The sequence below is a fragment of the Muscardinus avellanarius genome, assembly GCF_963383645.1.
Source record: "Muscardinus avellanarius genome assembly, chromosome: 7".
NCBI lineage: Eukaryota > Metazoa > Chordata > Mammalia > Rodentia > Gliridae > Muscardinus > Muscardinus avellanarius.
The window spans coordinates 20,380,197-21,228,677 of NC_137793.1; the positions used below are offsets into that span (position 1 = coordinate 20,380,197).

Sequence of the window (848,481 nt, forward strand, 5' to 3'; positions counted from 1 at the left end):
TGGAGATCGGGAATATTCTCTGTTCCATCCTCTCTCTCTCTCCCCCCCCCCTCTCTCCCTCTCTCTCTCCCCCTCTCTCCTCTCTCTCTCCCTCTCCCTCTCTCTCTCTCTCTTTCTCTCTCTCCCTCTCTCTGTCTCTCTCCCTCCCTCCCCCCCTCCCTCCCTCCCTCTCTCTCTGTATGTGTGTGTGTGTGTGGTGTGGTACTAGGGATTGAATCCAGAGCTACATACCCAGCCCTGTTTACTTTTATTTTGAAACAGAGTCTTGCTGCATTGCTGAGGCTGGCCTCTAATCTGTGATCCTCCTATCTCATTCTCCCAAATACTGGGATTTCAGGTGTGCACCACCTCGCCTGGCTCTCTCTTTAAGTGAATCCCACCTCACAGGTTGAGAGCTGACTTTGCAGTTTCTTCCTATGAGTAGTGCTCTGTGACATCCCCAACTCAGCTGCAGTGCATCCTAGAGTTCAGGGCTCGTGTCTCGAGCTGCTCTGTGGCCTCTCGTGCTCACATGGGTCAGGGCTCTGCATTTGGAAGTCAGCCTTGCAGAAAGTAATAACAATCGCAACAAACTCTCTTCCAACTCTCCCTTTCAATGTTACCCTGCTCGGTCTTTTTCAATGTATGTTGTACCCATCTATATGAGAAGCCCCTGGGTGTCTGCATAAAAATGTAATGGAATTTAGCCCTGCGGTGGTGCGGTGGAGTGCTTGCCTGGCATGCACATGGCACTGAGTTTAATCCCTAGCACTGGAAGAAAAAGAAATAAAAAAGCAGATTCTTGGCAAGTACGGTGTAGTAGACCCAGTACATGTTCACGTCCATGCTAAGGAGATGCTATAAATTGAACCCAGAGCTTTGTGCATGTTAGACAAATGCTTTAAACACTAAGTTATATCCCCAGCCTCCACCAAAGTCTGTTGTGCACTGCGGAGTGTCTTTATTTACTTTGGTTCTGGGTTGCAGGAGATGGAGTGCAGGGCCTCACACATGATAGGCAAGTGCTCTAGCATTAAGCCGTGCCCCAGCCCTCCACTGCACTATGAGGCTCCCACTAGTGTGAAATGAATGAAGCCCAGGCAGGAACAGAGGCAGAATGGGGAGGCCAGCCCTCCACTGAAGAGTCCCACGGGAAATGTTCGTGTGCATCGCCCTCTCCTGGCCACTGGGGACGGTTGGGGGTTGGAGGGAGTGGGGCCCTTTCCCTTGCTGCTCTGGCTCTTTGCCACCCCCCTGCAGTGCCTTCTCATACAAACCAAACTTACACTGGCCTAGAATCTGCTCTTTCTACCCCTATAGCTTCTAGGGCTTGCAGGAGCTGCGGTTTGGATATAGTATGGATGTGTCCCCCCCCAAAGGTCCCTGTTCTGATATTCCATCTCCAGTGTGGCAGTTTTGAGGTGATGGAACCTTTAAAAAAATGGAGCTTTGTGGAGGGAGATTGGGTCCAGGGGCCTCAGGAGGAGTGGATGCTGATGTCACAGGTGTCTGAACACCTGATCTGCATGCACCACTCACCTGCCCACACACACTCCCACCATGACGATACCACCTGCTGCAAGGTCCCCACCAGACCTTAAGATGCGATGGTATCATAATCATAGGCCTCCGAAACTACCAGTTGAATAAAACCTCTTTTCTTTATCAAATGTCTCGCCTTGGATATTTTGTTATATCTACAGAAAGTGGACTGACTAAGAAACCTGACCTCCCTGGATAGTTAGTACTCAATTTCTCCCCAGGTCTCTGCCCCCTCCTTCCTATCTCTAACACAGTAGTGCCTGATAGGCAGCGGACTCCCTCTCTCCTTTAGTGGAATTCTATCCCACACATGACAGGTTGACTTCACAATGTCCACACATGAATATCAGCATCATTCCTAACTCAGCTGTAGTAGGACTTGATGCAAACTTGCAAGGTTATGAAGTAAGGTTCCTTCTCTGTTACACCTCCGCCTGTGTTTGGCTATAGCAGTCAAGGTCAGCCCCTCACTCCCCCAGGACGGTGGTTTCTATCAAGTAGAGGACCTGTGGATGGGAGAGTACGGGAGACTGTGGCTCACTGCCGCTTCAGCAGTGGAGCACTGATGGATGGGGAGGTCAGGACACCTGCGGAAGGCACAGACCTTCCTTCCGCTCTGCTGTTGCTTACTTAGAATTGCTAAAGAAAGAAATGTCCAATTGGATTCATGCATCCAGAACCTTCAGGAAGCCAGCCCACAAATGAGAAATAACCTGCTCAAGGTCACCCAAATAATGAATGGCCGGTGCTAGGGTATAGATTTTTGTCTTCCAACTTCAAACTGTGTTCTCTGCCAGCTGTAGTTTCTGGTCTCTGGCAGTATTAGCACATCACACAAAGCTTTCATTATAAGAAGTTAGAATATTTGGTTTTAAAGAAAGAAATCATGAAAATGCAGTGGTTTCTCTACAGAGATTTAGGAGAAAGTCAGGGTACTAATGTTATGGTGCTGGAACTGTTTCGGTGGCAGATGTGTTCCGGGGGCCGTGTTGGGCTCCCAAAGCCATTACAGTGAGGTGTGTAACCGCGGGCTCTTGTTCTGAACTATGTGTAGGAAACAAGAGCCCGAACTCCTATAATCTTTAAACAATTTTATTATTACAAAGGTGGAAATATGGGACAGATTTAATAAAGCCCTATACCCGTGGTAGTATGGGGTGACACTTAAAGAAGTCACCTGAGGTTTTCCTGGACCCAGGACATTTTATACACAGTCTTTTGACCAGACTACATCGGCCCTTTCTCCAAGGCAGGTCTTTTGATGTGGGGATTCCTTCCTGTAGACCTGCTCTGTCTCCAGCACAAATCCCAAGTCTTTTTTTGTTACACCCCAAAATGTGTTAGTTGATTATCCGAGTCCAGGATCTCTTGGAGGCTCAAGGCATCCTCCCACAAACTTGGGAAGTTCCTTTATCTTTAAAATGTAAAAGACCCTGGGCTTCCTCTATTCTCTTGCTAATCCCCCTGGGCACCTGGAGTTCTGCAGCCCTTTCCCTGAAGCTTCTGAGTTTCTAATATTGAGGGTTTTTTTCAAATACATTTTGAAACCATTTCCCAATATCAGCATATTCATACATTTTAAAGTCCTTTTCCAATACTGGCACATTGATACATTTTGAAGCTCTTTCCCAATACTAGTACACTAAGATAATAGTCTGCAAAAGAGCCCTATGACTCTAACTGGGTCCTATTACCCTGTTCCAAGCCAACAGTTGCCTTTGGACAACATGCACTGATGGTTTTTGTGCTTTCTGCCTCTCAAGAAGTCTGACAGATTCTTCTGGGTCCTGGGCATGGGGGCTTACACCTGTAGTCCCACCTACTTGGAAGGCTGAGGCCAGAAGATCACGTGAACCCAGGAATTTGAGACACAGGAAAAGTAAATAAAAATAAAGATTCTTCCAATTGACTGTCTCCTTGTGGTCAGGGCCCAGCCCTGTGGGCTCTCTGCCTCCTTTCCTCCAGTCTCTTGGGTTCCATTCTCGCCCCTTTTCCAAATGTTCATACCACCTCTGGCCTTCATTGTGTAAGATCTCAGCTGGGGCCTCATCCCAGGGTACCCTGTCCACCCAAGTCACAAGTGCGCAGTGCACTGTTGCGCACTATAGTAGCCTGGTCATTGGTGCCCTCTAGAATCAAATTCCAAAGTGCCCACCTCCCAGCGTCAAGACATCTCCAAGATGTAGCATCTCCAGAGTGTCTTTATGTTTACAACTATTTTTCATTTTAGTGTATATTGTATAACCCAGCACATCAAATCTGTGAATTTCTAGACATTAGAATAAGTAAAAACTTTTTGTGGTACTGGGTGGAACCCAGGGGCTTTTCTTCCTCTGAGCTATACTCCCAGACCTATTTTATACTTTATTTGGAAACAAGGTCTCACTAAGTTGCTGAGAGCCTCACTAAGTAGCTGAGGCTGGCTTTGTTTTATTTATTTATTTATTTATTTATTTTTTGGTGGTACTAGGGGTGGAACCCAGAGGCTTTCTACCTCTGGGCTATACTCCCAGACCTTTTTTATATTTTATTTGGAAACAGGGTCTCACTAAGTTGCTGAGAGCCTCACTAAGTAGCTGAGGCTGGCTTCGAACCCGTGCGATCCTCCTGTCTCAGCCTCCCAAGCACGGGGATTACAAGCGTGCACCACCATGCCCTGCTTGAGGCTGGCTTTGAACCTGTGCGATCCTCCTGTCTCAGCCTCCTAAGCGCTGGGATTACAAGCGTGTGCCACCACACCCAGCCTTAAAATAAGTAATTTAAGTTCAAGAGAATCAATTTAATTAATAGGATGACAAAAATAGTGATAATAGACACATCAGAAAAAGACTCGGTTCAGATATCTAGACTGAGTCTTAAATGAACCCCTAGCACGACCTCCTCATTTTATGGATGAGGAAAATTGAGGTGCAGGAGTTGTGGCATGCTGGAAGTCACTGTGAGCTTCTGGTAACCAAGGGAATGAGCCCAATATATCGCCACGAGATCTACATGCCCTCGGTTGACTAGTGCTGTGTCTTCTGTGGAATTCCATTTTCAAAAGATTTTATCTGTGCTATTTTGTATTACTGAAACAGAAAACAAGTACTACTTCAAGAATTATTTTTCCTGATGATAAATTCTTGAGCACTAAACCAAAGGGAACTCAGTAAAAAGATGGTTAATAATCAATCAATAAATAGGCAATCCCTTCATATGCAACAACATCCAGACACCCCGAGGACATCGTGGTAAGTGAAATAAGCCAGGCACAGAAAGATACTGAATGAAATCACACCCTTCTATGGGGAATCTACAAAGTCAAACTCAGAAGCAGAGGGTAGCATGGAGGTTGTCATGGGCCGAGGTGGGGAAATGAAGCTGTTGGTCAAAGGGTATGGAGTTTTAGTTGGACAGATGAATAATCTGGAGATCTGATGTACAGCATGGTGATTTGATTGACTGATTGATTGATTGATTGGGATGGATTCTTGATCCATTGTCCAAGCTTGTCTCAAACTTCTTGGGTCAAGTGATCCTGCTTCAGCCTCCCTAATAGGACTACAGGCATATGCCACCACACCTGGCTTTAGATGGTGACTATAAAAACTACTGTATTATAATATTGAAGTTCCCTGAGAGCGGATTTTAAATGTTCTCAACACACACAATAACTATGTGAGGCGATGGGTGTGTAAAGTAGTTTTGCTAATTGAACAGTGTATACATGTTTCAAAATCTCATGTCATTAATATATATCATTAAAATATACAATTTGTGGTTGTCTATTACATTGGAACCAAGCTCAGAAAATAGATAAGTATATTTAACATGTTTTTGCTCAAATGACATCTACTCAAAGAGGCTTTTCTGACTAAAGCCGCTCCACTCATTGCTTTCCTGGCAATGAATACTGAGATTGTTACTTTTTATTTTCTCCTCTCCACTCTGAATGTAGCCTCCATGAGATCAAGGACCTTGTCTGCCTAGTTTTCTCTCTATCCCCAGAGCCTAGAATATTGTGTACAATAAATTAACAAATGGATGGATTAGTGGAGCACACCTGTAATCCCAATACTTGTTTGGCTGAAGCAGGGGAACTGCAGACTCAGGACCAGCGCTTGGCAACTTGGTGAGACTCTCACCAGCCAAAAGCTGACTCTAGCACGGCCAAAAAAAAAAAAAATTATTTTTTTGCTCAGAGGTAGAACACCCTTGGGTTCAATCCCCAGTACCACAGACACACGCACTAAATAAGTAAACAAATTAATTAATTCGTTAGTTAATTAAAAATAGGCCCCTCTTCCAAGTCGGCCTAAGCACAGATCACTAGTTGTGGTTTCGTTCCCTTCTCCCCATCACCCTAAGCCCTGCTGGTCCAGCCCCGGGCACAGCCTTTCCGCTGGGTTCTGCTCGCAGTACCATCTTGGCGTCGCCAGGGGGCAGCAGAGACGGCGGCTCGGGAAACGCCTGGCGTCCACGGAGACGGAAGAGGCTTCCGCTTCCGGGAATGACCAGCTCTTCCGCTTCCGGCCACTCGTCCAGCGAACCGCTGTCGGGAGGATGGACGGACTAGTGGCTCAGTGCTCCGCGCGGCTGCTGCAGCAGGTCTGTTCCCGGCGGGGCGGGAGGCAGGGCCGTGTGCTGCCGGTGCAGCTGGGGCTGGCGAGGCGGGAGCGGCGACGTCCTGCGCCGCTGCGCAGCCACGTGCTGCTCCAAGGCTGCTTCTGCGAGTGCCCGGGAGGTCAGGGGAGGAGAAGGAAAACCAGGGCTCGCCGGCTGGCTGCCCTCCAGCGAGGCCGAGAGCCCCGCAGCCCCAGCGCCTGGAATCAGTGCATGCTCACTGTGGCTCTTGTTCTTTGGGTTGCAGGGTTTGTTTGGGGTTTTTTCCGGGTACTGGGGATGGAATCCAGGGGCATTCTACCTCCGAGCTCCGCCCCCTGCCCTGTTTTTTATTCTTTACTTTGAAACAGGGTCTCACTGAATTGCAAAGGGCCTCGCTAAGTAGCTGGGGCTGTCCGGGAGCTGCGATCCTCCTGTCTCAGCCTCTCTAGTACTGGGATTATAAGCGTGCACCACCACGCCCGGCTGGTTGCAGTTTGCCCTTGGTAAATACTCTAAATTCTCAGGTGGTGACCGTCCCCATGGGTTTGGAAGCGTTATTTAAATCAGGAAAGTTTTTTTTTTTTTTTTTCCCTGAATTGAGCAGTCTCCTCGTGTGCAGCTGAGCCTCTGGTCTCTGCGATACTCAGCTCAAGGATGCCTAATAGCTCAATGAGTGGGTCATGATCACGCAAACGGGGCTTTGCTCTCCGTCTTCAACATTCGTGGGGGGAACAACTTGTGAAAGCGAAGTCGGGACCTTTTCACTATCTTTTATGATCGGGTAGGGAGGAATGATAGGAAATGTATTACCGGACTCTGTTCTTTTATGGGAACTGCGTTGTACCAAACCAGCGGGCACAAGGTACAAGCTGGTTGAGTCAGTGGACAAGCGTTTTGCTCCTTAGAGCCATATGTTTGCCGCTGTGGGGAGATATTTTATCAGAAACCTCACCTGGTTGTGATAAGAGTTATAGTTTACGAAAAGATTTTAGCATAGGGCCCGGAATGTGCTCATTTGTGGCAGTTTGTTCTTGGTATATTCTGCAGTTTCGGGTGGGAAATCTCCTCCTTGGGTATGGAAGCTTTAAGGTGGAAACGCTTTACTTTCTGAATTGATCAGTCTCCAGTGTAATGGCGCCTGGTGCTTTTTGTAGGAATCTGACCCCGCCCATCCAGCCTCCTGCTATTAGACACCCTGTGTTCTGTTAGAGCTGGGGACAGGTTAGGAAGGATGGATAATAAGATCGTGTGTGTTGGGTCCTTCTTCTCAGCTGTGCCTCCATTCTCTGATATTGAGCAAAAGGACGCCTAGTAAGCTCAGTGAGCGGTTCCTTATCAAGCAGGGATTTGCTCTGGTCTTCAGCATTCCTGGGGAAAAGAGTTGTGAAAGCGAAAGCTTTTCATTCTTTTTATAATGGGGCGGGGAGGAGTGATAGGAAAGTGAATTCCCGGATCCCGGCCACTTATAGGAACTGTGTTAGTAAGTCAGCAGGCACAGAGGGCAAGCTGGTCACGGTTATAAGAGCTCTGAAGGTAGTTTCTGAGAAGTATTTAGCCCAGTGCCTGGAACACAGTGCATGCTCATTTGCGGCAGCTTTTCTTTTGGATGCAGTTTTCTCTTGGTAAATATTTCGAAGTTTCAGGTGAGAAATCTCCCCCTGGGTTTGGAGGCTTTATTTAGGTTGGAAGCTTTATTTTTTTCTGAATTGACATGTCCTTAGTTTTTGGTGTTAATGTACAAAGCCCGGTCTAAGATCTGGAAATAGAAAGAAGTGGGGAAAATGTTTTTTGTTCCAGAAAGGACAGACAGTAGGTAGATTCCTGAGTTCTTTTGACTCTGATGAAAGGTGTCCTCTGGGTTTTTGTTTATGTTGCTTGAGATCGAATCCAGGGTGACACACACACTGGACACCACTGAGCCACACTCATAGCCCTGGTGTTTATATTTAAAAGAGTATCTACTTTCTGAATAGGTAGGATTACAAGCATGGGCCACCTCAACCTGTATATTCTAATATATATATATATATATATATATATATATTTTTTTTTTTTTTGGTGGTACTAGGGGTGGAATTCAGAGACTTTCTACCTCCAGGCTATACTCCCAGACCTATCTTATATTATTTGGAAACAGGGTCTCACTAAGTTGCTGAGAGCCTCACTAAGTAGCTGAGGTTGGCTTTGAACCTGCGCGATCCTCCTGTCTCAGCCTCCCAAGCGCCGCGGGGATTACAAGCGTGCACCACCACGCCCGGCTTGTATTCTGTTATATTTTTAATACTCTTATTCCTCTCTCCCAATACACCCCACACCTAATTTTATGTTATCAAGGACAATGTGCTAGCCGAGCATGGTGGCACATGCCTGCAACCCCAGTCCTTGAGAGGCTGAGACAGGAGGATCACAGGTTTAAGGCCAACTTCAGCAACTTAGCAAGGACAAAAGGCTGTTTCAAAACAAAATAATTTTAAAAAAAAATCTTTTTGGTTAAGGGTGTAGCTCAGAGGTAAAACACTCCTGGGTTAAATCCCCAGTAGCACCAAAAACAAAAAAAGAAAAGAATATACTAATGTAAGCAACAGTCTCATAAGAGGGGGGGGGGATCACAACTTGTTCAAGAGAAAAATCCATTCTCATCATCTTGGCTATGTCTTGGTTGGGGGGGGAATGAGGAAGGAGATTTATGGCTCAGTTTACCGTATTGTGGGCACCGTCAGTCATACCGCCTTTCCTTTCATAGGAAAAGGAGATTAAGTCTCTAACTGCTGAAATTGACCGGTTGAAAAACTGTGGCTATTTAGAAGCTTCACCAAATTTGGATCAGTTGCGGGAAGAAAATTTAAAGTTGAAGTATCGACTGAACATTCTTCAGAAGGTGAGTGCTCTGTCTGTTTAACCTTTGTCACTAGAGATCCTAACAGTGTCACCTATGGAGTTTGGAAAAAGGATACGGACCTTGGCCTTTTCTCTGCAGTAGACGAGTTAGCACTGAGTGAATTGGTTGGTGCTTAAAATGGAAAAGTTTGATTTTTGTCCTATCCTTCCAGAACCTTTTGAATGTTTCATCACATTAAATGGCTTAAAGGTAGATTTAAGGTGCCTGGCGTGGTGGCTCACACTTATAATCCCAGCACTTGAGAGGCTGAGACGGGAAGATCGCAGGTCCACAGCCAGCCTCAGCAAGTTAGCGAGGCCCTCCCCAGCTTAGTGAGATCCTGTCTCAAAATAAAAAACAAAATAAGGCAGGAGGTGTAGCTCAGCGGTAGAATGCCCCTAGGTTCAATCCCCAGTACCGAAAAGGGGGAAAAAAAAAAAAAATTTTGAGTAGGGTGGAGACATTTCTTTTTATTTTTTTATTTTATTCTGGTTTGGGGATGAATCCCAAGGGCATTTGACCTCAGAGCTACACCCCCTGCCCTATTTTTTATTCTTTTATTTTGTTGTTTATTTATTTGTTTGTTTATTTATTTATTCTTTTGGTGGTACTGGGGTTCCTGGAAGCCCTTCTCCCTTCAGGCTACACTCCCAGACCTATTTTATATTTTTATTTGGAAACAGGGTCTCCTAAGCCAGCACGTGTGGCTGGCTTCGAACCTGCGCGATCCTCCTATCTCCCCGTCTCCCAAGCACTGGGATTACAAGCGTGTGTGCCACCACGCCCGGCTTTATTTTTTTATTTTGAAACAGGGTCTCACTAAGTTGCAGAGGGCCTCACTAAGTAGCTGAGGCTGTCTGCGAACCACGATCCTCCAGTCTCAGCCTCCCGAATGCTTGGATTATAAGCGTGCGCCACCACACCCAGCTCTGGTGGAGACATTTCTTTCAACAGCTTATGCCCATTTTTTAAAAAATCATTTCCATTACCATGAAGTGTTTAAAACTACACTCACACACTTTCCCTGGCCTGAGTTGTTACTTTAAATTTTTATTCGTGTCTTATATTTTACAGCATAAGTGAGTTTTTATTTACTTAATATTTCAAAGCATTCTCTTCCATTCAGCTTGTGCTCTGTTGACTTACGGCCTCATGATCTAACAGTGGTCATCAGTTCTATCCCCCAAAATGAGCTGGCTTCAGTTTTCTGGCCTGCCTTTCAGGTTTGCTAATGACACATTTCCATGAATGACCTCATTCCCATAATTGTTCTTCGTGCATATTAGTTCCAGGCGTGCTGTGCAGACTTCACATCTCCTCCCAAAGAGACTCTGTCTACTCAGCTTAGACTCTGACCTCCATACTCACTTGATCTCTTATTGCCTCTCTGTGATCTGCTTTGCTTAAAATAGATTTGTGTCTCATCACTCATTCCGTTTTTATGGTGTCTCACCCTCTAAACCTCACCTTTCTGGTTATGTCATTTGTTCTGCATTTATTTATCCTGAATTCTCAGTTATTTTTATTTAGGTTTTTTTTTTGGGGGGGGGGTTGTTTTGTGGTACTGGGGATTGAACCTAGAGGCATTCTACCTCCAAGCTACACCCCCAGGCCTGTTTTTTTAATTCTTTATTTTGGAACAGGGTTTCACCAAGTTGCAGAGGGCCTCACTAAGTAGCTGAGGTTGGTCATGAACCTGCAGTCTTCCTGTCTTAGCCTTCCAAGTACTGGGATTACAGGCGTGCACCTCCACTCCCGGCCGGAGGCATTACTAAATGCCTATTACGTGCTAAAGGCAATCCCCAGCACCAAAAAACAAAAGTGCTAAATTTATTATAGTCCAATATATGTATGGTGCATTAATCAGGTACAGTAAATTTTGTGTATGAGAACTTTGTGTATATACATTTTTAAAATGCATACATACCAATGCACTTGTCTTTAAAAAAAAAAACTGAAAATCAGCCAGGCATGATGGCACATGCTTATAATTCCAGTATTTGGGAGACTTAGACAGGAGGACCGCAGGTTCGAAGCCAGCCTCTGCTACTTAGTGAGGCCCTCCACAACTTAGTGAGACCCTGTTTCAAAGTAAAGAATAAAAAAATAGGGCTGGAGATGTAGCTTGGAGGTAGAATGCCCCCAGTACCACAAAAAAGGTGTGTCTTCCATGAATAAATTACAACATGGGGGAGTCTATTAATAACTGGAATCTTCAAATTAGGGTCTTTAGTGAGTGTCTAGGTTATTATTCTCACTGCCATAATCCAAAACAACTAACCACACAATTTAAAGATTTGTTTGATCACAGATTTTTTTTGAGGTTTCAGAGTTCAGGCCATGTGAGGCCAGGTCTGTGAAACTCATGGTGTGGTGAGAGTATGCACATGGGTGAGCTCGGGAAGGGGAGGACCTTGTATAATCCCAAGGCCACACCCCCAGAGACCCCTCCTTGGCAACCAAGCCAGGCTTCCAGTATTGCTGCCTTGTTTTGGTGAGGGCAGGAGGACATTCCACATTACAGTGAGTTTAAGAATGTAATTTATCTCATAGGGTAGAGATGGATGATGAGAATAGAATTTGGACACTTTATTCTAGTACATTTGAGTTTGAATGCTGACTTAACCAAATATGTTTCATTATCTTTGGCAATTTACTTAACCTCTAATCCACATAAAAAATTGAGTAAAATCAATTTTGTTGTGTAACTAGAGTAAGTTAATGCATATAAATAAAGAACTTAGCTCAGATATTGATATCACACTGACTTAAATATTAGCTTTTTTTATTGCAGTGCTGGGTATTGAACCCGTTGCACATGCTAGACAGGCATCTTACCACTGAGCCATATTCTCAGCCCTTTTATTATTTTTATTTTTAGAGACAGGGTCTTGCTACATTGCCTAGGCAGGCCTCAAACTTGTGATCCTCCTGCCTCAGCTTACTTAGTAACTGAGACCACACCTCTATATTGTTCTGAGCTAATCACTTTTTTTAATTTTTGTAGTGTTGGCAATAGAATCCAGGGATGCTATGCCCCCTGCCTTTGTTCCATTTTGAGACAGGGTCTTGCTGAGTTGCCCAGGCTCGTCTTGAACTTGCAATCCTCCTGCCTCAGTCTTCCTAGTAGCTGAGATTACAGGTGTGTACTACCACACCTGGCTGTATGCTATCTTTTTTTGTGTGTGGTCCTGGGGTTTGAACCCAGGGGCCTCTACCTCCGGGCTACACCTCTGACCTATTTTATATTTTATTTTGAAACAGGGTCTCACTAAGTTGCCGAGAGCCTCACGAAATAGCTGAGGTTGGCTTCAAACCTGTGTAATCCTCCTGTCTCAGCCTCCCAAGCGCTGGGATTATAAGCATGTGCCACCACGCCTGCTTGTGTGCTATCTTAAATTAATATATTCTACTTAAAAGAAACTCACTAATAGGAGGTAGAAATAGGCCATTATTTATACCAAGACAAACTACCCATTTTTCTGGTATATTGATATTACTTACTTTGTTTCTTGTCTTTGCATGACTTAAAGAGGTAAACTTTTGTGTGTGTGGTGCTGGGGATTGAACCTAGGGGCATTCTACTTCTTTTTTTGTTTTGTTTTGTTTTTGCAGGTCTGGGAATGGAACCCAGGGGCATTTGACCTCTGAGCTACACCCCCTGCCTTAATTTTTCTTCTTTATTTTAAAACAGGGTCTCACTAAGATGCGGAGGGCCTCACTAAGTAGCTGAGGCTGTCTGCAAACCGCAGTCCTCTGGTCTCAGCCTCCCGAATGCTGGGATTACAAGCGTGCGCCACCACACCCAGCAACATTCTACTTCTGAGCTACACCTCCAGCTGTTTTGTTTTGAAAACAGGGTCTCCCTCACGTTGTTGATAGTCTCTCTATGTTGCTGAGGCTGTCCTTGAACCTGCGGTCCTCCTGTCTCAGCTTCTCGAGTACTGGGATTATGGGCATGCACTGCCACATCCAGCATCACCATCAACGTTTTGATGAAGAAAATGTCTTACTGTTTCCTTGCCTTATTTATTTATTTATTTTTCCTATTTGGTCCATTGAGTTTTCACTTCTAGTGTGTGGTGTGAAGTGATTTAGGGCTGACTTTATACTTTTATTTTCTCTGAGCTTAGGAAATGCTGAGAGCAAGATTCAGTCAACCTTTTTTCTTTTCCCCGGGTCGCAGGGGTGCGGGGCACGGCACTGCAGATGGACCGCAGGACCTCACGCGTGCTAGGCCAGTGCTCTGCCGCTGACCTGTGCCCGGCTCCACCTCCTTCCTAATTTCTGTTCTGACGAGTAACTCTAGAAAGTAAGACCTCAGAATTCCACATGAAATTTCTAGCTGCCTTATGATGGACTTGGCCTTTGCCATGTCTCAGCACATCTCAGAGAGGAGACACTGCATTATGAGTGCAGAAGTAAAAAAGGGTTTCTCAAGGCATCTGAAGGTTTCTCAGAGTATTTAGGAAAGTCTTGTATGATAGTATACTTTTTTGACTCGTTTCCTTTCTTTTCTTACAGAGTCTTCAAGCAGAAAGGAGCAAACCAACTAAAAATATGATTAACATCAATAGCCGCCTACAAGACCTCTTCGGTTGTGCCATTAAGGCGGCGTATCCGGACCTGGAAAATCCTCCTCTTATAGTAACGCCAAGTCAGCAGCCCAAGTTTGGAGACTATCAGTGTAATAGTGCTATGGGTATTTCTCAGGTGATATGTTATTGGGACTCACTGTGGGTGACTTGATTCTCTTAGGTTATCATTGTCATTATTCCTGTTTACATAAATGATAGCAAATTGTAGTGAAAATGCCCTTAGTGAAAAGGGCATTTACCACACTTTGAAAAAAGGAGTATATGTGAGAAATAAGATGTTAGCAAAGTAGCATCCCGTTAAACATTTGGTGCAGCTGTGATGTCTTTGCATCAGGCTTTTGTGTTTCATTTTCAGTGATAGGACTCTCCTCCCCAACGTGTGTGTGTGTGTGTGTGTGTGTGTGTTTGTGTGTTGTTTTGTTTTTTGGTTATTGTTATTTTGTACTACAGGTTGAACCAAGGAGCATTTGACTCCTTATTTATTTATTTATTTATTTATTTATTTATTTATTTTCGGTACTGGGGGTGGAACCTCCAAGCTACACCCCCAGCCCTTTTTTTTTTTTTTTTTTTTTTTTCTGGGTCTAGAGGTGGAATCCAGCATCGTTTGACCTCTGAGCTATACCCCCACCCTGTTTTTTATTCTTTAATTGAAGCAGGGTCTCACTGAGTTGCAGAGGGCCTCACTAAGTAGTACCTGAGGCTGTCCTTGAACCACAATCCTCCTGTCTCAGCTTCCCGAATGCTGGGATCACAAGCGTGCGCCGCCACGCCTGGCTTCCCTTTTTTATTTTAAGACAGGGTTTTGCTAAGTCCCCCTGGCTGGCCTCAGACTTGTAGTCCTCCTGCTTTAGCCTCCCGAGCAGCTAGGATTATAAATATATGACATTGCCCAGTTGAGTTCCCTGTCCAAATAGCAACATATGATACGGCTGTGGTTGACTGTACCTGTCCTTAGTCTTTTTGTTTTCCTTTCTTTGTTGACTAGACTAGGTTTGCTGTAGCAAGTTCAGACCTTTTTCTGTAAGAGTGCTATTTATTACTCAGGGGTGAATATTGCATACTTTCATGACTTGGGAATGTATGTGTGCTAGAATCAAACTTCATAACAGTAGACTTTGTTAACATAACAATAGTCTTAAAAAAATTCAGGTATCTGTGCAACTCGTTTTGAAATGGCAATCATGTGGTTTTGCCAGTTTGCTATTCCTCTTGGCACTCGTTTTATTTATTTATTTATTTATTTATTTTTTTATTTACTTATTTATTTATATATATTTGGCAGGTCTGGGGATGGAACCTAGGGGAATTCAACCTCCAAGCTACACTCCCAGCCCTATTTTTTTTTTTTTTTTTTTTTTTTTTTTTGGGTCTGGGGATGGAATCCAGGGTTATTTGACCTCTGAGCTATACCTCCACCCTATTTTTTATTCTTTATTTGAAACAGGGTCTCACTGAGTTGCAGAGGGCCTAAGTAGTAGCTGAGGCTGTCCTTGAGCCAGGATCCTCCTGTCTCAGCCTCCCAAATGCTGGGATTACAAGCACGCGCCACCACGCCCAGCTCCTAATTTTTTATTCTTTATTTTGAAACAGGGTCTCACTAAGTTGCAGAGGGCCTCACTAAGTAGCTGAGGCTGTTTGCGAACTGCTGTGCTCTGGTTTCAGCCTCCCGAATGCCGGGATTACAAGTGTGTGCCACCACGCCTGACTGGCACTCTTTCTAATATGTCTGTTTACAAAGTGATAAGACGTCTCTGCTTCTGCAGTTTGATTAGTCTTTTGCAAAGTACATCTCATGATTTTCCCAGTGTGCATTTACAAGTAACTTGCTGAAACCTATTGTATAACAAATCACTTTGTATTGTGTTATAGATGCTGAAAGCCAAGGAACAGAAAGTTAATCCAAGAGAGATTGCTGAAAACATTACCAAACACCTGCCCAAAAATGAATGCATTGAAAAAGTGGAAATTGCTGGTCCTGGTATGATAGAGTATTATCCTTCTTAATAGCTGTATTGATGCGTAGTCCTTTTCAGAATTTAAAAAACAAGAAAAAAGGGGGGCTAAGATTTACATAGAGTCTGGGAGTGTAGCTTTGTGGTAGAATACTCCCTAGCATGCCTGAGGCCGTGGGTTCAATCCCTCGCACCTAAATTTTTTTTGTTTGTTTGTTTGTTTTGGTGGTACTGGGGTTCCTGGAAGCTATTCTACCTCCGGGCTATACTCCCAGACCTATTTTATATTTTTATTTAGAAACAGGTTCTCCTAAGTCAGTGCGTGCGGCTGGCTTCGAACCTGCACAATCCTCCTGTCTCTGCCTCCCAAGCGTGGGGATTACAAGCGTGTGCCACCACGCCCAGCCACCTAAAAATTTAAAAAATAAAAACAAATTTTAAAAAACCCACTTCTATACTAAACAAGATGGTCAGAACACCTGGGATTATAACTTGGATACTGAGGCTGTTGTCTGGACATAGCTACTACGTAACTGCCCCGTATTGGAGAGGTTACTTTGCCTTCCTGTTATTCAGTGTTTTATCAGCAATAAGAATAGAGATAATGGCTGGTCTATGACAAAAGAACCCTTGTTTTCTGTTAAGAAATCATCTGAACAAATCTGTCGAAAGGTGGAGGGTCTCTGAATTAAGTAGGAAGCTTTCAGGAGAGTGGGGAAGTTTTGAAATAGATACCAAGACAAGAGGTTGGAAGATAGCTTAAGTAAAGGCTGTAAGTGACATTGGAATCAAGTTTTGCAAGAGCCAGATGGGCTTTCTGGAGCCGGCATGCGTGAACTTGAGAAAGTCCTCGGGAGCAAGCAATCATTCGAAATGGGAAACTATTTATTTTTCTACTGTCCATTAGGTTTCATTAATGTTCACTTAAGAAAGGATTTTGTATCGGAACAGTTGACAAATCTTCTCGTGAATGGAGTTCAACTGCCTGCCCTTGGAGAAAATAAAAAGGTATATGTAGGATCTTCTACTGACATACTCATTTCTTAGAAATTCATGAAAATTGCCTTTACTGAGAATTATTTTCACTTTTTATATTGAGACTTATTTGTGTTTGAGATTGTGGACATAATTATGAAGTAGCATTTCTGATGTGTCTTATATTTTTTACTTAATTCTACAAGGGTTAAAGTACCTAACTGGTCCTTATGCAGGCATCGCTAAAATAGTAGTTTGGATAAATGAATTTGATTCAATCTCAGTGTGTGTACAAATGTACAAGCGGGTCCATCAGAAAGCATAGCAGAGTTGAATTATAACCCAAGCTAATAATTGAAGCCTGAGTTTACTATTAAATTTGTTAGCAGCATAAAATGCTTATACCCATTTTTAAAATCTCTTCCTTTTTTCTTTTGTTTTTGTTGTTTTTGGTCTGCCGCAGGTTGTAGTTGACTTTTCCTCTCCCAACATAGCTAAAGAGATGCATGTAGGTCACCTCAGGTCAACTATCATAGGAGAGAGTATGTGCCGCCTCTTTGAGTTTGCAGGATATGAAGTGCTAAGGTACATGCCCTTGCCTCTGCTTGGAGGCTTACTTCCTCCCTCCCTTCCTTCCTTTCCTTTTCTTACTTTCTTATCGCAGTGTTGGGGATCAAGCCCAAAGCCTCACACATGCTAGGCAAGCAGTCCTCCCACTGAGCTCTATCCTTAGCCTTGAAATTTCTATGGAGAATCAGCTTTATAATCACCCATTGAGCTTTGTAAATATGCCCTGGGCTTCTCCTTTCAGCTGTTTTTACTTTCTTATTCTCTCAGCCTCTCAGGAAGCAGAACTAAGGAGTAAACTCCTCAATTCTTTCTGCAGGTATTTCTTGAGTTCCTCCTGTATACCAGGGGTTTATATTATAATAGTGAAAGGGATATGCAAGAAATAGATTGTTGGCTTCTTACACCAGTACTTGGGGTTTTATTCTAAGTATAGCAGGAATCCAGTAGAAAGTTTTAACTAGTGGAACAGTATGCTCTAATTGAAAGTCACTTTGGCCAGTGTGACGAAGCTACGCAGATAAGTGACCTCCTGGTAAGGGAGCAGGCTCTTGTCATAATACTAGTGAGAGGTAAACTTGTGGTTTGGGGTAGATAAAAGCAGATGGTGAAGAATTTCTGTCTGTCGACATTTAGGAACCACTGGTCTAACTCACACTAAAATCATTGGTTGAAATTTAAATTTTGCTGGGTATGATGGTACACACTTGTAATCTCAGTACTTGGAGGCTGAGACAGGAGAATCACAGGTTCACGGCCAGCCTCAGCTACTTAGTGAGGCCCTCCACAAATTAGTGCAACCCTGTTTTACAATTAAAAAACTAGGGCTGGTGATGTAACTCGAAGGTAGAATGCCTCTGGGTTCAATTCCTAATACCGCCCCCCCAAAAAATACTTTTTATAAAGTTTTTATAAAATTATAGGAATAACCAACATTAAGCTGTCATTTTTATGGTTGGCTACACTATAAACATGGTAGTCCATTGTTAAGAATTTATTTATTCAGCAAATTCTCATTGCCTGTTACATGCGCCTCTGTTAGTGGGTTTACAGAGCCGGAAGGAGCAGGCAGGCTTTGCCTCTTAGAGTGTTTGTAGTCTAGTTGAGGAAGTTACCAAGCGAATAGTTACGCATAGGAAATGGATGGCCTCTCAAACATCTTGATCATGTTGTAATTACTTAATGTTCTCTGATTGTCCTAGGTTGAACCATGTAGGAGACTGGGGAACCCAGTTCGGCATGCTGATTGCTCATCTACAAGATAAATTTCCAGATTATCTGACAGTTTCACCTCCTATTGGGGATCTTCAGGCCTTCTATAAGGTTCGACAGCATTTATTATATATGTGCCTACCACTCATCATGATTACCGTTTTCCTTAGTAAGTTCAAAATGGTACTAGAAACTACTATGGAGCCAAATGGCCTTAAGGAAAGGTGGTGAACTTGTGAGGCTCTGGTTTGGTTAGTACATACGTAGCCGTCTCTTGACCTAAATTACTTAGCAAGCATGTAAACTTGCTTGCATACACTGGCCTCGCCCCAATGTTGCTGTGTCACGTGGTTGAAAATGAAAGCTGTTCACTGAGGTCACCTGTTTGAAAACCTGCATTCCTTTTCATTCCTGGATCCACTGCCTTTGGTTGTGTTCTTAGAAGCAGCCACCCTCGGGTGCTGTACACTTGGGTTTTGTTTTGCAGTACTAGAGATTGAAACCAGGGGCACTTTTTGCTTAGCCACATCTCCAGCCATTTTTACATTTTTCTTTATTCTGACACAGACTCTTGCTAATTGCCAGGGCTGCCCTCCAACTTGGAATCCTCCTGCCTCACCCTCCTAGTTAGGGGATTATAAGCATGTGCCGGTGTTCCCAGCCACTGTACTTGGTTTTGTACATGGAAACAGTGGGATCTTTTACATTTGGTTGTGTGCATGTCTTCTTTGCTTTGTTATTGGTATTAAATAATACCATATAGGTTAAAAGTGGAATTACAGCCCAGTGTGCTAGCGATGCCTGTAATCCTAGGAACTTAGGAGGCTGAAGCAGGAGGATCACAGGTTCCAGGCCAGCTTGTGAAACTCAGTAAGACCATGTCTCAGGGTTAAAAATTAAAAGGGTTGGGGTAGTGTGTCCCTGGTTTCCACCTCAGTACCACCACCAACACCAAAAAAAAAAAAAAAAAAAATTACAGCACATTGCCTAATGTCCAGTGAATTTGGTTTTATTTTCTGGAACTGGGGATTGAATCTTGGGGCACTTTACCAGTGAGCTTCATCCCTATCCTTTTTTATTTTTTTATCTTGAGACAGGATCTCACTAAGTTGCCTAAGCTAGCTTTGAATTTGTGATCCTCCTGCCTCAGCCTCCTGAGTCACTGGGATTCACTGTGACTCTGGAGTGTGTAAACATAAAAGTATTCATGTGAAGGAGGTTCTTGTGAATTGGGAAAGTGGAAGAAAGAAAGAGTATTGTAATAGATATATAGAGAGATATGTATAGTTTTCTTTTTTAAATAGTACTAGGGATTGAACCCAGGGACATTCTACCTCGGAGCTAGACCTCCAGCTCTTTTATTTTTATTTATTATTTTTTTGGTGGTACTGGGGTTCCTGGAAACCCTTCTACCTCCGGGCTATACTCCCAGACCTATTTTTTATACTTTTTTATTTGGAAACAGGGACTCTTAAGCCAGCAAAGCTGGCTTCGAACCCACGCGATCCTCCTGTCTCTGCCTCCCAAGCACGGGGATTACAAGCTTGTGTCACCACGCCCAGAATATTTTTTATTCTTTATTTTGAAATAGGTTTCACTAAGTTGTGGAAGGCTTCACTAAGTAGCTGAGGCTGGCCGTGAACTTAAGATCTTCCTGTCTTAGCCTCCCAAATGTTGGGATTACAAGCATGCAGCACCACATCCAGTTGTAATAGTTAGATATTTTAAAAGAATATTCTTTTTTTTTTTTTTTTTTTTTTTTTTGGTGGTACTGGGGTTCCTGGAAGCCCTTCTACCTCTGGGCTATACTCCCAGACCTATTTTATTTTTGGATACAGGGTTCCTTAAGCCAGCGCGATTCTCTGTCTCCGCCTCCCAAGCGCGGGGATTACAAGCGTTCGCCACCACGCCCGGCGGAATATAAAATATAATTTTAAAAGAAATAATTAGGGCTCTTCAGTATTTTCATCTGTAACAACATTCTTTTTTTCTTTTTTCTTTTTTTTTTTTTTTTTTTGTGGTACTGAGGTTCCTGGAAACCCTTCTATCTCCGGGCTACACTCCCAGACACCTATTTTTTATAGTTTTATTTGGAAACAGGGTCTCTTAAGCCAGCGAGGCTTGCTTCAAACCTGCGTGATCCTTCTGTCTTCACCTCCCAAGCGGGAGGATTACAAGCCTGCACCACCACTCCCGGCAGCATTCTTCCTTTTGCTGGGGTGGAGTGGGTATCAAGCCGGAGGCTTAGTGCTAGGCAAGCACCTGAGATCAGAGCTACCTCCTCAGACCCTGTGACCCCACAACTGAGTTGAAGAAGAGCACTCATTCTAGTGTTTAAACTTTCACTTTCTAAGTAAAAGTGTGTCTTTAGAAATCAATACATTGCTTACGTGGAAATAAACAACTGGAACTTACAAACTTTAATTAAAACACAGGAATCGAAGAAGAGATTTGATGCTGAGGAGGAATTTAAGAAGCGAGCGTACCAATGTGTCGTTTTGCTCCAGAGTAAAAGTCCAGAAATTATAAAAGCTTGGAAGCTTATATGTGATGTCTCCCGCCAAGGTGAATTTCCGGGCTTCATTCTGTCACTAGCGTTTAGTTTCATCATATCTTTATCAGGAAACTTTTTTATTTTTGTGGTACTAGGGACAGAACCCGGGGGCATTCTACCTCCGAGTGACACCCCCCAGCCCTATTTTTTATTCTTTATTTTGAAACAGGGTCTCACTGAGTTGCAAAGGGCCTCACTAAGTAGCTGGGACTGTCCTCAAACCACAATCCTCCTGTCTCAGCCTCCGAATGCTGAGATTACAAGTCTGCATCACCACACCCAGCTTATTCAGGATGGATTTTTTTCTGGATGGTGCTGGGGGTGGAACCCAGGGGCTTTCTACCTCCGGGCTGTACTCCCAGACCTATTTTATATTTTATTTGGAAACAGGGCCTCACTAAGTTGCTGAGAGCCTCACTAAGTAGCTGAGGCTGGCTTTGAACCTACGCAATCCTCCTATCTCAGCCTCCCAAGCGTGGGGATTGCAAGCGTGCGCCACCGCGACCGGCTTTCAGGATGGATTTTGAATGGCACTTTAAACTATTGAGTATGTACAAATAGAGTTTTTCTTAAATATCTTTCTGAAACAAACAAGAAAAAGAACATGACACGCAAGTACAAAATTTTTCTTGGAAATTAGAGAACATTTGAAAATCAAGTTTAACTGTAGATGTAGTTGAGTGGTGGAGAGGTTACCTAAGCACATACAATGCCTGTTTCATCCCCCAAAACCTCATTGGAATAGTAAGTGGATAAAGTAGCTCATATATCTATTAGAAAGAAGGATAATAAAGACTGCTTTGTAGCCTTGGCTAGCAAATTGTTTGCAGTGCTGCAGTAGCTAATGCTGCGTCTCTGTTGCATGGCTGGAAGACAGATAAGTGGTACAGATTAGAAGTACAAGAAAATTAAGTAATTGGTTTTTAATGCCGAAAAGGTTTTCCTCGTTCTCATTTATATTTTTTTAAAAATGAATTTTTAGGGCCATGCACAATGTTGTATGCCTGTAATCCCCGTGACTTGGGAGGCTGAGGCAAGAGGATTTCAAGTTCAAAGCCAGCCTCAGCAACTTAACAAGACCCTGAAAGCCGGGGTGGGAATTGGGAAAGGCCGAGTGAGTGCTGTGTGCAGGGATGCCTCTCCCATCTTGTGCCTTATTAAGATGGATGGCTACGTTGCACCGGTAAAAAGATTAAATAAATAAAGCCAGGCACAGTGGCACACACCTGTAATCTCAGCACTTGGTCGGCTGAAAACAGAGGATCACAGGCTGGAAGCCAGTCTGGGCTGCAACTTAGCAAGACTGCATTTGAAAATTTAAAAGCCAGGGGTAGTGGCGCACGCTTGTAATCTCAGTACTTGGGAAACTGAGATAGGAGGATCTCAAGTTCGAAGCCAGCTTCTGCAACTTAGGTGTTCAGTAGCTTAGTGAGACCCTGTTTCCAAATAATAAAAAAAGGGCTGGGGGAAGAATGCCCCTGAGTTCAATTCCCAGTACCAAGAATAATTTAAAAAATAAAAAATTGTTGGGCATGGTGGCTCATACCTGTGATCCCAGTTCATGAGAGGCTGAGACAGAAGAATACAAAATAGAACTGGAATTGTAGCTCAGACATAAAATGTTTCTGGGTTCAATCCCCAGTACCAGAAAAAAACGGGGAGGGGGACATGGCTCAGTTGTAGAATGCCCATGGGTTCAAATGCTTGTTAAAAAATAAAATAGAATGAGTTTCTAAAATATTAAATGAGGGCATATTTCTTATGGGCATAAAAGTAAATGTAGATAGAGAATTGAACCACAGTCCCACTCACTGTTAATAACTAATGTTGGTGACCTTTGGGGTTTGGGGGTGGTGCTGGTGATTGAATCCAGGTTTTCCCACATGCTGAGTTGTTTTTGTTTTGGGGGAGGGTTTTTTGTGGGTTTTTTTTTTTTTTTTTTTTTTTTTTTGTGGGTCTGGGGATAGAACCCAGGGCATTTGACCTCCGAGCTATATCTCCTGCCCTATTTTTCTTATTTATTTTGAAACCAGGTTAACTGAGTTGCAAAGGGCCTCACTAAGTAGCTGAGACTGTCCGCAAACCGCCATCCTCCGTCTCAGCCTCCCAAATGCTGGGATTACAAGCGTGCGACACCACGCCCAGCTACATGCTGAGTATTGCTCTGCCCCCTTGGTTACATCCTCATGCCTCCTGTCTTACCATATGCCTTCAACTCTTTCAAAATGGCAGCATGTATGTAATGTTCTGTGTCATACATTTTTCGTTATTAGTTTGCTTCCTTCTATTATGTTTCAGTTAAATAAAACACTTCTTTTACTGTGTTTCCTGTTTGCTTAAATTCCTATTTATTTGCTTTTGTGGCATTTTTGTCCCCTAGAGTTCCAAAAAATCTATGACGCATTGGACATCTCTTTAATAGAGAGAGGAGAGTCCTTCTATCAAGATAGAATGAATGATGTTGTAAAGGAATTTGAAGATAAAGGTGAGCACTGTACTTTTAAAGTGTTTATTATTGAAATTGTTATATAGGCAAAGTGGAGAGAATTTATAGTAAGCCTCATGTCCTACTCATCAGCCAGCTTCAGCAGTTAGGAATCTGGTCGGCCCTATTGTTTCTATACCTTCTCAGGCACACAGCTTATATCCTACAGTTTCAAGATGTAACTTCTTGGTTTGTGTCTCTGATAAGACAGTCCTTCCCGGTGATTCAGCCGGCCGATCAGGACTATGCACAACTCTCCAGATGCATGGCCCCTTCAGTCCCTTCCCCCGATCAGGACTGTGCACAACTCTCCAGATGCATGGCTCCCTCAGTCCCTTCCCCCGATCAGGACTGTGCACAACTCTCCAGATGCATGGCCCCTCAGTCCCTTCCCCCATGGCCGGCTGACTCCCCGGAGGGTGCCGGGTTGGGTCCAAATAAAACATCAGTCTTTGATAAAAAAAAAAAAAAAAGATAATCTCCCACTCTAAAACCACAATACTATTATCACAGCAAGAAAATTTATCCTTATCCACCCCCCAGTTCTAGAATTAGAACCCAGCCCAAACGATGCTTCTATTTTTTAATGATGAATAAATAGAAAATTAATAGCTCCCCCAGGTAATATAGCTAAGTGATACAGCTTAGTGATAAATCTGAGATTTAAAGCTAGACAGTTTGTCTAAGAACTTACGTGTTTAAATCTTAAACTGCCTTTACATTACCCAGCTTCCACTTCCTAAATTATAAGAGCGCCTAATTATTTATTGCATAGTTATTATTAATGCAGGAGTATATTGGACACAGCGTCACTGCCATGCAGGTGTTGTTATCATTGTTCTTTCCTGTTTCCTCTCACACCCAAAACTCTTGCCTTCGTCGTCCTAAGTATACGAATGTGTTTTCATTCTTTTCCACTTCTCCTTCCCGATGCCAAGGCATGCTATGTTTGAGTGCAGTGTCAGAGGCCTGCATAGAAATTATACCTTCCTCCCAAAGGAAAATTATGGCTCCAACTTGAAATCAAAATACAGATTTTCCTGTTTGGTGTGATCTGGAAAGAGTTTTGCAGCAAAATATTAAGTTGTTCCAGAAAAAAATCTGAATATCTGATCTACGCCCGGCAGTACCCCTTTGCCCAGACTGCCTTGACCACTGACTGCAGCCTGCCAAGGCTCCCAGCCGATGGTAGACAAAGCTCTCTCATTTCCTCAGCTCTCTCGCAGAGATTTTCCACAGCATTTCTAGAATGTCGTAAGTCTTTCTGTAGCCCTCGAGTAAGCAAGCACTTCTGTTCCCTCAGGTTCTTTTAACACTATTAGTGACATTTTGTTCTGCTTTCCTAGGGTTCGTGCAAGTGGACGATGGCAGAAAGATAGTGTTTGTCCCGGGCTGTTCCATTCCGTTAACCATAGTGAAGTCAGACGGCGGTTATACCTACGACACATCTGACCTGGCTGCCCTGAAGCAAAGGCTGTTGGAGGAGAAAGCAGATATGGTTATTTACGTGGTGGACAGTGGGCAGGTACGTCTGTAACTTCGTCTGTGCTCTCATGCTGTCTGTTTGGAGGTGACTCTACAGTTAGCTGAGCTGCTGCCATTTGGCACTGGATACTAAGTATCAGGACACCTGTGCATTATGGGAAAAAGAACAAGGGTTGGGCCTCGTCATCTTGCTGGTCTCTGCAGACTGGAGAAGGTGACTTCTCGGGACATCTGCAATTGTTCCTCCCAGTAGGGTGGTGGTGAGACCTAAAATTGAATTGAAGTTATGTGTGTGAACTTGCCCTTAATGTAGTTGCTTTTAAAACCTTTGGACATGGAAGGTATGGTCTCAGTCTCGCTCTTACTTTTTCTCACATATGGAGAATAAAAGAAGACTTAGTTTTATAATAAATTTTGAAGAGTGATTTGCAGTTTACAGAAATTTTTCTTTTAAGAACAAGATTCTTAATTCTTTCTTTTTTTTTTTCTTTCATCATTAGAAAACTAGCAAATAACTTTCTTTTCTTCTAATAGGCTGTTCATTTCCAAACGGTATTCGCTGCTGCTCAGATGATTGGTTGGTATGATCCTAAAGTAACTCGAGTGTCTCATGCTGGATTTGGTGTGGTGCTCGGGGAAGACAAGTAAGTGTGGAAAGTGTGAGGATCATCATAATATACCTGGCCCCTCATTCTTTGGAAGAGGCTCTGGGCATTACTGGGCTTTTGTGTTTTGGTACTAGGGAGTGAACTCAAGGGCAATCTACCTTTGAGCTACACTCACATTCCTATTTTATTTTTATTTTGAAACCAGGTCTCATTAGGTTGGTGGAAGTCTCACTACTTGCTAAGGCTTGTCCTGCAACCTGCAATCCTCCTGTCTTGAGTACTCTGATTACAGGCTTGCACCACCACGCCAGGCTCTTTTTTGTTTGTTTTTATTTTATGTTGGGTAATATACTAAAATTAAAGTCCTTTATTATACATGTGTTATAATGATAATGTCAGATGAGCCATTCTTGATCTATCAGGACTGCCAGAAGATGTATCTCAAAGGAAAAGGTGTACAGAGTCAAAGGAATGAGACTACTGAATCAGATTATAAAGGCACTTTCTACTCCTTTGTACTTGGTTTTTTTGTTTGTTTGTTTTTTGGGGTTTTGTGTGTGTGTGTGTGTGTGTGTGTGTGTGTGTGTGTGTGTGTGTGTGTCTGGTCCTTTGGATGGAACCCAGGGGCCTCTACCTCCGGGCTATACTCCCAACCTATTTTATATTTTATTTTGAAACAGGATCTCACTTAAGTTGCTGAGAGCCTCACTAAGTAGCTAAGGCTGACTTCGAACCTGTGCGATCCTCCCAAGCACTGGGATTATAAGCGTGCGCCACCACACCGGCTTCTACTCTGGTTTAAATTTTAAAATCTATCATGGTTCCTCCTCAGATTTCAGACGAAATGTTCACTAATATAGTTTAATCATTTTGTAAAGGTCTTTGTTTTCCCTTCGCCATTGCACACTTGAGGTTTGGTAGACCTTGTACAAAAGCCCTAGTTTGAGCACTAGAAAAGACAGTGTCCCCACAGGGAATTATTTTACATACAAATTACATAAAGGTTAATGCCCTTGCTGGAACATTTTCTAATTGTAATCTGTAATCTGTAATTGTAATCTGACTCTTCCTTAGAGGCTGCACTTTGAAAGAATAAAAAATAGGGCAGGGGGTGTAGCTCGGAGTCGAATGCCCCTGGGTTTCATCCCCAGACCCACAAAAAAAAAAAAATGTTTCTGCAGCCTGCATTCTATAATTACAGTATCCCAGACTTTATGGAAGGTGAGGGGAAGTGCTGGGGATTGAACCCAGGAATAGTCTACTGCCAAGCTGTATCCCAGCCCATTTTATTTTGGTTTTTTTGTTTTGTTTTGTTTTTGTTTGTTTTTTGTGAGTCTGGTGATGGAACCCAGAGGCATTTGGCCTCCGAGCTACACCCCCTGCCCAATTTTTTATTCATTATTTTGAAACAGGGTCTCACTGAGTTGCAGAGGGCCTCACTAAGTAGTTAAGGCTTTCCACAAACCGCGATCCTCCGATCTCAGCTTCCCAAATGCTGAGATTACAAGTGTGTCCCACCACGCCCGGCTTTTTATTTTTTGAAGCAAGGACTTGCCAGGTCCTACATTGCTGAAGCTGATCTCAAAATGCATTCCTCCTGTCTCTGCTTCCCAAGTACTGGGATTATATGCATGCATGCATAACCACATCAGACCTAGATTTTTTTTTAAAGAATTTATATAAATGATAGCTAATGCCAGGCGTGGTGGCACACGCTTGTAATCCCAGTACTTGGGAGGCTGAGACAGGAGGATTGCGCAGGTTCGAAGACAGTCTCGGCTACTTGGTGAGGCTCTCAGCAACCTAGTGAGACCCTGTTTCCAAAAGAATATATAAAATAGGTCTGGGAGTGTAGCCCAAAGATAGAAAGCCCCTGGGTTCCATCCCCAGAACCACAAAAATTAATTAAGTAAATAATAGCTAATCATTGGTAGCTCACCATATATTAAATAGGTAGAGTTGGACATGGCGGATGCCTATAATCCCAGTATTTGGGAGGCTGAGACAGTGGATCCCAGGTTTGAGGCCAGCCTCAGAAACATAGCAAAACTCTCATCAACCTAGCAAGACCCTGTTTCAAAACAAAAATTAAAAAGGGGTGGGGTGTGGCTTAGAGGTAGAATACCCCTGGGTTCAATCCCCAGTACAAAAAAACCCACATAGGTACATTAAAATGTTCACAGATTCTGCCATCTCTTTTTAGTGACATTTTCTGTTCTAAGGGTTTTTACAATACATATTTTATCCTTTTAATTCATTTTCTTCCTGCTATACCTTGAACACCTGTTTCATGTTCCAGCACACCCGGCTAGTAGACAGCTTTAGGAAGGCATCCCTTAGCATCTGGACTAGGCTTTATGATGAGTTTTCATCACATCAGAAATTTGAAAGTTATTCAATATTCCAGGAGGCTGTGGCACAAAGAAAAACTGAAGGAAGCCGAGTGTGGTGGCGCACGCTTATAATCCCAGCATTTGAGAAGCTGAGACAGGAGGATCACGGTTCACGGACAGCCTCAACTACTTAATGAGGCCCTGTTTCAAAATAGAGAATAAAAAATAGGGCTGAGGGTGTAGCTCGGAATGCCCCTGGGTTCCATCCCTAGTACCACAAAAATAAATAAATTTTTTTCAAATATATATATATATATATATATATATATATATATATATATGTTCAAATAAATAAAGATGTTAAGTTGTAGGGTATTTCTCAGTTTGATTGAGAATTTTAATTATTTTTAGGAAGAAATTTAAAACACGGTCAGGTGAAACGGTCCGCCTCATAGACCTTCTGGAAGAAGGACTGAAACGTTCCATGGACAAATTGAAGGAAAAAGAGAGAGACAAGGTAATGCAAGGTGTTTTTGGCGTAACGTGTACTGTGCTTCGTATCGTGACTTTCACTGTTGGTGTTCTTTGGAAAACTAGGGTAGACTGTAAGGCGTCTACCCACCTAGGGCAGACTTACTTTGCTGATAAGCAAACACATTTTATTGCATGATAAGTTTGCTTCATGAATTACGCTCAGCACCGTTCTTGCCTATCACCAAAGGGCATGGCTTTCTCCCCTTTTGCTGTATAATATTGCTGCTTTTTATTAAATTTAATTTTTTAGCTGATAAAAACTGTACCTTATAGGGTCCCATGTGATTTCTCAGTGCATGTGTGATTTTTGTTGTTGTTGTTTGTTTGCTACTGAGGATTGAAGGCCAGGGGCAGTCTACCTTGGAGATATACCCCCAGCCCTGTTTTATTTCGAAACAAAGTAAGTGGTAGAGGGACTCACCAAACTGCTGGAGCTGGCTTTGAACCTGAGATCCTCCCGTCTCAGCCTCACAAGTACTAGGATTACAAGCGTGCAGCCACCATGTCCAGCTGTGTGTGATGATCCAGCTAAACATATCTGTGCTCAGACGTGTCATTTCTTGGTGGTGAAAACATCTGAAATACATTTTGTAGCTTTTTGAAATGTACAATACATCTACTTATACTTCCTCTACTGAGCGGAAACACAGCAGAATGTCTTGTTCCTGTGTAATTTTAAGTGCACGTTGATCGATATCTCCAGATCCCACTCCCTGCCCCAGACTCTGGCCGTCATTCTGCCTTTTCTTAGATTCTGCCTGAGTTTGATCTTGCAACCCTTGTCTTTCTGTGCCGAGTTTATTCCACATCACAGTGATCTCCAGTGTCCTCCGCATTGTTGCACATGACAGGATTCCGTGACTGCCCCGTAGTCCATCGCCTGCGCGTGAGCCGCACTTTCCGTCCTAATTCATCAGCTGATGGTTGTTTCCATGCATTGGCTGTCGGGAACAGTGCCGGAGTGAATACAAAAACGCACCTGGCACTTCTGCAGACCAATTTCATTTCTTTTGGATCTGCATTCAGTTAAATTGCTTGATTATGTGGTAATGGTATTCTCTGAGGTTTGGGGGGGTTGAGAAACTACTTTATATGCCACCAGTAGTCCAGTAGTGTGCAGGTCAGGTCCCTTTCCTCCACTTTCTGGGAGACAGTGTTACAGTTTGTCTTTTTTATTTTGGTACTGGGGATTAAATGCAGGGGCATTCTACCTCTAATCTATACACCTCCAGCCTTTTTTTTTTTTTTTTTTTTTTTTGGTGGGACTGGGGATGGTGGAAGCCTACCTCCGGGCTATACTCCGAGACCTATTTTTTGTATTTTTTAAATTTTATTTGGAAACAGGGTCTCTTAAGCCAGCAAGGCTGGCTTTGATCCTGTGATCCTGTGTGATCCTCCTGTCTCCGCCTCCCAAGCACGGAGATTACAAGCGTGCGCCACCAGCGTTTTGCTAAGTTGCTGAGTTTGGCCTGAAACCCACGTGCCTCCTGTCTCAGCCTTCCAAGTACTGAGATTATAGGTGTGTACCACCATGCCTGGCATGCTTTTCTTTTTTTTTCTTTTCTTTTTTTTAAATTTATTTAGAGGGAGGGAGGGAGAGAGAGAGAGAGAGAGAGAGAGAGAGAGAGAGAGAGAGAGAGTGTGTGTGTGTGTGTGTGTGTGTGTGTTTTAAACTCGGGCATTCTTCCTCCGAGCTACACCCTAGTCCTATTTCTTTTTTTTTTTAACAAGGTCTGGCTACATCAATGAGTCTCACTACTAGCTGAAGCTGTCCTTGAACCTATGATCCTCCTGTCTTGGTCTCCCAAGTACTAGGATTACTGGCATGTGCCACCACACCCAGGCTTTTTAATAATAATATTAATTAATAATAAAATTATTGTTAAGCCGGGCATTGTAGCACACGCTTGTAATTCCAGCATTTGGGAGGCTGAGACAGGAGGATTGTACAGATTCAAAGCCAGCCTCAGCTACTTAGTGAGGCTCTCAGCAACTTAGCGAGACCCTGTTTCCAAATAAAATATTAAAAATAGGTCTGGGAGTATAGCTCGGAGGTAGAAATCCCCTGGGTTCCATCCCCAGACCCGCAAAAAATAAATAAGTAAATAAATAAAATTATTGTTATTCTCTCCCTTTCTTAAAGTCTTGAATCTGTGGCTCTCCTATCCCAGCCTCCTCCCAAGTACTGGGATTGCTAGCTAAATTATGTGGTGGGCAGGTATTGTGCTGTGGACTCTTCCGATTGGCTATCTTTGTAGTGGCAGATCACTTGAATATTTCCGTTGGAATGTCAAGTCATTTGTTTCTTGTACTTTAAAAAGTTGACCCAGAGTGGTTAGTTTGTCTGTTTTTTGTGGTGCTGAGGGTTGAACTCAGGGGCGTTCTACCTCTGGGAGCCCATCCCTTTGCTGCAGCTGCTCTGGAAACTGATCAATCGTCTTAGCCTTTCAAGTACTGGGATTACAAATGTGTGCTGCCACACCTGGCTTTTCATGAATTGGAGGATTAAAGATTGATTCCTGTCGGGATTTGTTGGAATTGTGTGTGTGGTTTTTTGTGGTACTGGGGGTGGAACCCAGAGGCTTCTACCTCCGGGCTATACTCCCACACCTATTTTATACTTTACTTGAAAACAGGGTCTCACTAAGTTGCTGAGAGCCTCAGTAAGTAGCTGAGGCTGGCTTTGAACCTGTGCGATCCTCCTGTCTCAGCCTCCCAAACTCGGCGATTACAGGCGTGCGCCACCATGCCGGGCTTGTTTCTAAACTTGTGAACAGGGTGCCTGCTTCCTCCGAGCCCAGCCTGTTGTGCTGTCTTAGCACTAGGTGGCACCATAAGTCCAGACTTGCCCCAATTCCGTTGTTGGGGTTTTGTCACTGTTTCTGCAATAGAATGTGATCTAAGTCGAGGTTTCTCCCATTTCTGCACATGATATGTCATTGAGTGTGAACTCTGGGGTGACCTAAAATGGATCAGTCTTTCTGATCCAGGAGGGAGGCTGGCCCAGAGCCCTGGTGCCCAGTGACTGGTGTTTGGCAAAGCCTTGTGGGATTCTGCCGAGCTGTGGCTCTGTTATTGTGGAGAGAGCAGCTCCAGTGTTCTTTACCACCTCGTGGACATGAGCAAACCAAGGGTGTCACACCCTGACACTCTACAAGCAGGGGGCCGGGGATAGTTGCTCTGCTTCAGATTTGGATGCCTGTGTGTGCCAGAGCCAAGAGGAAGCGTGGTGGCGCACGCTTGTAATCCCAGCATTCGGGAGGCTGAGACTGGAGGATCTCAGTTCGTGGGCAGCCTCAGCTACTTAGTGTGGACCTCCGCAACTTAGTGAGACCTTGTTTCAAAAATAAGAAAGACTAAGCTGGGTGTGGCGGCACACACTTGTAATCCCAGCACTTGGGAGGCTGAGACAGGAGGATCGCACAGGTTCAAAGCCAGCCTCAGCTACTTAGTGAGGCTCTCAGCAACTTAGTGAGATGAGACCCTATTTCCAAATAAAATATAAAATAGGTCTGGGAGTATAGCCCTGAGGTAGAAAAGCCTCTGGGTTCCACCCCCAGTACCACCAAAAAATAAAACAAAATAAAAATAAGAAAGACTAAAAAATGGGACTGGGTGTGTACCTTGGAGGTACAATGCCCCTGGGTTCCATCGCCAGGACCATACAAAAAAAAAAAGAAAACTACGATTATGTAAATTATAAGGAGATCGTTGAATTAAGGCACCAGGACATTATGAGTGGATGGTAAAATGAAGCGTTGTGCTGTTTTTCTCAAAGGTCTTGACAGCAGAGGAATTGAAAGCGGCTCAGACATCAGTCGCTTATGGCTGTATCAAATACGCTGACCTTTCCCATAACCGCTTGAACGACTACATCTTCTCCTTTGACAAAATGCTCGACGACAGAGGGAACACGGCAGCATACTTGCTGTACGCCTTCACGAGGATCAGGTGTGCGCAGGGATGCGGTCCGCGTACACCAGAGTACACCCTGGGGCTCCAAAACGTTTGCTGTATCCCTGTGTACCAACACCTTGGAAAATTCATTCTCTTTCAATCACAAGTTTGTTTGTTTATTTGTGTTTTGCGGGTCTGGAGATGGATCCTAGAGGCACTTGACCTCCGAGCTACAGCCCCTGCCCAATTTTTTATTCTTTATTTTGAAACAGGGTCTCACTAAGTTGCAGAGGCTCCCTAAGTAGCTGAGACTGTCTGTGAACTGCGAACCTCCAGTCTCATCCTCCCCAATGCTGGGATTACAAGCGTGCGCCGCCACGCCCGGCTCACAAGTTATATTTGAAATCCCTTAGCCCATCTCTGTTTGCTCTGATGGATACTCCCTGGAGTGCTTTTAGTTTACTTGTTTATTTTTTGTGGTGCTGGGGGTGGAACCCAGGGGCTTTTCTACCTCTGGGCTATCCTCCCAGACCATTTTTATACTTTATTTGGAAACAGGGTCTCACTAAGTTGCTGAGAGCCTCACTAAGTAGCTGAGGCTGGCTTCAAACCCGTGCGATCCTCCTGTCTCAGCCTCCCACACGCTGGGATTACAAGAGTGCGCCACCACGCCCCGCTGCACTTTTAGTTTTAAGATCCTTATATTCCCATTTTAAATATTGTCAGCACTGTATACCAAATTATTTTCTTTGATGATGTGCCCAGAGTAGAGAACGTTGTCCACTTTGTACAAATCTGCTTTTAGTCGCTGTTTCCTAGTTACTTGAGTCACGTCCTCACGTGTGTTTTATGTGGGGAAAGATGAGTGTGTTCACCACGGCGGAAGAGTCATGCTGTTACTTTTTCAGGTCTATCGCCCGCCTGGCCAACCTCGACGAAGAGATGCTCCGGAAAGCTGCTAAGGAGACAAAGATCATTTTGGACCACGAAAAGGAATGGAAACTGGGCCGGTGCCTTTTACGCTTCCCTGAGATTTTGCAGAAGATCTTAGATGACTTATTTCTGCACACACTCTGCGATTACATTTATGAGCTGGCAACCACTTTCACGGAGTTCTACGACAGTTGCTACTGTATAGAGAAAGACCGACAGACTGGTGAGTATGTCATCTACTGTACTGGAGAAGGTACCATACCTCATCCAGACACGAGTTGGGTATGAGTGCCTACCCACTTAATTTATTCATAAAGACCCTCTCTTTTTCTAAATAAATTTATAGTGATATAGCCAAAATCTTTTTTTTCTTTTTTTTTTTTTTTTTTTTTTGCGGGTCTGGGCATGAAACCCTAGGGCATTCAACCTTGGAGCTACAGCTATAACCCTTGCCCTATTTTTTTATTATTATTTTTTTTTTCATTTTATTTTATTTTATTTTATTGGTGCACTGTATTCATACATCATAGTGGGATACAAACTTTTGTAGACATACATGCACACATCGCCCAGTCAGCCCCCACCCGATCCCCACCCCATTCTCTCCCCATCCCTCCTTCCCATGCTTGGCTTAGTGGTTGACATCTAGTATTATAGCAATTTATCCAAAATTAAAAATGATAATCTCACATAACAGTTTCATTTGTCTGATACCAAGTGTTTGATGATTTAAAGATAGCATTTCAATATTTCTTTTTGCTTTCTTTCTTACTAGAGCATATTTTTTCCTGTTTTTTTAGGTGAAACTATCATATATTTATATATTTATTTTTCAGAAAAAAATCTATCCTAATATGGAATATGAATTCTAGATACCCAAAACGATCTTGAAAAAGAACAAAGCTAGCAGATATATATTTTCTGATTTCAAACCATATAAAGCTACAATAATTGAAACAGTGTAGTACTGTTCTAAAGGCAGATATATAGACCATTGGAGTTAAATACAAGCCTAGAGCTAAATTCTTCCCTATATTGTCAAGTTATTTTTGACAAGGTTTCCACAAACATTTGGTGGTGGAAATAATAATCTTTTAACTAAATATTGTTGAAAAATAATAATTACATGGAAAAGAATAAAATTGGACCTTTACCTAATCCCATATACAAGTATTAACTCAAAATAGATAAAAGACCTAAATATAAATCTTAAGACTATAAACTTTTAGGAGAAAATCTGGGTCATAAAACCTCACAACATTGAAATTGGCAGTGATTTCTTGGTTATGATTTCAATGGCACAGGCAACAGAAGAATATACAAACTCCCTAAAAAATAAAAGAAAATATTGTATATCCAAAGACAATGTAATCAGAGTTAAAAGTTACTAATAGAATTGGATAAAATATTTCCAAATGCTATATCTGAAGGTATATTAATATTCCAACTAGAAATCCTAAAAATTAGCAACAATAAAGGCAAACAATACAACTTAGAGATAGGTAAAAGACTAACATAAATAATGAATCTCCACAGATAACCAATCTTAGTTGTCTGTTGGGTGGAAACTCTTGTTTCTCTGGTTCTGGTGAGTGTTACCTATTTCTTCTTTGTAGTTAATCTCTTTGAGTATTTTCTCTAGCGCTGGTTTTGAAGACATAAATTCCTTCAGTTTCTGTTTGTCATAGAAGCTTCTTATTTCTCCATCTAATTTGATAGAAAGTTTTGCTGGATAGGAAATTTTTGGCTGGAAGTTGTTTTCTTTCAGAGTTTGGAATATGTTACTCCAAGCCCTTCTGGCTCTCATGACTTGGTTTGGGAAGTCTGGAGTGATTCTAATTGGTTTGCCTCTGAATGTCACTTGGCCCTTTGTTTTTGTTGCCTTTAAGATTCTCTGCTTGGCTTCCACATTGGTCATTTTGACAATTATATGGCGTGGGGATCCTCTTCTCCGATCCTGTCTAAAGGGAGTTCTGTAAGTTTCCTGGATCTGTGTATCAACCTCTTGCTCTATATTTGGAAAATTTTCTGCTATTACTTCCTTGAAGAGATTGTTGATCCCTTTGGTATCACTTTCTTTTCCCTCCTCTATTCCAATTATTCTTAGGTTAGCTCTCTTAAGATGGGCCCATATTTCTTCAATGTCAGATTCCTGCTGTTGGATATTTTTTTCTAGATTAGAAACTATGCATTCATTTTTGGATTGCTCATCTTCTAAGAGCGAGATTCTGTTCTCCATGTGGTCTAATCGGTTGTTTGTGCTTTGAATTGAGGCCTTTACTTCATTAATTGCATCCTTTATCTCTTTTTGGCTCTCTCTGAGTTCTTTTCGAAGCACCTCTATTATTTCTACAGTTATTTTCCTGATTTGATCTTCTAGAAATCTCTGATTTTCTGTTTTATCAGGTTCTGATGTTGTGGGGTTGTGCACATTCATCACTCCAGTGTTATTCCTCTTTCCCATGATTTCGGAGGTTTGTGCCTTCTCTGGGTTCTTCCCTTGGGTCACTATGGCTTCACTTAAGGTGCTCTGGATCTCGAGTCTGTATTATCTCAGACCCCACTACTCCTTTACTGGGTTGTATCACAGAGTCTCCGACCCAGAGAGTCGATAGAGGCTGCTTTAAACTATGGGGGGTGCCAGGTTGCACGTTCTCCTATGGTGTGATATCTCTGCCACCACCACTCCCTCACTGGGTCAAGTCCCAGGAGGCCCAATACTGCGATTTCTCCTCTGTGGCCCGCAATTTGACTCACTGTTCTTGAGTACGCAGATGTAGCTGTACTGGACTCGGTGAATTCACTGCTGCTGCCGCTGCCGGTGGCAATATGGCACCTCTGCCACGCCCTCGGCCATGAGGCTGGCGTATTTTTTCTTCTCTGGTTTTGATTTCCACTCTGAATCCCTGCAGCGTGTGCTGAGCTCAGCCACTGGGAGCTTTAAATGCTGTCTGCGCCGAAAGATCCTGCCTGGCTGTTCCGCAGCGGCTCACCTGGCTTGCTGTAGCCGTCTGTTGAGTTCGCCGCTGCCGCCGGCAGTATGGCGCTGCTGCCGCGTCCTCGGGCGCGTGTGTCTCCTCTGTGGCCCTGAGCTCTGTTCTCAGTCCGCTTTCTCTCTGGAGCCTGGTGGGTTTTTTTTGTTTTTCTGGTGATGGTGTTTTCTGGCTATGAAAGGCGCTCTTTTTGTGGTAATGGAGATTGGTTGTTAGCGGGACTCTTAAGCCCCGCTTTTCTCGGTCGCCATCTTCCCGGAAGTCCCTATTATTATTTATTTGTTTATTTTTTGGTGGTACTGGGGTTCCTGGAAACCCTTCTGCCTTTGGGCTATGCTCCCAGGCACCTACTTTTTATATTTTTATTTGGAAACGAGGTCTCTTAACCTGCACGATCCTCCTGTCTCCACCTCCCAAGTGCGGGGATTACAAGGGTGCGCCACCACGCCCGGCTTATTTTTTATTTTGAAACAGGGTCTCACTAAGTACTTAGCTGAGGCTGTCCGTGAACCGTGATCCCCCTGTCTCAGCCTCCCGAATGCTGGGATTACAAGCATGCGCTACCACGTCCAGCTGATATAGACAAAATCTAAACTAATGCTTTCAGAAACCATTCTGCTCATGGACTGTCCAGAACCTGGGATGGAATCTTACAACTCCAAATAACAGCAGGCAGGCTTCTGGGTCTAGGACGTGGTCCACAGCAGTGTGTGCCTGAAGGCCAGAATGTGTCTTTCCATATGTTAGGCTCTCTGTTGTATTACACAGTTAATGAAATATTCAAACCAATAAAAAAGCCAACCCTGTTTTTCCATTGTGAGGGTTATGCCTGAGAACTGAAACTTTCTGGGGGAAAAAAAAAACAACTAATGTTATTTAATAGGCTTACAGTTATTTCAAACCAAAAATCCTAAGAATTCTGAATTTTATAAGAAATATAACATCTATACTTAAAATCATTTCAGACCTTATATAAACAGTTCTTTTTTTTTTTTTTTTTTTTGCAGTACTGGGGTTGGAACCCAGAGGTATTCGACCTCCGAGCTACACACCCAGCCCTATATTTTATTCTTTATTTTGAAACAGGGTCTCACTGAGTTGCAAGGGGCCTCACTAAGTAGCTGAGGGTGTCTGCGAACCTGGATTCTCCTGTCTCAGCCTCCCGAATGCTGGGATTACAAGCGTGCGCCACCACGCCCGGCTCATAAACAGTTATTTTTTGGTTTTGGTTTTGGTGGTACTGGGGTAGAAGTCAGAGGCTTTCTACCTCCAGGCTATACTCCCAGACCTATTTTACACTTTATTTTGAAACAGGTCTCACTAAGTTGCTGAGAGCCTCACTAAGTAGCTGAGGCTGGCTTTGAACCTGTGTGATCCTCCTGTCTCAGCCTCCCAAGTGCAGGGATTACAAGCGTGCGCCACCAAGCCCGGCTCATAAACAGTTCTTGAATAGAAATGCAAACTTCATTTCTCACAAGGTGTGTCTTTATAGTGGAAGGTGATTCTACCTAACAGCCTCAGCTACTTAGACCCTTTGCAACTCAATGAGACCCTGTTTCAATTTAGGCTTCTACTTTAGATCTAGGGGTGGGCCTTTTGCTTCTAAGTACAATCGAGAAGTAACAGAATCCTTAACCATGACTTTCAAACAGAACAGCACATTAACAAGGACCTTATTTTTTGTATCTTTTCAGGAAAAATCTTGAAGGTGAACCTGTGGCGTATGCTGCTCTGTGAGGCAGTAGCTGCAGTCATGGCCAAGGGATTCGACATCCTAGGAATCAAACCTGTCCAAAGGATGTGACGCTGCGTAGGTCTGAACACTGTTTTTACCAAAGCGGCTATTAGCACTGTTTGCCCTTGTTTTCCAATCTTGTGCACAGAAAAACTAGTAAAAATAATTTTTTTTTCTCAACTATCTCAGCAAAGTGTGATTTCTTCAACATCTAAAACAGTTACATGCCAGGTGTGGTGGCGCATACTTGTAATCCCAGCCCTTGGGAGGCTGAGACAGGAGGATCGCACAGGTTTGAAGCCAGCCTCAGCTACTTAGTGAGGCTCTCAGCAACTTAGACCCTGTTTCCAAATAAAATATCCATTTGGGAGTATAGTCCAGAAGTAGAAAATCCCTGGGTTCGACCCCTAGTACCACCAAAACAAATAATAATAATAAAACACTAGTATGCTAAATTGTGGCGTAAGATTAGACCAAAATGACATAGTATGCAGTCACACTGACAGATCACTGTAGGTTTGGGTATCATGTTCATTCGTCATAAGCAAAGAAGAAACTCCACTGGGTGTGATGGAGCACACTTGGTATCCCAGTGTTTGAGAGGCTGAGACAGAATGATCGCGGTTCGCGGACAGCCTCAGCTACTTAGGCCCTTGCTACTCAGTGAGACCCTGTTTCAAAATAAAGAATAAAAAAATAGGGCTGGGAGTGTAGCTCAGAGGTAGAATGCCCCTAGGTTCCATCCCTAGCACCACAAAAAAAAAAAAAAAAAAAAAAGAACTCTGCCGGGTGTGGTGGCACACGTTTGTGACCCCGTGCTTGGGAGGCAGAAACAGGAGGATCGCGCAGGTTCAAAGCCAGCCACACTGGCTTAAGAGACCCAGTTTCCAAATAAAAAGTATAAAATAGGTCTGGGAGTATAGTCCAGAGGAAGAAGGGTTTCTAGGAAGCCCAGTACCACCAAAAACGAAAAAAGAACTCCATTCCTTGACCCACGCTGTAGGCCCTCGACATTCTTGAACCTACAGTGTACTGCTCCTCATTCCATTGTTGAACGATGCCCTGTGTTCCGAGTGTGAAATTGAGGCTCCAGAGGTCCATGGTGCCCTGGGTCATGCTGGGCTTTGCAGATTGTCTGGCTTTGATGAAACTGCACTTGCTTTATCCAGCAGAGAGGAGGCTACTGCATACGTGGTGGGGGAGCTCATACCAGTGACTTCATAGTCATTTCTAATCTTTTGTGTGTGGGGGGTGGGTACTGGGGATTGAACCCAGGGGCATTCTATTCCCAGCCCTATTTTTTATTCTTTATTTTGAAACAGGCTCTCACTAAGTTGCAGAGAGCCTCACTAAGTAGCTGAGGCTGGCTGCAAACCTGCAGTCCTCCTGTCTCAGCCTCCCAAGTACAAGCTTGTGCCACCATGCTCAGCTCAAGATCATCTTTACATTCAATTTATGTAGTTAATAAATTCATGTAGCTAGTCACATAAGCATGAATCCTAAGAAAATTATTTCTCTAACTTCAAACTAAGCCCCTACTTTCTATGAACATGCAATATTCACTCATCTCCCTTTCGTACTTTACAGATATTGTGGGGGTTTTTTTGTTTTTTTTTTGTTGTTGTTTTTTTGGTGGTGGTACTGGAGATGGAACCCAGGAGTCTTCTACCTCCGGGCTACACTCCCAGACCTATTATATATATATATATATATATATATTTTTTTTTTTTTTTTTTTTTTTTAACAGTCTCTTAAGCCAGCGAGGTTGATCCTCCTGTCTCAGCCTCCCAGGCGCCAGGACCACAAGCGTGCGCCACCACACCCAGCATGTTTTTTGTATTTTTTTAATCACAAATAGAAAAATATGTTGCAATCTTGCATCAAAGCAGTTTTTGTACCAATTTCTAACAATACCATGTGTGTGTCACATCTTGTTACTTGTCATAATCAAACACTTTTATTTTTGCTGTGATGATGCGCTGCCTTCAGTGATCTTTGACGTTGCTGTTGGCCGGAGGCCCGTGAACCATGTCTAGATAAACTAATGAATTCAAGCCAGGCACTGTGGTACACACCTCTTGTACTCGGGAGGCTGAGGAAGGAAGAGATTTGAGGCTATCACAGTAACTGAGCCTCTATTTAAAAATAAGTGATGGGCTTATGGCTTAAAGTAGACGGCCTCTGGGTTCCATCTCCAGCACCACTCACTGAAGTGATCAATGCCCTGACGGTTCTACCCACTGACCAGCCATACCTGTCACTCTTCTTGGCCATCCCTGTTTCCTAATATAAACAGTATTTAGATAAGGCTAGTGAACAATCCTTTTGTGGCCTCTTATTTTTTAAGTGCAAAGTAGAATCACATTTCTCCCACTTTAAAATGAAAAACTAGCCGTGTGTGGTGGCGCACGCTTGTAATCCCTGCGCTTGGGAGGCCAAGACAGGATGATCGTGCAGGTTCGAAGCCAGCCGCGCTGGCTTAAGAGACCCTGTTTCCAAATATAAAATAGGTCTGGGAGTGTAGCCCCGAGGTAGAAAGCCCCTGGGTTCCATCCCCAGTACCACCAAAAATAAATAAAATGAAATAAAATGAAAAGCTAGCCAGGCGTGGTGTTAAAGTACTTGGAGGCTGAAACAAGAGGATTGCAGGTTTGCAGCCAGCCTTAGCAATTTAGTATGACCCTGTTTCAAAATATAAAATAGGGCCAGGTGTGGTGGCGCACACTTGTAATCCCTGTGCTTGGGAGGCTGAGACAGGAGGATCGCACGTGTTCGAAGCCAGCCTAAACTGCTTAGTGAGGCTTTCAGCAACTTAGTGAGACCCTGTTTCCAAATAAAATATAAAAAAGGTCTGGGAGTGTAGCCTGGAGGTAGGAAGCCTCTGGGTTCCACCCCCAGTACCACAAAATTATACACACACACACACACACACACACACATATAAAATAGGGCTACAGGTGTACTCAGAGATAGAATGCTGCTGGGTTTAATCCCTAGTACCACAAAAAAGGAGGGAAAAACACTACAAATAATTAGGTTTAGTTAAAAAAAAAGGAATGTTATATAAAATGAGGCAGAGCCGGGTGTGGTGGCTCATGCCTGTAATCCCAGTATTTAGGAGGTTGAAACAGGAGGATCACAGGTGTGAGGACAGCCTCAGCAAATTAGCAAGACTTTCAGCAACCTAACAGGACCCTGTTCCAAAAAATAAAAAGAGGGCTGGGGGGTGTGGCTTGGAAGTAGAAAAATCTGTGTTTAATCCTCAGTATAAAAACAAAGCTGAGCTGGGCGTGGTGGTGCACGCTTGTCATCCCAGCATTTGGGAGGTGGAGACAGGAGGATCATAGTTTGAGGACAACCTCAGCTACTTGGCAAGGCACTTTGCAACTCAGTGAGACCCTGTTTGAAAAATACAAAGAGTAAAAAATAGGGCTGAGGGTGTAGCTCGGAGGTAGAATTCCCCTGGCTTCTATCCCCAGTACAACATAAATAAATAAATAAATATAATAATTAAATACATGAGCAAGGATTTCATATGCTACTGCTATTATATTATTAATCTGAACTAAATTATGATAAATTAACATGTTAGTTATCCTCAGACCAGACCAACCACAAAGAAAATAACTCAGTGTATAGTAGAAGTGGCAAAAGAAATTAAGTCACACACACACACACACACACACACACACACACACACTCACACACTCACTCAAATGTTTCCTTACCATTCCTGAAAGCAGAAGGAAATAAAGACAAAAGGATGGATGTGAATGAAATAAAGAATATGAGAATATAGATAATCTCATTGATTACCAACAACAGTTGTTTCCTTGAAAATATCAACAAAATTGTTAAGCCTTTACAGCTAGGATAAAAAGAAACAGAAGACTCAAATTACTAATATCAGAAATGAATGTCAGGCATGGTGGTGCGTGCTGGTAATCCTAATACTTGGGAGGCTGAGACAGGAGGATCACAGATTCAAGACCAGCCTCAGCAACTTAGCGAGACCCTGTTTCAAAATAAATAAAATTGGGCTGGAGGCATACCATGGGGGTTGAATGTCCCTGGGTTCAATCCTGGTACCAAACAGTAAATAAAATCAGAAATGAAGACAGAGATATTACTATTGGCCTTACACAATGAAAAACAATACTGTGAACAATTATCTACCGAAATACTAGACCACCTACATGAATAGATAAATTCCTACAAACACAAAAACTACCCAAACTGACAGACTCAAAGAGAAAAAACATCTCAACAGACCTATAGAGTAGCATATAGATTAAAGAATCAACTAACTTCTCACAAAGAAAAAGCCAAGACTTAACAGCTTCTCTGGTAACGTCGACCAGACACAGGATCAACCTCTAGGGACAGAGCTTTCCTAGCATGCCCCAGGCTTTGGGTTCAATCCCCAGCACCACAAAAAAGAATGAACAAACACCAATTTTTCTCAACTGCTCACCCCACCCTTGAAAAAAAGAAACTCTTTGTAACTCAATTCTGAAGCCATAGTACTCTGATTTGAAAAACAAGAGCATCACCAAATAAAACTATGCATCAATCTTCATTAAGAACACAGATGAAAAAGAAAATCTCAGCAAAATACTACCAAACTAGTTAAGCAGAATACTTAAAAAAAAAAAACTACCATGACCACATGGAATTTACCTGAAGAATGTAATGGCGACTCACCATAGGAAATAAAATCAAAATGTGCCATATTTAAGTAATAAAGACAAAAGAGAGCATCCATGAACATCTCAACATATCAGGAACCAGACAAAGATGACTCTCCACCATGTCTATTCAACACTACTGAAGTTTGAGCCAGCACAGTTATGTAGGGGAAAGAAATAAAGGTGCTCAGACTGGAAAGGAAACAAATTGACTCTATTTCCAGATAAGACATGATCTTGCACACAGAACACCCTGAAAAACACACACAGCTGAGCCCAGCCCGCACACCGAAAATCCCAGCACTTGGGAGGCTAGGACAGGAAAACCGTAAGTTGAAAACTAGTGGATGGTAACTTAAAGAGACCCTCTATCGGCCGGGCGTGGTGGCGCACACTTGTAATCCCAGCACTTGGGAGGCTGAGACAGGAGGATGGAGGTTCGTGGACAGCCTCAGCTCCTTAGGCCCTCCACAACTTAGTGAGACCCTGTTTCAAAATAAAGAATAACCCAGCGCCTGGGAGGCTGAGGCACGAGGATCACACAGGTTTGAAGCCAGCCTCATCTACTTAGTGAGGCTCTTAGCAACTTAGTGAGACCTTGTTTCCAAATAAAATATAAAAAGAAAAATAGGTCTGGGAGTGTAGCCTGGTGGTAGAAAGCCTCTGGGTCCCATCTCCAGTACCACACAAAATAAAATAAAATAATAAAAATGAGCAAAAAGCCTTTAAAAATGTTTCCAGAGAAGATACACAAATTGCTACTAAGTGCCATAAGAGATACTTCATCAATCATCAGGCAGACGCAAATCAAAACCACAGTGAGATAGCGGGCCACACTTCCTGGCACAGCTATACTAGAAAACAAGCAAAACAAAACAAACTAGCAAACAGTGAATAAGAACAACTGATGAAGACGTGGAGAGATTGGAGCCCCGAGCTCTGCTGGTGGGGATGTCCAGCGGTGTGGATGCCGTGGGAAACAGCCTGATGGGTCCACAGACAGTTAAACATAGTTGCCACTTACCCGGCACCAATACGATGCATCCACCCAGTGAGCTGCTTTCACAAAATTCTATAAACCAAGCCAGGCGTGGTGGCGCACACTTTTAATCCCAGCATTCGGGAGGGGAGGCTGAGGACAGAGGATCACGGTTCGCAGATAGTCTCAGTTACTTAGTGAGGCCCTCCGCAACTTAGTGAGACCCTCTATCAAAATAAAGAATATAAAGCCAGGCGTGGTGGCGCACGCTTTAATCTCAGTGCTTGGGAGGCTGAGACAGGAGGATCGCACAGGTTTGAGGCCAGCCTCAGCTATTTAGTGAGGCTCTCGGCAACTTAGTGAGACCCTGCCTCCAAATAAAATATAAAGTAGGTCTGGGAATGTAGCCCAGAGGTAGAAAAGTCCCTGGGTTCCACCCCTGTGCCACAAAAAAAGAAGAAAGAGGAGGAGGAGGAGAGGAGGAGGAGGAGGAGGAGGAGGAGGAGGAGGAGGAGGAGGAGGGGGAGGGCAGGCAGGCATTCAGGGCAGGGGGTGTAGCTTGGAGGCAAATGCCCCTGGGTTCCATCCCCAGACTGCCCCCCCCCAAAAAAAAAACTATAAACTGCATGGCTTATAAGTAGAATTTTTTTTTTTCTCATAGTTCTCCAAGCTGGTAAGTCTAATAACCAGGTGGCAGCAGGCTCAGAAAGGGGGTGAAGACCCACTTTTGTTCATATATGGTGTGGTTTTGTTTGATTTTTTTTTAAATTTAGGTACTGGGAATTGAACCCAGGGGCACTATACCACTGAGCTATATTCCCAGATTATTTATTTATTTATTTATTTATTTATTTATTGCAGTACTAAGGATGGAACCCAGGTGCATTCTACCTCTGAGCTACAGCTCCCATCCTATTTTTTTATTCTTTGTTTTGAAACAGGGTCTCACTGAGTTGCAAAACGCCTCACTAAGTAGCTGAGGCTGTCCGCGATCCTCCTGTCTCAGACTCCGAAATGCTGGGATTACAGGCGTGCGCCACTACACCCGGCTCTTCAGCTGCCCTTTTATAAGGGTCAAGTGACTGCATTGGGCCCCGTGGGCACTCCAGCAAAGAACTAGCATTTCACTTAATCACGTTGCTAACACACCCTCTTCCCATAGAAGGCAGCAGGTACAGGCAGGCTGCTTGCGTGAGGATCTGATTGCTATGTCGATGACAGCATTTTCCTGCCCACTCACTGTCCTGAGGATTGAGCACAGGGGCTCTTTACTACTAAGCCACGTCCCCAAAGCTTTTCTTTTTTATTCTGAAATGTAGTCTTGCTCAGTTGCCCGGGCTGGCCTCGAACTTGCAATCCTTCCCCTGCAGCCTCCCAGGTGGCTGGGATTGCAGGTGCCAGCACCACACCTGGCTCAACTCAGTGTTCCCAATCTCCTGCATCTGTCCACGTGCTCTGCGGACAGAAAGTCCTTAGAGTCCCGCAGAACTTCTCAATTCTCTTCTGCAGAGTTCCAGCTGAGCCTGATATACCCCTCAGTGAGACAGAGGAACACTTTACAGGCCAGAGCTGGGCCATGCGCCCAGAGAGCGGGCTCCATTCCCATCTCCACTGTGTCCCTGCGCGTGGGGTCCAGGCCCTGGATTCCTTTTCTCTGAAATGGATTCCATGACACAGCGCTTCCTCTGCAGGAGATCCACTCTTCCTGGAACGGAAACTGGCTCTTTAGCAAAAGCCTGAGCCTCAGAATACCTGAGGTTGGGCACTTTCTGAAGAAAAGAGGCGTACTTTGACTGACCCACTCGGAGGCCGGGAAGTTCCAGATCTGCTGAGGGCTTCAGGTGGGTGGTGACTCCCAACAGCGTCTCATGGCTGTACAGGAAAAGCAAGGAGCTTGATAGTTTGCTCGCTCCTTTGTGTGTGGGACCGGAGTTCAAATCCAAGGCCTCACGCATCCCAGGAAAGCGCTCTACTATGGAGCTACAAACCCAGCTCCAGAATCTGTGTGTGTGTGTGTGTGTGTGTGTGTGTGTGTGTGTGTGTGTTGCTAGAGATTGAACCCAGGGGCATTCTACTTCTGAGCAATACTCCTACCCCTACTTTTTATTTTATATTTTGAAACAGGTTGTTAAGTTGCTGACAGTCTAAATTGCTGAGGCTGGCTTCAGACCTGTGGTTCTGTCTCAGCCTCCCAAGTCCTGGGATTACAGGTGTGTGTGATCATGTCCAGCTCAGACCCTATTTTTCTGAAGCAGGGATAGAAATTAATTTTTCACCGTCTTCCATGTATTAAATTCCCTTCATTTCAGCCGGGCGTGGTGGCGCAGGCTTGTAATCCCCGCGCTTGGGAGGCAGAGACAGGAGGATTGCGCAGGTTCGAAGCCAGCCGCGCACGCTGGCTTAGGAGACCCTGTTTCCAAACAAAAATGTAAAAATAGGTCTGGGAGTGTAGCCCGGAGGTAGAAGAGCTTCCAGGATCCTCAGTACCACACACACACACACAAAAATTCCCTTCATTTTTAGGAATACTCATATTGTATCAATCAAAATTGGGTTCAGACCTACCTGATATTTTAGTTGTCCTTTAAAATTTTTTTTCTTGCAAAAAAAACCAGTTTTGGAACTATGGATGAACAAGATATTTTTTGTGTGTGTGGTACTGGAGATGGAACCCGGGGGCTTTCTACCTGTGGGCTACATTCCCAGACCTATTTTATCTATTTTTTGAAAACAGGGTCTCACTAAGTTGCTGAGAGCCTCACTAAGGCTGACTAAGGCTGGCTTCGAACCTGCACAATCCTCCTTTCTCAGCCTCCCAAGTACTGGAATTACAAGCATGCACCAACGTGCTTGGCCAACAAGAGAATTTTTTTTTTAAGAATAGAGGTTTTTATTTATTTTTTAATTATTTATTTACTTATTTATTCATTTTTGTGGTACTGGGGGTGGAACCCAGGGGCTTTTCTATCTCCGGGCTATACTCCCAGACCTATTTTTAAACTTTATTTGGAAACAGGGTCTCACTAAGTTGCTGAGAGCCTCATTAAGTAGCTGAGGCTGGCTTTGAACCTGTGCGAGCCTCCTTTCTCAGCCTCCCAAGCGCGGGGATTACAAGCGTGCGCCACCTACCTAAGCATGCACCGCTACGCCTTGCTTTTTTTTTTCTTCTAGTACTGGGGATTGAACCCAGAGGCTTTCTACCTTCAAGCTTACCCCCAGCACAACTTTATTTCTTAGTTGGAAATAGTGTCTCACTAGGTTGAAATTCAGTGAGAAATTCAGCGAGACACAGTTTTAAAACAAAAAAATAAAATAAAATAAAATAAAATAGGGCTGGGGAGTTCTACCTTCGGGCTATACCCCCAGTTGAATTTTATGTCTTAGTTGGAAACAGGGTCTCACTAGCTTGATGAGAGTCTCACTACTTGCTGAGGCTGTCCTGGAAACTGAGGTCCTCGTGTCTTAGCCTCCCGAGGACAGAGATCATAGGCACGCACCACAACACCTGGCTAATTTTTTTTTTTTTTTTGGCGGGCTTGGGGATGGAACCTGGGGGCATTTGACCTCCGAGTTACAGCCCCTGCCTTTATTTTGAAACAGGGTCTCACTAAGTTGCAGAGGGCCTCATTAAATAGCTGAAGCTATCCACAAACCGCGATCCTCCAGTCTCAGCCTCCCAAATGCTGGGATTACAAGAGTGCGCCACCATGCCTGGCTTGGCTAATTTTTTTTTTTTTTTTATGAAATTCAGTGAGATTTTTTTTTTTTTTTTTTGGTGGTACTGGGGTTCCTGAAAATCCTTCTACCTTTGGGCTACACTCCCAGACCTATTTTTATACTTTTTTTTATTTGGAAACAGTCTCTTAAGCCAGCGCATCTGGCTTCGAACCTGCACGATCCTCCTGTCTCAGCCTCCCAAGCGCGGGGATTACAAGCGTGCGTCACCACGCCCAGCTAGAAATTTTTTTTTGAAATTCAGTGAGACCCATGTTTTTGTTGTTGGGGTTTTTTTTGTTTGTTTGTTTTTTGGGGTTTTTTTTTTTTTTTTTTTTTTTTTTTTTGGTGGTACTGGAGGTGGAACCCAGGGCCTTTACTACCTCCGGCTATACTCCCAGACCTATTTTAAATTTTATTTGGAAACAGGGTCTCACTAAGTTGCTGAGAGCCTCACTAAGTAGCTGAGGCTGGCTTTGAACCTGTGCGATCCTCCTGTCTCAGCCTCCCAAGCGCGGGGATTACAAGCGTGCGCCACCACGCCCGGCAAGACCCAATTTTAAAACAAAAAATAAAATAGGGCTGGGGCATTCTACCTTCGAGCTATACCCAATGCCTGTTGTTTCACCACAATGCCTGGCTAATTTTTTTTTATACTAGGAATTTAACTCAGGGGCATTCTGTCTCTAGCTATGCTCCCAGTCTTGATTGTTTGTCTGTTTGTTTGTTTGTTTGTTTGTTTGTTTAATGATACTGGGGACTAAACCCAGGACCATCCTCTCTCTGAGCCAAATCCCCAGCCCATTTTATTTATTTTATTTTCAAACAGAGTCTCACTAAATTGCTGAGACTGGGGCCTTTAGACCTGCAATCCTCCTATATCAACTTCTCAAACACTGGATTACAGACATGCATTACCCTACCTGGTCTATAAGTTAATGATTTTAATGTCCACTTTTTCTCTTGCCTTACAGAAGATTGAACCCAGGAACATGCTGCCTCTGGGCTACTACAGCCCTATTTTATTTTTTGTTTCAAAATTGGGTCTCACTGAATTTCTCAGAGCCTTGCTAAATTGCTGAGGCTAGCCTTAAACTTGCAATTCTCCTGTCTCAGCCTCCCAAATACAGGGATTACAGGTGTGTACCTCTATGCCCAACTAATGTCCAATTATTAACTAATTAATATTTGTACTTTTGATATTTGTACTTTTTGCATGCAAACAGGCTTATCTGTGCACTCATAATAGAAAAGGATTATATTTATCTAGCTTTTAAATTAGCATGTCATGGACAACTTTCCATGACTTTGCATATTCCTACTTTTTTTTCTTTTTAAGAAGAGGTCTCGCTACCTTGCCCAGTTTGCCTCAACATCCTGGGCTCAAATGATCTCCCCCTTAGCCTCCTGGTTACAGGCACGTGCCACCACCCAGCTCTGAACTTACTTCCTAAGGTATGCTTTGTCAAGCAAGAAAAGCAAGCTCCATTTTATCCCTAACACACTGTCCGGGGAAGTGGTCCAGATAATTGAATGGGGACCACCTACATTCAGGGCCGGTCACAGACACATTCAGAAGCCATGCTCCATCAGCCACTTAGGAACCCCTCCATCCAGACAAGAAGACACCTAAGACTCCCCATCACATCCCCCACCACTCACACAGAGGAAAAGCCATGAGGGACACGAGAAGATGGCTGTCTGCAAGCCAGGGAGCCCCCCCCCCCGCCCCGAAGCCAACTCTGCTGGCCCCTTGATCTGGGACTTCCAGTCTCTAGAACCCTGAGGAAATTCATTGCTGTTGGCTAAGCCACCCAGACTATGGCACCCAGACTATGCAGGGAGGATGGGTTTGAGGCCAGTGGGTGAGGCTGGATGAATTCGAACCCTCCTTTCACCAAACATTAACTTTAAGAACTGGAACATATTAATTTCTTGGCATCTAGTGGGAGAGGGCAGGGATAATATGAAAGCAAATATTTATATAGGTTTAATATATGTACAAGGTTAAAAAATGGTAGTCTCAGCTGAGCATGGTGGTGCATGCTTGTAATCCCAGTACTTGGGAGGCTGAGATAGAAGGATCACAGGTTCACTGGCAGCCTCAGCAATTTGTGAGGTCCTCTGCAACTTAGTGAGACCTTGTTTAAAAATGAAGAATAAAAAGTATGGTTGGGGAGCCAGGCGTGGTGGCGCATGCTTGTAATCCCCACGCTTGGAAGGCGGAGACAGGAGGACTGCGCAGGTTCAAAGCCAGCCGCGCCCGCTGGTTTAGGAGACCCTGTTTCCAAATTAAAAAAAAAAAAAAATAGGTCTGGGAGTGCAGTAGCCCGGCAGTAGAAGGGTTTCCAGGAACCCCAGTACCACCAAAAAAAAAAAAAAAAAAAAAAAAAAATATATATATATATATATATATATATATATATATATATATATATGGTTGGGGGAATATCTCAAAGGTGGAATGTCCCTAGGTTCCATCCCCAGTACCACATAAAAAAAAAATAGAGATAAAAAAAATGGTAGTCTTAGCCTGGGACAGTGGTGCATACCTGCAATCCCGGTACTCTGAAGGCTGAGACAAGATGATTGATTGCAGGTTTGATTCAACTGCAGCAATTTAGCAAGACCCTCAACAACTCAGTGAGACCTGTTTAAAAATGGAAAAAAATATATAGGGTTGGGGTGTAGCTCAGAGGCGGAATGCTTTGGGGTTCAATTTCACGCGCATGCGCACACACACACACACACACACACACACACACACACACACACACACTTACCCCTCTCTAGACCTTATCTTCTCCATCTGTTCAATGAAAGTACTAAGACCCACTTCCCAGGACTCCTGCGAGGGTTATAGGAAATACAGCACACAGCTCAATACTAGGAACACGGGAGGACTTTTCCTCCCCTGGGAACATTCTACTCCTGTCTCAGAGAAATAACGCATAAAGCCTGGCTAAGGGACTGCCCGAGAGTGTCCTTTGTGAAGAACTCTAAGATCAAGGGCCGATCCAGCGAGATCTGGCCCGAGGAGCCCCTCACCTTTGCCGAGCCTTCACCTTCCACCTTGAGGTCCTTACCTTAGCCCTGAGGTTCAGTGCCCTGTCGCTGGGTTTGCCTGGGAAGCTGCAGGCATCACAGGAAGGCCCAGGCACCCATGGAGGGAGAGACTGAAACAGAAAAAGGTGTAGGCAGGGAAACAGGGAACCTTCTGTGTTTGTGTGTGGTTTTCTTTGTTTGTTTGTTTTGAGGTGCTGGGGACTCAATAAAATACCACCTAAGTGCTAGGCATGCTCTGTATCACAGTGCTACATCGTGTGTGTGTGTGTGTGTGTGTGTGTGTGTGTGTGTGTGTGTTATTGGAAATTAAATCTAGGGATATTCTACCTCCAAAACACATCTCAAGCCCTATTTTATTTTTATTTATTTTTAATTTTTTGTAGTACTGGGTGTTTTTTTTATGGTACTGGGGATGGAACCCTTCTACCTCCGGGTTCCATCCTATTTCCATCCCAGACCTATTTTATATTTTATTTGGTAACAGGGTCTCTTAAACCAGCAAGGCTGGCTTCGAACCTGCGCGAGGCTGTCCTTGAATCTGTGATCCTCTTGCCTCAGCCTCCTAAGTACTACAATTATAGGCCTGTGCCACCATGCCCAGTTTAGTTTTTATTCTAAAACAGTCTCAGTAAGTTCACTGAGGGTATCACTAAGTTGCTGAGGCTAGTCTTGAACCTATGATCTTTCTGTCTCAGCCTGTCAAGTACTGGGATTATAGGCGTGTGCCACCATGCCCGGCTTGGCTTAATAGCTTTGATACAGAGCACCTTTTATGGTTCTAGAACTAATAGTTCAACTTATAATTTTTTTAAGATTGTGCAAAGCCAAGCATAAAGATGCACATCTATAATATGAAAACTTGGAAGGCCAAAGTGGGGGATTCTAGATTTGAGGACAGTCTCAGCAACCTAGTAAGACCCTGTTTCAAAATAAAAATAAAATGGGCTGAAAAGCCGGGCGTGGTGGCGCATGCTTGTAATCCCAGCTTTCGGAAGGCTGAGACTGAAGGATCACGGTTTGCAGACAACCTCAGCTACTTAATGAGGCCCTCTGCAGCTCAGTGAGACCTGGTTTCAAAATAAAGAATAAAAAATAGGGCAGGGGGGTGTACCTTGGAGGTCAAATGCCCCTGGGTTCCATCCCCAGACCCACAAAAAAATAAATAAATAAAATGGGCTGAAAATATAGCTTGGAGGTAGAAAGCTCCTGGGTTCACTTCCCAGCACACCCACACACACATATACACGCATGCACATACACACACGCACACACACATACACGCACACACACACACACACGATTGTGTGAGTACTGGGTATGGTGGCACACATTTTGAATCCCAGTACTTGGGAGGCTGAGACAAGGGGGTCACAGTTTCAAGGCCAGCTTCAGCAATTTAGCAAGGCCCTCAGCAACTTAGTAAGATCCTGTGTCAAAATAAAATAGGGCTGGAGGTATAGCCCAGAGGTAGAATGCCCTTGGGTTCAATACTGACTAACACACACACACACACACACACACACACACACACACACACACGCAGAATTGTGCAAGAACAATGCCTATCAGTAGGAACTCTGTACCTTGCATTTTTGTTTTGTTTTGTTTGCGAAGGTGGGTTCAATACTGACTAACACACACACACACACACACACACACACATGCAGAATTGTGCAAGAACAATGCATATTCAGTAGGAACTCTGTACCTTGCATTTTGTTTTGTTTTGTTTGCGAAGGTGGGGCGTATGAAATGCATTTGCACCTCAGAGTGTTCTCTCCAATCAGTGTGTCTGAATGTAGCCCATCGCCAGCTGAGGAGCATCTGTGCACGCTATCACTCCAGTGAGGTCGGAGCTAGCGATTCTCAGAGCCAGGACAGGGACCCACATGTGTTTGCTTGGAGGCACGTATTCTCCTTCTCAGCTTTCTGTCTTCTTCGCCCTCCTCTTTTGTCTCTCCTGTTTGCAGATTCCTTTCAGTCCTCCAGATTTCAAGCCAGATCTTGTTCCCAAAATCATGGCTTCAAGGCCACTAGTTCCCATAATTTGAACCTTGTGTACTGAGAGGAGCAGAGTCCTGAGTAGCACCTGAGACCTGCAGGTTCCCAAGCACTGAGGGTTCCTGAAGACCTGAGTCTCTGAGGCACTGAAGACAAAGTGGGGATGTCTGTGAGGAGGACTCAGTTTTGCCCAGAGGCATTATGAAGTCACTGTTTAATAACAATGGCATGGTCGGGCATGGTGGCTCACACTTGTAATCCCTGCACTTGGGAGGGTGAGACAGAAGGATTGCACGGGTTCGAAGCCAGCCTCAGCTACTTAAAAAAAAAGTGAGGCTTTCAGCAACTTAGTGAGATCCTGTTTCCAAATAAAATATAAAAAAAAAAGGTCTGGGAGTATATCCCGGAGGTGGAAAGCCTCTGGGTTCCACCCCCAGTACCCTCAAGAAATAAAAAATAAAAAAATAAAAACAATGGTGATTGCCGGGCGTGGTGGCGCACGCTTAAGAGACCCTGTTTCCAAAAATAAAATAAGTCTGGGAGTGTAGCCCGGAGGAAGAAGGGCTTCCAGGAACTCCAGTACCACAAAAAAAAAAAAAAAAAATGGTGGCGCACACTTATAATACCAGTACTTGTGGCTGAGACAGGAGGATCGCAGGTTCATGGCAGCCTCAGCTCCTTAGTGAGGCCCTTCGCAACTTAGTGAGACCCTAGCTCAAAATAAAGTATGGGGAGGGGGAAGGGCACCAAGTACTGTGTGAATTGTCAACATGATCCATATAATGTGAGACTATAATGCACAATAAAATTATAAATATATATAATATATATGTGTATATGTGTGTGTATGTGTGTATATATAGAGAGAGGCTGGGGTGTAGCTCAGAGGTAGAATGCCCCTGGGTTCAATCTCTAGTACCTAAAAAAAAAAAAGTAAAAACAATAGCACGGTACTTGGGAGGCTAAGACAAGAGGATGGCAGATTCACGGCCAGCCTCAGGAATTTGTGAGGCCCTCTGCAACTCAGTGAGACCCTGTTCAAAATAAAGAATAAAAAATATAGGGCTGAGGGTGGTGGAGATAGAATGTCTGTGGGTGAAATCCCCAATACTAAAAATAAATAAATAAATAAACAAACAAACAAACAATAGCATGTTTGGGAACTTGCACATTTGGGGTTAAAATAATTACATTTTGTGACCATAGAGAATTGAATAAAAGACTTCAATTGACATACTTAGTGGCAGGATCACTGCATTTAAACAGACATATGTTTTAACAGTTAAGGTATTTATTTTCCTTGAGTGTCTGAGACGGGAGGGTCGCAAGTTATAGAAACTTAATGAGACTCTCGGTAACTTAGTGAGACCCTGATCCAAAATAAAAAATAAAGTAGGGTTGGGAGTGAGACTTGGAGGTAGAGAGTCCCTTGGTTCAATCCACAGTAACACGCATGACGGGTCCAGCCCGCCAGCGGTGGGGCTGAGCAGGAAGGAGAGTGCCCACGGCCCGAACGGAAGCACACCAGCCGGGAGTCGAGTCAAGCAGGATCTCGTTTATTTCTCTCAGGCAACCCAATTTAAAGCAAAAAACCGCAAGGGGGATTGCCAACAGGAAACTATTCTAACCTATCAAGATAAAGGTCACTCTTGCATGCACAAAGCACATAACTTGTAGCCAATCATTATCCAATGCATGAGGGGTTCACGAGCACGGAAGCATTATTTGAGCCAATAAGGCTCAACATTACCAAATTGGGCTAGCGGGGGCAAGGGGAGTAATTACGCCCTCCATATCCGCTCGGCGCTACACGTAGCTGATTCATCGGAAGTTCGGTCAGGCAGTTGTGCAGACCCCAACACACACACACACACACACACACACACACACACACACACACACGTTTATTTTCATTAAAATCACCTTTGTAGCTGGGCATGGTGGCGCACACTTGTAATCCCAGTATTTGGGAGGCTGAGACTCTAAGAGGATCGCAGGTTCACAGGCAGCCTCAGCTACTTAGTGAGGCCCTTTGCAACTCAGTGAGACCCTGTTTCAAAATAAAATAATACAAAAATAGGGCTGAGGGTGTAGCTCAGAGGTAGAATGCCCCTGGGTTCTGTCCCCAGTACTGCCAAAAAAAATCACCTTTGTACAGCAACATCTGCGAGAACTTCCAGGGGCAACTGAAATGACCAAGGGGCTAGTGTCAGGAGGTACAAGATAGGGATCCAGTTTATCCTCGTTACTTCTCTCTCAAAGCCTTTGATTTTCTTATCTTCCTAGAAATTGCTAAAGAGGAGAGGCACCAATATGTAGTTTTAAATGAATGTAGAATTATATAGGATTAACACGGAATCATTGGGTTAAGAAGAAGCAATTTTCTGTCATAGTTTGATTTGACCAAAAAAAAAAAGTGTTTTTTCTTCTAGAGAAAGAAAGCCACAGGGACAAACTGAGGTCACAGACGGATTATGTAGCCATCACTAGCTCAGATCGGTGCCATGAGAACAATTGCAGTCCAAATGTGTTGTCTTAATTTTTATGACTATATTTAGCGCTTCCTCACTGACTACCAAATTCAGAGAGAGCAGCAGGATATGAACTGAGGATACACATGGAGTCCTGGGTAATTATTTGAATATAACATCATTTAGCATCATCTTAGGGGTCATCTTTTTTTCTCATCTAACAAATTCTTACAGAGTGCTTTAAACTAGAGCTGCAGAAAAGGGTCGCTCAAGGTTAGTTTGCATCAACAGTGAAATCTATGTTATTTTCTCTTAGTCCTTGACTTTCCCATCTTGGCCAAAATGGCCAGCATTAACTGTTCTAGAACACTGGTTAAATAATATTTATCTGGATCATGAAAATTTCACTCAGATTAATGCAAGTACATAGGGTCGTCTTAGGTTAAAAATTGCTTTTCTTTGGCTTTTTGGGGGGGCCTTTTTTGCTTTGCATTTCATACTTGCCAACAGTTTTATGACAAAAGTATAAACATTTATAAAATGTAGACTATAAGAGGTTGCAGGGGAGACTATTTTTTGTGGGAACTCTGGATGGTTTTTAGGATTGATAGTGTGTAAAATCTGCTAGCCTCTGGGTCTCAATGTCTGATTCTGCAAAAGGAGGAATCACAGATGAATATTAAGGTTTATTCTAGGATTGACCTTTGTAAAGGTAGCCCATCAAAGCTGCTTGAGTGTTTAGCGAGTGCCGGATACCAATCTGAGAGATGTGGCCAAAGTCCCCATCACATGGACATTAAGGCCTTAGCAGAGGCAATAGCCAAATGTTAACAAGACCCCAAACAATGCTTTCAGCTACCCTCCAAGTCCTGAAAAGGAGGAAAGCTCTATTTGGGTACCATGTTTAACAAGCTATAGTAGATATGTGATTGGGAGTTGATTATGATTCTAGATTTTGGTCATGTGTTAGTAAGGAGGTATTATATTTTGTCATTTTTTTTGCGGGTCTGGGGATGGAACCCGGGGCATTTGACCTCTGAGCTATACCCCCTGCCCTATTTTTTATTCTTTATTTTGAAACCAGGTCTCACTGAGTTGCAGAGGGTCTAAGTAGCTGAGGCTGTCTGCAAACCGTAATCCTCAGGTCTCAGCCTTCCAAATGCTGGAATTACAAGCGTGCGCCACCACACTAGGCTATATTTTGTCTTGATGAGTAACTTTTATATTTTTGTTACTGAGGATTGAACACAGACGCATTCTATCTCTGAGTTAAGCCCCGACCCCAGTTCTCTCTCTCTCTCTCTCTCTTTCTTTCTTTCTTTCTTTCTTTCTTTCTTTCTTTCTTTCTTTCTTTCTCTTTATTTATTTATTTATTTTTTTATGTAGAAAAGCAATTTATTCCATTATAAGCACTTACACAGTTAGTCATGGAGAGTAACAGGCCTGCTGGTGAAACGGGTCACCCAAAATGGAGATGGTATCAAACCTAGTGGTCAAGGACTAACTCCTAAAAAAATTGCAACTCTTATCAAGGATTAATTTAATTTTCAAAACAAATACAAGCTATCAATTCACCCTTCTCAACATGACAGTCCACCTGTGGTACAACTGTCAGGTAAAAACATACATCTTTACAACTTGGTGGTCCCAAGTTAAAAAAAACACAACAAAAACCATTTCACAGATAGGAAATGAATAATATGAAAACAGCAAGAAATACACTAACAAGCAAAAATATATGGGGAAGGAGGTACATGTAGTTTTGACTTAACTGAAGAAACCAAAAGACTGGTTTTTATAGGAAAATGTGCGTTCTGGAAAGTCAGATGTGACAATTTTAGAGTAAGAATCTATACTGACTTGAATCTCCCCTAATTCCTGAATAAAAATGTCATCTTGCAGTATTTATACTTCATGGCTCAGACACCACCTCACCTGGCTCTATTCCTTACACAGTCTAGCCTTTACTTAAATGAGTCTGACAAACTTGGGGATATAGCTTGAGAAGAAAAATAACCACACATAATATTCCCCTTTCTGTAGCTACTTTAGACCTGGGTTTTTTACTACAAAATTCCTAAAGAAAATTTAAATATAAGTCTGGCTTTGTTGAATCAAGTACCCAAGTTAATATTTAGAAAACACCCACTGTTTGGGTTAATAGCATTGTCGGTGGTACTTGTAATAAAGGGATCACTGAACAAAGTCTGTCTCAAAACCAGTGTTAAATCAATCTCAGGGTTGAGAGGAAAAAAAGGGGAGTCTAAAAATCACAAGGTCAGACATTTAAGATCCTTGTCCTTCTGGATCCACGCTTCCTTCAGGATCTTCATCATTATAAATGTTCTCTGCCATCTGCCATACTTGCATGATATTGTCTTCTGATACAGAACAAATCACCCAAGGTTCATTGGGATTCCAGGAGAAATCGGATATTTTGGCAGTGTGACCACCATGAATAAACAACAATTCTGGTGGGCCATCTTCTGCATCTTCTGGGGACTGTTCCTCTCCAATTTTACTTAAATCCCAGACATTGAGTCTACGATCAGTACCACTGGAAGCCAAAATAGTCTCATTGTGAGGCGACCACTGAACCTGGAATATTTCATCCTTATGTGATTCAAAGGAATGCAACTTAAGCTTCAGATTTCTCAGATCCCATAAGGCAACAGTCTTGTCAGCTGATCCTGTAGCAAGAATGAATTCACTATAAGGATTGAAAGAGAGGCAGTTCCCTTCTGCAGTGTGAGCATCAACTGAATGGCTTGGCTTGGAAGTATTGTTTGAACGAGTATCCCAAATCATAAGTTTCTGATCATCAGCAACTGACCCAAACAGAGACTCATGGAGCAGATGCCAGGAAACATCTTCTACTACTGCTGTATGTCCTGTAAAGATGGTCTTTGCATCGACCACTTTTCCTTTCTTTGGAACGGCACTGATGTCCCATAGGCAGATGGTGTGGTCATCTGAAGCACTAAGTAAGTGCCCACTGAGATTTGGGTTCCAAGAAAGCCCATAGCCTTCCTTCTGATGTCCACGGAGACGCAAGTCTGGGTTGCACTCTCCAGAAGGGTCTGGTTTAGAAGGATGTTTTGTATAGTCAAAAACAAGCACATCACTCGATGGAGTCTTTGTCGCAATGATACAAGGGTTCTGGGGCATATAGCGGGCCCGGTTTACTTCTCCTTCATGGTTGATCTTGATTTCTATTTCAATTTTCCCACTAACCGAGCCAAAGCCTCCAAATTCTCCTTTCTCACTGTCGTAGTGTGATGCGTCGAACTGCGCATCATCATTAGGGAGCTGTACGCTGGCTATCACGAGGTGGTTCTGCTCATCCGACGTATGTGTCCCCAGGACAAGTCGATGAATGCTGAAATCTTTCCCTTCTGGTCTGGTTACATCTGGGAGCCACTGTGCAGTTAGGCTGGGCCATTCCAGAGCATGGGTCATCACCAAATCATACAGAAAAGGGGTGTTCTTTTTCCATATTTTGTACTCCTCGTTGATCACACGTTCTTCCACTGCGTCGTCAAAGGCGGCTTCCTTGTCGGCCATGGTGGCGGACTACTCTGGGATCCCGGGGTCGTACGTTGCGGGAGGGGCGGGGAGGCTGCCTCTTTATTATTTATTTATTTATTTATTTATTTATTTATTTATTTATTTTTGCAGTACTGGGGATGGAACCCAAGGGCATTCTACCTCTGCACTGAATCCCTAGCCCTATTTTTTTATTCTTTATTTTGAAACCCAGTCTCACTGAGTTGCAAAAGGCCTCACTGAAGTAGCTGAGGCTGTTTGCCAACTGCAATCCTCCGGTCTCAGCCTCCTGAATGCTGGGATTATAAGCGTGTGCCACCGTGCCTGGATCTTTTTTTAAATTATTTTATCTGATTTTTGCGGTACTGGGGAATGAACCCAGGGGCATTCTACCCCTGGGCTACACCCCCAGCCCTATTTTTTTAAATTAATTTGAAACAAGTTCTCACTAAGTTGCAGAGAACCTCACTAAGTAGCTGAGGCTGGCTGCAAATCTGTTTTTATTTTTTATTTATTTTTATGGTGCTGGGGATTGAGCCCAGGAGCATTCTACCTCCAAACTACATCCCAAGCTCTATTTTATTTTTTTGTTTGGAAAAATAGTCTAAGTTGCTGAAGCCAGCTTCAAACCTGTGATCTTTCTGTCTCAGCTTCCCAGGCCCTGAATTATAGGCATGTGCTACCATGCCTGGCTTAATGAGTAAATTTAAATATGTGTATATTGAACAGTGTTCCAGTCTTCTTTCTGCTGCTAACCACATGTTGCCACAGATTGGATGTTATAAAGAAAACAGGTGAGCCAGGTATGGTAGAGCATGGTTGTAATCCATCCATCCACTTGAGAGGCTGAGACAGGAAGATTGTGGGTTCATGGCCAGCCTCAGCAACTTAGGCCCTCCACAACTTAGTAAAACCCTGTTTCAATGATTTTTCCCCCAGAAGTGGGGACTGTCCCAGAGATATTCTATTTCCAAACTACACTCTCAGCCGTATTTTTTTATTCTTTATTTAGAGGGGCTCACTAAGTTGCAGTGGGCCTCACTAAGTAGCTGATGCTGGCCGTGAACCTGCAATCCTCCTGTCTCAGCCTCTTAAGTACTGAGATTACAAGTGTGCCCCACTACGCCCGGCTTGTTTGAGTATTTTATTTTATTTATTTATTTATTTATTTTTGGTGGTACTGGGGTTCCTGGAAGCCCTTCTACCTCCGGGCTACACTCCCAGACCTCTTTTTACATTTTTTTTATATTTAGAAACAGGGTCTCCTAAGCCAGCGCGCGCGGCTGGCTTCGAACCTGCGCGATCCTCCTGTCTCCGCCTCCCAAGCGCGGGGATTACAAGCGTGCGCCACCATGCCCGGCCTTGTTTGAGTATTTTAAAAAAATAAAAATAGGGCTGAAGGTGTCAGTCAGAGGTAGACTGCCCCTGGATTCAATCACCAGTAACACACACACACACACACACACACACACACACACACACACACAAAGAAAGGAAAGAAGGAAGGAAAGAAAGCAGGTGTATTCTAACTCACTCACGATGCTGGTCCAAGGTTAAAAGGCCATATCTGGTGATGGCCTTCTTGCTGGCAGAATCATAAGGACACCGGCATCACATAGTGGGAGACAGGGAGTGTGTGTGTGTGTGTGTGTGTGTGTGTGTTCTGGTCTCCCTCAAATAAAACCACCAGGACTCCGACTCCACCCTAATCGCCTCCCCCAAAGCCCCACATCTAAATGCCACAGTCGGGTTAAGTTTTTTACTGTCTCACAATGGGGACTGAATTTCAACATGAGTTCTAGAGGGGATGGATGGGCCACAGGCACACTGCAGTGCAGGGCCAGTCTCATCTGTGACGTTTCTGTTGGGTATGCTGCGCCAGGGTGTCAGCCAGGCGTCATGCAGTTAGATATGTATGGCGAGAGCATTTACCGCTCACCAATGATCCCTGCAGCCTCTCAGCGAGGCAGACACAACACTAGTTCTGGTCCATGGGTAGTGAATAGAAATGTCAAAGTGTGCCGGGCATGGTGGCGCACGCTTGTAGTTTCAGCATTCAGGAGGCTGAGACCGGAGGATCGCAGTTTGCAGACAGCCTCAGCTACTTAGCCAGGCCCTTCGCAACTCAATGAGACCCTGTTTCAAAAATAAAAAGACTGAGCCGGGCGTGGTGCCGCATGCTTGTAATCCCCGAGCTTGGGAGACAGAGACAGGAGGATTGAACAGGTGAGAAGCCAGCCTCAGCTTCTTAGTGAGGCTCTCAGCAACCTAGTGAAACCCTGTTTCCAAATAAAATATAAAATAGGTCTTTGAGTATAGGTCAGAGGTAGAAAGCACCTGGGTTCCACCCCCAGTACCACCAAAAAAAGAAAGAAAGAAACAAAAAAGAAACAAAAATAAAAAGACTGAAAAATAGGGCTGGGGGTGTATCTTGAAGGTACAATGCCCCTGGGTTCCATCGTCAGTACTTAAAAAAGAGAGAGAGAAAGAAAGAAAGGAAAGGAAGAAAGAAAGAAAGAAAGACAAAGAAAGAGTTAAAATGTAGGCCAAAACAAAGAGTTAAAATGTAGGCCAAAACATAGAAACAGGGTACAAATTCTCAATCCACTTATGATGTCAATATTTGGCTTCAGTCCCTGCCCCGTAGCACTCTAGAAGCATTCAGAAGATGAATGGAACATATCCAGATGCACTGAAAGTCTTGTTGACTGATGGATGCTCCTGGATGTAGCATCCCAATACATAAGCAAATAGTTCTACCATGACATAGAGAACCAAAGCCAGGAGACGAGAAAGGTCTCTGGGGGAGTCATCAAACACTGCCATGGGAAAGTGTCTCTGGCTAGACGCAAGCTTGCAAAATATCTTTATATCAGTTCCAAGATTGTCACCAACAATGAGGCACTGGGAAGAGACCTGAAAAATCCACCTTGGGCTTAAATACCTTGAGAAAGAAAGGTTCTGGGGCCCCTTAATAGATGATTAAAAATGACAGCAGCCACATGACGAAACGGGTGGGAAGATGGAAGGAGTGCAGGGCAGATATCTGGAGACATTATCACTGCTTGGTTCCAACAAGGTGACTTGTTGCAACTGCTAGTGCATGGTATTCACTCTCCAGGAACAATTCTAAATTTACGTCACTCACAGATTTAGTTTGTAATCACGCGCCATCCCTTCCAGTGGGTTTCATCCGATGGACCACATGGAAATGCATGGCATCCTTGAGAGAAGCAGTTCTGAAAGGAGACGCAATTATATTAGGAAGGCTGCCTTATCACAGAGCAGTGGACAGGAACTTCAAAGATACTTGCATTGTGGGAGAGCAGGGTTAGTGAGGATGTAACAGGAGGGAGGAGTTAAAGCCTCAGCAACAGCTCCTGACAGCAGGGGAAGGGAGCATGGAAGATGAATGCCCCAGTCTCCCAGCCTGCAGCAGGACAATTCTGAGATGCCTTCCACACTGTGTGTGTGTGTGTGTGTGTGTGTGTGTGTGTGTGTGTGTGTGTGTAGGGGATACTGGGGCTGGAACCCAGGGACAGTCATCCTCTGAGATATACTACCCAGCCCTATTTTACTTTTTATTTTGAAACAAAGTCTCCCTAAGTTGCCAGGACTGTCCTCAAACCTGTGATCTGGATGTCTCAGCCTCTCGAGTACCGGTATTACAGGCATTCACCAACCATGCCCAGCTCACACAGCTCTTAGGAGGGTATACCCAGAACAACTGCCCACTGTGGTACTCTGTGCATCAATGCATTTGTTTTCATATGTATATGAAAACAGGAGAAGCCGGGTGTGGTGGCGCACACTTGTAATCCCAGTACTTGGGAGGCTGAGGATCACACAGGTTCGAAGCTAGCCTCAGCTACTTAGTGAGGCTCTCAGAAACTTAGTGAGACTCTGTTACAAAATCCCCAGTGCCACAAAATAAATAAAAATAAATAAATAAATAAATAAAATGTAAAATAGGTTGGGAGTGTAGCCCGGAGGCAGAGGCCCCTGGATTCCATTCCCAGGACTAACACACACACACACACACACACACAAGGGAGTGCATACATACTTACATATATGTATGTACAATCTCATATTATGTTATATAAGTGTCTATATATATATATATATATATATAGACTAATTCAATTATGGAAGCTGGAAAGTCCAAAATCCACAAAGCCAAAGTCCTTATTCAAAGGTTGATATATAGAAAGAGCTGATGTACCAGTTCAAAGGTTGCTGGGCAGAAGAATTCACTCTTATTTGGGAAAGGTCAGCTTTATTTTTATTGGGGGCTTCAACAGATTAGACGAGGCTCACCCACATAGCATAGAATAATTCAGTTTACTGAGTTTACAAACTCAAATGTTAATGGCACCCAAAAAATATCTTCATAGAAACACCCAGAATAATATCTTCCTTCCTACCTTCCTTCCTTTCTTCTTTCTTTACTTTTCCTTCCTTCCATCCTTCCTTACTTTATACTGGAGATTGAACCCAGGGGCATTCCACCTCTCAGTTACACCCCAACCCTTTTTTATTTTGAGAGAGGGTCTTGCTAATTTGCTGAGGCTGGCATTGAACCTGCAATCCTCCTGCTCTCAGCTGCAGAAAATATTTGACCAAATATCTGGGCACCTCATGGTACAGTCAGGTTGACACAGACAATTAACTGTAGGGCTCAGTTTAGAAGGAAACCCAAACCAACACACCAGACCTAGCTCATAATTTCAGAGAACACTCCTCAATTTGTGGTAAGAGTGGAAACCTGTAAGGAGTATTTTAGGTGAACCATCTACCCCAGAAACCATAGATTTTGTCCTCAGTTCCCTTGTAGTCATTCCAATATCTAGGCTTCTGGCCACTATTAAAGAGGTCAAAGTCCTCTGTTCACAACTGTGAGATGGAGAGGTGCAGACAGGGATAGAAGAAAAGCTTTTTTTTTTCTTTTCAGTGTAAACCATTGGAGTGCTCAGTATCATTGCCCTGACCTCTGCCCTAACTTCAGGTACACTTCATCTCTCTGAAACAGGCACTTAGTTCCACTAGTAGGTGCTTACACCAGCACACAGCAGTCTGGGCTCCTGGGTGGACTCCAAATCCCCCTAGCAGTGCAAAGGGCCTTGGACTCCATCGCTGTCCTTGGTGCTGACAAAAAACCAAAGACTCTTCCAGTGCCTTGGTCGCTGTCCGTGGTCCTGTTCAATGATGTGCTTAAAAAAAAAAAAAACAACCTCAAATTGCACAGATTTAAAACATAAGAGCCGAAGCCAGGCGTGGTGGTGCATCCTTGTAATCCTAGTAATTGGGAGGCTGAGACAGGAGGATCACGCAGGTTAGAAGCCAGCCTCAGCTACTTAGAGAAGCTCTCAGTAACTTAGTGAGACCCTGTTTCCAAATAAAATATAAAATAGGTCTGGGAGTGTAGCCCTGAGGTAGAAAGCCCCTGGGTTCCATCCCCCCCAGCAACACACACACACACACACACACACACACACACAAGTTTCGGGCATGGTAGTGCACACTTGTAATCCCAGCATCTGGGAGGTTGAAACAGGAGGATTACAGTTTGCGGAGAGTCTCAGCTACATAGTGAAGACCTTTGCAACTCAATGAGACCCTGTTTCAAAGTAAATAAAAAATAGGGCAGGGGGTGTATCTTGGAGGTTAAATGCCCCTGGGTTCCATCCCCAGGCCTGAAAAACAAAGCAAAAAACAAAACATAAACTACCAGGGTGCGGTGGCACATGCTTGTAATCCCAGTATTTAAGAGACGGAGACAGGAAGATCATGCAGGTTCGAAGCCAGCCTCAGCTACTTAGTGAGGCTCTCAGCAACTTACTGAGACCCTGTTACCAAATTAAAAATGTGTGTGTGTGTGTGTGTGTGTGTGTGCGCGCGCGCGTGCGTGCGCGTGCGCGCGCGCCTGGGAGTGTAGCCTGGAGGTAGAAAGCCCCTGAGTTCCATCCCCAGTACCCCCACACACACACACCATAAACTAGCCAGGCATGGTGGCACATGCTTGTAATCCCAGCATTTGGGAGGCTGAGACAGGAGGATCGCCATTCAAGGGCAGCCTCAGCTACGTAGTAAGGTCCTTTGCAGCTCAGTGAGACCCTATTTCAAAATAAAGAATACAAAATAGGGCTGATGGTGTAGCTCACAGGTAGAATGCCCCTGGGTCCCATCCCCAGTACCGCACAAACAAAACAAAACAAAACAAAACAAAACAAAACAAAACAAAACAAAAAAACAAACTATCTGGGCGTGGTGGCACATGCTTATAATCCTAGCATTCAGGACGCTAAAACAGGAGGATAGAAGTTCACAGGGAGCCTCAGCTACTTAGTGAGGCCCTTTGCAACTCAGTGATACTCTGTTTCAAAATAAAGAGTAAAAAATGGGCTAGGGATATAGCTTGGAGGTAGAATGCCCCTGGGTTCTCTCCCCAGTACTGCAAAAAAGTAATAATAAATAAATAAATGTAAAATATAAACTAAAATGCAAGAATCAATTTAAGACATTTTTGGCTTCATCTGAAGTGTCTAGTAGGATTTAGGGCACTGGCCTGTATTCCCATTCACATTGGCAAATTAGTCTTTTTTCGCTGATCAATATTCTCAGAAGAAAATAGGAAGAAATAAAAATAAAAAATAAAAATAAATATTCCCAGAAAGTGCTAGGATTTGCGTAGGTGATGGGGCACGGCAGAGCACGGCTAGATCTGCAGCCTGCGGGCTCGCAACCAGAGCATGGAAGACATGTTGCTTCACAATTTATGACTTTGCTTTATTTTATTTTGTGGGTCTGGGATGGGACCCAGGGGTATTCAACCTCTGAGCTATATCCCCTGCCCTATTTTTTATTCTTTATTTTGAAACAGGGACTCAATGTGTTGCAGAGGGCCTCACTAAGTAGCTGAGGCTGGCCGCGAACTGTGATCCTTCAGTCTCAGCCTCCCAAATGCTGGGATTACAAGCATGCGCCACCACCCCTGGCACAATTTCTGGCTTTAAATAGTCTCTTTTCAGCCGGGCATGGTGGTGCATGCTTGTGGTCCAAGCCAGCCTCAGCTACTTAGTGAGGCTCTCAGCAACTTATTGAGACCCTATTTCCAAATAAAATATAAAATAGGTCTGGGAGTATAGCCCGGAGGTAGAAATGCCCCTGGGTTCCACCCACAGTACTGCAAAAAAAAAAAAAGTCTCTTTTCTGATTCCTCATATCCAGTTTATCAGAAAGTCCTGTGGAGTCTATCTTCTAAATATCTCTTCAATTATTGCACTCCTACCTTACAGGCGCTACCACTTTCATGATGATAAGCATCTCTTCTCCCATCCTTGCTACCTTTTATTCTGTAGTTCATTTCATTCATTTATTTACTTTTGCAGTACCAGGGATGGAACCCGAGGGCATTCTACCTCCAAGCTACACCCCAGCATAGGGCCTCACTAAGTAGCTGAGGCTGTCCTTGAATTGTGATCCTCCTGTCTCAGCCTCCCAAATGCTGGGATTATAAGCCTGCACCACCATACCTGGCTATGTATTTATTTGTTTGTTTGTTTATTGCTGTACTATGGAACCCAGGGGCATTCTACCTCTGAGCTACACCCCTGGAGCTATTTTTTATTTTTATTTATTTATTTTTTTGCGGGTCTGGGGATGGAATTCAGGGGCATTCGACCTCTGAGCTACACCCCTGCCCTATTTTTTATTCTTTATTTTGAAACCAGGTCTCACTGAGTTGCAGAGGGCCTCACTAAGTAGCTGAGGCTGTCCGCGAACCGCGATCCTCCGTTCTCAGCCTCCCGAAAACTGGGATTACAAGCGTGCGCCACCACGCCTGACTTATTCTTTATTTTTTGAAAGAGTCTCTCACTGAGTGGCAAAGGGTCTCACTAAGTAGCTGAGGATGTCCATGAACCAACTCCTGTCTCAGTTTCCCGAATGCTGAGATTACAAGCATGTGCCACTATACCTGGCTGTTATTCTGTAGCTCTAATCACCACCATTTCTTAGAAGGATCGTTTCTCTTTAGGATAAAACTTTCAAAGTGGAATACCTTAGTCAAAATATAGGTACATTGTTTAAATGTCATGAAGACCAATTTTCACACCCTCTAAAGATGTGTGAGAGCCATGCCACTCTTAGATTGCAAAAGCTCTAACAGCAGTGTATTTATTCAAACCAAGACAGTGGTGGTTTTATTGTTTGTAAACTATACCTCAATAAAAAAAAAAAAGATTAAGCAGCGCAAAAAAAAAAGATTAAGCAGCGAGTGATGGTGCACGTATATTATCTCTGTTGGAAGGCAGAGACTGGAGGATCTGGGTTCTTGGCCAGCCTCAGCTACTTAGTGAGGTCCTTTGCAACTCAGTGAGACAGACCCTGTTTCAAAATAAAAATGAAAAAAAAAAAAAAAAGAAATAGGGCTTGGAGTGTAGCTCGGAGGTAGAATGCCCTTGGGTTCCATTCCTAGTACCACAAAATAAATATAAATAAATAATAAATAAATATAAATTTATTTAGCCAGGCATGGTGGCACACGCTTGTAATTGCAGCATTCGGGAGGCTAAGACAGGAAGATGGTGGCTCGCGGACAGCCTCAGCTACTTAGGCCCTCTGCAACTCAGTGAGACCCTGTTTCAAAATAGAAATTAAAAAAAAAAGAAAAAGAAATAGGGCTGGGGGTGGAGCTCGGAGGTAGAATGCCCCTGGGTTCCATCTTTAGTACCAATAAATAAATAAATAAATAAATAAAATTAACCATTAATCAACAAAAAGTAGAAAAATTCAACAACAAAAAAAAAAGCTAACACGTAACACAGCATTTAGCAATACTGGCTAAATAAATGGCTGGGGCACATGAAGTGGTGCTACAGAACAAACCTTCGAGGTAGGTTCTATTTTTTAGAGATGGGATGAGAATAAAAAATTTGCCCCGATTCAAAAAAGATCCTCAATCATCGGGAGTCAAGTACGCCTTCCTGAGACCACACTGGAGGCGAGGACAGAAGCGGATGCTGCCCAGGGATCCCTTAGCAGCTGAAGTTGGGGGATGGAGAGGCGCAGGGCTCCTCGGGAGCACACTGCGTCTGCGCAGGCCTTCGAGGGGGGCTTCCGGGTGCAGGGTGGGTGCGAAGCGTCAGCATCAGAGGGCGCTGCGGTGAGCCTGGACCGCAGCAGATCTCCTCCAGACCGCCGCCCACTTCATCCCAGCTGCTTTGCCAATCTTTGTTCCCCGCCAGGACAACCCCTTACAGCCATCTGCGACCCCTGACAGCTGCTCAGAGCCACCTGCGGCCCCTGACAACCACCCCTGCCGCCGCTGCCGGGTAAACCCCCTGCTGAACACCGCCAGCCACCTGCGAGCCCAGGGCGCACCATGAAGTCTGCGCGCTCGGGCGGGTCTGGGGGCCGCGGGGGCTGGGGCGGGGGCTGGGGCGGGGGGAAGGGCGATGGCGGCTCTGGGGGGCGGGCGCGAGGGGGCGGCGGGGGCCGGGGCCGGGGGCGCGGAGGCGGCGGAGGCGGCGGGGACAACAGGGACCGCAGTGGAGGACAGCGGCGAGGGGCCAGTGCTACTAAGAGCAAGAGCCGCCGCAGAAAGGGTGCTATTCCTGTGTCCGTGGAGCCACATCGGCACGAGGGCGTGTATATCTATCGCGGGGCGGAGGATGCGCTGGTCACTCTAAACATGGTGCCCGGTCTTTCGGTGTACGGTGAGAAGCGCGTCACGGTAACCGAGGACGGGGTGCCGCAGGAGTACCGCCTGTGGAACCCCTTCCGGTCCAAGCTGGCCGCGGCCATCCTGGGTGGGGTGGACCATATCCACATCAAACCCAAGTCCAAGGTGCTGTACCTGGGCGCTGCCTCCGGGACCACGGTCTCCCACGTCTCCGACATCATCGGGCCAGAAGGCCTGGTTTACGCAGTGGAGTTTTCACACCGCGCGGGCAGAGATCTGGTCAACGTGGCCAAGAAGAGAACCAATATAATTCCGGTTCTAGAGGACGCCCGCCATCCCCTCAAATACCGCATGCTCATTGGGATGGTCGATGTCATCTTCGCTGATGTGGCCCAACCCGACCAGTCCCGCATCGTGGCTCTGAACGCCCACACGTTCCTGCGCAACGGGGGTCACTTCCTCATCTCCATCAAGGCGAACTGCATAGACTCCACCGCGTCCGCCGAGGCTGTGTTTGCCTCTGAGGTCAGGAAGCTGCAGCAGGAAAACTTGAAGCCTCAGGAACAGCTGACCCTGGAGCCCTATGAGAGGGACCACGCCGTGGTCGTCGGGGTGTACCGGCCCCTGCCCAGGAGCAGCAGCAAGTAGAAGCCAGGCGGGCTCCCCCACCCCAGACGGGGGGTTCTGTGTTGGGTATTTATGTTATGTAGGGTATTTGCATGTATGTGTACTTTTGTGTGTGTGCTTAGTTCTGTTGTTTTTCTATTAAATGAGAAAGAAGCAGTACCCAGGTGTGCCTGTAGGGCCAGGCCAAGTTTTGCTACAGTAACAAGTCAATTTTCCACCGGATTTTGAAACCTCGGGACTGTATTTATGCTAATTACCCAGGTCCTGAGACTCCCCAAGGGTCCCATCTTTTTTTTTTTTTTTTTTTCTTTCGGTATTAGGGATGGAACCCAGGGGCATTCTACCACCAAGAAACACACGCAAGCCCTATTATATATTCTTTATTTTGAAACAGGGTCTCACCGCGATGCAACGGGGACCTAGGTAGCCGAATCTGTCCGCGAAACGCGAACCTCGATCCTCCTGTCTCAGCCTCCCAAATGCTGGGATTACAAACGTGCACCGCCATGCCCACGTCCCCAGGCTTCCATTTTAACACTTGCTTCCTTCTATCCTAGAAGCTTGCTGACAATTAGTAATGAACATTTTAAAGTCCCTCCTTCCCCACCTCCCCCGGAAATGATGGGATTGGCCCTGTTTCGTGACCAAGCCTGCCTCCAGGGAAGCATACTGAATATTGACACATTCAACCTGTCTGACTTGAAGCCAGGAATCTTAACCACATGAAATTTTTGGCATTTCATTTTACAACTGAGCCCGTTTGAATTCAGTGTCATGTTAAATCATCACGGAGGGGCGTGGTGACGCACACTTGTAATCCCAGGATTCGGGAGGCAGAGATTGGAGGATCGCGGTTTGCGGACAGCCTCAGCTACTTAGTGAGGCCCTCCGCAACTTAGTGAGACCCTGTTTCAAAATAAAGAATAAAATATAGGGCAGGGGGTATAGCTCAGAGGTCGAATGTCTCTGGTTTCCATCCCCAGACACACACACACACACACACACACACACACACACAAACACACAATCACCACAGAGGGCAGGATATGGGGTGGAGCTTACATACAGGAAGTGACATCACCAAGGTCTGCAGATCATCCCGGAAAATAAGTCTGGGGGAGGGTCCTTCCTTCTCTGAAGGAAATTCCTACAGACACAGAGATGCTGAATTCTGGCTCTCAAAACTGGAGCCAGGAGCAGAATGATCCAGTTGAGCTGAGAATGCCCCATATACCTGGAAAATCGCCCCCCCCCAAGCAGATCTTAAATGACCATTAATTCTCTTTCCCTCCGTACTCGTCGCCAATGAAATCAACATTTAATCTGCTAAGGATGGTTCACTAATGCATCACTTGGAGGATGGGCTTGCTTTCCTAAAGAAATGCTTGGGAAACGCTATGGTTAGTTTGCTTTTTCCCAGGGCACACACCAACCGAAAAAGATGAATCAGACTTTTTAAAAAAGCAGCTACCTAGCTGGGCGTAGTGGTACACGCTTGTAATCCCAGCATTTGGGGGGTTGAGACAGGAGGACTGGCGTTTGCAGACAACCTCAGCTACTTAGTGAGGCCCTTTGCAACTCAGTGAGACCCAATTTCAAAATAAAGAATAAAAAATAGGGCGGGGCGGGGGTGTAGCTTGCCCCTGGGTTCCATCCCCTCAGTACCAAAAACAAAAGAAAACAAAACAAAAAAAGCAGCTGCCTCTTTATCCTTGTCCCCTCACGCTAAACTTAAAGGAGTTACAATTTAGATTTGTTGGCAAGATTGATTCGAGCAGACCCTGTTTCACAATGAAAAATAGTTTGTAATAAATGTCTACAAAATCCCAAGGTAGGCATTTCCATAAACAAGAGTTTTCATTGCGACCCTATGAAGCACAGAGCACTATTCCTATTAAACAGGTGCAAAAAGCCAGGCGTAATGGCGCAGGCTTGCCATACCATGACCTAGGAGGCTGAGATAGGAGGACCACAGGTTCCTGCCCAGCCTCAGCTACTTAGTGCGGCCCTCTACTTAATGAAACTCTGTTTCAAATGAAGAATAAAAAATAGAGCTGGGTTTGTAGCTTGGAGGTAGAATGCACCTAGGTTCAATCCTCAGTGCTCACCCAAGTGCACATGTGTGTGCGTGTGTGTGTGGACACACACACACACACACACACACACACACACCACCACCACCACCACCACCACCACCACCAGTAAGGCTTACAACCTATAAAGTCAGTCTGCCTCCAGAACCGATGTCCTTTTCACTAAAGTCTCTACTGGTGCTACTGCTTTGACAGTCCATCTCTCCAGGCCTAGCCTCATCAGTTAGTGGCGGGGATGTGGCCTTGAGCCTGGAGACAGCCTAGGGAATAGCATTCTTCTTACTACGGGGAGGTGGCAGGCTCTGGGCATCCAGGAGGGACCGCCTCTGCGCACCTGGGCTGTAGGATGCAGTCTTCAGCCTGGAGAAGCTGCTCTTGGTTTTCTCTGTTTGCTCCCCAGGCTGAGACACGGAGCAGGGGGTGCTTGGCTTCTTTCTTGCGTTAGGCTCTCCCTCATACATACAATTTACAGTCATCTGGGTTTACTTGAAGGGGTGTCAAGAAAGAAATGGTATCAAAACAACCTTCTAAAGAAATCCTCTGAGAGGGAAGAAAAAAAATAATAAAAAAAAAAGAACCCCTCTGAAGCTGGTTGTGGTGGCTGGTGCCTGTAGTCCTAGCTACTCCAGAACTGAAGAAAAGTATTGCTTGAGCCCAGACGTTATTCAAGGCCAGAGATGAGGCAACATTCAGAGACCTGTTTTTAAAAAAATCAATCCTGTCAGGCAAGGTGGCTCATGTTTTTAATCCCAGTACTTGGAAGGCTAAGACAGGAGGATTGCAGGTTCAAGGACAGCCTCAGCAATTTAGTGAGACCATGAGAAATTTAGCAAGACTGTTAAGAATTTAAAAAAATAGCTGGGTATGGTTGTACATGCCTATAAATTCATTATTTTTGAGGCTGAAACAGAAGGATCACAGACTGAGGCTAATTAGCCTCAGCAACTTAGCAAGGCACTCAGCAACTTAGTGAGACCCTGTTTCCTTCCTTCTTTCCTCCCTTCCCTTTCTTTCTTTCTTTCTTTCTTTCTTTCTTTCTTTCTTTCTTTCTTTCTTTCTTTCTTTCTTTCCTTGTCATACTGGGAATGGAACCCAGTGGCATTCTACCTCTGAGCCATACCCCCAGTCCTATTTTTTTATTCTTTATTTTGAAACTGGGTCTCACTGAGTTGCAAAGGGCCTCACTAGTAGCTGAGGCCATCTGCGAACTGCAGTCCTCCTGTCTCAGCCTCCCGAATACTGGAATTACAAGCATGCGCCACCATGCCCGGCGAGACCCTGCTTTCAAATAAAAAGTAAAATAGGGATGGAAGTGTGGCTAATGGGTACACTATCCCTGATTCAATCCAGTACCAAAACCAAAACAAAAACTAGCAGTGGATTAATCCACTCACTGATGTGCTCAGAGGCCTCTGGATCCCATCATCCAGAAGCCCCATCTCTGGACAGTGCTGCACAGCTTCCTGTACCTGAGCTTTGGAGGCCATGCCGTATCCAAACCCTAACAGCTGAGAGAAGAATGAGGATGCAACTCGAGTGGGCAGTGAGTCCGGGGAACCAGAGTAGCAGGGCCACTGGGTGGGGTCCCAGGAGTAGGGGTCAAATCCTCAGGTGTATGTGTCAGCTCACACTGGGTAACAAAGTGCCAGCCTGGGTGGCTTCAGTAACAGATGCACCTTCTCTCACAGTTCGGGAGGCTGGGAGTCCAGGTCAACATGTAGCAAACTTAGGTTTTGGAGAGGGCTATTTTCTTGACCTTATAATTGGCCACCTGCTCACTGTAGGATTATATAGTGGTGGTGGTAGTGTTGTGTATGTGTGCGTGTGTGTGCGTGTGTGAGAGAGGGAGAGAGAGAGAGAGAGAGAGAGAGAGAGAGAGAGAGAGAGAGAGAGACAGGGAAAGAGTGCTCTGGTGTTGTTGTTGTTGTTATTATTATTATTATTATTATTAATTTTAAGCAGGATGTGGTGGCACACACTTGTAATCCCAGTATTTGGAAGGCTGAGACAGGAGGATCAAGGTTCATGGACAGCCTCAGCTACTTAGTGAGGCCCTTTGCAATTCAGTGAGACCCTGTTTCAAAATAAAGAATTAAAAAATAGGGCTGGGCGTGTAGCTTGGAGGTAGAATGCCTCTGGGTTCCATCCCCAGGCCCACAAAATAATAATAATAATAATAATAATAATAATAATAATAATAATAATAGTAATAATTTTGGTGGTGTTAGGGATGGAAATTAGGGGCATTCTACCTCCAACCTACACTCCTGCCCTATTTTATTTGTTCATTCATACATTTATTTATTAATTCATCTATTCATTCATTTGTAGTACTGAGGATGGAATCCAGGGTCATTCTACCTCTGAGGAACATTCCTAGCACTATATATATATATATATTTATTTTTTATTTTTATTTTTTTTGGTGGTACTAGGGGTAGAACCAAGAGGCTTTCTACCCTCCAGGCTATACTCTCAGACCTATTTTATACTTTATTTGGAAACAGGGTCTCACTAAGATGCTGAGAGCCTCACTAAGTAGCTGAGGCTGGCTTTGAACCTGCACGATCCTCCTGTCTCAGCCTCCCAAGAGCAGGGATTACAACCATGCGCCAACACGCCGGCTTAGCCTTTTTGAAACAGGGTTTCACTAAGTAGCTGAGGCTAGTTGTGAACCCCGAATTCATAAGCTGAAGCCCTAACCCTCAGTGCAACTCTATGCAGAGACAGGACCTTAAGGAAGTAATAAAAAACGTCAATGTCTCCAGGCATGGTGGCCTGTGCCTGAAATCCCAGTACCTGGGAGACTCAGGAGGATCAGAGGCTTGAGGCTGAGACAGGAGGATCTCAGGTCTCGGTGGAGCTCAGTGGAGTTGGGTAAGCTTTGGCCCGGTGTCCCTCTCGGCCACACTGGAAGCTCCATCCAAGTGGCATCCTGTTGTGAAGTCAAGGCCTTTCTCAGCTGTCCTGGTTAGGGGTTGCAGATAACTGGTATTTAGCCTGATTTCATTTCCATTTTTTTTGTTTTCTTCTTTTCAAGACCTTGAAGGCTATTTTAATAAAGTCTTTTTGAGGGGTTTGGAGCTTTTTCAAAATATCAGGAGGAAGATTGAGAAATAAAGTGGGCATATAGGTATAGTTGTCCTGCTTCCAAATTGAGTTCTAGACCCGTATATTTTTGCAGGTGACTCATGAAGGCTGCCAGGCCTTTGTCAGCTTTTTTATGACTTCTTTAATTTTATCATAATTGACTTCTTTTAAGTGAAGCCTTTTTATTTCTACAACTAAGCAGATAAGGAAGTGGGACATAAGAGTTATATTGGAGCCAGGTGTGGTGGCTCACACTTGTAATCCCAATGCATGAGAGGCTGAGACAGGAAGATCACAAATTCACGGCCATCCTCAGCTAGTTAGTGAGGCCCTCCACAACTTAGTGAGATCCTGTTTCAAAATAAAGAATAAAAAATAGGGATAGGGGTAGCTTGGAGGTAGAATGCCCCTGGATTCCATCCCCTGTACTACAGAAAATAAAAATAAAAATAATAAAGTTATGTTGGGGGAATCAGGTTGGTGACCCCATTTAGGATGTTTCGGGAGGATAACTTCACCGCCTCCCGGGTACCGAGTGGGCTCCTGTGTGTGGAGGTTGTTCACAAAGGCCATGGCTGAGATATGGCCTTTCTCCTCCAGGATGATAGAGGAGGAGAGGATAATTCACACATCTCAGTAAGTGAGATCACAAGAGTGTTGGACATGTTGAAATTCTTTAGTAAATTGTGTGGGGTCTACAGAAAAGAAGGCTAGGTGTCTTTTTTTCTTTTTCTTTTTCTTTTTTTTTTGTAGTGGGGATTGAACCCAGGGGCATTCTCTAAGCTCCACCCACTTGCTCATTGTACAAGGTGAAGGGACATTGGAAATCAGATTGTCCTGAAGCCTGGAAGCCAACCATCATAGACCCTAACCAGAGCTGAGATTTTCAGTCTCTGCCCAGCTTAGAAGCCCCCACCACATAAACCTCACCAAGCCTGAACCAGGTAAGCATCACGGTTACAGCCGGGCTGGTCTCTTTCCTTTGAACACGGGGCCTTCCCATTCAGTCTTTTTTTTTTTTTTTTTTTGGTGGTACTGGGGATGGAACCCTGAGGCTTTCTACCTCCGGGCTATACTCCCAGACCTATTTTATATTTTTTATTTGGAAACAGGGTCTCACTTAGTTGCTGAGAGCCTCACTAAGTAGCTGAGGCTGGCTTCGAACCTGTGCGATCCTCCCATCTCAGCCTTCCAAGCGAGGGGATTACAAGCGTGCACCACCACGCCCGGCTTCCCATTCAGTCTTAATTGAACATCTGGACCACTGGTCCCATCTCCCATCTCTATTATGGGCCTTTTTTCTAAACCTCAAAAGACCCAGCCACTTTCCTATGTTTAAGAAACATTTACCTTTACCCATTCCTTCCTAATAATCCCCTCTTACCCAGCCCCCTTATTGGGATGAGATATCCTCTCAAACCTCCACACCACCATTTTTATCTGCACACACACAGCCCAGCTAGAGGCTCTCCTCCTGCCCCAACACCACCCGTAGTCTGGTCGCCCCTCCTGACTCTTTTAATGATCCCAAGTCAACCCCATAGTTTGGAGCACTGAGCACCCCTTGGTAGCCACATACCTTTCTCCTATAAAGATTACCCTATCCTGGGTGTGGTGGCACACACCTGCAATCCCAGTACGTGGGAGGCTGAGGCAGGAGGATTGAAGGTTCAAGGACAGCCTCAGCAAGTAGTGAGAGTCTCAGCAACCTAGAGAGACTTTGTTTCAAAACAAAAGATAAAATTGGGCCAGAGAATATAGTTTAGAGGTAGAATGTGCATGGGAATTCAATTCCCAGTAACACACACACACACACACACACACACACACACACACACACACGATTACCCTAAAAAGTCCCTCAAACTTCCCCAAACCAGACTCAACATACACTTCCAACCAAAGCATTACAGGGGCTCCAACCAATTATTTAAAGACTCCTCAATCCAGTCTCCTTCACTCTATCTCCCCATATAATATACCTATTCGAGCTGTCACAAAGCCATGTGGTCCATAGCACGTGCTCCAGGATCTCAGAGCCATCAATGATGTTGTCTGACCAATTGGGTCCACGGTCCCAAACATTTATTCAGTCCTTTCCCTCATCCCACCGACCCTTCCTGCTTAACTGTCATTGATTCCCAAGAATACACTTGTCATCATCCTACTGGACACCCCGCTCTTCTCCCCCACACACAAGACATCTTTTGCCTTCACCTGGATGTGTCCTTCTGCCAGAGTAACCCAGCAGCTTACATGGACAGTCCATCCCCAAGGATTGTGAGACTGCCCCCCACATCTTTGGCCAGGTGCAGCCTCGCTCCCTGTCTACTGATCAGTGGCAGCTGTGGAGAGGGCCCTGCATTTCAGTTAAGAGTTAAGACGCAGACTTGGGCTTCATTCCACTCTCATCTTTAACCTGCTTCTGCAGACAGCCATAAACCCTGCTCAAAATCTTGCTCCTAGCGACTGGACAAGCCTTTCTACAGGTAATTCCAAACAGGCCCCCATTTTTGGACCAATAGCTGCTAAAGCTGACCTTCTAGGACAAGCCCCAACTCACTTTAACACCTCCAGCTCCTTCTTAGGATCATTAAGACCACAATTATGTAGCCATACTACCACCATTATAAGCTTCTTCAATCACCAATTCAAAATTCACCACCCCCTTCCCTATCCAAGTCAGACACTGGGAAAACAACTGCATTAAGCAGACACTGAACAAATTAACTCAGGATTTTTTTCAGGGTTGCCTTTTAGCCCTGGCCCAAATATCTTCCCTCGGTTTCCCCGCAATAACCTCAACCAACAAGTGTCTCAAAATTAAGCCCCTCTCCTCCGGTGATTATATTCTAGACACTATCCTGCTTCAGCTCTTCCATGAAAAGTCCCTCTCCTCCAGTGAATATATTCTCCTAAACACTTATCCCTTTTCAGCTCTTCTATGAAAATAAGACCCAAGGTTCCACCCAAACACACCCAGCGCCCCTTTATAGGCACTTACCAGGGCTGCCTGGTCCCAGATCCTACATGTGTAGCTGGAGGCCTCCGGTGTCATGAGTGGGACCCTACACCCCCTTCTCTCTCTTCAGCCTCTCCACCTGCCTCCAGAAAACTGCTCCTTCCTCTCATGTGGAACCTCAGCTTCTTTGCTTGCCAATCAACTGGATGGGTACTTGTACTCTGGCCCATCTGGCCCTCCCCAATAGATACAGCACCCAACAATTAAACCCTGTAAAGCCCCTCTAACAACCCATGTCTACATAAAGAGGGGAATCCAACTAATTCTGCTCCTAGTTGGGCTTGGGGCAGCTGCAGGAGCAGGTGCGGAGTAGAGGGCATTACCACTTCCTAAATTTACTTTCAGCAGCTGTCAAACGATCTTTCTGATAGCCTAGAGGAAATTTCACACAGGGTGGTAATCCTACAAAATCAAATGAACTCCTTGGCTGCATTAGCCCTCCAAAATAGGCAAGGCTTGATCTGCTATCAGCTGAAAAAGGGGGACTGTGCTTATACCTGGAGGAGGAATGCTGTTTGTTTTGTTGTGTGTGTGTGTGTGTGTGTGTGTGTGTGTGTGCATGTGTGTGTGTGTGTGTGTTACTAGGATTGAACCCAGGGGCATTCTACTTCTGAGCTACATCCCCAGACCCATTTTCTTTGTTTTAATTTGAAACAGAGCCTAAGTATCTGAGGCTGTCCTCAAACCTGTGATTCTCATGTCTCAGCTTCCCAAGTACTGAGATTACAAACTTGCACACCATGCCTAGCTGGAAAGCTGCTTTTACATAAATCAGTCTGGAAGTGAGAGGTACAGCAAAAACATTAAGAAACTGTGCTTCCAAAACAAAAGGTCTTGGGGCCATGGGCAGAAAAATGGGGTCTGGATCTTCTTGCTCCTCCCTCTTGCTCTGGCAAGAGGTAATAATTGAAGCCGGGCATGGTGCCCACGCTTGTATAATCCCAGCATTTGGGAGGCTGAGACCGGAGGATCGTGGTTCACGGATAACCTCTAGCTACTCAGTGAGGCCCTCTGCAACTAGTGAGACCCTGTTTCAAAATAAAGAATAAAAAATAGGGCAGGGGTGTAGCTTGGAGGTCAAATACCCATGGTTTCGATCCCCAGACCCGCAAAAAATAAAATAAAATATAAGTTTTTAAAAAAAGAGGTAATAATTGTTCTGCTCCTCCTATTCGGACCCTGATTTTTGAGCCTTGTCTCTAGACTCCTTCCCCCTGGAATATAGGCAATGATACAATTCACCACACAAAAACATATGGGCAACATTGTTGATATGTTTGTTATACCACCACCTGCCAAGAGTGGCTCCTGATATCCTCCGCGCTAACAGGATGCGCCCTTTGTCAGCAGGAAGTAGCTTGAGAAATGCTTGCTCCCTCCCTCCCGACCCGCCTGCCTTCCTTTCTTTCCTTTTCTTGTGGTACAGGGGATGGAACCCAGGGGCAGTCTACCTCTGAGCTACACCCCCAGCCCTATTTCATTTTGAAACAGGGTCTTACAAAGTTGTGGAGGTTCTAAGTTGCTGAGGTTGTCTACAAACTTGGAATCCTCCTGTCTCATACCCCCCAAGAACTCAGATTACAAGTCAGTGCCACCACATTTGGCTTCATATATATGAATGCGTACATACGTATATATGTACATACATGTGTATGGATGTATGGATGTATGATAAGACTGAAAATGTAATGCTGACTCCATCTCCCGCCTCCTCCTGCTTGACCCATTCAGGCTCCATTGCAGCCTTGACGAGAACATCCTGCCCTTGATGGGACCACCCTGTCTACATACCAGATTGTTTTATTTTTTTATTTTTGCGCGGATCTGGCGATGGAACTCAGGGGCATTCTACCTCCGAGCTACACCCAGCCCTATTTTTTTTTTTTTTTTTTTTTTTGCGGGTCTGGGGGTGGAACCCCGGGGTCATTCGACCTCTGAACTACACCACCTGCCCTAATTTTTATTCATTTTGAAACCGGGTCTCACTGAGTTGCAGAGGGCCTCACTAGGTAGCTGAGGTTGTCTGTGAACCACGATCCTCTAGTCTCTGCCTCCTGAATGCTGGGATTACAAGTGTGTGCCACCACACCCGGCTCCTATTTTTTATTATTTTGAAACAGGGTCTGAGTTGCAGAGGGCCTAAGTAGCCGAGGCTGGCCATGATTACGCGATCCTCCTGTCTCAGCCTCCCGAACGCTGGGATTACAAGCCTGCACCACCACATCGGGCTTTGTGTTATTCGAGGTTGAACAGGGGCATTCTACCTTCAAGCTATACTACCACCCCTATTTTATTTTTAAAGCAGCGTCTTGTTGAAGTGGGCCTCACACCTGTCATCCTCTTGTCTCATCCTCTCAGGTAGAATTACAGGCGTGTGCCACCACAGCCAACAAATCTTATCTTCTGATATTGATGCCAACCTCAACAACCTAGTGAGACCTGCTTTAAAATCTCCCTGGGTTCAGTACTGAGCTCAGGGGGATTTTATCTCCTGGTTATAATATTAGCCCTATCTTATTTTGAGACAGTCTTGCTAAATTGCTGAAGGCTGGCCTCAAACCTGTGATTTTCCTGTCTCAGCCTCTCAAATCCTGAGATAACAGGTGTGTGTTACCACATGAAAGAAAATAAAAGAGCTGGGGATGTAACTCAAGAGGTGGAGCGCTGGCCTAGAGGTGCTGGGTTCAATCTCTACAGCCACACAAAAAACCCAATATACAATCAGACCGTTATACCCATCAGTTCCACACCTATTTTTGACTCATGAATCAAAATATCAAGGGGAAGCCGGGCGTGGTGGTGCACACTTGTAATCCCTGGATTTGGGAGGCTGAGACAGGAGAATTGGCTTCGCGGACAGCCTCAGCTACTTAGTGAGGCCCTTTGGAACCCAGTGAGACTCTATTTGAAAATAAAGAATAAAAAATAGGGCTGAGGGTATAGCTTGGACGTATAGAATGCCCCTGGGTTCCATCCTCAGTACCGGGAAAAAAAAAAAAAATCGAGGGGAATAAATACATCTAGTAGTGGTGTTCATGTCCTCATCTAGTCTATATGCCTGGGATCAAGACAAGCATATCAATTTCAACAAAGCAGATAAACTTCCAACTCAATCCCTCACATATGAAAAAGTATCAAGGCCATTTCTTTTTCACATTTGACAGGTGCTATTTAAATAAACAGTTTGGTTTTGAAGTATATGAAATAGCCTTTCCCAAACTAGGATATCAAGTACCATTTGTATTGCATTTCTCTGGACTGTAAGAACTACTCTGTTGACAACACTCACGGTCTCCTTTCAAGAAAAACAAAATTCTTTTACATCTTAACAAATATTAAGTCTTAAAGTTCATACTGGTATGAATCTCTGAAGATTTGTGCTTTCAAATGCGAGATACAGAAAAGTGAGGGAAATACGTCATATGGGCAGAGTCGACAGATAAGACACTTAATAATTTTGTTCAATATTTATTTTTGAATACCTTCTCTGTACCAGGTACTGAAGATACAGAGGTGAACAAGTCTTTACAAAGTCCCTGCTCACAGTTTACATCCGAACAGTTATCAAATTTCAGTGAAAAATCACAACCTTACATTTAATCAGAGTGGAAATGTAGAAATACAATAAGATAAATAAGGAAAAGATACATGAGTAAACAACTTAGAGAATTTATTTTGAAAATAAGAAATAAAAAGCATGATTCTAACATAAGAAGATTAACAAAATTAGAAAGTTAAACCATAGAAAAGGCAGAGACATTGAAGTTGGCGTAATGGCTATGCAATATAAGTAAGTAAAATCCAAGTTTCTTTCGTGCAAAGAAGCATTAAAGAAGAGTATGGGAATGTTTACAGAACAGGCCATAACAAATATTTTTAAATTTACATAAGAAACTGTACATAAATGGAAAAATAAATTATGTAATTTACAAGAATTGTTTTACAATAGGCTATAACTTAGTTTATTATACATAGATTTCCTAGCACATCATACATTTTTACACCACAGATTCAATGTTAGAAGAATGCAGACATGACAAAGCTTAGATCTGACAAGAATAATTTGATAGACAGAACAAGGCAAACTTAATTGAAATGTCATGTTAAATAAAATTAACCCTGAAATTAAGGTTCTCTAAACTGAGACAACAACATCTCCTAGGTCTGACTTGATCAGTAACTGGGACAAATTAAGACACACGCTCCCCAACTTCAGTTAAAATACCAGGCCATCGCTGTAGTTCAAATAAAAAGTAAATACACACACAATAAAAACCACCACCTGGACAGCACTAAAATCCTAACTGCCATTAATGGTATCTGGGACAGGAAACTAGGATATTGATAGTGGTATTAGGTCCATAAATTTATCTAGTCTTTCTAAACGCTGTCAAGGGGACACTCAGAAAAGAGCAGCACATTTCAAAATGGCTTAATACTTATGCTAACTACTGAATGCGTTGCTATGATACATTATGTCTAGTTCTTTTAAAACATAAAATTCATGGCAGTTGCAAGAAAAATATGGAAAATCTAAAATAACCTTTTGATTCTAAAAGCAGCTAAAGCATCAATTAAGATTTTTATACTTTTAAGGAAAAAGCCAGTTGTCACTCAAACGCACCATTCAAAAGCTAACTGTAGTACCGTCAGCTGACACTGAAACTCCACTATCTGCTCACTGAGCTAGGTATTTAAATGGTAAGGTAGGAATGTGACACACATCTGATTATTTTCAGACAATGCCAAAAAAGAAAAGTATTTTGGGCTGGGCATGGTGGCACACACTTGTAATCCCAGTACTTGGGAGGCAGAGACAGAAAGATCGCAAGTTCGCGGCCAGCCTCAGCTACTGAGCCTTCACAACTTAGTAAGACCCTGTTTCAAAATAAAGAATAAAAAATAGAGTTGAAGGTATAGTTCAGAGGTAAAATGCCCCTGGGTCTGATCTGTAGTACTGCAAAAAATAAAGTATTCTGGGTCTTTAACATATATGGTATAGATATGACTGTGATCAATTTGAACTTACTAGCAATTGAACTGTTTCATAAATTTTTCTGTGAATTATGTTGGACAAAGTACTAAATCCAGAGGGTTCTTGGTCATCCACATCTGTTCCCACTTACAATGATCAGAAAGAAGTAACAGCTTAAAGAAAGGGGTCACTAAAAAAAAAAAAAAAATCCCAAATATACCTAACATTCCAAAATCTACTAATTAAATGGGATGACTTCTTTTTATAAAAAGGTTATAATGCCCCTATGATTTGTTAGCTGTAAATTTTCCAGATAATTCTAAAGAATTAGCAGTAAAAATTTCAGATAACTTTAAAGTATACATGCATACTTATATATATATATATATATATATATATATATATATATAAAACCCTTCATATATTTTAAGGTATATTTACTTGGCTATTATAGGCAGTAAAATAATAGTATGAGAGGATAATATCATTTCATTGGTTTAAGAATCCAAAATCTAGTACTTAACATATACCAATAAAAATGATGTAGCAATTACAAAAATATTCTATAAGCACTAAAAATTAAGTCATGACGCCAATATTTGAAAATATTGATTTAGTTATACCCAATACTGCCATGAATAGAGCAACCATCCATCTTTCTCAAGATCCTGACAATGGAGTCATTTTTCAATTGGACAATCCAGTTTTCCAATTTTACAAATTAAGAAAATAACACTCAAAGAAATTAGATCAGTGACCAGCACTATTTCTGAGTCAATGCCAAACTGGGACTCTGTCCCTGAATACTTAGTGAACGGAGCCACAGGACTGCTTTAAGAAGTCATTTGAGCTTTTTTGGATTTAGAAGTCACCCAAAAGATGTCAGAAAAGGTGGGACGACTCACTTTTCATCCACCATTATTTTGAATGAGCTATTAAAATACTTTAAAGACAAACATTACTCATTTTTGGGTCTTTACTGATTACTACTTGGTTCAGTAGAAAACATAAGGTAATTACTCTCTTAGTTATTAAGAACATTACAATTATCTGATGAGAGAAATTTGGCTGAAAATCCTTTGGTGTGTTAAAAACACAGCAGAATAAACATAAAATTAGCTGGAAATAAGACATCATTGACATTCATGGCAATCACCTTAAATAGGCCAAGGAGTATTACAAAAAGGCCATGTATTTCTAATATTTTGTTCACACACCACAAAACAGTAAGGTTAATGCAACCTAATTTCATTATCCATTCTGTTTTTGCATGGCTTAGAAGAATTTCTAAATTACACTCTCAAAATGCAGTATATTAAAAAGCATAAAGTGCTCAACAGGAAAAGATAGAAATAAACAAATATGAAAAAATTTTGCTTTAACAAGTAGAGTGGTTATAAAAGATATTTAGAGACTATGCCCTGGCTAAGCCTTTCACGCAAGAAAGCAACCTTAAAAACTACAGCCAAAGATGAGCGTGGTGGTGCACGCTTGCAATCCCAGCACTTGGGAGGCTGAGTCAACAGAATCGCAGGCGCACAGCCAGCCCCAGCAACTTATGGACACCTGACTTCAAATCAAAAAATAAAATAGTGCTGGGGATGTAGCTCATAGGTAGAATGCCCCCGAGTTCGATTCCCAGCACCACAAAAAGGAAACAAACAAAAATCAAGGCAAAATATAATAGTCTACTTTCTGAAGACAAGATTACCACTGGAAAAGAGGAAAACCTTTTTACTGGGCTGCCAGCATACCTACCGCTTACAGGGCTGGTCTTATAGGAACTGGTGCTAAAAATATAGCAATTACATATACACCAAAGGTAAAAAGAGCACAGAATTTTGGAGTTTAAACTTGAAAAATAATTGGAATCTCTTGATCAGCTTTCATTTATCATGTATATTACTGGCAATGGCACTGAATGTGCCCAAACAAAGAGTCCACCTGCTTTCACACCTACTTAAGAATTAGAGCAGCTGAGCAAGAAATTATTGTGTAGGCAAGTCTGTTAATACTTTGTCTCTGGAGAAGTCTGGGTACAAAATGGAAAAACTTTAGCTCTCAAAGTCTCTAGTTAAAAGACAATCTTTGGGTGTAAGGTGGTGGTAAATTTTAGATTTAGGATGCTTTACCAATCCCTAAAGCAAATTGACAGTGCTCTTTGCATTTCAAAGAGTTATCAGGTTTTTGTTTTTGAAAACAGATGTTCTTACTTGTGTAACCCAAGCTGACCTTGAATTCATAATCCTGCCTCAGCCTCAAGAACTGGAATTATAGGCACCGATAACTATGCCAAACTCCTCCTGTGTGCAAAGGTCACCAATGAATTTTAAAGTTTTTATTTTTTAACTTTATAATTGGATGCTCAAAGTTTGGTTAAGTTGAATTACTGGAATAGTAAGTTTTACTTCAGTGAAGGAAATATATATTTTGTAGATTGCTGAGAACTGTTAGGACATGTCTCAGACAACTTTATCAGCACCACTGAAAAAATTCACAGACAGACAACAGGATACCAATAGATTTTGGTGATGGTCAAAAATAGCTTGTCTATGTAAAATACAGTAGCTCAAATAAGCTATTTTTAAAATTTTTGGTGGTGGTACTGGGGGTGGAACCCAGAGGCTTTCTACCTCCAGGCTATACTCCCAGGCCTATTTTATATTTTATTTGGAAATAGGGTCTCACTAAGTTGCTGAGAGCCTAAATAGCTGAGGCTGGCTTCGAACCTGTGTGATCCTCCTGTCTCGGCCTCCCAAGCGCAGGGATTGCAAGCGTGCGCCACCACGCCCGACCAAATAAGCTTTCTTATCCCTCTATATTTAAAAACTGGTTCCCATTTTTTCCTTTTCAAACATTATTTAAAAGGTTCATATTCTGAAAGTTGTCATGGACATATGATAGCATTCACTTTTAAGAGGTAGTTCTACAAATGTACTGTCAAATTCAGCCACTATTCATGTGGCTTTTGAGCATTTAAAAATGTGATGAGTTGGCTGAGCGTGGTGGTGCAGGCTTGTAATCCCCCAGGTTTGTAATCCCCGCGCTTGGGAGGCGGAGACAGGAGGATCGTGCAGGCTCGTAGCCAGCCTCTCTGGCTTAAAAGACACTGTTTCCAAATAAAGAAATAAAAAAAAAGTGGTTAAGTCTAAATTGAGATTTGCTGTAAGAGTAAAATATACACAGGTTTTAAAGACCAAGGATTAGAAAAAGGCGAACTATCTCCAAATAATTGTGTTGATTACATCTTGGAATAACATACCAGATATGAGCTAAGTAGAAATACATACTTAAAAAGATTTTCATCTGTGTCTTGCTACCTTTTTAACGTATTAACTAGAAAACGTAAATTTAAGTATGGTTTACATTTTATTTCTATCAGAGGGAACTGCTCAAGAACAGAGACCTTTGACACATTATGTTTACTGACATCAGACCCAAACCTACTTATCAGAACATACTTACAGGAAATTTTTAAGATCAAAATAAAAACAAAAAATTGTGGCAGCCCGCACTCTATGCAATTGTGTTCTCTCACTTGTTAGTTCAAGGTAAGTGCACTGTAACACTAATTTCAGATTCAAAAGATACATAGAAATCATGGTTCTACATTAACCAAAGCAGAGTGATCAAATTAACTACTCTGACAATTTCGCTTTCTTCTTAAAGACTGCCTTAAACCTGTAGCTGATAACAGAGAGCCTGCAACAGATATAAAACTTGCAGTATTATTCAATACCATGATTCTCTTTACCAAATCAGAAACATTTACAATTAAATTGAACCAATGGCATATGGGCTGAAACAGCCAGTCACTGCAATGGAAACATTAAAGCAAGAAACATGGAAGTCACTCTAAGTTTTATATTTTTACTTTTTTTGTGGTACTGGGGGTGGAACCAAGTGGCCTTTTCTACCTCTGGACTATATTCCCAGACCTATTTTTTACATTTTGTTTTATTTGGAAACAGGGTCTCACTAAACTGCTGAGAGCCTCACTAAGTAGCTGAGGCTGGCTTCGAACCTGTGCGATCCTCCTGTCTCAGCCTCCCAAGTGCTGGGATTACAAGCATGCGCCACCACGCCTGGCTCACTGTAGGGTTTTAAAATGGCTCCCACATGGCTTCAGTTCAAAGTTCCAATGGCCGGGTGTGGTGACGCACGCTTGTAATCCCAGCATTTGGGAGGCTGTGACCTGGAGGATCGTGGTTCGTGGCCAGCCTCAGCTACTTAGTGAGGCCCTCTGCAATTCAGTGAGACCCGGTTTCAAAATAAAGAACAAAAAATAGGGCAGTGGGTGTGGCTCAGAGGTCAAATACCCCTGGGTTCCTTCCCCAGACCCGCAAAAAAAAAAAAAAAAAAAAAACCCCAACAAACAAAAAACAACAACAAAGTTCCAACAATCAAAATATAAACCATTTACTTTACATGTCCCCAAATACTCTTATTATTATTCAAATGTTCATGTTTTTTGGTAAAGAAAATTTAATTTCAAAAAAATTGAAAACTACATAGAAAATGCCTATCAAGTACCTCTTGAAGGTCTACTGAAAACTACTGTTAAGCAACACTTGTGGTCTGTAAAAACCCATGGTAATACTCTGAATGGTAACCCATTTCTAAGTTCTAAGTTCATCAGGTTTACTGGTAGCGTAGAGCTGGCTGAACCTTCCCCAAGCCTGTCTACTTTCCAAATCATAAGCAACAGACTGGAACTTTGCCCAACTCTATTAGGCCTCCAAAATGTTACTGCCAATATAAAAACATCTGAATTTTTTTTTACAAGATAAAATGAATTCAAAATAGAGAATAAATTCTAATGCAAAATGAATAAGACTTTAGAACTATATTTACTTTTATTACCAAATATATAAAACACTGATCTTTTTATAATTCTGCAATACTGCCTCAGATTTCCACAAAGTTTCAAAACATCCATTTAGAATAAATGAGATTTTGTTGCTTTTTTTAAATAAGATAAAATATTTAGTATTCATGGTTTGGGATGAATGAGAAGAAAGGTGTTAAGTTTAGGCATGAAATAAGTGGTAAAAAAACACAAAGAACTAAGATTCACTCAAACTATATTCCTTTTGAATAGTCTAAGGACCTCAAAATGAGTAGTTAAACTTCTAATTTTAAAATATAAACATTTTAAACACATATGACTAACTCATAATACAAAGTGTCATGTCACCAACCTTGTGCAATTTCTAGGATTCATTTTGAAATGGAGGCTAACATTTAACAGTATTTCAACTAAATTATATTTGAGAAAAGTCATATTTTGAGTAAATATCACGTAAACATGCTTTTCTCAGGGAGTATGTTAGAAAAACTACAATAATTAGTTCTTCCTTAATATTGTCTTAGCATTTCTGCAATCACATGAAATGATCATCTCTGATTGCCACAAAAGTAAATTCTGATACAGAGTTATGTTATCATCTGCTCAACTAGTAACCAAAACATACATAAAATAGACTGATAACAAATATTCAAAATCAACAATTTGTTGTAAGTATAACATTATTTGAACAGACAGTACTACAATGTTGGTTACAGAAAACAAATCTTTCTGAGAGAAAGCTCAACAATCAGAGGCTGTATTGCATTAAAGATTGAACACTGGCTATATACAGAAGAAAGAGTATTTCAATGAGAAATACTTCTTGTTACATAGCTCTCTTTTAATAGGGCAACATTCAAGAGTTTACCATTCTGACATTTAAAATCAAGAGGAACGGCTACTCTTTTATCCTTTGGTTCCCAGTGCAGTGATAACACCTCTGTTTTCAGTTCTTCTTGGATGACATTTATCAGCAAATATCTGATAGTTTAGCTGAAATTTGGCAGCCCAAGTAGTGCACCAACGGCTCCAAAGTATCCCTGTATGATTTAAAAAAGATATTAATGTAGCATAGCTTGTAAATTAGCATGTAATGTTAACCACTCACTAAGAGTATGTATTCATGTATTATCTGTCAAATGCATTTGTAAGTTCTCCAATCCAATCTCAATACTGTTGGTTGTAAAAAGTTTTGTTAAATAACATTCTCAATATACTCACACTTTTTTTTTTTTTTTTGGTGGTACTGGGGTTCCTGGAAGCCCTTCTACCTCTGGGCTACACTCCCAGACCTACTGTTTTACATTATTATTTGGAAACAGGGTTTCCTAAACCAGTGCACGTGGCTGGCTTCGAACCTGTGCGATCCTCCTGTTTCTGCCTCCCAAGTGCGGGGATTACAAGCGTGCGCCACCACGCCCGGCAATACACACACTTTTAAAATAATTATCAAGTGTGGCTCTTAAGACACTAAAGCTTCTAACAGTACTACAGCAAGTCTGTGTCTCCCCCTATGCTCAACACACTCACTCACCTCCTGTGGCCCTGGCCCACGGCGCTGCCTGCCCTGTGGAACCGCACAAGATCCCATCATTCCCATCCCTACAGTGCACGCAGTGCAGGGAGACACGGATGCTTATAAGCATAGAATAAATACTTTGCATCTGCCTTATAAACGCGCTACCACTGAATTATCCCCAGCCCCTAACTAAGCTCTATGTTTTTGTATTATTTATACTTAATAATTGTAATAGAGAAGAGGGACAAACAAACAAAAAACAAAAAAAACCCAAACAACCAAAATATCCACTAAATCTACACACAGACTAGGTATCTGAGGAGCTCAAAGACTTCATACTGCTCTCTTGGTCAAAAGAGCTCTCAAAAGCCGGGCGTGGTGGCGCGTGCTTGGGTTGTAATCCCCGCACTTGGGAGGCTGAGACAGGAGGATCGCAAGGGTTCGAAGCCAGCCTCAGCTACTTAGTGAGACCCTGTTTCCAAATAAAGTATAAAATAGGTCTGGGAGTATAGTCCAGAGGTAGAAAGCCCCTGGGTTCCACCCCCAGTACCACAAAAAAAAAAAAAAAAAAAAAGCTCTCAAATTCTAAGCTTAACGGAAAGCCTACCAGCTTATAGAATAATAACTCTTCTACCAACTGAAAATGAAGGAATCAACATTCTACTTAGGTAAAATAATTTATTGCTTTGCATTTAAAAGTAACAGATTAAATTTGGATCTAAAAGCATACCATACCTCATGTTCTAGAAACAATGCTTTCAGTTGACCTTTTGACCAATAATCCAGTGCATATGCCAAAAGTTTCATTGAGAGAGTATTGACACGTAAAAAGTTCCCAACAAAAACAACTCTGTTTATTTTCTAAAAGAAAAGAAAAGGACCTGTAAAAGTTTTACTAAATAGATTTTACAGTACAAAGGGTTTACAAATATATTTAAAACTGCAAACAACGACTACTTTTTATTAGTGTCTAGTTCAATCCTGGCATATAGCTCAATCTGCATATTTAAAAATTAGCACTGCAATGCCGGGCGTGTTGGTGCATGGTTGTAATCCCCGCACTTGGGAGGTTGAGACAGGAGGATCGCACAGGTTCGAAGCCAGCCTCAGCTACTTAGTGAGGCTTTCAGCAACTTAGTGAGACCTTGTTTCCAAATAAAAATATAAAATAGTTCTGGGAGTATAGCCCAGAGGTAGAAGGCCTCTGGGTTCCACCTCCAGTACCACCAGAAGAAAAAGAAAAAAAAAAAAAAAAAGCACTGAAAGAAAAGAGGAAAGGGGAGCAGGGTGGGATTATGGAGGGGAAAACCTAAGTGATGTGTGCATGTATGAATGTATTCCTTTAAATCTCATTGTGCAGTATAATCATAATGCACCAATAAAAGCATAATAAATACATATATAAATTAAAAATTACATTTATCAAACCTTTCTGACTGCATAAGAGCGGACGGTTATCTAAACTATGGACTCCATGGACTTTAGTGATGGTAATGCCAGCGTAGGTTTCATGGACTATAAACAAATGTACTACTCTTTTGGGAGATGCTGAAAGCAAGAGCTGTGTATGGTGTGAAAGTATCGGTGCTACGTAGGAACTCTGTACTTCCTAGTCAAGTTTTACTGTAAAACCACTCTAAGACAAAGTCTATTAAAAAAACAAAAGCTTCTGGAAGGACCCTAGCAAATGATTGTAGGTGAGACTTGTTATTGAAAATGGCCAATGAATAATCCATTAGAGTAATCTGAAGCCAGGTGTGGTGGTGCATTCCTATAATCCCCATACATAGGAGGCTGACAGAGGCTCACAGGTTTGAGGACAGCCTTAACAAATTAGTGAGGCCCTCAGCAACTTAGTGAGACCCTGTTTCAAAACAAAAACAAAAACAAAACAAAAGCCTGGTGTGGTGACACACACTTGTAATCCCCGCGCTTGGGAAGCAGAGACAGGAGAATCGCGCAGGTTCGAAGCCAGCCTTGCTGGCTTAAGAGACCCTGTTTCCAAATAAAAATATAAAAATAGGTCTGGGAGTGTAGCCCGGAAGTAGAAGGGTTTCCAGGAACCCCAGTACCACCTAAAAAAACTAAACAAAACAAAAACCAAAGTAGGGCTGGGCGTGTAGCTCAGAGGTAGAATGCCCCTGGGTTCAATCCCCAGTACCCCCCCCCCACACACACACACACGGGAATCTGGAGACGCCTTACTGATGAGATTATACAATCAAACCAAGGAAAGTGGGTTTTTAAAAAATGTGTTAGAGATTGAACCCAAGTACTTGTCTCGTGCATGCTAAGCATGGGCTCTACTACTGAGTTATACTAACCCATGCCAAGGAAAAGTACTTCAACTGAAGTACTGACAGGTACATCAACAACCCCATTCTCTGTCCCCATCATGACCATCAAGTCGTTCTCTACTAAGATTCCATACTCATTGATTTCTTAGGGGCCTATATAATAAGAAAATGTTAGATGAGGGAACCAGTTTTGAATATCCAGAAAACCTATTCTAACACTGACAATAATACATCGACTCTGGACTTTTTGTGGTTGTTGTTACTGGGTATTGAACTTAGTCTGTCTCTGAACTACACCCCCAGCCCTAATTTTTCTTTTTTTAAATTTTGAAACAGGGTCTCACTAAGTTGCTGAGATTGGCTGCGTAATGAGATCCTCATGTCTCATCCTCCCAAGTATGAGGATTACAAGCATGCCCCACCATGCCCGGGGTGAGGGTGGGATGTGTGTGTGCGTCTATGTGTTACTGGGGAATGAACCCAGGAGCATCCTACCTCTGAGCTACACCCCTGACCCTTTACATTTTTTGTTTTGAAACAGTCTTGCTAGGTCTTACTAAATTGCTGAGTGCTGGCCTCAAACCTGTGCTCCTCTTGTCTCAGCCTTCCTAATTAGGACTACAGGGATGTGCCACCATGCCCGGCCTGAGGTATAAATCTTTGCACATGAGTTTGGATAGTATAAACCATGGCCTTAATTACTGCAAGTCAATTAGCCTGTAGAAAATTTATACCTCTAAGGGTAAGAACAATGGTCCCAAATTATTGTCAGCTCCCAAAATGAAATATTTTCAAATTTCTCAATAAACTTGCTATATTGTAACTAAGAAATGTAAGGAATGAAGAGTCTGGACTTAAATACAGAATATTTAAAATAGGGATGGAGGTGTGTCTCAGAGGTAGAATTCTCCTGGCTTCAATACCCAGTACCACATAATTATTTTCTCCGTTGGAGCCTCTCTTTCCCCAAACACTTGCAATGCAAGGTTCCCTTACCTCCTTCAAATCTTTGCATAAGGGTCATATTTTCTTTCTTTCCTTTCTCTCTCTCTCTCTCTCTTTTTTTTTTTTTTTTTTTTGGTGGTACTGGGGTTCCTGGAAGCCCTTCTACCTCCAGGCTACACTCCCAAGCCTATTTTATATTTTTGAAACAGGGTCTCTTATGCTAGCGCGGCTGGCTTCGAACCTGCACGATCCTCCTGTCTCCACCTCCCAAGCGCAGGGATTACAAGCGTGCGCCACCACGCCCGGCTCTCTCTCCTTTTTAAAAGCCTTTTCTTAATGATTTATTCATATATACCACTTTAAGAGTGAGCTTTTGACGCGATGCCCCATCACCCTCAAATATCTTAGTGTGTAATTCTTATTTTGGTGGTGGTGTTACTGAGGATTGAACTCAGGGGCATACCACCTCTGAGCTACCCCTCCAGCCCAACTTTAGGTTTTAGGGAAACAGTTCTTGCTAAATTGCTGAGGGCCTCATGAGGTTGTAGCAGCCTCCCAAGTACTGGGATTAGAAGTGTGCAGCACCATGCCCGGCTCTCAGTGTGTGACTCATGTACACAAGGGCCTTCTATATGCAAGGGCCACATTCTCAAAAACAGCCTTCCTTTAGCCACTCAATTACTGGGCAATTTGTCCTTGGCCACTCTCTGTTCTTTATCCTGACTTTCTTCTTAAAAATAGTATTTATCACTTAATACATACCCAACAATTTACTTAATACAACAATAAAAATGTAAGTTCCCAAATCAGGGATGTTTGTTTTCTACACTATTATAGCCCTAGAGCCTAAAACAATGCCTAGCACCTGGTACACTGTAAATATTTACTCAATGAACAAGTAAGTGCACAAATAAAGAGAGATTCTTTTAGAAACAGAGTTCCCAATCCATGTCCCATGCTGATATTTATAGAAAAATTAAATGAGTAAATATATCTATCACATGAAGGTAGAATATATATTTCCTACCAAATAAAATATCCCACTATGAGGCCAACCTAGCAGGAGCAAGCAGTCTGTCCATCACCATCCGAGTACCGTGTGCAGAACAAGTCTCAATGCCTTCATAGCCCTGTACAATGCTGCTTGATCCATATGCAACAAGGCAGCACTGTAAAGAAGCCGAGGGCAGTAAGATGGCTTCTGAGCACTCTACTATCAGACGCGTGCAGTAATGATGTCAAGAAGAAGGAAAAAAGGCTCTCGACAATGAGTTACTTCAAAGTGTCTTATGCTTAGTAACATTTTTTCATCCCAAGAGATATAAGTTGTGCATTTCTAAAAGTTTCTGAATGCTGGGCGTGGTGGCGCACACTTGTAATCCCTGCGCTTGGGAGGCGGAGACAGGAGGATCGCACAGGTTCAAAGCCAGCCTCAGCTACTTAGTGAGGCTCTCAGCAACTTAGTTGAGACCCTGTTTCAAAATAAAGTATAAAATAGGTTGGGGGTGTAACCCGGAGGTGGAGGACCCTGGGTTCCATCCCCAGAACCACACACACACACACAAAAAGTTTCTGAATGATTTTAATTAAATAGCTACTTTTCCTATTTCAATTTAAATTCGATCACTTTTGAGCCGGGCGTTGGCGCACGCTTGTAATCACTGCGCTTGGGAGGCTGAGACAGTAGGATCGCACGGGTTCAAAGCCAGCCTCAGCTACTTAGTGAGGCTCTCAGCAACTTAGTGAGACCCTGCCCCCCTCCCAAAAAAAAGGTATGGGAGTATAGCCCGGAGGTAGAAAGCCTCTGGGTTCCACCCCCAGTACCACCAAAATAAATAAATAAATAAATAAATATTAAAAAAAATAAATTCGATCACTTTCTTTATATAAAAAAATTTTAAGCCCTACCAAGTACACAAAAACTCCAATTTACATTTTTCATAAAATTAAAGGTGTTTTTTTTACCTCATTAACAGCACACATTCGCGCCACAGAACCAATGTTATTGGTGATAGTAACTAAAGTAGCTCTTGCCAGATCTTCTTTACTAACAGATTCTCGCTTTTCTTTATAAATCATATTTCCAAAACTGCAGAAAAATAAAAAAGGTGAAATATACTGATAGTAAGCAGTAACAACACATTAGCATATATATCTATAATCTGGATATTTTCTCAAGTTAGGAGCAAAAGAGTCAAAAGACATTAAGGTAATATCAGAACACACTTAACAAAAATCAACATAAAGTAGTACCTTTTAAAGAATTAACATAAAAAAAGGCACACAGTTGTTACAAAGAAGCAAAGATTACTAAAATAGCTGCATTTTAAAATCTGATAAAAAACAATGAAATTAAAAGCCTATTGTTTTAGGAAGCCAAGAAAAACTAGGGAGCACATTTTGACTTACTTTTTAAAAAGTCAAAATGTTTTCAAAGCTATCATAGCTCTAATGTCAGAATTCTTTTTCATTCTATCACATTTATGATATACCAAGCACTGTGCTAGGGACACAAAAGAAGTCCCTCAAGCAGTTTTAAAGAGTCTAGTGCAGCACTGTCCAATATAATTAAAATATGAGCCACATGTAATTTCCTATTTTCTTTTTTTTTCCCCTTGCAGTACTGGGGATGGAACCCAGGGGCATTCTATCTCCAAGCAACATCCCCAGCCCTATTTTTTATTCTTTATATTTTGAAACAGGGTCTCACTGAGTTGCAAAGGGCCTCACTAAGTAGCTGAGGCTGTCTGCAAACCCGGATCCTCCTGTCTCAGCCTCCAGAATGCTGGGATTACAAGCATGCGCCACTATGCCCAGCTCCTAATTTCCTATTTTCTATTAACCATATATAAGGTAAAATAAATAGGTGAAGTTCATTTTGACTGTATATTTTACTTAAGCCAATACATCCAAATACAGTCATTTTACCACGTGACACACACTAACCGCATTTCAGGATGTGATACACATGTGGTTAGGGCTATCATGGACAGTGCAGACCTAGAGGACAGAGCAATAGAAGCACTAATGGTAACACATAAAAAACTGAACCACAGGCTACCTTGGGAACACAAAGGAAAAAGATCCTGTATCACTGTGCTAAGAGGAAAATGTTGAGAAGGCATGAAGGAAGGTTTACCACAGTAAAAGAGAACAGAAAAAGTTAACTAGAAAAAAAAAAGAAGGAAAATTCTAGGCATAGACAACTACAGACTAAAGAAACAAATGAGAACTGAGAACATCTGTGAAATCACAAGTGACATCAAGGCTAAAGTGGAGGGTGGTGTGAGGGCAGGCAGCAGGAACTACGGGCGTCACACAGCCCACCACCAAGGGCGCTGGGTGCCTCCACCAAGAATATAGTGGGAGATGAGAATGATACAAAATAGAACGAAAAAACAAAGTATCTAGGGTCATTTAAAAGCAATGTACACACATGAATAAACATGTTAAGTGTCTGAAAGGCACAAAAATAGCATTAAACAAATAGACAAAGTTCTTTAGTAGCAAGACGTCATAAAGATGTCATTTTCCTTAAGTTAATATGTAAGCTTTTGTGATATTGAAAAAAAGAAAGTGAGCTTTGTTATTTGTACTAGAGGAACTGATAATAAAGTTCATACAGAAAATTTTACTAAGCAAATGGGGGGACCACACACCAGCCATTCTAGATATTAAAGCACATTTTTTACACTTCTATAAATACAAGTGTAGTACTGGTGCATCAAGAGAGTAACAGAAAAGACGCCAATAAATGATAAAGAAGTCATGTGATATCAGTGGAATAAAAACAGGATTATAAAGTATTAGGGCCTTCTGAAAAAAAAAAAAAACTGAGAAACTAAAACTGGATCTGTACCTCATCCAAAACTGCAAGACAAATTATAAATCAAAGATTTATATTAAATCAAAGACTGAATTATAAAATTAATACCATCAAAGTACCAGAGAAAAACAGGGGTTTATTCCTTTATATATTTGGAATGTGGAAGACTTACTTACTATGAATCAATATCCAGAAGCCATAAAAGAAAAGACTGATAAATTCAACTGTGTAACAATTCAACAGAAAAACAGAACATGAATAGTCACTCACAGAAAAGAACATATATGTAAGGTTTGTAGCCTCACTGCTGGTAAAAGAAATGCAAACTAAAGTTACAGTAACTTATCACTCTCCTTCAGGTTAGCAAATATTCAGAAGTCTGAACACACTATTGGTGAAACCAGAGGGAAACAGACTTTCATGTATTGTTGCTAAGGGTGAAAAGCAGTACCACTTTTTGGAGGGCACAGTGCATATTGCAAAAATGCATTTACAATTCTACTTTTAGAAATTTATCTTACAGATAAAACCTACATTATCTACAAAATAGGATATAACTAAAAAGAGGAAAAATATCTAGGCTACATGGCTACTTTAGAGTATATGCACTATGCTCTGTAATGAAAGAATTTTTTGAATAAAACAATAAGGGCACATATATTTGTATTTGCTTAGAGCAATACTCAAAGATACTTCAGAGTATAAACATGGTTTCTTACAGGGTCCAGTCAGAGTAAACTACTTTTGTGGTACTTGGGGTTCACTGAACCCAGGAGCATTCTACCTCTGGGCTCCATCTCTAGCCCTCTGTATTTTTTTGTTTGAAACAGGGTCTCACTATTTTTGCCGAGTATCACTATTTGTTAGGCTGTCCTCAATCCCACAATCCTCCTGTTTCAGTCTTCCAAATACTGGGCACAGGCATGAGCCATCATGCCTGACTAAGAATAAACTTCTTAATGTATATTTAATTTTTAAACTACACCAACATTCACAAAAGAGGTAAGACAAAGTACCCTTCTAGCTCCCTAATATATACTTTCCAAAAGTTAAATAAAAAATCTGAATAACAAAACAAACAGTGAACTTACCTAGACGCTACGGTCCAACCTGGCAGGCCAAATCTCTCATAATCGCCTCCGTAAATGTCGCGGACCAGCCTGTCGGCCTGCGTGCTGTCGCCTTTGGACGCCATCTCAAGAGCCTCCTCAAAACTTTCACAGCCAGTCAATAAGCTGCACAAACCCAGAAAGGTGCCCCCTCCGAGGCTAAACAAACAAAGAAAACTTGCTAGGTTGCATTCACGCACTATTTTCTTTTAACAAAGTAAAAGGGAACAACATTCACTCAGTGAACAAATAAATACACAGAAAGAACATATTAAATGCTGAAATACCAACATAATGAAGACAAAAAAAAAAAAAAAACCTGATGAGCAGAATAAAACTTGTCATGCCAAAAGAAAAACAAATCCCTCAACATCTAATACCTTATACGTTGCATTGCTAAAAATATATTTTTGGCCAGGCATGGTGGCGCACACTTGTAATCCCAGCATTTGGGAGGCTGAGACAGGAGAATCGTGGTTCATAAACAGCCTCAGCCTCTTAGTGAAACCCTTTGCGGGGGGTGGTGAATTGGCCCGGACCACCCTCCCCCCATGCCATTCTGGCATGGGGCTGTAACTATTTTCTGTATTTCTATCTTTTTAATAAACTTCTTTAAATCTTCAAAAAAAAAAAAAAAACCCCTTTGCAACTAAGTGGGACCTTGTTTCAAAATAAAGAATAAAAAATAGGGCTGAGGATGTAGCTTGGAGGTAGAATGTCCCTGGGTTCCATTCCCAGTACCAAAATTTCCAAGAAATCGTTTTTTAAAAGTCCTATTTGCCTGACAGGTGTGAAATCCATTCAATAGGATGTACTAACATTTAACGTAACCGAGACATAAAAATAATGAGGAAAGTCATGTACTTAGTACTAATATATATATATATATATATATATATATATATATATATATATAAAATTTTTTTTTTTTCTTTGTGGCTCTGGGGATGGAACCCAGGGGCATTTGACCTCCAAGGTACACCCCCTGCCCTATTTTTTATTTTGAAACAGGGTCTCACTAAGTTGCAGAGGGCCTCACTAAGTAGCCGAGGCTGTCTGCGAACCAAGATCCTATGGTCTCAGCCTCCCGAATGCTGGGATTACAAGCGTGCGCCACCACACCCAGCTCTAGTACTTTGTGTGTGTGTATGTGGTATTGGGGATTGAACTCAGGAGTATTCAGCCTCTGAGCTACACTCCCGTCCTATTTAATTTTTTATTTATTATTTTGAAGCAGGGTCTACGCTGTGGAGGGCCATGTTAAATTGCTGAGATTGGCCACAAACCTACAGTCCTCCTGTCATAGCCTTCCAAGTATTACTATTACAGATATGGGCACCTGGTACTATTTTTTGGATATGCTCACAAAATAAAATCACATCTAATTGTTAAATTCAAAATCTTTGTCCCTAATCTACCTAAATTTCCATTCAGGTTCTATCTCTGAATTCTGCTGAATTTAGTTGAAAGACTGAATTTCGTCTTAAGTGGAGGTATATTTTTAGCCACCATAAAAATAAAGTACTGCTGGGTATGGTATCCACACCTGTAATCTTAGTGCTTGAGACTTGAGACAGGAGGATTGCAGTTTCAAGGACAGCTTCAGCAGTTTAGCAAGATTGTTTCAAAATAAAAAAACCAAAAGGCCTGAGGTTCTGAAGCTCAGGGGTAAGAGGCCCCTGGATTCAATTTATAGTATTAAAGAAAGTACTAATTACATTTAAGTATCATTCAAACAGAAGCACCACTTTAAAATTGAAGTGAGTTTTTAAAAATTCACCTAATTTAAAGCATCGCCAAATCTTTTTTCCTTAATTGAATGAAGAGGAGTCTCAACTCGCCTTCAAAGTGAATAAAGTACAGAAAGAACCATAAAGAAAATTTTTAAATCTCTTCACATTCACATTTCAGGTATTATAGGAACTTAAATGGACTGTTTTGGAACATTAATTCTACCTCATAAGGCACTTGATTAAATCCACCCTATATAATCCAAGTACTTGGGAGGCTGAGACAGAAAGATTACAGGTTTGAAGCCAGATTCATAAATTTAGTGAGGCTCTCAGCAACTTAGCAAAATCCTACTTCAATATAAAAAGAAAACAGGAGGTGTAGCTGGGAGGCAGAATGCCCTTTGGTTTGATACCCAGCATCACAAAAACAAACAAAAAGCCCATCCCTACAGGAATTAATTATAAAGCTACTCAAAGCTGTAATTTGTTAATCTATTTTTGGACTGGAGATTGAACTAAGGGGCATCCTACCCCCAGCCCATTTTTTCAATTTTGAAACAGGGTTTCAGTAAGTTGCTCAGAGCCTCCCTAAATTGCTGAGGCTGGCCTGGATTTTGCAGTTCTTCTCTCAGTCTCCCAAGTATTGAGATTACAGGTGTGCACCACCGTACCCAGCTCAAAGCCGTAAATTTTTTTTTTTTTTTTTGTGGCACTGGGGTTCCTGGAAGCTCTTCTACCTCTGCGCTACACTCCCAGACCTATTTTGTATTTTTTTATGTGGAAACAGGGTCTCTTAAGCCAGTGAGGCTGGCTTTGAACCAGGGTGATCCTCCTGTCTCCGCCTCCCAAGCACGGGGATCACAAGTGTGGGCCACTACGCCCACTACGCCCGGCCTCAAAGCCGTAATTTAAATGCAAATCTATTCAGCGCACCTAAGTTTTAGATTTAAACACACCTACAAAAAGTGAAAAATCTAACAAAAAAACTTTGGAAAATTAAAGAATATAATATGGTTTTTTAAATCAATAAGACTTTGTTACTTCCAGTAAATGCTCTTCTGTTAAACACGAAAAACATTATTGTAATTTTCCAAATAAAAATACACCTACCATTATGGAAACTTTGATGCCAACTTATGCTGGCCAATAGTAAACATTTAAGGATTTCAAAAAAAATTTTTTTTTGGTGGTATTGAGGATTGAGCCCAGGGGCATTCTAATCTGAGCTAAACCTTTAGGTCCCAGGAGGGGGCTACCACATCTGGCAAAGATTTAAAAATTTTTTTTTGTAGTGCTGGGGATTGAATCCAGATACACTCTACTGCTGAGCTATATGTTGCCATAGCCATATGTTGCTTTTTTAAAAAATTATTTTTGTGTGTGTGTCTGTATGTTTGGTACTGATGATTTGAACCCAGGGACATTTGATCTCTAAGCTACATTCCCAGCTCTATTTTATCCTTTTATTATGAAACATCATCTCACTAAATTGCAGAGGGCCTAAGTTGCTGAGGCTGTCTCTGAATCTGCGATCCTCCTGTCTCAGCCTCCCAAGTACTATGATTATAAGTGTGCAGCACTATGACTGACTAAAACAATGTGAACAGTGCTGTAATAAGACTAAAAAAGTTAATACCTTGTTCCAGTCACTCGTTTATAGTTGTCTTTGGAGTGGACTGCTAAAATACTGACTCCTGAGCCGATGTTGACTACCAGCAGTGGATAGGGATCATCCAAGTTAAAAGGCATCTTTTGGCAGCGCTCAGGTTCTGAGGCATTAGCAAAATAGTAGCATTCTGCTTGTCCATTGAAACTGACAGAATCTATATACAGCAAGCCCTTTACAAGGCAGTCAAGTTCATCCAGTTTGTGTAGGTAGAGGTTTCCAATCTGTAAAAATAAAATAAAATCCTGAGATTAAAAAAGGAAAGCATTCAAAATACTTGACTTGTCTAGCCTTCCTGTACTTCATTTAATTTCACTATCATTTGCAATTCTCACATTTTCTCTTGTTTTGTTTACTGTCAACATTTCTCAGAAACTAGACTACTGGTTCTCAGTGAGTAGTAATACCTCTGGGGGCACTTTAGTTTTCAAAAGATGGGAAAGAAGCAGAGACTAAATTGAGATTTAGTGAGCAAGGACTTTTGATGGCAGACATCTGTAACTGGTGGGATAGTTCTTCAAAACAAAGCTTTATTCCATCTCTGCATTATCTTTGCCTATTTTGCTAGACATTTTTGCAATGTAAATTATTGTTAATTATTTCACAATACTGGGAATGTAACAGAGAAAGATTCTTCCTCAGAGCTATACCCTCAGCCCTATTTTTATTCTTTATTTGGAAATAGGGTCTAAGTTGCAGAGGGCCTCACTAAGTAGCTGAGGTTGGCCTTGAACCTGTGTCCCAAATACTGGGATGACAAGCATGTACCACCACGCCCAGCAGCAGCAGGTAAATTATAATTAGATGAACCCACATAAACACAAAGTACTCTACCTACCAAAATGTACAAACACACAAAATTATCCACATGACTAGGAATTTAACTACAATATAAACAAGAAGGAATACTGTGTTCTATCATCTGAAGCTTCATCAAGTATCGCTCAGCAACTTAGAGTCTTGTCATCAAAAGTACCGCTGCTGAGTACTGGGAACAAAGACAAAGGAGCCAAGAGCGGAGCCGGGACTGCTGGGGTTTGCGGCCTCAAAATAAAGGTTTGAAAAACTTGGTCAGACTCGCTTTTTAAACAGCAGCAGACAATTGACACATTTCACCACTATCTCCAAGAGGAAAGAAATAATTACATCTTCCCCCACACCATGAGGGCAGGTGTTTGCAATTTAAAAAAAAAGAGAGAGAGAGAGAAGCCTGGCATGGTGGCGCATGCTTGTAATCTCAGCATTCGGGAGGCTGAGACTTAGGAGACCTTGTTTCAAAATAAAGAATAAAAAATAAGGTAGGGGGTGTAGCTTGGAGGTCAAATGTCCCTGAGTTCCATTCCCAGACCTGCCGAGAGGGGGGGGAGGGAGGGGGAGAGGGAGGAGGGGAGGGGAAGGGGGGGAGGGAGAGAAAGTAGACTCTGGCTGGGTCTACACATGCTTGTTGTAATCCCCGTGCTTGGGAGGCAGAGACAGGAGGATTGCACAGGTTGGAAGCTAGCAAGGCTGGCTTAAGAGACCATGTTTCCAAATAAAAAAAGTATATAAAAAATATAGGTCTGGGAGTGTAGCCCGGAGGTAGAAGGGCTTCCAGGAACCCCAGTACCACTAAAGGAAAAAAAAAAAAAAAGAAAAGAAAAAAAAAAGAAAAAAAAAAAAAGAAAGAAAGCAGACTCCTAATAGCCTAGTTGTGTCCTTTTAGGAAGAGATGACTGTCCTTTAACAAAGAACCCCAGGCTCCCCATCTTCCCGGATAGAAAGAATTCCCTCAATTGGGGGTGGGGGCACAATGCACAGCTGGCTCCCCCAAAATGCAGGCTCCACCTGCCTTGACCCCAGGGCCTAGAAGCTTACCAGCACAGCTGGACTGCCCCCTTCCTGGGAATGCAGCCTTTGATCAGGTTCAAGTTACACTGATAGAACTGCTGGGGTCTCCTTCTCGCCTCCCCAACATGCCTCCCCCACTTTATTTTTCCAAGTAAGAACAACCAACAGCTCGCCCTCTCTGTTCTCTATGTGAACAACAATAAAAAAGTAGTGCCGCTTATGGCATCTGATTCTCCAATAAAACATACCAAATTGGGTGTAGTGGTGCATGCTGAGACTGGAGGATTGCAGGTTCAAAGCCAACCTCAGCAACTTAGTGAGATCCTGTTTCCAAATAAAAAAAAAATAAAACAGAGTTGGGGGTATAGCTTGGGGGTACAATGCCCCTCAGAATTACAAAAAAACATACAATACCAATTTGGCATTGGTAATCATGATGAATCTATATGTAGGCGCTAGCGTTTTAACTGCTTTCGTTATATCCTCTGGTATGTATATTAGTTAATAGGTACTGATATGTAAATATCCTAATTTCCTGTTTTGTAGTCTGGGCATACCTGTTTGAAATGTTTGATATTTGCTTAATACAAGACTGAATGTCAACAAACATTATCATTAGAAAATAATTACTATGTCATTGTCAGCATGATTTACATTGATATAAGACGATACTGTAGCTACTTAGTGAGGTACCTTGCAACTCAGTGAGACCATATTTCAAAATAAAGAATAAAAAATAGGGCTGGGGGTGTAGCTCAGAGTTAGAATACCCCCGAGTTCCACTCCCAGTACCATAAACAAATAAAATATAAAAATAGGTCTGGAAGTATAGTCCAGAGGTAGAAAGCCCCTAGGTTCCATCCCCAGTCACACACACACACACACACACACACACACACACACACACACACACACACATACACACCCCGGGCTTGGTGGCTCAGGCTTGTAATCCCAGTACTTGTGAGGCTGAGATGGGAGGTTCGCATCCAGGCTCAGCTACTTAGTGAGACCCTGTTTAAACATAAAAGAATAAAAATAAAAAATAGGCCTGGAGCCGGGCATGGTGGCACACACTTGTAATCCCAGCATCTGGTAAGCTGAGACCGGAGGACAGCCTCAGCCTGAGCTACTCAGTGAGGCCCTCCACAACTTAGTGAGACCCTGTTTCAAAATAAAGAATAAAAAGCCAGGCGTGGTGGTGCACGCTTGTAATCCCAGCATTAGGGAGGCTGAGACCGGAGGATCGTGGACAGCCTCAGTTACCTAGTAAGGCCCTCTGCAACTCAGTGAGACCCAGTTTCAAAATAAAGAATAAAAAATAGGGCAGGGGTTGTAGCTCAGAGATAGAATGTCCCTGGGCTCCATCCCTAGACCTGCAACAAAACAAAACAACAAAAAAACAACAATCCCATCTTCAACATAGACCTCTGTATTTGCAGTGGCACAGCACATGCCTAATAAGCCCAAGAATGATTGCTCTTCAGCACCTAGGGAGTACTGACAAACATTTAAATGATCAAATAAACCAGTCTTAAATTCAATAATTTATGTTTAAATCACCCAAACTGATCATGGCATGGTGGTACACCCTTGTAGTCCCAATAGTACTTGGGAGGCTCAGAGAATTGCAGGTTTGAGGCCATCCCTAGCAACTTAGCAAGAATGTTTCAAAACAAAAATCAATATGGTTGTAGGTATAGCTTGGAGGCAAAATAGCCCTGGGCTCAAACCCCAGCACCAAGGAAAAAAAATCCAAAAATCCAAATCACTATTATTCATCAAAGAATTTTTTTCTCATCATAAATCAATACTCAATACTCCTGCTGTATCTATGGTTAATGGTATAAAACTGGAAAAATAGGCGACAGATTTTTAGTTAGGCATCGACTAAACAAATTTGGGGTTTGAGAAAAAGATGGCTCTAGGACAGTTGGCTATCTGAATAATATACTCAGAAAACCACAAAAAGACAGGACAATAACAGTGAAAGGAATTCAGCCCCATCAAATTCATTGATGTATTCTTTTAATTACAGCTTTGTCACATAATTCTAAACTTAGGAGGCTTTACCAAATATTACATGCAACAATGTGCTTAAATCTGGGCAAATCAGTCAACTCATAAATGCTCCCAATCAGCCAGGCGTGGTGGAGCACACTTATAATCCCAGTACATGAGAGGCTGAGACAGGAGGATCGCAAGTTTGTGGCCAGCCTCAGCTACTTAGTGAAGTTCGCTACAACTTAGTGGGACCCTGTTTCAAATAAAGAATAAAAAATAGGTCTGGGGATGAGGCTCAGAGGTAGAATGCCCCTGGATTCCACTGCTACATACATACATACATACATACATACATACATACATACATAGCAGGGTGTGGTGACGCACGCTTGTAATCCCAGCATTTGTGAAGCTGAGACAGGGAGGATCAGGGTTTGCAGACAGCCTCAGCTACTACTTAGTAAGGTCCTTTGCAACTCAGTGAGACTGTTTCAAAATAAAGAATAAAAAAGTAGCTGGGCGTGGTGGCACACGTTTATAATCCCAGTGCTTGGGAGGCCCAGATAGAGGGATCCAATGGGTTCTAAGTCAGCCTCAATTACTTAGTGAGGCTCTCAGCAACTTAGTGAGACCCTGTTTCCAAATAAAATATAAAATGGGTCTGGGAGTATAGCCTGGAGGTAGAAAGCCTCTGGGTTCCACCCCAGCACCACAAAAAAAAAAAAAAAAAAAAAAAAAACCTGCCTCATATTTTAAAATTGAATGCAGCATCAAGTTTTGATTTTGAATAACAGATACTTACTGTGCGAAAATCTTTTTCAAACTTGTAAGCACCACCTCCTGTAGCACATAGCACCGTTTGTAATGTTGAGAAGTTTTTATTTCTTCCCATTTGGATAAAAGTAGGCAGGTCCTGGGTTGGAAATCTGATAAAGTGCAAGTTCCCTCTTCGGCCAAAAAGAGTCAAATCCTTCAGTTCAAGGTGTACATCCCGAATGCCAGTGGATCCATATGCTACATTGGAAGTCAAATATTTCCGAATACTTTTTAAGCTCTCAACTTCCTCTTGTTCTTCCTCTGCTGTGATATCAATAGGTTCAAAATATGAGAGCTTTACTAGAGTTCCCCCAATGTCCATGCCAAACCATGGGAAGGCTGTGAATTAAAAAAAACATTGTCAATATATTGATTCTAGGAATGCAAATAAGGAGTAGTTAATTAACCTCAAACTTCTTTTATCCTCAATCATGCATTCAATGAATGATATTTACTGGGTAAGATATATCTTCCATATGTAACTTGCCTTTTCCCTTCAGCTTTACCTGCTTATGTTCTAAAAATGTAACAGAGATGGCTCAGGGCTGTTTAATTCCTGGTCTGATAGGTGTTCCTTTTCATTTATTACTTATCACAAGCCCCAGGAGACAGGAAGAAAGAATCTGAACCAATTCTGTTGCGGTAAATAGGTCATCACCTAGGGCTTGAACGTTTTTCTCTTACTATAAAGACTTCAATATAATAAAAATGGCCTATAACCACATTAAGGAACCCAAAGGAAAGTGTCTCTTTAAAAAGAAATCTTTTTTGTGTGTGCTCATGAAGCATATTAAGTTTCCTTGGCACATCTAGCTAATAACGTTAACGGTACATCTACTCAGGGAAAAGCACATTAGGGCTGACAGTATCATTCAGGTTTGGGACTTGGTGCTCTCACTAACTGGGCTATATGACTAGAAAAGCCATTTACATCTCTCCATATTACTTTCCTCAAATCTTTTCAGTAAATATTTGGGTACTGCTGAGCATGATGGTATATGCCTGTAATCCCAGTACTGTGGGAAGCTGAAAGAAGGGTCACAGGTTCAAGGTCAATATGATTTAATTTAGCGAGATCACATTTCAAATAAAAAATAAAATGGGGCTGGAGATGTAGCTCAGTAGTTGAAAGTCCCTGCGTTCAATCCTTGGTGCCTCCCACATACAAAATTGAGTATCTCTTCTGCCGGGCGTGGTGGCGCACGCTTGTAATCCCCGCGCTTGGGAGGCTAAGACAGGAGGATTGCATGGGGTCGAAGCCAGCCAGCCTCAGCTACTTAGTGAGACTTTCAGCAACTTAGTGAGACCCTGTTTCAAAAAAAAAAAAAAAAAAAGGTCTGGGAGTATAGCCTGGAGGTAGAAAGCCTCTGGGTTCCACCCCCAGTACCACAAAATTGAGTATCTCTTCAATATCAGGTATTAAAAAAGTCAAGCTGCGTGGTGGTGACCCTATTTCAAAATAAAGAATAAAAAATATGGCTGGGGTATAGCTCAGAGGTAAAATGCCCCTGTGTTCAATTCCCATTTGGGGGGGGGGGGGGAGAGAAGGCCAGGTGTGGTAACACACACCTGTAATCTCAGTATTTGGGAGGCCCAAACAGGAAGATTGCAGGTTTGAGGCCAGTCTCAGATATTTAGCAAGACCCCCCCACAACTTAGTGAGACTTTGTTTCAGAATTTAACAAATAAAATAAAATAGAGCTGGATGTGTAGTTCAGAGGTAGAATTGCTCTTAGGTTCAATCCCCACTACCGCCCCACTATTCACACACATAAAAAGTCAAATGAATAATAACAAAATTTCTGCCCAATCTACCAGGGGAATATAAGTACTAAAATTATATATACAGTACAGGCTAACAGAAGGAATACCAACTTCTATGCCTGTTTCAATATGGGGAATAATAAAATAACCTATATAAAGGTATAAGTCAGTATAGTTTGCTAACTCGGATAAAACTAAAATTGAGGAAATAGATAGGAGTCAATCACAAAGGGCCTTGTATGCTAGGGAATTGAGGCTAGACTTTAATCATTAGAAAATTTGGGGCACACCAGGCGTGGTGGCGCACGCTTGTAATCCCTGCGCTTGGGAGGCTGAGACAGGAGGATCACACAGGTTCGAAGCCAGCCTCGGCTACTTGGTGAGGCTCTCAGCAACTTAGTGAGACCGTTTCCAAATAAAATATAAAAATAGGTCTGGGAGTATAGCCCAGAGGTAGAAAGCCTTTGGGTTCCACCCCCAGTACCACAAATTAAAAAAAAAAAAAGAAAAAGAAAAAAAAGAAAAAGAAAAGAAAATTGGGGCACAAGCCAGGTGTGGTGGCACAGGCTTGTAATCTAGTACTTGAGAGGCTGGGACAGGTTGATGATCACAGGTTCAAGGACACCCTCAGCAAGTAGTGAGACTTATCATGAGACCCTGTTTCTAAATGAGAAATAAAACTGTGTGTGTGTGTGTGGGGGGGGAGGTTTAGAGCTAGAAAGTAGAATGGATATGGGTTCAATATTCTGTCTATTAGAAAGTCTATTTCTTTCTTTCTTTCTTTCTTTCTTTCTTTCTCTCCTTTCTTTTTATATTTTTTAGCCGGTCGGGGGCTGGAACACAGAGGCATGTGACCTCCGAGCTACACACCCTACCCAATTTTTTATTCTTTATTTTGAAACAGGACCTAAGAAGCTGAGGCTGTCTGCGAACCGTGATCCTCAGGTCTCAACCTCCCAAATGCTGGGATTACAAGCGTGCACCACCATGCCCAGCTCTAGAAACTCTATTTCTTTTCTCTGGCATCTTAAATGATATGAAAGAGGCTAAAAATAATTTAATACTTAAGATAAATATATTTGACAACAAAACATTTAGAATATCAAATATATGAAAGCTGCCAAGGAAAATTCTCTTTTATTTTTAGCCAGAAGCCTGTTCACAGGGGCATTCTACCTCTGTGCTGTACCCCCTGCTCCATTTTATTTTTACATTGAAACAAGGTCTCACTAAGTTGTGGAGGGACTAAGTTCCTGAAGCAGGCTGGGAACCTGCCATCCTCCAGCTTCAGCCTCCCAAGTACTACTACAGGCAAATGCCACCACATTCAGCTTACACAAATACTACCTTCTTGAAAGCAACTCCCCTCCATTAGCCCCTACAAAACTATGAACTAAATTTCAAAGTAAATTACCTGGGCAAAGAATTCAAGTTTATTCATAAATATTCAGGAATGAGAAATGATCTACCTTTCTAAAGCTATCAGTGGGCACTAAGATTTCTGTTGCTACAGGCATATCAACAGTCATTCCAAACTACATACTTAGACTACTCTGTAATGCATGTAGTGATGCATGTAAACACATGTAGGTGCCTCACACTTGTAATCCCAGCATTTGGATTTTTTTTTTTTTTTTTTTTTTTTTTTTTTTTTGTGGTGCTGGGAACGGAACCCAGGGGCCTTCTACCTCTGGGCTACACTCCCAAACCTATTTTATTTTTTATTTGGAAACACGGTCTCTTAAACCAGCTGAGGCTGGCTTTGAACTTGCATGATCCTCCTGTCTCAGCCTCCCAAATGCTGGGATTACAAACCTGCACTCCGGGCTTGTAATCCCAGCATTTGGGAGGTGGAGACAGGAGGATCTCCGTTCATGGACAGCCTCAGCTACTTAGTGAGGCCCTTTGCAACTCAGTGAGACCCTGTTTCAAAATAAAGAATAAAACATAGGGTGGGGGTATAGTTCAAAGGTAGAATGTCCCTGGTTTCCATCCGAAGTACTGGAAAAAAAAAAAAAGGCTCTAAGAGTGCTACTTGAAAACTGTAAAGAATTATTTAATCAGCCAGCCAAGTGTCATGATAAATGCCGTATATATCCAGTACTTGGGAGGCTGAGACAGGAAGATCACAGGTTCATGGCCAGCCTCAGCAACTTAGAGAGGCCTTCTGTAACTTGGAGGGACTCTAGTTCAAAATAAATAAATAATAAATAAATAAATAAGGCTGGGAGTATAACTCAAGAGATAGAACGCCCTGGGTTCAATCTCTAGTACCACCAAAATAAGTAAATAGAGTTATTCAGTGAATGATTTGGTGACCACTCTTATTTCACAGTAGTGTTAAAGACAGGTATAGGAGGTGATTAAAAACTCCTTGGAAGAGCTGGGTGTGGTGGCGCACGCTTGTAATCCCATCATTTAGAAGGCTGACACAGAAGGATGGAGGTTTGCAGACAGCCTCAGCTACTTATTGAGGCTCTTTGCAACTCAGAGAGACCCTGTTTCAAAATAAATAAAAAATAGGGCTGGGGGTGTCGCTTGGAGGTAGAATGCCCCTGAGTTCCATCCCCAGTAGGGGGGTGGGGGGAAGAAAACCAAAAACAAACAAAAATGCCAAACAACAAAAAAAATGCCAAACAACAAAAACTCCTTGGAGAGCAGGGCATGCGTGGTGATACATGCTTGTAATTCCAATACTTGGAAGGCTGAGATAGGAGGATCACAGGTTTGTGTCAAGCCTCAGCTACTTGGTGAGGCCCTCTACAACTCAGTGAGATCCTATTTCAAAATAAAGAATAGCCTGGCGTAGTGGCACGGGCTTGTAATCCTGCATTGCAGAGACAAGAGGATTGCGGTTCAGGGACAGCCTCAGCTACGCAGTGAGGCCTTTCGCAACTCAGTGAGACCCTGTTTCAAAATAAAAAAAAATATGACTGAGGGTATAGCTCAGAGGTATAATGACCCTGGGTTCCATCTCTAGTACCATTAAGAAAAAGAATAAAAATAGGCTTGGGGTGTAGCTCAGAGGTAAAATGCTCCTGGGTCCCACCCAATTACTGCAAAAACAAACCAACCTACTTCCCTTCCCCGGAGCTGCCAGGGAGTTCTGTAACAGACTAATACGTTCTGTAACAGACTAATACCCTTCTTCACACCTTTAGTATTAAGATTCCTTAAGCAAGCCCAACATGGTGGAACACGCCTGTAATCCCAGTACTTGGGAGGCTGAGACAGAGGAATTGCAGGTTTAAGGCCAGCTTCAGCAATTTCCCGAGATCCTGTTTCAAAATAAAATGTAAAAATAGAGCTGGGGGTGTACTTCAGAGGTAAAACATCCCAGGGTTCAATCCTCAGTACCAGAAACAAGGGGAAGTGGTGGGAACATAGGAGAGAGGTAGAATGTCCCTGAGGTCAATCCACAGTGAGGAGGTAGAAAAGAAATAGGCAGATAGGGAAAAGGCCTTGGTAGAAAAAAGCTAATTTCCTGAGTTTCCTGAGGGGCGACAAATGCCTGAAATTCCAAAGGCTCAGGAGATAAGAAGGCCAATAGCTTCACAAAGCCATCCTGAGTTTCCTAATCAACAAACCCACCTAGCAAGTCTGGCATTCCTGAAAGGGGACTCTTCAAAGAACTTGCAAATGTCCTATGCAAATTCTCCTTGAAATCTCAAAGTCACCCTAACCACAAACGGACTTGCAGGCGGTCATCAGCCAGTCAGATGGCAAAAGCAGGGGACTTTCCCCGCTTGGGACCTCCTCCCCTTTCGGGGAGCTGCTCGTGCGCAACCTCCCTCTCCCTCTCCCTCTTCCTCTCTCTCTCTCTCACAGGTCATGTTGGCCCTGAGAGAAGGCAGAGTGCATCTGAGGGCACGTGGCTCGGGCGACTCTGGAGTAGTGACCTGAAGACCTCTGCTGGACATCAAGGCTGGCCAGGCCCTCTTTTCTGGCAGATTGCGTGGACTCTGGGAGAAAGTAGTTTGCAACTGATGGGCACTTGGCTCGGGCGACACTCGGGTAGTGACCATGAAAGGCAGCTACTGGACCCCGGAGTTTCGACCGCCCCTATGGGGTGTTCGGCCACTTTTCTCTATTCCCTTCTGGCAGATCGAGTGGACTCTGGAAGAAAGCAGCCTGCACCTGAAGGCAATTCGGCTTGGGCTACTCTCAAGGATTGTCCTGAAGGCAGCTGCTGGACCCAGAGTTCCAGCCCCTTTGGGGGTGTTCAGCCACCCTCGCCCCATTCCCTGCTGCTTCCAATAAACCTTTTACTCCCCTTCCTGAGGTCTGCGGGTGTCATTCTTGGCTCACCGTAGACAAGAACTCGCCGGGGTTTTCTTTCAAGAAACCCCCGTTTCAACAGCATCACAAAAACAATTCCTTAGGTGAGCCTTGAGTAAATTTTGATTAGTAAATTACTCATTTCTAAGGGGAGGTATATTAGAAGCTGACTCCAAATATATTTTATCACTTACTAGAAATGGTAATAACTCTTAGGTGGTAACTAAATTTACCAGCAGGCCAATCATATTACACAAAAGCAGACTACACATATATGCTATACAATTCTTTGTGCTTAACAATATTAAGTACCTTACTACTTGGGTTAGTAAGGCACCAACTTAAAACCTAATTACATCGCATTTAAATATATTCACCACCTTTTACTAACTCCTCGTTAATCCAGCTAATGTCATACACGTAAGCAAAACATAAGCTGAAAAAACCTATACCTTAAGCGTTCATAGCCCATAGCCCGGCATGGTGGCACAGGCTTGTAATCCCAGCATTTGGTGAGGCTGAGACAGGAGGATCACAGGTTTGTGGCCAGCCTCAACTACTTAGTGAGGCCCTCTGCAACTCAGTGAGACCCCGTTTCAAAATAAAGAATAAAAAATGGGGTAGGGGGTGTAGCTCGGAAGTCGAATGCCCTTGAATTCCATTCCCAGACCCGCAGGAAAAAAAAAAAAAAAAAGAATAAAAAAATGGCTGGGGGTGTAGCTTGGAGGTAGAATGCCCCTAGGTTCCAGCCCCAGTACCGGAAAAAAAAAATCTTGTCAGTCAAAATATAACACTGATTTATTTCTCCTTCCCCTGGGGTTGAATTAAAATATAATTTCCAATGTTTCTCTTCTTCTAGTTATACAATTCAGATGATGAAACCAATTCCTTAAAAATATTATTAAGAGCCAGGCATAGTGGCACAGGTTTTTTTTTTTTTTTGGATGGTACTGGGGGTGGAACCCAGAGGCTTTCTACCTCCGGGCTGTACTCCCAGACCCATTTTATATTTTTTATTTGGAAACAGGGTTTCACTAAGTTGCTGACAGCCTCACTAAGTAGCTGAGGTTGGCTTCGAACTTGTGTGATCCTCCTGTCTCAGCCTCCCAAGCGCAGGTTTGTAATCCCGGCATTTGGGAGGCTGAGACAGGAGGATTGCAGATTCACCGCCAACCTCAGACACTTAGGGAGGCCCTCCACAACTAAGCCAGATGCTGTTTCAAAATAAAAATAAAGTTGGGCGTGGTGGCGAAGGTTTGTAATCCCAGCATTTGGGAGGCTGAGATAAGAGGATCGTGGTTCGTGGACAGCCTCAACTACTAAGTGAGGTCCTCCGTAACTTAGTGAGACCCTGTTTCAAAAAATAAAGAATAAAAATAGGGCAAGGGCTGTAACTTGGAGGTCGAATGCCCCTGGGTCCCATTCCCAGACCCAAAAAAAAAAAAAAAAAAAAAGAGATGGAGCCGGGCGTGGTGGCGCAGGCTTGTAATCCCAGAATTTGGGAGGCTGAGACTGGAGGATCGTGGTTCACGAACAGCCTCAGCTATTTAGTGAGGCCCTCTGCAACTCAGTGAGACCATTTCAAAATAAAGAATAAAAAAAAAAATTGGGCAGGGGGTGTAGCTATAGCTTCCAGGTAGAATGCACCTGGGTTCAATCCCCAGTACCACAAAATAAATAATTGGCTAATATATGCATTTGGTATATAACATGGTAATATATTGGTAATGTATCTAAAAGTAATGTTTTGTAACACTTTACTGATTAACATAAGGAAATATGTGAAACAAAAATCATTTATTTAACCAGTACAGTATATAGCTTCTTCCAGTATAGCTCTAAAAGTGATGCAATGCATATAAAGTGTCTTACATACTGTCAGTAAGTGTTGTATTCCAAAACATACAAACAAAAGCAAAAAAAAAAAAAAAAAAAGCAAAAAAAACACACAACCCATTCAAATACTCAAAACAAGTGTGAAAGACAAATAGAGTACTTTCAGTGACAAGTATTTCCAGGACAGTTGAGGTTGAAATATCTCCTCTCCACACATACAAAAGTAAAATGCGCTTTATTTTTTTTACTATAAAATACTTAATAGGCACCTTTTTATACATAAGAAACTGGAAATGTTATATTTTTACTTCTAAATCACATTAACTAACCAATTTTTGAGCATGACTCTTTTAAACAGCTGGTTTTTTTGTGTGTGTGTGGTACTGGGGGTGGAACCCAGAAGCTTTCTACCTTCGGGCTATACTCCCAGACCCTTTTTTTAAATATATATTTTATTTGGAAACAGGGTCTCACTAAGTTGCTGAAAGCCTCACTAAGCAGCTGAGGCTAGCTTCGAACCCATGCGATCCTCCTGTCTCAGCCTCCCAAGCGCAGGGATTACAAGTGTGCGCCACCATGCCTGGCAGAGCATGACTCTTTTAAGATTAATGATGCTGGGTGTGGTGGTGTATGTCTATAATCCCAGCACTTGGGAGGCTGAGGCAGGAGGATAACAGGTTCAAGGGCAGCCTCAGCAAGTTGTAAGACTGTCAATCTAGTGAGATCCTGTTTCAAAGGAAAAAAAAAAATAGGGCTGAAATTATAGCTTGGAGGTAGAATGCTCCTGGATTCAATCTCCAGTACTCCCACACACACAAAAGATTAATGATCTCACATGTACCACAATGTAGTAATCATCAACTTACTTTTAAAATAAATATGCATTCTTTTATTTCTCAACCTAAAATTTATACTTTTTTGATACTGGTCATCCCACCCAGGGGCAATGTAATTCCAAACTACACCTTCAACCCCCAGCCCTTTTAATTTTTATTTTGAAACAGGGTCTCAAAAAGTTGTTGAGGCTATCCTTGAACCTTGCATTAGGAGGATCAGTCTTACCCTCCTTTAATTACTAGGATTACAGGCATGTGCCCAACACACCAGGCTTAGAGCTTTACCTTTCTTTTTGGTTACTGGGAATTGAAGCCAGGAACATTTTTATCTTCAAGTTACACCCCTGGCTGGCCCTTTCTAGTTTTTATTTTGAAACAGAGTCTAGCTAAATTGCTGAGGCTGGGCTCAAACCTGGATACTCCTGTTTTTAGCCTCCTAAATACTGGGATTAAAGGCATTAGCCACTCCTGGCTTTATGCCCCACCTGGCTTAAACTTTTAATAATGATCATTACAATCTGTTCTGCAACAACTTTGAAGTAGATAGTATTAATGCCAGATTATTAGTTTGCCCAAATCTAAGTAATCAAATCATTATCATGAGCTGGGCATGGTGGTGCATGCCTGTAATCCAGGACAGCCTTAGCAATGTAGTGAGATCCTCAGAAGCCCAGTAAGTGTTTCAAAACAAAACAAAAAGGGCTGAAGGTGCATAGAGTGCTCCAGTTTAACCCCCAGTGCCAAAGAAGGAGGAATCATTATCATGACAAAACACACAAATAAACCGGGCGTGGTGGCTCAGGCTCGTAATCCCGCGCTTGAGAGGCAGAGACAGGAGAATCTTGCAGGTTCGAAACCAGCCATGCTGGCTTAAGAGAAGCTGTTCCAAATTTAAAAAAAAAGGTATAAAATATGTCTGGGAGTGTAGCCTGGAGGTAGAAGGGCTTCCAGGGACACCAGTACCACCAAAAACAAAACAAAACAAAAAAACAACAACAAAACACAAATATCAGCATATGAATTTGTCATACACTCTTCACCAAATCCTTTAACACCTAGCACAAGAATTCTTCAGCTATCCCCAGAAGTCATTAATTTTTTTTTTATTAACAAGAAAGCTATCAGAAAAGTGTGTGTCTTGAGTATTTAGACTATGCCCTATGGATGCAGGAGAAAGAACACTTGGACTTTGAGTCAGGTGACTTAGGGTTCTAATTCTCATTAGCACATTGTTGTTTGAGATAGCTTTGGTAAAGCTAAGCAAGTTTAATTTCATCTGAACAGTTAAAACCAAATTATCTCCTTTAAAGAACATTTAGTCGTTTTCAGGATGCACTGGCACACTGCTCCTGTGAAGTTGACAAGAGCCCTGATGAGTCGGTGGGCAGGGAAAGTGTTAAGTGTCCCTTTATAAAAAGGAGATTTACAGCCGGAGAGTTCTTAGAGCAACTGGAAAGATTGCACGGAACACCATAAAAACAGCAAAATATCAATACAACTCTAGAATATGTGCATGAATCCCCACATTCCTAGTTGTTCTGGGCGACTGAAAGTACAACAACCACTAAATACCCAATTAAAGGAATAAAAGGCGTTTTAAAAGACTAAACATAAAAGGAAGCAAATGACAGGTGATCTGCTTTCTTACAGCGTGAGAATTAAGAATTAAGTTGATGTATACACAAAGAAACACCTCTATGGTTATTCACCATAATATCAATTCGGTTCGGATGGCGGGAAGGCGGATGCTTTTATCTTTTTAATCTGTGTTTTCTAAAACGTGAACTACCTGACACTCTCTCCAAAAATGAGCCAAGACACTTTACCCACTGGCAAGCTACAAGCACGTTCGGTTAAAAGCTCTCCAACTGCAAGAACAGTGACAAATCCCAGGAACCCACCAGGTTTTCAAGGACACGAGAGGAAGCCGGGAATCAGAAAATAAGGGGGGGGGAAAAGGGGTGGCAATTCTGCCCTTCGCTGACAGCCATGGCCACCTCTTTTCAACCTGAATGCAAGCAGTAAGAGAGGACTAGCATCTCCATCTAGTCTTGTTTGGCAAAACCCGAAACAAAAATTCCCTCCTGCACCGGATCTCGCGGAGGGAGCGGAGGCCGGGCTCGGGCTCGGGCGGTCGGCATGCTCGGTGCGAGGCGCCGGCCTGGGCTCAGGTCCCTCCGCCTCCTCCGGGCGCGGAGCCCCGGGCTGGGCTTCCCGACGCGGCCGGGGCCCCCTCCCACCCCGGCGGGCCCCAGCCCCTGCTTACAGGGCTTCTTGGCATCCTTGATCTTCATGGCGTCGGGCTGAGAGGCGAGGGGCAGCCTCGGGTCCGGAGCGCGGGGCAGAGCGGCGGCGACTCCGGGGGTGGCTGGGCCGCGCCGAGAGGCCCTGCCGGTTCCTCCCTCTGGCCGGGCGGGGCGGGCCTAGGGCGGGGCGGCGGCGCCCGAGGCGACGCCCGGCCCGAGGGCGGGCCCCCACCCCCGGGACCGAGCGAGCGGGGGATGGCCGCGGGCTTCGCCGCTCCGGGCCCCCCCGCAGCCGCTCCAAACAAAAGGCCCCGGTCCCCCTCGCCTCCGCCGCCGCCGCCGCCGCACTGAGAAATAGCCCGCCCAGGCCGCACGCACACGTGACCCGAGCCCCCAGAGATCCGCTCGCCGCGGGGGCTATTGGGAGTTGTAGTCTTCCACGGCGGGAGGCCCCGCTCTTCGGCGGCAGAGGCTCAGGCGGACTACAAATCCCAGGACGCATCGCGGCCCCCTCCTCTCGGGCCCTCTCCGCCTCCGGAGATCGCCTCAGAGTGGTCCCAGCCAGAAGGGGGAGGGGCCTTGGTCACGCCAGCGAGGAGCCGGCCAATGGCGGCCCAATTGGGCGGGCCGGGGAAGCCCCAGCTCCAGCCTCGCGATCCGCGCGGGGAGCCAGGGAGGGTCAGGCACCCCTGTCGCGACTGTTACGGTTGTCCTGCCAGTCGCAGGCTTCCTTTTAAAGCAGAAATGTGGTCATCATGTCCTGGGAAGCGCTAAACTCAGGGTTCCAGAATCTGATTGCATTTGTGAGTTGAGGAAAGCCTCTTGCTTAGTAGAGACACCTTGGATGCTGGGGTTGCTGAGATAATGGCTTCAATCATTTATTGCATGCTTATTGAGGCCGAGACACTCGGCTGAGCTCTTACTGTGAATTATTTACTGTGTCATTCGGCAACCTTGTGGACTACGTGCAATAGCTCATTTTAGTATCATTCGTTTTGAAGATGGGTCAGGAGCTGGGAAGTTAAAGTGCTCGCTAGAGGCACTCTGCTTTTTGCCATTGTTCATGTTTCCCTTGGGGCTCTCTTTAGCCCAACTCCCCGTTACAAAGGGAAATCTGTCACCCAGAAAATGAGGTTAGATGTACCAAGCCCCAAATCAAATCCAGGACACCCCAACCCCTAGCCTTCTAGAGTCTAACCTCTCAGAGGAGTGGAGTCTCCACTTCTGTCTCCCAGGCAGATGGCCAGGAATTCAAGAATTCAGTGACTTTGACAACACACAGATGGCTTTCAAGTTGGCAAAAGGCCTTTTGCTGCCAAGTGTGGTGGTACACACCTGTAATCCCAGTACCTGGAAGGCAGAGACAGGAAGATCACAGGTTCCAGAACAGCTTCAGCAGTTTAGCAAGGCTGTTAACAATTTAGCAAAATTCTGTTTCAAAATAAAAGTCAGCGAGGGATGGGGGTGCAGCTCAGAGGAAGAATACCCCTGGGTTTAATCTTCAGTAAAAAACACAACACACACACACACACACACACACACACACACTCAAATCTTATACCTATCTTTTGGTAACATGGACAGATTGCCTTCATCTGTAATTCTCATTGGGAATAATGATATATATATATATATATATATATATATATATATATATATATATATATATATATATATGGGATTTAGAATAAAAACTGTCATATCGGTAGCGATCAATGGGTGATGATTATGTTTAGTCTTTCTTATTTTGCATATACTGGACTGGGGATTGAACCCAGGGGTAGCCTACCTCCACACTCTACACCAAAGCCATATTTTATTTATTTATGTATTTATTTATTTATTTATTTATTTATTTATTTATTTAGTGGTACTGGGGATTGAATCCAGGGGCATTCTACCTCCAGGCCACACCTTCAGCCCTATTTTATTTTTTATTTGGAAACAGGGTCTCACTAAGTTGCTGACAGCCTCCCTAAATTGCTAAGGCTGGTGTCAAACTTGTGACCCTCCAGTCTCAGGCTCCTACTGAGATTTATAGGCATGAGCCACTACACCTGGTTCAATATCAACCTATAAAGAGCCTGAGGTAAGATAGAAGAAATAACAATAGCCAAAAAGGAGACAAAGAAAGAGAATAAGAAAGCTGGGCGTGGTGGCCCACACTTGTAATCCCAGCATTTGGGAGGCTGAGACCAGTGGTTCACAGTTCCCGGACAGCCTCAGCTACTTAGTGAGGCCCTCTGCGACTTAGTGAGACCTGGTTTCAAAATAAAGAATAAAAAATAGGGCAGGGGGTGTAGCCCGGAGGTCGAATGTCCCTGGGTTCATCTGGCTGATTGTAATTTATTCTACCTAAAGTCCCCAGGTCTAGCATGAAGTCTGAACCAGAATAGGGACTCAGAGATCATGAAATTGGGTGGGTTCGGATTTAGATGTCAAATGCAACCTATAAACACACATCCTTGTAGAAACTTCTAGCAACCAGTGATTAATGCCAACAGGAGCAGTTTAGCACCTCTGGTAGGCGTGAGTTGCTGCATTTCATAAGGGTGGTACTGAAAAGAGGGGCCTGGGAGCCAGTATGTCCTGCCTAACATCATGTGAGTCAGGGGCAGCTCTTATTACAGGTGACCATCTTCTTGGACCTAAGACGCCTGCTGGTGTATTTATCAAGGCTTTGAAAGGGTTAGAGTCCAGTGCTAGTCATCACAATTGGGTGGAATTAGACTTTAGTTCCTGATTGCTTGTGCAACATTGGAGTAGTGATTTCGCTTCTCTGTGTCTAAGTTTCCTCATCTGTAAAGTGGAAATAAAAATGATTCCCATGCCACAGAAGATGTATGAATATGAAGCAACTCTTTTTTCTACAATACTTTATTTAAGCCAGGCATGGTAGCCCACGCCTGTAATCCCAGTGCTTGGGAGACTGAGACAGGAGGATCACAGATTCCAAATCGGGCTCAGCAATTTAGCAAGGCTCTCAGCAATTCCGTGTGTGTGTGTGTGTGTGTGTGTGTGTGTGTGTGTGTGTGTGTGACTGGGGATAGAACCCAGGGCCATTCTACCTCTGATCTACACCCCCATCTCTAATTTTCTTTCTTTCTTTCTTTCTTTCTTTCTTTCTTTCTTTCTTTCTTTCTTTCTTTCTTTCTTTTTTGTGGTACTGGGGTTCCTGGAAGCCCTTCTACTTCCGGGCTACACTCCCAGACCTATTTTTACATTTTTATTTGGAGACAGGGTCTCCTAAGCCAGCGCGCTCGGCTGGCTTCGAACCTGCGCGATCCTCCTGTCTCTGCCTCCCAAGCGCGGGGATTACAAGCATGCGCCACCACGCTCGGCTTTATTCTTTATTTTGAAACAGGGTCTCACTGAGTTGCAAAGGGCCTCACTAAGTAGTAGCTGAGGCTGTCCTCAAACTGCGATCCTCCTGTCTCAGCCTCCCAGATGCTGGGATTACAATCGTGTGCCACCACGCCCAGCTTCTCTCAGCAACTTCTTGAGACCTTGTTTCCAAATAAAATATTTAAAAATTGGGCTTGGGGTATAACTCAGAGATAGAATGCCCCTAGCATTGGGAACAAAAAATGGCATTGGGGACTGACAAAGAGAGAAGGCATTTGTACTGATATTCATCTCAATTTAAATATCACTTTCAAGCCGGGCGTGGTGGCGCAGGCTTGTAACCCCTGCGCTTGGGAGGCTGAGACAGGAGGATCACGCATGTTCGAAGCCAGCCTCAGCTACTTAGCGAGGCTCTCAGCAACTTAGTGAGACCCTGTTTCCAAATAAAATATAAAAAAGGTCTGGGAGTATAGCCCGGAGGTAGAAAGCCTCTGGGTTCTACCCCCAGTATCACAAAAATAATAATAATAATAATAAAATAAATAAATATCACTTTCAATTGGGCATAGTGGCACATGCCTATAATCATAGTACTGATTGGGAGACTGAGACAGGAGGATCCCAGGTTTGAAGCTAGCCTTAGCAATTTAGCAAGACTCTAGCAACCTAGTGAGACACTATTTCCCAATAAAAAATAAAAAGGGGAGGACTTCCGGGAAGATGGCGACTGAGAAAAGCGGGGCTTAAGAGTCCCGCTAACAACCAATCTCCATTACCACAAAAAGAGCGCCTTTCATAGCCAGAAAACACCATCACCAGAAAAACAAAAAAAACCACCAGACTCCAGAGAGAAAGCGGACTGAGAACAGAGCTCAGGGCCACAGAGGAGACACACACGCCCGAGGACGCGGCAGCAGCGCCATACTGCCGGAGGCAGCGGCGAACTCAACGGACGGCTACAGCAAGCCAGGTGAGCCGCTGTGGAACAGCCAGGCGGGATCTTTCCGCGCAGACAGCATTTAAAGCTCCCAGTGGCAGAGCTCAGCACACGCTGCAGGGATTCAGAGTGGAAATCAAAACCAGAGAAGAAAAAATACGCCAGCCTCATGGCCGAGGGCGTGGCAGAGGCGCCATATTGCCACCGGCAGCGGCAGCAGCAGTGAATTCACCGAGTCCAGTACAGCTACATCTGCGTACTCAAGAACAGTGAGTCAAATTGCGGGCCACAGAGGAGAAATCGCAGTATTGTGCCTCCTGGGACTTGACCCAGTGAGGGAGTGGTGGTGGCAGAGATATCACACCATAGGAGAACGTGCAACCTGGCACCCCCCATAGTTTAAAGCAGCCTCTATCGACTCCCTGGGTCGGAGACTCTGTGATACAACCCAGTAAAGGAGTAGTGGGGTCTGAGATAATACAGACTCAAGATCCAGAGCACCTTAAGTGAAGCCATAGTGACCCAAGGGAAGAACCCAGAGAAGGCACAAACCTCCGAAATCATGGGAAAGAGGAATAACACTGGAGTAATGAATGTGCACAACCCCACAACATCTGAACCTGATAAAACAGAAAATCAGAGATTTCTAGAAGATCAAATCAGGAAAATAACTGTAGAAATAATAGAGGTGCTTCGAAAAGAACTCAGAGAGAGCCAAAAAGAGATAAAGGATGCAATTAATGAAGTAAAGGCCTCAATTCAAAGCACAAACAACCGATTAGACCACATGGAGAACAGAATCTCGCTCTTAGAAGATGAGCAATCCAAAAATGAATGCATAGTTTCTAATCTAGAAAAAAATATCCAACAGCAGGAATCTGACATTGAAGAAATATGGGCCCATCTTAAGAGAGCTAACCTAAGAATAATTGGAATAGAGGAGGGAAAAGAAAGTGATACCAAAGGGATCAACAATCTCTTCAAGGAAGTAATAGCAGAAAATTTTCCAAATATAGAGCAAGAGGTTGATACACAGATCCAGGAAACTTACAGAACTCCCTTTAGACAGGATCGGAGAAGAGGATCCCCACGCCATATAATTGTCAAAATGACCAATGTGGAAGCCAAGCAGAGAATCTTAAAGGCAACAAAAACAAAGGGCCAAGTGACATTCAGAGGCAAACCAATTAGAATCACTCCAGACTTCCCAAACCAAGTCATGAGAGCCAGAAGGGCTTGGAGTAACATATTCCAAACTCTGAAAGAAAACAACTTCCAGCCAAAAATTTCCTATCCAGCAAAACTTTCTATCAAATTAGATGGAGAAATAAGAAGCTTCCATGACAAACAGAAACTGAAGGAATTTATGTCTTCAAAACCAGCACTAGAGAAAATACTCAAAGAGATTAACTACAAAGAAGAAATAGGTAACACTCACCAGAACCAGAGAAACAAGATTTTCCATCCAACAGACAACTAAGATTGGTTATCTGTGGAGATTCATTATTTATGTTAGTCTTTTACCTATCTCTAAGTTGTATTGTTTGCCTTTATTGTTGTTAATTTTTAGGATTTCTAGTTGGAATATTAATATACCTTCAGATATAGCATTTGGAAATATTTTATCCAATTCTATTAGTAACTTTTAATTCTGTTTACATTGTCTTTGGATATACAATATTTTCTTTTATTTTTTAGGGAGTTTGTATATTCTTCTGTTGCCTGTGCCATTGAAATCATATCCGAGAAATCACTGCCAATTTCAATGTTGTGAGGTTTTATGACCCAGATTTTCTCCTAAAAGTTTATAGTCTTAAGATTTATATTTAGGTCTTTTATCTATTTTGAGTTAATACTTGTATATGGGATTAGGTAAAGGTCCAATTTTATTCTTTTCCATGTAATTATTATTTTTCAACAATATTTAGTTAAAAGATTATTATTTCCACCACCAAATGTTCGTGGAAACCTTGTCAAAAATAACTTGACAATATAGGGAAGAATTTAGCTCTAGGCTTGTATTTAACTCCAATGGTCTATATATCTGCCTTTAGAACAGTACTACACTGTTTCAATTATTGTAGCTTTATATGGTTTGAAATCAGAAAATATATATCTGCTAGCTTTGTTCTTTTTCAAGATCGTTTTGGGTATCTAGAATTCATATTCCATATTAGGATAGATTTTTTTCTGAAAAATAAATATATAAATATATGATAGTTTCACCTAAAAAAACAGAAAAAAATATGCTCTAGTAAGAAAGAAAGCAAAAAGAAATATTGAAATGCTATCTTTAAATCATCAAACGCTTGGTATCAGACAAATGAAACTGTTATGTGAGATTATCATTTTTAAGTTTGGATAAATTGCTATAATACTAGATGTCAACCACTAAGCCAAGCATGGGAAGGAGGGATGGAGAGAGAATGGGGTGGGGATCGGGTGGGGGCTGACTGGGCGATGTGTGCATGTATGTCTACAAAAGTTTGTATCCCACTATGATGTATGAATACAGTGCACCAATAAAATAAAATTAAAAAAATAAAAAAATAAAAAAATAAAAAGGGCTGGGGGTAGCTCAGAGGTAGAATGCCCCTGGTTCAAGCCCCATCCTCAATATCACTATATATGTATATATGTATATATATATATATATATATATATATATTACATTATATCAATATAGTATATATAATATATCATGTTAATTTCTGGCTAGGCGTGGTGACACATGCCTGTAATCCCAGTACTTGGGAGGTTGAGACAGGAGGATCAAAGGTTTGAGGTCAGTAAGCAATAACTTAGTAAGGCCCTGTTTCAAAATAAAAATAAAAAGGGTTGGGGGTATAGCTCCCAGGTAGCGCACCCCTGGGTTCAATCCCCATTAACACACCCACACACAGCTTTTACACACACACACACACACACACACACACACACACACACACACTAAACATCACTCAACCTTCATTACATTACACAAGCAGATTGGATTCTGGTGCCTGCCTGACCTTTCACAGAACTTTGATAATTTTGTTCATAGTGTTCATTACAATATTGCTTAATCTGACTTCCTTCCTTAGAAAGCTCCCAGAGGGCGAGGACCGGGTCTTTCATTCACGATTGCATCCTCAACTCTTAGTACACTTCCTGGTACATTAACAGCCGGGACTGTGCATAGGAGTGGATGAATTAGTGGAGGATGAGCAGAGCTCTCTAGACCTGGTTATGGCACATTTATGCGCGTATATGTGTGGACCTGAGTGAGTGCAGGCGTGTGTTTTCTGCGCAGGCGCGTGCATGCGGTGGGGATGTTTGGTGAGCCCAGGAGTGAAGCTGTAGAAAGCCTGTGGTGATGGAGCGTGGAGACTTTAGTGAGCTCTGGACCAGGGTAACCGGGACTGAGATCACCTGAGGACAGCCCCCCGCATCACGGGATGTTTAGGCCCGTCACTGCCTTAGGCTGGGGGGCCAGAGCTTATAATAAGATTGCTTTGCACAGTTCTACTTGGGAAATCCAAAGCTTAGCAACTATCTATCCAGCAAGAGCAGCTTTCTGGAGCTTAGAGCCTTGTGAAAATTCCCCAAGTGGTGATAATCCAATAGAAGGTTTTCTTGCCGGCTTTGAAAAACAGGATATTTTTTCAACAAACACCTTCTCGATATTCTTTTCATCTATGATACCAATCATCTGACGCTTCCTGTGCAGAAGCCCACAGATGGCAGTATGGAAGAAGCCGAAAATAAACTGGTTGCTCCGTGTGAAGTCAGCAGCCTGAGGAATGAGAAGAGTGAGGGGGGTAAGGTGAGGTCAGGCGAGCGCAGTCTGCTGTTCCCGAGTAGGGGGTGGAGAAGGACAGACTCGCCTACAGCGCTAAGCAGACTGCTTGCAGTTCCTCTGAGTTTTTGTTTATAGCAAGACTTTCTCCATGCAGGTTGCATGGCACTGATTTACATTTTGGCCCAAAGATGTCCTAGGCTTGGACCGGTGAGAAGTGGTAGGTTGCCAGGCTCCTCTGAGGAGCACTGAGCACTGGTCTACAGTGAGGGGTTTGCAAACAGTCGGACTTAGCTCTATTAAATAGCAAGTCCTCTGAGCTCTCTGAGCTTTGGATTCCAAATCTGGCAAGTGGAGTTTCATAGGCTCAACAAAAATTCTGAGCACTTTCCATATGCCAGGCAGTGACCTTCGTAGAGAGGATTCCTGCTTTCACAGAGCCAACAGAGAGCCGGGCGTGGTGGCGCAGGTTTGTAATCCCAGTACTTGGGAGGATGGCAGGTTTGTGGCCTGCTGCAGCTGAGTAAGGTCCTCCATGACTTAGTGAGACCCTGTTTCAAAATAAAGAATAAAAAATAGGGCTGGGGGGTATAATTCAGAGGTAGAATGCCCCTGGGTTAAATCTCCAATATTGCCCCCCAAAAAGAATAAAAGATTAAAAAATAGGGATGGGGTATAGCTTGGAGGGAAAATGTCCCTGGGTTTGGGTTCAATCCCAGTTCTGCAAAAATAAATAAATAAATAAATATAAATTAATGAATTAATTAGAATAAAATAGGGCTGGGGGTATAGCTCAGAGGTTGAGTTGAGAAGTTTGAGGGGACAGGTGTCAAGCAAGGATGGATGGATGCTTTAAACAGAAGGAAGAGAAGTGCATAGATCCCGAGGCATGCTGGGGAAGGAAGCGGGGCCAGTCTCTGGAACAGAGTGAGCAGGGGGGAGGTAAATCAGAACAGCTGCTAGGAAGCCGGGTGTGGTGGCACATGCTTGGAATCTCACTATTTGGGAGGCTGAGACAGGAGGATGAAGTTTTGTGGACAGCTACAGCTACTTAGTGAGGCCCTTTGCAACTCTGTGAGACCCTGTTTCAAAATAAAGAATAAAAATGGGGCTGGTGGTGTAGCTCAGAGGAATAATGCCTCTGGGTTCTATTTCCAGTACTGCAAAAAAAAAAAAAAAAAAAAAAAAAAAAAGAAAAAGAAAAAGAAAGGCTGGTAGGATTGGGCTCATGAAGGGCTTTGTAGAACACACGGCAGAATTGGGATTGTATTTTATTGTATTTTTAAAAGCAATTCAGGGGCCAGGATGTAGCTCAGTGGCAAAGCGCCTGCTTAGCAGGTGTGGCGCTCTGGGTTCGATCCCTGGTTCAAAAAGCAAAGCCACCACAAGGTTTTAAGCCAAACCATAAAGTTTATTGTAAACTCTGTTAAAGAGTTTGGACTTTGTCCAAAGGACAGCAAGAACCAGGGATGATTTCAAAGCAGGGGAGTGTCAGGTCAGGACAAGAACTGGAGTTTAGAAAGTTTAGTCTGGCTGTAAAAAGATAACAGCCTAGGCCAGACTAGAGGCATGGAGGGCAGCCAGGGGAGGACAGTCTGGTGGCAGAACAAGTAAAGAAATGTCGTAAGGACTGAATGAACATCACTGATCTGACCACCAGCTCCCTCGGTCACGAGGAGCCTCATCATCCCTTGCTTTGAATATTCTTCAGAACAAACAGTAGGTATCTGTGCAAATTAAATTTTGTGTGATTTAAACCCAGAGACATTCTACCTCTGAGCTACACCCCTCAGCCCTTTTTATTTTTTTGTTTTGAAACAGGGTCTCACTAGGTTGCTGAGAGTTACACTAAGTTGCTGAGGCTGTCCTCTAACCAGCAATCCTCCCGTCTCAGCCTTCTAAGTACTGGGATTACAGGTATGTACTACCATGCCTAGTGCAACTTAATTTTTTTGGTACTGAGGATTGAACCCAGAGCCATTCTACATTCCCACCTATACCCCCAGCCCTAGTTTTGTTTTGATTTTGGGTGGCACTGGGGGTGGAACCCAGAGGCTTTCTACCTCTGGGCTGTACTCCCAGACCCATTTTATATTTTTTATTTGGAAACAGGGTCTCACTAAGTTGCTGAGAGCCTCACTAAGTAGCTGAGGCTGGCTTCGAACCCGTGCGATCCTCCTGTCTCAGCCTCCCAAGTGCGGGGATTACAAGCGTGCGCCACCACTCCAGCCCAGTTTTTATTCTTCATTTTAAGACAGGCTCACTAAGTTGTGGAGTGCCTCACTAAGTAGCTGAGGCTGGCTGCGAACCTGCAATCCTCCTGTCTCAGCCTCCCAAATACTGGGATTATAGGCGTGCACCACTATGCCTGGTACAACTTAATTTTTGATGAACATTTAACTAGCTAAATGATTACCTGAAAATCAAACTCGATCCTTCATCCATACTATAGCAGCAAGGCCCATACACAAGGTCAGTGTATGGGCCTTGCTGGAGATATCCACCTCTTTTTCCTTGTTTGCTTTTTACCTGTTTACTTTCACAGCCACTTCTTTGGGGTCACACAAAGAAGACCAGTCAGTTTCTAATAGCAGCTGGAGTGATTTCTATCTGTAACCAAACACATTGCTAAGTCTTGTTTGGTATTTCTGCGCCCAGAGTTCCCCAGCCACAGAGTCTGTTGTGCAAGACAAGTTGGCACTTTACCAGAAGTGCTTAATAGAATTCTCAGTCCTCTTATGCAAGAGAAGTCCTACTCATTATCTGAGGTTTCACCAGCCAACCAGTATCAATGATCAATTAACAGTGCTGAGAGTTGTTTATTGAGCATGTACTATGCACTGGGCTAAGGGACTTACATGCATTCTCTGATTTTAAACTTCACAATGACCTTATGTAATACATGTTCTTTTTTTAATTTTTATTGGTGCATTATATTCATACATCATATTAGGGTAAAAAACTTGTGTGTACAGACATACACACTTCACTGATTTAACCCCTACCCAATTCCCACCCCATTCCCTCCCCGTCCCTCCTTCCCTTGCTCGGCTTAGTGGTTGACTTTGATATGTTTAAGTACATTGTGTGTTTTAGAGATTTTCCTCTTCCCCCCTCCTTTCTCCTCCTTTAGGTTGTCTTGTTTGCTCCTCCATAGGATTTTCTTTTTCATCTAGAGTTCCTCCTATGACCCATTTCTCCCTAACTCTCACATATTAGGGAAAGCATCGGCTTTCTTATTTTTTGTGACTGACTAATCTCACTTAGCATAATGTCCTCCAGTTCCATCCATTTCCCTGAAAATGATGTAAATGAGGTTTTTTGATGGCTGAGTAAAATTCCATTGTGTACATATCCCACAGTTTTGTAATCATTCATCTGTTGATGGACATCTTGGCTGGTTCCATAGTTTGGCTATGGTGAATTGTGCAGCTATGAACATAGGTACACATGCATTAGATTGGTAGTTTGGTTTCTTTTCTTTTGGGTAGATACCCAGAAGTGGTATTGCTGGATCAAATGGTAGATTTGTTCCCATTCTTCTGAGGATTCTCCATACTGTTTTCCAAAGTGGTTGCACTAATTTGCAATTCCACATGTTCTTAAATAACTCTATGTTAAAGAAAAATAAACCAGCAATCAGAGAAGCTAAGCAATTTAGAAGTAGTAGGATGTAGCCAGGCATGGTGGTACATGCCTGTAATCCCAGTACTTGGGAGGCTGAGACAGGAGGCTCAAAAGTCCACAGCCAGCTTCAGCAATTTAGTGAGGCCCCAGCAACTTGTGAGCCCCTGTTTCAAAATAAAATATAAAATAGCACTGGGGGTGTCTTAGAGGTAGAATGACCCTGGGTTCATTTCCAGTAACACACACACACACACACACACACACACACACAAACACACACACACACACACACACACACACACACACACACACAACTAGTAGGATGTCGACCAGGGTTAGAACCTAGCTTTTAATGACTCCAAAGCTTTCTGTCACTTTAACAGTAAATTTTATTTTATTTTCTATTTTAGTGACTCTATAGTTATTAAAATTATGTATGCTTATAGCATGCATACAAACAATTTAAGAACATATAAAGTACTGGGTGTGGTGATGCAGGCCTGTAATCCCAGCTACTCAGACTGAGGCAGGAGTATTGCAAATTTGAGGCCAGTTTGGGCACCCCCCATGGTATTGGGGATTGAACCCAGGGACATTCTACTTCCAAGCTACACCCTTAGCCTGATTTTATTATATTTTATTTATTTATTTATTTATTTATTTATTTATTTATTTATTTATTTATTTTTGCAGGTCTGGGGATGGAACCCAGGGACATTCAACCTCTGAGCTACACCCCCTGCCCTATTTTTTATTCTTTATTTAGAAACAGGGTCTCACTAAGCTGCGGAGGACTTCACTAAGTAGCTGAGGCTGTCTGTGAACCTCCAGTCTCAGCCTCCTGAATGCTGGGATTACAAGTGTGCGCCACCACGCCTGGCTTTATTTTTTATTTAGAAATAGGATCTCGCTAAGTTGCTGAGGGCCTCACTAAGATACTGAGGCTAGCCTTGCACCTGCAATCCTCCTGTCTCAGCCTCCCGAGTAATGGGATTACAGGTGTGCGCAGCTAAGTATGAGCTTCCTTATCTGAGGAGTATGAACTTAGTAGACAAGTGCCATGCTCTGGTAAGTGTCCCTCCAGGCACTTACCATTGTTCAAGACTTGTTGCCAACCTTTGTTGCTGTTGGCAGGTGGTGGGATCTGTAAGATGTGCAACCTAATGGGAGAAAGTTAGGTCATTGTGGGGGAATGTCCTTGAAAGGAAAGTTGTAACCCCTGCTCCTTCCTAGCTCTCTTGGCTTTCTAGCTGCTCTAAGGTGAGGAGCTTCCTCCATCCCATAGAACCGCCATGATGTTCTGCCTCGCCACAGAACTAAGAGCCACAGAGCCAACTGACTGTGGGTTGAAATCTCCAAGACAAACCTTTCTTCTATTTAAGCTAGTGTCTTGGGTATTTTATTACAGTAGCAGAAAGTATATCTATCCTCCACTCCCAGCATACAATGGTACATTGGATGTTCTTTAGCATAAACTTTAGGTGCCTGTGCAGGTTAATTTTTAAGTGATATTTAACTAGCTAAATTCACTAGCTTAAAAATCAAATTAGATTCTCCATTTGTCCTAGTGGAGCAGGGTCCTGTTCACAATTCAGATCTTTCCCCTGGTGAGATATCTGTCTCCTTCACTGTGTTTGCTTTTCACCTACTCACAGCATCTGTTATCTGTCCTTCACACTCAATGTACAATGGTCAGTTAGGCTTCAGAATATTGCAGTAAACATTTCTACTTGAAAAGGAGAAAACAGGCTAGGTGTAGTCGCATATCCCTATAACCCCCTGTACTTGGGAGGCTGAGACCAAAGGATCACAAGTTCTTAGCCTCAGGAACTTAGTGAGGCCCTCTGAAACTTAAAATAAAAAAAGGCTGGAGGCATAGCTTGGAGGTATAATGCCCCTGGGTTCAGCACCACAAAGAAAAAAAAAAAAAGAGGAAGAAAGCAGAAGGTGTGTGGCAGTCACTGTTTTGACGCAGTTCTGAAAGAGTCAAGCACACGCTGCTGATCCACATCTACTGGACGACTGCAGCTTGGCCTTCTGTGACCTCGGTTCCGCTTAATCAACTGTGCCTTCTTTTTCCACGAAATGAGACCTGCGTTTGCCACTGCCTATTTTCCTCTTTCCTGCTCATAGAAAATTTAGGACCCAAAGCCCTTTGTTTAGAAGCTCTTTTTAGTCCAAGAGACATTATAACTGAGATATTGATTGGTTGTTATGACTTGAATATGGGTCCCCCTCAGAGACTTATGTTGAAATTTGGTCCGTGATGTGACAGAGATGAGAGATGACGGGGTCTTTCAGAAGCGCTAAGGTCATTAAATGTGATTAATGGTGTTTTCATGGGCCTGGGCTAATTCTTGCAGGACTGGATTAGTGGCTGAGAGCCGGGAGTGAGTTGTCATAAAGCAAGGCCACCTCTCAGCTTCAGCCTTCTCCTTTGCACCTCCTTTTCCCACTGTTTTTTAATGCAGCAGAGGCCTTGCCGGATATAGACTTTAAGTCCCTAAAATACTGGGCTAAATACACCTGCTCTTTTTTTTTTTGGTGGTACTGGGGCTGGAACCCAGAGGCTTTCTACCTCCGGGCTATACTCCCAGACCTATTTTTATATTTTATGTTGAAACAGGGTCTCAATATGTTGCTGAGAGCCTCCCCAAGTAGCTGAGGCTGGCTTTGATCCTCCTGTCTCAGCCTCCCAAGCACAGGGATTACAAGCGTGCGCCACCACGCCCGGCTTTACACCTTAATAAACCAGCCAGTCTTGGTTCCTCTGTGAGAGGAATAGAACATGGTCTAAGGCGCAGACCTACCCAGTTAACTAGGAAGAGTCAAGCTGAGAGCCAGGTGGACTTTCAGAGTTAAAATGAAACCAAGGCTGTTAAACGAGGCCACGCGCAAGATGGTTCAACAAAGGAAGTCATGTGTTGGGAGAGAAAAACTAAGATGTCAAGATGACCAGGAAGCTGGGTACAGTGCAGTGACCCATGCCTGTAGTCCTAGTAGTTGGGAGGCTGAGATAGGATGATTGCAGGTTAGAGGCCAGCCTCAGTAACTTAGCAATGCTGTCAGCAATCTAGCAAGACTGTTTCTAAATAAATAAATAGAGTGAGAGGGAGAGAAAGGAAAAGAGAGAAAGAGCCGTGGGTATAGTTCAGAGATAGAATGTCCCTGAGTTCAATACCCAGTGCCAAAAAAAAAAAAAAAAAAAAAAAAAAGACAAAGCCTACAGTTCACTGTGATTCCTGGTGGCCTGTAGCCATAAACCCTGGCTATGTTTGTTTTCTATAACCGCTCTGCATTTTTCTTTTTTTGGTGGTGGTGGTGGTGGTGGTGTGTGTGTGTGTGTGGCAGTGCGGACTGAACCCAGGGCCATGCTACTGCTGAGCTACATACCCAGCCCTTACTTTATTTTTATTTTGAAACGATACAAACACAGGTCTCATTTCGCGGAAAAAGAAGGCACAGTTTATAAAGTAGAACCGAGGGCACAGAAGGCCAAGCTGCAGTCAGTAAGTAGAACTGGACCAGCAACTCGTGCTTGACTCTTTCAGAACTGTATCAAAACAGTGCCTGGTGGCGCACGCTTGTAATCCCCCTGCACTTGGGAGGCTGAGGCAGGAGGATCACAAGGTTTCGAAGCCAGCCTCAGCTACTTAGTGAGACCCTGTTTCCAAATAAAGTATAAAATAGGTCTGGGAGGATAGCCCAGAGGTAGAAAAGCCCCTGGGTTCCACCTCCAGTACCACTAAAACAAAAACAACCCAGAACAGTGACTGCTACATACACCTTCTGCTTTCTCCTTTTTTTCTCTGTGGTGCTTAACTCAGGGGCATTCTACCTCCAGCCCTTTTGATAAGGGTCCTGCTAAGTTGAAGAAAGTCTCACTACTTGCTGAGGCTGTGAACCTGTAATCCTCTTGTCTCAGCCTCCCAAGTCCTGGGATCACAAGCATGCACCACCACTCCTGGCAACAGCTCTGCGTTCTTACCATAAGCTCCCACCTTTTTTTTTTTTTTTTTTTTCTTTCCCCTTACTGGGAATTGAATCCAGGAGCATTCTACCTCCAAGCTACACTCCCAGCCCTGTTTTCTGTTCCTTATTTTGAAACAGGGTTTTACTAAGTTGTGGAGGACCTCACTAAGTAGCTGAGGCTGGCCGTGAACCCTGATCCTCCTATCTCAGCCTCCTAAGTACCGGGATTACAAGCGTGCACCACCACACCCAATTTAAACTCTCACTTTGATTGAGTTGGCCCCAGGGGAGGCTGCTGTTTCCTGCTGCCCTGTGGACTCGCCAAAAGCCTGGGAGGAGTTTCTGAGGATCTTTAGTACTTTCAGGGAGGGCTGGGAGGAAGCATCCGTGGACTTCAAAGCCCCCATTCATGCATTTATTTATTTAGCTACCATTACTTAAGTCAGTCCCTAGTGGAATTCTGTTAGTACTAACTTCTGCAAAGGCAGAGATGTCAAGATGGACAAGGTCCCTGTCTGCAGGAAACTTATATTGAGAATCACCCATAACCAAATTCAAATTCCTCCTCTGCCCGTTACTAGCGAGTTGAAGTCCCCAGTTAGCTGGGAACTTCCTTCCGACCCCTCTGGGAAATGGACCTCACTTTGTGTGGGTAGAGTGACAGTTAAATGTTATAAATGTTCTTGTGGGTGTGGACGTGTAGGTCAAATGGTCCCTGAAGTGCCCTTAGATATTTGACTTTCTTTTGAAAGACCCCCGAGTGGTCTTTCCCTTAGGAATGGAGACCCCGGAACCCAGAGATCAGTCCGAGACCACAGGATGCAATAGCATGAGGATTTTATTAAACACAGGTACCTGTGGGCGGCAGAGTCTGCACAGAGACTTGCGCGCCCCTGGTCTTTTTCAGGGGGCTTTTATAGGGGCAGCGGAAGCGGGGTTACAGAAGCAGAAAAGCATTGTTAGCCTAGATACAGAGTTGCTATTGGTCCCGGTAACTAGGGAACAAGACGACCTCGATCATGAGGTTGTTTTGGCCTTTACTTAATAGAAAATTGTATAGGACATACGGTATCGGTCTGTTCTGCCAGGAGTCTGCTAGCGAGCAGTTATGCTCCCATTCTTCCCGTTTGGCAGGCTCACTGACTTTTGAAACCCTCCACAGCAGCACTCTATCTTCCGGGTTCAGATTTAGGTTAATCATGGCTTCGCTTTAGCTAAGCTGAGCTAGGGTCTTTCATTCCCCCATTTTCTTTATTGTGAGTTAAATCATTAACTCTTTTATTAGATTTCGGTTTCTCGTTCCACTAGCTGCTGGTATCGCTGGGTTATGACCAGGGTTTGAATTACTGACAGTCGATTTTTGATAAATTGTACTAGCCGATTGAGGATGCAGGGTCCAAAAGAGAGCAGGAGGAGGAGGATCAGGAGAGGTCCCACTAAGGAAGATATCAGGGTTGTGAACCAAGGGGATTTATTAAACCATCCCTCAAACCAGCCTTGTTGGGCATCGAAGATTTTCTGTCGCTGTGCTAGCCTTTCCCTGAGTTTGGCCATGCTGTCCCTCACTAATCCTGTGTGATCAGCATAGAAGCAACATTCCTCCTTTAATGCCGCACATAGGCCCCCTTCCTGCAGGAAGAGCAGGTCTAGTCCTCTCCGATTTTGCAATACTACCTCTGAGAGTGAGGTTAGAGATTTCTCGAGTGCACTCACAGATTCTTCCAATGCCTTTATGTCAGCATGCATGGCTGCTTGCAGAGCACTAAATTGGTGAGTTGCTATTAGGGCTGATGTGCCTGTACCAATTCCAGCTGCCACTCCCCCCACTGTTAACCCTCCCAACAATAATGCTAGTGTTATTGAGACAGGCTCCCTTTCAAATCTGCCCCTATGCTCAAATCGTTCAATGATATAGCTGGATTCATGATAAGTTATTCTGGGCCATAATTCAATTAATACACAGAAACCAGAAGTAGCGTGTAATGCCACGGTGGACACGCAAGGGGTTAGGCCGGAATTGCATGCCCAATGAGTGCCTTTTCCAGATGCCAAATAAGTATCACTAGGATATATATCCAGTGTTTGATTGCATAACCCTTGATGGGACTTAGGGACTTGTCCGATACAGACCCCCTTCCCTGTTACCTCAGACAGAGTTAATTTATGCTGCAAGGTTCCGGCACAAGCTGCAGGGACAATAGAGTGATTAGTAAAGTTACCTAACACCGCGACTCCCTCATAATACGGCGGGGTTGATACCAAGCAAAGCCAACATTGTTCAGTTTTAGAAGGCTCAGTAGCATTTAGGGTAGCATATGCTTCTTTGATTAGGTTATATAATCGACTTCCCGTACCTGGCCGAGGATTCCTTGTGGGGGGGACAGACACCATGGGAACGTTGCTGGGCTTGGGCAAGACATGTGCCCGCATGGGTTCATCAGGTAGTTTTTGGTCCGGCAGTACAGAGTTTGGACCCATTATATAGGTGCTCAGGGGGCTGACCTTCAGACGGATTCGAAAGATTATTCCATGGTCTTTCCCAGATAGGTACCATCGAAGACCCCATACATAGCCTGATTGCCATTCTAATGCTCGTCTGCCTTTGGGGGTAAAGGTAATTCTTAAGGTGAGGGGGTTACGTTGCGAGCGCCAACAGTCAGTAGGGCGTTCGTAGCCTGCCTTGACAGATATAAGATCCCAGTCAGAGACTGGCTTCCAATATGCATCTCCTGTGGTCTCGCACCCCCATGCTCCACAAAAGTAATCTTGATATCCCCCACATTTGTGGGCCTGACTTCTGTCCCTGTGGTCCCCCGGGCAAATGTAAAAATCAGACATCTGAAGGTTACATCGGGCGAAAGGACTTACACATCCATAGGGCTGGCCAGAAAAGTCTTGGTGGGACCTCCACCCATTACCGACGGTCATATCGGGTAGATATGAGTTGGGGTTAGTCGGATCAGCTAATGGGATATCCCACGTGTTCAGTCCTGCCGCTAGTTGACAAAAATCTGGCCTAAGGGTGGGCCACCAAGTTCCTAGTGCCCGCTTGTCTTGTTTCTCCCAGACAATTTCCCCTGTCTGGGAGAGTACCTGCCAGGTCAAAACATAAATCTGATGGGGATTGTTATCCGCCATTCCCCCTTTTATCCCTGCCCAAATTATGATTGAGAGTCCCCACGCAAGAGTTTTATCTTTAGGGGATTGTTTCCTCGCTGTATTTTCCACTCTGGACCTGTTGATGATTTTGTTACGTTTCTGGCCGGCTTGGCGTGCGAGACGTGGATTCATGCCGCTATGCCGTCGACTTTGATGGCGGTAGGCGTTGTTAACAGTACGGTGTACGGGCCCTTCCAGCGCGGCTCCAGACTCCGAGATTGGTGGCGGCGGATCCAAACAATGTCTCCAATCTGAAAGGAATGCGGTATAACAGGTTGATCTAGCTGATCTCTGTAAGCCGCAGCAAGGGGTTTCCAAACTTCTTCCTGTACAATCTGTAATGCCTTGAGATGGGCCTGTAAAGTGGAACTGTTAGCGTATTCAGAAATATCAGCATCAAAGAAAGTAATGCTCGGGGGCGGAGCCCCATATAGGATTTCAAAAGGAGTAAGTCCATGAGGTCCTGGTGTATTTCTAGCTCTATATAGAACTAACGGTATCAGGAGAACCCAGTCTTTAGAGCCAGTTGCCAACGTTAATTTAGATAAAGTCTCCTTAATAGTTCTATTCATTCTTTCTACCTGCCCTGAACTCTGGGGTCTGTATGCACAATGTAATTTCCAATTTACCCCCAGCAACTTGGCCACCAACTGACTTACCTGGGACACAAAGGCTGGTCCATTATCACTGCCCAGGACCTGGGGCATTCCGTACCTGGGGAAGATTTCCTCTAGAAGCTTCTTCGTGACTATTTTTGCAGTTTCACCTTTGGTAGGAAAGGCCTCTACCCATCCGGAAAAAGTATCTATGAATACTAAAAGATATTTGTATCCATACATTCCAGGTTTTATTTCAGTAAAATCTATTTCCCAATGTATTCCGGGGCGATGTCCCCGCACTCTGACACCTTGCAGGAGCTGCGTTTTTCCTGAATTAATCTGTGCGCAAGCTTTACAATTGTCCATTACCTGTTGTAGTATCTTATTTTTATTAAGAAGATATAGTCCCACTTCGCATCTTTCTAGAAGGGTACTCATTTTCTTTTTCCCTAAATGTGTTAATTTATGTAGTTGTTGTACCAGCCATGTGGTTGACTCAGTGGGCCACACAATTTTAGAATCGTATACCCAATACTGTTCCACCGAATCGTAAGTGGCCCCCATTTTTTTTAGGAGACTTAAGTCCTCCTTACTATATTTCAGACGCTCTTGCTTTTCTGGAAACTTTTCTTTCGTAGTTATGGAAAGAATTTTGGATGTGTCTGCCATGGCAGCTTCTCTAGCTGCCATATCTGCCAGTCGATTTCCTTTAGCTTCCATGGAGTCCCCCTTCTGATGCCCAGGACAGTGCATGATACTTAGTTGTTGTGGCAGAAACAGCGCCTCCAACAGACCCAGTATTTCAGACTTATTTCTGATTTCTTTCCCTTCGGAGGTAAGAAGCCCTCTCCGTCTATAAATTTCACCGTGTATATGGGCGGTGGCAAAAGCATAACGGCTATCAGTATAAACATTTAGTTTCTTACCTTTTGCCATCTTCAGAGCCTGGGTCAGGGCGATTAATTCTGCCCGCTGTGCAGATGTTCCGGGAGGCAGAGCCTCTGCCCATACTACCTTAGTGGTGGTTGTTACGGCGGCTCCTGCTCTCCTCTGTCCGTTGTCCACAAAACTGCTTCCATCCGTGAACCAAGTGTAATCTGCATCTTTAAGAGGCTGGTCCTTCAGATCTGATCTAGTTCCATGTGCCTCGGCCAAGATCTGAAGGCAGTCATGTTGTTGAGTTGCCTCCGGTAGTGGCAACAATGTTGCAGAATTAAGTGTTACTACAGGTCCGAAATGCACCCTATCTGTATCCAGAAGCATTGCCTGGTAATGAGTCATCCGGGCATTTGACAGCCATCTGTCTGGGGGCTGTCTGACGAGGGCTTCCAGGGCATGGGAAGCCAGGACAGTTACAGGTTGCCCTAAAGTTAGTTTATTTGCATCCTTTACAAGGACAGCTACGGCTGCAACCATCCGCAAGCAAGGAGGCCATCCGGAAGCTACGGGGTCAAGTTTCTTTGACAAAAATGCCACTGGCCTCCTCCACGGGCCGAGTTTTTGAGTTAAGACTCCCTTTGCATATCCTGATCTTTCATCTATATAAAGTTCAAAAGGTTTTGTGACGTCAGGCAGTCCTAAAGCCGGGGAGCTTAATAATGCCCGCTTAATGTTCTCAAAGGCCATCTGATGTTCGGTCTCCCATTTAAAGGTAACTCCTGGCTTAGTCAGGGGATACAAGGGCGCTGCCATTTCGGCAAATCCAGGCATCCAAAGGCGGCAGAAGCCAGCCGTTCCCAAAAATTCCCTTACTTGTCGGGCATTTTGGGGGGCCGGAATATTTAGTACAGTCTGTTTCCGGGCTTCCGTTAACCACCTTTGGCCTTCCTTTATCTGGTATCCTAAGTATGTTACCTGCTGCTGGCATATCTGCGCCTTTTTCGCTGAGACTCGATAACCCAAGTTTCCCAAGGTTTGTAGTAGGGCTTCTGTTCCTTTTGTGCACTCCCCCTCAGTTGTAGCAGCTAAGAGGAGGTCATCGACATACTGGAGCAGGATGAGCTGGGGATGTTGTACCCTGAAATCAGCTAAGTCCCTATGTAAGGCTTCATCAAAAAGGGTGGGGCTGTTTTTAAAACCTTGTGGTAGTCTTGTCCAAGTTAACTGCCCAGACAACCCGAGGTCTGGATCCTTCCACTCAAAGGCAAACATGGGTTGACTTTTAGGATGTAGCCGTAAACAGAAGAAGGCATTCTTAATATCAAGCACAGTATGCCAGGTATGGGTTGGAGGCAACGTACTTAGCAGATTATAAGGGTTTGGCACCGTAGGGTGTATATTTTTAATTTTTTTATTAACCTCCCGGAGGTCCTGCACCGGTCTGTAATCCCCCGTACCGGGCTTTTTCACTGGCAGCAAGGGGGTATTCCAAGGCGATCGACAAGGAGTCAGAACTCCTTGGTCTAGCAACCTTTTGATATGAGGCTTTATACCTTCATATGCTTCCTTGGACATCGGGTATTGTTTGATGGAGATGGGGGAGGCCGTTGCTTTCATTGCAACTAAAATTGGAGATTGCTGCCATGCCATTCCCATGCCTCCTGTTTCTGCCCACGCCTGTGGGAACTTTTTAAGCCATACTTTTATTTCATTACTAGTTGGATTTTGTTTATATTCGTATATTTTATATTTATCCTCCAAATGTAGGGTTAGAATCTGAAGTGGGGCTCCTTTAGGGTCAGTTATTTTTGCCCCTGCTTTTTCGAAATGGATTTGAGCCCTCAGTTTAGTAAGCAAGTCTCTTCCCAACAGGGGATAAGGACAGTCCGGCACATGTAGAAAGGAATGAGTTACCTTGCCGGTGGCGAGATGTACTTTTCGATCGGTGGTCCAGTGATATCTTTTTCCTCCTGTGGCTCCTTGAACCCAGGCAGTGCGGTTGCTTAAGGGCCCTGCAGCCCTGGTCAGAACCGAATGCTGGGCTCCGGTATCAACGAGAAAGGTTACTGGCTGCCCCCCAACTTCGAGAGTTACCCTGGGCTCAGGGGGGGGCTCCTGGCCCTGACCTCCCTAGTCGTCCCCCAGAGCCAAGAGGGACACTGGCTGTTTCGGCTTTTTGGGGTTCTTCGGCTTTTTGGGGCAGTCCTTGATCCAGTGTCCTTTTTCCTTGCAATAAGCACATTGGTTCCTATTTATCCTAGCTCTCCCTTGACTTTCTGCCCTACCCCCCTGCACTACAGTGGCCAATACTCTGCTCAGTTTTTTATTTCTTCTTCTGTCCCTGTCCTCCTGATCTTTTTTCATGCGTAACCACAATTGCTTTTTTTTCTTTTTAGGGGTTTCCCTTTTATTGTAGACTTTCTCGGCCTCCTTTAATAAGTCTGCCACAGTATAACCTTGAAGGCCCTCTAATCTCTGTAATTTATTTTTAATATCCGGGCTAGACTGCCAGATAAAGGACATAGAAAGACTAGTAGCCTGTCCTGGGTCTTCTGGGTTGTATGGAGTATACATTCTATATGCTTCCTTTAGTCGTTCTAGGAAGGCTGAGGGAGTTTCCTCATTGCCCTGTACTACCTGTTTCACCTGTGCCAAATTAGTGGGGCGTCTTGCCGCCTCCCGGAGACCCGTTAAGAGCAACTGGCGATAAAGACGTAGGTGTCCCCTACCTTCTTCCGTAGTGAAATTCCAATTCGGGCGGGTTAAAGGAAAAGCACCATCTATAACGTTAGGCAGTTGGGTAGGTTGCCCGTTCTCCCCTGGGACATGCTTCCGGGCCTCCAAGAATACCCTTTGTTTTTCTTCGGTGGTTAATAGGACCTGTAAAAGCTGTTGGCAATCGTCCCAGGTTGGCTGGTGCGTGACTAAAACAGACTCAATAAGATTAGTTAAGGCTGACGGATCCTTAGAGTAAGGAGGGTTATGCTGTTTCCAGTTATATAAATCTGAGGCCGTAAAAGGCCAATACTGTAATCGGCCGTCCGGCCCCTCTCGTAGGGGGAACGCCTGAGATGTAGATTCCGCCGGGGGTTTGCGCTTTCCCCTTAAGCGCTCCGCCATGGGAGAGGGAGCAGGAGTAGCGGGAGTGCCGTCTCTGGGTGCAGGATCATTTTCTCTAGCTGCTTCATTTTGCTCCGGGGCTGGGGGAGCGGCATAGGGAGGAGGTTCCTCCGTTAAAAGATCTATTAAAGGTGCACTGGGATCTGGGGGATAAACTGGAGGAACAGGTTTAGGCTTTGGAGAGCGGGGAACTAAAGGATAAAGGGAGGAACGGGGGGAAGGTTCGAGGGAAGTGGGGGCTAAAGGGGAAGAAATTTTGAGGGGAAGAAAAGGCTGGACCCACACCGGGGGATTCAATACAAGGCTTTCCCAGGTGATAATATAAGGGACTTGATCCGGGTGTCCCTGTCTTCCCACCTGAAAAATAATTTTTTTAATATTAGTTATGATTTCTAGGTTGAATGTGCCCTCTGCTGGCCATCCCTTTCCGAAGGCAGGCCATTCAGATGAACAGAGGGCGTTCCATTTTTTTCTTTTTTATTTCTACTGAGATTGACTCAGCTCGGCACCTTACATCGGTCCAATGATCTAAGGAAAGACTTAAAGGGGTAATTAAGGTTTGGCCCATGGTTCTAAGAGATAATAAACACAAAATTTGACACACACACACACGCACACAGAACAATTCGTCACAAGACTAACAAACGTTGCGGCCGCAATATGACTTTCAGATGAGGAATAAGGGAGGATTCCAAGTTCCCCCTCTCCTCTACAGATGAGGAATAAGGGGGGAGTTCCCCCTCTCCTCTACAGATTGTTCCAACAATTTGGAACACAGATGTCCTCGGGATGTCTCCCGGGACGCGGGGTTGAGGGTTCTGAGTTCGTCAACTCCCCTCCTTCCCCTCAGTTACAGATTGACCTGATCAAGTCTCAAAAAACACAACTTAAAGACAACACAAAACATTCAACTTAAAACTTACCTCCCGGTGGTGAGTCGGTGGTCCCTGGGTAGGGGGTCGCCGATCCCGGACGAGCCCCCAAATGAAAGACCCCCGAGTGGTCTTTCCCTTAGGAATGGAGACCCCGGAACCCAGAGATCAGTCCGAGACCACAGGATGCAATAGCATGAGGATTTTATTAAACACAGGTACCTGTGGGCGGCAGAGTCTGCACAGAGACTTGCGCGCCCCTGGTCTTTTTCAGGGGGCTTTTATAGGGGCAGCGGAAGCGGGGTTACAGAAGCAGAAAAGCATTGTTAGCCTAGATACAGAGTTGCTATTGGTCCCGGTAACTAGGGAACAAGACGACCTCGATCATGAGGTTGTTTTGGCCTTTACTTAATAGAAAATTGTATAGGACATACGGTATCGGTCTGTTCTGCCAGGAGTCTGCTAGCGAGCAGTTATGCTCCCATTCTTCCCGTTTGGCAGGCTCACTGACTTTTGAAACCCTCCACAGCAGCACTCTATCTTCCGGGTTCAGATTTAGGTTAATCATGGCTTCGCTTTAGCTAAGCTGAGCTAGGGTCTTTCACTTTCTCTTTCTTTTGTTCTCTTTTTTTTTTTTTTTTGTGGTACTAGGGATGGAATCCAGGGAATTCTACCCCCCAAAACACACCCACAACCTTATTTTCTTCATTTTCCTTTTTTGCGGGTCTGGAGATGGAACCCAGGGGCATTCGACCACCGAGTTATTACACCCCCTGCCCTATTTTTATTCTTTATTTTGAAACAGGGTCTCACTAAGTTGCAGAGGGCCTCACTAAGTAGCTGAGGCTGTCTGCAAACCGTGATCCTCCGGTCTCAGCCTCCCCCAAGGCTGGGATTACAAACATGAGCCACCCCGCCTAGCTACTTTTTAAAATTTGAAATAGAATCATACTAATTTGCTGAGGCTGGCCTTGAATGAGAAATCCTTCTATCTCAGCCTCCCAAGTACTGGGATTACAGGCGTGTACCACCACACCCAGCTTTGAGTTTTTGGTTCTTGCTCCATTTTCTTAAATCAGAGATGGTGTTTTTTTTTGGGGGGGGGAGGGAGGGACATTCTTGTCATTGTGACATTTAGTAACACCCCTGGCCTCTACCCAGTAGAGGGCAGTAGCACTGCCCTCCTCCACCCCCTTAGGACAACCCAAAATGTGTCCACATATTGCAAAATGGGCCCTGAGGTGAGGGACAAAATTGTACCCAGTTGCAAACTGATACTTTATACAGCAGGCCAGAGATTTTTGCTTAAAGCTACAGACCCTAACACCCACCCCTGCACTTGACTTCCTAATTTATCTGGCCCCCACTAGGGAGTTTTGCTTCCCAAGAGTAGATACTAATATCAACTTTGCAATGCTGGCATTGCAGAAAGGAAAATCTGCCCGTCTCCCTCTCTCCTTTCTGGAGGCCCAGTTCAGCCCTGCCCTTTAATTATCTCTGGTGATTTCAGCAGACCAAGTCCACTGATCCACCCTGGCTTGAAAAACCACAGAGGAGGCCAGATCTGATAGCGGGAGGAACTTCTTCCCCAGCGCCTTCCACTCTGGCCCCAGCTGTGGGCTGAAGGTCAGCACTTAGCTGCCACATGCTAGTCTTTCGCTGAGGGAGAGGGGACTTCTGTTTCCAGACACTGCTCCAGAATTTCACAACAGGGGCCCACAAGCCAGGGTAGCAATTTCATTTGGGTACAACCTGATTTTGCATATGATTTACCTTACCCTTAGACTGAATTATATTAACTATAAGAAGATCTTAGTTTTAGCTGAGTGTGGTGGCTTATGCCTGAAATCCCAGTACTTGGGAGTCTGAGACAGGAGGACCACAGGTTTAAGGCCAGCCTGAATACAACTTAGCAAGATCTTTTATCAAAAAAAAAAAAAAAAAAAAGTAACTTGTAGGTAGAATACTCCTGGGTTCAATCCCCAGAACAAAAAAAAAAAAAAAAAAAAAAAAAAAGAAAAGAAAAGAAAAGAAAAAGGATTATTTTAGTTCTTTAAAACGACCTTATATAAGATTGGGGGGAAAAATCAATTATCGCTGGGCATGGTGGTATACTCCTGTAATCCTAGTACTTGGGAGGCTAAGACAGGAGGATCACAGGTTTGAAGTCAGTCTCAAGAAACTTAGTGGGCCCATAGCAACTTAGTGAGATGCAACTTAGCATCTTGTTTCTAAGTAATAAAATAGGGCTGGGAGTGTAGTGTAGCTCAGAGGTAGAATGCCCTGGGTTTAATCCTAGTAACACACACACACATACACACACACACACACACACACACACACACACAATTATTTATTTAATTTTTGAGACAGGGTGTCACTATGTTGCCTGGGCAGGCCTCTAACTCCTGAGGTCAAATGAGGCTCCTGACTCAGCCTCCAGAGCAGCTGGAGCTACAGGCAGAAGTCTATGATCCTCTCAATTGTTCTAAATCTTATAGTGATGCTAATGATTTTATCTGTTCTGGCTGCGTCTTGTCATCTTAGTGGATCCTGTGGATGGGGTCTGGCCTGGAATGTGTGTGTGTGTGTGTGTGTGTGTGTGTGTGTGTGTATGTGTTGTTATGAGGTACTAGGGATTGAACGCAGGGACATTCTTCCTCTGAGCTACACCCCCAGCCCTACTTTATTTTCTGTTTTGAAACAGGGTCTTGCTAAATTGTGGTGGGCTTAGCTAAGTTGCTGAGACTGGCCTTGAACCTTCTGTCGAAGTCTCCCAAGTACTGGGATTATAGCTGTTAAGTTGGGTCCTGCACTCATGTGACTTTGTGTCACATGACCTCTGCAGGGCAAGGGAGGGGCTGAAACCCCCGCGAGAATTGGGCGTTCCCGCGAGTAAACCCACATCTCGCGAGATGCATGCCTTTAAAAGGAGAGCCCGCGTCCTCTAGCTTCGGACAGGCGCGCGGGCCCCACGGTGCCTCGCCCTGATCCCCGGGAGAGCCGTGCCATTAAAACTTTACATGCCACGTGTACCGGACCTCTCTCGTGTTTTTCACACTCCGCCGTACGCACATTATTTTTATTTTACTCGCATTTAATTTTTTATTTTACTCATCAATAGCCTGTGCCACCATGCCTGGCTGACCCTGTGCCTTACCACCTTCTGCTTTGTTCATTTACTGACCTTCATGCTCTTCCTACAACACGAGGTCCATCAGGGCCTTTGCACTTAACGCCTCCTTTTCTAAGAACATGACTTGTTTCAGTCTGCTCAGTCTTCAAAACACATCTCGCAGGTGTCTCCTTTCTCTTGGAGGGAATGTGGGCCAGTGTTCGTGGTTTGGGTACAGAAGGAGTGAAGGGAAAAAAGAACAATTTGAACTTAGATCCAAGTCATACCCTGTTCTTACTGGAGCCCCCAGAACCACCTCCTCTGGGCAGAGCAGAGGGTCTTAGAAGCCCACCAGCGCTGGGCCCGCCAGGCTGCATGGTGTCATGCTTTTGACTGTGGGTGTTTGGAAGCTTCTGTGCATTTTGCTGGCCCGGTACCCTTTCTCACTTCTTGAAAAAGCAGCTTTTTATTTCTGCTTTGTGAAACCAGCTGCTATGGTTTGAATATGATTTTTCCTCCAAACTGATGCAGGAGTTGAATCCCAAAGTCATATGTTAATGGATTAAGAGAGTGGAAATCTAATCTGACTGTGGTCTTTAGAGATGGACCCTAGAAGAAGGGATTAGGGTTACAGAAGGTTATTAGGGTAGAGTCCCTTGAGAAGATCTTCCAAGGCTTTATAAGAAGAGAGAGACCAACCTTCACAGACATAGAGGCAAGGTCTATTTAGTTCACAGTTTCAGAGGTACAAAGTTCAAGACTGGGGGAGGGGTCACATTGGTTTGGTATCTTAGCAAAGGCAGTGACTGGCTGGAGGCATGCACAGTGAAAGTGCTGGTAGGAACAAGGGATTGTATCTCTTACCAGAGCAGAGAGAGAGAGAGAGAGAGATTGAGAGAGAGAGAGAGAGGGAGAGAGAGAGAGAGAGGAGAGAGAGAGAGAGAGAGAGAGAGAGAGAGAGAGAGAGAGAATGAACAGGGTTCCTTTCATAACAACTCTCTTGCAAGACCTACCAAAAGTATTGTATGAGAAATATCTTATGTCTCCAGTGACCTAAAGATCTACCATTAGACTCTACCACCTCCCAATAATAGGCTTAAAAACATAAAGACTTGAAGACCAATAGTGACCTAAAGACCTCTCATTAGATCCCATCGCCCCCTTAAACCACAATGGACCTTGGGGGACACAAACCATGTTCAAAGCTTAGCAGAGGTGTATCCCCAGGGAAGGAAGAGCCATAGAGACTGGGGGAGAGAGAGTCTCAGAAAAATGTGGGGTAGGAAAGTCTTCCTCAGGACCACATGTTCTGGAAAAGCTGTGTATTATTGTTATTATTATTACTAATATTGTTATTATTATTATTTGTGGTACTAAGGATTGAACCTAGGGGCATTCTACTTCCAAGCTATATCCCCAGCCCTTTTTCTTTTCTTTCCTTTCTTTCTTTCTTTCTTTCTTTCTTTCTTTCTTTCTTTCTTTCTTTCTTTCTTTCTTTCTTTCTTTCTTTTTTGCAGATCTGGGGATGGAACCCAGGGGCATTCTACCTCTGAGCTACACCCCCTGCTCTATTTTTTATTCTTTATTTTGAAACAGGGTCTTACTGAGTCGCAGAGCCTCACTAAATAGCTGAGGCTGTCCACAAACCGCAGTCCTCCAGTCTCTGCCTCCCAAATTCTGGGATTACAAGCGTGCGCCACCACGCCCGGCCCCTTTTTCTTTTCAAAAAATCATTATTATGGGCTGAGATGTAGCTCAGTGACAAAGTGCTTGTCTAGCAAGTGCACTGCCCTGGGTTCAATCCCCAGTCCAAAAAGAAAAAAAAAAGACCCTTAAAAATATCCTAAAAGTGATGATGATGATGATGATGATGATGATGATGATGATGATGATGATGATGATATACTAGGGATTAAATCTCGATGCATTCTACCTCCCAGCTATACCCCGAGCCTGATTTTATATCTTATTTGGAAACTAGGTCTCACTAGGTTGTTAAGAGCCTTGCTAAATTGCCAGGGCAAGCTTTGAAACTGTGATCCTCCTGTCTCAGCCTCCTAAGTACTGGGATTACAAGTGTGCACAATCAGGCTGGGCTATGTTTTTAAAAATTTTAATGAGTTTCACTAAGTTGCTGAGGGTCTTGCTAAACTGGCCTTGAACCTGTGATCTTCCTCTCTTAGCCTCCAAATTAATAGGCTTATAGGCATGTGCTACCAAACCAGCCCATTATTATTATTATTATTGTTGATATTGCTATTGTTTTTAATCAATTAGTTGTTTTTTTTGGGGGGGTACTGGGGATGGAACCTAGAAGCATTATACCTCCAAGCTACACCCTCAGCACTATTTTATTCTTTATTTTGAAACAAGGCCTCACTAAGTTGTGGAGGGCCTCACTAAGTAGCTGAGGCTGGCCATGAACCTGCTATTCTCCTGTCTCAGCCTCCCAAGTACTGGGATTACAAGTGTGCGCCGTCACGCCCGGCTAATCAACTGGATTTTGGTAGATGTTCCTTGGTGAACATAGATCATTTTTAAAAGAGAAGGGAGATAGAATTCAGATTGCTCCAAGTTGAGAAATAAATGGGAGGTGAGGGAATAGAGATAAATTTAGATGCTTTGCCCAAGATGCTCAGCTGTGAAGAGGAGGAGAGATTAGGGCAATAGCTGGCAGGAGTGTCAGGCCAGGAGGAATGCAAGCAGCTTGCTTCGCATGGGAAAAGAGCCAGTTCTCTGTCTATCTCTCCCATCCCTTTCTCTTTTTCCTCTTTTTTTTCTTCCCATTTTCCTTTGTACTTCTGTTTCATTTACATCTACAGGGTTAATTTTGCATCCTTCTTAAAATGAGTCTCAGATGATGATGAAGGGCCAGGGAGAGGAAGGGAAGAGCAGAAGGGGGAGGAAAGAGACAAAAAGAGAGGTTGAAGTTGAAGTGACTTGAGGACAGAGGGAATACATTGTTAAAGGGGCCTTTTCCTGAGAAGGTGCAGGGGTGGGGGCCAGAGCTCAGTGGGCCCAAGTTCCTTTCTCCATGGTACAGGAGAAGAGAAGGGGTGAATGGGTGTTATGATTTGCATGTAGACTATCCCCCGAGGGGCTCCTGTATTAATGTTCAAAGTTGATAGAACTAAGTAATAAAGGTTATAATTTCATCAGTGGATATAAACCACTGTAATGGATTTACTGGTGGTAACTTAGGCCGGTGGGATGTGGCTGGAGAAGGTATGTCCCAGGGGGTGTGACCTTAAGGAGTGTGTTTGTGTCTTTGAATGCCCTCACTTGGTCTCTCTGCTTTTGGCCTCCGTGATGTGAGAGAAGCTCTGCTCGTCCCTCCTACCACCATGCCCTCAGCTCCATTGATGAACGTGGCCTCAGATGGACTGAACCCTTGAAATCTCCAGAACTGTGAGCCAATAAATCTTCCTTCCTCTAAGCTATGTGGTCAGGCTCTATTGGGTCACAGCAGTGGGAATGCTGACAAAAACAGATGTCAAAGGAGGTAAATTTGCAGTGGGGAATAATAAAAATGGGTAGAAATACAGCCAAGGTTCCTCCCATGGTATTCAGTTTGGTGACTGGAAAACCGCAATAGGCCTGAAACCAGCATCTCTGGCTTTCCTAAGACTAACCATGTTCTTCTCTCACAGATTTGTACAAGATTTGTACAGATTTGTACAAGAGTGAGATAAGGTGAGGTGTCAGGAAGGGCTGTGTGAGCTGGAAATCATGTAGCACTGACAAGGGGAAGGACAGCTGTTCTGGAGATAAACAATGTGGTCTGATTATTGGTGCAAATAATGCCAGGATTCAATGACTGAAGCTTGAATGTGGTGGTGAGCCTTGAGGGGATTCCAGCACACAGAGATCATGGCCAAATGCCCCTCCCCCTTTTTGGTACTGGGGATAGAACCCAGGGTCATTCTACTTCCAAGCCACACCCCCCAGCCCTATATTTTATTCTTTATTTTGAAACAGTGTCTCACTGAATTGCAGAGGGCCTCACTAAGTAGCTGAGACTGTCCACAAACTGATGTGATCCTCCTGTCTCACTCAGCCTCCCAAATGCTGGGATTACAAGTGTGTGCCACGACGTCCAGCTCAAATGCCCTCTTTTTGGGAGTGGTTTTCTTGTTTGTTTGTTGTGCTGGGGATTGAACCCAGGGACATTCTACGTCGAGCTATACCCCTCTAGCTTCCCCCTTTTTTGCGGTACTGGGAATAGAATCCAGGGGTGTTCTACCTCCAAGCTATACCCCCATCCCTATTTCTACTTTTTATTTTGAAACAGGGTCTCACTAAGTTGTTGAGGGCTTCACTAAGCTGCTGAGGCTGGCCGGGAACCTGTGATCCTTATAGGATTCTAGACATGCACCACCACACCCCACTTACTTAAATCCTGCCATTCTTGCTGAGGCGGGTCTCTAGTCTGTGATCATCCCATCTCAGTCCCCCAAATACTGAGATTATAGGCATGGGCCATCATACCCATCTTGTGAGTGGCTATACAGGGGACTGTGGTGAGGTGCTCCTGGGAATTTAGGGCAAGGGAAACAGACACTGGGAAAGGCCGCAGAAGAAATGGCCCGCAGTGTTTCATCCCCGGGACAACTGTCCTTACAGGTCTGTTGTGACAGGACATTTCTAGTCCAGAGGATGTCAGTGAAGATAACAGTTCTACCATCCAAGCCCCTAAAACTCTTTGCACTTATTTGAGGTTGTGTGTGTGTGTGTGTGTGTGTGTGTGTGTGTGTGTGGTGTGCGCATGTGTTAGAGAGAGAACTGGAAATTCCCCCTCAGTGGGCACAGAGCTGGACTGCGGGGATATTCATTATTCTCAGCATTCTCCTGCAGAGAGCTCTAGCTCAGAAGGTTGTCAGGATTTCCAGCTAGTATTCCCTTCTACTCACAGAATTCTCTGGATGGGGAGGAGGGACAGGGGAGAGTCCTGGTACTTGGCTCAGCCAAGCCGTTGCAGAATTCTCATTTACCTTGGGACACTCATGTGGAAAGGCAGGGGGAACGTTAGGTTGGCCTGGGCCAGGTCTCTAGGGACATCGTCCTTGCAGAACACTCTCCCAGGGCTCCTCCAGAAAACCTGCTGTCCTTCTCTGTATCCTGTCATGCCCGGCCAGGAAGATGGAGTAACAGCAATAGCCTCAATTGCCCAGGCCCTGGAGCCCCAAGACCTGTGGCTCTCGAGGCCTCTGGCCCCACTGACGAAATGATGAAAACTACGGGGGAAAAGCCATGCATTACAACACTTTAAATAGAGTGCATGAAACCCTACTACCACCCAGACCACAGACCTGTGTGGGGTTTCTCCACTCTCCCTGGGAGACTTGACAGAGGCTACAGACATACGCACGCACTAACCAGGCCCCGCTTCTCCAGCCAGCCTCTCCAACCAAGACAGGATGTGCTTGCATTGCTGGGCCTCTTATTGAGCAAGAGCCTGGATATTTTGTCAGGCGGATCTGGATCCTGAGTCCGGCCTCACCACGCACCAGCCGCAGGACTTTGGATGTGTGTACAACTGCCCACTCTGAGCCTCGCTGTTTTCAGGCTTGAAAGAATACCCATTTTTTATTTTTATTTATTTTTTTAGGGTCCAGTTCAAGAAACAGAGCCACTCTGAGCCTCGCTGTTTTCAGGCTTGAAAGAATACCCATTTTTTATTTTTGTTTATTTTTTTAGGGTCCAGTTCAAGAAACAGAGCCACTTTATTTTTTATGAAAATCACAGGCACAGTACACTTTTATTTTTAAAGCAAACACACACATACACACATGTGCAGTAATTTAGAAAGTGGATTGTTCTTGACCCTATTTATTTATTTTTGGTAGTGGGAATTGAACCCAGGGGCATTCTATCTCCAAGCATTGCCCAGTTTGGATAATTTTTATTGACCTGTGCTCACTTTAATTTTGAACTTTCACAGTATCCAATTTGCTGTTATTCTGTGAGATCTTTTTTGCTTTTTAGTGCTGGGTATTGAACCAGGAACATTCTACCTCCAAGCTACACCCCCAGCCTATTTTATTTTTTGGTCTTACTAAGTTGCTGAGAGCCTTGCTTAGTTGATGAGGCTGGCTTCAAAACTTTGATCCTGCCGGGCCCCGCGCTTGGGAGGTGGAGACAGGAGGATCGCGCAGGTTCGAAGCCAGCCACGCTGGCTTAAGAGACCCTGTTTCCAAATTTAAAAAAAAGTATAAAATAGGTCTGGGAGTGTATCCCGGAGGTAGAAGGGTTTCCAGGAACCCCAGTACCACAAAAAAAAAAAAAACAAAAAAAAACACCAAAAAACAACAACAAAACTTTGATCCTCCTTTTCCCAGCCTCCCAAGTACTGGGATTTTAGGTATGCATCACGACAGCCAGTTTGAAGTCTTTATTTCCATCATTATATTTTCCAATCTTTGAATTTCTGTCTGGCTCACTTTTTAAAGTTTTATTATCTCTTTTAAAATCCATCAACTCGGCCGGGTGTGGTGGTGCATGCTTGTAATCCCAGCATTTGGGAGGCTGAGACCAGAGGATCACGGTTCGCGGACAGCCTCAGCTACTTAGTGAGGCCCTCTGCAACTCAGTGAGACCCGGTTTCAAAATAAAGAATAAGAATAAAAAATAGGGCAGGGCAGGGGGTATAGCTCGGAGGTCAAATGCCCCTGGGTTCCATCCCCAGACCTGAAAAAAAAAAAAAAAAAAATCCACTAACTCTTTGCTTGTTACAGTTATCTTTTCCCATAAAATCAAAAACAAAACAAGCAGTTCACTGTCCTTGTGTGCTAGTTCCCACATCTGACTCATCTTTGGGTCTGCTTTCATTTACCCTTTATCTTCTCAACTATTATATTTTACTGGTCATTTGTATGCAGAGTAATTTTATATTGTGTTTATTATATATAGTTCACCAGAGTCTCTACGAAGATTCTGTCACCTTTCTGTGAAAAGTATGAAGTTTTGTCCTAGCAGATGGCTAAGTCGCTGACAAATCGATCACTTTAGCCCTCGAGAAGCTAAGTTTAAACCTTTATCAGCCTCTTTCAGTTTTGACATTATTCTCAGGATGTAGACAGTTCTAGGATGTGGCCCTTCCTCTTACAGCAGGGCCTGGAAAGGGTTTCAGTTGAAGGCTACGGTATCTGCAAAGCTTCTCTAACTTGGCGGGACTTGAACTCCAAACTCTGCTTTCCTTTGAGTGATTTAGAGTCTCATCCTATGTTTCGCAGAGAGCCAGGAATTGAAGAGATTTGTCACGCAGACTTTAAGGCATCCCTTCAGTAGTTTCCTTATGTATAGGATTTCCCCTCTTCAATTTCCAGTCCCTCTGTCTGCCATACACTGTATAAGAAGGAGTGCGCCAAGCCAGGCGTGGTGGCACATGGCTGTAATCCCAGTAATTGGGAGGCTGGGACAGGATTACAGGTTTGAGGCCAGCCTCAGCAATTTAGAAAGGCTTTCTGCAACCTTAGTGAGACCCTCTTTCAAAATGGTTAGGGGTGTAGCTAAGAGATAGAATGCCCCCAGGTTCAATTCCCAATAACACACACACATACACACACACACACACACACACACACACACACACACACACACACACACACAATATCAAGCAAGTGATCAGGAAGCCCTGTCCCCACCCCATCTTTTTTGGTGCCAGCATGGCATAGGGGTCTCTCAGCATCTTTAGACGTTTATGGCAAGCAGGGTAGTGCCATAGAGAACATGCGATCTGAAGAACTTTTGCTGGAGAGATAAAGCAAAGGCGAGTCAGACAGCCTGCGATGCCCCCGGCCAGCATGGGAACGGGAGGGCGGTGGGCAGCAGACATCTTCCAGGATGGGACGTGCCTGGAATTTTGGTGAGACCCTAGAGAAAGGGAATGGGGGACATGAACTGGATGGGATTAGGCCCAGCTATGGCACTCAAAACCCTGGGGCAGCCGGGTGTGGTGGCGCACGCTTGTAATCTCAGCATTTGTGAGGCTGAGACAGGAGGATTATGCAGGTTTGAAGCCAGCCTCAGCTACTTAGAGAGGCTCTCAGTAACTATGAGACAATATTTTGGAATAAAATATAAAGTAGGTCTGGGAGTGTAGCCTGGAGGTAGAAAGCCCCTGGGTTCCACCCCCAGTACCATATAACAAAACCCAAAACAAAAACTCTCTGGGGCAGGATTCAACTCACTTCTCCACCAAATCCAGCTGCTGGGCCTGGTCAGAAACTGCTGGGTTCCAGTTTTCCTAAGCTGAATTAATTCCCACCCACAGCTCCCTGACCTTGTATGGGTTCTTTGTCTGGCTTCATTCCTGGAAAATGAAGTCTGGCAAAGCCTAGGGTCTGCATGGCTGGGGCCCACAGCTTCTGGGAGAAGAGATAGGACTAAAGGACACACAGAGGAAGAGGAAATAAGCCAGCTTTTGCTCTGCAGCAGGATGGGGTCTCAAGCCAAGAACTTCAGACCACTTTAAGAAGGGCAATGTGAGCCGGGCGTGGGGGTACACGCTCGTAATCCCAGCACTTGGGAGCCTGAGACAGGAGGATCACGGGTTTGGAGCCAGCCTCAGCCATTTAGGGAGGCTGTCAACAACTCAGTAAGACCCTGTTTCCAAATAATAATAATAATTTTTTAAAAAGGGGTTGGGGATGTAGCTCAGAGGTAGAATGCCCTTGGTTTAAAACCTAGCACCACACATACAATAAAAAGGCAATGTTTATTTTTAGTACGCGCGTGTGTGTGTGTGTGTGTGTGTGTGTGTTGCTGGGGATTGAACCCAGGAGCATTCTACCGTCAAGCTACACCCCCAGCCCAATTTTATTTCTTATTTGGAAACAGGGCCTCGCTAGGTTGATGAGTCTCACTACTTCTGAGACTCTCCTTGAGCCTACGATCGTTCTGTCTCAGCCTCCCAAGTACTGGGATTATAAGCATGCACCAGCTTTGTCTGGCTGTAATGTATATTTTTAGTACTTCTGAATAAACAGGCGGAGAATCCTAAATTTATTGATTTTTGAAAAAATTTTTGGCAGTACTGGGGATGGAACCATGGCTCTCTGCATGCCAGGCAAGCATTCTACCATTCAGCTACAATCCCAGTCCTTTTTATTTTATATCATTTAAAAATATTCAGGCAGGGTTTCACTAAAGTGCCCAGGGTGGCTTTGAACTTGCAATCCTCTTGCCTCCTATGTAGCTGGAGAAATCTAAACTAAAAACATTTTTCCCCCACTGTGTTTTATTACACCCAAGCTCAGTTTCTGCTCCTGAAATAGACAGTGTCTCTGCTTTTGAAAACACATCAGAGAGAGAGAGAGAGAGAGAGAGAGAGAGAGAGAGAGAGAGAGAGAGAGAGAGAGAGAGGCCGCTCAGGGTTGAACTGATTCATGGAAGAAACCGAACTTTCATAGCTGCAGGGGGCCGCGCCCAGTCCCTCCCAGCAAGTTCTGCCCAGCCGGGGCTTGGGGTTGGGAGGGAGGGGTTGATGGAGGGCAGGCCCGGCTGTCCTGGCATGGCAGCCAGCTCTTGTGAAAGCTCCGCTGTAGCTGCAGGCCTTCCTTCCTCATCACACTCTCTTTTCTTTTCCCTATTATTAATTTTTTTATTTTTTCAACTCAGGCAAAGTTCACAAACATGAAATTGATAATCTTAAAGCATACTGTTCTGTGTCGCTTAGTACGTTCGTGAGGTTATATAACCATCTCTGGTCTAGTTCCAGAACACTTTCACCACCCTCAGAGGAGGCTCTGTACCTGTTAAGCAGTCACTCCCCAGCCCCGGGGAAACACCCACCTGCTTCCCATTTCTATGCACTTACCTGTTGGGTACATTTTATGTAAGTAAAATCATAGAATATGCGGGTTGTTTTTGTGTGTGTGGTACTGGGGATTGAACCTAGGCACAATCTCTGAACTACATCCCCAACCCTATTTTTTAATTTTTTTAAATTTTTAAAAAATTTTTTGGTGGTACTGGGGGTGGAACCCAGAGGCTTTCTACCTCCGGGCTATACTCCCAGACCTATTTTATATTTTATTTGGAAACAGGATCTCACTAAGTTGCTGAGAGCCTCACTAAGTAGCTGAGGCTGGCTTTGAACCTGTTTGATCCTCCTGTCTCAGCCTCTCAGGCACGGAGATTACAAGCGTGGGCCACCACGCCTGGCTTTAGTAACTCACTATGTAGCCGAGGCTGGCTTTGATCCTCCTGTCTCAGCCTCCCAAGCGCTGGGATTACAAGCATGTGCCACCACGCCCGGCTATTTGTAAATTTTTATTTGGAAACAGAGTCTCACTAGGTTGATGAGAGTCTCACTACTTGCTGAGACTGTCCTCAAACCTGCAATCCTCTAGTCTCAACCTCCCACGTACAGGCACGTGCCACCATGCCTTGCTCAACACACGGCCTTTGTGTGTGGCTTCTGTCCTCCTACCTTTGGTGTCCTTGGGTCCTATCTCTTCTCCCTGAAGCTGTGAGGCCCACATGCATGCACGATGGCCCCAAGTGTCACCAGACTCCGTTTTCCAGGAAAGAAACCATGCGAGGTCAGAGGGCTGGGGAGAGGGAGAATGAACTCGGCTTAGGAAAACTGAAACCCAACAGGTTTTGACCAGGCCTCTGCAGCTGAATTTGGTTTGGTTGGGAGGCCAATTACCTCCTGCCACCAGGTTTTAAGAACCAGGGCTGGGGAGCCGGGATGGAGCTCAGTGGCAAAGCGCATGCTTTGCAGGTGTGGTGCTCTGGGTTCCATCCCTGGTTCCAAAAAAGACCAAAAAGAAAAAAAAAAAAAAAGACCCCTTTAAGAACCAGGGCTGGGCCTTCTGCATCAGGAGACCTGGAAGTCAGGCTGGCCCTGGCTCTTGGAGAGAACCAGATGTTCTGTGCCCATGAAGGAAAAAGAGTACAGCCAATGGAGACTGTGGTTGTTAGGAATTATAGGAACAAAAGGGAGATCGACAGCGAGGAACAGGCTTTATTCTGGGATAAATTCTGGGAGGGAGCCACTGGCAGGGGAGAGGACCCACGGGCTTGGGGCTTTTTATGGGGGTTGGGAAGGTGGGGAGCAAAAGCTGTTGTGTATTCCTCTGATTGTAGGTTTGATCCTGGACCAGAGTTGGTAAATTTATGGGCAGGGGCCACAGGGATGGTTGAGAGCATTTCTCTATGCTTTTGTACCTTTTCTTTTTTGTGTGTGGGTCTGGGGATGAAACCCAGGGGCATTCGACCTCCGAGCGACACCCCCAGCCCTATTTTTTTATTCTTTATTTTGAAACAGGGCCTCACGCCAGGCTATTTTGTACCGTTTCTTTGGGTTTCTTTGTTCTCAGTCTCCATTGACCAACCTTCACAGTGCCCATAGTAGTGAGGCTGGATTTTTACCTCTCTCTCTCTCTCTCTCTCTCTCTCTCTCTTTCTTTTCTGGTACTGGGAATTAAACCCAGGAACATAGCCGGGAGTGTTGGCGCACGATTGTAATCCCCGCGCTTAGGAGGCTGAAACAGGAGGATCGCACGGGTTCGAAGCCAGCCTCAGCTACTCAGTGAGGCTTCCAGCAACTTAGTGAGACCCTGTTTCCAAATTAAAAAAAAAAAAAAAAATATATATATATATATATATATATATATATTAAAAAAAAGGTCTGGGAGTATAGCCCGGAGGTAGAAAGCCTCTGGGTTTCATCCCCAGTACTACCAAAAATAAATAAATAAAAAATAAACGCAGGAACATTCCATCCCCAAGTTACAGCCCCAGCCCTATTTTATTTTTTATTTTGAGACAAGGTCTTGCTAAGTTGTTGAGGGTCTTGCTAGGTTGTTGAGGTGGGCTGCGAACCTATGATCCTCCCGTCTCACCTTCCCGAGTACTGGGATTACAGGCAGTATTATTTTTAATTATCAAAGTGATCACATCTGTATTTATCACTTATATTTATTTGGTTACTAGAGTCCACAAAATAGATTCACCAGGTTTATCTCATTATATCAGTATTGTATCATATTTTACAAACAACTACCTACGGTGTGCAATTACCATCTCTTGTTCTTTGGGGAAAACACCCCTTCCTACCTTCAGCTGTTTGTTTCTGGTTCGGGGGCCGGTCATTGGACACAGTCTTGACCAATCAACACACTTACTCTCTTGACCATCATATAATGAAAGGCATTTGCCTCAGGTCAGGCCTATCAAGAGCCAGTGAGACCCAATTCTAGGGCATCTCTTGGAAGTACGGGCATGAGAAGCTGCTTTTTCTTTTGGATTTGAAATTGATAACCTGTACTTTAGATGCGTAGCTGCTGGGAGCAGAGAGCCTTTCCTGAAAATAAAGCCAAGGTAGAAGAAAGCCAGGCATGCACGAACAACCCTGAGACCTAATAATGGTGCGTGAGCTCCTGGGTTCAAACCACCCATCCCTGCCTCAAGAGAAACTATCTTGGATTTTCCCATGACTTGAGCTAATTTTTTTTTTTTTTTTTAGCTCATAGTGGTTCAAATTGCATTTTGTCACTTGTAAGTCTACAGGTCTCCATCATGTTAAGTCTTATTATCCTTTTTTTTTTTTTTTTTTTTTTGCAGTACTGGGGATGGAACCAAGGGACATTGTAACCTCTGAGCTACACCCCCAGCCCAATTTTTAATTTTTTTTTTTAAACAGTCTCACGGAGTTGTAAAGGGCCTAAGTAGCTGAGGCTGTCTGCGAACCCAGATCCTCCTTGTCTCAGCCTCGCAAATGCTGGGATTACAGGCGTGCGCCACCACGCTCAGCTCATCCTTGTTTACCAAGACAGGGAAACTGAAGATGGTGGCGATGCTGCCAAAGCAGAGCAGTGTGTGTGTGTGTGTGTGTGTGTGTGTGTGTGTGTGTGTATGCGTGCACGTATGTGTATGCGTGTGTGTGCATGTGTGTGTGCGTGCGCGTGTGCATGCATGTGTATGTGTGCACGTATGTGCATGCGTGTGCGTGCGTGTGCATGTGCGTGTGCGTGCGTGTGTGTGTGTTGGGGGAGGCGGAGATCTTCCGGGCATCTGAAGGGCTGAGTCCTGCTTCTCTTAGGTTTCTTAGAAGTGCTGCTCCTAAGCCGAGGCTTGCTCGGGTCCCCTCTCCCTGCAGTGGCTGGCAACACGGGGATATTTAGAGTCTATTTATAGACCCTGTTAGGGAGCCGAGAGCGTCTCTTTTTTTTTTTTTTTTTTTTTGGTGGTACTGGGGTTCCTGGAAGCCCTTCTACCTCCGGGCTACACTCCCAGACCTACTTTTACATTTTTGTTTGGAAACAGGGTCTCCTAAGCCAGCGCGCGCGGCTGGCTTCGAACCTGCGCGATCCTCCTGTCTCTGCCTCCCAAGCGCGGGTATTACAAGCGTGCGCCACCACGCCAGGCTTATTATTCTTTATTTTTGAAACAGGGTCTCACTGAGTTGCAAAGGGCCACACTAAGTAGCTGAAGCTGTCCACAAACCGCGATCCTCCTGTCTCAGTCTCCCAAATGCTGGGATTACAAACGTGTGCCACCACGCCCGGCCGAGAGCGTCTCTTGTCCCTGCGGCACTTAACAAGGTTACTCTAAGTAAGTAAGGTTAATGCTGCTGTCAATTTTTGAGAATCAACCTGATGTCCCTCGCTGTACCTCAAATTTGGGTTGCTTGTGGGTTTTGAACTATTTCTTTCCTTATCTCTGATAGATCATAAACAGATCCTCACTCCTCACATCCTGATTTAATAACCTGATGACCTTCTCCTACTTCTTCAGTGAGGGTTTCAATGAAGAGTAGAGTCCAGGATAGAGGGACATAACATTTTATTTATTGATTTATTTAATTTTTTTGGTGGTACTGGGGGTGGAACCCAGAGGCTTTTCTATCTCCGGGCTATACTCCTAGACCTATTTTGTACTTTATTTGGAAACAGGGTCTCAGAAAGTTGCTGAGATCCTCACTAAGTAGCTGAGGCTGGCTTTGAAGCTGCGCGATCCTCCTGTCTCAGCCTCCCAAGCGCAAGGATTACAAGCGTGCGCCACCATGCCTGGCTAGCATTTTATTTTAAACCTGTGTGTTAGTTGACTTTCTAGAACTATAACAAAATACCCAAAGTAGTTCATTTATAAAGAGGAAATGTTTGCCTTGGCTCAAGGTTTTAGAGGTCCATGATGAGGTGGACTCACTGCCTTTAGGCTTCTGGTTGGATGCTGAATGGCACTGATGTAGAGATGAGAGACAAAATTGCTCACCTCCTGACCAGGAAGAAAAGGTGGAGGGGGTAGGGGCTAGGGTCTGACACTCCCCTTTGAAGACAGCCCCCAGTGACCTAAAAACCTCCAGTAGGCTCCACTTTTTAAAGGTCTCACCACCTCTCAATAGCACACTCTGGGAAGGAAGCCTTTAATGCATCTGAACTGTATATCTTGTTCTTTATTTCTCTGCCAATAGAAGGCCCAAGGGTGACTGTTACCTGCTCCGCCATATTTATTGCCTTACCTAGGTATATTAAATACAGAATCTGTTGCTCTGAATCCACTTTCAGTGACAGTGATAAGGGCAAACAGTGATAGAGAGGACAGCAGCGGTCCCCCATGCCCCTCATCCCAGCTTCCCATCAATAACGGCGTCCCAAATACAAGTGCAGAACACCTCCTGCCAGGTGTTTCAACCAAGACATCCTGTGGTGCCGGGTGTGGTGGCGCATGCCTGTAATCCTAGTACTTGGGAGGCTGAGACAGGAGGACCTCAGGTTCGAGGAAGGCCTCAGCAAGTAGCGAGACTCCCATCAACCCAGCAAGACAAAATTGTTCTGGGGGTATAGCTCAGAGGTAGAATGTCCCTGGGTTCAATCCCCAGTGCCAAAAAAAAAAATAAAAAAAAAAATAAAAAACTAAGACAAGGAAGGCTCTCACTAGCCTAAGCCAGGGTTACTGTATCTTAGCCCTGTGGATGTCTTGGGCAGGAATATTCTTTGTTGTGAAGGCTGTCTTACATATCATCAGCTCTGGCCCCTCTTCCCACACCTGGAGCACCTGCTGTCTGCCATGTCCTGTTCTCCAGGGGTCTCCACAGGTGAGGGTGACCTTCAGCCAGATGTGGCAGCCTCCGCACTCAGAGCAACCCTCACTGGACTCACAGCCCTTTTAGGGCTGCCCCAGGGCTGAGAGGCTGAGGAAGAGCTTCTCATCTTTATCCTATCTTCTGCTAAAAGGGTCAGTTCACCACCTCTCTAGGAAATACCCGCCCAAGGGCAGGTGTCCGCAATGCTGCTTGCTCAGGCTCCTTTCCCCTTTTATTATTTAGTACTTTTCCTCACCCCCATGTCCCAGCTCTTCAGAGAGGCCTCTTGACCTCCTGGCGCCCACCCAGCCTTCCTGTCACATATCCCGGACTGTGTCATCTGCAGCGTACTTACCTCAACCTCTTCGTTACTTGTTGATTAGCTCCCCTCTCCCAGTGAGAGTTTAAACTCCAGGAGATCAAGGACTTGATCTCGACCCTCCTTGGCAAGGATGATGGTTTGTGCTTCACACATGCTTGTTTTATATATTTATTTTTTGGAGGTACTGGGGATTGAACCCAGGGACATTCTACCTCTGAGCTACACGCCCAGCCCTACTTTTTATTCTTTATTTTGAAACAGGGTCTCACTGAGTTGCAAAAGGCCTAAGTAGCTGAAGCTGTCCATGAACTGTGATCCTCCTATCTCAGCCTCCCAAATGTTGGGATTACAAGTGTGTGCCACTATGCCTGTCTTATTTTATTTTTAAAATTTATTAGTTTTTAAATGTTTGTGGTATGAGGGATGGAGTCCAGGGACAGTCTACCCCTGGCTACATCCCCAGCCCTATTTTTATTCTTTATTTAGAAAATGGGTCTCACAGCCGGGCGTGGTGGCGCACGCTTGTAATCCCCGCGATTGGGAGGCGGAAACAGGAGGATCGCGCAGGTTCAAAGCCAGCCATGCTGGCTTAAGAGACCCTGTTTCCAAATAAAAATATATAAAAAATAGGTCTGGGAGTGTAGCCCGGAGATAGAAGGGCTTCCAGGAACCACCAAAAAAAAAAAAAACAACAAAAAACAAAAAAACAAAAAACGTCTCACTAAGTTGCTGAGGGCCTCACTAAGTAGCTGAGGCTGGCGGTGAACCTGTGATCCTCAGGTCTCAGACTCCCAAGTACTGGGATTACAAGCATGCACCACCACATCCAGCTCAATACATGCTTGTTGAAAGGATGTGCAGAGAAGGGAATTTAATCAGATGCTGGAGTGCCCAGGAGGGATCTTCCTTCATTCACACACATTCTCTTCCTCTGAACTGAAGTGGCCTCCCCCAGCCCATGACCCATGGCTCCCAGAGTGGTTATATAAACCATATTCCCTGCAGACCTCAAGTCATATGCGGAGGTCTTATTTCCAATGTCTTCAGGGAGCTCTGGATCTATTTTTCTCATTTTGTGGTTGAAGAAATTGATTTTTCAACTAATTCAATACCAGATTTAGCTGGATGTGTGGCTTGTGCCTGCCATTCCAATACCTGGGAGGCTAAGACAGGAGGATTGCAGGTTTGAGGCCAGCCATTGCAATTTAGCAAAACCCTGTTTCAAAATAAAAGATAAAGTAGCTTGGAGGTAGAACACCCCTGGGTCCAATCCCCAGTACAAAAACAAAAAAATAAAAATAAACACAAAATTCACACACACACACACACACACACACACACACACACACACCAGACTTGCCCCAAACTCCATGAATATAGTAATATAGTAATCTTTGCAAATAAAACACACATCATGGATCAAGGCTGAGTTATGGTATTCACAAGAACATCCAGCAGCTTCTTTGTGACTCATCCATTGATTTAAATGACATCAGAATACAACAGTCTGTGGGAAAAAAGAATGTACATTATTTATTTTACACCAGGGAAGTGGCACTGTAACAGCATTTCAAAACAGTCTTCAAAGTTTTCTTATTAGAACCTGTGGTTGAGTTAGAGAAATGAGCTATGTCAAGCACCCAGTGTTGGTCATGCCCGCTGGCTTCGCCGGCCAACTTTTCCCGAGAGTCTCCCTTGACGTCATTTAACCTGCATGGGAGAGCATGGATGGATTCCATCAAAGCAGAGTGCCCCGGCGTGCTGGCCATCTGAGTGCACCGGGAGACTGGCAGGGAAAGAGGAGGACCCCCGGGATGAGGTCTGTTCCAGCTTCCCTCTGCCTGATACCCACTGTGGGATGCCAGGAGAAACTTGCCTGAGGGGACACCTGTGATTCTTTCTCTCTGGTGTTAATTATCTGAATGAACCGGGGCTGTGGTGTAGCCATTCTACTTTCTTTATTTCTCGGGCCCTTAGTTTTTCCACCTCCAGTAACCCCCAGGGTTCTTATAGCTGGTATCTGGGATCCTGTGGGTCCCTGAGGGGCAGGTCACCGACCGCCATGAGCTTTTGTCCCAGCAGAGACTGTGCGTGACGTTTTGGCCTTGAGGGTTTATCTGGTGATAGGGTCACTGGGAATGAAGCAAGGTTGGGTCATCCCAGTCCTGGCCATTCCCGGGTTCCAGAGGCTACCTGGGCTCCTGGGTTCTTTCTCTGGCCCACAGAGGGCCCCCTTCTTCTCCTTCCTCTTCTCCTCTTTGTCTGCATTTTTTCATCTTTCTGGAGCAACAGAATTCTCATAATGAGGACTGAAAAGGCGAAGTTATCTCTCGAAGGACTTTTTGGCATGCCAATAAAGAGGAACAATGATAGCAATAATAACATCATCTTACATTAAGCATTTTAGTTTATACTTTACAGAGCTTTTAAATACATCATTCCATCAGCCATCTTAGAGCACTGTGGGTGAGTCCAGAAGAGACCCTCTCCTCCCCTTTCCTGGTCCTGCTCAGGGCGAAGGAGAGCTGAGTCGCCCCTCTACAAGGTGTGCCCCTGTACAAACGTTAAACCATACTTCCCAGAGTACAAATGAACTTGAGTGAACTCTTCCTGTCCTATGGGACTCTACGTTCCTAAAATTTGTCTGCTCAAGGAGAGTGAGTTTTCAACCTTGTTCCTTCGAGAATCCTTTTGTCTTGGAAAGGACTTTCCTAAATGGTCTTTGCATTTCGCATTTCTTAAAGTCTGGGCTACCAAACTTGAGGAGAAGGCTCACAGTCTACCCCTTCCCATCAAGCCACATGGAGACACAGGACCTGGCCCCTTGTCTTGGCGGGTGGCAGCTGGCTTTGGGGGTGAGCCCAGGGGATGGATGACTGGCAAAAGGGGCTCCTCAGGTGTCCTGGGGAGACAGAAGGAGAGCTGGCAGCCCGGCAGGTCCTCTCAGAACACCAGTAACCCGGGGTGAGGTTCTGGAATTGGCAGGTAGTGTGGGGTATGGGGGGGCGAGCTGGGGGAGTTTGTGGTGGAAGAAGGATCAGGTCTGTTTGCATGGGAGTTGGTGGTCGGCAGGGGCACATGGGATGGGACGTGTATTGGAAAGACCCCAGGACACCCCCTCTAGAGCTGCGCTTCTGAGCTACCATAAAGACTTTTTGGGATCCATCCCGAAATCATGCTTTCTAGTGAACAACTAGATATTCCTTCCCAAGGCTATTTCTCTCTTTCTTTTTTTTTTCTTGGTACTGGGGATTAAACTCAGGGCCATTATTCTACCCCTGAGCCACATCCTCAGCCCCCCATTTATTTTTTGTTTTAAAACATCTAGGTTGCTGAGTCTCACTACTTGCTGAGGCTGGCCTGCAACCTGCCTGTTTCAGCCTCCCAAGTACTGGGAATTACAGGTGTGCGCCACCACATCCAGCTAGACCTTTTTCTACCTCACCAATGGTTCTATCCCTAAATCAGACCTTGTCTTGCGATTCTCCGTTCAGACCCTCTGGCTCTCCGCAGCCTGGTCTGGCACATGTGGCTCTTTGTGGACACTGCCCCATTTCCCTCCAGTGAGCAGCCCATACTCCCGACACCGTGGACCTCTGGCTGCTCCCCAAGCATCCCAGGACTTTTTTTCTGCAGTACCGGAGGTGGAATCTCCAGGCATTCTACCTCCGAGCAACACTCCCGGCCCTATTTTTTATTCTTTATTTTGAAACAGGGTCCCACCGAATTGCAAAGGGTCTCACTAAGTAGCTGAGGCTGTCCACAAACCACGATCCTCCTGTCTCAGCCTCTCAAATCCTGGGATTACAAGTGTGCATCACTATGACTGGCTTACCCCAGGGCATTTCGCATTCCACTGCTTTGTAAAAAGCTGTTCTCTGGTAAGTTCAGCTCCCTTTCTTGACCCTTGCAAACTGCTATTCACCCTCTAAGACCCTGGAGGCTCCCTCCTCTGGACAGCACCTCTCGTCTTTATAAGGCCATTGGGGAACTTGTATATATAATAAAACAACTGTCCACTTTCATCTGTCCCTGCCCCATACTGCAGGATCCTTAAAAGTGGGGCATGTTCTTTTCCAGGAGAAGCAGTGTGGTTTAGTGGTTAAATGAGGAAATTCTGCAACATGGGTTCAGACCCTGGCTCTGCCATTTGTTAAACATCTACTCTTGGATAAATCCCATAGCGTCTCTGTGTCTCAGTGTACTCAACTGTAAAATGGGTTAATAACGTTTGAACTACAGGGTTGCTCTAAAAATGAGCCGATACGTGTATATAAATACATATGTATAGCAACTAGAATGATATATAATATAGTCAGGACTAAATGGATGTGACTATGAACAGTGGAAGCGAACCCATCATAAGGCACGGTGCCTGGAACACCACGTACGTTCATGTCCGTATTTTAAGTATGTTTCTGTCACCCCCTCCTTCTCTCCCTGTCTCCCACTTGACTTGTGTTCCTCCATTTTCCTCTTTTCTCTTCTCTATTCCTTGGGGCTCTGCCCACCACTGGTCCTCACTGAGCAACTGGGCTGCTTTTGGGGCCCCCAGGGCTCCCCCCCCCCCCCGACACTAAGCCCCTGGTGCTCTTGGACAAATGGGTGGGAAGGGCCAGGGAGTGGATGCCAATGAGGAGACCCTGTGTGACCTGCACTGACTGGTCCAGGGCTGCAGGGGGCAACTGCAGGTGAGGGGCATGGAGGGACGGGGCTGGGGAGGTCTTTCAGGGACACGACCAGTGGCTGCCCTGTCTTTGCTCGTGTTTTCTAGACACCCAAGTCCTGTCTCTAGAGTTTTTCTGGATACGAGGGAGGCAGAATAAGGAATGAACAAAGCAGAACAAAAGCAGGGGAAAAGTGGCAGGAAAACAAGACAAACAAACAAACAAACAAAAAAACCCGCTTCCCTTTTCTGGTAGGCCTCCTCTGATGAGCCCACGCTCGCTCCTGTGTTTGCCCGTTCTGGAGGAGAACCTAGAACCTCCAGTCTGTTCTAGGTCTGGCTCTTCCACTCACAGAGCCGGCGTGGGCGCAAGTGCCTTGTCTATGTGATGGCGCTCATCGCTCTACCCTCACCGAGGGCCCGGGGTTCAGTGAATCGCGCATGATCCAGATATGCACTGTGGAACGCCCCACTGGGCACGGCCCTCTGCCATCACTACGGTGGCCTGTCAGCCAGCTGTGAGGGCTGTTGGCAGGCCGCCTCCCGCCTCCCATGGTGCCTTCTCTCCTGGCACTGCATCGCTGTGTGACATTGGCTGGAGGGTGGAGGACGGGCCAGGGCCTGGGGCCTCTGGACACTGCTGGCTCTTTCCCCACACCCTACCCAGGACAAGAGCAGCTATTTTAAATTATGGCAAAACAGGCCAAGATTATTAAGTGCTTGGCAGAGTCCAGACAGCTCTCTAATGGAAAGCAGGGCCAGCCAGGAAAGAGAAGAGGGGCCTCCTAGCAGGGGGCCCAAGGCAGATAAAAGCAGCAACTGCTGTGAGCTACAGCAAAGATCTGGAGGGCTAGGATCGCAGGAGCTTTTCCTGGAAGAAATGGAAAATTTGGGCTTAGACATACAGGACCCTTAAGAGCTGGGTACTTTCAGGGAAGACAAAAAGAGGAGTTAAACAAAAAAAAAGAAAGAAAGAAGCTGGGCATAGTGGTGCATGCCTATAATCCCAGTACTTGGGAAGTTAAGACAGGAGGATTGCAGGTCCCAGGGCAGCCTCAGCAACTTAGACCCTGTTTCAAAAAAAAAAGTAGGGGTGGGGGTATAGCTTGGAGGTAGAATGCACCTGGATTCAACCCTCAGTATCCCCCAAATAAAATAACAAACAACAAACAAACAAACAAAAAACCAGAAAGAAACAAAGAACATTCTTTTCCTTCTTTCTCTTCCTCGCAGTCCTTTTCCTGAGCCCAGGAAGCAGGTCTTGCTTTCTGCTGACATGCAAGGGTTCCATAAACATAAAAACCTCCTCCTTCCTCAGGCAGGCTATCATGTTTTTATTCTAATCTTTCGTTTAAAACACTTTTTATTAGTCTTTGTCTTAAAATTTTAAACAGCTGTTTATAAAACACAACACATAACACAACACAAAACAAAACTCAGTAAAAATAACTCACTATATGGTACATATACTCAGACGGTGTGATATATTTATATAATAAAAGATGAAAATAGTCACTTTCCATAATAAAAATAAGTTCTATTTTTTGTTTATTTTACAATATACTTAATACTCTCTTCTTCTTTTGCTTCCTCTCCAGCTTTCTCTCCTTCATTGGAAATCTCGAGGGGGCCCCCATGGCTGGCCCTAACCCCCACCTAGCTGGAGTCCGAGGCGGGCGGCCTGGGGCGCGGCGGGGCTTAGGAACACGAGCGGCAGCCGCACTCGAAATGTCTCTCTACCTCTTCCAGGAACGAGGAGCCATCCGTGCACTGGAAGACGTATTTCCGTCGCTTGCTGCGGATGGGCTGGCAGCACTGGGCCCCGCAGCCCCCGCGACACTCCATGAGGGGCACTTTGGAAGCGGTGGCGCACGACGCGTAGCCTTTCTGGCGGCGGATTGCCTCTCGGACCACCTCCCCCAGACACGGGCTCTCTGCAGAGGGCAGAAGATGGAGGTCAGGGCACTGCTGTGCAGGTGGCCGGCAGGGCCAGCAGGGCTTCCCAGGCAGGCTGTTGTGACACTCTGTGACGTGAAGCTCACACGTGCGTCCTCACTCACCGTCTACCTGTCCACTTGCCTATCCACCCCGTGCTCCCACACACCCCCTGCCCTATTTTTATTATTTATTATTGAAACAGGGTCTCACTAATCTGCAGAGATCCTCACTAGCTGAGGCTGGCCATGAACCGCAATCCTCCGGCCTCAGCCTCCCGAATGCTGGGATTACAGGCATGCGCCACCACGCCTGGCTAACGCCTGGAGATTTCACATAAGTGTTTGGAGTTCTGGCTTCACTGATGAAGCTGAGCTTGCCTTCCTGGACTGCTGTAATAGGTAGAAACTGAGTCAGGAGACCTCCTGTTTGCCCCAGTACCCACTGCTTTTAGCAGTTTGTCTCCCTTGGTCTTGAGTCCCGACACTAATTATACGATCGTTTTATTTTGTGTGTGTGGTACTGGGTAGGGACTGAACTCAGGGGCAGTGTACCTCATCGTGCACTTCCAGCCCTTTTTATTTATTTATTCCTTTCTTTCTTTCTTTCTTTTTTTTTTTTTTGGTGGTACTGGGGTTTCTGGAAAGCCTTATACCTCTGGGCTACACTCCCAGACCTATTTTTTATACTTTGTATTTTGGAAACAGGGTCTCTTAAGCCAGTTGAGGCTGGCTTCAAACCTGCGCGATCCTCCTGTCTCCGCCTCCCAAGCGCGGGGATGACAAGCGTGCGCCACCATGCCTGGCTATTTATTTTTTCTTATGTTTTGAAACAGGGTCTTGCTAGGTGGATGAGAGTCTCACTATGTTGCTGAGGCTGTCCTCAAACTGGGATCCTCCTGTCTCAATCTCCCAAGAAGTGGGATTACAGGCGTGTGCCACCACACCCAGCTTATATGACCATTTAAGCGAGTCTGTTTGTAATGAGAAACAGGTGGATGCTATGAAGACAAGAGAGATGTTTATTCGGGAGCACATGGGAAGGAACTTGACCTGGCCTGGGGGAGGCTTCTCTGGGAGGTGATGACCGGGATGAGATCTGGATGAGGAACGAGAGTTAGGCCAAGGGCCTTCGGGGATAAGCTTCTCTTCAAGTCCTCGAAATGACTGGCAGGCAGGGAGGGCGACCCTGTGTCTGTGTGAGTGTTCTGCCCTGACGCAGCTCTTCATTTTAGTCGTCTACCGTCCTCAGGACGCCGAGAGAATGTCTGGAGAGGTACAGGGAGGCGGGAGTGTTCTTGGAGCCAGGATCCTCGGACTCACAGCCTGTACGCAAGTCCCTCGCCATTCCTGAGCCTTGGTTTCCTCATCTTGAAGGTGGTGGCAGGTTTGATTGTCTTTCTACTAATTCACAGGCTCTTATGAGCCTCGGAGGAAGCTGAGGGATGCCTGGAGCTCTAAATGCATTATGTATCCAAAGATTTAGGCATATTAATATGATACATGGGAGCTCTGTTCAGCTTCATGCAATTCTTTAAAATTACAAAGTTGTTAGCTGGGAGTGGTGGCACACGCTTGTAATCCCAGTACTTGGGAGGCTGAGGCAGGAGGATCACAGGATCAAAGCCAGTCGTGGCAACTTAGAAAGACTCTGAGTAACCTAGCGAGACCCTATTTCCAAATAAGAAATAAAGTCAGGCTGGGGCTGTAGCTTGGAGGTAGAATGCCTCTGCTTCAATCCCCTAGTACCACAAAAACAAAAAAAAGTTGTTAAAAGATTCAGAAAGAGTCTGCTGATAATGGGCATGCATGTGCAAGCGTACATGTGTGTATAATTGGGGGAAAAAGGGTGAGTGTAAATGTGGCCACATGTTAACAACTGAGCTGAAGGAAATAGTTTATACTATCCTGATAATTTTTCTGTAATTATTTCATAAATTAGTTAATAAATAGTAAAAAAAAATAAGCAGTTTTGGTTAAGAATAGTATCTTATTTAGGTATGAAACGCGAGGGTCCTCAATTGATGGGGGGGCGTCCTGTCTAGGATGCTCAGTGATCATGCAAGAGGAAAGCCTCCGAGTGGACACGGAGCCACTTGAATTTAAATATAATCTGGTTTTAGTTCAACTGGCCTTTTTGGAGCTCAGCCCAAAAGTACACAAAATGGGGCGACTAACTGGGATAGGTAATTTAATGTTTATGAGAAACTAACTCCTGCTGATCCTCAGCGGCAGGAGGACTGGATGGGGTCTGGAGAGGAGTATCACGGTGGCAGTGGCTTCTCAAAGAAGCACCACCAGTTGGGAAACAAAAGAAGAGAGAAGACAAGGGAACCAGACACAACACCCGACTGCTTCAGGAATCCTTCCCCAGAGAAGTCTGCCTGCGATCATTTTTCTACTCTTACGTGTTTTACCTTTAAGTTAGTTTTATTCTTTGCTTAGACATCATGGACAACTCATCTGTAAATGTTAGAAGTCTACAGTTGTTTTTATTTGTGTGTATGGTACTAGGGATTGAACTCAGGGGCATTCTATCTCTGAGTTATACTCTCAGCCTGCCTTTTTTTTTTTTTTTTTTTTCTTGTGGTACTAGGGGTAGAACCCAGGGGCTTTCTACCTCCGGGCTATACTCCCAGACCTATTTTATACTTTATTTGGAAACAGGGTCTCACTAAGTTGCTGAGAGCCTCACTCAGTAGCTGAGGCTGGCTTCGAACCCGTGCGATCCTCCTGTCTCAGCCTCCCAAGTGCAGGGATTATAAGCGTGCACCACCATGCCCGGCCGATATTATATATTTTAAACACACTCATCTTTGACCATTTTGACTTTTATCCTTCACAGTATAGATCTGAAAGGTTTATATACCATTTCAATAATGAATTATTTTGAATTAGATTATAAATTTGTAGCTACTGGTAAATTTTATACTGTCATATGTTTTCATTACAGTAATTATCGTCCTTTTACTTCCAGTCAAAGCACTTCCTTAATACATTTCTTATATGGCTGGTCTAGCAGTGAGGGATATCTTAGCTTTTGCCTGTGTGGGAAAGACTTTTTTATTTCTGAAGGATAGCGTTGCTGGGTATAGAATTCTTGGCTGGCGTCTCTATCATGATGACCTTCAACGATCCCACATGAAGACTCATAGCAAGAAGCTCCTGCCCACAACCAGCGCCATGAGAATGTGCCACGGTGCAAGCAGATCTTGCCTTCTCAGGTAGCCTCTGGAAGCTGCAGCCCTCGCTGTGTAAAATACAACCTTGGGAGATGCCAGCTAAGCTGTTTTTTAATGTCTGACCCACCGAAACGCTATGGGATGAATATTTACTGTCGTTTGAGCTGCTACATTTTGGGATCTGTGATGTAGCAGTTGATCTCTGACACGGGAAAGTAGAGTATCGCCTTCATTTTCAGGATGAGGAGCTCGAGGCTTGGACTGCGACTGAACCCACCCAGGCCATGTATCATGTGAGCGGCACAGGCTGAGCACAGGTGTCTGGATCTGGAGGCTGACTCCGCCCCCTGCGTCCTTCCCAGGCCCCCTCCCCAAGTGCAGTAGACCCACCTTGCTCACAGTGCTCCCCGCTAAAGCCAGGCTGGCAAAGGCAGCGGGGCTCCCCTCCATCCGAGACGTGGCACCGCCCGTGGTGGCACTTGAAGGCCGAGCAGGCGTCAGCAGAGTCGTTCTTGAGGTCGCAGAGAGCCCCTCCGTAGCCCGCGGCACACTTGCACGTGTAGGAGCTCCCGGTTGCCACACACTGCCCGTGGCTGCAGCTGGGGCCGAGAGGAGGCGGAGGAGGAAGCAGACCAGAGTTAGTGCTGCAGAGGCTTCTTTGGTCTCAGTCCAGGGACCAGCGTGTGGGATCTGGCCTGCGTGCTGCCTAACAGGCCCGATCACACGGCCTGCCCTCTTCCAGCCTGGGGCTGGCTGAACACCTCTCTCTCCTCAGAGTCCCTGTGCCAACTGCCAACCCACTGGAAGCCTGGAAGCCTCACCCACTGTCCACCGCCAGCTGGGAACACCAGAGAGGCGTGCTTGCTTACAGCTACGTCAGTACTCTGTAGCCCAGAGGCACATCACTGCTTGAGGAAAATAAGCTTTCTGTCTACATTTTAATGGCTCTAGCATAATTTTTTAATTTTTAGGTTTTTATTTTGTACTGGTGATTGAATCTTGGCGTGTTCTACCTCTGAGGTATATCCCAGCCCTATTTTTTAAGTTTGAAATAAGGTGTTACTAAGTTGCTGAGGCTAACCTCAAACCTGAAATCTTGTCTCAGCCTCCCAAGTACTGAGATTACAGGAAATGTGCCACCACACCCAGCTTGGCTCTAGCATCTTAAATGGTAACACCACTATTACTAATCCCACTATAGGATGAGCTTCCATAATCTGAAAATCTGAAATTTGACAGATTCAAAGTCCAATACGTTTGGAAAGCACAGGTGGAAAATTTCACACCTGATTTCAAGTAAGGGGTTGTAGTCAAAGTGCAGGCCCGCTAAAAATATTCGACAACTATCTTAGGGCTATGCGTATAAGCTATACAGAAAACTAAATGAATGTCAGGCTTAGACTTGGGTCTCATTCTCAAGATGTATCATCCATCCATGCATCCATCCATCCATGCATCCATCCATCCATGCATCCATGCATGTATGCATGCATGCGTCCATCCATCCATCCATCCATTCATCCATCCCTCTACAAATACCTCAAAACTGAAAACACCCAAAATCCAAATCACTTTTTCTTTCCGTCATTCCTCTTTCCTTCCCTCTCTCCCCTCCCTTTCCTTCCTTCCTTCCTTCCATTGGAGATTGAACCCAGGGCATTCAACCCCCAAGTTATACTTCCAAGCTTTTTGTTTTTTATTATTCTTTATTTTTGAAACAGGGCTTCCCTAGGTTGCCGAGAGTCTCATAAGTTGTTGGGCCTGTTCTTGAACCCACAGTCCTCCTGTCTCAGTCTCCGAAGTTTTGGCATTACAGGCATATGCCACCATGCCCAGCTTCTAAATCACTTCTAAGCATTTCGGGGGAGAGACCCTTACTCTGCACTCTGAACAGGAGCCACTAACTATATGCATCGGGCTTTGTGCTAAGCCCTTTGTAACTAGTCTCCCTCTTAATTTCAGAAGAGTCCCTTCTCTGTGGCTCCCAGGAAATAGTCTTATCCACATCTCCTATATGGAAAACAGATGGCAGAGCCTGTATCTTCAATCACAATATTATCACTGTCCCTACTGGGATGATATTCAGAGTTAGGAGTCACATTATTTTGGAGTGAAACATATAATCAAGAGTAACACAGAACTGGGCACAGTGACACATGCTTGTAATCCTAGTACTTGGGAGGCTAAAATAGGAGGATCGCAGGTTCACAGCAAGCCTCAGCAAATCAGCGAGACCCTGGGTAACTTAGTGAGACTCTGTTTAAAAAAAAAAAAAAAAGGTTGGGGGAAAGCTCAGAGGTTAAATACCCTGGCTTCAATCTCCAGTCTGTCTGTCTGTCTGTCTTACACACACACACACACACACACACACACACACACACACAGTAACAGAATAACACAAGCAGGGCACAGTGGTGCACACCTGAAGTCCCAGTATTCTGAGACAGGAGAACTAGAAGTTTGAGATCAGTCTCAGCAACTCAGTAAGAATCTTAGCAACTTAGACCCTGTTTCTAATAAAAAAAGGGGGGGGCTGGGGGTGTGGCTTAGGGATAGGATACCCCTGGATTCAATGCCCGGTACCACAAGAGTAACACAGGAGGCTCAACCCTGCTTCTTTTGAAATTGGAAATTGAACTTAGGGGTGGTCTGCCCCTGAGCTACACCCCCTGTCCTTTTTACTTTTAAGTTTGAAACAGGGTCTTGCTAGGTTGCTGAGGCTAGCCTCAAACCTGCATTCCTTCTGTAGCAGCCTTCCAAGTCCTAGGATTATAGGCGTGCCCCACCATGCCTGGTGCTCAGACCCTTTATAGTGCTGTCTCTCCTTCCTCGTTCAAAATATTTCTCTATCTGTTCACTTAAACAGATTACCAGTTTCGATTATAGTGTTATTTTTTGCCGACTCAGATTTTTTAACCCTGAGAATTCTGGATCTCTTGTATTTAGCATAACACATAGTAGGCCCTCCATAAATATTTGCTGAATGAATGGTAAGTGATTAAGCCACTAACACGATGCAGCTGTGCGGTTACGGAGCCCTGGTTCCTTGCTCAGAGCGCTGGCTGGGGTGGGGGATGGGGGAGAGGGCAGCCACATAGGAGCAGAGATTCCCCCTCCTCTCACTTGCCCGGCCCAGTCAGTGCCTCTGGGCTGCATCTCCCCTAAGTGGAGCCTTTATCTAATTACGCAGAGGCAGCAGCGTGAGGCACAGCAGCTCTGGACAGGTTCAAAGGCTGCCTGGCAGAGACAGCTGATCTGAGCCAGGTCCTCCCATGCTGATGCCTCTGAGACCCGCTCCTCGGATATACAAGCTCAGCCTCGTGGCTTTGTCAGCAGCCACGCGGTTCCCAGTGAGACCACAATTCCTCAGCCTCCATCAGGAATTGTGTCTCAGGCAGGGACAGTGACAGCACATACGCCGGGGCTCTCAGGACACTGACCTGTGGCCGAGACAGGGGTCCCGGGCTTCCTGGTCGCACAGCGGGCCGGTCCAGCCGGGGTGGCACTCACACACCACGCTGTCCTTCTCCACCGAGCGGCACAGGCCGTGCTTGCACACGGTGCAGGACTTGCAGCCCGGCGAGACCCCCAGGGACTGGGGCGGGAGGGCCTTGAAGTCCTGCAGCTCGTTGTTGATGCGTACCTCGTGGATGCAGCCGTGGAAGCCGCCCAGCGGCCGGTCTGCGCCCTGGCGCAAGGCCGAGAGGCCCGTGGAGGTGGGGATGCCTGCGGAGGAGCCGGGACAGCCTGAAACCCTGCCCTGCCCGCCCCGCTTGCAGGGCCAGCACCCAGCAGTCCTCCCACAGGTTCACGGGGTTCAGCTTAGAGCTCAGGCCTGAGAACAGGCAATGGGAACTGCAATGCCTGTTCATTCACACATACCTTGTAGAAAACCTAAATTCACTGCCTTTATTTATTTATTTATTTATTTATTTATTTATTTATTTATGGTACTGGGAATGGAACCCAGGGGCATTTAACTTCCGAGTGACACTCCCAGCCCTATTTTTTTTTAAATTCTTTCTTTTTTTCTTTTTTCTTTATTTATTTATTTTTGGTGGTACTGGGGTTCCTGGAAGCCCTTCTACCTCCAGGCTACACTCCCAGACCTATTTTTACATTTTTATTTGGTAACAGGGTCTCCTAAGCCAGCGCGCGCGGCTGGCTTCGAACCTGTGCGATCCTCCTGTCTCTGCCTCCCAAGCGCGGGGATTACAAGCATGCGCCACCACGCCCGGCTTATTATTCTTTATTTTTGAAACAGGGTCTCACTGAGTTGCAAAGGGCCACACTAAGTAGCTGAAGCTGTCCACAAACCGCGATCCTCCTGTCTCAGTCTCCCAAATGCTGGGATTACAAACGTGTGCCACCACGCCTGGCTTATTATCCATATTTAAATGTAGAACACTTCCCATAACAATCTGTATTATAAGATTCCCTGGAAAAAGTGAGGGGGATTGGTCCCCCATGGCCACGTGGCTCCCTGGCTCAGGGCCTTACTCAAAGGCCAAATCACCCTGTGGCCTTTCCCAGGCCGGGCGGCCCTCGCTCTCGGCCCTGCAAGAGAACCTGGAGCAGAGGATCTAGAGTTTGGGCGAAAGCTGCGTTTTGGGGGTAGCCTTCATCAGTGGAACTTTGGGGCTCAAGGTTTTCTGTTTTACTAGCCTGCATGCTCTGTACCCCTCTGGTCTTCAAGAGACCGTTGCTAAGTCCTGATTTGCTTTTCAGTCAAGTCTGATTTGTGGATTTGTGTCTTCCCTCCCGTCCTGCACTTCTTCCTGCCCAAGCCCCCATCCTGGGGCCCAAGGTGGGCGTGCAGCCTAGACGCCAGGCACTCAGGTTGGTTCTGGGTGCAAGTGGAGCAGAATCAACCTGGAGGAGAGGGGAGCAATGGTCTTTCCAGGGGAGAAGCTGTGTCCCGTCTGGGCCGGCTCTTATATCTGGAGGCATGATTCCAGTGCAGATTGGGGGGCCCTGGACAGCCCTAGGAAGGTAGCTTCAGGATCAAGTCTCAGGGATCTCCATGCTAGAAAGCTGCTGTGTTGGTGCATTCTAGTGGTGTGTGTGTGTGTGTGTGTGTGTGTGTGTGTGTGTGTGTCTGTATGCATGTGTGTGCATGTGTGCACATATACGTGGTGCTGGGTATCGAACCCAGGGCTTTGAACATGCTCAGCAGGGGATCTACCATGGGCTATGTCTGCAGCCTCTGCTTTGGTGGTGTTTTCTGCACATAATCCTGTGAGAGCCACCAGCCCTGGGGCTGCAGACCCGGGAGGAGGGGGGGCTCCTTCCGTTTCTGGCCTTTATCTTTGCGGAACAGGGCCTGGTGCTAGGCGAGCACTCAGCCCCACCCTGTCTGCTTGTGCACAACCTTAATCTCAATTGAGTCCTTCATTCATCAACTTGCTTTGTCCAGGGAGCTGGTGAAACAGAGAGACTGGGACCGGCAGCCGGCAGCCTCCATCGCAGCCCAGACTTGGCTTTTATCTGCTGCTTTCTCTCTTCTCATCCAACCCTACCCCAACTTCCCCCAACCCATACCTCCCAGCACACCGTGATGTTCCCACAGAGTCCTTCTCTTGTCCTTTATACGCCCCTGAACAATGTCCTCTTCTCTGTGTGGCCTGGCTCATGCTTATTCCTTTGAGGAATCAGCTTTGTTAGCGCTTCCTCCAGGAAGTCTTCCAGATTGGCCGTGGAAGTGGGGGCTGAGAGGAGAGAAGGGCTCCCTGACAGCAGGTCTGGTGCAGGTGCAGAAGCAGAGGGCCAGCGAGAGGTGGAGGGGCGGGTGACGGGCAGGAGGGCTTACCTCCCAGGTAGAGGGGGCTGCTGGCGCCCCCTGCAGGCTGCTTCTGGAGCTTCCCCAGGCTCTTGGGGGCTCCTTTGTCCACCACCAGGTTCAAGGTCTGGTTCAGCATCACCAGCTCCACGCTGTGGAATTGCCCGTCATTCACTGTTTCCACACTAGACAGGAGAGAGGGCAAAGGTCAGAAGGGTCAAGGCTCCCTCCCAGGGCCAGGCCCCGGGCTGCAGACGACCTGCGTGACTTGTGTTTTCTTGGTTTGGAAATAGCTTCAAGCTTAAGTAAGTTGCAAAAGTCAAAACAAGTACAGAAAATACTTATTACCCAGATTCTCCTATTATCCCCATTTGCACTCTCTCTCTCTGTCTCTGTCTGTCTGTCTGTCTCTCTCCCACACATACTTACACACACACACACACACACACACACACACACACATGCGCACACACACACACACACACACACACTTTTCAAAAACTACTTAAATAAGCCGGGCGTGGCGGCACACGCTTGTAATCCCTGCGCTTGGGAGACTGAGACAGGAGGATCACACAGGTTAGAAGCCAACCTCAGCTTCTTAGGCTCTCAGCAACTTAGTGAGACCCTGTTTCCAAATAAATATAAAATAGGTCTGGGAGTATAGCCTGGAGGTAGAAAGCCTCTGGGTTCCACCCCTAGTACCACCAAACAAACAAACAAACAAACAAACAAACAAAAACTACTTAAATGTTAGACATATGCATCATGGCCCTTCACCCTTAAAAACCTCAGTGTGAACTTCCCAAGAACAGGGATTTTTTTTACATAAGCCAAGTGTAGTTACCAATGTGGGTGAATTTAGCATTCATACCTTACTTGAAAGTAGCTCCTATTCTAATTTTCCAATGGACTCAATAATGCTCTTTGACTGAGCATGGTGGCGCATGCTTGTAATCCCTGTGCTTGGGAGGCTGAGACAGGAGGATCGCACAGGTTCGAAACCAGCCTCAGCTACTTAGTGAGGCTCTCAGCAACTTAGTGAGACCCTGTTTCCAAATAAAATATAAAAAATAGGTCTGGGAGGATAGCCCAGAGGTAGAAAAGCTCCTGGGTTCCACCCTCAGTACCATAAAAAAATTAATAATGCTCTTTGTAGTATTTCCTCCTTCCAGTATAAGATCCAGTCTAGGGGCAGATACTGTGTTTGGGAACCATTATTTGTATTTTCCCCTACCATTTCACAGAGTTAGGCGCGCTCTATTCTCAGACCATCTTCTTGATTTTGGCTGCACCTGCATACCACCTGCGTGCCATTTACTTAACATTTTCTCTTTGGTTGCCCCACTTCCCCCTTGAATATCAGTGAGGATATAAGGTTAACATTGTTCTAAGAAATATTATCCAAGAAAAACATGTTTTGGTGTGATGATTAAAAACTATTTCTTGCATTTGGGAGGCTGAGACAGAAGGATCCGGGTTCCCAGACAGTCTCAGCTACTACTTAGCGAGGCCCTTTGCAACTCAGCAAGACCCTGTTTCAAAATAAAGAATAAAAAATAGGGCTGGGGTTGTGGCTTGGAGGTAGATGCCTCTGGGTTCCAACCACACACACACACACACACACACACACACACACACACACAAAACAAAAACAAAAACAAAAAACAAAAAAACCCCCAAAACAAACAAAAAAATGTTTCTCCTAGCCAGGCGTGGTGGCACATGGCTGAATCCCAGTATTGGGAGGTTTAGACGGGAGGATCACAGGTTTGAATCCAACATCAGCAACTTAGTAAGATCCTGTTTCAAAATAAAAAAATAAAAAGGGCTGGGTAGCCGGGTGTGGTGGCGCACGCTTGTAATTCCTGCGCTTGGGAGGCGGAGACAGGAGGATCACGCTGGTTTGGAGCCAGCCGCTCTGGCTTAAGAGACCCTTTTTCCAAATAAAAAGTATAAAATAGGTCTGGGAATGTAGTCCAGAGGTAGAAGGGCTTCCAGGAACCCCAGTACCACAAAAAAAAAAAAAAAAAAAAGGGCTGGGTATATAGCTCAGAGGTAGAATGCCTCTGAGTTCAATCCTCAGTACAAAACAAACCAACACTAAATCAAACCAAACCAAACCAAACCACATTATCAGTGTGAGGTTCAGCTAAGAAGCAGGAAAGCAGAGGGAGGATTGGAAGAGACCAGCAAGGGACTTTGTGGTGGGGAGCCGAGAAGCTACGTGAAACTCAAAACGCCTCTCTGGCTGCTCCAGGTCAAGAGCTGGAGACAGACAGAGACCTGTGGTCCTGCAGGAGCTGGCGAGGGGAGGGCAGGCAGGGCGTGTGGGGTGCTGAGCAAGGCCGCAAACCTCTGCCCATGTCAGACACAGTGACAGATAGCAGAGGTGATAATCTGAAGGGGAGAAAGTGTGTGTTGTGGTCCATGGTTTCGGAGGTCTCAGCCCGTGGTCAATGGGTCCTGTTGCTCTGGGCCTGTGACAGCCCAGGACATCATGGTGGAAGCAGGTGGCGGTGGAGGCCTGTTCACCTCATGGTAGCCGGAAGCAAAATGTAAAAAAGAACGGGGCGGGGGTCCCAGTCTCCCCTCCAAGGGCTGCTCCCAGGGACCTCACTTTCTCCTAACATCTTCCAACAACACCCAGCTGGGGACAGAGCCTTCCACACATGGGCCTCTGGGGGATACTCCAGACCCAAAGACAACAGCTCCCTATACCGGAAGTGTGTGAGTTGATGCAGGCGGGCCTGTCAGAGGAAGCTGTGGGGTGGCTGCCGCTCAGTAGGTGGCCCTGGTTTAGAGGGCTGGGGCAGCTGTTTTCCTGGGTAGCTCCTGCCCAGACAGAGTGCTGGGCTCGGTCCTGTACCTCGCCTGGTACCAAGGTGGCGGGGTCCTAAGCGGGCTCTTCCTCCAGGTATGGCCTTTAGCCAGTTCATGCAGGGGTGAAGAGCTACCGCACTGGGGCTTTCCCCTTCTATACAATGAATTTTATACCCATTATAGCTTGGGTTTTAGTGGGCAATGCATGGCACCTGGCAAGCACTCAGTAAAAGCAGGCTTGGGGGAGCTGGGTGTGGCAGAGATTTAGGTGGGCGAGTAGGTTGGTGAACTGACAAAGCCTGTCTGCTGACTTCCCAACCCCACAGCCACCCAGGGCTTGGCGTGTCGGTGAGCTTCCCTGGGCTTATCGCCATCCCCGAGGACAGTTCTCTCCTGGGGCCCTGTTATTAGGAAGGAATCCAAAGACCTCAGCAATGCCACCCTGCTTGCAAGTGGCAGAACTGAGCTTAAGAGCCAAGATGGATTCCAGGTCCAAACCCCTCCGTGCCTTGGTGCTGATGAACACTTATGGGTCGTCTTCCTCCTGGTGCAGCTTAACCAGAGATCCTGGAATGATGCCTGAAGCCAGTGCTTTATAGACTGTGGGTCCCTGGAGATTTGGGGTACGGGATGCTGGAGCTCTGATTCTTTACCACTTCCCCCAAATCAGGATGGCCCCATTTCTAGCTGCATTTAAAAAATTTATGTAGCCAGGCATGTTGGCACATGTTTGTAATTCCAGTACTTGGGAGGCTGAGATAGGAGGATCACGCAGGTTCGAAGCCAGCCTCGGCTACTTAGTGAGGCTCTCAGCAATTTAGTGAGACCCTGTTTCCAAATAAAATATAAAATAGGTTTGGGAGTGTAGGCCGGAGGTAGAAAGCCTCTGGGTTCCACACCCAGTATCACACATGCACACACACACACACACACACACACACACACACACAGAATATTAATGGGAAGAATGGCTCTACAGCTACAAGAGGAAAATGTTGAAAAAGCAAAGTGAAAAACCTTCTTTTTGCTCTAAAAGGAACAGTCATCCTGTGTCAAGCCCCAGGAACTAGTCTCCTGGAGGAATAGGCAAATTTTTGGTGGGAGAGATGGGGCCCTGGAAGCCTTCCTCCTCTACCTAGTTAGAGGGCCACACCGGGGAGAGGCGGCGATGAGAGGAGCCAGGGTCTGGCTGGTTGGTGCCTGCTGGGGACTGGATGGCTGCATGTTCTGGTCTGAGTGGCCTGTGCAGTTCTTGTCCATTTCTCTCCTCCTTTTTCTTTTGTACTAGAGATTACACCTAGGGGTATCTTACCTTTGAGCCATATCCCAACCCTTTTATTTTAAAACAGGATCTCCCTAGGTTGCCGAGCGTCTTGCTAAGTTGCTGAGGCTGTCCTTAAACCTGTGATCCTCTTGTCTCAGCCTCCCAAGTATTGAGATTACAGACTTGTCTACTACCAGGGAGCTCTCTTCTGCATTTAATAGCAGTGGTGCAGGAGGGGGTGGTTGGGAGACTGAGATGGAGGATTGCAGGTTCGGGAATAGCCTCAGCAACTTAGGCTGTCAGCAATGTAGCAGAGACCCTGTTTCCAAATTAAAAAAAAAAAATAGGGCTGGGGATGTAGCTCAGAGGTTGAATGCCCCTTAGTTCAATCCCTAGCCTCACAAGAAAACAAACAAACAAACAAACAAACAAACAAACAAACAAACAGGTCTGGGGGTATATTTTAAAGGTAGAATGCCTCTGTGTTCAACCTTCCTACCCAAACAAAAACAAAACATAACCCCCCAAAAAAAACCCCCAAAGACAAACAAACAAACAAACAAAATCAGACGAAACAAAATAAAACATACAAATAATGGTGGGTGGGCATGTTTGGAGCGCTTGGTAGGAGCTAGGAGCTTTGTGGCTGCCATCAACATGTGGGACCTGCAGTCTCTAACTTCCCTGGCAGACAGCCTGCTTCTCCACGTGGAAGTGAGAAACCTCAGGCTCAGAGACCACAAGCTGCCCAGCTCAGTCTTACAGTGCAAGCGGGACTTCACTCCAGCACAGGATGGAGGCCTTGGTGCCAGGAGGAGTCTGTTCTTCCAGGTGCTGGGGGCGCTCACCTGAATGCTGAGTGTGACCAGTAGGTGGCGACAGAGCCCCATAGGAACAAAAAGTTGGTGGGATTTGCGTAGGCAGCGGCCTGGGAGCTTAGACCCGCGGGCAGCAAGCTGCACTCCAGAGCCCTAGGTGGAGCTCCCCTCTCTCCTGGCCCTCGAGCCTGCGTGGCAGGGCAGCAGGAGTTGGTGGATGCCACGCCTGGGTTTAAACCCCAAGTCGGCCAGGTACGGGGCTTCATCTGAGCTCCGGGCTCCGGGTTTGTTATTCCTGAAATAGGAGCGCTGATGCTAGCGTGGGGATGCTGTTGAAGACCAAACGGGACAGACTTTGCAACAAACGGGACTGCGGTAATTAAGGCCCCGGGAGCATGCGCAGCACCTGACAGAGCTTACCTGCACATCCTGCTTTAAAAAGGCAAACATTTAAAAACTGAGATGTGTGTGTATGTGGGGGGGGGCACTGGGGATTGAACTCAGGGGCATTTGACCTTTGAGTTCCACTTCCAGCGTAGAGGCATTCTACCTCTAAACTATACCCCCAGCCCTATTTTAATTAATTAATTAATTAATTTTTATTCTTTATTTTGAAACAGGGTCTCACTAAGTTGTAAGGGCCTCACAAGCTGCCGAGGCTGGTCACGAACCCGCAATCCTCCTGTCTCTGCCTCCCAAGTGCTGGGATTACAAACATGTACCATCATGCCTGGCTTAAAACTGGGATATTTCACACAGAAATCTCGTATTCCCACCGCTTCTCTCTCTTGCTCTCTCACTCGCATACTGGGGATTGAATCCAGGGGCATTCTACCCTGAGCTACACTCCTAGACTTTTTATTTTAAAACAAGGTCTTGCTTGGTTGCTGAGGTTGGCCTCGAACCTGAGATCCTCTCGTCTCAGCCTCCCAAGTACTGGGATTACAAGCGTGCACCACCCTGCTGGCTTAAAAACAACCCATTTTTAATACCTTTTTCTTCTCCTTCCTCCCCTTATTCTCCTACCTTCTGTCCCTTCCTTCCTTCCTTCCTTTTTCTTTCTTTTATGTGGGATGGAATCCAGGGCTTCCTGTATGCTAGGCACACAGCCACAAACCCAGCCTGTACTACTGTTTTTTTTTTTTTTTTCATACTAGGGATTGAACCCATTTTACCTCTAAGCTACAGCCCCCAGTCCAATTTTATTTTATTTATTTTTTGGGTGGGTCTGGGGATGGAACCCAGAGGCATTCGACCACCGAGCCACACCCTCTGCCCAATTTTTTATTCTTTATTTTGAAACAGGGTCTCACTGACTTGCAGAGGGCCTCACAAGGTAGCTGAGGCTGTCCACGAACTGCGCCCCTCCAGTCTCAGCCTCCCAAGCGCGGGGATTACAAGCGTGCGCCACCTCGCCGGGCTTCAATTTTGTATTTTGATAATGATTGAGTATAGGTTGTGGTTCCCTGATCTGGAATGCTTCAGACCAAAAACGTTTCAGATTTTGTAGTTTATTTTGGATTTTGGAATATTTGCACAGAATTTACCAGTAGAGCATTTCCAAATGCTATAGAATCTGAAAATTTTTGAGGAGCATAGAGAAAGTTCCAGATTTTAGCTGAGCATGGTGGTGCATGCCGTGAACCTAGTACTTGGGAGGAACCTGACACAGGAGACCACAGCGTCAAGGACAGTCTCAGCAAGTAGTTAGATTCTCATTAACACACCGAGACCTTGTTTTCAAATAAAAATAAAATAGAGCTGGGAGGGGGCGTAGCTCAGAGGTAGAATGCCCCTGGGCTCAATCCCCAGTATCACCATCAAAGAAAAAAAAAAAGAAAAAGAAAAAAGAAAGTTTCAGAGTTTGGAGAATTTCAGACTGAGGTGCTCAATTGGTATATCCTATTGAGAAGTAAAAAAAAAAAAAAAAAAAAAACAACCCAATTAATAAATTAGCATGTCTGTGATTTCTCAGATGATAGTACTTAAGAAGAAACTGAATAAAAAAGTGAGTGGGCATATACAGTATTAGTACAGCTGTCGCACATGAAAGGTAGAAATCAGGGTGTTGTATCTTGGGTCTTGGGTGTCCACACAAAGGACTACATGTTGAAGGCTGGGTTCCCAGCCTGTGTCACTACTAGGAGGTTGTGGAGGCTTTAAGAGGCGGGGCCCAGGGTGAGGAGGTTAGGTCATTGGGGGCGTGTCCATGAAGGGGTTATTGGGAGCTTAGCCTCTTTCTTCTTCTCTTTGCATCCCAGCCATCATGTGGTCAGCCACTTACGATACCAATCCTGCTTGCCATGGTATGACACCTCTTCATAGGCCCAAAGTGACGGGGCCAAGCAACCTCTCCAAAACTATGAGCCTACACGAACCTTTCCTCTTTATAAGTTGATTACCTTAGGTACTTTTTGTTATAGTAACAGGAAGCTGACACCCAGTGTGACTGCTGAGAAAAGGGAAGTTCAGGCAAAAACCATCCTTCAGAGCAGTTTGAAAGTCATGTAAGCAGTAGTCCTGTTCCCTGTGTGTTCTTGAATTTCTTCCCCTTGAGTTGCATGCTAATCGCCCTGCTTTCTTTCTTAAACTAATAAAAGATTAGGCTGACATTTTGAAAAGGGCATCTCATTAAGCAGCCTCGTCCCTATTGGAGCACCTGGCTTCTGTGCATGGTTGCCAGCTGGCCATTTATCTTATGGTAATGAGGTGTCATCTTCCCGCATGGGCCTGCCTTCCTCTCCTGCCTCTGCCTCCCTCCCATCTGCCACTCTGTGCAAGAAGTAGGTGTGGGGTGGGCAGAGCAAGCATCAGTCAGCCCAGCATCTTCTCTGCAGAGCCTGGGGGCATGGCCCTTACCTGTACACTGTGGTTGGAGGGGAACTCAGGCTGTCATAGACCAGCCTCACATGGCCCTGGTACAGCTCCAGCGCCAGGGGGTCATTGTCGCCCTTGTAGAGAAGGATGCCGTTGTCCTTGTCAGTGGCCACCTGGAGGGAGTGGCCAGGGCATGTGGGTTAGGGTTTATCTGAGGTCCAATTTCCCCAACCCCACCAGCACCCTCTCCCAGGTGACCTCGTCTGAGCCCAGCCCCAAACCATATTGTTTGGGGGCTAATGACAAGAAAACTGTTTATCCTTGTTCTGTACAATGTAATTCCCACCACCCCAAGTATTTCTAATCTGTGCTTGGCTCACCCTGTAGACATATCTGTAGACATGTACAAAACTATACTTATAGTAACCAGAAAATGTAGAAGGCAAAACTATACTTATAGTAACCAGAAAATGCTGATTGAGCAAATATTATTTTTTATTTTTATTATATTTTATTATTATTTTTTGTGGTACTAGGGATTGAACCTAGGGGACTTCTATCTCCAAGCTACAACCCCAGACCTATTTTTTATTCTTTAATTTGAAACAGTCTCACTAAGCTGCAGAGGGCCTCATTAAGTATCTGAGGCTGGCCGAAAACCTGTGATCGTCCGGCCTCAGCCTCCCAAGTACTGAGATTACAAGCATGTGCCACCATGCCTGGCTTGATTGAGCAAATTTCCTTCAACAAATATTTATTGAGCACCTACTATGCGCCACTATGTTTATATATAGTTGTCCTTTGGTTTCTGTAGAGGAGTGGTTCCAGGTTCTCTGGAGGATGCTCAAATTCCTTATATAAAATGGTGTCGTGCTGGCATGTAACCTGTGCATAGCCTCCCACGTGCTTTAAATCAAATCTCTAGGTCACTGAAAATACCTCACATGGTGTGAATGCTATGTAAATAGTTGCAAGACCATATTGTTTGGGGGCTAATGACAAGAAAACTGTTTATCCTTGTTCAGTACAATGTAATTTTTTTCCCCAAGTATTTCTAATCTGTGCTTGGCTCACCCTGTAGACACATGACCTGTGGATACAGGGGGCCGACTAGATTCATGAGTGTCGGGACACTTGACCTCCAATCTGCCTTCTTTCTCTGGAGTGAAGCGGGACCCCACCCAAGCGCCTGCTCCTTTTGAGGAGGACTGGGTCTCTCTGCATATGGTATAATATGAGTTATAAACAAAAGGTTCACACCTGCCATTGAACTCAGTGTATACTGGGAACCAGGCGCTATGTGAAGTAAGAGCATTCTATAAAAATACCAGTGCCCGGGCTTCACCCCAGAATGAGTCTACAGGCTCTCTCGGGGGCAAGCCACAGGCTTTGGATGTTACTACCGGGGCGCTCACCTCCCAGCCATCTGGCTGCAGGGGAGCTCCTCTAGTCTGTGGGTGTCCTTCGCCTGACACCTTTCTAGCTGAGGGGTGGCATGTGCAGGTAAGTCTGATGGGGCTTTTGGCACTGCCCTAGCTGGGTGGGCCCGGCAGTCGGCTGTGGGTGGCAGTTGGGGAGGCCGGCAGGAGGGGGCGATGGTGGCCGGAGCTCCTTTCCTATTGGTGCCCAATGACAGGCTCCGTCCCACGGTCCTGTCTCTGGGCTGTAAGCTCTGCGAGGTGAGGCCGTTTAACTTTTGTGCATTTCTGCAACCCCTTGGGGCTCAAAAGATCTTTGTTGAATGAGTATTTTCCTCAAAAATTTCAGATTAAACTTACGCTAATGTGACCATGACCAGAAGGAAATCAGGGCCCCAGCAGGTGCCTAGTAGCACCCACTTGCCCAACCACCCCACACACAGCACCCTCCGGTGGTGCCCCTGGGGCTCCTGCAAGCAGGACCTGTGCGCCCCTTCTGCCTGTGACCCCCCCATAGCATTTAGGATGGAGAAAAATAGAACTTGGAATAAATGTGCTCCTGTCCAAAGGTAAAGGCTTTCAAAGAAATGATGTGGACAAAAACTTGGTTCATAGTGACTGACTTTCCACTCACTAAAATTCTCTGCTTGCTTGGACCTCTGGGCCTTTGCACCTGCCCATCTCTTGGCTAGATCCCCTCCAGCCTCTGTGCTTCACTCTCTTTCCTCACACCCCACCCTTCTACCTTTCATCAGGCAAACTCCTACTCATCCTCACATCTCAGTGCAGTGACCGTGTCTGAGAGGCCTTCTGGGTTTCAGCAGAGTGGGATTCCCGCCCCTCCCGTGCACTCATGGCAACCTGGGCTGCCGTCGGCTCCTTCCTTATTGTCCTGGATGGACAAGCTGCTGCTTCTGTCTTGTCCATCATGGAATCCCTACTCCTCAGCATAGCATTTGATGTATAACAGAACAAGGATTTTCTAGAGGACAGAGTAGAACAAGCTAGAAACAGGAGGCTGCAGTTTGCAGTGAGAGCTGGGCAGGAGGTAACTACGGATGTCTCTGGACCAAGCTGGTCCAGCTTCCCCAGAGCTGAACATTGTTCTTGACGATGCTCTGGGAGAAGGGGAAGGCTTCCTAGGATCTGAAGCATTCCAGCTATTCTCTGAACAACCAGAGCTCGAGGGCCCATTGGGGTGTTTCCAAGGGCGTGTGGGGGGGCGCACCTGTAGGGAGATGTTGGCCTGGGGCCGGACCTTGGCGGAGGCCAGTTCCACATAGGAGTCCTTGCCCACGAAGTTGACGGTGATGAGCTTCTCGCACCGGGGGCCGGCGAAGCCCGGGGGGCAGCGGCAGGTGGGCTCCTGCTGCACCACAATGCACTGGGCCCCGTTCTGGCACTCGTACTGGTCGCAGGGGCTGGTCTGCAGCAGGACCATGGGTGGAGGGTGCTCACAGAAGAGCCCGCTGGGGAGGGGAGCATGGAGAGGGGAGAAGAGGAACAGTTACAGTCATTTATAAAGAACCCCTAGTAGGGAGCTGGGAGGCAGAAAGGGAGACTCGTTCCAGGGTCTAGTTCCAGGTCTGTCACCAACTGGGGCAAGGCCTTTTCCTCTGTTAAATCACAGTTTCTCCATTCACAAAACAACAGAGTGCAGAGCCGGGCATGGTGGCGCAAGCTTATAATCCCAGCGCTTGGGAGGCTGAGACAGGAGGATGGCACAGGTTTGAAGTCAGCCTCGGCTACTTAGTGAGGCTCTCAGCAACTTAGTGAGACCCTATCTCAAAATAAAATATAAAATAGGTCTGGGAGTATAGCCCAGAGGTAGTAGGCTCCTGGGTTCCGTCCCCAGTACCACACACACACATACAAAAAAATAGAGTGCAGGTCCCCACATTTTAGTGTCATCAGAATGCCTGGTATGAATGTGTTGAAAATGTGAGTTCCCACCTACACATGGATGGATGAATAAATGGAATGTGGTATAATCAGCCAATGAGACGTTGCTGTTCAGCTGTAGAGAGGAAGGAAATTTGGACATGTGTTACACAACATGAACGGAGCTTGAGAATCGGTCAGTCATAAGGGTAATACTGTGTGATTCTATATTTATTTATTTATTTATTTATTTATTTATTTATTTATTTATTTATTTTTGCTGTACTGGGGATGGAACCCAGGGGCATTCTACCTCTGTGGGACACTCCCAGCCCTATTTTTTATTCTTTATTTTGAAACAGGGTTGCAAAGAGCCTCACTAAGTAGTAGCTAAAGCTGTCCCTGAACCGTGAGCCTCCCCAATGCTGGGATTACAAGTGTGCGCCACCACGCTCGACTATGTGTGATTCTATTTAAACGAGGTACCTGGAGTAGGCAAATTCACAGAGACACAAAGTAGATTAGACGTTCCCAGGGGCTGTGGGGAGCAACGGGGAAGCGGTCTAATGGCACGGATGTTAGAGTTCTGGAGATGGATGGTGGTTATGGCTGTATAACTGTGGGAATGTACTTAATACTACTAAACTACATCCTCCCAAATAATTATGCTGGTAAATTTTGTTGTGTATATGCTATCACATTTTTTTTTTTTTAAAGCGCAGGCTCTCAGCTCCCCCTCCTCTTTTATTTTTCACTCCCGAATTTCAATTTGGTAGCTCTGGGGTGGGGCACAGGCATGAGCCTCTGATGCAGACGGTCTAACTTGGGCTTTAGTAAACACTGGTCTTGAGAATTTTCTGGCCACTTCGAGGCTTACAATCTTGGCATCTGTGTCCAAGACTTCGCTGCATATTTTATTATTTTATTTTATTTTTTGGTGGTACTGGGGATGGAACCCAGGGGCTTTTCTACCCCTGGGCTATATTCCCAGAGCTATTTTATACTTTATTTGGAAATAGTGTCTCACTAAGTTGCTGAGAGCCTTACTCAGTAGCTGAGGCTGGCTTTGAACCTGCGCCATCCTCCTGCCTCAGCCTCCCAAGCTCGGAGATTATAAGCGTGCACCCGGTTTCTCTGCATATTTTACATTTATACCACCCAGTGGCTGCTGATGTGCATGGAAATGTTCCTCAGTCCATCCCCCCCTGCATTAGTGTGATCCCTTCCTCCCCTCCCTGGCATGGCTTTTCCAGTGGCTGACCCCAGGCCCTCCCACTGACCTCCATTTTTCTGCAGTAGGGACACTATAATGTCTATGCTATCTAATGAAGAAACATATCCCAGCAGTGTGGGCCCGTGACTACACCACCCTGCATGCTGAGATCCAAGATGGTGGCATTGGCCAGTAGATGGGCTCATGCTCAGGCCTGATATGGGCTGGAGCCTGACCCAGCTGCTAGAGAAGTTGCCTTAAGTAGCTGTGGGGTGGGCTGGGCCTGGTCTCTATGCCCTGCCAGCTGGTCCAGACTGAGCCCGTCCTGAGGAGATCTCCACCATACCTGAAGCCCTGGGGGCAGATGCAGCTGTAGCCATTGACGGCATCCACACACTGGGCCCCGTGGAGGCACCTGTGAGCCACACAGTCGTCATCGTCTGTCTCGCAGAGCTTTCCGCTGTAGCCGGGGACACACTCGCACCTGGAACACAGGCAGAGTGGAGCTGTTTTTCAGGGCTTGTTCAGCTTCCTGGCAGTGGCCCTCATACTCCCCTTGCAGGTGGCCTCTGCTCCCACCCCATCAAATTCCTTAAGGATCCACCAGGCCTAGCTCTTCTATTGGGCTACCCTGGTGGTCCACAGCCTTGGCTCCCTGAAGTCAAGGTCTATTTATTTCCTTCAGGGGGGTGAGTCTTGTTTTTAGGAGCCATGTTGAGGAGCACAGGGTGAAATTATACAGCTTTTGGCTTGGATTGGCCACCTGCTACCTGGAATTGATGTTCAGTTAATTTGGTCATTGAAAAAAAAAAAGCGGACAAAATACACAGTTGTTTTAAAAATCAGGTGAAGGCTAGGCATGGTGGCACATGCTTGTAATCCCAGGCTGAGACAGAAAGATTGTAGGTTCAAGGCCAACCTCAGCAACTTAGTGAGGCCCTCGGCAACTCAGCAAAACTGTGTTTCCAAGTAAAAAATAAGATAGGGCTGGGGTCGTATCTCAGAGGTAGAACACCCCTGGGTTCAATCTCTAGAACCAAACCAAACAACAAAAAAACCCATAAAATCCAACCTTTTAAGCATTGATTTTGAGGCTACTGATGAGGTCTTTATTTGGAATTAGAGAAGCTATTCTCACTTTCAAACTAGGCATTGAAACTCTGGAGGAAAAGTTTACATTTTTCTTCACTCCTCCTTCTCCCTCTCCTCCTCTTCCTCCTCCCCCTTCTTCTTGTGCGATAGCTCACTCCACATGGGCATGTCTAAAATTTTTTTCTTCTTCTTTGTTTTGTAGTACTGGAGATTGAATCCAGGGGCCTTCTACCATTTAGCTATATTCACGCCATGGTTACTTTTTATTTTGAGACAGGGTCTTGCCAAATTGTCCAGACTGGCATTAAATGTGTTGCTTCAGCCTCCCAAGTAAATGTGATTATAGGCATGTACCACCAAGCCTGGCCATATATCTAACTTTATTAAAAAAATTTTTTGGTGCATTGTAGTTGTACATCTTAATGGAGTACAAGATGGTAGAGGCATACATGCACACATCACCTAATTAGCCCTTACCCAATTCTCATCCCATTCTCTCCCCGCCCCTTCCTCTCAAAGTCAATTACATCTCTAACTTTAATGAGCATACAAAAACCTAGGGGTATTGCTAAAATGCAGCTTCTGACTCAGGGAGCCCAGGCAGGTCCCGGGAACCAGCATTCCCAACAAGCTCCTATGTGATGCTGCCGCTACGGGCTCACGGGCCCCACGGTTAGCTCCCCAGATCTGTCCAGTATTTCTCCATTGATCTAAGAGAAGCAGCTGGCAACATCCCTGGCATTCCCTATTGTTTTCAAACGGTTTAAAAATCTTTATCTTATTTTCTGTTAAAGTATAAGGTTTGTGTAATTTTAATATGTGCTGGATCTATTGATTGAGGACCAGGGCAAGTAGGCAGTGATTTCCATGGTTCCAGGCCATTTGGAGTCTCTGGATTTTGCTGAGGAACCAGTCAGCTGGATGGACCTGCAGCTCCACTCCTTCACCCCACGGTGCCTCATGGGACGTGGGCATCGGCTTCTCCGTTCAGAGACTGCTGGTGTTCACTGAACTGATGTACCATGCTGACTCCGAGCGAGTTTTCAGTGCATGCTATTCACTGCGATCTCCAGATTGGTTGTTATTTTCAGTGTTTATGGACAGGTACAACCTGCCCTCCACTGAGACCTAATTAGAACATATGAGGAGACCTCCAAGGACAAGGATCTTAGGCAAAGTGGCATCGACTGCAGCTCTCTCACTAATGTCCCTCTAGGCTGCCATGGGAATGAGTAGTTTGGAGACGAAAGGGGAGGGGCATCCGACTGCACTGGGAGAAAGGATTATTGATTTAAATGCATTTGAATAGAAAAACCCAATATTACTGAGCCGTCCAGTGGGCCTTCTCAAGATAATGTCTCCTAGCAGATGTTATGTATGAATAAAATACCTTAGCTTATGGAAGCCTGCCTGCTTGCTTTCTTTCCAATATTGTGCTAGAACTCAAAAGGTCTTGGTTATGATGCAGAGTGAGGTTTCTAGGAACGAGTTCCAGGGGATTATTCTTCATTGCTGAGTAGAAGTCCCACCTGGTGCCTCCTAGAGGGGGACGTGTGCGGGTGGAGGAGATGGGATGGGCATAGGGAGGGACTGATGCTTCCTTTAGACTGATGCTTTCCCCTGGTGATGAGCTTGGGATGTCAACACAGAAAAGGAAAACCCCGGAAAAGCCATGCTCACATCCCCTCACACCTTCTTTACTATATAGACTCTTCTTCCTGTGGGCCTCCCTCCTCTGAGTCTAGTTGGATTTCATCATTCTTTGGGGTTCACCTCATAGCCCACTGTTGAGAGGGGGTTCCCTCTATGTCCTTCCTTCCTCAGAACCCCAGAAAATCCTGAGCCAGAATTATGGGCCCAGAAATTCATCCATCCACCCATCCTTCCTTCCTTCCTCCCTTCCTTCCTTCCTTCCTTCCCCCTCCCTCCTTCCCTCCCTCCTTCCCTTTCCTCCCTTCCTCCCTTCCTTCCTTCCTGGACTGAACCCAGGGTAATTCTAACTCCATGGTATACATTCAACCCTCTTTTATTTTTTTTTTGAAACAGGGTCTAAGTTGCTGATGGTCTTGCTAAATTGATGATGCTGTCCTCAAACCCGTGCTCCACCTGTTTCAGCCTCTCAAATACCGGGACTACAGGCATGAAACATCACACCCAGAAAATTCCTTCTTTTCTATACTTTGGATCTGTTTCAAATTTCTCTCCCCTAGGTGCACAGCAACAGCCTGGAGAAGAATAAAAGCACTCACGATCCCTGCAGCGCTGTGCACAATGGAGATTTGTGGGCTGCATGGCTAGCCTGGGGACATGTAGAACTTGTGATTTTTAGATTCTAGGATTTAAGAGTTTCCAAGTAAAAGTCCCAAGATTTTACTGCTCCAAGAGCCCAGAGTTCTGAATCACCAAGATTCTGTGATTCGTGATGTCAGCAGCCTGGGGCTTTCTAAGATTCTGGGTTTCTGTGAAGTTTTAAGCATTATAGTATAGAGTCAGTATGTCAAACACCCAGGGTCTGAGAACTTGCTGCCCTGTGATTGAGAACTAGACAGGATCGGGGTGAAGACAACTCTCAGGTCCATTCAGACCTGCAGTCGAGCTTCCACTCCCAATGCTGGGGTTGCCAGTGGGCCGTGGGCTGCCTGGCATCCTTAGAGACTCAGCACAGAGCAATGAGTTCCAGACCCAGGTCCGTCCTCCCTTGGGAGGCTCAGTAGGGATGCACTGGTGCTTGCCAAGGCTGCATCCTGAAGCCCCAGATGCTCTGGTCTCTGCCTGCTCCCCATACTTTGAGTGATAGAGGTCTCCTTCTTGTGTTGGACAGAGAAGGAGCAACTGCATGGGGAAGGCAAATTTGGGGACAGAAAATGCATTTTTAACCAGATTATTCTGGCACTCTCCTACTGATATCAGAAAACCCAGGTCCTGGGGGTCTCAGGATTTCTTCCAGAATAGACAATGGATTTCATGGCAGAGGGTAGAAGGAAACAGTGGGAAGAGAGCCTAGGAGGGATTTCCCAGGGGTGCCATTTGGTTGACTCTTGGGATAAGGAGAGCAAGACCGCCCTTCCTGAGGCAGCTTCCTCATCCATCTGAGCCTTGCTCCCGTGCTTCTCTGACACCTACCAGCTCTGCTAACCCACCATGGAGAAACTCCACCCATGGCTGTGGCTGCAGAACTGGGTTGGAGTCCCCCTCCGCACAGGTGCATGAGCTAGCAAAGTTGCCGTAGCCTTGGGGAGGCACAACCCTGAGGAGGCCGCTCACTGGCAAGGTGACCTGGTGCCCTTGGATGGCTTCTGCAAGGTGTATCCACTTTGATTATGTTTTTTTTTTTTTTTTAGCTCCAGACAGGAGAGATGGACAGGTGGAGAGAAAAAGAGAGAGAAAGAGAGAGAAAGAAAAAGAGAGAGAGAGAGAAAGAAGAAGGAGGAGGAGGAGAAGGAGGAGGAGGAGGAGGGGGAATTTAACTATCTCTGTGTATTGGCAGAGGCTTAGAGCAAGAAATACCTAAAATAGACAGAGGCACACACATAGCAAAACAGAGACAGATGAGAGAATCAAACCATGGCTGAGTCAGAGATACAGAAAAGCATGTGATTGTGTGTGTGTGTGTGTGTGTGTGTGTGTGTGTGTGTGTGTGTGAGAGAGAGAGAGAGAGAGAGAGAGAGAGAGTGAGAGAGAGAGAGAGAGAGAGAGGGAGAGAGAGAGAGAGAGAGAGAGAGAGAGGGGCAGGCACTGAGATTCTGACTCAGAGCCTGACGCCATGACTGTTGGAGGCAGGCCCGTGCCTTACCTGAACCCTCTGTCCAGGGAGATGCACTTGGCCTCGTGCTGACACAGGTTCATCCCAGGCACACAGTGGTCAATCACCTCGTCGCACAGCTCACCTGAAGGGAGGGGGAAGAGAAGGCAGGGATCAGGCCAGAAGGCCAGACATCTAGCCCCTGGTCAGGAGATGGTCATGGACATTAAGAGCCCTGCATTCTTCTCTTGGGGCATCCTTCTCTCCTCTGCCTCAGTTTCCCTGGTGGTGATAACGGGAAGGCCCAGTATTCATCCTGGGAGCTGCCCCAGCATCACCACTTGGCTATTTTACTAGATAGTTCAGGGGCTGCTGTAGCTGTAACCACAGCTCAGACCTCGACCTTGGTCTCTGCTTATTCATTTCATGCTTTCATTCCACACTGATTTACTAAGCACCTCCTGGTGGGAGGCACTGTGCCAGGTGCTGGGGACAGAACAGTGACCCAGCCCTGTCCTTCCCTGTGACTTAGTGCTTAGTTGGGGAGATCTGCAAACAGGCAGGCAATTATGATACAGAGCTGTGAGTGCAACCACAGGATAAACTCCGAGGAGGCACAAGGATGGACCACAGGCTCCTGCAGGATGTGGGAGGAGGCTTCCTGGAAAAACAGACCAGCCTCAGCAGCACAGTTCACCTGCTGCAGACAAGGAAGCCTCTTGGGTGTTTCAGGAAAGGAAATGTGAAAGGAATTTGAAGTTCTGGTCTCTGGATACATTGCCTTTGAAGTTCACAGGACTGCAAAATACCTAATGTGTCATAAATACCCAGGCGTGGCCCTTGCATGTGAGCCCTGACATGTTCGAGGCACCTGAATGTGTTTTAGGAATGTAGGGATGGGGCCGGGAAGGCAGGACAGCATCTCCCAAGCAATGTGGAATTTTAAAGTCTGATTTCTGAATTTACTCAAATTCCACTCAGTTGAGCCAGGTGGAGAGTGATCTAAGAGAGGGAATCTTCCAACCATGGAAATTGTCTTGGGCCTGGTGTGGTTGTGGGAGCAGGCTTCCTGGCCCACTGCTCCCAGGGGTAGGGCAGGAGGACCCGAGGGCTGGCTGGGTGCAACAGTGGGTACAAGAGCCCCAGAGCCTGTTCACTGCTGTGGTGGGGATAGCCCACCTCTACCCCAACCTGAGAGGGGGGCCCTGGATTTGCCTCTCCATGTTCCCCCCAGGTTCTCAAGGGACAGAGGCCTATTCCTCATAGGCCTCCAAGGGTCTGTGTAGGACTTGGATATTTTTCTAGGACAGAAAAAACACAATGTTCTACCGTCAGGGATGAAGTGTGACAAGCTCACAGAGCATCCAGGTCCCCACGGACACCACGTGGGGTATCTCTGGGCAGAAGCAGCCCCTCAGCTCCCCTCCCACTGCCCATCTGCTAATTTTGACTCCTTCTGCCCTCTCCTTCCTGGCTGCTGGGATTGGGCTTCTCATATATCTTGGATTCTTCTGGAGCAATGGTTTAACTCCATGTATTGGGCCCTGTTGTCTCAGGTAGACCAGAAGCCCCTTGTGGGCTGAGGGCATAGTTGAGACTTCTAGGTGTCTCTAATGGTTAATTCATTGCTCTGTGAATAGTAGATGCACAATAAGTGTTGCTGGTTGCTAATGCAGCTGCTATTGCTCACAGCTCTGCTCTCAGAAGATGGAAGATGCTGGGCCTAAGGAAAATTAACCTGCATATTCTCCCAGGAAAAGGTTTATCTGGGAAAGTACTCCTCTCAAGGGCCTTGGCCCACTCCAGCATCCCAGGTTGTACTCAGGGATCCCTGGCTACTGGGCTGGAGGCTTGGTAGCAAAGGATGTGAGGGCAACAAGGACCACTCTGCTTCCTTCTTGGCTTCCTCCTGCATTCTGAGGACTGCCTTCATTCATCACTATAGCTCCCCAATCCTACTTTGTTCTTGACATGAAAGCCAGGTTCCAGTGGACTAGGGCATTCGAGTTTCTTAGTTACGCCATCCTTGTTTTCTCCATGCTTAGGCTAGTCTGAAAGAGGTTTCGAAACCTGTTTCTTATGACATAATATCCCAAGGTTGGCAATGGTGCTCTGGGGTGGGGTAAGACGAAAGTTCTGTGATCCAATAAGCTTGGGAGCTGTTGGGTTAAACATACCTAAACAGCTTTCTTTAAAGCAGGACATTTTTAGAACCTTGAATATGCTAATTTGTATTAAAAAGCTCCAAAAAGAAGGTTATTATTTCTTCTCTTCTCCTTCGCCTCTCTCCCTCTCCCTCTCCCTCTCCCTCTCTCTCTCTCTCTCTCTCTCTCTCTCCCTCTCCCTCTCCCTCTTCCTCTCTCTCTCTTTTGCAGTACTGGGGATGGATTGAACCCAAGGGCGTTCCACCTCTGTGCTATAACTCCAGCCCGATTTTTTTATTCTCTATTTTGAAACAGGGTCTCACTAAGTTGTGGAAGACCTCACTAAGAAGCTGAGGCTGGCTTTGAGCCTGTGATCCTCCTGGCTCAGCCTGCTAAGTACTTGAAGTGTGCACCATCATGCCCAGCTAAAAGAAGGTAATTATGACATGTAGTGCTTCCTAAGAATTTTTTTTAAACCCATGGAGCTTTTTCCTCAAAGAATCCATGGAATTCCAGTCTGGGATATGCCACTTTAGTTTGATCTCATAACAAGGTAGGTTGTAGCTGGCATGGTGGCACATGCCTGTAATCCTACTACTTGTGAGGCTAAGACAGAAGGATAGCAAGTTCAAGGCCAGCCTCAGAAACTTTGGGAGACTTTCGGCAACTTAGAGAGACCCTGTTTCAAAATAAAAAAAAAGTAAGAGTGCTGAGGGTGTAGGTAAGAGGTATAACACCCCTGGGTTCAATCCGTGTAGTAGGTTGTGTTTATACCAATTGGTGACATTTTGCTTCAAAACCTAATGATATCATTAACTGTCCTTTTTAGGAGATAAAGGTGTTGGTTTTGGGGGTTGGGGGGCCGGAATATATTCTCGAGGATTCCTCTTGTGTGGAACCCTCTCCTATTCCCCAGTGGGACAGGCTCTCCTCTGCGCTCTTCCAGCCCCCTGGGCTTACATGGGACACATTTTCTGTCCTTCTACTGAAACCACATCTCTTTCTACTTGACCATGACGCCTTATGAGAAACTTCATCTTGCTCAGTTTTGCACCCTTAGCTCCTAGCAGAGTGTGGATAATGCAGATTTTTAGCAACAGTGGACTAGAACTGAACAAAGCACAGGTACAACTCAGGCACCTCTCTGCCAGCCTCGAGCACACCGGGCCTCCAGGGTTCCTCACGGAGGGGCCAGAGGTCAACTCAAGCAACAGACAGCTAGGACCTCTTTCATAGCGGGAAGGAATAGGGACTTGCTGGGGTGGAGGTACCGGGGAGGCCTCTGTGTTATGTCCTGGATTGGGACCCCAGTGTCTGTCCAGGGGGAGGAACGAGGTAAGGTCCCTTCCTTTATTTATATATGAAGCTACATATATCAATGTTACCAATAGGAGAGAGAGGGAGCGGGGTGGGCCCCAGAGGGAAACACAGTGCTGTGTGTGTGTTTCTAATACTCTGACCCTCACTGTGATATATAATTACAAGCCTGTCTGCCCCGCCTGTCTCCCACGCGCCCCTAGGCTGCACCTGTGTAGTTGGGTGGGCACAGGCATGAATAGTTGTTGATCCCGTCCACGCAGGTGGAGTTGTTCTCGCAGTCGTTGTCCTCACAGTCGTCTGGGTTGATCTCACACTGTTGCCCCTCAAAGCCCAGGGGGCAGGAGCAACTGTGGGGCGACAAGGGGGAGAGGGGCAGAAGGGTACAGAGGAAGGTAGGGGTGGGGAACATAATTAGTCAGGTCTTTCCTTGGGATGGAGGTCCAAGATAGCATTTAGGAAACACAAGGCCTTGGGGGCCTGAGCAGAAAGACCCTTAGGAACCTTCAAGGTCATTTCGTCCAATCCCCAGTCTCCAGGCAGTATTCTGTTTCCCCTGGTGCTGGCTGCTCTCAACTCAGAGACCAGCAAAGGTGCTTGCTACCCCACTGGAAGTGGTTATCTGGACATGGCCTAAGTTCCTGCAGTGCTGGCTGCTCTCAACTCAGAGACCAGCAAAGGTGCTTGCTACCCCACTGGAAGTGGTTATCTGGACATGGCCTAAGTTCTTGCAGTACTTTCTTGGACCGTCCTTCCTGGGCTCTTCTGTGCCATAGCAGTTTTTTTTTTTTTTTTTTTTTCAGACAGGGATAGCAGAATACATTCACTTCCCCACCCCCTGTCATGATTTCTCTCTCAAGCAGCCTTTTCACATCTCAGGGGAGCAGGGCATCGTGGCCAAGGTCACAGCTCTGCAACCAGGTTTCCTGGGAAGGAATTCTGGGCTGCCACTTCCTAGTTGTCTGACCTCTAGTACTTGTAGAATTAAATTGAGTTATACAAGCAAAATACTTGGAACACAGTGTCCACCGGAAAATACTCAGAACATGTTACCCAGCTCTAGTTCTAGGAAAAACTACACTACCTCCTAAGCTTTACCTTGGGGAGCCCATCTTTCCTGTATCTTTATGTATCAGGCATTCTGAGTGCTTCAGAGCCCGCTCTGGCTCCTGGAGGACCAGGGATGAGTGGGAGGACCCTCTCCTGCTAAGTTGGAGGCCTCCTGTGAGCTTGGCTTACACCCCACAAGTCAGTAGGATGTGTTTCCTTCCTTCATCTCTGGTGTGTTAAATCTTTCAGAGAAAAGCTTTATCCCCCTCCTGTGCTCTGCCCCAGGATTGGGTAAGTGAAGAAAATTAGAATAAAGCCTAGGCAAAGAAGCAAAGAAGCAGGGACTGGTGGAAGGTGACTGGAGGTGGTTAAATAAATGGTGCAGGGAACCTTGTCCTGTCCATGGCCCAAGTCACCCATTCAGGAGTGAGGCCCTAGTTATAGATGTGAAGTCTAGGCCTCTGCTTGGATGCTGCTCTGATTTGGGACATTAAAAATAAACAAAACAAAACATCCTAAACTAGTAGGAAGCAAATTTCTCCGGTCCTAGAATCTTACATTACCTCTTTCTCTACATGCTCTATATTTTTTTTTTGCAGGTCTGGGGATGGGACCCAGAGGCATTTGACCTCTAAGATACACCCACTGCCCTATTTTTTATTCTTTATTTTGAAACAGGGTTTAACTAAGTTGCGGAGGGCCTCACCAGGTAGCTGAGGCTGTCTGCGAACTGATATCCTCCGGTCTCAGCCTCCCAAATGCTGGGATTACAAGCGTGTGCCACCACGCCTGGCTATCCTCTATTATTTTACAAAAGGTCAATGGCTTCTTTGGTCTGAGCTCTTGAGGTGGTGGGACAAAACTGCTCTTATTCCTTTTTTCTGTTGGGGCCCTGGGTGTCCATGAAGAAGGCTACTTCTTAAGGACCAGACAGGACAGGAGGTCAAAGATCTTAAATGAAGAGTTCAAAGACCTTGGCTCCTGGCTTTCTTGAAGATCAGCCTCTTGCGTTCTCTCCAATCTTAGGGTGGCCTGGCAGCAGGCAACGGCAGAGCGGCTGGTCAAGGGGGTGTGGGTCACCAGTGGAGTGGACAGAGCAGCCAGAGCCTCCTCTGTCCTCACTGGGAAGCCTGGGGGAGTTGGCAGGGAGGCTCCAAAAGTAGGTAGTTAGCTTCAGGGACTTAGAGGTCGGGTTGCATCTCCCGTCATGGTCTCCTGAGTTGCCTCTGCTTCTTGGGAGCAGACACAAAGCACCATTTGCACGAATAGGGAAGTGATGCTTCCGGAATTCTGACTCGTAGGAGGCATTATGGGTTTGACTATGTCCTCCAAAAGAGAGAGAGGCTGAAGTCTGAGCCCCAGGACCTGCACTGTGGCCCCTATTTGGAAACTGCATCCTTGCAGAGTTAAGCTGAGGTCCTATTGGAAGAGGGCAGATCCCTAATCCAACAGGGCGTCCTCATAAGAAGACAGACACATGAAGGCAGAGGCGTGAGAGAGGCATGTAATGACAGAGACTGGAGCCCTGCAGCTGCAGGCTAAGAATGCAGGATCCACAGCGAACAGCAGAAGCTAGAAGGGAGTGAGGAAGGACCCTCGGTGCTTGCAGAAAGAGCACAGCCATGTCTGTCTGTGGTCTTTTGCTAGGCAGCCATGGGAAAAGATCCCAGGAGGGAAGACTGGGCTAATCTTTTCTTCCTGGTGTTCCTCCTGGCGGTCTGTGCTGGCCTGACCTGGGAGAACACGCCTCTTCCTTTTGGGGCACACGTTGCTGTGTGGATCTGGGCCCTTCTCTTTCCCCATTAAGTTTTAGAAACATTTCTAGTTCATTTGGAACTCCTCAAAGATGGAAGATGGAAAGGGGATACTGGGAGACACATTATCACCCTCAGGGGGAAGTTCTTCCCCTCCTGCCCCCGTTCCTCGCCCACATGGGTGGCCCAGAGCCTGGCTTCCTGCCCTGGAGAGGTGCTTCCAGGCTGGGGTGGTGTGGCCACCCCTGAGAGTCCCCCCCAGGGTTTCTCCTTGCTCCTGTTCTGAGTCAGCAGGGGAAGTGGGTGGTTTGTCCTGCCCCAGGCAGGAGCAGGGACTCTGCCTTGAATTTCACTTGTCAAAAGTAGAGTTAGATGGAGCTAGCTGGGCAGGAGGACACGTGGGCGGGCTGGTGTCCTGCGGGAGGACAGCGGAAGCCCAAAACCTGCTTTCTTCCACAGAACACACAGCAGCCCCTGGCCAGGTCGCTTTTGAAAATGAAGTGTTTAGGACCAGAGTTTTAGCATGTCTGCCCAGAGCTTGGCATCAGGGCCTGCGCTGACCGTCAGGTGGCTGGGGCCTTTCCCGTGGTGCCCCAGGAACCGTTTCCTAATGGCCCGCTCCTGCCAGGCCATGGGCTGGGGAGCCAGGGCATCTGACAGCTGCTGGGAAGGCAGGAAGTTGGAAGGGGGGGGGACCTGAGGTTTGAGAAGAGGCCTGATCCCATTCCTACCACAGGAATAAAAACAACTTAGATGGCTTCTGTCCCTGTTTTTTCCTGAGACCTTATAGAAGACACAGGAGCCTGGGTCAGGGTTTGTGCCCTGGAGCAAATCAATCTCTGTGCCTCAGTTCCCTCATCTGTTCAATGGGGATAGTGCCTACCTCGTGGGAAGAGTCATGAGAAGGTTTAGACAACGTATCACTCATCAATGCCTGGCATGTAGGGAGCATACCACTGATAGCACCTATCACTGTTACTCATCATCCAGCAAAGGGTAGCGGGATTGCCAGGCTGCTGGGTCTTCAGCCAGCCTGCCGTCCTTCTCTGACTTTAGTGAGCAGCCATGGCTCCCGTGCAGACCCCTGGGTTTGGAGAACAGTGGGTGGTACCGGGATTCAAATCCCAGTGCTGACACTGACCAGGTGGGAAAAGCATTTCTCCCTTTGCCTCAGTCTCTTTTCTGTGCAGCGGGGTGGCCGTGCTTCCCGATGGGGTAGCGGGAGCCCAGACAGCATTCCCTTGAAGGAGGGGTCTGTCGCCATGCCCTCCCGGGAGGGGTGTTACCTGAATCCATCCTTCTGGCTCTCACTCAGGTGGCAGGTGCCTCCATGTTGGCAGGGGTTCTGTATGCAGGTGTTGATAGGCATGGAGCAGTCCTTGCCCTGGGGAGGAGGGAGGAGCACTGGTGAGGGAGGTGGTTACCATGACCCAGGAGACCCCTGGGATGAAACTGAAAGAGATGGTGGAGAGGAGGCCGCTGGAGGCCCGGATCTCCAGGCACTCCACAGAGGGAAGGGAAGGAAGGTCAAGAAGCCAGAAGTCCTCCTCCGTCCTCAGCTATCAGGCCAGCAAACCTCGGTTCACACTGCAGTGCCACTGTTTGCTGCTGACTGACCTGGACCTTACAGAGCTTCTTAACCCCTGACAGGGCTGTCACGGGAGTGCAACTCGAGCTGTCATGTGAGGAAGCGCTGCAGGTATGTCACGGAGCACATGCACAGCAGGCATTCTGGGAGTGCTAGGATGTGGTATTATTGTCTCCTGGAGGTTTTTTTTTTTTTTTGTGGTACTGGGGATTGAACCCAGGGACATTCTACCTTCGAGCTGTACCTCCAGCCTGATTTTATTTCTTATTTGGAAACAGGGTCTTGCTAGGTTGATGAGAGTCTCACTACTAACTGAGGCTGTCCCTTGAACCTGCAATCCTCCTGTCTTAGCCTCTCAAGTAATGGGATTAAAAGTGTACACCACCATGCCCGATTCTCATGGAGGTTTAAATATAATCCATAACTTGAGTAGGGCATACTAAAGTGTAGCCACAGATCTTGTCTCCTATAAAACTATAGCCCCCACTCCCCTTCACTCAGAATTCATCCTTGATTCTGAGTGGAGTTCAGGCCTTGGTGTTTATTCTAAAGTTCTGCAGGTGAGTCCAACGTTAGGCTGGGCTGACACCTTTGCTGTAGTGTTTGGAGGGAGGTGGATTCCTTTGGACCAGGCTACTTCCTCTTTAGAGGATGCTTGATCTTTGAAGGAGCCAGGAGGATCGTGCTGGGCAGATGAAGCAACAAGGACAAGGTGCTGAGGAGGGTGCCCCAAGGCAGAGAATATGGACATCAGACCCCAAGCATCCCAGGATGCAGCCTGGCTCTTCCTGGCCCTTTGGGTCTGTCTTCTACCTTTGGGCTGAGGACCAGGGCTGCACTTTGAGTACTAGCAAGTGGTCCTCTGCAGTGCTTGGTAGCACAGGGCCTGGGGAGGTGTCCCTTGTGTCAATTTCTGGGCCACGGTTCAGTGGCCTGGTATATGCCAGGTGGGGGTGATTGGGGAGCGCTCCTGCGGCTACCACCACCTGCTCACCATCTGCCTCAGCACATCCTTCACTCTACTGCTGCTGCCAGAGCTGGTCATGGAATGGAACTGGGGTGTCCTGGCCAACTGAGTCTGCCCAGCACAGCCTCTGCCATGGACTCTCTCAAATGCTGGGGCCTCTGGCATCCTTGCCAGAAGCCGGAAAGCATGAGCCATGTCTCTGCTTCTTAATAAAAGTTCATGCTCCATCACATAAAGGGCCATCTAGATTCTCAGAAGAGAGTAGGAGTGCCATCTGGGGTAGTATCTGGATTCACCCTAAACCCAAGCAGCACGGGGCCCCTGCTGAAAGTCAGTGTGTGGAATGGGAACTGTACGACTAATTCCCGCTCACATAACGAAGCACATTTCCATTCCAGGCCCCATGCTAAGTGTTTTATATTCATGAGCGCATATAATGTTCACAAGAACCCCATGAGATTCGTACAATTGTTATTACACTCATTTTTACAGATAGGGAAGGCAGACTCGGAAGGTCAGGTAGCAGGTCTGAGACTGCATGGCAATCAGCAGACAGTAGCAAGGGGCTGAATCCAGATGGCCGGCTTGGAGGCCGAGCCCAGCGCCCCCTCGCTGGACCACTCCTGCCCTTCTCAAAACTCTGTTTCAGAACAGGGCTGATAGGGTTGCAAAGGCTAGGTGGCTGTTTTGTGCCTTGAGGAAATGACTAGTCCTCTGAGCCTTGTTTGCATCCTTTACAAAATGGGAATAATAACATGGGTTGAGTATATTTAATTCAAAAATCCAAAACCTGAAACTTTTTTTAATTTTTTATTTCTTAGCACTGACACATCACGAGTCAAAAACTCCGCATGTGCCTTCTTGTGATGGGTCACAGTCAAAATGCAGGTGCAGTAACAATACTGTAGAACATCACAGGCCACACATACAAGGCATGTACGAACAAAAAGGAATGTCATGTTTTGACGTGGGTCCCATCTTTAAGCTCTCATTATATATAGGCAAATATTCCAAAATCTGAAAAAAAATCTCAAAATTTTTGGTCCCAAGCATTTCAAATAAGGAATAGTCAAGTCTTCCTACCCCATGGGAGTTCACTAGTGATTCAAAATAACTGCAGTGCACCTAAGCAGGTGATGGTGGGTCCGTGAATAGCAGTGAGGATGGCATGACTATGGCTGGGGTGTGAGGCAGGGTTGAATGTGGGTAATTACCACACTTTTCTGGTTGGTGCTAAATACTTCAGGGGTGTGTGAATGGGTGGCAGAGGTGTTAGACAGATGAACCAGGAAGGGCAGGGCAGAAGAACCTGGAGAAGGTCAGGACAGGACTTCTCTATCTCCTGCCTGGGCCAACCTCTGCTCTGGGGAGCTTGCAAATATTTCCAGGTTGAATCCTCCCCTGGGGGTAGAGGTGGTGGGGGGAATGCAGTTGGAAGTCTCCTTCAGCCCTTTATGCTGAGCACAGAAATCCAGGAGGCAGATCCCAGTGCTGATGACATGGTAATTGGGCCTGGAGGTGGGAATTTCTGTCACCTATGTGTCCTTGAGAAATAGTCACCATTGCCAATGCCTGGCTAATTAGCCTGATTCAATTCTCTTCGGCTGCATTTCTGCTCAAAGCCACCAGATTTGTGATACTCTTTGGTCCTCCTCTGATTTCTACTCCCCACTCTACCTCGTGTGTATGTATGAGTGTGCGTGTGTGTGTGTGTGTGTGTGTGTGTGTGTGTGTGTGTGAAGGACATGGCTGGAACTATTGGCTTTCTTTAAAAGAGACTGTAGACATTGGAAAGCTCTTTCTGAGATGGGGCCGGGAGGGCTCCTCTAAGACCTTGCTACCCAAAGTGCAGTCTTTGGGCTAGTAGCCTTGGGGAGATTATTAAAAATGCACAATCTCAGGCCTGACTTCAGGTCTCATGAACCAGAGCGTGTGTTTTAATAAAATCTCCAGGGGATCCTTGTGCACATTAAAGTCTGAGAAACACTTCTCTGAGACACTGAACATATGTGCGGGAAGCTAAAAGGCTGAGAAAGATGCATTTTATTTTCCACCTCTTAGAATAGCGGCAAGATAGTTATGCTTTGGGAAATATCTGCTGAATCCCCTTTTCATCCTGACAACAGCTGTGCAGGTGAGGAGGATCATTCCCTTTTACGGGGGACAGCGAAGCGTGTCGAGAACCAGGGACTAGTAGGGTGTCAGGGATATAGGCTTTCTTGCAAAAGGTAGCTGGGTTCTGGCTTTAGCTCATGTGCTTCTAGCAGTGGGAGCATGGGTAAGTTTTTGAATCTTTACAATCCTTAGTTCCTTCATCTACCAAAAGAGGACAATAAAACTTATTCCCTAGGATAATTAAGAGTACTACATGAGATGATGCACTTAAACTCCTTCACAAAATGCCTGGTATTATAGTAGACTCGACAGTATATGACACCGAATGTTGAGCTGTGGCTGTCCTGCTGTTTTTGTGATATTGTGACCTCCCAAGGTCAGGCAGCTGGTGGAAGAGAAAATCGAGGTATCTCGAACTGGCTATGGATGCCTCAGCTTTGAGCTTGGTTTTACGTGTGACGAGGGATCATTGTCAAGTTAGTGCGCTTCCAAAACTACTACCTCAGTCTCTCTGCTTGCGGGGACTCTCACCCTGGCAAGAAGGAAAGCACACGGAGGCTGAGTTTGTTCCCCCATCGGTTTTACCTGCCCTGCTTTATAGTTGAGGAACCAGGCAGGGGAAGAGCAAGGGCTGTCCAAGGTCATGTAGTCAGGTAGGAGAGGCTCCAGGGGACCCTGAATGCATTCTTTCCACCCCCAGGTGCTATTTTTCTCTGCCTTGGAGATTCAGGCAGGTCCTTAATGACCAGGGCCATCACCCTCAGGCCTGCAATCACTGTACTAGCTGATGGGCAGGGAATGAAGTAGCCAAGAGTGTACGTTCTGGAATCCTTTGGCTCTGAGCTCTGAACCTCAATTCCCTTGCCTACTAGGCTTAGTTTCTTCAATTTGCATAGTAGGAGTCCTTTTACATTTTAGGGCTTTGAAGAGTATGAGATGGTACATCTACCTGGCTTGGTGCACTGTCAGTACATAGTAGGCACTCAATAAAGGATGCTGCTAATATTGCCTATGCTGTCGTCATTGTTATCGTAACCACCATCTTTATCATCAGCACCATAAACACCTTTGCCATCATTTCTACCACCATAATATCACCATCAGCATCAACGTTATTATCATCATCACCATCATCACCCTCACACTTATCATCATTGCCACCTAGTACCCCAGACTTGCCTAAGCCCAAAGGTTCCTAAGGGTCAAAAAATATTTGTTCAAGTGCTTTTGAAGTCTATAAGATGTTCAGAATTTCATGAACAAAGTCAGAACAAGTGGCATTATCCGGCAGTGGCCATTATAGACACACTCTTTGAACAGACAAGACTAGTCAGGTTGGTGTCATAGTGTGGTTAGGTGTTGTTGGAAGAAGACTGGATTATCAGGCTCAGGCCAATTTCAAAAAGAAGGCAGCAACCCTCAGAATGAGTGCTGCCTATTTTAAAGTCCTTATCAGCAAAGCCAGGAAGGAAGTGTAGAGAAGAAAAAAGACTGAGGTTCATTAATGGAAAAGCTACATGGAGCTATGTGATGTGAATATAACATTGTTAACCTGGATACTCAGTATTGAGCGGGGGAGGGAAATGGGGAAGTGAGGGGGAAGGGCACCAAGTACTGTATAAATAAATACCATTGTCAACATGATCCACATTATGATGTGATCATCAGACTCCAGTGTACCAATAAAAAATAAACAAATAAATCAGAACCTTACAAAATAAAAGGGGGATGATACTATCCACCTTTGAAAGTGATTATAAAAATTAGAAAAGGGAGCCAGGCATGGTGGCACACGCTTGTAATCCTCGCGCTTGAGAGGCGGAGACAGGAGGATCGTGCAGGTTCGAAGCCAGCCTTGCTGGCTTAAGAGACCCTGTTTCCAAATAAAAATATAAAAAATAGGTCTGGGAGTGTAGTCCGGAGGTAGAAGGGTTTCCAGGAAACCCAGTACCACCAAAAAAAAAAAAAAAAAAAAAAAAAAAAAAAAAAAAAAAGAAAAGGGAATAAACGTGTAAGGTCTAGTTGAATGCCTGGTCCTCTGTTGATGGTTAAAAGCAAACCATGTATGGACTGGGGTGGGTGGCTCAATGGTAGAGCACCTGCCTAGAATGAATGAGGCCTTGAGATCCATCCCAGCAGAGAGAGAGAGAGAGAGAGAGAGAGAGAGAGAGAGAGAGGGAGGGAGGGAGGGAGGGAGGGAGGGAGGGAGGGAGAGAGAGAGAGAGAGAGAGAGAGAACGAGAACTAAAGATGTATGCAGATGGGAATGTTTTGGATGCAAACCTCTCAACTCAAGGAGAAAGACTGAAGGTCCTTGACAGTCCACAGTGTTGTAGGTTGATAATCTCCAATGAAATCAGCAGGAGGCCATCTGTGAGTGGTGGCTCATCTCATGCAAAGGTGGAGGTAAAGGTAGTGCTTACTCAATGCCGGGTACTGTGCTAGGTGTACTGTGTGCATTATTGTACATTTCATGCTCACAGCACACCTGTGAGATGGGTTCTGGTGTGCAGAGGGGAAGCTGAGGTGAAGTTGCTGGCCAGGACACAGAGCTGGTAAATGACAAAGCTGGAAACCACATGTGTTTCTCAGAGTAATTCCACAGCCTGCGTTTTTTTTCTATTGAAACCAGACAAGGACATTTTAGAGGGACTCTACCCCTGAGCATGTCCCCTCTTAATCTCTGTTTTTCCCTTGCATCTGTGGGTGTGTAGATCCCTTGGATCTCTGTGGTGAGTTTGAGGCTTTGGAATGGCTGGTTTCAAAGGAAATCCTTGGGCTCTCTTGTCCCAGGCCCGTAGGTGGCACTCTGGCACTATCTGCTAGACGCATGGCCCCATCTGAGAAAGCTACCAAGTAGCCCTGTTTCTCAGATGGGGCCTCTCAAGCTTGTCCCTACATAGGCACAATCCCTCTGGGGATGGAGACACAGCCATGGCAGCCCCTGTCCCTCAACCTATACGGAGTGTGAGCACTGGGTGGGCTGTGGGGCTGCCTTGAACTCTTTGTTTGCCCAGTGTATTCGGATGAGTGCCCTAGGAGGTTGGAATCTGGGATGGTCCTGCAAAGAGGATCGAGCCACAGCTTTGCTGACCCAGGTGAGACATGGCAAGCAAAACCCTGGGGGTGGTGATTTGGCATTGGAATAATATAGTCCTGGGTCTTAATCAAAACCCTGTTTGGATTAAGCTTTGGGAAATTGAGTCAAGACACATCAAGAGTCTGAAGCCCAGTTTTCACATGTGTGCAGAAAGTGGGAATTAATGAGACTTCTTTTTATAGGTTCACCAGGAGTGCTTTCAATGAATAGGTATGGAAGCTGGGCGTGGTGGCGCACGCTTGTAATCCCAGCATTCGGGAGGCTGAGACCGGAGGATCACAGTTGGGGACAGCCTCAGCTACTTAGTGAGGCCCTCTGCAACTTAGTGAGACCGTGTCTCCAAATAAGAGTAAAAAGTAGGTTTGGGGGTGTAGCTCGGAGGTAGAATGCCCTTGGGTTCCATCCCCAGATCCGTAAAAAAAAAAAAAAAAAAAAAAGAAAAGCAGGGCATGGTGGCGCACGCTTGTAATCCCCGCGCTTGGGAGGCAGAGACAGGAGGATCGCGCAGGTTCGAAGCCAGCCACACGTGCTGCCTTAGGAGACCCTGTTTTCAAATAAAAAAATGTAAAAATAGGTCTGGGAGTGTAGCCCGGAGGTAGATGGGCTTCCAGGAACCCCAGTACCACAAAAAAAAAAAGAAGAAAAAAGAAAAAAAAAAAGAAAAAGAAAAGGTACATAAAATGCCAAGCAGAGTGCTTTGAATGGTCTATACTCTATCGATATATTAAAAGGGGGGCAGGACAATGGGTTCTTATAGTGGAAAGGAAGGATTGTCTTGGAATTTGGGAATTGGCCTGTATTTCTGGGGAGGAGAGATTGGAAAACTGGGCTCTAATCCTTCTACTGGCACCTGGGTCTTTCAATAATGTGAGTGGGTGTGGCAGCTCCCAGGCCTTTTAATTCCTCATCTCTGTACCCTCACTAAATGGGGACCATCATTTTCAGGGTAGGACTTCGGATGTGGGGGAGAAAGTTTGGAAAATCCCTGGGAAAGGAAGTCAGGGGGTTCCAGTGCTTTACTTGGAGGCACTTTAACTTTCTGAGATATAATTTTCCCTTGCTTCACTAAGAAAATACAAATGCAACTTATCTCAGAGCATGCTTGTCAGGACCACATGGTATCCTCTTTGCTTGGTATGAGTGTAACATAACCAGCAGCCTCTGCCAGTTCTGAGAATAGGAGTGTTCTGGCAAATGCTGCTTTGGGGTGACTTCTGGAGTTATCTAGGCCTCTCTGGATAGGGTCAGCCTGTCTCCTGGGGGCCAGGACAAAAGAGCGTAGGGTATAGATGGGGGAGGCGTGCAGGGCCTCCTGCCATACCTTGTAGCTGTAGGGGCAGGTGCAGCGGAAGTGCTCCACTGGGTCCTGACTGCATGTCCCATTGTTCTTGCACGGGCTGGAGAGGCAGGCATTGCACTTGGCCACGATGTTGATATCCACCGGCCCTGTGCAGCAAAACCAGGGTGTTGGCGGCACATCTCTGACAAGTTCCCTTTCACACTACCCTTTCCTTCGCCCCTCCCCATCTCTATGCCCACAGGGCAGCTGGCTCCCTCCAGCTGGCACATCCAACCTGGCTAGGGTCCCATTAATTCAACCATTGTCCAGTGAGTAAAAATCACAGTGGGGCGCCATACAGAAGCACTTCTGCAGTCAAATCAATTACTGTAATTAGCCTGATCCAATTTGGGTGCTAATCTGTAAACAAAGCACTGTAATTAGAAGCCCCCTGTGTATCTTTTCCTATTCCAGGAAGCTCTGGGCTCAGGCTCTATTTGGATCTCCCACTTCTTGGCCCCCAAACACCCTTCCTCAGCGAGCAGTCTGCAGCAGGCTCAGGAGGTATTCCCAGGCCAAAGGCATACCTAGGAAGGCCTCCCTGCAAAACCCTCCAGGTAAGAAACAGATGGCTCCACAGGACACAGCGATGAGGCTGCCACTGTGCTCAGGGATAGTGTGATTCCATGACAGCTCCAACTGTCTCCTGCTCCCTTCAGCTTAAGCACTGGTAAGAGATCATGGGCCCCACACAGCTTTGCAATCGGGCTGTGTCTTGCTGCTGCAGCCCACTTTGGCCATGAAACCTGGATATACAGGCCCTACTTAATTTAGGACTTTAAATGATCCCGGGGTAACAGTCCTCAACCTGGGCAAGGGTTGAGATTAGCACCATTTGCACTGACTGAATAGAAGGGCCTGATGGAGAGCCGTCTGTCTTCAAAGCTCCTTGGGCGGTTCCAACATGTGCAGCCAAGATTGAGAACCACTATTCGAGGGCTATTTGGGTCTTTTTTTTTTTATTATCAGATCAGATGTCTAGGAAGCAGGAGGTGAAAGACTGAAATTAGCTTGAGATCTGTAGAATGTTTTTCTGCTCTCAGCAGATGTGTGGGACACAGTGAAGTTTTAGAGGGCAATAAAGTCGATCTGTAAATAAAAATAACCACGAATGTCTTTTGCTCATCTCTTAATAGGCAAATGTATAATGTAAATGGGAAGCAAGTTTTTGAAAGAAAATTCAGAATCCCCAATAATTAAAGATATACAAAGATAACAGATGTACAATTTTTCTTTTTTTTTAACCATTCGAATTAGCTACAAAATAAGACAAAATAACAATAGCATCTAATAAAAAAGGCATTCAAAGTATACTATTGGGAGCATAAGTTGGCCATAACCCTTTTTGGAAATCAATTTGGCAGTATAAGTGAAGATCAAATGCTTTGACTCAGTAATTTCTATCCTGTGAATCTTATCTAAAGATATAATTTCAAGTAGAGAAATACCTTTATGTAGCCATGGTGTAGGAAAAAAAGAAATACTCTAAAGATTTAAGACTGGAAACTGGTTAAGTTGGAATATTACATATAGCTTGTTGGTCAAGAACATGCATCCTGGAGTTGGAAGGATCTGGAACTCTTAATTGTGTGATCTGAAGAAGTCATTTTTGAGCTGGGGATGTAGCTCAGTGGTAGAGCACTTACTTAGCATGCCCGAGGCTATGGCTTGGATCAAAATCACTTAGCCTTTTAAGCCTTAGTTTTCTCATATTAAACATGAAGCTAAATTAATGTCTGCCTCATAGAAGTACTGGAGAATTACATAACTTGACACATGAAAAGTGAGAAATAAATAAAATAGTATGTAGAAATTGCTTAATTTTGACACATAATAGGAACTCAGCAGTAGTTGGTCTTACTAGGGATGCAGTCAATATGGACAAATGTGTGCTGCAGTAAAATGAAAAATGCTAATAAAAGGTGAAAAATGAAGGTCAAGGGTGTTCTCAGTTGTGGAAGAATATGTACAAAAAGATGTCAGCGAGGAACACCCTGTGCTCACGGGTTGCCCAGCTGAAGACCCTGTACTTGCAGGTTCAACCATCCACAGATCAAAAATATTCAGAAAAAAAGGCATCTACACTAAACATGTACAGATTTCTTTCTTGGAGGTCATTTCTTCTAAGCAACACAGTGTAACAACTTTCTACATAGTATTTGCATACATATTATAAGTAATCTAGAGATAAGTTAAAAGTGCATAGGTTATATGCAAATGTGATGCATGCATCTACACATATAAATGTATACATATAGGAGCCGAGCATCCTCTTATTTTGGTATCCATGGTGGGTCCTGGAACCAATCCCCAGTGGATACTAAGGGATGACTGTTTGTAAAAATGGCGGCAGAAGCTGGGGATATAGCTCAGTGATAGAGCACGGTCAGCATGAATGAGGTCTTGGGTTTGATCCCCAGCATGGGCAGGGGACAGGGAGTGCAACAGAGGACCTTGGGGAGAGAAAGACAAAATGAGATGTGGTCCTTATCAATTTCAGCATGTGAGTCTCTGACCCATGGGGGGGAGAGAGAGAGCGAGTGAGCGAGTGAGAGCGAGCAGTGGTTTTAGAAGTCACATCTTTTGGGATGCCCAGCTCTGAAGGGCTGCTGGAAGGAGAGCTGACCCCACAGGGAAGGAAGGGGTGGGTGGGCAGCACCTACCTTTGCACTGGAACCGGTGGGTGGGGGTGGTGAGGAGGAGCCTGTCAGCCATGGACTCGGGGCTGCTGCAGCGGGCGATGCCAGGTTCCTTGTACCCCGCCTTCACCCACTCTGACAACCAGCGCAGACTGCAGTCACAGTGGAGTGGGTTGGTTCCCAGCGCCCTGGGAGGCAGAACAGAAGTTAGGGCCCCTGCTCAGACTGGCCAGAAGATCCATATTCTTGGCTATCTGGAAGAGCAAGATTTTCTGTGTTTGGCTAGATCAGGGGTGTCTGATATGGAGATGGGTGGAGAAGTGGCTTCCACTGGTGCAAAGTTGAGAGTACTTCCAATCCTGTGGCTGCGCCAACCCCAACCACGCCCCTCCCACCTTTGAGGTTTGCCTTCACTGCCCTGGTAAAATTCAATCCTCAACTCTATCCAATCCTGGCTTCCCCAGGAAGCTTTCTGAACCCCTGGCCGTCTCATTATCTGGCTCTCCTGCCCTACGGAAGGATCCCCTGGAGGATGTGTTCTGTAGAGCTGAGACCCAGAACTTAGGAAGCAGTTTCAGATCACTCAGCCATTCAGTACAGCTATCTCTAAAGTGGTATCCAGGAAGAAAAGACTTGAACTTAAGAAAAAAGAAAACCCTATTCATTTTTATTTTTGAATGATTTATAATCTGTATACATAATACATCATATTATACCATATGCACACAATATGAAAATAACTGAATAACAAGTAGAAGGAATGTGAACTTAAAAATGTTCATGGACAGAGGTAAATAGCAAGAAAACCAAAACAATAGCATTGACAATAGCAACAACCCTGGAGACTCCTGCTTACGGGAATCTTTTTTTTTTTTTTTTTTTTTTTGGTGGTACTGGGGTTCCTGGAAGCCCTTCTACCTCCGGGCTACACTCCCAGACCTATTTTTACATTTTTATTTGGAAACAGGGTCTCCTAAGCCAGCGCGTGCGGCTGGCTTTGAACCTGCGCGATCCTCCCGTCTCTGCCTCCCAAGTGCGGGGATTACAAGCGTGCGCCACCACGCCCGGCTTACGGGAATCTTAAGAGGTCTGCCTTGGGAATTAGAAAACCTGAGTTCTAGTACAAAGTCTCACTGACTTGCTAGGTGAGTTTCATCCTATCACCTTTTATTTATGGACCTCATTTTCCTCGTGTAAGTTAAGAAAAAAACTCCTGATCCAGGAGGCGGAGCGGGTAAGTATATGCCTTTTGGACTCAGTGCCAACTTTCAGTGGAACCGAGCCTCTGCTACTTAGTAGCTCTGCCACTCTTGGGCAAATTCTTTGACCTCTCTAAATTTAAATGTCATCACATATAAAGGGACAAAAATGCCTAAGGCCATAAGAAAGAAATTAGATAATTCATCTCAAGTGTTGAGCACATCGTATGTATTTTCTGGTAGTAGTTATTCCTTGTTAAGTATTTACATGGTTTACAGAGCCGGTGATGCCTTTCAAGGCATCTGAAGCAGAGAACAAGACGTTGTGGGCAGTATGGATGCACTGCTGTAAAATAAGCTACCGCCGGACCCTGAATTCTCAGGTTCCGCATCCTCAGATGTATTTCATTCAACCACTGCAGATGGGAAATGGGGTTAAAAAACCTCATCTGTACCGAACACATACAGACCTGTTTTCTTGTCATTGTTCCCTCACCAATACAGTGTAACAACTTGCTCCAGAGCATTAGGTATTATAAGCAATGCAGAGATGTCTTAAAGTATACTAGAGGATATGTGTAGGCTCTATGCAGATACTGAACCATTTTGGATAAGAGACTCAAGCAGCTTCCTATTTGGTCTCCACAGGGGCTCCCTGGAACACGTTCCCTGCAGGTACGAAGGGACAACTGTTTGTGCAGATGGGAAGAGCATGTTCCAAAACGTGAACATCGATGCCATCGTGATGTTCTGCACCAGCGGATTCTGTGTGCTGAGTGAACCCACAGGAGAAAGAGGCTACTTACAGATGGGAGAGGGCGGTCAGATCGTTGAAGGAGCCCTCAGGAACGCTGGAAATGTCATTGCCGTGGAGGGTTCTGGGTAGAATGGACAGGTCAGAGGTTACATTCAGTGAGTCTAAATGAGTACACTTTCTAGTCTCCCGGCACAGTCCCCTTGAGTACTCGGCAGGGCCCCCTGCCAGCTGCGGCTGCCATTCTTTTGCTGAGGGTACGCGGCCATTCCTTCACCCAGCTCAGCAGCAGGATGGAGAGAAAGAGGATGCCAGGGAAGGAGTCAGAGGCGGAACCCTGAGCAAGTGCGAGGCGCCTCCCTACTGGGGTCACTGGGGCTGCAGAGTTGGTGCTCTTAACTGGGCTTCAGACAGCCAGCCCATTCTGGGGCCAGGTGCCCTGCCTTCAGAACCTGACTCTGCCACTCACCAGCTGTGGAACCCGGGCAAAGCGACCCACCTTCTTGGAGCCTTACTTTCCTGCTCTCAAATGGAAATGAAGAGAATAAGACTTGCCCTAGAAAGCTGTGGTAGATGTGTTCATCTACACATAGGAAGCCTGATATTTCTCATACACCCCCCCCCCCACACACACAGGTTGGCATGTGGGGGCCTCTGAGTACATCTTCTGACTGCAAGTCCAAGGGGTCAGGGTACCGCCAGGGTTGTGTTGTGCCTCTCTCTACCCTGGGAGGTAGGCAGCTGGGAACTGTTCTCACCGGCAAAGTGGTGGCACAGTGTGAGCCTTTGACAAATACCTGGAGGACAGGTCCATGAAAAAACAGAATCAACACTGCTCTGTGCTCAAGGAGCAAGAGGCAACCTACAGGGCAGGGGTTATAAACTCTATTAAAGGATTCATCATCAAAGGCATTAAAACAAGAAAGATAAACCAATTGGTGGCATACCGAGGGTCTGGTTTGTGAAATGCAAGGCGGGTGAGGGGTCGTAGAAGCTCTCAAGCTTCTTTAATGACTGAGGGGCCCTATCAGTGGCTGCTGGTGATAAAGCACCCTTAAGGGCGAAGACTAATAATGTCAGCTCAGGCAGGGAGTCCTGGCAAAACAAAGAGACGATGAGGTCTGACAGTACAAGTGTAAAAGGGGCAGTAGCTAATGAATCCGGTCTTTTGTTTTCCTTTCGACTGAAGTGAGCCTGGCCTGGGTCTTGAGCTGAAATAGCGATGCAGCTTAATTATGTTTGAGACAGGATAGGAGCATCGGCACTAGAAAACAGACACATTTCTAAGCTCCATCACGAGAGACTCTGATTCTGCGCAGCTGGGGTAGAACCTGAGATTCTGTTTCTGGCAATTTCCCAAGAGTGTGGATTTTGCTGGGCCAGGTACCACACTTCAAGAGGGTGATGGTTTAGAAAGGTTTATCATAGGGCTTTACGGCAATGGCCTAATTCTTCTCTCCCTCCTCCAATATTCCCTTTTTATCTCTTTCTTTTTAGGCACTAGGGCCTTGCACAGACTAAGCACATGTTTTACCATTGAGCTACATCCACAGACCTTCTCTCCTTTTCTATTTTTTTCTATTTATTTTTTTTTTGACGTACTGGGGATGGAACCCAGGGGAATTCTATCTCCGAGTTACACTCCTAGCCCTATTTTTTATTCTTTATTTTGAAACAGGGTCTCACTGAGTTGCAAAGGGCCTCACTAAGTAGCTGAGGCTGTCCGTGAACCGTGATCCTCTTGTCTCAGCCTCCCAAATACTGGGATGACAAGCGTGCGCCACCACGCCCAGCTTCTCTTCTTCTTTTAAAAAAACATTATTTTTTTTCTACTAGAGATTGAATCTGGGGGAATTCTACCTCCAGATTACATCCTTAGACCTTTTTATTCTGAAACAGGGTCTCACTGAGTTGCTGAGAATCTCACTGACTGGCCTCCCATTGAGGACCTCCTGTCTCAGCAGTATGGAGATGACGGATGTGTACCACCACGCCCAGCCTCCTCTCCTTTTCTTCCTCCTAGTTGCCCTCAGCTGTCATCGTCATCACCATCAGCTCCTCCTCCTCTGCCTGCACCATTCTCAGGGCAGACTTCCAGGGGGAAAGTTGTCCTAACTCACTCTTAGGCAGCCGGGAGTGGGAGAAGATGGTAAACAGTCCTCTAAAGAGAGTTCACGATGGCCTCGCATCTCCTGGGTGAGAAGGAGCCAGAAGCACTTCCCAGTGTGCTCATAAGCATCATTTGGTCTCTAATCCATGATGCTATTTATGAATCACACCAGCCCCTGGCTGCTAGACACTTGGATGGCATCTTAGCTGCTTAGAGTTCTGCAAGTGCACTCATCCCAACTGTTAATCATGTCTGGAAGAGGCTGGGTTCCCAGAGAGGCACGCAGCTCTAATTTAAACCAGCAAACGACCTGAAGGCAGTTTTGGCAGTGTGACATCTCCAAGTCACAGTCCCCTTTATCGTGACCTGGGCTGCGGAGATCTCTATAAACTACACAGCAGTGGAGCTGTAATTTACGGGGACAGCTCTAAAGAAATCTGCCTATACCACAGGTTCTTGCTCCTGCGTTGTTCCCCAGAGAAGGACTCCGATGTGCTGGCCAGGGAGCACTGAACACCCCTTTCCCTTCTCCTCTCCCATCTCCCTCACACCCGGCAGGAACTGAGCTGGCCAGCACCTCTCAGAACATCTGATGGTTCATCTTCAAAGCTCAGGGCTCCTTCTTCTTTCCTGACTATGAGGGATGCAAAGATTCCCATGGGAATTTGGGGGGACTCACAATGGCATCATTAATACAACATTAGGGTGTCTCCATCCATGCCTTATCAGTCCTAGGCTGCCTGGACCTTGGCCTCTGAGTCCCCTGTACTCACAGTTTGTTGGATGATGGAAGGGACTATCTTAGTCCTAAGTGTGGACTGGGGTCAGAGAGGTCTCTTCTGAGCAGGCAAGTGGCTCCCAGGTGGGTTTGAACTCCCTCTCACAGGTTCTAGTATTGCTGGTTGGGACAAGTGATTCTAGCTTTTGGTTCCTCAGGAATCTACCTGTAGCCGTAGACATTATCTGAAGGGTAGAGGTTGCTTGACATCCGTGCATTATTTTCTGTGGCACTTCCCCTCCTGTCTTCTGGGAATCGCCCTCCTCTGCTCAGTCAATGAAGTTCTGACTGGGTGGAACTACAGCCCAGGTCTGTCCAGAGTCACAAGTGAGTAAAGTTTGAGGTTCAACATGTGATCTCAGTAGGCTGCAGGCACTCAGCACAAGCTACCCCACTGTATGGTGTGTTGACATGCTGGCCATGAGGGGCAGCCTCAAGGTCTCTCTGACCTAACCCTGGCCCCCTCCAGTCCCCACTTTCTTTCTCTTTTTCTCTCTCTTAAACCCAGGCATGTCCTACCTCTGAGCCATAGCCCCAGTCCTATTTTTTTTTTTTTTTTGAAACAGGGTCTAAGTTGCTGAGAGCCTCACTAAGTTTCTGAGGCTGGTCTCCAACCTGCAATCCATCTATCTCAGCCTCCCAAGTACTGGGATTATAGGTTTGCATCATCATGCTGACCCCACTTTCTCTTGACTTTCTTTCTTGTCTGAAGCACAAGAATGATTGCTTTCCCTGGGATTCCTTTATTGATCTAAAGACCAGATGCACCAAAGAGAAACACAACCACCTTAAGTCTTCTTACTAACGTTTCATTAATCCTGGAAGATTAAACTCACAGTGAAGGAGGCTGAAAATCAGGCACCAACATGAGGCCTCAGAGGAACTTTGTCCTAGGCCATTGTCTGTTCTTTGGGCTCATTTTCTCCCCTAAAGTCATTACTGTCCTTCTAAAACTGCCCATGCCCCTCACTGCCTTCTCCCCTGTGAAGAGGGTCCTTATGCCACGCCCATCTGGCCCTTCTCTGGGTTTTCCTTTCTGGTGTGGCCCCCATGCCATATTTTTATGCTTTTTCTCTTATTAATCTGTCTGCTGTTATTTCATTCCAGCCAACTTAGATTGGACCCCTCGGAGGTGAATCTGGAACTTCCCTGTTGGGCAGAAGTTTCTGGGGATGTTTCTGGACCTATAAATCAGAGGCAGTTTCATTTTGTGAGCAACTCAGCTGTTGGAACGTAAACTCTGATCCCACCAGGACACTTTGTCTCAGCAGAGGAGAAGGCTGCTCAAAGTGACATTGGTTCAGGAGAGAGGGCAGAGAGGCAGAGTCGCATTGCAGTGGTATCGTAGGACACCTGCATCCAGCCCTGGAGCCTGCTGCCCACCACTGACCTTTCTGCTACTTGAGTTGGTAAGTTTTGTTTTTATGTTTATGGTGGTCTGAGCTAGATCTCTCCCCGTAGTCAGGAGGGAATCTATTTTATTTTATTTTATATTTTTTTGGTGGTACTGGGGTTTCTGGAAGCCCTTCTACTTCCGGGCTACACTTCCAGACCTAGTTTATATTTTTATTTGGAAACAGGGTCTCTTAAGCCAGAGCTGCTGGCTTCGGACCTGCGCGATCCTCCTGTCTCCACCTCGCAAGCGCAGGGATTACAAGCGTGCGCCACCACGCCTGGCAGGAAGGAATCTAGCACACAACTTCAACAGCTTGCTGTGAGGATTAAGAGAGAGAATGCAAGTGCTCTAGACGATGTAGGTCTCAACACAAGGCATATATGTGAGGGGCCCCACTCGTGCCAGCCAGGATTACTGCTGCCATGATCATTCCCCCTCTTCTGTGTGCACAGATGTATTTTTGGGTCAGTCCTCTCACAGGGCCACTCATATAGAGCAGACGACTAAAATGAAGCATCCTGTCCACTTTGGGGGCAGCAGCGAGTCCCATGGCTTGACCCAGGACTGGAGACATGTACTGAGTCTGGCAGGGTGGCCTTGGACCCCTTACCCTTCTCACAGGTCCCTCCATCTACTCCTCTTATTCTCACCAGAGAGATCTCTCTAGGCAAGGGGAAAACACTTTGTTTTAAAGTGGGCCATGCCCCTAGAGTCTTCTAGAAAACTCTGCAGTGAGTGCGGATAAGGACAGATAACAGGGCTGGGGTGAGTGTAGCTCAGTGGTAGCATGCTTGCCTAGCAGGCACGAGGCTCTGGGTTTCATCTGCAGCCCTACAAAACCAATCAATCCATCAGCTGTGACAGGCAGGTGAGTCTCATGTGGTGGGAAGGGCCTGGGTGAGGGGCCAGGGACATGGCTCCAGCCTGGCTTCTGCCCACACCCTGTGGGGTTCCAGGAGCACGAATTCTGCTTTTGCCCCAGAAGTTACATTCCAGCCACACCTGCAGCCTCCTGTGATCCCCCAACGCACCTGCCCACCTTGACTTCGGGGCTTCTGTCCGGCGCCTGGGGAGTCACCCATCCCTTCTTGGGAAACCCTCGCTGGCTTCCTGATCTCAGCCTTGGAAGCAGAAGTGCGGAGATAATTCTGAAAGCCATCAGTCTTGGTTTCAAGTCCCGACTTTACTATTTGCCAGTTGTTTCTCACTATGGATAAGTTACTTAATCTACCCAGTTCCAGTTTACTCATCTGTGAAATGGGTGGAGATAAGGTTATATACTGCCCCAGGGTGAAGAGTGACTGGTAACATAACCTGAGGACTCAGTCCCGTGTGCAGTGTATATCAAGGTCTAGTGAATGTCCGTGGGGACCCTGGTTAAAGGATTTGCCTTTCAGAAGGTCTTTTAGATTTCAAGATAGAGTTACCTGCTGTTGACCTGTATCCCATCGCTTCCCCTGGGTACCAACCTGTTCTGTATTTATCAACTTGACTCTCTCCCCTTCTAGACCAGGAACGCCCTCAGATTAGCAATTGTGCCCCATTCACTATTTCTTCTGCCCTTACCAGAGTTCAGCACAGAAAATGGTCCATGGCAGGCATTTAGGAAAGGATGAATAAGATAATGGTTTTGTTTTGTTCCTGTGGTAAAGAGGATTGAACCCAGGTGCATTCTACTTCCAAGCTCCAGCTCCAGCCCTTTTTAGTTTTGCCTTTGAGACCGGGTCTCACTGAGTTGCTGAGGCTGGCCTTGAACCTGTGATCCTCCTAACTCAGCCTCCCAAGTACTGGGATTACAGGTGTGTGCTGCTGTGCCTGGCTGAGAATGATCTTGGACATGTCCTTAAACCTTTCTAAATCTGTCTTCTTGTCTTACAAATAAAAGGATTGGGCAGAAAAAAAAAAAACATTAAGACATTCTCTTAACTCCTAAGATTCTATATTCTTAAACTTTTATTTATTTTTCATTTTGGGAGTATCAAAGGGCCAATCCTGGACCATGTTTTAGAGATCACAGGAGTCAGCTTTTGGCTCACCAGAAGAGTTTTCTAATGTTCAACAGCGGGTCAAACGTGGAATTGCGGTTGTCTGGGAGCGAGCTCTTTGTTTGAAAAGTAATCGAGCAAAATGCAAATGGAACCCTTTACAGGGATGTTGTAGGGAAGATTCATGCAGCACTTAGAGCCGCATGGGTGTAAAATTCATAGTCTGACTTCAGGGCCCAGGAGCTAAGAATAGGAGGATGAGTGATAATCCCACTCACTCCTTCATGAGCGCACGCTGAAGCAGCCTTCCCAGTGCTAAGTGACTCCAGGTGGCCCTGGTGCAGCCGGGATGGGGAGTGACATTTGGGACCACACACGCACGAGGCATGAGACGTAGCGTGGAGTGAAGATGAGGGAACGCATGGGTCCCCTAAGGAGAGTGACAATGTCTACAAGAATGTCTTCTTCTAGCTCTTTTAGATCAGAAGTGAAGTAGAAAAGCCATTTCCCCCCACACAATGTTTTATATTCAGGGCTCCTGGCCAGCCTCCTGGTGTGTTCTCTGAAATCAATCCATCCACCAGGTCTCTAACTGTGTTCTGAACTCCTTCTTGGCCTCGGCTATGGTTAGATCTTGATGATCATCCTGTTCCTTCTGCCAAACATCGAGTGTTCCCGGGTCCCTGATCGCTCCTAAGGTTTTAATCAAACTAGCGAAACCCCTCAGAAATAAGGAAAATACACCAATGCTCAAATGCAGTTGCAGGTAATGCAATTCCCAATCCCCCAAACCCATCTTTCCCCCAGATCCCTAAATTATAAATACATTATTGACTTCATCTTCAACTTCACCTTCACTTACTACAGAAGTGACTCTAAGTGTTTTGGTCTAGGGCTCTTGAAAGAGGAAATCCTATAGAGGAGCAAACAAGACAACCTAAAGGAGGAGAAAGGAGGGGGGAAGAGGAAAATCCCTAAAACACACAATGTACTTAAACATATCAAAGTCAACCACTAAGCCGAGCAAGGGAGGGAGGGACGGGGAGGGAATGGGGTAGGAATTGGGTAGGGGTTAAATCAGCGATAAGTACATGTTTGTACACACAAGTTTTTTACCCCAATAAGTTGTATGAATATAATGCACCAATAAAAAAAATAAAAAAAAATAAAAAAGAAGTGACTGTCTATTAGCAGCTAGCTAACAGTGGCTTTTAAATGCGTTCCCTTATAGTCTGTCTCCATATATAGCAATGCTTACAAGTTATACTTAGGTTAGGGTTATTTATATGTAAACGCTTTGTGGTACGCTTTCCCCCACACTGCTGTCTAATTTCATCTCTACCTCTCTTAAAAACTGCACTTCACCGACGGGTGGCGCATCATCGTTTCCTTCAACATCCCCCCACTGTGGCCCTTGCACGTAATATTTAAAATTTAGTTAAAAGATAACAGCACAAGAAACATCAGCATGCACAGAACTTTTCCCTTCATTCTGGATGATTCTTTAACATGAATTGCTACGTGTGCAATTACTGGGGGGAAGGGTACAAATATAAAAACATATATAACCTCTAAACATTTTTATTTTTCCTGAATTGGCTTTTATACAGAAAATGGTTGCTCCCCACTGAGGAAGATGGCTGGATCGAGGGGCCCTAAGATCCCCTTTTATCCCTGTGATCTCATGCTTCTAAAATAATGATGCTAAAAGTGAACTGATTTTTAATCCAAGAAGCAGGCACCGGTCCTATGTTGATGCGTATTTCTGATGAGCTAATGGTGGTTGTGGTGCTGGGTGGGGGACACAGAAGGTCCTGAGGAAGGAAAGAAACCCCGGGGAGGCTGGAGAGGCTCACTCCACCACCCCGACAGACAGACAGATGGACAGGCAACTGCCGTTTTCTTCCCCTCTTCCATACTCAGTTGTCCCAACCAGAACTACTCTAATTATGAACATATGTACACAGATCCCTTTAAAATTGACAGGTCCCACCCTCTGGCAGCAAAGCCAGGCATAGAACTGTTAGACTGAAAAGGCAGACAACAGGCCGAGAGGCGGAATGGGGGACTGGTCCAGGTTCCGCCCTGGCCGATGAGACGAGCCTGCATCCTGTCCTGCTCAACTGGAATCAGGAAGATGGTTCCACGGATGTTTCCAGCCTCCAACTCCCCGGAGGAGGTGGGTAATAAATAAGTGACAATAACAGATTGCACACTGTCAGCGCGGGCACTTCTTTGCCCCCTGAGAATTGATTTTTAATAACAGTGCAGATGACATGTGGCGGGAATTGTCCCTGACATGAGTCTTTTGTGGGCCTCAATAAATCACATCAGCCCTGAGCCGCTGAAATGGACCAGCTCATGGGGTGCTGTTAGCTGGCTGGGAAGAGTTTTGGGGCTCCGAGCAAGAAGACTGGTTTCTGTAACCTTGGTCAGTCATTTCACCAGCCTGGGCCTCAGTTTCCCTATCTTTAAGCTGGGTATCAAATGCTCGAGCTCACAGCAACTCTGCAACATGTTAGAGAAAGAAATGGCCAGAGTTTTGTCAAATATGGTGGTCACTTTCATAGCAGTGAGGACTGGAAGTCAGGAAGATGACAGGTTTGGGGCGGGGGTGCGCATAGCTTCTCTATTCTCATGGGAATATCACTCAAGGATCAAGTCACAGCATCTTCTTTTGCCAATAAAATGAGCACAAGATGGAAAGGCACAAAACGCAGGTGAGCACTGGGCCCACCCAGCGTTGGGGTAGCGGAGGGTGCCTTCCTGCTCTAGCCAGCTACGCGGTGAGAATAGTAGTAACACAGGGATATTTATCAAGTGTTTCCAGTGGCCAGGTCACATACAGCATCTCATTTAATCCCCATAAGACCCTGCGCGGCAGTTACCGTAATTATCTGATTTTGTGGATGAGAAGGCACAGCGAGGGAGTGAGAGCCATGCTCAGAAAGCGGGCCAACTCCAGGCTGCGGGGCCTCTGTGCCGAGCTCCTCTGCCTCAAGTGAGTGCTCTCTACTCACGTGTGGGGCAGGGTCAGGCAGGTGTCAAGGGTGAGACAGGTGTGGAGGCTGCAGACTGCACATGCCTGCCCACAGCAGCCAGGGGCTCAGCTCTGCAGAAAGGCAGAGCCAGGGGCCTGTTTCACAATGTTCTAGGAGAATGTGGAAGTTGGGATTTGCTCGAGAAACCGTTTGATGTTTATTGTTTATTTATATATATTTTTTGGTGGTACTGAGGTTCCTGGAAGCCCTTCTACCTTCGGGCTACACTCCCAGACCTATTTTATTTTTGGAAACCAGGGTCTCCTAAGCCAGCGCAGCTGGCTTCGAACCTACGGGATCCTCCTGTCTCCGCCTCCCAAGTGCGGGGATTACAAGTGTGTGCCACCACGCCCGGCACCGTTTGATGTTTAAAAGTTGGCAGCTTATTCAAACTTTTTAAATTAATCAATCAATTATTGTTGTTGTTGTTGTTGCTGTTGTTATTATTATTATTATTATTATTACAGTGCTAGAGGTTGAACCCAGGGGCATTCTACCACCAAGCTATACCCTCAGATTTATTTTTATATTTATTTTGAAACATGGTCTCACTAAGTGGCATAGTGCCTCCCTAAATAGCTGAGACTGGTCTTGAACCTATGATCTTCCTGTCTCAGACTCCTAAATACTGGGATTATAAGCATGTACCACGAAACCTGGCTCATTTTTCTTTCTTTCTTTTTCTTTTTTTTTTTTTTTCAGTACTAGGGATTGAACCCAGGGGCATTCTATCTCTGAGCTACACCCCCAGCCATTTTTTTTTAAAAACAGAATCTAACTAAGTTGCAGAGGGCCTCACTAAGTATCTGAAGCTGGCTACAAACCTGCGATCCTCCTGTCTCAGCCTCCCAAGTATTGGGATTACAAGTGTGCACCACCATGCCTGGCTCTTTTTTTTTTTTTTTTTTTAAGACAGTTTGAGCTGTCTATGAGCTGGCCAGGCCCCTCCGGGATCCCTGGTATGTGAGCCATTTCCTTGCAGAGAGCAACCGTGTGGGGTGGCTCGTCTGAAGCCAGGGGAACCCCTGTGAACAGGTTGTTCACCTCCTGCTAGCACTCAGACTAAGCTGATACCCAGCCCGGCCCAGCACTCACAGCACTCGGAGAGACCGCAGTCCGTTGAAAGCGTGGACAGGGATACACCTCAGTCGGTTGTAGCTCAGAATCCTGTAGAAAGGGAGAGATGAGCCCATTGGCTGGTCTATTCTCAGCTACTCAACAGTGCTCTGTTTGCACTATGGACCCACTGGAGCAAATGGTTTCTTCACTTTCCCAGATTTAATTTATTGACAAATGCATCTTAACAAAAAGGGAATAGGAACTTCTGCCGCTCCAGGAAGCTCATTAGCTTCAGTTTTCCAGTTTAATCTGCTACCCCATAGTAGGCTGGCTCTTCTAACCAGCGTTTCCATCACCTCCCTCTACTGTCAAATGGTGTGTGCTTACAATAGACAAAACTAATGGGAAATAAATGGGTCTGAGCAAAATATAATTGTGCAGGGAAACCCTCCACTGGGAAAGAACATTCATACATCGCAGAGGTATTCTACAGAGAGCCTTCTTCAGAGTAGTTAGGACCCAGCTCCTTTGCCCAGTGAAGCTTCAGCCTACTCTATCTTCCTGTCGGCCACTAAGGTCCACTCTTCTCTGGGGCAGCCATAGGATGAACACAGGTGCAGAGAACTGAGGACCACGGGGACAAAGGGAAAGGATGGCTACATATCGCAAGGCCCAGAAGCATGGTAAATATGGAATCTGACTGTACTCACAGAGTAGAGAGATGAGACATGTTGCTGAAGGTGTAATTGGTCAGCACACCAATGCTGTTGTTGCTCAGGTCACTAGGAAAAGTAAAACAGAAGGGCCATGCTTTAGTTAAAAACATCGGAAAGAGGCCACTTCAAGTGTCACACGTCATCCATCCATCCATTCATCCACCCCATCCATCCATTCATCCACCCATCCACTCATCCATTCACCTACCTAGTCATGTTTATCTACTCTCCCTCCTACCTACTTGCCTGCCCATCCATCCATCCATCCATCCACCCACCAACTCATCTGTTTATTCACTCACTCACCTACCCACTTGTCCATCTATCTTTTCACACACCACCCATGTATTCACCTTCCCATTTACTCATCATTCATTCATCTACCCATGCATCCATCCACCCACCCACCCATCCATGCATTCATCCATGAATTCACCTGCTCTTACTCATTTATCACTCATCCATCTATCCTCCTACCCAGTCTCCTATTTATGCACTCACCCTATCATCTTTCCACCCACCTACTTACCTTCCATTCGCTCATCCAACCATGTACCCACATGTTCATTTCCATTCAAGAAGTCATCCATCCATCCATCCATCCATCCATTTATTCATTCATCTATTTAATCATTCAATTATGTGTCTGTTTATCCATTCATTCTACCAACAAAACATAACACATATAATAACTTCTTATTCTAGAATATTTCTTCCTGCTCAGTTCTTCTTTTTACTGTACCTCCACTCTCTTCTTCTTCTGGCATGTGATTAGATTCTCTCTTAGGAGGAATAAGGTTAGTGGTGGTATAGTTTTCTGCTGGCCACAACGTCAGTTCTTTTGGGGGATACACAGCCAGAGTAGTGTTGATATTAGATGCATGTTAGAGTTGCCTAGAGAGCTTTTAAATTCTGTGCTGCCTGGCTTCAGATCTTCTGATTTAAATGGTCTGGGAGGGGGGGTGAGCATCAGTATTAAACAGTAACAGCAGCCACTGCTCAGGTGGTTCTTCTAATCATTTGAAGTTCATACCCTTGCCGTAGTGCAGTGGTTCTCAACTCAGGGAACTTTTGCTTCTCCAATGACATTTGGTAATGTCTGAATGAATTTTTGGTGGTCCCTACTAGAGGAAGTGCTTTTAGCATCTAGTAGAGTCTGGGGATGGTGAGGGGATGACTAGAAGGGCTCAACATCCCAAATGTCCCTGACAGCTGTCCTCAGCAAAGAATCATCTGGCCTCACGTATCCTTAATTCCAAGGCTGAGAAATCCTCATCTAGACACTGCTTTTGGGCGGGGGGATCTAGAAATCCAAGCTAATGCGATGTCTTTTTTTACTCTTTAGTCAGTGGGCTCCTATTTTCCCAAAGGTGATGCTCATTCATTCAGAAAAGGCCCTTATTTTCCTTGTGTACACCGGCTCCCTGCCCTCCTAAGCACACACAGGCACCTTACAACTAGGTCTCCTGATGCCAAGGCAGTGAGGCTGCTGGGGGTCAGCTCACAGACCACGTGGCTTCCTGGGCCTGTCCATGCCCAACTGCTCTGCTTCTCATTAGGTGGCTGTCTGGGTTTTGGGAAACTTGGGAGTAGTAGCAGCTACCAGCTGCAGGATCCTCAGTCTGAACCATCTATTTAAGAGTTTTTCTGGGTAACTAAAGGAGGAAGAAGAAGAGATGCAAATTTATGCTTTTGGAAAACCTGAGTATGGCCACAGCTTGGAAGAAGCTGTAGACGGAAGAAGCTTGAGTTCCATTTGGATCCTAAAAGGTGAGAGGTTTGCCCACCTTCCCTAAGCCAAGCAAGAGAGGTGGCTTGTGGCTTGGAGGGCCCATGATGCCTGGCTCTGGGTATTTCTGCATATGCCTCCCTGGGTATGTCTTGGCACACCAGGTTGATCTGTTCTTCCAAGGAAGAAAAGTTGGGAAATGCAGTGTCAGCTTGAGATTTCATCCTCTATTACCCTCCATATCAGTTTCCTGAGCAACCTGTGAGCAAAAAAAAAAAAAAAAAAACAAACACACAAAAAAAACATGTCCCACTCGACAGAGGGCTCCTTACATAAGTGTCAGGTGTCGGAGGGCAGATAGTTCTCTGGGCACAGCTGTTAAGTGGTTTCCTTCCAGGTATCTGAAAGAGAGGTCCAGAGTGAGAACAGCTAGGGAAGAGACACTGAACGAACTGTCGCCTTCTCAGAAAAGGCTTCCTGACCTTCTGGGCGCGGTTGAGGCCATTGTCTTGGCTCCCTTTCCCCCTTTTCCACTTCAAAGCACATATTACACTTGTCGTTGAATATTTTCTGTGTAACTCTTCAACCCAAAATGTTTTCCTTCATTGAACTGGTAAGTTGCATGATGGCAGAGCTAAAATTTCCCATCACTGGATTCTTCTACCCCAAGCAAGGCCCTTCACTGAGCTGGCCATAGTATTCAATTAATATTTGTTTAATCAAGAAAAGAGCCCACTCGATACTCAATCCTTATGACATCTTTATGGGGGCAGGAATTCACAGCTGAGGAAGCAGAAGTTCAGACATGTTAAAACACTTGTCCAAGGTCACACAGCAAACAAATGTTTGAAGCCAGGTCTGTCTGAAGATACTCTCAGCACAACTCTGTACAGCTTCCTGGAGGACAGTGAAAGAACAAAGTCACAGCTCATCTTTTTTTCTTTTTTTTTTTTTTTTGGTGGTACTGGGGGTGGAACCCAGAGGCTTTCTACCTCCGGGATACACTCCCAGACCTATTTTATATTTTATTTGGAAACAGGGTCTCACTAAGTTGCTGAGAGCCTCACTAAGTAGCCGAGGCTGGCTTCGAAGCTGCGCGATCCTCCTGTCTCAGTCTCCCAAGCGTGAGGATTACAAGCGTGCGCCACCACGTCCGGCAAAACTCATTTTAAAAACTCTGATTCAAATGACATGATTTTGTTCTTCTTTATAGCTGAGTAGAATTCCATTGTGTGTATTTCCCATAATTTTGCAATCCATTCATCTGTTGATGGAGACCTAGGTTGGTTCCATATTTTGGCTATTACAAACTGTGCTGCTATGAACATGGGTATGCATATGTTACTGTATTTCTCTGATTTCAAACCATGTAGACAAATACCCAGGAGTGGTATAGCCGGATCAAATGGTGGATCTATTCCCAGTTTTCTAAGGAATCTCCACACTGATCTCCATAGCGGCTGAACTACTTTGTACTCTCACTAACAGTATAAAAGAGTTCCTTTCCCCCCACATCCTCGCCAGCATTTGTTGTTACTTGATTTCTTTATGCTTGCCACTCTGATTGGGGTTGGATGAGCAAAATCATGTTTGCAAGAAGATGGAAAGACCTAGAGAACATTATGTTAAGTAAGATCAGCCAAGCACACAAATATGTTTCTCTAATATGCTCAAACTAGGGAGCATTAGGGATACCAGAGGGACTCCAGATAATGGAGGAGAAACCTCAGCAAAGCCAGAATGGAAAGATGGGAGAGGAAGAAAGCTGAGGTTGATTAATGAAGGAGCTACATCTGTGTGAAAATATAAATATAGCATTGTTGGGAGGGAGGGAAGGGAAATGGAGGGGGAGAGGGTACCAAGCACATTCTGAAAGTATGCCATTTTCAATATGTTCCACACAAATATAAAAAAAGAAAAAAATAAATAAATTATCTAGGAAAAAAACCCACACTGATTCAAAATGGATGTGGTGGCACATACCTATAATCCTAAGACTTGGGAGGCTGAGACAGGAGGATTGCAGGTTTGAAACCAGCCTCAAGAACTCAGTGAGGCCCCTCCCAGCAGCTTACTGAGATGCTGTTTCAAAATAAAAATAAAATTGGGCTGGGGGTGTATGTAGCTCAAAGGTAGACTATCGCTGGGTTCCATCCTCAGTATCACCAAAAAGCAAAAACAAAAAGAAAGAAAGAAGAAAAAAGAAGGAAGAAGGAAGGACTTTGATTTGATGTTGAGCATTTGCATTTGTACATTAAGAAAAGAGGGGGTATGTTTCTCTTACGGCAAGTCCTGTGATATGGCTCCCAGCAGGAGAACTACATGGCAAGATGTGACAGGGGTTCAGAAGAGGAGTACAGCCCACAGAAGGGGACTCCTCCCAGGCTGGCAAAGGCTGAGCCCAGACTTGCCTGGACCCCAGGGCCCTGCACTGACCTGCCCAGTGAGGCCGAGGCAACCTCGAGGTGTCAGTAGTTTAAGATGAAAGCAGGAGGGCTCATTGTGATTATATGTCATAAATGACAAAGGCTACTTCTACATAGGGAGGTTATCACTACCCTCCGGAGGGGATGCAGTTCATTCACTCCTACTCTTGCTATAAACCCTGTCCCCATGCCTCCTGTTGCTCTCAGGCTTATCAGACCTGCTCTGATCTCCTGGGTCATGTCCTTTGATAGAAAACCTTCACAGCTCCCCTTTCTACAACACTACAACACTCCTCAAGCAGCTGCTGCTATTCCTCTGTCCAGGGCCTGCCTTAAGCTCTATGGGGGCAGACCTAACATCTGTATTTTGCTAGCCTGGGGCTTCTCAGACTTTTTTTTTTTTTGTGGGTCTGGGGATGGAACCCAGGGGCATTTGACCTCCACGCTACACCCCTGCCCTATTTTTTATTCTTTCTTTTGAAACGGGGTTTCACTAAGTTGCAGAGGTCCTCATTAAGTAGCTGAGGCTGTCCGCAAACCACGATCCTCCAGTCTCAGCCTCCCGAATGCTGGGATTACAAGCGTGGACCACCACGCCCAGCTCTTCTCAAACTTTAAAGTGGCTGGGAATTGCCTGGGATCTTGCTAAGAAAGCAGATTCTGGTCCATTGGGTCTGAGCAAAGCCTGGAGAATTTGCACTTCTAGCCAACTCCCTAACAGTAGTGGGAACTGCAGATCTACAGACCTCATTTTGTGTTAAGAAAGAGCCTCTTTAAAAAGCAGGAGGTACATAAACACATGTATCAAAGTTAATCACCAAACAAGCATGGGATCGAGGAAGGGGGAGGGCATGGGATGGGGACTGGATGAGGGCTAATTGGATGATGTGTGCTTGTATATCCTCTCAAGTCTTATATTCCAATGTGATGTATGATTACAATGCACCAATAAAAATAAATTCAAAAAATTAAAAAAAAAAGCGCTAGCACACTGCCTGGTGTCCACAAGACCCACCTCAAAGGGATCAAGTAGAAATGGGTTGAAACAGGATATAGCCAACTTTGTCGATGACTGAACCAGGTTTAGCTTCAAGGACAAGCTGGAATGTGTCGTGGTTTTGATGACAACCACAGGACTCTTCCTATAGCTAGACGCTTGGGATCTTCATTGCACAGAATCCTGGGTGGAACCCAATAAGGGCTTAGGTTGCCGTGGCATATTGGATGATGTCCCTTTGGTCTTTTGTTCTTTGCTGTATGCCTGTTATATGCCAAAGCTATGAGAGATGCTGGGGAGAGGCAAGAATGAGCCAGATCCCATTTCAGCCTGTCAGGCTTGTTCGGCTGGCTATACACACACTTAGTTCTGCCCTCAGGATGAGAAGCTAAGAGAAACACATTCATTCATGTATTCATTTATTCAGGCCCAAGTATTTACTGAACTACTGCAATACTGTATATACTGGAGCAAAAGACAGTCGTGATGCCTGATTTGGCAATGAAAATTCTAACAGCTGAGAGAAAAAGAGTATGGAAGTAGGTAAACATAGACATAAAAAAGTTTACACTAGGCTGGGCGTGGTGGCGTATGCTTGTAATCCCCGCGCTTGGGGCAGAGACAGGAGGATTGCGCAGCTTTGAAGCTAGCCGTGCTGGCTTAAGAGACCCTGTTTCCAAAGAAAAAAACATAAAAATAGGTCTGGGAGTGTAGCCCGGAGGTAAAAGGGCTTCCAGGAACCCCAGTACCACACACACACACATACACAAAAGTTTACACTATAACTTGCAGTCTGTGCATTGGAGGGAAGACACAGCTGCTCTGGTCGGGGATCCCAGAGGGAATAACTGAAGAAAGAAGTTCTTAGGGAGGAGATTTAAGATAAGAATTGAGGACCAGGTACACTGGTGCACAATTATAATACCAATACTTGGGAGGCTGGGAGGCTGAGATAGGGGGATAACAGGTTTGAGGCAAGCCTCAGCAATATGATAAAACTGTCAGCAACTTGGCGAGAGCCTATTTCAAAATAATAATAAAAAGGGTTAGGGGTGTAGCTTAAAAGTGGAATGCCCTTGGGTTAAATTCCCAGCACTAAAACCAAACCAAACCAAAACAATAACAAAAACATAAGCCAGGTATCAATCCAAAAATTAAAAATATAGTGACTGAAATAAAGATTTTCCTAGATAGGACAATAGCAAATTCAAAGCTATGAAAGTAAAGACAGACCCATAAAAATTATTCAAACTGAGCTACAGCGGGAAAAATGTTCTTAAAACATGAATGAACACGCATGAGGTCCTGGGTTTAATACTCAGTACCCGCTTCCCCTTGCTGGAATATTTACAGGAGGCCCATGACAATGTGACCCTTGAGCTGAGTAACATCACCTCCCAGATGACCCAAGGACTAGGACAAGAGCAAAACCCCAACCAAACTTATAGGATCTTTCTGAGGTACAGTCCCAATGCTTTGGGATAGACTTTGGTTTGCTATCTCATCTAACCCTCTGGAGCTGGGGTGGAGGGCTGAGACTCAGAGAGGCAAATGGAGGCAGGATTGAGACTCCCAAGTATTGGACCTTAGAGTGTGAGAAGTTAGCTCTATCCAGTTCCACTTCTGCTTTTTGAGCTCCTCATCCTACCTTCAGCCATCACAGTTTTGTGCAAATGTACAGTCATCTCTCAGTATCTGCAGGGATGACCAGTATCTGGGACTCTACTGATACCAAACCAAGGGTACTAAAATTCCTCATATAAAATGGCACGGTATTGACGGATAGCTTACACACATATCCTTCTGTATACTTGAAATCATTGCTACATGACTTATAATACCCAATACAATGTAAATTCTATGCAAATAGTCATTAGAACACATTGTTTAGGAAAAAATGGCAAGAAGAAACTGTGTATGTTCAGGGCAGGTGCAATTTTTTCCAACTGCAGATGGTTGAATCTGAGGATGCAGAACCCTCAGATTTCCTCAGATATTCCTCAGGATGGATATGGAGAGCTGACTGTTCTACTATATATTTTCTCTTGACCCCATCAGAATGTATGCTCCATGAAGACAGGGGTATTTGACAGTTTTGCTTCTTGCTGTATCCCCTAGTACACAGCATAATGTTTAGCTCATAAGAGGGGCTCAACTATTTGTTGAATAAATAAATGCATGTGTAGGGCTACTCACAGGACCCTGGATTTAAAAATGTAAATAAACCTACAGTGATCTCAATGGCCTGTCTCAGATACTCTGGCCTATAGCACAAGCCATGCGCTGTAAATGCATGTGTTTGCTAAATAACTGAAGGAAAGCATAATGACCGCCGGAATTCAGGAATGCCAAGAGCATCCTGTAGAGGACAGGGAGGCTCAGGAGCCTGCAGGATGAGCAATGCCAAAGCTGCTTCTGCAGCTTCTGGGGCCCACATGGCCAATGGGCATGGTGCTCTGATCAGTGTCATGCCACTGTGGCCTCCTTCCCTATCTACAACCCTCAGTGGCTCCCACTGTTGTTAGAGAAGGGCCATACAATCCTGCCCAGATCTTCCAAGGTCTTTTGTGGTCTTTCTGGATCAGTCAGGGTTCTAGAGACATGGAACCCAATGAAAATACACAAACATACACACAAATATATGTCTGTCTTTCTCTCTCTCTCTCTCTCTACACACACACACACACACACACACACACACACACACACACACACACACATGAAGGATAGGATCGTTTTGGGCTAGGCTCTGGCACTAGGCTCCAACAGACTAGATTAAAAACTAAAATGGGATCACCCATGCTAATGTGCCACATCACCACACTAAAATTGCTCATATGACTTTCCAAGGAGAAATGAGAGAAAATAGTCAAGAGACATGACGAGCAAGTTCTCTTCGCTTTATTCTTTAAGAGAAGTGCTCTGCAGTAATCGGATGTCAAATAATCAGTTATCTTCCCATTGTTTTGTCTCCCTGCCTTATAGAGAAAGTAACTTTAAAGTGCTAAGTCTCTCTCTATCTTTCTATCTCTCTTTTTCTCTCTCTTTATTCTTTCTGTGGTGCTAGGGATGGAACCCAGGGGCATTCTGCCTCCGAGCTACACCTCCAGACCTATTTTTTATTCTTTTATTTTGAAACAGAGACTCACTGAGTTGCAAAGGGCCTCACTAAGTAGCTGAGGCTGTCTGCGAACTGCGATCCTCCAGTCTCAGCCTCCCGAATGCTGGGATTACAAGCGTGCACCACCATGCCTGGCTTATTTCTCTCTTTTTTAAAGGGAGGGTCTCACTAGTTGCTCAGGCTGGTCTTGAATTTTGGGCTCAAGTCATCCTCCTGCTTTAGCCTTCTGAGTTCTGGGATTATAGGCACTGCTACCATGTCTGACTTTTTGTCTTTTTTTCCTGCTCTTTTCAGCTCTCTCTGCCTATAAAGCTAACCTTTTCTCAGCCCACATGAACACTCATTCGATTTTATAAGATAGAGAAAGATAGATAAATAGAGAGAGAGAGAGAGAGAGAGAGAGAGAGAGAGAGAGAGAGAGAGAAATGGAAACCTTTGGACCCCACCAACACCTTCAACTGATTAGTCCTTCTTCCGTATTAGAGACTGTAATCTGTTACTTAATAAGTTCACTGGTGGCAGGTATTAATAAAATCTGCAAAATACATTCCGAGCAACATCTAGACCAAGTGTTTGAGTTGGGCACCACAGCCTTTCCAAGTTGACACACGCAGTGAACCATCAGGGGCCTATCTCTGTTCCTCTCATGTGGACTCCCCCTTAACTTGTGGTCCCACCTGCACCGGCTTTACCCTTTCTCAAACATCCTGAGCCCCTTTGGAGGGGTCAGGACTTTGCCTATACTATTCTGACTTCTCCTTCCTGCCTTGCTATATCATACAATGCTCAGATCTCAGCTCCCAAACAATCTCCCCCACATCAGCTCCCACACACACGAGTGACAGTACAGGGCCCCGTTTTCTTGGCAACGTTTAACACCCATAGTGACATCTCTGTGATTAATGTCGGCAGACCATATCAGCGTTGCTCACCACAGCATACCCATATGCTTCCGAGCAACAGTGTACTCAGGAAACATCATTATATGATGAAAACCCCAACTCCGCAGGTGCAGTGCATTTGGCACTGCAGGGCTGAGCAGGAGCTGCTCTCTGCCTAGAAGGCCCTGGTGGATCTAGCGCCGCAGCTCAGAAGCCGTAGAATCAAAAGGAACCACTTGAGAGATGCAGGCACGTTTGTGTGGAAAGGTCTCTTTGTAGGAGCCCTTGATGAAAACTCTGAACTCCAAAGTTACCTGTAGCTGCAGCCCAGGCCCCCGGGGACCGGTTCAGAAGCCTGCCCTCTTGCCCTGCCAGCCTCAGAACTGCCAGAGCATTTCTAGTAGGTCAACCTTCGCACTGACCTGCATTTAAACGCCCCAGTTTAGTTCCAGAACAAGCCCTCGAGGACACCTCTGCCTTGCCTGAAAATCCACACAGGTCCCCCGGAACTGATGCTCTCCCCATTCCTGGTTCAAGCTTTGCAGAGCTCACAGGTAAGTACAAAGAATTCAAGGACCAGCTGAATCATACTAGAGAAAGATGAAGCCACCTTCCAGGGGAGCCTACTCCAGGCCAGGATTTCCACCTGAGGCCCAGAGAGAAGAGGCTGGGCTCAGGAGACAGGCAGCTGAGGCTCCATGCTGGCTATCTAACCTATGACCTTGGGCAAGGTGCTTAGTCTCTCTGAACTTGCATCTGCTCAGCTGTAGAATGGGGCTTATAATAAACACTACCCTGATGGGGTTATGAAGATTAAATAATCACATCTCTGAGGATAGATCTTAGAGCCATGTCTGGCCAACCACTGTTCAACAAATTTCAAACACACAAACATACTCACACACACACACTCACATACCTCCACCCAATAATTCATATGATTATTAAAAGAAAGACTTGGATCCCTTGCTGTCTCTTCTTTATTCTTCATCCAGAATATTTCTAAAATGAGAACTGGATCATGCCACCTTTCTGCTTAAAATTCTTCCCTAAGCTGGGCGTGGTGGTGCACGCTTGCAATCCCAGCATTCAGGATTCTGAGACCGGAGGGTCACGGTTCATGGACAGCCTCAACTACTTAGTGAGGCCCTCTGCAACTCAGTGAGACCCGGTTTCAAAATAAAGAATAAAAAATAGGGCAAGGTGTATAATTCAGAGGTCAAATGCCCCTGGGTTCCACCTCCAGACCCGAAAAAAAAAAAAAAAAAAAATCTTCCCTGGCGAGCCAGGCGTGGTGGTGCATGCTTGTAATTCCAGCATTCAGGAGGCTGAGACTGGAGGACTGCAGTTCGTGGACCACCTCAGCTACTTAGTGAGGCCCTTTGCAATTTAGTGAGACCCTGCTTCAAAATAAAGAATAAAAAATAGGGCAAGAGGTGTAGCTCAGAGGTGGAATGCCCCTGGGTTCCATCCCCAGGTCCCCCGCCCCACACACAAAAATCTTCCCTGGCTCTCGCCTTTCTCCAGGGCCAGGGGTCAGCCTCAGCCCAGCCTGCAGAACTCACATGTCTTCTCCCGTGTTCAGCATGCACCTTCCTTTTGCACCCACTCCATCTGCTGCGCCACATCACTCCACGGTTCCCTGAGTAGAAAGTCTTTCCAACTTGAGGGTATTCCCCAAAGCACAGTGGGTGCTTAGAAAACATTACCCAAATGTTTCCTTCATTTTTGGGGGGAGTTTCTCCTCTCCCCCCTCTCTGAAATACCTAATCTCCTTGTGAGTTCTCTTACTGTCTTTCTCACCCTGTGAGCTTCTGGGGTGAAGCTGTACCCAGCTCCTGTTGTACTCCAATTCCCCACAAGGCTGCCTGAGGCAATCAACTTGATGACCACTTGAAATGATAAAGACAACCTCCTCAGCCCTCAGCATGTACTCGGGCCTCCACGGGCCCTCCAGTTGCCCTACAGAAGCTTCCTCCACTGATGCCATCTGCTAAAGACTCCTCTGGACCGGGGCCACGCCGAGACTCCTAAGTACTGCTGTACTCATAGTTGGTCCTTCCTTTATGGCTGAGTAAAATTCCACTGTGTACATATCCCATAGTTTTATAATCCATGCATCTGTTGATGGACATCTTGGCTGGTTCCATAGTTTGGCAATTGTGAATTGTGCAGCTATGAACATAGATACACATGCATGGTCCCTCCTCAAAGACAGAACTGACCCTGTTCAGCTGGCCTGAGGTTCACTACTGTCTCTCTCCCTGGGCCAGAGAAAGGCAGGGACGAAGAGTGGGCAGTGGCTCTCTTCAGTGCTCTGGGAACTGCTCATCATGGGGGTGCAGAAGGAAGAAGCCCATTCCTGGCAGCAGCTGGCATGGCTAGAGCAAGCCCAGCTGTCAGGATGGACCCAGCCAGGCCCCTGACAGGTACCCAACTTCCTTGGCAGAGGCCTGGCTGGCTTTCTCCCTGCTCAAAGGCAGATGGCAGTTTCTGAGAGGAAGCGTGGTATACACTGAACCCCACCGACAGGTTGGATCACCAGGTAGCACTCAGAGGAATCTGAGTCCGTGTCACATAGAGGAGTGGTTTAGTGACAGGGTGTCAGGTCAGACCTGACCTGGAGTTTGCACTCTGCTGCTTATTGGAAGAATAATTAAAAAAATATATATGACTTAGTCAGGCATGGTGGTATAAACCTGCAATCTCAGTATTCAGGAGGCTGAGACAGGAGGATCACAGGTTTGAGGTCAGCCTCAGCAACTGAGTGAGGCCCTCAGCAACTTAACCAGAACCTGTTTCAAAATAAAAAAAATAGCCATGCGTGGTGGCACATGCTTGTAATCCCCACGTTTGGGAGGCGGAGACAGGAGGATACCACAGGTTTGAAGTCAGCCGCACTGGCTTAAGAGACCCTGTTTCCAAATTAAAAATAAGTATAAAATAGGTCTTGGAGTATAGCCCAGAGGTAGAAGGGTTTCCAGGAACCCCAGTACCACACACAAAAAATAGGGCTGGGGGTCTAGCTTGGAGGTAGAATGCCTGGTGCCATCATCCATCCATCCATCCATCCATCCATCCATCCATCCATCCATATATCCATCCATCCATCCATATATCCATCCATCCATCCATCCATCCATCCATCCATCCATCCATCCATCCATCTATCCATCCATCCATCCATATATCCATCCATCCATCCATATATCCATCCATCCATCCATCCATCCATCCACCCATCCATCCACCCATCCATCCACCCATATATCCATCCATATATCCATCCATATATCCATCCATCCATCCATCCATCCATCCATCCATCCATCCATCCACAATTCAACCAGGTACAGGAAGACAAATACTGCACTCATCTCTTGATGTGGATCTTCAAAGGCACGGCATCGGCCCAGATCCATGGAAGACATGGGGTTCTTAGTGACTGTCACAGCTTCCTCCCTTCTCTTGGGCTGGCAGCCCTGGTTGCAGTCTCCTTGAGCACCAGGAGTCAGAAGCCATACTCTCGGCCCCAGATGCTGTTGTGTGATAGACTGGCAGCTCAGGTCCTGCCCTGGCAGGGAGGTGAGGGAAGTGCCCTGGGCAGTCTGGGCTGTACCCTCTTCTTCCATCTGAGGGTGTGCACTGAGCTGGCCTGGGGTAGGGAGCCCTGCGGCCCTGGGAGGAGTTTGGAGAGGAGCATGTGAGGTGTAGAGCGGTGTGCGAGCTGCCTCCACATCACGTCCCAGCTCTGCCCGCTCTCACACTGTGCAGCAGCCTCCGCTTGACGTTTCTCCCTCCTGGAGGCCTGCTCGTCAGCCTCCTGGGCACGGCTCCAGGGCCTCATCCCCAGGGAAGCCTCTCTGAGCTTGATCAACCTCTCCCATTCGCTCCATTAGCATGTCCGACTAACTTGCACCTTTTTTTTAAGTATTGAAGATTGAACCCCGGGGCATTCTACCTCTGAGCTACACCTCAGCTTTTCATTGTTGCTAAAACTTGGTCTCACTAGGTTGCTGAGAAGCTTGCTGAATTGCTGAGGCTGGCCTCAATCCTGCAAACCTCCTGTCTCAGTCTCTCAAGTACTGGGATTACAGGGGTGTGGCACTTTTTCATAGCACTTTTCCTAGCTGTCACCAGTGTCTACCTTCAGAGCAGACGGAGCAATGTCTACCTTTCCCAGTAAACCATGAGTCCTGTGAATGCACGGAATTGGGGTCATGATTTTGCTCGCCATGGTCTCTCCAGGGTTTGCAGAGGGCCTGCCACGTGGATCTACGTGTGCTGGACCAAGGCATGGACCAGAGCACGCACACACGCAGCTGGGGCTGGTGGCGCCAGTGTGTGCTGCTCACCTGGCCCAGCTGCACTGGTCCGTGCACCATAGAGGGCAGCCCCCTGCTGTGGGTTTGCACCTCTTCCATCTCTTGGGACTTTGTGGGGCAGAAATAAGGTTCTCTGCCCAGTACTAAGATCCTTCCAGGAAAAGAAGAGTACCTTTTTCATTTAACTGGGAGCTTCTGGCACAGAAATAAAGATGTAAGATGTGACAAGTCAGGGCATGGGATGGGTAACAAAATTCATTCTCTGAGGATGAACAGGACTGAGTCCCATCAAATGGAGCCGTGTGCTTGGTAGAGTAGCTGAGGTGGAATAGGATTATGTTTGTAAAGTGCTTTGGAAGCCATGGCGTGCACGCAATGGGGCTCTCGCGATCCCACGCGGTTGCTGGAATCACACATGGAGACTGGTGAGAAAGGAGGAAGGCAGAGGCCTTGGGAAAATGGGGCACTGACCCTCTCACACATGTGCGGGAGCGTCTTTAGGGACAGCAGGCTCCGGCACTCCTCCCCAGCCAGCAGAGGCACCGGGAGCTGGGCTTCAGAGTCTCTTTCACAGCCTATGGCTATTGTCTTGGGGAAGCTCTACTGCCATCTTGCTGGGTTCCACTCAAGTAGAACATCCTCAAGACACAGGGCAAGTGTTACGGGCATGGGGTAGGGTACTTACAGCTCAGTCACATCCTTGGGCATGCCCTTGGGGAGGGCGCGGAGCCCTCGGTTGCTGCACCGCACCACTGTGTCCAGGCAGGTGCACTGCTCCGGGCAGCGTGGGCTCAGTTGGCAGCTGCTCTCCTCATTGCCTGCGAAGACACAGGTGAGTGTGAAGAAGGGGCCTGCTAGGCGGAGCCGGGAGCAAGACCCAGAAGCCCCCAAGCCATCCTCAGCCAGGGCAACTACCTGCTGTTCCTGCTGAGCCCAGGGCCAGGGTGAAGTCAGAGCTGACCCTATCCCTGGTTGGAGGAAGGCTGAATTTGACCCAAAATGAAGACCATCAAGGATGCTAAATGGGACTTGACTAACCAGAGCCATATTCAGGAAGGGTCATTGCCAACCAGATCAGGAACAAGCCCAGTGGGCTGTCAGGGTGGCCTCAGAGACCTGTCTTTCTCCTCCTTCTTTCTGTTCTTTTTTTTTCTCTCCCACCACTACGCCATCCCCCAGTAGGGGTGAGTATGTCCCCAGCCCTCTTTATACTGTAGCCTCAGTTAATCTGCAAGGGAGTTGGTTAGACTAACGTATCCTGACTTATCTGACTCATCCTTAGATAGCCCCAAATTAGTCAAAGAGAGAACTGTGCTGGCTTGAATTTATATAAACAAATATGCCCTCTGAGATCCGAAGACCCAGAGCCTCAGATCTTCCTGTGCCCCCAGCCAGTGACAGGACGTGTGTGTGTGTGTGTGTGTGTGTGTGTGTGTGTGTGTGTGTGGTACTAGGGGCGAAGCCAGGGGCATTTTACCTCTGAGTTACATCCCCAGTCCTATTTTGTTTATTTATTTTAATCTATTTTTGAGGTAATGGGGACTGAACCAAGGGGCATTTTAACTCTGAGATATACCTCTACCCCTTCCTTCCTTCCTTCCTTCCTTCCTTCCTTCCTTCCTTCCTTCCTTCTTTCTTACTACTGAGGATGGAACCCAGGGCCTTCTACCTATGGCTACACTCCCAGGCCTATTTTTTTTTTTTTTTTTTTTTGGTGGTACTGGGGTTCCTGGAAGCCCTTCTACCTCCGGGCTACATTCCCAGACCTATTTTATATTTTTGAAACAGGGTCTCTTACGCCAGCGCGGCTGGCTTCGAACCTGCGTGATCCTCCTGTCTCCACCTCCCAAGCGCGGGGATCACAAGTGTGTGCCACCACGCCTGGCTCCCAGGCCTATTTTATATTTTATTTGGAAACGGCGTCTTTTAAGCCAGCTGAGGCTGGCTTCGAACATGCGCGATCCTCCTGTCTCAGCCTCCCAAGCATGTGGATTACAAGCTGTGCCACCACGCCTGGCTCTTCTATTCTTTATTTTGAAGTAGGGTCTCACTAAGTTGCGGAACACCTCACTAAATACCTGAGGGTGGCTGTGAATCTGTGATCCTCCTGTTTCAGCCTCCCAGATATTTGGATTACAAGTATGTGCCGTCATACCTGGCTTTACTATTTTTTTTTTTTTGTTGTTGTTGTTGAAACAGGGTCTCACTAAGTTGCTGAGAGCCTTGGTAAATTGCTGAGGCTGGCCTTGAACCTGCGATCCACCTGTCTCAGCCTCCCAAGTACTGGGATTACAGGTGTGTACCACCACGCCTGGCAACAGGAAGTCTGTTTCTCATAAGCACGTGGTTCCTGGGGTCTCACATGTAAAGTTGTGAAGGTGTGTACAGTACAAGAGGGTCATATCATCTAAGGGGCACCAACCTCAGAGGACATGGCAGATTACTCTATCTGGTGCAACCATGTTCTTGCAGATGGCTGTGGCTTTTTATAGGGCATCAGTATCTTCTTGTCATGAAATATGTGATGATGGATTCTTTTTTACGGCACTAGGGATGAAACCCTGGGACATTATACCTCCAAGCTCCACCCTTAGCCCTAATATTTTAGTCTTTTTATTTTTTTGAAACAGGGTCTCACTGAGTTATGAAGGGCCTTGCTAAATAGCTGAGGCTGTCCGTGAACTGCAATCCTCCAGTCTCTGCCTCCCGGATGCTAGGGTTACAAGCATGCACCACCCTGACCAGTGATGATCGAGTTCTGATTGATGGAAGAAGCACCTTGTCTTAATTTGCACGAGAAGCCCTGCAGGCAGGGGGCGGAGCCGCAGAATGAGCCAGATCTCCTGCGGTGTGCCTGGCTTTCGGGCTCCCTCCTTGGCCGCCCCTCTCCTCTCCCATCCCAGCATCCTCACCTTCACAGGTGAAGTCCTGGATGGCCACGTCCTGAATGGGGATCTCCTTGAGGAAGAAGGGCTTCTGGCACCTGGGGTTCCCGCTGACGACCCTCCTCTTCCTCAGCCACTTGCCCAGCCAGGCCAGGTGGCAGTTGCAGTTGAAGGGGTTAGACAGGAGGTTTCTGAGGGAGGAAAGGGTCTCTCTGAGGGGCGGCCCCCCCTTCTCCTGCAGCCCTGCTCTCCAGACGAGACTGGTAGGGGGACTGCAGACCCCGTCCTAAGGCCAGAAGCAGGCTTTACGGGGGCCCTGCTGCTGGCTCCACTGAGAACAGAACTGTGGCCTCAGCAGCTGCCGCCCTTGACCAGCTTACACTAGCTGCCTCCTGCCCAGGGCATCACCTCCACATCCTGCAGAGCTCAGCTCAGCTTGCCCACTTCCTGGCTGGGAGTCCTCCTGGTCTCATCTGAAGCGGGCAGTGTGGCCCTGGGCCGTTCTCCCTCCCCTCAGCATTCCCTCCAGGGCAGCAGTCTGTGCTAGTGACTGGGTTCTGTGCCTGTCTAATATCTGCCTGACACTTGAATTCTTTTTTATTTTTTTCCAGTACTGGGGATGGAGCCTGGGGTCATTCTACCTCTGAGCTATACCTCCAGCCCTGCTTAATTTTGTATTTTGTATTTTTTTGGTAGTACTGGAGGGTGGAACCTAGGGGTTTTTCTACCTCTGGGTTATACTCCCAGAACTATTTTATATTTTATTTGGAAACAGGGTCTCACTAAGTTGCTGAGAGCCTTACTAAGTAGCTGAGGCTGGCTTTGAACCTGTACGATCCTCCTGTCTCAGCCTCCCAAGCCCTGGGATTACAAGCGTGTGCCACCATGCCCGGCTTTTATTTTTATTTTGAAACTGAATCTCTCTAAATTATGGAGGGTCTTGCTAAGTTGTTGAGGCTGGCCTCCAACCTGCAGTCTTCCTGTGTCAGCCTCCCAAATAAATACTGGGATTGCAAGCGTGCACCAACATGCCTACCCCCTACTTTCTTCAACAAGCTAATCTTCCAGAAAAAGTCACTAGTGTTTCTGAACCAAGGCTAAGTTGGGTCTTCACAGCACTGTGGGCCTCCCGCCTTCAGCAGTTCACTCTGCTGTGAGCTCCAGCAAGGAGGAGTCTGCTCTGAGTACCTTCATGGTGACCAACCCATATGAGGAACCTGGCAATTGCTGATTAAGTAGAGAGATGGCCAGGTGACCTTGGCCACAGATAGCAGGGATGGGGGTTGGAGAGATGCATGGAGGGGAGCACAGAGGGCATGGGAGGCGACTTACATGGTAGACAGGGAGACCAGTGTGGTAAAGGCTCCGGGGGTGATGGTGGTGATCCGGTTGTCGTAGAGGGACAGCAGCCTCACGGAAGTCAGGCCGGCGAAGGTGTCGTTGCTCACACAGCTGATCAAGTTGCTTCTTAGCATCCTGAGGGTGAGGGGCGGAGAAGGCAGCCCGGGCTCTATGCGTCCCTTCCGTGACTGTGACTCCGCATCCTGGTGTTCAGCTGCGTGACTAGGTGGGACCCTCGGCCCACTCCCCAGCCCGGCCCACTGTGTTGCCCGGCTTGTCCTGGATCTTCCCTGGGCCAAGGTAAATGTGTGTGCACATTCCTGTGTGTGCATGCTTGACTTACTGCAGAAGCAGGAGCTGTGTAACTGCAGGCGTGTAACTGCGTGCGTGTGCCTATTTCTGTGTGCATGTCTCTTTATAAATAGGAGAGAAAGAACAACCAAGAATTCCCTGTCCCTGTGGGCTTTGTGTGTGTATATGTGCTTGTGTGTACATGCTTATCTGTGGATGTGTTTCTGTGCCCAGTGCACATGTGTGTGCATAAATACCATCTGTAGAAACACATATATGTCTATGTGGATGCCTCTTTCGACATATTTCTGGTATAAATGTACACATGTGTATACATCACAGTGAGTGATTATTAGTGGGCGTGTGTCTCAGGGTGCTTGGCTTGCAATTTCCTTCCCTTTAAAGACTGGGAAGTAGCCATTGTCCTCGTTCTGCTCAGGCAGGGTCACCGTGGCCAGGACAGCTCTTGGGTCGGGTTGCTGCCCGCCAGCCCCCATGCTGCTTCACCAAGGGCCCTGCCCTCCCTCTCCCTGGGCTGTGGCCAGTCCCCACACTCACAGGGTCTTCAGGCCACCGAGACCCCGGAACATGCGCCCGTGCACCGTCTCCAGCTGGTTCCCCGTCAGCATCAGCTCCTGCACGCCGGCCGCCCCGTCGAAGGCGCCCTCGCGCACCTCCTTGATTCTGTTGTTGCTCAGGTTTCTAGGAGAGGACAGGACAGAGGAGAAGGCAGGGGGCAGAGAGTCAGGACACAGGCAGGGATACCACACCCGCAGGCCGCTGGGGCCCCTCAGGCCCCTGGCCTGAGCGCTGGGAGGTGGGGAGTCTCTTTTAGACCCTGCCATTCGGTCCTCAGCACCTGTGCCCCAGAGGAGAGGGCCCTAGCCACACACAGGGTCACCTGGTGAAACAGACTACTTGGGAGTTAAAGTTTTTTTTTTTGTGTAAAGGTCTTTTCTTTTTTTGTGTGTGGTGCTGAGCAAGGAACCCAAAGGCCTTTTACCTCTGGGCTACACTCCCAGACTTATTTTTTTTTTTTTTTTGAGACAGGGTCTCACTAAATTGCTGAGAGCCTCACTAAGTAGCTGAGGCTGGCTTCGAACCTGTGCCATCCTCCTGTCTCAGCCTCCCAACTGAGTACCGGGATTACAAGTATGTGCTACCACGCCCGGCTTAAAGGTCTATTCAATGCCCCAGGGGCCTGGAAGACTTAAGATAGTGATTCTCAAACTTCCTTTCTTCCCCAGATATATTCCCTAAGCAGTGATTCTCAAGAGGAGGGTGGAGACAAATATAAAATATGTCTCCCTTCCTTGGGAGTGAAACATATCACCCTTCTATCTCTCTCTCCAGAAACCCCGACACAAATGGACGTGTGCTAGCCACTGCGTTGTCTAGTTCTTTTTATATGCGACCACAAGAGAGAGGTAACCATCATAATCACACCAAAACCTCCAAACGACGCCCATCAGACAGATAGCACTACCGCCCCACTTCAGAGGTGAGGCGACCGAGGTTCAGAGAGAGCATGTGACCCGTCCCAGTCCTGCGGCTGAGAGACCTGGGATTGGAGGCCACTCTTCCTGGCATTTAGAGGGCTCTTGTTGGAGCTTCAGTGGCGCAACCAGCGTGCAGTACTTATGAGAGCTTGTTCACCGCTTTTATAAGTGAATATTTCTAGCTGGCTGTGGTGGCGCACGCTTATAATCCCAGCATTCGGGAGGCTGAGACTGGAGGATCACGGTTCAATGACAGCCTCAACTACTTAGTGAGGCTCTCTGCAACTTAGTGAGACCCAGTTTCAAAACTAAAATACAAAATAGGGAAGGAGGTGTAGCTTGGAGGTCAAATGCCACTGGGTTCCATCCCCAGACCCACAAAAAAAAGGGGGGAAAAAGTGAATATTTCTTCAGTACCATGAGGACTCACCCCCTCCTAACGCTTGCTTTGCAGAATCCAGGATTTGGGGAGAGGGTGTTTTTTAAAATCATGCTCGGTCCTATCAAGCACTCAGTGCTGCCGTTTCTGATTGTGACCTGAGGTTGCAGGCTTCCCCAATGTGTGGGGACACAGGCAGATCCTGCGGAGCCACGAGCGCTTCAGGCCCCCATGCTCCCCTGATGGTGGGGGCAGGGGACCTCCAGGGGCCACCCAGATGTCCAGGCCTGAGGCCTTTGCTGGCCAGATGCACAGAATGGGGCATGAAGTTGTTTGCACAAGCTGAGGTTGGAGTCCTGCCTCCCGGTGCCCAGCAGCGCCTGGCAGAGGGCCATTCTTCTACAAACAGGCAGCCTGGAACTCACTGGTGCTGAATGGCTTAGGAGCACAGGCTCACAGACACACATCAGGTGACCCATCTGGCTGCTGGGGACATGGAGGCTGAGAGGAGAGACCATTCTAGGTCACAGGGCGTCAGAAGGGACACGGGATCCCCTGAGTCCAATCCTCTGTGAACTATCTGGGCTGATGGCAGTGACCCAGGGGTGAAGCCCCACTTAGGGCCTGCCTTGGTGCCCGAGGGCTCAACACAGCCTCGTTCCCCTTTCCCAAGGGCTGAGGGCTGCTGTAGAGGGCCTGCGGGACCCTGTGCAGGGAACATCCTCAGCACCTCTCTAAAGTTATCTGTCCCTCTCCTGTTCCTGGTCTCCACCTCTCCTTCTTATTCTGCCAAGAAAACAGGGCCAGCACTCCCCAGAAACCCCCTCCTCAGGCCTGAGAGTCAGGGGACCCCTGAGTGGGCCCACTCCCAGAGATAAACCTACACTTAACTGCTTTTCCTAACAATCCTGGGAGCCCTGGTTCAGGATAACCTTGGACGAAGGTAACTGGGGAGACTGCAGATTACCCCTGAATTAGATGCGGGGGATGGATACAGGCCCTCCCAGCAGCCGTAACTCAGCGTGTGCTAGAGGGCCAGGGTCTAGCTCTGGGGAGCGGAGGGCTGCTTAGGGATTAAAGTACCCGAAGATGAGTTAAAGCAGCTATGAAGTGGAAGGGTTTCCATTTCCTGACATCTGTTTCTTTAAACGAGCAAAATTAACATCACATTACTGTAAGGTTTGTGAATTATATTTCCTCAGGCTGGGGAGAATGAGAAACAGAAGGAGAGTCCAAAAGTGGGGTGGGGGATAGAATTTTCCAGAAGAGCCGGCTATTGCGTGCGCTCTCTCTCTCTCTCTCTCTCTCTCTCTCTCTCTCTCTCTCCCTCCCTCTCTCTCTCTCTCTCTCTCTCTCTCTCTCTCTCTCTCTCTCTCTCTCTCTCTCCATCCATCAAAGCGCCGCTTGCCCTTGTGGGCTGTGGCAGGAGCTGCGGGACAGAGAGTGCTGCCTGGGCGAACATTCCAGAAACAAAATGAGTGCCCCAGGGTTTTGCAAGAGCTTGACATATTCCCAGAGCTGGGTCTTCCTGAAGATACTCCAGATTCCAAGAAATCAACAAATGCAAACCAGGGTCACTGGGGACCTGCTGCCATCTTTGTTGCCACAGACCTACCTGAAAGGAACTGGTTTCCTCAGGGTTTTGACTCTGAGGACAGGGGCTTAAGTCCGAGAGGGCCCAGCGCTGGCAACCTTCCCCGGCTCCGGAGGCATTCCCAAGGTCTCAGCACACTGTCTCACCAGCTGCTGGGTGCACCTTTCAGACCCTATCCTTGTTCTGCGCGAGAAACCAGGCTGGTGGATTCTCCAGCAGCCTTGGAAAGCCTGTGTCCAGTACGGCAAGCTGGCCTCCCTGGGGCCATGTCTTTCCAGAGCTGTAGAGTGGCCCATAAACTCTGGAGACAGGGAAGGAGCTGTGATCCTGTTTCAAGCCCAGTCCCAGAGAGAAAAGAGGTGGGGAAAGTTAGGTGGATCTTTCTGGAAAATGAGGACACTGGGTCAAGGTCGAGTTCATGCTCTGGTGCCCTGTCAGGACCAGGAGGTTCTGTCCACCTTCGAATGGGTTTGTCCCTCCCTTGGAGGTGGGTATTCCATTTTAAACTAGGTCTGGTAGCAGGTCCACAGGGCCCAGGCGTGTGACCTGGTGGCCAGAAGCAGCCCAGGTGGGGATGGAGGTGACCAGGAAGCACTTGTCCCAGCTAAGAGGCATCTGCTTCTAAGCTTAGTTCGGCCCAGCCAGATCCATTTGGGAATGTGGGACCATTCTGCCAGGTTACTAGATGTTCCAGAAGATACCAGAAACCCAAACTTTTTGCATTCTGTGAAAATTCCTATTTTTTATTTTTCGGTACTGGGGATGGAACCCAGGGGCATTCTACCTCCGAGCAACACCCCCAGCACTACTTTTTATTCTTTATTTTGAAACAGACTTTCACTAAGTTGCAAAAGGCCTCACTAAGTAGCTGAGGCTGTCTGTGAAACACATCCTCCTGTCTCAGCCTCCCAAATGCTGGGATTACAAGCATGCGTCACCATGCCAGGCTAAAATTCCTGGTTTTTAAAAGGGGACAACAAATTTTTATTTAAAACACAGCCATTGCCACCAAATATGCCCACGTGATGTGATTCTGGCCGGAGGACCATCCATTTTCAGCCTCTGGTTGAGTTCTTCCTTCAGCATTAGAATCGACCTGGAAATCAATCTGGGGGATCTTGATGACTCTGAATGGGATGGTACTTTTTTTTTTTTAATTTCTGTAGCTCTGGGGCTTGAGTGCAGGGCCTTGTGCAGCTAGGCCAGCTCTGCCACAGAGCTGCACCCAGCTGTGATGGTGTTTGAAATGTTACATCATGTTGCTATGGCAGTAGAGACCTTTTGCAACAACCCGGTGCAGGCTTTTGTCTGCATCCCTAAGCACAGGTGATGCTCCTGGGTACCTCAAGGAGGAGGGGTGTAACCTCATTATTCCAATGGCAGGTAAGGGTCCCGGGGTTAGAAAGCACAGCAGAGTCTAACCACCTGGCTGTGTTCATTTTCTTCTGCCTCAGGCCCTAGAGGGGTAGACTCCAGAACTGGCAACCACAGGTCCCTGGCCTCAGAGCCCTTGAAGAAGGTTAGTGGCCTAGGCCCAGCTGGGTTTAGCCACTCTGATGGACAGAAATCCAGATCCATCTATACTTCCAGGTGCAGAGTAGGGATGGGTCCTGGAGCTCGAGGGTCTTTTACTTGACAAATAGAGATGTCTCCCAGTTATTTTGAATCAGTGGTTACAGATGGCTGCCTTTGGGATCAGGGTTGGTTAGATGGTGCTAATGTGTACCGTCACTAGGTAGACATCAATACCATGGTTGGGGCTATTTTAATGGGTGTAATTGTCAACAAAAAGCAAAGCATAAGACTGCAAAGTACAGGGCACTGAATGAAGTGGGCAAAGGCCACTTGCTTTCAGTATGAGAGCTGAGCCAAGTGTGGCAGCGCACGCTTGGAATCCCAGTACTTGGGAGGCTGAAACAGAAGAATCCAGGTTTGCAGCCAGCCTCAGCTGCTTAGTGAGGCCCTTTGCAACTTAGTGAGATACTGTTTCAAAATAAAAAATAAAAAATAGGGCCAGGGTTGTAGCTTGGAGGTAGAATGCCCCTGGGTTCCATCCCCAGCACAACAAAAACAACAACAACAAAATAAAAAAATAAAAAAAGAGAGCTGAAACAGGAAGGCACAGCATGGCTTCCATTAGCCCTGGCTGGGAACATTCGAATATGGTGACTTCATTTTTTTCCTGCCCTGTACATATCCCTAGAACCCCCAAAATATCTGTGAAGGCATGGAAAGACTTGATTTTGGAGCTACATCAATGTTTAGTCAGTAGGTGAAGTAGAAAATATGTTATCTGTGAATACTGAGGGTCATCTATTTCCTTGTTCTAGAAGCAACCCAAACTCTAGGGCCAGGAAATACAAAGCATGGGCAGTGTAGGAAGTGGGGTCAAAGAAAGGAGGGTCATAGGAATCAGATGGCAAAGAGCCTCCTCTCTGTGCCCATCACCTCTGGTGGGGCATCCGGGGAGGGAAGCAGAGCGAAACGAGGCCAGCCTTGCACTGGTGTGATGGCAGATGGTCCCAAGTCTGATACCAGTTCTGACATGTACGTGCCTGGGACCAGTTCTGACATGTACTTGCTGTGTGGCCTTAGAGAAGTCACTGAACCTCTCCCTAGCCCCCTCACCGGCACAAGATGGGTGGGATGCACAAGGATGCATGGGAGCAGGGAACGGGGCCCTTGGACCAGGACCAGTACTCTCAGTAGTGCAGTGGAGTTGCTCTTGTTATCTGTATGACTCAGCCTGAACTGGGCAGACAGGGTTATGAGAAAGGCAGTCCTGCAGCGGGGGAGCCAAGAGACGCACATGGCACCTTTGCCTGGACCCAGGCTCTGGCCAGACCCAGGGACCCCTTGACAGCTACCATCCTGAGAAGCAGCCGGCATTTCCACGGTGATGCACCTAACCTATGGATGTGGGATAGAAGTAAACAGATGGAAAGGAGGCAGATAGGAAGAAGAAGGAAAATCTAATAAAGAACACTGTGCTCAAGTTCCTCAACCTTTAGTCCCCAAAGCAGTTCTCTTTCCCAGGCCTATCTCTCCCAAATTCCTGGGGAATCTGTAGACCTAGAATTAGCTGAAAACAAACAACCAAACAAACAAACAAAACCTAGAACCTATAATTGCCCTAAGCATTATTAATAAGATAGATATACTACCTTGAGAAACCTATAGTTTCGGGGACTCTCTATCTTGAAGACTTTGATCAGTCTGGGGACCCTGGGGACCAGCAGACCACCCAAAGCTGCCTTGAGACTCCTGGACTGAGGTCATCCTCAAAGACCTTCCTGTACCCACCCTTCACCATTTCACTTAAAAGAAGAGCTATGCACCGCCAAGATGTACCCCCTTCTTGACATAGCACACATGTTCCCTTGAATGTGTATTTCTTACTTTCCTAAAAATACTCTATGGCTCTGACCAGCATTGGCTGAAATTATTTTCCATCATATAAGCCAAGAATCCTGCCAGTCCTGAAGATGTTTTCACTTTTTGGGAACTCCTCAGACCCCTCACGGAATCAACCCTCTTCCCCTGACACCACCAGGGACTCTGATTCCACCTAAGAGCAGACCTTTAAACCATCACCTCATCAAAACTACCAAGCCACAGGTACCCCAGAAGCCCATGCTCCTCCACTGTCCCTTACCCAAGGCCCTTCCAGCAGATTTGGGGATGGGGATGCGCAGAAGGATACAGGGTGGGCCGGGATGGTGTGAGATGCAGGCTCTCACAATACTCGATCATTTAAAACATCAAAGAAGAGTCACTTTAGCCTCTGTGTGTACATCCTGCTTCCCAACACAGGCCATCGCAGGTGTGGGAGGAAGCCGAGGGACATGCCAGACCCCGGCTGCGAGCAGAGGAGGCTGCCTGCTCCTGATGTTGACTTACATTTTCCGTAGGTTGGGCAACTTCTTGAAGATACCGGTGGCCTCCAGGATGGAGATCTCATTGTCATTCAGTCGCCTGCATGGGCAGCAAGAAGACGGGGCGGGGGTTAGCCAGGGTGTCGCCTTCTTCACCTTCTCTATTAGGCCTCCCATGTGGTTTCACGGAGACCACATTCAGCTCAGGTCAATGGAGCTGTGGGAAAGGTCAGCCTCTGCCCGTCCACCCAAGGACTGCAGCAGAGTGGCAGGGTATGTGAAGGGGCAGAAGGAGACCACCAGCCCTCTCCCACAGAAAGCCCCTTTTGGCCAGGGTGGAGGGCACCTCTGGAATGTTCTGCATGGGCATCCACCTTTTCTTTCAGCATTCAATTCCCAAGCATCTGTGTTCATTTTGTTGGGTACCAATGGCAACTTAAATCCCACAGGGTTTCCCCAGCATCTCCTGGTTCTCCAGGATGCTCAGCAACTTCCTGACCATTTCCCGCTGCTTGGGGCAGTTAGTCTCCATGCCCCGCATTCTCACAGGCTCATGATGCTGTCATCACGTACCCAGGGCTACCTCTCTGCCAGGATTCAAGAGGAATCCTGTGATTGAGTCTCTTTCTTTTATTTATTTATTTATTTATTTATTTATTTATTTATTTATTTATTTATTTATTTATTTTGGTGGTACTGGGGGTAGAACCCAGAGGTTTTCTACCTCTGGGCTATATTCCCAGACCTATTTTTTTTTTTTTTTTGGTGGTACTGGGGTTCCTGGAAGCCCTTCTACCTCTGGGCTACACTCCCAGACCTATTTTTTACATTTTCATTTTGGAAACAGGGTCTCCTAAACCAGCGCGCGCGGCTGGCTTCGAACCTGCGCGATCCTTCTGTCTCTGCCTCCCAAGCACGGGGATTACAAGCGTGCGCCACCATGCCCGGCTCCCAGACCTATTTTTTATACTTTATTTGGAAACAGGGTCTCACTAAGTTGCTGAGAGCCTCACTAAGTAGCTGAGGCTGGCTTCGAACCTGTGCGATCCTCCTGTCTCTGCCTCCCAAGCACGGGGATTACAAGCGTGCGCCACCACGCCCGGCTCCCAGACCTATTTTTTATACTTTATTTGGAAACAGGGTCTCACTAAGTTGCTGAGAGCCTCACTAAGTAGCTGAGGCTGGCTTCGAACCTGTGCGATCCTCCTGTCTCAGCCTCCCAAGCATGGGGATTACAAGCGTGCACCACCACACCCGGGTTGAGTCTCTTTCTTAATCTTCCCAACTGAAGAGGTAGGCAGCATCGCCCTGCTCTATAGCTAGGAAACAAAGCCTCAGGCTTGAGAAGCAACTTGGCCAATTTTAGAAAGACTGGAGGAAATAGTGATAGACTGGGGTCAGGAGTTCAAGTTTTTAGCTCTTCTTCCTTTTGTATAGATCAACACATCCCTTGATTCCCATGGCTAAGAGGCTCAGATATATTGTCATTCTACTTGCTTTCTTGCTTTACTGTTAATTAATTTAATCCCCATGTGCCTGCTGATACTGGAATCTCCACAGAAGCCCTGCTTTGTTTGTTACAGAAACTGGTGGGCCTAGCACAGTGCCTGGGCTCACAGTGGGTGTTCTGAAAATATCCACAGAATGAATGGATAGTTCTTCCTTATCTGCGAGCTGGCTGTGGATGTCCACGTGTCTGCCTCAGCCTAGTACAGAGAGGATGGCCAAGGAGCATCCCTGGGAGCCAGCCAAAAGGGGGTTGCCCCCAGGAGACTCTGTGGGGCTGGGTTAGAGTGACCAGCCTGTGTGGGAAGGGCTTGGGTGCTCACACGCAGGGCAGGACTTACAGGTCGGTGGTGTATTCTGGAAGGTGGCTCGGGATGCGGGTCAGCTTCTGGTTGGAGCAGTCCACGATGGTGCCCTCACAGCGGCACTTCTCAGGGCACACGAGGTCCATGAAGCATTCACTGCTAAACCTGCTGCGATAATCCTCGGAGCCTGGGCGGGCCAAAGAGGGGGTGGTCAGTGCTACCAGGGTTTCCGTGCATGGAGCTCGAAGTGTGGAGAGCAGGGTGGGGGCCTGAGATGGTCAGATGATTGGGGTGTGTGTGCAGGGCGAGGGGCACAGCATCTTTTATTTCCTCACCATCTAGCTGGGGTTTTTTTTTTTTTTTTTTTGGTCATTTATCACTCTTTTCACTCAAGGAAACTTGGTTCAAAATCGGTGGGGTCTGCTTTTGTGGGTCATGGGTTTTTTTTTGAGAAGCCGAAGGAAATTAAGGATGTTCTGCTCAGAGAAATGCTCCAAGCCACAGGAAGATGGAATCTAGCCTACGATTTTATGGAGTCCAGTCATTCCATGATGCCTTCTGTCCACGGCCCTGTAAATGCTTTTGATAATGCGAACAGAGGAGATGCTACTAGGGCTTTCATGGGGGCTACCCTGGGGGCTGACACGGGCAGGGAAGGGGTCACAAACTCAGCTGTCTTCCAGACCTTGCAGGTGATAAAATGACTGAGAGAGGCCCGGCACGTGATCCTAAGTGTCCACCGGCATCTGGCCTCAATGTTGGCAAAATAACAAAAGGTTTGGACACTACAACTTTTACACTTGGAAATTTGGCTCAGCGTTGCCTGCTATCCCTGTTCTTTTTTTTTTTTTTCCCCCTCAAGAGAAGCCAGGCCTTTAAAAGAGACTGGCATTGAATTCAAATGCGAAACCCTGTAAAGAGAAGCAGAGTGCATTTGGGGGTCAGGTTCGACCTCTGTCTTGGAGTAAGTTCTATTCAACTACAGTGAAAGGGCAGGTCCCATGGGCTCCGAGTTGGAGCTAAGATTTATTTTTTTCAAAATTGCATTTCTCTCAAGGTCACACAGTAATGATAACGTGACTGATGACCTGATGTCTCTGAGATGTGCCCTGGGGAGTAGCCTGGCAGACCTCCATGAGCCCATGAATTATGTTGACGGTAATGGGGGACTCTGGCTCTCCCGTCAGACACGGGCTTGTGGATGGGCTGGGTCCTCCTCATTCACTCACCCTCCACATTTCATTAGCACAATGCTAGGCACAAAGCAAGAGCTTTTATTTGTTCAAGTGGGAAGCCACAAGCACCTGAGTATCCCATGTGCATTTCAGAAGTATCTCAGAGTGTGAATGTGGTTTGTGGAGCTAGCTGATTAAAATCTTGGCAATCTTATCTGCACCAGGAGTGACTGGGGCATTAGAAGTCCACAGGTTTTAGCAGCCAGAGGTGTGGAGTTTGCTACTAACTAGCTTGAATCTCTCTATGGGTCAATTGGAACCAATTAACTGCTCCTCTCTCCCAAGGGTTGGTGTGCAGTTGAGATGGAGGAAGGGGAGGGTCTCCACGAAAGAGGTAAATAGAGTATGTATGCTTGTTCTTCTGCTACAGCTCTTTCCTAGAGCCCAGCAGGACATGTGCATGGCAGAGGCTACCAAAACATCACGGGGACTAATGCTAGTAGCTGACATTTGCTGAACATGTACCACGAGGCAGGTGCTGTCCTTTGAACTTCAAATGGGTGATTCCACTGAATCCCTGCAACACCCTGAGGTTCTAACTCCACTTTATAGACGAGGAAATGAGGCCTTTAGGGGGCTCGGTGCATGGCACAGGTACGGACCCAGGCAAGGTGCTGCCAGGGCTCTTGTGACTAGCAGTATGCTTTATTGCAAATATGCTTTTTGATAAAGGTTTTATCCTAGTGCCCCTAGCAATGATCACACAGTCCCAGGTGGCGGGTTGTTGGGATTTCTCCTCTAGTGGGCTCTGGCCAGGCAGAAGGCAGTTGTCTCCCTCCCTCTGGGGTTCTCCTCCCTCTTATATCCCTGTGGTCAATGCTGATGGCAAATGAACTTGGAGGGCCTTTGAATCATAAATGACGCTGCCCCCCTCTCCCTCTCTGCTCCCTTCCCATTCTCCCCCATCATCTCATTTTCCACCTGCAGGCCAGTGTGAACAAGATCCATGTGCGCATCCTCTGTTATTGGGCGGCTCCATGGTTCAACATATTATGCAAATCTCTTGCCCTTGGCTTGCCAGCATTGGTACCACAGAATAACTCTGACCTGGACTCTTGCCCCCAGACACATGAGCTCACTGGGTCTTAGGAAAATTGCATTTGGCTAACCCTGCCTGATGACTCCCTGCTTTTGTTTTCTGTCAGAGAATCTGCCTGGTGATGGTGTAACAGGGCATCTTGCACACGCACGTCTATTTTTCCTTCGGACGTGTCTACAATGGGATCCTTGCAAAGCAGAGGAACTCTGACTGCTGATCAAAGGCAGAAAGACAGGATGGGGGCACCATTTGCTCTTCGATATGATGAGTCTGAAGACGTGCACCGGCTGGGGATAGCCTCTATTAAATGCATTTTCGTTTTAATCAAGGTGAGAGCGGTCTGTAGTTAGCAGGAATCGCTCTCAGTAGTATAGTTAGATTATAACCGGCGGACCTCTGCAATGGAGCCGCTGACCCATTTTAATGAAATGATTTTGCAATTAGATTCGATGGACTAATGTGTTCTTTCCAGCATTTCCCCCCTGCTGTTTTTGTTATTGCCCTGGTTTGCAATAACGAGGGGGTCGGAGAGTGATATTTTATATGAGTGGGAGCCAGAAATGTTAATAACGGCATATGTACATAACCGAAAAAGTTCGTTCCCCAGTCAGAGCCAGCCTGAAATGCCACCTCCGTCACTTCATATTTCATTACCGAAACTACCCAGGGTTTCTCGGAGCCATTTGTTATGCCTAATGCTCATAACTACCCAAAAGTATTTTTAACTTTTCCAGGGCTTTAAAAGTCAATTTCAATCTCAATGCATATTTGTCACTGCCAGAAATACTTAGCAGGAGAGAACCAAGTGAAACAGGCCGCTGCGTCTCCTCTTTGGGGTGTGTTCAGACAGGAGAGATCTCAGGGCACTTGAAGAAGGGCCATAAAACTCAGCCCGGCTGAACCGGGCCTTGGAAGGGCTGATATCATTTGCCATCTCCGTCCTCCTGTCCCTGTGGCCCTCCTCCCTGTTTGCAGGCAGCTCAAAACAATGACACTTGGTACGTGAACACAGACAAGCTTTAATAGACGAGGTGTGGGAGGTGAAAGGTGGAATTCACAGCAAAGAGACTTTATTATAAATAGCTGCCTCGATTATTTCCTGCGGGGATTGTGTGTAACATGTGAGAGGTCTGGGGCAGACAGCGGGACTCCTGGAACTCCCATTTTCTGGATGGATTGGGCTGGGCTGGGGTCAGAAGCCAGCACCAGAGTGGCTGCTGTCATTAGCACTCTGTGTCATCCTTTGAGTAACTAGTTTTTGCTGACTGGAAGTCACTAACTCATCATTGTCTGATCAGCAGAGACCTGCTAACTCTTGTGTCCAGAGCTCTCCTCTCTGCCCGTGGGTATCTAAGATAGGTGGGATGGGAAAAAAGGAGGAAAAGAAAGGAAAGAACTGGAGAGAAAATGAGTCCTTCCAGGATTCATCAGCTTGAAAAGAAAGTGGAGAGGTGAAGTTGGCACAGGTGAATGCACACAGACACCCAGTGATGGGCAAGGCTGGGGACCCAGCGCCAGGAGCCGGAAGACACTGCCCGGCGAAGCAGGTGTCTACTCATCAGCCGGGTGATGAGCTGTTCTGGTAAATAAGTTGTCCCCTTTGGACTTTGGTATGATAAGTTGAGCATCGACCCGGAAGCAGAGGGGTTGCCCTCGGCACCGTGTGGTCGGGAGCTAGCTGCGCACGGGGCCAGGAAGGTACCGCTAGAGGACACCATCGTGGACCTACCACAAAGGTCCGGCCCCTGGCATGGTGCTGGCAGCACCAGGGAACTTAAATGCCCCTCACTGTACTGAGCCCAATGAGACCTCCATATGCTCATGCCAGAGAGGAATGGCCATTTGAACGGTGCTGTTTCTCTTTTACCCAAGTTATTTCTAATAATGAATATAAGCTTAAAGGGGAATGTTAAAAAAAAAAAAAAAAACCTCGCCGGGAGTGGTGGCGCACGCTTGTAATCCCCGCGCTTGGGAGGCAGAGACAGGAGGATCGCGCAGGTTCGAAGCCAGCCGCGCTGGCTTAGGAGACCCTGTTTCCAAAAATAAAATAGGTCTGGGAGTGTAGCCCAAAGATAGACAGGCTTCCAGGAACCCCAGTACCACCAAAAAGAAGAAAAAAAACAAAAAAAAACCTCTTTATCAATTTAAGGTTTTAAACAGTTTTTAACTCAAGGTCTCCAGAATGCTCACAGCTAGGAAGACTGAGTTGTATAGAGGGAAAGCACGGCCAGCCTGGAGCTAGACCACTTGGGGCAAGTCAGAAGAGCTCTTGGAGCCTCAGTATCGCTGTCTGTAAAATTAGACCTAAGAGAATGGTGAAAATTGAATGAGATGGTGACGGAGATGTTTTCAAGCTGGACCCACAGTAAACAGTCAATACATGCTATGAAAATTCAGAGATGGCTACTGGGTACCCCACCACTCAACAGTGGTTGCATCTGGCTCTGAAGGGCACTCTAGGGGAAAGGACAGGAGAGGAGAGCCATGAACTTTGATGGGAGCCTAGTGTCCAGCTCCTGGTCCCAAGTCAGGGGTGATTCCTGCCTTAGCTCTCTCATGGAACAGGACACAGACCCACAGCACAATCTTCTGGTCATACTGGGTCAACAACGACTCAAGGAACAAGCAAGATTGGAGGCACTGAGATTCCTCTCTTCATGGTTAGAGTCAGCAGGTGTCTGCACGGCTGCCTCCACCCGCCAGCGTTGCATCAGCACCAGGTATGGGGGCAGCACCTCTGTGTTAACTCTGGGTGAAGTTCACGAAACTAGACTGGACTTTAGGTCTCACAGGAATCGGGGCCAAAGTACTCATGAGAAGAGGGGGTCGGGTTTTGAAGGAGCCTCAGGTTAAGTTCAGGGCCTCAGCATCATGCTGGTTTCATCCGTTCTCATGTTCATATCCATTTCAAATGAGGCGAACACCCCACAAAAGTGTTGGTGAGGGTCACGGGCAGCATGGATTCCCCTTTGGGTAAGCTTCCACTTGGGGAGATGACCTTGGGCTGGACTCACGGATGAGACAATGGGACACATGCCTCAGGGATACTTATTCTCTCTGCACAGAAAGCTCCAACCTAGCTATTCCTCCGTGGTCAGCATCCAGACCAGATCTGAGGAGGACGGAGATTGCATTCTGGGTGGGAGATGTGGATACAGATCTTAGGGTGGCCCTCAGTGTGCCCATTTCACCCTGCCTCTGAATACCCAGATTCCCGCCCTCCTGTGCCCCTGGTGAGTTGCAGTGGGAGAGCTGGGTCTGGCGGGTGGCGCTCCAGAGCAGAGAAGTGTCCAGCGGCGGCGGCGGCGGTGGCCATGCTGCAGGAGAGCGCGGTGCTTTCCGCGGTGCTTGACAGAACCATGTTCCGTTTCCATCATTCCACCACATGGTTAGATCAAGCACAAAGGAAAGCCCCGCGGTGACTGGTCAGAGTCAAGGTCAGGAAGCAGCGTCAGAGAGAGGACAGGCGCGCTCAGAGGAAGCAGCGTGGAGAAGCAGCAGCCGGAGCAGGCCCCCACTGAGCCAGGTTAGAGCCCGGAGTGGAGTTCCACTGGGTTGCTTCTGAAGACAGGAGCCCCGCCGACGTCCCTGTCCCCACCCCAGGGGAGACGCGGTAGGAAGGAGAGTGACAGGTGGAAGACCATTGGGCATCCAGGCCCAGGAGCCTAGGGCAGAACGGATCCTTCCCCGGGGGATCAGAGGACATTCAGGTGCTGTGGGCTCACCGCGGGCCTGGGCGGAGCCTGTACACTCCATTCCATCCACCACTTGATTAGATGAGAATCGTACTCACTAAAACATCTTGTGTGTACTTTGCGACATGTGACATGGGACCAAACCCAACGGCTGAGCGGTCCCTCACAGCCTACTCCTCCATCCCTGAATTCAAAGAGCGGGGCCACCATTCCCAGTGGCCTATAAAACCATGAGGCTCTGTTTTTAGGAAAAGCCCCCGGTGCCATTTCACAGCTTAAGAGTTGCCAACATTTGTCAGAAACCCTCTGGCCGAGAGACATTCATTCCAGATCTTAAGTTTGAGGCTCAGCAGGGGAGGGGTGTACTATCAAAAGAAAGCACATCTTCCTAGCTAGACAGAAAGGCAGGGAAGCCAATGGGGCCTCGGGTTTGGGAAACAATGTCACCAGTCTGAGACCGGACTGTCACAGAGATGGTGGCTAGAGAGTGGAAAAGTAGAGGCTGCCTCCTGACGAGGGGCCTCCGTCATAGAAGAGAAGGAAGGAGAGGCAGGAAGTTAACTGAATACCAAAAGGAAAGTTACCTAGTTAATTCTAGGGCCCTTTAATGGGAATCATGGGAAGGCAGATAGGGGCTAAGGAGTGGGCAGGTGGGCTGACTCCCGATGGTCCTGGAGGCCACAGATCAAGATGGGGGTGCCAAGTCAATATATCCCCACTTGCGATATATCAGGGGGCATTTCATGTACCTGATGACCTAGTGTCCACTTGGTACTGGACTGGAGATGCACACATTTTAAAGAAGCTGGAGCTAAGGCCAGGCGACTCAGTCTCCACACCCTCTATCCTGCCTAACCTTGGAGCAGCACCAGGGTCACTGCTCCTCCACAATGTGTTTTGGGGACGAGGTTCATTGGCAAGATGTTCTCAGCATCTCGACAGTGCATAGGTGGTCTGTGGTGGGAGACCAGTGAGGAAGGTCCTGCTGCCTTTCTGAGCCCTCCCACTTTATAGACCAGAGCCGGCCAGCGTCAACAGGCCTCTACCCAACTCTGACACCTGGGCATATGGCCTCTGTGGACACAGTGGTTCTGAGGTTTTGTCTTGGAATTTTATCAAGACCTGAGCAGGGAAAATCCATCCCATCCAGGCACCCCTAATCATTACAGTCTCCTTTTCCCCATCTTTGGTTTCCTTCTTTAAAAGGATACGGAGGGACTTGGATGTAAATGATCAAGAATCTTTATGTCAGAAGTCCTGGGTTGCAGACTTTGCCCCGAAAAATAACACCTTATACCATAGATAGCACTTTTATGCTATGTGGCCCTCAATGTCTCCATCACTAGAATGAGCTAGAAGATGTCTGAGGTTTCTAAAATGTCTTTGTGTTTGCCATCGCTCTCTCTTTATCTCTCTCTCCCCCCCATCACTGAACAACTGGGGGCCTTAGTAGGGATTGAACTCGGGGCCTTGTGCATGCCAGGCAAGTGCTACTACTGAGTCATACCCCAGCCCTGTACTTCTCATCATGAGAGTTTCTTCTCAAACAAAGCAGGGCAGTGTGATGGAAGACAGACAGAAGTAGAAGGCTATTACCAAGTGCTCCCTCAGGAGGGGCCTGGGGGTCCCCGGCAGCCAGACAGTGCCTGTGCAGGAGGACTTAATCTGATGGTCAGATTACCCAAGCCGACAGCATCCACCCCTAAACTGATCTTGTTGCCCGGGGCGGCGGATGCAGCTGATAGAGGCAGAGCAAAGCAGCTGGGAAACCAGACGTCCTGCCCAAGGAGGGGCTTTATGTGCAGCAGGAGCAGCCCTCAAATTGGCTCCTAATTGCATCAGCTGTCTTTTAAAGGGAGGTGCTTTTAGGGGAAAGTAAAATGCAGAGTTATTATCTGTCAACTCCAGTATGTCACTTGCCTTCCCCTTTTTTCTTCTGGCGCCTCCTGGAAGCACAGAGCCGTAGGTCTGTGGTTCTGTATTCCCCGAGGTCAAGGCGTTTAGGTCCTGGCATTTCTCAAAGCTAAGGCCTCAATGGTGGTTTCTCAAGCCAAGAACCTCAGTGGTGGTTCTCTCTACCTCTTTTCTGCAGCTAGATAACATAAAAGCTTATGCGTACTAGATGTACTGCTCATTACTATTGTAAACTTCTCTATCTATGTAGGAATAAGCTTTCTGTTAGTATGTTTCAAATGATATTTTAGCCAGGCTTGGTGATGTGCCCCTGTAATCCCAGTACTTGGGAGGCAGAGACAAGAAGATTGCATATTTGAGGCTCAGCAACTTATTGAGACCCTGTTTCAAAATTAAAAAAAAATAGAATTGGGCTGGGGATGTAGCTCAGAGGTAGAATGCCCTTGGGTTCAATCCCTAGTACCACAGGCACATAAATGATATTTTAGACAAGGTGAACTCAAGAACCCTGTCCCTTCTCTCTGCTTCTTTTCTTTTTATTTGGACTGCTCCTATCTAGACAGGAAAAGAAGCCAGGGTCTTGCAAATGCAAGTAGGGGTAGTGGTAGAGCTGGAGTTAAAACTAAGCCTAACTATTTCGTAGGTCCACTTTACTATTTCTACATAGTTCTCTCTGTACCAGCCACCCCAACCTTGACATCACCCAATCATATTCCGTTCTGGCCACAAACATTCCCGGGTCATTGCCAAGATGGTGGGCAATGCTGGTCTTCGGACTCTGCGCCGACTCCATCCCTGCCCTACCTACCTCGCATCTTGGCATCAACCTCAGGGCCAAGATATTGGCAGGACACTCATGGACTTGAGGGTCAAGATGGACAGATGGTGCTCCACCCCCCTCTGACTCTGACCTCCCCTTTTCTTGGAGACCACTGATTGGCCAAGCTAGTAAACTCAGCCCTGGGCAAGTGCAGGTGGGATTGGAAGGGACAGGCTTGGTGACACGGGACAGGTCTAGTCACAGGGAGAGGTCCTGGAAAAAAGACCAGTGGACTTTGGCTGGCAGCTCTGTGCTTAGAGATTTGCTCCAGAGACACTGCTGGGTCCAGAAAGGGAAGCATTCAGGGGGTGGAGGCACAACCAGGAGACGAGGAGGGAAGCCATTCAAGTAGCTGGACTCCTTCCCAAGTGCTCTCCTTTCCCAGAGGCTGCAAGTCAAGGACAAGGGTCAAGTGTCAAGGAGTGTGCAGGTCTGGGGTCCTGTTCTGCCTCTGCCATTTGCCGACTGTGACCTTGGGGTGCCCTTCACCTCTGTGCTCTTGGTTCCTTCTGCTCTACAATGGGGACCTCTCCCGCTGCTCTCACAGGACCACTAGAAGAAGCAAACCAAGCTAGAAGAATTCAGAGAGCGCTCCTCAGAGGTGAGAGCTCCATTAAGTAACAGACATCGTTATTCTGGCGCTAACTCCTCACCTACCCACAAAGTCCCTGTGGTTTTTCTAAGCCTTCCAAGGTATCTGCTTCTGCTAAAGGAAAGGAAAAAAATGAGCTAAAGTTTATCATCCTGGAGACACAGATTAGAGAATTTGACTCAAAAGACCAGAACGTGATGCAAGAAGAGGTCTGCCTGCTGGTGGTCCTCTCCTAGGGCCCAGGCCTCCACTGGCCGGCTCCCGGGACGGTTTCTGAAGCACTGTTCCCATGGAGGCAGACTGTAAGGGGTTGGAGCCAACCATCTCGGCACCTCATGCCATCAATCTCTCCCCAACGGGAGCACAATACAGTGTGAGAATTTTTTTTTCTCCCCGTAGAACAGGACATCAATGCTAGCAATTTTTAACTGCCTGTTCCTCTAGCTATCGGTCAGGGAGAGCCATTTCTTTTTCCAAGATGGGCTAAGAATTCCTCTGTCCTTTGTCTTTCTTGGCTGCGGTGGGGAAGATCCAGAGAGAGCCTGCCACAAGAGAACACAGCTATGTTTCTTCCTATACTCTGTGGTTCTATCGCCAGGGTGTAGCCATCTGGTTAGAAGAGGTAATGAAACTATCTGGGAACCCTCTGACATGCTGTGGTCTAAGGCTGTGCCAAAGTCCATCTAAGAAGGGGCCTGGATTGTAAGACTGTATGCGCTTGGCTGGGCTCCATTTCTTTCTCTATCTGCCATTTGGAGAGCATGATTTAGAAGCTGAAAAAAAATGAACTTGAGCTTTCTTTCAAGGTCACATGTGTGCAGGGGGCCCCATCTCTTTGCCTCTACCTAGCTCTGGAGCTACGAGGCTGTCTGGGTTCTGTCTCCCCTGAAGCTGCCTCCTCTACTCCCTTCTTTGAGTGAGTGTGTGTGTGTGTGTGTGTGTGTGTGTGTGTGTGTGTGTATGTTTTATTTTAAATCCATAAGGTAATTGGTTTTCTGCAGGGCTAACTGAATTTCCCCAATTTAATTTGCAAAGATGCTCCCCAGAGCCATGATGGCGCTCGCTGCCCTCCAGATTGGATTATTGGCCTCTCCGGGGCTGCAGTGTTTGGAGTCAGAAAGTGGGGCCCAGCCCCCTAACCTGATTACCTGAGCAGCGGAACTTCTTGCTCTTGACCTGGCTGATACGCTTGTTGGCCAGCCGGCGCGGGCTGCTGCAGCGGGCCCCGCTGGTCTCGATGGGGTTGTCCTGCAGGTAGTCGGCCAGCCACTTCAAGTGGCAGTCGCACACAAACGGGTTTTGGGCTAAGTGGCTGCAAGAGGGATGGGCTGTTAATGCGGAGTGACCCAGGTGCCTCGCTACCCCACCACCCTGCCTGGCACGGGGCCCTGGCAATCCGGTGCAGGGCCCCTGCCCCCACCGCCCCAGGGGTTCCGGGACTGCTACTTTCAGACAAGACTGAAAGAGGGGGCCTGAGGCCAGCTGTCTGCCAATGACAGGCACAGATGCAGGCAGCATCTGGTCCGGGAATCAGCCTCCCAGCTCTCTCTGCTTGGGGCAGGACCCACTACTGATTGCCTCTGTTGTCACCCACACCAATCGGATGGGCAAAGAGGGTTGTGAGCTTTGGGCTTTCCACTTAGGGTAGGATGCAGTTCATTTCTCCAAGCTTGGTGGGACCGGGTACATAAAGCAGCTGGTGTGGCCGCTGGCATATGGTGGGCGTTCCATTTATAGTAGCGGGGATTGTTGTTACTACCTCATCATCCCAAGCCTTGCTTCCCCTGGCTCTGCCGAGCGCCGAGCACGGAGCACGGCACGTGGCCGGTGTTCAGCACACGGCAGCTGTGCTCCCTCTCTCTGGCTTCCTGTCTCTGGCTGGAGGTTATAAGTGCCAGGTGACTGACAGGGTCTTTGCGAGTCCCCGGCTTGTTGCATGCCTATGACAAGAGTCCAAGCCTGAGGCGGCAGCCACGCACAAAAAACGGGCTGGGACCTGAACTCAGACGTTGTTTATTTATTTACAATATTTATGCACATCTGCAGTGCCTGGGAATGGGGGGGGGTTCCATACCAGAGGTTTGGTTTTGCAGGGTGCCTGGGTAGGGGTGTGGCTGGGAGGAATGGGTGAGTGATCGGCAGAGGTGGCTGCAGTGGTTTGGAGCCTAGTCCAGGAGCTCCTCCCCTGGATTCAAATCCTAATTCCTACTTGCTGTGCCACCTTGAGTAGGTTACATAACCTCTCTATGCTTGTTTTTCTCACATAAAAACTGGGGATAATAGTAGCATCTACTTCCTAGGGTTGTCATTAGACTGGGAACTTTAAAAACAGGGCAGGTAGTCAGGGTGATGCAGAGCCCTGCCTACGTGCTCAGCACAGGTGTCTGTATTTTACCATTCTGCTCCCCTGCAAGGAGGAGAAGTGCTCCTGCACCTGCTCAGTTTGACTTTGCCTGGCTGGTCCCTGTGACTGGCACCTGGGGTCTCCAGCTGCCCTGCAGCATACTCACAGTGTCTGGATGGACTGCAGGGGGGCAAAGAGCCCCTTGCTGATGGTCTGCAGCTTGTTGTCATACAGGGAGAGCAGGTTGAGGTTCTGCAGGTCCTGGAAGGTGTTTACCCGCAGGCAGTTGATCTTGTTGGCATTGAGGAGGCTGTAAGCACAAGAACCAGGTGATTGGCCAGTCCCAGGCGTTAGGGAGAGTGAGGGCTGTGCCCACAGGGGAAGGCTGCAGATGCCTCGGGCATCCTCGCAGCCTCTAGCTCCGCCGTCCTGCGGCCAACCACTCAGAACACACCTGGCCCTCGTGCGGCTCAGCACCTCGGGCACTGCCACGTGCTGCCATCCCTGGTGGTTTCCCTTGTGCCCTGGGCCTCAAGGGAGGGCCCGTGATGACAGCCACACTGCTGCCCTCTGCGTTAGAATCCTGAGCATCCAGGAATTAGAAGGGAAAAAAATCATCTGGCACATTGCTTTGAAGCTTTAGTTGATTGACTAAGGTCAATTTTGACTAGGAGAACTCCTTGGAGTTCTTCTGGATCACTGATCTCATTGGAAATCTGATGGAATTTATAGGTCATCCTCCCAGAAAAAATACATCGCTGTGTAGGCATGTGTGTACGCACGGATTCTATCTCTTATACACACACAAACATATACATATATACATATATACATACAAAGGATGGAAAGAGCCTGTGTGGTCTGACCTCTGATCTCTGCCCTTTCCCCATCCTCACCCCAACCTCACAGCAGGCACCCCCACCCTCCAATTCCTCCAGCCCCCTTCTTCTGCCTCTGCTGGGTCCTAGAGCCCTCTCTTCCCAACCACCTCATCCTCAGCAGAAGCCTGGTTCACCCATAGTGCCTTGCAAGCCTCCCCACCCAGTTTCTTCCTTCTGACACTATCTCAACCTGGAATTTTAGGATACCTTTTTTTTTTTTTCTTGTTTATCAGTTGCCTCCAGCACCAGCTCCGTGATGGCAGAAAGGACAGCTACTTTATTCTCGGGGCTCATTCTCCACTAAGACACATGCCCCACTCCTGTGTGTAACTTCAGGGGCCTCCCTTCTCCAAAGTGGTCAGATTCTCCCAGGATCAGCTTTCTCATCCACTAGGACCCACTCTGCTGTGTTTCGAGCTCTCCAGACCCTCTCCTGCCTGCCCCAGCAAGCATCCGAGGAGGCTGCCTTTAAGGGAAGCCCTGGTCCTGCAGATGCAATAGGAGAACTCTCCAGAACAGAGCTGGCAAGCCAAGTGACCTGGCAAGAATTTCCTATATGACTCCAGACCGATTAGTGGCACCCTAGACACGAGTGTAAGATCGTTTCTCACTCCTTCTTGAGGGAGCATGGAGGCAGGGAGAGGAATTAAACTCCAGAACAAAATGGGGAATTTAAAAAATTGCGATGCTCAGAGGCTCCCTGGTGGCAAATGACCTGTCTCTTGACACCACTGTCCAGGGAAGCTTGTGTTGGCAATGGTTTAGGGGGTGCCCACAGGTGCCAAGTTACCAAGCCTCTTCCCCTTGCCTCAGGCCCATCCTCCCCAGTGGTCCCCAGTGCAGGAAGCAGGCAGCTGTGGTGGTAACACACAGATAGACTACCTGTTTAATCTGGCTAATAATGGGCAAAGCCCCCAGGGTTCACCGTGACGTCCTCCTGCCTCGAGGTGGAAATCTGCTCATGCTGCTGGAATACTCTCTCTGTTTTCCAAAGGGCTTTCCTGATATCCTATTATTCTCACAACAACCTGGGCAGGGGGCACTGCCACCCTTGCCAGCTACAGGTGAGGAAACTGCTGAAGCCAAAGGTCTGACAAGCTCATCAAGGTCACACATGTTCTTGGGGAACATGCTGGAAGCCGGTATGCTAATGCATGTCTCCGGAGGGTTGTTTCTGGTTTATGAATGCCTGATCCACCCTGTCCAGCTGCCTACCTCCTCAGCAGCATCTTCCCCAAGAATATCCTGTGCTTTGTGTATGAAACTGTAGTCAAGGTCAATCCATCTTGGGGACCTTTAAAGGAGGATGCTGTGGAGCAGAGGAATGGGAGAGAAGCCAGAAGACCCGCCAGGGACGCGTGCCCGTCAGAACAGATCCTCCACACACACACATTATTTTGTTATTGTTGTGTGGTTTAGGGAAAAAAAAGGAAGTGGTAAATGATTCTTTTCCCCTAAATTTTGATATTCAATCTTACCAGCAAAGGTTGAACTATTTAGTAAAGAGATCAGGAAAGGCATCATCTTGCCAAGAAATGTCCAATTAGTAAAGAGACCAGGTTAGCTCATCTGAGGGTCTGAGGATAGCCTCCTCCTGTACTACATTACAACATGCAACATGCAAATCACACACACACACACACACACACACACACACACACACACACACACACACACTTCTATTTTCTCTTGAAAAAAATTTTCAGCTCTGGCAACAGTGAGCCCCCCAATGGCAGCTCTGGAATGGCCTCCCCTCTAGGTAGAATGTATAGTCTCTGTTTGCCAGAGTCCTCACTTTTCTCTATTGTACCCTTCACTAGTTTATTTTACCTTCCTCCTGTGAGCGGGCATTAAGACCTGAACCTTAGTATAGATTCATACTGGGATCTGGGGTGTGTTAGACACTGGGCAAGGAGATGGCTGTGGGGCGGAGAAGCAGACTTTGACTTGTTTCAAGAGCACGTGCACATTGGACTCTGCCCTGGAGGCCTCCCTGACCCATCGGGCCTATCTAGGCTTTCCTTTCCCTTTATTTCCTTTCGCTTTTAGCTCTCTCAGCATGGGATATTATGTCAAAGACGGAAGGTACCAAAAAACCCCAGGAGAGTTGGATTTCTACACCAAAGAGGGTGCGTGCAGAGCTCATGAGGCACAAAAAAACAGACAGGGGCCGAGTCTCCTGGTCACGGGCTCTCTCCAGGGCTCTGGGCTCCCTTGGCGAGATGGGTGGGTGGAGGGAGAGATAAAATTAAGCTGCTTATCGAGAATTAGATGCGGAGGACAGCCTCGCTGGTTCCCCAGCAGCAGCAAGATCTGACAGCCTGCCCCTCTGCCCTGTCTCTTTTGGGAGGAAGCTGGCAGCTGCCTGACTTTGTCGGACTCCCAGGAAAGAAGCTCTGAGCTATCTGGTGCGTGGACAAGAGCTGGCGGGGAATTTCAAAAGCTCCGATAGTAAGTATGGAACAAACAGAACAGCTGCAAGATTGAGTAGCCCTTATCTGAAATGCTTGGGACCAGGACTGTTCAGGATCAGGCTTTTTTCTTCTTTAGATTTTGCATTATTTGCATATATACACTATGTGAAATCTTTGGGATGGAACCCAAGTCTAAACACAAAATTTACTGATGCTTCATATATACTTTATACCCAGCCTGAAGGTAATTTTGGCAGCACTTTTAGTGTGCCTCTCTTTTGACTATGACCAGCCACATGAGATCAGGAAGGTAATTTTCTACTTGTGCGCCATGCTGGCAATCTAAAAGATTTCAATTTTGGAGCATTTGGGCCTTTTGGATCAGTGATGTAAAAAAGAAAATTGGACTTCCATAATGTCCATGGAGGTCAGCAGCTCTTCCAGTCCTGAACACAAGTTCCCTCTTTGGCTGGAGGCACTAATTCTTCTTTGGGATGCTAAGTCTGCCCTGGCTCTCCCTCCAGGAGTGGAGGGCGTGTCACTGCCTTGTGAAATGACAGTGAAGGTACTGAGCCAGCTCCAGAGTCCACGCTGATGGGTGCCGCCGTATATTTTCCAAAGCACTCGCCATGAGCTATTTTATTGAACTCTGCGCTTCTTCTTTGGGAGAGGCCTTGGTCCTGCTGATGGCATGGGAGAATTCTCCAGAACAGAGCGCTGTGATCGTCTTCATTTTCCTGACACGGACATTGAGGGTCACAGTGATGATGGACTTGGTCAAGGTCCTACAGCAAGAGAAGCTCCAGCCTGGTCGGCTTGCGAGGTCCCCTCTCATCCTCTCCCTGAAGTCCGTGTCCGTCCTCTTTTCCCTATTCTGGGTCTCTGGAGAGCAGCTGTTTTGTGAGCCTTGGGATGCAGCTGGGCAGGATTTGGTTGGATGAAGAGCTGGCTGTCCTGGGAGACCCTGCTCTTGGGAGTATATAGGCATCAGAAGTCTGTCTGAATCTTGAGGAAGGAGTCTCCGCTTGGGATGTTCACCAAGATGTCAGTGGCACAAGGTGATGGCTCTTTATCAAATTCCTTGAATGCAAGAAGCAGGGTTTCTGCCTTTGGGGGTCACTGACTAAGTACCAGCGTGGGAATGAATAGGCTTGGCTCTGACTCCCCTTCCCCTGGGATTTTTCTCTGTACCCTGAGCATGCCAGGAGGCAACAGTGAGGAGGACAACTGCATCCTTTGCACACATGGGCACGCTTCAGCTTGCCCCATTCCAGTGGCTGCCTGGCATCTCAGCTGAGGATGCAGATACCCCAACCAGGTGCCAGCTTGATCTGCTATGGGGTCCAGCAAGTCGGTAATTTGAGGCATATTGTATTCACACATCTTTCTCCAGAAGCATAGCCAACTATCTTTTGGGGATACTTGTTCCCAGAGTTTCCTCCAAAACAGACCTCACAGGTCATAGCAATAAAAAGAGAGAGAAAGAAGGGCTGAGATGATCAGGCTGGGTGAACAGCAGGGCCGGGTGACCTGCTAGGTAATATACACTAAGCACTTGCATGACCAGGTACTGGCTTATAAGTGGTGAGACCTTGAATCCCTGCAGCGTTATATGATAAACACAATCTGCATTTGATAGGCGACACTCTGGGACTCAGAGAGCTCAAATAACTTCAAGCAGAGTTCCACCACCTGTAAGTGGGAGGTAAATAGTGATGCTCTCTCAGTCCAAAGACTTCACTCCCCACCATTATGCTGCCCGGACTGACACTCAGCCCCCTCTCGCGCAGGGACTGTGGGGGCCACCTTATGCTTACACCAACTTAGTTATGGTTTTACAAAAACACAGAACAAGAAGAGCTGGGCTCCTGCCAGAGGATGTCAAAGAAAGGTGTGCATTTGAGAGCTGGTATACATACACATCCCCTTCTAGATGTATGTTTATGGGTGAGCTCTAAGACACACCGCATCCCTCTTTTGGGGGCATTTCAGCTCAAACATATATTTTAGGTCAAGAAATATTATCATGCCACCCAGTAACTGCCTACAGAGCAATACTGCAGGGAGATCCTCCCTTCAAGGGGCTTCTGTCTTCAGGAAAAGCAGGGCAGGGAGAAAGAAGCCCTGAGTGTCACGAAGCCGGAGCTTGAGAGGGGGTGATAGAGTGCCCTGAGAGCAGGCTAGGTGAGGCTCCAGTGACTTGGGTCCTGCTAGGGGACTAGACTGGACCAGCCTGAAAGAGCATGGTGTTCTCATCACTGGCAGCAGCTTGCAGCTTCCTTCACTCAGTGGGGAGTGGGGAGATGAACCAAGGAGGTAAAGGAGTGCATTCAGATCCATGGGAAGGGGCCACCATGGCCAGTCTATCCATACGGGCCAGTGGGCAGAAGGCTCATGCAAGGCCTGCCTGCACTCATAGCTGGTCCTCAGTGGAGGTTCTGCTGGATCTCGCAGGGCTTTGCTGCAGGAGTGGGGAAACACAAACATCTGGCACCAGGTTTTACGATGAAGTGCACTAAAGTCACCTTGGCAACCCCAGCCATCCACATGTGGCGCCGGTGGCCCAGAGCTATCATTCTGGGTGTTATTTCTAGTCTCCGCACCTGCCCGTGACTCTGTGTGTGACGCGGGTTAGGTTACTCCTCCTCTTTATATAGTGTTTGTCTGGAAATGCCAGGAGCAGATTCCAAACTCCAGAGCACAAGGTCTTCTCAGAAACCTGGTGCCAAGAAAGCATTCAGGGGCCCTTTGCGGGAGGATGGGGAGGCTATTCTGGGAAAGATCACAGGGTAGACCGAAGGACATGCCGGACTCCCGCCAAGAGGGGCACTTCATGGACCTCTTTGTCTTCAAACAGGGCTGGGAGCCAGGTTCTGTTTCGTAAACACCAGGATGCAGATACAAGGGAGGAGAAGGATGGTACTAATGGCCTTTTGGGGTAACTCATTCTCTGACTTCTCAACAGGAGAATAATTTATAAAGAATAAGTTACAAATCCTCTTTGTTATTAAGAAAAAAAACTACTCTGAGTGTCTCTAGAAGTATTTGCCACCATCACATACGGGCATAAACTATTAGCAAAGACACCGGTTGGGGGAGCTATTCTGGATGCCTGTGCTTAAGGAGTATCTGGTCCACCCTTCTTCACTAATACATCTTTCATTTTTATTTCTCTAGAATGAACCCACTGTTATCTTAAGATTCCTTGTTCAATAAATGTAATATGGACCAGTCTCACGCCTTAAGTTCTCATCCTTCTCCTACTAAATATGGGGGACTAGTTTTAACCTTCGGGACCTGCTGAGGCTGGATGTGGGGAGGAACAGGAGATGCCTGGAGCTACGATACTGAGGGCCTCGGAGCCTGCCTGGAAACCTTCTCTGTGCTGCGAACTGGCGCTTTGGGCCACATCATACTAAACACTCACGGGGTAAAGAAGGAGGCCTCAAAGTCCCAACCAGGGGCAAGGATGACCCTTTCCTTCCCCCATGATAATGGCCATGCTGTTGCTAGGGGCTGCAGGTTGTCATGGTGATTCCTGATGAGGAGAAAACAGCTCACACAGCAAGGCCCCTGGGCAGCCTGTCTGCGGAATAGGACCTACTCCTTCTCCAGAGACATAGCAGGACACCAGGGCTAGGGACCCTTAGTGCAGAATCAGAGGAAAGCGGAGATTCCAAGAGAAAAGGAGTTATTACCCAGTTATCAGATCAGGTGACCCTGCCCACTGCAGCTCCGCTCAGCCCTGCCTTCCCACGCCAGCTATCAGGGTGGTCACCTCCTTATCTGTCTGCTACCTGGTTAGTAATGAGTCCTTTAAGAGGGTGGTATATTCTCTCAATGACCCAGCATGGAATGATTCCAGAATTTCTGTCTTCCCCGGGGCTTTCCTTAGGAAATGCCAGCTTTAGGAGGGGAGGGAAGAAACCTCTCCTCAAGAACACACACCCTCTGCTTCTACTGCCACGGAGGATTCTCCTTGTCCCACACCAGCAGCGGTGTCTCAAAAACAGGGCCCCTTAATTGCGTCCCACAGGGTTCAGGATGAACATTTGTGGGCTCAGGACAATGATCCAGGTGGAGATAGCAGCTCATGACACACTTTGATGAATAAAAGAACGGATGAGGAGGCTTAGGGCACCTTCTCCTGAGCTTGAGCCAGTGGGAAGTTCTTGCTTCACATATCACAAAACTGGCTCTGTGGATTTGCCCATGGCTGGGTCTGAATTAGTTTCTGGAAGGCTATGTTGTGGTTAGGGCATGGAATCCAGTCAGACGCCCAGGTTCTAATCCTGGCTCTCTGGCTTCTGTGTTGAGTGATGATGGCCAAGTTAACTTAACCCTCAGTTTCCCCATCTGGAAAGTGAACCCTCTGACAGTACTTCCCTCTCAGCACTGTTGAGATGGTGGGTATGATATTGCTTAGCTCAGGCCCCAGAGTATATGAAGCATTCAAACACTGTTAGCTGCTGTGATTTGGAGCAGGGATGAGAAGCTGTGTGAAATAGCCAGGGAGGGTACTGAGCTATACAAAGTTTTATTCATGGCTCTCTCTTAGCCATTTGCTTGGCAAACTCCAAAAGCCTTGAACAGCTTTGTCTGCCTTCCAGGAAAACTGAACGGCAGGTGCCTGGGGTGCACTTGTCATTATTCCAGCCTGAAGACAGTCTGGTTTGGTTTAAAACCTCCTAGGGCAGGTTTGAAAGCTTCTGTCTCAGAGGGCCATCATCCCTTTGAGTGACTGCCCTGGGTATGCCAGGCCACCCTTCAAGATGAAATGAAGGCTCCAGGTCCCCTGGGGGAGGCTGTAATGGCACGGCTGTCCAGCAGAGGGTGACACGCCGGGGAGGATGCACCTCTGAGCTGTGGGGTGAGGGTCTCAGGGCACAGCAGCTGGCTGCCACACAGGCTCACCATCTACATACATGTTCCAGGATCCCAGAAGCCCAGGGGCCCAGGAGAGCAGAGAGAGCAGAGCACATGATCTCAGGTACGTTCTGTTCCAGCCTGGGTTCTCCGATGCCTCCATGCGTGACACTTCAGTTCTAAACTCACTGCCTACTGTCCAAATCGGCACCTGCTCACTTGCTAGAAGCCTGTTTTAAGTGGTGGTGGTGGGGAAGCTGACAGACCATTTTACATCCTCCAAAGGCAATAAATACTGCTACTAATAAACAATGAATGGCTGCAGGAACTGAACCTGTTTAGAATTAATTGCCGGGAGACATCCTGGCTATTTTCAAACATCTGAGGACAACGATAACAGACTTTTCTGAGTTTCCCAGGAGCCAGGACAGAGTTTTAGTCTAAGAAAGAGCTTTCTAACATCCAAATATGCCCGAAGGTCTTATCACGGAAACCGTCTGTGAATAAGAGACAGGATGATTTGTCAGAGAAGGCATGGAGGGACTTCTGCATCCCCAAGCTTCCTTCAGACTCTAAGATCTTGGGATTCAAACTAAAGGATGTAACCCTTGCGATCTTCCAGGGGACAGGGTATCATGCTTGGGAGCATCTCCTGGGATGGTGGGTGCTAGTTTATGTGGACCCATTTGTTGCAATCTCTGAGAAACTCTGGGATATTTTATGATCAGTGTTGGCCACCTGCCCATCAAAACATGTCAGGGAAAGCATCCAAGAGGACTGGCTGGGTACACAATGGCCTGGGCACCTGTGGAGGGATGGCTGAAAACTCCAGAGAAATGGGGATGGGTGTGGGGCAGGACAGCCAATACAACATACCCATTTTGTTTCTGTGGGCATCCCAATAAGTGGCAGAAAGGAAGTACTCAGGGCCACTTTCTGTGACAGAGACAGCCTGGCTTTGTGATGTACCCAGCAGCTGAGAGATAGACTGAGAAGAAATAAGACAAACTGCTCACAAAAAGCCTCAAGTCAGAGGAGAGGAAATTACCCAGACTTCCAGGGTATTCTAATCAGAGCCTTCTTATCAGAGCATCTCCAGTCTAACTGGGAGAAATTCAATCTACAGCTGGCTGAACACTAAATTAGATCTAATCAGCACCTGCTTTCTGACTGCTCAATAGCAGGGCAAACCCCAATGTCGGCTACTCAAGCCCTGGTCACTGGTCTTTTCTGGAAAGTAAGCCCGCCTGAGTTATGTTAACTCCTGATTTTGACAGAGGGAGATGCTTTGGTCCACCCCCTTGCCCAAGTAGTCAATGCCATCTGCTCATAATGGTGCTGATTTACCTGGAGCGGCTTTCCTGGCCCATGCAAAGTTCTGCTAGGCTGGGATACATTTCCTTTCTTTAAAATTATGCCTTTAAGCCAGGCGTGGTGGCACACACTTGTAATCCCAGTGCTTGGGAGGCTGAGACAGGAGGATTGCACAGGTTTGAAGCCAGCCTCAGCTACTGAGTGAGGCTCTTAGCAACTTAGTGAGACACTGTTTCCAAATAAAGTAAAAAATAGGTCTTGGAGCATAGGGGAAGGTAGAAAATCCCCTGGTTTCCACTCTCAGTACCACAAAAAAATTATGCCTTTAAAGAATCTTTGGGGCATTGTATGCACTTGGATATGTACCCTATTTCTCTTTAGTGTGTGCAGGGGTGTTTCCACATACACACTGATGCTAAAAGGACACTGACAGCAGCCTGGTGGGACACAGCACCCCCAAATCCACCTCTAGGAGGATGCTATTGTTACTCTTCTTCCAGGGGATTAATAGCTACAGTTATAACCAGCCTTGTGGTGGCAGTTATAACTTCCAGTTTCTCTGCTCTGAGCAAGGAACACCATCTGTGAAATAACCAGCTCCCTGCAGAGCCCTGGCCTATCATTCTAAAAAGTAGCCTTAAAAGCCCATGGAGGGCTGGGACCTTTGGACACAAATATGCTCACAGAGATACATGGAATGAGATGGACCTGTGAGATGGACGTGGGGACAGAGACAGGGGAGATATAGGAAGAGAGAGGAGAGAGAGAGAGAGAGAGAGAGAGAGAGAGAGAGAGAGAGAGAGAGAGAGAGAGAGATAAATATGAATGAGAGTTTGAGATTGAGATTTCTCTCTCTGGCTTTCATCTTTGCAAACAAGCCTGACTACTGCTATGATGCATCTGCTGCCCAGAAACTCGCTGGGTGTCTCACCCCAACATGAGTCACAGGGTTGTGTTTTCCCAGGAGGAGCTATCTGGGGCCGAGTCCTAAAGGACATGGGAAGGGTAAGGAATAAAGGTATGAGATGGAAAAGCTGGAGGAAAAGTCTCTCTTTTTCCTTCTACAAGAGTGCCTGGGTGTCAACCACATAGGACGTGTGTCCACCTCCTTTTCTCTGTCTTTGTTCCCCTCCATCTTTGGAGATTCAGCCTGACTCCCTGACTGCAAACTCACACAGCAGCTTCTGTCAATCGCACAGGGGAGGCAGAGAGCCCAGGACCTCTTCCTCACTGCTGAGACTTGAAGGCGACTTTAAAAAGACACATTCACACGCACAAAGATCCGCACACCTCTGCAAACATGTCCCGCACTATTTGGAGACCTGGGAGCCGGCGGGGGCACAGGACCAGACCATGTAGCTTTTACTCTATTTCCCACACCTGTTTTGCTCTGTGACTGAAGGTGACTCATGTACCTTACTGAGACTTGGTATTCTGCATGGCTCACAGGATACTTGAGATCAGGTCCTATGACCAGCAAGAACTGTGATGGTCACAGAGCAGACACGTACACATATGTGTGCACCCATACAGCTCCACGCCCGCCACACATATGTGTAGATGTGACAGTTACCTCATCATGAACCAGAGGTAGCTCCTCCTCATGACATCTTAAAATACAAACTAAATTCCTGTCCTTTCTTTTCCACATCAGAATTCAATTATCTTCTTCAACATTTAAGCTCAAATGACCAGAATGAAATAAATGCAAATAAATACTCCCGGAGCCTAAAACGTGAGGTGACAAATCTTTCTTTCAATTAAATCTCTTTTCCGCCCCGTGCCGCCATACCTAACTCAGCTAGACCCCCCCGGGCGACCGGTGATGTTGTTCTCTGGTTATTTTACCCACCCCATCCTCCTTCAAGGTCACGTGTCTGCGGCAGCTCTCTTTTGGATTTTCTATTAGAATTGGGCCAGAGAAACATTTTTTTTAGTTCTCTAAATGCCTAGTGTAGTGCTGCAAGATACTTCCTGTGTGGGATTCTACTCTTTCTTACTCTTTAGCCCTAAACCTGTGGCTAGCGACTCGGTATGGGTTGGGGCTCCAGACGGTATCATTTAGGCTTGTGCACATGCAGGTGTGCTTGATCAATACCTTGGCCTCCCTCTCAATACTTTGACTCTCCATCCACAAAAAAAAGGGATAAAGGAGGTGAGCGTTAGGCTGCTCAGGACTTCTGCACCTTAAGATGTGCATGAGGCCAAAGGCAAACCCTCCAGAGCACAGTCTCATGACCCAAAAACAGTCCCAGAGATGCAGGCAGTAACAAGGTTCCTACTCACAGAAGCTGCAGAGACACAAGCCCGTCAAACAGTCCCTTGGCAATCTCGGTGATCTTGTTGCCGTACAGCACCCTGGAAGAGAGCAGATGACATGGGTCACCAAAACGTGATGCTTTTCTACCTGCTTTCATTTCTACCTGGGTGCAGGATCTCGGGTCACCCCCTCCCTGGTCCACCATCTCCCTTCTCTGCACCAGCCAGAGGCACGTGAGGGCAGCCCGAGCTGGAGGGGGTACTGTCCTGGGGATGAAGCGACCTGGGCTCCATGCTGTTTCACTCTTGGGCAGCTCGGCCCCAGAAACCACCCACACCAGACAGAAGCTGCCCTTCTGTGGTGCCTCCCGTGGGCTCATACGTGACTCACACCCAGCAATGTTGTAGGAGGCTGTCTTTAGAGGGTATCGATCGGGCTGAACCCAGCCTATAGGATGCTTCCCTTGGATATCCACTGCATTTAAAATATTCCTGAGCTGAGTCCTTTCATCATCCCCCTAGCTGGGGTTTTGGGAATTTGAGGATCTCCCCTAGGTGGCTTGGGAGTGCCAAGTCAAGGACCGGCTCACAGGAAAACCTAAGGAGCTTCATCCTCTCTGCAATGCCAGCTCCTCCTTTCCACCCCACTTTCCTATTATTTGAGATTCAGAACCTGAGGCACTCGGGACCTTTTTGGCCCTCTCTGATTCAGGTCCACAGTGTCGCTTATCCTGGTGTCTCCTAATTGAAGGGACCATCTTTAGCGATCTGTGATGCTTGGGAAAGAAAGTTCCTGGATTCAACCCCGTGTGTCTCTGTGCCTGGATCTCATGGGTCTGCCCAGCACAGCCCCTCCTGGCCTCTCTGGTTCCCTCAATCACAGATGCTGCTGTCTCTTGGGTCCAGCCTCCTCTCTGTCCAGACAACAGAGCTAAGGAGGGCTTGGTTCGTTTGCTCCTTCCCAATTTCCTCTTGGGTCTGAAAGTGGGGAAATGAAGGCTGCGTTCCCTTCCCATTCAGATCGCAGATCCAGGCTGCGATGCTCATTTGAAGATTCAGAATACTAGGAAGAGGATGTGGTAAATGAAAGCGCTAAACCAAAGCCTCCATTTCTAGCCGCCGCCGGGAGTGAAGAGTGCTGTGGCATCTCCATCAGCCTGCGGGTGTGTTTCATTAATGTTTCAACAAATTAATGACTAAATAGAAGCCAGCATGACGGCTCCGACTCACATTTGTAATTCATATTAACATCCCACTGCTCACTGTGCCAAACGTAGTAATGTCACTGTCTACGGTCTCAGCGGATGCAGGAATTCTAGTGCAGCAGGAGCTGCTGGGTGGTCGGGCCGGGGTCTGCACACCGGCCATCATGCCCTGGCCCGCGCGTCTACCTGGGGCCTCTGCTTGCACAGCTGTCTGGCTTCCTATTGCAGATCTCACCTTAACTTCCTTCTTTCCACTTTTGTGTCTGAGCCTAGCATCCTTCCCTTGGGAGGCTTCTACAATATTTCAATTAATGCTTTTTCACCACCTGTAACCCTGTTCTATCTCTTGAGAGCACTTATCTTTATGCCATGTTATATTACTTAGTTATTTATTCTTAATTTTGTATCCCTCCCCTTTCCCCCAGCATCCTTGAGTGCATCTCCATGCACTCAAGGCGGTACTGTGTGTAGGGCTTATTCATGGTTGGGTCTCTAGAGTAGAAAATAGACCATCATCTAGTGTGGTAAGTATGTGTTGAATGAATGAATGGAGGATTGAAGGAATGAATAGGTGTGGGGTAAAGGGTCCCAGCTCTTCACCTTCGCTGCTCAGGAGCTGGGATTGGGTGTGTTTATATTCAGTCACCAGCTCCAAGAAGCCAAGGGTCTTGCCTTTTCTGTTCATTGCTATTTTTAGTGCCTGCAAAACTGCTCAGCACCCAGGAGGCATGAGCCGAATGGGTGAACAAATACACTGGGGGTGAGAGCGCTTCACCTAAATGAGGCCTGGGATGCATATTTTCAAATTGGCTTAGGTGTGCCAATTGTCATGTTTGGTAACCAGATTTTGAATTTCTTTTCGTGTGAGACAGGAAGCATCCCACTGTCCTGGGACTGTCCCCAAATCCCAGCTGAAGGAAACCAGACACGATGGGGGTGGAAAGAAGATCCTGGCAGCTGACAGCCCCTCTCTCCCTTCTCCTCTGTGATCTTCAGCACAATAAGCAGACACTAATCTCACCAACAGTCCTGCTTTGATATCCCGGCCAGATGTTCTACTCGATAAATGAAACTAATTTTCTCTGCAGGCAGCCAGCAATAGCTGAATCAGAGACTTCCCCATCCTCAGCCCTGCCCGGTGGGGGAAATGTGCTCCTAGTTACCTGTCCACTCATACATTAGGCAAACAGGTTGCATCGAGAGGTAAAATATAGAACACTTACTTCTTTTTTAAAAAATTTATATACTTATCATACTGTAATTCAGAATGACAGGGACATACATGCACACAGCACTTGGTGAGCTTCCTCCGGCTCCCTTCCCACCGGGATGGCTTACTTCTGAGCATCCTTCTTGTACCTCAGGGGGAAGGGGAGGGTGTGGGAGGCAAAGGGAACAGGCCACCAGATGATACAACTAATTCATCTGCAGAAGCATTGCTGGATCTCATGTTAGATTGTCCAAAGTAAGTTAAAGGCTACGCATCATAGACTAAGAGTGTGGGTTCTGGAGCCAGGCAGCTTGGGTGCAAACCCTGCCCCTCCTACGTGCTACTGTGAACTCTGGATAAATGACAATTATTTATTCCACAAGATTATTATTATTGTGCTCAATAACTACGTGCCAGGAAGACATCCAGCAACAAAACAGATAAGAAGCTTATAGTCCTTAATTTCTTTACCCATCGGAGTGAGATGACAACAGATTCTTCCTAGAGTGGTACTTGGTACACAGTCGGTGCTCAATAATGCTGCCAGCTACTATTACAGTAAGCACAGTCACTGTTAAGTGTGCCAGGTAGGGAAGGTGTCGCTGCCCCTTTAGGCTGGTGAGGAAAAATGTAGAGAAGGTTCCCTCAACAGGGCCGCGTAGATGGGAGGGGCCGGAAGCCAGGGGCTCCCCGCAACAGACATGTCTCACCAGTCTTTCCTCGGTTCTCCCCAGAGACAGTGTGCAGGGTGGGAGGAGAGTGAGGACAGAGGCGAAGATGCATTTGAATTAGAAGCCAATAACTGAGAAAGCGTTGGGCACTTAATCAATAAAAATAATGCATCGGAGTTGTAGAAATATTCCCCAAGATCAATTTCCCTGAAGAAATATTTGTTTCTTTTACCAGGTTGCCACAAGCATGTAAGGGAACATAAAGCCTTGATAAACACCTCCTGGAAGCTGGGATGCGTGCCCCCCTCCCCTGCCCATTCTTGCCCCACTTACAGCGATGTGAGGGACTTCAGGCCCTGGAAGGCGTCAGGAGCTATGTCCGATATCTGATTCTTGCTGATGTCTCTGAAAACATTAAGGAGAATGTTTGAGGACACGGCTGGAAGGTGTGAGTACTGCCATCCCTAAGAAGGAGCCCAGCAGTTCAGACATTCTAAACGGCAAGGATTAATTGATCAGCTGAGCTATTTATTTTTTCATAGAGCACAAGAACATCTGGTTCGGCTGGGCATGGGGACACATGCCTGTTAATTTTAGTACTTCGGATGCTGAGACAGGAGGATTGCAGGTTCTAAGCCAGCCTCAGCAACTTATGGAGACCCTGTTTCAAAAAAAAAGACTGGGGGTTTGGGGGTGTAGCTCAGAGGTTAGAATGTCCTTGGGTTCAAGGGCAATATCTACTACCCCAAAAAATGAAAGAACATCTGGTTTCACTGCTACCTTAGTACCCATGGCATCTCACTCTGATGCAAGGCTATGTATGTGGGCCTCTTGCTTCACAGGTGCAAAATTACATTCAGTACTTTGTCTCCAGTCTTACTCTCAAGCAATTTTACTGACACAGAAGAAACAGAACCAGCTTGTCCAACTGCAGGCAGGCCGGGGTTTCTTCAAGTCACCTTCTGGACTTAGACCTCAGCAAATGCTCATTTTCCTCCCAGAAAGATCTGAGTCATTTCACCTCTCCCGTGACTTTTCCTCTCTGAACTGAAAGGCGTTTTGAGCATGGACTTAAGCCTCTCTGGGGTGTGATGTGTCCTCCTGGCAGCGTTGTGAGCATATCATGGTGTTCTCAAGGGACATGCCTGGCTGCTGGTGCTCATGTGGGAACAGGCCCAGGGAATGGTCACGTCTGGGGCTTTGGGTAACAGCCCTGAGTGAGTGGGCTGTTCAGATCCCCTGGACACCTGGTGAGGCGGCTCGCCTGGCCTTGCAGGTGCAGAGAGGCCTCCCTGGCCCCAGCTCCGTTTCAGAGGCCCTCAGGCTGCCCGCTTTCAGCCTCCTGGTGACTCCTGAGGATCAGGTCACTCGTTCTCACTAATGGCTCTTCAGGGAGGGGAATTCTCTCCCCCCAAGTCATTAGCTCAGGGCTGGCCTTGGGGCCCCTGGCGCAGGAAAGAGAGAGGCTCCAATTTCATGCGACAACAAACCTCTCCAGTTCTTTCTCTTTTAATGAAATAAATCAATGGCACCTTGCTTTTGTGCAGGAGAGAGAATGAGAGCTGAAGTCTTGGGAGGTCAACGAGGAGGAGACAAGTGGCTACAAGAAGAAAGCAGCTCTGAGCAGATTCCAAGCAATTGCCTCCAGCAAGGCCAGCCTCCCCCTCTTAAACACACACCCAGGACCATCCCTGAGCCCACTCCCAGCTTCATCTACCAGCCTCGGACAGGGACGTCGTGATCTCTGCCTATACCTCTGCTCCCTTCCCTTATGGTTCCCGAAGCCTGCAAGTTGGAAGATACTTCACAGGTTAAGGCCTCTTCTGCACAGCTGTCTGGTTTATCCCTTTAGCTGGAGAGATTGCCTCTAACAAATCCGCAGATTGTGTGCGCAGAATCGTCAGCTTACGCTGGGCTTTCTTCAGCGCTCCGTTTTTGTGTAAGGGTTTTAACAAGCAAATAGCCCAGATTATCCTAATCTTGCTCGCCCTCAGCGTGGCTGCCTAGCAAAACATTTCAGGTGAGCGTGTAGGGTCTGCTCAGAGCCGGCTAGGGTCAGGCAGGTTCTGACCCTTTCCTCCTGCTTATGGGACGTCCCTTCAAGGGCTCGGAGGAAATTCCCTCTGCTCCGGGACAACGAATTTGTTTTCATCCACAATGATTTTGGTCATGGTATTTGTAAGGAACACTTTTGAGGCACAGGTTCATCTCCGGCAGGCATAATTTTATCCACAATTACTTTGGCCACAGTCCTCCCTATAGCAGGAGGTAAGATGTTTTCTGATGATGATTGAGAATAGCAATTGGAGAAGTAATATAGTTTAGATGGGAATTGACCCTGGTGGTCATTTTCATTTTGTCATTTCTCTCCAATTTAAAAAAAATGTGTATATTTATGGTGTATAACACGATGTTTTGGAATACGCGTTCAATGTGGAATGGCTAAAAAAAAGCTAACACGTGCATCACCTCACATACTATGGACTTGTGATGAAAACACTTAAAATCCACTCCTAGCAATCTCAAGCATACAATACACGGTTGCTAACTATAGTCTCAATGCCGTACAACAGACCTCCTGAACCTCTCCCTCCTACCTAACTGAAATTTTGTGTCCTTGGATTAACATCTCCCTAGCACCTGCCCCATGGCCCCTGGTACCCACCCTCCTACTCTCTCCTCTACAAGACTATGGACCTTTTAAGATTCCATGTACGAGTGAGATCATGCAATGTGCTTTGTCTTAATTCTATGGGAAGGAGAGAGCAGCCCTGAGAGGTCAAGGACCTAGAGCCACAAGTGACTGGATGATCACCTGTGTATGAAATGAGTATCCCAAGCCTCCAGGCGCCGAGGCCAAGGTCTCTCCTGCCTTTTCACCATGATAGTTGCAGAACACAGTGGCAGGGACAGGAAAGCAGAGTGGGGACGGCCTTAGCTGCCCACTGACCTCTACACTTGACCCCTGCCCAGGCCCCGGCATACTATCTAGAACTGACTCTGCAACTTAGGTCACTCTTGGCCACTGGTTCTTCATTGCCCTGGGATGCTATTAAAACTCTCCCACAGAGAGTCAGAGTTGGAAGGCTGAGATTTAGGGGTTGGAAATTTGTGTACTCAACAAATCTCCAGTGCAAATGAAACCTGGCTCATTTTTTGCCCATGACGTTTTAGAATCTGGTCAATCTCAGACCACCTCTGACCCCTGGGGCTTCAAGTCGGATGTCCCAGGGAAGAGGCTTTTTCATGTCTATTTGGAACAGAGGAGGCACATTCAAGGGCATATGAGGGTCAAGCAGAAACTATGAGTGTGAGACACTGGGAAGTCCTGGAGCTCATAGAAGGCTGTTCTACCTGAGAACATGTGAATGAAAAAAACTCTTAACACACTTTTCTGGTTAAACAACACAAATGTGGCCCCCAGGTGTCAGGTTTATAGTAAGCCAACCCTGTAAGAAGTAAAGCAGGATGTGGTTTGGTGAAAGTTGAAAGGAAATTTCCTTCTGTTCAATATTGCTGTGTGCATCTATGTTTCACACTGAACCTCATTATGATGTAGAATTATAATACACCAATAAAAATCCCTAGAAATAAAAAATATTAGGTAGGATTAGTTACAGATCCCTAAGAGGAATTCATACTTAGGGATTTGAAATTCAGTCTCCCCTGGGATTCTACTTTTCCCAAGCCATTAAAAACTCCAGCCTGGATTTCTGAAGTTGTATTAGTCAAAAATTTTAAGTGTTCTCTTTTCCCTATTGCCACCCTCTTTTGGAGGGGGGGTAAGGGCATCATAATAAATATCAGTAGCATCAGAGGTGATCAAAAATTAAAACCACTTTCCAGGTCATGACTGCGAAAGTCTTATGAATTTTGAATGTGCTGACCATGGCAACTCCAATGGGATGGAGAGAGGACAGTAAAACACAGCCAAGCTCTAAATTACCTGGACTTCACAAAAAATTAGAGCAGTAGCTTAAATCATGCAAGAGATATAGGTTGGGGCAGTGACTGAACTTGTCATTTTTCACTGAAATTACTATCTGGCTGTATAATCAAGCTGGGTTTTAAAAATGAACTGGGGGGGGTGCATGGAATGCGAACTGAGAAAGGAGGGACACCAGGAGATTAATGGCCCAAGGCTTTAAATATTAAGGCCTATATTTATACAGCTCCTCCAGCAGGAATGTTGCCAATGGGGAAAGGAGAGGGCCACGCTTAGAGCTGGCTCATTTTGTTGGTTTCCACTTCTGGAATGGTACCAGGAGAAAATCTTGTTTGCTTTGGATTCCCAAGGAGAGGGGAAGTTGGCTTTCTGAGATCTGAGGGTAAAGCCTACTAATACCACTGTTTCACTGGGATGTTTATTTTTAACATAAAAAGGAATCGTTATGTAGACCTCATTAATGTAGGCCATCCTGATCGAGGGAGACCGGTGAATCAGCCCGGTACAGAGAAAAAAAAACAGGATGGGGTCCACGCGTACATCCACCTGCCCTGTTGCTTTTCTCTGTGGGGTGGGGTGGGGGCAGAGAAAGTGAGCGCAGCATCTTGATTGCTGGGCTAGCCAGATGACTCCTCAGCATGCGGAAGGAGAAGGGGCCTCTCTTCAGAATCCTAATATCTGCAAGGCAATTGTTGGGCCATTTCTGGATCTGAGTTGTCTCCCTTCCAAGTGTCTGGTGCTAAGTGTTCACAGAGCCGTGTTCAAGGTCTCCATGTGATGGGGAAGGGCAGTGACATCACCAGAATAATGGGGATGGGGATGTTGAGGTAATGATCTATCCGAGGTGCTGCAGTAAGGGAGGCACAGTGTGTGGTGTCACCGGATGCTGATGTGGTGGCGTAGCAGACGTGATGGTGGCCACAAGTGAGGGATGCTGGGACTGACCATCATCAAGTCATATGACATGATTGCATCAGGTCAGGTGACCATATGATGGTGATAGCCTCCACAACTTATTAGATTTTTTTGCTTTACTGGGGATGGAACTCAGGAACGTTCTACTTCTGAGCGACACCCCAGCCTTATTTTTAATTCTTTATTTGGAAACAGGGTCTCACTGAGTTGCAGAGGGACTCCCTAAGTAGCTGAAGCTGTCCAAGAACCCAGATCCTCCTGCCTCAGCCTCCCAAATGCTGGGATTACAAGCATGTGCCACTGCATTCGGCCTCCACAACTTCTTAACGCATTTAGAAAGACTAGAAAGTCCTTCCCGTGGTCTAAGGGGCTCATGTGATCCAGCCCCTACTGCTGCTGTGAAACACGCCCTACTGCTCGCTCCATTCCCCACTAGCCCACAAGCCATCATGCAAACTCCGTGTCTTTTATCTGCCCTGATGATTGATGTTCATCCCTGAGAGTGAGAACCTATCCCTCCTTTCCTGAAGGTCACCTGCACACAGAGGCCCTCATGTGCCCTACCTGAAGACCATCATTCTCAGTCTCCTATTTATTTATTTTTAAATTTTCATGAATCAATCTCCAATATTTAATTCTTTCCCATGTTTCCCCACTCACGGAGAGGCTCCGTGGGTGCAGGCTTTGTCTCTGCTCACGCTCTGTCCAGATCCTGGTGTGCAGTGCACTCTTGCCAAGTATGTGACAGTTATAGGTATAAACAGCTATGGGGCCACTATCGTGTCCTGTTGAAATTCTTACCAAATCCAAGGACCTTAGAAATGGCAGTGTGAGGTTTTTTGGGATAACAGCCCCTCCTCTACTCAGATCATTTCCCTCTGCTCTTAGTTTTGCACATCACAAGCTATGCACAGCCCTCTGCATCTTGCTTCCCCATCTTGGCAGAGTAGCCCAGGTCTAAACCGAACCTTCCAGCAGGAAAGATACAATCTGTCAACTGGGCAGGTCTCCTGCTCCACATTGCACATTCCCCCCTCTCCCCCAGCCTGAAGACACCCGCGCTCGCTGCTCCCCCAGGGAAACTCACATTCGTTTTAGTTTCTTGTACTGGGTAAAGGCTCCTGCAGGGATGGATTTGATGGAGTTCTGTTCCAGGCGTCTGCGAAACAGAGCAGAGAAGAGTCAGTTAAGCATCGCTTGTCAACAAGTGGTGACTGCAGGCTACCGTGTTCTCTGGCCTAGAGGACAGAACGGCATGTATCATCACAAGGCTCAGGTTCTGACTAGGGGTGATGGGGCAAACACTGCCATATCCAGGGAACTTGGTTTCTGCTAGATGGAACATCACTCAAGGGGCTAGGGGTCTCTGCACAAAGCTAGACAGGATGAAGTCATTCCCGTCACCTTGAGGATTTTTGATTCTTGTGTAGCCAGATCTGCCATTGGAGGCAGTTGTCTTCTTCAGAGAAAGCTACAGGAAGTAACCAAGCAGAATGCTGAAAAATTCAAGGGGATAAAGAAAAGGAAGAATGAAAGGTGATGGACCATGGGCCAGCGATGCTTGTCTGTCATGGAATCGTGTTGCTGTTCGGTTACAATTTCAGCCACATGGAGCTAATGGGCAGAAATGCCAATGGCTGACTTCATTTCTCAGGTTGCTCTTTTAACATGTTGGAGAAACAGCCTTTGTAGCCTTTGGGCTCCCAGCCTGACATCCATCAAACTGACTCTCTGATGTCCTGGAGGTCCCAGGAACCCAGACTGGACAACTCCTCTGTGCCACTGCTGATATCTGTGGCTTGGAATTTGTGTGGACTTGCTGAAATGCCTCCACTTCTACTACTTTGGAAAGAATAAGAGATGCTGCAGGCCCACGGCCCAGCACTTCCTGGGAAGAGAAGGTGCCGTGGGGAGTAAGCGTGCCTTTCCCTTCTTTAATCTTTCATCTCTCAAATGACTTCCCATCACCAAGAACAGGTGTGGTGGAAAGCAGGCCTGAGCGGCAGGCGGGACACTCTACTAAAGATGATGAATGATACCCCGGGCCAGGCTCAGGACTCAGCATCTCATCCCGATCTATCTCCCTTTGCCCCAAGGTGCAGATCTTTTCCTCACCTCCTCATATGGCACTGATGTTCCTCAAACCCTCGGCTGGAGAGATGAAAAAAAAAAGTTGTGGGGGTTGGGAAGAGGAAGAGGAAGAGAGGGAGAAGCCGGCTCCCGGGGGGCTACGTCTCATCTTCCTGGTGGATGCACATTTCTGGCTGGGCTGAACCCATTCATCTTGAAGAGTAATCCCTGCTGCAGACTCGGGGAGACAGTCATATTAATTTGTGCCTCCACAATCTCATCTTCATTGGGGGGGGAACAGAGTATTTGTTACTGGAGCCGCTAATGGAGCAGTTTGCCAGCAATTTTCCCATTTCAAACAACATCTCGGCTGCTAATGTGGAATGGTTTGTCAGGCCTACCCATAACACAGACAAATCGCTCTCCAGGCTAAGAGAAGGGGGAAAGGGTGGGGGCGGAAGGGGAAGGGCGGGGCCAGGAGAGAGGGAGTTTCAGGACAGATCACTCTTGGCTGCTGGATGAATAGAGTCCACAAATGAGACTGCCATGGTCTATTAGCAATGCCTCTGTGCCCTGCTGCAGGGTGCTTGGCTGGGACTGCAGTCACAGGCAGGCTGGACAGGGGCCGGCTGGTGGTGAGCCACCAAGCTTGCCAGGGGGTCTCAGGGACATGTGCTTCCTGGGTACTGAATGCTGCCTTGACTGAGTAATGCCAAGGACATTCTTATTTTTCAGCTGAGTAAAGTGTCTTGCAGGGCTCTCAGCCCAGGCAGCAGGGCCGTGTATCTTCAGGGCTGCCAGGGAGGTGACACGTGCCCTTCAGGAGTCCTGTGAGTCACCTGCCGCTCTACCAGAGATTTCAGCCGCACGATGCCTCTGAGACAACCACATCTGTAGCAACAGCATCCTCTCTGTTCCCTGTGCAAGTCACGTGAGGCTGGGGCTGGGTGCAAGGTCAGCTAGCTCACTATGCATTTTATGATTTTACCCTCCACTTTAGTAATGGGCCAAGAAGTGAGGGAAGGATGTATCAAGGAGCAGGATGTGATACTGGTCCCAAGATACATAGTAATCCACTGATAGAGACTTGTTCAGTACTCTACCAGGACCAAATTTTAGTGCTATTCTAATGAATAAGAAGGGCTACTATTTATAGAGTCCAGTTGACTTATGTCTATTATATTTCTTCATCTGTAAATCTCTGAGGCCAACAGTATTGGCCCCATTTTACAGATGAGGAAAAGAAAGCCAAGGGGGTCAAATAATCTCTCCAAAGTTACAGACCAACCAAGCAGCAGAAGCGACGTCTCCTTTTTTCTACCCACCAGACACAGCACCTCTCTATGTCAGCAACAGTGGGGAACCTGAGACTACAGTGGTGTTCTCGGTCACAGGTACGGTGAGTAGAAGCAGGTATTTGGTGAAAAGACTGGAGGAGCCGAGGAGATTGGACCATCGCTGCAAATGCAGTCGGCCCTCTGAACCCACCAGTTCCATATTCATGGGTATGACCAACTGGGGTTCAAAAGAATTTGGGAAAATAATTGCATCTGTTCGAAACACATACAGATTATTTTTCCTATATATTTTTTTGTGGTACTAGAGATTGAGCCCAGGAGCATTCTACCTCCGAGATACATTCCCAGCCCTATTTTTTTTTTTGAAAGAGGGTCTCACTAAGTTGTGTAGGGCCTCATCAAATAGCTGAGGCTGGCCATAAACCTGCAATCCTCCTGTCTCAGCCTCCCAAGTACTGGAATTACAAGCATGCTCCACCATGCCTGGTTTTTCTTATAATTTTCTAAACAACAGAGTTTAACAACGATTGACGTAGCATTTACACTGCATTAGGTATTATAAGTGATCTATGGAAGATTTAAAGTCCAGGAGGATACACATAGGTTGTATGCAGATGCAATACCATTTGCTATATGGCACTTGAGCCCCCCAGAATTTGGGTGCTCCTGGGAGGCCCTGGAAGGAATCGTCCGTGGAGGGGGAGGGATGCCTGTATAGATAAACTATGCATTTGGAGTGCAAAGATGTGGGTTTGGGACGGAGAACAAGGACTTGCAAGTTTACCCTTTGAGCCCTTTCTGTCTAGAGTCTCTTCTCAAGCTGCTTCAGGTCCTAGCTGAAGGTCCAGCCCTTGCAGGTCGTCAGGGCCAGGACGCCTGGGGGAGGTCAAGGATTTGCCCGGGGTGGGTAGTTGTGAACAGTGTAGGCAAAGGGTCGGGTGACAATATCTTTAGGAGTTAACACGTGTGAGGTGCTTGGATGCAGACATCAGGCAGACCCTGGGCTAAGGGTTTCACATGGTACATTGTCTGAGTGAATATTTATACTGCCAGGAAGCAGATGCTGTGAGTTATGGCCACCTCCACTTTATTTATTTATTTATTTTTGCGGGTCTGGGGATGGAACCCAGGGGCATTTGACCTCCGAGCTACACCCATGCCCAATATTTTATTCTTTATTTTGAAACCGGGTCTCACTAAGTTGCAGAGGGCCTTACTAAGTAGCTGAGGCTGTCCACGAACCGCGATCCATCCATCTCAGCCTCCTGAATGCTGGGATGACAAGTGTGCGCCACCACGCCCGGCCCACCTCCACTTTAAACATGTGAAAATTGAGACCCAGTGAGGTGAAGTCACCTGTTCAACTTCAAAAAGACAGAAAGACCTAGGGCTGGGACCCCAACCCAAGTTCTGCTTCTGAAGGTCAGACAGACTCAGTCTCTGAGCTTTACCCATCCTCTAATTTTTCAGTCCTTGCTATCTCCTCTGCAGGAGAAATGGCCCCTCTGTCAGGGGAGCAAGGCTGGAGTGTGTGTACACATGCGTGTGCGTGTGGATGCATAGTCCCTAAGCAGTCCCGCTGCTCAGAGAAGGTAGCGATGATCTAGACACCCAGTGACAAGACATCAGTGTAAAGAACAAAAGCAGCATCCGCATTAGCAAACACAGTCACATTTTGGGATGTGTCTGAAGCCAACAGCTGTTTGAGGTCTCTCTTAACTGGCACATGTGTCTTTCTTTGTCTTCAGAACATTCTTCAGGCTGTAAACTGATTTAATAGGACTAGCACAAAAACAAACAAACAAATCAAACATCTGAACATTTCCCAGCACCAGTAGAAACAACAGGGACCTCCAATGGAGGTTTCAGCCATTTGCACTCTGTATAGATTGACCCTAACTCCTTGGGGGCTTTCTTAATGACCTGTCGTTTGCACACGTGTGACTGAACACAGTATACTTCTATTTCTCTGTGTACATAAGTCAGTATCATGCCAGATCATGCAGGGGCATGACTCTACAGGTGTGACTATCCAGGGCATGCCTGCAAGTCACCTGATAAAGAGGAGGTGGGGCTGCTTTGACGTACCGATGGTGTGGGTGGTGACCATGATATAATGAGCCTCTACCATTTACTGGGGGCTTTCTACATATCACACACTGTGCTCTCCACACATTGGCCCATATCATTCCTACCAACAGTGGTACAAAGCAAGTAGTATTATGAGTGTGCCCATTTTATGGATGAAGAAATCCTACTACAAGCGATCAATGCGCCCAAGGTCAATTAGTGAATGGCAGAGCTTGGACCTGAACCCAGGTTGGTCTGATTCAAGTGCCCTGGCTCCATTCCTAGGCCATCCCATTTTCTCCCAAGCAATTCCTCTGTGATTTCTTAACTCTTTCCATCTCTCTTAGTTTCCCCTTGCCTTGGGAACTCTTAGGATATTCAGGCTGTGTTGAAAGAAGGAAATTCAGTGTTTATTCTTCTCCAAGTCATTCTACACCATATGGTTGGAGACCAGACAACTACAGAGAGCCCAAAGGCTCAGTTGCTAAGGCTCTCTATGCCTGAAACGGGGGAGGAGGACAAGGTCCTTTCCAAGGTCGTGCCATAGGCCCAGCTTCTGCAGCCCTTCCTGACCTCTTCCTTCTTTACCATGTCTTTTCCTTTTTTTGGACTAAACCCTGGGGGCATTCCATCTCTGAGCCACACCTACAGTCCATTTTATTTTATTATTTTATTTTATTGTGAAATAGAGTCTCTCAAAGTTGCTGAGGATCCGCTAAGTTGCTGAGGTTGGCCTTTAACCTGTAATTCTCCTGTCTCAGCCTCCCAAGTACTGGGATTATAAGCCCCACACCAAGGCTTTTTATAGTGAGACCTAGACTCCTCCACTGAGATTCTCTTCTTGGACTGCAGCAAAGATGAGGGATGAGGGCAAATATGACACAAGCCATCCCTAAACCATGGTCTGCATAACCCCTGCATCACCCACAGAAAACAACGTTACAGACACAGGACCACATTTGCCCTTTTCATTACATGGGTGTGCCTAGAACTAGCAGAGGAATTTTTTTTTTTTGGTTTGGTGATATCAGCGATGGAACACAGAGCTTCGTGCATGCTAGGCAAATGCTCTACCACTGAGCTATGTACCCAGCACAGAAACCTGGTGCTCTCACAACATTCAAGAATCACGATGTCTGTAACTTCTAGAGTGCTCTGGCTCTTTGGCTCTGTTTGGTAGTTTTAGTTCTGTCTTTTTTTTTAACTCCCTTGTGACCAATGTAAGGGGTGAATACTTGCTGCTGTTAAGTAGCTGTCTCCTCCTCTCAGGAGGGGAGACCGAGCAGAAACTGAGGCTGTTTCCCTCCTAGAGGCTTAGCTTACAACTTGACTTTGAAACCTGTCTTCAGCCTTTCTCCATCACATACATTCACCTTCCACAGCAGATGACCCGAGACACTGGGGGCACCGTGGAAGGATTCAGGGCAAAAACAGGAGGAGATGGAGCAGAGATTGGGCTGGGGCTCCAAGTACAGATGGTCCCTCGAGAGCTTTTGAAGGCCCAGGAGGGTGTCAGAAGACCACAGAGCAGAGGGGAGTGGAGGTCTCTGGTTCTTCCCTGAATCTCTCCTGGCTGGAGGCTGAAGCCAGTTCAGAGAAACATCAGGCAGTAGCAGGAATGGTGCCCTTGATGGGATCTGAATTTCGAGGAAACTCTGCAGTGAACCATCTCGCTGTGGGTTCTCTGGAAGAAAGCTATTTTTAGAGGAATTGGCTTTGGTATGCGAGGAGACCAGCACACACTCCTCTGAGCTGCATTGGCTTTGAAGAAAGCCAGACAGAGCTTGCCAGGTTGCTTTGCATGAGAGATGGGCACTCCTTCCAAATGTGGGGTGGGGGTACAGGGCCTCTCACTAGGCTAACAGAATCATGAATAGTTAAGGGTTGAGAAGAGGGGGGTGGAGAGCCTGACACGGTGCCAAGCATTCCTGAGGGGGAAGTTCAAGTCGGGATCATATAGGTGGTCGTGGGCAAGAGGTGAAATGCTTGCTATTAAAAAGAAAAGTCACGCTTGGATGTCTTTGGGATGGTAAAGCAGACACTTCCCACACTTCCTGGGCTGTATCTTGCGGTTCCAACTCTCTGCTACCGTCCTTCTCTTCTTTCCATCCACTAGTTGGTCTCTCTCTACTAAAGAGGTTGTACTTTGCCAGGTGTGGTGGCACCCGCTTGTGATCCCAGCATTTGGGAGGCTGAGACAGGAGGATCGTGGTTTGCGGACAGCCTCAGCTACTTTAGGGAGGCCCTCTGCAACTTAGTGAGACCTTGTTTCAAAATAAAGAATAAAAGTAGGACTGGGAGTGTGGCTCGGAGGTAGAATGCTCCTGGGTTCCATCCCCAGGACCGCAAACAAACAAACAAACAAACAAACACAACACAATAAACAAACAAAACCAGAGGTTGCACTTCACCTTCTCTAGAGACTTTTAGACCCACGTACAGGCCCCCAAACTGGGGCTTTGTCACTGTTAGGAAAAGCAGGACTTCTCCCTCCCCTGAGTTCCCTGTCTTACATATCACTATTCCTATTACTCTCCCCAACCACAGAGACGTGCCTCATCTGCTTTCATTTCTCAGCTTCATTTCATCACGGAGGAGAATGAGGCAGGCACAGCAAGAGAAGTCCTGTGCAATCCATCTGGTAGACTGTGGGTGCCCAATGAGCAGGGGCAGCCTCATTACCATGTCTGCATACATTTGCATGAAGATGAGCTACTCCCAGGTTATGCCATGAGGCTTGTGGCAAGCTCCGTCCAGAGCCTATCCTCTCGAATACAACCTTTCAAAGAACTGACCTGTCTTGATGGAGGACTCCCTTGGGCAGGAAGTTTCAGCTTCTAGGGTGTGCTAACCCCTAATGAAAGTGGTGGGAACCGCTGCTCTAGCCATGGCTGTAAAATGACTATAATCATTGCTAACGGGGAATATCCTAAGTACCAGGCACAATGCTGAACATTCGACGACATATGACTCATTTGATTTTCATAGGAAACATGAAGAAGGTGCTATTAGCCTTTGCATTTTACAGATGAGGAAACCAGGGCTCAGAAGAGTTTCTGCCAATGGCTACACGGCAGAGCCAGAGCTGGAATGTGGGTTGGCCCAAGCCCATGGTCTACACTCTCAACCACCTGGTTGTTATTTCTGGAAACACTGTAGCTAGGTCGGTCATTCCCAGGTTTTTGGGTTTCATAGGTGAAGTGGTTATAGATCTTTTATTTTGCCAATGAAGGCAATCCCTGAGTGTGCATTATATAATGCACACTTATATAATATACAAGTTTGTAAATTGATCATCACTACACATATAACACACATACATATACCCTGACTTGTAAAACTTTGCAAAATACAGAACTTTTTTTGCCCACAAAAAAAAGTTCTGGGGCGTGAATGTGTTCCAGTAAGACCATATTAAGAAAAATGGGTGGTGGATATATTTTGGCTTGTGGGTTGTAGCTTGCTGCTGACTCTGTTCTGGAGTCGATGCTCTTGAGAACTGAGCTAACATACCTGGCAAAGCCCAGAAGGACAGAGAAGAAATTACTGTTTTTTTTTTTTTTTTTTTTTTTTTTTTTTGCGGGTCTGGGGGATGGAACCCAGGGGCATTTGACCTCCGAGCTACACTCCCTGCCCCTATTTTTTATTCTTTATTTTGAAACCGGGTCTCACTGAGTTGCAGAGGGCCTCACTAAGTAGCTAAGGCTGTCCGCAAACCACGATCCTCTGGTCTCGGCCTCACGAATGCTGGAATTACAAGCGTGCGCCACCACGCCCGGCTACTGAGTGTTTTTAATGTCAGTCCACACATTGATAACCAAGAGGAGGACTTGCCAGCCTTGGGTGTGGGGGGGTAAAGAGTTATATTCATAAACAAAGTCAATCACTAAGCCAAACAGGAGGAGGGAAGGGGAGGGAATTGGGCCGGGCTAAATGAGTGTGCATGTATGCCTCTACCATCTTGTACCCCCATTAAGCACTCCACAATGCACCAATAAAAAAAATTAAAAAAAAATTTTTTTGGAAGCCTATGCTTTGCCTTTATGTCACAACTTGAAGGTACAAAAACAAGTGTTTTGGCCAGTTTTTTGTTTAATGAAAGAATTTATTTTAACATTAAAAAAAAAGATTGGGGCACTTACATTTCCACGATGCCCTCTGGGAGGTTGGAAGGAATCTCCGTCAAGCCCTTCCCTCGACAGTCCACGATGTTATTACTGCAGGTGCAGCCGGAAGGGCAGGAGAGCGAGTTGGCGTTGCAGGATGGAGCCTCTGAGTGGGGACCTGTGGAGTCAGAACACAAGGGTCAACTCCAGCTGGAATCAGGAGCTGCCTGGGCCTCCAAGACCCTTAACCAGCTTCCAAAGGATGCACCTTACCTGACAAGCCATCTGACAAACTATCAAAATTACCACCAAATGACATCTGCCCTCACCTGGGAGATACAGACGGTTCTGGCCTTGACCTCACTATTTCTGGGTTGTTTCCCCTGCTCTCTTACCCCATTATCCTGGACCTTCGTAGAAAAAGGAGCCCCTCAAGTAATGGTGTCTGGCAGTATGCCGCTGGAAGGCCCCTGGGCAGACACTGGACCACTTTCTCAGGTGCTTAGCATCTGAGTGATGGCCTGGGGCACTGGCTCTGATATGGTGATTGGATGCTGAGTGTAGACCCTACTTTAATCCTTCCTCTAGGGGCAGAAAGCCATTCGAGGTGTCAAAACCAGGCGGGAGGAAAAAAGGTGAAGGGATTTTCCCATCTGGGGCAATGGTGGTGTTAAAGTATCAATACTGTTATCAACAGCAAAGGCTAAGCCACTTACAAATAGCCTTTATGTCCAGAAAAAATGCAAATAAAACTTATCTCAGCAGGGCCTGGTGGCTCAGGCTTGTAATCCCAGTATTCCAGAGGCTGAGACCAGAGGAGTGGTTCAGACAGCCTCAGCTACTTAGTGAGGCCCTTGGCAACTTAGACCCTTTTTCAAAATAAAGAATAAAAAATAGGGCAGGGGGTGTAGCTTGGAGGTAGAATGCCCCTAGGTTCCATCTCCAGATCAGCAAAAACAAAAAACAAAAAAACTTATCTCACTCAAAAAAAAAAGGCAATTAAGTTACTACATATTTTTAAATCAGCTCTTCATTTTGTCTGAGGTGAGAACCAATGTAGATTTAAAGGACAATGAGAAAAAATCCCAAGCAAAAGGCACCCCAGGAGCTTATTGAAAAAGCCAAACATAGCTAGGCCTGTCCGTTTACTAACCTAACTCAGGCTTTAAAAAAAATCTCCAAGAATCTTAACAGCTTGCTCTGGCATTCACATCAAATCCCAAATGCAAGAAATACATACAAATATTTTAAAGACATTGTAAACATTTTCATGCTTGCTTTGAATACTACCTCAAAGCGAGGTCAGAGTCTCAGACACATGGCTTGGTGTACAAAGGCAGACATCATGGTCCAGTGGGGAGGCCCACCCAGCGGCCCCCCCAGGACCTCACGCCACGCCTTTTGGTTGCAGCCAGCAGTGGTCATTTCATCCTCTCTCCAGATCTCCCTCCACATAGCACAAAGGGCCACGGGCTGAGACGAAGAGAAGAAGCTCAGCCCAGCTCTGTGGACTTCCTCACTGCTTTGACAAGGGATTGCTGGCTGGGGGCTCTTGGATGCAGATTAAACATGAAAGAAAGAAGACGTCGGCAGGGAAATAATGATTTTTGGTTTGGCTCCTGCTCACAGGAGAAATTGAAGCCAGAGAGTAAGTCTGGCTACAGTGGTTGAATCAGAACAACGATGTGTCTGGACGCTGAGGTTCAGAGTGGAGGGTCCCACTCTGTGTTCCACGGAACGCGTGGCCCCAAAGAGGGATCTTTCTGTAGGAGCTCAAGTTGCTGCCTCTAGCCTAATTTGAAACATTTCTCTCTCCGGAAAGTGCCAGCCCGATGACCAGAGACTCTTACTGCCTTTGACCTCATCCATTCACACAAAACAAAAACCTAAAAATATCTTCTTAGCTGGGATGTTTAAGGAAATATTCTTGCCTAGGCTATAAGGACTTCAAAGTCACCAGTGCCATATGAGGGGCTCTACTAAAGGCTACGGAAAATACCAGGGGGTTTGATGATTTACACTAAAATCCCAACTGGAACATTCCTCTAGAAAGAGGGAGATACTGGCTTTGTTCAAAACTTGGAGGGCCCCTGACACACACACACACACACACACACACACACACACACACACACACACACACATATGGTACTGGGGTTCCTGGAAACCCTTCTACTTCCAGGCTATACTTTTTTGATTTGGAAACAGGGTCTTTTAAGCCACCACGGCTGGCTTCGAACCTGTGCAATCCTCCTGTCTCCGTCTCCCAAGCGCGGGGATTACAAGCATGCACCACCACGCCTGGCTAGTCTTTATATTTTTTGAGACAGGGTCTCACTGAGTTGCGAGGGGCCTTGCTAAGTAGTGGAGGCTGTCCACGAACCACGATCCTCCTGTTTCAGCCTCCCGAATGCTGGGATTACAAGTGTGTGCGCCACCACACCCAGGCCCCCTGACACTTCTAAGAAAATAGCAAGACGGAGCCAGAGGAACTAGCCATCACGCTGAATGTGTGGGCTCTGTGGTCCCACCCACTCCACATGAGCCTCCGCTCTGCCGCTTCTTCCTCGCCTCCCCATGCCTCAGTTTCCCCTTCTGTAAAAGGAGAAAATCACACTACATATTTCACAGCATGGTTCTTTCGTGAAGGCAAAGAACAGTGATGCATGCAGAGTACTTAGAAGAATCCACGGCATAGAGAAAGAGCCTAGTGATGAAAGTTATTGTTTTTCTTAATGCTCTGCCACTAATTGTCTATAAGACACTGAGCAAGTCACAGTGCCTCTCTCTGAGTTTATTTATTTATTTTGTGGTACTGAGGATGGAACCCAGGGGGCATTCTACCTCTGAGCTATACCCCCAGCCCATTTTTTTATTCTTTATTTTGAAACAAGGTCTCACTGAGGCTGTTCACAAGCCCCGATCCTCAGCCTCCCAAATGCTGGGGTACAAACAGGCATGCACCACCACACTGGGCTCCCTCTCTGGGTTTTTGTTATTCATGGTGAATAGGAGTTTAGGTTGCCTGACTGCTAAGGAGCTTACTGAGACTCCAGACCGAATGCTCCCATTCTGCAAAAGAACCAACAGGCAAGTAGGACCGTCAGGCAGGGGGTTCCTCCTCTGTTTCAGCTCTCTTCTGGCACAGAGACGAGCACTGGCATCAAGGGCTCTCACCCCATCACCCACCCCTGAGAGAGGTGGTGAGCAGGTGCCCTCAGATCTCAGGGCTTTTGAAGTGCAGACAGTATTCCCCAAAGAAAACCACCATGCTTGGGTTTCCACATCAAGGGGAGGATGGAGCGACCATGCCAGGGAGAAGCAAGTGCCACACTTGGACAGCTTCCTGTTGGGGAATGTCAGGGTCTGCAGCCGGAGCCCTTGACTTCCATCAGGCAGAGGGATGGCAGGGCGGCCCTGCTTTGGATCTGTCAAAGTACAACTCTGATGGGGTGTGTTGGAAAGGGAGGAAGAAAGGCGTTGCCTTCAAGGGCTGCTATTGGCAACAGGAATTCTGACATGAAGTGCTTTTCAAAGGTGTTGAGATGAATCCTATTCTAAAGTAGACCTGGGTCACAGCCTCCGGTTCCCTGGGGACTGTGGGGCTTTCGCAGTGGCTCTCGATTCTGTTGGCAGTGTGTGCACTACATTGCAAAGGATGTCGTAAAGGAAGGCAGAAAAGCCTTTGAAAAAGATTCCTTAACCAGGTCACTAACAACACCTTTAATTACGCAGAGAAACAACGGTAATTATAGCCTCTGTCAGCACCCTGGGCTGGCAGCTCCCCAGGCAGGCATTCACGCTAGGTGAGGACTCTGCCTTCTTGTTTAAACAACACACTTCATGTTTCAAATGAGAGGGAGAGATAGGCTCCCTTTTCTGGAAGCATTTCCTCCTAATCAATGCCCAGTGGACCAAGCCCATTTCCCTACGAGCCTCTGAAGTTTACTCTGCGACCTCCGCTCTCAGCGCTGGCAAAGCCCCTTCGGCCTGTCACCTGCGGCTCTCTTTGGCAGGATCAAGCTGTCCTAGACTCTCTGCTGTGCAGTGTCACCGGTCCCCTTCCTCCCAGCCCTTGATGTCCACACATGTTGGGGAGCCAGTGACAGTGGATTTCTAGGGAGGACAAAGTCAGAAAACACCTACCTTTCCACCCAGCAAATTATATAGCTGGGAAGCAGAGAGGAACGGGAACAGAATTTTCATATTAGGAAAGAAGGAGTCTCGCTACATATCTTTGACAAAAGAGGGTCTAGATATGCATCGCCTGTGTGTACACGTGGACTTCTCACGGATAACATGTTCTTATGGGGATTCCACGATGCACACTGCCCTTGAGTGAGCATGTCCCCTGGCAAAAAACATGGCCTTAAATTCAGCATCTCCTTCCTTCCTTCCTTCCTTCCTTCCTTCCTTCCTTCCTTCCTTCCTTCCATGTTGGGGATAGAGGCCAGGAGCATTTTACTTCCAAGACACACCCCTGATCTATTTTCTTTATTATTTTGAAACAGAGTTTGTTAATGGACCAAAGGCCCAATAAACCAAGCCAATGGGTACTGGAAAGTTAATGAGGGTCTCAATAAGTCGCTGAGGCTGTCCTCAAACCTGCGATCCTCATGTCCCAGCCTTCCAAGCACTGGGATTACAGGTATTTGCCACTGTGCCTGGCTAAATCCAGAATCTTAGCCGGGCATGCTGGCGCACGCTTGTAATCCCAGCTCTTGGGAGGCTGAGACAGGAGGATCACACAGATTCAGAGCCAGCCCCAGCTACTTAGGGAGGCTCTCAGCAACTTAGTGAGACCCTGTTTCCAAATAAAGTATAATATAGGTCTGGGGGTATAGCTCAGAGGTAGAAAAGCCTCTGGATTCCACCTTCAGTTACACACACACACACACACACACACACACACAGGAAAAAACATCCAGCATCTTAATGGACAAGTCCACAGAACCCCTATAATTTCTAAGATGTTCTGTAACCAATGCAGAAGCTCCCGTGCCCTTACTCTTTGTGTCTTTGTTCTTAAGGAAGGGCCTGAGACATCTGTTCTTGGAACTCTTTGAGTGGGATCAAAACGCTGCTCTGTGGAAGTTGAAGGACGTTCTCATCTAGCAGGGGGTCATGGGGATGTGATCTGAGCATCTCTCTCCCTTCTAGAGCCAGTCTCATCACCACTTTACTTCTGAAACCTCAGCCTAAAGAACAAACCACCTCTATGCCAAACAGGGCGGACACTGGGATGCGCAGTGTTCTGAGATGTGAGACTCCCAGTGCGGGGACAGAGCAGAGCCTCGGGGGATGGAGGCCCCGGCTCCTCCCTGCCTGATGTGAATCATCACAGACTCTCAGACTCAGTGGCTCTTAGGGAGCAAGATGAGAGGACAGAAACACGCTCCCAGCCAAAGCTCTTCCAGGGACAGTGCCTGCAGCTGCGGGCACGGGTACCATACTCGTAATCCTTTCCTGCTGCTAACTCCCCTCCAGTCCTAAGAGAGAAAAAAGCAGCCCATGACTGGGAATGGCCCCTAACCCCAGCCAGGGCCTCACCTCTGCACTTCTCCTAACTGGCAAGTGGGCATGATGGTTTTGCTGAAAGCACAGACCCTGACTTGTCCATCCAGAAGATACAACCAAGACCACTCTGTGTCACATTCTGACAGGATCATGGAGATGGCAAGGTAACAGAAGATAACATGCCAAGGACACACGGGCGGCTGAGTAAGAAGAGCCGCCATTCTCATGACAGCAGCTAAGTTTACCTATGGCCACACTGTGCTGGGTTCTGCGCTAACTGCCGTGTACATACATCCTCACTCGAGCCTCATAAAACCCACCACCTGGGACCTATTACTATACAATGATGAGGCAGTTGGAGAATGGGAAGCCTGAGAAAAATGCCCGACACCTCGGGGCTGTACAACAAGAGTGCTCTGACGTTTGGTGCAGGCTCACTCTTCTGTCTCCTCTGTCAGAAAGAACCCCCAAATGCCTCTCTGTACCACCATGACATGGAAAACCAGGAGGATCTGTGTCTTAAGAAGCAGGAAGGGCAGGCTCAGGGCTGAGACGTGGATTGAGTGAGCCACCCTAGCCATGGCTGGACACTCTGAGCTTTATTTCTTTCTGTCTTCCAAAAAAATATTACCCAGTAGAGTGCACAGCAGGAAAAAAAATCCAATGGCCTTGTGAGTACGTAGCAATAAATTAATTCCAGTATTCAAATTAAACCTCCCTGATGGCCTCTGGCCTTTCAAAAGCCAACAACAGACGGCAGTGACAACGGAGCCCTAGCAATTATGACGAGAATATAAATGAACGTGATTTAAATACCAGAGGCATGATAATTTTGGAAATGGCTAAATAAACCTAATAATCTCATTCCTGCAATGTTCAATTATGGTGTTTTAATTAAAACCTCCTGAGGAGATGGGTGGCTAGTCATGGCTTACCTTAATTATCTTTATACTTAGTAACTAGTCTCAAATTAAAACACAAAAAGAGAAGGGGAAAGTTTTTTTGTTTCTAGGGAGATAAGTGTATTTCATTTTTAATAATAAAGGAGGAAATGCTTATAGAGCGGCCACAGGGATCAAGCACTGCTCTGGGCATGGGTGCACCTGGAAAAATATAAGATATGGACCCTGATTACTAGGGGACAAGATAAATATCTTTACAAAAATATATTTTAGATTCAAGGCCATGGTAAATAAGTGGAAGTGGGTAGACGCACCAATGTGCTTCAAAACATTTATGGAGATTGATTCAGGAGGTCGCAAATTTAACTAACAGTTGGAGATTACTAATTATAACAGGTAGAGATGTTCTCCTATTAAAGAAAGTAGCACATGGAAAATAAATCTTGGGCTTTACACTCCCCAATACACCTTTTAGATAATGATGAAAACAAAATAAAATGAAACAAAAGACCTTGCAGCTTACAGAAGATGAACTTTTTCTCTGGTCTATTATCACGGACCCTTATAAAGGGTTCCAGTCTGGTCCAGGCAACCAGAAGAAAGCATGGTCTACAGATTCCTCCACCCCTGGGCTCTGACCTTCCCCTTGAAATGAGAGCTGGGGCCTTTCAGTAGCCACTGAAGAAAGCCAGGAAGTTAGGGTGCATAAGAAAAAACATGCTAATAAAAACTAAAAGAAAGCTTTGTTCCCCCACCCTGGTGAAAAAAATCCCAATCGTCTCCCCAGAGGAAGAACATTAATGTCTCCATCCAGAAGGGTACGGTTGATGAAGGAGACGTGTTTTGTCATTGTGCTTCTACACATTTGTGAGTTATCTAGGGTGATAAGGAGCCCATCTATAGGCTTCTGGGGAGAAGAGGCCAGGCTGACATGGCTGGCTTTAATTCAAAAGGAGATATCAGGGACTTGAACAAGCGGGGCCCTCCCAGGCTGGGAGAGATAAAGCTCTTTCCTGTCTCTGGAGTCATGTGTTGGGTGAATTTTTGGTACCATTTAAAGCCCAGGGAGCTTTCCTTGACAGGGACTGCTCAGAGGAAGCTACACACAGGGATAATTTAGTTGGTGCCCTGTGCCTCTCTTTCTCCTGAGCGAATGACCTCTATTTTTTAAGAGAAATTCTTGTCTTTCCATACTTGACTAAAATTCCCCTCTGTGAGTTGTTAGGGGGAGAGTTTGAATGTGGACTATTTGTGGGTTTGCAGATTAAAACAGGTCCATACAAAAGACCCCCATTCCCTGTTTCGTTGGGTGCTTGGTACACCTGGGGTAGTGTGTGTGGGGTGGTCAGGATGTGACCATAGCCCTTCTCTTTGGACTCCCCTGGGGCCTTGCAGATGGACCACTGGCATTCTAACTGCATGCCACAGACAGCCTTGCTGCACACTGACTCATCTGCCATAGTTTCACTCCGGTCTCACAGATTACCTTTAACAACTGCGGGGGAGGCAGCACTCTTGGGGGGAATGTTCTTCTTGCATTCCACTAATGATGGTGGTGGTTCATCTGTCAGAGATGGTCAATGCACCTGTTCCTCTAGACCACTGTAATGAACTTTGATATTTTCAAAAGTGTCCCCTTGCAGCATTTTATTTTTTAAATTGTGAGGGTCTGGTGAAGCAGGTAATGAATCCTTCACACACAGAGGTCACAATGTCACCGTCCCAAAGTTGTACTGCAGGTGAGAAGGTGGAGGTTAACAGCACACTGATGTCTAGAATCTTGGGGTAAACGCTCATGCCCTCAAAGACAACTGGCTTCTTATTAGAAGCTTCGTGGACGATCACAAGCAATAGTTTAACTGTTGTCAACAGGGAAGGTGAAGGGGATGTTCCTATGTCACTGAGACCCACTTGCGGATTTAGCCTTTCCAAAGGAGGGAGATTTGGGGTATTCACATTTCCAAGAGGGACCATCGTACTCTCACAGGCTTCAGATCCAGCACTTTGGATGGGAAGGTGTGTTCATGACGAAGTGGCATTTATGGTCATGCACTGCATTAAGCTCGGCACCCACCTATAATGATGTGTTTTAACATTCTCTCTAATTAGTTTTTCTCCCTAGCTCTTGGATGACTCCTGCACTCTATAATTATTTCTTTTACTGGCACTTATGCCAATATTGCACCCTTTGCCTAATAATTACTGTAATTATAGTCACCGTATTTGAATATGGTGCCTGTGTGATAAACGGTTTTATTATACATGTTTCACGGGAAGTGATTTCTAAGTGGGTGTCTATAGGAAGTTATTGAGGTGCTGCTCAGAGACACGTTAAAATGTTTTTGGAGAATAAATAGCACAATGAACTAAACAATGTGACAGGATGAAGCAGCAGAGAGGGAGATGAAGCTGAATTCAAGGGAATTCTTGCACAGTACAAACACATTCTAAGAACAGGCAGGGGCCAGCCTGCACTCCTCGCCATACTGGAGTCTGGTAGCACAGGCTGGGCTCTTAAATCTCTGTACTGAAAGTGAGCAAGGCTCAGAAAGATGAGAAGTACAAGTGCAATTCCCTTATGTCCTATCTCCCTCCTGCACACCAGTTCCTCCAGCTCAGCCTGTAGGGGCCACTGGGTTCCAATTCTAGGATTGGGTTCTTGGGTTCATTAAAAAAATCAGATGCTCTCTCTAATAGGCGGAAGCTAGGAAGAAAATGGGTCATAGGATGAACTCTAGACGAAGAAGGGAGATACTATAGATGAGCAAATAAGGCGACCTAACTGAGGGAATGGGAGGGGGGAAGAGGGAAATTCTCTATTGAGCATGATGTTTTTTAATAAACATATCAATGTCAATCACTAAGCCAAACATGAGAAGGAGGGATGGGGAGGGAATGGGGAAGGAATTGGGTGATGTGTGCATATATGTCTCCACCATCTTATACCCCATTAAGATGTATGACTATAATGCACCAATAAAAAATTAAAATAAATAAATAAAAAATTTGTATAATTCTTTAGAAAAATCAACTGGATATTTTCTTTTTTTTTTAAGGAAAATCCTGGGATTGGCTCTACTCCTTTGAACTAAGAAAGGGAGAAGCCGATGGAAGTAGAGGAAATCAATGGAAAGTAAAAACAACCAACCAAGCAACATGTGGGATCTGGATTAGAAGCTAAATCCTCTGGGGGTCTCGTATCACCTGCCACCTCCCATCCCAGGGATCTGAGCTGCCTTTGGCTTCATGTCTACACAGTTGAGTTCTGTGGGCTGCGGAGGCAATCTGTGCTTCTATTACACTTCTATTATCCACAGATCAAACTCTTCTGTTTGCTCAGCATATTTTGTGGGCCCAATAAACTATAATAATTAAGCTCCACTTATTCAGCTCTTACTAAGTCCTACATATTATGCTAACTGCTTTATATGCATTATTTCCCTTGATCCTCCAACCCACCCTTTGAGTGATGCACTACAATTATTTCCACTTGGCGGAGGACTGGTAACTTGCCAGAACCACAGGCTTCAGCCAGGCAGGGTGACTCCGTAGCCTATGGAATCCTGTCTCTCAATTTCTGCAAGCATTTGGATGCTAGCAACATGTGTGGCAAATGCTGAAACACCTCCATTATACCCATTTCCATATGATGTGAAGCTCAACAAATGTTAGGCTTCCCAGCATCAATGGTCTGTGGAGCTTAAGAGAAAGTGATTCATGAGTTCCTTTAGCATTTACCATTACCAGCTATCAAGACCTTCTTTCTTCAAACCCTTGAAGAATGCCAGGAATTCTCCCATGACAACTGTGTGCTTTGGGGCAACCTTTGGGGTTCTTTCTGTACCAAGTTCTGGGCTGGGGTCTGTGTTCAAAATCAGAGCCTTGGTAGAAAGAGCTCCTGGGTGGCTCAGTTATAGCTCAGGAAGGGACAGCAGGCGCAAGAGCCTCACCTGGACACACGTACTCCTTCTTCTGCACGTCTGCCACATTGAAGCCCCTCAGATGGACAGGAGCCATGCAGAGCGTGAACTGGCCAATTGTCCTCCGCTGTCGCAGCCAGTCTGAGAGCCAGGCCAGGTGGCAGTCACAGTACAGATGGTTGGAGTGGAGGCGCCTGGGGAAGGAGGGACAGAGGGAAGATGTGTTATACAATGAAGGGAGGAGGTTGCCCTTGGGTAACCAGGGTGGACCAAACCTGCTACCCCTGTGCCTAGTGTGGTCATTCTTATGACTTAGGGAAGCATTTCCCCCTGCCCTCTTGAAAACCAGAATTCTTAGCCCTTTTATTGCCAAGCCACAAATTATCTGCACATGTAGGCCACATCCAATGGATGCCCTGGGGGTTCAGAGCAATTTCCATTTCTTAATAGCAATTTCACTCTTTTCTTTCCCATGCAAGCAAACTTCAGCTCATCAGAGAGAGAAAGTGACATTATCAGAGTGAAAACCCTGAGTCAAGGCAAACTTACGAAGGGGTGACCCAGGCAAACTGAAGCCAGCGGAGGTTACGGCTGGTGTCACAGTCTCAATGGTCCCAGGTAGGGTGGCACTGTGTCTGAGATGGGCAAATCCCTCTACCTGTTGGTTCTCCTCCTTCATTTCCTCTCTGCAAACCCTCTATGAGCCCACTGTATGAAATACCAGGGGGCCTGAAACCAATGCTACCAGTGCACACTAGACGGGATGAGCTGTCACAGAGGGAAGGGTACTTTCTGAGAGATCACCTCTCTGCACACTCCCGTTTAAGAAAGGTGTTGTTCATGCCAGACGGTAGAGGCAGCAAGCTTCGCGGACTCATTCCTTTTCTGGCCAAGTTCACTTCCACCTGGTGGATTTGTTCTTCTGACTGACTTAAGTGCCTCTAAAAAGATTTCCTAACCAGTTGCAGAACTCTGGCTTTTTTCCTCTGGGAGCTGTGATTCCAGATCAATTTTTTTGCCCTTGAGTGAATGAGATTCCCTAGAGAGATCTGCCTATTGTACTTCTGGGGGAAGGGAGGGGGGAATCCCAGCTGGTTAAATGACTCAATCTTCCTTCCCAAAGGCTGGGAGGCAAACTAAGGACATCCAGAGGCTCCCAGAGGTTCTTCTTCAAGGCCTATTAGGGGTTTCCAATGTCCATATTCCCTACACCTCCAGGCCTCTCAAAGTGGTGGTGGGTGAGCTGTAGCAGAATGAGACTTGGGTTTCTGATGCTAATGTGGAATGCCTAATTCTGGACATACTAATCAGTCAGTAGTTATCTTGGAACTTTCAAGAGCTCTGTGTCAAGCCTGTTAATACTTAGTGGCAGCCCAAAGCAGTGCCCCCCACTACCTCTACGCCTATAATGGGAGCGCTGAAGAGCTCTTGACCACACTCCACTCAGTGTAAGGTCAACAGTGCTAAACACTGGCCAGGAGCAGCTGGCTCCAGCTGCATGCTGGCAGGAACTTCCTGTCACCCTGTGGGCAGGAAACCCCAGCGGGCCAGAGTCACAAGGGGGCCTGGGCTGCCCAGACCCTATAATTTCAGACAGACCCCACATGATTATATATATATTTTTTCTGCTAAAAAATGTACACAACTGGGTATAGTGAGTGGTACATGCCTGTATCCCAGTACTTGGGAGGATGAGACAGGAGGATCACAGGTTCAAGCCCAGCCTTAGCAACTTAGCAAGATCCTGTTTTAAAATGAAAAAACAAAATAGGGCTGGGGTTATAGCTTGGAGGTAGAAAATTGCTGGGTTCAATTTCCAGTTCCAAAAATGTACAGATTTTTATGATTTTGTTTTAAAAATTATGAATCCTGATGTTATTTTCTTTCTGGATTTTGTGGGAAGCCAAATACACTTTCTGAAGCTCTGTGGCCCTAGACACCAGGACTGTATGGGACCCAAGACATTTTCCCCTTTTGAGTTTCAAAGTCAGACTCTCTAAGCTCCAACCAGCAGGGCTTCTTAGCCTGGATGGACTTGGGAAGGATTGGACAGCCAAAGTCCTAAGATGGTGGGAGGGCCTTCAGTGGCAGAGAGATGCCTGTTTACTTAGCACTGACCCTCTGTGTCCAGGGGAGAGGGAAGGCGTGTGGTACACTGTCAGCTGTTGACTATATTCTGGAAAGCAAGAAGGAGAAGAGGGAATTCCAGGGCCAGCAGGCTTCCACTGGGCATCAGTGTTGCCTAGGGAAATGGTCACTATGGGTCTTACCAGAAGACAAGGTAGAGACAGGGCAGGCTGAGCTACAGGGGCTCTTCTGTGTGCCGGGAGAATAAAAACCACTTAATTAGCCTGGCTTCTAGATGAAAAGGCAGTTGCCCTGTTTGGCAGGAGGGATGGATTCTAAGGCAACAGGGATTCACTCTGAGAAATAAGCAGAGGTCCCCAGGCGGATCAATGTGAAATTCCCGTCAGTTCTAATCGAGGCTAAGAGATCAACACAACAACAGAAATGAGGTTTGGGTAAGTCCGGGCCTTGCTGAGCTGATTAATTTCTGGGATAAGCAAAATGTCAGAGGTTTCCCTTTTGGAAGATGATACTATGCCATTTTTTTTTCTCAGTATGGGCTGGTCAGAAATAAGCTCCTGGTTTTCTCAATCTTGCTATGGATGTTCCAATCCCTTTGTCCATCTTAGAAATTTCTCCTCTCCAGAGCTAACCTCCAGGGAGTTCTATAGGGAAATGGGTGACCCTAGCTGGTATGGAAGTCACACAGAGCCAGGCACACACCTGTGATTCTGGTCCTTGGAAGGGTGAAACAGGAGGATCACAGTTTTTTGAGGTCAGCCTCAACAACTGAGTGAGATCTTCAGCAACTTAGTGAGACCCTGTTTAAAAAACAAAAATTAGGACTGGGAGTGTAGCTCTGAGGTAGAATGCCTTAAATCTGTGATCCTCCTGTCTCCATCTCCCAAGTACCAAAAGGGTAGCTCAGAGATAGAATGGCCCTGGGTTCAGCTCTAGTCACACACACACACACACACACACACACACACACACACACACACCCCAGGCAGTAGGCAGGCTCAGTTCTGTCACCTAGGACTTTTATGCATCAGAAGCACCAGAAGAGTCAAGCTGGATGGATTTTTGTACAGCACCTTTCACACCATGGAAGGGAGGTCATCTTGAACAATACCACCCCAGAAACTACTATTAAAGAAAAAACAACCATGATATGAAACTTGAGCTTGGACACTGCCGGGGTATTCTAATCCTGGAAAATGCAACGGGTCCCATAGAGTCATGGTGTCTAGGGCCAAGGAGCTTCTGAAAGTGGATTCGACTTCCCCAAAATACAAAATGAAAATGACAGCAGATTGGTCATTTTAAAAACAATTAGTGAGCAGGGAAGTTATTTTAATTATTTTCAGCCACTCTGGTGGGTTGTGAAGGTGATGGCATGGGACCGGCAGTCTCTCTTGGCTCCTGGGTCTCTCCTCTCTCTGCTCACCCATCATTCAGCTTTGGTCCTGCTAGATGGTAGGCTCTGATGTCAAATAGCCCAAATCTGACATTGGCTCTGGGCTTTTGGACTTTAGACAATAATCTAACTTTGGACCTCAATGTCATCATCTGTAAGATGGGCAATTTCTTTTCATTTTGTGGTACTGAGGTACCTCTTGCTTTTCTTCTTTCTCTCTATTTTTTTTCCTTCCTTTTTGTTTTGGTACTGGAGAGTGAATTTAGGCATTCTACCTCCGAGCTATTCCCCTACCCCTTTCATTTTTTATTTTTTATTTATTTATATTTTTTGGTGGTACTGGGGATGGAACCCTGGGGCCTTCTACCTCTGGGCTACACTCCCAGACCTATTTTTATATTTTATTTGGAAACAGCGTCTCTTAAGCCAGCTGAGGCTGGCTTCGAACCTGCGCGATCCTCCCGTCTCAGCCTCCCAAGCGCGGGGATTACAAGCGAGAGCCATCATGCCTGGCTCATTTTTTATTTTTTAAATAGGGTCTTGCTAAGTTGCTGAGGCTGACCTTAAACCTGCAATCCTCCTGTCTCAGCCTCCCAAGTACTGGGATTCCAGGCATTGCCACCACACCTGGCCTGGTGGTTTCTTTCTAGGATAGTTTTAAGGACCAAATTATTCACGGGAAGTGCTTTGCACCAGGTCTGGTATGCAGTACACCACTGCAGAAATGTTTGGCATTATTGTGTTTCTGAGGAGATTACATATAGACTTTGGTCTCTTCCCAGCCCACGCCCCTGCCTGTACAAGGACATGGTGTCCTATTTACATCCCGAAGCGTCAGGCGGCTAGGTGGTTGCTGCGTGCTGTTCCGCAGTTTTTGGCTGATGGACACATCGTATCCCGTGTTGACGAAGCCACCTTCACGGAACATAAGGTGAATGAACGCAAATGCCAATTTACAAAAGGTGCCTTTTAGCCATAGACGCTAAATTAAATTCCCAGCAAATCCTTTTAGAGAGGGTCAGTGTTCATTTTCTATAAAATGTGGCTTTCTGAATTCAATATAAAAGCTTTCCTTTGGAAATCCCATTTATGACTTTCTTCCTCTCTCCTCCTCCCCCCTCCTCCACCACTACCAGTGCCCCCCCATCCCCACCACCCCCAACACTTTAATTACAGTGAAGGGGGATTAGTCAGCTCATCTCCAGGGAGTTCCATACAGAGCCATCTCTGAAATTAAACTAAAGAGAAAATGGCAGCCGGCAGGGAGCAAAGAGAACAGACAAGATTGATTGATTGATCTAAACTCATCAGATGAATGTTCAGGACCACAGAGAAGAATGACAAGAGAAACGAGGAGATAAAACCCTCCTGCCCTCTTCCCCTCCCCAGAACACCCCAAACAAAGCACCCAAGATCCAAGGCTAACCACTTCCCCCAGCTCCCTGGACGCCAGCCCGCCTCCTCAACTGGAAATAACGGAGGGGGCAGGAAACAGAGGAGACTCCAAGGGTGTCGGGTGCTGCTCTCTGCAGGTGAGAGGCATATTTATTCCTTGCACCCTCTTGTCTGGGGTGATACTGGCCCAGCACCCTGAAACTCACTTCAAGGTGAAGTTTCTCGCTTAAGAGTCCTGGGCTACTCTTTCCTGCTCAGTTGTGGTTTGGTCAGGACTCTGAAGGGGTCTTTGAAGACGCAATGGCTTCTTACAATTCTTTCAATGCGCCATCTCATTTTATAATAAGAAGGGAAACAGAGATATCTACCTGGCTATTATTTGAAGGATGTAAGGAATCATTTGGGGAGAAAAGATGGAAGCTGGGCTCGAATTATTACTATGCTTTACAATAGCCAGCATTTGTTGCATTCACACCATGAATCAGGTACTTGGGTATTAACGTGCATTTAATTCTCATAAGCATTCATTAACTCATTTTCTTTGAAGCCCAGAGAGATGAAGAAATGTGTCCAAAGCAAGCGGCAAAGTTTGCATTGCAGTACAGGTCAGCCTGATTGCAAACTTGCTCCTTCTTGGGGGCTCTGCACTGCTTCCTTAATCGCTTTGTTACTTTGCTTGATTCTGGCCTATATGTAAGGCCACTTTCTCATGAAGGCAGCGGCTCTCAAACTACATGAGCATTAATATCTCCTGGAAGGCTTGTCACAGCAGACGGCTGGGTGCCACCCACCGTGAACCTGATTCTGGAGATGCACTTTTGTTACAAGTTCCAGGTGATGGGGATGCTGCTAGTCTAAGGGGTCCCCTCTAGGACTTACTGCTCTATGGATCTCTAAATCTCATACATTCCACGTTGCTCGGGAAAGGCAGAGATGAGCTGGTTGCTTAGAATGTTCAATTCGGGTTTCTGGGTAAGCTCTGTGATGAGAATACTGTTGTAATCAATATCATTTATTATCTAGCACATGCCAGGCACTGTACATATCTTATTTCATCTGATCCTCCCTATCACTTCTATTTATAGAGGAGAAAATTCAGGTCTCTAAGGTCATAAATGTCCCAGCAGGAATTCCAGCTGTATTTCTGGGTCCCAGATGTATTTGGCTGAAAGCCCCCAGGAGCCGGGCCTCTTCTGTTACTGCCAAGTGGTCACGCTGAGGCTCCACCTACACAGGTCACACACTGAGTATGGCTTCTTTGGAAAGGGCAAGTGAGCCCATCTGCGAAGAAAACTACAGAGGGATTTCTGGCTGAGAGTTGAGGGGGAGTTCCCTATATCATCGGGCCGTAATGGAGAGATCTGCTCCCTGAGTACACATGCTCATCCAAGACCTTAAAGATAAATATAAACCAGATCAGTACGTCTCAATGGCAGACTCATCCAGGAGGCAGGTGAACAGGGGAATGTGGTGGGTGGGGCCTTGGTGGGACAGAAAGAAAGACAAACACTCCCTCTGCTCCAAAATTCCCAGGAAGGAAAGCAATCACCACCATGGGCTATAGTATAACGGAGCTGCCCGTGGTAGGTGATGTTACCTAGACCAGAGGAGAACCCCTAAGTCACAGTGCTATCACAACTAGAACAGATCTTTCTCTCAAGGTAGAAAACACAACAAACATAATACAGGAGGTATCCCTGAGGCTCAGGGTAAGACACGAGCCTGCCTGGTGCCGACAATGGTTCAGAACCTAAGGTAGTATCAGGACCTTCCCCACTTTGGCTCTCGTTCACCAATCCACCCCTGGGTTAGCAGCAGAAGGAGGCATCTGGATACAGGCATTGCCTACCCAGCCTGGCATGGTAGGCGTTATCAACAGTGCAGGGGCTACACTTTGTTGAGGTGGGGAGCAGGAAAAGAGGAGTAGAGATCTTTACTCACAGGGTCCGAATCTTTGGCATGTGGTTGAAGCTGGTGACCAGGATGCGGCTGATGTTGTTGTTATTGAGGGTGCTGTGGAGAGAGAAGAGGAAGGAAATGATCAGTGGGGAGCCCAGTGAGATGTTCAGAGAAGATAGGGGAGGGATGGATGTGACCTTCTTGCAGAAGGGGCCAAGAGTCAGCAGCCATGAGCCCAGTGGTCAGGGCTCCAGGGGATGCAAGAATCCTCCTTCTCTCTGCTGTACTCTCAGCTCTTGCTTATCCACCTTGAGGAATAACATCCTGTCCTAAAAACCTATAGTGTGTTCATTATAATGTTGCTAATTCTTATAGCAACAATGCCAGTTACATGTTACTGTCCTCTTTCAAAGGAAACAGAGACACATCATCTTGCTTCATAACACATGACCCCACAAAGCAGATGTTATGCTCATGTCGTAGAGGAAAAGGCTAAGCTAGAGAGTGGTCAGGTAAGCTTTCCAGTAATGTAACCGTAGCCACTGAGTCCTGCAGGTGGTGAGCCCAGCCTTCTTGAGCTCCATTGCACAACTGGCCTCATGTGATGCTTCCTGGACAGTCCTCCTGCATTCACCAGACATCTCTGACCCCCGGAGCACATCATATCTCAAGCGAGTCTGTGAGCTACATCAGGACACAGACTCTGTCTCCTCTTACTTGCTCATCTCCGTGACCACACACAGAGAAACACTGGTGCTGACTGACACTTTGTACAAGGAAACAAGCGAGATCCTGGAATGGATGAAAAGAGGAATGAAGTCAGGACATGGGCAGGCACCACCCATGCTTACCATTCTAGAGGGAGCTTCCATGCCCAGGGAAGCATGGCGGCCGAGGAAGGCCATCTGCAGAGGTGCCTGCAGCAGGGGGCTTTCGGGTCAGCTAGCTCAGTGATGACTTAATGGAGAGTCAACAATAGGTGGGAAGGACGAGCTTGGTTCTTGGTGCTCAGACCCTACACCTGCCTCATGGGGCCTCAAATAACAAGTTGGATATGGCCCTTGGAACCTTCATGGCAGCCACCTGCTTCTCCCAGGGCTATATCCTCTCATCCTCTCCTGGGCTCCCACTGGTCCCCACTGGTTCAGGAAGGAGCTGTCCTCTGAAAGTCTTTATGGGTTAAGCAGACTTCTTCTGTTCTGGGCTCTTAGTAAGCACCCCATCATCCTCTTATGGGACCTCTACACCCTAAACTCTGCAAAGGCAGGAGTGTTTTTTTTATCTTGTGCATTGCTGGAGCCCCACGACCTGGTACATGCATGGCTCTGGTGGAATCTCACTGTGCCCTAGCTGTGTGGTCTCAGGTAAGTTGTCATAGAAGGAGTTAGGTAGTGGTATTTACTTCGCAGGCTGAGAAAGTCTCAGTGTGTAGAACGTGATCAGTGACCAGAGGCCACTGTTTTGCTGATACTGGTGGGGAGAATCTAGTCCTGTCCTAGTCATTTCTCCCCTTCCACTCTCACCTCTATGGAAATAGTAACAGAGCTTTATTTAGCCATATTCACCCCACCCAAGAGACCCCTCACAGATTCCTCCTCCAGCCCCTTGGGACCCTAGTCCAGAGCAGGATTCCAGTGCTCCTCTCCTTATAAAAATTACTCATTGAATCACTCTGGTCTACTTTCATTTCTTTGGCTAATGAGGCCCAGAGGTCTGCCTGTCCCTGGCCGCCATTGCCTCTCCCCACAGAGCTCACTGTGCAGCTCCGTGTCTGGCTCTGTTAGGTACACAGCACAGTGAAGGAGAAATAAACAGACCCAATGTGCACTGCTTGATGCTACTACCTACGCTGTAACTGTACTGCCACACGCTAGCTCTCAAAGGCAAAGAACAAGGCGGCTCTGCACAGAGCGGGCTCTTTCTGACCATGCCCAGCCTCCCACTGCCGGGCGGAGTGCACGGCCCAGGCCCAATTTAGTCGACTCTACAGAACAGCTATCCACGGGGCTTCGACTGGAACTGCGTCTGGCACTAGTCCGGCAGTGATGACTTATTAATGTATTACTACACTGATATTTAAATGTGAGCCATAATGAGAGCTATAAAACATTTACGATAATAGCAATTATTCTAGAACCAAAATGACTAAACACAGTGTTCAGACTTTCCTGATTTGCTGCTTGGGGCTGGCCAGCGCAGGGATGTCGGAGGGTTGCTAACCTCTCAGACACTCTTCTCTCTGGCAGCTGAAGCTTCTGTTTCCCTGTGAAATACAGATTCATTTGCTTTCTAGTCTTGGCAGCTTTTGCCTGGGCAGCATCATGCTCTGTCTGGTTCTTGTGCCCCACCCAGGCAGCTGGCATTCTACGGGGGAACTGATACATGCCCAGCACTCCTTGGCAGAGCTGGAGAGCATGGACCCTGGCTTATATTTTGGTTCTGCCTCTTGCAGCTATGCCAGGACGAGGAACTTCTTTAATTTTGCCAAGTCTCCTTCTTCGTAACAGGGAGGTAATTACAACACCATTCTTGTAGAGCTTTGGTGGTAGTTAAATGAGATGATACTAATGATTAACATTAACTCGTGTTTTCTGCATATCAACCAGGCTCTGGGCTAAAGGAGCTACATCATACCATTCCGTTAATTCCTCTGATCGCCCCATGAGGTAGAAACTTTGGTTAATGTCTCTATTTCATGGCCGAAGCAAAAGGTACAGCCAAGATTTGAATCCAACCAAGCCTGACTCCAGGAATGAGTTTCATGTTGGCTTCCTGTCTCTGAAATACCCGATGACCAGGAATTGAGTGGCTCTGAGTTTATTCTCTCATAGCCAGGGGGTCCCAAGTACCAAGTGAGTTCATGGGGTTGCGTTTCCTCTGAAGGCATCATGAGGAAGAATTTTTTCCCCTTGCTTTTTGCAGCTTGTAGAGGTCACCACATTCCTTGGCTCGGGGTACCCTTCTCACCTCACGTCATCTTCCGTTACCTCTTTTTTTTTTTTTTTTGGTACTAGGGATGGAACCCAGGGGCATTCTACCTCTGAGCTACATACACCCCCAGCCCTATTTTTTTATTCTTTATTTTGAAACAGGGTCTCAATGAGTTGCAAAGGGTCTCACTAAGTAGCTGAGGGTGCCCGCGAACTGTGATCTCCTATCTCAGCCTCCCAAATGCTGTGATTACAAGTGTGTGCCACCATGCCAGGCTCGTTACCTCTTATAAAACCCCCTGGTGGTTACATTTAGAGCCCCTTGGATAATCCAGGATAAGGTACTCTCGCAGGATCCTGAATTTATTAGTCATGTCTGCAAGGTCCCTGTTGCCATTGATCATAACACCCATAGGTTCCAGTGATAGGGGTGTGGACATTTTGGGGGCCTGTTATCCAGCCAACCACCATAGCCTTGAAATAAGGCATATAAAGCACTTAGCACAAAGCCTCACTCATGGTCATCAACACTTGATAATCATTAACATTTCTTCTTGCTTGTGTTTAGTCATTTACAGTTTACTATACAGCTTCACATTGAGAGTTGGAACTTGTTATTCTTTCTTTTTTATTTTTGTTCTGGGAATTGAACCCAGAGGCATTCTGCTCCTAAGTTACACTCCCAGCCCATTTTATTATTTGTTTTGAAACAAGGACTTGCTAGCTTGCTGAGGCTGGTCTCAAATTACAATCTTCCTGTCCGGGTCTCCTAAGTACTGGGATTACAAGCATGTGCCACCACACCTGGCTGGTTATTTTTCTTTATCCTATACTTCTCCTGACTTCCCCACATTTAGGGCTGGTTACTGCTGCACAGATCTTCTGTGTCATATCCACCCTGGTACCCAAAGCTAGAAACATCTGCACAAGTCACTTGTTGCCTATCATTTTATAAACCTTGTTGAGAATTAGCCCACAAAGAAAGGCTTGTTGACAGTAACACCATTCCCGCTGCCCCACGGGATCACGGGTCCCACTAGGTGATGGTGACCTCGTCAGCCACATCTTATTTACCTCCAGCTCCTGGAGGAGCTTTGCTAGTTTCAGAGTTTACCTGTCACCTCACTGCTCTGCCTATCTGGGGATGCTCTGAGAAAATACCCTTGGCTCCCAAATCATCCAGGTGGTAAGTTGGAGGATTCTCCCTAAGTAAACACTCTTAGCATGTTCCATCAGGATTCAAGCTCAGGTTCAGGGTCTATTCTGTCCTGTGAATTTTAGGACTGCCTGGCTTTCTCCTTTTTATATCATCACAAGCCACTGAACATGCATTTCAGCATAAACTAGGAAGAAATAAAGCTATTTCCCTCCCTGTGGGGTTTTAGAGATAGTCCACCTTTAACTTTCTTCCATTTTTCATGTATATAATTCTTAGCCCATTTATAAATATTGTACTCATATTGAGGCTAGGTTTGTCCTGTCTACTCTCCAGTTACTCTTTGATTTTGTCATGGTTGTGCTATCAATACCCAATGACAAATCATCGTTTCCCACATTAAAGTGACCCATTAGAACTAGGCTACTCCCATCAATGGATCCATTCTCTCTTGGTTGTTAGCACTAGAAAGGGTGTGTTACCATTTTTGTCCAGGCCACTACGGATGAGTGAACTAAGGATTATTGCTCTCATTGTCCAAAAACAGAATATGTGCACCCTGGAAAAGTCTGTGCTTCTTTGAGTTGCTCAGTTAAGTACCAGAGTGCTATATTGAGACAAAGGCCCCAGTAACACTGAGCATAGGAGGAAGGGTGCACACAGACTTGGCAGCCCCACACAGTGCATTTTATCAGTGAAGTTTCATTCACTCGTTTCTGTACCCTGGCTGCTTTTGTGCGACAATGTATGAGTGGTCACAACAGATCCTGTACAGCCTGTGAAGCTTAAAATACTAGCTGGCATTTTATAGAAAATGTTGGTCAGCCCCTGGCTGCTCTGGAGTTGGGCATCTTAGTCCTGCCTTTGTGAAGGAGTAAGCATGACATGCTGGGTAGTTGCGATTGTCCTGGGAGAAGAGAGGATTCTGGCAGAGGCTTTCAAAACTTAAAAATAAACAAATAATAATACTAGAAACCACCCAACCCCATTCAGGAATCCCCAGTGGCAAGCAGAAGAGCTGGAAGTCAAAAGCAAAACTCTGGGGCCCACGTTCCCAGCTGTCACACGTTGCTCCCGCCTGTAAGATGAGTAGAAGATGTAGGAGATGCCTTACACAACCTGCCACACTGTGATACAAACAGGGCCAGTGTAAGAGACAGGGCTCGTGAATCCAGACGGGCTTGGGTGTGGAATGACCTTGGGCAGTGGTCCTCAAAGTGGGGGTCCCAGTCCTGGGAATTAGATGGTCAGAGTCTGTTAGAGTTGCATATCCTCAGGCTCCACCCAGAACTCCTGAGTCAGAAACGCTGGGTTCAAGCAGAGTCTTGTGTGTTTTAAAAATTCCTCCAGAGGGTTCTTATGCAAGCTCACACCTAAAAACCACTAAACTAAGAACAGAGCGGGTAATCCCTAGGACGCCTTGCCGCTCTGTGTGGATCGGAGGGCCTTGTTGGTGGAGGGCACGGGACTTTTCTGCTTATTTTTATTTTTATATATATATATATATATATATATATATATATATATATATATATATTACAGTACTAGGGGTGGAACCCAGGGGCATTCTACCTCTGAGCAACACCCTCAGCCCTAGTTTTTATTCTTTATTTTGAAACAGGGTCTCACTAAGTTGCAAGGGGCCTCACTAAGTAGTAGCTGAGGCTGTCTGCAAACCACAATCCTAGCTCAGCCTCCCAAATGCTGGGTTACAAGCGTGCACCACCATGCCCGGCTTTTCTGCTTATAAGGAGGCTCAAGCTCTGAGATGGTAGGTGGTCCTCAGTAGAGATGGCTGTGACCTTCCCTGGAGAGCTCCACTGGGGCCCCTGTGCCTGGATCCCTAGTGCTCTCTGCTGAGTGCTAAGGCGTGGCCATCCACGATCTGAAGGAGCTACCACTAGCTGCAGCCACACCACCCTGGCAACCTTAATAAGGCTGACATTTCCCTCTGTCTCCTCCCATTAGGCCATCGCTTTATCACTGTGCTCTCCTGGCTAGGGTGTAATCTGCGTGTTGTGTGTCCATAACACCATGTAATTGGCTCTAATGCAACGATATTATCTGTGAGCATGAATCACATAATTGCAAAAGCAGGCATCTGTAGTAAGTGCCACGGCGGCCTCCCAATGTGCCAACCTTCCAGGGGTGTTCTTGGCAGCCCTCCTTCTTCCCTCAACACGTGAGCATCCAGGCTTCATGGGCCAGATCAAACCTCTTGGCAGACCAGGCCATTCTGTCCATGTATCAGCGCAGGTTGACTTCTCTTGAAATCTGGATAAGCAAGGTGGCTCCCTCCTTGATGGTCCCTTAGGAGAACTCTCTGGTGGGTCATCAGAACACATGGCAATGTGATGTCTTTTAAAAGTGAGCCTGGCTAATGCCCTGACTTATTCTCATGCTCTTCCGAGGACCAATGCTCCAACCCTGAAAGATAGAACTTCCTCCAGTGGTGCCAATATTGAATTCAGAGGCACCCCAACAGTGACTATATTGAAGTGGATGTGACCAAACTAGGCAGAGTTGTTTCCTGGAGAGCAGCTGAGTGTAAACATGATGGTCGGACTCTGTGGGGAATATCTAAGCTGCTGGGATGGGGGATGCAAAGCACAGAGGGGTCTGGTGGTGTGTGGACCTCAAGGAGAAGGGCTGGGGAGCCCATTGTTGCCCCACCCTCTTGCCTGACTCAGGCAGGAAAAAAGAAATAAAACTGAGGACATTTCAGGCCCTTGGGGATGTCCTTAGGTGCCTGATCTTTCTGGCTCATATGTCAAAGCAAGACTGGCTCTTTTTTCTTTCTTTTGGTACTGGAGATTAAACCCAGGGGCATTCTACTTCTGTACTACCCCCCAGCTCTATTTTTATTATTTTTATTTTGAAACAGGTTCTTGCTACATTGCTGAGGCTGGTGTCAAACTTCCAATGCCCCCTGTCCTAGTCTTTTCAGGATTACAGGTGTGTGGCACCAGATCGGCTAGACTGTCTCTTCTTAGTTTTTTCTGATTGGCAGCCATCATGGCACCAGGAGTCAGGAACTACTACTGATGACCAAACCCTGCAACATTTCCAAGATCCTAGGCATGTGGACACTCTTGCTGACGTGGCTCTATTAGAATATGTGCAGATGGCTTGCTTTTGCAGACTTAGTCCTTAGAGAACATGCTGCATGCCTGCTGAGCCCAGTGAACTTGAGAAAGGCATCCCCGAGCCCTCTCCCAGGCCTCAGGCCATCTCAGCACCTCCTCCTCGGGGTCCCAGGCATTGTCAGAAAAGGCTTTCTTTGTATCAAGGTTGAACTTGCCTTTCTCACTCAGCTGTGCCCTGCTCTTTCTGGCCTGGGCACTCTAGAGATCTTCAGGAATCACAAAGGAGAAGATACAATCGTGCATCCTTTAAGAAAACCTACAGGCTCTCCCATGGTCAATCTCCTCTCCTCTGCTGGGCTAGACTAGTAAAGGATATAACTTCAAGCTGAGCCTGCCTAGATCTTCCAATAAAGAGGCCTGTGATAATAGCAGTAATAATGCTGATACTACTTTTTTTGTGTGCGTATAGGTGTATGTGCCATTGAGGACTGAATTCAGGGACATTCTACCTTCAAGCTACACCCACAGCCCTTTTCTATTTTTTTTTTTTCTTTTGAAACAGGATCTCACTAGGTTGCCGAGAGTCTTCTTGCTATGTTGCTGAGGCTGTGTTGAACCTGTGATCTTCCTGTCTCAGCCTCCCAAGTACTGGGAGCACATGTTCCCTGAGTACCCAGTTATGTGTAGCTCTGCCCAGATGAGGGCAGAGAGCAGGTCTGTTTTGTGCTTTGCTGTTTAGGCAGAACCTGGCTTATTGTTTGGCATATAGACTCAATAAATATTTACATAATGGGTTGGTGAGTTTCAAAATATGAAGGGTCATGTTTCTGGCATCTTTTGATGCAAATAAAAAACAATAAAAGCAGATACAGGCATGCACCACCACACCTGGCACACTTATTAGTTTTTTACTATGTGTCAGCAATGGGCTGGACACCTTTCAAACATTATCTCTTTTAATTCTTCCAATGATCCTAAGATTCTATTGTTATTTCCTTTGGAAAGCCCAGCAAGATCAATGAACTCCAACCAGATTATACCACTCTGCAGTTGTGGAGAGTATATTCCAAGCCAGGCGATGTGGTGGCCTAGACTTGTATTTTTAGGCATTACACAACTGTAATTACAGAATTGCCTTGAGATATCGGTCAGTGGTCCAATTTCCATGTCATCTCAAGGTGGAGGCGAATCGTATTGGTTGGTGTCAGGCCCAGCCCCCACGGTCTCTAACATGGCAGGGACAGAAACACTGGCCTCTCTGAGGAGGCTGCTCAAAGGCAAAAGCATCATACAACCTGCCTCCATGCTAGCAGCAGGCAGAGCTCAGCGCAGACAGTAAGGGTGGCAGCGGAGGCTGTGCAGAAGGAAGGACAACTGTCTCCCAGCCTTCTAATAGGGTCAGGGTTTGACCAACAGGTCAAAGGGTTACTAGAAGCCTTCGTGGGCCTTGCTGTTGGATGAGGGATTGGAATTTTTAAGAATCTGTTGAAGAGCCAAGAGTCCAGATCTCCTCCTTAGGCAAAGCCCATCTTTTATCTGTTTGGAGCAGGCAAATGGGTCCCTGAGGGCACATGAGGCAGGAGGGATGTAAGAAGAGAGAGGCAGGGGAAGTGGGGGTGGGCAGCGCCTCTCATCTATTACCTGCTCTTCCCAACTGTCCTGGGTGCTGCTGCAGATTACCGAGTCCCTTGATCTCCCTGCGGACCGTTTAAATTAAAGCTCATAACCATTGTGTGGGCATATAATGAAAACAACTGATGCCGCACTGATTAGTCCATTACTCTCAACTGTTAGAAAACATAATGATCTCACGAGGGGCCTTACTCACTGACGTATAGCAGTCGGGCTCTCATTTGACACCTCAAATTAGCAGCCAAAGCAATAACAGCTGGGGTTTTTGTCTCAATATTTGTACCCGACTCTAAAGTGATTTGGCACCGGGTGAGCGTTATTTTTAAACACACGGCTCTCACCGCCAAGTAACGTTTTAAATGGCCTCCAGGTGTCATGTAAAACCTACAGAAATAAATAAAAACAATCAGCTGCCAATTTGGGCCTTTGATGATACGGATGCCTTAACAAAAGGGCTTGTCTTCAGTTCTCTCTTCATTATATATTCATAGTATGACAGGCAGAAATCTATCTCCATCCACCCAGCCGAGGCTTGTGGTGAAGAAAGAAGGATGCTTCCAAAAATTATACAAAGCGGGCGAGACCAAAAGAGAAAGATGACTCCTCCAGTCTCGCCATGGCTCCGTCAGATACTAGATTGTTTAAGAGCGTGGGATGTGCCTGGGTTTTGGGGCCTTGATTCTAAGGAGTTTCTTGCTCATTCATTGAGATTATCATGTCTTGCCTAGTAGTGATTCAGAGTGGTTCAGCTGCCTTCCAGTGACTGAGTTAATTGCAAATGTTCCCTACGTGTCAACATGAATGAGAAGGCCCTGGTCTTCCAGTTTTTTCTAAATGGGATGGAATCCTGAACAATCTTGCCTACTACATGACTTGCAAATAGGGCAATTGCCAGTGTGCCAAGGTGCCTACAATGGGTAAAGATGAAGACTGGTCTCTAACTTTTGTTCTGGACAGGTGAGTTTATGGTTAGAAAAAGAAGAAATGGAAAATCTCCACCTTAGCTACACTAGGTGCCAACCCTAGTAAAAGAGGACCAAGGCGGGAGCTTTTAAATATCCACCAACATGAACGCTGAGTACCCAGTAATGTGTAGCTCTGCCCAGATGAGGACAGAGAGCAGGTCTGTTTTGTCCTTTGCTGTTTAGGCAGAGCCTGGCCTAATGTTTAGCATACAGGGAGACTCGATAAATATTTACAGAATGGGTTGGTGAGTTTCAAAATATGAAGGGTCATGTTTTTGGCATCTTTTGATGTAAATAAATTTCCACTCCATGTAGCCTTCTGGGCCGACCGAGGGGCACAGCCTCAATTGTCTACGGGAGGGAGGCTTGTCACATAAGTGGCGACTGGGGACATAGTAAACACAGTCTTCCCAACTGGGATCTTCACTTCTTGTTTCTGAGATTGTGCTAAGCTGGAACGTGGGTGCAGCATTGCCAGTTCTTCCTTTTTTAGAGACAAAGTGAGACATCTAGAATTGTCATAGTATGTCTCACTTTGAGAAACAAAACCCACAAAGGAAACACCTGGAGGCTGGATTTGGCCTTCAGGTGCCAGGTTTTGTGCTCAGAACTAAACAAATTAGCAGATTTGAATCCGAAAATGAAATATATTGAGAAAATCAGAGTATGTCAGTGGCATTCTGGCACAGTGTGGTTAAAACCTTCCTTCAGCATTGCATCTCCTAAGGGTAGACATCAGCTAAGATGCACTCCAGGAACCTACTATTCAAACCCACTATCTTTAAACAATCAAAAACCATCCAATACTATCATCCCTCCATGACAAAGGGCTCTGAGAAGTCTATTAAGCAGATGAAGACTGTTCCCCCGGGCAGGTGTGCCCTGACTGGTTTCTGTTTGCCACTCTCCAGTTCTGTGGCTGTACATTTAAGTTTGTACATTTAAGTTGTCTCCCGTATGGTTCCAAAGACAGCCCTTCCAGAGCTGCTTGCGGAGAAACTACACAGGGAACATACAGCTCTGTTCTGGAGCTGAAATGCCGACAAAGTCTTGCTTTTAACCTCTGACATTTGCAAGAGAGGGGCTCTCAGGGAGCTAGGTGCCAAGCATGTCGGCCTATCTGGGAGCAAAAATAGGCAGGGCCCCCAGGGCTTAGTTACTAAGCCTTTGATCACCACTAGTAGCCAGTTACTAATGTGTGGAATTCCAATTCCTCCCAGGTTGCCCTGTGAGTGGGCAATAACCTGTCAGGGTATTGGAGTGGTCACCTCCCAAGCAGTGGCTACCACCTAGAAGACCCAAGAAAGGAAGGTTGTTATCCTCAGGCTGAATACAAAATGTCCCCTTGGGCAAAATGCCGGGGACTAAGGGACCGGTAGCACAGAGAAGACATCGTGGCTGGCTTCAGTGATTTTTGTTTTCTGTCTGCTAATACAGGGGAAAAGCAGACGGCAATAAAGGGCTTAGATAAAGAGCTCAAGGACCTATTTTCTGGCCTGGTTCTCCCATAAAATTTTCCTATGCTTATGGGCAAGTCTAGGGTGAGTTTCTTTCTTTTAAAATAAAGTGGTGAGACCCTTGACCTCCACGATCTTTTTAGCCTACAAGTTCACACCCTGATTCCAGGAGGGTTGCTGTAAAATGGCACTGCTGGATTGGGAACAGCTTTCCAAGTGCTAGTGAAAGTGGTCGGGATACCCAGGTCTGCACAGCTCTACACAAAGGAAGGACAACCGGCCAAACGCTCTAAGCGTCAACCGGCCCCCACTCTGGGGCCCGTGAAAATAGTTACGCTCAGTCTTCTCTTTTCCTTCTGTCTCTCTTTGGTACTCAGGATTGAACCCAGGGACATTCTACCTCTGAGCTACACCCCCAGCTGAAGGTCTTGCTATATTATCGAGACTGGCTTTGAACCTGCAATTCTCCTTTCTCAGCCTCCCAAGTATTGGGATTACAGGCATGCACCACCATGCCCGGTTTATACAGGTACGTGGTTCGGCCTCCGTGGGGGTCCACATGCTTGTTTCCTTATCTAGCTGCTACATTTCCAGCTCATCTACAGAGATGACATCATTCAGCCTAGGTAGTGATCTTCCCACCCGGTTGACTTTGTGGAAATCATTTCCGAGGCTCAGAGAAGTGGATAGTGGAGACCGACAAACTAATTCACACAGAGAGGGGCTGGTTTCAGTGGGAGATGTTTTTCATCATCACAATCCTGGGTTTCAGTGAAAGTGGATCTTTTTGTGGATATAAGATCTAGATGTTTAAATTAAGATAAAGAAAGGGGCAGAGTAGAGGGCGAGGAGGGTGGCACATATTTCAGTGTGTTTACTTTTAGAAAATACTCTGTTTAAACATTCTGCTTCTGATTAGATGAACAGTGGCTGGAGAGGTTTGGAGCAAAGCAAACAGAGAAGATGGGTTGGTGAGAACAATGAAGCTTTTTAGAGGGCAGGCGCATCCGTCCAAATGGTGCACCAGCCGCCACTCAGTCCTAACTGTGTACTGTCTGATGAGGTAGCCATGACCTAAACGTGGCCATCAAATTTAGATCAATTACAATTAAATACAAATTTAAAAACTCAATTCCTCAGCTGTATGTGCTCTAATCTAAGGTCCAAGAGTCACGTGTGGCTACCAGATACCACAGTGGCCAGCAGAGATACACGATAACCCTGTTATCACGGGCAGCTACGGAGGATGGTGCTGCCAGAGGGGATCATAGTGACATGTCGGCCCAGAGTTGTCACAGCTTCTGGATATTCAGTGGAGGTTGAACTTTTACTTCTCCATAAAATTATCTGAGTTTTAAATGTTGATCATGGGTCCTAGTTGTTTAAAACACTGGGAAGACCAAAAAATTAGTAAAATGCCACAGCTGCAGGTTTCATTAAACCTATGGACCAGCAGTTGAGATCCTCTGATTTAATAATAAATCAAAAGGAAAAGGGAGGCTTAAGCTTTTCTATGATGAGTCCAAAGAGTCCAAGTATGACCTTGGAAAAGTGGAATCATCATTTGCTTCGTCTGCCTCCTCCCCAACCCTTATCCAGAGTACCATCAAAGATAGGAAATGAAAGCAACTTTTGTGGGAATGAAAGATACTTTCATTCTTCCAGCTCAATCTCTCCATCACCTCTCTCATACCATCCTTCCTTCCATAAAGCCAAGTTACTTCCATAAAGCTAATTTACTACTTGGGTACCAAGACCTTAGCTTTCAGGACTTGGTTCTACAAAGGAATAGATTATTGCCGTAGGTGAACTGCACTGATCGCAGGCATGGTGGGTGGAGACGGCAGTAGCCATGGTAGGCATGTTTGGTTATTCAAGGGAAACATGGCTCCCTGGCTTGGAGATCCATGCATGCCAGATGAGAGCTGATCCAGGGGTGAGGCATTCACTACACATGCTCAGATACTGGTCACCAAAGCCACTGCTGGCCTCTGAGGGGACAGAGAAGAACAGAGGCTGGCTGCAGTGCAGGGCCCCTTTCAGATCAGGACAGAAACACTGTCTCACGGTGACCTGACCACTGCATGGATTTGGTATCTCTGTAGTATCTCCCCATAGCCTTCCCAGCGTGATCCTAGAGAGAACTCTCTGGAATCTTATTTTCAAAGTTACAGAGCTGTTTTTCCATTTTGTTTTTAGTGGGGAAACACACTCCAAAGGACTGTTCCCAAGTCAGGTTTGCCAAGTTAGAATTTTACCGTGGAGGCCCAGTAGCTGGGTTGAGGGTTCCTGGGGACAGCAAGACCTCCACAGCCTGGTTCTACCTAAGTTCTACTCAAAGGAAAAGCAATCAGGAGGCTTGTTGATTCTAGATCTGTTGTTGGAAAAAAGCAATCCAACCATCTCTGCCACGTCCTGAGAATTGGATACTAATATCTTTTCAACTCCAGCGCCTAAACCAGCCTTTGGTGAACAAGGAGGTGAAATCTGCTGAAAAACACAAGGTGCCCCGAACTCTAGGTGCTTTAAATGTTAAAGTCCTGCTTATTTAAATAGAAAAAAGGATTTTAGATTTCAAAGTAATTTTTTTCTTTAAGCTGGCATTCTCAAAACCTAGCTAGTTATTTTAAGGGCATAAACTTAAGAGTCTAGGTGATGCTGAAGGTCAGGTGTGTTGTGTAGTATGAGAGCACTGAGAGGAATCCCAGTTCCTCTCATAGTATTCTGAGGACAAATAGAAAATGCTTTTCACAAAGTGCAATTTAATCCTAATTGTCTGAACAAATCACGATTTGTAGCAAAGTAAAAATAAAATTAAATAAAAACACACAAAAACCCCACACCAAACCAAAAATATATTCTGGGATATTTTAAGACTTCCATTAAGCAATGACAGTTCTATATTCAAAACTATGTCATGACTAAACACTCTGACCCCAAAGACTACTGAAACAAATGAAATGCTTGTGTCTCCCAGAGAAACCCAGGTGAAACATTTTGCATGGAAGTATAAACAAATCTTATTTGTTAGAACATACCAATTTTCACTGTCACTCTAACTTTGTTCACTATTGAAAGAAAAAAAAACTGAAAAAAATCACCATTCAGCTGGAAAAATATGTAATCAAAGATAATGTGAAGAATGGATGGGTGTGGTAAAACAAGACACTGTCCAACATATACGATAACTTGGGTGTAACCACAGGGTGGAGATGTAACAGAGAATCTAGGGAGACTGGGGTGGGGTGTGCTTTCATTTAGTTAGTTAATGTCATTTTGATTTGGTGCTGTGTACTTGATATGACCACCTACTGTGTGCTCGGATTGTGTGAGGTGCTGGAGATGGTAGCAAAGCAACATAGAGTATTTACCAGCTTCAGTGTTTATGAGCGTCCTGAATGGGTATCAGTGATTGTCTAGGTACAGGCTGGGTTATCTCCTTTAATCCTCTCAACTGACCTGAGCAAAAGGTGTGTGATTCCCATTTTTCATTAGGGAAATGAACCCCTACTATCCAGTTTGGTGATGCTAGACTGGCAGCCAGTTTTGTGGGAGCACCCTATAACCCAAGCTCAACTTTGGCATGATACTTCCATGTCTGGAGCATGTTTGTGGAACCAGATGTAGTGCTGATTTAAGCTGTGTTTCAAGGTTAGATCTGCGTATTCTATTGATTGACTTCTCAAAGATAAAAACAAAAGAAAAACAATGACAAAAAAATTGCCATGCTTCCTGAATTATTCTGAGCATTTATTATAGTCCATGACTTCACTAATAAATATTTATGTATATAAATATATAAATGCATTTCTATGTGTTCTGGTATGTATCTTTTAATTTTTATTATGATTACTTTTTATAGTAGAGTAGTTAAATGCTGAGGCTTAGGTTCAGACAGAACACTGGAGGAAGAGTCCCCCTGAATTGCCAGCATTACCCTGGGAGAGTTATTTAACTTCTCTGAACCTCAGTCTTTCTATTGGTAAAGCTAAATTAATTGGATCCACCTAATAACATCATGGTAAGGATTAAATAAGATGCTGCCCTCTAATGTCTTATCACAGTGCCTGGGAGATGCTAAAAAAAATGGAAGGAGCTTCTCAAAAGTAGTAGAGGCTCACACCTGGAGACAGTAGCAATATTCCTAACTACACTAATAATTACTGCATCGTGATATATTAGCATCATATCATGGCTATTTTTGCTACTCAGAGCATTTAGTTCCATACCCAGAAGAAGCTTGATTGAAGTGTAAGACAGTTCACCATTCACAGTAAGTGCTGCCCATTTCCTGTAAATCCCACGTTTTCTGAAGAGGGTTGATAATGTCCTAACCCATTCGATTGCCTTTTTATTTTCCTAGAAAAAGACTTTTTTCTCTACTCCCAGGTGATATCCACCCACTGGATGTGATTAAGTTAGAACTACCCCAAAAGCCTGCTTAATTCCCACTGTTTTAACTCTGGGCTCTCCTCTCCACATGGGCAGAGAGGGAGAGCAGTGCCCCGGCTCATGTAGGGGTCTGCTGAGCAAGAAACAGGGTGACGGGGTAACTCCTGTGACAAAGATTTGGAACTGGTTTATCTCTTGCACGTCACATCCCGATGCATCAACCTCATTGCAACTGTTCTAAAATTGCAGGGAATCTGGGGGCTAGTTTAACGTTTGAGAAGGACTTCCCAGAGCTCTGACAGGAGATGTTCCTCATTGCCTCTGGGGTGCCCTTGCTCATTTCTGGGAGTCTTGCTCATTTCTGTGTCGCTCAGACCTCTCTGTGCACTGCCATTTGACAACTCGAGCTTGCCCGAAGAGATCCATCCGGCACTGTGCGGGTATACAGCTTGCCCTCACTGCCTGGATGGATTCAAGCAGGTGCTGCCAAGGAGGACAGAGAACTCTACTGAGAAATGAGTGCCGGGTGGAGTCTGTACACCCCATCTGAGGAGGCGGGAGCACTCGGCCTCAGGAGACTGCCACAGTGTGGACTGTATCCCTGGGGTTGTCAATGCTTCTGGGTTTCTGAGAGAAGCTGGGAACCTCTTTTTTTTTTTTTTTTTGGTGGTACTGGGGTTCCTGGAAGCCCTTCTATATCTGGGCTACACTCCCAGACCTATTTTATATTTTTGAAACAGGGTCTCTTAAGCCAATACGGCTGGCTTCAAACCTGCACGATCCTCCCGTCTCTGCCTCCCAAGAGCGGGGATTACAAGTGTGCAGCACCACACCTGGCTCTATTTTTTATGGAATCAATCTAAATTTTTAAATGTGAAATGCTAATTTCAATAAAAATAGGCACTTTATAGGATAAGAAAAAAGAATCTCATCTGTGGGCACCACATAGTTTATGGTCCAGTTTGCAACCTTTATTTTATTTTATTTAATTTTTATTTTTTTTTTAGTTTTTTATTGGTGTATTATAGTCATACATCTTAATGGTGGAGATTCAAGATGGTGGAGCATGTACATGCACACATCATCCAATTAGCCCTTACTGCAGCCTCTGTTTTAGAGAGAGCCAGAGCTGGTGAGCCTTTGTCTATGATAGAATGAAGGACAAATGCTCGCCATCCACCAACTTCCTGAACTGTATAAAAAATGTCTTGGCTGGTGGGTTCTGAAAGGACAAATTGTGTCCGGGATCCCCAATCTAGGCAGAGAGTTCTTTCTAAAGAGCCCAACTGAGGTGCTTACTGTGGGTAAAAAACATGGAGTCAGGAACATGGAGTCCTGGATTTTAGTCTCTCTGTTACCACTAACTCGCTGTTGACCTTGGGTGGGTCTCCTAGTGGGGCGGGAGGGACTAGTGAGCCCAGCAGGGTGCTCAAGGTACAGACTATGAGGGTGCACGTGTCTCCCTTCAGTCCTAGCCTTTATCATCCTGCAGACACCTAAGGTGCTCCCAGAGCCAGGCTATAACGATGTCACTGAATTTCTCCAGTTGGCAAGGGGCATAAATGGGAGCGAGACCTTCAAAACAGGGCACGCTGGTTATCTACAGACCTGTTGGGTCTGTGTGCAATTTAGCTGCTTGCAGTGATTGGTTAAGAACAGGCAGCTCACGGGGAGCTGAGAGCATTTTCAGGACAGGTTCCTGACACCCTGGGTCTGGTATTTTTGATAGCATATCTACCAAACTTCTGACTTGCTACACTTAGTCGGGAGACAATGTGTGAAAATATCTTTTCTTCTGCATTGCTATTGAAAAAAATTTAATTACATATTTCATTAACTAGGTTTTCTCTTTTTGCACTCTTTTTTTTTCTTTCCTTTGAGTAAATGGTTTTTTCTTTTCGGATCCACAATGGCGTTTAGGCAGGAAGGTGCCTGGTATAAATGTTGAATTGCCAGGTCATTCTTAGCCCTGCTGGCAGGGGTAGAAACCCACAGATCAGGTCACCACCACAATGATTCCTGACTTCACAAAACTGGAAGCACACTCTGGCATATGCAACTGCAGCATAAGCACAATGTATTTGGAGAAAATCTAGTAAGTGAATTGCAAAATGTGTACAACAGGTAGAAATGAATGGATAAAGATCTGAGTAACAGAAAGGCATTTGACTCACAGAACCCTAGGTCCCTCCATTAGGAACCTTAAATGCCTCAAAATCAAGACTTTTTGGGGCAGGGGTCTGGAACACAGAGACTCTGAATTGTTGAGTGTCAAAGTCAACTGGGGATGGTGAGAAGTGAGATTAATCACCTTTGTAGCTACAGTGTAAATCAGTGAAGCAGGATTATTTTTCTTTCCCTGCAAGTCTGATTCCCCTTCCACATTGTAGGGAGCTATTAACTGGGTAAAGAAAAGACAAGGGCAATTTTGCAGGCTGGCGGGAAGCTCAGCTGTGAGGCACTGATGGCTTGCTTAGCTCAGTTCTTGGAGGCCAGTTCATACTATCCTGAGACACATGCTGGCTGTGCTTCAGGGAAGCCACACACCAGGACAGCGTTGGTGCTGTGGATCAAAGTGGTGTCTTGGTACAGTGGTCAGTCACATAGGCGGTGTGCTTATTAGTTAAGTAGTTGCTGAGCTTCTTTAGGATGAGGAGGGTGATAGTGACAGTATCTCCATGGAGGAGCCACGAGGATGCAGAGATACTGTGTGTAAAAGCACCAGCTATGGTGCTGGGCACAAGGAAGTCTAGCTATTACATTTCCTTCCATCACTCTTCCTCCCTGTCATGGCATGAAAGCTTTGGGAACTTTCACCCACACTATGCTTTCCTCTTACTCTCTTTTCTTTTTGCCTGCAAAGGAGAGGGTGGTAGCTTCTTTTTTTGTCCATTACACTCTTCAGAGCACCTGCTGTTGGGCAAGGCCAAAACTGAGTGTAAGGAGGGCAACTTACTTTTTCCAACCTCATGCTAATTCATTTCTTCTCTCTGCCAGACGTTCCCTCCCGGACTTGCCCCCCAAGCTCTCATTCAGTGTAACCAGTGAGACTGACCTCAGCTTCCATGAAAGTAAGGTCTATGAAATTTCCAGGGACAGGAAGGGCTGGACAACAGGGTTAGCGTGTGGGAAGTAACTTCCCCTGGTAGTTTTTACATCCACAAACTTTCCTTCAGTGGATTTTAAGAACTTTCTGTGAGACAACTCTGAGTCACCCCTTATTTTCTACTTCATGCTGTCTGATGTCAGAGAGTAAACATACCTCAACTATTAGCTGGTTTTCTTAATTTGCAAACTTTTAAACTTAAAAAAACATTTTAAATTAAAAAAATTTTAAATGACCTTTCTGTGGGTAGAGTGTTTTGAATCTCCTCCCTCTTTCTTCATCTCACTCTCTTTAAAAATTTTATTAAGTTAGTGTGTGATGCACCCGCTTAATTCCTATTCATTATTTCATTGCCAAGATTCTTTATGGTGCCTAGATTGTGATTACAGAGGAATGTTATAAAATGTCAATGCATAGCGGAGCACTGGAAGGTGCAGGGTGGGGCAGGCAGCTTTTTAAATGGAGATGTCAGCTCCAGCCAATTTCAGAATGGCTCACCATTAAGATGGATGGTTTCGAAGCCATGTGCCTCTGCTGGAAATTAAAAACCCATGGAATAACTGATTATGATTAATTTTAAGTACTTAGCTGTGTGAAGCCAGATTCAAGCATCTTTAAAACAAAGCTATTGATCTGGCTTTGTTTAGAATTAAGAAGGTAAACTAATCAGATCCTGTGGGCTTTTTGCAATGATGGGAAATGAGAACTTCTATTATTATATTGGTCATGGGTTTCTAAGCTTTAACCTGGAAACACCTGGTGTATCTAGATATAAACTATTTCTCCCCCTTCCCAGCAAATGCCTGAGCAGAGAAGAGTTGTCCAAGGGTGTCCTGGGTAGGAGTTTGATGGGGGTGAGGGCATAACATACCATGGAGTTTAGGAAAGAGGAAAAGACATTTAGAGCCTCACCTATGTTGTACATGAGCCATTGCTTCTCAAAATTAAGGAAGAACCCAGAGAGGTTAAGAAGCTTGACCCAAGTCCCACCACTTTCGGGATTTCCTGCCCAGGTGCATCTCACAATAAAGCCCTTCCTTACATCCAGACTGCCTTCCTGGTGAGGCAAGTCTAGGGGTGGCATGTCACCCCAATATACCACAGAGAATAACCTGGGGGCTGACAGGTCATCACAGCTGTGTTGTAGCAGCTGGTCACTTCCATTTCCTGGTCTCTTCCCAAGGAATTTTCTCATCTTTCTCATTCTCTCTGGCAAGAGGGGGAGAAGATAATGTGTTCCTAGCAGCCCTTTCTACAATGGCATTTTTTCCAGGCAGGGAAAATCAAGCCTACCCTTCTCTGCCTAGCCTCCCTCCGGAGAAGTCCAAGGTTACTGAATTTGGGCCGGCACACTCTCCCTCGCTGACATGCACGTGTTGTTGGTTCCGGGGTCAGAGTTTGGGGGAGGAGAGACCATCCATCTTAGGAATGACAATCTGACCTCCCCTGGCTGCGGGTCCTGCATTTTCCGTACCGGGATTTCTCGTCTTTCACTGGATTTTGAGTAGCTTGCAACATCAGCATCCCCTTCTATTTCCCGTGATTCCTCTTGGAATCACCTTCTTCTCAAACAAGGTGGAGGGGCTCCTTCTGACACACTGCTAGTGTCTTTAGGGCCAAGTGAATAGAAAGGTGAAGGGGAACCCTTAAACTCTTATGTACAGAGGGCCATTTTAACTTATGTATTCATATATCCATATGACATTCATTCACTCTGTTGAAATCAGACATAGGTAACCTGTAAGTGTGGAATTTTTTATTTTCAAAGGCTGCTTAACAAATCCTACTCTGTTATCATTTGTCAACTGGAACTGTACCATCATAATTATCTTTGCAGAATTGAAAGGGGAAGTCACATACTCCAAGATGTAGCAGCCAACTGCTACCTTTTACGCATGAGAAAACTGAGGTTCCAGGAGCCGAGGCCACTTGCCCAAGGTCACACAGCTAATTAATGGCAGAACTGGGACTGAACCATGGGTCTCCTGACACAAGTTCTACTTGGCTTTATAGCGTTCTCTCCAGCCTTCCTCAAAGCAGGGGCAGCGAGATGCAGGAGACAACAATCAAAATGTTTTCTTACACAACCCAACTTTAGTTGGAATGACCTCAAGATGATTCCTCACTGACTCCCCCCGACCCCTCCAGACATCATGTTTTCTTAGTTAGACCACTGGAAATTACAGAACATAAAAAAGACAGTGGCAGATACATTTTTTTCTAGATAAAGAGTAGAGGGTGTGAGACTGATGTGGGGGGGACCTCCTCTCACCTTTTCTCTCTTGCCTCTTTTAAAATTACTGGTTAAAGTTTGAATCTAAGCCTAGGATGAGATGCCAGGAGCCATGGCCACACACAGACTTTCCTGAGCTGTTTGGCATGCCCCCTTGTCCCATGCTAAGATCCCTTTCTGATTCTGGGTAATGCTAACTGCCCCTCTGGTGCTCAATCCTCTCCCATTGGCCCCAGACCTGCAACCTGTCTCCTCCTCTGCCCACACTCAGACTCTCCTGCGTGTGCCGGCAGGTGCTGGGGGGCTTCTGCCTCCAGCCCATCTGTCTCACCCAGCAACAAATACCACGAGAGTACCGGGTAAAACGACTCAATTGGGACTTAATTAGCAGGAAACCCAGTTTGCAGGAGGTGAGAAAGCAGACTCCGCTGCCTGTGAACACTTCTGCCAAGGTGAGACGGAGGGATCTTCCCAGTTCCCAATTTTAATAGCACTGCAGCAGAAGACCCAGAAATGCACCCAAACGAACCCCCCTGCACAAACTCTCCCCTTTCTACTCCCCACACTGCACACACACACACACACACACACACACACACACACACACACACACACGGAAGCGATCGCAAAAGCAACTCACAGAATCTCCAAATCGCGCAGCGCTCGGAAGGCTCCATCTTCAATGCAGCCGATATGGTTGTTGTCCAGTTGCCTGTGGAAAAGCAAGGCAGAGTATGAAGGCTGAGCGGGGAAAGCGCCGAGGGGCTGGGCAGCCGGGCCGGGCGTCCCCGGTCACCGAGCGCCTGTCCCTCCACCCCCTCGCAGCCTCAGCTGGTCCCTGCCAGGAGCTCGTGCAGAGCCAGCCTGTCTGCCACGCTGCTCCGTCTCTCCTCTCCGACTGTCTGAGAGAACTACACAGACGAGCACACCAAAGGCTGTCAGGTCTCAGTAAATATTAATTGCGCATTTTTTTTTTTTAGGCAGAAGGGAGTAATTTCATTACATTAGGGCATCCAATCCATTACGAGCTCTTACCGTCATGTCACCGAAACAATTTCATTAAGCTAAAGGCCTGTAAATCATTGCAGGTCACTGCTCTGCCCTCCGCGACCTCCCAGAATGCTTTTTCCCTCTCCCTCGTCTCCCTTTTACTGGAAGTTGCAGTCTTTCTGCTCTGACACGGCGCTAAATCTCAAGGCTTTATCTGCCCAAGAGCGGCAAGGGTGCATGGGGAATATACCAATTCCAAATTAGACTCAACTAATCTAATTTTATAGTCTTTTTATTATTCTAAGCACCAAATGTCTGGGGTGGTTGATGTCTCCGTGCATTGTTACGGGGCCCATCTGGTAGGTCATTCTATTGAAGCATTTTCTGACTAAATACAGATTCCCTCAAACTGCACCAACCATCATCAACATTAAAGAAATTCATTGATGGAAGCGTTTGTGATGGAAGGAGAAAAGGAATATCGTTATTGCCTTAAAGATGTACTACTTACATTTAAATTGGGGAGAATTAAATGTACCTATTTTAGGATTCCTGTTTTTATTTCTCTTTCCATCCTACACACTCGAAAGGAATGTGTTTTTAAAAGATGCCTTGACTAATATACATTCCAGTTGGGGACTGAGGTATTATTAGTTGAAGGATCACAGATAGATAGCATTTTCTCCAAATCAAAATATGTCTATCTGATGGAAACATCAGGATATTGACCATGACTACACCCAATTTAAATATCACATACTACATATAACCCATTTAAATCCTACAAAAAGAAACAATGAAAGATGTTATGCGGAAAAGGATTATTAATACCAGACTATCTTTTATACTTGGCGGAATATATCGTTATCTTTGGGTTGGGGAAACAGGCTGAAAAAAGTATGACTTGTATTAAAAATTTCTTTACAGATGCTCATTTTTTCTTTTGTCTCAGGAAAAATGAACCCCTCACAGGTGGAGGGAATGGCCGGAAGTTTCATCCGTAACTTGCATTAATCTATCAGAAGACTACTCTCCACAAAAGATATGTCAAAGCTTTATTTGGCAACCCTCATTTTAAGGCTGTCTTCTTCTTCCTCCTCCTCTTCCTCCTCCTCTTCCTCCTCCTCCTCCTCCTCCTCCTCCTCCTCCTCCTCCTCCTTCTCCTCCTCTCCTCCTCCTTCTCCTCTGTTCTCCTTCTCCCTTTCCCTCTCCTTTTCCTTCTCCTCTTCCTCCTCCTTCTCTTCCTCCTCTTTCTTCTCCTTTCTCTCCCTCTCCTCCTTCTTCTTCCCAAAGGAAATCAGAATTAAAACTAAGATACTATTGTTGAGAAAGTTTATAGATGTAGGCTCATGTAAATGCTCACAAATGCATCCAATTACAGCCATGCCGTGTGTTACAGCAGACAGGTTCTGTGGTGATGTTATGGGGAGTCATACCATCCCTTAGGTGCCCCCCAATACTAGATTTAGCCATTTAGAATTTAAAAATAAGCAGGGGATGGGTATCCAGGAAGCAGAAGCAGATCTTAGTTCTATACCTAGTGTTCCAAGTTCTTGCCAATGCCCGTGCGTGTGGAATCTGATGGCAACCTCCCTGCCCCTAATTCTTCCCAAGTTGTCCTGAGCATGGATTTTCGAGTCCTTTCTGTGGGTTTCCTGCCGCACTAGGGAACATGAGTCCCTGCAGAGGTTCCGTTAGACGCTTTAGTATCGCTGCCAGCTTCTACATTTATCTTTATGCTTTAAAGGCCGATGAATCAACAACCCCTGCCCCACGCCAAGGCCACCAAACCTTACCAAGCAGAAATGCAGTGAAGGTGGCTTTTGGCTCCAAGAAACTGTTCGATGAACATGCTGAATCCGGCAAAAATGGTAATATCCACCTAAGTGGGAAAGTCTCTAAATCATCAAATTGGGGTGTGGGGTGATAGCAGCTTACGGTCCACCTGTGTTTGTGCAGACATTTCAGAGAGGTCCTCGCTATTTGTACATTATTTATTTGCTGGATTGGTGAAGTGTTTTTCATTCTTTTCTCCTTTTGAGAGCACCAGAGACCAAACAAGACTGCAGATATACAGAATTTTTTATGGAGAGAAAAAATAAAGGAATCTGCAGGAGGAAAGAGAAAGTCATGGAAAGAAGAGAAAACAAAATGATGGAAAAAAATTAATGGGAAGAGGGCAGAGATGGGCAACAGAATTTTAAAATTTTAAATCCACTGCTCAATGTCACATCGGAGTCCTGCTTGCTGCTCAGGACACTGAAACGGTGTAGACAGAGTCATAGCAAGGACCCTGATCATTTCAAGGCTAAAAGCAGAGATGTCTAATGCATTATTAATTATGCAATGTTTAAATGTTTTCCGTGGGTTGCACACGTTGACACGTAGTTGTTTATTCGTAATGGAGAAAACTGAGATATAATGTAAGCTTCTCCATGGGTGTATTTTTACAGCTTATTCTAACACATATGAAATGTATTAAGATTTAAAATATTTATGCTGAAGTGTGCTTTCTTAGAAGACGTTTATTATGAGTGAGACTGTCTCTTTTCATTCTAATCACAGATTAAACCGAACAGAAACTGTCCCAGTCTTGAGAGTCAGGGAGTCATCCCCAAGATGCTTCACTGGTTATGAGAATCTAGAGGGATGCATGGCCTGGGGGGCTGGGGGCTCCTCAGGCAAACAGAAGCCACAATTACTTCAGTTCCCAGCTATAACAGCTTTCTAGCACTGACTATCAGAGTATTCATAAAAAGCTCAATTAATAATAGTCCACAATCTTTCCTGATATTCCACACAAATATCCTAGGTCTCTAAAACATTAAATACACACTTATTTCAGATAAGTTTGTTTTTCTTTCCAAAGTGACAAATAGCTCAGAAACAGAAAAGTTAGGTGTGAATTACAAGAGAAGGGAGGCAGAATAGAGGAAAACCAGGCATTTCTTTGAGGGTGCTGGAGTAAAGTGATACTAAGACACAGAGAACCTTCTGGAGAGGAAGCCAAGCATCTGTCTGGGGGTTGATATGATCAGAGGCCACTGAGGTATATCCTAAGGTCTCAGGTCAATGGTCCATATCATGCCTTTGAAAGGACTCATTCAAAGACCCTCTCAAAAGCAAGTTTACAAAAAGCCCACCGCCTACCCCACATCCAGCACGCCAGCGCTCAGGAGGAGTGGGGAGAACCTTTGGAAAGTGAGCAGAAGGCACTCAGTAGTCTAAGGATGCCCAATAGCTTCCCATCTGGCTTTCCATGGCAATAAGAAATTTCTCACCGCTGGTGAACTGTCCTCATGACACCAAATAATGTCCCATAGTGCCGTCCACAGTGCCAGGTGATTCTCCGATGGCCACCAACAGTTGTAGAATAAGTTCTACTGAAAGTTCATTAAAGGTGCAGCCTAACTATGTGGAAGAAAGCACTCAGCCACGAGCCACACTATCCTGGCTGCAGCATCATTTCATGCAGAAATGCTGAAGGGTAACTGAGCATCCCGTTGCTGGGCTACGCACCTTCCAGGTTCCCTGATTACCTGAGAGACAGACCTGTGCCAGGGAACCCTGAGAAGGAGTCTTGGAATCAAACAAGAATTCTGTGGGCCCAGGATGCGGCAGGATGTGGAGGAGGAGACCCGGGTGCTTTTTGGAGGCAGTGTTTATTGTCCTTTGCTTTATACAGAATCTTCAGTTTCATTTATACTCTCTTTTCTCTGAATAAGCCAAGAAGCCCCCAAACATTTCCCGATATTAAATTAACTGTTCTAATTTCCTGGGGAAGCTCAGGTTGCAGCAAACAATATGAGAGCTCAGATGATACGGAGTCCATTTAGAAAGGAATCCTCAGATGGGAACTGAACACAGACGACGGGAGAGCAGCCTTCTGACTGCCGGGTTTTTATATTTGGGGAATATAAACAAGTCAGAAAGGAAAGTCAGCATGAGTGAGGACTTAAAATAATCTCTACAGACAACAAAGAGGGAGATGGAACTTTTGTAAGAATTCCCATTCGTAAAGCCCAACGTACGCCTTTCGTCACGGTTCATCTCTTTAGAGTACAATCTCGAATTTCATAATTGGAGTGAAACTTATTTTTGTGCTCCAAAAATTTAAGGCAGCACATCTAAATTTTTAAAAAATGGGTTAAAAACCCAGACAACAATATTAAGAGCAATTTAAGAGTAAACTTTCTCTCCCAAACAATCAGAAAGACAAAAATAAGAGAAAGAAAATTTTTGGTTTTCAATGATACATTTGAATTCTTGTGAGAAATATCTGAACAGAAACTTCCAGAAACAGGCTTTTGAATTTCCAGAAACAGGCTGGAAGAATAGGAGAGTTCCTAACTAGTTTTCTACACAAAAGGACAGAACAGTGGGATACCTTGTGTCTATTTTCTATTTCATCCAGATGTTTGGGGGGACCCCAGCATGTCATCTGATGCATGGCTAAACCTGGCCACAGGGCATGGCTCCTCTGGAGGGTCCCCAAATCCAGCTGCAGTCAGTGTCTTGCCGTAGGAATGGAGTCCTGCCAGCTGGACGAGAGGAGCTGAGGCTCGGCACCCTCTTGAGTTAAACCGTTCGCTAGTTTCTGAACGGAACTATCCACACAAAATGTGCAAAATCTGTACAAAATCTACACAGCAAGCCTTAGCAGAAATCTGAAACAAGTCTGTGGTCACGGAATCTAACAATGAATAAATCCAGAAGAGCAACTAAATAATATGTTTGCACTGTATTAGGAACCCAGGATATAGAAATGAAATGTAAGATATCTTTTGAAAATATTTGGAAGAAGCTCACCTAATTTGTAGTCTTCACATATTATTTCTCTTTAAAGGTAGAATAGAATGTTAAAAAACTAATAATTTGACTTTTTTGATGGTAGATTCCTCTTTGTATACATATATACATTTGAGGTATACTTTTTTTTTTCTAGACTGAAGAAAAAAGTACATTGCAATAATAACAGGAAAACCTGGGGCATCCCTGTTTCTATAAAACAAGGCAGAGGATAAAACACAAAGCATCCTTGGCATGCTATTTTCCTCTCTGCCTAGTTGTCCTTTGAGCAGAAAACAAGAAATCTAGTAGCACTTCTGAAGGTTGTTTCTTATGACAGTTTAACATTCTAAAGAAGTCATTATTGAAGAACAAATTATAGAAGCAATTGTCTGCTGCTGGCTGGGGTCTTTCAAAAAATAACTAAAGCTCAAGGTTATTTTAACCAGAAAAAGGAGAAAAAAAATGTTGTTCAAAAAGAGAGGCATATATACTTCATATAATTGAGTACTGGTCACACTTTGTAGGCAAATCAAACACTGGATCTAAGCCACAATCTGCTAATGAATTATCACCACTTCTCATCATTAAGGAGCTACTGTTAATTCCATAGTAAATGACATCTCAAATGAACAAAGGAGGTGAATCTATTATTTTACACATTTAGAATACTTGTCCACCAGATCCAAGAAGACACGCATATAGATATGTTTACTGACCCATGAATTATTTAAGTACCCGAAAAGATCCCTGTCCACAGCACTGACGACTTTATGCCTATTTTTCCTACATACACAGTTACTTATCATCTTTCCCTATTGTATGCATGTAAATACAAATTCATCTTATAAAATAGGTACAGTGATTGCAGATCTCTGACATTCCATGTATGTTTATTTTAGAGATATTTAGATGACAGATTACTTGTTAGCATTCAAAGACATCCAGCAACCAAACTTTCTTTGCAAAGGACAGAGTCCTAGGTTAATTAACCTCTATGATGGAATGGCCTGCTTTGAACTCAGTGGAAAAGTGAACAGGAGTCTGTTTTAACAAGTGTTCTTATGGGTACCTTGCCATATGCCTAGTGTAATACCTCTTATTTAGGATATATCATATTGCTGTTCAACACATAGAACTTCTCACCAGGAGAATAACTGCGACCACTTCAGTGGATGCTTCCGGAAGCGAGCACTGCGGTAACACAAACACTGATGATGGATTGGTAACAAAGAGGCTCACCAGGCCTTGGAGAATAAAGAAGGGGGGGCTCCACACATCGCTGGGAAATATCAATAACTCCACGTCTGTGTTTACTTACTTTCCTCTACGTTGGGCATTTGGCAAATGAATCTGTGTTGAAAAACCCAGGTTGCGAAGCCCTGCAAATCAATTTGCATCACAGATAGGGATGGGGAAGAAGGGAATTCCTGTTTAGATTGGGCAAGCTCAAGTTTGAAACAGCTTCCCAGCGTTTCTAGATAAATCTGGGAGAACAACAAAACAAACGAAAAGCAAATCAAACTAAAACACCCCCTACGTACTAGGAGAGAGCTCCATTTGACTTCTAGCAACCAAGGGCCCAGGGACAGTTTGGTTACTGTTGGCAAAATGTGCGCTCATGTTTTCAGGCTGGCTTCAAAGCCTGTGATCGGCCTCCTATTATGATTAAATTGTTTGTTATCCAGGTTGACCAGTTCACCAAGTTTTGCCTGGGATTTCCGCTGGTTGAGCACTAAAATTTGGGGACATCCCATTTCTGAACACTCATCAATCCTTGGAAAACTACCATGGTTATCTATCTTGTGATACCTCTGGGGCTGAGTCATTGGGAAGTAGATTTATCCTCAGAATATCATTCCACCACCTGTGGCCCTAAAACTCAAAATGTTCGGTTCTTCACAAACTTAGCCTTTAGTTAGATTGGTTCCAAAAGGCTCCTCTGTAAGGCTGGCTTCATTTTGCAAACACACCTCCAGTGAGGCTGGTGGGACCCCTGAAGGTAGCTGGACTGTTCCAGCATGTTATTCTCAACCGTCCTCCCTGGGAAGTAAGAGTTTCTTTGTAAGAAGTTCCCATGTTGTACTCTCTGGCCTTGCTGATGTCATGAATACTCAGAGGCTAGACTAATCGATGGCTGTCTCCATAGAGATGGGGCAGGTCTACGGTTTCCCTTGTTACACTCCTGAGCGATAGCCATCTGTGGCCCTTCCCTGGCAGAGGCGCAGGCGGGAGGAAAGAGTGAGAAGCCGGGAAGATGAAATGCGCTCTTGTTAACGGGCATAGCAAGTTATCTCCTGCATCTCTGCTTTTGATTCCTTTTTCTAAATCGACCAGCACAAACCATAGTGAGGTGTCGTGAGGGTTTTTTCCTCTTATAGGGGTTTCAGAAAAATTTCCCATTGGAAATGAACTATTTTGATCGTGCAATTATGACTAACAGAGCAGAGGCATTTCTTCCCAGATGCGAGATATGCAAATGAAAGCCAGGCACCTGGCATACGGGATTGTCAGCATCATCAACCTGTGGGGAAGCCAGGGATTAATCTAAACTGGGGATCTTTCCTGTGAGTGCACCAAGCCTTCACTGCCTCCTTAGATGTCCGCAGATCTTTGTTTCCCTTGAAAAGAATCTCAAAAATCCCTCCTCCAGAAATCAACTATGACTTCCCTTAATTATTCACCTTTTTAACTCATACAAACAAACCCTTTGGAAGTTCTCAATATTTTTTCCTTTTTTTAATGGAAGGCTGGGGTTATAGGTTTTATAACTCAGCAAACAAAGTTGACTCACATCTGCGCCTCCTACTCTGTCTCTTCATCTACAAAATAGAGATAATAGCATTCAGCCCCAAAGACAATTTTGAGTATTAATGAAATGTATGCAATCTGAAAATGTATTTCTGGCATGGCTTAATTTTATCTACACTAAAACTAATAATATTAAACAAAGAAATGTGTTTTTATATAATCTCTAAAGTCTCTTCCAGCTCTGAAGTTAAATGACCTGAGATGAATTTCCTTAAGATGCTTAAGAAAAAGTTCCTGTTTATCTTACTCAGACCCTTCCATGATTTGAGCCTGTCTCTTTATCCTTTCTTTTCCCATCTTGCCACAAGGAATCTATTATTTGAGATAGCCATTATGTTTTTTTCTGAACTGAGGGCAGGAATTCAGATTCACTAGTTTTTCTTCTCCAGCTGCTAAAAACTGAAATATAAGAAGCCATTAAAAACATGCCAAAGAAAATACAAAAATTTCCCTTAGCAAAACAAAGGTGCCAATATGGCAACATATTTACAATCCTTACAGGGAAGAATCAGGAAAGAAAAGTGATTGAACAATTAAACCCCATTTCCTGACAGCTGTCTCCAATTAATAACCAGTCAAGCCAGCCATGGTGGCACACGCTTCTAATCCCCGCGCTTGGGAGGCTGAGACAAGTGGATCACACAGGTTTGAAGCCAGCCTCAGATACTTAGTGAGTCTCTCAGCAACTTAGTGAGACCCTGTTTCCAAATAAAATAGAAAATAGGTCTGGGAGTGTAGCCCGGAGGTAGAAGGCCCCTGGGTTCCACTCCCAGTACCACCACCAAAAAAAAAAAAAAAAAACAAAACCCAAACAAGTAGTGCACTGAGCATCTAAACATCAAATGCCACACTACCTCCTGTGTTTAGCATCTTCATCTTAGTTTCCTTCATCTGTACACTCTGTGCTGTACACTGCTGACAGTAGCAAAGCCAACATCATTACCACAATAGCAATGGTACCAAGCCTTTATTTACCACTTATTGAGCGTCAAGCACTGAGCTGAACATCTTGAATGTCTTATGTCAGTTTGGTCTCTCAACAAATACTGTTATACAGAAGAGGAGAAATAGGCATTGAGGGTCCTGTCTCTGAACCTGGTTTGGTACCCAGGTCAACTGATGCTCCTATGAGCTGCTCATCTGGACCTGCCCCCATCTGCATGCAATATGTGAACACAGTATGTGCTTTCACATTTCTATACCAACTTATCCTGGTCCTTGACTCCTCCTCTGTTTGAGGAACTCATCCCCACCCATGTGTGCCTTCCTCAAAGAACATATCCTACATGAAAACAACTACTACTACTACTACTTCTACTACTACTACTACTTCTTCTTCTTCTTCTTCTTCTTCTTCTTCTTCTTCTTCTTCTTCTTCTTTCTTTTGTGGTACTGGGGATGGAACCCTTCTACCTCCATGCTACACTCCTAGACCTATTATATATATATATATAATTATATATATTATATATGTAAATATATATGTTATATATTTATATTATATATTATCTATAAATATATATGCATATACATATATCTATATATGTATATATATAATTTGGAAACAAGGTCTCTTAAGCCACCAAGGCTAGCTTGGAACCTGCACTATCCTCCTGTCTCTGCCTCCCAAGCGTGGAGATTACAAGCATGTACCATCACACCCAGCATAATGAAAACTTCTTGTACAAACTCAGGCAAAAATGAACCACCATCCCTTCTTCCAAACACTTATTTCACATCAGTAGGACAATTCCCCATCTGATTGCATGGGGAAACCGATGCTTTTCTCCGTCTCTCTGACTTAAAGAAGAAAGGCAGAAAAGCTATAATATGGTCGTGTAGGCTTAACTCAAGATATTATAGGCAGGGAAGAGGCTGGTGAGAAATGTCAGGATTTGGTGTTGGCGTCCCTCATTCACTTGCCTGCAAGCATTCTCTCCCTAAAGATGATAGAGAGAGCATCACCCTCATCAGTTTCCCTTCCTGGCCCCTCACTTAGATTCCCTGGGTGACTCAGTCCATATGACTTTCAGGTTTGCTGGGGGAGCAGAATGGATTTAGCACCTGACAGGTGCCTATACCCTGCAGAGATGCTGTGATTCCAGGCCACCTGTTGGGACCCAGTGGCCAGACGCTTTCTAGCCAACCTGAAAAAGATGAGTGATTTCCTGAGTGGAGTGGGACAAACCCAGACAAATGTCTCTCTTTGCATGAAAATTGTCAATTGCCCAAGTTTTCAGCAGTCTTTCCTGGGCATGGCTTTCCACAACAGTGATTCGATTAGTCTTTCAGATGTGTGCTAGCCACAGGTATGGAAATAACCAGGCAGCTCCAACCACATCATGTAGCCGGATGTTGGTGGTCAGTGGCCATTAGCAAGGTGTCACTCAAAGGTATCTCTGTGGCAGCAGTAGCCAATTAAAGTGTGTCTTGTAAGCTCAGGGTAAGGGGCATATCAAGGCTCCTGTAATTAACTGCTAAAAAAAAAAAAAGAGGGCGTCAAGCTGAACAACATGGACAGCACTGATAACTACATTCAATTGAGCTAATGTGCAGAACTGGAATGATGTAGGAAAAGGCCAGCTTCTTCTGATCCCCTTACTACTACTTTTAAGGAATAATGAATGCCTGGAATCATCAGTAGGAGGAGGCCAGGAGCAGCATCTGTGAGACCTGCCCCACAGTGCCTAGCACAGAAAAGGTGGTCAGTACAGAATCCCTGGAGTCCTAAAAGATACCTCACCCATGAAGATAGCTATCACCAAGATATCATCACGTGTGTTTGGTGAGGGTGTGGAGGAACTGAAACCTTCCAGCGTTGCTGGTGGGAATGTAAAATGTCACAGTTCCTGTGGAAGACGGTTTGGTTGATTCTCAAAAAAGTTAAACGTAGATTTACCACATGACCTGGCAATTCCATCCCCGGCCAAAGGAACGGAACACAGGTGTTCAAACAAAAACTCGTGCACCACTGCCGACTGTGACATTATTCACAGTGTTGAAAAGGCAGAAACAATGCAAAGGTCCATCGGTGCGTGAACAGATAAACAAATTGTGTCACAAACACACCATGGAATATGGTTCAACTATTTTTTTTAAAAAAGGAACAAAGTCCTGGTACCTGTTACAACATGGATAGACCCTGAAAACATAACATGAAATGCTAAAAGCCAGACAGAAACAACCACATATTGTGTGATGCCATTCATATGAAATGTCTAGAATAGGTAAATCCAAGCAAACAGAAAGCAGATGAGCAATTTCCAGAGTCTGGGTATGGGGGGCAACAAGGAGGAACTGCTTATGGTATGGGCTTCGTTTTGGCATGATGAAAGTACTTTGGAACTAGACAGGGGTGATGGTTATACAACATCAGGAATTTACTAAATGCCACTGAACTGAACACTTTCACAGGGTGAAATCAGAGTCTAATATTCCCATGCCCTAGGCATGTTATATACTTGGTCTGCTCTTTTTCCCATTCAAACATATGGTTAATTTGACTTTATGGGAACTTTACCCTAGATGGATAGAAAAGAAAAGGAATGAGAGAGGAAGAGAGGGAAGGAAGGAAGAAAAATACAAGGTCCCCAGCTCAGAGCCCTCTGCAGAGTTTAGCAAGTGCAGATTCACACAGGACTCCTTAAAGCAGATGAGACCGAATCTCACATGTCTGAATATTTGTGAAGTTCCCCAAAAAGGGTCAGGCTGGCTTTGTTGACCTCATTCCCTGCAAAGTCTCCCCCTGCCCGTTCTGCTCTCTCATGCCTGACAAGTAGCACATTTCTCTATCCCATGAGTCACAGAGACGATTTTCAAAGAGCGTTCAATACATTTCAGGGCATTCAATAATTTTACACCTTTTAGGAAGCTGAGGCTAGACTCCCACATCCAAGAGGATACTGAGAAAAGGAGTGTCTAGGAGTGGGGGACACAGTCTCTGAAGGCAGGAGAAAGGGAAGCCCCCTGCACGGGAGGCACCCTCAAATTGCATGATTCATCAAGAACATCCGGAGATAGAGGCAGGGGTAGAGAACAACTCTGAGACTTCCCCTGAGACTCACAAATGCAGGGCTCTCCCCACACTAGGATGCTCTTAGGACCCACACGATTCTTTCTGCCTCATTCATCCTATTTTTACATCCTCGTTAAAGGCCATCTTCCTCACTAGCTTTGGTTTGGGGAGAGCAGAGTTCTTTCAAGTAGGGCCTGAGAAAAGAGAATCCTCATTTCTAGATGGCAAGGGCTGCTTTCTGTACCATCCAAGCCCATGGCATGATGCCCTGGCCTTCGTCTTGTGCTCCCTGAAGCAGCTTTTCCTATTGGGTACCCGGCAGCTTTACGACCCCTCAACTATTCCTACAAATAGATGAACCTTTTCTTCTGACACTTGCTCCAGCTCCCTAAGTCTATTGTCCTGTCTTAACAACTCTTTCAGGTTCGCCCTTCCCCCGCCCGCCAAGGTCTGCATTTACATCCTTGGTCACTCACCTGTTTCCTTGGGCATTTGCATGCTGGGATTAGTCCCTGCACAGGTCACAGCCCATCTCTGTCCCCTAAATGCTGCTCTGGAGACTGTTTATACATGAAATGGGGAAGAGGTGAATGGGGCTAGGGTGGGGTGGGCTCCACGGTCCTGTCCCAGGAAGTGAGGCCATCTCTTGGACCTCACAACTAAAAAGTAGAGAGGCGCCCGATCGGAGGAAAGGGCCGGCTCATCAGAGCTAAGGTTTTCTCTGCCGGTGATGGATGGCCACTTTGGCAGTGTTTCCCATCCTGCTTTTTCCTGGGGTCAGCCCCGTGGTGGAGGCAGGGGGGTGGAGGGAGCGGTTCTGTTTCAGTCGCCGTGTTCTGTACTAACCCCTCCAAGAAGAGAGAGGCACCAGAATTGTCTCTGTACAAAAGGTTTGCATTAACTGTAATGAAGCAAATGACAAAATCAATAAAGCGGGAATTGCGCTGCTGTCATAAAGATGATGTAAATTCAGGGTTCACGACGGTTATGAAGCTATTTAGAATTGTAATTAAAACCCGCACCATTTTTTTTTCAAGATAAAAGCCCCTTTGACAACCATAAATGCAAGCTACAGGAAATTTTCAACAAATATATTCAAAATTAATGTATGGCACAAAGATGGCATAAATTAAGTAAGGGTAATCCATGAGCCCGGTCTCCAGAATGTGAGCGCACCGAGTAAAGAGATTTCGATTTCACGTTGGGGTTTGAAGCAATGTGGTTTTCAATTTTAATCAAGTTAAAGCTTGACAAAAGAGCACTTAGAGACCCTGAGTGAATGGCAGATTCCTGACAACTACTTTTCAGCGAGACTGAAATGCTGTCTCTGTATTTGCCCAACTAGAGGGCTGAAGACCCTGGCTAGTTTATACATCTCACACAGTCCAGAAAAGAGCCCAGGGGTGTGTGTGTGTGTGTGTGTGTGTGTGTGTGTGTGTGTGTGTGTGCATGCGCGCGTGCACACGCATGTGCGCATGTAAGAGAAGACTCTCTTTTTGTGTTATTTGGGAGTGGGAGTAGTTTGATGTGGGGCAAGAAGAGGATGGGATATGAAAGTCTTCTAGTGCTAAGGAGTCATCTTCTTTGGACTTATTTCCGGAGCCTGGGATTTCTGGGAAAATACCCGTCTACCTATTTAACTATCTAAATTCATATCATCATCATTTATCTTTACATCACAATGCTACAGTGTGGATCTCGAATGTTCCCCAAAGGCCCATGTGGCCAAGGCTTGGTCTCTGGGGTGTTGTTACTGGGAGACAGTAGAATCTTTAGGACACAGCCTAGTGGGAGGTCCTGAGGTCACTGAGGGGGGTTCCTTCAAAGAGGCCTTTGGGTCAGTCTCCCTATAGCTGTTTTGGTTCCTGGCTCATGAGAACAACAGCGTGCTCAGCCTCATGTTCCCGCCATGATGTGCTGCTCTTGGCAGAGGCCCAAAGCAACACTTGATCTTGGACGGGAACCTCCAGCTCCAGACCTGTGAGCCAGTGTAAACTTCTCTTTAGACATGAACTGCCTCAGGGATTCCATTAGAGCAAGGGCAAGCTGAGTGATACAAACAATTCCTTCAGCTAGCATGGACTAGATAGAACTTTGCTCAAGAAGTTTCTAGCTGTAATGGGTGACTGCAGATGTACGGTGGTAGGATGTCAATGTTGGATATGATCTTAGAGAGAGCATCAGGACCAAATCCATTATTTCCAACGAAGAGGAAAGTGAGCATCAGAGAGAGGATAAATCAATTAGAATCTTTTAAAATTTATTATAACTAATTAGCTAATTAATTAATTTTTCATCCTGAGCTTCAACTCCGGAGTAGTCTATCTCTGAGCTATAGCCTCAGCCCTATTTCATTTTTTTAGTCTGAAATGGTCTTATAAGTTGCTGGGACTGATGTTGAACCCGTGATCCTCCCGTCTCAGCCTTCCAAATACTGGGATTACAGGCATGCACCATCGTGCCTGGCTAGTTAAAATCGTATGATAACATTCAACAGAGGAGTCAGGGATTGATTGCTGACCCCTTAAATCACATTGTTTAGAGTAACACACTGTACATACTGGGAAAAATTAAGACTGTACATGATGATTACATTGTATCTTCAAGTCCAAAATGCCACTGGAACTCAGAGGCATTTGTTCCTGTAATTCCATTTGAGCTTCGATGTGATTAAAAGGGGTAGGGGAGGAAATGGGTAGAAATTGAGGAGTACCACGGATTTAGAGATGTATCAACAATGCTTTGCTTTCTGCATTTCATGATGGCTTGACATCTTGCAAGAGGGAGGCCTACCAGCCGGAGAGAGGCTGTCCCTTCTAACACTAGTTAATTTCTGAGGATGGTCAAGTACTATCAGTGAGCCCATATTTCATACCAAGACCATCAATCCTGAGCCCAGAGCCTCATCCACCCCTCTTATCCAACTCTCACACAAGCCAATGTTTTCCCAGCTCTAAATCCACCCTGGGCCAGGTCCCAGATCCTTCAAAGAAGGCATTAGGGCAACTGTCCCAGGCTGTTTCCCTGCCTTGCCTGGCCATTCCTGTGGGCTCCTGATAAAGTCCGTGGTCTGGGCTCCCCCCACTTGGGCTTCTGCGACCAACTACCATAGCATGTCCCTTGCCACCCTGTGTGGTGTGTTGTGCCTCTCATTTCTAAGGGAACTGTGAGTAATGGGAATTTTTCTTTTAATTTCCTTTTTTGGTGCTGAGGATTGAACCCAAGGGCATTCTATCTCCCACTTACACCTCTGAGCTTTCTAAAATATTTCATTTTGAAACAGGGTCTCATTAAGTTGCTGAGGTTGGTCTCAAACCTATGATCTTCCTGTTTCAGCCTCCCAAGTAGTGAGATTATAGGCATGTACCACCACACCTGGCTTATACATTTTGATTTCAATAGCACTGGTCTTTCTGTGTCAGCAGTCAGTCGCTTTAATACCTTGAGACAGAAAGAGGAATCCAGGTTTCAGTGACAGCTTTTACTAGCTTTCTGAATGATCCTGGGTGAGTCTAGCCTGGATTTTGTGCAGTACTGGGGGTGGAACACAGGGGTATTCTACCTTCAAGCTACACCCCTAGCCCTATTTTTTTTTTGTTTCTATATTTTGAAACAGGGTCTCACTGAGTTGCAAAGGGCCTCACTAAGCAGTAGCTGAGGCTGTCTGCGAACCGGGATCCTCCTGTATCAACCTCCCAAATGCTGGGATTGCAAGCATGTGCCACCACACTCAGCTTAGCCTCCATTTTTAAAAGGAAACATTTAGACTTCATGATTTATCTCCTAAAACCCTGATTAGCTTTTAGAGCAAAGTAAATTCCAAGCCTGATCCAACAGTCAGCAAGGCTGGCTGCTGCAGAGGAACCTTTGTGCGAGCCAAGCCTGTTGTCAGAAAAGCACATCTTATACCTGCTTCAGAGGCAAAACTGGGAAACGAATATAAAAAATAAAAGCATTTTTGCAAATCTAACTGCATTAAAGAGTTGATTCCAGAAAAGGATCTTTGGATTGATAGCTGACCAAGAAGATTCCTCTTTTGCGATACCAAAGGATCTAGCTGAGAAAATCTACCCATCCACATCTCACGTGCACTGGTTGGCAGCTGGCTCCCCCAAACTGCATAGGGTCATCTTAATTGCTGGGAAGCTGCACCAATGAATCTGAAAAAAAGTCAATGCCAACCCTGCAGACACATAAAGAGGGTCCAAGAACGTTTGGTTGGAGCCGTTCCATCTCTAAGGCACACAGTAAGGTGGCTCGTTAACCTTTGAAGCAAGAGTCCTGGCTTGGGAGCCTTGGTATTTCATGTGGGCGGGACAAAGGTGAACCTTTTGAAGATGAGCAGCTGGTTAGCGGAGGCAGGGGCATCATGAGTAAGGACATGAGAGGTAGCTACCGAGACCAGGCTGCACTTTAGAGAGAGGCCGGAGCGAGACTATTTCTAAAGCAGAGTTCATGTTGAGAATCTTGAGCTCTGTGGTGTCTTTTATTTTTTCATGGGACTGGAAAACATGCTCAGGGCTAACTCAGGGTCAAAGGAATCCCATGGCACATTTAAACTAAGGCATGGGAGGTCAAAGGCACACAAACAGGAATGAGACGGGGACATTTTACATTATAATTAAAAAAAAACTTTTTGGAAAAAAAAATACATTTCTTTCAATTCCTGTTGAAAACTCCCTGACAAACTCCCTAAACTGACTACAATTAATTGAAGTTTCAGTGTGGTGGTGTCTTCCTTACGCCCAGCGTTTGAGGCTAAAACATCACCACCCAGCCACGCCCCTCCCCCATTCATTTTTCTCTTGCCTGCAACTCCTAAAGAACATCTAAGATCATCTATTTTCTTCACTGTCTGGTCTTGCTAATAATGTGGACCGGGAGTGAAGAAGGTGACACACACCATGTATGAAACATCTGGACTCTGAGCCCGGAAGCGCGTGCAGACTCCCTGGCTCTTCCACATCCACGAAGCTGAATGTGCCCAATGACTCAATATTTGCATTTTCCCAATGAATCTGGATTTATTTTTTCAGTGACCACACAGATCTACAAGCACTCTTTGAACCTGGGTGTGGTGTCTTATTTTAGAGAAAAGCAAGCAAACATTTACGGGTTTGGGAGCCGAAGATGCTTAAGTAGACAAAAGCGATAGTCAGGCAGTGATCTAATTGACATTTTACTTGGGCAGGAGAGCTGGGGCCGGACCCACAGCAGGCAAATTCATTTTCCAAAGGTCACAGGGTCAGCCGCTGGTGATTCGTTGTTGAAAGAAATTTCAGGGCTGGTCAAGGCTACATTCAGAGATGCTTCTGGAATACAAATAATTCCCTACGTTCGGATCTGGCAGTACGACTGTGGGTCAGTGTAGTAGTACTTATGCAAATGGCAGTGATGGTAGTTTCCAGTTACGGGAGGTCAGCTGTGGCAGGACAGAGGTGCTTGAGCACAGCCAGCTCGCGGTCCAACGAGCTCTTGCCGGGTAAAGTACTTTCTTGGCATTGGATGCCCAAGAGAGCGCAAAGTGCATGGAACAGGAGCACTTCCCTGCTCTGAGTGGAGATCAAAGGGGTTTCTTTAACTCAGAACAATTACTAATACATAAATACATATGCATGATAAAGTTCAGAGTATCAGAGAGCACAGAGTGAACCCTAAGTCCCCTCTGGCCCGGCCCCAGCTCTGACCTTGGCCTTCCCAGAAGCACCTGCTATTAGAGTTTCCCATAAATGTGCCTACACACATCTCATCCACACGGAAGCAGCCAAGAAGAAGCCTAAGTACAGCCATTCCTGGGTATCTGTGGGGGAATGGTTCTAGGACCTCCCAAATCATCCTCCCCAGGATGCCAAAGCTGCAGATGCTCAAGTCTCTGCTACAAAACGGCAGAGCATTTGTATAGTGTTCTATGCAAATACTACATCATGGTCCTCCCGTGTCCCTTAAGTCATCTCTACGATGCTTGTGATGCCTAATACAGTATAAATGCTGTGCAAACAGTTATTATAGTGCATTTTCTAGGCAAGAGTGACAAGAAAAAAGCCTGCGCATGTTTAGAACAGACACATTTCTCCCTTCAGTATTTTCCATTCATGATTACTGAGTTGGAGGATACAGCACCCTTGGATACAGAGGCTGATTGTATATTGTTTTAAAAATACAGATGTTAAAAAACTGTCCAGACCACTTGGCACCTTGCTTTCTCACTTATGAATTCTGGAGGTGGTTTTGTACCATATATGAAGATCGGTTTGATTCATCTTAACTACTCTGTAACAGCCCAATAAATGAGCATACCATGATTCATCTATCTAGTGTCCCTATTGATGGGCACTTAGGTGGCCCCCGAGATACATATTTTTACAATTGACTCTTATCATAAAAGTTAAATTACAGATTGAAGAGTATGTGTGTCTTTAATTTAGGAAGTGGTTACCAAGTTACCTGCAACACTACTGCTCATTCCCAACAGCACAGGAAACGGCTCCTCCTCCCCAACCCCCGCCACACACCAGTTCAGTGTTCTATGACCTCTTACTGCACACTCAAGAAAAGATACCTCTTTAATCACATCTAAATTTCATGGGAAGGAGTTGGATGTGCTGTCTGGAGTCAAGACAGCCATGACCAATAGATATTGATTAAGGCTTTCTTTACCAACTTCTGTTAGCGTTCTAAAACAATGAGATACAGCCCAGGTTTCCTCCACTCTGATATTTGTTGTCATGTAATAATTCAGTAGTGAAATAATAAAAAAAAACAGATAAAGTAAAAATAAATGAAATGAAATCACTCTTTCCTCTAGAGAAACAGAACATATCCACTAGAAGACTTATATTAACTGGATGTTCAGAGCTGCTTTATTTGTAGTAACCCAAACTTGGAAACAACCCAAATGCCCTTCTGCAGGGGAATGAATAACAACGGATCAACATGTCGGAGTATATTCATTCCCGTGGAATATTACTCGGCCAAAAAAAGATCAGATACAGACAATACATCATAAGACAAATTTAAAAATATGTTGAGTGAAAGAGGCTAGCTACAGGCTGGGCGTGGTGGCGCACGCTTGTAATCCCCGCTCTTGGGAGGCGGAGACAGGAGGATCACGCAGGTTTGAAGCCAGCCGCGCATGCTGGCTTAGGAGACCCTGTTTCCAAATAAAAATATAAAATAGGTCTGGGAGTGTAGCCCGGAGGTAGAAGGGCTTCCAGGAACCCCAGTACCACCAAAAAATAAATAAATAAAAGAAAAAATAAGAAAGAAGCTAGCTACACAAGGCAACAGAAGACATGATTCCACTTATGTGAAGCAGTCCCACAGGCAAAAGCTCAGTGCCAGAAAACAGATTGGTAGCTGGTAGTGTCTGCACCTGGTGGAGGAGAAGTCTATTTGGAGGTACAAGGGGGGACATTTTCGGTGGAGGTTTCATGAGTCTTCCCTCAGCACAAATGCATTGAACAGTATTGTTGAAATGGGCATATTTTATCACAGGTGAATTATACCACAAAGTTGATTTAAAAAATAAAATCAAGAGCAGGGTGTGGTGGCACACGCTTGTAATTCCAATTTGGGGCGCTGAGACAGGAGGAAGGCGGTTCAAGGACAGCCTTAGCTAGTACTTAGTGAGGCCCTTTGGAACTCAGTGAGACCCTGTTTCAAAATAAAAAATAGGGCTGGGGGTATAACTCGGAGGTAGAATGCCCCTGAGTTCCATCCCCAGATCTGCAAAAATAGATAGATAAATAAATAAATAAATAAATAAACAAAATTTAAAAAATAAAATAAAATCAGCTAGGCATGTTGGCACAGGCTTGTAATCCCAGTATTTGGGACACAAAGATAGGAAGATGGCAGATTTGAGGCCAGGCCACAGTAACCTGGCAAGACTCTGTCTCCAAATAAAAAATAAAAAGGGCTGGGGATGTAGCTCAGTGGTAGAGCTCCCCTGGGTTCAATTCGTACGAACGCATACACACACTCACTAAACTCATATTTCATAGTTAACTATTGTTCGTATTTTTAGTTTATGTCCTTTAGACCTCTTTCCCATGTAACTATCCACATATATAAAACTATATTCAAACTTTTAAATGGGCCTTTCATTTTGTTTTATTGTTTTCATTAAATGGGAACACATGTTTTGGTAATTGCGCTTTTACAAAAATCTTAAAAAAACAAAACAAAACACCCAACTAGCTAGCTTCTGTAATGGCTAAGTTCCTGTCTCAAACAGTTTCCTCCTTCCTAACAGAAACGCCCTCAGTCTCTCCTTTCCAATCACCAGCTCTGGGTAAAACGTCACACTGGTGGATGTTTGAGAAGGAGCTCCATACCTTGGCCCCTCTGTTTTTAAATGCTCTTTTCTTTTTCTTTTTTTCCTTTGTCATTACCGGGGATGGAACCCAGGGGCATTCTACCGAACTATACCCCCCACCCTTTTTAGTTTTTATTTAGAAATAGGGTCTTGCTAGGCTGCTAAGGGCCTCAGTGGCTGAGGCTGGCCTTGAACCTGTGATCCTTCTGCCTCAGCCTCCGAAGCACTGGGGTTCCAGGTGTGCACTGCACATCAGGCTTTTAAAGGCTTTTTATTTTTCCTTCTCTCTATATGAGCTGTGGATGCACCAGCTGCAGGCAGATGACAGCCTTCAGAGCCTTGCTAGGGCTATTATTCCAATGTGCAGCTGGGCCAACTCTATCCACAGCTTGTGGGGCGCTGGCAGGGAGAAACCCCAAAGGCTCCCAAGGAAACCACAGGTCCTCCGCCCTTCACTGTTCTGGGGAACAAAAACCACCAAGTCACTGAAAGGGGGGCTTTGTTCTACACGAGGCCCTCCCAAGGCCCCACACTGTCATCATGTGGGCACCTCCTCCCTGACAGCCTTCCAGGGGGCTGACAAATGAGGAGCTACAGGGGCGTGGGCACCAAGGAGTCACTGTGAGCCACAGCAGGTTGTCCTCTTCCCCAATACAGGACAGATTCCAGACAGCACATGGAGAAGGTCCACCATATACGATAGACACCTAGATCCGTTCTATAGTCCAGGATCCTGCGCTCTCATTTTTAATTCTCAGTTGATTTTCTCCACTATTTCAAGAATCATTAATAATCTGAGTCAGCCCAATGGAGGCTCATATTTCGGCCCTGCTGTGTGATCTTAGACAAACCGCTCGATCTTCGTGAGTCTTAATTTCCTCAAGATCTTTAAAAGGGAGAAGAATCCCGCCAACCTTGTTTGGCAGTCATACTTCAATGAGATGATAATAATTAACATTTGAAATGTTTACTATGCATCTCTGCTAACTACCTTTTGAATATTTTTTTTTTTCTGAGTTAGGAACAACCTTTAGTCTTTACGAAGAAGCCAAGCTTGGAGAATTAGTAATTAGGAAGCAGAGAGTCTGGCACTCGAGCCCTTATCTCTCCTCATTTCAGGTGCAAGTTATTTGGCATGTGGGTGATTCTCAAACACACAACACATGAAAAATGCAGATTCCTGGGGATTGACCAGAAACCATGATTTGTTCATTCATAGAGCTCAGGAGCCAACAGTCTTTGTAGGCCAGGCAGTTTTCAAATCATATTTTAGAAATGTTGAACATGGCTATAATGAAAAAGTATAATTATAACCTTATAATTATTATGGGTTAAACAACCCTAATCTAAAATCCTAAACACTCCCCAAATCTGAAACTTTCTGAACACCGACATAATGCCACAAGCGGAAAATTCTCCTTCATGAAACTTTGTTTCATGAACAAAATTGCTAAAAATATTGGTTGAAATTATTTTCAGCTATGTTTTGAGGTGCATTTGAAACATCGGTGAATTTCCTGTTTAGACCTGGGTCCTATCTCCAAGATATCTCATTATGCCTACGCAAATATTTTGAAATCTGAAATCTCTGCAAAGAATTTCATATAAAGATATTCAACCTGTTTTCTTAGAGTGCAAATAGAAAGCTTGGTGCATATGGCACACGCCTGTAATCCCAGCAGTTTAAGAGGCTGAGAGAAGAGGATTGCAAATTGGAGGCTATCCTCAGCAACTTCGTGAGATCTGTCTCAAAATAAAAAGTAGAAAAGAGCTCAGTGGTGAATCCCCAGTACTGAGGAAAACAATGAAAACAGAGAAATTCTAGGGTAGGCCAGGGATAAGGCCTTCACTCTGCTCTGTTTGCAAAGAACAGACAGTCAATGATAGATTGAGATGGCGTTGGTGGCAGGGGAGCCACAGAGATGTGAATGTATTGAGCACCAATCTATCTAAGTAAATAATGATTGATCAAGGTAAAGAATGTGTCAGATCCTTAGGACCTGGAGGGTAGGGGATGCTTCCGTGAAAATGACCACTGGCACCTGGCTTAGAAAGAAGCAGGGCAAAGCTACCCACTTCAGGAGTAGGCCAGGTCCATACCCTGACTCTGCAAGCCCAATTCCTGGTAGACCATCTGGCCTCAAAACACTATGGAAAGCTGGGTGTGGTGGCACATGCGTGTAATCCCAGAACTTGGGAGGCTGAGACAGAAGGATCGCAGATTGGATGATAGCCTCAGCAACTTAGCAAGACCCTGTTTCAAAATAAGACAAAACAAAAAAATAAATAAAACAGGGCTGGGTGTATAGCTCAGAGGTTGAACATCCCTGGGTTCAATCTCTAGTACCACAAGATAAATATCAACAACAAAACTACATGGGATATGGTAAAAAGGAAAGTTCAAACTCAGTGAGTGTTTTGCTTAGTGCAATTAGCAAAGGTCCACAGGAATTCGTTTCAGGAGTGCCTGTTTCCAAACGTATCTGCTCCCAGTCATCCTGGTTGGCACCACTTGAATCACCCTTCTGAGGCCTTTGGAGACAGGTGGAATTTAAGTGGTTCATGAATTAATGTCTTTGTAACTTGCCCAAAAAGTTAGCTAAAATCAGACACCTGAGCTGCTGGACACACTGCCTGAATGTTACTCACTTCCTTTGCCTGTGGCCGGTTGGCCTCAGGGAGTGGGAAGTAGGATCAAGTCAGAGGCCTGTGGTCAGATCTGACCTCTGGGTGACTTGATTTGACCTGCATGGGGTGGACTTTCACTATTTAGATTTTCTTTACTTTTCTTCTCTCCTCTCTATCCTTCCTCTTTCTCCCCTCTCCCTTTCCCTTTCCCTTTCTCCCTCTCCCTCTCTCTCCTTCCTCCTCTTCCTCTTCTCCCTCCTCCTCCTCCTCTTCCTCCTCTTCCTCCTTCTTCTTCCCCCTCCCTCCCTCCCTCCCTCCCTCCCTCCCTCCCTCCCTTCCTCCCCTCTGTGCTAGGATGGAAACCAGGGCTTCATGCATGCTAAGCAAGCACTCTACTACTGATCTACCACACCGGTACAGGAAAAGATTTTGTATTACAGTATTACGTGTCAACATCTCAAAATTAGATGATTTCACATAGAATTTTCAATTCTGTGCTTCTTTCATAAAAATAAAAAAGTGTCAAAGCTGGGCTTGAGTGTATCTGCTGGGCTGGACTGGTTTGGGTGGCTGGACTGAGTGCACATCCCCAGCAAGCGGAATTACTTCCTACACAACACTCGGACTGTGCTCAAAGGTCATGGTCAAATCATGGGATTTGAGTTTATGATCCCTTATCAAAGGGTTTAACTTTGCCATGTTAGATAAGAGAAAATCTCCAAGACTACCACACTAAATCCCTAAGCTCCCTCCTTCGTCCAAACTCAATAGCCAACAGCCTAACTGAGCTAATCTCTCTTTGCATCAACGAGGGTGGATAGGTGTGTGAGGGTTCGGTGCAGAACCGTGATATTCACTGAGCACCTACCTTGTGCCAAGTTCTGCACTGACTTCTAGCCAGTTGTCCTCTGATTTAGCTTTTACATGAAAAATTATGGCTTCGGTAAGGACTAATCAAAGTCTCAAAAAGAGAAGGGGCACAGTGGTCTATGCCTGTAATCTCAGTACTTGGGAGGCAAAGACAGGAGAATCACAGGTTCGTGGCCAGCCTCAGCAACTTAGTGAGACCTCAGCAGCCTAGCTAGATCCTGTTTCAAAACAAAAAATAAAATAGGGTGGGAGTGTAGCTCAGAGGTTGGGCGTCGCTGGGTTTGAACTCTAGTCACACACACACACACACACACACACACACACACACACTCACACACACACCATGCATACACAGTCTCAGGGAGGAAAGAAAAGCAGAAGCACTAAGATTCACCAAGCAAAACACAAAGAGGAAACCGACTACCCCGAGAGCAGAGGTCTTTTGAGGGTGGGCAAAATGCTTTCTTTAAATGAGAATAAAATAAAATAGTTCATGATGATGGGCCCCCTAGATGCTTGTAGGACAAGTGAAATAGAACTGCTGGGGACAGAAGCTCAAACACTGTGTGAAGGAGAGAAGCTGCAACAGCGTCGTTTCCGCACAGGGCTGAGCATCGCCTGCTAACACACTTGACTTTCTGGAAGTCCGCATTTTAAGCAGAAGTCCCCCCCCCCCTTCTTTCCTGTCTATTCAGAAAAAGGAGGACAAGAGATGCAGCTCAACTGCATCAAGAGAAAGCTTTAATGCAAGACCTGGGAAAGACTCCCTCTTGGCAGAACAGAGAGAGCCACCATACAGGCTAGAGAGGGCATTTTATGGGGATGGGGACAGGGGAAGAGTCAGTCTCTAGAGGACCTAATGGAAAACTAGTAGAGACGGATACTGATTGGGCCAAAGGGTTGCCATTTGCAAGGATCTTCATTAGCATATCAGGTCATCAGGTGACAGTTTGCAGTTGGGACAGAGCAAAGAAAAAGTGCCAGGCGCTTTCCTGGGAGGGGTCTGGTGGAAAGCACTGTACAGGTATAGAAGGGTTTGTTCTATGTGGTTTCCGCATTGTACTAGCTGAGAGAAAGAAAAACATCCTAGCAGGCTGCAGCAGGCCGCTTACTGTCCGTCCGTCCGTCCTTCATTCCTTCCTTCCTTCCTTCCTGTGCTCCTGTGCTGAGTATTTAACCCAGTCCCTGACGTGGTACAGCACAGTTGTTCGGGTTACACACGCCAGGTATAAACTAGCTCTGCCACTTGCCACGAGCTCTGTGACCCTGGGCGCATCATTTCACACACATGTGCCTCCGTTTTATCATGTGGAAACCAGTGAAAATCACAAGGTTTTTAAATGAGGATTAAATGAGAAAGTACATAGAAATGACTAAGAATTAAGTGTGATGCCCAGTCAGGGCTCTTTAAGAACTTATTATGTACCCAGTTGGATTATTGCCATTTGAGGCTGCTGCTCCCGTCCTGACTCAGTCTCTCTTCATTCTCTGTGTGTGTGGGAGTGGGTGGGGGAGATATGGGCATTTTGAGTTAAATTATGGGCTTTCAAAGGAATCTCAAATACCCTATTCCTGAGTTCAAGAAATACCTCTATGAGAAGAAAAAGGAACTACTTTCCTAAAAGAGGGCTTATTAGCTATATTAGGACTACTGCTGGACTCTGCACACTGTACACTTAGCTACTGGGTACTTGTTTGTCTGGTTAGGTAGTTTTCCTGGCAGACACAGCAATTAAGAACTGATCATCTGTACTTGGGAGTAATTTGGGTTTGTGCACTTGTGCCGGCCTGGGGACTGGCGATGGAGAGAGCTTAAAGAAAAAAAGAATGTTAAGATGGCAAAAAATTGTGGATATAACATCCGTCTACAGAGATGAAGGCTAGTGGAGGGAGGGCAAGTGCTTGGTTGTAGCCTGGCAGGTGCGATGCCTACGGCATATGGACGTGTCAGTTCTGATACAGCGCACCAGCTCTGAGATAGGAGCTCGAGTAAAATAGCCACATGCAGCTTGAGCTGTGTCAAAGCCCAGATGTCCGGCTCTGAAACCCGTCCCATGCCTGAACCAACAACTTCTTCACTTACCAAGCAAATCTTTTTCTATTCCTGGCTTACCAGGCTTTCTTCAACTGAGCTTCAGAGAACTGTCCATTTCCCCAAGTGCAAAGCCCTTTATGCAGGGCTAATGAGAAGGGAGTGGGGTCAGGGAAGCTGGTGGAACTGGAACTCAGCCCTGCAGCAGAAATCCTGGACTGGAAGCAGGAGGCTGCGGGCTCCAGCCTCCCTGTGCCCTAAAGCCCCTGCCACTGCCACTCAACCCTTCCCTTTCTCTCCCTCTCCTCTGGGGGAGCCCGCCCAGCTCCTCAGCCCTGGAAACCACCTCCAGGTCCAGCTCAGGACTATCTTTTCTGCTGTCCATCCCTGGGGCCGGCTTCTTGATTCTGCCTTGAGTTTAATCTCATCCACCAAACTGCATCCTCCCTGTTGGAAGCTGGTTTCAGAGTCACCCAACTTCACAACCTGCAGACAGACCCAAAATGTATCATGTCTAGTCTTTTACCAGCCTGTTTTTTTTTTTTTTAATTATCCTTTTCCTCACCTACTTCTTGGTTGCACAAAATCTCATTTTGAACCCAAATGCCTAGAAAAGGCAACCTAAATCGTCTGTGATTGAAAGGTGACTTTTTCCTTGTGGACTCCTGAAGCACCGGAGTTTCCCAGGATACCGTGTGAAATCTGCTGGTCATACAAATGCCAATGATTTATTTAATAGACGAGGAAACTGAGAGCAGGAGGTTAACTGATGGCCGGAGGCTGTGTGCATATTGACTTTCTATGACGGCTGCAACAAATTACCACAATCTCAGTGGCTTAAAATAACAAATTTATATCCGTAGAGTCCCAGAGGCCAGGAATTCTGGATTGTTTCAGTGGGCTAACCTCCAGGGGTGGGCAGGACCGGTACCTTCTGGAAGTTCTCAGGGTCCCGGCTCCTCCCGCTGCTTCCAAGACATAACTTTTTCCTTAAAAAGACTGTTTGATTACATTGCACCCACTCCAATAATCCAGGATAATCTATCTATTTCAAGAGTCTTAATTTAATCACATCTGCAAACTCCCTTTTGCTTTGTAGTATAGATATTCATATATCCCGGGGATTAGGATGTGGACATTTTGGGATCATTATTCAGTCTACCATGGGTGAGCGGCAGTTAATAGCAGATCTGTCTCTGGACCCAGAACTCCTGGGCTCTTTTTGGGTACTTTCTATATCTTAGTGGCAAATGGGTGAGGGGGGTGAATGGGGAATGTACATTCTCTTTTTCTCTGACCTATGGTCTGCCTGGTGCAATGCCTATGGCATATGGATGTGTCAGTTCTGATACAGCACACCAGCTCTGAAATAGCAGCTCCATTGAAAGCCAGAAGCTAGAACAAGACATCCCACTGAAGGAAATGAAAGGAGGAGGGATGGGGTTAAATATTTTTAAAAGTCTGAGTTATCTTGGAGCCAGGAGACTGTAAATGTAACCGTTTTCTTAGGATATATATTTGTATAGGAAGGGGAGATTTAGTCTATTAGATGTGTTAACTTAAGTCACTTTAATGCTCTGGGATGGAATAGAAGCAGCAATAATAATAACTGTTCTTTATAATAATATCATGAAGAGGGTTATATTATTTCCATTTAACATATGGAGAAACTGAGGCTAAGAAGAGTTATGTCATTTGCTTAAGATCACATAGGTAGTAAGAGGCAGGCTTTGACTCTAGGCAGCCTGACTCTAGAACCTGAGTACTTAGTCTAGCCACACTCTGCACTTACACTGAGGATATGACCCCAGCTGGGCAGGTTCTTTGGACCACAGTCTTCTCTGAAAGACCTTAGTTCTTGTACCTCACGCTGGGACTGAGGGACTAGGTGTGATCCTGGCTCTCCACTGACTCCAAATTCTTATACTTGGCAGTGGGGCGGGGGAGTGCCACTTCTTGTCTCTCTCTCTCTCTCTCTCTCAAAAAAAAAAAAATTCTGTGGTTGTTTTTGTTTTGTGCTGGAGATGGAACACATATGCTCTACTACTAAACTACATCCCCAGTCGCTAAGATTTTAGTTTTTAACAGCCTGAAAAAACTGAATAAATGTACTCTACTGTGGAAGGATGAAGGGATTTATCTGCACGTTGGAAAACTCAGACTTTGGGCTCAGGAATGGAGGAGAGAGGGGTAAGTGGAGCATGGGATTTTCAGGGCAGGGAAACGATTCTGTATAATGGATATCCGCTGTTATGGTGGGCATATGTCACTCCATATTTGTTCAAACCCATAGAATATACAACACAAAGAATGAACCCTAATGCAGACTGTGGCCTTTAGTTAATAAGGTCTCAACAGTAAGTCAGGAATCATAACAAACATACTACACTAACGTGAGATGGTACTAGCTGGAAGAACTGTATCTGTGCTGGGTAGGGTGTGTGTGTGTGTGTGTGTGTGTGTGTGTGTGTGTGTGTGATATATATGGGAATTCTCTCCACTTTCCTCTCACTCTTCTGCAAACCTACAGATGCTCTAAAGCATGAAGTCTATTCATTAAGAAACAAACAAGGAAGCTCAGATTTTGGGGCAATCCTGATGGTCTTCAGGAAATCTTTCTCCACGGTCACGGTTACAGGCTGCCTGCTCCCCTCCAAGTCTTGGCTGGGCCTGGAAGGCAGAAATACTCTTCTTCCAGCAGCCCTACTGATATGAATCTGCTGTTTCCTTCAAGATAGTGCTCTGCGCTGCCCACATCTCAGAGCTAGCCACTCAGAGAGCTGTGATGGAGGGTGGGGACTCACCCTGGGGTCCTCTGCTCGCCTGATTGCAACCCAATCCCTCTCCTAGACACATGAGTTCCTGCATTCCTCTGGGCCTCAATTTCCCCTTTACGTCTAGAGAAAAATGAGTTTTCCCCTAATGATCTGGCAAAGCTGCTATGGTAATAAAATGAGTTACTACATATCAGGGTCTGTTCAAACTATAAAACGTTATACAGATATATGTACCATACATCTGTGTGTAAATCTTTCCTGGTACTTTTTCCATCTTATACATAAAGAGATCAAGGCTCAGAATGGTCAGAAAACTTGTTCAAAGTCATACAGGTATTTAGCAACAAAGCTGAAATGTAAAAACAGAGCAAACTGGGTGTGGTGGCACATGCTTGTAATCCCAGCATTCGGGAGGCTGAGACAGGAGGATCGTGGTTTGCGGACAGCCTCAGCTACTTAGTGAGGCCCTTTGCAGCTCAGTGAGACCCTTTTTCAAAATAAAGAATAAAAAATAGGGCTAGGGGTATAGCCTGGAGGTAGAATGCCCCTGTGTTCCATCCCAAGTACCACAAAAAATAAATAAATAAAAATAAAAAAGAGCAAGGGAAAACCATGACTCCAAAGTCCATCCTTTTAATCACTGTACTCAACTGGCCCCAATGAGGTAAAGAATCTGAACATCCGCTACTGGAGTCTACAATTGTGATTGCGATAATACTCATCTCCCTTCTCCTTAAGCCCCTTTCATTTCTCTTCGGAGCTAAAAAAAATCTCAGGCAAAATCTCAGTCGATATGAGGATCTCGTAAACCCTCTGTGTCTAAATTTAAGGGGCTCAGAGTCATAGCACTTTCCTGCCAAGGTAGAGGAAACATGGGATTCTACTTTATAAGCTTACTTTAAACACCAAGCCTGCTGTGGATTTTGTGCTCAGAGAGGTTAAATATTGTGATGATTTTTAAGAAATTGATCCACAAATGAAATAGTCTCAGATAATAAATTTTAATGCTGGATCAAGAATAATGGCCTCTATTATCCTGAAAAAACATGAAGACTTCTTTAGTCTTAATTCTTGCTGCCTTGATTTTATTCTTTACTCCTAAGATATAATCAACCTCTTTCATTCGGAGTTTTAGTGTCTCTAACTGCTGAGGTCTCTTCTGAAAGGCATTCGTCCATCTATGATTTATTTGTTATTTACTGAGCACCTACTATGTGCCAGGCACAGGCCTAACTTCTGAAAATCCAGCGGTGAACAAGCAGTCATGACCTTGCTCTTTATCTACTTGTGGGCCATTAAAGGAGGAAGACAACTGTGAGACAGTTATAACTTAGGATGTTAGAGTGTTGGCAGAAAGGCACAGAGTCCAACAGAGGATCTCAAATACATTCTGTGAAACTGAGTAATTGTGGCCCAGAAGGAATCTTCCTTGTCTCCTGTGCGACCGCCAGTCCCAGGCAGAGTTTCTGCTATGGGGACATTTAGCACAATCTCTTTTTGCCTTTGGATAATGCTCCATCACATCTGACTGATGGAGTCCAATTTACCTGTTCCTTCTACCACTTTTCTCATTTTGGGGACATCATCAGTCACTGGAGACTCCACGTGGCATCTCTGTAGTCAAGCTCATCTCCTCTCTTCTTAAGCCCCTTTCGCTTCTCTTTGGAACCACACGTCCCCGGCAAACACGCTGTCAACGATGAGCATCTCATAAGCCTCGCGTGTCCGAATCTTTAACCAGTCAGCTGGTATTTATGGAGCATGTACACCGTCAGCTGTGGGCCAGATGCAGAAGTGCGCTCTAGGGCTCTGATCCTGTGCCCCCTTGTGCGTCTGCCTGTCTCCCTCTGTAGACAAAACCCTCAGGAGTGGGCCTGCACCTTCAGGAGTGGGCCTGCATCTTGTTCATCTTTTGATTTCCAGGAGGCTGTTGCAAGAGTAAGGGCTCAATGATGATGTGTGCGAGGAAAAATGGGAAAATGGGAAAGTGGATAAAGCAAGGAAGAGAGTGGGGGGAGAGCCACAGCCCCTTCCTTTAGGGGGCAGGTCTGCAGTCTTAGCCCACTGGGGTGTCGTCCACCTTCCTTTAGCTGCAGTTCAGAACGGAACACATGCAGCCAGGAACTCAAAGCGGAAGAGGCTGGAAGACTCGCCGTGCTTCGGGAAGGTGATAAACCAGCAGCTGCCTCGCCTTGTGCAGGCCGATTTTTCCAAATCCCCCCTGAGGCTGCGGCTGCCTTCCATGATGAGAGCTAGGCGCCGTGCCTGCACCAGATTCACAGGCCAGAGTGATGGCGTGCACTGGAGGCCGCCTCTGCCTGAGAGCCTGGCGACAGACACTCGGCTCGCCCGCACAGTTCACCCTCGCGTCTCTGCCTTTGGTCCTCTTTCCCTGCCTGCCCGTTATTTCTGAACCACTGGATAAGTCTCCTCACCACCCACCCTGACTCTGCCTTTCCCTGTAAACAATCTGTCCTCATTGCTGCAGGAATGGGGACGTCTAACCCTGCCCCTCCTCTGTTACACCCGCAGCAGACCCTCCTCGCTGTCTAGTTCAGGTGCTCAGGTCTTCTCTGGCCGGCTCCCTGGCTCACCTCATGTCTCTGCCTCCCTTGCTGGGTTAGCTCCATCCACACATCTCTGACAAGCATCCACTCTTTCCCATGCTCTGTCCCTTCACACCTATCGCTGATTTCTCACAAGCCCTTCCTTCTGCTGGGAACACCCTTCGCCTACAGGAACTCCTACTTATCCTTCACAACCCAACTCCTGTCACTTTCCAAGTGAAGTCAGAATCAAATAGGTATCCCTGGGCCTTCCCATTTCCTTGTCCTTACAACCAGCAGAGCCCTGGACCATGCACTACAACTGCTGGCTTATCAGTCCACTTTCTTGTTGAACCGGGAACTCTTCAAGTGCAAGGAGGGTGTCTTCCTCGTCCCATAATATTATTTTCACTTTAAGCATTTTATCAGTTGTGTGTGCATGCTGGCAGGTGCTAGGGATGAATGAACAAATTCATCTGCTGGGTGCAGTTTTTGGCACCCTTCCTCTGCTATGAGCTTCTTGGACATTGCAGACAGACAGCATCCCGTGACTGAGACGGGAAGAACCTCTGTGCACACAGTGTGTTACATGCAACATATAGGGACAAGTTGACAAATTAAAACATAATTTTAGAGGGTGAGAAGTGCTCTGAGGAAGTGTAACTGGATAAGGAAGGAGGGCAGGGGGGTAGGGAGCTGCCTTAGATGGGGCAGCATAGGCAATTCTGAAGGGGCAGAAGGAGCTGGGCACATGGAAGTCTGACACTGCAGTGTCCTATGCAAAGGGAGCCTCAAGTGTGAAGGTCTAGAGGCAAGAAGGCGCTTGGGCCACTCAAGGAATGAATTTGTGCACTGGACGCAAGGGATGAGCCAGGCAAGACCCGGGACATGTAGGGTGTTGTGGGGAATAACCAGGAGTGTGGACGCTGTCCCAGGTACAGAGTGAATGGCTGCGGAGATTACGGGACAGAGATGCTACCCATGAATGGGTGCTGCGTCCCTCCCCCACACAAGATGACTGCCTGCTCACTGGGGCGGAGACAGCCCTCATTAATCTCAGGAAGAGGGAGGGCAGTGGGCAGCAGAGACTAACTAGAGAACACAAAGGCCGCCCGCCCGGCTTTGTTTTGAAACCGTCAATTCCAAATTCTGCTAGCTGGCAGAGACAGGGGTTATTGATTTTCCCTTCTGGAATGCATGTCCTACAGAGTCCTCTCGAATGGAAACCGAAAAACAGAGGAAAACATAAACCACTGCAAAAGGCAGGGCAAAGGGACATTCAAAACACACACACACACACACACACACACACACACACACACACACTTCAAATTGGGTTTTGTCTTTTTCGTATTAAGCTTTGTGGGATGGTGGCTTGCCATCTCTCCTTTCCAATTCCTTTCTGTTTGTCCTCTCTGTCTTCCTGCTTATGAGTTGCTCTCTCTCACTGCATCCTCTGTCCAGTACCTCACACAGCATTTGCATACAGTAGGCACTTAATATTGGCAGGGTGAGGGTCGGTCCGCAGGTCAGTCTCTCCGCGGGTCTTTCTCCTGATCTATTTGTCCTCATAACTGCCTGTCTCTTTTTAAATATAGCACCTCTTGTCCTTCCATACAGGCATCAGAGAAAGGGACCAGCCCATAAATCTAGCTTTCAGTAATTGCGCTGAGTGGCTTCCCCAGCTAATTATTCCTTTTCTCCTCTGGAGAAGCAGGAAGCAATTAGGGGCTTCCTTCCACTGCCTGGGGAGGGGTTAGCGCGCCAAGCCCCGTCATCAGTGCGCACGCTGGTGGCTCCCAATCCCACGGGTTCAGACGCTGCCCGTGTCCCTCATCTTAGATCTGATAAAAGTTGCACACTTGGCTACTTGCCCCTGCTCTCTACTGCCATTCTCGTTGCTTTTACATTTGTCCTGTGGCTGGTATGGGCCTGTGGGGAGGAATCTGGGTAAGACAGAATTATCTGTGGCTGGAGCCCAAGAGATGGCTGGGTGTGTTACTAACCGTAGGTTGGGTGGGAAGCCTGGGCCAGATTTTATCTGGTGACTGCGCACACTTATGCAAACTTGATTTTATCATCTGCAAAATGGGGTTATTACAGTCTCCTTCTTTTTGAAAAGGACTGTCATGACAGGCAAGGAAAAGCCAGGTCAACACTACAACATTATTTTTCAACAATAGACAATCCTTGACTTCCTTCTGGTAATAAAGCATATGACACTTTGGACAGCCTCATCGGTTATCATTTCACATATCATTTGGTTTGAAGCCGGGTACTGTACTCCAATAACTTAGCTTCCACTCCTATTTTATTTAAGGTAATAGAAGAATCGTGTTATATCCCCTGAGCTCACACAATGTGACAGAGAAGGCTTGGGGTGCTTGGCTCTCAGATGGACCAATGACAAAGCTTGCACACCTCCTACTTAAAATCTGCTATTTATCACTGGCAAGGTAGTCAGTCTGCACAGGGGTAACTGAGGGCCCTGAGGGAATGCTTCCTTAACAGGTTTTAGATAAATATAATTTCAACAAAGCATCTCTGACTTTCCATGGACTTTCCCCCCATGCACTTTTTGGGGGTGCTTGGATTAAATCAAGGACCTCACATGTGCAAGTCATGTGCTTTACCACTGAGCTAAACCCTCAGCCCTAGATGCAAACTTCGATATACAACTTGATTATCACTTCTTCCTCAGTGCTAGCCCTCCACGAATTTGCTCTCAGCTTCAGCCCTGCATCTCCAATTACTTGCATGACATTTTTTCTTAGAGATCTAGGATTGTTTGGCCCAACTCCCTTATATTAAATAAAACCAAGAAGGCCAAGGTCCAGAGATGTAGTATGGCTTTACCAAATTTCTTCCACCAGCAGCAGCAAGTCAAGATGTCAGATTCGCCAACTTCCTAATACATAAAAGATGCTCCATCTATGCTGCCCATGAAGACTGGACATTACTTTACACCCAACACAACTGCAACCCAACTCCTGATCTTCTGAGTCAAGCCTGGCTCTTCCTCCTGACCTTCCAGCTTCTATCATGTGGCAGTTCTTAGAAGGTGGAGTTCACAGACCTGTGTGTACTACTCTCTACAGTTTCCTCCAGAATTGGCATTCATCAGGTGCTCAAAAATATTCTGATGTGCATGTGGAGAAATCGTGACGGGAACTTGCTATTGTTCATTGTGCCCTTGGAGCTCGGAGCCCATCATTTTGCAGATCTTACCTCTCGGCTCTACTAACTCTCTGCTCACCAAGCTCTGCTGACTTGGTCTGGCTGCCTGCTTAGCCTAGCCTCCTCTCTTTCCTCTCTTTGCTTTTTGCCAAGCTCTGTGTTGTTGGTCCGTACAGTGGGACGGCCCCATCTCCTCCTCTTCCACCTCCCTCTGCCCTTGGTGCCATTGCTGACCTGTGCGTGGTATCTATTTTCAGCACTGCCCCTTCTTTCAGGCTGGGCTCGCTGCCCTCCACATCTCTAACCTTACCACCCACTACTCTGCCTCACAACCCCCACCCAGTCCCATGAGCTAGCACCGTATACACCCCTCAAGACACACCTTATACAATTTTGTCCCTGCACCCTGTGTGCAGTCTCTGCATCCTTTACTCTGTGACTCCTAAACTTTTGTTTGGGGCCCAGCTAAAATATTTACCATCCTGACAGCAGCAAAGAAATGTGACAGCAACAGGAGCCAGAACTTTCTAAATACCCTGTTGTTAAGAAGGGGCTGAGTTATTCCAATGCACTCTTTATGAACCTTCACAAAAAGCCTCGGTGCTAAGCCCAGTTGTTATCCTCATGTTATTGGGGGTGGAAACCGAGGCTCAGAAGTGTCAAGTCATGGGCCCAAAGTCACAGACTCAGTACCTAGAATAGGTGGGATTCACACGCAGTTCTGTCAGAGGCCCAAATCATGTTCCTAATCTCTGGGCTGTTTTCTTCTCTGTTAGCCCCTTATTCTATATGGCCACTCATTTTCAGCTTTCATGTTGTTATTTTTATTAAACATTCTTTTGTATACACATGTTTCTTATCCCTAGATATACTATAAGCTACCGCAGAGGAAGTATTATACTTCTGGGACCTTATAAGTTCTGTTCCAAAAGTGTGTTGTTAACTGCAGGAATAAGAAGGGAAAGTATCCAATCCCTTTAGTTTTTTGGTTAATTCTTCCTCCAGGCAGTGATTTTATTTCTCTTTCTTCTGCTCCCAGGACCATTTGTTGGTTCTGGGTATCAACAAAACAGAAGCTGGCATTTGCTGATTGCTCAGGCTCCTGAGAACACACACAGGCAGAGTAGCCCTAACTCAAACACCCAAAGCTTATAGACAAAATGACGTCACACATAGAAAATTCTACCAGGAGGCTCTGGTTCATGTGCAAAATTATTAAAAGTATTGTATAAAATTGCCTTCAGGTATATGTGTAGCAGGAGATGTACAAAAAACATGAATGAATTTCATGTATGGACTCGGGTCCCATCCACAGAATATCCCAGTATGTATATGCAAGTATTCCAAAATTTACCAAAAATCTGAAACTCTTTTTTTTTGGTACTGGGGGTTACACTCGGGGCATTCTACCTCAGAGCTACATCCCTGGATGGGCCTGACAGCAATTGCAGGAATAATTTAGGACCTGAACGCCCAAGTCCCTGGGTGGCAGCTCACTTTGAGTTAGTCACTGCTTTTCTCTGGGCCTCTATTTCCTCTTGCCCTGCCATTCTGGCATGCTAATTCAACACGACCTATTGGTTTTGGTTCGTGTGTGCAGTCTTAAATTTCTCCAACCCACGAAACACAATGCTGGAGAAGCACTTCAGGATGTTAAAAGTGCCGCCTTCTCTGGTCGAGAAAGTATCCATCGTTATTTATTTAGCAGGTTTCATTTGTCTTGTTCTCTTGGCTGGTATACAGAATCAAGGAGTTTGCTTCTTCTTTCCCTCCCTCCCTCTCTTTCTTTATTTCTCCTTTTCTTTTCCTCTTCTGATCTGGCGATTGCACAGCTGAGCTGCATCCTAGCCTAAAAGTTATTTCTTACTCCCTGAGGGGCCTGAACCTGCCCTACAAAGAGGCTCCTGTGCTCTGTGGCTGTGCCTGCCCAGCGCCGGCCTCTCCTAGTCACTGGACGCAGCAGGCAGCCTCTTTCCCCACAGGACCCTGCAAAATCCTTCTGCTTCCCAGTTTTCTCCAAGCCCAGAGATACCTCTGCCTTTTGTGTGCTTTGCATGTTAAACACCAAAAGCTTTCCGCTAAGGCCCCAACCACAGGGGAGGCAGATAACCCGCATCTGGAAGCCATCATGAGCTCCCCTTTGGTATTCCAGTAAACCAAAACCCCTCCATTTGTTATAGGGAAAAATGACAGCTAAAGTAGGCCTTTTATTTTATTTTTTTAAAGGCTCCTTCAAGACTTCTCAAATTGAATTTGAGACTGAGGAGGAGGCTGGTGGGCAGATTCGCTTGCTCAGCCAAATGAGGCCGTCTTCTGGGCTCCCCTGGAAAAGCAAGGTCTGAACCCAGGGCAGTGCTGCATGGGTAGAAATTCAGGAAGCATGTACCTCGTGATGGTAAGGGCCCCAGAATCACTGATAAGGAGCAAAGCGTGGAGCTCAGGTAGGAAAGGATCAAGGTGATTTGGTACCTTTAAAAGTGCAATGCTAGCTGGGTGTGGTAGCGGTAGCGCACGCTTGTAATCCAGCATTCGGGAGGCTGAGACTGGAGTATTGCAGTTTGTGGACAGCCTCAGCTACTTAGGCCCTCTGTAACTTAGCGAGGCCCTGTTTCAAAATAAAGAATAGAAAATAGGGCAGGGGGTGTAGCTCAGAGATCGAATGTCCCTGGATTCCATCCACAGACCCACACACAAAAAATAAATAAAAGTGCAATGCTGGACAGTTATGTCTCTTGCCTGTGGTGGCAGCTGTGTGAATCTACCTGTGATAAAGCGGCACAGAGTTACCCATACCTGTGCTCGAACATGTGCACACAAATGAGTGCACGGGAGGCTAGGAAGTCCGACGAACAATCTGTGGACTGCAGCGTGTCCATCTCCTGGTGTTGCTATTGGTATGGAAGGTGTAAGTTACCACTGGGGAAATTGACACGTGAACCTGTTTGCTGCTTTTTGAAATTTCCTGTTAATCAGTGGTGCTTTGAAAGCAAAAAGCAAAAAACAAAACAGAACACAAAAATGTAGCGCAGTGGAGATGGATTTGGTTACATCTCTTCAGAGTCCTGGGATACAAGGCCCTGTGCTCTCATGGGGGCTGATGGCGAGCCCATAAGTAACACTGACATCATCAACATCATCAGGCTCGTCATCAAGACTCCAATTTACTAAATACTTACTAGAGACTAAGTTTTAAAGTTTTTTTTTAACGTTTTCCTCAGGTGCATACGGTACTCCCACCAGATGATCACCCCCAATTGATAGAAGATTATAATAACATTGGGACACTTAGCTCGGCCCTGGCCTGGGCTGGGACTGCCTTTGTGGCTGCGTAACCAGGAAAAGCAGGGCTCTGTGAGGTTGTAGAAAACACTGAAACAGGCTCTGGGTCTCAACACATCTGGCCCGCCCTCCTGCCCCATCCCTCATCCCTGGCCCGAGAGTCCCCGCGAACTAGCTCTGCAGCGAAAGAACAAAAACAGCACTTACAGGTTCTTCACGTCCGCGATGCCTCGGAACGCCTTCCTCGGGATCCCCTGGATCTGGTTTTCACTCAGGTCTCTAAACAAGAAGAGAAGAGGCAGACCTCGTTAAAGACCCAGGCTGGCTTTCTGCGCATCTCATTATGATAACAAAAACCCTCTGAGGCTGCCTCTGTGGTGGAGGGTCAGAATGTTTGGGGACTGCTTAGTCTCAGGCCCCAGGCCCTCTAGGCGGTCCACATTGTTCTGCAGTATGGCCCTGGCTGAAATGGTTACCAGGCGGAGCAGCTGGCCTCCAGGGCGGGCGCTGTGGGTGGTCTCGCACCTTCAGGCCACGAGCCAGGATGCTGGGTTATTGGTTGTATGCTGCTCAGCACCCAATTCTCTGTTTTGCCACCTCCTAGAGAAGACTCCCCTTTCCCAAGGCATCTCTCGCTCCTGGTGCTCAGGCCCTCCGCTTTTTTTTTTTTGTCATTTTTTTTGGGGGGGGGGATTGGAACAGAACCTGACCATCTGATTTTCTGAGGGGAATGACCACTTCAATTCATTTTAGAGTCCTGGAGACCCCTGGAGGCCTCCTGGATCATCTTGGTGACAAGCACGATAGATTTAAATTGCATTTCCACAAACCCATCCCACAGAGGTGTCCCACCAGCACTTCATTTAGCATCCACAGCGCCAGCAGGCTGCCTCCAGGAAGGGAAGGGAGAGAGCGTGGGTCCTGCAGCTGGCTCAAAGCCAACCCCAGAGTCTCCATTTCTTTTCCTAAGAAGATCCAGGCTGTTTGGTTTTGCTTTCTGGCTTTATCTTTCTGCTCGCCCAAACTTGTGCACTTGGTTTTATTTGCATCTCAAGTTCAGTGAGTCCTCAATCTATAAAGACCTGTCAAGCCTCGGGGCTGTACCAGTCAGCTCTGCAAAACACTTGCGCTGTGCCTCGGGTGAGGCCACTTCTGCGTAGCCACGGGCCAGACCGCAGAAGCGGCTCCAGAGAGGATGGTAGCCGGGATGAGTGTGCGAAGATGGTACTAAGGGCACAGCCAGATCCCCATGTGTTCTCAGGCACGAATGAACACACACACACACACACACACACACACACACACACTATTATTTTTATTTTGAAAAGAACATCCAGGCAAAAAATTATTAACCATTCAGAAAACCACTGCTACCAATTAGGATATATATATATATATATATATATATATATATATATGTATATATATTATATATTATAATTTATTATAAACTATGTTTTTACTGACTCTATTCAGAACATCTGTCCGTGCCATTACCAGTATATATTTATGCCAACATTTTTGTTTATTTACTTATTTATTTTGTGGAACTGGGGATTGAATGCTATACTCCTCACCCTTTTTATTTTCCATTTTGAAACAGGGCCTCGCTAAGTTGCCGAGCCCAGTCTCCAACCTGGGATCCCTGGGTCTCAGCCTCTGGCACTACAGGCGCACACTACTGAGCCCGGGTATTGCTAACATTTTAAAAGGCTGCATCGTATCCAGTTGGATGTATGGATTGCTATATGGTCCCAGATTTTGGGGAGGGCATTGACTAATTTATTTGCCATTTAAACAAATGCCAGGATCAATGTCTCTGCCCCCACAGTTGGGGACCCATGTTCATCTATCCCCTTGAACAGGTTCTCGAAGGAGAACTCACTGGTCAGAGGGTCGACACATCCTTGATGAATTAATTGTCCTACAGACAAACCGCACTGGCAGATGCTCACACACTGATTTTTGAGGGTATCTAGTCAAAAGCTATTGCTGACTCCAAATATATTTGGAAGGAAAGGAAAGGCGACCATCTCCCACTAAAACCCAGACAGTCTAAATGAACATTTTGCTGGAGGGAGGAGGGAACAGAAAACAAGAGTAAGGCTTCCCTTTCTCTTACCTGCTGAGGTAAACTGCACAAGGCTGGCCGAGACACAGAGCACCTAGGGCTTGTCTGGGGCCACTTTTAGTTCTCAAAGAAGGCTCAGAATTGGGGCAGGTTGCAGGTGTGAGTCCTGCAGGCTCTTGGGGGCTCTCCTATCTTAAATCCAGTTTCCTCTGTCTGCAACTGATGTAAATAAATTTAGATGCACGATGAGCCTGGACGCAGGCTCCCGTGGCCAGGCCTGATTCAATGAGCGAGGCTACAGCCTGGAGTCAGGGCGCTGAACAAAGCCCACGATGACAGCAGAGGTCAAGCCGTGTCACTGGGCCACTAAACTGCTCTCCATCAGCCTCTGGAGAAGGGGCCCAGGTCCTGTCATCCGACTAATGCAATTGCCGCCAGGCATCTGGGCCACACCCAAGGCTCCCACAGCCACAATGGGCCCCATCTTTTCTGCCAAGTGAAGGCTGGCCTCCCGGCCACCAAGCCCCCGCCTGCACCCTCCCAGGCTTGGCTGCTGTGTTTGCCTGTTTTGGGAGATGAGCTCTGATCATACATCTGACAAATGGCTGATGAGAAAAATCAGAGGCAGGAGAAGCAAATAAAAGTAAGGTTTAGAACTGTCCGTTCTGACCATGGCTAGACGCTGGCACCAGGGATGCTATTCCAGTAATGCTAAATTACACCTTTTAAGTAGAATGCATCCTGAAACATGTCTGACGAAATCGCAGTACGAAAGCTCTGGTTTGCATTAACATGGTGGGGCAGTGAGATTTAATCAAAATATCTGGTTGTAGTGACGGATGAGAGCCCACCCAGCAGTCACTCAGGCAAAGTCCTGCGCTTGGGCGAGGCAGTTGTTTGGGTCTGGTCACAGTGTTCTTTTGGGACATGGACCCAGCCTTGCTTCTGCTTCTAAGGGGCCCAGATGAAAGCATGGCTTTCTTTCTGCCTCTTGACCATCGCTTTTCTCCATCCCCGAATAGATAAAACAGTAGATTGTAGGGATATTTCTGTTCCCCATGACAATCTGCTTGTACATTTTATTAATTTTATTTTCCATTGTGCCTCTCCTTCTCCAGGTAACAATACCGGTCCTTGCATCTGCAGGGCTGGGTATTGATTTCATAAATACCTCCAGTGGGCTGACAGACTGACAGCATTAATGGTGTCACTGATGGGGCGTGGAGGAGGGCTCGGGGCTGGGGGCTTCATTTTCAGTAACCACCCCTTCGCGATTATCACGGGGCTTTTGTGTGAGTTCCTACTAGTGTGTTTATCTCAGTGTGGTGCCTGAGCTTGGAGATATTAAGTGTGATCCATGAGAGGGAAAAGAGCCACCACGGTCAGCTGATACTTCAATAAAAACAACAAAATCTATCTGTAATGCTGAAGAGCCCAGTTTCAGCCAATTAGGTGTTGGATTTGTTGGGTTTTTTTTTTTTTTTTGGTACTAAGTATTAAATTCAGAGGCGTTCTATCTCTCTGGGCTATACCACAGGCCGATTTTCCTTTTTTTTTTTTTTCTTTTTATTTTTTTACTTTGTAAAAGGGTCTTACTAAGTTGTTGAGTCTGGCCTCTCACCTGTGATCCTTCTGTCTTAGCCTCCTGAGCAGTAGGATTACAGGTGTGCGCCACCATGCCAGGCTAGGTGTTGGGATTTTAGTGCCTCACCCTTTTAGCAGAGAAGCAGCTTATGGAAATGCTCATAAGTGACCAGAAGAAGATATCCCTTATTTTTTTTAAATATTAGGAGAAAGGTGCAAGGTTGGAGTAGAGTGGGGGCCGTGTGGTGGGGTTTTCCGTAGACATAAAGAAAGATGTTGTTGGGGAAGGTTTCCTTGGTTGGGAAGTGGTGCCATGGATCAGGATGCTTTTTGAAATAATTAGGGCTCTGAAAGGGGAAGGAGAACTACATTAGCTAAAGTGCATTTTCTAGCTTCCGGAAAATGATTAACCGACTGATTATTCCATCCCCAAACGCAAGACCAAAGAGGACTTATTAAGAAGACAGTAAGTCAAACAGGAGTTGGCAAGGACCGACGTATCCCCCTGCCAGCCAGCCAGCCCTCCCTCCCCCTACCTTTTTAATTTACTAAAATGCTTTGGACACAGATTAACTTTCTTTGCAAATTTATTATTGCTTCATCTACCTTGAAATGGGAGCCGCAGACACTTTGATAAATGGATTGAAAGGTTGTCTAGTTCGGGGGTGGTGGAGGTTGGAAGGGGGTGGCAAGCCTTCCTGAGCCTCCCTGCAATGTCAGGATGTTTTATTCTCAGGACAACAGCGCAGGATGGTCCTCACCACACCCCTATCCCTGTGAAATAAGAAGCGGGTAAATGCTCTGTCCTCCCCCTTTCAGCAGGGTCAGTGCCTTTGTGCTGGTCACTTTCATGCTACAGAAAGACGTATGTGTGTTAAATAGCCCTGAGTGGTGGTGGAAAGGGGGTCGAGGCAGGGCTGCTCCTAGGTGCTCATTCCGAATTAATGCAGAGCTACAAAACCAGGCTTGGAAAGTCCCAGAAACCTGGGGAATTCTTGTTTCTGAAGTACGTGGAGTTTCGTAAGCTGTATGACCATGCAAGTTGTTGAAACACTCCATGACTCGATTTCTCCATATTTACCAGGGGACTATGAGTCTTACCAGCTTCATCAGCTAATTATCAGAACAAAAAGAGTAGATGCACTCAGGTGCTCTGCATAGCATCTGGAATTCGGAAAGCATTCAGCCAACGGCTGGATTAGACCCCTTTATTTGTGGGTCTACATTGCTGGAAATGTCCTTTTATGACTCTGCAAAGAATAAAACCCATAAATATTGCTAGTGCCCTTTCCATGAAATTGAGGTAGGGAGAAATTTTTTTTTTTATCTATCATCTAGAAATGAGTATCTATATTGGATTCTAGATTCCTTTTTTTTTTCTTCATTCTTTCTTGGTACTAGGGATTGAGCCCAAGGTGTTCTAACTCTAAGCTCCACCCCACCTCCAGCCCTTTTTATTTTTTGTTTTGAAACAGGCTCTCACTAGGTTGCTGAGAGTCTTGCTATGTTGTGAGGCTGCCCTTGAAGCTGCAATCCTTTAGTCTCAGCCTCCCAAGTACTGTGATTACAAGCATGTGTCACCATGCCCAGCCAAATTTAGACTCTTGAATGACACAACAGAGGTTGATTCAGGAAAAAGGTTTGTCTTATGTTGGACTCTCCGCAGCACACAGAGACAAGGACTCAGGTTAAATGGTTGGTGAGTGAAGTCCTCCTAGGAGAGACCAGGGTGAGGAAGAAAAGCAAAGTCCACTCAGGTGAAGTTGCAGGTTAGAACAAGCCTGGGGGCCCTGTCTCTAGGCAAGGGAGCTGGCCATGGTAGCCTTGCCCCAGATAGTACATGGTTGGGGACCACACAGAAGAAATGCAAATCCCCAGGCTCTGCCTGCTCTCCTCAATTCGGGGTGTGCTAATGTCAGTAACAAATGGACAGACTGCTGAAGGGGTTCCCAGCTATGAGCCTTCCGCAGTGAAGTCCAGAGATGCTGGAGAAGGAAGCTAGTACCAGTAGAGAGGACCCAAAGGGATCCAACCCAGAGCATTCATAAGACAGCTTCAAGGACAGCTCTCCTGATCAGGAAGTTCTCATCATATTAAAGCATTCATCTCAGAATACCGTACACCCAGAAGCAAGGGCCAAGGGGCCACCCAGGAAGCTAACTTTCCAAAGAAAACTGAAACAGCTCAATCTGGTATTTGATGAGCCTCACATGTCTTTGCTTTCCTCCTCAATCCCTCTGCCCTGAGACAAATCAATGATGCCTTTTTAGTAACATAAAAAAATTCCATCAACTCTTGATTAAACAAAAATAGGGAATGATAGAAAAAAAGTGTATATTTGGAGCCATATTGGATTTGAGATGAGGTTGGTGGATTACCATTGTGATTTTCTTTGGACTGAGTATACATTAACATTACTTTCAAATTCTCTGCCTCATAGGAAGATATCTGTCCACTGATACATTCAGCACCAATCAAAACTCATTTGGGGATTTTAAAATTTCAGACAAATAATCCACAAATCTAAAATATCTTGTATTCTAAATGCTACTCCCAATACAGAGTCAAACCTTTCCCCCCCTCCCAGAGCCTCCAACTCCTGATGTATCGTGCCCTCTGACGCACCACTCCACTTTAAGAATTAAAGGGAAAGACGCTATTTTGCTTACCTCATTTTATACCACAGGAGGAACAGACATGCAGGCAAAATTGTTCCTTGGGGATTTTACAATGTGGACTTCAGGGAGGATTTATCTTAATAGGTAAATCTCTTCTGCAGGCAATTTATCTTAATAAGCAAGATTATATGTTTTCAGTTGGGTCACTGTCAAAACCAAATGAGCCCCAAGCATATGTCCCAGCTAAGATGCCCCTGTCCCTCCATCTGGGTGTGTAGTCAGCGGCAGCTTTTGTCTCAGGGAGATGACAATAGGTTAGATGAGGTCCTTTCCTGAAAGAATTGCAACCTATCTGCAGGGACTCAGAGAATCAAAGTATCAATTGAGAACATAAAGTAAAAGAAAATTCAAGTATTTCCCATTGTTCCAGTCCGGTTTCTGAATCTTTCATTGGGCAGGGCTTTATAGTGGTTTCCTTCCTTGATGTTACAAAGTTACTGAATGAAAGGCATCGAGAAAGGCTGCTTCTATTTGGTGCTCTCTGACAAGCTCATTACAAACATCCCTGCTATGCCATTCAGATGTTCAATACCAGCGGACTAAATGTAGCTCACATTCTTATTTCTTGCAACAATGATGGATTGAGCGCCTCCCACGTGTTACACCGCATTCAGTGGGTTAAGATACCGAAGTGAGCAGAACCCGTGTCCTATCTCCTGGAGTTCACAATTCTCAGTGACTCCAGATGCAAAGAAAGAGACTCTTATCACGTACAAACATCAAGTAATGCCCAGGTACCTCCAAAAGTCTGAGCAATCTTTTCACTACATTTCAACAAGAAGAAAGCCTGTCTTTAATCATATACTGCTTTTCAGCTTTGTCTTAATGGGGACCCAGAATCTTGTTGCTTTTTAGCGAATGGGAGAGATGCTGAACTGACTTGCAGGTTATGGGCTTATTCATCCAGGACTTTGGCTTCGTCTTTCCAAGTGGACAGTTTGAGAAAATCAGGGTGGCCCAAAGATGTTATTAAAAGCTGATGTGGCACAGGATGCTCCATCTCATCATAGGATTCGTGCTCTATCCAGTCAGAACTTATAAATAAATAGTGCTTCAAGAAAATACAGATTTCTGTTCATTTATTTAAAAAATTAGGAGTGACAATGATATTGTGGCAGTGCTTCCTTTCACTTGTGTCTTTATCAAAGAGATGTAATTAGAGATAAAATGATGCTTCAAAATAATCTGGAAGAGGGGAAGTAGGTAGGGGTGTAAGTGAAACACCGTTGGCCATGGGTGGCTACTCCCTAGAGCTGAGGGATGAGCAAACTGGAGATTCAGCTATCAACTCTCCTCTGCTTTTAAATATATGTGAAATTTTTAAAATAAAAAGTTAATTCAAATTCCTGGGACCTCTCCAGCAACTACTGAATCAGATACCCAAGGACAGGCTCTGGAGTATCAATTCTAAACAGGTTTGAGAACCATGAGTAGAGTGATTAGTGTACTGGGTTAAGTGCAAAGTTAATATCCCAATTCTGTTATCTAACAGGCTGTGTGCTTTTGAGAGAATCAGTTTAATTATCCGAGTCTTGACTTAGAAATGGGATAGCCACCACAAAGAACAGACAAGGAAATGCCTTCTAATCCCCAGTGCAAGCTGGGAGTGGTGGTGCATGCCTGTAATCCCAGTACTTGGGAGGCTGAGACAAAGATCCCAGGTTTGGGGCTAGCCTCAGTCATCTAAAAACCCTCAGCAATTTAGTGAGAGCCTATTTCAAACTAAAAAAAAAAAAAAAAAAAATAGGGCCGAGGATGTAGCTCAGAGGTAGAATCCCCTGGGTTCTATCCCCAGTACTACAAAACGAAGTAAAACAAAACAAAAAACCTTAACGCAGTATATAAATATAAATGCAATCACTATCTTTGTTTGCCTAGCATGAGGTTAACAAATGCAGTGCCCTCTTACCTTAAGTGTTTCAGTCAAATTTTAGGAGAAAAATCTCAGGCCAAGATGCACAGGCCTGCTGTGTCAGGGAGGCTGTGGGTGGTGGGCAAAGCAATTAAGGTTTGGGTGGAGTCTCAGTGGAGAGAGTGACGTCTAATCTGTATTTTTAGAAAGCCATGCAGGGCCCAGTTCAAAGGCTGACCTAGAAGGTGCCTTCTTTGGGGATCCCAGAGGTAAGGCAGAAGAAAAACTAGCCCCTGACCCTGTTCCCTCCAGACCTATAGGAGAGGCTGGTGGCTGGGGTTAGGGCATTCTCTGTGCTTTTCCTGGAGGGGGCAATGTAGGAGAGAAATCACTAGCGGGCAGGTGACTAGGGGCCCAGGCTGAGATGCGTGCAGATTTAGAGCCGTGACGCGGGTGAAGCAATGTAGTTCAAACACAACAGAACAAAATTGATCTGGATGAAGGCAGGTGGTTCAAGCACACCAGAGCTAAGGTGCTGGCTGCCAGGGAATTTTCTGACCAAAGAGAAGAAGAAAGAGCGGGTTAGGCTGCAAGTATGGAGTTGGCGCTACTGGTTTGCTCTCCTTAGTTATAAATGTGGGCTTTCTTCGTGCCTCCTGACAGCAGACATTGTAAAGGTTGCAAACTCAAAAGCTTAATTCCGGGCTACCCAGGTCAAGGAAATAAGTCAGGCTGAGTGTGGACAATAACAAGTAGTCAAGGGGAAATGCAAACCCATCTACATTAATTTTTCCCAAATCAAAACCAAATAGCTCTTTATCTGGCTGGCAGTATCAGTCCTGGGTTAAATTTGATCTGCAGGCTCAGGTTTGCGCCCGGTGAGGGGACAGATGTAACATCCCTGCAGGGAGATCCGCGAGTTCTGCAACAGCCCCGTCCCAAAGAAATATAATAGGCCACAGATGCAATTTACAATTTTCCATTAGCCCTATTAAAATGATAATTAAAATTAGTTGAAATTAGTTTAATAAGGTACTTAATCCAATATATCCAAAATATTACCATTTTGACATATAATCAATATTGAAATTTATTGAGATGTATTGTTTTTTTGTGTGTGTTCATAGCAGGTCTTTGAAATCTGGTGTGTATTTTATATATGTCTCAGTTTGGAGTGGGCTATAGACACTCTGTTTGGTCTATGGCCCCGCATGGCCAGTGCCTACCGGTTCTGCAGTGCAGAGCTAGAATAAGGGCCAGGGGTAGGATGCTATTGCTATTATTGTCAAGAGAGGGGAAGGTCTCAGATACTGGATCTGATCTTAAATATGGTCTCAGATAAGGGAGCCCATGGTAGGATGCTTGGTGGTTGGATGTACCCACGGGAGATATAGAGGACAACCAGTTAGGGAGGAAACTCCTGGGTCCAGGGAAGCCAGCCACATCAAAATTGTCTGATTATTTAGCCACCCCTTCTACCTCTGGTAGAGACACTCCTTCCAACCACAGGATTTAACCTGTCTTTCCAAACCACCACCAGTCTTCCAGAGCTGGCAGGGTTAATGGCCTTGCAGGCCAAATGGAAACTTTCTTCATTTAATTATCCTACGCAACTTCAACTAATGCGCTTTGTGTTCATGAAGCAGCATTATAATTGACTGATCATCTGTAGCGAGGGGTGCGGAGGGTGAGCTTCTCCACAGCTCACTAATCCCTGGGATTATCACAATTTAGTGACAAGGCAGTTGCATTAGACAGGATTGGGGGCTCTCATTAGCAGCCCAATTATGCCTTCTGTCCTGGCCCAGGCTTGCGTGTATCACTACGTGGTCCAGGGAGCATCAGCAGGCTCCCAACCCCAGCATCTGGCTCCAGAGCCCTGTACATGTACATCACTATGCACCTGTCAGGGCACAACAGAGACTTTGGTGGCTATGCATCGTGTGCAGAAATCTGATGCTGGGAATCTGATTGTAAGGATCTAATTATGTATCTGAGGCAGTGCCATGCCAATTTTAGACCCGACGGGATGTTTTGGTTTATCAGTCTTGGGGATGGGAGTGGTTCACCTGGCTTGAAGAAATGGAAACTGGTTTTTGCTTTTTCTTTTTCTTTTTTTTAAAGTGATTTGTCTGCCCCGTGGAGTTTGGGAAAGGGAGCCAGCTTTGGTATAATCTCGCTTCCCCCAAGGCTGACATGCTGTTCCCCGCCCCTCCCCCTTGGCAGCCATCGGAGGCTTTCATCCTTAATTTGATTGTCGTAGCCGACACTGTCAATCTGAAATCCAGTAGCATATCTAATGCTGGCTGGACAAGGGGAAGGCAGGGGAGGAGAGGGGGAGGCAAATTCATCTGGAGAAGTAGCTTTATGTAAATCGATCCTTTGGCCCGAAAGCTGGAGCCAGGCATTTGCTGATTAATTGGAGAAATGTCCTTGTTCTCTGTATCTTCTTTGGAGAGCTAGCCCAAACTGAGTCCTCTCTTCTTCACAAAGACATTCCCATGCCAAAAAGCTTTCGCAATTAGGAGATGAAACCCTGTGAGTGGCGGGGAGGTGGCGGCGGTGGAGGAGCCTTTATGGGATGGTTCTGAAATGAAGTGTGTGCGTTTGGCCTGTGTGGTGGTGATTCATTGCTGACCCGGGCCCCCTCATTTGCAGCCCAGTTGTGGTCCCACAGCCTAGTTTCAGAAGCCGAATCTTTCAGAGGTTAAAACCTACTTCGGAGATAAGTAAACCAAAGTGAAGGAAACAGAGACAGTTCTTCTAACATGTTTGTCCTAACTCTGTATTTTTAGTTACCACTTGGGCCCATTTCTATTGGTGTCAAGGAAGAGGGGGAGAGAGTGTATGAATGTGTTTACCTCTTCTCTGTGCCCTTTTAACTTTTCCGGAAAAAGCAACCTTAGGCAAAATGACAAATCACCCGCCAATGTGGTCCTTTTCGCTCGGCAACAGTCCCAGAGCCCCGTTGAATTTGACTTTACCAAAAACCTGAAGGCAAATTAGCCACCTGGGTGCTGAAAAAATGGGATTGGAGCTAGAGATGTTGTTTGCCGTTAACCTACATGCTTGTTGGAGGCTGAACTTGTGGCTATGTGGTCCTTTTTCCTGGCTCCCTTACTAACTCAGCAGCTTCCTGTGGGCAAGAGTTTCTGCTGGGCATGAGACTGGGTGCATGACTTAAAACATATTTGTTGAATGGATCAAAAAATTTTAAAAAATAAGTGAAAATGATCTCATGCCCTTGCCTGGATCATGGACGATGGAGAATGAATCTCCAGCTCTGGGACTGTATTTTCTCTTCCAAGCCCAGTTTGCCCTTTTGCATTAGAAAGAGCACTACCCTTCTATCTCAACCTCCCCCATGGAGGGTCATGTGTAAGAAGCAGTGTTCCTAGGACAGGCTTGCATTCTGAGATAAAGCTTCAATTGAGAAAGGGCTACCAAGCTGAGCCGTGTGGGAAGAAGCCCTGACATTGGGAAGGCAGGCTGTGGAGGCAGAGCATTAGGATTTTCTGAAGACAGAGGAAACCTGGTCTGAAAGGGTAGTAGAGATTTAGAAAAAGAATTCAATCCAGAGAAGGGCAATGTGCCTGATGATGTTTCATCTCCAAGAACAAATCCTTCTCTTCCTTTTCTAAATCCTAGCACTTGTTGAGACCAAGATAGTGGAAGTCCAGGCATTGAAGAGATGAATCTCCCCCACACGCAGCCCCCCGAGAAGCTAGAAGGGGGTGCCCGGCAGTGAGAAAGTGCGCTGACCATCTTATCCAAGAGATAATCAGCACTACGGTCTGACTCCTCCTGCCAAGTTCCCTAAAAGACCTGAGAACCCTCCTGAAGCTTGAGGATGGATAAAAATAAAACCAGGGCTGAGCACACTTGTAGCCTGGTTTGAGTACAGTATGCAGTAACTTAGAGAGAACTTGTTCCAAAATAAAAATATAGTTAAAAGGGCTGGGGCTATAGATCAGAGATAGAATGTCCCTGGATTCAATTCTCAGTCCAAAAAAAAAGGAAGCTGAAGCCACCGCTGAATCTGTTCTCCACTGCAGCCTTAAATGTTTAACCTGCTCCGGAGGGAAATGTCTTTGCACATTGCTTTGCAGTCCCCGCACGCCTCATGTCTCACCCCATGACTATTGTGCTGTGGGTCTGACAATTCTCTTTCCCAGGAAGGAAGAAGGCCCTGGGGTGACTTGTATGTGGTCTGTTCTATTGAAGAAACATGGGCATGCTGGGGGCAGGGTGGGGAGGGGCTATGGAAAGGTGGTTCATGCAGCCTGTTCCTTCTTGTAACTTTTCAAAACCCCATGAAACAAGAGAAACCTCAGTGGTAAAGGTGAGAAACTATCCTGGGGCATCTGCCGATAAAATCTATGTGGCTTTAGAAAAGCTCAAAATTCTCTTCTCCTGAAGCAGGGAAACAATTCGGGAAGAGCTCAGCACCTCGAATTGCAAGGCTGGCTTCTGGAAGCCCAGCGCGGGATGAAGTGTACAGCGGCTTAAGCCATTAAGCTTTGTTAATACTTAGAGGACATTTCTCATCAAGGCCTCCTGCACTATTTATTGTTCCATTCAAAGCAATTACAGTTATTGCTAATAACTCACACCTGTGGATGTCCTGTATCGACTGAAGGAGAATAGATGTTCCTCTCTTGCTTATTTATGTAAAAATGGATGCAGGTCAATGAATTTGCTGCAAATTTGAAGTTCACACCAATATTTAATCCTGGACCCGCTTCTGGCCACTTAGCTGGAAAAGCGCTTGACAAGGGACAGGGGCACTGGGAGAGACCAGGGAACTGCAAAGAGGAAATTAATTAGCGACAAATGTGAGACGGCTGCCACTAGCCTTGCGCCAAACACAATAAATTCCCTTGTTCCCAGCAAGGGGGAGAGGACTGCCTTGGAGGAAGGCAGAGAGAAGGGATGGAGGGAAGCTTCTTCAGAAACACCTCCCTTCTCCCCCTGAGACTGTTTACTCTGCCTGAGCCATACCCTCTGGGGTAAAGTCCTTTCACCCCTGGCCCAGATGTCCTGCACACAGCCAGGACCTCGGGGGCAGTGAGACACGTGACGAAAACAGGGCTGGGAGGGCCCGGTGCCCTACATCCAGCTTTGCTATTTATGTGACTGCATGGGTAGACCATCCTGTCGGTGTCCCAGTTTCCTCATCTGTAAAACGGAGCGAGGAAATTATGTACATCAGGGAATTACGATGAAATGGCTAATGAATTGAAAGCTTGGTGCTGTTACCTGGCTCATAAATTAGTCCAATAAATAAATACTGGTTATCAGAGTGGTGTATGCCTTTAATCCCAGTAATTGGGAGGTTAAGACAGGAGGATTGCAGGTACAAGGCCAGCCTCAGCAACTCAGTGAGGCTCACAGAAACCTAGTGAGACCCTGTTTCAAAAAAAAAAAAAAAAAGAAAAAGAAAACAGGGCTGAGGGTATTGCTTGGAGATAGGATACCCCTTGTTTCAATCCCCAGTATAATAAATAAATAAATAAATAAATAAGTGTTAAAGTCTGCATTTATGAGCTCTAAGTAGAAGACAAGAAAATTCCTGCTTCTTTGACCTACAGAATATTACCTAGTGGTGTGGTTTTGTTTCTTATCTGAGCCCCAAAGGCTCATGTGTTAGGCTTGGTCCCCAGGGAGGCACTGCTGGGAGGCAATGGGGCCGACAAGGATGTCCCCTATTCACCTTCTTTTGCTTCCTGGTCACGAGTTTGAATGTTTTTGCTCCACCATGTGCTCCCAACGGGCCCAAATGCAACAGTACCAAGAGATTGTGGACAGGAATCTCCACAACTAAAAGCAAAAATAAACCTTTTCTCTTTGCAAATTGACTCATGCCTTTTTTTTTTTTTTTTTTTAATAGTAATGGAAAGCTCACTAACGCACGCAGGAACTCTAAAACTAGAAAGCAACAACTCTGGGTCAAGTTCAGGATGAAAGAAAGCAACAGCTGGGCTCCACTGAGTCTGCTTGCTCCAAAACCTCCCCAAGGCCTGCAGGGCGACTCTTTCTCACAGAGGTGATCAATTTCCCCAAGATGGAGGGGGGTGTGGCAGAGGTGGGGACAGGTTAGAGCTGCCCCACTTCCGGTAGCCCTCCCCAGAAGCTAGCTAGGGAATTGTTGATGGCGCTGCCATTGCTGTGTAGGGCAGGCATCAGTGCAACACTCCTCTAGGAGCAGGGAGCAAAGTTGGTCAGGCTCTTTGAAGTATGGGTCTAGGACCACTGCCTGGGTGGGGAGCCACAGAGATAGCCCTGACCCAAACACCGACCGGGGCTGGGAGCAGAGTACCTAGCCAGTCCCCTGTGCACAGCTCAGGGGGAGTCAAAGAACCTTCTGCACAAGAAGCTGCGAGAGCTTCAAAGAGCTCCAGAGCCACGCAGGGAAGAGGGTAAGAAGAAAGGCTGAGATCTGTCACAGCACAAAGAATCTGTTGCTGCTAATGCGACTTGCACAGCGGACATTTCTCTTTCCAGAAAAGAAAACCCTCTCCACCCTGCTGAGGCTGTCCTCAGCTTACGCTGCAATGAAGGGTCATGGCTACTAAGGTGACTGCAGTGTACCCAGGGAGTCTGGCACCATGGGTCTGACACTGGAAAATGAGGAGGGGCAGTGTGCAGAGAGGACAAGGGCCCGCAGCCATGATGTCACCTCTGCAAACAGATCGGCTACTGGAGGCAAGATGCAGAATCCCCTGTCCCCTTTCTAGTCTTGAAACCCAAAACCCGGGGGAGGAAAGCTGCCCCAGGGGCAAGAGGAGTGGGCTAGCAAGTTGGCCCTTGGTGCTGGTGCAGAGGTCTCAGTGTGTGAAAGAGGAATCTCCTTTAAAGATAGAAAGATAAAGAGGAGAGAGAGGGAGGGAGGAGAGAGAGAGGCAGAGACTGAGACAGAGACAGAAAAGGGAGAAAGACTGACACAGCAAGACAATAAAAACTAGAGTAAACAAAAGGGAGGGAGAAAGGCAGGGACAGAATGCAGACACAGAGAAGGTCATTTCACAGCAGAGACCCCGAAAGACAAAGACACACAGAGAAAGAGGAGGGAGACAGGACACGCACGCTCGGAAAGCTAGACAGACAGAGCAAGAGGCAGAGAAAGACACAGGAGGAGAAGATGCAGGACAGCCAGAAAGGAGGGTGTGAGGCTGGTGCACAGAGCTTCTTCTCAAAGAGCCCAGCACTCGGGCTTTTCCAGGACCAGGGAACCCAGAACAGGAGGGGAGACCACAGTTCTCCATTGGAGGGCTCTGGGAACCAGGAAGTGCCGTCCTCTAGTGTAGACCCTGAGCTCAGGTCTCTGTCCCACAGCAGAGCCTTGCCCTCCATCATGAACCCACCCCAGGAGGGCTGCTCCCCAAGTAGAGGGATGCCCCTTGGGCCTTCCCTGGAGCTCCCACCTCTATCAGCTCCTGTCCTTCCCTCAGCTCTGGAAGCCAGAGACAAGGCTTTGGCCCAGGGAACTAGTGCAGACTTCAAACTTTTTATTTTACATTACAAAGCGAGTTTGCAAAAGCTCCATAAAATTTCAAGGCACATACTTAATGTTCAAATGGTTGACTCTATCGATTCTTGCCCATCCTCTAGTATCTTAAGCTTACCCGGAGGACCGTTTTATTTAATTAACTCAGGGCTTTATTAATATAAATATTCTGCTATTGATCATAAGAGGGCCTGACAGGCACTCAGGCTGGGTGGTCACCTTCCCTCCCAACAGCACCACTTAGAGGAGGAGCTGGCTGGGAGTCAAGGGAGATGCAGGAAGTGGTCCCCTGGGAAGGCCGCGCAGATGAATCTATAGCATTTTTATGGATGGTGATTTTTTTTTTCTTCTAAAGATCCAACTCCTCATGTCTCTTAAAGCAGAAAGCATATGGAAATGAGACATGAAAATGGTCTTGGCTTACACGTATCAATTAAGCATGTCAATACTTTAATTAAATCGCTCAACTAATGAGATTTATTCCAATGAATATGTTTTATAGTTATAATAGCTTTTTTGGCCACTGTTCAAAATGTCAAATAAATTGTGAAAAGGGAATTAAAAAGAGACAAATTGACATTCTGAACGGAAGCCAGTTTTTTTTTCCTCCCACCCCCTTCTTCTCTTTCCCTGCATTCATGTGATTTTGGAGAATGTATATAAAGTAATGGGCACTGGAATGCCTTGGTTTTTTTTTTTTTTTAAGAGTGTTTTAATCCTCCAATCCTAATCTTTCTTATCACTTTTCTAAGACTTATACCATTGAAACTGCAAGTGTCCTTTCTTTTGATTCTCAGAGCTGGTTCTTTAATGACCTATATCCATCGCTTCCTGGTGTATCCACAGAAGGAAAACATACCTTCTGCCCCAGCAAATGTAACCCAAACAAAACGGGGCATTAGAACAAGGGCAGTAGGAGAGAAGACTACTGCTACAACTTCAAAATGCTGGGGTAGGGCTGAGGAGTAGCTCAGTGGTAGAGGACTTGCCTGGCATGGGCAAGGTCTTAGGTTTGATCCCCAATACCACAGGAGAAGAAATTTCGTGTAAAGCTATTCTCAATCTCCCATGTAAAAGCATATTTTTCTCCAACTAAATTCTCTTGCAAAGAAAGCACAGATTTTAAAAATTTTTTTCTGAGCTTTCTTAGATCTTTCTTAATTAACTTATTTCTGTATTTAACCATGTTTTTTTTCTCTAAGAATAATAACAATAATAATTTAAAAATTTAAAAAGGGCAAGATGTAGAACCTCTAGATGGGTCTGAATTTAAAGTGCAAAAGGCCGTGACACAGTTGTTAAGTGATGCGGGGTGTCTTCTCTGCTGCTGTGGCGTCTTCTCAATAAATCAGACAACTGAATGAGTGGAGCCCTGAACAGCTCCATGCGGGTTCAGAGTTATCATCAGACATGGCAATGCAAAACAGAAAAATGATCGTATAAGAGGACACGTTCTTTTAGGGCAATGCAAAATACACATTTAAGATCTGGCTTGATATTCCAGATTAGCAGCCTCAGCCAGGTCCCCGGGTAGAATGATGTCCCAAAATAGGATGCCCTGAGGCAGGAAGTAATTACCCCAGGGCTTTTAGGCTTCATGATTCTCTCTGAGAATCTGAATCTAGCCTGTGGCTGTGGCTGTATACAGGTGTTAGAAACATTTAAAGTCTTTTATCCAAGCAATTTTGAAAGAAATGAGAAGTCATCGTTACCCATGGACACTTTAAATGTTTTCTAGATGGATGAACGGATGCGTAAGTTCAATGAATGGATAGATGAGTTCACCCATCTGTTCAATAACAATTTATTGAGCACCTACTCTATACCAGACGTTGTATTGGGCATAGGGGAATGGAGGTGAATGTTACAACTCTTTGTTGATGGAGTTCACAGAGTTGTAGGGATGACAGATGCAAGAAAATAATTGCACAGATGAGCCTTTATGATTTTGTCAGGTCTGATGAAGAAGCACAGTATGCTGGATGATGGGAGCATGCATAAATAAGAGAGCTCAGTCCATGCTGGGTCTCCAGAGGAAGTGCAACTCCAGTGGAGATGTGGCAGAGGAACAGAAATCCTGCAGGGAATTGAGGGTGAGTGGGGAGAGGGCACGGTGCTTCTCCAAGCATGGACCAGGAGCATGAGTATAGTGTGGCAACCTTAAGAAGTGGAAATGCTCTGTTGCAATCCCAGACACTCTGAATTAGAAGCTCTAGAGTTGGGAAGTAGTCACTGGTGTTTTAAATTAACCCTCCTAGCGAGGTTCCTGTGCACTGAAGTTTGAGAACCCCTCTGTAAAGCCTGCAGAGTAGAGGGGAGGGGGAGCATGGCTGGTGGGGGCCAGGCAGGCTGTGGAGCAGAGCAGCATGGTGTGGTGGTGTCTGGATGACTGGGAAGACAGGAGGTGACAGGAGGTGACAGGAAGTTGGGGTCACACATGGTTGGGATATGAGGACAACCAGCAGCCGTGGAAGAGCTCTGAGTGGGGCAGAGCACACTCCTTTGCTAAATTCTGGTCAGAATGGCACCACTGAGCCAGCACACCAACAGGCACAGGTCTTCCGCATGCTGATCTGGAAAGCCAATTAAAAATTAACAGATACTTGAATGCAAATTTGCACATAAAATTTCCTTCATATATTTTGTGAGAGACTGTCATCTCTCACCATATGCCTCTTCCTCATTGGGTTCTCTGCAGCAAGGGAGAAGCCCGAGTCTCCAAACACATGCAGGTAGAAGCTGGGCAGGCAATGGGTTTGGAAACAGCTGCTGCCTGGGGGTGCAAACCTGGGAAGCCCACTGTTGCTGCTTCAGCTCATCTTCCCTGTCAGGGCTTTACCAATTGGGCATCTCCTGTGAGTTATAAAGATGTGGGACATCAGTGTTTCATGAGAGGGGGGAGCTGGGTTTTATTTCCCAGATCAGAAGGTACAGCTCTGTCACATCATCTCAAAACACCAGAAAGCCAGGGCAGCACCCCCTTAGGATCCCTTGCTCTTCCTTCTAGCTGCCCAGGCAAAAAGAGGGCACTTTGTGGACACAGAGTGGATGAGATAGCAGCTCTTGAGGAAGGGTTGCACTGCTGTGGATGGATGGCTGGACCCTGTGGCCCTTTTACTGACCTCCCTTCTGTCTCTACCCAGCTTCTGTTCTGTCGTCATTTCCCCGACCCAACTCTTCTCTCAATACCCCCCATCTGTTCTCTGCAATTTTTGGAGAATCGTTATAGTTCCTTCCAGTCTCCCGGCAAGAGGCTTTTATTGTTACTTAAATGCAGAGTTGTTTTGTCAAATCTGTATTGTCACGCAACTCTGCCATACAGAGTAGATAACATCGGGTAAAGTAGAGAGCTCAAGCGGGGTGATGGGGGCTCTGCTGGCTTGTTGAAACCTCAATAACCTAGAGCACTTTCACACCATTTGGAACTTTACCAAACCTTTCCATTACCAATGAGAACACCAAGGCACAGAGGACATAGCTTGTTTGCAGCAGTAAGTCAGGTGACAACCAAAACAGGGCCCCTCACCCCAGGCCACAGTCCTGCTCACCCCCATTCCATTTCTGCCCACAGGCTTACAGAGGCTCAGAGCGGGGGATGAACCACTCAACAAAGGCTCCAAGTAGTGCTTCATTGGCTCTTGCTTACCACAGTCACCAGCTTGGGGGAACCATACATTCTGGATAAGAAACAACACACTCCACCTCCCTCCTCCTCTTTCTGTCAAAAGTTGGTTTGCAGTAGAAGATGATCCAGAACAGTAAAGGTGAGAAAGAAGAGCCCCAGAGCCTAATTCTCCACTCCTGATAATCATTCTTTGACTACTCCCAGCAGAATATCAGAGTCCCCTCAGAGAGGAAGTTACAAAATTTCAGGTCCTGGTCTTCGGTGGGGAAAGATTCAGAAACCCTTATTTTAGAGATAATGATAATATTGTTTCACACATACTTAGCCAGCACTTCCCATGTGTTAGCATGCTCCTAAGCATTTCAGCACAGACTTCAATTTTATTTTATTTTTTTCCTACAATAAAAAGAACGCCTAGGCTTTCCTACAAACTTTAATTCCAATTCTGAGCTGCAGGTATTCAGAGAGGCCAAGTTCTTTTCTCCCATCTATAAGTTCATCCCTCCCACCAATACCCAGTGATCAGGAAGGACAGGCTTCTGTGGCCGGCTGCAGAGAGGATGTCTAGACTTTTTGACCTTGGAAAGAAGAGGATGATGTCTACCTGGCTTAAGATTGCCAAATTCTTCTGGAGTTGAATAGCATTTTATTTCAGCATATTTCACTTATTGGGGTCACATTAGAGCTTTAGCATTAATGAGGTGCTGGGGTACAAAAGAAGGTCAAGAGGCAGTATCTTCTGAGGGGAGTTTAGCTGCTGTCCCATGTTACTGCAGCATGCACGGGTGCTTGGAAGTCAGTTTCTTCCAGGTGAGCTCTTATGGAGGTGGTGAATGTTAAGAAAAACATCAAGAGGGGAGAGAGCTAATGAACAGGGGTCCTATGAAGATACTTCTCAGAGCTCTAGAAACAGCAAGCACCAATCTCTAATCATCAACAAGTTCTAATTCCCATCTCCTCTTCTTAAGATGCTCCCCTTATTGCCTTCCTCTATATTCTAGTGTTAAGAAAGGAAGAAAAATGGGGGGAAAAAGACACAATCCAAGCTATTATGCTTAAAAGTACAGAAGAAACTAAAACCAATGACTTGTTCAATAGTCTCTCATCGCCTTGGCATTGCCCGTTGTCTCTAGCAATGAGGAAGCATCGGAGGCAATTTATCCAGAGTTATTTTCAAATGAATTGCATTTGCCGAGAAGAGTACATTTAGCGTTTGGTGATTCATACATAGGAAATGTTATTGCTCTGGAAAAGAGTTTAGAACAAGTGAGACTTAGAGCTCAGGGGAGGAAAACATAAGAGTTTAAGATAAATTTTAAGGAAGGATGCATTCATTATATGTCTGTGTATGATTATGGATTGGGATGCAAGGGCATCAGAAAAAATGTCTCTGGACCCCAAACTGTTACAGTGGCTCTCTCTATTAAGCAGTGGGCTTGTGCATTGTTTTGTTTTAATAGAGAAAAAAATGTGGGTGTACTCATTCGAGTCATCCCCTCATGCCATCTTGGCATGGGGCTGTATTTCTATTTTCTGTATTTTTATCTTTCTAATAAACGTCTTTAAATCTTCAAAAAAAATAGAGAAAAAAATGTGACCATAAATGTATAATTTGTAGCTCTAGATATTTCTGTATTACAAATTATTTTTATAATAAAGTATTCAAAGTTTCTTTGCATGCACCTGAATGTTAAAACTGCTTCTTATAAGCTTTAGCTGGATGTACAGCAATAGTGTGGTGTTTCCATAAATATCATAATGTACTCAGATATTTTTCTATTAAGAATCATTTTTTGTAAAAGCTGTGTGTTTTATGCAATTGGTGACAATGTATTCTTTATTTTAGAATTAAAAAAACTGCAGGGAGTGACTGGGCTTTGGGTGCTCTCTTCGTCCCTGGGAAAAAGGCAGATTTTTAAAATATATCTTTTAAGTCTCTGTGCTATAAGGGGCTGGCTTAACAGGCTGTCTTCCCTGCCAAGCCCTTGCCCATGGAGAACCATAGCTGTGGGTCAGCAGGGATGGGTGGCCTCAGCTCAGGGGCTCAGCTGCAAGGCGGACTCCAGAGCATCATCTCCGTCTCTCTTCCTCTTCCCCTGTGGTGCCGACTGGACATATGAGATGTATCTATACTCTCTGTGTTAGCAAATTTTTCTTTCTTATTTCCTTCTACACCCACAAGCTTGCTGATGCAACCTTCTGCTTTTAAAAGATATTCTTCCATTATAAAGATGCCATAAATATTTTGTTAACTGGAAGTATGATCCTGCATGAAGGCCAGGATAGCAGCAGGCATGAGTAAGTCCTACCACTGGTGAGTTCTGAGTTTGTGAGGAAATTGGCAAATTTTATCATCTTTTTGCTTCGTGATTTCAATGATGGTGTATTATACATATAATAAGCTTATTAGTATTTTCTTAAAGCAATACAGATAGCATAAGGACATTTTGAAAATTATGGGAAGGTAAAAAAAATTACCCATCATTTTTCCATTTAAAATATCCTCTGGAAATATTTTATTTCTTTCAGTCTTGTTCTATGGACAAGTTGTATATTTGCTTTTATACATACATAAATACATACATTATATATATGTACACACATATGTGTGTTGCTGTGTGCATATATGAAGGCATTTACTTTACATTTTTCCTTTTTTTACCTAACATCACAAACTGGGCGGTTGCACAGGAGTAGCAAGGAGGCTTTTCATTGTACAAATTTTTATATCTTTTGAATCTGAAATTGCTTGAATATATTGCCTATTTTTACATAAATTAAAATGTAATTCCATATTAGAGCAAGTACTGCATTTCACATACTCATCTTTTAATTAATTTTTTTTAGTGCTAGAGATGAAATTCAGGGGTACTCTACCTCTGAGCCACACACCAGCACAGCATTATTTTTATTTTTATTTTTATTTTTGTTTCAAAATAGAATCTCACTAAGTTGTTGGGGATCTTGCTAAGATGCTGGAGCTGGCCTTGAACATGTGATCTTCCTGTCTGAGCTTCCCAAGTAGTAGGATGGCTATATTATATTTTAATATAATATAAATAGCTTTTTAAATGGCTATATTATATTCTCTATAAGCATTTCCCAAGTGATAGTGACCCTGTCTGAGGCACAGCAGTGGCGGACAAGTCACCTGGGACACCTAATCTTCTCCTAGGCCATCTGAGTTGCACGTAGTCCCTGGCTCAGCCTGCAGAGGACAGAGGCCAGTGTTCCAGCGGAGATGATGTCACCCTATAGGGACGAATTTTGATGTCAAAAAGGATGAGTGGTGGAGGAAGACAGGAGGCTCTAATGAGCTTGAATTAACACTGTCCCCATCTCCAAGTGCAGACCTTTCACAGGCTGCTAAACTGAGAAGGGCCACTGTGCTCTGGACACTGCTGCTAAGGTGGCTCCAGGGACTTCTTCTTGCTCTTATAACAAGGGATGTGAAACGTCTATAATCAGGGTAACAAATGGTGAAGTAAACACACAGAAAAGGAAGGATTCTGAGGCCCAGTAAATGCAGCTTGTTAGAGATCTTCATTATCCTGAAATAATATGAAAACGCAGGCTGGATAATAAAGCCCATTGTGATTCTTCCAATGTGACTATCCTATATCCCACATTACGAACGATAAAGGTGTTCAACCTCTAACTCAACAGAAAATATTTCCTGGGTAAGACTGGCAGAGAAACAGCAGACATTGCTCGGGGAGCGCAGACCTTGCAAGCCCACGTCCTGCAAGACCTTGCAAGAGTGCACGTCTTGCAAGCCCATCGCAGGAGGCTCCTTGAAGATGCTCACGACTTCTGCCTGTCCACGCTCTACCCGCCACCTCCCTTGCAGGTGTGGAGGTGATGTGGAAATCACATCAGGGCTCACCCAGCCTTCTTGTCTTTCCCTGCCTACAGGCTCACAATCTTTGTTATGCAAACCTCCAGCAGACATGTGGACAAGTGTCCCGGGGTCCTCAAGCCATTGAGCCCATGTGGATATGTGAATTAACAGCAGAACAGATGGCAAGAGCCCTGCCTGAGAACACTGATATTTTGGACCTGGTCTCACCTCTTGGGGATTCTTCTTTGCACATGTAGCAAACTCTTGTTCAGTTTAGCTCCTATACTATTTAGACTTAACTAAATCTGAGTTAATATTTTAAAGCAGAGAATTCACATAAACATCTGGATTGGAGACTTCTCTTGGATACCCAGAATATGTATCACTTGTGGCATCCTCTCCCCAGTCACACAGCTCAGGGGCAGCTGCCCTCTGCAGAAGACATGTACAGCAATTTTATTTTTTATTTATTTTTATTTTTTTGCAGTACCAGGGATGGAACCCAGGTGCATTCTGCCTCCGAGCTACACCCTCAGTCCTATTTTTTTATTCTTTATTTTTGAAACAGGGTCTCACTGAGTTGCAAAGGGCCTCACCAAGTAGTAGCCGAGGCTGTCCAAGAACCACAATCCTCCTGTCTCAGCCTCCCAAATGCTGGGATTATAAGCATGTGCCACCATGCCCGGCTTAGCAATTTTATTTGGGGTTTGGCATCATCCACAAAAGTCCCTGCTGCTCCTTAACACTGAGGCCTCTTTGTCTACTGCCATTTATCATGGAACATGTGTTGCTGTTTTTGGTCTCATAGAGAAGTCATTTTATTGTGCTGGCCCACGTCACTGACTTTACTCGAAGGGGGCCAAGTGGTATGCCCTGGCCTAGAGTTTGGAAACTGTGGCCTGAAGATCTAGTTAGGCATTGTGAGAAGGAGACAGAAAGAACAGAACGATGCTTCCTGCTTTTCTCACTACCATGGCAACTGCCCAGACTCAGCCCTCCTCGCATCAGGAAGGGGTTTCTGGACTGGGTTTGAACACATGCCACGGGCTGATGCTCAGGGTCCCCTGAGCTGAGGTCCCTTGACGCCTTTCCTTACGCTGAGCTCTTCTTTCCAGTTGTGTCCCCAGAGATGCTCCCCTGGCTTTTTTTGCATGATCTGCTTTAAACATTAACTAAATTCATTGCAAATGTGCAGTGTTCCTCTTCTTGTTAAACACGGGAAGATACACGATTTCAAAGCCCAGAGAAGCACATCATCAGGTGCTCGTGCGCAGAACCAAACCATCTGGGCTGGAGACAAGTTTCTTCAAAGAACTGTATTCCCCCCATGGTGACGGATCGTGTGAGAGCATTCAGCTCCTTGACAGTCTAGTGTAGCCGTGTAGATGACGTCTGTTTACTGACATGGTAAGAAAACCCGAAGGCTCAGTGTGACATGCTGTTATCATAGAGCCATCATCTTTCAGACTAAAATATCTAAATGAGCAGAATTTCCACTACATTAGATAGCTCCAATTGTTTAAAAATATTTCTATCCATAAACACACACATACAATTTGTATAATTATCTATGTACAGCTATATATTTGATTATTCAGTGCATATCTATTATAATCACCTATGCGCATCCTTATGTTTATACCTTTAGGTGCCCACACACATTCAGCTGTGTGGATTAACCCACCTGTACGGCATTCGCAGAGTTGGATGGTCATGCAAGTGCCTCCCTGCAATGCTCAATCAACGGGCCTCTACGAATGGAGCCTCTTTTAAAACAGGCTGTGAAGGAAGTCATCAACCTCATCCCTTCTTCTTAAAGAAAAAAAAAGCAATGAAAATCCTAGACCCTGGATAGATGAGGAGTGTAGCCTGTTGCTTTATATCAGGTATGGAAAAAAGCAAAAGAAGCTATGCTTAAAACCAAATAGCTTCTGCATGGATTGATGCATGCTGGCCCCTCTCTCTCACCCCAACCCATCTCAGCCTGCATACTCTCAATTTCCCAAGACAAATAGGGCATGTTAATTAAATGCCAAATGATTAAAAACATTTGTGAAGGAATGATTATTAGACATGTAACAGATACGCGTGTGTGAGAGCACAATGCGTGCATTTTGAATAATTGATGCTTTACCAGCATTATCTGGGTCCTACCAGCTCTACTATTAGTGTTTCCCATTTCTGTACAGACTCCAAAAGCTGGTGTGTCTGGGACACATGGGAGAACAGCTGTATTGTGGGTTTAAACTTATTTTCTATGACTTATCATTAGCTCCCAGTGAGTATGCTTTTAATGAAGCATCTCTGATTAAAAACAGGGTTTCACAAGAGTCTAAATTAAATGCATGGCTCAGGAAATATTTCCTTGATACAGTCTCACTACACATAAGTCTTGTTAGCACCTTGAAAATATGTACTTGTTCTATGGCATTAAGAAGTAGCCATAACTATTTATTTTTTTATCTTTTTTTATTGGTACATTGTAGTCATACATCTTAATGTATGGTTGAGACCTACACGCACACATCAGTCATTTAGCCCTTACCCAATTCCCACCTTGTTCCCTCCCGCTCCCTCCTTCTGTTTGGCTTAGTGATTGGCTTTGATATGTTTGTGAATTTAACCAGCTTTCAACTAAATTGCCCTAGCCCCCAGTCTTGGAATAAAGGAGGATTACATTAGCTGGCATATTAGGGATCGGGATTGTAGTGGGGAAAGCTGGCAGTTCTGAGCCCAGCAGATTCACGTTCGAGCCTGCTTTTCAGAGAAGCTTGTCCCTTACTGTGACTCAACTAAGTTTTCTCACTTATCTTGGATAGTCTTGGAGAGGATTCCATATAAAAAACCTTTTAAAATGACCTGAGACCTAGACTGTAGAGATAAATCCTGGCTGTGCTGAATCATCTTCAACTTTTAAATTGTAGTTTTTTTTATTGATGTGGAATATTTGTACTCATTTATTGGGTCTAGTACATGTATGCAACATATAATGATCAAATCAAGGTAATTAGCATTTCTGTCTCTTCAAATATTATCATTTCTACAAGCTGAGAACCTTCAATCTCTTCTAGTTATTTTAAAATGCATGGTCTGCTGCTCTAGGTTAGAGTTAGTTGGCTTTCACTTGTACAATAACTCATACCATATTTAAAGCCCTTCATTTATACAAGTGTTTTCACCTTCTTTCCACTTAACAGAAGAGAAAACCAAGAATTCAAGAGGTCAGGAAAGCCTTGTGTCATATAGCTAGGAAGCAGTAGTCAAGAATTAGCTTCTGTGGCTGCTACCTGGACTTTTGGAAACCTTCCCTTTCCTTGGTCACTGAGGACCTCAACCTTGCTCACTCTGGGAGAAGGAAACCTAGATTCTGGTCCCCAGCCTACCACCCGACTTCCTATTACACTCTCAGTCCCTTTTGTCTATATTTTAATTTCCTTGTTTATGGAATAAGTGGTTGGACTGAGGGTCATAAAGTAGAATATTCAGAGGGAGAAGGCAGGCAAATAATTCAGTGGCTGGGTGGGGATGGTTCCCAGTAGGAACCTGCCTGCTATCTCTAACGATGGAGCCAAATGCCACCCAGGAGAACTCTGGGGTTAAGAGCGTGGGTTACTACTATAGGGGTCCAGTTGTTTATGGGAATCCAGAAATATGGATTTAATGCAGATTTTTAGATTCTTTTTCCCAGATTTATTTATTTATTAAATTTTTTTTTGCAGTGCTAGGGATGAAACCCAGGGGCATTCTACCTCTGAGCTACACCCCCGTCCTATTTTTATTCTTTATATGGAAACAGGGTCTCAATGAGTTGCAAAGGGCCTTACTTAGTAGCCAAGGCTGTCCACAAACCACAACCCTCCTGTCTCAGTCTTCCAAATGCTGGGATTACAAGTGTGTGCCACCACCCCTATCTTTTTCCAGATTTTTTTAAATGCTAAAAACTATCTCAAAATTTAAAAATTTCCTTTTTTTTTTTTGTGGCACTAGAGATGGAACCTAGGGGCATTGTACTTCCAAGCTACACCTCCAGCTCTATTTTTTTAGGCTTTCTGCGAACCACAATCCTTCAGTCTCTGCTTCCCGAATGCTGGGATTACAAGTGTGTGCCACCATGACTGGCTTAAAAATTTCCATTTGATAATTAATATATATGATCCCATGAGTTCAGAATACTCAAAAAAGAAAAAGCAGAAAACATTTATTTGTCAAAAGAGATAGGTTTTCTACCAAGTTGTTATTCTGAAAATTGATAGCTACAGGGGAAAAAACAAGTAATTATCTAGTCCTTTCTATATTTCAAGGTAGCCAGATAGCCCAGGGCTCTGAGTGTTTCTTTACATATAAATTCTAACTAATACATGTGAGCATAGAGGAAGAAAAAAGTCATTTTATAACGCCAATTAAGTAACTTATTTGGACAATAGTCATGAATGAATGTTAAAGTCACTGAAGTTAAAGGTTGATTCTTGGAGTGACAAATTATAATCACAGATTATTGCTGATAGCAAGAGTAGAAATGCACCTTCACAATAGAGGCCTTGATCAATCTTAGCATGAGAACAAAGAACTAGTGAGTATTAGGGGCATTCCTACAGTTCCCTCCAAATGCATGGCATTGCTGAGTATTTTTGTTAAAAAAAAATTAAGGTTGAATCTAAACAAACCTTATCTAAATATCCAGTTGAGAGAAATAAGGTGGGAGGGACAGGTAGAGGAACAAAGTACTAAACTATACTATGGAGATGCCATGAAGAATCCAGAAGAGGTGTGTGGCATGCTTCCTGTATCCCACCTGCTTTCTTCAACAGGTCAATGGCACAGGGGGAAAAAACAGTTCTGGATTAAAAAGGAAAAACTGTTCTAGATTTAAAAGCTGTTCTAGATTAAAAAGGAAAAACTGTTCTAGATTAAAAGGGGAAAACTGTTCTAGATTTAAAAACGGTTCCAGATTAAAAGGGAAAACTGTTCTAGATTTAAAAACTGTTCTAGATTAAAAAGGAAAACCTGTTCTAGATGAAAAACAAGAGGCTGCCATTTCAGACCAGCACTAGTCAATGGAAATGTAAGCCTCCTACACAATTTTAAATTTTCTAGTAGCCACTAAAATCTTTTACTTTTTTACTAGTAACTTAGTACTTTTCTACTAAACATGTAAAAAGAGACACATGTTTAACAATGCATTTTATTACATATAACATATCTAAATATTATAATTTCAACCTAAAATCAATGTATAATTATGAGATATCACACTTTCCATTTTTGGATATTTCCTTAAACCCAGTGTGTATTTTACAGCTACAGCACATCTTAATTTGGACAAGCCATTTTTCATGTGCTCCTTAACCACACACGGCCAGAGGCTATGGTACCAAACAGCACAGTTCAGACTAAAAGAGGCAGGCCCATTAACTATGATGCATGAGCCAGGTTTATATTGTGGATTGAACAAAGCAGTCATTGAACAACAATTTTAGGACAACTGAGGGACTTGTATTAGGGACTGGATGTTAGATGATACTATGGAATTATTATTCATTTAGTAGGATGGGATAATCATGTAGTTTTGTAAGAGCATATTTTTACTTTTCAGCATGGCAGACTGAAATATTTAGTTATTCAATGTCACAGTACCTGACATTAAAAAAAAGACTTCTCTAAATCAACTACCATCTGACAGGCAGCAAAATATTCACAATTGCTAAGTCTAAGTGATGGGTATATGTAGGATATCGAATTAAGTGATTTTTAGGGTCTCATCAAGGTGGGAAATGTTGAGGTGCTAGCTTAATCTACTAGTAAAAAGATTAAGCAATTAATATTTTTGTTTGTTATTACAGAATAAAATTGCATAAAATATAAATAATCACTTAATAATTCATTTATGATACATTCTGCCTGTGAATTTCAGAAAAATGCCTATGCCACTAGCAATGAGCTCTTGCGAGCTGACCTTTCTCCTCCCTGTGAAGAGCCCACAACAACGGTAGCTCTTTGCCCTGCCCACAGCAGCAGCAGAGGCATCAGGATGCAGGGAAGGCAGGTCCAGCCTCATGCAGAGACCAAGGGCGGGGGCCTCCGGGCGCCAAGCACATCACTTACGGGATTGGGGTTGGACTCACCCAGCAGTGTCCTTCATTAGCACTAATGGAATTTCAAGGTCAATGACCAATCATAAACATCAGCCTTAAATTAAGTGTATCCGAGGCTCCTTGCCCAGAGGATTGTTTTCTTTTTTCTTAAAAGCCAAGTTGCTCTGGAGATAGGAGAGTGTCAAAAATACAGTTAACCTTTCAAGATGAAAACGTTATCAATTCTATTGATTTAGATCATAACTGGCTTCCACTTAACTTGACAAAAAGGATTGCCCGTTTAAAAAATAATGTGTTTCTCAGTCTCATAGAGTTTTTTGCATTTCTTTCTCCCCTTCCCCCTTCTCCCCCCCCCCCCCGCCCTTCTTTCTTTCCCCAGGAAACTCCTCTCTCGGCTCCACTGGGGAGGCTACACACTTGGGGAGACTGCTGACGACACCAAAATGTCGCGCGCCTCACCCGCGGTGCTTTGTATTATTGATAGCGGCTTCTCTGCTGTCATTTTACCCCCTCTCCTTCTGAACAGCTGGGAATACCCCCGCCATCCTTGTCACACAACATGACTAATATGTTCAGCTTCAGAAGTACAAAGCAGACGGAAATAAATGAAAGGATCGCTAAAGAGGAGTTTTTCTATCCCTTCGGTGGAATGATAAATAACTGGGAAGGGTAGCCATGAGCATCATCGCATAATAATCAACAAATTTAGGGTCTTTGAGACTCAAAATAACTTAAAAATTCCACAAAACCAAAACCAAACAACAATAAAAAAAATACTGTACAGAAGGTTAAGGGTATAGGGAGGTTAGGCTCCAAGTCAAGGTCAATAGCAAGTCCTAGTCAAGTCCTGGTCTTATCAGACCTTGAGAAATGAGAGTTGAATTTTTAACAGCTCCCAACCCCTTCTGCTGTGCTTGACCCAGGTTCCCTTGCCTACTACCGAGCAAGTACCCTGATCTAGACCCCAGCCAAAGCCTCATGTGTGTTTTTATTTCATACCCAAGAATTCCAACCAGCACTCCAAACAAGGCATATCTTCTTGGTGCAGAAAGTTAATGACAGTTTTTTTTTTTTTAAGAGACTTTGTCTGTATTAAAGAAAGATGGCCACAGCCCTCCTCTTCTGTTCCTGGCTAGCTGGCAGCCTTCTCTCTAAAGCCTGGGTTCAGTTAGGATTTTTTTCTGCTTCCCATCAAAAAAGAAAAATTCAGTATTGCTTTTATGCCTATATTATCTCTGGAAGCATACCCTCCAATCTGGAAGGTTTTGGCGTGCTCAACCCGAATTCCTCTTTGGAGAAGCCAAGGAAGTCTTTATGGGCCGGTGTGCAATGCTTTTTTCTTCCCCGGGCTCAAAGGGTCAGCTCTATCAAGCTAAGACAATCTTCTCCCAGGATAGATGAACACCGATTTTAAACAATCTGTGAATAAATAGCTCGGCCTTCTCTCAAGTCCTTTTCCCCTTCATCTCCACTGAAGAATGAGAGAATATGGATTATCATTTTGATTACAAATATATTTCTATCTGGAGAAAGATCTACAAAGGGCTAAAGTCACCTCTATAAATTTAAACAGTCTCCAGTTAGCCCTGGAGAGTTAAATCCCTTCTCGTTCTCTTTTCTTAAACATCCTGATGCTTCAAAGATGTTATATTAGACAGATGTCAAGTTGATATAATAAACAGCAATGCCAAATCTAATGAATTAAGGGAAAAGAGAACCACATGCTGAGATTTTTCAGATGGAATCAGGTAATGACAGGGAAGAAAAATGAAGCTGCATTTGAAGCTGGCTTGAGAGTCTGAAATTCAAGGTGTGGAGAGACTCATAGCAGGAGAAATTTCAACTGTGCACTGCATTCATCTTGTGTGTGTGTGTGTGTGTGTGTGTGTGTGTGTGTGTGTGTATGTGTGTGTGTGTATATGTGTGTGTGTGTGTGTGTATACGTATATATATGTATATATATATGTGTGTGTGTATACGTATATATATGTGTGTATATATATATATATATATATATATATATATATATAATGTATTTCTGCCTGATGTTCTGACTTGGGCAGAAGAAAAATAACATGAGATTTAAAGGATCCCTGGGGCTGGTAATGCTTTGGTTGGTATAACCACTGTCACCGAGGGCCTTGGCCCTGTTGTCAATGACTGTTCAAGGTCGAGGTAAAGATATTTCTTAGGAAGTTTGTGAACCCCATCTGTGTTTCCTGTAGTTCCCTTGCTGTTGCTGTTAACGATGCTCACGTGGAAAAATTTAGGTGGTGTGTATCCCTGGTGGACAGGGCTATGGCTTCCCTGAACATTAGCGTGATACTATAGTACCAGGGCCGATACATGAGACGGTTTCTCTAAAGAAAAGGAGGTTTGATAACTTCAAGGATACATTCAAGGTCACACATGGAAGGTAAAGTTCTACATTTTGTCTAGCTCAGGGAAGTCTGGCTTTAATATGTGCCTGTTTTACTTCTTAAAAATTTCCTGCAGACGTATCAACATCATTCTTACGACAAAAGTCAAAAACCCTCAGCAGGACCACTTAGCAATACTGATCCAAGTTTAAAATATTCACACCCTTTTTCCCAGATATTCCACTTCTGGGGATTTTTTTCTATAGGAATAGTTGTAGTAACGGGCAGAGACACCCATGTAAGAATATTTATTACAGCATTGATTTAGCGATACTAGAAATAATTTAAATCGATTGTTATTACCTGGTTGACGTTAAACTAAATTCTATTACATCTAGGCAACAGAATAGTTTGTTTTAAAAAGGTGCTGTGACATGGAAACACAGTTATGGTATACTGCTAAGTAAAATCTTGAAATGCTTGTTCAGTCTGCTTGCAATTGGTTGCAGCCTTGGGATTATTTCTGAGTCCCTTTCCCTGGGAGGCCTGTGTCTGCCCATTTCACTAGGTAGCTAACTCCCCCACCTTAAGCCCTGCTGGTAAGGAATCACAGCAGCTTCACACACTCGGGCCGATTTTGCAGAGAGAACTCGAGAGATAATTTAATTAGAGGCATGGAGGATAATCTCAGGGTTAGTTATTCACAGCAAGACAATGAGACTGCAGGAGACTGTTGTGCTGCAGTGGCCGGGACCTCCCAGCTCTCCCCAGCTCCTGGTGATTGGAGTACGTGCAATCCCGGGTGCTCCTGCTTTCATTCCCAAACCGAGTCTTTGCTCCACCTTCTATTTCAAGCTCAAGTCTTTGGGTTAGGGAGAACGCTGCATCTGACTTTAGGTCCTCTATTATACAAGTTACTCCCTCTGTTTTAGCTTCTCTCTCCTCTTTTTCTTATTAAACTGCTTATTTAAGCTGAGAGTCCTTCTCCCTATTTTTTTTAAAAATAGGAAACAGAAATATCATTCACTAAGGTTTCTGCACTGCACTCGGTGGTCTGTGATACAAGCCAATGAATAAAATACCCACGATGCATTACTCACTTATTCACTCCTATCTTATAGAATGACTGGTTACAACTGCAATATCAAGATGCATTGCTGCTTGCTGGGAGCAGTGGTGCTGCCTATAATCCCAGCTACTCAGTTTGAGACCAGCCTGGACAACTTAGCAAGACCCTGTCTCAAAATAAAAAGGGATGGAGATATAGCTCAGAGGGGGAGCACCCCTGGCTTCAACACACACACACACACACACACACACACACACACACACACACACCCCTTCCTTTGCTCAGCATCATGGCTGAACAGAGAAGAGAAGCTTTGGAGTCAAACTGCTTGAGTTTAAATCCTAAAGTCCCTGATTTAAAACTCTGATTGTTTTCCTCTGCTTGAAATCTGTCAATTTAGACATCATCGATCATCAGCCACCTGATTTGTGGAAGGAAAAGTGACAGAGAATCTTCATCTACAAGGACAGCCCTCTGCACCTGGTCACAGACAGGTCCCCTGCTTCACTTTCCCGAACCTTCTGGAAAACTCTGACAGCCTCACGGTCTTTCCTTTCCCAAACATCTCACTTCCCCCTAGTGTTCCACTGAGAGACGCTCTGGGCTCATCCATTCACCTCACGCGCAAGATGAAGAGGGCAATTTTATGTAGTAAAGATATATGGGACAAGCCAAGCTCAAGTTCACATCCTTTAAAGCATTTCTCTGTTGGCAACATTTTTACAAGCCTCTCACAGCTATATGCTTAATTAAAATAAAAGGGTGATATACATCATTGCACCAAGTCCTTGCTGATGTAGAGGATGGAAGGAGGGGGGGAATGAGCACATTTGTCCTCCTTTATTAAAAGAGTTATTTCAGTTATGACATCTCAAATAAAGACTGGCCATTAGCAAAATTAAAAATGAGATGAAGTTGATTTTGGGAAATGCACACAGTTGGTGTCCTCTTTCTGCCTCTGACTGTGGTGCCTTCTGTCCCAGCTCCAAGCGGCCTGCCTCCCTGGAACATTCCTGATCTTTGTGTTCCCAAAACTGATGACCACAATGAAGGGAGAAGCAGAGGGAAACAGTTTGCATGTGAATCCTTCTTGACACTTCTTCAAGTCGAGAAGAAAAGAATGGCTGACCTTAACTGAGCACGTACTATGGACCAGGCACTGTGCTAAGCACTTTGCACACAGAAGCTCATCTCTACTCAAATCACTTTCAAGAACTGTAGAAGGAGACATCTGCCACATTCTAAATGCACGGTAGTTCTCTCAATTAACCATCACCCCAACCACGCAAGGTGTGCTCATTTTACACGTGAGCAAGCTGCGGCCCTGCAGAGCTAGGTAGCTGGCCTCTTGTTGCAGTCTTAGTAAGTCAAGGAGGGAGGTTTCAAACCAAGGTCTTTCTCTTGGCAAATAAGGTCAAGCCTATATAGGACAGTTAGTGGAAACGAATGTGAGCAGATATCTGTGGAAGTGGGAATATGCATAGTGTATCTGAGAAGAGAATGGTCAAGATCATGAGGTCCTGAAAGACAGTGGAGGAAGAAGAGCCATAGGAAGGCACTGGTCGCAGCTGCAGATGCTGGAGCAAGGCCATCAGAGGCTGTGAGGCATGCACACAAGAATGGAGCTCATGCAGTGTGACCAGCCAGTGATGCACGCACCACTTCCAATGGAGATAAACACACTGGTAAAGGGTCTGAGTCTTAGACACAGAGGACCTGTCTGGGGAGGGTAATGGGCATGAACTTGAAGATGTGGGTGCTGCTTGCTAAGAGAGCTTTCTCTATCTCATGCTCAGGAACCACATGGATTCGCACAAGTCTTTGGAGACTCCCTTGACACTTGAACACATGTAGCAGAAGCCTCACTATGTGAACCCCAGAAGCTGAGCAGATGTGGAAAGCAAGGATACCTGCATTAAGAGGTGCTGAGTAGCAGAGCTATTAGATCATTAATTACTTAAGTGGGAATATGGACTCTCAGGCCTGGAGACCTTGTGACTAGGACAATGATTGTGAACCTATATGTGGAAGGGAAAGGTCTCCATGGAGAACATTTTGGGAAAATGGTTCACTTAAACAAATCATTACATGGAACAAAAAAAAAAAAAAAAAAAAAAAAAAAAAAGGATGGTCAAATTATGTTCCCTCTCTTTAATCCTTACCTCTGACCCATCACTGGGTTCTAACATTTTTACTCCCAAGTATCTGTCCATTCAACATCTCTCTACCAGCCTGAGCAGCATCTTTATTCAAACCACCATCACCTCTTCTGAGCTGGATTCCCTTCCAATCCACTTCCACCTTGAAATCAAGAGGGCTTTTGTGCAAACACAAGCATGATTAAGTAGGCTTAATCAGACATACCTTTCAAAGGCTTTTCGGTGTCCTTAGACAAGGCCAGGCACTGGCCAGTTGTGGCCTACGAGACAAATCCAGCCTGCTTCCTGCAGTCAAGCTCCCTGGAACACAGCCCTGTTCACTCATTTATGAGCTGTCCACTTTTGCGCTGTGGCAGCAAAGTGGAGCAATTGCAAGAGAATGTCTGGCTTGCAAAGCCCGGAATATGCATCGGGCCATTTACAGAAAACGTTTGCCAACAACCAGAAAAGATGAAATCCTTGTAATGATCTAGTCCAAGCCTACTCCTTCTATTGCTCTTTAAGTCACCGACTGTTTTACCTTTGACACTTTAGACATGCTGGCCAACTTCAGGCTGCTCACAGGGGCAGTGGAAATGGGACTGTCACATACTAGCCTGTGTTTCTGGGGTACAGACTTTTGGGATGCAGAGCACTTAGCCCTAGGCATTGCCTGGCTTCCTCTTTCTGTGTCCAATTTCTTCCCTTTCTGTAAATTGGGTCCAGGTCCCTCTACCCCTTACCTCTATTCCCCTCAAATCTTTCTTTTATGAAAGAAGCCCAAACCAACCACTTCCACCTCAGTTCAACTCAAGCTAGAACACATTCATGATCATTTGAGTTCCAAGCTTTACTTTTAATTGAGAAAGTCTTTTTCCTTTTGAAAACCTTCCAGGGATTGATGAGTGGGTGGGAAGATCTTGCAGGCTAGAGGGAGAATGATAAGGTGCAACTTTGAGGTCTCAGCATGGAAGAAAGCAATTTCCTCCTCTACCAGGGTGAAGATACCAGACCCAATTTCAGATTCAGAATCAACCAATATTTATGGAGCACCTTCTGGGAGCCAGAAAACTGTGCTAAGAATGTGTGCTGGGAATATTGGCTTCCTCAACCCTGTAAAGCAGTATGGGTTGCGTTGCCAGTAACGAGAGAAACTATAGATAGTTTAAACAGCAAGTCCAACAAATTTGTAAGCATCTGTTGATTTTCTAGAAAAAAGGATTAGAGACTTTGCAAATCTGTTGGATGAGCTGTAGGAGCAGGTACCAGAGTGTGCCTCTGGAGTAACTTGTAGGGACAATGCCACAGAACTGACCCTGCGCAGGAGCGGCCACCATGCATGAGCTGGGGAAGCGGGCAGCAGCCAGTGGTTTCAGAATCAGACCATCTGAGCTGCCATGTGGAGATTCGGAAGCTACATCAGAACCACTGGCTGCCGAGCCACGCCATGCTATGCCTACATGATCTACGCCAGCAAGTTGGCTCTTTGGTGCCTAACTCAGTGCTGGATTTAAATGCTGTACCAGAGCATCAGAGGGCAGATATCCAATCACACTCAGAGCTCTGGCTGTGGGGAATCTGGGGACAGTTGTTTTTAGCTTTTACAGGACAGCAAAGTAGAGGAAAAAGATGCTGGAGTGGATGTCGAATGAGGCAATCTATGGCTTCCACTTTGTAAAAGAAACACAGACGAGCTGTTCCTTTGATTTAACAGAAGCAGAAGCCCCATTTCTGAGGGTAAGGTGCTCAATCCCAGAGTCAAGTCCTGGTTTGCTAACTCTAAGCTCCATTGCTTTTTCAAATAAAAGAAAGGCAACTGTCATTTGTTATATCCAAAGGCAGTAACAAGTAAGGTTTTGGTCTCTTTCCTGCCAAAATGATGTATTTCAGAGCATGACCAGCTGCTGGAAAACTGATTAAAACTCAGCTGACACAGGTCAGTCCGTGAACTGTGTGTGGTAGAATCCTGGAATCTCCACCAGCCTTCCGAGCATCTCACCATTCAGAAAGTGATATACCAAGGACATGTTTTCATCTGGCAGGGTGCTCAGTTACAACCATGCTTTTTTCTGGGAGCAATGACTCAGGATGCAGAAAAGTCTTAAAACTATAAGCACTGGTCCCTCAAACAGCAGGGGCTTGCATCCATCCACTCAGCTGTGGAAGAAGATATGGCTATGAGGTCCTTAGAAGGAGCTCATTTCTCTAGGAGGGAACATAGATCTCTGGGTTCAGGGGTTGTGGTTTTCAGGAGTGCACAGATAGTGATTGTTAATTATTCAGTTAGTTATAAGCCATGCCTTGGTACTGGCTCTTGTCACTTGTCAAGTGGACCATCACACAGCCAGCTCCTGGGGACCTCTGCTTTGTGTTTCTCCCATTAAATTTCTCCTTCCTATTGCCAGAACTCTGTTTCAACAGTCTGGATATCTAACAGTGTTAATGTTCTGCTTAAAAACCATTCAGCTCATCCTTAGTTAAAAGATACAGTCCACTCAGTGCTCACAGCAACAACAAAACCCAATGAAAAACTGGAAAAAGACTTGAGTAACTTTTCTCCAAACTTGGTACACAAATGGCCAAAAAGCGTATGAGAAGATGCTCAAAATCATGAGAGAACAGAAACCAAAGCCAAAATGAGCTATCACTTCACACCCAATAAGATGGCTACTCTGGAAAAACCAGGGAATAAGTGTGGCAAGGATGTGGAGTAAGCGGAACACCTGTGCACTGTTGGCAGGGAGTAAGATGGTGGGTTTGCTATGGAACACAGTATGGTGGTTCCACCAAGAGCTAAAATCAGAGTTGTCATGTAATTCAGCAATTCCACCTCCAGGTATATACCCAAAATAATTTAAAGCAGCATCTTAAAGAGATACTGATACAGCCATGGTGGCATTATGCATAGCGGCTGAAAGGTGGAAGCAACCCAAATGTCCACTGATGTGTCAACAGATAAACAAAATGTGGGCCATGCATAGAACGGAATATCATTCAGCCTTAAGAAGGAAGGAAATTGTGAAATATCCCTCAACACACACAGCACTTTGAGGACAGAATGGCTAGTGAAATAAGCCAGCCACAAAAAGACAAGTCCTGCATAATTCTACTTGTGTGAGGCTTCTAGAATGGCCAAATTCACAGAGGTAGAAAGTAGGATGATGTTCATCAGGGTCTGGGAGTGAGCTGGATAGGGAATTGTTTAATGGGCATACGTGTTTGTTTTATAAGATGAAAAAGGTTCTGGGGGCAGTTTATACAAAAGTGAAAATATATACTGCCTCTACTGAACTGTACACTTAAAGATGGTCAAAACATTAAATTTTAGGCTGTGTATATTTTACCAGAATAAAATAAAGTCCAAGGTACCCAGTGTGGCCCTTTACCCTGTTTCTTCCTGCAATAGACAATGCAGCCTTTCCTAAAGCTTACTGTGCCCTTTCAGTCTCAAGGTCTTTGCTCAAACTATTCCCTGGAGCTACTGCACCCTCCTGACACTGTACCTTGGTTCCTTTATGACACCACATCATATATCAGTATGATTTTTCTTACCTTGCCTGCAAGAATGTGAGCCTCATGATGCAGAGACTTTAAATACACTGTAGGATTAAGCATCATTAACTGACTGAGGAATGTTCAATATCCAGTCCAAACATCCTCACTTCTCAAGCCTTTCTCAGCTGCCCTAACAGAATGGATCCCTCCTTAATCCAGATCAGTTTGCACATTTTTAATGACCAGCATATCACTCCCCCACGCCCCATGCTGCATCACAGTTAGCAAGAATGTGCTGTGTCTCATGCCAGATGGAGACCTTCAAGCCAGGATCACACATTATTAATTGCTACCTTCCCAACATCCAACAGACTGCCCTGCAAATAGCAGGTGCTCACTAAAGGTTTGTTTGATGTGCATTTTCCAAACTTTTGCTTTTTTCCCACCTGTAATTATTTTGGTCATATTTACTTAATATACTTTCATTTAAATTGGCTCACACTTAAAATGATTTAAAGAAGAAAGGCAGTATCAGTAAAATCAAATATATTGTACTAGTTATGTTTTTTCTACTACCCATAGAACTCATTGAATAACAATGAAATGTTAACATTATTCCATGTGTCCCTACAATTATAACTCTTGGAAAACATTACTTTACAAAATGGCCACCTAGAAACCATATCACTTGATGTCCTTCAAGGATCTCTGGCAAAGGCCATATTTGGAGCTAAGCTTGAAATCCAGCAACAGAACCTGCTGTATATACAAGATGAGTGTCCTTTATCTAAAATGCTTGCAAAGTGTTTCAGATTTTGATTTTTTTTTCTGATTGTACAATGTTTGCTTATGCATAATGAAATATCTTGAGGATGGGACCCACGTCCGAACATAAAAAATCATTTATGTTTCACATACACCTTATGCAGGTATACTAAAGGAAGTAAAATTTGGGATTTGGGAGCATTTTGGATTCTTGATTTCCTGATTTCTTGATTAGGGATGCTCAGTCTGTATCTTATTTGCCCACCTCTGCTTAACAACTTAAAACTGGTGGGCTATGGTTTTCCCACACTTGTATCCTCAAAATTTTCTAGAAGGAAGAAATGCCAAACATATTTTTAAATGTTTCTACTACTCCATATTTGACATTCTCCTTTAGAGTATTTTAAAAAGCCCCCTCCTCAGAGCAGTTAAACAGCCATAAACTCTAATTAGTATTTTAGGTACTATTTTACATAAAATTGTATTTTTAGAGCCAAAAAGCACTTTTATATCCATTCCCTCATTTTCTCTTTATAGTATGTCTGGAAGGAAGCTGGGAAATGGGTAGAATTTTGTGGACAGAGAAAGTAGCCTGGGCTGAGAGGGGCCACCACTCCACCCAGGATCCCAGCAGACAATGGCTTAGGTCTACACCTCAGCACAAATCTCTTTCCACTAGGTTACAGATGATTGACCTGGGCCTAATAATGAATAACAAATTATTCAGTAGCATATTAGGTAATCACAATTGCAATCTAACAGCTAATACTTGGGGAACACTTGTTCCCCGGACACTGATCTAAGATCTTACTTAATCCTCGTCAGATCCTCTGAGACTGTCTCACAGATGAGGAAACCAAGTCACTTGCTCAAGGCTACACCACCAACTGCTTTCCAGCACCACCCAAGCCTCTGTAATAATCACAGTAAAGTCGTAACTATTTCTGCTGGTGTGGCAGCAGTAATGAATATTTAAAGAGGGCTTACTCTATGTCAAACACCGTGTTAAACACCTTTTGCATGATTTAAGTCACTTAATCCTCAAGACAATCCAGTGAGTGGGTACTATCATGGCCTTTATTTTACAGATCAGGAAACTGAGGCAAGAGATGTTCATCAACCTCAGCAGAGCTCTGTTGCCAACTCCATGGGGCAGGGGCAGGACTGAAACCTGCACATGCTCTGGAATCACGGTAAGCATGGGTCTGGGGAGAGCAGAGGAGAGGGTAAATCCTGTACAACAGGAAATGAGGCTGCTTGGGATTAACTCTGCGCAGCTACTCTGGAGGGATAACTGTCTATTTGGACTGGCAGGTTATTTATCTGAAGTCTACCTGAGAAGTCTATTTGTGCCTGAACAGATGAATAAAACCTAGCATCTGTGGGAAGGGAATTTCAGGGGACGATTGTCGAAAAAACTCAGAGAAGTTGCTGTAGAACAAACAACACACACACACACACACACACGCACACGCACACGCGGCACTGGCCTGACCTCTCTGCAGGGGAGGCAGGTGCTTCTTGGAAGTCAGGCTCTGGCCTGGCTTACATGGTGGGGAGTCCTTCCTCCAGACCACATTCCCTCTCTGGCCTCTTGTCTTTAAAAGCAGGCAAGCTTAGAGGAGCCTCTGTGAGCCAGGCCCCAGCAGCACAAGTCACTCCCAGAAGACAGAAGTAAAGTCCCAGCCAGCGCCACACAGGGGAAGATGTATAAGAGCAGACACCTGGGCACTGTCCCAAGCTAAATGGCACCTTTGGGAGCCAGTGCTGGGAAGTAAGTGCTCCCATGTGATTCTTATCCTTTGCAGCAGCTTTGAGAACTCCAAGCCTCCTGCATCTTTGCCTTAAGAAAAGATGGCTGGAAAATGGGAGAAACATCCATTGGATGCAGGGCTTTCAGCATGGAGGAGAGCAAACCCTCGCTAATACTCTCAACAGGCATGCCAGGGGAAGAGGTGTACATTTAAGCCAATAATGACACACTCGAAGGCCTGATGGTTCATTGTTTAAGGCTTCGAGGTCAGGCACTCTGGTTTCCACTCTGGACTCTTCCTCCGCTAGCTCCAACTTAGAATAGCTACCCAAAGCCCCCATTTCCTGCCTCAGCCTTCCATCTAAACACTAGAGACTGTAAAGGTTTCTACTGTATTAGAGGCATTGGGAGACTATCAGAAGGCAAAGCACAGAGAAGGCTGAGCCTCTGATCTGGCACATGTTAGGTTTTAATAACTACAAACGCTCAGTACTATACTGTTGTTATGATGGTCAATAGGTGATCTCAAGCACTCTGCTCCCCCCACTCCGATATCTAGATGTGGGGGCATGGAGACAGGTCTGCAGCTGACACCTGCAGCTCAGCCCACAGGCGAAGCGCGGCTCTGGTTCTGGGAATTCTCAGACCGGGAGTTCTCAAAGACCTGACCCCCCTATGACACTGCGTCTAAGACCCTAATTCATGGGGCCACATGCCAATAGTTAGGTGCCCCCTGGACAATACCACGTGGGCTTTCAGGCCCATTGACGGGACATCCTGTTTCAGAAGATAAATGTTCTAAATCCAGAGAGGCTGGAATCTCATGGATCTGAATCCATGGCTACTTCTTTCCACAAATTACTTCCTCTATCCCAACTGCTGACAACCTACCCAGGCCCAAGCCCTTCATGCTCTTCTCAAGGAAATCTCAGGAGCCCTCTCTGATTGCCTTCCTAAGAAAAAGGCAGGGTAGCCACTGAAAAGGTATTCCAAAGAGAAACGCTATATTCAATTTCATTCTCTCCTTTCTCTTTTGTTATGAATGGAGTTCAGACTGCCTCTTACCTGGAAATATTTTAGAAAAAAAACTCTGCAGGATAATTGAGTAGAAATAATAAATGGTTATTTGACTGACCATCCATCCATCCATCCATCCATTCATCCATCCATCCATCCAATATTACTGTGCATTTTTATGTGCCACAGACATGGTATTAGGATCTGCGTATACAAGAATGTGCAAAATAAAAACAGTTTACAACATTACTGAGCCAATTAAGGCCTGTGCCCCAGGCTGGGCACTGGGGGTGCCATTGGACAGCCAACCAATATCATGGCACAGGTCCAGGCTGTTGATCTCAGTAGCTTTACTCTTGTGCTGCATGAAGTGGTGCTGGCAATTGAAGCCATGATTTGTGGCAAGTGGCTTATGGGAAGGGTGTCCATCAGCACACACAGGATGAAGTGCCTGGGCCCCCTGGCCTGGGATAGCTTTGGAGGTTCCCTTCGTAACATCTATTTTAATAGTTCCCAAGACACATTTCTACCACATCCCCAGGAGCTGAGCTAGATTTGAAAAATGTTCCTTGATACTTCCACTCTGAGCCACAGAACACCAGGGAGGGAATGTGTCTCTTTGCCAGGCTTGTAGCTATTCCATTGTTTAAGATGAAATGGCAGTAACTGGTAGCTTCAAATACAGTAGGGTCAGAACCATCTTACAGAGCCCTGGCGAGTCTACCTGCTGCAGGGGACTGGCTGCCACTTTCCAGGTGCTCTCTGACTGGTAGCCAAGATTAGTGGGACTATTTCTCCCAATTTAGTCTCATAACCCTATTCCAGTCCTAACATTTTTCTTTCTGGTAGAAGGTATCATATGTTTTCAAGTCATTCTTCTGGACCAGATAAAGAGGATCAAAAGAAGGATAAAGGGATAAAAAAGGTCACTTATCTATGGCTATCTTCTCGGTAACTTCTCTCATCATGGCAAGGATGTAGACAGAAAGAGCAGGGGAAAGCAGTCACCGCTTTCTTAGTTGGCAGAACTCACAGACAAGCCCTCATGTACCTACCACAGTTACTCCAGCAGTGTGTGTAAAGTAGATCAGTACCTGTTCCAGGGACCTCCGTGGGATAGCCTGTGAGTGGCCAAGGAATCTGGAGGAAAACATGGGGATACCAGCAGCTCCATATCCTAACTGGGTAGACCATGGGACAATTCTTACCCTCTCAGACTTCTCCCATACTTATAAGATGGGGAGTCACATCCTATCTGAAAATTAAGCAAGGACATGTACACCTAAACCACACTCTGCATCCTGAGATTCAAGAGCATAGGCTACCTTTGGTGCAGCACCCCAAAGAGCTGAATGCTGTGCAACATGCCCAACGTTATGCCATGAACCGGTCCATAGAAGGACTGCATTTAGAAGTAGCTATTGTTATACGACGAAGTACTTGTCTTCAAAAGCTCACAATATAACTGAGTAATACCAACAATCACAACTGCAAAGTGAGAGAATTACCAGATTATACAGAGGGACAATAAAGGGAACCTTATTGGTTAGATGAGAACATGGCATAAACAAAGAACGAAGGCAGAGAAGTACAAAAAGTGCCTAAGTAGAGGAGTCAGCCAGAGGCTGAGGGTGTGTAATAATCAAAGCTTATCAGAAAGAATGCGGCAGTCCACTAAGAATGTCCCATCAGAATCTCTGCTAACTCTTAAATCCAGAGGAGGTTAAGTATAATTGCTTTTTTAGGGATAAAAACCTGAGGCTCCAAAGAGCTGAGTACCCTCCTCAAAAAGCATCATTAGGAAGTGCTGGAGCTGAGCTGGAGCCCAGGATTTCCAGCTCAAAAGCACTTGAAGTGGGTACAGAGGCAGAGAAAACAACCAAGATAATCTGGGGCCAGACCCTGGAGGTCACCAAAGGCCAGACAGGAGACTTAGGAGTTACTGAATGGGCAATAAGGGGAAGGAAGACTTTCCAGTGGAAGAGTGATGGGAACACAGGTGAGTTCAGAGGCTGTGCCTGGCCAGGATGGGTGCACTGCACCTGGCCTGGGGCAGGGGAAGGGGACATCCTCCTTTTTTATTATTCAGCCAATACTAATGGAACATGGTGCTGGGCTGGTGTTGCTGGCATGATGCCCTCCCTCCCAATTGCAAGTTTACATTTTGCTTTAATGGACATAAGAGGCTCTGGAGTTGTAACAAATACACAAAATGCCGAGTTCCTCAAGGGGTGATGCGTTTGCATCACCTTCTGGATGCCCACCAGGACTTCAGCTTTGTTGCTCTCTAATTAGGCCCATTTGCCAAAGTGGGCAGGCTCTCCTGGAAGATGGTACAGCAATACCTATGGCCAATAGCTCCTGTGAGGAACACTTAACCTATCGGAAGTTTCTGCTTGAGCAAGGAGACTGGAAAGCCAAATGGGCTGATGATTTTGAGCCATCAGAGCCTGTACCCCTTCTTTCTAGTTGAAATTCTACCTAACTAGCCAGTTACTAAGTGATCCACCCCATGATTCACATTTTCCCTGCAGGGAGCAAAAGTACAGAGGAGAAATAGCAAGTTCTTTCATTCATTTATTCATTCATTGGCTCAACTCTGGGAAGCAACAGAGATCAGCATGCCAGTGTCTACCTGAGATGTGAGTGTGTGTGTGTGTGTGTGTGTGTGTGTGTGTGTGTGTGTAGGCTGACCCCATGCAGAGAAGACAGGGAGACAGAGCTGAGGGAGTACACAGGAGGGGGACACATCTCTTCCTAGAATTGATAATTCAAGTGAAATCCTCCAAGAGGAGAGTCAGCCTTTGAGACTCGGGAAAAGTGTCTTATGAGGGCAGAGAGCCCGTGCCAAGGTCTGGAGGCAAGGCACAGCTTGTTTGGGGAAGAGAAACATGAACAACAAATAGAAACAACAACCATTTAGGGTTTAGATATAGAATGTACCCCAGAAAATGAGAAACCAAGTTTTTGGTAATGCAGAAATGTTCAGAGGTGAAATAACAATTGAATCAGGGCTCCAACCTCATTAGTGGATAAATCCATTGATGGGTTAAGAATATGAATGGGCCTACTAGGTGGTAATTGTTAGCAGGTAGGGTGTAGCTGAAGGAGATAGGTTCCTGGGGGCCTGGCCTTGGGGACTATATCTGTCCCTGAACACACTCTCTACCTCCCTTTCCCTCCCTCTCCTCCTCCTTTTGGCTGCACCATGCCCTACCACCATGATGTCTTGGAGCCAGCCATCCATGGACTGAACCTCTAAAATTATGAGCCATATAATCCTTTCCTCATTTGAGTTGTATTGTCAGATATTTTCATCACAGCAACAAGAAGATAACTAAAAAAAAGATAAATAATAGATCGTCGGGGGCCACACACAATCTTAAGTTCTTTATATCTTTTTAATGCTTTTATCAGTGCATTATAGTCTCACACCATAATGTAAATCATGTTGACAATGACTTTACATACATCTTCAAGAACAAAGAAATAAGAAAGGATAATAAGTCTTACAAAGTAGGCATTACCCCTTTCTTGAAAATGAGAAACTGAATGTCAGGTAGGAAAAATAACTGTCTAAGGCCACACACACAAATGGGATTCAGATTCAGGTTATCTCCCCACGGGACCTAAGATTAGACACTCCCTCACACTGTGCACGATGGGCTCTTTGGCCACACCACCTCCAGGAAGCCTCTCTGGCTTCCTTGGTCCATTGGGAAGATCTGCATCTACTATGGTAAACTCTGGATTCCATCTGGTCTCTACAACCTGAGAGTACTTTCCTCAGAGCTGGGAAGGGGGTGCAGCCTCTACCCTGTTGTTTCTGCATGTTTATTATTTCCTTTAATTCTCCATGGCCTCTCAGTATTGTGGGCTGACCACTCCGATGTGTTCAGTGCCACATTGATGAAAAGATCTCTTTTAAGTGGAAAAGCCTGTTGGGTCTGCCCATGCCTGCAGCTCCTGCCCAGAAGGGAAGTGCAAATGTATTTCAGCTTTCATGGTGTCCTCATAAATAGGGGCATCCAGGATTACAATGAGCAGCCAGGAGACAGAGCTTCTGCACGAGTTCTGGCATTCTGTTCTGGGCTCAAGTGCCCTGGAGATATTCATGGCAATCCCATCACAGTGCACAAGCAAACATGGTGCAGTTTCTTTGAGAGACAACCTTTGTATTTGTGTCTGATTTTTGTTTAAAGAGAATTCTTTCCAAGACAGCGATTGTTAAAGAAGCAAATCTGTTTATATTTGTCTGGCAACTAAAAAAAGGCAACGAAGTGAAAGCAAATTTCAAACGATGCCATAAACCTGGCCTACCAAATAAAGGCTCTGGAACCCCATAGTTCCAATTAGTTTTCTCTATACAATTAGGGATGCTTGCCTAGGGAGGACCATAGGGACGTAAAATTAGTGGAATGGAGCAGAGATTCTAACCAAAGATGCTTCAGGGCTCCACAATACCTGGATCCCATTACTGTGGATGAGAAATCAACCACCATTAGGCCAGGACCAAACCCTGGACCAGCCCGTTCACATGCCCATCTGTACTACAGATGCCTGCACCACTCAAAGCAAGTGGTCACTGAAAGACTTCCCAAGCCACATGTCCACCCAGAAAGGCTGTCTTCAGGAGGGCACAAGGAATTAGATGGGCAGCTGACATAGGCTCGAATACTAAGCAGACATAGACAGGAATTCTAGAGCACTTGAAACACATTTTCCATATCCTGTGACTTCCTGGAGTGCTGAGCGACATGCGGACATGCTCTTCCAGGGATGCAGGGTGCTACTCCACAGAGGGAGGAGGCACTGAGGTCACTGGGTTAGTTAGTTGGTCAACATATATGTATGGAGCACATATTAAGTACGTGTCTCTCGCCAGAAACTTGACTGCAATGGTGGGAGTTGAAATGCAATCCCTGCTCTCCTGGAGCTTCCAGTTTGGAGGAGTGACTTAGAGAGCGAGTAGCATAAGCAGCTCTGTCATTAGACCCGGGCTTGTTGCATGGTAGGAAGCAGTGCAGATGGGGTAAGGGTGCAGTTAGGGAAGGCTTCCTGGAAGAAGTGACACCCAGGGTGAGTTTGAAGAATGAACCTACCCAAAAAGAGAGGCTCAAGTGAGGCAGTGGGGTGGGATGCAGTCTCTATCTGGGGGGATAGAGGGCTGGTCAGTGTGTTCAGAGCACAGAAGTCAAGGGGGCAAGGGTGTGATGATGAACTGGGGTCAAGGAGATGTTCCTTTCTGTCTCAAGAGGCAGAGGACACTGACAGAGGGTACAGAACCAACATGTATTTTGGGAAAGATACCCACTCTGTGGGGAAAGAACTGGGCACAGAGATCACTGAGCAGCCTAGCAAAAGGTGGTGGTAGCCCTGGAGGATGGCAGTGGGGAAAGATGAAGTGGGGCAAGGGTACATCTAGGAGGAATAATCAAGGAGATTGATTAGAGAGGGAAGAGAGAGCTGGGCTCCAGCCCTCATGGGCCTCTGAGGTCAAAGGAAGCTGTGAGTCTGGGAACCCGCAGGTGACAGCACTGGGGAAGAAGATCCCAGATACGGGCGAGCATCCCAGGGTGGCCAATCACTAGCTGCCTGACCTTGAGTGAGTCATAGCTCTCCATGCCTTGTATTTGTTTAAGGATTAGAATAAAAAGGTGTCCAGCAGTGCCTGAAGCATAGACTCTAATGATAGCAGTTACTATCAATATCCTCATCACCACCATCATCATCATAACCATCATCACCACCACCATCATCATCATCACCACCATCAACATCACCACCATCATCATCATCACCATCATCACCATCACCATCATCATTGCCGTCATCATCACCATCATCATTGCCGTCATCATCACCATCAACATCACCACCATCAACATCACCACCATCATCATCATCACCATCATCACCATCACCATCATCATCACCATCATCATTGCCGTCATCATCACCATCATCATTGCCGTCATCATCACCATCACCATCATCACCATCATCATTGCCATCATCATCATAACCATCATTACCATCATCACCATCACCATCATCACCATCATCATTGCCATCATCATCATAACCATCATTACCATCATCAACAACATCAACATCATCACCATCATCATCACCATCATCACCATCATCATCATCACCATCATCATCATCATCACCATCATCATTGCCATCATCACCATCATCATTGCCATCATCATCATAACCATCATTACCATCATCATCATCACCATCAACATCATCACCATCATCATCATCACCATCAACATCATCACCATCATCATCACCATCATCACCATCATCACCATCATCATCATCACCATCATCACCATCATCATCGTCACCATTATCATCACCATCACCATCATCATCATCATCATCATTTTGCCCGGTAAACCTTCAGATTCACCCCAGTCTCTGTTCAGAAATTCCTTAGGTGGAATTTCTAACTTCCAGAATACGAGTGTTTTGTAGTTATGATTCCAGGGGGTTCCATCCACCTGATAGATACTGTGCGTATGTATACTATATCTTCCCCCCACAGACTATGCAGTATATTCATACTGATGAATCACAACAATTTTTTGATAGGTAGGAGTAAACTTCTTGGAGGAAGGGTGGACTTTTAATATATAAAATTTGCAGTAACTTGTCCATGATGAGAGAACTTATTATGGTAAGGAATGTATTTTAGCTAAATACAGGTTGAGCATCCCTAATCTAAAAGTAAAAAAAAAAATTTTGTTGTGGTACTGGGGGTGGAACCCAGGGTCTTTCTACATCTGGGCTATACTCTCAGACCCATTTTATATTTTATTTGGAAACAGGGTCTCACTAAGTTGCTGAGGCTGGTTTCAAACCTGTGTGATCCTCCTGTCTCAACCTCCCAAGTGCGGGGATTGATTACAAGTGTGTGCCACCACACCTGGCTTAAAAGTCAAAATTTGAAATGCTCAAAATCTGAAACTTCTTGAGAGCTGACATGATATCACAAGTGGAAAGGTCCACTCTTGACCTTGTGGACATCGTTGTCATAATGCAGTTGTACTAGGAATACTGCATGGAATTACCTTCAGGCTGTGTGAGTTAGGTACATATAAAATATAAAGGAATTTTGTGTTTAGATTTTGTTTGGTCCCCAAGTTATCTCATCACATATATGTATACAAGTACTCTGTTGTGGTTTAGATCTGGAATGTCCCCCAGAAGCTCATATGTTGAAATCATGGTCCCCAGTGAAGGGAGGTTCAGAGGTGGGGCTTTTAGGCAATAAATGCATCATGGAGGCTTTGACCTCATTGGTGGATTGGGACATGTGATGGGCTGATAGCTGAATGGACTACAGGGAGGTGGGCCCTTGTTGGAGAAAGTAGGTCACTGGGGGTATGCCCTGGAAGGTTATTTCTTATCACAGACCCCTTCTCTCTCTCTCTGCTTCCTGGCCTCCATGGACTGAGCAGCTTGCCTCTGCTACACCTTCCACAGTGACGTTCTGCCTCATCTTAGAGCAATGGAGTCGGCTGACCATGCTTTGAAATCTCTGAAACAGTGAACCCCATAAACCTTTTCTCCTCTAAGCTGTTCTTGTCAGGTACTTTGGTCACAGCAACAGAAAACTAATACATATTCTAAATAAAAAAAATCCCAAACCCCAAACACTTCTAGTTTCAAGCGTTTTAGATAGGGGATACTCAATTTGTAGTAGGCAAATAAGCTCCCCACCCCCCACAAAAAATCCTGTAAATATTTAACTAGAATTTAGCTAGGATGGATGAATTTTAACAGTATGGATAGATCTCTAACTTTTATAGAGAACATTTGATATGAATACTAGGAGTTAGTGTTTGGAAAAAGGGGGTATTTGAACAGGAAGCAAGTGAGAAATAATGAACACAGCTCAGCACATCGCTTGGTACGTGAATGGCTACACTGCCGCTAATGATAATATTTTGTTCAAGAGTAAACCTTAACAGAGTATTTCCAGGGTATTTTCATTTGACTTTTAATTGCCCCCCCATTTGACTTTACCTTTTCGCAATATAATAATAATAGCAGAAATCACACTAGCCAAATTTGGAAAACATAACGTGCACACAGATCCATGGCAGGACAATGGCATCAGAAAAGTCAATCTGTTAAAGCCCTGTAGCTAACAGAGGAATGGCAGAAATGTGAAAGCATGGGAGAAATCTGGAATACAGAATTAAGATGGACCCACGCAGACAGGGCAACAGTAGGCCAGACCCAGATATCTGGGGACGCCCTGTTGCAGGTGAGGCTGCGATTGACGTGTGTGTGTGTGTGTGTGTGTGTGTGTGTGTGTGTGTGTTGGGGTGGTAGTGGCATGCTTTAGGTACTGCTGCTGTGCGGTGTACTATTTACCATGGAGAGCCAGTTTCAGCCAGTTTCGTAACCGGAAGAATACAAACAGGTGGCCACATTTTGAATTTCAGTGAGACCCCCCATCTTATAACGCACTACAGCCCAGGAATACAGTGAGGCATATGGATATTCACTTGGGGAATTAGGAACTTTTGCTAATTCAGAAAGACTTAAACTGATCTAGCATAATCTACGAAGGAAGGCTTGACTAAACAATTTACTAGTGAAACAAGACAGAGGAAGATTTAAGCTGCTAAGAAAAACCAAGCCTGGAAAGCACATTCGACAATGTTTAGAGCTCTCAGCAAATAAACTTCCTTAAGCATCTCCATGGGGTACAACTCCACTTTCAGACATATATAATTTAAAAATGCAACAAAATGGATCTTTTTTTTTGTAAATGTCCTGTAATCATAACTTCTCATGGATGCATGTCATCTACTTTTATGCCAGGCACTTTGGCCTACAAAATGGAAAATAACATTTCAGACCATATTTTATACTAACAGTATTATTATCCTTGTCTTAATCGCAGTAGCAACAGCTACATTTATGGGGCACTTTCCATATGCATGGCATTGCATTAAAGATTTTTCATGCATTATTTAATTTAATCCCATCATTTCTATTTTTATCCCTGCTTTAAAACTGAGCTGAGATTAGGGGTTAAGTTATACGGCCAAGATTTCCCAAGTAGGAAGTGGCAGGAATGGGGATTTTAACTGGACCGGGTCAACTGTCAGGCCCAGGCTCTCAGCAGATGGCAATCCAATAGGGGAAGATAAAATAAAAGATAAATAAAGCTGTCAGGCAATAAATGATAAGTGTCAAATGAGATGCGGGTGATAAATGGTAACCGAGAGGAACAGCCCTTGGTAAGTGCCATTGGCTGGTTCGGTAATAACAGGTTTTCTCTGCTCAAGTCTTCATCTTGAAAAACTTTGATAGCAGCCCAGGGCTTAAGGACAAGATGACTTAAATGATGGACTGTTGCTGGCTGGTGCCGCTATAGGTCTGTCATATTGAATGCCAGATGTCACCAGTCCTTTGTGCAGAGTGGGGCTTCCAGAGAGCAGGCGATTTCCCACTGCTACAAATCAACAGTTAAGAAGGGCCACCTCTTTAAATACATTTCCCACTATTTCTGTGCACACAGCATCACTGAAAGCAAGGAGAGAAAAAAGAAGGAAAAACACCCAGAATCGCCTAGCTGCATAAACTTAGAAACCATTTCTTATCATCTCTGTTAAAAAAGAAAAACAAACATGAAAGAAATTGGAAGCGACTAGAGTCGTCAGATTCTTTTATAGCCTGACCTATTTTGCAAACACCAACCATCGTATTAAGGGTATCAACAAGATGAGGGTGATTTAGTCCCAACTTGGAGAGGTGAAATAAACTACCAGGCAGGTTGCATTAAATCAATCCTGAAATGAATCTTCTGGATATCAAATCTGGGCTTTTTCGGGACAGTTTTATTTGTTAATAAGCCTAATAAATTGAAAGCTGCCAGTGTTGTCATGAGATGTGTACCCTGAAAAACATAAATGATGTTGAAAATGGCAATCTGCAGCAACCAGACACGGGAGAGGTTGGGGCGGCGAGGAGGAGGGCGTGCAGGGTTCTAGAGCCTCTGGTGGCCCTCCCTGGCCCCACAGGGAACCACTCAGGGTCCCTGAGATCACTGTCATTCTCCAGTGAGTTACAGGAGCAAGCGAAATACAAGATTCTCATATGCAAGCACACTAGCTCACGGGGCGTGGATGACTAAAACCCAGTCAAATTTAAGTGTTGGAGAGCCTTGAAAGGCAGTATTCTTGTTTTAGCCTGTAGACGGCCTGCTTATTTGTTTCTTATTATTTTGGTTTCCATCCTCTTGAAGTACTCTGAATTTTCCTAAATCTAATTTTCTTATGCTTTTTCTGAGTTTTCACACAGTTTGGGATGCCTTTCTTGTCTCCCATTTCTAACTAGCTTGCTGATGATATCTGCTGCCCATCAGTGACTGACATGAGGCCCGTCCATCTTTAGGTAAGAACAACAGCAAGTGCCCATCAGAGCTGTGTTCACTCTGGTTCCACATACGACCCAGGCCAGGTAATTCCATCCCTCCCAGATGTCCTCTGCTCAGCTGTCTAGTAGACTTAAAAAGTGCCATTACATAAATTTGTTTTCAACATTAAATGGAATACTTTCAGTGGAGTGCTTAGCATAGTACCTGGCACACAGTAACTGTTCAATAAACTATAGCTAGTACTATATTTTTGTACCGTACCTAAGTAGAATAGCAGGCAATACTGTTTTCCTTATCTTTAATATGGCATTGAAGGTTTGTTCTTAAGCAAGGAAACTGAGATCCAACCCCTCGCTTGCCTCTTTCTGATAATTACATGAGGGGCTTACATTTTCCATGTTAACATCTGCACGGTTCTAGACAAAACATTCATAGGGGAGATGCAGAACTCAGAGTCAAGACAAATCGAAGGTCAAGTGCCAGGTTTATTTCCATGCCTTACAGAGCCCCCCTGAACATAATGTTCACGTGTACAATGTCGACAGTAGAAACACCTATCTTATGACATTTGCCAGGGTCAAATATGATTAACATGAAGAGATCCTGCCCACTATTAAATTATGGGTCTATTTGCAACATCTCCTTTAGGCATCTAGCACATGGCCTGGTACACAGCAACAGTCAGCTGAAACCTTTCCCTCCAGGACACCACACTTGAATCATTTGCATTGTAAGTGGTTTTGGGGAGGGAGGAAAAGGAGAGGTGGGGCCAGGCTGGTCTTCAGAGAGATCACCTGACCCAGGTCTGGCCATTTGCAGTAGCACACACCCCCTGAAGTTGTGACTGGCTCACGTATGGGCACGTCATCAAGCTGGACCATGAGGATAAATTCCAGAACTTTTATTGGAATTGTTGGGTAAAGTAACTCCTTTCCCTGCCATACTCTATGCTAAAGAGGAAGTATGGAAATGCTGGAAGCCACCATGTAGAAAAGTCCCTGTGACATTATTGAGCCACTGGGCCCAGCCCTGCCTGATGCCCTGGAGTTATAAGTTTCATAAGCCCATACATTTCCTTTTCTTTTTATAAAAGTCATTTTGAGTAGGGTTGTATTATTATTATTATTATTATTAGTAGTAGTAGTAGTAGTAGTAGTAGTAGTAGTAGTACTGGGTATTCTACCTCTGAGCTATAACCTCAGCCCTTTTTAAATTTTTATTATTTTGAAACAGAATTTTTCTAAGTTGCTGAGGGGCTCACTAAGTTGCTGAGGCTGATCTTGAACCTGCATTTTCCAATCTTAGTCTCCCAAGTAGTGGGATTACAGGCATATGCCACCGTGCCTGATTTAGGGTTGTATTATTTGCAAATGAAAATCCTGACTATACTTCAACAGACTATATTGTGTACTTATTTTTAAGCTAGTTCTATAAGCTACCTGTGCTTTAGGGAGTAACAGGTTGTGCAAAATGTTAACTCTATGCACATTTCATTTTAGGGATGAGAAGATTAGAATCATTAGCCTATAGAAATCTAGATTATACATAAACCTCCTTTCTTTTATGGCTGATTTCTGCCTTAATCTGCACTTTAATTGTGCTCTGAATATAGTCATTTCCTAAATAATGCCTTTTTGATCATTCCATACCCCCTGACTTTCCTGGGGTGTCTTGAATTGCTGGTCACCAAGTGGGGCCATCAGATGATGTTTAACATGGAGGGAATGGCTAGCTGCAGAGTTGTACTTATCTAGACTTCTGGAGTCTGAGGGATCACTAGAGTCTAGAATCAAGGTAGTGGGCAAGAAGATGCTACCTTGCTAACCAATTCCTGTCTCTTGGTGGCTGCTGCTTGGAGGTCGGCTAGGAAATGATGGGACAGCCACACCCAACTGTAGAAAAAAACACTGTGATGCCCTGTTAGCAATGGCTGCGGCAGGAGGAAGTGGAAAATCTGATCTAGAGCTCAGATTTATCTGCTTAGTGTTTTAATTCTTACCTGTTCACCCAGTGGGAGTTTGGGACCCAAGAAATTAAGTCAAGCTAAGTAAATAAGAGATTGACTGGTAATTTACATCTTTCCACTGACCCTAGTATCTTTCATCCCGGAAATCAAAAGGGACTTGGACTCTTATTCTAGGAAGGTAAAATGCTCATCTTTCTCCCTACGGCAGGAAACACTCTAGTGAAGATGCCAGAAGAAGGGTTTCTAGTGAAGGGCCAGAGGAACAGTTAAGTGTCATTTTCTGCATGAAAAAAAAAAAATCTTCCTGAGCTCAAAGAGAAGAAAGTATTTGGCAGCTAAATTAGTTGTGCAAACCTGTTATTTGATATGATTCTTATGGCAAATCGAGGGAGAAATGGGTCTCAATCACTCTGGTTAATCCAAATGGTCAATGGCCATGAGCTGAACACATATTTGGTGTTTAAAGTACTTGTGTAAATAGGGTTCCTGTGAGTTTGTAGAATGCTAGGCTGGGAACAGCAGATCTGAATAGTTGCTGTAGTTCTGGGTCTCTCTAGCTGGGTGACCAGAGATGAACCCATCCGAGTCTCAGTTTTATTTTCTGTAAAAATCATTTCAGTAATGCCTGTTTATCCCAGAGAATGGCTGTGTGAAGCAGGAAAAATTATGCAAATGTGAAGTATTATATGGGTGCATGCTCTTGGTACATGTGCACATAGACACACAATTGATGAATAATATATGAGCCCTGTGCGTCTCAGATTCATTTTGATCAATAATCTCACCTCCACACTTACAGAGAACATTAGGGACAAGCATCCTGGACTAGTGCATTGACAATCACTACGGTGGCATTGAAGAGCATGTTGAGAAAGGGAAAACAAACAGAAAACTGCTGACAGTTGCTGTAAGCCACAAACTCTCTCTGAACAAAACTCCTCGTTGAATCCCTTAGCAGTAATTCAATAAACAAAGCCATTCACTCGGCTTTCCCCCCAAAGTCCTTGGTGGCCCAGCAGCGCACATTCTGAAGGTTCACTTTGTTATACATAGTCCCCATCCTAGGACTAATCTTTTTATAATGAACTTAATCCAGTTAGAACTCCCTAGAATGGCCACATGTCAAAGTAATTGGATAACGGCCTGAGATTTTGTAATTATTCCTACTCCTCAAGCAGGGCTGGTTTGAATCTGCCCACCCCTCCAATCACTGACAGCCCTTCCCAGCGATAAAGCTAATGGCGAGGGGGGAGAGAGTCAGATGAGCTCTGTCTTGTGGGGCAGGAGTGTTAGCAGGGGAGAACTGAGACACAGAGATCGGGAAGAGGGGTGGGAGTCACAGCTCCTGGTAGACAATCTGTCTCTCTTAATAGGCTGCTCCTTGCAATAAAGAAACACAGACTTCTGAACGCGTAGGTGTCTCTGCACCATGGGGAAGAACAATTAACCCAGTTGAGAAAATGGTTTTGAACAATTTTGCAGCTGCTTGGGCACTGCTTCCCTCATTTTCCAATTTGCCTCCCCCCACCAAAGCCTGCAAGCTTGCGTCTGTTCTCCCCACCACCCTGCAGCGGACAAAGCACAATGTCCAAAATATGCTCTAGAAGAAGGGTAGACTCAATGGTTGTGGAATTATGATGCCCCAAATGCCTCCCCCCAAAAAAAGCAGAAAACTTAATGCTTACTAAAATTAAAAGGCTCCGGGCATGGTGGTGCACACCTATCATCTGAGTCCTTGGGAGACTGAGGGAGGAAGTTCACGGGTTTGAGGCCAGCACACTGGTAACTTAGCGGGATCCAACTTTAAAGGGGGAGGGGGCTGGGGTTTGGCTTAGAGGTAAATGGTCCTGGATGCAATTCTTAGGACCAAAACCAAAGATCAATAACGAAAACACTGAAAGGGTGCCTTCTACCTCCTAGTTTGTATTTAAGTTGTCCATAATAAATCCAGACTTGCAATCCACCATGCTACTTGTAAGGGGACTTAGTGGTTGTTTGATATCAAATGGGCTCTCACTTGTACCCTTTGCTTACTCCGAGCTGAGAGTGGTGGTCTCACCTACTAAGTCCATCTCTTCATTGAGAAAGAGCTGCACCTCTAATCATTTACAGGTTGCTGAAGGAAAGAGTGTCACAGCCCAAATAGAATTGACTTGTGAGACAGGAGAAAGAGGGAAGGAAGGAGAGACCCCAGGTGGCACCTCTCCAACTTGGCAACAGGGATGCATAACTTCTAGAAAGAGAATGGAATTCTGGGAGAAGCACCTCATGCTACCCGAAGTCCACGCGCTGATTCCTATCAGGGAGTTGTTTGAGTAATTGACAACACAAAATATCGTTCCAGGAAACAAGATCAAATGGAGCCGAAAGGTTTCTGGGTTGGAAATGGCTATAAGGGCCAAGGAGAAGCTGACACATTCTGGTCTGGCCCTTTTCAGAGTTTCTGTACTTAGCCCTCGCTGGTCAATGCTGCAAGACTCCACCTGGAATCCTCTCCAGTTGTGTTTTAATTTAATATGTTCTAAGTCTGCTTTGTTATTCCACATTTATCAGCTTTGTTATTCCACTTATATGAGATAGGGAAAAAATCCCCTCTGTGCTTTAGGGCTAAGTCTGGGCGCTTCCTTTCAACACATGGACCAAAACACATGCCTATATGAGTCTGTGAAGAGGGAGCCTGCTCTTGGGGAAACCCAAAGTCAAGTTAAAGAGCATTGGTTCCATTACGCCCAGGCCAAATCTCCCTTAACTGTTCTAATCTCTGGGTTTGTGCTTCTTTTCATGATTGGGTTAGAAATGAGATTTCTCTCCCAGGCTACAAACTTGGAAAAGTTCTCCATGTAGTGCTTCTAAATACCTTGCCATAATAAAAACCGTGCCCTATGTGTTAGGCTTTGGCATGCGGTATCCTCATCAAATTCTCATGACAATGCTACCAGGGAGTAGCACTGATGTAATTGAGGCTTAGGGATAGGAAACAACTTCCCTGTGTTCGCCTGGCTTGTTTACAGTGAAGCTGGGATTTGAATTCGGGCCTCTGCTCATAACCGCTACACATGTTGGCCCCTTAGCTCTTTCCTACTGCTCTCCAAGGACATGGAGGAGGGGAATCTGCTGACCCCATTTCTCCCACCAACCCAGTTCCTTTGCACTGGAGGACCAGCAGGAAAAGAGAGCCTTGGTGTCATGTGCAGATTCAATCACTGGTCAGCACTGCTGGGCTGGGACATTGAGCCCCAACCTCCCAAACAGCTGCACACAGGTTTGGCCTGACTTTGCCCAAGTGGGGTGCCTCCTCCAGCCCCAAGGGACAGTGCTGCCCGGAAGGCTTCTCTGTCCCAGAAGTGCTCCTCCTCGGCCTGGGATTCACACAGCACAACAGTGACATCCAGGGGAGAGGCTGGGTGATGGCAGGGATGGCAGGACTCCAGCATCTCCAGCAGGTTTAGGGGCTGATTTACAAGCACACACATCCTGAATGAGCAGGGGCAGGTATCTGGGGGCCTGTGGACCAACACTCCCTTTTGCAGCGTGCCTTGCGTCTTCCTGAGACCATCACATGCCCACCCCGAGGTCCAGCCCTCACCCACTCTTTGGCTAAGTTACTCCGGGAGTTGGGGCAGGCATCTCTGGTTGGATCTAGCTGACACATGGCTCCCCCACCCTCCATCTCCATCCACAGAGCCCTGATTCAGTACCACCTGCTGATGGAGAGCAAATTTCTGAAACGAAAGGCTAGCATAGTCCTTCCTCAAAGAATATGGGTCTGACAAGAAATGGCAAATGTCTGGAGGTGGGAGCTTGTTCTCTATATGTCGCTGGCATTTTGTAGCTTACAGGCATTGTGCTGTGCGATCCACTCTGATCTGCACTGTGAAGACACAGAATTGTCTACAAAAGCAAAGAACAGACACCACATGTAGATAGATAATCAGACCCCAAACATTTTCATGTAAGCACGCGTGTGCGGACACACACACACACACACACACACACACACACACACAGAGCTCAGAAATACAGAAGTATTTAAATATCTAAACAGAAACCAGGGGCAGTATAAACTAGAAGGCTGAAAGAAAAGCGCCAGAGAGAAAACAGACCCTTGCCTCTGCTGGCGATATTTTCAGGGTGGGGGTAGTGGCATTTGGGCTGATGCGGCCCATCGGGTACCTGTCTACGACGTTGGTGTCTCTGCAGACTGTGCTCCGGATGCTCCGTGGGTCCCTCAGGAGCTGTGGGCAGGGCTACCGGGTAGCTGCTGTGGCTACCCGGGTGGTGGTTGGACTCCTCTCCCTCAGGCCCCTGCACACTACTCTTTCTGGCCAGGTGGTGGCAGTGCAGAGATGCGCCGTGTGGCCCAAAGAGGCAGCAGAAGAGGAAAACTGGCCTAGGATGCTTGGTGATTTCTACTCTGCCCTGCAGTCCAGTCCAGGCCAGGAGCAGGGCCACCTCTGTCCTGTCCCCAGTAGCTCTGGGGCATCCAGCATTACCCTCTGCATACTTTGTTAGGTGGAATCCTTTGCATCGGGAGGCCTCAGGCTGGATGGAGACCTGAAGCTGGGGAATAGGGGAAGGAGTCTGAAGATTAGTTCCTGTCATCCTGGAACAGACAGGAGAGAAAACTAGAAAACTGCTGTCCCTGGGTAGGGTGGGGAGTGACCACAGCTCTCCTTTTATCTTCTGGTCTGGATGCATCAACTGCCCACCGCACCTGCCTTGTGCAGGGATTGGTACACGGCAGGTGTCAGCCAGTGTCTGACTGTAGCCATGACTACAGAAGTGCACTGGAGCCCTTGAGGTGAGCTGTGGCTTTCTCATCTAAAGGAGAAGGCAGGGGCTCCATTTGGAGCAGGTGGGGCTTAGGTAAAATGTGATTCAGGTGTAAATGAAGTACAGAGCCCAACAAGGGGGCCCAAGGGAGCCCACACCCTCAGAAGGGCTTTGCAGGTCCTTCTGAGGAAATGACAGGGGCCGAAGTCTTCCCTTTGCATACTCTTAAGCAAAGGAGAATTTGGTAGAAAGGTTTTGTGGACTGATTTGCTGTAAGATACAGAAGAACCAAAAATTTCAATTTGGCCCTTCCCATTAGCAGATTCTTCTCTCATCAGCTCTTGTACTAGGAAAAAATATCTAACGTGGCCCAACACATGGCACGAAGCAATGGAGACTGAGCTCTGTGACTTGTGCGGGTTGCCCTGGGCTGTCTTTCTCTTCCCTGGGGTTAGTCTCAAAAGCATCTGTGGACACCCAGGGCCTCTGCTAAAGAGAGCTTGAAACCACTGGCTGGCTGGGAAGGCCTGGGATTTGGTCCTGCCTGCTCATCTGCTGATTCAATTTTGGACTCATTTTGGGCTGTGAGGAGGGGGAGGACTGTGGACTAGATTAGTGGCCCTTCTGGTTCCTCTGATGAGCTTGTTAAGAATGCAGAAACCTCTGCCTCTCTCTACACCTTCAGGGTCAGAGCTACCCGGGTCAGTACAGGAGCATTTGTATTTTTAACACTTAAAAAAAACTTTTTCATGGCACTGGGGATTGAACCCAGGGGTGCTCTGTCTCATCTACAGCCCCAGCCTTCTTTTCTTCTTTCTTTTCTTCCTTCCTTCTGCAATACTGGGGATGGAACCCAGGAGCATTCTACCTCCGAGCTACACACCAGCCCTAGTTTTTATTCTTTATTTTGAAACAAGTTCTCACTGAGTTGCAAAGGGCATCACTAAGTAGCTGAGGCTTTCCACGAACCACGATCCTTCTGTCTCAGCCTCTCAAATGCTAGGATTACAAGTGTGCACCACCATGCCTGGCTCCCTATTTTAGTTTTTATTTCAAAACAGTGTCTTCTTGCTAAGTTGCTATACACTGATCTCAAACCTGTGATCCCCATGTCTCAGCCTCCCAAGTACTGGAATTATAGGCATGTACCACTTTGTGCAGTTAGCGTGTGTGTGTGTGTGTGTGTGTGTGTGTGTGTGTGTGTGTGGTGCCAGGTATTGAAACAGGGGCATTCAACCTCCAAGCTACAACCCCAGCTGATTTATTATTATTTATTATGAAACAGGATCTCACTATGTTGTGGAAGGTCTCACTGAGTAGCTGAGGCTGGCTGCGAACCCCGATCCTTCCTGTCTCAGCCTCCCAAGTACTGGGATTACAAATGTGTGCTACCATGCCCGGCTAGCATCTGTATTATTATTATTTTTTGGTGGTACTGGGGTTCCTGGAAACCCTTCTACCTCCGGGATACAGTCCCAGACACCTATTTTTTATATTTTTATTTGGAAACAGGGTCTCTTAAACCAGCGAGGCTGGCTTCGAACCTGTGAGATCCTCCTGTCTCCGCCTCCCAAGCACAGGGATTACAAGTGTGTGCCACCACGCCCGACTAACATCTGTATTTTTTATTTTTTTATTTTTTTATTTTTTTATTTTTTATAACAATTAACATCTGTATTTTTAATGAGTGTTTTTTGAAGACTCTGATGGCAGAAAACCCCTGGTCAAGCTGACCTGTGAGATTCCCTTTATCTGTGAATGCTCTGGGCTTCTGTAGTCCTGTTTATTTTACTGCTGGACAACCTTACTGGGTTAGGTTAAGCTAAGTTTCTCTCTCAATAATGTGTCCCTAGTACATAGGCCACAAAGTCCTGGCAGTCAAGGGTTTTCTGCTAGGCATCTCTGTGGATCTGTCAAGAGGAAGAGTGACACAAGAAACGGACTTCGGTGAAGTTTCCATTTTGCAGTATGTCACACCCATGCAGCTCCCTGAGCCTCCATCCCTGGAACACATCACCGAGATGTTGTCATGCTTTGTAGAGTCAATCCAGAGTCTGGAGAAAGACTGCTTTCAGAATCGTTCAAGAACATGTGCCATGTTGCATACACATGAGGCCCAGACTAACTGACCTGACTGGGGAAAAAATAAAACACAAGACAGTCACTGTACCACAGAGGAGGTGAGTCTCCGTTAGACTTAAGTTCAGGAGTCAGTGTATGCGGCAGAGTCACAGCTAGTTCAAGTTACCCTTGAAAACCCCTTAAGCCCCAGAAAGATGCAGCATTAGATGGCTTGGAATGTACAGTTCTGCTGTGGTCTGGATGTTGGTGTCTCCCCAACTTCCTATGTTGAAATCCCATCTCCAAGGTGAGAGCATGATGAAGTGGAGCCTTTGAGATGTGACTGGTCATGGGGGGCAGAGCCCTCAAGCATGGGATTAGTACTTTTATATATAAAGAGTCCTCAGAGAACTCCTTGTCCCTTCCACCATGTGAGAACTATGAACCAGGAAACGGGCCCTCCAAAGACATCAAGTCGTTCAGAGCCTTCATCTTGGAATTCCCAACCTCCAGTGCTGTGAGGAATAAATTTCTGTTGTTATAATGCACACAATGACATACATGTCACTGTCAACATGATTTACATTATGAAGTGAGACTATAATGCACCAATAAAAATATATTTTAAAGCCAGGCATGGCGGCACATGCTTGTAATCCCAGCATTTGGGAGGCTGAGACAGGAGGATCGTGGTTCACAGACAGCCTCAGCTACTTAGTGAGGCTCTTTGCAGCTGAGTGAGACCCTGTTTCAAAATACAGAATATAAATAGGGCTGGGGGTATAGCTCGGAGGTAGAATGTCCTTGGGTTCCATCCCTAGTTCTGCAAAAAATTAAAAAAAATTTTTTTAAATCAATGCACACGGTATCTGATATTTTGTTTTAGAGGCTGCAGTTCACTAAGATGAGCTCTATATACTAGTACATGTATGTCTGTACACAAAACACAGGTAGGAAGACTTTTTTAAAGACCAAATGTCAATATTTTACTTTGTAGACTTCATGGACGAATGTCCTTACTCAATTTTGCTCTTGTACTATGATTATAACTGTAGTCCATTAAAACTTTATTTAAAAAACCAAGCAGTGGGACAGATTGGGCCTAGGGGCCAATTTCCTAGGCCATAGTTTGCTGATTGTTGTTATAAAACATCATAAAGATGGCGGGGCCCACTTTACAAAAAAATACCTGTCTCAAAATACTACCAGGCAAGGATGTGGTATAGAAGTAAGAAAAAGATTTATGTTTTCCATCTCAGGCTCAGCCTGGGCTTATACTGACAGTATGACAGGTGGAATTGCCCAATATATCAGTGATTTATCTGCCTCCTGCTGCTCAGCACACACAGTTGAATTCCATAGGTTGAATATTACCCTTCACAGCCCAATATATAAGTATAAAGACAAACCCCCAAACCTGATTGTTTATTTTCTCTAATTTGTAGTGAATTGTAACACATTACCTAGATTGAGACTATAGCTCATCTAAATCATGGGGGGCAAAGAGGAAATGTTATTATGAAAGTCTTTGTCTCAGGAGGTAATAGAAAAAGAAAATCTGCCCCAGAGTAGAGGATTGGGTAAGAAGAGCCAGTGGTAAGGGAGGATTCAGGGTATGCTTACCAGCAGTATTCTGTAAGAGAAAAGCATCACTCTTTTCTTTATCATGGAAAAAACACAAGAGTTCTTGTGAAATCCTTACAGATACTTGGCCTCCAAATTAACGCAAGGACTTAATTTCAACCCTGGTAAAAGGAACAATGGATTTCCAGCTGTTAATGCTTGTTAGTAAGAAAAAATAATGCTTCAGGCCACAGGACGGAGCTCCACCATGTGATGGGAAAATGTGAGAAGCAGCTCTTGGCCTACTCTTTAGAGGAGGACCCTCTGTACAAGAAGAGATTCCTGCTGACCCATGGTCTGACTCAGGCCTACCCTGGTCCATTGTTCTCTCTCTGTCTACCCTATAGAAATGTCTCATGAGTTGAATCCTATGCCAAAGAAGGATGAAGAACCCAGAGAAAACAGACCCTCAGCTTTAGGCCTTTACTGCACAGGGCTGTTATAGAGGTGGACATGAAACCATGCAGCTCTGGAGAGATGTAGTGGGAAGACCACAGAGGACTCCTCGCCCTAAGCACCCAGAATCGACGCCCAGGAGACCCCCCTTGCCCTATTGCTCACACCTGTCTTGAATCTTCTGGAAATTCTTGGAGAAGTAGCAGCAAAAAGTTGGGAAATAGATTTAATGAGAAATATTCCCCCAAAGTTCCCAAATGATGTGGGTTATAAATGAAGCCATGAATCACGGGGCTGCCTGTAATATTTTATAAGTGGTGTTGGGAAACTGCCTCTAATAAACTTGGGGGGAAGATGGATCACCTTTCTGAAAAAGCAGAAGAGGATGTTGGAGGCATAAATACATACAAAGACCAGATTTTGATCCATCTCCAGCGAAGAAGCCAGACCTCAGCCCCCTCCTCCCAGCACGGCCAGCTGTACGCGCTTTTTAATGGAGCGCGGTGCACGTTCGCCTTCCAGGCTGACTGCTGGCACCGACGTCACATCTGGTATTACTTCCCCCAAGATGCTGCATTCCACGCCTGGCCTGTCGCTCCTCCAGAAGTTCCCCTGACATTTCCCCTAGAATCTCAGAGGCCTGAGGTCTGTCTCTGTGGGGAGGAGAAGGTGGAGAGGCTGTAAAGGGGACGAGAGACCAGAGAGGGGGAAAAAGAAAACGAGAGAAAAAGGAGACTATGATGAAGGGAGAAGGGATGAGGGGAAGTGCAGCAAGAAAAGGAAAATAAAAATGTATGGGGGGACAAATCCTAATAGCTTATTCCCACTGGGAATTTCTTTGTTTTAATCCCTTCTCCAGAAATGTAGGCGCTATCAATGCAAATACTATTCACAATGTTTTGAGAGTGCAACAGGGCAGATTTTATTAGGGATCACTGTGACAGGTGCAGGGACTGCTATACTGGGGTTTTGTAGTAGGTTGAGAGGAATTGGGCTCATCTTGGAATACAGGGAAAAGTTGGCTATAAAAGTAGAATTAAGGAGCCAGGTGGTGAGGCAGTGGGTCAGTGGATGGAAAATTACGGAGATGAAGTATTGGAAGGAAGAGGGTGTCTGGCTAACTTGACCTGATGGGATTCTTGTGGAAGGCAGGCCAGGGTGATGGGATATCACCTGTGGGGTGACAGAGAATAAAATCAAGGGTGATCAGATATGAGGGTAAGGGATTCTGGCCAAACTAATTTAGTGAGACTCTTGCTAAAACTGGTCAAGGCAGAGGTGGGCAAGTTTGAAGTCTGAAATTTGAGGGCTAGCTGGAGAGAAGATTCAGAGGCATCTGACCAAAGTGTGTGCAAGGAGAGAGAGCCATGGCCGGTGGAACCAAATGGGTGTTTCCTCTCCCACTGCTACGACCACCAGCAGATGGGTACAACTCTCATTCACTTAGTAGGAGTTTTGAGAAATGTATTCTGCTTATGGAGGTCTTTGTGAGGATTTAAAAAAAAAGTAGCAAGTGTTTAGCAAAGTGCATGCTTCTAGGAAGGACTCGAAAGCATCTTAGCAACTATTATCATCCAGTTATTCCTCTATGAGCCTAAAGTTTAGTGGAGTGTATTAGTTAGCTTTTCATCGCTATGACTAAAATACCTGATAAGACCAACTTAGAGGAGGGAAGGTTTATTTGGCTCATGGTTTCAGAGGTCAGTCCATGTTCAGATGGCTCCAAGGCAGAAGTATCACAGCAGCGGTACAGTGCTGCCCAACTCATGGTGGCTGGAAGCAAAGAGAGAGGTGAGGGGAACAGGGAGAGGTACAGTTCTCAAGGCCATGTTCCCAGTAACCCACCTCCTTCAACCACACCCCATCTCTGAACCTTGCTGCACTGGGGACTAGGCTTTCAAAACATGACATTTGTGGTGGGGGGGCGTTCCAAACTCACACCATTACGGCGGGAAAAGTGGGAGAAAGTGGGGAAAAGCGAGAGGATTAGAAAGTGAGAATAGTGTCTTTCCTTTCTTGGCCTATGTGTACACATAGCCGGTCAGCCAGAAACAGAAACTCAGCTGGTTCTCATCTGCAAATATGAAGCTAATGATATGTATTTCATGGGATTGTGGCAATTAAGTGAGATAATTAGTACAGAACACTGTGCAGGTCTCCAGGCACACAGAGGCACACCATGCCCTCACACTGATGCGGAGCCCAGTGCCAGGCACATACACAGAAGCTCCTGCAGTCTTGCTGGGTGAATACAGGTGCTGGACGGATATCACACCCACACTCTCGTTTGGGCTTCATGATCTATTCTCAGCCCAGGGAATTGGGGCAAAAGAATCAAACATTTACTGTGCATAAAGAGCCCTCATATATAAATATTTATTTGCCCTTCAAAATGTTTTCCCTGCTGCCAGCGGCTGGGAACCGAAGAAATGCTATATTTAAGCAGCCAAGTTGACGGTTGCTAGAACACAGTCACAATGGCCCCCAAATAGGTTTTTCCTGTGGAGCTGGGAGCTGAGAAAAATCTTACTTCAAAGGTGTAATTTCTGCTCCAGGGAAACAGGTGTCAGTCCAGAGCCCAACAATTCACTGAAAATCGTGAATCACTGAAAACTCTATCGCTCATTGCTGACTGATCTTGGGCAAGGGTCTGGTGAGTAAGTGGTAGTAAAGGTTACGGGGTGTTTTTTTTTTTGTTAGTTGATTTTTTTTAAACAAAACAAAATTCTAAGTTTTAATGGCATCTACTTAAAAAACAAAGCACCTATGTTTCAGATTTGAGCTGAAGTCCCAAGTCCTCCAAGTCTTATGTCTTACTGACTACCAAGCACAGGAAGGAAGGAGGTGGCAGAAGGTGCAGAATGTTCTATCACTGGCTTCTTCAAAGGAGTTAGCCCTGGGCCAGGTTATTTGGCCTCCTGAACCTCAACTACCCATCACACACTGGGAATAACAACCCCAACTTTGCTGGGCTGAGAGGAGAGGAGCACAGATAATGGACACAATGTAGGTGAAGCATATCTGGCACGGACAAAGCTCTTCAAAAGTGTATTTATTAATCATTTATTAAAAATAATGGCTTAGAGGCCGGGCGTGGTGGCGCACGCTTGTAATCCCGGCTCTTGGGAGGCAGAGACAGGAGGATCGCGCTGGTTCGAAGCCAGCTGCGTGCGCTGGCTTAGGAGACCCTGTTTCCAAATAAAAATGTAAAAATAGGTCTGGGAGTGTAGCCCGGAGGTAGAAGGGCTTCCAGGAACCCCAGTACCACCAAAAAAATAAATAAATAAATAAATAATGGCTTAGTGTTGAAGGGGCCTGGGGAGCAAAAACACCAGCAGTCTCTGAACATAAAGAAAGAATTCATTTCCAGTCTTTGTGAGATTCTTGGCTTTCAGATGCAAGCTGATTAGCTTCCTGCAGGGTAAATTCCTGGAGACCATGACCCTATCAGTTAACCAACATAACATTTCAAGGTGGGCATCACCACCTCCATTTTACAGATGAGAAGCTTAGGTTCTCTGCCCCCAAAGCTTAAGAGCTCAGGTCAAACTCATGCTCCAGTTGCGGCCAGGTAAGTGGCAGGAGAGAGAAGTGGCTAAGAGGAAAGTAATTGCTGGGTGAACTGGAGAGAAAAGGGCTTGTTGACGGGGACAATGGTATCTGGGTTCAGCAGCACATTCCCGTAATCCCACTATTTGGCAGCCTGAGACAGGAGGATCACAGATCGGAGGCCAGCTTCAGCAACTTAGTGAGGTCCTGTTTCCAAAACAAAACAAAACAAAAACAAAAACAAACAAACAAACAAACAAACAAACAAACGTCTGGGGTGTAGCTCCGAGGTAGAATGTTCCTGGGTTCAATATCCATTACTAATAAATGAATAAATAAATAAATAAAATAAAAGGACGGCTGTCATAGTTGAAGGTTGCTATGAGTTAATGCAGACCGGGTTTGGCCATATCTTCTGTTTTTTTTTTATTGTTTACTCTGGTCTTTATTTCAAATGCTCTTAGGTTTTATTCTTAACTCTATCGCTCATTGCTGACTGATCTTGGGCAAGGGTCTGGTGAGTAAGTGGTAGTAAAGGTTACGGGGTGTTTTTTTTTTTTTGTTAGTTGATTTTTTTTAAACAAAACAAAATTCTAAGTTTTAATGGCATCTACTTAAAAAACAAAGCACCTATGTTTCAGATTTGAGCTGAAGTCCCAAGTCCTCCAGGTTCTGTTTTCACCTCTGACCTTCAATTCCTAGGCCTTCTGAGCGCTTCTCTGCGACCTGGAGGAAGGCCCGTTACCTGCTTGGCCACCTTGGGCCACCAGGGGGTGCTCCTGGCTTCCTCCCTGGTGTGGGCCAGCTTGCCAGGTGTTTTCTACTTAATTTGATGTGCAAAATTTAACAAGAGCCATTTGTACATTTGACATTGTCAATGGTGGTCCGAACGGCTTCTCAGATGAATACAGAAGCCGCCTGAATCCATTAGCAAATAAGTTGGGTAGTGTGGTGTTTTTGAAAAGAAAATTATTTCCCCATTTTTGCAGGTTAGACAACAATGCTCCCTGAAGGATCCCCCACGGGAACTGTGTGGCTGAGGTCTCTAAGTGGAGAATATTAATGGTTACACTGAACTGCTCCCCACCCTGCACCTCCCCTTCCCTGCTCCTTAGCACCATGGGCTCCTGCCTGTTCACTAGTTCCAGTTGCAGACATTCCCTGGACCCTTGCTATGGGTCAGAAGGTACTAGCTCTTGAGGACTAAGCCCTGGAGGAATGGCCCTGACTACCCTGGCAGACAGAGTCCAGGATTAACCAGGAGGGGAGGGAACTGGTACTTGCTAGGGCAGGGCTTAGAAAACATGTCATGACCAAACCAACTTCCATACTTCAACTGGGCCCAGAAATGACCATGGGCTTAGAGCCACTGCTGTAGAGTTCATATTAGACCCAAGATTTGAAAGACTGAGGCGAGGGGGAGAGAAGAGACCTCGAATGGTGAGTCTCTTGAAATTTTGCTTGTGACTTGTGGGGGATCTCCATTCCTGCCCTCTATATTTCTACCAACTGACCTCGCCAGCAAGTCTGTTAGTAGCTGTGGTCTTGGGTCTGGGGCTACCATACCTGCTGTGTCTCATTCTGTGCTCCAGGATCAAGAGGAGAGACCAGCCAACAGAGGCAGGGTTCCAGCTCTGCCCACAGATTGGAAGGGCACAACACAACCCTGGGTCCCACCACACCAGGCACAAGGGAAACTCATTTTGGATTTTAAATGGGGGGGGCGCGAGAGGAGAGACAAATGGCACCTGTGAAACTAGAAGAGATACAATGAGCTTTCCTAGAGAGAAGTCAAATTCTTTTATACCTCATTTAAACGCACAGGTTGTTCATCACCTACTCCACATGTGCCCTTGGTTAGAAGTAACGCTGAAACAAAATTCTGCTTCAAAAGCAATTCATTATTCAAAACAGCATGCCAAGCCATTAGGGTCTCTGAGAAATCAGTACAAAAAAGTCAAAGCCAAGATGGTCTCTGTGCAGAGCAAGGTCAACTTGGGACCTGTCTGTGCTTGTGTAAGCAACAGCATGATTGATAGAAGTGCATCTGGGGAAACACTAAGGTTTGGGTTCTTTTGTTTATTTTTTATTTTTTATTTTTTTGGTGGTACTGGGGTTCCTGGAAGCCCTTCTACCTCTGGGCTACACTCCCAGCCCTATTTTTACATTTTTTTATTTGGAAACAGGGTCTCCTAAGCCAGCGCATGTGGCTGGCTTCGAACCTGCGCGATCCTCCTGTCTCTGCCTCCCAAGCGCGGGGATTACAAGTGTGCGCCACCACGCCCGGCGTTTTGTTTTTTTTTGTTTTTTTTTTTTTTAAATCAAGAGCCAGGCATGGTGGTGTACGCTTGTAATTCCCACGCTTGGGAGGCTGAGACAAGAGGACTGCACAGGTTTGAAGCCAGCCTCAAGCTACTCAGTGAGGCTCTCAGCAACTTAGTGAGACCCTGTTTCCAAATAAATTATAAAATAGGGCTGGGGGTATAGCTCAGAGATAGAAAGTTCCTGGGTTCCACCCTCCAAGTACCACACACACACACACACACACAAAAAAAAAAAAAAAAAAATCAAATTGCCTTTGCCCTCCAATGACAAGACTCAATTAATTTTTGCTTTAATCATTGTGAGGAGACCTGGTTTTGGATAGCTAGATTTCTGAGACACCCATGAGGTCAAAGACCTAGTTTTATTTCATCTGAGGTTTACACATTCCTTGGCTCAAGGAAGATTCCTGTGGTCCTCTGTCCTTTTCAAAGTGTGTCGATGTTTGAATTTGGCTGTGGGGACTTGGTACTTCAGTGCCTTGCAAAGTCTGAGCATCCCCAACTTTAATGTCACATGCATCACCCAAGGGGTCCTGTGATCCTGGAGGTTCTGATTCAGGAGGTCTGGGGTGGGACCCAGGATCCTGTATTTCTAACAAGCTCCCAGACAATGTCCATGTGGCTGGTACTAAGACTCATGTTGAGTAGCCAGGGCCTAGCAATGGCTGCAAAACCTGGTGTTCCAGTGGAATCATTTGTGAGATGCTTACGGCAACAGGTCCCTGGGCCCCCAGAGGATCTGATTACAAGGGACTGAGCTGTGTGGTTTTAGCAGGCTCCTTTGGTGATTTCATTACACCTTCCACTGTGTGTGTGTGTGTGTGGGGGGAGCTAAGGGGCCATGACATCTAGTTCTGATTGTGCTACTTCCAGGGCTATGAGTAGGGGTTCCATGTATATCCCTGTTAGGTTAACTAAATATTGTTGAGTCCTCTCTGTTTTTAGTAAGCATTTGAAACAGGAAAACCATTTCATTTTGTCTCCTTCCCCTGCCCTAACTGCCTTTCTGAAACATTTGGGAGGGGCTACCGAGAACTGTCACCTTCAGATATGTTACTTGGACAACTTCAGTCCATTGGGTGGAGGGGGGGGGGTCTCACAAAGGAAGCATTCTGATTAACCATGTATGATCAGCCTACAAGACATTTACTTTTCATGTATTCCAAGGATATAATAAAGTTCACTTAGCATAAAAAGGTTTAAAAAACATTTTGACTGTTGATTCAGAAAAACTTCTAGGAGAATAGGGCTCTGAGGACCTCATTATACGTGAACATTAGTTATCCAACTGTTAGGATGATAGATTAATAGTTCATAGCTCTGGGGGACTTGGCTTGGTATTACATATATTCATGTTGCGCTCCTATTTTCTGGAGCATTTATTCTATGTCAGGCACTGTCCCTAGGCTTCTACTTGCAGTTTTTTCTTTGGTCTCCATGAAAACCCCATGAGACCAGTATTATCATTCCCACGTTACAGATGAGGAAACTGAGGCCCAAAGAAATTAAATAGTGTGGTCAGTGTAAGCCGACTACCAAGCAGAAGGCTGGGATTCAAACCCAGAACTTTCTATGCCCTTAACTACTATGCTATATCTGCATTTCTCATCTATAACTCATAATGAGGCTTTGAACAAGATTGGAAGATTTTTACCCCTAGAGAGAAGGGAGGAGGGGCAAGGGAAGAGGGAAGGGGAGGTGGCTGAGGTGCCCAGTACACTGTACTCTCCTTTCCACACTCTAAACACACACTTCCCAAATAATATACCTTGGGTGTCCTTCCCATCCAAGGCTTTAGTAGAATTCTACCTCATGTGGTGCCTCTTTGGAGGATAAGTATGTGCCATGCTTGGCCCCCCTCTCTGGGACAGGGCACTTGGTGCTAACCAATTACAGCTCTGTCTTTAAAGAGGCTGGGTGTTGCCTCACACACTCCCTGGCAGAGGGCTCCCGGCCTGCATAGCTACTCAACTCGGGCTGAGATTTGAAATGAAAGGGTTTGCTTTCGGCTTTGAGCCTCATGGGCACTGTATCAAAATAGCACCTGCACGTGCCTGGGAATCATGAAATATGGGTTTCACTTGGCTCTGGAACTAACTTGTTTGTGACATTGTTTAAGTCAAGTCTTACTCCTAGCCTCAGTTTACCTACTTGTAAATGAGGGAGATTTTGGTTCTCTGAAGAATAACATCCTAGGTTCTGACAGGTATTCGAAGCCAATTGGAGCTCATGAGGAGAAGGAAAGACCCTGTCTCTGTTCACTTGACTGTGTGGCCAAACTTGTGTAAGGAAATACCCTTACATGTGTGAAAACCACCCTGGAGAGCCCACTGTTAACACTGTCTGTACCTTAGCAGGATAAAGCCTGCTAAGTAAGCGGATAAAGTAAGTGGAAAAAAAAGCTAACATAGTATGGTTTGTTGAAACAAAGAGAGGAGACCTGGCTGAGGCTCCCAGCTGTCTGCAATGACAGTCCCTCTGGAGCAGAACCTTGAGTGCAGGGCCAAGAATCCATCCTAAGTGATGAGGGAAGAGGGGTTGGAGCCTTGAGGTCAGGCTGCTGATTTCTCTGGTAGCCTCCAGGCCACAGCTCTTTGTCTTCTCTGTACTTGGGAGTCAGCTTGGAGCTGTGTATTAAGCTCACATAGGCTGGATGGTGGCTGTGGCTTACCACAGTCCAGTTAACAAGAGCTGGCACTTGCTGAATGGTCTCCCAGTGCTGGGCAAGATGAGGTGCTCAGACCCTCCCAGCAGTGCTTTGAGGTAGGACTATTATTATCCTCATATTAAAGTCAAGGGGATGAAGGTCCAGGGGTGTTAAACAATGTGGCCTATGTGATACTCTAGTATAGGGCAGTCAGGATTTGATCCTGGACATACTCTAGAGCCTTAAATTTTAGCCACTTATATTCAGCTTTAGAGCATGCCCGGTGGTTCCAGAAGCTCCCAGGGACTCTGTTGTGACTTTTTGTGGGTTTGCTTAAATGCCTGGCAATAAATATGGAATGGATGTTTGCTGGGTAAGAATGTTGGTACAAGCAAAGGAAAATGCAGCCAATAACCTCAACAGTGCAGAAGTAGAATAGAAGGCAAAGTTGGTTAGATTTACAGTTCCATAAAGTCATCAAGGGTCTGATTTCTTTTTTCTTGTCAATTCTTCCTTCTAAGATACTGGCTTCACCATAAAGCTGGCTTCCTGCATGGTGGCAGAATGGCAGGTGTGTTCTAGACTTCACAGCTGGATTCCATACCATTGAGATGGGGACAGACTTTGTATAAGCCACGATTTCCAGCAAACGCCCAGAGCTTTGGGCTGACTGGGCTACCTTGAACTTGGGCTACCCCATTTGGGAATCCCATTTTGTGGATTGACTTAAACCTGAGCCATCAGAAACCATTCTGTTAGCAAGGTGTGTTGGATTCTCCTGATTATTTTAGACCAGTCTGAAGCGTGACATGCAGCTGGGGTGGGTCCCATCCTATGCACACAGCTGCTACTTAGTAGGGAGGGCTAGAACTGATATTGGAGAGACAACCTTATTGTCCACTAAAGCCTGCTTCTCCTTTTGCTGGGCACATGCTTTCCAATTCACCATGGTCTCCACTCTTCCCCATTATCTGATCCCTGGATCATTTTAACTCCCCAGAAGTCTCCGGAGAAACGGAATATAATTTCTGAAGAATAGGTGAGTCCCCATGCAGGAGAAAACAGCCAGCAAGTGTACTCTTTCACTAAAAATATGCATTTAGTTTCAACTATGTGATCAGTCACCACTGAAGTGCAACCATGAGCAAACATAACAAAAGAAAACCCAAACTGACAAAAACAGAAGCCATACAGACCCTGCTTTGTTTCTTGCCCAAAGACCAGTCAAGAGGAAGATGGTGGGAGGTGAGAACCAACACTAATCAACGATGAGTCAGCGTTCATCAAGTCATACAAGCAAGTAGAAATGTACAATAGGAAGAAGTTCTTTGAAAGAGAAAGAGTGTAGAGAAGAGAAAATTGACCTAATGGGAGGCCAGGTGTTCAGGGTGAGAACAAGATAAGGAAATCTCATGGAACAGTTTTGTATGCAGAGGGAGTAGCACATTCAGAGGCTCTGTGGCTGGAGACAAGTCTAAGATGAGCCTGGAGGAGGAAGGACCAGGAGGCTTAACTGGATGGATATTCTGTGTCACACTAGAACTTTTATGTTTATCTCAAGAGCAGCATCATACCACTTAGGGTGTGTGCATATAAATGAAGGAGAAAGGGAGACAGAGAGGCAGAGAGTTGCTTAGAGCTATAAAAAGTTCACTCTGGGACTGTATCGAGGAGAGATGGGGCAGGTCAGGGAGCTGTGAGAGAGTCCCAGAGCTGACGCCTGCACTGTTCAGGATTGCAGCGTTTCAACCTTCCTACCAGGCAGAACTGTGCAGTCTGATCATCCCGATCCCCGGCTGTCCCCCTGCTCCCCTCCGGCCCCTAGTAGGGATCCCTGACCAGGTTCAGTGCCACATGCAAGGTGTGCATCAGGTCCTGCAAGGCTCAGGGCTTAAGTGGCTGGCCACACTGGAAGTACAACTGCTCTGCTCTTCGCAGCACTCTGCTCTCTAGACAGGACCAGACAGTGAAATTCTGGAAATCAAACAACACGTCCATGCGCACATGCACACACACGTACGTACGACGGCACCCCAGATAATCTGCCAGAGACCTTTTTTTTGTGAAGGAATGATGATTTATGGGAGGCTGTTGTTTCCCGCCTTTTTCTTGCTCTAGCTTAGAAGAATACATCCACACCATGTGTTTCTGCTTAGCCGGACATATTCCAAACCAGCTTCCCTTACTCTATGTGCTGGTGAAATGTCTTCCCTTAAGAAGCAGAAGGAAAGAGAGCCCAGCCCCCATTTCCCCTGTTCCTGTGAGTCCTCTACAGCAGCTGAAGCAGCCACTTGTATGGCCAGATGTCGACCGGCTACCCATGATTCACGGGAACACCTCACTTGGTGCACAAAAAAAGCTGGGAGGAAAGACAGGTGGCCCCGATGGTCCTTTAGCTTTTCACTCACCAGATTTGTTCCTCCTTGGGACCAACCTTGCAGTTCTCGCTGCCTGAAACCCCTCCACTTCCCACTCTTCATGCGGCTGCTGGCTCACCTCCTTTAGAGCCCAGCTGCAGCAGCATCTCTCCCAAGCAGCCTTTTCCTCCCAACCACGTCCCCTGGACCCATCTGTCTCAGCACTCCTGTGTCTCTATCATGGAGGCAATCACATGTGGTCACAGTCATTTTAGTTCCTTCCTTGTTTTTCATCATTTCTGTCATTTGTCTGGGGGTCAGCAAACTATGGTCCGCTACGCAAATCCAAGACATGATCTGTTTTGTAAATAAAGTTGTTTTTAGAACATCATTACTCATGCTCATTTCCTTACAGGACATCTATGGATAATTTATGTTCTCTCATCAAGCAGGGAAGAGTTGAGCTGTTGTGAGAGAGACTGTATGGCTTCCCAAGCATAAAATATTTGCTAGCCAATTAAAACAAGTTCGATGATTCCTGTATAAGATTGTGGGCTCTGCAAAGGGTGACATTAAGTCTGTCTTGTTCACTGGTGTATTGCTGGTGTCTAACCCATAGTCTGGCCCAGAATAAGCACTTGATAAGCATCTGTTGACAGACAGACTCTTGCAAATGCTAGGTAGGGATTACCCAGTCAAGAATCAAAAGAATAGCCTTCATTTTCAAACTTCAGTCTCCGTCTTCTTTGCTTAAGGCTTGCCTTGTACTTAGTTTGGAGGTAAAAACCAGGAGAAGATATTTTACTCTCAAAGCATAGTGTCTTATAAACAATAACAACAAAAGGCAAAGTTTTAAGGGCGGGACCTCAAACTGGATTTTAAAAGGCCAAGAAAGCAATAAATATCAGCAATTCTGATTCATGAGGCCACAGGGAGTTGTCTTGTCCTGAGCTATAAGAGCAAGCTCAAAGAAAGCAGTCTGAATGCGGAGAAGTGCAGGGGGCTGCAGAGAAGCCATCAATCAGTCAATCAATCAATGAAATTCATTAGCTTGATTTTCCTCCAAGTGGGCAAACACTTCCTGCTGATAAATGGTGGGCATTTGTGCAAATCTTAATAAAGCATTTGGGAAAACACTTTTGTAGTATGATCAAGATTTTAAAAGTCACCCAGTCATGGGAAAATATGAGGGACAATTTAACTGGACTCAGTGATGGAATACTTTGAAAATTATAATTTGATCAGAGACATCCAATGTGGATTTATGTGAGAGAGAGTGTAATACCTAACCTGTGGAAATAAGTTTCCTAGATAAATTACTACCACGGGAGATAAGAGAGAGGCAGATATTTACATGCACTTCTAGAAAGCCTGGGGCACAGTTTTACATCTTATTGGCCAACAAGATGTATGAGAGGAGATTAGGAGCCTGATGAATACATAGTGCCCAAACCAAACTCATTGCATTTTTCAAGCTGGACAAAAGGGAAGAAGCCTGGTGCATTGCTGTTTATAAATAAAACACACACTGAGAAAATGTAAAATGATTCGGTTGAACACAATTACCCTTTGAGCTTTCTGGTCACCCAGTGGTTTGTTTATTTTCTATCTTTTGGCTCAAATGCTTTAATAGAGGCAAAAATGTAATATAAACTGAGAAGGGCATCAGAGAAATACCAGTCAATCTGTGCTGATAACAGTTGAGGCACCTGGAGATTAGCAAAGAGGGACCCCTTTACTATCAGACAGGTCTATTCTTATCCCCTCCACATACTGAAAAATACACTTCCTGATATGTAGCAGGGACCCTAATAAGTTTCTAGTGGAGAAAGCTCAAAAAGCTAGCTGTCATTGCTGGTGTGTCCAGAAGCAATCTGGAGATCATACTGAGGGCCAGTGCTATACTGAGGCAAGGAGGAACCCTAGGCACACCATTTAAGGAGGCACACACTTGCAGGCACCATCCCTATACTTCCACACCCCTAAGAGTGAAGTCCTCCTTAAATGGTGCATCCTGGGCACCTGGCTCCTCTCATCCTTGGCTAGGCTCTATATGGGCTTTTTATTCCCCTTGGAATGACTGAGCTTCATGGGTCTTGCTCAAAGGGGAATTACAGAACAGTGAAAGAGAAAACTCTTAAGATTATAACTAACTTGTAAGGGTCTCACGCCCTACCAAAAAATAATAGTAAGATTAAAACAACTGGAAGACAAACCAATAAGCCAGTAAGAACAGAATTAAGGCAAATATTTATTCTCATAAAATTTAAGTGATACATAAATAAGCAGGTTAATTATGTGTGAGAATTTGCTCACATCAGGAAAGACACTAAATATTTTATTTTATTTTATTTTATTTATTTATTTATTTATTTATTTTTTTTGGTGGTACTGGGGGTGGAACCCAGAGACTTTCTGCCTCTGGGCTATATTCCCAGACCCATTTTATATTTTATTTGGAAACAGGGTCTCACTAAGTTGCTGAGAGCCTCACTACGTAGCTGAGGCTGGCTTCGAACCTGCGCGATCCTCCTGTCTCAGCCTCCCAAGCGCGGGGATTACAAGCGTGCGCCACTAGCCCGGCTGATACTAAATATTTTAAGTGAAGCCAAGACACCAAGATGAATTTTTACACTATAATAGCTAAGAAGTATAATTATAGGTATCTATGGGACATTTTTCTTATTACTCTCTAATATAAACTTGAAATCACCATAAAATACAGAATTACTTTACCTATAGACCTCCAAAATATATAGTTGTGACTTTCATTGCTTCTTAACCAATATTAAGTTAGCTCAAGGAAAACACGAGTTCTGCCTATTTATGCACAGGTCCCTGATGGCATATCTCTTGGTGGCCACTCGAAATGAACTTCACTCAAGAGGACTTGACAAGGCAGTGTTGCATGCAGAGATTATCCAGCCACTCACTCCAAGTATGGACAGAATTCTTCTCTCTCACCTATTTTCAATGATACCTTAAAGTTCATGGTCTCTCTGGGGGCCAAACTTCCCTGCAACTCTGAATTGGTGCTTCTGGTTTCTAGGTAAATAGCTCAGTAATCCCAGCTGGAATGTACTGTGATGGTCCTTCCTCCCCACTTGTGAACTCAGCCCAACTCGCTCTTTTTGTCTCATCCGATGTTGTTTAGTTGGGAAAATAAGATCTGCTTTCTAAGTCTCCTAATGGCAAGACCTCACAGCGAGTATCTCCAGCAGGAAAAGTAAGCAATAGCGTCTGGTTCTCCTCTCTGAGGCAGGCCCAAGCTTCAGTGCTCTTTGTGTGAAGTGCCTGAAGAGATGCTGTATTGATTATGAGACACAATTGTGAATTTTATTACCTTCTGGGAAAAAATAGGAAACATAAAAGCAAGAGTTCTGTGCCAGCTGTAAGAGCTAAACGGCTCCGGTTATCTGATTAGCAACAGAGACATATGTTTGAATGTGAAACTCATGTAAGGCTCCCCAGGTGAGCTCTCCATCTTAGCTGCGCCTTTCATGACTTTCCTGTGCCTGCTTTTCTCCAATGGGACACAGAGGAAGTGCAATCTTTTGCTTAGAAGAGTCTGAGGAATTCACCGGATTCCTTTATTTAGATGCCAGGATGATTTTTCTAAGAGGGAAAACTCTGGAACCTTGCTTGAAATCAGAGGGACAGCCTGTGTTAGGGTACTAGGCTGAAGAGACACAATAGGACCAAAGGAATCCAGCATGACCCTTCCCTTGACATTTCTCCGTGAGACCGCTCTCCTTGTCTTCCTGGCTCTCAAAGCACGTTCCGCTTTGAAAGGTCAGATCTGATGGCAGCAGTCCTCCCTTAATTCTAGACCCTCTCAGCCACTTTCCTCACTCAGGACTTTAAATATGTCCTAATATGTGTTGTTTGATTCCACAAATCCTATCTTGGGGGCTCCAGTATCCCAGTGTGAACTTTTTCTGCCTGAAGGGTGGCTGGGGAGGGACAAGGCAGGTTGGTAAATGTGAACAGGAGGAGAGACAGTTATCCTTTCTGGAAAGAGTTCAGGCTGATAATGCCTTTCAGTTGGGCAATGTGGCAGTATAGCTCAAAAGCTCGATGTGTACCTAATCTTTGATTTAGCAACTCTATGTATAAGAAAATTATCTGACAAAGGCACAAAAGATATATGTACATGGATGCTCCCTGGAGCAACTCTGGATAATGGGGGAAAAAATTGGAAACCACCTAAATTTCCCAACTGTAGGAGCTGGTAGTCATGGCCTACAACTGCAAAGGAAGATCAACAGCCATTTATATGGAGGGTGGTATTCAAAAACCTAGAACAACGTCCTGTGTGTATTTTTGAAGTGAAAAGGTAGGTTTCCAAAGAATATGCCTTGTGTAACCCAATGCTATAAATAGGAAAGTGTGGGGGTGTAAGTGGAATGTCTGGAAGAAAAATGCACTGAAATTTTACTAGTGATTATTTCTAGGTGAGGAATAAAATAACAATAATTTTTATTTTAAAATTTCCTATATCACAGTTTTTCTACAGTGAATACATAACATGTATACATTTTTTTTGGTGTGTTATACATGTATGTGATACTGGTGATTAAATCCAGGGGCAGTCTACCTCCGAGTGCTTCTCTCACACTTAAAAAAAATTTTCTTTTTTGACACAGGATCCTGTTAGGTTTCTGAGAGTCTTGCTACGTTGCTGAGGCTGTACTTGAACCTGCATCCTCTGGCACCTTCAATTCACATCTTAGAGGGGCTGTTTGTTACATCATTGCCCCTGTCCCTCCTCACTCCACAGTGATGATATCTGGTGTGGCTAGCATTCATTTGCACAGAGAATAAGGTACCGGTGACAAAACTGGCCAAATAGATGAGGTGTGTACTGTGTGATGAAGGCTTCAGATGCTCCGGCACCCCACTAGCAGCCGTGCCTGTGTCAGATTCTTCTTCCAATCCTTGCTCACCTGCTCTGGCCGACATTCAGATCCCTTCCTCACTGCACTCCCTGGGCCTTGGGAGAGAGTGTGGGTTTTTAGAATTCTTTACCATCTCCCTCCCTGCACATAAAGATAAAGAATTATTTATCTCTCCCCTCCGGTTCCATATGTCATCTCTTCGCTCAAAGTCCACCTCCTCCTCTGCTTTCCCAGGTCAGCAGAGCTGGAGATGCTGCCCGGCACCGTTGTTATCAGCCGGTCTACTCGGCCCTGTTCCCCCAGCCCCTGCTCAACTGTTACTCTTCTTGTGTCTCCCAACACAACGTGTAAATCATCACATTTCTTCTGCCTGTGATCCAGGAATTTCAAGTGCATTCTCTCCCCAAATATGGCAGGGATAGGAGCTCCAGGCTTCACACTTGGACAGCAGCCGAGAGATGAATCCCATCTCTGTGAGTACCATCATTCCTGGCCATCATTGTCAAGAGCCTGGCTGCCAACTTTGCAAGGTGTCTTTGTAGTTGGCCCTATGGGTGCATTACAATGGGAATCAGACAGATCTAGTGGTATATATCCTTTTGAGGCACTTTTCTTCAAGGAGCATAGATGTTTCTGGGGAGTTAGAACACAAACTGTAGCCTGATCACCCAGTAGTGATCTCCTCCTACCTTACCAGCCAGGTGACATGATTTTTCCAAATGATCCATGTTCACTAAATCCACATCCGACTCCAGTGTCCTGCCATATACCCTTGTAACTCTGCCTTACTGAATATCATTTGCTATAGGAAATTTAGAGGCTCTGACTTAGACCTGTCCTATCTCAGATTCTTTCTAGAACTATATGGGCCTGGGCAAGCTACTTCAACTCTTTGATCTTCATCTATAAAATGAGGACAATGCTTCCTGTGACTGATATTGTCATAATTGAAGAAAACCCAGGTAGAGTCTGTGACTGGGGCTTGGCTGTCCTTGTCTAGAGGACTTTTACTAAGGGGGAATGTGTGTCCAAGCACTCTTTTTGCCCCAAGAGACACCAAACTTGAAATAATAATAGTAATTAATCATTCTGATGCGGAACCATTCCTGTCTTAACCAGCAGAGAGGAGCAAAATTATCTGAGGAATGAAAGGAGAAGACAGTTGGAGTTTTGTGTTTGGGTTTACCTTACCCCCTGAGCTGCTTCCTCTACTTTCCCTTTAAAGAGACACAGTGGAGGCAGTTAAATGAGCCGCAACCTAAATACAGACAGGCGGGGAGTCAATTTTAGGTTGTGATGAATAAATTATACAGAGGTTTTCAGCTTTAATTTTCTCCTCAGTTGACATGCCATACCCCCAGCTTCCTACAGCCCAGGAGCTGGCATTTAACTGGGCAAAAACAGACAAAGCAAACCCGTGCGGGCCCTGGCTGTGGGTAGCACTGCACTCCTGCCCTCCATTGCTAAAAATTGCAAGGCTTTATTTATTTGTGTTTTTCTCCTGCTCAGAGAAAGAGCAGCAGGAAGAGACTCTCTCCTCCTTTCAGGTCATCCTGAAAATAGCCATAAAGCTATCAGCAAAAACAGCTGACAGGGCTGGTCTACTCAATCTGGCTGATAAACTCAAATGCATCTCAATGGTTTTCTGACAGCTTAGGAGTTGACAGCTTGATAAATGGGAAGGAGACACCCTGAATTTGTCTGTGACAGGTGCGGTTTCCATGAACTTGCTTTCTTCCTCGGTAGCAGCCCTGGGTGCTGCAGAGGGGAAGGGAATGCTTAGCTCAGGTTCCCTTTAGGGCCCAGAACACAATAATCCTCAAAGTGAAGGACTATTAATTAGCACCCCAATTCTTCCTCAGCACCCTTTCCTTAAAAAATAATAAAAATTTCTTCTGAGTTTAGACATTATTAGAAAATTCTAAAGCAGAATCTTCATGGGGTTCAGCACTGAGGTGTTTTCTGACCACAACTGATAGGGGTTACAACTATCATGACATTTGGGGATTGTTCTTCTCAGACTCATACTTCTTTTTTTAGGAAGTTTCTTACTCTCACTCGTGTGTGTGTGTGTGTGTGTGTGTGTGTGTGTGTGTGTGTGTGTGTGAGAGAGAGAGGGGGGGGGTGAGAGAAATAGAGGAGAGATACTGAGGATTAAATCCAGAGCATTCTACCTCTGAGTTACACCCCCAGCCCTTTTTATTGTTTTTTTGGTCTGAAACAGGGTCTCACTGAGAGTCTTGCTAATTTGGTGAGGCTAGTCCTGAATCTGTAATCCTCCTGTCTCAGCCTCCCAAGTACTGAGATTACAGGCATGTGCCAACATTCCTGGATTCCCACTCTTAAATTTAAAAAGATCTTCTACTCCAATAATAATTCAGAACCTGGATGGTAACTGCTTCCTGGCCAAGTGACCTTGGGTGGAGTGTGTAGTATCCCTGGACCACAGTTTCCACATCTGGGAAATAGGGACTCATTTCTTCAGCAAATGTTTATTGAGGGCTTATTTTAGGCCATAAATTTTCCAGCATGGTTAGTGGGGGTGAGCCAGACAAACACATCTTATGCATAAAGGTGGATGATTGTAGGGCCTAGTAAACCTTTTTTAATTTCCCTTAAATTAATGACTAACCCTCTTCTTCAGAGAGTTACTGTAGATGCTGCTGATTTGACAGTAGAAAAGGCAAGTTTCCTCATCTGTTGGAGTGTATGTTTGAGTAAAACCCATACAAATGAGACTAAATGAGATCATGCAAGGGAACAAATAAGACTATATGTAAATAAACTGCAAAGGAATAATTACCAAAAAGGTAGGTGCTCCATAGAAAATAGTCATGGTGATGATCTGGCAATTAGCTGCAGGAGCCATATCAGATGGGGCTGTCTCTCAGGGGAATCAACTACTCCTGAGCTGGAATCTAAAGAATGAGAAGGACCCGGCACTGAGAAGACCTGGGAAAGTGTTCCAGATGGAAAGACAGCCACGCCGTCTTTCTTCGATGGATTGGTTGATGGGGGACTGCAGAGTGGGGCTGGGTAAGCTGGAGGGCATAGCATCAGGGACAAGGTAAGGAGCTTAATCCCAGCAGCTTGTTGGTGAACTAATTGGAAAGCCCCACGGGCAAGTGCTGGTGGAAGAAGGGAAATTCAGAAAATGAAGAAGTCCTGGGTTTTTTGGATGGATTAACTGGCTCAACAATGGTTAATCTTTTTCCCAAGCTTGTTTTAGGACCATGGTGGTGAGGATGCCATATATTTTAAGCTTGAATCTCAGTTTCTCATTTAGTACCTTCCACAAAGATACCTTCTGCAGTTAAGTCATATCTCTGAGCCTTGGTTTCCTTGTCTGTAAAAGTGGTACCTCAACAGGATGGCTGTCATGAGGACCTGAGATGGCCCAGTATGGTGTGAAATGCTCGATGAGGGCCCTGTGAGTCCCCTGATGCTTTCTCTTCCAGTTGCTGTCTTCTCTAGACTCCTGTCTAACCCTGCCGGTTCTCACTCAGTTTGTTGTAGCCTCGCACTGGGTGTGAGGAGCATGCACCATCTCAGCCACACTCTCGGGCAGCTGCTCTCACTCCGCTCTCTCCTCCCATTCTGGGGTCAAATGCATTCCTTCCTAAGTCCTTCCTTCCCTTCACTCTGTGTCACAAATATGCCCCAAATGGATTTTAGGTTCTCTTCTCTCTAGGGCAATTTCCCGGTAGAGGCGGAGCTTGAGAAGTGTTTGGCTGGGCTGAGATGCTGACAGTGACTGGGAGGTGCTTTCCTTAGATGCACTGTGGAATTCTTTGCAACTTAAAGATGCTCGGCTCCAGCTGAACATGGGTCTGGCAACTGTCCTTGAAGATTCAAAGGCAATGACGGGACACACACAGGTCCTGCTGCCTTATCTCCATGACGATCACCAATTTAACCACAGTTTTTTTTCCTCCCTTGTCAGTTTTTGACTCAGGCTAAGAAGCACAATCACCTAGAAATTACTTTCTGCCTCTTTTCCTTTGGAAATTCCAAAACAGCTTTATTGAAATGCAGTTTACAAATCTTATATCTTATACCCATCCATTTAAATTATAAATTCAATGGTCTTAGTATATTCACAAATATGTGCAGCTCTTACATATCTGATCTTTCACTGGAATAGAATCATAAAATAGGTAGTACTTTGTGACTGGCTTCTTTCACTTAGCATAATGTTTTCAAGGTCCATCCAAGCTATAGCGTGTATCAGAACTCCATTTCTTTTTATGGCCGAATGCCATTGTATGGATAGATCACATTTTGTTTATCCGTTTATGCACCAATGGACATTTGGGTTGTTTTCACATTTTGGCTATTGTGAATAATGCTGCTATAAACATTTGTGTGCATATATAATGTGGACAAAAGTTTTCCTTTCTCATTAGACACAACTTTCAAAAAATTATTTTTATGTATGGTTTTCTGCTTTATGACTGTGATATCCTTTATCATAACAACTAATATATACATGGTGTATGTCATTCCTTGTCAGGAATCAGGCTAAGTCTATTTCACTGATTTCTCACACTATTTTCCTGAAATAGGTAATACTGTCTCCCTCCTTTACAGCAGAGGAACCTGGGCTTATGGAATAAGTAACATGAGAAGAATGAGATCCTGAAATTTTTTGCTTTCAATGGGCCATATTCCCTGGGACACTGATACCTCCCCCAAATTTTATATTCATTCATCTAAAAAAGCAATATTAATCTTCATAATTGGCATCTAAGAACACCTCCCTGTCTTGTAATAACCTCATTTCAATAGAGAAAAAAGAATACATTAGTAGATAGAGACTTTCAGGTTTGTCTCATAACTCTGATAAAACTGAGGTCCTGGTGGCTCAGCGTCTACATGGAGTTATCCATAAAGAAGCCACTGCACATGGTTAAGAAGAACTTGGAATCTTTACTATCAAGATGAGCTGCTCTCAGGACATAAGATGACAATTTCTGCGAGATATGTGCAGATGTGTATGAGTGTCTCTATTTTCCAAGTAGCAAGGATGTAATATTTGCTAATTCAGTGTTCAAGGTGCCTATTTACAGAATATAACTAGCCAGGTGCGGTGGCACACACCTGTCATCCCAGCACCTGAGAGGTTGAGTCAGGAGTATTGCAGGTTCACTGCTAGCCTTAGCAATTCTGTTTCCAAAAATAAATAAATAAATAAACAAACAAACAAACAAGCAAGCCGGGTGTGGTGACGCACACTTGTAATCGCCTTGGGAGGCAGAGAAAGGAGGATCACGCAGGTTCGAAGCCAGCCACGCTGGCTTAAGAAACCCTGCTTCCAAATTTTAAAAAAAGTATAAAATAGGTCTGGGAGTGTAGCCCAGAGGTAGAAGGGTTTCCAGGAACCCCAGTACCACCAGTAAATAAATAAATAAATAAATAAATAAATAAATAATAAATAAGAGGGTTGGGTGTGTAGCTCAGAGGTAGAATGCCCTGGTTCAGTCCCTAGTACTACAAATCTGAGTAATAATCTGCTCTATTGACTTCATGACTTCAGGGTAGCCCGGGTGAGAGAGAAGAATCTGCACCCATTTCTGGAAACAAGCAGAAGGCTGGGTAACCTGCTCAGCACTCATCTGCCCAAACTCATAAGTTCAAAATTTTGTCTGTTTCTCTGAGCTTCACAAAGACTTAGACAGGGTAGACCTTAGACCTTACAGATCATCTGTCTCTTTTCTTTTCTGTTTATTTCTCCCCGTCATAAACCTTTTCTTTAAATGCAATCTGACATGAAAATCCTAATATATAAATCAGATAAAACTAGAGCTGTAGCCTTGACAGAAGGGGCCCAGGGGAAACCAGCATCCTGACAGCTGGGGCTTCCTCATTCCTTCCTACCCCATTCCTGGAAGCGCCTCTGAGGTATGTCCAGAAAAATTGAATGGAAAAGAATTCAAAGACCACTTACAGAGCCCAACATTCTCATGGGTTGGGTAACTTCAGACCTGGAGATGTAAAGACCCCTAGAATATAAATTAACAAAGTACTAAAGAGTAAAAGCCTGTGATTTCTGTAGGATGCTGTGGTACGTCCAAAGTTGCCTACCAAGGTACCAATGACCAGCCATGATCTTCTTCTAATTTACCTTCTCTATCTCGAACACACACAACATGTAACACACAGTAAGAAAGGATTTTTTTTTAGTTGACAAAGAGGACGTCACAAATATTTCCTAAAATAGTATATACTTTTAATACTTTGCTTTGTATATAAGTTCTGGCCATTTGCAATTCAATTGTATAATATCAAGTAGGAAACCTTGGGTTTGTAGCCCATAGGGCTTTCATGAAAAGTAAAGAATTATAAGAGCATAATTATGAGAACATCTTATTCTCCTTTTGTTTGGAACAATTTAAATTATAACTTTTTTTTGGCTGGGGGTGTAGCTCAGTGGTAGTATGTTTAGCACGCAGGAGGCTCTGGGTTCATCCCTAGCACCAAAATAAAATAAATTATAATGTTTTTAAAGAGCTAGACTCTCTCAATACTTATCTGTCTTTAGAGTTTGCACTAAAGTTTGGAAGATTAGTACCCACGGAGGTGAGGTGTCCTGTTCGGGGTCACACAGTGACTTTGCAGTGGAGCTGGACCTTAAGCCCAGGCCTCAAGCCTCCCTCCTGGTTCCCTGCCTCCTCCACTCTTCATATTGTCCACAGAGGTCACGTCGCTAAGGGCCTGGGACTCATGAAACATGGGCTTCTGCTCTTCATTCACAAAGATGAAGATTTGTTTTCTACCAAAGATGAAGAACTCCACTTTCTGGGAACCTACCCCTGTAGTGGTCAGGTGGGTACGGAGGAGGTAACGGGGCACACGTGTTGTGTGTAGCCATTGCCCGAGAGCCTTTCCAACCTCAGGGAATGGAAAATGGCATTCCATGCTAACCAATCATTTGAAATTCCTGCCATAAATGAAAAAATAAACAAGGAGCTGTGGATATAATCCCAAATGAGGCTGATTCCAGATAGAAAGCAGATTTTCATATTTACTGTACGTGACAGCTGTAGGAATTAAATGAATCATCTGTCTATCTCTATCGCCTTGCTCCTCCTGTGCTGAATGTATCTATCCCTGGGGTTGTCTGTCTTCCCATTCCAGGAAGACAGATCAGTGTAGTTTCAATTATTAATTCCATGTCTGGATCACAGTAACACTGGTTTCAGTTCAGTGACCTGCAGTTCCTATTGATTTGCGTGATGAATTATCTACACGGCAATGTATTATTAACTTTATTTTGTCTCTTATTCTTTCCGCATTCATGCATCAAAATAATAAAGCACCATTCATAGGCTAAAAGGACCCAATTCCCCTCTCAGATTTCCCATAAGGGCAAAACCAACATGCACCAGGGAGGTTATTACAGAACCGGGGCTGGGGCTGGGGGGTTGGGGCTGGATATTTATTTTGCCTATGAATTCTTGATCTTGACTATGAATTTAGGGGAGGGGTGGGAGGGATCTATGTGGAAAACCAAAGGGCCCTGGTTCATGAAGGCAAGTTCATGAAGATTTGAACTAGGGAGAGTCAATAGACATTACATAGCTTCATCCTAAAAGTTGAACTTCTGGGAGTCAGTCTGACCCTTGGCCCATTCTGAGAGCCACAGGAGGATAAGCATGGAAGAGCGTGAAGGAAGGAGTCCAGGGATGAGAATATCAGCCAGGCGCGATGGCACATGCCTGTTCTCCCAGTATTCTGGAGGCCGAGACAGGAAGATCGCAGGTTCTAGACCAGCATCAGCAACTTAGCTAGACGCTAAGTTGTGTGTCTGCACCCCCAGCTCTGCTATGGCATTTAAATTAAAGTGAAAGGAAGACAGGACGAAAGGTAGCAGGCATCTGCGCATTAGCACCGAGACCTGGGTACCATTGCTGAGTGATCCGGCTCTCCCAATACTCTCTGAAGATGATCAGTGTCTACTTTGCCAGCCTTGCTTTTTGCCCTTCCCTTTGATTTAGCTGCCCTGCCCCAGATTCTTAAAAAATATATATATATAAAAAGCCTTCTTGCTGGGTGTGGTGGCGCCCGCTTGTAATCTCAGCATTTGGGAGGCAGAGACAGGAGGATCATGGTTCTCAGCCAGTCTCAGCTACTACTTAGTGAGGCCTTTTGCAACTCAGTGAGACCCTGCTTCAAAATAAAGAATAAAAAATAGGGCTGAGGGTGTAGCTTGGAGGTAGAAAGCCCCTGGGTTCCATCCCCAGTACTGAGAAAAAAAAAAGTTTTTATTTAGTTAACTAGATTTGGGTGTATTTTGTTGCTTTCGACTTGGGAACTCTAGCTAAGCAGCCAAAGGACATGGCTCTATCCTAAGTGTCACTGAGCCCTGGGAGAGGGAAAAGGGAGGTGGGTATGGATCTTGTCTACACCTCTCACACCAATCAAACAACAGTCTCCTAAGTGGAGAGATGGGGCAGGGGTGGGGGTGAAAGCGATCCTAGGTTCCTCCGCTCTCATTTCTAGTTAGAACTGAGCTCACTCCTAGCCCTCAGGGTTCCAGTTTGAGCTACTCCCAATGGCAGAAAGCCCCCAAAGACACCCACACAAAGGGAAGACCTCACAGCAGGTTGCCTGGGGTCAAACCCCCACCTAGGAGCCAAACCCTAAGAGGAAGGAGAGATACAAATGACCTCCCAGCTGGAAAGCCAAGCAAGGATGCTGACTGGAAACAGTGTGTGTGTGTGTGTGTGTGTGTGTGTGTGTGTGTGTGTGTGTGTACAGTGGGAGGACTGCCTGCGTCTCATTCCTAGCTCTGTCAGATGCAGAAATGGCTTCCCCCAAAAGTGACTCACAGCTGGCCCGCTGCTGTAGTATGAAACACATCACAGAGGCTCATTGTAGTTCTTAATTGCCACCCTTCATTCATCTGATTCAGACAGACAAAAGAGCCTTTGGTCTCCCTTCCCCCATCCCCCCACCTGCCCAGAATTTCAGGGCCTGGAGCTGAACATCTAACAGGTAGAATCTGATTTTACCTGTCAACCTTACAAGAAGTGGAGAACGGCCCAGCAGTGCCAGAGAAATGGATTCTTTTTTTTCTTTTTCTTTCTTTTTTTTTTTGTTTCTTGAACTTTGCCAAATAAGGAAAAGAAGACCAGAAAGCCACGGTGATTAGATTATATGGAAGAGGGTCAAAGATTAAAAATCCACTGCCTCTCATTATTAGAAGAGGGATGACAGATTCAGACCAGAGCACAAAAGAAAATACATTATTTCAAAACAGGATATGAAACCCAGTCCCAGGCGATTAGTCTCTGTTAAGTAAATTTACTATCTAATCTTTTAACTGTCTGCCGAAATTGCCAGGCCAAGATTCTCTCCCTGGGTTGGAAGCTTGACCTGGGGTGGGGGTTGGGGGCGTTGTCACCTACCCTGAACACCGTCAGCGAGTTAAAGGAACAACAGAAACTCATCCCACGGGGGGTGGAGGGGCACAGGGTGGCTAGAGCCGAAGGCTCTGTGAGCAAAACGCACCTCGTAATAAAAACAGGATGTGCGTACCACAGACCGATGCAACGGGAGGAAGGACAGGGCTGGAGGACAGGGAAAATTGTCCGGCTGTGGTTTCAATGAGAAAACAATTCTTCTGCATCACTTTGGGCTGCTCATCATGGGGGAGGACGACTGGACTCTCTTCTTTCCCCTCAGCCCCAAGAGGCCCACATGCCAAAGAATCCCATGTTCTGGGCTTGTTCTCAAACCAGACCAACCTTCAAAGTTTTGATTCTAAATGAATGAATGCTGCTTTGCAGGCCAAATACCACAGCCTGGGTTGGGCCTGAGGATGATGAGATGTGCATTTGGAGGTCAAAGAGGCTCATGGCACCACCCAAGCAGTGGGGACAAAGAGGAAACAGGACTCAGTGAGAAAGAGAAAGTTTCCCTCCATATCTTTCTTGGCCTGGGTACCACTGTCAACATGGAGCACAAGAACCGGAGTGCAGGAGGATATCAAACCCATGCAGCTGCGCTGAGCAGGAGAAAATCTCTCTCTCTCTCTCTCTCTCTCTCTCTCTCTCTCTCTCTCTCTCTCTCTCTCTCTCCCCCTCCAATTCATTATTTTCTCTTCGTTTGTTTAGTCTAACAGGCTGAACTGTTGCACAAAGAACGTTCTCTCTAAGAATGAGTTTTCCAGAGAAAGCTTTTCAGACAAGGGGAGTGTGTGCAGTGCTGGGCCCAGCCTGCAGAATGGGCCATGTGTTTAACCGAGGGGGCTGGGGTGGAGCCCAGCTCCCTGAAGGATTCCCAAGGTGCTCTGTTTGTGTGATTTATCCCTGTTGGAAAATGCAAACATACAAATGTGCCTGCCGCAAGGCAAGGGCCGGCTGGGGGCTCAGCTCCCATCCGAAGCCAGGGCATACCACTCGCCTCCCCTCGACCTTTTCTCAATTTTAACCTTTGTAGGTTGCAACCAAAACAGATCAGTGGGCAGTATGTGCAGCTTTGCTAAGCATCAGCGGGCATCATGTCTCTCTCTCTCCCTTACCCTAAGCTTGCTTCACAAAAAGCCTTGGGGGAGAGGGAATGGGGTGCAGAGGGGCTTCCCCCAAATCCTGAGATTTCAGAACTGGGACACTGTCATCTTGTTCACCGAGAAACAAAACCATTACTCTGACATACTACCCCTCTATAAAATCACTGCAATCCTCAGAAGACTCAAATCCCAAGTCTTCTTTTCATCTAGGAACCATTTGTTCTTGGAGGTTTTGTTTAAGGATCCAGCACACAAGATCTAGTCCAATTCTGCATGCCTTTGACATTCCAGCCCCCACATTCTCTCCTCCCTGCCTGAAATGAGGTATGGAGCAGTGCCCGGGGTCTGAGACCTGTGTAAAAGTTGATGGAGATAGCAGACTGTGAACTGAATTAAATGCTCATCCATATTTGAAAATAACCAGGACAAAGCTGCTTCCTAGGCCAGGTATGGCGCGGAGGGACTGAAGTGCATGGCTTTATTTGACCCCCCAAAACAGTCTTGCAAAATCAAGGTGTTTATTTTCATTCCTCTATGTGGCTGGGTCAACACTTTCACTGCTATAATGCAAAACAATGGACTATACAGCTTAGAGGAAGGAGATGTATTTGCTCACAGTTTTGGAGACCTTGGGTTTGGTCCATGTGAGGCCAGGGTCTGTGGATCTCAGGGCTTGAAGCGGGAAGCAGACGGAGGGGGAGAGCCCGGGTGCGCGTCTCACTTCATGGAGACCAGAAGCAAGAGAGTACAAGCAAACAAGGGTATTCAAAGACAAAAGCACAGTCCCTGAGACCACATCCCCAGGGACCTACCTTCTCCATCCATACTCCACCTGCCTGGGTGACCACCCAGTAAATCCACGAGAATGAATTTATCTACTGATGAGATTACAACCCTCATGGCCTAGTTGCGTCAACTCTGAACATCAATACATGAGAGCTTCAGGGGACATTAGATATCGAACCATAACAATATAATATCAAGGAAATTGAGGCTCAGAGAAAGCCGTCCTTGGCAAAGTTCACTTGGTGATGAGCACGAGAACAAAAGATAAGATCAGGGCCTGTCTCCCTCCTTAGCTCACGCTTCTCCATCTCCTTTACTATTTTTTGACTTGGGCAATGGGGTGAGGTTTCAGAAAGATACTGTGGCCTTTGATCCTGTGCCACAAGGCCATGGAGTTAACCTAGGAGAATAATTATAAAAACAGAGAGAGAAAGAGAGATGTTTACAAGAATGTACAGCGACAATATGGATCACAGCAGAAGTTTCAGAAAAAAAAAATGTCATAATATGGTATTGGTAATGGTAAAATATGGTATATCCATACAATAGACTGCTGGGCAGTCATTAAAAACCCTAGAGTTAAAGAATATTTAAAGATATGGAATAATTTTTGCAGTGTTAAGTGAAAAAATGAATATGTAATCAAATGTCCACCAAAAGTAATGGTTCCACCCATTTGGATATATCTGTACAATGAAATATAATGAAATAGTGGAAAATATTTCATTTTACATGGAAATCAACTTAGAAGGATTTTTGGGTTAATTTACATTATTTTCTAAAAAGCTATTATTTTATGAAATAAAAAAGGAGAAATGATTGGAAAGACTTTTCAACGATTGTGCACAGGGTACTATTTAGAAACTGTCTCAGTATAAGATTATGTCATTACGTGAGTGACATGATGAGCCAGGTTGCTAATGTTTACAGTACACACATGAATTAAAGCACACCTTGGTTTATTCATTCCTGGGCACGTGGCACATTGTGGCGCCCATGCCAATGGGGATTTGCCCATGTCACACATCAGATTTTGGTAGCCAGGGAGGCGTAAGGGAGGCAGGAACAAGAGCTTAAAAAGGTGAGGAAAACAGATTTCCAAGACTGTGCTGAGGTTTGGGGACCTCGAAAAAGGAGGCAGAAAGATGATTTTCTCCTCATACTGGAAGCACCAATGCATATGGTGGGTGGTCCTTATACAGACCCCGAATCTAATCAAATCAATAGCCTTCAGCCAGAGGAGCTGAGCACAGACCTAATCAGCAGGCACTGATCTCGCCAGCACTCCCTGGCTTTAATTATTGTAGATGGAGTTGAGCGGGTTACCCAGGACCCCAGGCACTGCTGCCCCCACCCCTCCTGCCCTTTTCTATAATAACAAAAAGTCTTAATTTCTCTGTCGATCAATAACTCCGTGCCTGAATTCCAAAATATATCATCTGCTCTTATATTCCTTGGATAAATGGTTTGAATCGATGTCAGTCAGGCACATTATTCTCAGAGCCCGGGCTTATTGTATCAAAGACATCTGGCTTCCCGAGAAGCTTCTAGAACACGGGATATCTAAAGGCTGTAAAGGCTCGAGCTAAGACTGAGTCCCATGAACTCTTAGGTGATCACTGCTAGTCCATGAACTACTTGCTACTGGCCCCTGAAGACATAAATACACACGCTGAAAGCAAGCAATCTAGAAACTTCCTACCACGGTTTGACGTCAGCACAACCCTGTGTGTGACAATCATCACCTAGATCCATCTCTCCTATGGCCCACATTTATAGTTTTGTAACTGTAAATTCCTTTTTTTTCTAATTATGCGCATCCTGATGGTGTTTTTAAATGTAATGTTATGCCTGTTTAATATAATAGAAAGAGTTGAGCTTTTATTGTGTATGCCTCTTTCATTTTTCTTTTTCTTTTTTTTTTTTTTTCCTTTTTTGCAGGACCCTGGAGCATTCTTTTTTTTTTTACTTTTATTTTTTGGTGGTACTGGGGTTCCTGGAAGCCCTTCTACCTCCGGGCTACACTCCCAGACCTATTTTATATTTTTGAAACAGGGTCTCTTAAGCCAGCGCGGCTCGATCTTCCTGTCTCCGCCTCCCAAGCGCGGGGATTACAAGCGTGCGCCACCACGCCCGGCCGACCCTGGAGCATTCTACCTTCAAGCTGCATATCCTGCCCTATTTTTTATTCTTTATTTTGAAACAGGGTCTCACTAAGTTGTAGAGGGCCTAAGTAGCTGAGGCTGTCCATGAACCGCGATCCTCCAGTCTCAGCCTCCTGAATGCTGGGATTACAAGTATTTGTGCCACCACGCCTGACTTATTCTTTATTTTTAAAACAGGGTCTCATTACATTGCAGAGGGCCTTACTAAGTAGCTGAGGCTGTCGGTGAACCGTGATCCTCCGGTCTCAGCCTCCTGAATGCTGGGATTACAAGTATGTGCCACCACGCCCGGTTTATTTCATTTTTCTAGTAAATCATTCTTATTCTATTTTACAAATGTGTTAGCCTGCAGGTTGGATATTTTAAGGGGACTATAGATAACAGTGATGTGCTGTGTATTTCAAAAAGCTAGAAGAAAGGAGTTTGAATGTTTTCATCATAAAAAATGATGTTTGAGGAGAAAGATAAGTTTAGCGTAGTTTGAACATTACACAATATATCCATATACTGAAACATTACATGATACTCCTTAAATATATACAATTTTTACGTTCCTGTGTATCTATTACAATAAATTTAAATTAAAAGACAAAAAGAAGCTGGGAAGGCACCATGAAACATGCCTGTTATCTCAGTACTTGGGAGGTTCACACTGGAGAATCACAGGTTCAAGGCCAGCCTCAGCAAGTTAGCAAGACCCTCAGAAACCTAGTGAGACCCTGATTTAAAAAAAACAAAGTAAACAAATTAAAAGGGCTGGCATTCAGAGGAAGAATGCCCTTGGGTTCAATCCCTAGTACCACACACATGTCAAATGATGATGATGATGATGATGATGATGATGATGATAATAGATAAATAAAATAAAAAGGGAAAAGAAAACAATCCCATCTCCACTGATGATTTGAGAGGCACTAGGAGAGTTAGACCTGTGACTCACAGGCCTATTCCTCTCAGATTTCTTATTAATGGAGATAATCACAAGCTGAATAGAGGCAGCGCTGGGTACAGCTCTGTCCTTGAGTGGAAGCTCCAGCTGTGTGTGGCTTCCAGGGATCCTTGGGGCCTTCCAGGAATGTCTCTGGACTAAGCTGACAGAAGGTCAATGGACTGAGAAAATTCTGGGCATAATCTCATTATTTTGTGCTGAGGCTTTAAATCCTTATTTCTATTGGCTTTAATATCCTTATTTCAAACAAAATCCTTATCCCCAGGGTAGCTCACATCACCTTGCAATTCCACCCAAACTTTTTGATTTGTGTGTGTGTGTGTGTGTGTGTGTGTGTGTGTGTGTGTAGTACTGGGAGTTGAACCTTGAACCCAGGGGCATTCTACATCAGAGTTACACTCGCAGCCATATTTTTTATTCTTCATTTTGAAACAGGGTCTTACTAAGTTGCAGAGGGCTTCACTAAGTAGCTGTGGCTGGCTGTGAACCTGTGATCCTGTCTCAGCCTCCCAAGTACTGGGATCACAAGCGTGACAAGCTTCCACTCAAACGTTCTGGTTTGCATAACTGTGCCCAGTAACACTGAGACTTCATTTTAAACAATCTCATCCATAAGAAAATTTATATAAAAATGGAGGAGTAAGCGATTGCTGCCTGAGAAAGGAGAATCATGCCTTTTTAAGCCAAGCTATCTAAGTCATGAAATAATTGAAACGGAGGGCAGGTAATCATGGTCATGACGCTGCCCATGCTCCTGTCTCAAGCCACACTGCAGTTCCCATTGGAGATAGATATGAATGTCAGATGGCCAGGTCAGCCTTCCTGATATCTACTGGCTCCAGGGAACTTGATGATCAAAACATCGCTCTCTGTCCAATAAAACATCCCTTGCTCTGCAGAGATTGCACAAGCCTTATCCCCTGGTAAACTCTCCACTATTACCCAAAGCCCAGGATTTCCATGTCTGGTGCCAATTTATCTTTTCCCATAAATCAACAGTAGGTTCGTGCTACAGTTTTCTTCACCTAAGCCCTGGAATCCCTTCCCCAGGGATGGGAGAAAATATCTTCTTCATTGAAAGTATGGTAAATCCTAAGCAGGACTCAGATGTCGTGCAGCTTGTTTCACTGCTGCTAAGATCCTTTTGGGGAGGTGGCACAGGGTGGCAGAGGCGTGCAGAGGCCCAAGGCCCATTCCCTGCTCTGCCAACTCTTAGCTGTGGGTTCTGAGTGAATGCACCTAATTCCCCCGTGCCTCAGTTTCTCCATTTGCAAATTGTGGGAACCTAACTACTGGGATTATGGTAAACATTAAATTATGAAGTGTTTATATGCTGTGCATAGAGTAATTACCAACTCTTATAATTATTTAGTTATTTAAAGGCATAGGAGCTATTTCTGAAGGGCGTTTTTTTTAATGTGTATGATGTGGGTAGAAGAATCACAGCAAATTCTTTCTTTTTCAAAAGAACCAAACCCTGCTAATTTGAGTCTTAGGTTGAAACTACATTAGGACATCATGAGCATATAAAAGGAGGCAGAATGGAAGAGGGAGAGAGAGAGGGATGGGGGAGAGAGGGAGAAAGGAAGAGAAGGAGAGAGGAAGAGAGAAAAGAATGAGAAATCAAAAACTTGATAGAAAAAAATAATGGATATGAGAAAAACAAACACTGTAAAATGTACTTTTAACAAACCAGAATATTACTTGACTTTGAAACCGAGTACCATAAAATTAAAAACAATAATAACAGAACACTTTCCAAAAGTCCCCGGGGAGCAGGGAACTGGGGCAATAGCGCGTGAATTCTGAAGGCCTGTGGACGTGAGCGGGGGTAAGGACCTGCACTGGGGCTAGCCAGGCTGTCGCTGCCTGATGCTGGCCTCCTCAAATTGCACTGTTCTCTTTAACAAGGGAACTGGTTATTCAATCTGTATTTCCTAAATGAGAGCCTGCTACCTCTCTGAATTGCCCACATTCAATTAAGACACCTGACATACTTCCTGTCAATTCTTCTCTCATTCTCTCTCTCTCTCTCTCTCTCTCTCTCTCTCTCTCTCTCTCTCGCTTTGTCTTTCAACTATTATCGCTGCTGACCATCATGGAGTTAGAGGCCGCTGAGCTGGCTGAAAATGGCCAACAGCAGAGGAAAGCTTTCCCCAGCCACAGTGAGAAATGGAGCTGAGACTTCATAGGAACTCAATGACCTCTTGCTGGGAGAGTATCAGGGTATCTTTGAAAACCACATGTGTGCCCTATTTTTCCGGTGGGGGTGCTTCTATTTACACTGGTTTCTATTTCTGAGCAGGTTACTTCTAGAATTCAGAGGCAAATAATTATAATAACTATTGTATATTAGGCTGATTTTCAGTTAAGGGTTGATAACTTATGAGCTACGGGGGAATATACAGATAATACAGCGACATCCCAAACTTCAGTGGATTAATCAACTAAGGGCACTTACTAAGTACACACATTTCTATTTTCATTACCCTCCCCTGGAAAACAGGAATCCCCCAATTCTGTACTCCCAAGCACCCAGGCAAGAAAAGCAACAGATGCTCAGAAATAATAATCCAGCAACATTCCATAGAGGAGAGAAATGCTAAGAAGAAAGCAACCAGAAAAGAGTAAACGAGTCATCTGAAATTTTCAGGTTAATCATAGACCTACAATGACTTGACCCTCAACCGTCTCCCCCGCTGGACACGTTTGTTAAGCCCAGAGTCAGGCAAGATTGATTGTTTCTGCCACTTCTCTGCGTTTTGCACCTTGCAGCCGGAGTTCATTTCTTGTGAAGGGAACTAAACTGCAAATGGAGTTCACTCGAAGTTTTTGAACAACAATTCGAGTCAGGGCCCACTTCCTCCTATAGCTGTGTTCTGGGCCGAGATAGGAACTTGTGACGTCCTGGCTCACAAGCCTATTCTCTCCATTTTTCTGGGCTTTGCAAAGCTTTGGGTAGTAGAAAAAGATTGGGCTTCTGCAATCTCTGAACTGCTGTGGTCATGAGTGAGTCCTCAGAGGAGTGAGCCAGGTGTGGGGCTTAGATTCCAGCAGGGCAGTCTGTGATCACTAGCAGGGAGAAGGGCATTTACAGTGGGCACAGTTCATTGTTGGTGGACTGTTCGCCTTTCTGGTGTTTCTTTCCCTAGTTTTGACTGCAAAAGTCCTATCTTGGTTGGCAGATCTGTTTCTGCCCAGTTCCAGTTCCTGAACTTGGGGGGCAGGGCGTATGGTCCTGGCTAAGCCAATCGGAGCTTCTTATTCTCTGTCCTATGACTCAGAGGGAGCCAATGAGCAGGGCTGGTTTGTGAGGGCTGGAACTTGGAGGGTGTGAGGTTTGGTGCTGTGGGGATCATCTTGTCAGTGAAGTCTTCTGCATAGAATGAATGCAGAGAAAGCTAGGTGGTGAGAGAGGAAGAGGGAGTGGCCATGCTAATCCTACCTGACTTCTTGCTTCTCATGCTTGTGATGGTCCTGATGTAGGACAGAAGAAATAAGTAGGTAGAAAGGAGACAGACAGGAGGGAAAAGTAAAATATAACTTTAATATAAGAACCTGGAACTGAAGTGCTTCAGCCTATAAACCACAAACCAGTTCTCTTTCCTAGGCTTGACTCTCCAAAAATTCCTGGGACGCCTGTAGATCCTAGAGTTAATGACAATATTTCAGAGAAACCTATAATTTAGGATATTCCAGCTTACCCATCAATCAGCTAATGAGGACCCCAATCAACCCAAGATCATCCACCCTAAGGCTTACCAGACCACCTGCCCATCATAAACTGCCTCGGGACTACTGGACTGAGCTCATCCTCACATACCTTCTCTAGCCCACTCCTCACAAAAATCTCCTATAAGAAGAGAACCTCAAAATGCCTTCCTCATCTTGAGGTGGCCCCCATTCTCTCTTGAATGTGTATTTCCTCCCCTTTCCCCCAGTAAATCTCTGTCCATGTCTTTAACTGGCGCGTGCTGAAATTCTTTTCTATCCTGTTAGCCAAGGACCCACAGATCCTGAGTTCCTTGGCTGAGAGCTCACCCCAACAGTCCCATTCGTAGGCTTTTCAGATCCCTGGGTCAACTGTCTCCTTTTAAATTCAACTTGAGTTTGCTTTTTTCCTAAAACGTGTAAACTGAAAGGTGCCTAAGCATACATGGTTGTCCCCCTTTTATCCTTGGGGGATAGCCCTCAACCCTGTACAGACCATATTTTTCATATATATGATAAAATTTAATCTGTAAATTAGGCACAGACATTAACAATAATAACTTTTTTTTACTTTTACTGAGTATTGAACTCAGGGTGTTCTACCTCCAAGCTGCACCCCAGCCTTATTTTATTCTTTATATGCTTTATTTTTAATCAGGGTCTTGTTTTTTTTTTTTTAATTTTTAAGGTGTGCACTTTATTGAACTGGTCTCAAGTCAGTGTAACAGGTAAGCCCTGGCTGCCTCCACACCTCAGCCCACTCCCAGGGAGACCAAAAGCCTTCATACATCTCAAGTTGGGGGACAAAAAGTTGGGGGGCCTTGATGGCTGACCATTCAAAATAAAACAAAATAAAAAAGTATTAAGGCGAAGATTAAAAAAATTTGCATTACATAATTTACACAAAAGCAATGCTGTCACCTCCCCTGTGTGGACTCAGGCGAGGACTGGGCCATCCTCCTTGAAGAGGAGTGGGGCGGCTTTTGGGAGGGCGAGGGACTTCCTGTAACAATGCATCTCACTATTATTTGGAATGACTATTAAAAAAAAGAACAATGTACAATCAAAGTCCTGGGCCACATTGTTGAACTTTGGGGATGCTCGCTCCAACCGACTGCTGTCACCTTCACCGTTCCAGTTTTTAAATCCTGAGTCAAAAGCACCAAAACAAAAAAAAAACAAAACAAAAAAGGAAACAAATAAAGCCATGCCAATCTGATCTCGTTTTTTCTGCGCATTAGGTTTTGTCAAGAAAGGGTGTAACGCAGCTAAGTAACAGTCCGCCTAGAAGCATTTGCGGTGGACGACGGAGGGGCCGGATTCGTCGTACTCTTGCTTGCTGATCCACATCTGCTGGAAGGTGGACAGCGAGGCCAGGATGGAGCCGCCGATCCACACGGAGTACTTGCGCTCAGGGGGAGCGATTATCTTGATCTTCATCGTGCTGGGGGCCAGGGCTGTGATCTCCTTCTGCATCCAGTTGGCGATACCTGGGTAAATGGTGGTGCCGCCAGACAGCACTGTGTTGGCATAGAGGTCCTTGCGGATGTCAACGTCACACTTCATGATGGAATTGAAGGTAGTCTCATGGATGCCACAGGATTCCATGCCCAGGAAAGAAGGCTCGAAGAGCGCCTCGGGGCAGCGGAATCGCTCGTTGCCAATGGTGATCACCTGGCCGTCAGGCAGCTCGTAGCTCTTCTCCAGGGAGGAGCTGGAGGCTGCGGTGGCCATCTCCTGCTCGAAGTCCAGGGCAACATAGCACAGCTTCTCCTTGATGTCACGTACAATTTCCCTCTCCGCTGTGGTGGTGAAGCTGTAGCCGCGCTCAGTCAGAATCTTCATGAGGTAGTCTGTCAGGTCCCGGCCAGCCAGGTCCAGACGCAGGATGGCATGGGGAAGGGCGTACCCCTCGTAGATGGGCACGGTGTGGGTGACCCCGTCACCGGAGTCCATCACAATGCCAGTGGTACGGCCAGAGGCGTACAGGGACAGCACAGCCTGGATGGCCACATACATGGCTGGAGTGTTAAAGGTCTCGAACATGATCTGGGTCATCTTTTCACGGTTGGCCTTGGGGTTCAGGGGAGCCTCAGTCAGCAGCACCGGGTGCTCCTCAGGGGCCACACGCAGCTCGTTGTAGAAGGTGTGATGCCAGATCTTCTCCATGTCGTCCCAGTTGGTGACAATGCCGTGCTCGATGGGGTACTTGAGTGTCAGGATGCCTCTCTTGCTCTGGGCCTCGTCACCCACATAGGAGTCCTTCTGGCCCATGCCCACCATCACGCCCTGGTGCCGTGGGCGCCCCACGATGGACGGGAAGACGGCCCGGGGGGCATCGTCACCGGCGAAGCCGGCCTTGCACATGCCGGAGCCGTTGTCAACGACGAGTGCAGCGATATCGTCATCCATGGTGAGCTGGGTGGCGGGTGTGGACCGGCGGTGGCGGAGCGGCGAGAGGACTGTGCTCGCGGGGTGGACGCGATCTCGGCAGTAATCAGGGTCTTGTTAAGTCGCTGAGGGCCTTGCTAAGTTGCTGAGGCTGGCCTCAAACTTATGATCATCCTATCTCAGCCTCCCAAGTACTAGATTACAAGTATGCTCATAACTCTAAGCCTCAGCCTCTTCCCTGCTCCTCTGAGTCTCTTCTTCCTTTTTAATCTCCTACTTTACCCTCCAGCACTGCTAGATGTTAAGCAGGCAAATTCTGTACTAGAGGACAAAAATAATGACCCCCATGTGACGGACAGGGACACCGAGGTCAACTGAGAGGACCTGAGGTTTCTCCATTAGCTACAGTTGCTGCTACCTTTCCCAGTGGGTGGACAAGGAAAGGAAAGGAAAGGGCTCCACCTTCTCCCTTGGGTGCATTGCCATATTTCTCTGGCCTAGGAAGGTGAATTCCATTGGTAGCTGCAGGAAGAGTTTTAGCACTGTCGCCAGAACACAGACACTCAGCTCTGATCCCTGCACCCTCCAGTACAGCCTAGTGGTCATGGTTATGCATTGAGGGCTCTAACCCAGCCCTTTGCTGTGTCATCTTAAAAAAATAACTCATTCTGACAATCTCAGTTTCCTCATCTGTAGAATAGAGATAACACTAATGCCTACCTTTTCAAGGCACCACGTAGGGAACTACAAGAGCAGCGCTAAGCATATCTGCTAATCGAACCCACCGGGCAAAGCCCTCCCTTTCCTAATATAATCAGGGTCTTAGCTACACAGGCTCTTAGCCTGCTGTGGGACTGGCAGGAGGTGAATTGATTTTAACCCAGAGGCACTTCCTTCCCTGTGGATTCCTGCGCTTTTCCACACTCCCCCTTCGTGGCCACAAGGTGGCAGCCTAGCCATTAGAGAGGAAGTTTCTATTTCCAGAAGAGGGAGAAGACCAAATTATTATTTTTTTAAATGGCATATACGATGATTTTATTTTTTGTTTTCCTTTTTGGTGGTGGCTGAGTTAATAGTCCTCCAAGATCCGGGTTCCATTTCTGTGAGTTTACTCTCTATACACAATGCGCCAAGGCTGATTAGACAAGCCAGTTGAATTTCAGGGTGTCTCCTTTAGACAAGTGTGGTTGGCACCTAACCCCTCATCCCCCAACTCTGGTTTTCTTTTTTTGTGTGGTACTGGAAGTGGAACTCAGTGGCTTTTCTACCTCTGGGTTATACTCCCAGACCTATTTTTTTTTTTTTTTTTGGTGGTACTGGGGTTCCTGGAAGCCCTTCTACCTCCGGGCTACACTCCCAGACCTATTTTTGCATTTTTATTTGGAAACAGGGTCTCCTAAGCCAGCGCGCAGGGCTAGCTTTGAACCTGTGCGATCCTCCTGTCTCTGCCTCCCAAGCGCGGGGATTACAAGCGTGCGCCACCACGCCCGGCGTCCCAGACCTATTTTATACTTAATTTGGAAACAGGGTCTCACTAAGTTGCTGAGAGCCTCACTCCCTAGCTGAGGATTGCTTCGAATCTGTGTGATCCTCCTGTCTCAGTCTCCCAATCGCTGGGATTACAAACGTGCAACACCATGCCCAACCATCCCCCACGCTGATGGATGGATATTCTCTCAGCTAGACTCTGTCAGAAATCCTGCTGGGCTTAGAAATCTCCACCCTGCACCTACATTATGGTATCTGATGTACCTAAGGTGACCATTTTGCCTGGGACTTTTCTGGAAAATCCTGTGGTCTTTAGTTCTTAGAAAATAGGAACGGTTAGCTACCCTGGGGTATCACCATCATAATCCTACTGTAATTCAGCAGAAGTGGCTCTCTTTTCTTTCTCAGCAACACAAGCACACAATGTGCCAAAGGCCTAGAGTTTTGTGATTTCTACCCTGTGAAGGGACCACAGACAATATTCAAATTTCCTAGGAGGGGTAGGCGGGGAGAAAAGAATCTAGAAAAAGATCCAGAACCTCGAGTCTCATTCTTGGCTCTTCCTGAGAGCTCCCGTCTATTTGGAGCTATGGAGTACAAGGGACGCATGTGTGGTATTCTGGATATTCTCTCAAAACAGTTTTAGGCACACAGGAATTCAGAGCAAGACACAGAGATGAGAAAGTTTCATTTAAAGCAAACTTCTAAACAAATGCTTGGGGACACAATTAATGCATGCTACAACTTGCTGGGGTATAAATGAGGGAGGGACGTTAAGTGTTACCTGGATAGGAATCCTGCACAGGTGTTCGTTTGGCAAGCCAGGAGAGCAGCAATTGGGAGGGTCCTCCAGGGCCAGCTGGGCTAAAACTGAGCCCCAAAGCCTTCCTGGAGTTCACCTCCAGAGCAAAGAATGCAGCAAGTCTCCCCAGGAATCTCAGGCGCCCTTCCCGTATCAGTCCTGCCAGCTGTTTGCCCTCACTGTTCACTTTGGAAAGCAAACTTTTCTGGATTTGTTTTCGTTAAAAAAAAAAAAAAAAACCCTAGTCTCCACGCTATTGGACATTTACCTCTTCCCAGCACTATGTGGGTTTGTCTTAGACCCACACCACCGCATGAGTGTATTTTATTAGAGAGCTCAGCCGAGCACAGGAAGCTTGGAGAAGCAGAGGAGGAAGAAGAATGCCTCTTTTACAAAGCCAGGAAAAGCTGGCCAACCCATTCATGATTGAATATGCTCAGTATACATCCCAAAGACGTGGTCTTTGTCTTGCTTGTTTTGGTTAAAAATTCTTGCAAAGCAAAATTCTTGTGTGTGTGTGTGTGTGTGTGTGTGTGTGTGTGTGTTAGTTACTGGAGATCGAACTCAGGGGTATTCTACCTCTGAACTACACTCCCAACCCTTTTTAGTTTTGTTTTGAAACAGGGTCTTGCTAGGTTGTTGAGAGTCTCATTGAGTTTCTGAAGCTGGCCTCGAACCTGCAATCCTTTTCCTCTTAGCCTCCCAAGTACTGGGATTACATGTGTGTGACACTACACCCGGTTTAAAATAAAATTCTTGATGATAGGTAACAAAAACCTTTAACTTGATGGTAACAAAACCTTTAACTATCTGTTTTCCAAAATAAACTCTACAGGTAGGGAACAGAGGATCAAATCCAAGTATTGCTTTCAAAAGAGAGAAGATGAACTGTAAACCCACAAGTAGCTACCTGAGAAGAATCTGCTAGAAGCACAGTAGAAAGACTTCTTAACACACCTTTCTGGGGATCGCTGCCCTTGTCTCCTGTCTCTAGGGCAGTGAAGAGGAGACCAGGCAGGTGAGGGTGTGGGGTACACTTCCCAGTTAACGTCCTCCACCTAATACAAAAGTTCTGTGTGTGAGGTAGCTGCTTCCTGAAAAGGTCAAGCAAATCTGAGTTTTAACTACCACCTGTAGATCAGAAAAAACAGATAAAACTACAAGCTGAGTATTCATAATCCAGAAACCCCAAACCCAAAATGCCCCTGCAGGGACCCAGAGGGAATACAGGTTGCCAGAGATGGCCTGATTTCTCCTGGTTGAAGATGAGCGCACCTCCCACATAGCCGGGGACGTCTCGTGCATCTCGTGCGTGTGCATTGCATATTGTTACGTGCGCTAAGTGCAACACACAGGTGCAATGACTAAGCAAGGTTTAACACCCATGCCCATGTCAGGCTGACAGGGACACATGACATTTTGCCTGGAACCCTACATAAGGGACAGGTTTGGTAAATAAAGTTGCTGTTTGATGTTCGTTCTCCTCCTGATGGCGGCTCCTGCATATTTTTTTCATCCTTTGGAATCTCACCCCTAGCAATCATAGCTGGCCCATGATCAGGTCCTCGATAGCCCCCAAGTTTGAAACTCTTTAAGCAAAGACATCACTCTACAAATAAAAAATTCCACACCTGAGCTCATGTAATGAGTCACAATAAAAATGCAGTTGCATTAAAAATATTACATAAAGTTACTTTTACCCTGTGTATAGGATATATAGAAAGCATAAGTGCATTTCATGTTTAGATTTGACTCCCATCCCTAAGATACCACATGTACATGCAAATATCCCCAAATCTGAAAACAAAAATCAAAAACCAAATTGAAATACTTCTGGACTCAAGCATTTTGGATGCTTGGATTCAGCTGGCAGATTCTCAGCTTTCTTCCCCTAGGGATGAGAGTGTACTGTAGGACTATAGTCAACTCATTAGCCAAGCCCTTTCCTTCTCCAAGTTGTTAAGACATTCGTTTAGTGGCCCTTGGCAATTGCAATCTCACAACACATCTGTGTCACAATCTCTTCTCTTCCTACCTCTTCAAGTAAGGGAGGAGAGAACAAAGGCAGATTGATCATGATAAACCATTTTTTATGCTAGATTTATGTTCAGATGATCCAGCACACATGGAATCCTCTTAATTCCATTTCCCTTGCATGCAAGGTTTTCATCCTTTACCTATCTTCTATCACCTGTGGCCTGCAAAGCAATATCTTTAATAAATGCAATGAGAACCCAAACTTCACAAACAAATCCTCCTGTCTGACCCAAGAGCCTGAACAGTATGACTTCAAAAGGAGAGTCAAGGGAACCCAGGGGTAGGGACCACTGGCCCTTGTTGGGTGGGTCAGTACTGATGTCCATCAGCTGATCACTGAACCTGCCTGGGCAATAACATTCTGAGGAGGCTTAAGGGAAAATTGAAATCCAATGGCACAAGTTTTCCATGGAAAATACCATGTGACAGCTAATGTTAAGAATGACATCTTACTGTCATTCTTACTGGCTGTTTGCCAAGCCTTGTTAGCATGATATCCTTTCATTTTCCACTGCTGCCATATGAGATGGAATTGTCATCTTTATTCTGTGAAAGCAGAAAGTGAGGCTCAGGGAGGAAAATGTTGTCTAATATCACACAACGAGCAACTGGCATGGCTAAGAGGCATTCTTACTAGATACTCTTTGGAGGACTTGCTTCCCAACAGGAATACCTAACAAAACCAATATTTTTGTGAGCACTTACTAGATACTAAGGGCTGAGTCATGCATGCCTAGAATTGAGACATGGACTTCACTGTGGTTTGAATCTGGGGTGTCCCCAAAGGCTGCTATATAGAAGCTTGGTCCCAAGTGCACCAATGTCCAATATTGGGCTTTGGGAAGTGACTGGTCATGAATGCTGTGGCCTCAACAGTGCATTAATCCATTGATGGATTCGTACTGTGATGGTATTATGGAGAGGTGGTGAAAACTGTAGGAGGAATCCTGGTTGGAAGGAGTGGGTCACTTGGTGTCTGCCCTGGAAGGATGTATCTTGTTCTTGGCCCCTTCCATTCTTGGCCACCAAGAGCTGAGAAGCTTTCTTTCACCAAATCCTTCAGCTAAGATGTCCTTCCTCACCTGGGTCCCAGAAACAATGGAGTCAGTTGACCAGGGACTGAATCCTTGGAAACCACAAGCTAAACTTTTGGGTTTGCTGAGGTATTTTGTCACAACGACAAAAGGCTGACAAACGCGACCATCTTCTCTTATCCTTCCAAAAGGCTTACAGGCCAGATTCTAGCTGAGTCCCTATTTAGAGTTCAGGATCCCAAGGCTCTGAAGGCTCAGAAGGAAGGTTGTGGGACTAGGGTTCGCATCATTCCAGGGCCTTCTGCTCTTCCCAACGTGTGCAGTATCATTTCCCTGGAGTGAACCGAGCAGCCCCATGCTCTGCTCCATGCTACTGAGCCTGCAAGAGGAGCCCATGCTGGGCCCCAGGTATCCTTAACTATGGCTGCCCACTGTGGTCTGTGTTTCCCAGCAACAGGACACAGCAAGACTGAGGAGGGGCTGGCCCAGAGACATGTGCCTGGGGTGACCTGCCTGGAAAGGCTTGTCCTTTTCTTATGGGTTTTACTTGGGACTCCTCTGAAAATCTTTTTTTTTTTTTTTGGTACTGGGGATGGACGCCAGGGGCATTCTACCTCTGAGCTACACCCCCGGCCCTATTTTTTATTCTTTATTTTGAAACAGGGCCTCACTAACTCACTGAGGCTGCCCTCGAACCACAATCCTTCTGTCTCAGCCTCCCAAATGTTGGGATTACAAGCCTATGCCACCATGCTTTCTGAAAATTTGTCTTTCTAGAACTGTTTCCTGCAAAAGAATGCTCCTTAGAGCTATAACCTGACTTTTTCTTTAGCATAAAAATGCAGCTGACCCAGTAGTTTCCCTGAGTTTGCAATTCTCATCAGTTTCTGACTGGGGTGGGGGTGATACCCTGCAGACCTTTTGGGGGTGGAGGCGTTCTGAAAGGCTCCCTAGCTAACAGGCCTTCTTCTTCTTCTTTTTTAATTTAAAAGCCAAGTAAACAGCAATATAAAAGGGCCCATATAAGAGCTCAGTGAGCAAGTAGGACCTGCCTCAGGCAAATTTTTCCAATTTTCCTATAAACATGCATTTTACCCTTTGGCCCAAAGCCATTGCATTTGCATGAGACTTTGCCCCCACCCAACCCCCTCTCCTGGGCCAAGGTTCCCTGGTTGAGAAGACCCCACCAGCATGCTATTATGACCTTCTAAGGGGCTGGTGAAAATGTTTTTCAAGGGTTTCCTCCAGCTCTGGCCAAAGCATCTGCAGAAGTCACTCCCGGAGGAAGGCACCAGGCAACTTGATGCATGGGGAATGGGAGGTTCGGTGACAGACAGGAGGTCCCTCAGCTACATCCAAAGGGGAAAAATAATTATGATGACTCGGAATCCTGCGGCATTCCCCTGAGGTTTATTTGCACTTTAGGCAAGGGCTAATTAGCGGGATTGGTAAATAGGTTTTTATTTATTCTTTCCTGTACATATAATTATAGCTTGAATCCTGAGGATAGAGCCTCTAAATCAGCCAGTGGTCTTCAAACTCTTAGTGAAAGCAAAGGGACCTTCTGTCAAATATAAAGAACCACACTATAAAGATGAAAGCAGTTTTCTGGCCAGCCAGTAGGAAGGCTCGGAACCCTCTATCTGGCTTACCATTCCCTGTTGGTCCTCCCCCCTGCCCCCTGCCCAGTTCCTGCTGTGTGCTGTGGAACCTCAGGACTTCAAGGGACTCTGTTTGAGAAACGCTGCTCTGAATGACTTTGCTACTTCTTGGAATGTACTTTCTAGCTGTTGCCTCCCAGGATGGCTGAACACGTAAGAGGCACTGGGGCGTCATATTCCAGGGCGATAGCATTCCCACGTTCTGGGGTGGATACAGTGCCCCACTTGTACTGGAAAAGGCCAGTACAGATTATCTGAGGCCTGTTATATGCAGAACAATGACTCTGGAGTCAGACTGGAGCTTCAAAGTGCTCTCTCTCTTGAAAGGGTGGCACGGTGCTGGACGGATACTGAACTTCTCAAGCAGGGCCAGCATCGGGGCCTGAGGAGGTGGGCGGTCGGGAGCCAGGAAACCCACGCGCTCTGCTTGGCTCTTTCAGGCCCCAGAAGAAAACAGTCCTTGTGTGCTCCTTCTGACAGAGATTTATCTTGCTTCTCAAGCTGAAAATACACACTTTCTCTCCATCTCCTGAGAGACTGAGTCCAGCTGAGATGCTAGTCGAGCACAGAGGGGCCAGGTTCTTGGGGAACTGCTGACGGGCTGTGACTGCTGGGAACTGGGCTCAGTGCTTGGAGCTGGGCCTCCGGGATCAGAAGAGCTCTCAGACGCTCATCCCTACGCCCGCCTGCAAGGATCCCACCCTTGCCCTCTCAGAGCCCCCTTCTATATAACACAAACCTACTACACAGATGTGAAGGATGAGGTTGTAGGAAGTGTAAGACCAGACCCCGCCCCCCCTGGTGCCAGCTCTCCATCGGCTCAATGTACTCCCATCGCGTTCTCTGTAGGCAATTTGGTCTTGGAGGGATTTTCCATTTTAAGTGACCACAGTTTTTTCTATCTCCTCATCAGGATTTGTAGAAAGAGCTTTTGTTTTCTCATATACTTTCTCAGTAACCAGTTTTTAAAAGCCCTTACTAAATGATGAAAAGCAGAAAAGAACAACAGGAACAGAAAGCAAAGACTGGCATAGAAACCGTCCTCGTAGGCCCCGGGCAGGGGTCACCTTCTTTACCGAGGAACGGATACAGTCACAGGAGTAACTTATCTGACTTTTCCTTCATGCTGGACAAGCCCTTGGGTTTCTGTTGATCTTATGACATCAAAAAGACAAACAAAAACCCTAAAATTGACAGAATACCAGTTTCTAGCAGTAGCTGACAGACTTGTTTTAGAATCATTGAGCATTAGAGTAATAATTAGAGTAAGCCAAAGAAGGTTGCTGGAGACTGTAGACAAGAAACTGGGGCCCAGGATCTAGATATGGCTTGGCATCCTAGCTGTGTGGCTTTGGGAAAAAGTGGTGAAGATAAAGACCCACCAGGCTACCTACAGACACCCTGTCTCAGAGACACTGGAGCGGGAGGGTGGAGTGACTCCTTGAAAGAGTCTGGAATCTTACGGGATTATAAGACTCATGATCCTGGGTAAATGGGACCTTCAGGGCTAGGAGGGGGGACAATGAATGGTAGGTTAGAACCTTCTCTGAGGGCTTCCTGGGATGTACTGAGACTTGAAGGCATCTTGCAGATTCTTTCAGAATGAGAACCCTGCATTTTACATGGTCCGACACTGCAATTTTCTACACTTTTCCACCTGAAACTCATTCATATTCCAATAAGAGTGAAAGGCATCATCCCAGGGTTAATTATCTGTATATATATATCATAATCTCCTCCTGCTGCAACAAAATTGTTTAATTACATGCCCAAACAAAGGCCACCATGCCTGCTGTGGCCCTTTCATGACCTGGTCAAGGGGTAAGAATAGACTCTAGTTGGCCCTCCACACCAGTGATTTTGATTCAGTGCATGCAACTAACCATAGATGGAAATATTTAAAAACTGCACTTGAATATGAATAGGGTTGGGGACTGTTAACCCAGGGGTGTTCTATCTCTAAGCCACACTTCCATCCCTTTTTATTTTGAAATACAATCTTGCTTAGGTTGTTAAATTGCTGAGCCTGGTCTTGAACCTGTGATCCTTTTGTCTCAACCTCTCAAATATTGGGATGAGAAGTGTGCACCACCATACTCGGCTTGTATTAGATTTTATAAATCATCTAGAGGTGACTGAAAGTCTATAGGAGGATGTGGGTAGATTCTATGCAGATTCCATGCCATTTTATATAAGGGACTTTTATCTGTGGGTTTTGGTATCTATGAGGGGGTCTTAGAACCATATCCCAGTGGGTGCCACAGGACAACTGTAATAATATTTAATACTATTTAAGCCCTACTATATGCCAGGCACCCTATTTTGCACTTGGAGTAGTTTCTCCTTATCTATAGATTCACTTATAAAGTTTTAGTTGCCCTACACTCAACCACTGTTTGAAAATATTAAATGGAAAAAATCCCATCTCAGAAATAACCAATTCATAAGTTTTAAGCTGCACGTGGTTCTGACCAGCATGATGAAATCTCATGTCCTGCTCCCCTGTCCCACCAATATTTTAATCATCCCTTTATCCACAGTATCCACACTGTATATGCTGCCTGTTCATTACTCACTCAGTAGTTTTGTGGTATCAAGCTGACTGTTTGCAGCATCACAGTACTGTGCTGTAGTGATGCTGACATAGTAGGCTAAGGCTGCACTAAAGGCCTTCATGTACCTCCTTTCATCTCATTATTTGGCGGTATGACCTCTCCCACCAGTGGAAGAAGAAAAACAAACACAGAAAGATACACTGAAACCGGATGTGGTGGTACATGATTATAATCCTAGCATTTGAGAGGCTGAGACAGGAGATCGTAGTTCGCCAACAGCCTAAGCTACTTAATGAGGCCCTTTGCAACTCAGTGAGATCCTGTTTTAAAATCAAAACTAAAATATAGGGCTGGGGATGTCACTCAGAGGTAGAATGTCCCTGGGTTCCATTCCCAATACCACCAAAAAAAAAAAAAAAAAAAAATACACTGCGAGCAAGAAAGCAAGAGTGAGCAAGAGAAGGAGAGATAAGATAGATATTTAGATATTACATTCAGGCAAATTTTATCACAGAATAAGGTTGATTATTTTGTTTGGTTAGTAGTTATAATTGTGAGTCTCTAAATTTGCCTAGTTTATAATATCTTAATTTTTTTTAAGTGCTAGGGTTTGAAACCAGGACCTCTTCCCCACTGAGTTATACTACCAGCCCTGGCCAGTATTTAAAAATTAACCTTTTTTTTTATCATAGATATTTGCCTATAGGAAACATAGCATGTGTAGAATTCAGTACCATCTGAAATTTCAGTCATTTACTGGTGGCCCTGGAACATATCATCAACTAGGAAGGGTAAACTACTGTATTATCTCATTTATAACAAGCCAATGAAATTAGGAGCTATTATTAGCTTCATTTTTTACATGAGGGAACTAAGGCAAAGAGAAATCTGGTGCCTAAGATCACATAATTGGATGGGGGACAGAGACATGATTCAAACCAGGTGACCTTACTTAGAAGTTGTTCTGAGTAAGCAGTGTGTGTGAAACACATTATCCAACTGCAATGCCCACTCTGCACCTCTGGGCAACTAAGCAAGTTGACACTGAGAGAACAGAGATTTCCTACACTCAGCGAGCAGAAACGTGCCCACAAAGGAGCTATTTAAGACCAGGCTCCGAGCCGAGCCAGGTGTGGTGGTGCACGCTTGTAAGCCCCGCGCTTGGGAGGCGGAGACTGGAGGATTGCGCAGGTTCGAAGCCAGCCTTGCTGGCTTAGGAGACCCTGTTTAAAAAAAAAAAAAAAAAAAAAAAATATATATATATATATATATATATATATATATATATATATATATATAATAGGTCTGGGAGTATAGCCCAGAGGTAGAAGGGTTTCCAGGAACCCAGTAACACTTAAAAAAAAAAAAAAGACCAGGATCCAAAGGTGTGTGTGTGTGTGTGTGTGTGTGTGTGTGTGAACGGAAAAAGTTATCCTGCAGAGTAGACACTCTACAAATCACTAGGAATCTACCATTGAATTAATTACCTGATTTTAATCTACATTTACATTTCCTATCTATTTCTAATTGTGATCCCTTAGTCATGGCTGGCACCAGTGAATACTAAGCCTAGCCTGTCTTCCCTGGGTATTCAGTGATTAAGTGATGAAGGGAAATGATTTGAACTGTGTTTGTGATAGGGGAATAAAAACTTGGCTAATCTATGGTGATAAAATTAAGAATTATCACTCTAGAGAAGGCTCTATGTGAGGATCCATTTGACACATTTTTAAAAATAAATGATTCTCATTAGACAGATAGAAACTATTCCAATGGCATGGGAACTTGGGGTCTCCAGTGGCCACTTACCTGACCCCATTTGTGGTATAATTACTGACCTGGCAAACCAGCATGAAGCTGGCACCTACCATCTTTGCCCACAGCCTGGTTCCAGGAGAGCAAGCCCAACAACTCACTAACATCTGTGCCTCTTCTATCTCATGGGGCTTGAAAACTCTGGTTGATTTCCCAGGGAAGAATCGCTATTAAAGTCAGTTTCTGCAACACTGACATTCATTCTGGCTCCTCTTGAGTGACCTTGAGTTACCACCCTCCCTCCCCCAAAGTTTAGCCATCAATAGAGACACCCAACACTGACACCGTCAATGCACACAACAGTCTGGGGCATGGAACAGGCACTCCAAGTAACCTCCAGGACACCAATGTGGTTGCTAGCAGATGGGACAGAGGGAGGTATGACCAGACTTTGGTTGCTGGGGGAAGCTTGACCCTTGAAGGAAACCTTTGCCCTTTTAGATGAAGGGAGGACAAACACAGAGGCATTACATCTGAAAGCATGGCCCTTCCAGAGCCTGACCCACTGCCCCCCATCCCCGGGAAACATGTGATTTACCTAGGCTGAAGTCAAGAAGGAGACATTTGAGCTACAAATATCCTTTCCCATGTCTCACAAGGGTGGCAGAAAATGTTTCCACTATCAGTGGATGGGGGAAGGGAGGAGAGACAAATGGTGCTGGCTGGGGATTGAGCCCACGGCATACTACCTCTGAGTGACAGCCCCAGTCCTAGTTTATTTTTTGTTTTGAAATAGGGTCTAAGTTTTTGAGGCTGGCTGCGCACCTGTGATCCTTCAATTTTAGACTCCCAAGTATTGGAATCAACAGGCATGCACCACCATGCCCAGCTCAAGTTACATTTTTAAATAAAGACCAAAAGCCAGGTGTGATGGCACAGACTTGTAATCCCAGTACTTGGGAGGCTGAGACATGAGGATCACATGTTCACGGTCATCCTCAGCTACTTAGTGAGGCCCTCTGCAATCAAGTGAGACCCTGTTTCAAAAATAAGTAAAAAATAGGGCTGGGGATGTTATCTTGGAGGTAGAATGCCCCTGGGTTCAATCGCTGGTACTGAATAAAAAAATGAAGACCAATAACACACACACATGCACACACATGTGTACACACACAGTACAAGCTCTCAGTAGTAAGTTGTAGGAACTACTCAGGATACAGATGTGACCCTGAATCTTCCAGAGTTAGTAGATGGAAGTCGTTCAGATTAGCTCTGGACTAAAACTTTCACAGAAAATGCATTCAGAGAATGAAATGTTTTGTCATGGCTTAAAGTGACGAATCCTTTTGACATTCTTGTAATTCTTCTAAATGCCTGAAAAAGGCAGGTGTTTTAGTTAAAATTTTAAATAAACTTACTTTCCTAGTTCTAATGTTTCATGTCAAAATTGGACACCACTCCAACTAGGGAACTCTGAAGGGTAAGACTAAAAAAATGGCGTGGGGCATTATGAAGTTGGGTCCAGAGCTGTGTTCTCAGAGTGGCTCCTAGGCCAGAAGCATCAACTGGGAACCTGCTAAGAGGTACCTGCTTTGGGGCCCTGCTCCAGATAGTGGAATCAGACCCCTTGGAGGGATCCTAGGAACCTATATTCCATGGGCCCTCTAGGAGATCACGGCGGAGCTTCCAAGGATGAGAGTTCCAGTGTGGATTGTGAGTCCTGTGGCTCTGGAGTCCAGCAGTTTGGGTTTTGGCAGACCAGATTTGCAATCATGGCTTTTACCTCTCGACCAGCTTCACTTTTCTTAGCCTGGTTTTCTGGCTTGATAAGTTAACACTAATATCCCCCATCTCAAAGTTTGTTGGATTACACAGAACCACACAGCCATGTAGAGCTGGACTTGGGTGATTTGGAGGTTGCTGTGTGATGTAATGGTACCCTCATCCCCTTCCAAGTTGCAGACCAACAACATGAGTCAGGCAGATGGGGAGGAGGCTTTCTGGCTAGCAAAACTTGTCTGAAACACATAATTCAGGCCACCCACCACTGGCCTTCCTAGCAGTGCCTCCTGGGAAGTTTGGGAAAGGTCCCTGATGGGTGGGATCATTGTCTGCAGAGGAAGTAGGCAACCTGATCACTGCCTCGTGCTATCAGTTCCCAGGAGTGTGGGCAGAAGGAGGCATAGACAGAGTAGTATCCTTCTGGGAGCCAGCAGGTCCAGAGAAAAGGGGGCCGGCAGGGATGCACAGGCTCAGTTGCGGTGCTTGAGCCTGATAGCCTTGTGGCTCATGGCTGTGAGTAGGATGCAGCAACTGAAGAGACACTGAAGACAGTCTGAAGGTCCCTCATGATTTTTTCTCTTGGGGCCTGGATGTCTCCACTTCTCGTAGGAAATAACAGGGTTGTAAAGCATTCCCCTTCTTTGCAAAAATCAATGCTTAAGAAATGCTCTAGACTACTCAATGCAAAGCATAAATGGCAATACAAAGCAGGTAAGGTTATCAACCACTTAATGGTATCCGAAGTCAGAGCACAAGATTAATCATAGGATACCGAGTTGGACATGATAGATCGGTGTACACCAAACATACTAAGGAAGGGCCAGGAATGACCTGACTACAGCCAGCCACAGACAGAAGACACTCACAGTAGGTGCTGAGGAAAACCCATGGGCTCCCTGCTCAGGAACCAGGGCTGAAGAACTGCTCGATCTTTATTTTCTTCTCTTAGATGTGCTTTGTTAGAGCTCTCAGATCTGAAACCACCCTTGAATAACGTTTCCTGCCAATCTGTCATTCAAGTTGTTTCACAAACCTTTTTTTTTTTTTTTATGTGTGTGAATTCCACACTGAGTGGTGCCCTTAAGAAGTTTATTACTTTGTCATCTTATTTGTTAGGAGAGTTGCGATATGTCAGAAGAACATAAATAATCCCATTCCTCTGGGGGGGGGGAAGCTTTTCTGCGAGTACTTATAACTTTTCACATTCAAACTCCTCTGCTGTTTTTTCCTTTTTCACGAATATCTTATGAAAAAAACTATCTCCGATGACCCTTTCCCCAGCCTCCATCAGCTGCTTTGTGAACCTGTCTCCTTTTGCTTTAAACCTGAGAAAATACAAAGTTCTCAAACCATCCTCGTTTATTACCTTCACCTTCCCCTAAGTCACTTAAAATTCACTTTTTGCTTGAAATTAACAGAGATGTTCCCATTTTCCAAGTCTGGACTCAATAAAAGGATTTAGATAGAAATGCTGAATAACTAGAAGGGGTCCTGCACATGCGCCGCTCTCTCTGTCTTTCCCGTGTGCCTTTAGTGTTTATCGCAGAGCGTTTTGACTTGTTGGAGAGTGGGAATGAGAGGTGGGAGGGGCTAGACACAGACCAATTTGTGCCTCTGTCAGCATCTCACGACAGGCCCGAGATAAACCTCATAAACTGTGAAAAATGAACAATTTTGGTTTTGATAACCTAAACTGGGACGAAGACCAAGAAGTTAATATCTCTGGAACCCGCACGTTTATCTCACTTGTTTTTCAATGATTAATCCCAAACTTATCTTATTTCGTCAATAATTTCAACAAGCCAAAAGGGAAGTTTCAGACTCCTGGCTGCAGCTCCCCTCTCAGCCTTGGCCTACTGGTGCCAAATGAAGTGGTGATTAACTAAAAGTTCTTTTTTTTTTTTCTCTTTCTTTCCTGATAATGCAGAATTTCAAGGTGGCAGTATTCCAGAGAATGCAGACATTGGTGGAGAGCCTAAACAGGAGATACTTAGACTTAGGGGAGAGTGTGGTGGAGCAGAAGAAGAATTGAAAGAGCACAGGTATGGGGTGATTACCTTCAAGAGCAAGGATTCTGAACTGAATCTGGAGTCTGTGGAGTTAGGGGAGAACTCTAAAAAGAATGATCTGGCAGAAGAGTTTCAGAATTGGGAAACAGTAGAGATACTATCAGGTAGAAGACTGGACTTGAAACCCCAGTTCGTGGAGTGTACATGGACTTACCATGGGAGGGAGTCACTGTGTGTTCTAGAACAAGAGAGTTGCACTATCTGAGTGGGTTTTAGAAAGGTAATATTGTGACCGGGTGCAGAGCATGCTTGTAATCCCTGCACTTGGGAGGCGGAGATAGGAGGATTGTGCAGGTTCTAAGCCAGCCAGGCTGACTCAAGAGATACAGTTTCCAAATAAACATATAAAAAGGTCTGGGAGTGTAGCCCGGAGGGGAAGTAGAAGGGCTTGTAACATTGTGCAGGCAGCTAGGGACAGACCAAAATCAAAGGGTCTACTTTAGGACATCTCAATAACTGGGACAACAGGAGACGTGGCTAGACTCTCCCTTGATCCAGTAGTGTCCTTAACTCCAGTCTTTTCTTGCCATTAGCATATTCTGTCATAGGTGCAAAGAATTTGGAGCACTATCTACTTATTTTATTATCCACACAAAAAAATTTGATTCCTATGTTTTCTTAGATATCCATGTTAGCCTCGTCTTGGTCTGCAGCGTCTGTAAAATCGCAGACTTGACACATTAGTTATAAATATCCACATGAAAACAAGCACAAAACTAGTAAAATAAGACATATGTCTAAGTCTCACTTAAAGCCACCTTCTGAACACTGTGGGACAGTGCACTCTGGGAAGGCTACCTTTGTTCACAGGCTCTTAAGCTCACTGGAGTCAAAGACTTCTTTCTTTACCTACTCAAATCCACAGACCCCTTTTTTCCAGAAAGTTCAGTGTGTGTCTGTGCACACACAACTTGTGGGTCATTTCAAGTTGTCAGAGTCCCATGCATTAACACCCTCTTGACTTCTAAAACTTCGTAGAGATAAACTGAGTTTCTAGGCAGGTCGGGTCACTTGGCAAAGCTCTCTGAATTGCCTTGTGTCTTGTGAGAGTCCTGCTGGGGGCCCACAGTGCACTCTGGGGGAATCTGACCCACGCTGTTTCTAGAATGTTTTGTGGTAGAATCCATTCCTAATGGCTCCCAGATAACTTCTATTTGGAGGCTCTTGATGGACAGTGGCCTTCTAGAGACTCTTTCTGCAGGAGATGGCTGGTACAGACAGGGGTGGGCTAGGCAGGCATATGCTTGGGCAGAACTCGAATTGGGTAGTTGTGTGGACCCGTCCACTTCCCCAGCCCGCTGCTGAGAGAAGAGTTTTGTTTCACCGCAGCCTGTGACTACTCTGTCAAATCAATTTGAGGGGCTATAAAGATATAAGAGCTGAATAGCACCATCATGGGACACTTTAAAAAAAAAATATATATATATATATATAAAATTTAAGGCTCCTTGCCAGATAAAACAAGAATAAATATGAAATGGCTTCATATTCCAAGCATGAACTAATGTTGGGGTTGTGGCTGATAAGTAGAGAACAGCTCAGCAGGCTTTGACATGGTGACTCTGGAGAGGGAAGCCTTCCCCTGGAAGTAGGGGTGTGGGGATTTATGGGGGCTGTTGTGGACGGAGCTGTCTGGAAGAGGTTCCTCTCTCATAAAAATCCCAGGCCCCTGCTGACTGATTCTCACGTTAGGAAAACATTGGTAAATCATCGGTATAATCCAAGAATTATTCCCTTCTTCTGCTCTGAGCACTGGGGCCCTTTCTTTCTTATCTGTTTCTAATTTTCTTCATGGGTGCTGTTCCTAGTCCATTAATTGAAAGGATTTTTGGCTAGAAGCCCATGACCTGCCTAGAAAAAAAAAAAAAAGAAAGAAAATAAAAGAAACAAAACCCAAAGGGCTGATATTCTGCATCTTGGAGAAGTAAAAGTAAATGAGAGAACGGCCCCTTCCCAAGTGCCTGCTGGGTCAGGATCCGTCGTGGCCTCAGGCACAGGTAGGGAGAAAGGGCTGCCTGGACCTCTCCCCCTAGCCAGGGAGCCCCGTAAATCACAGGCTTTCAGAATGTCCTCTGGAGAAAATAAGGTCATTACAAGGCTTTTAAGATCAACCATAATAGACTCCCTGTGATTTGTTTTTTCCCAGCTGCTTTTACCAACCCCTCTGGGCCTCTCTCCAGGGCAGGGTCTGATGTTACTCAGTCAGATGCAGAGGGAAGAAGGGCTGTGGAGACAGTCAAGCAGATCTGAGTGCAGGGCCCCTCTGTGGCTTCCTAGCTGTACAGCGGGGGACACATGGGTCAGCCCACTGCTTAGGCTCAATGTTTGTTTCCTGCAGAAATTCTATGTAGAAACCCTAAACTCCAATTTGATGGCATCTCAAGGCAGGGCCTTTTGTAATTAGGTGTGGATAAAGTCGTGAGGGTAGTATCCTCATGATGGATTAAGGCACAAAGAGACCAGAGACCAGAGAGCTGGTTTTCTCTCTTAGGTATGGGAAGACATAGGGAGAGAGGAGACATCTCTAAGTCGAACCAGACCATACTGGCACCCTGCTCTCAGAATGCCCAGACTCTAGGGCTGTAGGCAGTAAATGTCTATTATTTATGATACCTCTGTGGTCTCTGGTGTTCTGTTACTGTGGCCTGAACTAAGACAACCTTGGAGCAGATTCTGTAGAACAGAGGATGCAAAAGCTATATGACAGAAGGGCTGTGAGCATTCAATGACACGATGCAGGTAAAATGTTTGGGGTAGCTTAACAGTGAGCATCGTAACCATCATGTTGTTACCATCATCATCATCACCATCATCATCATCATCGTCATCATTATCATCATCATCATCATCATCATCATCACTATCACCACCTTTCTGGATAACCAAGGCCAGGGCGGAAAGAATATGAAATTCACCTCGGTACCACTTAAAATGGATTTGTAAGGGGCACTCATGATATCGCCAGCATGTTTATCTCCAGCATGTTTATTCTTCAACAAGACAATCAAGACATAAGAAAAGACACAGCTGAAACATTCATTCATTCATCCAATAATTCATTCATTCCACAAATATTTACTGTACCAACCATGTCTCAGGTGCTTTTCTACGGTCACAAGCAGAGCAGACAATCTTTGTCCGTTAGGAGAGCATAGTCCCCTTTGCTACTGGGGCTGAAACATAGTCTTTCAGAACACAGTGCAAAGACCCTACAGGCAACCTGAGTGATGGCTCAAGTGTCATGTTCCCACCAAATGGTCCCAGGACCCTGCAAGGCCACAGCAACTGAGAGCCACAGTTTCCTGAGAATGCCCACAGATAATCAAGAGGTACATGCTGACATCTCTGTAGTACCAGGCACTGTGCTAGGCTCAGAAGGGCCATGGTGACCAGGGGAAGTGCAGACCCGGCCTCCCCAGGGCTGAGGATAAACATGGAGGAGCGAGAGAGACAAGTAAACAGCCGTCCTTCCAAGGGGTAGTGGCTGATCCCTGGCTGATCCCCAGGGCATCCCCTGGGTCACGGTATTCCAGGGCCACAACCGTCAGCGAGCCAGGTCATCTTTCAAAATTGGGCATGGGAGAAACTTTAAACCAACTGGAAAATATGGCTATGAGGATTCAATGAGAATGTGCATGTTAAATGTGTAGGAGAGCAGCCATATGTGTAGAGGCGTGGCCAATCCTTAAACCAACTCTCCTCGAATCATCTGGGTCACTTACAGCTAATCTTAAAAGTCAGAAAGCAAACATTAACTTCGCTGCTGAAGAGATGGGACAGCTAGAGAGATCTGATTCCTATTCTACTGTCTATGAGTCTATGAGGCTGGTCCCTAATCACATGACTCCCATGGATCCATTAGGAAGCTGCCTCTCCCTCCTTCCTTCTGCATTGTCCTCAGGCCTCCTGCGCTAACACAAAAGTTGTGGTCTGGGGCTGGGAGCCTTGTGATTTTTAAACAATGAAATCTTTCATTGCAGACCAATTAAAATTTAAAGTCTCCTTTTCAGTTTCTCTCTTTCACGTGTGTGCTTACTCATGCACACACATGTACACTCTTTTCCTTTTTTTTTTTTTTTTGGCGGTACTGGGGGTCCTGGAAGCCCTTCTACCTCCGGGCTACACTCCCAGACCTATTTTTTTTTTACATATACTTTTTAATTTGGAAACAGGGTCTCTTTAAGCCAGCGCAGTGTGATCCTCCTGTCTCTGCCTCCCAAGCATGGGGATTACAAGTGTGCGTCACCATGCCCTGCATGTACACTCTTTCTATGCACAAATAACTGATGACAGTTGGGTGTTTACTAGTAACAGGATTTGGAAGTCCATTTAGATTGGCTGGGTGTGGTGGTGCACGCTTGTAATCCTAGCCTTTGGGAGTCTGAGACTGGAGGACTGTGGTTCGTGGACAGCCTCAGCTACTTAGTAAGGCCCTTTGCAACTCGGTGAGACCCAGTTTCAAAATAAAAAATAAAAAATAGGGCTGGGGATGTATCTCAGAGGTAGAATACCCCTAGGTCCCATCCCCAGTACTGCAAATAAATAAAATAAAATAAAATAAAATGTAATGTTCATCCAGAGAAAACCTAGTTCTTTGCCTCCATTTGGTTTTTCCTTCCAACGTTCCCTAAATGAGATCTTGTTCCACCTGGAGTGTTTCCCACCCAGTGCTCCTGATCCTGGAGGCTAGAGTCCATCTCCTTGGCCTCCTGGGAGCCCTCCCCTGGCAGAGCGCGTGGACATACATGGTGTGTCAGGGTACTCCTGCGACACAGCTCTGTCCTCCCCACTGCCAACTGCATACCTGTTGGGCCTAAGAATTTTGAATGTTCCCCTATCCTGTCTTCAAGACTAACAGTTCTGGGGATCTACCTGGGTCACGAAGGAAGAGGGTGTGGGTCCTCAAGACTCCGCCTCCAGCCCCAACCTCATTCTATATAATCTTTGATCCAAAAAATAATAGACTTTAAAACAACATTAGGCAGAGTGTTTAGGAGTCTCTGGATAGGTGTGCAAACGTGTTTCTATGATACCTGTGTGCACACTTGTGTGTAAAGAACGTAAATTTTGGAGTACAATCTGTAATTGACTTTGTACACTGTAGCTTATCTTCTTAAGTGGGTATTTATTGACTTGCTCTGATACAATTTTAACTACCTGACTCCCTCAACGTGGAAAACGCCTCTCAGTAATTTCTCTTAGTAGGGTGCTGTGGCATATGCCTATAATCCAAGTACTTGGTAGGCTGAGACAGGAGGATCTCAGGTCCTAGGACAGCCTCAGCAACTTAGTGAGGCCCTCAGCAATGTATCCAGATCCTGTTTCAAAATTTAAAAAATAAAAAAAGATTGGGGATGTAGCTCAGAGGGAGAGTGTACCTGGGTTTGGACCCTGGTAACAACAATAAAAATATCTTCTCTTCTCAATATTTATCAGAGTTGAAGGTGGCTTCCTGACATGGTTATGCTGTATGTATACAAGCATGTGTATGCACATATACATATATGTGCTTGCACACCCTCTGTCTTTAGAAATCCTACAAAAAGGAAAAACATATAGAAAATGGGGCCTAATTTCACTGTTCATGTGGAGAAACACAGAGCTTGGAGAAAAGTTTCAACAGTAACTATGGCTGGCATTTGGAAGGAGCCAGAGCTTCTGGGCTGAGAGCCAGGGGCTAGATGGTAGGCCTGAGCAGGTTTATCTCTAGATTAGAAGAGGGACTCCTTTGTGGTGGTGCATAACTGTAATTCCAGTACTTGGTTAGCTGAGCAGGAGGATCACAGGTTCAAAGTCAGCCTCAACAATTTAGTGAGGCTATCAGTAACTTGGTGAGTCTCTGTTTTGAAATTAAAATGAATGAATGAATGAATGAATGAACAAATAAAATGGGCTGAGGGTATAGCTCTGAGGTAGAATGGTCCTGGGTTTGATCTCCAGCACAATACACACACATACACACACACACACACACACACACACACACACACACACACACACACACACCACATGGGTTCTCAGCTCTGCTGCTGACTTCCCTTGTAAACCTAGACAAACTACTTGGTCTCTCTGTGTCTCATCATCCTCTTTCTCAAATGGGAAATATTCTTTTGCCTTGCACATCAGACATACTCTGCCAAAATCACATCAGCAAATGTTCCCTGAGCTCTTTCTACATGCCTGGCACTGCTGCAAACACTGGACCGCCTTTTCTCATGTGATGCTCACAGCCCCCTCCCGGTAACTGTATTTACATACTGTTATGCTTTGCATCCAGCTCATGAGGAAACTGGAGTTCAGAGATTAAATAACTCACAAGAAGTCACACAGCTGGCAAGCCACTGAGCTGAGATTTGCACAAAGGTAGCCTGGCCTTTCTGCACCCAAGGCAACATGTCATTATGAGAAAAAAAATCACTGCTCTTTCTAAAAGAAATTAAGGAAGGTTAATGAGAAGAAAGAAATCACACTGGAACACACAGCAAGTGTGAAACTTCCTCGGAAGGCATTAAACCAGGCAATGGCTTTCCTCATTCTACACCCGCGCACTCCCCTGCACTTTCGGAGACCAACACCTGCTAATTCACTTTCCGGATCCCACGTAGCGGTGTCCCCGGGTGATCGTAACTTGGTTGAATCGGCAGACAAGCTCTGCGAGGCTCTCTGAAAGATGTCATTAGTTGGAAATGATGCCAAATGTCACATGGGGGAGTCCGTTCACACACATTCTTTTCTCCTTTCCAAAAAGCAAGCATTCTGTGTAGCCACCAGCTCCTTCCCAATTTGCCTCTCCGTAGTAGGCTCCCCAGCCCTCCTCAGATATCTATGTCAATGAAGAGCAGACCCACAGGAGAGCAAGGAGAAAGTACAGGTCTGCTTTTGTTGTTGAAAGCAGTCACCCTTCCTGAAAGATAATGAGGATCCAGATAGTCACAGCCTGGCAGTTGGCTGATGCTATATCCAACACCACTCTAAGTTGCTCCAAGCCACCCAGACCAATAAAAGTTTAACAAACTTTCATCGAGCACCTACTTCAGGCGTGACAAAAGATACATCGCTATCAATTGTATAAAGACAGGGCAGAAAAAGACCAGGAAAGAATACCACCCTATTAGGGTGTCATTAAATACATGCTAAATGAACATCATTTTGATAATGGGGAGAACAAACTTTGGACTATTCATTTGTATTTTTTAAATATATTTTTTCCTGTCCTGTTCTCTTTTCTCAAGCAAGAAGCCCATTGACCTGGCTTGCGCTGCTTCAGGGATGACGCTTCTCAGAGCAGAAGCAAGAAGCCCGAGTGACATCTTAGCTTTGAGAATCCCCAAAGCTGATGCCTGGAGGTGATCCGACAGTGTTTCTAAAAAATGAAGGAAGCGAAAGAGGGTTTTGTGGGAAGAAGCAAAGTGAAGCAGAGAAAGCTAAGGTAGAGAAAGGCTTTCTCCCATTTTGGAAGGAAAGAGCTTGGGAGAACCTGTTTCTGGGTTGCGAGAAGAGGGAAGGGATGTGGGGCAGGGATCGAGACTTGGATTCTAGGATTGCTGGGTGCTTTACAAAGGAGATCTGACCTCATGACTCTTGCCCAGGCAAGACCCCCAGAAGAAATGGCTGCATCGTATGTCTAGATACACACATGGCCAGTGGTGATTTTTAAAATAGTCATGGGTCCCCAGCATGACCCAGAAGCTTGTAGGCTTAGGATGTTATGCATACAAGTATACGAGCACGCTAGAGGCAACTCACTTGGTGGCTGCTTTACTTCGACAGTATCTGAGTCTCTAGAACTATGGGCCAGACTGAGGAAGAAACCCAAGCCAGTCCTCCTACAGATTCCCGAACAGACAGGATGAAGTTATAGACACAATACAGTGTACCCTGTTCTTAGTGCCCCTGATTCTACTTGCTAAATCTGACACCCCTAGAAAGGGTTTGAAATAAAAATTAGGTTGACAATATGATGTGGACTAAAATTCATATTTAAGCCTATAAAACTGAATTTGTGCACAGAGATTCATCTTCCTTAGAAAATCAGGCCTTTTTTTCCCCCCTTATAGCACCTTACAGTATAGGAAGACCCTTCACATAGACTGTGTCATTTGATTCCCCCAGTAACCTGGTGAGATGAGAAATGTGAGTCTAATTATTTCCAGAAAAAGAAACAGACACAGAGAAGCTAAGCCCACTGGAGGCTCTCAGTCCATACAGGCCAAAGTTATAACCGAGCCTGCTTCAGCAAGCTGCCCAGCTCTGCTCTGGGACCCTGACTAGCTTTTGCGTCCCAGCCTGGCCCAGGTTTCAGCATCCCACACATGACATCAGCAAGTTCAGTTACAAAATACTTCTCACAAACTTTTGGGAACTGTGAAGCTTTACGTGGGTCTGATTCCAGATTCCTTCTCTCTGGCCTGAAGAGAAGCCAAGCTATGAAGCTATTTTATGTGATGAGGGGGGCACAGTGACTTTCCATCATTTGTAACTTTGAGGGAGACTTGCAATAGGCTTAGCTACTACTCCTTCAGCTCATGATCTTCCAGGCCAGGTGACACCCTCCTATGTGTACAAGGACAGCTTGGTTTCACTGCAGCCCAACAAGGATGGGAAGGAGGGTGCAGTATGGAGAGGAGAGGCAGGCAAAGAGAAGCTTAGATTTGGGGGGGTGTTGTGGAGACCCCTGAGGAGGCAAGGCTGAGGAATGTACTGTCCAGCATTCTCCAGGCAGCCATCTGCCTTTGGGGGTGGGGGCCTGTCAGAGCTCACGGCTTTACACATCCTAAAATCTTTACTTATGGACATCGGGTCAAAGGGAAGGGAAAAAAAAAACCCAACCACACGTGAAGAGTTACCTGATGCTGTTGTCAGAAAATGGGCTGCAGCTGTTTTTGTGATTACAAAAGCTGGTGCTTTTTAAATATATATATTAGGAAATAAAAGACTGATTCCAGAGACGCTCCATGGATACCACTGCCCACTTTGATAAAAGTTTCATTTTTTCACTCTGTATGGGGATTTCAAGGGCAGGATAATGTTCCCTTTTTTTTTTAAAGTGTTGGAAGACAGGAACCAGTTTTATTGTCATTTTGTATTTTTAATGCCTTGATATGTTGTAAGTATTACTTGTTATCTACTAAGTGGTGAGTACAAACACCACTTCATTATTGGTGGAAGCTCTGTGTGTGTGTGTGTGTGTGTGTGTGTGTGTGTGTGTGTGTGTGTATGTATGTAAATAGATATCTCCTCAACTGGAAAATGAGACATGGCCATCACGAGGACTTTGTTTTGGGAGATTCTGAAGCAAAATGGCAGGAAGGTCTGCTGCTGTGTAATAATGTGTCTGAGTAATTTTGTCTGGGACCTCGATGGCTGTGGCCACCAACCTCAGGCCTGTCCTTAAAAGGATGCACTTTGGAAAAGAAAGGGTCAGCCTTGGGTTGAGGTCAGGATTCTCTGGCTTTGTCTATGCGTAGTGTCCCGCTCCGAGAGTGAGTTACTTACCACCAGCCCAGCAGTCCTGACCTGATAAAAGTCAACAGGATTGAGCCCAGTGCCCGGATTCCAAGGTCCTCTACCCACCGCAGGTCCTGGAGTTCTTGAGTGCAGTGGGTCCTCTGAACACTGGCAACTCATTAAGGGCTTTGTTAAAATTTACTGACATCGAGTCAAGAAGAGGTCCAGCCTCGGGATCATTCTGCACCCTGCCTCTACCTTTTGCTGCTTACCCATCGCAACCCCACACCGCTTACTCCTCTGGGAAACCACTAGCAAATGGGCTAATTCCACAACGATGATCAAGTACCTTTAGAAATCATTTCAGGTCGGGCCTTTGGGAAGGTAAGGCTGGTCTTTTGCTTTGTTTTATAATGGCAAGTTGGGACCCTGTGCAAAGAAGTAGCTAAGCCGACTTGTGAGGAACACACACTCTGAGGTCAGAGCCGGGGGAATCCTGGCCATTGCTGACTAAGCAGATATCTTTGGGCAAGTTATTTAACTTCTCCGAGTCTTACTTTCCACATCTATAAGATGGTGTTAGTACTATACGTTAATCTGAAATACTCTCAAAATATTTTGATCTCTCATGATGTCACAAGTAGAAATTTCCACGTGACCTTAAGTGCTTTCAGGCTCTGTGTATAAAGTGAATGTGAGAAATAAATGAAATTTGTGTTTAGCCTTAGGTCCCATCCTTAAGTTATCTTATTATAAATATAAAAATATTCCCAAATTTGAAAAAAAAAAACACCCAAATCTAAACCACTCTGATCCTAAGCATTTCAGTTAAGGGATACTCAACCTGTACTATCCATTGAATAAAATGTTGAATTAAGAAAATAATGTAGTCAGGAATGATGGTACATGCCTGTAATCCTGGTACTTGGCAGGCTGAGACATAAAGATCACAAGTTTGAGGCCAACCTCAGTAGCTTAGTGAGACCCTGTTTCAAAAATGGTACTGGGGTACGTGTAGCTTGGAGGTAGAATACTACTGGGTTCCATCCTCAGTACCACAAAAATAATGAAAAAGAAAGAAGAGAGGGAGGGAGGGAGGGAAGGAGGAAAGAGGGAAGGAAGGAAAGAAGGAAGAAAGAAAATAATGTATGCCAACTGCTTAACCCAGCCATGTCTAACAGCTCATAGCAAGTAAAAGAAATGTGAACTATTAAAGGGGATTTCTGCCTACAGCCTCACTGTATTTGTTCATCTTATACTTAACAGAGGTTTGGCCAGACATGTGGAAATGAGGGAGAAGCCAGACCTGCTCATGCTCCTGGGCTTGGAAGTTGTCCTGGGCTTTTGTGATGTCATAATTGGAGCTGCAGACCACACCGTGAACCCTGACTGTCCTGAGCCCAGTCTCCATGTCCCGCGTGCTTGTCATCACCTATCTGGGGCCTCTGCTCCCACCTACCATTCAGTGAGCCTGCCCAAAGCAAGCTCCATGCGCAGCACTGACTCAGGGCTGCGGGGACCTGCATGAGGTAAGTGCCCGGGCCTCCAGGATTGCAGGAGCCCTCTTCCAAGGAAAGCTGACGTTTACCAAAATGGAATCCGGGCAGGGGCATCTCTTTGATTCCATAATTAAAATGGAAACCGGAGACTCTCCTGCTCTTGGAGATCTGGTTTCAGTTTTCAAAGGGTTACCTGGTTTCTTATTAAAGGCTGACTTGTGTCCAAGATTGGGTTACTCCTCTCGGCAGGTGCTTGACCCTGCTCCTCTCCCCAGGCTAAAGTATAAACTCACATGGTATCCAGCTCTCCTAGACAGGTGGCCCAGGGCAGCCAGAGCCCGGGCAGTTCCTCACTGGCCAAATGCGTTTTGAGTAAGGTCTTTCTTTTATTTTTCCTTGGTCAGGTCTCTCCATAAACATTCCTTCATGGATTTTCCATATGAAATGACTTGTCTTTCTCTTCTGCCCATTTCCCATCTCTATTTTCTCATGCCATGTATCTCAGTGGCTTGTGTATCCCTCTGTGTACTTGCTCTTGCTCATGACCTCCTCGATGGATAGCTTCGGGGGGTGGGGGGGGCTCTGCCTGAACTGCCCATGCTGCAGGCGGCAGTTATCACATTAAGTGAATGAGAAAAAATACTGAATGATTCATAAAATGCAACATGAAAACCAAGAGGCCTGCCCGTCAATGGGTTTAGATTGCAGAGAATATTCTGTTGAGGAGAGTGAAGAAGAAAGAAAGAGAGAAGGAAAGAAAAAGGAAAGGAAGGGAGCATACTTATACTTCTAATCTTTATATGCAAAGTTCTCTGACATTCAGGGGGTGACCATAATTTATGGCATGACATACAAGCCTAAGAGACTCAGGAAGACAATTTTGTCTGGTAGCCATCACCCGCCATTAAACATGATACATGTATTTTTTTCTCCTTAATGTGCTCTCTGGGTATATCTGCAAATTTTCTGAACCAAAATTAGCGAGGACCTGGATCTAGGTACTTGGAAGTGAAAGTCAGTATAAGTTTGATGAGATCCAAGAAACCTAAAGTATTGGTTGGGGCAAAGATGGTGACATTGAAGCTGGTTAAGGGTGGAGGAAGCAACACCCTGGCCTTCCCTTTGGCAGGCTCTCCTCTAGTCTCAATACATCAGGCCAGGACAATGAAGCTATCTTCCCTTGCATAGACACATGTGCTTTCCTTTGCTTCTCTGAGCTCCAAATTAGCATCCTCCATCCCCTGAGGATGGCTGACGGAAGGAAGAGGAACAGGGCAGAGAAGGGGGACCTGCAATGGCAGGACCATTAAGAAGTAACCATTGAAGGCCATGATGAGTTTGCTGGCTTCAGAACAAAACTTCCTTAAGGAGCAAAAAGCAAAAGTTGGTGGACAAGGTGCTCCCCATCCATACAAAAATAGAACCCAACTAACTGGATAAAAAGCAACAGCCTCAAGGAGTTGATATATTTGGTCCAGTGCAGCTTTTCTGTGTATTAGGAAAGAGCAAAGCAAAAGCAGGTCGGGCCCATCCCCTTGTCAGGGTGACTACTGCCCATCCCTCTCTCTCTCCTCCAGTGTCTGTTTTTATGCTCTGGGCCTGAAGGTTCCTGGAAGGGTAGGTTCAGTGCCTGCTTTCTGGTGATGCTGTTTCCAGCGGGAGAGCCTCTGCAGGTGCGTGCTAATGGTTGCAGGTAGAGTGCTGGAATTCTGAGCGCCTGGAGATAACCACGGGGTTCAAAAAACCAGACCTTCAATATGTAAGGGTTTCCACAAACAGGTCAGGCCGAGGAAAGTTCTTGTTGTATTTATAGTGATACTTAATGCACAGTTGTGTAACTGAGTGCAATTAACCTCGCCGGCATTTTCTAGACTTGTTGATAAAATGAAGACACTGGAGTAACTGCTAAGTTTTAAAAATTTACAGTTGAAAAATTTTATACTTCTATGAAAAGCATTCCTCTCTATATCCTCTTTCTCTTTCTCTCCCTTGTGCTTCCTGCTGTCCGTCTCATCTCTGCCTCTCTTTAGTCCTCTCCTCTCTCCTTGTCATGTTCTCTTTATCTAGCTCATGGACCAGTGAGCTGCCACAGCAGACCAGGGAAGCCAGCAGTCGGGAATTGGGTCCACAAGGTTTGGGGTAGCTGATAGTCCATGATTTACATTCAGTGATCTCATTCTGAATCTCTAAAGACAAAATCTCCAATTCTCCCATCGAGCAATAAAGAAAAACAGCCAGGCAATAAGTAGGTGAGGATGTTCAGGTTAAGTACTGAGGGTACAGAGCAGAAAGTGTGTACTAATATGAAGCAAAGAAATCCAACATTTCTGCTACAGAAATCGAGAGAGGTTAATGGGTGAAATGCCTACCAACTAAGTAAGGTATCATGTTGATTACCAAAGGAATAAATGTTATATATAGGTCCAGAAAGCCTTTTCAGGAGACAGAATGTAAAGCGCACACTTAGCAAAATGGATAATACCATCATTCTTCATTGTGTCTATTCCTATAAATTGGGATATTATTCCATTTGGGATTGACCTATCCATTAAACACATATAATATGTGAAATGACAATTTATTGAGTACTGTGCTAAGCTTCTCATGCACATATCTCATTTAATCTTCACCATAAAATAGGTGATTGATGTTAGCACAGTATTAAGGGCATGTTAATAGTCACAAAGACTCTACCTTCTCTTCAGCCATGGAATGGAACAGTTCAAAGTACTTTTCTTATATGCTTGGTGTAATTTTACAGTCAAAAATTATGTAAAGCACTTAATGCAATGTTAAGAATACACTTAATGCTCCATAAATGTTATTTATTGTTATATCCATTTTCCATGTAGGGATACTTTAATGTCTACAGAACATAAGCAGTTGGTTCCAGGTCACAAAGCTAGTGTGAATCCAGTTCTGTCCTTTAAGTTCCATACTGTGTAACCACTATACAATTCAAGATTTTTTTAAGTACTAAAGTACTGCTAGGTGTACAGTTCAGTGGTAGAGGGCTTACATGTGTGAAGCCCTAGGTTCTATCCCTGGCAACGCAAAATAATAATAAAATGATATTCAAGTAAAATTGATATCTCCCGTGTACCTGTTTAATAATTTACATTTAAAAGTCCTTATGAATCTGTGGTTTGAATCATTTTACCCTGGAAAAGTTTTAGGTAAATCTGTGGCAGACAGGTAGGTCTCAATTAGTCCTTTAGTCTTTATTTTGAGGTAGGTAGATCAGGCTGTTTCATGCATTGTCTGTGATTCTTGAAACTTAATCTTCTTATCCAGTCCACATTCTGGTCTTTCCCATGACATTCCCTTCTACTCCTCTCCAATGACTCAGCTCAAATTGGACACTGGGGGTCCTGCCAGGAAAAGCAATGGCATAGAAAGGAGAAGGAAAGGCACAGACCTGGAAATGCTGGCAACTCTCCCCAAAGGAAGCTTTTAAGGTGAAGAAAGCAGCCACCTTGGCAGCCTGAGGAAAATTCATAGCCTATATGCAAGACATTGTTTGTAGCATGGACAAAAAGAGCAGGACAAATCATATACCATCTGAGGCTAGCTCCTCAAAGTCAATGCATGCTTCCCATGCACCTCCATAGGGAAGTGGGGCCAAATGTCCTACAGAAATGTTTGCGCCCCCAAAGTGTGTGCTATACTAAGAACCCTGGGAACAATAGCAAGAATGACATGAACAAGCAGAAACAGGAGGAAGTTTGTCTACAAGATAAATTTTGTCTGCAGGAACAAAAAAGCCTAAGGAATGTATTTGAGCATCTCCAAAGTTTTATTTGATTCTTTGCTTTTATGAAGAGCCAGCAAGGTCATCTGGAGACTCAGAGAAAGGGAAAAGGGCTTTAGTAGAAGAAAAACTCTAGTTTGACAAATAAAAGTCCTCTTTGAACACAGGCTATGATTGCTAGATTCCACTGCTGAGTCAGTTTATGGTTGTACTCATAAATCTTCTAGAAGTAATTCACAATAAAACCAATTTCCCTCCTCCCCTCTAGAATCCTACATGTTCCTATTTATACTTCTGCTCTGGAATCTCCTACATCATTTATAACCTCTTGCATCAAAGCAGCTAGAAAGCTTGTGCAAACGCAAGTTCCCAGGCCCCACCGCAGAGTCATAATTCCTGGGAGAGAGTTGTTCATAACTCATATTTCTAAAAAGCTCTCATGGTGGTGATTCTTATGGACAGAGAAATCATGGGCAGTCCTCATTTGCATCCAGGGAGTGAACCAAAGCCGTGTAAGCCTCTCTAGCTTGAGTTTCCTGACTGTATGTATCTTCTCAAACCTAACCCAAGACTTCTGAAAAAGGACAATGAGATAAAAATCAATGCTACCTTTACCAGGGCCTCCTCCTAGGCTGAGGGCGTCACCCAGCCACTGAGCTGCAGAAAAGTTTCAGCTTCCACAGATTGACCGGAGAGGAGGCTGCCAGGCCTCCTCAAAGAGGTGGGGACTTGATGCATGGTTCTGTTCAGTTAAGGGCAAATTTCCATGCCCAGAAGCCAGGCCTGAGCACAAGACTCCTATCTTCTAAGAGCAAAAGAAATCTTAGATTCCTTCCCTGCCTTTCTCATCTCAGAGCTGAGTGGTGAACTGAGTGGTGAGACACGCTTGCTGATTTTCTCTTTATTCTTTAATGCTCTATAGTCTTACTGAAGGGACTTAAAAACATTCCCAATGATTCTGATGGTGGGCGATTGGCAATTTCTAGGGAAATGTAAGATCTTGACCCTTCTTGTCAGGAACATAGGGGCTGACATATGGAGTCTCCTTCTGTAGGAACTCCAGCTGGGACGTTTTCAAGGTCACTCAGAATGCTCCCAGCACCACACCTACTAAGGCTAGCCCCTCACTCACTCACCTGGGCCAATCAGCCTTTTCTTCTGCTGGGTTGCCAGGCAACAGAAGGGAAGCCTTGACTTTTGAGACTGTAAAGGGAGAACTTTGCATCCTGAAGGAAGAGGTGAGGTGGCACATTCGGAGGAATTTCTTTCATCTATATCAACTCAGGATCCCAAGTCTCTCTCCGTGCCACAAACACTGTCAGACCTGGGGGTTGACCTGTTTTCAGAGGAGGGAAGCCAGTGTTGGGATGCCTGAGAGAAGCCCAAGTGCCTTCTGGGTTCACAGCCTAGTCCAAAGTTTGGCTCTACCTCTTGATTGACACTTGGTAGTGGGTGAAGCCACAGCCCAATTCACTCCTAAATGAGTACCAAGTTCATTTCGTTTTGCTTGTTTTGGTACTGGGGATCGAACCCAGGGTAGTTCTACCTCCAAGATATACCCCCAGGCCTTTTAAAATTTTGAAATAAGGTCTCACTAAGTTGCAGAGAGTCTTCTTGCAAAGTTGCGGAGGCTTTCCTCCAACCTGTGATCCTCTTATCTCAGCCTCTCAAGTACTGGGATTATAGGTGTGTGCCACCATAATTAAATTTAAATTTAATTAAAAAAATCAAAAAGATCCATAAAAATCATGCCTACTCTCTTGCATTCTAATAGCTTCTGGCTGCCTACATCACTGGCTCTGTTGCATGCTGCATCCTATTTTCTGTGTTCTCCACAGGCTCATAACTAGTTGTGCCTGCAAGAGTCAGGGAAACTCATGTCTTTGCTGTATTTAGCAAACTGTGATTATCCATGTCTGCAGCACTTGCTTAAAATCAACTAAGACCAATCCCAACATGCAGATTCCTGGGTACCACCAAAAAGACACAGGATGGGATCCTGAAATCTACATTTTTGTTCAATGTCCTCTTCATAACTATTGTTCCTTTCCTTCGAAGTACAGCTAAAAAAACTTTTGTCTTTTTTATAAAGGATTAATAAAATATGTCCCCTGATTCCTTTTATGTCCTTTTAAGCCATTTTCTTTCATTGCCTCCAGGACTCACAGAAGACAAGTATCCTCTTTTCAGTTCTTTGCAAATAATCTAAAATGTTCTTGTTCTATGTTTAGCTTGGGAATGCTTTCCCTGGGCTGGAACAGAGACTGATCAATTTTAGAGTCCCTGGGCCAAATCCGGCCACTCCTGTTTTTGTAATAAAGTTTTATTAGAACAGTTCTGCAGTTTGGTTAGCATATTTTCTATGGCTATATTCATAGTACAATAATAAAGGGAAGTGACAGAGACAGTAGGGCCTGAAAAACTTAAAATATTTAATTTGCTATCTTGCCTTTTATGGACAATGCCTGCCATGTGTTGGTTTGGAAGGGTAGCAAAGGCTGGCTAACTGTTCAACACATCTATTTCCTTCTCCTTGCTCCATATATGGACTACATTCCCCAGCCTCCCTTGCAGTGAAGTGTGAGTATGCACAGAAGTTCTGCCCAAGGAGAAGTGAGAGGAAATTACCAGAGTCGACTCTGGCCCATAAAATCCCCCTGCAGTGCTCCACACGCAGCAGACAAGCCCAGCCTTGAACTTGGGAGCCTCCTGCTGAAAGTGGCAAAGCTCTTAATCACTACTTGGGTACAGGAGTTTGGTCGAATTCGCTACTTGGCGGCAAACCACCCACCCATTAGGAAAAGCCATTTTGGTCTTTATATGAGAGAGAAATAAGCTTCAATCAGTTTGAGTCATACATTCTATTACATTCATTTGTTATAGCAGCCTGAATTAATTTAAGTTAAACACCGAGCCTCCTCCCTTAGGCTAGAAGTTGGAGAGTGTTAAGGAGTGAGGTCTTTTCTTTATTCAGAACATACTTACCATCTCTAAAAGCATACACAGGAACGTAGGAACTGCTGCTTTTGTGCAGGAGAACAAGAAGGCAGGAGAGGAACCAGAGATGGTAGTAGCTGTGGAGATTATTTCTGTCTGAGGTCTCTACTCGAGTAGATGAGTTTATATTTCTCTTTGTTGGTTAGTGGTTGTCCTACCACACACAAGGCTAGAGCAGGAGATATGCCTGCCACCTTCTTCAGGAAACAATTATTTTTAGGGGAGATGGGACAGTCTAGCATCAGGGTTAGAATTCTACAGAAGATACTGAATTATAGGGAGATGGGTTCCAAATACAGTGTGGCAGACCTGACTCAGATTTTTCTTGCAAAGTTTAGCTCTGTGGTTTAAGGCATATCACCTCTCCTGTGTAACCATGACTTCCCATCTCAAGAAGTCTACATCTTAGGATGTTAGAACCGGACTGGATTTTTAGTGTAACTCCCAAGCAAGTTCATAGGATGCCTGTGATCCTTCAGAGGTACCCCAGTGGCTTCTGCAATGCTTACAGATGGGCAATGGGCAGGTTTTGGGCTGCTCACAGATTGAACTGGCGAAATAGCACTCTTTATGTACCTATGGTGGGTTAGTATTTCAAAGTAGTGACTGATATATTCCATGCTGTGCCCTTCAACACAGTTAGACTCCCTCATATCTGGACACACAGGATATATTCTATCTTAGCCTCAGGGATGCTTGTCCCAGCTCAAAACGGAGAAGAAAGACACTAATTCTTCCCTTCTAAATTAAAAAAAAAATCTACATCTACAGCATTCAATACAATAGCCTCCAGCCCTACATGGCTATCTGAATATAAAAAAAATTACAATAAAACATTCTCTGGCACCCTGGTCACACCAGATATATGTGGTTGTGGCTACCATGATGAAAAAGGCACACAGGAATCATGTCTACTACCGCACAAAGTTCCACTGGACGGTGCCAATCATAACCCAAATGTGCTCAGAGCAGAGTTGATTCATCAGAATCAGGAGTCCATGTTCCTTCCAGATTTCTCCATCTGGGGAAATATTAAAGGGCTGGGAAAAGGATCTGAGACACAGATGGACATCTGATGAGGGACTCCTTTCTTAATCTCCCTCTGCCAAATACAGCACTTGAAGAGAGTCAGACCTGGAGGGCGACAGAAGCTGAGGTCGAAGGGGGACTGTCCCTGTACCAGGAAGAACCGAGTGAGGTGGCAGGGCCTCTCAGAACTCCCTCAACTTTCTCCTGGCATGGGAGCTTTACAGAGTAATGGAGTCATGGTGGCATTAGCCTGGCTCGAGAAAGCCTTTGAGAGTTTCCAGGCACCTCTAAGGAGTAAGGAATTACGGAGAAGGATGACGGTACCACAAGACTGCAGGGAAGACACAGAATAGTGAGCAGGGGTTGTCCTGCTGGAGGCCAAGGCGTCCGGCCGCTTCCCCTCTTATGCTGGGCACTACTCAAACCTGGGCACAGTCCTGGGAAAGGAGGTAGAGGGACCCAAGGTACCTGCCATTTAGTTTTCAGGGGAAGTGGATATGAGAGAGAAATTGTCAGAAATAAAGTAACCTTTCCTAGATACTGATGCTTGTAGGCTGGGTTTATACTCATTCTATGTTTCTTATGTTTGTCTTGCACAAAAATTCTTCTGCTGTTGCAGATGATAGAAACTCAATGCATCTCAATCTCTCTTCCACTTAAACTCACCTTGTTGGATATGTTGGGTTTGGGTAATAGGCAAGTGCAGGAAGAGGTTTGCGGCTCTTTGCTCTTTTGGAAGAGCTCTGGATATATGGCAGTGGCAGAATTCTCCAGTGTGTGCCCTAATGCTTTTCCCAAGAGGACCAAGAGCCAAGCCAGCTAACAACTGAGTGTGTGCTCTGAGCGCAAGCATGTGCAACGAAACAGAACACATGCCAACCCAGTTTAAGGCCTTGCTTTGTTCCATGAGGAATGAGCAAGATGAGAGCAGGTATTACACAATGGTGTGTCACCACCTGGCTAAGTCCTGGATTGGTTGTGTATTGAGTGTAGACGGCTCTAAAATGTTCTTCCTGTATACACGATGCTGCCTAAGAAAAGGGGAGCTCTAACTTCCTTTATGCCAGCATGCCTCCTCCCTGTGTTCCTGAACAATCTCTTAATTTTTTATTTTTGTACTGGGGATCAAACCCACAGGCATTCTATCTCCAAGACACACCCCTAGACCTTTTTATTTTATATTTTGAAGCAGGTTCTCAGTTATCACACAGTGGTCTCAAATATGCTATCCTTCCATCTCATCTTCCCAAGTACTGGGATTGTAGGCACGCACCATCATGCCCAGCTTAATTCAGTTATTTACCATTATACCAGTCAATCAATGGATGCCATTTTATCACTTTGGACATCCAGTTTTTGGCAAAAGGTATGCAACTATGGCCGATGCTAACACACTGAAGAGGATCCTAAACCCTGGGCTTTGGTATGAGTCCCTCTGGGGGCCCAAGACCTGGCACGCAGAACAGTGAGCCCATTGCATGGGTGGGCATGAGATCTGGTTTCTTCTGTTACTGCAAAAAAAATTTATAAAAATGGGTTGTATTCTTTTACAGTTGTATTCAAATAAAGAAGGGGTGGAATTTTCATTTAAAGAATGGTTGAGCTTTTTAGCTTTGATTGAGCTTTTCATCAGCTTGTTGCAGGTCTAGGCTTCTGGGAAGCAGGCTGTGCACACTGAGAAGAGACCTACAGTGAACTCCCAGTGGCTTCTATGAACCTAGAAGACTGCTACACTCGAAGGGAGGTCCTCCTATCTCCCTCTCCTCATACTATTCTTTACCCACCTTCAGATACTTCCTCTTGTTCTTCTCTAATTCTCACCTTGCCTTATTATTTCCACTAAATTCTTGGTCTCTGCCAGCTCTACCCCTACCATAAAAAAGACTTACTTAAAAGCACCAGCAGGTAATAATGTGTGATGGGATTTGAATGTGAGATTTAGGAAGATTCCTTCCTTCCTTCCTTCCTTCCTTCCTTCCTTCCTCCCTCCCTCCCTCCCTCCCTCCCTTCCTTCCTGTATTAGGACTCAGGGGTGTTCTATTTCTGAGCTATACCCTTAGCCCTATTCTATGTAGTTAGTTTTGTTTTGAAACAGAGTCTTCCTAGATTGCTGACGGTCTTGATAAATTGCTGAGGCTGGCCTCGGACCTGTGATCTTCTTGTCGCAGCCTCCTGAGTACTGGGATTACAAGCATGTGCCACCATGTCTAGCCAGTTAGGAGGATTTCTAGCTGCCCATCTCTTAGAACAAGGTAAACTGGTAATAGGACATTAGATGCGTTTTTTGTTTTTTGGGTTTTTTTTTTTTTTGAAGAAGAAGAAGAAGAAGATGAAAGATTGAGTCTGGGGAAAGGGAGAGAATGGTTTCCTGGGGAAACATTTGCATCCTCCAGTTGGAGCATGTGATTGGGCAGCAGCTCACGTTGGGCACGTCCTGAGCTATGGAGCTCATGCATGCTATTTTGTTTATCCTCAAATAAGCAGCTTTGAGGTAAACATAATGACTTACGAATAACCAACAAGAGGCTCAGAAAGGTGAAGGGCATGCAGTCACCTAGCTAGTAAGCTCTGAGCTTGGAATTTAACCCCAGGGCAGGCACAGAATGTGGCTATAGCCCAGGAACATAGCAATGGGCAGACATTAGGATGAACAGTCCTGACCCCTGGAGGAAGTGGAGAGGCGTTTGGAAGGCATATGGTGTCAAATCATATTTATTGAACACCATCCATGTGACCTATATAGTAAGCCTTAGAGCTGGGATTCAGCTGGAATTTTGAGTATCTAATATACCATGCTACCTCTAAGGTTATCTTTCAGCAGATACAAATCCTCTAACATCAAGAGGCACACTTTTCCACTAGGGAGAAACAGCTGTCAGTCAAAAGTCTCCCAGAGCACAAAGAGTGGATGTGCTTTTATTTTTTCTTTTGCCAGAAGTTGTTGAAACAAGTGAGATATTTAAGGTTGGCTCAGCCATAGTCCTGCATCCTACTCCAGAACCTGCTGCTTCCTTGGTTTTGAGGGACAGTGCAGGATGAAGAGGACATACGTGCCATCAGATCTGGACAGGGAGGCGAGCAGCAGTGTTTGTTGGCTGGGACAGAGCGTGACACAAACATCCTGGGCCCTGTGCTTCACTCAAGCTGTCGCACCCGCCACATTCTCTAGAAGCAAGCTGAGAGCAGCCAGAATCGACCAACCCATGCTTGTGATCAAAGAAGAGTCACAGAGTGAGGGTGGGGGAGACAAATAAAAAAAAGTTAGGAGGAAAAGTTGTGAACCTAAGACGCAGGTTCACCTTGCCACTGTTTCTACCCAGGTGTGTGAAATCCTCAGGGGAACAGAATCAGAGAAAGACTGATTCCTGAAGCCCCTGGGTATTGCCAAGCCTTACAACTCAGAAAACAATTTGTAAAACTAAATTACTACTCCTGGGCAGACACAGCTCATTATTGGGATGAATATTTTTCTGAGGACTGAATTGGAGTATGGGTCTTGAAAAAATATTGGGAGACTCCAGAGTAATTCATTCTCTTTTGCTAAATAATCTGGACCAAAATTAGAGAGGGGTGTTTAAACAGCACCCTTCTGGTTCAGGAATCAGTTGAAGAGTTAAGAGAGGAAACATCAAAAAAATTATCTTGACTTCGCCGGGCTTGGTGGCGCATGCTTGTAATCCCAGCATTTGGGAGGCTGAAACAGGAGGATCATGGTTTGCGGACAGCCTCAGCTACTAAGTTGAGGCCCTATGCAACTCAGTGATACCTTGTTTTAAACTAAAGAATAAAAAAATAGGGCAGGGGGTGTGGCTCAGAGGTCAAATGCTCCTGGGTTCCATTTCCAGACCTGCAAAAAAAAAAGTATCTTGATTCTGAAATCTTAACAAAGATATTAACTACTCAAAAAAAGGAAGGGGTGAATTCAGTAATGGCCCCAACCTTAGAACAGAAAAGCAACTTGGATTCCTGAGCTCCCAGCTCATTCTGCAAGATCATATTAACTGAACATCTCCTTCCAAAATCTTCATCCTGTGGGGGCTTTTGTAGACATGATGTATAAGAGACCAAATCAGTTGGGTTCAGAAAAGAGCAGAGAAAGGCTCCAAACCATTTTCCTGGAACAGATGGAAAATTCTTTGCTCTTCTCTCTTTCCTTTGGTCTAGTTCTCTCATGGGTTTCCTCTGTGGGATGAATTCTGGGAACTCTAAGAACCTCATTCAATAGGGTAGAGACCAGGCATCCAGGGAACCAGAGAGCTCTGTTGTAAGGGATCCCAGAGGGAGCCCAGATCAACTCTCTTCTGCTGCACAGAAGAAGAAGCACACAGCTCAGGGGCCTCCTAGAGTCACGGGAGGCAAACAATTAAACAAATGGTTTAGCAGCAATGTTGTCAGAAAAAGAATTTCCAATTCCATCACCATGGTGACAGATCATCAGAAAAAAAAATCCAAATATAAATCTAAAAATCATCTTCATTTGGCTGATGAAAAATAATAAATAGGGCTCCTGGGGCCTGCACATTGTATTATCCATCATAGCCAGGATGACCCTCCCCTCGTACCACCTGTATACCTGGCTTGGTTCTAGAAGAACTATTACCATCTGTGATTCCCCAGGATGCACTTGAGCCCATGAGCTTAAAAGGAGAGTGGTTTATTTCTCAGACCCCAAATCCCCAGCCTGCCTCTTGGCCCCACACTCTTGCTGGCATTCATTAACCTTTGACCCCAGGCTTATTGGCTGTCCACAGCAATTTCACAGACAGGGCATTTATGGGAATGATTCTAAGAGCCCTGGTATAGTGACTCCCTGGGAGAGAGTGTTAACAGGGGAGGAGACGGGAAGATACTGATGAACTGAATCAGAAATAAATACTTGTGACTGCCTTCTGTTCTAAGGGAGAGGCCAGAGCCTATTTTTTTGTATTAAAAACTGAACTATAAAAACATATGAGGCATCCTGAAATAGACCAAGAATGTGTTTTGCCACTTCTAGGAGCACTGCCATCCAAGCAAATGCTGCAGGCGTGACGTTTCCAAGAAGTTGGGTCAAGAACAGGGATTGAAAAGTGTCAAGTTTTAGTAAGTATAGAAATATTTGTGTAGCATCTCTGTAGAGATAAACAGTTATTAGGGGCCACCCAGGTCCACCAACTATGGATTATGGGAATTATGATATAGCCATACCATGTAAGAGTGTGGGATTATAATGTCATTATACAAACTGCTGAAGAGCTGCAGTTATTGACATACAAAGATGAACACTATATATTGCTAGTAAAAAATCAGGCTATGAAACAAAATGCACAGCATATTCCACTTAAAGTATATCTTTATGTGTATATGCAAGTAAAGGTGTAGAAGGGTACAGATCAAAATGTTAATGACTCTTATCTCCAATGCTTTCTTTTTTTAATTCTTATATGATTTTAATGCCTAAGTCAGTATTTTATGGAGTGAACTTATATGGATACCATAATTAGAAAACAGAATCACCAAACTCAAAAGCTACTTTTAGATTCACTTTTAAGAATAAAAAACAGACTGCCTACCATGGGTAAGGCCCTGTGTTTGATCCCCAGCACCACAAAAACAAAAACAATAAAGGATGGAGATGGGGCATCGACTGTACCAGGTGCTCTGGAGGGAAGGAAGAAGAAAGGACCATATGATCCCTGCTCTCTAGGGGCTTGAAGTCTAAATAAGAATACAAGAAGGATACTGTGTGCCAACACAGGAAATAACCCGGGCACAGATCTCTAAGAGTCAGTGAGCTAGGGTCCTGTCCACTTGGGCACAGGGTGGTGGTAAGAGTAGGAGGTAATTGAGGTTCCCATCTCAGATTGCTGTGAAGGCGATCAAGCCGCGCATCTGCGTTGAGAATCCCTATTCCCATCCACAGGAGGTTCGCAAGAGCAGAGGAGGTGAAGCACATTGCAAGTGCCTGAGCAGAGTAAGTCCTGGAAATGCCCACAATTATGACTCCTTCACTCTCATTCCCACCTTGAGCGCTAAGGAAGTACATGGGAGAAGAGCTTTAGACAGAAGAAAGGCTGCCCTGGGTAGAAGGGCTCGGACGCCCACAATCTGCTCTCTGGCCCTTTCTAACTTAGCTTACGTGTTTAACCAGGGATGGAAATGAATGCTGCTCATTTTCCCAGTATTTCCCACACAGAAGTCTGACCCACACTTCCCTGGCATGCTGCAGTTTTTACTGAAGTGCATAATCTGTCCATGAAGCCAACCCCTGCCTTTTCCTCTTCCTCCTTTTCTTCTTCCTTCTCTGGCAAATGACTTAATGCACTCCAACCAAAAAGGCACCTTTAATCTGATTGCTTTTCACTCAACTCCCCATGCCCCCGCCCCCGTGACCGGCATGCCATTCCATCCCTCCTTCCCCCTCCTGAATGTAATCAGCCTGCTCCAATTTGCTTATATAAACAGGAGGCCAGGGCGGGCTGGTCTCTGGGCCATGGTGATTCTGCTTTTTATACATTTTCTCTGCCTTGTTTCCTGAGACCTTTCAATAGAGCCAGACTTGGGGGAGAGTTATATTAAACAGTTTGACTCCAAACCTAAACAGCCCCTGAAGCATTAGTGGTTCAAAGATCTCCTGGTACATTTATGAAAAGCCATTGATCTGGGAAGAGGTGTTAGAGGACTTGAAATGCACTAAGAAACTCCTTTGCTGGCAGGAGGCAGAGTGGTTTTCATTAAGGAGCTACCCTTTATCTCGTCACATTACCGAACTGCCAAAGCCAAGATGGGCTACTTCCCCGTGCCTTTAAAGGAAGCTGCCTCTGTTCCATAAATATGATAAGAAAAAGTTAGTTCTTAAGAGACACACAAAGGAGGAAAGTGTACTTCTATGGCAGCTTGCTTTTCTCAGTTTGATCCCCCCAGTTCACTACCACCTCTGATGTGTAGAAGCTTGAGAACACCATGGGCCATTTCTCCAATGTCTGGTGGTTAGAACTTGGGCAGGCGGGGTGGGGGGGGAATCTCTGAATTCTAGACTTCAGGAGACCTTTAAATCTCACCCAAAACATGATCTCCCCAGATCCCAGGGTCATATATGACCATGGGACAATTTCTTAAGTTCAGGGCAGCACAGGCTGCCTCCAGTGCTCCTGCTCTCCTCCCAGCTGGGTGTCCTGAGGTGAATTCCTTCCTCTGCTTCTGCCATGGTTTTCTCATCTAGAAATTGGGCATTGCAACCTGGGGGGTCGTTGCTGTTGCAAGGATTAAATATAGTAACACACCTAGAGTGAATTGTACAGTGCCTGGCCTATAGCTGGCACTTGATCAATGCCAGCTATCATTTTCCTTTGTTATTACTATATAATTATTTAGACTGCCTAAAAGTTGTAAGCAACATTTTATACTTAGCACACATGTGCATATTCTGGGAAGTGGTCCATATGTTTTATTTTCATTTACCCCTAAAGGAAAATAACCACTAAACTAGCTAGACACTTTGCTTTGATTGATGAGTAAAATCCTACCCAGAGGTTGAAGTGTTTCTTTTTTCCCCAAAAAATTACCTGGTAAGGCAGCAGCAAGGCCGAGCTAAAACCCAGAATCTGGTGACTCCTATTAGTGCTTTGCAAAGTTTTAGAAACAGTATCAAAAGCAACCTGGGCCATACCCAGCCTTGTACAGAGATGATCTACAATTAAAAGCTGAATGGCATTTGTGGTCTAAAGGCAAAGAGAACATTAAAAGATCTGGAGATGTGCTAGTTGTAGAGTTGTGAAGAAAGGACTCAGCAGTAAGAATCCAAGGGTAAGAAAGGGGTATAAACCAGAGAGGAAGAGGGTGTATCAGGGCTCCCAGGAAGAAACCACCCCATCTCCAAGCTCCAAACTCCTTTGCATCTTGGATACTATAGCAAAACACCATCCGCACACTTTATAAAATCCAAGAGAATAGATACACCTTTGAATTTGGAAATAGGTAATTATTCAATTCTGAGTAATTATAATACCTCATCCTCCAAGGAGATACCACCACAGGACTGACATTGGCACTCTCTCCCTATGACCAGGTTCTTTAAAATACTTGAGCCGGGCATGGTGGCGCACACTTGTAATCCCCGCGCTTGGGAGGCTGAGACAGGAGGATCGTGCAGGTTTGAAGCCAGCCTCAGCTACGTAGTGAGGCTCTCAGCAACTTAGTGGGACCCTGTTTCCAAATAAAATATAAAATAGGTCTGGGAGTATAGCCTGGAGGTAGAAAGCCACTGAGTTCCACCCCTAGTACCACCAAAATAAAATAAAATAAAAAATACTTTAGATTTTCCTAGGTTAGTGCTTCTCAAAGTGTGGCCCAGTGGCTCACTGGTCCTAGAACCAGAACCACCAGTGTTCCTGGGTTACTCATTAGAAATGCAAATCTTGGGATCCCTCTGGAGACCTACGCCAAAGGGGAGACTCTGGGGTGGGCCAGCAGCCAGATTTAACTGGTACTTCTGATGCACAATCAAATTTAAGAACCACTAATTGAAGTCACTGGTGTGGTAGAGAAACCAAGAAAAGGAATGAGGTCTTAGAAATGTCTTCTAGAAACTTGAATCCTTAGAATGCTTTTTTTTTTTTTTTTAAAACTGGAGTCAGATTAGTAACCTAGATCTTCCTGTATTTTGCAAACAAGAGATCTTGGAGAGAAGTGGAAAATAAAACCTTTCATCTCGGTTACAATGACACATTCATTTCAGCATTGCGTGGGGAGGGAGGGCACGGAGGGCGGTGGTTGGGTTTGCAGAGGAGAATACACAATTCCAATGGAATCCACTGTAATTTAGGGGCAATTAGCCTCTGCACATTCTCCATCTAGGAGGCTCCATTAATCCAGTTAATCTTCATATTCTAGCCCAAAGCAAACATCCTTGAGTATACTTGAGATCTATTTAGCATATTCTATCCACCTGGATGCTCTCCTCTACCTTGCTGTTCAGAGTTTTAGGAGTCAATTTAGCTCCTGGGAAAGAGGGAGCGACCCACCATCACCCTGTCCAGGTACTGGCAGCTCAGCTAGGCTGAGTTCTGACCTGAGACTCCCTGTTCACTGACCAGATTTGTACTCACCTGCCATTATTCAAGTCATTCTGGATGCTTCTTAGTGATTCTGGGCTGACTTATCCTACAACTTCCTAACTGTCCCTTGTTTAAATACCCAAAAGTGTTTGGATAATACTAACACCTACATTGCTAAGTCACTACACTCTTCCAAAAGCCTTTCACAGTTTAATTTTTTTCCTTGATCTTCCAAACTACTGTAATGCCATGACCACTTCCCCATTTCCCACCCACTATCACCTCCTGAAATTTACAGAAAGGACCACGGAGGCCTTCAGGGGCTATGGGACCTCCCAAACACCATCAGTTACCCATTAGTTAATGCTTAACAAGGTAGGGTGCAACCAGCCTCCAGGTCCACAGGCAGAGATGTGTTATAAAACACTGCCTCTTTCTGACCACCCACCTGAATCCACAGAGCCAGTGAATAATACAGTCATTCTTTCACTCTGCTTTATGTCTTTAGAATTTCTTTGTATCCGTGGAAATTGGTGCATCTTCTTTCATTTAAAAGTCATTATGGAGAAGAAATCATATCTGTGTAAGGCAGACTCAAATAATAATGCGAAGTGCTGCTACCTATTCAAAATATTTTCATTTTTACCTTATTTTATCTACAAAACAATCCAATGAGTCAAGCTCAATACATAATATTACACCTACTTTAATGGTAAGGAAACTGACATTTGGTCAATAAAAGCAACTTACTGGCTCAGAAGTAGAAAGTGGCACCATTGGGAATAGAATACAGATTTCTTTTTTTTTCTTTTTTTTTTTTTTGGGGTGTTGGGATTGAACCCAGGGGCATTCTATCTCTGAGCTAGCCCCCTTGGCCCTATTTTATTTTGAAACAGGGTCTTACTAAGTTGCAGAGGGTCTCACTAAGTGGCTGAGGCTGGCCTCAAACCTGTGCTTTTCCTGTCTCAGCCTCCCAAGTATGGGAATTATAGGCGTGCATCATCACACCTGGCTTACAATACAGATTTCTAATTTCTGGCTCTATATTTATGAGGCATGTATGTTTTAAAACTGTGAACCTAGGGTTCCTGTAGGCTGCCTCAGAAACTTCTAGAGAGCAGAAGGTTTAACCTTGGTCTCTCTTACCAAGTATCCTGGGACTCCGTGCCAGGTTCACATTTCTCTCTATAACCCCCAACAGAGTAGTAGTAGTAGTACCAATTAGATATAGGAAGTGATTTTAAGATAATTATAGTTGTGGATGGCTCTGATCAGCCTTGAAGTTTTTGAAGTCTTCATATCTCCTGGCTTTCCATCAGTGTAGGCAATCAAAACTGCGCCCTGTCCTCAGGGAGGCTAAGGTGCCTCTCAGCCCATTCATATTCTGCTCATTCATTCAACAAATACTGGTTGGGTAGTTGCTTTGTGCTAAGCACTCTGCTACCTAGCATCTGGGACTGGGGTGTGAGATGGAGGGGCTTCCTCCATCATACCGTCTAGTAGAAGTGAAGCAGATCACAGCAATAACTAATTCTACGTCACAATAAGAGCTAGGAAATCGATCTGTTGGTTGAATGAAAGAGCAGTGAAGGGGGTCCCGCCCACCAGGAGGCCAGGGCATGGTGCTCTGCGGAGGAAACTCTGAAGCTTGGTTTTCCTGGCAGAGCACAGGGGAAACACATTTTAGTTGATGTGACAGGTGCCTGGTGTGGCTGAGGAATCCAGAGATGCTTCTGGCTCGGGCACAGTGGGCAAGGACAGAGGGGCGGGGGGTGGAGACAGAGGTGAAGCAGAAAGGGCAAAGCCGATGCCTCGCCATTGCAGGGACTGAAGTGAGGAATGTCATGATTGATTGACAGGCATGATGACTTTGGCTGTTGCCTGCAGAAAAAAAAATTGTAGCTGGTCAAAAATATAAATGAAGAGACCTGTGAGGAGGTTACTGGGTGGCTTTTCTTTGTCACATAGCTAGAGGTGTCCTTGAGGGGTTTTATAATTTAATGTGGAAGAGAGAGTTGGCAGCAAAGACAACTTGGTAAGAGTGGTGAAAAGTAAAAAAGCACCATCCTAAATGTAGATGCTGTGGTTCCAGGCCTGCATCACCATGACACAGCCCGTAGAGCTGGCGCAGGCTGCTTAGCTGAACCCCTGGGCCTCATTTCCCCCATCGGTGACACGGAGCTAATGCTGCTGCTTCAGAGGGTTACTGAGAAGCCCAATGAAAGAAAGGGAACACACTTCATCAATGGTTCAGCATCATGAAAATGCAGGGTGTCACTCACCGCCATTGACCATGTCGACATAAAGCAATTGTGATTAGATTTCTGAGTAAATTGGGAGTATTTTCTAAACCTCTGTTGAAAATAAATTACTAGATACTAACAGTTTGGTGTTCTTAGTTAGAATCTTCACTGTACTTCATAAATCTTACCTTTAGTTCCTAATGCCAAACATTTTACAATTACTGAACCAAAATTACTTTTTCCTTTAAGATGATAACATACTTGGAACTCAGACCTTCAGAACTATACTTATAAACATAGTGGCCTCATACCACATTTATCAAGCCTCCAGCCTTTTTGTGCCAACCATAAGGGGTGAATACTAACTTGATTTTATTTGTATCTAATTTGAGTGTGTTGCCCTTCACACTTTTTAAAGGAAATTTCAGCCAAAACAATATTCCTTGTGAAATCAGAGTTGATATATTTAGTTAGGTTTTTCTGGCTACCCATTAAAATAGCTACAATACCTTTAACATATAGGTAATTTAAGCTGTGTAATAGGATCTCACATAACACTAGGGGTAAGTGCCACAGTTGGAAAACAAGAGCATATCTCATTCATACTTTAGGCCTTTTTATATATCAACATTAACAAGGGCTTCCACCAGCCTGGTGGTGCCTAGGATCTGGAATCACCTGGTAAACTTTAAAACGCCCGATTCCCCGCTAGCCTCTGGACAAAGTAAAATCAAAATCTCTGCACGTGACACTCAAGCACCAGTGTTTTCTCTGAAGCTCCCTGACGTGATACTTGTCACTTAAGGTTGGGAAGCACTGACCTAGATTCATGAAAGCTTTCTAGAACTGTTTAGGAAGTCTGGGACTGAGGATCCCCTACTGGAGAGAACCTGGCAGTAGTGGGGTCAATCACTGTCTTTTATCTCATTCAGAAGGAGCACGCTATCTTGATGAATAACTGCAGCCACAAGAGGAATAGTCCTGCAACACACAAGCCACAATGGTTGAGGGCTAACTTTATGTCAATTGTTGCACTAAATGCCTTATAAAAATCATTTTGCTTAATATTCACAGCAATCCTGCAAGCTGAGAGACCATAATTATCTCTTGCCAAGATGAGGTGTCAGAGGCTCAGAGAAGTGTGGTAACTTGCTCAGGGCCACACAGTAATAAGTGACAGAATAGCAGAATAGGAAACTACTTGAAAGCAACTCTTTCTCCTTTTCCTCCTCCTATTCTTCTGCCTTTCTTTCTTTCTTTCTTTTTTTATTTTTTTGAGATAGGGTCTTACTATGTTGCCAGGTTGGTCTTGAACTCCTGGTTTCAAGCAATCGTCTTGCCTAGCTCAGCCTCTCAAGCCTGTCCTGGGATTAAAGTCCTGCCCATGCCTGGCTTCAGTCATTTCTTGAGGGCTTTTTTTTTTTTTTTTTTGGCTCTTTGTTTAAAACAGATACCGTAGGGTCTAGTGTCCTATTATCTAAACCCCAGGGTCTCCTTTCTCTAGGCCTTTGTATTAGTATCCTTTCCTCATTCCTAATTTTACTGATGAGCACAATTTTTTGCTATGAACACACAGACCTATAGAGGCTGCTTTATTCCCAGGTTCATAGAACAGACTCCATGTGTGGTCTTGTGAAAGTACCCTAACTTCTCCTGGATATGGTTTTTCTCATTTGAGCTGCAAAAATAAACCCCTGTGCCTATAGCCATTAAAGTCAGAAGAAGAGGCACCCAACGGGCTGGGCCCATCACTCTTGCCCTGTGGAAACCCTGGAAGGGAAGGAAGAGGGGATTCAAGCTGCCCCCTGCCCCCAGAAGTCACTCTCTTCCTTTGTAGGATCCAATTACACCCAGCAGTCTTCAGTCTGAATAAAAACAAGATGGGCACACCTAGGGGATCCCTGAGGCCAGCCAGGGTTTTCAGCCCCAGCTCCAGGGAGGTGGGAAGGGCTATGTCTTCTAAGAGAAATGGAAAAGCCACCCTCCAATTATGCAGTGGATTCCACTTCACAGTTGAGTAAGGGGCATGAAATCAGATGTGTTCCAAGCTCAAAATAAAGCAGTGGAAAATCTACCTCCCTTCCCCTTCTATAAAGAACATCTAAATGCATAGCGTTTAATTTCCGAATAGGGCAATGTTCTTTTTAAGGGAAATGTTAAGCAGGGATTAGAGACACGATGGGCTGTAACTCTATCCTCAGGCCTTTCATTGTTAATAGTATTTTTTTTGGCAGTGTCTGTGCAGAGATGTGGGAAAAAGCCAAAGTCCTTATGTAAATGAGAATCGACACACACTGATAAACCGAGCGCCAGACCTGAGGTCTTAATTACACAGGAGTCTAGATGTCAAAATGAATGCGGCTTATTGACGCTCAGAGATCTCGCTCAGTATTAAGTTGGACGCCTTCTTCCGGGAGCAGGGAGCAACGCACAGGTTTCTCATTGCTCCAGGTCATGTTCACAAATGGCAAAGGGCCTTGGTCAGGCCTGGACACTTTCCTGGGTGGAATGCATCTGTGAACCCCAACGCTCACGCTCATGCAAAACCAGGTGCCACCAGTAAGCAGGGGTCTCCAGGTGCAAGTTCTCCCATGCCCCATCCCTATTCTGCCTGCCTCACTGCAGCTAAAACGATGGGCTCCTTTCAGCAAATAATACTTCTGTGAGTCACATACAGGCATTAGAAGCCACTTCTTTTTAAAAATAGTTCTATTTTTTATTCTTTATTTTGAAGCAGGATCTCACTGAGTTGCAAAGGACTTAAGTAGCTAAGGCCGTCTGCAAGCCGCAATCCTCCTGTCTCAGCCTCCCAAATGCTGGGATTACAAGCGTGCACCCACACCTGGCTAGAAGCCATTTCTTAATGAGGAGAAATCTACTAAGACAGTAATTAATAAAAATTTATATTCGGAAGACCAGGACACTTGGGGGCGTGGTTAGCTCGTGCAAGCTGCTCCCTGTGGGTTACAGTTCAGTAGGGCTTTATACCCCTCGACCCAGTGCGCCTTTCATTAGTTGACACTGAGGCCATTATCTTAGGGGGTCCAGGCTGTGTTTTTAAAAGAAGAGAAGGCTACTTTCAGGCTTGGGTCTAACCAAACAGTTCTCAGTGGGAGTTAGGGTCTTGAAATAGAAAAATAATACACTCTTTTCCTCCACCCCCCGCCACTAATTAAAGTGTCAGGACGGAGCCTGAACACTGATTTGACACATGACATGGCATCCCGTGTAATCTGACGTGTTTCACGCGAACATCAAAGCCCCGTCAAGGATAATAGAGCAGGATATTTAGTGTGTGCCTGTTGCAGTCTGACACATAACTCCATCCAGCTTCATTCACAGGCCCTCGCTCACTGAGAGATTAACCCGTCAGGCTGCCCAGTGAGAAGGGACAGAGCAGGCCCTGACAGGAGCCCAGGATGCAAAGGAAATCAAAGCACATCCACCTGCTCAAGGAAGACTCTGCCCGCGACAACCACGCTGCCACCTCGTCCTCCTGGGGGCAGCTGTGGCAAGTGCTATCACAGCCGCTCGTGTGGCACTGGGCTGTTTATGACTGCCTGATGGCATTCTTTTTTACAATTGTGTTTGAGCTGTTGTTTAACAACTTTGTGTAATCGTCTCATCTGCTCTGAATAAACCTTCCTGCGTGGAAGCCCATGTATGTCTATGACGTGGCTGTCCTGGCAGTGTCCAATTACCATGAATAGGCCCATGCGCTCGCTCCCACCAGCCATGCTTAGCCTGTTACATGGCGTGACACGCAGTGTGCCCACTGGCACCCATCTGTGGATGACACCTTGAGTGGCATTGGACCAGAGCCCCTGGACTCCCAGAACAACATGGAACACAGGTTATCTCTTCTAACTACAACCAGGAATTACATATATATATATATATATATATATATATATATATATATATATATATATATATTTGTGTGCATAAATGTATCAATAACATATACAGTATGCATATACATTTTTTTGTGGTACACAGGATTAAACCCAGGGACATTCTATCTCTAAGCTACACCCTCAGCCCTATTTTATTTTTATTTTGGAAGAGGGTCTCATTAAGTTTCTAAGCACCTCACTAAGTGGGTGAGGCTGGCCTTGAACCTCTTATCTTCCTGTCTCAGCCTCCCAAGTACTGAGATTATAGTTATATACTACTATACCCAAGTATGCATATACTTTATATGCATACCAAATACAGAGAAATACATGTTTGCTTGCTTATGCATATGCACTTATGTGCATATCCCAAACAGCTATATATGCATGCATTCAAATTAAATTTGAATTTAATATGAATTAATTTAATTTGAATTTAATTTGAACTGTGGTGGCACATGCTTGGAATCCCAGCACTTGGGAAGCTGAGACAGGAGGATCACAGATTCACAGCCAGCCTCAGCTATGTAGTGAGGTCCTCTGAACTTGTTGAGATCCTGTTTCAAAATAAAGAATAAAAACAGGGCTGGGGGGTATAACTTAGAGGTAGAATGCCCCTGGGTTCCATCTCTGGTACCACACACACACGTACAGAAAAAATTAAATTACACATTTATACTATACTTATAAATAAAAGAATGGGTTTATAAATTTTTTTTACCTAGGTATATGTAGTTCCTTTATCTAGGGAAAAGAAAACAGCAAGTTGACACCTCTACTCAGCCTGTGAAAAAGCACATGTGGAAATAGTAGATCACCCTGGGCTCTGTGCTTTTATTCTCACAAGCTTTCATGGGGCCAGATCCCGCCCTCTGTCTATCCAAGGGGCAGCAAAGCACACTGAGGCTGATTGCCAACATCACACAGGTATCAATGAGGGATATGAGACCCAAATAGGAACTGTCTGATCCCACAATCCCAATCTGTTCTGCTACAGCCTGTGAGCTGCCAGTGGCGCCCAGGTAGGAGCGCTGTGCCAGGATACAGAGGGCATTCGGGGGGATAGGTGTGTGCCTCCCACCACCTCCAAGCAAAGGTGGCCATCAAATAATGGCCTGCACTGGTCCAGGCAGGCTCTGAGTGAGACGGTGTGCATGGGGAGCTTCCAGGAACAGTCTTTCCTAAGAGAAAGGCACAGAGAAGAGATGGTCCCTTCTGCTGGGAATCAAGGTATCAGGCAAGAGCTGGGACATCCTAGACTATCCTGGATCCAGGTGTCAGTGCACAGAGAGAGGCAGGGTAGCAGATAAATCATGCAGAAGTAGAGCAGGGGCCCTAGTATCTCATGCGGCAGTATCCCTACCCAGATTCCTGATCATCTGAGACAGTACAGTACCTTATTAAAACAAATTCCAGTACAGACTGTTCTGCTGCTTGCAGCCAAAGACACACTACCTCATACAACCTAAAAACACCCTGTAACATGACACTGAACTTCACTGCCCTGCCGAGGAAAAGCCAATGTTTGATTCATGCTATTGGGGCAGAACTTCAAAGGAGACTATCATTTAATTAGTGGCAGGCAGCGCTGGACATTTTTTGAATAACCTATTTGAAGTGAAATTTAGATGTGTGGGACCATAAAGAGCTTAATTTGGAAATTAAAAAGAAAAGGTAAAGAAAAATAAAAGAAAGCCCACAGCATGCCATGGACTTCCTTCTGAGGACAATTCTAGGCTTAGTTCAACTTCTAGGACACAGGACATGGAGGCCTGTCTAGTCTTAGCCGTCAGCTCTGTTTAGGAATCCCCTGCTTCTTCCCGCATGTTCACAGGACCTTAATATGCGTCTCTATTGGCTCAATAAAGCATTTTTCTATTGAGATGGCATTGCTCTTGTGTACTCATTCCACTGTAAGAGGCCGAGTTATCTTAACAGTCCACTGTGGTAACTGTAAAGCTGATAAATTGTGTGTAAACAACTCAAATATTTCTCAGGGAATAAAACTGGAGAAAAGCAGCTTGTGCTGCTACCATGGAAGACAGTCTTGCATATTTCAAGATTAAGGCTAAGGTGTGGGCTTCTTTTTTCAACTAAACCCCCATCCCCCCTCCCCCGCCCTTGACAACTTAATTTCCTGTCCTCTTTGGGAGACAGACGGATGAATATTTAGTGTAGAACATGATTGTGATTAAGCTTCCAAGTGTATCTTCATCTGGATCCCAGCTGGCATGACATCTCAATTACTCCTCCGTTCCCCTGTGGGACTGCTGCAGTGGTGTGGTGAGCTTTGCCTCATGGCACAGGACTAACAATCCCCCAGGACTCTCCACTGTTCTAATCTCCATCAATTATCCCTTAACGAAGGGGTAAAAAAAAAAAAAAAAGCTCCTGTGAATACATATTATGACCCAAAGAATCCACCAACAGGCAACAGCCCATTGCTGATCAGCTGCCCAAAAGGAGCTGAAATCTTTCTTATAGCTCCTTCCATTCTTCTACGCTCTCTTCTGCAAAGGCTGACCAAAGCATTAGTATGAGGCTGATGGAGGTGGTGGTTAATAGAAGTATCATCAACACAATGTGAAGAAGGTTAAAGCAATGTTCAGCAGGCCACAGTTTCTTTACTGAGTCAACCTTATCTATGTGTCATCATTCCCACAGTTCCTAGTACTATAAGCTCAAACTTTAGTAAATTACAGAAAGACAGTATCATTCTACAAATCCATTTTGAATAGCTGGGAAATTCATCTATTATTTTTCAGTATGATATCTTTTTTTTTTTTGTGGTACCAGGGATGGAACCTAGGGGCATTGTACCTCTGAGCTGCACCCCCAGCCTATTTTTTAATCTTTTTAAAATTTTTGAAACAGGGTCACACTGAGTTGCGAAGGGCCTTGCTAAGTAGCTGAGGCTGTCTGTGAACCGTGATCCTCCAGTCTCTGCCTCCCGAATGTGGAGATTACAAGCATGCGCCACCACACCCAACCTCAGTATGATATCTTATGACAAAAGTCCTCGACTGATTTACATGACTCTTTTATTCATTTTCCCCATCATCCATATGATTAATGTTTTCTGAGCACCTAGGCTATATATTGAGCTCTGGGCATAAATTTGCCAACTTGGATGCATGCAGTTCTTGTTCTACTGGATCTCAGTGTAAAGGGGGAGGGATATACATGTAGACAGGTGATCATATTACGTTTGATCACTCCTAGGTAGAAGCAAGTATCAATACCATGGAGGCAATCAGGAGTGGTGCTCACCTCGGATTCCGGAGGGATGAGCTTTCTCGGAACTTTCCCTTGTATCCATCACATTTACAGTGGTCTTAGTGCTTAGGCTAAGTCTTCTAAGCTACAGAACTGCCAGCTTGCCTGACTTCCTCTTTCCTTTCCTTCCTCCACTCCTTCCTTTCGTCCCTCCCTCCCTTCCTTCCCTTCCTCTCTTCCCAATATGGTTATATAAATAAATGCCAGGCATTTTCAATTCTTGCACTTAAAACAGAATGAAAAGCTGGGAAAGCAACACAGGCTCAAATCTGTTCTCTGTTCTTTTCCTGCTATGATATGATGGCAGGATTTGAGGGAAAGGAGGCTCTCGGGATGACTCAGAGCGGTGGGGAGATTCTCCAGCAGACAAGAAGGCCAAGTCTGCTGGCTGATACTGAAGTCAGTAATTTTCGCTTCCCTTAGACAACACCCTTGTTTGTAGCAGGCTCATGAACGCCGAGCCTCTTGGGAGACCAAGTGAGTGGTAGAGAGCCCCAAAACACCTTTCTGGAGAGCAAGAGAAACAATAATCTACTAGTCTGGTCCTTCATTGAAAGTTTGTGGTTCACAAGGAGGCAGTTGTCTCCAGGAATGAAGCCTGCTTCTCCTGATTGCCTTCTTGGTTTGATGAGAGTGTGTATATTGCTGGTGTTCAGAACATATAGATGCAAGACAAATGAAAGATGGAAAGGAGTATTTGCTAGCAATGGGGGATTGTCTAGCTCACAAGGGCCTACTGGAGAATTCTCAAAGTTCCCCAAATGCTCTTCCGGATTGTGACTAAGGACAAAATAGAGTCCTTCAACACCTTCTTTATACAGAAGAACTTCAAACAAATCAGCCTGTGTGTTAAAGAAAAAAGTCCTAAGAAACCAGAAGAGGCTGGAATTGTAGTCTAGAGCACTATGAACTCATGAAAAATTAATTCAATCCTCAAAGTCAGCACCAGTAAGGACTATTCTACATAACAAAAAGTTCTCAGTTGCATTATTAAAAACACAGCTTTGCACCAACCAATTAATTTCAAAGACTCCACTCTTTGCATTAGAAGTTATCAAAGACAGATGTGCTAAAAGGGTCTTCTCTATCAAATCTGGTACCCATCTGTTCTCCCAGGGTTATAATTGAGATCCTTATTATGGTTTGAGCACTGTTGCTTTCATTTTAACGTAAGGAGGGAGAGAGGGAGGGAGGGAGTGAGAGGGAGGGAGAGAGAATTAATATGAATAAATATGAATGAATGAATGTGATTTCCTTTTAAAAAGCCCAAGGAAGAAGATAAGGGAAATCAGTCTTTTTCTCCCAAAAGTTGGCACCTTAGAGACACCAGGCTCCCCCTAAAGTGTTTACTTGTTGTTTGTTTGCTAGAGCAGCATTTTCCAAGGAGAAAAACAAACTGTGACATTTTCAAGCAGAGGTATGAGATAGGGGCTTAGGATTTCAAATAAATTTCTCATTTTAAGAAACCCTGCTATTCAAAAATAAGATAAAAAAATCCAGTGAAATAGATGTGATTGGTCCATTTATAGAAGAGGACCAACCCAGGGGTTCCTAGAAAATCAGTCCCTTTCTCTAGTTATATGCTTCATTATCCATAAGACAAAAATAAGAGAGTATTTTTCTGAAAGATTTCTGGAACATGTTTATTATTTCAATGATGCATCATCTGTATCACTGCCAATGGTTTCCACCTATTGAATGTCTACTATTGATGAGACTGTCTATACATTGATTCTGTACCTAAGTAAGTCTCATTTGCTTCTCAAAAGTGTTCTGTAACCTACGCAGCAGGGTCTCTCTTTAAACCAGGCAAAAAATGACTTTCCCAAGGCTATATCGCCCATGCAAACTGTCATTCAAAGTGGGTTTCTTAGAAATCAGACTGGATGGTCATACTCTAAGGCTTTATTTGGACTGGTTGACACACAAGATAGTTTAAAACTGCCAGAAATATCTGAAATAGGAAATATCTACAGATCACGACTCGATACATTGGGTTGGTGATTTTATTGTTTGCTGGAGATCCTTCAGGACTTAATTTAATAAAAAGAATTATAAATCTATAACCTCAGTGGATAAGGGAACTTGGAACACAGAATTAAAATCCATAAAAATACTCCGTTCCCTCAAATTGGGTAAGTATATCTTGCCTATCAAACTTTTTTGAGGATACTATGTAAGCTTATTATGTTCAAGGGACCATAATTTTCTTGAATAGTAAGCCTAGATATGATTGTGTTCTGATTTTAATTTCTTCCAAATGAGAGGGCTTTGTATTCTTATTAACTCCTTGATTTAGAAATAAAGAACAGTGAGGCTTGCATGGGGAACCCATGGGCTCCTTCTCTCCTCCAGCGGCCTGGGCAGGTAGGGCGATTGGTTTCGGAGGTAGTGGCTTTCACTATCTCACTAAATCCAGGACTTAACATCAGCACCCTTAACTATGAGAGGCACTTGAATTGGGAGCTAAAGATTGGGTTGAGGCAGATATGGCTAAGTCAACATTAAGAATGAACAAACACAAAATATTTTAGAAAACACCTTTTCCAACTTAGGAAAACTTCTGAATCCCAGTTCTAATCTGATTGATAGAAGCGGAAAAAGTGTAGGGTGGCCAAATGAATGATAGCTGTTAAGAGGGCACCGCCCAGTAGAATGGCCAGACCCAAGATTAAAAGACAATAACAAATGTTGGCAAGTATACGAGTCAGCTGGATGCCTCATCCACTGCTGGTTTGGATATAAATGGGGCAGCCACTGTGGAAAATAGTTTGGTGGCCCCTTAAAAAAAGAAGCAGAATGACCACGTGACCCAGGCATATACCCAAGACAACTGGGAATGTACAACCATACAAATACTTATAGACAAAGGTTCAGGGCAACGTTATTCACAAAAGCCAAAAGAGAGAAGCAACCTAAATGCCCAACATCTGATCAACGGATACATAAAATGCAGTAAGTAACGTGCGCCGAAACAGATGAATCTTAACAGCCTTTTCCTTATACTAGTGTATAAGAAGCCAGCCACAAAAGGCCCCCAAATGACACTGCCATTTATATGTAATGCCCAGAATAGGTAAATTCATACAGGCAAAAAGTAGAGCAGGGATTTCCAGGGGCTGGAAAGAGAGAGATGGGGAGCAATCTTTTAATAGGGAGCAGGTATCTTTTGGGGGTGATGGAATATCCTGGAATTAGATAGTGATGAGAGTTATACAATGAGAATTTACTAAAAAGCACTGACTTGCTGGGTGTGGTGGCGCACGCTTGTAATCCCCGCGCTTGGGAGGCGGAGACAGGAGGGTCGCGCAGGTTGGAAGCCAGCCGCTCTGGCTTAAGAAACCCTGTTTCCAAATAAAAAGTATAAAATAGGTCTGGGCGTGTAGTCTGGAGGTTGAAGGGCTTCCAGGAACCCCAGTACCACCACCAAAAAATAAAATAAAATAAAATAAAATAAAATAAAATAAAATAAAGCACTGACTTATTCACTTTACCATGGTGAATTTAATTAAGATATTTGAATTATAATTGAAGAAAAAGCAAGGGCAAGGGATGTTACACTTTCCCATCCTTCTGTTCAAATCGGCTGAAGAACCACTTCTGTGTTCTGGACCCAGAAAAGGATACTGCTCATTGCTGAGTTTCGGGGGCACGTCAACAATTTGCTCCTTCCTGGCTTCCCCAGTTCATCCCTCTGGAGAAGCAGCCTCCTGCCCACCACAGGATGGGGAGGACTCCTCCATGTTTCTTTGGGGAGGGGCAGACCCAGTGATGCGGGGTCCCGCAGGGTTTTTCAGGGGGCTGTGGTTAGTCTCCCCCTCACTCTGGCTCCCTGTGAGGAGTCCAGAGAGGCTGCTGCTGGACACATGAAGGAGAGGGCCAGGGTGTGACCAGGGAGAAGCTTATGGGGAGTAGCGGATTCCACTTGTAAGAACGTTGAGGATGCAGCAGGGCTGGCTGGTGGAGCAATTGAAACTTTTTACACCAGTTTTGACAGTAGCAGAGGACGATGATGTATTCCCAGGTAGCTTGTCAGGCCCAGAAGGCTTTAATTCGAGAAGGGGGTGTAAAGGAGAGGGTGGTGGAGAGGGTAAGTCCTGGAGGCTGGCACGGGGGCGAAGAAGCCCTGACGCAACAAGTGGGGTACGGCTTCTCTTGCTCCTTATGCAGTACCCCCGGGTTGCTTTTGCCCCTGAAAAGTCCTCCTGGTTGCTGCTTCCCCAGGAAGCAAAAGAGAACTCTTAGTAGGCAGACACTATGCTTTCCAAGTATAGTTCATGCAGAAGAAAGCTAGCTGAGATGATTATATTTCCCAGAAACAGTGATCTTTCAAGACCTGGGTGCACCTGGCCACTCCTTCAAGAGTTATCAGTAGGAACTCAGCAGAGATTTGCAGAATGAAAGAGTGAAGAAATAGGTGCTTATTAACCATTCACTACCTGCTAGGTTCTTTACTAAGCTTAAATCCGCCATGCTTTTAAGGCACAGGGGCATAGAGTGACTTGTTCTAAGCAACACAGTTTATAAATATAGACCCAGGAGCCAAACTCTGGCAAACTCTTACTTCCTATAGAGGCATTTTTTTCTAACAGGGGTATGTTAAGGGCCTCTACTCTGTGTTCCCATTGTCCTTTACACTTTTACCCCCCTCATCTTAGCATCCACTAGAGCAAACTGTTAAATTTTGTTGGGCATGGTGGTGCATGCCTGTAATCCCAGTACCTGGAAGGCTAAGATAGGAGGACCACCTTCTTGGAAGGCTGAGACAGGAGACAGCCTCATCAACTTTAGTGAGACCCTGAACAACTTAGCCCAACTCTGTTTCAAAATAAAACATAAAAAGGGCTTGGGGTAGCCAGGCGTGGTGGCGCATGCTTGTAATCCCAGCACTTGGGAGGCTAAGACAGGAGGATCACGGTTCACGGACAGCCTCTGCTACTTAGGGAGTCCCTTTGCAACTCAGTGAGACCCTCTTTCAAAATAAAGAATAAAAAAATAGGGCTGGGGGTGTCGCTTGGAGGTATAACAGCCCTTGGTTCCATCCCCCGTACTGCCAAAAATATATAAAATAAAAAAGGTCTGGGGGTATAATCTCAGAGGTAGAATTCCCATTGGTTCCATCCCTAGTACCACATTAAAAAAAAAAAAAAGGCTGGGAGTATATCAGAGGTAGAATGTCCCTGGGTTCAGTCCCCAGTACCAAGAATAAGAGAGTTCAGTTGTATGTGCCCTTTTCATTCACTGCATTCATTGTACTTACTGAGCTCAAGGATGCAGTGACAAACTGTGTTGTATTCACTGCTGCATCCTTAGAGATAAACACCGTAGCTAGGGTATCACTCAAGGCTGATATATTGGACTTATATTGGTGCATTGTAGTTTCACATCATAATGTGGTTCAGAGTGATAACAACTGAACCTATGACTCGATGTGTAGGAATCACAGGGGCTGCCTGGAGAAGGCAGAGGATGAGACCCATGGGATGGTCAAGGGCAAAGGAAAGGTGTAGGTGTGGTGTGTGGGGGAGCCTCCTGCCCAACTCCCCAAGGCCTCTGATTCCTGTGTGCTGAGTTACAGGTAAGGGGTGGTATTGCCTAGAGGAACCCTAACCAGGCAAGGATGGCAAAGCAAATTAGGGGGTGCCAGGGTAGAACATCTGCACGCCACATTGTGAGCGCCAGATGAAGGGTGTGCATAGGAAAGAAAAGCGAAGATCACAGCACTCTTTCTGCAGAAATGAAACATTCTTGACTTAATACGAGGAGGAAGGCGGGGATCCCAGAATCAGATAGGCCGAGGGAGACACCAGCTCCCTCAGGTCAGCGGGCACGCAAGGCAAAGATCAGGACAGGAGAGAGCAACCATCTCCTCTGAACACTTGACAGGTCTTCAGATCACCCTCTGACCCCTACTCTCTGGGCAGATCAGAACTTTGAGGTGGACTGCATAGGCAGAAACTGGAGGAAGCCAGGAAAAGGCCTGGAAACACTTTCTCCTTATCCCTCACCAACGTACATTCTTCAGGATGTGAATGTGTTCCGCAGAAAGCAGCAGTGCCCCCAGCTTCCCACGAAGGGAGGCCCACGCTTATCTCTCCATCTTCCTCCAACTCCCAGCCTTGTTCTTGCAAGTCTTATGAGCCCCATGTGTGTAAAATTAAAAACAAAAGTGATTACTTTTTAGAGATAATTCTGCCCCCTCCCCCGTTCCTTTGCCCTGCCCCAATGCCTTCTGCTCCAGGGCCCTTTCTTTGGGGAAAGTTCCTACGTAGCAGCTGGATGCTCTCTCTACCAGACTGCCAAAAACACCATTTGTTTTCTATATTCTGGGCTCTTGCCACAGGGAGTCTACTCTAGCCACAGTCAAGACACACTAATTCTGATATTTTTACTGGCAACTTCATTTCGTTGAGGGGGATTTGAGTTCTATTTGTTGAGTGGAGAAATAAAAAGAAGAAAAAAAAAAACTCAAATCACAATACCGCATAGGTAAAAAAAAAAAAAAAAAAAAAAAATTCTTCCCCCACCTGGTTTTCCTGCAGACTCCTCCAACATAACAATTTTAGAACTGCTCTACTGCACTCTACCGCCTCCCTGAGCAACCTCTGGGAGCTACCTCATCACTCTCCTGCAGTCCTCATGCTATGATCAACAAGTGCCATCGTCCCATCCCCTTGTCACTGTAGCTGAAACCCTGGGATTCATTTCCCACTGTATGGCTCTCACTCTCCCCCTTTACAAATCTGCCTCCAACTCCTATAGATTTTACAAATTTAATGCCATTTATTTATTTATTTATTTTTACAGTACTGGGGATGGAGCCCAGGGTTCCATCTCTAAGCTACAACCCCAGCCCGATTTTTTATTCTTTATTTTGAAACAGGGCCTCACTAAGTTGCAGAGGGTCTCACTAAGTAACTGAGGCTGGCCACAAACCTGCGATCCTCCTGTCTCAGCCTCCCAAGTACTGAGATTACAAGCGTGTGTCACCATGCTCAGCTTACAGATGAAATGTCTTTCAAATCCAATGCTTTACACCATCTCCTCTAAACACTGTCCTGACACAGGTTTCTATTCCCATATTTATTGGGGTCTCTGCCTTTAACAGCCCCCCCCAACAGTCTCTCAGCATGACCCTTATCTACCTTTCCATTACCCTTATGTCCAGCATCCTCACAATGATTCCTTTGAATGAGTGGGCTGACCAGGTTATGTTGTAACCCCCTGAGCTAATCTGCCTCCTTTCCCCCTGGGACCCTCTCTGCTTCTGCATCCCTGGCTACGTTCTCCCCTGTGCATGTGATGACACCCGTCCTGTGGTGCTGCAGGGTGCAAACCACAGCCTCTCCCAGCTGAAGGGCAAGCGGAGAGGAGGGATGAGGTCACAGTCATCTCTGCCTCCCAGCAACTTAGCTTGGTCCCTAAAAATGTTTGCATAAAGAAGACAGGAAGAAAGAAGAAAACACAATGAAAGAAATTATGTCCACAGGCTCTATCAATGTCCTCAAGATCTGCTCTTTGCCCCCAAACCTCAGTTGGTTTCATCTAAGGTCCCTGGAATGAAACTCAAACCATACAGAAGAAACCGATGAGACTCAAAGCACAGATTTCACAGCAGACAAGCAGGGTTTGGAAGCTCGTGTTCAGTCCAGGGTGGTAGTGATGGTTTCCTTCACCTCCCAAGCGTCAGTTCCCCATCCTTAGCTGAAGCTCTTCCAGATAGAGTGGCCTTAACATTTGCCCAGTGGATAAGTATCAAATAGTCTAAGAAGAAAACCAGGCACCCAGTAAGCATTCAACACATGCTACCTCTCCTTATTCCATCATTATATCTTGCCCTGGATCGAGGCGCTCCAGCTCTAAAACAGTCACCTGCAGAAACTGGTAATCTGGTTATGGTGACAGGTGCAACAACTACGAGTTGTGACCATAAAATTAGGACAGTGGTTTTGTTTTTCTTTTTCTACATCCCCAGTACTGGGGATTGAACCCAGGAAAATTCTCCTCTTCAACTATACCTCTAGCCCTATTTTATTCTTTATTTTGAAATAGAGCCTCGCTAAATTGCTGAAGCTGTCATAAAATCTGTGATCCTCCAGTCTCAACCTCACAGGTACTGGGATTATAGGTGTGCACCACTATGCCTAGAAGGACAGTGATTTTCTTGAATGGACATATCAGAGGTTAGGGCTCCATCATTACTGTGGTTGTAGCCATGACAGTTCTCTAATTGGCCTCCAGACTTCTTCCAGGATTGCTATAAAGTACTCAAATAATTCAGATTTTATGTCTTTGAATACAACGAGCAATAGCAGATACCTAATAAACTAGTGTTTATTGCCACATGTGTTAAATGACAAAGGATTTTTTTTTGCTGCATATAATAATAATTATATGACATTGTTATAGATGCTACTTGTCTGGAGATGGAATAGGATCCTTCTGGAAGAAATTACAGCTTGGTAAAGAGCACCAAGCTCCCTTGCCCCATGGAGTCATCAGGTGCTTGGAAAATTTCCTACTTAGTTAACACTTCATTGTTGAAACCTGGAGTGTCAGGTTTGGTCCAGCAAAGGACAGCCTGGAGCTTGGAGGGCCCTTGGAAGTTGAGTGGCTCCATGAATAACATAGTGCTGGGCATGTAGTGGATGGCTGAAGTAGCCTTTGTTGACTGAGAACCCTCAGAGGATTTTCTCAGGAAAGCCAACAGCTCACGAGGGCCTGTTGGAAGTGCTAGGGCAGGTGGGGCCATTTCCTGTGTTAGCCAATATCTATATCACATGAGCCCTTTGAGGGCATATGAAAATGTTAGAAATATCTATTGACCTTACTGTATACAATGTATGAAGTCGAAACGATAAGAAGTGCTAGGCTTGGCGGTGAATACCTATAATCCCAGTACTTGAAAGGCTGAGAAAGGAAGATTATAGGTTTAAGACCAGCCTTAGAATCTCAAGAATTTAGCAAGGCCTTCAGTAACTCAGTGAGACCTTGTTTCAAAATAAAAAATAAAATAGAGCTTGAGGTATATCTCAGAGGTAGAATGTTCAATCATTAGTGCTACACACACACACACACACACACACACACACACAATAAGAAGCAAAACTATAAAAACTTAGATTACTGTAAGTGTATCTAAGGTTTGTATCTAAGGTTTGTATCTAAGGTTTGTAGATTACTATAAGTATATAACATCTAAGGTTTGCTATAAGTTTAGTTCACTATGTTTGACCTGGTGAGGAATAGAACTCCGCCCAAAATAAACATTCTTAGGGCTTGAAAGTTCTTAAGATGGCTAGAACAGGTAAATAAGAATGAATTTACATAGCTACTAGGAGAGTGGTTATTACCCTTTTCTCTGCCCATTCCCATCTCCCCAGCCCAGAATAGCAAAAAAGTAAGAAAAACCAATTAGCAACAGAGGTGGAGAACTGAACAAGATAATCCGCAATTCAGAGAACACTAGTCTTCCAGTGGCCAGGGACGCCAGCATTACAAGCTCTCTGGTTTCTTCCATAGAGTCCAGTCCAGGGACCCAGACTCCCTGCAGGATCCTGCTAAGTTTCTAATTGTCTGGAGATTTATTGTAGTGGTAAGAAGGAGTGACACTGAGACATATAAAAGGGCATTGAGGGTTGACAAATGATAAGTAACATGCTTAAATCTGTTAGACATAAAATGTGATTTGGAAATGGGAGAAAGAGAAATACAATAAAAGCGTTGTGCCTTCCCAGGGCGGTTTTGTGGCATTGTTTTCCTTTGTTGTTGTTGGGTTTAATTTGGCCAAGAAAGTACCTGATCTTTACCAGGGAAGTCCTGGCTTCACAACGTCAGGCGTGGGCATGGGCTTCCCACTAGAGCCGAACCATTTCTTCTTGGTTGCTTCTTTGCTCTCCATTTCTCCTCCCACTAACTGAACTGGCTCCATAAAGAGAGGTAAGAAAGAGAGCTGTGTGGAGGGAGCATTTTTTTTTTTTTTTTTTTTTTTTTGGGTACTGGGGATAGGACTCAGTGGCATTCTATCTCCTGGCTACATGCCCAGCCATTTTTATTTTTCTTTTTGAAATAGGGTCTCACTGGGTTGATGAGAATCTCACTACTTGCCAAGACTGTCCTCGAACCTGATATCCTCCTATATCAGCCTCCCAAGTACTGGGATTACAAGCGTGCCATCACCACGCCCGGCGGAGGGAGCATTTTCTACAGTCTGCATGAGAGAATGGCGTCTGCACATCACCAGAGCCTGCACTGGCAGGACCACACCGTTCCATGCCCAGGGCCTTTTGCCACTCTTCTTACTTCACAAACCTCCTTAATGGGCCACACAACACCCTGTGTTCCCTTGCATAAAAATAACCCAAATATAAGAGCTCTGTCTTTACAGTGATCCCTGAGCTCAATCTGCCTAGTATACTATATTGCTGGTCCAAAACCAAAATCCCTCTTGCTTCCCCTTCTTTTATCCAATCTATTCTAATCCATTCATCCATCTATCCATCCATCCATCCATCCATCCAATCCATTCTCATCCATCCATCCATCCATCCATCTCATTAACTCACCAAGCACAAAGTTGCTTCATGTTTCTTGGATCTGTGCCTAGAGAATTGATTCATTCAACAAACATCCATTCTGTCCATGTGACCTGCGAGGCGCTGCAGGCTGCTGGAAGGTGGCGATCAGCAAGTCCAATATGGTGTCTTCCCTTATGAAACTTGGAGCTGAATAAAGAGCCAGGTTTGCCTAACCACTGCCCTGCTGCCTCCTCTCAACTGGATACGCTACAGCTTGTAATAGTAATAGTGTTTTTTTTTTTTTTGCAAAGCATCTAACATGGTTTATATTGAGCTTGCTTCCAATTATAAAACTAGACTTCCGCTCTGACTAAAAGTATACACATGGAAGAAAGAAGATGCCACAGGTGTCCCAGCCAGATCGCAGCCATGCCTTCTGGAAACTTCCACAGACCTGGCACTTCATAGGCAGTTACCTGCTGGAGGATTTTGTGGCTTCCTGCCTTTGTGTTTCACACGTAGATTCAGCATAATCCCAGCACTCTGCTGTTTTACGGAGTCTGGTTTGTCATCTGACACAACTTCTCCTTTACTTACTTTCATCTGAAAATATTTCAAGCAAACCATCCAGATCTACGTCTAAATCATAAAAAAAGAAGAGAATTCTAAGTTGACAGCACCCCAGAAGTTTATGTTAACTTCTAAACTTGTTGTCAGAAGTAATAAAAAGTAGACTTTGTGGGTCCTTTCAGAATGGAAAGCAAAAGAAAACCGAGCATTCAAGGTTTCAACTTAGATTCACAAAATATAGAAAGGAAGAAAAATGAAAACCAACCGAATTAACTCTAGTTTGGATAAAAAATCTATTGCCAGTTTTTAAGTTTCTAGCCCCCTTGCCCCCTCTGCAAGACACTGTGGGATTGTATATAAGAAATACTGTATATAAAAAAGAGCTCTGGGTGCTGAATCACAATCCTCTATTTAGGTTTCCTCCTGCCCAGGAGTGCGTCCAGGAAGGAAATGAATTCTCAGTGGGGGATCCTGCCTTTGATTAGCTTTTACCTTCCAGAGGAGATGTCAATCATGTTAATTGGAATCAATAGACAGCTGTTCAGGGGCCCAGGATAATTAAGCAAGTCATAAAGGGTAGAATTAGAGTTCCCTTTAAAAATTAAAAGGGATCCCACTGTTTGCTAACATTTTAAGCCACATTGGCTACCTAAGGTGTATTCCGATTTAAACTCACTGATCAAAGAGCAGCCAACTTTTGCACCAGGGAAGGGCAACCTCTGATCGTCCGGTGGGAAAGCCATCCTTTGGAAGGGAACTTCCCTGGCATGCCAAGAGGAGTCCAAATTTGGGGGGTGGTAAGAGCTCTGAGCCAGGATCTAGAGATAGAAAAGGAGAAGGGAGGGAGAGAGAGAGAGGGAGAGAGAACCCAAGTGTACACACTTGACTCTCCAGGATTTTCCCCATTTTAAGCTCACATGCCTGTGAGTGTTCACTAACCTATAGAATCCATAATCTGTGACCCTGGTCCTCCCTGAGGGTGGTAGAGAGAGAACTTCACAAAACCAGAGGAAAGAAGACAGCAATAACCAGACATCCCTAGACCCCTTCCAAAAGATGCACCCCTGCCAGCGAACTTCTTGAAAAAGTGCATGTGCATTTTTATGTCCCCTTTAAAACTTGAAAGGGAGCCCAGGAGCCCCCGCCCTGCATTCGCTTCAAGACAAGAGGGCTCCTTCGCCCACATGGTAACATGAAAAGAAAATGAAATTCTGTCCCAGGCTGGTGATTTTTTTTTCCCCTCTCTCTTCCTTTTCCTGAGTCAATGAATACCAGATGTTCTCATGAAACGTCTTCATATCTTCAGGACAGCCTGCAAGAATACTATTTATTATTGCTTAGAGGTCAAGAGGCCGCAACAGGTTTATAAGGTGGCCATGGTCACTCCGTGTCTCTTCCACTAAGGAGTTGTATGTGGTCAGAGGTAAGAGACAGCGGCTCTTTCTGTGGAATTTGCTTCCCCGGGGGCCAATTAACTAGGTCAGATTAAGAGCAGAGGTGGTTTCTCCGCCTAGGCAGAACAGGGCTTGTCAAGGCCAGCTAAGCCAGCTAAGAACCGAAAGAGGGAAACAGCCAGGGAGCCGGCTGTCAAGGATCTGTCCCACATGGGCAGTCATATCCTCTGGCCTTGTCCTCCACAGTACCTCCCTCCACTAAGCCATCAGTCTGTCCTTTCTTCTGTGGTTGATCTGGGTTCTAAGTGGAAGGAAGGTGGGTTTCCATCCACGCCACCCAAACTTCCTCTTCTACTGCTGAAATCCCGTATCATCGCCTCGGTCCGCTGCCTACAACTCAATCAGCCTTTTCATGGGGAGCAGCCGCACCCCAGCCCTGCTCTGTTTCAAAGGACAGGAGGGCGCGAGGGAGAGCAGAGCCTCAGGTAAACATGCTGAAAGGCCCCTGCACCCAGGGGAAGGCAGCGGCACTTGGTTTGGATATCAAAGAGGCTTGAGCAATAGGCACCGGACAGACCACGTCAGAAGGAGACCCCTGGATTATCAGGGTGAAAGAAGAGGGTGTTGTACCCTGCAGCCTGATTTCCTGTGCACCCCAGCGCTCTTCTGAAATAAGTTCTGTGGCTGGAGTTGGCCTTTCTTTTCTAAGGGTCTCCAACCAAACAAGACACTGTTTATTTTAACCTGGCCCCAGAATGAATGAAGGGTCAATAGATTAAGCTGGGAAAACAGGTTTCCTTCCCTTCCCCCCGCCTACAAGAAAAACTCAGGTCGTCTGTGCATTTAGCTTTCAAGAAATCAACTGAGTTTAACAACTTGATTTTCATATTGGCTACAGGACTGAATTTTGAGGAACCAGCTTGCTTTATACCTCAAGAAATTGCCAGATTTACTGTTTCTTCCTCTGGAGGGGAGCCTTGGGATACCTAATTGCTTGGATCATGTGCTCAGGGTGTGTGGATTTATGTAGTGTGTGTGTGTGTGTGTGTGTGTGTGTGTGTGTGTGTGTGTTACTGGAGATTGAACCCAGGTTAGTTCTACCTCTGAGGCACACACCCCAGCCCTATTTTATTTTCAAATAAGAGTTTCACTAAATTGCTGAAGGTCTGGCTAAATTGTAACAGCTGGCTTCAAACCTGCAATTCTCCTGTCTCAGCCTCCTTGTATTGGGATTACCTGTATTACTAGGATTAAGGTACAGGACCTGGGTCCCACAATACCTTGCAAGACCACACATCCAGTGACTGAAAGGCCTGGCACTAGGCCTCTCCACAGGAAGGCTCCGCCATATTCCAATGGTGCCAAGCTGGGATCAAGCCTTTGAGGAATATTTAAAAACCAAATGATGGTATTGCTCTTCTGGTAAAAGAGACCTTCAGGGGGATAAAAGGAGTCAGTGCAGTCAATCAGCAAGTTTCAGAAGGATGTTAACCATGAGCCCAGTAGCACTCCAGGCACTGGGCTGTGAATAGGACAAAGTGCCTGCCTCTGGAACCATCTACCATGGATGGAAGAGATGGATAACAAGTAAGGAAGGACACTTTATGTACAGATATGAGCTAAGAGAAACAAAACAGAAACATGGCCAAAGGTTGATGGTTGGGAAAGTCCTCTCTGAGCAGGTGACATTTCAGATCAGACTTGAATGAACACAAAGTCTGAAGGAGGACCTCCCTGGGAAGACTGAGCAAAGGCTCTGAGGCAGGAACATCCTGATGTCTTTGAGTGAGACCGAGAAGACCAGGAGAGGCTGCAGCCCAAGGGGAGAGACAGATGAAGGTATGAGAAGAAGTCAGAGAAGGCAGTAGCCAAAATGTGCAGGGCTCCACCAGCCATGGTGTGACCCGGGATTTAACTCAAGATACCATGGGAAACCCACGAGATAGGACTGAGCAGAGAAAGGTGGCGTGGCCCGGCTTATCCTTGGAGATGGGTCTCAGAGGGTAGCCTGGGATCTGTGAAGCAACCAAAGCAGCATTCTCAGAGGTCCAGGCAGGAGCCACAGGGCCAGGAGGAGGCGATATGAGGGCTGAGCAATCCTCCTTTTTAGGTAAACAGTATTATGCAGAAATGGCTGAGTAGGTTCAGGAACCCTTGCTATGAACAGCGGGGGCCTGGCTTCTTGGCGTGCTCAGTGGATGAGGGGGGGGCAGGGCTTTTACTTGATAAAGGGTTTCTGTGGATTCTTGGCTGGGCATTTTGCTCAGCAAGGGGAAGGGAGAAGTCCAAAAGATTCCTTGATCATTATGCCAGCTTTTGCTCCTTCTGTACTCTGTTAAATATATGTGTTCATACATATTTCCATCTCCATGTGCTGCCTTCGAAAACCACCTTTGGAGGGGCCCAGCATAATTGATTTGTCTTTTCAACATATGTTCGTTGAGTTGAGGGATTTTGACATCGTGTGGCCATCGATAGGGAGGTCTGACTTACAAATTATTTATTGCTTACAATGGATCCTTGGCCACCTCCCAGACATTCATAGCTGGCAGCCTCTTTTTAAAAATCTTAAATGAGGCTCACAGTGACTTCAGCATTAACTGCTGGCTTCCAGGACTCGTGCCTATTTGAAGCAGGATTCCTGCCGTTCCCACAGCTGCAGATTTCATGGATTCTACTTTATAATCACTTTAAGAGACAGGGGAGCAGATTGGCAGAGCGGATGGTGACCCACAGCTGACTTCGCGGTCCTGTGGAGGGAAGGGTGTCCTCCCAGGGCAGGTGGCCCTGTGCCGCGGAAGGAATGTGCTATCCAGAGTCAACACATGCTTCCTGGCCGTGACCTCCCACAAGCTGTGTGACCTTGGCGAGTCTCTTAGTCTTTCTGAGCCTCAGTTTGCAAAATCAGAAAGTACTATCTGCCTTCCTCATCCCCACACGGGGGGATGCGTGTGGGGATGAGGAAGGCAGATAGTACTTTCTTTTTTTCTTTTTCTTTTTTTTTTTTTTCTTTTTTGTTGGTACTGGGGTTCCTGGAAGCCCTTCTACCTCTGGGCTACACTCCCAGTCCTATTTTATATTTTTATTTGGAAACAGGGTCTCTTAAGCCAGCGAGATCCTCCTGTCTCTGTCTCCCAAGCGCGGGGATTACAAGCATGTGCCACCATGCCCGGCACAGATAGTACTTTCAAGCACATGGTCGGTGAAACCGTATCGCTATTTCAAAAACATTTTCTGATACATTTCTGGTAAGCACAATTACCCTTCTATGCCCTGTCTGTCATGAAGTTGGGAGGTTTGGTGTTCCAAGAAAGAGAAGGGATGTGGGGAGAGTGGCCAAGAAAATACGGTACTGGCGAGTTCCCTTCCATTAGGAGGGGGAAATCCTGCTTCTCTGGATGACAGTAGAGAAATCCAGGAGGCTGCACCTTGGAGTAGGGAGGGGGAAGATATCCAGTCTCCCCACCACCTGTAGTTGAAGTCTGAAAGGGAGGGCGAGGGAGAGTAGCCCGAGAGGACCTGGGAAGAGGCAGAGTAGTCCTCTCCCTTCCCTTTTGTGGAAGGAGATCACTTTGCCAAGTGTCCTGGCACCAGAACGGAGTAGCCAGAGACCAGCCACAGTGGCATGGTGGGCTTATACAGAGAAAACCTAAGAGTCTCAAGAGTAGGAAAGCAGTGTCTAAAAATGTTTGTGAGAATATGGGAGGTGCTAAGCTCAGGGAGACAGGGGTGCACTTATCAGGGTGAGACTCAGGTGGCCCATGAAGAGGCCCGTTAGCAGAGGTGTCTAAGGGAGGGAGAAGCCAGGGGCCTGGAAGAAACTTGTCCAGACAGAGAACCTACAGAATGTAGGTGGGGTCCAGGTGCCAAGAGAGGAGTGGGGGGCAGATTATTGAGGCTCCTCACTGGGTCAGAAGAAGAGACTACAGGGTTCCTCGTCCCTGGACCCGAGCAGGGGATGCCAGAGGACGAGAAGGGAGGGACCAGCCTATGTAGCTAAGGACTATACCTCCATGCTGGCCACAAGGGCTATTTAAGCTTCCCCTTATGCCTTCTAGGCATTTATCTATACAGAAGATATTTAGTCATAGAGAGTCTAAGCAAAAAGAGATGTCTTTTTTTTCAATTGTGAGGAAGTGGGGTTTTCTCCTTCCCTTTCAGAAATATAGAGGCTCAAGATCCAGGTGAGATTGGTTAAGGAAAATAATAAATGTCCCTGGTATCTCAGCCCCGAGTAGAGTGAATTAACAATCAGTCCCACTTCCTAAGGGGTAAAGCATGGGATTTCCTATGGAGTCAAGTGAGCTGAGCACCATCCCAGATGTTGATACTGCTGTTTTTGCCCAAGAGGTGGTCTCCTAATATTTCCTCTCATATGTTCTGCCTATCAAAGGAGATACCCATCAAATAGCATCTTCTAGAGCCCGTGACAGCCACTGCATTAACGTGAGGGGGCAAAACATGGTGCAAAAGATGTCGTGGACCTTCTTCCCATCAGCATTTCAACTCAAACTCCCTGCCTGCCTGCTTGCCCGTTGTTGGGGGCTACTAAGGGATCTGGGGAGAGGCTCAGACCAGAATAAGCAGGACAATGATCCTGGCTTACAATGAGAAAAAGTCAGAAAAAGAAACTGGATATGCAAAGTAAGAATACAAGTAAAAGATGCATTAGGAGGTCGAAATCCTGCTTCTCTGGATGACAGTAGAAAAATCCAGGAGGATGAGCCTTGGAGTAGGGAGGGGAAGATATGCAGTCTCCCCACCACCTGGAGTTGAAGTCTGGGGATGCACTCACTGGGAAGAGTATAGAGCAGCTGCCTGACCAGGGAGAGGAAGAGAGAACTCAGCGACGTTTTGCTATGTTATGATGAAACCCTGTGCTGTACTTAGAGGTACTGTTTTAAAGACTGTGATGAGGCCCCTGTGCCAAGAGCATTCCTTCTGGATGCTGGCCTGAGCTTTTGACCGAATGCTTTGCTGCGCTGCAACAGGCGGAGACGCGCTTTGGCTGTGCAGGGATGTCGTTCATTTAGAATCCTCTTCCTACTCTGGATCTACCACCCCTCAAGTGAGTGACTTTTGCTAGCTCACACTCAAAAAATAACTTGGGCAGGAAGGTACACCTCCCGAGGGAGGGAAAGGACTTTCCACTGCTCCACAGGGTGGCAAAGAAGAGCTGTCAGAACATTCCAGTCCATGAAGCCACCAACTCAGACCAAACACAGCAGGGGTGTGGCAACATGGAGAGCGAGGAACACGGGGCTGGAGAGCTTGCTGGGGAGTGGGGGAGCAGCCCTGGGTTTGGATGACTGACATCCTCAAGAGCTGGCATTCTCAAGCTGGTGCCGCAGGAGCTGGCCCCATCTCATGGCATCCTTGACCTTCTCAGTAAGGAGTCACTGTGAGAATCCTCCCGGCAAATAGAAACTATGATCTCTCTGGCATTTGAGGACCAGGGATGCTATGGATAACACCCTTTGGTAAAGACCTTCTTCCCTCTCCGGGAGCAAAACCAGGCCATTGGCCATCGGGCAGCTCACCACCTTTCACATGTAGGATAGGAAGGCCGACAGAACCTCGGTTCTTAAGCACTTAGCACTTACAGGCTCTGTACCAGGTGTTGCATAAGCACAACACAGTCAATCTTACCTTGAGCCTGCCCTTGGCAGGTGCTATGATGGATCAGCATGTCTGTGTTCCCCTCCTCAAATTCATATACTGAAATTCTCATGCCCCAGATGATGCTATCAGGAGGGAGAGCTGGGGGAGGTGATTAGGTCATGAGGATGGAGCCCACAGCAGTGGGATTAGAACCCCCATAAAAGAGGCCCCAGAGAGCTTCCCTCCTGGTGAGGAATGGTGAGAGGTCAGCAGTGTGTATCCTGGCAGAGTGGCCCTCGCCTGATGGTGCAGGGTGCACAGGTCTGTGCCTTTAGCTTATAGTATTTTTAGGACAGGCTACAACTGCTGACTTCCATCAGTCAAATAACCTGCCTGGCCCCACAGGAAAAGAGTTCTGGAGTTCTCCGTGTTACTCCATGTCCCCATTTCCCTGAAGATGAGCTATAGCTGCATTGTGAACATTGTCAGCTGGAGGCTGAATCAAGACTTTACATGTCTGTGTCTCAGAGTCCAGCCCAAGGTGACCAGGAACACAGGGACAGGCAGAGGAGAGCTATGCCCAGCAGGGTGAGGGCGCGCCCATTGGGATGTATATGGCAGGGACCACACTGGGGCTGAGTCCACTCAGAGCTGAGATTAGAAAATGAACAGATATCTCAGTGCCTATGGGAAGATCTCAGCCCCTTCTGATGTCTGCTTATGACGCATCTCCTGCCCATCCCGAGTGGGAACTGCAGTGGTGCACACATGGGCCAGGGGCTCAGAGATACCAGGACTCAAGCCACTTCCTAAGCTGTGTGTCCTTGGCAACTATGTTATCTCTGCCCCAGTTACCTCCTTTGCAAAGTGGGGGTAGTAACAGAATCAACCTCCTTGCAATGCTGTGGGAATTCACAGGCTATCCACTAGCAGAATTGTAGAATACACATTCAATAGGTAAAAGTGACTCTTACCACTTTCCCATGAATATTTCCCTCCTGGCTGCCAGGGGGAATTTTAACTGAGCCCAGGGATGAGAAAGTCCCTTTACAATGGCGTCTCAGTGGAGTCTGGTCCACAGGTCAGGAAGAGCAAAGCTCTGCATTGACATTTCCCACATGCTGGAAGATGCTGTACATGAGAGATGTTTACCCCGCACATGTGTTGGCCTAGAACCCAGGGCCGCTCACCCCTCAGTTCTGCATTGGTCCTGCACAATTCTCCTCTTATCCATGCTTATAAGTGTCATTGTTCCTAGACAGAAGCTCACCTGCCTGCATCTCTCTCTTTTCTTTCTCTCTCTCCCTTCCTTCCTTCCTTCCTTCCTTCCTTCCTTCCTTCCTTTTTTGCAGTACTGAGGATGGAACCCACTGAGTTGCAAAGGGCCTCAGTAAGTAGCTGAGGCTGGCCACGATCAGTGATCCTCCTGTCTCAGCCTCCCAAATGCTGGGATTACAAGTGTGCACCACCATGCCTGGTTCCTGTATCTCCTTTATATCTGGGATCAAAGCCTGCCACTGGTGAGGCCAGTGCCAGGGTCTGCAAGGTCAGGATCAGAGCCTGGAGAGTGGTGAGGCTGGTGCCGAGGCCAGTGAGGCTGGGATCGAAGCCTGCCACATGGCGAGGCTGGTGCCAGGCCATCGAGGCCGGGATCAGAGCCTGCCATGGAGCATCTACAGTGAAATGTCCCCCCAAAATAAAAAATCAGATGCTTTCCCTAATATGTGAAAACTAGGGAGAAATGGGTAATAGGAGAAACTCTAGTTGAAGAAGGGGCCCTATAGAGGAGCAATTAAGGTGACCTATCTGAGGGGATGGGAGGGGGGAAGATGGAAACTCTTTAAAGCACATGGTATATTTAAACAAACATATCAAAGTCAATCACTAAATCAAGCATGGGAATGAGGGAGGGGGAGGGAATGGGATGGGGATCGGATAAAGACTAATTAAGTGATGTGTGCTTGTATATCCTCACAATTCTTGTATTCCATTGAGATGTTTGACTACAATGCACCAATAAAGATATATTTATAAAAAATAAAGAAAAGGTTCTGCCTGCAGAGAACATCCTGGTAACCACATGGGTGAGAACCAATGGAGAGATGCTGCTAAGAGCCTTTGATCTTTGCTCTGTTTCTATGTGACCTTACTACTGCGCTCTAACTGAGCCCCACCAGGATGCTGAGAAAGTGAAAGTTGGTTTGCATTTTTCAATGAGCTGTTTACAGTGTAGACAAGGATCCATAAGTGCTTAGGAAGCCTTTGAAGTAAGGCTCTATGGGATGCTTCCAGCCCTTCCTGGAAAATGCTAGATCACCATTCATTTAAGATCATGACTTATGCCCTAAGAAGCATCTCTGCTCCCCTATAGCTGAGTACTATGATTAGTACCACAATGAGGTGAGTACTAAGATTAGACAGTCATTGTCACCCTACTCTCCACCTTCTGGGGCCAGAAATGAGCACAGAGAAATGGGAGTCTGCCTCTCTGCTTTGGGCAGTTTGAATCTGTATCACTCCAAGAAGAACTCCATATAGTTAATTTGATAGACATTTGCCAATCATCCTTGCAGGCAATATCTTTCTGGATGTAAGATAAACTCCAATTTGTTCGGTGCTCACTAAAGCTTTGAGAGTATGTGACAGCTCACTGAGTCTATAGAGACATGTAGGAGTAAAAGCTCTGTCCTTATGACCTTCATAGTATGGTCAAGGACAAACCATCTTTGAATTCCCACTCTGTCCCCCAAAGACCTGGCCTCTGCCTCTCTCTCTCTGATCTTACCTGCCTCCTCTGTTTCTGCCTTCTTTCCTGATTTTATCTGACTCCTAGTGCTCACTGTACTCTGGCCACACTGACCTATTTTCTACCCCCTTGAACTCACCAAGCCTGCCCCTGCCCACTTGCCCGGCCTGCCACCTGTCGCTCCTATGTTGTCCATCCCATTGCAATTTCTTCATTTGTTGCACTTTTGGAAAAGATTGCATTTATATGATGTGCATTTTCTCTCCCTTCCTAAGAGAGTCAGTTCCTTAAGGGCAAAAAGTCTCTGAGGTTTTTTCACCCTGAGGCTTCCTAGAGTATAGTGGGGCCCAAAAAATTGTTTATGAGTGTTCCCTGCCTGCCTTACCCATATGGAGAACTTCTCAATGTAGCTGGAAAAGAGAAAAAGACCTTTGACTATGCATAAAGTGAATGAAAACAAGGTAACTATCACCCTCAAGAGGCTGTGGGTTCATGCACATGTGTGTGTACTAGTGTGTCCACACATGTGTGAACTGTGTACAAATGTGTGCACATGCTCCTAAGCAGATGTGTGGATAAGCTTTTTGCAAAATCAAGAATTTTCAAAGATATTTCTCACATTTTGGAACAGGAGCATGCTTGACTGTTTTAAAAATGTACCTATTGATGCATTCGGTACATTTGTCGGTCTGCCAACCTTACATACAAAATATGGACAATTAGCACATCAGTGGCTATAAATAGCCAGATGAGGGAACTGTGTAATCCTAAATGTCAACAGAGTCCCACTTGGTGCTCTGCATGGAGGACTAGCCATAACATCAGAGGCGGGACCTCGGCAGTCACCTCTGTATTTTCCAAGGTCATTTGGTTCGATCGCCCCTTAAGAGATTTGCTCTTCTGCACCCCACTAGATCCATCTCTGGAAGGAGGGAATGTGGAGCAGACCATTGCTTTCAGAAACTCATCTCTTAAATGTGTTTGCTTCTTTAGTTCTTCCACCTTCTCTTGATTCTTTTGTGGCTGATGGAAGGGGCAGAGCCAGATTCCTTGGAAATGAGGCACCTAAATAGTGCTGAATTCCACTTGATGTGGTATGTCGTTACGCACCCCCAGGGACTACTTGCTCCACAATCCATTCCACCTGCAGCCATGCTGACTTTCTCCCTTGTGTGAGGGCATGCATGGGAGAATGGAGAGCCAAGTGAAACTTGTATGTGTGTGTGATGCGAACATCGTAAATCAGGATCCTGGCAGTATTTAAATCTGCGAAATGCAAAGGGAATTGAAATAAGGAGCCAGCTACACAGGCAGGTGGCCCCTGAAGCTCTAGAATGTGCATCTCACCCCAACAGCTTGCGCATTTATATCATGGCACTAGAAGCAGTGAACAGGAGGAGTGGAAGGTGTTAACAACTACTGCAAAATATTTCTTTAAGGATACATTTCCTCCATTTCCTCTTGACATAAATTCTGACAACACAAATGCAGTATTTATCCATGAAATCATGTATCTGGGAGGACTGCTTTTAATTTATGGAATGATTTGGAAAAGCAGCCCTTTAATCTACACTGGGAATAGTTGGTTAATGTGATGTAATTAGCAGAGTAAATTATTTTCATAAGGGAAGGGCTCAAGACGCGAAACCAGCTCATTATGAATGAGCACCTTTTCATTCAGCCTGGTGTTGGGAAATCATATTCTACTATTCCCTTTAGACAGATAAATAGATGCACCTTCCCAAATTATTAAAATCCAAATTCAAGCCATGTGACTCATCTTTGACATCCTAGAAGGACCCTAACTGAAGTGGGCAAAGGAGATGAGGGAACAGAACAAATAATCTTGGCCTGTTCACATAGCTCTTGGCTCTGGGCCACTGCCTCTTGATTCTTTAGGTGGCTGGAATGGAAACTTATCTTCTGTAAGTTCGTCCAATAATAGCAATGGTGGTCTCACTGGTGAATGTTCACTAGGCATGAGGCCCTAGGGCATGCGAGTGGTTAGGGACATGATCTCATTTGCTACTCACAAGACCCAGCATGAGTACTACACCTCCCCTTCTTTTATAACAGAGATGGAAACTGAGGCCAGGGAGGTAAAACGACTTGATTCAAGTCGCATAGCTAGAAAGTGACTGTGCCAAAATTGGAACCTAGGTTTTCTGTTGCCAAATTTAATGTATTTTTATGTAATGCTTGCCTGCATGTCCAGCATTACTGTTTTCCATGCCTGACACAGTTACAAGCAAGGCCAATCCATCCTTCTGTGCACGTCTTCAGCCCCAGGAAGTTGGATTTCTCTCAATATTGATTTAATCCTAGGAGCACTACCTATGTCCTAGGGATGTACTGGTGATAAATCCTTTCGGATATTTTACACTTCTGGAATGTTAGAGCTATCAGGGATGGAAGAGATTTTCTAGTCAAAATCTCCACATTTCAATGAAAAGAAAATGAAAGGTTTCGAGAGCTATTCCCCAGCAGTTTTGAAATGAGAACCCAGCCTAATTGCTCGCCTTGACATGAGGAGCGGTCACCTTTTATGCCTGTTACTTAATTTTATCCTCAACACGTTTGCTTCGAGGGAGGTATGGAAATGATTTTCATGGTCCTCGAAGAAACAGAAGTCCAGAAGAGCAGATTTTACATGATTCAACAGGTTGTATGTACTACTAGCAGGAAAGATCAACTCCAGGCCCATAGATACAAAGGGGATTTTTTTAAGGAGTCTTCAGATTTCAAAAGAAGCAAGACTAATGCCTGTCTCAAAGCAGCTCCAAGCAGTAGTACTTCCATGTCAACCGTGAGATGAACAAACACCATGTATGTGGTAGCTACCACTGTCTACTGTGTCACTCATGGTGCCCAAATAAGAAATGCTAGGAGAAATGTCCCCCACTGAAAGCCAGGTGGATAATATGGGAGCCATCGCATTAAATAAGGCCCAGGGTTCATGTCAGAGTCTTGTAAACCCATCCCCTCCTCTTGGGCAGCCCTCTGAAGCATTTGGAGCTTGGCCAACATCCTGGTGTCCCCAGAAGTTCTGAGCCTGTGTGTCTTGAGAATAAAAGGAAGGGTTCTGACCCCAAAATGATCCTCTTTTAAACTTGAATTTTGTCTTGACCTTTGGCTTGATCAAATCAGGCACTCTGCTCACTGCTGGGGATGTGGAGGCCAAGTCACCCTTCCCAAGGCGTCCTGGGTCCTGGGAGCACTTCTGTTCTCATGGCTAGGAGCCAGGACAGAGGTAAGATGCTGTGAATCCCCCAAGAGGGCCCAATCCCAAGGAGCTGGAACATTTCTAATACAGCATATACCTCTTTCCCCTTGTCCCTTAAGTAAAGAGAGAGGGGCAGAGGGTAAGGGGGACCCCCATGGTTACATTAAGGCTACAAAAAAGTGACATGTTTGAGCAAGAACGCCAACACCATCCTGCATAGCCTCTTAAACGACAGTAATGGCATCTTTCAATGGCTTTCATCTCTGTGCCAGGAACAGTGGTTTATAAATGTCACTAGAGGAAGCTAGTGAGATGTGTCATTATCCTATTTGACACATGCAGAAACTGAGGCTCAGGGAGGAGCGGCAGGCTGGCCAGAGCTCACAAAGCTAATGAATGACAGACCGAAGACTCAAACATGGTCCAACTATAATAACAGAAACAAAACCAGAACTGGCAATAAAATTTAACAACTGGATTTTGGCAGTGTGGAATTTGTTACATGTACTTTGCTAGACTTGATTGCAATGTCAAGTACCATTGTATTTCCCAATCCTAAACCCTGAGTTGGCCGGGTGTGGTGGCGCACGCTTGTAATCCCCGCGCTTGGGAGGCTGAGACAGAAGGATCGCACAGGTTTGAAGCCAGCCTCAGCTGCCTTAAGAGACCCTGTTTCCAAATAAAATATATAAAATAGGTCTGGGACTGTAGCTCGGAGGTAGAAGGCTCCTGGGTTCCATCCCCCGTACCACCAAAAAACAAAAAACAAAAAAAACCTGAGTTGACCCTATTAGAAAATCATGGAGGAAAATTATTTTGGAAAAATAGAACTGTCTTAGTCCTTCAGAAGATAATCACACCAAAATTAGCATAAGAAACTGGGAAATAATGTTATATTCATACATTGAAAGTCTCATTACCAATCTTACTAACATGTATGAGGAGGAAAGGGGGAATGGAGTGGGATTTGGAGGAAAATATACTAAGGAATGAGTGCATAAATAAATGTATCATTTTGAATCTCGCTATGCTGTGTAATTATAATACACCAATAAAATTATAAAAATAAAGATGTACTTGGTACTTAAAAAAAGAACTGAAAAAAGGCAAAGAACCTCAAGAAGCAATCTGAAAAATAAGAAATTTGAGTGGCCAACACAGGCATGAAAAAATGTTCAACCTGATTTGTATACGAACAAAGTACAAATTAAATCAACTAGTAATACCTGTGCTTTGAGACTTAGAAAAATTCTTAATCATACAATGATAATTCCCAGTGCTAGAAAAGAAACAATCGGTTCTTATATACTTAAAACTGTTAGTGGAATTTTAATTTGCTCAATTTTTCTAGAAGGCGATTTGGTGGTACACAGCAAATATAAAACCTTAAACTAAAATTTAATGTAAATTTAATGTGAAGTGTAAACTAAAATTTTCTACTTCCAAGATGGGCATGGTAGTACATGCTTCGAATCCAAGTATATAAGAGGCTGCGACAGGAGGATCTCAGGTTTGTGGCCAGCCTCAGCTACTTAGGGAGGCCCTCCACAACTAAATGAGACCATTAGTTCACTTGTAAAGAATGGCTTGGAGTTGTAAAGAATAGCTTGGAGTTGTAGCTTGGCGGTAGAATGTCCCTGGGTTTAATCCCCAGTACAAAAAAAAAAATTTTCTCCACTCCCTTTGACCACCATCTAAAATTTTCACCCAAGAAGATAACCAGGGCATGCACAAACAACTTTTATACAGGAAATTAATTAAAGTTTTGTTACAGTAAATGTCTTAACATCATCTAAATGTCCAACGAAAGGCAGAGATTAATAAATTTTGGTGTATTTATGTAATGGCATCCTTGGCAGGCCCTAAAAAAATGTTTTTGCAGGAGATGTTTTAATGACATGGGAAAACGTCCGTGATATATTACTAAGGCAATAACATGATGCCATTTCGGAAAAGAAAACAGAACATGTCTAGACAAAAACAAAAATACAATATTCATAGTAAAACTAATTGTGGTTTTTATTCTCTTTCTTTTGGGCATTTTCAAAACTGTATCTTCTTCTTTGTCCCTTCAATGTGTGTGTGCACACATGTGTGCAAGTATACACATGTGAGCACACACACATATGAATAGCCAAGATAGACTTATTACTAACCATCAGCAGTGGTGCTCCGGGACAGTCTACCCACCTCTGCACGTCTACACCTCTAAGGCAGAAGAACTGGGAGGCAGAGAAGAGGATGTTGTCAGTTTTAATTCCCACACTAATGGCAAGCTGAGTCTTTGATCTAGCCACTTACAAGCTTAAACTTCTTGCTAGTGGCACCTTTGACTTCTACCCCAGCTAGCACCCTAAATATACTTGGGGGAAATGCTCATAGGGTTAAGCTCTCTGGATGCCTCTGGCATCAGAGAAATGAAGTGGAAGGTGTTCTGAGAAGGACCATACAAAACCCGCAGCCATGGGCTCCTAGCAGGTGTGTCTCAGGGCCCTCCCGCAGTTTTCCAAACCAGCCGCCCTGCTGTGTGCTGTAGAGGAAAACAGGCAGTCTCAGGCCAGCCACTGCTAACACTCGGCATCACACTGTGCTGGAACACTTCAGGAAAATTATTTAGTTATGATCATTATTAGCTGCTTTTAATCACAATAATGAACTAATACAGCAGTACTTATGCTTGGGAAAGTCAAAGAGTATCCATTAAAAATCTAATTAAAAGCTGGTCCTTAAGAAGAATCATGGCTTATTTATCTCTCTATTAGCTAATATAAACTAGTGAACTGTGCAGCTTGGACATTTTCCACCAGACAAGCTGGTAAGCAGTATTCCCTTCTCGGTTGTAAAAAACACAATAAATTCTGCTTTAAGGGAACCCTCATTATGTTTTAAGGAGAGAGACAGTGAGGGAGGGAAAAAGGGGGGAGAGAAAGTAAAAAGGGATGTTAAGAATAACTTTTCTACTTTGCCATTTTTCAAGAAAGTTCTGTTTTCTTTTCTGAAGTGGCACCATTTATTTATTGCCTTAGTAATATATCACGGATGTTTTACAGATTTTTACAGAAAAGAGTATGAAGATTTGTCAGTAATACTTTGACGCTTCCCCATAACCAGGGGAGGAGAGCGGCCTGAGTTTGGCTGGTGAAGAACATGGGAGAGGCACTGCCATCGAGGGCCCCAGACAGCGGGCATCTGGACCCTCACCATGAGTCACCTGTGGCTGGAGCCAGCAGGATGCACAGGTGTGTTCAATGGTCCTGTGCTCAGTCCATCCAGGCCTGGAGCACCAACCAATGACAGGACCTGTGTATTACCTCAGCTGCAGGGTGGCCCAGTGAACTCAGACCTGCGGGGCTGCTCTGCAGGAGGCCTGCCAGGCTCTGGAGGCCCCGAAGAAAGGTGGTAGACTTTGGTTGAGCACTTAGTCCTTGTCAGAGAGAGGTTGTCACAAATAGAGACAGTAGATTGTGCAAATGTGTAAGACAGCATAACCTATTCTGGGAGCACCAAAGAGGTTCACAAGAGGAAGGGTCAGAAAGAGAAGAGAGAGGGAGACAGGTAGTCCAGACAGACAGACAGACAGACAGACAGACAGACAGACAGACAGAGTAAATATGAAAAAAATGGAGTATGAGGACTAGCAAGGCAGAGAAAGGGAGAACACGCATGCCATGGCGAGAGTTTGGGCTTTAGTGGATGGATACTGGGAAACTCATAGAAAGATTTTGAGTGGGGTCAGGTCAAAGTCAGAGAAAGGTTTGAGAAAAGGTGCTCCCTTTGCAGCATGGAGGATGCATAGGAAGGAGGGATGGAGTCAGAGTGGTTGTGATAGGACAAGAAAGAATTGACAGGAAGTGGATGGGGAATCCACAGCGAGAAGAGAAAAGGAAGGGACATCAAAGATAACAGGGTGGGAGGGTCCACCTGATAGGTCTGAGGTAGGATGGGGGCTGGGGCAGGTTCCTAGGGTTCTGGCTGGATGGTGTCGGGTAAGACACGAAAGGAAGGAGGCCTTGTAGTTCAACAGGGTAACACTACGGGCTTTGTGGCATATTCAGGTGGAATGTTTGGAAAGTTTCTAGATGTTTCTGGGGCCCAAGGGGTACCTTGGGAAGTCACATGATGGGTCAATAGAGACTCTCTTCAGAGGGGAGGCTGCTGTCACCTCATTCCGGCGTGTACTTCAAACTCCAGCTCTGGCCCCGGTGAAGGGAAACTTTTGATCAGACACAATCTAAAGTTGTCTCCTGTCGCTGACCATATGTTGCAAAGAGGGCTAAAATTGGAGGTTTCGGCTAAAATCCTCACCAGGGAAAAGCACCCGGCAAAGTTGAACTAATTGCTCTGCCAGCTGAGATGACCTTTCGAAACAAGTCTGAACTTTTGTCAGCGTGCTCTCGGCATTTCCATCAGGAAGTATTTCAACCAGCTAATGTTTGCCAACTGGGAGGGCCAAGTGCTGGGTTCGGCATCAGGGTTTCTGTGCTCATCTGACCTTCCGAGGTATTTAAAGATGCAAAGGCCAGATTCATCACTTGAGTTCCCAAACTCATCGGCTGAATGCCACAGTGCTGTCTGCCAATGCTCGCCTGGACTTTCTCACTACTTTTCCTCCCGCCCCAAAGCCAGAAACCCTCACTTTCCCACTGACCTTAAAAACATTTTAGAATTGCATGTTGCTTTAACCATCATTAACCTTTATCCTTTTAAGGAAGCATCCCTAGCCAAGCATGATGCCACATGCTGTAGTCCTAGCAATTAGGGAAGCTGAGGCAGAAGGACCACATGTTCAAGGCCAGACTGGGCAACTTAGTGAGATGCTGTCTCAAGATTAAAAAAAAAAATAGAAAGGACTATGGATATAGCTCAGTGGTAGAACACCTCTGGGTTCAATTCTTAGTATAATAATAATAATGGTGGTAATAATAATAATAATAATAGGAAGAGGAAGAAGAAGAAGAAGAAGAAGAAGAAGAAGAAGAAGAAGAAGAAGAAGAGGAGGAGGAGGAGGAGGAGGAGGAGGAGGAGGAGGAGGAGGAGGAGGAGGAGGAGGAGGAGAGCAGCAGCATCCCTAGTAGTTAGGCACTTGGTATTTGGAGACAGAACAGTGAGTTTGAATTCTAGCTTCCCTCTTTCCAAATCAGGTGACCTTAGGCAAGGTACTTAAACATCAGTTTCCACATCTATCAAATGCAACTTGTAGAAGGACCTACCTCACAGGCAAGAGAACTATGAGCTTAATATGCAATGAATCTTGAATGAATCTCCCAGGTCCTGAGAGCTTCAGCCCCTGAACGGGCCTGGGTAACAGACACAAAACCAAGTTCTGTGTTTGGTTTTCTTTTTTTTTTTTTTTTTTTTATAAACAGAAGCAATTGGTAAAATCATTTTGACACAACCCAATACCTTGGATGATATACCATTGCTATAAGAAGGGGCAACCGGGAAAATCCAGAGTTTAATTAAATTTTTATTTGGGTAAAAATAGAGCAGAAAAAGCTTTGAGGGAAAGGTAGTTCTTAGCACACTGATTACTGCAGTGGAGGGCAGGCAGTTCCTGTGGGAAGAGCTTATCATAAATGGCTTTGCTCTGCTGCAAGCTCCTTCCTGTCCTCACCCCCAGAGCATTGTGGCCCTATGCCCTCACCCTGGCAAGTCCAGCTACCACTTTAAGGGGGTTTTATGGGGCGGCCCTTTGACATGGGATCGTGGCTGAAGTCAGCCTAGCAACCAGGATCTCCACTGCCATTCAATCTGCATAGACCCCCATTCTTTAGTTACCGCCACAACTCACTTGGCTTCTTGTTTAGGAAACAGGCACTCTTGCCCTCTTGGCTTGGGCAGGAGAGTGGTTAGTTGGGAGGGTGGGATGGGGCAGACAGGGAAAGGTACTGGGTCACTGTGTCTAAAAGAAGAAGTGGGCAGCAGCAGGCGCAAGGTCTTTGGAGAAACCCTGGAAGGTGACAGTGGCTCCCTCTGATGTGGCTTGGCTCCCAGTTGGCTGAGTTGGGTCTAGAACAATAGTTCAATTTTGATTCCCCTAATAGCCAAAGGGTCCTCTATAAAAATGTACCAGAAAGAATGACCACATCTAAAGTATCCCTTATTATCATATATGACAATGACCCACATCTGGACTCCAGGACCCAGGCAGGCAGAGAAGAAGATGCTCCTATAGGAAAGCACTGTGATGTGATAGAGGTCCTGCCCCCTGCCGCGGGGAGATGTGGTGCTGGTGGGCTGGACCTTTGCGGGGCGCAATGAACAGTATGAACAGGATGTCAAGCTAAAATGTGATTGCAGTATTGAGTGCTGCAATATGCCCTGCTCTGAGCCACGCCTCCTGTGTGCTTTATCCCCTTTAATTCTTACAGAAGCCTACACGTCCGGCCTCAAGACTGCCATGCTCCGTGCTCTCTCCTGCCCCTCTCCTGTGTCTCCAGTGGGAAGGCAAATCATGCCTGCACTAGATACGGATGTGGGAGACCTCAGATTAGTCTTCTCCTTACAGCTGGGTGACCTTGGGGATGGCACATAAGCTTCCTGAACCTTCGAGGCCTCATCTATCAAATGAGGTAGGTAAATAGCTGCTGGCCCTTGCCCAAAGGGGCGAGAGACACGGATGACTTAACACACGCCGGTGCAAAGTCAGTGCACTCGTTATTCACACTGGCTCTCTCCTGCTCCAAAGGGACTGAGATGCCGAGCGAGGACAGATGAAGATGTGACTTATTATTCAAGGCTAAGCGCCTCAGATGGATCAAACGGAGCCACCGTGCAAATGCCGAGTCTATCCTGTCTGGAGCAGCTTCATCATCCTGACACAGCCACCCACAGAGAGAGTTAGGGATGTTTCCAGACTCCAGCTGGGCAGGGGTCAGCCCTAAGCAGTGGGGGCCTAGCCACGGAAAATAAAACTCATACCAGATCATCCACACACACTGGCTGGGTCACTGGCCAGAGCAAATCCCTAGGGGACTTTTGGGCCCAGTCAGGGTGTGACTGTCTGGGCTGCTTATCCTGTGCCTCTAGCCATTCTCAGTATCCAATACCCTTCCTCTTATCTAGCAGAATCTACCTCTACAGAAGCCCATGCTGTTCAGTAAAGGTTGCCTGGCACTAGCTGAGAAAGCTCGCCTGGTCATTACAGGACATTCCTTTACTATTTCCTGCTAAACACTCGCTCAACTGCAGCGAGCATTTTAGATACAAAAAACATGTCTCTCAAACCTGATCCTTGATGTCCCATTACTATATTTTAATGCTCCTTGTCTTCTTTCCCCCAACACCCTACTTTTACTGGTTTCTCCTGAGAAGCGGAAATCTCCATTTCCTAATTCTCCTGTCCTTGCAGAAGCACCCCTCATGAAAAGAGGGGGAGGGCAATCCTTAACCCAGCAGAATAAGCATCTGATGTCCAGGCTCAAGCTGGACACAGACCAGTCTGGGCCTTGGATACGTGATGATCACCATCACACACACAAGCCCAACCTCACACATATTCCCAGCCCCATCGGCAGAGCACATGTCTTTTGTCTTTCTTTTCCACTTCTTGGCATAATACTTTTCTTCCAATATTTGGAGAATTCTCTATTCTTTGGGTTTGGGTGGAAGGCAAAGCTCCCTTCTATTGGAGAACCAGGCAATACCAGATATTGGCTTCACCAAACTCTCTTGCACCAATGATAGGAGTATACGATTGAGCTTCTAGCAGTGAAACAGAGCTGCTCCATAAGTGTGTGAGTTCCTCAAACAAGTGAGAATAGCCAGACATGGTGTCACACGCCTGTAAGCCCAGAACTGGCGAGGCTGAGATAGGATTTCAGGTTGGCGGCCAGCCTCAGCAACTTAGCAAGACCCTCTACACATTGTTAGACCCTGTTTCAAAATAAAAAATAAAACAGGGCTGGGGGTGTAGCTCAGAGATAGAATGCCACTGGGCATGAACACACATGTACCCCCCCACACACACACATACATACAAGTGGTGGGAATATGGAGGAATCCACTCTAGAAGGAGTAGCTGGTTGACAAGATCAAAAACATGTCTGGGGTGGTGACAGGAGGGAGCAGTGGCCAGGCTGATGACACCTGACACATACCCTGAAATCTCTGGATTTGGGTGGGTAGCAGCTTGCCTTCGCAGGTCAAGTCTTCTGGGTGATTCTGGCTGCTATTGCTGGCTGGTTGGTCCCCATGCTTCATTTTCCCACTCTCTAAGCAATTCTCTAGGGTACTCTGTATAATTTCTAATGCAACTTCTTTTTATTTAAATCAACTAAGTCAAGCTGAGCATTGACACATTTATAATCCCAGCATTTAGGAGGCTGAGACAGGAGAATCGCGCTTTGTAGACAGCCTCAGATACTTAGTGAGGCTCTTTGCAACTCAGTGAGACTCTGTTTCAAAATAAAAAGAATAAAAAATAGGGCTGGGGGTGTAGCTCAGAGGTAGAATGCCCCTGGGTTCCATCACCAGTATGGCAAAATAAATAAATATACAAACAAATAAATAAGTAAATAAATAAATATAAAAGAAAATAAAAAAAATAAACCACCTGATTTTGGGCTTAAAATCAGGTATACTGAGTAATACACCTCAGGTGTAAATGACACTACGCCTACTAAAAGCAGCTGACACCTGTTGAGTGTTCCTACATTCCAATCATCATCCCCCCATCATTTTCCATACAACCTCATTTACTCCTGAAATGTATCTCACGAAGTAAGTACCATCAGCAACACAATTTTCCAGTTAAGGAAAACAGAATCTCTAAGTAAGTTACTTCCTGAAGGTCTCAAATCTCACCCTTCCCTTGTACTGATTCCTCAGAAGCAGACTTAAGGATGGAATTAGTCATGGAAGCCAGCATTGATGGCCTCATCCTCCTGGTTCCCTTGGTTTGTTCCTGGAATGAGCATTCTTTAAGAGAGAACTTTTATCCAGCTCGAGGGTTTTCTGCTATGGAACAGAAACTTAGCCAGTGGGATCAAACTGTGGCTTTTTTTCTTGGTCAGTCTTGTTCCAAACAACTGGAACAAGACACCAAGGTGAAACAAGGTGCCCTTGGCCTCTTCAGGTCCGGGGTCGCAGGAAGGGCTGGTGTGTGCATCCTCAGGACACGTGAGCTGCTGGAGAGACAGAAGGTGCTCTCAGAAAATGTCACCGCTGACCTCTTCATTGCCACTCTGTGATTGAGTTAATTGGGCCGAGAGCACTGCATGTTGAATCGCTCTCACATCTGGGGAAGTCTTACACCGCAGGAAACTCATCACAGAAGGCCAACTGCCAAGCAGGAGAGGCATTTGTAAACACAATTCATCAGCAAAAGGCTCTGCTTATGGCCGGGTCATGATTCGTAAGCTGGGAGTGATTGATGGGCTTCCCCTCGCTCTCATTTTGGTCCAGGCACTTGGGGATGGTGGTTGGGTTGAAATTTTAGTCATCCTTCTGCATTCCAGAAGAAAGTCTAAAGTAACTATAGCAGGAGCAGGAGGACAGAGGATATCTATTGATGTCAGGATCTTTGTGTTTATTTTTCTTGAACTGCTGTCAATGAAGCTCATTCTTGAAGGAATAAGTCTCTCTGCACCAGGGATGAGTGAGAATCCAGAGCTTCTCCCATGGTGCTGTTGCTGCATGTTGCATTGGTATGCTAGGAAATAACAAAAGCCTGCATCCTAACATTTTGTGAAGTCGGAGGCATTGGGGAAGGGTTAAATGAGTGATGTGGACATGTATGAGTCTATTATCTTGTATTTCATTAAGATGTATGACTACAATGCAACAATAAAAATATTAAAAGAGAGGTGCCCCTTTCCAAAACTCTAGCGCGAGGACAGTGTTTAGCTACTCTAGCTCTGCTAGAGGGGGGTTGCAATAAGATTTTCTGTGATGAGTTGACTGAGCCTGGTTCATTTAAGACATAAGCAGAAGGAAGACTCAGCTTTGTTTGTATGTACAACAGACAACTGGAATAGATATGACCTCAACACCAGCACTGTCTCCAGAGAGATCTTGCTGCGTGTCACGCAAAACCCTACGTGATCTGCCTGCTTTTCCTCTCTCTCAGATCTCACCTAGCACTTTCTCCAGCTTGACTAAGCATCAAGAGGTGGATGAGGCTTGTCTCAGTGGGCTTCAACACAGAAAACGCCTACCAGAGGGGTGCAGGGAAGGGGGGTAGATATCCATATCTTGGTGTGGGGTGGTGAGCTCAATTCCCACTTTGAGAATCTGCAGTGTGGTGAGAATGTGGTGTTATGGCTAGATCTCTTAACAAAGCTGAGTTCTCCTGTCCCCCAGTGTCAGCATTTCCTGAAGGAGGCCCACCAAGGGCAGCATCCTCAGGAAAGGCCTCACTTGGGAGAGGCTGGCTGGATACTAACCTTGTGCTGGGATATCTCTGGCCAAGTGGTGTTGCTAATGGACCATGGGAAAGAAGGTAAAGCTGCATTTCTCTAGTCGTTTATGAAGAACGCATTCAAAGGCCAGGGGCTCCAAGGGCCTTTTAAGACTGGTCAGACATCAAAGAGAGCCTATGTTAGGACCAAAATCTGTTTAGGAGGCTGTGATTATTAACCAGCACTGGCACACAGTACACATCTAATAATCATCAGTCAGATGACTGACCAGGGCAGGCCTCAAGGGAGGGAACATTGACAGTACAGAGCTCCTCGCCATTTCTCTGCTTTCTTCCTTCCACTGTGCCATGTCTGCTCCAAAATCCATGTTGCAGTTTAATTCTCAAGGTGATTGTACTGGGAGATGAGCCTTTAAGAAGCAAGTGTGGCATTGTCCTCATGAGTGGATTCCAAGGCTTGCAAGAGTGAGTTCTCTTGCTGCCCTTCCACATTCTGCCATGTCGTGACGCAGCAAAACTTCCCTACCAGATGCCAATGCCTTGATCTTGGACTTCCCAGCCCTTGGAACTGTGAGAAAATACATTTCTGTTCTTAATAAAAGTGCCTGGTCTCGGGTGCTATGTTATAGCAGCACAAATGGACTGAGACACATTGTCTTTGCCTTTGCTGTCTCTATCTTTCTTCTGTCTCTTTCTTCTTCCTTTTCTCTTGTCCCCCCTTCTCTCCACTTTGCTAGAACCTCTTTCTAAAGGACATATCCAAGACAGAAACGGTCAGAATCAGGGTTTTCATGCTTTTCTACTTAAGAGGAGAGAGAGGGAGGAAGAAATTCATCTTGAGAAAATAAGGGGCTACGGGACATTTTATAATTCAGTCTGCAAATTCTAGTCCTTGGGACATCTAGAATAGGTTGTAGAATATTGCTAACAAGCATTCCAAGGAAAATTCTCTTTAAATTTGAGGACTTGAGGGGAGCTAATCAGAAGCAGAATCTAGTTTCACTTCATTGAGTAGAGGACTTGATATATAATCAATTAATATTGAACTAATGGGTGTCGAGACAACTAAGTATTTAGGACATAAAATATACTCCAATTTTATACCACTGCCATCAAAGAAAAAACAATCCTGCTGTGTGTACACACACACACACACACACACACACACACACACACACACACAGAAGTATTACTTACTAAAATGTTAATGGTAGATTTTCTCTTACTGAGCTCATAGCCCTTCTCTACATTTTCCAAAATTTCCAGAATAAATGTCCACAACTTCCTTATTTATTAAAATGAAAATATTATAAAATATGAAATGTTATTTATATAAATACCCTCTTCAGGCTTACTTTCCTATGTCTGTGTTTCCACACACAGCCCGTGTGTGTCCTGACTTGCTGGATAACCGACAACCACAGCCCAGCTGACACAGGCTGGAGACTCTGGCCGAGCCTGTGAGCCAGAGGCCTAGGAAATGTCATTTTACTTCTTAGGAGCCTGTGCTCATTTTGTTTCAACCACACAGATATTGCTGTGCACATGTTTCCCACAGCTGACCTCCACCACTCACTGCTTGCATTTAACCACATCAGGTGGCAGTTCAGGGTTCACTGACCAGGGGCTTCTGTCAAGTGGAACGATTTCTCAGGCCAAACCAAGTCAACCCAAGTCAAACCAAACTGGCCCAAAGTAGCAAGAGCTGGCTGCACTTGGAAGCAAAAGACTCAACCCCTTCTTTTTCTCCCCTTTTATTTTTCCTCCTTCCAATTCTTCTATTTTATTTTATGTTTCTAGATTCCTCTCCATCTTCAGACTCCCTATCATTTTGTACCTAATGCATTTCAGGGATTCTTAGGGTTTTCTTCACAAATACATTTCCCCTTGAATACACACCATCAAGACCAGGGATATTAGCCGGGCATGGTGGCACACGCTTGTAATCCCAGCATTGAGAAGGCTGAGACTGGAGGACTATGGTTTGTGGATAGCCTCAGCTACTTAGTGAGACCCTCCACAACTTAGAGACTCTGTTTCAAAAATAAAAAGACTAAAAAGCAGGGCTGGGGGTGTAGCTCAGAGGTACAATGCCCTTGGGTTCCATCCCCAGCGCCTCAAAAAAAAAAGTAGGAATATTATCATCACCATATTATAGGAGTTCAGAATAACCAAATGACAAAGCAGAAATCACAGACCCAATGAAATAAAAGAGTGGCCTCCTGCGAACCTGTAGGCCTTACTTTGCCATTGCCTCTGCCCTTCCTTTTCCTTCTTTATTCTTTAGCTTCTCTTTCTCATTACCTTCTTGTCTTTACTATCACCTCCACCCTTCTAAGGAGTATGTCTAAAATTAGAAAAGGAAAATTGAACATACAATGAAAACAACTGGACTAAAAGTTTCCACACATAGTATCTCAATAAATCATTGCAACTCAGCAAGGTAGATGGTGTACATTCATTTCAACATCTCTGGAATACTCATGGGGTGACAGGTCTCATTCTAGACACTGCATGTGAAATAAGTTAAAACAGGTACAAACATTCCTGTCCTCTAGGAGCTCATTGTCTATAGGAGTCCTCCTACTGCCATCTGCTTTCAAAATATAAAAATGAATTAATTAATTTCTTCAATACCAAAGCCATAATCTTTTTTACTCCAAATCTCAAGCTTTCTAATAGCACTGAATTCTGGAGGATATCAGAAAAAGATATTTCCCCTTTAGCTCCATAAAAAAGAAAGGAGAGAAATAATAGAGAGGGAGAAAGAAAAGAAGAGAGGGAGGGGAGGGAGGGAAGGAGGGAGAGGGAGAGGGAGAGGGAGAAGGAGAGGGAGAGGGAGAAAGAGAGAGAGAGAGAGAGAGAGAGAGAGAGAGAGAGAGAGAGAGATAGATCGATCCTCGCCCTCGCTCCTTGCTCATTCAGTGCATCCTAAGACAATGGCACTAAAGAATTCTTCCCTTTTCCATCTGGGGGAACAAAGGTGTCAAGGAACCTGTAGCTTCTGGGCCAGGGTCTGCACAGGTGATCCTGTGAACCAGAGGATGAGAGGGATGAGGTACTTTATTCTACACCTGCCTCCTTTTCGCTGGTTTTTGTTTTCTTTTCAGATATTATCATCTTTAGCTAAACAAATAGGGATTACTTGCCATCCTTGGTCTCTACACAGAAAATTTAAATTTCTTCAACTAAAAGAAAGACCCTCTCCCCACTCAGGCCAAGACTGCAGGGTCAGAAATAAGATCCCAAGCCGGGCGTGGTGGCGCACGCTTGTAATCCCCGCGCTTGGGAGGCAGAAACAGGAGGATCGCGCAGGTTCGAAGCTAGCCCCGCGCGCTAGCTTAGGAGACCCTGTTTCCAAATAAAAATGCAAAAATGCAAAAATAGGTCTGGGAGTGTAGCCCGGAGGCAGAAGGGCTTCCAGGAACCCCAGTACCACCACCAAAAGAAAAAAAAAAAAAAAAAAAAAAAAGAAATAAGATCCCAAGCTCTGACGCAGGAGAAGGAGGAAAGGAAGATAGAGGGAAGAGAAGAAAAAGAGAAAGAGAAAGAGAAGGGAAAAAAGAGGAAGGGGAAGAGGAAGAAGAGAAGGAGGAGGGGGAAGAGGAAGAAGAAGAAGAGGAGGAGGAGGAGGAGGAGGAGGAGGAGGAGGAGGAGGAGGAGGAGGAAGAGGATGTATGGCTTAGATTTGGAACGTCTGCTCATGGAACTGTGGGAGATGGTCAGAATTTTAGGAGGTGAGTTTGTTGGGAAGAAGTTACAGTCTTGGAGGTGTGCCTTTGAAGGGGATATTGGGACCTTGACCCCTCCCTCTCCCACCTGTATTTTACTTCTTGGCCACCATTAGGTGAGATTTGCTCCCCCTGAAGCTCCCTGCCATGATGTAGTGTCCTGCCACAGGCCCAAAGCAGTAAGGTTAAGTGACCCTGAATTGAAACTTCTGAAGCCAAAAGCCACAATAAACCTTTTCTCTAAGTTGTTACCTCAGTTATTTTTTTCACAGTAACTAAAAGCAGACAAACACAGAGAAGGAAGAAATTATTCATGACCCTTGTTAAAACAAGTCAGGAAGACTTTATTGAAGGGAACTGCTACCATAGGGCTTTACACAGAGGAGAGATTCAGCTCAACTCTGAATATAGAATGAGCAGGGATTTATAGCCAAGGAGCATGGTGTGGTTCAATGAACAGAAAATTACTAAAAAGAAACAGCAAATCTAGTGGGATACTTGCTAGATGGACAAGCTTTTTTGCTAAAACTGGACTCAGCTCACTAAGGACAGAGCCCCAGCAGGGCCTACTTCAAAAAGGGCTTAGGAGAGCCCGACTAGAGTTTATTTAAGAAGAGAGTCTTTGTAACATCAGGCATTAATTGAGTATTTATGTGCCAAGCACTGGGCTATATCCTTTTGCATACATCTCACCTAATCTACAATAAGATATTTCTGCCAAGTAGGGACTATGATCATACCCATTAGAGAGGAAAAAAAGAACCTTCCCCTTTCCAACCTGTCATCCATTCAACTGTCTGACCAACTCTAAGGTCAGGAAGACCTTCTTACTGTCTAACTTCCAACCTTCATGCTAGAGAGGAGTCTGACTGCCCTTAAATGCCACCTCTGTACCCTGGGGCTTTCCCTGATATGCTCTGATCCCCAGGCAACTTGAAAGCCCCAGCTCTGGGGAGCATTTGTGCTGGGCTTCTCTGAACCACCATTTAGCATATTTCACAGTTTAATGCACAAAGAAAAATACCACCATAAGGAGAGAGGTACCCTGGAGGAGCCTACAGGATGACCCCCTCCAGCTTTCTGCTCGGGATGGAAACAACCTCAGAGGCAGCCCCTCCACCTTTATTCCCTTCCATCCTGGCTATGGGGACTTGTTATGGCCTGCAGTAGTGGGGGGGCGGGTAGCAGAGTAACCTGCAAGGTCACAAAGGCCCTGGCCAGGCCTGATCAGCCAGGTGCAGACACTTACAGGAAAACAATCTTTTCAGGTTACACTCTTACTTCAGGTTCCCCTGGGAGGGGGAGGTGCAAGGGCTTCTTTTTCATTGAAATAGGGTAGGGGGTGCACAGCAGGCAGGAAGAGGCTGGGAGAGGGAGAGGAAGAGGAAGAGGGTTTCAGCAGGGGATCGCTGGGCCTCTGCCCCCCAGGCTGGGCTGACTGACCCACATGCTCATAATTCATTCTAATGAAGGCTTCAAAAAACCTGCCAGGCCCCAGGTGTCAGCAGAAGCTCCCAGCCATTTTGCCAAAGGTCCCCCAACACACAGGTGCTAATGGAACTTGTTCTCCTGGGGCATGTTTTTTTTTTTTTTTTTTTTTTTTTAAGCAGCTGAAACTTCAGGATCTTCTTTCATTAGAGCCCTGGAGCTGCTCTGGGAAGGCCCCAGGAAGCCACTGGAAGCTCTTGCATCCTCCAGCTCTCCCTCATCAACACTTAGCTGGAGGAAAGCAGGAGTCCCCGCAGTGGAGTTAAGGGTAGCGTGTTGGATAGAACAAATTATACTCAAAGCAGGTGAGAACTCCCCGAATTTACCAAAAAGATGTATTCTGGGCTGGATCTTGTGCTTTTGCTTGTTTGTATATACTGTCTCACTTACACTCCATGATAACCTCATTTGAGAAAACCAAAGCTCAGAGTGGCTAAGTGATTGCCCAGGGTCACACCACTGGGTGGTTGCGGAAGCAACGTTTAGTCCAGGTCAGTGGACCCCTTAAGGTTCAGTGAGTAGACAGGGCAGTGGACGCTTATTATTCCTTTTACATCATCCACACCCCAAGATCATTATTAACACATTTTGCAGATGAGCCAAACAGAGCTCAGGGGGGTGTGGGGATGTGCACAAGGGCCGCTTAGGAAGAATCCTTGGCTATAATTCCACAGCCCATCACCATGCCAGCACAGCGAGCCTGGAGGTGGGCACACACCACAAGCCACTGTTTGCTATTTTCATTTAATACCTCAATTTATTTTCTATTTTCTATTTTTGTCTAATAACTCATTTTTTTCACTGTTTTCTTTATTTTCTCTTATGCGACCAAGACATTGAAGAGATGGAGCTCTTATTTGGGACTTTATTTTCTAACCTACAGAGCTTCCAACTTTTAAGTTTTTGGTGAAAGACTCAATTAAGATGATGGAGTAAACTATTCTTTAGGATCTTATAAGCCCCACTTATTTCCATAAAAATATTGAGGCAGATTATTAAAATATAACGCAGAGTTTTTTAAAAATAAAATAACCATACATACACACATATATAAAGAAGTGATGGTGTTTGGTACTTCTTTCTTATACCACTATTTTTCTTTGGGCCGTGACTGGTACTTTACATCACCAACTGTATACAACCTACACTCATTTGTTAAGTTTCTCTCTGATCCTTCCACGTTTCAACCATCCCACTCACGTAATCATGGACAAATGTGCTCCTAGCAGTTCAGTATGGGCATGATTTGAACTTCTAAACTTAAACTTTGACTACAATGGCAAAACAACTAAAGTGGACAGAATAAGACACACTGATATTTATGAAAAGCTTGCCCTATGCAACATATCTCATCCAAAATAAGAGTTCAGTCCCCTCAGTTGTCGCTGAGAAGAACTTTCCATCAGTTTTATTTGAAAACCAACTGGTCACCCCAAAAGGGGAATGGCACACACAAAGGTTCCAAATCAAACTAACCTCACTATTGACTATAGGGCTATGTATTATTACAGTCCTTCCTTGATATCCATGGGCTATTGGTTTCAGGACCCCCGCTGTACGCCAGAATTCTAGAATGTTCACATTCTTTCTGTAAAATGGTGTACAGTTTGCATGTAACCTATGCACATCCTCCTGTGTGCTTTGCATAATCTCCAATGTAAATGCTAGGTCAATAGTTGTTCTACGGTATTGTTAAGGCAATAATGACAAGAAAAAAATATCTGTACATGTTCATTGCAGATGCACTTTTTGCTGAATATTTCCAGTCTGTGGTTGGTTGAATCTGTGAATACAGAGCCCAAGGACATGAAAGGCCAGCTGTATATACGTTTGCTTTTACCTGTCAAAAACAGGTAATCTGGGTACAGATATAGGCATATGTGCAGGGGTGAGAAGATATAACCCTCTTCTCTTAATAAAACAGAGACATACAAAAGGACTCCGGGTTAACTGGGACCTGAAAACGTTACTGGTCAGACATCCCCCACCCCCTCCAAAGCATACACACCTGGAAATGCAATGGTGAGACAAAGGCGACCCCCACAGACTCAGGCTGAGAACCTCCAGCAAAAGGCGATGGTGTTGAGTGCCATCAACATGCCTTAGTCAAACTTAACACAATCCCAGAGTGCTGAGAGCTGGGGTTGCAATCCAGCAAGCAGGAAATTGTCCCTGTGATCTCCTGTTCTTCAAAGCGGACGCTGGGCAGCGTGCATGTTTGTCAGTTCAGAGTTTAAGTAGCCATCTATATGCACTCAATCTGGGCTCAGCGGGGAAGCCCAAACACTGCCAGCTGCAGGCAGCCATCCCAGGCCCAGGTGGCAGTAGCCTTGCTGAGAGCTATCCACCGGGAGGAGATGCCTGGCCTCCCTCCAGGAATTGCTCCTCCCCTTCCCAGTGTGTGATGCTCTGGGGCCTAACCTGGAATTCGTTGTCTGTCTGGTGATTAGAGGGACAGCTCACAACAGACTACTTAAAACATCCACCTGGAGCAAAACTGTCCCTCCCGGTCAAAGTTGCTTGTCTTACTTCTTAAGCCGCTCTCTTAAGGGCCCTCCTCTCATTTCCTCAGGATATTACTATCTTGTCTTGGAGAGCAGCCTCCACCCTCCCAGTTTGAACAGGATCATGCTTGAATATCTTCTTTCCAAAGTGTGCTCATTTGTGTGTAAGAATCAAGGGAGAGGGAGAGAAGGAGGGAAGGAGGGAGGGAGACAGAGAGATGAATGAGAATGAATAAATATGAATACAGGCAGGATATTACTAACTCCTTTGAGATACAGAGTCTACAAGCTTGCATGCAATTGGTCCCTCACAGGTCACTTGTAAGTTGACAATATTTAGGAGAAAGAAGCCTGCCTTCCATTAAAAAAAAGACATATTATGCGCACACGCGTGTGCACACACACACACACACACTCTTTTGAAAAACAAATAATAGCAGAAGCTATAGCAAGGCTGGGTCTACACACTTGTGTGACACACATTTTGGAGCTGTGCAGGGCACCCTCTTTCAGGAACATGAGACACTGCCCATAGTTGAGTAGGGTCTACCTGTGTAGGGGACTCTGAAGGGCTGAAATCAAAGCTGGGATGAGTTGGCTTCTACTGGGGACAAGGGCCCCTTAATCTACACAAGGGCTTCCCTATGAGCCAGAGTAACTCTGTACCCTCCATTGCCCTCAAACAACTTCACCCATTCAAGTTACCTGCCTCTCCCAGCAGGAGGAGGCAGGATCTCCTTGCAGTAGACAGCAAGGACCTCAGCCATACACTCTTTATACGCTCAACAGTGCCAACACATACATTAGACTTCTACCCAGAGACAGTTCTGGCTAGGTTGCTATCCACAGACAACCCTCTCTAGACTCCAGGTTGTCTACTCTCTTAAATTCAACCCTCCAACTTGGGCTCAGCCTTACTTGCTTCCTGGGATCCTGTAAAAACACTAGATTTCAGTCTCAGAGCAAAAACAGGTTGGCTGGAAACACATGTGGCTCATTATATACTGAGTTTTAGGCTGAGAATGGCTGGTCCCATTGCTTTGTGGAAGTCATTGTCTCTGAGGCTGTCAGCAACCTTGGGCTTCTAATTTTAGGACATCTTCTGACTCAATGAGCAGACTCAAGCCATAAAATGCAAATCATTCTAGCAATCAAGTAATCCTACTAAAATTGTTTCAACTAGCACAGCAGTAAAAGGGGGGGGGTAGCTCTAGTCTTGCTCTACTCAAAGAAAACCTGCAAAACTTAAGGGACTTTTAATTGTCCAGATCCACCCCAGTTCCCCCAATCCAGGCCACATATGTGGCTATTTAAGTCTAAGTGAAAATTAATGAAACAGAAATAAAAAAGGAGGAGGTTTCTGCTGTACTCAGAACTGCCTAGTGTAAATAACTCAACCCAACCCAGCGTGTCCCAGCTCAGCAAGACACCTGGCAGTCTCCCTGGGACCAGCCAGTGGAGGAATGCTCACCATCATCCCAATATGGAAACAGCCTCTCTCTAGCGTCTAGAATAATCAATGGTCATGGAAATTCCTTCTGCAGGATTCATGGCTGGATACATGAACTCTTCCAGCCTCAGGCAGAAGCATGGCAGGCCCGGCCAGGTAGCCTTGTCTTGCCCTCTTTCAAAGCTGGTCTAAGCTGCCTTCTTTGATCTCCAGCTGACTCGGCTGCTGCATACCAGCCTGAAGCCCCAAGATCCAGCACCACCCCGATTCCACAGGGTTTCAGATCACTTCTTAGAGGTCTTGATCTCCCATTACCTGGCTTCCTCAACAGACTTGTGACCCTCCCCAAAGCCAGAGGACTTCCCCTCCCAGCCAGGATGCGTCCTTCAGAAGCTCTGCCTGTGGCATCTAGTTTTATTCTGTAAAAATTGTCAAGGACACACAGCACAAAGCTTAGAGGTTAGGCAGGCCAACCACCCCTATTTTACACATGAACAAAACATAAATGACTTTTAAGAGGAAAAAGAGCAAGAATTGGAGCCTAGGAATCTGAGGCCACTATTTTAAGTTTTCAAAATATGTTGATAAGTCAATTGTTTGGATCCTAGAATAACTTCTCTTTAAGGAAGGGTTCCCCAGTGTTATCCAGACTACCAGCTCACGGGTACCTGCCTTGTTAAGGTGTATATTCTGGAATGTAACACCGATAAAGTTTTTTTTTTTTCCTTCTACATCTAATTGTTGATTGAACTATTGGCTCGAAAATTCATTTCCAAAACAAACATATAAAACATACTCAGTCGGCCGGGCGTGGTGGCGCACCCTTGTAATCCCCGTGCTTGGGAGGCGGAGACAGGAGGATCGCCTGGTTCGGAGCCAGCCTCGCTGGCTTAAGAGACCCTGTTTCCACATAGAAAAGCTAAAAAATAGGTCTGGGAGTGTAGCCCGTGGGAGAGTATCCCGGAGGTAGAAGGGCTTCCAGGAACCCCGGTACCACCCAAAAATAAAATAAAATAAAAAAATAAATAAAACATAATTATTCTGAATAGAAATTTTAAAAAGTGCAAATTAGAACTATACAGACAGATTCGTTTTTTTTTTTTTTTTTTTTTTTTTACTACCCAAGGAATAAAAATAAAATAGAAAAAAAATCACAAAACTAATGTCAATACTAGTAAAGGTTCAATGACATTGAATCTCTTCTGGTGAAAACAAAAATTGGTACAAACTTTCTATAGGAAAGTTTGGTAACACATCTTAAGAGCCTTAAGAATATCCATAGACGGGCATGGTGGTACACACTTGTAATCCAAGCATTTCGGAGGCTGAGACAGGAGGATCGCAGTTCAAGGATAGCCTCAGCTACTTAGTGAGGCCCTTTGCAACTCAGTGAGATCCTGTTTCAAAATAAAGAAAAAAACAGGGCTGGGGGTAGCTTGGCGGTAGAATGCCCGTGGGTACCACAAAAAAAGAATATCCATACCTAAAGCCAGGCATAGTGGTACATGCCTATAATTCCCATAGTTGGGAGGCTGAGGCAGGAAGATTGTAGGTTCTAGATCAGCCTCAGCAAAATTAGTGAAACCTTGTTTCAAAATTTAAAAAAAAATAGGGCTGGAGGCATATATCAGAGGTAGAATGCATCTGGGTTCAACCCCCAGAACCCGGCTACCCTCCAGAAAAATGTCCATGTCCTTAATCCTTAATAATCCTTAATTTGTTTTCTAAAAAATCTATCCTGATGAGAAATATGAACAAAGATTAAGGCCCAAATGTTTATTTCAGCACTACTATGCAGGTTAAGTAACCCTTATCTGAAATGGTTGGGAACAGAAATAGAGAAGTATTTCAGATTTTGGAGGTTTTATTATTTTTTTTTGAATTTTGGAATATTTGTTAAAAACATTACCAGATGAGAATCCTTAATCCCAAAACCTGGAAATGCTTCCAAATGAAAAACAAACAAACAAACTTTGGAGCAGCATGTTGGTGCTCAAAAAATTTCAAAGTTGTGAGCACTTCAGATTTTAGACTGGGGTTCTTACCTTACCCCTTACCTTCTAATGATGGACTGTCCAAAGGAGAAGTCTTTGCTTGTTGGAGGGGGTGATAGTGTAAGAACACAATTTTGGAGAGAACTGGAGGGGGAGCAACAGCTCAGCATCGGAGGGAAGGACTGTGGGTCAGCACTATTCTAAACACGGTTTGTAGAGGAGTGCTGATCCTAGAATTAGTTGTTTCCAGCCAGCAACGGGAGTCAGCAGAACAGAAAGTGAGTTAATATGTAGAAATGTGACATTTTGCACCTTCTAAGCATGTTATTTTGCCTTTTGCAAAACCAAACCCAACCAAACCAAAAACCTTGCCCTTCCTCCCAGAGTGAGAAGCCCTGACTAAGGAATCCTGGTAGAAGGCAAAGGAGTCGGCTGAGTGCATCAGGAGAGCTACCAGCCCAGACATGACTCTGAAGGAGGACAGAAATACCTGCTGGAGGTTTTTCAGTGTTTTGCTGGCCGGTGGGTACCACTGCTCTCTGCTCAGTGGGGGAATCCAGGGGTCAGTAGGCAGATCGCTATGGCCTGCCTGGGCTCACCTGCAGGGATGAGATCAGGATGGAGACTGCTCCCAGGGCCTCTGCGCATCCATAGAGGATTTATTTCACTGTCTGTTACTTCCTGCCTGCCTAGCAAGATGTGTTAGTCAGGTGAATCACAATGCATCTGCTGTGGGAAATATTACATGCTCATCTAAAATATTTTCAAAAAGTTTTTAATAACACGACACAAAGTTCTTGGATTAATTTCTGTTAAGCAAAAACCTGGAAAAGCAGCAAAACTATCTATAATATGACCATAAGGGAAAGAAAATAGACCAAAATGCTGACAGAAGTCCATGGTATCATGGGTGATTTTTCTCGTGACTTTTTAGTTTGTGTAGTTTCTATAGGTTTCCCATGGAGGAATGTACGTCTGTGGTAATCAAACAGAAGCCAATATTAATTAGACCATAATAAATCGCCTCTGTAGAGCAGCACATTGAGTTCTCGCTTGGCATCTCACCCCATTTCTCCCATTCTCTTTATTGTCCTTTTTTTTTTTTTCTTCCTGGACCACTTGGAGGCCAGGGCTTCCTTTGCTCTGGGAAGGTGGGCAGTGGAGGCAGGTGGGCAGGGTGCCCTTGGGCCATTACCACATGACTCTGCACTTGAAGAAGCTCCCTATTGCTGTTTTGTAGGCTGGATTGTCTAAAGGAGAAGCGCAGGACAGCTGGGTCAGAGAAAGTGGAGGAGAAGTAGCTCCACTTCCTAGGGCATGCGGGCCTGGTGTTTGCTGTTCAGAAGTGAGAAGAACCTGTTCTCCTTCTTAGGTCAATCTCATCTTAGCCAGGGGCACAAGGTGCTGCAGGAGTTTCCGAAGTCACAACACACTTTCCAAAGGGCCCATCAGGACATCTGTCCACACCTGAGAGCTGAGAGCTGCGCTGCCCACAATCACCCTGCTGAAGATTTCTCTTAAATAGAACAAGTCTTTGCCACAACAACAATAGCTGCAATAACTGCAACAAAAACAAAAGGCGCTCCCCCCAAAGGAAATCACAAGGTTTGATGATGGAAAAAATAATCCTATTCATATAAGTTATCCAAACCAATGTTAATATTATGTGTGGGGAGGGTGAGGGAGAGGGGACAGGACTTGGAAGGAAATACACACCGAATGCTGCGTGCATGCTATGTTTTTATTACTCAGAACCTCGCTTTGATTTATAGTTACAGTGCATCAAAAATAAATAAAGAAAGAAAATCCTTTGCATGCCAACAGCATTTCTGAACCAGGAATTTGTAACTAAGGGAAGGAGTGAGTGAAACCTGTCAGATAAATGCAGTGATGAGAAACCAAAAACAAGGTGTAGGTGAAGGCCTTGCAGGGGGTCAGACCGTGAGCACTGCATGCTACACCTGGCCATTTTGAGGGGTGCTTTAGAGAACACAGACTCCAGGCTCCCTCAGGCATGCTGGTGCACCTCCAGGGCAGCCCGGGAGTCTGCTTGGAGCACATGTCGGGGCTCTGCTGCAGCCTGCCCTGCACTGCTGCCTGTCACCAGGGCTGAGGGACCATGCGCCCTTCCAGCCACAGCCGGAATCCTCTCCACCCTTCACCTGGCTCTTCACCACTGGCTTCAGGGGCTTCTTTAGAGTTGAGGGTAGAAAACTCTCTTTGCTGGGAACTTAAACCTCTTCCTCATGATGGGTCCTCCTTGGCAAGACTCAGACGGAATCAGCTGAGAAGGTCTGGGGATTGCAGCCAGCAGGGCTCAACCCCTTATGCAGAGGAGCAGGAAACAAGAAAATAATAGGTCTGGAGGCAAACAAGCCCAGGCCCAGCAGCCAATTCATCCAGAAAGCCTTTTCTGCCCCCTCTCTGGCTGGATTAGTAGACTGAGAAATGTAGACTGAGGAATGGCCCTTCAAAAATATATCTGCCTTCTAATCCCCAGAACTTCAGAATATTACTTGATATCACCAAAGAGTAAATACCATTTTATGTGACCATAGATGCGTTTTGATTAGGGTGCTTGTGAGAAGCTCATCCCAAATTTTCCGGGTGAGCCCTGAATGCCACACATGCGTCCTTCCAGGGAAGAGCAGAGACACGACCCTGAGAAGAACAGGCAGTGTGGAGACAGGTAGAGGCAGGGATGGGACTGATGCGGCTGCAAGCCAAAGGATGCTGGCAGCCACCAGGGCCTGGCAGAGGTCAGGAAGGATTCGGGAGTCGGGCAGGAGGCCATGCCAGTGCCCAACCTCAGACCTCTGGCCTCCAGACTGCAGGAGGACACATTCTTGTTTGGTTTTTGTGGTACTGGGGGTGGAACCCAGGGGCTTTTCTACCTCCGGGCTACACTCCCACACCTATTTTATACTTTATTTGGAAACAGGGTCTAAGTTGCTGAGAGCCTCACTAAGTAGCTAAGGCTGGCTTAGAACCTGTATCTTCCTCCTGTCTCAGCCTCCCAAGCGCTGGGATTAAAAATATGCACCACCATGCCCGGCTCATTCCTGTTGTTTAAAACCACAATTTTGTGGTAACTGGTTCCAGCAGGCACAGAAAACTAACAGCAGGTCCCTCCACTAAGACCCCCATCACAGCACCCCTAGTTACCCTAGACCACTGTCCCTGTGCATTGAGGGCAGGATTATGTCTTGGGTAGATAGTTCCCCATTTCTCAGTATAGTGACTGGGATAACAAAAATAAATATTATTAAACTTAACTGAGGTTTTAAGTCATGCTTAATCACTGATCTTTTATTTCCAATGATTTTGCCCAAATGAAGATGTTAACACACTCTAGTGCTTCTCGCCATTTTAAAGACTCCATACTCTACACAGGTCCCTGTACTCTGTAAACCAACCCATAACCACCCACTAACTCCCAAGTCCCTGCAAAAGGGGACATAATACTGTGCGTTGTCAGACAAGAGGGTCTCCCCAAATGCATCTCTGGGTCCCCATTCTTCCTGCTCATTTTGCCAACAATCCCTGAAAGTAGGGGTGAGACTTGGAAAACCAAAGCGCCCCATCCAGCCAGCTTTTCACTCAGCATGGGCCAAAGTTCCTCTGAAATCCCCCGTGTTAACAAGCTGAAAGCCAAACAGCCCAGTGTCCGACAGCAGTTTTCTAAACATTAATTAGCGAGGGGATAAGCCACCTTGACAATCACTGAACAAGAAGCCTGGCTGTGCTGTCTTCCAGAGGGACAGGATTAGTTTCCAGGGAGACCACAGGGAAATGCCAAGGAGGACAGGCCTGATGGACCGTGGTTTCCTCACTGCAGTGTGTCGCCCGACACTCCTGCTCCCCGTAGTGCAGAGAGGAGGTGAACGGAGCCCTCAGCAAGGCTGGACAGCAGATAATTACTCATCACTCTGTGCTCTGGGTAGATTTTAAAGCTGCTCACAGATGGCATGGGCGAGTATGAGAGCCTTCTGGAAATCACATGGCCCAAGCTAGCAGCTCAGGTCAGTCACATATTCCAGGGAAACCACTGAGTGGTCCATAAAAGTGACTCAGAGGGAGGAGGGGTTGGTCAAGCCACAGAGCTGAGACAGTGGAGTAGAGCCACGAGGAACAGGAATGGGGACATTGGGAACACAGTGAATATATTCCCTGACATTTTTATCTTTTGCTATTCAAAGTCTCAGGGTGAGGTGCAGTCTTCTCTCCTCTCTAGAAGCCAGAACCAGATCTTCACTTTCCCAGCTTCCTTTGCAGCTAGGGTGCAGTCATGTGACCAGGACTCAGCCAGTTAAGCAGAACTGCTAGCAACAAGTGCTTTGGAGAGATGGCGACTAGTCTATGGGGGAGGGGGACAGGGTAGGAATGCCAGGGAGGGTCTAGGGCCCATGTCAACTTTTATCAGTGGGCTTCTCCCTATCCTGGCAGTTTTAGATTTTGTTGCACAAACTTTCCTTGTTTCTGTCCCTGCCCAAAGTCCAATTCTTCAATCTCTGGCAATTCTGAGACTAATGTCTTCCCTCCCTCCCTCCTTTCCTTCCTCTTTCCTTTCCTTTTTTTCTTTCCTTTTCCTGGAACTAGGGCTTGAAACCAGAGCCATTCTACCTCTGAGCTACAGCCCCAGCCCTTATTTATTTATTTATATTTATTTATTATTTTGAAACAGAGTCTTGCTAATTTGCTGGGGCTGGCCTTCAACTTGTGATCCTTCTGTTCAGCCTCCCAAGTACTGAGATTACAGATGTGCACCATCATGCCTGGCTTTGATTTGTTTTTTATAAATCAGTTTGCTATATACATCAGCTAGGATAGGCTTAAGTGCCTTGAAACTCTTCATCTGGCCCTATCAGAGTGTAAACTGGCTTGTTTCTAAGTGTATAGAAGAAGCATGAAGGGTTTGCTCTGTTTTATCTAGAGGGGAGCTCCGAAAAATGATTTTTAAGATTTATCTGTCACAGCACAATAGCTTCGATGTATTTTCACAACTCTTTGAGGTACCAAAATTCTGAATGTGGCTTAAGAGTAATGGGAGTTTATTTATAATTATGAATTATGAGGGTGAACAGCATCCCGGCATAGTGGAATCTATGGGGTAAGTGATATCATGAACTAGTCTCTGTTTTTCCCTTTACCAGCCTCATTCTTAGGTAGGTTCTGTCCCTGGGCCTAATCTCTGGCTCTTCCAGGCTTGTAGCCTACTATCTTAGCAATTCTCGTAGGTTTAGAAAATTATACTTGGGCAAACCGTGGTCACCTGTTCATTCTAACCTGCAGCCAGGGTCAGGTGGAGGCTGGGGAACAGGAGCTGACTGGCTCAGGTCTGGATGGTGCCAAAGGGTGGCAGTTATGTTCAGTGAAGTGTTCCCAGCTCTTAGGCCCTCCCAGCACTCCCTGCCCCTCCTCCACATCCCTAATTTATAGCCAGTGGAGTTTTACAGTAGAGTAGTTCATGGGCTTTGTTGTTGTTAGTATTGTTCTTATAACAATTAATGTACTACTGTTAGAAACTAGTTGCTTCTCCTATTAGATGTGCCAGACATAAAGTGCTCTGTTTCTTGGAAAAATTATATTGCCATGTAAGTGATTAAAATTGACATTATGAAGATGTCTGGAAGTAGCTTTAAGGTAAATCTTCATTATCATTAAAACAAAGTCCTTATTATAGAAGTAAGTAACACACCTGAACAGAAATAATACCTGCCAACTTACTCACTACCCAATGTTTATTCAGGGTGCACTGTGACTCCATGCCATTTTAAATCTATCCTGTGACTTCAAATGATAGTCCTAACAATACTATGAAATAGATGTCATTATTAGCCCCATTGTGTAGATGATGAAATTGAGAAATAGAAACATAAGGAAACTTGTCCAAGATCACACAGCTAATAAGTGCCGGAGAAAGAAGTTTCGTCCAGTAAATCTGAACTGTTGATCAATTTAACTTATGAGCAAGATGAAGTGAATTTGAATGAGATTTGAATTCTGTGTCACAGATGAGGGGGCTGAAGTTTGCGAAATGAAATCATTTGTCCAAGGTCACAGAGCCAATAAGAACTTTGGGTCAGAGTTCAAACCAAATTTGGGTTTCAAAGTAGGGGAGCTTGGGCAGGTAATACCTGTAGTCTCAGTACTTGGGAGGCTGAGACAGGAGGATCACGGGTTTGAAGTCAGCCTCGGCAACATAGCGAAGCTCTCAGCAATTTGGGGATACCATGTTTCCAAATAAAATACAAAGAAATAGGGTTAGGGGTGTATTCTGGAGGTAGAACATCCCTGAATTAAATCCCCCAGTGCCACACACACACACACACACACACACACACACACACACACACACACACGGTGTCCTACGTTTATATACAATGGCATAGCATCTACATCTAATCTATTCCCATCCTCCCTGGTACTTCAAATCATCTCTAGATCACTTATAACACAGTAGACTCCCCCACCTGGAGGACACAGAGGGCTCACTGCTCTCTGGTGTCACAGGAACCACCCCAGCAGAGGGGCAGAGGGGGGCAGCAATGAATGACTGCTTCCTTAACACCCACCCACAGAGATAAAGTTTGGAAAATAATCATCTCTATAGCTTTGAAACTTTTCAAAACTGCCCTTATTCCTGTCTCTGCCAAGTGCTCAGATCCAGGGCACACTCGTTTCGAACAAAATCCCCCAATTTGGCTGTGTACAGTTTCACTGTATATATTGACTGTCCTGAGAAACACATTGAAATTCCTCTCCAACTGGATTGATGTTCTAATATTAAAAATACGAAAGCAGAGTGATCCTGCCCCAACCCATATCCAAGTAGAACTTTTACATACTCTAGCAACTCTTTTAGAGAAAGGCGTGTTTTGGCTCTAATGCTAGAAACCAAATCCATTGTCCAGTCAGTTTGAGGAAGGCCTAGGAAGTTCTCTGATCCCCTGTTGCTAGGACATTATCAGAACAGAGTGAAAAATAAAGAAGAAATGAAAAGAAGAATAAGAACCCCTAAGTCTGAAAGGCCAGAGGGGCTGCAGGGCTAGCTGGCCTCGCCCCGTGGTCCACAGCCTTTCTATTGCTGTCTGTCTTTGGATCCTTTTCATGTCTCTCTTTGATGCCCATTGTGACAACAGGGGTAGCAAATTCCTCTTTGCGCTCTCCACCGTGATGAGTGATTTCCCTCTCTGCTAATTATCTGCCTCTCCTTCCTTCTGCCTCTCTGGGACCACCTCGGTCAGTGGCCCAGCTCCATGACATCACTGACTGCTAGCCCCCACTGTCCTGCTTTTATGGTTCCCTGGTTGATATCACATTCCTCTCCCATCATTCCACCCATCAGAATCACACCCATCCTTTGAGGCTCTGCACAAGTATCTCACATTTCATATACAATATTTTGGCAATCAATTTTAATAAAGCAAGAAATACATGAATGTGTGCTCCTGGTGGTGATACATTCTGTGAAAGCATTACAGACCGGGCTGGCGTCCCCATCAGGAAAACCCTCTAAGCTCCATATTCCTTCTCTGAGGCAAGCATTATTATTTGTTTGAAGAATATGGGTTTTTTTTCCCTGAGTCTTTTTTATGCACTTGCATATTTACATACGACCTAGTAGAAAATATACAATATGTTTTGCATGTTTTACACAAGTGCTAATATCCTTGCTTCTTTTACTCCACAATCCCCGGTGGAGGTTTCTCCACATTACTCACTACAGACAGATGCGGTTTTTCAAGGCCCTGACAGAAATAGAGGGCACCTCTTCTGATTGACATGTAGATTGTTTCCAGCTATTTGTGAGTAAAATAACGATATAATAAGCATCCATGTCTATGCCTCCGTGAGCGTGTGTCTTTCTGCTGGGTAGATTATGTATTATTTATTGTTTGCTAATTGTTTAGAGCAGGAGTTGGCAAATTTTTCCTGCAAAGGCCAGATAGTAACTATTTTACGTTCTGCAGGCCTTAAGGTCTCTGTCACAATGACTCAGTTGTGCCCATGTGGCTGGAAAGCAGGCAGAGATAAGCAAATGTGTGGCTTTGACCTGATAAAACTTTATTCATAAACATATCTATTAGGCAGAATGGCTCAAAGCCATAGTTTGCTGTCCCTTGGTTTCACGCCTATCTTCCTCTACCGTTTATGGATTATGGGTATTTCTAGGGCATCACACTTGATCACAGAGAATTCCTACTGGTTGCAGAACCACCTAGATGTGCCTTTTCCACTGTTGCTATACACGCCACCTGTATCATCTCATTTGTCCAACTGACATGCCAATGAGGTGGCAGAGTCAATACTCCTAATGTGTCCATTGAAGATCTGCGATATTAAATAACTCTTTAAGGTCACATAGCTGGTAATGGATGGAGCTGGGATTCTTAACCATGAAGCATGACTCCAAGACTGTGTTTTTAACCTCTAGCCTATAATGTCTTTCAACTCTTAAGGGGAGAAAAGGTAGAGGCAGATGGGATGAAGCATAGCTAGTCCATCGTTTACATCCTAGATCCTCTAATGACTGAATCTGATGTTTCTGGTGGGCTATCTCCCAAGAAATAAGTGCATAGGATATGCCTACAACTCAGGGTCACAGAGCTCCTGAATGTCAGTCACCCTTGAAGCTCAGGACAAGACTCTCTCTATGAGGACCACATATGGCTGGGGACCCATCCCAGGCTGAAACTCTACCAACCACTCCCCTCTCTACCCAATGCAGGAATTGTGACCTGTCCACCAAGCTGAGAAGCCAATTCTTAACTCTCCTCCTTGTCTGGAGTTCCTCATTTCTCTTCCCACTTGGTCTTGCCAGCTTGAGATGAGGTATTAAAATGAGCTGTGTGTCACCCACTAAGACTGAGGGGTGGATGGATGGATGGATGGATGGATAGAAGGAAAAGAGGAAGAAAAAAACAACCCCACTGTTGAAATGTATATGCACTTTTAAAACTTTATTTACTCAATATACTCTCAACTTTTAGGGATAGTTTGGAGATGTGGTAGAACTATCAAGGGCAGAACACCAGAAAGATGCTATTCAGTGAGAACAGCAGTCATATCGAAGGGTAAGGTGAACTTAACAGCCACAGGGCGTGACTGGGGGATACAGGCAGGCAGGTGGCGGCAGGCAGGGGATAGCAGCTTGACACTGGCATCCTGTAGCCTGCTCCAGAGCTCCCAAAGGTCCCCAGATGCTGCTCCTGCTCTGCCCTTGTTGAGTCTCCAGGCAGCCTGGAGGATCAAGTACATTTTCCACTCTGCTTCATGCCAGCTGAAAAGCTGAGAGCTGCCAGGGCCTGAGCTTTTACAAATGTAAGTGGAGAGCCTTCAGGGGGTCTGAACCAGAGGCCATTCAAAATGCTCTTTAAAAAAAATTTTTTTTTAAATATACTTGACAAGTACTTTCTCCTCATTTGAGAAAAGCCTGTCAGAAGGGATGCCCAGAGTAAAAGGAAACCACCTCTGGGCTAGCTGCCCGTGCCTTCCCGATGGGTGTCCTGAGAGCCCAGCCCGACTTTATTTGTCTTGGAGAGCAGGCTTCTTCTCACACGCGGTGCTTCATGCCTTGAGGTTCGTTATTCAGTCACCAATTATTCTGGGAAGAATGTCTTTTTCCATAAAGCCAAGGGACCAAGACTCTTTCAACAAAACCTCTTATCTTTTCAAATGTGGGCGCCTCTGCCCAAACCATGTACGTCTCAGGCATGTTCTCTACCTGGTTGTGAATCATTCCTAGTAAACACAAGAGATCCTTGCTTCTAGTGGATGTAGAAGATGTTCATTCCTACTAGATGCAGGTCTGCATTCCTGAGCCCAGACATTCAGGGGAGACTTTTTTGTTCCCTTTTAAATGGCATTAAGCCAGAATTTGAATAAATGCTGGCAGCCACACAGGATCCCACCTATTTCATACATCACATGACTGATTTTTATCATCACATCATATGATATTTATAGTTCTGACAGTTCTAGAATGGGAGATGTTGGTTTGGTAACTGTGACATAGCTCAGCTAATAAGTAAAACAGCTAATGTTGCATGGGTGGGTAGAGAGATGGGTGGCATTGACATGCCCACCTACAAATGTGCAAAAGGATGTAAGGATTAGGTATCCACGGCTCTAATAAACATGCCATCTGGTCACTCTTCTTCACTAGACACTGTCATTACAATGGGACAGTTGTCCAGGAGCAAGCAGCCAATTCACATTCTTACAACTTGTTTGTACTTTCCCCTCCTGAAGGGACATTTCCTGAGAGGGGGGAGGAGTTCTGCTGATTACATCTCCTATGCAGCCACATTCCAGGAAGTGGGAGGTCACACCTGGCCAGGCATGGCCAAAGCCCTGAGCTCCAAGGTCAGATCTCAGATACCACCAGTTTCAGCAGCATCAAGGTCCAGAGGCTGCCCTACTGCTTGGCGAACGCTTTGTAAACCCACTCATCTCTGCCTGACCTTCTCAAAGTCTCTTGAAAATTTAAGCAAGCTTCTGTCCCCACTCCACTCCTTCTTAGCTTCTCTGGCATGGTATTTTTTTTTTCTGACCTACCCTGTGGTGTTTCAGGAGGGCCAAAACAACCTCAGGAAATTCCCCACTCAGCATGGAGCTTGCCTCTCAAATTACAGTTTGTGTGTGCACAGGATAGGTGATTTACAGGCACGGCAGCCCCCAAAGGCAGCGGTTAGGAGGACCTTGGGGCACTGCTGGGCACATTCTTGGTCTCATGCTGGCAGGATTTGTTCATCATCCTCCAATCATTCCTCATTTTTAATTTGATCAACTCTTGCTTTCTCTCCAGTTCTCTCTCATCCTCGATTGCACTAATAAGACACTGTGGATGTACACAGAATAATAAGTAGCCTGTGCTGAGCACCTACTCTGTGCTCTTTATAGTGCTGGATGTTTTCTAGGCGTGGTGTCATTGTATCTTCAAGATTCTCCTTTGATTAGATATGATTCTTAGCCCTATTCCATATGTTACCTGACTCTAATTGGGGATTTCCAATTCTGACATGCCCACCTGGGGCATGGGAGATATTGCATAAATCTGAGCATCAACATGGTCACTCTGCTAGTTAGTTTTTTGCCACTGTGACCAACACACTTGACGAGAACAACATAGAAGAGGAAAGGTTGGTTTTGGTTTATGGTTTCAGAGGGTTAGTCCATGGTTGGCTGCTCTAAGGCAGAAGCATCACGGTGCAGGGTATGGTGGAGGAGACTGCCAACATCACTGCAGCCAGAAGCAGAGCGTGAGAGGAAGGGGCGCGGACAGATACAGTGCCCAAGGCCACAGCCTCATTGGCCTGCTTCCTTTGGCCACGCCCCCACTTCTGAATCTTGCTCCCTTGGGAACCCTGCTTTCAACAAACACACAGGCTTTTGGAGAGACAGTCTAGATCACACCCAAACCATAACAGCTCCACAGCTATTCAGCACCAGAGATGGGGCTTCTTAGTTTGTTTTTTTAATTTTAATTTTCTATACTTCTGAGGACTGACTCGAGGGTACTCCACCACTGAACTGTATCTCTAGCTCTTTTAATTTTTTATTTTGAGACAGGGTTTCTTACATTGCCCAGGCTGACCCTGAACTTATGATCAGAGTACGACTAGAAGAGTAAATGCCTAGGGGTAGGGGAGGCTGCAGAGGGCAAGGGAGGGAAGAAATGCTCCGGCTGAGGGGCCATGTGAAGCGAGTCCTAAAGGCAAGGAGCTTCCTTATCAGCTGGGAGAGAAAGGTCCAGGCCTAGACTTATTTGAAGCATCTCCTTCCCTGGTGAGCAAATGCAAAAAAGATGGCTGGCCTTTGGTTTTGATCACCTTATTCTACTGCACCTCTATTTATAACCCTGCCAAGCCCTCCTCTGGCCCTGCTAATGCTAAGGATTTAGTGATAAAACAGATCAGAGCATGCCTGACCATACAAACAAACAGGTTCAAGGCTGGAGCAGACCCGGGCAGAGTCCCTGAGCCAGTCCAAAGCAAGAAGAGACAAGAAAGAACTTCAAAAGTGGGACCACCCAGGGCCCAAGGAGACCACGATCCAACACCATGAATTGGACACAGGAAGAGAGGGAGGCAAGTAGTCTTGGATCTCACAGCTGAGTTCAGTCTAGACACAAGCACATGGAAGATCGGTGAGCTTAGATCAGATCCTTCAAACTAGATGCTACGGTTGACATGCTTCCCCACAAAGTTCAGATGTTGGAGACATAATCTGAAATTCCTATTTTTAAAATTATTATTTCATTGTAGTCATATATCTTAATAAAAGTACAAGATGGTAGAGGCATACATGCACACATCACTCAATTCCCATCCCCTTCACTCCCCCTCCTTCCTCATGTTTGGCTTAGCGATTGACTTTGATGTTTCTGGATGTATATCATGTACATTATGGAATTTCTCTCTTCTCCCTTCCGACCCCCCTCAGTTACATAACCTTATTTGCTTATCTATGTTTTCTCCTTCTTCATCTAGAGTTCCTCCTATGACCCCCTTTCTCTCTAGCTTCAACATCTTAGAGCATCCGATTTTTACTTTTTGTGACTGACTAATCTCACTTAGCATAATGTTCTCCAATTCAACTACTTCCCTGTAAATGATGTAATTTTGTTCTTATTTATGATTGAGTAAAACTCTATTGTGTATATATCCCATAGTTTCATAATCCATTCATCTGTTGATGGACATCTTGGCTGGTTTCATAGTTTGGCAATTGTGAATTGTGCAGCTAGGAACATAGACGTGCATGTATTAGTTTGGTAGCTTGGATCAAACACTTGGAAATCAGACCAGAGACCTTGAAGCTCCTTAAAGAGGGCATTAGGTCCAACACTTCAACATAAAGGCACAGGCAAAATCTTTCCCAACAAGACCCCAAAAGCACAAGAAACTAAAAGGAGGATAATTATGTGAGATTACATTAAAGTGAAGAACATTTGTACTGCAAAGGAAACTATGGAGAACCTCAATAGAGAGCCAACAGAATGGGAGAAAATTTTTGCTAACTATTTCTCTGATAGAGGACTAATATCTAAAATATACAGAGAACTCAAGAAACTCACCACTAAGAAAACAAATAACCCAATCAAAAAACAGGCAAGTGAACTAAATAAAAACTTCACAAAAGAAGAAATTCAAATGGCTAATAAATGTATGAGAAAATGTTCAACATTGTTAGTAGTCAAAGATATGCAAATCAAAACTACCCTGAGATTTCACCTAACTCTAGAATGGCAATTATTAAAAACACAAAGAACAACAAATGCTGGTGGAAGTGTGGAGAAGTAGGAACTCTAATACATTGTTGGTGGGATTGCAGATTAATGCAACCACTTTGGAAAACAGTAGGGAGGATCCTCAGAAGAATGGGAATGGACCTACTAGATGATCTAGCAATACCACTTCTGGGTATCTACCCAAAGATGGAAACCAAATTTCTATGTTAATGGTATTTTGAGATGGGGCCTTTGGGGAAGCAATTAGGATTAGATGGGTTCTGAGGATGGGAACGTCTTGATGCCATTAGAGGCTTTGTTTTTAATTGACTTTTTTGGTGGTACTGGGGCTTTAAACAAGGAGGTGCTCTAGCACTAAGCTACACTAGCCCTTTAAAGAATTCTAGTTTTAAAATTTTGAAACAGGTCTCACTAAGTTGCTGAGCCTGGCTTCAAACTTAAGACTCCCACCAGCCTCCCAAGCCTTTGTGGCTTTATAAGAAGAGGAACCCAAGCTAGCACATTCACACCGTCTCACCACGTTAGGATGCAACAAAAAGGCCGCACAAGATGCCAGCACCACGCTGTTGGACTTCCCAGCCTCTGGAGCTGTGAGCTGTGTAAATCTCTATTTTTTAAAATTATAAATTACATTGTCTTTGGTGTTCAGTTATGGCTGCAAAAAAAATGGAGTAAGGCTCTAGGTAGGCCTTAGTTTACCTATTAGTCAAATGGGGAAAATGATACCTGTTTTATTCAGTATCTTTTTTTGTCACTATGACCAAAATACCTGACAAGCACAACTTAGAGGAAGAAACATTTATTTTAGGGTTTGTGTTTTCAGAGGTCAGGCCATGGGTGAAGCAGATAAGGAAGAGAGAGAGAGAAGGGGGCCAGGGCCAGGGACCAACACAATCCCCAAGGTCACGCCTCCAGTGGCCACCTCCCCCAGCCATGCTGCATCTCGGGACATAGCCACATTGTCTAACACATGAGCTTTCTCCCCTAGGGGACATTTTACATCCAAACCGCAACAATACCCTTGTCACAGAGTTGTCATAGGCACAAAGCCAAGAGTGCAAGAAAACGCTCTGCTTATAAAAGCAGATAAGGAGCTGTGAAGAGTAAAGGAGTCAAAAATATGTGGGTCCATGTTCTCCTCCCCTAGACAGAGAAGAGTCATTGAAGGCTTAATATAAAAGTGATGTGTGAGTCCCCTCTTAGGTGGAGTGATTTCTGTATACTCTGAGGGTGGGAGGATGGAAATACAACCACATCAGACACATCATCTGCAAACTTCATCAGAGCCTCCATTCCTATGCCTGTGGTGGGGGAGGGGCCGGCCAAGGGGCACTGAGCCACTCCATCCATCTTCCAGTGCCTCTGTGACCAATTCCAGGACCAACTTGCCCAGTATTCACCAAAAGTACCCTCCACAGCTTATGTAGAGCTTGCTAAAAGGGTATATGCATGTTGAGGTAGAAAAACTAGGAGGTGTGTGCTCTGTCTAAAAGGACAGATAAAAATCATTTCCAGCCAATTCAAAGTCACTGGATGTATAACTGAATTCCAAAAACAAAGAGTAGGGGGAGAGGACAGGGACAGATACAGTGAGTGAGTGAGAGAGAGAGAGAGAGAGAGAGAGAGAGAGAGAGAGAGAGAGGAGAGAAGAGATGGTACAGCCAATGTCTCCACTTGAATCAGAAGGCTGGAAACTACTATAGAACCAAGAAGCACCTGTGTTGAAAGTCAAAGGCTATTGGTCCAGAGAATTTGCTCTTGGAGGTGGTCAGCCTTTTGTTCTATGCAGGCTTCTGGCTGATGGGATGAGGCCCACTCACATTAGGAAGAGTGATGTGGTTTACCAAGTCTATCAGTTCAAATGTTAATCTCATTAAAAAAAAAAAAAAACCCTCACAACAACACTCAGGATATCTGGGCACCCATTGATCTAGTCAAGTTGATAACACTATTCCAAATCAATGGATTTCAAACTTGTTTTATCCTTCAGAAACTCCTTTATTTCTTCAAACTGAATCATCTCCATGATTCTAATATGATCATGGCAAGGATGATACTAATAAATGAAAGTAACATTTAAAGTGATTGTTCTGTCTAGCCTCATTCATCACCTTTTACATGCTACTTCCCCCCCCCCTTTTACAAAGCTGAGAACAGGAGTGATGAGATGGTTTAGATAATATATTCAAAGTAAAACAGCGAAGGCTCAATTGGAACCCAAGCAAAGGGACTTGTGTTATCCAGCATACTGTATCAACCAGAAAAATCAAGCCTGGTGCATTACAGGTATAGTTTTAGGACACTTCCTCCAAGTACTGGCCTAGAACTCTAGCTTTTGAGAACAGATTTGAGAAGCTCTGGCTCAGTGGATCCTCAGAGTCTATGCAGAAAACAAAGCCAAGGATATAAAATCTGGTGGTCCCAAGTGCTGAGCAAGGTTTACTCTTTCTAGCAAGTTTAGAAAACAAGCTGCTATTGGGACCTGGGGTTGTGCCTTAGACCAGGGCCTTTCCCACTCCAGGCAGTCCTGTTAACTCTTTGCAAACTGCTGGGATTCAATTCTCCAAGCGCCTTCCCTTGGGTTGTTAGGCTGTGATTGGGAGATGTGAGGACTGGCTCTATTTTCTAGGCTCAGAAAAGAATTGCTATGGCTGGCAGCACAGAGGCTTTTGTAAATGGTGGCCTGGCACCCCTTTCCACCCATGCCTACCCTTCTAGCCAGGAAGGCCTACAGAGGCAGGAGACTGGCCATGTGCTCTGAAGCTCTAACATCTAGACTTTATCTCACTAGGGGGACCATGGACGGAATGAGCCCTTGCTAGCCCTGCTCTCTCTTACCAGAGTGGACCTGTTGCTTTCTGCTCTGTGTTGGAGTTTCCTCAACACAGCTCTGTGAACCCTGGAGACATTAATTACTAGGTCTGGCTACAACTTGTCAGGGATCTTGTTACTCCCGAATCCAGTTCCAAAAACAATACCCAGCTTGATATATTAGCCCTGATTAAATTGGCCCACAACATGCTTCTCACTTAATTCGCCTATTTTTCTTCTTGCCTCTCTTCTCTGGACTCCACCCCTCAAAGCTCAATTTAGAAACACCCGTAACATTTGATCCTAACATGGGTCTCTGGCTGAGAGGTGCACCCATGAAGAAGTGCCAGTGACAAGCCAACATCTACGGTATCACCTGCCTTTTGTGCATCTTGACGTCTGACCCACAGTGAGGGAAAAATTCCCTGGGAGCATGCAGAGAGAAATAAGTAAACCCCTGTGGAACTCCAGGGAAGCGGAAGCGCACGCTAAGGCTCATTCATATTTTCCAATTTCCTCTTGTATATTTTTTCTGACATCTTTGCATAGTGCAATTCTGATGAGGTTTTCACCTGTCAAAATGAAAAGGCTCTAAAAACGAACAGCCGATTTCGCACAGGGTCCCTATTTAATCTAAAGTCAAAGAACCATTGAACGTGCTGATGACCTTCAGATCGGCAAACGGTGAGGTGGGTTGGCTTTCTCCTGGGGAGCTGAGGGCCTGCATTCATTCCGCCTCGGGCCAAGCTTCCAGCCTTATCACCTTCTCCCTGTCAGGAGCTTCGGTGAGGTTTTCTCATATTTTACACGGGGGCACTTTGTGGATCCATCCACCCCGCACCCCCCAATCTGGTCTCCTGGCAACCAAAGAGCCATCTGGAAGCCAGACAAGATTGTCATACCGCAGTCAAAAATCAGCATCTTGAAAGAAAACTCTCAGTAGGTGAAAAGAAGGAAACCACAAAAATCTCTCAGTTTTTAGGGGCTGAAGTAACCTGCCCTGTATTCTGTCTGCCCTTCTAATCATGTGCCCTGCCTTATAGGGTGCAACACTTTGAAAGGAACATTTGAACGTCAAGAGAAGAATTAGTGTCTCAGAAAAACCTCAAGTATGATCACATGTAATTGTTTTATGGATGCTGGCACAGGTTCAGGGAAGAATGGGTTTTTAATACCAAATCTTTCCATTTCTCTTTGTTTTCCTGTGATTTGTGGGCTCTGTGAATGGCAGATTTCTGGCAGATCCGCAATTCCGATTTCCCCTTTGTTTTCTCACGCTCATGGAGTTCAGGATTTCTTTTATTTTTTTCCATGAGTCACAAATACTGTTTAATGGGAGTGGGAGACGGCGTTCCCCGTCCCCCACCCCCAGAGACACATCGTTTGGTTTAACCGCACATAAATTTAACCTCTCTCCAAAGAACCATTAATGATTCTAATGTACATATATGTTCATGCTCAGGCTGATGGAGAAGTCTTTTCTGTTTCCTTGTAAACGGTGGAAATACCTAAGGTACGACTTCCATCCTCTTGGAAAAGGCAGTTTTCAAGCAAAAAAAGACAGAGAGGCCATGTTAGATTGTGTTGAGAAAACACTTGTCCAAGGCACATTAAGTATTACCACTATTGGCGACGACTTCTGCGTAATAGTAGCTTCAAGGGTGCTAAGGTTTGGTTATGGTCTAAATGTATTCCTCAAAAGTTCATGTATTGGAATCTTGGCCCCCAATGTGGTTGGTGGAAGAAATGATAAGAGGTAGAGCCTGGTGGAAGGAGCTTATGCCAATGAGGGCATGCCTTTGAAAGGGACTGTGAGACTCCACATTCTGTCTCTGCCTTCCTATTTAGAGTTGTGATCTCTTCCACCCACCCAGGCTCCTTCCATTACTATCTTCCATGAGGATTACAAAAGCCTTTAAAATGCTATTTGGGGACTTCTGGGAATATGGCGACCAAGAAAAGCAGCATTTACGAGTCCTGCTAAAACTCGATCTCTGTTGCCACAAAATCAGCGCTTTTCATAGCCAGAAAACACCATCAGCAGGGAAATAAAAAAATGTAAAAACAAGGGACAGAGTAAAAAAAGACTAGAAGAACAACCAGAGACCAGAAACCAAGCCCGCAATGAGGCAGCAGAGCTGCGCCGGCACCATCTTCCCTCACAGCACCAGGCTCCAGAGAGGAAAGGTAAACAAGGAGCTGAAGTGAGCAGCTGCGGCTCATTCGGGTGTAATTCAGTGGTTCATTCAGCGCAATGAACGTCTAAAACTCCCAGTGGCCAAGTTCATCACGCCTTCCAGGGACTCAGAACAGAGCTCAAAACCAGAAAAGAAATATACCAGCCTCATGCCTGCCGAAGGCGTGGCAGCAGCGCCATATTGCCAGCAGCCACAGCGAGTTGACTGCACCCTGCCACAGCTCCAGATCTGCGTGCACAATAACCATGAGGGAAACTGCGGCCCCTAAGGAAGAAATCCCTGTACTGAACTCCCAGGGACTTGCACAGCTTTGATAATCTCCTTGGGTTGGATATTTTGCAGTCCAACCCAGTGATGGAGTGGCAGTGGCAGAAATACCACACCCTAGTCACAGCTCCCTGTGGGAAAACACCCAGCCCAGCACCCCCACAGTCTTGCGTAGCCTCGATTAACTTCCTGGGTATGAGACTTTGTAATACAACCCAGTAAAGGAGTAGTGGCAGCTGAGATTACAACAGACTCAAGACACAGAGCACCCTAAGTGAAGTCGTAGTGATCCAGGGAAGGCACAAAATTCTGAAATCATGGGAAAGAGGAACAACAATAGAGCAATGAATGCCCACAACCCCATATTATCAGAACCTGATAACACAGAAATTCAGAAATCTCCAGAAGATCAAATCAGGAATATAACTGTAGAAACAATACAGGACTTTCTAAAAGAATTTAGAGAGAGTCTAAAAGAAATAAAGGAAGCAATCATTGAGGTAAAGGCCTCAATTCAAAGTATAAACAATCAATTAGACCACATGGAGAATATAATCTCGCTCCTAGAAAATGATGACTCCAAAAACGAACACATAATTTCTAACTTAGAAAAAAAACACAGACAGCAGGAATCTGACATTGAAGAAATATGGGCCCATTTTAAGAGAGCTAACCTAAGAATAATCAGAATAGAGGAAGGAAAAGAAGGTGAAACCAAAGGGATCAATAATTTCTTCAAATAAATAATAGCAGAAAAATTTCAAAACATAGAGCAAGAGGTTGATACACAGGTCCAGGAAACTTATAGAATTCCCTTTAGACAGGATCAGAGAAGAGGGTCCCCACGCCACATAATTGTCAAAATGACCAATGTGGAAGCCAAGCAGAGAATCTTAAAGGCAACAAAAACAAAGGGCCAAGTGACATTCAGAGGCAAACCAATTAGAATCACTCCAGACTTCCCAAACCAAGTCATGAGAGCCAGAAGGGCTTGGAGTAACATATTCCAAACTCTGAAAGAAAACAAATTCCAGCCAAAAATTTCCTACCCAGCAAAACTATCTATCAAATTAGATGGGGAAATAAGAAGCTTCCATAACAAACAGAAACTCAAGGAATTTCTGTCTTCAAAACCAGAGCTAGAGAAAATACTCAAAGAGATTAACTACAAAGAAGAAATAGGTAATACACACCAGAACCAGAGAAACAAGATTTTCCATCCAGCAGACAACTAAGCAAAGAAGAATATATTCATGTGTTTATAGGTTAAAATCTTTTGAGATTCATTATTTATTTCAGTCTTTTACCTATTTCTAAATTGTATTTCTAAATTGTATTGTTTGCTTTTATTGTTGCTAATTTTTAGGATGTCTATTTGGAATACTAATATACCTTCAGATATAACATTTGGAAATATTTTATCCCATTCTATCAGTAACTTTTAACTCTGTTTACATTGTCTTTGGATGTACAATACTTTTTTTATTTTTTAGGAAGTTTGTTTATTCTTTTGTTGCCTGTGCCTTTGAAATTATATCCAAGAAATCACTGCCAATTTCAATGTTGTGTAGTGTAATGACCCAGATTTTCTTCTAAAAGTTTATAGTCTTAAGATTTACATTTAGGTCTTTTATCTATTTTAAGTTAATATTTGTATATGGTGTTAGGTAAGGGTCCAATTTTATTCTTTTTCATGTAATTATTATCTTTAAACAATATTTAGTGAAAAGATTATTATTTCCTTCACCAAATGTTCTTGAAAACTTTGTCAAAAATAACTTGACCATATATGGAAGAATTTATTTCTAGGCTTTTTATTTTACTCCACTGGTTTATATATCTGCCTTTATAGCAGTACTAAACTGTTTCAATTATTATAGCTCTATATGGTTTGAAATCAGAAAACATATATTTTCTAGCTTTGTTCTTTTTCGAGATTGTTTTGGGTATTTAGAGTTCGTATTTTATGTTAGGATAGATCTTTTCTGAAAAAATATATGTATGATAGTTTTACCTTAAAAAAAAGAAAATAATATCCTCTGGTAAGAAAGAAAGCAAAAAGAAACTGAAATGTTATCTCTAAGTGATCAAAAGTTTGATATCAGACAAATGAATCTGTTATGTGAGGTTATCATTGTTAATTTTGGATAAATTGCTATAATATTAGATGTCAACCACTAAGTCAAGCATGGGAAGGAGGGATGGGAAGGGAATGGAGTTGGGACTGGGTAGGGGCTAACTGGGCGATGTGTGCATGTATGTCTACACAAGTGTTTTATCCCATTATGATGTATGAATACAGTGCACCAATAAAAAAATAAAAATATGCTATTTGGACTTTCAGCATCCCAAACTGTGAGCTAAATAAATATCTTTTTTTTTTTTTTTGGTGGTGGTGGTGGTAGTACTGGGGTGGAACCCAGGGGTTTTTCTACCTCCTGGCTATACTCTCAGACCTATTTTAGACTTTATTTGGAAACAGGGTCTCACTAAGTTGCTGAGAGCCTCACTATGTAGCTAAGGCCAGCTTTAACCTGTGTGATCCTCCTGTCTCAGCCTCCCAAGCGCTGGAATTATAAGCATGCGCCACCACGCCCAGCCAAAGATCTTTTTTTTTTTTAAATAAAGTTAGCCTGCCTCAGGTGTTTCCTGATAGCAATGAAAAACAGATGAATCCAGGGAACATCAGACCAGTAAAGAAGAGATTCACCCACTACATAATGTCCTGAATAATGCCCTTCAAGGACATCTTTAAAAAATCCAACATGTTCAGAAGTAGAAGATAGTAAAAAGAATAGGGTCCAGAGATCAGAGTAGGCGGCCTTGGGTTTGTATAGGGCACAGAAGCCAGGGTCTTCTAAATGGTGTGTTATAGAAAAATCGCTCTGGCTGCAGGATGGAGGGCAGACCACAGAGCAACTGGTGTTGGGACAGGTACAATAGTATGACTTATTTCTGATGAAACTCTATGCCAAGAGTATGAGGGGAAGAGAGATGGAGGAGCTGCATGGAGATTTCAGTAACATGGGCTCTTCCTCTGTACTTTCAATACAAACAAGGTCATTTTGATGTGGCCATTTTGACTCAGTCATTCCACTACCAATGCACAATGCAAATCAACATGCAAAATGGTGTTTAAAAAAATTACCAGTAGTGAATATAACCATCATCTGCTTCCTGATCCCTTTCTATCTCTGGCCTTCTCTTCATTGGCTGTCTCAGGTTCTGAGCTTCTCCCATCCCCACGTCTCCCTGTAGCATATATATCATCCTTCTGGGCATCACAACAGGTAGAGACATTTTTGGAAGTGGGTGGGAGGAGACAGTATTGGGAACTGAATGGCCCTTTTAATGTTTTTATTTTGCAACAGGGTCTCACTAAGTTGCCCAGCCTGATTTCAAACTTGTGATCCTCCTTCCTCAGCCTTCCAGGTGTCTAGGATGTCAGGCATGTGCCACCATGCCCAACTAATACTACCAATTTACTGGCTTGATTTCAAGGGCATGTCAAAACACTTGGGCCCAATCCTGTGCTTGAACTTCAAAAGAAGTGAATGTCCTTCAGCTCTGGTGAACAAAGCCTCTAAAGAGAGCTGGGGCGACAGTCATTCCCTGTAGAATCTTCAGCCAAACTCAGCTTCCCTGAGCATTTCCAAGGTCACCCGCATCCAGGGACAAGCTGCAGGAGCAGGTGAGCTACTGCCAAAAGTGTCAGAGGAGGCAGCACCTGTCACCCCCTAATCCAGGGCTGCCTGCCCTGTGCAGGAAATGGTCCCCGCTGAGTGTCCTTGCAGCCACTTCAGCCAGGCCTCGGTTTTCTTCTAATTAGTACTGAGTAGGCTCCATGGTCCCTGCCTCCTCAGGACCGCCCATATGGCCGCACCCTGCTCCTTGCTGCTTGTAGAAAAGATGAGTGCCTTGGCTGTCTGTCTCCTGCTCTCTTTTTCACAGATCAACCATGCACTCACACTCCTCCCAGCTCAAGCTTGCACAGCCGTCCCCCGGCATCCATGGGTTCAACTAACCTTGGATTGGAAAAAGTCAGAAAAAAAAAATCCTGCACATCTACTGAACATTTAACAGTAAAGATTCCCTAAACAATATTCCCCAAACAATAGAGTATGACAGCTATTTACATAGTGTTTCCATTGTATTGGGCTTTATGAGTGATCTAGAGATGATTTAACATATATGGGGAGGTTGTGCATAGGTTGTATGCAAATACTATACCATGTTCTCTAAGGGCATTGAGCACCCTTGGATGCTAATATCCACTGGAGGTCCTGAAGTCAGCCCCTCATGAATACTGAAGGATGACTGTACTCCCAGACTCAAAGGTATTGAAAGTGAGCCGAGTAGACAATCTAGCTTCCTTCTCACATTTTAGAGACCCCCAGTACACTTCTTGCCTTTATTTAATTTCATAAGAGTTGTAGCTGGCATACTTCCCTGTTGCTAAGAGCTGTAACAGTGGTCTTTCATTCCAAGGAGATGTGGGCTTGACATTTTTGAAGGTTTTCTGGGGGAAAAAAAATTGTTATTATTCTAAGCTGTTGGCCTTGAACATGGTGAGGGGATTGGCTGGATTTCTGTGTGGTGATAACCTCTCCCACGGGGTGATGGCCCCAGGGAGGAGGAATGGCAGGGCTCTTCGGAATGATAAATGGGAGGCCTGGCCATGTGGGGATCGCAGGGGGCTTGGTAATGCAGCAGGCTAAGGGCTTTTCTCCCTTCTGTTCAGGTCTGGCTGCACAACCCAGATCAGAAGAACAAATACCTGGCTCTCCTCGCTCCTTTCAAAGGAGACTGCTTTTAACCCCTCCAACTCTCCCCTACCTCTGGACCTTTATTCATGAGGTGCCCTCTGCTTGGAACACGGTGCTCACCGCCTGCCCATGCGTGTGGACTCCTTTTTCCTCCTAGTATCAGCTCAAGAACTCCTGCTTCAGGAAAGCAGCGGGCTTGGTCTTCCATCACCCCATACCACTCATTTCCACATTTAGTCTGACCCTCGTTTCCACAAATGTGTGTGGTCTGTCAGTGCAGACTTGTCTTCCCTCACTAGACCATAAACTGGTTAAGGTTCCTCACCCCAGTGCACCCAACACAGGGATAGCATCAATCAGCCCGGATAGGATAACGAAAGGCCCAAAGTTCTCCAGATGGAGACAAGGACCAGGTAATCTCAAAGACAGCAGTGTGCAGGGGAAGAAAGAAGCCTTCAGAGACAGGCCCCAGAGGTGATGTTTGCCTGCTGGAGTTTTCAAATTTGAGAACAGATTTTTGGCTGACCCAGGGACAGCTGGCCCAGCAGGCTCCAAGTGCCCACAGCACCACAGACCAAGGGGAGGCATCCTACGACTGGTCTGCCATCCACAGGAATTTGTCAGAGTTGTTCCCCTAGGTTAGGTAAGAACTGAGGCCAAGGAAGTGGCCTAGGCAGAAGAATGGCAAATGACCAAGGAGGATTTGGCTGGATTATTTTTGGAGTGAACAATGGTGGCCCCAACTGTAGAAAATGACTAGAGGCATGTACAACCCTGGAGTCTCTTGAGGGTAGTATGCAAGTCCAGTTTCACTACTATAATGAAATACCAGAGGTGAGCTAACTTTATAAGGAAAAGAGGTTTATTTTGGCAAACTGTTCTGTAGGCATGAAGTCTAGGGGCCTCATCTGGTGACAGCCTTCTTATTGGTAGAGTCCCCAGACAAGAGTCAGGGAGCATGTGGATCTATGTTTACATGTCTGGTGTCTGTTTCTCAGAAAACTACCAGGATTTCAGGATTCAATCATGGGGGCTCCATTCTGATGACCTTATCTAATCCCAATCACCTCTCAAAGGCCCCACCTCTGAACATCATAGGTGAATTAGGTTCTTGCACCCTTAATGCCATCAACATATAACTTTGGGGGTTGAACTTCTGCATGAGTTAGGGGAACAAAGCATATTCAAACTATAGCAGACAGATAAAACAATGGCTTGACCAAGGGCCCCTCCTGGTGCTCACTTGGGATGGGCTGGTTTTCAAAGGAGGGTTTTTTGCATGTCAGGCTCTTGGAGAAAAGACACCCCAGGGCCACCTGAAGGTGACTCCCCTCTCTGTACACTCTAGCTGCTTTGGAATGGAGGAACGTTCTCTGCCTTGCCCTCTCCTGTGTTCCCAGCATCAGAATAGCACCTGGCACAGAGCACTCTGTTAAGTCCTGGCTGCTCTGAGGAAGGAGTAGTCAGCATCCTCTCAACATGCTTCTCAGGTGTCTGTGATAGACAGATCATCAGGCAGCCCCCAATCATTTTCTTCCTCTTTTGGCTTTGTGGGATCCCCTCTCCTGGAATGAGGGCAGGACCTGTGGCCTCCTTCTGACCAAGAAAATATGGCAAAAGGGGTGAAATGTTACTCCTTGGTCATGTTAAGTTATATAGCCAAGGTGCTGGCTTATCAATCCCATGATTCCATTATAAATTATGTGGCAAAAAGGTGAAATGCCACCCCTGTGATCCCATTAGGTTGTACAAGACTCCTGTGGACTGAAGAGCTTCCTGGGTGGTTGATGAAGCAAGGGGTACTGAGAAAGCGCACCTGGTGAGGAGCAGCGGGTGGCCAGCAGGACAGGAGGGCGGCCTCTAGCTGACAGCCAGCAAAAAGCGGGTCCTTTAGGCAAACAGATGCAAAGCAATGTACTCTGCAGCAGCCCAAATGAGCTGGGAAGCAGATTCTTCCCCAGTTGAGCCTCCAGCTGAAAATGCAGCCCAGCTCATACCTTGCAGGCAGCCTGTGGGATCCTGAGCAGAGAATCCGAGGAAGCCGTGCCAGGCTGTCACCCTTTTACACAGTAAGACACGGAATGTGTGTTCCTTGCTGCTTTCCACTTGGAGAAGTTGTTATGAAGGCACAGAAAAGGAATACAGCAGCCGGGCATGGTGGCACAGGCTTGTAATCCCAGTGCTCGGGAGGCTGAGACAGGAGGATCTCAAATTCACGGCCAGTCTCAGCTACTTAGTGAGGTCCTCTGAAGCTTAGTGAGAACTAATGTCCAAATAAAGCATAGAAAATAGGGCTGAGGGGATAGCTCAGAGGTAGAATGATCTGAGGTTCAACTCCCAGTACTGGAAAAAAAAAAAGGAAAGAAAAGGAATATAGCCTCCAGGCCTGGATCATAATTCCATCTGTGAGGAAGGGAGGGACTGAGGACTCCTAGGAGACCAAGGTTAGGGCCACCACCTCCAGAGAAGCCTTGGGTTTCACTCTGCTCCCACCCAAGGGGTCCCACCTGTGCTCCTACAGAGCTCCCCAAGCTTGCTCTGCAATAACACTTGACACTGTGAGCTTTTTCTGTTTCTACATTGATTTTATTCCCTGGGCCCTGAGCTCTGCAAGGGCATTTCCTTTGGCAGCCGGTTCTGCAGGGTCAAGCTTGTGTTAGCCACCATGCCAGTTGCTGGGCTGTGGAGGGACACAGAGATCCTGTTCTAATCCTCATGGATCATCTGATCTCGTGAAGGAGAGGCAATAATCCCACGGTCATGGGCACTCCTGGCATGTTATATCCCACAGTCATGGGCACTCCTGGCATGTTATATTTTTGGATAAGTGCCAGGAAGGTTCTGGAAGGCTCCTTGGGAGGGAGATGTTCAGGGTGGTATTTAAAAAATGAGGAGGGATTGAACAGGCAAGATGGGGGTAGGTGAGGAATGTCTAGGCATGAAGGTAAAAGGAAGGCATGGATAACTGAAAGAAAGAAGGTGATGTCACGGCTGCATCAGAGAGACAGTAAAAGGCCTGTGGGGTAAGAGGAGGCCATCAGCCAGCACACTGCTGGTCGTGTTAAAGAGTGTAGACCACCCCTGGCATATGCAATGGACAGATGCAAACCAGAGAGTAACACAATCCAACATGAGCTGTGTAGAGTATTCTGAGACGTGGACAACGAGATCTAGAATCAGAGCTTGAAGGTGCGGGAGAGGTACGGTGCACACACAGGAGACCTGTCAGGAAGTAACACACTGTCCAGATGAGAGATCATGTAGCTCAGGGTTAGGGGTGGAACTGTGTCCCTCCCAAAGTATGTTGGCGCTCCAACCTCCAGTGCCTGTGAAATGTGACTGTGTTTAGAAATAGAGCTTTTGTAGATGATCAGGGTAGCAGGGGGTCATTAGGAAAGGCCCTCATTCAATGACTGTGTCATTCTAAAAAGGTGAAATATGGACACAGAGACACACACACACACAAAGGTGATGTGAAGACACAGAGACAGAACCTTCTACCAGCCAAGGGACATGTGAGACCACCCAAAGGGAGAGCACTGTGGAACAGATGCACCCTCAGTCTTCAGAAGAAACCAACCCTGCCCAAACCTTGGCCTTGAACTTTCTACCTCCAGAATGGTAAGACGATGCATTTCTGTTCAATACTACCCAGTTTGTGGAATGTTGGGACCACAGCCCTAGCAAATGAATATACTTATATGGAACGAGGTTTGGTAAATGTTATCTGTAAAGGAGCAGACAGTAGATATTTTTGCTCTGGGGGCTGTTGTAGTGGAGCAGTCATAGGAAGAGGGTAACAATGAATGGGGTGACTGTGAGCCACATTCTACTTACTACAGCAGGCAGCGGGCTGGATTAGGCCGTGCACCAGAATTTTTTTAATCCTGGGTCTAGGTGGTCGTGGAGCAGGTGGGAAGAAGGTGATGGTGCACAAGACTTCTGCAGGGGAGGGTTCCTAGGATCCAGGGGTAGTTCAGGCTAGGCACTGTCCTGGCTAATGGGTGTGGACCTCTTCTCTGAACTCACACTGGATTAGCAGGTCATTTGGCCTAGGCAAAGAGAGCGGGTGTGATAGATGGTTTCACACGCCATTTCCAACTCTAGAATCCTGGTGATCACTCACAGGAGATGAACGGACATTGTTTTTTATGTTTGAGTTTCGAGTGGCTTTTTACAAAGTGTGTGCCCGGCCTGACAGCCCTGTGGGGGTGGGAAGGCGCTGGGTCTGTGCATAGTAGCTTCTTTGTCCCAGACACATAGCACAAAGCAGCCCCTGCTCAGTGACTACCTCCTGATGCTGGTGATAACGGTAGTGACAGTAAGGAACTTTCAGCCCTGAGGTCGTGCGGTTGGTGGATGGAGCCCAGTGCTGGAGTCTGAAAGCCTGGACCTGCCGCCTATTAGCTGCCTGACCTTGGGCAAGTTGCTTAATTAAGCTCCCTGGGTCTCTTCATTCATCAGAGAAAGCACAAAGCCAGGGATATTATAGACCTCTGTTACATTTTGGTTTCTCTCTTTTCCCTCCAAAGGCAATGGGCTAGTGTGTCATGTTCAAAGCCATCTCCGGCCACTGTGTAGCCTTGGGTACAATACTATATTTTGTCTCCCCTCAGCTTGCTGGTCCATGGAATGGGGAGACTGGTGGCTGTGTGAGCTATTTCCTTGAAAGTCTGATCTCCATCCTCTGTCCTTTTCTGAGCCCAGTGGCCACTGGCCTGTGCTTTCTTGCTTGCTGTAGCTAGTGGGAGTCCTGAGCAGGAGGTCAGAGGGCAAGAGGACTAAAGTGAGGTATGTGTCCAAGGGTTGCCTGGCTTTGATTAGGAAGTGACGAATCCCAAAGCCACTTCTCCCATCAGGTACCCTTTGTCCCATGGTGACCACTCTTGTTCTGCTAATCTCTCTTCCCTCAGGCCTGTGTGCAGAAAGAGTCCCTGTGTTCATCCCTCTGTGCTCAAAATGTGCTCAAAACCTCTGTGCATGGGCACCGACAACCTATCTATGTCTCTGTAAATATCTCTTTCCTTGTACCTTCTTTTCAAATTATTTTAATTGTGGTAAAACACATTTAGCACATAACTATTGTCACCATTTTTAAGCATGCAGTTCGATGGCATTCAGTGCATTCACACTGAGCTGCTGTCACCACCACCATCTCTACAACACTTCTCTTCCTGTAAAACTAAAACTCTGTTATACTACACAGTAATTCCCCATACCTCCTTCCCAAGCCTCTGGCAAGCCCCGTTCCACCCTAAGGATTTTCTTCTCTAGGTACCTCACAGAAGTGGAATAATGTAGTGTTTCTTTTTGTTGCTGACATTTCACTTTGCATAATGTCCTCGAGTTCCTTCCATGAGGTAGCATGTGTCAGAATTCCTTCATTTTTTAGGCTGAATAATATTCTATCATGTCTCTGCCACATTCCATCCATCCATCCATCCATCCATCCATCCATCCATCCAACCAACCAACACAGGTTTCTTCTACCTGCTATAAACATGGTTGCAAGAATACCCTAAGCCCTCTCTAGCTGTCCCTTTGCATGTTCCATTTGAGGTCTTACAGGACCCTCACTGACATATAGTATATACTTAGCATCATTGAGTCATTTTGAGGAACTGAGTTAATGAAGTCATTTGGTGAGTGTTACACACATGTCAGCTACTGCTATTTTTAGACTTTCTCTGTGTGGCAGAGACTGAGTAGTGGTCCTTCTTCATTTTCTGCACCTACTAAACTACCTTCCCCCAGCCAGTGGGATTGGGACCATGAGACTGTATTCCAGAGAGGAAAACATGGTAGAGGTATGATACATCCCACTAAACCTGGCCATAGAAACCTCCCCCACCATCCTCTGGCCAGAGAAACCTCCCCCACCAGCCTTAGGCCTTTTCTAATTGTCTAGATACCTTGTAGGAAGGTCCTGGATCCAAGTGCTATAGGCAGCAGAGATTCCAATAGCCTGGGTCCCTCCACGTGAGGAGCAGGAGACCATGTACATCATTGCCCTGCTTGACAGATGATGAACCAGGAGAGGTGCTGACTTGCCCGACAAGCAGCAGAGCCTAGATTTAAACCCCAGTGAGCAGTTTGGCCCAAATGTCTACATTCCTAAACACTATACTGTCTCTCTCTCAAATTTAGAAATGAGCTGTGACAATTAGATTTTTCTCTTTCTGAACAACCCCCAGACTCAGTCTAAACTCAGGATGGCTGCAGTGGGAATGCCATGGTGCTAACCACTGCCCCATAGAGCCAAGACCACAGGCTGACATTCCAGTTCTTTACATTTTGTTTCCCAGGGGCACAGGCTGGAGAGTGGTGCTGTGGGGAGGGGGAAGCAGCCCTATGCTCACAGCAATTTTCTTGGCCACCTTTGTCCTGCTCTGGGATGCTCTTTCCTCTTAGAGCTGGTGGCCTGTTCCAGCCACCGGGGAGGGAGGCTGGAGAGAGTCAGGTTCTCCCTGGCTCCATGGTGGCAGAGGCAGGATCACCCACTGACATTGTGGCTGGCAGCCTCTGGCTGCTGGCACCCTTTGAAAGAACATGATGGCAATTTTCCAGCTAAATTCTCCCAATTAGGCAGTTAGAGAAACATTATCCACCCTGGGACTAAGCTGATGAAATGGAGGGAGGGCTGGAGGAAGAGGCTAATCTGTCTGCATGGATCCTACAACCCAGGGAGTGTGCACATTTCTGGGGGAGGGGGCAGGGGCCAGGTTCCATGTTCATCTATGTGGGTCCTATGAGCTGCCTGGGGACAAACAAGTGATCAAGTCACCTCTCTTGGCCCCTTGAAAGGTCCTGTTGTTATAAATTTGAAAGGTGAACTCATTCCTGAAATCCCAAAGCTCTCCCATCTCTGATTTGCACTGAGCAGGTAAAAGGAGGCATAAGGGCAGATATATATATATATATATATATATATATATATATATATATATATATATATATATATATGTCAGGCACAGAAGGAAATTCTCTTCCCCATCCTGACCAGACCCAACAAAGAGATGGGGAAACCAAGGTCACCAAGGAAAGCCTCAGAGGTGACACAGGACAGAATTCCCAACCTTTTACTCACAGAATTTCCCAGAATTTCATCATTTTTAATTTCTGACCTTTCCTTTCCTAAGGGTAGCCATTTATATCCACCATCATGCTTAATTCTTACAACTACCCTGGGAAGCAGGTATTTCTGTTCTCCCTGATTTTCACATGAGAAAACTGAGACTTAGTTAAATTTATGCAAGCCAGGCCAGGGAGGGATTCCACAGAGAGACCAAGCCAAATGTCCAACCCCTCAGAAAAGCCCGGGATCCTATTACCACAATCCCTAGTCATCAGCACACACTACTTAATGATAATGATTATGGTAATAATACCTGGAGCACTGTGCCAAGTGCCTAACCCAGAAGATCTCATTTGATCCTTACAATGATTTCTAACATATAAAAGTCATCACTTTGAAGCAGGGAGATGATGAAACTTACCAGTGGGTGCACACAGCCATTGATTCAACCTCCCCTGACCACAGTGGAAGGCCACCTCTGCTCTGGACAAGGCCCTCCCAGCATGCCTGGCACAGTGGCCCACAAAGAGGCTGAGAATGGTCTTTTCTCTTAAGGTAGGTAGTTCATAAAGTCCGTGAACTGGTTATAAAAATAAAGCAGCAAAATCAAGGTCCTAGACTGAAGTGCTAAAGATTCCAGTGAGGGGGAGGAGAAAACCCCTTAGGGTTGGAGCTGTCAGGGATTCTCTGAGGATGAGGATTTTCATAGATCATCATTCTCAGGACAATCCAGCCAAGAGAGGATGCTGTGACAGAATGTGGGAAGAAGGCGTCTGAGTGACGATGGATAAGCTGTCTGGGCTGGTTCTCACAGAAGAAGAGTGGGGCTTTAGGCCATGTACATGCTGTGTAGGGAGTTTTGGGTGCCAGGATACAAAATTAGAACTTTACCACTGGGACTAGGGAGCTATTGAATATTTTGAGTCAAGGTGCCAATACATATATCCAGGATGAACGATCTTATGATGTTCAGGATGAATCTGGGGAGAGAAGGACTAGAAGCCCCAAGGAAGGAAGAGAGCTATCCTGAAGGGACCTGGTGGCTGAAAATATCCAGGCCATCAGGCCTGTTATCACTGTGATAAGATGACAGCGCATGTGCATCCTCTTTCTGTTAATTATGTTTCCTTCTCCCGCAGGCATTTCCTCACCTTCATGGGAGGTTGAAGTCTGGGGAAGTCAGGCCAAGCAAGATTACATTATAAGAAGAGGCCCCAACTGCTTGGCACCAGCGCTGGGGAAAAGTCCTCAAGCATGAAGCAGCCTCCTGTTCCCTGATTCCCACCGCAATCATGGCCTTGTTGTTCAGAGGGGATCTAATGAAAAGCAAGGCTGGTGTGTGTGTGTGTGTGTGTGTGTGTGTGTGTGTGTGTGTGATTGGTTGGTTTCCCTGGGCTAGCCTCAAAGTCCATAGAGACTTTCAGATTTGCATAGCCCTCAAAGGAGAGCTCCATCCTCATTCCTCGTTCATTCCTGCAAAATCCGGGATGGAGCTGAGGACCTGAATGGTCTGACTCACCCAGGGATACATAGCAGAGCAGGGGCTGCCCTGCACCTGGAAGGAGCATGAGTTTCTAGGAAGAAGGGGGGTGGGGCAGTCCTTCCTGATTAATCACAAGCAGGGCAGAAAGGGAAGGCATCAACGCACACGTTTGTGCCTGCACTATCCTTGGGTACCAATAAAAAATAACGAAAACACTCCTTTACAAACTGCTGGGACATATAACTCCACAATGGACTTACAGTCTATAAAAAGTGGGGCTCTGTGCCCAGGCTGTGGGAGCAAAGCAAAACCGGAAGTAAAGGAACAGTCACGTGGAATGACTTCCTCCGCGCAGGTCCACACCACGGCCGCTCCCAGCGATGACTGAGTACCTTTCTCGCCATCCCCTCCCCACCTCCAAACACATCTCCTGCCAGCCCGATTCGGCCTGCAATTTTAAGGCAGCTGGATATATTTCATTGGGAATTGGCTCGAGTCTGCCAAGAAAAGCAATTTCAGGACAGAAAGAGTGGAATTTGGACCCAGTGGGAGAGCCACACTGATCCCCCTCACCCCCCCCCCCCCCCAGTTGGCAGTGTTACTTCAAGTATGATGTGGGCAGGAAGAATGGAGGATTTCTAAGAAGTGATGAAGGATGCTAAATAGAATTCTGTTGGTTTAAAAAGTCTTATCTGACTAGTAGCCAAGGGTTCCCATCCCATGGGGAAGTCTTGCCAAATCCTATTCCCTGGCACCCAGAAATTGCAATTCTCACCAGAAGAGAGCTCTCTCATTCTCCTGCACAAGGTGAGTGTTGAGTATTGCCGATGACGTCCAAAGTAGACTAAGCAGAGTGGATGTGAACTCTGCGCTTTCCCCACTGGCCCTTTACATGACACTGAAAAAAACTCCACAGAGTTTCCCAGGTCCGAGTTGACATAACAGCAAAAAGATGCTCTGGGCCCAGGAACACATACACGGGGTGATTTAGTTCTTAGATTCTAAGATGCACACTGTCCCACTTTAACGTTTTTGAAACGTGTACAATTTCAACTTGTATTACAGGAGGATCTGTATGTCCTTGGTAATTTATGTTAGACGAGTTTGCTTTGTAATCAACGAAATATTACTAATTGGAGGACCTGTGTTTGTTGGGGCCAGGGACGGGTGATTTGTAGGAAATGCTCAGACCATGCACTGGTCTGCCTTTTGAGTTAGAGTTTCCCCTGTCACAATGGCTGCAGGTGCCTTATTAGTCTTTCAGGGTTCCTGGATTTTTGGACAGACAGGTGAGGCTAAGATGGGGACAGAAAAGTTGGAGTTAGTGGGTTCAGCCTGTGGCTCTTGAGGCTCCAGGTAAACTCAAGTCACAACCAGCTGTGACTCAGGAAAAAGGGATCAAGGAACATAACTAAGACCAGGCCTTCAGCAAAAGGGCAAGACTGGTCCCCCAGCACCTGCCCTGCTTCTCTGGAGAAGAGATAACCCAGGCTTTTGGAAATGGTGCATAGGTCTGGCGGTCTTAGGACTTTGGCCTAACAGTTGTTAAGTGGGGTGCTGGCATTTACAGAAACCCGTTATGCACACACCTGTCACTCTGACAGTGACTCATTCTGACAGCAGAAACGTTCTTGCCACATTTTCACCCAGAATGGCATTTATAGCATTCTTTAGTTTATTTCTTTCCCTCGGGATATACCCTTTCTGCTAAAACCCCTGCTGGGTACCATTTTTTTAATTTCAGCATTTTCACATTTTTCTTTTAAATGACCACTTTATGTGTACCAGACACTGTGCTAAAGTGTTCTGCATATCATTATTATATTTATCTGAAGAATTAAATTCATCCCAAGATCCCATAACCAGTTATAATTGAAACTCATGACTGAACTCAAGTCTCTCTGTATCCAAAACCTGTCTAATGAATCATATTTGAACTATCTCTATAACTTTGAAAAGCATCAGGGATGATAGATATGGAAGCCAAAGAAAATGGTCAGCCCTGAGCAAAGGGTTTAGATTTCACCCAAAACAGACTTTTTTGAGCTAGCCTTGCAGATGACCCCAGGAGCCTATCTAAAACCAAATGGCCCAGAAGAACATTGGCCCAGTGTGGGCACTTGTGGCTTTCCTAGAAAACAACACTCACCATGCAATGAATTTCAGATCCTCAGGGTGGTTTGATAAAGGAACCTCCACAGGCACAAAGCCAGCTCTGTTGCCAATGACTACAAACCCTTATGCTGGTTAATGCTTCCATTGTTCAGCACAATGATTAACTCAGCAGGACTGACCAAAGGCAATGAAATGATGACCTATCCTTCAGGAAGGAGCTGCCAGGTGATGTTGATTTCATGAGAACTGCAGAGAACCAAAGATGCAGTGACTTCTCCTTGACATGGGTGGTTTCTGTCCATAGGGTGGGCAGATGCCACAGGGTAGCCTATGTGTATCTGATTTCATGTGTACAATCAGGAAATCCTCACGCAGGAGCAGGAGAAAAGGGCCAGGGAAACTTGTCTTGGGATGAACACCTAACCGAGATAGCTCTGTCTAGGGTCTCCTACTCCTCCTCCCCTCTTAACATCTTTCTCATAAGCAAGTGCTCACCTGAGTTGCTAATTAAGTAATTTACCTATTCATCTGTCTGGGATGCATTCTTTTCAGCATTGCCAAGAGGAAATGGCTCTTAATTATGTCAATTCGTGAAACCACACCAACTGTAATCGTATCAGAACACACGTTTTTCCTATTATTTAAAGAAGAGAAAAAGAAAGACCAGCCAACCAGCAGGAGGCCAATAACAGCCCTTTTTATCACGAAGTTCTTGAAGGTGTGTTTATCAGCTTCCAAATCCAGCCTTGGGTCTGACTGTTTAAATTCCTACTCTATGGGTAGAACAGAACAGAACCAAGAAACATAATAGCTTCTTAAGTAAGCCTGTAAAGACAGTTCTACCTTTCTTACCATTTAAAATTAGATTTTACTGCATCTTTCTAAAAGCACAATTGATCTTGATCCTGAGTCAGAGTGCTCTGGGGTGATGGCATACATCTAGAGAAGCAAGAGGGACCTAGTTTTCTAGGTGGTCTCAGGTCTCATATGTGGTCTGGGAACACATTCTTTGGATACATCCTAAAAGAGGGTGCATCCAAACACAGAAATGCTGGGCCCATGAGGGGAGAGGGTGATGTCAGGACAGAGATGGAGACTGAGTTTTAAGGTGCTGCCCTGCTTCTGGAGTAGGCAAGGAAAAGCGCAGGAGCCAGGCAACGCAGATGCCTTAGAATCTGGAAAAGGCTAGAGCACAGCCTCTCCTCTGGAGCCTGGGAGGGAGTGCGGCCCCAGCAACACATTGATCTCAGCCCACTGACGCCCATTTCAGACTTCTGAGCTCCACGACTGCAAGATAAGAAGTTTGTGTTGCTTCATGTCACCAAATCTGTGGTGATTTGTACAGCGATGGGAAGAAACTAACAAAGCATGTGATTCCAGATTTGGGGGCACGCACCTTCTCTGTGCCAACCCCTAGGAGCTGCCTCTTTTGGTGCTCAGCCTAAGAAGAGAGTCGTCTCTTTCCCTGGCATAGATGTGGTTTGTTGGCCTCTAGCATCGTGTTTGTTCACCTTCTCCCTGGGTTTGTGGTGCTAGGGCTAATCCCAGTGCTTGGTTCTGGGGTCTGATGTAAGACCCTTTGTTATAATCTAGCCTCCGTTTCTTACGGATTTCCCATGGGAAATCTCCCTTACTTCTCATAACTATTCATTAAATGGAACCTACGTATTTTTCCCCATTTAGCAATAAGTAAGCCAACATTAGAAAGGTATTAACTTGCCCAGACTTATATAGCTAAGTAAAGACACAATAATTCAGCTCTGTGGACTCCAAAGTATACATTCATCATGGTCATTGTCAGAAAACCTGTGTCCTCCAAGACCTCACGAGCTATAGCCCCCAGGCTTACCACTTAACCCCAGTGATTCAGAATGAATTCAGGAATTTCAATACCTCAGACCTTTCTTATGTTGTATGTGTGTGATACTGGGGACTAAACTCAGGAGTGTTCTGACTTTGAGCTAGAGTCAACCCCCCCCCCAAACCCCCTCCTTTACTTTTTATAATGTGCTTTTATTGGTGCATTATAGTCTCACATCATAATGTAAATCGTACTGACAGTAACATACATGGATACAGCACTTGGTGGCCTTTTAATTTTTTATTTAGAAACAATCTAAGTTGCTGAGGCTGTCCTAAAACCTATGATCTTCCTGACTGAGCCTCTGAAGTATTGGGATTACAGGCATGCACCACCTGCCTGTCTACATAAAAACTTTCTGATGAGAGTTGAAACCAACTTAGTCTTGATTTTACCCACGAAAGAGGAAGATGAAACTGAAATTCTACTGGGGCACACTTTGTACAGGTTTAGACCCACTGATGACAGTGATGCAAAGAAGAGCCACCCCTGGAGCCAGTGGACCACTTGACTCCCTACAGGGAGGGTCCCCTACCTCCATCCTGGTGGCCAATCCACCCCCATTGTGACCTGACCCTTAGGCCAGCCAACCCATCAATGTCAGAGCACAAAGGGGCCATTCATCTCCATATTCCTTGTTACTCTGAACATTTTTTTTTTGAGAAAAAGGAATATTAATGAGTAGAAGAAAACAATCTCATCATTAAAATTTCAAAAATTCTCCTTTCACTAAAAATTGGAGGTAGCTGGGCACAGTGGGTGTACTTCTGCAAGCCTAGTACTTAGGAGGCTGAGTCAAGAGGATTGAGGGTCTGAGGACAGCCTCAGCAACTTAGGAAAACCATCAGAAATTTACTGAGAACCTGTTTAGGCCACATGGCAGCATAGTATAGTAGAAAGGCCCAGAGAAGTTTGGCCCTTTCAAAAATTTTGAACTTTACCTGGTGCTACAGAACACAGCTTCAAAAACCTGAACCTGAATATAAAGAATCTTGACACATTTATACTGGGAGATTACTCCCCTCTCTGATATAATATGGATTTTATGAGATGGCCACATACTCCTGGGCCAGTAGGGCTCTTGTGAGCTAATCCAGGGTCACTGTGTGAACTAGAAAAAGAAATCCCTTCTGGGAAAATGCCTAGAAGGCTCTCTGTTCTCTGAGCAGGTGCAGCAGACCAGGGCTGGCCTGACAAGCAGATCAGGATGTGGATTTCAGAGCCTCATTCACTCTTTCTAAACGAGGTGCCCGTGTCATGCTCAGCCTCTGCCACTGTGATGGTGACCCTGGAGAGAAGTCCAGCTGTAGATATGGATATGGATTTGGGCAGAGCTTGCTAGGTTGAGAATGCTGAATGAGAGAGAATGTGAGCCACTGAGCCATGTTAAGAAAGAAGTTAAATCTTTTCTTGTTTTTTTTTTTTTTTTAAAAAAGAAGTTGGAAACCAATAAAAGAAAATAAAGAACTCAAAGAAAAAGCAATGAGCAATAACATATGGCCCTGACAGATGACCACTATTTAAACCTTTGCTCTACTGGGTTCCATTCCTTTTTTTTTTTTTAATGCATGCACAGGTATGTGTGCATATGTGGAGAGAAAGAACACGTGTGTGAGGGAACGCCACTAGCCCTACTGTTTCATGTCCCTTGCTATTTGCCAGTGGTACCGCACCCTCTTTGCATGTCAGTATCCATGTCCACAGCATCAGTCCAGGCTGCACATAGCATCCTCCTGAACTGTAACACACCTGCCTTGTGCTATAGCTGGACTTCAAGCCATCTGAGTTCCTCCATCCCTGTCTTGCACACCTGCTTGCCCTGAAAAGCCTCTGGCTAGAAATGAGCAAGGGCTACGCCAAGCCTCAGAACAGCATGAGGAAGAGAAGTACCCCTCCCCAGGAAATAGGCCAAGGACCTTGCTCCTGGCTGGCAGCGATGGTTCAGCCCAACTCCCACTGGTCACTCTGCCTTTACCACGGGGCCCTTTCCTGGCTTCTACCCTCACTGGACCAGGCACCACTGTTGGGATCTGCTGACAGCTGGCTAGCTCTAAGACAGTTTGCCCTGCCTTCCTCTTTCTACAGAGCAACCCCCATCTACTACAATTTTCCCCAAAGCAGAGAGGGAGGATGAGGACGTGACTTCCATTGGTGCCCAGGAACTATCTAATTCCTGCTAACAAACGCATTCCTTCCATACCCGTCCATCAGCCAGAGAGGAGCGAGGCCTGGGAACGGGATCATGTTTCCTGAGCAGAGTTCTTTATCATTCCTCGAGTAGAGATGAAATAGACTCCCAGCCTGGTGGCGGGAAGAGGCCATCAACTATGCCCCAAAGTTCGTGCTCTGCAAGGACTTCATTTTAGAAAGCTTACCTTTTCAGATCATCTCACAATTGCACGTTTACACTGAGATCCACAGAGAGAAGGGGCACCATGAATGAGAGCAGGAGACCTACATTTACCTTAGGAAGGCTGGCCTTGCTGGCTTCTAGCTCTCCAGTGGCACACTGTTGGGCCTCCAGGGATCTTGTAGGACATCTTCCCATGTAAGCTCCTTTGATAAATTTATACCCCATCCATCCATCCACCCATCCATCCATCTAATCCAATCTACATGTCTATTTTTTTTGTGTGTGTGGTACTGGGGTTCCTGGAAGCCCTTCTACCTCCAGGCTATACTCCCAGACCTATTTTATATTTTCGAAACAGGGTCTCTTAAGCCAGCGCGGCTAGCTTCGAACCTGTGCGATCCTCCTGTCTCTGCCTCCCAAGCGCGGGGATTACAAGCGTGCACCACCACACCCGGGGTTCGTGTCTATTTATTTTGGTACTGGGGATTATACTCAGGGGTATTCTATCTTCAAGCTACACTCCCAGCCCTATTTTTTCTTTGAAAATAGGGTCTCACAAAATTGCTGAGGGTCTTACCGAGTTGCTGACACTGGTCTCCAACCTGTGATCCTCCTGTCTTAGCCTCCCAAATACTGGGATTATAGATGTATGCCACCATGCCAGGATTAAATTTATAATTTAAAAAGCATACATTTTAGACATCCTGTGTATGCTTTGACGTGACAGGTTCTCTCAAAAATTTAAAAAAGCAAATATATAGAAGATGAAAAACAAAAGAGACAGAAGGAAAGGGGGGAAGAGGAAGAGATATAAGAGGCAAGAGCGAGGGTAGACAAGACGCCACCCCCAGGGAATGTCATGGTGTTGCTAAAGGGGAAAATAGTCTATAGTCCTCAGAGCCTCTTCCCTCTCTTTCCACCAACTGACAAAAAGTGAATAAGATAAATAGTTTTGGTTCAGAGCCAAGTGACTATCGCGATGTCGTCATGCAAAGCTGTGGCTGGTGGCTCCCTTGGGGGGGCTTTGTGGTGACACAGAGTGTCACCTTTCCCAAGCACTCCATCATCAGCTGCCTCACAGACACCACATCACCCATTCAGGGCAGCAGGGAGCCCTGGGCCAGGCTGGAGATGTGCAACCTGCCAGATCACCCGGAGACGGCTTCTCACCAGGCTGGGGGCTGCCCCCGGTGAGTCAGCGCTCCCGGTGACAGAAGCAGACGGCATTTGTCAGAAGCTGGGCCGCAGATGGGGCTCCTCTCAAACCTTGTCCTTGGTGGCACAGATTTTTCTTCCCAATTTAACCAAATGATTCCACGCTCCATTAGTCACCCTTGACTGAGAGCCACTGGGAGTCCTTAGATCTTCCCAATTGACAGAATTACAACAAAAGCTCTGCACTCACTTTGGAGATTCCAGTGACTTAGACACTCAGAAAAAAATCTTCTCCAGATAACTGACTGTGGCTTCATCATCAGAGGGCTGGACTGAGGGTGACTCCTGTTGACCTCAGTAACTGGCTGCTATGAGGCAAACAACTCAGAAGCCATTCCAAGGTGGCACCAAGCACCCACTCATCATCAGACAAAGCAAAAGGAAAACGAAAATTCTTTGTTTGCAATGAAGAGGACCAATGAGAAGAATGAGAAGGGTGGGGGCATAAAAACCAAGATCTTTACACTCTGTTGTAGAGAATGGTTGCATTAGTCTGGTTTGCATTGCATACCAAAGTACTCCAATCTGGGTATTTTATAAGGAAAATGTTGTGGAGGCTCACAGTTCTGAAGGTTGAAAGTCCAAGATTGGGCAGCTCCATTGATTCAGCTTCTGACAAGGTCCTTGGCCGGACCACATGGTAATAGAATCAGTGAGGCAGAGTATGAGTCCACATGACCAGACAGAAAGCCAGAAAAGAAACTGACTGAGATCCAAGGAGAACTACGTAATTCCTTTTGAGGACACACCCCCAATGACATAAGGATCACCCTTTAAGCCCCACCTCTTAAAGGTCCCACCAGCTTTTAAAATCACCATACTGGGGACTAAGCTTCCAACGCACGAGTGCTTGGGAGACAAACCCCATCCAAACCATATTGACGGTAAAACAGGAACTGCCCTTAAAAACACCAGAGAAAGCCTCTGCACTGCAGTTTCAATTATCATTGGAAATCCAAGCACATTTCAGTGATTAAGGCAGCAGCCGCAAGACCCATGAGCATTGGCTACCCAGAAAAATCGCTTGCCCACACACAGAGAAAATGCTTCAATTTTCACTCCTGGGCTCACATTGAATGACCCTCAAACGGGACGTGGAGTGATCTACTTTCTCTAAAATCAGAATAGCTTCCTTAGAAAAACAAAACCAGAAGAAGTTGGTCCACAATACCCATCAAGCCTCTGGAAAAGGGATATGCTTTCTTTTTATTTTTGGTACTGGGGATCGAATCCAGAGGCACTCTACTACTGCACTTTTTATTATTTTTTTAATTTTAAAACAGGGTCTGGTTTAGTTAGCAAAACTGACCTGAAATTGTGATCCTCCTGCCTTAGACTCCTGAGTTTCTGGGACTGCAGGTGTGGCCACTGTGCCTGGCTAAATGGAGGTGTTTTCAAAGGTGAATTGGCTCTCTTCTCAACCAAATCAAGGTCTTCCTAAGTTGAATGCTATTCTAGGTGTGAGAGCAGGACTTTGGCTGTGTTTAGCTCTGAGAATACTGCACCTGACACCCATACTTACATGAACGAATGACATTGAAGTTTTGATTCTGTGGCCAAGACAATGTTCATGTAAGTTCAGAATATGAGCAGTTACACAGAAAAAATTGGGAAACTGAACATTATTACTTGGGTTTTTTACAGCTCACTAAGATGGGTTTTCCCCTTGAGCCCAAAGTATATCAAAAGCCCTAAAAATATTTATCATCTTTGACATAATTGAACTTCAGAACTTATTTTATAGAAAAATAATAAATATTAAAGAAAGCATTCTATTCTCAAAACTATTTCTCAAAGAATTAAAATTTTACCTTATATGCCATAGAATAATTAAATGAACTAATGATTATTTAAATTTTGAAAAACCATTGCATACTTACTCAAAATGTACTTAAAAGAAACAGAGATTATGCTTATGATGGCATTCAATGAAAGAGTATTTTTAAATAGATATTTTATAGAACAGGTTCAAAAAGTATAAATACAATAGAAAAAACACAGGCAAACTATCAACAATATATGCCTTTTGAGAGTCGGTCAGGGATATTTATTTTTGTATGCTATTTTGTGAAATTTCTGTAGTAAATATTTGTGGTATAATGGAGCATGGGGATTGAGTTTAAAAATGGTAACTGTTTAGGTCCTAAGAATGAATCCTTTCCAGGCTTTTCCATCCTGGACTGTAATAACTCTTTTACCCAACAACTTGGACATTGTTTCAAAGAGTCCTGCGATCACTCTGTTTTGCCATCCAGCAGGGACAGTGGGTCCAGCAGAGGAAATTAACAAGCTCTCTCTGGTGGCAGCATCCCAGGACCCAGAAAATGGTGTCTCACTCTGACCACCTTGTAAATTAAGGGTAGCTGGTATTTGGAGTCATCAGAATTAAGAACTGACTTTTTTTTTTTTTTTTTTAAAGATACACACATTCATGAGAAAAGGCAGAGCTGGGCAAGAGCCAATAGCATCAAACAGTGGCTATAAGACACTTGGAATTGGATTTGGAAGTCGCGGGGGAAGGTGGTTATGTATAATTCCTCGATAAGGTGCTTGTGCATCGAAACCTACAATTTGCCTTACACAGCAAGCATCTGGCGGCTTTAGCCTTAGGACTATATGGCACTTCGTTATTTCCCTGCCTCTGTGCACCAGGAGAGCATCCAGGCAGCAGTACTGAAAAGACGCCCCCTTTGATGGGGCATCTGAATGGCAATCCAATCTCAATTCTCTGATGAGATGGATGTCTCTTTCTAAATTCTTGACACTCTCTCATTGGATATTTGGGAAAAGACTAAAAGTAAATCAATACTCTTTGAGTAGTCACAGTCATGAGAAATAAAAGAAAAAGAAAGGCTGAGAAACTTACAGACCAGAGGAGACATGGTAACTAAATGCAGTTATGGCATGCTGGATGTAGTCCCAGACCGGAGAAGATAGTAGTGGAAAAATTGAAGATGTGAAGATAAAATCTGAAGTCTAATATACAAATATCAAGTCTCTCAATTTGACCATGGTACCACAATAATATAAGATGTTAATAGAGGGGGGAAAAACTTCTTTAGAGGTACATGAGTACTATATGTACTAACTTTAAAACTCCATAAATCTAAAGTTATTGGAAAGTAAAAAGGGTCTTTAAAAAATCAAGACCTCCATAGAGTATTAAGAAGATGAGAAATAGTAAGAGTTATTAGGCTCACCAGGAATCCTAGTGGAATAGCAGAAACAGAATTGGAATTTGAGTGAGTTGATTGGTTTCAACACTTTCTTCCCTCTTCGTTGGGAACCAGTGTAAGTCACTTAAATTCACAGAACTTAAGTCTGTTCAGCTGTGGATTGTGACCAGCTCCTGATTGGTAGAGCTGCTGCAAGTATCATATGAATAAGGATCAAGAGGGTGAAGGGTTTCTGGCTCATTGCTATAACTCCTCTTCCTAAAACAGTGTCTGGGCCAAAGTAGGAAACAAGTACTTGTTATGTGGTGAATATATTCAGAAGGGCATCCTGCTTTAATATATTGTTGCTATCAATAATAACACCAAGCCATGTTACTTCTATTGAAAATAACTTGAACATGAAGGAAGGATAAATGCATTATGGCAAATAAATACGGAATATCACAAGCCACCAAGTAAACTAGACTGATACGTATTGGCATGATCAGAGCTCGACATAATATTGAATTAAAAATGTAAATTGTGGAATAATACATACAGTATGGTATCAAGTATGTAAAATGTTTGTAAATATTCAAAATATTGTTATAGAATGTTTGTAGATACCGATCTATGCAGTAAAAATAATGAGAAGCAAGGAGTTGCTAGAAATGCATATTCCCTACTCCTCCTGGACCCCAGGTATTTTTACAAGCCTACAAGTGACCCTGATGCTTGCTTACTCCAGATGAGAATCCCTGGATTAGGAGGGGCTGCTAAGCAGGGTTCTCGTCTCATTCGCACCTCATTGAGTCTTTTTGGTCTCTTAGTTTCTTCATCTCATAAGATATGGATCAGGTCTAAACTGTTTCCCACTTGTGCAAGTTCATGGTCATGCAGTGACTAAGAAAGTTGTTGATTTCTAATGCATGCCTTTTCAACTTGGAGGAAGTAAGGCCAGAGTTCATGATGTGTGTTCTTACTCTGCCCTTCTGAGGCTAACACTGAGGCTTAGTCACCCCCAAACCCTTCTTCACCTGGTTCTCCCTTATCTTCCTATACTACTGAGGCTGACAATCTGAAACATGTTCTCTACTTCCCTGGTAGCTTCCCACACACATGTTAAACAGTTATAGACAAAGAGAGCTGAGTGAAAGGGTCAATCTTTCTAAATATAAAACACAGTCTAGAGAGAAGACTCTTCCTTCACAGGTATCATTTCTGTGTGACACCCACTTAGACAGGAAGGGGCAGAGCCACTTGGCAAAGATGGTGGCTGGGACTTTAATGTTATCCAGGAAGGGCTGCATCAGCTCCAATCTGCCACCTCCTACACTCAAAAGCCTCATTTCTGCAAGTTACTGGAACTGGATTTTCTGTTAGTGCAGCCGAACTCATTTCTGCTTGATGTACACCTGTATGCTCAGCCTACATCATGCTCTAAGGAATACCTGTGGATGTTTCAGGGAAAAGGAAGAGAAAGGAAGAGAGGAGGCAGTGGAGAAATATAATAAACAAGGTTAAAATAGGGCCAACTGGGATTGCTGAGGGTAACTAAATACTATGGACTTTGAGTAAAGTTGTAAAGACAGCACAGTCCTGGAAGAGAGGGGAAGCGGGTATGCCAAACCTGTATTCACACAAGACAGTTTATTATATCCATTAAAACACAGGCTAGCCGGGTGTGGTGGTGCATGCTTATAATCCCCGTGCTTGGGAGGTGCAGACAGGAGGATCCCGCAGGTTCGAAGCCAGCCACGTGCGCTGGCTTAGGAGACCCTGTTTCCAAATAAAAAATGTAAAAATAGGTCTGGGAGTGTAGCCCGGAGGTAGAAGGGCTTCCAGGAACCCCAGTACCACCAAAAAAAATAAAAAATAAAAAATAAAAAAATAAAAAAACAAAAAAAAAAACCCCAAAACACAGGCTAATGGCATTGGATAGACAAATTTACAGCACATTAAAATGAATACATGATGGTTTATTGTTTTAAATGGCCCATGTGTCACCAAAATTATCTTGTGAACAGAGGTTTGTCTGGTCCTCATGAGGAATGCTGACTTACACAAATTCCTGGACCAGATGGTATACAGCCTCGGTATGCATAAGACAGAAAAACCTGTGCTGGCAAGACCCAAATCTAAGGTTGCTTGAGCTGAGCAGGAACCAGCATTTCTCAAAGAGCACATTTTATATCAAGCCGAATGTCTCTTTTGTTCTTTATTTTTCTAAGATGCACCAAGTTTCTTAGCAGAACCCAAGTTATGCAGGGAGGTATTGTGAACACCAAGAAAGCATAGCACCTGCCCTCCCTGGGAAGGCTCCTGTGACCTCTGAATGCCTTGGGCTTTTATTCTAGATCCATAGCAAGGTTGGATGGGCATTTTTATGTGAATCTGCTATACTTTGAGATATATCTTTGTCTTTCCATATAGCTCTTTCTCTCTATCCAGTAGTTCTCATTTCCCAAAACCTTTTTCTTTGTTCTTGCTCTATTGACATGACTTCTGTTCTCTTTCCAATTACCTCCCTCCAGCAGAGGGACAAAGATAACTCTTTGCTTTTGGGGGAAAGCCTGTTACGGATGCACCAGTCAAGGGAACGCACTACCAAAGAGGTCCTTGAGCTTCACGATGGATATGTTCTCATCCTCCTCTTCCTTCCCATATAACAGATGTGATTTTATTTTTGCCTGCACTGTTCTACCATGCTTGTTAATGTGCCCGTGAAGGGCCTGCTGTGACCTCCATCCAACTTCTTAGAATCCCGAGTGGTGCGCCCAACTTTGCTGCCTCCTTACAAAAGCAAAGTCTGGAGCCTCCAGGTCTACCGCCCACAGTGGCTGCCATCCATGCATAGAGCCATGGGAGTCAGCTTGTCAACGGTCTCCATGGAGAAGGGCAGAGGTCATAGGAGAAGCTGCCAAGGACCATGCGAAGGATCAAAGGATACTCAAGGTTGACGGGAATCACTTTCCTTCACTAAGTGGTAGAAAAATAAAATCTTCGTAGTAGGAGCTGGATCCAGGGGAGGGTGGGAAATGACATCTGTGTCAACTGTTTATTTTGGTGATTGTCTGCAGCTCGCAGGCAACATGGCTGAGCAAAGCTGTCATGGAAACACGATTCCGTCGCAGATGACAAGTTGGCATGAAGACAATGTAGGTGAAAAGAAGGTATGGGAAACAAAACTACCTGTCAGGCAGGCGGAGGGAGGAAGAAAATCTCCCCTCACATACTTTCCTGTAATTAAATGTCAGATGTACACAATGCAGTAAAATAATTAGCATGGCATAATTACTGTTCTGATGGAGTCCTGAGTATATGCCAAACAAATTGCTGTACTAGAGCACAAGCTGTTAAAACAAATTGAGTTACTTAATTTTTACTTGTAGCAGCCTGTTTTATCATTTCCTAAGATGCAAATGTTTCATTAATAATGCAGTCACTCTAAACGTGCAGCGCTCTGGGCCACTGCAAAGGCAGGCCATTGGCCTCCCTCTAGAGATGGCAGACAAAAACCAACCCCTTTTCTTTCACACTTGGGGCTGCTGATCTTTCTTCTACATAACAACCAAAGAGATGTTTTATTTAGTGTGCTTTAAGGTTTGATTTTTAATATTTTTAATGTGTTTAGTTACATTTTGTGGCATAGGGGATTGAAACTAATAGTGTCCTACCACTGAGCTACACTCCAGGACTTTTTTATTTTTTGTTTTGAAATGGGGTCTCATTGAGTTGCTGAGACTAGCTTTGAACCTGTGATCCTCCTCTCTTAGGAATACTATCATGTGTCCTTATACTCATAACAAATATTATTCCATAACTTTTTTGTTCTTTTCTCAAGTGTTTGCCTGTTTTAAAAATACTATTATTTTTAAAAATTGACATATAAAATTGTATGGATTTATGAGGTGCCACATGATGATTCCATCTATGGGCCCATTATAGAATGCTCAAGTCAGGGTAAGCATATCTATTTCCTTAAATATTTATCACTTCTCTGTGGTAAAGACTTTCAAAATCCCTTCTGGTAGCTTTCAGAAGCATACAGGACATCATTACAGTCCATAGACTACTGTCATCCTCCTGGACAGCAGTGCACTAGCACTTATTCTCATCTAAAGATGACCTGACACTGGGGACCAACCTCCCCTGCCTCCCCACACTCTCTGCCGGCCTCCAGCATCCTCCATTCTACTCTCAAATTCTATGACATCGACTTGTTTAGATTTCACACCAGGGTAAGATTATGCAGTATTCATCTTCCTGTGAACAAAGGGATATTTTGAAGCCATAAATTAAATCATGTCACGTGCTTGCTTTAAGGCTTCTCAACAGTGATTCTCTGACTCCTAAAAGGAGTGGGCTCCTGTCTCTCTGCAACCATCTTGTGCCACCTCCAGCTGTACTACTGTCTTTCAGTCCAAGTTCGATTCTTCTTTGACCCAACATCTTCTTACATGCTACCCCCTGTACTCAAAACATCCTCCTCTTGTCCTCCCTCTCTCCACAGTTTTCTCATTCTCTCCAGCCGCTTACGCCCTTCCCTGACCACCAGGTAAGAAGTAGTAGAAGCCTAGCTCCCCATCACTCTTCCCCAGTTGGTTGATTCTAGAGCTTTGGGCTTGCTTCCTCCCTAGCTTCTCCTGCACTTCCTACTATAATTTTGTATATGTTTGCTTATTTTTAATACCTACCTCCTCTACAACTCTTAAAACATCATGAAGAAAAGCCATACCTTTTATGACCTTCACTATATACCAAGTGTCTAGGGAGTTCTGGGCATACAACGGATGCTCAGTGAATATATGTGTGGCTTCTGTGATGTGACTCCCAGTAAGTCATCTCCCTCCAGTGAGCATTTCTTTTCCCTTCTACGCAATGAGACAGTGGACACCATCAGTGTTTTCTTAGCCCGTGGGCTGTGCCCTGTTCCTGGGCTCAGTGACTGTCAAGACTAATGTTCCCAAGACATGAAGAAATGTAGAAAGTATCAGCAACATAGAAACAATATTTGCCCTCGTTGATAAGAATTTTATCGCTGGAGGTAAAGGTAAATATTGCTTAATGACACTCTTTTTCTCAGTCTTTTCAGTATTTATATATTCGTATGTATTTACATGGTACAGACAAAAATGTCAGGAAGTTTTAAAGAACTATAGATGAGCAAATAAGGCGACCTAACTGAGGGGGATGGGAGGGGGAAGAGGGAAATTCCCTAATGTACATGATGGACATTCACAAACATATCCAAGCTAATCACTAAGCCAAACATGAGAAGGAGGGAGAGAGGAGGGAGTAAGATGGGAATTGGGGAAGGGCTAAATGAGTGAGGAGCGCGTGTGTGCCTCCATCTTGTACGCTATTGAGATGTACAATACAATGCACCAATAAATAAACAAAATAAAATGAAGTTTTCAAGATATCTGACCCTGGAAAAATGACTAGAATAGTCAGCCTGTAGGCCTCAGCTTGCTTTAAACCCTGGCTTTCTGGATTCTTCTCCCCGCTCCCCCCTTTACCATCCAGGGTGACTGAAAGGTTGCTGTAAATGGGACACTCTCTGCCCCCTGGAGCAGGCGGCTTTAGGCAGTGGCTTTGGTCACAGGAGAGGCTGTCACCGTTCTGTCTGGCTTTATAAAGCAGCCTGCCCTGAACAGAGCAGCTTTCTGTGTCTCAAACAGGATGCTCCTCTTTCTCAACCCTGTTCCCTCCCTCTGGACCTCAGGAAATGGGTCAGAACAGCAGAAGGGGAGAACTGGAAATAAAGCTGACCTATCACATGGCAGCAATAGGGCTGGACATCAGAGCCAGAGACTAGCCTGGTGCAGGGCAGAGTGGGAGAGCAGGCCGCCGAACCCCAGGGTGCACACTGATTAGGAAGCAGGAGAAAAAGTAGCATCAACTAGGAGACTAACACATCAGTGGTGAACTTAACAGACTCTCAAGCAACAGGGAGCCGGTGGGTACTGGCTCCTGCGGTTCTCAGCCCCACCCACAGAGGGAAGGACAGGTGTTGCAATACCGCCTCCCAAACCCAACCTGAACCTGCCCACTCTTTACACATGCCCCTGTCACCAAAGGAGAGCGGCCCCTCTGCTCTGGCCACAGGCGGAGAGGTAGCAGAACTTCAAACCCACCCCCTGACCTTGGACCTTGACCAACAAGCCTCCTTCCTGGAGGGCAGGAAACCATCGTCCAATTGACCATTGTGGAGGTTAAACTTGGTGACCTCTGGTCCCTCCTTTCCTTTCCTAAATATGAGCCATATCTCCACACTGAGATGAGTTCAGCTTTCCCAGTTAGAGAACAGGCCAGGTTGGTGTAGGTGTGTGTGTGTGCGTGCATGAGTGCACCCACATATACATATGTCTATGCATACATACATGTATATGCATATGTGTCTATATATGCATATATATAAAATTAAGAGTTGAGCCACTTCAGGCCAAAGTTCCACCTGGAAAACCCGGTACCCACTTTTTTTTTTTTTTTGGTTTTAAACCTCTGGGCTCCAGATCCTAACCACCTTCTTTGCTTCTTACCCTGCAAGCTTCAGCAAAGGTTATGGTTATGCATGAGCCTTGTGACCCCAGGCATCACGCTGGCTTCTCAGGTCACTGGGCCTTCCTGAAGCATAGGAGCCTGCCTCACCTCGCCCGACCCCATGGGAGGAGAGAAACTGCATCTCTTCTGCCTCTCAATCGCGCGCTGCTCCCCCGCACATCCCCTCACACACTCTCACACATGCGCGCCCAGCAGAGCAGCTTGCTTCAAAGCAGGAGGCAGGGGAAGGTGTCTATTTCTGGAAAGTTCTCTGAGGAGGCCTTGGGGGTCTGGTAGCTAACTCCCCTCACTTTTCCCTCTGGTCAGTCCACCCTAGACTGGACCACCCTCTGCTTGCCCCTGGCCAGAACATCCTGCTGCTGGAGCTTTTCCGAGCTCACTCTCCCCCACATCCACCAAAGAGCCTCTAACCAAGGTGACTGACTTCCAGAGCCCCGGGGAAGGTCAGCTCGGATGACCTCGCCTGGTACCAGGTGGACCCTCACTCCTCACCTCACTCCCACCCAAAGGCCTAGGCTGACCAATGGTCCTCTTCTGCCTGAGCTCCTTGAGGGGTCCCTAGGATTCCAGACACTCAGTGCCCAGCCTGAAAAAGTCCCTCTACAATGGGGTGACCTTGACCCCAGGTTCCTCTGTGACCTTTGCTTTATCTCCAGGAGGCCTGCATCCTCAATTCTCTCTGGTTTACTGACTCCTACCTGGCCTTCAACTGGAATGTATGATTTCACAAAGGATGAATTTTAAGTCGTGCAGACCCGAGGCTCTGCAGATGGATGCCTGGGTTTGAGTCCTGGCTCCACACATCTGTAGACTGATGACATAAATATCCTAAGCCTCAATTTCCTCATCTAGAAAACGGGCCCATTTGTACCTCCAGTCATAGATGCTCTGGGTTCCTTGGCCAGTTCTGGTTGCTAGGGCCATAAACCCCATCCCCACCTGCTGTGAGGCTCTGTTGCCAAAAGTCAAAGCTTCCCTTTGAATCTGGGAGCAGCTCTCCCAGGAATTTATGAGGCATCCTGCCTTCTCTCCCAGGAGGTGTGACCAGAGCCAAAGACTGATTGACAGAAGCGACCCAAAGCCTGGCCCACTGGCCTCAAGTGAGGACAGATTTCGGAGCCATTCACAGCCCAGACGAAGCTCCTGCCTCCCTCATGTCTCAAAGCTTCCTTCTTAGATCACTTCTTCATCAGAGCCCTTGCAGGAGACTCCTTGGCTCAGGCTCTGCCTCCAAGGAAAATGACCTGGGACCCACACGGCGTGGAACAGCTGAGACGATGAAATGAGACCAGGCACACGGCGCTGTCAGACTCCACACTCACGCCCACGGTGTCACTGTTCCTACCTGACTCCGCGACCCAGCCTGTCCCGTGGAACTGCAAGCCTCGTCCTCACTACCTGTGAGCCACCACCCTTGCTGTCTGATGCTACATTGCCCAACACGTGCGTGGCGGAGCCAGGGGTGTGCCAAATCCTGGGCATCCCAGTGTTACGCAATCTCTGACTGGCATGTCAAGAAAGTGCTTAAGAATAGAAACGACATCAGTGACATTATGGTGGGGGAACTGTTCTAAGTTTTAAAGAACAATTTGAAAGCTTCAGTGCTATCCTAAGTACCAGGTCCCTCCAGGTTGATGCAGTGGAGAACTGCTGTCTATCTTGGGCTCCAGCAGCTCTGCCTCCTCCTGAGGACTTTCCCAGGCTCAGGCCCTCTTTCCTTAGCCTCCCAAGGAGATCGGAGTCAGAATATCCCTTCCCTCATTTTGCAACAGGAAACCCTGTCCCAAGCCCAAAGTCCTGTGCCTTTAATTTCTTCCCGGATACCACTCTCCAGTGCTATAGGGCTCCAGTTCTTGATGTAGATTAGTTTGACTTAAACTACAGCAATAGGTAGCCTTTTGTGAGCCATGCACTGTGCTATGTGTTAGAAGAGAAATGGAAGGATTATAAAAGAAATAGAAAGTCCCTGTCCTCAAGGTGCTTAGAGTCGGTAAAGAATAGATAAGCAGCTATTGATCGAGATGAATAACGATGGACAGGACTCAACTTTTATTGAGCATTTACTATGCACAAGGTAATTTGAAAATTGTTTTGCATGCATGATATTATCTATTGCTTATAGTGTTTCTGTTATCATCATTCTCACCTCTGAGGAGTATCTGAGACTCTGGAGGCCCGGGAGCTTACCCAGGGTACAATATTAGCCAGGGAGAGCAGGATCCATGCCAGGCTGTCTAATCTTGGTTCCAGCAACTAAGCTCTAATCCTCCTAGCATTAGTCTGGCCCCAAGGCCTTCTATCCAAGTTGTTGCAACACATATTGGTGTCAGGAACAGAATTACAGTAAAATGAAATGAGTAAAACACACCAGGAAATAGTGATGGGGACTGCACGAGGCACTGACAGCATCATACAGTGACAAACTGTGAGATCCAGGCTCTTCTGGGAAAAAGAGGGGCTCCCTTTCCATGCCTCTTGTCAGCAGCTAGTAACCCCCTCTCTTCCTGCCAAAACAATGAAGAATGTTACGAGAGAAGGCAATCTATCTGCAGTGTCCCAGGGACCTTGCCTGGGCCAGATACCCTCCCGAGCAAATATTGATATATTAAGCGCAGCTCAAACACAGTAAGTGCAGCGAATGGGCCCCAACTGAGAGGCGCTGGCTGGCCTGCTGCCACCTCTCTGTGGCCCCTGCTGGAGTCAGAAATGGACTCTACTTCCTGATAGAGAGATCTCTGTAGGGCCCTTAAACTGAGGCTAGCCAAGGGCATGAGTCCAGGGGATACTTAAAAAAAAATTATGAGCAAGTGTGGGGCCAGGGATGGAGCCAAGGTCTGCTCATGAAGAGGCTGGGAGGCCATCAGGGTCGACCAGTAGGCTGCAGCATGGTGCAAATGTGGCCAGCAGCAGAGGCCTGGGGACCAAGGAACTCAGGGACACAATGATAATGCTGATAGTTGATGGAGACCCAGCACCAAGTCCCGCTCAGTTATAGATGATGGGGACCATGTCCATAGGGTAATACAAACCAGAAACCTGGCTCACCTCTTTCCCTCTCTATTCCTTCTGCCACTAAGCTGAAAAGCGGAGCTGAGTCTCTTGTATTAAAAAAAGGTAATATTTAATTAATACAGAGGATGCCAAAGCTGGATGGGACTTAAGACTATTGTATCCAAACTCTCATTTTAACTACGAGAAGACAGACTTGAGGAAGGTGACAATTTTCCTGAGTCTCACTTTGCAATTGTGGCAGAGGACCGGGTTCCCTGTCCACTGCACTGTTAATCTTGAACCTCACCCTTACACCCACCCTCTAATGTCACTGCCAGCTTCCAGCTATGGCCACCGCTGGCTCAGCTTTGCGTGAGCACAGGAAGGAATGGATAGACAGGAGGATGAGGGAGGAAGGCAGGCAGGTAGGGGTGAGTGTGTAAGAGCTTCCAGGCCTGCTGGACAGTTGAGTGTAGACAGAGTCAGACGTGCACAGTTGGGATGAGCAAGGATCCCAGATGTTCAGGAACCATCCTAGGAGCCCACTCAGATTAACTGAAAGTGCTGCCTGTTTCACTGTGTTAAGGATGATTCTGAGGCAGCTCCTGGGCTCAGTGAGATGGCATTCTGAAACTGATGTGTGATGTTAGCTGTGACCAGAGAACAGAATTTCAACAAACATGCCGATTACTGGCCATCCCTTCCTAAATGTTAGTGGACATGGTGGTGTTTGACCCATGATCTCACTATCCCAAGCAGCCTTTTCACGTTTCGCTAAGGGGGAAAATGGGACACTTTATGAATAACATCAAGCCCATAGAAGAAGCTTAGTATGTACATCTGTTGGATAAAAGAAATGAGGAAGGATGGATGCAGTTGTATTCCTGGCATCCCCAGGGTCTTGCTGCCTTAAAATCCTGACCCTAGCTCTTCCTGTCCCTTCTCCTCTGCAAGGCTACTACAGGAAGATCCCACAGAACTGTCCCATCCTCCAGGGTACAAAGTTTACTTCAAAACTTCTGAAACATGCTACAGGCCTTGAGTAAGAACTTAGAGCATTTTTTTCTTTCACAGAAACCTCATCTCTTATTTTCCCCAAAGTCAAACCTCCACACAGGCCTTCCTACCCAGGGTTAAAGCAGCCATGAAGACCAAAAGGAAAGGAAGGCAAAGGGAGGGGGAGACAGGACAGCCGAGTGGGCCATTCTTCTAGGGCCAGGAGAGATGCAGCTTAGAGGGAAGAACTTCTCTGAGGACTGGTACCCAGGGATGGAACCATGAGGCATTAAGAACAATGTACGCAGTCAGGCATGGTGGCTCACACCCATGATCCCCATGTTTAGGAGGCTGAAACAGGAGGATAGAGGATTTGAGAACAGCCTCAGCAACATACTTAGACTAACCTCAGCAACCTAGCAAGACCTTGTTTCAAAACAAAAAATAAAATGAGCTGGGGGTGTGGCTTGAAGGTAGAATGTCCCTAAGTTCAATCCCCAGTATAAAAAAAGAAAAAAGGAAAAAGAAATAAAGGAACCATGCAGGCTATCACAACACCTATCTTTAACCATGCGCACAAATCAACTCAAAAGGAGTAAAAAAAAAATCGAGGAATTAGGTCAGAAAATTTGAAATTAGAAGAAACATAAGGCTATTTTTTTTAGAAGAAAACACAAGGCCAATTCTCCAACATATAGACATTGAAACAGATTTCCTCAATAAGATCCTTAAAATTAAAAAAATAAAACCAAGAATCAATAAATGAGATTCTTTCAAATTAAAAAGCTTCTACAGAACAAAGAAAAGAAAATAAGAGTCTAAGAAGAGAATCTACAGAAGGGGAGAAAATATTTGCCAGGTGTTCCTCTGATGGAGGACTAGTATTTATAATATATACAGAACTTAAAAAACAACAAAAATGCAAGTAACCCAATAAAATGCATAACTGAAGTGAACAGATTCTTCTCAAAAGAATAAATAAAATGGGCAACAAATTTATGAAAAGATAATCAACATCATTAGCAATCAGGGAAATGCAAATCAAATCTACACTCAGATTCCATCTAACTCCAATTAGAATGGCAATCATCAAGAATACAAACAATAAATGCTGGCGAGGAGACGGGGAAATAGGAACTCGGATGCATGTTAGTAGAGTGTAAATTACCACAATAACAATGGAGATCAGTATTGAGGTTTCTCAAAAGACTAGGACCAGAACCACCATATGAGCCAACCATACTACTCCTCTGTATCTTTTCAAAAGAATTAAAGGTAGAATACTATAGTTATTCATGAATACCCACGTTCATAGCAGCACAATTCATAATAGTCAAATTATGGTACCAACTTGGGTGCCCATTAACAGACAAATGGATAAAGAAAGTGTGGCATGTGTGGTACGTACAAACAATGAAATCTCACTCAGCCATACAGAAGAACAAAGCTATGTCATTTGCAGGAGAAAGGATGGATCTAGAGCATATGATGCTAAGTGAGTCAGCCACTCTCAAAAAATTAAGGGTCATATGTTTTTTCTCCTATGTAGGAGCTAGAGAGAAAATAGGGAACAATAAAGAATTTAGATAAGTGAGAAGAGAGATTAATAGTGGGAAGAGGTTGAGGAAGGGAGAAGAAAGGGGGAAAAAAGACAGAGGAAGAAAACAGTTCAAATAATGTTATGTCCATATAGGAAGGTGTCGCTGCATGTCATAACATGTATGGAGAAGGAGGAGAGGGGAGTGAAGTGGGATGTGGAGGCAATGCACCAGAGACTGTGCATGTATTAATGTATCGTTTTGCATCTCACTATGATATATAATTACAATGCACCAATAAAAATAAAAAGAGAATCATGCAGTTCAGAGGTTAGTTCAACCCTGTCCCCAACATCTTGCAAAACCAGTGGTTTCTATGGTCTCTTAGTCTAAGCATAAGACCCTCTGAACTTGGCCACTACTCCTCGACAGTAGGCGTCTCCTTGAATCCAGTCCCCAGTGTCATCTTCATGCCCGGAGCAAACTGACCCTCTTGCAATGTCTGCAGCAATTTTCCAATACTATAGGCCTCATTCAAGTCTTTTCCTTCGTTCTTGATTCTGCATAAGTCAGAATCTGACTCATCCTTCAAGACTCTGCTCTAAGAATCCCTCACTATTTCCTTGACTTGAGATCTCTCTCATTAAAAAATAAATAGATTTAGGCCTACCCCAGTGTTACTCCCCCCCAACCCCCCCCCCCCCAGAACTGAATCACATACTGGCTGCTATACTGCTTCATAAACCAAAACAAACAGCAACGTAAAAAAAGAGAAACATAAAACCCCACTGCAGCAAAGTAGATTTTAGTATCTTATTTTGGCTTCTCCTTGTTGTCCTCGTTGGAAAAGGTTTACTGTGGCCCTTGGAGACCACTAAGATTTTTTTTTTTTTTTTATAAAATCAGGTCATGAGTGTGCATAATTCTGGGGTGAGTTCCGTACATTGCATATCCACTGTGAATGCAAACTAAAACTTAACCAGTTAACTTTATTTATACTCTGCTTGGAGCCTTCTCCTTTAATAAAACAGAATCTGTTAAGGATTATAAACAAACAGTGTTTTATGAACTAAAACTGCAGTGCACTAGTCACTCAAGGGCAAAAACTGGGCTCTGGGAGGCTCAGCCAGCTATAAATAAAGATAAGGCCTGCCAGGCAGGGGCTTGGGCAGAGTAATTGCTGACTCCATAATCAGCTTCTCCCCTCCTCCTGCAGGCCCACAAATCACTTGGGTGTTGGGTCACTGCCCACTGAATTCAGCCCAGAGACAGAGAAAGAGACAAGCAGTTCATTAGCTCTAAGACTGAGTGTAAACTGGGATTCCTGAAGCGTCTAGATTCCAAGGCAAAGTCTGGTATGCACCAACCCCATGGTATGCTCCAGCATGGCTAGAGAAGTCGGGTAAACAGTGCCAGCAGGTTGACCTGAGGTCCACTCTGGCTGTGAGCCCTCTGAGGAGATCCTGAGTGCCATGTCTCTGCTGACCCCTCCATTCTCTATGGGGAGCCTGCTCCCACCCCCAAACACATACCCTCAACTCCAGCCATGTAGTCAGGGCCACCTGTCTCTCCAGTTCAGATCCCATGGCCACAGTGACTAGTCCATAGGACGAGTATGTGTCACAGATTCTACAATGGAGGCTGTTCACGTTGGAGTCAGAAGAGATTGTCTCTTTCCAGGCTGGCAAGTGGATGCAAGAATATGTGTTTGGAGCTGCCAGAGGCCACCGCTCTTGCTGTGTGAAGGAAGTCCACCTGCCCCAGGAGGATGATACTGAGATGCAAATGAAGTGCAGAGGAAGGAGGAAAGGTCTCGACAGCTAGGAAGTCCTCATTTTCTGAGGATATGTTGTATCTCTGCCTCTTCACCCTAAAGAGTCCTTATTAATACCATCTTTAACTGAAAGGCAGATCTGAAAATGTTTAGTGATGACAGTATCATTTACTGAGCACCTACAAGGTGCCAGACGTGATGCTGTTTATTCAGGAGTAATAATGCAATCATTCAGGTTGTCTTGTCTCATCCTAATAATGCCTTCCTTTTGCAGTAGCAACTGAGGTTTCAGGAGGCTAAGTGTCTTTAAGGTTAAGTGTCTAGTGATGAGTCTAACCAGGATACATACTCAGGATGACACCAGAGCTCATGTCCAAGCCCCACACAATATTCCAGGGTTTTGTTTGCATAAACAATAAGTATGCACATGTGTGTGCATGCAAGAGAGAAAGGGAGACAGAGCTCACAACAGAAAAACTCACATAGTGCCTGGATAAAAACAAACAAACAAACAAACAAACAAGGAGAGAAGACAGAAATCAGTAGAAGGTCCTACTGTCTCACATTGCCAGCACTGCGCAGTCCCATTGAGTTGAGGACAGTGATTCCAGTTTTAAGTCTTCACCACAAGAGAGGAACAGAGTCCAGGGCGACCTCCGTGAGCAGGTGTGTGTGTGTGTGTTACACAGTCACAGGGCTTGCTCTCATTATAGCCTCAGCATCTCTCTGCAGCTATTGGACAGAAAAAGTAACTTCTACTTTTACTTTATAGGGGGAAACTGAGGCCCATTGCGCTGCCCTGATTCATCCCTTGTCCCTTTATGTCCTGACAATGGCCCCTCCTGCTCTGTGACCTCATTTTCTCACTCCCATCCACAACCTACACAAGTGCTCTTCTGGACTGGGAAGCTTCTTCCCTTCTACACCAACTTGCTCACTGAGCTCCATTCCTTCTGCTCTTGGCTCCGCAGCCCCTTTTGGAGATGTCTTTCCTGACCGCTTTGACGGCCCCACTTTGTGCTCCTGCCTTCCCTGAGCTTTTCCTAGCTGGCATGCTGCTGCCCTACTTCACATTACCCACTTGGCTTCTCAGTTCAACAACACCAGAGTGGGAACTCCTGATGGCACAGTACACGCTGGCCTCATCCTAAGACTCTAGCACAGCGCCAAGAGCGCACTCGACAAGCATCCGACAAACCCGAAGTGAGTGCAGGACAGTGGATTCAGAATGACACCAAAACAGAAAGTGTTGCAAAGATGTGGGATGTGGAGGTCTCTTTGGGAAACAATGTCCACCCCCCGGGTCCCTGAGCTAAGTCCTGGCCTTCTAGTCAAGTTCTATGGCAGGAAAATATGAAAGACATCAGCATCAAAGGCATAGGAGATACAGACCTGGAACGTGATGGGCTGGTCCCATGCTCTTTCCTGCAGCAGGAGAAGCATCTGTGACCTAAGAGAACAGAAGGCCCAGAGACAAACCCAGTACTGGGGAGTCTGAGACAGGAGGATCACAAGGCCAGCCCTTGGGGATGTAGCAAGGTCGTCAGTAGCTTAGTGAGATCCTATTTAAAAAAAAAATACAGAACTGGGGATGTAGCCCAGAGGTAGAAGGGTTTGGCCACATTCAATGGCCTTTTTGACACCCTTTAGCAGAGCTAATGACCTCAGATGACTGGAAAGCAGAGAGCGACATGCTGGAGTAGTCTTAGATACCCTCCACCTACACCCCAGCTCACTCTGGGTTCAATCCCCAGCACTGAAAAAAAAAAAAAATGCTGCTGGCTCGGGACACCAGCCCTTCTCTTCTTTCTGGTTTAATGAGCCAGGGAGCACCTTGTATATTCAGCCTGATGATGTTTAACCACAGGCTTTTGTCCTTACCTTATAATTACTGCCTCTTAAAACCAAGTCACAAAATTAATTGCCCCTTAATGAAGCAGGGTAGCAATTAAGGGCACCGGGCCTTATGAGGAGGGAGAGATACACGTTTGTTCGTGGTGTGTCATTGGGAGTCGGCTCAGGAGGCAGTGTTCCAGTTGTAACCGTGTTCCAAGGCTGCGTGACACCTCCTTAGACCCGTTCAGAACTGCCGGGCTCTAGAGAGACCCATTGTTCCCTCGGAGTTAATTGGAGTGCAATTTGGAGCTTCCTGTCTCCTGGACTAGAGAGGAAACATGGTTTATTATTGCTCCATGCCCACCAGGTCTGCTGAGGACAAGGGGTGTTTCCGGCACAGCCATCGCCTGACACATGGCTTCCCACAGGTACCCAGATCAACACTGCTCCTTACGATATAGATGTGCAGACGCTAGGGAAGCCCCAAGCCGCAGGCAAGGCCCCCCAGCCCCTGCTTAATGAGGCTCCGTGTCAAAGGAAGTACACTTAGGTTACGAGCCTTCCCATAAAGTAGCTACAATTAAATTCTTCACAGCCAAAGGGTCTGGCCACATTCAATGGCCTCTTTGACACCCTTTAGCAGAGCTAATGACCTCAGATGACTGGAAAGCAGAGAGCGACATGCCGGAACACTCTTAGATACCCTCCACCTACACCCCAGCTTCTGTGCTCTGTAATAATGCTCCTGTCTCAAAGCTGAAGATGATAATTAACAACAACAAAAACCATGATAGCAAATGCACAGTAAGGACTTACAGTAACCTCCTGAGGCAACGTACTGCTCCATTTGAGGGCGCAGAATAAACTGAAGAGCAGAGAGGGAGGTTCACTCCTCCAGCAACACAACTAATAGGTGGCAGAACCAGAATCCAAGCCCGAGCCGCCCGGCATGGCCTTTGCTCCTGGTCACAAAATATATTCTCTCTCAAGCATACACTGATTTGCAAAATAACGATGACTCTCTGGAGAAGCCACAATCCTGCTCACAAATGGCAGTTTCCCTCTTTAGGGCTAGGGGGTCTGCTGCCCCATGGAGAAGATATCCTCTAGGGTTCTGTCAGTTGCTGGCCTTACACCCCATGTATCCCCTGAACTGCTTTAATGACAACGGCCCTCTATCAGCCGACTGGCCCCGCACCCAACCTACTTCAAATACTCTCCGCTTGCTGATCACTGTCTCGCATCACCTGGCTCCTCAGGCCTCTGTTGCCACAGGTACAACTTTGAGCAACTGGGAGCCCTCCCTGCTTCTCTCTGCATTTGTAAGCCCTTCCAGACCCAACTGGCACAACCTACATCATACAACACTTTTGCCCAATGCTCAGTTCACAGAGACACCTTCCTTCTTGAAATCTCTATAACCCTGGTATTTTTAATTCTTTGTTTTGTTTTGTTTTGTTTTGTGGTACTGGGGATGGAACCCAGGGGCATTCTACCTCCGAGCGACACCCCGAGCCCTATTTTTTATTCTTATTTTGAAACAGGGTCTCACTGAGTTGCAAAGGGCCTCACTAAGTAGTAGTTGAGGCTGTCTGCAGGATTATCCTGTCTCAGCCTCCTAAATGTGTGCACCACCATGCCCGGCTTTTTTTTTTTTTTTTTTTTTGTGGTACTGAGGATTGAACTCAAGGACATTCTACCTCCAAGCTATACCTCCAGCCCTAATTTTTTTTTTTTTTTTTTTTTTTTTGTGGTACTGGGAATGGAACCCAGGGGCATTCTACCTCCCAGCTACACCCTCAGCCCTATTTTTTATTCTTTATTTTGAAACAAGATCTCACTGAGTTGCAAAGGGCCTCACTAAGTGGCTGAGGCTGTCCACGAACCACAATCTTCCTGTCTCAGCTTCCCTCCCAAATGCTGGGATTACAAGCATGCTCCACTATGCCTGGCTCCCTATTTTTTATTCATTATTGTGAAACAGGGCCTCACTAAGTAGCTGAGGCTGGCTGTGAACCTGTAATCCTCCTGTCTCAGCCTCCCAAGTACTGGGATTACAAATATGTGGCACCATGCTCAGTTAGTCCTGTTTTTTTTTTTTTTTTTTAATTGTCAAGCCTCATCTGGCACAGAAATTTTCCAAGTTGGTATTTACATATATATTTTGAATGCGTATTGCTGGAACATTTTCTTTTTATGCAGCAGACTGAGAAATGCAGCCATTTCCTACCTGTGTGACCTGGGGCACGTTGTTTAGTTTCTTTGTACCTTAGTTTCCTTGCCTGTAGGCAGTGACAGTGCCTACGTTGTGCATAGTTAGGACAGGAAAACTACTTAGCCTAGGATCAGGCACAGAGGAAGTTCCCAATAAATATCAACTGATGTCCTTCCTGGCAAACCGAATGGCAGTTCCTAGTAGCAGCAGCCAGAGCTGGTACTACTTTGGAGCTGCACAGAAGGCTTGGATGAGGGCAATGTCCAAGGCTAGACACACCTATGGGTAGACATGCCCTTTATCACTTTCATCTCAGACATGTATCTCAGGACATTAGGGTCTGGTGCCTAGCAGGGTTTTGACACATACTTGTGAAATTAATATATAAATTAATACTCGATAGTCCCTTGTACACTGTACAGCCCTACCTACAAAGTTAGGTGGTTTTTACTAACTTTGTACTATTACTAATATTGACTTACAGGTATGTATCCTTTTGTGGACTAGTCTAAGAGTACCTGGACCTCTGTATCTTTTTTCTAACCTGGTTTAGAAGACACCAGGATGAGAGTGTGGAAAGGCCAGGGTCTTCTGCTTCTTAGGCAACTGGGCATCTGGTGTGGCCTGCCCTGAGTGTTGGGTGCCTCTGACACTTGGGCAGCTGGGATCTGGAGCCATCTTGATTTTAACTCACCACTCACACAATGCGATGCAGTAGACAAGTGTGTCTCTCCTTTGGTCTCCACCTGCACATAGCCAGCAGAGCCAGTGCCCTGGACCCAACAGTCTCTGTGATTCTTAAGAAAAGGTGCTACACTAACACACATAACACCCTGTCTATATTTGCAGGTCAGGGAAATCCTGGAAGAGTTATAAAATTTGCCCTGTCTCCTGGTACCCATATCTCCATCTATACTCCCCTTTCATGTGACCCCAAGCCACAGGCCTTCCCGAGCCACCCGGGCATTGTCTGGTATTGCTGCTTACATGCAGAGTCAGATGTGCTCAGATTTGTTTTGATGCTGCTGGAAAAACTCAATGGATTTTGAAAAATGAGGACAGAGTCCCAGCAGCTAACCCTCGGCTCGCATTTAACCAATTTAACTTTGTAAAATGCTCCAAGTATACACATGCTTGGGTTGCTGCTCAGTGCCTCTTTTTTAAAGGGCTGGAGAGGAAATAAAAATGAATGATGACAAAATGTCCACATGGGTAGAAAAACAGAATAGCCTGCTAGCTCCAGGGCAGGAACTGACACAGTTTAATTAACTATTTGGAATAAACATGTTTGGTGCCGCTAGCAGGCCTGCTTGTTTGCCTTCACGAAATAATGCTCTTAATAAGTCTGAGATTAAGCCTTCCAGAGATTAATTAAATGCAACACCTTGATTTGAAATGCTAGGAATGGCCAAACAAGCTTCCCATTTTCTTTAGATATTTGCTGTCATCTTGCCGGAACCGTTCCTGACCTCAGTTATGTGTTGTACAAAAATTGTTACTAATTGTGATTTGACATTGGTGCTCTGTATCTGATGTATATTTCTAAACTAGGTTAATAAACGTTTCACAAGGAGGTAGATAAAACTCCACCTGTGGCTATAGTGAAACAGATTCATTTAATTTTAACCCAAAAGTCAAGCTGTTGTCCAAGAGAGATTAGTGATGTTTGTGACTCACATGGTCACTTTAAAAAAGTCAAAATGTCATGATATCTGCCTTTTAAAACTATTGTTTTAAACCATAATACTAAAATGCCTAAAGCCATAATACTAAAAATGTCCTAATACTAAATGCTTAAAAACTATTATATCCCAGACGTGATGCTTACTGTGTATTTTACTACTCGTAAAAGTCCTTTAAAGGAACATCATGGTTCCCTTCATATAGAAGGGAAACTAAGGATCAGAAAGGTGACCTGCCAGCAGCTACAGTGCTGGTAAGCAGAAGGAGCTGCAATATGAAATGAGAGTTCCCTCCCTCGAAAGTTCATGACCACCAGCTGCCCAGTCTCTTCAAAGAGAAAAAACACAGGCTGGCAAACTCTAATCACACACTAATTGCATGACAAATTAAGAGGAAATGATACTAACAGATTTTATTTGATTGCTTATAGAAAGACATTATGTAGTCAGTGAAAGTTTGAGGGCAAAATAATTGTAAATGGTCTTGTTAGGAAAGATTCATCTAGCCTAACTATCCTCATAGAAGTTGCAACTTGGGCTTTTTACATCCCGTGGCCAGTTTCCTTGATTAATTCCAGCCCCCAAATTCTGTTCCTGTCATCCAGACCACAGCTGGCCCCTCACCTCAAAGGATTCTGTGATTATTTAGACTTTTCAAATCCATTAGCAAGAGGCCCAGACCCCAGAGACCCCTGGTGCACCCTCTAGTGGCTAAGAGAACAAGCTCATGAGAGCAAATGCGGAGCTGAAGGGGGCAACCATTTCACTGTGCTAGTGAAAGCCAAGAGGAAGTTAGCTGGTGTTGTACAACTTGAAAGTTCAAGGGCTTGTATAATTGAAAAATTATTATTTTTTAAATCTGGTTATACAATGGTGTTCTAACAGAGTTGGTCTTGGGGTGTGCCCTTCATAATAAATTCCAACTGATTCTTTTCTCTGGAATCAGGAGTGGCCAGGGCTGGATGGCTTACTTCAGAAGAAATTTGAGCTGTGGGCATAATGGACACAGTTGGGCACCAGACAACCACAGGCCAGACAGGACACCCCTGCTCTTGTGGACTTCCTGATCTGTACATCAGACCCTGCGCCACATGTCTTAGCCCCCTGTCTCATGTTGTCATTCCTGTCTCACTGATGAAGGAAGAAACTAAAGCTCCAGCAGATAAGGTAACTTGCCCAAGTTCCTCAGCCAGTGTGGGGCTCCGGTGTGGGCAGTTACACGCTCGGCTTAGACTCTTTGCCAGGCTGTGCAATTGGATATTTTAAATAATCTTACATGAGCAACAAATAAACAAATTATTGGTTTCTGTTTCCTGAAGACACTGTGAATTAGCCAGGGCTTTTCTGATTCTTGCCCCTCCCCACTCCATATCCTGTTGTATTGGAGACCTCAAAGTTAATTACTATACCAGACACTCCACGGCAGATAAACATCAGAGCCCCTGGCTGGGGGCCTGCCATGATGATCTGGCCCAGGCGAGTCCCACAAATGGCTAATGAGGTTAAATATAAAATAAGATAAGGAGAAAGCCCGTGAGGCTATGCAGGTTCTCAGGGACAAGCAGATGACACTTGGGTCTAAACAAAGGTCTAAATAAGGAAAAGAAAACGGTCTTTGACCCAGACTGAGACCAAGGAATAATTTCCCATCCTGCCTCTCTCTCCCTCTCTCTCTCTCCCTCTCCCTCCCCCCCCTCTCTCACACACACACACACACACACACACACACACACACACACACACACTATCTCTGTCTCTGTTGCTCTTCCACACACCTCTATGGTACACAGGGAAGTATTGGTTTTGAGTGGAGTGGCGATGTCTTGCTTGGGTACCTCTTTGCTTTGCAGGAAGCTAAGGGCCTGGCTGAGCAATCAGTTAATCTGGCCCCTGATCTGAGTCACTATTAAGCTTTGGGATCTTGAACAAGACCTTGAAGAAGAGCTTCCATCTATACCAGAAATGTCCCATCTATCTACCTCCAAAGGATCTGGGAACAGAGAGCAGCATATAGTCATTTCTTGGTAAACTCCTACCTACCTTTTTTTTTTCAGGTCTGGGGATGGAACCCAGGGGCATTCTACCTCCCAGCTACACCCCCAGCCCTATTTTTTATTCTTTATTTTGAAGCCAAGTCTCACTGAGTTGCAAAGGGCCTCACTAAGTAGCTGAGGCTGTCCACCAACCACAATCCTCTGATCTCAGCCTCCCAAATGCTGAGATTACAAGCGTGAGCCACCACACCCGGCTTCTACCTACCATTTTTAAAGGACCTCCTTGTCAGTGACTTTGGGAATCAGGAATCTGAACTTGTGCTAGAGGTACTGGAAGCAGCCACAAAAATTAATCAACTCAGCAATTTGAATAGACAAACAAAACTCAATCCTTTCTTGGCCCCAAGAGAGGGTCCTAAGCTCTCTACAGCTGGACTTCCGGACGAGAGAAGTCCAGTAGGAGAAAAGAAAACTCTCACAGCAAAACTCGGAGCCAGGTGGCAGGTTGGGAATGAGGACCGAGAGCAAGAGGGAGGTATTAAGCGTAAAGGATGCCCCAGCCTATGTTCTGCACAAGCAAGGAACACCCTACTTCCTGCCAAGCAAGTGACCCCTGGCTGTGCCCAGCAGGTAGCCACTTCATTAGCCACATCCTCTGCAACCCCTCTCTGCCTGGGATGGGCTTCCCCCACCCTGCACAACCTCACTTTCCCTTTCACTGAGATGAACCCTCCAATGATGTCATTTCTGAGACTCCCTGGAGCTCCCTTGTTCCATCCATCATACCACTGGGACTGGGTTCTAATGGCCCATCACAATGGTAGTGCAGTACTTGCTTTAAAAGCCATCTAGGAGTAACAACTTCAGCAGGAGGAAAGTCAATACTCAGATAGCCCTCCAGTGAGGGACCCATACCAGCCTGCTTGAGACTATAGCATGCAGAACCTGAACACTTGCTCGGCAGTGGCTGCGCATTCCTTTGGCATCTGCACCATCTTCCTCAGGAACCGTATTTAGCTGGATGAAGGGTCATTAGCACTCACATCCCAGACTCGCCTTCAGAGCAAGGCAGAAACCCAGGGTGAAGTCCTCAGGGCTGCTCTTCCTAGTCCCCAGTGGGCTCCCCTTGCTCAGGGTTAATAGGTTAAGTGGTTATAAAATGACCGAGAAGAGGCAACTGGTTAATAGAACAGACACTGAGGTGCCTAGGTCTGGGATAAATCCTGACCCTGGCTCTTACAAGCCAAGTGACCTTACTCAATCTTTCTCTGCCTCAATTTCCCCATCTATGAAATGGATATAATCAGAGCACCTACCTCAAGATGCTACTGGAAGAGCAGTGGGAACGAAGCATGGAATCTTGATACTTTCTTTGACCATCATCATTACGACTGTAATTAGCAGCATGGCTGAAAGATGGCGGCTCCCTTGGCCAGGAAACATTGGACCAAGGTACCCATGTGATTATGGTAAAGAGCCCTGGGTTAGACGTCAGGAGGCCTTGGCTCAAGCTGGCTCTGTAACTTACAGCATGATCACAGTTAAACTGGGCAAAGCCAATGGCATGCGTTGGTCACAAAAAGGAGAGAGAAAATGAGCAACTGAAGGGGTTACTTATAATCTGACTCAGAAGAAATGTCCCCGGTGACGATGGTAGGAGACACTCAAACCTGCCCATCCTGGGACAGTCTTGGCTTCTATGTGCTTCTCACCTGTGTACTTCTCAGCAGGCTGAGTAGTAAGAAACTTCTTTAAAAAAAATAAATATAACTAGATTTTCCAATGCAAGCTGACGACTGTGTGCTAGCAGTTCTCTGAAGGAACTGATGTCTTCCAGCTTTAGGCCCAATTCTTGGGAGGCAGCTAGAAGCATGTTATTTGACAATGTTATCCACAATTTTGACGATGTTATCTACAATTTTTTGCCTTCCCTGCTGAGTGCAGGGGCTCAGAGTATACTAAAGAGCTGTGTGCACATGCTACATTGAACCCTAGGATGGTCACCATAAACATGGGGGTCAACTGGCCTGAACAGTGTGGCCAAGGTTGACAGACATAAAATCTGCCTATGCATCGGTAAACCAGAGACACAAGGTCAGGAATAATTATTTCTTTCACTGACACTGAGTATCCTACTGTCAGCTCAAAAGAGAGGGGGGACTGTGATGACAGTCATGCCCTGAATGTCACATTGCCAGGGCATAAAAGGTCACTCCCACTAAGGCCCCAAGGAGCAGCCATAATGCCCCCCACCTCCAGCCTGGTATTTGCCCGGTTTAGCTCTGAGCCATTTCCAGCCTCACAGCCCTTGGCCTTTTCTGGTTAAGAGCATTCTAAAAATACATTCAGAAGGCCATGGCTGTCCCTGCTCTGATTTCCATCCAGTTTCATTCCTAGAGACAAGCCATTACTCCTGCTGATGTGGACCAAGTTCAACACTCACAGCAGGATATGGACAAGTTGCCTCCGGTCCTGTCCCCTGGTCCAGCTCTCCCTTTTTCTGGGCCCAGGAGGAGGGCAGGAGAACTTTCTACACCCCCTCCACTGCCTTGATTCAGTACATATTCCCAATAGTTGGCAAATGGACAAACACACCACACCCAGAACAATCCAAATTGTTCAAAACCTCCCTATCCAACCTTCAGGTTTGGGATGTCCAAAACCTCCCTATCCAACCTCAGACTTTACAAAGCAATGGAAATTATATTGGACAGCCAGGCTTGGTGGCACACGCTTGTAATCCTTGTACTTGGGATGCTGAGATAGGAAAATCATGCAGGTTCAAAGCCAGCCTCAGCTACTTAGTGAGACTCTGAGCAACTTACTGAGACCCTCTTTCCAAATAAAATATAAAATAGGTAGGAGAGTGTAGCCCAGAGGTAGAAAAGCCCCAGGGTTTCATCCCCAGTAACGAAGTTTACAGGTCCCTTTGTAAAATTCCTATTCTCTTGAAAAATATTATATCCTACAGTCTGGCTATAGGCAGTGTTTTATGTGAGTGGCTGGCTAGGGGTTATTGCAAAACCCAAGTCTGCTCTTCTTCCCTCTTCTCTAACAGACTGTCAAACATTATTCAGATACTTGTCTTCTTTTCTTTTTTTTAAACACCAGGCCTGGACTTTCTCTCTGGCCCTAGGACAGCCTAGGTGTCAGACACAGCTGTTGGCATTTCTGCTTAGGGGCTGGTTAATCATCACGTGAACTGAGAGGATGTTGGGGTTTCTGCCGAGTGTGTTGGGGCTCTCCTCATCTACATTGCTTTCACTCAGGTCTGTCCCTTTCTGTACAGCTCAGCTGTTGCCTGCAGCACCCTGTCTCCCCCAGAACTCTGATTCTTGTTATTAGCTCAGAAGTATTCTTTTGACCTGACTCCATTAAGGTGAACTACTTGGGACCTTTGTCCCTTTATTCACAGGGTCTTGTTGCTGGACCCGACCATGCAGCTGAAATCTAGAGGGTGAGGGAGCCAGCCTTTCCAGGTGCCTGGGCAACATAGGCACACCACTTGCTGACAGCTCCTTGGCTTCACACTCTACTCCCTGAGTTCTACCTGCTGCCACCCTGAAGGTGTTCATAATTCTGCCCCTTCTACCTATTCTCAGGGTTCAAAGTTCAGCTCCTTTCACTTGATTGGTCTCATTGCTGGAACAGGATCATGCCCAGATGTGTCCAGGAGATGAGACTGTTAGAAACAAGGTCCTAGCCAGGCATAGTGGCACCTGCCTATGATTCCAGGACTTGGGAGGCTGAGAGAACAGATTGCCTAGTTTAAGTACCAGCCCTGGAGTTTTCTTGGCTGGACAGCCTTGAACATCTTCCTCAATCTCTCTGGGCCTCACTGACAAAGTCAAGATAGCCAGGTGGAATTGATCAGGGAATTAAATTTGGTAATACACAGGACTGCAGCACACTGGGTATCATTTACGTGTGTAGTAATGCTAGCTATTATATTAATTGTGTTGTGTGGATATTTGGAAATTCTAAAGCTTACTTTGAAAGCTGTAACCAACAGACCAGGGGCGGGGAACATGAGCATGAAGCGTGGGACATTCCTAAACTAGCCGCACACAAAAGGTTCTCCAAATTAACCTTCACTGTAATTTCAGACCAACCCACCTTTGGAGCACATCACATGGCAAAATGAATGCCTTCCTTGGGAACAATCATGGGTGGAATCCTCTACAAATCATGTCTAAGAACCCAGTAGGATGACGGCATTCAGTAGAGTCATTTTGGCATAGCGGTGTCACCAAGGCCTTGTTGGGGTAATGATGGTGTGCACAAGCTGTTGCGGTGTTTGGTAACCTGGCGTCAGAGCTAGTATTTGAGCTGATGGGCACTGTGACTTTGAGTCAGATAAGAGCCAATTTACCAGTCACATCCACATATTTGCTTCGACAAAAGGATAATGCACTCAGGTCTCCCCTATCAGCACAGACAGCTTTCAGAGGTTGCATTCCTGCCCAGACAAAAACGAGGCTGTTCTAAGCACTGTCAACACCTCAGTGTCTGCAATTGATAGTGATCACAGCCTTTCTCCTGGCCCAAGTCACGTTCACATAATGCAACATCACCGAAGACTTGGATCTGAAATTGAAAACCCCAATGTGCCCCAAACTTCTAAACATATTGACCTTTTGTCCTAGGTCTAATCAAGTCACTTGAAGTAAATGATCCCTGAATAAGCAGAGGTCTCAATTCTAATTGCAAGGCTGGGGACTGAGAGAAGGTAGGGAGAAGGTAGGAGTGAGTCTTCCATCACTGGAATGAGCCTGGCCCTGTGGGTAACTGAGGACATTTGGCTTGGGGTGAGGAATCAAGGCAAAGTTTGGGATTTTCCTCTTCCGTTTAAAATAATGTTTGTAGGAACATGTTATATTTTGCATCTGGATTGCCTGCAAAAACTCATGCATTGGCAATGTAGCAATGTTCAGAGGTAAAGTAATTGAATCATAAGTGTGCTAACGTCATCAGTGGGTTGAGCCATCGATGGATCCATATGTGAATGGACTTACTGGGTGGTAACTGTAGGCTGATATGATGTGGCTGGAAGAGGTAATGGAGGCATGGCCTCTATCTGTCTCTGGCCTCTTCTTCTCTCTGTCTCTGATACCCAACTGCCACAAGCTGAGTAACTTTCCTCTGCTACCCTCTGCCACCAGGATGTTTCTGTCTTAGAACCTACCAACCATAGACTGAAACTTCTGAAACCACGAACCAAAATAAACATATCCTCCTCCATGTTCTTCTTGCCGGGCATTTCAGTTAGAGCAATGAAAGCTGACTAGCACCGGGCATGAACGTGACTAAGGCACAGCCGTTCAATTCTCCAAGAGGCAGATGTCAACTGGCGCCGCCTTTTCTAAAGGCACAGAAGTAGGACAGATGGGAGGAGGAGCTGTCTGGCCATCTTGGTTATGCAGACCCTTGTTACTCCTTCTCTTTAAAGTTAGGAAATGTTCAGCCTTGTCTACAGCAGCATATCCCACCAGATGCCTCTTTGGGACAATAAAAAAGAAAAGCACCCCCTAACAAAATGTATCTGTGCCTGGGGGAATCTGGAAAACCGTGTTGACTTACAATGCACATTAAAGAGATTTTTTTTTTTTAAATTTAGGTAAAGTTGTTTCACTTATTTTAAACTAGTATCTTTCAAATGGTTTTAACCATAGAAACATATTGATTTACCAAGTTGTAGAAACTCCAGGAAACTTTCTGAAGAATGTCAGGCTCCACATAATAAGCTGCCCCAGTCATTTTCCTGATTGCTAAAAGGAAAACCAATGACTCTCATACCACCTCATCCCCTTCTGACAGAGAGTGAGAAATCAAGATGGTGATAAAGAAGCCCCCTAAAAACATGTTCTCCTCTAAGAAAAGACTCTCATGAAACCCACAATTTGTGTGAATGCACATACATGTGCACACACACAGGACCAGGCCATATACCATTTATTTGTTAAAAATTTCTCAAAATTGAAAAAAACATAAACCTATAGATTAAAAAAGATAGGCAGATTTCATCTGGGCGTGGTGGCGCACGCTTGTAATCCCCGTGCTTGGGAGGCTGAGACAGGAGGATCGCGCAGGTTCGAAGCCAGCCACGCTGGCTTAAGAGACCCTGTTTCCAAATAGGTCTGGTAATGTAGCCTTGAGGTAGAAGGGTTTCCAGGAACCCCAGTACCACCAAAAAAAAAAAAAAAAAAAAAAAGATAGGCAGATTCCAAACAGGATAAACTCAAAGAATTCCAGGCCAAGACACGTCATAGTCAAACTTCTGAAAATTAAAATACATAACCAAAACTATTGAAAGCAACGAGAGAAACAATACCTCACTCACTCACTCACTCACTCACTCACTCACTCACTCACTTACTTACTCACTTACTTACAGAGGGAAATAACTCAAATGACTATAGATTTCTCATCAGAAACCATAAAGAGAGTTATAGAGTCTTTCAATGGCTGAGAGAAAATAACCGTCAAGACAGAATATTAAGACAAAAATATCTCACAGAATGAAGGGTAAACTGAAAACTTCTTAGAGGAAAGTAAACTAAGAGAATTTGTAACAAGAAGACATATCCTAAGAGAATGGCTAAAAGAAATTATTTAAACAGAGGATATCAGAATATTAGAACATGAACAATGGGAAGAGTAGAAATATGAGTAGATTCTACTACATTTTCTAAACTATATCAGATGCTTGAAGCATCAAACTGTCTGGTATGTTTCTCAGTGTTTGTAGAGGGACAATTTAAGACAATAATAATATCACAGCAAGGATAGAGTAAAGGAACATAAAGGAAGAAGGGTTTCCACATTTCTCCTAAGCTGGCAAATTGCCAATACCAATAGAATGTAATGTATACATACTGTAATACCTTGTTGACCCACTAACAATATCATGCAAAAAGAGATGTTTAAAAATGCTAGAAATGAATCAAGATGGAATTCTAAAAAACGTTCATGTAGTCCACAAGAATAAAATAAAAGCAGAGAAAAAGAACAGAAAACAAAAAAATAAAACGACAGACTTAGCATATCATTAACTGCATTAAATGTAAATGATCTAAACACACTAATTAAAAGACAAAGATTTGTAAATTAAAAAAAGAACAACTATATGCTGATGTAACGTAAGCAGAAGTATTGTTCGGCTAACTCTCTTAAAAGTAATTGATACAGGAATTTCCTCCTTCTTGAATTTTCTTCTATTCTGCCTCTTGAAAAATGTGATGGCTGCCACTCCAATTGCAAAGACTGAAATAAGGCAGGGACACTGCAATATTAGTGCAAAAAGATACACCAACCTGCATCTCTGAGCATGTGGGAGAGCAGAGCTTTAATTAGTTACACTGAATCTGTACTTCCTATCTCTAGGTACTTAGTTCAGAGAAAAATAAATCTCAACCTTGTGTAAGCTTTGTTACTATAGGGTTTCCTGTTCTTTGCAGTTGAACCTAATCTTCTCTAATCCCAAAGGGTTATACTTCATGAGCATGGCTATGTGCCTATCAGTGTGCCAAGCCCTTCATGAAAAATATCTTAATGATCTGAAGGAGAAGATACTACTACTACGCCAGGTATGATGGCACACACTTGTAATCCCCACGCTTGGGAGGCTGACAGGAGGATCGCGCAGGTTCGAAGCCAGCTGTGCTGGCTTAAGAGACCCTGTTTCCAAATAAACACAGAAATATAAAATAAGTCTGGGAGTGTAGCCCAGAGGTAGAAGGGCTTCCAGGAACCCAGTGCCACCAAAAAAAAAAAAAAAAAAAAAGAAGATACTACTACTACTACTACTTTCTTCTTCCTTTGTATAATAATGGAAAAAAAACATTGCTCAGAGAAGTTTAGTGATTTGTCTATGGTCATATCACATTTGCCCAATTCATACGCCTACACTTTGGACCTGAGTATACTACAAAATCCTCAAAGCAAATATCTGTCTCACTCCCTTTAGTCTGGCTGAAAGACTTCCTTCTGCCATCACTTGGGAGTATGATGAGGTCAGAGAGATATTATATTCATAAAGTATGTATAAAGAGTAAACTGAGACTCTTTGTTGAGTTTACCATCTTTTCAGACATAATTGGTGAAATAGCCAATGAGTCCTTTTATTCATTCAACAAACATTTAGTCTTCATGGTGCCAGGCCTTGAGATCAGCTAGAGAAATGTGTCAAGTGACACCACTCTGTCCCCGCAGAGGTCCCCAGGGTGGGCCGGGCACAGAGCTCAGGAACTCTCAACGTGGATTTCTTCCATATTTCATCACCCAGCTCCAAGTCCAATATGCGGAACAAGCATTCCACAGGGGTACTAACGTGGTGCCCCTTCTCCCAGGAGCCCCGCTGCTTCACACCACCAATACTTTGAGGGAACCAGGTCAATATTTCCCCGTTTAGGTCTTTTACATGGCAAGGGGAGACTTTGATGTCTCACCTTGCAGAGAGAAGAACAGGCTGAAATGCTTCTTAGATGGTGGTCAAAAAAGCTTTTGAGGCCATGCCAAACGCTGCCGGTGTGGGCTCACTTTCACTGCTTTATGTTCCCTGGGATGAAATGCGGTCTTTTTTTTCAATTCCCTCCCACTCCCACATCCCCACCTAGCTCTCGGCTCCTGGCAGTGCCAGCGCTCTCATCCAGGGATCACAGTCAAAATCGCCTCCTTCTCTGACAATAAAATAAGGCAAACCGTTTGGCATCCGGGCGGTGCCCCAGTCTCCTGACCCCTGGCAAGATCCCAGGGGATTTGTGGTCGGCAGCTAATCAGAGCCCTGGCCAAAGCCATTTCCCATGACATAGCTGGAATTCTCCCACTGCCTGCCCTCTCGGCTTCAGTTACTCGGCCAGGCTGAAACTATTCGCTTCCCTCCCACCCTGTCCATCACTGCCCGGCCCCAGGCAGAGCCTCTGCACCGCCCAGCGGACAGCCTCCTGAGGCCCCGGGAGGGGAGCTCAAACCTCGCTCCACTTTTATTACTGACCCGCAACCCACCTCCTCCACTCCTTCAGCCCACAGGCCTCTTTCAAGCACCGTCCCCCTTAAGTAATGATGGACCTCGGTGCCAGAGACGTGGAAAAAGAAACAGCCACTCCCGACCAGACCAACCATACTGGTATCAGAAGGGAGGCCAAGCATGGAATTTCCAAGGGGCGGCCATAAAAGTCATCTTTCCTTTGTCATTTATGGTTAATCTGGCTATGAACGAGAGAAACAGTCTGTTGGCCCTTTGTGTAGGGGACGTGCTTAGCTAAACTGGGAATGGATATTTTTTTGTGACAAGCCAGGTATGGACACTGCAAGGAGTTGAAATATGTAGACTTGGGAGCCATGCTACTAAAAGTATTGCCTGGCTCTACACACTAGGGAGTGAACTTGGGAAAGTCACTCAGCTAGTCTCTTTCCTTTCTGGGTTTTGTGCTTCTTCTCTATACAGTGAAGATAATATGAGGAGTACCACAAAGGCTTGTGATAGGAATTGAGTTCATATTTGTAAAGAGTACCAGTAAGTACCTAGCACAGGAAAGTGCTTTATCTGCTGAGTATGGTGATGCCCTCCTATAATCACAGGACTTGGGAGGCTAAGACAGTAGGTTTACAGGTTCTAGGCCAGCTTCAGCAACTTAGGGAGTCTTTCAGAAACTTAATGATACCCTGTTTCAAAATAAAAATAAAAATGGGGCTGGGGGTGTGATTCAGAGGTCGAATGCCCCTGAGTACTTCTCCCCCACCCCTCTCTCTGTCTCTGCTGTACTTGTATTTGGTAAATACTATAGTGTACATATGTGAGGTTCAGTACATATATGTATTTGTGATATTCTTTTAAAGGTTTTCACAATTAGTTAACATTATTATGCTGTCTTTAAAGAGGAGACTACAGGACCTTTGAGAATTTTAGAAAACTACCTGTGGTCAGTCAACTGCAGAGGTGGCATTCAATTTTGGGTTGTATTTCCCATTATGACAATGGTTCCTGAAGTGAAGTCCCAGAACAACGGGGAACTTAGTAGTAATGCAAATTACCTGCCCCTCTGAAGACCCATTGACACTAAAGACCTGAGGGTGGTCCAGCCCTTTGTGGCAAAGAACCCTCCAGGAGAGGGGGATGCAGAATGTTTGTGTGTGCTGAGTATCACGACATTCCTAACGGTATAGGAGAAGTAAGTCCCTTTTTTCCCTATGTCCAGGTCTTTAGACAAATGAACACGAGCTGTAGGGACGACACGTAGCTATGTGTGCTTCCTGAATAAGAAGTGCTGTGCTGAAAACCACAGGGACACAAGACGTGAGCTTCCTGCCCGCAGAGCATATCCTTAATGGTACAGCAGTTATCCAAAAACACAGACCACGTAAGGAGTCAAAGCATCAGTGCACAGAGGTTTGGGGTCAAACCGAGCCGGGCATCAATCCTGGTGAGCAGGACTTTAGTGAAGTCACTTAATCTTACAGAGCCAAGGTTCCTTGACCTCTTCATGCTCCTTTGAGGAAGAAATGTAGTTAGGACAACCGTCTTGCAGGGTGGCTGGCACATGGTGCCTACTGAGTGGCTGGAGTTAGCATTAAGACCCTTCACTAACTAAAATAGGATTCACTGCCAAGTCATGGCAGGGGGCTTAGGTGGGATGGAGAGGTGAATGAGGGAGGGGAATCTACAGAGAACAGAGGATCCGACTGCAAAGCAAAGGGAGCATATCAGGAGATGGATGGGGGAGAAATTGAACATGGTTCCACTGGTCATTAAAAGAAGAAATAATTAGATATACCAGGCTAAAAGCCAGTAGATCAAGTTGACCTTTTCTTTTCTCTTTCTTTCTTTCTTTCTTTCTTTCCTTCTTTCTTTCTTTCTTTCTTTCTTTCTTTCTTTCTTTCTTTCTTTCTTTCTTTCTTTCTTTTTTGTCATACTAGGGCTTTCTACCTCCAGGCTCCACCCCCAGCCCTATTTTTTATTTTGAAACAAAATCTTTTTAAATTTTTTATTCTTTATTTTGAAACAAAATTCTTTATTTTTAAACAAAATCTCAGTAGTTATGGAGGGCCTCACTAACTGAGGCTGTCCTCGAACGGCAATCTTCCTGTCTCAGCCTCCCAAGTAATGGGATTATAAGCATGCGCCACCATACATGGCTCAAATCGACCTTCTTTGTGGGATTTTCACAGTGCATATGCAGCCTCCAGGGCAGATAGACCAACCCTTGGGTGAGAAATTCAAATGGTGCCCAAGATCCATCTTTGCCCAGACATGGGAACATCTCAAACATAACTAGTATATTGGGGGAAATAACTGAAAAAAAAAAAAACAACAATTAAATTCTGAATCTCCCACAGTTCTCCCATTTGTTTGGATGCCTGACCTCATCAAAGTGATTGGACAGTCTGCGAGTTATTAGTCCAGGGCAAGGACAAAAGTCTGGATATTTTACTTTATCTTATTGCAGGGCACGTGTAGAAATTCTGTCCAGGCCCGTCCTCCTGAGCTGAAAGGAGGGCGACAGGATGGCTCCTTCCTCCTGCTGTCCTTTTGCTCCTGGGACTTTTGCCTGCTAGTTCCTTCTGGGCAGGGCAGAGGTGATGCTGGAGCCCAGCGGAGAGAAGAGTGCGAGGGACCCTGGGTGGTGGGCACTGGGCCCATCTCACAATGAGCTCTGACAGCCCCCAGCCCCACCCTCGCCCCAGTGATTAATGTTCTGAAAGGATTTTAGCAAATCAAGATGTTTTGGGCTGCTCCTTTTCAAAACCAGCGGACAGCAGCCCAAGACATCTAAACACGGCTGCATATTTGAAAGTCTAGCCTATTGTTTTAGAATTTCCGTCGAAGGCTCTAAGTCCCACCCCTAGACTCCCCACCAAGACCAGTAAATATAAGTCAATGGGAGGGAAAATGAGATCTTAAAATATTTCCCAGTGAATTCAATTCCCTTGGAGAAATCTTTCTTTCCAAAGGTTCCACTCGGGGACTGGGGGCGGCTGGCTCAGAGTACAGCATCTTTTCCTATAGAAGCAGAAGTCTGCGGTCCCTTTTACTCAATTGTTTTGAAGCAAAAATTACCCTGGAGGCCTCACGGGCGAGTGTACGCTCTGGGTGGGATGGGGAAGGGAGAGGTTTGTCTGCCACATGAGTCAGCCCCAAAGCATACCATACCGCCACCGGGGCAAACTCAGCTTCTATATTTTCCCATCCTCTCCAGGCTGTGCTGTCCCCTTGTGGCTCAGCCTCTTCCTGAGCCTTGAGCCTGCTCTAGCCACAGCCTCTGGGCCCTGACTCTTCTGAATAAATGGTGGCTATTTGGGTTGGGGGCAATGATGGAGCCCTGCTTTGCTGGTCAGGGCTGCTATTGTTCTCAGGTCACAGTTGCTTTTATTTTCGTTTATCTCCAGCATTCCTCTAAGCAGGACTCACAGATCAGGCCTTACTCCATGGGTTGCTTTCTACTTTGGTTCAATAGAAAGCAAACCCCTGGCTCTGTCCTCAAGCTTCCCATGAGGGCTTCCCACTTGAAGCAGTGGCCCAAGGCTCCACTCAGAGGCAAAGATGGGAGAGTATTCTGTGCCGGCCACAGAGGACACTGTGCTGGGGACGCCACTTAACACTGTGCAACTCCAGGCTGGCCACAGGCTGAGCTGTACCTGAGCTTTCTCATCTTTCAGATAGTAGTGATCATGCATGTCTTGCCGGACTCTTGGGAGAATCGAGGAAGGCAACCGATCTTTGTGAAAACAACTTGCAGAGTGTCCGACACTTAGCAGCCATTCAGGAAATGTTACAAAGCCTTTTAACCTTCCTAGAAGGTGGAGCTGGGAAGGATTTGCCTTGTCTACCCTGCCTTACTGTTGGAACAAATGATAAAAAAAACAATACCAAGAGCATAGGCAACTTTTAAATGGATGCACGTATAAGGGAAGATTATCATAATCCACATCCGTGCGTTGCCAAGGCCTGGAGTGAGGTCCTGTTGTACGTAGTGAGCCAAGGGACTCCAGCGAGGTTTCTATGCCATCCTCTCTGTGCATCTTGAGAATGGCTTTTCAGCAAGCCAAAATTAGGGGGTGTGGCCGAAAGTGCACGACTCGATCTGCTAAATACAAAAGTAGCTAGCATCGCACGCTTGTAATCCCCGCGCTTGGGAGGCTGAGACAGAAGGATCGTGCAGGTTCGAAGCCAGCTGAGGCTGGCTAAGAGACCCTGTTTCCAGATAAAATATAAAATAAGTCTGGGGTATAGCCCGGAGGTAGAAGACCTCTGCATTACATCCCTACTACCACCAAAAAAGTAAAAAGTAGGCAGCATTTATTGAGCACACACTGTGTTGGGCAGCATTCCAAGTGCTCTCCCTTTCTTATGATAACATTCCATGCATACAATAGCCCATTCTTTCACCACCTCATTTGTTCACTCATTCATAATTTATCATTCATTCATTCATTCATTCATTCTTGCTCTTGCCCTGAATATCCATGTGGCTCTGTCCCTCTCCTTCAAGTCTTTGCTCCACTCAGGCCTGCCATGGCTGCCTTATCTAAAACTCTCCCTCCAATCCCACCCTTACCTTATTCTCTGTGTCATTTCCTCCTTAGCCCATATCACTAATCAATATGTGAGTTGCTTTAGTGGTTTACTTTGTCTATCACACTCATTTCCCATTAGATTATGAGTTCTATATGAAGAATAGCCCCAAGGACAGGCATTTTGTTGTTGATTTCCAGCCACGTGCCCGATTTCTGGCTAAAATAGAATCCAGTCATGTCGGAGCTCAGTCTGGGCACTCAACAGCTCTGGGTGGATTTTATGAAATTTTTGAAGTAGGCATATGAGTATCATCAGGCGTGCCTTAGAGATCTGAGGCAGGCACAGAAAGGTCAAATTTGGTCCAAGCCAAGACACAACTGCAGAAGCTCTATTTTTCTTAAGATTTCCTCTACACTAACACCTCCATCTTCATCTTCATCTCCCCTCCCTGCCTCACTCCTTCTCTTCATTCTTTCTTTGGGTCAATGCTATCATTTTCTAGCCTTCTTTGCTCTAGAGTTCAGTGACTCTCCCCAAAGGACTGGTTCATGCCAAGACAGAGAATCATTTGCTGACGCACATTCTCCTTGAGATAACTGTTGCCTGGTAAATCATCCACTCAGCCTGGCCATGCTCAAAAGGCTTCATTTAGTAGCAGACACATCAAGGCATGAATGGGGGAGCTGTATTTCTGTCTCCAGGGTGTGTGTATATGTGTGGGGGTCTTCCGAGCTACAGGGCAGTGGTGCGGATTGGCAGGAAGAGAGTGGGTCCCAGAGCCACACACGTCTCCATCTGAGGCCTAGTGAGTCCCTGCTATACTCTACATGAGCTGCTGGTCTTGTTTGGTCTCCCTCTCCCACATCTGTTTCCCTGGTGACAGGAGCAGATTGCTGGGCTGCAGCTAGGCTCCCCCAGTAAGCACCCGACGGAGGAGAGAAGCAGGAACCCACAAGCATTATTTCCATAGCTTCCTCTGCTGGTTCCCCTGGTTTCTAGTTTATTTGCATAACTGGGTTTTACATGTTAAAAAAAAAGCTCAGGAATGAAGACATGAGAAAATGCCTCCCATCCAGGAGGGTCTGTGTGTGCACCCAGGTGACTTGGAGACTCTGGAATGTTCTCCAAAGCAATTTTCCCATCTCCCTCCCCTGCTTCCGTGTTAAGAAGAAGGGTACTGGCCAATACAACTTGAACACTTACCTGGTGCCTGGTCTTGCTGGAAGCAGTAGATGCAATAACTCAAGTCATTTCACAATCCTGAGTTAGAGACTACCATCACACCCATTTTAACAGATGACACTAAGACACTAAGAAGATTCTATCCCAGAAATACTTTTTTTTTTTTTTTTGGTGGTGGTACTGGGGTTCCTGGAAGCCCTTCTACCTCCAGGCTACACTCCCAGACCTATTTTACTTTTGGAAACAGGGTCTCTTAAGCCAGCCTGGCTGGCTATGAACCTGCGTGATCCTTCTCCTGTCTCTGCCTCCCAAGCACGGAGATTACAAGCGTGCGCCACCACGCCCAGCCAGAGAGACTAACTTCTGAAACTTTTTTGGAGGGAGACTGGGAGTATAGCTCAGTCTACTTTTGAGCTACACCCCCCAAACTTTTATTTTATTTTTTTATTTTGAAGAGTCTCGCTAAGTTGCCAAGGCTGGCCTTGAACCTGTGATCCTCCTGTCTGAGCCTTCTAAGTACTGGGATTACAGGTGTGCACCACCACTAGAACTTGTCCTTCTTCCTACCCCACCTGCCTCCTGGGACCTATTTGAGCCCCAGCAGTCCTCAGCTGCCTAGCCTTCCTCCTGGGGGACCCTTTGACTATGCAACCCAGAGATAAGTAATGGGGGAGGAGGAGAGAGGGCACTCACCTCCAGGAAGTGCTCCAGCCTGAGGAGAAGGCTAGCACACTGCCCTCCTGGAACACTACCTGAGAATTCCCCAGCATCCCCCCACCGTGGGATTGAACTTTAACAGAGGTTTCTGGCAATAAGGACAGGCACTAACAGGCGAGTTTTCCCCAGGAGAGTCTCATCTCTCCCAGAATTTCTCCTGTGCTGCAGATCCACAGAGCCTGAGTCGCTGCCTCTGCCTGGGCTGTTCATTCTGAGCCCGGGCCAGCCCCCCTCCACGACCTTGCAGAAACGAAAACCATTTCCAGAAACAGAGCTGCATGCCTTACAGAACTGTGATTTAGTACTTATTTCCAAAATTGCTCACTCAAATCATTTTTATAAGGTGTAAAATAACTTCTTAGAAAATACAAAATATTCTACAATCTTGTTTCCTATTGTTCAAGACCGCAGAGTACTAGCACACAGGGGCTGCTCGATAATTTGGCTTTAAATCTCTGCCTTGGAGCCTTTTGACAAGGGAACATGTTCTCCACCGACCAGATGATAAAAATAGCCAACATCTACTGAGACCGAGACAGTGTTAATTAAATGCTGTGCGCTCCGCTAGAAGCTTTGCATGCAGCATCTCATTTAATTTTTACAACAGCTCTACGAGGTAGGTGTTAGTGTCACTACTTCAAAATAAAACACAGAAAATGGAATCTCTGAAAATTAAGTAGCTTGGCCCAGGACCCAAAGTGACGAGGTCAGGATTTGAACCCAGGTCTGTCTGGTTTTCATACTTGCTATGGCTTCAATAGTTTGCGCCCAAATTCACAGGCTGGACACTTAATCCCAGAATCCATGTGCTGATGGGTTTGGGGAAGGGGTCCTTTGGGAGGTGATTAGGATTAAAGGAGATCTTGAGGGTAGGTACCTGTGATGGCATTGGTGACTTTACAAGGAGACAGAGTCCCAACTTAACACACCTGGCCTCCTTTGCATGTGATGTCCTCAGCCATGTCAGGATGCAGCAAGAATGCCCTTACCAGATGCTGGACTTCCCAGCCTCCTGAAGTATAAGCTAGATAAAACTCTGTTCTTATAAATTACTCAGTCTCAGGAACTTTGTAATAGCCACACAAAAGAGACCAAGTCAACACGCCTAGACCAGGCACTATACACAATCCCTTTCAGGTCCTCACCTCTAAGCAGTGTCTCTAACAGTGGATGGTAGAAGTCTTCCCTGCCTGCATCTTTCATGAGGAGTGATGGGAAATGGTGGCAGACTAAAGAGACACTCCTTGGTCCCTGGGATGTGGCCACTGGCCAGAGATCCAGTAAGACTTATGGTCAGGGGAACACCAGCTCTCTCTCTTTCTCCCTTCCATCACAGTGGTAGAGAACCTGCTCAGGAGTCATTCCCTTAAGATTCGTCACAAGCTCTGTGACCTGAGAGCAGTGTCCCTCCAGGAAGAGCACCCTCTCCTCATTTTGTCACAAGGGCTGGTAGCACCCTAATTGCCACAAATCTCCGAATGCGGTTTCTGCAAAATGGGTGGCTGAGTTCCACCAGGGGTGATAGTACCTAGGAAATGCGTTTCCATGTCCCACCCTGAGTCCATGCCAACCAAGCATAAACATCTCAGTGCCTTGCTGAGCTTGGATAAGCCTCAGAATCCTGCTCAGCATTATTACCCCGGGCACCACTTATCTAATCCAAGTTGGCATTCACAATGTAATCTAGTCACCGTGCCTAAACGGAAAGATCTCAAAGGACTCTTCCAGACTGATATTTCCTTGTATGGGATGTGTATACATGAACTATAAAAAAAGCTCACATTTTTCTGCAACAAATAATGGAATTAGTTTCGATGACATAACTTGGGGGGGGGAATGGAAATGAGCTGGCGTCTCCTAACCTTTCCATGAGAAAAGAACCTGAGCCCAGGGCCCCTCGAGATGCCAAATTAGAACTGTAGAAATTTTCACGGTTTAGAAAATGAGAGAGGGGGTCTCTGGCGAGGGAAGTCTCCTTACCACAAATTGGTCCCTATCAGGGAACTCATGCTTGATTCAGACAGTAATGAGTGAGCCCCAAAGCACTTGCCAGCAACAACGTAACCAGGACCCCTTGTTTCTGGCAATAACTTAACTAAGATCTGTCACTTGCCAGCAACATGTAACTAAGACCTAGAGACACAAGGATTAGAACTTGAGAAAGAGAAGCCTAACAGTACCAAACTAGGCCCTGACCAAGCAGACAAAATGAAGCAATGGTTTCAATTATGAACAGACCTCCCCATTTCTCCAAACCCCATCAGGCAGAGGAGCTGCAAGGCCTGGTCTGGACCAGTAACACTGCAGGCTACATATAGACTAGTGATGGAACTAAATCCAGCCTTCCTCCTCTTGCATGCAAAGCCTGTGATGTGGGTGGGCAACTGAGGAACGTCCCTCCTTGGAGGTGGGATGGCCTGTGCAGGCAAAGGCTGCTTGGAGGGGTGCCAACGTGCAATCTTCTTATGCTTGCCTGACTGCACCCAGAGCAGGGGTTGGCCTTGCTAAACTGTACAGGGCAGTGGGCTGTGAAGGGCCACGGATCACACAACATCCACATCTGACCAGTTTGTGCTACCTCCCCATCCACTGGCTTCCAGTCTCTGTGTGAGCATCTGAGGACCCTGACACTATGCTGTTTGGGAAAGAGACCATGCCATCTGTCCTGCCTACTTTACAGGACAAAAGGAGTGCAGAGAATGTCCATAAACAAATAAATGGTCAAATAGCATCTTAAACAATTGAAGGCTTCCAAGGAGAGGGAAGCCCTGCTGGGACCTGCTCTTCTTCTTGACCAACTGGGCCTCCCCTGTGGGCCTCAGCCGCCTCTTCTGTGATGTGCTGCCAGGGGATGAAAAATACCACATCCGAAGAAGACTTAAAGAAATTCTTGATAAGTCAAGTCCCTCCCCTCCCCCACATGATCTCGCAGCAGGAACAGGAGGCGGAACCCTGGAAGCCAGAAGCAGAGATATCGCGAGACTTCAGGTGGCATGAGACATACTTGAGATGGCGAGACTACAGATGTCCTGAGAGAATCAGCATGACTATAAAACACCGGTGCCTCCAATCCACCATGTGATTCAGCTGGCCATCAGGACTATGAGCAACTCTCCAGACGCGTGGCCGTCAGTCCCTTCGCCCACAGCTGGCTGACTCCCCGGAGGGTGCTGCGTTGGGTCCAAATAAAGCAGTGGTCTCTGATAACCCAGTTGGTGTTTTTACCTGTCTCCTAAACTTCCTAACTTTATTTTCATCCTTTTACTTCTAAGTGTTATGGGAGAAAACAAGAGGGCTGTGGGGACCTGAGAAGGATGAGGACTGAGGTAAGGGAAGGGAAGCTCATCCCTGTGAAGGGGCACCCAGGACGTGGCTCTGGGCATGGTCCCTGTGCCCCTGGCCTCACGTTGCAGCCAGAGCTCCCAGTTTGGAAGAGGACAAGAAATCTGGATTTTATATGAAATCTTTCTGTTTTACAATATAGTCAACTCATCTTAAAAAAATTGTGCAGGGGCTGGGGATGTAGGTCAGTGGTGGAGCACATGCTTAGCATATATGAGGTCCTGGGTTCCTATTTATGAACTTATAAATAAATAAATTCATAAATAGGTAGATAAAGTACAAAGTTGTGCAGCCCAAACACAACATATCTGTAGGCAGGATTCCACCTATGCGATGGCCATTTGCAATCTCTTTAAAAGAAAGGACAAGTCGGGTGAGGTGGTACACACTTGTAATCCCAGCATTCGGGAGGCTGAGACAGGAGGACTGTGGTTCATGGACAGCCTCAGCTACTCAGTGAGGCCCTTTGCAACTCAGTGAGACCCTGCTTCAAAATGAATAAAAATAGGGTTGGGGGCGTAGCTCAGAAGTAGAATGCCCCTGGATTCCATCCCCAGTACCGCAAAAATAAATAAATAAATAAACAAACAAATAAATGTACATAAATAAATAACAAAATAAAGGACAATAGAGAAGACAAAGAACAAGGGTGACTTGTCCACATCCACCACTCTACCCAGTCAGGCTGCTCCACTGACCAGGCAAGTGAATTAACCAGCCATTCTGTGCAAAGTCTACCCACAAGGAGGGCATCCTCTTTAATAACAGCAAGGAGGTCCTCTGGATCTTTCCCAGATATCCTGAAAGGTGTGACCAGTGTTTTTCTTAGGTCCACCATGAAGAATTTTCGAATGGGTGGATGGAAAAAGATAGTCAAGGAGAGGCCTTTAGGTTAGATAAGAGCAGCTGAGGTTTGCTGGGCTCCTAGCACTATGCTAAATGTGTCACCAGGGCCATTTCATTTGCTGTTTGCTAGAACCCTCTGAGAACCCTCACTCTTAAAACCCACACAGCACTGTCTCTGGACATAGGTAGGCATGGGGAGATGAGGCCGGGCATCCTGGGTGGGCGGAAATGGTAATGAGCCCAAGCATGGGGCAGCAATAGCAGAGAGAGAGAGAGAAATAGAAAGAGATGAGAGAGAGAGAGAGAGAGAGAGAGAGAGAGAGAGAGAGAGAGAGAATGAGAATATGAATGAATGTGTGTGTGCGTGCATGTGCATGTGTGTGTACCAGTGTATGTTGCGTTTCACTTGTGGTCTGGGTATAAGTGTCCACCAGCAAGCCTCCAGCCTCCAGAGGCTGCAGCAGCCCAGGTTTGCTGAGCACTCCTGGGATCTAGAGCCTCAGGGAAGAGCTTTCAGCTGATATGAAGGAGGTGCACAAATCAGACCTCCATCTTGCAGAACAGGGAGGCAGAGCTCCGAGGTCCCTGGCCCAGGCCAGAGCACAGCACCCCAGGTGAACACATGCATATGCACTGTTCTGGGGAAGCTGCTGAATGTGTGCAGACAAGCACCTCAGAGGACTGAACCAGGAAGAATTCAGTCCAGTGATGGAGGGAAATGGTGGGGCTGCTGGATCCAATCAGGGATGTGGCTTCCAATAACCCACCCAGCATGCGAGGGTCCTGGACAAGGGGAGGAAAAGGAAAGACCCACAAGTGTACACAGGGTTAGCAAATATGGGAAGTGCTGCTTTTCTTCTAGCAAATTAGGGCAAGCTTTGAGAAAGCCTGGGAAAGGCTTCCCAGCATCACCAGAAAAGCGAGATCTTAGCATAGCAAAAAGATAAGAAGGAAGCTGGGCATGGTGGCACACTCTTGTAATCCCAGTACTTGGGAGGCTAAGATAGGATCTGGGTTCTTGGATAGCCTCAGCTACTTAGTGAGGCCCTTTGCAACTCAGAGAGACCCTGTTTCAAAATAAAGAATAAAAAATAGGGCTGGGGGTGTAGCTCAGAAGTAGAATGCTTTGCGGTACATCCCCAGTACTGGAAAATAAATAAATAAAAATAAATAAATAAATAAATAAATAAAAGGCAGTGGCTCTGGAGGGCCAAGTTGAAACTCCAATTAATCATCAAATTTAGACTGACCAACCACCTTTGGCCCATTTTGATCACCACTGGGGTCCCGGTGGATATACTGGATTGTCTTCAGATATTTCTTTCAGGGTCCTTTTTATGGTCTTTTTTTTTAACCTATGAATTAACCTAATAGCAAAAATTTTGAACCTCTCATTTTCCCAACATCAGTTCTCCAAAACCCAAGTCCCACCCTCAATACAAGATTTCACAGTCAACAAGTTGTGAGAACTAAGCACATATTTACTTTTACTTCTTGGAAATTCACAGTGTGCCTTAACCCTGGTAAAGGCACTGAGAATTCCCGCAAGCAAGCAAGCTTGCACATTTCTTATAGCACAGGAGTTTCTGGATTTCTTTGAGCAACTATTAAGATGGGGCACACTTGAGAAAGGCATATCTCAACATTTGGGAAGCTGATGTTCATATCCTCTGCCTCAAATACCTCTGAAGTAATGAATTCCATAAAATCAACATCTGCTCTTAGGGCGGCACCTCCCAGACATTCATTTATTTTCTTTTTCTTTTAAAAATATTTCAGCACTGTGCTCATCCCTGCTAATTAAAAATAAAACTACAATTCCCTGCTCATAAGCAGCTCATGGCCTGGTGGCAAAGAAGGACTAGCACATCTTAGAGTGGTTTTGTGATTATGATTGGTCCTCAGATAACGGTTGCCTAGGAGGCTGAGGCAGAGAAATCTGTCTAGTAGATAAGGCCCGTGCAGTCAGAGAGGGCTTCCTGGAGTAAGAGAGATGAGAGGTGAGTTTCAAAAAGTGGGACACAGTTGGATCACTGCCTGTGAGAAGAGCCTTTCAGGCAGGAGGAAGAAGACACAAACAGAGCAGAGAAAGCATAGTGACTCCGTGCGCTGCACAAAGTCAGCCATGGCGGGGCTGAAAGGGTTCTGTGATGGGTGTGTGGATGGGAACGAAGAAGTGAGGGGAAAACCCATCAAGTCCCTCCCTTCCCTCCAAATCCTGCCATGTGTCCATCCAGCACGTGCCTTTCAGACGTGGGAACCAAGGCAGCACACCCTTCCCTAGTTAGCATTCCTTCTCCCAAGCATCCCTTGCTGCTCAGCTTCCCAAATTCAGAAGTTCCCAGCTGGGCAGTGACTCCCCCAGGGCCGCCTCGAGTCCCCTCCACTGTGCTCGCTGCCTCTTCTTCGGCTCATGTGGGTCATCCTGAGAACAGCTGCAGATGCCTCCCTTCCTTGGAGAGGACCTGGCAATGAAGTTGCAAGGTGCCTTGAGCAGGACTTTGGGCCTCTTGCTCTGAGTAAAGGCTGTCTGCGACCTTTCACATCAGAAATCATCCTGGTTAGCTGGGCATGGTGGTGCATGCTTGTAATTCCAGAGGATGGCTAATCACGGATAGCCTCAGCTACTTAGTGAGGCTCTTTGCAACTCAGTGAGACCCTGTTTCAAAATAAAGAATAAAAAATGGGGCTGGGGGTATAGCTATGAGGTAGAATGCCCCTGGGTTCCATCCCCAGTACTTCAAGAGAAAAAAAAAAAACCATCCTGATTAAGGCACATTTGTTCCAGTCAATGCCTGGAATGCTCCTCTTCCTCCTGGTCACTACAGAGATAACATCTGGAGAGAGGGAGAGAGAGACAGACAGAGAGACAGACAGATAGAGAAAGAAGAAGAAGGAGGAGGAGGAGGAGGAGGAGGAGGAGGAGGAGGAGGAGGAGGAGGAGGAGGAGGAGGAAAGAAAGGAAGGAAAGAAGGTAGGAAAAGAGGAGGAAGAGGAAAGGAATGGGAGGAGGAGGAGGAGGAGGAGGAGGAGGAGGAGGAAGATGGGGTAGAGAGAAACCTACCTTGCAGGCTCTAAATCTGGGTCCTGGCATTCTCCCAGGGCACCCACATCATGGCTTCACACTTTTGCTGTCCCGGGGTTGTTCCTTCCTCAGTATCCCATGTGGCTTTAGGTATTTGTCAGTGACAATCTATTATTATTATTATTATTATTATTATTATTATTATTATTATTGCATTATAGTCTCACACCATAATGCAGATCATATTGACAATGGCATGCATTCACACAGTACTTGGTCCTGAGACTTATAAAGCCCAGTTCCTTCAGGGTGGAGGGAGTCAGACCCCATGAGACCTCATATGGTCTCTGGGATAATCTGTAGTTTCTTGCAGGCAGCTGGGGTGTGCTCAGGAAGGTAGGGAAGCCATGGGACATCTGTTCACAGAGGGGGGACAGAGCATCTGATTTGCATAACGAGCTTCAGAGCTGGAAAGACACAGACTCTGATTTCCCCTTCATCTTCTCTTCCCTCTGAGACCATAAGCTCTTTAAAACCCTCTCCCTTGATGTCAAGGGGGATAAGACTACTATGTCCCCTCACTGGGGTGGGAAGGATAAATTGAGAAGGCTGGGGGGGGGGGAGTTGCCCAGGATATAGTACAATACAAAACACTGTTCATTTCTTATATTTGAAGTCCTTCTATTGAAGGCCAACTCAATTGCACATCACAGGCCAGGCAAACTCCAGGAGAGGAGATGCCTGGATCAAGAGCCTTTCTGGCTTGATCAGAAGAGAAGTGACAGCCTGCTCTAACCTGTCCTACCTGCAGGTTTCCAAATCTCTCTTTTCCCTTTCTCCTCTCTCCTCTCTCCTCTCTCCCCTCTCCCCTCTCCCCTCTCTCCCTCTTTCTCCTTTTTATCCCAAAGAGCTGAAGTGCCACAAAGATGAATATAGAAAAAACAAACAAACTCGTTATAAAGACAGCTCCTGCTGGGCACTGTGGCAAAGCCCTGTAATCCCTGAATGTGGGAGGCTAAGACAGGAGGACAGGAGGGAGGACGGCACGTTCAAGGTCATCATGCAGAAACTTAGGGAGACCCTGTTCCAAAATAAAAAAATTAAAGTAGGGCTAGGGGTATGGCACAGGAGTAGAACTTGGATTAACTGAAGAAGTACCCTGAAGAAGGAGGAGGAGGAGGAGGAGGAGGAGGAGGAGGAGGAGGAGGAGGAGGAGGAGAGGAGGAGGAGGAGGAGGAGGAGAGGAGGAGGAGGAGAAGAGGAGGAGGAGAAGAGGAGGAGGAGGAGAAGGAGAAGAGGAGGAGGAGGAGAAGAAGAAAAGGAGGAGGAGGAGAAGAGAAAGAGGAGGAGGAGAAGAGAAAGAGGAGGAGGAGAAGAAGAAGAAGAAGAAGAGGAGGAGAAGAAGAGGAGAAGGAGGAGGAGGAGGAGGAGGAGAAAAGGAGGAGGAGCAGAAGAGAAAGAGGAGGAAGAGGAGAAGAGGAGAAGAGGGGGAGGAGAAGAAGAGGAGGAGAAGAGGAGAAGGAGGAGGAGGAGGAGAAGAGGAGAAGAGGAGGAGAAGAAGAGGAGAAGGAGGAGGAGGAGGAGGAGGAGGAGGAGGAGGAGGAGGAGGAGGAGGAGGAGGAGGAGGAGAGGAGCAATTCCCCTTGAAATGTGACTGATGCAAAGACCTTGGCTCCAGTCCTGCTCCTTGGATGTCCCTGCCCTGGTCTATACATCCCCTTAATGCATAGCCATGATGTCAAGTGCCTAGAAAGCAGAAATTGGGTGTGTGCATGTCCCACATCCTACAGTGCTCAGCAAAGGATCAGGGACAAGGCTGATAGTGACTGAAGTTGGGTGTGAGTCTTATCAATCCTTATCAATCCCAGCAAGAACAAAGTGAATGGAGAAGCACTACTGGGTGCTTACTGTGAATCACACAACACACTTATGCCTAAAATATGCCATTGTCCTTGATCGCATCCACAGCTCCAGCTGCTGTTACATCTACATGGTGGATGTGGGGGAGAAACAAATACAGGCCCACAGGGCAGAGCTGGAATATGGTAGCTGGGCTCCTTGTCTGTGACTCTTCCTGTCTCCCGCCCCAGTGTATGGAATGGCCGGGCAGATTGGGTTCTCACCTTTACCTACTAGCTTGAGCTGATCATTGATCATGACAGCAATGAACACCTCCCAGGATGATGAATGAGATTAAGTGAGATATCTTATGGCGTTTAGAATAAAGGCTTAGTGTTTTATAAGCAATCAACCAGATTGAAAGTACTGTTACTTGGTTGTGTTTGTTTCTATTATTTCTACAAAACTCTGTCATCTTCCTGGGCTCTGAGCCTAATGATTCTTTTGCAAGAGGGGCCTCAGTTTCCTGTCCCCAGATCTTGATGACCATGACTCTGCCATCCATTCCACACCCTTTCAGAATTTCAGGGAATCTTCTTCAGCTCCTCAGCACCTTAAAGCCTGGAGATCTACTTCTGCCCTGTGCAAGAGTGAAGCCACCTTTGGATGCTGGCTGTGGAGGAGCTGGTGGCTTCATGATCCCCCCAAATGGATCACATTGGCTCTTCAGCAAACAGCACTACACAGGCAGAAAAGGCCTCGAGACACACTCGGATTGCTCAGGCCTCTCCCATTTTCTCTTGTTTGGGTGAAAAACAGTTGTTATGTTTCCCACCACAATAAAGGATTCTTGGGCCTGCTCCACTACCCACCCCACGGCGAGTGTGGACAGAATAAATACGATGCCTTCACATCGCCTTTTACTTTTGTGTCTGCTCTGCCTTGGCTGCTCACAGACCCCCCTTCCAGCAGCTCTTCTGCAGACAGAAAGACAGCCTGGACAAATCCTCCCCATCTCCAAGGCCTTTGTCTTCCCCCCTCCCCCCTGGAAGCAGTAAGCTTTGGCTCAAAGAAGATAGAATTTGGAGCCAGAAACAGGAGGTTTAATTCCAGGTTCTGAATAAGTTTTGTTTCTGAATGAGCTTGTGCAAAACACCTCACCTTTTGGAGTCTCAGTTTCTGTTCTGTCCGGTGGGTTCACGGTTACCCATTGAGTCACCACATGGTGGGGAGAAGCCATCATGAATAGACACAGAGGGAAACAGTGAGTCAACACTAGCCCAGTTCCCTTTCCATCTCCTTACCTGGGAATCAACTTGTCTGAAAGAAGAAAGTGAACGAAAGTGGTCCAAGTTAATCCCTCCATCTCCATAGAAAATATGCACTAATAGTTCTACCAGTAGAGCAAGGATCAGCTACCCTTTTTTTGTAAAGGGTTAGATTATAAATATTTTCAACCTTGGGGACATAGAGTCTCTCACAATTATACAACTCTACCATCACATCACAGATGGGTCCTCAGCAAATATGCAAATGATGGGAAAGGCTGAGTTCCAATAAAACTTTATTTATAACAGCAGGTGGCAGCGGGCTGGACAAGCTGGCAGGCTGTAGTTTGCCCACCTGGCCTCAGCGAGGGTTCAGAGCTGCTGAAGACCACACCCCTCTTGCTAAGCAAGCAAGCAAAGCAGAAGGCCAGCCTCCCCTTTGCACCAGAGCTCTTTAGCAATCCACCCCATAAGAGAGTCAGAGCCCATGCACGCCACCAAAATTCTGTCTGCCTCTGAGAAGTGGAGATTTAGATTTATGGGCGTGATAATTTGTTTCCCATAATTCGGTCAGTAATTATACTAATTCCACCAACAGCCACTAGGTAAATGATTTGGCCCTTTCCTGGGAGTCATCTTTTCCCCCACTGAAATAAATGGAGGGTGCCTTTCTCTCCCATAAGTTAAGCATATTACTTGCCTCATCACACAAGGCAAATTCGGGAGCTCCTAGCGATTACTCTATCACTGCGGCAATCAGAAGGCCAGGAGTAATTTACAACAGGGAAGTAAACAGGGCTCCTGATAAATAAATAAGAGCCCAGGCTGGTCTGAAGCCTAAAGAGATTAAGTAATGAGAGTATCTAGTGAGAGATTTAGTGCTAAGTGAGCTAGGACCGAAGCAGCCTCCTATGGCGGAATCAAATTATATCATTGGAAAAAGATATTATTGAAGTCCCTCATGCTGAGCAGGGAAATCAGCACTCCTTGGGAAGGGAGGGCTGCCACATTAGCATACCAATTTGGGACTCCACACTGAAGCCAGGCTAATTGGCTTCAGGTAGTTGTGTTGTACATGGCAGGTAAGCAGCGCAGAGTCACCTGCTCACCAGGAAAACCCAGTCAGTTCCTAGGTGGCTGTGGGATTAGAAACACTAAGCTGCAGTCCTTTTTTCTTAAATGCAGAGACTCCTTAAAAAGGAGAAGCGACAGTCTGGGATGGAAAAGAAGAGATTGCTGGTGCCTATTCAAAGCTCACTTTGTAACTTCTGACATCCCTTACGGTGCATTTCCGATGTGTAGGGGCTTGTCAAGCCCAGGAACACTACAAACTCTAGGAAGCAGTCTTTGTCTTCCCCCAATGAGAAGGCGCCTCTTCTCTTCTTCCTTCCTTCCTTCCTTCCTTCCTTCCTTCCTTCCTTCCTTCCTTCCTTCCCAAAGTACCTTTTCCCAACACCAAGACAGAAGCCATCCAGAGTCAGCCTCTGCTGTACACTTTTGGCTGCCTGTCTTGATGATTCTTTCTATGCAATGGCTCTCACATGGGGTCTGCCCCTCACCTTTCTTTCCCAAGCACACTGTGTCAGTAACCACCTGCAATCTGTCACCGTGCTTTGATAGAACCACCACCAACACTTTTACAGGGTGAGAATGGCTACTCTTTAGTTTCCCAGAAAATCTCTTTCAAAGTCACAGATTGGGTAATTTATAAAGATCACAAATATATTTCTCATGGGTACAGAGGCTCAGAATTATAATGGTAAGGTGTTGGCAGATTCAGTGTTTGATTTGATATCCCTTTCTTAAAAGATTTATCCCAGGGAAGCACTGCTCCTTGGCTCTTATGAGGGAATGCTCCTTCTTCCACAGTCTCCTGACTTAATAAAAGATCTTGACCACTGTCAGCAGGTATCGTTGAGCTATGTATATGACACCTGACTAGACAGCTGAGGACAGGAATTCTGGGGCCCCCATTCATCTATGCCTCAGTTTGCCAACTATAAAATGAGAGCATTGGTTTAGAAGTTCCAGAAGGTGCCATTCAGCAGCAGTGTTCTATGAAGATGGTTTCTTATCCCCTGAGGAACTGTGCAAAGAAAACTTACACAAATCCTAATGTGGGGTGGAAAGGCACATGGGATCAGAAATTCCTTGGGAGGAGCCAGAAAAAGACACACCCCCCTTTCTCTTTCCTTTGCCGCATCTCTAATTTTAGCACACCTGTTTTTACTGTTGGTTGGTTGTTGTTGTTATGCTAGGGATTGAACCCAGAGGGATTCTACCACTGAGTTACATTCTTAGCCATTTCTTTTTATATTTTATTTATTTATTTATTCATTCATTCATTTGGTGGTACTGGGGTTCCTGGAAACCCTTCTACCTCTGGGCTACACTCCCAGACCTATCTTTATATTTTTTATTTGGAAACAAGGTCTCTTAAGCCAGCAAGGCTGGCTTAGAACCTGCATGATCCTCCTGTCTCCTCCTCCCAAGTGTGGGGATTACAGGTGTGCACCACCACGCCCAGCTCATTTCTTTTTATTTTGAAACAGGTTCTCCCTCAGTTGCCAAGGCTCTCGCTAAGTCATTGAGGCTGGCCTAGAACCTGCGATCCTTCTGTCTCAGCCTCCCAAGTACAGGATTACAGCGGTGCATTCATTTTTCATGCACCACGGCACCCAGCTCCTGTTGTTGTTCTTCCTTCTTCTCTCCCCCTTTTCCTTACTCTAAGTTTTTGTCTTTCTCATTTTTTCATTGTTTTATTTCTCCACTCATTTATTGAATATATACTGAATGAAAAGACTCCTGTCCCTCCTGACATGGCATTAAAGATGGCCCCAGGGGCCAGGCTGCTCACAATAGCGGCATCCTGTTAACATGGAGCAATGCAGAGTCTCAGTGGTACACAGCACTCAGCACACAGCACAGTGTCGGGAGAGGTCCTACTGGGTGCTGGGCATTTCTAAGGAGGATGAATAACAGTGAGGGGCAGGATGAGGGGAAGAGGAACAAGCAGTGGGTTGCTGCTGCAGCTTTATGAGGCACCGAGCCAGAGATTCAGAGCAAGTTAGTTCGGAAAATATTAATATTTTGATGTCCCGGTCTGGTTCTGGTTCAATTATTTTAGAAGATATGGCTCAATTCAGGCTTGGACTAATTCACCAGATGTCATCAGACAACCTCTGGTTTAGATCTCAGATCAAGAAAAAAAAATACTTTGGAGGTTTAGGTCAATGTTGAGTAAATTAGTGTAACCTATTTTTTTCATGATAAGGTTTGAGTTTAGTTTGTGTCCCTGAAGGGTTTTGTTTGTTTGCTTTTCCACTTTTATACGTTTGTTTATTTATTTATTTATTGGTAAAACTTTCAATGAGCCGAGACTTCAATCCCTTTCAATGCCCATTAGAAGTAAAAAATCAATGAGGCTTTCAGATGAAGCCAACAGTTTTTTTTTCATTCCAACAGTTTTTTTTTTTTTCATTTCACTGTATCTCAGAATATGATTCCCAGATCTTTGAAATAAGCATCAAAAACAACATTCCTCTCCCCAGCTTTCTGTGCCAGGCCTGGCTTGCATCTGTTAGAAGTGGACTCTAGCCTGGCTGTTTCTTTCCCTGTGCTGGGAGCCCCTTGGCCAGAGTCTGAAATCTTGCCCTGCTGTGTGAGTGCTACCCCACTCCTGTGCGCATGCTCATGTGGGAGTGCCTGGGTACGTGGGGGTGCATGTGTATGCGTGCCTGCGCACATGTGCACACACGAGATTAACGAGTCATTTGAGGCTTTTGCATGGCTGTGAGGAGAGAGCTCTGGTTTGCAGCAGAAGGTGCCTTTGACCACACAGTGAGAAGAAAAACTAGACTATAGAGAGACCAGGTTTCTATTCTCATTTCCAGAGTATTCACAGAAAGCCCACCATGTGCTAGATGCAGGCGGGGCTGATTATAGAGTCAACAAGACAGACAAAATCCCTGCTCTCCAGAAGCTTACACCCTATTCAGGATGATGAAGCAGAAAACAAACACGTCAACAAATGAATGAGCCTAAGAATTTCATTTAGGGAAAAGTGCCACAGGGAGGATAACAAAGGGTTGCCCCAGAGAAGCAAGGTTAGAACCAGGACATGAATGGAAAGGATCAGGCCAGGCTGGCATCTGGAATCAGTATACTCCAGACAGAAGGGACTCCAGGGCCAAGAAGACCTGGAATAGTTGGAGCAATAGAAAGAAAGCCCATGAGACTGTGTGTGGTGGAGAGTGGCCTGGGGTGGTACCGGGAGTAATGCAGGGCTCAGGGTTTCCTCTTAGGCCTCTGAAAAGTCATGGGAAGGCTTCATGGGGGGGGGGGTGAAATGTCTTAGAACAATGATGGCAGCTGCTGGGTGGATGGCGGGATGATGGGCAGTGAAGGAATAGTGGAAGAAGCAGGTAGATTACTGAGACTCTTCCACTCTTGCAGTTGAAAAGGAATGATGGTTGGTGCTGAGGCCATGGGAGCAGCGATGAAAGGGGGTGGGCAGACTGGTCACTTATGGTCAAGGCAGGCTGCAAGGGCTGCCCAGCCCCCATACCACTCCCGCCACCTGTCCCCTGGAGGAGTCTGAGAGCGCTCCCCTGGGGCCCTGCTGCTGCCCTCCTGGCCTCATTAGACCTGATGCTCTCCCATCTCTCAGTCTCATTTAAATAGAAGTGCCTCCCATAAGGGTCCACACCATTAGCCACGGGAGCTGTGATGATTATCTCCTAAGATAATTTTGCTCGGTGGCTGGATCTGGTGGTTGATAATGCTCTGTCTGGAGTTGTAAAATAGAAGAAAAGTCCCTAAAGGCATCAGGGAAAAGCCTGACCCAGGCACATCTCTCTCAGAAGAAAAGAGAGGCTCTCTCCGGAGACCAGAAAACATCGTAGGAGCAATGTACTGTCTCTTACACATATCTGCCACTCTCACCTCTATGGACCCAAAACACCAATTATGAACCAAGGAGACAACGAGTCATCCCACACACACACACACACACACACTCACCAGGCGGCTGCCTTTCAAAACCCCTGTACCTTATCACAGCATCACTCAATAATTGGAACCAACTTAACAGTATCTTTGAGTAAAGTGAAATGATATCTGTGCTTTGCTTCAGAACCTAGAAAGGACTTTCATTTATTTCTATGTAATTCTCCAACAGAGACAAGTTTTCATGTTTATGTGCATGGTACTGTATGATATGTGTACATAAATGGTCTGGGAAACTATATATGCATGATGTAGTATAAAGCATGCGTGCGGATGGTATAGTATGTTATGTGCATACATTTGGTGTGCTCTGCTATGTGTATGTGGGTGATATGGTATGTATATGTGTTTGGTATATGGTATGAGCATCAGTGCTGGGATAATATTTTATGTGCATGTGTGTGATGTTGTATGTTATGTTCCATAAGTGTTATAATATGTTGTGTGTATGTGTGTGCTATGGTGTATGTGTGTGGTATGGTAATATTATATGTGTATGCCTTTAAAAGCAGAAGTAGGAAGGGGAGGCTCAAGGAGGAAAAATGATCAAATAATGTCACGTGCAGACCTGAATGTAACACTAAGAATCTCGCTATCACAGAGAGGGAGGGGCCGGATGCAGAAAGACACAGGCCACATGATGCTATGTTCAAATGAGAATGTATCACTGTGGGTCTCACTGTCATGTACAACTACATACACAACACACCAATAAAATTATTTTTTTAAAAGAAGGAGGAGACAGAGATATAGTAGATGATAGCCCCAAAATAACAAAATTGCAGAACCCAGCATTTCTACCTATTTTGCTCACAATGGCTTTCAAATTTCAACAAGTTATAAAAGTTCATTTCTCCAAGCACCTTGATCCCCAACAGTCTCAAGTTTCACAAATGCCTAATGAGATGAGATTGAGAGATGGAAGGGGTGCGGTCCTCAGTTCCCCTCCACCCTCTCAGACAGACAGTTTTTAACCTTTGTAGCCAAAGGATCCTCCCCAAATCAAGCTTGTCCCTTTGCTTGGAGAAATGCCCACCTGGTTCAATGTCTATTTCAATCACAAGCTGGCTCACTGACTAAAAATTCAGGTCTAGGCTCTAGACACACCAACAAGGGGCCAAGCCACCAGTTTGAAGGCAGGAGGCTCCACCGAGCCAGCCCTACAGAGGGGTTCTGGAGGCGCAGTGGGCCGGGCCTGTAGAGAGGAGGCCACACCTGCCAGCTGGCTTCATCACCACGGGCCGGGTGAACAAGATCCACAAGTCACTGATGGGAAGAGAGACGCACCGTGAATAAAACATTAAAGTATTATTCTAGACCATGAGTCAAACCTCAGGTCCAGTGCACCAAATTAGGGCAAGGAGCATAAAATTTACTTAAACTTCTCTGTTTCTATTTGGCTTGGACCGTCTTGTGTTATCATAGTTTTGCTGTTGTTAATATCGTGTCAACACTTTCATTATGAGCCTCCAAATCCAGGACTTGTAAGTGAACTGTAAACCTTACCAATGGAATTTTATGTTCAAATCCAGAGTACTGAACCCGTAGGAGAGCCAGAAGAAAGACAGAGTTCCAGAACTGTTTCGTGTGAGATTTGAAATTGTGCTAGAATTTGGCACATCAAATTAAAACCCGGTTTGTTCCCTGGAGAGATTCCCAAATGTTGGATGGAAATGAGAGCTGATTAGGCTCTCTACAAATGTTTCTGCTGATGCTGTATGTGGTTCAAGAACAACTACTTCAAAATTATTAGATGTGGGCACATTTGCATCTTTCAGATAATAAAAAGAATGTGTGTTTGGGGGTCTGCTCACCTCAGAAGACAATGTTTCTATATACAATGTGATATTTCCCTGTTATTCAAATCCCTGGACATTTCCTACCTACAGATACGAAGCAGAAGGAAGCTTCAGTGTGCATGAATATGGCTCTCTGGTTTTCATGCTTAACAAACAAGTCACCCTTCATCTGAGCTCCCCTCGGCAATGGCCACAAACCCTGCCTAGGTTGGCCGGGTCCATCACGTGCTACAGAGTGCAGAGCGCAGCCTTGGTGCTATGCAGAAAGGCCATGGCTGTCAAGGCTCCAACCAAGGTGGGTCCCGGCCAAGAGAGTCTGAAAAGGAGCCAGGTGGCAAGATGCCCATCCTCACACCCTCTGGGCTCTGATTAGACACTTCTGGGCTCCATGTTCAGTATCCCAACAGCAAGCACCTTGGAATGACATGCACACACAGTAGGTGCCAACAATATTTTAGCTGCCCCCGGCCACTCGGTCCTCTTCCTGGGAATTGGGCAGGAATGTCGCCAACAGGGACTGACTGAGCTACAGGCATCAGCTTGGTATTGCTTGGCTTTCTCATTTTCCTGGCGCGCTGATGTAAGAAGGTTTTAGGTTGGACATACGACAGCACAGGCTTGTCTTGCCATGAGCTGTGTAACGTATCTCCAGGTAAGTTTCAGGAGGTTTTCTAAGCCTTGTATTTCAACCCTTCCTTCCTTCCTACAGTCTTCCTTTCTCTGCAGCAATTCAACTGGCCCCAGGGTTTCGCTGTGAAGGTATCACTATTGCTACAGCCTCAGTCACCAAGGTGGGTCTGGTTTTTCTGGAGGGTGGATCTTCTCACCCATGGCCTCTGACACGGCTTGTGAAAGGCACAGACATCTTCAGAAAGCCATTTTGGAACCCCCACTAAGTAAACTAGCAAAAACCCTTACCTTTGAACCAAAGAAAACATTAAATCCATGAAATCACTTAAGCCACCCTTCCAAAGAGAGGGAGACTCAAAATGTTTTATGCACCAACCTATAAGAAAGTCATTTTGTGGGATGTTTCAGATTCCAGCCCATGGTTTATTCCCCCATATATCCCCGCCAGTAATATCAACCAGATGTGGCAAAGAAGTCTGTGCAGAATTGTAAAAATTACAAGCATATTCTGTAATTCCAAAGCATTGTAAAGTCACAGCTTGGTTTTCTTTCCTTCTTAAAAAAATAAAAAGATTCAAAACAATTTCCAAGTTGGCAGAATGTTCTCAGTCTAAGTATTGCCTGATCACTTTAGAAAACTCTTCTGTTAGCCTACAGGGCTAAAGAGATTAAAAATGTAAAACGCAGCTCTACCTTTGATAAACTGTAGGGAATTTAGAAAGTTCTACTTGCTAGCATGCACTAAAGTCTACGCATTTTCCTTTCAATGTTTTAGGTTTTAATATCTGACGTCTCAGAGAGAAGCTTCTGCTCATATATGCTCAGATGAGAGTCCAGGCTCAAAATACTAAACTGTGAAAGCTTCATAAACCTGTGATTGTGATTTTTTTTTATCTCCCTCTCTCTGTGTCTTTTGAGGAGTGTGTTAGCATAGAAGACACATGATAAAATAGAGAAATAAAATACAGCATTAGGAATCGGGAGAGTCTGCATTTATTTTTGGTGATGTAAGTGCCACAAGGTTCTGTTTCATCATCTGTATAGTGGGTACAGAAGTATCTACATTGCTGGATTCTTAGGATGACAGGGGTCAGCATAAGCATAAGGTGCTTAGCACAGGGTAGGTGTCCAGTAGATGGTAAGTCCCCCCCCCCAAATGTATAAATAATAGGGACTACACTAGATTGGTGTTTCCTAAAGTGTGTCCCAGGGGTGGTATACACCCATATCACCAGGAACGCCTAATTGCAAAGTCAAATTCTGAGGTGCATTCCACACCTAATGGGCCAGACGTACTAGGCACATGGTGTAGGAATCAACATTGAGGTGATACTTCTCTATGCTAAGTTTGAAAGCCAACTGTAAGCTGGATTCTTGCCCCACAAAGTGGAGTCCTGGGCCAGTAGCATCAATTGGAAATCTGTTAGAAATGCATATCCTCAGGTCCTACTCCAGACCTGTGGAGACAGAATCCCGACTCTGGGGATCTGAACAAGATCCCCAGGTGTTATGGATGCCCAGAAAAGTTTCTGAAGCACTACTAGCCTAGTAACTCTCATTCCTAGCTTTAAGATTGTATGGTATGAGAGTCTAAAAGACTCCAAACATTAGCCCTGTAGTCAACTCTATAGGTTAAGTCCGCAGGCTCTGTACTCAGCTGGGTAAATCCTCAGGGGAGGAGAGAAGAAAGGACATTTTCCACACCTTCTTTCCTGGCTCTGAATTTTGGGACTGTAGACATAGTGTAAATCTCACAAAACAGAAATGCCAAAAGTACGTAACATCCACTGCCCCCCCTTCTCTGTCTGTGTGCATGTTAAGGTGAGACCTGTCTTAGGGTATATGATAAAACTTGGAGCTGATGAGTACGCCATATAAAGCAAAGAGAAGCCTACATTACTGTGGTGTTCAGGGTTTGGGGGACAGAATAAAAGGGGAAGGGACAGAGATCCAGTTTTCAGGGACATTTTCCATGAGCTTTGAGTGGGCATGCCCCTAGAAAAGTGACCACACAGCCACGGTGGTGAGGCTGGTCTTCCTGCCCCCTCGCCCCACCTGTACAGTCTTAAGTCACATAAGAAACTCTCCCCCATCCTGTCCTCTCTAGATGAGAAAACTGAAGCCCAGAGAGGGGCAGTAACATGCCTAGGACCACACAGGGCTCTGGGATCCAGCTCTAGCCAGGCTGTAGTACCTGAAGTCCCCACCATGCTGATGGGTTTGTTTTCCCATCATCCCATTATTACTTCACCACATCAGATAACAACTCACTGGAAAGTTGGCTGGTATGGTTTTTGTTTTCTCTACTGGGTTTTTGCTTTTATAGCACTGTTTCCCATCAACACAGAGTTTTTGTAGAGACATATCTTACATGTGGTTACATTTTCAAATTGAATGCAAAATTGGAAGACTGGGGCGGCTGCAAAGGGACCTGCGAGTAGCAGCAGGTACCAGAGCTGCAAGGTTCCAGTCACCCAAGTACACCAGATATAGGAACTAGCACTTGCTGAGTCACGACCAGGGGTCTGGTATGCTAGGTACTAGTTCTTGCAACTATAGTATAGAAATGGAAGGTAGAGATGTGGCTCTGGAGCCAAGCAAGCTTCAGAACTTTGGCTTGCTTAGTTACTGGCTTCATATCTTGAGCAAGCTGTCGAAATCCCAGGACTCTATTTCATTATCTATGAACTGGAGATGATAATGTATCTAAGTCTGAGAATGGGGGCATATATGGGAAGTTTTTTGTAGGATGCCTGATACATAGTAAGTAGATAATACTAACTTAGAACTGCTAAGAAATGAATCACAAGCTCCAGTCCCCTATTGCCAAGCCCATGTGTTGAAGCCTAGGACATCAGGTGTAACTGTGCACTAGATCTTAAATTAAAACTAGTCCTAAGCAGCAAGACTGGTGTCCTTATAAGAACAGGATGAGTCCTTGGGGCATGCATGCACAGAGGGACCATCTTCAAGCAGCAAGAAGGTGGCCACCTAAAAACAGGTATGAAGACTCCAGAGAAAGCCACTTTGGCTGGCACCTTGATCTCTGGTTCTCCAGGTTCCAGAACTGTGAGAAGAGGGATACATGTTGTTTGAGTGCCCAGGTCTGTGGTATGCATTAGAGTAGTTCAGGGAAATTAATCCCTACTGCAGAGGTAATATCTAAGATGGAGAAAGTTGAGGACACTTGCTGAGGATTATCAGAAAGGATTCAAACCCAGATCCTCAAGGTTCCAAGCCCCTTGATCTTTGCTCTAACAGTGGGCTGCCTCAGAGGACCAGACTACAGACCCAAATGTAGCTTCTGGCTTGGTGGGGACCTAGAACAGGTATACAGAACACCTGTGATAAAGGGAGAGGCAGTAAATACACAGAAGAGGAACCAGCTAGCAGGGATGCGCAGGCAGAGGAGGGCTGACCCATAGGAGCGAGTCTCCTGGAAACCGGAGTCCCACAGGCTTCCGCTCTTGGACAGGGACACTGTTCCACCCTGATAACAGCCCCATGGCTTGGAGCTAAGTTGGTTGGCCAGATTCCTTATTGTTTTCAGCTTCCTGGGGATGGACTCCCCACATCTCGTGCAACTCCACTGCCCCAAGGGAGTGACAGCAGGTTTAACCCAGCAGCATGTTTTAAAATCCATTAAATCCCTCATCGAACTGAGCAGAGAATAATTAGAGCCTTTTTCTGGATGCTAGCAGACCTGCCCATGTAGCTACAGGTCTTAAACCATTAGCGAATGTTGGGCAGACACTTTGGATCCGAGTGCACGGCAGGTGGACAAACGGGACCCCACTGCTTTGCTCCTCCTCCTGCATCAAGGTCACTCTCAAAGATGGTGTATTTGTCCATCCCTCTAGCGCTGTCTAATCTGGGGGAAATGCAGTGGGTTTTTAATCACAGTTTTTACTTTGCCTTCTGCGCCTTCTAAAGAATTTCTGGCAATCTTACTGCCAGCGTTTAATAACCAGAAATCCTTCATTGCCTTTCCTGCGTGTCGGTAAAAGCAAAAGCTGGAAGTGCATGCAAAGAGGAGAAATCAATAGCCCTGAGGTCATGGAGCAGACCACTCTCCATCCTGTCCTCGTAGATGAGACAACGGCAGCCCAGGGAGGCAAAGTGCCATGCCCGAGGCCACAGCTTGTGAGCAGCAAAGCCAGTGTGTGGAGCTCAGTCTTCCCCCTCTACACACAATGCTCACTCAACCCTCATTAATTCTGGAGCCTGGACTCTTTCCCAGGTGCTGAAATGTTTGCACCACCGACCCCAGATCTCCAGCGTGCATATCACTCCCATCCATCAGCTAGCAAAATTAACCGTAGCCATCTTTCACTGAGCAATTACTTTGTGCCGTATTCAATGCTTCCTGATGCTCATGATGATTTCCATTTGCCCTCACACCATATTATTGTCTATTGTACTGATGATGAATCTGACCCCTAGAGAGGTTAAGTATCTTGCCTATAGTCTCATGGTAACTGGCAGCCCCTTAGAACATTCACTTCACCGCCTCTTCTTATCCTGAACTCTGGGTTAGATTCTAGGGAGCCTAGAAAAATCAGCAACACAGCCCGGCCGTTCTTGACAACCTCATGTAGGGATGGGAATGCGCTAACATTTACCGAATGCCCAAAGGCATAGCAGAGACCCTGCTGGGTGTTTTGTGGACCACTGTGTTATTACCTAGAGCTCAGAGTGTGTCCTGGCTCTAGGATCCTCTGGCCCATGCTGTGTGTCCTTGAGGACAGACTAAGATGCACACATGAAGCAGATGGTGCTGGATCCAAAGGAGAGTGGGAGTGAAGCAACTAGCCAGGGCCTGGGAGACACGTTGGATATAAGGCAGGTCCCTTGTCTGTCCTTGAGAGCATCACCTTGGCTCCCCACAGTGGCTACACTTAGCTGCCCTGCAGTTGAGGTAGAAGAAAATGTAAGGACTTTGCAGACACACAGGTGAGCACTGACTGCCTGTTCTACCATTCCCTGGATAACAATTATGCATACGTTACACAACCCTTCTGCTGAAGTTGGAGTCTTGAATGTTCCACGGAGGCTCATGGGGTAAAGGCTGGCTCCCCAGGATGACACTCTTAGGGGGGATTCATGGAGAGGTGGGTCTTAGTGGTAGGTGTTTTGGTCACTGTGGGCATGATTTAGGGCCTCAGCATCTTCCTCTGTATGTTTTTTGCTTCCTGGACATGAAGTGGGCAGTTTTGCTCTCCCACCTGGTTTCACCAAGATGTGCTGCCTCAACACAGAACCAAACCATGGAAATCATCAGTCATGGACACTGGAGCCTCCAACACTGTGCATGAAAATAAACCTTTTCATTTTGCAAGTTAATTATGCTAGACATTTTGTTATAGTCACGGCAAGCTGACTAACATATCTAATCAGATTTAGTGAAGATCTATCAAGAATTCTATGTGCAGATTGGTAGAAGCTTGAATCTGTGCAAAGTGTTCTGTGAGGTACTGCTTCTTGGATATATGGGATGTGGGGGGAAGTGCTCTGAACTCTCTGAGCTTTACTTTCCTCATCTATACAATGGGAGTATTGATTGAGCTTAGGCAGGAAGCTCATCACAGCGGAGATGTGAAGCTAGATTTTTCTACTAGGTTTGGTTGTATAACGTGGGGTGAGTCCCTAAACCTCTTTGCACCTCTGGTTCACACATACAGAATAGCACCAACCATGGTACCTACCCCCACAGGGTCATTGGGAAAAGGACTTCATAGTTGTAAAGTGCTCAGAGCAACCCCTGGCACTCAGGGCATTTGCTAGTGTCTTTATCTCAACGTGCTATTGTGCATCATTTACAGTACGGGGGACTGCACAGAGGAGATACTCAACAAACTTCCATGTGTCTGAGCTTACATGTTTGGCACCCCTTCCTCTAGCATTGCTCTTTGTGGGGAATCCATGCCACAAAATGAGAGGGACACATGAGCCAAACTTGGTCAACGAGAGGACACCATCACTTAGAAGCAGCGATTTGTACATATGTGAGCACATGAACAAGCTAAGTAATCAGAGTCCATCCTCATGGACCGGATGGTTGACAAAGCCACAACCTACTGGGGTTGATGGGTGAGTCTTCTGCTTTGCTGGGCCAGCATGTCTACTCTTCCCAAGGATGGAGGGAATGAGATGAAGTTCTGCTGGCATCACCAAGCTCCTAGTTCCATCTGTTTCTGAAGCCATCACTACCATTGGACTTCTCATTTACATGAAATGAAATATTTTCTCTTTGGATTAAACTATCTTTAGTTACATTTCTGGCACTTGATAGTAATGTTATTACCATACCACAAGATTTCAATAAATTTCACTTTCTAAACAAGTCTTCTCACTACTCCAAACACATCTTCTTTTACCACCATTTCCTTCCCAAAAGTATTCTTTGGAGAAGCACTGAAGATTAAACAGATTTTGCCTGTAAGACCAACCATAAAAGAAAATTGGTGTCCAGAATTGCTGCTTATCCCACATGGCCCGCGGCGGAGTAGCCAGCCACACACACCCATCAAGTGCTCTGTGGGAAATGCACACCATGTCTATTGAGACATGGTGCCCTTTTAGAACAGAGCCCGTGGCATATGTATACACATTCATGATTGCACATTTATTGATTTCTAATTTGTACCCTGCCTACTTCCAAAGAGGCCCTGGAGTGGCTGACAAAATAAGACAAAGACATAATAGGGCCATTAAGAAAAATCAAAGATCAAGCCCAAAGAGAAAAAAGCAATTGCCGATCACAACTCAGATCTAAGTTAATATAGTTGCCTCAATAAAAAAATTATATTTAGCTCTTAGCTTTTTGGAAGCCATTCAGAATGTGTCAGGATAGGGAACGTGGAGAACCAGGTCTATGGCTCCATACCCAGTGCTGAAGCTACACTGGAACAGAAACCCAGGGAAAAGCCCACTGAATGAATGAATGAATGAATGAATGCGTGAGTCAATGAATGAAGGATTAAATAAACAGATGAGTGGATAAGAGAATCAAGGCTCTCTGAGACCCAGCTATGTTCTTGGCTAATATCATTCACATACTCACCCACCCATTCTATCCATCATTCGGGTATTTACCCACCCACTCCTGTCATGGACAGAGGGACTCTATGTGTCAGTCTCTGTGCCTGACCAAGGAACTAGGGAGAGAAAGATAAAAAAAATGAGCTGATCCTCTTTCCTATCTTCCAGCTGCAGCTCTCTGGCTCAAAGCAGAAGTTCAGCACAATGCTCATGGCAACCAGAAAAACTAAGGAATGACAAGAGTTATCTTAGTTCTTCCACTCCACGGCACTTTAGATCCCAGAAAACATGCAGATGCCATTATTTTTCTGGATACTTACAGCTCCTTTGCAAGGTGGACAGAGACGAGGAGGGTGCCTTCTCTCCCTTACTTATGAAGATGTTTAAGCACAGAAGGGAAAATGAGCCCCTAAACTCTCTTGGGTAGAAACTGGCAATGAGGACATGACCCATGAATTTCTCATGCCCCAGTGCCTAGGGCCCAGCATCTCAGAGACCTGTTGTTACTGTCCGCTCTGCCTGGATCAAGACCAGCCCTGAACAATAAGTGTTCCCTCATGGCCATGGGAGGGGACTCTGTGAGCAAGAACCAGCCCGCCTGACATCAGTGACTGGAATATTCAGACCCCACTGACTCAATCTGTCCCTCAGTCCAGTCCCCACCCAGCACTTTCCCTGCTTCTACAAACTGATGCTGAGATCCCAGGTGCATAGCACAGGGTCTGCGGTAATTCGTTCAGCACAGGCTGGAAAGGGAATGCAGGGCTGGTTGAAGAGATGGCTACTCAACAAGCATGTGAGCGAGCACTGCATTGCTGGCCCTCTGGATCTGTGAGTTTCACAGGTTTAACCAACCATGGACAAAAAAAGCATAATGCAGTATAACAACTATTTACATAGTGTTGTGTTACATTAGGTACCATAAGTAATCTTCAGCTGTTTTAAAGTATACAGAAGGATGTACATAAGTTATATGCAAATACTACCCAATTTTATACCAGGGGCTTGAGCATCGAGGGCCTTTGTTATCCATGGGGGTCTTAATCCATCCCCTATGGGTACAAGCGGCAACTATAGGGAAGGGGAAGTTAAAAACCAGGATGGCTTTTGGTGCATGCATTTGGCATTGCTCCCCCAGCCCAGCGAGATGCCTTGTGCCTATCCAGGTGGATGCAGGCTTGGGGGACCTTAAGGGGAAGAATGGGAAACACAATCTTTCCTCTTTTTAGCAAATCAGCTGAGTCAAGTCAACCAGAGAAATGGGCTTGCATGGCAAGAAAAGACACGGGCGTAGTGCAGGTGCATCCTAGAGAAGGTGGGCGCTACCCCTACTGGAACACCAGCTCATCCTGGCCTGTTCTTGTTCTACCAGAGTTTCTTTTGAAAATAGATTTATGTGCATAGTCCATGTGCATGTGTCTGTGTGTATAGACATGCATAAATATATATTCCCCATTCAGAGCTCATTCTTCAGTGTACACATTCACATGTGTTTCCTATTTTCTGGTTTATCCCAGAGCCTTACACGCATTGTTTGACTGTATAAGTAGGCATTAAACATGGCCATCAGGAAGGAGAGTGGCGGCACGACGCTGAAGCCCCCCCCCCTTTTGTAATATTAGAGTCTTCCCAGCCAGGCTGTAAATCTCAGTGCCTGACTGTACAGCAGTCAGACCCTGTGTGTCCTTGGTCCATCCAGAAAATCAAGTCCTGGGTGACCTAGCTCATTCTAAGATCTATACTGGTATCTACCAGCAAGACCTTAGGTTTATATTCATTAGCTGTTCACAATTAGTAACTATCACTTGCTGAGAACACCCAAGGTACGCAAACCCATAGTCTCTATCACAACCCGCAGCTTTAGCCCCCGGGCTTCTAAACTCTCACAATGAAATCTCACATACAGAGGGTTTCTCCAGCTTCTCCACACTCATTATATTCTGGACCATTATGGAAAATAAAGCAAAAGTCGAGGAATTTCTTCCTTTTTCCACCAAGCCCATCATTCCTGGATGGGCAGTGGACAGGGATGGCTATAGCCAGCAAGGCAGTGAGATTGAACTGCTTCATCTCAATCACTCCAAGCCCTTCAAGGAATTTCCCCCAAGTCAGTACAGACCCAAGTTAAAGTTTTCCCTCTCTCTTGGCAAGGAAAAATCCACCACTATGCATCACTAGTCTTCACTGACTAGCTTTGAAACAAGGAAAAAAATTAGGTCCGCAGGTGTGGGGCTGGGACACTCCATTCCCACACTCTGCAGCCAGGCCCTGACTAACGGCCAGCTTCACACGGCGTGCGGAGCCACACACAAAAGCCACACATGATCGCCGCGTCACCAAAGCCCGGCAAGGCACAAGCAGAGAAGTAAGGCAGTGCTACTCACAGTCTGGTGAGCTTCGGTGTGCTCTGGAAAAGCAATTCTGGAAGGACCTGGAGCTTATTCTTGTTCAGGCGCCTATGGAGAAAAAGAAGGGAAAGGCATCAGGGTATATTAAATTGCACCAAGTGTATTAATAAACACGGCTTTGAATAACCGATCCATGCATCAACAAGTAGTAAGAGGCTCTCTAGATCTTTTGATATGGGATGTTCAACCCAGGTACCATCTTGAGGGAGGGGCTGTCAAGCTGGAGATGCAAGGCCATGGTCATTCCTAAGCATAAACTGAGCCCTGATGCTCTGAGTCTAGGACAGACATCACTAACTGATCACAGCATTCTTTCCCATGGACCCAAGACCAGACTTTTGAGCTTCTTTTACATGAGCTCTAGGTAGTTCTTACCAAGTGATGGAACTGGCATGTGAAACTCACCCCTAAAAATATAAATATCAGAGAAAATATTCCAGATCCTAAACAGTGGAGGCAGTTGCTATAGGAACATAGAATAGGGCAAGGCAGATCACAACGGACCCTTGGACCACAGCAGGGCTGCACTGTGACTTTCATAAGTCCATCCCTTCTGCCTGTGTGTGTTGCTTTCTCCATAAGAAAGTTTTACATATTATATTTCACAAGTGTGTTGGCATCAAAACAAATCCCTTTATATTATATAACGTACGTTTCAATCTAAAAGTTCATTTTTAAAATTTCCTCTGAATTTGAAAAGAAAACCAAAACATTTTGGTCGTGGCTTTAATGCTACGGTGGGCTTCAGCACTGTGCCTGCTGTGCCTAATGAAGAGGTGGGCCTAGGGTCAGGACCAAAGACTGGCAGAGGGTGCAGCTTCATGTAAAGCTCTGCCCAGTAGGAGCAGCCTGTGTCAGGCAAGGTCAACAGAACCCCAAGTCTCTATTGAACGTTACCAGTGCTAAGTATCCACAAAAGACAGGGCCACCTATGCTTCCAGGGGACACAGTCCCTTATGTGATCTCTGTGAAGCTTGTTTGCCTGGGAGAGTTAGCCCAAGAGGAAGACCTCTCCCTGCCTGCTCCATGTCCTTCCCTAGCACATGTCTGTACCTTAATGAGTGAACCCCAAGCCACTGTTCAAGCATATGCTCCAGTGTCCCCAAATCATCTAAAGCCAAAGAGTGGCTGATAGAGTAGGTGAATATTTCCAGCTAGAGTCAGTGGTTACATGGGATAGCTGTGTTAGCCCCATCTTACAGGTCAACAAACAAAGGGAAAGAAAGAAGAGGTTGTGCATGGCTCTTGTCCCCAAAGCCCGTGTTTTTTCCTGCCTCGATGCACCAAGCAGACCTAGTTCCTTGATGGAATTTTTTTCCATTTGTCTCATTTACCCATAGGTCCACAAATAAAAACCTCAGTAGGATGGAAGGGGGGGGGGCGGCTAGAAGGAGCGCAAAAGGAGCCAAACAGTGGGCATGGTGGTGCATGCTTGTAATCCCAGCATTTGGGAGGCTGAGACCAGAGGTTCATGGTTCATGGACAGCCTCAGCTACTACTTAGTGAGGTTCTTTGCAACTCAGCAAGACCCTGTTTCAAAATAAAGAATAAAAAACACAATTATGTCATTTACAGGGAAATGGATAGAGCTGGAGGACATTATGCTAAGTGAGATTAGTCAGTCACAAAAAATAAAAATTTGAAGCCAGGCGTGGTGGCGCATGCTTGTAATCCCAGCATTTGGGAGGCTGAGACAGGAGGACTGTGGTTTGCAGACAGCCTCAGCTACTTAGTGAGGCCCTTTACAACTCAGTGAGACACTGTTTCAAAATAAAGAATAAAAAGTAGGACTGGAGGTATCTTTAGGAGGTAGAATACCCCTGGGTTCCTTCCCCAGTACTGGGAGAAAAAAAAAAAAAAGAAAGAAAAGAAATCAGATGCTCTCCCTAATATGTGGAAGCTAGGGAGAAAATGGGTCATAGGAGAAACTCTAGACGAAGCAGGAAATACTGTAGATGAGCAAATAAGTTGACCTAACTGAGGGAATGAAAGGGGGCAAGAGAGAAATTCTCTAATGCACATGATGTACTTTAACAAACATATCAAAGTCAATCACTAAGCCAAACATGTGAAGGAGGGAGGGGGAGAGAATGGGGCGGGAATTGGGTAAGGGCTAATTGAGTGATATGTGCATGTATGTTTTTACCATTGTGTATCCCATTAAGATGTATGACTATAATGCACCAATAAAAAAATTTTTTTTAAATAGAGTTGGGGTATATCTTGGAGGAAGAATGCTCCTGGGTTCTATCCCCAGTATCACAAAAAAAAGGAAGGGGGTGAATGCAGGACAGAGGTGCCTTTAAGATGTCATCAAAGCCCCTCCTTAAAGTGAGTGACTTGGCCTGAAGGGCTTCATGGGCTTCAGGCAGCGTGGGGGCAGATGTAATCCGGGTGCTGCTGGAGACTTCGGATTAGAATGAGATCAAGAATAAAGGGTAGGAAGGAGATGAGAACGGTGCTAATTCTCTGCCAGCTTCTACAGGGGACTGACTCCCATTCTCTCTAATGCACTTTTCTCAATTTTTAAAAACCATGGTAAAATCAGACCTTTTAAGTACACAGCTCAGCAGTGTTGAGCATGTTTACTTTGTTGCACAAATGATCCCCCTATAGTTTTTCATTTTGCAAAGTTGAAACTTCATACTTGTTAAAAAACACTCATGTGCCTTGCTCCCAACCCTGGCAACTATTGGTCTGCTTTCTGCCTCTCTGAATTAGCTCTCTGCTCTTTTGACCATGCCTGGAGTCCTCTCTTTGGGTGCTTGTGTCAGAGCAGGGGAAGGGTGAGGTAGAATCCAGTTCCTTGCTGACAGAACTTCCCACATAGTGGTTGACACTTCCCCCTGGGACAGGTGGAAGCCACGGGCTATGTAGAAGGCATGGTGTTATGCCTGTGGGCTTAGCCAGGGCCGAGTTCGAATCTGGCTGTATCTTGTTCTCCCTATGAAACCTAGATGAAGCTGCCTAGTCTCTGGAGCCCCGTTTTGCCTCTGCACAAACACCCTGCTTCTTTGGCTGATGGTGGGGGAGTCTTACGGGACCCGGTGCATGTGCAAGTGTTCAGCTGTGAGATTCGGCCATACTCATCATAGCAACCATGACTGAGACCTACTTGCGTGTTGAACACTGTGCCCCAGCTGCAGTGATGCCTGAGGCAGGCCTTGTCCTTCTCCTTTTCTCTTATATAAGTTGTCCAAAGCCTGGGGAGCTCCGACACATCTCCAAGGTCACAGCCAGGGCCTGGGTGCAGTTAGCCTGGCTCCAGAGCCCGGGTTCAGAACCACCGCAACACTCAAAGCCTTCAGTGACTGCCAGTTCCTGCCCTTTCCCCTTTTTTCATTTTCCTCTGCTTCTTTTCATTACTTTACATCTGCTTCTTGTCACTCCTTCCACCCCAACCCAGGCACTGATCCACCCAGGCACACTACCCTCCCTATAAAGACCTCTCTTGGAGGTCCCCAAGGCAGGAAATGGGTCCCTACGTGGGTCTGTCTGGAGCCACCCTCTATTGTCGGATCTGTACAAAGCCTGCTAAGAGTTACATTCAGACATCTGACACTCTGGTCTAGGCCAAAATCCTAAAACCCGGCCCTGCCACTGCCTACAGTGGGCAGGGCATTTAGTGTGCTCAAAGTCCTAAACCAGAGCTGGAACTAAAAATAAAACCAGCTCAGCTCTGAGGCTCCCGGAAGGGGAGGGATCATTTTCATTTCTTTGCCGGTATTTGTGGCTGGACAAAAATAAAAATGCAACCAAATTTAGCCAATTGTGCTTTGTCCGCTGCTTTGTAAACCCTGAACGAGGATTCTGGGGCAGCCAGGCTGGGCTCTGAGCCCAAAAGCCAGGGCCTGTCTACCTCAGCTTAAACAGGTTGCATGATAGTTCTTGGTATCAGGAATGGAATCTATTTCCAGGTTATTCCAGAATTTATTCACGATAGGAAACAGGATGACCTGGAAGGTCTTCTTTGAGAGCCAATGTAGGCTCTAGGCTGTAGGGTTCCTGCTCCTTTGGGGCTGCTAGGAAAGCAGCCCCTAATGGGAAAATAAGCAAAACAAAATGTGCTATTCTGCTGATACAGGGACAGGTAAGTCCTAGGATGCAGACAGTGGCTACTGGCCACAGGGTGCACACACCATCACTTGTCCTGTCACTCTGGGCACAGAGGTGGGCAACCCCAGCCACAGGTCAAGCTGGAGGTCAATCTGCGACTCCTGGGTGGTGAACGGGACTCGACGGAGCCCAAATGAGAACTGAACTGAGCAGGTCAGCAAACAGGACATGGGTCAGGTCAACAACAGGCTAAAGCACACCCAGGTGTCCCCTCTCCCTCTAAGATCAAAAGTGCTTCTCAGATTTCCTACTGGAATGATGGAGAACATCAAGGTCAAATAAACACTGGTTTCTGAGCTGCAAAATGACATTGCTTTTCAGCCTGAACTGTGAAGCTCTATGAAACAGAGCCCTGTCTTTGTGGAGCCAATGAAGGATTTGCTGGATATATCTGGGTGTGTAAAATATAATTAAAGGCTTCTCCTTTATTTAGTTCATCTATTTAGCCAACCATTCAACCACCCATCCATCCAACTATCCATTTATTCAGTCGTACACCTACCATCCATCCATTTGCCCATCCATCCTCCATTCTTCCCTTTTTCTAGTCCTTTTTAGATATAAACATGCAAAGAATAAGAAGATGCAGTTCCTTCTTTGAAGAATGTCATCTGCTAGAGGAGGCACTAGATTGAAAAAAATTGCATGGTGATCTTGTAAGCAAAGGTGCTGTTGGGGGTTGGGGGGGGGAGACAGCTGGCCCAGTCCTGGTTAAAGGAAAGCTTCCCCAGAGTAGGGTGTTTGAGACTAGTTTTGTAGGATGAGTGTGACTCTTCAAGAGACACAGTCAGAAAGGCGTAGGCTTGGAGCATGTGTGTTTCTATGGAGAGCCAGGTGAGGGGCACTTGGAGAGCTATCCTGCATTGCTGGAGTATGGGGGTGATTCAAGAACCCAAGCAACAGGGGTGTGCAAGTAGGTAGAGGTCATGATAAAGGATCATGATAAAGAATTGGGCTTGGCCTTTTTTTCCGTGTGTGGAAAGTAATAAGGAGCCACCAGAAGGATTTGAGAAAGAGAGAGACCATCTGGTTTGAATTTTAGAAAATGCTCTCCAGTGACAGTAAGCTTGGTTTAGAAAGGGGTGAAATTGGAAACAAGGAGACCAGTTAATTAGGCTCTTGAGTAATCATTGTGGCTCTGTGAGTGTAGGAGAAAGATGAGATGTCTCATCCATAGGGTTCTGTGACCAAATGCCTCAGAGCTGAGGAAGGTGTAGGAGTGCAGGAGTTAAAAATGGCCCTCCAGATCAAAATCAGAGAATTATAGCACTATATGCATACTCATGTTCATAGCAGCACAATTCACAATAGCCAAATTACGGAACCAACCTAGGTGTCCGTCAATGGATGAACGGATTAAAAAATTATGGGAAATACACATAATGGAATTCTACTCAGCAATAAAGAAGAATAAAATTACATCATTTGCAAGAAAATGGAAGGACCTGGAGAACACTGCGTTAAGTGAGATTAGGCGGTTACAGAAAGTGAAGGGTCATATTTCTTTTATATGTGTAAGCTAGGGAGTAATTGTGATACCAGAGGGACTCTAAATAATGGAGGGGCTCCTCACTGCAGCTAGGGAGGTGGTCTAAGGGAAGGGGAAGGGAAGACTGAGGCTCACTAATGGAAATACTACCGACTATGTGTACATATGTGAACATACCAATGTCAATTCTACTACTTTGTACTGGAAGGAGGAAGATGGGGAGGCAGGAGGGTATCAGGTGTCGTGTGTATGAATGTTCCTGTCAACATAATCTACATTATGATATGACACCATAATGTGCCAATGAAATCACAAAACTGTGGCTCTCCGGGTCCTGGCTTGGCTAACTGATCAAAATGACCAATTGTCCGTGAATAGTATCAAGAAGAGAGAAATGCCACACAGAAGGAGATCTGTTCATGAGTTAGAATCTCTGTACCACTGAGGTCTTCTAATTATGTTTTGACAGCTAGTGCCTAGTAATACCATGAGTCAAGGACTGGGCAAAACACTTTGCTTGTCTTGTCTCACCGAATCCCTGCATTTTTCTGGGGATAGCTCACTTCCTGTTTCTAAAAAAAGTACAGAGGCCTAAGAAGGTTGAGGCGCGCACCCAAAAATCAAAGTCCACCAACATAGTGGGGATGGGATTTGAAGGCAGATGCCTGATGCCAAGCCTGCGTTCTTAGCCACTGAGTGTAATGATCATATGTAATTTAGCCCTTCATTATAAACTATCTTGATTTATTAGGTAATGTGTGCATCTTATCTTCCTGTTAAGTTCTAAGGATTGTTCACAGTAGGAATTACGTCTAATGTACCAACAGCAGCCACATAGCACCAGGCTCACAGGAACTCCCAAGGAGAGCTTGTTGAATTTCATGAATTGATCAGAAAGCTTGAGGAGCCAGGTTGGGAACCTGAAGAATCAGCAGTCCTCTTGGGCTAGGTGAGAGAAACAATCTTGTGTGGAAGGGCACAGGATCTCAGAGACTCAGCTTCCAGATTCATCTGCCCCAGAAATGAGCAAGGCCAGAAGGAGTCATGTGCACAGCTTCCCTCTCAGGGAAAGGACAGGGCCGGGGGCCTTTGGGATTGCCTGTAGCATGGCAGCTGTCTTGTATTTCTCAGATAGGTGTGGAATGTCCAGCTGATGGGCCAAGGCAGGAGAAGGTCCAAGTGTGCTGGTCACCAAAGCTCACCAAGGTAGTTGGCTTTACTGATGCCTTCAATGGGCTCCCTCTTCTAGACAGATGGTAGGCATTCTGGGTTATTTCTCAGTCTACTGGTACTTTTGGAAACACCTTCAAGCCTACACAGCAAGGGCCAAAACTTTGTTAATCAGGCCACTTGCAGTGCAAAGCCCATGGACAGGCTCCTGGTCAGCAGACCCCAGGGATGACAGCGGGCACCAGGGCAAGGGTGGAATCAAACTACAAAGGTCTCCATCTTTCTCTCAGAGGTGGTATCATCGTTCACACCTACAGGTATCACAAAAAATCAGGGACAAAAACTTGAACTCTGGCTGTTTCCATCAGTTGTTTGCTGAAGCTGCTTGCGGAGGTTTCCTTGCCTGGCAAACAAAGAAAATTCCGATTTTTCCCCCTGATACAGGAATTTCCATAATCCAAACCAGATGTGATCAGATCAGCACGCAACCTGATGTGCGAGGGATGTTGGTCTGTACCAGTCATGATCAGAATTACCCTTCATGTGTAGCAGAAAGCTCTGGGCTTACCATCTTAATACCCACGGCCACGTTAGTTGGGTGACTGCTACTCTTTGACTTTGGGCTTTGATTTAATGGGGGAGAAGCAGCAAACAGCCTTGTGCATCTATAAACAGGGTTTCTTTTTAATGGCAATTATGAACCAACCCCAAATTTATTTCCGTGGTTCAAGAGACAAGCTGACCTGAGCTTTGGCTTCTGTGGTGTGCTCAATGACATTTAGGTTGGCTTATGCGAGTTTTGAAAAACTGGCTATTTTTAGTTTGTAACTTCCAAATGTCCTAATAGCAATTAAAAACCTTTACTTCTGACATTTCTGATGGGGGGACTTTGTGGTTGTAGTCTATGATTCTTGCCTTAAAGCCATCTTCTCTTCTCTGAAGTTGTTTATGAGACTCTCTTTTAAAAATGCTTTACCGATTATTTTAAGAACACAACTCTTATATAATAGCAGCGGATGTGCCTCACAGGATACCTGAGAGGACTGAATGGTTTAACATCTGCAGAGGCCCTCGTACGGTTTCTCCAGGGCTCAATAAATGGTAGCGGTTGCAGCTACTGCTATTATCGTTATCTTCTTCCCTACATGTCCCCAGAGCTCAGAAATACAGATTTATTTCTCCTTCACAGATGACTGTAGTGGTCAGCAAGGCAGTAACAAATGAACTCCAAAATCTCACTGGGTTAACACAATAAACACTTATTCCACACTCATGTAAAGGGCATGTTCTATCTCAGATGACACGTAAAGAACATGTGGCCTCCCAGGCTTCTGCGCCAGGGGAAGAAAGGGAGGAGGAAGAACACCAGCTTTTAACCCCTTTGGCCCTGTGGTGACACACATCCTTTCTGCTCTCAGCCTATTGGCCAGAAGAAGTCACGTGGGACATGGAAATTGCAAAGGAAACTGGGAAATCTTCAGGATTCCTTGGATATTTAGTAAAAAATATTATAATAAATAATATGCTTTAAGCATGAAAGCAGCAGGAATAATCTCTGTTTCTGTCCTTTTTCTCTTCCTTCCTCTCTTCTGTCAACATAGGGCATTTATCACCTGCTAAGGGCTGTGCTAGGTGTTCTGTGTGCATCTTCTCACTTTGCCCTTAAAACAACTTTTAAAGTAGGTATTGTTATGGTCCTTATTTTAAATGAGGAAGCTGTGATGCAGAGAGGTTCAAAAATTTATCAAAAGCCACAAGCTAATAAATAAGGCTTGAACAAAGGTCTCTTGGACAGTTGATTTGAACACCTCTGCCATTCTGCTTCCTTAATTCTGATCAAGAGGCAACTCTACAATCCTGGAAAAGAGGCTGGTAATGAGGAATGTTTACCAATTCTATGGTGAGGAAAATAGAGCCCAGGCTGACTTGGTCTTATGGTCCACACCTGTTTCCTAGCTTAACCTTACCCTCTAGTTTCAGAAGAAGTCTTTGAGAATCTTAGGAAATCACTGCCCCAAGGTAGGTGGAGAATCTTGTGCCACCTATTAAGAGAATTTATCCTTGTTTCTCTCAGACCTAATAGATCTATCCTTTCAAATTTCCTGAGTATGTTCTCAGCCCTGCATGTCCCTATGAGGAGTTGTAGGTCCCCCATGTAGGTGCCCTATATATGCAGCTCTAGAGAACTCAGGGCCTTTCCCAGGATCTTGCCTTACTGAAACCAGCTCAGGACCTCAGCCTGTCAAGAAAACAAGCACAAAGCCCCCCCGCACCCCACCTGAAACAACCCTTTGAACTCTCCTACACCTCACATTGAACCAATTTTCCCCCAATTACATGGCTGTTAGGGAAACACAAAGCACATCAATGGCCAGAGCCTGCCTTGCCTCTGACCTCCACCCTGCACACATGGCCCTGCAAGCAGAAGCCCTTGATTTCAGGAGAGGAGAAGGGGGAAGGGAGGAGAAGGGCGTGAGTCATGTCCATGCAAGTGCAGCGAAAAACTACCAACTCTGCAGAGAATGAGCCCAGAGGCACAGGTGTCCTTGGTCCCAGGGCCACTGACCTATGAGGCCTAAGTCACATTTGCCTAGAATGATGCAGGGGAAGTCCCGAGGCTGTAGTCAACAGGCTGCTTCAAGTAGGATCATGGTGAAGAGAGTAGGTCACTGGAATCTCCCAGAGGACTATGCATAGAGTTATATGTTGGGAAACCAAGGGCTTAGATAGACCCCAGGGATACATGTAGGATGGGAGAAAGCACACACTTATGCACACATGTTAATGAATGTACACATACACACACACTGCATATATAATGCACGTGCAGCCTAACACATGTACAGCCCCAGAGCTGCTCAGCTCCATTCTAGGCAGTCAGACCACTTGGCACAGCCAAAGTTCAAATCCCATAGTTATCTCTTCACCTTGCATTTCATCATAGGAACAACAAGGCAGGTAACTCTCCAGGCTCAAGAACGATGATCCTGTCTGAGATGCTCTAGTCTACATTTTTCCTGCCTCTGGGTTCTTATACCCATGGCTCCCTTCTCTGGGAATGTTCTTTACCCTGCTCTGGGGAGGCAGCTACAGAGGGGTTACGAAGTGGTAAGAATCTGAAAATAATTCATAGATAGAGGAAGTAGAATTTGCTGATGGATTCAAAGTGAGGCATGAGAAAAAGGAGAGTCAAGAATGAGGTTGAGCTTTTGGCCAATGCATTGAAAACTTTAGAATTTCTATCATAGAAAGCAGGGGCACACTAGGGCTAGAGCAGAGTTGTATGACAGGAAATAGGTCTGGAGGTATTAAATTGTACATGCAATATACAATTGTATACGCAGTGTATGTACAAGTATAGACACCTAATAGACAGCTGGGTATACAACTTTGGGTTTTGGGGATGAGACCAAGATAGAGATGACTGTGGTATCCAAAGCCACAGGTCTGGATGGGTCACCATGAGCAATAACTATCAAGAAAGAGGTATTAGGGACTGTGTCCCAGGCTCCATGATTCATTAGAGACAGGAGCAAAGAGGAAATGTTAAGTTTCAAAGGGCAAGTGAAGACATTATAATAAGTGAGATTAGTCAGTCACAAAAAATAAGAAATCAGATGCTTTCCCTAATATGTGAGAGTTAGGGAGAAATGGGTCATAGGAGGAACTCTAGATGAAAAAGGAAATCCTATAGAGAAGCAAACAAGGCAACCTAAAGGAGGAGAAAGGAGAGGGGAAGAGAAAAATCTCTAAAACACACAATGTACTTAAACATATCGAAGTCAACCACTAAGCCAAGCAAGGGAAGGAGGGACGGGGAGGAAATAGGGTCGGAATTGGGTAGGGGGAAAAAAAAAGGGCAAGTGAAGATAGGGCACCACAGAAGGAAAGACAGAAGGGGGAGAAGAGGGGTGAGGCTGACAGCTGCTGCTGAAAGATAGGGAAGGATGAGGGCATTAGATTCACCAGTAAGAAGCTGGCTGGTGTTCCTGACAAGAACAACTTGGTCCAGAGACAGCATGAGCTTTGAACTGGAGTTCAGGAAACAATGAGAGGAGAAAATAATTAAAAGCAATGCTTTTGAGATGTGTTGCCATTAAGGAGGGAGCATAAAATAAAATGGATTGATATTCAAGAAAGAACATGAGGTCAAGGGAGATTTTATGGCTTTTTTTTTTAGAACACTGTGAGATGTTTAGAGACCGATAAGAATGATCCCAAAGAGGGTAAATTGATGGTGCAGGGGCCGGCAGGACATTTTTAGAGTGAGGCTTCTGAATAGGTAACGGAGAATTCCAGGACACAAGGGGTGGTAATGGCCTTCAACAGGGTCAAGGATGGGTGATCTGTGGCCATCACTGGGGAGGCAGAGGTTGCGGGTCAACAAATGCAGATGTGGCAGAAAGAGCCTGTGGGAGTCTCTTCCAGACATTTCTGTTTTCTGGGTGAGAAAAGAAAGCTGGATTCTCAGCAGAGAGAGAAGGGGAAGGAGGCGTTTGATGACTGAGAAGAGAAGGTGAGAAATAGTTGTATAGGAAGGGCTGCAGGGCTTCTACTGGAGCTTAGAGTAAGACAGGCCTGTCTGGATGAGCATGTGTTTTTCTCCAGCCACGTCCAATTTCCCTGGGCAAGAGGGCACAAACAATAGCAGGGCGAATTCAGTCAAGGTTGGACTTTTCCAGGTGACCATGATGGAGTTGCATGAGGGGCCGGGGTTGCAGAGATATGTTCACAGTAATTATAGGCTACAAAATCCATGCTGAGTAGGGAGGGAGAGGTCTTTAGGAGTGAGGAACAGTGACAACAGGAGAGACTGTGATCTGTTGGCCCCTGCAGGCTCCAAAAATCTCTTGAAGAGAGCATGATGCCAGGGCATAAGGGAGCTGGGCCACATAAACTTGGCTGTGCCCCAGGGCTGTATGACTCTAAACCAGAGCACCTCTCTGAGCCTTGGTTTCCTCCATCAACAGAATCATGGGTTGGATGATAGGATTTCAAAGATCACCTATTCTATTCTCCTTATTTGAGAACAAGAGAAGACATATAACTTGGATTTTAAGCCTGGCTCTCAAAAACATGTCTAGAAGTTAACCTCCCTAATGCCTTGATCTTTCTTTTCATGACCATCCATTCAAATGTGAGATGCCAGGAGAAGAGACATTGTGGTCTGTTTTGCTCAATGCAGCTCAAAGCTTAAAACAGTTCCTAGCACCTAGCAGATGGCCAATAAACATTTCCTGTTCGGTTGGTTGTATGATGAATGAGTGAGTACCTCTTTCACCTCTCTTGTGGGACAAGTGAGCAGCAAATGAGGATGAGGATAGTAAACCGAGAAAAACAGAAAGTGCTATAAGTTGTGCCTGTTGCCCAAGCACACTACGTGACCTAATTCACACCCGGCTGTGAAATCAAGAGTAGTAGGAACCTCCAGGACTATTACAGCCAAGTCATCAGAGGGTCACACACACAAGGAGATAGCTGACAGACTTGCAAGTGCATCCTGAGGGTCTGGGGTTTGAGGCCATCTGATTCACAGTGTATGGAGAGAATAGCAGAACCAGTTTTAGACTAGAGCCAGGGTGAGGGTCCCTCCATCAGGCGGTCACCAAAGAGAGGCTTCCATAGCAGCAGAAGCTCCCCAAAGGCTAAGTTCTGTTTTTTAGTGCTGCCAGGGAATAAATATGTAGAGCTATATTGGGCGGTAGAAAAGGGAGACAGAAATGCTTGGAATATGACCTTATTTCGTAAAAGCAAGCTCCATTAAGGAATTAAGCATGCTCTGAGAAGCCTATGGCTAATAGTCATTTCTACTAGAAATTAAGAGAAAAATATTTTGAGCAGCTATAAGGATATTTTTTTTTCCACTTGAAATCACCCAAACAATGTGGCAAAGTGGGTTCTAAGTACAATGGCATAAACACAGCACACTGTAGACCCTCTGCATCCTCTCCTGTCATTCTCGGTCCTTCGTCGAGGTCTCCAACCCCTTCAACCCATACAGGTAGAAAGCTGACAGATGCAAATTGAGGGAGAAATACTCTCGTGAGTCGATGTCAGGGGGGCCGGTGCGACTCAGCACAAATATTCTGGAAATGTACTGTTTAAAATGATCCTGTTTGAACCCATCAGCCTTTTCTTTTTGTTCTGAGTAAGTTCAAAGTGAGAAAGGAAAAAACAATGTTACAACAGCTTAAGATTCAGAAATTCCTAGCTTGTTAATGACAAAGCTTCCTTTCATACTTCTTCCTTCTCCTCCTCCTCCCTTTGTGCTCCTCCTCCTCCTCCTCCTCCTCCTCCCCTTTTTTCTTTTTCTTCTTCTTCTTCCTCCTCCTCCTCCTCCTCCTCCTCCTCCTCCTCCTCCTCCTCCTCTTCTTCTTCTTCTTCTTCTTCTTCTTCTTCTTCCTATTCCTCCTCCTCCTGCTCCTCTTCTTCCTCCTCCTCCTATTCCTCCTCCTCCTCCTCCTCCTCCTCCTCCTCCTCCTCCTCCTCTTCTTCTTCTCTCCTCCTCCTCCTCCCCCCCTCCTCCTTCTTTTTGGCATGTGTGATACTAGGGATTGTAATTACGGGCAGTCTACCTCTGAACCATACCTACAGCCCTATTTTTTAAAACAGAATCTCACTAAGTTTCAGAGAGCCTCACTAAATTGCTAGGGTTGGCTGCGAACCTGCAATCCTCCTGTCTCAGTCTCACAAGTACTGGATTACAGACATGCACTAGCACACCTGGCTCATTTTTGTTCTAAACACTTGCATCCTGCAAGATCTGTTAATGATAGTGTGCTTCTCTCTGTGTTTATCTAGGCATTTAGATATGTATCTACATTATCTGGCAAAACAAAGAAAAATCTTTTAAGCCTTCTCAGGCATGAGCCAAAGAATGTAAAGTAATTATCTGTGACCAGTACTCATCTATAACTAATTAGAATTTTACTTTCTCGTAGCATTTCCTTCCTGGTCCAAGTCCAAGCTCTTTTTTCACCCCTACAAAAGGAAAATACTTGGATATTATTAGAACTATAGGGTGGAAAGGAGCAGGGTGAAAGGGGACAAGAGGTGCTTTTCAGAATGTATTATTGCTTTGATCTGATGGAATCCTCCTTAGCTCAGTCCCTTTCTCTGAATGCTTTTCCAGCACGGGGAGGACTTCTCAGCCCTCTGGCTATTGCATTTGAACTGGCGTCTGCAGAACAGTTTAAGAGGCCTGCTCACCTTGCTCACCTCGTTCGCCCCCACCTTGGACGCGCAGCTCCACATCCTGACCACAGCTTCGAGATCCCGTCCATGCTTGTTGGCCTCTCAAACTGAATGCCAGATGTTCACTTAGTGAGAAATGAGTGGATGGCCCAAGCTGCGGACTGAACCAGTGATCCTTGCAAATAGATTTCAGGTGTGCTGGACTCCGGGCCACTTCTCTCCTTCCTTCCCTGTCACACACACACACACACACACACACACACACACACACACACACACTCCCGCCACCCCCACAAAACAGGGATATATGAACACAGATGCATACAACACCAGTTCCATCCTGAAAAGAAGTTGATGCCATCCACAGATGTAAAACTAGCGTTCATGGGCAGAGCTAGTTACCCAGAGTGAATTACATCTTTTTCAGTTGTGGACGAAGGCTAAGGGCTCCCAGCATGCACTCCTTCACCTTCCATGACCAAAATCATGATGCTTCTGGTGTTCGAAATAGTCTGTGCCTAAATAAATTGAGGAATTGCTAGACTGTGAAGATAGCATTTTTTATTGTCAATCTTAGCTGCCTCCTATGTTTCCTATGGGGCAGGGGCTGAATGTTTATATTCCCCCACCCAACTCGTATGTTTAAATCCTAACCCTCAAAGATAGTGGTATTAGAAATGAAGGTCTTCGGGAGGTGATAGGTCATAAGTATGGAGTGCTCAATTAGTGCCCTTTATAAAAGAGATCACAGCCAGGAGTGGGAATGGTAGCCCAGTCCTGTAATCAGTGGTAGCCCATTATAATCCCAGAATTTGGGAGGCTGAGACAGGAGGATCGCAGGTTTGAGGATAGCCTTAGCAACTTAGTGAGACCCTGTTTCAAAATAAAAAATAAAACAGATTGAGGGTATAGCTTGGAGGTAGAATGTCCCTGAGTTCAATCCCCAGTACCAAAAGAGAGAGAGAGAGAGAGAGAGAGAGAGAGAGAGAGAGAAGGAAGAAGAAGAAGAAGAAGAAGGAGAAGAAGAAGAAGAAGAAGAAGAAGAAGAAGAAGAAGAAGAAGAAGAAGAAGAAGTCGTCGTCATCACAGACAGCTTCCTTGCCCTTCAATTACGGGAGCACACAGCCAGAAGTTACCATCTATGAATCCATGAACCAGAAAGAAGGCCCTCAACAGAAACCAAATCTGCTGGTTCTATGAGCTTGGATTTTCCAGCCTTCTGGGAAGAAATAGATTTTGGTTGTTAATAAGTCATCCAGCTTATCTTATAGTGGCATGAATGGACTAACACACTATGCAACTCATCTTATTGCAAATGTATCAAGCATTTACTTTTTGCATAGCCAGGAGCAAACAATGTATTTAGATTAAGAAACTCAATATTTATTAAGTGCCTGTTGGTGTAATGCTCTGAGACACAAAATCCAACCAGATCTCCTCATAAGAAACTCACAGTCTAGTGGGGGAGGAAGATAAGTCCATCGATGGCCACAGGCACGTGTGGTGTGTGCTAAAGAAGAGGACATCAGGGAAGCTGTGGAGTAGGTCTTCATGGCATCATGGCAGAGGCACCATGTGAGTGACCTCTTGAAAGAAAACTGAAGCCAAGGAATGGAAACTGGAGACACAGTCAAGGCCTCAATGGAATGGCACAGAACAATGCCTATCCCCAAACACAGGGTGAACCATGAAGGATGAGTGTGGGCTGAAGGTGAGATGCTTGGTGGCACTGATCGTGTGACTAAGTTGGTAAGGTCAACATCCTTGGAACAATTACAGGCTGCAAGATCAGGTGATGGGTGTTGACTAGAAATAAAGCAGGAAAACAGAGGCAACTTAGGAGTCCAGGGACTTATGAAGGAAGAAGTCCTGAAGGACATGTAAAGAGAAAAGTGTAGGGTCTTCCTGGTGCAGAGAGCAATGCTATGAGCAAATGATTTCCCGTTACAGTGCACGCAGTGAGGGCCCATCATGACCCAGGCAATGCATACACACTGAGATGAGAGAGAACACAGGACAGGCGGGAGGAAGGTGAAGAGCTTGCGCAGGCTAAAGGGTCACAAAAGGCAGCTGTTAGCACCCCTCAAAATTTTAAGGGGAAAAGAAAAAGAAAGAGAAATGCACAAGCATTGTTATTTGAATTGTATGTCTTATGTTCTTACACAATTATGCAACTTTCCCACAGGCATCGTTTCTTAAGGAAAGGCTAAAGAGAAAGAAAGAAAGTTGACTTAAAGTCAAATTGACAGAAATAGTAAGTCATAACCATACATGGGTTGACAAAGACCACAAAGTGGGTAGAAAAAGGACTGGTACTGGAGAAACACTGTGTTACTTAATGGCTGGGCACTTGAACAAAGCTGGCATGAAGAACACCAGATAGTAGGAGGGAAACTCGGGCCCTGGCATGCAGGATGGGCGGGGTGTGGGGTATGGGGTGAAACACAGGAATGGGTGAGATGAGACATGAAGGAGATCATCGTGTGAGTCAGCATGTGAGTCAAAGGGGCTGGAACTAGGCCCGACTTGGTGGCACACTGAATAGAGACAACTGGCATAGCGAGAGGGTGTGATAGTTTGGTCCCTGTTTGCAATTCTCCTCTCTGTCACTATTATATAGTATTGCATATCCAGGGCTTAGCCATGGGTCATGGTGGGATCTCTTATTGAAGTGGTCAGTGTATATTTCTTTGCCCCGGTAATGTTGGGTTTGGCCCTGTAACTTGATTTATAGTCACTAGAAGTTTCGTGGATGAGATGTGAGCACAGGTTTTAATAGCGTTTGTGTGACTTGGCTTGATTTCACCTCTTCCATTTGCCATCAAAAAAAAAAAAAAAAATTCCTGGACAGTCACAAGTCCCAGGGGAAGGAGACATCTGAGCATAGCTGAGACCAGCTGAAATCAGCCAAACCCAAGTCAACCTATGACCCAAATGCTAGGAAAATAAGTACGTTTTTTTGCAAGCCACTGAGATTTGGAGGTTGTTTGGCTAGAAGAGAAGATGACTGATACTATGGGAGCAGAGGAGCTGGAGGGAGACTAGCAGCTGTTTCATGGCTGCTGTCCCTGTTCCTACTCTGACCTCCTGCATCTTTTTCTCTACTAAGCAGCCAGAGCTCTTGCTCCCAAAACAGGTTAAGCAAATCCTTCCTTTGCTTAAATCCTCCAGTGGCTCCCAGCTCACTCAAAGTGAGAGGCACTTAAATGGGCCACATCCTTACCTGATCTCGCCCCTCCCCATCCACACACCCCTCAAGATACCTGCTATATTCTCCCACGTTCTTGCTCTGCTCCAGCTGCCTGGTCCCCTACATTTCTTGAAACATACCAGGGTGCACTCTCCTTTGGGGCTTCCTTGCACTGTTTTTACAAGAAAACACATCCCTCTCACATCCCATTGCTGATGTCTACACCTTTTGCAGACACCTGGCCAGGGAATCTCCCTTGACCATCCTGCTAAAGTGGTAACTTTATCCCTGCAATCTCAGATTCACTCCCCTGCTTAATTGTTTTTCAAAGCATTGACTGGAACTATTATTTTATTATCTGTCTTTACCCACTAGAATACATGTCTCATGTGGGTAAAAACTTGCTCTAGTCTTGACTCTATCTTCAGCACCAAGAATAAGAACGCATCAAGTAAACACATCAAAGATCCATCAAGGTTTCTACGTTGGGCAATGGGCATAACAGTACAGCACCAAGATGGCAAAGGATAGGTAGTGATCTAGGATATGGGGCACCATCCTCTGGGTGGTGAGAACAAAGCCAGAAGCACTAGGAGAGTCTCTTGGGTATTACTCAGGGACAATGAGACAACTCAAGCCTCTATCTTCCCATCTGTAAAATAGAAATAATACAACACCTGCCTCCCCTCAAAGATGCAGATATTTCTTGAGATAATGTAGAGTGCCCGGCACCTGACAGAAGTGCTCTATGCCTGGTACCAGTGAGTCAGCATTCCCTACTGCATGGCGTGTCCATCAAGGGGGGAAGAAGATGGGCATGCAAAGGCTGGTCTCAGTGTAAGACAGCAGGTCACAGATGCCCAGTGACTGCTCTAGGTGAAGCACCCAGAAGCGGCTCCTACCAGACCCTTAAGGGAAGCAGAGGAGAATCCAAGAACCAAGAGAACAACAAGGCTGCTTGGGAGACTGGCAGGCTGGTGTGGCTGAAGGAGCCCCCTGGAGTCACGATAGAGTACAACAGGGAAGGCGGGGCTGATTTGTGTATGGGGATGGGGGTTGGAAGACAAATGGGTGAGCTCTTCATGGCAGTATCCCAAGGCCAGTATTACCCTACAAGTAACTGGGGATTCCTGATTGTCTTAAAGCAGTAGAAGAAATGACATGGGATACTTTGAAAAGAACCCAATGCATCATCTCTTTATGGATGTCCAAGAAGCAGGTCCACCATGCTTGCCCTTAGAGGGTCTTTGTGGCCAGCCTGAGCCCACACTTCTCCCTGTCCTGCTTATCTCATAGGCCATTAGGCCATGCTACCCAACCTGGGGTAGGATCCCTAGTGCGAATCCTCTCTCTGCCCACGCCTCTAACTTCCTTGCCCACAGAGCCCAGCTTGGCCCATGGGTCCCTGCCCTGGGCCCCACCGACCTCCTGAGCTCCATTCTATCATGTCTCCTTTCTCTCGCCTTTTATCTGCCCTCCAAGGACATTCTAATATCAGCATGCCCCATTTCAAAGGCCGGTGCACAATGGATGATATCCAGAACTTGAAAAGTGTGAGAATAATCCAAGAGATGAGAAATGTTGCGATGGAAGCAGTAGCGCGCTCAGCGGTCTTCCTAGGGAGATTCAGCCAATTACCGAAAACACTTCCTTTGGCTGCAAAGCTCACCATTGAATCAGGCTTGGGGAAGGAAGAACACGCTGTAATGTTAAACCCCAAAGGGCTGCGCTTCGCTCTGAGGCCCTGATTTCATCTGTAATTCCTCGATGGTTATCTGAGGCATGCTACCCAGAGGATGGAAGGGCTCCCAATAAAAGCAGACCCCTCGCTGAGGAGCCAGAGGCGGTACTTTTCAGTCTGAATTTGTCTTTCCCTTGTTTCCGGACACGGGTCTCTGCCTCTCGCCCTGAGCTCAGCGGCCCATGGCAGCTCACAGTGCCGGTCTGGATCTGACTTGGGAGGCGATCGGTATGGACCAGGCGGATGCGTGGCTTGGATGTTAATTGCTCATTAGCCATCTGTGTATGTTGTGCTTCGGTTAAAAGACAAGACAAAGGATGCGAGCCACCCTTTACCTGGGGGTCCAGCTACCGACACACGTGGAAACCATCCGTGGAGACCTCAGGTTCAATCTGCAGCTTGGCCACATATTTATTTCTCACTAAAATAACATCTGGCTTTCATTTTTTGGTGACAACTCATTTGGACAAGACCTTGAGTAGGTAAAAAAAGAAATAAGACTTTCTACCCTTCCCCCGGCCTTGGGGAACTCAACTTTGTTCAAGCTCCTTTGTGAGCCAAGGGTGTGAATGAGGAGTCAGTGTGAGGACCACAAGCTGGGTATAAACAAGGAGTTATTTGTTTCTTCTTATTAAAAGAGGATGGCTCTCTGAGGAATTCACACACTCCCTACTTGTAAGTAGAGCAGAGTTCCTGGAGAAAATATAGCAAATGATGTGTGTGTCTCCGGAGCTCACTACAGAGGTACTTGGCAATCCTGAGATTTGGTGGTTGAGGGACCTGGGATCCCAGTGTAGGGAGACTGGGATTGGGAGCATGTTTGAAGTTTGCAGAAGAGGTCTGATGAAGAACTGGGGTACTGGGGCCCATTACAGTTTCCATGAATTCAGAAGCATTTATTCTTTTGAGTTCTACTGTATTCTGAACACCATAAAGATTGTCTGCTAGCAGCAAGCACTCCACTCCACGCAGTCGTTAAGTGAATGACCAAATGGATGTAATACCTAGCTGTGTTGTGGGTCCAGCACCTACCTGTGGCCCCATCTCTTCCAAAGTGAACCCCCAATATTGCCTGGGGGCTGCAGGAGGTCACTGGCCACATGATTAAGGAGGGTTCCTGAGACAAAGCGACAAACTTGCTTACTAGCTGAAATACACAGAGAAAGATGAAACAGAAGCTGAGCTCTGAGTTCTGGCCATCTGGTGGGGGCATTTCTGAGAAAGAAAAGCATGAGGCTGCCCAGAAAGTGAGACCTTGGTGTGGCCTTAAACCTTAAAAGTAAAACTTAAAATCCAGCCCTTGAAGCTACACCTGCCACATTCTAGCACTTGCAAGCCCTATGGATCTCCTAGTGGACAAACCTACAATTTTCTTCATGCGGAACACGTTGTAGAACACTTAATAGATTTCAAAGAATAGGAAAGGAGAGGAAGCAGCGTTTGCTTTTAGATGTTCTTGGAGAGCCTCTCAATAGGCAATGCTACTTTCTACCACAGACCATTTGCACACACCCACTGCATGCCCTGCATGCTTCCCCACACTCTTTTGAAAGGCCTCAGACCTTCGCTCCAACAATTCTTCCTGAGGAAGCCTTCCCTGACCAGCTTTCCCAGCAGATTAGGCCTAAGTTTCCCCAGGATGACTTTGCATGACCAGATAGAAGTCTACCTAGTACTTTTTATAACTATAATATCTTTCTTTCTTTCTTTCTTTCTTTCTTTCTTTCTTTCTTTCTCTTTATTTATTTCTCTCCTCTCTCCTTCCTTTCTTCCCTCTTTTTCTGTGATTCTTTGATTACCAACTGTCTCCCACCCACCTGTATCGACCCTCAGAGTATTCGCTAGTCACTTGTAGCCACCTGAATCTGTGTGCATGTAGGTCACTGTAACTATGAACTACGTTATGATACGAGATGATAATGCACCCATGAAGGTATAAAAATAAAATAAATCAAATGAAGTAAAATTTAAAATCCAGCCCTTGAAGCTACACCTGCCACATTCTAGCACTTGCAAGCCCTGTGGATCTCTTAGTGGACAGTGCAAAGGCAAAGCAGAAGACTCAACCTTCGATGACTGCAGAAGATGCTACTGGCCACTGTGAGGCCAGGAAACACAGCGGTTATTAACTCCTTTATGTGCCCCTCACATAGAAGATGCTCGTGATATACGTGCCAAATGAGTGAACCGCAAACCTCATCATTGAACAATGGAGGTAGAATTATAAACTCGAACAAGGCAGCAAGATCCAGTGCTATGCAAAAGACCAGAGGACAAGAGCAGCATAGAACAGTTATTCTTACAGGCCAGACTGGGAGAGACTTAGTGGAAGAGGCAACAGTTAACACTGCGTTTTGAAGAGCGGGTGAGAGTTTGACAGCAGAGAAATAGGATATTATAACCAGAGAGAGAAAGTAGCACTCAAGTAGTGCTATGGAATCAGAGAAGAGCGTGTCATACCCCTGGAAGAACAAGAATTCATCCTGGGTGGCACACAAGTGTTTGGAATGAAGCTTTTGAATGGCATGCTAAGACTCCTGGATTTAATTCACAGGTAAGATTACTATACACCAACCATGTGCCTGTGCTGAGTGCTACATACACAATCTTTTCATATTTGGAGTAGGTCCCATTTATGGGTGAGACGACTGAGGTTTAAAGGGGTCACATGGGGCTTACAGGAGGTCATATGAGTTAAATATCCTGTCACGTGGCTGGTAAATAAAAATAATGTAGCTGGGCGTGGTGGCGCACGCTTATAATCCCCGAGCTTGGGAGGCAGAGAGAGGAGGATCGCGCAGGTTCGAAGCCAGCCGCGCGCGCTGGCTTAGGAGACCCTGTTTCCAAAATGAAAATGTAAAAAATAGGTCTGGGAGTGTAGCCCGGAGATAGAAGGGCTTCTAGGAACCCCAGTACCACCAAAATAAAAATGTGATCTCTGACATAAAATTCCATAGAGGTCGGAAGCACAGCTGTCCATCAGGACTGTAACACCAGCATGCAGCATAGGGCTGGATCATCCTAGAGGCTTATCGATGGTTATTGAATGACTAAGTGGTAACTTCCTATTTGCTCTATGGCGGCACCTCCAGCTGTAGTGGAAGATGGATTGAAAGGAGAGAGGCTGTACTGCAAGGGCTGGGCTCTGGGTTCAGTCGTGGAGCCCAAGCTTGCTCTGCACATGACGTTGAGTCAGTGTCTGGATCCTGGTGCATCCTCTGACCAATGGCAAAAATGAGAGCACCTGTTCTGGCTAATGCTAAGTGAAGATGATGCACATATTAGCTGTCAAATAAATTATAGCCAACACTATTAAGAGGTAGTTAGGGCCTTGTCACTTTCTCTAAGTCTCCGAGGGAAGTGATGGCAGAGAGGCTATGCAGATTGAATCAATTTGTGACTTGACAACAGAAGGAAAGCTTGGGCTAAGGAAAAATCAAAGGTTCCTGGAGCAGCCGGAGGCTGGACGGAAGTGCCAATGAGACTGTCACCAGAGGTGAAGCACACGAGAAGGGCTGGACACCAAAGGAGGGTCATGGTGACTTTCCTTGGACCCCAGACCCACGAGCCCAGCTGAGGCAGAAAGACTAGAAGAATAAAGATGCATTCAGTCCTGCAGAGGGTTCCTCTCTCTCAACCAAGTAGGACTGAATGATGCAGAGTGAGGGGCTGCTCTGTCTAAACATCTCGAAGCAGAGCAAGCTCCATAGAAAGCCATCTCTCGAGCCTCATGGGGTTCACGTCCCTCTTGCTGAGAAGCGTCCATGACATTGTCTCCATCACGAGTTGATGAGCAGACCGCTGCCAGGCATGGGTACGGTGTGCACGAGGTCACATCTTAGACCCAGCAAAACAGGAACAGGAGAGTAGAACTCTTCAGCCTCCTGGCTCATGGCCTGTCGCTCACTCGACACATGATTCAGGGACCAGCAGCAAGGACAAGCTGGATGCTTGTGAGACTGGCAGTATCTCAAGTCCCATCCCAGATGTGCTGAGACTCAGTGCCTGCCAACCACCCCCACAGGAGACTCATGTGAGCATCAAAACTCAAGGGTTGAGGGCCCTGCAGATAGAGGGCCCAAGCTCCCATTCTGCACTTGCCAGCTCTCTGACCTTACGCAAGTGATTTAATACCCCTAAGCCTCCATTTCTTCATCTAGACAAATGGGGAAATGCTCAAGTTAACTCCTGGGTTAGTTCTGAGGCTCACCCATGCATATGGAAGTGGTTAACAGAGCTTGCAGCCTGTGAGTGCGGAGGTAATGCTAGCAATGGTTATTAAAGACTCAGCTTTCCAGCCAGGAGGCAGAGTGATGGTCTTACTGACCGCTATTTAGGTGGCAAGATGTTCATTAAGGGATAAAATAGCTAAAACTGAGATGAGGCTACCAGCAACCCAGGCACCCCCCTCCCCATGCCCTGATTTATCACTCCAAATGTTTGGGAGGCTCCAACTCTGCGAAGTTCTTGAACCAGATCTGGCCCATCCTCCTGGACTTACAGTTCAAGACAGACAAGATTAGGCCTAGAGCCAATGTAAATAATGGAACGGTTCCGGAATCACTCTCCTGATTAAATCAGTAAACACACCAGGGTGCAGCTTTAGGACACATTTCCCAAGAACAGAGGCAGATAGGGAGCAAGTCAACCTGCCTAGTGATGGCTTATAACCGGAAGGAAATGAAAAGACCACCCGAGAGGACCTCCCCTCCTCCAGCATAGACTGACAACCAACCGAGGCAAGAGAAGGTCCCAGAATCCTGCGAGCAACACCTAACACCTTTCTGGAGAGCTGCCTGCCTGTGTTCTTGGTGCTTTGTAGGTTTTAACCCATTTAATCCTCCCAACAACCCCGTGAGACGCAGACCATCATTCATCACACTTGACAGATGAGAAAACTTCGGCTTAGAGAATGGAATTCATTTCGCCGGCAGGCTCCGTCTGCTCACCACACAAAGGAAGCCAAGTAGCAGACAGGAAAAGCAGTGGTAGAGAAAGAGGATTATTACAATAAGCTACTGGACTGGCGGATGGCAGCCCCAAGGGCCATCTTTAGAGAGGCCAAGTCAGGGATGGTTTCTACAGAAGATAGCAATCGTGGACTGGTGGGCACCTTCTCACGCTTGTGAGGTTTCTCACAACTTGGCACACATTGGACCCTAATTGCCTGATCTCCAGGCGTTTCTCAGTTCTGCAGGTCTCAGGAACAGAAATCCTTACTTCCTTGGGCTATGAATGTTGCAGACTGGTCTGGTTTGCCTGTGTCCAGTGCCTGATATATTCTAGTAACCAGTGCCCAATGCCCGGGGAGCTGCCCAACACCCTCTTGCTGATCATGAAACTTATGATAATGAAGCAGCATGTACCTCACCTGATTACTGTGGTGCCGTTCAGTGGGGAAAGGATACAGGACCTGGTCGCAATGCCTCAAAGTTACTTCCATACCATTTGTGAATACAAGGACAGGCACCTGTCACCCAGGGCACACCGCTGTAGCTGAGGACTCACCGTGGGGCCTCTTGTGTGGTTCTTGGAGCCTCTTGACACTCCCAGCAGTCTCTAGCTGCAAAGCCCCTGTGTGTTGAGATCATGCAGAACCAAACGTGGAAGCCACGATTCTCAGCTCTGGTTTGTATCTTCAGCCAAACTCTCCTTTCTTAGACACCAGCTGGTAGATACAAATGGGATGGGGGTCCTGACCCAGTCCCCCAGTTCTCCAATAGTGTCCTCTGGCTCCTTCTTCAGACAAGCAACCTTCACAGAGCACCCTGCTCTGTCCTCAGGACCCTATACTGATAAGGAGACTACATGGCCCCAGCGAACACCCCATAAGAGTGAGAAGAAGCTAAAACCAGTCTACTTGCAAACAAGCCCTCTTATCTGCAAACTGGCAAATGGATCCTAAATAAATGCACTAAAAGTCTTAATTTGGAGGGTTAAAATAGCTATGTAAATGATTAATTAAAAAACCCCTGCATCGCCGGGTGTGGTGGCGCACGCTTGTAATCCCCGCGCGGGAGGCGGAGACAGGAGGATGGCGCAGGTTCGAAGCCAGCCGCGCGCGCTGGCTTAGGAGACCCTGTTTCCAAATAAAAATATAAAAATAGGTCTGGGAGTGTAGCCCGGAGGTAGAAGGGCTTCCAGGAACCCCAGTACCACCAAAAAAAAAAAAAAAAAAAAAAAAAAAACCCTGCATCCACGGTAAGCATTGAGGTTATGTACTTTTTGCATATGGAACTTTCTGGCCTTCTTTAATCACACTAAATATTTTTTATTTTCTGCATAGGTGGAAAAAATAAAAAATATTATATATTAGGGCCAGCATTATCTATAGGTACTTATATGAGATATCTCTCTCTCTCTCTCTCTCTCCCCTCCCCTCCCCTCCCTGATAAGTCTGTATAAGAATAATTTCTGAAAGCATACAAAAGAAAGGAGACAGTTGCTACACTTATGAATGAACCATATATATGTGTGTATATATACCTTTTTATTTATAATCCTTGATATTTATAATGTTTAATAAGTTATTATTTATAGTAATATTACTAATACTTGATGACATTGTTTTTATTTTTTTATATTTTATGTGATATTGGGGGTGGAATTCAGGGGCATTCTACCTCTGAGCTACAACCCTAGCCCTGTTTTTAATTATTTCTTTATTTTTTATTATTTTTTTTGTGTGTGGTCTTGGGGATGGAACCCAGGGGCTTCTACTTCCAGGCTATACCTCCAACCTATTTTATATTTTATTTGGAAATAGGGTCTCACTAAGTTGCTGAGAGCCTCACTAAGTAGATGAGGCTGGCTTTGAACCTGTGCAATCTTCCTGTCTCAGCCTCCCAAGTTCTGCGATTATAAGCATGTACCATCACGCCTGGCTTATTCTTTATTTTGAAACAAGGTCTCACTGAACTGCAAAGGGCCTCAATAAGTAGTTGAGGCTGGCCACGAACCATGATCCTTCTGTCTCAGCTTCCCACAGGCTGGGATTACAAGCGTGTACTGCCATGCCTGGCCTTGATGTGTTATTGATAATACTTGGTAGCCTTGTGCCGTGGATATGTCGTACCTTTTACTTCCAATTTCAAAAGTAGTCAATAGAAATGATGAAAAATATGTGTACTTGGTGAGAGAATTATGAACATGTCACATGTCTACTCCAAAGTGGTTCATCAAACTGTCATAGATATCAACCAACAAATGACAGTGACTTCAGAACAAACACAGTGGGATCTACCTCCATCTTGCTACCCGCAACCTCTCTCCTTAGATCTTGGCCTTTTCTGGCACCTGATCCTTCACTTGGTTCCTCTTTTGTCTTCCCGGTCTTTGTATCAATCAGTTGATTTGGGGGTGGGGGGGAGGAAGGGGGACCATGCACTTTGTCCCATGATGTATGCTCAGGCTTTTCCTTAGAATAGGACTTTCCTAAGACCCCAAAGCCAGAGCGCCCACCCCATCATTGCAGCAGCCAGGATTCCAGAACTCACTTTCTCTGCCGGCCAAGGTGCCCTGTGCGAGTTCCGGACTTCTCTGTGTAATCAAACTAAAGCTGTTGTAAGGCTCAAAGCGCAAAAGTGCGTCTTTGCACTGGGGTTCAAAATCCTGGCTCACACCGACAGAAGAAAATCTCATGACTCAGAGCAAATACGGCTCAGAAAATTAGTGCTTCCCCTCCAACTCGGGCTGTTTTGTTTACGCACTACTTCTTCCCATTCAACAGGCTGTCATTATCTGAGCGCCAATAAACCGGGCGGAATCGTGGACACAATATATCACTGTTTAGCACTGCCAGGATTGGAACATAAAGACCACTTAACTCAGAACAAAATCAGGGAGCCCACAAATTAGTCACCACAGAGATGCCAGGACGATGTTAGTCTATTCACTGCTCTCAACAGCATTACACATCTGAATGGGTTTAAGGTTCCTTCCAGGGGCGCGTGGTAGAATTTATTCACCGCTTCTGTTCCAAAGTGCTGGGCGGTCGGCGTGCGGCTCCTCCAAGGCTGTGGCACGGCACACCAGAAAGCCTTGCACCACCAGACGCCTTTTTCTCTCTGCCCCTTCTTTGACCTGTAGCCACCAGCTCCTGGAGCTGTCTGCCTTTTGTCAAGTCTTGGTGCCCCTCTTTCAATGCCAATACACAGAGCCATGCACAAGGTTCAAGAGGAAGCAACTTCTTCCCACCCTATCTCCTCTGAACCAGAGCTTCAAGGTTGCAGGGACTGCTTTATGTCTTAATGTGACTGTTGTGTGGACGACGGGAAGTACACAGGGACGTGTGTGAGAGCAATTTCATTAAAAGTCCATTATAGCTTGGCTGGGTGGTGAGCCGTGCAAGCTAATGACCAGGTATTGTTAAATACTCAAAGGCCCCTGGCTTCCCTCCCTGAATAATAAACTGACTTGCTGCTTGGGCATGTATGTTTAAATGTTCTTAGGATAGCAGCTTTGGAGATATTTAACCATTCTGGTACAAATTTGTTATTATTTCTAGGTAGCATCTGAACTGTTATTAATATATTTTTAATTAAGTTCTATTTTTAATTTTTTAACCTAAACATCTGCTCTATCCCCACCCTAAGCAGAAGTATCCACTAGGTGGATACATTTGAGCTATTTGTTGAGCTGGGCATGGTGGTACAAGCTTGTAAACCCAGCTCCTTGGGAGGCTGAGAAAGGAGAATGGCAAGTTCAAGGCCAAACTGGGTAACTTAGCAAGACCCTATTTCAAAATAAAATGAAAAGGACTGAGTTTGTGGCTCAGAGGTAAAGAAAGAATCCTTTGGTTCAATCTCCGGTACCAAAAAATAAATAAAAAGAAAAAAAATAGTTATTTGTGTAACACACTGCAAGAAATTAATGAAAATGACAATTATAATACTATGTCTGACACATCTTGAAGAACTCGAAAGAAAAAATAATCGCAGAAGCAACAGACCGTGTGTCTATTTCTTTCCCACCAATGTAGGCCAGGAATTTTGCACCCAATAAATGCTCAATATCAATTTGATGATTACTGATTTGATCTCAGATATCAATTCCAGGTGGGAACTACTTGTCAAGATTGTGATAAAAGACAAAGGATCCTCCAGGGTCTAGGTAATGATTTCCTTAATTTCTAGGCCTGGAATATAGAAGCTATTGGAAAATAAAAATTGTCTTGGCCATGAACTTCTTGATTCAAATACAAAGGTATAAGGAAACAAAATAACTTATTCTTAACAAGACAAGATAGAAGAACTTACCAAAAATGGCAAATTTTTTTGCTTTAAGTGTCTCTAGGAGGAGCCTCTACAGCCAGACCTCTCATGCAGAACCTTCCAGTCTTGTCATCCAGATAGAAGCACCCACAGCCATGATAGAACCCCAGTGCACCCTTGAGCAATGCTATTTCTTAGCCCAAATGGCCAAAGCATGGGTGCTTTCTCAACGAGGAGACAGACAAATCAAATGGGAAGGTTCGTTTCTCACCAGAGAAACTAATCGGTACATGGAAAAATTCCATGCTATGGTTCAAAGGGGCACTGTGACCTAAAAATTTTAGCTTCATGGTTTATTAAAGGCAACCGTAAATTCAGCCTGAAGATTTTTTTTTTTTTTGGCCTGTGCATTTCCCATAGCTAAAACACATGTTAGAGAGAGAGAGAGAGAGAGAGAGAGAGAGAGAGAGAGAGAGAGAGAGAGAGAGAGAATATGAATTCCCAGGAAAATAGTCTGGTCGTTGCTTTGATTTTATCTGACATGTCATGTACCAAGATGAAGGATGCTTCTGTAAATGACTTGTTACCATAGCGGACTCCCCCAGGAACACCAGCCTGGAATCTCCACCGAAAGCTCTGGAATGGGGCTTTTCCAACCTCCAGGTAAAGACCAACAGTAATTGAACCTGCAGCCAGTCAGAGCTGGAAGTCTACAGTTCCTGTTCCTTTTGTGGGCTGAGTGTAACACCTCATCTCACCAAAGAAACCCTGTTAGAGAGTGAATAATTCATGTGCTCTTGTTCTACAGGGTTTAGCAGGGTAGATGTCCTGCCAAGTCAAACAAAAGTGCTAGAGACATGACATTAAGGATTATAAGGATTAGTGCAAATCAAACTCCTACCTGATGGGAATCAGCTCTGTGTAGGCCACAATTCTGCAACCTGTGTGATCTCAGGGTCAGGAAAGAAAGTGAAAAGGCCGAGCTCAGGGGTTAGAAAGCAACACACACACACACACACACACACACACACACACACACACACACACATGCTCTTTTATTCCTCCTTGGGTTTTTTTTTTAAGGGAGACCTTTGGAGATAAAAAGGATTTTGAAATTCCAAAAATGATGTACAAAATGGGTCCCTGTCAAATAAATCAACCAAGAAAAACAGCCATTAAAGAAGTTGCTTTTCTCTCTCCCAAGGGCTGACTCAGAGATCTGTTTCTGTAAAAATGCCTGCGAATCTGTCTTCTGGACCATCTGTGGGGATGTGGTGAAGGGGAAGGAGAAGGCTAGAGAAAACGAAGAGGTCTAGGGATAGGCTCTTCAGCTTTGGTCCTGCCTTCAGGGCCTGTCTACGAGGTGCACAGAACAAGCAGGGTTTTGACTTTGTAATCACACTTGTCTACTCTTAAGCATGTCACAAGAAGATCCATAGGATTAAGAAATGACAAGATCATTCCGTGGGAGGTAAAGAGAGCAGACTTCCAATCTTGCCTCCATTTCTCAGCGGTGCCCTCAGTTTTCTCACTGGCAAAATGTGAGGGTATGAATGTGTACTCCATAGAGTTACAGTAAGGATGAAACAGGAAGTGCGTGCATGTCAGGCACGTACGAAGACCTCACTACTGAAAGGAAGAGGTCTGTAGGGTGTTACTACAACAGGAGATTGCCCAGCTTTCCAACATACCATGTTTATTCTATATGGCTTACTCATTAAATTGTATATATATTGTAAGAAGTCATATAACAAAATCTTTGTTTTGTTTGTCCTGCATTACGCCTCACTCACTCAAATCATTTTTGCAACTAATAAGGATGTTCAAAGTATTATTCATTACTCTGCTAGGCATTCAGCAAACGTTCTCAAAGTATTTACTATGTGACAGGTCTTAAATACAGCCTGGGAGAAGTCAATGCTATTCTAAAAGAAGAGTTTCACCAGTGGGTTCCTTGATGGGATAGGGGATGGCCTTACAGTGCAACCTCTCAGAGGCAACTTTAAGTGCTTGTCACTGCCTCAGGAGGTGGGTAGGAAGGGAGAAGTCTGAGGAATAGCTTAGAAAGCCTATCTAACTGGAGATGTGAAGATGATGGTACAGGGCAAAAACAGGGCTCTGGGTCTGGCCACTCTGTCAATGTTTTATCTGGGGTTCCAGAGCAGTAAAGTGCTCACACACACAGCAGATATTAATAAGTACGGTTTCTGTACAGGCTCGACACTGGGGCAAGCACATGTTTTCTCTCTATAGGACACTGGGTCTCATGAGGGAGACAAATGACAATCCAACATCGACAGGGGAAGCAAAAAATACCGACTGAGAAGAGCCAAGAGTCTCGGTCCTATAAGAAGGTGTGAGAGGACTATGGCCAAGCTCAAGGTCGGGAAGGATTCCTTGAGTAAGAGAGTCTGCTGCTGAGAGTTGAGGGATGGGCGGTGTTGCCCAGAGGGGAATGGAGGGGAAAACTGCTGCAGAGAGAAAAGCAGAGAGTGAAGCAGGAGAGGTCATATCCAACAGAGCCCTGGACACCTAAAGCCTGGCTCTACACATCAAACGCATAGAGACACTCACTAGGGGTTGCTCTGGCATGGAGAATGTTGCCTGTGGGGCCAGAGTGGAAGCAGGAAAGGTAGGAGAAGAGGTCTGCTGTCCTACAAGCATAGGAAGAAGATGGTACAGATGAGCTCAGCACCAGTGGGGATGGATGGAGATGAGGGGACCCACAAAAAGCAATAGTGAGCAGGAAGCCCCCCCCCCAGCTTTTGCCACCAGCTAGGTACAGCCATGTGGATTCTCTTTCCCTGTGCCCACTAGTCATGCCTCGCTGGGCAGTGGGACCTCCAAAACTATAGTGAAGAGTGTCTGCCCAGAAACACCTTGGGAGGCAGGATGGGCTTTCTCAGCTTTCTTCCTTCCCTCTGATCCTTCTGATGAAACAGAAAATGGCCTTAAAGCCACTTCCATCTCCTTGGTCCAGCCATAATCCAGAGACCCCATAGGCCTGGAGCACACTAAAAGAAGCTGAGTTATGGTCTCAGACACCAGTCTCTGCTCCACAGGACTGAAAGCACATTGTTCGCCTTGCCTGAGTTTCAGTTTCCTTGTTTGTAAGATGATGGTGATAATCCCAGCCCTGAGGATGGCTTGGACAATGAAATCATGCCATATGCACAGAGCACTGAGCTTGGCCTGATGCAGGGGAGGTGCTTTGCCAGTGCTAGTGGCCTTCATTCATGCAGAGGGGCAGGTCAAGGCCAGTCAGGAGCATCATTGTATGCCATCCTGTTTCTTTTCTTACATTGTCACCAACTGTAAAGGTGCTAATGGCGGGTGGGTCTCAGGGTCCTCAAAAAGACTCCAGTCAGATTCACCTTCACTTCTTTTGTGAAGACGTAGGCCTCGATTTTTCCAGTCATCTTACAAAGTAGGGTGCCAGGGAAAGCATTTTGACACTCTAAGATGGAGAATGGCTTGGTGAGATGTGCAGTCAGCCCTCTGTATCCACTGGCTCCCCATCTATAGATTAATCCAACTCCAGTTCAAAAGTAATAAGGGGAAAATCATGTCTGTACTGAACATACATAGATTTTTTTCCTTGTCATTATTTTCAAAACAATGCAATATATAAGTAATCCAGAGATGACTTAAAAGTATACCTGAGGATGTGCATAAACCCATGAGAATCCTATACCAATTCATATATGAGACTTGAGTCTGCAGATTTTGGTGTTTGTGGGGGGAAGTGGGGAGTTGTGGAGTTACTCCTGAATGTATGCTTAGGGACCATTGTATACCAAGGCTGGACTGGCAGAGATTTTGTCTGAATCCCACACATTTCTTGGCTATGTATCCTTCAGTCCTGTCATTAAAGCTCCTGTCCCATAGGAAGAGGAACTAGGTTGGAAAAGGGTGTGTCCAAGGTGTGACATGCCTGCAAGATCATGCGTGAGTGTGAGGTACAGAGGGCAGAGGGGAGGTGGAGGGCTTCTAAGCCCAGACTCTTGGGCAGCCATTCCTGGATGGGCACTGGCACCTAGGGGAGGCACTCATTTAAATGCTCATGAGCTAGGGAATAGCTCAACAGCTGGTTCTCAAATATATAGTTGTTTACATTTTTGGAAAAAGGATTTTGTGTACTAAATCATGTCACTTAAATTGGCTAATCAGAATAACGATGGAATTAGCAGTTAATACATTTTACAAGTGCTAGCTTTGTGGTAGGTACTTTGCTAGACCCTTGACATATATGATCTCATCTAATCCTCACACAATTCTGGAGTGGATCATTCTCTCACTCTTTCTTTGAAGATGAGGCATTGAAGGCCTCTGCCGATGGCCGCCCAGTTGGCCAGTTGAGGGGCTGAGATTCACCCGATGGTCACCTGAGGGTGATGATCACCAAGTGAACCTCCAACAGAAATCAGCATTTCAGCAATCCAAGTGGACAGCACCCTATGATCTACAAAGGGTGTCTGCCCCAACTTTGCCTTATTTGATCTCATAGGAACACTTCCAAGTAAGTGCCCAGGTTCCGATGGAAGGCCTGGATAGCATGCTTTTTCTAGAAATGACCACAACTGCCCTACTCAATCAATTATAAATGATACTTCTGTATACCGTGCAGTATAAAGTTCTCTAGTGTGTACATATATCAAATAAATAGAGCAGTACAAGGACCAATCACATAAATTTAATCACATCTTATTTATCTAGGTGCGCCTGAGAGATGAGCCTGGCAGTGCTGGGGGAGGTGGTGGTGCTCCAAGGAAATTGCTGAAAAATCTTGGGGAGAGAGGCTGAGGTCAAGAGCCGGAAAAGCCTCCAGCCCGCCCCAGGGGCTTTGCCTTACACAAGGCCAGTGAACAGGACTACTGGGTGACAGGAAGTGAGGTGAAAATACCAGACAGAAATTGTCTTATGTGTGGGGCTGGGGCTCAGACTGGAGTTGGAGCTCAGCATGTGCAGGCTCTGGCCGTGACCCCCAGTAGGAAAAAGAGAGGGAGGGAGATTAAGAGAGAGAGAGAAGAAAAAGGAATAAAGGAGAGGGGAAAAGGGAAGGAAGGGGGAAGGGAGGAAGGAATGAAACAAGTTAGCTCTGCATGGCCAGAGCCACCTTGGGCTTGCTTTTATACATATGTCTACAATATCAATCTTTCTACAATACCCACATCTCAGAGACAAATGGTTTGACAATATAAATTCACGTGTGCTTGTTTTGTGCTGTTTGGTCTCTGAGTCTCCATAATGAAGTGGAATACTTAAAGCATAATTTAAAGAAAAAAAGAAAGAAAAGAAAATTAAAGCATGCTGGAAGGTCTTTCTTCATTTTCCTGTTCAGACAGCTCCTAGGGAACCTCCTAGTTAAAACCTTAATTATGGAAATTCTCGTGTGTATTATGTGATTTATTCAAAGCCCTGTTTTCCTAGAGAAGGAAACCCGGGTTCTGAAGCACCTCTCAAAACAATTTATTCTTCGCCACCGACTAACTGCTTTGGCCAGCAACCGTGAATTTATAGTACATTATGCCAAAGCAAAACACTCTAATAACTTAATCAAACATTTAAAATCCAGCTCACAGCCATATAACATACAGAAGCAGTTCTCTCAGTTCTCTCGTTAAAGGTCAATTACCATTTTTATTTCAAACCTCCACATCTTGGAGAAGCCACACACACACACACACACACACACACACACACAGAGGAGAGAGAGAGACAAAGAGAGGGAGAAAGAGAGAGAGAGAGAGAGAGAAAGAGAGAGAGAGAGAGAGAGAGAGAGAGAGAGAGAGAGAGAGAGAGAGAACACGAACACAAACACAAATGAGAACACATTACCTGGGGAGTCAAACCTTTGCTGACATACCCAAACTTAGAACATTTATCCTCGTTAGCCTCTGAAATTTGAAAATTGATTGTTAAGCTTTTTTTCTCCCTTCAAATTCTACCCAAATGCAGGATATAAAGAAAGCAATCACAGCAATGAAACAAAAAAGTGATGTTTTTATTTTGAAAGCATTTAGGGGGAAAAGCTGGCCCAGTTCTAAGCAAGGCCGGCGGGCTTCCTTGCCAGGAGCAGTGCTAATGTGCATTGTTTTGTCCATTTGCTGTTTTAGAGTTCTTTAACAGACACATGCTCTCTGACAACACCCTCATCCTATCACACAGAAAGCACCATTAAGCTGGTTTTTCAAGTAAAAAGAACGTGCGTCAGCAGCTTTTCTGATAGGAGAACAAGGAAGCGGTGCCACTTTGGTATGGGTTTGGCATGGGGTGTTTGGCCGAAGAGATGGAAGAAGGCCAGTGAGCAAAAATGCTGTCATTTGGTCCACTTAGTCAGAGAAATTCCTCTCCCTCTCTCTCCCCCCTTATTCATCCCTCTTGGCCTGTGATGAGAGGGGAGGAGGCTAAATCCACTGAATGATGACGGTGTCAATCTGTGGCACTTTATGGGGAAAATCTCATGAGAGCCTCAGGAGGTGGGTTTCTGCAGTCACGACATATGCGCGTTCAACTTGTAAGTGAACCTAAGTATAGACTCAGCAGAAACTAAAGGAGTAGGAGGAGGAGAAGACAGAGAAGGTGAGAAAATTAAGATACAAAAAGTCCTATAACCATGCTTCTTGATGAACCGGTGCCCCCAAAGAGCCTCGAGAACAAGGATGTGAATCCCCCCTTCCCTGGAACCCTCACACCTTCTGTACTGTCCGCAGCCTGGGCATTCCATTGAATGTGATTCCAGTGGCCACTGGGTCTTTTCAGTATAAAAGGCCACTGCATGTCTTGTTTATGGTGGTACAATTACCCATCATTTTGAATATTCCCCATGTTTACCGTCCATGCTAAATTAGAAAGCAGGGGATTCCATTCAATAATGATTACCTACATCACATGGGTGGCACTTGAAACTATTAAGAAACTTGTCTGAGGTCTCATGGCTGGAAAATGAAGGGAGAAGAGTGACCCAGGCTCAAATCCAAGTCTCTTCCAACGCTAAAATGCACGCTTTTAAATTCTAAGCAGTAAGAGGTTAGTCATTACCAAACCCTCACTCCAACCAAATCAGTGCATTCTGGACCCTGTGGAAGCTTCAGGAGAGAAGACTTTGCTGGTTTTGCCCCTTTCTTTCCTGAAGGACCCCACACATGTCACTCTTTGCCAACAGATGTGTCCCTCTATTTGACCTTGAAGACTGGGTTCAGTGATGCCTGGGTGAAGTGTTCTCTGGCCTTTCCAGGGGAGGGAGGTGATCTCTTCCACAGTGGCTGCCATAATGGAAGGGATGTAACTGTATGCCTGCCTTCCTGCCCACTGTCAGCTTCCTTAAAGCAAAACATAGTCCTAGTACTCAGTATTTAGTGAAGGGCAAAAGTTCAAGAAATGAAGTTGCATTGTATAATAATACACTAGAATAACCCCTCCCTCCCCCCAAAAAATAACCTGCAGCTCCCCTCTGCAGGTCAATGAGCTCTTGTGGTTTGGGGCTGAGAGAGGAAGTTACTAGAGAAAAAGCGTGAAGAAGTCTGTCTTTGAGATTTCCCAGGGATGCAAAACCAGTCATTTTCCTCCAATCCCACCTCATAGGCTGAAGTGAGGGCCAGACACCATCCTAAATGCTTTGCATAGTTGCTGCCTGGTCCTAACAACCACTATGGTGTGCAAATCTGGATGCTTTAAGATTGGGCAACTGAGGGTCAAAAGGTTTGTTAATTTACAGACCAAAAAGCTGGTAGAGCTCAGAGCCCATGTTCTATACTGCCCTACTGTACTACCTCCTCATGACCTGCTAAATCCTTGCTGCCACTACACCTGGACTTCCATGTTGTCCTACTCTAGTGGAAGATGGCTCCTAGATGACACTCTGAAGGTTTTAGGCTTAGGTCTCCCAGCAGCCTCCTCCTGTCAATGAACCACTGCAGGTAAATTCTAGACATGAGAACATCTGATCCTAAACACTGTAGCATCTCTTTGAAAAAAAAATAAGTTCTGTCTATATAACTAGAAAATCACTATCACACTTAAAATTAATATTTATGTTCACCCCCACCCCCATTTTTCTGGCTTCTCTTCTGTCTGATTTGCAATTCTTAGGAGATCAAAGGAGAACGTATCCCCAAATAGAAATTTTTTAAAATAAGAAATAATAAAATAATCCAGTTAAAAATTGTTTGTCAACAGTGGTGTGTCTGGTGTTAGCAGCTTATATACCAAACGGAGATGTTTTCTCCTGTCCTTAGAGTAATTTAAGTTGTAGATCCTGTGGGCAATAAATTTTATGAAGAAAAGCCCTTCTATAATTTAGAATTAATAACAATAGTCAGGCGTTGATGCTGATAAGAATGAGGCCAAATGAAGGGCCACATTCATGGGCTGTTTGGGGTCTGGCCTGGGAATGATCATCAATAGGGAAAAAGCATAACACACATCAGCACTGGTAGGACCAGCAGGGGCCTTTCCACCGGGGGCAAAGAACTCTTGAGTCATTTTAAAGAATATATTAGCAGCCGGCTGTGGTGGCTCACGCTTGTAATCCCAGCATTTAGGAGGCTGAGACAGGAGGATAGCAGCCTCAGCTACTACTTAGTGAGGCCCTTTGCAACTCCGTGAGACCCTGTTTCAAAATAAAGAATAAAAAATAGGGCTGGGGGTGTAGCTTGGAGGTAGAATGCCCCTGGGTTCCATATCCAGTACTGAAAAAAATACATAAAAGAATATATTAGCTAAACATACACATTTAAATATGTAATCTAATTATTTGTTTCACAACTAATTAAAGAGTAAGTGTGAACTCTGGTTCACACTTTTCTGTTTTTCTCTTTGGGAAAGCTGAGAAAATACTGAGCTCCTTCTTTGCTGGGTGTGTACCAGTGCTGTACATTGCATCGAAATCTCACCAGGTCAAATTCCTCTCCGGCCTGCTTTCTTTTCTGTAAAATGAGGAAATTGGATAATACAGCATCTCACAGTCTCCTTCCAGCTCCTGAAGGCTGTGTTTTCTTGTCCTAGCACCTGGATTCAGAATTGCCCTGGACTCAAAACTCAGCATGGCAAGTTGCTATAATTTTCTAAGACCCAGATTTTCTTTTCTCTGTTAAAAGGACATAATTTTTAAATTCCCAAAAGCATACCTTTAAAAAAATGTTATCATAAAAATATTGAAATATATAGAAAATGAGAATAATATTTTGAAATTTATGTATTATCTACCAATTAGATTCAACATAATTGGCCTTTGGAGATATCTATCTATGTATATATGTGTATAATTATTATACTTATGTGTATAATATACTCGTGTGTAAATAATATATATATTTGTGTGTATATATACTTATATATATATACTTATATGTATATGTGCTTATGTGCATGTATAGTTAAACATATATATATATTTCCTTTTACCAAAGCATTTTAACAAAAATAGACATCAAGACACTTAATCTCCAATTTTATAGCATTATCTTAAAAAGTTCTATATATCAACAGTACCATTATCACACTTAAACATAACTCCCAAACATTATTTGATACTCAATAGATTTTTAGATTTCTTCATTTGTCCCCCAAATTTTATTTTATACATTTTTTCCATAAACCAGGCTTTAATTAAGTACACATTGAACTTGGTTGTTCTGTCTCTTATGTCATAGAATAAATTAGTTTTAAAATAATACATATACAGAAAAATATACCTTCAAACCTGCAATCCTTGAGTCTCAGCCCCCTGAGTACTGGTATTACAGATGTGTAGCACTACTTCTGGCTGTAGGAATTCTCAAAAGTTCTTTATTAGTTATATGCTTGACAATGTTTTCACCCACCAGTGACATTCTTTTTTACTGACTTTATAATGTAGTTTGAAAAACAAAAGTTATTTATTTTAATGTAGCCCAAGTTATCTTTTTCCTTTTAGTGTCTTCTATGTCATTCTTAGGAAATATCAACCACCCCAAGGCCATGCATGAAAATATTCTATGTTGTTTTCTATGAGTGTTATTATTTTGTTGTTCATGTTCAAATATATGGTCCACTTGTAACTGATTTCATGAATGGCAAAAGGTAGGGGTCAAGATAATAAGTTTTCCATATGGATATGCAATTTATTAGCCAGACCACCCATTCCAACCTGCATCACAAGAGCCACCTTTGTTATAAATCAAGTATCCTTCTACACCTGGGTCTTCAAGATTAGCCTCACTTTTCTTGGTCATTTGCAATTTCCATTGAAATTTGAGAGTAATTTTAATAATTTTCACAATAACCTGTAGGTGTTTCTATCAGGACTATACTAAGTCCAGCTATCAGTTTAGAAAGAATTGCGATCTTCAACATGGAGTTTCTCAATCCATAAACACAATGAATTATTTCTCAATGTATTTTTCTCATTCTCAATTTTCCCAAGTAATGGCAGTTTTCTGAGTTAAGGTCTCACTCATTTTTCATCAGACATATTCCTGAGCAGTTAGCATTTTTAATGCTATTGTGAACATCATCAAAAAACTGTTGCTGAAGCCAGGCGTGGTGGCACACGCTTGTAATCCCAGCATTTGGGAGGCTGAGACTGGAGGATTGTAGTTTGCAGACAGCCTCAGATACTTAGGCCCTTTGCAACTCAGTGAGACCCTGTTTTAAAATAAAGAATTAAAAAAAAATTGTTGCTAGCATATAGAAATTTTAGGGGTTATTTTGTGGGTCAACTGATGTTAGAAATTCACTTAGACATTCTAAGAGTTTATTTGTAGATTATATTGTCCATGTACTCAATCATGTTATATATAAATAATACTTAAATTTGTTCTATTATATTTATTCTTTCTCTTCCTCCTTCCGTCCCATTTTTACTTCCCTCTACCTCCTCTTTCTCCTTTTCCTCTTTCTTCATTTTCTTTTTCTAAAATCACTGCTAGAGCCAGATGTCATATTGAACACCTGTAATCCCAGTACTTGGGAGACTGAGACAGGAGGGTCGCAGGTTCAAGATTAACCTCAGAAAGTAGTAAGACTTTCATCAACCTGATGAGATCCTATTTCAAAATAAAATAAAAAAAATAGGGCTTGGGGTATAACTTGGAGGTAGAATGCCCCTGAGTTCAATCCCCAGTGCCAAAATAAATAAAATAAAAAAGAAAGAAATCATTGCTAGAACCAGGATTTTATTTTATTTATTTATTTATTTTGGTGGTGCTGGGAATAGAACCCAGGGGCTTTCTACCTCTGGGCTATGCTCCCAGACCTATTTTATATTTTATTTGGAAACAGGGTCTCACTAAGTTGCTGAGAGCCTCACTAAGTAGCTGAGGCTGGCTTTGAACCTGTGCGATCCTCCTGCCTCAGCCTCCTAGGACCAGGATTTTAAAAACAGTATTGACTAGAAGTCATGAAGGCAGGTGCCTGGTTCTCTTAGGAGGAAAGTTTTTTTTTTTATATTTCACCATTAGCCATGATGTTTGTTGTAGATTTTGAAAAAAAGTTCTACTTTATTCTTAATATGTCAAATGTCAAATGCTTTTAAGTCATGAATTAGTGTTACATTTTATTAATTTTTTCTGCATCAATGAATATTGAGTGACTTTTCTCATTTAGTCTGTTAATGTGATGAATTACTTTGTTATTTTTGAAATAACAAATGTTTGCTTCTTATTCCAATCTCCGCCAAATGTACATCAGCAAAAACTCAAGATTTTTCCATTTTGAGTTTCCATAATTTTAGGCTCCTACAATGCTGTTACTTTTGCCAATGCAATAGTTTGGATCTTGGCTGTCTCCAAAGGCCCATGTTTTAGAGCCTTGGTCCTCAAGGTAGTGCCGCTGGGAGATAGGAAAGCCTTTAAGAGATGGGGTTTGGTGGGAGGTGTTCAGGTTCACTGGGTTGTGCCTGAGGACGGTAGCCCCCTCCTTGTTTTCTTATTTGCCTCCTGGCCACAAGATAAGAGCTGCACCACACTCCCCTGCCATAACATCTTGCCTTTCCCATGGACCCAAAAGCAAAAGGGCCAATCAATCATGGGCTTGGACCTCCAAATCTATGAGCCAAAATAACTTCTTTCTTTTTCTAGGTGATTTTCTCAGGCATTTTGTTATAGTGACAGAAAGACAACAGAGCCAGCAGAGAAAAACACAGCAAGCACAGAGGGTCATGGAGATTACATCACTTCTGTACTCATTCCATGGAACTCCAGAACCCCATCATGGGACTCCACCTCTCTTTCAGAGAGTGTTGAAAGCATAGTCTGTCCTTACGCGGACGTCTTTCCTGGGCTTTGGGTTTGTGACACCTGTTCCTTGGAAGGCACCTTAGGAACACCTTCACGGGAAGCACAGTGCCTGTGTTCTTGAACATTCCCCATGGCCTCACTAAACTTGAATATCAGGACAGGTGAATATGCGATATGCAGTTCACATTACATTTTCTTAAAAAGCTATTCAATTATATTCTGGCAAAATAAATGACATCAGAAAGTATGCTGAAAATGTGGTCTTCTTTTCATTATAAATCACTAATTAACTTAATGTTTAAGAATTTTTTCCCTCTAACATCTGACAGTTTTCACCAGGTGCACACCTACAATCCCAGTATTAGGGAGGCTGAGCCAGGAAGATTGCAGGTTTGAGGTCAGCCTCAGCGACTTTGTCAGACCTTGTTTCAAAATTAAAAAATAAAATAGGTATACCAAAATACAAAACAAAACAATACAAAACCATATACAATAGTCTGAGTAAGACATCACAAGTTCAAGGTCAGCCTGGCAGTTTAGTAAGCCTCTCTTTCAAGATAAATAAAAAGGGCTGTAGATGCAGCTTAGTGGTAGAGGACTTGCCTAGTATGTGTGAGGCTCTGAATTTAACCCCCAATCCAGAGATTGGGAGAACAGCTGTAGCTGCAAGTTTGTAAGCTGGGAAATGTGGCAGAGCTCGATGCACAGAAAGCAGAAACATGTGTCCTCAAAGTTTTGGGCTGTGGTGAAGCTTGATGGTAGGGCACTTGCCTGGAATGCTCAAGGTACTAGGTTCAATCCCCATCATCACTGCAAAAAAAGTGCTTTCAAATCATCTTCTGAATAAGATTAATTATTCATACTATTAGCTTAATTTTGCTTCATTGCTATAGTTTTCTTCATCAGAGAATCCTATTATAAGTATGTTAAGACTACTTTATCTTACTTACAAATCTATCATTTTTAAAACATTTTTTACCTACATGGTAAATAATATCTTTTATTGATCTTTTAAAAAATAATCCTTTCCATTTATCACTTCCCTTCAAACATTATTCATTAAAATTATTTGTTCTTGAGTTGCATCCAGAATAGTATACCCGTACTTTTCATGTAAAAACACTTATTTTGCTCACAAATCTTTAATTCAAGTAGAATGTGGTAGCCTCAAACTTTTAAATACGATTTTCATATTAGAATATATGTAGCTTTATGTAAAAGCTAGGAAGATGGTAGAGAGGGCTGCCATATATCCCATACCCAATTTCCCCTATTAATAACATTTTACATTCTTGTACATTTGTGCAATTAATAAAGCACTGTTAATATATTATTAACTAAATTTAATATTTTTACTCATATCATTTTATTTGTTCCAGGAACCCATCCAAGATGCCATGTTAAACTTAATTTCCATGTCTCTAATGGGCAACTTTTAGTTAACACAGTTTCTCCATCTTCCTTTGTTTTTGATGATTTTAACAGATTTGGGGACAATTGTATTAACCAGCTTCCCATCATTATAACAAAATGCCCAAGACAATTAACTTGCGAAGAGAGCTGAGGGGTTTTTGTTTTGTTTTGTTTTGTTTTGTTTTTATTTTGTCAGTGCTGGGGATTGAACTTAGTGCTTCACACTTCTAGGCTCTTCTCTACAATTGAGGTACATGCCAAGCCCGTTATGAAAAGAAAAGGATGATTTTGACCCATGGATCTGGAGTTTAAAGTTTAAAATTGAGTAACTCTATTGCTTTGAGCCTTTCCCAGGGGCTAGACATCATGGTAGGAATACAGCATAGAGCAAACCACACACTCCATAAGCCAAGAAACACCAGTACCTGAGTTCAAGCACCAGTACCTGTGTGCATGTGTGTGTGTGTGGGGGAAGTACTTAGTTGACACAAAGAAATTACACACATTTATGGGATATTGTGTGATGTTTCAACACATGTATACAATGTATAATAGTGAGATCAGGGTAAATGGCCTATCACCTCAGATTTTTATGATTTCTTTGTAGTACGTACTTTTAAATCCTCTCTACTAGATATTTTGAAATAGTCCATTAATGTTGCCCTCCCCAGGGCTCTGTTTTGTTTTAGGGCATAGCATATAACATTCTTGGTTCTAGAATCCACCATTTCTCTAAGATGTATTAATTAATTCCATTTTTCTTGGAGAACAGCATTAGAAATCAAGATGTAGGAGCTAGTCATATTTGTTACTACCAAAGTATCATTCCTTCTAGGGAATCTTGCTGATAGAGTAAGGAAATTATGTGTTAATCCATGTCTACTTACCTACCAATGAATATCCCTGTGTATATATCCATCTATGTAAGTCTTTATTAGTGTAAGTCTATATTAGGTTAAACATGAATTCATACAGATGTCTGTAACTTTAATCCACCACCTTCTACCGCCTGCTGTTCAATTCCAACAGCTGTGGATAGGAGTTTCTGAATTGTTAATTCATACTCTTGTGGGAAACAACTTCATCCACTAAAGTACAGTTCTGTGCAGTTCCCCTTGCGTTTAGTCTTAGATGTACTTAGGTCAGCATCTTTCCCAATCACTTTCGATGAAGCAGATAAGTACACTCACCACAGTCTGCATCCCTTCCCTTGATGGGTTTTGTTTTGTTTTGTTTTGTTTTGTTTTGTTTGTGGTCCTGGGGATGGAACCCAGGGGCATTGTACCTCCACGCTACACCCCCAGTCCTACTTTTTTAGTCTTTTTAGTTTTGAAATAGGGTCTCACTGAGTCGCGAAGGGCCTCACTAAGTAACCGAAGTTGTCTGCAAACCACGATCCTCCGGTCTCTGCTTCCCGAATGCTGGGATTACAAGCCTGCTGCCCCTTCTTTGAACCCCCAGCAACCAGCAACTGCTGATCTAGACTGTATGATAACATTTATCTTTGAAACCGCAAAACTGTCTTCCAAACACTTTGCCTCACCACCACCAATGAATGAGGGCTCCTACTGCTCCACCCACCAGCAATGAACCCCACCAACGGGTCTTTTCACCACCATAGTGGGTGTGTGGAGAAGTCTTATTGTTTCATTTGCGTTGTCCTAATGAACAATGATATTGAGTATGATTTCATATGTTTGGTTTTCGTTTGTTTATCTCCTTTAGTTGAAGTGCACATTCAAATCTTTTGTCTGTTTCCTTCTTTGTGTGTGGGGGGGTGGGGGAGGGGAGAGGAATTGCTTGTTTTTTTAACTACTGAGTTTTTAAAGTCCTTTGTGCATTTTGAATACAAAGTCTTTTATGAGATCCGTGTTTTGCAAATATTTTCTTCCAGTCTGTGGGTTCCCTTCTCATTCTCTTAACAGTGACCTCTGCACACCAGAAGTTGTAAATTTTAATAAAGTCCACGGCACCAGTGTTTTTCTGTCATGGATCATGCTTTCGGGGTTGTATCTAAAAGCTCATCCCCAAATCCAAGACTATATATATTCTCCAGAAATGTTCCTAGTTTTACATCTTACATTCATTCCTATGATTCATTTTGACCTGATTTTTCATAAGATAAAAAATTTGGGTCCAAGTTCATTTCTTCACACGGACACTTAATTGTCATAATGCCATTTGTTGAAAAGACTCTTCTTTCTCTACAAAATTTGCCTTTGCACCTTCATCAAAACTCAGTTCCTTATATTTGCATGGTTCTGTTTCTGGGATTTTCCATTCCATTGATTTATGTGTATATTATTCACCAATACCACGTTGTCTTGATTACTATAGCTTTGTAAAGACTTACTGCAGTAAGTCTTGAAACTGGATAGTGTAATTTCTATGAGTCTGTTCTTCTTCAATATTGTATAGGCAATATTTATTTTGAAATGTCTTCTTTCATTTCTAAATTCCTGCTTGGGTTCTTCACCCCTCCTTTCAAATCCTGCTTTTCTCTAATCATCTAATTTCTGAATTTTCAAGAATTGAGATTTATGTTGTTCTTTTAAAATGTATAAGAACTTGATTCTTATAGCTGGTTTTGAATAGCTATTGTATTAGAGTTGTCATCTGTTTTGTGGATATCTGTTTTTGCATGCTGTCATTGTGCCTAGGGAGGTTATTAAATTTCATATTTTTCTAATAAAAACAACCGCGCATGGGCTTCAATTTTAATCTTGGTTGCTTATTTTTTAAGTGACATACGTTTTCCTGTAGTTTCAGAAGGATGATAAGAAAGGATACTTTCTATGCTTAAAATGTGTGTTCTTGATAGTCTTAGCAAAAAAATAAATAAAAAATAAAAACATGCCTGTATTTTTCTAAGCTCTGACTCTTGTGGTGACTCCTAACTCTTTTCAAGGAATTTTTCCATTTCCACTATGGTTCCTATTCTAATCTGTTATTTCAGGAAGTTTTGTATCAATGCCAGGGTCTTCCTTTGAGGAAAAAAACCCTTTACTTGTAATAATTTGAAGAGTTTCTAGGATCCAGAATGTTCCAAATGCTATCCATCATCATATCACAGTTCTTTGGATGTCATGAAGGGACCTAATAGAATTCCCACTTTAGGTAGCTCTTCTCAGATTCACTACTGCATTTCCACTGAGCACAGATGTTCACTTAAGGGGCCTCCTGTCCTCAGGACCCTAGGAAGTTCTGTTGCCTTCCCTCTGCTTCTCCCACACTGATGAAATGTCCCAACTGTCTTGTCACAATTAGTTGGTTTCTCCACCTGCCTCTATGGAGGGTACTGGGATGCTTTGTCAAGTTGTTTTAATTTTTAAAATTTTTAAATTTTTTGCAGTTGTGGGGATGGAACCCATGGCCTTGGGCATGCTAGGCAACTACTCTAACACTACCCCACGCCCCCACCCCTATCAGCTAGTTTTATTTTCATTGCTGCCTGTGTGTCTTTGGTTTTGCTATCCTAGTGTTCCCTATACCTTTTTATTTGGGAAGGGACATTTCCAAATATTAAACCAACCTTGTATTCCTCAAAAAAGCCAAACCTGGTTGTAATATATAATCATCATCATGAATTGCTGCATTTGTTTTGCTAGTGTTTTGTTAGGAAATTAATATAAATATTTATGAAATAAGTTTGTGTACACATTTTCTTGAAACATCTTTATTGGGATTTGTTATCAAGATTATACTGGTCAATGTCCATTTTTTTATAGAATGATTTTGTATTAAATTGATACTATTTATTCCTTAAAGCTTTGATACAGTTCACTGGTGAAGCCAACTGGGCATTTTCATAGATGAAATATTATAATGATCTTATATCTTTAACAGAGATGGAGTACAGTTATCTGTCCCCTTTTGTTTGTCACTTAATCTTTAAAATCATTAGAATAAAATTCCTTAAACTCTGTTCTTACTATGATTTTAATCTTTATAATATCTATACTCATACCTTCTTTTAATTAATATTGACTATCAGATCTTTTTAATTTTTGTTAACTGATCTGTTTTTCAAGTGTTCATAGTTTTATTGTTTTAAGAGTAAAATTTTGGATTTTTACAGTTTTTCTACTATATATTCACTTCTACTTCATGGGCGGCTCTTAATAATTTCCTTCTGTTTTATTGTTGTTGTTTGAACTTCTTAAGATGAACACTTTAATAAGAATACTTCTTTAAAAATACATACTATACATTATATATTCTACAGATTGATTATTATACCTTAAAGGCTATGTGTTTTCCTCTGAGCTTGGCTTTGGCTATACTCACACACTGTGATACAGTGTATGTTTATTAACATTCAAGAAAATGTATGTTTCGATTTCTACTAGGACATATTCTTCCACTCAGAGGTTATTAATAATTGAATTACTCAATTTACAAATATTTTAAAGCACTTTACTTGCTGACTTCCTGTTGACTTCTTTATTATTTCTGCTATCAAAGAAAATGCTCCACATAATATCTAGAGTTGTTTCCAGAGCTCTCTACATGTAAAGTCAGGTTTGCAAAATGTTATATTATTAAGTATTCTGTGTATTACTAATAATGTGCCTGTTTGCTTTATTGATTACTGAAACAGGCACCTTTACCATGATCATACACTTGTTTATTTATCCTTTTAGTTCTGTCAAAATCTTCCTTCTATATTTTCAGGCTATTTTTTTAAAATAATTTATTTATTTTTATGTGGAACATATTGAAAATGCATACATTAAGACTGCTTGGTACCCTTTCCCCCACTTCCCTTCCTTCCCTCCCAACAATGAGTGTCCAGGTTAACCATGATTGTATATATATATTTACACAAATTCAGATGTAGCTTCTTCATTAATCAACCTCAGCCTTCTTCCTCTCCCATCCTTCCATTCTAGCTTTGGTGAGGTTTCTCTTCCATTGTCTGGAGTTCCTCTGGTATCACTAATACTCCCTAGTTTGAGCATATTAGAGAAAACACAAGTCCCTTCTCTTTCTGTGCTTGGCTGATCTCACTTAACACAATGCTCTCCGGGTCTCTCCATCTTCTTGCAAATGACATGATTTTGTTCTTCTTTATAGCTGAGTAGAATTCCAGGCTATGTTTTTAGACACAAAGAAACACAAGTTTTCTACTACATCATTATGAAATTTCTCTCTTTATATCCAGTAATATTTCTTTTTTGTTGTTGTTTTGCATTACTGAGGATAAAACCCAGGTGCATTCTACCTCTGAACTACACCCCCAGCCCTATTTTTTTTTAAAATTGAAACAAGGTTTCATTAAGTTGGAAAAGACCTTACTAAGTAGCTGAGGCTGTCCATAAACTCAGATTGTCCAGATAGTCCTATCTCAGCCTCTTAAATGCTGGGATTACAAGCCTGTGCCACCACACCTTGCTATGTTTCTTTTTGAAAAGACACTTTTTATCCAGTATTAGTAGAGTTACATCAACATTTTTTGGTTAGTACTTTCATGATAGCATTTCAATCCTTTTATTTCCAGCTTTTCTTTGTATTCATATTTAATATTTGTTTTTTTAGTAAGATGCACATAATTGTGGTTTTGGTTTTTGTTCTGAAGTACTGAGGATGGAACCCAGGGGCATTCTACCTCCGAGCTACACCCCCAGCCCTATTTTTTATTCTTTATTTTGAAACAAGATCTCACTGAGTTGCAAAGGACCACACTAAGTGTCTGAGGCTGTCTGCAAATTGCAATCCTTCTGTCTCAGCCTCCTGAATGCTGGGATTACAAGTGTGGCCCATCATGCCCCTCTCTAATTATGCTTTTTAAATCCACTCTGACAATCTAAGTCTTTTAATATGATGTATATTTCTGTTTATATATCATTATACTATTTGTTTCTATTTTCCCATTTTTATATATTTTTCCTTTTACCCTTTATTTGAATTTACTACATATTCTTGTATCATACAAATTCCTTTTTCTATTTAGATATTACATTTTTTACTATCCTTTTTAGAGCTTATCCTATAGACCATAACATGCATCCTTAACTTAATAAGGCAATAAATGTTTGCACTACTGTCACTTTCCAGATAGTTCAAATATCTTTGAACACTAATTCCAGTGATTCTCTCAAGTCTTTTGCTAAACTTCTTTTCATCTGTAGCTGTCAAGTCCCACCCCTTTTATTAGTCCACTTTATTGCTTTAGTGGGGAGGGTTGTTTATTTGTTTGGTGTTAGTACTGGGGATAGAACTCAGGGTCTTATATATGCTAGGCATGAGTTATACCATTGAGATAACTCCCCAGCCCTATAGCCCTATGTGGAGTGTCTGTGTGTGTACATGTGTGGTACTGGATTGTACCCAGGGGTAATCTACCTCTAAGCTACATACCCAGCCCTATTTTATTTTATTTTTTATTATGAAACAAAGTATTGCTAAATTGCTGAGGCTAGCCAAGAATGTACAACTATGTGGTTGTTTTCAAGAGACCAGGGAAGTTAACTCTTAGAATGGCCTCCTTACTTGATTTATTTCCTTTGGTTTCTTTTTTTATTTTTTTATTGGTGCATTGTAATCATACATCACATTCTTTTAACTTTGTCCTCTACCTCATCTACTTTCTGGAAACAAGAAGTGAGGATTAGCTAAAGCAGAGTTAAGGTAAACATACTGAGCAACAGTGTTTTATAGACAATGTCTTGAATTGTATATTTCTCACATTAGAGACCAGAGGAGTCAACCCTCATTAGACTCCTGTGTGAAATGACTGTGAGGGTATGCATAAAGTGTCCAACCTGTAGACTAATAGCTAACAGAAAGAAGCCAGCAGCATTTCTCAAGTTCAGCACTGGTGACATTTGGGGCTGGATAATTTTTTTTTCTGGGGCTGTCCTACATATTTAAGAATACTTAGAGATATTCCTGGCCTCTACCCACTAGGAAACATCCCTAGTTGTGAGAATCAGAGGCTTCTAAACATTGCCAAGTATTCTCTAGAGGAAAAAGCTAGTCTCAGTTCAGAACCATTGGTACAAAACCAAAACCAAAAAGTATTTTTGATAAATATTCCCCAAGGTCTTACTCTTATGGCTTGTTTGAGAATTTGAGACTAGAAGCTAAATAGGACATGATTCCTGACCTCAACATACTCAGTTTTGAGGAGACACAATCTGGAAGAAAGACAATTAAAATATGGTGTCCTAAGTTTCGTGATAGGGATGATCATGTGTTATTATGAAAGGGAAGTTTGGATACTCTTTGAGTGTATCCCCCAAAGGTTCATGTGTTGAAAGCTTATTACTCCAAGTGGCCATACTAAGAGGTGGTGACCCCTTCAAGAGGCAGAGTCTAGTGGGAAGTGACTGGGTCATGGGGCATTGTGCTTACAAGGGATAGACACTGGTCTCACAGGCTGGGTTAGTTATTCTCAAGAACGTGAACTGTTATAAAAGAACTAGACTGGCTCCTTCTGCTCTCTGGCTTCCTGTCACCTTGTGTGATCTCTTCCTCCTGTGTATTCCCTCCATGATGTCATTGTGACGCTGTGACTCAGCCAAGGGACCTCACCAAAGACAAAACCCCCAGGGCCACCATGTCTTGGACTATCAGGCTCTAAAGCTGTGAATCAAATAAGCCTTTTTTTCTCCATTAAGTTCCAGCCACCAGTAGTAATATCAAGGGACACTTAACTCAGTTTGAAGCAAGGGTCTTTCATGAGGAATAGAAAAAACTCTTGACACTTAGAGGACAGACTTTGCTCCTCTTCCCCAATAAGCTCCAAGAGAACAAACTAATAAAAACATTCAAATGGAAATAAACCCCCCACAAATTAATTGCCAAAGCCCATATGATTTCTAGGATATATGATCAATAAAGAAGAGCCTACTACCAAATAAAGAAACACAGGTAAGTTGATCCAGGACTGAGAGCTAGAGATGTCACCTCCTCCACTGTTAATAACAAATGCATTGCTTGTCTCATTGTATATCACTCAGGCTGACTGGGGAATCAGGTTGGTGCCACTCAGGATTCATATCACATACACCCCCCTTCTTGTTGACTCTGAAATACTTCACCTCAAAGGACAGTGCTTGACTAGCTGTCCACATCCTTCCAGCAGACTGAGCTTCCAATCTTCCTCCTGACCAAGTATCTCTTCTGCTCACTTGCAGTAGAAGCCAGAGGCTTCTGAGACTGCCTGGCATTCACCAAACCTGGTCTCTTCACTTGCTGAGCACAGAGTTCGACTCCCTTTCCCAGGCTCCCCTTCAGCTTGCCATGGCCACACGACTGAATTCTAGCTCAAAATATGTAAGCTTGGAAGCACGTCTCCAAAGTCTCACCCAGGGAAACCTACGAGGCTCAACTCTCCATGCTGTTTCCCTCCCTCTCGCTCAATGTAGACAACTGTTAGCACATGGGAAACCAAGATGTAGTGATGTCTAAGTCAAGAAGCAGGAAGAGTTCATGTCTCTGAGTTTCCATTTGGAGGCGAGAAGCCCTTACCAGGAATGCCCATGTTGGATCTTACATGAATAAGAAGTAAGCTTGCACTGTTTGAAGTCACTGAGACTGAGGGTTTATCTACGACAACAGCTAGCATTGCCCACCTAATATGCCAGCAGAGAAACAGCTGGGTTTACTCTGCATTTGTCATCCTTGCAGTTCCCTAAACATGCATGGTATTTTAGCCTTGTTCATCAAGCCAAAGAAAAGAGCCTTCTGCCAGAAGAGTTCACTGATATTCCCTGGAGCTAAATGGGTATGTGAGCAGCTATTTGCAGGGCCATTGCTAAAGATCACACTTCATCTCATGTCTGCAACTCAGGGCTATGAAAGGACATGGGCTTTGATGTCAGACAGATGTGTCTGTATCTTGCCTCCTCCACACCCTGACAATTCTTTGGCTTAATCTGCCTGGACCTTTGTGTCTTCATCTGCAGAATGAGAGTAATAACACCTCCTAGGAATTTTGTGGGGATAAACGATCTGATAAAACACTGGCACAGTTCCTCCTGAGTCCAAAGTACTCAATTAATGCCTTCCTAACAACCATGAAATTAACAAATTAGGAATTTATTTACCCTTCTAATTAGAAGGCTAAGCAAGAGGTGACCTTTTCCACAAAGGACTGTAGATTTATCTTTCTCTGTAAATGTTGATTATTTCACACAGAGGAAACAGGTTCAACAAATAATTTTTTTTTCATCTAAAGAAGGAGGAGAAAGCTGGGTATGGTGGCACATGCTTGTAATCCCAGCATTTGGGAGGCTGAGACAGGAGGATCACGGTTCATGGCCAGCCTCAGCTACTTAGTGAGGTCCTTTGCAATTCAGTGAGACCCTGTTTCCAAATAAAGAATAAAAAAATAGGGCTAAGGGTATAGCTTGAAGGTAGAATGCCCCTGGGTTCCATCCCGAGTACTGCAAATGAATGAATGAATAAATAAAAAGGAGAAGCTACGTTCTAAGGAATTTAAACTTCAAAGTGTAAACAAACGCAGCATTTGTGACTTTTATAATTTTTTGTCTCATAAGAAATAAATGTCATATTTTCAAACTAAAAACAGCAGACCATATGCTGGGATTTGACCCAAAAGGAGAATAGTACGTGAGATGGAGCCACACAACAGAGAGAAGTAAAGTATTTTGCTGGGTAATACTAATTGACAAAAGATGAGAACTTCTCTGTTCTGACGTGGCCTCTGATGGAAAGACTTCATGGAGAAAAGTCGGCAGATCACCAAGCTAATAAGTCAGTGGCAGGCACTCCACTTTCCCCAAGTCTATCACTGTAAACATGACTTGGCAACAGGACAGGTAAACAGAGCAGCATCCTTCCAGGTGCGCTGGTGGGAGCTGAGAGCTGCTGCAGCCACGTCCCTCAGCTACAGCAGGAGGACGAGCGGGGAAGCGAGGATGAGAGCCGCCCACCAGCATGACTAAGTGCTCTTGGGGACAATCCCTGCTCGGAGGGCAGAAAGCAAATTTCCAGATGTTATAAGCTGCTAGCTGTGATGAACTGAGGAAGGCGAAGGTGCCCACTTAACCATCAGAGCAGCCGCCTCAGCCCAGCAGCCCCCAAGTTTTTTGCAGAAGCATTCATCAGTTCAACAAAATAAATGGAGGCTCCATCCGCCTTCCAGCCCTCTTTTGCTCCCTCCTCCGATGGAGTCAGAACAGCGGCCTATTTTTAAAGCACTGGCAATGTGTTCTCTCGTGGAAACGTGTGGGCTTTCTGAGACAGGCTGACGCTCCCTCTAAGGCAGCACCCGCCTGCCCGTCCTGCCTCTCCCCAGAGTGTGGCCAAGGAGGAGCAGGCTCCCGGAGGAGTTCGCTCTCTGCAGAGAAAGAGGGGGTATCTGCTGTTGGCTCCCATGACAGGGACAACTACAGGTTTCTCTCCTCCAAGAAAGAAGAACTGAGGCTCGGAAAGGGGGTAAACACAAGTGCTGTGTGCACGTGTGTTTCTAGCACTCTGAACTTCACTGCGATGTATAATTACAATGCACCGATAACTTAAAAAAGGAAACCAGCCCCATGTACATAAATTGAGGAAGAGCTCAGGCTGGAGGAGAAAAACAAGCCCCAGAGGCAGAATCCAGCATGTGTTCAAGAGAGGGAGTAGAAGCGGACCTCAGTGTCTGTAACACGCATCTGCGGGGCTTGAAACATGAGAGCAAACATTTCATTAAGCATCGGAGGCTTGCTTTTAACAAGGTCACAAGACCAATTTATGGAAAGAAAACAAAAGCCCTCAAACACTTTTTATGACAGGAGGTGGTCCTGTACTCACAATCGCTCCAGCTGCTTCAGATCCTGGAAGGCGCCTCTCTCAATGACGCTGACCTGGTTGTCTTCCAGATGCCTAGAATCAGAAAAAGAGCAAGAGTCAAGGACATAGCTGGGCCAGAGATCTTCCCATGAGGCCTCAGGCCAGGCAGCATGCCACTAGGCCCCTACTAGGGACCCCTGGGCCCCTCTCACTGGGATCTGTCTGGTGGGACCAGAGAATTCACATCCCCACTTGGTGTCACGGTAACCAGGGTTTCACCGCCTGCACACTTCTACCTGACAGATTGGTTTCCATGCCTCTATTTTAAGAATGTTCTCAGCAAATGTCCCCCCAAGCATTTGCAGGATGTTGCACAGAAGAGGAAGAGGTAAAAGCTGCTCCTTACAAAAACCACACATATATTCAGCATCTCCTCCCTCAGAGCTCCCTCCCCCAAGGATTCAAAAATACTTCATTGAAAAAGGCCTTCCCTGCTTACCCTAGTAGAAGGGTTGAAGTTACTGTGAGGCAGCTGGCTGTGAATAAGAAAACCAGCTTGTGCCCCGCTTCTCCAGCCCAGGGTCCAGCTGATCCCAACTTCACAAGAATGGTCACAAAGTGGGGTCTCCCAGCCCCCAGCCACAAGCTCTATCACCCGCTGAGTCCTTCCAAAAGGTGATAACGAATCCTAAACACTCTGTTTAAGTGAGCTGGATTCATGCATGTGGTGCTTGCCAAGAAACACACATACAATGAAATATTTGTTGCCCTAACTTAAAACAAAAATGGCAGCTTAAAATGGATTAGCTCAACAGTAGGGAGGGAAATGATGGAGCTACACAGCTTGGAAATGGCACAGACTGAAGTTGGCAGCAGAATAGGAGTTAGAGGAATGTGCAGTTGTAATCGAAGGATGCTTCTTTGGAGTCTAGGGAAGGACCCGAGGTCCTCTAGATTAGGCAGAAGATACCCTCAAACACTTGAAGGAGCAGAGAAGGTGGGGAAAGAATACATAAGCTATGGGATTCCCATCCAGAATTCTGAACTGAGATGCAAGCCAAGGACAGCCATGTAAGCTCTTCATACCACTCTCATTTAACTGACCACATGCAGGAGGACAGGGGATCCAGGAAGGGCTGCATTCCCAGAAGGGCTGTCCAGGGCTGGAGTCTGTTCCGAGTTAGAGGGACACAGACTGTGTTCATTTTCAACTCTTTGGTGGTGTTATTTTTTTCAGTTTTAGCACTGGATCAGAATCGGAAATGGCCCTCATGTGATGATGGCTGGGGTGGAGTTTAACTCTTTTATTAACCCCATTTGGGATAAAGCTGGCTCCCACATTGTGAGCACAGCAAAGTCCTTAAATAGATTACTGAGAAAGGGACTATAATTGATACCACCAGAAGAGACCTTTTTCCTATTCCCACCCCATGGGAGAAATAACTTTCATGGGCATCTCTTATATCCCCTCTGCAGTGACACTTCATTTAGGAAAGATTGCCCTGGAATGAGACTGAAGTTTACCAATCTCCATTCTATCTGCTTTCATCCATTCACCTGCACTACATTAACTGTTCTGCATGGAAATGGGTGGCAAGCTCAAATTATTCAAGGCTATTGAGTCTTTGCTGGCTTCACTGTAAATTGTAAATAAGGAACAGATATGGGGAATGTGCCAAGATGGGATGAAAGCTTAAAAAAAAAGATAGTCGTCTAGGATACTCAGCTTAAAACATACATTGAGGGGAAATACGTTAAAATGTTTGGATATTTTATGGGTGTTTGAAAGCATTTCAGCTATGCTACCTAACAGATTCTTTCACAGTAATAAAGGGCCACTTGAATGGCATTGTCTTTGAGTTGATAAGGAAGATAAAGAAAGAGTATATTAATAGAGTCTATAAAGCAGGGGTAAAAGGCTTTTTGGCATTGCTTATCAAAATAGGAGGAATGTACCAATTAACTGAAAAGATAAACTGCAGTCAAAGGAATGTTGTAGACCATCCAGAGGATATTAGTATGATCTTTTGTGATTATTTTAAACGTTCTATTTGCAGAGAGCAGATATGAAAATTGGAATTTTTATTAGTCTTTCTGATGTAACAGTAAGAAAATCAAAGGGTTATTTTTGACTTTGTTAAAAAATGAAGCATTCAGTGAAATTTCTGACTTGTATGAAAGGAAATCTCTCACAGATGCAGCAGGAAGAAATGGGGAAAAATACAGAGAGAGATTAAACCAATGTCTGTGTTTCACTGGGCAAATGATCTGGAACCAGGAGTCACCTCCTTCTATCTTTTCAATAAGAGTCACCCTAAAATTGAACCATTGAGATTCTCCCATCCTTATCCCAATCTTGATTCTAATCTACACACATCTTGTCAGAACTGCCAGTCACTTGATAGACACATCACTGCTTGAGGCAAAAGAAAGATTTGGCATGGGGTGAATCTTCCCTCTGAGAATGAAGAAAGGAGAGTGTTCAAGACCAAAGACAGAACACGGGGGTGGAGGCAGCGTCTAGGAGCTGGAGGCATTCAGATCCCTACATCCTCATATACCTGGCGCTCAGGCAAACTCAGGTATACTCCCACACATCAGTGTTGAGGTTCATTACTTCTCCTTCCCCTTCATTCTGGGAATGGAACCAGGGCCTTGTGCATACTAATTGCACACTCTACCACTGAGCTCCACTCCTAGTCCCTGTTGTATTTTCAAAATGAGTACTCTATTACTGTCTTGGTTTTCTAAGTTTCTTAGAAGGCAAATGCAGAGCAATGTGGCATGCAGGTTAGACCGCTCAAAGTCTGGGTTCCAGTTCCAACTCCTCCAGTCACCTGCTATGTGAAGCCTGGACAACTTTAGCCTATCTGAGCTCTGTTTCTTCTTTTGCAAAGAGGGGTTCATGATAATGCTAACCTCATCAGCACTACATAACCCTGTACTCAGTCCATGGAAGATATCACATATGTGTTGGTTCTCAGTGAGGAAAACAATGCCATAAAAGTAATGCTTCACCAGGAAGCATGGGGATGATCAAAGACTGTTCATGAAAATATTAAAACCGTAAAGCACTATATGTGTCAGGAAGAAAGTGATTCATTCTTTATATTTACAGATGAGAAAACTGAGGCCCAAAGAGTTACAGGGATTTGCCAAAAGTTAAAATTCTAAGTCACTCTGTCGTGAATTCCAAATCTGTTCCATTCTATTAGTAAAAAGGATGTGGCACCAACACTTAAGCCATTACTTCTGGTAAAGATTTGGCAGCCAAGAGTCCATGGTACAATTAATACCAAGGCCGTGGTCAAATATACTAATTTGAGTCTCGGGTTGAGCCCCATGTCCAGCCACACTTAATGATCAGTAGCAATTACTGAGTAAAGAAGAAAAAAGGACCCAATGGCCCCTCCTCTTGTACCTTCAAATGTCTTAGACTTTTCAATAGACAAGTATTTGGGAAACTTCTTACCACTCATAGACTTAAGAATGAGTGAAAGTGTTCAATGTCAAGCTATGAAGCCTAATGTTCTTTGTTTCCCCATTCCATCAACACCCATCTCAAATTTTGCTACCTGTCTACACAGCTGTAAGCATTTAGTGAGGGCTCTGACCCTGTCTGACACTCTCCCTCCCTCCTTTTCATTAAGCATCAAGATAAGTTGCATATTTCCTGGTTGCTCTTTTAATGCACAGGCTGGAGAAGCAAGGCTCATCTCTATGGAAGAGAAGCAAGGTCGGTCAACTTGGTGTCATGGCCACCCTAGAAGCTGGGCATACCTGTGTACTGGTTTATAGCTTTCTGCTTCCCCTCTCAACTCCCTGGCATTGAGTTCTCCCATCAATCTCTCCCAACCAGCAGCATCCAGACACAGAATGTGGTACCTGTGAGTTCTTGGGTACAGAAGGGGTTTTCTGCTGCAGAACAGTGATTTCCTCTTTCTCAGGGCATGGGAGTGTGATGTCAGGGCAGAGGAACATTTTCACAAGGATGAAGAGCTGGAAATGAGAATGCATTGGAGAGCCATCTGCTACTTACAAGACTCGGAGGTTTTTGAGCCCAGCGAAGTCTGTCTTGGTGATCCTGGTAATATTATTTCTGTCCAGGTCACTGCAACAGAGAGCAAATTCAAGTCAGATTTTTGCAAGTTACACTTGGAGTCTCTTGAACACAGACTGCCTTGAAGTGGAGGCCCATTGCTTGTCAAGGAAAAGGCAGTTTCAATAATGAATGATATCCCTTGAACATGGCCCAATTAACCTATGAATATTGTATTAAATAAGCCATGCATTTTATATATAGCAGGGCTCTGTTATATTTAACTACCTGGCTTCTGTGGCTCCTTCTTCAAGTATCAGCTTTTCTTTGGAATTTTTAGGTCAAGTCATACAAGTGGGGCTGACCCATCTTCCAGATTCCACGAATCCCAGGGACTGGCACCTGATCTGGGCCAGGCTTATAAGCATCCCCAATCCCTTTAACCACAGCAATTGTTTGAGGAATGCACACATGACTCAAACTCTCTATCCACTGGGATTTCTAAACTGATCAGGGTTGCCAGGGGCCATTTTGCCATCACTGAAAGACTGTGTTCCAGACCCAGCAGATGAAAAGAGACATTCTTTGTGCTATCCTATGAGTGTCTTAATCTGCTCATGTCTGAAGCCAGATACCTCTGTATTTTGACAGTACCTGAGCCAATCTATCCCATATCCTCTATATTTTGCTTAAACCAGTTAGAAATGAATGTTGGTTTCACTTGAAACTAAAAGAATCTTTATTGACTTTGATACCTAGCTAGATAATACAATAGACAAGACAATTTTGTCCAATAGACAAAACAAACTCATTTATTTTCCAACTACTCTGCAAACTCCCTGAGGCAAAGACCATATGCCACTTAAATCCATCGCCTAACATAGTGGAGTACGTGCCTGGCACTTTGCTGAGCCAACAGCTAACCTGGTGCACTAGGGAAAGGTAGCCTGATGCCTGGATTGCTCCTGCCTCACCCTGCAAGCTTGGGTTCCGGAAAATAGCCTCAAATAAGAGAATTTTTAAAAACCTGGCAGCTTTAAGGGAATAATATTAGGGTCAAGGTAAAGGGGATATCACGAGTATTGGAAAACTGAAGTCATGAATAAACCTGCAAATAACTATATATATATTCTGTGTTCACTAAAAATCACCCAAGACCACTGAATGCAAAAGAAGAGACCACAAATAAAATGATATGATTCTTCATAATGGATGATGAACAATTACTCCCTATGTATTGTGCCTTTCATATGAGAAATTTTTCAGAGTTCTGGCTTTTGGAGTTTCTACAGAGTGTCTGTAAATTGGCGTTGCTCCTGACCATTTATATATACTATCTTAGTACATCACTCAGTGATGGGACCTCTTCTTGGAAATGTGTCGGCAAATGATTTCATCATTGCACAAGCATCATAGAGTATACTTTACACAAACCAAGAGGGCTATGATCATGATGTTTTGAGGTAGTATAATCCTATGGGATCAATGTCATATATGTGGTCCATTGCTGGACGAAAGGTCATCACAGACCACACAACTGTAATAAGAGGCCTTTTCCCAATGATGGATCACCATCTAATCTATCACTGCTTTGGTTTTCCTACTCATGTCTTAACAGTTACCATCCTGCAATTATGTCCCAGAAAGACTTCAGACTGATACATTTACATAAAAGAACAGGGAAATAGTTTTCAGATTCTAGCACTCTGAAAAATGACCAGGCTTGAGAAGGGATTACTCTCCTGATATCAGAAATAAAAATCAAAAGAGCCTTTGAGTAACCTTGAGTATCCTGGGTACCACCTCCCTTCCTCATACAGTTTCCCACAACCTAGGACAGCCACCAAAGTTATCTACCAATCAGCCCATGATGGAGAAAAGCAGCATTTAGCCTTCTGAGACTAAGCAGAGTCCTGGTGAAAGAAGAGCCAGGCATACTACACAGAGAAATAAAGGAAGATCGCTGGTACAAGCTTAGATCCAGCAGACCGGCAGGAATCTGTGACACTCCCAGTCATCACGAGCCTTCTCCTCACCTCCCTCTGCACTGAGATGGATGTCTGGGGACCCTGACAACTGCAGATATGAGAACGCAACCAAGGGTTTAATTACTAGGACACAGCATGTAATCGGAGCAACCCGTGCTACTGGAGGTAGCACAGATAGTTTCAATTAATATTTATTATGTAAAGGGACACAGAATGTGCTGCTGAGATGCTGAGAACATGCACAGTGGGATTCCCCAGGCAGGGTCAAGGTTTGGAATCCTGAGCCTCAGAGGCAAGCAGTCCTGAGTTTAAATCAATCCTGCCCAGCCACCTGCCGTGTGACCTAAGAGCAGCTCACTCCGTTTCTGAGGCTCAGTTTCTCCATGTACAAATTCAAAGATGACAATTTTGACCTCAAGAGCTTTGATGAGGATGAAATGACAGGACGGAAATGCAGCACCTCACTTCTGTCGGACACTCCATCCTAGCAGCTGGAATGACTGTGATGAGTTGAGGTGTAGCCCCAACCCCTCCTTCTGAAATGTTAGTTCACCAAAGTAGCTGACCACCCTGGACCCCAAACTAAGAATACTTCTTGTTGTCCTGCTGTCTTCCTACAAGTAACATGGGTGTGTCTGCGGCTGATAGTAACAGTGTTAAGAGCAGCCCTAGCTCTAAGTCCCCCTCCCAGCATTTCTAATTATCTGGGTACAGAGTGGTCTGGGGGCCGGTGAGGAGAGAAAGGCTCCCTCCTTTCACCCAGCTCTGCTATTGGCCTTTGTCTGCCCCTAAAAAACACAGACCATCAGAGAGAAGCCAGGGAGAACACAGACTACATGGGGCGGCAGATCCAGTCAGATCTCCTCCCCCTCCCACCTCAGCTGTGTGAGTCTCAGCAACTCAAAGAGCGTCCAAGCTTGCAGTAGCCCTCTGCTATCTGCAGACCACAGGATGGTGGTGGCAAAAGCCTGGGCTTCAAGCATGCTTGGTTGAAGATGGAATTGATTTAATGAGCATATGGAGAGAATTCCTATCCTACCCTGAGTCTCCATCACTCAAGTTCCTCTAGATTTTTAGAAATTTCTTGACCCTTGGCTTTGGCCTTTGAGGAAAGAAACTATCAGCTTAGGATGAGTTCTGAGCCACCAGCAGGTAGTGTGATCTCCTGGGGCAACCACAGATGAAGATGAGAAGATGAGGTGAGGTTTTACATGTCTGTAATTCTTGTCTGACGCACCTGCTATCCAGAACTTTCATCAGGGTTAAATAATATGATGGGGACACAGCACAAAGAGTCACTGCTCATCTCCCTTGGGCCTGAACAGGCTGCTAAAGACTGTTTGGATGGAAAGGACAATAGCAGAGGGATTTGGTGGGATTTCTTAGGTTAGAAGAAGCAATAGGTGGCTGCCTGGAGTTACAAGGCTGGCTCTAATGTTCCTCCTCCTCCTCCTCCTTCTTCCTCCCTCTCCCTTTTTCTTCCCTCCCTCCCTTTCTTTCTCTTGCTGCATAGGTACTGGAGATGCCATGTATGAAAAGCCAAAGATCTGAAGTCTCCAGCTAGTGAAAGAAGGAGAATCAGAGAGAGAGAGAGAGAGAGAGAGAGAGAGAGAGAGAGAGAGAGAGAGAGAGAGAGAATGAATGCGCACACTAGTGCTGGGTATGGTGTATGGCGGTGCATGCATGTAATCCCTCCAAGTAAAGTTTAGGATTCCACAGAATCACCATGATGCTATGTTATCCACCACAATAATGAAAATCATTCAACGAACACCGTGGCAGAGCGGCCAGTTGTCCTCCACACCATTTTGTGCATACGGATGGAGTACATTTCCCAGCTGCCCTTGCGTGTATTTCATGTGACGACTTCTCGTCATTAGCACATGGGCAGGAGTCTTATATGCTGCCTTCAGGCCTAAGTTAAAACTTCCAGCCCAATCTCTAACCCCTTAGGAAATTCCCACCCATAGAGAAACATGCCATGATATCACGAAGCAGTAAGAAGCAAGCCTGGAATTTGAACCCAAGCCCTCCAAAGACAGAGGCCAAATTTTAGCCATCACATCACATCTACTACTAGAGTCTAAGTATTAACTACCACCTCATGCCATCTGCGGAATGAAAAATGAAAGAAAATTCTTACACAAAGAAAAATATGTCAGAATAGAATGCCCCATCCCCAAGCACGGAGGAAGCCAAAGGCATACTCCTAGTGTCTTTGCTGCCCGGACTCCAGGAGAGATGACACATCCCCTACCCTATCTCAGTAAGGCTGGGCCAGTGGAAATGCTGAGCCCCTCTGACCCCGAGAGAAAGTGCCTTCCTACTGCCTTGCCCACATCTGATGTCTGCCATGTCTCTCATAAGCTGCCACACTGCTCCCAGAGAAGGCATCACCATGGTGAGCCCTGCACTATTTTTCCCCATCCCAGTCAGTGAATCATAAGCCAATTCTGAGACTTGGAACTTGGGTATATTCACATCTGTTTGACACCTTGGGTGGAGTGGAAAGAAAGAGGAACTCAGAGTAATAATGGAAAAAATGAAACAAAATATGAAACAAAAAATGACATTTTTTAGGGTGGGACATTGTCCCTATCTTAGCACATGCATGTTCATACCCTTCTCTTCACTCATTCTGTGGCATTCCTGTAAAACATCCTCTGTGCCTTGACACATCTGAAAAGAGAAACGAGTAAAAATCTACCCCCTGTGAAGCACAGTGTGGAGACAAGGGCTTGCATAGAAAACTCAGAAGATATGAATTCAAACCTCAGCTTCCTCTCTTCTTGGATGTGTGGCTTTTGGAAAGACACAACTTTGCCCTTCCCTGGTTCCAGGACACTTGGCTTCCTCTCATCTCTTTGAGCTTACAGGTAGGAACTACTCCATTTCTTCTCACCCTGGGTTCTCCAGCACTCCCTGTGGTTCCCTGAACTACACTCAGTCCCCTAAAATAGCCCTGTGCAAATCAACCTTCTGTGAATAATCCTAAAAAAAAAAGAATTTTCTAAATTTTCCACCTGTGTCTTGCCTCTTACTGATATATCATTCATTCATTCATTCACTCAACAAATGTTTTTTAACCATTAAGTTTTAAGAGCTATCATAAATGCTAGGATACAGCTGTAAATAATTCTGTATGGTATCTGCTCATAAACTCAAAGTTTAGTGGGGAAAAAAATAAAGGACCAATTAGCCACGACCGTGATAAACTCTATACCATAAGTTGGCAAAATTTTCTTCAGAGGGCCAGATAGCAAAAAATTTGAATTTTGCCAGCCATATTTTCTGTCAGGACAATTCAACTGTGCTCTGCAGTATGGGATCAGCCAGAGGGAGAAACGAGCATGGCTGAGTGCCAAGAAAATTTTACTCATAAAAACAGACTGAAGAAGGCTGGACTTGGCCCAGGGACTATAGTCTACAGACTCCTGCTCTATACAATGCCAGAGGCATAAAAGTCTTGTAGAAGAGAATAAAGGAAGGAATATAGAATTGTAGGTGTCATGGAACACTTCCAGAAAAAAAAAGTGAGATTTTAATTGATACCTAAAGGATGAGTTGGGCATAACCAGGTTGGCATGGGACTATGCAAGAGTGTCACAAAAGGAAAAGGGACAGATTGCTTTGTTCTTAAACTAATGATGATACTCTTTTGTAAGAGGGGCCTCTATAGCCGAGAATGCCCAAATTTTATTTACACAATACACTAGCCATGCTTTTTGCATCCTAGAAATAAGGAAGTTGGCCAAGAGTTGCCTACTCAACCCCCAAGAATAGCACAAATTGATCCAGATGGAGCCAGCTTCAATGGGAGCTGGGCTGACCAGCCTGTTACTTCATTAGCATCTTGTTATACTGCATTTCCCTAGGACAATTCCTGCTCTTTTGTACCAAGACAGTAGACATTCACCATGATGACCACTGGAAGAAGTCTTGAAAGAAGAAGGGGCAGTACCCAGATTCTTAGAAAATCTCCATCTGTCCCCAGAAACCACAGAAAAATACCTCCCCTTCAGCAGCCTCTCCTTCATTTTTACATAACCTCTACTGAGGACATTCCCAGCTTCCACAGGTTAAGAAGCTAATCTGAGAACTATACTGTCCCGTTTCTCCTATATTTTGACCAAGAATAAAACCTTTGCTGTTGTTGACCACTGCAATGTTTTCTTTATTGGTCCCATGATTCCAACAGGACCCAACTTGGGGTCAAAATTGGTTAGAAGAGCTGGAGAAAAGAAATTCCAGGTTAAACAAAAGCAGCACGGATAAAATGACCAGAAGGTCGGGCATGGTGGTACACACTTGTAATCCTATAATTTGGGGGGCAGAGACTGGAGGATCATGGTTACTGAACAGCCTCAGCTACTTAGAGAGGCCCTTCACAACTCAGTGAGACTCTATTTCAAAAAATGAAAAAAAGCCGGGTGTGGTGGCGCACGCTTGTAATCCCGTTGCTTAGGAGGCGGAGACAGGAGGATCGCACAGGTTCGAAGCCAGCTGCACGCGCTGGCTTAAGAGACCCTGTTTCCAAATAAAAATGTATACAATAGGTCTGGGAGCATAGCCCGGAGGTAGAAGGACTTCTGGAAACCCCAGTACCACCAATAAATAAATAAATAAATAAATAAATAAATAAATAAATAAATATATAAATATATAAATTTATTTATTTTAAAAAGACTAAAAAATAGGACCAAGGGTGTAACTCAGAGGTAGAATACCCCTGGGTTCCATCTCCAGTACTGAAAAAAAAAAAAAAAAACCCAGAAGCATGGTCTTAGGAAACTGCAGGCAGGCCTGTTTGCATGATAGAGTGTGTTGCAAAGAAAAGCAGGCTTCTCCTTCATTCTCTCCTTCCTTCCTCCATTCCTTTCTTTGTTGCTTTGATTCTTCTTTGCTTCTTACAAACCTTTATTTAACACCTACTCTAGACTTGGCATTATATTATTCTTGTGTCTAAATGAAGACGTTCCTATTACTGAACTTTTATTCTCTTGGTGAGTGCGGCGGACAGATTTTGAGGTGGCCCCTAAAGTCACCTCCTTCCCTGCTCCTTGAATATGGGAAGGAAATAGAGGAAATAGAGACTTGCTTCTAGACACAATACAAGGGTGATGGGCTGTCCCCCTTGTGACATGTCCCAGATATCTTTAATGATCATCTTACTGGCTATTCTCCCTTGCTAACTGCCATGAAGTGTTAGAAAAGTTTCTGTGGCAAAAACCTAGGAGCAGCCTCCAATGATAATCAACTAGGAGCTGAGGATGACGGGTGAGAACTTGAAGCCTCTGCCTATCAGGCCAGGGGATTGAATCCTGCCAAAATCCTTGAGGGATCCTCCCCAACTGGGCCTTGGGAGGAGACCACAACCTCAACCAACACCTCCGCTGTGGCCTCAGGAGCCTGAAGCAGAGGCCCAGGGTAACTGCGAGGCAAGGAATGCATCTATAAAAAACCAATAGGACTTTAGATAACTATACAGAAGTCACTAGGTTTCAGGATGAGACGAAGAGATAGAGGCACACAGGCTAACACCCCGTGACAGCAGACACGGATAGCAGGGCAGTGTGTCTGGAGGCCGAGGAGCACCATGACTGTGGGCCGACGCCAGACGCAAGGAAGGAGCAGGGAAGGATTCTCCCACACAGACTTCCGAAGGAGCAGGGCGGTATTTATTATGACAGTCCTGGGAAACAGATCCACCCAGAGTGCAGGTTCCATCAGGCCCCTGCTTGCCCCCTACAGCCTTCCCAGCCGCGTGGCGTCCGCCTTTCCTGAACTTTGGGATGGTCTGGCCCTGCACAGAACACTTCGGTCTTCTGTCACGTTTCCTTCCAGCTCGTGTGCGGCTGCCTGTTTCCTGTGAGGCTGACGCGTCTCCCCAGAGGACTGAAAAGCTGACTCCCTGCTTCCTCCCAGACACCTTGGATGAAGTGCGGCCCCTTGGAGACTCTCAGGAAAATGTATTCTGTACTAATGTTCTCAGGGTAGTGAGGCAAAGAGAGTTTGGTTTTTGTTGTTATTTTATGGGTTTGTGTGTGTGCGTGTATGTGTGTGGGTTTTGTTTTTTTAATATTTCATGTTTTGCTTGCCGATAAAGTCAATACTTTCTGGGATAAATATGTATTATTCACGTTACCTGTCACTGGCCAAAACAGTGTTGAAAAAAATAGTCCAGGCTCACTAAGCCTTTCTCATGGCTGCCATGACCTGGTAAATGGAGCTCTTCAGAGGAATTCAGCCATCCGGCCAAAGAAAGATGGTGCCATGAACCCAAGGACACGTGTCTTGCCCTAAGGGCTTTCATTTCACCTTTCTTCCTCTCCCTAAACTGAAGGACCTAAGGCCAACTGCTCATTTTTGCCTTTTTGGGAGTAATAAAACAGGGTGTGTTCCAGAACTATTGATTCCCACCCCACTGGTCACAGGCAACTATGTTTCCTGCAGAGCACCTCCTAAGGTTCTCAACTCATGCTCTCTCTCCAGACTCACCCGCCAGGAGGCATTATTCAAGTGTTCTCCCATTTTTGCACTGCATTCTCATCCGTTACATAACCACATACAAGTTTAAAAACATATACACACATTGGAGAAAGAAGCAACTGAATTTGATTTAAAAAACTGGCTGCACACTACCACAGTTGTTTGGGAACTAAGCCTCCCTGGGCTAAATTTTTGGCTTGGCAACACTCTCGCATATATAATTTTACACCTGCAAAAGCTTGCAGCCAGCCCTGTGCAGACAGTTACCTGCAGGGAGAAGACTGGGCTAGATAGAGGGCCAACCTGGATGGTTGGCTGTGGGCGTGGTAAAGGTTTGTAAGGAGGGAGTGATGGGTCCTTGGCCCTGTTTTCTCTTTCCTTACAACAGGAGGGCTCCCTTTCCTGACTTGTTTGGTTCAGAGTCACGCTTTAGCAAAAAACTGCCATATGTGGAACTCTCTGATGAGGGCAATAGGGTAGAACTTTGCACACTCATAGCCTCCAGGTGAATCTGGGCTTACAGACGTGTTTAGTCTAGTGCTCAAGGTGGTTCTCACACGTGCAAATTAAGTGCCAGTTTTGGAGTATTTCATATACAAATTTGGAATTCTAGCCTGTCTCCAAAAATCAGACAATCAGATAACTCGGGGCTTTCGTGGCCACTGTACACAGGTGCTCAGAGCACACCCACAGGCAAGGAATGTGTACCACAACTCACAGTCCACCTGGCCTGCTGCTCCAACTCACAGTAACTGCCTAGTTCTTATAAGCATCTGAGTCTGAGCTCCCTGTTCCACTATGATTAAGAAGGTAGGTTTTGGAATAGATATCTTGGGCTCAAATCTTACCAGCTAGGGGTGATATTTTACAAAAGTTACTTAGCCCATCTAAAGCTTCTGTTTCCTCATCTTTAAAATGGGCACAGCAATATCAACCTCCTAAAATGTGGTAAGGATTAAATGAGATGCTACACATACGTAATTCTAGCCTTGTCTTGGTATGTATTCAAGAAGTAGCCATCCCCACCCATTTGTTAAGTATTCAGCAAAAATGAGGGATGTGTAAGAAGCAGATGGTGTTAAAAGGATGTTGTGCTTCATTCACACTGAAGGAGTCTCTGGTCTCAACCACAGCCCTCAGAGCTCCCACATCCCCCAAACCCACCTTGCAGAGAGAGCTCTCCTTGACATATCCAGGACATCCCAGCCTCACTCACAGAAGAAAGATAAGCAGCCTTCCCTTCTACTCTAAAACCATCTTGTGATAACTTCAGGCCACTTACTCTTCTGGGCCGTAATCTCCAGGTGATGACCAGGTTATACACCCTTGATGTCTCTGCTTATCTTGCCCTGAAATCTCACCCGCTTTCAGCATTTCCTCATTTTTTTGCCTTAAGCTCATCTCCACACTGTCTGGGGCAGCATGTGACAAAATGTTTTCTTAAATAATGGAGTCAGGAAACAAATTCTAGAAGGGACAGGGTTACCTTTGGAAGAGTAGTAAGAATGCAGCGTAAGGGCTATGTTTACAATTTCATTTCTTCCTTGGCAAATGGCAAGAAGACATTACTCACACCCTTTGTGTCTAAGTGGGGCCACGTCACCGATTTCAGACTAAAAGAATGCAATGGTAGTAATGTCTCCCCTTTCCAGGCAAAGCCAGAAAACATCTTGCACAGCATTGTGCTAACTTCTCTTTTCTTATCTTCCTGGCATGGAGAATCCATGGAAGAATGGGAGGAGCTTGGATTCCTGGGTGACTCTGTGGAGCATAAGCACCTGATCACCCAGACCAACTGTATTGGGCTATGATACCTGGAAGGAAAAGCAATATGGGTTTATCTGTCTTTGCCACTGACACACATGGCCTTATTGTGTCCTGCAGGATAACCTTGTCTATGCTGACATTGCAAAATACTACAGTGGGGAAAACTGGCTCAGAAGTCAGGTATCCATGCTTTTTCTACACATTCCTTCTGACTCATAACATGACCTTGAAAAGTTACTTCCCATTTTTCAAAGGATGGAAATAACCTGGTAGATCCCCTTGAATCACTGTCTACAGTTTTCGCTGGCTTTGGATTCTACTAATACACATTGCTTTAAATATATTTTTTAAAAAAGGTCACCAAACTCCATTCTGTAGAAGCACAAAAGCTGCAGCCAGCTACATTAGGGTCTAAGTAAATTTCTGCTGAATGAACAGTTATTTTGCAAGAGCCAATGTGTACTGAGTGTCAACCATATGCCAAGCACTACGCTCAGTGCTTCCAGGGAGCCTTGTTTTCATCTTCAGACCCAATTTATGGGGCCAGGGCTATCTGTTGGCCTATTTTATGAATGAACAAATGGAGACACAGGGGATTAACACCCTTCTCTATGGTCACAAGCTCATAAGTACCACATGAACATGTATATCCAGGCAGTCAGATGTCAGTTCCTGAAAACTCAACAAGCGGAAATAAACACAGAGTTCCGAAGACCAAGAGACAATTTGAAATGATCTGGCCAGAGAATTTTATCAGCTTACCTCAAGTCAGCTAAACTAATAAATTCCAACTTTCTGGGACATAGAGCCATATTTATGTTTGAATCCCCAGAAAAATGCTTGGTACATAAAAGACACAAGTAAATGTCTTCTGAGGAACTACATAATTTGAACTTGAACTCTTTATCAACTGTTTGAACTGAGTTACATTTGCCCTTCATTGATGGTGCCTTGAGATCCAAAGTTGTGTTGGCATTTTGTTTCTACCAGTAAATCTAGACATCAGAATTAGAGTGACCATACAATTTATTATCCAAACCTGAATACACATATGAGACAAAACAATGCTAATGTTTATACCAGGAAAATAAGGGAAAATTGAGATTGTGCTAAGCAAATTGACACAAATGGCCAACCTAGCTAGAGCTACAGAACACCCGTGACAGCAGTAACACAAGAATTACAAAAGGACTGGGTTATCCCCCATGGCCTTTGTCCTTAGAAGCCCTCCTTCTGTTCCACTTGGGCTTCACACCACTTCTATGCCTATACTTTCTGCAGAACGCATCATGTTTATACCCTCTGAAAGGTGCACCTCCAAGTCTAACTAGCCTAGAGCACACACACTATTAACTTACAAAGTAGGGACAGTCATTGCTTTGAGAAAACAGGAAGGAGCAGCCCAAGGAATACAATGATTGCTGCAGACATATAAACATGGATTGCATTGGAACGACTACATGCATTGTATAAACACTAATAAAGTAGGTTCAGGCTGAGCTGTGACTTTAAAGGAAATTCTTCCCCATAAACATGTCCTGCCATGCCCTAATAACTCTTTAATTTGATGCACATTTGGGAAGGATGATGCGAAGCAATCACAGAATAATGTTAAGGTCTGTTGCGAAGGAGGAGTGGTGGCGGGGGAGAGGGGAGTGATGCAACTTGGAGCTCGTACCAGCCACCAGAAAGTTGGCTTCAGTGTTCACTTCATACATGGAGGGAATTTGCTGAGTGACATGCAGAAAACCAGAGACAAGTCTCTGCAGGTTCAGCACAGGGAAAATTCTGGGTGTCAGCTGATGTTGCCACATAAGACTTCTGGTTGACCTGTTTCTAGCCTGCCCTGCTTTGTGGGCACAGCACAAATAGTTTCCTCTTGCCCATGATTTCTCCACTTTCTAGACCAAGGCTCTTCCTATGTCAAAGACACTATAAGCTTCTGGAGAGCACGGAATGCTTGCTACATATCTCAGCATCATCTGCAGGACCAGCGTGGCCCTTTGCCCCTGCCGAATGGCTCGGAGTCAAGAATCACGAGGTGGAAGCTCTAGCATCAGGCCCGAGTCCCAGTCTCATCACTTTCTAATGGTGTGGCTGGTTCAAGCCATGCGTCTCCTCTGCAGAAGGGCTTAATAGCCCTCACTGAACCTCAGAGGAACTTTGAGATGAGCCGATGAGATCATGTAAGAGAAGGGATTTTTATACATTTAAAAACAATTGTACAACCATAGAAAATCAGCACCACTGGGAAAGTATAGGAATGATGACCGATAATAGTTTCGCTGTGTATTGAGTTCTGAGGATGCCTCAGGCTCCATTCATCTCCTTCGAATCCTCCCAGTAATCCTAGGAGGTGGATACCACTATTCTTGCCATTTTATGGGAAGCTGAGGTCCAGAGAGGCGCCCCAATTCACACATCTTCTAGGTATTAAACCCAGAGTAATGGCTCTGGGGGGTGGATGTGGAGGGCCTGGGCTCCTGTTCTTTGCTCTTAAGCTCTTGAGGAGCTGAAAGCACCAGTACTTCTCCTTTGTCAGCCTGGGAGCAATGAGGACTAGGGCTGAGTGGGGTCTCCCACATGTCTCCAGGGCTCTGGGGTTAAAAACATTACATCTTGGGACTGCAGCTCCTCCCCTTCCATAACCCGTTACTTGTAGACCAACTCTTGTCACCCATGAACAATGGCACTTGGCCAAGCACACAGCTGCCGCTGATTGCTATCCAAGTCCACAGCACTGAGATCTACAAGCCCCCCCGCTTTTCTACCTTCTCCCAGCAGAGGGGCTCTGCTCCAACGCCTGGCCTCCTGGAAACTCAGCCCAAGCAGCTCATTCACCAGGCAGGTCCTCTGCACCCATGAGGCTCAGAGTGAGACCATGCCTTTGCCCGGGCAAGTCTCCCATCTATGATGCCCTCTCCCACGGAGCAAAATGAACTGCAGCTGTCAGGAAGCTTGGCTGAGGCATGGGGACCCACCTCAGCAGAGTTAAGATGAAGAATTAGGAAGGATGAGAGAGTCTTTACAGTGAGACAGCGGGACCGGGTTGGGCCCACCAACCCCGTTCAGGCGGGAGCCACTCTCTGCCATCTGGCACTGATGATAAAATGCCAAGGGACAGGAATTAGGCCAGAGGAAAGGCCCATCTGATTCTCTAACCGGCCCTTCATGTCCAGACCCAGCGAGGGGAAGCCTCTTTTCATCATCCAGGAAACCATATCTTGCTTATTATGACAATTTTAAAATGCCTCTGATTATTCCTTGGAGAATCCAATTTGTTTCCTTTGTAAAAAGGAAACAATTCTCTCCTCAGTTTGGGAGGTGGGGACATTCCATTTATCTTGAGGGGGGAAATCTGTTTCCCATTAGGAATCACGTTCTATTCGTAGGTTGTGAAGAATAAATCTCTATACTTTCCATAGAAAAAGGAATTCTCTCTCTAGTCTCTTACAAATATTCGTGAAGACTCACAAGGAGGAGGCTCCTGCCCTCTTCTTAGCCCTTGTAACAGGCTTGGATTCCCATCCCTTGCTTTTAAGAGAGAATTTTCATACTCATTCTCTAAACAGTATCTGTGAGTCATCGGCATACCTGACAGAGTCTACCATGTAGAATTCATTCAGTCAGCACTCAGGGCTGGAGACTGAGCACCAAGATGGAGAAACAGCCTGGGAAGGTATAAATTAAAATAAATACATAACCCTCCAAATCCCTGTGTTCTAGGGTAGGGGTCAGCAAACTACAGCCCACAGACCAAATGGAGCCCAGGGCCTGTTTCTGTTTGGATCAGGAGCTAAGAATAGTTTTTTTGGGGTTTTTTAATGGTAAGCAAAAATCAAAGGATAATATTTCATGACACATAAAAATTATATGAAATTCAAATTTCAGTATCCATAAATACAGTTTTCTTGGCACACAGCCACATGCAACCATTTCAATAGTGTCTACGGTTGCTTTTACTCTATGCAGACAGGGCTGAGCAGTTGTCACTGTGACTGTTTGGTCCCAAGTTTAAATAAGATAAGTACTTGTGGCCCTTTTCACAAGATGTTTGCTGATCCCTAATCTAGCAGCTTTGATAGTGGAGCAGGACCAAACACAGGAAGGAGGAGGAGGAGGAGGAGGAGGAGGAGGAGGAGGAGGAGGAGGAGGAGGAGGAGGGAGGCGGCAGTGGCGGCAGCGGCCAGGTGTGGTGGCACACGCTTGTAATCCCAGTGCTTGGGAGGCTGAGACAGGAAGATATTACATGCTCAAAGCCAGCCTCAACTACTTAGTAAGGCTCTCAGTAACTCAGTGAGACCCTGTTTCCAAATAAAACAGAAAATAAGTCTGGGAGTACAGCCTGGAGGTAGAAAGCCTCTGAGTTCCATCCCCAGCACCACAAAGAAGAAGAAGAAGAAAGAAGAGGAGGAGGAAGAAGAAGGGGAAGAGGAAGAGGAAGAGGAAGGAGGAGGAGGAGGAGGCGGCAGCGGCGGTGGCGCCACCACCGTAATAGTACTGTGGGCAAAACACAATGGTTAAACCTATGGGTATCAGGAGCAGAGGCAAGCCCAAGATTAAAGTCATTCTGCACTTGGTTAGCAGAAGTATCAATGTGATTCTTAAGAAGCTTTTTAAACTCTCTGGGCCTCCATTTCCTAAGCTGGGAAATGGGGATGACGTGTAGCACAGGTCTCCTCCTCCATGGTTCGGGTTGAGGACTGAGTGGGTTTATCCACGCCGAGAGTTTAGAGCAACACCCACCACACCAAGTCCAGGGGCATGTGCACATCGTGTGCATTGAAAACAGCACCCCGGGGAAACGTGTACTACGGAGGTGACCCAGAAGTGCAGCAATATCATGGCCCTGCCTATAGCTAGTGTTACAATGACGCCTGCACAGCATTTTGAAGAAAGAGGGGTCAGAGACGAGGCGCTCCAGATGGAGGGGGCGGGCCCTGTATATTTTTATTGCGGTGTCTTTCTCTCTTCCATTAGGAAAGAGATCTGAGAGGACAACTTCAAACGAGCTGCAGGGAAGGGAGGACTCTCGTTCGCACCCCTATCCCTACTCACCTTTCTCTCAGCTAGCTTATTGTCCTGGCTCAGTCATCCTGAGAGAGATCCCCCAGCACTCATTCTGGTGATTACACCTTGCTCCTGGGCCCTGAAACTCTCAGGTCATGGGCTATTTTAAGCCCAAATGAAAGACTCCTCTCCCCCGAGCGGCTGCAGTTCTGGGCTGTGGTTTTTTTACTCTGACGTGGCCAGGGGCCGTGGCGCTGGCATGGGGGCACCGAGGTTAGATTGTTTCAGGAGAAAGGCAATGAGCTTTGCAGGAAGCATTACATGACCACACACTCTCTGTGGAAAATGTGGGCCTGTGGATACGTGGATGGACAAGTAAGATGGCGGGAGGGGCCTCTGAGTCCGGAGATTCTAAAAACAAGACCACATTGGAAGAAAGCCCCAGAAGCTGTGCAGGACTTCACACTGCAGAAAGGGATATTGTCACATTACATCCCATGTCCCTGTCTTTCTTCTTCTGCCACATAAAGGAAGAGCCCTTGGGTTGGTGCAAACGTCTTCATGTCTAGAATCCTTGCCAGAGACCCAGCCGTGGCAGGGACAGAGCTCAGGAGGCCTGGACCACAGGTGAGCAGAGGGGGTCTTGGAGAACTGAGCACAGTGCTCGTGAAGCAGGAGATGAGGATGGAGAGAAGTGGGCATGGGGCAGGAGCCCAGCAAGCCACTGGTGCCAGCGCTCTCTGTGTGGGCACTATCTGGACATCTGGACCACAGGGACAGAAAGAGAGAAAGGGGCCTTCAAGCCGTATTTGGTGGACAGAGTCACTGCCCTGGCTTCCCTGTTCATTTTGCAACCTGACCACATCCCGCTACCCTGACCCACCAGCTCAGGTGAATTCCCAGTGTATCTGGTTCTGTTCTGGAAACCATCTCAGCTGCTTGCTCAATGCTGGCTCCTTAAACAGCTGTTGTAAGCACAGCTGGCTCCCAAAGAGAACATCTGCAAGGTCGTGAGTCCATTCGGGCCCCTGTGTTGGCAGATCTCGCGTGTACATAAGAGAGCCTGTGGCCTCTTAGCCGAGATTTCACCACCCTGAGTGGCCAGAGAGCGTTTCACATTAGCTGCACACCAGTGAGTCTGCCATATGGAATCTCTTTTGTTTGTTTGGCAACATTTTGTGTTGTCACTGTTGAAAATAATCCTTTTATTAGTTCATTTTCTATTGGTGTAACAAAGTGCCTGAGGTTCAGTGCTTTATAGCAAAAAAAAAAAAAAGGTTTATTTCGTTCACAGCTTTGGAGGCTAAAAAAGCCTGAGAAATGGTAAACCCATCTGTTCAGTCTCTGGTGAGGGCCCCGTGGTGTATCATGGCAGGAAGGCATGCCAAAGAGCTCGTGCGGCCAAAGAGGAAGTCAGAGAGATTCAAGGATCAGGCTTGATCTTTTATAACAAGCCACTCTCATGGGAACTCTCCAGGGCCCTAGAGGAACTATATTCATCTCTTCTGAGAATGAAGGCCTCAGGATCTAAACCCCTGCACCAGGCCCTGCTTCTTAAGGCTCCACCACCTCCACCTAAGACACAGGAGACCCGCCTCCAGCACGGGAGCCTCTGGGGCGTGCCGTAGCAATGCCTCCTGGCTGGGCACATGGCACCCAGTTCACTGTTATCTACTAGTCCCTGTCACCTCCCAGACACCCTGAGTCACCATTTATATCACCTGTATGGCCCATGTAGGAAACGGTACTGACTTGGAGCTTTATAATCACAAAATACTTTTCCAGTGAGAGCAAACATTGTAAGGGAAGAAGCCGGGTCTTAGATCGGTCCTTGCTCTAGTGCCCAGCAGAGCATCTTATTTAAAGCTACTGTTCAAACAACAGCGGGCAACTTGAATGCCCCAATACGATCATGTCTCATGCACAACTTCTAAGGCTGCAGGAGAAGAGAGACCAGAAAGGAGGGGAATGGAACTTGTCCACCCAAATGTCTTTCTGGGAGACTTGATCCCTCCAGCCACTGAGGCAGACCTCAATCAGAGACCCAGAGATGCAGATGGCCGTAGGTGAACCAAACCTTGGCTCCAGTCAAATTGAGAGCAGCTGGCACTTCTAAGACCCCGGGCCCCTGGGACCCGGGCTGAGTCCACATGAGTGAGCACACTTCTTTACCCTTGTTCTTCTTGTCATGCTTAATTACACCAGGATTGTGCTGAGTCAAGCAACCTGCTGGGGTGGAGGGCCCGGCGACCTTTCCCAGCACTCACCGCCCGCCCGGCGGGCTCGAGTAGCCGGGTGTGTTTTTACCGAGAAACCCAAGAACGAACTCAGCATCGTGGCGCAGGGTGCCAAATGCTAAGCCCCCCGCCTCGGCCCCTGGGAGGACGGTGCCCTCTGAACTGAGCCAGAACAGAAAGGCTTTGCAACAGCCGTCCCACATGCATTCAGCCCCCAACCCACCTCAAAAGAGGGCCCCTGGCCACAGAGTGAGGCAGCCAGCAGTTGGCCAAAGGTGGCAGTGTGGAAGAGGATGGCAGGCATCCATCTGGCTTTGGCAGGTTTTTACTGAGCTGTAACTCTCAGGCCATCAGAGTCAGAGGGAGATGCTCGCTTGGTACCACTCCAAAAGAGTGTGTAGCACCCCCATTCACCGAACATGAGTGTGCACCTATACACATGTATACACACATATACACATGTACATGTGTTCACAGTCTTCTATGAATGCCCAAGGGAAACCCCCATGCAGCCAAATGCCACAGATCAGTGGTTCCCAGCCTTGGCCGCACACTAGAATCACCCAGGGGAGCTTTAGAAATCTTGCTGCCTGGGCCGCACTCCAGACCAACTAAACCAGAATCCCTGGGGGTAGATATCAGGCATCATATTATTTTAAAGCCCCTAAGTGATTTCAATGTGCAGCTAGGGTTGAGAATCCTTGCTGAAGGTGAACTGCAAGCCCTGCCTGGAAAATTCCAGCTTTCAGCTTGCGCTTTGAAGCTCAGCTCCCAAGCTGGAATTGGGCTGAAGATCACGGAATCAGGCCAGAAAGTGGCATGAGTGTTAGTCACTCAATAAACACCACTGAGCACCAGCTTAGATCAGGGCCTCTTCAAGCAAAGTTGGAGATTGTCTCGAGATCTGGACTCCTCCTCCATTTCATCTGGTTTGTGATTTCTTAGTTTCTAAATGAAGCAACCAACTTGCTAATATTAGCAAATACCCACATGTGCAAGGCTCTGCACACAGTGCTTAGTGTGAAATCCCCGACCCCAAGGAGATTAAGCCCCATGGTGCAAAGACTGCAATTTAGCATACTGAAATATAAAAACACAATATGGTCCATAAATGATACATGAATGTGTGGCTGAACAGTTCAAAATACACAAATACATTTTAAGCAACCACTTTGTATCAGATAGTGTGTAATTCTAGGGGAACAACAAAGATAGAGTCCTATCTGAAGGAATTCAGCCTAGAGTCATAATTCTCTAGAACAGCAGCATCAGAATCACCTGAACTTGCCAGAAATGCACACTGACAGGCCTCATGAAGCCTCCTGAAGCAGAAGCTTTGGGAGTGGCCAGGTGTGGCAGCACACACCTGTAATCCCAGTACCTGGGAGGCTGTGACAGGAGGATTGTAGGTTCAAGGCCAGCCGTAGCAATTTAGCAAAATTCTGAGCAATTTGGCAAGACCCTCCCTGTTTCAAATTAAAAAATAAAAAGGGCCAGAAGGTGCAGCTTAAAAGTAGAATACCCCTGGGTTCAATCTCTAGTACCAAAATAAAAATAAAATAAAAATTAAAAAGCAGCAGCTTTAGTGATAGGCCCAACAACCTGTGTTTAACAAACCCTCCTGGTGATTCTGGCTCATGCTCCAGCTGGAGACCATGGGTCTAGAAGACTGGCTGATGCTGTAGGAATTGGAAAAAGAAAGACATCTGCTTGGGTTGATGAAAGCCTTGAAGAATGTGCTTCCTGGCTCTGACCATTACATTTTGGGGGAGCTAAGGCAACTACTTTAACCTCCTTATGAATCTATTTTATCAAGTAGTAATAAGCAGTAAGAGATCTGAAGAGACCATGGTGTTCTGCACACCAAGTAGAACACAGAGGGTATGTCAAATGCACCAGTATAGTGCCTGGGGCCTAGAGGACACTTGGAAAATGATCTCCAACACCACCAGTGGTCCTGGGACAAGGAACTGCTGAGTGAGTGCGTGTGAATGAAAGGAAGGGAGGGAGGGAGGGAGGGAGGGAGGACAGTCATTAATGCAGCACTGATGAGGCTGGGATTTGGCCGGTTAGAAGCATAACATCTTCCAGGCACTTGGGAAGATGTTCATGATTGAACAAGGGCTTCTAAGGCTGAGTAGCCAGAGAGCAAGTCTCCAATCGCAAGCCTGTCATCTTCCTGACTCAGCCTTCAAACTGATCCCAATGATGTAGACTTGCCCATGGACACCAGAAAATGCTGGTTATGCACCTGGACTCTAGAGTCAGACTGTCTAGGTTCAAATAGTGACTAGCTGGGTGTCTTTGGGTGAGTCATTTAAACCCATTCAGCCTCAGTGTTTCTCTCCTGGAAAAAATGGATGCCATAGTTAATCGTCATGTGAAAATTAAACATGATAATATGTGTAAATCAGGTAGCTTGGAGCTAGAAATACAGAGGGGTGTTCTATTAAATGCTACCTTTGTATCAAGGCATGTAGTGGGATGCTACCATTTTAATTCTATTCTCAAATTCTGAAACAGGGTCTCACTATGTTGTTGAGGCTGGCTTCAAACTGACAATCTTCCTGCTTCAGCTTCCCAAATACTGGGATTACAGGTGTGTGCTGTGATTCCTGGCTATGCTATTATTATTATTATTATTATTATTATTATTATTATTATTATTTGAAGTACTGGGGATGAAACCCATGGGCATTCTACCTCCAAATTATACCCCCAGCCCCATTTTTTATTCTTTATTTTGAAACAGTCTCACTGAATTGCAAAGGGCCTAAGTAGCTGAGGCTATGTGTAAACCATGATTCTCCCATCTCAGCCTCCCGAATGCTGGGATTACAAGCTTGCGCCACCATGTCCAGCCTGGCTTTGCTATACTGATCTCTACTGAATTGTGCCTGGATAGGATTTCTCAAGCTGACCAGCCCCAATGCACTTGAACACTAGATCCAACTAACACAAAAATGGTTCCATAGTTTCTTCATAACTGTTGTAACTTCTTAGTACTTAGGCAGCTGTTTGCCTGCATTATTTGGGTATAAATGCTTCTCATGTACAGGTGTGTACACAAGACTGGGACACAGATACCAGGACACACACACGTCTTACAGATGAGGTAACTGAAGTTTAGTGACTCATCTTTCATTTTCATTGATAAGTTGTAATTATACATCATGATAAAATTCACGGGAATAGAATACACATGCACACAGCACTTGTGTGTTTCTCTTCAGGTTCTACCCTGCTTCCTCCCCACTCTATACCACGGTATTGGTACAAAAACAGACACATAGATCAGTGGAATAGAAGGATCAGAAACAAATCCTCACACTTATAACCTGCTGATTTTTGACAAAGATGCCAAGAACACACACGCTGGAGAGATTTCAACAAGTGCTATCGTAAAATCTACATATCCATATGTAGAAGAATGGATTTAGACCCCAACCTCTCACCCAGCACAAGTCAACTCAAAAGGGGCCAAAGACTTAAAATCAGACCGGAGACTTGGAAATTACTAGAGGAGGGTGTAGGACCAACTCCTCAACACATAGCCGGCCACTTGTCATCTAAGCTCTACAACTCTCATGTGTCAAAGGACATGCAGAAGCAGCTCTGAAGCCCAGAGTCTTCCCACTGCCCTAACATCACAGCGCCTTCCCTCGGGGACTGTCCAAGGACTTTCCCAAGTGGGGGACACCCAGCTGCAGTGCCAGGGGCTGGGCTCTCTAGCAGGGCCACTGTGTCACAGAGCACTGGAAGAAGATGGAGCACAGATCTGAGCCTAGAGGTGATTGGGGGCGGAATGAGAGACCTCGCTCCCCGCTGCCAGCCAGTGAGCATATCTGTGTGTGTGTCCATGGAGGGCTGGGCTGGAGCAAAGTCTTTCCTTCCTGATCCCAAATGGTGACAGAGCCCTTAGCACAAAGACAGAGCAATGGAAGGCTGTACAAAAGCCACAGAAGCTTTTGGAAACCACTTTCTTCTTCTCAAAGAGGCATTCTGGCCTGTGAAACAACACAGTGGTAGGTACTTTTATCTCCTCCCAAGTCTGTTTCCTTAAAGGCTGAATTGTGGTCTTTTCTTCTCCCTCCCAGATACCAGCTGCGGCTCTGCGGCCAGCCCAGGAGACCTGCGGACCCAGGATGCCTCTTGATGAGGATCTGAACTGCACAGAGAATGAAGAGCCTTCCATGTGGTCAGCCTTCTGTCTCCCCTAGAAAGCTTCTAACACAGATTCCTGGAGGCCACTGCCAACTTGGACTTTATCCTCTACCCCCTTTGGTTCAATTGGTCCAAAGAACTGCCTGCCTGCCTTCAACTGGAACAAAGAGGCCACATCCTACCTGGGATTTTGAGTTTCTGTAACAATTATTAACAATTCTCGCCCCCTTCAAATCTTGCATTTAACCTGCAAGCAGATAACATTACCTCCGGCTGACCCCACCTGCCAAAAATACTCCTACATCTTCGTTTTTCATCTTCGTGTTCCACGGTTGCCATGGTAGTAAAATTTACACGCAAGAGACTCGCTGCAGTTTTCAACTACAAATAGAATTATTGTGTTCCCAGTTTGGCTCAGTAAAATAAAAAAAAAAGGAAAAAGAAAAAAATAATAAATGTGCATCTACTATAGGCCAAACCCTGTCCAAGCAGAAGGCCTGGGTGCTAAGAAGAATAAGAAAGGGATTTCAGTAGGGTGTTTCATCCTTTGCAAAGCTGGCCTTTTTGTTTCTCTGGTGATGGGATTTCTTTAAATTATGATAAAGTATGTAGAACATAAAATTTGCTGTTTTGCCTATTTTTAACCACACAATTCAATGGCCTAAAGGACATTCACAATTTTGTGCAATCATTACTACCATCAATTTCCCAAACTTTTTCATCATCCCAAACAGAAACTCTGTTAAGCACTAACTTTACCAGCTCTTGATAAGCTCTAATCCACTTTCTATGAGTTATCCTATTACGGATAGTTCACATAAACATGTAGAATCAGACGACAATTGTTCTGTTGTGATTATCCGCTTTCACTTAGTATGATGCTTTCAATGGTCTTCTGTATTGTAGTATGCATCAGAACCCCATTCCTTTTGAAGACTGAATAATATTCCATTGTATGGATATACCACATCTGTTTCCCATTTGTCTATTGATAGACATTGGGTGGGTTCCACCTTTTGGCTATGGTTAATAGTGCTGCAATAGATGTTAGAATATCATTATCTTTTTGAGGCCCTGCTTTCAAGTCTTTGGGGAATATACATAGGGTGGAATTGCTAGATCTTATGGTAATTCTGTTGGCCTTTCTGAGGAACTGCCATGCTGTTTCCCATAGCAACTGTTCCAGCTTACATTCCCACTAGCAATGTATATGAACTTCAATTTCTCCTATCTTTACCAAACACTTAATGTTTTCTGGGTTTGTTAGGGGACTTTTGTTTGCTTCTTTGTTTTGCTGTACTTTTTATAATAGCCATCATAGCAGGTGTGATGAGGTGGTTGTTGTTGTTATTGTTGTTATTATTATTATTATTATTATCATTATTATTTACAAGAGCAAATTCAGGAGGTAAAAGTGACTTAGCACATGTCTCTTCACCACAGCTGCACATAAGTAGCCTGAATCCAGCTTTCTTGAATGAATGAATGAATGAATGAATGAATGGCTCTGCTGTTTACATTATTATATTCCTTCTTGGATTTGACGTCCTGCCCAGAATGGCCCTGACTCTCTTGATGGAATTTAGAACCCGCACAAGGAAGCTCAGCACCACAAAAGACACCCAGAAAGCAACGGCAATCACAGGGAGTGCAGACACCTTCAGTCTGCGTCGTTGGCATGCCTAGGAATCAGAAAGACCTGTCGCTTCAGCACGAGGGACCCACTTGGTAATACTGCCAAGAGCAAAAAGGCAAAGTGTTGTGGACGGTTGTGGTTAAAGGCCAAGGCAGTGGGTTAAACAGACCAGCCTGAATCACAGCTCTAAGCCTTGCCATGGACGTGTTCAACTTATATGTCTGTGCCTCCACTTGGGCCTAATCCTATTCTTGTACACATTAAAACAGAACAATAAATACACTTAGCATGGTGCCTGGCACAAAGTAAAGCCGCAGTAAAGTTAGCTCCTATTGTCACCGTGAAGCTCCAATGTGAACACAACAGATCCTAACAAAACACCCCTTTCTGCTAATTCCTTTGACCTCAGGATCCTGGGGAAACGGAAGGGGAGGCCAGACTCATGGCTCAGGGTTCCTAATGATCAGGCTGACTGAGGGGAAGGAGGATATTCATCCAGACACAACCAGGATTTGGGATGAGACAAGGCCTTGTTTCTTCTCTGCCTGAGTCGCCAGTGTCTCTCCGCTCATGCTGGCGTTGGGCTGGGCAGAGAGCTCAAACACAGCCATGAGGCTGTCTCGCACAGTCCCGGAGCCCACAGCGCATCCTAATCCACAGAGGAGCCTGGAGCTGGGTAGAGTTTCCATAGAGAAGGCTGATGAATAGGCCCCAAATTCAGTAAGAACAGTGAGTACGGAGGCACATGGACCCAGAGGAGATGCAGAGGGCTTGAGCTGTGAGGCTGGGGCAGGGTGGCATTTTGACTCTTACAGACATGGAAGGCAGACATTCAACCTGGCTTGACGGGAAGCTTTGTATTAGACGGAAGCATATTGAAAATATCAAAGTCTCAGAATAAAAAATATCCCCTAGGCCCCAAACGTCACCTGTCTGTAACCAAAAAGTTTTATTGGACATGGAAATTCTCAAACCAAAGCCAAGCTTGGAACAGTCAATGGAGGAGGAGCATGTAGCAAGGGTCTGCAGGTGTGGGGTGGAGGCTGTGACTGGTTAGTAACAATAGGCCCTGTTTCCTGAGCACAGTACCAGGTTCCTTCCCAACACACATACACTTTCTCATTGGCTTGGTATGGCAACGTGTGTTAATCAGCATTAGCCCTATTTTATGGAAGAGGAAACTAAGGTTTGGAGATAGAAACTTGCTGGATCTTATATGCATACATATAAAGAAAGTAAGACAAAGAAAAATTTCTGTGACTTGTGTATTATATGTAGGTTAAGTATGCTTTATACAAAATGCTTGGGGCTGGAAGTATTTAGATGTCCTTTTTTTTCAGATTTTGGAATATTTGCATGTGCATAATGAGCTTCTCAGGGCTGGGACCCAATTCTAAATATGAAATTCTTATATATTTCACATGTACCTCATTCATAGAGCCTGAAGGTAGTTTTATACCACATTTCTAGTGCACCTGCCTTTTGCTTGTGACCCACCACACAAGGTCAGATGTGGAATTTTCCACTTGTGGCATCATGTTAGCACTCAGAAAATTTCGGGTTTTGAAACACGCTGGGTGGGGGATTTGGGGATTAGGGATACTCAAACTGAGCTATGACACACTCTATGTAAGTATGACCCTTCAGACTTTTTTAATAACAACAATGCCAATTCCTTCAGGTTCAATTCACATAACACACTACTTATTTCAAGTTGGATATCTTACATGTAAATTGCAACATACACAGTTGTCACTGGAGGCATTGATTCTGTGATATTAGCTATAAGCCATAGAGGTGGCGGAAAGCTTGGAGGTTGAGGACATGGGTTCGTGAGCCCAACTGCAGAGGTAGCTTGGCTCTGCCCCTGGATGCCCCGTAACACTGTGTAAAAAAGACATCCTCTTAGCCAGATGTGGCGGCACACAAATACTTGTAATCACAGTGTTTTGAAGGCTGAGATAGGAGGGTTACAGGTTCAAGGCCAGCCTCTGCAATAGTAGCAAGAACCCCTCACCTGTAGAATTAGCTAATAATAGCACTACCTTCCCCAGATGATTGTAGGAATGAAGAAAACAGAGACAAAGTTCTAGACTAGTGCCTGGCACCTACTACCCATCAACAGTCATGATATGTGCTTTTGTTGGTTAAAACTGTGCAACAATCCTTGGCAATTGTCACAGTTACCTTCATTTCACAGGAAGAAGTTAAGGACTCAGAGATTTGCCCAGGCTTTTACATCTGGCAAGGTTCATCAAGAATTGACAGTCCCATCTCTCTGAGTCCTACATCCTGCTGTTCCTTGTAATGTGCCCAGCTTCTGGTCCCTTTATATGCCATTCAACCAAAGAGAAGGCTGGACCAGCTGAAACCACGGTTCCTTCCAGAATCCTCATGCTGGACCAAAGGATGTTGGGCCTCATGCTGGACCATGCAAGAGGATGCTAGACCAAAGCAGCAGCATCAGAAATGACAGGATCAGGGCCGGGCATGGTGGCGCACGCTTGTAATCCCCGTGCTTGGGAGGCGGAGACAGGAGGATCGCGCAGGTTCGAAGCCAGCTGCGCTGGCTCAAGAGACCCTGCTTCCAAAAATAAAATTGGTCTGGGAGTGTAGACCGGGGGTAGAAGGGCTTCCAGGAAACCCAGTACCACCAAAAAGAAATGACAGGATCAAATGTTTTTGGTCCAAAGGCGCAGTCTCCTTAGCCATGTGGCCAGAAGCATTCTGTACTCAGGGTTCCAATATTTTTGTCATTTCTGCTATTTCTTTCCAGAGCCCTCAGTACATTTCCTAATTAATCACTCCCACTTAATTTCCTAAAGCAATCCCATCTTCCCCACAGGCAAGCAGCAGCATCTAGGCAGAAGCACACACACACCAGCTGGCCCCTCAGCTATGTGGGAGTGTGTGAGCAGCCCTTGGACATAGCCTCAAAGTGGCACAGACACAGAAGAAAGGCAGTGTGGGGAGCTATGCTCAGAAAATACCCTCCATCCTGGTGACATGTGGCTTTCTTGGTGAGCAAAGGGAACACTGAGATGCAGTTCTCCAAAGAAAGCCCAGGATGCCAGAGATTCAGCCAGAGAACCCCAGGGTCCAGGGAGACATACTCTATTTTGTAGACACTCTATGCTGCCAGGTAGAGCCACAGGGGCAAGGGAAGATGGCTCAGCTTTCTTTTTTTTTTTAGCTTTGCTGATCACTGACTATACGACTCACGACCAAAGCTCTCTCTTGGTTGAGCCTCATTTTTTCCATCTTTAAAATGAGCCCAGGGCCGGGCGTGGTGGTGCACGCTTGTAATCCCCGTGCTTGGGAAGCGGAGACAGGAGGATCGCACAGGATCACATAGGTTCTCTTACACGGCTGGCGTAAGAGACCCTATTTCAAAAATATAAAGTAGGTCTGGGAGTGTAGCTCAGAAGTAGAAGGGCTTCCAGGAACCCCAGTGCCACCAAATAAAATAAAATAAAATAAAATAAAATAAAATAAAATAAAATAAAAAATAAAAAATGAGCTCAGGGATCTATACTAGACAGTGTGGTTGAAAGGCAGAAACCACAAATACAACAGCTCAGAGGAGCCGGATAGAGGATATAAATGAGTAAATGAAGTTGGGCTAAGCAAAAGAAAATGAACACAATGTCAAACAGCAGATACGCAGTCTCAGCACAGGAGTTAACATAGGGAAGAGTGAGGAGTGTGGTGAAATGGAGCCATGCCTCACGTAAAATCAGTCAAATGCTGCCAAGAAGCCAAGCTGACCGCCTGCTGCCAGACTTCCCGATTTTTAAAAAAAGAAGCTAGAAATAGATTTATATATGTATTCACCCAGTCTTAAAATGTTGGCATGAAATTAATGCTACAAAAAAAATTATGACAGATGATGACATCGGAGCCAAGCACAACACTTTGGAAAAGCTGGATTTGGCCTGCGGGCCACTGATATGCAAACTCTGTCAACAGGAACATTAACTGAGACAATGTGATATGCAAAGCACTTAGCCATGTGTGTAACACGTAATAAACACTCAATAAAGGGTAGCCATGGTCGTTATTATTACTATTACTGCAAACTTCTCTGAAGCCCAGAACCCCCAACAATTGATGTGAAGATTCTCTGGAGCTGTTTGGATTCAGGAAACTGTGAATATCTCTGAGGGCACCGCAGAGATTAAACACTGAGCACTCACAAGTGGACGCTGCTTTGTTAATGCCAGCATATGTCACTGAGATTGAGCTAGAGACTGTTTTGAAACCAAAGGGGATCTTCTCCGCCACACACACACCAGTGGGGTATCTGGTGACATCTGGAACCATTATTCAGTCATCACAAAGCAGGAGCGCTATGAGAACCTGATGGGTAGAGTCAGGGGGTTGCTCAATGGCTCATAAACAGGCAAGCCCCCCCACAACACAACAAAATCTAACTCAAAATGTCAGCAGTCCTGAGCTAGAGGAATCCTGGGCTAGGTGAAAAGGATCTTAAAAGACAAAGACTGGACAGGTTTCTTAGGTCATGGAAAAGCCACAGGTAGGGGAACGAGCCTCGTAACTCTGTCCTCTGAGACGGTCAAGGTCCTGCTTTCCCTCTGTCTCCACAAGCCTCTTCCTGTGACTGCCTAAGTCGCTGTCACATCAGTATACATCCTTAAAGAATGCCTTAAAGGCACACAGATTGGGAAATGGGCTCTGGGGAAACTGAGAACTCAAAGGCTGAACTGCCTGAGCCATGGTCCCTCAGCAAGTTGCAGAGTAGATGCAAGAGACAATCTTCCTGGGTCCCGGTCCACATCCCTCAGGAAGACATCACTCTGGTTTGCTGTTGCCATGGTAATTATAAATCAATTTTGCCCATCCATTACAGCAGTTTCTTTCCCCAGAATGTTCTCCACGAGCATTGTTGAACTCGCCCTTGTTGTTCCATGGATGTGAAAGCAATCACATTTTTTGTATGTTCTATAATTCTGGCTACATTTATGATCGGCCTTCAACTCAAATGGGATAAATAAGCGAGGTTATATTGCACCGTGGTTGTCATGCATTGCTATGACTACTCCAGACAAAGAAAACTGTGCTGGAAGCAAAAGCCAGTGACTGTTGTTTACCTTGAGAAAGGAAGACAGAAGAAAAGTGACTTTTATCAATCCTTATGCTAAGTGTTTTACAGGTCTCTATAATTTCAAGAATTTCTTCAGGCCAATTTTCTCAAATGCTGCTGCATACCAGAAACACCTGTGAGCTAGAGCTGTATAGAATCTTATCCTCCAAAAAGCATCCCAGAATGGTTAAGTTTTAGACTTTCTGGGGACGGGACCCACACGCTGGTCATTTCACTTCTTTCTGGGTGTGTCTAATGTGCAGGCATTGAAAACCAGGATTTCAGAACTCACACCTCTTACTTTACAATGATGCTGGAATACTAAGGTAAAATGAACTTGCCTATGGTTCCCAGCTAGTGAGTGACAACCTGCAATTCCAACCTGGCTCTGTCTTTCTCCAAAGGCCGGGCATATCTCACTCCCCATGCCCAGAAATACGTGGCCCATGGCTTTCTTATTAGGGGTATTTGGTTGCAAGTCTGTGAACTTGAGCCAAAAGTAATTCTTTCCAAGGAATTCTTAGATTTAATGGAAATCTTTGGTTGTTGTTGTTTTTGTTTTTGTGGTACTGGGAACTGAATCCAGGGACATTCTGTCTTTGAGCTACACTCCCAGCCCTATTTTATTTTTATTTTGAAACAGGGTCTCACTGGGTTGCTGAGTCTTGCTACTTGCCGAGGTTATCCTCAAACCTGCTAAGTGCCTGTCTCAGCCTCCCAAGCACTACGATTACAGGCATGCCCAGCTAATGGAAACCTTAGGAACAGATCTGGGAAATAGAAAGGCAGGCGTGGACTGTTCCTTATGCAAGTGCACAGGTGCCATAAGAGCCACCATTTTCAGTCTCTTTGTTTCACCTGTCAAGATTCCAGTTCTAAGGAGGAAGTAGTCAATGGCCCTGAGTTGGGTCCCATGCCAACCCTTTTATGAGGAAAGGCCTCTAATCAAGCATTCACCAGGATGCATCACACATGTACCAAAATGATACTGCATCAAATGTAAGAAAGGCTACTGCTAGGTAGAGAGGAGGAGAGACTCCTGGGCAGGGCATGTGTACCACAAAAAGGTGATGGAGGAGCAAGAGGACATAAGACTGCCTTACAGGTACATGTCAATCGCTAAGAACAGCAAAACCCCAGAGTCCATGCAATCAAAATCACCAAGACAGGGTCATCCAGAAGACATATGTCTCCTGAAGAGGTGGCTCTGAATGGCCTCAAAATCATCTGCAAAATATTATGCTTGTACGTTTTTCTAGGGATAATGTCGATATCTTTTACTGGATTATCTGGACTCAAAACCAAACAAACATCAGATTGGAGCTGCTGAAGATGTTAAGGAGGAAACAGGAGCTCTCGGCCCATGGTTCCTAACAGAGGTGCAGATCCCAGGAACTACGAGGAAAAGTTAAGCCTAGTGCCCTAGCTTAACTCCACAAGCCTAGGGCTGCTACAATTTGCCATTGATGAAGCAAGAAAATAATGCATTAAAAGAGAAGCACCAAAGCTGGGCGTGGTGGCTTGTAATCCCAGCATTCGGGAGGCTGAGACAGGAAGATCACAGTTCTCAGACAGCCTCAGCTACTTAGTGAGGCCCTTTGCAACTAAGTGAGATCCTGTTTCAAAATAAAGAATAAAAAACAGGGCTGGGATATAGCTTGGAGGCAGAATGCCCCTGGGTTCCATTCCCAATACAGAAAAAAGAAAAAAGAGGCACCAACAAAAAATAGACATAAAGTAAGAGGTAACCTGCTTTCCCTAAGGGCCGAAGCAGTAAGGAATAGGACATAACCAGGTAACAGGAGGAGACACATGGGTCTCTGAGCAAAATGGTTATAACTGGAAGAAGCCAAGGGCTCCCTGGGGTCAAGAGCCAACACAATTAAAATTCAGATGTGAGCTGGGTGTGGTAACTCATGCATGCGTGTAATCTTGGGAGGCTGAGACGAGGGGATTGCAGGTTTGTCCCAGCCTCAGCGACTTAGCATAGCCCTCTGTAACTTAGTGAGACCCTGTTTCAAAATTAAAAATATAATGATGAAATAAAATAGGGTTGGGAGTGCAGCTAAGAGGTATAACTCCCCTGTGTTAGAGCCTCAGTATCACAAACAAACAGAACCTTGGTTGTGGACATTTTAAAATATAGCACTGTCCCACGTAGCAAGCCTGGGACCCTATGCTCTGCTCCAAAGGGGCTGGTTCTCTATCCTGTGAGGGCACCTTCCAGGTTTAGGCAGTAACAGTCCCTAGCATTCAGGGGCCTGGACAATGGGTCCATTGTGAGTTACAAGCATTAAATAAATAATTGCTTGATGTATAAATTCATGAATGAACCAACATACAAACAAAAGAACTACTGTATGCAACTACTTAATTTATAGGTACTATGCATTAAGTCCCTACTATGTGCTAGGGACTGAGCTAGAAGGTTTATGTGACCTATTCCTCATGCTCACAATAGCCCTAAGAGGTAGTTGCTATGGTACCCATTTTTCAGCTAAAGATCCTAAGATTCAAAGAGATGAAGGGACCTATCTACAGCCACAGGTTTGACTTAAGCATCCCTGCATTCACCGCAATGCCTCCAGCATCCAAAATTTAGAGCATCACTTGTGTACTGACTATTTTGTGTATTTTTATCCTTAATTCTTGTACAGGGTATTATTGTCTCTAATTTATTTTGTTTCATTTGTTTTAGATGAGAAAAACAAGTAATTTGCTAAAGGGTGCATTTTGAATTCAATCTTTTGAATCCAGATCTCTTTGGCTCAACAGCTCTGAATCTTAAGGTGGGTGTGGGTGCACACACCTGTAATCCCAGTACTTGGGGGGCTGGGACAAGAGGATTGCAGTTTACAGACCAGCCTCAGCAACTTCATGAAACTGTCAGCAACCTAGGTTGCAAGACCCTGTTTCCAAACAAAATAAAAAGGTCTGGGTGTGTAGCCTGGAGGTAGAATGTCCCAGGCTTCAATCTCCAGTACTGAAAAAAAATTACTTAAATCTCAGAGTCTTTCCATCAAACCTCTTGCCTAATCAAATTGATTTGCTATTTTTTTAATTTTTATTTTTTGGTGGTACTGGGGTTCCTGGAAACCCTTCTACCTCTAGGCTACACTCCCAGACCTATTTTATACCTTTTTTTTTTTTTTTTTTGAAACAGGGTCTCTTAAGCCAGCGCGGCTGGCTCCGAACCTGCGTGATCCTCCTGTCTCTGCCTCCCAAGCATGGGGATTACAAGCGTGCGCCACCACGGCCGACTTTGATTTGCTATTTTAAAATGTGTCGACTTTACCCTAAATTCATCAGCATTATAAGAAGCATCTACAAGCCGGGCGTGGTGGCTCACGCTTGTAATCCCAGCATTCGGGAGGCTGAGACCTGGAGGATCACGGTTCGCGGACAGCCTCAGCTACTTAGTGAGGCCCTCTGCAACTCAGTGAGACCCGGTTTCAAAATAAAGAATAAAAGATAGGGCAGGGAGTGTAGCTCAGAGGTCAAATGCCTCTGGGTTCCATCCCCAGACCCTCAAAAAAAAAAAAAAAAAAGAAGCTTCTACAAAGAAGCTACTCTTGCCCTCAAGAAACTTTTATTCTAGTTAAGAGATTTGATTCTATGGTACTGAAGCCAGCACTGATGATCCCGTCGCTGTGCAGGTTTTAAACAGAGGCCACCTGGCTGCGCTGGTGAGACTCCTTCTTTGCAGAGGTGGCCCCACACTGAATCCGGATTACCTTCTAAGGTGGGCTTATAAAGAGCCATGCAGCTTGGAGCTGTTCGGAGTCACCGCATAACTGTCTTGAACTTCCACGCGAGACTGCTCCAATGGTACCATGCGGTAAGGGTGCAATGGCTACAGGACAGGGAGCAGGTGTCTGGTCAGCCCCACAGAGCCCAGTGTCTGGCCACTCAGCCTGGTTAGGGAGCTGTGAGTGAGCAGCCTGCGGGGGTGACAGCAACCAGCCTCCCAGGTCTCCAGGTCATTCCAGCCCCTCACGCCGCTGCTGGAGCAGAGACAAGCCATCCACACAGTCATCTCCACTAACCTGTCCCAGAGCATCACTGAGCACAATAAAATGCTGTTGCTTTAGACACTAAAATCTTAAGGTGGTTGGCTAAGCAGCAAAAGGTAGTTAAAATAGAGGCCTAACACACTGTTGCCTAGTGCAGGGCACTGTCCTTTGAGCTGCACATGCAGGGCCTCATTTGCTCCTCCCAGCCACGAAGTGGAGCAGGCTACTGTGAAACAGGCCCGGGATTACTTTGCTAGTGATGGCCTCAAACCTTGGCCACCCTCACCCCTGCACTGACACTCTAGACTGCTCTGCTACAGAAGAAGGGAAATTATGTCTTTGGATAAAACCTACAAAACCCCAAGCCAATCAGTTTCAAGAAATGTTGACTGCTATTTTTGAAACTAAACATCTTTTTCTTCCTTAATTTCAGAAGGCTTACTGGGGAACTGAGCTAATTATTGGAGCCTTAATCAAGGACCAGCCACTCCCCGAAGCAGCTGCCCTGGCTTCTCTCTGGCCTCTAGAGAGTCCCTTGGGTTGGCTGGATGTTGGCTGAAGCCTAAACCCCAAATCCCAGCCCCACAAGAGAACACGCGCAGAGCCAAAGGAGTCCTTGGAGATCATCCAGCCTACTCCGCGCATGCCTTTGAAAGGTGAAGAAACTGAGGCTCAGAGAGGTCAGGTGACTCCTGTAGTGTCACACAGTGTCCGGGGTGCAGCCAGGTCTCCAAATTCCCAGGCAAGCATTCTTTCCACTCCGCCACACTGCAGTTGCTAAAAATTCCCCCAGGCCGCCTCGCACAGCTCTACTCTTGACAAAGCCGCCCCCTCCCCACGCACATACAACTACACAGTCACACTTGGCAAGAGGTGCTATCAGCCCTGCTCTGCTTTTGCATTGGGGGCCTCTTTGTTCACCAGCCACACACAAAGAAAACCGTAGCTCGGTCTTCCTGGAAGGAAAGCTTCCTGGCTGAATGTGACTCCAATCAGCTTGCCGCACCAGTCGGCAAAAAATTAAGAGGCTTAAGTTTTTGCTGCATTTCTTGATCGTGCAAGGAGAGCACGTGGCCGGGGGAAGCTTAGGAAGAGCTTCAGAAAGCATTAAAATGTGTGTTTCCACCGAGTAAACAGCAGACCGGCTCCCATCTTGTGGTATGAAGTGATTGGAAGTGGGTGGATGGGGAGCCAGAGTCAGTCTGTGCTCCCATGGAGCGAATGGCCTTCACGTTCTGGATTCCTACTAGTCCTGGGGCGCTTTGTTCTTCCCTTGCTAATCTCCTCATCTGGGATCTTCCTTCTCTAGATCCTAAATAAACAAGCTAGAGCCTTGGTGCTGAGAACCCTTGGGATATGGGATATGAGCTGCAACCCCAAACCCCATCTCTCCTGACCCGGCATGATCCCCTCTTCTCTGTTCTAGATTCCATCCCTCTTCAGTCTCCCTCGCTTCCCACATGGGCAGAGGCTTCCTGCCTGATCTTGCCTAACGCCCCGATGCTGATACGTATGTAGGGAGATTTCTCAGGAGAGCTGGTCACAGGAGGCAAAAGCTGGGACATCCTCTGGCCACCTCTCTAGGTCATTTGTCCTTCGAGGGAGGGCAAGATCAGCAGGAGCAGGCAAGCCTGATGATCCCAGGGATAGCTCAGAAGCCTGGAAATCTTTTGGCTAGAGAAGTAAACAAGAGGGGGAGGAACAGAACCAAGTTCTGTGGCAGAAATTCAGAACTCGTAAGCTGACAACAGATGGGAGGGAAGCGCCAGCCTCCGGCAGGGGGGAGAGAGTGGACGTGTTTCTCACGGTGATGGAAAGCCATCGGCCCTCTCTTCCAAAGACTGGGTGCACCTGCCTCACACATCTCGACACAGTCTTGTCTTGGGTCTCTGGATCTCCAAAGACAAACATCCTGGGCCAAATGGAGGTTGCCAGACTCTTCCACAGGTATTCTCTTGTCCTACCCATTCCTTAGACAAACCTGCCCCAAGGAAAAATTCCATCTCAAACTCCCAGGGCAAATTCCCCCCTGAGTAGCTCAACCTCAGACAGAAGTATCAGGAAATTACCACCTCTGGGAAACAGTGACCCGTGGTTCAGCTACAGCCCAGGAGGGGAGAGGATGCTGGCCTCCCAAAGGAGGCTGGGTGTCTCTGCACAGCCCCAAGTGGGGCCGCGCTGTGTGTCAGTGTTTATGAAATGCCTCTCCAATAAGGTCAGCGTTCTACACGGAGCGAGGACTCTAATAAAATGCAGACCCCGTGTTCCTCCCAGCTAGCTGCACAGGCATTCCCAACACTTTCTTGGATACAATTGTTCTCGGATTAATATTTTCCCCATGCATTCTTTTTTTTTAATTCCTCTTGTATTTTTTTATGATGTGTGACTTTTCCTACATATTTGTATACACAAAGAGGGAACAGAGGAGCCTGCATTTATCAGTGACTCCTGAAGGCTTAATAAGGTGTGTTTCACTGTCCCATCATGTCCCCCATCCCATAAATCTCCCTAGTGGACCTAGCCTGGAAGCTGAGCCTTGTTAGTGTCGTGTGTGTGTGTGTGTGTGTGTGTGTGTGTGTGTGTGTGCGTGCTCGCGCACACGCTGGGGATTGAACCCAGCAGCATTCTACACTCCCAGCGCTTTTTATGTCAGATTTTGAAACCAGGTCTTGCTAAATTGCTAAGGGTCTTGCTAAGTTGATGAGGCTGACCTCAAAGCTGTGATCCTCCTGTCTCAGCCTCGCAAATACTGGAATTGCAGGCATGCGCCCCCATATCACCTAGCTTTGTCACTCATTTGGTAGAGAGGGACAGTCCAGACCGATTTTCATAGTATTCTGAGCTGCCCTGGTGTGAGAACATTTCACCAGGCTAATTCATTGTGGTGGACAATCGATAAATGGCTCCTTTGAATGACCCCCCCATCTGCCATTCATTCTTTATTTGGTCCTATTATCTTGCACACTGTCACCTTTGAATCGCCCAGCAAGGCGTGGAGTGCTCCCCACTCCACCCAGCTGGGTTGCTGAGACGGCTGGTTGGAGGCCATATTTGTTTTAGTAAATGATGCATTTGCTTAAGTGAAAAACAAAACTGAAGTAAGAGTTGGAAGATGTGGGTGACTCTGCAGAGCTCCCTGAGTTTCCTTATCTGTAAATCAACTGTTTTAAAATGTGCCCAATCATCTTCCAGATACAGGATTTAGTGGTTCGAATCAGGTTATCGTGGGTGGACTCACTAATGTGTTCACATAGTACTAAGTGTAAGAGATCTTTGCAGACGTTGGATCTCATTTAAACCCTGCATCAGGCCCTGAGATAACTGGAATTCTCACCGTTCCAAAGGTTACAGATGAGACCGTGGAGATGCAGAAAGGTGCTCTCATGGGTCCTGAATCCTGCTGTTAGAAAGTGAAGCCAACATTGAGCCCAAGTCTTTCTACCCATTTAACGCCACACCTAAATTGTAGACCCCATTGGTTCCTCACTACCATCACTTAGAAAGCCCATACACCAAGCACTTAGGACCTTATTCTACAACTGGGCAGAGATGGAGAGAAGAAAGAGCATCAACAAAGTGCTAGATAATCCAGAAACTCCTGCAGTATACTTCTGAGCAGGATAGCTCTCCAATAAAATCACTGTCACCATGCTTTTCAATTACAGAATAATCTGTTCTACTCTCTGCTTGGGGTAAAGGGAGTTCAGGCATGTGTGCCTAAGGAATTCGGTGTTTCTAGTCTAACCCTGCAGCACCCCTACGCACTACCCTGGACATGATCAAAGACTTCAGTTGGCCATGAAAATGAAGTATGAGGTTGTTTTCAGAACTGAGCTGCAGTCCTCAATCTCCAATCAAAGTATAAACCAAGAAGATCCTTCTGCAATCCAATCTTAGGACCTAGAGCTCTGAAGACAAAGGCCCATATTCAATACTAAGGTCATGGGAAGCTACATGGAGGACAGGAAAGGATGAGAAGCCAAGCTAGAAAAGTTAAAGCAGGAGCAGCTCTGGCTCAGGGAGAGATGCACAGGACACTCCATTCCACAGATGAGTCATAAACTTCAGATGAGCAGAGGACTGTGGACTCCAGTCCTTCACAGATAAAGCAGAGTTAGGGTACACATTCATTCTAGAGGTCAGGAAAGCAAAAAGTAGCCTCATCTGGCAGCAGATAGGAGCTTGGTGCCCGAGAAACTCACGAGGGAGACAAGGTAGGTGGTTAAATGTGCTGGCTGACTCTCAGGAACCGTAATACGTGCTGCTGCCAAAGGGGAGAATGAATCAGGGGTCAGGAACCCAGTCTGGTGTTTCAGAGGAGACAGAGGAGACTGAGCCCACACAAGCAGCGATAAGGCCCCGATAAGGGAATTCCCCTCCAGCAGGGACTCATCCTTGACACGCCCTGTTCCAACAGGACTTGATGCCAGGGTGGGAGGAGCCCAAAGATCAGGGCTAAGAGAGAGCAAGTGGTAATTTAACTAGATAGGAAGGTGATCTCTGTCAAAATTCAAGTAGGTAGCTAAGGAGGGAAAATACAAGTCAACAAAGTCCACCAGATCTGCTTTTGGAGGGATTATCGCCCTGCTATGGTTTGGAAATGGTTTGACTGCGTCCCTCAAGGGTCCATGTTTTGGAAGCTGGTCCCCATGTGGTGATGCTGGGAGGTGGCAGAACCCTGAGGAGGAGGGGGCTTAGTGAGAGGGAACTAGGCCATTGGCAAGTTGCTCTCGAAGAAACTGGCATAGTTCTTATGAGCCCCCAGTTAATCCCCACAAGAGTAAATTATTTATAAAAGGGCAAGCCTTGGTTCTCCCTGAGATTGGGTTTCCTGTTTCACGATGTGATCGCTCCCTCTCATGTGACACCCTCATGTCACCCACCAGGATGTGACAGCCAACTGCACCCTCAGCAGAGCCAGTGCCCTTCTGTTTGGTCAGTCAGCCTCCAACGCTGAGCTGGCTAAACCTCTGGTCACACTGCAGACTCTGAGACCCGCCTGCCACTCTGGCTCTTACATTACCAGGTATTTGTTATGGCAGTGGAAGATGGATAAATATACTCTCCAATCTTAAATGAGGGCCAGGTCAGGCATGGTGTTGCACACCTGTAATCCCCGTACTTAAGAGGATTGCAGGTTCAAGGCCAGCCCCAGTAAGCAGTGAGGCTCTCATCAACCTAGTGGGACCCTGCTTCAAAATAAAAATTAAATAGGGCTGGGGGCATAGCTCAGAGGTAGAATGTACCACACACACAAAAAAAAAATTAAAAATAGGCAATAATGCTGTTTTCTTTTCCACTCACTGCGCTCTTCATAGTGTATCAGCACACACCACAATAATGTTTTTCCAAAGACTTGACCCAGTAGATTTTATTCTAAAAATTTCTATTAGACAAAACTTCCTAAAGTGCAGCTCCTGTCATTCTGAATTGGGGTCAGGCTCATCTAACCATGAACTTCTGCGAATCTCTACTGCTTTCCCATCTCTACCTATGGGACCCCTATTCATGTTTCAAGGTCTGATTCAAAGGCCGATTTCCTCCCCAAACCCAACATGACGGCTTCTTTACCAGGTGCTCAGATCGTGTCATGGACTTTCCTCTAATGACACCAGGCATCAAACTGGCACTCAGAGATTCAAGGTGGACTCAGGAGCTTTTTCTTCTCTTGGGTATTCTTTGAGAATTGAGTATAAAAGACAGAAGAGGGGGCCAAGCTGAAACATCTGTAAAGAATGACAAGGCTGGTGATTACAGTGCAGACTCAGGCCAGCCTGCCATTCCTGCTCCTAACAAGGGCCCTGACTTCACCTCTCATACAGCCTTACTGTCCTGGTCAGGAACAATTATTAGACTATTCAGTCCATGCATGAAAAGTATGAGATAGGGGCCAAACACAGAGAACCCTCAGCGCTAGCTCTAATTCTGGGGAAGCTGTTATTATTTGCAGAGGGAGGGAGAGTCTATAGGCCTCAGTTGTCTGGGTTGAATCATGTACCATATTTATTCCAAGAACTACTCATGGAAATCTGCCTCATGCCAATGGGCAGCAGGATGCTAAAAGAAATTGTGTGTTTTAAAACCTAAAGTCACCTATGCTCTGCTGTTGGGAGAAAGCACTGATTCCTCAAGGTGAAAAACATGTCAGGAATGTTAGCACATACATGCACACACATGTGTGTGCATGCACACACACATACACATCTACACAATACCTACTCCTCACATCCCATGCTGGTGGGGCCTTGGTACCAGCGTAATAGGATAAAGGTGAAGGTAATGCCATGATGGAATGTTCCACGAGAAGCCAAGCATTGAGAGAAAATTAGGCAAATAGAAGAATAAAACATTAATTGGAAATTATTCCAGGGAAAATATGAATAACTGAATTCCAGGGGATAAGATGCTAATAAGACCTCAACATTTTTTATCCACCCTAGGCAGAAAGAACAGAACAATATATTTAGGAAATCCCAAACCACAAATCATTGAAAGATTAAAAAAAAAAAAAAAAAAAAAGCAGAAAGCACGCTGGGCGTGGTAGCGCACGCTTGTAATCCCTGCGCTCGGGAGGCGGAGACAGGAGGATGGCGCAAGTTTGGAGCCAGCCACGCTGGCTTAAGAGACCCTGTTTCCAAATAAAATATAAAAATAGGTCTGGGAGTGTAGCCCAGAGGTAGAAGGTTTCCATCACCAGTACCACAAAACAAAACAAAACAAAACAAAAACCAGAAAGCACTTTGCCCGGTATATGGGCAACTTGGATAGAGATCCATAGGGCCAGCTAACTGAAATTGCAGAGGAAATAAATAGCGGGAAATGGTGAACGGAGTGGCTAATTTGTTAGAGGAGGAAATAAAAATAACAAATGTTCCTGAAAAGCTGATGTGATGAAATGATTTGCTGAGATGCAATTAGGATAAATACAAAGTGTCACACTTAGCTGTCAAAAAGTCTACTGCACAAGTCTAGGATGGGGGGCAGAGAGATACAGCAGGGAAGGTTGGGAGATTTTTGAGGAAGCAGGAAAGGAACCTGAGCAAACTGAGCCATGCCAGGGCCATGGCTGTTCAAAGCGGAAAAGGTGACTTTAGAATGCACTTGTAGGAGCCAAAGAAGACAGTGGGGATGCATAAACTAACACATGTTCACCATCCATAACCTGAAAATCAAAAACACTCTAAAATCCGAAACCTTTTGAGCACTCACATGATGCTACAAGTGGAAAGTCCAATACCATGAAATCTCATTTCATGCACAAAGATATTTCGGTTAAATGATTCAGATGCATACAAAACATGAATGGATCTTGTATTCAGACTTGAGTCCCATCTCTGAGATACTTCATAATGTATATGCAAATATTCCCAACTCCAAAAAAAAATTCTGAAATCAGAAATACTTCTGTTCCCAAACATTTCAGATAAGGGACTCTCAACTTTAGTCAAAGAAGATTGGGATCTATTTAGAAGAGAACTTGGACTGGAGTGCAGAGTCCATCCCAAGACTGCAACACATACAGAATAGTTGAAATGATTACGAAAGTTTATGGGAGAACAGAGAAGACCGAGATAAGTGGGTGGTGAGAACCACAACAGCAGTACGATTTTTGAAAACCTATCATTTGGGAGAAAGGTAATACTTGCTCTGTGTAACAACAATCAATGGGAAAGAACTTCAACCCCCACATGAAGAAAAATTTCTTATTAGGATGGTTTTTGACAAAGGAAATAAACTGCTGGAGGAAGAGGTGGGCTTCTCATCACTCCAGCAAAAGAATACAGTTCCCCTGTTACGTTGATGGAACACCAATTTTCACTTGGTTCGAACTTGGACCGAAGAACCTTTTTTGAACCTAGAAATAAATATTTTTCCAAATCAGGCTTCATTCTGAGCATGTTCTGGGAGAAGGAGTAGACAGTAAGACTTAATAATGATAGGAACCTTCATGATGGATGGCCCAGGAAGTCTGTAAAACAATGTCTCGGGAAGGGGGTTTTATTGTTATTCCCACTTTACAAACAGGAGACTGTAGTCCTCAGCTTATAGGTGGCAAAACCAGGAATTGAGCCTTGTCTGCCTCTGGAGCCCTTACTTTTATTTACAAAGATCATTACTTTCCCCGCCTCCTGTCCACTCACTATTAAGGATTTTCACTCCTTCCCCTTGGCCAGTTTTTCCCAGGGATCACTGGATCAAATATGGCCCTGGCCATACAGCTATGGACATCACGGGAGTGAGAAAGAATGTGTTGTTTGGCCTCCCAGCAGAAGCAGTAGTAACAAAATAGTCCAGGTCTACAGAAAACAGAAGCAGAGGAGTTCTAGAATGAGCTTCCTACCTGAGCAAAGCTGATTTAAATTGAAGGATGGGTCACAACAAAGGAGAGACAGCCTGGAGAAATGGGCAGTGTGCAAGGTGGGGGCGCCCTCTGCATCCATGGCACTGGGGATCCTGGCCACCCAGGAATGCTCTCTGGGACAGACTCTGCCCCTGTCTTTTGTTTCTCTTCCTTTTCAGAGGTTCTAAAAAAGGGTTAAGGCCACCTTATAGAGGGAGGGTGAGGCAAGCTGGTAAATACAGCTGTTTCAAGTAAAAGCAATAAGGGAAGCAGACACGGGAATCAGAAGAAGGGAGTGCGTAAGGGAAGACAGGAGTGAGTGTAAACGTGGAGAGGGGGAAAAGCCAGGGCCCCAATTTCCCCCATGGAAGCCCCCCCCCCAAATAAATAAAATGCATTCCTTATTTAAACAGACCACAAGGCAGCACACCCATGGAAAAGATATAAACCACTTCAACTGTAATCTACTTTTTATGGAACAGAGGCCAATGTGGGATTAGCTGCAAGGGTAGGACAGAGGGAGAATTAGGGAACCAGGCAAGAGGGTGTGGAGCACAGTCCACATTCAGGCATGAAACCTGCCTCCTCAGGCCTCTGAGTTGGAGCAAAATTTAGGGTGGACATCATAAACCATCCAGCTAGACAGACCCCTGAGTTGAACAAATAGAAACGAAGGCCTTGGTCTCCACCAGTCACAGTGGGCTGAGGGAGGACTGTGTTAAGCACTTTCTGTACACAATCTCATTCCGCCCACCCAAACAGGAATGCTTATGATACATCCTCTACAGTGGGGTAAATTGAAGTCAGGGAAGCGACCACAGCCCTGACGCTGAGCCAACAACGTGGTAGGCACGGTGCAGTTCACACACAGGCACAGCCTGCCTGAGGCTGCATTCATGACATTCCGACTTTCCCATGCAATCTTCTGCCCTGCGTTACAGGTGTAGAAATGAGGCCCAGAGGGATTAAAGACTGTGATCCAGAGGAAAGGAGCAACATGCCTGTCCCCGGTGCAAGAGCAAGGGTGGAGCAGAGCTGGAATTCAAACTCAGAGCTGCTAAGAGCCGACCCCGGCCCAACGCACAGTAGGTAGGGCTCAGAACCCAATGGCGAGGGTCAAGAAAAAAGAAATATCAGGAAGCCCAGATGACTGGCCAAAGCAAAACTTCATAATGATCCTACAAATATATACCAATTAATACAAGAAGAGCAGCAATCAAAAACCAGGGAGAGCTCGGGGTGAGGCTGATGAATCCCTGATTGGAAAGTCCTGTGGTCCCAGTATTCAGGATCACAGGTTCTTTTCATGGGCATGTGCACAGTAGGAGTTTTGTGAGGTTGCTAAGCAACACCTGGAATCAGAGTGCAGAGCTGATCAGTTAGAAGGAGTCTTTGGTGACTCTCACAAGGCAATAATTTTAGTTTGCAAAATCCAAATTTTAGATAACCTTATTATCTCGTCTGATAAGCGACCAATAAGTAGCCCTTCAGCCATTCATTAAAATGCAAATCTGTAATGTCCCCGCTTTCCCTATTCAAAACTAAAGACATGCTTGTATTTTTTGAGGCTCATGAGACCTTTATCCAACACCTATTTGTTGAGAATTTAAAAAGTGCCAGACCCTGTTCTAGGCCTGAGAAAGAGGATCACTTCACCAGTAGGCTACAGATTCTACTTGGAAAGCCTCTCAGACCAAGGTAAAATTCTGCTTTCAGGGAAATGAAGCCCAGGTAGGTACAGCAATCTGTTCAGAGCTGCACAGCACTTGGCAGGCAGGTGCACTCCGCTGCTCAACAAGCCATCCAGGAAAGCACCCGCTTCCCCGAAGGGCCGCATCATCAAGGTTGGTCCAGAGAGGCCCGGCGATTCGGTGAGTCACCAGCTTGTCCCTGGTCATCTGAGCTGGCCCCGAGGGCTGGGAGAAGCCGGATGCAGGGCTTGGCTGTCGAGCATCTTGGAAAGTGTCCCACTTGACCTGGGGACCTCTGTGGTCAAGTGAGGGAAAGCCTATGACATGGTGTCGGTTTTTATTGGACCCAACCACCGGCGGGCTCGCCGTCATCTGGAGCGATGGAGAAAATTAAGTTACCACATTCTCACGTTTCAGCCTCTTGCCCGCTTTCCTTCGCAAACAGGAAATGTTTATTTAAATACAGCAGTCTCCAGTATGTTTGGAGCCAAGCGAAAAACCAAAGATGTCCACTCTTGCCCCCTCTCCGCTGCTGGGGCGGCCGCCTCGCTGTGGGTGAGGGCCTCGGCCTGCCTCCAGGCGAGACGGGGCGATGAGGCCCCTCGCAAGAGCTCATATTCACGGGCGGCCTCTGTTTCCAGGCTGAGATTGTGGTCGGGGAAGAATTACATCTGCGGGCTCCTTTTGTGCACAGAAGGGTAAACGTAACATCTGTTTACTCTGTGCTCCATGGTAAATTTTTCTCTTTCAGGAACCACCACTTACTTCCTCTCTTCCCCAAGCCTCTGTCTCTGCTTCAGAGATAATAAATGATGCCGAATTCTCCTCTCCGTTTGTTTAGATTTCTTGTGGGTGTCACCTCCTCAGGGAGGAAGAAAAAATAATCCTCAGTAGATTATAACAGAGTTTCTTTTTCTGTGTGATAGGAGGCTGACATTGTGAGGAAGAACTTGAAACAGAGACACCCCCAACCCCAACTCTGACACCAGCTGAATTATGAGCAACCCCAGCCTCATTTCTGGCCTGAAGCTAAGTCCAAATGGAGACCACAGTATCCCAGCCCAGGTATTGCTTAATGGCATATCACGAGGCTTCTGAACTCACAAGCATCCCAGGAAACAAGCCTGTGCACACGTGCGCACACATGCATCCCTTCATTGGGAGGCGGGATAGCAGGAGCTGACAAGAGAGGAAAATGCTTCTTTGTTTTAAAACACAACTTCAACATTTGAGATAAGAACACGGGATTTTCAGTCGGGCCAGCTTGGGAGCATTGGATGGCTGTGCTGATAAAATTGGTGCCCCGGGACAAACTAGCCCTGGGAAGGTTAGATGGTTCATCTAAGGAAGTTTCCTTCCTACCCTCATTGCTTACATACTTGAAGTGGCCCTGTTCGTTCTCTTCTGTAAATGCTATGATTTTATATACAGTTGCTGGCATGCAGGGGAAGCTCAATACTGTTTGTTGAATGGATGTAGGGAGGAATGAATGAGAAATCCTCCCTGAAGGAATCCTCAGCATAGCATAGAAATGCCAAACAGTATTCAAGAGTGTGCAGGACTGAAATGTTACATCTGAGTTCTGTTACATAGAGAGGGCATGTGGGTGGAGGAGGGCTATTGGGCCTTAAACCCCGCAGTGACCCTGACCCAGCTTTCTCCTAAGGACCCCCAGTCCAAGAAGGAAGGGACTAGATGACTGGCAGCCCCGTCACAGCCATGCATGGTGGCCAAATCACCACCCTTTGCCAGAACTGAGCCAGATGAAACCGACACTTCAAAGCAGCTACCCTCTGTCAATGCTAGTCAGCGACCATGACCGTGGCAGGCAGCCCCTGAAATTGCCCAGGACACCAGTCTCTGCCCAGTTTCTCCAGTTGTAGAGCAGATGGGCTTCCCTGAGCTGCCTGGCACTCCTGTGGGAGGTGGCTGGATGGTATAAGAGCCACAGCACCGCACCCATCTCTTCTACAAACTTCCCACACACCAGGAGGAGAGGGTTGGTTTGCCAAACACGCAACAGGGTTATAAAGATGGGCACGGAGCAGTCTCAAGACCCCAAGCAGAAGAGCTGATGTCAAAACTGAGCTGCACGTGCCCAGGATACGCCCAAAGCAGCAGCAACCACTGCGGATTCCATGTCCCAAGCCCAGCCTGGACCCTTTTGGTGCCGTCTATAATCTTGGCCCAAACTGACCCCGTGTCCTAATGAATCAGCAGACTGGTGAGGGCTGGGGGCTTAGGAGCTGGACTCACTTTGATGCAAGCACTTAACTTGCTACAAGACCTGGAATAACAAGATGGTTCAACTGTAAAATGGAGTAAGCAGCATTACCTATGTAACCAACAGGACTGCTGTGGAGATTCAACTGTAGACATTCAAGGGTGTAACACACACACCATTAGGGCAGGAGAATTCATTCAACATTAACTATAGTTACTGTGGTGCCAGCTCATGCCGCCAGTACTGGTGTGAGGAGGGGAACGTAGTTTGTAAGTATCTAAATACAGGACTAAAAGGAGTTTTCACTGATGGGGTCTACTATAATGTCTGAACTAAGGTTTAGAAAAATGAATTCTGACCCTTTATAGTTACCAACTCTGTGTCTGCTTGGATAAGTCATTTCACATGTGTTAATGAAGATCCAGCTTTTTAGCCTAATAAGAAAATCCTTGCACTTAAAAAACAAAACAAAACAAAACAAAACAAAAAAACTGTTTTCAACTAAAGGAAGGCACTGGGAGTTAGGAAGGCTGGCTGAATCTCTGCCCAGAGTTCCAAAAAGTAAGGGTGGATCATAAAGGTGACTAGTAGAAATAAACCCTGGGACAATTGATCTAATCTCAGCCCTCTTCCAGCCAAGTCGAGGTGGAGCAGAGGACCAGAGAGAGAGAGCCTATCACTCTAGAGCAAGCCCTCTCTCACTCCTAGGCTGGCTTCCCAGGCGGCTCCCCCTAAAAGGCCACCAAGTCCCCCTCCTTCCACCCTGCCCCCAACTGTGGACCCAGAGGAGCCCACCCCGGCGTCCAAGTTTTGAATTTGGTCTGAGGATCAAAATGATAAGTGTTTCCAAAACGTTGACATATGAAAAGTAAATATTTGGTTGCACAATTGGAGTTAAAACGAGGGTCAATCCACTCCACTCTCCAAGCGCCTCTCCCCTCGCTGCCAAGCCCAGGATCCGAAGCTGAGTGCGGTTTGTAAGATTATAGCGCTCGGTCTCATTTAAAGGGCTGTCAGCATTTCCATTCTTCGGCCCGTTTGGGGAGGCATTTATAACCGAGCCATAAAAAATTCACCCGGGCTGCAACTTGGCATCTCCCAGGCTGCGCTCCAGGCAGGGCGGCCTCTGGGAGCACCCACTCTGAACCCGTCCGGTTCTACACAAGTTAGACCTTCAAACACACTGTCAACTTGCCTCGCAAGGGCAGCCACGGAGCAGCTGGCCCATTTTACTGTTCAGGCTGGTCACAGTCTTGGGGACCGCTTTCCTGTCTCAGCTCCCTGACTCCCAATCAGTGGCTTTGATAGCCTTCTCCTTCGCCTCTCTTTAATGGGCACGGACTCCTAACTCCCACCCCAAGACCTTGGGGCTGCAATGTTTGATTTTTCTTCCCCTTGCCCTCTCCCTCGGTTCCCTGCAAGCTGTCAGCCGGCCAGCACCCCTGGGCCCGCATCCCTGGATAAGCGCCCCTCCATTGCTCGTCTGGGGGCTTGGAGACTTCTCTCTCCACACCTGCCCAAAGCCACAGCACCCCCCCGCCGCCCCCGCCCCAGCTCAAAGAACGAGGGATCAGATTGGGAGTGAGAGAGAGAGAACAGAGCCTGCATCCAGCAGCGGAGGGGGAAAGGATATCTGGCGCTCGAGGGGCCCCCGGGGGGCCCCAGGTGGGTGGCCCGCGCGGGGCGGGGCGGGGTACTCACAGGCGCTCTGCGTTGCGGGGGATGCCCCGGGGAACTGCCCGGAGGCCCAGCCCGTGGCAGTCCACGCTGGCGGCGGAGCAGGTACACTTGGTGGGGCAGGCGGCGGCGGGGGGCCCGCTCAAGACGCTCGCCAGCGCCAAGGCCAGCGCCAGGCGGGCGCGCACGGCCGAGCCGGCGCCCGTGCGCCCGGGGGCCATGGTGCGCTGGGGCCCGCGCCCGGAGAAGGCTGCCTGGGCCGGGCAAGACGCGCGGAGTGCGAGCCGGAGCGCGGGCGGCCTGGGAGCGGGCGGCGGAGTTGGCGCGGAGGAGGGGCGAGCCGGCGCTCAGGCGCACGGGGCGCGGGCGGAGCAGGGCGCGCCGGGCGGCGGCGGCAGCAGCTCCATCGGCGGGGCCGGGGCTGCCCCGCTGCGCATCGCTGGCTGGGAGTGCCCAGGTGCCGATCGCCCCTGGGCGCGCCGGCCGGCCTCGGGGGCGGCGGGCCGGGTCGGGGTGCCGGGCCGAGCGCGGCGGGGCGCGGGGCCCGGGGAGGTCCGGCGCGGAGCTGGGCTGGGGAGCGCGGCGGCCAGGACACGGGGCGGCCGGGCAAGCTGGCCGGCACTCGATCTCTCCATTCACTGAGCCCGGCAGACACCGGAGACGCGGGGCCCACCCTTCCACCCCCCCACCAACAAAAACGCCAGCTCCGCCTCCCATTGGCTGCGCCGCGCGTCATGTCGACTAAGTTGGGAACTTTGCTGGAGCGACCCGGAGCCGGGAGGGAGGAGGCATCGGCGGAGCTAAGGAGAAGGAAAGGGGTTCAGTGTGTGGCGCCCCGGGAAAGGAACATTGGAACGCGTTCTCTTTTAGCATCCAAGGACTGATAACGTGTGTGGCACTTCTTTTTTTTTTTTTTTATTTCTGGCAGTAAGCTGGACACTCAGTCCCAACATTGACTCTAAGGGAAGCGCCTGAGTACCTCCGGTTTGAAAATCAAAATCCAAAGCTCAGAGGAGTGAAGTGACTTCCCCGAGGTCACACAGCTATTAGGGACGCCAAACTCCGGCACTCTCACCCCTGGGAACTTTGTCCCTGCCTCGTCTAGTACTCCTGGCAGAAACCCACAGCTGCTTCTTAGAGAAGTCCTCGACACTACTGCGCTCAGTCACACATGTCACTAAAAGGGTGATCCGGGATGTTGAGGTCGCTGCTGGCAAATTCCACCTGGAGAACACTCCAGCTGTGCCCAGACCCAACACCCAGTGCCCTGCTGAGAGGAGGGATGGCAGGGTTTGAGCCTTGGGTTGATAACAGCTTGCTCAGAATCCATAAACATATGCTTCCTGTCGGTGACTCGGCCAATCATGTCACCTGGAGCCCTTGTTCTCTCAAGTCCAGTGGCCATAGACCAGTGGACCCACCTCCTGGAGTTGTTTGGGCATCAAAGAAGGGAAAGTGTTTTTACAAAGCAGTGGTCGCCTGTGGGCACCCACCCCTTCTCCCCTGAGCCTCGCCTTTATTCTTCCAGTGCCCGCTAAATTGGCCCCGGCTGAGCTTTTCCAGATGCGGGTGGGGAGGGGTGCGTGTTAGAGGCTCCATAAACACTTGCAGGAACGATTTTGTTTGTTTGTTTGAAGGGAAAGGGCAGGAACTAGAGGAAGTACTGCCCAGACTTCCCTGAGGTCTGTTCACACTGGAAAAGTCTGAATGAGCCCTGCATCTGTACACATTCACACACACACACTCGCCTGTGCACACAGAGCCACACACATTACATTTTCCACACACACACACACACACACACACACACACACACACACACACACACATTTTCCAGCATAATTGCATATTCGTGCGTGCACACGCGCACGAACACACAACCACTATGCTACAAGGACTCCTCGCACGAATACTACTTGGATTCTCACTTGCTCATTTGCCTTCAAGGAAACGTTCAACGATTTGACTACATCCTGTAAATATACAGTTAGAGGTGCAGATTTTGTTTTATTATACTTAGCAGATTTTCAGAGTCCCAGCCTCAGGCACCCAATTCATTCTCATTCTCTCTCTCTCTCTCTCTCTCTCTCTCTCTCTCCCTCTCTCCCTCTCTCCCTCTCTCCTCTCTCCTCTCTCCTCTCTCCTCTCTCCTTCTCTCTCTCCTGCAAGATTCATTAACACATTAGGTAGTTTACTGCATTCTTAAGAAACTTTTTTTTCCTGTCCAAATGTTGCTGTCATCGCCCTCTGGTGGCCACAGAGGGTCTAGGTTCTGGTCCTTGGAGTGACTTCAGCCTTTAAGAACTCTAAACATCCTTTTCCCCCTTTCTTCCTCTGAAGCTTTCCTCCAAACCTTGAACCAATTTAGGATCAGGACTGAGGCAGATGAGAGAACTGGGCAAGGACCCAAGGGCACAAAAGCATCTCAGACTGTCTGGAACAGAAAGGAGTGGGTTTTCTTTGTTTTTGTAAATTGTGCGTCTCCAGCATCCTTGTCAACCCTTTCGAGCTGGGCCTGGATCTCTGCTCTGAGCGCAGTGGGGGGCTGTTTGTTCTGTTTAAGATGCTGGGGGCTTTCACGAGCCTGACTAGTCCTTGAAGTGACTTTGTAGGCATTTATATGTGCTGTTTTCTGGAAGAAAACCCTTAGGACAATTGCCGGGGTCCTTCAAAGCCAGTCAGCTTTAAGGAAGAAACAAATGGAAAAGACAGAAGATGCATGGCTCACCTGGCTACAGGGAATCGTATATTGTTTGGGCTGCAGCAGCCACAGAAATCTTCCAACTCAGCGTGTGTCCAACTGTCTTCTGATGACGACTGGCGGGGACTTTTCCTTGGGCAGAGATAAAAGTACGAGTCACTTTCTGCTCCTGGATTTCAGCATCTCAGATGAGCAAACTTAAGACCTCGAGAAGTCCCATAAGAAAAGAAAAAACCTGTTTATGGGTCATTTCATCCAGTTCCTCAGTACACCTGACCCCTTTTCAAGTTAACTAAAAATTCTCTTGGAACACACTTTAAGAGCCACATATATAATTCAGCACTTACATGGTGCCAAGCCACCCAGCTTCTTAGTGAGGGAGCCAGACTGAGCCAAGACTCAGGGCTTCAAGTGCTGAGAGTGTGGCTCTGTCTGCTTCTCAGCCTGATTCTGGGGCATCTTCAGAATGTACCAGCCTCCTCCTGGAAGAATTAGCCTCGCTGGAGAAGTCTGGGTAAGTACTTAGGAGGTCAGGCAGTTGGGTAGAATATTCAATGTCCACATGCAAAAGATAACTTTCTACTCTGTGGTGTGATTTTCAGAGTTCCACAAAAGCCTCCTCAGCCAACTATTGGATTTTCCCCTTTCCCTTTCCATAGACTGCTCAAAAGCAAACTGCCCATTCATTCCCCAAAGAGAACCCATCTCAAATGCTCTCCTCCACCTGTTTTCTGTCTTTTGGTATGAGCTCTTCCATTCATGTGGCTTCTATTATCAACTGAGGCTTTCTGGTTCCGAGAAATAGAATATAACTATAGTTCATTGACAATTTTTTCTTTTTTGGTGGTACTGGGGTTCCTGGAAACCCTTCTACCTCCGGGCTACACTCCCAGACCTATTTTATACTTTTATATTTGGAAACAGGGTCTCTTAAGCCAGCGTGGCTGGCTTCAAACTTGCGTGATCCTCCTGTCTCCACCTACCAAGAGCGGGGATTACAAGCATGTGCTACCATGCCCAGCATGACAAAATTTTTTTTAAAAAACTATTTAATAATGTCTCGAGGCCCACAAATAATCTAAGGGGAAAAATAAAGGATATCTCAAAAAAGACTAGATCCAGGGGGACATGGTGGTTCATACCTATACTCCAAGTACTTGGGAGGCTGAGACAGGAGGATCTCGGGTTCAAGGCGAGTCCTTAGCAATTTAGCAAGACCCTTAGCAACCTAGTAGGACCCTATTTTAAAATAAAAACTAAAAAAGTCAGAGTTAGAATGCCCCTGGGTTCAATCCCCAGTATAGAAAGAAAGAAAGGAAGGAAGAAAGAAAACCTAGACACAAGGCAGAATCTAAATGAAAATCCCAATATTTCCAAATTCCCAGGAGAGAGCCACCATCTGGCCTGGTTTGAGTCAAAGGATCGATCTTTTGGCCAGAGAAGACAGAAACTGATGCATGACAGTTCCATTTTCCACTGCCGTTAGCTGGACAGGTAGGGGCACTACTATCAAAGGGAAATGAGGACTGTTCGCTGAGAAAGTGGGTGAGGGTATCCAGAGGCCAGGATTGTGGGAAGCACCCCCTCTTCTGCAGCAGGGCCGTCAGCTCCAGAGCCTGTTTTGACTGTGCTCTCTATACTAGCCCCTCTCTGCCTTTGCTATGCTATGTCCTGTTTTCATGGCTTTTGCTCACATTGGCCCCCATATTTATCTCTCTAACTTTATTTTTTATTTTTAATATATTTTTATTGGTGCATTGTAGTCAAACATCTTAATGGAATAAAAAAACTTGTGAAGATATACATGCATACATCATCCAATTAGCCTTTATCCAATCCCCATCCCACTCTCTCCCCTTCCCTCATTCCCATGCTTGATTTAGTGATTGACTTTGATATGTTTAAGTACGTCATGTGCTTTAAAGAGTTTCCATCTTCCCCCCTCCCATCCCCTCAGATAGCTCACCTTAATTGCCCCTCTATAGAGCCCCTTCTTCAACTAGAGTTCCTCCTATTATCCATTTCTCCCTAGTTTTTGCATATTAGGGAAAGCATCTGATTTCTTATTCTTTGTGACATTTCCCTGTAGATGTCATAATTTTGTTCTCTTTTATGGATGGGTAAAATTCCATTGTGTGCATATCCCATAGTTTTTTAATCCACTCACCTGTTGATGGACATCTTATCTTGTTCCATGATGACCCAGCAATACCACCTATGGATATCTACCCCCCAAAAATGAAAACCAAACTAACAAACCAATGCACGCGTATCTATGTTCATAGATGCACAATTTATCATTATAACTTCATTTTTTTCTTACTTCTTTTGGCTCTGCCAACCCATCCTTTACCCTTATGGTCCAGAGAATTTTCTCAAATGTACATCTGACAGTGTAGCCTTGAACTTGGAAACAGATTTCTGCCTCAAGCAGCTCATCTCCTGGCTTCCTTTTACACCTACTCGATGCCTCTCCTAGAATGTCCTTTTCTCCTGTCTATCTTCTGAGGGAGTCTTGCCTAGGTTCAGTTTAGCTGTCAACTCTTCCAGGAACCCTTGCTGGTCCAGACCGATCAATTTATCAGGACAGCAACCCTGTTTATTTAGTCCATTTCTTCCAATATTTTATTATAAATAAATATCCAGAGATGACAAATTCATTTCTACATGCTTGAGGCCCAAGGGACAGGTAAGCCTTTGATAACTAATAGATGAATGCATGATCTTCCCAATCAGCTAGCCTATTGGGCATTTTTCTGTTGCAGGATTATTTATTGCAATCAGTGCTACTTAATCTTTTGGAGGAGGGGGAGTTACATTCTTCCGAAAGTTCTTGCAGACTCTCTTCACCTGGCCAGCCTCTCCATTCTGATACATCACCTTCTGTTTCATTAAGTCTAATAATTTGCACTGGTCATTTCCTGAAGGGTTCTCCATATCCAGTCTCTGCACCCAGACACAGGCAGTTCTATCCCCCCCAGGAAGCAGGCTTTTTACAGACTGTATCACATGAACTGCCTTGGATCTGAGAACACAGGAGCCTAGCCCAGAGAGCTAGAGGAGAAAAGCAGGACTTCCTCCATAGGAACTACAGTTTAGCAGTGGCTGCTTTTCCCTGCTGAAGGTCAGAGTTCATGTCCAGCATCTCTTTCCTCCAGCATCTGTCTCCTTGGTAACCCCTCCCATCTTCTCTGCTGGTTAGTGTATAGGAATAGAAACAGTTGTCCATTGTTACTAAATCTTAGGCAGTTCTCATTCTTTGGTGATTCCTTAATCCTGCCTCACCTTTCCACACAATCCCTTTACTAAATTTCCTCAGTTGCTCCTTTGAATGGGTTGGTTCCCTGGAAACTGACACCAGCTCACTGAGCCACCAAGGCAGGTTGCTGGCGAGCAGGTGAACAGGAAAGGGGGATGGGGAGAGAAAATGAAGCTCCCAGTTTGAGACCAAGGCTGTGATCATCACTCAGTCTTCCCGGGAGAGAGAGTTTACATAAGTAAATTTTATGATTCCTGCTGGGCGTGGTGGCACACGCGTGTAATCCCCCCACTTGGGAGGCAGAGACAGGAGGATGGCGCAGATTCGAAGCCAGCCTCGCTGGCTTAAGAAACCCTGTTTCCAGATAAAAATATAAAATAGGTCTGGGAGTGTAGCCCGGAGGTAGAAGGGTACCATCCCCAGTACCACCAATAAATAAATAAATAAATAAATAAATAAATAAATAAATAAATAAATAAATTTTATGATTCCCACTCCGTTTTTCTGGGAGAGAGAAAATAGTGTATGTGAATTTTAGGTCTTTTCTAGAGAGCAAAGTTGAGAGGAAGCTACCTCAGTTGGACTTGGAAACCCATGCTTCCCCTCCCCAGCACAAGTCTTCTTGTTTTTTCCCTAAGAAAGGAAGAATAATAAAGGTTTATTGTCAGCAGATCTACTGGGGCAGGGTCGATGGTGGCTAGATACATGTTTGATGAATGACTACACAATTTAAAAGTAACCTATCCCAGAGAAGAAAAGAAAACCACAGAAGTTTCCAAAATCCAGATACACCTGTAATGGACAAGTAGGAGTTCAACTTTTACTCCAACCATGATTGTGGTTTTGAATTCTCTTCTCATATATGATCTTGCCTTTCTGAATATGGCAATGTCCTAGGAGTGGGCACATAACAGGCGAGCACCTCAAAGTCCTTCCCTGGCATTTTTCCAACAGAAACTCGAGAAAATGATCAAGTTCCCTGCAATTGTAAAATTAGAAAAATTGTAAAACAAATTTTTGGCCCTGTTTTCAGTCATGTAGCCCAAGGTAGTGTGAGAAGGTGTATTGCACCCATTTCCCTGAAACCTGAATGGCAGCCATCTCAATTTAGCAATCACGTGAGTATACACTGAGGATGTCACATATTCTGAAGAAAAGACACAGACACAGCTGCTGCAAAGCCACCTGGGAAGACAAAAGTAAGATACATGAAAGCAAAGAAAAGATGTGGTATGTAATCCAGCGCTAACTGATCACTTCAACCTGGATGAAAAGGACTGAGAAATGCAGTCTGGCTTTTGAAGGAGGTGTGGATTTGATGAGGTCAATGAGAGAGAGAGAGAGAGAGACAGAATGCCCCCTTGGCATTGAGGAAACAAAAATAAGACTGTAGAAACATATTAGTGTATAGGGTGGGTAAACGGCTTTGCAGAAATGAGACAGAAGAGAGTTTCGGGCACATTTCTATTGGCCTGACAGCCATTTCGAGAAAAAGAGGTTTGGTACCTGACCAGCTCTTGGCTGTGACTTGGCCACCTTGCTTAAAAAACTGGAAGCTCTGTGCAGCAGTAGTGGCTCTGACCTTAGAAGGTTGGAATCCACAGAAAAAAACAGACATGTGTCCTCCAGATGGGCTTGGCCCAAGTCTGAGAAGAGGCCAGATAATCTAGGGTGCTCTTATTTCCCCCAGCTGGTGCATCAACAGGCAACTCAGCCAGTCATTGCGTCAGACCCTTGGTCCTCGGAGCCACAGTGCCGTCCTGAGGCTTGGCAGATAGGTGGGTCCCATCACAGGCCTCTTCAAACCACACGATGGAGATTCGTCTCATTTCTGAGCAAAGCAAGGACTGTCACTGGGGAAACAACTCTCCAGTTTGAGGAGGATTAATCACCTAATTAACCAGAACACCTGCTCATAAAACGTGTCCCGCCGAGGCAACCAAATTATACAAAGCAGGAGGACGTGCCACACAGACATGACGGTGACATCCACTTCCTTGGCTGGCCTCCTCTGACACTAGGGCCCACAACTTTCCAGCCAGCTGTTGGGCTTGACAGAGGCCTCCGAACACCAGCCTTGTTTAGCAGTCGGCATGTAGGGCAAACTCAGAGAGAGTCCTTTTGCAAGTTACACAGAAAGGTGGATGCCCACGTGTGTGTGCTCGGCATTGTTCTGAGCAGTTTGCATATATTAACTCTCTAATCCTCCCAACAGCCAAATAAAATCCCCTGTTGTGATTGAAGTTGGCTTGATACTCACAGACCTGGTTTCTTCTTCTGGGCACACAACAAAACTACATTTTCCAGCCTGCCTTGCAGTTCATTCAGGTCCATATTCCTGATTCTGAGCAATGGAATGTATGTAGAAGAAATACATAACCACTTCCACACTTGGTGTTTGAAATCTCTTAAGGATTACCAAGCCCTCTCTTTGTCTGTTGGTTGGACATATATAAGGAATCCAATGCTATATCTCAGTGTATCCTGAGAGGATGGTGGAGACACACAAAGGAAGGTGTTAGAATCCCCAAGTCATTATACAGAAGATGATGACAGTGGCCAAGCAGTCTGTATCATGAGAAAAACTAAACCTCCCACTGAAATATAGGGTTTGTTTGTTATACCAGTCAGCACGCATTAATTACCCAGGCTGACATAGCAATGCCACCTTGGCACTTATGTTCCCCCAAATCATTCAGGACCAATCTATTTTGTGTTGACGTTCATGTTTAGTTTGAGATGGAGTCTCCCAGATTGCCCAGGCTGATCTTAAAATTATGAGCTTAAATGATCCTCTTCCTCAGCCTCCATAGTTCTGGGATTACAGGCACATGTCTTCACATCTGGCTCAGGACCAGTCTTAAGGAAAGCTGCTACCCTCATGGTACAGTTTTTAGAAACAACAGAAAGTTCCCTTCCTCCTTCCTCCTATTGGTTAGTCATGGGAATGTTTTTTTTTTGTTGTTGTTTGTTTGTTTGTGGTACTGGGGTTTCTGGAAGCCCTTCTACCTCCGGGCTACACGCCCAAACCTATTTGACATATTTTTTTATTTGGAAACAGGGTCTCTTAAGCCAGCACAGCTGGCTTCGAACCTGCGCTATCCTCCTGTCTCCTCCTCTTAAACATGAGGATTACAAGCGTGCGCCACCATGCCTGGCATGGGAATGTTTTTAAATGTTAACTTTCAGCCAGTGGTTATGCACACCTGTAAAACCAGTACTTGGGAGGCTAAAACAAGAGGATCAGATCACAAGTTCAAGGTTAGCCTCAACAACTTGGTGAGACCCCCAACAACTTGGTGAGACTCTGTTTCAAAATAAAAAATAAAATAGAGCTGGGGAGTATAGCTCAAAAGTACAATGCCTCTGGTTTCAATCCCTAGTACCACCATGAAAGAAGAGAAAAGAAAAGAGAAAAGAGAGAGAGAGAAATATTATCTGCCCTTCACTTACTGCTTATTCATCAACATATGTTTCCTGAGCACTTTCTAGGTGCGAATAGTGCCATTAGTATTATGATAAAGACAGTCAGTATGATCACTACTCTCATAAAGGCGTAGTTTATAAAATGTTGGGAAGGTATGCTAGTCAGCGTACCATTCCCATGCCAAATGCCTGAGATAATTGGTTGATAAGGGGAAGGTTTGCTTGGGTCGTGGTTTTGGGGTCTTAGTCCATGACTGCTTGATCTGTTGCTCTCCTCCCATGGCCTAAAGCTTACTTCTAGAACCCACTTCTTTTTTTTTTTTTTTTCAGTACTGGGGATGGAGCCCAGGGGCATTCTACCTCTATGCTACACACCCAGCCCTATTTTTTATTCTTTATTTTGAAACAGGGTCTCACTGAGTTGCAGAGGGCCTCACTAAGTAGCTGAGGCTGTCCTCGAACCATGATCCTCCTGTCCCAGCCTCCCAAATGCTGGGATTGTAAGCGTGCGCCACCACGCCTGGCTGAGAACCCACCTCTTAAAGGTCCTACCACTTCCCATTAGCACTAATCCGGGGACCAAGCCTTTAATACACAGGCATCTGGGGAGGCACCAGATCTAGACTATAGAATAAAGGAAGAGTGCGGTGTGATAAAAACAAATAGAAGCTGGCAGCATTTAAAATAGGCCATCAGTGAGAGAGACCAAAAAAACAAGAGGAATATGGCTATGATATAATGATTTGTGATGTGGGGTGGCTTACCCTTTCTTTTTCTTTTCTTTCTTCCTTCCTTCCTTCCTTCCTTCCTTCCTTTCTTTCTTTCTTTTCTTTCTTTCTTGTACTGGGGATGGAACCCAGGGGCATTGGACCTCCGAACGACACCCCCTAATTTTTAAAATATTTTTATTTTTGAAACAGGGTCTCACTGAGTTGTGAAGGGCCTTGGTAAGTAGCTAAGGCTGTCCGTGAACCGCGATCCTCAGATCTCCACCTCCCGAATGCTGGGATCACAAGCCTGTGCCAACACGCCCGGCTGGGATGGCTCACTAATATAAGAGAGAAAATGGCCTATGCAAAGGCCTGAAAGTAGGAATTGGATAGTTGGAAAAAATATACAGATAGGATATGTGGCTAGATCCTAGAGAGTGAAGGAGACCTGTTCTGGGAAGGTCAGAAGTATTTATTCTTCACTGTTATGTTGACTCTGGTATATGTGAGGTACAACCATGAGTGACATCACTTTCTACTGGGCCTATGGGGAGAAGCCTAGCTTTCTGGATTACTGTGACCTGATGTGGGGTATACTATGATTTCAGGGCTATTTGAATATAGGAGCCTGGTAAAAGGCAGGCCAGTTAGGGGGTTGGTATTATAATAGCTGTCTTGCATAGGAAATACCATGTTTTTCTACATTTTTTATGTTTTTAGATGTGGTTAGGAATCGGGGAAGGAGTTAATGAAGACCATTGTGGGAGAAGGTTTAAGAGCCTCTAGCCTTGGCCCTGGAGTCACCACCTCATTGAAGGAATGCAGATTTCTGAAAATATTTAATTGTACAAATTTCTAGCTTCCCTAATTACAAGATTTCCTAATAGCACCATCACCTACTGAGAAGCTAGGCCCCAACCCTAAATGTCATTTTTTGTGTGTGTGTGGTACTGGGGTTCCTGGAAGCCCTTCTACCTCCGGGCTACACTCCCAGACCTATTTTATATATATTTTTTAAATTTGGAAACAGGGTCTCTTAAGCCAGCAAGGCTGGCTTCGAAGTGCAATCCTCCTGTCTCCGCCTCCCAAGCGCGGGGATTACAAGTGTGCACCACGACACCCAGCCCTAAATGTCATTTTTAGCTCTTCCATTTTATTCTCTGAACCAACCCCATCCATCAGCCCACTATGACCTTCTGATTCCTTGACCTAGGACTACGGAATCTCCCAAGGCTCTGTTGCCTCTTCTTTTGTTCAGGCCATGGCAGGCCCTTCCGCTGGATTCCCTGCCCAGCAACTACCCCGTCGCATTCCAGTGCCTTAGAGGACTTTGTTACTTACAGGACAAAGCGTGAAGAACATACATGGTAAAGATGGCCGTTTTTCAACTGTTCTTGTCTCTGTCTTTGGCTCTTACTTTGTTTCTCTTCTGATCCCCATACCCACTTCAGTTTGAGCTGTGGAGACGTAAGTTTCTTGACAATGTTGAGGTATTTATCGTCTGTGAACTTGCCCCATTCTCGTCTCTTTTTTCTTTTCTTTTCCTTTTGGAGTGTTTTGCCCACCTCCTCCCTCTGGTGAGATTTTCCTGGTCCCTCCCCTGTACCTTGGGCCATCAGCATCTATATAAAGTGTTTCCTATTTCTCTCCTTTCACTCCCCCCCGCCAACTATATTAGAGACTTCTCTGTCTGATCTGTAACTATAGAAACCTCTATTAGTGTACTCCTTACACTGATGTAATTATCTATTTACACATCTCCCTCTTTCCCCAACTAGGTTGTGAGCATCTTGAGAGAGAAAATGTGATTTACTGTGTCCTTGAGAAAACTATGTATCCTCACTGTATCTCCTTCCATTTTTTTTTTACTCTTTCTTGAATCCATCCCCCTCATCCACAATTTCTCCCTAATGTGCTAAAACTGTTCTTTTTAATGGCCTCCCATCCTTCTAGTTCATTGGACCAAAGTTCTTAGAGTCCTTCCCCCCCTTTCTTTCTTACTCAACACCCACGCAATCAGTATATTCTATTTATTTCTTTTTCAAGTCCAGAACCCAACTATTTCCTTTCACGCCTGTCATTACCACAGTGATTTCTGTCCTGGATTATAGAGATCGACGATGAGCTCTTTGTCTCTATCATCCCTGCCTTCTATAGTCAACTTTTAATTCAGAAGTCTTGTCATGTTAGAACGTAGTGTCAGACCATGTCATTCTTCAGGCGAACCTTCCAAGAGAGAGTTTTATTTTAGCTATGATAGAGTGACAGAAACTGGATTTACTTTCCCATCATAAACAAGTAGAGAAATTACACAAACTACATGAGAAAAGTGGTTTTTAAACACTGGAAAATTGGAAGTGCATGACTGTGCCCCTGCCATGACAAGCAAATGAGCTCAACTATATTATTATGCCAATTTACTGCTGAGAGATCATTTCCAGGGTGTGGTACAGGGAGGAGAATTCACTGTTCTCTCTTGGTTGAACAGAAAGTGCTCAGAGCAGCCAAAGTGTCCAGAGCCATATGGCTGCACACCTGAGAGGTGGTAGCTGAAGAGAGGGAGAGTCCCACACATCTACAGAGGTTACCATGAGTCCTTGCTGACATCTATCTGTGGGAGAAAACTACATGGGGATTGGAAAAGAACCACGGAAGACCAGTAGGCTGGATAATTTCTAGACTTCCCATACGACTGGAAATAGAGCTGTTACCAGCCACAGTGAAAAGCACTCATGATACACAAGGCTTGGGTAGAAACCTCAGAAGCATACTGCTCTTTAATGGAGCTAAGAATACCTTGGGCTCACACTAAAAGGGCTTAAAGACAAGACTCAAAAGGATCCAACTATTTCCATAGAACTTAACCGTGAGATATAACAAAGTCTCATACTTTTTAAAGAAATATAAGATAACTCAACAATGGAAATATTTTATTTATTTATTTATTTATTTATTTACTTATTTATTTATTTATTTATTTTGGTGGTACTGGGGTTCCTGGAAACCCTGCTACCTCTGAGTTACACTCCCAGACCTATTTTATACTTTTTATTTGGAAACAGGGTCTCTTAAGCCAGCAAGGCTGGCTTCGAACCAGCGCGATCCTCCTGTCTCCATCTCCCACGCGCGGGGATTACAAGCGTGCGCCACCACGCCTGGCCGATATCTTTTAATGGCTTATATTCAGTCAAAAAATACCAGTAGTACAAAGAGGCCTGAAAATATGACTTATACTAAGGAAAATAGATACAAAACCAGACGTGGTAAAGATAATATCACTTACACACAGGAATGGTGACAGTTATTATAAATATACTTCACAAATTTAGAAGGTAAGAAAGGGGAGGTTTTTAAAAAAGAACCAAATGAATCCCATCACGTGCTACAACATGGATGGACCTTGAGGACATTATGCTAAGTGAAATAAACCTGACACTGAAGGACAAACACAGCATGATTTCACTTACAGAGGAATCTAAAGTAGTCAAGTCCATGGGAGCAAAATGTAGAATGGTGGTCATCAAAGGTTGAAAGATAGTGAGGAATGGGAGTTGCTTGTTCAAAAGATACAGAGTTTCAGTCCTGTAAGATGAAAAAGTTCTAGATCCCTGCTGTACAACAGTGTACATACAGTTAATAATACTATACTGTACACATAAAATGTTGATGGTAGATTTTACAGCACGTTTTTACGCTGTGATAAAAAATAGCTAAATGGAACTCCTAGAGATACATATTAAACAATATATAAAATGAAATGGTACATGGGATACGATTAATAGCAGGTAAGATCCAGCAAAAATTTTTGTATTCAGGATTTATTTCAAAAAGAAAAACCCTATTACAACTCATTTATACAAAGACCAACAGCCAAATTAAGGATCAGTAAAAGACTTGAAGAAATATTTAAGTAAAGATGATTTATAAGAAGATAGAAATAATAACTGAATACTTGGAAAGATACTAAAAATTATTAGCCACTAGGGAAATACAAACCAAAATCACCAGGAGCTCTTACTACACAGTCATTAGATGGCCAACATAGAAAAGACTGAAGTTACTAAGTTTTGATGACATCATAAACTGGAATTCCCTTTCATTGCTAAGAAGAATGAAAATGGTCTAAACACTTGTAAAATCATTTGGCAAGTTAAACTGCAACATGTCTAACCCAAACAAAGAAACAGGAAAGGATATGTCTACCTAAAGAATCATATATGAATATTCACAGGAGCATTATTCATAATAGCCAAAATGTGGGAACCAACTATATATCTATTTACTAAAACCTCCTCAAATGGGTGATTTTTGTTGTATGTAAATTTTGCCTCAATAAAGCTGTTTAAAAAGATAATTATTTAAAGTAAAATAATAATATACTAGGGTTTATAACAGATATTTAAGTATATAAAAAAAACAGCACAAAGGACAAGATGAAGGCAATGGAAATGTACTCGACTAAAGTTACTATAGCAAAGGGAAAGTGGTAGAATGTTATTTATAAGTAGACTATGATCAGTTAAAGGTATTTGCTGTAAGCTTTAGGTGAGTCACCAAAAAATAAAACAAAGACAGCTAAAAGCCAGTAGGGAAAATAAAAAGAAATAATAAAAAACCCAATATAGCTAAAATAAAGAAAATTTAAAAATGGAAAAAAGAACAGATTGGAGAAATAGGAAAAAAATAGCAAGACCATAGAATTAAACTCATTCAGTAATAATTATATTAAATATAAATAGTCTAAATCATCCAATCTAAAGCCAGTGGTTTGTTATATGGTTCAAAAAAAGAAAGCAAAGCTAAACTGGGTTATATCTAAGGGAATCCATTTTAAATATTAAAACACAACTGGACATGGTGGTGCAGGCCTATAATCCCAGTACTTGGGAGACTGAGACAGGAGGAGCATAGGTTCAAGGCCAGCCTCAGCAACTTAGTGAGACCGTGAGCTAAATGTAAATAATACAGAATACAAGTACTAGTCAAAGAAAACTGGAGTGCCTATAATAATATTAGCCAACGTCAATTTTAAAATAAGCACCATTTCCATTCATAGCGGATGTTTCTTAATGACAAAGGGGTCAGTTTACCAAGAGAATATAACCATCCTAAACACGCATGCACGGAGCTTCAAAATACATGAAAACAGAAACAAGCAGAGTAAAAGGAGAAGCAGACAAAACCCTCATTATAGTCAGAGTCACTGCCACTGCTGCCTATCCCAGGGATTGCTGGAGTGGCTAGACTGAAGGCAGTAAGGGTCCGTATGAGAGACTTGAAAGACACTAGCAGTCAAAGGAGGCCAAATGGCAAGGGGAGCTTCCCACCCCTCCATAGCAGCACACACATTGTTTTCAAGTCAACCTAAAACTTTCACAAAGATAAGTAACAGTCTGAACCAGAAGCAAAGTTTGATAACTTGAAAAGGATTGAAATAATATGAGAATCTTCTCTGACCACATCAGAATTAAATTAGAAATAAAAATCACAGAGATTTGTAGCAAATCACCAAAAGTGTGTAAATTAAGTAGGACTTTAATAACAAGATTTGATTTCCTTCTTTGAAGGAATCATAAGATCTTAGTACTATTGATTGCTATTATTATTACTATTAGTAGTAGTAGTAGTAGTAGTAGAAGTAGTGATAATAGGGCTGGGTATTGAACCTAGGGGCATTACACCTCTGTCTTTTTTTTTAAATTTTGGAATAGGATCTTACTAAGTTGCTGAGACTGGTCTCAAACCTGTAATCCTCCTGTCTTAGCCGCACACACAAGAGAAACTTGAGGATATTTTCAATGGAGTAAAAATCAAAACAATATAAGAGCTGCATAGGATGAAGCTGGGGCAGTGTCTAGGGAGAGCTTAGTAGAATGGGTGCTTATATTAGGAAAGAAGGAAAATGTGAAACTGATAGCTTAAGCTTCCATCTTAAGAAGCCAGGTTTAAAAACCAGCATGTGAAGCACAGAGTTCATAAAGAAATACTGAGCAGAAATAACTAAGACCGAAACAGGAATGCAGTAGAAAAAACCAATGGAGTCAAAATTGGTTCTTTGAAAAGATAAATAAAATTTTTTAAATGCTAGCAAGAACTGTCATGAAAAAGGAGTTTTCAGTATCAGAAATGAAATAAGGAATATTCCTATCAGGCCAACTGACAAAAAGAATTATAAAAGAATGTTGGGAAAAGCTTTGTGGCAAACATTTGATGACTTAGAGGAATGGAAAAAAAAATCCTTGGAAGATACGAATTACAAAACTCACTCAAGAGAAGATAAACAATCTAAGCAGTCCCATATTTATTTAAGAAATTGAATTCATAGTTTAACAGCCTTTCCATACAGAGAATGTAGGCCTAGATGGCTTCATTGGCAAACAGAACCAACTTTTACCCTAATTTCTCCACAAATCATAAAAGAAGAGAAACTCTTCATCCTGTGTACTTTACTGCAGAAAAAAAATAGGCAAGGGTATGGTAAAAAGTAAAAATGATGCACCAATGCCCTTTGTAATAAAAATAATAATAAAATAATAAAAATTGTTAACAAAATGTTGGAAAATAGAATTCACTAATAAATAAAAAGTTATTAAGTACAGTTTATTTCAGGTCTGAAAAGTTGGTTCAGCATTGGAAAATTAGTCAATGTCTTTTACTACATTAATTACAAAAGAAAAAAATCATCCCAATAGCTTCAGAAAAAAACATTTGACAAAAATCCAATTCTATCTCTGGTTAAAATTCCCAGAAAGTGAAGGAAAACGAAATCTTCAACCTGAAGAAAGGACATCTACAAAAATCCACTATAGCTAATGAAAAAATGAATAATTTTCTCCTAAAATTGGGGAAAAGGGTAAAGATTTCTGATTTCACCCCTCATTTCCAATATTTATACTGTAAGGTCCTGGTTAGTTTGATAATGTGAGAAAAAGTAGAGGTTTGGAAGGAAAATATAAATCTCTATCTACATAGAACATTATTATCTACATAGGAAATGCCAAAGAATCAACTAATAAGTGATTTTAATAAATTTGTTGGATTTAAGAGTTATATTGTCAATATATAAAGACAAATTTTCTTTTTAGCTACTGATAATAACTGGAACTGAAATTACAAAAGAGTTCCGTCTACAATAGCATAAAACATGGAAGCTTAGGAACAAAACTAACTAAATTTATGTGATATTTAATTGTTAATGAGAGAAACCAAAGGGTCCTTCTAAGAGACAGATGCAACCTTGCTAATGGAATGGGATACTCAATGTTGTTATAATGTCAGTTTTCCTCAATCTGATCTGTACATTCAATGCAATCCCTATCAAAATCCTGGATAATTTTTTAAAGAAATTGACAGAATAATTCTAAAATTTATATTTTATAAGGGAATAAAATAGCTATAAGAAAAAGGTTGGAGAATTTACTTTATCTAATTTCAAGACTTATACACTAGGATCTAAAATTATTATGATTTTGAATAAGAACAACACTGGAGGATTCACATTACCCTCTCTGAAGACTTACTGTAAAACTATAGGAATCAAGATTGTGTGGTATTGACTAAAAGAGGGATTGCAGAGGTCAAGAAAATAGTGTCAATGAAATAGTAGCTGATAGAGTGGGAGGAATATTTCAAACTATCTCTCTAATAGGAGGTTAATATCAAAAAATTATGATGACCTCATACAACTCAATACTAGAGAAACAAATAATCCAATAAAAAAATAGGCAAAGGACCTCAATAGATAGTTCTCCAGAAAAGGCATAAAAATGACCAAAAAGTATATGAAAAGGTGCTCCACATTCTTATTAATCAGCAAAATGCAAACCAAAACCACTATGGGATGGATACCACCTCACAGCCATTAGGATGGCTACTCTAAAAAAGTCAAAAGTAACACATGTTGGTGAGGGTGTGGGGAAAAGGGAAATCTTGTATACCCATGGCGAGAATGCGGATTGTTGAAGGTATTATGGAAAATACCAAGAGGGCTGCTAAAGAAATTGAAAATAGAATCGCCATATGACATAGCAGATCCTCTTCAGAGCATATAAAGGAAAATCACCATGTCATGAAAATATCTGCACTTCCATGTTGATTGCAGCATTATTAACAATGGCTGAGATATAAAGCAACCTAAGTGATGATGAATGAGTGGATAAAGAAACTGTTAAACATATGTTTTTTAAATATCTGTACAATGGAATATTATTTAGCCTTACAGAGAAGATCCTGCCATGTCCCACAGTATGGCTGAATCTGGAAGACATTATACTAAACGAAATAAAACAAACACAGAAAGAAAAATATTCCATGTTCTTAGTTATATGTGAAATCTTAAAAAACAGAAGTCGACTTTACAGAGATAAAGAATAAAGCAGTGATTTTAACCAAAGTGCTAATGTAATTCAGTGCATGAAAATCATCTTTTCAGTAGTAGGTGCTGGAACAATCAACTATCTACAGGCTAAAGAGACAAATAACCTGGATCCTTTTCCCTGTATCATACAAAAAGTTCTCTTGAAATACTCTACATATAAATGTAAGGTCTAGCTGGGCGCACGTAGTGGCGCACGCTTGTAATCCCTGTGCTTGGGAGGCAGAGACAGGAGGATCGCGCAGGTTAGAAGCCAGCCTCGCTGGCTTTAGAGACCCTGTTTCCAAATAAAAATGTAAAATAGGTCTGGGAGTGTAGCCTGGAGGTAGAAGGTTTTCCAGGAACCCCAGTACCACCCAAAAAAAAAAAAAAAGTAAGTAAGGTCTAAATGTATAAAAATTCTATAAGAAAATCTTTTAAAGCTTGAGTTAGGCAAGGATTTCTTAGACGAGATACAGAAAGCACAGATCCTAACAGTTAAAAAAAGACAAATTGGTCTCAAAATTAAAAGCATCTGTACCTTAAGACAAGCAACCCAATTTAAAAAAAAATGTGTGAAAGCTTGAATAGACATTTTACCAAAGAAGAGATATAGATGGCAAATAAACACATGAATAGAAACTAAATATCAATAGTCATTAGGGAAATGCAAATTAAAACCACAATGGGACTTCACTAAATAACCATGAGAATGGCTAAAATTAAAACGTGCTGTGGAGAATGTACAGCTACCGGAATCCTCCTGCAGCATGATGGATGGAAATGCAAAAGAGGTAAAGTCTTCAGCAGTTCCCAGAAAAGTTATGCTTTCACTTGTTCTGTGACCTAGAAACTCCACCCCTAGGATTTTAACCTAGAAAAGTGAAAACCTGCCGCCACAGAGGACACGTATGCAGATGTGTATGGGAGCTTCACTTATCACTAACTGACAAAAGCAATGACTCAGATGTCCATCAGCTGGGGAGTGGACAGCCAGTGTGTGCCGCGTTGTGGATATAATGCAATACAACTTAGCAGTGGACCGAACAACAAACCCCTGCTTCAGGCACCAACATGGAGGAATCTCAAAAGCCCAGTGCAGAGGGAAAAGGCACCAAACTTCCAAGCTCTCTTATTACATTCATAGAATCTCTGAAGTCAACAAACACATTGGGAAAGTATCACTGATGGCTAGAGACTGGGGGTAAAAGAAGCTATTACCTAGAAAGAGAGATAAAGAAACTTCTTGCAGTGGTGAAACATTCTACAGCTTGGTTATTACTTTAATACTCATCTATGTACATTTGTTAAAACTGGTCATGTTATATTCTTTTTTTTTTCTTGGAATGGGGGTTGTACTGGTGATTGAACCCAAGGCATTCAACTTCTGAACTATACTCCTAGTCCTGTGTTATTTTTTATTTTAAAACAAGGTCTCGCATGTATGTCTACACAAGTTTTTTTCCTCATTATGATGTATGAATACAATGAAAAAAATACATTACTAAAAGAAAAAAATAAGATGAATAAAATAAAATAAAATAAAATAAAACAGGGTCTCACTAAATTGCAGAGGGCTTCACTAAGTTTCTGAGGCTGGCCTCAAACCTGCTGTATACTCCTATCTCAGCCTCCCAAGTTCTGGAATTACAGGCATGCACCACTATGCCTGGCTATGCTGTACCTTTAAAAAGGACAAATTTTGCCACTTGTAAAAATCCATCTCACCTAAGTCTTGGTATTTTCATTTTCAAAATTGTAGTTACTATAATGCCCTTCTTTTTTTATGCTTAAATTAAAAATTATTAAAGCATTTTCAATATTCTTTTATTCTATAAATGATTGACAAAATAATAAAATTATGTGAGCTGGGAGTTGTGGCACACACTTGTAATTCCAGTAGTTGGAGGCTGAGACAGGATGATCACAGGTTCAAAGCCAGCGTCAGCAACTTAGCTAGATTCTCAGCAACCTACTGAAATCCTATTTGTAAATAAGAAATACAGTTGGGCTGAGGGTGTATCTTGGGTGTAGAATGCCTCTGGGTACAATCCCCAGTGCCACATACACACAAAATTTTGTTAAAATAATTACAAATGTCTGTGTTTCACCTGGAATTCACTCTGTAGGGTTTGGCCATGAGTGGTGGAAGACATTTGTAATCTCTGTACTTGGGAGGCTGAGATAAGAGGATTGCAGGTTCAATGACAACCTCAGCAAGTAGTGAGACTCTCATCAACCCAGTGAGGTCCTGTTTTGAAATAAACATAAAATGGGACTGGGAGTGTAGCTCAGAGTTAGAATTCCCCTGGGTTCAATCTCCAGAACCACACAAACACACAGACACACACACACAAAAACAAAAACAAAAAAAAGAAGAAAAGAAAAGAAAAAATAGGGCTGGGGATGTAGCTCAGTGGCAGAGAATTTACCTCTCATCTCCTTTTACAACTGAAATACTATCCTGGCCATGGTTCCTAAGTCATTGCTGTGATGATCATTTCCGATTTTGTATCATTGATAAAGATAAAATGTATTTTTGACAAGCATTTATTATTCCGCTCCATACATGCCGGTAACCTGCACAACACTTAAATGAGTATGACATTTAATAAAAGAGGCAAGAAAAGAGTCAATAATCTTTTCAGAATCCAAGCAGATGCCAGACTCCAGACCTTGGTGAGAACAGTTTGCTTTTTGAATTCATGTCCTGCCCTCTTTTCTTAGTTTGAAATAGAATGTCTGTTGACTGGGTTGAAAGAGGAATTTTGAAAAATGTTTCTATTTATTTCTCATAGCCTAGGAGATATCAAGGTTCTGTCATAAAGCAGTATGACTTGGAAACACATTTTCATAGTTGACATAATTAAACTCAGAGTAACTGAATCAGTTTTGTGATTTCTTCCTCTTTATTTTCCTCTGGAAGTGGGGCTACTTCCATACTTGGCCTCAGAACTCAACCTTTGTTTATATTCTATTCCAATTCTAACAGTAATTCTTATTTTCTGGCTTTAGTGTCTACCTATCACCCTCACAAATTCACATCTCCCAAATGCCCTGATGTGCCCCATCCTATGGACATTTATTTCAACTGGAGATAAATTTCCTAAACCTATCTAAATCTGATTTTTCCATGCCAGATCTATCTGTAAGCTGTGCCATCATGATTATTATTTTGTTTTTTGTTAGTAATCATGATAACAGCAATAATAAGGAATGTAGTATGGTGACTAATGTCATTCCTTGGCAACTGGGCTCTGTACTATGCCAGATACTTGCGACCATCCCTTATCTCATGGGACATACATTTGAGCCCCATTTTTACAATGAAGGATTGGGGTAGTATCTCAGGGGATTCCCAGGCAGTATATCCAGTGAGGGGCAGGACTGAGCTCTAGCCAGTTCTCGTAATGCTGGCTAAGTAGACTCAAGAGTTCACCATGACTCTCTCAAAGACATATCAGCCCCAGAAATTAATATAGGACAAGCTTTTAGAAGGAGAGAAAGAAATGTGACTTGTATTTTTGTTTCTGTTTTGATTTTTTTGGCAAAACTTTCTTCTTAAGCAATTCACTGACAAAGTACAGCTCTCCTTTACAATTAATTACAAGGCCCAGTTTCCACACTATTACTTCTGCTTGATGACCACCAGGGGTCACATCTTGGCAATTGAAGATCACGATACCAAGTGACCCTTACCTACATACAACCCATGGTAAATGTGACCAGGGAGATCCTAAATGGCTTCCAGTCATTCTTGCTATGCAGCTGGGGTAGCATCCAGCAATTGTTCACCACAATAGATATGTAAAAACATATTTTTGCTGAGCTTGTTTGGCTTGTATTTTGATTCTGCTACTGATAAAAAGAAAGACAAAGGCAGAGGTGTGGTGAAGGAGTGTCATCTAGTGATTAGTCTACTTTGAAGTCTCTCTTTTGAGAGACCTATAGCTAGTCTCATTCTAGCAATCCTCAGATCATTGAGGCAGCAGATATAGAACCTGGTTTTTATATAGTCCCATATTTGCAGAATGAAAATATGGGCAAGAATTCAACTGTATTCCAAAGGTAAAAATCAAGAGCAGTAGCTCTTAAGCCTGGGGACAGAGCAGAATCACCAGGGAATGCCTTTGAGTTATATGGATTCCCATATGTCATTCTAGACTAATTAATTGCATATCCTAAAATACTAAGTTCCCATCTAGATGTAAGTACATGACTATACACAAAAGCAACACACAAAAAGATGCTGATTCATGTCATTGCTCATAGACAAAAATTATTGGCAAAACCTAAATATCCATGGAGACAATAGATAGATAAATTGTGATTATACATACAGTGGAAAAGCATGCAACTATTTAAGTTAATGAGCACATGGTGTATCAACATACTTTTAAGACATAGTACAATGAAAAATAAAATTAAATCTTAAAACAAGCACATTGACTACTCTATGTTCTTTTTTGACACATTCATATGAAGAAAACAATTAGAAAATCAATAGAAATGTAAATACTGAATTCTGGATAGTAATCACCTATGGGGAAAAGGTAAGGCTATTGGATGAGAAGCTTTACTTCTATCTGTAATATTTTATTTCTCTAAAAAGTTCTAAGACAAATGTGGCTAAACATTAGCAGTTGATATTTATATGGTAAGTCAGTTCAAGAGTATTTAATATCCTTTTTAATTTTTATATGTGTAGATATATCAACTTAAAAATTACTTTCTGTGATATTAATATCATCAAATGAGATGTATGGAAAATCATTAGCACATTGCTCTGTACCGGTAGTCAATAATTGGCCATAAAATGGTAGATAGCTTTATTATGAGCCCATCAGTTATGCTTAATTATGCTCAAAGACATTTATCACAATGTATTTTAATGACATATTTGAAAAAATTTAAGTGTCTAATAATAAATTGTTGAACGGAATATAGTACATTCGTTTACATAAATGGACACAAAAAATTTATGCAGCCATTGAAATGATGGTTTTTAAGAACAGCATTTTGAAAAATATTTGACACATAATTGCAAAGGAAAGAAACAATATTTAACATTGGATGCATTTGTGCTATCTAATTATGAGGGAACTGGCATTAAAATTGGCACATAAAAAGCAAAACAGCAAGAGAGGTGATAGAATTGTCAGTGATTTTTCTTCTTTCCTCCTTTTGCAATGTTTAGTCCTACTTTGTTATGATTTTAAGAGTTAAGAAATCAAATAGCATTTATATTTTTAAGTAGCATCCAAAGAAAACAGTACCACATGATTCATACACTCAGAGAGCTTAAAGTCCAAGAAACAAACACATATATATGCTAGATCTTAGAAGAATGTTAAGCTTGAGTTTTTGCACATTAAGTTTCGATACAATGATGCCAACCCTTACAGAAATCTGTGTACAGAAATCTGTGCAGTTTATGAATTCTTGTACCTAATATAACTGAGGCTTAAAAGATATACATGGCTTTCGTGTTCTCTCTCCTCAAACCTTTACATTCTTCTATGTCTAAAACTTGGGTCCTACATCACCAAGGAAAAAGAAACAATCACAAAGTCTTCTTCAGACTCCCTCTAACTTTGCAAGGATTCCCACCGACTGCTGCTTCGCACCTGTGCATGATGAGCTCTGATCCCATCTACAGCTACATGTCTTCATCCTGCACCAGACTTCATCCCTCCCTCCCATTATCATTCTGGAAATTCTACTCTCTCTGTTAATACACTTGATTCTACCACACTCTGCTGGTTTTTTCCCCTTCCTTGATGAATAGTCTTCTTTCTACATCACTTTCTGGTTCTTCCCAACTTCACGTTCAGGTGCTTCAGGGCTCAGTCCTTGGACATCTTCTATTCCTTATCTTTACTAATTCCCTCCATGTTCTCACCTGGTCTCAAGACTTTAAATATCATCTATATAATGATGACTCTTAAATGTATGTCTTTATTCCATATTCCTACCCCAGGTGCCAAATTTATATATACAACTGCCAGTTCAACATTTCCAATTGGCTCTCTAACAGAAATTTCAGACTGCTATCTAAGTGCCTCTACTGTATCCTTCCCCCATCTCGGCTAATGGCAACACCATCCTCCCAGTCTCTCAGCCCTGAAACTTTGGAATCAACCCTTTATTCCTCCTTTCCCTTTTCTTACCTCTACCTCTAACATGTCAGAAAATACCATCATTCCCATTTACAAATACCTTCAGATTCTGGCCACTTCTTCCCACTTCTATAACCCTCCTCCAAGCCATGGTCATGTTTGGCTCTGGTTACTGAGCAGTCCCCTAGATGAGTGGCTTCTATCCTTTATGCCTACAGTATGGGTATTTTTTTTCCATTACTAGGAATTGAATCCAGGGCCTTGGGCATGCTAGGCAAGTGCTCTACTACTGAGCTACATCCCCAGCTCATTGCTGCCTCCAAGGGATCCAACTCAAAGCCAAAGTCCTTACCATGCCCATCTTAGCCTGCTTGGGCCACTCTACCAGACTGGATGACGTAATGTAGATTCCCTCATTTTTTCCTCATTTACTCCACTCCAGTCTCTTCTTGGCATTCATTGAATATACCAGGCACCATCTTGCCTTGCTTTGCTCAAGATTTACCCCAGTCTGGAGAAAATGTCCCCTAGCTATCCTCTGCTTCACTGCCTTACCTCCTTCAAGTATTTGCTCATATTTTATTATTCAATAGTCATTCAATGACTATTACCTGACTGTGCTATATCACATAGCAATCTTGCCCCCAACCCCACCTATCGTCCATGTTCCTCCTTACCTTGCTTTACTTTTTCTTTATTTTTTCTAGCCCTTGCCCATTTTTGTACCATATATGGCACTTAATTTTTACCTTTATTATTTATTAACTATCTCTTCTTCTAGAATGTGAGCTTCCAGTTAGATTGGCCCTTCATTTTGACTAGTCATGTATCACAGTGCCAGAAACCAACTCTGACATGTAGTATGCATTCAAACTAGTGTCAGTGAAAGAATAAACTAGTCAGAAAATTGCCCGAGTTCACAGGAGAGATGACTGGGGGTGGCAGGGGGGCTGTCTGACTGCAAAGTGCAAGCTCTTCTGCCAAGACCATGATAAGACAAGTTATTTAAATGTTCTTCATTGGAATACCTTTATAGCAAAAGAATAACAGGCATGTTTTACTTCAAAGGACCCTTCAAACTGCTGCTTTCTTTTCAAATTGCCTTTAAATTTTTTTTCTTATATCTTTACCATTGGGTTTAGGCATTGGCATTATATTCTAAAGAAAGGTCTTTCCAACTATGTCATATGCATAGAAAGGTAGGTATGTGAAAATGGTGGTCTATGGACTAGGGTTTAAAGCAGAAGATAGTTTATGATGAATGTAATGAGAGTAAATACTGGGAAAAATATTTTAAAAGATTTAAATAAGCCAGAGGAGGTGCATGCTTGTAATCCCAGTACTCAGGAGGTTAAGACATGTAGCCAACCTCAGCAATTCAGTGAGGCCCTCTGTAATTTAGTGAGACCTTGTATCAAAGCAAAGAAGTAAAACAGGGCAAGGGGTGTGGTTGAGAGGTAGAAAGCCTCTGGGTTAAATCTCCAGCACAAAAAACAAATGAAAAAAAGAAGATTTAAATAAATAGACATGCCAAGTTCATGAACTGATAGACACAATAGCATAAAGATGTCATTTCTCTCCAAATTGACGTATAAATTTAGCACACTGTCAATCAACACTCTAATACAATTTAACAAGTTATATTTTATGTGTAAAAGAAGAGGGATTAGAATAGTCAAAATGTGGAGAAAAAGAAAAACTTTTGAGAATGCGTACTCCATGATTTCAAGACAACATAAAGCTATAGTAATTGACACATAGAACAGTGACATAGAATAGTCTCCAGAATCAAATACACATATGATCAATTGATTTTGACATAGATATAAAGGCAATTAAATAGAGGAAGATAAGATTTCAGTAAATTATGGTGGTACAATTGAATATCTATATAAAAATGCAAAAAAAAAAACCACCAAAACAAAACAAAAATAAAACCACCAACTACCTAAACCTTACTCTGGATAACAATGAACTCAAAGTAGACAGACTTGAATGTAAATTCTAAAACTGCTAGAAGAAAATTTGGTTTCAGATTAAGAAATTTGGTTTCAGATTAAGATTTCTTAAATATGAAACCAAGAGCATCATACATTAAAAAAAATAAAACTGATATAGCCGGGCGTGGTGGCGCAGGCTTGTAATACCTGTGCTTGGGAGGCGAAGACAGGAGGATCACGCAGGTTCAAAGCCAGCCTCACTGGCTTAAGAGACCCTGTTTCCAAATAAAAATATAAAACAATAGGTCTGGGAGTGTATCCCGGAGGTAGAAGGGTTTCCAGGAACTCCAGTACCACCACCCCCCACCCCGCAAAAAAAATCCTGATATATAAATCAGGGTTTGCTAGAGTAACAGAGTAAATTTGTCAAGTCAGCCTACACTCCAAAGTAGTGTAGACCCAAGTGACCATCTAAACAAAGAGAGCTGGAGGAACCAGCAGCTGGTCAAGTGGTCCAAGAGCTGGAGTCTCAGAATAGGAGTGACTGATAATGCAGCCCTAGTCTAAAATAGAAAGACCAGGAAACTCTCCAGAGAAATGATGGTGAAAGCCCAGTTCAAAAAGCATAAGGGCTGAAGTTTGATATCTCAGGTGAGAGGAGACACTTTTTTTCAGAAAGAACCACACAAGCCTTCACTCAACTTTCTTTTATCCAGATCCTGTGCCTATCAGAACTGTGCTGCCTACATTTAGGGCAGAACTTCACCTTCAGTCTTCCATTACATAAACCAATCATCTCCTCAACACACCCAAAGTCACATAACCTTAGGTGTTTCCTAATCGAGTCAAGTAGACAATCCCCAGACTAACCACCACATTTAGGCTTCATCTAAATTAAAAAGTTCTATTCTCCAAAATTCAGTTAAAACAAGTAGAGAGAAAATAATCAGTTCAACTAAAATAGGAAAAGATTTGAATGATACTTTACAAATACAAATTAAAACTGCAATGAAATATCACCACACATACTAGATTGGGTGTGAGGACGGTGATAATCCAAAGTGCTGGCATAGCAACTATTGAACAAGTTAGCCTCTCCATAAAGTTAAACAATTATGTACCAGGAAAAGTTTTGGTCATTGGCAGACTGCAAGTAAAGTGAAGGTCCTATAAAATTATATCACAGAATTTATCCCTTTCACTAAGTAACACATGACTGAACTTGCCATATGACCCAGCAATTCCATTCCCATGTTATTTACCCAAAAGAAATGAAAATATGTTCACACAAAACCCTGTGGCAGATGTTTATAGCAACTTGATTCACAAATACCAAAATACTGGAAACAACCCAAAGGCTTTTCCACTAGTGAATAGCTATATAAACTGTATTATATCTATTCAAAGGAATACTAGTCAGCAATAAAAATGAACTGCAGATATATACCATTGCATAGATGAATCTCAAATACATATTAAATAGTTCTGTCTGAAAAGGCTTCTTTCTGTGTGATTCCATTTATATGATGTTCTGGGAAATGAAAATTATAGGGACAGAAAACAGATGAGTGGTTGCCATGGACTAGGATGGGAGGAAGGGCTGACCACAATGTGGCAGGAGGAAATTTTTTGTGTGTGATGGAACTTCTATATCTTGACTGCAGAAGAGACTGCACGACTTTATCCTTTTGTCAAGCCTTGTAAAGCCAGACCCTGAAAAGAGTTTTTCCTTACCTTAGGGAAACTATACCCCAACACCTGATTAAAAATAAAAATCTACCGAAGTTGTTGACTGCTGTGTTTCTTTCTTAGCACTTAGAAAAGGATATTCTATTCTCTTCCATTCTCTCTTATTATTGATGATGACTTAGCCACACTATACCAAGTATGCATTTATTTTCATTTTTATTTACTCTGCTTTGCAAATCTGAAGACTCACTTTTTCATTGGGTCAGTGGAATTTTTATCTCATTTCTCTTTACAGATTAGACTTATATCACTTTATAATGATAGAAATCTAAATTCTAAAATTCTAAAGAATATCTGAGGCAACTGAGCTATGAAGAGAATAGGTTGATTGAGGCTCATGGTTCTCAAGGGTCCAGTCCAAGATTGGGTGGCCACTATGTTGGGCATCCAGCAAGGGCAGCCCATCCTGTGGGCAGTGTGTGTGGAGCACTCCACTTCCATCTTGAACCATAAAGCAAATAGAGAAAGGAAAGGCTGGGCCCGGCCCTACGATCCCCTTTGAGGATACACCCCCAATGACCTAAGGACCTCTCCTTCACCTCCTTAAGGCTGACAGCATCTCCCAGTGGTACCACCCTGGGACCAAACCTTGAACACATGGACCTTTGAGAACATTAAACATCCAAACTATAGGGTATTGAATGTTTTGCCTCACATTCAATTCTCTCTTTATGGATCACCGATTATAGCATTGATTAAAAGCATCTATCGCTCTCCTTTTAAAGTGTCTTTTCATAGTTCCATCTTTTTGTCTTCTAGTTGTACTCTGGAGAATTTCCTCAGATCCTTTTCACAATTTTCAATTCACACCTCAGTTGTATCTGATCTTTCTTTTTTAACCAAATCCATTGCCTTTTTGAAGTTAAAATTTGTATTCAAATATACCATCTAAACAAATATGCACCAATCATAAATTTTGCCTCAAATAATTGTCACAAGTCATAGTATGACACAAGAACCTAGATCAAGAAACTGAATATTGCTAGCCCCCCGTGGATTCCTTTGCACCTGTCAGTCACCAGGCTTCCTGCGAAAGCAACAATTCTGACTTAACACTATAGACTACTTTTACTGGTCTTTAAACTTAATATAAATGGAATTTTTGGCCTGAACTTTTCTGACATCTTTTACTCAGCTCTATTCTTGTGAGACCCATCAAATTTTTATGTGTGACATTCATCTCAAGTTGTGGTATAATGTTCTATTGTGCTGAGATGCTTCAAATGACCTTTGTACATTTAGAGAAATCTGGGTAGTTTCTTATTTGAAGCAATTATAAAAAAAAAAAAGGCTGCGTGAACATTCTTGTACATGTGTTTTGGTGCATATATATCTGCCATTTGGTCAGATACATATTAAATATATCTAGGAGTAGAATTGCTGGGTGTTTGGGATAGTTTCATTTTTCATTGCTACTATGACAAAGTGGCACAAATCTAGTTGCTTAAAAATAACAAATAGGTGCTGGGAATGTAGCTCAGTGGTAGTGCACTTGCCTAGCATGTGCAAAGCTTTGGGTTCAATTCCTAGCACCACAAAATAAATAAATAAATGATAAAAAATTTTAAATGACACATAAATTATCTTTTTAAATAAAAAATCCTACAAATTTAATATTTTACAGTTGTGTACATAGGAAGTCCAACATGATCTCACTGGGCTAAGATCAAAGTGTTGGCAGGGTAGCCATTCTTTCTGGAGACTCTAGTGGGAGAATCTTGTCCCTAGCCTTTTCCTGTTTTATTTTTTTATTTTTTATTTATTTATCTATTTATTTTTTTGGTGGTACTGGGGTTCCTGAAAGCCCTTCTACCTCCGGGCTACACTCCCAGACCTATTTTTACATTTTTTTTTTTTTTTTTTTTTTTGGAAACAGGGTCTCCTAAGCCAGCGTGCGTGGCTGGCTTCAAACCTGCGTGATCCTCCTGTCTCCGCCTCCCAAGCGCGAGGATTACAAGCGTGCGCCACCACGCCCGGCGTTTTTCCAGTTTTATAAAGGCCACTTGGTTTCTTTCTTTCTTTCTTTCTTTCTTTCTTTCTTTCTTTCTTTCTTTCTTTCTTTTTTTTTTTCATGGCTAATCTTCCTCAAGGATCTTTGGTCTAAATTCTCACTCCTTTTGGTTTTCCCTGCAGATTCTCTTTTCTACTTTAAAGGACTGTTGCAGCTACATTGGGTCCGTCAAGATCATCCAGGAAAATCTCCTTATTTGAAGGTGAGTTGATTAGCAGCTTTTAATCGTCTGCAACCTTAATCCCTCACTGTCTTAACACCTAACATACGGATCCTGGTGTAAGTTTTCAGGAGCCATTATTCTGCTTACCTCACAGACTACAATAGGCTCAGATTCATTTCACTGCATAATAGTTTATTCTAAAGTGGCTATACTAATCTACATCCCTGCACCAGGATGAAAGAGCCCACATGGTTTGATATCTCTTGCCATTTTTTTCTTTTTAATTTTGGTGGCATTGTACTGAAATTTTAATTCATCTCTCCCTAATGGCTAGTGATATCCAACATATTTGAATTCTAATTGATATTTGAAAAGCTTACTTTCTTACTTGTCTATATAAACTTTTGCCCATTTTTGATTGGTTTTTAATATGCATGAGTTCTTTAGGTTATATAGATACAAATTCTTTGTCAGATCAATGTATTCTCAATAACTTCTCCCAGTCTGGCTAGCCTTTCCATTCTCATAGTGGTATCTTTTAACAGGTAGAAATTCTTATTTTAATGCAGACCAACTTTTGTTTTTTTTAATATTTTATGATTAATCTAAGAGGTCTTTACCTAAGGATATTCCTTCATGTTTTCCTTAAAAACTTTATTTTTACATTTAGACCTGCAATCTAACTAGACCTTTTATACCATTTTAAATATAAATCAAATATCAGGTCCTTGTATGGGTATCCAATTGATGAAATGTTAACTTTTTGAAAATATACTTGACTTATTATATTTCAGTTTAACTTTATCATAAAATAAGTAAACATGTGTGTGTGTGTGTGTGTGTGTGTGTGTGTGTGTGTGTGTGTGTTCCACTGATTTTTTAACTTGAAATGCATTGACTTTTCAATTTGAAATGTAATCTTTCCACTTCTGGAAGATCTACTAATCTTTTTCTTTTTCTTTCTTTTTTTTTTTTTTGTGGGCCTGGGGATGGAACCCAGAGGCATTGGACCTCCAAGCTACACCCCCTGCCCTATTTTTTATTCTTTATTTTGAAACAAGGTCTCACTAAGTTGTAGAAGGCCTCACTAAGTAGCTGAGGCTGTCTGTGAACTGTGATCCTCTGGTCTCAGCCTCCTGAATGCTGGGATTACAAGCGTGCACCACCATGCCCTGCTCTCCTAATCTTTTGCAAAATAGTACTTTAAATAATTCCCAAATAGCACCCTTTGCTTCTGTGCTTCTGTAAATAATACTTTAAATATTCAAAATGTACTTTAAAATATAGTCACTACCATGTGGTTCCATTATTTCAGGCTCTTGGGCCACTAATTCTCAGCTTGCTGTTGCCCTCACGGTGGACCGCCACCCTGGTATGGTTTCAATTTTTCAGTGTGTGCTTATTTTCAATGAGCATTGCGTGCATGTGTGTGTGTGTTTGTGTCTCAGAGTCACACACAGTATGCATTGTGGCTTAACACATGAAAGTTTATTTTTCTCTTGTGCAAAGTTTACAGCTTCCTTCCAACCAATGATTCAGCAATCCAGCTGTTTCCATCTAGTGGCTAAACTATCTCAAGATGCAGCTGTCCCTGTCATTGAGAAATGGAAAGGGAAAGTAGGGGGTTTCAGGCCTTCTTTTCTATGTATCAGCCCAGTACTGATGTGAATCACTTGTAGTTCATGGCCCAGAAATAGTCGCATGATCCTGGCTAATTATACATGGCCAGAAATGGGGGGGGGGGGGCATGTGAATATTTGGTAAGCAATATGCATCTCTACTCTTCTAATGATAAAATATTCTTTTCCCCTCTTCTTCCCAGTGGTAGATGACATTCAAGCCCTCCTGTCTCCTAATGGAAGCAGCGTGATGGCCCATCAAGTCATTTTACCCAATTAAAACTCCATCGGAGCCAGACATGGCTCCCCTCTGACTTGAGGCCTATGAACCAGGCAATTTATCTACCGTTCCATGAAAACAGGAATGTCTGCCCCTTTCCTCAACACAGTGAAAAAAATACCCTCAAAAAAGAAAGGGAGACACACCTCAGTCATTGGTCCTTCACAATTCTGAAGTGGCACTGGACAAATGCTATGAGGATCCCCTACAATGGGAATGAGAACCCCTTGATTGTTACATGGTTTCTTCAGGACTATTCAATAGTATCAAGTTCTTGGAAAGCCGGTTCCCCAGCTTGTGATGTCTGCTGACTCTTGCTCATGATGGACCACTCCCTTGTGTTTTGTAAATTTTATTTATGAGCTGATTATCAGTAGGAATTTACATGTATATAAGTGTGCTAGGTATATATATATCCCCCTTTTCCAAGTGGTAGAAGTGTGCCTGCCAAGTGTTCCAGAAGATTTGTGAGCTAGGACTGTTTTTTTTCTTAAACATTAGTTACTCAGTCAGAGATTTCTATATCATGAACATAACATAAATTTATAATTATACTCACCTAAGCATGAATTGGAGATTTAATTTCTGGTTGGAAATGTCTGATCTATCTGAGCCACCGGTAATTCAGTTAAAGCATCTTTTACACTCTTAACAATCTCATTTTCTAATATTCTTCTCCAGATGTAACTGGGATTCTGAACATGTTCAGTATCCTTCCCACTCCTATATTTATAATTTTGTTATTTATGTTTTACTTAAACAATCACATGTAAGATTGATCTGTAGTTAAACAAGGGCAAAATATTGTGATTATTTTCTATGACATTTTCTACTGCAAAAATAGTTTCAAGATTTAAATGTGCTGATATGTACAGATTTAGCTCATTAACTTTAATTGCTATATAATGTCCCCTTATTAAAAAAAACTTTTACATTTCTATATTAATGAAAATTTGTTTCCATTTTTGCTATTACATATACTGCTGTATGAAGATTCTTGACACCTATTTGTTGAATTATACTTGGGCTATATTTTTCTTTATCAAATTACCGGGTTATAGGATGTGGTTATTTTTGTTATTAGTAAATATTAACAAATTGTTGCCCCCAATGGTTGTACCAATTTATAGTCACAAGTGTTTTATTTTTATTTTTATTTTTTCTTTATTTTTATTTTTATTTTATTTTATTTTTTTGGTGGTACTGGGGTTCCTGGAAGCCCTTCTACTTCCGGGCTACACTTCCAGACCTATTTTATATTTTTATTTGGAAACAGGGTCTCTTAAGCCAGCTGGCTTCGAACCTGCGCAATCCTCCTGTCTCTGCCTCCCAAGCACGGGGATTACAAGCCTGCGCCACCATGCCCGGCATCACAAGTGTTTTAATAAGGGAATATGACGCTGTATCTTCAATATCCATGTCAAAGCTTGGTCTTGTTAGCCCTTCTAATTTTTTCTCATATCATAGATACACAATATTATTTCGTTATGATTTTAATTTTCAATTGTAAGATTACCAAAGTTAAGCTCTTTCATGATTACTGCTGTTTCAATTTTCTTCTGTAAATTTTCTGTTATGATTTGTTCTTTATTTTATTGATTTACAAGGAAGTCTAATATTTTCTGGTTATAGTCCTTTGTGTATTTGCTAGTTTTATCTATTTTATGCATTTTTTTTCTGAGCTTTTGGCTTATAAACTATCTTTGGGGGCCTAGAAAAATCTTACTTGGTAAAGATATCTTGAGTCTGTTAATAATTTACTGTCCTTTCTTCTTGTACTTTGTTACGGTGTGGTATGGGTGCCTTGCGATGAAGTGATATTTCCATGTTCTTCTGGAATCTGTGTAGACACCGCATTTACAAGTGGATTTGGTTTTCTGCGTGGATTCATATCTCTGGGACTCCTACTTGCTAGCAGGATCCAGTGTGCACAGGTTGCTCTAGATTTCCTAAAGCCGCCTCACTTGATGCCATTGAGAGCTGAAACTGCTGGAAGCCTACAAAATTCACAATTTCAACAACAGTCTACCAGCATCCAGGAGAAAGACTTCTTGTAACCTTTTATAGCATGGAAATGGTGTCTAGATTCAGGACAACAGAATAGGAAGCTTTGTTTAAGGCACAGAAAACTGACTGCCATGAAACCATGGCTCTAGGTTTCTAATGCAAGTTTGTAAGTTTAAATTTTGAGGGGACATCCTAGAAGCAGGGGAACAGTTTCTATTAGATCCACTATATAGCTGGGCTATCTCTGGCTATTACTCAGAGAACTCTAGAGAGCTCAGACCTGGGCTCCTTGCCCACAGACAAAGGTCTCCTTCTATCACAACCTGATTCTCTCAATAGACAAAATCAGAGAAAGAGACTTGATATCTACATTTAAACATTCCTTTTCCCTGTAACCTAGAATATGTCCCTGTTGGTCCCACACAATTTCTACCATTAGGAACACTTTTTTGGTTTACCTGTATGTTTCAAATTTAGGTCCATGTGTACACTAATGGAAAGTTGTCCATCAGACTCATTGATGTTCTACTGAAATGCCAAATAATTGTCAATTCTCATTCTTTTTCTTAAAATTTTAGGTGAAATTTACAGTCCATATTATATCTATCTATTTATCATCTATCTATCTTTATTTATAGTACTAGGGATTGAACTCAGGATGTTCTAACTCCAAGCTACACCCACAGCCATTTTTTCTTTTTCCTTTTGAAACTGGGTCTTGCTAGGTTCCTGAGAGTTTTGCTAAGTTGCTGAAGATATCCTTGAACCTGCCATCTTCCTGCCCCAGCCTCCCAAGAACTAGAATTACAGGCATGCACCACCATGCCCAGCACTGATTTATTTTCATGAAAAAGTGATATATTTCAAATTTAATTTTTAAGTATGTTGAAGATATGCCATTTGTATCCTGTGACTTACAATAGCCTGTAGTTTAAGTGTAATAATATCCATTTTTGGCTTGGACATCATCCTTGGTCATTATGTTTCCTGGAGCAAAGTCCTCCCCTAGATACTACATACTACAGTCTCAGCACATAGCACACTTCAGTCACGTGGTCTTGTCCTTTGAACATGCTATGCTATTCTATACCTAAAGAGCTTTCTTGATGCCCTTTTCAATCTAGAATATGCATCTCCCCCTTAATTTGTCTGAGACCTCTGATAAGATTTCTCAAGCTCATAGAGCTCCTTGCTTCTCTGTTGAAAGCAATCTGTACTGTTTGCTGAATTACAGGGCTTGTTCCAGTTGTATCCCCATGGCCCACTCTCTGGACCACACACTCTTCAAGGTCAGGCTCATGTCTCAGATCTCTTGTCTCCTGAACTTAATTAAGACAATTCTGTCTAGTAGAAGGGCTGGTAAAGTAGTCACAGTAGGCACAGCCCATGGTAGGGGCAGGAAGCAGTCTTGCCTTTCCAATAGATAGCACTACTACTTCCTTGTGAAAAAGTAGATGCTTTTTCCTAGAAAAGACTGATTTAATCTGGTCTAGGTGAGACATGGGCCTGATCTTGAGGAACATGTGATCCAGTGAGCAATCAACCTGTACAATACAGGAACGTACAATATAAGACTCCATCCCCGGTTGAAGTGGGCATCACTGAACAGCAAGAAAGTCTAGGACCTCAGGAAAAGGAGAGAAAAAAGGGAATCACTCATCAAGAAAAGACACTGTGCTCAACTGGCCACTTACTACTTGGCCTCTGGCTGCTACAGCAGGATGGTCTTCTTTCTCATGTGACTCTACCACAGAGAAGATTAATTTCCCCATAACCCACTTCCTTTCTTCCAGCTGACCCCTTACAGAACCCGGGCCCTCTCCCAGCCTGTCAGTGTGATACTGCGCCTGGCCACAGCAATCCTGCCTCCTCAGCATTCCACACGTGGCTATCATCTTCCAGAATGGAGTGCACAAAATAATATTTTTCTTTTGCCATGATAACATTCTCCTAGTTGGGGGGGGGGGCGGATAAAGCTAAGAACTGATATTTTACAAAGTCATGCTTCATTTCCCCCAGTCTGGTGTAGAAGACCAGGGCTGAGGGTTCATTTTCTAAGAAGCCCGTGGGGATGCTGGGAGCTGAGTTTCTGTTGGGGGCTTTGTTGTCGGAGTCTGGCTACTCTTTTGCAGGGTCTCCCTAAGTGGGAGAATATAAAATTGTGCAGAGTAATGACATGATATCCTGCTGGTCAGCGAAGAGGATTTGATGGATCGAGGAAGGTCAATTCTGAGGGTTCCCTGCTGGGCTTTCTAATGCCCCAAGATATTCAGCTGAATTATCTATTAAAATATTTCCTGAGCCATTTGTGTTAGATTATGGGCTATAAACTACTTATTGTTGCCCGTCTGCCATAAATATAAAGCAATCATTTTTAATGTGAGCAGCTGTTGGACGGGCTTCCTCAGGATGCTTTGCCCAGGGACTCAGCTTCTGCCGCTTTCCCCTTCACCAAGTGCGTTTCTGATTGTTTTTCTGCTCCGCTGCATACCACACACGTGGTGCTGATGGTGGAAGTATAAATTTTCCTTGCAGAGCTTTGTTTGGACACAGGGTTTCTAAAAATATCCAAAAGGAATTGAAGGTGCTGGGGGCAAATTAAGTTGTATGCATACTGAGCACTCCAGCGCTCCTCACAGGCTCTATATTTTAAAAATGACCTTGGGAAACAGGCACAGTGGTGCATGCCCCTAATCTTGGTACTTGGGAGGCTGAGACAAGAGGATCCCAGGTTCAAGACCAACCTCAACAACTTAGCGACCCTGTTTCAAAATATAAAATAAAATAGGGCTGGAGATGTAACTCAATTCTCAGTACCAAAAACAAAAGACTTTGGAAACATCTGTCCATTTTCTAACCTCCAGCAATAAAATATAAAACTGTGAGTCATATTTATTGAAAACATATTCATATGTTTTTAAGATATATGTTTTGGGATTATATTTATTGGTGATTCTGGATTATATTTACTCAAAAAAATATTTATCAAAGGTCTACAATGTCCTAGGGCACCAAGCTAGATACTGGGGATAGAAAAGTTAGACAAAATGGCTTGGGACTCACTCACATCTCCTATAGTCTAGTAGGAGAAACAGACTAATAAAATACAGGTGGCTCCCAGGCATAGGATGGCTCAACTTAGAATGTTTTAACTTTACAGTGATGTGTAAATGATATACACTGAATAAACTGAACTTCAGGTTTTGACGTGTGTGTGTGTGTGTGTGTGTGTGTGTGTTGCCGGGGATTAAACCCAGGGGCATTCTATTTCCAAGCTGTACCCTCAGCCTTGTTTTTTTTTTTTTTTTTTTTTTTTTTTTTTCAATTTGGAAACAGGATCTCACAAAATTGCTCAGAGCCTCACCAAGTTGCTGAGGCTGGTTACGAACCCACACGCCTCCTGTCTCAGCTTCCCAAGTATTGGGATTACAAGTGTGTAGTACCATATCCAGCTAGATTTTAATATTTTATCTTTTCCTGAGGTATCACTAGAAGAAAAAATCATTCTGCTTTTTACTTTTGGTATGGTATTCAATAAATTATGTGAGAAATTAAATACCTTATTAAAAATAGAATTTTTACTGGATGATTCTGCCCAAATATGGGCTAATATGAGTGTTCTGAGCATGTTTAAGATATGCTAGGCTAAGCTAGAATGTTGGATGGGCTGGATGTATTAAATATGCTTTGACTTATGGATGTTTTCAACTTATAATGGGGGTACTTCTCTATAAACCCAACGTTAGTCAAGAAGCATCAATAATTACATAAATTTTATATGGGATATAAAGGAAATTTTAAGCAACTAATCAAATAACCACTGTAGTGACTCAGGACTTTCCTAAGTAGAATTTGGGATGAGACATCAAGGATAAATGGAGTGTCCAGCAAGAGAAGAGGGCAATGAGGAAGAGATTTTCAAGATGTTAAGACACATGCAAAGATTTGGAGGTGGGAATGGGCAGAGAAGGGTGGGAAGGCCAGGGTACCTGATGCAGAGAGGGAGACCGAAACAGCACAGGCAGGCTGGGAGGTGAGCAGGATCGAGATCTAGCCAGCCTTTGGGGACATGTGAGAGGAGCTTGGGCTCCATCCTGAGGCTGATAGGAAGCTGCTGGCAGCCATAGTAGGGAGGACCTCAGAAGGAAAGGTTCCTTGAACCATACGTAGATGAAGTGTTTTGGATCATTTAAAAAAAGAACTCGGCTGGGCATGGTGGCACACATTTGTAATCCCAATACTTGAGAGGCTTGACAGGATGATCACAGGTTCAAGACCAGTCTCAACAACTTAGCAAGACTCTCAGAAACCTACTGAGACCTTAGTTCAAAACAACAATAACAACAATAAAAAGCTTGGAGGTAGACTGCCCCTGGGCTCAAAATGGAAAAAAATACCTCCTTTCACAGGTGTAAGTGGAATCAAAGGAACCAAGGGAGGACATTGAGGCACCCAAGCTTGGCAACATTGAAAAGCCACTATCACTCTTATGCCTGAAGAAATTTGTGTATGCCTGGGGGAGGGGGAAGGAGGATCTGGGCAAGAAGGCAGGGTTGGAGCAGGGGCTGGAACAGCTGTGTTGTTGATGGAAAATCACAGCTGATGACAGAACTGTAGCATTTAAGTAAGAACCAATAGCTCATACTTTAGATTCTTGCCCTGCAGTTGCCTACTGGATCTTTTGCTAGTGAACCCAAGCAGGAGACAGCAAACCAGGAATCCATTAAGACCAGCACGATCTCCCCATAACCAGGTCTGAGCAAGAGAGAGACGTATGGAGCTGCAAATGAAGAGTGTGGAGGGCAAAATGTAGAAACAGCAGCAGAGAGGGCTTTTAGCCCCTGAGCAGCAGCATTCAATTTATGTTACAAGAGAGATCACTCTGATGGCTATCAGAGAACTAATGAGCAGAGAATAAGAGCAGGAGGACCGTCAGAATCATCTACAGTAATCGAGGAGCAGTAAGGAGTGGTATAGCTCAATCTAGAGTGGTGACCGGACCCATAGGGAGAAGTAGACTGATTAAGAGAAATCTAATATGGTGCAGCCTGGCCAAGACTAGAAGGAACTTGGTAGTCTTGAAATCACACCTGCCATTGCTGAGGGATAACCAAGACCAGAAAAGAGAAGACAGAGGCAGAAGCAGAGATGTTCCCCCTGCCTGAACTAACCCAAGTCTACCACACAACCTCTGCTGACATGCTCAACTTGGATTAGACCCTGCTCCTTTATTTTTATCTCTTTAATTTCTAAGTCCCCTAAAAGCCACCATGGCAACACCCACTCCTGGAAGTTTGACTCGTTTTTCCAGTTGTATTTTCTGGACCCCTGGGCCTCCCTGTTTGGAAAACCTGAACATCAAACGTCATTGGGCTGTACCCTGAGTCCACCTCAACAGCTGGCTTGGGAAAAGCAAAAGGGATGGGAGAACTAATGCACTGATTCTTTACACCTTTATTTCTAGCAATAAATAATTATTGAGTGCTTATTTTTCTCTAGGAAATGTTTACATTGCACAACCATACATGGAGGTATGTTTGTTATCACCCTTTTACAAATGTGCAAACTTTCAGAAAGGTTAAACAACTTGCCTAACATCCACAGCTGGGAAGTGGGAACATACAGACTCACATCCAGGTCTTCTCACCTTTCAGTGTTCATGTTCAAAACCATCATACCCTACTTCCTCCCTGCTACTTGGCACAGCACTGTGAGGCTGGAGGAGGAGGAGTTAGAGGTGTCCTAATGTAAGAACTGACCAGTAGTCAAAGATGGCGACCATCAGCCTCTCTTCTCTGTCTATGTATGCTGCTTATGTGTCAAGGGGAGTCTTATTGCCCTCCCTTGAGTCTGGGATGGCCTCATGACTTTGGCCTTAGCCAGCTTAAATCTAGGACTGCTCTCTTCTCTCTTCTCTCTCTCTCTTTCACTGTGGATTGAACCCAGGGGCACTCAACCACTGAGCAACATCCCTATTCCAAAGTCTGGTGTTTCTGAGGCTATGCTCCAAAGTGCTGCTTTGTCTTTGAAAACAGCTGCCATGCTGTGAAATGCCCCAGCCTGTGAAATGCACGAGGAGAGGCCACACACACACACTTTCTAGGTGACAGCCTCAACTGAGCTCTGTGCTACAGGCCGACGGTCGTATCCATGCCATCAGCTGTCAGATGACTGCATCCAGGGCCACTTTCTGACAAAAAAAAAAAAAAAACAAAAAAAAAACTTCTGAAGTCTAAGCAAGATTACTCAGATGAACACAGACAACTCAAGAACTGGAAGAAACCAATAGTTTTGCTTTAAGTTGTGTGTGTGTGTGTGTGTGTGTGTGTGTGTGTGTGTGTGTGTGTGGTTTGTAACATATTCATAGAGAATCAGACACAGAGGAAGGTTTCTGACCTTGTAGAAGCAATATTGAAACAAATGGGGCATTACCATACCATATATATCCCTACTTCCAAGCAGTTATTAATAAGGAACACCTTTACCAGGCATGTTGATGCACGCGCACGTGTTGTTCCAGTACTTGGGAGGCTAAGACAGGAAGAACTCAGATTTGTAGCCAGTTTCAGCTACTTAGTGAGGCTCTCTGCAACTTAGTAAGAACCTGTTTTAAAATAAAGAATAAAAAATAGGCTGGGCGTATAGCTTGGAAGTAGAATGCCAGTGGGTTCAATACCCAATCCTGTTAAAAGAAAAGGACCACCTTTGCTGGAAGGTTTTTTGCACAAATCTGCCTCCTACCAATTCTTGAACCCAGATTTCTTTTGCAGTCTGCAGGGGCTTCCCTCCTTCAAAGGCCTTATTGTATAAGTCAGAGGCCCAGCCAGGGAAGAGGGGTGTTCTTTGGTCCATGCCCCTCTGCCTTCCCCTCCTTCCCAGTAGGTGTGGTTTCCAGCTGCAGCTCTTATTGGCCTTCCCTGGTGCATTAATTAGCATACCCTTCCCCATTGGTCCTTGCCATACTCCCTATTCCCACTCTGGCAACATAGGGAAGACTCATGGTCTTTGGAGGACACTTTCTGGACATGCTGTGACGTTAAAGACTGAGCCCATTGAACACCCAAGCTGAGGATGACCCAGGTCATAATAATGGTTGAGCCACTGGGCAACTGTCCAGAGCACGGAGCTATAGGGATAACTAAAATGTCACTGGCATAAAACTGGAGTATGAAGCTAGTTAATTTCGGTCCATATATGCTGACAAAACTGGTGAAACATAATCTGGTTTGGCTGCAATTAGGTTGCCAGCCTATCACTATTGATATTTTCACATTAAGTCCATGCAATTTACATGGTATATATAAGGCATCACCACCAACTTCCCAACTGGCCCGGGGAGGCCTCCCTGTAACCTTTAGTTTACAGAAATTCCCAAACTGAAAAATTCATGGTTCTGTCTGTGCTCTTTATTGGGAATAATTTATTAGAATGTCTGCATTCATATGTTTTAATATGCCTCTCAAGAAATTGTCTAGTTCATAAAATCACATGTACTATGTACATGGAAAATACATCTTTATTCTGAACATAAAAACATACTTTTATTATTTTTTCCATTCCTACTAAATGTTGAGCAGACATGTAAAGAGTAATAGTGTAAAAAGACTCCAAATTTATCACCTCACAGGTACATGCCTCTGTCTGGCTTGGGCACATGAGTAGTGTTGATAGGAAGGAGAAGGCAGGAACTCAGAAATTTCACTAGAAATCTTACCTTTTAGCTCCCATTACATTTCATGTAAAATCAGATCAAAGTGAGTCTTCAAAGTGGCCTTAATGTAGACATAAAGTAAAACAAATCAAGAAACTGTCTGAAATATGAGTCAGGAAGTGGGGTGCAGCAGATCATCCAGTTAGCCTTGGGGTTCTGAGAGACTAAGTGGTAATGGTATGAGTAAGACCCTTAGATCTTTTTCAGCTCTGTTAGGAAGATCCAGTTCCTCCGTTCCAATTAATACTTTCTTCACTCACTGACCTGCCACCCTCTCCCTCTGAGAAAGGAAGTCCTTGTCTATTGCTGGGATTGAAGAAGTCTCTCTGATACATGCTTACCACGTACAATTCAAATGTGTTGCTTCTGGTCCTCCAAGAAGCAGAGGCTAAGATGGTATTAGACATAAAAGGGATGTGTAGAAGAAATATCAGTGTGGGGAACAGCAGAGGAATTAGAAGGGGCAGGGAAAGCTGCCTGACTGCAGTGCAGGTCTGACCTTGTGAAGGAAAAAGGGAAGGGAAGAGAGGTCAGAGAAGAGAAAGGGAGGGCAGAAGGAACAGGCAGAGATCCAGTGCTGCCAGCCAGACTGATGGAGGTTTCTGGGGTCAAACTCACTGGGTATCTTATGAGAACAGGGTTGTCTTTGTATCCCTTTTGGTATCAATCATTGAGAGAGAAAAGCTTAAGTCTAGTAAGTCTTTAGAGGGAAAAATGCCATGGTGGACTGGAAGTAGAGCATCTGGGACCTCTATCAACAATGGTCTCCATGGTAAATAGGAGATGGTACGTTTCCATGGTCACCATAGCTTCAGATGCCTTAGTGCAGCAGCAATCCCTGACGAATAAGGAGAGGAGAGGGGGGAAGAGAGATGAGCAGGGAAAGGAGACCCAGGTTCAATTTGACTCAGTTTTGCCCAGGGCCCAACTCATACCTCAAATGAAGAAAGCAGCTATTTCCCAGCTCTGCCTCCTGAATCCCAGGCCAGCACTAGTAGCCACTAGTTCATCTAATACATATTGCCCTGGAAACCAAGCACTTTTTATGACCAAGAACATTTAATCCAAATTCCAATTAATCAATTTTCAATTGGACTTTGGGAGTGCAGACATTCAAACACACAGGATATCAAAGGTAAACTATTTTAGCTCTCATGATACTGTAGTTACCAACAGAGAAAACCAGAGCCAAAGAAGTTATTTTCATTGAACTGATACTGCTGTGTGCCTGAGAAGATGCAGTTTTCAGAAATATGTATGCATGCATGTATGTATGTATTTGGATACTGCAGATTGAACCCAGGGGCATTCTACCTCAAAGCTACACTCCAACCTTTTTCCCCCCTTTGAAACAGCGTCTTGCTAGGGGGCTGAGGGTCTTACTAAGGTGATGAGGCTAGCCTCAAATCTGCAGTCCTCCTGTTTCAGCCTCTAAACTTTTGGGGTTACAGGTGTGTGCCACCATGCCAGCTCAGAAATATCTGAGTGGCTGATGTGTTGTGGGAAATTATCCAGGACACTTGAACAATAGGTAGACATATTTGAGGTTGTTTAAGGATGAAAAACTAAGAATGTGTGGGGCAGGGGCATAAGAAGATACATTTAGATTTGAAATAGCAAAGAATTTCTTAAACATGTTCAAGAATTCTGTCCTCAGGCTAAACATGTCTCCTTCCATTGTGCTTTCCAGCTATTTGCTCCAATGACTATTGTTTCATGAGGCCCGCTATATTTCTTCTTTCCCTCAATTAGTTATTTAAGGATTTGTTTCCCTTGACAGTTTGCAAAATTTCCCAACAACAAAGATTATGCATATTAATTAACTAATCATATTATTAACTCATCACTCAAATATTTATTTATAAAAGGTATTCTGAGTGCTTTCTCTGTACTTGCTGTTGGTATTTGTGGAGATCAAGGTCAATAAGATACAATACCTGTCCTGCAGGAATTTATGGTTAATTAGGAAGAAAGACAAGGAGACAGCAATACAGTACCCACTAGTGTATGTCTGTTTACTGGGAAAAGCAAGAACATCAAAGAAGGAATAAGTAGTCCTGCTTAGGGGACAGCAGTGAATGACATGATGGCTCCTGAGCTGCATCGTGAGAGATAAGTAGGGACGAGGTTTCCAGAACCAAAGGTGTCTTCAACTTATCTTTGCAAAAATGAATGAATGAAAAATAGAGTTTAACAGCAAGTTTTTTTCCCCCCTGATCAGCATCTATAGCTAGTAACAGCATCTTTATGTCACGCTCCAGAACTGGGCTCCTGACCCAGACCTTCTCAATCAGACAATTTAGCCACAGGAACTGGTGTGGGAGTGTGGGTATGGCTGAAGTTCACCCAGTGAGATTAATGCCCGGGCTTGTTTGAACCCTGGGGGGACACGATCTCATTTTATGCTAGACCTGGAGTGGTGAGAATGTTGTCCAAGGGCATCTGGGAGCCACATGATATGGAGAAAATCTGCCTGAGGATAATGTTGCATAGAGGAAGCACACAGAGTTGGAGAGAGAGAGAGAGAGAGAGAGAGAGAGAGAGAGAGAGAGAGAGAGACAGACGGGGGGGGAGAGAGAGAGAGAAGAGAGAAGAGAGAAGAGAGAAGAGAGGAGAAGACAGAAGAGAGGAGAGGGAAAGAGAGAGATTGCATACTGACAACATTGTTTTAGCTCCTGAATCCAGCAATATAAGAAGCAAGTCTGCCCTTTATCTACATTTTAGGTGATTCTGAAAATGCCTTCCTTGGGGAGGGCAGTGTTCAAGCCAGTTTGAGGTTCCTTTTCTATTACTTGCAACCAAAAATGTCTTGACAATAGATGAGATGCTTCACAAAATATTAAATGCCCTATTTCCAGAATGATTCACGCAGAACGGACCACAAGTCTATCAGAGAAAGGCATATTGTGTTATTGGACAACCCTAAGTCCTTGTAGCTTTTCTGATTGAGGCTGGACATGTGGTCTGGTACCCACAACAGAGTACAGGTAGCAGAAAGGTAGCAAGCATGAGGCCTCTCCACCGCACTAGCCATCAGAATACCCAGCAGGCTTCTAATGGGCTTGATACCAGCCTGAAGCACTATTTCAGAATGAATATCGACTTTCTGCATTTGAATGAGTGACAAGATTGGCCCAATCCAGAGAGAACCCACACATTTATGCTCAGACATGTTGTTAAAGAGAATTGACATGTGTGCAGGTTTGTTGAGAGAAACTTGACTGCTAAGATGTGCCCGCTGAAAAGGGTATTTTTCCTTTTCTTCTTCTCCCTAAGTGTATTACCTAGGGAGGAGTGGCTGCCAAAATTCAAAGTCTTCCCAACTTCTTGATAAGCATTCAAACATTCTTCCCACAGTGCCAACCTTGGCAGAGACCAGAGGAGAAAGTGTCCAGTGTCCCCACCCTGAGGATTTAAGTCAGGAAATCTGTACCACACATCTGGGGCAGGAAAGCAGATGTTTAATGGAGGCAAAGCCCAGATCTGAGGAAGATGCCTTTTATGAAATGGAGCTACAAATAAATGCAGATGCCAGAAGACAGTGTGTCTCCGGACTGTTTAGAAACCGCTGGACTCTGGTTCTATTTATAAAGACAACACGTCCTGCAGAACCAGTTCCCCCTGTTACTAAATGAGACCAAATCACCATGATATTCTAGGCACACATGGAAAGGGATTGAGATGTGGATCCCAGACTCTGACCTGTTTAATGAAATCATTCTGGCTGTGGGTTATGGCACACACAGAGCACGTTCAAATTCTTTTCTACTTTAAGTAACTGGGAGAGGCATAGATGCACAGCTTTCCTCTGAATTTATCATCCTTCTCATCTTCCTGTCCATTTCCTCTTCCTTTCTCTGGCTTGCCTGCCTATATCCTAATCTTCCTCTCATCCCCCTTTAGACAAAAGAACACTTTAAAAATATTTTAATTGATTTCCCTTTTTATTTTGTGTGGTACTGAGGCCAGAACCCAGGGGTGCTCTGCCTCTGAGCTAAATCCCCCTCTCTTTTTATTTTTCTGTTTTGAAATGGTCTCACTACATTGTCAAGGCTGGTCTTGAACTTGTGATCCTCCTGTCTCAGCCTCACAATTACTAGGATTATAGGTGTGTGCCACAGTACCTGGTCAAATTAGACAAGTTATTTAAACTGTATTGAGAAAGAGTTGAAACTGTGATCAAAGCACCTCATGGATCCTCTGGCAGACAATATATGGCTGGACTGGACTGGGTGGGCAGAAAATGCCCATCTCAGGATACCCTGTTGTTCATGGTATAGAGAAGATTGTGTTCCTCATCACCTTGAGTGGTTCTGCAGCTGATAAAGATGGCTCTCAGAGAGCAGAAACCTAGTGACCCAGCAAGAACCCATAACCACTCTGTTTCTTTCATTCACTGGGTCTAAAACAAACAGCCCCATTTTCCCTAAATGCCAGCATTTAGACAAATAGTGAAATAAACTTTCAAAAGGAACTTCTAAAGTGGATGTCAGAGACCATCATGGTTAACCCTTACTTTAACTACATGAAGGTTAAACATCAGAAGTTCAATGAGACAAACTCGGAATGAAGGTAACCTCTGGATAGCTCATTCTTTGGCAAAACTATATAAAGATTCATGTTGTTATTTCCTTACCCAAAAAGAAAATAATTTTCCAATTTTCAGCACCAGAGACCTTTCCCCACTTGCCTTCTGTCCCTTGGTGTTGTGCAGTTTTGCAGCTATGTTCTTCTCAGAAAGAGGAAACACAGAAAGCTCATTTGTCTGGAGGCTGTGGTTTCCATCCTGGAGGTTCATCAGCCCTGGAGAACTTCAGAGAACACGGATGCCAGGGCCTCACACCTAGAAACCCCACTCATTTGGTCTTGAATGGGGGCCAGGTAGACAAACTATTCAAAAGCTCCCACGGATTGAGAACCACCAGAGTATTGTTACCTAAAAACACCTCTTTAAATAAGATCATGGAAGGGGTTCCAAGGATGAACTCATCTTGCCCCACTCCTGCTTGAGATTTATATAAAATAGGTTATTGCATTTCACTTTTGCTTATAAGTTTCAAAGGTAGCCAAACTCAAAAGTGTGGCTCTTACTATAAGTAAAAGATTTACAAAATTCTGCAGTGATGCTAATGTTAATTCAATAAGGCATTGCTGTCTAGTCTCTGGTACCCTGTTCCTGAAATCCCATGCCCATTCTGGCTACTTGTTGGTGTTTATTTCACACTGGAATATGGTTCTCATCCCCTCCCTAGCATCTTACTCCTCATATAATCCTCCAGCACTGACCTGTTAGCACTGAATAATGACAAATACATGGGCTTTCAATTAGACCTTGTTCAAATCTTGACCCGCCCTCTTCTAACTCAGGATATCTTAGGAAAGTTATTTGGCACCTCAATTTCTTTATTTTAGTGTGACACATATTCTATTCAGTTTCAGGCTTGACTCAATAAATATTAGGCTCCCTTCAGTCTCATGGTTGACCTTGTACTTATTTCTGCCTATTATTTATATCTCCCAGATATCAAGAATATGATGAGTGAGCCAAAGATTTCCACAATGGAGTTTGGCGTATCAGGAGGAAGATGTTTTAGGGACAGCAAGATTTTTTATGTTGCAATTTAAATTATAGTCTATGGGTCCCCATGCTTCCTCTCTATTCCTACCATGAGGGATCTGATCATGGCTTTCAGGACAGTGATGGAATGGGATGCAGAAGAAAGTGGATGTGGTAGGATGAGTGAGCCGAAGAAACCCTCAAACAGTCACTTGTGGCATCCTAAAAAAACAAAAAACCCAGGGAAGACCTGGAAGGGACAGGCTACCAGATGTAGGAAGTAGCAATCATGACTGGACTCTGTTTCAAACTCCAGAATCTAAATTTTTTGGAAGAAAGTATTAAAAACAATAAATTATCCCAAAATGGCAAATTTAGGATCCAATAGTCTCAAATTTTAACAACTTGAGCACTTGTGAAAGAGAAATAATCCAGATGGCAAAATGATGAGTTGGAGAGAAGGAAGTACAAGACTTTAAAACAATGCAAAGTGAACCTCGCCTGAAGGAGGAGACTGTGGGAGCCCTGTGTTTGTAAGAAATAGAAACGGGGTGCCATTTGATCAGGGTCAGCTAGCTCTACGGGCCAGGTGTAAGTGCCTGGGGCTCAGGATACTTTAAGAAAGTTATTTCCTAAGGTCTTTCTTCCTGTTTTTAAAGAGATTTTGTAATAAGTTGCTCAGGTAGCTTCAAGAGGACATCTGAAGTAACTGCTTAAATCTTACAGGACTTTGATTTAAGGTGGTCCACCTGGCCTCACTGCTTGGTCCAAGGTTCCATAGGTCTAGGTGTGATTTCAAGTGGTTCCTGATCCAGTTTCATCTTCTACCTCTATATGACTTCACTCCAGCCCTGGAATTGAAGGGACTGGATCTGAACAGCTGACCTGAAGGCAATTCAAGGATATTAACTGCATCCTGCCGAAGGGCCTTAGTTTTGGGCATCTCCAAATAGAGTGCTCAGACTGACAGTCTCACCTTGTCATCTGGGAGATGCCTAAAAATTGAGTAACCAGATTACCAAGAGAGAGCCTGCGCTTTCACATGAAGGGTGTCTTATAGGCATGTTAAGGCTTGAGAAGCAATGTTCTAGTAGATTTTAGAGTTAACACAGGGCCACAGGCTCACAAAGCCCTTTGTTCCCATCAGGAAGGACATTAGCCATTGAGGTCATCTGAAGTTTTCAACAATGCCTCAAGGAGTCTACAAGTGTCCAAGTGGAACTGCCATACCTCAACACCAAGAAGCGTCTTTCAGTCTGAAGTCAGGTCTGTGAGCAAAGGGCTGTGTGGTGCTCAGTCTTGGCCCCAGTTACGCCATTCCATTCTTTCTCCCCATTGCACAAAGTCTTATGCTGGTTTTCCCTTCACACTATAAAAAGGAGGAAGGAAGGAAGAAGGAAGGAAGGAAGGAAGGAAGGAAGGAAGGAAGGAAGGTGTGGCCTTCCAAAGCCACTGAAAGTCTGGCACCTGAGCGCACATTAGGTTTTATTTCTATCCCAGTTTGCTCCAGCCACCATGACCTTTTCTTCTTGAACACACCCAGTTTTAAACATTCCCAGCTCTGAGCATGCCCAGTTATTGTTTTCTGCATAGGAATGCTCTTTTTCTTATATCTTATTGAAGACTCCTCATTAAGGTCTCAGCATTTACAAATACAGCATTCCTAGAAAGACCAACCCTGATACACTATCTAAAACCCAGCCCTCCTTGTTCATCTGTACTGCATTATCCAGATCAGTGGCTTCATTGCACTGATATCCTCCTTTTTTTAAACATTTACTGATTTATTGTCTCCTCCAATACCACATTCCCTGTTTATAAGAACAGGGAATGGGTTGTTCTTATTGGTTGCTTATCACACATATCTAGAGCAGTCCCTGACAGTAGTTCAATAGAGGTTTATAGAATTTGAATGAATGACAGGTATAGGGTGAAACCTTTGGCATTTGGATTGCCTGTGCATCCTTGATTATCCTCCTCATGACTGCAGGCAACCCAGAGGGACTTGGATCTCAGAGCCCGAGTTAAAAATGTCTTGTGTCAGACCTATAGGATCGAGATAGGTCACACTGTGGTCACCTCAGAGTTGCATGGTATTTCAATCTAGTATATTTCTGTGAACCCTTACTCACTGCTGCCCATGTAAAATATAAGGCCCGATAAAATATAAGGAAGAATATTACAAGCTTCCAGCCCTCCAGGGCCGTTCCTACATCAGGCAGTCAGGCAGATGGGCAAATCACTATTAGGCAACGTGAAAAGTAAGTTCAAGTGGTGGATCTACAAAGGAAGAGCGTGTGCAAGTGTAACTCCAAATGAGGAGGTTACAGATACGGTCCCCAAAGTAGTAACATCTGTTTTGGGTTTTAAAAAGCACAAATAGAAGTTGGCCAAAAGCACATAACAGCATTCCTAGGAGACAAAATGGCATGCACACAGGTACAGATGCAAGAAAGAGCTTGAAGGAACTGCAAAGAGTTCAGTAATACCAAAGGCAAAAGGCATGGTTTGGGCTGGCAGGAGGAAAAAGGGCGGAAAAGAAACCAAGGGCTCATAATACCACATCTCCTTGAGGTGTTAGATCCACTTTGTGTGTGAGGTCAGATCAAATACCTCAAATTCTTTTCAGTGCAAAAGAGCCAGCAGCCAGTTTAGCTGCGGGCATGTTGCAACCTCCAGCCCTCCCCTGTGCTCCCCCTGGGCACCATGAGCACCAGGCCCAGCAAGCTCAGAAGCCCCCACATGCTGGACCCATTAGGCATTGCATGCTCTAAGGACTGAGTCATTTCCCCCTCTGCCAATGGTGACTGAACCCGAGGAACTCTCCACTAATTGAATTCAAAATGACTCACTGTTAACCAGGGACTTGAAACTTGAAAACCTCAGCAATCAAACCTGGGCAGTAAGACTCCGGGTTCAAATGGTCCAGTTCATTGTTTGGATAGCCAGTGGGGATGATGGGACGGCGTTAGTGTATCTGGGGGTAGAAAGGAGAAATAGTGTTTAAAGCAGGGACTGGGTTTTGCCAGAGTTCTAGAATGGACAACAGCATCCATACCATAAAACGACACAGAATCATGTTTCATTTGGCATACATAGTTTTGTTTATAATATTTGACGCAATATTTAAAGCTTAGGAGATTTTGCATAAAATTGTAAATTTCTGGATTCTGGTAGATATTGGAAAAAATTGGCAATAGCCCACTGCAAATATTCTGTCCTTGTCTCCACAGTCCTTCCCCAACTCTTACTTTCTGGTGTCCCTGAACTTAGACCCACCAGTTTACTAAAAGTTTTTGGCCCCTGTTGCCATTTGAGTTTACAACCCCTATTCTGAGGTCATCAATGAGGGACAAACTTTGATGTTATTTTAGGTAATACAGAGATGGACCTCAAAATATTATTGCTTTGGCAAATTGCTCTGTTCAATGCTCAGAGATCCATTAGAAAATAATGCAAAAGGAGTCAGGCATGGTGGGGCACACTTGTAATCCCAGGACTTGGGAGGCTGAGACGGGAGGATCACAGGTTCATGGCCAGCCTCACTTATAATCCCAGCATTTGCGAGGCTGAGATAGGAGGATAGCAGTTTGAGGACAGCCTCAGCTACTTAGGCCCTTTGCAACTCAGTGAGACCCTGTTTCAAAATAAAGAAGAAAAAAACAGCACTGGGGGTATAGCTCAGAGGTAGAATGCCTCTGGGTCCTATCCTCAGTACTGCAAAAAAAAAAAAAAGCAATGAAAACATAAATCTCTACCCCCCATATGCCTTTCTCCTTGTAAAATATTCTCCTTGTTGAAATCATAGTAGATTCAGTTGGGCCTGTGGCTATATTTATTGTTTTATTTTATATTTCCCATCATGGTATATGTTTAACAGGTGTTTAATCATGAATGATGAATGGAATGGTATTGCTGGTCCAAGTCTCTGCAATCAGTAATCTTTCCCAGGACACCTGACACCCAGGATGCTCCATGCAATGTTTTGTGCTTTCCTCGTCTATTCATATTTTCCTGTTCCCTTTTCTTCAATCTGTATTCACATGCCCGATCTTCTAGCAAGCATTCCATGACTTCCCCAAGATGGAAATATTAACCTCTTTTCTCTATTCTAAGTCAGTTCTTTTGTTGTTGCTGCTGCTGCTTTATAACTTCTTGAGTCTTTTTCTTTCATAGGAAAACGAGTATCTACTTCCCAAGATTGCTTCATGCATTGTTTCTAGAACATTGTGGAAATGATTATTGTGATCATTATTATAGTGCTCATTGTCTGCTAGGAACACTTTCCAATGTTTTGCCTATGTTGACTTATTGAACCCTCACAGCATCGTCATACAGTTGGTATTGATGCCATAATTCTCATTTTACAGATGAAGAAGCTGAGACACCAAGAGGCTGAGTGGCTTGCAGTGTGAGAGGTTAAGCTCACATAGCTAATAAATGCTGCAGATATGCACAATTATGAAGGCACCAAATCTAGGAAGCTGGACCAAGAGGCTAGGGTACCAACAACTAAATATCACCAGCTTTCTTCTTTATTGATATATATATATATATATATATATATATATATATATATATATCACAATCTGCATAGTACTCTTTTCATTAGACTATAAATTCCCACCATTGCTATTTTGTATTTGTAATCACATGCAGCCTGATTGAATCCTACTTACTATTAAAGCATGGCTTCATTGCCAGAAGAGAAAGAGAAGTCTCAAATAATATATATAAAGCCTTGAAAGTGTAATCTGCTGACCTTCCCTCTCCTCCCTTGTTTAAGCAGGAGCATCTTCAGGAAAAGACATTTTGTTTAATTTTTTTTCCTTTTACTGTACTGGGAATTGAACTCAATGGCATTCTACCTCCAAGCTATACACCCACTCTCTGCCTTCCAGAAATATCGTTATATGCAGCATACATGCAAAACATTCTGGTGGCCGAAAAGACTTAGAGCTATCAGAATGCAGATGGGACCCATTTTTTATGTCATCATTTTCAAATGTTCCCAAGCTAATACCAATTTACTTAAACAATTTTGGCACAGACTTTTTTATGTTTGTCCTTAGTTTCTCCACTTATCAAAGGAAGGATTGGAAAAGACCAAAAATGGCAAACAGGTTTGTTGTTGGAAGCTATGTTCAATAAGCTAGTCCTGCTCAATTGGTGTACCACAAACCATAGTAGTGTTTGACCAAAGTGTCTGCCATTGGAGAGAAGTGTGTGTCCCCATAGTCACCAAGACTTTGCCTCTTTGCACTACATGATTTTTCAGGATCCTACAAAATTTTATGTTCATGTGGAAATAGCCACATAGGAAAAAGAGGATAGCAAAGCAAGCTATATGAGTGATTTTTTTTAAAAAAAAAGATTGAACAGAAACAAAGTATGGCAGTAGAATTAATTATATTCCATACAGAAGGTGGAAAGATCAGAATAAATTTTGTAGAAAATGAAAGCAGTAGTGACATACACAAACATAAAGCTAATTCAGAAAACAACAGTGAGGTAGGATGTGTGGTGAAAGGGAGATGGGTGTGCTTATAAAAAGGAAGTATGAGTGATTTTTGTGGTTGTGGAATTGTTCTCGGTCTTAACTGTGATGGTAGATACATGAACCCACATATATAATAAAATTACATATAATTAAGTACACCCACATGCCAGCACACACAGATACACAAATGAGTAAAACAAGGGAAATGTGAATAAGAGTGGTGGATTATATAAATGTCAGTACTGTGTGAAACTGTACTGTGTTTTTGCAAGATAGCACCATGAGAGAAAAGTTAGCAAAATATATGTGGGATCTCTCTATGTTATGTCTCACAATTGCATGTGAATCTACAATGACTGCAAAATGAAAAGTTCAATGAACACAAACAGAACAAAGTCATAAAAACACAAAGGAAGAGATAGTGTTACTAGATGGACTACAAGAAATGATTGAATATAAAAATATATCAAAGTGTTTTTGTACTGAAAAAATGCCAGTATTCACAGATTGAACAGATTTGCTAAAATTTAGGCATAATGAAAGAAGTTGAATCTTAGATACATTATGTCAAACTTTCTATATTATGAGAATTGCTGTAAAAAGTGATAGCCAGATGAAGTGGCCAGAAACCAAGAGCTTGTGAACTCCCATGCCTCTATTGGAGATTCTGAATGATTCTTTACTACTTACATATGACAGGAATCATCTAGTACTTGGGAGGCTAGAACAGGAGGATTGAAGACTCACAGCCAGCCTCAGCATCATAGTGAGGCCCTCTACAACTTGATGAGATCCTGTTTCAAAATAAAAAATAAAATTGGGAGACTTCCAGGAAGATGGTGATCAAGGGAAGTTGGACATACCAGTCCTGATGACACCCGATCTCCATTGCCTTAAAAACAGCGTTCCACAAAGCCAGAAAACACTATTAGTAGAGGAATAAAATGATAGGTACAAGGTGGCAAGGGGAGAAAAAGCTTAGAAGACCAATCAGAGAGCAGAAAAGAAACCCACCTGCCTTGTGGCAGCGGGTGCCACAGTGGCGCCATCTTGCCTCACCGCACCCAACTCCAGAGACAAGCAGAAAAACAATCAAGGACCTGAGGTGAAGCAGCTACAGATCATTAGAGTTGTCAGCTAACAGATCTTTCTGCAAAAACACCGGCTACCATTTCCAGCAGTGGTGGACGAGCTCACCACATCCTCGAGGGATCCAGAGTGCCACTCAACACCAGAAAAGAAACCAGCCCACCTTGTGGCCATGGGCACCATATCAGCAGCATCTTGCCTCACAGCACCTGACTCCAGGGCCAATCAGGAAAACAACCAAGGAACTGAAGTAAGTAGCTGCAGATCATTGGAATTATAAGTCATCAGTTCCTCCTGCACAAACACTGGCTTCAACTTGCAGCAGTGGTAGCCAAGCTCACCACACCCTCCAGAGATCCAGAGGGCACACAACAACATGGTAAGTGAAGCCATGGTCTCCACAGGAGAACGCCCAACATGGTACCCCCAGGGACTCATGTAGCCTCAATAAACTCCCTGGGTCTGAGACTTTTAAGTTCAACCCTGCAAAGGAGGTGGCTGAGCTTACCACACCCTCCAAAGATCCAGAACAGTGCTCAACAACACTTTAAGTAAAGCCATGGTCCCCATGGGAGAATGCCCAGTGCAGCGCCCCCAGGGACTTGCACAGTAATGATAGACTCCCTGGGTCTGAGACTTTGCGGTTCAACCTGGAGAAGGTGGGGATAGAGTCTGCTGTTAGACATAGCAGAGGCTTAGAGAGACTCAGGCTTGGATCAGTGGAAAGTATAGGGGGAATCCTATGCTTAACACTAGACCCAACTAGAAGGATCTCCAGGATTACCACAGAGCACCAAATCATAATGAATGGGGAGAAGTCATACCAGGCCAGCCCTAGCTGTGGAGAACAGAGACTCTTACATTGAGTTTGGTTTCAGAGGCATATGCCACCTATGGAGGCAGGAAAAGAATGAGACATCTGTAAAAAGTGTGGAGGGTGACCTGTGATTAACACAAGATCCAACCCCATTGATACTGGCCATCTGCATAGACTGAGAAAGACTCAGAGAACCAGACTTGCAGCAGGAAGGTGCCATTGGCACTTGGTGTCTGCACAGAGAGAGACTGCACAGGTCCAATCTGCTGCATATTCATTTATTGTACAGTTGCATTAATTTTTTGTTGGGGTTATTTTGGATTTTTTCTTCTGTGTGTGTGTGTGTGTGTGTGTGTGTGTGTGAGAGAGAGAGAGAGAGAGAGAGAGAGAGAGAGAGAGAGAGAGAAAGAGAGAGAGAGTATGGTTATCTTTTTTACCCTTTTACAAAACATTCTCCCAAGTTTCTTCCCTTGTACATACCTACTCTCTTCTCTCTATCCCTTTTCTTGTTTTTTGCTTCTTTTTCTTTCTTCTTATCTCTTCCTTGTTTGGTATTAAACCCACTTAATATCACAATACCAGAAACTCTACATTGGTTAATAAAATACTACTACATATTCACTATCTCTAATCTCTAAGATATACTACCTTACCAAACTCATACAGTCATTCTGTTTAATCCTGTCTGAAGCTTTACCCTATTCTTACATTTTTGACTTCTCTCCTCACTCAACCTTCACTGTTGAATACAATACAACTTGCCCTTGGCTATACCAGCTGAAACCGAGAGACTGAGAGAAATCTATCAAAAGCAACAGATACAAACTTTTGAAATCATGAGAAGGAGGAATAACCAGGAAGCAATGAGCTCCCATAACACCACAGTAATAGAACCTGGCAATAAAGAATTGCAGAGAACGCCAGAAGGTCAAGTCAGAAATGTAACTGTAGAAATAATACAGGACTTCCAAAAAAGAATTTAGAGAGAGTCTGAAAGAAATGAAGGATGCAGTCATCAAAGTGAAGGCATCAATTCAAACTATAAACAATTGTTTAGACCACATGGAGAATAGAATCTCACTCTGGGAGACATCAACACCCCTCTAATACCATTAGACCGATCTTCTAGACAAAAGGCCAATAAAGATGCCTCCGACCTAAAGAACACCATCAACCAAATGGACCTATTAGACACATATAGAATATTCCACCCAACTACAGCATAGTTCACATTTTTCTCAGGTGCTCATAGAACCTTCTCCAAAATAGATCACATCCTGGGCCAGAAAATAAGCACTAGCAAATTCAAAAAATGTGACATACTTCCCAGTGTCTTTTCAGACTATAATCGAACAAAACTAGAAATTATGTATAAGAAGACCCAGAGAAACCACATAAACATGTGGAGACTAAACACCACACTGCTGAATGAAGAATGGGTCACAGAAGTAAGGGGTGATATTAAGAAATTTCTAGAAATAAACAAAAATAAAGATACAATATATATCAAAACTTCTGGGATTTTTTTTTTTTGGTGGTACTGGGGTTCCTGGAAACCCTTATACTTCCAGACCTATTTTATACATTTTTTATTTGGAAACAGGGTCTCTTAAGCCAGCAAGGCTGGGTTTGAACCTGCCTAAATTGAGTCAAGAATATATAGAAAATTTAAACCAATCAACAGCAACAAAAGAGATAAAGAGATTGAAATAGCAATAAACAGCCCACCATCAAAGAAACACCCAGGACCAGATGGTTTCCCAAGTGAATTTTATAAAACCTTTATAGAAGAGCTAATCCCATTACACCTCAATCTATTTTGTGAAATAGAATAAAATGGGACTTTCCTAAATACATTCTATGAAACAAAATCAAATAAAGACAGCCCAAGGAAGGAAAACTACAGGCCTATACCTCTGATGAACTTGGATGCAAAACTGCTAAACAAAATACTAGCAATACACATTCAAAACTACATCAAGAAAATCATACATCATGACCAGATAGGATTCATCTCAGGGATGCAAGGATGGTTCAACATACAAAAATCAATCTATGTAATTTATCATATGAACAGAACTAAAGATAAAGATCATTCAATAGATGCTGAAGAAGCATTTGACAAGATCCAACATCCATTTATGCTAAAAGCACTGTAGAGAACTGGAATAGAAGGAACAAACCTCAACATGATAAAGGCAATTTACAATAGGCCCACAGCTAACATCATATTAAAGGGGAAAATTTTTGAGAGTTTCCCCTAAAAACAGGAACAAGACAAGGATGTCCATTATCACCACTTATTTTCAATATAGTACTTGAGACTCTAGCTAGAGCTATAGGGCAAGGCAAGGAAATCAAAGGAGTACAAATAGGAAAAGAAGAACTCAAAATTTCACTATTTGCAGATGTCATGATACTATACCTAGAAGACCCAACAAACTCAACCAAAAGGCTTATAGAACTTATAAACAAATTCAGCAAAGTGGGTACAAAATCAATCTTAAAAAATCAGAAGCTTTTCTGTATACTAACCATAAATACACTGAAAAAGAAATTCAGAAAACACTTCCACTAAGGATTTCCCACAAAAAATAAAATACTTAGGAACAAACTTAACCAAGGATGTAAAAGACCTCTATAAAAATATAAGCATTGAAAAGAAAAATTGAAGAAGACCTTAGAAGTTGGAAAGATCTTCCATGTTCATGGATAAGCAGAATAAATAACATCAAAATGGCCATACTTCCAAAAGTGATCTATAGAGTTAATGCAATACCCATTAAATTACCAAGATCATTCCTCACAGACATACAAAAATCAGTCCTTAAATTAATTTGGAACAACAACAATAGCAACAACAACAACAACAACAACAACAACAACAGATTAGCCAAAGTAGTTCTCAGCAACAAAATCCATGCAGAAGGAAATCACAATACCTGACTTTATACTACAAAGCCATAGTAATAAAAACAGCAGGGTACTAGCACAAAAACACATATATAGACCAATGGAGCAGAATAGAAGACTCATAAACAAACCTGTACACTTAGAGCTAATTGATTTTTGAAAAAAGGGCCAAAAACATACACTGGAAAAACGATATCCTGTTCAACAAATGGTGTTGGTAAAACTAGTTAACCATATGCAAAAAATAGCAATAAACCCCATTTTCTCACCCTGCACGAGTCAATTAAAGATGGATCAAAGATTTGGAAATTAGACCAGAGATCTTGACGATCCTTGAAGAGGGCATAGGTCCAACACTGAAACACATAGGCACAGATAAAAACTTTCTCAACAACACCCTAAAGGCACAAGAAACTAAAAGGTGAATCAATATGTGGAATTGCATAAAACTGAAGAACTTCTGTTCAGCAAAGGAAACTATCAAGAACTTCAACCAAGAGCCAACAGAATGAGAGAAGATTTTTGCCACCTACTCCTCTGATAGAGGATTAATATATAGAATATACAGAGAACTCAAGAAATTCAGCACTCGGACTTCCAGGAAGATAGCAATGGAGAAAAGTGGGACTTATGAGCCCCGCTAACAACCAATCTCTATTACCACAAAATCAGCACCTTTCATAGCCAGAAAACACCATCAGCAGAGAAACAAAAAATGTAATTACAAGGGACAGAGAAAAAGAGGGCTGGAAAAACAAGACACCAGAAAGAAACCAGACCACAGTGCTGCAGCCAGAGCCATGGCACGAAGCGGCGGGCACCATTTTCCCTTGCAGCACCAGGCTCCAGAGAGAAAGGGAACTCATAATGGAGCTCAGAGCCAGAGAGGAGATACGCCGGCCTCACGCCTGAGGACGCTGCAGCAGCGCCTTACTGCTGGCAGCAGCAGCTAACTCACTGGACAGCACCAGACCAACACACTCAACAGCCCACCAGGCTCCAGAGAGGAGTGGTTGACAGTGGGCTGAGGTGAGCCACTGAGGATCAGCCGGGAGGAATTCGGCAGATTTCTCGGCGCAGGGAGCATCTAAAGCTCCCAGAGGCTGGGCTCAGCACACCCTGCAGGGACTCAGATCAGAGCTCAAAAACAGAAAAGAAATACACCAGCCTCACGGCTGAGGGTGTGGCAGCGGCACCATATTGCCACCAGCAGCAGCAGCGAATTCACCGAGTCCACTACAGCTCCATCTGCGCACTCAACAACACTAAGTCAGATTGTGGCCCCCAGAGGAGAAATCCCAGTACTGTACTCCCAGGGACTTGACCAGTGGGGGAGTGGTGGTTGCAGAGATATCACACCATAGGAGAATGCCCAACCTGGCACCCCCCATGGTCTAAAGCAGCCTCGATTGACTCCCTGGGTCTGAGACTCTGCGATACAACCCAGTAAAGGAGTAGTGGGGACTGAGATACCACAGACTCGAGATCCAGAGCATCTTAAGTGAAGTGGTAGTGATCCAAGGGAAGAACCCAGAGAAGGCACAAACATCCGAAATCATGGGAAAGAGGAATAATACTGGAGCAATGAATGCCCACAACCCCACAACATCAGAACCCGATAAAATAGAAATTCAGAGATTTCTAGAAGATCCAATCAGAAAAATAACTGTAGAAATAATAGAGGTGTTTCAAAAAGAATTCAGAGAGAGCCAAAAAGAGATAAAGGATGCAATTAATGAAGTAAAGGCCTCAATTCGAAGTACAAACAACCGATTAGACCACATGGAGAATAGAATCTCTCTCTTAGAAGATGATCACTCCAAAAATGAACGCATAGTTTCTAACTTAGAAAAAAAAATCCGACAGCAGGAATCTGACATTAAAGAAATATGGGCCCATTTTAAGAGAGCTAACCTAAGAATAATTGGAATAGAGGAGGGAAAAGTAGGTGATACCAAAGGGATCATCAATCTCTTCAAGGAAGTAATAGCAGAAAATTTTCCAAACATAGAGCAAGAGGTCGATACACAGGTCCAGGAAACTTATAGAACTCCCTTTAGACAGGATCAGAGAAGAGGATCCCCACGCCACATAATTGTCAAAATGATCAATGTGGAAGCCAAGCAGGGAATCTTAAAGGCAACAAAAACAAAGGGCCAAGTGACATTCAGAGGCAAAACAATTAGAATCACTCCAGACTTCCCAAACCAAGTCATGAGAGCCAGAAGGGCTTGGAGTAACATATTCCAAACTCTGAAAGAAAACAACTTCCAGCCAAAAATTTCCTACCCAGCAAAACTTTCTATCAAATTAGATGGAGAAATAAGAAGCTTCCAAGACAAACAGAAACTGAAGGAATTTATGTCTTCAAAACCAGCGCTAGAGAAAATACTCAAAGAGATTAACTACAAAGAAGAAATAGGTAACACATACCAGAACCAGAGAAACAAGATTTTCCATCCAACACACAACTAAGATTGGTTATCTGTGGAGATTCATTATTTATGTTAGTCTTTTACTCCAAATTTTATCTCTAAATTGTATTGTTTGCTTTTATTGTTGTTAATTTTTAGGATTTCTAGTTGGAATATTAATATACCTTCAGATATAGCATTTGGAAATATTTTATCCCATTCTATCAGTAACTTTTAACTCTGTTTACATTGTCTTTGGATATACAATTTTTTTTTATTTTTCAGGGAGTTTATTTACCCTTTTGTTGCCTGTGCCATTAAAATAATATCCAAGAAATCACTGCCAATTTCAATGTTGTGAGGTTTTATGACCCAGATTTTCTTCTAAAAGTTTATAGTTTTAAGATTTATATTTAGGTCTTTTATCTATTTTGAGTTAATATTTGTATATGGTGTTAGGTAAGGGTCCAATTTTATTCTTTTTTATGTAATTATTATTTTTCAACAATATTTAGTTAAAAGATTATTATTTTCACCACCAAATGTTCGTGGAAACCTTGTCAAAAATAACTTGACAATATATGGAAGAATTTATCTCTCGGCTTTTATTTAACTCCAATGGTTTATATATCTACCTTTAGAACAGTACTACACTGTTTCAATTATTGTAGCTTTATATGGTTTGAAATCAGAAAATATACATATTCTAGCTTTGTTCTTCTTCGAGATTGTTTTGGGTATCTAGAGTCCATATTCCATATCAGGATAGATTTTTTTCTGAAAAATAAATAAACAAATGTATGATAGTTTCACCTAAAAAAAGAAAAGAAAAAAATATTCTCTGGTAAGAAAGAAAACAAAAAGAAATATTGAAATGTTATCTTTAAGTCATTAAAAGCTTGGTATCAGACAAATGAAACTGTTATGTGAGATTACCATGGTTAATACTGGATAAATTGCTATAAAAATAGATGTCAACCACTAAGCCAAGCATGGGAAGGAGGGATGGGGAGGGAACGGGGTGGGGATCGCGTAGGGGCTAACTGGGTGATGTGTGCATTTATGTCTACAAAAGTATTTTATTTATACCATTATGATGTATGAATACATTGCACCAATAAAAATAAATTAAAAAAAGAACATTGAAAATAAAATGGGCTGGGGGTGTAGCTTAGAGGTAGAGCCTCCTATGTTCAATCTCTAGTACCACAAGAAGAAATTATAGGAATATTTATATTTTTTACTTGGATGTAAATTGAGGTACAAAACAAATTTAGTTATCCCTACAATGGCACTCAGAAACTTTTTTTTTTTTTTTTGCGGTACTAGGATGAAACCCAGTGGCATTCTATCTCCAAGCTCTATCCCCAGCCCTATTTTTATTATTTTGAAATAGTATCTCACTGAGTTGTAAAGGTCCTCACTAAGTAGGAGCTGAGGCTGTCCTTGAACCATGATCCTCCTGTCTCAGCCTCCCAAATACTGAGACTACAAGCATGTGCCACCATGCCCAGACTCAGAAACATTTATTTTATCCTTAACATTGTGCATTCAGTCAATGGACATTTGTGGATACGTAGTAAATCAAGAGACTTCAAATATTTAAAAATAGTGAACCAGGCATGATCCCAACTCTGAAATACCTGTTAGAAATGAAAAGAAATATTAAAAGTAGAAGATGATTTCTTAAGTGTTATCTGCAGTCCAGACACTGCACATGTGATTTATTAAATTTAATTATCCCAACAATTTCACCGAAAGAACATTTTACTTCATGTTCATGTGCTCTAATGACTATGTCCTTTGCCTACCATTTTTCAATATGAAGGTCAAATTATACATCCACCATGAAGTCTCTCTAAACATGTTCCTATTTATCATTCACTCATTTATTCAACAAATATCACCATTATCTATGTACTGGCTCTGTGCCAGGTCTTATGATACAGTGATGAGAAAACTAGATGTGAAAATGTTCTTGGGGACCTTCAAGTCTAAAAGAGTAAGCTGGTATCTACTGGATGACTGAATGATTGAATGCATTGAGAATGTATGTGCCCATGGCAAGGAGTATCAAGGGAAAATACATGGTGCTGCTATGAGACCATAGAGGAAACGGATTTGACCTTGTCATGGAATTAGAAACTGTCTCTCCAAGGAAGTGACCAATAATAGAAGGAAGCCATTCCAGGAAGAGAAGTCAGCATGGAAAAACCTGCTCTGGTGCAAAGAAGCTTGGAGATTGTGATGGCCTGAAAGAGGACCACTGTGGAGAAAAAAAACAAGTGCGAAGAAAGATGAGGATGGGAAGGTAGGAAGATTCAGGACATGCCAAGTCTTGTGGCTAATAGAAGGAGTTTTGTTTCAACCCAAATTGTAAAATGAATCCTCTGGCTGATTTCAGAAAATCCTCTGGCTGATTTCAGAAAAGGAGTGTTAGTGACATAAGTTTTCAATTTTCATTCAGTTCTTTTCGTCTTTATAGTTTAAACTGTTAGCATGAATTTCTCAATTATATTCTGTCTTATGTTGTTTATTGTGACATCAAAGGATTTTCTCATCCAGATTAGATGGGAGACTCCTTGAAGGGTGGGGCCACTTCTTAAACCAATTTTTATCGAATTTGACACTCTCAAGGAAGATGTATATTTTTTGTTCTATTTCATTAAGAAAGAAAAAAAATATGCTACCAACTGGGCTTGCCATTGATTGTAAATAGCATCTCTATTCTAATGTTGAAAAAATGTAAAATAATGTGCTTCTTAACCTGATGAAATATCCTGCTTCTTTTGATTTTCTTATCATGTCTACTACAGTACTGAGTGTGTTTTAAATGGGGTTAAAAGAGTGCTAGACTTCAAATGAGGAGATTTAGTTCATATCCTAGTTATGTAATGTTCCTGAGGAAAGAATAACTTAACCTTTTTGGCTCTAGTCCCACCCACCTCTCTGTAAAATGACTCTATGATTCCCCATGTTACTCTCAGCTCTGCATTTTCTCTCTAGAACATCTCTTATTAACTGCTCTAGGATGATATCTTCAAGGCTTCCTTTTGCTGGAGTGAGGTTCTGGCAGGGAGAAGTAGAATGTCCTCTCTTTTAGATAGAAGACACTAGGGAATGTGTCTGGAAGCCATGCCTTAAATTGCACACACACACACACACACACACACACACACACACACACATGGCCTTCAAGAAAATCTATTATTCAATGAAATTTTGGATAAGTCTGAGGTTAAGCAGATGATGAGAAGGAAACTTGGGCAGTGTTGTGGGTGGAATCCTAAACTCCAGTACCTATGAGTGCAACCTTTTTAGAAATGATCTTTAGTTGGGTATGGTGGTGCATGTCTGTAGTTCCAGATAACTGGGAGGATGAGGTAAGAGGATTACTTGAGTCTATGGGTTCAAAGTTGGCCTAGAAAACATGGTGAAACCTTGCCTCCAAAGAAAAACAAAAAAGAAACAGGGTCTTTGCAGATGATCAAGGTAGGATGAAAATATTAAGGTGGATCTTACTCTGATATGACTAATGCTATCATAAGAAGGGAAAATTTGGACAGAAATCCAGGCATGTTCAGAGGTAATAGATAAGAAGACACAGGGATAATGACTTCTGCAAGCAAAGAAAGGTCTGAGACTACAAGAAGCTAGGAGAAGCATGGCAGAGATTCTCTCTCACAGACTCTGAAGGAAACAACCCTGCCAACACCACATACTGGAATAGATTTAGAATGTCTCCCTAACCCTCACTGAAACAAGGCAGCAATGTTGGAGGCAGGACTTGGTGGCTAGGGAGGGGTCACTAAGAGTGTGGCTTTGGGGTTATACAAGGTCTCTCTCACTCACTTTCAGCCTCTGTGATATGAGAGTAGAGCCTGACTCTTTCCCTCTCTCTGCTTCCTGCCATGCTCTGAGCTCTATAGATCCAGCCTGACATGGACTAATACTCTGAAATCTCCAGAACCTGTGAGCAAATAAATATTCCTTCCTCTAAGGTAAGGTGTGTGGTCAGTTGTTTTAGATCACAGCAATGAGAATACTGACTGAGGCACACCTGGATCTTGGACTTTTAGCCCTAGAAATGTGATAAAATAAATTCCTGTTGTTTAAATAATCTAATTTGTGGTATGTGGCTTTGGCAGACCCAGGAATCCAATAACCAATACAGGCTATCACATGGAATAACTGTGTTCTTGCAGGAACTTAGAGTCTTGTACTTCCATTCTTCCTCTACTTCTGAGCCAGTAAAAGATTAGCACAGATGAGAGGTGTAAAACATATGGCATGGCCAAAAGGGTAAAACTCATCCTCAATGTTCTCCCACATCTGCATTGTGCACCTGTTTTCTTGTACCTCTGGCATTAAACATGCAGCATCCCATTCCACCTTCCCCTATACCAGAATGCTGCCAGGTACCTTCCTCAACCCTGTGAGTATTAATAGCTGTGTCTTAATTTTACTCTGCATCCTTCCTCTTATTCTACTTTGTGTCTGGTATGTTTTAAAAAATAACATTTGCTACAGGAAGGGCATAGGTAACTTTTCCATAGCAGAAGGGAGAAATAGTACAGGTGTCAGATATAAAACTAGCCACTGGATGAAACACCTGTAAGTGAGCAAGATACATTAGTTTCTGGAGCTGTCCTGGGGAACTTGGAGGACACTTGGCAGCTGGCTCCATGGTTCAGCCAATGTTGTATCTAAAATCTACCCCTCTCCTACATCAGCATTTCTTTTCCATCTAATTACTAGTAGACAATATATGTGTAAGCTGAAGCCTTCTGAGAAATCCTTTACTCAGTCAACTCTATTCAGAAACCCTTCCATTAATGCTTCATAAACTATAGCTCCCCATGGCCAAGGTTCTGCAGATGGCCTCTCTGCCTCAGCTCCACAAAGATGGAGGACTGTTCTAGTAAGGAGTTAAGATCCCCACCAGCTATAAGACATAGCTCTCCTAGGATCTTACTCTTGTTATGCAACCTTTGCTCGTGGCCCGCGATTTATATTCAGTCACTTTCTCTTCTACTTTCTATACAAGCTTTCTAATTTCATGCCTGCCTTTGAAGAGCACCTGGAAATTGAAGCAAGAATTAAGTTCAAAATTCATGTAATACCCAGTACTGATGAACAGCATATAGTCAGGCACTGCTAAGTGACAGAGATATGTTCTGAGAAGTGCATCTTTAGGCAATTTCATCATTGTGTGAAAATCATAGAGTATGCTCGCACAAACCAACATAGCTAAGAAGTCACTAGATGAACTAATCCCATGGGATTGCCATGGTATGTGCAGCCTATCATTGAGTAAACTGCTACTCGGCACATGTCAGCACTAATGATTATGATTATAACCTTCATAGACTGAGAGCTCAGTGTGTGTCTGAAGTGTTGTCTTATAAGTGTGTTTTCTTCATCCTGTACTACAAGCCAAGGAAGGAGATATGAATAAACACTAACCCAATTGTATATTCAAGATTGAGGCCCACATAGATTAAGAAACACTGAAGGCTGAGGTTCACGTAGACTAAGAAATGTCCTTAAGGCCAAACAGAAAGAAGTAAAACTGGGAATCAAACCAGATAGAAGTGAGGAATCCAGGATCTTAACACTCTGTTATACTGACTTTCCATGTCTGGATATTAGAAGGGGTTTGTTAGTGTTTTAGGACAATTTCCTTCCATCAGGAATTTGAAACAGTCCTGATAATTAAAGAGGAATTATGGAAATGTAGTTTTAACAATGGATGTCACCATGGAGATTTTCTTTCTTTCTTTTTTTGTCCTCAATTTTATAAATAAAACACCCGAGGACTTTGTGGGCAAAAAGACCACTGGTGGGTGCGCATCTATAGACAAAGCATTGCTATAAGTCCAGATCTCAGGCACCTATGCCATTGTGTGTAGGAAGCACAGAGCCGTGCTCCATTCCTTGTGCCTGATCAATAAGAGTCATAGTGGAAGGTTGAATGATCAATTAGAGTCACGGTGAAGGGCTGTATAAAGCACAGGTGTCTAGGCCGCATCCAAAGCTTTATAAAGAATCCAAGCTCTGGATTGAGGCCTGAGGATTTTCATTTTTAAGCTCTCACATTATGCTTTGGTGAGCCAACTTCAGAAAACTAGTATCAGTACACCCAGCCTCTGCTGCCGTGGCAGTGAGGGACTCGACATTGCTCACTGAGCAAGAATTAACTGTGCTTTAGTACAATGGTTCTTATCCTTGGCTGCACACCGGAAACACCGAGGGAGATTTCAAAATCCACCGCTGAGCTGATTTAATTGGTCTGAGGGACAGGCTGAGCCCGGTGCGTGTCAGAGTCTCCTGGGGTGGTCCCGATGTGTCATTAGGCTGAAAACCACTTGCTTAACATTGACATTCTCACTGTGCCTAAGTTATATAAACTCTCGGTCTCCAGTTTTCTCCTCTTTGTAATAAGATAATTATGTTGCTTATTATGGTTTTGGTAAGCATTAAGTTAATAAATCTAAAACATTTAGAAGTGTGCCCAGCATCTGTAAACGTGGCAATAGCATCAGCTGTTGTTGTCCTTATTATCATTGTAATTAGTGTCTTCTTTCCTTCGCCCTTTTTTTCTGCATGTTCTAATTATCGTGTACTCTTTTATGTAAATGCAAGATTCCAGGTATTTTCTACAATGCATTATATTAAAGCTTCCCCAAATTAAGTAGGGCCATCTGGCCCCTTTCAGCCCCATTCATCCACCCACATATCCTCTCTTCTAACCCAGTAGAGTCGGCTTTATTTAGTAGAAAAAGCCCTGTGCTGAGAGTTAGGAGATGTGGATTCTTCATTAGGTTCTAATTTCCACAGTGCCCTTGTTCAAAACCAATTGATGGTAAATGTGAGAGGTTTTTTTTTTCGGAGTCTCAATTCTATTCCTTTAAGTTATGTATCTATCCTGAAGACAGTGCCTCACTTTCTTGATTGAGGTACTTTATTTTAAAACAGGTTCTCACTGAGTTGCAAAGGGTCTCCTAAGCAGCTGAGGCTGTCCGCGAACCCAGATCCTCTTGTCTCCGCCTCCCAAATGCTGGGATTACAGGCATGCGCTACCATGCCTGGCCTTACAGTAAGTTTAAAAATCAAAAAGTGTGAGCCCTCCAACATACTTCTCAAGATCATTCTCTTATGCCTCCATATAGATTTTAGAATCTACTTTCCATTTTGGAGAAGGCTCATCCTGGGATTTTAACGGTGATTGTATCGAATCTGCGGATCATTTTGGGCAATCAGTAAATACATTTCCTTAACTATCCCATAGCTTTCACAGAGAGCTATGAAAGTCTCAGAGATACAGCGAGGTATGAAAGCGTCTCTTTCTCATTATTCCTCAGCCTTGCTTCTGTTCCTCTTGAGCGATTAGCTTTCTAATATGGTTGCCCCATACCACCTAACTTTATGTCTCCATATTCAAAACACTTTGAGAGGTAATGTGCAAGAATGTCTCAATTTCAGATTCCCTTAATATTTCTGCCCAATTTAGTTTGTCCCAATTAGCCATGACTATCAGGGCAGCAAGGCAGGGCCACAAAAAAAACATGTCCACCTTGGGGTCAGGTGTGAGAGAGTTCTTACAGGGGAAGTATCTTGGTGGTTAGACAGACGCAACACAGTGTTGATAATGAGATCCTCTCCTCCATGGCTGTAAATACCATTTTGATCCTTGGTGAAGTACCTCTTCCCACCTCTCACATGAGCTTTAGACTCTTACATAAAACTGCCAATAGGAAGTATCCGCTTACAGATCCAGGAAGTCCTAGATCTCATCATGGCAAAGGCCAGACTCTTTATCTGATCCTCAAAACTCCATCCTCCCCCTTTATGCCAGTCTGCAGTAAAAGAAACCTAATCAATATTGCTACCCCTTCCAAACTCCATTACTGTCTCAGCCTCCCAGCTGAGCTCTCTGGGTTTCAGAATGCTTCTTTTCCTGCCTATCTTTCATACCTATCATTAAAAAAAAAAAATCCTCTAAAACACAGAATCATTGCACTTTGCCAGTTACAACTTTTCAGTGGGTCACTGTGGCTTTCAGGAAAAGCGTTCAGACTATCTTAGCCACTGAGGTCCTTCGCTCTCTGGCTACAGGCCACCTCTCCTGGTTTGCCACCATCCCTCTCTCACAGTCTGCCTGCTATCTGGTCATCCAGAAGCACTGGCAGTTTCCCAAATTTGACAAGTTATTTCATGCTTCTCTGCCTCCTTTCCCTCTGCTGTTTCCAATATTGGGCATGCGTTACTCCCCCTCGCCACGTTTTTTTTTTTTTTTTTTTTTTTTACTTTTTCTTCCAAGCCACGTCTAGTGCCTCTTAACGCGCAGCTCAAACACCACCTCCCATGTGATATTTCCTGGGGAGTATTTGTAGCCTCACTTTGTAGCTCTAGCCCTTGGCACAGTACCTGGTGTACAATGAGTGTCCAATATACATAAGTTGAGCCAGGGGCAGTGCTGTAATCCCAGTACTTGGGAGGACTATTTCTGCTATATTTTAAAGGCATGCTGAGACAGGAGAATAGCAGGTTCAAGGCAAGCCTCAGCAACTCAGCAAGATCCTCAATAACTTAGTGAGACCCTGTTTCAAAAGTAAAAGAAAAAAAATGAAAAGGGCTGGGATATAGCTCAGAGGTAGAATGCTCTTGGGTTCAGTCCCTAGTGTACACACACACACACACACACACACACACACACACACACACACACACACAGAAAAGCAATAGTTAAATCTTCCAGCAAAAGTGCCTGGGACTATTTCTGCTATATTTTAAAGGCATGCTGCATAATGACAGCCATCCTGCTGTTCAGCCATTATGGGGTTTCCACCCACTTCTCTGATGGTTTCTCTCTGCTCTGTGTCTCAGTGCACTGCTCAGAGCCTTGCAGGATCCCAAGGGTCAGCTTGGAGTCTGAGCATGAAGAGTGTCTCCTTGCTTGATTTTGTGAAAGTCCACATTCAAGACCAATCTCTTGGAGTTTAGAGTTACAGTACGTAGCCTGTGGCCTTTGCTGATACCTGTAGTCCGCAGTGGCCACTTTCTTGACCACCTAGAACAATTCTGTGTCTGTCATTCAGTTTAATACCTGGCTGCACTTTATGTAGGTCTCTACTGATTGTAAGCAATTTGGGGGGTCAAAAAGCAAGCCCTATTTCTTGGTTGGAAATGTGACAAAAAAATCCAGGGAAGGGTAAATGTTCTGATTTTTCTGAAAAAAAGAAGCGATGATTCTGAAATTTATAAACTTATTGTGCGTAAAGCTAAAAACTGGCCAACAAATTATTGCAGGGTGAATTTTGAGAGTATTGGAAAACAGGTGAATGTGTTAACTGCTAGGAGGCCCTGGGTTCACCAAGGACAAATCACACATAATGAAGCCAATCTCTCTTTTTCTTTTTTAGAGAAAATTTTAGCTGGTAAACTAAACCATGATAATTCATATCATCAAAGCTTTTATAATAAAAAGCACTCTGTATGTACATTATCTCAGCAAGGTATCAGGGCATTGTGGAAAGGTGACAGATCTTCAAGCAAGACAAATAGGACTTCAATGCTTGGTGCTTCTGTACTTCTTTGAACCGCTTTTGTTCATCGGTATAACATTGTTAATCACATACACAAGTGAAAGACAACCTGTGTTTCAATTAGTGACAGAAATACAGCAATCTCTATATTTTATACTCTGTTATAATTATTGCTATTCTTAATGTTCTTATTAAATGGTGAGGACTATATCAGTGTTATCTTTTTTGCATTTAAGCAAATCAAGGGCAATTTAAATTTTCCATAAAGCATACAATACAGGAGTTAAAGAACACTGTTCTTTTTTTTTTTTTTTTAAAAATCATTGTTGTTTATTTTTAATTAATTAATTTTTTTAAATTTTTTTTCTTTATTGAACATAAGTGGTATACATTTAAACTATACTTGGTGCCTCTCCCCCCTCTGCCTCCGTTTTCCCTCCCCCCCCACCAAAGATTGTCCAGGGTAACCATGCCATATTAATAATTTTACACATATTCAGATATAGACCCTCATTAATCAAGTTCAGTCTTCCTCCTCCCCTATCTTTCCATTTAAGCTTTGCTGGTATTTCCCCTCCATTACCTGGAGTCCCACTGGTATCCTCTACGTTCCCTAGTTTGGGCATATTAGAGGGAACATATGTACCTTCTCCTTCTGTGTTTATGTTCATAGCAGCACAATTCGTAATAGCCAAAATTTGGAACCAACCCAGGTCTCCATCAACAGATGAATAGATTGCAAAACTCTGGGAAATACACACAATGGAATTCTACTCAGCCATAAAGAAGAACAAAATGATATCATTTGCAAGAAGATGGAAAGTCCTGGAGAGCATTATGTTAAGTGAGATCAGCCAAGAACACTGTTCTTAATCCTGGTTCTCTGCTATATTATTTCCCTATGCTATGGGGGAATGGGTTAAATTTCTCATTTCCTGATTTGGCAAGCAAAGAGTATGTGACATGGTAAAGAACCATAAACTGGGTGGTATTACAGTGTAGAAAATTACAGCCATGTGACCATATCTCCATAATGTTGATCAAAATCCACCTGGATCAGGGTAGAGTGGGCTGCCTTTTACTCCCTAGAACTCTGGATTGGCCTATTATATTCAATAATGTCATTAATCTAAGTTAATAGCTAGTCTTTGTGAACAGAGATTAGTGACAGATAATAAGCAAGAAATCAAAATTCAGATTTAATTTTAAAGGAACTAGATAAGAAAAATGGGTCAAAATAATGAGAGTTATTTTTTATCTTAGAAAACAGAAAAAATTCAACATAAAGCATGGTGAGCATAGATAATAACAATGTACTATCTACTTGACATTCTCTGAGAGGGTGCATCTCAAGTGTTTTCTCCCCACACACAATGTTAATTAGGTCGATTGTGCTGATCATTGCATAATGCGAGAGCTTATCAAAACGTTATGTTGCTCACTTTGAATATATACAGTTATTATTTGTCAATTATACTTCAATAAAACTGAAAAAATCTTACATGTATGACTAAAAATTATTAAATTTCTAAAATTGGAGAAGCATGGCTTATCAATAAGTTAACATGGAAATAATCTTGGGATTAGAGGTGATCATAAGTTCAGGATGAACCAGCATTTGGATCTCTACCCTGGGTCTCTGGCTGCTTTCAAAGAAGCTCAGTGTCACATGGGATCAATCGAGGGTCTCAGAGAACTCTGGGCTGGTCAGCTTGGACATGGAACTGTCAATTTAAATCCGGCTGCCATGTTTTTAAAGGAACATTGATAAATTGAAGGTCATCTAGGGAACATTGACAAGCTGGTAACGGGTCTTCAAAACTATATATGAGAAACCCCTTGGCTATACTGGGTAGGTCTACACCAGAGGAAGGAAAAATCTATGGGAGACATTAAAATGTAGCATCTACCTAGAAGAAAAACTTGGCCTTATCTGTGTAGATCTAACAGCCCATTACTTACTTACTCAGTTCAGTCTCCAGCTCTGGACTGTCTTATAAGCTTTAATGCGTCATGTACTTTATAACATTTTTTTTTTAATTTTGGAGATTGAACCCAGGGGCATTCTACCTGAGCTATACCCTCAGCTTTTTTATTTTTATTTTTTTTCACACAAGGCCTGACTAGATTATTGAGGTTGGTCTAGAACCTGCAATAGCCCTGTTTCAGTCTCCTAAATACTGGGATTATAGGCCTGGGCCACCATGCCAGCTTACTTGCCACGCTTCTTTATATGGCAACTACTACCCACTCAATAATGACTTAGGCATTATTTCGTTTACAAAGGAGCCCAAAGCTACCAAATTTGCTAAAGGCCAAGAACATTACATAGTGGAACTGGCTTAATAAGGACTAAATTTGTGCTGGTATACGGACAATACATTTCAAAAGTATACTGCCTTCGATAGAGCAATGGTTTGTAATGGATTTAATTAATCCTTTAGTATAGCAGAGGAAACTGAGACAGCTACAGCAAGCTGTTTGTTCCAGAATCACCTGTGGAATAAGTGACAGAGGTAGGATTAAAACCAAGTTCTGTGTGCTGTCACTCCGGGGCTCTGTCGCTTCTTTCAGAGAAGCAAAAATGATTTTCTACCCAAAAACGTTCTTTAAGAGGCAGCCAAAATTCCTCACTGTAGTGACCCAAGCAAAGGCTGGATCCTTTTCTGAGGGCAGAAGCGCAGGCTGAGATGCTTGGAAATTGAGCCTCTGTGATTCTGTCAGCCCCTCAGAAGTCATTGTGCATTGAACAGGTTCTTAGCAAGAAGTTTTTTCCTCAAGTGGAATGGAAATCCACTTTATAGGAAGGGAGCGACTCGGGGCCTTGCCGTGGAGTTTGGCTATTTGTGTCAAAGCTGAATTAGAGGGAGGCGGGCTACCCAGCACAGCTAGCAATTAGAGTCCAAACTACAGACTCTCGCACTGGACCATCTGCTGGCGTGGGAAGGACAGGGAAGGAGGCACTTTCGAGGGGAAGTCAGGGTGGCCACGGGCAGCAGCCGAGGGAGCTGTGGCCACAAGGGCGGCCTTCGTCTTGATTTGGGTCACAGTGTTTATTCTGCTCTGCTTCCCAGGCCTCTCCCTTCCTGTCTATCCCAAAGGCTGTCCATTCACGTGAAAGGCAAGGTGACTAAGTGGATAGACTCTGATCAGACAAAAAGTATGCTTGGTACAGTCTGAATGTAAGCCATTTTCTATATGATACACATAAAAAAAAAAAGATGTACAATATTTGATGCCAACAAAAAGTTTGCTTGGGCTGAGAGTCACACTGGAGGTTTAGGATCCCCTTCTGGGGTATCACATAGGGATCCCTTCTTTTTGTCTACTCGTGTCATCCAAAGGTCACAAACTATGAAAAAAAAAAAACAAAAAAACCTGAAACAAATGTATGCCTGAGCACAAAATCAACTGATGTAATAAAAATGGTGATGTAGAGAGAATAAGGTGGGAGTGGGGGGTAGGGAGGGGGTGGGTTCTGGGAAGCAAATGTCCTCAAAGGCACAGGCACAGATTGCTCCATTTGTTCCAGGAGTGAGCATATAAATAAAGTCCTCCTGGTCAATGCCCACCCCACTGGCTTATCAAAAACATCCAAATAATCGCTTCCTTCCATCAAAGCAAGTTTCAAACAGTTTGACATGAAATTCTCTTTATACTTTAAAAAAGAATGGGAAACATCGAAGAACCTTTGTGTGCCTGTGTGTGTGTGAATTAGGCCTCTCAATATTTGCCATCTTTGAAATTAAAACAGAAAATTTTAAAATAATAATTTAATTCATTTAAAAATAATCTGCCATTATATGTCAACATTTTTTTTTGGAAAGATAAGGATATTCTATGAAACAAAAATATTCGGTGAGAAGACTGGCATTGTTTTACATTTTTAAAAAATCTCTTTAATGTCTGGTTTAATAGAAAACAGCTGGATCCCCGCATCTGCCTCTGATTTCAATCTGTTGCAATATGCTGTTTGGGTTGAAGGTTAGAAGGAAAGTTCAGTCTCACACAGAATGTAATTGGGAGGAGGAGTATGTCAATGGCCTTTTTAGGTAACTTTAGAGGCTCTTACACACACACACACACACACACACACACACACACATACACACACACACACACACACGCCATGCAAGTTAGTTATAGTATGGAATCTGAATACATATCTGTGAATTATTATTATTATTAATTTTTCTGGTACTGGGGTGGAACCCAGAGGCTTTCTACCTCCGGGCTACACTACCAGACCTATTTTATATTTTATTTGGAAATAGGGTCTCACTAAGTTGCTGAGAGCCTCACTAAGTAGCTGAGGCTGGCTTCGAACCTGTGTGATCCTCCTGTCTCAGCTTCCCAAGTGCAGGGATTACAAGTGTGCGCCACCACGCCCGGCCATATTTGTGAATTAGTCATACCTTTTTTTTTTTTTTTAAATCCATTGATCAGTCTTGAACTTTGAATGGCTCTTTTTACCCATGTATGATTTTCTAACATCATACTTAATCATTTGAAAAATATTGATTTTCCTGAGTTATGCAGATCTTCCAAATGTTGACACATTTCATTATACAGTATAAAAAATATCACATCCATTAATAACACCACTGGTTCAATCAAGAAAAATCTTGAAGTATTGGGAAACTGCCAAGCTCATGGTGGCAGATATAATTTTTCAGAATTCTAATTTTTGCTCCAACGCTCAAATTTTATCATTGACATCAAGTCCTGTCAGTTGTTTTCCTTGAAGTGACAGCCTTACTTTGTTCATTTTTTTTTCAAGAAAATGTCTGCCAAGTCTGAATAACCAATGCGTCTGTCAGTCATTTTTTTCAAGGGAAAAAATGGTGTTCTGTGACAAAAGTGGCTAGTTCAATTCAGCGCAAACAATGGCACAAATGCTTTCCCTGGAGAATTCAATAGGCCACAAAAATATTTTATGTGTCTGTCCCATTTTCTCACAGAAAATATTTTATAAGTCTATGCACTTGAGGCCAAGATTTAATAAAATTAACAATACTTACTGCTTCATCATATTCTTAAGACAACTGCCCCTCCATGAGCATGGTGTTGCAGCATTTATGACAGTTGAATACTACTGTCTTGATTTATTCCAAAGTGCTGGCAATTAGAGCCACCATTGCTTTTATACCAACAGTGCAAATGTTAACTTAGTGGAAAAGGCAAATAACATCTTAGTATTATTTATGAAAATAGTTTTGACTTTGCAGACCTTCTGAAAGGTTCTGAGGGCCCCAGAGGTCCTTGGACTGCACTTGAAGACCATTGAGCTGGAAGTGCTAAAGGACCTTATTAGAGTGAAATGTCATCTGGGAGGGATGGGTAAAAAAGTAAACTCCTGCAGTCACTGTCAGCTCTGTGTAGACGCAAGAGGGCTCAGCAAGAATGACCCTTAACCTCTAGGACTCAGATGAGTCTAGGATAGAATGCCAGATCCCACACTAAACTGGCTCTGTTAAATCATATAGGTTTTGATGGCTTGTTTCTCTCTTCATCTGGAAGTGGAAGTTATAATCCTACACATTTAA

The 848,481-nt window shown here is 44.9% G+C and overlaps 6 protein-coding genes across 8 annotated transcripts; 2 read left to right on the forward strand and 4 right to left on the reverse strand.

The window, feature by feature from the left end:
* Positions 1-6,063: 6,063 nt before the first annotated feature.
* RARS1 (arginyl-tRNA synthetase 1) lies at positions 6,064-37,916 on the forward strand (the record flags this gene model as incomplete). 2 transcript variants are annotated; one of them, XM_080698879.1, is made up of 15 exons in its annotated part: positions 6,064-6,108; positions 8,849-8,983; positions 13,508-13,696; positions 15,454-15,562; positions 16,444-16,544; positions 16,975-17,096; positions 18,281-18,401; positions 20,726-20,855; positions 23,225-23,329; positions 24,676-24,854; positions 25,349-25,458; positions 28,167-28,282; positions 32,078-32,240; positions 33,095-33,342; positions 37,807-37,916. In XM_080698879.1, the coding sequence occupies 15 exons, from the start codon at positions 6,064-6,066 to the stop codon at positions 37,914-37,916; spliced, it is 1,983 nt and encodes a 660-aa protein (XP_080555005.1). The 2 variants fall into 2 exon arrangements, with proteins under 2 accessions (XP_080555005.1, XP_080555004.1); XM_080698878.1 differs by having other exon boundaries at positions 28,167-28,272; positions 32,068-32,240.
* Positions 37,917-57,052: 19,136 nt separating this feature from the next.
* LOC308265277 (histone-binding protein RBBP4-like) lies at positions 57,053-58,335 on the reverse strand (the record flags this gene model as incomplete). Its single annotated transcript, XM_080698882.1, has 1 exon — positions 57,053-58,335. The coding sequence occupies exon 1, from the start codon at positions 58,328-58,330 to the stop codon at positions 57,053-57,055; it is 1,278 nt and encodes a 425-aa protein (XP_080555008.1). The 5' UTR covers positions 58,331-58,335.
* Positions 58,336-67,697: 9,362 nt separating this feature from the next.
* FBLL1 (fibrillarin like 1) lies at positions 67,698-68,645 on the forward strand (the record flags this gene model as incomplete). Its single annotated transcript, XM_080698881.1, has 1 exon — positions 67,698-68,645. The coding sequence occupies one exon, from the start codon at positions 67,698-67,700 to the stop codon at positions 68,643-68,645; it is 948 nt and encodes a 315-aa protein (XP_080555007.1).
* An 18,997-nt stretch (positions 68,646-87,642) lies between these two features.
* On the reverse strand, positions 87,643-115,403 carry PANK3 (pantothenate kinase 3; the record flags this gene model as incomplete). The annotated part of the gene is made up of 7 exons (XM_080698880.1): positions 87,643-87,693; positions 88,908-89,033; positions 93,380-93,503; positions 96,332-96,508; positions 99,719-99,972; positions 104,382-104,734; positions 115,376-115,403. 7 exons carry the CDS (start codon positions 115,401-115,403, stop codon positions 87,643-87,645), a joined length of 1,113 nt encoding a protein of 370 aa, XP_080555006.1.
* A 49,075-nt stretch (positions 115,404-164,478) lies between these two features.
* Positions 164,479-773,270, reverse strand: SLIT3 (slit guidance ligand 3; the record flags this gene model as incomplete). Of its 2 annotated transcripts, none has more annotated exons than XM_080699310.1 (36): positions 164,479-164,714; positions 168,287-168,495; positions 171,337-171,622; positions 173,706-173,860; positions 181,440-181,570; positions 184,044-184,284; positions 186,256-186,393; positions 190,795-190,888; positions 194,415-194,554; positions 198,295-198,392; positions 206,099-206,223; positions 208,780-208,943; positions 210,761-210,832; positions 221,114-221,185; positions 221,788-221,859; positions 223,855-223,923; positions 235,958-236,090; positions 238,185-238,348; positions 239,490-239,633; positions 240,348-240,491; positions 247,162-247,236; positions 248,984-249,134; positions 259,391-259,554; positions 260,753-260,896; positions 272,348-272,419; positions 275,740-275,811; positions 281,355-281,426; positions 289,848-289,989; positions 300,181-300,344; positions 306,971-307,042; positions 328,526-328,597; positions 366,323-366,394; positions 670,160-670,231; positions 722,691-722,762; positions 726,709-726,780; positions 773,074-773,270. In XM_080699310.1, 36 exons carry the CDS (start codon positions 773,268-773,270, stop codon positions 164,479-164,481), a joined length of 4,572 nt encoding a protein of 1,523 aa, XP_080555436.1. The 2 variants fall into 2 exon arrangements, with proteins under 2 accessions (XP_080555436.1, XP_080555435.1); XM_080699309.1 differs by having other exon boundaries at positions 206,099-206,258; positions 208,776-208,943.
* Positions 464,379-465,506, reverse strand: LOC308265513 (actin, cytoplasmic 1-like; the record flags this gene model as incomplete). The annotated part of the gene is made up of 1 exon (XM_080699311.1): positions 464,379-465,506. One exon carries the CDS (start codon positions 465,504-465,506, stop codon positions 464,379-464,381), a length of 1,128 nt encoding a protein of 375 aa, XP_080555437.1.
* Positions 773,271-848,481: the final 75,211 nt, after the last annotated feature.